The sequence below is a fragment of the Rhinolophus sinicus genome, linkage group LG16 (genome assembly GCF_036562045.2).
Source record: "Rhinolophus sinicus isolate RSC01 linkage group LG16, ASM3656204v1, whole genome shotgun sequence".
Taxonomy (NCBI): Eukaryota; Metazoa; Chordata; class Mammalia; order Chiroptera; family Rhinolophidae; genus Rhinolophus; species Rhinolophus sinicus.
The window spans coordinates 6,683,656-7,837,088 of record NC_133765.1 but is presented as its reverse complement, the minus strand read 5'-3'; the positions used below and the strand labels follow the sequence as shown (position 1 = coordinate 7,837,088).

The 1,153,433-nt window shown below is 40.4% G+C and overlaps 2 protein-coding genes and 1 pseudogene across 9 annotated transcripts in view; 2 read left to right on the top strand and 1 right to left on the bottom strand.

Moving 5' to 3' along the window:
- NTM (neurotrimin) overlaps positions 1–463,672 on the top strand; it is a 1,000,590-nt gene extending 536,918 nt beyond the window's left edge. Inside the window, exons 2-11 of one of the 8 annotated variants that reach the window (XM_074321813.1) lie at positions 36,293–36,377; positions 263,393–263,625; positions 330,087–330,212; positions 419,811–419,867; positions 438,955–439,089; positions 441,018–441,138; positions 445,988–446,139; positions 449,348–449,383; positions 454,766–454,798; positions 459,636–463,672. In XM_074321813.1, coding sequence (XP_074177914.1) covers positions 36,293–36,377; positions 263,393–263,625; positions 330,087–330,212; positions 419,811–419,867; positions 438,955–439,089; positions 441,018–441,138; positions 445,988–446,139; positions 449,348–449,383; positions 454,766–454,798; positions 459,636–459,733 — 1,076 coding nt within the window. In that variant the 3' untranslated portion in view covers positions 459,734–463,672. Of the gene's footprint in view, positions 1–35,230; positions 36,378–246,808; positions 246,962–263,392; positions 263,626–330,086; positions 330,213–419,810; positions 419,868–438,954; positions 439,090–441,017; positions 441,139–445,987; positions 446,140–449,347; positions 449,384–454,765; positions 454,799–459,635 lie in introns of those variants that run through there. The other 7 variants (XM_074321812.1, XM_074321818.1, XM_074321814.1 and 4 more) reach the window with 7 other exon arrangements.
- A 75,597-nt stretch (positions 463,673–539,269) lies between these two features.
- On the bottom strand, positions 539,270–1,121,021 carry LOC109438897 (opioid-binding protein/cell adhesion molecule). The gene is made up of 9 exons (XM_074321787.1): positions 1,119,877–1,121,021; positions 808,397–808,629; positions 651,732–651,857; positions 563,425–563,562; positions 562,918–563,038; positions 562,308–562,423; positions 562,139–562,191; positions 561,758–561,947; positions 539,270–544,923 (listed from the first exon to the last, which is right to left on the bottom strand). Exons 1-9 carry the CDS (start codon positions 1,120,272–1,120,274, stop codon positions 544,823–544,825), a joined length of 1,476 nt encoding a protein of 491 aa, XP_074177888.1. The 5' UTR covers positions 1,120,275–1,121,021; the 3' UTR covers positions 539,270–544,822.
- Positions 594,775–595,345, top strand: LOC109438896 (cyclin-dependent kinase 2-associated protein 1; annotated as a pseudogene).
- Positions 1,121,022–1,153,433: the final 32,412 nt, after the last annotated feature.

Here is a 1,153,433-nt window from a genome sequence, read left to right as displayed (position 1 = left end):
ATTGCGGATCATGTTGATTCTATTTCCTGTGTTCCACCTGGCCACCAGTGAGACTGGGGTGAAGGGAGACCCCTCCTTGGGGTACTAGCAGATGTTTACTTTTGTGTCTCGACCAGCTGCCATTGAGAATATAGTGGTATGACTCCCCATCCATGGCTCCATTATTGTTCCTTTTCGGCCTCACCATATTCTGTGTCCACCCACTGAGAGCGAGACCAGAGACCCTGCATTACACTTATCTTCTTTACCCTCCCAAACAGGAAATCAAGGAATGTTGCCAAAGTGACCTTCCCACCCACAAAACTCATTCATATGTTGCCAACTGTCAAAGCAATGTCTCCTTTGCCTTTCTGGACCCAGATTTATCCAGGAGCATACATTAAACTCAGTTGTCATAACTCACAATATCCTTCAATCTGGAGCAGTTGCTAAGCCGACTGTCTTTCCCATCCTCATCAGACTTTGAGTGTATCCAGACTTTCATTTTGTAGGATGGCCCTGAACCAGGTCTGTTCCATCTTTCTTGTTGACCAGTACATTCTCGTTGCGAATATCACAGAAACACTGCTGCGCTCTTCTCAACGCAACACATTAGGAAGCACAATGCCCACCTGCCCTACCTCTGGAGCTGTTACATTTGATTCTGTGCTCAAGTTCATGCTTGCCAGGTTTCTGTACTCTGTGGAAAACCTACTTCCCTGGAAACATGAAAAGTCTCAGTTTGAAGTTGTCTTGACACCACCACACACACCCGAGTCCTAAACCCCAATCTTCCCCACTCCTGAGCTTAAACGGAATAATGTTAATGAAGTTAATTCAGCAATACAAGGCAAAACAGAGGGTTTTAGCAAAGTAAGAATGGCAAATATTCATTATTACCTGTCAGCTTACTAACGGTCATAATGTCTGAGGAAGGACGTGACAGGCTTCAAATTCAAAATATTCTCAATTATATTTTTTGAGAAAAATATTTATTTGAAAAATATTTATTTTACTTTTCACTTTCTGAATCAAAGGAAGAGATGAATCGAGCTACTTGGGGTCTTATGGATAAACTTCCAAAAAGATCCTTGGCTCAAGCTGTACCTCTTTTCCTGCCATCTTTTAAATAGTCCCAAATTCCTTTCTTCTTTCTATATTCCATCCATAGTCTTCTTTATGTTTCAGTGGTCTGTAGCTCAGAGTCTTAAAAAAAAATGAAATAAAGAAGCATGTATGTTACAAGGGGCTGTTTCAGGATTTTAGTGCTTATGTGTATAGTGTTTGTGATTTATTTATTTATTTGGGAGAAGGTTTATTTGTTTTTCGGCTACACCGTTTTTAGAAATTGCAGTAGAGGAGTGGAGCCTTAGTGGACCAGAGAGATAGAGACTAGAGACAGAAGAAAATCAATTTCCCTCTTTCTACTCTGCTTCCTTACCCTCCACCACCATGCACAACACACAAGCACCTTCACACAGCCCTCTTGGCAACTCTCTGTGTCTCATCTTACCCAACAGACACATCATAAAACTCTTGAGAAACAAAAACCAAGAGGACCCATTCTGAGAGTGGCTTTCTCTCTCTGGTTTTTTGAACCACTCCTGAAGTCTTAACACGGCTCCAGTCCTTCCTGGCACCAGCTCTGGCAGCAGAACTCCTGGGCATGCTCAGTTCCATGACTAACAGACCTGGCTCTAATGCTAAATTATAGTGTAGAAAAGGAGAAGACTCAGGGGGCAGATGATCACAGGCTATAAATACCTTCAAGGTAACAATGCAAATGAGGGAAGGGAATTATTCATTTGCTCAGCAGGTGCTAAGACAAGGAGCAATAGCTTAGAGCTGAGGAAGAGAAAGTTTAGGCTGGGAATGATCAGAAAAGCTCCTCACACAGGGTTTCCTGCCCAGGGTCCTGAACTTGGAGTCCAGTGCCAGGTGCTAAGGACAGAAGCATAATAATAGGCATGAGGAAGAATTCCTGCCAGATTCAAGAGTCACAGGGACTAACCCAAAGCTTTCTGGTTATTATCTGTTCTTAGGATGACATCAACACAAACTCCTTGGCCTCAGGCATTTGATTTCTAACTTGGCTATTCAGGAAGCAAATAGCTCATGTTCGATCCTCTGTGACAGCTGAGAGACCAACTTCCAACTTCTCATTCCTTTCCCCCCCAAAGCTGGGACATCGATAGAAAAGCCATGATAACTAGTGCTCAGCCCTGATGGGTCCTAATCCCAGATGAAAAGTGGAGGGCTCCTGAGCCAGACTTTCTGGGTAGGAAAATGATATAGTTAGATGCTTAAAACAGAGGAGGAGCCACAGAAAGAACATTTCAGGAAGAGTTATTGCTGATTAGATTATCATTTGGTTGATTTCTGAATGTGTCTCACTTCCTCGATAAAAGTATTGTGTGAAGCAGGAGGAAACATAAGACTTGAATGTGAGACCTGCCGGGCTTGAATCTCACAAGCTACATGAGTGACACTGAACAAGTGTTAACTTAGTCTCTCTGCGGCTGAACAACTAGGATAACAATGTCTGCCTGAGACTGCTGGTGTGAGATTTAGGTGAACTAACTAGCACAGGCCTGTTAATAGCAAACATATAGCTTCCCATTCCTCTCTCCTTTCACTGCCACCCTATTATTCACCTTCCAAGAGGAGTGCAGGCTGCCATGTTTGGGGACTAAATTACACTCGTATGTAAACACAGATAGATACAGATATATGTATATGTGTAGGTAGATAGATATGGACATATGTTTATGTGTAGATGGATATAATACAAATATATATATATATATTTTAATTATCCTCTCCACCCATTCATCCGGTATCTACCTAGTACAAAGCTAGGCATATGGTAAGCAGTTCAAAAATACTTATTGAATTATATAAGGCAGTTTGGTTGACACCTCCCAAGCATCCTTAAAATGAAGGTTCTTTCTTTTTATTTCTGGTCATTTCATCAATTCAGGAAATGGGTTGGTGGTAAAACGTGTCACCATTGTTAAATAAGCATAGGTCTAGGCTTTATTGACCTCCCCAGGTCTCAACACCTTGAGAGCTGCATTAGCACAGGCACTTTGCGTCCATCTCTTACCTTATGATGAGTCTCAGGGCAGACAATGGATACATGACTTAGAGCTGCCTAGTTTAGACCCAGACACCACTTAGCAAGTATAATCCTTACACGTGTCTTTTTTAGCATAAACATTTTCCCCTGAAAGCCAGCTCTCCATTCTCTTATCCTGGTCTTGATTCAACCAAGTCTTTCTCTTGCATCCAGGGAGTACTTTGGTCGCTGGTGGAAATTGGTAATCTGCAGCGATCAGCATTCCTGACTAAGTCACTGCTACGGGATTCCATACTCAGAATCTCCTCACTGAGGCATTTCCTCAGACTGCTTCTTGTCCTGGGAAGTGTCCAACCATAAAAGGCATCCACTAGTCATAGAATCCACTAGTCACTGAATTTCCTGAGCCTCCATGGACCTTGTCAAGAACTTTCCTATTGAAAGAAACCATGTGATTTCACTGATATGTGGTATATAAACCAAAAGCAACAAAAGAACAAGACAAACAAATGAGAAACAGAAACTCATAGACACAGACAATGGTTTGGTGGTTACCAGAGGGTAAGGGGGGTGGGGGGTGGGGGGTGGGAGATGAGGGTAAAGGGGATCGAATATATGGTGATGGAAGGAGAACTGACTCTGGGTGGTGAACACACAATGGGATTTATAGATGATGTAATACAGAATTGTACACCTGAAATCTATGTAATTTTACTAACAATTGTCACCCCAATAAATTTAATAAAAAGAAAGAAAGAAAGAAAGAAAGAAAGAAAGAAAGAAAGAAAGAAAGAAAGAAAGAAAGAAAGAAACCAGTATATCTTCCTATGAGCTTCATACTCTGACTTCCTGTATTTTTCAGCCCTGATTTCACTACTTTCTGGTCGCCTACAAAGAACCTCACTCAGGTGTCCAGCTGAATCTGGGTCTCCATTGTTTATGATTTGCCTTTCATTCAATTGTCCTCGTTAACACACATTGAGCACTTGCTATTTCAAAGTAAGACAGTATGAACATAGGCAAATGTAATTATTTTTTGCAACCCTTACTCTCAAAAGATTGAGGAAGCACTGCAGTCATAGAAAGGATATGGTTTTGAGGTCAGAAACACTGGGTGTGGAACCTAGATTGGCCATTTATTAATAATATGATCCTGGATAATTTACTGGATCCTGCTCAATTTCATTTTGAGGATAATAAAACCTAGAAAAAATGCAAGGCTAATTGTGAGGTTTCAAACACACACACACACACACACACACACACACACAGTGTCTAACACAGAGCAACCAATAAATAGTAGACGCTAGTATTAAAGGCACATTGAATAAAGTGTACAAATAGTAAGAGTGTGCAGCAGCCTCTCACTCCTCCATAAAAAGTTTCAAAAGGCATTAAGGGAATTTTTAGGAGAGAAAGATTGTCCCCAACATTCTTTTATGGAGGACCAAGAAGGCTTTAGAATTGTCATATTTTCAACCTATGATTCATTTCTCTCCAACCACTCAGTGCCTATATATTGTCTATATATTGTTCAATATTGATGATGAGGTGATAACAACAGGTGAAAGTAAGCAACAACCTTATCCTCAAAGAGACAGGGTTATGACATATAAAAGGCCATTCAAAGGACATAGGCCACACGGTGCAGGACAGGCAGCCACAGGGTGTGGTCGAATGGTGTGCTGTGCCATCTCCATCACTAGCAGAGAACAATTTCACACAGCTTTCTTCTCTTTACCTAAGATGAATTAATCGGGATATAAAAATAGAGTGAAATCCTGGAAAGTTTCATAGAGAAAGAGTACATTCCAACAAAGTGAGAGAGAGAGAGAGAGCGAGAGAGAGAGAGAGAGAGGCACAGAGACACAGAGAGTTACAGAGACACACACACACAGAGAAAAAGAGACAGAAGGAGATTTATTTTAAAGAATTGGTTGATATGATTGTGGAGTCTGGCAAGTTCAAGATCTGCAGGGCAAGTGGCCAGGCTGGTGACTCAGAGGACGAATCAATGCTGCAGTTCAAGTCTGAAGGTAGTCTGTTGGCAGAATCCCCTCCTCTGGGTGGTAGTTCAGTCTGTTCCTATTAAAACTATCAGCTGATTGGATGACACTCCTCCACATTATAAAGGATCATCTGCTTTACTCAGTCTACAGATTTAAATGTTAACTCCACGTAGAAACTCCCTTCACAGAACAACCTAGAACCATGTTGGACTAAATATCTGGGTGCTGTGGCCCACAGCTGTCTCTATTTTACAGCGTAACACTAAGCATCACACCTGATAGAGAGGTTACGTCCTGGCACGCACATTTAATTCTGCCCACCGAGGTCCTAGAGTGAATCACAGAGAGTGGGGTGTGGACTGAGCCTGGCATGAACGGGGGAAGATGAGTCACAGCTTAGTTGAGGAAGTAGGTATTTGCAGAATCGAAACTGGAGGGAGTGAATAGTCTCTGCTCATTTGTTATGGGAGCTGATGCAAGGATTCTTAGCCTAAGTATAGAGAGCCTTGAAAGCCATGTTGAAATGCTTAGGTTGGATGAATAAGCAACTGATAAGACTTAAAAGTTTCTACTTCATTTTATTCCTTCTTTCCCCCCCTCCCCCCGCCCAAGAAAACAGGAAATGGGTCAGAAAAGTTCAAGAAAATCATGAGTGATTGGGTCGGGCTGTATTAAAGGCAGAAAAGCGATACTCCTTGGGACGGAAAACGTGTGGCGTATCCTGGGTACCCATTCATACTGAGGATGAGAAAGATGGAAGTACCATGGAGAGGAAAGAACTCTGTCTGCTCTTTATCCTCACACCCAGCAAGTGTCCCAAGCAGATCCCATAAATGAGAAAATCAGGGATGTCTCTTTGTTTGCTGCTTGTCAAGACACACCAGCATGTAACCTTTTCATGCCAATTACAGAGCATCTCAAATAATTAAAAAGGAAAAGTCAAAACATTTATATTTCATATTCAAAGGTCATGATGCACCCAGTCTCCTTTACAAAGCTGGTGATAGAGAGCTTGTGGCCTTCCCCAACATAATGCCATGAAATCCAAACAGAAATCACAGGTGGACACATTTTCTCGAGGCCCGGTGACTCAGAGCCTGTCCAGATCATGGCCAGATTCTCAGGGACCTTCAGTTTAGAGTCATATTCATTCCGAGTTAAGAGAAAAGGCAAACAACATCTGTACTTCTATCCTTGTTCAGATGAGAGAACCACAGCCTTGAGAGAAGTGATTTTCTCTGTGCTACACACTAATTTGTAGAAGAATTAATACGAGAGCTCAATTTTATGACCCCCCGCCAGGTGCCCAATCCCTTTGGCTTATGTTAGAAACTCAATACTAACAATTGTCACCCCAATAAATTTAATAAAATAAAATTAAAAAAAAAAAAAAAAGAAACTCAATGCTTGAAACATTAGAGTAAAAGGGTGGTAGGGGATGACAAACCAGTGCCATGGGGTGTCTGTTCAAAGGTGCTTCCTTCAGAGGCACTGAGCTGTGACAGATTTTCATGGTAAACCTCAGTTTTTACATAACAAAAGAGAAGAGGCAGCATCAACCCTTTGTATATGGGACTGACCTGCTATCTATAAGCAGGTGATATAGAATGGGAGAAGATGTACCCATAATTAAACAGCTGTATGTGTGTGTGTGTTAAGGAGATACATATGGTGGCTACAGATAATAATATTTAACGTTGTTTGAATGCTTAATATGAGGCAGAAGCTAGTCTGAGACCTTCAGAAGAATCAACTCATTTAATCTTTACAACAATCCTATGAGATACCGTCAGTGTCTCTATCGTACAGCTGAGGAAACTAAGGTGTTAGAAGTTGTAAATACACCCAGATTCTCATATCTAGAAAGTGGCAGAGCTGAAATATGTGATTCTGGAGACAGGTCTCTTAATTCCTACACCATGGTGCCCCTCTGACTTTAGCTATCTGGAGAAGATGTCATCTGTGAAAAGTATGACTTTACACAAATAAAATATATTTGGGCTTAGCCTAGGCAAACTTTGGGGTCCAAATGAAATACCAGGGAGCTCCCAGAGAGAGCACATTATGGAAAAGTGTGTCAAAAGGGGACATGAAGGAAGAAGGAGAGCAATCCTGCCTTGAGTTGGTGATAGAATCATGATGTTGATAGATGGATTGACAAATTCTGGAGTAACTCTATCCCCAGTAGTTTTCTGGGACAAGCACACAGATACAGAAAAAGAAGACTAAGGTCCTTTCTGGGAACTTTATAATGGCTAATAATTATTCAGTGCTTCCTATGTGTCAGGTCCTCTTCTTAGTCATATAGAGGCATAATCTCCTTCACTTTCACAACAAACCATGGGTCAGGCGCTATTAGTGTCTGTATTATCCAGAAGAGGAAGCTGAGGCACAGAAAGGTTCAGATACAAGCCCAGATTTACAGCCAGGTAACAGCTGGGTTGACTTGATGCTGAGATTCACAGACCTGGGTCAGAGTTGTGCAATTCCTCCCCAAATGTAAGGACTAGTCCTCAAAGTGGACCAGGATGGATGAAGGTCTCAGCTTTGAGGAATAAGCATGTCTGCAAAGACTGCGCATCCACCGTTCATGGCCTGGGAACCAGTGCGATCGGGATTAATTCATTCACCCATATTGAGCATTCACTGTGTTCCAGGTACTAGGTGTGCAGCAATGGAGGGGCAGAAAGAGTTCTACCCTCATAGAGCTTGCAGCTTGGCAGGAGTTGCTCATAAGGAAAAGAGAGAGCTGGCATATCTGTGAAGATCAGTCTAGCGTGGTTGAGCCATTCCCTCAAACCAGTGCTTTTTACACTATTTCAAGCAGGTGGGGTCTCCCGCAGTGAGCTGGCTGACACATAAAAATGGCCTTTTGCATTTCCGCTGACATGTCATCTGTATCTGATGGAGCAACATCTTCATTATGAAATTAGATGAAAATCCTGATGCACAGACTAATAGATAATGTCCCACGCACTTCCTCAGGAGCCGAGCAACAGAAGCAGCAAAGAGCGAGGAATGAAGACAGAGCCTGCCTCCACCCCATCTGATTCCATTTTCATACCCACCTGTCATCTCCTCATAAACATCATTAGCTCACAGAGGGGATGGTGTCTCATTGCATTACCAGCCACCACCACAACAAAAGAGGTTTCTTTTGTACTGAGGCTGTAGTTACATTATGGGGCGACTAGATAACTTTTATACAAGAAGTTCCCTGATGGAGGGTTCCCTGTGCACCCAGACCCCTTATTTACAGAATGAGAGTGAGCAAACTTTCTATTTAGGAAGCCTATACATAGAGACCGCTGATGATCAGAGAGCTGGAGTGGATGGCAAACTGAAGGCAGACCTCCTGAAGACTCTTAGATTCATTCTTTCCCACCCGGGGAAGAAATGGGGGTGGGTCACTCCGTTGAGAAACTGAGCACTTGTTCTCTGCCATTCCTTCATTCTCCCTGTTTTTTCCAGAAGACACCTCTCTTCCAGGCTGGCTCTGCCAGTCGGCATGGTTTCAACCTGACTGTTGCATAAGAGCAAGCCAGTTGCAAGCTGAGCTCAGTGGAGTCAGGGCACAAGTGGGATCTTACCCTGTTTGGTTTACTCCACCTCGTTAAACACTTCCTTTCCCTCAATACTGCCACCTGTCTGTCTGTGGTAATGGTCTCCACCAAGAAAACCACCAGCTCCCCTTGAAAAAACCAAGTCCATCCATTCCCAGCTGACTATGGAGAAAGAATTTCCACATGGGCTGCAAGGGCTGCTGGGTAGGCCGGCCATCTCTAATTCCTGAGACGTTACTCTACTTCCTGAGACGTTACGCTCGCTCTTTGACTAGCCATTCTGCCCTGCTGTACAGTGGGAGGAGAATCTCTGCCCTTGGGTAGGGCTGCACTGAGGAAGCCCCTCAGTGACTTTTGGCCTGGGTTCTAGTTTTAAGCGGGTGGAGCAGACCACTCCCCAGTCCTGGTGTGAGTTACTTTTGCTCATATTTGGACTCTACACCTGAAAGAATCCTTTCTGTCTGGGTCCTAGGGATGCCCCTTGGGTTTATAGGCTGAACTGTGTTTATGTGATATCCCCTTCCTCACCAACTCGGTGAGGAAGGAGATCACCATGGGCTGATGTTTGTGTGTCCCCGTCTCTTTCCCAGGAGTAGGGCTGTGCTGGGGATACAGAGGAGATCCTGTAGCACAAGGTGAAATGGGGATAAAAAGGGGTCTGAGATGTTGAGGGATCTTTCCTACAAAGCTATGACCCGGATCGTGGCAGAGCCACCCTTTGCTAGCAGCTATTTTTCTACTTTTCTAGAAAGGAGGAAGGGGCTCGCTCACAAGGATCCCTGGACCCGAGTTTCCCTGGAGACTTCTCCTGCTCCTGCGGTTTCCATCTGTCCTCCCTGAGTGGCACTAAGAGCTCATTTATAGATTGCCTACTGTGTTAGGCATTATCTCACTTAATCGTCATGATAAACCTATAGGTGGGCACTATTATTATATTTCCATTTTACAACTTGGGAACCTAAGGCTTAGAGTGGCTGGGCCACTTACCCAAGGCCAACTAGCTAGTAAAATCCACATCGATATCACTGCAAAGCCGCTGATTTTTCTACCATTTTGCGTCTAGATCCTTTTAGCTACCTCCTGCTTATTATTAATTCATTTCAGTTTAATCCCCAGTGCATTGTGTTTCTCCCCGCCCCTAGTTAAGACTTTAGCGTGGGGCTTCCTCTTCTAGATGTCCCTTTATCTCCCCAGCAACCTTCCATCCGCCTCCCCTTTCTTCTTCATGTGAAAGACATATCCTTGGCCCCCAATGATTTGGCAAACATTTAATAGCCAACATTTATCCTTTAACGCTGTCACTCCTACCCTTCTCTGTGAGGTTAGCCATATGGTGGCTGAGCCTTTGGAGTTCAGGGAAGTTTTTCTTTCTAGGTTTGTAGGAGATCCGTAATTAACATCTGACAACAGAAAATAATTTAAGTGGTGGGTTACTAACATGCAGGGCATACTGGTGATACATGGCCTCTTTTTCCCAAACGCCAAAGAGAAACTGAGTTTTCTTCTTACGTGTCAGAGAGCTGAGCCTCAGTAGCAGTGTGCATTAAATGAGGCGTTGCTCTAACTGGGCCCGTGGTGTCAGAGTCTGCATTCCACTTCAGGTAACAGAAACCCAGATTCATAGACTTAACCATAGAGCATGAAGTCCTGGGACAGGCAGGCTCAGTGAGGAGCAACCTCATGGTGTCATCCGCAGCCCAGCACCTTCTTGTCTTGTCTCTGCAATCGTTAGTATCAGATTCTTATCTTCATGGTTAGAAGACGGTTGCTTCACCTCCATTCTCACGTCAATTTCCAGGCAAGAAGAAGAATACGAAATTAGAAGGGGGGAGAAGTGTTGCTAAAATCAGGAAAGCAAAACTGTTCTAGAAACCTCTAGGAGGTTTCCACTTTCCGACCACTGGCCAGATCCTCACAACATGTGGCCACTTCTCTACTGCAAGGGGAGCTTGTAAATGCAGTTTTGTAACCATGTGTACCCTAAACCAACTCAGAGATAGTTAACAGGGGAGAATACCTGTTAGATAGATAACTAGCAGTACCTGCCATTTTCAGCTATCTTCAACTATGTAGACTTCTCTAGGGCAGAGAGAAGCCACTAGAAGGAAACATTCTATACTTCTCTTAAAGACAGAGCCTTCCATTGCCTCTCACACTGTCCATTATGAAGGTTTCTTAACAGGGTCCCCCACTTTTTGTCTCCCGTCCCATCAAGAAATCATGCACTGCTGCTCAAGTCATCTGTGTTGTTCTAGCATTGCTTGGATAATGCCTCTACCATTTTTAAAAAGCTCCAGTGAACCTTATTTCCAACAAAATAGAACCAAAACTCTTTAGCAAGCCATGTGGGGTCCTTCTTCCCAGCTTCACTCCCCACCATCCCTAAGGCACAAATAACTTCTCACTGTTTCTTAAACAGGCCATGATATTTTAAACCTCCATTTCTTTGTTCTTCGCATTCTTTGCTAAAAATAATCTGATATTTCTTCTCCAGTTGATAGCTTCTTACCTACTCTTTGAAACTCATCTCTCCTGCTAAGTGTTCCTCAACTCCTTTGATCTTTACATGACCTCCCTCGTGTCCAAAATTTCAGAGTTTTGAGATATCACTCAAAATATTAGCTCTCATTAGGCTGGGAATCTGTATCCACATCTGTCTCCTCCATTAAGTGATGAGCCACCGGAATGCCAGCACAGGCTGTTACCCACCGTGGTAGCCCTTGTATCTAGTACAGTATTTGCTACATTGTAGTTACTTATTAGATCATTACAATAGCACTGTTGCAGTCACTTTGTATGAAAGATAATGTTTTTGTTAGCCCCATTTTACAGATGAGAAAACCAAGGCAAGAAGAGAATAATTTGACACATTTATACCTTTAGCCAGGGAAAGAGTCCTGATTAGGACCTTGGCTTCTGGCTCCAGTGCCTACGCTTTTAGTCGTTTCTCAATACTTCTTCCAAGTAAAATATTTAGTTAAAGAGGGAATGAGACCACAGATATTGCCCAGACTGTTTTGAAAGGATATCTTACATGCTGAAGAGAAATATGTCCCTCATTCCTCTCCAGCACATGACTCACTTTTGACCTATCTGCTGGCCCAGCTCTCCTGCCTTTGAGCAGTGAGCCTGGCACAGGGTGGGGGCTGCCCTCCTTTGGGTTCAGCCTCCGGTTCAGTCCATTCAGGTCACAAGTCACACGGTAGAATCTTAACATGGCTCCCTTGTGGTGTCTGCTTATTCTCCCTCCCTCCGTCCCTCTCTCCCTCCCTCCTTCCAGTTCTCCCTCCCTTTCTCTCTCCCTCCCTCTCTCCTTTCCTCCCTTCTTCCTCTCCTCCTCTTCTTTTCTTTCAATAGTTCTCTCTCTCCCTCTCTCTCCCCCCCACACACACCCTTTTCTGCCACAGATGTAAAATCCACACAGCCATCTCTGATGCTGCTAGCCACAGGCATTCAGGAATACTCTTGCTCCAAATCCTGCCTCCTATTTTCATATTTCCTGTGGTGTTCTGTAGAAATAACAGAACAATTGCTCATCCACAGGAGGTAAAGGGAAAAGGTTTTTATATAATTAAATGTTAAATTGACAAAGTCTTTGGTCCATGGGGGAAATAGAGGGAAGGGAAGGTGGGATGCGGATGGTCCAGGGATGATGGAGAAGCCTGGGCTTGGGCTGTGCATTGCTCATGCGGAATACAGCTTTTATCCATCTCTTGCTGCTGTTGTTGTTTGTTTTGTTTTGTTTTGTTTTGTTTTAAATCTGTGACCAAGACGGTGGATATCGTGTGTGCCTTTGGTTCTGCCTTTCCTCCCATGGATTTGCAGCACTGAGCTCCAAGTGGTGAATAGGTCTCTGCCAAAGGCTGTTTGGAATCACCTGTTTCCAGAGGGACCTCTGGATTTTAGAAGTGTTGATAATTTATTTCCATCTTCTGCACTGGTGGAAGAGAAAAAATGGTGGTTTGTCTCCCAAAATGATTATTCTTAACATGACGAGGGAGAGAGATCAGAAATATCCATCTGTAGCAAGCATGCTGAGTTTCCCTATAAACACAGGTTTCCATGAAAACCAAACAAAGGGACGTAAGAGAAAGGCCAGGCACATTCACTTCAGCTCCCAGATTTAAGTGAGTCTCAGGGTCTTATTCCTTTTAAGGGCAGGGCACCATGGGGCCAGTCTGGGCTGGATGGCGGCACCCAGACTGCACAGGAGCAGTCTCACACCAGCCTCCTTCCCTGTGCAGGGGTGCACAGGTACATGCCCTCCAGCCATTTGTTCCTTTGATGTGTGCTAAGTGAAACATAATTACCCACTTTGTCACATTGCATGTGACTTTGATGGCCCAGTGTGTGGGTGTTGTTTTTCTTTTAAATACACTAGACAGTGCTCAAGGAGAAACAGTGTTCCTTTTGGGGTTTGTTTCAGGACTTCACACAACAGAATCACCACAGCAGTTTCTCCCAATTAGGGGCAGCGACTTCTTCTCCACTGACTGCCACCGACAAATAGATAGAAAGGACAGAAAAAGAAACACAAAGTGTGGACAGGCACAGAGAGACTTGAAGGAAGAAAAGGAGGCAGGACAGTAAGGGACACAATGGGACAAAGGCACATTGTAATACACTTCTTGTGCTTGAAAAATTGTTTCCAAGACCAAGGATGGATGCCTCTGCAGGAACCGTCTCCCTCCACATTGCTCAACAGTCCACTTACGCATGCATTCAGTCCCTTCCCAGATCCCTGATACTCAAAGTCTCATTTCTCTTGCTCACACAGACTCCTCCATCCCAGACAGCAGAGCTGCTCCCTTCTCCAGAGCACTCGGCACCCTTCACCAGCACCTCCTCCCTGACCCACTCCCCCTTTCTAGAGGGTTACTCTGAGATAGTGAGCATGCGTGCACACGTGCACAGACACATGCAATGCACACACACACACACCCATGCACACACACCACGCTTCATCCTGGGCGCCTTCACTTCTTTGTGGAGACACACTCTTCCTCCAGGGAGCAGAGCTTCCTAAACACATTTGGAGTCTAGAAATGTTGCTGGGGTCAGGCTGTGAGTTTGCTTCAATGTGAAGCCTGCTCACGACTGTAATTAATTGGCATTGCTGCTCTAATCGTAAGGTGTCCTGCCTGTAATCATGGCGGCAGCAGCCGGCTGCGTGTGGGGGGAGCAGTGGTGGGAGCTGAGACCTGTGCAGTGCTTACTGGGGAGGATACAAGAAATCCATACGCATTTTCAGTTTTTGTGAAGCAAGGTTCCACTATTGGATTTATATTAGCAATTTTCAATCATATTTTATTAGTGCTAGATTGATTTTCTGCTCATTTTTTAAATGTATTAAACCATAATAAACTCAGGCACTTTTATCCCTGGTCAACTGATTAAAAACATCACCACCCAATTTCTTATTTAAGAAGCTTGAATGAGCCCCTCACGTAAACCCTTTTGGATGGGAACAGCCATGTGCTCAATGCTCTGGTCATCTTTAAAATGAAGTTGGCTTGAGCATTCATGTCAATGGTAGGACCAGTATCTAGACCACTTTTGTCGATGAAATGGAAAGTATCAGGGATTTGTCAGATCAGTCATTTATTCAACCTGTCATTCTGGCCTTCTTCTAGGCAAGTACTTCACTGAGCCAAGGGTACAAATGAATTTTAGCTCTATGCTGTCCTAGCGCGGTGAACTTGTCTTAACTGTCAATTTGCTAGGCCTCTGTTTCCTCATCTCTAAAATAAGGACGTTGAGCTAGATGACTTATATAGGTCTTTGCAACTCTACCGTCAATTGATTTAATGAAGAGACAAAGGCCCTTCTAACAATAAGTTTATCTTCTTGTAGGGAAGATGCCATGTCTTTATACCCAACTATAAGACAGTCAGTATGTTTTACATGCTGCAGGAGATATTACAACAGCTCTATGTATGGAAAAGGTAATTTCTGACTGGGATAACAAGAGGGGACTACTCCGTGGAAAAAGGGGGTCATTCAAGGTGTGTCTTGAAGAGTGACTGTTTCATCAACACAGATGGGGTAGAAGATGGTGGTAACACCTCACTCCTGAGAAGAGAGGAAGGGAAACTAACTGGGAGGCGTGGTATCCTGAATTCCAAAGAAAGAGGCCATTTCAAGAAGAAGAAGAGTATTTCAGGAGGACCACATGCTGCCAAGAGATCGAGGGGGCTACCCGTTACATCCTGAACAAACATCCTGCTCCAGGTAACAGGCCCCTGGTCCTCCTGACGGGCCCTGCCCGGTCTGCCAATGGTCACCTGGTAAACCACCCCAACATGCTCTTCCTTGTGGGAACTGTATCTGTGCTCCCCAAGACTACGGTGTCTGTACATCCTGCTCATTGTTCTGTGGACAACAAATGCTATTTTACCAGAAACTCAGAAGTGACATACTGGGAGATGAACTGCAAGTCAGTTAGTTAAACTGCTTAGACATTTGGACCCTCTTCTGTTTTTTCTCTGTGTCGCATTCTTTCGTGGGGCCTACTTCTCAATCATGGTGCTGGTTCTCATTCCATCTGTTTTTGAATTTTGTCTTTCTTTTGTCCCTCATAAATTATTCCCGGTATCCGATGTGAGCACTCCTCATCCCCTCTATGAGCCATAGTATGGGTTCTATTCCACAAGCAGGGAAGTTAGATTCTTGCATTTATTGATCTGCAGTCTAGTAAAATCAGTCTTGAATTTGGAGTTAGAAGATTGCGTGTAAGACCTAGATTTTCCACATTCTACCATGGAGACTTTGTCAACTTCCTTTACAGTATGAGCCTCGGTTTACTCATCTGTTAAATGGGGAGATTGTTTCTTCTGGACAAGGTGATTGGGAAAGAATCAAATAACATGGCAAAAGAACATTTATGCTTCAGACCCAAGATTTTGATATCTATTATGGTTATTATGACTGTTCAGAGAGATAATCCATAAAAACGTAATGTATGTGATTTAAAATTTTGTGTACATATGCGTAGCTTCTGTCAAGCAGTGTGTAATTTCCTTTACTGTCACGAAATCCTGGCTGACTTCTCACTTAAGTCGGGTGTCCAGTGCTTTTTCACCTGTTCTCTTCCATGCATTTTTTATTGGATATGGACTTCCTCCAGTGTTGCCACTGGGCATTTGGCTTCATGGCTGTCCAGAAGGGTTACAACGTCCTGCCTTCTGGGTGGTTGAATTCAGGAGGTGGAGGGAATTTAAGGGTCCTGTGACATCTCAAATCAATTTGTCCTCCTCTCAGGAGCAGATCACCGTGTGGACAGGCCCGATAGAGAGTGCTTGCTCCTTTTCCTGCACTGTCAGTGGCACTCAGGCCAGCCCATGCTATCTGGGAGCAAGTCTTCCTCCCGAGGGCAGTCCACACAGGGCGGGAGCGTCTCACTGCAGAAGGCCCACTGCGGGGGAGGCGGCGAGCCTGCCTGAGTCCACTGAGTCAGCACTGCCGCTTCCAGACGGGATGCTCTGCTCCTGTCCCTATTACTCCTTCCCTGGGAACAGTCTGGGCACGTCTTTTCTCTCCCCTGAGGTAGAGCTCCGGTGTCATTTGTGGAGCTCAGAAGCCACTTTGAACCTTTGAGCTCTATGTGGGAAGATTCTTCCTGGTCTGGAAGGATATAGGGAAGGAGGCAGGAAAAGCCAAGAACATCAAACAAGGACAGCGCATTCTTCCCAAACGGAGGATGTAGGCAGTGTGGTTTTGGTTATTTATAGGAATTCCAAATAGGGTGAGGGGTTATAAAAATATGCACTTGTGGTTTTTCGGGGGGCTCAGTTGCTCAGGAGCAGGCTCGGTGACATTGCATCACTGCTGGTCTAAAATATATTTCAAGTGCGAATGTTGGAGGAGGAGAGGGGGAGCCAGAAGCCCACTCGTGCAAATATAGGGACATAAATGACTCAGTTTCCTTCTCCATAAAGAAGATAATGATGCTGAGTAGCTTTGCTGGCAGGTTAGCTAATGAGCGGGGGTTGTGTTAATGTCGTAAAGAATTGCAAAAGCTGAAAAACTTTAGAAGTACCGTGGTGTAGTATGAGTCTTGGTGCCTTAGCCAGCCTGTGTATGCCAGTACTTATGAGGGTAGGGGAATAAGACAAAGCTGGCAGCTGAAAGCAGAGGAGATGTGCATACAAAGAAAGGCTGGTTCAAGGCTGAGTAAAGGAATCTAAAGCAGGCAGAGCACCATCATCATGATGTTAACACATTTTTCCTGTGAAATGGGAAAGTAATACTTTGGATGCTGTTAGTTGCAAGCAATCAAATGCTTATTAACAGAGGCTTAGGAAACTAGGACATCAAAGAAGCCCAGATGTAGGTTGTCCAATAGCTCAGTGACGGCCTCTGGGACCCAGGATTTCATACTTAGTCTTCATCATGCTTGAGACGTGGGCTCTTCATTCCATGAGTGCGTGGCTGCATTTCTCCAGCCTCACACCACCACCCGAATGCGATCCAAGACAGGAACAAAGGGAGCCTGGAGGAGTGCATCTGCTTCTTTTTGATTAGGGAGGAATACCCAGCCCATCTACTGTGTAGCGTAGTCATCCATAGCTACAAAAGAGACAGGAAAGTGAGTATCTGGCATTTTTAGCCTGTGTTGTGGGAGGCAGGCTCTGCCAGCAGACAAGAAAGGAGGGGAGAAGAAAAAAAAAAAAGATTTTATATAGGTGTCAGCAACTAGGTCCTTTGTAAACAATAGACTTGTGGATAAAGATCTGTGATTTGTTGGGAAATATTCACTCTGTGAACACCTGAGACAATTGTGCAACTTGTCTCTAACTGCCAGCAATATGCTTCCCTAATTAGTTTCTTTGCAGTCCCCATGTCTCTGTGTGTTTAGTCTGTAAAGCTTTGGCTCTGCCATGCCTTGTCCCACTCGCAGACCATCCACAATGTCAGACCCTCCTGGATAAGCATGTGGTGGCTGCAGAGCAGACTGGATTCCTCCACCACAGCCCTTCCATGCCACAGAGGGTATGTGAATGAGGAACTAGAGACCGCCCGCAGCTTTGCATTCCTGTGGGGTTGACTAGCTCTGCAAAACTGGATAGGGCAAAATACGTGTATGGCAGCCCTGAAAACCAGTACTGAACCCTGCTTGGTCCTAAAAGAAACAGGGGCAGTCTATTGTAAAACCAGGCAGAAGGCCTAATGAGAAATTAGTCAGATGTTCAGTGACACTGTCTAACCCACAGGCTTCCATCTGTTTGCACCCGTCTCTTCTAAAGCAAGTGCCAGTGGTATTTGTTCGGTAACCAACTGGCCATCCTTCCTCTCATCTCCTCATATTGCTAACCAGTAGCAGGAGAGGTTTCCTCCCTATCAGACCAGAGCAGCGCATGAAAGTTACTCATTCTCCTCCCTCTTTCCTGATGCATTTTTCATCATTAAAGGGAAAATGTCATTTTGGTGACAGATATTAGCATGATTGGTGTCAGGAATGAATCTTCCTTTCTCTGTCAGCCTTGCTTCACACAATCCTAAGACAATGTTCTGTTAAAAGGCCACTTCCATTTCCAACTCAAGCGGCATGCGAGCAGGGCGGGCTTGGGCTGTGATGGATAGGTTCCGTCAAGGTTGGAGCTGTGCCAGGGAGCGCAGCGGGAACCTGACCCTTCTGCCACCAGGCAAGCTCGAGGAGGTTTCTGGGAAGCCCAACTCTTATTTCTAGCTGGATTCCGTTGAGAATATAGTCTTAGAAGGAGAGAACCTGCAGAGCTATTTGGTGACAAGCTTTTACGAGATAGCTTTGCCATCATCAGTGGCATAGTGAGTGGGATAAATCCAGTCTCTTATATTGGAAAGCACATCTAGAGATGAAAGTTTTGTTTTCTTTTAGCAAAAATTTAAGCCAACCTCTCTAGATATAGGTGCAGATCTGAGCCTTGAATGAGCTGCAGATAATGACACGTTCCCCTCGACAGCACGGCTTATCTGATGCTTTACATAAAATACCACTTTTCTCATGTGTGAAATAAAGCTAATAGTACCTAGGCTACCCCTCTCAATTACTCAGAGGTCAATTCAATTCACTAAGTATTTACTGAACTCACACTCTGGGCCACATACTTAGTTCAGCCTAGGAAAGGTACAAAAATGAACAAGAAATGGTACCTGCCTTCAGAGAGCTTATAACCTACTAGGTGAGATCAGACGAATAAATATTCAACTATAATAAAACAAATATATATATATATATATATGCTAAGAAGTGTTTGTTTGGAACCAGTGGAGGGGGATGGGGAACAGGCATATGGGACATCAATAAAAGTAACATTTCATGAAAGAAATGGTAACTGGTCCTGGAAGTCTGAATGGGATTTAGACATCTGGAGAGAGGCTGAAGAGTCACGGGATGGTGGATGAAGATGGGAGTAGGGTCGCGACACAGACTAAGCCTAGAAAGTTAGTCTGGGGTGGTTTTAAGGGCCTTGATTGCCAAACTTGGGAATTTTAACTTTATGTCATAGGCATGGGAGCCAATGAAATTTCCTGAACAGATTAAGATATTTGCTGAGCTATTCTTTAGCAAGATGAAGCTGGCTTCTGTGTATGGAATTGATTATATCAGGAGTTATCTACTTTTTCTGACCAAAATTTCATTAAAGAATATTTTATGATACCTTATTACTTTGCAAAATTAAGTTGATAGATAAAATAAGCTACCTATGCACCTACTTTAAAAAATGACCTATGTAACATCTTAACTGGTTCTACTACAAGAGAAACAAATAGAAAATGATTGATAATCAAATAAATGTAAACTAAATCTTAGGCACGGATATACCACAGAGTGTAATGAAGTATAGATAGAAGCATGTGTCCATAAGTAGAACATCCATGAATGCGATGGCTACAGTAAAGACTGGTATAGGGGTGTAGAATTGAGACTCAAATACCATGACAATCGTTACTATCAATCATGTGATTTTCTAAACTATTGAACAACTCTTGGTGAAGATCTGAAAATCCAAAAGAACAATGTTCCCTAGCTTACAGGTAGTTTCATTCCTGGAAGATTAGTGAGCATTAAAACCTAGCAAAAATATTTTGTGTTCATATATCAAATGCAGTACATGTTAGGCTTTGGTTTAAAAAAAAAAGGGGGGGTTTCACTCACCTAAATGTTTGGCAGACAGTCACTATCTGTGACTGAATATCCCGTGCTGAGTGAGTGTCTGTGTCTGGCTTCCTTGGCCCCCATGCATGCACTAAGTGGCCGCAGTGTCTCCACAATTATGATGACAACCAATCTTCCCCCAACCTTTTCCGACCCCCAAGGAGTCTACGCTGCCCCTGTAAGGAAGTTTTAACTGGTTTAAATAAAGGCAGAGTTGGGGGCAGATGAGTTAGGATTTAATTAAAATAGTAGAGAAAAGAAACAAGGAGGGCCTTAGTGGTATCAATGGAGTTGGAAAGGAAGGAAAATGAAGGAGACATTCCTATACAAGTGAGATAAGGGATGCGAATGTCCACAGTCGAGTTTAAAGTGCTAGGCAAATATTATTGCTGTTAGAGTTCAATATTAGTATGTTCACTTCACAGACAGGAAATATGAAACACTAAAAAGGTGCAGTGACTTTTCCAAAGACATAGAACAGGTCAGAAATTGCATTAGACACCGAATGCTACAGACCTACATTTTCACTATAATTGCTAATGCAAAAGAGCTTCTACTCAGTGTGGATAATTATAAGCAGAGAACTAGAGCAGAACAAACACAAAGATGGAAACAACTTCTGGAAATAGTCAAATTCCAAGTGCTCCATTTAGTACTCCCTTATTCTATGGAATGCCTGGGGAACTCTAGGATTCCAAACAAATATCAAGATTTTGCAATCCTTATAGATGATGTAATACAGAATTGTACACCTGAAATCTATGTAATTTTACTAACAATTGTCACCCCAATAAATTTAATTAATTTAAAAAAAAAAAAAAAAAGATTTTGCAATCCATTCACTTCTGTGTTTGCTTATGCCTCTAAATAGTCACCAGTAACATTTAAGACAAAGGAAAGAGTTAATTACAAGAATTTTTTTTTCAAGATATTAAAGGTTAACAGGATTCTTGGCATTTGTGTCCTGTCAATTTCCATGTAATTATGCTCAATTCCCAGAATTTAGTCAGTTGTGCCTGTTAATGCTTAAATATGATATCCTTGGAAAATAATTTATAAGATCATTTCTCGAATTTTTCAGGTTCACACCAAGCACCCTGGCTAATAGTCTGATTATCATTAATGCTATTCTTGGATGGAGAGTGCTAGGAGCACATAAATTGGGTGTTGGGATTAGAGTGGATTTTTTTCTGAGAGCGTGGTAAGCTAGCTTTCCCAAAAGCACAATAAGTGTGCTGAAAGTATTTATATAGCCTGATTTATAAACTTCTCCTATTTTGGTTTAATAGATAACAACATGAGAGGGGCACCCCCGTTCTTTAGAACTCTACTGCCTCTTGGAAGAAAGAAAGGTACCTGGTAGAGGTGTTTGGTAGGAGAAGGTACAACTAACTGGCCTCATGGAAAAATATTGAGGTGTTAGATTCCAGGTGTTTATTCATTCAATCATCCTTCTTAGATTGGTTTATTATTGAATATATTTCCCCTTGTTCTGAGCTGAGATACAGGGATTATGAATAAGACACTGTCCCTCCCCTTTCCTGTTCTCTTGTAATCTTGCACTTTCCCCTGTAATATGTATTCCACTAGTGATTCATTGATTATCTCCATAATTATTTCCAGTGTTTGTCTCTTCAGCAGACTGAGCCTTGAGGGACCGACTGAGGGCAGGACAGTCCCTGTTGAATCACACCATCTACCCCCGTACATACTTGTTGAATAAATGTCAGAAGGGTGTTATCATTCCAGCTGGGCAATCAGACACAATCTTTCCAACTAACTTCTTAGAACCATGATTTTGGAGAAAATTTTCTAGAGCCCTTCTGGTTTTGGGCTTGCCATTTCTTTGGCTCTCTGGGGTCATGTGTATGTTATTCAGCTGTGTCCTCAGGAAATAAAAGTGACAAACATAGCTTCCCAAATGAAGTCATTGTTAGACACCTTCTGGAGAAGCAAATCACATAGAACATAAAGTGAGAACACAGGCCTGGTCATTATCTATTGTTTTGGACTCTGGCTGTCACAGCTCTCTTCCCCTAGAGTGAAAAATGAAGAATTATATAGAACTGATCATTCCCCATTAGGCCCTGAGAAATAGGCTGACTCAGGGAAGCAATGAGGTGGAAAAGAAAGACCATGAAACCAAGAATTTAATGACATGTTGTAACCCAGCTCTTCTGGTTATTAGAAGTCGAGTCTTTGGAAGGAGGTTGTGAAGGGAAGTGAGGAAAGTGCCTGGAATATATCAGGAGGTAATGTTCAAGGAAGCAGTGAGTGCAGGATGGAGCAGGAGTCCCAAGCCATTGTTAAGAGTGGAAGTCAGGAATCAGACATGGAGAAAATAGCCAAGGAAGTGGAGAATAAGAATAGAAAGCAGTCCAACTAAATTTTCCCTTGCTCAGGGTTCATTTTTCACACAAATCACACACACATTTTCTTGCAGCATTTGAAACATGCTCTTACCAGCTGTATACAAATATTCTAGAATGGATGGCTTCAAGGTATGAGGGGGCAATATAAGCATAATTCTTATCCTTAACAATGCAGACAATAGAATTACTGGATAAATGGAAACATGGCATTAGAAAGGTCATAGCAGGTCATATCAATTCAGATGTCCTACTTACCTGTTTTGGACAACAGTGATTTTACATGAGAATCATACTTCAAAGGTTAGAGCTATACATCAGACACCCCTAACCTAATAAACCAGTATGGGTCTGTCACCCACTAATTTATCCAAACCTTCCTTTATCCTATTTAGATATTATTTTTGCTTGTATAACCTTTTATACAGACGTGATTGTTTTTAGCCTTAAACTACCATCTTTCAATTTACTGGGGTTCTTTTTTCTTATTTATAGCTTGAGTTTGATCCTTAAGTCTGTGCACACCTTACCCTGACACTTCATAAACACCAAATGTCTTCATTTGCTAAATGTTCCTTCATTTGGAAGTCCCTGCCAGAAAATCATGATAATTTTTGAATTTTCCCCAGTTGTACTATTTATTCATTTAAATTCAACAAATCTCTACCAAAGTCTATTATGTGTCAGGCATTGTATCAGGGTTCAGGAATACAACAGAGAAAAAGACAGAATTTAAACTATTATAAGTATAATGCATGTTAGAAGTACTGATGCAGTGGGAATTTACTCTAATGGAATGAAATAGTTAAAGTAAGGTCTTTATGAGGAAGTTAGAACTGAGAAGAATGAATAGAACTTAGCCGGAAAAAAATGTGAGGCTAGTATTTTAGGCAGGAATGCAGCATATGCAAAGGCCCCAAATTGAGAAAGGGGAACATCTGTAGCTTAAAATAATAATAAATTAAAATACAGACTGACGTGGCTCCATAAAGGAAGCATCAGGAGAAAAAAGTGAAAATAGAGGCCACATTGTGAGGCCTCAGAAAACACGCAAAAGATTTGAGGTTTTATTCAATTCACTGTATGGATCCACTAAAGATTGAATCAGAGAGTGACATGGTCAGATTTTCAGGAAAATTTTATTTCAATGTGGAGCTTCAAATAGATCTGGCAAGAGCAGATGGAAGCAATTCAGGTAAGAGGGAATCTCAGTCCTCCAAATAAGAAAGCAGGGAGAGATGACGGCTTAGGCCAGGGTGAGGCAGTTGAGGTTGAGAAAGATAGCTGGACATGAAAGATACTTGGGATGAAGACCCACAGTGAGAGAAGGACTAAATGAATTAAGTGGGGGTGGGCAGTGGTGAGGGAGGAGAGAGCAAAAGTGACCCACTCCTGATTTCAGTTTTCAGAAATTGTGCACGTCAAGTTCCTGTATTATTTGTGAGCTACAATGAAAACTATAATACGAGGTCTGACAATTAAGTTTGCAAACTTGTTGCAATGATGGTAGTAACCTTTTTTTGATATCAGAGGGATTATTCATTATGAATTTGAACCAACTGGACAAACAGTTAACCGAGTTTACTATTTGGAAGTGCTGAAAAGGCTGCGTGAAAAAGTTAGATGACCTGAACTTTTCGCCAACGATTCATGGCTCTTGCATCACAACAATGCACCAGCTCACACGGCACTGTCTGTGAGAGAGTTTTTAGCCAGTAAACAAATAACAGCATTGGAACACCCTCCCTACTCACCTGATCTGGTCCCCAATGACTTCTTTCTTTACCCAAAGATAAAGGGAATATTGAAAGGAAGACATTTTGGTGACATTCAGAACATCAAGGGTAATATGACAACAGCTCTGATGGCCATTCCAGAAAAAGAGTTCCAAAATTACTTTGAGGGGTGGACTAGGTGCTGGCGTCGGTGCATAGCTTCCCAAGGGGAGAACTTCGAAAGTGACCATAGTGGTATTCAGCAGTGAGGTATGTAGCACTTTTTCTAGGATGAGTTCATGAACTTAATTATCTGACCTCGTAAGTAATATTTGAATACAGTAACAGTGTAATATATAGTATAGTATGTATAATATGATATGACGTGATATGATGTGAAGTAATATAACACAGTAAAAAGTAATTGTGTGTAAAGGAAACATTTCTTTATTTCTATTTTCCGAATATCCTTATAGCTTTCATAAATGTTTGCCCCAACATTTCTTTTTTGTACAATATCCTGATACCTGCAGATAATAATCGATAGTATTATACTCCAAAATGTGTTGTAGAAACTGTAGCTTGGGGGCCGCTGGCTATCGCTGTTTCCAGCGTCGTCCTCCTGTGCTGTGAAAGCATAATCACTAGTTATCATCTGTGGCGTCTGTACCGCATGCCAGGTACTTCATTGGGTACTTTACATGGAATATCTCATTTCACCCTCACAGCAAATACATGAGGTTGGTGATATTCCTATTTAATAGAGGAGAAAATTGAGGCTCAGAGAGGTAAGAAAAGTATCCAAGGTCACGCTGGAGATTTGCTGAGATTGGACTTAAAGTGAAAGCCATTGATCCCAAATCCACACCCGGTCCACTCCTCATCGTTGTTCTTCCTCCACTGCCGGAGTCCAGCACCTGACAAGCAGGATTTTTCCTAAAATATGTTACATTGTTGTGGGGACAGAGCCCCAGAAAGCAGTTTCCAGGCTCTCGGCCTCACATAGACAGGTGCTGGCTCAGGTAGTAGCTGGCCATTGGCTGTGATTGCATGGCCATCAGCTGTGGCTAGTTGGCCGTCAGCTGTAACCAGTGAGCCATTGGCTATTAATATAACTGCCGTGGCTATGCTAGCAGAAAGTGGGGGGCTAGTAAGAAGATGGTGGCTGAGCCTGCAAGCGGAGCAATGAGGGTTGACAATTGTATGGCTCCTGTTTCCTGTTTCTCCAACCCAGCCACCAGCGAGGATATAATGGTATGACTCCCCCATCTATGGCTCCATGGGTGTTCCTTTTTGGCCTCACCATATCCTGCATTCTTGTGTGGGGAGTGGGAGCAGAGACCTCGCTGGACGCCCTGCATGACACCCTGCAGGACAAATGGCGCAGCGAGCAGGGTCTCCCGCATGACAATTGTATTTGTCCACTTCTTTACACACTCATATAACTTTGTGGGTATTTGCAGCACATCCGTGTCACCTGAAAATTTAATTAAGGGAACTTAAGGTCTGCTGCAAACTTGGGAAAATTCTCTATGAATCCCCTTTGGCAGATCATTGATTAAAAAAAAAAAAGTTACAGTTGACTTGTCCCAGCAATTCTCCCTTGAGGAATCTAGTATTAATACTTCTCCATATAGAAACATGTCAATCTAGCCTTGATCTGTGTCTTAGCTTTAAGCTGATTTTCTGCTTTTGAAGAGCAACCGTATCCTCATTACTCACTTTTTAAAAGGCATCTTTGACCCTGACACCTTGTCAAACCTTTTGTGAACATGTAGATAAATTATTTTCACATGTTGTCACTTACTCACATGGACGCTCACGTTTTCCCCATTCTCTCTCTCCCAGGTTTAAATATTTAAGTCCATGCTCCCAAGCCACTTATAAATTGTTCTGATTTCCTCACTTACCTTCAGCACTACTTGTAGTATTTTGGAAAACTAGATGAGGAAAGTGTACAAAAGTTTTGGGGGAATAAATCATTTATTTCCAGGAGGGGTAGCCCACATCAACTCCCAGGTTAGAAGGGAGGTGATGTCCTAACCGCAGTCTCCTCTACTGCACCGTGAAAGGCCGTGAGCCTCTAAGGGTAATGAGTAAAGATGCCCAGATAAGGTAGAAGCGGGAATGATGCACAAGCAGACAGAAATGTGTTCAATTAGTTCTTGAATTTCTAAGACTCAATAAAATAAAGAATAAGGAGCTATGAATACAAAATATTTTTTTAAAGACACTGTAAGGGTTGTGTAGTGTGTTTAGTTTAACTTGACAGTAATTGAAGTAAAGAAGAAAAAAAGAAGTGGGATGGTTTGTGTATTAGTTTAGCAAGAAGTAAAAAAAAAAAAAAAAAAACACAGAAAAACAACCATGGCTCCCACAGGCAGCGCCAATGCAAGCCTTCCACAAGCAAACAGCTGAGAATATGTTTAATCTTCTTAAAAATGCGTGGCATGCCTTCTCATCTGCTCACATTCTGCTCATCCATTTGGTCATGTTCACTCTGCCCATTTCCATCTCTGACGCCATCCCTCCCTGCGTCACCACCCCCTCTCCAGGTCCTGCAAGGCATAGAGTGAACATTTATAAATCTAACTCAGGGACCTACACCTTTAGAAGCCTTGGGGTAAATTATTTTAGTTTCAACCAATTCCCACTTCTTAAGGAAAATTAACTCAGCTTGAACACTAACCCATCTAATTAGGTGTTTATCTTTAATCCACATGTTTCTCTAGTAAACTGATTGGATGAAACCAGGGGGTGAGTGTGTGGTATAGAAATGTTATACATGCGTTATAATCATAGCAAAATAATATCCCAGAAGTTCAGCTTGGGACCACATTTATAATAAAAAATATGGATTGATTTCAGAGGTAACAAAGATCAGTTCAACCCAATTCCACTCTCACTGCCCCTTCTAAAGCAGTGCTACTCAGGGATTGTTTCACAGAATTTAGTCTTTTATATACAACTGCTATTATAAAATGTTCTTTTTGACACATACAATAATATATATGTATGTGGTACATATACATGTGTGTACACAGAATTTGCTATGTGTACAAAACGGCTTATCCTAAGAAAATCAGGAGAGGCTGAGACAAAATCACAGCAGAATGAGTCTAAAATATGGAATCGAAATGAAAAAATATCACTAACAGAAAGGAGAGAGAAAGAGAGAGAGAGAGAGAGAGAGAGAGAGAGAGAGAGAGATTTCCAAAATAAAATAGGAGAGGAAGAAGAGAAATACAGAAATGGATTAGATATAAGGAATGCACAATAAGCCCTTATTGGAGAGATGGGAAAAAATAATCCCACAGACAGTCAAGACACGGTTATAAAACTCACTAGTCCAGTTGACCTCTAAGGCCCTTCCAACCATGATATTCTAATAGTCTAGTCTTAAAGTGGCTTAAATATTCTCTTTATGGCTGGATGCCTAGCATAGACTATGATCTAGACAGCCATGTTCCAGCTAGGCTTTAGGGGAAGATTCCCAAATGGGTAATTAATTTAGATTTAATAGGACAGTTACTGTAAGTTTAAATAAATGCCAGTTAAATATTAAGAGCATATTTATTGAAGATTAACATTGCTGGTTGCATTGTGGGATTTTCTTCTCCTTAAAGAAACCCTTTATCAGAAGATTTTTAATCTTCTTCGTTCTTCCATCAGCTTGCCTTAGATCCAGTGCAATTTGTTCATTACTTTGTACAGTGGTTTCCTGACTTTTGAAGTGGAAACCTTGGTGAATGAGGAGTGGAAGGGCATGAGGGGCAGGGCTATTTCTCTAGAGGAGAAACTGATAAGCAAATATGAAGGATAAACTGAGTTTGAGGAGAGTGTCGAGAAACTATTTTATTGAGTTTCATTTTAAAACTATAGACTATTAGATGTGGAAGAGTCCTTGGAAGTCATCTAATCCAAACTCCTCATTTAGAAGGAAAGCGGAAGTGACTTGGGCAGCTATACACAGCCAATAAGTGGCAGACTTGAGGCTTGAAAGCAATAGATACCCTTGAACCCCAGCCCCTCTACTGAGCTGTCATCTTACTCTAGAACAGTTCTTTTAGCTTTCAAAAGTGCATTAGCCCATTTGGATACATTAGCAGTAGATGTTCTCAAAGACAAACTTCTCATGAAGATGCTGGTTCTTTTGACAAATGAAGAAACTAAACACTCAGGAAAGCAGGTGACTTATCTAAGGTGATAGAATGATGGCTTGAGTTGGACTAGAGCCAGATTTTCTGGTTTACAGAATGATATTTACATTACATTTTTACAATGTTACCTCCAATAATAAGTACAGTTGAGCCTATATGTTATTGAGCAAACTCTTGTCTCCTTATCACTTACCTCTTCAGTTGCTGCTCTTGGCGGGGAACAAAGAGTTAAACCTCTAAAGAAAACGAAGAGGATTAAAGAAAAACGTGTAATAGGTGATTGTTTAGGGAGAAAAGTGTGCAGGGGAACAGGCAAGACAAGTTCCTCTGACAGTAAATTTGGGATTTTCAGCTCCAAGTTGGGGGCTGGTTAGTTTGCTGTTCAAAGAGCTCTTTGTAAATGAGAAGCCATCACCTGACTCTGCTTGGGCTGCATCCTGAAAACATTAGAAATGTCTATGCATGTAGATGAATGTCTGCATGCAACCTTGCTACCTTGCACAGAGGGTACTGGCTTATCCTGAAGCATTGCTCCGTGGAAATGAGTCAGGCACAGGATGTTATTATCGAATGACTAGTCTAAGTTCTAGACCGAGGAGGCTTTGGATTCAGCCATCAAACCCACAGGAGTAAAGAAGGGCTGAAAGCTTCACCGGAAGGAGGTCAGAGGGCATTTTGCCTTCTTTATGATGGGATGGAGGTGTCATCTTTTTTTCAGTTTATTTTTCTACCATTCAGGTATATGTGGGAACATGACAAATAGAAGTTCCCAGGCTGTCACAGAAAGAGAAAGCCCTATCCTTTTTCTCAAGCACAGGCTGTTTCCCACAGCCCTGTATCCTGTGTGCTTTTGGAGAACACTGGGGTTGTGACACTCGGGAGACAGCAGGAGGGTCACCCCTCTTCCTGCCCTGGTTTGAAGGCTGAGCCACTTCCCCTTATGATGACATCTCAGCATGATGTTTCTGCTCTGTCTCTGGGATGAAATTCCTCAGGATGTGTACACAGATGGTGCACACAGGCCTGTGCTCAGCGGGCTCCTGGGTTCTGAAGGAATATCACGCCCAGAGCTCCTGTGAAGGAAGGGAGCAGGTTCACTGGCTGTCCCTTCCGGTCCCACTGCAGAAGCACATACTTACCCTGTGGTCAGCCCCTGCCATGTGATAGGCTCTATGCTAAACTCTTTACATCTCCTGTCTCATTTCATTCTCATACCAGCCCTGTGCGGCCGGTATCATTATCACCACTATTTTACAAACAGGGTTAACTTATTTCCCCAGGGTCACCCAGTTAGGAATGGAGAATATGAGTGTTTGACTTCTGGTCTGTCTGATTCCAAACCCCATGGTCATTCTTAATCAATACATATGTACTGAATGAATCGATGAAGGCGTGGACGTGGACTGTTGAAGCAGTTAGAGGTTTTCAATCAGACATAGCCCTTCAGACACACCCATCCTTCCTTTACGTGAGCACCACCTAAGAATATAAAAGGCAGCTTCTTCTTCCCATGCTCCTTCTGGGTTTAAGCTATGGAGATTCTGTCCTGCTGCAACTAGATTACGGTCCTTACCTCCTGTCCTTTCATCTCCTTCTCACTTTTAAGTCCCCATTTAAAGTCACTTCCTTAGGGAAACATTTCCTGATCTTCCAGATTCCATGATAACCTTCTGTCATATGCATTCTTCCATTTTATGCCTCATAGGATTTTTCACAATTACAGCCACTGTTTTGTGAAATTTTTCATTTAATATCCACTCCCCTCGTGAGTGTCTTTAGTTGTGCTGTCGTGGCTGCCTCGATGTCCTGAATCCGCTCCCCTGCTACACAGTGGGCTTTATAAGGATAAGACCCACATTGGTTGGTTTTGTTTTGTCTCTCTTATCCACAGCTTAAATCCACCACACAGTGCATGGCTGGCATTTAGTATTTACTAAATGCTTGTTTGTTGAGTAGATGAATTTCTTCCCTACATTTATGAATCCTTGAGAGCACCCCTTCCCCTCCTAATGCCACTTTAAATGAAGCTTAGAAAACCATGGTCAGTGTCTGGGTATCTGGACAAGTGTAATGGAACAAACTGTTCCAAAGGGGTAGGCAGATTCCAGCCTGTTTCTCTCAGCAATGAGAATGTCCTCAAGCATTACAGGGAGTGCCGGGTTGAGTTCGTTATAATTTTAACAATCATGAATGCATATACAAATAAAAGCACTGACAAATCCAATAGCACTATACGATAAGCAAATGGAGGGCAGAGATTATGCATTTTATCTTTGTGTTCCTAACTTGCAACAATTCCTGGTACATAGGAGCAGCTCAAAATCTACATGTTACTACAAAGTTTACTGAAAACATTGAAGTCAGTTGAATAATTGGACACCCAGACATACACTGGGCAGTAATATCACTTCCTCTATAAATCTCCCTTATCTGTAGACATAACAGCCAAAGGAGATATTTTTACTACTTAGCTCTTATGAAGTGTCCTTACTTGGCAGGTATAGTGGAAAAAACACTGGAACAGGAGCAGGAATCTTGAGTTCTAGTCCTGATTTACCTGATTTACTAGTTATTAACTAGTCCTTTGTCCCTATGACAATCTGAGCCCCTTTGTCCTGGGGCTCAATCTCCATTTATGAAATGAGAGTGTTATATGAGGTGTGATCACAAAATATGGTGAATGTTTAAATCCCCCCCAAAAATTATTACAGTAAAAGACACATTGCCATTAATACCCCTCAAAATACTCCCCGTTGCTTCAAACACTCTTATACCATTGTTCTTGCCACTTTCTGAAGCAGCTCTGGAAGTCCTCTTTCATGAGTGTCTTTAGTTGCACTGTCATGGCTGCCTTGATGTCCTGAATTGATTCAAAACGTTTTCCTTTCATGGTCATTTTGACTTTGGGGAAAAGCCAGAAGTCGCACAGTATCAGATCCAGTGAATAAGGTGGATGAGGACACATTGTAATGTTTTTGACAGAAATTGCTGTACCAGAAGTGATGTGTGACATGGGACACTGTCATGATGGAGGATGATTTATGGCACACTTTAAAACACACCTTGTCTCAACCGTAGCTCACACCTGACTGACTGCACCAAACAAGTTAAAACATGTCACACATTGTTACTAAGGTTTGACACGCAGCTTCCCGTACTGAAGATCCCTGCCTTTCTGTCATACGGCACTCAGCAGCAGCATTCACCATAGTTTTTGATCACACCTCATACTATACGTCTTCCAAGGTCGCCTCTAACTGTATCACTCTGTGATTCTGGGAGTCCAGAGTCTTGTTCTGAACCAAAATTGAGATGAGGAAAGATTCTGCTCTACAGACCCCTGGCTCTTGGGAGGTTCCTTTTTGGGTGTCTGACTTTTGCTTTTTTGGTGCTTTGATTTTTATCATTCCCCCCTGCTCCTTTACAGTTTTCTATCTAAATACCCACTGTTCTAGTGACCATTTCTTCACTGTATGTATTTCTTAGGAAGTTTTACGGCTTTTGAAACCCACAAGTAGTTAAACCTTTGTCATTTCTTCCTACCCTCCTTCTCCATTTTCTTTTTGTGACCTTTTTTCTTTCCTGTGGAGGCTTCTTCCCCTCTTTTGCTCTTCCTGCTAAAATCCTAACATGCTAGACTCTAGCCCAGCTGAACAGTGATTTTTATTTTGATCCTATATTCGTATAGGAGGAAGAATGGTATGTGTTTTTCCAGAGCCCAGCCCTTCTCTCCTCCTCTACAGGCATCTATTTATCCAGATGGACATCGCCTTTTCTGATTACACCTTTCAGTGTCTATTTGGTGCCAGGCCACTCTAACCACCCTGCATTTGTCATCTTCTTGCCTGCACTCCTATTTGGAATCTCCACCAGGAGAGGGGGGCCTTTAGCCTTTTTCAAGAAGGAGAAGCAGAACTGGCATTTCTTAAGCGAATGCTCTTCTTTTGGCCTTGTGTGTGTGGAATATTCACAGCTCTTTAGCTAACCCAGGCTTGCTGGCGGTAACACAGTAAAACAAAAACAACAGCTGATTTCCCTTTCACTGGGAATTCTTCCCTGTTCCAACCCTGCTTTAGTGTGTAGATGCTACCGCTGCCAGAAGTCTCCGTTTACTCCTGTTTTCTCACCTGCCTGCCAGCACTCCACAGTCTGCACTGCAAGCTCCTGTACATCCCTCCTTTGCAGTCACAAGATTATTAAGGGGAATATGATTGTTTTCTTTTGCTCAGGCGGTGTGTATGCGCGTGTGCGCGTATGTGCTAGCGCGCGCTCGCGCACACGTCTGTGAGCTTGAAAGGCATTGTCCTATAGATATTTTTATAACCTGAAGCAATTACAGCTGTCAGCACAGAGACAAGCTGTGACAAGTTGATTTATGTGTACAGTATATGTGTATGCAAAAGGGAAGGGAGGAAGGAGAGGGAGATGGGGGGAAGAAGGTGGAGGTGGGCGCTCATTAGGAATCTGCTTTCCAGGAGACAGAAAGGAAGTTGTTTCTATAAAGAACACAAATAATGAAATTGCTCTGACTGTCATCCCTTTTTCATTAACTCGGATATGCTGGGAAAAAGAAAATAAATCTAGCAGCTTTTATGAAGCAAGAGACAGGATATAAGATAAGCCACTAAATGTTGGTTATATTTAGGGATTAGGGGGTGGGAAGGGAGCTTACATATGATTTTCATCTTCATCTATTCAAACCACTTCAATAAGGAGTTTGAAAGAAATGGATTCTGCCTTGTTCAATATGCCTTGCGGGCATATTTGACCTTTCACCACTTTCTAAACTTCCATTTTTCAATATAAAGTTTGGATCCCTGGGTCCAAAGAGCAGGCATCAGGTTACGAGTGGCTTTTCTTTGTCCACCTTGAGCGTTACCTGAGCTCTGCTGGATTTCTTTTCAGCAACTGCTGGAATGCTGCAGCTTAGCACTATCCCTTCATGACCAGAGACAATGATGATCGGACTGTCTTATAACAACTGCATGCAGCCTGGTATAATCTTAAGGAGCCCATAAGAATTATTTTCCTGCCCAGCCATAATAATGAAGCGGTGGCAGGCAAAATGTATTAATAGAGCATCTTCCACCTTAAATGGATTTCTAAGTATTTTACTGTAGAGTTAATCATGTATGTAGGTCCCTTGGGAAGGCCTGTTGTCATTATCCACATTCCTAGATGCAAAAACTAATGCTCATTTGTATCTACCTGGGAATTAGATGCAAGAGCCAGGTTTGAATTTATCATGACACGAATCATTGCTGCCATTCTCCAACCTGCAGGGAAATGGCTCCAAGACCGGAGTCCCTCTCCTTCCTTATTGCTGGCCTTTGTTTCCACTTGAGGTGGTGAAGACGAATATACAAAGAGGGGTTGGCAGCGAACATGAGGGGTGGTTAAATTAGATGGATGGATGATTGGAGGTGACTCCTTGGTTTTGGGGCAAGAAGAACCCCAAACTTAGCAAACTGAAAGTTAGCGAACATAATCTCCTGCCTATGTCTGCTATCATATACCATCTTACTTGGTGAAATCAGTCAATTTGCTATTTCCACAATTTTCCATTGTAAAATGGAAAGGAAATAGGCCTTTGCAAGGATGGACTAGTGCTAAAATGTGTGAATTATCTTTTTCTTGAGAAAATACAAACAAAACTCAGCTGTTCCCCATAGATATCATTTTCTCCGTCCCTGGTAGTAAAATCTTTCTTTGTGGCTATACTTGACAGTCGTTTTTTTTTTTTTTTTTTTTTTTTTTTGGACTATATATCAAACTGTCCTGTCTCCATTGGCCAAAAGTAGCAAATGAGTTTCCCTGAGAATTTAATATCAGAAAAAGTTACCAGAGAAGTGGAAGGGTAAATGGGCCGAATGATGAATTAATTGAGATCTTCATTGTAGAGTTGCTCAACTTTTCATGGTCAACCACTTTGTGGCCAACTATAAGAGAAAAGCCAGGGGCTCTGTTTTTCTTTGTCACATTGGAGTTTGGCTTCCACATCTGCAAACCTGACATCAGCCCCTATCAATCGAAAGTAGTTAGAGTGAAGGGGATATGGTGGGCGAAATGCTTGTGTCATCCCTAACATGCTTGTTACCACATGGAGGCTGTGGTTACTACTTGCATAGTATAAGGACTTTTATGGCCCCAGGACCCTTATAGTTAGAATGATTCTGTCTCTTTTGTGTTGAGATGGCTTTTGGGAATGAACATTTTTCTGTTACTTAACAGTTATTATAATTTGGCTTCCTTGTTGTATTTGATAATATAGGGAAACAAAACAAAACAAAACAAAGCCACTGTTGCCTACTCTCTATCCGCAGAGAGAATATGGGTCAGTGCAGTGAGCTCAGATCTGGAAGTCCCTGAGAAGACGTTATGGCAGCATTAACACTGCTGTGTGGGTTGGCTGCTCTGGGCTTCCCCCTTGCTCAAGTGCCCGGCCCAGGAAGGGGAAGGCACCACATTCCATCACAGCTGAAGTTAAGGGAGAGTTAAAAATGTAGGTACTGAGGGACCCACAGCATCCAGAGAGGGGAAGTGACAGGAACTGAGACAAATCCGGTTTTCCCCCAGGTTTCAAGAATTTGAAAAACACACCTCTTAAGATGAAATCAGCTCTGTAAGAGTGTGAAACTTGGGAACCCACTGTATAAATAGAGCCAGTGGCTCACACTCACTCATGTGTATGAGCACTTTTGCAGGGCTAGCATCTTTTAATGTCGACAAAACAAGAATAAGAATGTAAGTCACGGTCAAACTTGACCAAGACTTTAATGTGATTTTGCCAATTTCTCACACTAAGAGGCTTTTGTGATTTTTGCATTTGCTTTATATATGGAAGATCTCTATTTAGAATGGTGGTGTTGAGTCTCTGGTGTTTTAAAGTAGCTTTTGTGGGGGGTTGGTGAAATGGGCGTTGACTATTGAATAAACATGAGATTATTCTAAAACATCCTCCCAAAACTCTCAATGCCAGTGGAATTAATCCGATAATTTTAAAGGTGCATGTATGCATGCTGCAGGGTTTTCCTTTCCTAATTAGTTTGTGACCCTTATTAAGATGTCTCGGGCTTATTAAAACTATGGTAACTTTGCCTTCTTAATTGGGAAGTGACAGTTTTTTCAAGGGGAAAATGGTTAAACTCTTCGCCTCGGCTGGCGCACTGCGCGGCGCGGCGCCGCGGGGGTTAAGGTGGGCGCCCGCCCGCGCCCCGCGCCAGCCCGCCGGGATGAGCGCGCCGTCCACCCGCTCGCGCGGCGCCGGCACCGGAGCAAGTGGCGGTCAGTGATGGAGCTGCTGCCATGACAACCCCGGCGGTCGGGGCCCGCGCGCGTCGGGGCTGCTCCCGGGAGGAAGGCGGCGCAGAGGCCGGGGGCGGCCGCTGAGCGTGGCGTCCCCGCGGCTCCGGTGCCGGCTGCATCGCGCCTTCCCCAGCGCGCGAGCGAGCGAGCAAGGGGCCGCCGCAATCCGCTTCTGCCCGGCCGCTTCCCGCCTGGCAGCCGCCGCGGCCACTGCCCTCGCCGAGATCCGCCCCATCGCAGCAGCTGCCTCGAAAATTGCGGTTCCGAGGAAGTTGACCGAGGAGGCTGCGGCAGGATCCTCGGGCCCGGATCGCACGAAGCCCGGTGCAGCTGCCGCCTCCTGCGTGCTCCACTTTTCATTCTGCTATTGTTACAGATTGTTTTCTGCTGGCAATCCTGCCTCTGAAACTTACAGAGAAAGTGTTGGATTTCCCCTCGTTGGAACTGAGGGATTGCAGACCACCTCTGTGTAGCCGGATCTAACCCACCCCCTGTCCCCTTCGGGTACCAAAGTGCTTATTCCGCTCCAAAGTGCCATGTCTGAACAGTTAACGGGAAGAAGAGACTACTGAGACCTGCCCACACCTTTGCTCCTGCCTCACGCGTCCCTTTCCACTGCCACCGTCCCCGGCCAAAGCAGCACCGAGGAAGTGCCCTGTGGATGCCCTCAGTGGAGACTGGCTATCCGAAGCTGCAGCTCGGAGGCTGGGTTTGGGGGAGGACTATTAGGCTCGGAAGAGTCTGCGCGCTTTTCTCTTCCTCGCGCCTCTCGGTCGCTGCTAGTTCACTGCTCCGTCCCTGTGCTCGCTCCTCCACCCCACCCACTTCCTGTGCTCGCCCCGGGGGCGTGTGCCGTGCCGCTGCCGGAGTTCTGGGAAGTTGTGGCTGTCGAGGATGGGGGTCTGTGGGTACCTCTTCCTGCCCTGGAAGTGCCTCGTGGTCGTGTCTCTCAGGCTGCTGTTCCTTGTACCCACAGGAGTGCCCGTGCGCAGCGGAGATGCCACCTTCCCCAAAGCTATGGACAACGTGACGGTCCGGCAGGGGGAGAGCGCCACCCTCAGGTAGGGAGCTGCCGTTCTTCTGTGACTTGACAATGATTTGTGAGGGGGGTGGGGAGAAAGGGGCTGGGGTGCAGGTGTGTATACTGGAGAGGCTGGCAGGGTGGTTGCTGGTTTCCTGGGCTGCACAATTTATGGATGAGCTGCATGTTCTGCCCTGGGGCTGTTGGTGGTCTCATGGGGAACCGCTCAGAGGTTCAGGAGATGAGCTGTTTCCCCAAAACTGGCCTCCTTGGCTCAGGACTTGGTAAGCATGAGGGGTGGCTGGGCCAGGAAGTCGCTGAGATTGAGGACTGTGGCACTTCCAGGCTGGTGGCCGTGGTGACTGGGGGCCTGGATGGGGCTCCGTGTGAATAGTCTTCTCTGAAGTTGATGAGTCTGAGTCCCAAAGGAGGGGTCTGGCTTCCTGTGAATGCCCTCACTCTGCCCAAGTCATGGGGGGTTGCCAACCTGGTACCCTACTCTAGCAGAGCTGCTGTTTTGTGCTGGGCCTGACTGTGCCTGGGCTTTCCTGGGTGCCTTCATGCCATAAGCTGGTGGGTAGAGGGACATGCTCTTCCTGTCTAAACATGGCTTTCTGAGCTTGAAGTCATGGAGATGAGTCTGATTTGTCTGTGAAAATATCATTTACCCTAGTTAACTGTGGTCTCTTGGTGCTGTCCACCAAGGCAGTATGTGCAAAATTTGTCTATTGAGCAGAAGCTCGGTTTCAGTGTTGAGTCAAGGCCTGATTGGCTTCTGGGTTAAGGCTTACAGGAACTGGAGGAGGAAGAGAAGAAGAATCTTGGCTGTGTTCTGTGTAAGGTAGTAAGAGTCTGTCTCCCCGATCACGCTGCCTACTGAAATGCTAACGCAATTTCCAGTGCCAACAAACCATAGCACTCACAGGAAGGTAACACAGAATTAGTGATTATAATGGAATATAACTCTCTGGAATTTTATAAGAGAGTCAGCCTGTGGTAGAAATTGAGAAGATTCATGGAAAGAGTGATTTGCCTGTACCTCTTTGATTTAATATGTCCTCTTAAACAAAGTTTCCCAAACCGGGCCATCGAGCTAAGTGCAAGGCAACAAACATGGTGGCAATATTCCCATCCTTTGTACATGAAGATTCTTAGTTCTGGTGTGCACTGTTTTGCCCCCTGGTGACTGTACTTCTAAGATCAGATTGTTTGTAGATGATACACATAAGGCACTGCCCAGGGTGTAGAAAATGTTGAGGAGGGGTGTTGGCATTGTCAAAGGAAGTGTGTGATTTAAGGACTCATGCAAGGTCTGTGAGCACCCTACACTTCTTTGTCTTTTGTGAACTAACGCCCCATGACCCCAGTGAATTCCTAGTCACTCCTTGGTTCTTAAAACCAACCTCTTACACTGAGCCCTTTAGGAACTATTTTGAACAAAGGTTAAATTCTAACTGCCGCCCACCCTGAGATAACTGTGTATCTGCTTTATGAAGGGATATCATGGGACCTCCAAAGCTGCCGTGATTTCAGATTACTTAAGAGAAAAACAGAAATGAACCTCTAAAGCAATATAGTCGATGACATTAGTGTTCTCTGGGTGGCCCCTTTGTCCCTAAACTTTGGCTGCAAGGAGTAAACCCCAAGAGATAAAATAGAGACATTTGCACAGAGAGAACATTTTAGAAACAAATGGGATGATATTTTCAAGGAGAAGATGGAAGGTAGTCAGCTCTATAGAGATTTGGAGATAAAGAAATAGCACAGAGGCCCTGACAGATACTAGCCCCCATATTATAGGAACAGTGAAGGGTGTTGGACAGGCCAGGATCTGGTCTCGGCTCATGAGAATCAGAACTCTCTAGAGAGTGGCTGAGTTTAGCATATGCTCAGTCAGGGGATGGGCCTGAGTTAGGAGTAACTTCTCTTTAAAATCACATTATCATGTATTGGGGGGCTTCTCTTTGTCTCCCTTCCATCCTCTTTCTCACTCTGGGGTCCTTCTCCCTGTCTCTTTCAGGCACTAATGTTGGTTTGCATTTTCACATATGCTTTAGATACTCTGGCCTTGTTAGGGTATAGATGGAGGAAATGGGATATGGTGGGGCTTCCTGTCTAGACCCAACCCAGCCATGGCATAAAAAGGCCCTCCTGGAACATCTCCTGCCATTCTGTGCCAGCCCCTGGGGCTGAATGTGTTCTTGGCATCAGTAGCAAGACCCTCCCTGTGGCTGGAGCACTATAGGGCAGGGGTTAGAGAAACTGGGGTCTACTTGACACCAACCCATTGATCATAGGCCTGATTTAGATGTGAAGCAAGCAGCAGGTATAGCAGGCAACCTGCGCTGAGGATATTCCTGTCCTAGTAAGATGACCCTTATTCTTCTCAGGCTCTAATATACTAGAATAAGGGCCACCATGTTGGGGTGTACTTTTGTGGAGTGGGAAACCCTTGATTTCTCAAACACAGGCTCTGGGTTTTGTAACTGTGTACAGAGGAGCAAGTAAGAATTTCAAAATCTATATTGTTTGCATAGACTTTGCTAAATTTTCACAAAACCTGATTCCAGGTTGCAGCAAGCTAGTGGTTCAGGGCTCTGGGTTGTTTTATTTTTGCTTTTCTGTATGTACATGTGGGTCTGTGTTTTTTTCCCTCCCTCCTTCTTTCCCTCCCTCCCTTCTTTTCTTCTTGTTTTTGTTCAGCGTGTGCCAAGCTACAGGGAACCACAACTAGGGAGGCCCTGACCTCCTCTGCTCTGCCCTGGAGAGCCACACTATCCATGTGGCTGTGGGTGATAATGAAGGTGATGCTTGTAGTTTTCTTCTTAACCAGCAGAGGACTTTTTGCTCTAATTTCATTTTATTCTGCTTTGTTCTCACCAGTTTCATTTTGGGAGGATCTTTGCCAGTCCCCAAAGAATGAATTCTTCAGAAGCGTATTCTAATGTGAGGAAACTTTTACAAATGTTTTATTTCATCTAATTAGCGCTAATGATCTTTGTGGAGGTATTGGAAAACCTTTCACTTAACATGCCATCGACAGCCGGAAAAGAATTGCAAACAATTTGCAATCTCCCACTCTTTCTGCCCTCCTGCTGATAATCTATCTGCATCTTTTTAAAAAAGGGATAGACTACATAAAACAGATTGTACAGTAATGATAACATCAACCAAGGTATATTGAGTACTCACTATGTGTTAGGGCGTATTCTACACCTTTTATATAGTATCTCACCCATCATCCAACCTTGTAACATTAGTGTTTAACCCTAATGAAAACCCTGCGATGCAGGTTCTATTATTATCCTCATCTTACAGATGAGGGAACTGAGGCATGGAGAGTTGACATCTTTTGATTAAGGTTACACACATAGTAAGTTTTGAAAGCGTATTGTGAGGCACTAGTAATAATAATGTTGATAAGCTGAATAGTCTGCCGATTATTGGCCATTTACTCTGTGAAACATTTGGTATGCATAGTGACATTTAATCCTCACAGCAATTCTCTGAACTAGACTTAATTATCCCTATTTTATAGATGAGGAAGCTGAGGTCTAGAGGGAAATTCACCTAAAGTCTCACAAGTTAGCAAGTGGCAGAGCTGGGATGCTGACTTAGGACTATGCTCCTTGACTTTGTACAATGAGCTTTCCCCCACGTCTGTGTTCTCCTAATTCCTCACTGGTACTTAACTCTCCCCAACTCGTTTCAGTTTAGATGCTGTCTTGCAATGTTGTTTAACTTTTCTTTCTCCACTTGGACTGGGGAGCAGCCAGCTCTTGGGAAGCAGAGTTCATGCCTTGCAATACCTTGAGCGCTGGGTGCTTCCAAATGTTTACTGAACAAATGAAATGAAGGAAAACAAAACAAAAATATCTCCCAGCCTATATTCAATATATCTGCTTACTGCATTTCTCTATCACTGTATTTTAAAATACAACTGTGGTCAACCAAAGAAGATTTATTAAGTGGTTCTTACGTGAAGTGCACTGAGTTGGGTGTTGGGGTGTGAAAAGACATGAGGTATGGACTTCACCTCCAGGACCTTGGGCCCACCTCAAAAGGCTGGGCTGTGACAAAGAAGTAATGAACAGTTGAGGCAGCGAGTGCCTATTCACAAACTGTTGATAATGTGGTCAGAGAAGAATGGCCTCTCTCCCAGTGGGGCAGGACTGAGCTCCTCTGATGGGCGTGTTGAGGAAACAGTGAGAACAGGAAAGCCTGGGATGCCCAGGTGTCATTATGTTGGTGTCATTAATTAGGGACCTTTATGAAGCATCCATGTGTTCCCTGGCGATTTGGATGAATATGTTTCATGTTAGAGATTCTCCAAATATTTCCTTGGGATCTTCTGGTTACTGAGAATCGGAGGCTGAGCTATACCTTCTGTCATGTATCTAGACTGTAGGCTTGCCCACTACGTGATGATATTTTTGTTGTTGTTGTTTTGTTTTTTGGAACGGGTTGAGTTAAGAATAAAAGGTCCGAAAAATGTATAGGATTGAGGTTGAGTTTTGATAGCTGTTCCACGGAATAGCATAGAATGATGTAGTTTTGATGCTGTTAATCTCTCCAGCTACTCTGTGGCCTCTTGAGGACAGAACCATGCCTTCTTCAGGTTCACTTCCCAATATGTGGCACATGACTTGGCCCATGGTTTTGCTAATAAAGTCTGAGCAACCGTCCTCTTGCCACTCCGTTCACTTACTCTGCGGTAGACATTTGGCTTTCTGTTTTATGAATACAGAAAACTTATTCTTGCTGCAGAGCCTTTCCACTTGTGCTTCCCACTGTTAGGAATATCCCATTCTAGATCTTCCTGTGGGCAGCTGTTTATCATCTTGGCCTCAGCTCATGTGCAACCCCTCACTGAAGCCTTTCCTGACACCCACATAGAAGCAATCCCCTACCACTTCTACCAGTCTTATATTAGCATGTCATCCTGGGTCATTTCTCCAGAGCAATCATCGGTATTTGAAAGTGCTCCCTTTCATTTCTTCGGTTTTGTGCTTATGATCTGTCTTCTCCAACTGGACTACAATTTCCTTGAGGGTAGGTACCTTCTCTGTCTTATTCTGCACTGTATAAACAGTGTCTCACATATAGAAGGTGCTCCAAAAATAGTTGTTGCGTGATTAAATGAAGGAATGCATGTCTGAGGTCACTATCTTCTTCCCCTTGCCTTTCTCTGTCCCTTTTCCTTAGTTGCCATATGGTGTCCTTGCCGCGACATGTTCCTGGCTCCTTGTCATTTTTGTCCACGATGTGCAGCTATGTACATTGTTCTAGGAGAGGTTACATATTCACATTAGTAATTGAGCTAGTGTCTTTCTGTCCAGGACACAGACGAGCTGTGTGAGTTATCTATTATTTCATAGCTGCACTCATGACACATGCCTTCTTTCTGCCAGGTCACTTCTTACGCAGTTCTTAAGCCTTTGAAGAAATGCTACTCTCTGATGATGTGATCAACCCCAGGTAGACCTCAGGGAAATTAGCATCTTCAAGAAAAGAAGGGACACAGAGAAGCACCTCCCTGCCCACCCTTCTTTCTCTCTATTTGAAGTCTGCTGGCAGTGGTTGTCTCCTGGTGTAACTATTGATCTGTTGTTTATCAGTTAACTCGTTCAGAATAGCAATGCCACTCAGGAAGCATTTGCTGTTCTGATTGCCCTGCCCTCCCCTAGGATCCAGCACTGTGTACTCACCTCTACGGCCTGCCAGGCATCCAGCCGGTGGACCATGGCTCAGAAGAGCATGGACAGATGGGGGCGTGGAGGGAGGCTCCTGCAAGCACACTAAGTCTGTTGAGAAGCCAGAAACTAAGACAGGAAAGCTAAAAATCCAACCAACCGTGGGGCAGAAGGACAAGGCGCATGCCAGTTGTCAAGGGAACCTAGAGAAGGGTACGGAGGGACAGCCCAGTGCTCCAACACTCCTCTTCTACGAGTGTATGTGCTTTTCAGAAACGTTTCTCTTTTCTTTTGAGTTTGAAAGGATTACAGAGACCAGGGAGTTCTACCACCTGCTTTTACAGATAATGAGGCTGGTGATAATCAGTCTCGCACACGGATGTCTTCCTGAAAGGCTGAGAAGGAGCTGACATCCAGTCCACACTTTATCACCTGGCTGTGAGCCCTAAGCTAGGGCTACCTGTGCCTGAAAGAAGGCCACCTTTTCCTACTAAGTGCAAAAGCACCATGCTGACTGTGAGTGTTTCTGAGGCAACTAGCTAACATTTGTTACCATGCTGTCTCCTAAACGCTGCTTTTGTTTGGTCCTAAAGCCTGCCTTCTTCACCCTTAAACTCTACCTCTGATTCTGTATGGGGCAACTCCACTTACTAGGTGTCAGGTTGCTAAGCACTCTACTGGCAGGGTCTTATTCAATCTTCATAGCTGCTCCATGAGGTGGATACTATTACTATTCCAGTTTTACTGATTAGGAGACCGAAGCACCGAGAGGCAAAGTGAGGCATTTCCCCAGATTCCACAGTCAGATGGTGGCTGAGCCTGAGACTTGGAACCAGTTTTGTCTGACTTCTAGGCTAGTTCTCTTTTTTGAACCATAGGACTTTCCTCATTCTACTCCTTCTTTTTTTCATTGCCAAGTTCTTCTCTTCCAAGAAAGTGAATTTGGTTGTTCTTCCTTGTCCTGGAGCACAAGAATTACTTTACTACATGTATTTTTGGAATGGGGTAGGGGAATGTCTAAGGTTTTATGTCGTCTATGGCATGGAGACACAGAGAATGACCCAGCTGGCCTCTAGAGGTCCCTTCTTGTCAAAGAATCCTGAAATCTCCATATTTTATTCCAGGTTATTTCACCAGCTTTTTGCTTCAGATATTAGCAATGTTGGACTCTCTCACGGAGAGTTAATAATTCTTCAAACATTGCTGTGTATTTCTTTGAAATGGAACATTGAACAAATCTAGGTAGAAACACAATTCTATGGAGATTCTGAAAGCCAGTACATCTGGATGCCCTGGGAGTGGGCAGTAGAATAGGTGGGACCTTGACCTATAAATTTTCTTCTTTGTTTTACTAGAAGTAGGATCATTGGCATCTCTCCTGGGGAATCTTGAAAAAATTTACAATTAATATTAATAGCATATTTATTCTCTTAGGTTCAAAGTCTCCACTGATGGGTAAAATATAACATTATCCTTGCATTGTTTGAGGTCATTTTGCTACCTCAGGAGCAAGTTGATGGATTTCCATTCTGTGTCATAAATTATTGATGAGAAACAAATAATACCATTACCATCATATAGATTGCCAAATATTGCTATTTTTAGGAGATCAAGAATTGTTTGGGTTAGGATGCAATTTCAAAATGAACATGTGAGCCCAGCGAGAGGAGTAACCGTAGGAATGTTTAATGGGGGTGCAATTGATGGAGACAAAGATCTCCAACGAATACCTGTTAACCCTGACTCAAGTCCTTTCTCTGCGTGATCTTTGGCAACAATTTTGAATCCCTTTGTATAGAGAACAGTTATTACCTACCTCAAAGGGTTGCTTTGGGTTAAAATGAAATAATGCACACAAAGCTGAGTGTATAAGTATAACTTTCTTTTCATATGTACATACACACACGTGTGTGTATCTATAATATTCACATAGTTAACAGTTTTCATCATAAACCATTGTAGCTTAAACACCCATGCAGCTACACTTTAGTAGATACACTGTGTCTTCCTTTTATGAAAGGTCTTGAAGAGAGGAATGCTTCTCCATCTACCTGTAATTCAACTTTTCTGTATGTTTCTCCTATACATATGTTGAGATTTAAGGAATCTTCTTCAGTTCAAATAATTTCTTGAGCTATTTTATTTCAGAGAAGAAGTGACAAGAAAAAGTATTTCTTTATTTTCCATAACAAGATTGTTGCATAGCAGGTTATAACAGTTCATGGCTCTGAAGATGAATTTTCTACCAGAACAGACCATAAGGAAGATTCTGTGGAGCCAGGTTATCGGAAACAAATAGTAGAAAATGCACGTACAAGTTTAGAATTTGTAGACCCTTTTTCCTTGGAAGACTGATTTTTCTCATAATCCACTAGAGTAAGCAGGCAAAACAAGGGGAAGGATGCCATCTGCCATTGCTTGAGAGGTGGAATTGGGGGAGGACTTGAGCCCTCCAGCTTTACTGTTCTCTGATTGTGTTTTTTCCCTTCATTCACATCTCCTATCCATTGAGAGGCTAGCTCAGGGCTTGCATAGAGACAGTGAAAATAGAAAAGAAGCCTGTCTGCCTTTGGTAACTGACCTTACGTGCAAATCTGGGGCAAGACCAGTATGTCTGGCATTAGAAACTGACCTTGGAATTCACTGACAGAACCACAGAAATAGTCTTTTTCACATCAACCCTATGCCATGGGGTTTAAATTGGTTTAAATTATATAAAGGAGTCCCAATATTTCATGATATGTTTTTCCAAAATCTTATTGATTCACGTGGTTGAGTTATTTGGATTTAGTTGGGTGCATTTGGTCAACTTGCTGTCTTGTCAATGTGAGATGTTTTGGCTTAGAAAGGTTTTAGGGGGTTAGATTTGTCTTATAAAATGAACACATGAAATAATCTTACAATCTTGCTGATGATTTTTTTTAAATCATACAATTTTTAATGAAAACAGCCTCAACCACAAGACTGATGGAAAGTGACAAAACTGAAATCAACCTTCAGATAAAGTTTCATTGGCCCCTCTTTTGTTGGCTCCTTTGAGGCAAAGGAAACATGATTGTGTGAAAATAATTTCTTGATCTTCTGTGGCTTTCAAACAGGCTCTAATGTAGTGGATGAGTGGAAAAGTGCTCTTACACTTAGAATAATCATCTTGGGGACAATTTACTCATCAGGAAAGCTCAATCCAAAACAATTGTAACCAGGACCAACGAGGAAGAAAGTAAGAAAGAGAATATATGCAAATATTTTTAATTTGGCACAGTAGTTATACATGAAAACTGGAAAGAGCAATACTTCACACACACACACACACACACACACACACACACACACACACAACAAAGAAAAGATAAAAGAAAGAAAAGATAGATTGGAGCGCTCACATCCAGTAACCATTATGTGACCCTATTTGGAAACAAGGTCATTGCAGATATAATTAGTTAAGTAAGATGAGTTCATACTGGAGTAGAGTGGGCCCCTAATCTAATAATCAGTGTCCTTAATCCAATATAATCAGTGTCTTTATAACAAGGTGACAATGTGGAGACACAATAGACACACAGGGAAATGCCATTTGATGGCAAAGACAGAGATTGGAGTTACACAGCTGCGAGCCAACGGATGCCGGAAATTGCCAGTGAACCACCAGAAGCTAGGAAGTCAAGGAAGCATTCTCTCCTACAGGTGTCATAGGAAACATGCCTTGCCAACACCTTGATTTCAGACTTCTGACCTCCTGAACTGTGAGAATACATTTCTGTGGTTTTAACCTGACCAATGTGTAATACTCTTATAACAGCCCCAGGAAACTGATACACTTAGTTATTATAAAATATGTTTTTAAGGAATCATCCCGTACAAAGGCCCACTGGAAGGCCTGATTAGACCACCATGTTAGCCACCATGACATGAGCCACTGCAGTCCAGAGGAGGCATCGGAGCTTTGAATGCTCTTGTATGACTGACGGTTCCTCTCCCAGTCATGATTTTTCAACTTCTCCATTACAAATTCAAGCCGACCTTGTTTTATTGCACTTTGCTGTATTGTGCTTCACAATGTTGCGTTTTTTTTACAAATCAAAGTCAAGTCCCTCCACCAACAAAGAGTATGACTCATGTTTTTGCAGTACTCACTTTATGGCGGTGTCTGGAATCGGACCTGCAGTATCTCCAAGCGATGCGCGTATCTAGGAGGCCAACTCAGAACAGGAATTTAATGAGAATTGATTACCCTCATTTTCCTAAGAGACCATCAGGACGAACCCTACTGTATCTTACTTCCTAGTTATCTTAGCTACCTCAGAAGTCAAAGACCCCCAGGCCATGTATCATTGTTTAGATTCATATTACCATATGGTCCTGTACATCCAATAATTTGATCCAATTGCAAAGCAAACCTCTCCCTAATCCTCTAAGCATTTCTACTCTCTGGTCCTTATGACATATCACCAGCAAAATCCCTCTGTTCCCAGTCTCTTCTGAGAATGATCCCATCTTTTTTTTTTTTTTTTTTTCTTCCCCTTAAGCTGAAACTTGGCTGTTTCATCGGCTATTTCCATTCCTATATCCTGCTTACCACCCAGCCTGAAGGTTGCATAAATATTTTCCTCGCTACCCTGTGGCTGCTGGACATTTCTTTCTCAAAATCCTCAGTTACATTGGAACACAACCTAATTACCCACAACCCATTTCGTGCTGGAATCTACTCTCTCTCCTGACAAACCTCTGTCACTTTGTAGCTCCAGGCTACACATCCTAATGCTGAGCTACAGCTCAATGTATGACTCAGACATTTCAAACTTGATGCATCCCAACCAGTGCACTTGATACCAGCCCCGTGTGACCTGTCACCAGCCACCACCAACATATCTTCCCTCAATATGTCCCTGTTTTAGGAATGGGCACCACTATCCATCCTGCTGTTTATGCCCCAATCCTGCATCAGGCTACTTTTCACCATCTCACACGCTACCTCTGTGGTCAAAGCCACCGTCCACTCTCCCGGACTAGTCCAGTAGCATCTCATCTGGTCTTCTTTCTTCCACTTCTGCTCTACCAGAGTCCATTCTCCACCTAGTAGCCCGAGTTATCACTTAGGAACATAAATCAAATCATCACTCTCTGTTCAGAACCCTACAGTGGCTTTTTAGAATGAAATGCAAACACTTCAGTGGTATAAAAGCCTTTTTATTTCCTGGTTCCTGTGAACCACGCTCAGTCATCTTCCTGCCCTACTCACAAGGATGCAGTTCAATGAACTTCTCTGTTGTTTCTTGAACCTGCCAAGTCCATTTTTGCCTGAGGAAATGCTTTTTCCTCTGCCAGGACCCTCTGCAGTGTTGAATGGGAGGATCCTTCATAGCACTCATGTCTCTGTCCAAATACCTATCCTCACAGAAGACTTTCCAGACCGTGATGTTGGAAATAGTGATGCCCCACTCCCACAGCACTCTGCCCCCTATCTAGCTTCATGGTCTTCATGGCTCTCAACAGTTAGAAACCTCTATTATTTATGTATCTGTTACTTATTTATCACCTCTTCCACAAATGGAAGATCGGCTAGGCCACTGACTTTATTGCTCTCAATTACTACCTGGAACATGGGATATATTAAGGAATATTTGTTGAGCGAATGAAAAGTTTATTAGTAATAATAGTAAGCTGTTAATAGTGAAAATGTTTTATCTTTTATTGGAAAGCGGAGACTCAGGCCTATCTCTGACTTGGCATGAGTGTGGGTGTTCTTAAGCGTTCTCCGATAGGGTGTGTTTGACCTAGCATTTGTCCTGTGGAACAGGACACTGGGGTGGGGATCACTGGGGCAGTGTGACACACTTCATAAAATCTACACCAATAAATTTAATAAAATAAAATTAAAAAAAAATCTACACCTGCAGAATCTAAAGAATGTTTAAATTTCCACTTTCACAAGAGGTTTTATAGAAAATCTAATAAACACTTGAAAATAAGGATTCATTTCTAGCTTAAGGCCTACAAATTTGGGGAGAAGGGAAGGAAGTCACGGTCAGGCAGAAATTTAACACACTATTCCATGTCCATTATTTTATTTTAAATTTTGTTTTATGAAGGGAATTTTACCTTGAGGCTGTGAAGCATAGTTCTTAAATGCAGGATGTGGAGCCAAACCCCTCCCTGGGTTCAAACCCAAGTTCTGCCACCTCCCAGGTGTGTGACCTTTGGCATATAGATTATCCTCACGAGGCCTCAGTTTTGTCATCATTTAAAGGAACTAATAATAGGAGTATTGAGCCTGGAGTGAAATATGAAGTATTTAGGGCAGTGCCTGGCACTCAGTGATAGCTTTACATAGCTGGGGAAGGACTAGGCATGAAATGCATGTGCTGTCTGCAAAGAGCACTGTTTTGAATGTCATGATCCTGGGAGTGCTGTAGAGAGATACACAGAACAGGAAATGGGGCTGATTCAGTGCAAATTCTGCAGCTACAATGACATCTTTCCAGTGGGATGATTTTGAAAAAAATCTCGGAAGTGTCATTGTTTTTGGAATGTGAGTGGTGGTCTAGGGTTAGGGTGACCTGCATTTTAGTCCTGGCTCTGTCTCCACTCACCACGGGAAGCTGCTAATAAAATTACATCGTCCAGGCCTCAGTTTCCCTGTGTCTTAAATGAGAAGACGGGGCATGATCTGCACGGCTCGGCGTAGTTCTTCACATTTGAGGAAGAGATTCTTAGCTGTTTAAAAATACACGTTGTTTGTTCTCCTCCCTGGACACAAAGCTCGATTGCATTTCCCAACCTCTTTTGAATTTAGTGTGGTCATGTGACAGAGTTCTACCCATAGGGATATGAGCAAAAGTTATGTGTGGATTGGCCCATAAAAAGCTCCCAGATGAAATACCTCATGCTGTCGCTCCTTACGCCATCTGGATGTTGATGTCCAAAATTACCTTAGAAACCTGTGTCCTATTTGGCAGATGCTTCATCAGCCAGGTGCAGAGTGCCCACATAGAGCAGGGCTTCCACTTCTGTCCTGCCAGCTGACCCGGAACCTCGCTTATTAGATTATTGCAGGGAGGAAAAATACGCTTTCATTGTGACAGGCTTCTGAGATTTTAGAGTTCATTTGTTACAGTAGCTAGCATTAACCTACGTAATTCAACACAACTATTATCATTCATATTTTCTCACTTCAGCTGCATAGAAATACACAGATGTATTTTTAAAATCCAAACTTAAGCACTTATTAAAATTTCTTGGCAAGCCTTTTGGTGATTTTTGTATGTGTCTGAATGGGGGAACCATGGCTTTTTCAAACTGAAGCCTTAGAGGTTTGATTTTTGTTTGCTTGACTCTTTACATCGCTGAACCAAGTAAAATGTCTACTTTACTCTGTACACATGTGAAAACCAGGGACAAAGAAAAGTTTTAACTTGAAGTAAATATGCACGTGTCCATAATGGAGCCAGCTGGAGACATATTATAATTAGTGAAAATACTTTTTTGGTGACAAATTGCTTATTAATGGCTGGAGATTTCTTATTTAATGTAATCTTTTGTGCTGGAGAAATTCTAACATTTAGTGTTTTAATTGACACACAGTAAAGAGACAGATGGGATGATTAGTAGACTGTTTCTAAAAATGTTGGAAAAAAGGGGGAAAGCCATTGTCAGAGATCAGATTTTAGAAGAGCAACTGGATAGTGGGGTAGTCCCAGGTGCATCTGACTAAAGGGGAAAGGAAGGTGTGAAAAGGAAAGAGCGAAAGGCAGTTGTCGTACATAGGGACCTGCAAGGAACAGAGGCAATGCAGAGACACGGAGGTTTTGGGTTTTGGTGGGGGCCGGGACCTCGTCTTATTTTCATTGTTTCTCAGTGTGCTGCATAGCACCTGGCATCCAGTAGGGGCTTAATGTGACCTTGAAGAACACGTGGATGTGCCTTCATGTGTCACTTCAGCACTGCTTACTATGCATCTTGTACATACCAGGCATTGTTCCAGGCACTGAGTGCCCCTCCTCACAGAGTGACTTTTAGTGAAGGGAGACAAGCTGTAGCTTGTACACATTGAAAAAAGGCTTCCTCTCCCAGCATGCAACTTGCATAGACCAATTAGGAATAGGTGCCCTTCCTTCAGTCGGACAAGTCATTCACTAGGGCTCCTGGTCACATAGACAAAGCTGTACTTCAACTTCCTGCACCCAGCAAATTTCAGCAGCACGCAACCTGCACAACTGTGCCTAGTAGACCCCAGCTGTCAGTCAACACATAAGTAGACAAATAATATGTTGTGTGCTGGAAAGCACTATACCAGAAAGTAAAATATGGGTGAGGGGCAGAGGAACCTGGGGTGCCGAGACAGGGGCTTTTGCTGGGTGGTCAGAATCTTGACAATGCGGGACAGCCCTGCAGGGATCATCAGGAAACCATTCTAGGCAAAGAATTCAGCAAGTTTCATGACCTGTTAAAAGAAGAGCAGGGCAAAGAGGCAACACTAAAACTGAAGAAAGGTAGGAGTGAAAAAAGACAGATTTGGGGCCTTGAGAGTCTGAGAACTAGTATAACATCAAAATTAAGGATCAAATAATGATAGCAGCACAAATAATAGGAGATAAGAAATAAATGAAAAAATCCCACCTAAACAAATACAATACCTGTATCGATTTTATTTGCTGTGTGGATGCTATCCAGGCTGTTAACAGCTTTGTGGTTTTGTGGCAGCCAGTGTTTGTGACTGGCCCCCGTCTCACACACATCGAGCCATGTGGGTCTAGTGTTTTCTAACTGAAATGCCATCTTTCTTTGCTCCGTTATTCATTTATCACATCTGAAAATTATAAACATTTAAAATCTGCATAATATCCGATTTGACGTTTTACCTGTTACCATTTCCAGGATATTACATTGTGAAATTAGGCTCGTGTTTTATGATTGTGTGTGTGTGTGTGTGTGTGTGTGTGTGTGTGTGTGTATAAGCAGACGTATATTTGGAATTAATGGACTCATAGAAATCAGAGATGGATTAGGCCTAATGAGCTGTTCAGAAGAATTATTTAGCACATATTTCATATCTCTATTCAGTAATCAAACCTACACACTGTGTATGCTAAGAAGGTGAGGTTTTACTTTTTTTTTTTCCATTCCTTGGATCATCTCCATTTGTGTCTGAAAATTTAACATTGCACCCCTAGAATATTTTGAATCTACCTTATTAAGCATTCAGTTTGACATTTCCCTGCCTTGAGGGTTATCTTTGGTATTGAAAATATAGTTGCTTTGTTTGTTACCATTAGTATATAATTACTAATTGGTGCTGGGCTCCAAGGATCCCACTGGGATGCTAGGCCAGCTTGGAGCAGGTGGTGGGGGTCACTGGAGACTAAGTCCTGCCCCCTTCCCAGTCCCTTCCAGTCTTTGGAAGAGACAGACCTGACCTTCAGCGTGTACTGACTGGAAGACTTGGAGAGTTAGCCCAGATGAGAGGTTTAGATACATAGTTTTTTGAATTTTTCCCAAAGCAGATGATTTTCCTGCTGCCTTCTGTTTTCACCTCAGGTGTCTTAGAACTGGTGACCTTCCTGCTGGAAGACCAAGTGCACTCGGTTATTGCCCATTTTAGCTCATATTACTCCTTCAAGCATAATTCTCAACAGACCTTCAAAATCTTATTCACAATGTGTTTTTTTCCTACTAACGAAAACAAAGAAAGAATGGAAGGTGGGACACTTGATAGGATGGGATTTTATCCAGAGAAGGATTGACTTTTTTGAAGCTGTAACAGAGACATGAAATTATGAGACTTAAAGGAAGCCCCCAAAATGGGTTAATACATTGTCAGCTTCTGATTGCCGAATGCCTGCCCTGTGAGTTTTCTTTATAGCTGGGTTAGATACAATATGTAAATATAGATCCTGAACATATGTACTCAACTTTTGTCAGTTTATATAAAACATCCTAATTGAGAATGTATTTAGTAGTGGGGAAAAAATGGACTCTGGAGTTGGGACAAATTTGAGATGGAACTTAACTTGATTTGTGAAGTTATTAACTTCAAGTTAGGCTGTATTTTCTTATCTGTGAAATAGGGCTAAATAACACCTTCATGCCTACCTGACAAAGTTGTTGTAAGAATGAGGTAATAATAATAAAAACAAAACACGGCATCATTAGTAGCGTTTAATGGGGACCTATTCTTCTATGATGAATGTTTTATATGGGCCATCTCATTCAATCATAATTATTTATAATAATTACATCAGATGTCATGTGAAATCTCAAGGATTGTTCCTGGAATATAATAGGCATTAAACATGTTATGTTCTATTAATAATTCATTACATTAGCAAAAAGAAGTTAAAACTGTTTATCATGGAGTTATGATGGGAGATAGATTTTCTCACCCATGGTCTGGCCTTTGCAGAATTTCCACACAAACCTATTTTGTCATCTCTCACTTGTGTTTTGTCCCATTGCAAAGGTACCCTTCACATGCTCCAATACACCGTTCTCCCTGGCTCACTTAACATGATTGCTTTTCCCATCCCTTCTCTCCTATTCTTTCTCTCCTCTCTCCTAGACACAAGTCCAGTGAAAATCTTGCAAAAAGCATAAACCTCACTCTTTCCTTGTTCTTTCCAATTGGGACAAATCTCTTATTCTCCCATATTTCAATAGTTTGTTGTTTATAACTATTCACTGATTTAGTCAACAAATAATTGTTTGGCACCTGCTAAGTGCCACACACTCTTCTAGACCCTGGGATTTGAGAAGACAGTGAACCAAGAAGTAGTTATCTAATATAACGTCAAGCAGCGTTGCATACTCTAAAGAGGAAAGCAAGTTGATAGGGGAATGGACAATGAAGCATAGGTGCTCATTTTAAACATACTGGTTGGGGGAGGTCTGTCTGAGGCAGGACCTTTGAGTGAGATTTGATGAGAGAGGGAGTGAGCATACGTACATTTTGGGGGAGGACATTCTAGGCAGAAACCCAGCAAAAGAAAGATGCAGAGGTGGGCACATCCTTGGCTTATACAGACAGGGAGATAAGGATGGAGCCCAAGCCAGGCCATTTGGACACCACAGTGGCCACTTGGATTTTACTTAGTATTATGGAAACCACTAGAGCAGTTTTATCTTTCTGACTACTGCATATTAACTTTTTTGTTCATTTTTCTGTATTTTGTTATTATTTTTATGTCCTACCTGTGTTCAATTTTAAGTTCTCTATAAGCAAATACCATATTTGATTTGTATCTTTGTATCACTGACAGGAGAGGGCCCTCAAGCTGGCTAAGGGAACCTTCTCTGAGCTCCCACAATTGCCTGAGCTACCTCGTCTTATTAGCTCTTACCGTGATATATGGAAAAGCGTGGCCTCTTTCCCTTCCCCGTTCTCTCCTTAGGCTCACACTGATTCGCAAAGCATGAAGCCACTTCCAACTGTTACATTTTGAGGGTTTCCCTGACGGATCATGAAATTCTCCTGGAGTACAAGTCCATTGATTTCCTTGAGTGAATAAACAGCATGCCATTCCTAGATTTTCATTTTCATTGATGATAAAAGGCTCAGCCACACTGCCAGGCCCCTATTGCTCATGGTCTTACGAAGGTTAAAATTGATGAAATGTCCTGAAAGTATGATTTGTAATAAATGCTTCAGCAGACAGGCCATAAACTGCTATTCTTATTTTATTATTTAATTAAAATTTATTTTGTTACTTTACAAAAGTAGTTTTCAGTTCACTGTGTTATTATTGCATTGGCTGGTACTGGGTTGTTTGTTAACCCTACACTGTGCACCGATGGTGTTTTTGATCTATATTTCACAATAATTACTGCTGAGTTGCAAATAAAATATTAATTAAACATACTCCTATTTTCAAAGAGATATTTACATGTAGTTCCTGTAAATACATTTTGAAGTTTTCTATTAATTGTTTATTTTTTATCACCCAATTCTTTTCTACTAGAAAGTGGGAATGCGTGGGGCAGGGAGTGATCAGGTTATGGTCCAAGCAGGTGGGCAGTGATGAAGGATGTGCATGACTTGCCCTGGGATTGGTCCTCCTTCCTCTATATTCATTTTGGATCTTCTGGCACCTCACACTGGGCTTGGCTCATGGTAGGCACTCAGTATACATTTGGTGAAATATTTACTTGAGTAGCACAATATTTTCTATATTCTAGGAGCCAAATGTTTATTATTTTCCTTTTAATTATGAGATATTTTGTACATCAATGTGTATATAACATATCTACGTGTAAAAACATAACAAATTGATCACCTCTCTGCCCTCCACTCACTCTAGGAAATAGAACCTTTCATTACCTGTGAAACCTCCCACATTTCCACACTATTTTTATACCGATTCTTTTGAGGAGCTGACCACCACCCTGAACATTTTTTATTTCCTCCTTTTCGTTAGAGTTTTGCCAAATATGTAAGTATTCTTGAACAATACATTGTCTAGTACTGTTTTTTTCCTTTTATAAAAAGAAATTTTATTTATTATCTTACAAATGTTTTTCATTTAACATCATTTATATTCTAATAATTCGAAATTAATACCATCCTGACTATGAATAAAGGTAGAACTCTATTTAAGTCATTTCAGGTAATTAACTGGTCTATAACTCATCAATCAAAATAGTGCGATGCCTGTGAATTTGAGTGTGTGTGTGTGTGTGTGTGAGCATAAATGCCTGCTAAAACCAATAAACACTGAAGGGCTCTTCAATCAACATAGTAATGCTCATCTGTTTTCTGGGTAATGGAATTATGAGTGACATTGACCCTCTTCTTGCATTTTCTATAATTATTAATTATTTTATTAAAAAATTAACTTTTAGTGTTCTAAAATCAGAAAGAGGTCAACATAACATCTAATAAAAGTAAAAATAGGTTATCCTTTGAATCCGCGCTGCTCTGTATGGGTCATGGGCTGTCCGCACACATGTTACCATGTGTATAGCATTGTGCTAAGCACCGGAGGGGCTACAAAGAAGTAAGGCAGAGTTCCTGACCTCAGCAAGCCTCCAGTCTGGCCAAGCGAAACTCTAGAAGCAGGACCTCAGAAAGAGGTGGGAAAGGATTCCACTGCTGGTCTGGGAAGCCACCTGTAATCTGGGATGTCAGAGGAACACAGAAGGGCATTATTGGGTTGGCGAGGAGAAAGCAGGAAGGGGCCTGAGTCTGATGGAGAGGCCAGAACATGACACTGGCCTGGAGCAGGACGAGCTCACTAACTGAAGTTGGCCTGTTCCTGGAGGGACAGGGGGCAGCGTTGTTCTGGGCCTCCTGGGCGAGTCCCACCCGTGGGGCCATGTCTCTGTCCATTTCAGGTCTGAAGCTGGAGCAGTCGTGGTCTTTCGGAACAGAGACTGGTAAGTGCATGCTCTGTGCAGCTATCTTAGTTTCGATTTTATTTAGCAAATATTTACTGTTTGCCAACCGTGGGCCATGCACTATTCTAGGCACTGTGGAATACAGTAGTTAGCAAAACATACTATGATCCCAGTCCTGATGGAACTTACCTTTTAGCAGAATGAGACAATGAATAAAATCATGCAAAATATGGACTGTGTTACTTGTGATAATGCTATGAAGATTAGAAGTATGAGGACATAGGAAAGGAGAAAGATAAAGGCCACAATTTCAAATCGGATGCCTAGAGAAGGCCTAATCAATTGCCCTTTGCTTATCTGCATATTTTAAATTATCAACAAAAAGAGACATTATATTGACATAAGAAGAAACACATTAGAAAAGAAAAGAAAGATAACAGTTTAAGGCAATCTATACTTTTTCCAACTTTTGAGGAAAAGAGGTTGTACCAACTCTAGCAGAAGTGTGTTTTTGTGTCTAAAACTCTGCAGCTACAATGCTGGTCTTCATTTATCACCAAATTCTTTTCCTCTGTCTTAATTGCCCCTGTCAGAAAGAATAAAAAATGGAAGCACTTTGTCCAGCTCTATCATGGAAAACCTGTCTCTGATCAACAGAAGAGGAATAATGAGGTGGTGCTGATTATGGCGATTATTCATAACATAATGAGCATACGCTTTTCCTCAGTGGGCTTGCAAAGAGCAGGCCAGGGATTTACACATTGCCCTCAGGACGCTTTCTGGAAGGCTTCTGAGTGCTGAGCCTGAGCTGGTGCAGATACTAGGGCCTGGCTGCAACGGGCAATCCTCAGGACAACTTTTAGCCTAAGGGCCTTTGGAATCAAATTGTGTAGAGCGGCTTAACTGTCCAGACACCCAAAGCCTCTTAAAAGCAATGGCCAGTGAATAAGCCAGAAGTCATAAATACATAAACTAACAAGCGAATAATGGAATTAATAAACAGATAGGGGAGCAGAACCAGTGCTATGAACACCCGCTAGATCAAGAAATGTCAGCCTTTCTCTCAGCTTTTCCTCCACAGCGCCAACTGTCAGTAATTTAACTAACATTTTGTAAATAAATGTGGCACTCGGACAGCTGTCAGCGCGCCTGCTATAAACACTCCTTTTGTCACTAAAAGCTGGCAGTACCGCAGTGTTTCTCCTGCAACTGCGGCCTGGACTGCCAGTTGGCTGCGGGGCCCAGGACTGTCAGGGAAATGCACAGAGACCAATGGCCAAGAGACCCATGTGCCCCACGTGCTATGAAGACCTCAGTCTTGTAGACCCACAGGCTGTGCTGCTGGCTCAGCTGTTTTGGTTACCCTTGGTCAATTTGTGAAGCGTTACATTTTCCTGTCTGTCCTGTTTTCCAAATTAAAAACGGGGATGTTGTTTTCCCAACACCTTCATGTTTGTCAGGAATTCCACATCCCTGATCCTATAGTTTCCCCCAGTGGATTTCCTCTTCCTCATGAAGACATTTATTTATCTAGGTCAAGATACTAAACTTGCTGTTTTCTACTCCAGATGCTGGATGATTATTTAATGTTATGTAGCCAGATTCTCCTTGTGCTTTAGTTTTCTTCTGTGCATAAGACAAATGACTCTGAACTATATGTTAACTCTCCCAGGTTTAATCACAGAGTTTTATTAAGTTAGTGCTTTAGTGTACCCTGTTTCCTGGGGATATTCTCTCTCAAGGATTCTTAACCTATACCCAAGCAAAAGCAGAGGGAGAGGAGGAATATGTCTTAATATAAATGTTGCCATTGCATTTGGGTTATTATAATATATGGAATCTAGTTCAGTGAGAAAAAGGGTATGCTGGGTAATTAAACAGTCAGAAGTATATTTAGTAATAATAAAAATTCTAGTGGACTTTTACTGAACTTTTTTTTGGTTTGTTGGCCCTGTTCCTTTTCCAAGTGCTTTGCATATTATCTTACCTAATAAGGGTCCGACATACAGAAACTTTGAGTAACCTGCTCAAGGCCTTATACCTAAAGCATGGCAGAATGGGGATTTGATCCCAGATAACTAATTCCAGGGTCTGTGTTTTTGGCAACTGCACTATACACTTCCTCACTTGTAGTTATCTCGTGTGCTGGGTATGGAATTACTAACTTTAAAGGAGTTAAGGCATAATAAAATACACCCACACAAAAACTAAGGAGCAAGCCTCGATCTTTTTCCAATAAATGAGAAGGCTGTTTATAGTATTGTGGCAATCCATCAGGAACATTATTCCCTAGGGGCTATCATAGTGTTACACGGGGATGATGAAGAGAATGGACTCTGGTGTCAGCTTGGAAATTTACTTAACTTCACTGGTAAAATAAAAATAGTAATTAATAGAAACTACCTTGTAGGGAATGTTTTCAGGATTAAATAAAATAATTCATATCAAGTATTTAGTAATATCTGGTGCAGAGTAAATATTTTCTCATTGAAATACTTATTACATGCATATGATGTGCCATGGTTTTTGCAGGGAATAAGAGAGACAGAATATACTCCTGGAGCTTATATTCTTGTGAGTGGAGATGGTGAACAAACAAAGAGACCTGCACAAATATATGACTATATGACATGCTGTGATCGAGGCCACCTGGGTGGTTGATGTAGATTGGTTGGTTAGTGACAGTCTCTCTGAGAGGAAGTGACATTTGAGCTGGGATCTAAATGGAGAGAAGGATCTGGAAATAGAGTACTCTGGGCATGGGGAACAAGCTTCATGTGTTGGAGGAAGAAAAAGAAAACCATTATGTCTGACGCAGAGTAAATAATTAGAAGAGAGATGCAGGATGAGGTGGAAGGGATCACTCAGGCCAGGGTCCGAGAGTCAGGTAACGGATTTGGGTCTCATTTCATTATATGGGAGGAAGCCACCAGAACATTTTGAAAAGAGCAGTGGCATGGCCTGAGTTACTGGAATAGAACAAGCTGGTGCTGGTGGGCAATATGAGTTATAAGGCCAAGTTATAAGGCCAAGAAGTAAAAACTATGATACCTATAGAGGCTATGCCAAGTCAAGATGAGGGACAGAGGCAGATTTGACAACAGTGGAAGCAGTAAAGATTGAGAGATGCATCCAGATGTTTCATGGTTAACCAGAAAAAGCTGACCGAGTTAATATAAGGGTGATAGTGATTGTAGTACTTGTACCTCTGAACTATTTAAAATATCAGAGTACTCGTGGTTGTATTGGAATACCATTATTGCAGTATTTGTATAATGACATATTTACATCTTGAGATGTACCCAAAGAATTAGCTGCCACATTACTAGTTTGAATCAAACATGGATGTTCTGACTTAGAAAGCACCACAACCGCCTCCCCTACTTAAAACACTTTCAGGGGTGCCTATTTTTGTTTTTACTCCCTTTCTCTACTTATGAGATTGATTTTCTTGTTTATTAATCATAAAATATTTCCCGCAAGAATCAGTTTGTGTCCATGTTCATATCCAAAGTTTTCTGATGTAATTGTTTAGGAATTGGGAAGAGAGAGAGAGAGAATGTGTGTGTGCATGGTCACCCTGACTACAGATAATTAAGGGAAACAGAAGGAGGGTGTGATAGGGGCTTTGGTGAGGAGATGAAGGCAGGGTAGAGTGTTCTCTGGCCTGATTCAATCACATTCCCTCTGCAACCCTCCCATTTACTCCCAGGACCAAACACATTGTCTGTGGACTGGGTTTTGTCTTTCATAAAATAATATATTTTAATTAGGGCCTATTTCTCTAGTCTTCTTACCTGTAGATTTTTAGTCCAAAATGACAGAGGAATCTACATCCTAGATTCAAGCCCTTTCTTACATAGAATAAAAAACAAAGACTGTGCAGATGAAGACAGTGACATATCACACTGTCACTGTCACATATCACAGGAGGCCTCCCCCCACTAACAGGATTCCTATCCAAATGAGTAATCATCTAAGAACTAACAAAACAATGACAGCGTCATCTTCCCGACCCTACTAGCCATCACCGCCCTACTCAGCCTGTACTTCTATATGCGACTAACATACACCACATTCCTAACAATATTCCCTCTACCAACAACATGAAAATCAAATGACAATTCAAAAGCACAAAATGAACAACCTACTTATCCCCAATAATCATTCTATCCACCCTAACACTTCCCCTAGCCCCAATACTATCAACACTAAACTAGGAATTTAGGTTAAATACAGACCGAGAGCCTTCAAAGCTCTAAGCAGGTGAACGTACATTTAATTCCTGTCAATAAGGACTGCAAGACTTTATCTTACATCAACTGAATGCAAATCAATCACTTTAATTAAGCTTTAGTAAAATACTGACATTCACTATCATTAATACCAATAATTTGTTCTTATGCAAAATCAGCATTAATGTACCAGTATCACAGTTTTGCTCAGGTATTGTCATAACTAGGAGTGATAAAAAGCCAGCAATCAAGGAAATCATAGCTGTAGATGCATATATAAAGCATATTCTTAAATATCTCATTAACTCCAAAGCATATCAGTATAAAAATTGATGTTCAGAATGATGAACCTGAGATATCAACATTTAAAAATATAGTAAATTACATTCAGCACACTTAGTCTCCCAAAGCATTGAAGTGGGCTATGTATTTTAGCAATTTGTCATCAAAGTTGGTTGAAATTAAGAAGATAATTTGGCTGCATAGAATTCAACTTCAGTTTGTATCAACATTCATTCATTCATATGATACATTGCATTCCTTTATACAATACTGGAAAACTGAGGTATCACTGGGAAATGCGCATTCCTTACCTAGCTTACGTTTTGAGTGTCTTTTAAGAAAGTACTATTTCCTAGATTGCCTTTTTGTCACGCCTTGGAGATAGTTAAATGCTGAATTATCAAGCCACCAGTCAAAAGAGGCTGGTTTTCAAGGTTAACCAGTGCTCTGGGAAAAGACCCTACGATACATCAATGCATGGAACTGAGAAGTGTGCAGCGCTTATACACAGTCAATACCAGGAGCCATCAGTCACTTACAGTGTGCCGGATACTGTTCCAGGTGCTTGTGTCTGCCTCATAACAGTCTGAGATAGAGGCTACTATTACTCCCACTTTACAGGTGAAGAAACTAAGACCCAGAAGAGTTCCATAACATAACCCTCCCCGCAAAAAATATATATGACTAGTAAGTAATGGAACCAAGTTTCTTTTTCAGTCTCAAAGGAGCTTCTTATCCTAGGTCTAAAAGGAAAAACCCAACCCAGCTACGATTTTAACTCTAGTTTTCAGCTGTGAAAATATAGAGAAAAGAAGCAAAAGGGAATATTACTCCCTGCTTATAACTGTATTCAGCATGTCTCCTCTACTATCCCTGAAGAAACAGAAGCTCTGCATTTTTACTCAGGAGTAGAGTCAGCAGTTTATGTGTGTGTGTTTTTTAATACCCTCTTAGCAATTAATTATTCCTTTTAATAAACGCAATGAAAAAGAATCGTTATTGGACTCATACTTTAATTGAATTAATAATTTATTCTGGCTATTAATGTTTTTTTTAATATTCTGTGTATTATTTCATGTTCTATTAGACAGATATGGCAGGGAGATAAAATGTGAGGATATAGGGGGCCTGTGTGGATGCACCGCTCTGTGTAATGCATGGACTGCGGAGTGATTGGTATTAAGTGGGTGCATGTGGCAGGGAGAGGGCATGAGATGCACTGAGGTTTTCTCATCGCTGCAAGATGGTTGAGGTCTTTTAGATAATTTCTTGGGCAGAGGTGAATGAAATAGCAAAGTCATTCACATATGATTCAAAATTCTACACCTGGAAATGACTCCTAGACCCAAGTCTTCCCATTTCTCTCGTTCTAGACTTACATCTAGGCAAAGGGGTACTTTGTACTTAATACCATGATAATTTGGTTCTGGGTCCACCTATAGAAATGAATCATAATCTCTCTATGTCCCGTATTCCAGTTAGAGAGAAAGCCCCTACATGAGAGTTATAATAAAGGGCATGAGGTGTGGATTCAAGCTGTTTTCTAGGGGGTATTCAGCAAAATGTCTCAAAGGGCAGAGAAAAGATAAACTTTTTTCATGTTGTACAAAGCCTGTCCTCTGTACTCGACTGCTTTTTATGTAAGGCTTCTGAGCCAAACCTCAAAATAAAGATGCTCATTATGTCTGGATAATAATAGGCATGCTTGCTAGGCATTTAGCTAGCACACATTATTTGTTAATTTGTTTATTTATTTATCTTACATGCATTGAGTGCTTACTATGTGCAGGACATTATTCTACGAGGTCGGGATACACAGGTGACCAAGGTAAAGTCTTTGCTTTCATGGGAGCTTGCATTTTAGTGGGAAAAGCACATGATAAACACACAATTAAACAAGGGCACTTTGATGAAGCAAAGGGGCCGGCGATGACATGGAAAATAACTGGAGCAGGGTGGTCAGGAATGGACTTTCAAGGTAGGTTTAGTTGCACTGAGCCTGGAGAGATGGGAAGGAGCCAGCCAGGCAAAGAGCCTCGAAGGAAGTGCAGAATTCTAATGAGAGAGAAAACAAGTACGAAGATTGTGTGGCTGCAACCCTCTTGGCATGTCTGGGAAAGACAAAGGAAGTCATTGTGGCCGAGTGTAGTGACAAGAGTGAGGATGTAATAAGAGAGGTCAGGTAGGTAGGCAGGAATCAGTTCTGCCCTCCCTTGTTGGCCAGAGTGAAGCCTCTGCACTTCTCTGGGTGCAATAAGAAGGATTAGAAGTTTAAAGCAAAAGAGTAACTTAGTCGTGTGTATGCTTTTAAAACACCGACTGTTTTACGTATAATGGAAAGTGGTGAGGGTGACAAGAATAAAAGACCACTTTGGAGGGTCCTGTGGTCGTGCCAATGAGAGTCAGTGGCAATAGCTTGGATGGAGGCTGTGGCACCGAATATACAGATACGTAGAAGTGGAAATATATATATGAGGAGAACTATTGGGCATGTTACTGGGATTTGTGATGAGAGAATAGACAGAATCAAGGATGACTTCCAGGGATTTGACTCCCAAGCACTTGATGGATTATGATTCTTTTTACCATCATGGAAAAAACTGGAGAAGAAGTAGATAGGGAGTGGAGGTGTGGAATGAGGAAGTAAGAGAACCGTCTTAGATATAGTAAGTGTAAGATTTAAAATCAAGAGAAGTTTTCAAGTGGATTTATGATTGTGGAGCTCAGGGAAGAGATGAGTTGGGGATATCAGTTTGGGAGAGATAAGCTTATGTTTGTTGTTAAAATCTTGAAACCGGGTAAAATCACCAAAATAAAGAGAAGGTGTAGCTAGAATTTAGGATCAAGGATTGGAGCCCTGAGGCTCTGAAACATTTAAAGGTTGGAGAGAGGAAGACCCAACAAAGCATACAATCAGCAGCCAATCACATCGGGAGAAAACCAGGAGTGTAATATCAAACAATACAAGAGAAGAACATGTGCTAAGGAGGGAGTAACCTTGACTTTGTGGAATGCTGCCACAACTGGGAGTTTTGGAAAATGAGAAAAGGGAAACATCCATGGGAGTGGATAAGATGGACTCTTGGTGATCTTGGCAATAGGGATTTCAGAAGAGAAGTAGGGAAGGAGGGCAAAAAAAGATGGTGGTGACTGGAGCTATAAATCAAGTCAAACTCATGTTGTTTGTATATATGTTCAGACACGTGAGAACTAGAGTCTGATCGCATGCAGATGAGAAGATTCTAGTAGAGAAGGAATCATTATAATGCAGGAGAGCAGGGATGAGAGGCAGAGCATTAGTAGAGAGCTGGCCTTTGCCAGAAGGAAGGGTCCTCCCTTGTTGTAACAGTGCTTTTGTTGCTTGCTTCCTAAAGGTTTCTTCTCTTAGAGCCCCCTGATTCTTGTAAACTACACAGTGGGGCCAATTTTATTGCATAGTTTTATGAGTTTTTGCAACGGGGCAATTGAGAGTCTGAGGAATTTAGCATACAAAGAAGTGGATTTTCAAGATTTCTCTTTTATCCCCCTTGAATACATGATAAAATGTTTTGTGGACATAAGGGGAAATTAGGAGAGTACTAGGGATGGATGCCAGCTTAGAGTGGGGTAATAGGATCCAGTGATAGAGATATGTGAGACAATGTCAGGATTGATTTGAGGAGACTCAACATGAGCTCCTTAATTACTCTTAAGATGTTTACCTGCATCTTCTCTCTTGCCAAAGTAGTTTTGTTCTACAGACCTGAGCTGAACAAGAAGAAACCTGTTTAAAATTGTGTAGAACATCTCACTTCAGAGAGACTTCCTCACTATTTTTAGTTTTATTGTAGATGATCCCCATATGAAATGGACACTCTGAAGAAGTCTGGTTTGTCTCTATATCCAGTCTCCTACCTGGGAGACTTACCAGGCACTGCTCAGTAACAGTTTCTTATTTTCACTCTTGACCCAATGTTAAGTGTACCACATGACACTCCTATACAATTCCACCTCTATATACTATAAAGGAATAGCAAAAAAATAAAAAAATTGTCAAATGCCCCCAAACATCTGATTGTCAAGGAAGGAGAGTGGGGAATGCTTGTCCAACAAACAAGTACAGACATCAATTGGTGTCTTTGCTGGATAAATATTTTAAAGTTTACTGGAGATGGTCTGTATTTACTGGGTTGCCCCAAGTGTTTACAAATAATACAAAGTATACACACAAGCAAATTTCCATTCACACTGTGCATGTGATTGCCTGTCATTCCATTATCAGGGAGTCTTATAGACACAGTTCACGGGAGTTACAGAAGTTATAGACACTTTTATTGCAAATGATTGTCCCAGAGCTTTCAGGAATGTCTCTTTATTTTATCTCTTTAAATGTCTCCTGATGTTTTCCGGGATGTTTTTCTGATTCTGGGTAGGTTTAGTGGAGTAGTTGAGTACCTGACTCCAGACAGAAGCTCTATTGCTCTTTGCACCCAACAAGTGTTAATTGTAGAAGAGGGATTCATTGCTGAATCTTGCATATTATCCTAATGTTGCTATATCTTTGAAACATGAAAATTATTTAAATAAATTGACCAACCTTGTTTTGCTGCCATGGTCAGTTTATGAATTGACACAATCAGTTGACATTGATTTTTTTTTTAAATGCCATTTCTAAATATGGGTACAAATTACCAAAATATTTATCAAAGTGGACCTATCCCAACAAATACATTAAAAGCTTCATGTTAATTGATTTTATTGACCAAAGAGTAAGTTCAGGTGACAGTATAAAAGGGTGTGTGGAAGGGCCCAAGGAGAGAAGGAGAAAATTAGAGAGGACAAAAGATGAGAGGAACAGTTTTCAATTTCTCACATATCATATTTGTATTTATACAGTTTTTTTAAAACAGGCAATAACTCATAAATCTGTTGCTTTGACCCCACTCACTAATTGGTGTGGTTCCATTTTGTGTTTGTTGGGCAGCATAGAAACTCATTAGTCTGGAGCTGGAGGTCCACCCCGACCACTCGCCATTCAACTAGCTCCCATCCCCTTTGGGGGAGGCAGAATAACACAAAGAAAAGTTCCCTTTAGGATAGGAATTCAAATCCTGTCTCACCCATTCCATAGCGGGGCATGACCTTGGGCAAATTAATTAATTACTTAGCTTTTGTTTTCTTATCTTCAGTCAATTTCTGTAAATGAAGATTAAAGGAGATGATGTACACAGTAGAGGGCTGAGTGCAAAGGTATCATACCTCTGAGCCTTCATGTTGCCACAAGTCCAGGCCACCTTCCTCCCTCTAATTCAACCCCTCTTCTCCTTGGAGAAGAGCATGAGTGCTAACAATGGTTGGGCCCCTCTCAAGAGACAGGTGCTGTGGCGGCATCCTGAGGTATGTCACCTCATGACTAGGAAGGTCACAGCTAGTCAGAGGTGGCCCGGCATTCCGAGCCAAGCCTTTCTGACTCTTACGTCCTTGCTCTTTTTCACTGAACAATCCTGGGCCCCCAGATTGAACGTGGGCTAATGGCTCCATACATCTTTCCAGGTTCTAAAGTATTTCCTCATATTCTCTCCACTTATCTCTCTCCTGAGACCTTAAGCACCTGGCAGCAGGGAGCGCATCTTTGGTCTCTGTTTCTCCACAACCTGGCATGGTTCATGGCCGATACTACTGTAGAATGAATGCAGGCTAAATGAATGATAGACATTTATTTCAGTCCTACCATGCAACTATGAGGTGTCAGGAGGATTCGATAGAGCTTGCAAAGCACCTACCACACCTTAATAAATGCAGGTTTTTATTGTTATTATTGGGGAGTAGGTGTTACTCACTTAGAGTGATCAAAATAAAACCAAAAAAGAGCCACTAAATAATGGATCTGAGCTCTCAACCTAATTCTTGTGTTCACTTGACTTCATTGCCCTTCAATCTAGGTGAAGTGTGGATCTGTTCAAATGGGCAGGTGTTGGCTGCATAATAATCCACATTAAAGAGCACACCTGTAGTTACTGAACATCATCCCATATTTTATAACTGATTTTAACTTCCTCTACCTGAGTCTCCCCCCCTTCTTCCTCTGCCTTCTACAGACATTTATCAATTATCTATTTTTACGCCAGGATTTTATTAAGTGCTGGAGATTAAAACAAAAAGGAAGAAGAAGAAAGTAAAGAAAGCCACAATTTAATGAGAAGATGGACACTTAAACAACTAACTGTAATGTAAATGGAAAGCCCTGGAGCAGAGGCAGGTACAAACCACTCTGGGAAAACAGAAGGGAGAGTGGATTAGTAGGGTAATTATTATTAGCAACTGTAATAAACAACTTCCAAATTGTAGTGTGCTAATATGATACACATTAATTTCTTACCCAGGTAATGTCCATGAGTCAATGTCCAGGTGACATGGCTCTCCTAGGTGGCCTTGTCCAGGTGGTGATTTAAGGATCTGGGCTCTTTATGTGGCTCATTTATTTTGGAGTTGTTGTTTCATTGCAGGTTGATAGAAGAGAGAAGCTAGAGAATCATGCAGTACCTTTTGGATCCAGGCCTGGAAATGGAGCCTAGATGTCACATGTCCCCAATTAGATGGAAGGGGGGCTGGGCGGGAAAGGCATCCTTGCTCTGGGCCTGGGAGGAAAATGACAATGGTTTGGTGGATACATAAGATTATCTCTGCACAGGGAATAGGAATAGTTATTTATATTGAAAGCAAGAATGATAGTCCGGCGATCCAGGAAGGCACTGCAGAGGGGGTCCCATTTGCTTCACTCTTGAAGAATGCCTAGGGTTTAGCCATGTGGGGATGTTGCCAGGCATTCTAGGCAGAGCTATGCGCAAGAACTAGGCGTGCACCTGCAAATCACAGGCAGTGCAGTCAGAGGAGGGACTTTTAGGTGAAGAGGCATTCAAGTAACAGTTTGCTGTCACTGCATCCTTATACCTTCTTCGCATTGCTCCCATTCACCACCCCATCTGGTGATGTGTATTCATCATTTTTGTCACCCAGCATCCAGATTCCCCTATTAGAGGAGATTGCTGTGTGTGCCCTGGAGGGGCCATGGGGCCCATCTCCCCAATGGAAACTCCTTATTCTTTCCTTGCTCATTCCCCGGCGTCTAGAGTGTGGGCACATGATCTAGACTTCGCCTAACCAAAAGACACATCCGAGGTGTCAACTCTGGGTTAGTGACACAAAGAAGGAGGGGTTGCCAGAGGCCAGCATCACTCTGGGGTGTGGACCAAGTAAGCTGTGTTTTAACAAATCTCCGGGTGCTCCTGGTGCATGCTGCAGTCGGAGAACCACTGCTTTAATCTGCTTCTTCATGCAAAGTCCACCCCAAGGTTTCTGGTTAAGTAGGTCTGTGTGGGGCCCGAGAATTTTTATTTCTGACAGGTTCCTTAGATAGTAGCTATGCTGCTGGTCCAGGGACCACATTGGGAGAGGCTCTGTGCCACTATATTACATACTCAAAGGCATAAAGAATAGAAAAGAGAGGGAGGAGGGTCATAAAAGGATAGACGCTCCAGCCAGAGTGAAAGAGACCAATAAGGAAGGCTGCCCGATTAACTTTCTCCCTCTCCTTTTTTCCTTTGCACATACTCTCATTTCTGCCCATCACGTTAGCCCACTTCACACATAAGTAAGAATTTTAGAAATGCAACTTTCTTTTTTTTCCTCTCTCTACAGGTGCCAGTTCTGTCATTAGAAATGTGTTGCCAAATTAGATCACAAATAAGCTAAGAATATCCTTCAAAATGCAGATAATCAAAAGTGCAGCCCCGGAATCTGATCGTTCTCTCACACATCCATGGTGACGGCCCAGCGTTGCTCTCTTTGCTTCCTGGCAGACATTCTAATTCTGACTCACATTTTTCTAAAAAGGAAAAAAAAATACCTGTTAGACTGACATTCCCTAAAGAAGATTCTTTTTTGAAAGATCTTTGTAAAAGCCATATTTGGACATGATTCGTATGTGAAAATTACGCTCTCCCTGCCCATAAACTTTTCTGAACCATTTTTTTTTTTGCCTCTTTTTTGTGAGAGCGTAGTAAAGGTCTGGTAATTTTAAAATGTTGTATGTGACACTGATATGCTTTTGCTAGCAGATAAACACCACTGGCTGGAGAGAAGATAATTTGTCAGGAAAATAGAAAGTGCTATATAATCAGAATTACTAGGCACAGAGTAAAATTCTCCATTTGTTTAAAAAAAAAAAATCACCGGACATTGACTTGTAGTAGTTAAGTTCTGTGCTATGCTTTATTAATCCTGCTGCTCATATGAGAGGCAGGGGCTGCTGGTTGGAGGTGAGTCCTTAGTGAACTGTGTTTGGGAGGCCCCTGTGTTGCAGGAAGGTGCTTAGGCAGTTCTCTGATCCACACACAAGACAGAGGGAACACACGCGACAGTTGCAACACGTACACCCTAGTCCCAGCTTTGCTTCCGCACAAGGAACAATGATATCAGCATGTAATCTCAGCATTTTGCCCTTGAAATAAAATTCCACCCGCTGCTCTGATATCGTCGCTCACTCCTCACTAATTCACAATAGGTCCCAGTGGAGTGGCCTCCCCTCCATCTGCATTGCAGCATGTACTTCATCTCCTATTTAAAATGAGGATGAGTATGCTTCCAGTGCTGAAGAGTTGGGCACTGCTTCAGGGGTAGGTATCTGTCGTTTCGTGAATACTTTATTTAAGCAAACGTATGCGGAGATTTTATGTGTTGGAGTATTAGCCTGATCACTCGGAGGGGTGACCTGGAAATATATCATGGTGCACCATCACCATTTTGACACATGCAGCGTGTAGAATCAAAACACTGCTCCTGGGATAGAACAGGATTAGTTCAGTTTGCAGTCATTTGGCTCTCATGATGCAAGACTAAATAAATGCGTTTTATCATCTTTCTCGTTGTGTGAGGATAAAACCCAGCCTGGATCTATTTGGGCTTCATGACTGGAGTTTTGAACTAAACACAGTCCCATTGGTGTGGAGTCAGATTTCATTGTTTTTGTTTTGTTTTTCCCTTTCACCAAGCAAAAATCCAGGAAAGCGGCGGTATGTGCTTTAAAGGTTTATAGCATTTTCCTTATACAGAGCTTCACAAAATAGTATAAGTCAAGTTCAATTTTTAAATATTTGAGTAAGACAAACAAAGTCACTGTTTTCCCTATTTCCTTAGCATCTCCCACCGCACATTTACACACACGTGCACCTGTAACCAGAGGTCTGCTGTAATACCTCACCATGCATTCAGGTGCTCAATTTGAAGCAGTGCAGGAAGTGAGATGCCTGCATGCCTTTTCATAGGTGGGCAAATCCAGCCTCGAGTTCACCTAGAACCCTTTACCCTCGAGTTCACCTAGAACCCTTTACCGTCCGCCTCCCAGGTGTGGTCGGGCAGCTTCTTGACTCCCTGGGCATCTCCACCTGCTCCTTTCTGGTCCACAAGAGGTTAAAGATTGAAGCGAGGGAATCTGGGTGAGCCCCTAAAAGATATCAGTAGGTACTCCTCTCTGAAAATAGTAAGGGATGAAATATTAAGAGTAAAAGGTGAACCAGGTCTTCAGGTTTTTACTTTAATATTTAATAACTCCAAAATCATTTGAGCAATTAACCCCAATGTTACTCATCAGCCCGCCGGTGTTCGTCACAAACAAAGGGAGAATTGCATACGTGCATTTGTTAATTGTCTCTCTGAATTGTACAGTGACCTCCTGTACCTTTCCTGATACCCTCCAGAATCCCACATGGAAGGGTAAATATAATTGCTTGCTACATTGCGTAGGTCCTGAAATCCCTGGGAGACGGGAGTATTAAAATGAATAGACGGCGTCTGGCAGATCGCTTCCTGCGAGTGATAAGCAATCTTGCCTATTAAGTGTCTCCCAGCGCAGACAGATACCTCTATTCCACGCACAGTCACAAGCCTGGTGCGGAATGATTGACTGAATATATCTGTACTTTGTATACAGCTAATGAACTGTGGGGATGGTTGCTTAAAAGGAAGACTGATAGAACCCAGAAGTCTATAGCGAGATTCTGGCCAGAAAGAGAATGAGAAAGCGATCCAGGGAATCAGAGTAAAGGGGGAGATAAATCAGCTAGATAGACATTATATACAGGCCTGGGAAGCTGGGGCTTGCAGGCAGTGTGAAAACTCGGGAAATGGGGAAAAATGAGGACACGGACTGCTGATGAATGTTTCACTGCTTTCCACCTTCAGCACGTTTGGGTTGGGCAGCCACATATGCTTTGTAAAAGGGAATTTTCTTTCTAAGTCCTAGAAACATTCATCTGAAAAGATGTTAGAAATTGTATCAATTCCCTTATTTTAGGTAGGAGAAATCACCTAGGTAAAATAAATTACCTCAGGCAGATTTCCTGATCTTTATTGTTCTTTAAAATAAAAAGACAGAGTTTATTGTTGTTTAAAAAAAAGAAAAAAGAAAAAAAAAAAGGAAGAAAAGGACCGATACTCATTGTGAAAATCTAAATAGTTCAGTATTTTAAGAGGTAGAACAGGAAAGTTTCCTTGGAGAGGTCTTTCTGCACCTTCTCCGTAGGAATCCATGATTTTGTGTGCATTTTTACATTCATTTCTACCCAAATACAATGCATCCAATATGAATTGTACACAAATTAAATATGTTACACATATCGATCTGTGGTTTATTTTAGTTACAAACAGTAGATCGGCAATATGCATCTTCATCAGTGTGGATAAATTAATCTTGCTTCTTTTACCTAGATGAATGATACTCTATTTTCTAAGATGACATACACCTTTCACTAGTCCCTGATAAATTCATGTGCAAGTTATTTATAGGTCTGCTCTGCCAAACAAGACCATCGTGAACACTTCAGTGCATACACGTGTGTTTCTCTGCAAGGCAAACTTCAAGATATGGAATGGCTAGGACCAATGGTATACAAATCTCAGTTTGAGGAATATTGTAAAAATGCCTGACAGAAAGGTTACTGTAATGTTCCATCTTACCAACTGTGTATAGAAGTTTCCAGAAAACATGGCCAGGAGTGGGTGTTTTCCAACTTTCCACATTTACCAGACTGGTAGGTGAGAAATATTTAATTTATATATATATATTTTAAATTGTGTAGTTAAGCATATTTTAACATATTTACTGGAGATTTTGATTTCACTTTCTTTATATAGCTTATTTACATAATTTTCCTGTTTTTCTTTTTCCTCCCTGCCCTCCCATTTGACCATTGTCCTGCATGTTAAAAATTACTTTTCAGTTTGTGGTTTGCAATCTTATTTTGTTTATCAAATATACTTTTCTACATAAAATGTTCCATTTTTATGTAGTCGAATAACCTTGCCTGTATAACTTCCCCTTCTCCAATTCAAGATTCTGAACATTATGAATTAGTTTCCTAATGGTTTGTATAATTTAATTTTATGTTTAAATTGTTGTTCCATCTGAAATGTATTTCATGTCAGGAGGGAGCTGTAGCATTTTTCTTCTGTATAAATTGGCCAATAGTCCCAACATTGTGTATTAAGTAATCCACTTATTCCACTGATTGGAAATACCATCTTTATTATATAAAAATGGCTGTATGTATCTGGGACAAATTCTAGATACAAACAAACTCTCTTTTATTACACTGATTTGTCAGACTATTACTGAGTCAGTCCTGTGCTGTTTTTAAGCATTACAGTTTTGTAAATTCTTTCAATATCTGTCAGGGAGAGTTCCCCACATTAAGTGTACATCTCAGACTTTCCCTAAGTCTGACAGGAGGGGACAAGACAGGAGGGAAGGAGGGGAGGCTCCACTGCACTGGCACCTGCATGTGGTCCCATGACCCTCTTGGCCAACCTGGCTCCTCAGAGTCTTGCTCCCCTCCATCTTAAGACAGTGGACATTCATCTCGTGAGCCCCAGAGGGCTTTGCCTTTCTCAGTAATAGGTAATTGGGAGGCTGTGGGGGTTCAAAGGCCGTGCTCTGGTGTATGGCTTCCCTGTGCTTCCCCTCCACATGCTGCTGGCCAGAGAAGGGCTTCCTTTTGTGGGTTAGGGTGGTCTGACTTTTTCGGACGATGTTCTCCTACCTGATTTGCTCCCCTGCCTGCTACTGAGGAACTGGCTTTGTCTTCATACTTGATTTTGTTGCCCATCCACACTTCATGCATTAAGTATGGGGTAGTTTCCAAGTCCACTGCAGGGACTCGCTTTGCCTGTAGAGCCAGTGTCTCCCTGACGGTCAGGATGTTCTGCACCTCTGCCAGCCTGCCATCTCCTCAGACTGACATGTCTGTCTTCACTGAATCCCAGAACGGAGCAGAACCCCTGGTAAATATAGGCAATAAGAAAGGACTTGGAAGAAGAAAGGGAGGGAGAGAGGAGCAACGATGATGCATGTATGCACCACACATTTGGAATGATTATAGCCTCTGTGAGGCACCAGGGCCCTGAGGTCTGTCTTGATTCTGATTCTGTGATCTTGTTTTAGTGCGTCAGCACTCTGGGGCCTTGCTGCCTCACACGTTGCTACCCCTCAGTTACCCATATGGGGAGTAGTTAATGACATTGACGTTCCCATCAGTCAGATCTGAATGTGAGTCAGGGCCATGCCACCTACTGGTTTTGTGATTGGTTTAATTTACTGTTTTTAAGCCTTGGTGTTTCCTCCTTAGGTTGGTAGTGAGGTTGAAATGAGATAATTCATTGAAAGCGTTTAACACAGAGCCTGGTATGAAGTGAGCACCCAATAAATGTTAGCTCCTACTAATAGGATTTCTGTTATTTTTATTATCATTATTGTTACTATGTTATTATCAAGTGGTAAGAGGATAAATGCAATTATGTCTTTGGCCATAAGACCAGGTGCTACTCTGAGCAAGATACTATAATAAAAATTTAAGCCAGATGATTGTTATATCCAAAGATACATTTTGGGGTAATTAACAAAACTTAGCCATTTTCATACACCAAAACAATGCTGTTCTCTGGTGATGGATTGTTATTAACAAAAGAGGAAGTGTAACGCAGAATGCTTACTTGCTTGTTGTCTAGAATGAGTGCTTGAAACGACAAGTTGTGTTCTCTGCTCAACAATTTAGCTTCAGGACCTTTACACTTGTTGTTCCCTCTGCCTGGAAAGATCTCCCTCCAAATTCCTCAGTGACTTCTTTTCTTACTTCCTTCAAAACAACAGTGTATCGGGGAGGACTTTGCTGGCCACCAGTACAACATAGCACTACCACCCCAACTCTGGGCAATTCCTTCGCTCTTATTACCACCAGACATGCCTGTGTGTATGTGTGTGTGTGTATATATCTATATATCGATATCGATATCGATATCGATATATAGATCTATCTATCTATCTATCTATATAGAGCTATATATATATACATGTGTCTATATATCTATATATCTCTATGTATATACACACGTATATTACACATATATATGTATATATGATACACATATATACATATATACATGTGTATCATATATATACACATATATATGCATATCATATATGTATATGTAATGCATCTGTAATATACATATATATGTATATGTACTATATACGTGTATGTGTAATATACGAGGTGTGACAATTAAGTTCGCAAACTGTTGCAACGAAGTTGCTAACCTTTTTTTAATATCAGAGGGATTATTCATTATGCATTTGTACCAACTGGACAAACAGTTAACCAAGTTTACTCTTTGGAAGTGCTGAAAAGGCTGCGTGAAAAAGACAACCTGAGCTTTTCGCCAACAATTCACGGCTCTTGCATCACGACAATGCACCAGCTCACACAGCACTGTCTCTGAAGGAGTTTTTAACCAGTAAACAAATAACTGTGTTGGAACACCCTCCCTACTCACCTGACCAGGTCCCCAGTGACTTCTTTCTTTACCTGAAGATAAAGGAAATATTGAAAGGAAGACATTTTGATGACATTCAGGACATCAAGGGTGATAGGACAGCTCTGATGGCCATTCCAGAAAAAGAGTTCCAAAATTACTTTGAAGGGTGGACTAGGCACTGGTGTCAGTGCATAGCTTCCCAAGGAGAGTACTTTGAAGGTGACCATAGTGATATTCAGCAATGAGGTATGTAGCACTTTTTCTAGGATGAGTTTGTGAACTTAATTGTCTGACCTGGTATGTATCTGTGTGTGTGTGTGTGTGTGTGTGTGTGTGTATGTTACATTTTATTTTATTGTTGTAAGAATATTAAACATGATATCAACTCTCTTGACACAATTTTAAGTCTACAATACAATATTGCTAATTATAGGGCTATTGTTGTACAGCAGATCTTTAGAACTTACTGATCTTGCATAATTGAGATCTTATGTCAATTGATTACCAGCTCGCCATTTCCTCTTCCCCTGAGTCTCTGGCAACCAATATTCTACTCTGATGCTATCAGTTTGACTATTTTGTATATCTCATATAAGTGGAATCATGCAGTATTTTCCCTTCTGTAACTGGCTTATCTCACTTAGCAAAATGTCTTCTAGGTTCATTCATGTTGTTGCGTATTGCAGGATTTCCTTCCTTTTTTAATACTGAATTATTTTTGATTGTATATATAGATATATGTATATATACATTTGCTTTATCCAGTCATCCATCGGTGGACATTTCGGAGGTTTTCACATCTTAGCTGTGGTGAAGAGTGTTCTAGTGAACCCTGGCGTGCCAATATATTTTTGTATATTTACTGTTTGCCTGTCTATCGCCCATCGTCCCCCATTAGAACCTAAGCAGTATGAGGGCATTGGATTTGTTCACTGCTGTATCCTCAGAGTCTAGAACAACACACTGTCCTAGAGTCAGATCCAGTACCTATTTCCTTTGTCCTTACTTGTTTACCAAGATGGAAAGCAATCTCAGTCCAGGTTTTAGACTTGCACAGAAAGACTCCCAGCATGGCTGAACTGATCACCTTGGGCACCTTTGGAAATTCAGGGCCTTGGGCCTTGTCCTTCTTGAGAACTGGTGTTAGACCCAGAAGAGTGATCCACATTCTCGTGGTCTGAGGTCCATTCTTTAGAATCATGACTAATGTCCTGTATTAGGCCCAGGTCACTTGACAGCCTGGTTTTCGTTGAAGATCTAGACCCACTCAAGACGAGCACAGCCAGCCTTGCAGATCGTTCTCGAAAGGAACCTTCTTCCTTTTCAGGCCTCATACTCCCTGTTCCTCCACCCTGTTGAGACTTTTACAGCTACTCATATTTCTCTCTTCCAGAACTTTGCACAGTTACTATTATTTATTATTTGTAATTATCGTTACTATTTTCCTCACGAGAATGTAAAGTCCATGACGGATGCTGCTCTGTTGGTTTTGTTCACCACCCTGTCCTGACTACCAGGCATAGTACTTGGCATAGTCAGAGAATATCTAGTGAGCACTGATTGGCTTCGTTGCACCTTCCGGTCAACACGGCATCCCAGAGATGGTAGGGAGGGGATGCCCGCCCTTTTCTAAACCTGCCTTCAGTGTCACTTTCCTAGGTTGCTCTAGTGGCATCCTATGTGGTCTTTTTCTTCTAGAATCTTCATCCTACCCAGTAACTTCTACATCAGAGATTCCAGAAGGATATTCCTGAAGTTTGGCCCTGAGCACGTTCCTTCTTTCTCCCCTGTACACAAACCTTTGCCTACTTGATGGCATCCCGTTTCCCTCATTGTTTTTCTGGGCATTTGATACACTGGCTTCCCTTTCCTTTCTGTCTTCCCTCCCATGTCTCTATACTCTTGCATCAGCTAAACCAAACAACCCACTTTCACCAGATGTACCCTGTAACATTTCTCATTCCCTTTGTTCACACAGTACCCTCTGTCTGAAGAACCGTTTCAGTCCCTGTTCACTCAATCCCTTTCATTGTATATTTAGGTCCTAACTGAGCTGAGAGAGAGAGAGAGAGAGAGAGAGAGAGAGAGAGAGAGAGAGAGAGAGAGAGAGGAAGAGAAGGGAAGGGAAGGGAAGGGAAGGGAAGGGAAGGGAAGGGAAGGGAAGGGAAGGGAAGGGAAGGCGGGAGGGGAGGGGAGGGGAGGGGAGGGGGGAAGGAGAAAAGAAAAGAAAAGAAAAGAAAAGAAAAGAAAAGAAAAGAAAAGAAAAGAAATATAATCTGGTTAAATCCTGAGTCTGTTTGGCCAGTGGGTAACACTTACCTGAGCTTGTGTTTAATAATCTGTCTGGTGGGGTAAATAATGTCACCTATGTTATGAGGATATTGTGAGGGTTAAATTAGATATTGTGTATAGATGGTTTGTCATAGAATAAGTGGTCCATTAGTATAAGCTATTATTTCTCTTCAAAGCCCACCTCAAAAAAATCCCTCTCTACAAATTCTCTTTAATCTTCCAGACATGGTCTCTCTTCTTCCTTACCATTCTCTTGGAGGTTGTGGAAAGTTGGCCATGTATTAAAACTCTTCGTACACATGTTCTACTTCCCTTTCATCTATCTAAGTTGAGAAACACCTTGAAGTCAGGAATCCTGACTTGAATTGTTCACAGTACTGTGAACACTGCAGTTGTTCCATATTTTTTTTAGTGGACTGACTCATTGGCTATAGCCAGACTTCCTTCTATCACAATATCCTGTAGCTTATGTAAGGAGAACCTATTTTTCACTTTAGTAATGACCCAGCAGCTAGACCCTGATTTTGAGCTCTTAATATGGCACCAGGAAAATCACTAGCCTTGAAAGAAATGAGATCAGAGGGTGAATAAAAAGGAATTTGATGAAGTTCTTAGTGTAACAGTATGACCCCCCTCATCTTTTTTCCTTAGCCTTTGAAATTGACTGTTGCCTGAGGCCTCCTTGGCAGATGGACCATGTTTGTGCCTTGGCCACTTAACAGCCATTAGTCTAATTCCATGCACTGCAGCCAAATTAAATAATAAAAGCCTATGAAAAGCTGGTTTGGAGAAATGTTACTGCCTTTCACTTGATGGACTTCTCTGAAGCAGATGCTCTCTCTCCACTCTGTTAACTGGGACCTGTGAATAAGGAGCCTTCCACACAGAAACAAAGATAGAGTCCTGGAGGAGAGTTGTCTGGACTCTAGAGACGGGAGAAAGTCCTGATTATGAAAGTCCAGCTTCCACTCACTACTCCCACCCTACATGCGACCTACCAAGAAGACAAGAACTTCAACCTAAGTCACAATAATATGATTTCTGCTTTGATTGGTCACAATAACTTGCTATTTATGTTAGTGGATAATATATGATCTACAGAAGTTCACAAAACAGATGTAACACCCCTGTCTTACTCCTAACAAGTCTGAGAACACATTTTCTTTTATCAGCCCAGTTTTCTTGCATGTGTGTCCTGGCTAATAGATACCTCCTCCAGTCATGCCTGCCCACCCCAAATCCTACACATCCTTCAAGGACCAGTCTAAACGGCCCATATTCCTGTGCACGTGTCTCTGATTCTCAGAATCATTCCCTACTAAGAGTGACGCATCCTTCTCTTAACACCATCCACACTGAATCTGAACATTTTTTTTTTTAATTTATTGGGGTGACAATTGTTAGTAAAATTACATGGATTTCAGGTGTACAATTCTGTATTACATCATCTATAAATCCCATTGTATGTTCACCACCCAGAGTCAGTTCTCCTTCCATCACCATATATTCGATCTCCCTTACCCTCATCTCCCACCCTCACCCCCCTTAACCTCTGGTAACCACTAAACTATTGTCTATGTCTACGAGTTTTTGTTTCTCATTTGTTTGTCTTGTTCTTTTGTTGTTTTTGGTTTATATACCACATATCAGTGAAATCATATGGTTCTCTGCTTTTTCTGTCTGACTTATTTCCCTTAGCATTATACTCTCAAGATCCATCCATGTTGTCACAAATGTTCCTACGATAGATGAATGGATAAAGAGGTTGTGGTATATATACCCAATGGAATACTATTCGGCGGTAAGAAAAGATGATATAGAAAAGATGATATATGAACATAATTTTTAATGGTATTTACTACTTTAACGTTTATATTATGAATATTTGTGTATGTGTCTTACATAAATATCTGGAGGGCAGGGATCCTATATTGTTAATCTGTGTACTTCCTACAAGTTTACCCTGATTTGTAATATGTCTCTGTATATACATATATGTGCATACACATATAGTAAGTACTTTTTGAATCGATGCATGCAAACTCATAGGCATTTTACCTTTATCCTCTCTTTCTCAGCTCCCCCTTAGTGAACCCAAATAATTCTTATATGAAGGCAAACAGGTCTCTGTATCTGTAAAGCGTCTCTCTATCAGCTGTCAATGTTCATACCTGGTTGTCACAGATTAGATTCAGGTATCTTCTAGAAAGCACAGCTGTATTTTTAAACTTAAAATTTGGCAGAAAACAAAAGAAGCAAACTCAATTAATTTTCATTAAAAATAAGGATTTCACTACTCTGATACATAATAGAGATTGCAAGTTGTACTTTATAAATACGCAAACATGGTTGTCAGGTGCATAGCTCTGACTGGTGGCCAGTCCACTTCTTTTCTTTTTTCCTGCCTTTGCTAAAAATTCCCAGAGTATAGAAAAGAAAGACCAGTCATTTTGTTGTTGTGTTTCTGCTAGTGAGATGCTATATAGATTTAAGGTCCTTGACTTGAGTAACACACACCAACTTTTTGTTTGGGGTCAATTTTATCAATTTTGCAGAATCAGAAGGTCACCACTCATCCTGCCTTCTGGATAGAAACCATCAAGTTCAGGTTCCTCCAGCTGCTGTCAAGGAAGAGTGTGGGGTAGAGAAACCAGAAACTGGTTAATTTTCAGGCATCAGGAAAAGGCTGCTGCTCTGTCATTGTGGCAACATTTCTTTGATGTTGTATAAATGTGGAAAATGAGATGTTAAGTTGTAAAAAAAAAAAATAGAGGCATAATATGTCCCTTTTTTCTGATATTTTATAAGATAATTTCAAAGCGTATCTTAGGACTAAAAATAGAGATCCATTTTCTTGGTTACAACGGTGGGGTGGATGTGATATCCAATGCATTGATAATGGCAGGAGCCAAGATTGTGTGTGTGTGTGTGTGTGTGTGTGTGTGTGTGTGTACACAGTACTGAGAACAAGCTTTTGCAGACCACTGCATCTACCACCTAGGGGACATGAAATAAAGTGGAATGTAGTATTAAAATTATGTTAAATTCTTTGGGACAGTAGACAGTTCTTACTGCTTAATCCAAAGGAAGGAACCTTCTCTAGGTGGGTAATTTCATTGAACATGAGGCTTTCTGTGGTTGTTTTTTGGTGGTATTCCTACATGGGCAGCATCAAATCTGTCTGAGGCTCAGTGCTGCACAAAATAGAAACTGGCCACAGGCACCCAGACTTCTGGGGCAGCAATTCACTTTCTGATGAAAAATGAAGAGGATAAAAGTGTAGAAAAAATAATGTTCATAAACCGAAAATAGTTTAATGAACCAAGAAGAGAAAATATACAGAGATCAAAAGTAAGGAAAAGGAGGAGAAATAAATGGTGTGGCGTGAAGAGAACGCATCTGGAACCGAGCCACTCCTCAGAGGTGGGCAGACCGCCCCACTCCCTGCTTCCTTAGCAGCCACTGTCTCTGGGATAACAGGCTGTCTGTCAGGTCAGAGAGCTGAATTTGTTGTATTTAATGATTGGTAATTAAGTCAAATCAGAGAGATGCACCAGCACCTCTCAACGCTGTTCCCCAGGGTGAGATGCTGACAGATCCGTGATTTAGGATAAGACCTCCGTTTCCCTAACGCACCCACTTGAAGTACACCTCCTGGCACTGGAGGGAGTCTGGAAATCGAAGGGCAGCCATCTGCGAAAGGAGACATAAGTATTGCAAATACCGTTTCCCCAAAAATAAGACCTAGCCGGACAATCAGCTCTAATGCGTCTTTTGGAGCAAAAGTTAATATAAGACTCAGTCTTATTTTACTATAATATAAGACCGGGTCTTACGTTATAATGTAATGTAATGTAATGTAATGTAATAATAATATAATATAATATAATACAATACAATACAATACAATACAATACAATACAATACAATACAATACAATATAATATAATATATACCAGGTCTTATATTAATTTTTGCTGCAAAAGATGCATTAGAGCTGATTGTCCGGCTAGGTCTTATTTTGGGGGAAACACGGTAGCACAAGGCATGTAGGCGGCCTCAGTAGAGCCTGTTGTGCTCTATCCCAGGCCCCATGAAGCAGAGGGACAACTTCTGCAGCTCAACAGTACCCAGGCTGCCGGCCAAGCCTTCACTTGGGTCTGAGCAGAGGGTCCGACTTTCTGTAGGGAGAATATGACTTGTTTTTCTTATGTATTTCATTGGGTCTACATTAGGCCAACAAGTTGGCTTACTCAGGGCTCCTAATGCTATAGCAGGATTATGTGTAGTCTCGCCTTTCCATCAGCACCTCCCAGGAGCCTGTGAACCTGATTGAAATAATTTCTCCCTGCACAGTCGTGTCTGGCACAAAGTATGTGCTCAATCAACTTTTATAGAATAAATTAAGTTTTCATTAGGAAACAAAATCATTATGTGTTTGTTGGGGAAAGTTTAGGAAACTGATAAGAACAAAAAACACACATATAATTAAAGCCATCTGTAATTCACCATCTACAGGTCATACTGCCAACATAGTGGTGTGTGTACTTCAGTCTTTATTTTATACCTTAACATACTGAATTATATTTTTCATCTATAAAAATGAATCTGTACATTGCATAGTCTTTTGTTATATGGAAAGATATGATATCTAATATATGTTATATATACATAATATCTTTATAATATATGCTATATATTAATATCTTTCCATGTCATTGACTAGCTTGTAAATCATATTTTGTGGCTAAGAAACATTCTCTTTTATAGGTGAATCATCATTTACTTAATGATCTTCAATGGTTGGGCAGTTAGGCTCTACCCAGTTGTTTTACTGTTGTCTGGATCATTCAAACGGACATCTTTGTTGTTAACTTTATCACAATCATGATTATTTCCTGAGTATTAATTCCTCCACGTGGGCTTGTGGCAGAGAATATGCAAGCAGCCAGGGTGTGTTGATACCTGCTGTCAAACTGCCCTTCATATAGGTGCCCTGTGCCCTCCCAGGGAGAGTATCTCCTCATGCTCATTTCTCGACTTGCCCTCCACCCCAATCAATGCTGACTATTATAATTGTGTTTAGGTTTGCTAGTTTGGTAGGTAGACATGCTATGTCATTGTTTTAAATTGCATTTCTTCGAATAGTAATGAGTTTGAACTTTTCCCACATAGGTTGATTGGCTACCTGATCTTTTTTCCCCAATTACTGATATGCATGGATCCTGGCTGGGCTCCTGAAATTGGCAATATGGCATCTTTTAGGTTTCCCCTTTCCTTGGAGAGGCCTTTGGTAGAAAATATGCCTTATCAAACGTGTCTTTTAAAATATACGGGGGAAATGTAGATGATCAGAGGCAAATTACAAACTGAGGGCAATTATAATACTTTTTTTTCTTTTTTTAAAATTTATTGGGGTGAGAAAGGCAAAAATTCAAAAAGTACATATATGAGAAAACGAAAAAATGCATCTCAAGAAATTCACTCATTAGGTGAGAATCCTATGTTTAGTCTGTTCCATCAAGAAAAGCTGGAAGACAAGCACCCCACTCCCATCCACTCCGCTCCCCTCTCCTCCAGTGTTCCACTGTCACTTAAGGGCAGTGTAATTTTGTGCTAATGTCCCCACCAGGGACATGTCTTATCCTAGCTGACTGATACCAAAATATTCCTGTCCTAAATATAAAGTCCATGCGTTAGCTTTTAAAAATAACAGCAGAAAATGACCAGAGGGGCACTCTGTGACGTCTGTGGATTCCGGGGCAAGGCCTCCTGTCCTTAAGATAGCTCCATTCTTGTCTCACTGAATTATTTACAAAACCTGCAGAGACCGAGTGAAGGTACTTCCTTTCTGAACATGCTCAAGAACTCCCAGGGCTGGGCGGGGAAGCCAGTATCTCTAGGATGTCTGATACCTGGAGTCAGGGAGTCTGCCATTGATTTTCTTTAAAATAAAGCTCTCCACAAATGCCACGAACCTACATTAGCCACATTACAGAGAGCTGGTCAGGGGCAGGCATAGAGAGTGGGAAATCCCACCTGCTGACTTCACCTCTGCTCTGGACCATGGCTTCCTTTTACTTCCCTATCTGAATGGCAGGGAGAAGACAGGGGCCACCACATCTAAGCATTTGAAAGTCCTAGTTATTAGAGATACAATTAGAGCCATCCATATTAAAAAGGCATTTGGGAGTGGGAGGATATGGGAAAAGATGATAAGCATGATACTTGGATTGATTTCTTCTCAACAGAGTGGATTTCCACAGGCCTTCCAAGACAATTTAGGATACTTTACCATTACTTTGGGTCTCTGGCCGGGTTTTCAGTTTAGTTAAGAAGAGAGCTTCTTAGCGATGAGGAAACCTTGTGAAGGCTCCTAGACTTGGGGCTGCCACTGAGCATACGAGGTCAGACAAGTAAGTGTGCGAACTCATGCTAGGAAAGTGCTACACACCTCATTGCTGAGTATCACTACAGTCACCTTCGAAGGACTCCCCTTGGGAAGCTGTGCACCGACGCCAGCCCCTATTTTAGAATTCTTTCTGGAATGGCCATCAGAGATGTAGTCGTACTACCCTTCATGTCTTGAATATCATCAAAATGTCATCCTGTCAATATTTCCTTTATCTTCAGGTAAAGAAAGAAGTCATTGGGGCCAGATCAGGTGAGCAGGGAGGGTGTTCCAATACAGTTATTTGTTTACTGGCTAAAAACTCCCTCACAGACAGTGCCGTGTGAGCCGGTGCATTGTCGTGATGCAAGAGCCATGAATTGTTGGTGAAAAGTTCAGGTCGTCTGACTTTTTCATGCAGCCTTTTCAGCACTTCCAAATAGTAAACTTGGTTAACTATTTGTCCAGTTGGTACAAATTCATAATGAACAATCCCTTTGATATAAAAACAAAAAAACGTTAGCAACCTAGTTCCAACAAGTTCATGAAGTTAATTGGTAGACCTCGTAGATTCCTCTCAATATATATCTCTGGGTGGGTCAGGCCACAGTGCAGTGAGTGCTCCACGCTGGAGCTTTCTCCCAGCCCAGTGACGATGTTGTATCATTCACATGTATTAGCTTCTTTCCCAGTCCCTTAATATTCACATTTCCCTTCCAGCTAGGTATCTTGGCACTAACTGATGGAAACTGGGCACAAGTGAATGTCCCTCTACCTCGCCCCTTTTTTTCCAAGGTTAGCCTCAATCTGTGTGGGGCAGTGTCAACCAGAAACAATTTTTTTAAAAAATTTATTGGGGTGACAATTGTTAGTAAAGTTACATAGATTTCAGGTGTACAATACTGTATTACATCGTCTATAAATCCTATTGTGTGTTCACCACCCAGAGTCAGTTCTCCATCCATCACCATATATTTGCTCTCCCTTAGCCTCATCTCCCACCCCCCATCCCCCTTTTAGAAAGCCTTTAATCATGTGATTAAAAATGTTTGGGTCTTAGAATTGGAAGAGATAGTGAATTCAAGGGCCTGCTGCTCACAAGCTCTGTATATGAAGCAGGTTCCTGAACTGTCCAAAACGATAGGCAAACACACTTTTTACTCCCCCAAGAATCTATTTTGTGCTGTGTACTTTGTGTCCTGTCAGTTATATCATCGAATTCTGTTAATCTTATGTAAAGTGGGGAATATCATATTTACATATTTGGTAACTGGGGTTTGAAGCAGTCTAAGGTCATATAAGCTACTTGGTGTCCATGCTAGGATTTAAACATCAGTTTTTAGTTTCCTGCAAATCTTGTTTTCTTCCCAAGGTATTACAGTTGCCTTAATTCACAGGGCTGTTTTGAGGGTCAGATGATTATAATATATATGAAAAATAAAAGAAAAGAGTCTAACCCTTTTTTTAGTAGTGTTATTATTGCTTCTGTTTTCTAGTCACCTGTCTGTTATGAAAAGGCAACTTTCCAAAGGCCCTGGCTTTGAAAGGAAATAACACAACTTGGAGAAATAACGGGGTGGGCGGGGGGGGGTAGGTTGCAGTCTCTCTGTTCATCCCAGAAAACCAGTTGCCCATGGCCTCATTGCAAAGGCCCATTTGTCAAACTAGAGATTCAGCCATAGCCCTGATCTAGGTTCCACTGCTCTGGACTACAGGGGGCCAACTTCAGCTGACCAGTCTCAGCTTCCCTTTCTGCTTATGTTCACTTGTGCTAAAATCATTCTAAAATAATTTTGTGCATCATTACAGGGCTCAAGCATCCTTAAACCCTGGAGCACAGTTCTTACTCATGATTTACTTTATTTTTATTTTTTGGCACAAACAATACAAATAGAAATAAAGGTAATACATGTAAGACTCTTTGAATTGCCACCCCACTAGTTTTAAACATCCACTTTTTTCCATCTCTCTCTCTCTATATATATATATATATATCCCTAAAACATTTTAGAAAGGGAATATTAACTTATCATCTTATCCCATTTTCTTAATCTCAAATTGGAAGGTGTGGAGTTTTAATATTAATATAGACTTTCTAGAGACAGAGATTTCTTCCAAGGGATATGTATTTATCCTATGGCTTCATGTAGAATATTTAAAGATCCTGGAAATTTTGCTCTAGGAATGGAAGCAGAAGAAGCCGCGGGTTTCATGGTTGATTGCTTTTCTGATTGGTGCCATAAAAAAAAAAAAAAATCATTACAGAGAGAATGTTTGGTTTAAAGAGCTCCTAGATGCCAAAACCACCTCTGTTTGTTTTCCTTCTTTTAGCAGAAACCTTGTAAAATTTTTATGAAGCATTAATGGATCTGAGATTTTCTCAAGAAAATTTCATAAGGTATGCTTAATCCCACACACCCGACCTAATTTAGCAGTCTTTAGAGACATAGAACATAAAACGAACTAGGAAGGTATTCCTGGGTTCCTCAAGGCCATAGGGAAAACGGAAATGGGCAGGCAAAGGGACTTTGCTTACACATGATGCTTTGATACAAAGTTCTAGACTCTGCTGGGTGGTGAACATAATAACGATGCAGGACGGAGTAATGAGCTATGCTGGCCTCAAAGAATACCACACAGGTAAGCCAAAGTGCAAGTATTAAATCTTAATTCATAATTTCACACTGATTTCAAGAACTTCCCCTGTATAACTCTATTCTTCAATGAGACAATAAGATTAGGAAAAGCAAAATTTTATTTGTATCAACAACTTCTGTGATGTCAACCAGAAATCAATGGTTTTGATCTCAGAGAAACATACACACACAGATACACACATATACATACCACCCTCCCTCCGCCCTCTTTGTTTTCTGTATGTGAAACAAAAGAGCTTTGAAGATGATAAATTAAATTTTGGCTTATGCTGAAGAGTAAAATTGCGTTCTGTAATGTGAAACTTAGTATTCCCCAAACTAAGCAGCTCAATGCATCTTAGCATGCTAGTAAGCAGTGAGCATTTAGAGGCGTCCCATCACTTGGCTGTTACTGCTGCTTTTGTCCCACTATGGAGAGTTCTTGTCACTTACTGTGGGCATGCTATTAGATGTGTGATCAGCATAACAGGGGTAACAATGTCTTTTGGAAGACAGACAGGAGCCCTTACCCACTGAGACATCTCCGTGCCCTGTTCAAGCTCTGTGGAGGGTCTGAGATTTTACCTGACATGGAAGCTCGCAAGGTAGTCTGCCACTGTTTCATGGATGCTAGCAGAATACACAGGCTCCTGGGTCAAACACAGAGGATATCTTTATTCTTGACTCAGCAAGTGGCAGAAGCTTCTTTAAATCAAATGTCATATCACAAGAGGGTGATATGTGTGACCCATGTGGATGCTGTATGCTCAGTTTGCATGCTCAGTTCAGGTGGTGAGGAAGACACTCGAGGATGTTGACAGATGTTTGTGAGAGTTGCAGGAGCTGGACCACCCCCTACTGATCAACTGATCCCCTTCTGATCAACTCTTCAGTAAGGTCAAGAGGGAATGGGGATCAAATTGTGGTCAGAGCCATCAGAAGCAGGATGGCAGACCCAATAGTCAGTAAAATGAAGGTTTTACAACAGTTTGGGAGAGCCATACCAAGTCATTTTCATTACGCAGATGTCTCCACGGGCAGTTCTAAAAGACAAAAAGTGATTCATGCCCCTGCCGATTTGTACTTCCCAGAGTGCCTAGGTTTTGCCCCCACCTCTACAAAATCAGTGTGTCATATCCAGGACCTATAGCTCCACCTTTGGCAATTACCTCCTCTTTGTATCTAGATCTTTTGTACGGAAGAGTCAGGTGCAAGAGGGTGAAGGGCATTTTTATAATGCAGAGATGCATTCTGCCCCTACTTTGGCCTGTGTGGGCCTCTGTAGATGGTTTTTGAGAAGAGTGTACACCATCAAATGGTCATTATCCTTTTGATCTAGGACCACGTCAGTCCAATAAGCAAATTCAGGTGGCTGAATCCGAATTAAGTTTGAATAGTCTCAATTCCTGTTTGGACAGGTCGCCATGCAGAGGGTGGACAGTCAGGGGTGGCTGTTAGGGGAAGGAAAGAGCATGAAGCCCAGGAATGGACAGGGTGAAATCTTGAATTTTCAGGAAAGGCTTTTATAAATCTGCCCTTGTTTGTTATGTCCTGTTCATTATCCAGGAAGTGGCTGAAAAGAGATGATCTCTTTCGTGCAACAGTCACACTCAAGAACCAAAGTGACATATTAAGGTGTATGGACTGGAAGGAGCCAAGAGGAATAGTCAGAGATCATTTTGATTCAGTTTTTCAGAGGCTGTTCCAATACTCAATATCAGATTCCTGCGGCTGATAAGGAGAATAAAGCTCCATCAAATACCTTGACTATCAGCTATTTGTTGAGTTGCTTTAGTGATAAAAGGTGCAGCATTGTTAGACTTCAAAAGCAGTCTAGAAAACTCAACACAACACATGACCCAGATTAGTCTCAAGGTCCAGACACTGTGGCTAGAATTAGATTATACTGGGACAGCAATACTATATTCTGAAAAAGTGTGCACCACAGTGAAACAGCATCAATAGCTCTGAAGAGGGGGTCAAAGGTCGATGTAGTCAGACTTCCTGGAGTGGGCAGGGCCAATACACCATGCAACGTGACCTCCTCCAATGCAAGATAAACAGGTTGACTTTTGCAGGAGTCTTTTTGCAAGTGGTAACCCCTGCGTTCAAAGCATAGAGTCCTTTACTGTGTTCCCAGTCTAGGATGGTGGATATGTTGCCATGTCTAGTGCAATGATGGATGCAGTTGTTCTAATTTGATTACAGTTGGTATCATGAGAGAACAGACCCTTGCTGTGGGCATCTATATGAGTGACCCAGGAGGTTTGATTAATAGCTTTGTTGTCTGTCTCCATGGTCCATGACCCTGAAGAGGGGTGTCTAATCTTCCACTCTATAGTTTTTCTAAGTGACAGACCAAATAGCTAGTTTTTGACAACATTCCAAGAGTCAGTGAATATGCAACAAGACTCATCAAGGAGAGTATTAGCCAGAACTACGTGAGCAGCCTAGAGTTCTGACCACTGAGTGGAATGGCTATGACCACTTCTGGTTCTGTTCTGTTGGTGCTAAGGATGAATAGCTGCAATTGTCTAGAGGATACCATTGGGTTTCATCCTAACTGAACCATCAGTCACTTCAGTCCAGGCATTTAAGAGAATCTCTGAACTGAGGGACCTGTGAGTCCATGGCTTTGATTCAAGCAATGGAATTGGGGATAGTTTCCTCAGAGAGACAGATGATACTCTTAATGGAAAGCTGAGATGCCACTGAGCTAGGCAGGCTCCATTCTCGAATAGATCATTTTCATTTGATAAACAAGTATTGTTAGGCTCTCTCACCTTACAGTCATTGGTTCCTAACTGAGAAATCTCAAAAATGGGAATATCAGGCCAGAGAGTTTCAGGGCCTCCAAGGGACAGGTGTTCAGTTTCGTAAGAGTCCAGTAGCAAGCTAATGACTGCTTTTCAAGAGGTGTATCTGGTAGCCATGTCAGGGAGGCCAAGGATTCCAAAATCCTAAGGGACACCTATGGCTGACCTGCTTTTCTTTGCAAGAGGCTCCAATCAGCAAAATCATGACTTGCAGAGACGTAGAGCTCAGATGGTTCATTGGGGTTGTGGGACCCCAAGAATAGAGAGCATGCCACAGCATGCTGGGCAGCTTCCACCATGGCCTATTGACGTGCGCCCCACTCAGCGGAAGCTGATTTGAGACTCCGTCGATATGGAAAAGCAAGTAGAATGCCAAAGTAAGACACATCCTTTCTCCATTACCCAGAGGATCCAATTAGATGCCAGACCTTCAACTTGGTGGTAAGGGGCTGAAAATATAGATTTCCTTGGACTGTCAGGTGTATTGGGTACTGTAAGTTTATCCACATAATCCAAAGAAACTTCATTTGGCAAAAGTCCTTGATTTTGTAGGGTTTATCAGCCACCTTTCCTGTGCTGGTGGAGGTGTAAAAACATTGCATTCAGAGTCATTGAGACTAAGTCTTCTAACTTGCCAATCTGTGGGACATCATCTATAGAGTAAAAACTTTGAGGGAAGAGGCACTAGTGCTAAATCCTGACCCATCCTCTGGTTTACATATGTCAAGGGAGTTTGCCCCACTAGCACTTCTCTGCCTCCAGCTCTCCCTAGTCAGGAGGATCCCTCTGACTCTTACGGAATGTGAAAAATGCAAGCATATAATACGTCAGCTCCTACTATTGATGTAGAAGCATCAGTGACAATATCAGTACATTGAATTGGTTAAAGAGCCCAAACCACTAGGACACGTTAACTTCCCTGTCCCACTCTGAGCCCTGCTGAATGTGTGTGCCTCCACAATGGCAACAGACAGGATGGTAACTTAAGAGCCTTCATCCAACAGGTCCCTAACATTTTGATTCCCTCCCTTTCTCAAGGTTCCCTAGAATACTTGGGTGGGTGCATATGGCCTTAAGTCCCCCTTGGAAACAGCCCCGGCCCTAATCCTCTTTCTCTTTAAAGCATCTAAGGTCAGGGTAGAGGATGACAGGATTAAGCAGTGCACAGGTAGTAGCACCTCCATGTCAATAAGCCAGGCACACCCAATAAAACGCATTTCTAGTGTTTTCAATCCACTGAAAGTTCTATGTCCTCATTGCTGATGTCATTTATTTCAGCTCTGGGGATTCCTGGGTGCAGCAGCTATGGCCACATTATCCTTTCACTGAAGTTGTGAGACTCACTGACCTGTTGTCATGATGATTTCCCTGCCTCCTCCCACCTGGGAGAGTGTAAGCAATGAGTAACTTCCCATCCGTGGGATTGTTTTAATTTCACCTCTCACAACTCAGTCTCCAAACATTCATTAATAGACAGGACAGTGGGGAACCTTGTTCCCTGCGCACCACCCACCATTGGGCAATAGCATTTACTACAGGATCCCAAGCAGTTGTTTTAAATCCTCTAATGCAGCCTGTGAGGCCCACATCCTATCTCTTCCAGAAAGCTCTATCTCCATCAGTATCCCATTCTCATCATTAAAATCTGTCAGAAACTATGGAAGGTCTGAGATTTTATCCAAATTTCAATCTGACAAGGTAATCTGCCACTGTTTCATGGATGCTCGCAGAACACACAAGACTCCTGGGTCAGAGACAAAGGACTTCATTACTCGGGCATAGCAAGTGATAGAAGCTTCAAGTTCACACCAGCTCTTCATGCTCTGCAAGTCCTCAGTTGTGACGCAGAGCAGCCAGGCGGGTGCTGTGCATCCAGGGAGTTTGTGTCACAGATGAGTCACGCTGAGTTTAGGGAACCTGAATCCTTTATAACGGGATGAAAGCAAACCTGCCTGCCATTTGCCTAGGAGGGAGACTGTATCTTTATTATACTGGGAAGTAAAGAAAATATATCCTTTTTTCTGGAGTAAGATACTAACTACCTCTATCTTCCAAAATTATTCACTCTACAAACATCTGTGAAAAGATTGTTGGGTCTTCTGCTGGCAAAACGTGCAGAAATGCAAGCTATCCATGGCGATTTTTTTCCTGAGACCTTGCCAGAAGGATCCAAACCAGAGGCACTGGGCTGGTGACTATTAGAGCTCTAGTCCTGGCTTCAGAGAATTCCTTAATTCAACAACTACTTACTAGAATGTTCTAGGCTCTGAAATAGGCACAGAATATGTAATAAATAATGTAATGGTTTCTTTCCTGACAAAGCTTCAACAGGCAAAATAATAATGATGACAGCTGCACTTACATATCGCTTCCTCTGTCTTAGGCCTTTTGTAAGTAATTTCCATTTTAATCATCAAAATAACACTTTGAAGTAGATACTATTGTTATTATTGCCATATTTTCAGGTTAGAAAAAACGGAGGCACTGAGAGGCAGGGTGATGGAGTCAGGATTCAAATAAGGCAGTTTCTTGAGTTTGTGCCCCTAAACTCTATCTTATACTGCTTCTGGTGGGATGGCCAAACAGTATCATGAATTCGGTGATTTTTGTAATACGAGAACTGGTATCATCTAGGAGGAGTTTGTAAGCCAGACTGAGATGCATCCCAGAAGAAGTGTCACCTAAGAACAGTCCTGAAGGGTGACTGGGTATTAAGCATTGAAGATGGGGGAAGAGATTTTGCATTAGGGAAACTGCACGTGCGAACGCATTAAAGGTGTGTTGGGATGGCTCATGATAATATCCACTTTAAGGTGTCATTTCCTCTAAGGCACACATTTATTTGGAATAAGTAAGCTTGTTGAGATTTCCTCCAGACTTCTAATTCACAGCTCTTTGTTTCCTGTGCATTTTTGACTAACATATCCCCTACTTTTGTTGTTGAGGTGGCCCAGGAGCATCTAAAATGTCAGCAAAGTAAGCCAGGACATAGCTGAAATGACAAACAAAACCCACCATTACCCGAATTTTGATTTATGTAGGACTCATAAACCCCAGGTGCCCAATTATTTAGCAAGTAGAGAAATTAAGGCCAGCTACACAGGGAGTCATGGGAGAGAAGAAAAAGATTCAGCGCCCAGAAAACTGTTTGAACCTTAATAGCTTATTTGATGGTATCTTTCATTATGCAATTCTCTGGCATCATTTCCCCATCACCAATGGCTAGATCGTACCTTTATTGTCTGTTTCCTGGCAGCATTGGTGAGTTCTCTGGGTTGTGACACTAGCCCAGCGTTATTGGTCTTCCTCACACTAAACTGCCCTGTGACCGTCCCGTATTTTCCTATTCAGAATCACCAGATGCAGAGTGCCCTGTGATCTGACAGGTCTGAATAATTGATACCCGTCCATACTGAAGTCGAGTTTAGGTTTTGTGGTTCAGCAGGATGCTTTACTCTTGTTGACCTTAACCTTCAGAGGCGCTCGGGCATGACTGAGAGATCAATAAAACTTCCTCACTCCAGCCGGCCTGAGAGCACGGGGTCCTGACAGAGAGTGATGAGCAAGAGAAGAGGGAAGGCAAGATTGTGCTGTAACCGAGGGGACAAGAAAGGGAGGGGGTGGGAGGCACTGGGAGGCAGGGAAGGGCGTCAGTATGGAGAGCATGTTGACAATAAGAGAAGTGATTCTTAAGAAGGATGGAATGAAAAATAAAGTGACGAGAAAAAAGGGCTTTGGCAAAGAGGGAGGAGGTTTAGGAGGATAAACAGAAGCACGAGGACAAATGAGGGAAAGACAGGAGAGGAAAGGAGTTTTATTCCTTAATTCTCATGAATTGAAATCTGTAGTATGTGAAGCGATCTACTTTGGGGGGGTCTCAAGGAACTCAACATCTCATGGGAAACAACGAAATAACCTATAGAGTGAAGCAAAATAAAGTCCTAGTAAAGGAATTAGGTCACTGCTGGGCATTTGGAAGGAAGGGAAGGGGATTTAATATTTGAATGCCAACTATGTGCTAAAAGGGTAACTGCATACTACTTAATTTAATTATCATTAATTATTATTATGTTATATATTATATAATTTGTTGCACATAATTGTTAATTATTGTTTAGTTTACTTATCAAATAACACTTTAAAGTAGGGATTATTATGCTCATAAAAGATGAAGAAACAGAGCCTTATAGAGGTTGACTGTTTTGAGGAAGCTCATTGATAAATGGTAGAGCTAGAAGATGCACTCAGTTTCTCATGACTCTTAAGCCTATGTGTTCTCTCCACCATCTCAAGCTGCCACTCACAAAGTGAAACATACAGTGATTTATTCATACAGGGGAATAGGATAAATTTTTCGTAGACTGTAACCTAATTGAAGGTAGGGGCTGTGACTGATTTTTAAATCTACTGTGGCTAACATAGTAAATACAGCAATAAATATGCTAAAATGAGCAATAAAGGAAGAGCTGGAGGGACGCAGCAAAAGAGGAAGGGAGTAATGAAGGTGGGAAGAGTGCAAAGGATGGAAGGAGTTGTATTCAAGCTGAATCTAGTAAAATAAGTTGTATGTTTTCATGGATGGTGGTAGGAGGAAGACTGTTTGAGGTTGGCAGCATAAATCAAAAGTGCAGAGTGTGTTTGTGTGATAAAGGCATGACAAATAATTCATTCTATTAATATTAATATCTAGATTCTAGACAGAATCTAGAATCTAGATAGATTCAATTAATAATAGATTCTAGACAGAAGAAAATAGTGGGAGATGACATTGCTAAAACATTCATTCATTTATTCATTCCTTCACTCATGCATTCACTCAACAAACGTTTATTCAGTGATGACTGTGTCTGGGTATTACTAAAAGACCTTAGGGTATGTCAGTGAATGAAACATAAATACATCTGCCCTTATGGATCGTATACCTAGTGAAAAGAGGCCAGTAGTAATCACAATACATAAATAAATTATACAGAGTGCAAACAATTAATAAGTGTTTATAGGTGAGAAAAATAGCAAAATAGTGGAACGAGATACAGGGCAGGCCCAAATCACGTATTTTAGGCAAATCATTGGAAGGTGAAATTTGAGTAATATCTTGAAAGAGGTGATGGGATGATTAATACATTTGTCTAGGGAATGAATTCCAGGCAGAGGAGATGGGTTGTGTAAATTCTAGGAGAGAAGTGAACTTGGAGTATTCATGGGGCAGTGAAAAGGCCACTATGGCACGTGTGCAGGGCATGGAGTGAGGTTGGAGGTTGCCGAGGTGACAGCAGTCTAGATCACGTCAGGCCTCCAGGATTGTCCCACCAGGAGAAATCGGGAGCCACTGGACAATTCTGAGCAGAGGAGAGGCATATGTTAGAAAGGAATTACTCAGGCTGCTATGTGGGGGGTGGGGGTGGGGGCAGTGAGGGGCCTGTTAGGAAGTTGCTGCAGTCGTCCAAGCCATCAGTGATGGTGAGGAAGGTGGCTTCAGAGGGTATGCTTCAGCGGGCCAAATTCCAGATATGTTTAAAAGGAACAGCCAATAAGATTTGCTGAGGGATTTGATGCAGAGTGTGAGAGAAATAGAGGAGTCAAGGGTAGCTCTGAGGTTGGTAGTGAAGTTGCCAATATCTGGAATGGGAATATTGTAGGCGATATAAGTTTGTTGGAAAAGATCAGGATATACACGATAAGATGACTATTACACGTCCGGGTGGAGCTGTCAGGTGGGCAGATGAATATAATGGAGGCTGGAACTTAAGATCGATTTCCAGGTGGGTTTACACTGGGAAGTCATAAGCAGATAGATGGTATTTAAAACCATGAGATTAGAACGGACCACCAGAGGGAAGAGGACCAAAATTCAAATGCCATACTCACAGTACGAGACTTTATTTTTTTGATTGATGGGGAGAGAGGGAGAGAAGGAGAAGAGGGAGAGGGAGGAGAGAGAGAGAGAGAGCGAGAGACAGAGAGAGAGAGAGAGAGAGAGAGAGAGAGAGAGAGAGAGAGACAGAGAGAGAGACAGAGAGAGACAGAGAGAGAGACAGAGACAGAGAGACAGAGACAGAGAGACAGAGAACAGGAGTAACAGACACTCAACTGGGCTTGTTTTATCGGTGCGTTTTGTTGGCCTATTTTACACAGGCGCCACTCTGGTTGTCCTGTGGCCTGGAGGACCAGCCAGGAGGTTGGCGCACCGAACCATGTGAAGGTCTAATGAGGACCTGAACCAGAACCATTGCAGTCGTGACAGAGGGGAGCAAGGAAGAGGTGAAAGATAAAGGGAAGAAGAGAAAAGACAGCAAAGCCAATTTTCCTTTCACTCAGTTCAAAACAGAAATCACCAGATCAATAGAAAACATAATTTAGGCCAGAGAAGATTTTGTGTTTTCTCTCTTTCTCTCTCTCTCTCTTTTTTTTTTAACTGCTTCAGGCATGGATGTGGTTTATAATGCTTTGCTTCCTGGGAGTATCGCTGACAGCTATGAAAGGGAAAATAGAGACAGAGTTGTCAGTATTTTAATTGCCAGTTTCTGAACTGTGGAGGGTGAGGAGCACGTTCTTTTTATGAACTGGGTAGCACGTTTAAGAATGTGGGAGACGATCAGACAAATAGATCTTAGTACATTCTGATAGATGGAAATGTTACCATCCTGAACTTCTTGTGAAGTTATTGCTCTAATGGGGCACAGGTGTGATAATTCTTTTTTTATTTTTATAAATTACACCTATCCTCTCCAAAAAAGTATTTTGAATAGAGCTTTTAGGTGTTGAACACAGCCTTTCACCTCCTTAATTCTCCTGATGATTATTTCAACTATTTCCCCACTGACCATTTCTCTTACTGCACTTTGTGTCTGTTGAAGGCAAGTGGTATTTAAGACCTACCCGATGGATTCGTTTGTCAGCAGGCAAGGGGACTCTACCTCTGTCCCTGGAACATCTATAATCAAGTGCAGTTAATTATAGGGCAAATACAATACAGCAGCAGGGTTTTTAAAAATCAATTAGCATGCAATTCAAGATTGAAAACAGAAGAGGACTAATTCTGTTTTCCATCTGGGTGGTAGGCTGCTTAAGGAATAGTAATACAAAGGACAAAGTTTTTGAAGGAATATTTAATTAGATGTCAAGCAAGTATTCCCAGGTGTCCTTGTTAATCATGGGAGGTGGTTGAAGGCAGGCCACATTCTCCAGAAGACCTTTCATGATTTTTTGTTTTCCTAAACTCAAAACTACTCCATTGTTTCTTTCTTTTTTTTTTTTTAATTTTATTTTATTAAATTTATTGGGGTGACAATTGTTAGTAAAATTACATCATCTATAAATCCCATTGTGTATTCATCACCCAGACTACTCCATTATTTCGGCCATACTCTGTATGAGTTATATATACTTGTTCATATTTTTCTGTAATTATTCAAAACTATGTTGTCTTCACCTATATCATTTGCCCATCAACTCTGGAGAGCAGGGTCCTTTAATCTGTTGTCTTTGGGGTGGGAGTGCAAAGGTGAGTCATCCATGTCTTTTACTATAGATTAGAGCTGCATAATAGATGGCAGGGGTTTTATGTTTTGGGTCGAGTGGCATATGATGTGAATAGAAGTACTTCAGATGCTGGACAGACCTATTCCTTTAAAGTCCTCCTATTGTGTTTAATTTTGAGTCCTACATAGAATGGACACTCTATACATTTTGAATATGATAAGCTGCTCTCGAGGCTCAGAATTTTCTCTAACCCCAGGGAACACTCGCCTCTCTCTCCCTTTCTGTGTTTTCATCTTAGTATAAGGAAATAAAGATGATAATTCATACATAAAGGAAATGGAAGTAATACCGGAAGAAATTTACCCACACCTTAACCACAACCAAATCATAATTGTCCTCATGTATCCAGTTTCAAAACGATGGTGTTAAAAGACACACATGACTCTGATTTCCTTGTGTTTTACCTTAACCGAGCTTGTGTTGGTCATGAGATTCAATTGTGTGTTTTCCTGTCTGCTTCCATGTTTACCTGCCACTGAGCTTGCGGTGACGTTCGTTTCCTTTGGGCCTCTCTCCTCTTCTGCACGTGGTAAACTATGACTCCACACTGGACCTTCCAGTTTGGTCAGCCCAGTTGTCATTCATTTGTCAAGCCTAATGTCACTAATCCTCTTCTGTAGGCTTTATCCTTCTCTAAGTGACTTGATTCCTACCTGAAGATTCAGGTCTACTCCCAGTTCCCAGGACTCCTAGACTAAGGCAGCTATCATTGAAGTTGTTTTAGACCTAGTTTCTGAGCGTCAACAACCTTTCAAACTTGCAGCTTACTTGACCATGTTTGGCACTCTGGTTCTCACACCTGGGCTCTTACCTTCTTCTCCATCCATAATCCCACTCGCCATTCTTTGTTTTTACACCACTGCAAAGTGGTTGAGGGTTGAGTTAATCACATTCCTCAGTTCATAGCACACTCTCTTTCCTAAAAGGGGCTTGTAGCTCTCCAAAGACTCCTGTCTTGTTTCTCCCCTTCGTCTCTGATCCCACTCCTGTTCCCTTTCCTCCACAGTTCCCTGCAAAAAGCATTTTATAAATCTCACTAAGTGTTCGTGTATCTTCATGATACATGATGATGTGTTAAATGTATATGCCACTGATTTACCCAGTCTTCTGCTTCATTAGGGTTCTTTCTAAGCCCCCTCTATCCCAAACAATTCCACAACAAACTTCCTTTATACACTAATGTGAAATTTCCCTAGGAAAGAGCCAGTAGTGGCATTGCTGAGTGATGGGACTCCATACGCTTAATTATATTAAGAACTGTCATTTTGCATTTCAATATGGCTGTATACATGCATATACAGTCCAGTAGCGAGTAAGTCCCATCTGCACACATCTTCACCAACACTTAATTTTATCTACTTCTTGATTTCCGTTTTTTTAAACCACATTCATGAGTATAAAGTGATGTCTCATTAGTATTGTCATGTGCATTTCTGTTTACTGGTGAGTGTGAGCATCTCTTTATGGATTTGTTTGCTTTTGGGGCTTTTTCTTCTGTGTGTGGTGAATTCTTCTGCCTATTGCTTTGAGTAAGCTGCCTACCTTTTCCTTATTGATTTAGAAAAATTCCTTGTATATTTTAGACATCAATTGCTTATCAGTTTTAAATGTTGAAAATAGTTTAGTTTTTTTCTTTATTATCTGTTAACTTTGCCAGTGGTGCATTGTATAGTGATTAAGAGCATATATGCTAGAACCATCTGCCTGGGTTGAAACTCTAGTTAGGAGGCCTCAGTGATGGTCCTCAGTTTTCTGTCTGTAAAATGGGTACATTACGGCTACTTTCTTCAAAGGGCTTTTACTGAGATTAAATGACTTAAACATTTTGAAGAACTTATGATAGTACCTGACAAAAAATAAGTTCTATATGTATTTTTAAATGAAAACAGATAATTTCTTTTTTAGCTTTATAGTTTCACGTTTCCCAATTAGGTGATTGATACGAAGTCCACTTTAACATAATATAATGTACCCTTAATATGAAAAAAGGCAGAGATCTAGCTTTGTTTTTCTCCATGTTCTAAACTAATTTTCCAGTATTATCTACTAAACAATCATTCCTGTTGTTTTTTAGGGCTACTGTTTTCATGTTCAGTTCCTATATGTACTTGGTTCTTTTTCTGAGCTCTGTTGTATGTTCCATTGTTCTATTGTTCCTGGGTCTGTAACATACTGTTGTATCAATCTAGCCTTATTACCTGGTAGGGTGGTTTTCCTTTTTGCTTTATTTCTTGGGACTATGTTTCTACCATCATCCCTACATAATTTTTCTGTTCAGATGTGCTGACAGAGCACATGATATGGCACTCATGGTTTCCCTAAGATCCTCAAAGGCTATCCTGGACCAAAGGACTCTTGACATATTTTCTTCTTACACTGTTAGATTATAAACCTCTAGGAGCTGCAACATTGGTGCATCTTTTCTTCCTCTGTACATTGCCAGGTATAGTGTTAGGGACACTTATTTAAGATGTTTTTTAAGAATTAAAAAAAAATGACACCACTTACCATATCACCATATCATTGTAAATGAAAGGAAGTCTAATGATTTTTGTGCACTGTTGAATGATTTGTGAGTCAGCGTTCTCATTTTGAACCCATCACATTCAGAGAGGTCTAAATCATTATATGATTTCAACCGTCTAAGTTGAAACAATTCAAATCAACAAATAATCAGATGGATAAACACATAAGCAAGCAGACTAAAACCAAAATAAATACTATGCTCTTAACAGTCTATTTAACTTCATGGATCTTTAGGTCCCAAGAAGAGCTTTAAATTCATTAAAATGGACTCCAAATTCCTTAGAAAGTACTCCCCTGGTCAAGGCTCTCTCATCCTTCTGTTTCCATCTATAATTATGTCAGCAGGATGATTACATGAAAAAGGAAGTAGAGAAAGACAAAAACAAACAAACAAAAAAGGCCAGATCTCATATCCCTTTTAATCCTTTTGGTTCATTCAGAATTTTCAGTAGAATACAGAGAATGGAGTTGAGCACAAGAGTCTGCTATAGCAACTCAGGGCTTTTGGAAATTCCAGAGCCTAGAATTCTAAATGTGGGGACATAGTTCCTACTCCACAGAAAGTGGATTCGGTTCACCATCTCCTCACCAGCCAAGGGGAGAATTGTGTGCCTTTATTAGTGCTTGTGTGAAATATCCATGTCTGTCCCTCCACTCCAGTGGTGTGCCTTGTTCTTCTACATCTCGCAGTGTTTAGAAAAGTGATTGGCACAAACTAGTCACTTAAGACGTATTTGAATAAATGAAAAAATAGATGAGTGAATGAATTATGATGACATTATGTGTGTGATTACCGCAAATATATTGAGCCTAGCACTATCAAGACAGAAATGCTCCTGCATCTTGCTCAGCATCCCAGGCTATTTGTCCTATAGGTAACTTGGATGAAGAGCAACATACTTACATGTGAATGCATGCCTCTTTGCTCCCACTTTAATTAATTGCACAAGTAGTGATTTAATATCTACCATGAACATTGTATATTGTCTGAAAGGTGCATGAAAGATGTATAATATAAAAACAAGATTACAAGATGTGAGCATGAGCTCTTGGGTCAGATTGCCTAGCTTCAAATTTTGACCCTGTCACTTATAAGAACATGAACTTGGGTGAGTCACTAAAACGCTCTTTGCCTGAGTCTTCTCATTTGAAAAATACTCTTTTTCTCATAGTGTGACTGTAAAAATTCTCTGAGATAACACATATGCAAGGCCTGGCACATTCTTAGCATATCCTAATTAGGGTATCCCCGTCTGGGGCGTTCAAATTTGAAAAGGCTGAACCATGTTATCCATGTTCTAAGTTTTCTATGTCTATAGTACATCTTCTGAGCTCCCACCCCATTTAATTTGCACTTCTCACAGGTGTCTCCCCACATTGACATATGCATATTCTGCTTTCAGTGGATGCTCTTCAAATGTGTAATCTGATGCATTGTATGCCTTAGAAAATATTCAGATTCAGAAAATATTCTGCTGCCCCTGTTCATTTTCTGCTTCTTCCCGTCTTCTATATCTTTAGGTAATGGGTGAGACCCAAATAAGGGTTTTTCTTACGGGAAGTCTGGTCTCCTAGGTTTATAAATCACACAAAAAATAAAACAAATAGACAATATAAGCTTAAATACTTAAACCCCTACATGAATACATTTGTCATAGTTGGAAGCCAACTTTCTTGAATCGCCCTCTAGGGATTATGGAAAGGTGGGCATATGAGTGTGTGCGTTATCTGGCCCCCTCACATGCACAATGGAGTTGCTTACCACCTGATTTACTGTGGTTGTTTGTGCAGTTTCCGTCAGAGTCTGTGTGAACGTCTTTTCTCAAGAGTTTCCTACTTGTGAGGGAGTATATGGGTTCGATTCAAGGGTCCTCAGCTTACTGCTATTACACTTGAAAGGAAGAGGGTCCTGAGGGGGTGGATTCCTGGAGTGCAGTTTCAAATCTCTATGGTCATCAGGAACAGGAGGAAGTTCTGCCCAGAATTTCCTGTCATTTACTTTGGAGAGCTTTGTGGTGTGATCTGTGCAGGATCAGGGATGCCATGAGCTAGACTTGGGACCCCACGGGCCTCATCAGGGAATCAAGTGCCTCTAGCACTAGCAGCAAAGTGTCCTTAGTGAGGCCAAACCTGAGTTCCATGGGGTCTTGTTACCCTTTCAAAAAGGAACTACTGTGTTTCCCTGAAAATAAGACCTAGCCAGATCATCAGCTCGAATGCATCTTCTGGAGCAAAAATTAATATAAGACCCGGTATTATATATCACATTATACCATGTCATGTCATGTCATGTCATGTTATATCATAACATAGCATAGCATAGCATTGCATATTATATTATACCCAGTCTTATAGCAAAACAAGGCTGGGTCTTACATTAATTTTTGCCCCAAAAGACGCATTAGAGCTGATAGTCTGGCTAGGTCTTATTTTCGGGGAAACATGGTAAGTGGCAATTGAGTACATTTTAAACATGTGATTGATGCAGTTTGATTGCTGTTTTCTTCTTCTCCTTCTCCTTCTTTTTTAATTTGGAAAACCTTGAATGCAGTTTGACTCAGATTTCAATCTATTTAATGGGATAAAGTTGAAGCAATGAGAGGAGGACTGTGGGAGGGTTTAGACCTGAATATGGGTGAATAGAGGAGATGAGTTGTTCTGACTGCTTTTGTTCCTGTTTTATCTTGGCTGCCAAGTGACCTGGTGGGAGGCAGTGTGGTCTACTGGACAGCAGTCAGTCAGGTCTGATAAGCTGCCTTTTACATTTGACAATTTTCAATGTTCTCTTCACATTTTCCATCATTAGGGATCATCTGATATGTTCATGTTTTCTTAAATGTTTCCTGTCTTACTTCCTATTTTTATGTTTTAACTATAGGAGTTGGGCACACTGGTTAACACAGATAATTTAGAGGGAAACCTCAGGATCAGTTCTCTCCCCCACTCTGGTTCAGAAGTCACCACCTTCACAAATGGATGGATACAATTAATAGCATAAATAATAAAGTCTGATATACTCCCTGGAGTTTCAAGATCCATAGTTTGAGGGCATGCTCTCAGAATGTGAAGACTTTTCACGCCTCTGTTTCTAATGTGAGGAGGGAAGCAAACCTGCATGGTGGGGAGTATTTGGCATTGAAAAGAATCCCAGCAAAATGTCCCACGTGATAACACAGCTCTCATTTCCATAATTCTGCTCCCTCCAGAGCACAGGTACATTTAATTTCTCACAACTGTTACCTAAATGAAGAGCAGCATGAGGAACACACAGAGAATGAAAAATGTCCACCTGTGTGGGTAGTACACGGCCACTAATCTTTCCTGACATTTACTCTCACTCGTGAGCACAGGGGTGACCAGCCCCACCAGTCCAAGATGCTGAAGATAAATGTCAGCCCCATCCATTGGAAGCTTCCTATGCATACATGCATATTGGAAATCAAATATATTTGACATATCACACACTGAGGCTCGAGTGCCCATCCTTCAGACGTGCATTGATTGCTCTCTGCCACCCCACTTCCTGCCATTTGATAGAGTTGGAGAATGTTAAAAGAGTTTGCTGCATTTTTAATGCAAGAAAAAACCAACTAAGCTTAACGGTTTCAGATCGTCTGCCTTCAGTGCTGTGCTTTGTCTTCCCACGTGTTGTGCTGCCAAATTTCCCAGGAGCATCTGCTCTTCCTATTGTGAAAACACTGAGCTGGTACATGTCATGCAAGGGCTATTCTATCCCTGCCAAAGAGTGCTGTACATTTTAATTGTGCTCAGATTGGGCTCCACCAATCCCTCAGGTGCACGCCGCGTCTTCAGCCATAGGCGTCAGAAGTCCTAACAGTCATGAGCAATTGCTTCACTCACATAAAGGAAACAAGGCTTTTGGTTTTAAGGTCTTGCCAGTTCATCGACTAATTTACTCTGAACCTTGAATACATAAAGCTATTTGAACATTGTGCTTCCATGACATGGTTAAAGGATTACGTAAATACATCCAGTAAAGCCTGTGATCATAAAATAGGAAGAGCAGAAAGAGATTTTTTTTTGACTTGCTACTATAAAAAATCTGGTGTCCAATTAAAATCTGAAGCAGGAGGCTTTGTAACCCAATTCAATGTACGTTGCTTTCAGAAAAAAAAAAAAAAAAATGGGGGGAGGAGTTTTTTCATTCTCCGGGAGCCATTAATAGTGCCGTGTAATGTGGCCTCTGATATGCAAGAACAGCCCAAAATAATTTAGGGAGAAAATCAATCATGAGCTACAGAGAAAAGGAAGTGGCCCAGATTAATTGCAAAGTCAGGAGGGACTGTGAGCAGCTGAAGGGATGTCCGAGAAGGGGCCCTGCCTAACGGGCCTTCCGTCATCAGAAGGAAAGGAAGGAGCCATGTGAAGTCAGGCTTACATGTGACTTCTGGGATGTTAAGAAAGAACACACATCACTTATGCAGTTGAGATAAAAAGGCTGTTTCGAAAATAAAGGTGTGTGACTCTCATCTCCTTGAATACGAAGTGTGAACTGGCAGTGGAAGAAACAACAGCACAGGCTGGAAAGCCTGGAACAAAACCTTAATAAACTGAATAGAGAAATCAAGGCAGCTAATGATTTCAATATTGTACCTTATCACATATTTTTCTTCAAAATAGTTATAGGCTCATAGAATGTTTGCAGTGGACGTCTCCATTAGAACGTCTAGTCTGGTGGTTTTCAAATGACTTTGGTCACAGGACCTGTTCTTCTGAACAAATCATATCCAATATCAAGAAAGCAAAGCAAACAACCTAAATTAGAAGACGCAAAAGTCGACCTGTTCTGGCTGACAAGCTGACAAGGTTTGAGGCTCTTACTTCTCTGCCTGTGTCTGCCCTGGAGGCCCCCACAGCAGAACCCGGGGCTCTACGGAACAGGACTGGAACACAATTTTTCCTGCTATTCGTTCTCAAACTAGACTCCTGCATACTCTGCCGAAACTTGCTTCCTTGTTTTACTAAGTTTTTTAAATGCTTCTCATATAACCCAGATCTTGGGGAATGGCGATGCACGTTAGCATGTTGAAGGCTGTGAAGAATCCTTTGGTTTTGAAATGTGTTGACATATGTTTGACCTAGTGTTTCACCTGCGTACTTGAATGAACCTGACTAGGGAACCCTTTCATCAGAAACATCTATTAATATCTGTGGCAAACCAGTCCCCTAGAATACAGTTGAGGAAACACATGTTGTCAGGGTTCTGGTTTAATTCCCTCATTTTCCAAATGGGGTATTGAGGCTCAGAGGACGTGAAAACCTGTTCTGGGTGACACAGTTGGAAGCATAGTTAGGAACCAGATGTAGAACTCCTGAATCCATGAAGCAAAGGGGTTTTTCAGATATATTCTCTTTAATATCTCCACATGCCCAAGGGCAGGTAGCAATCGTATTCTGTTCTGTCCATGCTGTACAATGAAACACAGAAAGTCAAGGTTACCTAGTCAAACTCAAGTATAATTTTCCCTACTGTGCCCTGGTTTGCTTACTGGATGCTGAATCAGTCCATCTTCCTGATGAAGAGAAGAGGTAAGGCTGCCCACTTTTTATGTGTTAGGACATGCTAAGTATAAGATTTAAACAAAAGAAGGTGTTTGATGGCATTATTAGCAATTGTCATAGTAATTTCTTGAGGTTTAAAGAAACTAGTGGACATTCACAACTGTTTATAGTGATTGAAGGTGTTTTGCTATGTTGTCATTAGAAAATTGGGCAAACCTGTAGCCAAGGTGAAGTACAACCCACATGAACTATGGAGATGCAATGAAAGGGAGTTACAGAACCTTCCCTTCTGATCAATTAAGATATGATTAGGCAGTCTTTCTGTGGCCATTAATTTATTGCCTAGTAATTCAATAAGGGCTATTGTTTGAGGCTGTTTGAGAAACCCTTGCCTCTTATTAACTCAAAAGTGCCCAGAAGGCAGCACTAAGATGGCATTCTTTCTGCCTAGAAGAAGGCATGACTTTGAAAGGCATTTGACATCCTTTATTTATTTATTTATTCATTATTGGGGAATATTGTTGGGGAACAGTGTGTTTTTCAAGGATGTCAAGTCATTGTTTTTTCAATCTAGTTGTGGGGGAAGGGGAGGGGGCACAACTCAGCTCCAGGTCAAACTGTTGTTTTCAATCTACCGTGTTTCCCCAAAAATAAGACCGAACCAGAAAATAAGCCCTAGCATGATTTTTCAGGATGACATCCCCTGAACATAAGCCCTAACGCATCTTTTGGAGCAAAAATTAGTATAAGACTTGGTCTTATTTTCGGGGAAACACGGTAGTTGTGGAGGGTGTAGCTCACTGGCCCATGTGGGACTCAAACTGACGATCTTGGTATTATGAGCATTGCGCTTCAACCACTGAGCCAACCGGCTGCCCACCGGCGTCTCAGCTCCAAGCTCAAAGCCATTGCTTCTTACTGGCCCATGTGGGAATCGAACCAGAGATCTTGGTGGTGTGAGCACTGCACTCTAACCACTGAATCAGCTGGTCGCCAACCTGTGGCTCAGCTCCAAACTCAAGCCGTTATTTTCAATCTAGTTGTGGAGGGCACAGTTCACTGGCCCATGTGGGAATCAAAGTGGCAATCCTGTTGTTAAGAGTTCGCGCTCTAACCAATTGAGCCATCTGGGCAGCCTGACATCCACTTTTTGACAGTAATTTATACCCAGACATTTGATTCAAGCATAGGATTCACAAGTCTGTGGATATTATATGACATCTAATTACTAAATGACAATTAATGATAATAGTGCTTTGTGAATATGTAGGGACATTCTGTACAAGGAACTCATTGCTCTTTGCACATATTAATTTAGACAAGCAAGTTGTGACAGAAAGGTAGCTTTATAATTTCATGGATGCTAAGTAAACTGAGTCATATTCAAATTGCCCCTTATCAATATGCAACAATTAATTGCTTGCTAATTTGAAACCATATGGATCATATTTTTAAAAATAACTCAATAGGATCAAGAACTATAGGGAAATAGAGGGAATGGATGTCAGGAGAAAATTCAAAATATTATTAAACTATTTGGATAACTTAGTTACTTCTATTCATATATTTTTGTAATAGGAATTGGTAATTTTTACTGGATTGGTAGCCAGATCTTAAATAGTAGGTAAGCTTTTGGCAAAGTGATGTCTGTCATATCTGGAATAAGGTTAATTTACTCTCTCCTCAAAGAGCCTCAAAAATCCTGGATTCTATTGTCAAGTCAAAAGCAGCCTCAGTGGTGTTGTTTCGTCAGTCCTGGTAGACATAACCGATGTCTACTGGGGATGCCAAAAAAATGTATACAAGTGGACACTTTGGTCAACGTTGCTCAAGCAGTAGTTCACCGTAATCAGAAGTGTCTGGACGCTGATGGTAACCTCTTTGAGCACCTCTTGTAACTGCAGATGTCAAACGTGACTAGTATTCATCTTTTGTTATTTTTATATATTTTGTATTACAATTTTAATATTTTTTAAAATGTGTATACATTTTTTGACACCATCTGTGTTGCCAAACATCTACTTGAAAATGGGAATTTTAATTAAAAATAGAAAACTAGATTATATTATCCTTACTGACCACCTCCAAAATCCCCACATTGTTTTATGACTTACTTATGGAATTAAAAAAAAAATTGTTCTAACACACAATGGGATTTATAGATGATGTAATACAGAATTGTACGCCTGAAATCTATGTAATTTTACTAACAATTGTCACCCCAATAAATTTTAAAAAATTGTTCTAAAAGTGGTTAATTCCTCAAATGGTACAGTATTCTATATAGAAATAGAGTGAGTTTTTAACTACAATTTCAAAAACAATTGTGAGATAACACTGTTATTTTATTCCCAAATATTTAATGAGTACATATGATGTGCCAAACACAGTGCAGGTTGTGGATTTATTAACAGAAAAAAGATTTGGTTGTGCCCCTTAAGTCTAAGATGCTCAGTTTGGTGGTGGAAAGGAAGGTAAACAAATTATTGAAATCCAGAGTGATAAATTCTGCAACAGACATATGAGCAAGTTATAGGGGTTAACAGGGGCAAAGAAAAGCAAGAGTTAGCTTTGCAAGTAGCCCAATGCATGTGTATATAAATAAATAAATAAATATATAGATATAGATACAGATACAGATACAGATATAGATACAGATATATGCATATGCTAGGAGTTTGAATCAGAATCTGTGTCACTTAGGGGAAGTACTTTGTTCTGCTGTTCTGCAGACCTATCCACCCACTATTCTTTTTTTTATTTAATTTATTTTATTTTTTAATTAAAGTTCATTGGGGGTGACAATGGTTAGTGAAGTTACATAGATTTCAGGTGTACAATTCTATAATACATCATCTGTATCTCACATTGTGTGTTCACCACCCAGAGTCAGTTCTTCCATCACCTTATGTTTGATCCCTTTTACCCTCATCATTCAATTTGATTTCATAGTTCTGCACTTGGATCTGTGTGTGTGTGTGTGTAGTACATTTAAATAACTTGATCCTTTACAACCTCACTATTCCCTATTGATACCTATTTGTTTTGACATAAGGGAGAGATGACATCTGACATGTGGTCGGCATTTGCTAAATATGACTTCAGCCTTAAGATTAAGATGGACAAGTCCTGCACAATTTGGGAATTTTAGAAATGCTCTGTGTCTGTTTACTCTGAATTATGTACGGCTCTCTGCTGAGGACTGGAGAAGACAGAATTAAAGTGTCCCGAAGCTGTGTTCCAGGTTGCCTAGGTTTTCAGTAGGCAACACTGTTTCCACCTAAGAAGCTCCGATGTGGCTTTTTTGCCCGTGTATCTTTCTGGTTAACTGTATGACCACAGCTGGATCCCCTGCCAGACATTCTCCTCACTCTCTTTCCAATCATAGGCTGGAGTGGTCTCGATGAATCTCTGCAGGCACTTCCTCCTCAACAGAGGGATGATTCATTGGCATGAAGCGGTTTAAGCGAGTAAAATAAAACACTTTTATGGAAATGTTCTGCTTACCCTGTGTTTGTTCCCTGGCACCTCTGCAGTGCCTCTGTGGCAAAAGAGGACCAGAGGGGACATCCTTATTCTCTCTTGTAAGAATATCCAGTACTTCTATGCTAGGATAGGATTTGAAAATTGTTCTAGTTTATTTCAGATCACCCATGTGCTCTAGGGCCCTGGAAAGGAGATGAAAAAAAACCAAGCACTACAGCTTGAAATTATGTCAGAGGCTGCCCATCTGCCTGAAGGGAAAATAAGTTTATGATAAACATACTGAAGATAGCAGACACATTCAGATAGCAGTGTACTGTTGCCACGCGACACAAAGGCTTTTTGTTCAAGTACACACAGGAACTTGTCCTGATTGGAGAAGAGTTTGTGATCCTCACAGTGTGGGGTTTCTTGGTCAAAATCACTAAGAGAAGTCATGGAAAGTGAGAGTGTAAAGAGAACGAAAGGGCACAAAGAGAGAATGAACTGAAGGGTGGAAAGGCAGAGCAACTGAATGGACGGTTGGGGCGGGGGGAACAGATGGGGAAATGCAGCAGATATGTGTAACTGCTGCTTGAATTGCAACAGCAGCTGGGGCCAATGCAAGAGAATCTGCCCAGAGGACAGGGTCCTTCTAGTCGGAGTGACCTCCTGTGAAAGGCAGAGTTTCTGCTTCTCTGATATGTGCCCTTTAAGTCAAGCAACATTGGGGATATATAAAATAAAAAGGAGGGAGGGTGGGATAAAAGGGGAAACCATTATAATCCTTAGACAGATGATTTTAAAAAGCAATGATTTGGGTTCTTTAATTCATTACACATCATAAAGGCCCCAGGCTGTGTTGCCTGTGGCTTTAAAATCTAGGACCCTATTAAACCCTTTTCTTGTTAGTAACTGAGTGCTTTGGAAACTCACTAAGAAAAAAAAGCCAATTTAATCAAGGCAAGATTGAACACAAAGGAAGGCCTCGATCTTGCCTTTCTGCAGAAAAACTTTCAAGCTCAAATGGCTTATGGTTTTCATTTACCTAAAGAATCCCTATAGAATCAGCAGTTGGGGAAGGGGGGCCTTTTCATTAGGTTGCAGGGCACACCCAGGTTCTGTTTCTTCACACCAAGGCCTGACTGCTTCCTTAGCTATTTAAGGAAAAATAATTTTTTTCAGTTATGCTATATGGAAGAAAATCCATGACCTAAACTAGGGGCAGACACAAATCTACCTAACATCTGAAAGTGAGCGAAGGTTAGTTGGTTTCTCTTGACCCAGATAGATCCCTTCCTTAATGACTGATAGTGTATTGTCAATTGTCAAGGGATAGTGTGGTGCAATGAAAGGAGATGCTGGAGTTGGAAAGACATGGATTTGAGCCCAATCCCTGCATTTGTAATCTCTAAATTATGTAAATTAAGTTCTCCTAGCCTCATTTGTCACATCTGTAAAATGGAGAGCATAGTATTGTCTCTACTATTAAAAATTCACCAAGTTAACTCAATATAAGTTTATGTTGTGTTCACTTAACAGGCTGAAATGAGTGGTCTGACAGTAAGAAAAGAGGTCCTGCTCTACAAAGTCACTTGGGGACCCAGGGTAACGAAGGCTCTGTGCTCATGAACACACGACATCCATAGTCAGTCACCCTGAGCTTTATCGCCCAGCCAAACAAAGAGGAAGGAGTGCTGAGCACAGAGAAGAGATTTTTAAGGGTCATAATGGTACCTGTTATTTTTTTCTCACATTTGGCTAAAATGCAGTCACTTGGTCTACCTGACTGCAGAGTCTGAGAAAAGGAATCTAGTCTAATGCTAGGAAAAAACAGGAAATGGACTTTGGTGTATAGCTAGCAATTATAGCTGTACTATTTTCACCAAATAGCCATTTGTACCCTTCTTCCAATATTCAGAACACACACAGCCCCACGATTGAACTCAAGCTTCAACCAGTTATTGTATCCAGTGCAAACTTTAAAACACTTGGTGATATTTATTCCTCTTCTTCATGACCAGACATGACTTTTCATGCTAAAGTGACCTATAACTAAAAAGATTGCCACCCATTATTCCAACATCCTTTATTTTTCGACAATTCATTTTTATTGAGGTATAATTAACATATAACATTTTTTAGTTTTAGGTGTATGACATAATGATTAGCTTTTATATATATTGTCAAAAGATCACCACACACATACAAAAAGTCTAGTTAACATCTGTCACTATATATATGTATAGTTACTGTTTTTTTCTTGTGATGAAGACTTATTAAGATTTACTCTCTTAGTGACTTTCAAATATGCAATAGATTGTTATTAGCTATAGTCACTGTGTTGTACATTTCATCCTGACTCATGGATTTTATAACTTTCAGTTATAAACATCTTTTCTTGAGTGGGGTCATAAGACTGGATTATCACAATAAAACATTTGGAAATTTTGGAAATTGGAAAAGAGAAGAATTGGAGATAGAAAGCTGGTCCACCTTTGTCCTGGCATTGGAGACAGTCCTTGTTTAGACTCTGATAATGCTCTCCAGAAGGAAATATTTTGTCTGTTGTTTCCTAGGAAGTTCACCCACTGGGTAATTCTTCTTTGTTCAGTGTCCTCCATGCCACATCTACGTGGTCATTGTAGAACACATCTCCCTTGGAGTGATTTATGTAGTTCATTTTCTGTTAGTGCATGTTGGGGAGCTAAGCAGTTGTTTTGCAGTTGCAGGCCTTTTAAAAGTAGACCCATTGTGTTTTTGGCTAGACAATTCCTTTAAAAATACCATAAGCTTCTGCTCTATGTTTTCTCAGGCATGCCCATTTGCCACAATTATATATCAAAGTCATGACTGGCTGTAAGCCTCAAGCCTACATTATTTCCTTCCTGGCATGCCCCCGTGCTCCTCTTTCTCAACTGAATGTGGCTACACTGAGGTCATCTGAAACAAAGGTCTTTGTAAGGAAGATAGCTTTTGATTGTCCTTTGATAATTGCTGCAGAGGTGAATTATTTCATCCAAGTTAGAAGTGTTAATGGACCTTTGCTGCTTAGAACTATTTTCAATCTTCCTGATATGTGGGATGCAGATTTGCGTGGCTTTTCCAAACCTGGAGGCCTCAAATTTCTAGAATGAATCTCTCTCTTTAAATATCTGCTTGGAAACTGGTACGTGTTTTTTTTTTTTTTTTTTTTTTTTCCTGGAGCTCATCTCTTTCTTGTTACCATGTAAACAGAAAAGGGTAATATACAGCAACACTTGGCTTTTTTTTCATCCATTTTTTTTCTTCTTCTTCTAGAGCTACAGGCTCAGTAGGCACTTGGTTTGCCTTAGAAGTTATTAAAAGTGACAGTTTTACCAAATGTTATGCTGTTTCAAAACAGGGGTCCCCAGCCTTCCAGCCCACTCTGTCTATATCATTGGCATCCATTGTCCAAGTGCAAGGTTGTAAAGTGTGGAGGTCTCTGCTTCCTGCAGTCACTCAGAGGTGCTACATTACGGCGACTTTCTGTCTTCAGTTTGTGACTTCCAAGTCTGACATGGGTGTCCACTTCTGGCTGGGTGAAGGGAAGGACACAGGGCAACACAAGGAGGAGGCTTTAAAGGGCTCGGCTTAGGGAGCTGTGCATGTTACCTCTACTCTCATTCCGTTGGGTAGAACTTGGTGACAACATCACACGTGTTTGCGGAGAGTTTCAGAAATGGTATCTCTTAAATCACCCAACAAGAAGAGAGTACGAGTTTTGTTTAACAGTCTTCAATTTCTCTCATAAATACCAAACTGCATGATTGCTGTAAGGCTGAAAGGGCCTGTCATGATGATACATCTCATCCTAAGTATTTGGTACGTTAGTTGTCTTCAGGTCCCCACTCACTCTAAACTAGCCCCCGAAGTGCCCAATAAGTACTTAATAAACATAGGGCAAATGAATCAATATTCATAGTTATTTCTCCTCTGAATTGGGGACCTTTGAAATCTGACCTGTTTTGGACTGATCTATGCTAAATCTCTTTGGGTCTCATTTTTCTTTGAATTAGAAACATCTGTCAGGAAACCTAGACTATTTTCCAAAGAACCCCATCTGTTCTATTGGAAACTGTTTCAAAGTTGAAACATCAACTCTGACAGGTCCTTTGGCCACTAAAGATGCAGCCCCTAGGGACACGTCTATGCTGGCTATTAACATAAAAGAGCATAGCAGAAACTGGATGAAAGTCATCTGCTGTGCTGGATTCTGCATCCTTTTAAAACATACCAGCCTTTAAATGTACTTTTCACAAACATTTGATTTCTTGTCTCCAGATTTAAAATCACTTTGCAGACTTCAGAAAAATTTATAAAGGAACTGTTTTTGTCCCATTCCATTTCTACACTTGTTTATAATGCTTGCTTCTTTTACCCTCCATTTATTTACTTTCTAGGTTGGTTAACTTCTTTCCCAGCATTATTGAGGTATAATTGACAAAGTTATAATATATTTAAAGTGTAAGTGTGATGATTTGCTAAACATATACATGGTGAAAGGATTCCCTTCATTGAATTAATTAACATATCCATCAGCTCAAATATTTACCTATTTATTTATTTATTTTCCATGAGGACAGTTAAGTTCTACCCTCTTAGCAAATTTCAATATACAATACAGTGTTATCAACTGTAGTCACCGCATTGTACATTAGATCCTCTGACCTTATTCATCTTATAACTGACAGTTCCTACCCTTTTACCACACTCTCCCTATTTTCCCCATCCCTCAGGCCCTATTAACCATTTCTCTTGTTTCCATGAGTTTGATTTTTTTTTTCAGATATCACATATAAGTGATAGAATGCAGTATTTGACTTTTGTTGGGTTGTTTCATTCAGTATAATGCCCTCCAGTTTCATCCATGCTGTCTCAAAAGACAAGATTTTCTTAGTTTTCAAAGCTGAGTAATAGTCCATTGCGTGTGTGTGTGTGTGTGTGTGTGTGTGTGTGTGTGTCCATTCACAGACATTTAGGTTGTTCCCTACCTTGGCTACTGTCAATAATGCTGCAATGAACATGGTAGTATAGATATCTCTTTGAGATAATATTGGTTTCATTTCCTTTGGATTATCTACCAGAAGTGGGTTTGCTGGATCATATGGTATAAAATGAAAGCAAGGGCGGTTGGGATAAAGGGGAAAATCATTGTGATTCTTAGATGATTTTTTAAGGAACCATCATACTGTTTTCCATAATGGCTGTGCCAGTTTACATTTCCACCAAGAATGTACAGGGATACCTTTCTTCCACATCCTCACCGTCGTTTGTTATCGCTTATCTTTTTGATATTAGCCCTCCTAACAGGTGTGAGATGTGAGGTGATATCTCACAGTGGTTTTGATTTGCATTTCCCTGATGATTAATGATGTTGAGCACCTTTTCATGGACCTGCTGGCCATATGTGTCTCTTCTTTGGAAAAATGTCATTCAGGTTCTTTGCCCAATTTTTAATTGATTTATTTGTTGTGGAGTGCTCTTTGTTTGCTTGTTTCATTGTTAATGAGTTGTATGAGTTCCCTGTATATTTTGGGTATTATGGAATTGGCTCACACAATTATGGAGGCTGGCAAGTCAAATATCTGCCAGGTAGGCTGGCGGGACCGAGGGAAGAGCTAGTGCAGTTTGAATCTGAAGGCCACATACTGGCTGAATTCCTTCTTGCTTGGGCAAGGTCAGCCTTTTTGTTCTATTCAGGGCTTCCAGCTGATTGGAAGAGACCCACTCACATTATGGAGAGCAGTCTTCTTTTATCAAAGGCCACCAATTTAAGTGTTGTTAAATTTTGATTATTTTTTTTTCGATTACAGTTGACATTCAATATTTATTAGTTTCAGGTGCACAGAATAGTGGTTAGACATTTGTATAACTTAAGTGATTCTGCCAATAAGTCTTGCACCCACCTGACACCATGTATAGTCTTTACAATACTATTGACTATATTTCCTAAGCTCTACCTTACACCCACATATCTATTTTGTAACTGCCATTTATACTTCTTACCGCTTTACATTTTTCACCCAGCCCTCTAAGCTACCTTCCTTCTGGCAACCAACAGTTTGTTCTCTGCATCTATGAGTTTGCTTCTGTCTTGCTTGTTTCTTTATTTTGTTTTTTAGATTTCCCATATAAGTGAAATCATATCTTTCTCTGTTTGATTATTTCACTTTGCACAATACCCTCTGGGTCCATCTATATTGTCACAAATGGTAAGACTTCATTCTTTTTTTGGCTAGTAATATTCCATTGTATATATGTACTTCTTTATACATTCATCTGTTGATTGGCACATTTAATCCATTTACATTTAAAGTAATTGTTGATAGATAAGTAATTATTGACATTTTATTAATTGTTTTCTGATTGTTTTTGTAGTTTTCTGTTCCTTTCTTATTCTCGTTCTTCTCTTGTATATTGTTGATTTGCTGTAGTGTTCTGTTTGGATTTGTTTCTCTTTATTTCTTGTATTTTTTTGGTTTGTGGTTTTCATGTATTTTACATATACCAAGTTATGTTTATAGCAGTCTATTTTAAGTTGATGGTTGCTTAAGTTTGAACACTGTCTATAATTATTAACATTTTTACACACACCCTCCATGTTTGTGTGTTTGTCATTAATTTTTACTTCTGTGTGTGTGAGTGTGTCTGTGTGTGTGTCTGTGTGTGTTTGTGTGTGTCCCTTAATTTTCTGTTGTAATTACATATGGTCATCCTACTTTTGCCTTTTAACCTTTGCACTAGCTTTAGTGTTGCTGGATTCACTGCTTTTATTATGTGTTTGCCTTTGTCAGTGAGGATTGTTTTTCTTTGCAATATTTTCTTATTCATATTTATGACTTATTTTTCTTCTTCTTCTTCTTAAAGAAATCCTGTTAACATTTCTTTTAATACTGGTTAAAGAAATCCTGTTAACATTTCTTTTAATACTGGTTAAAGAAATCCTGTTAACATTTCTTTTAATACTGGTGGTGATGAACTCCTGCAGCCTTTTTTTTGTCTGGGAAGCTTTTCATCTCTCTTTTGATTCTAAATGATAGACTTGCTGGGTAGAGTAATCTTGGTTGTAGGTCCTTGCTTTTCATCACTTTGAATATTTTGTGCCAATCCCTTCTGGCCAGCAAACTTTCTGTTGAGAAATCAGCAGATAGTCTTATGGGAGCTCCCTTGCAGGTAACTAACTGCTTTTTCTCTTGCTGCTTCTAAGATTCTCTCTTTGTCTTAAACCAACAAGATATTTTAATTATGATGTATCTTGCTGTGGGCCTCTTTTGGTTCCTCTTGTTTGGGATTCATCTCTCAGGGGCTTGTGTGTCTATTTCCTTCACCAGGTTAAGGAAGTTTTCCATCATTATTTCTTCAAATGGGTTTTCAATTCCTCGCTTGCTCTTTTCTTCTTCTGGCACCGCTATGGCGTGGATGTAATAACACCTGATGTTGTCCAAGAGGTCCCTTAAACTATCTTCTTTTTTTTATTATTATTATGTTTTTTCTTTTTCTTTTTACTGCTCCAATTGTTTCCCACTACCTCATCTTCCAAATTACTTATTCAACCCTCTGCTTCCTCCCATCTACTGTTAATTCCATCTAACATATTCTTCATTTCTGTCGTTCTAGTCTTCATTTTTGACTGGTTCTTTTCTATGTTTTCTATCTCCACTTTTATGTTTCCTATCTCTTTGTTGAGGTTCTCCCTGAGATCATTGAGCATCCTTATAACAAGTGTTTTGAACTTTGCATCTGGTAGATTGCTTGCATCCATTTTGTTTAATTCATTTTCTGGAGTTTTGTTCTATTCTTTTACTTGGGACGTGTTTCTTTGTTTCCTCATTTTGGCTGCTTCCTTTTGTTTGTTTTTATGTGGCATCTCCCAGACTTGGCAGAGTGGCCTTATGTAGTATATGTCCTGTGGGGCCCAGTGGTGCAGTCTCACTGGCCACCTGAGCCAGGTGCTCCAGGTGTATCTCTTGTGTGGGTAGTGTGTGTTCTCCTCTTGTAGTTGAGCCTTGATTAGTGTTGGCACATCAGTGGATGGGATTGACCCACAGGCTGATTAGCTGGGAGGACTGGCTCTGACTTTAGAAGATAAGCTGTTTTGCAGGGGCTGACCACAGGGAGTGGGATTTGCTTTAGTGGGGCTGAGGTGCTTGCTGAATCCACCCTTTTGGTGTGTCATTTGTGGTGCTACTTGGGTGGTGATCTGGTGTGGTGTGAAGCCTGCACCTGCTGTTTGTTTCTGGGCTCTCTTAGGAGGAGATCCGGTGCAGACTGATGTCAGTTACTGCCTGTGTCCTGCCTGAGGTTACCTGGTAGGAACTACATAGTGAGATGCAGTTGGTAACTGTCTGTGCTGGTCTTGGAGGCACCTAGGAGTGGTTCTGTTGTGACCCAAGGCTGGCTGCCTCTAGTGCTGTGCTTAGCAAAGGTACAGGGCATGCTGAGGACAGCAGCTGCTTGTTTGGAGTTTGTGGTCCTTTGAGAGCTTTTAGGAAACTCTGCAGCACTGACCCAGGCTGGTGTTTTGTGTGGGTTAGCCTCGGGAATAAATTCCAGCTGGGTATGTAAACTCAGTGGGGTGAAGTCTTGGAGAATCATCAGGGTGGGCAAAGAGAAATGCTAGTAGGGTTAATGAAGACTCAGACTTGGTGCCTACCTGTGCCATCAGGCTGAGTGGGATGAGGGCTCAATGATGAACAATGGTAGCCCCCAGCGCTGAAGAGAGGTGCCCCTCCAGCCCTCACTCTGAAGCCAGACAATTAAGTCCCTCCTGTTTGTGGCTGGTGCCTTTCTCGCTGCTGTCCTTATGCTAGAGCTTAGGGTAAATGTTGGTGAGTGAGTGAGTCTGTGTGTGGGCCCTTTAAGAGGATGCCTGGGATTCCAGCAGCGCTCCATCTCACCCTGCTGATTTTCACAGCCAGTTCTTGTGGGGACTCCTCGTCTCAGCACTAGTGCTCCACGCTGGAGAGCCTGGTATGGGGCTGGGACCACGCTCTCCTCACTGGGGACCTCTGAAACCAAGATATCCCTCTCAATTCTCAACAGCCACATGAGGGTATGGGGCCAGCATGTTTCACGCCTCTACCCCTCCTACCAATTTCAGTGTGGCTTCTTCTTTTTATCCTTAGTTACAGGATTCTGTTCAACTAGTCTTCAAGTGGTTGTTCTATAATTTAGTTGTAATTTTGATCTAGTCATAGGAGGAGATGAGCATAGCGTTTACCTACTCTTCCGTTTTGACTTGAAGTCTATTACTTGCTCTTAAGAAATGGATTCTAGTAGGGGAAATCAGAGACATACCCACACAATTACAAGGGGAAAATATTATATTAATTACATCAAGAAGTCACCGTGTTAACACAGAAAAAAGAGAAACAAGAGAGAAATACTTTATATTAAGGATCTGCTATTCCAAATATACTTTGCTTACATTATTTTATTTATTTTATTCCATATGTTTGTCCTGAAAAATAGGTGGTCCATCTCCCATTTTACAGATGAAGAAACTGATGTTCTAAAAGGCAAAGTCTTTGTCCAATGTTACTTAAGTAACAAGTGGTGGAAACCAGATTAATAAGGTATATCTGGCTTGTTTACCTACGCCAGTGAATTATATGCTTCTTCCTATCCTCCCATAGAAATACACATATTTTAATTGTAATGTACAGACAAGTGCTCACAAGTCTATGCATGCACAGAGACACACACAGAAGTATTTACTTCATTATGTGGGAAGCGTTCCAATATTTTCTATTTAATCTATTCAATTCTTCTAACCCATCATATCCCATGTCTTAATTTGATTTTGGCCCATTAAATTGTTTTTGCAGCAAAGCAAATAGGTTGCAAAGCAGAATTTGAAAATGTTTGTTCTTTGTCATGTTCCGTGGTGTTGAAAGGAATTGGAGATAAAGACCACATGTTGAGGATTAGAGAAGACTTTATTTAGCAGATAATGTTTGAGCTAGGTCTTGAATGATGGGTTGGGTGTGAGGAAAACTTTAAAAGTAATAACTATTTCACTCACACAGGCAGTGGTACTCACATAATTTAGGCTTCTATCAAATAATCTAGATGTTTGGTTGTTTTATGATGAGCCTGAAGAAAAGTCAATGTTCTAGTGTGTTGCTGTACTCATTTGTGAGTGAATTGATAAGTCATTGTTACTCACTTTGGAAGTAATTATTAGACACTAGTTATGTGTTAGGTAGTGGGCTCAGTACTGGAAACATACAGATGTCTTCAGCGTGCTGTCTACCCTTAAGGAGCTTATGCTTGTATTTCTCATTCTATTAGCAGACGTGGCAACTAACCCTTTGCACTGGGGCTACCGAGTCTGTTCTACTGTCCCTAGGGAGCTGGTGTTCTTCTTCTTTGGCTGTAGGCTGGGCATCCTGGGGAGACAGCATTGTTCTCGCCTTTCTTCCATCTTGAAATGGGATTTTTAAGTTAAACGGGAACTATTCTTTGTGGCTTGATGACATATTGATTGGCAGTGGTGGGTGTTCTTTTAAAAAGCATTTCATGTGCTGATGATTCTAGACATGGTGAGGTAAGTTTATAGATTTTGCCTGAGATCAGGTTTTTTTCTTCAAGCCAGGGAAAATAAAGTTGCCTCATTCATTTAAAATCAGGGATTTGCTAGAGAAATTGATATATGTGGTTCCATGGGCAGAACCTTCATGTTAAGAGTTTTCTGGGTCTGATGAATTGATTGCTGGCAGGGGCGGTTAGCAGCTGAGCTTAGGCTATGAGACTTCTGATAAGAAGGCTTCTAATAAGAGTGCCCTGTTTTATGTACACGTTAGATACAAAGACATAATATCAAAATATTAACATATATTTCCTTATTTTAAGCCTATACTAATGAACTTGGATTATTTTGTAATGGATAAATAAACAAACTAAGATACATAAACACCAAATAAAGTAGAAAGAGACATCACCTTCCCGATCCTGTAAATCCAGCGATAGTGGGCCTAGAACATTCTGTAACATTTTTGTTTTTGACTTTTTTTTTTTTTTAATTTATTGAGGTGACAATTGTTAGGGAAATTACATAGATTTTAGGTGTACAATTCTGTGTTACATCATCTATAAATCCCATTGTGTGTTCACCACCCAGAGTCAGTTCTCCTTCCATCACCATATATTTGATCCCCCTTACCCTCATCTCCCACCCCTCACCCCCCTTACCCTCTGGCAACCACTAAACTATTGTCTGTGTCTATGAGTTTTTGTTTCTCATTTGTCTTGTTCTTTTGCTGTTTTTGGTTTATATACCACATATCAGTGAAATCAAATGGTTCTCTGCTTTTTCTGTCTGACTTATTTCACTTAGCATCATACTCTCAATATCCATCCATGTTGTCACAAATGTTCCTATATCATCTTTTCTTACCACCAAATAGTATTCCATTGTGTATATATACCACAACTTCTTTATCCATTCATCTATTGAAGGACATTTTGGTTGTTTCCATGTCTTGGCCACCGTAAACAAAGCTGCAATGAAAATTGGAGCACACGTGTCTTTATGTATAAATGTTTTCAGATATTTTGGGTAGATACCCAGGAGAGGAATTGCTGGGTCATATGGTAACTCTATTTGTATTTTTGATTATTATTATTATTTTAAATTTTATTTTATTAAATTTATTGGGGTAACAATTGTTAGTAAAATTACATAGATTTCAGGTGTACAATTCTGTGTTACATCATCTATAAATCCCATTGTGTGTTCACCACCCAGAGTCAGTTCTCCTTCCATCACCATATATTTGATCCCCCTTACCCTCATCTCCCACCCCTCACCCCCCTTACCCTCTGGCAACCACCAAACCATTGTCTGTGTCTATGAGTTTCTGTTTCTCATTTGTTTGTCTTGTTCTTTTGTTGCTTTTGGTTTATATACCACATATCAGTGAAATCACATGGTTCTCTGCTTTTTCTTTTTTTTTTTTTTTTTATTAAATTTATTGAGGTGACAATTGTTAGTAAAATTACATAGATTTCAGGTGTACAATTCTGTATTACATCATCTATAAATCCCGTTGTGTGTTCATCACCCAGAGTCAGTTCTCCTTCCATCACCATATATTCGATCCCCCTTACCCTCATCTCCCACCCCCCACCCCCCACCCCCCTTACCCTCTGGCAACCACCAAACCATTGTCTGTGTCTATGAGTTTCTGTTTCTCATTTGTTTGTCTTGTTCTTTTGTTGTTTTGGTTTATATACCACATATCAGTGAAATCACATGGTTCTCTGCTTTTTCTGTCTGACTTATTTCGCTCAGCATTACACTCTCAAGATCCATCCATGTTGTCACAAATGTTCCTATATCATCTTACCGCCGAATAGTATTCCATTGTGTATATATACCACAACTTCTTCATCCATTCATCTATCGAAGGACATTTTGGTTGTTTCCATGTCTTGGCCACCGTAAACAAAGCTGCAATGAACATTGGAGCACACATGTCTTTATCTCTAAATGTTTTCAGATTTTTTGGGTAGATACCCAGGAGAGGGATTGCTGGGTCATATGGCAATTCTATTCGTAATTTTTTGAGGAACCTCCACACTGCCTTCCATAATGGCTGCACCAGTCTGCATTCCCACCAACAGTGTATGAGGGTTCCTTTTTCTCCATAGCCTCTCCAACACTTGTTACTATTTGTCTTGTTGATGATAGTCATAACAAATGGGACTATATGAAACTTAAAAGCTTCTGCACAGCAAAAGAAACCATTAACAAAATAAAGAGGCAACCAACTGAATGGGAGAAGGTTTTTGCAAACAGTGCCTCCGATAAGGGGCTAATATCCAAAATATACAAGGAACTCATGAAACTCAACAACAAAAAAACAAACAACCCAATTGAAAAATTGGCAGAGGACCTGCAGAGACATTTCTCCAAAGAGGACATACAAATGGCAAATAGACATATGAAAAAATGCTCAACATCACTAATCATCAGAGAAATGCAAATCAAAACCACAATGAGATATCACCTCACCCCAGTCAGAATGGCTATCATCAACAAGACAAATAGTTTTTGACTTTTAATTGGTGCAATAGAGATTATTGGTACTATGATCAATCACTGAGATACCTTGCTGAATATGCTGCTGCTGATTTCCTATTACAATGCTCTCGGCTGAAAGTCCTTTGAAGACAGTCCTGTTGTATACTTCATGTTCTCCCTGGCTACCTTTTTACAATAAAGTAGCTGCTCAAAAACATGCTAATTAACAAATTAGCATTAACCAATAGATCAACACAGCAATTTGTCATTTATAAAACACCAATGTAACTTTACTAACAATTGTTACCCTAATAAATTTTAATTTAAAAAAAATTGATACACAGTTCATCATTTGATTTTTAAAAATCAACATCAGTTTATTTAGTGATTTGTTCTTATCAAGCTTTTCCAAAAATTTTAACTTAGTCTCCATAGAATGAATTTACAATGTGAAATTACCGGAGTTATATGTGGCATAAAAGGAACTTATTCTTGGTAATTATTCAACTAAATTATGGGATCAGAAAAGTGCTAATCTACTGAGTATTAGTCTAATAACTCTAGGCTTTCACTATGTTTTTCAGTGGAAATAAAGATCATGTGTTAATCTGGTGGGATATTTAAGTGAAAATTAGTTAAGAGAGATTCTAAGATGTATGAGTAAGCTTTGACTAAATTATGTGGCAGTAACAAATTCGTCCCCAGTATGTCAATGGCTTACTAACACAGAGATGGCTTGCAATTCTGTGTACATTTTCTCTCTCTCTATCCATTTCTTTCTTTCTTTCTATCTATCATCTATCTATCTATCTATCTATCTATCTATCTATCTATCTATCTATCTGCTCTCTCCTATGTATGTATGTATGTATGTATGTATGTATGTATATCTATCTATCTATCTATCTATAATCTATCTATATGTGTTTATATGTGTGTGTATATATAGAGAGATGTGCATGCACACACACACATTTATTTAATTCATGGACCTAAGTTTGAAGGAGCAGATTTTATTCAGGACACATAGTCTTGAATATGGAGAGAAAAGAATGGCAGAACCACATAATGGCTCTTAAAGCTTCCATTTTATAGTGACACATGAGATTTCTATTCCTATTGCATTGGACAAAGCAAGTCAAATGGCCAAAACTGATGTCAGTGGGGTGAGATGTGTAATCCTTTCATTGGGAGAAGCTGCAAATACTTGGAACAATAAAACGATATACCCCGTACTGTTATTATGGAATGTTGAGATCTGGGTGGAAGAATCAATCTCATATTGATTTTGATCCTCAAAAGTAACCATACGTTTGGTAGAATAGATTTTATTCACTGCATTTTATAGACTAAACAAAATACTAAGACTAATTTAAAAAAAAAATTTTTTTTCAAGACTCATAGCTGATCAATGACAAGTTCTAAATTTGAACTGAAATTTAAATCAGACTCCCTTTCTAACCTAAATCTAAAATCTGATACTCTTCATGACCATGTCACATCTGTGAATGTCTGTATGATGTCAGAATCTAGAATGAAAAATGAAAATGCCCCAGCTCTAGGATGCTGGGGAATTTGCTTTCAAATTTTCATTTATGTATTTTATATTCCTTAAGGTGACTGATACAGAATCAAAGTAGTTCTCTCTGTGCATGGATATGGCCGTCATATTTAGCTTATTTTATTACAATCCCTTTTTTGGCATATGCTTTTACGTGTGTGCATAAAGTCAGTTCCTTCAGGCCTCTGTAAGACTTTTAAAAAATATTCCTGTAGATCCAGCTCAAACTGCTGAGTTTCAAATCAGAAATTAGTTCTGATTCTGTTGATGTAAACCTGAACAGAGAGGGGAAACGTAATCCAACTTCCTGCGTTGTTAAGATTTTAGATATACAGTTTTGATAAAAGCTTGCAAATACAAAATTTGCTATCGTACCTAATGTAGCATAGAGGATTTTGTCTGAGCTAGCAAAGGATCACATTTTCATCTCCCATGAGGCAGGGACTGAGCTCAATAAACTAGAGTGTCCACAAGCACTCTACTAAAAAAACAAAAAAAAACCCAAAACAAAACAAAAAAAAGAACAAAAAAAAAATTCATTTTGAATGTTTGTCTGGTTTTACAGTGGATGGGCTCTAAACCCAGTTACCTGATAAATCATATTCTATACAAAGGGTACCAAAAATGTATACACATTTTAAGAAAGGAAAACTGTATCAAAATTGTAATACTCAATATATACTGATAATAAAAGATGAATACAAGTCACTTTTGACTTCTGCAATTATATGAGGTGCTCAAAGTGGTAACCATCAGCATCCAGACACTTCTGATTATGATGAACTATTGATGAGCAACATTGACCAAAGTGTCCACTTATATACATTTTTCTGGCACCCCCAAAATGTGTCATATGTATACTTACTAACCTGAGCAAGAACATTGACTTCAGGTACAGAGAAAAGCCAATATTGCACAACAAATGGACTGGACGACTCATTCAGTTCGATTCAATTCATGTTTGCTATACATTTGGTACCATAATGTATGCTATAGAGAAATTGCAGTACATTTCCTGCTGCTGAGGAGTTCTTGTTGAGATGTGTTATGATCTTGAGGAGACGCTATGGAAGCAGGATTCAAAAGAGCCTTTTTTATCTGACCTTCTTTCTGTTCTTTAAGATAGTGGGGTGGGGGTGGGGGGAATCCATGAACAATGTTGCATACTTGAGAACAGTTGTTCCATAACAAGAGGGTCTGGCTTGGAGGGCAGAGATTGAGTCATTATAGGTTAGAAACAGCCAATTTTCAACCTTCTTCACTTGGCACCTTCTTATGATTAAATACTGATTGACAGGTGATTCATTAATTAAATGATTCCTTCAGTCCTTCATTTAATAAGCATTAAATGAAGTGATTCTTTGTGCCCAGAACTGTGTTAAATGTAGAGAGCCAAGGTTATGAACATAGCTCTTACCCTTCATCTTTAAGTCCAACGGGGGAAACAGACAAGTCAACCCCAAATTCCAATACCATGTGACAAAAGCTATGTCAGATATAAGCATAAGCTATTTTAGAACACAGGGGAAGAATACAATTTCTAGATTTAAATATCCTTATAAGGATATCTAAAGGAGGTGGTCCTTGAAATGAATCTTTATGGATGAGAAGGATAATTACCCAGGTAAAGAAACGTGGTACGGCATTGTAGACGTGTTATGTTTTAGCATGTACACAAGAAGATAATCAAGAAACAACAGGTGCAAGTAGTCATGACAGGTAGTTAAGTATAGTGGAAGTGTGGAGGAATTTGGGAGAATGAGAAAGTTTGGGGATGACAGTATACAGGTAAGTTAAAAGTGAAATTCATGAAGCACTTATAGTCCATATTTGTTAATCAGTGTGATTGGACTTATATACAGAAAACAACTCAGTCTAGCTTAAGCAAGAAAGGAAACTTCCTTGATAATATTAGTGCTGTCCTAGCATATAAACACAGGGCTGGCTACAGCTTGGCTTCAAAATAGACTGTCACTGAAGATAGGAATTCCATCAGGGACTTCAATTCTGTTGTTCTCTTCTTGGGTTCTTATTTGCCTCATTATGCAGAATATTTTATCTACTTTTCCAATCAATGTGATGGAGCACAGAAGGTAAGACCATCATCCAAGATGTTGTATCTTACATATACAGCTACCTGGAAAGATTGAATGCCTCTCTGTGTTCATTTAAAAATTCTCTTTGGAAGGAAATTGGTTTGGTCAACTTGAGTCTGGTGCCTATACTTGCACTAGACTTGCACTGCTTTGATTGTAGCTAAGAGGAAAGTTGTGTGATATGGACATCATTTCTGTGACCATGAGACTGCAGGGCAATGGATGCATTGGAAATTCCCAAAGAAAAAGACTGGGGATTTTAACAGAATATAGCTAATATGTAAGTGGTTCCCAAATGACAGTCTATTGGTTAAGTACATTATAATAACTTCCGGAGTTTTGGAAACATATACTGGTATACTTTTGGGGTTTACCCGCTAAATTTAGATTAGGTAGATCCAAAGTGGGACCTACATTTCAAAAGTTCAGTAAGTGATTCTAATGCCCAGCTAAATTGGGAACTGTTTTAAGGAATTTAGATTTTATCACAATGAAGAGAGGAAACCTCAGGAGGAAGATGGAAATACCATGGGATAGATTTGCATCATCGTACACCCACTCTGGCAAGTAGTTTGGAAAGGCGATCATGCGAGTTAAGTGACTTCTTAGCAGCTTGTTACATTCATCCAGGAGGGATAAAAGATCTTATGTAGGACAGGCAGAATGTAAATAGAGAGTAGGGATATTTAGAAAGTAGCACTGGCAGTTGGTTGTCATTGGTTACATTTGAGGTACAAGAAGTACCTCTAGAACAACTCCCATATTTTTGGCATGAGTCATGAGGGAAGGAGGTGATAGAGCAGGAGACATGGAATTTGTAGTAGAAATTGATGAGCTGAGTCCTGACATTTTGTGTGTGAAATGCCTGCATGGCCTCCAATTGTGCACGTCCAGGAAATAGTTGGATATATGGGAGTTCTGAGCTAATGATATGTTTTTGTAGTCATTGTTTACAAGCAATAGATGAAGACATTGTGTGCAGATTTCCTGAGATGGATCTAATTAAGGACAAAGAAGTCTACAAATTTGGGGAACATGAAAAATTAAGGGGGTATGAGAGGTGGGAAAGAACAGGCCTAAAGGAGACATGTCAATAGATGTAGAATAGATGCCAATAAAGACTCATGTCCCTAAAAGGTAGGGAAAGATGTTAAAGAACACAGGATTAGACAATAGTATGAAACAGTAGTGTCAAAAATGTACACTGGGTTTGGTATCAATTCAACAAGTACCTTGAGAGCAGTTTTATTCTTTAACATTATTGACATATATCTATCATCCCCATCTAATGGTAAACTTCATTCATGTACTCATTGAGTAAACATTCTGTGGGCAGGACTGGAAGTCCTGAAATCCATAATTTCTAGCTCAAGAAGCTCATAGTTTAATGGAAAGACAAATAAAAAGATTATAGTAGAAAGTGATAGCTCTGATGGAGGCATGTAGAGTGTTATGGAGCCCACAGGGAGGATAGCTAACACCTTAACTAAGTAGGTACTCAATACAATTTTATTAAATTAGCATATTTATTAAATTTTCTCATGCAAAAATGAGTGATATCGTTGGTAAGTGCACAGAAACAAGGCCAGATAATGTGATCTGGTGTGTTGGCAGAAGTTTGTTAAGAAAGGCAGCGACTCCTTGGTGGTTGTTTTAATGCTCACCTTGTAAGGGTTTTATCATAAGCCCACTAGTCTCGCTGGCTCTCCTCAGACACCACAGACTATTTCATTACACTTCAGTGATTTTAGCCTTTGGGCCAGTAACTACCCAGTTTATGTTTCTTGCCTTTCCTGGATACCAGAACTAATTTTCTAGCTGCCTCTGGATATTTCTACCTGTATGTCTCACATGTACGTCATATTTAACAAAGCCCAAACTGGACTCTATTTCCAACTTAATATTATGAATTCTTATTCCTAAACCCATTATCCATCTGATAACCCAAACCAGATATATGAGGTCCTCCTAGACTCCTCCCTCGTCCTTGTTTCCCATTGTCTGCTGAGTTTAGTTTTGAATGACTTTTATCTCTCATCGTATTCTTCCTACCAGGATAGTAGGTCAAACTCTTGTTGGTTTTTTGCCAGCATTATCAAAGTAAGCCAGTCTCCATGAATCAGATGTCCCACCCTCTAGTGCATTCTTCTCCACATCACAACAATAGTGATCTTTATCTTCTTTTAAGTCAATGACCTGCTTCAACCATTGGTGGCTCTGTGCTAAGTATAGGTACCTATCTAAGCAAATTAGCAGGCCAAGCAACACCTTCTTACTGTCTCCAGTCTAGATCTATTCAGCAATTTAACAGAATTTCTTTTTTCATACTACCTGCCAGACAATGTGCCAGGTCCTGTGATATCAGGGCCCTGCTCTAATGGAATTTACATTCCAGTGTTGATGACAAAAGTAGAACAAAGAATTGAGAATCTAGTGAGTGTTTGAAAGAAGTGACTGGAGGGATGTGAATGTATAGCTGTTGTCTCACTTAATCTGGATTGCATGATGGGTGCCTGCCATGGAGACTTCGCAAAGGAAACAATGTCTAGGCTGAGGAGGAGTCTGGTAGGGAAAAGTTGCAAGAGAGAGAATGACACTTGCCAAGATTTTGAGCCGGAGAGAGTGTGGTGTGTAGAAGATGGAGGACAGTGAGCATAAGGGTCAGGGCTAAGAGAGGAGCCTGGTTGGAGCCAGATTATGTGAGAACTCATGGGACTATGTTAGGGAATTTGGACTTTCTTTTATGGACTGCAGCAAGTGCCTACAGAGTTTGAAGGGGTAGTGACATGGCCAGTTTGTGCCTTAAGAAGACAATTCTGACTGCTTTGAGGGGTATGGATTGGATGATCTCAAGAGTCAAGGCAGGGCTTCCAGTCAAGATGGTGGAGTAAGTAAATGCTGTGCTCGCCCCCTCCCATGATCACCTCAAAACGATAACTAAACTACAGAGCAACCATCATTGAGAATAGCATATACAGAAGAAGCCACCTCAAGACTGGTAGGAGTGGCAGAGGCATAAAATGGGCTGTTCTCACACCCACAGGTGGTGGTTAAAAGTTGGGAGGGATATCTTGGCTATGGAAGTCCCCCTTGAGGAGAGAGGGGTTCCAGCCCCATACCAGGATCCCCAGCCTAGGGTTCCAGTGATGGCAAGAGAAGTCCCCATAACTTCTGGCTGTGAAAGCCAGCAGAGATTCTGGCTGAGTGAGATGGATGTCTGCAAAAGGCCCAGGCATTCCTCTTAAAGGGCCGACACATGGACTTGCTCAGTGACAGACTCACTTTTTCTGGTCTCCAGTGCTGGGGTAGCAGCTTTAAAGGCTCCAGGGATATATGAGGAGGAAATGAATCATCTGTCTTCAGGGTGAGGGCTAGACGGGCAGCTTTCTCCCAGACAGAAGTCCTTGCAGAAGACATTGTTCCTTTGTTGAGTTTCTCCCACCACCTAGCTTGCACAGGCAAGCAGGAACCCTGTATGAGTCTCCATCAACCTAGTTAACACTGCTTACAACACCCTCTTCTATGATTCCCTGAGACCCACCACCATCCAAATTTTGGACCTACCCAAGCCACTTCCAGTGTCTTTTCCATACAAACAGCCTGCCTTGGCTCATGCAGTGGACTTTCCTAAAATCTCTCAAAGGTTCACAAGCCCCAAACAAGTAGCATCTGTCCTCAGCATGCCCTATACGTCTTGCTAAGCAGCGCAAAGACTGTCACTAGTGGTCGTCAGCCTCAGTTTTCAGTTTAGCCTGTCCGAAGCACTGCCAAGTCCAGCACAAGTGGCAACCATTCAACCATTAGCCGATCACTTTGTAGCTCAAAACAAGTGTCCCTAGGTAGGTCACAGGCAGTGGCTGACCTTGATTGCGCAAGAACCCCTAAAACTCCCCAAACACATACACAGGAGGCTCTAGAACCAACATACCCAGTAGCCAGTTTAAGACCACACCACAGCACAACTGAACCACCTCCACAAATAATACACCCAAAGGGCAGACTCAGCAGGCACCAGAGCCCTGTTAAAGCAAATCCTGCTCCATAGGGTCAGCCCTGCACCAGAGCTCCTCAACAGCAGTCACATCCAGTCCTCACAACCAATCAGCCTGAGGATCAATCCCTCCCATTAACATGCAAGCAGCAATCGATGCTCAACTACAACAAGAGGGCACACACAACCCACAAAAGGGGCACCCCTGGAGCATCTAACTCAGGTAACCAGGGAGACTTTCACTGGGTCCTACAGGACACCTACTACATAAGGCCACTCTACCAAGACCGGTAAAGGTAACAGATCTACCTAATACATAGAAACAAGTAGAGGGAGTCAGACAAAATGGGGAGAAAAAGAAACATAACCCAAGTGAAAGATCAGAACAGAGCTCCAGAAAAAGCACTAAACAAAATAGAAACAAGCAATCTACCAGACACAGAGTTCAAAACACTGGTTATAAGGATGTTCATTGATCTCAGGGAGAACTTCAACAAAGAGATAGGAAACATAAAAGTGGAGATAGAAAGCATAAAAAGTAGTCAGAAATGAAGACTGCACTAACTGAAATGAAGAATACATTATAGTGAATCAATAGTAGATTAGATGAAGCAGAGGATCAAATAAGCAATTTGGAAGATGACATAGCAAAAAACAACCAATCAGAACAGCAAAAAGAAAAAGAAAAAAAAAAAGAATCCAAAAAAGTGAGGATAGTTTAAGGGGCCTCTGGGACAACATCAAGAATAACAACATTCACATTATAGGGGTACCAAAAGGAGAAGAGAGAGAGAGCAAGGGATTGAAAACTTATTTAAAGAAATAGTGATGGAAAACTTTTCTAACCTGATTAAGGAAATAGACATGAAACCCCAGGAAGCACAGTGAGTCCCAAACAAGATGAACCCAAAGAGGCCCACACCAAGACATATCATAATTAAAATACCAAAGGATTTATCTCAGCTGTTTTATCTCTGCTTTACAGAAGAGGAAAAAAGACAAAGAGAGAATCTTAAAAGCAACAAGAGAAAAGCAGCTAGTTGCTTACAAGAGCGCTCCCATAAGACTGTCAGCTGATTTCTCAACAGAAACTTTGTAGGTCAGAAGAGATTGGTACAGAATATTTAAAGTGATGAAAAGCAAGGACCTACAACAAATATTACTCTACCCAGCAGAGCTATCATTTAGAATCAAAGGACAGATAAAGAGCTTCACAGACAACAAAAAACTGAAGGAGTTAATTACCAACACACCTGTATTACAAGAAATGTTAAAGGGACTTCTTTAAAACTAAGAAAAAAAGAAGATAAAAAAACATGAGTAATAAAATGACAGAAAATACATATCTGTCAATAATTACTTTAAATGTAAATGGATTAACTGCTCCAGTCAAAAGACATAGCGTGGTTAAATGGTCTTGAAGAAAACAAGACCCTGACACATGTTACCTACAAGGGACTCACTTCAGATTGAAAGATACATACAGACTGAAAGTAGAGGGATGGAAAAAAAAGTATTTCATGAAAATGGAAACAAACAAAAAAAGCTGGGACAGCAATATTTATACCACACAAAATGGACTTTAAAACAAAGGCTATAACAAGAGACAAAGGACTCAGTAATTCCACTTCTGGGTATTTATCCAAAGAAACCCAAAAACACAGATTTGAAAAGATTTATGCATTCATATATTCATCACAGCATTATTTACAATAGCCAAGATATGGTAGGAACCTAAGTGTCCATCAGTAGATGAATAGATGATGAAGAGATGGTACATATATACAAGGAATAATTCTCAGCCATACACAAAAATGAAAAAAATGAAAAAAAAAAAATGAAATCTTGCCATCAGAAACAACATGGATGGACCTAGAGGATATTATGCTCAGTGAAATAAGTCAGATAGAGAAAGTCAAATAACATGATTTGACTCATACATGGAATCTAATACACAAAATAAAAGAACAAACAAAACAGAAACAAACTCAGAGATACAGAGAACATTTTGATGGTTGCCAGAGGGGAGGCAGTTAGGAGGATGGGTGAAATGGAGGTAGTGATTAAGAGGTACAAATTGGCAGTTACAGAATAGTCATGGATATGTAAAGTACAGCATAGGGAATATAATCAATAATACTGTAATACCTACATGTGGTGTCAGATGGATACTAGATCTATTGGGGTAATCACTTTGTATAAATGTCTAATCACTATGTTGTACACCTGAAATTAATATCATATTGTATGTCAAGTGTGATTGAAAAACAATTTTTTAAAAGAGTCAAGGCAACAAAAGCAGCCATTTTCCTGCTCTTATATGCTATTGTCTCCTGAGCTTACTGCCCAGTGCCTTCCACAACCAGCACAGCACCCACTGTGCTTGAGCCAATTACTTAATTTGCAAAACTATGCTACAAGGAGCTGATGCTCTAGGCGTAACAGATGTCTCACTGCACCTAAAATATGGGTTGTGCTTTTACATCTGCTGCCACTGCACAGGTTTCCTTTGCAGGAAATTTCCCTCTCCTTTGGGCACTGCAAACTCCTATCCATCCATTAAGATGCTGTTTAAATCCCGCCTTACACACCTTATCTTAATCCTTAGAGCAACCAGATGTGTCAGCTGTTTTATCTCCACTTTACAGAAGAGGAGAAAGAGGCGCGGAAAGATTAGGGACTTGCCTGGAACCACATAGGGGGTCTTGGGATTTACAGCGGAATCCCCTTGTCTTCATACCATGTTTCCCTGAAAATAAGACCAGGTCTTATATTAAGTTTTGCTCCAAAAGACACATTAGGGCTTATGTTCACAGGATGTCATCCTGAAAAACCACAGGGCTTATTTTCCGGTTAGGTCTTTTTTTTTGGGAAACATGGTACCTGTTTTCCCTACTCTGCAAGTCCCCCGGAAACATGTAAGATCGAAGAGGAATTATTACTGACTCTGGGTCACTGCTACAGCCCCAAGGGAAACCTTGCTCCCTGGACTTGTGCTTGCCCTCCGCCAGGACTCCCGGAGACCACCCTCTGACTTACTGCCTCTTTACTCTGCCATACTGTCTCTCTAGATAAGGGGTTTCCAAACTTTTTTCAACGGTTTTCACCAAGGGCCATATGCGGTAAAATACACAAACAGCTGGGCCACTCACTCGAGGTGAAGTACGTATTGCCTCACCTGGTTTATTTAAGTAAACTAAATATATTTTTGGAATTTGCTGTGGGCCAATAAACAATGGATTGCGGGCCGCAGTTGGCCCGCGGGCCTCAGTTTTGACACCCCTGCTCTAGATGAAGGGACCAGCTGCACACAGCAGTAATGCATCCAGAGCTATCACTTGCTTTCCTAACTTTCTGTCTTCTCCAACCTGGGAAACCCAAAGCTTCTATAGTCAGTCACATTTTATGAATACTGTCAGCTTCACCATGTCCCTCGCTGTTCTGGATGCTCTGGGGACAAAGTAGCAGTGGTGGCAGACTCCACCTGGGGCGTATTAACCTGCCATCACCTCTGCTTCTTTGATATTTTCTGAGGTCTAAAGTCAGCATCCATCACTTCCCCTGCCTTCCTCAGGTTCTCTGTGTGGATGCCAGGGTGGACTTGCACGGAAGCACATTTCCCACTGCCTCACTCAGCTTTTCACCTTCCCCTCTATGAGCTCCCACTAGGAGTACTGTGGGGACAAAGCCAGGAGTGCAGTTTCCAGGCTCTCGGCCTCACATAGAAAGCTGCTGCCTCAGGTCGTAAATGGCCATCAACTGTGATTGGATGGCCATCAGCTGTGGCTAGTTGGCCGTCAGCTGTAACCAGTGAGCCATTGGCCACTAAAATATAATGGCTGTGGCTACACTAGCAGAAAATGGGGGCTAGCAAGAAGATGGTGGCTGAGCTAACAAGAGCGGGTTGCACAGAGGCGGATGCCACCAGAGAGAATATAGTGATATGACTCCCCTACTTATGGCTCCGTGGGTGTTCCCTTTTGGCCTCACCATATCCTGCATTCTAATGTGGGGAGCAGGAGCTGAGACCCTGCATTGACACCCCGCGTGACACATGGCACAGCGAGCAGGGTTTCCCGCAGGCCACCCTGCATGACAAGCACCTATGCTGCATTGCTTCAGCCTCTGTCCATGACTTCTGCTGGATGACGCTGGTTTTTTTGTGGGGAGAGATAGAACACAGACCCTGGCTAATAAATTTGGATGATTTAAGATTGCAAATCAAAACCTGGGATCAGGTTGCCTCAGTCACAGTGACTCAGAAGGGGCCATGATGGTCCTGAACTAAGAGCCCCAGCTAAGGAGTGGGAGCATGCAGTGTTTTCAGGCACTGGGTATGCTCTAGCTGGGTGCAAAGCCTTCTCACCTTAATTGACAAATTTTCTCTGAATTGTATGGGACACTACAAGTACTGTGAGCTGGGTTTCTGGCCCCTATTAATTCTTATTCTCTCTCTCTCTCTCTCTCTCTCTCTCTCTCTCTCTCTCTCTCTCTCTCTCTCTCTTCCTCCCTCCCTCCCACCCTCCCTCCCTCTCCTTCTTTCTTTTTTTAACACAGGTGTCATAATAATGGGAAGATGTCCTTGAAAAAGTGCTATGGAGACTGTGATTCTCTGGCAGCTTCATTTTTTATCTTTCCAATGAAGGTGCCTTTTTTGCTCAGGCCCTATTAGTTATGAATCTATCTGCCAAACCTTCAGCTCCCACTGTGTTTGGTTAATAGTATTGGATTTTGGCATTTGGGTGCTCGGAAGTGCACCAAGTGGTAAGGCCATGCTCACGTGCACTTCTCATGCCTGTATCGACCTCCCCTTGCTGTCCTCCCCTTGCCTCCCCTAACTCCCCAGTATTTCCACCCCACCCACACCTGCCTTCACTTAAGGCAAACCCCCCTTGGCGGTATTTCCACCATCTTTCCTCTAGGCCTTGTAAATGTACAGACCATTTAGACTTTAAGACAGCGGGGCCACTTTTCATCTCAGGCCAGGCTGCTGCCTGGTTTTACGGGGTCATAAAAGTCCTGACAGGAGTCATAAAAGCCTCCAATTGCACTGCAGAAACCCTTGGAGTATATTTTAAGGGCCCCTGAGTTTTCATTTTGCTGCTTTTATGGGGACTCATAAAAGCCTCGTGGAGCGAGCCCTCTGATTGGCTGCTCAGCACGGAGGTAGTTAAAATTACAGCTTTAGACAAATTGTTCCAGTCCCAATAAATCAGCATCTGGCATGTCGCAGGGGGAAGGCTTCCAGCTCTGCTGCATTCCTGTAGCCTCTCTTGTCCCACCTCCGAGGCAAGGCTGTACTTGGGGCCAGTCCTCTCAGGGCCACCATCATTCCCCAAAACCATTCCTTGCAAAGAGAATGCTTGTTAATCAACTAGCTGTTTCTATGCGTTTTACAAATAGCTGGTTGACATTTGTATTCTCATAAACCTGATTTTTTTTTAACCAGATTATTTTGAAATCAATTGCAGTTAAAGAGACACAATCTCAGACTCTGTCCATTAGTGTGGCTGTGGTGTGCCTGCTCAATACCACCTATTTTTTCCCTGTAGATTTCCTCACATTTCATCTCCCCATATGCCCGTCCTTTCTCCACCTTCTCCCTGCTGTTGTCTTAGCATATCTGTCATAACCTTACAGTGAGCCAGTATAGGGCCACTACAGAGCCAACGTGAGCAGTGGAAATGTCATTCTCTGGACCCATCCCAATTTTCCACTGGCTGTACCTGGCAGAGAACCAAACCAGAGCGGGTATTATGGGAGGCTGCTTTGTTTTGCGCCATTATCAACTTTTTATTAGCTGGTAGTTCAAGTATTATCACCAGTCTATAGAATTCTCAACACATTGAATTGAGACACAGACATTGTTTCTCTCCTTCTTTCCAGACCCTGAATCAGTCAGGCCTAGTTGAATTACCACACTAACAATCCGAGGATCAATCAGACTCTTCAATTGAGATTTGGAAGTTGAGAGAACAGGACTAACCCGTCACCACTTTGGACGCTCTTCCTTGTCAGGCAAAGAAAGCTTTCCAGAGTGTTTCTGATGGTGGTAGAAGCAAGGAGGGGGCTCTGCTCATGCCCCCTTGGGAGAAATGTGCTACTGCTGTTTGTGTGGCCTCCTCTGTTCCCATGGCAACTGCCTCTCTCCCTTGCTATTTCCGAAGAGCACATGCTTGGGGTGGTATCATTCCGGGGGGGCTGGAGGGGGGAGGGATGATGCTTACTTCTCCTCTGAAGATTAGCCAAGTCAATACTTTCAGCAGCATGGAGTATCTTATTACTTGGGAAATGCCCAGCTAAGTGTAGATTGCTGGGAAAGCCCAGCGAAGTGGGGAGAAAGGCTTGGGGTAGGGAAGGAATGAAGGGGAGTGCTGCCAGGCAGTGTGTTAGCCTGAGAAATTAAACCAAGATACATGTGAGGGAAGCTCTAGCACCATTAGTTCACTTTCAGAGTCATGGGCTGGCAGATCAGCCCGTCCAAGGCAGGGAAGGAAAGGGACGCAGGCGTTGCTGCAAATGTCCCGCATAAGTCAGAGAAGGAAACAGGTTCCCTCCTGACATATGCCTCTGTTTTGAAGGGCCTTGTTCCTTTCTTAAATAAATGAACCAATCACAAAGGTTACAGTCTACGTGAGAGAAAATCACATCTTATTTCTGTCGTGCTCTAGTTTTATATAATTATTATATCAACTGTGGCTGATCAAAGCATTCATTAAAGAGAAACTATCTCTTCTGTGCTTTTGTTACAGTTTGGAGAGATTTGACAGGCTTTATATATCTCTGGCTATATTTCCCTTCTTATTTTTTACGGTTGATTTCTCTCTTCTTCCTCTCCTCCTCCCCTTTCTCCTTACTGGTGATTTCTAACTTTTTTTTTTCTTTTTTTCCCCTCTCCACCTGGCTTTGTCAAATCTCTCTTAAGGCATCCAGGGCGCCATGAGCCAAAGCAGCTCTGGCAGTAATAACTGCGTGTTTAGTGGGTAAGCACTGCAGCCGGTCTACAGTTTCACAGAAGAGATCATCCTCACAGAAGACTAGAAGGCCCTCCACTGGGCAGGACCCCGACTCCCAACATTGCTCCCTTGCTTATGCCTTTTTCATGGACTCTGATTTCCATGCTAAGTTTACCGCTCTGTCCCAATAACTTCCTCCCAAAGACAGGCACACACCTGACTCCCTTTGTCAAACCTAGGGGGGATTTCTGTGCCAGCAAAAGATTCCGTATCATCAACACTCTGTCTTTGCAAACTCTCATCTTTCAACATGGTTTTGCAGCCCCTCCTTTCATTGTTCCAATACTAGTCTTCCCGTGGAGGTTGCTCCAGTTACTCACCATACAGGGCTTCCCCCGAGGGACTTCAGCAGCCCAATAAAATAGAGGAAGAGATGACTTGAATTTGGAGAGTCCAGGGGGAATGTGTAGAAGTACATTTTTTCATGTTTACATGCTCTGTATCCCATTGTGTGGCATAGTTTTACCTTATTCTCCACCGCGCTAATAACAGATCCTTCACATGTTTGTAAAAGTGTTTTGGTCTTTAGTCCACGTTTCATCATTCATTTATTCACTTACTCAACACACAAAGCACAGACTATGTGCTGGGTACTATGCTGGTGCCTGGGGACATGGAGATATTTAAGAAACAATCTCTATTCTCTTGCAACTCATAAACACATAGGGCAGGAGAAATGTAATCAGTTTCTTAGTAAACATTGTAGAAAATGTAATGATATATAAAGAGGGAGTGGGAGTAATCAATGACTTTCTGGGAATGTTTGATCTTATCTATATTTTCCTCGAGGAAAGAATAAGGAAAAGGCATTTCAGGTAGAGAAAGCAACATAGGAAACTCCAAGAAACATGAAACAGATGTTTGTCTGATTCATAGTGCTCTGCTGAGGAAGAACAAGTGAGAGAAACCTTGACCAATTAAGAGGCCAAAGAGGAATTGAAGGAACATTTGGACTGCAGGGTACACGTGTGGATTTTAATTTGCTAAAGAATAAAAGCAGCATCGTATGTTTCCATATCAGTGTGGGTCAATGCCTGTCCCTTCAACTAAGCAAATACTTATTGGGTGTCTGCTGGGTGCAAAGTAATGTACCAGGTGTGACAGAGGTACGATGACGAAGAACTACAAAGATGATACAAAGATGTGTCTTAGTACTAGCCTTCTCAGGATCAGAATTTTGTCGCAGAGATAGGGCATAAACATACAAAAAAAAAAAGCTGATTAATAACAATACACCCCCACACACATGCACACACACACACACACACACACACACACACACACATCAGACAGCAATGAAAAGTGAGATGACACGCTATTGCAGGAGTAATTGTCAAGTCATCTTAAGGACAAACATTTATGGAGATAGAGGAGAGAGTAATGACATAGACATGATGGTCAAGGAAGCCTGTATGGAGGTGGTAAATGTAAACTGAACCCAAAAGGATAGGAAAGATTTGGGAAGATGGAGTCTAAATGCATGGAAATATTTGACTAGTGTAATGGCTGGCGAGTCTAGATATTAATTAGAATGTAGTGAATGAATTAGGCTTGCTGGGAGGAGGCTTTGGTAGCTGGAACTGGACATATGTTGCCTACAGATCCTGGAGGGTCTTCAAATGTCAGATTAAGGGTATTGGACTTTTCCCCACTGGCAACAGGGAGTCACTGAACGTACGCGTAGGGAAGTGACATGGTATTGGTCAGACTTCTCTTATGGGCTGTTAGTGGCACCTTTATTGTACAAAAACCATTAAATTGAATAATTCTTCAGTTATCTGGAACATTACTATAGTAAGATATCATATCTTTTAATGGGAATTCAGGAATGGGAGTTTACTGATAAGCAACTGAATTAAGAGACTATCAGCAGGGAAATTTTTGGGTGAAGAGGATAAAACGGTAAGTTTTGTGTGGCAATGGCCCTAGATAAATCCTTCTGTATCAGTTTCTTCTAAAGGAATACAATCAATATTCTAAACATAACAGCATGCAAAAAAAAAAAAAAGAAATGAAATGATGCCTTTGTGTTTATTCCCAAAAGTAGGAGAACTCTTGCTAGTACTTGTATAACTTCCTCTCATTAGTAAGCACAGACTTATGTTCTGTTTCATTCTTTTTCTCTTAATACCCATGATTCTCCTGAATACTTCTCTGCAGGAACCTCAGGCTATATATTAAATTTTATGACACCAGATTGTCTGGGTTGAGACCCAAATTTTGCCACTTCCTTGCTCTGTGATCTTGGATGAGTTGCTTAAACTCTCTGTGCATCAATTAATTCATGTGGAAAATAGTGGAGAAATACTAGTAAGAATTTCATAAAGCTGAGGATTACGTGAGTCTTACATATATGAAATTCTTGGACCAATTCCTATACTTAGCAAGCTGTTAACCAATGTTACCTTTCCTGGATCTGCTGCTTACAGAGCTACTGGCTTCACTGAGATGTTTCATGCTTAGGTTTTATTTCAGCCACACAGATTCTCTAAAACCTCAAGTTTATCTTGTATCCTTTTACTTGAGCATCTTTTAGCCCCTGGATGGCCCAGCTCTCCGAGCCTCATTTTTCAGGTCTCTGAGGCTCCTTAATCAAACATTAGCATAATGTATCAGTATATCTATAGCACAATTATATTTTGATTACTTTAGTCCCAGTCAGACTAAAAGATGCCTTCAATCTAGATATAAATAATTTAGAATGTTTACACCGAGGGGAATTACAGAGGAGGGAATGAGAATATGTGTGTGGGAGGTGGGGTGGGGTGGGGATGTGGGGTTGTGATGGTGGCAAAAAGCAGATTAGATTGCCACTTTATCTTGTGCCTTATCCACGTTATTCTTAATAAGAATGCCTATGTGTATTTATAATCAAAGCACAGACACCATTTTGAATTGCTTCAAATCCTCTCTTTCATTTTAATCTCATTAAATCTATCAAAAATGTCTCATTGATGAAGTAAAAACTAGAGGGTGGTGTTGAGCTTCTATTTCTTCCTTTTGACCACATTTCTCTGTAAATTACACCCTCTCATCTTTCATCTTTGGAAGGTCTCAATTCCCTTCTACAGTTAACTTTCTCAGCTCACCACTGATGTCACAGGTCTTTGTGCTTGTTTATTGTCAATTTGGAAACCTGATCTCCCCTGATTAGTGTACTCTGTAACACGCCCAAATAAATGTTAGTATATTTTACCTCTAAAGAAATTTCACACACACACACATCCCCCCAGACACACACACACACACACACACACACATGCATCATATCACCTAGAACATGGGCATATCTGAGGTAGAATCACAATCACTGAAAACTTGTGAAGTTCAAGCTACCTTGGAGATTGATTCAGCTTTCCAATAGCTGTGGATGGTAAGATGAAAAGTCTACTCTCCTTAGGACTTTTAAGTAATGACATTGTTGGTTGTCCTCTGAGCAGCATGAAGAGAAATTTAAGGTCGGAAATGGAGATGATTTTTTACAGTTACATTTAGAATGGGTGACATATGTATAAACCCCTTCATTGAAAATTGTTACCTCGGTACCTTCTCAATCGGAATGACAACAGGAGGCTTGAGAGAAGCCTTCTGAAGTATTCTTTTGCATATAATGGGAAAATGCGATTGATGATGGCTGGGATGGTGTGGGGGTGCTAAAAATCAGGGAATGACAATATAAAGTGACAGCATTAGGTTCACGAAGGGTATTTTTAAAAAAAAACACAGGTTCCTAAGCCCCAAGCCTTGAGATTTTGCACATCTGGGAATGGAATTCCATCACCAGACTCTGATAGTCTGCCAGATTTGGGCAATTTGGGTTAGACGGTGTCAGAAAGACCTGAGCTTGAATCTTCTCTTGGCCAATTAATATCTGGAAAACCTTAGGCATGACATTCTCTCTGAGCCTCAGTTTCCTCATCCTGTGGTCATTGTGTCCTAAATCATCTTCTCACTAGATGGTAAGTAACTTTAAGGCAGTATCTCTATCTATTTTATCTTTGTCATCAGCTCTTTGCACAGTGCCAGGCAGAGAGTAGGAACCTATTAATTGTTTTAGAATGAATGAATAGTGAATGAATGAGTGTTGGATGGAAGAAATATATGGATGATATCTTAGACATGTTTTGTGTATGTATTAAAAGAAGAAATAATGTCTAATACTCTTGACATATACTGGGGATTCAAACAAGTTTCTTTCCCCTTTTCCATTTTCATTTTCTACAATCCAGCATGTTTATTGTGTTGCTGTTTTCCTATTCCTTTGCATTTCTTTTTCCTTTATTCCTACTATTTTCTATTTCATTCACATTGACTCACAACAGATCCCTTAGCATACCGTATTAGCTCGCCTAGATTTACAAACTATCTGACTCAAATCCTTCTTGTTTCCCTAAAGAAAATGCTTCTTTTCCTTAGAAATTTTAAAACAACATTAAAAAGAATTGTAAGAATTACAAATTAAAGGATTTTAACCACATCTGTGTATTTCCGTTATTAGTGTTTACCTGTGCCCTCACTAATACCGGTAAATCAGACATCTTTGTATTATAACCCTTTTATAGAAAAGGATTTATAGAAACACAGCCCTTTTTCCTTCTTCTCTTCTGAGGAGTTATTCCTGGCTTTTGGAAGCTTCGTCTCATTTGGCATTTTGACATTAACTCCTTTAATACGAGTGCTTGGTGTTAGCATTCAAGGGTGTGTAGGAGTTGACAAAAATCTATCTTGTAATCTATCCATGGCTTGAAAATAAACTACTTCACCCAGGGAGACCTAGTACCTGCATCTCTCAACCCAAAATGGTGAGAAAGCTTGAGGGGAGAGGAATGGCCATTGATTTAACAGAGAACATTTGATTTGTTTGTGTTTCTTTTCTTCTCCTCCTGTGAAAAGGCTAGAGGGAGGAGGAGAATTTGGGAAATAGAAAATGTATCAATCTACCAAAAAAAAAAAAAAGGAACAAATCTAGCCATAAGAAGAGTCAAGAGAATGTGAGGTGATAGTCTCTCTTTGATATGGGTTAAAGCCTCTATTGCAAGAACATCATAAGACAAATGTATCTCTTCAGGAAAGGACATCTCAGCAAGGCATGTAAGACCTGGTTCTCATACTTAAAGACATCCCTGGGGGAGGCATCCTACAGGACAGGTGTGGCCAAGCACCTCTTCTGCATTTTGAAGAGTTCTGTAGTCATTTCCTTAGAGGATAAGGGTTAAGGAACTGGTGTAATCAGAGCTACAACTAGGAATCTCTTTCTTCCACAGAACTAATGCTGACCAGGTCATCCAGAACTCCCTTCAAGCATTTGTTCCCCAGGGTCCCAGGATCGGAAGCTCCCTGTCCTCTGTGGCCATAAATAGCCTCGGGTACCCTAATGGGACTGTGGTGATTATTGGTGCTACTCACTAAATATTCTGGGATCTCTATGTCCTGAACATTTCCTTTGCTAGCATTTTACTTCTTTTCTTTCGAGGAGAGGGCATGTGACAAGTTCTGGCCAGTGAGAGGAAAGTGAGACTAATGTGTATTTCTTGGTGGTTGGTTAAACATTTCATTTCCAGTGTGAGGTCCTCCAGAGGTCTCTTCCCAATGTCATGACAACCAAGGGCTTTACGGATTGTGAGATCAGCCTGGGTCCCTGAGTGAGTGGATGAAAAGAACCCTTGGGCCTCTTTCTGCCCACTGACCTGTGATGGACATTAAAAAAAAAGTGAGAGATAAACTTTTGTTATTTGAAGTCACTAAGACTTTCCAGTTGTTTGTTATTTCAGCATAACCTAACCTATTCTGACTGTTCCAGAGTCTAATTCTAATGTTAATGCTAATAATAATAATAATCATCATCATCATCATCAGGAATTGAAACCTGGTTCTCCACAATGCCTGTTTATTTTTGAGTCTCAGTATTTTTCAAGGGAGTCAGTCTAGTGACATGGAAGTAAGGGAATAGTAGCAATTCATACCGGAATGGCTTGTGGGTACAGCGAAGACTGGCAGCCAATGCCAGGCTGTGAGCAGAACAGGGCCGCTAGGAGCGTCAGTAGGACATGACTCCCACTAAATATTATGAACGTAACAATTGATTTGGGGATGACACCAGCTGAGGGGTAAATAAATTGACCCAACATGTGAGTTTTCCAGGCAAATATTTCCGATATTCTTTTTAATTGCAGGAGCTTTATTAAGTAAAAGGTATATTCCTGGAGGGGAAATGAAGCCATATCATAAGTGCATCGGAGATGCTTCCTATTTAAGGAAAGCTATGGTGAATCCTTTTGTGAAGGAATAATTATCCACCATGATTTGCATTTGCTTTGTAAATTTTGTTTGTGTGTGTGTGTGTGTGTATTTCTCAAGTTTTGTGAATTCGGGGCCTATCATAAGGCATAATGTCAAGTGTACAGTGAAGCAGAACTGCAGTTTAATTTTAGGTCAGCTAAGGCACATAGCTTGACGTTATAATGGGGGCAGAGCTTGGGGGACAACCAAGTACGAACTTTATAAACCTCTGCAACTTGAGAAGGTAGGTGCTAGTTAGATTGTGGGGCTAACCCTGGGTGGGGTTAGATTTGATGTAAGGGAGGTCAAAGAAGGCAAGAAAGCATTGAATGAACAAAACTTAGGTTTTAAAATAGGCCAAAATTGGGGAAAATCTTCCCAGGCCTCTGTTAAGACGCGCAGGGAGGAGAGGCAAGAGAGCACATCTGAACATACTAAATGTGAGTAAATTAGATTTGCCCCATATACCCTTGACTCGACCATGCAGGGTAATGAAATAGTGGGAAGAGCGTGGGCACTAAAGTCTAAGATAGATGGGAGATTAAGTTCCAACTCTGCCACTTGCCACCTAGGATGCATTACTTTGGGCAAGGTTTGCATTTTTTAAATTTGAATTATCATTATTTAAATCTTTCTGAGCCTTGGCTTTCTATCTAAATGCTGAATGTCAAAAGCCCTCCCTGCCAGACTATTGTATGGATCAAGAGCCACAGATACCAAGCACTTAATGCTATAACTGACCCCAGATGGGACTCAGGAAATGACACCTATCAGTATTGTTGACTGCATATTTATTTTTTCCGAAGATCCTAAATGTAAAGTGTTAGTATAGTGTTCAGTCCATAATAGGGCTTTTATAAATATTTGTTGAAAGAATGAACCATCATAGTAAAGCAAGGAGTATGGAGAATGAAAATTAAATGTGAGAACTGAGGGTAATGAGCCTCGCTCTGTAATCTTTTGCCTTTCCTCCCCAGCATTACAAATGCCCCCATTTCCTTCTAAAAACATGGCTATTTAACAGAATCCACATTGCTCAGGAAGATTAAAACCACTTTCGGTGATTCCCTGTTCTTTTTCTCCTTTCTCTTTTGCCACATCAGGTTCTCTGACCGTTTGATTTCAACAAATCAAAGAGTTCTCCCCTTTTTTTCTCCTTCCTTTTTCTTTTCTTTCTTCCCTTGCCTTTTTTCCCCCTTTTCTTTCTTTCATTCCTGTTATGGGAGTCCTAGGAGTATTTTTACCCCTTTTTAATTGAGAACAAATGAAGGTAAGAAAGTGTTTGGTAACTGGAGAGAATTCACCAGTGGGATACCAGGGTGGAAATTCACACCATGAAAGCAAAGCAGACAGACACCACGTCAGCCCAGTGGCGAAGGTGGCCTGCTCTCACTCTGTGTTCTGCTGTCGTGTTGCCCAACCCTCCCTCTGCTCATCAGCCTGGAGAGCTTTACCTCTGGCGGAAGTCCCCTGTCTTTTAGGAAAAGCTGCAATTGGAAGCTTGGTTTTTTGTGTGTGCTTTTTTAAGCATTTTTATTTCTTTTAATTAAAAAAATCCTCTATTCAATCTTTTATTTCATTTATTAGTTTCAGGTGTACAAAACAATGTAATAGTTAGCCATTTACACCCTTCACAAAGTGATAACCCCCCCTCCCCCAATCTACTGCCCCTCTGACATCGTATAGAGCTGTTACAATTCCATTTACTCTATTACCTATGCTGTACTCCACATCCTATGACTATACATATTTATTAATTATATATACATACATTTATATGTGTGTGTGTGTGTGTGTGTGTATATATATATATATATATATATATATAAATTAAAGTTGACATTCAATACTATAGCATTTTTAAACACACAATGTGTTCTCCTATAATGCACCAGTGTCTACTCAGGGAAGTGTTCCGATTTCCCCTGACTTTCACTGACCTGCTCTTCCCCATGTACCTAGCTGTCTCTAAACGCAGGTGCAGTTTGGGATTGGAACAGCAAATCCCACTGAAGAGGTTGTGAGGTGTACATGCATGTGCTGATGTAAAGCAAAGATTGGGGTTAAAAATACCTGGGTGATCGGGGGAGGAGAATAAAATCCTGTTGCAGAGAGCCATGTGGAAAGAGAGACCCTTGCTGGCTCTGACGGTCGGCCCAGTCCAGTGTTGTCACTGTGCTCTCCCGCAGCTCTCGAGATTTCTGCTATTTGGAGAATGGAGTGGAAGCTCTCCGTGAAGTGTTTGGAGCCCAGAATGTGACTCGGTGCCTGCCTGAGCTGTGCTTTGCATATCACACTTGGAAGATGGCATTATGAGATTCCTAATGAGGAAAGCATGCTTTTATTAAACTCGTGGACCAGATTGCCTCCCTGTTGCCCTCTTTCTTTTTCGAGAGAAATGATGGGTTATTACATTTGTGATTAAAAATATCCGTCATTGGTTTGTTTTTACCTTTTCAATTTTGTTGAAAGATGATTGTGACACCAATTCTCAGAAGACTGGAAAGATGGAAAAGTGAAGGCAGATTTTGATATTTAAGGAACTCATCCTGCAGAGAGAATTGACCCTTTTTTCTGCATTCACTGCTGACCATGTGGCTCAAATGGCTGTGGAAGGTCACTGAGCTGACCACAGGCACACTGTACCAATTCTGCACAGCAGGAGTGAAGAAAGGGGACAGGTTGATTTCTTAAGCCAGTAATTAGATTTAAATGTCTGTATAGATAATTCTGAAAATTAAAAAAAAAAAATCTAAATGTTGGTTCTCACTATGACTCCCATAATCCCTAATCAGCTTTTTACTTCATGTTAGTTTTGTACTTACTATCTGTTTGGGTATAAATCTTTTTCCTATAAAGTATATTGAACACAAAAATGAGCATTTGAAATGTAACTAATGTGTGCGATAGCTAAAGCCCCAGCCTTCCCGCTTACCTCCGTTACTTGGCTATCAAAGGGGGATGCGGGTAAGGGTTCTGGTTCTCTGATTAGATCACCTGTTTAAGGAGCAAGACCCCACTGCTCTCCCCGGTGATGTGACTCCTACCTGGACTGCTTGGATGGCCTCTTAACTAGTTGCTTCGGTCCTAGTCTCAAGCTTCCCATCTGCTCTTATTACGATGCAGTTCTTTGTGTTAAAAGAATGCCTTGATCGTGTGGATTCTCTCCTTGAAAAAACTTCAATGAATTTCCCCTTCAATGACCATTCCTGTCTTATCCTGGCATTTGAGGCTCTCTATTAAGTTTCCCACTTTCACTTCTTTTTGTCTTATCTCCCACTAGACTCCCACATGAACTATTCATGGCCACTGAATGGTTGTGCTAGCTATCACTGAAGGTTCCCTTACACTCCCCTCAGCTTTGGAACTTTGCCAGTATCTTTCTACATCCCTGTAAAACTTCTCCATCCTTTATTTTGCCTGTAACATTGTACAGTTTTCCACATGTTGTCCTTCTTAAGAGTTTCCTGATGGAAGTATCATTTGCTTGATGCCAGGTGACTCAGATTGTATCCCCAGATCTTGAATAAGACCCCTAGGCTTCTATTAGTGTCCATTACTTGTCTATATGTAATCTCTAAGCACTCTTGGTCATCATTCTATACTAGGAAGTGACATACTACTTACACATCTCATATGGGCATTGCTGCAATGTACACTATCTGTCAGTGAGTTGTTTGTGTACGAAGTTAATTATAAGCCTCAGCAAGCATGGAATCATTCTTATATGATTGGCATCCTTCATAGCAATTAGTTCTGTGATTTGTAAAATTTGTTGCATAAATATGTGAAGAACTGAATGAAACAACTGCTAGTGAAAACTCTATAATGATTCTGTGATTTGAAAAAAAACAAGTAAATCGAGATGAGGGATTCCTAGAAACAATGGTTTGTTTCAGTGCTTCTAGAATTTTTTTAAAGTAATATAGATAAATTTAGTAAGTCAACTTCCCTTTGAAAGGATCTGATGCTAGCAGTGATCTGGAATGAAAGACAACAGGCATCTCTGTTAAGAAATGCAAAATAGATGATAGCAGGGAAGTCATATCAGTGCCTCATTGCAAACTGGATGAGTGATTGCTAAACATTCATCCTGTTGTTTCTTCAGCAGGAGTGTTTACACTTAACATGTTCTTTTTTGTTTTTTATGGTAAGAAAAGGATATTTGCATTTATGATTTACATTTTTATTACCTACAATTTGCCTCAGCTTTATAAGCATTATCCCAATTAATAATTATAATAATGTTATGACCAATATATTATAATCCATATTTGAAGGTTGAGAAAACTAAGATTCAGAGAGTTTACGTAACTTGGCCAGTCATACCGCTAGGAAGTGGCAGAGCTACTGGTCCAACCCAGACCCTTCTGATTCCAGAGCTCATGTGCTTTCTGTTGTGGATCATGAGGTTTCTTCATATCCCCTACATTTTATTGCTTCTCTGTCTCTGTGTGTGCTCATTCCCGTCAGTACTGTCTTTCCCCATTCTCTACGAGTGTCCTCCTTAGCCCTCAGCTTTGTCCCCCATCAGTTTGGAAGCAATTCCTTTCATGGGGATTCTGACAGCACCTTAGATTTTTATCTAAAACTCCTTAACATAATGATTCACTTTAATCCATATAATATAGTCACTTAGGTACTAGTTTCATCTTCCTTCCTGCATAAGAAGCTCCCTGAGGGCAGAATTGTTGCCCTTTGATTGATGTGTACTCTTCAGGAGTGACTGGAAACAGTTAAAGTACCGGTTAGTCACTCTATACTCATATGTGGAAGATGGGATTCGGGAGGGAAGGAGAGAGAAAGGAAGAAAGAAATTAGAGAACAATAGAAAGTGGTATATAATTAAGTGTTAAATTGCATGGCTCAGATAATTTTAAAGCCTCTTAAAATAAATGCAGTTTTATTACTTTTAGGAACATAAAGTAAAGTTAATTAATGGCTAACACAATGTTGTCAAGTAACTGTCATGTTGCTCTGACTGTAATTAGTCAATGCTTTTGCATAAAAGCAGAAGTGGACTTAAGTCCAGCCCATCTCCCAATTACTGAGATTTTTAAATTAACATAATCTGAAATAATAAGTTTTTTTTACAGGGTTACGAAGATGTCTAGAGATGAAAGCATATATTGATAAAGAAGTCATGAGACACTTCTAAATATTTTTTTCTCTTTAACCAGTACTAACTAGGGCCTTCATAATTGTTGAAGCACATAAAGTGCCTTATTTGGCAAAATTATAACACATTCAGTTAGAATTTTTAATTATTTTTTCTTCCCTTCCTTTTGATTAATTGAATGGTTCAGTTATTTAAAAAGGGATCTAAAATGGCTACTTTAAGTCTATTTCAAAAATGCTGAAATGATACAATAATAAAAATGATGAATCCAGTACCAAAGGCGGTAGCAGCAAGGAGGAGACAGACTAGAAAACTAGAAGGGAGAGGGTAGGACTTGTAAAGATTCTAGTGTAGGGGTCAGGGAAAGAAACGCTGCTGAATAGCTTCCAGGTGTCTTGCTTGAGTGATTATTTGGAAAGGGTTAGGGAACACAGAAAAAGGAGAAATAAATTTGTGAAGAAGAATATAGAATTTAATTTTGGACTTGCTGGTTTGGAGTGCTTGTGAGATATAGAAATGGAGTTCTTCAGAGAACAGTTGACATATAGACCTGAAGCTCAGAAGTGAGGACCGCTTGAAGACAGCCAGTTTGGGAGTTACTGGATGATATGGTAGGTGAAGCTTTTCACAAAGGAAGGGTGGATAAAGTCAATGGAGAATAGAACAAGGAAGGGAACTGCAAAGATGAAAGGTAAGCGTCAGGGAAGTTTATCTAACAAATCGTTTTGAGGAGTATTTAGACAAGTGAGAGAAAAAGTCAGAGAGAGTGGTGTCAATGGACCTAAAAGGAAATGCGTGTAAGAAGGGACCTATTCAGGAAGAACTGCAAACCATGTTTTAGCTATCACATTTAGACCGTCCTCGGTGCATGCACGTTTACCCTGGTGATGGGGAAGGAAGCTCCGCTGGACCCAGCTGTAGAGTGAGAAGTGATAGCATGGCCATTTCTATCACAGATCATCCTTTTAAGAAACGTAACGGTACAAGGAATCAGCTAGTGGAGAACTTGGGCAAAACACAGGGAGCTGAGAATACGTAGGATCTAGACAAAGTGTGATCGCAGTTGTCTTTACAGGGACAGCATCCCCTCTTCCACTGAGAGAAGAGTGGGATGGTTGTGAGTGTCCGACTTCAGGGTAGAGCTGAGTGAAGAGTTCAGCTCCTTGCAGTTGTTTTTTGTTGTTGTTGTTGTTGTTGTTTATAGCTTTGTTAAGGTATAATTTACCTATCATAAAATTTAACCACGTTAGTGTAAAACTCAATTATTTTTAGGTAAATTTATAGAACTGGGTAATCATCACCACAACCCAGTTTTAGAACATTTTTATCACTCCAGAAAGTTCCTTTGTGCTCATTTGCAGTGAATCTTCACTTCTGCTTCCAGCTCTAGGCAACCATTGATCCGCTTTCTATAGCTATGCATTTCCGTTTTCTGGATATTTCCTTTAAATGGGATTGTATGAGATATAGTTTGTGCATCTGGCTTCTTTCGTACTGTCTCTGAGGTCCATCCATTCTGTAGCATGTATCAGGAATCATTCTTTTGCATTGCTTAATAGCATTCTATTTTAAAGATATAGCTGACTCATTTTGTTTATTCATTTACTAGTTGTTAGACATTTGGACGGTTTCCAGTGTTGGGCTACTATGAATAATATTGGCTCCTTTCCAGATTAGGGCTGCTATCAACATTCACCTTCATGTTTTCATGTTTTCATTTCTCTTGTGGTGATTCCTAGAAGTGGAATTATTGGGTCACATAGTAATTTTATTTTTAACTTTAAAAGAACCTACTAACTGTTTTTCCAAAGTGGTTGTAACATTTTCATTTCTGCCACCAATTCACGAATTCTCCATCTTCTCTACATCCTCACCAACACTTGCTTTTGTCTCTCTTTTTTATTATAACCATTCTAGGGGATGTATAAACCAAAAAGCCATTTTGCTGTGGTTTTAATTTGAATTTTCATAATGAATGATGATGTTGAACATCTTTTTGTGGTTTATTACCCCATATATATCTTCTTGGATGAAGAGTCTATTCAGATCTTTTGGAGATTTCTTAATTATGTTGTTTAAATTCTTAACTTACAAGAATTCTTTATATGTTCTGGATGCAAGTCCTTTATTAGATGTATAATTTGAGAATATTTTCGCCTAGTCTCTGGCTTGTCTTTTCATTTCCTTAGTCTTTTTTTTAATAGTTTTTCATTTTAATGAAGTCCAATTTATCTTTTTTTTTCTATATAACAGATCATTAGTTTGCTGTTATATCAAAGAGCTTTTTGTCTAATGCAAGGTCATAAAGAGTTTCTCCTATATTATATTCTTTTGTAGAAATATCATAGTGTTTTAGTTGTTTCATTTAGATCTGTGATCCAGTTTGAATTATTTGTTGTATACGGTATGAGGTAAGGATTTAAATTCATTTTTATTCATATGAATATGCAACTGTTCTAGCTCTGTATATTGGAAATACTGTCTTTCTTCCATGGAATCGTCTTAGCATTTTTGTCAAAGTTCAATTGACCATAGATAGGATTTATGACTCTTCTTCCTGAGGATGAGATTTATTTCTGGAATCTCAGTTCTATTCCATTGATCTAAATAAATGCCTATCCCTGTAGGTATCCCTACACATTATTGATTACTGTGACTTTGTACTAAGTTTGAATCAGGTAGTGTAAGGCCTCCAACTTTGATCTTCTTTTTCAAAGTTGTTTTTGCTAGTCTACATTCTTTGCATTTCCATACATAGTTTAGAAATAGACTGTCAATGTGTATCAACCTGCCGATATTTGATAGGGATTGCATTGAATTTATAGATCAATTTGGGGAGAATTTCCATCTTGACCAGAGTCTTCAAATCCATGAACATGGAATGTCTCTCCATGTGTTTAGATCTGTTTTAATTTCTCCACACTGTTTTATAGTTTTCAGTGTAGGCATTTATTCCAACATATTTCATTCTTTTTCGTACTGTTGTGAATGGAATTGTTATCTTAGTTTCACGTCTGGTTTGTTGGTTGTTAGTATACAGAAATACATTTTTTGTTTATTGATGGTATTTGCTGAAACTTTTCAAACTTGTTTATTAGTTCTAATAGTTTCTTTGTGAACTATTTAGAATCCTCTACATTTCTACACCCAGGATTATTCACCTGAGAACAAAGTCAGTTTAATTCTACCTTTTGAATCTAGGTACCTTGCATTTTTTCCCCTCTTTCTGTCTCTCTTTCTGTCTTTCCCTCCCTCTCTTTCTTGCTCTGAGTAGAACCTCTGGTACCCTGTTGAATAGAATTGTCAAAATTGGAGGATAACTTTGCTTCTTTCCTGATCTTAAGGGGTAAGCATTCAGTCTTTTATCATTACTGTATGATGTTAGCTGTGGATTTTTCATAGATACCTTTGTCAGGTTAAGGATGTTTCTAATCCTCTTGGTTGAAGGTTTTATCATGAACGGGTGTTGATTTTTATCAAATGTCTTTTTTCTTTGTTGAGCTGACCATGCAGCTTTTTCTTTTATTCTATTACATGTTGTATTTCATTAATTGATTTTTAGATACTAAACCAAGTTTCCATTTCTGTGATAAGTCCCTGTTGGTATTGGTATGTAATCCTCTACATATTGCTTGATTTAACTTACTACTATTTTGTTAAAGATTTTCACATTTGTGTTCATGAGGAATATTTATCCATAAATTGTTTTGTGATTTCTTTATCTGGCTTTAATATCACATAATACTAACCTCATACAATGAGTTGGGTAGTGTTCATTTTTGTTTATATTCTGAAAGACTTTGTGAAATAATTAAATACTTTTGTTCAAAAATATTTGATATAATTTTTCTGTGAAATCACATGGGCTTGGCTTTTCTTTGTCAGGAGATTTTAATTACTAGTTTAATTGTTTGAGTTCTATTCAGATTTTCTTTTTCTTCTTGAGTCAGTTTGGTAGATTGTGCTTTAATGGAAATTTGCTTATTTCATCAAAATTGTCTAAAATGTTGGCACAAAATTGTTAATACTATTTCTTTCTAATCTGTTCATAGTCATCTGATCTTAGAGTCTGTAAGATTTTTTAGATCCTTTTATTCAATTTTGGTAATTCTTTTCTTCTCTCTTTTTTCTTGGTTATTCTAAAAAAATGTCAGTTTTGTTGATCTTTCAAATAATTAATTTTTGTTTTATTAACTTTCACTACTGGCTTTTCATTCTACTTTACTGATTTTTCAACAAATCATTATTTTTTTCTTTTATTTGATTTTGATTTAGTTTTCTTTCCTGGTTTGTTTAGATGGATGCTTCAGTTATTGATTTGAGACTTTTCTTACTTCATAACATATTTATTTATAGTTATAAATTTCCCTATAAAGCACTGCTCTTGCTGCCTCCCATAAATTGTAATGTCATGTTTTTATTTTCATTCAGCTCAAAATAGTTTCTATTTTTCTTCTTTGATCCACATATTATTTATAAGTGTATTGTTTAATTTCCAGGTATCTAAGGATTTTTCCAGATTTATTTCTGTTATTGATTTATAATTTAATTCTGTCAATATTGAGAACATACTTTCCATGATTCAATCCTTTTAAATATTGAGACTTATTTTGGTCTACCAAATGTTGAGTTCTGGAGAATGTTCCATGTATACTTGAAGTAAACATGTATGCTACAGGCATTGGTCAGAGTTCTCTAGATAAATCAGTTAGTTCAAGTTAGTTGATAGTATTGCTGAAGACTTCTGGTTGGTCTATCAATTATTGAGAGTGGACTATTAAAATCTCTAAACACAAATGTTGATTAGTCTCTTTTTCCTTACAGTTGTGTCAGTTTTGGCTTAATGTATTTTGAGATTCTGTTTTTAGGTGCATCATTAACATGGACTGTTTATGAAATTCATTTTTTATGGGCTTTATTATGAAATGCCCCTCTTTGTCTTTGATAATGTTTCTGGAGTCTATTTTGTCTGATATTAAAATTTGTCCTTTCTGATCTGAATGCTTTCTTTCTTATGGTTTCTGTTTACATGGTATATCTTTTTATCCTTTTATGTGCAACCTTTTGTAGCTTTAAATCTAAGGTGTATCTCTTTTAGACAATTTATAATTCCATCTTACTTTATTTTCCAATCTGATCATTTCTGCCTTTTGATTAGGATTTTTATACCATTCACATTTAATAATAATTATTTTTGTGGTTGGATTTACACTTAAAATTTTTCTGATTGTTTTCTACATGATTCCTATTGTTTAAGTTTCTGTTTCTTTTAAATTTACTTTTATGTGTTAAATAATTTTAGTGTACAACTTTAAACTTTCTATTGAGTTGTGTTTTATTGGTTGTTCTCATGGTTTTACTATTCAGTTTAGTTTATCACACTCTACTTCAGATTAATGCTAACTAAATTATGGAAAAATACAGAAATTTTGCCCCATTATAACCCTTTTTTCCTTTTGCGTTCTTTGTGTTATTGTTGTCAGATGTATCATATCCATATATGTTATAAACCAATAATACATTATTATAAGTTTTGCTTTACTTAATTTTATATTTTAAAGATTTCAGAGAAACCATTTCATGTGTTCTTCATTTTTTCATGTGAATTTAAGTCACCATTTCATCATTTCTTTTTTCATCCTGACTTTCTCTAGCAGTACTTTTAAGGCAACACATTGTTTGTCTGTAAATGTCCATATTTGTTGTCTGAAAATGTCTGTATTTCACCTTCCTATTTGAGGGAGAGTTCTGCTGGATACAGAATTCTTGGTTAACAGTATTTTTATTTTCCTTTCAGTACTTTGAATATGTCATTTATTGCCTTGGTCCTATTGTTTCAGATGCGAAGTCAGCCTTAACCATATCACTGTTCTCTGGTTATTTTTCTCTTGCTGCTGTCAATATTTTCTCTTCCTCTTTGGTTTTAATAGTTTTATTATTACATGTCTAGGTGTGGGTCTCTTGTACTTGTCCTTCTTTGGATATACAGAACATCTTAAATATGTAGATTAATGTATTTCATCAACTTTGGGAAGTTTTTCAATTATTTCATTGAATATGTTTTCTGCCCCTTTCTCTTTTCTCTCCTTCTGAGACTCCCATTATGCATATGTTGGTACTCTGAGGCTCTGTCCATTTTTCTTCTATTTTTCCTTCTATTTTTCAGTTTGAATAATTTCTCTTGATCTCTTTCCAAGTTCACTGATTCTTTTGTCTGTCATCTCAATCTGCTGTTGAATCCTTCAGTCAAATATTCATATTCTCATTGTATATTTCCACTCCAGAATTTGTATTTGGGTGTTTATAATTTTTGTTTCTGTGTTGAAAAATCTCTATTCACTGACTTATGTCATACTTTATTTCATTGTAAAAGCACAACTTCCTTTAATTTTTTAAAACATACTTATAATTGCTACTTTGAAGTTTTGACTACTAAATCCAACAACTGGGACACTCAGAGAGTTTCTATTTCCTAATTTTTTTTGTGTGAGTAGGGGTCCCAATTTCTTGTTTCTTTGTGCATCTCATCTTTTTTTTTTTTTTAAGTGGACATTTTAGATAATATATTGTGACAAGTTTGGATCCTGGATCCTACACTTTACTCCTTGAAGGTTATTTTGCTATTTTTTATTTGTTTAGTAAATTGGCTATAATAATCTGTGATGTCTGTCTTCTCTGCTGTGCAGTATGCCATCACTAATGTTTTTGCTCAGTTTGTTATTATTATTATTATATTATTGTTTTTATTCTTTGCTTTAAGTTTTAAGCCTAGCCTCCTCCAGGTTGCTCCTCGTCTATGTAGCTGAGCCAGTGATTGAACAGAGGTTATGCTCAAATACTTCAAGCCAGCAAGCCTTCTCCTGATAGATTTGTGTGTCAGGAGGGGAGGACATTCAAAGTTCAGGCCATTTTCAAATATGTGCTGTTTTATTTCTTCTCCTGGGGCCCTTCGTGTCCTTTCTGCTCATGTTCACAGACTCAGAGTCCATGAAGAGTGTATGGCTGTCTTGAGCACTTTCCAGGCAATGCTGTACTATATGCATGCAGATATTTTCTTGCCCAACCTTTACAAAAATCTCAAGCTAGTCAAATCATTGGCCTTCTCTCCCTAATCTTTGAGATATACTATCAGCAACACTAACAACAGCATCATCCACCGCTCCAACTCAAATGAGCACTGTAACAGTGGTAGCAGAGGTACTGGTCCTCACAACCTGTTTTACACTGAAAGAACCTTTGTATTGATTGCGCTGGTGGTGAGGTCAGAATACTATAGATCTCCATAGTTCTTCTCCAGTGTTCAGCAGTTTTATAAGCATATATGCTTCTCAGATTGTAGTATGCCTTGGCTCACTTTTCATATCACTTATATGATTGTTTTTGTCAATTTTGTTGAACTTCATAGTCTATTTTTTGTGGACAGAATATTTACCAGTCTCCTTTCTTTGCCATAGCAGAAGTCACTGAGTTTTATTTAGTGCTGTTCTCAGACCTTTATATTTGTAACTTTGAGTGATGTTTCTTCAGTCAGCATATTTGTTATCACAGCTCTCTAAATTTGTAAGGAATCTTTTAGTCCCGTGTGGCCCTGCAAAAGATACCGCCCCCTCTTCCTGTCAGTTGCTGTGAGCTCACCTAAAAGCCTTACAACACTTATTTTCCAAGATGCTACTTCTGACTGTGAAGTAAAATTAGAAGCTCGTATTTGTTGAGTAGAATAAAGTCAACGACAGTTCCCAATCCAAACTTCTCTTAAATTTGTTGGTTAAATTCAGGACAAACATTCCATAGGCAGCTTTAGCCCTGAAATTGTCACAGGGACTAGATGCCTGTAAGTGCACTGACTAATATACAACAGAAAGAAACTAAGAAAATGTGTATAGTGGTGCTTTAAGATTTGAAAGCTGCAATTCAAGGGCTGTTAAGACCTTCAGCTGGTGATAATTGGATTTGTAAGACAGTGCAACATGTGATAAAAACACTCCTGTTGGATGGGATCCCAGTTTTCTTCTATCCTTCCTATTAATGTGATAAATGTTGCTGTCTCAGCTGATAGGGCCATGTTGGATAATCAGATTGGAATCAAGTTTGAGTTCCTCAGGCAGGCTCCATGTGAAGCTTGTGGGAAGACTTGCAAAAAAAGAAAAAAAAATACTTTAGAGAATAAAAGGGTGGCCTGGGTTTGAAGAGAAAAAATTTACTTTATTACCAGGCTCTATGGTTCAGGGAAGAATCATAAACTATAGGCTCCAGTCATGTGCAGTTTCCTCCGTAAGCCATGTCACATGAGAGGCTGTGGAAAAATATCTCCATTGTTATTGGGCACATGCCATAGTGGAAGCTGGGGAGAAAACAACATCTCTTGATGTGGGTGTTGGGCCAGGGAGGAGCCAAAATAATGTTGGAAAATTAAACCTCTCTTAATTAAAGCTGATGGCAAACAAACTCAAATAATATGGCACCACAGCTGGGAAACATAAGTATGATTTGAAACTGAATAGTTGTGAAATTGGGCTCTCTGGTCACAGCTGGGCCTGTGAGAAGGACAGAAGCCTGGCAAAGGTGTTGACCCTGTCTGGAGGACTGACTTGGGTAGTGACAGCCAGCCAGAATGGTTAGCTCTCCTGATTATTTTGGAAACAGTATACCCCATGGAGACTTCCAGCTCTCTGGTTTCTGGACTCCTGAGGTCTGCTCACCAGTATCATCCCTTTATCCAATAGACTTACTTCAGATTTTTTTCTGAATTCAACATCATTGTGAGTGCTGGATTGAAGACAAGAGTCTCAGAGAGAGGAGGAGCACAAATATCTTGTTTCGTATTTATAAAATTTTTTATCCGTTCATTTTTCCCTCCAAGCCGTGCCCTTCACTGTCAATATGGTCCATTGGGCAGTTCCTGACACTCTGTTGCTTACCTTTCAGTCTTGAAAGCCCTGTGTAGGGCAAACCCAGAGCTGCTATCTCCTACATTTATGCTTTACTACTAGCAGCTTATAGTGTAGCTGCACTTATGCTGGGATGGGTATATTTTAGGCTTTCCCTGAAGTTGTCAACTTCTGACTCAGTCACATTATTAACTTCTGAGGCATGTGGTTATCACTTTCTTTTGAATATTTTCCTTAGGCCTGTTTCTCACTTGTCTGTCAAATTTAGTTGATCTTTTCAGAACATTAGGAACAACCCCGACAATACACCCTGATGATCATGTGTGTGTGTCAGGATGGGCTAGACTACACTGCAGACATAAGCCTTGAGATCGTAGAGGCTAAATACAATAAAGTTAGTTCTTACTCCTTTTACTGCCTGGAGCGGGTTGCACAGACCTACTGACTATCTCTTAGCTGACTGGTGAGTTCTGGGTCTGAGTTCTTTCCTTTCTGTGGTACCACCGTCTTGGAATCCCATGGCATCCCATCACAGAAGAGAGAAAGAGAGGCCAAATGAGTGAGCAGTGGTGGAGTGTGTAAGATTGAGCGGGACGTTTTGTGGCTAAGCTTGGGAGAGCCATTTTTCCCCACATCCCACTGTCTAGTAGTGTCATGCAGGATCTCAGGTCCCCTCCCCACACAAGAACACAGGACATGGTGAGGCCAAAAAGGAACACCCATGGAGCCATAGATAGGGGAGTCATACCACTATATTCTCACTGGTGGCTGGTTGAGACACAGGAAACAGGAGCAGCAACCTGCCATCCATTTCTCTGCCAACCGACCAACCCCCTAGCATAGTTATATTAGTGGCTAATGGCTAACTGGTTACAGCTGATGGCCAACTAGCCACAGCTGATGGCCAACTAGCCACAGCTGATGGCCATCTACTACCCGAGCCAGCACCTTTCCATGTGAGGTCGAGAGCCTGGAAACTGCTCTCCTGGCTCTGTTCCTAACTCCACTCCTCCAGGGACGCACCTCACAATCTACCCAACAAGCATCTTCCACAAGGGGCCTTATGCGAGGAACCTGGAGGTGGATGCAACTTCCTGGGCACAGCCAGGCTTTCTGGGCACAGTCAGGTTTCCTGGGCACAGCCAGGTTTCCTGGGCACCATGAGGCTTTCTCAGGGTACCACCAGTCTTTCTGGGCACAGCCCAACTTCCTGGGCACAGTGAGGGTTTCTCAGGGTACTGTGCTGGAAAAATAGTGGCTCACAGCCAAGGTGCTTACATATTCTCAACAGTGGTCAGTCAAGACATAGGAAGTAAACATCCGCCTTTACCCCAACAAGAGGTCTTCCTGCACCACAGTCTCGCTGGTGGCCCGGTGAGATACAGGAAGCAAACATCCGCCAGTTCCAACACATGGTGGCACGTTCCCAAGCAAACAGTCAAGCGGTCCATCAAATCAGGGATGGAAGGCAAATCCCCATAGTCCACCGTCATTCGCCAGGGCTGTCGTTGGCCTCACAATGTGTGCCCTCTCCGCAGGGTGAGGGCTCCAAGTCCTCTCCAACCTGGGCGTGAAGGATGACCTTGACCTCACCCACATCCTCCACCGAGGACTCAGCAAGCTTTTCCTCCTGGGACTACAAGTCTCGCATCTGGGCTGCATCAGCAAGCACTTCCCAGCTCTCAGGGCCGCACTGACCTTCGCCTTCTCCAGCCTATGCTGGTTGGGGAACCATCCACGTCTTCCCACTCCTCCACAGTTGTCCAGCTCTCCAGTAGCTGCACAGCTTTTTTTGGGGGCTGGTCAGAGAACCGTCCACATCTTCCCACCCCTCCACGATTGTCCAGCTCTCCAGCAGCTGCTCTTCACGGGCTTCCTGAGACTGAGTGTTCATATGCACAAACTTCTCCACCGCTCTTTGGAGAACTTTGGCTGGCACTACACACTGATTGCTGTGCCACGTGTCATGCAGGGTCTCAGGTCCCCATTCCCCTCACAAGAACACAGGATATGGTGAGGCCAAAAAAGAATACCAATGGAGCCATAGATAAGGGAGTCATACCACTATATTCTTGCTGGCGGCTGGGTTGGAGACACAGGAAGCAGAAGCCGCAACCTGCCATCCACTTCTCTGCCAACTAACCAACCCCCTAGCATAGCCACAGCAGTTATATTAGTGGCTAATGGCTAACTGGTTACAGCTGATGGCCAACTAGTCACAGCTGATGGCCATCTACTACCCGAGCCAGCACCTTTCCATGTGAGGTCGAGAGCCTGGTAACTGGTCTCCTGGATTTGTCCCCACACCTAGTCAGTCACATGCGGTCAGCCTCCCTGTAAGGGACACTGGAGAATGGAGTCTTCCTGTGTGCCCAGGATTGGGCTAGTCTCTACCCCGCCATAACTGCTAATATCAGTCTGTCTAGTTATCAAAGTCTAAGTACTGGGTCTTAAAGGGATTTTTGGAAACGATTTAGTAATTCTTCTATCTGTACCTAAAATACCTTAGATCAGTGCTTCTAAAAGTGTCATCCTGACATAAGAGTGGTCCCTCTGCATCACCTGGGAACTTGTTAGAAATGTAGATTCTTGGGTCCCACTCCTGAGTCACTATATCAGAAATTCTGGGAGTAGAGCCAAGCAATTTGTGCTTTAATAACCCTTCCAGGTGATTCTCATGCTCCCTAAAGTTTGAGAACCACTGTCCTACATCAGCAGTTCTCACTCAACCGTGACCACCCATTGGGATTGCCTGGGGAGTTTTAAAAAGTACTGATGGCTGAGTCCATACCCAGGAGACTCGAATTGACCCGAGGATATGGCCTGAGCCAGGAATGAGAACCAGTGCACTAGAATGATTTTTGAGAAATGCTACCCCTCCCCACTGAAGTTTTCCATGAAAATAGATTTGATGTGGCTTTAGGGTACTTAATAACCATTCAAAGGCACCAGGAGTGATGACATTTCATGTCCTAAGCACTTCCTTCTCCCTTTCAAATGGAATTGACCAGCCAGCTTTGCAAAGTGAAGACAAAATAGAGATTTGGGAATTTAGAAATGAAATCTTGATTCTGTGTGAAGGACTCATCATTTGGCCTTGGGCAAGTCAATTAATTTCTCTGTGTCTTGTGTCTGTAAAACGGGAGTAGTAACACTTGCTCACAGATGTTGCCAGCAATATCTAATTAATGAGCAGAGAGTGGGAAATATAAAGTACTGTGTAAATGCTAATCATGATCAATGCAATGCATTGCAGGTATAAAAGTACTGTGTATATGCTCATAATTATTATAATTATTGCTAATACCAATGATATTGCTACGACTAATACATTCCTCTTGCAGTGGGAGCTTGATAAGGCCTTTGGGTTAACATCTTGCCCCACATTGTCAGGAAGTCTTACTAAGCATCTGTTTAATGACCACTGTTCTCCACCTCCCCAGAAAGTGTCATCGGGAGTATAAATAGTCACGTATGCAAACCATTCTGGGGTCCTCTTGTGAGATATCCTTGACTATTAGGTCACTGCTAGATCATGTTACAAAAGCTCTTCTTTAGGTTAAGGAAGTGCCCAGAATATAGCACTCATCTATTCTTTCTGGTATTTTCATCAGAGGCATTTTTTCCTTCTACTGCTGGTCTTTTATCTATAATAGTTTTGCCATCCGCTTTCATATGGTGGTAAATGTGCTGAAGAAAATCCTAGTGTGTGTTGGTGAGTGTGAATAGGTTCCAATGCTGACAATTCACAGATATTATCAGCAACAATTGGTGTTGAGAACAGGACAAATGTTTTTTGCTGAGGTTTTGTTTTGTTCAGTTTCAGCTTGAATTTTGATTGTGGGGAGGGGTGATGGGGAAAAGCAGTTATGTCCCTCTTTTCATCTCTCAAGAAGGAAATGGTACTGCAGATTGTGGGATTGGTTTGGGCAAAGCAGATTGGAAACACACAGACTCAATAGATGATGGTAAGATGTAGTTAGCAATTAAAAGACCATCACCCCATATTCATGTTCATTCTGACACCCATTTCCTGGTCATAAGACTTGGAAGTCTGAATTGCTTAGACTTGTTCATACTTCTGCTTCCTGATGTATTCATAGCAAAATGAGAATGAAGCTTATAAAACAAACTCATCCTGAAAAATTATTCCAATTTAGTCCAAGGCCTTGGAAAAAAATATTAAGTTGCCTGATTGTTCCTACAATAGACCTCTGTGGGCCCTCCGGTTACCATCAACATTTCAAATGCCTAATGACTATCTTCCTTTTCCTCTTGGTGAGGTCATACATGATAATCAAAATGTCAAGGTTCTTTGCTTTAGGCTGGAACTACAATGGCTTGATGGGTTAGTGCTGATTTTATTATGCTGATCAGAAGCTGTGATTGACAGAGATGTCTTGAATAAATAAAATGGAAGAACAAAATTATTATCACTTTATTTGGATCCAAGTTTCTGACCTACATCATTTTCCTTCCCTCTAAAGAACTTCTTTTAACATTTCTTGCAAGACAGGTCTACTAGCAACAGATCATTTGAGAAAGTATTTGTCTTTTACTTTTGAAGGATACTTTTGTTGAATACAAAATTCTAGGTTGGTGGTTCATTTCTTTTTCCTTTATTTTTTTGGAATTAGTTTATTGGGGTGACAATAATTGGTAAAGTTACATAGGATTCAGGTGTACAATTCTGTAACATATCATCTATGTATCACATTGTGGGTTCACCACCCCAAGTCAGTTCTCTTTCCATTACCATATATTTGATACCTTTTACCTTCGTCTACCACCTCCCCTCCTCCCTCATCCTCTGATAACCACTAAAGTATCATCTGTGTCTATGAGTTTTTGTTTCTTCATTTGTTTGTCTTGTTCTTGTGTTGTTTTCAGTTTTATATACCACATATCAGTGAAATCATGTGGTTCTCGACTTTTTCTGTACCAAAGTTAACTCAAAATGGACCAAAGACCTAAACATAAGATCTGAAACAATAAACTGCATAGAAGAAAACATAGGTACTGAACTTATGGACCTTGTGCTCAAAGAGGATTTTATGAATTTGATTTAAAAGACAAGGGAAATAAAAGCTAAAATAAATGAATGGCACTATATCAAACTCAAAAGCTTCTGCACAGCAAAAATTACCACCGACAAATTAAAGGAGCAACCAACTGAATGGGAGAAGATTTTTGCAAACAGTACCTCCGAAAAGGGGCTAATGTCCAAAATATATAAGGAACTCATATAACTCAACAATAAAAAAACAAACAACCCAATTGAAAAATGGGCAGACAACCTGAAGAGACATTTCTCCAAAGAGGACATACAAATGGCCAATAAACATATGAAAAAATGCTCAACATCACTACTCATCAGAGAAATGCAAATAAAAACCACAATGAGATATCACCTCACCCCAGTCAGAATGGCTATCATCAACAAGACAAATAGTAACAAGTGTTGGAGAGGCTGTGGAGAAAAAGGAACCCTCATACACTGTTGGCAGGAAATCCAGATTGGTTCGTTTCTTTTAACACATATTTTATTCAATTTTCTTCTCACTTACATGTATTCTGAAGAGAAGCCCAATGTAATTCTCATCCTCATCCCTCTATACTTAAGGAGCTCCCCCACTCCTGTCACCATTGGCTTCTTTCAAGATTTTGTTTTCTATTTTCTGCAGGTTCAATTTAATGTGCCTTGGTATAGATTATTTTGGTGTTCTTTGAGATTCCTACTTGGTGTTTGTTTTTTGAATGTCTTGGATCTGTGGTTTGATATCTACCATTAATTTGGGGAAATTCGCAGTCATTATCACTTCAGATATTTCTTATGTTCCTTTTTCTGTCTTCTTCTCCTTCTGGTATTCCCATTACACATAGATTACACCTTTTGTAGTTAGTCCACAGTTCTTAGATATTCTGTTCTAATTTTTTTTAAGTCTTTTTTTCTCTTTCCATTTCAGTTTTGGAAGTTTCTATTAACGATTTTTTTTTCAAATTCAACGATCCCCCCCCCCCCCAGCCATGTCCAGTCTATTGACAAACCTATTAATAGCATTCTTCATTTCTGTTATGGTATTTTTGATCTCTAGCGTTGCCTTTCGATTCTTTCTTAGGATTTCTATCTCTCTGCTTACATATCCCATCAGTTCTTCTACAGTGTCTGCTTTGCCTTCAGAGCCCTTAGAATATTAATCATAGTTGTTTTAAATTCCCAATCTGATAATTCCAACATCTCTGCCATATCTGAGTCTGGTTCTGATGCTTATTCATTTTCTTTAAAATTTTTTTTTTGTCTTTTGGTATGCCTTGTAATTTTGTTGTTGTTGTTGATAGCCATACAGAATGTATGGGGTAAATAGAAGTTTAGTGTAAAGTTTTATGTTTGTTTGGTTAGGGATTTAACAGTGTTTCCTGTTTGCTGTAGCTGTAGGTCAGGGGCTAACACTTCCTCTGATGTTCTTGTTTTTATATACCCTGTTGTCTTCGGTTTTCCCTAAAGACTTCTTAAATAATATCTGAGGTTCACAATTATTTCAATTGTGTCCCCCTGTTATTACTGTGTAGGACCCCTTTTGACATGGTGGTAAGGTGTGGGAGGAGGAGAAGCATTCTATAATCTTATCATCATCAGATCTCAATATTTTAGTGAGTCTATGTTTCTGGACTGTGACCTTTACAATTGCTTCTCAGTTTTGTTTTGTTTTCCCCACTTAGGTGAGATAGGGTTGGCTGTAGTTGGGTATTTCCTTTTTCCCAAGTCATTTAGACTCTGGTAAAATTATTTCTCTTGAGACCAGGCATTGTTAAGAATGGAGTGCTCTGGATATATTTCAGACTGGCTACCTGTCCTCCCACTACTAGAAGTTGGAGAAGATTTTTCTCTGATCTTCACTGTGAGCACCTGTGAGGTATCCTGGAGATAATATTTACAAATGTGTGGGGGAGCACCCTTAAGAATCGGGTCCCCTTGAGTTTTTAACTCTCAAACTTGTCTACACTGTGACTCTAACAATTAATTGATTACAGTTAAAATTTGTCTACCCCAGTACTGGTTCCCACAAAGTTTTTGTTACTGGTCTTATGTCCCTGTAAGTTCTGAGTCTCTTCAACTTGGGAGCAGTATTTTGCCCTGTGACCTTAGTACTCTGATGAATCTAAGAAACGTTGTTGATTTTCAGTTTGTTCTGTTCTTTTTGTTGTTGTGTGATGGGAGTAACAACTTCCAAATTACTTACATGCTGGGCTGGAAACTAGAAGTTCTGTTTGGTCTAATAATTATCACAAAACAAATTCAGTCAGTGTAGTCCATCAGGCAGAAAAATAATCATATGGGCCTTTAGTGGTGAAAAGGTAAGAAATGGGGTCTACGTTAACTTATAGTTACAACTATTCGTTTCACAAACTGTCTTTTTAAGAGAAAAAGAAGGAAACCATATAAAGGTGGGAGGAGGCGGGTCAGAGAAGAGGAGTGGGTATAAAATCAATTCTGCCCATTATTCATGGGGAAAGAATAATCAGCAAATTCATTACAAATCCTTATGTTTATATAGGAGAGTTTTATTTATGAGGTATGAGCAGTGTTCCACATGAATGAATTTGTCATATAACTGAGCTATCATCCTTTAAATTGAACTTAAAACATTACAATCCTTTTTGATAGAGTTCTTCTTCTAAAATATATTATTGTTCTGTCTTATTGAGCAAAGCATTTATCTCATTTTGTTACTCAGGCCATTATTGTAAACATCAGTCACAGAGCAACTCTGTTGTAATGCAGAGCAGCTCTCAAGGGCTCTAGAGGTGACTGGGATCATTTGCACCTAAGCACAATCCCTGCCTTGCTTCCTAATGCTTATCTTTACCACCCCTTGGCACCAATTACTGAACCTAAAATGAAATTAAATATATTTTATTTATATAAATCTGTCAATTTATCTCCTAAAATTATCTCACTTATTATTTCATTGTGCACATACAACAGTCAGAAAAAGCACTCTACAGGATAGGGATAATTCAAAATCAGCAGGGGGACCTAGATTTATGTTTCTTTAATTACTGAGCAGACTATATGTACAAAAGTAAGTTATAGGCTCTGGCTATAGGCCAAAAAATAAATAAATGTATAATATGTCAGTTGTATGATGAAGTACTATTGGGGAACAATAAACCAACACCAGGGGTAAGAAAGGGCTGGAGGGAGGGGTGGTTATGGATAACCTCTTTGTAAAGATGATGTTTGAAGTAGGGACTGAAGGAGGTGAAGAATGACAGCACTTGGACATTGCGGATTGTGGAGCTGGAGCTGCATGTGAAAAGGCCCTGTGGCAGGGGTACGCTTGGGATCAGGAAAAAGAAGATAAGTCTTTGGCAGAGTGAGGGAGGGAGAGGAAGAGGGAGCTGAGAGCTGAGAGGTTATGGGAGGCTAGGTCATCAAATCAGTCAGCTACTGCCAGAACAGTGCTGTAGATAACATTTAGGGGCATACAATAGTTTTTTTTTTTTTTTTCTCATTTTTGGATTTGTAGATTGGCTGTGATGTCTGTAGACTACAAGACTGGGCTCAGGCCTTTTTCATCTGTGTTTATTGTGGGGCCCAGGCTGAAGAGATGAAGCTACCCCCAAATCTCTTCTCTAGGTAGAACACCAGAGTGCAAGAGGAGAGCCCAACCACCCTGCACTTTGTAAGCCTCAAGCCTGCTCACATCCCATGAACATCCTGTAGGCCAAAGCACGTCACCTGGCCAAGCCCCAAATCAACAGATGATGACAGTACACCTTGCCCACAGTGGGAGGGGGAAAGAATGAAGAACTGTGCTCAATATTTCAATCTACCACAACAAAGGAGGGATTTGTAGACCATTGAAAGTCTTTAACTTTTACTCTTTATGTGAAGGGAAGTAACTAAAGAATATCAAGCCAAGGAGTGACTTGTTCTGATTTTTGCTTTCAAAGAGTAATTCTGGGAACATGAGAAGAATAGATTCTAAGGGTCAAGCAAGAACAATAAGGTGACTGTTGCCATATTGCAGATGAAAGATGATGGTGGGTTTGACCATGAGATAGAAGTGGGGATAACGTGGAATAGTCATTCTCTGGATCTGTTTCACAGTTAGAGCCAGCAGGATTGGTTGATAGGTTGTTGGGTACAAGAGAATGGTAAAGGTAGGGGGTGGGTAGGATTTCAAGGCTGTTGATGGAAGAACCTGAAGTGATGAGTAGAAAGACGTGACATAGAACATGTTTGAGAGTTGGGGGTGGGGAATCTGGAGTTCTCTTTTGGTCATGTGTGGTTTGAGATATCCATCAGGCTTTCAAATGGAGATGCCAAGTAAGCAATTGAATACATGACCCTAGGGCTTAGGAGAGAGGTCCAGGCTTGAGGTAGGTTTAAATGAAAGTTTATCACAGATTTAGACCTGCATTTTTCTTGGATGTTGAAAATAATATTTCACTTAGAGCCAGACTTTGTTATAATATCTCTTCTGGGTAGGAGTCTCTAAATCCTCTTGTTCTCTACTTGCTTTCCTCTGCAAACATAACATGTCCAAGCCCTTTCTTCTCTCCCTTGCTCTTTCTCTGTCCTTTTTATATTCATAATTGACTTTTCTGAAGAATAATCTATTTCCCGCACCAATCCAAAGTGCACTCTAAAGTGCTTATTTCACTGTTTCATTCAAATTGTTTTATCCCTCTTCCCTTTCTGAAACTCTATAACTTTGGCTTCTATAAAGCTGTCTCCCAACCTGATTTTCCTTCATGCTGCTCCAGCTGTGTGGCTTTGTCTCCTTGTGTGCACGCTCCTTCCTATCGCTTAAACACCGGTTCTCTACCTGAACCAAAGCTGTTAGCCCTCTTCATGGGAAATATGAAGTGTGATCACAAACTATGGTGAATATTTAAATAAAAAAAATAAATTGTTACAGTAAAAGGCACATTGCCATTAATCCCCCTCAAAATACTCTCCCTCACTTCAAACACACTTATCCCATCATTCTTGCCACTTTCTGAAGCAGTTCTGGAAGTCCTCTTTCCTGAGTGTCTTTTTTTCTATCTCCATCATGGCAACGCTCCATACCACACATCGCTTCTAGTACACGGCAATTTCTGTCAAATAAAAACATTACAGTGTGTCCTCATCCACCTTATTTACCGGATCTGGCCCCATGCAACTTCTGGCTCTTTCCCAAGTCAAAATGATTCAGGACATGACAGCCATGACAGTGCAACTGAGAGGACTTCCAGAACTGCTTCACAAAGTGGCAAGAATGATGGGATATGTGTGTTCCAAGCGAGGGGGAGTATTTTGAAAGGGATGTCTTTTAGTGTAATAAATTTTTTTTTAGTTAAACATTCACCATATTGTTTGATCACACCTCATATCTGTCTATTTATCTGTCTATCTATCTATACTTATATAGATATCTGTCTATCTCCTATCTATATATCTATATCTATCTACATAGATATTGTTTGATCACACCTCTTATCTATCTATCTATCTATCTATCTATCTATCTATCTATCTATCTATCATCTATCTATCCCTTATCTGATATAGATATATAGGATATAGATATACATAGATATAAATATAGATAGATAAATAGATAGAGGTGTGATCAAACTGTATCTATATAGATAGACATAGATATATAGATAGGAGATAGATAGATAAATAGATAGATGAGAGATAATATTCACCAGTCCTCACTCCAATACCCGTAGGCCTCTGAATTTATTTGTGATGTGCCCATAGGGTGATGTCCTCTGAACCATCCTTTCCTTTGTTTTTGTTTTGTTTTTTTCAGTTATTATACTTTAAGACATGTGATTTAAATGGTATCTCTTCTAAGAAGTTTCCTCTGAGTTCATAACTTGAATGCAGTGTTCCTCCTCAGTACTCTGCCAGAATCCTATTCACATGTCTCATCACATTATGTTGACATTATATGTGTGAGTACATCTTTTTGCCTAACTTTCTAAATTAAAGTTTTCCAGGGAAGAATGCTGCATTCATCAGTGCTCCTTAAGCACCTAGATCAGTACTCAGCACTTGGTAAGAATTCAATAAATGTTTTTGAATTTAACAGGAATGACATTTGGACCAATGAATCTAACTAAAGCTAAGCAAGGTCCAGACATAGCCATAGACACATAGTCTTTTAGACCTCACAGCTTCATCTCTGGCAGTCATAATAACTTTGGTCCATTCGAAAGCTTTTTCTTCATGCCCACTATACACACATAATGAGAATGTGTTCATGGCTGTAGGCAAAAGCACTGGAAGATTTACATGAGGTCTGACAATTCCTCTGAAAAAGAAAGTACCCCAGTCATCCCTGGCTAGATGATGAGCGTGTCTCATGTTATTTCCAGGCAATGTAAGGTTTTATTTTTGTCTTGCACCAAATGGACTTGGTGTCAGGCAGTCAAATGTCTGGCAATCTGCCTAGCTGAAGAGATAGCATGAGTCGTGAATAGAACATTATTGTGTGATAATGATTTCCAGCAGCTATTGAAGATAAATTCCAATGCAAAGTAGAAAGCTTTATTTTCAAGGGAGGAGATATCGATCGTGTGGCCACTATAAATAAAATGAGAAATGCAGGTGTAGAGAGATGTCCAGTCCTAGCAGATCAGGAACTGCCCCCTGAAGCCAAAGGAAGACCCAATTGCCGATGAGCAGTTTGAAGTTACCCCAATGCTGTTACTTCCTTGCAGGAATGTGTCCTGAGAAATAGATGCAACATGTGAAACAGGTTTCACCAGAGAACAGTTGCCAATACACCTCCTAAATGTGAAATCAAACAAAGACCTCTGCAAATTGACAATGATTTGTCACAGTACAGTCCCTAGCATCTTGCTTGGTTCTTTGAGAGAAAACGTTTTATGAGTCAGAGATAGGTTAGAAGCCTAGATTACTGAATTGTTTTGTAGACTTAATCATTTGTTAAAACAAGAGTCTTTTTTTTCTTTCTTTATTTACAGCTTGAGATGTGATTATTCTTCATTAGCATTTGAAGAACTGATCATTACAACCTTTCTGGTTCATAGACTATTTAATCTGGGAAAGACCCTTAAGGATCATCTCATCTGATTGTTTTATTTTTCAACAAGGAATTGATGACCCAGAGATAGGTAACATATACAAGATCACATAGTTAAGTTGGATTTTTTTCTTTTTAAGCATTATCAAATATTCTACTTTCTTTTTTTTTTAACCTTACTAGAATTCTGGTGATTGTAAAAGATATTTTTTGGGGGATAACACTAATTTATTCCAAAATGAGAAAAAAACCTGCCCCGAGATATTCTTAATTCAGGGTCTGCAGGAGCGCTAACTCTCTTGTTTCAGAGGCCACAGGGTAAATTTTTATAGTACTTCCATGAATAAATGCAGAATATCTGGTGCCCTCCTCTTCCTTATTCTCACCCAGAGATCAACTACCAGCAAGCATGATAGGTCCAAGCTTTGCATCACCAAGATCTCTGTAGGGCCCTGAACTTCTGTGTCACGAACTTCAAGTTCTGTACCAAGTGTGTGTGTGCCCCTCACACATCAGTGAAGAACATTCTCAGGGTAAATGTTGTTGGATTTCTGTAGCTGGAAGGTCAGCCAGTCAAAAGCTTGCTTAAGTGGGCGATCAGACGATGGCAAATGGTTGTACGTTACATCCAGATAAAACCCAAGAGGCCATTTTGATTAACCCTCAGCAATAGCTGCACTTTAACTCTCTCGCGGCACTATTCCCTTGAAACCTAGTTATGAATATTGATTAAAAGGTTGGGAGTTTGGGGCAAAAGGGGCAGAGAGAGGGGTAGGCTCTAGTCTCTTCTCACTCTCTCAGAGAAATATCCTTACTGATCCTCAATGGATTGTGTCCCCTGTTAACTGTACTGTGGCTGGGTCCTTTGATTAAGGCTTTTAGTTTCTTAACTTGATGATTGTAAGTCTCCAGGTGTTGGCCTAGTTGCTAAATCCCTGTGTGGATCAGAAAATGTCCCTACTGCTTTGGACAGATTATCTGCATTTAAACCCAAGTTCTAAACACTTAGATGCGAAAGGGATCGTGAAGATACTGGTATATTTCTGGATTCCTAACACCTTGGCTACACAGTTTTAAACTTACTTATGTTCACATTTGTGATGCTTTTCTTCCCAGGGTTTCCCTTTTTCATTAATGAAAAAATAATCTGTTTTTATTATTCTTGTTGTTTATTTACTTTTGGAGAACTGAAAGAACTGTGAATCGAGAGAAATCTGAAATTTCTTTTTCTAACAGACCTTAATTGAACTTCACAGTTCGGTTCTCTTAGATGTTCATTTTAATCTATAAGAAGCTCTATTTATGATTATGCCACCCAAATGTGAATTCTCTCGTTTTTCTACTTCTATCTTTCTCGTTGTCTGTACCAGTCATTTGGCAGTTAATTATGTACTGCCCTGTGGCATTATAATTTAACTTTTTATGTATTTACATTATCTGTGTAAGTGGACTCAGGTTCTTGAGGGAGAGAATTGAGTAGTATGCTTCTTTGTTTCCTCTCTAACACCTAGCAGAATGCTATATGCACAATCGGCTGTCAAACAATATTTGCTGAATAATCAACCACACAGAATTTCTTAATGCCTCTGCATAATGGTCCCAGAGAGAATGTTGCATAAAAAGAGACTATATTCTTCCCAGTTTTAAAATATCTGGTGAAATGCTACAATGGTGATGTTTCAAAGGTCTGCAGATTAAATGTTCCGGGGAGTGTAAATTGGCTGTTGCTGTGCGTGTGCCCATGCAAATGTGTAACATTTTATGAGCATGTGTTGGGGAGCCTATTCCTTTCACCTTTAATTTTGGGAACCTTAATCAATTTATCTCATTAAGGATGAAGAACACTGGCTGGATAATGGATGTCTTGCTATGGATGGCAAGGCGGTAATGCCTCAGCTGAAAAATCATTAAATCCCAGATTTCAGCTTCTCTCTCTATCACCTATCAGCAGCAGCAAATCTGCTTTAACAGCCAGGAATTCCCTTATCTCTCAGTGACTAGGGACCATGTGCTGCTGCTTTCTGTAGATGGGAGATAGAGCTGCCTCATTACCCAGAGGTGACAGGGATATAATTTACAGGCTCAATCAGTTCTAGTTACTATGTAATTACAGAGTTATTACATGGTCATTTGTTCCTGACGGACACCGGAGATCTCTTATCCTATTCTACTGTGGTCTGTTTCTTGCCTTATGCAACTAACATGTTTGCGTAGTTTCTTCTGCATGGAGTGTTAAATGGTGTACTAGGGAGGAAGGACAGAAACGATTTGGGATGAGATGCTGATTATGCTGAGATGCTATTTGTTCTCCTCAATTGGCCTGGTGATAATAACAGCATCCTGTGGCTTTCCTCCCCTAGGCTCCAAGTTCACATTTTCTCCATAAGAGAGGATGGAGACGATATTGCACTTGGTAGCATGGGGGAAATTGGGTGTAAGGAATATTCTGACCCATCCTATCCAGCGACCAGATGGCAATATCAACCTCAAGATTATGTCACTGCCTCTTGTAATTTGAAACTCATGTTAACATAGTGGCTATTGGGGGGAAAAATTGCTTTTCATAATGAAAAGAAGAGGAAAGCATTTAAGTGTGTAATTTTGTATCATAGAGAAATCATGAGAAGGTTCAGTAACCTGCCCAATGTCACCAAGTGAATGGAATGTCTAGAATTCAAACAGACCTTGGCTCTTTCCACTCTAACACATTTAAATGAATCCCTGTCATTAGGAGGCAACGTGCTTTTAAAAGCACAAGTACTATATACCACGTGAAGAAATTTGAATATTACTATGTATTTGCTCCAATGACTTAGGACAAAGCTCCTTAACCTTATATTTTTTATTAATTATCAATTGATGTGTGTGATACCATTTCATTTTCTGAGGGTATCTAATATGTGTGAATTCCTCATTTGGGGGGAAGTGGACTAAAAGGGGCATTTTTGTCACCATCAGAAAGTGTGAAAGCCATGTTTTGATGCAGGCACTTTGCTGGAATCAGCACTGGAATGTGGATCAGGAGACCTGGGTTCTGGTCTTGTGTTTTTTTTCACTCAACTGTGTAATTCAGCATCTACTCTTCTGTCTGCCCAGGCCTCAATTGCCTTCTCTGGAGAACAGGCAGACAGACTGGACAAAATTGCTGAGGTCCTATCCAGCTCTGACAGTTGTCTATGACTCCATGATCCAAGTCAGCCTCCAGACAAGTCTGAAAGCAGCTTAGCATCTTTGGATACAAGGTCACAGGAAGACACTATTTGATGTTATCAGAAAAGCTTTTCCCCACGGGGAGCCCGAAAGTTGCTGGCGTGCACATCCCAAGTCAGTTGATGGAGCGCTGTGAATCATTAACGCTTCTCCCACTTCCCTCCGCTCCAAACACCTCGCTGATTTAATTAAAATACTTTTTTTTTGTTCTTTTGAATGGCTTAGAAACAGCACTAATTATAATGTAACTGCTATGTAACTAATATGTGCAGGTAATATTGTGATTATATATAGACAGCCATATGCTGCTATGCAGCCATTTTTAATGCTGTTAAACTGCTGAAGCGGATAACTTCATGTCCATGCACAAAGTAATTGCGTCAAACTAATTTTTGTTTGCAAACATCCAAAATTAACTATATAAATAGGCAGATCTGCAAACACAATATTATAATGTGCATGTGTGCACACGTATGGGGCCGAATGGAAGTGATTTTCCCTGCATGAGTGGTGTTGTCAGAGAACCGGGGCTTGACCGTGTTAATTGCCCTCTTGGCTTCCAGGTTCCTCTGAATTCTTATCCTGCATTAGTAACTCTGAGTGACTCCATTCCAATGTAAGTGACTGAAGGCATTCTGAATTTGTTTTCACTAGGAGTAAAGGGTTATTTCCATTAACCCTTCCCCCTTTCTTGACCTGGGTTCCCACCCTCATGAGTTACTTGGCCAGTGATGTTTCCAAGATGATTGTCTCTGGCTAAGTGTTTAATATATAGTGAAGATTTTCTCACTGCAAAGAGAGGAGAGTTTGTTCTCTGACTTGGCAATTGTCAATGTGCTGAAGACAACATGGTGTTTCGAGTCAAACCAAGAGTATTTGAAATCTGGCTCCAATCTGTGCAAGTCACTTACCTTCTCTGAGTTTCAATGTCCTCAATGTGAAAGGAGGAGGTAACATTAGGATTTGCCTCATCAGACTGTTTAGAGGATGCAGTGTGTGTGTGTGTGTGTGTGTGTGTGTGGTGCTTAACACAGCACCTGGCATGTAATCAGGGGTCAGTTAGTGCTTGATGTTACTATTGCCTTGCTTGATAGCAGTGAGGTGGTGGTTATCCGTGGGTATCCCAGCAGGACTTCCTTTGTGCCCTGTCAGCAGAGTTAAGACTAATTTCAGGCTAATTCCAATGTGGGATATCAACTCCAGAGAAGAAAGCCCACAGTGTTAGTCATGGTTCTCCAGAGAAATTAGTCAGGTACGTTAGGCATGTCCTAGGCATTGCTCCTTTCTCACTCTGAGGCCTTCTTGTTGTATTGAAGTGCTTTGTCCCCTCCCTCCAGGCTGCTGGACAGACAGTCAGAAGTAATGGACAGTACAGTAGAAAACTCTCCAGCTATTAAAATTTGAGAACAAAGCTTCTCCTCTCATCCTCTTCAGCATCTTCGGGAATCCTTTCTTCTGCCACTAGGTGATCGAATTAACCTGTTCAAGTCTTGAGAAAAGAAAACAGATTTGTATCTGTGCATGACTTTGGTTTCAGATTTTGGTTCCGATGTCAACTCACCATTTGCCAGTTGTAGAACCATGAGCACACCACTCAAGCACCCAATTTTCTGATTGGTATAAAAAACAGTAATAGCTATTCCCACAGTTGTTGCAAAAATTTATTAGTTAGTCACAAAATTAGTTAATATATGTAGAAGTACATAACAAATACTGGTATATAGCACGTATACAGTAAATGTTAGTTTTGTTCATCTGTTTATAAAAATAAACAACTTGAAGTCTGTCATATCCAGTATTTAAATTAAAACAAAAAATATTTCAGTTACATTTATCTAGAATGGAGCCTTTGTTTGTTTAAAATGCATATCGACCTGTATCTCTGTTAGTTTTGCTCTGTGTTGTCTTTTTTTTGTGAGTGTGTGTTTTTAATGGTGTGTGTGTGTGTGTGTGTGTGTGTGTGTGTGTGTGTGTTAGGGGTTTGTTTTTAGGGGAATTGGTTTTTTATGGGTTTTTTTGTTGTTGTTGTTTTGGTTTTGTTTTGTTAATTTGTAGGCAAGATGATGGGAGAGAACTCCAGGAGGAGCCTGTTTTGCTGAAGAAGAGAATGTGGGAATGAAGGCTGTTCACTAGACTCCGTCTTAAGTGCTGAGAGCAAAGGACTAGTTTGCCAAATCCCCTCGAATGTATTCAGAATAAACTTGAACATACTCAGACAGTCTCTGGGCATTAATGTGCCAACTTGTAGGATTATTCAACTATCATTCCCCAACATATAGTTCTGTCACTCAGTGGGTATGAATGTGCAATCAATAGCAAAACCCAGATTTTGGATTCCTGCTTCTCTATGTTAAATGGGAGCAGAAAAAGGATCGTGACTGATGTTAGAAGCTGGAACAAACACCTACTGCTGTTCCTGAATCTTTGGAAAATTCTGAGTGATAGTGGGAAAACTGTGGGATTTGGAACCAGAAGACAGGAGGACTAATTCTGGTCCTGCCATTTATTAGCAGTATGACTTTGGGCAAGTCACTGAATCGCTTTGAAGCTTGGTTTCTTCATCTGTAAAATGGGCAGAATATTTGTCATGTTGTGAAGGTCAAGTAAGTTACATGTATTAGCAGACTGATAAACTATAAAACACCAACTATAGATATGCTACTTGTTAGTTATCCTGACTTACTACTGAGTTTTCCAATTTGGCAAATGAGTACCAGGATTATTATAACGGCCTGCCTTTATGTTGAATGTGTTAAGTTCATAGTTATGCAACGCTTTAAATATTGGTCAGTGGCTGGTGACTCACGTGATCTCTTTCTTACACTTTAAATGTCAGGTAAACATCTACATGTTTTACTCTAGAACCAAAATATTAGGTTGGTGCAATAGTAATTGCAGTTTAAAAGGTTAAAAATAATTGCAAAAACTGCAATTACTTTTGCACCAACCTAATAAAGAACTCAGTTGGGTCAGAACTCAGAGGGACCACTTTTTTTTATGTACCAGCAATGAACAAGCAGCATGTGAAATCATAAACACAGTACCATTTAAGTGAGTACACCCCAAAATGAAATAATTAGGTATAAATCTAAGAACATATGTGCAAGATCTACATGAGGGAAACTAGAAAACTCTTATGAACAAAATGAAATAACTAAATAAATGGACCCATAGTCCATATTCATGGATAAGAAAACTCCATATTGTCAAGGTGTGAGTTCTTCCCAACTTGATCTATAGACTCAATTCAATCCCTATCAAAATCCCAGAATGTTATTTTGTAGATATCAACAAACTGGGTCTAGAGTTTCTATGGAGAGGCAACACGGTCTCTAAGGAGAACAGAGTTGGAGGGCTGACACTACCCAACTTCAATACTTATTATAAAGCTATGAAAGCAGTTTGGTTGGGAAGAAAAATGGACAAATAGTTTAGTGGAACAGAATACAATGCAGAAGGTGTGTTTTACTTTGATCTTAGGTGTCAGATAGCATGCCCACATTTCTTGTTCTGTAGGAAAGACCCATGGCCTCTGCATTAACTGAGGGGAACGGCTACCTTTCTGAAACAAATATGGCTGCTGTAACTGGACATGCCCAAGGGAGATTTACATTTCCTCTTTGTCAATCACTTCTCTGCAGACACGCCAGATGCGTTTCTTCCTGTAGAAAAGGAACAATTTTACCAAACAAATAGAAATGGCATCCAGTCTCCATCCAGACAGGGTTCAAATCCCTCTTGTCCACCCTTCATCCCCAGCATCTAGGACTCCGCTGGCATACAGTCGATGTTCAAAATAAATATTTTTGAGCATTCTTCTGTTCACTGAGCTTATACACTGGGCTAAGGCACTTAATTTATGCCTCTCTTACATACTAAGTAGAAGTGTGAAAAATCCAGGATTGAAGTGGGGAGTTCCTGAGGCGGGGGCTGCGGTTGAGATGCCAGGGCATGAAAGTAGAACTCAGAATTCCTTTCACAACACTCTGTGGGCCAAGGGAGAGTTGAAAGGCGTTTCTTCTGGCAGTATTTTGAAGAATCCTATGTTACTCTCATGTTCTTCTTTTCCTATTGCTTGTTTTTGGTTTGTATCTCTTTCCAAACTACTATATGGCCACTAAGGATATGGGATCTGTTAGTAAGTATGACCTAATTCTTTCTCCTCCAAACCACATGGGTACTAGTTAATGGGTTTGACAAAAGTAAAAGAAACAATCTTAACTACCTGTCACGTAACAAAGGACACTTTTAAAAATAAGAACCGCGTATCTGTCCACACAGGTATGTGTGTGTGTGTGGTTGCTTTTGGCAGATTATCGACACCTCACCAAGCTCCATTCCTATATTCTCCTATTGCTCTATTGTCCTGAAATCCAGCACGTGTGAGGGAAGAGACTCAGAGGCATGTGGGGCTGCATATGAAGCCACAGACGGTGATGCAGGCAATTTTTGGTTTGTTGGTTTGGGATCATTTATAGTTTCTCCAAGATTAGAAAGTGGTTACTCATTATGGCTCTTGGCTACTACTTCTGGGTCAGTTCAAGCACATGATTCAATCGTTCTCCCCATAGCTGGGTGGCAGAGGAAAGCCAGTCACGGCATCAGCTACTGAGGAGAAGTCTGGCATTACTATTGTCCTACAAGTATCAATTGATGCCTAGAGGGGAGGAGAAGGTTAAGATGCCAAGAATAAAAAGTTCTGGTGTACTGAAATATATGTCACCTGCACAACGTCGCTTTGTCCTAGAACCATTCTCCTGGTAAAAGAAGGCCCACTCTTATAGGGATAAGTGGCAGTGCTGCCATCCTATTGGTTTAAAAGGGCAGCTACTGACTCGTGTGTGTGTGTGTGTGTGTGTGTGTGTGTGTGTTAGCATTTGAAATGGCCCTTATGCACTATCTGTTCTAAGGCTTTGCTATGAGGCTTTGCTGCTGTGGTTTACGACCACCCAGACTCTCATAATCTCAGCCCCCACCGCCCCAGAAGCAGGGCTCTGGTGACATAGCTGCCTCTGTGACTCTTTCAAGAACAGATAAGGTCTTTGCATGTTCACATTTGTGTTACTGCTGCAGTATTGTGGAAATCAGGACAGACAGGACACTTAGTGTTTCAGAGGTGGGGAATCTGAAGCCAAAAAATATATATGAATTGTAGAAATCAGTGAGCGTTTCAGTTCAAGAGAGAGGATATGCCTCTCCTGAACATTTTCATTTCATATTATCTCTTGCATGCATCTCCTCATGGATCAAGATATTTTCTTATTTCCATGTCTGCGAAGTGGCCCAAAACTATGAGAAATGATGAACAGTACAAGACAAAAGGACTAGGAAATGAAAGAGAACCCAGTGTCCCCGTTTGTTATCCTAGATGTTTCCTGAGACACAAGGAAAATCAGTCTCCATAATAGGATTGTAGACAGTGGCAGTCCTCTAATGAGACTGCATTCCAAGCAGGCTGTGCTTTCCTGGGTTTGTCCCTGTGGGACACGCCTAGAGAGAGGTCCTGCAGCGAGATGAAGGGAAAGGCGGTTTTCACTGTGCACTAACAGCTTCAGAGTTTCTTGTCAGGTTGTTTGTTGCATCCGTTTACTGTTGGGAGACATCATTCCTGTGATAAGCAGTTACACATCTCTTTGTATTCATTAAAGGGTTAAGCCCTGGCAGCTCTGTGAGGCAGTTGCAGATCTAAAGGAAGTGGGGTAAAAGGTGATGCTGACAGGGTGCTGGGAGGGAAGAAAAATGGAGAAGGAAGTCAGAGAGAGAAAGGAGGGGACAAGGGCACGAATAATGGAACTTGTCCTCGCAAATATAGTGGTAATTAGACCACCCTCTTTAAAAACTGATAAGATTTCTTTTTCAGTTTGTAGTTCTACACCTAGAGGTATCTGAAATTATTCTTTTGGTGCATTTCCTTGTATTTAGCTTCTTTTACAATCACAGTATTATGCTTTCCTATGCAAGCAAGTGTTTTTTAGACACATGATTTCAATGGCCATTTACTATATTCTACTCCATGGCAAGTCCACTATTTCCTTAAATATAATTCAACAACAAAAGCATGCAATGTCCTTAACTGCCGAGTTTGACTGCAACTAGATCACATACAGGGGTTTCCTTGAAGCATATTTTTCCAGGTGGATCAGTGGTAGTGGGGAGAGTTATTCTCTTCTGGGCTCTCTTTTCCTGTGGCACACTTCGGCAGCCCTGCGTATCAGTATTCCTGGATCACCAGTTCACTTTCTTAGACTCCCTGGAGCAGGTGGCCATTTTTTTTCTGAGCGCTTTCTGAACTTCCATTATCTCTGGAAATCTGTCAGTGGGTCCATCGCAGTGTTTTGGATGGGAAAATAAAAAGATGAGAGAATACTGCTGTCCTGATTCTATACAGGTTATTTGTAGAAATAAGGTGTCTTATATAAAGTTAAGAAACTAAAATGGAATTTTATCTGTGCATCTGTCTGTCTTTCCCCCAGACTATACTTACTGCATGGCCTCAGATGAGTGCCTCAACATATTCAAACCTCCATTTCCACAAAATGGGATTTATAACAGTATCTACTTTAAAGGATGGTTTTGAGGACTAAATGAGATAAATAAGGTAATGTGCATGAAGTGCTTAGCACAGAGATTGGTGCCTAGCAAATGCCCGAGAAATGGTGACAATTCTTGTCATTTTGTCATTATTGTTATCATTCTGAGCTTTTCCACAGCAGAGACCCCATTGCATTTGTCTTTGTTGGAGACATCAATAAATGTTTGCTAAATTGAACTAACTGTAAAAATAAAGAAAGAAGAAAAAGAAAAAAAATCTGTTCTTTATATAACAACACTGGCCAATGGAGACAACTTGCATTCTTACTGCTGAGTTACAATCCTCTGAATAAACATAAGCCTTTCATATGACCTAACGATTAATGACTTATGCAAAGAAATGTTAATACCATTACTACTAATAAAAAATAAGCAGCAAGCTTTCCCCACTTTTTTGATAGTGTCAAGCTTTCACCGGTTCTCCTGGGGACAACAGGTTTCCAGGAACATGCTGAGAACAGAAAATAGATCATTCCCAGATGGTGCTCTCCTGTGTTCTCTGTGTCTTCCTAACCAGTGTGTGGATGGATAGAAGGCACTCTTTAGGGAGAAGGGCCTTTGGGGCATGAGGAAGAAAGGGCAGCTGAGTTTATCTTTCTATCATCTATCATCTATCTATCTATCATCTATCTATCTATCTATCTATCTATCTATCTATCTATCTATCTATCTATCTATCATCTATCTATCATCTATCTATCATCTAGCTAGCTAGCTAGCTCTCTGTCTATCATCTATGTATCATCTATCTGTCTGTCATCATCTGTCTGTCTGTCTAGCATCCTTTAACCTCCTTTGCTAACTCCAGTTTTCTGTGCACGTATGGACTGGGATCTGATATGGACATCAGTCATTCAAGGAAGAATGAGCAAGATTCTAGTAGCACTGAAGGCTCAGGAAGGGAGTCTTATACAGTTCACGGAATAATCTTTCAGTGTTGAGACTGAAATTCAATCCGTGTATCCAGGCCAGCCCGATGCTGATTCCTGAGTATCCCTTATGAATATTTTGTCTCCAAGCCTTTGGAGAGCACTGTTTCCACCACACATGCCATGTCCCTCTTCTTTCAAAGGCTTGGTCTCAAGCCCCGTTATTCATTTTGAAGCAAAAATTCCAAATTTCCAAAAGGAACATTCTCACTCTTCAAAACTGGTGGAGTCTGCCAGAATCCTGCCATCATTGAAATACCTAAGAAAATACTAGCTACCTAGTGACAGCTTCATTCTTGACCAGAGTGGACTGGGTTGGACAATGTGCTGGCTCAGCTAAAGACTCATGACTTTGGTAAACTTTCTTTTTCTGGAACTCTACTGTTTTCTCATATAACTGTTTGGAGGCCAAGAAAAGAGAACGTGTCTTTCCCAATGAACTACTCCTCAGTGCGATTTTTTTTTTTTAATTAAAGTGTATTGGGGTGACAATTGTTAGTAAAGTTACATAGATTTCAGGTGTACAATTCTGTATTACATCATCTATAAATCCCATTGTGTGTTCATCACCCAGAGTCAGTTCTTCCATCACCATATATTTGATCCCCTTTACCTTCATCTCCCACCCCCCTCCCCACTTACCCTCTGGTTCTGAGGGTTCCGTTCCTCCTTTGACCTTGTGAGAGCAAAGGGGAGTGGACCGACCACATGATGTCCCAAGGTTGGGCTGCCCTGTAGCCCTATTGCCCTCACTTACTATACTGACCTGACATTTCATTCTTAATTAGTTCATGTTAATTTTTCACAGCTGTGTGCAGCTAAGCCTATGCTTGCACACCTACTCTCCTTAGCTACCTTTAAACTCTTGGGAGGAAGAGGCCCTTCCTTCTCTATCTGCCTTTTGGATGAGCTCTGATCTAGGGGTACACATGAGGGCCTCAAAACACACTGCTGCCTGACCAATACACAGGCTTCCTCTCCTCTGCTGAATTTGAAGGTGTAAATGTGGAGCAGCGATGTGCCCCACACAGGCATGCTTCCACCCCTCACCATTCCCTCCAGCTGCCAAGCAGAGCCTGGGCCTCCCTTGAAGACCAGATTGTCTTGTGTGCTCTGTAACGATCTCTGGATCCACACTGCAAACAATGCCAGTACCTGTGTGGGGCATGGGCGGGCCAGTCTTCGGTGCCAAGAGTAGAGAGGCCAGTATTACACCCGGGAGGTGAAAGCAGGGTCACCAAATCTTACTTGGAAACAGAAGAAGAGGCTCTTCTTACCCATTGGAGTGTAACGAGCTCTGCCTTTCTTGGTATGATTCCAGAGGCCCTCTGAAGCCTCGTGTGAAAAACCAGTGTAACCACGGTTGACATTTGTGGAGGGGTGGGTCCAGAGGGCAATGACAATGGCTCAGGGACCCAGGAGTCGAGAAACCCCCGCAGAAGTCATTTTGGTCTCAGCGTGAGCATCCGACTCCTCAAAACAGATAAACAGGCAAACCAAAGCAAACAATGGCAGTGACAACAAACAAAACAAAAAAGAATATGGTCTCCAGAACTAAAGAGCTGTTTCTTTTTGAGCAGCTGTTAAAACATGGAACAGCCAGAGTTTCATCACTTCAGCACTCACTTGTGCACAGTGCCAGGCAGGGAGGCACCTAGAGTCCGAGCACAGCCTATGGGAGACTCCAGTCTCACTTCTGCAAGAGAGAAGGACTGCTGTCTTATGGCTCAGGATTTGTGTTTTTATTTTGTTGTTAATGATTAACCCTAAGGAAAGGAAATGCAGTTTTTCAGACAGGACCAGGTCATAGGAAATGTAATTGAAGGAAACTATAATTTGAGGGTGATGCAGCTTCCTGACTTTATGTTTACACACCTCAAATACATACTGACAATCAACAAAAAGAACAAGTCAGACACATCTAACCAAAAGGAGAAAAAGCAGAGGGTAAAGGATGTCTGAAAAAAATTCCCTAATGACCCCTCCAGGAAGGCAGCAGCAGATGGCCCAGGAATGAAGGTCATCTGTGATCACATGGGCACGGTGCGTTTCTGAGGAGAAAGGGGAGTGAAAGCCTTCCCTTCACTTCTTCACCCCGTCACCTCTACTGGGACTGTTGATTGATGACAAGGGTCACTGGGTCCTTCTTTTTATCCATTTCAAGCTCCTCCCTGGAAGCAGGACTGGGTTGGAACATGGGTGGGGGTTGCAAAGAAGAGACAGGAGGTGGTACTCCCAGTGAGCAGAGAACCAACTCCTCCCTGAAAACATTGTTTTTGAAGTCAGTGAAATCTCTCTTGCAGCATCAGTCGGTGGGAGAAGCGTGCCCTTCACTTGTGACCTCGCTGGTTATCAGCACGGCTGGAGATGTTTATTGCTTTCATCATACTTGCCAGCACCTAAGTTTTACTTATGTCAGTGGTGGCGTGACTGGTAGAGATGTGACTTCTCTGGGGAAGCCCGTGCTCTGTTCAGCTAGAGATGCAGTGTGGGAAAATTGTGGATAGAAAAATACCTTTCTGTGTAGCTCAGTCAGGAGGGCAGCCACTTTGGCTCTTGTCTGTTTGATATACCTCCTACTTGATGGAGGAGGAGCTGCCCTCAGGGGAAAAGCTACCATCCCATTTCCGAATCTCTTTCTGTGGGGCTCTTCCAACAGTGTTCACAGGATCTTCAGACTCATCACCAGATTATTCTGATAGATGCAGTGTCTCCCTCCCAGCTTTCCCACTGACCTTTTCTGAATTTCTGGGTTGGGCTATCCCAAAGGCGATTGGAAATTTGCTCAGTGACATTTACTTAACTGAGGCCACTGGCAGTGTGACACAGTTGAGTGACTCTAGGGTTTAGAGAGGAATTACTGGCAGGAGAATGGGGAGGGCAGGAAGACAGGGGGAGACATAGACCCCTGTTTTCTGCAATGGTGTGCAGTGCTGGAAGTCAGGCTGGTTGACTAATAATTACCAGGCAGGGACAAGCAGTCGGAGGTCCACTGCCCGAGTTGGGAATGTTTGAGAGAAATGTAGACCCTGGATCTGAAGCTGGCAGGGCTCCAATAGCTGCCTGTTTTCACAGCCTCTGTCTTCCTGGAGCCGCAGAACATTCCACAGTTGGTCCTCACCCAGCATGGACAAGCTCACCTCTTCAAGATTTGTCCTGCTCTGGAAATTCCTGAAATAGATTCTTAGTAGACAAAGAAGGGAGGGGTGATATGGGCAGTTCTGTTCCCAGAAGAAATGCATTCAGTAATAATTTATTTTGTATACTAGGCACTCTGCTCACTGTTGGAGCAAGAGAGAGACTGACCCTGCCTTTAGGGATGCCGCCATCAAATGAAGACACAGACATAAATACAAAATTATACAAATAATTGCTTACAGTTGTGATCTGGACTTCAAAAGAGAACTGTGTGCTGTGGGAAGGCTCATAGGGACAAAGCCTAGACTGAAGAGTCTGGAAAATGTACCATTTCAGATGAGACTTCAAGGAAAAAGAGGAGAAGTCTAGGCAAAGGGGAGGATAGGGAGCTACCCAGAGGCAAAAGGCCCTCAGGCCAGAAGCAGCTGAGCACACAGAGACCAAAAGGTCCCTGTGGCAGGGCAGTGGGATCGCACATGGGCTGTCACGTGACTCTGCTCTTCAGGCTTTATTCGCCTGCTTCTGTTGCTTTTCTTTTCATACTTCTATGTATGGCTTTCCCACAGATACTAGAAGCAGCCTGCATTGTCTTGTTCCTCTTTGGCATAGCTATGCCTAACTGATAGTAGGCACTCTATGTATTGGACATGATGAATTCAGGCCCGTGCTATATGTCAGGGGGTGGGAAGGATGTCTTGGTGCCAGCTGGCTGACTAACCGTGATCAAAAGAGGTATCTCGTTTCATGGTTCAGGCTTTGCCTTCCGGAGGCATGTATGTCTTCAGTTCCTAGCCCTGTTATTTGGCCAAGTTGCCTAATCTCCCTAAGTCTCAATTATATCTGTAGAAAAAAATGAAGATAATACCTACCTTTATTCATCTGCAAATAACAACAATGATACCCTGTTTCCCCGAAAATAAGACCTAGCTGGACAATCAGCTTTAATACAATTTTTAGAGCAAAAATTAATATAAGACCCGGTATATTATATTATATTATATTATATTATATTATATTATATTATATTATATTATATTATATTATATTATATTCCTGGTGTTATAGTAAAATAAGACTGGGTCTTATATTAATTTTTGCTTCAAAAGAGCATTAGAGCTGTTTGTCCGCCTAGGTCTCATTTTCAGGGAAACACAGTAATAACAACAACACTTTTATGCCAGGCACAATTTTGAGTGTTTCAAAGATATTAACTCATTCAATCCTTAGAGCAACTCTGTGAGGCAGATCGTATTATTATTCCCATTTTATAGATGAGGAAACTGAGACACTGAGAAGTTATCACACAGTAAACATGGGTTAGAGGCAGCGTTTGGAATCCATGGACTCTGCATCATGAATCTGCACTCTCAACTACAGTATTTTCTTATATTTTCAGTCTGTGTGGTATCTGGAGTTCCTGGTGATGCCGAGTCCATATAGTGACCAGAAGGGAAGGAAGTGAGGTGGCCACAGTGAGCCATCTTCCCCTATTATCCCTTTTTGTGTATCGTTATTTTGTCTAAGCCTATTATTTGCCCATGGTGTTGATCTCTTATGTCCCTGGGATGCAGATGGAGGAACCTGAAGGGAAGGCTTCGAGTGCTTGGACAAGCAATCCCTGGTGGTGGGCGAGCTGCCAAGCTGCCAGCAGGACTGGCACAGACAGCCAGAAGCCCCTGTTCCCCCAGTGGACCCACACAGGAAGAGTTCCAGCTAAGCCCTGACCATTCCTCATTGCTCACCTAACTACCTCCATCTACACTTTTAATCCGGAATGTGAGGAGCAAAGCCATGCATGAGCTTTCTTAAGTGCTGAGTTTGTTTCAGAAATGATTGTCAGGAACTCATGGATGCTGGTTGCTTATTGCACTGTGATCCCTGAAGATTGGATTCAGTGCTGTGGAAGCTGACAGAGTAATGCACCTAACCTTGCCAGTGGGGTCACTGACTGATTGCACCAGTCGGCCTGGTGCTCATCTCCCAGGCTGCACAGAGATTGGAGGCAAGAGGATCGATGAAATTGGTGGGGAAGTTTCACCTTTAAAATGTGAAAAAAAAAAAAAAAATAGACCTTTTATACAGAACTTAATGTAGTTACTGAAAGAAAATAAAAATATTGGCATGTTAAAAAAATATCCAACTGGTTTCAAAGTGTGTTCTAAATCCTCAGTAGACATTTATCCAGAGGAGGAATATTCACTAATCCGAATTAATTCTTAATCCTTAATCCACAAGGCTGTTATCCCACAATTTCACCAAGTAAGAACTGGCATGAATGCTTTTTGGAACTCTTCCTCCCTTCTCCCCCCCCCCCCTTTCTTTTTTGGACACTAGCATTCTACGTTTGGGAGTCCTGACTTATTTTCACCCCCAGAGAGTAGTGTTTGAATACCACACTAACCAGTCTCTTTGGCATTCACAGTGTAAATGGCACTTTATCAGGTGAAAATGTGAATCTTGTCAACAGCCCCCAGCTCTGCCAGCTTATCAGGGAAAGAGAGAGGGAGAGCAAGATTCAAAGAGATGTACCTCGTCCTGTTCATTCCAGAAGAGTAATAGATAATAACATTTCCAGGCAAGAAATGGCAGGAAATCTGACGGACAGGAATTAAGGTGCCAAATGGAAAAGTCAATCACTTATTCACTCCAAGTTTCATATTTGAAGGAAATGTTATTTGATTTGGAGTCCCTACCCCCACCCCCCACCGCCTTCTATGGCAGGGAGAATAACAGAATTAATTCTGTCTGTTTGCAATCATATTTTCCAGGCTCAATGAGTCTCTGTGTTTGTGTAACTTTTCACTTAATCTTGTACTAATGTTTTGCAAATGTGTATTTCTCAACTACATTAGATATTTCAAAGCTCCGCATATGTAACAGGAAGAATCTCTGTGGTTCCTTTTCTAATGATGCCTCTTGTCACCTCTAAAATAGACCTGAAACAGGAGTTAAAGGAACACAAATAAAATTAATAATGGCACTGCCTCTGCAGTGTTATCCATTTCATTTGTGCAGTGTTTGATCGTTTTCTGCTTCATGTGCATTGCACTCCATCGAAATCACTAATGGCAATGGCTTATCAATCACAGCAAAAATGATTATCAGCTAAACACTGGGCATGCGTGATTTAAGTTAATGCTTACTGCAGTTACATGAGGAAGCAGCTCTCGCGGTCCTCATTTACCAATAAAGAAACTCAGCTCTTGGCAACCAACCGTTCACCCACCCAATAAGTGGTAGAGATGAGATTTGACCCCAGGCATATCTGACTCCAGAGCCTGACTTCTTAAAAGTGTCACTCTCTAGGTGAAGAGCATGAGGCAAAGGACTTGTCAACTCACAGGTGAATGAAGGGCACATCCTGGCACTGTATTCAGGTGTTGTCAACTCTTAGAGCTGCTGTTCTTACCTCGCCCAGGCCCGGAAAAAAACAAAGAGAATCTAGTCACTGAAGCAAACTAATTCTTGGAGGGTAAGGACCTTTTTGTCCCTCTCTCAACAGAAAAAGGTTGTGGAATTATGGGCAAGCCTATCAATGATGACTTGGGGCTTGGAGAGGTGGAGGTGGTTAGTGAGGGTGGGAGGTGGCTCTTCTAAGGGTGAAATTACATGAAACAAATGAAGAAGAAATACTCTCTCCTCTCCTACCATCCAACCTTCCAAACAAAATTCTTGCAAATTATGTAAACACTAGCTGCAAAAGCTGAAATAGATGATTCATCGTCTCTAAAGTTGCCCAGGTGTTTTTTATTTTATTTTGTTTTTTTTAAACAGAAGGCACTTAATATGTGTTATTTTTTTCCCCTTGTGCTGATTACTCTAATTGGTAGATTCCCTTCCAGTAGCAGCTGCTAATCCCTACCCACCCCCAGAGTAGCTGCACTGAATCTTGGGGTCTATTTACAATAGCAAATGAAATGGTTACCCAACAAACATCAGAAAATAAAATTAAAAACAAAACAAAATAAAATATTGTGCCTCAGCCTCCCACTGCACAAAGGGCCTGAGGTTTGGTATACAGTTATATGCACACCGTAGAAGATTTGGGATTAGCACCTTCAGTCTTGATTTTTTTTTCTTGTTCTTTAAATGAAGCTGTAGGTTTAACTACAAGGCTATTTGTCTGTACCCTCTATGGATGAATACAGGTGAGTCAAATTTGGACTCATAGTCACTGAAAATAGCCAAGTAATTTTGAATACGCTTTGATGTGAAATCCCTTTTCTGAAGAGCTCAAAGTAACTTTGTGTTTATTACGTTGTTTCTTCTCTTAAAATGCTAGGGTGACAGTGATAATTTCCACTTTAGGAGAAGGAAATGGATGGAAGCACAGTTAGTTTGCAGTAAGTTTGAGGAATGTGGCCTCTCTCTGATTATGCTAGTGGCTGGCAAATGGACTAATTACTGTTTAGAATATTTGACCTAGACTCAGGAGCGCAGAGGGAGAACGAGGGGGAAGGGACAAGAGTGGACTCACCGACTTTTGAACTTGAGACTTAGGAGGACTATCAAATATACCTTGAATGGAAAAAACAAATCTCTTTAGGCAGTACTGGTACCCTTCTAAAAGCTAAGCCAAGTATCTGTGTAGTTTATAACAAATTTAGCCAAACAATTCTATTAGATGATGGGATTGAGATGGAGGGGATGGGTAATGAGCACTTCCTTCCTGCAGAGGGTGTAGCTCAGAATTGCCCCTGTTACAGGAGCAGTTGAGGGGCAAAGGTGGGTGGCTCTGATGAGGTGTTCAAAGGGCTCAGTCCAGCGATGTGGCAGAGGGTGTGGGATGCGGGCGGGAAACAGCGCCTGAGGAGATCTCAGAGGTGCTGCAATGTAGGTTCAAGAGCAGCATCCTCGAGGGTGTTCTGCCCTCTGGGGTGAGATACTCCCTCAGGGAACATAAATACTGTGAACATTTCAGAATTTAGGTATTCAGAATTCTACTGGTAGTGCAGATGGAACAACGGTTCCCAAGGGCTGAAATCCACCCCAAATGAATATGTTTTGTGTGTCGATTTTGTTTTGCTTTGGTTCGGTTTCTCCTCAGTCCTCTATAAAGTCGTGCCCAGGTTATTGCCTATTCGGTGATAGGCACCAACAGCGATAACTGAGGGTAACACTTGTGCATTCGGGGGCACTGCGCACTATGTCAACGGCCTTCACTGAATTACCTCGTTCTCCCTTCACAGCACGTTGTCATCACTCCCATTTTGGAGGTAAGGAAGTCAAGTCTCTTAGAGATTCAAAAACTAATCCAAGGTCACAGAGCAAAAAGTGACTACAGGTCATGGGTACTCAGTCACTACATCAGGCCTTTTATCATTAATATATTTAGAAAGGGGGTTGACATTCCCATTGGCTGGCTCATAAATCTCAGCACATATCTAAAATGAAGTGTCCTGGAAGGAGCACAGCGTTGTAGTTAACTCCCCGGGTTCAAATACTGGATCTATCACTCACTAGGTATGTCACTGTGATCAAGTTGTTTTACCTCTCTGTGCCTCATAGGGCTGAAATGAGCAAATATTTGTAAATTACTTAAAACAATGTTGGTTGACATTACAAGGGTTTGAGAACAGCTGCCAGGATGAGTGCATGAAATCAGAGAGGGTCTGGGTTCCCTGCTAAGCTTTAAAATGGAGTGAGCCGTATTGCAAAGAGTGAGACTGGCACTGAGGTGAGATCAAATATGGTTCCATTTTTGACTGTCAATTTTCATCCTCAAATCTTCTCACTCGAATACCTTTTATTGGTACTAAATTTGTTTTAGGATAATGAAAGCAGATGTTCCATTTACACCTTCACCACACTCACCTACCCGTGTCATCTCAAAGACACGGTCTCTCCCTCAGGACTAACTCTGAGCACGGTGGTCTGGAGCTGTGGCTGGCACTTGAAGAGCTCGTGTCTGGAAAGCTATAGTCTTGGAGGGGTGAATGCATTCTCTGGGCATGCTCAAACAATATGAGCCCTTCGGATAAACTATCATATCAACTCACAAATGAATCAAAATACGTTTTTTAGAGTGGCAGAAAAACAGCTTTTTGGTACCGCTAGCACTATGGCATCAGGAACAGCAGCTGAAGCCTGGGACAGCAGGCAAGGGGAGAAAGAAAGTAAACATGGATGAGGGTAAGGAGGATCGAATATATGGTGATGGAAGGAGAACTGACTCTGGGTGATGAACACACAATGGGATTTATAGATGATGTAATACAGAATTGTACACCTGAAATCTATGTAACTTTACTAACAATTGTCACCCCAATAAATTTAATAAAATAAAACTTAAAAAAAAAAGAAAAAGAAAGAAAGTAAACATGGGTTTTCGAAGCACTTAATGTCAGGAGTGGATATTTCCAAGGAAAGAGGAGGTGAGAGAGAGAGAGAGAGAGAGAGAGAGAGAGAGAGAGAGAGAGAGAGAGAGAGAGAGAGAGATTGTTATGAGAATAAGGGCTGGACTACAGTCCTGGGTTTCTACACATTCTCCCATCCCAACCCTGAAAGAGCAGCTCAGTTTTTATAACTTCGTGAATTTGTAATACAGGATTTCATTAGGAGAGAGGATTCCACTGCCTAAAAAAGTTTCATAGCCACCAATGTCTATAACTTGGTATCTGTTCTTCCCCACTAAAATGTAAGTTCTACGAGGGCAGGGGTCAATAGTGCATATAGTAGGCAATGTAATACCGTGTTTCCCCGAAAAGTAGACCAGGTCTTATATTAATTTTTGCTCCAAAAGATGCTTTAGGGCTTATGTTCAGAGGATGCCATCCTGCAAAATCATGCTAGGGCTTATTTTCCAGTTAGGTCTTATTTTCGGGGAAACACGGTGTATAGGCTGAGCTAATGAATGCCTGAGTAGATGAATGGATAGACAAAAGGAGGAGAAAGCTGGAGAGAGGAGGGGAAGGAAAGGAGAATCAGAGGATGCAGGGAATGTCCTGTTCTGGAACAATGAAATTATTTTTCAGCCTTGTCTTGCTCTTCTCAAATTGCCCTGCCCTAATTCTATAAATCAGTGCATTCCATCATTTCTTCATTTGCTGTGTCCCTAATCTGCTTGTTAGCCAAATTCTTACTCCTGCACAGATGATCTTCATACTCTGTGTGTTCAACTTGTGCACAATACACTAATTTTCCAGTAGACGACACTGAAACCACTTAGCAAATGCCTCATGTGGACCGTGGGCCCCGCTGATGAATGAGCGATTACCCCACCATGCTGCAGGGCAGCCAACGGCTTAGTGTCAGGAGGGCCACCGGCTTTGTCAGTATAGCAGTTTTTGTACACTTGTTTGAATGTTTTACTGCATTCTTCCCTCACAGAAAATGAAAGTGTTAACCGATAGCAGTGTTAAGAAGCATAGGTTTCATATAAACTTAACACATTTGAGGCAGGGGTGGAAATCATTGGGCGTGTGCAAAAGAGCAAATGTTCAGCCTCGGTTGGCTCTTATCACTTGCACTGCCTGACTGTTGCTCAGCGGTAAGGGAAAAGAAACAGAAAGGAAATGAACACAAAGCAGTAAGTATTGTCAAATAGTAAGTTTAAAATATATGGTACATTTTGGAATTGTGTGGTCTTTTTGAGGTTTCTAGGAAAGCAGTCGTAACACTTGTTTCTCTGTACTCTTGCATGTGTTTTTAGCCACGTCCCGTAGTCGCGCAAAGATCTTTTACCCAGTTTCCCTGTCCACCCTTTCCCTGTTCCAAGTCATGATTTATTTGTATCGATACCACATTGATCCTTTATCATATCAGCCCTTTACCATAAAGTTCCACAAGGTTTCTTAATTTGTTGTATAGACTAAACTATGCTTTATTTTCAAGAATATTAATAATGTCTTCTCAATTGTTCAGTTTTTAGGAAGACATCCCTGAAGACATGCCTCTCCTCTTCCTCCCTGTCTACTTATAGATCCGGCTGGGACTTCATGTTTCCCCTGAAATTTGTTTTTCTACCAGATCCACTCTAGTGGGGATCTCCTGACACTTATTTTGTAGAAGGCAATGATGCCTGCAGAGTAGATCCTAAATAAACCATTTAATTAAATTTTAAAGTCTGCCTAGAATCTCTATATTGTTTTTCAGCCTTTTCTTTTTCTTTTCCTTTACTAAGAATGTCCAGGGGCCAGAGACTGCTCTATTACTCAGTCACGGGGTGTTTTGTTTTGTGATTTTCCTCTCATATTTCTCTACCTCATCTCATGACACTTGATGAATTACCTAAGACCCCATGTATTTGCTGCTCATTTTCAAGACCTCTAATTTTTTTCATAACCCTCTGTGTCTATCTCATAATTCCTGTTCTTGCTTATAAGTACAATACATTTCTATATCTTTCTATAGATATGAAACCTACTTATAGAATTCTGTTTCTTATTGCTCTTTTAGCTCTGATTCTGCTTAAGTTCTTCTGTCTGTTGATCCTCGTTTATTTTGTTTCTTTGTTTGATTTTCATTGTATTGGTCTTTGTGAAATGTTTGGTGATTCTTGATTGAACACTTATCTTTATAACAGTGAATGCCCTTTAAACTCTCTGGTGCATGTGTGTGCATTCTGATGGAGGTGGGCTGGAGGGTGCGGGGGCTGCTCCTGGGATGTGCCCTGCATTCCGTGATAATGGAGAAGGAGGTGCTGTGGGGCGATGCTCCTGGTCCTGGCTGTGCTCCATCCCTGGTCCTCCAAAAGTCCCCAGCCTTGGGAGCTCTGCCTTATATATTGGGCCTGATCTCTCCTACTCCCTCCTCTAACCTAAGTCAGACACTCCATATCTTGCTGTTGGGCATAGAGATTTAGTCTCTCTGGCTGCTCCCACTGCAGTGGAAAAACTAATGCCATGTTGCTTCAGACCTTCTACAGTCCTTCATCCACCTCTTTTCATGAGCACATCCCATGGCCTAACTTGCCCACGCTTCCCTCTGTGGTAGTCACTTCACTCTGCTTTTTATCATTCAAGGATGATTCAAGTTCTTATTTCTAGTGCGTTTCTTTTCTCTCACTTTCTGTGGGTTTGTCTGGAGCAGGGGGATTTAGACTGAGAGGGAAGACTGCAACACTCCATGTAAAACCAGAAATTTCTTGCTTCTTTGAGTCTGAGATGTGCTGAGTGCCAGAACATCCCCAAACCTGAACAGGACCTGAATCACATTGTTTGAACCTGTCACCTGTCACGTGTACTCAATCTGTGCATCTCTCTCTCTCTCTCTCTCTCTCTCTCTCTCTCTCTCTCTCACACACACACACACACACACACACACACACACACAGTCTGTTGCTTTCTACTACTTCTTTCCATTCTGCCTTGGCCATCCCCATTCCTTCTCATAGTTAATGTGCCCCAGAATCACGTCCTACACCTCCAATTTCCCATTTACTTTTCCACTTGACTCATGTCCAGCTCTTGCTTCTTCGTGGACATGGGCGGGTCTGACCTGCTGGGAATGCACGGTTCACCAGCCTGACAGCATAGTGCCTCCTGAGTCTCTCTTCTTCATGGCCAGCCCTCCTCATGGCTGCTGCTCTTAAGACTCAGCATGTGACCCCTTGAGAGTCTGGCCCCCACAAAGAAGGAGTGAAACACTGGAGAAAGTGTTGTTGGCTTCAAGCAGCAGTGCCTCAGGTATGCTACAGCCTGAATTGTGCCTCCCCCCCCCCCATATTCATATGATGAAGCCTTAATCCCCAATGTGACTGTATTCGAAGAGGTAATTAAGGTTAAATGAGGCCATAAGGGTGGGGTCCTAACCTGATAGGATTATTGGCCTTATAAAAAGAGGAAGCTAGACAGAGATCTCTCTCTCCATATGGACACACGAGGAAAGGCCACGTGAGGACACAGTGCGAACCCAGAAGAAGGTTCTCTCCAGAACCTGAACATGCTAGTTCTCTGATCTCAGATGTCCAGCTTCTAGAACTGAGCAAATAAGTTTGTTATATAAGCCTCCCAGGTTATGATATTTTGTTATACAGTCTGAGCCACATAGGATGAGATGATTACTCTTATTTGAGTTGTAGAGTGGGAAATGCCTACGGATCACGTGATGCTTGCTCTATGCACTTGTAGAAATGAAGAAATGAAGGCTGGATGTATCAAATGATTTCCCAGGAAGTTGGTGGCACTGGCTGGATTAGAATTCAGATTTCATGATAATCAGCCCAATGAATTGGTGAGCCAAACCTTTCCTAAGCCAGGTCACTGTCAGCAAAAACTAAGCATCCAATATGCCCAGGGCAGGCACTTTGTGACTAGTCTCCACAGAATCCATTTCTGAGCACTTTGAATCTACTTGTGAACTTTACCTTGCCTTAGAGTCTGGTTTATTTCTTCAGGGTTTTCATATGAAGCATTCTCACCGTTTTAAAATTCCTTCTCTCCCACAATGATTTACAACTCTATTCCTCAGCCAGATCCAAAGCTGCACAGTATCTCATGGGCTCCCTCCCTGCTCTGGGCTCTCCCAAGCTCCCTGCAGTGTATTGAGCTGGATGCTTATTGTCTTCAGGTCAGGGTCTCCTCCAGGCGTCTATTGCCATCTAAGATCCCCAGACATGAGCCTCACAGCCCCTCTAGGTCTCTAATAAATGTCCCATAGCTCTAACAATCCAGGGGGAGTTCTCCTTCCTCATGAGACATAGGCCCCTGGTTCAGTGGCAGAGCTACTTCCACAGGCCAAGACTCATGCCGCTTCTCATGAAGATCATCCCTTGGCTTTAAACCTCGTCCCGAAGAACACAACGCATCCAGCGTCTCTGTTAATACTTAAGTGTCTACATGTTCCCTCCTGGTTAGGGAACTGGCAATGCAGCCGTATGGGAATACCTGCTGAATTCAGGAATGACTACCTAAGAAAGCACAGAAGGGGAGGCATTGTCTTCAGAATTCTTGTTTTCCTAAGCAATGGTAGCCCAGAGTGAGGATTTCCTAAGTTTTAAATGCTAATGTGCTGTGACTAGAGGGGGTTGTCCACATTTAATGGGACACAGGCAATAAGAGAAAGTGAAATATTTGAACTGCTGTCCTCCACTGATATAAGGTGGATAGAGATAGCTTTTTGCTGCTGATAAACCGGTAGAGTAAATACAGAAATGTCGAGCAATGCAGAAAACATTTCACCCTGTCACATGTTATTGGTGGAAACTATTTGTAGAAACCAAAGTCAGACTTTGACTTCCAGTCACAGAAATAATATACTACATTGGATTTCCTTGAGAGTATACAATCTTTTGTGCAATTGCAAGCTGCTAGTATTTTCCTTCCATGAGGGTCTAGACCTGAGGTTGCAGAATTATTTAGAAATCAGTGTGTTCCCTGCTTTATATGGTGTGATTAATCTTTTTTGATCTTACATGTCTACAAATGGTGTTGATGGTTGTAACTGCAAACTATTGCTATTTTTATTGGTACGGAATGTGAATGTTTGTGCTGCAGCATCTGCAAAAGCAAACACGTTTGCAATGTTGAAAAATAATGAAGATCTAGTGATTTTAAGATGGCAGTTTGTGAATGAACACTAAAATGCTGCTAGGTTTTTATTTGTTTTATTGTTAATGCTGCATTAAAGCTATAGTCATGCTGCAGCACAGTTTTCCCTGGTTTTTCTTTTCCTTTGTCTTTTGAAACATAGCCATTTTAGTTGCAGTTTTTCTTTATAAATCAAGATAGCCAGGCATTTAGATAAGTTCGTAATCTAAGAAGCAAATGTATGTAAAAGTAAAGCATCTCAGCAGTATCAGCTATTTTGTGTCATACGTAAGTGATACTTTGCTTAGCCTGGGCATATATTCTACATATTGTTTAATAGAACGGCCAATACATCGCCGCCATCTAAATGTCCTCACGAACACCTTACATGTTACGCTCACTGTTGCTTACCTTCATGTTGCGATTATAAAGGTCCCTCAAACCCTGGCTGATCAATTATTTTAGGTTACTTGTGGGGAGGGGTTGCGTTTAACTAATTTTTATACCAGCCTGTATCTAATAGAGTATATGGCTAATGAATGTGTTGAATGAAATTGAATTAGATGGAATCAAATTGAATTGAACAGAAATAAATTGAATTGTATTGAATTATAAACCAGAGAGTGAAAATACATGGTGATTTAATAGCATCTGATAATAACAGAATACCGAATTCATATGTCCAACTTAGGAGACATTTGATAACTCCTAAGTGAGAAAATTGCTTTCCTCCTATGATATTGGGTATCCTTGCCAAGTGGAGATGAATGTCACACGAGTCCCATGGCAATTACACAGTTCAGGCATCTTCTGTATTTGTGCAGTAGTAGACTGTGCCAGGAGGGTTACAAACCTGCTTTATTATTCTATATGTCACCAACTAGGAGCTTCATTTTTAAAATACATTTTTTTTTTACTTTCCTTTTTTTCAGCAGCAGCTGGCTCCGTGCAAGCACTTAGAATAAAGTGATGTGTGTGTGTGTGTGTGTGTGTGTGTGTGTGTGAGAGAGAGAGAGAGAGAGAGAGAGAAAGAGAGAGAGAGAGAGTATCATTTGCTACTTTTAATTGGTAGATTCAACATCTTCCCCTAACAGTGCAGAAGCCACTGGCTGAGACGTTACCATGGTAAATCAAACCTTGGTGTTTGATTGGTAGACTTCTGAAGCAGGTACAATCATTTTAATCAACTCCAGGAAAGTTGAGGCCATCTGGTTTTGCCTCACCTGGAAGCAATTTACCACCCAGGGTGCAAAAAAATTACCCTGAGGTCAGTAACAGTAAACCTGCCTCAAGATGTTCCAGCAGAGCATGAAAGACAAGCAGTGTCACATAGTAATTTTTATCTGTTTGTTTTTATATTTTCGAGCTTGGGAAAGTGAAGGGCTAATCATGCAAACCAGAGTCAAGAATAGATTTGGCAGGTGTTAACCCAGCTAGTTCCACAAGTGAAGCAAAATCCCTCAAACTCATTCTATAGCAACTCTTTTAATAGGTCCAGTTCTGGATGGCTAACACATTTGAATTTTATAAAAGCAACTTTTCTTAAGAATTGAGTTTCTCAAGAGTATGGCTTAAGAGAGTGTGAGCTTTGGAGGGATACATTTGCAATGAGGGAAGTCTTTCAAGAAAGGTTCTCTGAATTTTGGGGCATATACAGTTTAGGTAGCAACTTAGTATTTTAGACATTCGTGTAACCACATAGGACGTAACTAGCCCTAACCCAAATATAGTTAGTAAGAACACTACAGGATAATTAGCTCTTTGGAGTAGTTAGAAGGATTTATTTGGCTCATGTAACATTGATTTGTTTTGGCTGCACTTGAAATGTGTGGTCAAGTCAATAGAAATAAAATCCTTTATTGAATACGAAAAACTCCATGGAGTAAATTCTAGAAAGAAAGAGAAGCAAAGGCTCATCATCTCCTGTGTCTTTGCGGGAATGGATGCCAGGGTATGTGGGTTGGGCTTTGGAAAGGAAAGTACGGGGGCTTGAATAAAGGGGGCAGGCCAGTGTTGCAAAATCCACGTAAGGGAAAGCCCTGGAAAACCTTAGTTTGGAAGATAGTGGAATGAAACATGTGGTCATGGGAAGCCTGGAGAGGACAGAACACCACAGTCAACCACGCAAAGGCAATGCTTCTTCTAGAAGTGTCATAATCCCCGAGGACTGGAAATGGAGAGGCCCTGAAAAATCAGTTAATGAGACATGAGACACCTCACTTTATTAATGAGAATGTGGAGAGGACCATTGCGTGACCTAGGGCTGGTCAACGCTGATAAGGACTGGTCAAAACAGAGGCAAACCCCAGTTTTAGAGCATCCGTTTGGGAATCTTCCAATCCAGCAGAGCCTGACAAACTAATGGAATCAAATCTCTCCCTACCCAATCTGTGTCCTAGTTGTTCAGTTATTTCAAAGCTGGGCATCAGTCATTGGACATAATTTTAATGTTGCAAGGATTGAGATGGAATTGCTTGTTGTCTGGCTTCTCTTTAAGGATCACTGGTTCAGTTGCACAGAGGCCAGAGCAGGAGAGGAATTGAAGTGCAGTTCTTTTTTCTGTCTCCCTGGGCTTTGTCTGGAGTGCAAACACAATTAGAAACCCTCTTAGGGGTAACAATTGTTAGCAAAGTTACATAGATTTCAGGTGTACAATTCTGTAATATATCATCTATACATAACATTGTATGTTCACCACAATTGTCACCCCACTAAACTTTAATTAAAAAAAAAATACCCTTTTAGGTGAGTCAGTCTTCCACTTTTTCTCCTCTGCAAAAAGGGGACAAACAGGGTACTGCCCTTCTCACATCTTCACCTCAAAACTAGTAGCCCTCTCTCCAGATTCAGACCCAGTTAGAACTCACTTAAGGCCTAAAAGGCAATGCAAATTTAGGGAGCAGAATGTTCTGTCCCAGAGCGCTGCGGGTACAACACAATTATCGCTAAAAGCTAACTAAAATGTCAGGGAAATTGAGGAAGGAGGTCATGTTAGAAAAGTAGTGTGAGGAAGAGAAGATATGGTGAACCGGCGCACACAAGAGGAAATAAGAAAGAAGTGGTATATAAACCAAAAACAACAAAAGAACAAGACAAACAAATGAGAAACAGAAACTCATCGACACAGACAATAGTTTAGTGGTTGCCAGAGGGTAAGGGGGGGATGGGGGGTGGTAGATGAGGGTAAACGGGGTCAAATACATGGTGATGGAAGGAGAACTGACTCTGGGTGATGAACACACAATGGAATTTATAGATGATGTAATACAGAATTGTACACCTGAAATCTATGTAATTTTACTAACAATTGTCACCCCAATAAATTTAATTAAAAAAAGAAAGAAAGAAAGGGTGAGGAGAAAAAAGAAAGTTTTTTTCTAAACTTTTCCTTTAAATAGAGAAATATTTTTTGTGTGAGTTACATACCATTTTTAATAACCTGGTAAAAATGATGATCTTTTTCTCCAGGAAACAAATCTCTAAATCTCTTCTAATGACCTTGGGTAAGATACGTATTTATACTTATGCCTAATTTAACTTCAATTTAACAAAGATATGTAGATAGACAGCTAGATAGACAGACAGACAGATAGATAGATAGGATATGTGTGCATATGTATGTAGATAACTGTTTACATATATTTAAAACATTATATATATATATGTATATATGTGTGTATATACATTTGCTAAATTGCAGTTGAGTTAAGCACAAGTTACCAAATGAAAACAGGACACAGATAGCAAACTACAATCCCTGGTTAGCTAAACGGTACAAGAGTGAGTAATGAGAGGGAACTGAGCAAAGATAAATTCAAGATGACTGTCAGGAACGAAGAGCGAGGGGTAAGGCCTCCCACAATGTAGCAACGTTTTTTTAAGGAAAAAAGGATTTGAAGACACGGGTTTTGGATGATTTAAAATGAGCTTCACTAAAGCCCTGGATAACACAGTGCAAGAAACAAACCTGAAAATAGCTGGAGGAGCAGTCAGAGAAGACTAACAGATCTTTATCTTTGAACCCCCATGGTCCCTTTCATTTCATCTTTCTTCAAACTAACAACTTCACTTTCCGGAGAGAAGGCAGCTTAAGTGACCTTCACCTGGAATTATGGGTCAGAACATCACACCTTACTATTTCAAATGGATGAACATTTTAAAAAAACTACTGCATTTCATTTGTTTTCCAGAAGATGATTCATTGTGTGTGTGTTTCTGCATTCTGCTTAGCTGTGAAATGCAGTGCAATGTTATGGATTGATTGCCACACCTGCAAGGATGTGCACATATGCTAAAATTCCAAACACATTTGTTTCTGCTCACAAAGGAAGAGATCAGAAAATTGCAGCTTCTGATTGGCTTAGCTGTGCCCAAGTATGTAGGGTGTATGACTCTTGGTGAAACATATTCAGCCAACCCCTGGATCCTTAGTAATCATGAAAAGCAGTCTTTGTAAACATTGTGTGCATTACTAGCCATTGAACACTGTGGCATTTCATAACCAGCTTTCTCAGAAGAGATGCCAAGTTCAGATGTCCTTTATGGAGTAGCCTTGCATAATTAGACTGCCCCCAACTCTTCACCAGCGTAAACACACATAAATCTTCCTGCCTTTGAGTAATCATAGGTGCCTGCCCACTTTTCTGCCTCCTCAAAAATAGTCTCAAGTCAGAAAAGCATAGTAGCTGAAAATGTGTTTCTTATACTATCTCCACCCTTAATTGGGGCTTCATTATCTCCTTCCTGGAATCTCTTGTAGCAGGTTCCCAACTGGCTCCCTTCTCACTGATCTTTCAGCGTTAATAATGTCTTTCCACTACCAGACATCTCTCTGTCTAGAACACAGAAAAGGTTGTGCTATTTCATACTTTAAACTTTTTCTATGAATTCCAACTCAGAACATAAAGTCCCAAACCCTTGATATGTCATTCAGAAACTTCACATTCTGACTTGAACATCACTTGTCTAGCCTCACAGTGGAAGAGTTAAGAGTCAGGAGACTGACTAGGTGGCAGTTCTGACTTTCTCACTTGCTTACTTACTTACTGTTATTGAGTACTGAGTTAAAGTCAAGGAACTGTGCAGGTGTGTGGCAAACATTAGCTTCCTGTTTTAACAGACAGGTGAGTCAGATTCTGTTATCTCCACTGGTTATAGTGAACTCAGAAAGATACAGTAACTTATTTGTGAACACATGGAGATGCCTCACTGAAACTCCAGTCCATCTGATGCTAATGCCCATACTTTAACCACCCTGCTATTATTGCCTTTCTTTACCTCTGCATCTGTGTTCTTGGGAAGTTTCTCTTTTCCAAAATAAAGTGAGCGTATGTGTTTGGGGGGGTGGTAAGGAAGGGGGTGGACTAGACCAGTGGTTTTCAATGTTTTTATAGTTCTCTGTGTTTCACATGAAGCACAATTTGAAAACCACCAGAACACCTCCAAGAGGACGCCTGCTCTAACATTCTAATTTTACCTCCTGGTCAGTGTTGGTCCTGCTCCACCTCTTCTCAGCACCATGAATCTAATGGTTCTTCCATGTTGAAAAGCACCTTCTCAGAACATGCTGGTCATTTCTATACCTCTACTTCTCCTCCCTTCACATGCTCTGCTTTCTGGGAATCCTGTCTGAGTCTTCTCCACCAAAAGAATAGTTCCAAGTCCCTTACTCTTTGTTTGAATCTTCACTGTTGTCAGCCCCGCGTTACAGTTATCTGACTATTCATCTCCCACAGAATCTGAGCTCTTTGAGGGAGAGTCATAACTTTCTTATCTTATGTTTCTATAGAGTCTGAATTGGTTTCCTGTGGCTATTCTAACAAATTACCACAAACGTGGTGGCTTAGAACAACACAGATTTATTCTCTCATAGTTTTGGAGCTCAGAGATCCAAAATCACTTTTACTGTGCTGTCATCGAGGTGTTGGCATTGCCACACTTCCTTCAGGGGCTTTCAGAGATAATCTCTTTCTTGCCTCTTCCAGCTTCTGGTAGCTGCCAGTATTCTTTGGCTTGTGGTTGTATCACTCTAGTCTTCAAGACCGGCATGTTTAAACCTCTCTGCTCCATCCTCACATTGCTCTCTTTTTTGTGTGTGCTTACATTTCCTTCTGCCTTCACCTTATAAGGACACATATGACTGCATGTGGGGACAGAGCCAGGAGTACAGTTTCCAGGCTCTCGGCCTCACATGGAAAGGCACTGGCTCGGGTAGTAAATGGCCATCAACTATGATTGGATGACCATCAGCTGTGGCTAGTTGGCCATCAGCTGTAACCAGTGAGCCATTGGCCACTAATATAACTGCTGTGGCTACACTAGCAAAAAAAAATGGGGGCTAGCAAGAAGACAGTGGCTGAGGTAGCAAGAACAGATTACAGTTAGCACGGTGGAGTATGGCGGAGTGTGAATTGAGGATTCTGTGGCTCCTGCCCCCTGTGTTTCCAACCCAGCTGCCAGTGAGACTATAGTGATATGACTCCCCTACTTATGGCTCTGTGGGTGTTCCTTTTTGGCCTCACCATGTCCTGCGTTCTTATGTGGGGAGGAGGACCAGAGGCCCTGCCTGCCGCCCTGCATGACACAGCATTTTAGGAACCACCACCTGGACAATTCAGGAGAATCTTCCCATCTCAAGATACTTAATTACATCTGCAAAAACAAAACCAAAGGAAAAAAAAAAAGAAAACATAGTTTTTGGTTTTCTATGTAACCTTATATCCACAGGTTTAAGGGATTGGGATGTAGATATCTTTTTTTTTTTTTTTTGCGGGGGGCACATTTTTCAATCAACCAGTTTGCCTAATGGCCCCCAGAGATTCACATCCATTCCACATGTAAAATACATTCTCCCCATCGTAACATCTCCAAATTTCTCAACTCATTACAGCATCAACTCAAGTTGGAAATCTCATCTAAATATCAGCAGCCCCCAAAGCCCCAAATTTCATCATCTAAATCAGGTATGGATGACACTCTGGATGTGCTCCATCCTGAGACAGAATTCCTCACCATCTGTGGACTTTGATACTAGAAAACATGCTGTCTGCTTCCAAAATGCAAAATGGTCACAGTTCTATAACATTCTTAACCCAAATGGGAGAACATGAAGGAAGAAAAAGGTTGCCAGTCCATAGCACTTTCAAAATCTAAGAAGGCAATTTCCATTAGGATGCAATGGCTGGGAATAACCCTTTGTGGCTTATGTCTCTACCCTCTGGGCCCACAGCTTTGCCTTCTGACTCTAGAATTCTGACCTCTGGGCCCAAAGCTCAGCCCTCAGAGTCAACCTTTCTGTTTCTTGAAAAGAAGCACATGTTTGTAACTCAGCAGTTTTATCAGCCTGTTTCCTGCTTGTAGAATTTTTCGGAGTCAAACAGCTTGCATTCATGTTGTTATATCTTCATCTCTTTCAGTCCAAGCTAGAAATAGCTCTGCTTTAAAATGTTCTCAACAACTTTGTGTGTCTCTTATGTATACTCATCTTATGGGGATTCCAGCTATTAGGCAAAAGGGTCTTCCACAGGACTTTCATGGATAATCCCATCGGTCCTTCTGGCTTCTCTGGATATGGTTGAGTGGATTGGGTCTATGCATCACATATTGAGCATCTTCATCACTAGCAAAAGTTTGTCCAGCCATACCCTTGGTATTCTCTCCAGAGCGTATTTTCTTGACAGTGAATCTCCCAACTTTAGCATCTTTTGCAATTTAAATAGGCTTAGAATTTCACAAATTGTCAAATGCTAGGTCCATTTTGTTTAACACTTCTTCCCCCAATTCATCTCCTTCCCATCATATTTTACTATAAGCAGGAGAAAACAAAGCAAAGCAAAATAAACAAACAAAAAAACAGGTCATGCCGTCCATACTTTACTTGGAAATCTCCTTGGCTAAATATCCAAGTTAATAAATTACAAGATCTGTTTTCCACTAACTGTAGAACACAATTCAACAACATTTTCTGTCTCTATAGCAAGGATCACATTTCTTCGAGTTTCCAATACATATACTCATTTCCTTCTGAGACCTCACCATAAATATTTCTACTGACCGTATTTCTACCAATAATTTGTTTAAGACAACATAGGATTTTTCCATCATGCACCTAAAAATTCTTCCAGACCCTATCCATTATCCATTTCCAATTCCACAATTTTAGGTATTGGTTCCAATAACATCCCACTTCCTCATACCAAACTCTGTATTAGTAAAGGTTCAAAGAGAGAAACAGAAGAGTAGGAGACATGCATTAAAGGGTTTATTGCAGGAATTGGCTTACATGATTGTGGGGGCTGGCTAGACAAGTTCAAAATCCATATGACTGGCTGTCAGGAAGTACAGACTGGAACTCTCTGGCACAGGTAGAAGATGCTGTCCACAGTAGAATTTCTTCTTCTACCTAGAAGTCTCAGTTCTGCCATTTCAGGTCTTCCAAATGATTAGATGAGGACCATCCAAATTATCTAGGATAATTAACTTAGTTAGCTGATTTGGAAAATTAATCATAGCTATAAAATGCCTTCACAGCAACAACTGCATTACTGCTTGATTGAACCACTGGGCACTATTCCTAGCTAAGTTGACCCATAAAACTGACCATCATGGGGGTGCCACAGTGTTTGCTTATAATAGGTGCTTAATGCTTGTGTGAAGGTGACAATTAAATACTATGGTAGTAGACTGTCATCCTTATACCAGTGAAGAAATCATTTGATTGAAGTACAAGAAAATTAAGAGTCCTTAAATTCCATTAGACATGGTTATAATAAGAACGTGGGGAAGAGCATAATAAATGTTTAGAAGAAGTTAAACTTCTAATAAAATGAGATCTCCTAATCTGGGGCTGATGGAGTCAGAGCTTCAAGAGGTCCATAAACTTGCCAGAATTACATGTGTGTTGTGTGTGTGTGTGTGTGTAACAGAGGAGTAGGGGTGATTGAGAGAGCACATACTTTTTTTTCTAAAATTAGAGTCCATAATTTTTATCAGTCTCACAAAAAGTTCACTGTTTTAATATTTAATATACTATAAAATACTACCTCATTTATATGGTGGCCAGGTCATCCATCAGTAGAAATAGTCCTGCATTATGAGTCCGAACTATAGATCTAATAAAATCTTCTGTGTTTATAAACCCACACCCACCTGCGTATTCTCGAATCATCTCTTGGAGAACTCAGAAGTCATGTTGATAATGGTTCTTATGGGGATTGTTTAGGGCAGAATCAGGACATGTCTATTACCCCAAAGCCTACCAGAATATGTTTTCCATTAATAACCGATGCCTGCTGGCCCCAGATCAATGACTAGCTCTATAGCAAGGAAGCAGTACGGCAGCATCACTCCGTGAATGAGCCAACCCCAGCCCCTCCTCTGACTTAGAAAGGGGTTAATGCACACAGATGGCTGCAAACCCCCCAAGCAGTCAGCATACTGTAAAACCATATTAACATCACTGCCTTTTGAATACCATGTCTTGTAAACCCCAGGATATGACAAGGCTCTTTAGAATCTTCTTTGATTACGTTACTCAGTCTCCCGTCGGGAAGTAGGGAGGAGTAGGGGGTAGATACTAGAGGAAACATATAATTAGGAGTCTTGTAGAACAATAAGGGTTCTCAAACACATAAGCATGGAATGGATTTGTTGCTTTTGGTATTTCTATTGGGGAGCAATTAACCAAGTTTTTGGAGAGTATATGCCAGCTTGGGCAATCTGATTGTTGTGAACCAGGGGAAAGAATAGTTCCCTTTAGCTATGTGTTCAAAGAAACACTAAATGGAGATGTGAATGGAAAGGAGAGAACAGACTTTCTGGAGCGATGCCATTATGGTAATGTCAGAACACCCTTTCAGACTCAGATAAATCTTTCTTGTTATCGCCTTATTTTTAGTTTTATGGAAGGCGGGCGGCCTGTTTCTATGAGAGGATGCAGGTACACAGATCTCCTTGTCCCCTCCCCAGGGGAGATCCACGACTGCCACTGTGGGTCTCTGCTTCTTGCTGTTACTGCAGCAATCCCTCATCATTGCAGTGAGTGTGTGCCAATCGTGGGTAGAGGGTTGGTTCTTTACTGTTCAGAGGAATCGAGGTTTTTCTCCTGGGAACTCTTCTGAAAGAAGAACAAACCCTTTCTGAAAGTTACTCTCTGGCCATATCTGAAGATCGTGTCGTTTCTGAAAAATGAGGCTGGTTTGCGAGTCTGGCCCTCCGGCACACTGCCTGCAGCCACCGTCTCTCAGCTTTGAGATGCACTAGCTCTGCTTGTCCTGGGACCCCTTGGTCTTCATGTCATTGGCATAAGAGCAGAGTTTGGCCACTCTCTAGGCTAAGGGCTTCCAAATTAAGTGGCCTTCTGAATTAAAAATAGGAAACCAAAATGGGAATTTTTGTATTCATGAAGGGGATCTAAAGAAAGTAAAATATTTTCATTTATTTTGGAAACCTAAGACATGCATGCAAATTGTCTTCCCTGGGTCACAGTTTATCCAACCAGAACACTGGGAGCAGAGATGCTTACGTATCCATAGGAATGAGATTTGACTTAAGGAAGCAATGCTTATGTAATGATTTGATGATGTAAATGACCCCAACAGTACATTACATTATTTTTAGTAAGTTTGCAAAGTACCTGGGCCCTTGGATAAAAATGATCTCTGGAAATGGCATGTTATGAATATTGTAAAAAGGACAAATGGGTTCACCTGCTTTTCAGACAGGTATCTGAGGGATACAGGGCCACTTAAGTAGCATGGCAAGAGATTCAAAGTACACTGACCTGGAACAACCCTTAAAAACTGCAGGTCAGACCCCCCCCCACACACACACAATGAAATTCACCAAGCTGACCATTAAGGTCAATTCAGTTTGGAAATAAAGTGCCATTAATTCTTCTGTCCAGTAGTCCAGGCTCCAGTGTGGCCCAAGGTTGCATTTGGAGGCCAAAGTAAGTGCTGTGGCTAAGGAGCTACTCCTCCTATAAAAAGCTTTTTACTGTCAGCCATCTCAGGATTCTATTCTTTGTTTCTCTAGTCAGCTCTCATTTCTGGCCACAAACCTCTTTTCAGTTTGATGGGCCATCAACCGACGTACACACCTGCTCTCCCATCAAGTCACAGACTGCAGTGTCCTCTCGCTAGGAGGTTTCTTTAGGGACTTTTGGGGGCTCAGTGTGATTTGAATGTGTGCTATCAGGCCACTGTCACAGTGGCAGTTCTAATTGGCTGAGGATGAGTCTTGAAATGTCACAGAAAGATTTATCTCTCAACACAGATTCTCCCTCAACTAAATTTGCAATAGGCCATGGGATAATGGGTTCTTTGGAAAACAATGCAGAGTCTCAGTAGCTTTTGTTTTAGGATGAACTTGGTTGGCTTCATGAAGCAAAAAGGCTGCAGGACTGGCTTAGAGACCATTGTGGATGGATGAGAGAGACAGGCCTTGTTTACCGGCTTGTGGCTGCATCTTTTCCTCAGGGTGCCTTCGCTGTCCCTGTGGGAATCATCAGACATGTGGGCGGAGAAACCCGCTTTAAAGTTAGAGCTTGTGAGGAAATATGAGGCTTGACATTTTGAACCTATTATATCAGCAGCAAGGATTAATTTCAGAGAAGATGTTTCATGAGAAGTGGATTCCCCCTACTTGCTTTCGGTTTCCCAGGAAGTATTTATTTTGTTGATTTGAAGATGCCATCAACTGTATAGTGCTTGTTGATTTAATGACAGCTTTTTAGTGTTGAGAGAAGTGCGGAGATGGGTACCATGTTTCATACACATACAGATTATAAGCTACATTTCTAATTCAGAAATATTAAAATGTGAAAACATAATTTACAAAATGGAGGCAAACAATATCTTTGATGGCCGAACAGCAAAAGTTCCACAGACATTTGCTCTAGCATCTCCTTCCACTGATATTCCCAGCTTGATACTGCATTTGTTCAGGTAGATAGGATTTTATCTTTTATTTGTTGTTTTATACATGTGTACAACTAAGTAAGAAGAGAATTTCTGATGATCTCGGGTTTAGACAAAGTCCCCGACATCTCCAAACAGCTCTGGATTTCCGAGCTATTATTAGCTGAGAGAATATAGATAATTGCAATCTACACAGAAATCTAAAAATAAAGTGTTATTCATTATCTCTAAAGATTTTTTTTAGCACATAGTCTTTTTCCAGAAAGGTTTACCAGTGCTTAGATTAAAGGGTGACTTTCCATTCTCCTTTCTCCCCCTGTAACTTTGAAGAAAATGTGAAACAACCAAAAGCCTAAAATCAGGAGAGAAAAGAAAGTGCAGCAAAGGTCTTATTAATTTGTTTGGGAATGTTTGAGAATTGGGTGAAAATCTAATTCTTCATATGCATTAAGTAACCTTTATCTTGCTGGCATTTACCTGAACTAAGGTAAATATTGATAGCGTTGGTGGGTGTGTAATCAATAGTGTGCTTTTATCATTTATTTTTTTAACAACAGACATAATAATATTGATTACTCCATACATTTTATGCTAATAGCTGCATTAACCCAACTTAATGAGTATGTTCAACAGTTATTGAGCTAGTTGTCATACAACTGTAACCTATTTTTAGTAACAGTCTTGTTTGCTAAATATTTCTTTTTTTTAGCAAGTAATTATTTTATTATTATTATTTTTAATATTTCTTTATTTCATCTGTAACTTCTATTTGATTCTTATGAAACAAGAGTCAACAAGGAGTACATATTTTAGGCCTCGTGAGCCATACTCTCTCTGCTGCAACTCCTCAACTCTGCCATTGAAACAAGAAGCAACCATAGATAATATGCAATCAAACAGGCGTGGCTGTGTTCTAGCAAAACTTCATTTGCTGAAACAGTGGGTAGGTGGGATTTAGAGCACAGGTTGTATTTGCTAAACCATATTGTGTTCCAAGGTCTGAGAAAGCAACCCTAATCACCACCATGATTTGTTGAGGACCAACTCTGTAAAAGGTATGGTTTAACTCCATGTTGGCAAGATGGTCAACATTCCTGTTCTTCAGGAGTGTCCTGCGGGGTCTCTGGTCCCACTCCCCGCATAAGAACGCAGGACATGGTGAGGCCAAAAAGGAACAACCACGGGGCCATGGATAGGTGGTTCATACCACTATATTCTCGCTGGCGGCTGGTTGGAGACAAAGGAAGCAGGCTCCACATGATGCGCAACTCGCTGGCTGCTTCTCTGCCACCAACCAACCCCACTTGCTAGCTGCAATCCGCGCCTCTCTTCTCTCTCAACTAACCAACCAACCTGCCAGTGTAGCCATGGCAGTTATGTCAGTGGCTAATGGCTAACCAGTTACAGCTGACGGCCAACTAGCCACAGCTGATGGCCTTCCAATCACAGTTGATGGCCATCCACCACCCGAGCCAGCACCTTTCCACGTGAGGCCGAGAGCCTGTAAACTGCTCTCTGGGACTCTGAGCTAATGAAGAGAAGGGAAACAAAAGAACTAATAAGTAAATAAGGAAAACGATTGCAGCTGGCAATAAGCTCTTGGTGGGGAAAGGTGATTTGAGGAAGAATAGCTTAGACTTGGGGAGAACATGATTTGGGGGGAAGGATCATAGCGTTTTGAATAGGAAGCCATTTTCTTAAATCCTATTCCAACGTCTTCTAAGGAATCGTGCACTATCTCCCTCCTCAGTTTTTCTCATTTATAAATTAATTAATAACACTACTTACCTCATAAGGTTACGCTGAAGATTGAATGAGATTTGTGAAGGGTCTTTTGTGAACCAGTAGAGCCATTATATGTTCATTCCATCTTATCATCAGTACTGTTTTTGATGTTGTTTTTATCATTTATGTATTTATTGTCCCTCACATTTGCTTAGAGGTTTTGTTCCAAAACATAACAGATTGTTTAAAGGGACTGGTTGGACTACAGTTCTTTGCCTTTCATTTGCACTTAAGAGAGGATTTCTCGAAGTCATTGGCAAGTTGAAGCTGCTATCTTCATATTCAGCTGACACGAGAAACCAGTGTTTAATATTCATACTTTTCCCCTACTAGAATATCTGTCATTGTCAGCAGCCGATCCTATGGACTTGCTGGTAACACATGAAAAAACTGGGTGAGCTGGTCTAGACACTCCAAAAAAAACAGTGTGGAAAAAACTTAGAAGTTGTTCTTGAATACCAGAAGTTTTATAAACATCTATTGATCAAGGTGATGAGTGGAAAACTTAAATAATTAAGCTTTATCATGTTCAACCCTCTGATTCAAAATGATCATCTGAAATGTATATTCTGTTTCCACTTATTGGAGGAAGATTTCAATAAAATTCAGCGTTCCTAGAAAATTCATGCCTACAAAATGGAAACATCAAGCAGAAAACGCAATAGCAACTAACTTTTGCTGAGTCCCTTTAAGCCAGGAACTATGCCAGGTACATTGGATTCAGCTGTTCCCTAAAGCCCACAAAAAGCGACCACAACCTTTAAAGATAATAAAATTCTCATGGTACAGAAGAAGAAATAAAGAGTCAGACAGTTTAACTATCTTCCTCAAGGTCATCTGGCTGGTTAAGTGGCTGAAGCAGAATTCAAGCCCAGATCTGCCTGACCTAAAGCCAGCAAGCCAACGCTCTGTTTACCAAACAGTGGTCTCTAAATTTATTGATTACTTAATTCCACCAAAAGAAAACAAACCATACAAAATAATGCAAACAAAGAACAACAAGGATAAAAAAGTACCACTCATAATATATGTATGGGAGCATGTATAATATGTTTGTGTATCACCCATAATATATGTATATGTATTAAGTTCAATTTTTGTACCATTATACATGATACTAATATATACTGAGCAAATTATCAGACAGTGACCCCCCAAAAAAAAGAAAAAATTTTGAAAAGAATACATTGAAGAAATAAATATAAATGGAAGAACTCATATTTTCTTCCCGTGTGAAGGAATCACTACCTGCTTCTAATGATGTGTGCACTTTGCAGACCACTACACCGGCCACTCTGAGAGGCCAAATAGACACATCAGGTCTAACAATGTTGTATCTCCCTGGGAAAGCAAGCTCTTAATCTCTGCGTGTAGCCCTGCCTACATATACTGTATCTCCCAAGAATTCCAAATGAGGGCTGCAGGGCCTGATGAGGCTGGCGCAGGCTACGGGAGCTGGCACTCATTGGTGCATGGCCTTAACCTGAAGGAAATCAATGGCAGTTGGGTTAGATGTCATCAAGAGCGGAGCGGAGCCTCCCTCTGCGCTGCTCTGGCTGCTACTGCAAGGAGCTTACCACCTGGGTACCTGGGTGAGTGCCACTGGACGACCCAAGCAGTAAGCTCCAGCCATTTCAAAAATAAACTGCTTCTTCCAGCACATAAATATCTTGCTAATTAGCAATTAGTTGTCAAGGGAGAAGAAACGGAGGAGAACTGGGGATCTGAAATAGTCTCCTAAGAGGCATGGAAAAAAAAAAAGCAGCTCTTAAAAATAAGCCAGATCGAAATGGGGAGCTGCCTCATTTGGGCAAGATGTCTCGAGCTGTTTTTCTAAATGTTTTAGATTCAGTGAAGGGCCCCAATGCATTCTGCCAAGTGCTTTTCCCTTTAATTTTTAAATGCATTTAAATTTCAAGGGGAATTTAATCCGTATGTTTCTGGTTCTTTTACACTTAACTCATCAAAATGTTGTTCTTTAAGAGCTGTTTGATCTGTAAGGCTTATGGGCCTTTGTTATAAGCCTTTTTCAAAACCTCTTTCCCCCTTTTGAATCAGCAAATGGAATTGTGCCAATTCTGAATGGGATCTGAATGAAGAGAAGTCCGATTTGAGAATTAAATGCAGAACCTAAATGGCATCTGACCTGACATTGCAGAGACACACTCCTGACCCTTGCGTGGTAGTGGGACAATGGCATCATGGGTCCACTCAGCACAAGGAGATGTTTGGTGAGAGCCCAGAGCAGAGGCAGAGAGCACGCACTTCTGCCAGGGAACCAGGAAGTCTTAAAATTGGGCCTTAGAAGCGCCCCCAGTCCATCCTGCTACTCAATCTCTGTGACATTTTTGACACTTGCTCTCCTTCCTGTTACTGTTCTTGATGATGATATTGATGGTGATGCCGGTGACGTTATTATCGCCCCGTTATCCTATGGGGCAGCCATTTCTATTGATAGCTACTGTTAGATAGTTACTCTCGCTCTTCCTCTCTTTCTTTTTCTTCTTTTGTTCTGTTTCTGTGTCAAAATTTCCTTACAAATTACACTCATGAGCCCCCCCCCTTACCCTCTGGCAAGGGGGAAGGGGAACTCTAGAAGAGCGTAAACGGGGTTTGATACATGGTGATGGAAAGAGAACTGACTCTGGGTGATGAACACACAATGGGATTTATAGATGATGTAATACAGAATTGTACACCTGAAATCTATGTAACTTTACTAACAATTGTCACCCCAATAAACTTTAATTTAAAAAAAAATTTATACCCATGAGTTCTAAAAGAGAGTTAGGCTAACTCAAGTAGGCCGTCACGTACTTGATGATTCTGATACTCCCCCAAACTTCTCCTTTGCAGGGTTAATAACCCATATTTGATTTGTAATTCCTTGGAGAGACCTGTTCCCTGACCTCTGTCTTCCCCTGGCTGTACTGTCCTGACACAGTAGAATGAACACAATCCTTTAGGTGTGAGGTCTGACCAGTACGAAGCACAGTGGAAACCTGCTCGCTTCTGTTTTGCATTTTATACACCAATTAATATGGTCTTTCAATCCTTTAGCTTGAGGAAGTCACATTACAGCTTTTGCTCATCGAGAGTTAATGTCAATAATGTAAGTTTTTTGTTTGTTTCTTTGTTTTTTACATGAACTGTTTTTGAGAAAGTGCTCCATCTCCTGTACGTCTGCAGTTTTGTTTTCTTTTTTCCCCTAAAATAGTGTACTTTCTTATAGACCCTGTTGCATTAATAAAAACAAATAGGGATTTAATGGGAAAATGCATATTGTATTTAGATGTTAAGTGGGTACGTGGTGAAACAGGAAGAGGTTCATGAATTCTTGTTCATATAATAACTAAGTTCATAGCCCTGGATCCCAAGCTTTCAAAGTCTATTCTGAAGAGTCATTGTGATGCTCAGGTAAGTTTTATCATGGAAGAATGTTGAAAAATTGATGGCCCTTGGCCCTCCCATTGGGTAAGCAACTGAGAATGAGCTTACAACCTGTGTAGGACATCTTTTAATTTGCCAAGTGACTAAATGTGCAGTCACTGCAGCAGGCGTCCACCAGCTGTGCCCACATGGCCCACTCAGCTGGACTGCTTTTCAAAGGACAGGGCTCATCTACCTTATCTTGTTATTAAAATCTCATGCCAGAAAGATTATCATTGGGTTTGAACATTTGCATGAAATTCCCAGCAGCCAACGGTAGACAGTTTGCTTGACAAAGGCAGCTCCTCCTCCAGTCCAATGGGCCACCTAGGCAGCATGTTGCCCACTGCGGGGCATTGTGCTAAATGGCTAGGCCCAGGGGCTGGCCATGGGTCCTGCTGGTGACTCTAGCCATCTGTCCACTTACCTTTTACCTGCATTTCATCTCTGTATTCTCATGGGCTCTGGCAAGCCCTTTAAGCTTCACTGACCTATTCTACTTGGGAGCTGGGCAGTCCTTGAAGGTCCTTACTGAACGTGAGAGCTTTTCAGACGCATCTCCATGGAAATGTCTTCTCTTGCTAACAGTCCTTGGTTTGGATTTTAATCTCAGAAAACTGTGAAATGTGCTTGTTTTTTTTTTTTTTCTGAAAGATTGCATAGAGATCTAATAGTTGGGCCGCTTACGACAAGTGGGAATAAAGAGAATTGATTACGCAACAGCACCTGCATTCCTAATGTGCGTAACCAGCCCAGTGCTAGATGTAGAGAAAAGTATGGAACTTGAAGGTAAGGTCCCCTGTCCTCTAATCAGTCTTGACAACAATTTAATCTGGTGAAGGGATGCAATTCATGTATAGAAAGTAATATAAGCATTTAAGAAAATGTGCAAATGGGCGCTAAAGAATTCGGTTTGGGATGCAAATTCTGTGCTCACTTAATGAGGACTAACTCACTGTAGGCTGGAATAGTCCAGAAGGCTGGACAGGATCCGGTCTTTTGAGCTGGAGAGGATTTAGATCACTGCAGGAAATAGTGACATTTGCGCATGAAGATGGATCCTTGGGAAATGATCTTGTACACGGAAACCAAACCCCAGCATACACACGTAACACACACAGGCAGACACAGGTGTACACCACAGAAACTATAAGCCAACAGTACTTTGTTTTCATTTAATTTCCTTATAGCCTAAAGCTATGTATCTGCCCTTGCCAATACTGATGTACATTGGTATCTTTCCAGTAAGACCTTCTTTCACTTCCTAAGAGGATGGACAATATCCCTTTCGAAAGGCAGAATACCTCTTTAAAACTACTAACACTTGTCTGAAATAATGTCCAAAATAACCCTCAAAATGGTATATGGAATAGCCCAATAATTGCCACACAGAAGGGGAAAAGCACCTATATTATTTGTACTTTCTGGAATCCTTACTGTGTGCAAAGCATTCTTCCAAGTGTTATCTGTCTATCTATCATCTATCTATCTATCTATCTACCTATCTACACACACACACACATACACACACACACACACACACGGACACATAACCCTCACAACAATCTCTGAGGGAGGTAATGTTATTACCCCATTCACAAAGAAAACAATGTACTGAGAGATTAAGTTAATTGAGAAATTGAGGACAGAGTTAATAAAAGAGTGAAGCTATGAACCAGGCATCCTGACTCCAGAATAACATGAGCAGCTAAACAATTTTCTATATGTAATAAAATCGTCGGAATCTGCATAGCAATCAACCATCTGCAAATAACTTTCTTAGTCTCATGTGCTGTCCCCTTAGTGCTCACAATTTTCCTGTAGCAAGAGTAAGAAAGCTGAGGCACAGAGACATTTCTCTTCAGGGTCACAGTCTCCCCTTCTGCTCAGACCTTGGCCATGCTGTGTTTGGCGATGACTCATCAAACACGTGTCCTTAGGGTACTTTTACCTTCCCATCTCTAGTGAACTTCACACCCCTTCCATTTCAGCTTTCCGTCTCATGCTTACCCTCTAAACTCTGTGATCATGCCCAGCTTCTCCAGCTCCACAATCCCTGGATCAGATATCCTATGTTTTGACCACAACTTCCTGTCCTCTGCCAGCTCGTTCATGCAGCTATTTCTCTTCTTTGACCTCATTGAAACCTAAAGCTCCTTGAGCATTCTGTTTTCCCTTGATCTCCCAGCTTCATCCTTCCTTCACTTCCTTTTCCATCCAGCCCAGAGGCAGCGATGCATGGTTTCATCTACCACTCTCAATATTCTCCATGTCCTTATTCTACTGTCCTCGCATCACGCTCTTCTAGCCAAACTCAATTCCAGAAAAATTCCATTGTAAGGGTTTACACTGGGTACTGCTGGAGAAAATCATAAAGTTGTTTACAGTGGTGCCTCCATAAATTCATGACCTGACCTCATCTAGACCCACAAAACCCCGGCAATTTTGCATTTCTCTGTTTCCATATCTCTCCCATTCTACACAATGGCTATTTTCAGTCTTTTCCTTAATGCTTCGTCCTTCTAATCCTACTTTTCTCTTTCATTCTAGAGGATTCTTTTGCCTCTATCTTGACCTTTATTCCTTTGACTAATTTCTTTTAAGTCTTAATTTAAACAAAATTTTTTTTGAGGGGTGGGTTTTCTTCCTGATATCTATGTCCTTTCCAAGTTTCCTATACTTCCCAATTATATAATGCATACCCCATGCATTTATTACTTGTTTAACTTTACCATTATCTGTAAGTTTCAAGAAGTCAAACAACATGCATTGTATCCCCAGCAGGTACACATTTTAGTAGGTGCCCAATAAATGTGTGTTGAAAATAATGTATGTATAAGTAAATTAATGACTAAAGAAAAAATACACATCTGCCACCAGATAAGAACTTCCATAACCTCCTGCCACTGAAGCTGTGAGCCCCCCCTTCCTTTTCATCTTCTGTCCTTTCCTTTGTAACCCAGGAAAAGCTGTCCCCTTCCACCCAAGCCAAATTTTCTAGTGATGCTAGCGACATCACTCACTCCCATTTTCTTGTCTGCCTTGTTTCATAATTTTCCTTCTCTTTCCTATGCCAGTAATCTCTAGCATTCTATTGTTTCTCTTCAGCAATTAAATATGGTCAAATTTATTTCATTTTTAAAATAAAACCCTTTTCTTGATTCCATGTCCAACTTCTGTTCTGTCTCCTCCTACGAATCTTTTACATTTAGTGCCTTTACTTCTTCAGCTCACATTAAGTACCTGACCTCTGCTCCCACCGCTCCATTGAAAGTATCGCACCAAGATGACCGTCAATTCTTTTGTTCCCTCTAAAAAGAGCTGGACAGGTAACTCACCAGACCTGCTCATGTCATTTGGCATCTCTCCCCTTGTTTCTGGAAACTACAATTCCTTCGCTCTCCCTGACTCCCAAGCCTATTTAGATGCTCTTCATCAGTACTTTGTGGCTCTACTTCCTGTGACATTCATGGAAATGCTGGTGGCCCCCTGGGGCTCCTTGGTGATCCACTGTTCCTCCTGGGTTCCAGTGCAATCTATATGCCGATGATCCACTAATCCATAGCTCCAGGCTGGTCCCTCTTCTGACCCTCAATTACTGTCCTTTGAACATCTCCATGGAGAAACTCACAGACACCTCAAACTCAGCAGATCTAAACTGATTGAATTATCTTTCTCCCAAACTCACTTACATAGCAATCTCTCACCTAGATGATGAAGCCAGAAACCTTGGTATCACCCCAAATCCTGTCTCTGTTTCCCAAATCTCCCTTCAAGCTGACCACTTCTCTCCATCTGTACCACCACTTGGCTAATTCCAGCTGCCTTGATCTCATTTGGAATTACAATAGTGACCCTAACTGGCTTTCCAACCTCAGGCTAGCCCTGATCCAATTCATTCTCCAGGCCACAACCAGAGAGAGCCTTTGGGTTGGAAATCTGATTTTATCCTTTCACTATTTAGAACTTTTCATTGGTTCTTTCTTTATGTTCATGGTGAAGTGCCACCTCCTGAACTAGGCTTAGGATGTTCTAAGTCTTTCACCACATGATATCTTCATGTCTCTCATTCACCTTCAAATCTGTACCCATACTATTCCTTCCAGCATATTACCCACAATACACATTGTATTCTCTGGCAACACCGACCTGATTCCAGCTTCCTCTCATGCTGTCTTCTGCCTATAGACCTTTATCTATGCTGTTCCTTCTGCCCAGCATATTGATCAGAAGGACTGTCACAGTAATACACACTTACTGAGCCAGCAGAGAGCATGGTACACTAGAAAGAACACAAGTTTTGGAACCAGACACCTGGCTTACTTATTCATTCTTCCATCTGTCTGTCTGTCCCATCATTCAAAAGGTATTGGCGGATCAAGCATTCTTCTTTCTTCCTCCAAAACACACTTCACCTGGCTATGTCCTGCTAGTCTTCAGGATACCTCTTAGGCATCAATAACTCTCCAGAAAACAGTCTCTCTCTCTCTCTCTCTCTCTCTCTCTCTCTCTCACAAACACACACACACACCTCTCTTTTCATATGTTGCATTGTACCCTGAACTTCCCCATTGTAGCAGCTTCTTTCAGTCAACAGTTATGTATTGATCGTGTCTCTTGTACCAGGCATTGTGCTGCGCACTGGCCACATTGCACACAGCCTGTTTACCCATCTGTATCCCTAGTAGGATACGCTCCATGAGGGCGCTGTGAGTGAGCATTTCACAATTGTCTCACGCAGTAACGAGCACTACCTCTGGATTGTAGCAGACTATCAAAAAAACATCGGTGGCATGGCTGGCTGGGTGGGTAGAACAATAGATGACTATGTTGGCAACCCGGTTTCTGTTCCCAAAGCTTGTATTCTTCCTAGTGTATCACACTCCTGTGGGCTCAGGGAGCATGCATTACTGTGATACCCCATAGGGGCACTTGCTATTCTCAGAGGAGGCAGGGCTTCCTGTGCCTGGCTACTCTGGTGTCCCTTTACCTCATTTCTCCCTGTCGCAGTCTCAGCCCTTAAAGATCTTAGTCTTTCTCTTTAGGAAAGCCCGAAAAGTGAATCAGAGTTCCATATATCTGAGGGATGAGACCGGGTTAGGAAGGGTCGAATTATTTGGTTAGAATTTAGGAGTCCATTGAGGACACTGGAGTCCAGGTGTTGATAAATAGAGGTCCCTTTCAGCAGAAGAGCAGCAGGCTTTTCCTCCTCTTTTATTATGATGATGATTATTATTTTTGTGGTTCCCATGGAAACCACCAGAGTGAGAGAACAAAAAAGGCAGGGAGGTTAGAGTGATGAGACAGCCCCCATATGCTTAAGGAGACTGAGTGTGTCTGTGTGTGTGCGTGAGCGTGCCTGCACTGCACTCACTTTGTTCTCCAGCACACTGCCCGGTCAGGAGAAATTGCGATGTTTATTCACAGCATTTGTTACAACTGAGCTCAACAAGGACACAACTATCAGTTTTTAGCAATTAAGGAGGCTTTTAATGACAGCTCCATCAGATTAATAGCAGTGGGAGGGAAGATAGAGGTGGAGACATTCAGATCGTGAGCCAGAAGAATGTCAGAGAAGAAAATATAATTTCAAAAATGGAATCACCGGCTCAGCGGCATTCCCCTCTTGCTCGCATTGGAGGAGGATCACTCAGTCTCCTGTTTGGTTTGAATGGGGCATGGTGAAGGCAGCTGTCCGGCAGGCCTGAGCGAGTCCGTCAGCTCTTTATGTGCTGCTCTCACTTTTGCTCCTCCCTGCCTTTCTCATTCTTTACCTAAGGAAAGCCAGCCCATGGTCCCTTCTCAGAATGGCCAAGCAGAGCACTAACATCTTGAGTCACCAAGAGAGTATCACAAGCACCTTCCCAAAGGAGCTGGCCCATCGTCTGCATTCCCTGGAGCTCTGGGGGAACTGGTCAGGCTGCCTCCTCAGCATCATTTGCGGCCCTAAGGATCAGGAAGCAGCAGGATGTAGGTGGTATTCAACCATGAACGGCATGGAAAGAAACAGACTTGACATCTTTGAACTGAGAGTGATTCATTCTGATTGGCATTTGAGCAGAGAACACAAAAGACAAGAGCCGAAGAGGGTATCCATGTCCTGTGCTCCTCAGTCAGTGTTCCCTCTTCAGTGGTGTGCACTTGTGTCTGGAAAGCTAAGGACTTCTTTCCCAGCTATCCTTGCGTCTGGGTGTGGCCAAGTGTCTAGCCCTCACTCACGTGATTGCATGTACCACTTCCACACTTTCCATCAGCTCTTTATCAACAGGGCAATCTTAGAAGACACATGTTAAAATCCTCGTCAGCCTGGGCCATTTAAAGACTGCTTTGAGCACTAACCCTAGTCCTAATGACCAGGAACAGCATACTGGACAATACCTGGCCCTAGAAATATTTCTTTATTAGTAACAACACTTACTCCCACCCTAACTAGGATAGCAGCTCACTCTACAGTGGGTGGAAATGGGGTGTGGTTTCCTAACACACCCCTGTTGCCTTATGAGCTCTCTTAATTTACCACAGCTCCTCTAAGTGCAGTCAAGCCTGAGTGACAGATTCCATCTCACAGCCCACTGCTTCTCCTTATCTAATATCACTGCCAGTCACTTGCTCCCCCCCTGCCCCCACCCATACCTTTTAGACTATTTCTTTTTCTTTGATTTTTTTTTCCTCTCTGACCCATGTCCTTTGATTGCAAGGAGCAACTCAGTTACACATTACCAGAGTAACAGAGTATGTTGTAATTGGCTGGGATTCGGTCTTGAAATGTCAAGGAAAGATTTATTTCCTAGTGCAACCTCTCTAGGTGCTAATTTTGCTATAGGCTGCTGGATAATGGTTCCCACTCACAATGGGCAAGAGTTCCTAATCAGAATACAGGGCTGTAATTGGGTTGAAGGGATTTTAAATCGTTAAAGTTGCATTTAAGAAAGAATAGAAATAGAACCCCAAGATGGAACGACTCACTTAGTGTTTAATGAGGGAGTCATGGAGTATTACTTATAATATACTCTTAATGACCTTACAAGCAATGTGACTCCCCTACCCTCCAGGGTCTATTCATAAGGCACAGTCCTGCAGTATCAGATCCAACACTCTGGAGCAATTAATTACTGACCCATCAAGGAGCAATCAGGTCCTGCTGGCCAGCAGAAGCACTGATTTCTTTCCCCATTGTCTCTTCACTCTTCCTTTCCCTGTCTGCCTTGTTCTAGGGCTGCCAGGAGGGGAGTTGACATTTCCAAAGCCATAAATCACCATGCAGTTGTTGGAAAGCCCAGCTTACTATGAAGAAAAGAGGGTGTCAGAGAGTACCATGCAGAGGGTCTGAGAGCAGGGGGTGTCAGGAGCATCAAAGGCTCTGGGAAGTAGACAATCTGTAGGTTTCAGAGGACATTCTTGGCCACACCCATCTGGGCTGGGATGCACCAGTTTATCCAATCTCAATCACTAGTTTAATAACTGGATCATTATTTTAATAACTGGATCTCCACATTACTGGGAAACACACTGCTAACCACCAGAATCAGAGAGTAAGTGGTTTAATGAAAAGAAAACAGACTTTTAAGACCTATACATAAGGCCCTTCCTCTTATGAGTCATGTGACCTTGGGTGTGTTTTACGAAGTGTCGAGCACATAATAGGTGTTACATAAATGGTAGCTGCCCTGAATATGACTGTGACCAAGGCTCACCAACCCACCATTCCCCTCACTAAATTTGTTTCAGGTGCAGCAAAGCTCCAGCACTTGTTTTGAATTTTATTTCCAGGTAGAACTGCAGATTCATAAATGGAATTCCTTAGAACTTAGGAGTAGAGGGGCATCTTAGGGCATATGCACCTATTCCTTCTTTGGTTTCAGAAAGGGCCCAACCCTCCGAATAGGGCACGTGAGTATTGTACGTATGCTGTCTAAATCATTGCTAGTGGCCCCCTCCTGCTTGGGACACATGGTTTGGAAACGTGATCTCTTGTAATGACATGTCTGAGTGGCCCTGCGATCAGAAGATCTCAAGTCAACCTCCCTTGGCCACTGCTCCATGTCAGCCAGGCTGGGGCAAAAAATGCCTGTTGTGTGCAAGGTTCCTGGGCAACAATAGCCTGGGATTCTAAAGTGTCAATGATGCTACTTGTTCCATCCTGAGTTAGGCCCTTAGGGAAGTGACTTCATCTCTTCTAGTATTTAAAAATAAGTCTGTGCATTTCTTTTATGCTTCAGTTATAATTCCTATTGCCTTGACATTTGATTGAGACATTGTGATGAGTCCCACTTATATGGCCTCCAGATCAGGCCAGTCTGGGAAGATTTTCTGTTTGAGAATGTCCATGACCATAGCCCTGGAAGGGAGTAGGGGCTTCATAAACACTTGTGAGGAGAATGAGTTCATGGGTAACACGGGGTTTTTCTATTTGAAATTACAGTGTTATGTTTCACTTGGGTAATTGTGAAGAGGACTATCCTTCAAAACAAGTCAAGAGGGAAAGAGAACTTCCTCTTACTGGATAGATGGTAGACTGGCCACTATACAGAAATGGGCTTGTTTATTATGCCCTCTGTGAGTTAAGTCAAATAAATCTTAAACAGTTGCACAGATTTGGTGATAGGTTTAATTTTTCCTTCTATCAGTTCTGCCTCTGTCCAATTAACACAAGTAATGATGTGCGGCAAATATTTTGTTACACTATTTGTGGTTCTTAATATCCATCAAGTCTACTAGAAAGAAAGGTGTCATGATTCAGAAAATTAAAACAGCTAAGATGTTCTTTAGTTATGCGATGTTGACTGATTCAAGTTTAGTAACTGTGAAAATAACAGTGGTTATATTGGTCGTTTACCAAAAATGAAAAATAATAATGCCGTCTTCATACAAATCAAGACCCAAACGACGCAACATTGTGTGTGAAAGAACATGCTGTACTTTATGCAATTAGTTTCTTTCCCACAAAATTGTGACTCATTTATAATAAATCTAATAATGTTTTAAATGTTAAAAAGGTGGTCCATTAAAGACTCTGACAGAGATTCTTTTGTGCACAGGCTTTTTGGTATTACAGTCATTTCCAATAAGTCATCCATCTGAAACTTCTAGTGTCTACTTTTCTTTTAACGAGGGCCACCTCTGTGCATTATGAGTTGGACCATTTGAAAATCTCTTTGTGGGCTGCAGTTGTTACTTACTCGGATGCTAGAATTATTGAGACTTACACTCCAGACCACACACCCCAGTTGCCCCAAAAGGTGGCCCTTTTCTGACTCTAATGCTGTTGCTTTCGCTTTTCAATTCCAAGTTCAACTCCAGCCAGGGCTGGCCGCTAGCCCACAGGGCACCTTTTAAGAAGTTCTCGTGGGCAAACATACCGCCACATGTGCAAGGCTTGATAAACCGACAGCATATTTGTGCAAATTAGATCAGGGATGCAACCCCAAACTGGGGCTCTACCTGAATTTCAGTCCTGCCCCCTCCATGTGCCCTTGGCCAGGCTTCTGTGCAGTGAACAACCTGTGCAACACATTTATGGCAGCCCTGCTCTCCTAAAACCTGGGCCGTTTTGATCACAGGCAGAGCAATGTCTGAGGGATCTGCTAAATAGTCACATGAATGTTATGTTTATGTTTACTCGGTAGTGATAGTTTTGTCTTCTTTATAAAAGCAGCAAATCCCAGAAGCTGGTCAGGAGCACCGGCCATTTACTACCTGCAGAAGCTGCTGCTTATCTCTTTATAACAACCTCCCTTTTAGAGATCATGTCTTAATTAACTCAGTGTTATCGAAACTGAAATTGTAGCAACGTTGTAAAATCAAATTGTAAAGGAAAGATAAAGGGGAAAGAGCTCTGCTGACCAGGGAACCAAGCATAAGAACTGTCGCCTGAGCTGTTCTTTTCTTTTCCTTTTTTTTTTTTTTTTTTTTGGCTACGGGCTGGTTGGTGGCGACATGCTGAGATTCAGAATATGCTTAATTCAAATTTCGTTCCATTTGGAAGGGCTCTTCTAATCCAGCTACTTTCAATTATTGTTGTTGTGTGTTTTTTTTAATTTCATGATATACAACTTATTTTCACAGTGTTCAATATATGCTGGTATTTTCTATCCTGTCCTATTTATTTCACGTTTAAAATTGCTAGTTAAAAATCATTCTGTTGATTCCATGACCCACTACGGATTCACAACATGAAGACTGCAAAACTGTAACATAGTCCAATTCCTAAAATTTTAAAGTTCAGAATTGAGGACTGGAGAAAGGAAGTGACTTGCCCCGGGTAGATTATCAGTGACAGAGCTTGTCCTGAATCCCAGGACTACTGACTTTCTCCCTGGAGCTTTGTGCCTGTCATCTCCTAAACAATGCGGCTCCAAGAAGCAGGACCTCGCTCCTCTCAGTGTAACATGGGCTGAGCACATCCATGATGTACCAGTGGGGAGATAGGTGCTTTCTCATGTACAAAGTATCTGTTTCCTCATTGGCTCTTGGTACATGGCTCCGTGTTCCCACACTGAAGCAGTAGTGGGGGGCACATGATTCCAACCACACCTTGTTGCCATGGCTCTTTAAATCCTTGTACCCCATCAGCCTACCCCTCACTGTCTCTTATACTGTCTTCACCCACATTGCACCAACTAGTTCAGTCCCTACTCACCGCTGCCTGAGCCGCTCTTTCAGAGCCACTAGACTGAAATGGTAAATAAAATAGGCAGGGTGATGGAGACTACAATTCCGAATTTTAAAAAGGAAAATACTTGGGACACCATGCAGACATTTCTTAATTTCTCTGCCTATGTTTGTCTATTTCCAATGTACTGAAAGACGTCTTTCAAAGGAAAGCCTCCTGGTGGATAACCACACCCACTGGCCTCGTCTCTATCACTCTTCAAAGCAATGTATGGATCAAAACAGATTTTTTTTTTTAGTAACTTCCTATGATATTGATGGACATCATTGATAAAATATGCCCTTGGTCTGTTTTCCCACAGTGGGGATTGATTTAGAAGATGGTTGGCTAGCACCCACGATGATACAGCCATGGGGAGGCAAGTAATCAAATCAAGAGGGAACGACTTGCCCAGAATAGTATAGTGTATTTAGTTTGTATTATGCAAGTCCCTTTTGAGTTTCACCCATGAAAGCATGCTTCTGTAACAATTTAACTACCGCATATAGAATTAGGGCATGGGGGGCAAGTGATCTCTGTGAACTTCTTACCATTCCATTGCCTCATTTCCTTTTGCCCTCGGCATATGGGCACCAACATTCTTGAATGGCTGCATTCACAGTAGTAGCCCACCCTTCTGGAGCAAGCTGTTATTGATGGCTGCTGCCTTGGAATAGCTGTATTCTCTTGTTATGGAGGGAATCCCCCCTTTTCTTTTCTCTGAATGTTTCCTACCAACCCTCCACCCCCTCACAGACATATATAGACACTAAGCTGTGTTTAGATATGTGAGGTGGGCTATCAGCTGTGGTTTAATGAAGAGTATCACTGTCAGATTTCACAAAATGCAATTCCATCAGATGGTGAAGGAAGACTTCTGCATAGAAACTACAGAGGAAAATTTGACAGCCTTTTCAATCTAGTTATCAAAGCATTTGCAGTTCAAAGCAGGTGAAACAATAATGTAATCTTAGCACTGAATGCTCATTTGTACCTGAGTGCTTCAATAAATAAAATGGTGGGGGGAAATGAAAGCAGACCTGTTGTCTCCAATCCACTAAATTTAATATCCAGAGTACTGACTGACAGCTTTTTATCACCATAATTAGTATGGATTGTTCCTGAGGCCATTGATCAATCTTCCCTTCCTCTATGGACTTCAGTTGCTGTTTTCTTCCTCCACTGCCCTCCCCGTCTTTTATTTTAATATTGATCTTGCCAGTTGCCTTCCACCATAGGGGAGGCTGCTCATTTAGACAAAGGAAACCTCTGAGTGAGGAGAGAAGGCTGAGCAGCAGCTGTTCCTAAGTGCAGTTCTACCTTTGGCAACACTAGGCCTCATCAGCTGTGATCTTATGGCCTGATTTCTGGGGTTCCAGTGACCTTCAGTGTTTCTGATATAACCAGGTACACCATCTTTCCCACCAGGTGGGCAGCTGCATGAAAACAAACCACAGTCAGTAGTCAGTGGACACTTGTTAGTGAATATTCCTTCTGTAATGTCACCACACTAAATAAAGGATCGTGGCTAGAATGATGAACTCAGCTGTGTGTGTGTGTGTGTGTGTGTGTGTGTGTGTCTGTGCATGTGTACCTACAAGTCTAGGCACAAAATCTGTTCCATATAATGTGGGTCAGAATCCCAAGATCTTGTCTCTCACCAAGTTTTTCCAATTTGATACCCTAACTCCTTTATTCCACCCTAAGGATTGTCTGTGTAGCTCCTTTCACTCACCACCTGCCTCACGGTCTTTGTTCACATTGTTAGTTTTGCCTTGCCATCCTTTTCCCTTTGACTGCTCTCTCTCTCATCCCTCAGGAATTAGTTCAGATGGTATCTCTTTCAGGAAGCATTCCTTTAGCCCCCAGAGTACCCTAAGTATGTCTTTCTTCTGACCTCTGAGATTTTTTGTAGAATGTGCATACATTTTATTTTCATGTGTCTCTATGTCACAGTAGAAGGTAAACCCCTTGGGGACAGGGGTGTATTTTCCTTCATTCTATCCCCAGTGCAAAGAACAACACCTGACATGTAGATGGTGTTTTTATACTGGAAATAAGAAGAAAATAAGAAGAAAATCAGTGGACCTCAAGAGTGGGACATAATTTGTGCCAAAAAGGATACAATCCTAGCACAGAATGCCCTAGAGCTGTGCCGTGAGCAAGACCCTAGGCAGAGTCTCACTTACTCCGAAGTTGGGGAGAAGCGATGCGAAAATGAGCATTTTGCAGGTTAGGAAGTAAAGGTATCTTTCTCTGACCATGAAGAATGCAGGAATTGCAGATTGTTAAGGCTTTCTCAACAAAGCCTTATGGAAGAGCTTAAGAACCTACACATTAAAGTGATGCTTCTCATTGGTCTTCCTAATGGGATTTCTCTCGGCCCCTCTTTGCAGTAAAGGTCACATCATCAACATCACTTTTCCTAAGGACATCTCCTAACGGGTGCAAATGTTATGCATTTCTAAAGGTGTCCAGGTGAGCCCTCATGGACTGGCATGGCTTTCATGCCACCTGGGAGACAGCACCCGCCAGCCCACACTTCCAAGTCTGTCCTGCGCCCCTGGCACAGCAGCCCACCCTCAGTCACAGGTGTTTGCACACATCATATGCTCATGTTGAGGCATTAAACTAAGTGCAGCTCTCCTTCCTAATAACACAGCTGAGCTCAATTGGACTGTAAGGCCACATATTCCTGAGGGCCCCAGGGAGCATATGGCATCTACAATGCAAATTGGCCCCATAGAAAAGCAAACTAGTGCCAGTACCGGCCCTCATTTCATCCCCATCCTGCCTGTAGTGGAGCATCAGCAGCAGATGTTTCTGGAGGTGACCCCCAGATGCACACAGGCATACAGCACCTCCTTCTCAGTTGCCTCTCTCCAGGCTTCTGTAAGACAGATTTGACAGACCGATACCAATTGGCACATCTTCCCTGCCAGACTGGAATCAAGCCCTCTACTGTCTTTGGGGTCCATTGTGGTTTCAAGGAAAAGGTACAGAGGGGACCTAATTCTCAGCTACACAGCCCATTTCCCCTTTGCTGGCGTGCTGGCATTTCTAATCCTGGGCATTTCGTTGCTGCAGAGAGCATAACTAAAAATGCAATCTCCATTTTAGGAACTTGGATATTTGCAGGCGTGTGAAAATGCCTTCTCACATTCATGCAGTTGGTCTGCTCAGTTTGTTTTAAAGTAAAACTGTTAAATGAGCTTCAGATTATATTGTTACATTCTTCCTAATTCACGTATATATGGCTGGGGGTGGGGAGTGGGAAAAACTGAATTAAGGAAGATTGCTACTAACTTTCTTTCCCTGAGATTCCTGTGGCTCCTGCATGTGTGTACTTCAGCCCAGAAGGAACGTCGGTGCTCCCTTTTTGCCTCCGGGGCCCATATTCTGATTGTAGTACTAACCATCTGTGAATTTAGGCAAGACACTTAACTTTTCTGAGATTTCATTTCCTGACCTCTAAAGTCCTCTCTGGGTTAGAGTGAGGGTTAAACAAGGCAGCACATGGGAAGCAGCCTGGCACAGAGTCTGATACACAGCAAGAGTTTGATAAATGCATTTTCCTGCCCTTCCCAAGCCAATTAGTGTCCCTTCCGACGGGAACATGGGCAGATCTTTACTGCACAGCACCTTCAAACTTAAAAGGAGTTTATTAATAGTACAATCCCATTTTGTTATGCATATACGGTACATGCGTACACATATCTGTTGTGCATGAATGTTTGTGAGAATATGCACCAAAAGTATTTATAGTAGATATTTCTGAGTAAGGAGATTATGGAGAAATCTTTCCTCCCTCCTCCCCTTCCTTCTTCCCTCCCCCTCTTTCCTCTGTCTTTCCTTCATCTTTCACTCTTTTATTTTTCCCTGCTTCCCTCCCTGCCTTCCTTTCTTCTTCCATTCCTTTCTTCCTATTTATTTTCCTAGAATGAACATTTTATAAACTAGTAAAAGATGTAAACGATTCTATCTCTTTAAAAATTGATCTTATGAGCAGCCCAGTGAAGAGGGCGACCTTGATGCTCCACAAGGAAGCCTGGCTGTGCTCCTTTTAGCTGCATCCCTCCTCTTCCCACCAGGAGGAAACCTCAAGTTCTGTGATGTGCCGCTAACCCCCAGTCTGACCCAGATTCCTGTCACCTTCCCTCCAGCCTGTGGAAGGATGTCCCAAGGCTCAAATAGAGCACAATGGAAAGAATGTGATTTGGGACCAGAGGTCTGAGCAGAGTTTAAAAAGTAACATGATTTCTTAAAACTGCATCCCACTTAGTGAGGATGAATGGCAGCTTGGAAGAGAAACTCCCAAGAGAGTGGGATGCCGTGTGTTAGAATGAATAAATGTGCCTGCTTATTAATTTAATATGTGCTGTTAGACCAGGGACCCATTTGTATTAGTGCGGGAAAAAAACTATTAAAAATCATCTCTTAGGATAGAAACATGAGAAACCAGAGGAAGCGTAAAGGAGCAGAGAAACGGCAGGGGCACACTGGGAAACGGAAGAGAAGGAAGAGGCAGTAGAAGGAACCATGGGGATGAGATTATTGAGAAATAAAAGTGGAAAGAGAAAAAAAATGGAAAGAGACAACGCCAAGGCCCCGGCAGAGAAGCTTGTCCTAAGTTTCTGCGGTCAGTATAAAACTCAGTGTCCTACAGCAGCCGGAGCACATGGCAACTGTCCTTAATTATCATGAGTTGACTCCTCCAGACCCCCAGGCCAGAGGTTACAGGCAGTTTTCTGTGGTTGGCTGGCTGGCACTGCAGGTTTCTGTCATTAAACAGCCCTGATGAGCTGGCCACAAAATATTGAGCTGATTGTTCCATGCTGGGGAAAACTGGCTTTGGGCCCACCTCCACCCTACCCACCTTTTCTCCTTAACCTAAAGATTTTCTTGAGACCTAGGCAAAGAACGTTTTAGGTGGCACCTGTGTGTGCTGTGAAAGGAGATAGGGATAGAGTCCCTTGTGACTGGCTACACCAACCTGCAAAGCCATTGCTGTAAACCCTGCCCCTCCAGCAAAGGAATCTTGAAGTTGAGGCAGTCTGAGGGTGGTCTGCGAGCCTGTGCTCCGTGGCCGATAGGGTGGAGGTGGGTCTTTATAAGTCAGTGAAATAGTGAGTTTCAATTACTTACATGTTCCCTGAAGCTGAAACAATTGCCATTATCCCACATAATACTGCTTGACCTACATTTTTACTTGAAAGCCTTCAGCTAATAATTAGTTTGAATGTTGAGTTATAAATAAACACATTCATATTCCAGAAATGAAAGGGGATGAGGGGTAGAGGGAGACACTCGTCCCTCTCTTCGCACCCTTTTTCCTTTGCCATTTGTTTGATATTTCAACTTAGCTCTTCCAAGGTGATAGTCGTTGGGGAGTTCTTCCAAAGGGGGCCTCGTTCAGAGTAATGAGGCAACTGGGCTTTATCCAGGGAAGTGGCAGGATCGTCAGTGCCAGGGAGATTTGAGCCATCTGGATAAAAAGGGTCAAACTATCCGCTGGCAGCAATTAAGCAGCTCCGTGTGGAGAAGCCATGTGACTGCTCCAAAGGAGCTGCCAAGAACAGGAGATTAGTAAACAAAAGTACACAGCAGAAGGTGTCCAGGTTGGCCACTGCTCTGGCCACTTGGCATTTGTACAGCGTCCTCTCTCTCTGGTGTCCCATCTGTCTGAGCCCACTACCCACCTATAAGCTGTCTGCAGACAGTTGAAACAAACTCAGACAGAGCTGAGTTTGTTCAAAATGTGCAAAGTCCAGAGCCAAATCATTCATGACAATGCATCTTAGACACCTACAGCAATCTTCCCAATGTGTTCCTGTGTCTCTGGCATTTTTGGTTGTTCTTCACCGTTTCACTGGGGAAAGTTGAAAGGTGCGGTGCAGTTGAGAATGATGCTTGATTCTCTGATTGTGAGCGTGATAGTTTATCCTTCGATAGTTACAACAGGTAGGGAACACATCCCTGGGCTACTGTAGAACAGTTCTTTGTGATGGTTTGAGAACAAACCACATGCCTTTCGGAGTTCTGAAAATCTTTCATAAAAATTCTATAAAAGGCAGGGAAAACTCCCAAATGTATACACTTATTCGTTCGACAAATAGTTATTTGCCAGGCACTGTAATAGTCCCTGTGACTAGAAGAAAGACCTGTTTTCACACATGTTACCTCTTGGTAGAAGGAAGGGTGGACCAGTGTTGTGACTGCAGGACTCTAGCCTACCCTCTACATAGAGTCCTCCTGATTTCCAGATGGAGTCAATTTCACATGACACAGAACGGTTCCCATTGTAACGTGACACCTTGTGGCTTTCCTGTCCTTTGCATTGTACTGATGTAGAATGGTCATTCAAATACAAGATCTATACTGTGTATCTATTTTTGACATGAGTTAAAGGTAGCTAACTACATACACCTATGAGACATTCTCATTGCTCCTGATTTTCTTAGTGCCCACATGTCACACTCTTAGTTTTCTTTGTCCTACTTCACTGGACACTGTTGGGCCCCACACCATCTTGAATGTTGGCTAAAGGACTGAACCCTGTGTCTTTTACTGTAGCCCATCTGTTCACACAATATCTTGTTGTTCATAAATTTATATCTTTGCCCTAATATCCCCGCTAATCTCCAGATTTATAGAAATAATTATTTGATGGACAGACCCATGCAAACTTCTAATGATGATGCTTACTATGAATTCAAGGGGTGATTCCAAAAGGCCATTGTATATGCATGTCTAAAAAATGTAATTTTTTCTCAAACCCTGATTTTCATGCCCACTCTAGCTCAGTAAAAAGCATAACCTTCCACCCAGTTTCTCAGAATAAAAATGTAGAAGTGGAACTTTATTCCTCTTTCATTGTTCTTCCCGCCCTGCCATCTCCTCAGTTTCCAATCCATCCACAAGTGTTGCTGGATTTACTTAGATAATATAACCCCAATCCATACTTTGATCTTTATCTCCACAGCCTCTAATTAAAACCACTGACATTAGAAATGACAAAACTACATGAGTTTCCCAACTGGCTTCCCTGCTACTTTGCTCTTCCCTTCCACTCTGTTGTCCAGAAGGAAGTGAAAGACATCTTTTTACAGCATAAATCAGATCATTTGCTTCTGTGCCTAGAACCCTTCAAACCAAACTCTTCACACTTAAAATCCCGTCTCTTTACCAAGGCCTCAAGTTCTACAAGATCTGGCCCTACCTTCCTCTCTACGTCACGCCTCACAGCGCCCTACAGGGCCCACTGGGTCCCGCTGCACCACTCCCTGCTCCTGGACTACCCCAAATTCTCTCCTTTCTCAGCACATTTGCATTGTTCTTCCTTCTGCTCTGCCCCGATCTGCACTTGGTTGGCTCCTGCTCACTATTTAGATTTCAGAAAAAATGTTACCTCCTCAAAATGGACTTCCACAAATACGTCACCCCCTTCCTCCTTCTGCTCAGTTCTCATGAATATCTAGTCCTTTGCCCTGCCTTTGGTCTTCAGAACGCTTATTGCTCTCTGAAATAAACCTGCCACTCATTTTAGTGTCTCTCTCCTCCAGCCAGCAGGAGAGGACGAGTCTTGCCGTTTGTATGCCATACCCCAGAGCCTAGAGCTGTGCCTGTCTAAAATTTGGTGCTCAACAAGTATTCGCTGACTAAGTTAATGAATGATTAAATGAGTGAATAATGAACTCTCCCCATAATTTTGGTTTTACTAGCACTGAGAAACTTAAGAAATAATGTCCTCTTCAAAGTTTCTACATGCCTGTCTTTATCAAGGACAATTGCCTCTCTGGAGGGCTGAACTGCCAGCCTATGGCCGGAGTGTGATCGAGAGGACAGTAGGCACACACTAATCGTCTTCCTTGCATCACATACGCTGGTGGCATGGGGTTTCGTGTCTTTTCCATTTTTGGCTCATTGGCTTTACTGCAAATGTTTTTAATCATATTCATGTTTAGCTGAAATTTGGTGACAAGAAGCAATTTAAGGAGCTTTGGGATTTTTTTCATTTGAAAAGTTATATTAAATCATACCATTATTTCTGGATATATTTTCAAGATTTAAATAAGTAGATATAGCGTTGTTTCTTGAACTTCTGCATTCATATTGATTATATTCACATGTCCTCTTCCTGAAGAAGAAAACTAGGACCTTGAATTCCATTTTGTGTTACAAGAGAATTGAAAATATAGCAGGAATTTCCCAAAGGTTTCTGTGTGTGTGTGTGTGTGTGTGTGTGTGTGTGATCTATCTATTTAAAGGTTTTTACCTCTTTCCTTTTTTCTCCTTTCTATCTCTTTTTGTTGGAAAAATTTGGGTTACAAAACTTCAAACCTAAAACTCTTTAGAGCAGGGTAAGTGAACAATGGGAGCATATCATCCTGAGCTCCTTTTTATAAGCTTAATACAGCTGTAATACAGCCCAGAGCCTTAAACACAAGGATGGACATCAGGAATCGATGTCTAATTTCTAATGCTGCATCTCTGCGTTCCTGAGCAAGCCAGGAGCTCCTCAGAGCCAGTCTCCTGTGTGAATTGTTTTAGGAATATCAGTGAGAGTTTAATGAACTCACCTTCTTTTTTTTGGGGGGGGGGGTTATATTACTTAGATAAAAATGTTTTTTAATTTTTTAATTTTTTAAATTTATTTTTTAAATTTATTGGGGTGACACTTGTTAGTAAAATTACATAGATTTCAGGTGTACAATTCTGTATTACATCATCTATAAATCCCATTGTGTGTTCACCACCCAGAGTCAGTTCTCCTTCCATCACCATATATTTGATCCCCCTTACCCTCATCTCCCACCCCCCAACCCCCTTACCCTCTGGTAACCACTAAACTATTGTCTGTGTCTGACCTGAAAAGAGTCGTCGAAGCCTCAAACATCACAGTCAACTAAAGGAACATAAGCACTGGGCTTCACAGTTATTCCACGGAATGAGTTTCTTATCACAATCCTTTCAGAGGTAAGACAGAAACCATTTCTCCAGCTAGGCAACACCAACTGGGATGGAAGCCTATCTCCATAATCACGATTATTCATAACAATTGTTTAGCACGAGTTTGCATTTGCTGGCAAGGTTGTCAGTGATTCGTGCTTGAGGCAGAAGGAAACCAGTTTGGTTCTAATGGAGACATTTGGCAAAGGAAGAGGGAACATTTACCTGTTTCAACAGAAATGACTCGGATGGTAAGTAGCCGCTCTACTGTGCAGCAAAGGTCACTCCTCCCCCTCATTTTGCCTTCCCCGATTGTGTGGAATGACAGCCAAGCTACTCGGCACCACCCCCTGCTTTTTGTGGTGCATTCTGGTTAGTGACTGGCCTAGGCTGAGACAATCCTATGCAGATGGATGCATCTTACACAGAGTACAACTGAAGCAGCCGTGCATCGTCTGTCCTATCCGCTATGAGGCATTGAATGGGAAATGAAAGAAACCTGTGTCCCTTAACATTTAGCTTTCTTGTCCGCCTTGAAAGACAAGTGGTATAGAAGGGTGCAGTTAACCTATCAGGGGTGGAAATACAAAAGAAAAAAGGGGGGGGAAGAAAAAAAGACATTTTCAGAAACCGTTCACTTAGTAAGTAATGGGATTTCTTAGAAAAATCCCTTGAGTTACTCTGAATTGATAGAAAATGATATTTCATTCTTTGTATGGGCATGGCTGGCCCAGCCAACAGCAAAAAAAAATCAGACTCCTACTGGGAGAGTATGTACCGCTAAGTACAATGTGGGCAAAACTGAACCCAGCCCGAGGTGCAACCTTCCATTAGGGAAGGCGTCCTGCTCTAGTCCTAACCTCTGCAGGCTCTCAGAGGGCACAATTTGGGCGAATGCCTGTGTTGGCCTAATAACCACTTCCTGGGACTGAGAAACGTGTCCCCTTGCACACACCATGAATATAATGGGACAGCAACCTCCCGGTTTAGGGGAAGGGGCTGCTCATCGAGTACATCCCCGGCTTCTTTTCAGGCTTTGAATGAAACAATAGCAACTCTTTGTACGTTTTAAAATATTTTAAAATATCATTCATTTAAAAAAATGTAAATGAGTAATTAAAATTATAATTTCAAATATTTAATATATATTTTAAAGATTACCGGGATAATCTTCCTTGGTCACAGTTGGTGAAACAGCCAGAGGAGAGCTTGTCACCTCCAGAAAAACCCTGGAAGGCACTTGAATTCCTGCTGGGCTTACAGACCTTCCTTTATGTTTTCAGACAGAGGAAAGGTTATCCTCGTATAGATCTTGAAAGCTACTCCTCCCAGCCGGCCTCTGCTACTTATTGTATATGATAGTATGTCACTGTGCCCATCCCTCAAATCATGTTCTTTTTTATATACATTATGCAAATTGCCTGATCGCCCTGATCCAGCTAAGGATAGCAACAGGCTGTCTCCTTGCTGTGTTCTGTGGTGATGCACCCTGTGCCAGCCTCACTGAGGCACTTCACCTGGGCGGTTGGTAAGATATTCATCCAGCGATGTGCTTTGTAAATAACTTTGGAGTCCTAACCATGGTTGTAATAAGTGCCTCTGTGATTTGCATTTAAATAGTATTTTCATCCACAAAGATCACAAAGAGGGAAGCTGTCTTCACTCAACACCATGACCTGAATTCTCTCCATCTCAAAGCCAGCCCATGTTCACCCAGTACAAGTTTTCTCTCCGTGGCTCAGCTACTACGTACCCTAGTGATCAAAACAAGCATTTGCTCACATTCGGATGGAAGTGCCCAGACTGCTCAGGTGTGCACTGGGTTCTTGGCCTTGCCAGGCATCATCAGCCCACATCCCAGTGGGCTCTGACGGGAGCGCCTCTACCGCAGGCTGGGATAAGAGAGGCAGGAGGCAGGGCAGGGCCTCCTCAACTCCCAGATGGCGTGTTCAGCACCAGGCAGTTAAGAAAATGCCTCACGCTACCTCTTGGGTTGTCAATGAAGCCGATTTGATCTGAAAGTGATTGAGAGGCAGGGAATGTAGACCCCCCCCCCCCCCAAGTCAAGTTAGCAGTCACTTTCCAGAGTACGGTTGCACTTGCAGAGACTCCTCATGTAGTCCTTTGGGTTCATTGACTTTATACCTCCTGGGGAAGAGTGAGGAGACAAAGAGCTGGCAGAGCTCAGAGACAGGAAAGAAATGTGAAGTCAACATCAGGCAGAGGATTCCAGCCACATTTGTGACAGCTCCATCCTGATTACCCAGTTTATGCATCGCTGCGTCCTTTCTCGCCAGCCTCCAGTCTTTTTGTCCCTTTTCATGCATCCTTCCTCACCTTTTGGCAGGATATTTTTTTCCATACTGTACAGTTGAACTTATTTCATCATCAACACATTTTACTCTGTCCCATGGATTCTTTAAAAGGCATCCTTTGAAGATGTGTTTTTGTTCAGACACAAGCTTTTGTTTAAAAATAAAAATAAAAAAGGCGGTGTAAATATGGAATGTTATCGAAAAGGTCTTATCTTGCTTTAGATATGACATCTAAAAATGCATTTAAAATAAAGAGCAAGTGTTGTACAAGGCAGGTGTCAAGGCGGTTGCTTCCTGTAGTGAGAGCTGATACTGCTTTAAACGCATTTCTAACCCTGCAAAAGCTTTTCATGTATTAACTTTCTGTGACCCCTTTCCTTTTTAGTGCCCCTTCCTGATTCACCTCCAGAGAGATACATAGGACCCTTGGTTTGCTACCTTGCTCAGATTATTGTAATCAGAATATCTAACTGAGGTAAAATTATTTTTCCAAAAATAATCATAGCACCCTCATAAAAAGCACACACTTCCTGATATGCTGCTGCCCTCTTTACTTCACGGCCCACCCTTTTTCCCCACACTCTGGATTTCCCTGTTGTCCTGCATTTGCATGTTACACATTCCTAATACTGTAGGGCAGAGCAGAGTGTGGGGAATTGAAGTTTGCTCTTTAAACTCTATCTACAATAGTAGAGAATTCCAAGGGAAGGATCTGGGAGGTCCTCTAATTTAACCTCTATAATGTATAAGGTGAGGAAACCTAAGTCCAGAAAGGTCACACAATAATTAATGGAAGTTGTTCAGTGGGACTTTCTGAATGTCTTTCAATGCAAAGCTGACCTCTGCAGCTATGCCATGGTCTTCTTACCTAATAGTTGTCTGCACTAGTGCTTGGGACCTAGAATTGTATTGCCCTATAGTTAAAAGTAAGGAGAGGCATATGTAACATTTCCCTATACACCCTTCAAGGAGGTGTTTCTGTGAAGGAGTGTACATACCCTTTTTGCATGGGGAGGGCTATCCATCTCTCCTGACTTGTGACATTCCACCATGTTGGTAAAGGTGCCACACAGGCAGCCGTGGAAACCAGCACTGGACTCAAGATCTGTTGTAGATGCCAGGACTTAGTGTTCCCCTGACCACTTGTCCTTGTTGTTCTAATGTGCATTTAACTTATAAAATGATGATTTTACATTTCCCCTCCTTCAATGATTAGCACGCAAACCTTCTGGGAGTCTGGAAATTCAGATCATTCCAAATGCTGCACAGCAAAAGTGGCAGAGCTCAGCTCCTTCACCACCTGAGACTGTGAGACACTCTGTCCACTGGGGCTACGTGCACCAACAAAACAACCTAAAAATGCCTTTGCACGTTCTGAACCTCCCCGTTACGCACTGACCCCCACTCATCCTTTGGCTTACTGCTACAGCTTCTTCCACATTGAGCTCAGATGTGATCTCCTCTGCTACTCTCTCAACATTTGTCCTCCCTCTGCATTCTGGATTAGATGTCTATACCACTCAGAAACCACTCTCGTGTATCAGTACTCGGTTACACCGATGGAAGAGCTGATGGAAGAGCTGAGAAGCCAACAAGGGAATGACAAGGCGGTGAGGACATTAAACAACAGCCAGTTGCACTACTCTTCTCTCCATCCACGTACAACTCCGTGGCTGGGGAACACAGGATAAAGCACCTGTTTGAGCCCAGGAGCCAGGCCCAGCCAGCAAAAGCTGCACCATGCAGGGGACAGGGGACGTCTGTGTCCCTGGGGAGACACAGCCACTGCCTTGGATACACCCAAACCATAAAGGAGGGTGCCTTCTCCAACATCCTACCCATCCACTGATGCTGAAACCAGAGGACAAGGAAGCTTAGAAATGATTGGAAATGTAGTTCTTTGCACACAGAGCAGAGTAGAGGAGAACAGGAAATGAACAGAGAACACATGTGGATGGCCAAGCCCCTTTGCTGGATTCACAGCGACCTGCACTTACCGCCCCCATAATAATCACCACATCGTGTCCTCAGGGTTATTAGGGTTACTTGAAAGCAAGGATTGTTTCTTATATCACGGGCAGCTAGCACAGTGCCTGGCACAGAGAGGTAATGAATGAATGAACGCCTAGGCCATGGAAATGCAAGTAATCATTATTAAGATCAAGCCAAAAGCATGGCATCTACTGAGGATGACAGATTTAGAAACCTTTCTTCACCATGTGTAACAAATGACAACCCTTTTCCCTGGTGCCATCTTCATTTGCAGACTTGAAGATGAGAAGTAAGCAGTTAATGAGAATACTGAGAATGAATTACAGGTTCAGGGAATAAAGAAGTGTTGCAATGAGCCAGATTAAAGGAGAGTGAAAGGAGCAGAGTCCACAGACCTTGTGCGAATATTTTCTCAAGAGGTAAGACTATTTTCTGGCATGAATTGATCAAGGCAAAACTTTCCTCAGCCCTCCACCAGTCATGGATGTCCAAAGTTCTTGAGTGACTCACATTCATTCAAATTCTGCATTAGAAAAAAAAATATTATAAATCTAGAGTGTTCTTTTAAATTATCGTTTCTTTATATTGCAACTCTTTTCTACCAGTCTAGTAAACACTCTACCAATGCAGTTGGTATTCAGTTTTGCTACATGAAGACAAAAAGCATATTTGCCAAGCTCTCTATAAGGGAGGGAAACATCGCTTTTGTTCTCCCTGTAGTTGAGATTGAAAAGGTTGGAAAAGTGCAACAGGTGTCAAACTGGGGCCGGTGAGCATGGACCCCTCTCCCTGGTCTGTGTGTTTATGCCTCCTGGTCTATCTTCCTGGTTAGATCACATAAGACCCTTTGGATTTTTAAAGCTTTACCAGTGGAAAGAGTGACAAGTCATTACTCTCAAAAGTGGAGGTTTGTGATTTGGCTCTGAAATACCTTGATTCATAAAGCATCATTAGTGTAACTAACACTGAATAGTCCTACTAGCCCCTTAATTCCTCCCAATAAGAACACCACAAAGGCAATGGGCTTGGTCAATGTGATACAATAACAATAAATAGTACAATAGTACCACCATCCACATTCCCTCTCTTCCTTACTCTGATTTATCTTTCCCCATTGCACTTTTCATCTCATGTATTTGCTTATTTTGTTTTTTTGTTTTTGTTTGTGTAAGCTCCACCAGAACAGGGCCTTTGTCATTTCCTTCTTAATTCTCTGCCGTAGTCCTATCTCTAAGAGCAGGCACACAGGGGGATGCAATAAATATGCATCATCCAGAATAATACATATTCTAGACACCTGTCATGCCTCGTGGCAAAGCCTAGATGTGGGTATCTGTCTAGTTCCTTGTCCGTCCCTGCACCCCAATTTCCTACTTCAAAACAGAAGAACTTGGGCCACTTTGGAACCAGCAGCCCTGGACTATCTTGAATTAAATCAACCCTGTCATTCCCATCTGCCTGCCTCCATGTCAGTGTAGATTAATCACTACATAATATAAACCAGATTTACATAGCATCTTCACAACAGTCGCAGGGTCCTTTACAGTCATACTATCTAATTAAATTGTAGCTTCAAACATGATTTTCTTTAGTTTATATGCATAAACTAAGCAGACCAGCCTTTTTTTTTAACCTTCTTATTCTAAAACTAAAAGACCAGCTGATTTCAAAGTCCCTGAGTATTATTAATTACCAGTGGCTCAGATCAATGCACAGAGCTTGTCTAGAAAGCTGTTTCCTCCTTAGGTGAATGGCTGGGAATACAATATGCGGTGATCAACAATCTGAGATTGTCGTAGATTGAGAGTGTAGATTGAAGCCGAGCAAAGGCTGGGGCTTGGCATTGCCCCTCCCCTCTCCGCTGCGCAGATGGCAGAGAATGAATCTTGACTTTACAAGGAAGACAAAGCAAGGTGGAGGTATTTTCATTGCTATTGCACGTGGCAAAAATGCAGGGAAAAGACAGACACCGCAGAACATGGGCCTCCTCTCCAAGGACAGCCACTGATAGTGTGGAGCACACTGACTTGCTCTTCTTCTACCAGGGGAGAACTGCCCTCCTGAGGAGCTGCAGGGAGGGGCCAGGAATAAAGGAGAGTCCACCAATGCAAAGGATGAAGTGGCCCTTTAAATATCAGTCTCTGGAGCCCCAAACCTGGCGGATGTTCCCTTAAGTATTCAAATGAGATTGCAGCATCAGATTGGTATGCATTAGGCTGGTTTCAATGAAAATTAACATGTAATTGCTTCAAATGAAGTAAGTGAGGAGGTAATCTGTTCTTAAATTGGATTCCCAGGATTTTGTGGCACCATAATGCAGCTGTGAAATGAAATATATTTTAAGGATGATGTCCTCAAGAGGGTGAATGGGGCTCGGAGTGGGAAGAGTAGAGATAGTACACAGTAGAAGCTCCTCTCCCCCAGCTTCCCTCATTTTTTGTCAGTCGCATTCTCCAACTGCCAATGGATGAGAAGATATTCTCCCACCCATGGGTGCCTCCCATTTTCTGCTACCTAAACAGTCTCCCCACTAGGCATCAGCTGGTCCTCTTTACCTTCTTTCAATGTCTGGGGCTGATTCCCAGAGGCACTCAACACTCTCAGTCACCATAGCTGTGTGGTCTTACCTCAAAGCTGGATTTGTGGGAAGATGATGCTCATTTGGCACATGGTCTCTACTGAGACCATCCGTTCCTGGGGCTGGTGCTGCCAGGGTTGGTTATATTGTCCAGAGCACACTGTGCAGTGGTAGGGATCGTTGTTTCTTGTATTCCTGGTATCCAAATATGGGGAATGCATGCTTGACCTCATAACTGACCCATGTGATTTCCAAGCCTTCAGCTGGAGCAGCAGCAGCAGGAATAGCAGCCACATTCATTACCACTGTGGCCGTCCAAAGCCTGGGTCTAGCCAGACCAGCGCCCCCTCCCAACCCCCAGCCACCATAATGTGGTCTGTGAAGTCTGAAGATGAGCCTGGGAATAATTAACCTTCTTATCGTTCAATCAAGATGAGAAGCAGCTGGGTGAGGAGTCAGTGCAGGTTAATGTATTAAATTGTTTGCCTCTGCCATCCTATGCTGAAATGAGATTTTTCTGTCACAACTGAAATGAGCTGGCGGTCCTCTGGTCCCGTAGCATCACTTCTCTCTACCAAGGAGCCATTTCTGATGGGCTCTGGGGACCTTCTGCACCAAGGCCACACAGAGGGGCAGAGCTGTTATATGAAATGAATCGCCTGGCACTGTGCAGGAAAAGCCGGGGTGCAGGTTTTGAACCAACGCTGTACTGGTCTAGATCACGTTCTCCCTTAAGGGGCCAGAGTCACAACGGTATGGCTAACTGTGCCTCAGCTCATGAGGCACAGCTCATGAGATAAGGATGTATCATACGCTGTGTAAAGTATATATATTTCAATAAAAGAGCCCCCATCAGAGCTATAGAGCAAAGAAATGAATAGGAGATTGAGGAGAATGAAGTTCTGTGAATTCACTCTTGCACCGCTGAAGCAGGCCCCCAGTCTGAGCCCTGCTTGCCTTTCCCTCCAGTCACAGCTTGGTTTTACAGCCTGGCTGATGATTTGTTTTAAATCCCTTTCTTTATTTCTTCCTCTGTTTATATTGCTGTTTTCTTACTGCACATGTCGAACAGCTCTGGCTTTAGAATTGATCAGAGCTAATGACTTCTTCAGATGTACATGAAGTATTTATGACCAAGAAATACTCAGTATGTGTGACCAAGAAGATGTTAGAAAGAACGCCAGATTGTTTCCCTTCTCCCAGGGCTTGGTGGACTGATGAATTCAAAGAAGATAAAAGTGAAGAGAATGGGAGTAAGGAGAGGTAACAACACTCAGCTTTACCTGGCTGAGTTTAGGTCTCCCTGGAAACAATGGACGGAGACCCTTAAGACTCTGGCCAGCGGCTTTTGTTTCCTGCTATAAGTAGGCCGTAAGGTTGTAGAGAAAGTCCCACACAGGGTCTTCTCTGTGGGCAAAAGAGGGCCTACTTACAATGATGAAATGTTTTATCACCCCATATAGAGAACTGAACCTCTGGCCACGTTTAAGATAGATTTTGTGCATCACGTTGGACAAGTCATTTATGTTGATCATTTCCTTTCATTCTTCGTCTGGGAATGGGGTCGGGGTAGGGGGAGCAGTGTTTGTCTATCTGCTTAGGGCTCTGCAAGGATTAATAGCCCGCTTGCCTTTCAGACTCTGCAGAAATGCAGGCCAAGAGCAATGAAAGAGAGCTTAGCATACTTTCCTAGATTGTCCACAGGTGCGGTATCTGCTTTACAGTTTATTTGTCATCTAAACGCCACTGCCACACCTTGATAGAATCTGACTGGGCTAGTATAAGCTGAGCTAAGGTAGAGGAGGCTGGTTAAAAATGGATTTTGTGGTGTGTGTGTAGGTGTAAATATGTACACTAATTATTATTTTTGATGATCTGATATCTGGTATTAATCATAGTGACACCTTTTTCTGCCATCAAAATCTGTCAAATGATCACCTTGATATACTCTTTTGGTTTAACTCTCTCCAGAGTTTGCAGTGCTCACAGGAGACGAGTAGGAAAAAGCCAGTAGTTTTATTCCCATTTTGGAGACAGAGAAGGAGCTTTCCACTCCACGAGCTTAAGGAAGTGCAATTCATCTGAATTACTGAACTTATCTCCATAAGTTGATGGAGATCCCTAAGTGATGGCCTCCATAAGTCGTTCTTTCCAGGACCTCATTTTCTTTGAATATCAAAGCAGAGCCATAGTGTTAATTCCCTGCTCTTAAAACACAAACCACTATCAAGGTGCACGTATAGGAAGTAAAATATAAACCGAAATGCATAAAGCAGTATCAACAGTTGATACCACAGTCTAACGTGGAATACTAAAAAAAAATCCAACTCAGGTATAGGACTCTTAGGGTCAAGAGGGGCGTGATGAAATGTGGAAGATGAGGGACTAGAGGGAAAATGTCCAACTCCATTTATTTAAGAAAAAGGGCTGTGAAATACAGAAAATATAAGTGAAAAGCTGGTTCATTACATGATCCTATTCTGAGCTCTATTTTTGCCATTCCCCCTTTTGACCTATGAAATCCCCTCCTGTTCCGCTCTTAAATTCGACTTCAAAAGCTTTGGTTCTCATTTTATTTTCCTTTCCCGTTGGTAATCTGTGTCCTCACGCAGCCCCATGCCCCTCCATTCCAACTGGCAGACCCGCCCCTTCTGCTCACCCTCTCTCTCTGAAGAGCGTAGACTGACAATGTTGCCAATAGTTTTCGTACATAATAACTTAAGTGCATCACTTTTCTACAAACATGTTATCCTTAGAGTTCAATTCTTCTGCTTCTAGCCTTTGTGCTTGGTAAATATATTCCTTTGACGTGTGTTTTGGAAGATGGTTCAATTTTATGCATGTGCCATTAGTGTCAATTGCACAAAGCAGAAACACAAATTACCTGCATTCTGCAGACATATCTGATAACCTAGACACCATGGGCTGGCATTCACTGCAGCCTCCACCTCTATGCACGAAGCTGAAAGGGGAGCACCGAAACTGCCTATTAATCTGAAATGTAGGGAAAGTGGTGCAGGTGCTGAATTACATGTTTAGGGAAGCTGTGACCTAGCACCGTGCCTGCTGGGAGCTGTGCGCACTGGGCAGGAGCCTCATTCCGGACAGATGGCTATGTGCCAGGCTCTTTAGGGAGATCTGGGCCTGGGGAGTTCAGGAGCCTGCCGAGGCTTGAGCATTTGTATTAAAGGCAGTCTCTACTGGAGAAGGAGCAGGAGTGTGGTAGACAACAGCAGAGACCAAAGAGGGGCACCTCTTGGTATACGGGTCGCCTGGAGAGGCACGTGCGGGTTTCTCACTGTAATGTTCTGTGAAATTCTCTTCCAACTGGTTTTATTTAGGCAGCTCCATAGTCAGCAAATCAGCCTCCCCTGGGGCTGTTCAAGTCAAATCAACAGGGTTTTCAAGGGAACAAATGTTTATAACAAGGAACCCAAACTCCGCCAATGCCACCTACTGTCAGACTTCCTGGCTTTGTTAAAGGAGCTTAAAGCTGTGCCTCATCTGGCCAGGGGGAAAAACAAAAGTCCCCTCTGTAAATGAGCTGATGAGCCTTTCCTTCTCTTGCCTGGAGCTCCCAAGGACCGGTACCAGCAGTGCAGCCTCCGAAAGGGATGGGCTGCCTGGGAGGCCTGAGGGGTCCTGTACAGAACCAGCCCTGTCGAGGTGGCTTCACCTGGGAGCCCCCTGCAGGACTGCGGCCCCGCCTTCGCCAGGGCGGTCCCTCCTCAGTCAGTTTCAGGAGACCCTCACTCAGTGTTTCTCTAAAGATACTTAATCTGCTGAATTTCTCCAGGTTTGGAGCTTGTCACAGTGCTGCTCAGAATTAGATAGATCTCTGATGCCTTGTGACACACACACATGCACGTACACCATCGTCCATCCAATATGAAACACAAAAGAACCAAGAGAATGGGAAAACCTGCCTCTGTGTTCTCCTTCTTCCCATTTAACAACGGTTCTTCCTCTCCGGCTTTACCATAGGATTGTTTTCTCTCTCTCCTGTGTCCTGTCCTGTCAGCCTTCCTGTTTCTCGCTCTTCACTCTCCTCTTTGCTTCTTTCTGTCTCCTTTCTCTCATTTGCAATGAGGCTGCTCAACTGCCGGAGGGTCAGTGCCGTATATCACTGAGGGATCAGCGTGAGGGCCACATTGACAAGGAAAGCTGTCATCAGATTTTACAGCTTCATATAAAATGCACTGTCCATGACAAGGACAGAGAAGGTGCTGGAAGGGCACAGGATGGTTCGGGGAGAAGCGGGGAGACAGAAGAGAGGCTCTGTATTGGGTGAGGGAAGAGGTAAATCTATGTGCTTTCCACAAAATGTATTCATGGGGACAAAACCGCTGTCTCTTCTAAACCCAAACACGTCTCAGGAAGACTCACTAGGAGACCCATCAATTGACAAAAGCTTCTGTGATCGAGTGTCCGTGGTCCATTGTGCAGAGCCATGGAGAAAGCTGATCAGAGCTGTCTGAGTGCCCTGCAGTCAAGGGCAGTGTTATGGATGTAACCTAAAGCCATTCTTCCTTGTGAAGCAATAGGGAGCTATCGTGCCACTGGTCCCTCCCATAAACAACGCGGTGTGCACATTCGGTGCGCCCATTAAGAGGTGTCTGCATGCCTGCTGTGGGGCCAGCTGGTATCAACCACCACTGAGGCCCCGCAGTACGGCCCTCGTCCTAAAGGCAGTAACCACCCAAGTGGGCAGGCAAAGCCAGCTGCATGAATCAATTAGAGAGCCATATATGACAGCTCATTATGCGGATTGAAGTTCCTATATGCACAAATCCTTCTGGCAAGTCCCAGTCCTGCCTCCAGGACCCGGCACTCATCCACATGCCCAAGCCAGAAACTAAGAGGCAGAACAGGACCTTGTTGTGGAGAAAGGTCTCCTAGAGAGACCACCAGAGTTCCAGTCCCTGCTCTGGAATTTATTAACTATGTGATGTTAGGTAATCGATGTATTAGGCCACACTGTCCTGCCCGTAAGGTGGAGATATTTTCGACAACGCCCTCCCAGAGTGGCTGTGTGAATCAATAAGGAAAGTGAAGTGCATAGCACGGTGCCTGGTGCTTGCTGGTGATCAATACACGCCAGCCATCGTGATTGTTGCGGTATAGCCTGCCTTCCCTTCCATACCCCTCCCGCCCCTGAAGTTTCAATCCGGGTAAACATCTTTAATCTGTCCCCTCCTCCCCAGTGGCAGGGCCCTGCCCTTCCTCAGGCCACTTAGCCCTGGCTAGGATGGCCCTTGGGGGTGGGCTTGTCACACTCTCTGTGTTTCTCAATCTGCTCTCCTGTGGACAGCACTGATCACTCAGGAAACAGAGCAGAGCACGTTCCTGTCCTGTCTGAAACTCGTACCCAAACATTATATTCCAAGTGCCTCGTGGTAACTCACATGGAAGGCCTTTCATGAAAATGTCTTTTCTCACCTATCCACGTTTTTTACACATCTGTTTCCTACCTCAATCCCCCCAACCACTCTCAGTAATGATTCTCAGGTTGGACACCAGGAAAATCTGTGGAACTTATTTTGAATCCTGGGTGTGAAGTCTTTATTTATAAAATGTATTAAAAAAAAAAAATTCCGCAAGTGAGTCTGATGTGCATTTCAAGCTGGAAAGCACAAACATTGCCCCAAACACACCCTGACTTTGGCCACACAACATGCAGACACCCTGTCCTGTTCATATTTGTGTACTCAGCTCCTAATGCATTGACTGGTACACAGCAGAGATAGAAAAAAAGGGGTTTTGTTGTTGTTGTTTTTTTTTTGCTGACTGATCGAATAAATAAAGGATACTTTCTCATGATACCTGAAGTAGTTAAACTAAGTTACATCCACCCACAGGATTCAGGGAAGTAGAGAAGTATAGTGTGTGTGTGTGTAAGAAGTAGAGGTTGGGGTCCAGGGTGGGAGGGATGTGTGAGCTGTTGGCAGAGGAAGGAACACAGCCCACAAGAGGGATAACATCACATTTGTAAGCACTGTACTGCAAGTCCCCGGGGGGCACCCCTGTGCGATGTGGGGGAGTAGGAGACTGAGTGTGAGAGGGGATGGCCATCTGTGTGTGTGAGTGAACGTATGTGATGGCAACAGAAATATAAACAGTCAAGATCAAGAGGATCCTGAATCCATCAATTCTGCCAGGAAGAAAATCTGATGGATCGAAATTGTCCTTACAAGAACACTGCAAACAATAGCAGGGAGAGTGTCTCTGCAGCCCAGCTGTGGCCAGTGCCTTAATGGCGAGGTGGTGAGGTACAGGATGGTGACGAGAAACACCGCCTCAGTTCTTCCTTACGGGAGTCGAGGGTGGCTCTTTCTTTTTTTTCTCTTCCATCACCCCTTTCTTTCCTGTGATAGATGGGGACCCAGCTGTTTGTGGTATGCAGAGGCTGACAAAATGAGACGATCAGATTGGAAATCAAAGCTCTCACCATTGCTGGCAATGTGCCTGGACTTCACAGCTACCTCCCATGGAGGGGACAAGAGAAGGGGGAGGAAGCAGCTGCTGTCATTTGTCCCCTAGGAATTGTTTTGGGTTTCACTTTTATTTTTCCCAAGAGGAGAGGAGCTGGAGAGGGTAGCCAAGGCAGCAAAAGAAAGACAAGAAAAAACTGGGTGAGGATTGGAATGCACACGGAGAGATGCAGATGCCCCAGGGGAGAGGGAAGCAATAGGCAGAGGAAAGAAGCTTTGGGAATATGCCTTTTTTCTGCTTTCTGCTGGTCTCAACCTTGTATCCTGTTTCTTTGCCCGCTGCTCCTCCTTTTTTCTCAGAGGTCCTCTCTGTGATCCATAAACCTGGCTTCACTTACAGGATGCTTTGGAAATGCTTCATTCCTCTGCTCCTTTGACAGGTTGAGAAACTGAGGCACAGCACACTCAGGGCACTTTAATGCACTCTCTTCTTTTGGTCCCACGCTCAGTCTTTTGTCCTGAGAGTTCCAGGAAGTGTCCCCCATCCACCTTACAGGACGAGGAGTTGCTTCATTTCTTTGCTTTTTGGCCCCTCTCCCAGGACGCCTCCTCCTACTGCCCCGCAGGTCCTGAGCTTGGGTCTGACGGGTTCACTCTGCCCTCTGCTGGATCCAAAGGTGGAGAATAAGGCAGGAAAGGGGGCTTGTTCCAGCAAACGTACCCTGGCACACTTCCCAGGAAAGTCTTTGGTTAAAGCAACCCAAACCCTAAATGAATACAGCTCAATATGTGTGTGATGTATGAATATACTGATAAGCTGGTCAGAGCGTGTTTCTAAATAGACCTATTACATGAGTGGCAATAAATACTACCATCCCTCCTCTCTCAGTGCATAGAGAAGGATCTCTGGTGTAGCATCCCAGGGCCCTGCAGACAGAGTCCTGGCAGTTCTGCCCTGACTGATGGGACGTCCTGAGCGCCTTCTAACACAGGTCCCCCATGACCCCCTCATCACCCCGTCCTGCCCTCTGCCCACTGTTGTAATGACTTTCGGTTTTGTTTTACAACCTGCAGTCTGCTGCCTGTCCCGGTCAACAGTATCTATTTTTTCCGCTGTTGCTTGCTGCCTTGGATGCATTTATGGGCATTGATTCCCTCCACTGGTTCCCCAAAGAGGTTCTTTTCTTGATCCAGAGCGTCGTTCCAGCGGATTACAGTGTCTGCCACTCTGCACTCCAATTTATTGCCATCCTGGGTTTTATTCTCTCCTACACTTGCAGCCAAGCCTCATTCATTTCGCTTTCTGGGGCAAGCAGAATGGAAGAAGTTGCTATTAATAGGAGAAAGGATGACATGCCAGCAGGCTTAGTGATGTCTAGTTTATGGTATGCAAGTTTCAGAGCCTGGCTCTGGCCTTAGAGCCACCCTTCTTCCTCCAAGGGACAGAACCACGCAGGAGTCTCACATCGGAACTGACCCTCTGGCAGTTTTACACTCTTCAGGCTTTTGTGGACAAATGACATTCTTATATTTGGGCAAGTTCACCTGGATGTCCTCCACTTTCCCCTGCATGTGACCATCCGTTTGCATTTGAGAGAATGCTGGACAGGGTTGTAGATAAGGTCTCAGGGCAGAGGGATGGGTGAGAGGGAAACAGAGAGGAAGAGCCCAGGGCAAGTGACACAGCAGGTCCTCTTAGGATGGTTTGTTTTTCAGGTTCCCCAGACATTAAGGTATGCGATGTGATGAAAGAGCCACTCTATAGGTTTTATTTACTTTGATAAACATATCTACTAATCATTTATCACAAATCAAATAGTAGAGCAATTTGTAAACAATGCTCTACAGATAATAACTGTCTTTCAAACATGCACACAGAATATTACATTGTAACTGTTGCTGGTCCTGCTGCTTCTGTCAACAGCAGAATTTAGAAGCTATTCAGGGAAAGCAGAGGGTCAAGTGTCAGAGGCTTTTTCCAGGGACCTTCCTCAGCTCATTGTGGACCAGCCCAGGCTATTATATAGTTTTACGTCTGCTTCATACAGGAATAGGAGCCACAAACAATCTTCTAGTGGGTTATAGTTGTGGGTGTAGGAGTTTACCCAACCGAATTGACTTTCCAGGAGATCACACACATACTGATAGCTGGTAAGGTCAGAAATCAGTGGACAGAGCTGGGACTTTTCTTTCAGATTGAATGATATTAGTGGGAAGAGAAGGTTTTTATTTGCAAAGACTTCTTTTTACGATATGCTCCTGAGAAAGTACAATATGCAAAAGCAGCATGGTGGGGGGCGGTCGGAGGATAGAATCTTTTTTGCCATATATTCTAGAAGACATGCTTGCAGTTGGTCATACAGGGACTTGGTATCAAACGATTTGCATTTCTGGAAAGAACGATATTGTATAATGCATACAACAGTGTAAGAAGTATTGCTGCTATTGGGCCTCTAATGACAGTTTTACTACCAACTTAGAGGTTGTTTTCCAGCCTCTTGCACATGTATTGATCCAGAATGTTTGACTTTACCTCTAGTAAGATAACAAAGGGGTAGCAGACAGAGCCCAGAACCTGAGTCCTCAGTCTATATGCCAGAACTCTGGGAAACTTGTCTCAAACACTTAGAACTTCTGGGTTCCCATTCTCAATTTTAAGACAGAAACACTCTATTTTAAGATGAAGTTCCAAACTACAGACCTTATGTGGGTTTTCTGCGCCTACGTAGAAGTGAATCAATCTGCAGCTTCCTGTCTGCTCTGCTTTAAAGTCATTGAATGAAAGACTTGGGAGGAAATGCAAACTGGATTTTTGCTGCTAATGCCCTTGGTCTTCTGCAACACACATACAGAATCGTAGTCTCCCTGCGCCACTCATTTCACTCCAATTAGGGTTTGCACCACTGTATCAGAAAGACAAGGAAGAAGAATACAAAGGTTTGGAGGTGGCACAAGCTGAGGCCTCCTCACGGGAAAACAGTCTCTGCTCTGGGCACACTTCTCCCACCCCGTCCGTCCTCTACTCTCTTTCCTTTTCCTTATGGCTTCCTTTGTCTGAACTTCCTGGCACAATTTGACTCCGGCTTTTTATTAAGAATAATCTTAGCTCCTGCAGATAACTATAGTGACATCCGCTTTCTTTTTGGGTGTTGTGCTGATCATTGAATATTTTAAACAGGTTTTGATGAAGCTGAAACTGCCAAAGGACATCCTTTTCTTAATTACAAGAACCCAATTCCAGAGACTGTCAGGGCTTTGGGAGTAGGAGATTTGTTTTAAAACTAAATACTCCCAGGAGAAAGGAGGCCAGAGATGACCAGTAATAGGAGATCATCTTGGCAGACAGGACCACTTGCATCTATATATCAACTGATTAGTGGGATAGGGGAAAGAAACAAAGCCTCAAAAATGAGAACAGGTTAGCTTTGTTAGGGAGATGCTGGGCAATACCTTATCAATCTTATAAAGTCACAAGATTAAGGAGAGTGGAATGTGTCTCCTAAATCGAAGGAAGGGGAGGATGCTACATTTTTACCCCTCTGGCTTTTTCTGTAATTCTCTTGATAATTACAATGAAAGGAGCTAATTTTACTCTATGCATTTAAATTCTAATTAATATTATTTGATTCTTCTGTGTCTTGCTGAGGTGAAATAAAGCATGCTCTTTTGCTCTTATATCCCTCTTTCTCTCAAGAATTTGCATAAAAAGTGAAGGCATGTTTGCATTTATTGTATTTTAGTAATTGGCATTCTTGCCTTCATAATTCTACTCCACTTTTCTATTCTAACCTCCTAACCTTTCTTCTCTCCGTTCACCTTGGCAAAGAGAGGAACAATTAAGGTTTGAAGGGACCACTGCCCATCAGAGAATAGGGCAGTTGTTATGGAGGCGCAGGCAGCAGACCTGGGAACTCCTGCAGAGCTGGGGGTCAGTCAGAAATCACTTTGTCTTGTACTGATGAGGAAACTGAGGGTCATGGAGGTGAAATGACTTGCCCATGATCATACATTTTATTGTCCTAGGTCTGGGGTTAGCGATTTGTCTCTGCCTCCAGCTTTGTTTCGATGATTCCACAAAATATAATTATGTGTGAAAGGATTTTACAGGCTGTCATGCACAAGGAATGTTTGAGCCATTATTTTTCTGGTTAATTAGCAAAAATACTCTTATAAAAATCTCTGCTGCAATGCTCCCTTTTCATTTTGCAAGCTTTTGTGGAGCAGGAATCGTGGCTTGGTGTCTTTCAGTAGTATGGCTCACCCATGCTACATGTGCAGGCATGTCAGGATCCTGGCATCCTGGCATGAGTAACCATGGAGAACAGTGGGGGAGATTCCAGTTTGGTTTGTGCCCGAGGCCAGCTATTATCTCAGAGACACCTGGTTTAGGATAGATGCCTGCTGCAGTGTGCCTGCACTGCAAGCAACAGAGATATTTACTTACTGTCAGTGATAATGGAGTAGGTGCCATGGTAGGCACAATTCTCGTGGGTCAAAAATATGGATAAAGAAAATACACCAGCTCCCACCGTCACGATTGCCATATGGCCCAGTAAGTAGGTGATGCGATGGAGGTATACAAAGTGCTGTGGAGTGGTGGACGTCACTGCAGATGTGGTAAGGCAGAGGGAACCTTGAGAAGGAAGGTGCATGAGGGTGAGAAAATGGGAAGAGGTGCTTTAGACAGAGGGGGCAGAGTGTGAACTGGCGGGGAGGCATGGAGAGTGTGCCACATTGTGAAAACTGCCTGTGATTCTGACTGTGATACGGCCCCTGTGCAACGGAATGGGGTTAAATGAGGCTAGGGGCATTCTAGTGTGTTATTCTGGAATGTCTGAGCTTCATACTGAACGCTGTGGGAGCCACTGAAGGGCTTTGAACAAATAAGTCTCAAACATATTTTCTAGAAATGCCCTTCCAGCAGCGAGAGGGGTGACTATAAGGGTTAAATGTAGAGGCAAGAGGCCAGTTGGAGGGGCTAGTGCGGAGACCATTCAGAGGATGCGAGATTGGATTCTCCGACCCACCCCCAGTGCCTGGTGTTCAGAAGGTGGTCCATTTGAAAGAGATTTGGGAACAATTAGAGCTTGTTGAATGAACAAGACCAGGAGTAATTTGTGCAGAGAAAGAACTCGCTCTCCTGCAACCCAGCTAGAATCCCTTCCTACAGAAACCGGTTAATAGAGAACATCACCAAAGGCACCGAGCGTTTCTGTAGAGGACTTAGACAATGATTCGCCGATCGTTGGTTGAAGGAAATTATTTGAGGAGTGGCTGATGCAGCTCCAGCACTAACAGGCCCGATTCCCCCGGCTGACATTTTGCCTCTGCCCACCCACTGCCTCCCCCTCCATCTCTTCCCTCACCCATCCTTGCCCCCCAGGGACTTGGCTGCTCTTTCTGCACGCATGGCGATGTGGACCAGAGGAAAGGGTTAAACCCGAGCCACTTCCTTTCTGTGTCTGTACAGTGTTTGCCAGTGAATTGCCTGCACAGGTCCCCTGCTTTCTTTCATTTAAATAGCTGTTATCGTCTTTGTATCATAAGCTTCTAAAATGTAGAGTAAAGAATATGTTTTGTTCTGAAGAATGAGCACTGCATCTCCACAGGCAGAGGGGCACAATAAATAAATGTTTGATGTTGAGCATAGTGATGTGGGCATGTATTTAGTTACTTGGAAAATAATACTGAAGAGAGGGGACAACAGTATTTGTACACAGATTTGTAAACTTTAACACCTCCCTGTTCTGTAGAGTCCTTTATACTCTTCCCCTAAATACTTACTTTGACTCTCATGACAACCACAAGAACTGAGTGGGCAGATACTTTTGCCCCCATATGACACATATGAAAACTAAGACACAGAAAGTCTAGGGACTCAGGGTTGTCATAGCAGATGAGGTAATAAAACAAAAACCCAACTAGCTCCACTCCATGGAAATCAGGCCAAAACCTCTGGGCATGGGTTGCTGCTTCTCTTAAATATGAACACACAAGCTGAGGTTATATCAGATAAAATATACTAATGTATAGCAACTTCCAGATGGCAGAGCTCTTGTTAAAATCTGAGTAACATCCGGTGCATTATCAAGCTTTCAGGACATTCATTACAAAATCTCTCGTAGAATCCACTGACCCCAGAAAACACTATTATTTTTCTCAGGTTAAGGAATCAGGAGATGCAGCTTCGCATCCAGAGTCCTTCTTGACCTAAACAGATACACAGTCATCGGCTTATAGATTAAATAGCCACATAGACTTCACTTCTCTAGGCTCCTTATCTGTGTAGGTTTGTAGATCATGTCTGAGATCCTCCCAAGCACCAGATTTATACTCAATTTTAGAGTTCTCAGCAAATATACCACTTCTACAAGACTCTCCCTGTCCACTTCGATTAGGGTTCCTCAGCACCCATCTATTTCCTGTACAACACCCCATATTATCCTGTCATAAGAGCCCCCACATGTCATTACAAATCTGTCTTCCTTTGCCTCTTCTGCATGAGCAGAATGCCTGTCTGCACCTATCTTTTTTGCCTCTGTATTGCATTGTTTAAGTCTTAATACAATACATGGCTCATGGTAGGTGCTCAAAAACATTTGTCAAATGAATGAATACTTCAATAACCTCACTTTATACACCTCAGTTCATTCCTATCTTTTGTGATAACAACTAGAAGCAAAGTGCAAACCATGAGAAGGAGGAGGGTCGGCCTGCTGATAGGACCCTTGTCAGTGGCAAGATGACTAAAGGCGCCTGGAGAATGGGCAGGAGTCCTGGGCGCCACAGCTGTGCCTTAGGACGCTCCCTCCTGCCGGCCCTGCTTAAGTTGATCGTGTAAGAGAACAGGTGTTGAGGTACCTGTGGTATGAATAAGACCCACCATATTCGGGAAGGGAAACCCATCCTGGGGAGGGGACACTTCAGCATTTACACTGTTCCTGGCAGTGACTGGCTTCCCACCCCATAACCGTCTCTCTCCTACATTGCTCTCCAATGTGATTGTCATCATGCCATTCGGCCACCCACCCCCTTAAGCAGCAGGCCCCTGCTGCAGATGAGAGCAAACCCCTCAGCGTGGCATTCTGAGGCCTCTCTCCTCAAGCTGACCACAGCCTTCCTTCTTCTGCTGTCTCCCTCTGCATCTCCAGAGTCCCTACCTCTGTCACACCAGACCCTAAACATATAAACATATATCCCGTACCCATATCCATGTATTTGGACACCATTTCCTTCCTATGGAGAACACACCCTCACCTTTTCTTTATTCATGCAGATATATTTTTCATTTAACATGAGCTCAGGGTTCACTCCCTCCATAAGATTTCCAATCCATATGCTCTTCCCCCCAACACACACCAAACTCCTGAAATCCTCGCGAGGTGTCTCTTTGAGGACTCACACCTGGCCAGATTGCATTGCCCTTGGTGTCAGTCTCCCTAGATGTCCCCTCTTCTCTCTGCTCTTCTTGGCCTCAGGCTCTACTCAGCCCTGTCTCCTCTCTCCCCAAACCCGGGCCACCCACTCTGCCCCTCTGCCCAAAGCCTAACTGTGGAGCAGTGGCCATCTCTCTGGCATCTGCTCTTTGCAGCCTCCAAAGCACCTCATGCTCCCTTCTTTAAGAGTTTTCCCTTTTAATCAACAAAACATTTGTGAGAATTACAAATAGGACTGTTCTTAGTGCCAGAGTCCCAAAGCTGGCCCTGGAATTTGAATTTGTGTGAAAGTGACTTATTAAGGAGGTGCCCCCTAGGGAAACCACAGAAGGAGCAGGGGATGCAAGGCAGGGGGGCTCCATTTCAGGCAAACAGCCGTGAGGGTGGCTTTGGCCTGCCTGAGGTGAAACCCAGGCAGGGACAGAGAGCGGGCTTCCACGCTGCCACACAGCGTGCTGCCTGCTGCCCCCAGGGGCCACTCCCGGCTCTCCTTGAGTGGGCGAAGGGGCTCCTGCAGCCTAAATACAGACCTCCAAAGAGAGTGGCAGTTAGAAGCAGAACCTTACAGGAAGCTGGGGAGTGGCACAAATTATAAAAGGGACCTGGGGGAACTGGAATGACGTTGACAACTACAATGTCCTGCACAGGTGGGGACATTACTACAGATCAAAGACCCAGAGATGCAGGCCCGGCTTCCAGCCCCCTTTCAGAGTGGGTTCTCCGGCTCCTTGCATATCCCTTATCTGTAGTCCTGGTCTAACGTGAATCCTGGGACTTTTACTTTCAGGGCTTTGGTCAACGATTGAGGCAGAGCAATAGGTGCATACCTCCCTTAGGGGAATACACCTATGTGACTTTTTTCTAAATCTTTCCTTCTGGCCTAGCACAGATACTTTTAGCACTTTCCAGTACTTAGTCCATGAGACAGAGGCAGTTGGCTAGGAGTGCCAGTTGGCCGTCCTCTCCTTGTGTCATGGGCCCCTCCCTGCGGCTACTCCCTGGAGCCAACTTCCATTTTATTTTATTTTACTTATTATTTTATTTATTATTATTATTATTATTTTACTTTTTGGGGGGAATATTGAGGGACAGTGTGTTTCTCCAGGGCCCATGAGCTCCAAGTCATTGTCCTTCAATCTAGTTGTGGAGGGCGCAGCTCAGCTCCAAGTCCAGTCGCCGTTTTCAATCTTCCATTTTATGATGGAGAAGGTGAAGGAAGGTGCGAGGACTGAAGCTGCTCAGCAGCTGCCTTTAACAACTAACTGGTTTTAGACATCTGGGCGCTCCTCTGAGATGGAGTTCTTCAAACAACTGGTTGTCACATCTGACAGAAAATATGCAAAAGATAAGGCCTTCCTCCTTGGGACTGAAGAAGGCCTCGTTTTGAAGGCATTTCCTCCCCCTGGGAGCATTCATCTTTCTGGGGGATACATCCTGCCCCCTAAGGTATCACATCCCATAGATTAACTATCTGGAGAGAGGTACAATTACCTCTTTTACACTTAATTATTCTTCCATTTCCTTGTCAGAGTGAGCGCTGCTTTTCCGGACCCTGGGGACCCTTTCTCATGGGGTCAGCAGAGGATGCACAAACGGAGGGGGAGCGTTGCAGCTGCTCCAGTGTGCATCTCTACGTCGGTTCTGTTCTCCTGTCACTTTGTGTCCACCTCTCAGGTGGTAGAAATGGCACTTTTTAACTGTGCAGCCACTCTCCTGGGAGGGAGTCAGACTGCTTCCCACTGTCCCTAACTTCCACCTGGGCCCCGGGCAATCATTTTAGACACAGTGGCACCACCGAGGTGAAATAATGTGTGACTAAGGTCATAGCGAGAAAACGAGGAAGGCCCCTGCTAACCCAGGAGCCCTGTTTGTCATTTTGGAATTCTAGCTGAATCAGCCTGCTCTTCCTTCCGAGGTTCTGTGGAGTTTGATGTAGCAGACTGCCTCCTCCTAGGAAAGGAAAGCAAGCAAAACAGGTATGGCCTTGAGCTGGATTGCTTGCATTTGACCCTTCCCTCCCCCAGTACAGGGCCATATTTGTTGTCATGCAGGGTCTCTGGTCCTGCTCCCGCTCTCGGCAGGTGGACACAAAGTATGGTGAGGCCCAAAAGGAACACGCATGGAGCCATGGACAGGGGGTTCATACCTCTATATTCTCACTGGTGGCTGGGTTGGAGACACAGGAAGCAGGAGCCACACATGATCCACAATCCTCCATCCGCTTCTCTGCCAACCAACCAACTTGCCAGCGTAGCCACGGCAGTTATATTAGTGGCTAATGGCTAACCGGTTACAGCTGATGGCCATCTAATAACTGAGCTGGCACCTTTCCACGTGAGGCCGAGAGCCTGGGAACTGCTAGCTGGGACTCCGTCCCTACACTTGTACAGTCTCTGGGGTGAGAACCAGGTAGAAAAGCAGTCTGTCTGCTGACCAGTCAGAACAGCCTGGGTGTCTAGATTCACACTCGCCATCTGTAAGTAAAATGTCAGCTCTGATTGGTCTAGGTAATGGTTTTGGTCTCCTAAGCCATGTGGCTCTCCCCATATTGGTGGTGTTTAAGTCCTAAATATAGGCAGTCCTTTAGAGATGATAGAAGGGATCTAGGCCTGGGGGAGGAATTTAGTGTTTTTCAACAAGGAGTTAGAGTTGGAACTAGCGCCAGAGATGGGGCCTGAAGTGACACACATGTTGACTTCTCGTGAGGCTGAGTCCTATGCACAAGGCCTACCAGCCTGCTACAGTTTCCGTAGACATTTGTGGCCCTGGCTGGGGAGCAGCAGGGTACTTCCAGACCTCTTTGCAGCATGGCACAATATACCTAATGTGTACCCCCATCCCAGTTTACCTGAGAGAGTCCTGGTTTTCCAAGTGTAATTGTAAAAAGTGCCTGCGTTAGACAACAATTAGTAGTGTCCCCCCACTACTGTCCTGCCAGTTTGGGTCTAACTTTTCCAGGTGAATCCCCATCTCAGGTCTGCACGTGAAACCACATTACATGGTCTAGCTGGTGAGGATAGGATCCTCAGGACACACACACACACACACAAAAAAAAAAAAAAAAAAGAAGGAAGAAAAAGAGATTGGAGACAGACTTTTGTTGGAATCCCATTTCTTCTTCCCAGCCCCATCCCTGCTAGGGAGAGTCATTCCCTGGAGAAGAAAGACACACATTTTTGTGCCTTTTATAACCATCAGTCGTATTTTAAGGTAGTCATTGGAGAGGTCTTCATTTTGGTTCTCTGGTCCTTCTTTTCTTCAGGATAAAGTGAAACATCTTTTACATGGCATATTGTAGAACCCGAAATTGTCAAAGTTTCTGCAGGGAAAAGATGGCACACTGAAACGCACAATTTGAGGAGAGTGTAATAAAGTAGATGTTTACAGAGGTGCGGTCAAAGTGCAGCAGAACCTCGGGGGTAGTCAGGACCTGGACCAGCAGAGGAGGACGTCATGACCACCTCTCGGCCCGAAGGGGTAAAAGGAGGGAGTCACAGCTCCCACCACAGAGACAGGGCCCCTGGCCAGCAACTGTGATCTTTGATGGAGGGATAGAGGCAGCCTGTGGCAGCCCTTCTCCTACCTCCTGTGCCCCATGTTCTGCCACGGCTGCCCTTCCTTTCAGCTGCACCCAACGGGAAGCTCGAGGACTGGGAGCCTGTTGATGTGACCCATGCTGCTCAATCTGCAGTGGATTGGGGGACACACAAATAGCAGTGTATTCACTCACTGGCCTCAGCTGTTATAACTCTTCTCTTCTACTAAATCTGACACTCCGCACAGACCAAATTTCCATCTTTCTGCAAACTTGCCAGTAATTTGTCGCAGCTCCATGGTGCTTTGCATACGCTCTGCCCTCTACAGAAGTACCATGCCCTGTGCTCTTCTGTTTGGCAAGCTCCTGCCAACCTCAATGGCCGTCTTAACTTGCACAAGATCCAAATTGCCCTGAAAGTAACCTCCGAACCACCTTGAAAATAAGACCTAGCCGGACTATCAACTCTAATGCATCTTTTGGCACAAAATTTAATATAACCCCTGGTCTTATTTTACTATAAGACCGGGTATAATATGATATAATATAATATAATATAATATAATATAATATAATATAATATAATATAATATAATATAATATAATATAATATAATATAATATAATGTGATATAATATATAATACTGGGTCTTATATTAATTTTTGCGCCAAAAGATGCATTAGAGCTGATGGTCTGGCTAGGTCTTATTTTCGGAGAAACACGGCAGTAGTCCTTGGAATAGAGAAGTACATATTATATACGAGGTCAGACAATTAAGTTTGCGAACTCATCCTAGCAAAAGTGCAAAATACTTCATTGCTGAATCTCACTACTGTCACCTTCAAAATACTCACATTGGGAAGCTATGCACTGATGCCAGCACCTAGTTCACTCTTCAAAGCAATTTTGTAACTCTTTTTGTAACTCTTTTTCTGGAATGGCCATCAGAGCTGTCATCGTATTACCATTGATGTCCTGAATGTCATCAAAATGTCTTCCTTTCACTATTTCCTTTACCTTTGTGTAAATAAAGAAGTCATTGGAGGCCAGATCTGGTGAATGGGGAGGTTGTTCCAATACAGTTATTTGTTTACTGGCTACAAACTCCCTCACAGACAGTGCCATGTGAGCTGGTGCATTGTCATGATGCAAGAGCCATGAATTGTTGGCAAAAAGTTCGGGTCGTCTAACTTTTCATGCAGCCTTTTCAACATTTCCAAATAGTAAACTTGGTTAACTGTTTGTCCAGTTGGTACAAATTCATAAGAGATATCCCTCTGATATCAGTAAAGGTCAGCAACATCGGTGCACTGAGTTTGCGAACTTAATTGTCATACTTCATACTTCCTGTCCTGCCAGAGTTCTACCTGTCACAAGAAGACGTAGCATGAACAAACTGCAATCAGTATACACCAGGATGAAAGTATGTCTGGAGAACATTCATGGGGGATTAAAAATGTTTGCAGAGGAAAGGTAGTTGAGATACAAAATAATATTTAAAATTAGCCTTGATAGGGAAATAGGAACTTATCTAACAAACAATAAGGAAAGGCATTCCAAATAAAGTAAGCCCCTGAATCCTAAAACCAAGCAGAGTGCTCAGGTCATAGTGAGCTCAGGTCACAGTTCAATATACCAGGTACACGTCATGCCTGAAGCAGTGTGGGCTGGGAGGTGAGATGGGCTTTGTAGGAGATCATTTGCTGAAGCTCAAGCTCAAATGGCAGATGAAGTCCAAGGCGAATTCCCACTGAACTCTCTCTCAGCATACCTGGGCTCTCTTCCCTGGGAAATGTTCGTCTCCATGAAGGTGTTCAAGAGATCTTTATCTGTGTTTGGACTGTTTTGAATATGTTAAGGAAACAAATGGAAAGAAAGGCCTCCATGAGTTTTTGTTTCTTCATTTGTCCTGTTCCTTTGTGGTTTTCAGTTTTATATCACACATATGAGTGAAGTCATATAGTTCTTGACTTTTTCTGTCTCACTTATTTTGCTTAGCATGATAATCTCAAGATCCAACCACATAATTGCAAATGGCAGTATTTCATCTTTTCTTATAGCCGAGTATATAGATGATGTATTACAGAAATGTACACTTGAAACATATATAATTTTACTAACCATTGTCACACCAATAAATGTAATAAAATAAATGAATTAATTAAAAATCAATCAATCAAACAAACAAACAAAAGCTTCCAGGCAACTTTGCTCTGGCCACCTAGGGAAAAAAGGCTCAGTTGATTTTATCTGTGGTCATATGACATATCAAGAGGCCACATTGCTCAGGCTATCTTGAGTTTAGAGTCTTTCCTTGCCACATGGATGTAACACACAGTTATTGAATAAAGAAATGGCTTCTGGGAGCTATGGCTTACACACGTGATATGACCTATTAAGCAGCCCCAAGCCTTCTTCAGCATTTGAATTAGTCCTGGGTTTTGTCACTGGGAAAAATCCAAATACTGTCATTCATTTTAGCAAAGTCATTGCCCACCTAACACAGCAGAGTTTTTTTTGAGATTCTGCTACTTTATTTGACTCAGACACGAAGGATAGATGGATATGTGTGATTATTAAGAACCCTTCTCAGAGGTCCACGAAGCCAAGCCTTCTTGATTTGCCCCACATTAGAGACATGAAGGTGATGGCCTCCAGTGTTCTGATTCCCACAATGAGTAAGGGGAGTTATGTGTACTTTGTGTTTATAAATCCGGGTAGGTGGGACATACGGAGTAGATATCCTCACAGCCTGAATCTTCACTGGACATGGGCTCCATGGTCTTTTACTTCTCAGGAGTTTGTGAAAGGTGGAAGATTTTAATCAAACATTAATCAGTTGACAGATATTTAGTGAGGACTTACTTTGTACTCAATAAAATGTTGCATAGAGGGCCCTAAGGAAAATAAGGTATGGCCCTTGCCTTTCAAGAACTTACCATCTAGTCAGTGATGCAGTGATGTTATATATATATGTGTGTGTGTGTGTGTGTGTGTGATGAGAAAGCAGTATGTATAATAGATTGTAAAATCCTATTATTTGCTGGGTTTCTAGTTCTAGTACATACCAAGCAATGCATTTACATGCATGGTTCCATTTAATCTTCTCATTAACCTCATGCAGGAGGAAAAGTTACTTCCATTGAAGTTGAGTTAAATGAAACTCAGCGAGGTCAGAGGACTTGTTGAGAGGCAGCAAGAAGAGTGCTGGGACATTGATTCCAACATTCTGACTTCAGAGACTGGTCTCTCTCCTCTTCCACACCCTCCCTCAGACTGTCGCTGTCTGCCAGCCATGTGGGCTCACAGTGCAGTGTGTGCACAGCTGTGTTTTCCCCCTGGTCTCTTCACTTCTATCCTAAGAGTTCCTTCTGCTTCTACCCAGTCATAATCAGCCTTGTCACTATTTCCACAACCAAGAAAGATTTCATAGCATACATTCATTTTTTTAATGTAAAGCAAAAACAGTAGTGGTTGATAGATGCAAGCCCGTGTGAACAGAGTATAAGTAATGTGTTTTTCTTTCTGTATGAGAAAAAGCAACTTTATAAATATTGACATGAGTTTAGATTCCAGTAGGGTCCAAATCAGCACCCCCACCAGTGAAGGCTTCTCTTACAATAAAGACCTAAAGTGCAGTGATGTCTGAATTTTCAGCAGGTAGATGAGGAAGCAACCTGGTTTGCCCATTTGTTGATTTTCCCCAGAAGCAGATCTGAAAGATGCACCTGCCAACTGCACGGAGCCGGTGTCAGTATTTCCGAGCCATCCGCTTTGTAATGCTTCCCTGCGAAGCTTGAGGGGAGGACCTGGGCACATGCCAAATGCTCACTCGGAGGAGCCAAACTTAGGGGCAGCTGGAGCATTTCTGTGTGATAAGACGCGATTGTGACCAGGTGCTGTGAAGGGTGGAAGCACTCATTTCACTGTAGTCTCAAGCATTGCTCGAGACGTGTTGCTTTTCAAAAGCAGTTAAAGAGCCATTTGATAGAAGGAATGGTTGGATTACCCACTGCCTGCGTCCATTATAGTGCTCAGATCTTCAGGCAGGTGTGTTTAACAAAGGCCAAGCCTGGATTTTTCCCTTTTTCTTCAATAACCTTTCTGTTTATTTCAACGCACTTTCTCTGCCTTTAGAAGGTTCCAAGCTCTGTTTTTCTTTCAATTTCCACACACTCATTCATTTCCTCTCTCTCTCTCATCTCCTCCCCCATCCAAAGTCCCTTGAGTTCCTGGGTTCATGCTTGTATGGTTTTATCTCCGCTTCTCTCATCCTGGGCTTTCTCCATCGTGTTTTGTATTCCTCTACGTATAAATGCAACAAGCATGATAAAGCCAGTATTCATCAGCACAGATTAAGGATACAGAGGGCTGTAGGATTTCCCAATGAATTTAGTTTCTTTAAAATATGTTTTTAATTTTTCACAAAATATTATATTACTTTCAGGTATACAACATAATTCTTAGACGTTCCATTTTCATGAAATATATTTTCCTTAACTTTATTTTTAGTCTGTGTGTGTCTTTTAGTCTGAAGTGAGTCTCTTGTAGGCAGCATATGTAGGGTTTTTTTTTTTTTTTTTTCTTATCCATTCAGCCACCCTATGCTTTTGATTGGAGCATTTAATCCATTCACATTTAAAGTACTTGTTGCTAGATATGTAGTTGTTATTGACATTTTATTATTTATATTTTTTATCTTTTTTTCTTCTTCTTGAAGAAGTCCCTTTAACATTTCTTGTAATAATGGTTTGGTTGTGATGGATTCCTTTAGCTTTTTCTTGTCTGGGAAGCCCTTTATCTGTCCTTCGATTCTAAATGATAGCTTTTCTGGGTAATCTTGATTGTAGGTCCTTGCTTTTTACCACTTTGAATATTTCCTGCCAGAGAAGGCTGCATTTTTAGAGTATTGGCACAATCAGTGCAGCTGCTGACAATTGCAATGTGGCAGCTTTGTCTATCATGTGCTGTGCTCAGGTGCAGGATCCAGCATGGGCATGTGTGGCTGGTCCTCTCTAGTCAACTACACATGAGGCTTTTGATCATCGAAGAAAATGTATTGACAATCTATGCAGGCTGGCCGTCTTTGGTGATCTGTGTTCGAATACACTAGGCCTATTCTCTTTAAGAAGAAACTTCTCCAAGAAAAGATACAGAGTGCAGACAGACAGACACACAGACTGAGAAGAGCACTGTGGTTCAGCAGTGAAATGATAACAAGGGTTCCTCCAAGGCTTCTGTCTGTCTGTCTGTCTGTCTGTCTGGATTCTGCCAGTATGTTGCATTGGTCAGGCCATGGGCTACATCGATGGGGGCGGCACACAGGTGGGGAGGGCCTCAGGCTTGGTGGGAGGCAAAGGCCACTCACACTAACACTGAAGGTTGATGGCCACTGCCTGGATGGCTGGAGTATGGAAGTAATTGAGGGCAGCACTAAGGCTGGAGGACAGGAAGCTTTCAGAGTTGAGAGCTGTTTGCAGTTTGGAGAGTGGGAGTTCCAGGTCTTGATCCAGAAGCCCTAGGTGTGCAAAAGCTGTTCCTTTGTTCTTTGCATGTGCGACAGGATGGGCAAAGGGGATGCTCAGGGTGGCACCTTAGCATATCTCAAGATCGTGCAGTTCTGGAAAGTTAAAAGAGTTTCAAAGTTAAGGCAGCGCACGTCCAACACTTTCTGTCTCTCTATTTCTCTTCCTGGCTGCCTCATGATGGCTGACCTGTCTAGTTCCCCAATGACAAGTGGCCATTGTGGGCACAAAGCCAGGAGTGCAGTTTCCAGGGTCTCGGCCTCACGTGGAAAGGTGCTGGCTCAGGTAGTAAATGGCCATCAACTGTGATTGGATGGCCATCAGCTGTGGCTAGTTGGCTGTCAGCTGTAACCAGTGAGCCATTGGCCACTAATATACCTGCTGTGGCTACGCTAGCAGAAAATGGGGGCTACCAAGAACATGGTGACTGAGCTAGCAAGCACGGATTGCAGCTGGCAATTGACGTTGGTTGGCAGAGACAAGTGGATGGTGGGTTGCAGATCATGTGGCTCCTGCTTCCTGTATCTCCAGCCCAGCCACCAGCGAGAATACAGTGGTGTGACTCCCCTATCTATGGCTCCGTGGGTGTTCCTTTTTGGCCTCACCATGTCCTGTGTTCTTATGTGGGGAGCGGGAGCTGAGACCCCGCATGACACCCTGCATGACACATGGCGCAGCGAGCAGGGGCTCCTGCATGACAGCCATCTTTAGCTAACTCTTTAGCTAACTCATCTTTAACTCCCCTGGGTTAGTTAGGGAGAGTTGAATCTGAAACCTTCTTTATTCCCAGTAAATTACCTTCCCAAGGAAGATGGAAATACCATGGTTTGTTTTAAGAGTAATTTTGCAGAACTATGTTAAGGGCCGTCTCTGTAGAAAAGCCAGCCTTGCTGACTGAATTCCCACCCAGACCTTCTACTGACTCACCCACCAACCAAAGCATTCACTCTGGCTGAGAGAGCAATTATGCTCACTTTTTCTTTCTTTCTTTCTTTCTTTCTTTCTTTCTTTCTTTCTTTCTTTCTTTCTCTCTCTCTCTCTCTCTCTCTCTCTCTCTCTCTCTCTCTCTCCTTCCTTCCTTCCTTCCTTCCTTCCTTCCTTCCTTCCTTCCTTCCTTCCTTCCTTCCTTCCTTCCTTCCCCAGGGAGAATTGTGTCCTCTACATTGTCGTGGAGACTCAATAAATGAGACAGATAGATGGGGGCAGGTATGAGGAGGTAACAGGAGCTGGCCGCCAAGTTCCCTTTGTGATCCATCTCTACAGAAGCCAGCATTAATGCCGTAGAGACTCAGTAAGACTGATCTCCAGCAATGACAGTTTGGACATCTAAACATGACCTTGGATGTGCCCAAACCACAGCTGAAGCTATGCCAAATTTTCAGTGTAGTATATCACAGAGGCTGCATAACTGCTGAAAATTGGCTGTGTTGGAAGCGTTAGTGTATCTGCAAATGAACATCTTTGGCCCTGTAAGTGCGGTGCAGTGTGATGAAACTGCTTCCATTTCAGTGTATTTCCAGTAATTAGACACTCACAAGGAAGCTTAGGACACTCCTGCTCTTAGCAAGAGGCTGTGAGATGTCCCCATTGCGGGTATCCAAAGCAATGATTCCAGCACTTTAGAGGTTGTTCATCAACATTTCCTGCACCATGGCCACTCACCTGGTATCTGGTCAAATGTCAGCTGTTGGAGGAAAAAAATAACTAGGACTCTGCTCCTGGCTTCCCAGAACACACTGGCTTCCCAGAACATGTTGGTTACCAGACAGTTCTCTTCCTGTTAAGTAATGGAAAACTGTTTCACACAAGAGCCATTTCCTAGTGCCCAGTCTCTCTGCTGCTGTCATTTTACCAGTGTGGGGACAGAGCCAGGAGTGCAGTTTCCAGGCTCTCGGCCTCATGTGGAAAGGTGCTGGCTCAGGTGGTAAATGGCCATCAACTGTGATTGGATGGCCATCAGCTGTGGCTAGTTGGCCGTCAGCTGTAACCAGGGAGAAATTGGCCACTAATATAACTGTTGTGGCCATGCTAGCAGAGAATGGGGGCTAGCAAGACGATGGTGGCTGGCAAGCGCGGATTGCAGTTAGCACGGCAGAGTGCAGTTAGCAAGGGGTTGGTTGGTTGGCAGAGAAGCGGACGGCAGGTTGTGGATCGTGTGGATCCTGCTTCCTGTGTCTCCAACCCAGCTGCCAGTGAGAGACTATAGTGGTGTGACTCCCCTATCTATGGCTCCGTGGGTGTTCCTTTTTTGCCTCACCACATCCTGCATTCTTATGTGGGGAGCGGGAGCTGATCCCCTGCATGACACCCGGCATGACAACCAGAAACCATATTTCTAAATTAATGGTTTTCAAAGTGTGGTCTCCAGACCGGGCAGTGGCCCAGCAATCTGCATTTCTCAGGGATTGCTGGTGACTGTGATGCATTGTCCTGCGGGGGACCCTGCGGGGTCTCTGCTCCCGCTCCCCATACAAGAACGCAGGATATGGTGAGGCCAAAAAGGAACACCCACGGAGCCATAGGTAGGGGAGTCATACCACTATATTCTCTCTGGCAGCACTATACTCTCACTGAAGGCTGGATCCACACTGTCCACAAACCGCCATCCACGCTTGCCAGCCCAGCCGCCATCTTCTTGCTAGCCCCCATTTTCTGCTAGCACAGCCACAGCAGTTATATTAGTGGCCAATGGCTCACTGGTTACAGCTGACGGCCAACTAGCCACAGCTGATGGCCATCCAATCACAGTTGATGGCCATTTACCACCTGAGCCAGCACCTTTCTATGTGAGGCTGAGAACCTGGAAACTGCTCTTTGGGGCTCTGTCCCCACAATGACTTAACTGGGATATTATTAGAAATTCATATTTCTGGGATCCCAAAGATTCTGAATCAGTAGGACAAACCCCTGATGGAGTTCTGATGCGAGTGGCCCATGCCCACTTCTGGAAATATCCCCTTGATCATTCCCTAATTATATCTTCTACCATGGCCGTCCTGTGTTGCTCAGAAAACACAATAAGCAGCACAGAACTTGCTGGACACCAGAGCCAAAGGCATTTCTGGTTGAGCAGTTTTCTCTATAGGAGCTCTCAGCAAGGCTTCCCACCTGCACCTGAGTGGCCCTGCAATGATCGTGTGACATTTACACAAGTACAAGCGGAAAGGATGCACAGTACAGGATGTCTCATCTCGAGAGCGACCGCCTGGGGAATCTGGTGTGCTCAGCAGCAGTGCTCAGCCATTTTATGGTCACAGACCATTTTGAGAATCAATGGAAGCAATCGTTCCTCTCCACTGAAAAATTCACTTTTGCACACAGGACCAGGATTTAGACAACCTGCCTGAGCGGTCTGACTTCGCTTCCTAGCTCTTTAACCTGGGGCAAATCACCAGACCATTCCAAACCCCAGAGTCCTGATCTTTAAAGTAGAGAATGGGTGAGATCATTTGTGTGACAGATTTGCTGCAAAAATTAAATGAGACAGTGTGGATGTAAAAGTACTTTTTAAACTGCAAAAGAATGTATAAAATTGAGGCATCATTATACATACTGTGCTCCACTGCTATTTGCAGCTTTATAGTTAGGATCAAGACACTGTGTTTGTGAATTTAGCCTAAGGCCACAGAACATCCTTGGTGCAGGGAGAGAGGGAAATGAATGCAGACAGAGATATGATGAGGAATTGACAAGGGTAGCTGGGAAATTTGAAAGTGTAGGAAAAGAGAAAGGAGCTTCTACAATTTGGGGACTCCAGATGCAGAAATCAAATAAAGACTGTCTATTTTTACATGTGCAAACAATTTTGAGATATTGGGAAAATGCCTTTAGTCTAGCAATAATTGAAGTTGGCTGGCCTTGGATATCATGAAGATAAGCAGCAATGGTGGTGGTCCATATTTAGTTTTCACTTCAGAAGGCTTCTGTCAGAATTTGCTATTCTGAGATGAGAAGAAGACTGTTTAGTAGTCAAAATGTTTAATAGTTAAAATCTCTGGTCTAGCACATATATTACATGTGACTTGGAAAAATATTGAGTTTCTCTTTTCTTCAATTCCTTTTACCAGTGGAACCTTCCTCATAGGGTTCTTGTCAGTACTGGGGGGCTTAGTACACCCAAATACCTAGAAAGTAATGCGAGGGATTATCATCATCCATATTATAGAAATCCTTGGGCAAAGGGAGGGCTGGTCATGTTCAAAGGGCCCAGTTATTATGCGTGTGGAAAATGCCTCCACATTGTAACTATGAGTGGTTAGGGCTATTTGCAAAGTCCTCTGTTCAGTCCTGTGGTACTGAAGCACTGAACTGTGCAGGACCCAGAAATCAGAGACACCCAGTGTTCTAAGGCTGTTATCCCATAAGACCTCTGCCACCAAATTCTAGAAAGTTCCACGGGTGACCTATCAAAGGAAATGTGTGTGTGTGTATACTGGGCACAGGGAGTGAAGACAAAACATAAAACATCATCCTAGTGTTGCCGTGGCCCCACTCTGATGGCTCCCATTTTCTGTCCAGTTCCCTGACTTACCCATCTGATCTTTCTTCCAGGTGCACGATTGACAACCGAGTCACGCGGGTAGCCTGGCTAAACCGCAGCACCATCCTCTACGCGGGGAATGACAAGTGGTGCCTGGACCCACGTGTGGTCCTCCTGAGCAACACCCAAACCCAGTACAGCATCGAGATCCAGAACGTGGACGTGTATGACGAGGGCCCATATACCTGCTCTGTGCAGACCGACAACCACCCCAAGACCTCCAGGGTCCACCTCATCGTGCAAGGTAGGCAAGGCTTGGCGGGGCAGTCCGAATTAAACACTTGTTCTGTGATCCTCAACACAGACGAGTTCTGTTTGTTCCATCCAGTCAGAGCGACTTCCTTATTGTCATTTTTCCATGAGATGCTGAATTTTCAAATAGTTTCCTAGTGAATAGGATTTTTTTCTCTTGTTCCAATAATATATTTTCTCAGAAAATTATCTTCTAATTATCAATTTCCTTGTTTTTTTTCTCCCGTGAGATTTTTTCGATTCCATCCAATTCTAAATTCGCTTTATTTTAAGAACAGCCTTTTAGCTGTTAGGTATCTGCCATACCCTCATACAGCCTTCAAAGAAAGCAGAGCCAAACACAGACGCTCTGAGCACCTACTTGGGACACATCCTACATACCACCTCCCTCATTTCCAGCTTGCTTCACCGTCTCTCACCTCCCAGCCCTAGGTTTCCAATATCACATCCCCCACTCTGCTACCTATGTCTGATTCTCCATGTTTTGGCCAAACCCCAACTCTTCTTCTGCACCTCTCACCCCTGGCTTTTGAGAACTGTATATTTGTTTTGGTTTTGCATCTCTCCTGTCTTGCTGCTGCTCTCTCCATGTTTCTCAGGCCCTAGGAGTGGTCCTCATCTGCCCCTGTGAAGCAGAACTGGTCCCAGGGCCCTCTGACAACACTTGAGCATGGTGGGCAGATTCCTAACTAGGGAGTATGAATCAGACCTGGCTGCTTTTTGTCTGGGAGACCTTGACCAAGTTACTAACTGAACCCCAGGGCTCCCTTCTGTACAATGGAGTCAATGTTGTGAGGAGCTGTGGTGAAGATTACATTTTACATGTACTGATGTGTAAAACACTTAGAAGAGGGCCTGACATGCAGAGGTGCTGTTTTAGTGTTAGCTATTTTCACATTTTTTTACATTTATTTACATTTATTTTTAAACATTTTTTTTTTAATTTATTTTTTAAATTTATTTTTTAAATTTATTGGGGTGACAATTGTTAGTAAAATTACATAGATTTCAGGTGTACAATTCTGTATTACATCATCTATAAATCCCATTGTGTGTTCACCACCCAGAGTCAGTTCTCCTTCCATCACCATATATTTGATCCCCCTTACCCTCATCTACCACCCCCACCCCCTTTACCCTCTTTTTGGCGGTAAGAAAAGATGATATAGGAACATTTGTGACAACATGGATGGATCTTGAGAGTGTAATGCTGAGCGAAATAAGTCAGATAGAAAAAGCAGAGAACCATGTGATTTCACTGATATGTGGTATAAAAACCAAAAGCAACAAAAGAACAAGACAAACAAATGAGAAACAGAAACTCATAGACACAGACAATAGTTTAGTGGTTATTTTTAAACATTTTAAGACATCTTTTGCAGCGGACCAAATACTTCGCTTTGTTATCTTAGACGCATAAAGCTCCTGCGCAGTGGAGCCCAGTCCCTCTGTTGCTGTTTCTTTCCCAGTCTGATTCCCAGTACCCTTCATCCAGCTAAATGTCACGTCCAGGGCAATAGACTTCTCTTCCAGAGGCTCCTTCAGCCACCCCTCCATGTCATTGTTCCCAAGGACATGGTGAAGAGTCCTTGTATGATTGGTTAGAGAAACAAGGGGCAGGGCGGTGGCTTAAGAAGGAAGAAATTCAAGGAGCTGGAAGAATTAAGGGTAAGCTAGCTGTGAGAAGGCAGGAGAAAGTACAGCTTGGATCACGGATACGAACTGTGAAGAGCAAGATAGGATGAGCAATGATGAAAAGAGGACACAACTAGAGAGAGCAGTGCGGGCACTGGCTCTGGTTAGGAATTAGGCCAGTGGGACATTGTGGTGAAGCTTGGTCATACCAAGTTGTTTTTATTTTTCCCTACTCTTTCTTTCCAAAAGGAAATTATGATGGCTTTTTCTTTTACAAGTCGTATAAGAGAATATTTGTCAAACTTCTGGGTGAAAACAGCATTTTTTTAAAGAAAACAGAGTTGCATAGAAGATATCAGAGTGTATTAGAAACAGCAGAGTAGCTATTCTTACATAAGGTTTTTGTTTCATTGTACATTTTTAATATAAAATACATTTTTATTGTGCATAATTGGCAAAAAAAAAATGCTTGAGAATCAATATTCTATGAGGAGTGTCCCCAAATGCTCCATTGCCATCACTTACAATGTGTACCAGGTGGTACATTTGAAGCCATTCCCCAAGTCCCCATCATGCCCCACCCAAACACACACTCACTGCTGACAGCAGAATAGCTCACAGTGGCAGAGACACTGGGGACTATGCGCTATTACAGACATTTGCTTTAGGAAGTGGGACCTTTATGGAACTGGAAAATGGAAAGAATACTGAAAACTTCTGAATCCTCCTTGAAAACCAGGACCATGTTTTTGTCATTTTTTTTCCCCTTAAGCCCACACTCTCCGGCTCCTGGGTGAGTGCCTTATACAAAGTATACAATTAATAACTGCTTATAGAGGAAAGGGGCTAGAATTATAGCCCAGAGGTCTTATCTAGGCTCAAAGAGCAAAGGTTGCGTATGTGGGAGGTGGGGAGATGGGAGATCAATCTTCACTCATGTCCAAGCTAATGGAAAATGTCTAATCCCCAGCTAGGTGTTTCCATCTGTGACTTGGCTAGATGCCCTCTTAGCATGACACACCACCTCAAGTATTGGAATCTCATCTTGGGCTAATTTTCGAATGCTGATGGGTATATTGATCTGGAGACAAGCTGGGTTAAAAAAGGCACTGGTCTTGTACACGGGCTCAGCCCAAGCTAATCCGCTGTCGATATGCCTGGCCTGAGCATTATTGACACTTTAATGAATAGAGGACCACAGTTTTTCAGAGGCAACCTGTCCCCCCTCTTTAAAAGCAATCAGACAAACTAAATAGAGCCAGACTCCCCTGTTTCTGTACTGGAAAGAGGATACATCACCATCCAGGATTTAAAAAAAAAGATATATCTTGGGATCATTTATTGTACTGAATATCAACCCTAATTCCTCCAGCAGACGCTGACTGTCTGGATTTTGTTGAAGTTGCTATTCAACCCTGAGCAGAATGCTGCTGGAATGAAAGGCATATTAAGTTTTCAAAATGGTACTATAATCATTAAACATACACACACACACACTCACACTCAGAGAATAGCTGCAGCAAAATAGAACTAAACTGATATTTTCCCATGAGTATGTGTGTTTGTGTGTAAGAGTATGTGTATTTATGTATATGTACTAAGCTTTATATATAAGTAAACCCACACAGAAGGAAAGTAATGCATTTTCCTAGATGTGAACTGCTGAACGTCTGAGATTATGCCTTTCTCATTACTATCGAATATGCCTTCTGCCCCACTAGTTCTTTGTACTGTATCTTCTCTATGGCTGTGATTCAATTACGTGTCGTTCTTGCTGACAGGTAGGATGCCATCTTTGTATCTGCCTGAGAATCAGACCCTTCAGCCCTTTGTGCATGCACTTATTCATGCCTGCATTTATTCATACAGACAATAACCACTGAGAAAGGACTCTGGGTACTGGAACTGTGGCAGAGCACTTAGCATGTGAAGTTGAATGCAAAGCTGCCCTGGCAGAGTTAGTTTCTATTCATGTACAATGTTTGCCGAATTCATCCCCAGGAATTTAGCTCCTGGGAGTACAGGTACTGTTGGCTGAATCCTTCCTGGGCATCATCCTGCTCCACACACTCCTAAACCCACCTACAATATGGGTCTTCTTCCCCCCTTGTTGTCTGATTAGACATTTTAATAGAATTCGGAAGTGACCTATACTGAACTCAGGTTGGTCCGTTTATGCGACATCCAACTTCCCTAGTGCTGCCAAGTACTGGTCTGTCCATTAGCTCAAGCACAGGATGGGAAGCCTAGGGGCCTTTCTTTGGTTCATGTTTTCCAGAGCTTCAACTATAAGCATGATTGGCAGTCCTTCCAACCCTTAGGAGCCTTTCACTGGTGGCAAGTTCTAGGTGTGTGCTTTGTTTTCTAGTATATTTCTAAAATCTGTTAATAACACTTCATATCCTTGTAATAAATGAAAAGGGAAATGCTTGTTCCTTTTTTTTCTTCAGTGAATCATTGCTTTATTTCTCACTACCTGTTGCTGTTGGAATGTAATTTCTTTTTTTTTTTTTTTTTTGTAAGATAGCTCTATGGCTACGTAAGCTCTTAAGCTCTTCTAAATCTTTCCCATGCCTACAGGGGCCGAGTGGTTTCCAAAGATCCCAGCAGGGCTGGTCAATGTCTTGAGCATGGAATGGGGCCAGTCTGGCCTGAGCTGCAGAGGAAAGTCCCTGCAGGGGGCAATATAGGGGGATAGAGGGGCAACTCAGTATAGCCATATAAAACACCAGACAGAGTAAGGGTGAGTTTCAAACCACAGAGAACTCAGCCTTCACGGACAGACATGTAAGAAGAGCCTGTAGGAAAAAGGTAATAGTGCTTCTGATTTGCAGGGTCCAGGGTCAGTGTGGAAAGAGGAGCAGGCTCGGGGCTGTAGACAGAACCCAGGGAGGACTCATATGAGACAAGTCTCCTCGGCAAGCCAGGAACAGGAGCAGCCTTGGTGAGGAGAGCAGCCTGGAGCCAGTGTGGAAGGGAGATGGAGGGGAAGGCAGCAGGGACTGGTGGCAGGAAGGGGGAGGTGACAGGAAAACTGAGCAAAGTAGCTACTCCTCAGTGTGTATTTCAATTTAAATTAGCTAAAGCCAAATAAAATGTACTTCTTCAGTCAATCTAGCCTCATTTCAAGTGCTTCAGTAGCTACACGTGACCAGTGGCTACTGTATTGGACAATACAGATATGGGCTATCCCTACCATTGTAGAAAGTTCTGCTGTGCTGTGCTATAAGTGATTACTGTTATGGGCCAGCAGGGGTTAAAGCAAGGGTTTCATCGACCTAAAGGCCCAGGTGTGGTGCCAAAAGTAGATTGGAATTTTGTACAGAAGATGCAAGTAAGCAAAGATGGAGATCTTTTAGAGACAAGAGAGAATTGTTGAAAAAGATGCAGAACTGGAGTTCCTCTGTTAGTTAGCACAGAGAAGAAGGGCCAAAGTCTGAAGATGTAGCTAAAGAAGAACAGACAGAATTTGAGGACTGGATGAGTGTGGGGAGCGGGGAGGGGAGTCCGTCAGAACAGAAAGATCGCTACCTTGGAGCCCCAGGGGAGGTTAACACTGAGACATCTAAAGCATCAAGAAGTAAAGCATCCCATGGTAGCAGAGGTGCAGGAGTTCATACTTAGATTCTTGACTTTAAGATGCCTTGAAAACTCTTCAAAATGACTTTGTGAAAAGTAAGAAATACCACCCATGGATTTGCATGCCCACTTAGGCAGCCAGACAAAATCTTTTAGACCAGAGTGAGGAAGATCTATATATGGTTTATTAAAATTTGGGTCTAATGATTTCCATCCCTTTGACCTCAGGGTGTTCTGCTTTATGAGCGTAATTAATAAGAGGCTGCTTCTGGAGTCAAGCTGCATATTTTAACCCTTTCCCAGTGTTAACCTGCTGCAGAACCACTCAGCTCCTCAGAATTATCTAAAAAGTGGCCACACCCCTTTTTCCTTTTTTGCCTTGGACGAGGCCACATCTTAGAAAGCACAGCGTGAATAAAACGCTCCATGAGGCCCAATCCTTAGTCAAATTAAGGGTAGCGTAGAAGACATCTCAAAAGCCCTAACTGAATTTCTAAAAGCCCTCCTGTGAAAGACAGAGAGCAGCAGAGCTGTCCAGGTGGTCCACACAGTAATAGGACGGTGGCGTTATCTAAGCAGAGGCCTGGGTGGAATACTCCTGGCCTTTTAAATCACTTAGAGACCTATTTGCATGATAGACAAGGTTAAATATGGTGCTTATATAATGGGGAATGAGTGTAATAATAACAATAATAATAATAATAATAATAATAATAATGGCTTTTGTCCTCTTTGTCAGTTTTCAAGACCCTATCTTGGTCTCTCTTTTGTTGTTGGAGTATCTAATCACCCCCTCCCTTTTGTTTGGTGTAAATGAGTTTTCCTATTTCTTCCCAGGCAGAATTAATCTGAAAATCCCTGCTATTGTTTGATAGTTAATTACCTGCCTTTTGGAGTCAAACAGCTCTGAAGCTCAAGTGAAAGGGGTGGGGGCTGGCGAGTGTCTATGGAATGGCATGAGGGTGAGAGAAAGAGGCCAGGTCAGTGCCGCACACTCCCTGTGTTTATGGAATTCCAGAGAGAAGGCGACTAGGCCAGGGGCATACCTGGCACAGGCAGGCAGGTGACTTGCAAATAATAGAGCTTTGGAGGCACCAGCCTTTCATCAACCTTTGATTGTCTTCCTGCTCTGAACTCTCCTCTTACCCACCTGATGTGTATAATCCTGTTGCTTTCCAATCCTGAATAATTAATTGACCTTGTCAAGCCAAACTCATTATTATGATTAAGAGAACAGGAACAATAACTTTTAATTTCTAGACACCTACGCTCCATAGGCTCCCCCTCAACTCTGAACCTGAATAAAAGGAAATTTGAAACATAACATATCAAAGGGAATAATGTGCTCTAATCCTCATATTGAAGGCAAAGTTTTCTGTTTCTCCAGCCACATCACCCAGAACACAACATACCCTCCTAGCAGTGCAGGGCTCCCGTAGAGCTGAGAAGACCAACTAATTTCCATTCACGCTGCATCTTTGCTGAGTCCGCGGTGGAGGGAAACATTGCCATCCAATTCTGATTCAACAGAAGTCACCTTCTGAGTACATCTGCGTTGTTCAGGTGTCAATAGCCCTGTGTGACAGTAAGTCACATTTGCCATTCCAAACTGCTTTGCAAATCATCTCTCCTCTTCCTGCCCTGTTCAAGAAGTAGATGAAAATGCACATTTGGTCTAGTCAGAAGACTGTGCATCTGAATTCAACAGAAGTTTCTAAGAGTCAGGAAATTAAATTCCACACAAAAAATTAGAGTGTTCCTCAGAGCACCCTGGAGAATGACAAAGAAGGGGGGCATTTTACCTGAAATTCATTTACAAAATGTAGACAGCACATAAATGAGACAACTCAGTTCTACCTGGTGAGTTTTAAACTTTCTTGATGCAGTTACTGACAGCAGAGGGACAAAATGTGTTATACTAACATTTCAGTAAACCCTCTGAAACATTATCTGTCTGCAAAGCCAAGCAGGGTAGTCTGTTAGACTAAAGCTAGCTGAGCAAACTACTATAATAAGTCATATTGGTTTAATAATGACATTTTCTGTGCTTTCTGGAGTGGCTAGGGCAGGTTCTTATGTTTTCTAAGCAGTTTAGAAAACTCGGCATCTACTTTCTGGTGCTGCCTCGCCAGAACAGTAAACAATAAAAAGCAGTAAAGAATAGGGTCCCTGTGTCCAAGCCATCCACACCACTTATGGCTCTAAGGGAGCAGAAAGCTCAGCTGACCCTACTGCTTCACAACAAACACTTCTAGGAGTTAGGCAACAGCCTTCCCACAGAAGCAGTTAGAGCTCCCAAGGGAAGGTCTTGAAACAACCACAGAATTCTTATCCCTTAGGTGGTTTTGCCCAGGGAGTCTGAGCTGCCTCAGATACCAATACCATAGGGTTGAGAAAAGTGGCTCTGATTCCTACTGGATCATATATGTCTCTGCAGCCTCCAAGTGACACATGGTGTCATTTTATTGTGGGGAAAAGGCAAACAATTCCTACATGCACTCCTTTAGACTCCCATCCCCATACCAGAAGCTGCCTGTGGTTTATTTAAGCTGAACTTGAAGCAAATACTCTTAATTCAGGATTATATGAGGTCTCTTTATGGTCTCATGACCCACAGGTACAGACTGGGCTAATCCTAGAATATATCCAAAACAACCCTCATTGCTCCATTCCCAAAGCTTGCACCTAAACGGTGTGTATAAAATGATATCAAAGGCAGCATTGTTGATCTGAGTGCATTAACTCTTGGACTCTTCGGTTCTCAAAAGTCTCAAAAGTCTCTGACAATTATCTTCTCGCTAAAATGGAAATACCTAGTATTTTAGGACAGGGTAAGAATTTGGTGACTAAGTCTCTTAGTCTATCAGTTGTCACACTGAGGACTGTCAACTGACACATTTCAATTCCAATTAAGAGTATTTTGAAGACAATAACTGGGGACAGAAAAATTCAGACAGAGCTCCTGCCTGGTCTAGCCCAGGAGACAACTATACTAACAAATAACTTTCCTATCGAGTAACAGGGATTAAGGTGCTTATACATATAAATGCTATATGAGTTCTGACAATTAAGTTCACGAACTTGTTGCAATGATGTTGCTAACCTTTTTTGAAGTCAGAGGGATTATTCATTATGAATTTGTACCAACTGGACAAACAGTTAACCAAGTTTACTATTTGGAAGTGCTGAAAAGACTGCATGAAAAAGTTAGACGACCTGAACTTTTTCGACAACAATTCATGGCTCTTACATCACGACAATGCACCAGCTCACACGGCGCTGTCTGTGAGGGAGTTTTTAGCCAGTAAACAGATAATTGTATTAGAACACCCTCCCTACTCACCTGATCTGGTCCCTGATGATTTCTTTCTTTATCCGAAGACAAAGGAAATATTGAAAGGAAGGCATTTTGATGACATTTAGGACCTCAAGGGTAATATGACGACAGCTCTGATGGCCATTCCAGAAAAAGAGTTCCAAAATTGCTTTAAGGGGTAGACAAGACTCTGGCATCAGTGCATAGCTTCCCAAGGGGAGTACGTTGAAGGTGACCATAGTGATATTCAGCAGTGAGATATGTGGCCATTTTTCTAGGATGAGTTCACGAACTTAGTTGTCAGACCTCATAAATACACCAACAGGGTCTAATTGAATTTATCTGTGAGATTAGGCAGAACTGCAAAGTTGCATTTCACCAGGGTCTTCAATCCTGAGCAGGACTTTTCAGGGGATATGGAGAGGAGAAGGCATCCTGGGCAGGAGCAATAGTATGTGCAACGCTTGAAAATCTGAATGTGTAGGACACACTGAAGCAAGAGTGGGGACTCTAAGTGGTGCCGGGGTGGGGTTCCTGGAGCGAAATCACTAGACACAGAGCCGGAAAGATAGGCTGCACCTGACTTGTGGATGCTCTGTGTGCCATGGGAAGGAGCACATGAGAAGCATTCGGCCTTGGGCCATGTCAGTTTTCAACACAGGCTTGGTTTTCCTTGTTCCACAAAACCCTACTTCTCTTCCTCAAGGAAAGTTGCATTCCATTGTTTTAGCAAAGGACAATTATCCAGAAGGCTGTCAGTGGTATAGAAAATGACAAGTACCATTGGGAAGGAAGGAGAATTATCGGAAGGAAAGAAGATCTCTAAACCTAACTGGCTCTGTGTCCCTTGCATGGTACAGATACAGAGGGGAAACATTGCCGAAGACCTTCTACCACCGGGTCATTTTTTGAACACACTGAAACATATGTTTTATAACTGCTGTCACAGTGATTTTTGTTTTCCCCACTGTACAGTTAATATGCATTTCTTTGTATACTAGCAAATAGAGAACATGGTACTGGGGCTTTGGGCTCTGTCGTCATCATAATGATTGTACCAGAGAAGATGACGATATTACTAAGGATAAAACAGCTGCAGGAAGGGTCCCACGACCCTCAGGAACCATTGGGCTAGTCCGTCGCCAGCAGTCACCTTTCACTGTGCCTGAGAGCCCACATGCAGATGAGAAGCTCAGTGTTTCAGATGTTGTCAGTCTGATTTATATTTAGGCTTTAAGGTGTCAGCACTTGGAGTCTATCTTAAGACTTATATTCCTGTTGAACGTTGTCTGTGGTAAATTAGTGTTGAACGTCGGTACAACATCTAATTGGCTTGTGTTGGAGTTGGGCTCAGTGGTGAAATGCTGCTGGAGCTGGTGGAGCACAACATTTTTCTTTTAAGAGATCTTCATTTCATGTTATTTGAGAAAAAAAAATATTGATTTAAAATTAGGACAGTTTAATTTGGTGGCATGTTTTCTTTATGTCTCAATTATATATTCATGTCTTTGTGGTAAACTCAGCTGGTGGGGAGATTAAGAATTCAAAAAAGAGGATTTTCACTTGGCAAATACTGCTTTCTACTGTGATTAATTGAGAGTCTGCATAGTGAACCTGGTGTTGGCTCCCTTGGGGATGGAATAGCTTAGTACAAAGAAGTAAATCTCAGGATTTAGGAGTCCTGGATTCCAGTCTGATCTTGACAATAAGTACCTGGAAAAATGACCTACTTCTTTAATCTATTTTAGATTACACACACTTTATCAAATCATTTTGATATATCACATAATCTAATTTGGAGGAAAGTACAAAATAGATGCAGGGAAGCAGGGCACCACTGCATATTAACATCCTTCATTTTTGTAATCATTTATTAGCAATAAAGGTTTTCAGGCTCTTCTATTTATCTTATCTTATGTTGCCTCCTTTAAACAGACCGAATCCTCTGTGCCGAAAATGCATACATGTTCTGTCGCTGACTTGAGTCCACATTCCCAAGAATTTACCTGGATTGCGTCCCCTTTTTTTCCCAAGCTCAGTCCCTCCTTTGAACCCTAGTGTTTCTGGTTTTCTGTCTTGCTGACCGGGTGATGTTCCTCTGCTCTCTTGCCACCATTACCTTTGCTCTCACAATTCCATTTGGGCATGCTTTGTGGTGGTGTTATAGAGCTATGAACCTGGACTTCAGAAAGGGCCACTTGGGTAATGTTGCCCTTCACTCTAAGTCCCCAGACTGGCCAAGAAGCCCTTTCTTCCGACCCTGAGAAAGGGAGATCAGAACTTTTGATTTTCTTTTTTCTCTGTAGCTCATGCGTAGACTACCATGTATCAAGTACTGATCCAAGCTTGTAGAGATAAAAACATGAATGAGACTGGTCCCTATGATCAGGGCATATAACGGGGGTGGGGCACAATTAACTTGTAAAAAGGGAGCAGCTGTGACAGAGCCGTTCACAAGAATCCTAAAACTCAGAGGTAGAGGAGTCTCCCTAAGCTTGGTGGTGAGGGTTGGGCGTCTGGGAAACACAGACAAATAGAAGTCTTTTCAAATGGATGGTCTGACATTTCAGTTCTCAGCTGTTAAAATGAAAATGAAGTAGCTAGTCTGCCCACACCTCCTCTGCTTTCCATCACCCACCCTTTCTTCATCCGCAGCCAGAGTGATCTTTTCAAACTTGAATTTGATGGTACCTCCAGGATTTCTCCTTAACCTCAGAGAGCCAGTCTTTATCAAGGCCTGGGAGGAGCTCGCTCTTCACTCTTGGCTCACACCACACTCTGCCTCACCGTTCTCCTTTTATTCTATTGTTCCTGTCTCGTACTTTCCCGTCATGGGCCCATTCTACCTTCTCTCCTCTCTGCCTTGCATTCTCCTCCTCTTCTCACTCAGTTAACCCTATTTATCTTTCAAATATTAACCAGAATATGCTTCCTTAGGGATGCTTTCTCAAACCTGCCTCTGTGAGATTAACCCCCCACCCCCCACAACCCCCCAGGATATAGAGCCCTGCACGTTGTATTTCTTGCCACAGTTAGTGTGATTATTTGATTATGGTTGCAAGCCTCCTGAGGGCAGGATGCCCGTCTGCTTGTGCGTTCCATTCTCAGTGCCTGGAACTTAATAGGGGCTCACAGCTACTTCTTGGATAATATGTGGACCTGTAAAGCTTCTTTTTTCAATCATTCAGCAAAGTGATTCATTGTGTGTTGGGACTGGCTGTGGTAGGTTGAATAACAGCCACCCAAAGTTATCAGATTCTAATTGTTGGATTCTGAATGTTAGCTTATATGATGTCATCTTTGCAGTTATAAGTAAGTTAAAGATATGAGATGGGGAGACGACCCTGGATTATCCAGGTAGGTCCTAAATGCAATCACATGTATATATACATATAAGAGGGGGATTTGATAGAGCACACACACAGAGAGAGAGTAGGTGATGTGAAGATGCAGCAGACAGGGAGAGATTGAAAGTTGCTGCCCTTGAGGACTGGAGATTTGTGGCCATGAGCCAAAGAATGTTAACAGCCATCAGAAGCTAGAAGAGGCAAGGAACAGATTCTCCCCTAAAGCATCCAGAGGAAATTCAGCCCTTCCCCCACCCTGATTTCAGCCTTCAGCAACTGATTTTGGGCTTTCTGGTCTCCAGAACTGTGAGGCAATACATTTCCGTTGTTTTAAGCCACTGAATTTGTGGTAATTTGTTACATCATCCATAGGAAATTAATATACTGGCATTCAATATTTTTAATCCTTGATGGCTGGAAGTCAGAAACAGTTGTTATTCCAAATCTGCTAGAAGTTTAGGTTTGATCATTGTGAAAATTGAAGTAAAACTCACCTTTGGGGCAGACTATTTTTCATTATTTCTTTTTAAAGGAATCTCTTTGGAGATCCTACACTAAGGCTATACTTTGGGGATCAATACTAAGAGTTTACTCTTTGCTGTTGAAAATAACTGTCCCTGGGTCCTTAGGGGAGGGGAACCGCCACATAATGGACTGAGAGAAAGGAGTGTCCCCAAGCTTGATGGCAGGGCTTGGGTATCTGGGAAGAAGACTAATGTTGCCTCACATTAGGCTATGAGATTTTGCTGGGGAAAGCAGGACTAGAATTGAAGATAGAATTGTTAAGAGCTTTCTTGTTAACTGGGAGGGGAGTCTATTTCCTGGACTTGATCTCTAGTATTTGTCTCGTAAGCATCTCAAATGCAAAAGGTACAAAGTGGATCTCTTGAATTCTAGCCATCTTTCCCCACTGTCCCCTCACCTGACCCCAAGCGTACTCCTTCTATAGTCTTTGTACCCAGTAAATGGCAACTCCATTCTTCTAGTAGCTCATGTCAAAAACCTCAGCATCCATCCTGACTCCGTTTTTCCTCCCATACTCTTCCTCAGTTTTGAGTGTATCCTGTTAAATTTGCTGAATTTTGAAATGTATCCAGAATTCCACCACTTCTCCCCACATCCAGCTCAACTGCCCTGTCCCAAGACATCAGGGTCTTTGTCTGGAATATTCTACAGCTACCTACCTGAGCAATCCCCATTTTTCACTCTCGCTGCCTATTATCTGTTCTTCACACTCAGCAGGGATATTCCTTTACAGACTCCATCATTTCTCTGACCAGTCCTCCCAGTACCAAATCACTCATGGTAGAACCCAAGGTCCTTACCATGGCCTAATTGTTCCTACACCATCTGACCCCCGGCATCTCTCTGACTTCTAAAACACTCCCTCTTTCTTACCCTGTCTCTGCTACTCCTTAATATTCTTGGAATATGCTGAAGGGTCTCCAACCTTAGAGCCTCGCAGCGCTCGCTGCTGGTCCCCCGTGCCAGGTCCCCCTCAGTGTTCTCCTGTCTTCTTCAAGTCTCTGCTCAAAGGTCACCTTATGGGAGAGGTCTCTCTGCTCCCTACCCTACCTCATCACTCTCTAGCACCTTTCACATTTGTTTTTCCTTATAACATAGATCTCTTATGGGCATGTCGTGTGTTTACATCTTTAAGAGCCGTAGTGTGTTTCACTCCACTAGAGCAAATGCTCCATGAGGGTAAGGACTTGGCCCCTGTTTATTAGTTGTTGTGTCCAAGTGCCTAGAATAGGATCTGGCATGCAGTAAGCCCTCAATAAATATCTGTTGAATAAATAAATGAATGAAAACCAGGGCCTGCCATTAAGTAAATGTGTGTGTGTGTGTGTGTGTGTGTGTGTGTGTGTACTCTGTTTCTGTTGCTTGAATGAATGTGAGAGTGAACTTTTCTGTTATTTCTATCAAAATCATGTGGTCACCCTATTCTCAAACAAGATGACAGTAAGCCAAATTTTACAGGGTGGAATTTGTTATCAATGTCATGGAAAGGGTTAGTACTCCAGACTTACAGAATGGCACACAGAAGGAAGGGCTCGAGAGACATGAGTGTGTGTCACTCTGTATGGCAACCTAGATAGAAAGCATGAGTCATACCCCAACCTGCAGAGGGGAAGAGGACCAGACCTCTGACAACCCAGGAAGTTCAGATTTCATCGTGGAAGGGATGGGAAATCATAGACAGTTTGAAGCAAGGAAAGTACACAAGTCATGTTTCAAAAAGACCTTTGCCATCAGATTGGAGGATCAATCGAGGGAGAGTTTTGAGGTGGAGGCTCTGAGAGAGAATGAGGATGTGGTTTATACCATGTTATGCTTTTCCTGACCTGGAGATATCCTCTCTCTTCTTGAGGGGTTAGACAAATAGTGCTTTAGAGGAGGTGACTAAAGCCAACGGTGTGCACGCACAGTAAGAGGGGGACCTCACCCCACTTTTACCAGATGGTCCTACTCCAAAGAGACAAGTATTTTTCTCAATGTGTGGGTTGTAAAGGTTGAAAGTAAATAGAATTCAGTGTTTACACCTTTGCAAAAGTTTTATGTTTATCCATTTACAAATAAGGAAAACGTACTGTTCCAGATTTTGTTAGGGTTTGGAATTCTGAAAATATGGCTTTCAGTTTATTGAAATGAAATCAGGTCACCAAGAGAAGATAAGGTTTACAGCAGCCCATGAAGAAAGGGTAAAGTTTCAAATACAACAGGATAGGACAGGAGCAAGCACCAGAAGGGACTTTTCAACAGAAGGTATTTGGAAATGGAAAGAGGATGGCAGGTTTACAGAATAACAAAACCTGCGATACCAAAAGCTGCCTAGAGAAGCACCCACTCCTCTGTCTGCCTCAGAATCTCATAAGGAACTTATTAGAAAAAATAAAGAAGGAGGAGGAGGTTGACTGTTTCCCAGACCAACTGGACCTGAATAGCGCAAGTGCAGGTGTGGTTGGGGAACCTTGTGGTGGGTTTAGGAATCACAGTTCTGAGGCCCAGCAGAGTTAAGGGTCAGAGGCAACCGAAAGTCAAATTGAGAACATTTCTGATATAAAAGCCTGAATTGTGTTCATGCTCATTAGTAGGAATTGTGTCAAGTCAGGTGAGCAGGCTTGTTCCATGTTCCTAATTACAGTGTGACTTTCATCTCCCTGAGCTTGTTGCTGTATTGTTGTTCAAATGAACTATGAACAGAGACACAAAGAAGAGCTGTTCATATAGGTGGGTCAGTACAGTCTTAACCCATATTCCCAACTTTGTTTTAAAATCGTTTCTAAAGAGTTACTAGGCTTTTATCCTTCATGGGTATGTGCTAAGACATCCGCAGCCTCCCCCTTCTCTGTTTAGGCAGGCGGCATTCAGACTGTTTAGTTCTCAGTAAAGGGCTGTTCAGTCCTCTTCTGGAGCTCACACTACTGCTTCTCCCACAGCCATGATTAATGGGTCCAGGAATCACGTGGCAGAAATGGGAGTGGGGCCACTCACCGTTACCCCTACTAACCCACGAGTGAAATTGTTGCTTCCTATTCCCTCCACTTTGTACTCTGCGGGTCTAGAGATCTTAGTTTTAAAGGGAGGAATGTGCCTCCTAGGGGATGCAACAATAATTCATTCCATTAACTGAAAGTTAAGACTGCAGCCCAGCCACTTTGGGCTCCTCGTGCCTCTGGGCAAGGGAGGGGGTCATGGTGCTGGCTGGGATGACTGATCCTGACTACCAAGGGGAAATGGAACTGCTACCTCACAATGGGGAGAAGAAAGAGTTAACAGAATGTTTTGGTGATTCAAAAGAAAACTCTGTTATCTAGGTACAAAACAAATTGGTCATTTTATGTAAAGAAACCCCTAATTTTACTTTTTGTGTATTATCTATATTACAGTTAGCAGTAAAAGATTTGTAGCCTTTTTCTGTGAATAAGTCCATTAGCATGAAGTACACCCTTGGGGGGGAGGGGGGGACGGTAAACTTGGGAATACAGGAGATCCCTTATGACATCTCTTAGCATTACCATGCATGTAATTAAAGCCAATGAAAAACCAACAACCCAATCCAGACAAGACTACTAATGGCCCAGAACCTTCATGAATGAAGATTTGAGTCACTGTGCCAGGTAAAGAACCATGACCAGCTGAGGTGCTTGCTGAAGACAAAGGGGACACTGAGTAGCTAATGGAAGAAGGTAGTTAGTTGTACACGCCAGCTACAACCATGTGATCAGTTACAGAAACGAGGACTGTAATGGTCATGGGCGTTTCTATAGTTCCTCCTTATTTCGAATTAGTTTGCATGTATATAAGCACATAGTAAGTAAATGTCCTTGTTTTCTCTTATTCCATTATCATGTATCATAAGACATATTGACTTTATATCAGTATTTAAGGTTGTTACATTTATATCATAGTACTTAAGTTATAGGATATCAGAGACGAGTATACATCACTCAAGGACTTTACCTCCTTTTCTGGGGAAGGGATTAGTACGTTTTCAGTTGCACACAGGTTGGTCATAGCATGCTAGGTGGAACTATGACCTTGTCGCCTTTATTTGGAGACAAAGTGTGATATAAGAAGCATATGAGTGTCAAGTCAATAAGGAGTGGATTGTGATTGTTAATTTTATATGTCAGCTTGACTGGACTAAGGGATGCCCAGATAGCTGGGAAAACATTGTTTCTGGGTGTGTCTCTGAAGGTGTTTCCAGAAGAGATTAGCATTTGAATCAATAGGCTGAGCAAAGATTGTGCTCACCAATGCAGGCTTGCATCATCCAGTCTGTTGAAGGCCTGAATACAACAAAAAATGGAGGAAGGATGAATTTGCTCCCTGCCTGAGCTGGTACATCCATCTTCCCCTGCATTCAGACATCTGTGCTCCTGGCTCTCAGGCCTTTGGACTAGGACTGAGATATATCACTGGCTTTCCTGGTTCTCTAGCTTGCAGAGGGCGGATCATAAGACTTCTCAGCCTCCATACTTGCCTGAGACAATATCCTATTAGTTTTGTTTCTCAGGGAACCCTGGTTAATACAGACGAAAAGTGAGTTTTCCATGCTAAAAAGCTACCTTAGATGTAGAGTAAGTTTAGCTCTGTGGGTAACAGCTAATGACACTGGGACATGTAGGCAAGAGTAGTCCATTGCCTCAGAAGAACGGGAAGCCCAGTTGCCTGACAACAGAATTTACGCAGAAGCAGGGTCATCACCATCTCTCCTGCCAAATACTAAAGCTCTTGCCTCACCTTTCAACACGGGGCCTGGTTGGAAAAAGAAGCATTTGTACTATAAACTCTTTTATCCACTATTCAAATATTCATTGAATTTTTACCATGAGCAACACATCATGCTAGACTCTGAGTGTAGAACACAAAGTCCAGACACTTGCCCCCAGAGAAATAACACCCTAGTGAGTGACAAAAAAAAGTAAACTGTTCATTGTAATATAGGGAGAGAGTTGGGGCAAGTGCCTGGGGAGGCTTCTGCCCCTGAGAGCCCCAGGGACGTCCAACAGGAAACTTTGCCTTAGCTGAGAAGAAAATAGGATTATCTAGGTGAAGTAGGGAAGGTGAACTATTCTAGATGGGTAACAGTATATGAAAAGATGAGGAGATTGACAGGCACATGGCCCATTCAGAGAACAGAAAGGCATCCCACAGTCAGGTCCTAAGAGAAAGAGAGAGAGACAGAGGTCAGAGTTGGGACCAGAGAGAGGAGCAGGAGCTGGATCAAATGAGGCCTTATAAGCCATGCTACAGAGTTTGAAATTTTTCTGAAGGGCAAAAGGTGCCCCGAGTTAGGGTAGAGCAGACCCTGTTCCGAAGGATTTCTCCTAGGGTTTCAGGTTTGAAAACAAGGTATGTGGGAGCAAAGCAAAGAAAAAAAGGCCCTCCACGGTTCTTCATCCTTAGCCAGTCTATCTCTCACCCACACCTACCCAGAGCTGCCCTGGGTTAAGAAAAGGCGATGTCAAAAAGATGTGAAAGCCAGCTAAGCTCATAGTCTGTATTTTCCCTTCCAGGTTGGCTTCAGGGAGCACCTGTTCAGAGGAGCAGTAGAGTTAGTGCAGAGCCACACACAGCAGCTGCCCTTCCTGCAATGGCAATTCTTTCCCTCTGCCATTTTCCATCGGTCTCTCTGAGGCTGCTTTTTATCTGCTCTTACCAGCGACTTCCTTTTTATTGCCGCATTTACTTTTTGTTGTTTTCTATCAAATGCAGTTTTTCATCTTTTCTTGCTTCTTCTTAATCTTGTTCTGTTTTGCTCTCCTCATTGTTCTCTTGTCTGATCCATTGTTCCCTCGCTTGTCACCCTCACCGTTCTTCATTTTGACCTGCTCTTCTCAGGACTGTGCCCCTTTTGCTCATGGGCTCTTTGTTCTAATAGTTGCTGGAATCTTCTCCCCCACCTCCTACATTATATTTCTGTCCCTTTTGCCTTTTCCTCTGTCCTTGGTCCCCTTATCCTCTGACATCCCTCACTGTCACCCACTGTTCTCTTCACCCCCAGTTCACAGTTTCATGCTCCCCGGCCTGCTGTCCCCTCCAGGCCCTGCAGCCTCGGCCCTCTGACCTGTCCTTCAGAACTGTTTCTCCTCTAAATGATACCCATGGTTTTGCCTCCAATACTAAGAGCTCACATTGCTGCTGTGGAGAGGATATGATAATCAGATGTGCCTTTTTCCTTTTTTTTTTTTTTTTTCACTTAATAAGTGCGTTGTGAAATTGAGCTGCAATTTCACTCACAATATATCATTTCCCTTCGGGAGTCTGCATTCAACCTCAGTTGAAATTCTCTCCCTGCACAGCGCAGGGAAGGAAGACAGTATATTTAAGGTTTCTTTGTTGAGACACAAACACATTGTGTCGGTGTACTTTGTCTCTAATGTAATGTGTATGTGTATGTGGTTGTGTGTATGTTTGTGTGGGGAGGCTTCCATCTGTTTATGAGCCAGAAGGAACTTGCAGTTGCTCATGAATATAATGGCCTTGTAACGTTTATCCACAGTGAATGTGAAAACCATAGAGGGAAAGAGAGCTCAGCCTAGGGCTGGGGAGTGCTGGGATGACTTTAGAAGAGGGGCTATTCCAAAAATTAATGTTTTACTCCACGTAACTCTGCACAGATCCACTCTAGAGAATGCCAAGTTGTGAAAGTGGCGATCATCAGAAATGTCATGGCCACTCCACCAGCCACCTGGACCCCTTCTCTACAGGAAGGAATGCCTTTTGGTCAGTTCTGGTCTGGCCACAGACAAGAGCATCAGGAAAGAGGGCTTCCAGAGGAGCAAAGTACAAAAATTTAGGTTGAGTCCCAGGCATCTTCTCAGCAGAAGCCTCTTCTGCACGAGGCTGGCATACTTACCGGTACAGTGACTCTGGTGTGCCCATGGATATTCTGGTCACAGGAGATTGTAAGCATAGTTTCTCATCTCACAGCACTATTACTGGCAACTTAGGAAAACAGGAGCAGGCAGGCTTTCATCATGCAATGATAATAATATTCATAATTATACCTTATTTTGTGAAATTAAAGTTTATTGGGGTGACAATTGTTAGATGGATCTGGAGATTATAATGCTAACTATACCATATTTAAACCTCACTATGTAGTAGCCAGGAATTAGATGAAGCACTTTATGTGTATTATCTCATTTAGTTTCAAAACAACCCTATGCAACAGCTGCTATTATTACCCTTACTTTAGAGATGAGGAAACTTACTATCCTGGGTAATGTCAGCCATCAGTAAGTGACAGAGCCAGAATCTGAACTCAGTCTGACTCTACATAGGCCACCCTCAGGCTGTATACTACCTTTTATGAGCGAAGACTCAGGTTAATCTGACTCAGAGGACTGAATCCCAAGTAGGAATGGGCTCTATGCGCATAAGCCATGGGCTCAAATTATTTCAGAAATAGAAGCCGCCTTGAAGAACACCTAGCCAGTGATTCTCAACTCTTGTTATAATTTCTTTTTTTTTCACTAAAGTTTATTGGGGTGACAATTGTTATAATTTCTTGTGGTCTAGTTAAACAATAATGATGTTTAGGTGCTCCCCTCAGAGATTCTCATTCAGTTTATTGGGGATAAGGGCATGGCATGACTTTTTTTTTTTAATTCCCTAGGTGCTCATATTTTTCATCCGTGTTGAGAATCACCATTTTAATATCACAGATGGGAAAACGAATATTACAGATGAAACCTAAGAGGTACCTGACTAGCCCAAGGTCATACCACTAGTTCAGGGCAGTTGAGAGAACCAATCCCGGCTCTCCTGGCTCTCACCCAGGGCTCTTTACCTTGCTCCTGATCAAAGACAAATCTATCCTTACTCGTCTGTGTGTATGAGAACACAGTAAAGCATGATGGGTAAACATTTGGACTGAGGTACGACTGGGTTAGAACAGCAGCTGTGTAACCTTGGGCTTCAGTTCCCTGGGCTTTGGGTTTGTGTCATATGCAAAATCAGCATAATAATAAAGCCTGTCTAGAGGAATTGTTGTGAGGTGATATTGTGAGATGATACTACACGAAGGTTTCATAATCCCACCCGGCATATGGCAAGTTTTTTACTGTGTGGAAAGGACTAGCCGTTCATTAAATAGCAGTCTTGCCAGACATTCTCACAGTAGTCATCAGAATATCAATTTCATACTTTAAAAAATAGTATATACATTACGAATGTTTATTACAGTATAAACACATTGAGGATGATGTGTGTTCTCCAAACGTGTCTTTAGCAAATTATGAGTCTTTACTGAGTGTCCTCTGATGGCTGATCTGAGCCATTGGTTTGGCTGGGGTGGGCCCAGCCTTCAGATCTCGTGTTGGCATGTTGCCCCTTTAGCATGAGATCACAGATTGGGGCACTGTTCTGCCTCTCCCATTCCTCTCAATTTTATCACCAGTGTAGAAGTAAAGGTGTTTATAGTACTAATGATATCCCCGTCATTATATTAGCACTTACCCTATAGATTAACTGGGCCTTTTTCTAGGGAATTATTACTGTTAAGAGGCATATATATATATGTGTGTGTGTGTGTGTGTGTATATATATATATATAATTCTGTCCAGCAAGGAAGCCATGGTAGAATGGAGTTTACTCTCTAAATATCTTTTCCCTTAGCTAATGTAATACTGTTTTTCCTGTTTCCCCTTAGCTCACTCACCTTTCCTATACAGCTGCTTTATTCTCAGCTCCCCTCAACTATTGGTCACCACACTTTACCCTTCTTTCTTCTCACTTCCACTACGTTATATCCAGTGACCCGCCCAAGCCTATAACTTCAACTATTGGGGTTTCACTAATGACTGCCTCACTCTTGTATCCAACACCCGCAAAGCTGTATCTGTAAGAGCCTATTGGATTGTCCTCTTAAAAGTGCTATGTTCAAAATTAAAGAACTGTATTCAAAATCAAGCAACAAATCTTACCCACTACCTTTGCCTCCTCTTGTTCCTGTATTAACAACCTTGAAGAATGGGAAAAAGGTATCCCCGTTGCACAAAATAGAGGACTAGCGGTTATCCTTCATTCTTTCCTTCCCAAATTGGTTCTCATTCAGTCAGTCCCTTCATCCTATCGATATCCCTTATTCTTATGTCCCCGTCTTTATTGTCACTGCCTGGGTCCAGGCTTGCATCCCATTTTACCTAACTGATTCCCTTACATACAGTCTCTATCCCCCACTGTGCATCTTCTGTCCAGCGGTCACAGTGATAATAATAGCAAACATTTATTGGATTCTCACTAGATGATGGGTACCACGCTTAGCACTTATAAAATCTCACTGAAATCTTACAACCATGGGCAGTGGATAAGAATATGATATCTACACGTAGATGAGAAAATTGAGGCTAAGATGGGTGTAAGTCCTGCTAGAAACTTAAAGCTTCCAAGTGGAAGCTGCTGAGGGAATACCCATGACCAGCTCAGCAGCTCCTCGGGAGGCTGAGCTCTCGCTCTGCTTTCTCTACACCGTCCTCGTGGTAAGTTCTTCTTTTTGCAGAGAGCCTTTTTTTAAATTTTATTTTTGGGGTTTTTCCTGTTTCCTCAGCAATGTTGCTTCATTGCATTTTCATAATATCCCATGGTTTAATTTAATTTATTTAGTGCTATTGTACTGTGCCCTGAGCATCTCGGAAGAAGCAAGAATTTTATAAATAAAATTATTATTACAGCTGCTCTGATAGCAGCCCCTGAGCTACGTAATAGAGATATCAATTACTCTCAGTGTTGAAAATTTTCACCCAAAGCCCTTTATGGCCCAAGTTTTCCTTTCTGTTGTTACTCTATTCTGCTTGTTGTAGTCTTGACATCGCCGTGTAGCGTTTCTCCTTACTATCCCCATCAGAATTAAACAGAGAGCAGCTCAGCCAAAGTTCCATGTAATGTATTCCGAAGAACATGACCTAGTTTCTTTAACCTTTTTGAATCACTGAAGTTCCAAATCCCATTTGTACCCTATACTGTCAGTTTTGCAATGAGTCAACCCTCCTTGCCCACCTCATGCTAAATGAGACTTCATTATTTATCAGTCTGCAGCTGAAACCTCTCCCGTGCTCTCTAGAGCTGGATATGAATTGATCACAACACTTATTTGGCCCCTGGGATTTCAGGACTCTAAACATTGAAACCTGTGTGGACAAAATTTTTGTCAGTCTTGGAAGGAATTGAAGCCCAAACAAAGGGAATGGAGTTAGGGCCACTGTGTTATTGACCATCATTTCTAGCATCAAGGCTACATTCTAGAACCTGCCTGCTACCTCACAATCTCATAGCACTTTACTAGCAAGAGAAGTGAGAGGACCATTGTCATTCTGTTTAGAGAATGTCAGTGTCATGTTGAGGAATTCATAGGATAAACCATGGTCAAGCTTGGATCTCCCTGGACAGCTTTCAAATCATGCGTGACTTTCGTTCTCCCAGCTCTCCACATAGCATGTTCTTTTTCGATTATTTTTGGTGCACTTTACTCAGTCATTTATTCAGTAACACTTAACTAAGCAGTTGCTATGAAGCAATTATATGGCTGGTATGCACAGTGCTGAGCAGGATTGACTTAGCTCCTTACTCTTTCTAGAGTTGGGTTCTTCACTTCTTTTTTCATCTTGACTTGCCACCCTCTCAACATGTATTCTTATAATTTACAGTTGCATTAAGGATTTTGAAGAAGTGTCCTAATTAACCAGGAGCAATATAATGTTTTGTCTCTATTCTGTGATTTTTTTAGAAAACAAATGGAATTAGCCAATCTGTCCATTACAAATGAGTCCATTCCTATTCAAGCAGCAACAGTCACATACCTTGCCTGTGGCTTCTTATGTTATGAGCAACATGTTGGCTTTAGTTGTCTGTATTTCTTCCCATCTACACTTGGAGCCCTACATGAATGAAAGACATAATAACTCAAAAAAAATGTATTATATTACACATCGTGGCCATGCATTCTTTCAGTATCAGGAAACACAATTAGCTTGTTCAAGGTGGGTATGTATAACTCTCTCTCCTGGCCTGACAGAGGTTGTTGGATATCTAACAAATAGATTTCCTTATAACCAAATAAGAATATGAAATGAACCATGGCCCAAATATCTAGGTCATAAGGAAATAGACAGGATGACACCTTTTTGCTTCCAAAGGGAAGAATAATTTCCAATGAAAAATGACTAACTAGAAATATTCAAATTGCTATAAAAGATGCAGAATAGAGCACTGTCTAAACTAGTTCAGTTTTCCTACAGCTCAGAATTCCTTTGCCATCCTCATAGTAATAACAGAGAACGCGAGAAACTGTATGCCAGGACCAGTATGTCAAGATACATTAATCACTCAGTGACAGTTTGCATCCCTACTAAGTACAAGCCACTGCTCTTGGCATCACTTGTGCAGAATAGGTGCATTCTACCGCAGTTCCTCATTTTAGGATGAGTTAGGCCAGAACCACTCATCATCTATCATCTCTCTGGGATGCATCAAAAGAGGTACAATTCTAGGCCCATCCTCTCCCTCCCATTTCTCAAATTGATTGTGAACTTCGGAGTCCCTCTTGCACGTATGCAGGACAATCATGGATTGCTAATGGAAGGCTGGCTTGGCCCATGTGTCCCCGCTCTGTTGGGTATCTCATATCACTTTCATTGTAATTCTGTGTTAGTCCTTTAAAAAAAAAATGGCCAGCAAGCCCAGAGATAACAGAATAGGAATCAATGGGACCGGCGATCGTCTGTATGCCAGATTCTCTTGTCAGCCTAGTCACCAATCCATCCTGCCAACCCACCCTCCTCTGGGACTGAAACGTTTGAAAACAGTGCAGCAGCCTCATCTCTCGGGCAGTGTTTTTCTCCATCATTTGCTTTATTAAATATTGATTTTCTGTTGCATTATTAAACCTTAAGTCCAGAGCATAAATTCTGGGCTGATACTTTAATCTGACTCTCCTCATTTTTTTGGCTTCTAGAACTGATTTTCAGGCCAGCTCTCCTGGGGAATCTTTAAGTCAACTCAAGGCCTGAGAGAAATCTGCCTGCAGGAAGGGGAGGAGCCCAGAGAAGTAGCTTGTCTCACCAGAGGACTAGGAAAAAGACTGAGCTTGTGTAAAGCAGATTGTCACTTCCCACTTTTTCCAGGCACAGAAGCCTATCCTCATTGGGATTCCCGTGGCTGTACCAGGAAAGTCTTTGGATTTTCACACCATGAAAACTATTGAGTAGACAAATGGTACGCTGAATCAGACTTCACACAGCTCTTTAGACATTACCTAATCCATTATCCGTTTATCCCCTTTTCTTTAGTTCTCTATTATTTCTAGGATTTGAGCCATCAAGTTCTAATCACAAAATCCTTTGTGTTTTCACTTATTTTGAGCCTCTGGTTCATTCTTATTTCCTCTTTCTCTCTAAAGGCGAGTGGTTGAGTGTTGCACTATCTCAGTTTGTTGTAGAATGGAGCCATCACACACTTTCTAAAACTCTTTCTGAGAGCTGTAGACATCTCTAACCAACCATATGAGCTAAGGTGATCTCCAAGTTTAATTCCCCATCTGTTGAATAGCTTTCTACACTGGCTCTGTCACTGGGCTGAGCCTGGGGGCTTGAGCCTGGAAACAAGAAGCAGAAGGGATTCATCATGCTTTTGTCTTCAACACTGACAGAAAAGGAGAGAAACGGAAGTAAATATTTATGAGGTTTCTCTGGCAGCTGTCTCTGTCATGTCTCTGGAAACATGTTGCTGTCTACATGGATGTTTGCAAAGAGCTATGATCGCGTCCCTGTCTGGACTTCAATTCATCCCAGCTTTCTCTCTGTGCTCTACTAGGTCCTGCAGCTCTAAAAATCTAGTGTTAAGAAGTTATTCCAGGAAGGTGGAGCCACGGGTAAAGGGCCAGAGGTTAGGAGTAGTGTGAGGAATGACTGTGTGACATAGACGGAGCACAAGTAACTCAAGCTGGCCACTGGCACCTGCTAAATGTGAAACTTCACATGCCAGAGACCAGGGGCTGACGAAGCCTATGGGACCACATCAGATGCAATTAAAACAAACAAACAGACAAACAAACAAAACACCACATCTTTGGGGGAACATTTCATGGAAAATGTGTGACGCTCAAGGTGGAAGAGACTGTCACTCGTTTTCACCAATATCCTTAGGCCTCCAAACAATGAGATGTGCTTTTGAGGGTCATGGAAATTGCAGGTCATGTATCTTACTACGATTTTTTTCCCCCCAAACCTGAATCTCTTCATAATAACTAGGTAGGTGGGTACATAGTACCTGCCACTCATTTGAACACTGTCAGTGATGGACAACTCACTACCTACTCAAGTAGGTCCTACTTCCTTTAGAAAAGCTCTAGACATTTTTTTTTTTTATGTTAAGCCAAAATTTTCCTTCCTCTAATGTCTACCTCTTGGTTATTCCTGTTAGAGCTACATAGAATAAGTTGAATCCTTTGTAATGATTTTTTTTTTAAAAAACTGCTAGGTTTTTTATTAAGATACGTGAATTTTAAATCTTACTACCTGTGTAAATTTTCAGAAATTATAGGTGAAAATTGGCTGAATATAAGCAGTTGCATATATTTTAATTTGATATTTAATCTCTCTGAGTTTCATTTATAACAGCTTGAATATAACAAGTCATCAATTTATTGTGAGCGGGATTGAAATGAGATGAAATACCTTATATTAAGAAGCATTTAATATTTTTTAAATTCAATTTGACAAATATTTGTTGAACTCCTACTGCGTGCCAGGCACTATGGTAAATTCTGGGAATAAAAAAATGAGTCATAAATGGTCCCTGACCTCACGATAGGAATTACAATGTTTGAAGTTGCCTGTTATATTCCTTAAGTCTCCATTTTTTCCCCTAACTAAATAGTTCAAGCATTGCATATGTCTATCATTTTATTCACCTCATTATATTATAATTATCTCTTCACCCAAAAGATGTAACTCTTTGGGCCCAAGAGTCATTCCATGAATGTCATGTACTTTTCTCAGTAAATGTGGGTTGTTGAATGCATTTCTAATTGTTCATCATTCCTTTTATGATAGATTACAATGTCTTCACTTTTCTCTTCATATGTTAGCTAACTTCCTCCCGGGGCAGTACAAGCACTTTCATCTAGGTAGTCACTGTATATCCCATTGCCGATACCTTTACTATCCTTCTATGCACTCTGACTACACCTCTATTTTACCTCTGGTTTTCTCACTAACAATTTCTACTAACCCAATCTGTGCCATGGTTAAAAATCCATTTGAATTGCAGGAATTCACTCAATAATAAAGCAAAGTTTATTGGAAAGAGGGGACAGACTTCGTGGAAACAAGTGCAGGAGGAACAGGCAAATCCTGTAAGAAGCAACTTCCCCTGCTAGTTCCTCTGTGCTTCTCTTGTTGGGGTTCTCTGGTCTCCTTATTTGTGCTTCTTTCTAAACATTCCCTATGGTTTCTTGAGTCTCTTACTTAGGGTTTCTCTGATCCCCACTAACTTCATCTTACATAGCCTTGGCCTGCCTTGGTACACATTCAGACAGCTTAATAGCCCACAACCAACTGATGTGGCTTTTGTGCCTTAAGTTCAAATGATCAAGAAAGTGAGCCAGACTCTATTCATTTGAGTCAAGTGACCTCCCTTGTTCTAAGCAGCTACGATTGGGGTAAAGGTAGAAATTCTATGATATATGATGCTTTCTATGACTATATAGAGTTCTGTTATTTCAGATAACTGATATAGGTAAAGGGTTAGTTCTGTCACACAGATATTTTGTAATGTCTATAAGGTTAAAAAAACAAGGATGTTCTGCTCGAATCTTCTCTACCTTCCTCTGGTTCATTACATTCACCTTAATCCCTTTCTGAGCACTGCCAAGAATATGTCTGTGCCTAATACACAGTCAGAAAATGCATGCAAGTCATACAGAGATTTGCTTTAAAAGACAGGTCTTGGGGAAAATGTGTTCAGTGGCTAGAAATCACCCTAGCTTGAAATGCTTTGGCCTCACAGATGAATGAGACTATTAAAATCTAATGAAATGTCAATAATTAAAACCAAGAACAGTATAGGAAAGGCCATCCATGTTCCATGTCAACCCTCAGATCTCCCCTGTATGCAGACTCACAAGACGTGTAATTTCTTATTTATACCTAGCGAAGGGCTCAGGTCACATAGGAATATTGTAAATGGGTTGAGGACCCAGCATCTTTGGGCTATTTCTGTCTGAAGTTATTCTGATTTTTCCTTTCGATGCTGTCAGAAACAGGAACTGATCACTTGTGCTGGAAATAGCATAACTTCTGCCCTTTGTTTCGATTGCCTTTGCCATGTTTGATTGGTGAATTTGATTGCTGGCCACAGAAAATTGCATTTGTGTCAAGAGCATTCAGAACAGATCAATGTAAGAGGAAATCAGGCAAGATCAATTGTAATACCAAAGGACTAGTATAAAAAGTCATGTACCTCACATGTCATCCTGTAACTCTTCAGTGTCTAAACATCTCCCAGGTTCTTCACCACAATTCATTAGTTAAAGCTCATAATACTCCATGCGATCAGTTAGTGTCTGATGCAAAACATGTAGGAGAGAAGGAAATAACACTATGTCAACCCAATTTTCCTTACACAGAAAATTTCCAAAATATAGTAATACAAATAATTATTATTATGGCTACACATATTTTCCAGGTACTGGGTTAGGTTCTCTATGCACATTTCTAATTTGAATCTCAAACCAAGCTTCTAAGTTAAATCTCTTTCATTACCATTTTATGACTAAAGGATCAGATCTAGAAAGGTTAAGAAATCTGTTGATGATTGGCCGTGAGAGCACAGAAAATGGGTATGGGGGCTTCGGTTCTGACTGCTCAAAATCCCATGCTTTAACTATCTTCATTTGTTTTCTTTGTAGTTTTAAACCAAAATGCTGTGTACCCATATGAATAAGCATTATGATTGCTGCCACCATTCTTGTTATTTTACTAATTTCACTAGATGTGTAGTAGGCTAGGCATTTCCTCTTGTCCATGAGGGGATCCTCGGAGGATAGTTAGTTACTCAAAGTCTCATTACATCTGCAATAGTTGTACATCTCTGACTTTATAAAGTGGTTTCCCTGACCATTACCACAACCAGCTTATGAAGGAAGTAGGGCAAATATTATCAGTTCCATTTTCTAAGTGAAGAAAATGAGACTCACAGAATGTGACTAGTGCCATGGTAGTGAGGTGTAGAGCCTCCTGACAACTGAGCCGCTGGTCTTTCCATTTATTCTTGCAGATATCATGGTCTAAATGGTATTAATCTTTTTCTGAAATATCGGGCTGCTTCCACCCCTACTCCCTTAAAAACATGAAATAACACTAAGAACAACAACCAAAAAAATAGTTGAGAATGCTTTAGCTAAAGAGCGTGTCTTATGCTCTTTGTGGTTAGACCATGTCTTGCGAACCTGTTTCGTTCTACTTTGCCCTTAATAGACTGCCTTCAACGGAGAAATGCACTGGAAGGAAGCCTTAACTGGCTAGTAGAAGACCAAATTCATGACTTAAAAAAAAATCTTGATTATTTAGTCACATCACTCTTTATTACAAAAAAAAAAAAGTGTATATCGATGGCCTCCTGCATTCTAGGCCCTCAACTGGGCATTTAATAGTTGGCCAGCCTTGAACAAGATACTCAACTTCTCCAGGCCTTTATTCTGCCATCTGCAGAAGACACATAATAATGTTCCTTTCCCTACTTCAGATAGTTACTGTAAGAATAAAATTAAACGATGGATGCAAACTAATGAGTCCCTGTACTTATGTGATGTATTGTTTTAAGCTCTCAAAAATGTTTGTAAATGAATCATCAAACTAAGAATGTGCGTTCCTGCGTGACCCAGGGGTAACAGAAAACGGTGCTGAAAAGTGACATAACAGACTCCGGTGAGTTGGATGAGGGACAGAGCAAGAAAGAAGTCACCGCATCTTTTCTTTTTCCCTCTGGGTGGAGAAGGCTTCCTTTGGCAGGATTTAACCACTCATCTTTGCTCTTGCAACTGCTTGCTCTGAGTGGTGTGATTTCTGTGGAATTTTCTCCTTTTTCTTTCTCTTTCTGGCAATGACTCTTTGAAATATTATTTCTGCTTTCTTGACGGCAGGGCTGTATAATTGATAGCCTCTCTTGGTTGCTGGAGCCCTGCATTTAAACCATGCTTGCCTTGGTTCCAATGCCTCAGAGTTCATTACTTTTTGAAAAGCTTCACGTCTGTTTGTGTTCAGATTATTGTTGCTCTGGAGAGGGAAGGTTATTGTCAGGCAGGAAGAGGAGTGGAGCAGAATTCATGATAATCAAATTCTCTCTTCTCCTTAGATGAATATTTCTGGGTAACAGGACTTCACATTTATCTGATAAGGCTGTTCTGAACCAAGGGACCAAGGACCTTCACTTTTCCCCGGCAGCATGCTGGAGGGAGTTCAGTAACATTCAGTCTTGGGATGTGGGAGGCTGCTGCTTTGCAAATAAAGTGGATAATAAAAGTGCCCAGCTCTGGTACTAGAAAATGATTTAGTGCAGAATACATACATGTAAGATTTTTAATTAAAGGTATGGAGTATACTTGGTTCTCAGTGACAGTGTGGGTGGAGGACACATGTCCTCTCCACCTGAACCTGTGATCTTCTCTCAATTCCGGAATGATCACCACATCATTCTCAGCCCTGTTGTCCCCTTCATCACACTGGTTCGTCCACACTGTTATCACTACATGTGTCTACACTGTTTCCTGCTTTCCACCTTGCCCTACCCGTTAAATTAGACTGTTAAATTAGACTGTTAAATTTGGTAAAGTCAACCAAATTTGTGTGAATGTAGAATATACTGGAATATAGTCTCTATGGCAGATGGTGAATAATTCCTCTACTTTCCAGAGATGGAGATGCAGAGACTGTCTGAAATGGTTGTGGGACATATAACCAAGAATGCTAATTGAGATTCTGCCATTCTCTGTATCTTCCTTATGAAAACTAAAGAATTTTCTACCCCATTCTTTAGGACTGAAATTAACTGCCTTCTCTGCAAAGATATTCCCACACTCCACCCCACTCCATCTCGAGAAAGTTTCTGGGTTCCCCCCATGAATTTCCAAGTATTTTTATTTGTATCAGGACTACAGCTGTTATCATTCCTTACACTGCTCTGTAATTATCCATCTCATGTGTGTTCCATTTGACCTCATTGTATCCTTTGAGGACAGGACCCAGGTTTTTAAAATGTATTTCAGTATTATCACCATCCAGTGTGGTCCTGACACCTGCTTGACACTAAAGAAAGATTCGCTGAATAAATCCATGAAAGGATTTTGCTTGATCAAAGCATATTCAGATTTTCCCTCCAGTTAAGTGTTACTGTATGCAGAAGAGAATCTGTGCAGTGTGCAGGCTTGCTCACTCATCTGTCCTTGGGAAACTCACATAGCTTCCCATTCCAGAGGGAGAAATAGTCAGGTACAGTGCCGCAGGTGATGCTATTTGTGCAAGGCTAGGTGATAAAAACTACGCATTTGAAAAAGAAAAAGATGTTTTTTTGGCATTTTGGTCAGTTAGAGAGATAGAATCAACCTTCAAAGAAAAGAAACACATCGAAAAAAAATCAGTTTCAGAAAGAGTTTTCATCTCTATAGGAGACGAAACACTTTTAAGTTGAAGGCAGTTTCTTTCCCTTTTGCAATATAACGAGTAGAAGATATTGTCACATCTTGTCATTTGAAGGGTGTAAAACTGGGTTATACAAATAACAAAAGGTATCACGCATATGTTTGTGTTTCACAAATAATGCATATTTGAGGGATTATTCTCTATACATACCAACTGTCTTTCCAAATAAGACACCAAGGGTAGATGTATTGCCAGATCATGCTTGAGATGGTGCATTATACCTATATATTCCTTAGTATTCTGGGAGTGGGGAAGGATTTTAACCTCTTTGAATCCTAGTCAAGTACACCAGCCTAGTTTTTATTGTTTCTTTGCTACTCAACCCTCTCCTTGATACATTCCATGCTAGACTGTGTGAATTTTAACAGCCTAAAGCTCAGTAAAGTGGAGGTGATTATCAGAATTTGAAATGCTGTGACATTTTGCTGCCAAAAAGTAATTGATTTATTAGAGACATTACAATACATGCATGATTCTACATAAGAGGTTTCTTTGAACTTGTTCAGTCTCGAATCCTGTGGGAGACTATTTGCTTTCAGCACCACAGACAGAAACGCTCTTTCCTTCCCATTCAGTTGGCCTTATACAAGTAAATATTATAGTTCAACAGTAGCACTCCAATTCCATGGCCACAGTGTGATCCAATTCAGTAGCTTTAACAATTCAACTGGCGAGTACCAGAATGTTAATACATTGTTTTGCACTTATGTTGCCAGAGACTGGAAAAAGGGACAGGTTTGGATGAATTTATATTCTTATCATTAGTATCATTATTGTTGTTAAAAACAACAGAAATAGTTGGCAAAAAAATCAAATAAAGTACAGAACATTTCAGAAGACATTTGAATATTTTCTAACAACTTCTTAGTAATACTATGCTTCAAAACTCTATGTAAAGAGCCATGATTGAGTTCAGTGGTTCCACACCTGAGCAGTGAACTGAACAGACTAAGAAAATGCCTAAAGCCAATGAAAATCTTGTTGTTCAAACCCCAATGGGGCATGAGGTAAAATGCTGAGAAGATTAGGGTCTCTGCCTTAATGACTGTGAACCAATATATTTATCCTGACTAGGTGAACCTCAAGTTAATTTCAAATGCTTAAGGCAACTATTCACAAACTTTTTAAAATAGAGGCACAGTGTAATCCTGGATACTGTTTGCTTCCTTATCCAGATTTTATTGATTATAAGTGTTCCAAAGCAACTTTAATCCTCCTCACACGTGTTAAAAGAAATGAAAACTAATAATGGACTAATACTGGGGCTTTCCTGAGTTACTCACATTAAACTGATTTATGGAATATATATCTATGGTGATGCCTGAATCAAATGTTTATAGGACATAAGACAACACGGGTTTTAGATAATATTGAGTCCATGTTAGAGTTAGGGAAACTGTCTTCTTGTAGATGGGAAACTGGATCACCAGGGCCACATCACTTGACTGAGGTGTCAGGGATAAGAACATAGCTTATGCTTATTACTTGTTTTGGAAAAAGGGGCTGGGGGTAAACTTTAATATTATGTAGGTTACCCCTTTTTTTTTTTGTTATCCAGAAAAGCTACAGTGCTTCCTTCTTACTTAACAAAACATCTGTATAACTAAACATCATTTCCATTTCACCCTGTCTGTCAGGAAGCTCATAAAGAAGTTTAAAGCTTTCCATCAAAATGTATGCTGACATTTATGTTTGCCACTTGAAGTGTTCGCCTTTATCTTGGACCTTTATGGGTTTATTTTATTATTTTATTGTGTGTTTTCATTATAAGGTTCTTCAAATTTGCTTTGAATAGTGTAATAGAAATAACCGTGAAAAATTATATATATATGTATATATATATATATATATATATATATATATATATATATAACCATATATATGGTTATATAGCTATATATCTATCTATATATATGGTGCCAAAAAATGTATACACATTTTAAGAAAGGAAAAGAAAAACTATTAAAATTGCAATACTCAATATATACTGATAACAAAAGATGAATACAAGTCACGTTTGACGTCTGCAGTTGGTGCTCAAAGTGGTTTTCATTTGGTGTCCAGACACTTCTGATTATGGTGAACTGCTTGAGCAATGTTGACCAAACTGTCCATGTGTATACATTTTTTGGCACCCTTGGTGTGTGTGTGTGTGTGTGTGTGTGTGTGTGTAATTTATATAATTTAATATTGTTTTAAATATGCCCTGGACAATTGACCACTTGTGCTTTTTATGGATGTAGGTCATTTGTGCATTTTAAAAATCTGGGGTGGAGGAGGAATGCTCATCATTTGTTCATCACTAACACACAATGTGGTACATAGGTGATTTATTACAGCATTGAACGCCTGAAACCTATGTAACTTTGCTAACAATTGTCACCCCAATAAACTTTAATTTAAAAAAAAGCAAGATGAGGGAGAAGGGGATTAAAAATTAAATTAAAAGAATAAGAATTTCATTAGCATAGATATAGTCCGTCTAATAGGGGAAAAAATTTTATTCAGAGCAAAAAATTTTAAAACCGACTGTGGGAAAATGTAGGTTATAAGAATTTAGCATTTAACTTGTCAATTGGATTAAAGGTTCAAAACAAATAAAAACTTGGGAGTTTCAGTTATTCAGTTCAAACAATTATGTTAATTATGTAAGCTGAATTCACTTTTTATTCCTGATTTTATTTATTTTGTCATTCATTTATTGAGTACCTGCTATGTTTTAGGCACTCTGGACTTTCTGGGTATTCAGAGATAAAAGAGAATTGCTGTTCTCAGGAATCTCTACCCTCTATTAACATCAAATACAGTGAATTGTTGTAAGATGCTAGAGAAACAAAAAAGATCAAAACTGAAATTCTTTAAGGTGGACTGAGTCAGGGAAGGCTTCCCGATTTGAGTCTAGATTAAAAGAGCTAAACGGAGTTAGTTATATGAAGAGTGAGTGCTTAGCAATTCAAGAGACCAGAATGGATTCACAGTAATGAATTCTGGGGAAAGGGGATGAGACAAAGATCCTAAACTAGTTTACAGGTAATAATTTGAAAGATAAGTGTGGATAGGGAAATGCTCTGTGTGTGTGTGTGTGTGTGAGAGAGAGAGAGAGAGAGAGAGAGAGAGAGAGAGAGAGAGAGAGAGAGAATTACAGTAACGGATAAGATTGGAGAGGTATAAATGTGCCAATTCTGAAAGTTCTTGCTTTATACACTCAACTAAGGATTTTACACAAAACTAACCTGAAAGAAAAGTGAACACTTTAAAATATTAGAAGTTGATTGGATTTGCATTTCCAAAAAGATAATACAAAGTAATTTTGGAAGGTGGCTTGTAGAATGGACAAAACTAACATATTCTATTATAGTAATTTTAGGGGAGCAGTGAAAATGGCCTAAATCAAGGTTATTAGCGATGATGATGGAGAAAATACAGTGTTGGATGATTCTTCACCAGTTGGGATCCATGGAATGTGATGACTGGTTGGTATGTACACTAAGGAAACTGAAAAGAATAAGATAATTCCTTGATTCAGGGGAAATATGGCACAGGGTGTAGCATGTGGCCACTGAGTACAGACTGTTTTAAAAGCTGTCTATTTGACCATGTCATGTTCCTTCTCCTCTTTTTGCCTCAGTGTCTTCACCAGGAAATGGAGCATGATAATAATGATAGTGATGCATACACCTTCAGAAAGTTATTAGAAAATCCGACACTCTTTAACGTCTTTAAAGGACCATGGACACCAGTTTAAGATCTCTTGGTATAGAAAAGCGGGACTGAGAAAGGTGACTGGGTTTGGAGAAAAAGGTATTGGACGTCCCATTCACTTTGTAGTATGTATTCAGTCTAATAAATTATTACCTAATCTGTGAAGATGAAAGAGAATAAGAGTGTCCTTAAAGTGGATGAAGTAACACAATAAAGAGATGTTGGAGACGATTAGCAGGGGCATTCAGATGGCAGAGAAAAGTTGACAGTCGTGTTAAGTCAAACATGACTTTTAAGGGAGCTACTAAACAGTGATGGATTATTATAAAAGGCAGAGATTAGCCAAGAAGTTATGAAGACAACTTCAAAGGAACAAGAGACATGGGGAGGAAAAAGTTTTAAGTCCTTTTAGAAAAGGACAAGTGATAGAAATTTTGTACAACAGAACAGCCTCCCCTAAATAAGTAGTTCTGGTCAGTCCTTGATTCCAGAACTGCAAGCTCATAGGTTTCCAAGCCCAGAGGAGAAAACAAGATAAAATTATCTCAGACTTTTCTATAGTTTGTATCCTGGGCAGCTGGCCACAAACACAAGGTCCTGAGTTACTAATATCTATAAGTTTGATACATTTGTAGTTACCCTAGTTGGTAGCTCAGCCTACCAACTCCAGTCCACTTATCCTTAGAAGGTGAAAACTTAAAAACTGGTGGGGCTCTGTCATGAAGTTGCCTTCCAGTGTTTTCTGCTGCAACCAGCCCCAGGCAAACAGGAGTCCTTTCCTGTAAAGAGTTGCAGAAGAAAAATTTAAAAAATTAGCTGAGAAAAGAGGAAAAACGTGATAAATTTGTTCATCACTATATGGATATGGTCAGTCATCTGACATTATAAATTAAAGCTACTTAATTTACTTGAGGATCTCAGAATAAGTTATAAAAAATAAGGTGAGCTAGTTTTCTAAGGACACCAGTGATTTCTTATTGCCCATTCTCATGACATCTTTTTCTAGTATTCTCTCTGCTGAAATTGATGTGGTTGCTACCACTCACCTTCTTGATACTCTTTCTTTCCCAATTTTTCAGGAAACCCCACTCTCCTGACTTTCACTAAGCTCTGACTGACTCCATTTTAGTTCCCTGTTTTGTTCACCTTGACTCTTCTCATAAATCAGAAATGCTGGCATTCCTCTGGGTTCCATCTTTGAGTTTCTGTCCTTCATGTCTTTCCCAGGTGATGCTACTCAGTCATGTCATTAGCACAGAGATGTTGCTTTGGGCATTCATCAGCGTGTGCTCTGCCTTACCTCTTTTAAAATTTCCAAATGATTACAAGTTATCTACTGAGTGTCTTAATTTGTATGTCTTGCAGATAACTTGAACTCAACATATTTCAAAATATTCTTACAACTTTCTGTACCTAACTAGGTTCTTGGTATCAATCAACAGAGATTGATTCAGGTTAACCTAACAAAAAAAGGAATTGGTTTCAAGTATATTGTAGAAGTCATATACTTGACAGATGGTTGATTCAAAAAATGGGAAAGAGGTCAATAAACAGAAAAAGAATCACAACACCGAGTCTCCCCAGGACACTGTGGCCTCCACAGCTAACATAGGCATTGTTTTTTTGATACTTTTGTGGCCCTTCTGACACCTCTGAGCACTAGACGTCCTAACAGGAAGAAATTCTGAACTGTCTCTGCCTCTTTTCATCACTCACTCTAGAGACAAAGTTCTCAGCAAGAACATTCCAGTTGACAGAGACCAGTCAATATGCCCATTGTCCAGCTACTGGAGGGCAATAACACAGCACCTACCTTACCAAATTTCAGAGTGAACTCACACTATCTAGGGTTTCTTCAATATAGGAAAAGGATTCAGAGTCTGGGTAGTAGCTTAAAATAGTAGCAAATGCCCACTGCATATTTCAGAGTAAGTCTTCTCTCCAGTTGGTATTTCTCATCTCAATAAATGACACTGAGACGTCATCAAAATGGCAGCGTGAGGTGAGCCTCTGTAAATCTTCCCTGGAATTTACAACAAATAGAACAACAATAACCCCACAAAGGACTCCCTGCACAGCAGACAGGCAGGACGAAGAGGCCCACTACTGAATTCATCTACAGGTGGGCAAACAGAGCAAGTGGGGGAGGAGGGAAGGGAGAAATGCAGAGAAGGAGCAGCGTGGGCGCAGGACGCAGACCAAGCTCAGTGCTCCGAGCTCAACTGAGGGAAGAAGGCTGAAAACGGTGGTTTAAGCCCTCACTATTGAGCAGAGAACAGAAGCCTTAGGCACTGAGACTAGCTGCCCCCTCCCTACCCTCCCAGAGCTAGCCCCGCTCCCACCTGCCCAGTGCTAGAAGCAGAACAGTAACAGTGTCAGATCAACATAACAGAATATTTGCTGTTCTGAGAACTGTGGACCACAGTCACAGATTTGCAGCCCAACTAGTTCTGGCAAAGGGGAGGGAGCTGTGGAAGCAGGACCGGCTGTGGTGGTGGTCGCTGCCATTGCTCTGGGCCACCTCTCACAACTCACCCTGCCCCTGGCCCCACCTATCTGGGCGGATCCCTGCAGGAGTAAACAGAATGGCTGAAACACACAGGGTCTGAATCTGGTGAAAGAAGAGCTTTGGAACTTCAAAAGCTCTCCGCATACCCACTGTGGTGGCAGAGCCCCAGAAAGTAGTTTCCAGGCTCTCCGGCCTCACATAAACAGGAGCTGGCTCAGGTAGTAAATGGCCATCAACTGTGATTGCATGGCCATCAGCTGTGGCTAGTTGGCCGTCAGCTGTGGCCATTGAGCCATTGGCCACTAATATAATTGCTGTGGCTATGGAGGAGGAGAGTCGAGGAAAGTAGAGAAGCAGAGTCGAGGAGAGTGGAGGAGAGTCGTCGGTCGGTTGGCAGAAAAGTGGACAGCAGGTCGCACGTCCTATGAATCCAGCCTCCAGTGAGACCATAGTGGTGTGACTTCCCTACCTATGGCTCCGTGGGTGTTCCTTTTGGGCCTGGCCACATCCTGCGTTCTTATATGGGGAGCGGGACCAGAGACCCCGCAGACCGCCCCGCACGACACCTGTGTTCTTGTGCAGGGAGCGGGAGCTGAGACCCCACATGACTCCCCGCACGACACCCACACAGACACTGCACCCTGTGACCCATGCAAGCTATTAACAGAAGAGAAGCCCATCTCCCAGGGAATGCCCCCATTGTGTGAGAAGCTGGAATAGTGCAGAGAAAACATAGCACTACAGTGTGAGAGAGGAAAAAAAGGCTGCAGTCAGAGGGAAAATAAAACATTCTACCAACAAGTACTGGAAAACAAAAGAAAGACCTCTTCCTACCAACCTGTTGCAGAAGCCACTCCTGTAGATGTCTAGGAAGAGAAATAATAAATCAGTAATTGCCATGAATAACCAAGGCAACAAGACAGCTCAGAAAGTGAAAAGTCTCCAGAAATGGAACTTAAAGATATGGAAATATGTGACTTAAATGACAGAGAATTCAACATTGCAGTTCTGAAAAAACTCAACGAGATGCAAGACAACACAGAAAGGCAGTGTAATGAACTCAGAAACACAATCAAAGAACAACATGAGCATTTTACGAAACAGATTGACATTTTAAAAGAGAACTAAATAATATATCCAGGAAAGATATCCTTTAGATATGAAAGAGGAATAAAGACCTTTCCAGACATACAGAAACTGAGGGAATTTTCTAATACACGACCCGCACTACAAGAAATACTAAAGGAGGCTATTCTACCACCATCAACAGGGACAATATGTGGCAAAGAAAACATAAAAAGGGGGAGAGTAAAGGCCTGAACCGGAATATGGGAATGGAGAAAGTAAGCGTGCTGAAGATAATGGAATACTCTAAATATCAAACTTTCTTTTACAAAAACTTAAGGGTAACCACTCAAAAAAAAAATCCAGAACTGAAATATATACTGTAATAAAGTAAGAAACAGAGGGAAACATCATAGAATACCACCACAAAGAAATAATAGAAAACAACAAAAAGGCAAAGAAACAATGGAGACACAACCTTACCAGAAAACTAAAGATAGAATGACAGGAAATCCTCACATATCAATAATCACCCTAAATGTAAATGGACTGAACTCACCAATAAAAAGGCACAGAGTAGCAGATTGGATCAAAAAACTAAACCCAACCATATGCTGTCTCCAAGAGACACATCTCAGCTACAAGGACAAGCATAGACTCTAAGTGAAAGGGTAAAAATTGACACTCCAAGCAAATGTTACCCAGAGAAAATCAGGTGTAGCCATAATGATATCAGATGAAGCAGACTTCAGGGTGAAAAAGATAAGAAGAGACAAAGATGGACATTTCATAATGGTAAAGGGGACTATACAACAAGAAGACATAATAGTCATCGATATTTATGCCCCCAATCAGGGAGCACCGAAATATACCAAGCAACTACTAACAGAACTAAAGGGAGAAATTGACCAAAACACAATTATACTAGGGGACTTAAATACATCATTGACAGCTATGGATAGATCATCCAAACAGAAAATAAATAACGAAATAGCAGCCCTAAATGACACATTAGATGAAATGGACATAATTGACATTTATAGAGCACTTCATCCTAAAACATCAGACTATACATTCTTTTCTAGTGTACATGGAACATTCTCAAGGATAGACCATATATTGGGACATAAAATCAGCCTCAGCAAATTTAAGAAGATTGAAATCATACCAAGCATATTCTCTGATCACAAGGCTTTGAAATTGGATATCAACTGCAAAAAGAAAGCAGAAAAAAACACAAATATATGGAGACTAAACGGCATACTTTTAAAGAATGACTGGGTCAAAGAAGAAATTAGAGGAGAGATCAAAAGATACATAGAAACAAATGACAATGAAATTATGTCCTACCAAAATTTTTGGGATTCAGCAAAAGCAGTTTTAAGAGGGACATTTATACCATTACAGGCCTAGCTCAAGAAACAAGAAAAATCTCAAATAAATAACCTCACGTTATACCTAAAAGAACTAGAAAAAGAAGAACAAATGAAACTCAAGGTCAGCAGAAGAAAGGAAATAACAAAAATCAGAGCAGAACTAAATGAATAGAGAACAAAAAGACAATAGACAAAATTAATGTGACAAAGAGCTGATTCTTTGAAAAGATTAAAAAATTTACAAACCCTTGGCAAGACTCACTAAAATAAAATGAGAGAAGACACTAATTAACAAAATCAGAAATGAAAAAGGGGGAAGTTATTACGGACGCCACAGAAATACAAAGGATCACCCAAAAATACTATAAAGTACTATATGCCACCAAATTCAATAACCTAGAAGAAATGGACAAGTTCTTAGAAACATATAGCCTTCCAAGGCTGAACCATGAAGAACTGGAAAATCTAAACAGACCGATCACCAGTAACAAAATTGAATCAGTCATCCAAAACCTTCCCAAAAGCAAAAGTCCGGGACCAGATGGCTTCACTAGTGAATTCTACCAAACCTTCAAAGAGGATCTAATACCAATCCTGCTCAAACTCTTCCAAAAAATTGAAGAAGAGACAGTACTCCCTAACTCATTTTATGAGGCCAACATCACCCTGATACCAAAACCCGGTAAGGACAACACAAAAAAAGAAAACTACAGACCAATATTTCTGATGAATACAGATGCAAAAATCCTAAACAAAATTCTAGCAAATCGAATACAACAATGCATTAAAAAGATTATTCATCACAACCAAGTGGGGTTTATCCCAGGAGCACAAGGATGGTTCAACATCCACAAATCCATCAATGTGATACATCACATAAACAAAATAAAGGACAAAAATCGATAGTTATGTGAATTGATGGAGAAAAAGCATTTGACAACATAAAACATCCATTTATGATTAAAACACTTAATAAAATAGGTATAGAAGGAAAATACCTTAGCATAATAAAGGCCATATATGACAAACCCTCAGCTAATCTCATAATTAATGGTGAAAAACTGAAGCCCATTGCTCTACGTTCAGGAACACGACAGGGCTGTCCCCTGTCACCTCTACTTTTCAACATAGTGTTGGAAGTCCTTGCCAGAGCAATCAGGCAAGGGAAAGAAATAAAAGGCATCCAAATTGGGAATGAAGAAGTTAAATTGTCACTCTTTGCAGATGACATGATGCTATATATAGAAAACCCTAAAGACTCCACCAAAAAGCTATTAGAAATAATCAACGAATACAGTAAAGTCGCTGGCTACAAAATCAATGTCCAAAAGTCCATTGCCTTCCTATATACTAACAAAGAAATCTCAGGAAAAGAAATGCAAAAAACAATTCCTTTTGCAATTGCAGCAAAAATAATAAAATACCTAGAAATAAACTTAACGAAGGACGTGAAAGACCTATATGCTGAAAACTATAAGACATTTTTGAAAGAAATTGAAGAAGACACAAAGAAATGGAAAGACATTCCGTGCTCATGGATTGGAAGAATCAACATAGTTAAAATGGCCATATTACCCAAAGCAATATACAGATTTAATGCAATCCCCATCAAAATCCCAATGGCATTTTTTAAAGAAATAGAACAAAAAATCATCAGATTTGTTTGGAATCACAAAAGACCCCGCATAGCCAAAGCAATCTTAAGAGAAAAGAACTATAATGGAGGTATCACACTTCCTGACTTTGGCTTGTACTACAGGGCTACAATAATCAAAACAGCATGTTATTGTCAGAGAAACAGACACATAGACCAAAGGAATAGAATTGAGAACCCAGAAATAAAACCACATAAATATGGACAGATAATTTTTGACAAAGAAGCAAAAAACCTACAATGGAGAAAACACAGCCTCTTCGTTAAATGGTGCTGGCAGAATTGGATAGCCACGTGCAAAAGAATGAAACTGGACTGCTGTCACCATGTACCAAAATTAATTCAAAATGCATCAAAGACTTAAGCATAAGACCTGACGCATTATACTGCATAGAAGAAGACATAGGTACTTAACTTATGGACCTTGGATTCAAAGAGTATTTTATGAATTTGACTCCAAAAACAAGGGAAGTAAAAGCTAAAATAAATGAATGGGACTATATGAAACTTAAAAGCTGCTGCACAGCAAAAGAAACCATTGACAAAATAAAGAGGCAACCAACTGAATGGGAGAAGATTTTTGCAAACAGTACCTCTGATAAAGGGCTAATATACAAAGTATACAAGGTACTCATGCAACTCAACAACACAAAAACAAACAACCCGATTGGAAAATGGGCAGATGACCTGAAGAGACATTTCTCCAAAGAGGACATACAAATGGCAAATAGACATATGAAAAAATGCTCAACATCACTAATCATCAGATAAATGCAAATAAAAACCACAATGAGATATCACCTCACCCCAGTCAGAATGGCTACCATCAACAAGACAAATAGTAACAAGTGTTGGAGAGGCTGTGGAGAAAAAGGAACCCTCATATACTGTTGGTGGGAATGCAGACTGGTATAGCTGTTATGGAAGGCAGTGTGGAGGTTCCTCCAAAAATTACGAATAGAATTACAGTATGACCCAGCAAACCCTCTCCTGGGTATCTACCCCAAAAGTCTGGAAACATTTATACATAAAGACACGTGTGCTCCAATGGTCATTGCAGCTTTATTTTCGGTGGCCAAGACATGGAAACAACCAAAATGTCCTTCAATAGATGAATGGATAAAGAAGTTGTGGTAATATACACAATGGAATACTATTCGGCGGTAAGAAAAGATGAAATAGGACCATTTGTGACAACATGGATGGATCTTGAGAGAATAATGCTAAGCAAAATAAGTTAGACAGAAAAAGCAGAGAACCATATGGTTTCAGTGATATGTGGTATATGAACCAAAAGCAACAAAAGAATAAGACAAACAAATGAGAAACAAAAACTCATAGAAAAAGACAATAGTTTAGTGGTTACCAGAAGGTAAGAGGGGAGGGAGGTGGGAGATGAGTGTAAGGGGGATAAAATATATGGTGATGGAAGGAGAACTGACTCTGGGTGGTGAACACACAATGGGATTTATAGATGATGTAATACAGAATTGCACAGCTGAAATCTATGTAATTTTACTAACAATTGTCACCCCAATAAACTTTTAAAAAATAAAATAAAATAAATGACACCAATGTATATTTGGTCAACTAGGCTAGAAACCTCAGAATCATCTGCAAGTTTTTCTTTTCCTTATGGTCCACATCTACTTTGTTGATGGGTATTTAACCCATCTTGCAATTCCATCTACCAAATATCCCTTAACTTTTTTTCACTCTTTCTCATCTTAGATAAACCCTATCCCATTTCTAAAGTGGACTTTTATTACTTTTACACAATGATATGGTTAAGGACGCTAAGGGTGTGCGGGCTTCCATGTCAGAACACCTGTGTTCAAATCATGCTTCTACCACTGACCAGCTGGGTGACCTTAGGCAGTCTGTATAACCTTGCTCTGTGTCGTATGCAAAATAAGGTTAATAATTAACACCTACCATGTAGGAATGCTGTAATGATTGATTGAGGTAGTATGTTAAAACATTTTGAGTGCTCACAAACAATAAGCATTCAATAAAGATAAGATAATACTAAAAATGAAAAGTAACAGTGGTAGATGAGGTGGTGAAGACGGTAATAATGGTAGTAGGAATAGTAGTACTACCACTAATCAGTACCCTTTCGATATGCTGTCAGCATTATGTTTCCTAAATGTAAACTTGATTCTCCTGCTTAGAATCTTTTGATGGTTCCCATTTTCTGTGAGATAGAATCAAAACTCTTTAGTAAGGCATGTAAACTCCTGCAAATGGTATCCAAATTATCTTTCTAGTATTGTCTTCTACCACTCATCACCACTCCTGTTACAGTTGGAGGAACATGGGTCATCTGTTTCCTGTAACTCTCCTTTGCAATTTGGAACTTCTACATTTCTTGTAAGACCCAAACACATGACAGCTGACTTTGCATGTCCCCCGACCCCTTCCTGTATTCACATCACACTTGGTTCATGCATTTCACATAGTGAGACTCTGCAGTAATTGTTGCGTATGTCGTCAACTTCTGCACCTGCTCATGTGCCCTTGTACTGAATATTCCTGTCTTATAAATTTGCATCTCTGTTATGTAGGACTGGCACATAATAGATGCTCAGGGAATGAGTATTCAACTACTGCATTAATGAACACATTTTTTATGACTCTGTGAAGACCCAGATGGGTACAGACAGTGGTGTACCAACTTGTTCTAGACGTGTGCACTATGTCCCGCTGGCCACCTTCAGCGGTGACAAGAACAGGCAGAGCATTTGAGAATCTTGACTCCTGCAGCTCTGTTTCAGTCATTTCTAGTTTGTGCTTGGCACCAGACACCTTGCTAGAAACTTTAACAGAATACCCGGAAGACCTTTTTTCTGAAGGAATTTTCATTCCAGTGGAAACTTTAGATTAGAGGACATTATACTTATGGGACTCTGGAGCCAAATTTGCAATCACCATTAAGGGAAAGAGCCAAAAGACTGTGTATGTCCTAGTATGATATTCTAAAACAGAAATGACTACCTTTACAAACACAGGTATCATTTGAAAAGGCTCCATGTTCCTTGTAAGAACCAGGGCAAGTATATATTCTCTAGATCTAAGACATGGTAGAAACTTTAGATCCCCTTTACAAAAATGAAATAAAATAAAGTCCAAACTCTTACTCGGGCAATTTGCCACTTTCTTTATTGTATTTGAAAACAAATACTGCTTTTGGATGTAATTAAATTATCTAATTGTGAGCGAGAAGAGACCAACTGAATTCAGAAAAAATAATCCTCACAAAATTGAATTATTGAAAAATAATAATTTTATAAAAATGTATGAATCTGTAGACTATGCCACACCACCAGAAATAATCCTGAAATATTAAGTTCTAGAGACTAGGGTTGGGAAAATACGGGTGTGAAATGCTTCCATCCGAGTCACCGTGCTCTGATTCAAAAATAAATTTGAATTAGTGGGTGCTTGGAAATTATAAATCATTACCTAACAAACAAATGTGCAGTAGCAAAGGCAGAGCAGCTTCATTTCACCAACCTAGCGGATTACACTGATTTCCCTGTAGTCAGTGCAAACTTCATCAAGTTCTCCAACGCCAAGTGGCAACCATTGTTGCTTTGGAATCTGATGCTTTCACCCCTTTAATTAACCTCTTGGAATTCCAGCAACACTTATGAGTTACTTGGTGAATGTGACCTATATTATTGCTGTAGAAAATCATTTGATCACAGCATCTTCTATATATACAATTGAACTAAAATAGGAAAAAGTGGGATTCTGTATTTCAAATATTTTATGTTGTTTTCTTAGAGGCTTGAAAGGACTGGGTTTAGAGGTATCCATGTTTCTTCCTGCCCCATATCCTCTGTCAAACCACAGAAGAGCAAAATTCCACTAAACTTTTGCCTCCTTGCTAGGGCTGAAGGAAAGCTTTCCTCCCTTCACGCCCCATTTTGTTCTCTTGGATAAGAGAGGGTGAGGCTGGACCAATCCACTTGACTCGGAGATCACTGAGTACCTCCAAAGCGGACTCCTCTCTCCAGCCCATTCTCTTTGGATCCTTCTTTGCCCATGTGTCTAGGGCATTGCACTTCCTGAGTTCCTGTGGTACACAGCAGGTGGGGCTCTGCGTCTTCTGTGAACACTTTTCTACCTACTATTGGATGTGTAGATCAGAATGTCTCTAGGCAGAGAGTTGCTTCTTTTCACGTCAGGAAGAAGGAGATACAATGTTTCTTGCACTCTCAGTCCCCCTGTCCTGGCAGTAAAGCTGGTGCCACCCTTTGATCCCACCTGAAACCTTCCTCCATCCCTCAGTTGTTAGTACCTAGAAGGAAGGGCCAGGGAAAAATTAGCACGCTAAAACTAGCGGTGCATTTTTTTTTGCATTTATGTTTTTGTAATCCCAGCACATGAATTATTATGTGGTGTGAAGGAATTCATTTCTGGCAAAATGAATATGCAGTTATAGATAGTTGACTTTCAGTAAAGTTCACACAGAATTATTGTGTCATTTTGAACCTGTGCTACACACACATCATTGGGTCAGATTTTGCAATTTAGTGACCAACATTTTTATGAAACGCTATGACGGGGACTTCTGTTTCCAGCTTTCCTTTTCTGTTGTTTTAATTTCTGTTGATTCTGATCACGATATTACTCTGCCTCAGCACACCAGACTCTTTTGCTGAGACTGTTTATACAGTATGACAGCCTTATGATGGTATCTGATCAGTTAGTCTTTCAGTTTCTTTAAAATAATCTCTTATCTGTGTTCAATGCTATGGAATAAAAGAAATTCTTAACAAAAATGAAAGACAAACAAACAAAAAACCTCTAAGTCCTCTATGTTGGAAGACATTACACAATTAATCATCAAATCCTCTCTCTGTCTTCCTCTTTATCGCTTTAATTCTCACTCCTCCCATGTTGGTGTATGCTTGTGAATATATACATACACGTTTATGTACATTTGTAAGTTTGCATCCATATAAAGAGGCATATATACAAACAAACATATAAGCACACATTTTTTTTCAAGAGATATCAAACCCTTTCTTGTTTCCTTTAATGCTCTCTTTTTATTTTTCCTTTTCAAGAGAAGTTTTCTTCCATTAAAACATTGCTCTGAAATAAGCTCTGCATTTATAATTCACAGAAAGAGATTTTCCTGAGCTTGTCTAATGAGAAACGATACCCAGAATTAGCGCTTTATGCCTTCCAATTATCCCATTGCATATGATTTTGTTATACCACATATAGTTATTTTCTTCCTTCCCAATAGCTCCATAAATGAGCCATGGCAATCTACTCCAAAACAACTGAGCAGGCATTGCTAATTTTGCTGTATATAGTTTTAAAAAATCATCTCCATTATTAAAACAATAATCATCTCTGGTTAGTATCTGCTGGTCACAATCACCAAAGGAGGCTCCAGATCTTTCGCACGGAAGAAGGTTGGAAGTCATGTCTCCAAGAGCACAGCATTTCTGAAAGCTGGGCGAGAGCCCAAGATAGGGTAGAACAGGCTGCAGGCCTCAGGATCATGAATTACTTTCACTGTATTCTTGGGCTTGGGATTTTCCATTGTTGACCCCGCTTTGTGCTCAGGCAAATAGCGGGTCAAGGCACTTAGAAGCAGACAGCTGCGCTGGACTCAATTCATCCTAATCAAAATAATGGCCATGCTTGCTTATTAATCTTTTTTCCACCCTGGAAATGAGAGATTAGGGGGAAAATGAAGTTGAATCTAAAGTGTTCTACCTTAGAGGGTGAAGCGGATGATTGAAATCAATAAATCCCAGACTTTTGGGAAGCCCACTTGATTCCAAATTTACTAAAGACAAAAAGGAAAGAAACACCAGCAGGAGCCTTTGGTGGCCAAAACTTGACCACTGAGCTATTGCAGCAGCTCTCTCCTCACTGTGACTTCCTAGGACGACCCTAAGTTTTCCTTAATTCCATCCCATTATGATGTTCTGCCCATGAGGAGTGTAAATCATAGTGAGAGCATGATCAAGCAAATCAGGAAACAGAACAGCCAAAGTTAAAGGAATCAGTCAATGGCCAGCAGACTCATGAATAAGTCAGTTTGTCTATTTCTAACAGTCCCAGATCTCCTCCGTGGAAATCCAGTAAATCCCAGGTCTCTCAGGCAGCCTCCTCTTTTTAGTTTGTCTCTGGTATCACAGCTCCCTGAGGAGCCTGCAGGACACTTGGAATACATGATGAGAGCAGCAGATAGAGAGACCATCTCGTCATCCGCATGGCTACTGCATTGGACAAAATGCTCTGGCTTTCAGGGCATTGCAGACATACCACATTGTATTGTCTTTGTTGATGTGAAAACACTATCACATAAATTGCCTAATGTGTTTTTCACAAAATCTCTACAAGGCAAGGCAGTTGTAATGATTTCCATATTATAAATGGAGCTTGAGACTTTGGCCCCAAAGTGTACTGAGGTAGGAGTCCTGTGGTTTCGCCCTGGCTCCAGTGTCATGGCACTGCTCTTTCACGTGCCTCTGGCTGGGGTCCCCTTGACCTTATGCATGGGGGTCTGATTGCTTGGATGACTGGATGTGGCATACTCTTGAGGTCATACTTTCAGAGAGGGGTGAGTGGTGGTGACAAGTACATGAGCATGTCTGTTGTTTTGACCCCACGTATAAAAGAACATGGTGTGTCCCTGAATGCTCCTGTCCATACACATGCCACCTGACAGTCTCCACTGTGTGCACGATGGGAAGGGAGCCGACTGGGTCTGTGGCCCTTCTAACCTCATCACGCGAGTCCACAGGGAATGCACTGCTCTGTGGACCTTTTCAGTCTTGCTTCCATCTGGCTGCTCTTCATCCTCACTGGGAAGGAAGTTGCCAGATGGTGTGATATTTTGTTTGTTTATTTTGGGGGGTTTGTTTGTTTTTAGGCTTTGGTTCCCTGAAAGAACATGATGAAAAGTCTAGAAGTCTGTTCAGCAACACCATATCTGGCTTCTCTGCACCCCCTACCCCGCTTCATGTTTTTCTTAGCTGTTCTGTTTTAGCTAGTGCCAATATAGTGCACCCCTCCCACACATCCCTTTAGGGTGAAACGCCTGCTCAGTGTGCTTCGGAGAGGCAGTATATTTTAGGCAGCCTGATAAAAGATTCTAATAGCCCCAGATTAATGCATTCACTCCTCGCCAATTGAAGGATTCATTACAGTATTCAGGCTGAGGTTCCTCTGACAAATTTGCCCTGGGTAATGAGCCATTCAGCAGCCGCTACCCCTGCATTGCTGGTAACCTGCAGACGGGGGCAGTAAGATGGAGCTGAGCGGACACAGGTAGAGTATTAAGAGTCGTGGAGCTTCTGGGCACCTGTGGGCCCTGGAGAGCAGTTGTAAGAACCAGAAGGTGCTTTGGACACAGCATCTGTTTCTGGAGCAGCTGGGACTGAGAATCACCCGATGGGGTGGTGTGCTGAGGGATGCGATAATGTATGTAGTACTGCTGTACTTTTAAAGACTGATAAGTGACATCCATGGCAGACAAGGTATGTCTCTGCTTTGAAAGTGAACCCTGATTGGGTAACTAGAAAGAAGATGACAAGGGGGAGAAGTTACCAAACAATTGCAATCTGTGCCTTTGACTAACATTTCTATACGGAAATGTCCAAAAAGGGCAAAAGAGACAGAATGAGGGAAAGTTAGGAGACAGCTGAAGGGTTCATTAGCCCAGGCATTCTGTGGGATGGCAAGGGGTGTGGTGGTAATTTACCAGGGGACGCTTGTCTGGAGATATTTTCTTTTGTCCAAACTCTTGGGGTAGGAGAAGTGAGATGTTGCCGGCATCTAGTGGGTTAAAGACCAGGGGTGCTGTCAAGCATCTTAGGATGCACAGGACAACCCCCACGTGACAAAATGTCATTAGTGCCAAAGTTGAGAAACTCCGCTTAGCCCACACCCCTCCTATTATAAATGAGAAAGCTGAAGCATGACAAAAAGTGGCTGAACCCTGATTACACAGGTGGGGAACCGCAGAGCTACGAGGGACAGTAGCCTGTGTCTTTTCTCACTCCGTGCCCTTAGAACTGGGGGGACCGCTTTCAAATTCTGCGATAAATACTTTCAGAAATGAAGTTGTTCCTTCTCCTCCCGGACTCCCGAGCACCCTTCCCAGCCCACAATTCCAATAAGGAAAATTCCACTCCCTGCCTTTATGAACTCATGCTGGCCCCTAACCACTTGATCTAGGCAGATGTCTTCTGGGGGTTACCTTATTATATTTCTTATGCATTTTAGAAGTGGATGGTACTGCTGATAAAAATAGCAATTGCCAGAGGAGCTAGCACCAGACATTATGAGACGCTGTATGTGCAATGTTGTTGTAGACAGTTCCCCATGAGGGTGGAAAGGAGACCCCTTCACATACGCATAACTGTACCTCACAATTATTAAATATTGATTCAACTCAGCAGGGGCCTGTGCCTGATTTCAAATGAAGGCCGTGCATTAACTCGCGCTAATCTAATCTAGACCCAGAGCATTGTGCCCTTGGCTATTGCTGCTGACCCTGGTTCTCTGCTTGACAGTGCAGATGGGAGCTGACTTCTTTGCCAACCATTCTGACTCTAGAAATAAGCATATATGAGTTTATATCTGGAGTGATGGGATATGTGGGGTGTGAGCCCTAGTGCTTAATATAAAAGTAAAGAAGCCTACATGCTGATGAATAGCAATTACAGGGAATTAGATTGGTATCAGTGTGTGGAGTAATCATGAACCTTTTCTGGTGCTGGTGCTGGATGGCACTGGGGAGGCCTGGGCAGCGGGGGCTGATAGAAAGGAAGGGAGGCCAAAGATAAGAACAAATATGCAAGTCCATAGTGTGTGCTTAATGGAACTGAGATTTATTTTTCTGTGTGTCTTTTTAAGCCTCTAGATAGATCACAAAAAATACAGCCAGCCAGAAAAGAAATAGCCCAAATGTAATTTACAGGACAGTTTTTTAACCAATACTTCAGCCTGGAGACACCTGTCCTATGTCCCTTGAAGATGCCCAGCTCAGGGGAGGAGTATTAAAGTTACTGATTTATCTTCAGTAGCACAGACCTATTTTTAATGTATTGCCCAGTGACAGGTTTTTTGTTTAGCTTTTCTGTGTTACTCAACACAACGTTCTCAGTAAAAGAAGAGTAGCTTGTGGGCCATTGTTTACTTTGATGTCCTAGTGCCTTAGAGGAAGAAACTGAACTTGGACTTCTCAAAAGGACGTTGACACTTTCTCTGGCCTCATGACAAATAGCAAATTTTGTAACAGGAAATAAGACTGCCCTGCCCTCTGATTCACCCTAGGGGTGTGTGTGTGTGTGTGTGTGTGTGTGTGTGTGTGTGTGCATGCACACGTGAGTACACAGAACACCTATATTGTTTTGTGGAGGTGGGGGCAGGGGCGGGTTGGCAGTAACAGTTAATCATCCCAGTGTCAATAGTTAGACCATGAAGACTTTTACCAGAAATGTGTCTTTTAATAACATGGAGCCACAGGAAAGATAATGTGGATGATTCAGTTCAAACATACAAATGAACAATCATTTGTTGTGCCCTGCTATTTCCAAGGAACACTGCTCCATGCTGGGGGGGAAAGACGAAGCACAAAAAGAACTAATACGAGTCTTATATTGTAGCGAGGGCGCTAATACCTATACCAACAGTTCTAAGGCAGAATATGATATGCTGTATGAGAGTAGTTGGAACAAAGGGCTATAAAAGGACAAAGAAAGGAAAAATTAATTCTGACCAGGGGAGTCTGTGTATCCAACAGGTACTTTTTGAGTCCTTACTGTGTGCTGGGCACTGTTGTAGGTGACAGGGATAGAGTGAGGAGATATGGATATGGTTCTGTTCTCCTACAGTTGGCAATCTAATGAGAACAAACAGATGATAAACAAGTAAATGAGAATTTGAGGGAGTGGATATGTGCCATACAAAACTAAAACAGAGCAATGGGGTGGGGCAGGGAGCTAATTTAGATCCATGGTCAGGAAGGATGTGAAATATGTGACTGTTAAAATGAAAACTAAATGATAAACAACTAACCATATGAGTATCTGGGAAAGAGCATTTCAGGAGAGGGAATGGAAACTGCCAAGGTCTGAGGGAGCAACCAGCTGGGTACCTTCAAGGTATAGAATGCAGGTCAGGGAACTAGAATTGAGTGAATTGGGGGTGAAGCCATCCACGATAAAGTCAGAGTTCTTCAGGGGCCAGCTCTGCCAACTCTTAGAGACACAATTTCATTCTAAGTGCAGTTAGGTGCCAATGGAGGCTTTTAGACAGAGGATGATAGAGTTTCTTTTATGTTGTTGATTTTAGTTACTCCAGCTATGATACAGAGAACAGAATGTCTATGCAAATAGTAGAAACAGGACAATGAGAAAAGAGATGTTGCACATGGGTAGTAAGAGGGAAGAGAATGATACCAAGTCAGTGTAAGAGTTATTGCTGAGAGAAAGCCAACAGGACCTAACAGCTGGATGTGGAAATAAGGGGAAGATAAAAATCATGGATGATTCCTATGCCTTTGTCCTGAGTAATTAGGTAGATGGTGTCACTAACTAGGGTGGGTGAATTAGGATGGGGAGGTAAGGAATTCAGAACTCTGTTTGCAACATAGTAAGTGAATTTCTCTGTTGAACAATTAAATAAAGATTACAAAGCTTTAGGACAAATTGCTATCCTTTATTGAGCACACACTATATGCTCAATATTGTTCTAAGCTTTTTATGTGTATGGACTATTTGAATCCCCAAGACAGCCCTATATGAAGGTAATTATTAGATCCTATTTTTTCACAGAGGGAGAAAATGAGGTCCATGTCACACAGCTAAAAATTGTAGACTCCAGAACTTGATACGTGAGAGTGAAGAGGAGAGGTGAGGGCTGGAGGCCTGGGTTTGGGAACCATGAGCATCTGTCAGTGGTGAAAGCTATGGACAATGTGGGATAGCATTTTAGTAAGACAAGACGCCAGTGATCTAGCAATAGACATGTGAACATTTAGAGTTTGAGATTGAGAAGGAATGGCCTGTAATGCAGGAGGAAAACAAGAAGAGTGATATCACCAAGTCAAAGAAGGAAGTATAAATCTGGGTCACATGCTGCTGAAAGATTCATCATAACAATGACAGAGATTTGGCCATTAGACTTAGTAAGATGTCACACCTTGGATTTGTTTACACAGAGACTGGGGACTATCCAGTCAGAGTGGTGAGCACACGTTTGCGTGTGTGTTTCTGTTTTTAACCACTTAACATGTGCTATATGAATTATCTCAATCACTCGTCATAACTACCCTGGTCGTTATTATTATTATTATTATTATTATTATTATTATTATATGCACTTTGCAGATGAGGACACTGAGAGGCTAGCTAACTGTTGCAAAAATACTTGGCTAATAGAGAGTAGATCCAGGATTGGTGTCCGAGTCTGGTTGGCTCTAGAGCCTGAGCTCTTGGCTGCAGCAATATTCTGGAGATTTCCAGGTGGCCTTCAGTGCATATTAATTCATACAGATGGAGATAGATTATAATGTTTGGTTAAGAATAATGGGAGAAAAAGTAAAAAGGGAAATGGGAGAGGCGAGGTGGTCTGATGTCTCAAACCAAGGACTATAAACTTTATTCCCTGGGTGATGGGAGCCAGTGAACTTTTGCATTTTAATTAATTCATTCATTCACAATCGATCATTCAGCCAATATGTATTAAGAGTCTGTTCCATGGAGGGCACAGTGCTAGGTACTATTGAGACACAAAGGTGAGAACAAGAGAGCAGACCTCAAAGCCCTTACAAACTAGTAGAGAAAGCTGCAGCCCTAAATAATATGTGAAACCTATGCTAAGATATCAATGGAGTACAAGGGAGGGAGAGATAATTGCAACTGTGCAGGTGCCAGAGGGGCAGTGGTCATAAATGGCCTAGTGTGGGACAGGTGTACACGTTATTTCTCTGAGACCTAAATGATGAGCAAGGTTTCATGCACGTGGCACTGGGAAGCAAGAGTCTAGTAAGAGGCAGAAGAAGCATCATAAACAAGGGCATGGGGTCAGGAAAGGGACAGAGAATGGCATGCTGGAACAATCAGAGTCCACATGGCTATAGCATTAATTCTAAATGATAGAGGGCCTTGAATGACCAAGTGTGGATGTTTTAATTTTATTCTGTGAACAACGCAACATAAAACTGCATAAAACTGCATGAAATATCGCCAGGAGGGGAGGAATCCAGGAAAAGAAAAAAAAAAAGTTACGTGTGGAGAGTTTGGGTGATTGCAAAGTATAGTGGAATAGAGTTATTCACCTAATTCATATGGAGGAGGTTTATTCCACGGTAGAAGATGTTAAAGAACTTTGGTTCTGAGTTTTTGTCAAGCAGAAGCACAGTATCTGTGTCTATGTGCCTCTGTGTGATTGAACGTGTTTTAGACAGGGTGGCCAGGCTCTCTGATGTGCACAGATAAATGACTGTTGTTCAGCAACACGCATCTCATGCGGCTCCTGTGGGTAGGGGCAGAGGCTGGCATGAGGACCATGCGATTGCATTTCCCATAGTACGCAGTCAGGTACTCTCCACTCCTCTGTACCAGGAAAGGAGATACCCGCTTCCCGAGCGATGCTGGGAGCAGATGGCCTTCTGTCAAGATTCATGGACATCCTGATGGGCCCACTTTCACCTGCTGTGAGCTGATGAGGGAGAAAGAGAGTTATTGTCAAATTCCCAACTTGCCCTTTTTTGATATAAAGTTCACTTGTAATTTTTTTTTTTTTTTAAACTTTGGTCGCTAATGCATTTTGTTCTCTTGAGTGTGAGACCCAGCTTCCTGTGTAGCCTTTAATTAGTTTCTGGATGATGACAGCTCCACCGAGAAGCAACTGGTTGCGTCCCTCCAATCTCGGGGGGAGATAAAAGAATCTAATAAAGACATTCGGTATTTCTAGGTGATGTGTTTGACAAGCTCTGTATTAACAAGAAGTCATGTTGAAACTTTTGCTTTCCCCAACTGCATTGTCTCACTTGCTCCAGCACTGTGACATTTCACAGGGGATTAACAGAGCACGCTCTGGCTGAGAACTTGTAGCTTAAAACAGAGCAGCCTCCCTCTCCAACCCTCAGGCTGGAGGCAAAGAGGCTTCACCTTGATCTGTTGTAGACCTTAACCTTTATGAGAGATTTAGTGGCAATAAGGCTTTAGAACAAAAAGATCTGTTTAAAACCAACTGACAAGTTACTTTGGGCAGCAGCGGGGCCACTTCCTGGGCTTCAGGATTCCAGGCCAGATAATGAGGTGCTCTTCCACTTGCCTAAGTTGTTCCCCAAGATGATGGTACAGGGACTGTGGGTACAACTCAAATTTTCAAGTTTTCAGCATAAGCAACATAGGTACTCTGACGGAGAGAGGCAGAAATTCCCCTCAGGGCTGTCTGCCTTCCTCTGCACTCAGCCTTGTAGGTACTTGTGGGGAAGAAGAAAAATGTCTGGGGAAGAATTTGTACCATACTGCAGTCAAGGGTGGGGTGGGGAACTTTACCACCTTCCCACTGCAGTCAGCACAATTCCCCGCTGCCTACAGTTTTATAGCTTGTGTTTGAGTGCATAACTACCAGTGCTTTTAGGCAATTAGGAATTAAAGTGCTGATGATGCCATTGAGGCAGCTGAAAATGTAAGTGAGCTTGGCACTGTTGGCAGCCAGAAGATTGACAGCCCAGAGATGCAGGCTTCTCCAGAGCTGAACACAGGAGCACCAGGAGGCAGACGCTCCGTCTCTACCCAGCTGCCTCTGTCTGACCTGGATGGGGCAACCTGGGAGAGGAGAATGATGGGTACCTACCCACCGAAGCAGGTCTTAAGGGCAAGAGTATGCACACAGAGGATCATTGCCAGGAGTCCAAGAGATCGTGGTGACATATATATACACATACTTGTTTACTTGTACTATCGCAACATGGAGAACCACGGACTTCCTCCTGGGGTCAGTGAAGGCACTGACTTGTAGAAAATCCATTCCTACCTCCATCGGGTGGGTTTCTGAGCAGAAGCTAGAACATCTAAAGGGGGCAGAGGTAGCTAATCTGTTCCTGAATTCGGAGAAAAATGTCCCCTGTTCAAAATAAAGTGGCACCACAGAAACTGCAGGCCCTAAAACTGGAATGTGTCTAAAGGATTCCTCCAGATAAGGCCAGGGCTGGCATTGTATCCTGAACCAGATGGGGGCCTCTGTCTCTTTTTTCTGAAGATCTTTTGGAACTTGTGCACAAAATCGTTCTGGAGGAGAGGGACAACTATGGGGTATGGGATGTAATAAAAGTCACATATACAGTTCTGTAACTTTTCTTAACTGGTCACGAGTTTCACGGACATCAGCTACAGTCTTGCTTTGGGAAGAGAGAAACATAGTAAAATGCCAGATGCCAAGGTAGCAAAGGAAACTGCTTAAAGAGGCCTTGTGGCCAAGCCTCAAAGGGTAGGGCAAATCTCTGGATGCTGGGAACAACAAGAACAGATAATTCCTGGTGAGGAGAAATCAGAAACAGGAGGGATCAAATCTTCCTTACAGCCCTTACCTGTGAGACGGATGTGAAGAAACTGTGACATCAAAAAACGTTAATAGTTGTGCTCTAAAGAAATCCTGGTCCAGCAATTCCAGGTTGTTTCTACAACAGATAATTATGCTGTTACTACTAATTGATTGAACTCTGCATTATCTCAATCACAATAGCATTCATTTGTAGAGTGATTAGCAGTTGAATTGTAAGTGTTTTCAGCTATGCCTACATATTTCATTTGATCCCCAAAATCCTGAAGGAAAAGGTTGGGTCTGAAATCTGCCATTTTCTAGTTTAGTGGCTTGGAACACATTATTAACTATTTAAATCCTCACTGTTCTGGATTAAATTGGAAAATATATAGAAAGTACTTAGTACTTACTAAGTGCTCAACAAATATTAGGTTTTTTTCTCAAGGAATAATAGTAACAATTTTGTCCTGGATCTCTCTCTCTCTCTCTCTCTCTCTCTCTCTCTCTCTCTCTCTCTCTCTCTCCCACCCATGAAATTAAATAAGTGACTCAGGATATTAATTGACATCCTTTGTGGTAGTATTTTAATTTTTGAGGACCTCTAACTTGTGTAAAGTTTAGGTGAAATTTTTAGGGCCATCTTATTGGAGAATCTGCCATTGTCTGAACTCCTGTATGATGACCTTGGGTTAGTTTCTTAACCTCTCTGAATATCAGTGTCTTTACTGAACAGTGCGGATAATGCCTATGAGTTACTTGGAAGATTTAAGAGGAAGCATCAAATGTTAAGCCCCCACCAAAGTGCTTGGCATAGAAGGTATTGAGAGGTACATCCCTTCCCAGTCCTCTCCCTTCATGAATTGGTCCCTAAAAAGCTGGTCCTGTTTGGGGGGGTGGGGCATGAAGTCAGTCATGTGCATTCTACCCAAAGCATGTGCCGTTGTACTAGAAGGTGGAAAACAACCCAGACTGTCAGACTGTCCGGCTGTCAGACCCATTTCATGATTAGCAATAATTCTTCTATGTTCCCACGTTAAATGATGAAGAGATACGTCTTAGCAATTTCTTGGATGTGCCCAATATGATGGAGCACTTATGGCTACAGGTTGGTTGCTGTGAAATTCAATTGACACTAATAAGCCCAGAAGCAGGGAAATATGGAGTGAGGAGTGCACGGTGTTTACTTTATTGTATGTCTTCATCAGGAATGACTAAACTGGGTCAGGGAACAGAGCTCATGAAAACTCCCTTCCACATTTCAGCTCATCCTGAAAGGAATACATTCCAAACTTCAGAACCAGTGATTTATGACTAATCCTGAATAAATCACTAGCTTTTCTCCCTGGGCTTCATGATTTTCCAGCAAACATGAATGGTTTTAATATGGAGAGAGAGAAAGAATGAGATGTAAGAAATGACAAAAGGGTTTCGAGAAAAAGAATACCTATCTGTTTAAAGCTGTCTCATCAAGGAACCCTCTGCATGTTCAGACTCTAAGTTGGGATTCTGAGTGTCTCTACTCTGACCTGTCCCTTCTGAGAAGCAGAGACAGCAGCACATTGCTGGCAAGGAAGTAGGGTCCTATTGTGCACCCCCATCCTGGGCTGCATCCTGTTCCCTCCCATACAGGTGCTGTTTATCTAAGAGCCACTAGCACATTTGAAGTAGTGGCTAGCGTCTGCTGTGGGGTGGGTGGGCGGCATGGCCAGCTCATCCTCTAAACCAGAGCACCACCGCCCCTAGCACCTAGTGTCTATATTTCTCCTTATATTGGCTTCTAGAGATGTATTCATTTTAGTAACACTAATAAATCACATATGAGTAGTACGTCATGTTTAAAATATGATTTCTCAGTTTTGTCTGATTCATGGAGCATCCATTTTAAGAGGCAAGATAGCTAATAATATAATTAAAGTGATCAAAGTGCAATGATTTACATGAGTTTATACAGCTAGTAGTTGTTGGGTCTGGGTTTAATACCTGGCCTGCGGATGCAAAGCTTAGGGTTCTTATCAAAAGTGATGCCACAGATCCCACAGGACTGGAATATGCATTTGGCCATACAAATGCTTCTGTTGTAAAGAAAGAAGAAGGAAAGATGGAAGGAAGGAAAGAAGGAAGGAAAACAATGAAGAACAGAAGGAAGAACTGAGTGATTAGTCTTCACAGTCAAAATAAACCAAGTAAATACCTTGCTCAGTGGACTCAGCAGTGGGTTTAATTGATTATTTCTCTGGAACAGAGACAGCTTGGAACACCTGGCAGCTACAGCGCTGCCTCAGATAGAAGCCCTCCTGGAAGGCTCCAGCTCTCTGCTGCAACGTACACTGAGAGGAAGAGGAACGGGAGGGAGGACGATGGTTAGGAAGTGCTGGTGATGGAGTGGGAGGAGAAAGAGATATTTATGCAAATGTGGGAGGTCCAAAAAATATACTGATGAAACCTCCCACCACTTTTCTGACGGAAAAGAACACCATATGAAATGAAGAGCGAGGGCTCCCTTTCTTAGCTGTACTATGGGAGTACAGCTATTCACATGGAGATTTCAGAGAGGATGCTGGAGGAGTAACAGGTCTGCACGTGGGTGGATGAGTCAGCAAGACCCAAAGGACACTGTGCAGGGAATCTGGGTTCTATGGACTCAACTCTCTGTGTGAAGAGAGGACAGTTAGGATCACACATAATCTATATTCAGGTCCCACTTTGACACTTACCATCTGGGTGACCTTGAGCAAATCACTAAAATTTCACTAAGCCTTAGTTTTTTTCATCTGTAAATAGGATTAATAATATTACTGCCTTATAGGTTTCTTGTGAGATTAAGTCAATCAACGGAGTCAAGTGCCTTATCAAATGTCGAATGCACAACAGAGATTCATAATTTGTCTAAACTAATTTGTCATGGACAAATGTGTGTGTCTGTGTGTGTGTGTGTTTGGTTTCTGTTTATCTTTTTATGTATGCATCCATGATTCTGTGTGCATTTATTTTTCTAACCCTCATTTTATAATCCCTCATTAAAAAAAATACTCTGCAATGTTCAACTGAATGTCCTTCAAGAAGTTTCTTGACCTCTCTGATTATAAGTATCCTCTTTATAAAATGTAGGAAGGGAAATAATTAGGGTGACCAACACTTCCCCATATGCCTGAAACTTTTCTGGTTTCAGCACTGAAAGTCGCATGTTTTGGGAAACCCCTTAGTTCCAGTAAACCAGGACAGTTAGTTACTTTAGAAATAATATCTACTCATGGGATTAATGCAGGGGTTAAATAAAGCAAAGGCAATATATGCAAAACACCTGTTATACAGCAGATATTTAAGAAATAGTAACTATCAACATTATTATAGGTAACTGAGAGACTTTGGGGGCTATTTAAGGATCTTGAGCAAATTCATTCATGTCAATTTATTTGCATTCCCATGCAAACTCTCTCAGTCATTCAAAAAATATTTGTTGTACACAAACTGTGCCAGACATTATGGTATGTGCCGAACACATCAGTGAACAAGACAACCAATGGCACTTATATTTTATTTGAGAGAGCAGACAGTTATGCGATGGTCTCATAGGGGGACTTCTATTTTAGAAAAAGTGATGAAGGAAGGCTTCCTAGAGGAGCTAAGATTGACAGAATAAGACAGAACCAGCCAGAAGGAGAGCAGGGAGAAAGGCAAGCAGAAAGGACCGAACTCAAAGAATGGTTTGAGGTGTTTCCAGAGAAACGGAGGTCAGTGGAGTGAGAAAAAGAGAGTGACACGGGACGGATGTGGAGGGGGAGGCAGACTCTGGTTCTTAAAGGGTCTTTGGAGCCAAAGAAAGAGTTTATCTTCACGCTTCGTGACAGACTCATCTCTGTTCAGTCTGGAGGAGAAAAATGAGGTCCTAGATCAAGCATAATTTGCTGCAGCCTGTTGAGTAACTCAACTTCAAACTTGCATAACTCAACTGTGCACTAGACTGTGCCTTGGTCCACAATGGCCAGTATGAAAAGATGGATCAGGCCACAAATCAACATCAGCTTAGTTGTGTCTTTAAGAGTTTTCTGATCCAAATTAAATACTCATGCACCAGACTATTGACAGCCCCAAGTGTCCCTGTGTGAGTTCTGGAAATCAGGAAAGTTGAGGATGCTTCAGATTGGTCCTTGTAATTCTGTAAAGACTAAGGTCCCAAGGCGATAGTGATGTTGCAGCCCTTGCTGCATAAACTGTACCGAGTGCCATGGACGTCTCAGATCCTCACTACAGAGAGGAGGCAGGAGAAGTGCCGCTGGCAGCAAAGGAAGCCGTCTGGGATGCATAGATCTGCATGTGCCGTGCAGAGTAGCCGGGTCCAAGCAGCTTATGTGCATTCTCAGCCCCATAGGACCGTGCAGTGCTTAATAAAGCATCTTAATTTGGATTTAATAGGATATCTACTGTGTGCTAAAAACAGCAAATCACTATTTATTAATGACATAATTATTAAAACTTAACACCTGGGCAGTGAAAGCTAAACCAGGAGTGGTGAAGTTCTCTAGAATACTGTTTTAATAATTATGTTATTTAATTATTTACACATTTGAATTAAAATTCAATAAGAGCCAGATTCAACCTTAACATATTGTATTAAATGTGGACCTGTATCCAGAGTCTGGCTGCTGCCTTTCTCCCCAAACATAACCTAACCACTTCTTGGTCTTCGTCTCCGTGTGTGTGTTTTCTAGATTCAGACCTCACACATCAACAGAGACAGCACATGCCTGTCTGTGGAAACAAGCTGATGGCGTTTTTCTAAGTCACCACGGACTCTTAGCAGACCTTATCCCAGACTTTTGATGATACAGCTCCAACTGCTAACAGAATCGCTCTGTCTGTCCTCATGCCCTGTATCATCTCGCCATCAGTATGTGTAAGACAAAATCCAAGTAATCAAACTAATGCTCTCCCCAAGAGTAGTTCTCCTTATAACTTCAGAGATCTGCTGGTGCAGCCACCCAGCTGCTTTTGAACAAAATGTTGTTCATATTTGACTCCATATTCCCAGTTCCCACATCCAGACAATCATCCAATTCTAGCACATTTTCCTTGGCATTGCTCTTAAATCCATCCTTTTCTTTCCATTCTTATGGAACCAACAGTTTAACGCCGCTTTTATATATCATTCATATAGGCTGATTATCTCTGACTCCAGTTTCTGTCTGTTCTACTCACTCTGACACATTATTACCAGATTATTTTGCTTAAATTACATTTAAAAATATATGGGATTTCGTGTTTTAAAAAATGTTCAAATGTTTGCTATTATCTGTAGGATCGAGTTAAAATCCAGGAACTACCCATTCAGGCTGCTCCATAATCTGTCTCTCATTTACCTCATTGATCTGTATCACATTCTTCCTTGAGTCTGTTAAAATTTATTGACTGCCCAACTGTGTTGAAACTACATCCATGTATTTGCCAGACACACACAATATAAAACTCACTTATTGAACAATTCGTATTTCTAGGAACTTCTCTAAGCGCGTTTTATAAACTTACTCCTCAGATTTTCAAAAGAACCCTCGGAGGTATATGTAATTGTCAGTTCCATTGCATACATGAAGAAGTAAGGCACAGAGAGGTGAAGTAAATTTGCCAGGCTTACCTAGTTGAACATACCGTGTTTCCCCGAAAATAAGATCTAGCCGGAAAATAAGCCCAGCATGATTTTTCAGGATGACATCCCCTAAACATAAGCCCTAATGCATCTTTCGGAGCAAGAATTGATATAAGACCCGGTCTTATTTTTGGGGAAACACGGTAGTAGAGCCAGGACCTCAACAACTACTCTGTATTGCCTCCTGTGGTCTAGGCTTTGTGTCTTCATACACATCATGGATTTCTGCCTTCCCTTCTATCGATGCCCATGTAATACTGCCCCACTTGAAGCAGCTTCACATTTTCTGCCTATATGACTGTTTCTCATTTGTCAGTATCCAAAAAAAGACTCTATCTGAGGTTAAGCCACTCTGAGACTCCTAGTCACTATGATTCTCCCTCTTACTAACTCATAGAACTTAGTTGTGGTACCCTGCATTTAACATTTAATCACATGCAATCTTGTGACAGATTTTGTTTTGTTATTCAACTTTCTGGGATACTTATATGCACTGTTTCCACAAAGAGATGGCAAGTTCGTGGAAGGCCAAGAAAAAATGTATATTTCTACATGCCATTGATATAGCTAACACACAGCTGTGTACATAGGAAGTGTAATGAACATTTAATGAAATGTTTGTTGAATGACTTTTGGTCTAGCCTCTATTAGCAACTATTCTTCCATTAACGATTATGCCTGTGTGTGTGTGTGTGTGTGTGTGTGTGTGTGTGTGTGATGTCTTCTTTGCCTAGTATGTCTTTCTTCTTCTCCCCAGAGTTAACTTTTCTTATCTTCTAGGGCTTAGTTTAGTGTCACATACCCAAGAAGACTTCCATGGCACCCTTTTCCAGGCTGACTTAGATGTCTCCCCTTTGCAGTACTTTAACACTTTATTTATCCTTCTCGTATGTCACAATACGTTAAAAGGATATGCTTCTGTACCTGTTGTTACATCTCTAGATTGTGAACCCCTTGGGGAGAGGGACTTTGTCCTTTTTATTGTTATGTCCTTAGTGCCAAACACAAAGCTGGTATATGAAAATAATCAATGAACGTTGATAAATTAACAAATGAGTGGATGAGTGAGTGAACGAATGAATGAGTGGGTGAACAAAAACAACCAAAGCAATCCCAGTATGTTTCTAACAGCCTGCATGATGAAAAGAGGTAAGATGCAGAACGGATCCATGGAAAAGTCTAACAGTGTAAGTAACCCAGTCTTAGTTGTTCAAAACTTCCGTATGAACATAGATGAGGTAAGACCATAGTGCGTCCTTATCAATTCGATTTAAGTTTAAATACTGACATTGTGCTAGAAGTTGCCAACCAGAAAATAACACTACTCCCGCAGCATCTTAGGCACAATGCCGCTTTAGTTCTGAGAGTTGGGATTGCACCTCTAGTCAAACCACCTCAGCTCTATACCAGGAATGGTCTGCCTTTCAAACTTATCCAGGGATAATTTTCCACCTTCAAGTTACACTCTTAGACAGGATTGAAAGTACAGCAAACATTTCACCAACTTGACTTCATGAGTTGGATACCTTCCAAGTACAACTGGAGGGAGACAATTCTAGATGATTCTTCTAAGCTTGAGGTGTGATTGTATCATTTAATATACTTACTGTGCTGACAGCTCTGGCCCAAACCACCTTCTATTCTACTTGGGGACTGTCCATTGTTCTCTAGTGTATGATTAGCAGATTAGCTATCATGTAAGAAGCCAGGAAAATGAACTCCCAGTAAGCCCTTCCAAAGCAAGAGTAATTCATTACCTGACCTGATTTCCACTTAAAATGTACTTTAAGCACACTTCCAGCTACAAACCTTAAATCACCCTGTGTTCACAAAGTCCATCATTTTTTATTTTATTGCATGGCGTTGGTGTGACATAATCCCTTGGAGAGCATCTCGAAGTGCTTTACAGATCAATAAATTACTTACCTGCGCAGTTGAAGCACTGCCTACAAGGCCAGTACAGTCATTCTGCAGGCAGCCTGTCCTCCAGGAAGCAAGCAAGGCTGCATGGGTGCCAAGGATGGACAGGAGCAAGGGCCAGGAAAATGTATGGGGTGGGGAAGTGGTGGTTCAAGGAGTGAACCGTCCAGCTAAAACTCTGTGAATAAAATGCATCTAGTGTAACTGACTTTAGAACTAAGAGAGTTTAGAAATTTGGATCCTTCAGTCAGCAAATCAACTTTTCAATCGTTAACTTATCAATTATCTTTCTGTCCTGGAAGATTCAATCTAGCTTTTAAATGATATAGCCAAACATTGCAATGTGATGTCTTAAAGTCTTAGATTGTAGAGCCAGTGGTCACTCCTCACCCCTCACCACATTGATTCTCCATTGTTTCTGTCCTACCAAGTACCTGTGAGAGTGCAGGTAAGTGTGCATGAAATTGTGCACACACACACACACACACACACTCACACACACACACACACACCGCCTCTCTATCTGAAACTCAATGTGAATTTAAATCTAAAAATGATTAATTGGTACTTACTTTATGGAAGACATCCTATTCAGGACATGAAAACATTTTTTTTAAATAAATAAGGCTCTTGCTCATATCTTATATTCAGTTAAGTCATAGCATAGAAGAAAAATGAGACAACTGTAACGTCAGTGAGTTTATTTTGAATGCTTTAGAGGAAGTTATGGGATCCCCAGGAAGGAACAGTCACAGCCTTCTGGAGATCACCTGAAAGACCTTATGGGCAGGGTGCTACTGCAAACAGGCCTGGACCAATTCCAATAGGTACAGATAGTTGGGGAGAAGAGTCTAAGCGATCCAATCAGCATCAAGGGCATGAGGATAAGGAAACAAAGTGCAATGTATGGTTATTAATGAGTGTTTCCAGGTGTGTGGAATGTGGGAAAGAAATGGAAGAAAACTTTAAGAAGACGGGAGAGGGGCGTGGTAGATGAGGGTAAAGGGGATCAAACATATGGTGATGGAAGGAGAACTGACTCTGGGTGGTGAACACACCATGGGATTTATAGATGATGTAATACAGAAGTGTACACCTGAAATCTATGTAACTTTACTAACAATTGTCACCCCAATAAACTTTAGTTTAAAAAAAGAAAGGAACAAAGACTAAGGGGAGATTTCTGCATGATACTCCCTTTTTGTGAAGGAGGAAATCCAACACAATTAGGAGTGATTGATTAATGGTTAAGGTAGAGGACAGATGAGCAGTGAAATTTCCAGCCAATCTGATTTTGGTGTGAGGATTGCACTCTAGCCTTGGAACAGGGAACAAGGTTGATGGTCAGCTTTCCTGGGATCTCCAACAAGACAGAAGACATTATTAGTTGGTTGGATGATGTAACCTGGGGTTCACACAGTGTGGTGGCTGAGAAAAGTGCTTATTCAAGGAAAGAAACTAACATGAAGAAACCTAAAAGAGCTGGATGGAGGGGCCACTTAATTTGCGAAGAAGTAATGAGTTAAAACCAGTGTCAGCAGAACTGAGATAGTGTGTATTCATGATCCAATTCCAAGGTTGCTACAAACATGTAGCAGGTTGGGAAGGTGGTTCTCTTGAACATCCAACCATTATAATTGCATCCTATAAATGCTTGTTGAGGTTTTACTATGGATATAGATATAAGTAAGTTGTGGCTCGGCCTGTCAAACAGCTCGTGGTCTATTGGGGAGGGATGCCAAGCAAATAACCATAACACAGTGGGATAAGTGCCAGGAACTGGAGTTTGGGAAGCCTAATAAATGACACTCTAACCTTACAAGCCAACTGGCTGACAAGACAAATGAATAGTCCTACGTGAAGTAAATATCACATTCACTAGTTTTGAAAATGATACTGGAGAGTTAGACTTACATATGCAACAACAATTAGCTCCTAACTCTGAATCCCAAAATGAGACAGGTGCCCACAGGCAACTGCTGCTGTGTTGTGTGGTATATACGTGCCCGTGAGACACTGCCCCTGCCTGAGGAGAAGCACAACAGAGCATAGCTTTCTAAGGGAAGCCGGGCTCCAAAACAGAAGACTGAATGAAGTGTGGGGTCCTATCCCCAAGTTTGCCAATTAAAATGAACCCCTCACCTCCTTGGGAGATTGATTTAGACAATGGAGAGAGGAAAGACCAAGTATGTTCTGGCTTACCAACCTTCCTCATGACTCACCATCAGGCCTGTGTAATGTCCTCTGGGGACAGGGATGAGAAACAGGGATCAATTACAGTTATGCAGGAGTGCAGAGAAGAGTTGGGGTAGGCAAAGCTGCAACCAAGTGGCATTTGATTTGGACCTTAAAGGATGACTGAGCGTTTTCTAGGAAGGACATAAGGAACAATATAGATCCAAAGGGCTTGATGACCAGGAAGGACATGATGTGTTCGGGATGACATGGGGATACGCTGAGGTGGAATCACTGGCCGTATCAGTGGAAACATAAGTTGATGCTTGATTCTGAACGGCCTGCTATGCTAAGATAAAGTACGTGGATGTTATCAGGCAGACAATAGGGAACAAATGGAAGTATTTAGGCAGAGGCGTGATATAATCAGAATTGCATTATATAAAGTGACTCTGAATGCAATGTGGAGAATGACTTGTGTATATGTGTCGGCGTGGGTGGGGGTGAGAGTGCAGACAGGAAGAGCGTGGAGGCTAGACTAGGTATTGCAGTGTTGCAGTGGAATCCATTTCCATGTGGACTCCCTGACTTTGTGTTTCAATAGCAGGAAATAGAAGTGAAATTCAAGGTAAGATGCTTCTTTTGTGTTTAGGATAATTCCTCTAATTTTTCATCCTGTAGGCCCTATATTTCAGTCCCTGGGCTATTCTGCCTGCTATTATTTTAAGACACAAAGAAGCATTTCAGCAGGATTTTCATTTTCTTTCTATCTGTTTTGTCTCCACAGTATCTCCCAAAATTGTAGAGATTTCTTCAGATATCTCCATTAATGAAGGGAACAATATCAGCCTCACCTGCATAGCCACGGGTAGACCAGAGCCTACGGTTACCTGGAGACATATCTCCCCCAAAGGTAAGAGAGCAGTTTGGTGTATCATGTCATTAGAGGAACTGGGAGGATTGCTGGCCGTGACTAGGAGGTGATGGAGGTGGTGACTACATGCAAAGGGTCCTGCATTCTTGGTAGTCTGATAACAATGTACGTGGCCCTGCAGAGAACTTCGTGTTCTCTGCAAGACAGGCATATGCTCGAAGATGTCAGCACTCGGACTTGAGGATCTCTCCAATCTCTGGGACTGAATCCCAGTTGTTGGTGGATGAAATGGTGGTAAAATATTCTGGGAGAACTTCACTGGCCATATTTGATGTTGGGACAATTATCTTTGGTGTTATTGTTCAGATGGTTGTTTTAAGAGACAGACCACACAAGCACACAATGATGAATGAAAGCTTTGAATGGCCGTATCTCCAAAAGGAAAATTTCCAATTTTGTGCTTCTTCAACGTTGCCAAACATCTGGTCTCTAGTCCATTAGTTGTTTGGTAGTTTTGCTGCTGTTTTATCCTAGATAACTAAACTGCAAAATTTACTTTGTCTAAATATCTATACGTTGTATAGACCAGACTAAGTGTTGTTTTGTGCTTTCATGGATTGAACATTAAACCTTTAGAATTTAAGGTAGATACCATTGACCATTAAGCTGGCTTTTATTCAAGGTGTATTAAATTATGTGTTCTTCAGTATCTATTGAGTGTTTGCAATAGTCTAGACCAGGGGTGTCCAAACTGCGGCCCACGGGCCAACTGCGGCCCACAATCCATTTTTAATTGGCCCGCAGCAAATTCCAAAAATATATTTAGTTTACTTAAATAAACCAGGTGAGGCAATACTTACTTCACCTCGAGTGAGTGGCCCGACTGTTTGTGTATTTTACTGCATAGGGCCCTTGGTGAAAAACATTGAAAAAAGTTTGGACACCCCTGATATAGACATACTTCTAATCACTGAGGATATACAAATAAAAACATACAAGTTTCTGCTCACATTCTCATGAGAAAAATGACCAAAAAACTGAGTATACAATGTGAGGTGGTGATAAGGATGAGAACATAGAACAGTGACAGAAAGATACAAGATTTGGTCAGGGAAAGCCTTTGAAAAGGTGACATTTGAGCAGAGACATAAATAAAGAACCTTAATTTCACTGATTATTGCCGGTTAAAATATATGCATATAATATATATTTACATATGCATCTATGTATATAGGTGTGTGTATTGCTGAGTAGTGAAGATTTAAGGATTTTAAAGGCATCATAGTGGAAGCTGTTTGCTGGGTGTTGCATGTTGGGTCCTCCAAAGGCAGACCCTAAGAAGGTGATTGGCATGCAAGAAGTTTATTTGAGATGGTCTTAGAATCCACCCTGTGGAAGGCAAGGAAGAGAGTTGGGCAGGTGGAGAAGCTGAGCTGCAGTGCAGTCCAGTGGAATATCTTAACTGACCTTATGGGGAGTTCTGAAGCTAGGAGGACCCTTCAGAAATGCTCAATTGAAGTGAGGAGGCTGGCCTTTCATTCCAACACAACAGTCAGTCTCTGAATTTGGGCTTTCCCCAGGAAGGCCGTGACCTTGAGCCAGGCATCTCTCTGCATATGAGACAGTCCCCATAAGGTTGCCGCTGAGAGCTGTCCCCCAGCAGTATGTTCACCCCATGAGGCAGACATCCTCTGTTCCTGAAGGTGGCAATGCATGGCAGTGTCCCCTGTACTTGCACATTAAAAAACCAGTTTAGGGCTATGAAAGGGCCCCAGATACCAAATTCCTTCTCTCAGACAGTGACAATTTGCCCTGATAGAGGTCCTCAGAGCAGGCATGAGATTTTCACTGTGTTTAGCCTAAATTCCTGGGAGTTATACCATGCCGGCCATTCCTGATACAGAAGGATCAGAGAGCTACTCATGTCTCTGCCAGTCTCCTGATTTGAAATGATTTTAAGTGTGGCCTGGCCTAAAATCTGGGAGGCAGCATCAGCTGTGAATGAGATCATTCATGATGGAATGTGGGCCTGGGGTACATCCGAAGGAGGGACCATCCAAATGCACGGACTTTCTAACACTATGGTGCATGCCATTCATCAATGCTTAACACTGAGTCCCCAGTGCTACTGGGTGCCAGGGTGGTCTGTGCCTTTAGAATCGGCAGGACATTTATCATCCCAGGTAGACTTGCTTTGCCTTATGTCAAGAGGCATTGCACCCATCCCTCTCACAGATCTCACCCTGTCTCCTGTTTGATGTCCTTTCTCATTTTCCCCTCTGGCCCGTCAGCTCTGTGTCCTTCTCTAGGTGTTTTTTTTTTGTTTTGTTTTGTTTTGTGTTCTTCTCTGTAGTTCTTCTCCTTCTGTCTTGCCCTTTTGTGCTTTTTCCTTTTGTTCTTTGCTTTCCCTTTCTCTCACAGCCTTCTGAATATTTCTGCTTTAATCTAATTTCATTCCACTTTTTTTTTTTTCCTCTCTCTTCTCACCCTTCTGGTGTTGGAGCCCTCTTCTGTTCATCCTCCTGAAGTTCACACTGTTGTGTTTAGAGTCTCCCTCCCCATTTTGTGGCCATCTAGCCGTCTCATTTCCCCAGGGGACACTACCTGAGCGTGGGCCAGATGCTTCCATTTTACTCTGGTTTTAGCTGCTATGGAAACAGGAGGTGGATCAAGGAGAGAAGAGCAGGATTATCAGAATCTACCTGTGGATCAGAGTAATTTAGATGAACAATTTTTCCAGATCCCTGGTCCAGATTCGCTCTCTCAGATCCAAACTGATGAGACATGCCAAGCAGTAAGTAATTACCTGGGGACTCACCAGGGTACCGTTTTCCCAGTGACTAATTATTTGGAGATCAGAGATGGCGTTGGGCTGCTGCCAAATCTGAGCTGAAGCTGGAGACCCTTAGCGGTCAGATCTTCATCTTTCCCCACTAAGTATTTCCAAAGGATGCTCATTTTAAACAAGTTAGGACAGAGTTGATGTGCCTGGGAGAACAAGATATGCTGCACCTTAGCAAAGGTTCTAGAGGGAAAGAGCCACTGTCATCCTTTGTCCCGTTCTGTGTGGGCTGATCATGTCTCAATCGAGATCATTCTTAAGCACACGTCCACCAAACCCTTGAATGGACAGCTGATCGACGCTGAGCACTTTTGGCAACCTGATGGCTTCATTGAATGTTCTCTCTCCAGACTGATGTGTTTGTTCTGTACATTTCTGAATAATCGTAGTTTCCTCCATCATAACTCATCTGTTGCTACTTGCAATAAGCTAAACCACTTTAGAATGTGCATTTCCAGTCTTGACCACATTTCATGTGGCAAAGGAATGCAGAAATGTTAACCATCATTTTATTAGTAGTGGCTCATGCCTTTCAATACACAGAAGCTAGGAGTGACTGTCCGGTAGGAAGGGAGTGGAGCGGACTTGCCTTAACTTTTTCTGCCTAGCACTTTACTTCAGATTTAAAAAAAAAAAAAATGCCAGTTGCCCATATCCAAGATGGAGAGGGAGGTGAGGCCTCCTAAGCTACCTCTCTGCATTGCCATTGATTGTGAGGAGTTTTCCACCTATTATTACTGTTTGTGTGCCTTTTTAGTTCCTCACATGGACTTAATACTCCCAAGAGTTTAAGGAGAAAGTGCACTAGCTTTGTAAAGACACCTGCCCTGGTTTGGAATGTATAGGTGATGTTTGCACCGACATGGGATTTGGTGTTTTCAGAAGGAAGCACCCCCATCTCACTGTCTCACACCAAAATCCACCTCAGTCTGCCTGAATGTGTTGTGAGGCTCTTCACCACATTCTGGATAAACGTTAGCGTGCTACCCCCGGTGCCAACGTACCATCAGTGTGTCCAGTCTCCTTTAGACACATTCCCCATTCATGACTCGGTGCTTTGTGTTTTGTCCTCTTCTAGGCACACAAGAATTTATTTTAGCACGGCCCTTAAGCTCTAGTCTTCCTGTCTCCAAAAGAATACCTTTAGTGTTCTCAATTCCTCTGGGTCTTCCCTAAGTAAACAGAAAAAACATCTTTTTTAAAGTGCATTCTAAAGGATGCTTTTTAGGACCTCACTCTTCATAGAAAAGTATTCTCAAAACCCAAGTTTTCTGTTTACAGTTTCTGTTGGATTGTAAGACCTTTAGAGAGAGGGCTGACATGCCTATATTGTCACGTTCCTGGGAGCCCAGCATAAAATTCAGGTGAAGGCATGAATATGATCAGTGATATGTGGGTTCCACTATACATATGGAATCAGGGGTCTCTGAGTGTCCTAATGGAGTTCCCCTCTTGGGTGCACCTACCTCCATCTGTCACCTATCAAATAAAACACTGAAAATAAAAACCTCACTGAGGCTACTGAAAGAACGCCTTGTACCCAGATATTGATTGAGGCTCAGTAAGGTCCAGTGAGCTGTTCAAAGACAGGCCCTGATCTCTAATTCATGAATTCTTTGAGACAACGGCCTGCATCTCACTCATCTTTGATTCCTCGCCTCCTAGCACAATGCTCAGCACCTACAAAGCATCCAATAAATACTTGTTGATTCAGTGAACAAGCGCTTGTATGTGCCAGGGCCCCAAAGGAGCGTGTCTATTCTGCCAGTTCAAAGACTTCATCCTGATTCATGAGGAATCCTCCTCCACTTTGATGTTGCAGTTGAGACCTGGTGTGTTTTCTGCTTAAATTCTGCTGGTGAGTCTCTAGGACATTCTCTCCGGTCTTCACAGGATCTTCAAGCCTTTCCTTAAATTTATCTAGTGGGGAACCTGCTGTAACAGGGCTTGACTTCTCCTTGAAGGGGGGAGTCCTTTTCATGTTCTCTTCAACAAAATTTGAGAAGGCTCACAAGTGACTTTGAAGGTGGGTCTTCTGTACGCTCACATCTGCCCCCATCTGCCGCACTGCATGTGTCTTCCTGATATGTGTGTTTCTCTGACAGGGTCTTCTTCTGGTCTTTCTGGGACATGTGATCCTTTTGGTGTCTTACTGTTCCCAATCCCACCCATGCCTAGGTTCTCAATGGCTCCCAAATATTTTGTAAAACAATCCTGGATGTTGCCAGGGATAGTTAGTTCAACTACATATGAAAATTGTCTGCTCCTAATGGGTTAAAAAAAAAAAGAAGAAGAAGAAGAAGAAGACAATACAAAGAAAGAAATGAGAACCAAAAAAAGAGAAATAGTATTTTAAAAATGTGTCCCACTCGCTACAGTGTGTGAACTGAGGTGGGCTAGAAATTGACTGATTGGTTTCTCCCCAGGGCCACATAAGACCCTGGGAGCAGAATAATAGAAGGACCATAGGTCCATTGAGTTCCAAACCAAGCCCTTGATATGGAAGCCTTCTCTTTGCACAGTGCAGAGTGGGAACTTCTGCATGACATCCATACCCATACCTACAGGACTCAGCAACCTTTCTTAACTGCCAAATCTCTTCCCTTCTCACATCGGTTCTCCTGCTGTGCTTGAAGAGGCCTGGTGGGCAGTTGGTTGTCTCAGTGCTTGTTTCTCAGAGGTTTGAAAGGCAAGGACAAAGTGACCCTTGGATGGGAGCTCTTCTCCTTGCCAATGTCCTGAGCCCTCCCCAGCCCCTGCCACACACCCACCTATTTTCCCATTTGTCAGCACTGACATGCCTTCCTCCCCAGCCAGGCAGGACACTGAAACACTAATTGGCACTGGAGGTATCACAGCTTGAGTTCAGCCAGAGCTGGCAGGCGCCATGACTCCCGTGACAGCTCTGTGAAAAAGTGTCAGGAGCGGAGCTCTGGCACGCCATCGGCCGACTGCAGCACCCTGGCACTAATGAGCAGCCTGTCAGCACCAGCATCAGGAGCCCTGTGTGGCACAGGGATTATTAGGCTGGCAGAGAGAAAAATTTCTCCAGCAAAAGGAGAGGGGAGGGAAGGGAAGGAGCACAAAGTGGAACTAATGGCATCACCTTACTCATGGATCCCATGGATGGTAACCAATACAGCAGGAAAGGACCAAAAAAAAAAAATATTTATGAAAGATCTCTATGCCAACTCTGGACAGCTCTTGGAATCTCATTTTGGTTGGGTTGCCCTGTAGTTAATTGATATAGGCTATACATCTTTTCTGCTGTAAGCCAAGGGGGAATTCAGTGACTAAATTAACTCTCCAGTTTGGCCACCAGTGCTATGAAACTAGGAAGTAGCCTAAGCTCTCAAGAAACAGGGACCTGAGGGAGGAAAGAAGCCTCGGGGTCTGTGTCTTTTGCTAGCAGTCAGGGCAGGCTCCCTGCCCAAGGGACCTGCTGCCTGCCTGTCTTCTGCTGGAGTATTAGAATCCAAGAAAGACAATTAAGAGAAGGAGCTTTTCCCTCTCATTCCATCCCAGAAGTGGGTGTGGGAAACAGCGAGTATGTCTGCTCTATTCATCTGCTTCCTGAGGGCAGGCATGACTTTTACAGCACGTTCATTCTTCTGCATCAGGCTTTGGACTGGGCAGATCTGTCCCTTCTTTGAGGCTTGGTACCTGCAGTGGCTCCATTTCCACAGGTGGAGGGTGCCTGATAGAAAGCAGTGATCTGCCTGAAAGTGATGGCCTTTGAAGGCAGATCCAACTGGATGTGCGTTCCCTTCCAGTACTCTCCAGCTGGTTCATTCTGGGATAGTGATAAGCCTCTCTGAAAATGCATGGTTTTATTCAAATTGTTCTTGCTTCGTGGAGTGACACAGAGAGTTGTAATGAATTGGTCGGGGCCCTGATTGCCCTGCTCACTGCAGTCATACTAACAACTTCACATTCACCGCATACTTGGCCTCCCCACCTTGCCCTTTCCATCTGTTCTCCCTAGAGCGTTGCCCTGCGTGCACCTTTTGGATCAAGTTCTACTCGCGTTTTAAGACCAGACTCAAATGCCACCAGTTTGAAAGCCTCTGATGATGTTCTTTAGACAGAGTCAGTCACTCCTTTCTTGGACATCCCCCAGCGCTTTGCACGCATTTCTAACAATGGTGATTCTTCCAGTTACCCACAGGCTGGTGAGCTGCTCCTGTTGACCTAGGGATGAACATTTATTTCACCCCAGTGACCAGCACAGCACCAGACACTTGCAGGTCCTGTTAGTGATTGTTGAACAAAGAGGTATCCACTCTGTAGATGCGGTATGTTTTCTTTCCTTTTTACAATTAAGTTTTCTGGTGCATAATTTAAAATAAAATCAATTGTAATGACTAACAAGTAAGATACAGAAGCTTCATCGCTGCCTATCATTCTCAACTGTGGATCGTTTGTTTCCCAAATCATCAAAGGAATTCTTAAAAACCACTTCTCCCCGACTATGCCCCTGGTCTACCCCCAGGACCGAGCCTCAGACTCCTCATCTGCAAAATAGAAATAATAATGCCCTTCTAACATGGCTGCAGCTGGGATGAAATGTGCTCTCCAATGGAAAGCTTCTGGTCCCACAAGGAAGCATAGTAGGTGCCCAACAACGTCAGCTTCCACAGCCTTGGCCAGCCCCTTCCTCTTCATTCTTACCCGTGATACAAGAACAAAAAGGGAGGAAATTTAAATTATTTTGCCTGAAAAGGCTGAATTCTTACAAAAGCCCAAGCTCAGTCAATTGCCAGAATGGATAGATAGTCAAAGGTACTTAATCAGCATCTCCCTAACCCCCACCATTTCCTAATTAACAGAGGCGGTTGATTAAAATTCCCAGGGTACCCCAAGCAGCTATCCCAGGAGGGCCAAGTCATTGCTATTGCAAAAGATGTTACACTGGTCATTGATGGTGGGAGAAAAAAATGCATCATAATGGAAAGTGGCAGATGTCCTGCATAGAGTAGCAGCGGAGCATAAGGTATGAGAGCCCAACCTATATAGAGAAAATGATTTATTACGATAAAGATAAACTGGTGTACGACCTCAAGTATGGGGCAATGTGTCCAGAAACTAGTTAAGCAAATGGTTTAAACACCGATGTGCAGACTAAGGTGGGAGAGAAGAAAGTAGAGTAAGACATTTATAGATCACCCTTTAACTCCGTAATTCTCTTTAACTATAAAATTATAGCTAGATAGATACAGTTAGGGTAAAATTTGCCAATGTCAATAAGGGTTTTTGTAAGTTTAATATTTATGATCTGGTTTAAAGCAATATTATAGCTGTTCAACTTCCTACTTCAAAGAAGAGAAAAATCATAAAAAGACTAGTGGGAAAATTAATGAGTTCAATGTGCTGGAATTGAGAACATATGAAATCAAGCCTCAGTCTAGAAACCAAGGGCAGAAGTGCATACCACAGACACTGTTTGTGGTTTTACCCAATTATTTTAAAACCCTTGAAAAATGTTGTAGAATCAGACGTCTGCTGAATTCAGACGTTGCTAACAGCATCCTCCCCCACATTCTCCTGAGACTTAGGCTATTTATGCTGGTACTTGGCGACCGTTACCATGCAGAACTGTTTTGATGGAACAAAAAGAAAACAAAAACGCAAGGAGATTGTATCATCTTCCCCACAGACGCTAACCAGCCCTGGCTCAGTAAGGCGCAAAAGCTCCTTAAAATGACAGCCTCTCCAGGCCAGGAGAACCCATCTCTGAGGAGCACCCATGACAGGGCTTGATGGGCGTAGAAGGGCGTCAGCACGGCCTCACCACCCACCGCACTCACAATACCCTGCCCACCAGAGCAGCCCTGTAGACGTCAGGAGTTCCATGTCTAGGGTCTACCATGACTGCCATGTGATCTTGGAGAAAGTTTCCATTCAAAATGGCCTTGTCACTAGAACTTCAATGTGCGATTCTGACTTTGTACCTGCTTTTGGATCCTGAATCTTGACTGGACCTGTGGTGACTGCTTTTGCCTTCGAGTCTAAACCACAGTCTTTATCATCCAAAAATAGCAATACGAATAGGGTGTGGATGCTTTGAAATGTGCTGGGCACTCTTCTGAACATTGACTCTACCTAGTAATATGGATTCTTCACAGCAACAGTGAGTCAGGTCCTGGGATTAGCCTGCTTTCCCAATGAGAGAACAAAGCTTGGAGGTCAGGCTAATGGGCGAAGGCCATACCGCTCCAGCTGGCAGTGCTGAAATCCCACCCCAGGCAGTGTCTCCAGTACACATGTGCCTAACCGCTGTGTTGTACGGCATCTTTCTCAGAGGGTGGTCCCTGGACCTGCGGCATCAGCATCACCTGCTTTATACCCCACACCTGGGGTGCTGAGACCTAGAAACCTGCATGGTAACAAATTCCCAGGTGATTGTGATACACACTCAAGTTTAAGAATCCCTGCGTATATAGGGTTTGCTATGTGCTGGACACTCTGATATATATATATATATATATATATATATCTCACAAATGCCCTCAATACGTAGGTATTATTTCCATTTTTGTAATAAAGAAATGGAGGTTTGAGGAGATACCTGCCCACAAGTATTAAATAGCCAAGGCAAAGTTCAAATCCAAGTCTTTTTTACTGTAAGACCCATATTCCTAATGTGTGTTGATTTCCTGCATTGATTTTTGACCCATTACTTCTAGATCTCAGGAGCAGAGCAATGGCTATTCTCTGCTTTCAGACCTCCTGCCAGCCTAGGGCTTTGGGTTGTCCACTTTGTCATAAGACTCTTGCACATTCATCCACGCTCTTGTGCAGATGCTGGACTCCAGGTTGGGTAACATGCTCCACCTTGCCATTTCACCCTCCCCAGTAATCTCAAGCTCCCTTCAGTGGATCTCTGCATTAATATCTCTAAGCAACGGAGGTAGCCCCAGCATGGAAGGTTGACCTCTCCTGGTTCCCAGGTGAGTGCTCTTCCTCCCACCAACTTTGCCTTTTTGAGTTACATGCTCTCTCCCCCATCCCCCTCCACCTTGAACAACCATGGCACACAGCAGCGATACAGCTGCTTTCTGACTTGATTTATTTTTCCCTCATGTTAAATACTATCATTCACTTACACAGTGGCATGTCCTCTCCTTTGATTGTTATTATTAGGTAGTTTTACACATTAACAGCTTTAGATATGAGAAGACATTGCTGGATTTCAGGGTATACTTTTCATTAAATGACTCCGTTCAGTTTTCCTATGTGTCCTTGTGGTGTTTGGCATACTTCATCTTCCTAGTGGTATAAAATGTTTTTCCCTCTGGAGCCAGGGTGGTTGGAAGGGAATGAGCACAATAGCAATTCGGTTGCCCTGAGATGAAGTCTCCAAGTCTCTTCTTGGCTGCACAGGTTCTCCAAATACTGCTGCACAGCCAGCCTTGGCATTGAGGGTGATGAAGACATAGCCCTTCCTTCCCTGGGAAGATCATGTTACCCCCTTACTGCTCTCCAACAGAGGCTGATTCCGCTATGCTTACCCCCTCCCCTTTCCCCCCAAAAAACAGATTCCTTGCCCTCTTCTAACAGAAAGTCAAAAGGAATGTCTTTGGACTTTATCATCCTCCATAATAGATTCAGGACTCCTCCTGTTTCACTGATCTGTAGCTCAGGAACCCCTGTGTTTCTTCTACAATCCCTTGCATCATAGCTTCGCCCTTTATGGAATGGTTCACTGGGGGGGGGTCACTGTGATTGAAGTTATTTGGCCAGTCATCTGCATGATAGAGACAAATGACTTTCTCTCTCTGTTGATTTATGTATTCCGTCACATACCATTCCAGAATAGGCTTTAAGGTCAGAAGGTGATGTGAATTTTACCCCCAGGACAACTCCTTGGCAAAACAATTTTGATTCTTCATACACTAATTCATTTATCTACTCAGTAATCTCTATGCACTGTCCTAGGCACTGGAGATACATGAATGGACAAAGCAGACAAAGCCCGGGCATCATACAGCTTATATTCTAGTGGAAGAGACAGAAAAGAAGCCTGTTGATAAGTAAACCTTAAAATGTGTTATATGGTATATACTGCAGAAAAATAATCAGGATAAGAGGCAGAGATTATCAGACACTGTTTGGGGGTAACTCAAATAGAGTAGATAGGGATGGATTCATTAAGAAGATCCCATAAAAGTTGGGAAACAACAATGCTCTGGCAGGAATAGTCCCTGGAGGGCTAATGGTGAGTACAGAGGCACTCGATCAGGGCACAGCTGGCATGTTAAAGGATTGCCAAGAAGGCCATGTGGCTATCGGCAATTTACTTAATATAATACCTGCCCACCTCTCAATAGACTGTAAACTTCACGAAGGCAAGCAGCATGCTATTCTTTGTTTACCACTGTGTGTACCCATGCTTAGCAAGATGCCTATCCCATTATAGACAATCAATAAATATGTGTTTAATGAATGACTGAAAACAGCAAGCATGGGGTTATAATGGGAGTAGTTGAGCAGGCATGCTGGAAAGTTACAAGGTTGAAATCAGAAATTGCGGCCCCTTAATTTGTGATTTCAGGTTCCAGAGATTGACATGTTCAGGCCAGTGACAATGGTTGCATGTGACTGAGGCAGAGAAGAAGGTCCATGGAGAAGACGGGCCCAGGTAGCTGATGATTTGTTACAGGTGTCTGACAAATCATCAAAGGGGACACTGAAGTCACCCCAGATAATTGCTGAAGTTAGTGACAAGTAAGGCTGTGAGCCAAGTGTGAAAGCCTCCAAAGGATCATGAGGAGCTCAGGACATCAGTCATTGGCTGCAAGGAAAAGGAGGGGTAGATGCAACACTGCGAGAGGGCAAGAGTTTTGAAGGAGCAAGCGTTTTCAATAAAAATGTGAAAGAACGGTTTTGAAGTAATCTTGAGGAATAAGGAAGATCATCAGCTGATGCCAAAAAAAACCCCTGAAATTCCTTGAGAAAACTACTGAAGAAGCACTGCCCGCAGGAAACAGCTGGGTTTAACTAACAAAGGCAGGTCACAGAATGCTCCACCAAGAGGCTGAGGCTTTAGGTGAGCATTGTGCTTAGGTAGTGAGTGTTCCACAGGGCACCACGATCAGATTTGGAAGACAGGGAGAAGTGAGGAATGAAAGTGCAGAGGGCACTGATGATGGGGAGGGAGAGGGTCACACTTTGCATGGTCATCTGGCAGTGAGACAGATGTGAGGCATGTTGGATCTAGTCCCATGTCCTGATGAAGACAGTGAAACCACATCTCACAGATTTCAGCTGCAGCCTGTATCTGTGATAAGGGATAGAAATCCCTTTTCTTCCTGAACCTGAAGGTGGGGTGTTGACAGTAGGTGTCTGTTGGCAAGATCAAGGCTCCTTGTGATCCAAAGCAAGGAGACTGACCTTAGGAAGCCATTAAAAGGTCAAGGTCAAGATCATGAGGTAGCAGGAGCAGAGAATAGAGCATGGAATGTTGAGATATGTAGGGGGCCAAATTGCCAGAATATGGTGATTATTTTAATGTGGTTTGGGAATGAGGGTTGGAGCTAAGCTGAGAAGGAATCCCATTCTGGTTTTGCCTCCTTCGATTCCTGTTTTGGGGGACTGGGGATTATTCATCTGGCTTGTCTCCCATGTGGAAATAGGTAGCATGTTAGGAAGTAGTGAGTGTCTGATATATTTCTGCCTATTGGACCATGTGGGTTAGCTCCCTTTGCTCCAAAAATGATCATAACGACCCAGACTTATTTATTTTTTTAGAGAATCAGGATTTATTAGATTGAACAGAAATTATAGAGTACAATAGAGATATGAGAAATAGGCAGAATAAGTCATTTTTTGCTTCATTGGATATTCATTGAGTACCTAAAATATATCTAGATGCTTCAGACCATGCTGTGAACACAACATTCAAAGCCTCTGTCCCATGGGACTACAGTCTGGGCGTGTAGGTAATATTTGATAAATTAATATGCAACCTAATTATCAGGGAGAGATAGTACTACGGAGAAAAGTGAAACAGGGATAGGGTAAAGACTAATAAGCGGTACCATTTTAGTTAGAGTGTTGAGAGAAAGCCTGAGTAGAGAACTAGGTACCAGAGTGAAATGAATGAGACATATCAAGAGAGAGTGTTCCAGGCAGAGGTACCTGCAAGTAACAAAGCCATGAGTTGGGAATATGTTTGACACGTGTGCGAAACAGCAAGAATGTTAACACAGAGACAAGTGAGATGAAATGTTGTAAAGAGAGCCAAGAGTCAGTCATGTAGTGCTTTGAAAACCATGTTAAAAACTTGGAATTTGCTCCAATTGAAAACACTGGCAAGTTTTAAAGAAGAGAGTGAAATACTTTAATAAATGTTTTAAAGGGTCATTTTACCTTCTTGAAAAGAAAGAGGTCAAGGGTAGTGTAAGGGTAGCAATTGGAATACCAGTTAGGATACTGTTGCTCTAATTCATCACAAAACGGTGATGACGTGGACAGGAGTGGTAGAGTGGTAAGCCTGTGTTTAATCTGGAATATATTCTGAAATTAAAGCTGACGAGATTTGCTCATTGATTAGATAGGGATTGTGAGAAGAAATTAGGAACCACAGGTGACTCAAAGATTTGTGGCCTGTGCTAATGGTCACTAATAATATTATTTCCTGCCATGAAGAACGCCAAAAGGGACAGGCTTGTAAGTGGAAAATAAGGAGCTTGGTACTTTAGATACATAAGTGGAAATGTTGAGTAGATAGCTTGCTATGTAAGGGTACAGGGGCTAGAAAAATAAAGCTAGGGGTTATCAGCATTCAGGTGGTATTTAGAGCCATTACGGGGGCATTGCCACCTGCAGAGTGAAGATGGGGGAAAGTTCTGTGGACTGGGCCTCTGGGCACTACGATATTTAGGTGTCAAAGAGGATGATGATCTAGCAAAGAGATTGTGAAGAAGTGGTAAGAGAGCTATGAAAGAAATCTGAAATACAGATGAAGAGAATGCATCATAAAAGGAAGGAGTGATGCTTAGAAGTCTAGGGAGATGGCTGAGAATTGGCGGAATGCACTTATATGAGATATTGCAAAATTGGTTCTGATAAAAGAGAGTAGATAAAGGATTAATTGAAAAGGGAGAGTATAGGTTGAAGAAAGTATGGAGGAAGTAATAAACATTTTTGAGAAGTTTTGCTGTAAGGGGTAGCAGAATATGGAGTTACTGGTTAGAAGGGTGTATGAAGTCAAAGCAGCCTGGCTTCCATTGAGCATCCCTTGGCTAATATTGCTGGGGAATTACTTGTGTTAGGTTTCTCAGTTGTCCCTCTTCCTCAGACGAAATAAAATAAGGAATTAGCTGAGATGGGTCTCTGCTTGTGGAACAACTTATAAATTTTGATCTTCAGCCAAGTGACCCCAAACATTTCTTTATGTGGCTTTTAAGTGATCTGCAAATTTGAAGCCCAAGTTGCTAAAGCAAGTAACAGACTGTCTGTGACACCGAGGAACATTGTCTGGAGGTGGGACTATCTGCACAGAAGTCTAGGGGATTGTCAGTTGGAGCACTTATGGGAAACATTGCTTGAAACAGCCCATGAGAAAGGGCATGGGGTGTAGGATCATTTCTGCTTATCCCCCAACCTCTCCCTATAGACCAGAAGTTCTCCAAGTCCTCAATATTTGAGCCTCCATGGACCAGACACTCAGCTGGAACAGGGATGTCTGAATTCATCCTTTCTTTAAAACTAGAACAGGAACCAAGTTAGTCATGGACAGCCACCCCTTCTGGCCACAGATGATCATCCACGTGAAGCCCACTCCATGCCCAGAGGCAGCTCCAAAGGGGATCGACGGGGAATGCCAACTACATACCCCAGAAGTGCTGACAGACACAACCCGAGCTCCGTTCTGGGGGAGGTGGTTGTCTGGGGCAAGCACTTCCACTCCCTACAGATCTATGCCACGGAAAGTACGCAGACATCCCTGCTGCCTTAGGTCAGGCGAGGAGGAGGAAAGCAATCTCAGTGTTTAATCTAGAATAATGTTAGAGGTGGGCGAGAGATCACCAACCTGGAAGTACCTGCCGTAACACACAGTGACATCTTTTTCACCTAATCCTGGCTTATGGGTAAGTCCCCAAGTATCCATCCAAAATGTTTCTCCTCAGAATCCTAGCACATCTGTTCTGACGGCCCCCATTTCCCTAGAGGCACTTCTTTTCTTTGAGAGGGAAAACCCTTGATTGATAGGGAACATGTGTAATATGGAAGGATTGGAGACAATTGGTTCCTTTCCTCTCTGCATCTGTCTAGCCAGAACCCAAGGCTCCTAAGAATTCAGTATAACTTAACGAGCATGACCACAATGTTTTCTTCACATCATTTTGCTTCCTTTGACTTAGCTGCCAAGCGTCCACACTGACCAGTCCCCATTCTGTTGTTGGTCACCTTCCTCTGTGTGTTGATATGTTTTCTCTTTATCATAGCACTTTCCTAAACCTCTTGATTTTGGTCACTCAGCTGTTGTCATGGCAATGACATCCTCAGTAGAGTGGTGCTGCTCGTGTTGTCATGGTTATAAGGACCTCTTGATGAGAGCCGTACTTCATTGTCATCATGCAGACAGCAGTAAGAAACCCTAGGACCTCTCGGCAAGCCTGAATTCTTAGGCTAGGAGCTAGTGGTTCTGTCCCTGATAATGTAAGTGGCAATAATTAGAAAAATGGCAGCAATCTAAAATGGTTAGATTTCATCCATCCAAAGAGAGAAGCATGAAAGAGGATCACCATCACCATCACCATCATCATCATCATCATCACCACTATTATGTTCTCCCCCCCTCCTCCTCCCCCCTTCCTCCTCCTCATCATCATCATTGTTATCATCATAGCTAATATTGTTATTGTAGGATGTCTATGTTCCAGGCATTATTCTAAGTGTTTTACATGAATGCACTGTTTAATTTTCTTAACAACCTTATGATGTCAGTGTTATTACTGTTCTTTTATAAATAAAGAGACTGACACAGAGAGCTCACGTAGGTAACTTGTTGGACTTAACCAGGCAGTTTGGTTGCAGAGGACCCAGTCTGAACCCATTACTCTATTGCTCACCGAAAATAAGACCAAGCCGGACCATCAGCTCTAACGCGTCTTTTGGAGCAAAAATTAATATAAGACCCAGTATTATATTATATTATAATATATTTCAAGACTGGGTGTTATAGTAAAATAAGACCGAATCTTATATTAATATTTGCTCCAAAAGACACATTAGAGGTGATGATCCGGCTAGGTCTTATTTTCAGGGAAACACAGCACTATTGTCCTATTTTATTACTGATAGCAAAAATCAAGATGAATCAGCTACTAACTCAGATCATCTTTTTTGCTAGAATTCAAATAGTTTATATGTTTACATCAGGTTTAAGTTTTGAAATATTTTCGTATTTTCATTCGATTCTCTAACAACCACTTGAGGTTAGAATTGCTATTAACCTTATTTTATAGATGAGAAAACCCAAATTTGGAGAAAGCTGTGTGTCAGACTAGTCCTGAACACATGACGATCTATTGATATAGAATCTGGTGTTTTGTTACGCTCTACTGCAGATCGTAGCATTTTAAAAATATACAGCCAAAAGTCCAGCTCTGGGGAGGTGAGAGGCCAAACCATCGAAGGTGAATTGTTGCTGGCAGTCAGTGCTTAAGGAATAAGTGGCAGGTCTTGGCTCATCCTTCAAATAGCCATCCGTCGTCTTTGGCCCTCCTTATTCTAGCCTAATAACTCCAATGTTAAGTCCGCTAATAATAATACCTAATAACTTCACTATTACAGTAGCTACTTTTATCTATCTCAGTGTAGTCAGGAGATCAGCAGCCTTCACTCCATTCCAGCTACTGCCATTGACTCTGTCCTACTTCGAGCAAGTCATTTAACGTGTGTGGGAGAATCCCAGTAAAAAAGTTAATTATAGCTCTATGTCTATGCTGATTTTCAGAAAATGGCAAACACAAGTAAGGTACTTAGAAGCTGGCCTCCAATAAAGCATAATTTTTTAAAGCAGAGGAAGTTCAGACCTAGGAATGGATAGACCTTCTCATTTAAGTACAAGGGGATTGGAGGCAGATGTGCTGGGTAGGAGATGACAATAAGATTAGTAAAGGTGATAAAAACAATAGTAGCAAAGGCTCAGAGTGTTCTTATTATGTGCCAGTACTTTACCTATTTCAACTCATTGAATCTTTGGACCTACCCTATGAGTTTAAATACGATTAGTATCCATATTTGACAAATGAGGAAACTGAGGCACAGAAATGTTAAAGCATTTGCTGCAAGCCAAGTAGCTAGCAAGAGGAGAAACCAGAAATTGAAGCTCACCTTCTGGATCTGTCCGTAGATATTGGCATGCTGTCTTTCATGGGCTTGGGCTGGCTTCCTGGCACTGGGTCTGAGCTTAGTCAGTGGTGTGGGATGTTTAACTTCCAAGACTTTAGTTCTGAGGATTCCATTTTCTGAGCAGTGTCCCCTTAGCCACATGGCCCACCCTCTCTGAGCCTTAGCCATCTCATCTGTAAAGCGAGGATCTTGGCCTTATTGGAAGGATTACATGAGATAACGCATGTAAACGCGTGCCCGTGCCTCATATAAATCAAATGCTTGGTAAATGTTTGTCATAGGAGTGGTGGTATCAAAGGAGGTACACATGGTGAGTATGAGAGTGTGTAATTAATCCTGTCCTTGATAATAGCATCGTACCTTAGTTTTAAAGATGAACAGTCTCCTCATGACACTTGATTGAGGTGTCATAGGTCATATGTGACAAGTAAGATACAGATGTCTAACTCAAATGCCTTTCCGCCATACTCCACTTCACCTAACACAGAGTTTTGCCTGTACAGTTTATAAATAGCCTCTTGGCTTGTACCATTTCCTTTTGACAACTTTTCCCAGAGCTTCAGCTTCCCCTTCTGTCAAACTTGCAGCCTCTTTAAGGTTTCCAGTGGCCATCGGGGGTTCTAATGAATGTCTGTTAAGTGAAGAAGGTGCATGTCTTACTGCTAGTTGTGTCCTTACCATCCTTTCTTTCACCTGAAACAAAACAGAAGTGCGAAAGAAAGTTAACTGTGTTAACTTCATCTGATTTGGATAAAAACAGAAGTGTAATTAAAATAGCAGAAAGCGACTGAAATTTCACCAAAAGTAATACTTTGTTCTAGGTTTTGGTAAACAAGAACACAGATAGAAAACTCTTTAGACATTTCTACTTATAAAGACGCCTGGTGTGGGACAGTCCAGCCTTGAAAGGGGATGTGTTCTTGTCATTTCTCTGTTAGCAACATTCTATGCATATTAAATTCAGCGCATGTAGCCATAAGCAGAGATACCAGCCTGTAGGGATGTGAGGCCTTGCAAAGAGCCTCCCCCACTCCCTCTTCCAAAATAAGTCTCTTGGAAATAGGGTCACTGCTGCCACTGGACTTGATCTTATCAAGATGCTTTGCTGCTGTCCTCACGTGACACTTAAATATAGGCTCTGAGGATGTTTCCATGGGCGTTTTGAGATGAAAACTCTCTTCTCTGCCTAACTAATCAACAGGGCAGCCTAAGAGGGAGAAGGCCTGTCTGCCACCCTCCCTGAGCACCATGCTGCTGAGGGAGTTGAAGGGAAAGTGGGAGAGAGCCAGGAGGGGCACAGCGGTGTCTCTTCCAAGATACAAGTTAGATACAAAAGAAAATTAAAAACTTCATGTTGAGTTGTTGTCACTCTACCCATGTCTCGCCTCAGAGATTTCTACAGCTGGAGAATGCTGAGAATTCAGCCCTTTAGAGCTATTACAATTCATATTGACTATAAACTTCCCACTGTGCAGATAAAGGAAGGGAGGTGCTTGCCAAGTGCTCGGAGGGGTGAATGCAAGTTATTTCACCATCTGATAATATACACCATGTTGGGAAACATTAGGGAAATAAAAGTAAAGGAGGAAAGAAAGTAAAGAGTGTGCTGGGAAGCTGGCGACTGATCACCCCGTATTCACTGATGAAAATTCGGACTGAGGCACATGGGTGCAACAGAATAAGCTTTCAGGGCATTCTGTCAGCACCTCTCTTCACTAATGAAGTGTGGCTGTCTCTGGCCTACACTTGAGAAAGGAAAACCTTCATCACACAGATGCCCACCTGACATCCAGGGTCGTGCGTGGTGAAAGGAGGGGGCAGGGAATACAAGATGTTGAAGAGCACTTTTGTTAAGACCCTAGGTCTGCCAATTACTAAGTGGGTGACCCTCAACAAACTAATTAGCCTTCTGCACTTCTGCTACCTCATCTATAAAATCGGATCAGAATATGAAGTTTAGCAATCCTGCGTCACAGGTGCTTTGTAAACACAAAAGCGTTATGGGCATTGTCCTTTATTAAACGTTCTGTATTAATCATGTATGTTTTCCAGTATAATGCACAACACAGTCCAGAAGGCAGAGAGATGTGAACCCAGTGCAAAGAAATCTTCTAAGACAAAGATGTTTTAGCATTTTTGCAATACAAACTCAAAAAGCAAATGATGTAACCATTGTTTATGACCGTTGTTATAACAACAGCAATTACCATTTGTTCCAATTATCTTTGTTAAGTCTTACATTTATTTGTGCAGCATAATTAATTTGGAAGTTCACCTAAGCATTTCACAAATGCTACATAGACTGTAGCCCTTGTTTAAAAAGAGCAGAACAGGACACAACTGTGAAGAATAGAAATCAAAAAGGAAATCGCAGGGCAACAGGTAGATTTGGATTGGTGCTGGTTTTAGAATGGGGCCGGATCCTTGCCTCTCAAATGGTTCAGGATCTCAAAGTCAGCACTGGTTCTCCTGGTCCTATTTCACGACCCCCTCGGATTGGCAGATTCTGCTGGTGAGCCACATCTGACCTGATAGCTGCTTTTGAACAGCCTGTGAGTTCAGAAAGAGTTTTACATTTTTAAATGGTTGAAAACATTAAAGAAGAAGAATACTCCATGAGGTGTGCAAATTATTTGAAATGTAAATGTTAGTGTCTATTAAAAAGCTTTGTGAGAACACAGTCACACCCAATTTGTTTATGGCTGCTTTTGTCTTACAGTGTCAGAGTTGAGTAACTGCAGCGATACCATATGGCTTGTAAAGCCTAAAATATTGATTATCTGGTTCTTTAGAGAAGAAGTTTGCTGATATCTGCACTACATGCAGACTGATACTCAACAGTTCTGATCATGGCTATTAAAATTCTTCTTATCCATGCCCGCTTCTTTGGTTCTCTTTCTCATCACTCTATGAACTTGCAAGTATGGTAGTTTGCATATGCATTCAAAACAATCTCCACTTCTCTATCTTTCCAAGAGTGGCCCATGCCATTCTCCGAGAGCTCCTCTCTGGCTAACATGTTTCAGCTCCACTGACAGACATGCCTCCCCTTGGTTTTGACCTCTGCTACCACCAGGCACTGATTTGCCTGGCCCAGAAGCGTACTTCCCTGATTTCCAAACTTTTCTGCACTTACCCTCTTTGCCTTTCAGGGAGTCCTTTTTGTCTGGGGGTTTCTGAAAATCCAGCCTTTGCCCTGAGTCTTAAAACGTGCTCAGTCGTCTGTTGTTGATTCTGGTTTTCCCCATTCTGAAGTTGGTTCAGACATTGTTGCTGTTTTTCATATAGCATTTTGGGGTGGCATCTGAACCTGCCTCCACTGGTAGTCTTAACGGTGGGCCCCATCTTCTGGCAGGAGCACATTTGTCTTAAATCAGCACCTTCCGACCATCCCATGTACTTGCAGACTCCTTAGCTCTTCTGGTTTCACACCCAGATTTGACCCTCACTGGCACTTCTGCTGTCCTCCCTGTTTCTGTTGGAAAGATGTCTATAGCTCTGAGTATGTGAAGCCAAGGTGACAGGACTTATGTGTTGTGGAAGATCACAGTCATATGAGCTCAATTTATTACATTCCTTTGGCATTCCTCAGGCATCTCCTAGATTAATAGTCTTTCGGAATCCCATCATTATGATTTCATAGTTTGAAAAATACTTTGCACATTTATAACAATAATTTGACCAACGCGAGAAAAGGATCATCCTGTCAAAGAGATCTCTTTTCTTTTGACATGGACTTTGAAATCCTGTCACTTACTTTCAAAAGTGAATCCAAATTTTTACATCAGAAAATTAATTAGTGGTTATTGCTAACTGTTGGAAGTAGAGGTGTTATTTATGTTATTTTTAATAACTTTTCTACTTTTCAAAATGTTTAATATACGTTTGCAACAATTTTTGTATCATAAACTTGACCTTTAGAAATAGATTTTCAATTTTAAACTCTAGTAAGATGTGTTTGGAAGAGACAACATTGAGTTAAGAAGGCTAGGCCTTTGGTGAACTATAAGCAGATATGCCATCTCTTAGACTAATTTTTACCTTATGACAAAGCTGGGGATTATTAATTTATCTCCCCCTTTTCTGTGAATCATAATATCCCATATGACCTCAGGAGTCAGTTTGAGCAGAAATCAGTCATGACATTCCTGAGTTGTCAGAGGGATAAATTCTGGAACAAAGCTCAGATCTTAAAGTCAACCCACATGTAACCCCTGTTACAGAGATAGGCATCTCTGCTTCCATCTTCAATAAACGCCATTTGAATCATTGTCAGACCTTTGGGGAGATGAAAAATGATGGAGTGTGCCTATGATGCACCAATAGGAAGCAGAGTGTGTTATCAGACACCTATCAGCAACAATTGCATGTGTACATGTGTGTGGTGTGTGCACATATATGTGTGTCTTTAGTTCCTATGCATCTGTCACCTCCAGATTGGTTTTCCTCTTGTGTTGTAGTTAAGTTGAATTGAAAAGTGATGATATTTTAGAATTAACAGTTACCCAGACTTCAGTATTTTGGATATCACTAAAATGGGAGAAAAAACTACCAAAATGAAATCCTTCGTCTTTTCTCTATTTTTTTTCCTCTCTCCCTATATACCACTAAATAACTCTGTGCCCTGTGAGAGTCCCTGGGGCTTTTTATCATTTAGCTGAGGTAATTGTTCCTGAGACACATGGGACTCAACGACTGTCCGTACCAGAAGAATTGGTTTAACAGCTGACAGAGTGAAGTGTTGGACGGATTTTCCTCACAATACTCTATGTGACTGCTTATTATCTCATCATTAGGGTTTTGAAAAGTGAATCCCTGGGAAAGCTGCAACTAATTTATGTTAATCTTTACATACAGAGTCTATTTGAACAATATGGTGTTGTTGAAAAATACCAGAACTTTGTACTTAATGACAGCCTCAGCCATCAGCGTTGCTGCCATTGCCAAGAACCATTTTGAAATACCTCTCATGGAAGTACAACTTAAAAAATAAAAATAACAAATTTTGACTGAAAGAAAAATTTAGACAAAAAATAAAATCATGTGTATAAAATGATCAAATTTTTTTTTTTATTAAATTTATTGGGGTGACAATTGTTAGTAAAATTACATAGATTTCAGGTGTACAATTCTGTATTACATCACCTATAAAAATTTTTATATTATAAATTTGTGTCAATCATCTAATTCATGGTACTTTAACCCAAGTGGCTGTTTACAAAATAAAATCTGTGCTTGAAGAATGATTTAGCGCTCATTGAAATTATGTAAAAGCATCATTATGTAACTTTTCATGAGCATGTATTCTTTTCCAAGCCCTGTGGAAAGCATTCCACATCTATGATCACATTTATTTTCATTACAGCCCAGGGAGGTAGGTACCATTGTCTACATTTTACAGATAATCATATTGAAGCTCAGAGAGATTGGGTGACTTTTCCAGAGTCTCACAGTAATTAATAGCTGCTGTGGCCTTTCTTTGTTTTTTATTATTATTAGTTCTTTTGGTATCTATAGAAACTAATTTTACATAGAAGGAACACGGCACAGTACAAAGAGCATAGACTTGGAATCAAACAGACCTATGTTTGGGTTTTCAGACCTTTGTTTAACTTTTTTCAGCCTGTATATTTATAAGTTGGGAATAATACATATCTCTAAAAGTAGGACTGAATATCTATTATATATCAGTTGCATAAAGAAGCGTTTAATCAACAGCAGCAATGATTACTAGTGCTGTTACAAAAAGATGATAGAGAGAGACTTTTCTATACTTGAATCCGTTTAGGGATGGACAGAGCAATGAAAATGTCTGGAATCCAAATCGGAGACAGAGAAACCATGGTACTCCTGTTGAAAGGCAAACAGGTGAGCCTGGCTTAGCAGGCTGTGCTGGTGGGAAAACATGTCCAGGGATTCCTTGAGACCCTTCCTTCACAGGGACACTCAACCCCTTCTTTGCAGTATGGGCTGGCTCCCCTGATACCCTCTTATGGAGAGGAATGAGGTGACCTCCCAGGCCAAGTTCCAGAAGGCTATGAAGTTTCTGCTGGTTTCTGTTGGGACATTTGCTGGGAGCCTTAGGCTACCATATAGAAATTCAGTTACTCTGACGTTGCCATATGGAAAGACCATGTGGAGAGACTCCTAAGAGAGAAAGAAGCTCAGGAACTCCAGTTCCCCGCGCTCAGCTGTTGGAATCTGAGTGTAGAAATCTCCCAGAGTATGGCAGCCCCGACCACCATCTGACTTACAACCTCATGACTTACACCATCTGACTTACAGACCACGGCAAGATGATCTGGCCATGCCCAGCCAACTCCAGCTTTACAAGCAAAATAATATGCCTTTTTAAATTTATTTATTATTATTTTTTGTAAACCAAACCTCTGTTTTGGGGTGGTTTGTTACTCAGCGGTAAATTACTGGAACATGGACACATCAAAAGAGGCAATTACAAAACTGTTCACTTAGATATCACATTTTCCTTCTGCTTCTCACCTTGGTTTCCTCTTCCCGCTATATGTTTCCCTGTTGCCAAAGAAAATGTAGAGCTAATATTCCTGGTCACATGGGGGTCTTTCCAGTGCTCAGTTTATGATCTCAGAATTCTCCTTTTGGATTTCAGTAATTTGTGGTGGGCCTAGGGTTTCTATCACACTTCAGGGAGCTTCCAGAACTGCAGAAGGCTAAGTCAGGTGCTGTGACCTGAGGAATAGCTCACTGCTCTTTCTGCCTTTAGGCCATAGCACCTATAAAATCGGGGGGATTTGGAGAAGTCTGTCATGTAAGGGTCCCTTCTTTCCAAGTTAATGTTCTCTCTCCCCCATAAAGCCCTGCTTACTCTCAGTGTCTCAGGTTGTGGAACCCTCTGTGGATACAGCCCTAGTCCTGCTTTCCGGAATCCACAGGCATGAAGCCACTGTCCCTGTCATTCCCTATAAATCAGAAGCAAGGCAAGTAGAAGCTTGGGAATCTCCATCTGTCCGCAGGCAACGGAAATCAGAGAGCAGAGAGCAATTCGGAACACCTGAGCAGGGGATTACAAACTTCATCCCACTCTCTCAGCCAGTCCCAGGCCTCGGCTGCAAGTAAATGAACTGAACCATTTCAACAGGCTTGAATTCTGTCGGCAGCTCAACCATGCCCTTGTTTACTGTTGAAATAATTACTACTTTGCCATAATATTAGCTCTGAGCCGTGACTCCATTACCATTATCACCGGAATATTACCCATTTATTATCTCCCAGCAACCCTGGAAGATGAATACTGGGCTTCAGAGACCAATTGTTTTACAGCAGACAGGATCTTGGTGTGCATTGTTTAATGAGGTAAACTACATTAGAGCCGGCATTAATTTGGCCGCAGTGCATGCCACTAAATCACTCTTAACCTGTAAATCTGCCACTGTTTTTGATGTGCACTTAATCAGTGAGGAAGGGACACATCATTTGAGAAGGGGATGGAGCCCAGGGGATAGGAGAGGAAAGGGTGAAAGTGAGCAGGCCCATGGTCCAGGTTTGTGTACAGATGAGGGAGGCTGTGGATGTGTGGGAGGGTCATAGGAAGCAGGAGGAGGAAGCAGGCAGAGACCACTGGTCCTTTCAGCAAAACTCCTGAGATGGTGCGAAGGTGATGTGATGGCTTAGACACAATCCATAGGCCTCTGCTCTCACAGCCCAGGAGTTGTAGATCCTCAGACACCACTTTCTGATCTCTTTCAGCTTTTCTCTTCTTCCGTTTGACATCCTTGGTGTGACCACAGCAACCTGCAGCAGACACATTAGGAGAAGCAGAAGACAGAGGACACAATGAAATTGTCCTTTTGCATGAGTGGTGGGAGAGCCTCCTAGACATGCTGCTTTCCCCCACTGCTGAGCATCCCGGGCCCAGCAGGTGGGCACACCTAGCTCAGCACGTAGAGGAAGGGCAGCTGGAAACACATCAGGGGAAAGAACAGCTGATGAAAGGAGTTTCTACATCAGGCCTCCCTTATCACCTACCTTCCTGCTTCTCATAGTTAAAGGTGCATATAAATCACTGGGGATTTGTGAAAATGCATATTCATATTCAGATTCCATAGGTGTGGGGCGGGGCTGGACATTCAGCATTTCTAACCAGCTCCCAGGAAGGCTCATGCTGTAGGCACGCGGACCAGCCTCACTCTGAGTAGTGAGCCCCCTACTGAAAAGAGAGCCTCTTCTATTAGAAGGAGCGTTGCCTCTCTAGGAACGACAGCACTGGCATGTATTAGAGCATGCTTAGAGCAGTCAGATAAAACAGCAGCATCGTGCCCATTTCACTGGTGGGCAATTGGAAATGTGTTGCTTTCGTTCCATCAAATGCTGGCGACTTCCACACAGGCCCTGGGGTGAGCAAGGCATGAAAACTTCTCAGAAATAATGTTCTAAGAACAATGAAAAGTAGGAAGACTGCCAGAAATTAGTGCCCTTAGTTTTTAAGGTAGGGTGCATTATATTTCTGAAGTGTCCTAAGACATTACTTTTATATTGCAAATTGAGGAGAATCCAAAGGACTTGAATATAACTTTGGACTCTTGAAACCCCAATCTAATGCTCTTCTCCAAAGAGAAATATATTCTCTGCTATGCCACTTTTGAGTGTCCCAAAATAACAAATTTTCTTGATCTTGAAAACCTTCTTTTTCTCCACACAGCCCTAATAAACTTGTAAGTTAAGAAATTATACCATATATCCAACCCAGGTGGTCAGGGATAAAATTAACAAAATTTAACTTAGAAAGTTCTAGAGATTTTTTTGTATTTTTGAAGAGTGGAGTTGACATGCTTCTCAAAAATCTAAGGGAGATTCTCAAAAACCTTACCCTTCTGTTTGTTTTCCCATGTGCTGGTTTCCCATCACTGAGTTTTACAGAGAGAGAGAAAGAGAGAGAGAGAGACAATGAGAGAGATTGATTTATGATTTAATAGGTAATCTTGGGAGCAACGGAACTGGCAGACAGTATAAATTGGGAATATCTTTTACTGCACATCTTTCCTAACAAAGCTTTTCATTGTATTCATCTTGAAAATGTATTATTATTTTTTATCTCAGGTGTACCTCTGAAGTATAGTATCTGTGTGTGTGTGTGTGTGTGTGTGTGTGTGTGTGTGTGTGTGCGTTCTATTATTTATAACACTAGAGTAACAATAATGATTTGCCTTTTAATTATAATTAAAGGAAAATAACAGTACCGATTTAATTCCCTGTTGTTTATCAAATAATTCCAGTAGTGGCTGGATACTATTTATAAGGTTTGGGAGCATTATGCCTTCCCTGGTTCATCCATCCATCCATCCATCCACAAACATTTATTTAGCATCTACTAGGTTCAAGTAAAACTGGAAAAATAAATAGATTGAAAAAAACAAAGATGAATGAGACATGGTCACTACCGTCAGGGGTTTCATAATTTAACAGGAGAGGTGAATAGAAACATTTTATTCTGATATCGTTTGGTACATTCCAATTGTTTTTCTCTCCCCAAACCTGTACAGTTTGCTTTATTGAGATTATCTATAATTATTTTTATTGATTCAAAGACAAAGGGATATGTAGAATAAATCACAAAGCTAAGGGTATAAAATTGGATATTGAAATAGTGATGATAACAGTCTGCTGGGGTGGGGGTATGTCCCCAATACAACTGCAACACTAGCTCTTTGCCTTGAGATCCCCAGTCATAAAAGTGAGCTGCAGTAACTTGATTATTCCAACTCAGGAATGTTTTTTTGTTTTTGTTTTTAAGATTTTATTGGGGAAGGGGAACAGGACTTTATTGGGGAACAGTATGCACTTTTAGGACTTTTCTCCATGTCAAGTTGTTGTCCTTTCAATCTTAGTTGTAGAGGGTTCTATTCAGCTTCAAGTTGTTGTTCTTTCAGTCTTAGTTGTGGAGGGCGCAGCTCAGCTCCAGGTCCAGTTGCCGTTGCTAGTTGCAGGGGGCACAGCCCACCATCCCTTGCGGGAGTCGAACCGGCAACCTTGTGGTTGAGAGGACACGCTCCAACCAACTGAGCCATCTGGGAGCTCAGCGGCAGCTCAGTTCAAGGTGCCATGTTCAATTTTAGTTGCAGGGGGCGCTGCCCACCATCCCTTGCGGGAGTCGAGGAATTGAACTGGCAACCTTGTGGTTGAGAGCCCGGGCTCCAACCAACAATTGAGCCATCCGGGAGGCAGCTCATCTCAAGGTGCTGTGTTCAATCTTAGTTGCAGGGGGCAGAGCCCACCATCCCTTGCGGGACTCGAGGAATTGAACTGGCAACCTTGTGGTTGGGAGCCCTCTGGCCTTTGTGGGAATCGAACCAGCAGCCTTCGGAGTTAGGAGCATGGAACTCTAACCGCCTGAGCCACCGGGCCGGCCCAGGAATGTTTTTTTATACTCCAATGAAAGAACATGGGTGGATCCCTCAGCTTACCTTATATAGCAGCTCTCCACTGTCAACTCTACATTTTTGAAAGAAAAATAGCATCCTACTTGGCCAGTGGCCATATTCAAAAGTGGGAGATCACTGAAGAAAATCTGTTCAAAGAACTTGAGAGATAGTGGGATGAAATTTGATAGGAAAAAAAAGTCCAAATGCCAAGAGATGTATCATCATTTAAAGGTATTTTGGCATACCAAGCTAGTGAATTGAATCAGTTAATCAGGAGTACTGGGGGAATAGGGGAATCCAAAATGTTTCTATTAGATGTATTGAGATATTTACCTTAATATAATCACTAATCATATATATATAGCTATATATGTATATAGCTATATATATACACACACGTGTGTGGATATACATGCATACATACAGAGTGTGTCAAACAAATGTATACACGTTTTAAGAAAGGAAAAAAATTATATTAAAATTGCAATACTTAATACATACCAATAACAAAGGATGAATACAAGTCATGTTTGACTTCTGCAATCACGGGAGGTACTCAAAGTGGTTACCCTCAACGTAATTTTAATACAGACTTTTCCTTCCTTAAAATGTGTATATATTTTTTGCACTATGTGTATATATATATAAAATAAAAATAAATGTGTATCATATTAATAATAGATGTGTATATTATACATAGTATACAGATACATAACTATGTTCTTCTTTCTGGAACATGAACACATATCTTATTTGGTTGATAACCAGTCTTGTGGCTAGTGTTCCGATGCAGATTTAACCATATTCATTAAATGGTTACCATGTGTTGGATACAGTACTGTGTAATTAAGGTTAATATTGTTTAGTCTTCATTCCCTCCTAGCAATACAATTCAGTGATGTCTAGGTACATGAGTCACATTAACTAAGGGGGTGTTCTGACTATTGAGCAGGGACATACAGTCAGAGTAATTCAAGTTGTAAGTATAGTGTCCTTTTGTAATAGGCTCTGTCCAGGAACCTCTGCTTCTTACCATGACCTAGCTCATTTTTCTCTATAAAGTGAAGCTAATAATGAGTGCTCCCAATTCTTGATACTCAAAATATCTATGATATTAATTAAAAAAAATTGGGGGGGGCCTTACTTAAAAGCTGTCATGAAAGGGCAAATTATTTTGCATATGCTGATATATAAGCCTTTTATCCATCAGTGTGCCCTCCTGTCCTGCTCCCCGATTTCCAGTACATCCATCAAGCCCAATTGCCCATAAACAGCAGAAATGCTCTGTTAAGAAGCAGCGTTTGGGAGGAAAAATGCAAACTAGCCTTTGTTGTGATGGTCTCAGTATGTGTGTGCTGTATTCTCTCTCCCTTAGAGGCAAATTGCTGTGGGTAAAACATGCATTATGCTATCAAATGCCATCCCAGCCTTTGTTCAAGTGCACTTCGCAGAGGCACAATAAATTGTGGTAGTTTGATACCATCTCCTTGGTTCCTTTCATCGTGTTTGTTTGTCTCTCAGCTAATTGGCACAATTCAGAAGGCCTCAGCAGGTCTCTCTGTCCTTAGCCCCAAATCAACCAGTCAAGCCTACAGCAACCCTGTGGACCCTCTGGAAGTCAATCTTTCTTTATTTGCATTATTATTTTTATTTATCCACTCTCAGGGGAAACACCATGCTAACAATTAAAGTACATACAAGAAGAATAACTGATGTCTCTTTCTGGCTTCCCTGGAAATAGGGAAGGGGGGAGGGGAGGTCAACCTGAGTAAGATCTTTAAGCTTCTCAATTTGTAAAGGCAAATGGTAAATTTCAGAAGGTTCTGCTTAGTTTACAAAAGGGGTTGGGGGCAAGCTGGAGGAAAATATAATGGCAAAGAAAGAAGAGGAAGTCATTTGGGCATTCGCTTGCCTTTCCTCTAACCTAGTCATGAAAAGATCAAAGGAACCCCTGCTTCATTTTCTCCCCACAGATCCCAGCAGCGGGTCCAGCCTGTGCTGGGTTAGAGGTGGGTTTCATAGGAACCAAGTAGCCATCCTGTTTGAAAGAAAAGCCAGAACAGCTACAGAGTATCTGAGATTTGTAAGATCATTCCACAAATTAAAACCTTTTATCAGCCTCTAATAGCTGTGCAAACTAATTATATTTTGGCCAAACTTTGCCAATGTCTCCCCCGAGGTATTATTATAAAATTTGGAGCTTGGAAATGCGTCCCCATTCTGTCAACATCAGGATGTTTCAGCTGCAGGAATCAGGCTGCAGCTCATTTTAGTGCCATGATGTGCTTTGCATAAACTGTGGCATTTGCTCACTGGTGTGGCAGGGAGGGGAGCAAAGGGAGCACAGCTGTATTTGAAAACACCCAGGGGGTGTATTTCCAGCAGTTAGGCTTCAGACACAGGGGCTGAGTTTCAAGAAGAATTCATTTTTGCCCCTAGAGTTTAAGGAGAAGCTGCAGGGTTCTTAGCTCAAGATATAGAAGCACTAACTCAACATCTCTGTTGACACAGCTTTTAACTTCAGGGAGGCATGGCACATCTCTTCTCAATGCTTCCACTTCTTTATATGCAGAAACAACCCTTCCCCACATGCCACTGCTCAAATTCTTGGCCAGGTCTTAGAGCAAAATCTGGAGGAGTGGGACTTTCTGGAAGAGCTTAGAAAGAAGTTAGTAGACCCTGATTCGTCTCAGAGGATTTGGATTTTCAAACAATGAGTTCAAACCCCATGTGATTCAGATCGAAATGAATTTGTCATTCAACAAGCGTTGATCAAATACATTTGGGCAGTGTGGCATTATTAGAGGGACATGACAGCACTCATTGTGCCTGTGTATGCCAAGAATCCCTTCCTATCTTTGTACTTCCTAATAATTCTCTGCGTGACTGGCCTCAGAGAACAGAATCACTCCACAGCAAGTGCACCCTTCCTCATGCAGTGTCCCGTGAAGCTATCACCACTGAGGAAACCCAGGGTTCTCCTTCCCCCTTCGCCTGCTGTTGGAGCACAGAGTCAGGGCATGGGAGCTGCTGTTCATTTTCTTTACTGGCTTCATTTGCTCTAGCTAAGAGCAAAACACTGAGCTAGGTGACCTTCCAGTATACCCAGGCCTCTTAGGACGGTGTGTGTTGACCACTGCCAGAACTGACCATCTGCCTAACTTTTTAACCAACCATGGACCACTGGTGCAGCCAGGGAGCCTGGAGGGTCAGAGACGTGCAAGACTCTTGCCCAGTAGTCTGGGGGGAGGGAGTTTTGAGGTTGGCCTATCAGGACACAGACCCCCACAGCCTTGCAGTGTGGCTCAGAGCCCTCCCAGGTCCACAGCAGGGACAGCAGATGTAGAACAAGGAGGCTGCCAGGGTCCAGACCCTCCCTCACCATAGGGTCCCACGTTCATTTTTGTCTCTGCCATCTGCCATCTCATCTCAAGGGCTCCCACGATGGGTTCATCACATTCTTGAATTTTTTCCAGTTGTCACTAATTATGCTGCAGATCAGTAAATCATCCCAGGCTAGGGCTGACAGGGAGAGACACAGGCCCTCTGCCATGCAGAGCTGATTCCCTGCCACACCTGCAGTAGGTGCCTGAGGCAGCCACCCTGGCCATCAGTGCCCATGCAGACGGGAGGGATGCCCAGTTGCCCATGCCTCATACCTCTCTACCCTTGGGCTGTCTCTACATATGCTTTCTTACCCTTTGTCAGGCAGAACAAGCAGGTTGGAAGAATTGAAGCACTGTGCCTCTGACCAGAGGTTTTGATTGCTGTCTGGATAGTGAGGGCAGCGAGGGGTAAGGTAGTGTTATTATTTCATCTGGAGTTTTATGAAGCTGAGGTGGCACTCCTCAATTTTTTTTATTTTTTTAATAATGCTATGGATTGATTCACTGGTGCTCAGATGGGGTGCAGAGATCTGCAGTTTAAATGTGCATCCCAGGTGCTTCTTGGGTGAAGATCCAGTACCCTACTTTAAGAACCTCTCTGGCTGTGGGCTCTAATAGACCTCCTGTTTCTGGATGGGGTGGTGATGTTCTCTTTGTAGCCTTGCTATTTTAATAAAGTCACAGATTCCTTCCAATGCCCAGCCCAAGTGCACAGGCTAATGGTTATTGCTCTGAGAAAACCTGTGACCCCTCAGAGTCCTGCAGCCTCCGTGGGGTGGGCTTGGGGGGAGCACCTCCAGGCCCCCCAGCACCCTATCCCTGTTTCCCAGCCCAGCCCTTCACTGCACAGATTGCTGGCTAATGGGGCGGAGCTAGCTGAAGTGCCTTCTATTAATGGAGCAGAATATAAACAGAATAAAGCCTTCATTTCCCAGGCTGTGGTTTCATTATTAATATACTTTACAGTTCACAGGTTGTACGTTTGCGCCCGTGTTTTCTCAGCTGGTGTAATCTGCAGCTCCGAGTGAGAACAGTCATAAAATTTTCATTTCCAGTTGAATGTGCATCCAATTCGCCGTGAAATGTTCTATCTGTCGTGAATATTAAGTGCACCGAAGCAATGGCTGCTGGATTAGGCAAAGAGGTTCCTTGGCCCCTCCCAGGCCTGGCAGAGGACAGAGGTTGCTGGGCTGTGGGTATGACTTACTGGGAAGCCGTGTGACCTGAAGCCTGTGCTTTTCAGACTGTCTCCTGGAGCTGTGGTGAAGGAGACGAAACATGCCACAGGGCAGCTGAGGGGTCAGAAATAATGGGGAATGTGCACCTCGGGGCCAATAAAAGGCAATCAGACAAAGGGTGAAAGGGGACTGGAAGTTCAAGTGCAGAGAAGAGGAGGGCAAGGTAATGTGGGGGCAGGGGTGAGGAGGTAGAGGTGGCAGGGGAATGAGCAAGGGGATTGCAGGGGGGAAAGTAGGCCTGAGTGGAGAGTGCACACAGGCGGGCTGGTTGACAGGCATAATATTAGAAAGAGCAAGCAAGCATTTTATGTGCAGTGCCTTTTTAGACACATCAATAAAGCAGTGAGGAGTGAGAGCAATGGGGGAGGTCCAGGGACAGACGGGAGTGACAGCAATTAGGAAAGCATTTCTGGCGGATGGCCTGCAGACTTGGAGCAGGGCAACAATGGGATTAGGTCCTAAGAACAAACGTTACCTGCTGCCCACAGGAAGTGATTTGCCTCCCAGCACTAACGTATTATCCTTCCCTCTCAGGCCACTCCCTGTGCTGTTCAAACTGGTTCTATCTTCCAAACCGCTCTCTCCAAGTCCTAGTTGTTGCAGAATTGTGTGTTTCAGGGCTGGGGCCCCCTCGCCTCTCCCAATGCTGAGGGAGCGCCTCAGGAGCCAAAGTGGAGGGACAACAGGCTAAGAACATGAAGGCCTCCTTCAAGCCGGGTCCACTTAGTCATTCCAGCTGCAGCATCAGGCGTTTTCCTCCCTGTGGGCCAGGTGCCCGTCCTGTGAGTTTGCTGTGCTAGTTGCCCTAGGCTGGAGGGGAATGAGAGGCAAATAGGAAGACTGAGCTGGAGCAAGAGGAGACTCATTGCCTCAGGCCCACAGCTTCCTCAGCAACTGTGAGAGCAAAGCTGACCGCGCCCTGCAGAGATTTACCAGGAAGACACTTACTTGACTTTCCCAGAGCTCCAGTGCTGATTCAGACTGAGGGGCCCCGCCACCCACAGGGCCGCAGTGACTCCTGCAAGCCCAGCCAGCTGGCCCAGAAAGAGCTAGAACACGAGCTCGAGAGAGAACACCTGAATGAGTGTGCCTGTGTGTACATAATCACACATCCCAAGTCAAACAGCCATGCCACCCCTTGGCTATTTACATGTAAAGCTCACAACAGCCCTTCAATGGTTATGTCCATCCTGTGGCTAAGGAGCACAGCACAGCTTTAAAGTTATATGATGTCCCCAAGGTCCCAGGGTGGAACTCTCGTTGGAGCAAGAAGGAAGCGCCCATGTTCTGATTTGGAGTCAGGCCCCTTTTCCTCCCCCAAATATTTGTTTGGCTCCCTGTCTTCTGTGTCCAGTTGGTTTTCTTTGGATACTGGTCAAATAATCCTGTATTTTTTGAACACATACGTACTGGGAGGACTGCACTGAGAGAAGCTGACCACGTTCTGGGCAAAGATGGTGAAAGGATCCAAGGTGAATAATATTCCAAGGAAAATCCTAAACGTGTCCAGTTTTAATCCAGGGAAGAAACGTCTCTACTGGATTCATCCCGTTCCTCCTCACACCACTCGCACACCTTCTCACCTTAGCTGCTAACCAGTAGCTTGAGGACAAATCCAGCCTTGCACATGCGCCCTTCCCAGCCCGGCTTCATACCAAGGCCTTGTGCCCTGCTGCTCTGTGGGGCTCCCAGTGCAGACATGCTGTTTTTATGTCTTCGCAGGTATTGTTCCCTCTTCCCGGGACACCACTCCATCCTCTGCTCCCTCCCTGGAACCTCGGGTTCACCCTACAGTCCTTCCAGAGTTGGTTTAACTACCCTTCTTTTGGGAATCCTTCCTTGGCACCTATTTTCACCCCCCAAAGCACAGTCCCTCTTCCTGGGCTCTCCATGTACTTGAGCTGGACATGCACACACCTCAGTTCCAGCACTGATCACACACTGCTTGTCATCTATTTGCATGTCTAGTTCCCTCAAGAAACAGCAGGTTTTTCAAGACAGGATCTATGGAATGTCTAGCCTTCAACAGATACCCAGGCCAGAGCCTGGGAGCACGGGCTTTGCAGTCATAAAAATTTGGGTTTCAATCCCAGTGCAGCCACTTATATGCTATGAGACTGGCTGAATCATGTAACCTACTTGTGCCTCCATTTTCTCATCTCTAAAATGGGGATAATTAACTTCCTTTAAGGTTATGTGATTTCTCCAAGATCCCAGGTTGTAAGAAATCAGTGAAGTAATATATGTACTAGAAAACTTAGATACTGAAATAAAATAAGTGCTCAGTAAATGTCTATTCCCTTTCATTTAATAAGGTTCTCTTCATTTCAATAAATGTTTGACTCCCTCTTCATTTCAATAAGTGTTTTTGACTCAAAAAAACATTTATTGAAATGAAGAGAACCTTATTAAACGAAAGGGAATTGACATTTACTGAGCACTTATTTTATTTCAGTATCTCTCTAAGTTTTCTAGTTGTCAATTATATATATATATATGTATATATTTTACATTATGTATACATATCATATAAAATGTATATGTGTATATATATATATATATATATATATATATATATATATATACACAATAAAGCAAACAATTAATTGACGGTTCAGATTCAGATTATATTAGGGATTCAGAAGGAATGGATCAAGAAGAGCAAGTGTGGCCAGAGTCTTCCAGGAGGAGCTGGGCCTTCAAAGATCCTGGCTTCAGAGGTCAGTGACTTTTTCTTCTGAATCTAAGAGGTTAACCCTCTACACATTTGTAGGTCCCTCTCTCTCTCTCTTTTTCCTATTCTACTTTTTGGTTTCTTTCTTTTACTGAAGCTGGAAGTTTAGCTGGCACTCCTACCTCATGAAGCTTTAACCTTATATTTAAAACCATTAACCTCTCAAAAAGGTCTCTTCCAGTTCTTAATTCCTGGGGTCTTCCAAGAACTTCACCTTTTCTCCATAGGTCCTGGAGAGAGGGGCCTGCAATGGTGTTAAATGGTCACAGCCCAAGGCATCTATACTTGGGTGAAAATGGAGGAATTAAGAGAAAAAGCTCCCAAATTTGCATGCCTGCCGAAACTTTAATTCTACCCCTTGTTTCTTGGAGACTCTGCCCTTGAGCTGCATTCAAAATGAATTCCACCAGTGGCCCATTCTCAGGGAAAGACAGGGGAGAAAAAAACTCTGCATCCTTCTCTCGGCTTGTCACTGTAGAGTTGAGATAATAATAGTCTTTTTCTGATCCCCTGAACTTTCCCATCTGCTTCATAAAACAATGGCAATTTTTTTCCCCTTGCTCTGTCTTCCTCTCTCTCTCTCTTTTATTTTTATCCTCCTACACTATAATTTAAAACTGTGGCAGTGCTATAGCCCTTAGTTGTTTTTTTTCCCTCTCTTCGCCCCTTGCTTTAACACGACTGTTATTTAAAATGGCCTTTCAGCCGAACACTAGGAAGCTGCCTGAGCAAGGAAACTGCCTGTGCATTTCTAGGGGGAGGAGAGGCCCAGTGTGGCCCCTTGTCTTGCCCAGCACCTAGCTCCCTTCAGCACTGCTCGGAAAATCAGAAGTGTGTTTGTTTGGTTCCCTACCCCCCATCCCCATCCCCAAGGCATTTTTTTCAATAAGACATCACAAGTCCAAGCCCTAGAAATGACCCTACCTCTGAAGTGGCCCATCGTATAAAGCTGGTGACCCCCAGTGGTCTACTGGGCGTCAGGTTCAAACAAAGCAGTTTCTCCTGAATGCCATTAAGTTCAGTGTGCCCATAGATGCCGTGATCGGGGACACTTATCAGGTGCCAAGCACAGAAACTTGCAGCTGTTGCTATGCAAGCTTTTTGTCAGCTACTCTGCCCATTGCGTCCATCCTATGCAGCTCTGCCTCAGCAGGGGGGCGATGCACATGAAAGGGGCTGCTTTCCTGGGGGAAATGCCATCGATTTTTGATATTAGGAAGGATGGCCCCTGACCCTGGTGTTTCCCATGCCAGCGCTACAGCACCTCTGCTTCTGGTTTGAATCCCTGGATAATTTTCAGTCTGCCAGAAAATTGTTCCCACACTGCCTGTCTCTGTGTCAGTTCATTTCCATGTATGCACCTGTACCTCCAAAAGCGAGTTTGGCCTCGCCTCTTCTCTCCAGAGTGCCCTGTAAACTGGCATCAGCAAAGCAATCATATTGTAAATGATGTTCATGAAGGAAGATGCCATTGTAATAAAAACACAGGGGATAGAACAAGGCTGAAGGCTAGTGTGTGTGTGTGTGTGTGTGTGTGTGTGTGTTTGTGTGTGTAAGCACACGTGTGTGTTGGGAAGGTGTGTCCCAGCCCTCACGGAGATGATTATTCTCTTCTTTGGAGCTTGCAGCCATTCTGCCACCTGGAGAAGGAACTCTCTGGGGAAGATAGGGACTGCCTGTCCCCAGCTGGACTGCTGGGGAGGCCACCTGCTGGAAACAGATGAGGCTGTTATTCTCGCTGGAGAGGGCTGCTTCCTTGGTTGTGATATCCAAAAGGACTGTTGGCAGGAGAAAGTTCTTAGAGATCTTGTCTCTTGTTCCAGGTTGTTGGATTAGGTCCTAGATGTTATTCCTTTAGTCTGTTCTTCTCTTTTGGAAATCTCCCTTCTCTTAAACACTGAAAATGATCTTTGAAACCATATAGAAATATTAAGATAAGAGAGAGGCTAAGAAACCAGGAGCCCAATTTTCTCATGAATGTAATACCCAACCCTGAAGTGATGACAGAGCTTAAGGCTCACAGACATGTGCCCTCCCTTTGTCTCTTTTTAAGGTTTCAATACTCTGTTTCCCCGAAAATAAGACCTAGACGGATGTTATATTATATTATATTAAAGACTCGGTCTTATATTACAGTAAAATCAGACTGGATCTTATATTAATTTTCGCTCCAAAAGACGCATTAGAGCTGATGGTCTGGCTAGCTCTTATATTCGGGGAAATACGGTAGGTAATTTTAATCAATAGTTTCTTTTCTGACAGTCCAAGATATAAGAATATTTTAAATTCATCTGTCCCTATTCCACTCATTTCCACTGCTGGCCTACAATTTAATTAAACATATATTTTTAAAGTATTATTTTTTACAATTTTCCTCTATTACCTATATATCACATCCTTTGCTCATTCCTCCCTGCACATCCATCTGGGATTGTTTCTTTTTCTGTTTGACATTCCTTCTATATGGTCTCTTCTAGTGTAGGTCTACTGGTGGTATATTCTCTCTCTCTCTCTCTCTTTTTTTTTTTCTTTTTTTTTTTTTTTTAGTGAAAATGACTTATTCTGTCCTGATTTCTGAAAGGTACTATTTTTGAGTATACAATTTTGAGTTGGAAATTATTTTCTTTCAGCTTAATACGGGTCTTTTGACTTCAGTTGTCAATTTTACTTTTGCTTCCATGAAAGATGCTTCCATCTTTCTCCTCCATCTCCAACAATCCTTGTTGCTTTCAAGACTTTTTCTTCATTTGGTTTTGTTTTTGTCTTTGCAATTTCACTGTGCTGTGTCGAGGTATAGTTTTCTCTTTTTAAAAAATTTGCTTGGTATTAATTGTATTTTTGAATTCATGGATTGATGTCTTTATTAATTCTGGAAAATTCTCAGCTATTATCTCTTCAAATATTGTCTCCTGTCCCATTCTCCCTTTCTCCTCTGCACCCGAGATTCCTTACTAAATTTTTGCTGGACCTTCTATCTATGTCCCTTATTCATTCTTTTACATTCTCAATCTTTTTGTCTTTTTTTAATTTTTATCATTTTTTTCTTACTTATCTTACGGTTAATTGATTCACTCTTTAAATGTGTCTCATCTTTTAAACCTTTCCATTGGTATGTTTAATGTCAGTTATTATATATTACTTTTTTATTTCAAGAAGTTTTATTTTGATTATTTCCCTCAAATATGCAATTTACTCTATAGTTTTATTGTTCGTGAAGATTTTTCAAGTTTGTCATTTATCTTTATATAAAGTAAGCATGGCTATTTTATAATCTGTATTTCATAACTCCATTATCTAACATTTGTGAGGTTTTTGTTTGTTTGTTTGTTTGTTTTTGTCTGTTTGATTCTGCTTTCACTCTTGGTATTTTGTGTTCTTGTCTGCCTTGTTATATTTTACTGTATGATGTTCATTGTGTTAAAAACAAAAACCAAAACTTGAATTAATTTGAGACCAAGGATTACAGTACCTTCATTCAGAGATAAGTTGAGATTGTGTCCGCAAGATTGCTGGGGAACTCTGTTCAGAACCACTTTAAATTATTATAAATTAAGGTCTCTGGTTTCCCAAATTGTCCAGGTAATTCAAACCATAATGCAGTTTCTTAGAAGGGATGTTCAGCTTACAGTTCACTCTTATCTTGGAGATCCAGCCCTCTGAGGTATCATCTTCTTGTAGAGAGGTTTTCCTATTGGATACCCCCACTACAAAAGTGTCTTGGGCTTTGATTTCTGCTCCCTTGCCCTTTTGAGGTTGTCAAACAAAGTCTCACATTTACCTAACTTGACAAATGCACTCAGGTCAAGGTCCAGCTGTTTCTTGATTCCTGTTTTCCCTGTAATTTAGGGTCTAGTAATTCCATACCAGGAAGGAAACTATTTAGTGCTTTTAACAAAGATGTAAACTATGTCTTATTCAGCTCTTTTGGTTGTTTTTTAGAGGAGAGCTGCCTGAATAACCTAGTTTGTCCTTTTAGGAAATAAGAAAGTTGACATTTTCTTTCTTTTTTTTTTTTTTTCAATAATTTTATTTGATTACATTTGACATACAATATTATATTAATTTCAGGTATAAAACTTAGTGATTAGATATTAACATGACTTATGGGTTGATCACCCCAATAGGTCTAGTACCCATCTGACACCATACACAGTTATTACAATATTATTGACTATGTTCCTTATGCTGTACTTTACATTCCCATGACTATTTTGTAACTTCCAATTTGTATTTCTTAATCCCTTCATCTTTTTCACCCTACCCACAAACCCCTCCCATATCTTACCCCAATATATCTAGTACCCATCTGACACCATACATTGTTATTAAATATTATTGATTATATTCCTTAGGCTGTACCCTACATCCCTATAACTACTGTGTAACAACCAGTTTGTACTTCTTAATCCCTTCCACTTTTTCACCCATCTCTAACGCCCCTCCAACCTGGGAACCATCAAAAAATGTTCTCTGTATCTATGAATTTGTTTCTGTTTCATTTATTTTGTTCTTTAGATTCCATTTATAAGTGAAATCATATTGCATTTGTCTTTTGCTGTTTGACTTACTACACTCAGCAGAATACCCTTTAGGTCCATCCATGTTGTCATGATGGCAAGATTTTAATCTTCTTTATCGCTGAGTAATATTCCATTGTATATATGTACCACCACTTCTTTATCCATTCATACATTCAGGGACACCCAGGTTGCCTTCATATTTTCTCTATTATAAATAATGCTGCAATGAACATATGGATGAGATGTCCCCTCAAAGTAGCATTTTGAGTTTCTTGAGATAAATACCCAGAAGTCAGATTACTCAGTCCTTCTTTATCTCTGGTTAGTGCCTTTGTTTTAAAGTCTATTTTGTCTGTATACTGTAAGTATTGCTATCCTAGTTTTCCCCCACCCCCCATTTTCATGAAATAACTTTTTCCATACCTTTACTTTCAGTCTCTGTGTGTCTTTTGATCTGAAGTGTGTGTCTAGTAGGCAGCATATGTATGGGTCTTGTTTTCCAGCCACCCTATGTCTTTTGATTGGAACATTTAATCCAATCTGCATTGAATGTAATTGTTGATAGATATTTGCTTATTGCTATTTTATTATTCATATTTTTGATCTTTTATTATTTATTTCTCATCTTAAAGAAATCCCTCTAAGATTCCTTGTATTACTGATTTGGTGGTGATGAACTCCTTTAGCTTTTTCTTGTCTGGGATGCTCTTTATCTCTCCTTTGATTCTAAATGATAGCTCTGGTGGGTAAAATAAACTTGGCTGTAGGTCCTTTCTTTTCATTGTTTTGAATATGTCCTGCCTATCCCTTCTGGCCTGCAAAGTTTCTATTGAGAAATCAAGGACAGTCTTATGGAAGCTCACTTGTAGGTAAATAACTGCTTTTCTTTTGTTACTTTTTTTTTTTAATTTTATTTTATTAAATTTATTGGGGTGACAATTGTTAGTAAAATTACATAGATTTCAGGTGTACAATTCTGTATTACATCATCTATAAGTCCCATTGTGTGTTCATCACCCAGAGTCAGTTCTCCTTCCATCACCATATATTCGATCCCCCTTACCCTTTTGTTACTTTTAAGATTTTATCTTTGTCTTTCACCTTTCGCATTTTAATTATGATATGTCTCGGTGTGGCCCTCTGTTGGTTCATCTTATTTGGGACTCTGCCATTCCTGGGCTTGAAAAATCCATTTCCTTTGCCAGGTTAGGGAAGTTTTCCATCATTATTTCTTCAAATTGGTTTAAATTCCCTGCTCTCTTCTCTTTTGGGTCCCCTATGATGCAAATGTTGGTACACTTGATATTATCCCAGTTGCCCCTTAAACTGTCCTTATTGTTTTTTTGCATTCTTTTTGCTATTCTGTTTGAATGTTTTCTGCTACCTTATCTTCTAAATTGTTGATTCAGTCCTCTGCTTCATCTAATCTACTGTTGCTTTCCTGTAATGTATTCTTCATTTCCTTTATTTTATTCTTTATTTCTGACTGGTTCTATTTTATGTTTTCTATCTCCATTTTTATGTTTCCTATCTCTTTGCTGAAGTTCTCCCTGAGATCATTGTGCATCCTTATAACCAATGTCTTGAATTCTGCATTGGTAGTTTGCTTGTCTCCATTTTGTTTAGTTCTTTTTCTGGAGCTTTGTTCTGTTCTTATGCTTGGGACATGTTTCTTTGTCTCCCCATTTTGGCTGCTTCCCTGTGTCTGTTTCCATATATATGGCAGGACTGCTATGTCTCCCTGTCTTGGTAGAGTGGCTTTATGTACCAGGTGTCCTGTGGGGCCAAGTGGCACAGTCTCCTTGGTCACCAGAGCCAGGTGCTCCATGTGTGACCCTTGTGTGCATTGTGTGTGCCCTCTTGTTATAGTTTACTTTGGTTGATGTTTGCATATCAGTGGGAGTGATTGACGCTCAGGCTCATTGGTTGTGAGGACTGGCCCTTACTACAGTGAAGGAGCTGTTGTGGAAGTGTTGACCCTATGGAGCAAGAGTCACTTTAGCAGGGCTCTGATACCTGTCCAATCTGTCTTTTGGATGTGCCATTCTTGGAGGCAGCCAGGTAATGCTGCGGTTCAGTTCCAAGCTGGCCATAGCCTCCTGGGTGAGGACCCACTGCATGTGAAGTTCAGCCACAGCATGTGTCCTTCCGGGGCCACCTGACATGAGCCACAAAGGAATTTGTAGGTTTCTGCTGCTCGCACTGTGCTTGGAGGTGCCTTAAAAGACCAAGCCATGAACAAAGACACTAGTGCCGGGCTTAGGGCCACTCAGCCAGAGGTACAGGACACCCTGAAGCCAGATGCTGCCTGTTTGGATTTTGTTAACTTTTGAGAGACTTTAGGAAAGCCTGTAGCATGAGCCAATGCAAGTGGTCTGTACAAAGAAGCCACTGGAAGTGGCTTGGGTATGCCTGAAAGTCGGATGGGGCAGGTCTCAGAATCACCAGGGTGGGGTAAATGAATTGTGGTAGCCAGGTTGATGGTGAGTCAGATATGGTGGTTACCTGCCTCTGCAGGCTTGGAAGGGGGACAGCTCAACAAACAATGGCTTCTGCCAGCTCCTCAGTCCAGGAGAAAGCTGCCCCTCCAGCCCTCACCCTGCAGCCATACCACTCGGTTTCACGCTCCCCCACCCCCCACCCCATATGAACCTTTCACCATTCAAGCTGCTGTCCCAGCACAGGAGCTCAGAGTGAGTGAGTCTGTCTGCAAGTAAGTTCGTGTACAGGCCCTTTAAGAGAACACCTGGGACTCCAGTCATACTCCATCCCCCTCAGCCACAATCTCTACTGGTTTTCACAACCAGAAATTATGGGGTCTTCTCTCCCTGGCACTGGAACAATGGACTGGGGAGTCTGGTGTGGAGCTGGGACCCCTAGCTCCAGGCAGAACCTCCACAACAGAGATATCTCTCCCAATTTTTAATGGTCACACATGGGTGAGGGACCAGCCCATTCCACGTCTCTGCCCCTCCTACCAGTCTTGAGGTGGCTTCTTCTGTATGTCCTTAGTTGTAGGGCTTCAGTTCAGCAAGACTTCAGGTGATTCTCAATGATGGTTGTTTTGTAGTTTAGTTGTAACTTTGATGTGGTCATGAAAGTAGATAAGCATGCTGTTTACCTACTGCGCCATCTTGACCAGAAATCCCAAAAGTTGGCATTTTCTTAACCTACAACCCACATCACCTTGCCATTCTCACACTGAAACTTCTTTATGTGATGATGAGTGTACTCACGGGGAAAGAGCAAGGCATGTGGATTCCATGCCACTACTCACTGGCTATTTGACTTTTATGAAGTTTTTATCTTTCTGGGTTTCAATTTCCTTAAATATAGAAAGGGGAGACTCATAACCTGCAATGACTACCTCACAGGGTTATTGCAAAGCTTAAATAAGATCATAAATGTTTATTTTTTTTATTGATTTGATGGTGTCTATGAAATCGTTTTGTGGTATGCTAAGCCTACTGCATATTTACTAAGGCTTGGAATTTACTTCTCAAAGACGGTAGAATCAAATGATAAAAGTAGGCTAAGGAGAAGGGCAGTGTCTCATTCTGCTGCTGGCCCTACCCGAGAGAAGAAAGACTTCATGCTACAAGTGGCAATGCACAATGTCATGAAAGCATGCCATGCCCGTGAACCTGAAGACTTTGCTTCATCCTGCCTTCTGTCAGTGCAGGGAGAGACTAGAGGGAATTGTGGAGAAAGTGACCTTTCCAGTGAAATGTCTTGAAAACTGGGTTTTTGTTGCTCGTACCTGTCCCACAAAGCCCCTCCCTCCCCCCTGTCACCCCGACCCCTCCCCTCCCCTATTAGCCACTCTGGTCACTCACTCAGTGGCAGTTCTACTTGGCAGACCTTATTTTCTTTATTTTAACATTTGTTCCCTGTCTTGAATGAAAAATTGGAAATGTATCTACAATCAGCGCTTTGACTCGCCTCCCTATCAACTCCCCTGCTCCCCAGTTTTCATTTATTTCTGACAGGCATCATGTAACAAACTCTTATTTTGATGAGTTAAATACAGCCCCCAGGCAAAACAGTGAGCTGAACTCAGGACTGGCTGCAGGATCTAGTTAGTGATCCTAGATGCCCCAGACCCTCCACTGCCAAGATCCTGAAGAGGGGTGGGAGTGGGGCAGGTGAGAAATGAAGCTGGGGTGAGTGGTGGTAGGAAGCAGGAAAGAAAAGCTCCAACAAAACATCAATAGTTTCCCGCAAGGCAGCCAGGATAGAACATGCTGGATGGAAGCACATGGGGCTCGGGATGTGGCTGTGAATGAGAAGTCCATGGCTCGTTTATAAAAGAGAGAAAGACTATTTGCAGATTTGGGATATTCTTTGATAATGATGGATGAGAATTTGGGCTTAGATATATGGATTCTTGGGTCTTTTCATGATTGACATATGGCTGGGTAAGCAAAGGATGTGTCTGTGTACACCTTTCTGAAATTGTGTTTAGAGTAACATCGATGGTCTTTGAAGAGCTGAATAGGTATGTCTGTAAGGAGGAAATATGTACCTTGGTGAAATAAGCTTTAAAAGCTGTGTGTGTTCTGTTCCCCATTGGGAGATGCATAGTGTACAAAAACCTATCGAAGATTCTGAAGAATCCTACACTTCATCTCTTTAACCCAAAGTTTCCCCAAACTTGTTCAACAAAGAAGTCTTTCTCTTCTGAATACTGATTACAGTAACATCTCGCAGAGCACTTAGAATTTGGGGGAAAACACTAACCCTATAGCAATAGCCATATCTGTTTTACCTCTGCTATTCAGGGATTTTCTTTCAAACAACATATTTCTACAATGGTACCTGTGAGCTTAACTGTCTTCCTGGAACACATACCCAAGTCCTAGGAGCTTACTGTTTGTTAATGATAGTATTCCCACTTATTGAGGGTCTGCAATGTGTCCTATGTGCTTTGCCCATGCATTACTTGTAATCCTCACAATGATCCTACAGGATAGATAACATTATCCCCATTTCATGGATGAAAAAACTGAGAATCAAGCTTGTTAAGTAAAGTGTCCAAGGCCAAAGTGTAAGCCAGGATTGATCTAAGGCCTGCCAATAATAACACTGTTTTTCTACCATGCTACACCAATTATGAAAATGGAGCACAGTTGAGAAACAAAACAATTTTAAAAGTGAGTACATTTATCAACATTTCTGAATTTGTATACAAGCACCATTTCATATTAGTTCCAGGGGGGGAAAAAACAAAAAACTGAAATTTGTCTAACCCTAATTTTCTCTTCCATTTGTAAACAAGGAAACTGAGATCTGGAGAAAGTGAAATGACTTGCCTGAGGTCATGTGGCCAGCCAGTTTCAGAGTCAATAGGATCACCACCAATCACTGTGGCTCCTGGTCCAGAGTTTTTTTTTTGTTTTGTTTTTGTTTGTTTTTTTATCAACAGAAACCCTTTTTCCTCCTCTCATTGGGGTGTGCAAAAACTTTTCTCAGGCAAATTCACTAAAGTGTGCAACTTCCAAAGTGAAGATGGGCCTCCCCACCCATCCCAACTCGTTTCTTATATGAGAGGGCTCCAAGAACAAAGACCACACCCCATCATCTGGGCATGCTCAGGACTGCCTCTCCTGGGGCAGAGGAGAGTAGTAGCTGAGTTAGTAATTGTCCAGGATTCCCCTCAAGAGTAGAATGTAGAAAAATGAGGCAGTCTTTGCAAATTTTGCTAGAATTCAAGCCAAAGCAGGCTGGAACTCAGCTCCGGTGCACTCTGCCCAAAGCCTCCTTCTCACAGTATATCCTTTGCTTTCTGTTCTCTCTGCCTCCAGTTCACCAATGACTTCTAGATTTGAGCTGATAAATGAAGCTGACAAGGGGGCACCATTACCTTTCAGACGGTGTTCAGCTCAGCTCCGGGCTGCAGACTGATGTCTGCCCACCCGTTCCATGGAAGCTTCCCTCCTGTTCGCCCTTATCCCTTGCTTTCTTCATTCTTCTCAGTCACTTCTCATCTCGTACTTGCTTTACCTATCGTTTCTATGATTTCTGTCCTCCTCTTGTCTTTGTCTAGAACTGTTGTTCTGTTTTCTACTCACTTTTCCCTGTGATCTTCTTTCCCTCACCAGCTCTTGGATACACTTCCCTATAAATACACTGTCATAAGCTCATCGCACATCCGAATCATGCTTCTTCACACTCCTGCCATGGCATTCTCCTGGAGTTACTTCTACCATGCTCCTTTCCTTTAACCGTTCTTTATTCATTTCCCTTCATTTTATTTTTCCTCTTTATATATTATCCCTCTTCCACCTTGATTTTTCTTCTAAACAACACCCATTTCTTGCTCCAACATGCTGCCCCATCCCTCTGCCATTTGTTTGAGAGCCTTTTATTACTCCTAACCCCTGCATTGCGTTCCTCATTACTGAAATACAGAGCAACTCCGTTCTATGGAGATGCCAATGGCTGTGCTCAAAGGGAGCTGGGAATGCCTTTCCCAGTGAGTTTGGAGGGTTCCCAGTTGGGTCAGCGTTTATGGCTCCTGCTTGCATTCTCTAGCCCAGGGTTTGTCAACCTGGGCACTATTGATATTTTAGGCTGGGTAACCCTTTGTTGGGAGCAGGGGGGTGCTATCCTGTGTGTGGTATTTATACCATCCCTGACTTCTGTTCACTAGAAGGCAGTAGCACCCACCTCCCAACCAAAAATGTCTCCAGACATTGGCAAGTACCCCTGGGGGTACAGTCACCCCTGATTGAGAATCAAGGCCCTAACTTAAAGCCTGCAGCCTCACTTTTGGAATGTGATACTGAAGAGAGGACACAAAAGAAACAGACTTGGTCAGGATGAATTTGAGCTTGCCTTTCTCATTATGTTTTTAGTCCCTTTGGTTCTGCTCTGGCCTTTTCTACTCTGTTCTTTTATCTTTTTACCTGTGCCCTCTTTAGCTTTCTTTCACCATAATCCAAACTTCTTTCTCACATGATGTCATGCAGGGTGGCATGCGGGGTCTCTGGTCCCGCTCCCCACATAAGAACGCAGGACATGGTGAGGCCAAAAACGAACACCCACGGAGCCATAGATAGGGGAGTCAGACCACTGTCGTCTCACTGGAGGCTGGGTTGGAGACACAGGAAGCAGGAGCCACATGATCTGCAATCCATACTCTGCCCTTGCTAGACCCCAATTTCTGCTAGCATAGCCACGGCAGTTATATTCGTGGCCAATGGCTCACTGGTTACAGCTGACGGCCAACTAGCCACAGCTGATGGCCATCCAATCACAGTTGATGGCCATTTACTACCTGAGCCAGCACCTTTCTACGTGAGGCCGAGAGCCTGGAAACTGCATTCCTGGTTCTGTCCCCACATGCCAAGGGGAAATCTCAATTCGCTTTTTAGAATGAAGCTCACTGCCCAGTCAGGGAAGGGGAAGGGAAGGGGTGGTGAATTTCACAGCTTTGCAATTTGCAACAGCAAATTTCAAGCACAGAGACTCGTTTCTAACATGGGTCCCCATCTGCTGTACCACCTGAACCACCTTCAACTTCCCACAGCTGACTCCCGTCTGACAGACAGTTCTGTGCCATTTGCTGCCCCCCTCTGCTCAGTTCTTCCTTCCCAGTTGGGCACCCACCTCTATTCCCAGCAGCCTCCCCCTTCACTATTCTGATGCCATCTTGTCACTTTTGTTCAAAGCTCACCTCTGCAACCAATGGGCTGGTCTTTAGCTATATGTCCTCACCGTGCCTCTCAAGCAAGTACATCTCACTCCAAATCTGCTTTAAAAAAATGGAAACCAAAAAATAGAAGAAACTAGATATAGCCAATGATACATAAAATAAAACACTCCCCACATTGTCTTCTCTCTGCCCGTTCCGCATTCGTGCATGCTCATAGTCCCTCCTAGGAGGCAAATGTGAGCTACCAAGCTACGACCATGCATGGTGGGTGCCCAGGAATCATTGCCTCCTATGACGTTCTCTAGCACGTACACTATGCTTCCAACACAATTGTTATCTTGCTTGTCAAATATACTTTCCATATTATTTTCCAAATCACAGTGTGGTCTGCCCATGTGTGGCCATTTATTTGAGAAAACAGCACTACTGACCCTGAAGTAATTATTACTACAGCATCAGAAATAGATAGGGCCATTGTCCAGTATTTCCTCAGGTCTGCTAGTGATCACAGAGGCAGCATGCAAAGAAAGTCATCAGAGGCCGCTGCAACACATGTGCTCCCTTACCTGACTGAGCCAGTGCATGGCCTTCTACCTTTGAGCTACACAACTGCCTGCTTTTCTGACTCTCTTTGCCTTTCTTCCCATTCATGACTCTTCAGGTCACTTTTACACCAGGTCATTCTTAGGTAGGGATGATTTCTAAATCCAGCGTGACACCCACTGCATTGGTTTTTCTCCTGGGCCTGTATCAACAGGCATGACCTTATTCTCTGATAGGGAGTGTGAAAATGGTGTAAATGGGTCATGCATGTGTCTCCTTGAAACCCCTCCAGAAAAACCCAGTCTCTGGTGACTACAGGAAAGGCCAAATGGATTATTCAGCCATAGACTTCAAGCCTCTCGCTCACCTGTGACACCTGCTGATTCCAGCCGAGTAGAAATGGGTGTGCCGCCCATGGTGCTGTGTTGTTGCCGCAGCCCCCAGCTCCCACAAACAGGACGTGTGTGTTTGTCTGGCTGACTTTCTGCAGGAGCGCCTGTCACTCTCCAATATTTCCTTTATCATTGCAGCAAAGTATTTAAACACTACCCACTGAACCCCATCTGTCACTGCGCCCCGTTGCTGTCAGGGCCCTGCCTCCCCAGGTCTGTGAAGAAACTCGTCGGCAAAGGCTGTATGCCAAACAACAGGGCAAATTAAATCAAAGCGCGCTCTGGCACCCAGGGGGAAAATGCACATCAGCTTTGACTTATTGCATGGAGCACACTTACAAGAGAGAAAGCTGCAGCTTTTGTCACTGCAAGGGGCCATGAAAAATGAATTAGGGCCTCTGCTGAGAGAGGGCATGGAGGAGAATCTTTCATTCTGAGATGTTGTCCTCTCTCACCTTGCAAGAAGGAAATAATAAAAGAACTTGTGGTGGTTCTAAGTCTCTCCAAGCTTTGACTGTATCCTGAAGCACTCCTAGGTATAGAAAGGAAGTGAGGAGTTGGGGAGAAAGGGACTTTTCAAGGAATTAGGTAACAGCCTGAGTTACAGGACACTCTCAGAGGGCAAGAAGCTGAGAGGTGCAGCCGAGAGCAAGCAGCACCCTGCGGATGGGAGGGCAGATGGGGCAATATGGGGGACTCGGAAAGACGCCGGGTCTGCTCCTCATCCGCTGCTCAGTTAGACCATGAACCCCTGGAGAAACTGGCCATGAAGTGTTCAAACTCACACTCCAGGTCGCTTGCAGGGCTAACTCTTTTTCACACTTGATCTCTTTCAGTCCTTATGTTCCCATACGATAGGAATTATTTTTGCCCATTTTACAGATGAGGAACCTCACAAAGTTTAAAGCAATTGCTGACAGTCAAGCAATTTGTGTGTTAGGACAAGGATTCTGATCTACATCTGTCTGATTTTAAAGCCCATTGCCTCCCTTTCTAAAAGAATTTCTCCTCCATCTCCAGCTCCCCACGAGACACAGCTCATTTATTTTCCTATGATGAGGTAGGGGTCTTCGATTTCCTAACAGATTGCTCACCTGCCACACTAATGGAGCTGGCATTCACTGTGGGTTTAGCCACAGAGTCTTACCCACCAGACACATTTGTACTTCGTGACAATATGGGCCACATGGAGAGCTGCTGGGGGAGGTCTGATACAGCCCTACACAGGCAGAGATCTTAACTGCAGACAGCGTGACTGCATCTTCCAGGAGAGGCTGAGTCCACTGACCATATCTAATTAGATCCCAGGCTAGACAGCTCAGCCTTATGCACTGGAAGTTGGAAATGAGCAGTGGGGTGTCAGTTGGTCTGGCAGAAAGGACACAGGACCGAGGAACAGATTTTTCTGTGTTCTGTCGTTATCTCAGTTGTTAATCATCTTCTCTCCCTGTGTATCTATCTATGGGTTATTACACTCTGTGATTGTGCATTTTACTCAAGTTCAGAGTTGGGCATGGATAAAATATATCAGGCGTTGGCTTAAATGGTTGAGAAGTTTTCTGATTTTCTTCTGGAGGACGGTTCAATGTTGTCAAATATCTGTGCAATTTTTGGACTGCTGCTGATACATTTCAAACAGGATGTACCACCCTAAGTAATATTTGCATTTTTTCACTCTCTCAACATAGGATAATACCCAGGCCCAGCTTAGCACTATGCCAGTGTACTTTGATAACCTTGACCTATATGTGTATATATTGCTTAACTGTTTGGGCTTATATACAATTGGCCATCGCTCAAAAAGCATTGACCACAGTAGGAAAAGCAAACAACTCCAGACCTAAGACCACAGTGTAAACTGACCACTGATCTAAAATGAGCCTTTTATCGGGCCCACAATTTCTACTCAGCACAAGCAAACGGGGGCACCACTGTGGGGGAGAATAATGCTTGGCTTTATCATAAATCCATAAGCACATTATTATGATGACCCAGTGTTGATCCATAAGACAATGACAGACACCTTTCCTGCCTGTGACAGTCACACTGAATGTTTAGATGAATCCAGTCAAAATAGTCCATTTCAGTAAAAATTCAACAGTTCTGTTTGGAAGCATTTTCTGTGCTTCCGTAAGTTCCCTACTTGTAGACTCTTCATGATTTTAGTGCTACTTGCTAATTCAGTGTAAGCACTGAGCAACCCCCAAGCCTGCTGTCCCTTTGAAAATTACTGTCCCACAGATTGGCTGGTGGGGAGAGGGACAGAGGATACATAAGAATATTGTATCCATAACCTCTCTCCTCCCAAATATATGATTTTCTAGCACAGTCATGCCTTTAGATTAGTTACTATCTTAAATGTGAATGTAAGTTTTGACGGGGGTAATATTATAACGACTTAAATTCCACGGCATAAACTTACAAGGGAAGAGCAGACCCCGGGGCAGGGTGAGGACTCTATGAGGGGCTCAGATAAATATAAAAGAAACACAGAAACTGGAGATTGGAAAGTGGTGCTACTGCAGGGTCAGCCGTAAATCAATTGATCACTAATATGTCAGCTAGGACAGTTTCAAATTTTTGAGTAGAACCAGTCATTGAAGGAATTTGTCAGAGATGGGGGAGGAGCATGAGAGATTTATCCCAAGAAAATCTGTGGGGCATTTTGTGACTGGGAAACTGAGAAGGGAGAGGATTGCATTTTGGGATGTTTGTTGACTGTCTGCTTTGCATAGAAATCATCCTGACCCTCAACTCAAACTTGAAACTTGGGTTAAACAGGCAGTCTTTCTTTTCTCAGTTACCAGAAGAGTCCATAGTTGATTCAAATGTTAAATCTGAAAAAAAAAAAAAGAAAAGCACACAGTCTAGTCTAAAAACAAAACAACAACAAAACCCCAGGAAGTTTGACTTTTATTGTACGATAATGTTCTTTCTACAACATCGTTCTGTCTCTTTGTGCACCATGGGTATTCAATTTTGTTTGTTGGCTTGTTTTTAAGAAAATGCTACAGTTTTACTTTGGGTAAAGGTGCTTCAAAATGTGGATGCTATAATTAGAAACTTGAAGATGAATGAAAGATGGCCATGAGAATCTTCAATATGGCGCTCAATAGCGTCAAGCTGAAAATTAAGTACAAACCTCTGTCCTCAGATTTGAATTGTGTGTAGTTTGCACAACTAGATTATAAAATATTTCAAAAAGATTAAGTTATTCACAATTTGGCCAAACTGACTTGTTTTGGCCAAAGTCCTGCAGCAAAAGAGGGTCACCGGATGGAAAGCTCTTCATCTCTAGAGCGCTGCCTGAAGCACAGCCAAGTTCTTTGGTGTTGGCAGTGAGGCACCAGGGAACTTTCTGTTCGCATGGGCCCCAAAACCACAAGCCATAATCCTCAGCATGGTTTGGAAAGTGACTTCGAGTAGTCTTATCATTTTCTCCTGAGCACAACTTTTAGGCCCACATTCTTTGGGAAAGGAAAACGAGAACCATTGCAGCTTGCATGGGAATGGTGTCATGGAGAGAGTTTATGCTTCACAGTCTGAGGATTTGGGTTCAGTCGCTGGACTCTCCTTATTTTAGCTGCATGTCCTTAGGCATGTCTGTTAACTAGATGCAAAGGTAACGTGGTTCGCTCATTGCATTAGTTGGCCTGGTGCACTAAACCACTGTCTCCTGCCTTACCTGTAGAAAAAGTGGGCTTTCCATAGAGGGAGAACCGTCTTTACCAAGAAAGTACGGGTAGATTAATTTACCTGCCTGAACTTCCAAATAAGTTCTCAAGAGCCTTCGCATGTCACCTCACCTCTCTGAACCTGTTTCCTCAGCCTTAAAGTGAGTGAGCAGCGAGGATGGCAACAGGACTGGATGGGAAGTACTGTGACATGAATTGAAATTGAGGTATTAGTTGGCCTTGTGCCCACAGACTTGTCACTCATGGCCCTGCAGCCAGATGAGAACCAGCTGCTCGTCCCTTCCGTGGCAGTTATCTTATTTTGAAGAGCGGGCTAGATCGGCAGGGCAAGTGCTGGGGAAGAGAGAAAATCTAGGATCTTTTTCTGTCTTTGGTCAGAACTGGTTGAATGCAGAACTGGCAGTTCAAACTGCCCACATCTGGGGACCTAGTTTAGACAGGGGCATCTCTGACAAGCCTTTTAAGATTGAAGACTTGAGCCTAGAAGTCCACGTGAGCTCAACAGAAGATAGAAGGATTGTACTTCATTGTCTGGAGAATAGCGGGGCTTCAGGCTGCAATAGAATAGGAGCTGCCAGTCAAGCAGCTTTAATAGAAGAGGAGCAGATAGATTTCAAAAAAAGAAATGAGTATAAATATTTTGAGTGGAGGAAGGGAGAAAGCAGCGAGATCATGTTTGACTAGTCACAGTGGGGAAACTTTTCAAGCACTCTAAACTGAAAACTCTTAAAAGCTGAGACAGGTGACTGGATAGAATCCACTGGCATCTGTGAGTCCAGGGCTTGCTCCAGAGGCATCCATTAACGAGCCTCCGACTGGATGGGGGAGACTCCAAGTTGGTGGCCTTGGCCCAGATGGGAGCCAGCCAGGCATGTACAAGAAGCTATTTGCTGCTTTGACCTCCCTCCCTCCCTCCCTGCTGCACAGCACCCAGGGCGCCCAGCCTGCAGTGCCCGCTGCTGATTTCTCACTGGCCAGGGGGAGTCAGATAGCATTTCCTTTGGGGGTGCCTGCAGGGCAGCAGCCCCCACCACCATAAACCCCACAGATGTCTTCCTTAGCAGCTTCTTGATTTATTCCACGTAGGCAAACCTGCCACCCACCCAGGCCCTCGTTCTCTTCTGCTCCATGTGCCAGGTCCCTGGGACCTTGCTGCACTTCTTGGTCTGAAGCCCCAAGAGGACAGGGTCTGTTTGATGTTCCTTGGTCCTGCCTCTGCCTTGCCTCTGGCCCATGCCCAGTTGGTCACCTTGAGAACAACTATTCCTTCCACTCAAAAGCCTGCCCCCTGCCCTTCTCTCAAGGCTTCCAGCTGGATGTCCTCTGGGTCGCTGCTCCCCTCTTGGACTTAACCTGTGATTGCAAACTCCTTCCGGGAGGTGCCCTTTTTGCCCTGGCCTTGTCTGTCACTTTCCTCAGTTCCTGCTTTCTGGTTCCACCCCCTTCCATTCCAGCATGTCACAATCAAATCTCAGGCTGATGCAAAGTCTATGTCTGCTCCTTCTTGGTGCCAATGCTAATTCAAAGGATGTGGTTTGTCCTGACAGGGTTTATGTTTTATTTTGTGGCAGCGCAATGATATGGACCACTATGGATCACATGGAACTAAAATTGAAGAGAACGTGATACCCTCTTGATAAGGGATGTGGTCTGGGATTTATTTAATACCCACCTGGTCCAAGTAACACTTTTTTTTTTTTTTTTCTTTCTTGCCTGGATTTTTCCAATAGTCTACTAACTTCACCCTACTTCACCTGAGCCCTGTCTTGGCCTATTTTTGGCACAGCACTCAACATGATCTTGTTAAAGTTAGATCTGGTGATGCCATAGCACCAGCTCCTGCAGTGGTTTCCCATCTCATTCAGAGAACAAGCATGAATGAGCTTTCTCGTCTAATATCCTCCAACTTTTCCCTTTCAACACTGTTCTAGCAATACTGCCTTCCTGCTTTTTCCTGAAATGTGTCGTGCAGATTCTGTCCCAGGGCCTTTGCATTTGCTATCATTTCATGGAACAATCCTTCGTCCGGTATCTACATGGCTCACTCCCTCATTTTCTTTAGATTTTTGTCTCAAAGGTCACTTCAGTGGAGCTTCTCTGAGTTTCGTATATCAATTCATCCTACCATCACCTAACTCCTATCCCATTATCCTGATTTCTTCCCTCTTAGCACTACCATCTACATACTATTTATTTATTCGTTTGTTTCTTTCACTTATCTGTCTCCTCACTTTGAGGTCTTAGCTCCCTGAAGGCAAGACCTTTGTCTGCTTTGTCCACTACTTTATCCCCAATACAATGTACAGTGTTTGGCATCTTATAAGTGCTTAATTAATGTTTGTTTAATTAATGAAAACTCTTATTCACCCCATTGACAGCTTGATGGCTATCTTTCTAGAATTTTTTTCTGTACATTTCTATATATAACACACAAGTCATACATAAATGGGATTCTACTGTACTCAAGGTTCTGTAACTACATTTTTAAACTTAACAATACATCATGTAATGTTTTACATGCATCCACATAGCTGAATGGCGTCAGTTTAGCATTGCATAGTCCACAGTAACACTGCATTGTAATTTATTAAGCTGTATGATACATACTAATTTCTAATGCTTTACTCTTTCAAAAGATACTTCCCCATATAGCCTCAGATGTACAAAGGTTTGTACATACGTATGAATATTTTCATAGCTTTCTGTCCTACAATTGTATGACTTGATCATAGGCCAAGTTTATTTTAAAACTTTGCGTTGTCAGCTACATTGACCCCCAAAGGCTGTGTCAGTGAGCAATCTCATCAACACATGGAAGTGCTCATTTTTCTCAATCCTTGGCTCATAGCAGACCTTTAAAATAGTTTACATTTCTGCCAGTGTGTGTGATAGGCAGGAAATTGCACCTCATTTTAATTTGCATATCTCTGTTACAAGGGAAGTTACCGTACATATTTTTTTTCATGTTTTATATGTTTATTGGGTATTTCTATTTCTTCTGTGAATTATATGTCCATGTTCTTCATCCATTTTTCTGTTGGGTTGTTTATCATTTTTGAAATTGTTTTATGGAAGTACTGTATGTATGATAGATGTTAACCCTTTGTTATAAATGTTGCAAATACCCCTCCCAGTCTGTCTCTTGTCTCTTACTTTATTTTATGAAGTCACTTATCATACAACAGTTTTAGGTTTGTATGTAATAAAATCTGCCACTCTTTTCCTTTATAGCTTCATCATCTCGTGTTTTGCTTAGACGGGCTTTCATCACACAGATTCTGTATTGCATACTTTTGGTAAGCCATCTTAAATCCCTGTAAAACGAAAGGCATGACATAAAGAAGTGAATGAATTAAAATAAAAGGAGTTCCTCCCAGGCACACCACATGGAAGACAGAGGAGCTTGTATTTACATAGCACTTTTATTTCCCAGGTTTTTTCAACTTGACTATCTCAGTACTCTGGTCAGCATGGATCCAACAGACAGAACTGTCAAAGGCTCCCTCGGGCAGTTGCTCGTTGTAGTTAACTCTCTCCCTTCTGCTGCCACCCCTAGAGGGATGTACAAGCCCCTTTAGGTTTGTGACTGGGGGCCACAGTTTTACCCCACAGGGACCCCTGGTAAATTATCAGTAAGCAGATGTGGGTGCAGGCGGACAGAGCCACCTGGGAGGTGTTTCAGAGTGCCCCATTAATTGATAAGTGGCCGTGGACCCTTCCTGGCACCATTTGCCCTGCCGTTTACAATTCCCAACTATTTCATCCCTAAGTGACAGGCAGCGTGAAATGGCAGGAAGTTTACAAAAGCTACTCTGAGCCTGCAGCTAAGATGCAGAAAGTGGGAAGAGGGGGCCGCAGGGAAGGGGAGAAACTTCTCATTCCACTTTTGTCCAAGCAGCCACGCATTTACTTACTTACATACTGATGGTTTCAGTAAAATCTTAAAATGTTAAAAAGACGCCGCACTTTGGAAGGAGGCAAGCCCAGGCATGGAAGTCCAGAGGTTAATATTAACATATCAGCTCCAGGGCAGGCTAGCGTTGGAGAGGGGCAAGTCATTTTCACTTCCGCCATCATATTTCTCTTTTCATTATGATAACAATAGAATCTACTTTTAACTCCTAGGAGTGTTCTTTATATTAAATTACATGTCTGAAGCATTTTAAGCATAGTTAACATTCAAGAAAAGCCAGATATTTTTATTAGAAAGGTATAAACTTCAAAAACCTCTGAGATGATTGAAAGGGGATGGCTTTTGTAGGCAAACTCCTGGGTCTGCCATTTTTCAGCTGTGTGATCTTGGGTAAATTACCTAACTTCTCTGACAAACTAAAGTTATTTTCCAGTCCAGAGGGAACATCAAATCTGCTCTGACTTTGTTCCAGAAATGACCCAAACTCTCTTTTCCTCCTGAACCCTAACTAATGGCTGGGTTTGTGCCAGTTAGATTTCTTTACTTGCAAAACAAACAAACAAACAAACAAACAACAAAAACCTGTACGGATTCTGATTCTGATTCTGATTAACATACTAAAGAGATATAGTACCAAGAATTTGGGGCCCGCAGATTTTATAGAAAGCTTGACAAGAAGCAGGAAACATGACAGCCTAAGAGGATAGAAAAAAATGAAGCATATAAATAATTGTGATGATGATGACAGCATCCACTGACGTGGAGTCTAACTGTGTATCAGGCACTAAGCATTTTATGTGCAATAACTTACTCGGTTCTAATAACAACTAGATTGAGGTATGTGTGATTATCATTATCCCCATTATGTAGATGAGGAAACTGAGGCAGGAGGCTTAAGCAAAAAGCCCAAAGGAACACACCCAGGAAGTGACAGAGCCAGAACTCAAATCAAGAGGTGGGCTCCAGCTGCAACTCTTCACCACCCAGAAACACTCTTAGGATTCTCCACCTGTCCTGGCTCAGGGTTCTTGGAAAACAAAACCTTAACCCAAAGTTTAATCTGTTAATGCCTTATTCAGGGTCCAATCTCAGGAAAGGAAGAACAAGGACAAACATGAAGCTAGACAGAGAAGGAGGGAAAGCAAATGCAGGGGGCTGCCTTGCTAGAGCAGGCTGCAGCTTCACAATGCTGCACCTGGTGGCCTGGTCTCTGCGACTCAATAGGACTCCATAAAAGGACTGCCCCAGGACAAGGATTCATCAACTGACTCCTTCCCATCTCCCGTCTTCATTGGTTGACGCCTACCCCAAGAGGTGTTAACTTCCTACATCTCCAGCCGTGTTACCTGGTCTCCCAGGAAGCCAGAGACTCCCTGGGGCCATGGGGCCCAAGTGCAGGCATGGTCATAATCCCTCCTGTCGTCCATGTCATGTGTGCCCTCGTTGGTGTGCGGTAGCAGAGGCCTCTGTGGCCTCCTGGTTACAGCCAGGGACAGGGTACGCCCAGGCTAATGCAACTGCAGCTAAAAGCACAACATGCAGCCAGAGAAACCTGGGGTGAGGTAGAAACTGAGCCCCATCCTCCATCCAAATATTATTTCCCATGAAGATCTCTCTGTCAGGGCCAGACAGAAGCCACACATTATGAGGAGAGAGGCCTTTAATCTCTTCCTCGGAGATGGCAACATGATCTAAGTTTTAAAGATAGAGAATTCAAAGGCGAGGAGGATTATGAGATTTGAACGGGCCTTTATAGCTATTTAGAGACATAGTGGTGGAAAGAGAATCCAGGTGCCCTAGACCTTTCTGAGTGAAGACTTCTGAATTTCTGATTCTTGTTGGTAATTAGATTGAATATGCTCGTGACAGTTTATGGTCGGATGGGAATCATTACAGAGAGGAAGGCAGTGGATGTGTGTGTAGCTGGATCATGGTCACCTGGTTGGAATGTAATGGTTGAATGACTTAGGTAACATCTGAGCCAGAGAAGTCCATTGTGGATTGTGACTAAATATTTCATTTGCAACAAAATGATCATTTCAGGGAGTACCAACATTAGGGCCTGTTAGTCCTCATCAGCGAAGGTTGGCATATCAAATTGTGATGAAAACATCCAACACTGATGCTCAGGCAACATAAGAGGAAAGACGGGGAGCACTCACCATTTATTATACTTTTCATGTGCCAGCACTTTGTAATAAGGACAAGCAGTATCTTAGATGTATACACTGTATTTCCTTTCCCTGGAGTAGCGAGATCAAAGTAGTTCTTGCAAAAGCTCATTTAGTCTCATAGCAAAGATTCAGTAGATGAAAGACTAGATGTACAGTCCGGAAGTGCAAAATCAATTAATTTGAAAAACATAGTGTAATATATTATAGCTGGTTACTTAGATGCTGATGCTGAAATATTGTAAGGATCATTGGAAGACGCATTATCATTTAAATATATACATTTCTCACCCTTTGGTTACACTACTCTCCTTAAATCACTGGAATTTACATAATCTTGCTCACTAGCACATTTTTTACCCATGTTCAATGGGTTTCAAATACACATCGAAGCCCTCATCTTAGGCATTTCCTAGGAACAATCTTTCATCCTAACTTTGCCCCAATTCCTATTTCTTTCTTTACTCAAAAACTCGTGGAAAATCATACCACATCTACAAAGTCCATGTAGCTGTTTTTTGAACATTCAGAAAAGACACTAATATGAAGGAGAGCTGGTCAAACACGTCACCAAGAATGCTCTTCGTCCTTATTGTCTCTATTGGGCAAAAGGCTCTTTAAAGTCAGCTACTGGACTTAGAGTCTTAGCATAGGTGCTCAAACCTCCACTATTACCAAATCATGCATCTAATAAGTATTTATGGGATGCTTTCCTTGTGCAAACGTCTGTGCCAGTGTGGAGTAGGGCATATATAACCAGAAAAGACCCAGACCATGCCCTTCAGCGTATGTCTGAATGGTAGTTGGAGCCAATTCCAACAAAGTGTGTCTTATAAGGCAAACATTTGGCATCTTGTATTTCTCTTAATAATCACAAATCTAAACAAGTTCTGTGTGACAAAATAAAAGGAAGACATCCACTGAGTATCCCTCTGTGCCAGGCACTGTGATGGTTCAATGTGCAATACTATTTTATTTTCATTTATAACACACACATATGCAAGGTAGATACGATCCTCATGTTTCAAATGAGGAATTCATGTTTCACATATGGCTTAATAAAGACTTGGTAGCACTCATATAATAATCAAACACTTCCTGCATCACATTTTATTTTTGTTTTAGAAAATCGGCATAGGGTCTTGTTTGGTGAGAGAAGAAGCTGCCCATATGTTTAGGGTTGGTTAATGATTGTGATCACTAATTCAAGTGTGCATGTATTTAGGATGGAAAGATGAATTTAGGATACATTTGCAACTTTGTTTAAAGGTATACTGGGCTAATGCTAATTTTGTAGTTAAAAAAAAAAAAAAGTCCAGCTTGCTGACAGGACAATAATATTTACAATGACATCTCGAAGCAGAAAAGAAATAATGGTGAATTTGGGTCGGGGGGCTGATGAGAGTCAGAGAAAGCCGGTTATGTCCCTGAGAGACCAAAGCGATCACTCAGGCGTGGTCAGTCACGATGGCTGAGCCGCGGATATAATCGAAGGATCATCAGAGTCTCTGTTCCTCTTAATGTCTTTATCCCCTTGTTCCAGAGCAAAAGCAATATAAAGGTGAGGGTGGGGTGGGAGTAAAAGTGAATCTGAAGGCAGACTCCACATGTCCAGTTTAATTAAATGTGAGAGTGGCTGCTGTGTGAGGCAAAGGGAGAAAACTCAGGAGAAAGGACATGATATTGTTCTGAAGCGGTGAAGCTGAGGACATATAATAGAGCAAGAAATAAAATAAGGAAAAAAAAAACTACTATTGCATATGTTTGAGAATTTGTCTTCCATTTAGACTTATGCAGATCTAGAGATCTGGAGAAAGAGAGCAACAGGGCCCTACTAGTGATTTTTTTTTTTTTTTTAATTAGTGTCCCAAGGTAATTACATCTTCCTTTTGTGTTTCAATGGAAACAGAATGAGACCAGCTCTAACCGACAGGCTGGCATGCTTCCTGCTAGGAGACCATTGTACCATGCATGCCTACAAAAAAATAAAAGAAAAAAAGGAAAAGAAAAAAATATCTTGCAAATATTTCAGTAGAGTGTGGTACTTCTCTTTGTAGACTTGTGTTAATAAAATACTTAGCAATGACAATTCCATCTAATATGGTAGATGGTTATATAGATCTTATATAGTTCAATCTGTGCAACAACCCTATAGAACAGGTATTTTACAGGCCAGGACTTATACTAAAAGTTGCATTGCACAGCTAATAAATTATATAACCAGAATTAGAATCAAGCTATCTGAGTCCCGATTTAATGTTCTCTGATTCACACAGTGCTGTACTGAGATCACCAGGGCACTGCTGCTGAACAAGGAAGGTGAGAAAGGATAGGCATCATGTGGTTTGGGGTCCTGGCAAGCCAACAATTCTAAAACATCCCTGGAATCACTCAGAAACAAACTCTGCAAACACACCTGAGAGATGTGTGATTTACTTCAAGTGATTTGTTTTTTTGAAATCAACTTTACTGAGCTCTAATTGATACACAATGAAATTCAAACATTTTAAGGTTGATGGCTTTTGACAAATTGTATTCAGTCATGTTACCACCACCTTAATCAAGATATAAAACCTTTCCCATCTACTAAGAAGGTTTCTTCATGCCTCTGTACAATCATTCTCTCTCCTCAGGACCCAGCCCCAGGCAATCACTGATGCGATATCAGTAACTATAGATAAAATTTCATATATATGAAATCATGGAGTATGTATTCTTCTGAATGAGGTGTCTTTCATAAGGTCTGTGAGTTTTATCTATGTTGTTTCATGTAATATTACATTGCATAATTATACCAGAATATTTTATTCCTTCATTTGTTGAAAGACATTTTGGTTGTTTCTTGTTCCAGGGTATTATGAGTAAAACTGTTAGGAATATTTGTATCCATGTCCTTTAATGGATATATATTTTTATTTTCATTGAATAAATACCATTCGGTTGCATCACATGTTTAATTCACATGTAAATCTTAAGATTTACAACATACATCAAGACAGTTTTCAAAATTGTTGAGTCAGTCTACCATCAAAAATACATGAGCCTTCCATTTGATCTAGATCCTAGCTATTTGAAAGTGTGTCATGTTTTTGGGTGTTACAATTAATTAATTCACCCATGTAAATGTGTTTTTTGATGTATTCAGTGTTTTGTTAATGTATTCACAGAGCTGTGTATTACTTTTTTCTTATGCAACAAAATTTTAGAAAAATTTTATAATTTTATCACCTTCCAAAAGAAACATGTATCCTTTAGAAGTCACTCTTCATCTCACCTTCCCCTTCACCTGTTCTCAGCCCTAGGCAAACGTTAATCTATTTTCTGTCCCTATAGTAATTCCTATTTTCTGTTTGATATATTTCACATAAATGGCAAAATATAATGTGGTAGTATTTTGTCATTGACTTAGCATGATGTTCTCAAAGTTTGTCCATGTTATAGTATTTGTCAGTACTTCATTCCTCTTTTAGATCAAATAATATCACATTGTATCATTCACTGTTCCTTTTTTTTTTTTCACCCATTCTTCAGTTTATGGACATTTGGACTGTGTCTACTTCTCAGCTATTGTAAATAATATTGCTATGATGATCTGTGTGCAAGTTTTTGTACGGATATATCCATTTCTCTTCTGTATATACCTAGGAGTTGAATAGCTGGGTCATATGGTAGCCCTATGTTTCACGTTTTGAGACACTGCCAGACCAGTTGCCAAAGTTCTATATTCTCACCACAGTGTATGAGGGTTCCAACTTTTCAATAGCCACACTTATTATTATCCATCTTTTTGATTACAGCCATCTTAGTGGGGGCGAACTATCATCTCATTGTGGTTATGATTTGCATTTTCCTCATGGCTAATGAGGTGAATACCTTTTGGTGTGCTTCTTGGCCATTTTTATATCTTCTTTGGAGTAGTGTCTATTTAGAATCTTCACCTATTTTTAATTGGTTTACCTTTTTTTTTTAAGTGAGCTGTAAGTGTTCTTTACATTTTCTATACATTAATACCTTCCCAGGTTTATGACTTGCAAATACTTTCTCCCGTTCTGTGGGTTCTGTTTTCACTTTTTTCATGGTGTACTTTGATATAAATAATTTAATTATTTTTAATTTTAATGAAGTCTAATTTATGTGGTTTTTAAAATTATTTTGTGGTTTGTGTTTATGGTGTCATAGCTAAGAAACCATTGCCTAATTCGAGATCATAAAGATTAACCCCTATGTTTTCTTCTAAGAGTTTTAGTTCTTACATTACCCATTGTGTTTTAATTTTTGTATATGATGTATGGTGGGGTCCAACTTTATCCTTTTGTATGTGGCTATCCAGTTGTCCCTGCATCATTTGTTTAAAAAAATTATATCTATCTATCTATTTATCTATCTATCTATCTATCTATCTATCTATCTATCTATCTATATCTATATCTATATCTATATGTATGTATGTATGTATGTATTTCCCCTATGAATTGTTTTGACACCTTTGTCAAAAATAAATTGACCATAAATGTGGGGGTTTGCTTCTGGACTCTCAATTCTATCCCATAGATCTATATATCTATCCTGATATGTATCCGTGCCGTACTGTCTTGATTACTTTGGATTTGTAGTGAATTTTGAAATGTATAAATGTGAGTTCTCCAACTTTGTTCTTCTTTTTCAAGATCATTTTGGCTATTCTGTAATCCATTAATTACCATATAAGATTTATTATCAGCTTGTCAATTTCAACAATGACATCATCTCAGATTTTAATAGCAATGGTCCTGAAACTATAGATCATTTGGGGGAATATTGCCATCTTAAACACATTAAGCCTTCCAATTAATGAACATGGGATGTCTTTCCAATTATTTAGATTTTCTTTAATAACTTTCAACAATGTTTTGTAGTTTTCAGGATATGGGTTTTAAACTCTTGTTAAATTTATTGCTAAATATTTTATTATTTTTATGCTATTGTAAATGGAATTGTTTTTGAATTTCACGTTCAACTTGTTTGTTGAAAGCATATAGAAATGCCGGTTTTTTTTTTACACATTGATCCTGTAACCTATAAATTGCTGAATGCATTTATTAATTCTAATCATTTTTAGTGGATTTCTTAGGCATTTTTATATGTAAGATCATGCGTCTGTGAATAGAGACAGTTCGTTAAATAGAACTGGTTGATAGTGGGCATTATTCCCGTGTTCCTAATTTTAAGGGGAAAGGATTCAATCTTTTGCCATTAAGTTTGAGTCTAGCTTTTTTTTTTTTTTTAGATCCACTTTATCAACTTGAGGAAATTTCACCCTGTTCCTAGTTTGTTAAGTGTATTTATCAGGAAGAAGTGTTGAATTTTGTCAAATGTTATTTCTGTTCTATTGAGTTGATCATGTGTTTTTTTGTACTTTATTCTGTTTTTATGATGTATTATATTGATTGATTTTCAGATGTTGAGCCAATCATGCATTCCTGGTATAAATCCCATTTGGTCATAATGTATAATAATTTTTACATGTTCCTAGATTTTGTTTGCTGGATTTTTATTTAGGATTTCTACATCAATCCTTATAAGAGATATCGGTCTATAGTTTTCTTGTGATGTCTTTTTCTGGTTTTGGAATCAGGGTAAAGCTGGCCTCACACAATAAGTTAGGAAGTGTTCTCTTTTATTTTGCTTTTTTTCTTTTTGAACAATTTGTAAGAAATTTAAATTAATTCTTTAAATGTTTGTTAGAATTCACCAGAGAAGCCATCTGGGCCTGGGCTTCCTTTGTGAGTAAATTTTGGTTATTAGTTCAATCTCTATTTGTTATAGGTCTATTTAGGGGTTTTTTTTAATTTTTCATGAGTCAGTTTTAGCAGTTTGTATCTTTCTATGAACTTGTCCATTTCACCTAAGTTATCTAATTTATCGTCACATAAGTATTCATGCTATCCCTTTATATTTTTTCTTGAAAGATTTGCAGTGTTGTCTCCTGTTCATTCCTTATTTTAATACTTTGAATCCTTTCTCTTTACTTTCTTGGTCACTCTTTCCAAAGGCTTGTCAAGGACCCAACTTTTTTTGTTGATTTTCTCTATTGCTTTCTATTCTCTACTTTATTAATGTCTGCTATGTTCTCTATCATTTTCTTCCTTCTGTTTGCATTAGATTTAGTTTACTTTTCTTTTTCCAGTGTCTTAAGATTGAAATTTAAGTTATTTATTTGAGATCTTTCTTCTTTATTTTAATATAGACATTTACAACTATAAAATCTCTCTAAGTGCTGCTTTAGCTCCATCCCTTAAGTTTTGATAGATACTCATTAATTCATCTCAGTGCATTTTCTAATTTTCTCTTGAACCACTGGTTATTTAGGAGTGATTTGTGTAATACTCACATATTTATGAATTTCCCAAAATTCTTTCTGTTAGTTTTCTGATTTCAATCTGTTGTGGTCAGAGAACATATTTTGAATGATTTCAGTTCTTTTAAATTCACTGAGGTTTGCTTTATGGACTAGTATGTGTTCTATTTTGGAAAATATTGCACGTGCCAAGGATGTATATTGGGTGGAGTATTTATTGAGTGGAGTAGTTCTATGCCAGTCTTTTAAGTTTTTTTGCCACTCAAGTGAGTCTTGTTGTTATTTTAATTTGCATTTTTCTGCTAAATAAAAATGTTGAATGTCTTTTCATATTTTAGGGGCCATTTATATATCTTCTCTTAATAACATTTTCAAAGCTGTTGCCATTTATAAATAAAATGTGTGTTGTTATTGAGTTATAGGAATATTATATATTTGGGATATAAGTCATTGGTCCAATATATATGTTTTGTAATGATTTTTGCTTTTTTTGTGTGTTTTTTCCAATTCTTTACCTTTTTAAATTTTCTTAAGGTGTCGTTTGAAGAACTGAATATTGTACTATTGATGAAACCCAAATTATCAACTTTTTCTTATACAGTTAGTTTTCATATATATATATACATATACCAGGGTTGCCAAAAAAAATGTATATAAGTAGACACTTTGGTCAACGTTGCTCAAGCAGTAGTTCGTCGTAAACAGAAGTGTCTGGAGGCTGATGGTAACCACTTTGAGCACCTCTTGTAATTGCAGAAGTTAAACATGACATGTATTCATCTTTTGTTATTAGTATATATTGAGGATTACAATTTTAATACAGTTTTCCTTTCTTACAGTGTGTGTACATTTTTTGGCACCCTCTGTGTGACAATTGTTAGTAAAATTACATAGATTTCAGGTGTACAAGTCTGTATTACATCATCTATAAAGGGTAAGGGAGATCGAATATATGGTGATGGAAGGAGAACTGACTCTGGGTGATGAACACACAATCCATTTCAATTAATATTTTAATATGAGGTATGGGAGAGATTAAGACTGTGTTTTATTTTTTTCTGATTTGGATATGCAGTTTTCCAGAACATTTCTTGAAGAGACTATCCTGTCACCCACTGGATTATGTTAGCGACTTTGTTAAAAATCAGTTCCGCATATATATGTTGTTATTTTGGGACTAACTGTTCTCATCCATCAGTATATATGTCTATCTTTATGCTCATATCATAATGTTTTGATTATTGTAACTTTATAGTAAGCCTTAAATGAGGTAAATCATCCAAGTTTATTCTTTTTGTTTCATATTTTTGGCTGTTCCAAGTGTGTGTGAATGTCAATTTTTTTAATCTATTTTTTTAAATTGGAATTTGTTCTGAAAGAATTAATATTGCAGACCCAAGACAGCTGTGTTCAAAAAGAAAGAATTGCTTGCAAGGTTGGCCCTTAGGTGGTATCTGGGAACTTGTTTGGTAAACAGTTCCCTACATGTATATAAAACTTACCCTAACTGATAAGGGAGTTTCACTCTGCCTACACTGTTGGTACAATGTGGTTTATGTTGCACATCTGCTTTCCTTCCGTGAGTCTGGAATTTTGGTACTCACTAGGCAGAGGGTGCCGACATCACCACTCCCTAATTGAAACCTTTTCACTGAGTCTCCAATAGTCTTCCTTAGGTACAAATGTCATACACAGGTTGCTGCATTTTCATTGCTTGGGGAAGATGGTGCTCTGTGCAGCCTCTCATGGAAGGAAGAAAGCATACAGAAGCCTCATATGGATTCCTCCAGACTCCACCTATGTCTTTGTCCCTTATGATTCAGCTGTATATCCGTACTATATTTCTGTACTAAATCTCAATCATGTGCACAACTACATGCTGAGTCTCATGAATTCTTCTAGCAAATGTATGAGGGTGGTCTTAGGGACCCATGACACATTATTCTATTTCAATATGTTGTTGCTAGTATACAGTAATTGATTTTTATATGTTTACCTCTTCTTATATGACCTTGATAAGTTTGCTTATTAATTCTATCAGGTTTTTGTAGATTCCTCATGTTGTTACATAGGCAATTATGTCATCTGCAAAAAAACATAGTTTTACTTGTTTTCTAATTTCTAATCCCTTTTATTTTTGCTTCCTGTCATATTGCCCTGGTTAGGTCTCCTATTGAATGGAAGTGATGAGTATGCATTCTTGCCTTGTTACTTATCAAAGGCAGAAGACCTTCATTCTGAGAGAGTATTTATTACTTTCTCAACTGCCTTATGATTTAATGACTTTACCATTACTTATTATTTTTCTAAGATCATATTTCCCCAAAATAGGAGATAAAACAATAGCATATACTGTGTAGGCAGCAGGTGACCAGTGATTGAAGGAAAATATCTTTATTGATGAGGATAAAAAAAATCAAAAGGTAACATTGTGGTATCTAAACATCTACTTAGCATCTTTTACAGTTTTTCCTCTAACTTGTCTTCTTTCTTCTTCACTTACATGTCTCTTAGTTGAACGCCTAACATAGTAAGTACTAACTAACTAAATAAATAAAATAAGGCTTTTAGAATAGTTGAATCAAAAGTCAATCACTATAAGGTACTATTATTAATTTTGTCAGATGCCATGATTGCACTTCTTAATATCAAATGCATTACCTTTTAGAGATATATTATGAAGTAGTTCCAAGGAATATGATGTAAGGTCTGCAATTCATTTTAAAATATGCCAGAAAACAACAATAGGAACAAAAACGAGGTTCTCAGAACATTAATAATTGTAGAAGCTGGGGCTGTGTAATTCATACTAAAAAAGTATTTTAAAAATATGAATCCCATTTGCTGGAGTTTTGAAACAAATAGTTAAATTCTGATTTAGGAACTTCTATTTACTGAGTTCTAAGGAATGAAAAGCATATTGGACAATTAATTTTTCAAACATAAATCATCAAAAAGTTATTGAAAGATAAGAGATGCTTGTAAAAAGAGCAGTCTGTTTTCATTGTCTCATACTCTTCAGGCCACATTCACTACTTAAGTCACTAAGGTCTGAATTCTAATCTCCCTGCTGCACTGAGGTACTCAACCACATGGGCTTTCTCATTGCCAAATGTTTTTTTTTCTTTTTTTTTAATTTATTGGGGTGACAATTGTTAGTAAAATTACATAGATTTCAGGTGTATAATTCTGTATTACATCATCTATAAATCCCATTTTCTGTTCACCACCCAGAGTCAGTTCTCCTTCCGTCACCATATATTTGATCCCCTTTACCCTCATCTCCCGCCCCCCACCGCCCTTACCCTCTGGTAATCACTAAACTATTATCTGTTTCTATGAGTTTTTGTTTCTCTTTTGTTTGTCTTGTTCTTTTGTTGTTTTTGGTTTATATAACACATATCAGTGAAATCACATGGTTCTCTTTTTCTGTCTGACTTATTTCACTTAGCATTATACTCTCAAGATCCATCCAGGTTGTCACAAATGGTCCTATATCATCTTTTCTTACCGCCGAATAGTATTCCATTGTGTATATATACCACAACTTCTTTATCCATTCATCTATTGAAGGACATTTTGGTTGTTTCCATGTCTTGGTCACCGTAAACAAAGCTGCAATGAACATTGGAGCACACATGTCTTTAAGCATAAATGATTTCAGATTTTGGGGTAGATACCCCAGGAGAGGGATTGCTGGGTCATATGGTAATTCTATTCGTAATTTTTTGAGGAACTTCCACACTGACTTCCATAACGGCTGTACCAGTCTGCATTCCCACCAACAGTGTATGAGGGTTCCTTTTTCTCCACAGCCTCTCCAATACTTGTTACTATTTGTCTTGTTGATGATAGCCATTCTGACTGGAGTGAGGTGGTATCTCATTGTGGTTTCTATTTGCATTTCTCTGATGATTAGTCATGTTGACCATTTTTTCATATATCTATTTGCCATTTGTATGTCCTCTTTGGAGAAATGTCTCTCCAGGTCCTCTGCCCATTTTTCAATTGGGTTGTTTGTTTTTTTGTTGTTGAGTTGCATGAGTTCCTTGTATATTTTTGATATTACCGCTTATCAGAGGAACTGTTTGCAAAAACCTTCTCCAATTTAGTTGGTGGCCTCTTTATTTTGTCAATGGTTTCTTTTGCTGTGCAGAAGCTTTAAGTTTCATATAGTCCCATTCATTTATTTTAGCTTTTACTTCCATTGCCTTTGGAGTTAAATTCATAAAATGCTCCTTGAACCCAAGGTCCATAAGTTTAGTACCTATGTTTGCTTCTATGCAGTTTATTGTGTCCGGTCTTATGCTTAAATCTTTTATCCATTTTGAATTAATTTTGGTACATGGTGACAGATAGCAGTCCAGTTTCATTATTTTGCACGTGGCTATCCATTTCTCCCAGCACCATTTATTGAAGAGTCTGTCTTTCCTCCATTGTATGTTTTTATCTTCTTTGTCAAAAATTATGTGTCCATATTCATGTGGTTTTATTTCTGGGTTCTCAATTCTATTCCATTGGTCTATGTGTCTGTTTTTCTGCCAATACCATGCTGTTTTGATTATTGTAGCCCTATAGTACAAGCTAAAGTCAGGGAGTGTGACACCTCCAGCATTGATCTTTTTTCTTAGGATTGCTTTGGCTATTCGGGGTCCTTTGTGGTTCCAAACAAATCTGATGATTTTTTGTTCTATTTCTTTAAAAAATGCCATTGGGATTTTGATGGGGGTTGCATTAAATCTGTATATTGCTTTGGGTAACATGGCCATTTTAACTATGTTGATTCTTTCAATCCATGAACATGGAATGTCTTTCCATTTTTTTGTGTCTTCTTCAATTTCTTTTAAAAATCTCTTATACTTTTCAGCATATAGGCCTTCCACATCCTTGGTTAAGTTTATTCCTAGGTATTTTATTATTTTTGCTGCAATTGCAAAAGGAATTGTTTTTTTGTTATTCTTTTTCTGAGATTTCATTGTTAGTATCTAGGAAAGCAATGGACTTTTGTACGTTGATTTTGTAGCTGGCAACTTTACTGTATTCGTTGGTTTCTTAAAGCTTTTTGGGGGAGTCTTTAGGGTTTTCTATATATAGCATCATGTCATCTGCAAAAAGTGATAATTTAACTTCTTCATTCCCAATTTGGATGCCTTTTATTTCTTTCTCTTGCCTGATTGCTCTGGCAAGGACTTCCAACACTATGTTGAAAAGCAGAGGTGATAGGGGACAGCCCTGTCGTTTTCCTGAATGTAGAGCAAAGGGCTTCAGTTTTTCACCATTAATTATGATATTATCTGAGGACTTGTCATATATGGCCTTCATTATGTTAAGGTATTTTCCTTCTATACCTATTTTATTAAGTGTTTTAATCATAAATGAATGTTGTATCTTGTCAAGTGCTTTTTCTGCATCAATTGATAAAATCATATGATTTTTGTCCTTTATTTCGTTTATGTGAGGTATCACATTGATGGATTTGCATATGTTGAACCATCCTTGTGCCCCGGGGATGAACCCCATTGGTCATGATGAATAATCTTTTTAATGCATTGTTTTATTCGATTTGCTAGAATTTTGTTTAGGATTTTTGCATCTGTGTTCATCAGATATTGCTCTGTAGTTTTCTTTTTTTGTGTTGTCCTTACCAGGTTTTGGTATCAGGGTAATGTTGGCCTCATAAAATGAGTTAGGGAGTACTGTCTCTTCTTCAATTTTTTGGAAGAGTTTGAGCAGGACTCGTATTAGATCCTCTTTGAAGGTTTGGTAGAATTCACTAGTGAAGCCATCTGGTCCCGGACTTTTGCTTTTGGGAAGGTTTTGTATAACTGATTCAATTTCGTTACTGGTGATTGGTCTGTTTAGATTTTCCAGTTCTTCATGGTTCAGCCTTGGAAGGCTATATGTTTCTAAGAACTTGTCCATTTCTTCTAGGTTATTGAATTTGGTGGCATATAGTCCTTCATAGTATTCTTGGATGATCCTTTGTATTTCTGTGGTGTCCGTGATAACTTCCCCTTTTTCGTTTCTGATTTTGTTAATTAGTGTCTTCTCTCTTTTTATCTTAGTGAGTCTAGCCAAGGGTTTGTCAATTTTGTTAATCTTTTCAAAGAACCAGCTCTTTGTCGCATTAATTTTTTCTATTGCCTTTTTATTCTCTATTTCATATAGTTCTGCTCTGATTTTTGTTATTTCCTTTCTTCTGCTGACCTTGGGTTTCACTTGTTCTTTTTCTAGTTCTTTAAGGTGTAACATGAGGTTATTTACTTGGGATTTTTCTTGTTTCTTGAGACAGGCCTATAATGATATAATTTTCCCTCTTAAAACTGCTTTCACTGCATCCCCAAAATTTTGGTAGGATGTATTTTCATTGTCATTCTTTCTATGTATCTTTTGATCTTTCCTCTAATTTCTTTTTTACCCAGTCGTTCTTTAAAAGTATATTGTTTAATCTCCATGTATTTTTGTTTTTTCCTGCTTTGTTTTTGCAGTTGATATCCAATTTCAAAGCCTTGTGATTAGAGAATATGCTTGGTATGATTTCAATCTTCTTAAATTTGCTGAGGCTGATTTTATGTCCCAATATATGGTCTATCCTTGAGAATGTTCCATGTACACTAGAAAAGAATGTATAGTCTGATGTTTTAGGATGAAGTACTCTATATATGTAAATTATGTCCATTTCATCTAATGTGTCCTTTAGGGCTGCTATTTCATTATTTGTTTTCTGTTTGGATGATCTATCCATAGCTATCAATGATGTATTTAACTCCCTTAGAATAATTGTGTTTTGGTCAATTTCTCCCTTTAGTTATGTTAGTAGTTGCTTGGTATATTTCAGTACTCCCTGATTGGGGGCATAAATATTGATGATTGTTATGGCTTCTTCTTGTATAGTCCCTTTTACGATTATGAACTGTCCATCTTTGTCTCTTGTTATCATTTTCACCCTGAAATCTGTTTCATCTGATATCATTATGGCTACACCTGATTTTCTCTGGGTACCATTTGCTTGGAGTGTTAATTTCCACCCTTTCACTTTTAGTCTATGCTTGTCCTTGTAGCTGAGATGTATCTCTTGGAGGCAGCATATGGTGGGGTTTAGTTTTTTGATCCAATCTGCTACTCTGTGCCTTTTTATTGGTGACTTCAGTCCATTTACATTTAGGGTGATTATTGATATGTGAGGATTTCCTGTCATTCTATCTTTAGTTTTCTGGTAAGGCTGTGTCTCCATTGTTTCTTTGCCTTTTTGTTGTTGTCTATTATTTCTGTGTGGTGGTATTCTATGATGTTTCCCTCTGTTTCTTCTTTTATTACAGTACATATTTCAGTTCTGGATTTTTTTTTGAGTGGTTACCATTAATTTTATGTAAAGAAAGTTTAATATTTAGAGTATTCCATTTTCTTCAGCACACTTACTTTCTCCATTCCCGTATTCCAGTTCAGGCCTGTACTCTCCCCCTATTTATGTTTGGTTGCCACAAATTGTCCCTGTTGATGGTGGTCGAATAGCCTCCTTTAGTATTTCTTGTAGTGCAGGTCGTGTATTAGAAAATTCCCTCAGCTTCTGTATGTCTGGAAAGGTCTTTATTCCTCCTTCATATCTAAAGGATATCTTTGCTGGATATATTCTTCTTGGCTCATAATTTCTCTCTTTCAATAGTTTGAATATTTGGTTCCACTCCCTCCTGGCTTGTAGAGTTTCTGCTGAAAAATCTGATGATAATCTAATGGGCTTTCCTTTGTAGGTTACCATCTTCTTTTCCCTGGCTGCCTTGAGGATTCTTTCTTTGTCGTTGATTTTAGACAGCTTCAATACAATGTGCCTTGGAGAAGGCCTGTTGGGATTGAGGTAATTAGGTGTTCTATTTGCTTCTTGGATTCGAGGATCCAGTTCTGTCCACACGTTTGGGAAGTTCTCATAGACAATTTGTTTGAATATATTCTCTGTTCCCTTCTCTCTTTCTTCTCCTTCTGGTATGCCCATTATTCTTACATTGCTCTTTCTGATGGAGTGAGGAAGTTCTTATAGAGTTCTTCCATTTCTTTTAAGTCTCAAGTCTCTTTCTTCTTCCATCTGTGTGATTTCCAGGTTTCTATCTTCAATGTCACTGATTCTTTCCTCCATCTGGTCAACTCTACTAACTAAGCTGGTTATTTCACTCTTAATTTGTTCTATTGAGTTCTTAATCTCCAGAAATTCTATTTGGGTCTTTTTTATAATTTCAATCTCTTTCGTAAAATGCTCATGCTTTTCTTTGATTGTGTTTCTGATTTCATTAAACTGTCTTTCTGTGTTTTCTTGCATCTCATTGAGTTTTTTCAGAACTGCAATCTCGAATTCTCTGTCATTTAAGTCACATATTTCCATATCTTTAAGTTCCTTTCCTGGAGACTTTTCACTTTCTTTCTGAGATGTCTTGTTGCCTTGGTTATTCGTGGCAATTACTGATTTACTATTTCTCTTCCTAGACATCTACTGGAGTGGCTTCTGCAACAGGTTGATAGGAAGAGCTCTTTCTTTTGTTTTCCAGTACTTGTTGGTAGAATGTTTTATTTTCTCTCTGACTGCAGCCTTTTTTTTCTCTCTCACATGGTAGTACTATGGTTTCTCTGCACTATTCCAGCTTCTCACAAAATGGGGGGATTACCTTGGAGATGGGCTTCTCCTCTGTTAATAGTTCACCTAGGTCACAGGGCGCAGTGTCCGTGTGGGTATGCAGAGAGCTTTTGAAGTTCCAAAGCTCTTTCTGCACCAGATTCAGAGCCCGTGTATTTCAGCAGTTCTGTTTACTCCTGCAGGGATCCTCCCAGATAGGTGGGGCCAGGGGCAGGGTGAGTTGTGAAAGGTGGCCCAGAGCAATGGCAGCGACCACCACCACATCCAGTCCTGCTTCCACAGCTCCCTCCCCTTTGCCAGAACTAGTTGTGCTGCGAATTTGTGTCTGCGGTCCACAGTTCTCAGTACAGCAAATATTCTGTTCTTTTGATCTGACACTGCTACTGTTCTGCTTCTAGCACTGGGCAGGTGGGGGCGGGGCGAGCTCTGGGAGGGTAGGGAGGGGGCAGCTAGTCTCCGTGCCTTAGGCTTCTGTTCTCTGCTCGGCAGTGAGGGCTTAAACCACCGTTTTCAGCCTTCTTCCCTCAGTCTTTGCTCCGAGGTCTTTGCCGTGAGCGTTTGGTTTGGCCGTGTTATATGCTGCCCCCTCAGCCCTGTGGGCCATAAGTGGAGCCCTAACAGTCCAAGTTCTTCCCTGTCCCGCAGCTGCAGTAGTTCCAGGATGCAGCGAGCTCGGAGCCCTGAGCTAGTTCTGCATCCTGTGCCCGCGCGGCTCCATCTCCACACTTCTCCCTTTCCTCCTCCCCCGCTCGTGCGATTCACCCACCTGTAGGTGAAATCAGTATTGGGCCTCTTCGTCTTGCCTGTCTGCTGTGCAGGGAGTCCTTTGTGGAGTTACTGTTGTTCGATTAGTTGTAAATTCCAGGGGAGCTTTACAGAGGCTCACCTCACGCCGCCATTTTGATGACATCTCCCTCATTGCCGAATCTAATAGGCACTTCCTCATCTACTTCACCTATCTGCCTCTTTTTGTATGGTTTACAGATGGCCCACTGTTCCTTTCAGATTTTTGTTCCTTTGCTTGACTCTGTTGCACTTAGCTGTTGCAGTGTAAGAACTCATCCTCAAGCTCAGTGGTGTAAACTAACCATTTGATTGTGCTCACCACTACTTTAGGTCAGGTGTTCGGACAGAGCACAGCAGGGACAACGTTTATCTGCTCCATGATGCATGGGGCCTCACCTGGAAAGACCGGAAGGCTGGGTGACTAGATGACTTGGGGCTGGAATCATCTGGAGACATCCTCACTCTCCTATCTAATTGCTGATATTGACTATTGGCTGAAACCTCTACTAGGCTGTCAGCCAGACACCTACACACAGTTTCTCTGAGTTGTCTGTTTGGCCTTGTTTGGACTTTCTCACAGCAAACTGGCTGGCTTACTAGAGAAGAGGTGAAGCTGTGATACAATCCCACCCATATCCAAGGGGAGGGGATCATAGGCTCCACTTCTCAATGAGAGGATTGTCAAGTCGTTGTGGCCTGGGAGACACTGTCCAGAGATCTTTGGAAAACAGTCTGCCTTCGCCTCAGAACACTCTGTCATGGTTCCCCTCCCTCTTTGAAATTCCGTTGTTAACCTTAGTTTGGACTCTTGTTCTACTTACTGCTTAAATGAAAATAATGCAGAGTATTATGTGACACGGATTGACCCCTCTTTTCACTCTACACTTTCTTCTTTTATCACACTCAAGTCTCCAACTGTAAGTACCACCAATATGTAGCTGCAATATACAATGTAACAAGCACATTTGTGTGGTTCAGACTTCACTCCTGAGCTCCAAATCTACACAGCTATTTATAAGACGTGCCATTTTAATGCCTTACAGCCAAATAAAGAATTCAAACTTATATTATCCGAATTAAATTCATCATTGGTTCCCTGTATTCATTATTACAAGGAATACTACCACTGTCTTATTCTCTGACAGAAAATTGGAAGCTATCTTAGATTCCTTCTTTTTATTCCACATATCTTTTCAATTGTTTCCAAGTCCAAGTCAAATATCTTTCAATATATTAATTTCTTTCCATCCCCACTGTCATTGACTAGTTGAGACACATAATATCTCTTACTAGGATCATTGTACGCTTTCTCTTACCGTATCATTTTGTCTTTTAGACAAAATGTGCTGCACTTCATCCTGCCTTCTGCTACTAGAGGGCACTGTTGATCATATGTATCTGACTATGTTCCTTTCTTGTGCAAATTTTGCAAATGGTTTCCTTCCCATGCTTCTCGGGAGTATCCAAAAAGCCTTTGCTTGTCATGTTCAGATATCCGCCCAGATGTCCACACTTAATGCTCTCCATTCTTTCCACAATGGCACTTTGAACCCTGCGATTAACAAACTGCTTATAAACATCTCTTAAAACACTATATTATTTTATGCCTCTGAGCCTTTGCACATGTCAGTCCACTTGCCTGAAATCTAATCCCCTCTCCTTATCTCCCAGGCTTTTTGTTTATATTTGTCCTTTTAAAATCTCAATTTAAGTGTTACCTCGTCTATGACCATTTCCCTGGTAAGCAACCAAATAACCCCCTTCACTCACTCACACACACGCGCTCCAAAATTAATGATTGCAATAATTCAGTGAACATAATACTGTGATTTCATAGATTCCTCTGCATACCTCCAATATAAAACAGCACAGCATGTTATAATGGTTGTGTTACATAACTCTGTAGGCTGTAAGCCTCTTAATGGGAGAGCTCTGCCTCAGCAACCCCTTATGCGTCAGTAATGATAGTATCTCCTACCACTGCCCGTCATTGTTGTCGGAATGGGTGCCATGGTCAACAGAACTTCATTTATTGTCCACCTCTAGTTCACAATAGGAATTCAGACATCTGTTTTGAGTTTTTAAATAAATAAAGTGTGAGCTGTTGTAGGTGCTCACTCAGAGCTATTAAATGGTTGATGAGAAGAAAGGGACCTCCATGGACCCAAACTGCGGGCATTAGAGAAGTCCTTCTTTGCACATAGGGCAGGAAGTGTGATTTGCCAGATTACAAAAACCAAGTAAGTAAATGTGAAGTTTGCTACGAAAACGCCCTGATTTAGCTTAAAGGCTATGGATATCGATATTCTAAAGAAAAAATAGCAATTTGGCATGATGAAAGTCCAGGCCTTTCCATCAAACGTACTCTGGCCCCATTACCTGAGCCCAACCCGGCTCTCGGGCTTTCGGGGCTATGCTAGCCTGCGCTCCCCTCGAGCACACCTGCAGAGGCTCCCAGGCCTCATGCTGTTCTCAGTCTTATTTTGGTGAGTTCTCCTAGGATTTGCCTCCATTTGTTTCTGGTTCTGCAGGCCCCACCTAGATATCAAAGGTACAAATATGAATTCTTCACCTTTCTGTGGAGTTGGCTGTCACTGCCTATGAGGCTACAAGGACTCTGGAGGAAGATCATGCCTTAGGCAAATAATATGATTTCATTTTTAGCAGCTTTTATTTTTTGGGGGGTCTCTATTGCATTGTAGACATTTTTTATAGCGGTCATACATCTTCATTTAATTTTATTCAACACGTGCTGCTTTAAAATTGCCACACTGACACCGAGTATCATTCATTTAATAACTGAATTCTGTTCACAGCTATAAAGAAGTGACCCTGGGTATGACCAGCAGTCATTTAGAGCATGGCCACATTTTGATTGGTTAGATCTCCTGTTAGTCCACTTAGTCTACACACCGATTACTAAAGGATAGTCGCAAGCCTGCAGGGGGCAGGGACTTTTCTTACAGGGAAGTAACATTGCTACTTTTCTGAGTATATAATTATGTTTAAGTAAATATCTGACAGTGGCTAAGAAAATAAATTCTGTGCATATAAAAGCACAATGTACCCCCCGTAAAAAGGAAAATAATTGAAAAACAAAACAAAACATGTTTTTCACAATTTCACTTATGCAAATAACACAGAAACATTTGTTCACTTTCAATTGGGGCTGTTTATTGTGTCCTAATAAATGATTGAGGTCCTGGCCCTCCCACTGGGCACTGACTGTGGGAAAACCTTTTATAAACAACCCCAGTCTGTTCTTATTAGAAATCTAGAAGCTTGACGCCCAGAAATCGTCTGTGAAGCCTGATTGCAAAGCGCGAAGCATGAAACCCAAAGCGTGGCTAGACAGCAAGCATTCACTCACATATAGGTCAAGTACAGGCATATTTTTCTTTTGGGTTTGGAATAGGGGTTAATCACACAATCTAGAAAGCGTTCAGGAATCCAGCCTTGTGAATTCTCACAGTTATGGGTAATATCAAAAATTAACCTCACACATGATAAAGAGAACAGGAAAGCTGAGAATTCTTTCAAGTCTTCAAAAAACAGTACTGTAATATTAATAACGTAGATGAAATGTATTTTTATTAACTCCTACTTCTACAGTTTCAACCAGTGTACTTTAAGCCCACATCTTATAATACTGTGATGTGTTGTTGCCAAAATTAACTACATATTGATATTTCAGAAATGCTGGTGGGCCTTTATGTAACTAGTTGCTATTTTACCTCAAAAAAAATAATAAATAATGCTTCCTGTTTTTACTTTTACTTATCTGGAATAAGTAGCTATTGACATCTGCTGAAGTCAGTATAAAGATTTATTTACCTGAGTGCAAATATTGACCAATAGGGAGCTTGGCTCAGTGTTTATATTGAAGGACAATAAATTGTGATATTGACTGGGCTGAGACATCAATATTTGCATTGTTGTAAACATTTAAAAAATCTCCATGAAATATTCTTCAGAAATTCTCTTGTCATCAGACTAGCTGAGCTGGAGCTGGTTAGGGAATAGCTTGTGTCTGGAAGCAAGTGGTTAACATGAAATAGCTATAAATTGTTCTGGTTTCCAAGTTTACACAAAGACACATTTTTTAAGGTAATAGATAATGGTGATTATTAGGAGCTTTCAGATTACAATCCCAAACCCCACCCCCAATTAGAGGATTTTTGTCTAAAACAGCCCTGAACAAATATTCTCTATGATCAGCTTATGTCTTGAAAATCTCATATTAGACAAAGAATATCTGATCCCCAATACAGTGAAACATTATTAATTCCAACTAGACTAATTCATTACTTGGGATATATAGACTCAGCTGGGATGAAGGTTTCATTTGTGTTTACAGTAGAAAGATGGTTTAAAACAAATTAGGTCTGGTAAAATGATAAATTGTGTACTTATTAAATGTAACAGAGAAATCTACACAAACTCTTACAACTACCTATGAATGCTTGTGTTTACCTGCAACTTATTTAATACAGATGGTATGCATGTGTGTATTTATATAATATACGTAATTTTTAACTTATTGTTTGGTTTAGTCAAAGTGTGTTCATATGCACTTGAAAGAGATGAGGCAAGAGCAATTCATATTATATAATGTACAAATTAAACTTCTGGCTAACTTTTAACTCCTAATTATTTCCAAGTTGGTAAAGTTATAACCTCTGAGGCCTGCCCAGTAATACTAGGTGAGCGACTCAAGGTAATGAGCCGCACCTTTTGTAGAAGCACTGACTGAGTGGCTTAGTGCAGGGTTTGATCCCAACGTCTTTGTAAAGAAAGGTAACTATGACAGCATCCAGATCAGAGATCAAGGAGCTTGGGAAGATGAAGAAAACATAATGCTTATTAGTGTTTGAGCATGAATTTGGATAAAAAGTTTGCCATTTTCAAACATGGTTGCATCATGAGTATATTCCTAGGGGATGAAAAATAGAAAATGGAAAAGAAAGATCCTAGGTATGCCCTGCAGTTGCTTAAATCTCTTCGCTATGCTATTCTTCATAGTGCCCTGTCCTAAGTTCATGTTGGGGACTGACAGTGCCTTTAGCTAAGAGGGTTAGAAGGGGACGCCAAGATGGGCAAGACTGAAGTGGGCCTTTCCTGTGAAATGAGGGGCTTCTGAGGGAAAGCGGAAGTTTTCCTGCCAACAATGGTGGCTTCAGCTAAAACACTTCAGCTCTTGCCCAGTTCCAGTTCCCTTGCCAAATCCCTGTTCTGTCATGACTCTAGAGGCTCCATTTGCATCTCCTCCCACACCCGCTTTTTGTCTCTTCCTCCCTCTGGTCTCCTCACTCTCCCCTCTGCCCTCCCTGTGGGGAAGCTGTGGAATGCAATAGGAAGTCTCAGCCAGGTGGGCCTGTCCCAGGACTTCCAAAGGACTGATCAAACCTCCCTGGGGCCTCTATCACCCTGCCTCTGTAAAGGAAGATTGTTGTGAGGATTAAATAAAATAAGATATGCAAATATTTAGCAAGTAGAAGGCTCTAAACAGATGAGAATGTCCCTCCCTCCTCTAAGCTTTCTCTTTAAGCAGACAGACACCCAGTGCATTAGTTTGCTGGGGCTGCCATAACAAAGTACCATGGACTGGTGGCTTAAACAGCAGAAATGTATTTTCTCAGTGTCATAGAGGAGAGAGATCCAAAAACAAGGTGTTGGTAGGGTTGGTTTCTTCCTAGGCCTCTCTTGTTCGCTTGGAGATAGCCATCTTCTGCCTGTGTCCTCACATGGTCTTCCATCAGTGTGTGTCTTTACCTCCTCATTTTACAAGGACACCAGTTATATTGGATTAAGGCTCACCCTGATGGCCTCATTTTACCTTAATTACCTCTTTAAAGATGCTATTTGCAAATACAGTCACATTCTGTGGTACTGGAAGTTAGGGCTTTGATACATGAATTTGAGTTTGGAATGGACACAATGCAGCCAAAAATACCCAGTCACTCTTTGCCGTCTGTCTCCTTCAGCTCATTGCAAACCTGATTTGACTCTTGCCCCTGTGGCCATGGGAGGAAAGGGCAGGGCCTGTAGGAGCTGGGCAGTGTTTCTGGAGGCCTCTGGAAACCAGCCTTGACGGCCAGCACCGCAAATGCCAGAGTCATGAGGCTCAGAAATACTGGTACATAAATAACTTAGGAATTTGAGCTCATGGTTTTACCACAATGATGAAAGCACAGCTTAAAGATAGATGAGGTATTTACTTACCGGGGTGAGCTGTGCAGGGAAGGAGGAAGATTCTCTTCTGGGGCTCCTCTCACAGATAAGTAAGAAGGAGCAGGAGAAGGAAAGATGTACCACAGTCAGGAGCAAAGGGAAAGCTTCTCCTGCTGGTGCTTTTCTCTCCAGACGCATCCGGCTTCCCTGCTTCCCTGCTCCTCACTCCCCTCCCACCTGGAGCTCTCCTTCTTCAAAAGCCATCCTCGGTAGCATTCTCTTGGCCCACCTGCCCCGCAGAGCACTGAACCTTTACCTTGCCTTCTTCGTGGCTGCATTCCCAATTAGGAGACGTCCCGGCTTGTTCACATCCCCATGTGCCCCTCTCCACCTCACAGGAACATTGGAAGTCAGTTCTCTGAAGTCTCTTTGTACCTCTCTTCTCACCTTTGCAAACTTCTTTTTTTAATTGTCATGAACACCTTGAAGAAAACAGAACAAAGTATTTGTGCTCTGGATGGCTCTGTTTTCCTGACCGTCCGTCTCCATTCCAGCCCTGACCCAGTTGGCATCTTTTCTCTCACCATTTCTCCTTCCTCCCCACTCCAGGCCAGGGATACTGCTGTTCAGGAGCAGCCAGGAGTGGCCGTGGTGTATGCCTGGGCTTACCATGTGGCATGGCACTCCTACCTCACTTACCCCTGCCTCTCCTTGAGCTGTGTCTCCAGTCATTCCCACGAGGTCTACTTCACAAAACAAGTTTAGCTCTTAGCACAGAAGGTAATTTATTCTTTCCAGTGCACCCCTTTTTTCAGGGAAGCAATGAATCTTTCCTGTTTCCCTTCTTGGTTCTCTTTGCTGCCAGTCCCCTAAGCTGTCTGCCGCTGTCTTGGCCTTGACAGATGAGTCTCGCTCCACCAGGGTCTTTACAATTCAAGGCACAGTCAATCCTGTTGCAGATGGCAATCTGGTTAATGTGACTACTCCAGCTTATCCCGCTGCATCAGGAGACCAGTGGAGCTAAGCTCAGGGCTATCTCTTCCCAGGTAGGCAGAGTCGATGGACACCTACAAACTACGAGTCATTGGCTGTGAGGAAGACCAATCACCCCACATTCTGCCACCGGAAGCATGACTGCTGGCTAACAATCAACCATCAGTACCTTTAGTGTATTTGTGAAATAATAGCTTCTAATATTTATGCACTATTTTACAATTTACAGAATACTTCCATGTATTTAAATATTTAAGCTGACCTACAAACTGTACGGTAGATAAGTAATACCCTTTCGCTTTAATGAGAACATAAGATAAGCAACTTTCTAAGATAATACAGTAACAAGCTATAACTTAAACTAATCAGATCTAGGACAATGTAGGATATCTATTATAGAAGGCTGCCAATCTATAATTAATCAGAAGAGAAGTGTTACAAACTATTAATATTTCTTTTCATATGGGGTTGTTTCTGGTCCTTTCTTGGAAGAAGGTATATGTGTGGTTTGAAGGGTTGGAAGGTGATGAGAAAGAAGGAGACTTAGAAGTAACATATACGTGTGACTAAGGAAAAAGCTAGGAGAAAGAACACAAAATTACATACACTTTATATTTCTTACCACTACTTTCGCCACCAGAATGAGCAATTTTGGCCCATTTATTCTTGCCTCTCTACCAAGTTGTTGCTGCTAGAACTTTTCATACTTCATCACTGTGTCTGACAAAACTTGATATGCAGTTGTTCTCAGTGGGGCACTACTGGGGATATCCGTGAGGGCATTTTTGGTTGCCAGTATAACTGGAGGGCTCTCATGGCATCCAGTGGAAGTGGAGCCAGGAATACTGAATATCAGACTGTGTAGGGCAGTCGCACTTAGTGTTGAATTCATGTATCACGCCCATAGCGTTTCCACTGAGAAACTAAACTAGAGGGAAACATCAAACTCAGAAAGCTCTGGCATTTGTTCATGGACTCCCTGAGAACTCAGATTGACCATGCTGCTTTGCTTTTTCCTGTGCTTCTGTCTACTGGTCCTTCCTTTGAGAATTTTCTCCCTTGGATGCTATGTCCTTCTTACTCTTGAAATGGCTCAACCATAGAAATTCCTTTCCCTGAAACATGAAGAAGGACTTCCTCTTTTAAATTTTTCCTTGGTGTATATTTATTCTTCAGAATATTCTTTACGCCAGTTGAGACCCCTCAGGCTGTTGAGGACAGAGAATATGCTGTCTAATGCTCATCAATCACTCTTCCTGTCAGGTCTGTCTATCTAAACAGTTTTTAAGCCCTGTAGGCAAGGCCAGTTTCTGTTCTATTTGGTACAGAGTTGAGTGCTTTTCTCGACACAAACAATGGTGAAATAATGATTGTCGTAATCAGAATCATGGTTTTGGTAAGTGGAATATGCTAAGCTTTCCAAATGCTATTTTTCATAATCTATAGAATGAATAATGGAAGGAACATGAACCTCATGATTCAGATGTTCTATTTGGGTACATTTCCCCCCTAATAATTTGAGAGGAGTCTTTTTTATCCAGCACTGGGCCGGCCTATGCATCAGACTGGGTATGCATGTGACTGAGCAGTGTGACGCTGCGAGTGACTATGAGTTTAAAGTTCTGTGAGTTCCTGCGGGGGGAAAAAAAACAATTAATAAAATCTGGTTTATAAGAAAAAAATGAAACACTAAAAAGACTTAAAGAAAGGATCTAGTAGACAGAACAACCTCTGAAGAATATGATGATAGGAAGTCAAGTGTAAATGAATCAGGGACTTGTGATTCCATGAATGTTTCCTAATATAGAACATCTGAAAAAATAGATTTAAAGGGAAATAAATGTCCAACTAAATATTATGCTAAATAGAGAAAGAAAAAAACGTGCTAACATATGCATGAGTGAGCATGCATGTGAGTGTGTCTCAAATTAGCTTACAATTTTATGAGCTTACAGTTTTGGGTTTGTGTGCATGCCCAAAGAGAATACACGGGTGTATGTGAATAAAAGGAAAAATAGTGTTCTGGGGTGTGTTTAGTGTATATGTGTATATTTTGAAGAATATTGGGGAATAATTATGGCTATTCATTTTATAAACATTTATGTGGTTGGCAGGGATAATGTGTATTATCTCTTAAGACAAGACTGTTTAAAAGTAAAAAAATTAGTTATTTTATATGCTTTCTGAAATATAATCTCCTCTCTTGTCAGAAATCTTTAGCATTGTGTGCTATATAGAGACTAGAATCAGTGTTTCTCTGGGAATTGAAGCAAACAGTTCTACCCACCAGTACGGAGGGGAGACAGCCTGGACAGGACACAAAGCCTGGAGTAGAGAATGTGATTGTCAGTGGAATCCAGAAGCAAGAGCCATGAAGGCCAAAAGTGTTACAAGATTCCCAAGAGTCCCCAAGCTATTTAAAGAACACTGAGTTTCTCAGTTCACAGAAGATCCAGATGTACTTAAACTGAAAGACCAAGTAAATTTTTAAGAAGTTGTAAAACTTGGGAACATTCAAGATTCTGACACATGAAATACAGTTTGTTTGCCACCTATGTTGTACAACACATTGCCTTAGCTAGTAAAATTAACTACTTTTTAGTGTGCTTTTCTGTGAATTTTAACACCTGCATAAAGTCATGGATCTACCACCAATGGAACTGAACAGAATATACCACAGTCCCATCAACCCATGACATTTATCATGCTGCATTTTTGCAATCAAGATCTTACCCCTCTCTTAACCTCTGTTGTTCAGATTGGATGATTTTTATTCATCTATCTTCAAGTTCACTGACTCTATCTCCACTCTGCTATTGAAACTATCCAGTGAATATCTACAATTCAATTCCATTTTTCCATTCTTTATGGATTTTAGTTCTCTGTCAAAAATTTCTATCTTCATACTAATTTCAGGACTGTTCACATTTACTTCCTGGGCATAGTTATACTAGCTGCTTTACATTTGTGTTAATTGCAGCATATATGCCTTCTTCGGGTTGGTTTCTGTTAATTGTGTTTTCCCATGCAAATTCTCTAGGTTTCCTTTATTTTTTGGTATGATTAATAATTTTGGATTATATACTGCACATTTTCAATATTGTGTTAGTTGGCTCTAGATCCTGTTAAAATCCTTTGAGGATGTACTCAGAGGAAGGATTGGCTGTTTTAGGAGCCATTTAGTCCAATTGGATTCATGCTACAAATCCTGACCTTCCCTCTGTTGGCTGTGGTTCCAATACCAGATCCGTTTTCAAAGGCTTTGCAGTGTTTAAGGTATGTCCTCCATTGGCCAACTAGGACTCTGGTTGGTGGTAGATGCAATAGTTCAATTTTCAAAGCTTTTGGTAGACAGTTTTGGGCGAACTCCACACGTTTATCCGTGAACCTAGGACTTTCTCCACCGCTTTCTGTGACCCTTTCCTTGAGCTTCCTTCCATCTCTGTGATGTCTTCCCACAGCTACCGTGGGCCTCCTTTCTGTTCCCCCTGCCGAGAAAGCAAAAGGATGAGCCTCTCCAAATGTTTCTTATTTCCTATAACGGAGTCAAACAGCCAGGGAAAACAAGGAAAGAGAAAAAGGGAAAAGAAAAAAATGCCACGGAAATTCCTTCACATTTTCCAAGATCCTCTGGTCACAAAAATAGGATTTTTTTCAAGCTGTAGGTGTTTATATCGCCACCGGTGCTGCAACTGTTGCTGCTGCAAGGCTGCAGTTTCAGGAATGAGGCTTCTCTCAGGGCACAGCCAAGAGGAAGACGACTGACAACAACAACAACAAAAGGCAGGCTATGTCCTTGAAGCTCCCCATCCTGCTATTTCCCCCTTTCCCTATCCTCCGACATAAAAGAGAGAGTTTATCTTGAAGCTTTTTCAGTTTGCACCCAGCACACAGTTTTAGGCTTCTGGCTGCTCTGAGTCTAAGCCCGGAAAGATTGAGGAGGGGATGAAACAGGAAACTTGCCACTGTATGGTTCTTTCTTCGAGTTTTTATTTTCCTCCCCAATTTGCTTACTGGTATTTTTCAGAGTCCTCAGATAACTTTTTAAAAAATTTTTTAAATGTATTCTGTCCAGTTTTAATGAATGAAAGATTGGTCAAGGTGTGCTTACTCCATCTAAGCTGGAACTGCAAGTCCTGTAGAGAATTAATCATAATAACTGACTAGAATCAGTTCAAATTTTAAATTATCACCATGCATGTGTAATTTTCAACAATGAACAGACATCTCCTACTGCCAGGCCCTTTGTAAACCACTGATGTAGGAAAAATGACAGCTAAGAACAATGGGAAATGGGACTACAGAGGCATGTATGTGTGTCATGGGTTATCAAAGAATTTAATAAGGATGGATTCCTTCATTTTAGTTTTCTGAATATGCATTTGGATGTAGAGAGGATTACTTTAATAGACCCTGTCCATACAAGTATAGACAGAGAATTAATCTTAACTTAGTAAACTATAAATTCATTGAGAGCAGGTAACATATAAATTAATGAATTCATTCATTCATTCATTCATTCATTCAATAACTGTATATTGTAAATACTAAATATTACCGACGCAAAAATAATACATTCCCTTAATGGACTTTTAGTCTTACGGGATAAACAGATAAATAACCAAACCATTTCAATATAATGTAATAAGTGTTATAGGAAAAAGCACTCACTAATTAGGATGTACAGTGAAGAGAGGAACAAGAAGGTGTTATCCCAGAGGCACCAGAAAGGTTAAGCGATTCTCATAAGAGATTAAATCTAAGCTGGAAAGGAAGAGGCAGCCCAAGAGAGATATTCCAGGGGATAGCATGGGTAAAAACAGGGGAAAAAAACATAAGATGGCATCATTCTGTAATTACAGGGTTTTTTCAGTGAGACCTAAGCCAATTATGGAAATATTACTATATTAAGGGGGAAATTATAAAGACAGAAAGAAGGGTTAGTTCATGATGTACCATAGAATAATTTATGTGGAGTTTGGGTTAACAGGATCAGATATCCATACCTACCTAGTAGTAGTACTGAAAAAAATAAAATAGAAAATAACACCTGTAAATAAGTTTTGTAAATTAGAAAGTCCAGACACTATTTCATAGTCCAAGAAGTATAAGATAATAGAGGCAAAAATAGTGAGAAGAGGATAGATTCAAAAACATATTTCAAAGGGAGAATTAACAAGACTTAATGACGCAGTCAGTATTGTGGTTAGGGAAGATAAGTGTTGAGAATGACTTCCAGAATGGTGGTTTGAGCAATCTCATTGATAAAAGTGTAATTTCTTTAATAAGAGAAAAACTAAAGTTGGAAGGAGAAAATCAAGAACCCCATGTTGGACATGTCAGATGTGGTACACCTATGAGACTCCAGGTGACTGCTTTAGGGAGACCATTGCATATATGAGTCTGGGACCCACGAATGAGAAATCGGGTGGAGATATAAATTTGTGAGGCATTGCCATATAACTGGATGTTCAAAACTACTGGATAACATCCATCATGTGGGAAATGGTAATACAGTGAGAAAAGAAAAGAATGCTAGGACGTGGCTCTGAAGAATCCCAACACAGAGAGAGAGGTTCGATAAAATATGAGAAGCCAGTAAAGGAGATTTTAAAGGAGTATCCGGAAAGGTAAATGGACAAATAGGAGGATAAGGCATCATAGAACCACAGAGAAATTCATGTAAGAGAATTAGTTGTCTTTTAAGAAAGTGCTGAAATGTGTGCAATGAATTTGGCAATTTGTCAGTCACTTATGACGATAGTATGAGTAGGTTTAGTGGAGCGGTGTGGACAGAGCCCGATTGGACTGATTGAGATATAAATATGAGGTGAAGAATTCTAGAAAGCACATTTATTTGGACAATAGGTTCAAGAAGCTTTGTTGTGAAAAGGGGCTGTGAAATATGGGGTCAGCGGAGAGGAGTGGTGTTAAAGCAGATATTTAAAAGGTGAAAAAATCCAGGTAGATTACAACTACGCACTAAGACTGGGATAGCAAACTGATTTTCCTTTCTTGAGCTAAGTCATCTGCTTTTCATTTCTTGAGCTAAGTCAATTGGTGTGACTGCCCAGATCGGTATATTTAAAAATTTATATATATACTTGAGGCTAAGTAAATACATAAAGATGAGAGCAATACATCATTCATGGAAATAATCCAGCAGAGCAAAAGTGAATGGAGATGTAGGGGAAAGTACAGGTAATAGAGCAGAGTCCTCGAAAAGATGAGGAGGGAAGAAATCCATAGATCAAAGGTAGGAATTTGATTTTTGATAGAAGGAACAAGAGATAGTTGTTCTGTTAGACAGCTACTGTAACACAGGAATAAAGTTGAAGGAGTTGGGGGTAATTTCCAATGAGAAATTGCAATAAAGAGTCATAAAATCTGTTTCCTCAAACTTAGGAGACATAAGATAACCAGCACAGACATAGAAAGTTTGTAGATTTGATTGTGAGACAATGAGTGATGCCTGTCTAATGGCTTTTGTTTTGTTTTGTTTGTTTTTTATCTTCTCAGTGCAGCATGAGACAAGATCATTAACAGAGAATAGTATAAATAGGGAAGAGGATGATAAGACCAGGAGATGTTTGAAGAGAATGAAGGAGGAAATAATAAACCTTGAGAGTGGGAGAGTATGTTTGTCAGAGAAACACTAGAATTCCAGGGCAGTGATGAGAGCTTATGTGAGGGAGGTGACCACGAACGCATGGTGAAACCAAGCTGTTTGTTTGTGTGGTATTCCCAGAGTAGACACCGTGAAGACAGGTCTATCTAAAGTGGGGTTTCCTCATACTAGTGGAACAGACAGACAGAGGTGAAGTAAGTTGGGGTATTTTGCAGTGACAGATTACAATGATGGGTCATAAAAATCTAAGTTTTATCAAAAGGGATATAAAAGTGAAAAAGGCTAAAAAATGTTGAGTCAATGGATTTGAGCCACAGTGAAGTAAAATAATTGTTTCCATAAGCCACTGAGCAAATGTTTTGCAAAGATAGGCAGCCATGTATAGCGTGAGATGCTGAAATTCATGACTTGAGATACGGTACAACATCTGACAAGTGCCAGGTACAACTGTGGAGTAGGTCTCTAAAGTGTGCAAAGGGAAACTCATTGGATATAAGGAGATCAAGAATGTGAGATTAGGGTTTGGATAGATTGTATTTCTGGACAACAAAATCACTGAGCATGATGGGAGGATTGAGGATGGAGATAAAGACTGTAAGCCAGGAGCAAACATATTCAGTAAATGGGAAGCAATGGCCAGGAGGTCAGTAGGAAGCAAAAATGTGGTGAGGAAGAAGAGTGAAATTATTTGAATGTTACAAGCCTCAAAGGTATAGGGTTTTAAAAAGATGGGCTCCAGAAGTTTCATTGGAGAGCAAAGGTACCAACCAACAATAAAACAAATCAATAGTTTCCACTCGACAGGCAAGACGGTCTACAGTGGAATCCACACTCCCAAACTCGTTATGACAGGGAGGTGGAGGCAGCTCTCCAAGACGAGTGTGAGGATATAAGGGAACAACTGGCCATGCAGTTGTGAAGACTGGAGTGAAGACTGGAGGGCTTTGAAGGGAGAGGAAGTGTGGAGCTGAGTCAGATGGAAGGTTATATGAAACAGTGTGATATGAGACTACAGGAAATACGATGCTACTGGAGAGATTCTGTGTTTCCCTGAAAATAAGACCTAGCCGGACAATCAGCTCTAATGAGTCTTTTGGAGCAAAAATTAATATAAGATCCAGTCTGATTTTACTGTAATATAAGACCGGGTCTATATCATATCATATCATATCATATCATATCATATCATATCATGTAATGTAATGTAATATATAATATAATACCCAGTCTGATATGATATGATATGATATGATATGATATGATATGATATGATGATATGATATGACATGACATGACATAATATAATACCGGGTCTTATATTAATTTTTGCTCCAAAAGATGCATTAGAACTGATTGTCTGGCTAGGTCTTATTTTCGGGGAAATATGGTTGTACATCAGGGGTCAGCAAACTGCAGGCCTCAGGCCAAATCCAGCCTGCTGCCTGTTTTTTTGTTTGTTTTGTTTTTTGGTATGCCGTACAAGTTAAGAATTTTTGTTTTTAAGTTTATTGGGGTGACAATTGTTAGTAAAATTACATAGATTTCAGGTGTACAATTCTGCATTACATCATCTATAAATCCCATTGTGTGTTCACCACCCAGAGTCTGTTCTCCTTCCATCACCATATATTTGATCCCCCTTACCCTCGTCTCCCATCTCCTCCCCCCTTACCCTCGGCTAACCACTAAACTATTGTCTGTGTCTATGAGTTTTTGTTTCTCATTTGTTTGCCTTGTTCTTTTGTTGTTTTTGGTTTATATATCACATATCAGTGAAATCATATGGTTCTCTGCTTTTTCTGTCTGACTTATTTCGCTTAGCGTTATACTCTCAAGATCCATCCATGTTGTCACAAATGGTCCTATTTCATCTTTTCTTACCGCCGAATAGTATTCCATTGTGTCTTTATCCATTCATCTATTGAAGGACATTTTGGTTGTTTCCATGTCTTGGCCACCGTAAATAAAGCTGCAATGAACATTGGAGCACATGTGTCTTTATGGATTTTTTTTTACATTTTTAAATAGCTAATTATGAATCAAAAGAAGAATAACATTTTGTAACACATTAAGATTATATGACATTGAAATTTCATTGTTCATAAATAAAGCTTTATTAGAATGTAGCCACACTCATTTGCTTACATATTCTCCGTGGCTGCTTTATACTACAATGGCAGAGTTCAGTAGTTGCTACAGAGCCTGTTTGGCCTGCAAGGTCTAACATACTTGCTCTTTGATCTTTTACAGAAAAAAGTTTGCTGACTCTATTCTGCAGGACTGATAATGATGATCTCTTGGAGAAGAGTGGGTATTCAAGCTGGGGTCTTCACAGCATCATAGGATGCTCCAGTGGTGTTCAGGCCAGCTGTGCCCACTGCGTCATACAAAAGAACTACTCCCCGGGGGGTGACAATGGCTTTGAGCTTTGATGAGAACAGAGTAGTCATGGGAGCGAGTTTCTGATTTACCTAAGCAACTGGATAATTGCCTTTAGCAAACACTTCCATTCTGCTTGCTTTGTTTGATGTGTAATTTTATCATCTGCTTATGTTTTGGCTCTCTCACACTCGCCTCTCCATTTTTCCTGTCTATCTATCTATCTATCTGTCTATCTATCTATCTATCTATCTATCTATCTATCTATCTATCTATCTACCTATCTATCTACCTATCTATCTCTCTCTCCTGCCTTTAATGGCTGATGACTCAGCTGGCTCATTCACAAGCTTCTGCCCACTTCTCTACTGCACCTGGACGTCTTGGTGCAGTCTTATATGAGGCAATTAGTCTCCTGAAGTTAAGAATGCAAACAGAAATAAAGAATAACTTGTGGCCCATTAGTCAAGGTTATTAGTTTTTTCAACTTAAGGACCATGACATTTTGGCTGGTGACGAAGTAAAAAGTTTCTTTACCTGCTCTCTTGGGACGGTGGAAAAGGAAGAGAGTTAGTGGGCTTTAAGAAGGCCAGAGGACTGGGAATTAATGCAATTTAAGTAGAACAGTTAAAAATAGGTGGAGGTAGACAGAACATATGACTGTGAGTGGCAGGCAAAGCCCCTGGATCCTGAGAAAGAAGGAGGGCAGAGAAGTCAGGTAGGCATGAATGTGAGAACAGGGACTTTTCTTCCATCTATTTATGCATTTTAGTTTCTAACCTCTTCAGGCAGGTGATGGAGATTTCTCCAATATAGAATTGCCCTATAAGGCCAAGTTCAATATTTCTTCAGTGGAAACAGCTGTTGCTTGAAACCACATCGCCACTTGCCAGCCTCCATCTTTGCGTAGTGCTGCTCATTGTGGCACTTGTGTTTCTGTTGCAGAAGCTACCTCTTCTTCTCATGAGCCCCATTTTGTGTGGATGGCAGCACTTTTTTCCATGCCTATCCCAGGAAGGTAAAGAGTATAATCATATTTCCTACAATCATTCCACAACTAATTACATAGAAACAGAGCTGAATCACCAAGCTGATTCTACTTGGAAAGGATTCAACCGAATTGATGATGACATAAGAAAGCTCTCTGAGACACTTCTGATTAGGGCATGCTGTATCCTAACTCATTCAGAGGAAGTAGGGACATTAGCTACAAGAGCTTTTAACTAAGGATATTTGTGGAGATGGCCAAACCTGGCTTCTTTCTTATTCACTCCAGGCCTAGTTTGATGAAGGCTTTTTTTTTCAGTTTTTCAGACGTGTGGAATAAAATTCCTTAACTTTAGGTGATTTGAGAGGTCTTTTTATGTGTCCAGCCCTTTATCAGGGAAAAAAAATTAAAAATAAATACCCTAGAAGATTTCTGCTATCTTCTGGAAAGTCACCAAAGAAGCATTTAATAGTTCATTTTGACAGCTAGAACAGCCACCAAAATTATGTCAGTCAATTCATTCATTCAGTCTCTGACCTTATGATCATTTGTTCCCTCCTAAATCTTAAAAACTGTTATTGATATTGGATATATAAAGATAAATAAGAGTTTATTCTGCTATTCTGCCTTGGGAATTTGAGTCCAGTGGGGTAAAACATAGCAATGAAAAGCAATTACTTTAACATTAGAAACAAACAGACAAAAAAATTAATAGGATAGAAAGGAGGTAAGGAAATGTGTGTATCAAGAAAGGGCTGATACGTAAGGCTTCTTTAGAGTGATATCTAAGACTACTTTGAAGGATGCATAGACATTTGACAGTAGAAAAGCAGTTATTAGATACCAGGTAAAGAAGGAGAAGCTGCAAAGCATGATAAATGCCTCATGTTTTAGGAACTGTGCTGGTGAGTGCAGTGGGTGTGGGAAGAAAGGAGTTGGTAATAGAAGAATCTGGAGATGCAGACAAGAGCCAGCTCATGAGGAGCCTTTATATACCGTGTCCATGAGGAATGTGGAGCACGGAAAGGATTTAAGCAGGAGCTAGATTGATTTTTATTTGGGGCAATTATTTTGACAAGAATTAAAATAATGAACTGGAGTCAGGGAGATCAGTAAAGAGGGTATTATAATAATCCAGAGTAGATAATGGGTGACTGAATTAAGATAGTTAACAATGAAAGGGGGGGGGTAAATAAAAAATAGTTAAATAAAATTGTGTGTGTGTGTGTGTGTGTGTGTGCTTGTGTGTGTGTAAAAGTACAGGCTCTGGTAGAATTCAAATAATTGGCTGGTCACTTACTAGATGTGTTTATTAACCTCTCTAAGCCACCTCTATCTCACAGGGTCATTATAAAAATGAAATGATAATGCATTTAAAACACTTGGCAGAGCTAATGCCCAGTCTATATTAGCCATTATTTAAAGACAAATTAAAAAACAACAACAACAACAAAAAGTTCACAATGATGAAGAAAAGAAGATAGATTTGAAAACTGTAAAGGTGATAAAAACAACAGGATTTGTTGATTGAAGATGAGGAGTGAGACAAAGGGAAGAATCAACTGTGACTCTCTATTTTAGGAGAATGGGGAGTTAGCCACGCTAACAACCGAGATTAATGGATATTGGGGTGAGAGCAGGTTTGAGGGGAAAGATGGTGATTCAGCCTGTGGTGTCTATGAAACATACAGATGAGTCATTAGGTTGGTGGTTATGGGCCTGGAGTTCAGCAGATCCTCCTGGAATGGTGCTGTAGATGAGGAAATCGTGAGCGTAGCTGATAATTTAAAATGGAGGAATAGGATTTCAAAACATAGACAGATTAGGAAAGGGGACAGAAGTAGCAGAGGAGTGGACCTGATGGTAGGGTTGAGTCTCCTTCTTCCTGTAGTTTGTTCCTTCTAACATTTATTGACTCTCACACATTCCCATCACTCTTCTGTGCATTTGCACAAATTCTCTTATAGAATTCTCAGTCCCATCCTATGAGCAATTTAAAAAGTCTCCACATTTTACTAATGAGGGAGCTGAGGATCAATAACTTATTCAAGGCTACCTAATTGCTAAGAGAAATAGCCATAATCAGGATTCAGAAACACCGTGATGGTTCTGATAAATCACAGTTGTCTTGTTTTCATACATTGCATTCCATCCAGGACCCAGGTGTGCTTGCCTACGATTAGATTTTATGTGAAATGAGAGGTAGAATAAAACATTAGTAGTGTAACTAATGAAAGAGTAAATCAACTATTTTCCTTTCCACGCACTGTCTTTTTATAGATTTCATGTGGTTGAAAATTCCACCTGTGTATAGTGGAACACTTAGAACCAACAAGTGGGCAGGGCCCATTCATATGTTTCAGGCACTATGATATGACAGCAAGGAGCTTTGGTGGTGGGTAGATTTTGAGAACTATTTGCAAAAATGCAAAGACTGTAATCAAGTATGGCAAATACAAAGGCTTTCAGTCATGCCTCCCTTTCTCTCTGGGCCCAAATGATCCTCCACCAACAGGCTTCCTGCTTCTCTGTGGGTATTTCCACGCAGTTTTCTTGAGGCATTCTTTTACACATATTCTCTTATGCCATGGCAATTAGAAATGCATGCATGGTACTTCCTTCTCTAGTATTGATGGCACTTTGTAGTTTCCTCTCATGATCTGATCTGAATTTATTCATTAGATTTCCTTAAATATAGATTCAGCCCCAGCCCAGCTTTTCTACTTTCTCCCTTTCCCCAAGCGGTCATTGTGTCATTGAGTCTTTGCTTGGTGCAGTCACCAATAAATGGAATTCTTCAGGAAAGCCTTCATTCTTCCTCACATCTAAGGATGCTGCATGAAAAAGGAAAACTATACCTCCCTCCTCCCTCTAGTTAATCACCCAGGGTCACAGGTCTCCAGAGATATAGACAGAACCCTGCACAACCATTCTTTCCATCCTAAGTCTTGGTGGGAAAAGAACTCCCCTCTTATAATGAAAAAAGAATTCTTCCCATCTGCATATCCATTCTTCAAAAGGACTGTTCAGTTACTTCTGTTCCATCCTCCACAAAACATTTAATTAAATGCATACAAGGCTACACTTTACTCCTAGTTCTGTCCTTCTTGATATCACCAGTTATATTTTGAGGATTTTGTTTGTTTCTTTGTAGGGCTAGGGGCTGATAGAAATTTGATTCTCTACCATCAATAGGGGGTGAACAAAAGGAACGCAGAAAGATGAATATTAATCTTTTTGCATTTTAAGTCCCTTTTAGACTCCTTTTCAGAAAGTTATAGATTCTCTAATTACAGAGCACACGCATGTGCGTGCACGTGCACACACACACACACACACACACACACACACACATTGCAAATATCACTTCCTAAGGTTCAAAACCCCTGGAGTTAGAGTTCCAAAATTCTCAGATTAAGAACTCCTGTTCTTAATAAAGTGTCGTCATGGCTATGTTATAGACTGACTATACTGACTGCTCTGCTTTTCCAGGGCAGTTCAGAACTAGGTGACTAAGTTAACTTCACTACAAAGGGACTCAAAACCTGAGGGTATGTGGGATGGTGTCAGGAGAACCTTAACCCATTAGCAGCCTCTCAAGTAAAAATAATTTCTTTAAATTAATCTGGGCAAGGAATTTCAAAGCAATTAAGTTCTTCACATTTTTCAGCACTCAGTATTGGCTTATATCTCTAGAGATATAGAAAAGAGAAAGCAAACAGCCAAGATACTGAGGTAATGTGACACTGCGAAATTCTATATTTATCCCCTATCAATGTCTTTCAGATCAACTTGCCTGAATTTACAAATCAAAAGCTGATTTCTTTCTTTCTTTATTTTTAGCAGCCATCAGCTGCACTACTGCAAATACCCAGGTTTCCAGACATCAAGCTGCAAACTCCAAACATCCAGCTGTTAGCTTTCTGACGTTGATATCATCACCAGTAATAGAGGGTCTGCATGCAAAACCGAGCTGACAGGCCTCACCAAAAGGCACACAGCAGGCACACAGAAGACCACACACTTCCCAGGGCCCAGCTGGCTGCTGAAGCCTCATCTGCAAAGAAAACCAGAGTCATGTCATTAAGGAAAGGGACAGACCTCAGAGGTGCACAGGGCCTGGCTCTGTGGAGTCCAGGGACACATTTTCGTATAATTACATTTGGGCTACGGCTCCTCAATACAAAGCTAACGATTACTCCCAGAAAATTTCCTAATCAAAACACTGAGGGATTTTTTTTCCTTCTAGATATCTGTAAAATAAAATATTACATTTCATAATGAGTAGTTATGCATATTCAAACATATACATATATTCAATTTCAACTATCAGATGAGTTCTGAATATATGGCAGGATCTATGCTAAGTATTTTGCTCTTATCTTGATTGATAGTTAGATAGGCACAAATACAACTTACAGTTGGCCTCAGTTTATCTAATATTTGTATTGGATCTCTATGGCTTTATGATGGAATCAGTTTAATAGATTAATTTTTAAACTATTAGTTAACATTTCCATTTTAAGCAAAGAAGACAATGAGCACTGAAGCTATCTGGGAAACTGTAGCTTCTGTGTGTAGGACATGACACAAAACAAGCTGCGACAAGCTGAAGGAGCTCAGAAACAAACAACAGAAAGCTGAGGGAGACGGTAAGTTTCCCAGCTATAAGAAGAGTCCATATAAAATAGATAACAAATCTGAGACTTGGAGGAAGGTAATGGCATGGGGACATGGCCACACGTTAAGCACTCTATGACATTAGCCCCTGACTCACTACCAGCCGACACTAGCACGTTTAAGGGAGATTCTGCTTATACAGTGGAAACCAGCTATTCAGAACAATTCAGCCCGTCCCATTCCGCAAAGCTGGTACCTATGTTTCATACCAAAATTATTGGTCTCATCAACTGTTTGAGTCTGTACCTCGGTTCTGTAACAAGCAAAAGCAGGTTTGGGCCCTCCAGAACTTGTTTTTCTGAAAGAGATCGTATAAATTTGCTCATTCTTGGAGAGATCATCAGACTCCTTTCTGCTTGCTCTGCTATGTATGGCCAAAGGAAAAGTCAAGGAGAAAAAAATGCATAAAATTTATGTATATGCTTTTATTCTTAGCTTTGAAATTACAGATGTTTCTGAAGCCGTCAGTCAGTCTCACATGGGCGATGCGGCTATACAGGCTTTCTTAGAAGAAATGATCCTCAGAAATCGTATCCCTTGTAAATCAAATCCTATTTTAAGTGAAGGGAGTAGAACTTTTTAGTTAAAGGATCTGTGGTGAATCCTTTGTAAAGTTTATTATTAAATTCCTATGAGAAAAGCAGAGATCTGATTATTCTTTCATTTCTGCATTGACATTTTCTTGTATCAAGGATCTTGTATATTAAAATGTTTTCCAACTGAGTTGTGGTATCAGTAAGAATAGTGGTCATGATAACTACCATTTACTGAGAACTTACTTTACACATATTTAATATTTAATACTCATAATAACCCTATAAGGCCATCTTATTTTTCCCATTTAACAGAAAAGGAATCTGAAGCATGGAGGAGTGAACCATCAGCTAGTAAATTCTATAAGGCCCAACGTGAGGATGTTGGAACTGCCCCACGGTGCAGCCAGGGGCAACTGGTGCTCAGACCCATTTTGTTCCAGCCTAATATCAGACCCTCAAAAGCTCTTCTATGTAGACATCATGTTTGGAGATGCTTTTTTAACATTGAGAGTCTCACTGTTACGGCACATATTGCTGTCTGGATTTTGTGTGTAGCCCCCATGCCTAATCTAGTACTACGAAGATTGTTATCAATGCCATATCCATATGGCTTTGAGGTCCCATCTGTATGCCCAAAGACTTCCATTTTACCTCAGAGTTTCCTCTATTTGTTCTTGGAGTCCCTACCTTGTGCTCAAATACAAGTCTTCTCATGTTCTTCCCCTTGCCCCCTCGACGAGGTCCATCACCTTTGCCACTGTAGGCATAGTGAGAATGAGGCTCTGTTCTGAATGGTTGTTGGATATGCACACTCTAGGGACAGAGCCCCAGAGAGCAGTTTCCAGGCTCTCGGCCTCACATGGAAAGGTGCTGGCTGGGGTAGTAGATGGTCATCAGCTGTGACTAGTTGGCCGTCAGCTGTTACCAGTTAGCCATTAGCCTCTGATATAACTGCGGTGACTGCGTTGGTTGGTTGGTTGGTTGGTTGGTTGGTTGGTTGGTTGGTTGGCAGAAAAGTGGATGGCGATTACAGTTAGCAAGTGAGGCTGGTTGGCAGAGAAGCAGGCGGCAGGTTGCAGATCCTGTGGCTCCTGCTTCCTGTGTCTCCAACCCAGCCGCCATTGAGAATACAGTGGTGTGACTCCCCTATCTGTGGCTCCATTGGGCTTCCTTTTTGGCCTCACCATGTCCTGCGTTCTGATGTGGGGAGCGGGACCAGAGACCCCGCATGACGCCCACATGACACACACACAATTCCAGAGTGCACTGAGCTATCAGGGGGTGAGGGATGAAGAAGGACTTTCCCAATTCATTGGCAGGTGTTGACACTGGATGTCACAGCAGCACCATCTACCTCTAACGTCTTTCCTGAACACATCATCTGTAATTTCAGGCCCTAAACACTTTCTTCATCAGACCTCAAAACAAGTCCCTCTGGCTTTGTAAGGGTTGGTGTTGAGAAATAGTAACTATACCTCTGTCACATTGTTCTTGTGTTGTTTTTGTCCACCCGACTTCCCAGCATCTGAATAAAACTATGTCTTTCACCATCATAACACAAAACCTCCCACACTTCTCAGTTCATTATAAAAGTACCTGGAGGGACATCAGCTGACCTGTCCTGTAAACAGCTGTCCCTGAAGCCCAGTGTGATGCATCTTGATGCAAACCAAGAAGGAAAGACAGAGCTGTGGCAGGAATACTAGTCTAGTGCTAGACTAGTTACAGTATTTGAAATAAATTTAAAAAATAATTCCTTCCAACTCTCAAATTCTGGGATTCTATGTTCTGTATTATTTTCAATTTCTGAGGTCCAATGATTTTTATCTCAGCTGGTCTAAATGCCTTAAAAATATTAAGCAAGCAGACAGCTGTGTTCGCTCCTCTCCAATAGCTACAGCTGTTCTCCTGACAAGCTTATTCTTGGGTGCGATAAAAATGATAATTGTGGCTATTATTATTTTCAGTTATGAAGGCTTTTAATGCCCAATCTAGGAACTCAGAAACTGAGAAACTGTTCCAATGGGGTATTACTTACACAGGGCAGTTTTTGTCCTTCAATTGGCAGTAAACTGCTGAGCTCAGACCGTTGGGCAATGTGAAACTCCTTTGGGGATTTGAGGGCAGGTGTAATCACGTTTCCAACTTGCTTCATTTCACTGCTTGAGTTGTCAGATTCCGCTTAATGAAATAGCTGTGTTCCTGAAAAGTTGGCTGTAGAACAAATTCTGTTAAATACATCATACTTCCTCATTGATCTTCATTTTTAAATTAAAGATGTATTCCCCTGAGGAAATAATTGGCCCCAAGACTAAATATAAATTATATGAAACACTCATAAACATTTTAAAATTACACATTTAAAGAAAGTCTGTTCTGTTAGAACACTAATGGTGGTGATATATTTTAACATCGGGAAATACAAATATTATGCTAAGAACAATTACCAGAAGTGGCGCTGTCATGGAAACAGAGCCACATGAGGATTAGGTGAGCAGCTTGGGGTCCCTGATTTTTTTTTTTTTTTTTCTGATGGAGTAGTTCTGAGTCTATCGGTCAGTTGGTCTATTAATCAGAAATTGATAAATTGCAAATTTTGTAAACTCTTTTCCTAGGTGTCTTGAGATCCAGGATGTCCAAGGCTTGGTCCCTGCTGTCAAAGAGGTTTGACTGCATTACAGGATAAGACCAGTGAATATAGCAAAAGACAACCATCGGGAAATATTATTATAGTTATGGGAGCCATGGATTGGACATCAAGAAACCTGGTGTGCTCCGGCACTAACTAGACATGGACTACTTTAAACTGCAGCTTCCTACATGACAAATAGAGGGATTTAACAAAATCACTAATTTCCAAACTTGACTATATATGATAATTTTCTGGTAAAATTATTAAAACACCTTATTCCAGGATATTCTGATTTAGTAGGTATGGTGGGATATAGAAATCTGAATTTAAACAACTCATCTAGGGAATTCTACTGAAGTCAGACTGTGTTCTAGCATAGCAACTATGGAATTGATTATATAACCATTAATGGCCCTTTAAGATCCTAATTTTATTTTTATGATTCTAAAGACTAGATGAACTATAGATGAACTAGATGATCTCTATATGCAGGGCAGCCATAGACACTGAAAATTAGGAGGTAGAAGAGAGTGTATTAATTTCCTAGTGTTCCATGACAAAGTAACAAGAACTACATGGCTTAAACAACAGACATGTATTGTGTCACAGTTCTGAAAGCCAAAAGTCCAAAATCAAGTTGTCAGCTGGTCCATGTTCTCTCTGACAACTGTAGGGAAGAATCTTACTTTGTCTCCTGTAGCTTCTGGTGTTTCCTAGCAATCCTTGGCTTTCCTTGGCTTATAAAAGCATCACTGCAGTCACGTGGCCATCTTCTCCCAGTGTGTCTTCTCGTTGTCTTCCCTTTGTACATGTCTATCTACATCCAAATTTTTCCTTTTTATAAAGACACCAATCACATTGAATTAGAGCTCACACTGATATCTCATTTTAATTTGATTACCGTTGTAGAGGCTCTATTTCCAAATGAGGTCACATTCTCAGGTGCTGATGTTAGAGCCTGAGCTTATCTCTTTTTTGGGGGGCGGGGCACAATTCAACCCATTACAGGGAGTTTTCATGAAAGTATTAGAACTTGAAAACTAGGTGGTGTTTGTTTAGGATGACAAAAAGAACATAGCTTTCTAACTGATAAAATCAATCTGTGAAAAACGAATAATCGTTTTTGTTCAAAATGGAAAATAGTATGGCGTAAGAGTTGTAGTATACTGTTGGTGGGACTGCAAATTGGTACACCCACTATGGAAAACAGTATGGAGTTTCTTCAAAAAATTAAAAGTAGAACTATTAGGTTGGTGATTAAAAATAATTGCTAAAACCGCAATTACTAAAGCACCAACCTAATACCATACATCCCAGCAATTCCATTTCTGGGGATCTATCCAAAGAAAATGAAAACACTAATTCAAAAAAATATGCACCCCATGTTCATTGCAACATTATTTACAGTAACTAAGATATGGAAGCAACCTAAGTGTCTAGGTATCCAAATCCTATATATAATATTACTTGGCCATTAAAAAAAGAATTAAATCTTGCCATTTTTGACAATATTTATTGATCTATAGGACTGTCGTGCGGAAGACCCTGCTCGCTGCGCCATTTGTCGTGCGGGGCGGCCTGTGGGGTCTCTGGTCCCGCTCCCCACATAAGAACGCAGGATACGGTGAGGCCAACAAGGAACACCCACGGAGCCATAGGTAGGGGAGCCATACCACCACGGTCTCACTGGAGGCTGGGCCCACCGGACGCTGACCTGCTGTCCGCTATTCCGCCAACCGACCGACCGGCGACTCTTCTCCACTCTCTCCTCTGTTCCTCTCTCTTGGCTCTCCTCTTCCGCTCTCCTCGGCCCTCCTCTTCCGCTCTCTTCGGCTCTGCTCGGGTCTGCTCGGCTCTGCTCGGCTCCTCGGCAATCCTTCGTAGCCGCAGCAGTTATACCAGCAGCCAATCGGCTAACCGGCCACAGCCGACGGCCAATCAGCCACAGTCGACGGCCATTCACCACCCAAGCCAGTACCCCTTCACGTGAGGCCGAGAGCCTGTAAACTACTCTCTGGGGCTCTGTCCCCACACTCCACCCCTACAGGGTCTCGCCTCACAATCTACGCGACAAGCGTCTTCCACGAGAGTCCCTGTACCATATTAGCCTACTGACACCTACGGACAAAAAGAAACGGTAGTCTTAGGAACCAACAATGGCAAATCCCTTCCATCTGGGAGGATACATGCTAGCTTTTTGTCCTGGGAAAGGAGGGTCGCTGCCACTGGCACCTTTCCTGGTTTGTGGTACCAGACCTTTATGGCAGTACTTGGGGTCCCTTGCATAGTTTCAACATGTAACAGAACAGGGGACCCCATAATAGGCCATAGTGAGAGCACATAGTTTCCTCGCAAAATCATCCTGGTATCGGGACCTCTGTATACTACAGTCACTTGTGGTGGCCACTCAGCCACCACCCCTGGCATCACTTGCAAATCATGAGTCAAACCAGCCCCCCATGGGGCTATCAGACCCAACCACTGACAGTGGGGGTTTTTGACCTGCCAGGGCCAAGTCCACTACATAGTGATATGTCCCCAGGCGGACAGTCAGACGATCCATTAAATCATGTATTGAAGGCACTGCAGCGTGCAAGGGTGGCGTCACCTTATTTAACTCCCTATAGTCCACAGTCATTCGCCAGGTCCCATCTGGCTTCTTGACAGGCCATACTGGGGAGTTAAAGGGACTGTGCGTTGGCCTCACTATATGTGCCTTTTCCAACTCCAATATTGTACGACCAATCTCCTCCTGTCCTCCTGGCAGGCGGTACTGTCGCACTGTAACCACGTGCCAGGGCTGTGGCAACACTTGAGGAGGGTGGTGAGCATGCCTGCGTGTTACCGCTTTCACCACCGGGATCCGGAGACAGAACTCTCCTACCGACGTCTGTAAGCTGAGGCCATGTAGCACGTCCACCCCTAGAATATATTCTGGAACAGGGGAGACATAAACCTTGTAGGTACGAGGAGGAAGCCTTCCTATACCCAGTGGTAAGGAAACGGCTTTCACAGTCACAGTTTTTCCCCCGTAGCCATCAATGCAGATTGCTGGTCCGGGGAAGAGTTCTGGGTTCCCATAAACGAGACTGCAGTCGGCGCCAGTGTCAACTAGAGCCAAAACCCCCTGTACATTCGAAGGGGACCAATGTATGGACAGTTCCACGTGGGGCCTCCGGTCCCTGCTCGTCCCCTCTGACTGGGTACCTTGGCCCTAATCAAGCTGAAAGGAGTCGGCCTCAAGTGGCTGCATGAAGTACTGGAGGGACACGGGTCGCGCTTTCCCAGACTCCTCCTTTATGCTTCTCCGGAATTGCTGTTCCGGACGCAACTGTTTCCAAAGTTCCAGCAGGAGTGCATTGGGTTGTTGGTCTATTTTCTTCCTATCGACCCCTGCTGCCACGAGATCACGCCACATCTGTGCGCGTGTTACTTTCTGAGGCCTGCAAACTCCCCCCTTTACCTTTGGTTTGGGCTTCCAGGTTTCAACTGTGCGGACCTCCTGTCTTAACTTCCTTCGCCTCCAGCTTTCAATATCCCCTAGGGTGGCCATGGCAGTTGTAACTTCATGGATCTGCCGCCCTACATACGGTGTAAGAATAGCAACCAAGGATCCAAAAGCACTCGCAGGTGCAGTATCCAAAACCAGATCTCTCATGCTGGCAGTAAAAAGCTCATCATCTGGGCCCTGCATGTTGAGGTTAAAAATGGCATGTCTCATACCCATTTCACGGATTATTTGCGTAAGTTCTGTATATGACTGCCATTGACTCACAGCTCGCCAGCCTGTTCCCATACTGTGTGTCCCGCAGCAGTGAGCCACGCCATTAGAGAATGGTTGCCCTGGTTGTTGGCCAACCTATGGCAGTTTTGTAACCTTTGTCGCAGGGACAGATGCACTGTCACGAAGGCTAGCTTTTCCATCTCGCCTGGGGAGCAGAGAATGTTGTCTGCTCCCTCATCCCATAAACGTAATAGCCAAGCTGAGACTGGCTCTCCAGGGCACTGTCTGTACCGCCTCCCCAGCTCCTGCAGCTCAGTGGGAGTGTAAGGGGTGTAGGTTGTGAACTCAGTCACAGCTGGGTTGCCGGCAGCAAGGCCCCCGGGGCCCAAAGGTTGCTTATGCTTTACCTTGTGCTTCATGATGGGCCGGGCTTGGGTGTTGGGAGCTACATTGTCTCCACTCGCTTCCTCTGCCTCTGCCTCAGAGTCTCCACCTTGGGGCCCCTGTTCTAATAGGCGGACCCGGGCTTCCAGCGCTTCCAACCGGGACACCTGGTCAGGCACCTGGGCCCTTTCATTAAGTCCATTTTCCGTGTTGAGACTCAAGGCCATGAGGAACATCCAGCCTACGCGGCCGGCTGTAGCCTTCTCCTCCTCCGGCAACCGCTCAGCCAGAGCCTGCAGGGTCCTCTCCACACTGGCCGGAGAGCCGTCTATGTCCTCCCACCCCTCCTTGGGGGTCCAACTCTTGAGAACAGTGGCCACCGAACACCATACACTCTGTGGGGGCCACACGTCCTCCTGCCCAGAGTCAGACGCCATTCCTACCTGGTCGGAATCTTGCTCACCGTGCCAGGTGTCTGAGTGGGTGGAGGCCTCCTTGTAAGCTATCCACAAGCTTCGGATCCTAAGGCCACAGCAGATCAACAAAAGGAGGACACCGCCTTCTATGTCCAAGAAGGTGGTATGCCAGCTGGAGGCTCCAGTCTCCCAGGCAGACCACGCCTCCCGTTCCCAGTGTCGCTCCTCATGGGCCTCCCGAAGCTGGGCTCTCACACGAACAAACCGCTCCACCATGCTTTGGTAGGTTTTGGCCGGCACCGCACTCTGCTTACGAAGCTGAGCTTTTATACATGTAAACTGCTCCAGTACATTCTGGAGAGTTTCAGCCGACACCATACCCTGCTCGCTGCGCCATTTGTCGTGCGCGGAGGCCTTCTCGCCGCGCCATCTTTCAGGCGGGGCGGCCTGCGGGGTCTCTGGTCCCGCTCCTCACATAAGAACGCAGGATACGGTGAGGCCAACAAGGAACACCCACAGAGCCATAGGTAGGGGAGTCATACCACCACGGTCTCACTGGAGGCTGGGCCCACCGGACGCCGACCTGCCGTCCGCTTTTCCGCCAACTGACCGACCGACGACTCTTCTCCACTCTCTCCTCTGTTCCTCTCTCTTGGCTCTCCTCTTCCGCTCTCCTTGGCCCTCCTCTTCCGCTCTCTTCGGCTCTGCTCGGCTCCTCGGCAATCCTTCGTAGCCGCAGCAGTTATACCAGCGGCCAATCGGCTAACCGGCCACAGCCGATGGCCAATCACCACCCGAGCCAGTACCCCTTCACGTGAGGCCGAGAGCCTGTAAACTACTCTCTGGGGCTCTGTCCCCACAAGGGCATTATGCTAAGTGAAATAAGTTAGACATAGAAGGAAAAAATACCATGTGATCTCACTTATATGTGGAACTAAAAACACAAAACAAATGAACAAAACAGAAACAGACTCATAGACATAAAGGACAAACTGATGGTTGCCAGAGGAGAAAGGAGTGGGGGTAACGGCAAAAAAAGTGAAGAATAGTAAAAGTTACAAATTTCCAGTTATAAAATTGATGTCATAAAGATGTAATGTACAGCATAGGGAATATAGTCAATAATATTGTGATAGCATCTTACAGTGTCAGATGGTTGCAGGACTTACCATGGCGATCACGTCTTTATATATATAAATGTTGAATAACTATGTTGTACACCTGAAACTAATATAATATTGTATATTAACTACATTTTAATAAAAATAAAAAATAAATAAATAGCAATTGCTTTAAAAAAAGAGCTGTGGTAATGGTGGTAGTGATGATAATGATGGTTATAGTGTGTAACACCTGTAAAAACCTTATCACGTGCTTTTTGCTATACCAACTGCATTCCAGGTGCATTCAATTCTCAAAGCAACCCTAGAGGTAGGACATATTACTCTGTGTTGTAGAGATGAAGAAACAGTGGCTCCAGGAGTTAGGAAACTTAACACATCATGAAACTTGAAGGTAGAGGATAGGGTTTATCTGATCCCAAACTTTTGCTTTTTACCATGATGATCGGTTGCCTTCCTCTTGGCACTAATGTGAGATAAACTCGGGTGGGTAGTTTGGGGCTGTTTATGAAGGGCTTTGATAAGGATGTGGAGTTTGTGTTTGATGTTACAGAAAATAGGGAACCATTTTTAGTGTCTGAAGAGGTGTGACATGATAAAGGGGATATTTTAGGAAGACGAGTGTGTCATTTCTATCCAAGGATATGTTTTCTTTAGAAAGAGTTATAAGTGAGAAGCTATTGACCATGAAGAATTCCTTTTCATAGGGTTTTATCAAGTGATTTGCCTTTTCCTTACTGTATCTCTTAACCAAGAATTTCCTTTAGCACTTTAAAAAGTATGCTCTGTTGATCTTTTTTTTTCCTCTAATATTCTTTGTAAGAGCTTCATAGGAGTGATAAAGCATTGATCATGTCATAGCCAGAGTACAAACAGTGTTAAAGGAAAACTTTCCTTGAATCATTAACTCTATAAATTCAGATTTCAGTGTAGTATATATTTTTTAGTTCTGTTTTGTTTGTTTGTTTGTCATAATCAGCATCTATAGGAACCTCATTTCTTATGGTTCAAAGTTTAATTTGTTATATATACACTGATTATCTTTCTCTCTGGTTTTGCCATCTATGCTTCTGGTAGAGAAAAAAGTATGTGGGGAGAAGAGTAAAAATAATGGCAATGAAAGCTAAAATATATAAAGCATTTTACTACATACAAATTATTTTTCACATGCCTTACCCAACTGAGTAAGAAAATAAACATATAATAGTTGGTGAGTAATGGAGTCATTATGACATTTCTATAATTCTACATTTGGTTTGCGGAACACATGATAGTAAAATTAAGCCTCATTGGTTTTTGCACATGACCTAAGTGTAAATCCCCTCCCTTTGGTAACACAAATCTGGATCAGTGGAGAACACATACCTTCCCCAAATCTTAAGTTGTCCAACTTCCTTCCAGCCATGAGACTGGCTGAATCACACATACACTAATACACATGTCTGCACAGAAAGCTTGATGAGCTCTTGATTGTGATTACCCTGATATTTGTGAACTTGCACTTCAGTCTATGCCCGTAATCCCCACTACTTCTCCATTTGGATGTCCTTAAGCTCATCCAAGCTGGGTCCCTCTAAAACTTACTGTGGTCACACAAGACCATATTTGAACGGTAGAATTAAAACAGATGCTTGGTCTTTAGTTGGAGAAAAGAACAGAAGAACCAGAGAACCCTGTGTTGTTTTGTTTCCCTGCTTTGATGGTGTGATACACAGCCTTCCAGGAGATCTAAAGTCCTACCAGTCACTGCTCTGACACTGGAGCTCAGTCCAGAAACAGCTGTCCAGAACTAATTTATTTCATAATGCTACGGCACTGTTAATTTATAAATTACACTGGTAATTCAAGCTATTATTAATTTCAGATGGTGTAGGGCAAGCCTAATTAAAATATGACACCAATTGCCACACATATGTACCAAGGACTACCATTTAAAATTAATGGGAATATTAAGTGTGACACTGGTCTCCGAGATGCTTTATGCAGTAATTATAGCATTCTAGCAGGGAAAGATCTGACAAGTGTAGGCTTCAGTCTAGTAACAAATAAACAACAACAAGATAAAAGGAATCACAAATTCTGCATTTAAACCTTTTCTCCTTATTTTCTCCAGCCTTTCTCAAATCAAAGTTAGTACTTTTTCTCCTAAAGATGCTTAGAAAATAGTAACAAAGGCTACTGTGACAATTAGAAAGTTCTTACTGGTTGGGACTAAGAGTTCCTATGGGTTAATGTTGACTGTCCTCTCCATATCCTGAACTTTTTGGCTCTGTTTTCTACTTTATTAACATGTTCCTGGTTTTTCCTGTGAATTTAATAACTCTTGCTTGCTGCTTTAGTAGATACAGGCTCCTCTTTTGCTCTTCTGTAGGTATTAGAGGCAAGAGAGTCTCCACATGTATACTGTAGGCTCCATATGGAGTGAAGATACATGAAGAAATGCTCAGAGTGGGCTTATTACTGGATGGTGGCACAGAGTTATCATGTCCAAGGAGTGGTGGCAGAGTTGGGCAGGTAGTGGCTTTTTTTTTCAAGGTAGTTGTTTCATTATTAGTTGTCATTGCCATCTGTGGGGACAGAGCCAGGAGTTCAATTTCCAGGCTCTCGCCCTCACATGGACAGGTGCTCACTCGAGTAGTAGATGGCCATCAGCTGTGGCTAGTTGGCCATCAGCTGTAACCAGTGAGCCATTGGCCACTAATATAACTGCTGTGGCTACACTAGCAGCAAATGGGGGCTAGCAAGAAGATGGTGGCTGAGCTAGCAAGAGTAGATTGCAGTTAGCACGGCGGATTGCAGCTAGCAAGTGAGGTTGGTTGGCAGAGAGAAGTGGACGGCAGGTTGTGGATCGTGTGGCTCCTGCTTCCTGTGTTTCCAACCCAGCCGCCAGCGAAACTATAGTGGTATGATTCCCCTACCTATGGCTCTGTGGGTGTTCCTTTTTGGCCTCACTATGTCCTGCTTTCTTATGTGAGGAGTGGGAGCTGAGACCCTGCCTGACACCCAGCATGACACCATTACTACTGTTATCTTGACAAAAATGGTGACCTTAACAGTGTCACAGACCAAATACAACTGTAAGTTGTACCACACACATCATTATTTGTATTATATTAGTTTTTTACTGTTGTTATTTTCATGCTTTGAATCAGCAGATACATGTCGTGTTACAGAGAGGTTTTATCACCTGGAGGGAATGTTCTTTGCTTCCCTTTCTACTCATGTGGAGTCTCTCATATTAATATAGCTTCATTCCACCTGAGTCTGTGCCGCCAGGCAGATTACAGGATCACTAACTAAAGCAACAGGTATGCAGCACATGACCATTTTCCAAGTTCTTTCATTATATACATAGTTTTTGTTTTCGTTTTCATTTGTCATCCAAACAAACCTTGAGGTATTAGAATTGTATGTATATTATGTCTGGGGAAATGTCTCTCAGTTGCTTGTGACAGTCTCAACTAATGCCTGTTGCCCCATAATAACACCCCATTTTACTCCTAAAACTATCCCAGCTTATATTATAAAATATATCACCATGCTGGTTACTTCTTTTAACAGAGGAGGGAAGATAATCCTGGGATGGAAGCATAACTTTTTTCTCCATTGTCTTTCTGCAAGGACGCTGGAACTCAGGGCAACTATCAGAGAAAACCATGAAATCCATCTGTTAGGCTTTAATGTCACGGTCTTTCTATAATCAAATGCTCATGGCCAGACCTCAGATGGGAAGTCTAGTAGGTAGAGGGTTGTTATTATTCATAATTTTTCAATACAGAAACTCATTCTGAGGAGGATGAAGTGACAGAGTAAGATTTATAGCCACGTCTTCTTGATCTTTATTTTCTGATATGTTTGTGGTTAGAGTTTGGAGTCCCCGTTGCTGGTTTGTCTTCAAGATCTTGTACCTAAGCTCTAGATAATCAAAGTTTAGAAAATTGACTTTTGCTTATCATATTGACTGTCTAACTCTGAAAACAGAAGTTAAAATTTGTTCTATTAGCGTTTCCACTGCTTTTTGTGATGCGTGTGTGTGTGTGTGTGTGTGTGTGTGTGTACATGCATATGTGTATAACTACTATTGTGGTATTTTTTAATTAATTCATGGTCTGGGATGCAGTCATTAGCTCCACACTTCAATGTTCAGTCTAAATGACACTGGGGGATCAGAAAGAATTAATATGCGTCTAAGGTGCCTAACTCAGATCCCAGAGCTTGAGTGCTTTGTAAGACCCGGGCTGTGTGAATGACAAAAGTATTAATCACTTATTGAGGACCAGTAATTCTCTAGGTAGTGTTTAGTCCAAGTAGAAACACAAGCATTTCACCTGGTCCTTGGGGAACTAAGGAAACATTGATAGTGAAACATTGATAGGAAGTGGTAAAAGAGGGGTGTAGGGTGAATCGGCATAGTTCTTAAAAATCTGAACTTAGAAGCGGCACGATTCTCTGCAGACACAGCCATTTTGTACTGTTTTCTAAGTTTATACCTTGTTTTTCTTTCCCTCCTACTTCATCACACCTTCTCCTGCAGCTGTGGGCTTTGTGAGTGAAGATGAATACTTGGAAATCCAGGGCATCACCAGAGAGCAGTCCGGGGACTACGAATGCAGCGCCTCCAACGATGTGGCTGCACCAGTGGTACGGAGAGTAAAGGTCACCGTGAACTGTAAGTGGTCCCACAAACCCACCGCTCTGTATGTATGTGAGGCAGGCTGGCTGCTGTTGTGGCCACAACAAAGAGCTGGATTGCAGAGTCAACTGCTGGCTCAGGATGGGAAACAATGTGGTATCATTGTCTACTCGCTGTTTTCAAGAGAAACAATTTCAAACTCTAATTAAAAAAAAAATTATAGCTGAATGTAATTTCATATTATTCCAAACTTGATTTATACATTCCTAGAAGATCATTAAAGGGCATTCAATGTATAATTTATATAAATATGTCTTTACATGCTAATTTTTCTCATACTTTACTCATGATGTCCCCAAGCTTCTCTTTCTTTAGACCAGTGATCTCCACAATGGGGAGCAAAACTACCATGTGTATCAAGGAAACGTTACAATATCTATTGACAGTATGTTTATTTTACCTCATCCATTTACAATTATAGATGTTGACATATGTATGCATTCATATTTTAAATATAAATAAACGTACACATATCTCAAACCCTGATTTTGACTAATAGAAATACAGAATCCAAAGATGTGGAGGACACTGCCCTAGACCACTTGTTCTCTTTTATCAACCGACCACACGCTCTCTGACATTGATCCTACGCAACTTCCCCGCCTCTGTCTCACGCATCCCGTTTTGATTCCTCATTGTGTACACTCAGTTCTCCATGACATTGCAAACGTTTTCTCTGCTGTCTCCATTCCAGGAAGTCTTATGCCAGCATAGAACCCAAGAACTAAACTGGCAAATAGGAAACCTTTTCTCTTCCAAATTTGGGTGGGAGGAGGTAGAGGAAAACTATTGGGTGTTGGTGATTACTCATTCTTTATTTTAATATTTTGGTTTCTATTACAATTAGACCCTAATTAATACAAAACACTTTAAGAGTCTAGAAAATAGGTATAACAATGCTACCTTTTTTTGTACCCTACCATGATTTTTTTAAAGGGACTTAAATGACTTAAATGACAGTTAATAAAGACCAACCTAAAGAGTTAGGAAATATAAGTGAAGAAAAAATATATTTAGAAAAATAAATGAAAGCTGGGGATGAATTGGCACAGGAAATATACACCCCAGGTAGTTAGATGTGGATCCAGAATTTGGTTTTGAGTTGCTAAAGCAAAGAGAGGAAACATCAGTTTTAAGGTTTATGTCTGTAAAATAAAAGCATACTAGTTGCTTGGGAAAAACAGTTCTGTTCCTGGTACTGAAACCTGGGGAGAATATTATCTTTAGGGTATTCACAAATAAAGCACTTTGAGATATAATCAATAACATTGCATACAGTATTTCTGCATTTAATAGAATGGCAAGTTTGTTATAGCTGTTTTTCATAATACACTTCACTGCAAACTGTGGGAATTGACGTGGGTTGTTAGGTAAAGACTTCAAATGAATTAAGGCCAAGTATATAGGTCTAGTTTGGTCTGGCTCGATATAGGAATCCATTTTAGAATACCTAAAAGAATGACTGATGCTTCAGGCAATTCTCTGTGAATATTATTTCTTGTAACTGAAGTTTTGATGGGAATTGAATAGTTTGAGGTTATATACTCTAGCAAGAGCCTGGTGTGCAGAAATTCTATCAGGCTGATTAAAGGTGCTGACTGTCAACCCATGGAGTGTAGGGCTGATGAGTTGGCATCACCCTATGAAAGTTAAAACAGGAAATAGGCCTGAATACCTGGGTATTCCACCTCTGTACAGAGGGGAACAGAAGCATGACATGCTAGGAAGACCAAGCTTTTCCTTAGCACAACATTGAATGTTTTCGTTATCTGGCACAATTAGTAATTTGTCAGCTCACGTAAGCAGAGGCAGACTGAAGCGTAAAAAAGAAAGTCCGTGGGTGAGGCAGCCTGCCTTGCTTCAGAACGCATTTTCAAATGCTACAGGATGTGTTCTCTCTGCAGATCCACCGTATATTTCAGAAGCTAAGGGTACAGGCGTCCCCGTGGGACAAAAGGGGACATTGCAGTGTGAAGCCTCAGCAGTTCCCTCAGCAGAATTCCAGTGGTACAAGGATGACAAAAGGTAAAGTCTCCCTCCCTCCCTCCCCCACCCCCGACCCCCAAAGAAGAAGAAAGCTTTTCCAGATTTTTTTTTTCTTTCCCCTTCTTCCATATCCAGGTTTTTGATTCCAGATGGTTGCGTATGAATTTGTATAAAATCCTCTTCTGAATCCCCACTATCTATGAGGGGGAAACAATATACAAACAAGTATTTTCTTAATATTAACGAGTTTCAGCTATGTGTTTAATGTTGCCATGCAGAATTAGCGCTCGCCAACCGAGAGTCCTAAAAGAAAACATTGTTTGTGTTTTTTTTGTTTGTTTGTTTGTTTGTTTTGTTTTTTTAGGAAAGCAAAATCTCACAAGTAAGGCCACCAGGAGCTTTGTATTGTAAGGCTCATGGATTTTTTATTGGCCAGGAAATTAATATGTTCTGCCTGGAACTGTTTTTAACACATTCTCAGGCTTGCATTAAAGCTTAGGAATGCTCAGGGGCGCTGGGAGTGGCTTTTCCTGTAGGTAGTGATCTCAGTTCAGTTGCAGACACTGTCAGGGTTGGTTTATAACAGTCCCTGACCCTATTTAGCCGTCCCTTTGTGCCCAGCTTGTACTTTCACTGTAGGAAAAGAGAGAGGGGACTACTTCTTTCCCTCTCTTGCTGCAGCCACCATTGGGATATTTGTTGTGATTCACTGAAGATTGTCCCTGGGAGGAGTTACCAAGTGGCACGTTAGCACAGGGTTCAGCAGCTTAGTACAGCCAGGCAGCATGATAGTTGCTCTTATCAAATAGCTCTTTTAAGCTGGATGAACAGCAAGTAAATGTGCAAGAACTGTTCATATTCAGAACACTTTCGTAAAAATGGGGAAGGGCTGATACAAAAAAGTCCTGAAGTGTATGTGGGGTGGAGAAGGAGGAGGGAGTAATGGAGGCTGAGAAAGTGAGAAAGAAAAATAACCAAGAAAGGACTGTGAGTAGGAGAGCAGTGTGAGCAATTCAAGGCCAGGAGGGATCCAACTGTAACCCACATGACTTAGCAAATCTTCAATGTGCTGGGGTTTCTTTCTCTATGGGGTCAGTCAGACACCAAAAGATCTTCCAGTCTTTGAGTCTATCATTAAACTTTGCTTAGAACCAAGTCACTTACTCATACGATTCTTTGTATCTTATAATCCCTTCAAACAGAAGCAGTCCCTTTCATCTTTCAGTACAGAATCTGACAGCTCCCTAGTGAGGTGCACTGTATTCATCTAACCCATTTTATAGATGAAAGAACTGAGGCAAAAATAGGGAAACAAACTCATAGAGATAAGAAATAGTTGGCTCACCCCCTTTTTCCAAGCATTTGGAATCAAGCAGAAGGGAATAATAGTGTTTTCCCAATAAATAAACATGGTGTTATCTTTCTCAGAAATCCTGCTTCACTTGTCCCACCCTCCATTTTATTAAAAGACCTTTTATATGAAATGCTAATATCGGGGGGGAAAAATAACAAAAAACTTTATGGAGCTTCCGGGTCGGTTCCTGAACCTTTGGGTGTCTAGGTCTTCAAGAAACCTAATCTAATTAGCTGCATCCTGTTTTTCTAATTCTTTATGGAAGGAAAATACAAGCAAAATATGTGGCAAAGAGGATCTTAAAATATGTGGAGGAAAGTAGAGCAAGCCACTGGCAAAAAAAAAAAAAAATCCCAATGGTGAGAAAAAGGAGGCGAGAGCTCTGCTTTGCAAGACTGCTGTGTCATATGAGGGCTGTAGTCTACACCAGTATTTACCCATGAGGAGAAAGCCAGACAGTGTCACCACGGAGGGTTTTCAGAGGCCCCTTGCTCAGGCAGCTTCCATTCTTCCTGATAGGTCAGCCGGTAAAGGAACACGCATGGTCAGGCGAGTTGCGAAAGTTTTTATTGTAAGAGAGAAAGGTATGTTGGGCTGAGCAAAAGATGGCCACAGCCCAGGCTGAATCTAGAGGAGATCGCAGCCCCAAAGGAGGAGGTGAGGAGAGTTTTATAGGGGCTGTGCGGACAGGGTAGCCTTGGTTGAACAGAAAATGCTGACTGCCTGCAAGCTGTTTTGTGGCATTTTCTGTTATCGCAAGTTTGGCTCTGTCGGCAGGTGCAGGCCAGCAGACATTTTGTTGTTTTCTTGCAGGCCTGGCTCTGTCTGTAAGTCAAGGTCTCTGAGACCTAACATTCAAAGACCTAACATTAAGTCAAGGTCTCTAACATTCAGATACCTAACACTTCCTTTGTCTGAGTTCTCAGGGTGGCTCCTGTTCTCCCTTTTAATTCTGGTCAGTTTTCCACTTGCTGCTCATTTATTTATTTCCAGTGTTCTCCCATTGACTGGAGTTTTCTGTCCTCCTGGTACCCAGCTCAACAAAAACGTTCCTGCCTCTGAGGTCCTTGTCACTGCCAGTCCCTTCTATACCTTTAAGGCTTGCATGCGACCTCCTCCAGGCTGGTCTCAGAGGGCATATCACATCTGCCTGGGGGAAGATCGGCTCTAACATAGCTCACATTTCCAGTGAGATGAGTGTACTTCTGAAGCAAATCAAAGGACACTATGTGATGGGGACAGCAGTTTTCTCAAAATTTAGGGTAGAAGTTTCTTTTGACTACATAGTAGCACCACTCAATCGCATGCCACAGCGTGTGTCATCAATCAAAGGGAGCAAAAATGGAATTCTGTAGTTAATAAGGTTTACCCATCCACAAGGACATGGGCCAATAAAAGCCTACAGGTTCATTAAGACACTGAAGCCTGGCAGCAGTGTGGGATGGGGAAATGTGTGACCACATAGAGAAAAGGCAAGTGTGTCATCCCAGAAGCTGCAAAGTGCTGCAAAGTGCTGCTGGCACTTTCTTTAGCTAAAGGCATTTCAGAGCTGTCAAGCAGGAAGCTGCTTCAAGTAAGTGTCTGTCCCCACTATAGAGCTGAAATCTAATTCACAGCTTGGTTCTGATGTGAAGGCGTCCTCCCCAGCCCCGGAATGGCACCAAAATGGCAAACGGGATCAATATGCTTGAGGAGCTCTCAGAAGCCTCCTGATGGGTGGGCTGTGGCACCTTCTCTGGACAGCACCCCCTAGAGGATCAATGTCTACATAACAAGCTGGAAATGTATCAGTGGTGTCTGGCCACACAGCCGGACGCCTCATTTCATTCAGACAGTGCTCACATTTTAATGAAGTTCATGGACTCAGGCCAGTTCACTGCCCCCAGCTTCTGAGAAAGAACGCTTCCCAAAGGAAAATCTGCATAATGAAAAGCAAGGAAACTTCTTCCAACCAACCTTCTGACTTCTCTGGAGACAAATGTTGGGTGAAAACTGAAGCCAGAATCTGGCTTTCTCTTCTGGTCACCGTTGCTATAAGTTTTGGCAGTAGGGAGAGTCATTCTGTATTCCTACAGAGATAACACCTTCAAATAATGACAAAGCGGCTGCCCTCTATGCCAAAAACCTACTGTGACCCAGGGACAGACAGGAGTTCTCAATGTCTAACTCCGTTGAAATATATTATACTGAACATTTTATAGTTTACAAAACATTTTTCTCATCATTATCTTGCTGGGCCTCACTTACTATTTCTGCCTTGAATATTGTCTTTCTTGGTTTGATGACTCGGATACCAGCCATTTGCCCCAACCCATGTCCCCTGAGCCTGTCCCAATACGTGTAAACCTTAGCATTGTTTACCTCTACTCACCCTTCTCCAGCCAGGCCCTAAACCAGCAGCTTAAGTCTGTGACCATGTTCCCTGAGATCCTCCATTCGGAAGGATTTATCTCCCCCACAAGTATTCATTTTTCCCATGGCATAGACTCAGCTTCTGGGCAAAGAAGACAGATTATTTCAGGGAAAGGAAAGAGTTGGCTTAAAGCCCATTCTCTGAAATATGACATTCCAGAGCTTTTAAAAAGAAGAGAGCTGGTCTCATAATTTCTGTGTAGACATGCAATTGTGATAGGAATGGCTGCTAACAACCTCCTGCGACGGAGGATATGGCCCTACCAACCCCTAAAGCAGCTTTCTCCCCACCTTCTCCCTCTACCCAGTAATGGAATCCGTGGTTCTAATAAGTATTTCTAACTGCTTTCCCCACTAGCCGTCTGTAGCATTTCTTTAGTGGCCCCTCCTACCAGTACGAGGCCTGTGGCATAACAAACTGCCATAATGCACTGCTCAGGGTGACTGTCCCGGCTCTGTAGGGTCATATTCTCAGGAATCTATAACCCTTGCTGTGATACTCTGGGCAGGTTACCTCCCCCAAGCCCTTCAGAGTTCCCTGATGTGAAAATGATCTTGTTTCCTATTCATGCCCCAAATAAGGTATTATCTGTAGAATGTCTCAAGTTCTTAAGGAAAATTTTTATTACCCAGATGTTTGAAAACATTGTTCTTTCAAGCCCCTCAGGTGGTTCTTCTCTTTGAAGTTTGAGTTTTTTCATTTTCATGGTTGCCATCATCATCACCATCACCATCACCATCTTCATTATCACCATCATCAACATCAATTAAGTCCACAATTTTGAGCACCTACTGCATGAATAATATTGTTCTGAATGTCACACAGCTGCCACATTATATTTGCTAAAGGCACCTGCCCTCAGAGATTTTAAATATCTGTATAGTGAGGTGAATATCTGTATAATGTCATTAAGTCTCTCCAGGCACACACATAACAATGGAGAAATAAAATTATACATGTCATTGTGGGTGAACTTATTGTGTAGTGGGTGGGGAGTGGTTATAATGATGACAGAAAGGGGAAATGAGATGATCATTAATTCCAGAGTCCGTCATCTTCATATGAGGAAAAGATAACCATCTTTTTTTTTTTTCTCCTGTTCTCTCTCTTGTTTACCTCAGACTGGTTGAAGGAAAGAAGGGGGTTAAAGTGGAAAATAGACCTTTCCTCTCAAAACTCATCTTCTTCAATGTCTCTGAACACGACTATGGGAACTACACTTGTGTGGCCTCCAACAAGTTGGGCCACACCAATGCCAGCATCACACTATTTGGTAAGACTGAGCCTTGATCTGGTCAATGAAAGAGGGAAAAGGTCATGGAGAGGAGGGGTCTTGGGAAGGAAGTTCCAGAAGGGAAAGCAGAAGAGACTCAGGAGTTAGGTGGGAGTGAGTGAGAAGAGGAATGAGAGAGGGGAGGGAGACAATAGTACACGTATGAAAGTAGATACTGGGAGTAAGGAAAAAAGTGAAAAATAATGTTCCTGTTTCATTCTATAAAGGGAAAAATCCTGAGACAGGAAGAAACGGATTTTGGGGTGTTGAAGTAACATTTAATTTTTTCTCCTCAATGGTATCTCCTAAACTGACTATGGGGATTATAATTGGATAGAATAGTAAAGAGCCCAAAGAGGAACATTTACTATTTCAATACTTTCTTCAGTGGATTAATGCGAAATATTACCATTTCTGAAACTTTTTCTGGGCGTTGGGACATATGAGAAACTGAATTATAGTTATAAAAATAGAATCATGGACCTTGGGATCCTCAATAATATCAGTTTCAGAGGGAGATTTAACAGAGAAAAATAGGGATTTTCTTAGTGCTACATTTGTGTCAAAAGGTGTTGTCTGGCTGAATTAAGATCTATTTCGTCAACCAAGCCACCATGCTAACAGAAATCACATAGTCATTCATGCATTGATTCATTAAACAACTATTTATTGAAGAACTAATACGTGCCAAGACAAATAGCTGTGCATTCATTATACATCAGCGATGATATTGCTGCCAGAAAAAAGTAAAAGAAGCAAATAAAGCAGCACCTTATCGACCTGGTTGTCTCCCGGTTCTGTGGGTAGAATAGCTGCACAGAGTGACCCTGGGTGGGCATCTGCAGCATCAGGTCTCTGGTGATGACTTCCCCTCTCAGGAGTTGCAGGGTCTCCCTATTGGCCACAGGGTTAATTTCTGGTTGCTTTTGAGGCAAATCCCTCCATATCTCACCAAGTTCAGCTAGCTTGGGATTTTTCTTTTTCTTTTTTTTTTTTTTCCTCAATTTTTTTTTAATTAAATTTATTAAATCACCACTCCCACCCCCACCCCCAGTCTCCCTTGTAAACAAGCACTCTTGAATGTGGTGAGGAGGGAAAGGTGAGGAATTTAGCAGGTAATTGGCAAGAACATAAATTCCTTTTATTCAGAGAACCCCCAGGTGATCCCACAGCTTTAAGTACCTCACCCTTACTCCCTGGCCCTGCCACATCCCCTCCATGCACAGTGTGTCCAGCTTGCCACCAGGGCCTGCCCGCCCTACCCCATTGTCCCACCTCTGCTTCCAAATCACATTCCGGCTCCCTTTTACCCAGTGCTTAAAACAAAGCCCAGCTTTATCCAACAGGGCTGAGAAGGGCAAGGCTGCCCTTGATCCCAGAGCTGGGTGCTCAGAATGGATGGAGCTGTGATTAAAGTGATTGATCTGTCTGACATCTCTCACACAGGGATAGTCATAATTAATTGCCCCTCGCATTTGTCAGGCCGTTTTGGCTTTTTGGCAGGTGTCTGTCTACATGAACAGAAGGGCCAGGATAGAAACGAACGTGCCCCTCCTTCCCTTCCCTTGCAAACCTAAGGCTTTCCCTGGTTCTCCCACCCACCTCTCCAAAGCCCTGCTTTCCACCCTCAGTGGATTCCTACAAACAGTCTGCCTCCGCCTTTGACCTCCTCACTTCTGATTTGGATGCATGAAATGATTTTGCAATTGTCTTCATCACTACTGCCCAATGCCCTGGCTTCTTTCCCTTCAGTCATCTTAAGGTGAAGATAGGGATAAAAAGCAAACTTTAAGAGTGAAATAACTGGCATTTGTGCAAGAAATGCAGTGAAGGATGTGTCATAAATCTGCTCTTTTCAGCAGACCTATGGGTGGCAATTAAAATCTCTGCCCCACCCTACCCCACCCTCACCTTTGATCTGTCAGCATTCACCCTATATGGCATTTGGGACAGTCCTACAATTGCCAGCTTTCTGGAGTCCAAGGTTCTCTAACAAATACATTAAAAAGTGAGAGTATGTGTCAAAATAAGTTTAAAACATCTGGGTAAAACCAAGATGAATGTGGGTTGTCCGTTAATGCAGGAAGTCTCTGAGCCTTTACATGCTAAATCCCTAAAAGGGAGAAAAGTTTGTGGCATTTTCCAAATTTAATCACACAGACACCAGTATTTTAGCCTCAGGTGAGAGAGCATTTCTGGGGAGCCTGTCACAGAAATGCTGCAGAGGTGACATGGGTCCATGGAACTAGTGAAATCCCATTAACGTGTAGGGTCCAGCCAAGGCCAGTACAGACATTGCAGCCCCTAGACTCACTATTGAGGCTCACCATCAATGAGGCCTTTCGACAAATATCACCTTATTGTGGAGTTTTCCATTTCATTTCCCATTATCAAAAGACCGCTCAGCTTAGGTCCATCAAGCAGGTTGGAAAGCAGTCTTTACTTTTTGCAAATATACAGACTTTGTGATGAAGTTTATTCTTCCAGTGCATCACAAAAAGCCAGCTAAATTATCTTTATTTTACCACCAACTTGCTCATCAACTGCACACCCTCTCCACTTGACCTGAAAGTTGAAAAATAAGGAATGCTGGTGCTGGGAGACTCCTATTATGGCCACTATCTTTGAGGGTAGTTAAGCCAAATGGGAGGTAAGGTTGGCCCTTCTTATTATGGGCCAATAGTGTTCTGAGTACCTGATCCCTAAAGCTGTAGAGATTGCGTGGGATTCAGAGAGTTCTTCTCCCATAATCCTGAATCACAATGGTTCCTGGGGGGAACCAGTTCCTGCTATTGTGCCTTAGAAGCAGAGATTCCTGAATTTAAGCTCCCAAAGTGAAACAATGGAATGGGGATGTGAGACAGAAATCTCACCTGAAAAAGGACTTTGGTCCTTTGTTACCACTTCAGTACCCAACTGAGCATAAATTAAGGATAAATCCATCTTCACTGGAAAATGTACAAATAGCCAGCTCCCTCACTTCCCAACCATCACATCCAAGCATGGAAGCATACAGCACTTTAGTGTTTCTCATGCTGCACCTTGTCCTACCACCTTTGGATTTTGTGTCTTCCATTATTTATTCATTCCGCCAAAAATGTTTGTGAAAGGCAGTATACAAACTATATATGACAAATATATAGCTACTGTATATAATATATGTGTTTGTTTTCATTTTTCTCTCCTGTATGTCCCTCACCTGATTTAGAACTAAATGAGCCTACAAGCTCAACTTTGTTTCAAGGTCAGTATCCCCCTTGCTTTATGGTTTCTCCCCTCCTCCCCTTTCTCCTAGAACCTCCATTCCCTTTCCCTACTTCTCTGTGCATTCCCTGAGGCTCCTATCTGTAAAGTTGATTAAAGGATGTCAGTGGAAGCTAAGGTGGTTACTGGGAGCTGGTGAAACTCCAAGGATAGCTCCCTTTTCGCTGCTCATTCCTTGCCCACACATTCCCAGAAGGGTTAGGAGTGGGGAAAGAAAAGAAACATCATTAATATCTCAAAGCCAGAGACCTATGCTAGGCAAAAGATTGAGTGAGTGAGTCTGAACCAATAAGAAAATAACTCCAACCCAGTGAGCAATTTTCATAACATGATCCCTATTGATGGCCCCTCAGCAAAGAAGGAAACACTAGGTACTTGAAGATTCAAGTATCCCCTGCAATACATCAGCTGGGTCCCAGGGGAGGTTCTCCAAGGGGGAAGGTAGGCATGACACAGCCGACCTAGTGGTCAGAAAGTAGCCATCTCGAGTGGGATGCCATTGAGTTCTATTTGAGAGTTTGACATTTAGTAGTTCTGTGCTCCTGGGCAAGTCACTAAATGTTATTTAGACTCAATTTCCACTTCTATAAAATGGAATAGATCTGCCTTATCTACCTTAGAGTTCTTCCAATTTTCAAATGAGAATATATATTTAAAAGGCTTTGGAAACTGCTAGGTGCATTTGAATCATTAAAGTCCAATCTCCAGATGCTAGCTGAAAGACAAGGGTGTCCCTCGGTGTGACATCGTAGGAGTTCATTAGCTCATTTCTCAAGACCTTTTCTCCAGCCCCTTTACATCCTCTTCCACTTAGGGCACTTCCACATGTAAGACACTTGCATCTCTTGCCTCTGTTTGCACAGCCCTTCAAATTTTCTCAAGGTCTACTAGCCTAGTATGAGTAATTCATTATGACTGTAACTAAGCATTTGAGCAGAAGTGGGCCCAGTCTGAGTGGTAGAATATAACACACGCTGTGTGTGCTGCTTTTCTCCTCCTAAGGGCAGTGCAGACCATAAGCTAGCCCAGCAGGAAGGCAGCTGTGAAGACAATGAGGGGAATAGCTTTTCCCACCTTCCACCCTGAACCTCTGGTCTTTCTCATCCCACCCCACCCCATCCCCATCCTGTTCATCCATTCACATCTGTCTGTGCAATCATTGGAGGATGGCATTAGACTTGGAAGGTAGGGGAGGAGATGAAAGGAAATGAATTATTTGGGGAAGCTGTTTGACAGATGAAGAAACCTACTTCTATCATGAAAAGAAAATGTAGGGCTGCATTATTCACCTTATGATGTAGAGTGTGATTGTGATGAACCACAAACAGGAAAACGAAACAAAGAAATAGAAAAAGGGAAGTCAGTGGAAGCATTCAGGTGCAACTTATGATTCAACTTATGTTTAATGAATGCCTGTGCAAAGCACATTCACAGATCTAAAATAGAGCGCATTAGAAAAGTGGTTAACATAAATGGTAAAAGGGAAGTGTGAGAAACTGGAGCTAAGAGGGTACTGCTAACAGGATGTGCTTTCAGAAGTGACTCAGCTCATTCTGATCACTTAGCTCTTCATCCTCAGAAGGAACAGGAGCTTCTAAAACAGGTAGTGGTTGCTAAGGAGTTAGTATTTAACCGAAGGTGTACTCAATTGATGGAGGGAGCATTGGCCCACACCAAAGACAACAAGAACAACGCCATCCGGAATCAAACAAATCACTACCTGGCCGCTGAGCGCAGGACAGGACCAAGGGACTTCATTCAGGCTCTAACTGCTGAGACGACACTGTGCTGCCTCACTTCCCTCTGCTGCCAACTATGAATGTGGGTGAAAGGGAATGCCAACTCTCTACTATGATTCTCAGATGCTCTCTAACCCTCATGCTTCTTATTGAATAAAGCAATGAGTCAAGGGCAGACGTTGTAGATTGTAGACATCTGGAATATTCCAATATTTGGATTAATGTGGCCTTCAATATAGCTGTTGGACTCTTTTGTATAACTAAGAAATACTTTAGAGATGACAGATCTTGTGCATCTGGGCATTTCCTTCATTTATCTGTGTTCTTTTTACTGCCTTCCTCCTCCTTTGCTAGTCTCCCGGAGAGAACTAACTGTTTTCTCAGGGAATACTTCCAAGTTCCCATTTTATCTCAGAAATACTATGCGCATGGATTTCCACTGACAGGAACCACTTGGCTGTAAGAGAAGTTCTGAGCTATTTTGCTACCCCCCATCTGGATGGACTAGAAAGATTCTTATAAAAGAATTTTATTCCTCCTCAGCATTTTCTGCCATCCTTGAAATATTTCTCTGCTCCCCTTTTGCAAACACAACAGATTGCATGTCACCCTCCCATATTAATATTTGGTGGTGCAGGACTCCTGCCATGATAAATAAGGACTCAGGGATGTGCCACCATCCCTCACCGAACTCCCTCGTAGGCAGAAGAGCGGGGGCCCACACTGCAAACTCAGCGGCAAGGGAACTGTTTGTTTCCCATCCACTGGCCCTTTATCTCCTATCTCCTAGGCATTAAGTCAGATTTGATGGTATCAGTGGGCCGGGAAAGGTCGGCTGATTAATGCCTGTGAAGCTTACAGTTACCATCAAACCGACTTATTAAAGAAAGGAAACTAAAGTAAACTGTATCAGAAGGAAAAAATTGCAGTGGAGAGATGATTAGTTCTTCCCAGCAGAGGACTAAAGATAGTTAATTAGCCCCAGCCATCCAGCCGTTAGCATTTCTATGGCATGTGTTTCTAAATACCAGAAGGTGGGGGGAAAAAAAAAAAAAGCATCCTTATCCTCTTTCTAGAAGGTTTATATGTCCATCCTGACGTGAAACTGGCCCTCCTTTACTTACTATAATCAGAGACAGTAGCCTTGTACTTACTTAGGCACTTGGATTTAGTTTAGCTACAAACATTGCCTTCGGTGGCAAAAATATCACTTTATAGATTGACCAGAGATACTGGCTTGGATTCTTGAGGGGAGGCTGTTTTTTGGTTTTTTTTCTTTCATTCACCCTTTCTTTTGAATATTTTTTTCCCACTCCACCTGGCTTCTCATTAATATATCAACAAAAAGACCATGAATTTCAGTCAAGTTCTTTCCTCGAGGTGAGGAAAATACAGGCTTGGATTTTCAGGGATTGTTAATTTTCTTGATAGCCAAGGCTTGACTCAGAAACTTGCGCTTACAGCTAGTGCTCACTTCAGGAGCTCACGCCCGACTCGTACTTCCGGAAGCTGGGCCCACAGTAATGGCACATCAGGCGTGATATAGAAGGTGGTGTTAGCATTTCTAAGTCTCTACCAAATCCAAGGGACTGGGTTAAAGTGCATCATGAGTGGTTTAGGGTAAATATAAAGACTATCGTGGCCATATTTCCCCCTTGTTGTGGTGAGCTATTAGGCAGGGCAGAATCCCATTCTAGTTAACCAGGATAGTTGAATCATCGCTACTTGGAAAAGCCCAGGGGTAAGTTCTAGCTAAAGTCATGGATGAGTGTCAAATAGTCCTTCACCTATGTGGATGCTAAAGAGTGTTGACCTTCTTTCAAGTAGCAGGTGTTGGAGATTCTGGAAGAAAAAGGACTCTTTTTGTTCCGGATGGAAATAATTAAGCTAAAGTTGTTTTCAGATCATTACCTTATAGAAAGTTACTTTTGGTACTTGCACTACCAGAACTTATACTTTCAATTTATTTCTTTTCCTGATAGTTACAACAAGCCAAACTACCAAATAGTAGAAGCCTTCCTTATGTCCTCCTTCTAGCAGAGTCTAAACCAGCACCCCAGTCATTCTATGAACCCTACACTTATACTGCTTGTGGTTTGGGGTGAAAGGCCTGTGACTACTTACCCCTCCAAGAGTGTCTCTTCAGACTGCCCTCCGTCCTTCCAGTTACCCTCCTTCTTGGTACAGAGAAACTCAAGTCAGTGGTACCTGAATGAGACAGTTCCTGAAAATATCCCTTCCTTTGCTTCTGGGCTGGTTTCTGGAATGCAGCAATCACTCCAAGGGACTGTCCTTGCTAAACACACAGACAATAGGGCACCAGCACTCCTGGCTTTTCTTTGCCACACTGACTTTACATGAGATCTCTGACTCACCCCTTTGATCTTTGATCATAGATCACCGCTTACATTTTTTTTTAGACTGGCTTTTCAGCATTGATAATGTTCTTCCCTTAGATCAAGAAAGAGAGTCTATCTCAGATGCCTTTAAACAGATTGAGAGCTTGAATGCATAAGTGTGTATTCTGATTCTGGTCAAATATTTTAGTTGAGTTCAGGTCAAATTATATCTAGGTTATCTTTCTTTCTACCTGTGAGGAACTTTGCACAGGGAATGGTATCACTTCAGTGCAAGAGACTTTAATGTCATTTTCTCTTTTTATCAGCTTTATTAAGGTATAAATGTCAAAATTGTAAGACGTTTAAGTGTCCATCATGGTGATTTGATATACGGATACATTGTGAAAAGGATTTTTCATCCTCTTTATATCCAAGGTGAACAACTGCAGAGGCCCCTAGCTACAGAGGGAAGTAAGAGATTAGGTTATCACCACGTCAGGCCATCTCATATCATCAGAAAAGGTGCTGTGGGTTGTTCTGAAAGCTTGGAGTTGGGGAAATGGGGATCTATCATGGTCTAGTCAGCAGAGAGCAGCTGAAGTACCACTATTTCCACAGACAGGTCTCAACAAGTTCAAGTGCAATGGCATGGATGCAGGTCTTGTAGCCTCAGGTTGGCCCAGAGAGATGAAGCCCTCTAGGTCAACTTGCTATAGTCTGATTCAGCAAGAAAGTCAGATAGCCAAAGTCTGGGCTCCTCTGGCAAATGTAATCTAGCTCATCAGTGTTTCTGAGATGTACACATTAATTCCAGTCAAATACCTCCAATATAACATGGACACCTATGTTCAAATTACTGTAGTATAATCCATTTGTGTCTGCCAGTTATATACTTATGGCCTATAGACTTCAACTAATTTGGGAGCAGTCAAGTTGCCAAAGAAAGAAAGTTGTTCTACAAAGAATAATTCATTTGCTTGGGGCCTCAGGTTTGAAGGTACACCTGAGTCCCCTGCTAAGACAAGGTAGATGTGTTAGCTCTCTTTGGGTCAGCAATCCAATCTGAACATCATTCATAACTTTCCCCGACTCAACCATTATGGCAACTGACTTCCCAGCAAGCGAGAGGGGTGCACGTATGAGGCTGAGCTGTGGTCAGGACAGCAAGAGGCAAATGCAAGAGGGCTTGGAGTGCCGGCCCCTTTCCCAAAACCATCTGACAGCAAAGCAAGTGCCTCTGACTGCTTTCTCCCTTAACAGTGGCTTGTTTTTCATTTCTTTTAGAAGTAAAAACTACAGGCCTGCCCCCTTGGAAAGGTTTGTATATTTATTTCCTAGGCAGCTATTGCCTTGGTGAGGATGGGGTATGCGAAACTGTCTTCCTCCAAGGTGCTGTCTTTTCTGAGCTAACCCCAGAAAGCAACCCAGTGAGCCCGCTCCCTGACCTTGGGCTATCTCTGTGTCAATTTAGATTAACCTATCCCCATGGACATCCCATTTTCCCTGCGTAGCTTCCACTTGCAGAAGTCTAACTTCTCTGCCGGCGGCACTAATGAACACCTATCAGTTCCGAGAATAGCTCCATGTCTGGGTGCCTCTGCACCAGGCCTGCCTCTTTCCTTGCTTTCCTTTCTTTCCTTGTATATGGATACTCTAATGCAATGATCTTCTTAGACCTTGGCCTTGCATGCTGCCCTTTGCTTACCCCATTCTCTCTCTCTCTCTCTCTCTCTCTCTCTCTCTCTCTCTCTCTCTCTCAACTGGAAGGGAAGTAATGGGAGGGAGGGGAAAGTGGAAGGAAAGGGGAGGTTCTCGTGTGTCTTACTTGGCTACAAATAAAATGTGTCTTATTTGAGGCTTTTATTCTTGCCAGATGTTTCCGATGGATAATCGGCACTCATCACAGTTCTCTGGGACCCTAACTGTCCTGATAATTAGTCTCTTTAGGCCTCCACAGCTCTCTAATGAGATAGAGGCAATAAAGGCATCCAATGTGGAGTGGAGGTGTGGCTGGATGAAGAACAGAGGCCTCATCTATGTGGCCCATGTCACCAGGCAGATGGGCTGAGCTGTCACTCTGGCCAGCACAGGCTCTGGGAGGGCCTTGCTCCAGGATGTCATGATCCACACATACCTGAACAAAAGTTCCTCATGTTTCAGCATTCTTCCTTGTGCTGCTCAGTGTGGGATGGCCTGTGTGTTTCCCACCTTAACCAGTGCCCAGGTGGGGCAGGCCTGGGCCCTTACTCTAATTCACTCTTCATTTTCTGCAAATGAATGAGACACACAAACCAGCAGCTATGAGTTAGTGTAAAGAAAATTGCATTTGAAGATAGAAGTCAAGGAACCTTAGAAAAGTCACTTAAACTCTCTGAGGTTTTCACTTATCAGAATGGAGATAATAGTCCTCACCTAGTATATGAGTGTTCTTTAAGGAGCTGGAACACCTTTTCAAGTGCAAGCACTCTGCCTGAAAACCTAATTCATACGGTTTTACTTCTCCTTGTATATATACTTTCCCTCAACCACAGGGATCTGCAGTGACTTGTATTGGAAATAGTTGGAAAAAGAGGGGAAAGGTGTTAGGAACAGAAAATTGTGGTAAAACAAAAGGCAAGGAAGGAAAAGAGTTTGTGTTGTTGTTGTTGTTGTTATTTCTCCAAGTCGAATCTTAAGAAGAAGAAAAACACAGAGACAAAGTAAATATGGGCATGTCAACATGCATCACAATGTTCTGGTTCTTTCTTTCCTCCAGCAAATGTTTATTGAATACCTGTCATGGGCCAGGTTAGACATAGACCCTACTCTTAAGGAGCTTCGAGCCCAGAGGAAGAAATCCAGATGTTAGACAAATAAAGAGAACTAGAACAGTGGGTGGTAGGCATTTTAATATTGGGATGTATGTAGTGCTGTAGAAACAAACCACAGCAAGTCAAGGGAGGCTGCCTGGAGGAGGTGACTGGGGGCCAGAACAGAACCTGGAATAAGAAGGAGGAATGAGTTGAGTGAAGAGAATTTCAGGCAGAAGGGTAGGGGGTATGAAGTTGAGAAGGACGGAGAATATGGCTGGGAGAGAAAACGTGTGTGTGTGTGTGTGTGTGTGTGTGTGTAAGTGCATCACATGTGCTTATGGTGTATGGAGTTAGGGGCAGGGAGAAACTGAAGAACACATGGCAGGAAGAGAGGCTACGGAGGCAGATAACCGAGCAGATTATGAAATGCGGCGTGTTCTACCAAGTCACTGGGAAGTTTTGTGAAGGCTGTAGGGACCCATCAGATTGGTAGCATGATCAATTTGGAATCAAAGAAACTTTACCCTGGAATCAGTATAAAGAATAAACCCGAGGAGTCAAGGCTCAATCTGCAAACATTTGTAGAAATTGAAAGGAGAGCTGCTTCGGAGTTATTCTTTGACAAGATGTGTGGAGCTCCCCTGTCTCCATTTCTTGCCTCTGTTTCTTCCTCCTCCTGTTGGCTTTGTCCAGGTCAGGTTTCCTGGACATGAAGGATCGGTCTGGGTGAGGGGAGAGAGAGTGTGGAGGGATGGAGGCAGGCTGGATGTAGCCCCTCACAGTGAGTGACAGCCACCCTGTCCCCCACCGCTGGCCTGGAACAGGGGCCAGGAGAAGCAGCGGAGGCCCAGGAGCTCATCCAGAGGAACAGCACACCACAAGGAGGCTCGGAGGCACTTGGCGGCCTTTGCCTTTGTTCTATGGGGAGAGTTTTCTGATACAATATGTCAGGACCCCTGCATACAGTCTCTCGGTGGTGCTTCCCAGCTTGCAGCACAGCCACAAAGGAACTCTGAGGGGCTTGGCAGTGAAACCGAACATAGGGGCCCAGGGAGGACACATGTAGAGCATCCTGGCCATGTGAGGTGCCCTGGGGGCTGTTTGCCAGTCACAGCTGCCACCCCTGTGGGGCTACAGAGTCCTTGGCCTGCAAACAAGGTTTTCCAACTTTTCTTCCATGGCAACCAAGCCAGACCCCTGCTGGACTATATGCCTGGCTTGTGGCATTCTCCATTCTCCCCCCGGAGACTTCCACTGGCTGGGCAGCCCTGAAAGCAGGGAATACAAGGGAGTGGAAGAAAGCTTCTAAATGCTGGAAACTGTCATTTGTTCCCCTTCTCTTTTACCACAGGACATCTTCTTAGCCATGGCCAGTGGGCAGGGAGAGGGAGGGAGTGTGCTGGGATGAATGGGGAGTGGATTTCAAAGCTGTGTGTGAATGTTCAGGAGACCAAAATTGATGAAAGGGAAAAAGAGCCACGTACCAATAGATGACTGTCTGGCCAGACGTGCCACGTGCCAGGCATGCGGAACACATTCAGAATCACTGTGCCACGTACATGAGGGAAGATTGAATGCACCCACTACCTCTGCCCAGCCTAAACATGGGACCAGGCTCCCACAAAGGCCTGTTGATCCTGGGGACAATAGGATCAAACTTTGTGTCTTAGAAACAGCCTCAGGCACAGACAAGGGTCTTATTGTGGAGGATCCTGGAGTGCCCCAGAGCGTTAGGGATTCCTCACAGGAGAGAAACATGACTTGTCACTCTGGAAGGCATTGAGGAGTGGTTTCTCTACTGGGATCCCCAAGAATGCTGGGTAGATAACAGAGTGATGGACTAAAAAGAGGGACTTCCTGGCAGATGCCTTCAGTCTTGTGTTGCCTGAAAGTTCACCTCTGCAGGATGGAGAGTAGAATAAGCCTCCCTTGTGCTTCTTGTCAAGAGAACTCGCACTACCAAGAAGTTCTGGCCTTCGGAATACTGCGACCCAGACAACAGGGCCACATGTCGTTGGAGAACGTGGTGCATTTCCAACTCATGTCCATTTAGCACTGACCCAGAATCAGAGATTTGCCCTAAAGGTCTAAGAAATTAAATCAAATGAGCAGTGCTTCCAAGCGTGAAGCTCTAGGACTTGATGGAATAATCACGTATGGAATCTGGAAGCCCGGCCTGATGCTGACCTGCATTTAGCTGGACGTGTCTCCAACACCCAGCACCCCAGTCAGGCGGGCAGGCTCTGCCTTGTTCCTTCACTCCTAGTGAGGACGTGGACTTACTGTGGACACCACCTCTAAGTACTTCCGGGAAATTCAACGCTACAGATGTGCCAGAGCAAGTCCAGGCTGAGAAGGTGCCCTACTTCATCGGGTCCCTAAGTCATCTGGGCACCCGAACTTGTGTGTACTGTTCATGAATCATGGTTCCATGGGTTGTGGGCGTTCTTGACCACCTGGTTGAGGTGGCCAGAACACTTTTGTTTCAGAATACTAGGAAAGCTGCTGGGGAATTTTATGACCTGTCCTATTTGGCTTCATCTCAAAGAGCATCTGTTAGCAGGCTAGATTGGTGTGTGCTTTGTATGGAAATGTGCCATCCATCTCCCACTCACAGACATACTCCATGGCAAGTTGTGCATCGCAACGTTCACATAAACCTCCCCTTACTTCCATGGACACAGCAAAAGGCCACTTGTTTCTTTACTTGTTCCCACCTCCACTTCATATGAGCTGGTTTTGGCTTTTCAGGCCTGTGATGCTAGAGCTAGGTCTGCTGTTACCAAGGCCAGATGGGGAAGAGGCCAAGTGCTCCAGGTGGAAGCCCAGTCCCCTGCCCTGAGATGCAGTGATTGACAGAAGGACGCTGAGCCCCACGCAGCAGCAGCAGGGAGGCAGATTGTGGCGTGCAACAGGTCCTTTCCAGAACAACAGGTGGAATAGCTGGAGGGTTATGTGAATGTTTAAGGCAGGCAGTACTCAGAACTGGTTGGGTGATAAGGCAAATAATGTGGGGTCTTACTTTATCCAAGTTCTGTGTAGGATATTAATTAATCTGCTACTTCTTCTTGAGCTTGACCCTGAACCATGGCCTTAGCATGTTATGACACAGTAAAGGAGTCATGGCCACCAGCATATTTTAACTTGAGCCTCAGGTTCTCTCCTGGCAAAGGAGGGCTCCCCATTATATAGTGTGCATCCATGGACTCAAAACTGTAGAAGGTCTATTTCTAAGCAGCCCCCTACATATGGAGCTGGAAAAACGAATGCTCCCAGTTAGAGAGATGCCTCATCAGAGGCGAGGCCTAATGACAGTAGACTTCTTATATTAGCTGCTCCTGACAAGTGTGTTCTCTCCACAGGCCCAGGCGTAGTCAGTGAAGTGAACAATGGGACGTCGAGGAGGGCAGGCTGCACTTGGCTGCTACCTCTCCTTGCCTTCGTACTCCTCAAATTTTGATGTGAGTGCCACTTCCCCCACCAGGGAAAAGCTGCCGCTACTGCAACCACCAACACTACGGCAACGGCAACTCCGACAGCAGCAAGAGCAAACCTGTTTCTAAATAAGATATAATCAAATGAAATTCAGAGAAACAGAGCCTAATGGGACAAAAATTCGAGGGAGGGGAACAAAGAATACTTTGGGAAAACACGTTTAAAAAGGAAATCGAAAATCAATCGACTTGCAGTCCTTGCAGATACGTAGGTACAGCTGAGTTTTCTTTTTTTCCCCAATGGGAGCAGCGCACACCTGGCTTTGGACCCGCCCGCAAGCTGCACTGCGTGACCTCAGGTGGGCTAGGGCGCTGCTGCTCCACCCACTAAAGTGCCCCCAGCAAGGAAAATTCTGGAGTCGGCTACCCCAAATTCAATCAATAGAGACGAACACATAGTGAGACGTGTGGCCCAGATGTGCCACTGCGGGCCCTTTTGTAGACTGTGCCACTATTGTGTGTGTTATGAAACGCAGATTTAAGAAAATAAATAAATAAAAAGGAAATTAAACGACAGCCTGACAGCTACAAAAATCCCACAATCAACAGTCACAAAAATATTATTAAACTTTTTTTTTTTCATTTTACTACATGGACATCATGGATAATAAGGGATTCTGATTCATTATTAATTTTATTAATTATATTTTCTGATATGAGTCTAGAACTTAGTGCAAAAATAAGACAAAACTAAAAAAAAATACACAAATGAAAGGGGTGAAGAGAAGTATGTTTGTTAAACATTATAAATGAATAGTGCACTTCTTTGCTAGGTTTACAACTGGTGGACCACACACCGGGCATTAACCACCTGGTGAGGATTTGGCAGATCCACCAAAAATTCACATACAATTTAACCAACATTTCCACCAGCGCTACAGATTTCTCCTTATTCTGGCATTTAATACAGACAACACTATGCTTCTATGTGCTGTTTAGAAATGGAAGGGTGATCTGCACTGTATCTTGAGTTTGTTGGCTATGCTTCTTTTGATGACATATATTATACAGTATATATATATATATATATATATATATATATATATATATACATATATATATACACACACACACATATATTTTTTTTTGTTAGAGTTCTAGCCATTTTATTTCTCAGCAGGGTCCTTTCTCAGACATTACTGCATGCTGTATATGGTGTTAGGTGTGTGTTGATCTTCTAAAAGATGATAGAGTTTACTGGTAATTGTGTACTCAGCTCCTGCCATTTTATTTCCTTAGTTTATTTACATGTCAGAGACATTTATAAAAAGAGAAAAGAGAAAAAAGAAGAAAAAAACAAAAAACACTAATACCAGACGCAGCATCTTTTCCAGGTGTGGCTCTCAGAGGCCATCACAGGCACCTTGTTTCTCCATCATGAACAAACAAGCAACTGAACCAACTAAACAGTCAGTAACCACTTGCTTTAGCCCATATGGGAATCTCTGATGCCTTTGTGACCACTGGAGAATTGAATCCTCTTGGTTTATTTTATTTAATTTCTCACGTTTGTGTGCGTGTGTATGAAAGAGAAGAAAATGCAGTTTTTAGATAACATTTTTCCTTCCCCTGAAGTCTGGGAACCAGAGAGGCCTCGGGGAGGGGTCCTGGATGTGATGAGGGAAAGTGGGATTGGGGGAGGGAGGGGTTGTCTCTGACTTGACATTAAAAAGTGTTCCATGTCCCTCTTCACCTGGTGTGGTACCTCATTCTCAAGGGAGCGGGGGTGAGGGGGAGCAGAGCCTGGCTGGCTCAGGTGTGAAGAACATGGAGGGGGATGGGCTCCTGACTCAAGCTACTGCTCTTTAGACCCCTCCATGGGGTGAGTGGGCCTCCTTCTGTGGTATGTGCTCTGATGACAGTCAGGACAGTCAGAAAACCACCTCCATCCTCCTAACCAAAGTGAGGGTGGGTGGGTCTCATAAAGACTTTGTCCCCAAAGCTTTCAGAAGGTCCTGGATGAGGCTGTCAGCTTCCTACTTGTGTCCAAACACTCCCCCTCATAACCTGGGCAAAATGTCAAGTCCAGTGAGGGACAGGCTTTTACGTGTGATTATTTCTAGGAGGCAACATAGTGCAGCTATCACACACACACACACACACACACACACACACACACACACACCGAAAAATCAAAAAACAAAAAACCTTGAAACATAATGGGTTGGTACTGAATAATCCCAAATCCTATCAACCAATGTTTTGAGGACTCTCTTCCCTCCATACCTGCTACCCAAAGCTTGCCTCTAGCCACAAATTAAGAGGAAAGGTAGATTTTAATACAAAATAATATTCAAATAATTCTAAGCTGTTCTGATTGATTTGGGGAATTAAATAGTAGTTAAAGGTTCACTGAGACAGAAATTAGGTCAGAGCTGAATACTCAAGATTTACTACTGTACTTAAGTCCTCAGGGGTCAATTCCATCTGAGAAGAGTAGGACATATTTGTAAAGGACTCGATTCATTTCCAGTGGCTACTAGCAAAGTTGAGAAAAGTTTGTTGACTTCATGTTTGTGTGTGTGCCCTCTGTCCTTCTATTCCCAGCACCAGGTGCCAGGTACCCCACTTCTTCCTGGTAGCACGGTTGGGAACAGTCTGGCCAAGCCTCACAGGTTTGGGCTGAATTGGTATCATTCTTTCCTTATGTTCCAGAACTGCGAAAGTCAAGGGTTTTGTGTCTGTTTCCAGGCTCTCTCGTGCCTGGAACTTCCACAGACACTGACCAGAGAATTTGGGTGCAGACCATGGTTCCCTGGAATACAGTGGGAAAACACAGGTCATTTCCATATTGCTAAACTTGAGCCCAGAAACACCTCTGAATAAAATACACCAAAGCGTCTGCAAACAGATGCTTCCTAGGTTGTGCTGGGACAAGAGAACACAGTGGCACAAGACCTCCATCTGATCAAAACTTTCTCTTTCATATCAACCAAGCATGCGTTGATCACTCCATCACCATCCTCCCAGGAGTGACTGGTCAGTCACCTTGATTGACAATGTCAACTTTGTAAAGTGGCATTCATGAGGAAGACTTCATTTTACCTGCTTGCCATCTCAATCTCTCTTCTTGCCTTGTGGACTTTTAGAGCTCCGTTTGTTCAAGAGCATGCCCCTTGGAGAACCAGCTCTGCCATGGATGAGGAGTACATCAGATCGGAGAACTCCTATCCTACCTCAAGAGGGGTTTCCTCTCATCTCCTACTTACTGTGCCACATGAGCCCCAATCTGCTGAATTCCAATCTTTAAAGGGAGCTTCTAGATGCCCATGAGCAAGGGCCCTCAGCGAGATTTAGAGTTCAGTCCAGGAGTTCATGGCTTTGATAGAAGCTTGTAAGGGCAATCCTCAGGCTATCTCTTCTCAGGAAACAGGAGGTTGGCAAAATAGTGTTCATTAGAGTAAGTAAAGAAAAGCATCCCGAATACTAGCTGCAGTTATTTTTATTGATATGGGTACTGATAGAAGACTATTACTGTAAGCTGGCCTGGATTTCAAATGTACTGGACCCCTGTAGACTTAAATGTAAGTCACTATCATATTTTAAGATTAATCCACTACCCCTAACACTAAGATACTCCTTGGGGAAAATGTGGTTTATGTTTGGCACATTTTATCTCATGATAGCCTTTTGCGGTGGGGAGTAGTGGGGATGTTCAAGCCCTAACCACTCTAACCAAACACTCCTGTAGAATCCCATTCATCTTTCAACAGAATATCTGCTCCACATGTGCAACAGCTCTCAAGTTCCTGTAGTTAAATCTTTCTTCGCAATGCTTCTCCACAATGAGTTTCTATGTCTAATTTGAAGCATTGTGAGTTCTTGTCCACTGTGAGTACTTGTCCCTCTTGACGAGTGGGATTGCAACGCTGGAGCCGTCTTCACAATAAATGACCCACAAATGTCTGTTTTTGTTGTTGTGGATGGTGATGATGGTGGTGATGATAAATGACAGTTACTGTTATTCAAGCTGGAGATAAGTTAGCAAGTGAATTAGCACTAAAATCTGATTGAGGTTTAGCACATTTCGTTGGACTGACCCCATCTTTATCTCATATCCCTGAACCATGAGTTTAGAAGGCAAGATCATCACACTAATCAATCACAGGATTGACCCATTAATGGGTGGATTTGTTTGATAAAAATATAAAATGTGGAATCAACAAGACATCCACAATTTTCTATTCTTATAATGACAAAAATTGGAGGTGCTTTTCACTAGAAGAGAACAATATATACAAAAGGAGACGTGGCAAACTAGACGGTCTCTGCTTATGATGAGCCTACATTGCTCTTGTGCTACTTACTGTTGGCCAGATGCATGTGCACACACCAGCCATTCAGTCTTCACCAGATAAGCAAAATCTGGTATCTGACAGAGGCACTAAATAATAACTCTCTCCAGCATTTTTTAAAACCAAATCCTGGAACTAATTTGTTTCAAAACTTGCTCACTGGGATTTGATTGTACAGTAGCATTTCCTTTGTCATCGTCCCATAACTGCTCAATCAGACCATTCTAAAGCATTAATTCTTACCTCTCTCTGCTCTTAATTCAAATCCTGTTTCCAGGAGTGTCCAAATCTATCTGCCTCCGAGGCAATAAACGCAAATTAATACCCCCATAATTTGTGAGTAACTGAATTTCTGCATCTTCATTCTCATGTCCCTGAATTGCACAACTCCGTATCTTTTGTAGCATATCCATATCACATGATTAGAACAATACGGCTTTCTGTAGAAAAGACTAATTCCTGAGCTCAAGTTAAGATCACTCTTACAATGTATATCTGATGCATTTTGTTGCATTATCTTTTATAAAGGAGGCTCGATTTGGCTTTAGTTTTTTGAATGTTGATTTCCCCCCCATGCAAGTCTCCCAATAACTTGCATATCTGCTTCTGGCATATTGTGAAAGTATATAACTTTTTATTATAGGGATTGTTAGCATTATTTGAAAGTGAATTATTTCCCTGCACGAACTTCCTAGAAATATAAGTTGGCTATTGCCACAGCACTTACCTTGCTTCCAGTGAATCTAACTTTGGAATTTTTAGTATCAGTGCAGTATTTTGGATACCAAACTGAACTAGGTTGTAGTCTAGATCCTATTACTAATTAATTAGTTGGGTTCCTTTTCCTTATCTTTTATATAAGATGTTAAGATGGAAGATTGCTGATCTTTTGAATCTTTAAAAGTCAATTATCCAGTCTTTAGATTTTATAAGATTTATGCAAGAAAAATTTGGAAAATTGAATTTTTGATAAATAACAATTGAAAGTGTAAATCGGGGCAAATTCTAGAGCCAACACATTGTCATTGTTTCTAGAATGGCTTACACGAAGGGAATACATGCAATCAAAAGTGCCATTTCTATAGATTTTTGAAGTCACCCCTTAAGGAGAACTTGAGGAATGGACACAGTAGCCCTTGGAAAAGAGTGTTGTCTAATAAAATACGTAGCTTTTTCTGGAATAAGAATTGACATTAGCCCCAAGCTGCTGTTCAGTTTTGCTCTCTATATGACACAAGTGAAACAAGACAGTATGAACTACCACAGATCTTAAAGTCTGGAGAAGTAAAAGATATTGGGACCTGGCAAAAGTCTCAGAGTTCTCACTAGGAGTATTTGTACATGTGTACGTGTACGTGTGTGTGTGTGTGTGTGTGTGTGTTATTTACTGTAATTACTTAATTCTTCAAAATAGATGATACCTGTCATTCCCAAGATTCATCTTTAAAATAACAGGAGATAATAATGAAAAGAGGGGTCTCCAAATAAGGTTTTTAATTATCATATCACTGCATCTGGTAAGTGTTCTGCTCAAAGGCCCAGAAATGCTTGTGTAGGTTTCATTTGACATATTTGTTGGTTCAATTCCAAGTCCACCAAGTCCGCTCACCATTTCATCCTGACCTCTAGACTCTGAATTCATTGTTAACTCCCCAGTGAAGAGCATGAGGACCGAAGAGGCAGTGGCCGAAGCTCAGCCTGATCTGGGCATTAGAAGATGTGTGAGCCCTGGCCCCTTCCCCCAAGTACCCATTCACTCTCTTAAGCTTCAGTTTCTTCTGAAGTTTCACTTGCAAAGTTGAATGAATGATCAGAGTAAGCCATACATCTTACTCTACGAGGTGTGATCAAATGATATGGTGAATGTTTAAATTTAAAAAAAATGTATTACAGTAAAAGACTTTGCCATTAATGCCCGCAAAATATTCCCCCTCACTTAGAATACATTTATCCCATTGTTCTTGCTACTTTCTGAAGCAGTACTGGAAATCCTCTTTTGTGAGTGTCTTTACTTCATCCTCCATGATGACAATGCTCTGTGCCACACATCACTTCAAGTATACAACAATTTCTGTCAAATAAAAACATTACAGCGTGTCCTCATCCACCTTACTTACCAGATCTGGCACCATGCACCTTCTTGCTCTTCCCCAAAGTCAAAATGACCGTGAAAAGTAAACATTTTGGATTGATTCAAGGCAGCCATGACAGTGCAACTAAAGACATTCACGAAGGAAGACTTCCAGAGCTGCTTCAGAAAGTGGCAAGGACAATGGGATAAGTGTGTTCAAAGTGAGGGGGAGTATTTTGAGGAGGATTAATGACAATGTGTCTTTTACTTTTTTTTAATGTAACCATTCACTCTATCTTTTGATCACCCCTTGTATATACACTATAAAGTTAAAAAGAGCATAGGCCATGTAGCACACATGTGGTGAGGGGTCCTATTCCTCCCTTGGAAGGATGAAGGAGGAGAAGGAAAAAGGAAAACAAATACTTTCTTGTTACTGATTCAAGCCCGCAGTATGTCATTCTTTTTATTCATGCCCACAATTCTCATTCCTATTTGCCTACTTGGAAAGGAAAACAGACAGGCACTAAGATGTACAGCAACAGAGGCTGTCTCTTAAATACAAAATTATTGTCTTTAAGAGTCCCTCTTAGAATTTAAAAAGTAAGAAAAATGAAAATAAAATGGTAAACTAGAGAAAAAAGTCCAGAAAGATAAAACGTATCCTTGAGTCTAGGTGTGTGAGGAGGCCTCTGCATGCATAGACCACATGTGTTCTGTTACGTTGAAAGTCAGTTCGTACAGCATAGAGGTGAAGACCTGCCTCGCTACTCAAGGGTTCTTGGCAAATACAATCAGATTTTGCACATTAAAGTTAGTGTGAGCTATTGATGTCAATCTCCCCTCACTTTCTTCACAAATGTGCATAGATAGATAGAATATGAAACAGGTAGTCAAAACATACATTATAGCCTAAACACAGCCTCAGCTTTGCTGTGGAATCTTCAGGAGACCACTGAATCTTCCAGGCCCTCTGTTTCCCAATCAGCACAATGTATGTTCTGCAAGTTGCTCTCAGAAGGCCTCCAGAGTTCTGGAATCCTCTGAACCTCCTTCTGCATCCTTCTATAGCTTGTATCTATTTTCTGAAATAATGAAAATCCACATTTAAAGCCAAGGCAAAGCCTTTGGGCAGGCTTTGGCCTTGAGGAGGTAAGAAAAAGGTATCTATTTACATTGAACTAAAAAGAGCCCCTCTTTGGGGTCATGACAAAAAGATGGAAGGCTACCATTCTCAAACCTTTAGATGTTAGGCTACTCTTTGAGAATTTGAAGAAAACATACAGACACTCTCTCAAAAAAGGAAATCCAAACAAGAACCTATGCACAAAACATTCTAGATAGTTTCAGATGTTCCATGGGCCATTTCAAACTCACCAGTGAGTTCCATGTTATAACACCCTAAAGTAAAGTTTCACCCTTGATTTTTCTTATAGGCTGCTTGCATTTCTCAAATATACTTGATAAGAATTGTGTTCTACATGCTTTTATTCTTAACTAGATAAACAAGAAACAGAGCACCCTCTGGAATCACCCAGGGAGTCTCCTACGGATTAGAGCCCATCATTTAGAAATCAAAAACTCGTAATGATCTAATTGCACCAGCTCTTTACACTAAACTCTTTTTGCTGACTGGCTCTTCTTAGTATGTTCCTTATTCTGACAATTATACTAGTTTAGGTAAAACCAAACCTGCTTGTGCATTTATTTGTAATAGCTAGTAATTATGACTCTTTCTGTCAGCCAAATAGCTCATCGCCCACATTGAGACAAGGAAATCAAATCAGCTCTGTTTTTTGAGTTGTTGTTGCTGTTGGTGGTGGTGGTGGTGGTGGTGGTCGTGGTGGTGTTTTCAATGCCTGTTAGGCCTAAGGTGGTCAGCATAGAATATGGGATAGTTCATCCTTTTCACTAGCATTTTCTTCCTTGTGTCCTGGGTACAAAATGCCACCCATTCAAGAAACTTTTATTTTTCATCTACTAAGCATTTGATTGAACTAATACCAGCATAGCACGTGTATAAGAGGGTCAGGCAAACCATTTGCCCAGCCCTAGTCCTGAACAAGGAAATCAATATTCTATAGTATAATTCACTAGTCAGAAGTAATCACCCTTTATCACAGAAGCACAAGGGCAGTAAATTCATTATGTGTTTGCTGCCACTTCTCTCACATTCCTCAACACCACTGTTTTACAAATCTTTCAAACACCCTGATCTCCTGATAATTTTTGCTTTAATGCATGTCTTTGTCCCAGCTACATATAGAATCATTCTTCTAAACATTGACACACTAAGAGCATCTATATTAATGTCTCATCATTCCTTGTCTTCAAAAATATAAAATAATAATCAGTCAGGTAGAATCTGTGGCATAGGATGATCTGAGCTCCAGAACAATGGGAATCAAGTTGGAATTTGAGAGTAAAAGCATAGATTATTTTCATTAACAAACATAGCAGTGTTAAGGCATATCCCTTAAGTATCGGTTAGAAAGAATTTCTGACTAAGTAACTCAGTAATCTAGCTCATCCATATCTTCTTTAGTCATATTTTTTTCTATACATTTCCTTTTATCTCATTTTCTGTTCCTCATTCCCTTCCTTTAGTACAGACTGCCTTGGCACTGATAACATAGGAAACAAGATATCCAAAAAGAACCAATTTGGAAAAAAAAAATTCCATTTCACAAGGTTGTTTTAATACCCCTTTGCTCACACTAGGCATTTAGAGAGTAATATTATGACTCAAAGGAAAGAAATTTGATCTGGTTGGGCTACGCCGTGGAATTTGCATTACTAATACCGTGAGTTATAGATGCAGTTCCTTGAACTAAGCATCAGTCCAGATCATTTTTAAGGTCTTAGTTGACATCTGAGGCAGTTCTATGCTACATGTTGCATCAATAGAGCCAAGCATCTTGGTTAGCTTCAGTCAGGATAGTTGGTTGGACTCAGGCACATTGTTCAGGTTTAGCCATCTGGTAGATGACCCAGATTAGCCCCATGAACAAAACAATTACAAAAGAAGCCCCAGGTTGCTATACTTCAAAAGTTCCTTGAGGAGTAATGTCAGGAACATGACTGATCAAATGTCTTAGTTGTAACCCCCTTCAACAACATTTGGCATCCATGCGTAAACGAAAGTGCCTTTGTGGGAGCTATGGAATCTAACAACATATGCTAAGGGACCAGGAGGAGTCTTGCCCACCTGTGTATCGGGAATAGGCAGACAGACTTCAGTTCTGGCTATGGACTGTGAACTGGCTGTCGCCCTTCTCAGCCACAGTCCAAAAGCCCCTATAGAACATTGTCTTAAACCATAAACCACAAACGTGAGAGGCTTTACAGAAGTCGAGGTTTCCAGCAGAAAAGCACCAGCACAGTATTAGAGCTAAAAATATGATTTGGATTCCTTGAAGAGGGAAAGAGGAACAGTTTGACTTTACCCATGTAACCTATCCCCAAAGGCAGCACAGTTGAGTCCCAAATGAAGTCTTCTCAGTCCATGATTTCTCCTGCAAGGAAAAGTAGCGTTAAGTGAGCATTCACCTTCCCCAGATATGTGGAACATTGACAAAGAAGCCCATTTCTCTCTCGCTCCCCCCAGAATAGTAAACCATGAGTTACTGACTGGGAGGCTGGAAGAGGCTAGGATGTGACAGACAGGACTCTAAGAGGGCACAAAAATGATAGGAATCCTACAAATTGTAGGATCCATCAAGAAGCCTTCCCACAAACTGGTGGTGATACCTTGCCCATGGATCTCCCAAACTGGCCCATGGCCACCCCCAGCATTTTGCCTGCCTTACTCATACCCACCCACACATCCTGTGCCCAGCTCTTTATGTGAGCTCTCAACATTGGCAACGGTAAGCTTTGGTCGATGGCTAGAGAGCAAGCACAGAAAGGCAGTCCAAATCTGAAGGCCAGGAAGAAGCACAAACTTGAGTCAGCATGACCTTTGGGAAAGCAAAAGGGACATGTCGGCACTTGGCCTGGTGCATTATGGGATCAAGAAAAGACATACAAGTTTCCGAATTCTGCCACAGGAGAGAGTAATAAGCATGGAATAGGCATATCCATAGAAGGTCTGAGAAAGCCTTAGAAACCCTAGAAGAGCTGATCGAAGATATTTCTCTCCCAAAGGAAATTAGTAAAAACTGGAGGGGTGCCTACTACTACAAATGTGAAGAGAGCGATGCAAGACTTTAAGAAAAATATTAAAAAAAAAAATTAAGGAAACATGACACAACCAAAGGATCAAACAATGTTCCAGTAACCTACCCCAAAGACAAGGAGTTCTGTGATTTTCCTGATAAAGAATTCAAAATATCTGTTTTACAAATTTCAATGAGCTATAAGAAAACACAAAAAGACAAGTCAACAAAAGCAGGAAAACAATACACGAACAAAATGAAAAGTTTAACAAAGAACTAAAATCATAAAAAAGAACCAAACGAAATTCTAAAGAACATAGCGAATGAAATAAAAAATGCAATAGACACCATCAACATCAAAATGAACCAGCAGAAGGATCTGTGAATTAGAAGACAAGACCTTTGAAATTATCCACTTAGAGGGGAATACAGGAAAAAAGAATGAATAAGAGTAAGGAAAGTCTACATGATCTGTGGGTACCATCAAAAAAAGCAATGCGCAAATTATTGGTGTTCCAGAAGAAGAGAGGGAGAAAATAACAGAAAATTTATTTAACTAAATAATGGTGCAGAACTTCCAAAATCTGTTGTGGTATTTGGAATCCTCCAAGTTCATGAAGCTTATAAGTCACCAAACAAATGCAACTTAATGATATATTCTCTATGACACATTATAATAAAACTTTCAAAATTAAGACAGAGAATCTTAAAAACAGGAAAAAGAAAAAAGAAAACTAAAAAAAAAAAATGTTTGTAACTTACAAGGGAAACTCCATAAGGCTATAAGTGAGTTTCTCAGCAGAAACTTTATAGTCCGAGAAAGAAGGATGCTATGTTCAAAGAGAAAAAAGAAAAATCTGTCAACAAAGGATGCTGTATTTGGCAATGTTGTCCTTCAGAAATGAAAATGGTATAAAGACTTTCCAAAGCAAATAAAAACTGAGGGAGTTCAGTACCACTAGATCTGCCTTACAAGAAATGTTAAAAGGAGTTTGTCAAGCTGAAATAAAATGATGCTAATTAGTAACATGAAAACATATAAAATATACAAAACACTAGTAAAGAAAAGTATATAGTCAAATTCAGAATACTCTAACACTTTCATATGGTGGTATGTTAACCACTTTATTATAAAGGGCAAAAGTACTAAAAATAACAATAGTATATAATATGTTTATGAACACACAATATAAGAAGAGGTAAATTGTGACATCAAAAATATAAAAGGCAGGAGTGAAAAGGTAAAGATTTTGTATGTATTCAAAGTTAAGTTGTTAGCATAAAATAGATTATTATGTCTATAAGATGTTTTGTGTAAGCCTGATGGTAGCCACAAAGCAAAAACCTACATAGATACAAGAAAAATAAAGAGAAGAGAATCAAAGCATACCACCATAAAAAAAAAATCATCAATTTATAAAGAATGCAGTAAGAGAGGGAAAAAGATATAAGCAAACTACAAAAACGTCAGAAAACAATTAGTAAGATGGCTTTGGTAAATCTTTACCTATCAGTAATCACTCTTCTTGTAAATGGATTACATTTTCAAAATTAAAATGTATAGAGTGGTTGGATGGATATAAAAACAAGACCCGATTGTATGTTGCCTACAAGAAATTCACTTCAGCTTTAAGGACATAGATAAGCTCAAAGTGAAGGGATGCAAAAAGATAATCCATGCAAGTAGAAACCAAAAGAGAGCCAGGGTACCTATACTTTAGTCTATAGTCAAAAACTATGAAAAGCACAAAGATGCTCATTACAATGATAAAGGGATCAATTTATTAAGAAGATATAACAATCATAAATATATAGATACCCAACATCAGAGCACCTAAATATATGCACAAATACTAAGAGATCTGAAGGGAGAAATAGACAACTACCTAATGATAGTAGAGGACTCCAGTACCCCACTATCAACAATATTTATATAATCCAGACAGAAAATCAATAAGAAAATGTTGGACTTGAACTACTTTATCCAAATTGAACTAACAGACATATACAGAACATTCCATCCAACAGCAGCAGAAAAAAAAATTATTCTTAAGTACACATGGAACATTCTCCAGGATAGGTCTCACATGATAGGTCCACAAAATGAATCTGAGCAAATTTAAGAAGATTAAAATCATACCAAGTATCTTTTGTGACCACAATGTATGAAACTAGAAATCAATTATAGTAGAAAAGCTAAAAAATACACAATTATATGAAGGTTAACTAACAATACTGAGCAAATAATGGGTCAAATATAAAGTCAAAAAAGAAATAAAAAAAAATATATTGAAACAAATAAGAATGGAAACACAACATTCCAAACTGATGGAGTGCAGCAAAGGCAATTCTAAGAAGGAAGTTTATAGTGATAAATACCTACATTAAAAAAAGAAGGAAAGAAATATCTCAACAAAACAACTTAACTTTACACCTCAAAGAACTAGAAGAGAAGAAAAAACTAAACTCAAAGACAACATAAGGAAGGAAATAGTAAAGATCAGAGCAGAAATAAATGACACAGAGTCCAGAAAAACAACAGAACAAAAATCAGCAAAATTAAGAGTTGTTTTTGTTTTTTTTAAGATAAACAAAGTTGGCAAACCTTTAGCAAAACTAAGGAAAAAAGAGCGAAGACTCAAATAAATAAAAAAAAAAAATGAAAAAGAGACTGAATCCACAACTATTCTCAAAAAATATTAGCAAACCAATTCAACAGCACATTAAAAAGATCATTCATCATGATCCAGTGGGATTTATCCCTGGGATGCAAAGATGGTTCAGTATGTGTGAATCAATAAATATGATATACCACATAGAAGAATGTAAGATGGAAATTATAGGATCATCTCAATAGATGCAAAAGAAATGACAATATATAGTATTATTTCATGATAGAAATTCTCAGAAAATTGAGTATATTAACTATACCTCATCATAATAAAAGCCATATATGAGAAGCTCACATCATATTCAGTAGCCAAAGGTTACAAAATTTTTCTCTAAGTTCAGAAACAAGACAAGGACCCACTCTTACCATCTTATTCAAAATAGTACTGGAAGACTTAGCTAGAGCAATCAGGCAAGAAAACATATCCAAATAGGAAAGGAAGAAGTAAAACTGTCTTTGTTTGAAGATGATACCATCTAATATATTAAAAAATCCTAAAGAATTCACCAAAAAACTTAAACTGAATCAGCAAATTCAACAAAGTTGCAAGATAAAGTCAACATACAGATTAGTTGTGTTTCTTTACACTAACAACAAAATATTTTTAAAAGTAATCAAAGAAACAATACCATTCACAATAGCATAAAAAAGCAATAAAATGCTTAGAAATAAATTTAACTAAGGAAAGATGTGTACACTGAAAACAGTAAGACTTTGATGAAATACATTAAAGAAGACTCAAATAAATGGGAAAATATCTTGTGCTGTTGGCTTGGGAGAATTAATATTGTTTAGATGTCTATATTACCTAAATTCATCTAGAGATTCAATTAAATCCCTATCAAAATTCCAATGGCATTTTTCACAGAAATACACAAAGCACTCCTAAAATTTGTATGGGACCACAAAAGACCCCAAATAGCTAAAACAATCTTAAGAAAGAAAAAAGCAGAAGTCATCATACTTCTTGATTTCAAACTATATTACAAAGCATAGTAATAAAAATAGTATGGTATTGGCATTAAAATAGACACATAGACCATGGAATTGAGAACCGAGAAATGGTCCTTCACATCTACAGTCAACTAATATTTGACAAGGAAACCAAAGATACTCAGTGGGGAAATACAGTCTCTTCCATAAATGATGTTGGGAAAATTGTATACGTACATGAAGGAAAATTAAATTGGAGCCATATCTTACAACACCACAAAACCTAATTTGAAATTAGTTGGATTAAAAACTTGAACATAAAACCTCAAACCATAAAACTCCTAGAAGAAAACATTATTGAAAAATCTTCTTCACATTGGTCTTGGCAAAAATTTTTTGGCTCTGACACCAAAAGCACAAGTAACAAAAGCAAAAATAAACCAATGAGACTACATACAAAAGCTAAAAACTTGCATAGCAAAAAAAACAGTCAACAAAATGTAAAGGTAACCTACAAAATGGGAGAAAATATTTGCAAACCATATATCTGATAAGAGGTTAATAATAAAAAAAAAGGATAAGTAACTCATTCAACTCAATAGAAAAAAAATCTGATTAAAAAAATGGGCAGAGGAACTGAATAGACATTTTCCCAAAGAAAACCTACAAATAGCAACAAGTGCATGAAAACGTGATCAATATCACTAATCGTCAGGAAATGAAAATCAAACCACAATGAGATACCACCTCACACACGTTAGGATGGCTATTATCAAAAAGATAAGAGAGAACAAATGTTGGCAAAGATATGGAGAAAAGGGAACTCTTGGACATTGTTGGTAGAAACGTAAATTGGCACAGCCACTGTAGAAAACAGTAAGGAATTTTCCACACACAAAATAATTAAAAATAGAACTACCTTATGATCCAGCAATCCCACTTCTGGGTATTTATGTAAAGACATGAAATCAGGATCTTGAAGAGATATCTTCATTCTCATGTTCATTGCACCATTATTCACAATAGCCAGGACAAGAAAACAATCTAAGTGTCTATCAATGGAGATATATACAGAGGGTGCCAGAAAAAATGTATAGACCTTTTAAAAAAGGAAAACTGTATTAAAATTGTAATACTTAACATATACCAATAACAAAAGATGAATACAAGTCACGTTTGACCTCTGCAATCACAATAGGTGCTCAAAGTGGTTGTCATCAACGTCCGGACACTTCTGATTACAGCAAACCACTGCTTAAGCAACATTGACCACTGTCCACTTGTATACATTTTTTGGCACCCCCACTATATACATATATATATATATGTATATATATATACTGTAGTATATAGTATATCTACTATTCAGCCATGAGAAAGAGAGAAGGAAATCCTGCCATTTCTGCCATTTCTGACATCATGGGTGAGGCTTGAGGGCACTATGCTGAATGAAATAAGTCTGACAGAGAAAGACAAATATTGTACAAAGTCATTTGGAATGTGGAATCTAACAAAGCTGAACTCATAGAAACAGAAAGTGATTTCCAGGGGCTGAAGGGTGGGGGAAATGGGATGATGGTCAAAGAGTGCAAATTTCCGGTTATAAGATGAGTGAGTTCTGGGGATCTCATGTACAGCATGGTGACTATAGCTAACAACACTGTCTTATGTCCTTGAAAGTTGCTAGAGGAATAGATCTTAAATGTTTTGCCACAAAAGAGAAATTGTAATTATGTGAAATGATGGAGGTGTTAACTAAACTTACTGTGGTGATCATTTGGTAATATATAAATGTATCACATCATCATATTGCACACCTTAAATTTACACAATATTACATGTCAATTTTATCTCAATAAAGCTGGAGCGTGTTGCCTTAAGGGAAGGATTAGTTCATGTTCAACTTCATTTTCCTAATGCATAGTGTTTTCTGGCATGAAAGGCACTCAAATATAGCTTCACCAAAAGTTCTCCTTTCAACACTAACGTCAAATAAGCACTTTAAAATACCCTTTTGGAACATTAGGAATCCACAAAGAGTTGAAAGGGGAGTTCAATAGATTTTTGTTGTTGCTAACATTTAAGTTTATGTAAGGAATTTTTTCAGTCCAATTATTTTCCTTATATTTCTGAATTATATTGTCTTCTCTTTGGCGCATTTGTTTATAAGAGTAAACAAGTACCATTCTGGAAATCAATGAACAGTCACTGATCAGGAGAAAAATAATTATACTTGGAACTGGACAAGAAACCACACATATTCATTTATTCCCCATTATTTATTGAAGACCTAATATAACCCAGACACAATATTAGATGCTGCAGATAAAATAGTGAGCAAAACAAAAAGGGTTCCTGCTCCTAAAATATTTCTACTTTGGGGAGGGAATAATAAAATAATTCTCTCTCTCTCTCTCTCTCTCTCTCTCTCTCTCTCTCTCTCTCTCTCTCTCTCTCTCTCTCTCTCACACACACACACACACACACACAAATGCACACACTATAAATATATAAATGTGCTTAGTACAGGGTGCTATGAATACATGTAACGTGAGGAGCTATTGGGGATCTAGGGAGTTTTCCTGGTGAGGTGAGATGTGAACTGATCCACTATGGATGAGAAGGAGTTACCTGTGTAGGTTGGAGGAGGGAGGGAATAAGGACACAGTATCTACAGATACAAAGGCCCTAAAGTCAGAGGGAAGACAACCATTATAGAGAAAACCTTTATCTACAACTACACACAGACACACACAGACACATACACACACTTACACACAATTTCAATTGATTACGAGTATTTTTTTTTTCAGGTACAGGGAAGCTTTGTACATATAATTGAATGCAAAGCAGTATAACTGCCAATTTATCTTCTGCATACATTTACACACAGTAGTCTCCAACCTGAATGCAGCATATCTAAATCTTTGATGAGCTATCTATTAAATTAGAATCTGCAGGGATATGGCCATGGAATGTGTATTCTAAACAAACTCCCAAATGATTTCCCAGAATGAATAAATCCAAAACACAACATGTGGTTCTTCCAATTTTCTTTACCTCCATAAACGGCACCATCAAACTTGAATCAAACTAAAACCCTTGGATTTATCCCTGACTTTTTCTCCCTCATCACCCACATATAATTCATCAGGAAATTGTATCATTTGCATTGTGGATCTCCCAGACTTTTCTATCACTTTCCTCCAAGCCCCCATATTGCTCCAACTACTCTACACTAGTCCTCTATTCCACAATAGCTCCTAACTGGCCTCCCAGTTTCCTACATTCTCCAAACAACTGCTAGAGTGATATTAAGGAACAAACAAGTAAACACACAAAACCTATCATTTTAAAATCCATTTGTAGCTTCTGACTCATTTTAATTCAATTAATCCAGACAACTCTCCCTTGGGGTAGGGGCTTCTCTGACTCTAAGATACAAATCCCTATGTTCAGACACAGGAAACGCTCAAGGTCACTAGAGGGGAAGCCAGGATGTTAACCAGAGGGTCTGACTCTGAAACCTGAAAGTTCAATCTCTGAGCTATATACTACCTTTAGTAAATACCATTTTTATTCAATTCTAAGATGCACATTTTTCACTTAAAAATCTTTGAAGTTGAAGATGTGTCTTGCAATCAATGGCGTGTCATAGTTTAATTGGCATCATTTTTTCCTTGTGGTACATAAAATAATGGCATGCCTTACAACCGATGGCTCTTAGAGTTGGTGAAATACAGTCTTTGTTGAATGAATGGGTGGGAGTAGGAGGTCAGTGGACCTGCCCTGAGCATCTCTGCTTTAGTCTTTGCATCCAGAGGAAAAACACATACACAACGCTGAATACTTTGGAAAAAGTCAACAGAAACATGTATAACTATTCTTATCACCATCAATTACTTAGGGCTCAAATCAATTATGTTTTCACTTATTTAACCAAAATAACCAGAGAAAGTTACATTAGAGTAATCCACCCTTTGTTTAATATTTCTTGATGACTATTAAATATTTGCACACTCAAATAATTCTTCGAAACTGCTAATGTGAGATTCTTTTAAGACATTAAACTCACCCCATTTTACATCATTCTAGGTGGTTTGAACAAATGGTCTTAATTTTAGTCACCATTATTATTATTTATTGGGAGTCACACACTCCTAAACACTGCCCAATGTTTTCTTGTGTTAGAAGAAAAAAAAGTCCCCACCAGGTAAGATGGCACTTGCCTTTCTATTTGTTTGAATGTATTTTATTACTTTACGTGGATGATTTTGATTGGACATTTGGGGGTTTGTAGCATATGATTAGTGGGTGAGGAATATCTATCTATGCAATCACGCACCAATAATAGCACTAAAAATAAAACATGTATACTCATCTATTCTTTGCAGTTTAAGAAGTACTGTTACATACTGTTATCTCATTTAATCCTCTTTAAATTTCTCCATAACTTTGTAAACAGAAAAATGGCTTTTCACACTCTGCATCTTGTTAATTCTGTCTCTTTCTGAATACTCTCTGGGCTCTGAAATGACTACTTTAGATAGGTCCAAAGTCATGAATTAGCCAAGGAGTCAAGGAGTCAAGAGTCAAGAGTCTCAGCAAATTCTGGAAGTGCTTTTCTGTGGTAATGAGCCTGCATCTGCAGACCAGAGCTTGCTAACACGGATTCCATGGCACCTGACATACAAAGATTGAATTAGAGAAAATCAGTAGGACAGAGCCTGTGCAGCTAGAACCCCTGAGCCCATAGTGTCACACTGTGAACAGCTTTGTCCATTTATACTAGTGTAACACATGTTCTATGTGCTATGACAGACACATGCAAGGTCGGGAAACACGGAAGACTTCATAGCAGATTACACCTTCCATCTGGGCCCTATCAATCTAGGCATGCATCACTGCACAAGTTTAAGGGGTGCCATTCCCTCTATTCTATGTGAGGAAGCGGCTACGGAACTGGGGAGTGCACAGCCCACATGGCTTCCTGCTGAGGTCCTATATCTCTCTGCAACATAGATGCTAAGACTCACTCACCATCCAAGTCTGGGTGTTTCCTCCTCCCCAGAGATTCCATGCCAACTCGGGGGCTTTGAAAAGCTCTGGGTCTTTGGGAAATTTTTAGGAATAATCTGATGATCTTTGGGAAACTAAAACTCACAGTAAGAATATACTGTGCAACCTTTTGTCTGCCTGCTTCTCTCCCAGTGACTCAAAAGCACTTTCACAGACCCCTCCTTCTGCTAAGATAAATTTCCTAGGTAAGATTTCCTGGTGGGCAGTGCTAGGACAAGTTGCATGACTGAACACAACCTGTGTGGCCAACCTTACACTGTTGCATTTCCAGCAAGACAGGTGGCTAGCACTCATCCATACAATGTGGGTATTGGCCCTTTATGTAAAACAGAATTAGCAGCCCAGCCATTAAACAGAGCCATAAGGCCAGAGGCTTCAAAACCCTCCAAGAGCCCACAACCTCTGGGAGTTTTTACCTTCGATTGCATTTAAATCCAAGAGGCTTTCACCCTGCTGGCAGCTCCAGAGTTACTGCTGAGACTCAGGGAGAAGGTGTTATGGAAAGCTGAGGCTGTTGCTAAGCAAAGGAAGTCTCAGGGAGGTAACTGACAGCGTAAAAGCAACACCTGGTTAAACTGAAACTGACATGAGAGCTCCTCTGGCTTTAAGCTGCTTTTCTAAGGGTTAGAGTTGCATCCGCCTAATATTGAAAAGGCGATAAAGCATAGAAAATCACAATTCTTTCAGACATGCATTTCTGTAGCAGTGGAGGACACAGTGAGAAATACTGCAGACCACGAGGGTGAACAAATTGCGTTTGGGTATTGTGATATGAAAGGGTCCTCCGCTGTATCATCAGTCAGTGCCCAGGTGCCATGTGTCCTTTGTTGGGCAACGGTGCGCAGTGTGTAAGAGATGGTCCTCTACCTCAACATCCCCCACCATCATCATCCAGTGAAAAATACCTCCGGGGAGAAAAGGCTCTTCCTGGTCAGGAGACTTTCAGACCCTGGCTGTAAGAGGGCAAGTGAATTCTTGACATCTAGTGTTTAGGTGGTTTTGAACCAGAGGAGCCCAGAAGAGTCAGCCAGCAGGCCTGGTTTCCTTTCAGAGCCCCTACCGTGGACTCAGAATTATGCTGGGTATGTGGGAGATTCAGGGGGCTCTGCTCACAGTGCCTCAATGTAGTCTCCTCACTATAGCACTGATGCATGAAACAGAAATTTATGTTTAAAAATAGCAGAGTGTGAGGACACTCCAACAGCATTACACAGAGTCCAGGACAGCAGATGTTCAAAGGAGACAGGCTGGAAGGATGACTGGGAGGGCCAGGGAGACACGATTTGGACAGAGAGAAGGTAAGTCTTTCCAGCAGGGAAACACATGAGCGGGACTCCAAGGTGGAAATGAGCAGAGCGATGAGATTTTCTCTAGTGAGAAGAGCAAGTACGAGATGGCTGTGCCCCACGCAGTGCTTAGTGTTTGCCTTTCTCTAATGCACATCATCAAAGATCAGAGATAAAGGGCACTTTATAGACAAATGCACTCAGCTTATTGCTGTAAAGCTTGTACTGCAAATACCCAGGTAGAATCCCAGTCCTAGGACTGGGTTGATTCTCCTGTGGGTCCTAGTCCTAGTGTCCTTTCTTTCAAGACTAGTTATCTTGAGAGCTGGAGTTCTTGCTTCCCGTTCTCCTCCTTAGGCTAAACATGACTCTCTTTTCCTCTAGAGTGCTACTTTTTAATGGGATGGAAAATATAATGAAAACCAATACAAAGAGAAAAGGGGAAAGTTATAGTCTACGATCTGGTGCTTTAACAGAACCCAGTGCCAGGATGGAAACAAACCATTTACAGTTAGTATGGCAGGGATATCAATGGATCGGGACAGACTCCAGCCCTATAGGAGCTGTCCTGGGCAAGCCCTGCTCTGCAGGCCCTACATGCTTCACGTTGAGTATCTTCCGTGTGCCCCTCCAAACCAGTTACTTTCCTTCCCCACCCTGTGCTGTGCACAGGAGGCTGGCCTTCCCTGACAGCCTCGATTAAGCTCCTCTCGTTGTCTAGCCACAGATGGATTTGGCGCATCGGGGCCACCAGCAGATTCGAAGGGAGAGGAGAGCGAGGATGGGCGTTTCATTCCCTGGGCTCCCCCTTGCTGACCTGAAGTTGGCTGTGGCTATGACCCTCCACAGAGGACTTGGCTCCCATCCGTTGGCTCTCTCCATGGCTATAGACTTAACCAAATTCTCATAACCACTCCATGACCTGACCTTTCAGGCTGAGAGATAGCAGCAGCTTCCACCATTGCTAGACCTGAGGTGTATCACCATCCCTTGATGGTTTTCCTTATTCCCAAATACATGATTGTTCTTGAGCCCCCCATTAATCTCTCTCCAATCACCCTGTAGGGCATGCTGCCTGCTTCCTGCAAAACCCCTGAATGATCCACACGTAGCTCTATTTTCGAGAGATCCAGGATACTCTAAAGCAAGGTGGCTGGGGTGTCCAAAAAAGACAGGGACATTCAGGGGACTTACAGCAGGGGCTATGCATCAGCCAGTGTGGAAACATTTCCATATTTTAGTGGCTGCTGTAATCATATAGGTAGGTGCTGTCTGCCTATGAGCCCCATCCTGAACATTATCTGCTTTTGTCTCATTTTTCAAACAAAGAAACCAAGACTCAGGAAGGTAAAATGAAACGGCCCATTATAATTTTCATGTCAGCAAGGGTTTTGGGCTACAGCTTACAAATCCTTTTAGGATGGTGAATGCCACATTTTATATATAAAATGATGACATATAAAGGAAACATATAAGAAATTCTTTCAAAAGGGTCAGAACCCTGACTGCATTTATGTTCTTCACCTGTTTTGTTTTTCTTTTCTTTTTCTTCATTGACTCAGTGAATTGAGTTTCTCTGCTCCCTGGGAAGAGCCTATTTCATAACAGAGACCTTACATAATTCTTTGCTTTGGTACAATGTCTAACATGTTTTGGGCATTTAACGAATGTCTATTAATAGCACTTATCTGTGGGGGGTTCTGGGCTCAACATGATCCCTTGCTGTTTCATATACATAGACATAAACCAAAATAAGGGAATGACTTTTTTCCGTATGAAGTCATAGATAGTCCTTGAGAGGGCTTTCAGTGGTCCTGTAGTCAACTCCTTGTTTCCACCAAGGACTGGGCTTGAACTGTGACAATCAGAGAAACGCCTCCCATGGTCACCTCCGCACGGGTCCCTGGAGCCCCACACCCCCTCCCTCGCTCTAACAGCCCAATAGCCTGAAGAGGCTTCACTGCCTCCTGTCTGATCTAAATTCCTCCTGCCAGCCTCTGCCTGCAATAGTGAGCACATGGAGAGGGAAGAAAAGCCAGCCACAGGCCAGGCAGGAAGAAATGGATGAAAAGAAAATTAAAGCAAACCGTGTGGAGAATTATGGTAAAGGGCTATGAGGCAGTCTGCTCATTCCTTCATAGTCAAAAGCAAAAGCACGTGCTGTTTTAAGACCTTTTTGGGGCAGTCGTACATTCACCCATCAGTGGCACACATGTTGGCATCCCCTGTTTCAGTCCCTGTATTAGGTAGGCACTAAGGATATAGGGACGAATATGGATATAGCGACAGGGTATAGAATCCTGTCCATAAGGAACATTCTTTTTAAAAAGGATGACAATTAGAAAACAGAATTATGGTTTGTTACTTATTCCTTCCCATATTCAGAGAGGACCCACTGTGTTCTAGAAGCTTGGGATATGAACAAGATAGTTTCAGGAGGTTTCCTTTCCAGCAGCAAAATAGAGTTAACTAGTAACTGTTTCTGATGAATATATACATAAATAGCATAATACCGATGACATTGAGCTTTGTTAGGATTAAATGAGTTAATATATATAAAGCACATTGAACAGTGCCTGGCCTATAATAAACAATATATGAGTGTCATGAAGGAAAGGTTCAGTGCGAATTGAGATTAAACCTGGAGACCTAATCTGCTCTTGGGGATCAGAAAAGGCCTGCTGGAGGAAACAACAGTGAAATGGAGACCTAAAGCATGAGTCTGGGCTAATCAAAGGTGGGGCGACGGCTGGAGAGAGCCTTTCAGGCAGAGGAATCAGCATTATGCAGACACTGTGGAGCAAAGAATTTGGAATAGGAAGGATAGGCTGGAGTACAGATAAAGAGAAGGGTCTGCAGGGAGAGGATTGTATAGGACCCTGGGGCTGGGCAAGGGGTGGGCTGGAGTCCGTCCTAGAGAGCAAGCCTCCCTGGAGTGACCCAACCCTCCCTGCTGCACACGCAACTTCCTGTGGTGTTCCCTGCTGCGCACCCTCATCCTGTAATGCTGAAGAACACTGTTTCCAAGGGGGTTCCAGTTTGGCTCAGGCCTCTTTGATGTGCTCACTAGGGGAAGGGCCCTGGAAGCTGAGTAGATTCTTCCTGAATCAAGTCCTATCTGAAAACAAAGTTACACCCAGTGGAAGATCCCCAATCAAATCATCCAACATCTTTCCTGATAAAACTCATTAATTTCCATCACCTGGCAAATGAAACGCCAGACAAATAGAGAGTTGAAACACCTTGGAGTCCAGATCTCTGGACTGTCACCTCCCGGATGCAAGATAGGAGGGATTAATATTGGGAGGACCAGTGTCCAGGCACTGAAACAGTACCTGAAGAGAAAGTAGTTCAAAAGCCTCAAGGGGGTCTTTGTCAGGAAAGACCTGACTGAAGCAGCTCAAACATGGGCAGCAGATGCTGTTTGGGGGGTGTGGATCCTCTCCCACCCCAGCAAAGCTTTCTCAATGTTGGGACTGCAATTTGGTAATGAAAGCAGTGTCTTCCTCTCCGGTTAATGCTGCCTCTCCTGTGGTCCTCACTCATGGGCCCTCACACCCCTCCCCAGCCTGAACCTACCGTGTGCGAGGACTCTACTTTTCAGGTGGTATCTGTCCCGCCCAGAGGGAACAGCCCCTGCAACTCTGCAGCAGGTCAGCTTCCACAGGCTCGCGAGCCAGGACCTCCAGCCCTCTGTCTGCCCAGATGGCTGATGTGCCCTGTGCAGGAGCGCTTTGTTTTTCCCTTACTCAATAGAAAATGTCCTGTTCATCCCCTTTCTTTAGGACAGACAGCACAACCTCCCTTGTCCCTGCCTTTCTAAAGGAAGCTGCACTCAGTGGTTCCACAGTGACCTCTCTTCTAAGCACTTCCTGGGTCTCAGGGCAGCCACTCAGTGATTCTAAGGGGACTTTTCTGAATTTGCCTGAACACTGTGAAGTGGCTGGCACTACCTCAACAAAGAAGAAAAATGTACCCACATATGTCATCTCAATGGCAGACACTGTTATAAAGCTTTAGGAATAGCCTTGGTCAAGAAAACTAGTTTTAGAAGAGAGCGCTGGTTAAAGACGTCCACTTTCAGCCCCAGGGAAGTAACAAGGACTGACCTGATCCTCCTGCATTAAGCAACTAGGAAATAGACTGACTATTGGAGCCTAGATTCCAATCATTGGATAATACAGCCAAGGCAGCATAGGACAGTCATCCCTCAGGGAAGAGGTAAATTGGTGAGGTCAGCAATTGCCTTAGCTAACTGCTCAACGGGTTTCCAGGCTTCAGTGCAGGGAGCATGGGCCCAACGTGAGGTCTGGTGGCCTACTGAGCTGGGAGAGTTCAGGGTTCCGGGAGGTCAAAGCAGCCAGAATTCATAGACAGAGTATCAGAGAGAAGAAAGCTGCACCTAGAGAGAGTGTTATTGATGCACAGGATACCACGGAGCCTTGCTCTGGCATCTGACCAGGTGAGCACGTATGTGCCTCTGAGACCCGAAGCCGGGATCAGACAGAGAAAATGACCACACATCACATAGGTTGGGAATCTTTCATGGTCCATCAGACGGAGTGAAAAGTTCTCCTTACGAAGAGATACATTTGAAAACAAACAAACAAACAAAATCAGCTGCTTAACACAGCAAACACGAAATTCCTACACACAGAACAGTCCAGCTTGGGTGTTCCTGGTCAGCATTGGAAATGAAGGCAGTGTCTTACAGTCCGTCATGAACCTGGGCTGAGGCAGGCTTTGCCGTGTCTGATTTTGGCTTCAGGGCTGCCCTGGGTATGTGCATCCTTCCAGCAGATCAGAGAAGAAACAGAGACGGGAGGGAGTATACTTGTTTTTTTAACCACTTTGTCCTGGAAGTCACACATATCATGCCTTCTCTCATTATTTGGGACGACATTGTCACATTGTCCCATGTACAACAGGACTTGAAAATGAAGTCTCTGCTTGGGTAGCCACTTCTCAGCATCGCTGAGTCTTGGTTTCTACAGCAGACATAAGAAAAATCTGGCAGAACTGTTTTTGTTTCAACATCCTATCCTAGAAAGAAAGATGAGGGGTAACTAGTGGAAATTTATATGATTGCCATCTAAAGATCAAATCAGGACTCTGCAAAATTACGCAGAAATCCGAAGCGTACAACCGTGTGCTGCATAACAAGTCGTTGATCAACAACTGACTACAGTGGCCCTGTATACTATAATGGAGCTGAAAATGTCCTATCGTGTTTCCCCCAAAATAACACGCAGCCAGACAATCAGCTCTAATGCATCTTTTGAGCAAGAATTAATATAAGATCCAGTCTTATTTTATTATAATACAAGACCAGGTCTTATATTAATTTTTGTTCCATAAGACGCATTAGAGCTGATTGTCCAGCTAGGTCTTATTTTTGGGGAAACAGGGTATCACCTGGTGACATCATACCTGCCATAGTATCATCCCTCAATGTGTTAACTATGTGTTTGTGGTGATGCTGGTGTAAACGAGCCTACTGCATTGCCAGTTGTATGAAAGTATAGCACATACAATCATATAGTAAATAATACTTCATAATGATAATAAACACTATGTTACTGGTTTATGTATTTGCGATAATATACTTTTTATCATTATTTTAGAGTGTACTCTACTTTAAAAAGTTTGCTGTAAAAAAGTATGCTGTGTGATGCTGGCAGCAGCTCCATACATTTCATGTTTACTGCATCTCTTAACCGCATCATTTCTCTCGTGCTTGATTTAATCTCCTCTTGTTTTGTACAGTAACATGCTGTACAGGCTTGTAGCCTAAGAGTAATAGGCTGGACCACATAGCCTGGGTGTGTAGTCGGCTATAACATCTAGGTTTGTGTGATATTCACACAGCTATGGTGTTCATGCAACGACGAAATCTCTCAGGACATATCCCATTGGTAAGTGATGTATGACTATATTACTTATTGTATTGATTGCCTACCATCCCACTGCAAACTTACAATCCTTCTCCTCCAGACCTAGTTCAAGCTTCAACCAATCTCTGATGAACCGATGTGGACAGCTGATGCCTCAGTTCCATTTTTGTTCCTGAAATCATCATCATTTTATCAGTAACCAGCATTTGAGGAAATGAGTGGCAAATTTATATTTAAGCAAAGAAGTCAAAATTAGAGAAATGCTCTTTCTTTTATTCTTCTTGTGCTTATATTCCGGGACGAGTTGTTCTGGCTGTCGTTACTGAAGTGTCAAAGTTCCGAAAAATTATGTGTTCAGCCTCTCATCTGACACTTTTCCTCACTGCTCTATGGTTGCTTCCATCCGGCTACAGCCATTTGAGGAGTGTCAGGGGCAGCAATGCCAGGCTGACTTCATGATTAACATACAAATCACGATAAGACAGTGTCTTTCATGTAGACACCTCTCTGAAGCATTTCCAGTGCTGTGGATCAAAACCAATAGAAATGACTTACAAAAAAAAATTCCTTTCAGTGTCATGAGCATTTTTCCTAATAGTCCTTAAAGGATAATTCTGTTCCAGTGCCACTGTAGCTAAAATCATCTTTTGTCAAGTCGCAAAGCATGAATATAGACTGTAGATGAGTGACTCTGGCTCAGCTTACACTGTGCCAAGACACGGCCTTGAGCTCCCCAGGCATTAATTTGCATGAGACAAAAATAGAAGCCAATAAGACCTTTCTGTGTTCTAGGGCCTGGGCAAAAGATGAGAGACAAGGCATTGGCTACTATCCCAGCTCGTGAATTTAGTTCCCCAGGAGGGGAAGCAATGTTCCCGTTTTTGTATGTGAAACATCTTATTCACCAAGGAATAAAATGATGTTGTGGTTTCTTGGAGATTCTTTTTGGAGCCCTGAAAGGTGACATTTTTAATAGCACTGGGCATTCTCACAGAGGGAAGGGACAGCAGTAGAGATGGTGTGGTGCCTTGCCAACATCATCAAGGAAGCTGCAGTAGAAGAACACAGAAGTCATGGTCTTTGGGAGAAATTGGGGCAGTAGGAAAACGAAAACAAATAGGGTGACTTGGGTGTTGGAGACAGATCTGGGAAATGGGGTGAGGTCCTACAGCTACTCAGACAGGAGGCTAGGAGGATAGGCCCACAGTGATCATGTCACAGAATTCGTAGGACATGAGGGTGAAGCCTGGGGTCATTGGGATTATATTTTTGGTGGTCTGATACAAGATTTGGGGGTTATGGTACAGCACCCATTTGCATCATGACTAATCACTGTTTTTGCAATACAACCAGAAGTACACTTTCAGCACAGCTGCCCAAGTGGCCAGTGGCACACGGAGCGCAGATTTACCCTCGGCACTTGGGTCCTGGCCTGTCACACAACTAGAGAATACAAGTTGTTGGAAGTACTTTGATGTTGGAATTAGTATCCCTGAGTGATATTCTAATAAGAACCGGATGTATCAAAGAGGGAGCAGGTTATATCAACCTATGAAATTTTTTTATGAGCTCTCTAAAATAGTGAAATATTTTAAAATCTCTCAAAAGCATTGGGGGAGCAAGAGTCCTAGAACGCAACATGCATGTCAGTATCTACATCCACCCAATTTCCAGAACTGCAGAAGACTTTGCTCAACGGCAGATGCACTAAGATGATATCAAGCTGTGTCTGTAGTGAGCGGACACCTGTGTAGGCAATGCAATAGGTAGCAAAGCCCAGAGTAAGATCCCAAGAGTACCTACAACTACAGGAGATTTTATGAAGTGCGGTGACACTGCCAAAAATAATAAAAATAATAATAATAATTAAGCTGTGACTCTACCAAGCCATTTAGATATTACAAGACTGACAGGTCCCTGAAGCAAAGCAGAATCATAATTTTGAAATTCTACAGGCCTCTGCACAAAAGGTCACCTGTGACCTCAAAACTGCTAATGCCTCAGTACCTGTCGCGAAAGACTAAACTACACTTAAAGAGCAGCTGGCCATGGGAAGGCCATTGGGACCTGCAGGTCAATTTTCTTTACCTTGAAACATGGGGCAGAGAAGACCCTGCACAGGTGTTGAGATTAAAGAAGACGTTACAAGAGACCATGCAGAAAGGGTCACAGGATAGAGACGAGGAAAAGGGTTCAGGTGGACCTGCGGATGTTAGACACCACATAACTTGAAATGGCACTCTGAAACTTCACATTTGGAGCTGAATCTTCACTGTTGGCAAAGGTAATTCTGGAGGAGGAAGAAGGGGAGTCAGTGACAGCGGTTCTCAGGTAACAGGAGAGGCCAGGAAAAGTAGCACTGAAGGCCCAGCTCAGGCCTCAAGTGTGGGAATTGATATGGACGTCAGAGCACCCGGGGGTCACTCTGACCCTGAAGGTTTTGTGAGGGGGCAGTCAACTTTGTCCTCCAGGCAAGGCTTTCTGCATATTAGCCTGCGATTTTTCTATTGTAAGGAATTGGAACATGAGCAAATTAGTTGAGGAAACCACCTTCTAGTCTCTGTGGAAGTAGGTTTGAAAAAGAGCATAGTGTTTTAGAGGCTGGGGATTCAGCCTTGAGGTGGGGGTAGGGGCATCCTTGCAGCTACTTCTACAGCAACCAAGTCAAAAGGGACACCAGTCAGCTCTCACAGAGGAATACGTCTACAAAGCTCTAAGACTTCATGAGAGTAAATGCTTCTATTGCCAGTAAGGCAGGCGTGTTAGTTTCCTGTTGCTGCTGTAACACTTAACACATACATAGTCACTTAAAACAGTACAAATTTATTATCTTATAGTTCTGCGGGTCAGAAGTCCAAAATCAATCTCACTGAGCCAAAGTTCAGGTTTCAGCGAAAAATCGTTTCCTTGCCTTTTCCACCTTCTTGGGGACATCTGTAAGCCTTTGCTTGTGACTTTTCTATATCTTCAAAGCCAGTAGTTTAACATCTTCAGCTCTCTCTGACTTCAGACCTCTGCTTCCTTGATCACATTATCTTCTCTGATTCTGACCTTCTTATATTCCTCTTATAAGACCTCCCTGTGATTATATTAGTCCCTCCTATATAACACAAAATAATCTCCCATGTCAAGATCTTTACCTTAGTCACTTCAGTATCGTCCCTTTGTCAAGTGAGGTAACATATTCACAAGTTCTTGGGATTAGGACATGGAAATCTTTGGGGCCTGGGTGGGGGGCATTCTATTGAATACTAGAGTAGACCATCTGTGGCAGAATAGAATGATGCTGACAATATACCCTCTGTGATTCTGAAGCAAATATCTTTCTGGAAGGATGGTTATAAACCAGAAGGGCCTGAAGCAGAGCCATTATGTTGCTTCCAAGTAAAGGAGTTCAGAAAACAGTTCCTTGAGAGCTGCCTCTTATTCTACGTGGATGAATGGGACCCTGGAGAGGAAATGAACAATACGGAAGTGTCAGGCAAAGAGAAATGCCCTTGCTGCCTAGCTGTCTGTACCAGATACCAGTGTTCAGTGTTTTATTTAGGGTAGAGCTGGTAGAGTGCTGCATTGCCTTGATGATGATGATGATGATGATGATAATTAGGGAACTCTTAAAGTGTCTAGCTAGGTGGAAGACAGAGATGCAGGCATAGAACTCAGAATTGTGAATAAAGAGAACTGGAGCTTGAGATTGTGTGTTGGAAACCACACTCATCCATCTAGCCTAAACTCATTTTCAGACTCACCCTCTTTGATTGAAAAACAACTGCCAGCCAAGAAGACTTGGAAAGCTCTTCTCCAAGATTAGGTGCAGTGGGCCATGACTGTGGCATTCATGCCACAAAGGCCAGTACTGGGCTTGAAGAGCCTGGTCTAGGTGGCTTTCTTTAAGAAGGCCAAACTGCTTTATGCCCAGCACAACTTCCAGTGATTCTGGGAATGGTAAACAAGAAAGAGCATTGCCCAAACCTCTTTAAATAAGACTGGCCGCCGAACTGCAGGAATGTCCTCAGCAGACAGCTTAGAGCTGTCAGCTCCTTCAGGGTCTAAATGCACGGCCATTTTGGATAGAAGAAGCACAGTCTAAAAGCAGTACTTTTTTCAGAGTTCTCTACCAGCTTGACCAAGGCTTTCCTTGGTCATGGAAAGGTCATGGTTTGACCTCTCCATTTGCCCAATTCTGCTTCTACTCCCTTCCCTGAATAGATGTTGAATCTTAGTAAATATCTTGCACCCCAAACAGTGCATAGATTGGTGTTTCAATAGAAGTTATCTTGCCTCAGAGAAGCATGAGCAAACACTGTAAGACCTGAAATTGGGAGCATAGGTGGACTAGTGAGGGCTCAATAGCAAGGAAGGTCATTATCCTGAGAGGCAATAAATGCAGACATGGAATTCTTGTTCAAAACCTGGCAACCTGGGAAGATCTGGCTGTGGCAGGATGTGCCATGATGGTAAGCTCCTTGGTACCAGCCAACTGGCATGGTTTGAAGGAAAGTGAATGAGTGTGTACTTATGAACTAAGAAGTCAGTGCCTCAGAGACCAGGCATGTGGACCCATTACAGTCTAGCAGATATTTCAACAGGCAAAGACCTCTTAGAAGCCCAGACAATGTTGTTCTTAGCAGTGAAAATGTACTGCAGTCAGAGGGACAGAAGAACACATAGGATACTCCTGATTTTTCTCTGCCTGGCATTTGGGAGAAGCACTTTTGCCTCTCTGCATTTCTGTCTAGGACAAAGTGGGTTCCCCAGTGTCTTGGATAATTCAGAATATGTGCTTTTGAGGGTGAGGCACTACTTTCTGTTAATGTGGCATGAGGGTCCTCTGCTAACCAATTGGAAATATTAAAGAGATGTGGATATATTTGCAACCAAAATTGGCAGAACAGACCATAAAGATATCATTTAGATATTTGAATTGACACTATCACTAATTCATACCATCAAATTAATACTCACTTAGAGCCCCCAATTTCCCGTGAAATAAAAGTTATATTTGATTTTATTTCACTATAAAAGAGTTTCAAGAAGTATTGCTCATGAGTATGCAGAGTGGGGGAGTGGACAGAGTAGAATTAAATTTCTTCTTCAGAAAAGGAGGTAGAATACTGAGGGAAGACAAACCTTTGGCTTCAGAGCAATGACTCTGGAGGCTCCCTCCTCTCTCCTTCTCTTTGTCCTGGCAGCAGGTTGATTCCAACAGACCATGAGTCATGCTGCTTCATGGAATAACTGCAGGAGCTCAGAGATTTTGTGCAGTCTGTTACTCTTGCTCAGAAGTTGTTATCAATAATCATACAAGGGGATTTCCACTCAAAATGGTGGAATAGGTAAATGCTGTGCTTTTCTCCCTTCGTGACCACATCAAAATTACAACTAAACAGAACAACAACCATTGAGAATCACCTGAATTCTAGCTGGACAAAGTCCTACAAAGAAGGACATATAGAAGAAGCCACCTCAAGACAGATAAGAGGAGCAGAGATGTGGAATGGACTGGTCCTACACCTGCCTGTGACCATTAAAAATCAGGAGGAATATTTCAGCTGCAGATGTTCCCCACAGAGGAGTGAAGGGCCTGAGGCCCACACCAGGCTCTCCAGCCCAGGGTTCCAGTGCCTGGGAGAGAAGCCCCCATAGCTTCTGGCTGTGAAAAACAGTGGAGATTGTGGCTGGGTAAGATGGAGGCTGCCTAGAGTCCCAGACATTCCTCATAAACGGCCCATGCACAAACTGACTCACTAATGGACTCACTCACTCTGAGATCCAGTGCTGGTGCAGCAGCTCAAAATGTGTCAGGGACATATGGGGAGGAATGGAATTGTCTAGCTTCAGATTGAGGACTTGAAGGGCAGCTTTATCCCAGAGAGAAGTGCTGGCAGTATCCATTGTTTCTTTGTTGAGCCATTCCCCCCTCCCAGCACGCAGACATGGTGGCTACCATATCTGAGTCTTCATGAACCTGGCTAACACTGTTTGCCCCACACTGGTGATTCCCTGAGACCCCTGCCTCAACCAACTTACAGGCACTCCCAAGCCTCTTCCAGTGGCTTTACCATACAAACAGTTTGTCTTGGCTCATGCTGAAAACTTTCCTAAAATCTCTCATGGGTTCACAAAACCCAAATAAGTAGCATCTTGCTTCAGTGTGTTCCACCTGTACCTCTTGCTGAGCAACTCCAAGTCTGACACTAGCGACATTTGGTCTTGGTTCACAGCCTGGCGTCTTGAGATAGCTCCAAGTCTACTGTGGATGGCGATCATCTGTGGATTGCTTTGTGGCTTGTGCCAGGTGGCTCTGGGTAGAGCACAGGCTATGGCTGAACTTGGCCTGTGGCAGGTCTTCTCCCAGGGGACACTGGGCCTGGCACACCTGATGGCCAGCTTTGGACTGAACTGGAGCATCACTCAGTCACCTTCAAAGATGACACACCGAGAGGGCAGACTGGGCAGACACAAGGACCCTCTAAAGTGAAATCTGTTCCACAGAGTCAGCCCCTGCAAAATAGCTCCTCTACTGTATTCACAGCCAGTCCTCACAACCAATCAGTGCAAGGGTGAATCCCTCCCATGGATGTGCAAATAACAACCAAGATTCAACTACAAAAAGAGGGCACATACAACCCACACAAGAGACACATCTTGAGCACCCAGCCCTGGTGACTAAGGAGACTGCATCTCTGGACCCCACCGGGTACCTACTAAGGCCACTCTACTAAGACTAGGAGACAGACCATCCATACCTAATACACAGAAACAAGCACAGGGGGACAGCCAAAATGGGGTATCAAAGAAATATGCCTCAAATAAAAGAACAGAATGAAGCTCCAGAAAACAAACTAAACAAAACGGAGAAAAACAATCTACCAAATGCAAAGTTCAAAAAACTCGTTATAAGAATGTACAATGATCTCAAAGAAAACTTCAACACAGAGATAGGAAACATAAAAATGGAAATAGAAAACATAAGGAAGAACCAGTCAGAAATGAAGACTACAATAACTGAAATGAAGGATACAGTAGAGGGAATCAACAGTAGATTAGATGAAGCAGAGGACTGAATCAACAATTTAGAAGATAAGGTAGCAGAAAACACCCGATCAGAACAGCAAAAAGAAAAAAAAATTAAAAGTGAGCATAATTTAAGGGGCCTCTGGGACAACATCAAGTGTACCAACATTCACATCATTGGAATACCAGAAAGGGAAGAGGGAAAGAAAGGAATTGAAAACCTATTTGAAGAAATATTCATGGAAAACTTTCCTAACCTGGCAAAGGAAATAGACATACAAGCCCAGGAAATTCAGAGAGTCCCAAACAAGATGAACCTAAACAGGCCCGGAGCAAGACATATCATAATTAAAATGCCAAAGATTAAAGACAAAAAAAGAATCTGAAAAGCAGCAAAAGAAAAGCAGTTACTTACCTACCAGAGAGCTCTCAGAAGACTGTCAGCTGATTTCTCAACAGAAATTTTGCAGGCCAGAGGGAATGGCACGAAATGTTCAGTGATAAAAAGCAAGGACCTACAATCAAGATTACTCTATCCATTAAAGCTATCATTTAGAATCAAAGGACAGATAAAGAGCTTCCCAGACAAGGAAAAGCTAAAGGAGTTCATCACCACCAAATCAGTATTACAAGGAATGTTAGAGGGACTTATTTAAAACAAAACAAATTTTGTAAAAGATTTTTTTAAAAATGAGTAATAAAATGGCAAAAACTACATATCAACAATTTACTTTCAGAATAAATGGATTAAATGTTCCAATCAAACGATAAGTGTCTGAATGAATAAGAAAACAAGGCCCTTACATATGCTGCATAGAAGAGTCTCACTTCAGATTGAAAGACACACAGAGACTGAAAAGTAAAGGGATAGAAAAAGATATTTCATGAAAATGTAAACAAAACAAAACAATATTTATACCAGACAAATTTGACTTAAAATCAAAGGCTATAAACAAGAGACAAAGAAGGACCCAGTAATCCAACTTCTGGGTATTTATCCAAAGAAACCCAACACACTACTTCAAGGGGATATGTGCATCCATATGTTCATTGTACAATTGTTTGCAATGGCCAATATGCAAGATGTGAAGGCAGCCTTGGTTTCTGTCAATGGATGAGTGGATACAGAGTGGGTGGTACATATACAATGCAGTATTTCTCAGCCAGGGAAGGGAAAGAGTTCTTGCCATCTAAGGTAGTAGGGATGGACCTGAAGGGTATTGTGCTGAATGGAGTATGTCAAACAAATGCAATGTGATTTTACTTGTATGTGGAATCTAAAGAACAAAATAAACAAACAAACAAACAAAACAAATAAACTCTTAGATACAGAGAACATTTTGATGGTTACCAGACAGGAGGCGGCTTAGGAGGTGGGTGAAGAAGGGGAAGGGATTAAGAAGTACAAATTCGTTGTTAGAAAGTAGTTATGGGGATGTAGGGTATAGCATAAGGAATATAGTCAACAATATTGTAATAACTATGTATGGTGTCAAATGGGTATTAGATTTATCGGGGTGATAGATGGAAGTGTGGTTTGGAAGCAGAGTGAAAAAGATGAAGGGATTAAGAAGTACAAATTGGCAGTTACAAAATAGTCATGGGGAAGTAAAGTGATGCATAGGGAATATAGTCAATAATATGGTAATAACTATGTATAGTGCTAGGTGGGTACTAGACTAGTCAGGGGGATCACTTCTCAAATTGTATAAATGTCTAACCACTATGGTGTACATCTGAAATTAATATAAAATAATATTGAATGTCAACTGTAATTGAAATATTAAAAAGGGGGGATGTAAAGGGGAATAAGAGATTCAAATTTCCAGATATAAAATAAATAATTCATAGGGATGTAATGTACAGCATAGGAATATAGACAATAATATTTTCATAGCATTGCCTGGTGTCAGATGCTTGCTGAACTTATCATGGTGATCACTTCTTTAGGTCTATAAATGTTGAACAACTATGATATACACCTAAAACTAATATAATATTGTATGTTGACTATAATAGAAATCTTTGAAAAAAACATACAAGAAAGATGGTATCGGAGGCACTGTTTGCAAAAATCTTCTCCCATTCAGTTGGTGGCCTCTTTATTTTGTCAATGGTTTCTTTTGCTGTGCAGAAGCTTTTAAGTTTCATATAGTCACCCCAATAAATTTAATAAAATAAAATTTTTTTAAAAAGATGGTATCATTAGCCTGCATCACTGTGCACCTAAGACAACAATATGAAAATCATGGTGATACAATAACTTTTCATATTATCTCTCTAAAGCAGGTGCTCAGGTAGTGTGTGTTCCCAGGAAGTAGGGGTTTGGGGATGTCTCAGTCGACACTGTGCCTGTGGGAGGGACACAGAAGTTAAAAGTCTGAGCTAGACAGTCCAGGTCAAGGCATTTCATCTAGGGCACTATTAGGTAGGCGCCAATCACACATGTCCCACGTAACAGTGATGCAGACAGCAGCGCTGCTGCTCGTTTACCTGGGACACTGTGTGGCCTAAAGAAGGCAGTAAGAGAAAGGTATAAGCTCTAGGTCACTGGGAAGATGCCTAGAATCCCCACTTGTGTTTGAGGCAAGTAGCTCTCAATGGTCTGTACTAATTAGCAGTGTCACAGTCAGTTTTAAGGCATGTCACAAGCAATTTGTTGGCAATAATAAAGTAGCAAATTTTGCCAATGGTTTCTTTCTTCATAAATTAGATTAATGTGTTAAGACTTATTTGATTGTAACTGAGAGATAGCCAAATTGTGTTAGTTTGGAAACGAAAAGGAACTGCCTGCAAGATCTATGTAACTACAAGAGCCAGGTACAGACAGTTGTCAACCTGGAACTAGGAATCCAATGTCCCCAGGGCATGCTCATTTCACCTTTCAAATCTACTTTTCTCTGCGTGCTGGATTCATTCTCACTGCAGGTCAGTCTCCTCTACATGGCAGGAGACATAGCTACAAACAGTTCACAAGCCTCACATGTCATATACACTTGCCAGAAGAGTCTCCTGAATCTCTGTTCTGAGTTTCAGTTAGAACATCTCTAAGGAATGACTCCTATTGGCGTGTCTTTGATCATGTAGACACTGTATGAACAATCAACTGTGGCCAAGGTGTGTCACATTCTGACTCACCTGACTTCAACAGAAGTCTACACTTCCCAGATAAACCCACATAAGCTAGACCCAATCATCAAACCACTTAAATGACCGTTACTCTGGTCCAATCTTCCACCTCTCTCCAACACCCTTTAGATTCTGGTCTGGAACTTACAGTCTGTCAGTAGATGTGCCCCTGCTTCCTGAGCATCTTCCCTAAAAGTGGTTTTCATGTTCTCCTACCTGCCCTTGGAGATACTCCATCTTCAGTTCCTTTCTCAAGTGGAGGCAGCATTCTCTCTCTCACTGTCACCAAAATAATTCTGGGCCTATACTCCTTACTCTCTGTTGCTCCCTCCAAACCACTTTTTCCTTACTAAAATCCCCAAGCCTTAGGAATCAGGCCATTAAACTGTATCTACCTCTGTCCCTCTTTCTTTCCCTCATCCATTGACTTACTGCTCATCTCCCCCTGTCCATTAAGGGTTTGAGCACTTGCTTCGTTATCATCTTGTCTACCCACCTTTTATATCTATGAGGACTATTAATCGAGCATCCTGCTCTTATATCTGCATTATATTTGAGCCAGTGGAGACTGCATTGGGTGCAGAGGACAACAGAGAAGGGAAACGTAGTTTTTTTTAAAAAAGTGAGGCCTCAGCTCTGTGTTGAATTATGCATGACCATTCTATAGGTAATGCGGGCAAGGGTGACCCAGAGGAAAAGAATAGTATGGACAGCCTCACAGGGTCTAGAAAAAATCTAATTCATTTCAAAAACTGGAAGTGATTCTAACTGGCCAAGACATAGGGGAAGTGAATGGTGCATAGTGGTGAGAGAACAGAGTAGAGATTTGAATTTTGGAAGGCTGTCAAGGCTGTCAATATTTTAAGAGTTCCTTCATGTTTCTGTTTCTACAATAAAGGGCAGTTTGAATAGTTTAGCACCTGTCCGTATCTTGATCACAGTGTTTTGCAAATTATACAGTAATTTGCTTCTCAGGCTTTCTCTCTTTTGACTGTGGATTCTGGAGAGTAGGGACTGTCTTGTTCATCTTTATATCTCCTTTGTCTAACACAGAGCGCACACAGTAGGTGTTCCATGTTTACTGAATAAAAGAGTAGACTTTTGTGAGATGCCTGGAGATTTACTGTTCATAAAATTTTTATAGAGAAAAATATAATGATAAACATATTTCGAGTTAGGAATAATAGCATTATAGACAACCCTTAGAAACCCAGTTAATCCAGAGCCTCCAACACTCAGGAATAAAGATGCTGGGACTGATGATTTTTCAAACCTATTCTAGAGAACCATGATGAAGCCGCCTATGGTGAGAAATTTGTGAATGGATCTAATACTTACATGGCTTTATTGGGTTACAGTCTGCAAGGTGCTTTTCAGGTATATTATTATAGTAAATCCTCTCCATCAAGTTTGAGACAATGAGAGGTAGGTCTTATTATATTTACAATGAAGAAAGTTAAGACTGAGATTGTAAGCCACTTGGCCAAGGTCATACAACAAATCAGTTGATCAGCAGAGCCTGATCTTTGGTTCCAAGTACAGTGGTCCCTTCATTGCTTTCCACTGCCTCTAGGTTACAGTGAGGACATCTGACATTGGAAAAACTGTAGGTAACAAGTGCGTTTGTTATATGGCACCATTATTTAAAAAAAAAAAAATTCAGAGTAAAAACCATCTGTGGTAATAAATGTGTGAACTGCCAACAAAAACTGGCAATACTTTCACCCTCTCCCTGCTTATGCTATTCAGACCCTTGTATTATGTCTGGTCTGAATCTTAGTCTTTCAAGAGTGACGTGTAGAAAAGTAAGAGGAGTCCAGTCTATTATATCTGATCTGTGAAAGAATATATGGAGGATTATGTTCACCATCTCCACAGAGGGCATAGCCTCACAGGACATTAGTAAGTTGCAGCAATGCAAATATAGGCTAGATCGAAGAAAAAAACTTCTGACTGTAAGGGCTGTGAGATGCAGGGAATTTGTTTTCAAAGTAGGATATGAAATCTGTATCACTACAAATTTGAAGAATAGGAGAAATTCTGTTCAGAGTATGTTGAAAAGCCTGGAAGCAGAAGGATATATAACATTAACTGTTTCTATTTCCTCCAAGGTGGGATGTGGCAATGGTAGTCTCAGGGCTTACCCTGAATTTTTGCTTTTCATTAATCTACCCCGCCTCCGAATGTTACTATGTAGTTTGCTTACTATAAGTAAATTTGTTTTACGTATTCTATTTTCTGAAACATGTGAAGTATGATCTAGCTTTACGTTCCCAAAGAAAATTTGCTGTCTGAAAGATACCACCTGTTGGTGATATTAGAGGTCAAAACAGAAAGAAACTAAACTATCTGTCCTTTTCCTAGCTTGGTTCCTCACTAAACCCATAACCATGTTAGAAATATCACACAATACTTTTTTAAAGGGCATTAGTTATACTTTTCATTCTTTACCAATTGCTTTATTCTGCACTCTTCCCCAGATCTGAAATAATTTTGTTTGTCTGTTTTCTTATTTAAAATATATACGTGTGTGTGTGTGTGTGTGTGTGTGTGTGTGTGTGTGTGTGTGTTACCTGCCATTTAGGTGGCTCCATCACCTGGTGACCCTACGAGTGAGTGATGTCTCCAGTGGCCTATCCTCAACAGCCCTGCTCAGCTCCTGCAGACTCATGCCTCGGGCTTCTTTTATGGAGTCAAGGCACCTTATATTTTGTCTTCCTCTTTTCCTGCTGCCTTCTATTTCTCCCGCATTATTGTCATTTCCAAAAAATCTGGCCTTCTCATGATGTGCCTGAAGTATGACCTTCAGTTTTGTCACTTTTTCCTGCAGCGATGTTTCAGGCTTAATTTGCTCTAGGACCCACTTGTTCATCTTTTGGATGTCCAAGTTGTCTGTAGAACTCTCCTCCAATACCAGATTTCAAATAAAATATTTTTTCCCTATCAGCCTTCTTCAGCATACAATTTTCTCACCTGTACATAGGACTTGGAAATACAAGGGTATGGATGATCTTAGCTTTGATCTCTAATGACACATCATTGCTCTTAATGATCTTTCCTAATTCTTCCATTGCTGCCCTTTTCAGTCTCAGCTTTTTCTTGATTTCTTGGCTGCAGTCTCCATTTGAATTGATGACAGAACAAAATCTTTAACAGTTTCAGTCTTCATTGTCTGTATTAAAGTTGCATATTTTTCTGTAATTATGATTTTTGTCTTCTATAAACTCTAATGCAGTCCTACTTCAGCACTTTCTCCTTTCACTTTCATCAATAGTCAATTCAAATCATTGCTACTTACTGCTAGTAACTTAAATAATTGCATTTCTTCCAATTTCCATTCATCCTTCATCTGAGTCTAGCCCAGTATGTATGTACATGTTTTAATGTTCTTTAATGTTTTTCTTCTGAAATCATTATATACTATTATTGGGGTCTATGTGATAGGTTTCAAATATGACACACTTTCCCCCCTCCCTGCATCCATGCCCCCTGGAGATGTATGACTCTGAGATATTTTTCACTCTGAATCTGGACTCAGTCTGGAAAATCCTTTGGCTTATGAGATGCCTACAAATGTGATACAAACAGTATTTAGAAGTGATTGGCCTTGGTTTTGTCCTCTCCTGCTGCTTTCTTAAAACCCTATGACCCCTCTGTGAAAAAGCCTGTTGAAAAATGAGAGGCTCCATGCAGATATTAGCAGAGATAAGCCATTCCAATGAAGGCACCCTTTTGATCAACTGAGCTGCCAGCTACCAGACATGGACTTGAATCCATCCTAGATCATCCAGACCCAGGCCAACTCACCCACTGACCTCAGTTTCATGAGAGTCCAGCAGGGATTAACCAAGACTAAGTTAGCATAGAGCAACATCAACCCAACTGATCAACAGAACCATGAACTAAATATGTGGTTGTTTTAAACCACTCAGATTCTTTATGGTTTGTTATAAAGCTAGAGATAACTGATAGTTCATACACTTAGAAATATCAGGATTTGTTTCTAATCTCTTCTCCTTTGGGTTATATTGTTTATTTTAGAAAAAAATAATACAAATATATAGAGATGAATGAATCACACATCCATGGACACATCTAGATTCAAATGCTGTACTTGTTTCAGACCATTTAATATAGAAAAAACAATTACAAACAAGGTTGACTTCTCCCCAAATCCATTCTCCTTCTTAAATTACTCTCATAAACTAAGACATCATCAAAATGGCGGCATGAAGTGAGCCCCTGTAAATCTCCCCTGGAATTTGCAACAAATGGAACAACTATAACTCCACAACGGACTCCCTGTACAACAGACAGGCAAGACGAAGAGGCCCACTACTGAATTCACCTAAAGGGGGGCGAATGGCGTGAGCGGGGTAGGAGGGAAGGGAGAAGTGCGAAGACGGAGCCGCACGGGCGCAGGACGCAGACCTAGCTCAGTGCTCCGAGCTCGCTGCTTCCTGGAATTACTGCAGCTGCGGGAGAGGGAACAACTTAGACTGCTAGGACTCCGCTTATGGCCCAACGGGCTGAGGGGGCAGCATATAACATGTCTGAACCCAACGCACACGGCAGAGACCTCGGAGAAAAGACTGAGGGAAGAAGGCTGAAAACGGTGGTTTAAGCTCTCAGCTGAGCAGAGAACGGAAGCCTTAGGCACTGAGACTAGCCGCCCCTTCCCTACCCTCCCAGAGCTCACCCTGGCCCCACCTGCCCGGTGCTAGAAGCAGAACAGTAGCAGTATCAGATCAAAAGAAAAAATATTTGCTGTTCTGAGAACAGTGGACCGCAGACACAAATTCGCAGCCCAACTAGTTCCAGCAAAGGGGAGGGAGCTGTGGAAGCAGGACTGGGTATGGGGGTGGTTGCCACCATTGCTCTGGGTCACCTCTCACAACTCACCCCGCCCCAGCCCCACCTATCTGGGCGGATCCCTGCAGCAGTAAACAGAACTGCTGAAACAGACGGGCTCTGAATCTGGTGCAGGAAGAGCTTTGGAACTTCAAAAGCTCTCCACATACCCACATGGACACTGCGCCCTGTGACCCAGGTGAACTATTAACAGAGGAGAAGCCTGTCTCCCAGGGAATCCCCCCATTGTGTGAGAAGCTGGAATAGTGCAGAGAAAACATAGCAGTACCATGTGAGAGAGAAAAAAGGGCTGCAGTCGGATAGAAAATAAAACATTATACCAACAAGTACTGGAAAACAAAAGAAAGACCTCTTCCTATCAACCTGTTGCAGAAGCCACTCCTGTAGATGTCTAGGAAGAGAAATAATGAATCAGTAATTGCCATGAATAACCAAGGCAACAAGACAGCTAAGAAAGAAAGTGAAAAGTCTCCAGAAAAGGAACTTAAAGATACAGAAATATGTGACTTAAATGACAGAGAATTCAAGATTGCAGTTCTGAAAAAACTCAACGAGATGCAAGAAAACACAGACAGGCACTTTAATGAACTCAGAAACACAATCAAAGAACAACGTGAGCACTTTACAAAAGAGATGGAAATTTTAAAAAAGAACCAAATAGAATTTCTGGAGATTAAGAACTCAATAGAAGAAAATAAGAAGGAAATAGCCAGCTTAGGTAGTAGAGTTGATCAGATGGAGGAAAGAATCAGTGACATCGAAGATAGAAACCTGGAAATCACACAGATGGAAGAAGAAAGAGACTTGAGACTTAAAAGAAATGAAAGAACTCTACAAGAACTTTCTGACTCCATCAGAAAGAGCAATATAAGAATAATGGGCATACCAGAAGGAGAAGAAAGAGAGAAGGGAACAGAGAATATATTCAAACAAATTGTCGATGAGAACTTCCCAAACTTGTGGACAGAACTGGATCCTTGAATCCAAGAAGCAAATAGAACACCTAATTACCTCAATCCCAACAGGCCTTCTCCAAGGCACATTGTATTGAAGCTGTCTAAAATCAACGACAAAGAAAGAATCCTCAAGGCAGCCAGGGAAAAGAAGACGGTAACCTACAAAGGAAAGCCCATTAGATTATCATCAGATTTTTCAGCAGAAACTCTACAAGCCAGGAGGAGTGGAACCAAATATTCAAACTATTGAAAGAGAGAAATTATGAGCAAAGAATAATATATCCAGCAAAGATGTCCTTTAGAAATGAAGGAGGAATAAGACCTTTCCAGACATACAGAAGCTGAATGAATTTTCTAATACATGACCTGCACTACAAGAAATACTAATGGAGGCTATTTAACCACCATCAACAGGGACAATCTGTGGCAACCAAACCATAAAAAGGGGGAGAGTAAAGGCCTGAAACGGAATATGGGAATGGAGAAAGTAAGCACGCTGAAGAAAATGGAATACTCTAAATATCAAATTTTATTTTACATAAACTTAAGGGTAACCACTCAAAAAAATCCAGAACTGAAATAAATACTGTATTAAAAAATACTGTAATACTGTAATAAATACTGTAATAAAAATACTGTAATAAAAATACTGTGAAGTGAAAGTGTGGAAATTGACACTCCAAGCAAATGGTATCCAGAGAAAATCAGGTGTATCCATCCTGATATCCGATGAAACAGACTTCAGGGTGTAAAAGGTAACAAGGGACAAAGATGGACATTTCATAATGGTAAAGAGAACTATACAACAAGAAGACATAACAGTCATCAATATCTATGCCCCCAATCAGGGAGCACTGAAATATACCAAGCAACTACTAACATAACTAAAGGGAGAAATTCACCAAAACACAATTATTCTGAGGGACTTAAATACATCATTGATAGCTATGGATAGATCATCCAAACAGAAAATAAATAATGAAATAGCAGCTCTAAATGACACATTAGATGAAATGGACATAATTTACATATATAGAGCACTCCATCCTAAAACATCAGACTATACATTCTTTTCTAGTGTACATGGAACATTCTCAAGGATAGACCATATATTGGGACATAAAATCAGCCTCAGCAAATTTAAGAAGATTGAAATCATACCAAGCATATTCTCTGATCACAAGGCTTTGAAATTGGATATCAACTGCAAAAAAAAGTAGGAAAAAACACAAATACATGGAGATTAAACAACATACTTTTAAAGAACGACTGGGTCAAAGAAGAAATTAGAGGAGAGATCAAAAGATACATAGAAACAAATGACAATGAAAATACATCCTACCAAAATTTTGGGGTGCAGTGAAAGCAGTTTTAAGAGGGAAATTTATATCATTACAGGCCTATCTCAAGAAACAAGAAAAATCCCAAATAAATAACCTCATGTTACACCTTAAAGAACTAGAAAAAGAAGAACAAGTGAAACCCAAGGTCAGCAGAAGAAAGGAAATAACAAAAATCAGAGCAGAACTAAATGAAATAGAGAACAAAAAGACAATAGAAAAAATTAATGTGACAAAGAGCTGGTTCTTTGAAAAGATTAACAAAATTGACAAACCCTTGGCTAGACTCACTAAGATAAGACAGAAGACACTAATTAACAAAATCAGAAATGAAAAAGGGGAAGTTATCACAGACACCACAGAAATACAAAGGATCATCCAAGAATACTATGAAGGACTATATGCCACCAAATTCAATAACCTAGAAGAAATGGACAAGTTCTTAGAAACATATAGCCTTCCAAGGCTGAACCATGAAGAACTGGAAAATCTAAACAGACTGATCACCAGTAACGAAATTGAATCAGTCATCCAAAACCTTCCCAAAAGCAAAAGTCCGGGACCAGATGGCTTCACTAGTGAATTCTACCAAACCTTCAAAGAGGATCTAATACCAATCCTGCTCAAACTCTTCCAAAAAATTGAAGAAGAGACAGTACTCCCTAACTCATTTTATGAGGCCAACATTACCCTGATACCAAAACCTGGTAAGGACAACACAAAAAAAGAAAGCTACAGACTAATATCTCTGATGAATACAAATGCAAATATCCTGAACAAAATTCTAGCAAATCGAATACAACAATGTATTCAAAAGATTATTCATCACAACCAAGTGGAGTTCATCCCTGTGGCACAAGGATGGTTCAACATCCGCAAATCCATCAATGTGATACATCACATAAACAAAATAAAGGACAAAAGTCATATGGTTATATCAATTGATGCAGAAAAAGCATTTGACAAGATACAACATCCATTTACGATTAAACCATTTAATAAAATAGGTATAGAAGGAAAATGCCTTAACATAATAAAGGCCATATATGACAAACCCTCAGCTAATCTCATAATTAATGGTGAAAAACTGAAGCCCTTTGCTCTACGTTCAGGAACACGACGGGGGTGTCCCCTATCACCTCTGCTTTTCAACATAGTCTTGGAAGTCCTTGCCAGAGCAATCAGGCAAGAGAAAGAAATAAAAGGCATCCAAATTGGGAATGAAGAAGTTAAATTGTCACTCTTTGCAGATGACATGATGGTATATATATAAAAACCTAAAGACTCCACACAAAAGCTATTAGAATCAATCAACGAATACAGTAAAGTTGCCAGCTACAAAATCAACGTACAAAAGTCCATTGCCTTCCTATATACTAACAATGAAATCTCAGAAAAAGAATTACAAAAAACAATTCCTTTTGCAATTGCAGCAAAAAGAATAAAATACCTAGGAATAAACTTAACCAAGGATGTGAAAGACCTATATGCTGAAAACTATAAGACATTTTTGAAAGAAATTGAAGAAGACACAAAGAAATGGAAAGACATTCCGTGCTCATGGATTGGAAGAATCAACATAGTTAAAATGGCCATATTACCCAAAGCAATATACAGATTTAAGGCAAACCCACCAAAATTCCAATGGCATTTTTTAAAGTCATAGAACAAAAAATCATCAGATTTGTTTGGAACCACAAAAGACCCCGAACAGCCAAAGCAATCTTAAGAAAAAAGAACAATACTGGAGGTATCACACTCCCTGACTTTAGCTTGTACTACAGGGCTACAATAATCAAAACAGCATGGTATTGGCAGACATACAGACACATAGACCAATGGAATAGGGGGTGGGGGGTGGGGGGTGGGAGATGAGGGTAAGGGGGATCGAATATAGATGGTGATGGAAGGAGAACTGACTCTGGGTGGTGAACACACAATGGGATTTATAGATGATGTAATACAGAATTGTACACCTGAAATCTATGTGATTTTACTAACAATTGTCACTCCAATAAATTTAATAAAATAAAATTTAAAAAAAAAAGAATTGAGAACCCAGAAATAAAACCACATAAATATGGACAGATAATTTTTGACAAAGAAAGAAAAAACATGCAATGGAGAAAAGACAGCCTCTTCAATAAATGGTGCTGGCAGAATTGGATAGCCACGGGAAAAAGAATGAAACTGGACTGCTATCTGTCACCATGTACCAAAATTAATTCAAAATGGATCTAAGACTTAAGCATAAGACCTGAAACAATAAACTACATAGAAGAAAACATAGGTAGTAAACTTATGGACCTTGGGTTCAAAGAGCATTTTATGAATTTGACTCCAAAGGCACTGGAAGTAAAAGCTAAAATAAATGAATGGGACTATATGAAACTTAAAAGCTTCTGCCCAGCAAAAGAAAGCATCGACAAAATAAAGAGGCAACCAACTGAATGGGAGAAGATTTTTGCAAACAGCGCCTCCGATAAAAGGCTAATATCCAGAATATACAAGGAACTCATGCAACTCAACACAAAAAAACAAACAACCCAATTGGAAAATGGGCAGACGATCTGAAGAGACATTTCTCCAAAAAGGATATACAAATGGCAAATAAACATATGAAAAAATGCTCAACATCACTAATCACCAGAGAAATGCAAATCAAAACCACAATGAGATATCACCTCACCCCAGTCAGAATGGCTACCATCAATAATACAAATAGTAACAAGTGTTGGAGAGGCTGTGGAGAAAAAGGAACACTCATACACTGTTGGTGGGAATGCAGACTGGTGCAGCCGCTATGGAAGGCAGTGTGGAGGTTCCTCAAAAAATTACAAATAGAATTACCATACGATCTATCAATCCCTCTCCTGGGTATCTACCCCAAAAATCTGAAAACATGTATACATAAAGACACGTGTGCTCCAATGTTCGTTGCAGCTTTATTTATGGTATCTAAGATGTGGAAACAACCAAAATGTCCTTCTGTAGATGAATGGATAAAGAAGTTGTGGTATATATACACAATGAAATACTATTCAGTGTTAAGAAAAGATGAAATAGGACCATTTGTGACAACCTGGATGGATCTTGAGAGTATAATGCTAAGTGAAATAAGTCAGACAGAAAAAGAGAACCATGTGATTTCACTGATATGTGGTATATAAACCAAAAACAACAAAAGAACAAGGCAAACAAATGAGAAACAAAAACTCATAGACACAGACAATAGTTTAGTGGTTACCAGAAGGTAAGGGGGGGAGGGGGGTCGGAGATGGGGTAACGGGGATCAAATATATGGTGATGGAAGGAGAACTGACTCTGGGTGGTGAACACACAATGGGATTTATAGATGATGTAATACAGAATTGTACACCTGAAATCTATGTAATTTTACTAACAATTGTCACCCCCAATAAACTTACAAAAAAAAAAAAAGAAAATACGATTTGTATATAGGTATGAAACAGCATCCCCCCAAAAAATTACTCTCATAAATTTGGTATGTATTTCCCTGTCCAAGCTTTTCCTCTTTTATTATAAATGTATGTATGTGCATACATGTTTTCCATAGATAAGATTTTTTCTTTTTTCAATGCAACTGATATATAATAAATTACATATAAATTTTCTTCATATACATAAACTTTAATTTAATTTCCATCTGCCATTAATGGACATTTGGGGTTGCTTCCAACATTAAAAACCATGTGTCTGTAAAGATTCTTGTATATATCTCCTCTTGTGCACATATAAAGGAATTAGCTAGAAACCAATATTGAATCATTTAATGTGCACTTCCTCAATTTTAGAAGAAATTGCCAACTCCCCAAATAGCAATAATAATTTAAGTTTTAATGAGCAAAGCATGAGTTTCAATTTCTTCACATGAAACAATTACTTGTTTTTGTTTTTTTGTTTTTTTAGGAGAAGGTTAAAAAGTCAGGAAATGATATAAAGAGAGCTGTGTGCAAAAGACTTACAATAAATGTTAAGATATTTTTATCTGATAGATGAAAATAGTATCTTGTTTTATTTGATGGTTATTAATTACTGATGAGATACAGCATTTCTTTGTATGTTTATTAGCCATGCAGACTTTCTTTTCTGTGAATTTCCTTTATGTATCATTTGTACATTTTTCTATTGGGCTTGCCTTTTCTTATTGCTTTTTAAGAAGTTCTTTATATAGATATTGACTTGTTGTTTTATACGAATGTTGCAAATATTTCCTCCAGCTTTGTTTTTGGTTTCTGCTGTGTCTATAGTAGTTTAGCCCTGCAGAAAATTACATTGTCATGTAAATTAACATAATTAATTTTAATTTAATATGAAGGCTTCTTTCTTGTTTCACACTTTGTTTAAAAATTATTTCCTCTATCAAGCTTTTCAGATAGTTACATATATGTTATTTAATAATTTTATTGTTTTGCATTAAATCCATGTGGAATTGAGATTTGGGTGGAATAGGGAAGAGACTGTATATTATTTTATACAGAAAGAAGGTTATTCATATGCATTTTTAATCATTTCGCTTTCCATATTAATTTTAAGAACCATCTGTATTAAATCATAGGGCTTTAAAAATGCTTGGCTCTGGTTCTAAGTTTTCTTTTCTGCTCTGTTGATTTTTTGGGTCTATTCTTGCTTCAATACCATATTCTTTTAATTAGTATAACTTTAAAATAAATGTTGACAAATAGTAATATAAGTCTCTCCTCTTTGTTTTTGTTTTGTAGAACTGTCTTAGCTATTCCTGTTAATTTGCTATTTCATGTTAAACATAATATTTTAAGTCTTACAAAAAGCCCTTTGAGATTATGACTAGAATTTCATTGCATTTAAAGATTAAACTGAAAGAATTACATATTTATAATATTGGCTTTTTCTATCAAAATAATGACTATTTCTCTATTATTTAGATCTTCTTTGGTGTTCTTTGTAAGTTTCATATTTCTTTCCATAATAATTCTGCACACTTTTGTTACATTATTCCAAAGGACCTTTTGTAATTTTTTGTTGTTATTGTAAATAAGATTTTTCTTTGCTGTTACATTTTCTCTTTGACCATTCCTGGAAAAGAGGGATATTTTTAATATACTCAAATTATACCCAACAACTCTACTGTACTTTTTATGTCCATAGGTTATTTTGGATTTCTATGAATGCAATTACATTTTAAATAAATCAAAAGGAATTTCTGCTCATCCTTTCCAGTTCTAAAACATCTTTTCTTTTTCTTTTTTGTCTTATTGTTTAGGACCTCCAGTAAAAGCCTTAATATTCATTCATATACCAAATGTTTATTGAGAACCTATCACATGACAGATCCTATTCAGATGCTTATAATATGCAGTATACAAAGCAGAAAAAAAAAACATTTCTTCCTTCATGTAGCGCATATTCTAACAAGATAAAGTATAGGTAGGTAGGTAGGTAGGTAGGTAGGTAGGTAGGTAGATGATAGATAGATAGATAGATAGATAGATAGATAGATAGATAGATAGATAGATAGATAGATATCATGTTAAGCACTCATAAGCACTCAAAATATAACCCAGGTACAGGAGGCATGGGCTGAAATTTAAAACAGGATTATCAGGGAAGTCCTTAATGAAGTGGTATTTGAAGAAAGACTTGGAGATAGTGAAAGAGTTCACCTTGCAAAAATATTGGGGGCAAGAATATACAAGGAAGAGAAAAATTCTCAGATAAGTTTCCAAGCAGTAGAGAAGGTGAGAAATAAGAAGTGATTTAAATCTGGGTTTTCTGTTGGATTAAATTCTGGATTTTCTGATGTGATTTTTGAGAGAAAACAAGGTCTCAAAAAAGATTATTTGCAAAAATATTCTATTCAGTTGTTTACCTCTTTATTTTGTCGATGGTTTCTTTTGCTGTGCAGAAGCTTTTTCATTTGATATAATCCCATTCGTTTATTTCAGCTTTTACTTCCCTTGACTTGAAGTCAAATTCATAGTCCTCTTTGAACCCAAGGTCCATAAGTTTAGTACCTATGCTTTCTTCTATGCAGTTTATTGTTTCAGGTCTTATGGTTAGGTCTTTGATCCATGTTGAATTAATTCTGGTACACGGTGACAGCAGTCTAATTTGATTCTTTGGGTAAGTGGGGGAGGGGTAATGGTACATGAGGGTAAAAGGGGATCAAATATATGGTGATGGAAAGAAAACTGACTGAGTGGTGTACACACCATGTGATATATAGATGATGTATTACAGAATTGTACACCTGAAATATATGTAACTTTGCTAACAACTGTCACCCCAATAAACTTTAATTAAATAAAATTAATTAATGAACAAAAAAGAAAGATTATGAGGTTTGTGTCCTAAGCAACCAGAAAGATAAATGTTCTCTCAAGTAGGAAAGGAAAGACTGAGGTTAAGTAAGTTAAGGGGGAGAAAACTTTAGACATACGAAGCTTGAGATGTTGTTTAGATATCCAAGTAGAGATGTTGAGATGGTAACTGGTAATTTGATAGTCAATCTGAAGTTTATAAAAGATGTGTCTTCTTGCAAATATAAATTTGAGAGACACCAGCAGGTGGAAAGTATTTAAAGTCAGGAGACTAGATGAAGTCAGAACAAAGACTGAGCCCTAGGGTACTCTAAAATTAAGAGATTGTAGAGAAAGTGAGAAAGCAGGAAAGGTGAGGGACAGGAGAACTCTGTAATAGTTAGGAGGAAAACCAATAGTTAGGATGGTTTTGTATTATAGAAACTAAATGAAGAATGTGTAACAAGGAGGAGAGAGTGAGCAATGGTGGTAGATGCCATAGACAGATCAAGAAGGATGGATCTAAGAGTTAACTATTGAATGTAATAATGTGGAGGTCATCAGCAACCTGATGAATTCATTTTCAATAGAGAGATAGGGACAAAACCCTTTCTGAGAGATTTGAAGAGAGAATGGAAAGAGAAATCTGAAACAGTGAATATAGCTAACTTTTGAGTTTTGTTGTAAAAGAACTGAAAAACATGCTGTGGCAAGCAGGAGAGAGAGAGAGAGAGAGAGAGAGAGAGAGAGAGAGAGAGAGAGAGAGAGAAAAATAGCATGTTTATAAGCTAATAAAAAAGTACCAATAGCAAGAGAAAAGAAATACAGGAGACAAAGAAGAGAATTGTAGTACTGTCCCTGAGTACATGAAAGGGAATGAGATTGAGTAGTGCATAGCTGTAGAGACTGGTTTAGAAATAGGTAATAAGGAATTTCTAACCTTCTATTCCATTCTGTTAGAGCTTGTTTTAATCACAAATGAACATTAAGTCAAATCATATTATTCTGAGACTTATTTAGATGATCATTTTTCTCATTTTATTAATGTGCAATATTAGTAAAGTATCTCATGTTGAATATCTTTGTGTACATGGGATAAATACTACTTAGTCATGATGTGTTTTTATGCAATATTATTTTCAATATTTTAAGAATATTGTTACTGTGTTTAAAAATTACATAAGCTTGTAATATTTATATGGTCATTGTTCAGTTTTGGTCAATAGTAACTAATGTTTAAAATGAATTGAGTAGTTTTGCCTTCAAATGTCATTTTCTAAAACAGTTCTACAAGACAAGAGCAATCTTTCTATTTCTCCTTCTTGAGGATTTGGTGAAATCTATAAAACTAGAACTGGTGCTTTTCTAGGGAGAAGATTACACTAATGATTTAATTTTTTCATGATTATTAGTATATTTATATTTTCTACTTCTTCTGGAGTCAGTTTTTTTAAATGGTGGGAACCATTTCTTAAACGGTGGGAACAAAGTTGTTCATAGTATTACCTTAACTTTACCTGTAATTATGTCATCCTTTCCTATCTTCACCATCTTGGAATATGTTTATTTACATGTAATGTTTTAAAAATTAATCTTATCATGATCATTTATTTTTATTTACATAGATGTATGCAAGAAAAAATAATTCACATATGACTCTCCTAATTTCAAGAGAACCAATATACTTGAGTTTAATTCTAAAAGATCTTTGAAGAGTTTCTCATTGGGTATACATTACAAGATTTGTTAGTAAATAACACTTTCTATAACAAATACCAAGTGAGTAAATACAATTTCTCACAACCAGTTATTAAAATAAACATTGTACTAATCTTAACCTTGAAGCTAAGAGTTATATTTTCTGGGCTAAATAAAACCATTTTGGTTAAAATATCTTGGGAGAATTTCTTGTAAATAAACTGGCTGAAAAAAAAGTAATTTCATACAAAACATAAGATAAAAAATATATAATTAAAAAAGAATCTTTACACCACCTGGCTAAAAAGCACTTGTATCTAAAAACCCTATATTTGAAATTTCTCATTATTTAGCATTGAAACAAGTAGCCAGTGATTTATTCTAATTTTAACCAATGCTGAATTATGTATTAAGAGCTTGCAATTTTTTATTTCTACTTCTCTCTTTTTCTTTAAGTTTTGTTATAAGTTTTCTTATTGTGTTGTTATAATTCACAGAATTAGCTTTTGGTTTTGTTGGAAATCTCTATAGACTCATTTAGTTTTTTTCCCTATCAATTATTTTTACTTTTAGTTTTATTATTTCCTTCATTTCTTTTTGTGGTTTATTTTTCATGGTCTAGATTTGTGATTGAATGCATAACTCATTAAGGAATAAGTTTCAGATTTTCTTGTTTTTTAACTTGTGCATTTAAAGCTGTAATATAGCATTTAAAGCTCTAAAATTTCCTCCAACTACTACTTTAGCTGCATCCTGCAGTTTTAATATAGAGCCTTCTTTGTCATTCATGTCTAGGTATTTTATAAGCCTATTGTGATTTATTCTTTAATTCATGTGTTACTTAAATTGCTGAATGTATGGGGAGAGGTCACTGGGACTGTATTTTTGTTGATAATATTTCATTATGGTCAAAAGACTCAGACTTCTTCTCTTTTTTGTGTATTTGTGATAAATATACAATATAGTTATAAACTTGCATGATAATGGTGGCCTACAATAAAATGATCAGCTCTAAAACAGTTATTTGCTTCTGTCATCTGCCTAGGTGCTTTCTTACAAGAGTCTTGTCTTTGAGTGTGGAGGAGAAACGAAGGGCAACATTAAATGCACTGCAGAATGCAGAGCAGGGGAGTAGGCCCCAGGTCTCAGAATTCTCCCTGACCAATCTCTCCAGATCAGACCAATGAAATGGATGACAACAAACCTGGACAGCTCTGCTCGGCACAGGATCCAGTGTTGTTTCCATGGATATTTCAGGGAGAGCTAACAACTGTCATCTGATGGATTAAAAATGAAGCTGGGACTGTTTGATTTGGATTGTGCATCAAGACCCCTTTGCCTCCTATCGAGCGCTACATTTTCAGTTCCCTTTCTTCTCTCCCTAGGCCTGCTCCATATATAGTTTTTCCTTGTAGGCAATCCAAGAAGTCCCATGTATTAAGCCCATTCACCTGTTAAGGGATAAGCTGTACCTTCTTCCTGCCTCATTGCAAGGTGTACGGTTGCTCAGTAAAGCATCATTTGCATCGCTTTTCATCTTTCCTTGTTTCACTCTCATTTACCTCACCTTCACTGACCTAAGTTTGTACAACTTAACTAGAAAATCAACACACTAATATTTGATTCAAGCGCTGTTGTCTAGGAATCCCAGACTAAGGCAATTAATATTGCAAGGACAATATGGAAAGCATATTCTTCTTTTTAAATTAGTTTCAGGTGTACAAAACAATGTAATAGTTAGACATTTACACCCCTCACAAAGTGATAACCCCCCTTCCCCAATCTGCTACTCCTCTGACATTGTATAAAGCTGTTACAATTCCATTGACTCTATTCCTTATGCTGTACTCCACATCCTGTGACATATTGACATATATGTGTATATATATATGTATATATATATATGTGTATATATATATATGTGTATATATATATGTATATATATATATATATATATATATATATATATATATATATATAGAGAGAGAGAGAGAGAGAGAGAGAGAGAGATTTTGTAGGGTGTCAAAGATTTTATATATATATTAAATTATAGTTGACATTCATTATTATTCAGCTTCAGCCTAAGGTGTACAGTGCAGTGATCAGGCATCTACAGTGTCCCTGAGGTGGTCTCCCTAATAAGTCAAGTGCCCATTTGACACCCTACAAAATCTTTACATTATTGATTATATTCTCCAAGCTGTCTTTTGTATCCCTGTGGAAATTTTGTGGTTACCAATTTGTGTGGAAAGCATATTCCTAAAATTGTTTTTGAATTGGATTGGCTACCTGTCTGGAAGCAATATAGACTTTATTGCTAGGCATTACTGAGATGATAATAAACTCTGATATGGAGTAGCACTGCAATTGATCTAGGTTTTCATTGGTGGTTAAATGGGATAAAATACACTTAGAAGGTAAGGCATTGGAAGAGCAAGTTTCAATGTCAATCAGTATGGCAACCATGAACCTTACAAGACTTTTGAAGTAGGTGGATGATTGTGATACCACTAGAGACGATGAAAAAATAACAGGCTAGAACAAGTATTTGCTAACTTAGTATGTCCTAAAACTAGAGAGCCTCTCTGCTAGCTTTAAAGGAGACACTTATGTTCTATAGTCTTAGAGTAAAATAAGTGGAAAGTCAGTTACCAAATCTAACTAGATAACAGAAGTGTAAAGATGACCAAATATGCAGCAACAGAAGTCTTCAACTATTAATATCAGTGTTCTAACAGTGAAAATTGAAACCTAGAGATATGGGATGGGGTCATTTTTATTCATAAACCTGAAAATATTGAACTCACAAGTTTTCCTGAACATTCTTGGCAGGAAAATTCTGAAGAGAAAAGCAGTCCCTTCTCTAGTGACAGAAAAACATATCCTCCTTTTGCTGGGAGACCATGTGATAATCTCTAAGGAATATACCTCACAATGTGATTTGATTGTCCACAAGATCTCTCCTCATTGTCTTCTCTAGGCTGATAATCAGAGTCAATTCTAATGACAGACTAAGGAGATGGGGGAAACAATCTTTTGTCCAGGAAGATACAGTCTACATAGCAAAAGTACTTTAGAAGCTGGCTGTATATATAGCAGGGACCTGAGGAACACACAGGGAATATGTCTTAGAGGTATTAGAACAAGGTTGATATGAACTGTAGAGCTGGATAGTGGAGAACTCACTAACCTGAGGCTATTCTCCAACAATTCAGTAGTCAACATTTTGGCAAGGACTTTTAAAGTAAAATCTAAAATAATTAGTTGGAATGGCTTCTTGAAACCTGGATTCAACAATAGTCTGATTAAAGAAAGTAAATATGTCAGTTTTGAAGCAGGGATAAGAAGCCTTAGGGAGATGGGAATGTTAGAGTGAATATGTTATGCATAACCTGGGAGTCTACCATTTGACTACCTTCCATAGGAGGGTCCAGAAGACATACATCACTAGGGCAGTAAAAAATACACTGGTGATGGGTGCATGGGTATTGTTGAGAAGCTGAATAACAGCTATCTTCTGAAGGCTATGGTAGATTGTGCGTGTTGCTATCCTTGAACTGGCCTTTTTCTTATCAATATCAATATTGGGATTATGAAATGACAGAAGCTACATGTCAATACATAATTGTCATAAGCAAGGTGAATTTGATTGCTGCAATTAAGGCACTAAGGCTGCCTTAACCCAAGAGAATACATGGTGGAAGCAAATAGATAATGGTTTTTTTAAGGGTAAAACAGAAGGACAGACGACTAGGATATTACTCAGTTTATATAATCAGGGAGAAAAAAAAACAGAGAGATAACAAGAACTAGGTTACTGTTAACTGACACAGTTCTAAGTCACAGTTCCTCACCTAGTTATCAGATTTAAGCTAGTTCACAGAATAAGAACCCATTGATTAAAGAGAAGGCAATGTTCTCATCAAGAACCATCCTGCTACTCCACTCTATGTGTTTGCAATAAATATTTCTTTGATCCTTTCCCCAAAGAAATTAAGAAAAATCCTCACTATGCAGTGGGGAAATAGATATTTCTATATTTGTTAGCTATTGAGTCTGAATGTATATCATGAAATGAGCCCATAATTAGAGGGAGAGCTTGTAGAAGTCAATTGATAAATAAAGTTTGGCCTGAGGTTATCTCAATTGTGTTTCCCCTGAGTCAGTAAATTCAGAATGTGATTATTTTCCTAGATCCCAAATGTATAATTGGGATAGATATTTTTAGCATCTAGCAGAACTTTTGCTTTGGTTTCTGTGCGTACTATGGTAGGTATTTATGAAATGGCTTCCCCGTCATTCATCCTCTCCCAATTGCCAAGATGAAATATTATATTTCTTGGAAAGAAGTATACATTTATATCACAAATAAAGACATAAGAAGTTGTAACGGTGATAATCTCTATCCTATCTCTTTATCTGTCTGATCCTTATAAAAATGGATTGTGGCAGATGATTGCAGAATACAAGATAACTTAATGAGATAGTAGTCTAAATCACACTTTTTGTTTCAAGTGTCATCTTTACTGAAAAGATTAAAACAATATCTGCCACTTTGTGGTCAACAATCTGGACAATACTATTGTCTGTTGTCTTAGTTTCTGATAATAAAAAGGATGGAAAGTAGTTTGCCTACACATGGCAAGGAAAGCAGTATACCTTAATGTTCTGCTTTAGTGCATGTTAAATATTATGCTTTATGTCATAATATAGTCAGTTCACAGACATTTTTATCATTATGACATTCTCTGGAACATCAAAATAGTGAGCAGTGAGTCACATGTAGAAACCTAGAGAAATGCTTCCCATACTATCTCTGGCAAAAGTCAGTTTTTTGTGTTTTCTTGTTTTGTTTTGTTTCATTTGGATTTCCAATCATTCTCAAACCAATACTTTTGTAAAATACAGAGCTGAAAGCTTGGATGGTTTGTAAATGTCAAAATTATACATAAAGGGTCTCATCACTCTCACTTTCTGTACTTACTAAATTATCTTTTTGATTGGCTAATTTGTCTCTTAGATGTAGCTTTTGGACTGGTAATAACCAATTCATAGATCAGCAGTACTCTCAGGATTATATTTTGTATTGCATGTTTCTAAATGTCCTAGTAAGACTAGATAGATAGATAGATAGAGATAGATATAGAGATATATACACACACATATGTATTTGTATGTATATGCATATATCACATAAATATGTGTTTTACTTATTTGTATATTTGCATATGTATGTCTATGTATGTGTATATTTATAAACACACACACAACACACAAACCATAAAATAAGAATTTTTTTTTAAATGCAGAAATTCAGAAGCATGACATATTAATGAAAATTTTAGTCATCATGTGGTCTGTGGTATTCTGTGACATTGTAAAGTACAACATGATGCTTTTTGTACCTCCTTCAAGTAAACAAGAGGCATAGTACGTGGCTGTTCTCTTTGGATTTGGAAGGTAAAATATGCTTCATTTGGGAATATTGCTTCAGAGTACTTATTAAGTCATCTATAAATTGCCATAAAAAGGTTTTAATTCAGTACATTCTGGTCTGCCCCTTTGGCCATACAATTTAGGTACTAGAAGGCCTGTGGTGAATAAGGACATCATATGAAATTTTTGCCAAACTCCAATAGAAGTCACAGAGAAGATATCTATGGTTTTGGCACAAAACCATGACTTCTCTACCAGAGAACTACTTTCCACTTGAAAAAAATAGCTTCTAGTGAGATACTGTGGCACAGTAGAGACTGAACACCTGATCACAGAAAACTAAAGGGCTGTAAGTTGAAATGGCAGAGGAGCAAGAGAGCAAACCTGAACATAGAGGCACATTTTAAACTCTGCTGGAGTTACAACTTTAGGATTCACACAACTTCCAACCAAAGAAAGTCACAAACCTAACCCACAGTCAAGGGGCAAGAAAGTACATCCTGACCACTCTAAGGTCAAAGTACATCAAGTGACCAAGACAAACATCAGTGGAACCGAGATATATACTCCTCCCATGGACGTGGACTGGGAGAATATTTTTTAACAATAACATAATCCATCATACCTACCAAACTATTAAGCTGGCAGGCTGATCAGAAATCCATCTTGGAATGGAAGTTGTACATTTGGGAACAAGCTCAAACAGATCCAGGAAGCACAAATGTATTATATGAACAGATATTATCAGCATTTGATATCCTATCTCTATTTTCTCAACCTATATTTATAACCTCATTGTGATGTGAGAAGGTTCTTATGACCAATTGACAGAAGAGGAAAGTAATTTGATCTGATTCCCAGATGTGTCAGTACAAACTGTTAGCACTAACAGGAAATGAACTACTTCCTCATGGTCTCAAAGGCATGATAGACAGTAGTAAAAGAAAATCCTTTTGGAGTAGAGCTAATCATTCATCCTGTAGAGAGGGAGAGGTGGCCAGAAGAAAAGATATAGTCTGTCCTCTGACAAAATGGCTTGGCTGATTCATCCGAGGCCCAAAAGGAATAAGACTAGAAGAATGCAGATAAGTGGATCTGAGGAAGAACAATGTAGGCGGACCTCTGAGAATAGAACAAAGTATGGAGATCTTTTGTCTCATATCACTGCCCAGCGAAGAGCATGCATTGTAGAGTAGCTGGTCAATAACCAAAAAGGAGGGTGATTTCTCCAGGGCATGTCATTCAAGCCTCTTCCCGCAGTTCCCTGATGTATGTCCAATGGGCCAGAGATAGGGCTAGGAATTATCCAGCAATGTAAGCTGGTCTTCAACAAGGCCTCTCTAGCTGATGCCTCTGACAGCAGCGCAAACAGACATGTGACTACTCCTTGGAGTACCTACCGGCCATTTTGGCAGAGATCAATTTCATTGGGTGAGTCTATCATGAAGCAGCATAAGTTAGTCTTTTAGAATAAATATAAACAATTGCCTCTGCCTCTATCATCACCAACACCCAAGGCTTACAGAATACCTCATCCAGCGACGTTATCATACAGCAGTGCTTCATATCAAAGGACACATTTAATAGCAAAGGATATTTGACAATAGTCTCATGACCATGGGGTTCATGTCTGTCTTGTGTCCTATTTCCCAGAAGTAGCCAGCCTCACAGAATAGCTGCCCATGCAAGTCTCAGTTTAGGTACCAGCAGCATGGCTTCTGTCCTCTAGGATTTGGCATGTGTGTTAAATCAGCCACGAATATATGGTTCTGTATCTCTAATAGCCAGAATACATGGGTTCAGGAAACAAGATTAGAAATAGGAATAGCTCTTCTCACTGTCATACCCGGTGGCTCAGCTGTACAATTTCTGTTTTCTGTCTCCTCAAACTTGAGCTATGCTGAGGTAGAAGTCCCCGTTCACAGGGTGTGAAGAAAGCTGCCAGGGGATACATTAAAAGTTCCACTGAACCAGAAGCTGCAACTGTCACCTTGTTAATTTGGGCTTCTCATGTGAGCAGATAGACAGGCAAAGAAAGGAGTTTATGTAACTGGCAGGGTTAACAGGTTTTGTTTACCTTGAGGAGCTGGAATTGATACTGCATGATAAGGGTAAATGAGTATGGCTACTTCACTGGGATGAACTACCTTACTTGATGATAACTGTCAATGAGCAATTACAGCAAACACAGCACAAAATGAGTGGAGAAACTAATGGCCTAGGTACACACAGTCTTTCCATTTTTACCTAGTACAGTAAACCACCCTTCTTCCAGTTGTTCAGACAGAAAACAGGAGGCTTCCTTGATTACTCTTTTTCTGTCAGACTCTATCACCAACACATCAGATAATTCTATTAGCATTCTCTTAAAAATAAATCCTAGACCAAATGTGGGATCATAGTCTGGATCACCCTACTACACATGTAACCCTGAGCGACCTAAGTGATTGCCAAGCGAGGGAAATCTAGAATTGCTGTCAGAGTAGGGAGATGATGGACATCAACTGCAAGCTGGGGTCTGGCTGCAGCGGTGGTTCTCTTCTTTATGTCATTCGCCCCCTTTGCTTTAAGTGGCACAGGAGCTCACGGAATTGACTATAACCTTAAAAAAGGCTCTGTACGTAGTTGGACTTGTGCCCCAACTCCCTACCCTTTAAGGAAAGCATGGAGGTGTCCTTTTCTCCTGATACATGCATGCACACATAATGGAGGTCTTATATTGCAGTGAGGAGGTTAAATATAATGGGTAGGTACACTTCCTGCCTCGATTACTGCCCTCCTGCCAAGCCCTGCTCCGTGGCCCCTACCAAACGGGTTTTCTTTGTTTAGAGTTTATAGTTCCTAGTAGCACTTCCAAACTTTGATGAAACACCATACAGCATGGCATAGGATTCCATATCCCCAGTGGCCACTAAAGCGGTCACATGATGCAACCAAGAGGTACAGGAGACTTTACCCTATACAGAACACTTTAACTAATGGAAAGCAGGAGATGGATGCAGCTGGGAAAATACATTTCCCTGTTTTCTCTCTCTCCTGTGGACTCTTCCAAGGCACAGTTTTTCCATGTACACCATGTAGAGAAGACCTACATATGGATTGAGCAGCAGCAACTGCAAAATGGCCTTCTTCCCCTTGCCTGCTGGCTCACTGTGAAGCAGTAGCCAGAATGGTAAAGCATCACGTCGTTTTGCTTCTTAGGGGTTACCTTTTGTTACGTTCACTTTTCCTCATCCTTGTTATCTAGGTCTGCAGCACTCAAATGAAGCATCAGCGGTTCCTATCTTCTAAGGGATCCTGACTAAGAGATGAGCCCTCACCTGTACACATGCATTCTAATTTTTCTCCTCTCCCAACAAATGTTGCCCCTATTTCTATTTGAAGGCAGCCCGCCTTGCACAGTAAAATCCATACCCTGTTTGCCCACTGAGGCTCATGTCTTTGTCTTGCAATTATTCCCACTGTCTTCTGCATTATCTTTCTCCTTCACTACTGGATCATTCTCATGAGACCACACACGTGCCAATATTTCCTATCTTTGAAAAATCGACCTCGCTCTCACATGCTCCTCCAGCTACTACTTATTTCTCAGATATCCTTTATGGCAATACTATTTTAAGTAACTCTTTTGTCTCCACTTGCTCCTCATCTAATAGTTTTTTAACATAGGCCAGGATTTTGTTCTCACTATTTCACTCACTAAACTGCATGTCAATGTCCTTCCTCTGAAAAAAATAATATCCCCCCAAAATATATCAATCAAGTCTCAATCTTAATCTTGTTACACCTTTAGACAGCATTTGATGACTCCCTTTTTGAAACACATTTTTTATTTGGTTTCTACGATGCCATCGCTCTGTTCCTTTCCTATCTCGGTGGCCGCTCATTCTCATTCTCCTTTACTTGGTTCTGCTCTTATTCCTCATCTAAAATGTCAGATTTCAGACTTCTTCACTTCTCTGTCTGTAATTTCTTCCCTGGTGATTTTTTCCAGACTGGCGTTGAATTGTGAGGGCTACCAAATTTGTGTCCCCTGACCCAAATTTCCCCCTAAGCTCTAGATTCATATATTCATTTACTCGACACCTGGATGTCTGAAAGAAACCTCAAATCTATCATGCGTTCACTGAACACACACACACACACACACACACACACACACACACACACACACACTTTTCCACTTTATCTAGTATGGCGCACCACCCTTCTTCCAGTTGTTAAGAAAGAAAACTTAGGAGGCTTCCTCGATTCTTTGATTTCTCTTTCTCCGTTAGACAGCCACCAACACATCGAGGAATTCTATTAGCATTCTCTTAGAAATGAATCCCAGATCCAAGTGTTTTTCTTCCTTCCCTTCCCTTTCCTTCCCTTCCCTTCCCTTCCCTTCCCTTCCCTTCCCTCCCCTCCCTCCCTCCCCTCCCCTCCCCTCCCCTCCCTTTCAATAATCTCCATTGGTAGCAAGTAAGAGAAGCTACCAAAATGTCCAGCCAGGATGACTGCAATAGCTTTCCTACAGTCTCTCTCTGTCTCTCTGTCTCTCTGTCTCTCTCTGTCTCTCTGTCTCTCTGTCTCTCTCCCACCCTCCCTCCCTTCAATAATTTAATCTTCACATAGGAAACAGGAATATTACTTTAAAATGTAAATTAGATCATGTTGTTCCTAGTTCACAAGCTTCCAGGGATTTCCTAACCCACTGAGGTAACAAAGTTCTTATCATGCTTACAAGGTCCTACATAACCAGGCCTCTGTGATTTCATCTGTCACTCTCTATCTTACTCACACAGTACTAGCTTGATTTCTCTGACATTTCTCCAACACCCAAGCATGTATTACCCAGGACCTTTGCATCTGCTAGTTCAGCTGTCTGGAAAGTCTAAGACCTTTATGGCTTGCTCCTTCACAGCATTCATATCTCTGCTTAGTCTACCTTCTTTAGGCTATGTTTTGCTACTTCAGAGCACTTATCACTAACTGATAACGTAATACATATTTACTTGAATATTTTCTCTTTCCCACCAGACAATGAGGCCCAGTGTGGGTTGGGGTAAAGGTTTTTTCAGCATTTCGTTCCAGCACTATGAGTGCTTGACTCATAGTTGGTGTTAAGTATCTTTTGAATGAATAGATGACTGAATAAATGACTTAATTGCTCTTTACCATTAATATTCACACATCTTTTCGTATTTATTTGTTTATTTAAACCACTCGTTCTTTTTTTGTGCTTATAACCTCTTCTTACATTAGGAATTTTAGGTTTCTTACAATTGTAGTCTTTGTTTGTTTGTTTGTTTGTTTGTTTTACTTTAAATATTGTGATGTTGTATTTCCATATGTATTTTAATGTTTTGGATTATGAGCTCATTTTTCCAAACATTTCCTTTTGTGGGGGTTCTGTTTGTTCTGTGGACTATGCAAGCATTCATAAGAGGTGGTTTCTTACTTGTCTCTGTCAAATTGTTACTAATTTTGCAGGTTCCAGACCTATTTTACTGAATATGAAAATGTGGATCTTACATCCCAGAGCAGTTCAGACTAGTCTCCGATTTCTCGCAGTTGAATCATTTTCGTAATGTGGTCTAGTTGGAGGTATTGTTTCCCTGCTTTCTTCAGGCCAAGACATGAAGTTTTTTCTAAGTAGGCACATTTCACAGGCTCCTGGATTTATCTGGAGAGCATATTTCAGCTGCCTTACACACACAGGACTGGTAACTGGTGTCTGTCGCAGGTAGACATTAAGGCCCCCACAGTACATAGCCTGCCCATTTTCCTTCACAGATCTTATGATCTCAGCATCTTCTTTCTATGTGTTCCACCTTTCCTATGAAAAATGGAAATGATTTCCATGCTTGGGTCCATATTTGATTTCCTTAAAAATTATTTTATGTAGTGCTTGTATGTATTTGAAGTGGTAGGTGGCTTCCCATAGTGGTTCAGTATAGTCTGCACTAGAAACCTCTAACTTCATTTAAAAATACTTAGGATAACACCGTAAGCTCAGAGCTTCTTCATAGATCAACACTCACAATGATGTTAGAGGAGGTGGTGACAATGTGGGAATGTGGTGAGACTCTAAAGAGGCAAATAGTATTGGGAAACATGTCCAGTTGTCTGAAAAGAAGGCATAGATGGTGTATTCATTTTCTGGAGTTGCTAAAACAAATTATAAACGTGGCCATTTAAAACAACTTATTTATTCTTTCACAATTCACTAGGCCAGCAGTCAGGAAGCATTCTCATTGTGCTGCAATGAAAGTGCTCGCAGGGCCACACTATTTCCAGAGACTCTAGGGGAGAATCTGTTCCTTGCCTCTTCCAACTTCTGGTGGATGTCAGTGTCCCTCGGTTTGTAGCTGCATCATATCAATCTTCAGGGCCATAATCTTACAATCTCCCTCTGCTCTGTCTTCACATCACCTTTTCTCTGTGTGTCAAATATCCTTCTGCATCTCTCTTATAAAAATATATGTGATGGCATTTTGGGCCCACTGGATAATCCAGAATAGTATCCCAGTCTAATTCATTCTGTAAAGATCTTCCTCCCGCCAACCCCCCACCGGCTATGTAAGGGCAGAATCACAGGCTGCTGGGATGAGAATGTGGATATCTTTCAGGGGACCGTTTTTTCAACCTGCCACAGGTGGTGATGATGATAACTATAAACAAGCAAAGTTGTCCCTCTTTTCCCAGCATCCTAAAGAATCAATTTCAGAGGGAGAAGTAGAAATGACAGAAAACATGTTAGCCAAGACCAAGAGAGTGGATTTATATAGATAAATCAAAAAAGGAGATGAATCGAGTCACAACTGGAAATGCACATCAGAGACATGATAGTTTTGAGATGATTTTATTCCCTGGGGAATTCTACGGACAAGATTGTATACGAAGAAGATGATACAGCTGTCCTTGACACTCCCAATTCTCCATAGCTCAGTTGATTTTTAGGCAGCAGCATTTACTTTGGAATTAGAACAGTTCATGATAGCCAGGCATGGCTAATAGAATAAATCTGTAAACTCATTGTGCCAGGCTCTCCTTCTTCAGTAATTTCAGAAGTATAAAGAGCACATGGATCCTGAGGAATGGGGTCCGACAGAGATCAATACATTCGTTTCCAGGTCACTGGGTTCAACCAAAGGTCAACAAAAGTTCCTCAAAATAAAATGAGGCATTTTCTGCATTAGCGTCTATTTCCAAAATCTGGGGAGGGTAAGAGGGGATGACCCTGGCCTACAGGGGTCACATACCAAGAAGGGTGTAGTTGCACAAAGTTCAATAAACTAAAAAGTTTATTCAGGTCAAAAAGAAATTATTAGAAGTCACTCATGTCAAGTTAGAATTAAACTGAGTGCTATTTTCAAAATTAAGCACAACAGGAGTGTTCCCTGAAAACAAGGGGTCAGAGGCAAGACAGGAATTTTTCCACAAATACACTAGTTTCTTGAGATTCAACATAAAAACTAGGCAAGCTGTCTTTTAGGTGTGAGTATCCAAATAATTGATCCATTTCCTCCTGGCACTGGGAAAAATAGTGGAGACTCCAGTAGTCTAGGACTTTAATCTAAAGGGGATGGAAAACCCCATACCTCAAACTCAACCAGATCTCTGAAAACATCCACTCTTTGTAAAGTCTTAAGGTTAGCAGAGCTCATCTTTTTTAATGCAAATGAGCCCTGAAAGAGCAAATATCCTGATCCTCAGTGTGAATGAAAGTCTGCATTAAACTAATCCCCTGGTCTTTCCTGTGCTCCAGTTCTCAGGACTGAAAAAAAAAAAAGAAAAAAAAGAAAAATGGAGTGTGTGTGAGGAGCTTAGAAGACAAGTGAGGCAAGTGAAACTCGGGGCACCCCTAAGAAGGGAAAATCTAAGGAGACACTAGAGCTGTGTGCTTTGGTCAGCCTGAGGAAAGGAAGGAAAACTAACAAGCATTTATTTTCAATTAGGTGCCAAGCCTATTATCACAAGTATCTCACTGAAATGTTCTCAACAGCTCTGTGGGTGGGAGAACTGTTTCCATTTACAAATCTAAGAGAGCGCCTCATGGGGGCACTGTTTAGGGTCAGAGGCAGGGCAAAGAAATCCAACCTAGGTGTCTTTGTCTTACTGTAGTCAAGAGCATTATGGGGATGCTGAGGGGTGGGGTTTGAAAACAACTGATGAGTGTATGGGCCACAAGGTACTTACCTGCATCTAAGTAGCCTCAGACCTGGGGCAAAGAGATGGTTAAAATCCTCTTCCCTGCCCCTTCTCCCTCTTCAAGGTAGGGTAAGGCCCTACGGTGTGTTGTTCTAGCATCCAGACCTTAGCATTTACATTTACTTGCCCCTATTCGAATTGCCCCCACTGGGCTTCTTGAGAGCAGGATCTGTGTCTTTCTTAGGGGCTTATCTGGTGCCCCACACAGGGAAGGCTATAAATAAATGGCACAGACACCACGTGCTGGCCGTAGTGCAGTGAGGAATAGTTCAGACGTCACTTGGATCTGGGGAACAGTGATAAAGTGCCCCTGTGCTCAGACACTCCTCCAGGCGATCACACATCATTTTCATTCATTAATTCTCAAACAGACCAGCTATGATTATTCTTAATCCCACAGATAAAGAAACTGAGGCTCAGAGAGGGAGAAGGCCTCGCCTAAGGTTACATGACCTTGGAGAGTGTTCAGATCTAAGTACATGTCTGTGGCTCCAAGTTCAGCGTGCTCCCACACCAAACGTACTGAATGCCTTTCCAGGGACACAGCTCTCTATCAGGAGCAACGGAAGAAAACATGGTCTTTGCACAAAGGGAGTTTAAGAGAAAAAAAGACAGAAAAATACCTAGGGATACTTTAAAAAGTAGCATGTTCTTTGTAATGGGAAAAGGCCAACTGACCATCAGGCTGGGGAGACACAGACATTAGGAAAGTTACCGGGTAAGTGGGGTTAATCAGAGAAGGCCAGGTTTCCTAAAGGAGGTGACATTTGAGCCAGAACAGCCAGCAGGTCTGCAATGCAGAACATGCTCTCTGAAGAGCTGCTCTGTTCACTTGGAAGTGGGTGTAATTAAGTCTTTCCCCAGCGGCTCAAAGCGTGAGGTCGCAGGGGCTGTGGCTGTGTATTGCTAGCGCCCCCCTGTGCACAAAGGGAGAACTGAGCAGCTTACGGGAAGAGGAGGGGTGGCATTGCTGTTACTTGATCCCCTCACCAGGACCCTGCATTTCAATTCTGACTTCCTCAAACCAACATTTTGAAACCTTTCCTTCAGTTGAGTAACAAATAATTAAGCAGGTCTCCGGGCTCAGAGTGAGCCTTTGCCCCACCTTCCCCTCTGCCGTGAGAGCCTCTAGCCCCAGCACGCTCGCCAGGATCTTAAGCGCTCCCTTCCATGGGTATCCTGTAAACACAGGTGAGCTGGAGAATCCCTCCAGAAGAAGCGGATTTTCACTCCCTGCCAGGGATCTATGCCAGGGCAGCCAGGTCTCAGGGAAAGACTCCCGAGGCTGAGAGTCAGAAAGTGTGGGCTCAAGATGTCAGTGTCTTTGCCTAGATTGGTTGTATTGGGCACTTTTTTCTCTGGATTTCAGTTTCTTCATCTGCAAACAAGTATTGAATTATATTGGAGTTGACCTGGGTGTCTACCATTCATTGTCCCCTCGCCGGTCCTTCCTCAGCTCTGCAGAACAGTGGTATTTGCTCACTTCCTCTCCCTCGTTGTACCTCATTCTCCCTTTTCCCTTGGAAACTGTCATAAAGAATTTGGATGATTTAATGGATTAGATGGGTTTTTTTAGATTAGGAAATTAATGAGACACTTACTGAGGTTCCTCTGGCTGCAGCCTTAGATGCCATGTAAGAATATTCAGCTCTTAACCAGAAGGGGGGCAGCACTTTTGTTTCATTAATTTAATCCAGTCAACATATACTTATTTAGTGACTATTAAATGTCAAGTGAGTACTGCCCCTCCCCTCTGCCAAATTAATAATCTGGAAAAGATACTCACTTACATCTTAGTAACTGTAATACAGAATTATATCTCTGCTATGCTTACATCTTCATAAAACTACCTATGTGTGAGGACAAGAATTGGAAATTGAAAATAAAAAAATAAGGCAAAGGTTGATTTGATAGGGTGTTGGGAAGGTGGGAATGGGCAGTTTTTATTGTTATAATGTTGTCTGCACAAACATACATATAGACGTAACAAGTACGCATAGACAGAATGAGTGTAATAGACAGAGTGTACCATAAAACTAGGGGCAGCACAATCGTTTTCATGCTGGCATCTAGAAAGTCTTGGTACAGATGTCATTTCAATATCAATGCTAAAGGAAGAAGTCCATACACTTGGTGAAGCAGGCTGCGGAATAAAAAAAAATTAATAAATAGATTCATCTATTCAGTCAGTCAGTCAGTCATTCATTCATAGCTGAAGATACACAGATAATTAATACATGGAGGAAAACACAGGGAGAACAAACACAAAAGAGTCAAGAAATGCTCTTTATCAGGTGAACACAAACCCAAGAGAAGTGTTTTCTTAATTAGCAATTAATGATAGCTTCCCATCTTCAGAGCTCACTATTTATAAGCAACCTGTCAGTTATAAGTATTATTACTATGATTAATATCATTATTCACTCTGTGTCTATAGGGTTTTCTGGGAGAAGTGGAAGGAATAAAAGAAAGTGAGAACATCACAGGGAGACGTATATTTTAAATGGAGGTCTGGGTTGGGATTATATCAATTAGAAAACAAAGTCCTAAAAGAGAGTGTGAAAATTTGAAAAAAAAATCTTAACATTTGAATTAATCTTGAACTCACACTGATACCTGTAGCCTCCCTCCCGCCTCCCATACCTGTGGCAGTCTAAATAAGGATGGTGTGTTTTGTTTGTGTTCCTTTCTCCCTGTAGCATCAACTACATGCTGGTCCTCTCTATGCCCTGCAGTTGTGCTGACACTAGGCAGCTTTTACCCAGCAGACCAGAAATTTCTTCATCTCCCATGTACATTCCCTATTTCCTTTGCAGAAGTAAGATCAACACAGGGGATAGGAGCTGGTTACAGGGAGAGCTGGGGGTTTGGGCAGTGTCCTCTCTTTGTCATTTGTTAAATGTTGGAACAATGGGGAGAGGCAGATCCCATCCCTTGTCTGCATTACTGACCCTTGACACCAAAGGAAAGTTCACAGAAGGAGAGGACCTCATTGGACAGAGAGAAATCTTCTGAAACTTGCCAAGTGGGAGGGCCACTTGCTGGCTAGCTACATTTTGCCTCATAGGCAAGTCTCCAAGGACTGGGTGTTGACTAGATGAGCTCTGAAGCTCTTGGCCTGCTCCATTCTTGGCTTTCTATTGGCTAACAAATGATTTGGTTCAGCTAAACAAAAACAAACAAACAAAACCACAAAACTTTACCTGATTACCACCAAAATTTTTACTCTTCAAATAGCTCTAGGCTAAAGTTCATATGGAGAAAATAATTTCCTTTCCATTTCCCCCCCACCCCACTTCATATAACATTAAACACTCGTATGAAAAAAAAAAAAAGTACGTCTTTTAAAAAACACTATGGAAAGACTATGGGTTTTTGTTTGTTTGTTTGTTCATGTGGGTCTTCCAAAACAAGCTGCCATCAAGCTCAATCCAAAAGCAAAGTTTCTGTAACTAAAATGAGTTAGGAAATTGAGTGTAGAAGAATGCGACAAAAAAAAAAAATCAGACTTTTATTTTTTCTTTAAAGAATGTATGGAGGCTTAAACAAAACCAAAACAAACAAATAAAAAATAGCCTCTGCAGGAGAAAGTACATCAGAGAAGGTGCTTCATATTTCTCTTCATTTCATTTTTTGAACAATTATGTCTCCCCATTAAACTCAAGCATGGGGAAACAGATGTGGGATAGAGCCTGGGGCTGTGAAGAGTTAAATACCTTTTCTTCTTCAACAGTGTGCTCTGGGGATGTGAGAATCCTGGTCAATAGACAGATATATTGACTTGTTATTATTTAAAGTTGTTTAACCAGGTAGAGATAAACGAAAGCTTTCAGCAGCTGAACTATCACACAAATCACAATTAAGGTGGCATATGTGTTTGGAAGACGTAAAATCAATTCCCGCGAAGATAATGTTTTAGTCTCTATTTGAACTTGAAAACAGAAGTAAATTTTCAGCAGCAACAGCTGGGCTTGTTCCATCCAGGAGGCTCTCTATTAACTGTACAAGAAGGGCCTTTATTACCTCTTCTAATGGTTTTCCTCTATGGTTTTGTCTTCATCAAAAAAGCCAAATTGATTGCTGTGGTGCTGTTTACTGATGTGGCCGTTGAGGACAGCGGCAGCTGGGCGCTCACCCAGCCCAGTGTTTGGACTTCCCTCTCTTCTGTGAGTGCTGTTTATTGTTTATGAGGAGAGAACAATGGATCCCTGGGGGCTACTGGTTATACTAGTCTGGGAGGGAGGGGGATTTGGCCTGTTCCTCTGCTTCACTCCCTAAGGTAGCCTTCACTGAGCTTGCCTAGGGGAGAAAGCCTGTGTATAGGAAAGGAAGGCATTTGTGCATCTAGAGTTATCTTTGTGATTTAATCACCCTACAAAGTTTCTCCCAATGTGATGTGACATTTAAGGACTGAGCCTCACCATTTAACATTTTAATCCTGTGTGCATGTGTGTGTTGTCTTTCTAATTTCATCCTAAATTCCCAGGAGGCAGGGATCACATTTAATGTCACTAGATTCTTTATTGGACTTAGTATGGTGCTGGCACACAGAAGATGCTCTTAAAGAGGGGGCCATGGATATTAGGAATCCTCTGGTCCACAGGCCTCTCGGTTGTTATTCATGGTAGTTCATGGGAAGTGAGGCTGGTTTAATGTTTTACTCCTGCTGAATTCTCCTTGCCCTTCAGTTAAGATACACAGATATAGGGTAACCTGGATGAAAACAGGGGTGGGGAAGAGACTGCCTTTTTGGGGGTCATGGGCTTGCCTGTGAATAAGAGAAAAAATTTGTCAAGGACATAGACGTTTGACTTCCCCAGAGTGGGGCGGGGGGCGGGGGGGGGGCGCGTGAAGTGCAAGGTCACAGTGGTTCCAGGGTGAGAGTATAAGCAGATTAGGAAGGAGAGATAACCAGCAAGGGACTAGGAACTGGGAGCCTGGACACCAGCTTTCATCTGGGTGCTAACTAGGTAGGTGCCAACAAGGCAAGCCATTGCCTGCGTTGTAGATGTTTTGTCTGAAAAATATAAGCAGTGAAGTCCAAGCTTCTTAAAACATGAACACTTATAGAAATATAAGATTAGTATTACTATTGAAGAGAAACAAACACACAAACAAAACATGCAAACAACAACAAAAACATGATTAAAGAGAATACCTATTCTAATCAGACCCATTAACTTCCGAAGAAGTAAGTAGGAAAATGTCATGGATTCTCCCTTCTCACTATCTTCCATATTTTTATGATCCTTTCCAGCCCATGACCATCTCTTACATGAGACCCTCATTATCACAAACATGGACTACACAGGGCTCCCTACCTCTCCCTTTTCCCATCTACTGGTGCTGACTTTCTCCCTTTCACTCTATACAGTATATCTCTACTAGGCCTCTGCTCGAAAGACTGTCCTGATCACGTTGTTCCTCAGCTCCAAAACCATGGATTCATTCATTCAATAGATACTGTGGTTCACCATGTGTCAGGCACTATTGTAGGTGTTTGGGAAACAACAAACACAAACTATCTGCTGCCTTTGAGTTAGGTATAGCAGAGGGTGACACAGGATAGATGATAGATGAGTTAGTAGGTAGGCAGGTAGATAGATAGATAGATAGATAGATAGATAGATAGATAGACATTTTTACGTACATATAATTTTATATTTATTTAAAATAAAAAATTCCCATTTGCCTGAAAGGAACCATATTTCACTGAATATAGTCTATATTTAATTGTCCATAATCTATCTTCCCAGGCTGTGATTTTTATTGATCTCTCTCGTTTTACCCAAACTAGAAAACAAGGAAAAGCTATTTTCTCTTACTCATATGACACTTTACTATGTACTTAGAGCCTGGAATTAAATTCTTTCCTCTCCTCTCTTCTTGGTAGGATTGACAGTTCCCTCCTATCTGTTGCTTCCCCAAGGCACATATGCGAACAATACCAGGGACTTGTTCTTCAATGGGAAAGTAGAAAGGGTAAGTGCTGAGGAGCACAGCCATTTTCTAGACCTGACCCTTGGAGCCAGGAGATTGTCTAGGAGCTTGGGGCCATTTTCTTCCAAGAGATGGAACCCCAGCCTTCCTTTCTGGAAGCTCACAAAGAAGGCAGACTTACAAAAGACTTACATGACCTACTTTTGTGTTCAGTAAATAGAGCCCAGCATGTTTTGAAACATAGTGTCAACCCGGAGAACAGAGGGCAATTTGGTGTGGAGCTGGAAAAAGCATATAGTACGGAGTCAGAGCAACCGGTGTTAGATAACAAACCCTGCCAATCTAGCAGCATCCTCTGAGCTTCCGTGAGAACACGTCGTTCCTAAGGGTGTTTTAAATGTTATAGGAATTAGTACATGTGAAACCTCCTACCTCCATGTGTGATTTCAATAAACATATAAATGTTAGCAGCTTTTTTCTTGCTCTGCTTCCCCCACTGCCTCCTTCCTTGCATGCACATTGCTGTTCTCATAATGCTATTGTGCAGGGACTGGGTCTGCTAAAATATAGTAGCCTGTGGAATTCACTGTGCTAAATATATATATATATATATTTCACAAGACAGTATTTTCACCCCACACCCACCACAGTGGCACCTCTACTTCTTGTCTTACTCTCTTCCTCAGCAGTTTCAAGATTCTTAAGGTAAGAATTAAGAGGGGGGAGGGGGGCAGGTTGAAGAGTGCTGATACCACCCACAGAATGGAGATCTGTACAGGAGGGAGCAAAGCAGAGACAAGAGAGAACTCAGCAACTAACTCAATGAGGAATTGACAGCAAAGGGGACACATTCAAACAAGCACATTCACTCAGGTACTGAAGCCACTGCCACACAAGGTGGACAAATTAGACAGGGAGAAATCACAAATGGGATTGTCCATGCTGCCTTCGCAGCCCTGACATGGAGACTCCGGCTTCATTGAGATAAGAACTGTCCAGTGTTTTTGTATCTGAGGACCTCGAGGAGTCCTGTTCCCATCCTAGCTGACTCAGCCATGCAGCTACTGTGTCTCTAATTAGCTGACTACCCTGAGGCCTTAACCAGTGAAGAGACAGAAATTGATGTGATTTGGTCTCATAACCAGAGCCAGTCCTTGCAAATCACCATGCGGGGAATAAGGGCCAGACCGAAAGAAGCAGACTCCATGGGCAGAAACCAGTCTTCCTTCTTCCTCAGGGACAGCCAACCCTGCAAGCACTTACACACCCTGCTGGTCTAGGCACCAGGGAAGTCATAGACAGTCTCTATGCATGTGTAGTTGATTTGCTTATACTCTAAACCAAGAAAGAGAGAAAAAGGGGAGAAGGAAGTGGATGTTATGAAACATGCAGGAGCTGAATACCTTGCTACGCACTCTACATGTATTATTCATGTGATTACAACAACAAACCTGAGAATATGATGTTATGTCTTCTAGACAATCACGTGTGGTAGGTGAGGGGTGGTTTGGAAAAGGGAGAAGACAGAAAAGAGGGTGATGAAAAGAATTAATAATGGGCTATCTCTTTGTGCCAAGCATCTATGGAATCATCCAGGAGCTCGCTGGGTACTTTTGTATTGCACATTCTATCATACGCCTCACAGCAGCATCATGGTATCGTTACTAACACTACTTTGCAACTGAGTAAATTGAGGCTATGAGAGATAACGCTATGGATTCACGGACACACAACTGGAATATGGCAGAATCAGGATTTGAATTCAGTTCTCCCTCACTTGCAGATCCTGCTGGCTCACCGCAGAGCAGTGCACATACATGGGCTGAAACGCATATGGCTCTGTGTCATCATACGAGGTCAGACAAGTAAGTTCGCAAAGTTGTTTCAATGATGTTGCTAACGATTTTTGATATCAGAGGGATTATTCATTATGAATTTGTACCAACTGGACAAACAGTTCACCAAGTTTACCATTTGGAAGTGCCAAGAAGGCTGCATGAAAAGTTAGACGATGTAAACTTTTCGCCAACACATCGTGGCTCTTGCATCATGACAATGCACCAGCTCACACGGCACTGTCTGTGAGGGAGCTTCTGGCCAGTAAACAAAGAATTGTATTGGAACACCCTCCTTAATCACCTGATCTGGCCTCCAATGACTTCTTTCTTTACCCATAGATAAAGGAAATATTGAAAGGAAGACATTTTGATGACATTCAGAACATCAAGGGTAGTACGATGACAGCTCTGATGGCCATTCCAGAAAAAGAGTTCCAAAATTACTTTGAAGGGTGGACTAGGCACTGACTGCCATCAGTGAATAGCTTCCCAAGGGGAGTACTTTGCAGGTGACCATAGTGATATTCAGCAATGAGGAATGTAGCACTTTTTCTAGGATGAGTTCACAAACTTAATTGTCATACCTCGTATAACAATAGAGTCACCTGGAAGATCATGTTGCCTTGAGATGCAGCCAGACACCACAGCTTCCTGCTGAGATTCAGGCTTCCCTAGTGTTAGGAGGGACTCCATGGAAATATTAAGGGGGGGGGGGGAAATGAACAGAGCTAAAAGTATGTCTATATTCTTGATTCATTCAAATGGGATGTATCCATTCCTCTTAGTCAGAGGTAACACTCTGATGAGATTAGGAAATTTAAGAACTTTTAAAAAATGTCTTTGCAAGCAAGTGAACATCTAATTGTATTTGAGAACATCTAATTGTGAGAACACAAAGAGGACTTGCCTTACTGTAACAAGGCAGATGGATTGTAATAAAACACATTCAAACCTTCTCAGAGCCCAACTATTGTCTCACCACCCAGTGAATAGTGTGTGGCCCTTGTGTTAATCATGAGAAGCGCCAAATCCCATCTGGGTGGTGGGACAGTTGTGCCCGTTTCCCCTTCCCCACTTCAGGCACCTGTCACTTCCTGACTGCCTCATTTGAGTACTGCTCTCTACCCTTCCATCACAACAAGCAGTAAAAACTGTACCTTTGTAAGACAAAATCAAGATACAGAGGAAGTAGAGAATGAGAAATGAATTACAGGTGATCCAAGGAGCTAGAGTTCCTATGAAACTAAAACGGGAGGCGGAGGAAATCAGACACCCCTTGTAGACGATGATGGATATAATTAGATGACTCAGGAAAATGCTGATTGTGCTTAAACCTCCCCACCTGGAGGTTCTAAGGATGCTTGAAAAAATATATCAAAAACTGGATGGAACCTCATTATCCTCCTTAGTTTTCAGAATCACAGAATGATACCATCTTCCACCCAGTTGGCAAGATTGGAAACCTGGAATATTCCTTGTAGCTCCATTACCCCCGTGCATCTATTCCTTCCCATTTGATCTATCCTGTAAAAATCACCCCAACTTCCCTGCTGCTTCTTATTACTCCTCATCATTTTTCACCTGAATTATTTCAATTTCCCTTAACATGTTTCCCCTTGCCAGCTTGAGCAATGCCCATTAACCCACCCTCCTGTCATGGTAATATTTCTCAATTGTGAATCCCATCTACCCACTCTTCTGGTTAAATCCTTTGATGTTTATCCTGTATATATTTTAGGACAAATCCCAACATCTCAGCATTTCTTGTAAAGATTTTGAGGCTCTTGCTCTTGCCTACTCTTCCACCATCTCTCCTGCCACGTGTCTCTGCCCTTCGCTGTGTTGGGATAATTTGCCCTTGCAGTTTCTTACCTTGCTATGCTTTCTCACGTTTATGTGGCTTCATCCAGGATGAGCCTGTGCTACTCACTCGCCCCCCTCCCCTTCCTTTACCTGGCTAATTCCCTCTGCTCCTTCAGACTCCGCTCAGGCATCTCATCTTTTGCAGGTGTGCCTTGAGCCCTGACGTTTGCTTTATGCCCTCTGCTGGGCCCCTCTAGCCCTTGAACAACACCTGCTATGTTGGGCTATAATTTTAAATCCTCCACTGCACTGGGGCTTTCTTGAAGACAGACACTCTTTTGTGTTTGTATCCTCGGTACTTGTCATATTTTAGCTATTTAATACATGTTTATTAGATTGAATATTAAATTCTACTCTTTTTTAAACATTTATGTGGTGTCCTACCAAAAATCTTCCTAGTTTTCAAAGCTTACATGCTTGAATAATCCAGAACTCAAAAAGGTGTGTCTCTTTTTAAAAATTTCAACACACAAACACTATATAGATGATATAGATATAGATATGCAGAGGATGCAAAAAATGTGTATACATTTTAAGAAAAGAAAACTGTATTAAAATTGTAACCCTTAATATATACTGATAACAAAAGTTGAATACAAGTCATGTTTGACTTCTGCAATGACAAGAGGTGCTCAAAGTGGTTGCCATCAGCATCCAGACACTTCTGATTACAGCGAACTACTGCTTGAGCAACGTTGACCAAAGTGCCCATTTATATACATTTTTTGGCACCCCTGGTGCGTGCGTGTGTGTGTTTGTGTGTGTTTCATTTTTTGAAGGAGGCAAACATAGTAAAGATTATATCTTATAGAAACTCAAAAAAGTGAGGACATTGAGGGAAAACTGAGGGAGGAACAGAAGAAAAAATTACCTAATGCATATTTTGCAACTAATATATACTAGGTACTACATTAAACATTCTTACTTATCTATAGCTAACAATTCTCACAACCAGTGTTTTCAGATGAGTAGTACTACCATTGTATTAACAAAAATGAGAATGAAGTTCAGAGAGAGTAAGAAATGATTGAAGGCAAAATAACTTGCTACTTGTTAGGTCAGAATTTAAAAATAAGTTTCCCAAAACTACATCATACTATATCCGCTTTGAGGATTTTAACTAAATAAAGGGAACTATGTCTTATAGGATATAACAACTAGTGGAGAGGTAAAAACCATAAACATTCTTATTTTTGAAATAGGAGATGCTGTTAAACACTTAAATGCAAATGAACCAGGTATTTCCTCCTAAATCCCAGAATTGTAGTCAAGTCTTATCTGGAGAAACTCATTTTAGGGGAAAGTATTTGCAAGTCCACGCTTTAAGTTTTGCCTCTCACCCTTTAAGTCTCTGCTATGCCTATGCCCCAATCACCATTTTCTCTTTCTTTCATCAGAAAGTCTTATGGAGATTTGAGATCCCATGAAAGAGCTCAATAATCCTGTGTAAAAATGAAACTTAATATTCTGACCAGACTGACATTCTGAAAATCCTCTCTCTCCCTCCCTCTCTCTCTCCTCTCTCTCCCTCCCTCCCTCCCTCCCTCCCTCCCTCTCTCTCTCCCTCCCTCCCTCTCTCCTCTCTCTCCTCTCCTCTCTCCTCCTCTCTCTCCTCCTCCCTCCTCCTCCTCCTCCTCCTCCTCTCTCTCTCCTCTCCTCCTCTCTCCTCTCTCTCCTCTCTCTCCTCCTCTCTCTCCTCTCTCCCTCCCTCCCTCTCTCTCTCTCCCTCCCTCCTCCCTCTCTCTCTCTCTCTCCCTCCCTCCCTCCCTCTCTCTCTCTCCCTCCCTCCCTCTCTCTCCCTCCCTCCCTCCCTTCCTCCCTCCCTCCCTCTCTCTCCATCTCTCTCTCCCTCTCTCTCTCTCCAGGAGAACTTGCATCAGCTTTATCACCAATTACACAACGTGGCCCTTTGACCATTTATACTTTTCACTCCTTTCATGGTGCTCACCCAGCCAACATGTATGCATTCACTACATCAATACATACTTGAAGGTTGTAATGCGCCATGGTCCTGGTACTCATTTATTTTTGTACTTATTTATCTGTTCACTACATCCATTATATTAGCGGTCTACATCCCACATTTTCTTCCCTTGGAGAAAAAGTGGAGAAAATTAAGAAGCTTCCAATCATTTCCCAATATTTTCTCCCTCTGCAGTCATTTTCTCATAGCTCTAGCTGAATAATTGCAATACTATACTGTAATGTTTCTTTTCATAGAGCTGCTTTCACATATTAGACGTGGGCTCCTTAAGTAAAGTTCCTCACTAAATGTGATGCATGAATGAATGAATAAAATGGGGAAAATATAAGAAAAATATCCCTAATGACCAGATGAGCATGTGAAAGGAAGTTGCCATCATTTGTAGCTTTAGGGTTTTGATTTTCAATAGTGATCATAGGGTTTGGTAACAATTAGTTCTGCTCCCTAATTTACATCAAAACAAATAATTTATTTAACAGAAAATCAAACAGAAAAGAAGAAGTTATTGCCAGTTGAGGTTTCTCCTGTCGGTCTGTATCTTCAGTCATTGGTTATGTTCATTGCATGACTGTATCCCTAGTGTTAGAAAGTTAAACATCGACATACGCCCATTGGGGTGTTTCCACTCCACTCCCAATCCTCCATCCTCATCCATCCCCTTCTCACTGCAGCACAACCTCCTAGCAACAAGCATGTCTGAATAGATTTCCTGAAGCACTCCTCTATGTATATATTTTTAATAGGGTGTATTTTGAGCAAAAATGCATCCAATCATTTAACTGTCACACTTAAGAATAACTAGATAAAGCTGCCCTTGCAGAATGGAAAGATAACAGCAAAGATTTTCATTACCGTGACGTGGCTTGGTGAGTAGGTATGCCTGCCAAAGGCTAGTTGGAGGATGATTGGTGGATGGATTGACAGGTGAAGAATGGATAGATGGCTTAAATAAATAGATGCGAACAGTCACATTAGGGAGGTGCATGAGTGCATAGATGGAATAAGGGTTAGATAAATGGGGGACATAATATGTGAATGAATAGGTGAGTGGTTAGCTGATGGAGAAATAAATTGGTACATTGATGATTGATGAAGCTGAGTGACCAGATGGAGTGAAAGACCAGTAAATGTCTGTGCCAGCTGGAGAGCAGACAGAAGGGTAAATGTGGCAGGTATGAACAGGAACAGCAGAGGGTCAGGTGTGGATGGGAAGAGGCTGATTAAAAGGAAGATTAAAGGAGAAGCAAAAAAGACCACTAAAGGTATTAAGATGGTTAGAGGACCCGGAAATCTATTTCCTCGACAAGTCATGCTTTTATAATGAGCTTGAGAAAACTGGAAACTCTCAATCACCGGCACCTACCATTTTCTTGGTATTGTAATTTACAAACAATATGATCTAGTTTATTGAGTTATCTGTGTTCTATTCCCTGTGAAGGACAGAGGTTCATCAAAGGTCAGGGATTAGCCCTTGTCTACCTAGGAAGCCAAGAAGAAACAAGCCTCATAACTGTAGCTCAGGGTCTTGGCCAGAGGTGCTAGCCATGCTGTAATATCAGCTGAAGAATCTCAACCCCCTTTCTGCTTAATTCTCAAACCATAACCAGCCATTGTCCCTAAGCTTTATTTGGAGAAACTCTTGAAAAACCCAGTAGTTAAATAGAAACAAAAACTGCCCAGAAAATTGTGAACTAAAACACATTGGGGGGTGGAAATTCACAAATGGTATAGATGAGGAAACAAACACTAGGAAGATCAAACGCCCAATTCAACATCACATGTCTAGTTAATGGTAGAACTAGGCTGGGCTAGTTGATAGAAACATGATTGATGAGAAGCTGAGTTGTACATAAGAGGTTAATATCTATTCCTTCAGAAAAGCAGATAAATGTGTGATGAAAGTGGAGGAGTCAGAGTTTTAATGAAAGAGAAAGATGTTTTAGAAAAGGCAATCCGAGAAATGGAGCTTCTTCTCCAGGTCTCTTGTTAGTGCAATTACCCATCGTATACTATAGTAAAACCTAATACGGAGAGCAGTTAATCAGTGGCAAATGCCTCCAAGAATAAGTATACACCATAGCCATCACATCTTCTCACACTCTTGTCAGAGCTGTGTTTAATTTAGTAAAATCAAGCTGCAGGAACTATTAAGGATTTCAGTGCCCAAACTGAGGAGTATCTGGTTATTATTTTTCTGAAACTTCTCTTTTGCTTCCATTTGGCAAAGGCCAGTAAATATTTTTTTAGGCTTTGAGACTGCAGCTACATTTTATATTATTTGTAAATGACATAGGTATTTGATATACAGATGTAACACGGAAGACATTTAGAGTGACTTTTTAATGCTGTGTGTGTGTGTGTGTGTGTGTGTGTGTGTGTGAGAGAGAGAGAGAGAGAGAGAGAGAGAGAGAGGAGAGAGACTACTCAGTTTTCTGATTGCATATACTCCCCAAAGCCTAAAACACACATATAAAAGGAGCAGTCGACTTCACTTTTCTCCATTCCTCGATATGCAAAGAAATACCCTAATAAACAGTCCCCCCCAAAATTACAAATTTCTTTAAACTTTATTGATACACTGCACAATCACAACCATCTCGTATTCATCCTGAATTAGAAAAGGTTACAACTACAATGTAACATGCACAAAATTCAGGTAGTATATTCACCCTTAATACAATTATTGACAGAAATCAAGTCGTTGATTTTTGAAGGAAAAGATACGGAAGAAAACAAAAGAAAAAAAGAACTCTAGAAGACTGACAAAGTCATATTCTTGTATCATGTGATAAATTTTTAAAGCATTTAGCATAGATTTGTTTTCAGGATAATTGTGAGAATGGGCACACCCATTGTCTGACACAGCTATAATGGCACCATTGATAACTCATATTTTTTTTTAATCTATAGGACTCTGAACTTGACAGATACATTTTCGTACACCCACACATACCTCACAACTGCACTTTACATGTCACAAAAATTTTGAATGATTAAAAATGCTCCCTCTAACTAACACAAGGGCAGCTATTATTACTTATCATTGCTATAATTGATATTCTTATAAATCTGCCAATAACATAGAAAGTGGCCAAGAAAGGATAGTAGACAGTTAACAATCTTTCTTCTCCCACTCAGTGGTGTGGAACAACCGAAATAACTGTGTGCCTTTAAAAGGGCACCACTGAAAGAAACAAAAAGGAACCTCTTTCAAAATACTGGAAATTAGGCTTAGCTGACTACTTTCAGGATGAAGACAATTGTGTCTAATTATGTCCACTCTGCATTCCTTTGGACGCTCCATATTCTGCACCTGAAGCCAAAACTGCATTACGTAGTTCAGCCCGATCTTTTTGCCACATCTTTTAATTACACATCTATTTCTTCCTCTTTTCATTTACTTCTCTTCTCTGAAATAAGAAATGAGGGAAATGAGACTGGCATTTTTATTTGTTTGCTTTTAGCAAGCATTAGGAGTTCTCATCATATGGTATCTTTGAAAATGTTGCCTTCCTAGTTATACACCTGTGAAGTCTTCCTGCAACTATTCAAACTTATTTGTCTTAAAAGAAAAAGACAGGGAATCTTTGGATAATGGGAGGGGAGGCAATTGGGTATAAGTGTGTCTAGGTATAGGCGTGTGCAAAATGAAAACGGAAGATTTTCCTTGTTGGAGGAAAATTGAATTTTACCAAAAAGAAAAATTTTATGCTGCTTCCCCTCATTCCAAAAAGATTAAACTTTGCTTTTCATATATATGTGTATATATGAAATATATGTATGTATACATATACATATACCTATATATGTGTGTGTGTGTGTGTGTGTGTGCACGTGATGGGGGTTAGAGGGTGATTTGAGGGCTGCTTCCAGGCATTGCAAAGCCATTATTTTCTCTGCTGAAGACTCAGAGTGAAATTGGGAAAGATAACCCCACCGCCATATCTCTCCTCACCTTGAGGCATTCCTTCCATCCTTCTACTGATGGGGCTGATGACAACCATACACAACTACAGAGGGACAGACATTCTCAATGGCATTGGAAGCACTCACAAAATTAGGGTATTCAATTTATAGCCACTCCTGTTGCAATGACAGTGATAAGCTCTCTATCTGTCTATCGCCCACCTTGAGGTTCTCTACACTTTTAATTTAAGAGTCCTTTCAACAAAGGTAGACATTGCTAACTCCTCCTTGTTGAGTGCAAAGTGACTGGATTGATGCAGAAACAGATTCTTAAACTCATCCTTGGTTGTGGAATTTCTGGAGTCCCAGAGCGTACTTTCCACCCAGGTTTTGAGAACTAACTATGTGACCTGGAAAATGTATTATCGAGGATGAGGCATGGGTTCAGAGGAAAGAGGCCCAGGCCTCTTCTTGACACAAAGCTTTACCTTTCCTTCTATTCAGTTGAGCAAAATTGCAGCAGAACAACCGTGCACAATGCTCTTGGAATAAAATATGTCCATTCTCCTATATGACTCCCCTCCCCCGGGTAAAACAAGAGTGAGAAAAACTAAACGCACTTGCTTAGACTTGCAGATAACTGTATCAGGCACTTGACATTAAACGTCTCAAAAAGAAGCTTGGCCAAAGCTTTAACACTAGCACTTTTAATGGCATTACTTTGGTGGAACTACATATTAACTTTATTTGGGGAAGGGGAAGGGCTTCAGAGTAACTACATTGCTGAATTCCTCTCACCTAATCTCCTTATTTGGTCTTCTTCCCACGTGGAAAGCCCGTGAAGCACTATGGCTTGCTCAGGGACTTGTTTATTATTTTCTCCTTTACCCCTATCTCCACCCCCCACATTTGCACCTTGAAAAAAATCTGTCCAGCAGGTCTCATCCATCTACCCCCTATAGGTAAAGTTCAAAGAGCATGTGTAAATGTGTATATTGTCTTTAGTGAGCATTTACTGTTCTGTATGCTTCAAAATGTTGGGGAACAGCTACTGTCATACGGAGCTATCCCCACCAAAGTAACCCAAACAACCCCAAAGTTGGGGTATATCTGTTGTGAAGAAGAGCAATTTTCTTTCCCAATGCCCAGTTTCCTTGGGTCTTATTTACTTGGTTTTCTTTTTCTAGACCGATGAGGATTGCCTGTAGGATTTTCCCCCCTCTGAAATGTAGCTGGAATAGGTAACATGGTATTCAGAGGTTCTTCATGGTATCCAGTGGAAGAGGGCAGTTTGGAGCTTTATAGTGACTCTGAGACCCAGCCTTGCTCTGTTCAAAAGGTTCTGGTGATCTTTCTGGCCAAAGGAGAATGGACCCCTTCCTCTAGAACAAGTTTAGAGAACATGTATAGCTTATCCATTTCAAGCACCACGTTCTCCAAGACCACCCACTCCCCACAGCCTGCACATTTACTTTACTCCAAAGTAACACATTTATTATCAGTAGAACACTCAAATGGCACATTTAATTCTCATGTAAAGTCTGATACCAACCCGACTCCAGGTGCTGAATGTAGTGACAGATCTAGACATTGATGTCCAACCTTTAATTATGACTTTGAGCCTGCTCATAATTGTCCCTGGAACTTGGAATCGATACACTGCTTTTGGCATATCATTTATGTTCCCAGAATCTGGCTCCTGGAGGCTCACTAGGAAATGCAGATGTTGGTTTATAGCTGGCAAATGTAATAATAATTTCACTCACACCAGCTCAAACTCTTATGAAAGTGCCTAGGTTTTGTATGCCAGGAAAGCCTAGCCAAAGTTTGTATTTTATGTGTGTGTGTGTGTGTGTGTGTGTATACACCCGAGGTGCCAAAAAATGTATATACATGAGTTGAGTTCATCTTTTGTTTTCAGTATATATTATTACAATTTTAATACAGTTTTTTCCTTTCTAAAAATGTGTATACATTTTTTGCACCCTCTGTGTGTACACACACACACACACACACACACATACATGTAACATTTAACATTTTTTAGTTTAGACCTGAAAGAGTTTTCCAACTGAGGCAGGGCATGTCTGTGAGATAGTCATTGTTGATGCTTCTTTCTCATCCTCTCAATAGGTCAGTCCTTGCAGCGCAGGTCAAGAGGTGCACAAACTTGTGCGGTTTTCAATGCAATTCTTTTGGATCATAGGCACCTTTGCTGGATGAGTCCTTCTTGTCCCAGGCGATAATGGAGAAATGTCAGGTCAGCTCTTGTTTACATGTGGCATCTGCTTGAACATGGAGAGCTGAGGGAATTCTTCCCCAAAGCCAGTTGAGAGGCAGCCTGTATCAGAGGAAATTGTGTGTCACTTACACTTTCCCCCTTCTGTTTGCAGTGTTGTATTAATCAAGTGCTTAGAAATTAAGTCAGTTGCTCAAGTGCCCTCAGCTCAGAAGAGTTTCCTGAAACAAATACCAGAGTTGTCAACACACCTGCCATGTAATTGGTGTCATCAGCTTTCTACTGGATAGTTTTCAAACAGATTAAACTAAAACTGGAGCAAAGAGGAGACAATGGCTGAAATCATCAGACTCAGACTGATGGACTGCTTTCTTCACATTCCACAGAGAGATGTGTGTGTGTGTGTGTATTTTGTTTTGTTTTGTTTTTATTTCTTTTTTTCACCATCTTGCTATTAAGAGAAGCCAGCAATGGAATGAGTCCCACAGGTTCCTGACATACACTTTCTTGAAAGGCTGAGAGAAGCATGAAAGTTGGCACCTTAGTCCTTCAAGTGTGAAAGAAAAACAGAAAAACAAAACAAAACAAACAAATAAACAAAAAGCTGCAACAACAACAAAAAACCCCAAAACAATACTAATCAAGGCCTTCCCAGGGCTGATCTGCTTCCCAAGAAGAAGTTTTAGAAAACACAGTCTCTTCTGGGAATAGTGAGTGACCGATCATTACATTGCTACTTTGGTCCATCTGCTAACGGGCGTCTACTTTGGGGAGATGGGATACCACGTTCCAAAGAGTCCATGACATATTGCTTTTCTATGTTGTTAGCCTGTGAGATCACTGGCTTTCATTTGAGAAGCTGATACATAGTTTTGTAGATGCCAATGTCTGTTGAAGGTAGAGGAAAAATGAATACAATAGAATAGACACAATATAATTAGACATTAATATGGTGATGAATTGATAGTGAGTAGTGGGAAAAGAAATAGAAAAAAGTGTTAGATAATTACATTGATAGATTGATAAGTAGAGTAAATAGATTGCTGGAGAGGACGATGGGTGGGTAGATAATTGAATGGAGAGATAAATCAGACAATTGAGTAGACGGATAACCATATGATTACTTTGATAAATAGCGTGATAAAACCCAAATAATCAGCCATCTAGGAATCATTTTTTATGAGTTGAACAGCATTTTTAAAGAGAATTACTATTCGCAAAATGCCTCCCCCATTTTGGTCATTTGACTTCTAAATTGTCAGTGTTGGGTTGTGTGAATAGCCCCAAACCTCTAATCTCTGTAGCTGGTGAGGAACACGAATAGGACAGAGTAGCCAGAGAAAATGGCAAAATTATACATATATATATCGTGCGATAACGTCCCAGAAAGAAAGGATGTGAACTCCAATGCAATTAGATAATAATAAACATGGAGATAGGAATATGTACATTGTAATCAGGAAAATGTGTCAAAGCTTAGAAGACACAGATAATAGGACACTTGGATATAACTCTTGCTGTGCACTACATTATAAGTCAAGTTGTGTCTTTAGGGTGTTAATCACGAGGCACGTTTTTTTGCCCAAATGGAGCTTATGTTTTAGTGTGGTGGGGAGGAGAGATTGGTGGGGGTGACAATGGGGAGGGAAGCAGAGGAAAGGGAAGGGCCAGGTAGCAGGAACACTTTTGGACACACCAATGAATGATTATCCTACACACAGTAGAACCCTGTCCACCCCTCCCCCAACCCCACTCATTTAACCTGGAAAATAAAAGTCAAAGAAAAGAAAACAACTCCCCCCGCCAAAAATAAAAATAAAAAATAAATAAAAAATCAAGAAGAATGACAGAAACAAACAAACAAAAAGAAGCCCAAACTGTTTTGCCCTCCGCAGTGCAGATTAAAGTCTGTGATATGGAGAAGCAGGCGTTGCTCAGAGAACCTATGTTTTCTTATCAAAACTTGATGAAGAAGTGGACAAAGAGCGTCCCTGATAGCCAGAGACAAGCCAGTGCTCTAGAGGCCGAGTTTACACCATCAATGACTGCTCCAGGCCCTGTGTAGGGGAAAGAGAGACAGACCCATTAGCATGCACCCAACGATACCATTCTTATTCCCTGATGAGCAAATATATAGACATGCTTTTCTGTGAGCATTCCCCCACCTTTCACCCCCACCACTGACCCTTCTATGTTTGGACAAGTGGAAAGTTCCCATGAGGAGCATTTAGAAACTCAAAGGAACAAATCAATGGGATGCCTTAGCCACTGCCTGAAACATGGAAGTTAAAAAAATAAAAGGCTAGAAGGAGGAAATGGCAATCAGGCCTATGGGCTGTAAAGTTAGAGCTGCAGAGAGGGCTAAATGATATGGCAGGACTAGATGGCCATTTGATAAGCAGCACCTCTAACTGTGTTTTGTCTTTGGAGACAACATTCTGGACAGACAGGGATGAGAGTGGAAAGGATAGGCATTAGGGGCAGGAGAGAGTCCAGAATGGCGACAAGCAGGGGGAGGGAAGGAGGAGAAAGGAACGGAAAGATTTTGTGAGCAACGTTTTGTGAGGAGTCTAGGTGTTGATGTGGCAGACTTTCCATCCGGTGTCACTTAGGTGTCGTGGAGGTTCCTCCTGAGGTAGCTGAGGGAGAGTGAATAATGCTAAAGACTGTGATTGGGTTTATCCAGTGGTGTCTCTCCAAAAGCAGCCAATCAGCCTTTCGAATCCAAACTGCCACCAATAATTCAGCCTGAAGGAGTTCTCCCTGTAGCACTGTCTCTCCTGATCCCTCCCTCTGCACCTTTGCACAGCCCTAGTGAATAACTCACATTCCATGGAGGAAGACCTCCAATCACAAGCACTATCCTTTTCCTTTCAGCCGTTGTCCTTGAGAAGACAAACCATGGGAAGTAATATTGCTCTAGCCTGCTCCAAGGGCCCAAGAAAGATGTGTCAGTGTGTAACTCTGCCTCTGTTCTCTTCTCACTTTATTTGCAAGCCATAAGAATGTGGGGTCATAAGCAAGACCAGTAGCTAGCAAGCAGAGAGTATTCCAGGGACAGCAAAAGTAAGTACAAGCCAAGGGATTAGAAGCCATGGAGAGGCATTCCCATAGGGCCAGTAACAAAAGGAAGGGGTTGCAGGCGAGACTAGCTTGCCTCCTTTACCTTTTCAAACCAGGATTATGCTGTCTTTTTAGAAGTAAACTAGTGTATTGGAAGTGAGCATGACTACTTTTAAAAGCAGAGACGGTGCGGGGTCTCCTCAGATAGGACCCAATCAATTGGCTTGCTTGTCAACCTAATGGCATGGATCTGTGCCTTGCCTAGGAAAGGACGGATGCTAATCTTTGCGTAGGGAAGTACAGGTCTCTCACTTGAGCAGTGAGCATTCAACTGTTCCAACTTCAGGGATTTCAACATGGATAACTTCTCTTCCTCTGATTTACAATGTGCACAATTCTCTTATTGACTAAAAATTCATTTGTACATGATAGCTTAAGAGTCTAGCTCATATATCTCTGCATTTTTGTTATAGAGTATTTACAGACAAGGGCAGGATAAATGCCCTAGCTCAGTGCTACGATCTCCATGAAGGCTCCATAAATATTTATGGAAAGTAGCCTGACTCTGGGGCCTCCATCAGTCCAGACATATATCCTAAGGAATCATACTGGCCTACAGAATATACTGAGTTGGAAAATGCTTAAGTTAAAGCTCAGTGTAATTTTCTATAATGTTTTGTGGAAAAGATAAATGATTTAGAATTGTAAATGAGTTGATAAAAAATGAGCAATATAGATTTGTAAAACCCATGCTTCTTTAAGAGTATCTTTCATTAAAAATATATACACATATATGTATGTATGTATATATATATATGAGGTGTGATCAAAAAATACGGTGAATGTTTAAATATAAACAAATTTATTACAGTAAAAAACATATTGCCATTAATCCCCCTCAAAATACACCCCCTGCTTCAGACACACTTATCCCATTGTTCTTGCCACTTTCTGAAGCAGTTCTGAAAGTCCTCTTTCGTGAGTGTCTTCAGTTGTTCTGTTGTGGCTGCCTTGATGTCCTGAATCAATTAAACATGTTTACCTTTCATGGTCATTTTGACTTTGGGGAAGAGCAAGAAGTCACAGGGTGAAATATCCAGTGAATAAGGTGAGTGAGGACATACCATAATGCTTTTGAGAGAAATTACCATACCAGAAGCAATGTTTGACACGGAGCATTGTCATAAGGGAGGATGAAACAGTTTGCCCATTTCTCAGGCTGTTTTCTACACACATCACCACCTTTTAAACTCTCTAATAAATCCTTATAATGTTCAGAGTTCACTGTAGTGTCCCTTAGTACAAACTCAGCTCACACAATTCCATCCATGTCAAAAAACACAATTAATATCACTTTGATGTTAGATCTTGACTGATGCTCTTTTTTCACACAAGGAGAACTGGGTGATTTCCACTGAGAACTCTGAACCTTGGTCTCAAGGTCATGACCATAGACCCAAGTTTCATCTCCCATGATGCTGTACCTTAAAAGGCTGGAATCTGAAGGAGCACGGTCGCACAACTCCAACGGAACTGACTAATGCTGCTGCTTTTGTTCGACAGTCCACATGCGCGGAACAAATTTTGCACTCACTCCCCTCATATTCAAATCTGTTGTTAAAATATTCTGAATGGAACCACAAGGGATGTTCAGATTCTCAGAAATTTCCCCAATAGTCAATCTTCTGTTTGATCGAATCATTTTGCTTACTCTTTCAATATTCTCTTGGGTTTTTGATGTTGAAGGACGTCCAGATCTTTCCTTGTTTTCAATCGCTTCACAACATTATGAAATCACTCGAACCACGTGTAAATCGTCTTCATGGTCACTGCAGCATCACCGTAAACTAATTTTAACATGTCATATGTTTTTTTAGCACTTTTTTGCAGTTTGAAACAAAATTTAATGTTAATGCGCTGTTCGTGATCCATGATTTACAGCACACTTTAAAACACACCTCTCAACCATAGCTCACTCCCAACTGACTTCACTGAACGAGTTGAAACTTATTACACACTGTTACTAAGGTTCGACGTGCCACTTCCCATATTGAAGATCCCTGCCTTTCCATTGGATGGTACTGGGCAGCAGCATTCACCGTAGTTTTTGATCACATACATATGACACATTGAACTAGTTATGTGTGTGTGTGTGTGTGTGTGTGCGCGCGCGCACGTGCATGTGTGTGTGTGGTATGATGTGTGTCTTCATGTAATTCACTGTGTTGATGGTAGCTTAAGAAACAATTGAGACTCTAATAAGTTCTACTCTAGGGAGACCGAGGTCTTCATGTAGGAATAACTTTATTTCAAGTTCTACCAGTGAGCTTCAGCATTCCTTGCTACATACACCATGCTACAGCACAAGGTTGCATATTGCTAAAACAGAAGAAGATAAATATATAACAAAGCAAAGCATCAAAGGATGATATATGGAGAGAAAAGGGGGCATCATAAAGAGAAATGTGTCTCGTGGAGTGTGGCAGTTGCAATAAGAGGTTCAGTGTTGGTCAGGCAGGAGCTTCACAGCCACAGTTTAGCTACAGTTGAGTGGTCCAAAGAGTAGAAACCAGGAAGGTAACTTAGTGGATATAGAGGCTGCTCAGTTTGCTCGGGATGATAATGATAACACATATTCATATTGTGCTCTTTATGTGACAAGCATGATTCTAAATGCTAAATATCTATTAACTCATTTAATCTTCACAAAACCCTCTGAGCCATGTACTATTGGCATTCCCATTATATTAATAGGGAAACTGAAGAACAGAACAGTCAAGTACTTTGCCCATGGTCACACAACTTATACACCTAGAGTTAGATTAGATTTGAGTCACTCTGTCCACAGAGTCAGTGCCCTTGATTCTTATAACTCTACTTCCTTTCTATGGAAAATAATTCTTTGTGAATGTTTTCCAGGGACCAAATCATCATGTGATGAGAGGAATAATGGACTGGGAATCTGGAGATTTAATTTTTCTACGTGAGTCTGCTTCTCCCAAGCTGAGTGACATCCTCTCTCTGGTCTTGGTTCTCCCATCTACAAAATGAAAGGAGGCTGGGATTGATGATCTCTAAGGCTCTTCTTTTATTTGCAATCTGAATTATTGTATAAATGCAAATCCTACATCTGGTGCTAGAAGGGACAGCTTGTGAGCAGCCAGATGGTCTTTTCCAGTAGGTACGAAACCATCACCACTCTAGCTTTTTGCACCTCTGCTTATCACAACCTCTTGAGTTAGTAACAGGGTATAAAACATTCCTAGACTGCAAGGTTTCCTTCTCTGTGGCTCGTTTTCTATGCAGCTTCAGGGTTTCATTCTTTAGCAGGTATAATGAGCCCTGCTTTATTGTATCAGAGGTTGTGGCAATTTAGGGCCAAAGTGCCTTTAGTCAATCAGTCTATGAAATATGGCTGAGCTATCCTGGCCAAGGAGTTAATCTAATCCAGCATGATGGAGATTGAAACTAGCATTGTATTCCTCATACGGATCCTGGACACATTTGAGATTTGGCAGCTGGGCCAAATGTCAGTATAGTGGGGGCCCTACAGGAGAGCTCTCAGGCTTTGATCAGAGCAAGAAAACAATGCTTCACATCTGTGTACCACTTTCTAGGTTGGAGGAATGTGAGACAAAAGCCACCAGAAATGAATGGCTTCTTTAATTGAATCTTTACAGCAACCCTGATTCTATTGGTGAAAGAAAACATCTGAGTGGGTCTCTCCCATTGGGCTTCTGTATGCTCAGGCCACTCACCTGATTAGGCAAATACTTCCATGCACTTTAATGTATAAGGGATGGATTGGCACTGTTTAACTATTTGGTGTGGTACATGATAACGTGGGACCCATTTTTGGCTCCTTAGGCTGGTAGGAGTCTTTTGCAAATGTTAGCTCAAAGATTTGGCTATACAGGTAGACATGATACTTCACCTGAGCTGCACACACGTCTTCAGATGTCAAGTTAAGTATGATTTTCCTATGTCATAATTTGTTTAGATACCAGCTGTATGGACTTCCCTAGGTATTTGGTACCCAAGATAATACTAGTTTTAATTTCAATAAACAGGGTTAAGAATTCAAAAGGTGTTTTCATTCTTATTCTTTTATTTTTTTAGTGGAAGTAGGAAAAATGGTAGAGAAACGTAGTTCATATCACAAACCTAGAAACCTAGGATTTGGATAGGTGAAGCAGGTGTTCAATTATGTGTTCTACTACAGAAAACTAACCCTGTAATGCACCTGGATAAAACACAAGGGTTTGAAGAAAAGATGGGACTGAAAAAAAAGGCTAAGGAGCAGGGGACATGGATGTATAGGTGAGCATACATGTTCTAGGGTAACTGAGAAAGGTTTTCTGCACATACACCCCGCTTGGCCTCACTGCCTTGTTTTTGTGGCCCTAAACATCCTTTGGGGTAAAGTCACTGGCCACTATCAGAGTGTAACTAATGCTGGCAACTTTGCAGTCAGATCAATTTTGGTTTAAATTCTGAATCCGTAGCTTCCCAGCTATGTGATGTTAAAGTCATTTCAGTTTTCTCGTTGAGAATATGCGTGATGATACCGAGTTTACAGAATATTAAAGGATTCAACTGATTTATATCATGTCTAGTACAAAGTAGTCATGTGATCCTGGTAACTGCATCTCAGGTGGTTCCGTGCCTCTCACTTTCCACTTGTTCCTTAAGGCTCATATTGGCTTATGTTGATATTTTCCAAGTATGTTAAACCTGAGGTGAGGTTTTGGTAGGTGACAAAATGTGAGGAGGTGAGATAGGTGAGATCGGAGGGTTAATGTGGAGAGAGGTCATTGACTGTGAGGGCCCTAGAAGGGTGTGGAACACTGAGCAAGAAAATGGGAGCGATCCAAAGCTAAGCTCTGTGGTCACGTCCAAGGGCAAAGAACCAGTCTGCAAGGGTAACAGACCCCAAGGTAGCCTCAAAAAGCCACCGCCGCTCACTCAACAGGTATTTGCTGGGAGTCTGCCATGCATCAGGCTGTGTTTTCAGACTAAGGGTAAATATAGTCTCTGCTTTCACAAAGTGTGTACTCCAGTAGGACCTGGGATACTGTCTGTGCTAGTCTAAATCAATAAACAAACAAATAAATAAATACTTTAAACCCTCACAGATTCTGAAAAGAAACCATTTGAAACTAATAATACAACATCTCTTCCATCTCAGGAATATCTTTCCTGCTGGATCATCTTAAAAGGATTGAGTTCAAGAGAGAGAACTGAATTTGAATTCTGGCTCTGATACTCATCAGTAGAATGCCATTGGACAAGGCAGTCAAGTTCTCTGAATCAGTTATTATTATTATTATTTTTAATGTACAAAACGGGGAGTGGATAGTTTTATCTATCCTCGCAGGGTCGCTCTGAGGATTAATTCAGATGGTAAGATCACAGAGTATAAGTAAAAGATGAATAAATTTAGGTGAATTAGAACCAGAACAATAATTGCTGAACCTTAAAATAGCATCTTTTGGGGGGATCTATTGAAAAAAAACAAAACTGTGCATTTCTTTCTTTTTTCTTTTCATTTTCTGTTATTTTCTTCTTCTCCTTCTTCTTCTTCTTATTATTGGTTTCAGGTGTAAAAGCAACATAATAGTTAGACATTTGCACCCCTCACAATGTGATAACCCCCTCCCCCAAGCTACCACCCCTCTGACATCTTATATACCTGTTGCAATACCATTGACTATCTTCCTTATGCTGTGCTCCACCTCCCACCTCCCATGGAATATATATATATATAATTATAGTTATATATAATTATAATTGACATGCAGTATTATTCTACTTCAACTTCAGTTGTACAGTGCATTGGTCAGGCGTCTATACAGTCTACACATATGAAGTGATCCCCTTGATTAAGTGCCCACCTGACACCTTATGTTATCTACAACATTGTTGATTATATTCCCCATACTGTATTTCATATCCCCATGACTATATGTGTCTACCAATTTGCACTTTCTAATCCCTTCACCTTCTCCTCAATCCCCTCGCCCCTCCCATCTACGAATCAACATTTTTTAAATATATCTCTGAGTCTATTTCTATTTTGTTTGCTCATTTATTCTGTTCTTTAGATTCCACATATAAGTGAGATCATATGGTATTTGTCTTTATCAGTTTGACTTATTTCACTCAGCATAATAATAAAAAAAGAAATACAAATTGGTGGTTACAAAATAGTCATGAGGATGTAAAGTACAGCACAGAGAATAGAGTCAATACTGTTGCAACAACTATGCATAGTGCCAGGTGGGTGCTAGACTACTCAGTGGATCACTGCATAAATCATATAAATGTCTAACCACTATGCTGAACACCTGAAACTAATATAAAATAATATTGAATGTCAACTGGAATTGAAAAATAAATAAATACATTTTTAAAATCTTAAAACAATAACAACAACCCTGTGCAATACTAGGTTCTCAAAGGTAATACCAGATGAAAGCAAACTTGGCTATGGCTAGCAATAAAGTGACCTGGTGTCTCCTGAAAATATCTGAGGAGGCTGCCAACCACAGATAACGGCTTCCTAAGGAAGGCTAGTTCTTCTGAGAAAGTGTGTTAAGAAGCCCAACTCTTTCTCTAGGCAAATGCCACGTGTAAGGAATCTTTATTAATAGCTAACAATGACTCAATTTGGTTAGGATGGCTGTTACAAAAATCAGGTTTAATGAAATATGTTTCAGGGATAAATTGAAAGTGGGAACATAAAATCACACCCTTTCCCCTCATTCTAGTCTGTCCACCTTCACCCATTTCAATGCTAAATGTTAATTGTTTCCTTCATGCCTAAAGTTGAGCATATTTGAATATTAAAGCTTAAGTGATGATGCAAAGCCACAAAACAAACTGTGAATGACAACAGTGACAACAACAAAATACCTTGGGGACAGAGATGCAGACAAAAATAAGTTAGTCTTCGGCAGACAGAAAGAAGAGAGAGACAGCCTTAGCCATGATCACGGGATAAATGTCAGAAATTGTAAATGGTATAAAGGTCAATTGGTGCATGTGCTCTGGGCCAGAGGGAAGAAAGCTGTTATGGCTACGAGGGGATCTCAGCGCAGGTAAGAAAAATACATTAAGAAACAGACAAACAAACAAATAAATAAACTAAAACCTACTTTGGAGAAGCTACATATTTTGTTAAAATACATATACTAAATATTAGATTTTTGAAAAGTAAATTTGGTTGAGGGCTTAAATATGGAATTAACATGCAGAACTGCCAATTGTGGAACTGAGTTTGCTGCTGCATTCACGGCGTGGCTGGTCATCCTCTGGAGGAGCAGGTATTGAGAATCAAAGTACTCAAACTCAGCACAAAGCTTGTAGAAAAATATGTAAGCTTACTGATGAGCTCCTGCCTTCTAAGAGATTTGGAAGTGTCAAAATGAAGTGTGCATTACAAGCGATGAAGTTATTGAAATGTGTGACCATTTTTCGCTTCCATGATTGCAATGAAAATATGGCGTGGTTCTTCAGCAACAGTAGACTGTATACCTGTCATTCTATTAAAATAGCAGCTGGTAGGGTGATCACATTAAAAAAAAAGAAAAAGAGAAAAAAATCCCATAGGCAAGTTGAATTGGTGGTAGCACAGTGAGACCAATGAAATATCTGAAGTCTAAGAAGATACAGTTTTGTTCTGAAATTTCAATAGGTTTTATAAGTATAAATATGAACTATGTGACCTTCCTAATGAAGAACCAAAAGGATAATGATGTTCTTGGTGATTAAAAGAGGAGCAAGGAAATCTAATTAGAGGATGTACGCGTTACACTTGTTGATGAAACATAAGCCTATTTTCATCAGTGCCACTGATGAAGGCGCATCATTCCCCTTCAAAGGGAACTTTCCCTCCATTGTCTTTAATTACAGCAGAAAACATGGCACTATGTTTTTTTACAAGGAAGATTAACTGGGCTTTGCAGAGCAAAGAAGACAAGAAGACATGCGGATAAAGAAGCACAGAAAGGCAGCCATCTTTGTTGTGTTGCCTTTAGCATTCCCTGTTTTGTGCTTACCACAAAGACAAAAGTTTAAGAAGTTAATATCAGAAGTTAATTCAAATCTGCCAGCTCATCAGAAACCTGAAAAAGACAAGACTGTAGTCTATGCTGAACCATAAGCTTGTGTGTGTGTGTGTGTGTGTGTGTGTGTGTGTGCTGACATCAGCATACCCTGAATGCTCAGTGTTAAATTCTAAATGCTTAGGCTAATAGCCAGATGTCAATGATTCAGATACAGGAGGGTGGGGGTGCGAGGGAATGACAAGGAACCTCATCAGAAATGAAATGTGAAATGTCTGCATATTTTTTTCTAATATGTTGACAGTTTGCAGGTTTGGGAAAATACAAATGATTACACTGCTGTCATCAGCCAAAAGCAATGGTATGTCTCTCTGATTCATCCCCTCCCACCTGGATTTAAATTGTGAATTTGGAAAATAAAAATCATATACGTTATCAGCAGGAAATGGACAAATGTGCAGCTTTTGATGCCTCTGCAAGAAGAAATCATTTGATGAATGTCTTTCTAAATAGTAAATTAGAATGTTTGATACAGTCTCACTCACAAGACCCATGGGGAAGGGGGGGGGCACCTAAATTTCAAATAAGAACTGAGAGGCTGGAATGCAAGGGAGAGTGGTAGAGAATAGTGATTTGGTTTCCCTGGGAAGAGAAGATTACAAATCCTTCTGAGTATTTGTGTTTTCATTGGTGAGTATTTGTGTTTTCATTGGTTAGTCAAGGGTTTCATACTGTATAGAGGCTATAACTGATGCCTCCATTGACTGAAAGAAATGTTTTTTAATTCAACAAATGTTTACTAGGTAACAACCATTGAAAAATACAATATTACATCCTTTAAGTGCAGAAACAAATACAATCAAAATAGCAGCCTAAGGGTAAGTGACCATGAGAGCCCAAGAGATGAAGTGAGTGACTTTTCAGTGGGGTTCAGAAATACATTATGGATGGGGTAACATTGAGCACAACCTCAAAGTATAAGTATGACTTTATCAGGCAGTAAATAGGGCAAAGGTTTCCTTCTGTGACCCTACAACACACTGGAAGAAATAGTATATGTACGGGTTAGAAAAAACATGGGATTAAGATAACACAGACCTTGCTCTTGCCACTTCCTTCTTTGGTAGAATTCCTATCTGTAGAAATTCAGTAACATCACTTACATTCTCTGAGCTCCAGGCTCTTCCTCTGTGAAGTGGAAATGATAACAGTACCTACCTCAGAGGGTTGGTTCTCAGCTCTCTAAAGCTATGTCCGGCTGACATTAATAGCTAGTAGCTTTTTCATTCCTCCTGCATAGCACTCATTATATTCTATCCTTCTACTGTAATTATCTATTGACTTGTTTGTACAAGGTTGGAAACTTTGATCCTCTTTGTATTCAAATGGATGGGTGGATGGGAAAAGGCAAAGCAGCATGGTCAGAGGCGTCAATGAGTAATGGGGTCTGGTGTTCTAGGGCACAGGGTGGTTTAGCCTGCTGAGTACATAGAAGGCAGCAGGGGAAATTGAAGCTATAAGGGCAATTGATCTCACAGCAAGAACAGACCTCTTGGCCATGCTTTCCTGGTAGGCAGTTTTCAGCATGGTGTGAACAGATTCATTCTGAGTTTTGGAGAGTTCACTTGTTGCCGCAGTGGCAGATTGGAGAGGGATTACCAAAGACGAGGGAACCAGCAAGAGAATACAGTAATTGTTCAGGGGAGATACTTGCTGCTGTGTGAGTGAGAATGGAAGGGAGGGCGGGCAGTTGAGGGGAAGGGCTGTGGTCTGCTTGCTAGGCCTTGCTGGCTAATAGGTGTAAGGGGCGAAGAAGAGGAAGAAGTCAAAATGCCTCTTGACATTGTAGTGAGAGTGTATAGGTGCACAGGTAAGGTATACATCGGAATGGGAGGGATGCCTGGGAGAGAAAGACTGAGAGTGAGACCTCTATGGGACGTTCAAGTAGGTAGAGTGGTTTGTAGCTCAGAATTAAGGAGAGCACTGGAGATACAGACGTGGGAGTTACCAAACTATTGCTCAGAGGTTAGAGAGCTTCAGTGTGCATAAGGTCTCCTTGGAGAGCTTGCTTAAAAAGTATATTCTCACAACTTTCCCTGGATATTTTTATTAAATGGGTCTGGGGCAAAGACCATGAATCTGCATATTTAAAGCATCTGAAGTAAGTGTAGTGTAATACAGGCTAAGATATTACTCTGTAAGGTGTTGAAGACATGGAAGACCCCTTCTCCTCTCACTGAAACATTCTCCTGGGGCAGACTTATGGGGCAGGTAGTGGAGGAGCTAGAAGCAGCCTGAGATAGAATGGAAAGAAGCAAGTCACCCCACAGTTATGTCACAGAGATTAGAAGTGGGATGTTGAGGAGCCAAGGGTAGGTCTGGAACTGAAATGAGGCTCAGTGTTAGGAGGGAGCAGAGCATGATAGGGTGAGGTGTGAATGGACCTGGAGGAAGCGGGGATGGCCAACACTGGTCCTCCCTTTCAGAGCATTGGAGGTGAAGGGAAGAGACACTGTAGGATAGTTCATGGATGGTATGCTCAGGAGCCCACCCAGACTCCTTGGGCCCACAACTCAGGTCTCACCTGAACATATTTGGACACCTTAGTAAAGGAGTGGAGGCAGGAGTGTGTTGGTAGAGATGGGAGGTATGAAGGCAGGGGTTCTGAGCAGTCTGCCTACCAGTACCAGTGGGGTGCACGGGGGAGGAGGTCAGCAAAGGGTGGAAAATGAAAGGAGATGGTCAGTGCTGCTTCTAGTTAAAGAAAATCCTGTTTGAAGAGCCAGACTGATATGTGTATTTATTCTGGAGGAATGGCCATTATCCAAAGAAAACATAGATCCTGTCCTCGTAGTGTCCAGGGGCTGCTTGAAATAGGCTGTAGTATAGCTGCTCTGAAGGGGCTGAGGATTTGCCTGAAGAAAAATTTCAGAGCCCAGATGTTGCCTTAACTGGAGTGTTTTGCCATTTTCATTTGCAAAGACAAGATTTCTATGAGTTGTCCTTTCTCCTGATACTTAACTCTTAATGTAACTAATTTACGTCGCTATGATTTCACAGATAAAATGTGAGAAATCTGTTTTTCTCTCTGCAGCATCCCCCCTCCTTTCTGGCTTTGTTTGTGTTCCCTGCCCCTCTCCCCTGCCAGTTCCAGTAATCCAAGCGTTTATATGGCTCATTAAGCGCATTACACTCTCTGCAATGCCGGATGTAATCAGGTTCAGAATCTTCCCTCATTGCACTCTAAGGACAGAGGGATGGGGCCTCTTGCTCAAGACCCAGTGGAGGCAATGTGGGTTGGCAAGTTGAGAGAAAGTGAAACGCTTCTGAGAGAGGCAGAGCTGTGGCTTAGGAAGCCAAACCTGGTCATCCGCCTGCAGCATGCCGGCTGGCAAGACTTCAAGATGCCAGGGTTCCAGGTGGGCCTTCAAATGGCTGCATCCACTTGATAAAGCTTACAGACACTTAGAGCAAGCTGCTTTTTAATAACACAGGGTTAGGGGTGATATGTTTTAGAGATCTGTTGCTTACCCTATTTTCCCATTGTTTTTTTTTCATCAGAATATACACTTAGAAAGCTGAAAAAAAAGCTGGAGTCCAGCTTGTGTTGTTCTATATTTTTATAGTCAAACCATGAAACAGAGGAGCCATAGTTTGTCTGTAGCAGAGTGAGGACTAGAATCCAGTTTTCCTTGCTCGTAATACTGTCTCTCTCTCTACACTATGCTGCCTTTCCAGTGCCTGAAGTTGCACAGGGCTAAGAAAACACACACACTAAAAATGCTTCACTGAGTTGGCACACTGCCTGGGTGACCTATCCTGTCTGTGTAGCTTTTCAAGGGGGGCAACAGATGTACAACCTCTGACTTATCACTGAGTATTTCCCACCTACATATGTGTCTCTCATAGTTTTACCTAATAGTTTCTGTTTTAACCCACTCACCAACTCATTGTCTCCATAGTCTGTCTTCTGTATTCTTTTGAGATTGATTTTATCCCACTTTTCTTTGTTCTTTGCATGTAGGTCGGAAATACATGAAAGGTATGTTTGTGTGAGAGGTCTATTGTGAGTGTGTTGTGATGTATTCACAGGGCAGAGTCAAAAGGGTCTCCAAAATAGAAACTTACAGTCTTTGAGGGCAAACACCAATGCATGACTGGGAATGTGGTGTGTGTGTGGGGTGGGGGGCGAGCAGGGAGGGTACGGGGCTGTATTTGGGAGGCATGTGTATATGAGTTGTAAACATAAAATTTTCCATTAAGATAAGGAGTTCAGATTTAGATAAAAGAGGGGAGATGTTGGCATGGGAAATGGGTCCAAGCAGGCTAAATGTTGATATGGAGTTCCAGCCAGAAGGTCAAACAACAAAAATCCATGATAGGTTGCCTAGTATTGTGAGTTGAAATGAAATAATAGAAAAAGCTCAGACACTGGAAGAACGCATAGGCTTAAATCCCAGTTCAAGCACTTATAAGCCAGTGAGTTGAGTAATCTGTCTAACCTCTCAAATTCCTCCTTTGTAAAATGGGGGTAAATATACTACTTACTTCCTAATGTCATTAAATGAGATAAAACATGTAGGGTACTTTGTCTAGTGGCCCTGTAGGTAGTAAGTGGTTAGTAAGACTTAGACACAATTACGGGGCCATTGAGGACAAGAAACAACAATCATGGCCAGCAGAAATGGTTGGTCAACTGGACAATATCACTCTACTCCTGTGTTGAAGCCATTGCCACTCAGGCACTGTATCACAGAATTAGTCTTTGTGGGGACCAAGAAGAACACCTTATTCAAACGCTTTCACTGAAAAAAAAAAACAAAAAAACACACACACAAAAAAACACAGAACCCTTGAGATTGACTTTCCCAAAACCATTCAGTCAGTTATGTAGCAGCAGAACCTGGCCTCAAAGAGGCTCTGAGCCTCATATACCCTACTCCCTTCTGTCACATGTCATTCCTGACAGCTGAATTCCTCCTGTTCCTGGTATCACCAACACAGCCCTCCAATCTCTGCATTCTTTTGTTTGTTCACTCAACAAAATTTTCCTGACCAGCTACTATGCTCGTTTCTAAGGATCAAACTGACATGGTCCCTACGTTCACGGAACACACAGCCCAAAAGGAAAAGTCTTTAATAAAACAAACTAAATAAATGAAACAAAAATAACATTGCAACTAGAAAGTGAGGTCAATAGAGATAAGGTGTCTATCTGTTGCGTCATTGCAGTTTCCTCATCACTTCGAACAGCCCAGCACACCGCAAGTCCTGATGCATATTGGTTGAATGAATGCTAGTGAACACACTGTGGTGAGTGCAGCATTCAGAAGTGTTATATTAGAACTGACCTATTCATAGAGGTCAGGGAAGCTTCCTTCAAGAAGAGATGCTGAAAGGTAAATGGACATGAACCAGGTGAAGCAAAATAAGATGAATTATGGGGATTGGTGTTGCTGTAGTAAAAGTGGACAGGAGACTTTGGAGGAAAGGAAAACACAAGTCCAGCTGAGCAATAATCTGGTAGCTGTTTTAAGCAGAGCAGTGATAAGATGGACCATATCACAGAATGCATTGGCAAAAACCAGTAGTACCATAGTATCTTATATTTATACAACAGTTTTCAGTTTGTCATACCACTGTGTTGAACATTATCTGATTGATAATTCACAATGACAGTCAGCAGGTCAGGAAATAGTACCTCAACTTTAGCTGAGTAAACTGAGGTCTATAGTCTTTGTGTGTTGTCAAAGTTACACATCTGAATATAGCATTTATGGAATACTCTCCATATAAATGACCTTATTTAGTCCTCTCACCAGCCTTTTATGGCAGGTGTTAATATCCCAATATCATACACGAGGAAAGTAAGGCTCAGTAAGGTTAAATAGCTGACATGTGGCCAATGGAGTTGGGATAAGAAGCTGTCTTTCCTATGGACTGGATTTTGTCCCCCTCAAATTCATATGTTGAAGCCTTAACCCACAATGTGTATTTGGAGATGGGGGTTATAAGGATATAATTAATGTTCAATGAGGTTATAAGGGCAGGGCCCTGATCCAATAGGATTAATGTCCTAATAAGAAGACACATGAGAGAGTGATCTCTCTCTCTCTCTCCCTCCCCCCCAACACACACACACACACACACACACACACACACACACACACACACACACTCTCTCTCTCTCTCTCACACACACACACACACACAGCCTTTCTCTATCTATCTCTATCCCTATCCCTATCTCTTTCTCTCTATCTCTAGCTCTATCTCTAATTTCTATCTCTCAACACATGCTTAGAGGAAAGCCATGTGAGGATAAAGTAGCCATCTACAAGCCAGGAAGAGAGCCCTCACAAAAACAGATGATAGATCTTTGTGACTTTATCTTGAACTTCTGGCCTCTAGAACTGTGAGAAAATAAATTTCTATTGTTCAAGTCACCAGCCTATGATATTTTGTTATGGCAGCCCACGAACACTAATATAGTCTTAATGTACATAGTCTTAGTATATATCTGCTATTGCACACCTCTTTCCTTAGTTAATGATAGAGAGAGACAAGAACCTGAGTCATTCATTGTCAGTCCTTCTGTTGGCCATATTCCCTGCCACTGGCAACCCCACTAACTGAGGTGGTGATAGCAGGGTTAGTGGCTGAATAGCACTCCAATCCCACCTTTTCCTCTTGGTTTTATTAAGACCAAGGGATGGATACTCATAGACATCAAGGTATGGGCGGAGCTAGTGGCCTGTGATTATCCTGGATCCAAAGCTGTGAAAAGTGACAGTTGTGGAGTTGCTTCCCAGGTCTGGAAAATTCAAAAGTTACCACTTTCTATGTGACTGAGATTGACCATAGAAAAGTCGGGCTGTGAGGCTTCTATCTCTGGAAGCAGAGCTGCTTCATCTAAATGGATGAGAGTGTATGTGCATGTCTCACTCTGTTTATCCTCTGGGTAAGCACTTCAGTATCTGATGAAGGGTCCAGTTCTGGGTCTTATCCAGTATCTTTGCATTAGTTACATGTGCTTCAGTGTTACTTAACCTCTTCTATCCTCCTTCTTACTCATCTTTAAAATGGAGTTAATAACTTGTCTTGTACTGCTAACATGATGCCTAGAAACCAGTAAATATTTGGTAAATGGTAGATATTTTTATTCTTATTCTTTTTAATGACATATTTTAAAATGAAGATTTTAGAACTAAGTCTTTAGCCGTTTTTGTCTTGGGCTAAAAGTATAAAGCATTCATACTACCGTGTTTCCCCGAAATTAAGACCTGACCGGACAAAAAGCCCTAGCATGATTTTTCAGGAGGACATCCCCTGAACATAAGCCCTAATGTGTCTTTTGGAGCAAACCTTAATATGAGACCTGGTCTTATTTTCGGGGAAACACAGTAGGGTAATTTCCCCATGGAGACAACCATATGAAAATCCGTTTGGTCTCTGGGCTGGGTCCCTCTTGATGCTGCTGTATGCAGAAATAGCAGAATGCTCATAGCTTTTAAAGGCCACCAAGAAGTTCATTGTTTTATAGGGGACAAAACCCTTCCACTGAAACATACAACAATATTTCATATATGTGCATGTGAAAGCCATCATATTCTACATGGTACAAACCAAGCACTTGAAGGCTATATACTGAGGAGAAATAAATCGGGGAGTGGAGCAGGCAAGCCTATCTTTGAGGTAGGCTTCAGTTCAAAAGCATAGACATTCAGGCAGGCAGAGGAAGGAAGGAACATGCTGTACCCACCTGCCACTGCTGATGAGGGGCTTATTTCTAAGACACACACAGCACAATGCACACACAATGCAGAGAGAAAACAAAAGACATAGATCACACATTTTAGATGGTTGGTTGGTGGACAAAGTTTAGTTAATGTCAATGCCGAAAGTTTGTTCAGGGTCTGAGGTGCACATGGCAAAATGAATACCTTTTTATTCTACTCACCAGATGCTTCCCTCTAATCAAACCTCAGCAAATAAACAAATACATACACACAAGAAATATCAAAACAAGCTAGCCCTGGTCCACGGTGTGAAATGTTGCACAGGGAGATGGACATGGCAGTGTGGGAAGATGGACCAGGGAAGGATAAGGGCTTCCAAGGGGAGCAGTCATGGCTCTGGAGACCTCTCCATCCATATGGGAGGCAAAGACCTTCAGAGAAGGATCTGGTGCTCCAGCTGTGGACAGAAGAGTCACCTAGATGAAGACTCAGAGGAGTGCTCCATTCATGCCAAAGGAATGAGAACATGACATGGCAATCAACATGAGAATCATGATGGCAGCAGTTGGTGACTTGGCTCAAAACTATAAATATAGTTCCCATAATCCTTTTCTGAAACATTGAAGAAGGTCAGAGTGGATATGCGCCCTTTGTTCTCAATCCTCACGCCGTCCAGGCCAGTTGCTAGCCTGTAATAAGAGAAGGTACTGCTGGTCTGGTTCTACAATAGTGAAACAGCAGACAGAAGGTGCTGGAAGGACCCAAAGTTACCATAGTTTAATCCTACAAGGAGGCCTCTTCCTCCCAAAAAACCCTTTCCGCTAACCCAGTTCCTGTAACTCAAACCATAAGCACCACAGCCTCTATCAGGAGACAACAGGGAAGGGTGCTCATGTTCCAAAGCCTAAATGTACCAGCTTCTAGTCACTAAAGTTTGCCAGGTCTACAACTAATCTCAGATTCTCAAACAAGGTCAATTCATTTTGCCCACTTCCCAGCTTCCTCCAATGATTGTTTGTTTGTTCGTTTCTGGTTCTAAAAGGAGACTTTGTTATAAAGGAGGTACTGCAATGCCTTTCGGTTCTGCCATATATTTCTCCTTTACTTTGTCATTCTCTATCCATGTGGGCAGTGATCCATCAGCTCTGCTTCAGACATGCTCTAGTTCCATTTTTCAAGGTACCTGGTATCCTCTTTGAACCACTGGAAATCAGCTGTAGGCACCGCAGAGGCTTCACAGCTCAAGATGCCCTTCTGACCAACTGAGACACCAGTGTTCTTGGCTTTTGAGATATAGGGAGGGTCTGTGGGGGGGAAATGCAGAGTGATTTCACGAAGTGGATGAAAGGCACGTTCAGTCACTTGCTTTGCAAGTGGATTTCTTGTGACACCCCACCTTCTCACTTAAATAACCATTAATTTTAGGAAAGGAACTTGCTTGAAAATATTGCATTTACCCCAGGATCTTCTTCCTAATTTCAAACCAATTCAAAGTTAACAGTTCTCCCCATTAGCTTAAAGCTTTGAGAGGCACAGGAAGACTCCAGGGCAAATGGCAGTGGAGGCAGTGATGGGACACAGCAATCAGAGAAAGTGTTTTCCTGTTGGAAAAAAGCATTGCCACTACCAGCAAAGCTTGGTCCATATTCCCTGGTTCCCCCTGGAGCTCCCTGACAATGGTTCAACTCACAGTTAACAGTGATTTTGACTTTCCTCACATCAGGTGCAGCGACGTCATTCAAGGCGCTGCATTCATACTCCCCAGACTGGTCACGCTTGATGTCAGAAATTTCCAGGTATTCGTCCTCACTCACAAAGCCCTGGCCTTCTGGGAGGAAAGAAACAGACAGGAAACAATCGTGAAACTGTGAAACCAGGGACAGAGCTATATACACATCCAGAACTTGTAGGAGAAGGGACATGAAAAGCTGTAGAAATGGTGTTTGAACATCACAATTATAAAGCACCACGTTGGCCCAAAAGTATGACATTTGAAAACAAGACATTTTCTGCTTGTGTCTTGAGTCAATGTGTTTTTGTCCCAGTCACTTTAACTTTTTAGACCATTTGATAAGAAGGAGATATCATTCTTTTCCTTATATGTATCATTATGAAGATTAAGAGAGTACATGTGAAATACCCCAGAACATTACTAAACGTTGATATTTTAAACAGAATTGTCATGATCAATAATATAATGAAAACTGTGGGAATAACTTCAGGGTATGTCAGTATGGCCATCTTAATTTTTCACTAGTAGAAATGCCTTTGGATAGCGAATACGAACTACTAACTACTTTGTACAACAAATAAGTGACCACTTAGCATTTTAATACAAATACATGCAAAGCAGTTAGTTTGGTTTCAAACTGTGTGGGAGTAGATAAAATAGTGAATGAATGAGTAAAGAGGCACTTTGTGACTTCTATGTAGCTGGTGCTCAATAAACATTTGCCAACAAAAAATAAACATGATAGTCCCAAATGATGGATCCTTGGTTACAAAAACAGACTCACGGATTTAATACCAAACTTTGTGGGGAATTCTGGAGGCTTTATCCTTAGGCGCTTGTGAAGCTTGCAATGCACGATGCAAAATATTCTAGGGCTGCAAAATTTACATGGTTTGCAGCCTCCATTACATGCTCTTGACACACTCTGCCCCTCTGTCTTATTCCTTACCCCACATCCTGGGGTTCAATGCAAGCAGAACAGAGAACAGACCCTCTGCCTTGAAATATAATACAAGTCTTCTAAGTTCTGCCAATGCACCAGACTCCGGTGAAAACGCAGCCAACACAAAGGCTAAAGAGGTAGTACAGCCATTTACATTTTTATAGGCCGGCTTCCTGATTCCTTTCTGTGTTCCAGGAGTGAGGGAGAAATTAGTTTTCAGGACTACAGAAACTTATAACTTTCCTCACACCCCTGTAGAAGCATATTCTGATCCCATGGGTGTTCAGTCAACCAAGTCTGAGTCCTCTACGGTGTGGAGCAGTGGGGTATGGAATCCCTGGGGGGATGGGCGAAGGTAGGGAGGCAGAATTTTTGGCATCCTGATTTTACTCCTAGTCTAAGACTTGGGGAGTACCCACCCACTCTGCCCATTCCCCCAAACTTGTTTTTTTTTCCAGCTCTTGCCTCCCTGCCTCCATCGCCCACCGCAGGTCATGCCCACCCAGGCTCTACCATCAGTGTCTGGATGCTGGTTACCAAGGCAATCCCTAGATTCTTAATCAAGTAATTTTAAAGGGGCCCTTCTATATATAAATATTTGAGTCACCTAAAATCAGTACCATTTTGGTAGCCCAATCTCATGCATTCTTATTAAAGAAATCTTGCATAGGCCAGCAGAAGCAATCCATTTATTTGCCAGGCCACTCTCCTGGAACTGGAACATGTTGACACAGCCCCAGGACAAACCGGCAGGTGTGAGTTTCATAATCCTGAACGATCTGGTGGAATTCTTGTGAGGAATGGTTGAAGGTAGAGTTTGAAAATGTGCCTTGAAGGGGAGAAATGGGGCCTGGAGAAGGCTCAGACTCTGTCTAGAATCTCAGTGTCTCTCCTGAATGGTATTGCTGATCTAGGCTGGTCTCAGGCACCGAGCGGAACATAGAACATTTTAAGGAAGACACTCCAGAGCGTGGTGCTTCATGGGATGTGGGGCAGAGCCCTGCCTGCTGGAATCTCAGAGTGGTGGTGCGGGTCACAGCCCTCGACCCCAACACACATTTAATCATTCAGGCTAGTTCCGATCCTAATTCCTCCAAGTTTATTAGAGGGATAGAAACATCCGGTCCTTTCTTTCTAATTTTTCTTAGATCTAACAGAATCTGGGAGTTGAAGGAGACTCTGAGATCACTCATTTCAGGAAGTCTAATAAAGACGAATGTTGTCTCACTTGTTGAAATGGTGCTGGTTCAGCAACCATAGTGTCTATAAGAGTTAAACAACAATGAAATCAAACACACCAAAATAGCTTTCCAGATTCACTGTACTGTACCTTTTCTGCAATGAATAAATATGGCAGTATTGAAAGTCTGGCGTCCTACTATGAAGACTCCATTATTCTTTCAAAATGCACTGCAGTGTATTTGCCACAGGTAATTAAGCCCTACTGCATTTAAGCAAAAAATAAAACGTAAAAAGACCTACATGCAATGGGCCTGACAGGAGCCACCGGCAGGGTCACTGACCCCGTTCCTTGGAAAGAATGGGATCGACCATATTCTGCTACATACACAGTGTGGGCAAGACAGATGTCTTAAAGCCCCCGATAAGGCAGGTGTATGAGTGCCAGCCAACATAGAGGTGCTGGCCACACAGCGGGAAGGGAATCACTTCAAAGAGGATAGAGACCAGTGTGCGGGACTGTGAGTGATTCTCCACATTTATAGAGGAGGGCAGATCCTGGGTCCTTCATAGGGGCATTACAGGACAAAACATTCAGCTTCTGGAAAGTGGGGATTTAGTTTCACTATCTGTAATGCTGTTTTTATGGGACGGTTATGTGACAGCAAAAGCAGGAAGAAGGAAGAGAGTGTTTCATGTAAAATGGGGATCATTACGATAAAACTAACTCATTAAGTGAGAAAATGAATTTGTCAGGTTTGTACTATAAAGAAGTGCTTCTCAGATTTTAATTTGCATATAAATACTTCTGGGATTCACACACACACACAATTAGATCTGATTCAGTAGGCTGAGAGGAGGGCCTGGGATTCTGCATTCCTAACAAGTGCCCAGGTATTTCTGTGCTGCTTGTCTGGGGTCCACACTCTGAGCACTGAAGCAACTAATAGGCCCTACCAAGTACTGCTCTTAGCTCCTTCTAACTCACTCATTTATAATGATCTGGCTTGTGAAGTGGCCAGGAGGTCAAGGAGGCCGATGAGGACCTCTCCTCCCGAGGTCCCCGTGGGTCTGCATCTCAAAGAACAGCCCCTGTTTGGAGCACAGGCCTCGGTGGACACATTGAGGCTGAGCATCTGGACCCTTGAAGCTAACTTTCCACTGAGTTCTCACGATCTCAGTACAAAACAGGCATCTTGTCCACACGTTTTGCTAAGAAATGGGAAGCAGATATCGAAACTACTCCCCATCTCAAGCCCACTGAAGGTGACAAGATGTTATTTTCTGAACGAATTGGAATACTGGGTGAAAACTTTTAAGCAGAACAAATCAAGGTTGCTAAATACCTGGAGACCCAGGAACCTGCAAGGTGTAATGCTTTCCCTGCTCTCTCCAAGTCTGTTGCAATGTAAAATTCTGATTCCATGCTGTAGAGAAAGGGCAGAAGGCAATAAAGGTTTCAATCCTCTTTGCTAGCTGCCAGGAAGCCAAGTACTGACTGTGGAGACGAAGGGAGGGAAATGGGGGCAGGGCGAAACTCAGAGGGAGGAACAGGAAAGGCAGAAGTTAGGAGGAGGAAGCATGCGTTAGTGTGAGGAAGGAAAGAGAGGGACATCCAGGCGAGATGGCCTGGGTGCCATTGGAAACACTCTGAGGATACATTCAAAAGGGATTAAAAAAGAAAGATAGGTTACAAGACTATAATATTTTCTCTCATGAAATGTATGAAAACAGGAGCTCCAAGTCCGCCCCACAGTTTTGCTTTATGGTGAGGTGTCCTGTAAATAGACAATAACTCAGAGGCATTGTCAACCTGCCCTATGCGTTCAGACATCCCAATATAACATGAGTGGAAACAAAAGGAAGTAGATTCAGAATCACTGGCAGAAATATATTAAAAAACGGGTTATTCCTTCTACAGAGGAGTGCTTCAAAGCGGATAAGTTCCATTCACTGTATTAGCTCGATTAAGATCTGCAAGGACACAAATTTATCAGGAGGTGTGGGCGGCCCATGACAGAGGACACATGCCTGGGTGTGGGGTGAATACGCCCCGGGGGTCTGTGGACACAAGGGGGGATTTTACTTCAGGGATCATATTCTGACTTAACAGTCACAGAATACAAAGACAACCAGGGTCTGTTCCATCTTAGAAATGAAGAAGCAGACAGAGAAACTGCCTTGGGAGAAGGATCGTGGTGTGGCCTGCTGTCCCTGACATCATCTGTAGTTGTTTTATGACAGAGTGTTGGGTTAGACACTGTGTGGGAGGTAGAGATCTAGAAGACAAGGTCTTTGACCTTGGGTAGCCTACAGTCTCATGAGCGCAGAACTGGAGTTTATATTTTTCTATCCCTAGGCTAAATTTTTAAATTTTGAATTGTTTTTAGATCCCCCAAGTACGGTATGGTGGGTCAGAAAGATTTATTAGAGCTGAAAGAAAGCTAAGCATTCAGGATAAATAGATCAAATAGAAAATCCAGAGTGAATTCTGGAAGCTTCCTGGCCCAGTTCTTTCCCGTTTCCCCCCCTTTGCGTCTCGTCCTTCCATGCCAGCTGCATTTTGGTCATCACTCTCGTGCCCAATTTTTCTTCTTTTTCCTCAGGACATTTCTTAGAATTACAGAGTTGAAAGTACAATGAGGGTCAAAAATTTTAGCCTTTCACTTTTTTTGGATTATTGTCCCTTGCAAAATATTTTCTCCTCTGTGTGAGTATCCTCAGGGATGACTTCAGGGGATGGCCTATTCCTTTACTAGACTGCACATTATCCAAAAAATCATCCTGATATTGAGGCAAACCCTACCTGGCTTGTCTCTTTGAAATGATTAAAAGTTGCCTCCTAGGTGCCCCCAGCCCACTGTCCTTCTTCATGAGTCATGGAAAGCTGCTGCTCCATCTAGGGAAGCTGCTTTGTGAAGTTCAATGTCAGCACCTGTCACCTGTCACAGCTTTTGCCATGAGACCTGTCAGGAAGTGACTCACAGTGGCACATGCCTGGGGGTGGGTGCCATAGAGGAAATGAGCAGGAGGGTGAGGGCAGAAAGGAGGAGGTGAGAGATTAAGGAGGCATCTACACAGAGAAGAAAAGGCATGAGGAAGAAACAGCCAGAGGAAGGAAAACTCAAATAAACAAGAAAGCCAGAGAAGGAAACCAGCAGCCAGAAGGAAGCCAGTGGGAGAGAGGAGAGGTGAGCACACGAGCACCCCAGGGGTCCATTGAGCTCAAACGGTAATGTTTCTGGAAAATCAAGAAAAGCAGTTTTCCTACTGCCCAGCAAGATGCACTGTTACAGACGATCCCTATTAATACTGAACTTGGAAAGCAGGAGTCAAATGCCCAGGTGATCAGTGCGTGCTTAGAAAAAGTGTGGGTTGGTTGGCATATTGTGAAAATGCTGGAAATCATGCATTAGAGGTCAAGAGCAAGATAAGGGCAAGCAAAGGAACTGTCTGAAACAGGACCCTCCCCACTGCTTCCGTGCCCTTGTGGTACGTAGAATGAGGTCCATACTGTCGGAAGTTCATGTGTGGATATATGCCCCAATTTTGTCACTCATCCATCTCTCTCTTTCCAAGATTCTGGAAATAGAACATAATCACATAAAATGATCCAGAAAGATCAAAATATTAATTTTACTGCTGTTAAGCTGGCCTACCATCTGGGCTTGGCATCCAAGGTTGACACGGTTTCTTGCCTTTCTCCCTATCAACTGACAGTATCTAGATTTGCATAGTAGGATTACTTGACTTGGGTACTCAGCCACGGGCAAAAGCTGGAAATGACAGTAAGGCCTGTATTCAAATGGGGAGTTCAGGGTAAGGAAGTCCCCTTAGACCCAAGCAGAGGTGGATGGAAAAGGTGATGGAAAATCAGGAATGCTGCCTTCACTTCTCGATGACGACCTTATCTCTGCTTAACTATGTCCAATGGATGCCTGAACAAATAACATTTCCAATCACATCAGTCATCCACCATCCATGGGGGAGACAAAGAGTGACGGCAATGAAGAGGGGCCTGCTCCTCCTAGGGAGTGCAGGGGAAGCTGCCATCTGGAAACCCATGGGCTGGGGGTATGGTTTCTCACTCCTTCCTAGAGATCTCTTGGCATCTTTCTCAATCACATGCCTCTTGACAAAAAAGCCTCCTTCCTTTGAAGGATAGAAACATGGGACACATGTTTGAGCTGGAAGTGGGGTACGGTTTCAGCACTTGGGACAGCTGGCTCTCGTGATCTTGCACTATTTGCTGCCTATAGGGTAGTCACCCCACTGTCTAAACTGCAAGTGCACAGAAAAGGAATGAACACGTTCTCCTTCTTGAACTCCTTACGCATCTAGTGTAGGATAAACATACAGTGTTTGTTCATTCTACACTGGATGGCTAGAGGCTTGAAGACTCTGAATCCCCCCAAGACTCACCCTTTCCACTTACTTAATCTTCCCTCTTTCTGCCAGTCTCTGCCCTCCCCCACACATTGACTCCCCTTAGAACACTGCTGGTAATAAGCAACTTTGGGCTCCCCCTCCTTAATTAAACCAGGAAGCGTGGACAGCAGCACATTCCATCCTTGCCTGCTCCCAACTCCCAGATACATCCCTTTGCTGCATTGGAGTTAATGAAAAGTGTGATAAACCCACTGTTTCATTTTCCCTTAATTAATACAAGCAATTGAATTGTGCTAAAGTCATTTTGGTTTGGAGACTGAGCCTCTGGGTCAACGTCTCACTTGCTGGCGGTGACAGAAGCTCTTTGTCTTAGGCTCAGACAACTTTCTCCAGCTGAGGCGGCCAGGACCTTCCCCAAGGGAGGGGTAGCTTGCCCCCATGCAGGGCTGCCTTGCTGGCTGCCTTCCCTGAGGCTGACAGCAAGTTGGCTAATGACAAGATCACTGTGTTACTATGAAAGTTAACTGAGCTTCTAGTGGGGGACAGAGTACATTAATCATGCTCCTGGTACCTGGGGGTGCGAGAAATTCCCTGGCAATGGTGAGTTTCCTAAGTCATTCCCATTTTCTGATGTAACAGCTGAGGATGACACAGGAGAGAAGGACTCAGATGACTCACCAGTAAGACTGTCCAGAAAAATCAATTCTGATGCATTTGGCTCTCTTTACCAGAAGGAGAAGAGTCAAAGAAAAGAGGATATGAAGGATTTTGTCTGGTAGGTGGGGGCAGGAGAAGGGACTGTCAGGAACCTCTGTGCAGTGAGGTCTAGGAGGGACTATCTGCAGGTCTTGTCCCAGGTGTCAAATCAGAATCATTCAAGGAACACTTTTAAAAAGACTCTTGTGCCCATGTTTACAGATTGATGAAATTGGCCTGGGATGGGGCCTTGGTATCAGCATCCTCTGAAACCTTCCAGGGGCTCTAACATATGAGGATGACTGAGATGAACACACTGGTTGGTCTACTGAGGACTCCTGTGGCCTTCACTGTCCAAGCACCAGCTCCACCTGTACACCACCAGGCTGCTTCTGCTGGGAAGGCACTCTGGCCTCATAGCGCATAGAGCTCTGCACACCTCAGAGTGTGCTCAGGCCCTCTGCGGACTGTCCACTGGCCTCTATGGGGAACATAAGTCATGATGTCAGCAGGTGAGGGCTAGAAAGAGGACCTTGCAGCATGCAAAGTAATGACAGCCAGGGGGGCTTGACAGTGTCAACTGCCCTTTGTCAGCCCACAATGGAGAAGAAAACCCAGCCCTACATGCTCAGAGCATAAAGACCAGAGTAGCTTCTTTGCGAACCATGGTGAAGATGAGTGTTTAGCTTGGTTTTACATGTGTTCTTTTTTCTGAGATGGGTTCATTATACGTAGAAAGAATCAGGACAACATATATTTTAGAATCTAGATGATGCTCTTAGCCCAAAGGGAGTGGTCCTGAGTGGGGGACACAGAAAGAGCCAGGGTTCCTGCAAGGATGCAGCACATCCTTTAAATGAAAGTTCAGAGTGCGTAGCAGAAAAATAAGAGAGGGGTTAGACCAAGAGATACAAACAGACAGACAGAGACTGAAAGACAGGGAGACAGAGAAACAAAGAGAGACAGAGAATGAGGATGCAGAATGGGCCATTTGCCTGAGGACAGAAGCTTAAATCCATTTGGAGAACAAAGTAATCTACATGGGTTAAAAAAAAACAAAAAGTAGCTAGTTACCAGAGGGGAATGGGGAAAGGGGGACATAGAAGAGGGTAAAGGGGGTCAAATATATGGTGATGGAAGGAGAACTGACTCTGGGTGGTGAACCCACAATGTGATATATAGATGATGTATTATAGCATTCTACACTTGAAACCTATGCAATTTTACTAACCATTGTCATCCCAATAAATTTAATTAAAAAACAGAAAAACCAAAAACCTCTACAAAGGTTTTGTCAACTAGTAAAACAACAAATCAAGTTAAAAAAAAAAAAATGATGTGGGGAAAATGTAGCTAACATTTGTATACTAAAAAGCATCTAAATATAAACAGAAAGAAATAGTTCAAACCAAAAGGGCACAGAGATGAAGAAAAATTCATTACTTTTGAAAAGCAGAACTTAAACAGCTAAGTTATTGACAAAATGTTAAGACATTTTGAAAAGTTTTTACTTATTACATGTTTTTCTCTCTTATTACTGTTATTTGCATTCTGAACCAACAGGGTTATTAACAACTAAAAAGTGAAATGAATTCTGTGTTTTAATCTAAATAAACTACTGCTTTAAAAAAAAAAACTCAATTAAAAAAACAAAACAGAACCTGATCAAGGCACTGAATTAGCTACTGCTTCTTTCATTCCTACATGTGAAGAAAGCCTCACTCGACCTTGCCTGCATGATCCTAACGCTCAACAAAACACCCAGTTTCTCAGAGAAAACACTGTTTCAAAATGATATTTTTGAGAAACAGAAACTTCCTGTTCCACAGTGCAGTGGGTATCCAACACCAGAATTACCCGACGGTGCTTTGGAGAACTTGCTTCTTGAGTTCACAGCAAACATACAGGGGCAAAGTCTGTTGGGAACTAGGTGGTCTCCAAAATCTTCAAATTATTTCTAATAATACAGCAACATCAAGATAAATGCTTTACCCCTTGTATGCTTTGGGGGGAATCAAAACTTTCCTTCCAACACCAGCTGTGCCTGGCTCATTTTCCCTGGGGAATAATGTTGTTGTTTTTTTGTTGTTGCTTTTGTATAGCAACACCAAGATGCCTTTGTTATTTTCACAGATAGGGTAACCATAGAGTTAGGTTTGTCTGAGACAATCCCAGTTGACACCTGCTTTCCTAGGATAATTATTAATAGTCTCCTTCTGCTCTCAAAAGTATGCTGATCTGTGGGGTGTCCAGTTAACTCAGTTGGTTAGAGTGTGGTGCTGAAGTGTGGTGCTGATAACACCAAGGTTGCCGGTTTGATCCCCATTTGGGCCACCGTGAGATGTGCCCTCCTTAAAAAAAAAAAAGAAAAAAAAGAGTGCCGGTCTGGATGATAATCTGTGTGGCCCAGTACTGTCTGGGCTGCGGCTGGCATTGTACTCTGCCTGTGGAGCTGTCCCAACGTCACACTTTTGAATCCAACAAAAGACAGTGGTTTGGGTCCCAAGTAGACTGTGGATTCTGGGATGTAGACTCTCCTGGAAGAGGGTCGAGAATGACCCCATGAGATCTGTTCTCCTGGAATTTGCAGCCCATCAGCTACAGTATTCTCCGGGAGTACAGACTAGAGCAGCTGCTTGGAGCCCAAGGCAACTGGAGTGAGGGCATCAGCATGGCTGCCCTCAGGATGGGAGCTGATTTGGGGTTCTAGGGATCCTGGCCCAAAGTCCTGGCGGGTTAGATAGCAGACCTGCACCTTCTGAAATGGATCGGATGCCCCAGAGTTCTGATGGAAGCAGCTCCGGGGCCTTCTTAGCCTAGTCACCATAGAAGTCACATTATACATGACCTTCTACGACTCTGTGCCAATAGTAGGATTAAGTGGAGAAAACCACTAAATGGGAGATTGAAGACCTGGGATCTAACCTGTTTTGCCACTAATATGCTATGTGCTTTGAGTGTGTTTAGCAATCCAAGCCTTACTTTCTTTCCCTATCAAATGAAAAATTGTGCTGGATGATCTCTAAGGTCATAGGGCATTTCATAACTTAGCAATATGGTCTATGCCCAGCAATTCTAAATAGTTCCTTATGTTCTGGAAACCTGATGTCCATGGTGCTGATTGGCAGAGTTCCAACCCAGGAGCTCAGTGTCACTGACCTATAAGGAAACATAAGAAGGTCCCTGCACTCAGACATGCATATTGCAGCAGTGACCTCAGCTGCCCTAGGTTTATCTTGATCTTGACAATGCAGGCTCGAGAAGAGAGGCACCATGCTGTTTCAAGGTGGCTCTCATCTGTCACTGTGCTGTAGCTGCTCGGTGATGAGGAGCAAAGAGTGGTTTTGACAATTATGAAGGACTGTGTGTTTCTGAGGGTAATGTCTTGTACTAATGGGGGGAATTAATTATTTCCCTTCCCTTCTATCACTCTTATTCATGCAGACTTTGACAAGTAGCTGCTTTCCCCCCCTCCCCTTGATGGGTAAGTTGGAACAATGTCTCAGAGTTACAACTAATTATCCACTTACATGATTTGAGTCCCATTTTCATGGGTCTGAGGGTATACTCCAAATGCAGGAAAATGATTCTTCTCTCTGCTTTCTGTCCTCCCCTGCCTTCTATAAAAACATCCCTTCTTAGTTATGTGGCTTATCTCACTAAATCCTTCCCAACCAGAGGACAAATACTGAGAGACAGAAAAGGGGCCTTGGCAGTAGTGAAGACACAATGCTTGGTACTGCACCCCACATTTTCCTTTCACTTCCACTATCAGAATCAATCTCTGGCTTCACCAGAACAAAACCAACAAAATTTAAGGGGATATGTGATGGATAATTTTATGTGTCAATTTGACCGGACCAAAGGATGCCTGGATAGCTGGTAAATGTATTTTCTGGTTGTGTCTTTGAGGTTGTTTACAGAAGAGATTAATATTTGAATCAGTAGACTAAGTAAAGCAAGTTGCCCTCCCCAACATGTGGGGGCATCGTCCAGTCCACTGAGGACCTAAAAAGAACAAAAAGGTAGAGAAAGAACAAATTCTCTCTCTCTTCTTGAGCTAGGACATCCATCTTCTTCTGCCCTTGGACTTCAGAGCTCCTGGTTCTTGGTCCTTCAGATTCAAGGACTTACATAAGTGCCCCCCATTCTTACTTCTGAGGCTTTTGGCTTCAGGACAGGGAGTCACACTGTATAATCCCCTGGTTCTCAGATCTTCAAACGAACACAGAATTACATCACTGGCTTCCCTGGTTCTTTTGCTTGCAGATGGCAAATTATGAGACTTCTTGGCCTCATAACAACATGAGCAAACTCCTATGATAAATTTTGTGTTCTCTATCTCTCCACATATCTTATTGGTTCTGTTTCTCTAGAGAACTCTGACGAATACAGGCCTAATGCAAGCCTAGGAGGCTGAGGTTCTGGTGTTCACTCTGCTACTAATTAGCCAGAAACTCTGGCCAATCCACTTCACCATACACTGTTTCTTTATTTGCAAAATGGGTGCATTGGGCCAGCACATTTCTTAGGTCCACAGCCACTGTTCTTTGCCCACCTTAACCCATGGCAGTTTTCTGGCCCACTTCATAGTGATTTTGTGCTCTTACCATCAGTCACTGGACAGCAACCAGCCTTCATCAAGGCCTGAACTTCAGGGTAGTGAAGTTTGGAGGTGTGGGTCCTGCTGCTACCCTTGAAGTTTGGGGCTGGCTCTGGTTCTGGAAGATGCAGCAGCTCAGCACACTGGACCAGGATGTGAAGGCTCAACCAAGAGCTCTCCAGTCACTAAGGCTCCCTTCATCAGGCCTTTGCTAAGCCACCCTTCCTTGCTGGACTTCCTTAAGCTTAGTGGTACCTATGTCCCAGAGGCCTCTATCAAAATTAACATATCTTACCTGGAAAGGAAGGAGAGCCCTGTGAATGCCTAGATATTTTTCTTTGTTTTTTCCTACAGCCTCAAATTAATTTGCCTGTTTTATTTTAGGAGGCACAGAACCTCCATCTTCTTGGAAAACAATGTCATTCTGGGTAAGAAAAGCAAGGTGCATTGTGCAGGGACTGGGTTCCAACAGGGTGGGCCTGGCTAGAAGGATCTTGATAAAAATGGGGAGGTTGGAAAAAGCTATTGTATACCATGCCACACAGGGCAGGTGCCTGGAGCCTGGTCTCTAGATAGGTGGTGCCTGTGGGTTTCTAGGACAACCCTCAGAGGGCGCTTCTGAAAAGAATGGGTCAGGATAGCGAGTGTCAGCCACCTTCATAATGTGGCTCTGAGCTTACTCTCCTTACATGCAACTCTAGAGGGTTGTTTTTTGTTTTTGTCAGTTATAAAATATTGTGTCATGATAGTAATTCACGGAATTAATGTAAGGAACAGTGTATTTATTTGGTTCCGCATATTATACACAGATGACAACACAGATATACTTATGGCATGCGTGCATAACAGCAGGGAAACAGTCAATAGAGAAGGACAACATAGAGCCATGGCGATTATGACATCAATTCCCACGTGTGGGTTTTCCCTCCACACCAAGCAATTCAGCACCAGCTTGGTGTCCAACAATTCAAACCAATTCTGACGCTATCTCCCTGGAAATGGTGTTAGATTCCATAGGTTAAGGTCTCAGTCCTATAAGACCGTTCCCTACGCCCCATGTCAGATGCCAATGGCAAGCCCAGGTTGTGCCCTGTGCTTCTGACCAACTGGCTACAGATCAGAGGTTCCCATGGCTCCACTGGGTTTGATTAGTACACTAGAGTGGCTCACAGAACTCAGGGAAACATTTTACTTACTAGATCACTGATTTGTTATAAAAGGATATAACTCAGGAACAGCCAGCTGGGACAGGTGCATAGGGCAAGGTGTGGGGAAGGGGCATAGAGCTTCCAGACCCTCTCCAGGACCTCCACTCTTCCCAAATACCCATACGTTCCCCTACCCAGAAGCTCTCAGAACCCTGTTGTCCTTTGGGTTTTTATTAACCTTTCATCATGTAGGCCTGATTGACTAAGTCATTGGCCATTGGTGATTGAACTTCAATCTCCAGTCCCTCTCCCCTCCTAGTAGGTGGGGGGGGGGGGCTGGGGAGACTGGAAGCTCCAACCCTCTGATCACACAATTTGTTCCCCTGATAATCAGCCCCCATCCTCAGGTGCTTTCCAAAAGTCACATCATTAACATAAGAAAAGATACCTTTCCCCACATCACAGGAAATTCCAAGGGTTTTAAGAGCTTTGTGCCAGGAATTAGATGAAGACCAAATACACACTTCTTATAATAAATTACAATATCACTGACATTCTTTTCAAACTCTCCTCATCATAGGAAATAGCACTATACCAGTTTCATGAGAAGTCTCTCCCTGTGTACATTTGAATAAAATACTTAACAAGTCTGGGCCACCTGTTTTATCACTGGTAAAAATAAAGGGGTTGGATGAGTTATTTCTAAAAACCATTAGGTCTAAACACTTGATAATCAATAGCTAATTGGAAAAATAATGTGTTCTTTCCAAACATTGACTCAAATTGTGTGTGTGTGTGAGTGTGTGTGTGTCTGTGTGTTTGTTTAAAGAAAAATATAGCAAAATAAGGAATACATCTCATGTAAAATTTCATGAGAAGAGACAAAGATATAAGAAAGCCCAAAGATCCTTCAGCTTAAAATCAAAAGGCAATTCATCTTGAGAAGAAAACAAGTGATATTTACATTATTAAATCACAATTACAAAGCCAATCAGCTGCAGAAGAGAAGAGACCATTTCCATCAATTATTACTGAACTGAACATAATTTTTCAATCACCGGCAGATTGTAAATGGGGCTACAGCTCATCCAGGAACTCTTCTATCACAGAAGTTATTAATCAGGTATTAACTTTGCCGAATTAGCAAGGACACCAATTTGATGATGGGGAAGCAGGACTCAGGAAGGACAGGAGGAGGCATCCAGTTTAATTCCTGAGATGGAAGTACAGAGCAGTGGAGAAGGAGGGCCTTGGTCAGCCACCTATGCAAATAGTACTCCTGCTGTGATGAAGAAACACTGGTGTTTTCATTCCAAAGAGTCAACCCCAGATGAATAGGTAAAAACAAATAAATGATGCATAATTTTCTGGCTATTTATTTCCTGTTGTAGGACTGCTGCAATGACTACACTATGCATTAAGGACTGGCTATGAGCTCTAGTTTTGGGTCGCATCTCTTACTGCTAAGTTTATTGGGCTCTCCACCTATATCCCCAAACATTGGGTGCTTCAGTCTTGGTGGAAAGGATGGACTGCCTGTCTCATTAGAACTTAATGTAGATTTGTAGAGAATGAAAAAGCACAATCAAAAGAGTTTTTTGTGTGCTCCTATGATGTGCTGGGGTTACAAAATGAGTACCAAAAAAAAGTATATCAATTTAGTAACATACCAGGTTCCCTGGCCCTGTGTTTCCTATGTTCCTCTATTGTATCACTTGTTAAAAGTTGTTCTATTAGAGTTGACATCCAATATTATATTAGTTTCAGGTGTACAACATAGTGGTTAGACAGTTATATAACTTACAAAGTGATCACCCCAATAAGTCTACTACCCATATGACACCATACATAGTTATTGCAATATTATTGTCTATATTCCCTATGCTGTGCTTTACCTCCCGTGGCTGTTTTTATAACTCCACCTGTCTGGATTTCTGTGCCATACAGAAATCCCCTAAACTGTCGTAGGTTCATCACCACCCCCCAATGTGCAACACGACAGGCTAGTGTACTGAGAAACTAAGTAAGGTGTGTTTTGTTCTCAAAGACGTAGAAGACTGGATGAAATGGAATGAGAGGGGTTCCCCATCCCCATCCACAAAGGCGTCAGGCTTTGTGAGTTCTCGAATTTGACCTTCTTACCTCAGACTGTTAATGGCTTTTGTGCCATGGGTCATCCAGCACAGTTGCTAGGCATCCAGAATATGATGACCACCCAGGCTTTCGTTTTTGAAAAAAAACAAGGAAACAAAGAGTCTAGATTCAGAGAGGTGGAAGTGAGTGAACTTGGGGAAAGATGGTGGTGTGTGTGTGGGAGGTTGGTTATGAAGGTATGTCCCACCAGCCCAGATTACCTGCTCATTTGCTATATCAATGCCCTATAGGTAACAGACTGGGTGATAATGAAGCTGGAAAAACAAAATCGTCCACTTGTCCCCCCTGTTCCCTCCCTTCTGCACTTTTTTGTCCCTTTATTCAAAGAATGAACTCTTCCTACCATCTAGGACTGAATGATCACTACCACTGAGGACTGAAAACTAGCGACCCCTTTCCTAAGTATTCTGGATACTCTAAAGAAGAAAGTCTCCCAAAATATGACTTAGATTGAATTTCTCACTTTCCAGGCTGGTGGGGCTCAACAGATTAACTACAAATATACCAACAATTCTTACAACTGAATTTTAGGCAATATAAATCACACGTGTTATTTATATGCTATACCCACTTGCCTTCTTTTGCCATAAGTAACTTTGATTTTTCCTTGGATCTCAACTTAGATTTTACTGTTTCAGGGAAGCCTGTTATACTAGTTACGTCCTTTTCAACCTTCTACAAACACTTGTCAACCTTCTTTGCCCTGCTTGCTTCCCTGAGTACATGACTTACGTGAAGTATGAAAATTGGTTTCCTTGCCATTGGCTTCTGGTTGGGGTGGCCAGTAGACGAAAGTCCAGCAGATGATCCAAGGAAGGAAAGTGAACTCAGATATATATTTTCCAGCACGGGCACCTCCCAGGCCTAAGTCACTTCACCAAAGAAAGTGGTTTCTCTGAAGTCCCTTTCCATACAACTCTCCCCTTCTTATTGCAGTAACTGCCTGGCCTCACCCTTCTGGCCTAGTGGTGAGAACAATCCTCTTGTTATTAGCTTTGGGATACTGAACTATCTGCATGGGTTCCCTACACCCTCTCCATACCTTATAAAGAATTCCCTTATTAAACCTGCCTACACTTATTCAGAGTTGAATGCGCCATCGGTTTCCTGCTGTGCCCTGACACCTTGACCATAGAATCATAAATGTTCTTTCTCCAGGCTCCCAAGGAAACTGTGTTTATTACTTTACTTCAGCAATTCTCAGTAAAGTGATATTTGGTAATGTCTGGCGACCCCTTTTGTTGTTAAGACCCTTTCAGTCAGGAAGGGGGTGCTACTGAAATCTAGGAGAAGAGGTCAGAGATAATGCTAAAGACCTTACCATTCACAGGACAGTCTCCCACAACAAAGACGTATCTGTCCCCAAGTGTCAATAGTGCTGAGATTGAGAACCTTGCAAAAGACTGAAAATGTCTGTTTAATTGCCTATATCTCCCACGATAAGGATTCTCAGTGAACACAAGGACCATCCATCTCTTTCACAGTGGCACTCCCAGTGCCTAGTGCAATTCCTGATACACAGTAGGGCCTCAAAAATAGTTGTTAAACATATAAAAAATAAATAAGTTCATTCACTAATAAAGCCCTGTTGTAGTTTTCCATAATCTAACTGTCCAGTGCTGAGGATAAGACTGATCGATTCATACTTACATATATATTTAGCAAGAAATAACACAAGAAATGCAGGGATGTTTAGACGCCTCCTCAGGATTTAAGCAAATGTTAGGTACTATTTCGTTGGGGGAGAGTGGTGCAAGAGACAAACCCAGGATGCGGAGTGGGTCGCATTTGAGGCAGGCTTTGAAATGTTCTCATTTCAACAGCAGAACTGAGACAGCACGTAACGCAGGGGAATGGCGTGAATGGGGCGGGAAGGTAAGAGAATTCTGGAAAGTACATTGTCAGTATCACTCTCACTGCCTTTCTGAGGAAAATTACTTTTGGCTCTTGGTTAGTGGATTCCGGCTCCAGGGGAAAATTCTGCCCTGTTAAATGACCTCGGGGAAATTGTAATCATGAACCAACAGCTATTTTCATGTTTTGCCTTCTCATAATACTTTCCCACTTTCACATGATTAACAAGAAAAGGTGACTACTCTGTGCAAAGTATGTGATAGGCAGGGTAGTTTTTTGTTTGTTGATTTCTTTGGTTTTTGGTAGGTAAGGGTAGTTTAACCCACCAGGACTAGCAAATAGAAGAAGTCATTCAATGAATAGCTGTTGAATTGAATCCTCCTAAGCACATTGTTTCATACAGGTCTCATTTGTGTGGTCTCTAAATTTAGACCCCAACTGACTAGAGAGTCACCTTTCACTTCTGCCTCTGGCTTTACAGACCCAACTTCCTCCGGGCCACAACCTGCTTTTGGAAATAAGGTCTGAATAAATCAGCATTTGTGCCCAGGTCCTTGGAGAGGTCAGTAGCGGTGGAACTCAGCTTAAAAGTTTGATCGTCGAAGTCTCATCTGGAAGGGTGAACACCGACGCTCAGTGAGCCAGAGGCCAGCTTTTCAAGGGCAGGCTTCACTGGCCTGATAGCTAATCGGTCGCCACAAAGCCCCTCGTCATCCTGCAGAGCGGCCCCTCCATGGTGGGGACGCTCCACTGCCTCTTCCACTAGCTGCTCACAGTGACAGCCCCTCGGAGGGGCCCTGGGGTGAGGACAGAGCACAGATAGGAGGGAGCCAGCAGCACCCGGGGCCTTTGGGGATGGTTGGCAGTGCCTCCCCCACCCTAAATGAAATGGGGTCTGTGGTTTTGTGAAGCCAATTCTATGGGGCCCATTGCAGAGAAGAGAAAGGGGCTACTTTCACATCCAATCAAGCCGCTCTATGGGAAGCAAGATGGACTAAATTGTGGGGAGTCCACACCAGCACATAAATCGCTTCATGACTGCAGGGACATATAATATCTGCACACAGTCAGTATGCAATACTACCTAGAAACAATGTGATTTTCAGCCTAAATGTCAACTTATATTTTTCCAGTAGAGTTTAATGACGTGCTGAACCAGGACAGAATAAACATGTCCGGGGCAGTGCCAGTATAGCATCTGATTCTCCCTCTTCCGTGAGATATTTGTTATTTTATGAACAGAGTGTAACACCATTATAACAGACTATACCACATAAACATGGATATATTGCAGGCCAAGGCCCTCTCCTAAAACATCACAATGGCATCTTAAATGGCCTAATCCACATCCTATGCCCCTAATGCCAGCTTTGAAAAGGAGGTAACTGGGCTTGCGCATCTCGTTTGCACTTTGCCGTGAGCTGCTTAAGTTCGGTGCAGGACCACACATCCCTGTTAACTGCAGCTGATCCGTGCTCTATCGCACACTCATCAACGCTGGGAAAGGAGCCTGGAGTGTCTGGTGTAACGAGATAACTTCTGGGCTCTCATTGGTGGTGCTCTAACTCAGAGTCACCTCGTTCCCAGAGGAAAGGTCTTGTCAGTTATGCTGGTTGACCCCAACTCTGTGCTTCTCATCTTTGGCATGGCCCTTAGAATAACTTGTATCACTCTCATGGACAGCACTCTATCAAGGGCTTGGGAGGGGAACAGTAACAGAAGCGGCATTTAAGAGCTACTCTCTCTGCTAGAGGGAAAGCATATTCATTTCGGCATCAGAGAGCCAGGCACCCAGCCCCGTTGATAGGACATCCTATTCAGGCTTCTATGGAACCTTTACTCTCTGGTTGTGGCCCTGATCTTTAAACACCCAAACATTGGGAGAAGTGAGTAATCTGTAACAAGACTAAAGCTGGATTGTTTCCTGCAAGTAATAACCACTTTTAGTGGGGGGAAAAAAAAGGAGCTAAAATTCTGACAAAAGGGAAATATAAAATTTGCCCTCATGCAAGAGCCCCTTGAGATGTCTGTCACTCAAAAGGGCAAACTCTTGTCCTATTCTGCCAGAGGCAGTCGTTGTTTACATCTGTTGACCTGTTGTAACTATGAATATCATAATTTTCACTTTCAAAAGGCTCTCAGTGTAAACATTACATTATATGGTCACCCTACATTTAAATCATCCCAAACTCAAAAGAAGTTCTCTTGTGTTTCAATATCTTAAGCCAATCAGATATTAATGAAGACCGTCTTTGTGTAACAGCTTCTTTGTCAAATTAATTAATTCATGTAGCCTATATATGAACTATCACCTACAATACTCACAAGAAACCCTGCCCTCATGGAGCTTACATTTTAGTGGGGAAAGAACCAACATCAGATGATATAACAAATCAGATATATTAGTGATTAGTGGCTATCAAACCTGTTTTTAAGTGGCAGAATCCACTCTGCCAATGAAATTTTACACTGAAAATTCACCAAGTTATAAAAACTGAGCTGCTCTTTTGGGGTTGGGGTGGGGATGTGTAGCAACCCAGGATTGTAGTCCAGGGCTCATTTTGATAGCCATCCATTCCCTCTCTTTCCCTTGTTCCCTACCTCTTTCTCTATTGCTCACAGAGGCACCTAGAGATTCAGAGGAACTCCTGTGCGTTTTATGAATTGCAGTTAGAAGTAAACAGGTTTCCATTGTTAAGCAGAACACAGTGCAATAAAATGAAACGATACATAAACATATATGATATTAAATAACAATGAAAGATTCAAGTAGCAGGTCAGAACACAAGTCCAAAGCTGTGTGAATTCAACAATTAGAATTCTAATAATTGCTAAAGGTGTCTTAAGGAAGGAGAGCTCATACTAGGCTGAAAAATTTTAAATTTATTTTTAGTCAATTAGTTTAGGGGTTTCTGTACTTTAATTACAAGAAAATTATGTGTGTGAAATCTAAAATCCTCATGATGCATCTTGCTCATTTTCAAGAGTATTGTTGTCAGTAGCAATAGAAACTATAGCTGGAAGGACTTTATGTCTTCCCAGTTAGACCATAACCACATTATTCATCCATTTATTCAACAAATGATAAATGATTCTACCCGTGTTGCATGTAGAGGGTGGTAAGGGTGGAGACCCAACTTACGTCCATCACAAAGCAACATAATTCACCCAACTCATCAAATGTGGAAGATAGAACAATAGTGAGGATGTAAAGCGCTTTGAACTTGACAGAGGAAAGTTACCAAATGAATTTGTGGTATTATTTTTGTATTGTTCAACATAGTCCAGTTAAAGATTTAAATAATACTTTTTATAAAACGAATTTTTATAAGTTATATATGGTTATATAAGAGCATATTAATCACAATAATTAGCCCACCAATGCATGTGTGAGGCAGCAGAAATATTGACATATAAAACAATTCTAGTTGGCATCTTAGGGTCATGAAGATGATTAAAACAAGGAGTGTTATAAGTGCCTCCAGGGGCAAACTGAGGGTGCGTGGGAGCAGACAGGAGGCACAGAACCAGATTGGTGTGCAGGGTTCCCAGGAGAAAATGAGACTGGAGCTGAGACCTAGAGAATGAAGAGGAAATAGCACAGCCAAGAAGTTCAGGAACAGCATTCCGGGCAGAAATGGTTTCCTGCTCAAGTTGCAGAGACAGAAGGGAGTCAGACTGCTCTGAAAAGCACAGGAGCAGAGATGAGACTGGGAGATGGCTGGCCCAGATTGGAAAGGCCTTGAATACCATCCAAAGGAATGGTCACTTCTGACAGGTAACGAAGATAATAACAAGAGGTGTAAGACACATCTCCTGATATTAATAATCTTACACTATAGTTGTTGAGTAAATCTGTACACACACACACACACACACACAAATAGAATGAATCATTTTATAAATCATTTAAAATGATTTTATGAATGACTTAAAAGGATTCATTCCTTCAGAAGGTATTTATTGAGTGCCTACTATGTGCCAGGGACTGATTAATTACTGACAATACTGCCACAAATGATGTAAAATCCCTGTCTTCTAGTGGAGTAATAGTAAAGAGATAACCAATAAATAACAAACATAACATCAGACAGTAATAAGGACTGTGAAGAAACTGTCAGAACAACAATAATAACCAAAATGTGTCCAGTAATTCCTGTGGAGAAGCACTTGCCGTGCATTTCCTTGTTCTACATTCTCTGGTGCGGCCGTGGCAGGCCCACCCAGATTCCCTCCTCTGGACCGAAACACTCATCTCTCCAGCTGACTGGAATGCTGTCTGCTGAGTTCCCTCAGGGAGTTGGGGTGGTGACAGCCCTGCCTAACGATGTGCCCCATCCCAAGGTAGCATGCATTCAGTGACTTGTTATTACAGAGGCTGGGATCCTTCCTTGAGCAGGGACAATTCCAAAGGCCATCTCAGCACCAGAGTGCCCTGTAGGATGGACCCAGGCTTCTGTTACAGCTACTGTTCAGTTCAACTTCTTCAGCCCCCTGACAAGTTTACTCACCCTCATAGGGCTGTTGTTTCCAAGAGAACTCCCAATAAAACTGATACCAGGGACGGCCCGGTGGCTCAGGTGGTTAGAGCTCATTGCTCCTAACGCTGAAGGCTGCCGGTTCTATTCCCACATGGACCAGTGGGCTCTCAACAACAAGATTGACAGTTTGATTCCTTGAGTCCCGCAAGGGATGGTGGGCAGCGCCCCCTGCAACTATGATTGAACATGGCACCTTGAGCTGAGCTCCCTGATGGCTCAGTTGGTTGGAGTGCGTCCTCTCAACCACAAGGTTGCCAGTTTGACTCCTGCAAGGGATGGTGGGTTGCGCCCCCTGCAACTAGAAAACGGCAACCGGACCTGGAGCTGAGCTACGCCCTCCACAACTAAGACTGAAAGTACAACAACTTGAAGCTGAATGGCACCCTCCACAACTAAGATTGAAAGGACAACAACTTGACTTAAAAAAAAAAGGCCTGGACGTACACATTGTTCCCCAATAAAGTCCTGTTCCCCTTTCCCAATAAAATCTTAAAAAAAAAAAAAGGCAGATGATTGCTTTAAAAAACAAACAAACAAACAAACAAACAAAAACTGATACCAGTTTCAGAGACTTCTTACTAGTGAAAGCACCCCAAAACACTCTTGCAGTAATTTAAGAAACTGAGGCTCAGAATAGGTGCATGACCAGGGTCAGTCAGGTAGTAATGGAGTTCTTACCCCCACATTCTCCTCCCTGGAGAGCAGGATGGACAATCACTGCCATTGTTGCTCAGAGGAATGAGTATGGTGACACATGTGTAACAGACAATATAATGTTATCCAGAACTTCTCTTGGAGAGTACTTATCTGGCAAGCACTCAGATTCCGAAAAACGTCCTAAATAGCTCCAGACATTCATTCTTTCATTCAACAAATACTGACCCCCTCCTTACTGCTAGGCACAGCTGCAAACATGGGACACTCAGAAAACAGGGTGGTCACTTAAGTGTTTCGATTCCAGTGAGGAGAGCTGGTCAACAAATTGATGTGTCAATGATGCAGGGAAAACAAACAAATTAGACTGAGAGGGTGGAGAGCTATGGGAAAAGGGCTATTCTATCCTAGGTGGTCAGAAAAAGCCTCTCTGGTAAGGTCATATTTAAGCAGAGGCCTAAAGGGAGTAAGAAAATGATACCTGAGGGGTTGGTGGTGTTGAGTAGAAAGGGGTATTTCAACAGAACAAAGATAGATGACATACAATCTATGTGTCAAAGACCATGTAGAGAGCACTTCCGGAGCCCACTCAGACCTGACTTACACTCAGGTCAGACAAAAGTTGCATAAATCTTTGTACATCCCATTCCCAAGGCTAACTATAGTGTAACACACCCTGACCGGGCGCTAGAAAATGTGAATTCTAATCTAGACTTGCAATTTAATTATGCTTCAGTTTCTCCTGCAACAAGGTGCTGAGGGTAACTCCTTATCAGTTAGCCTTGCATTGTTGTGGTGAGGCTCGGAGGCAGCAATGATATAGTCACGTGCCCCTTAACCACAGGGATGTTCTTAGAAATGCATTGTTAGGCACCTTCATCTGTGTGTGAACATCACAGAGTGCAAGCACACGCACCTAGATGGTATAGCCCACTGCACACCTAGGCTGTGTGGTACAGACTATTGCTCCTAGGCTACAAGCCTGTGCAGCAGGTTACTGTACAGAACAACCTGAGATTAAATCAAGCACAAGAGAAAATGATACAATCAAGAGAGGTGGTAAACATGAGAGGTATGAAACTGCTGCTGGCATTGCATTAAGCATACTGCTTTACAGCAACTCTTTTCTCATAAATGGAAAGAGTCCACTCTAAAACAATAAAGGTATAGTATAGTAAACACATAAGCCAGTAACATAGTCACTTATTGTCATTATCAAGTATTATGTACTGTCCATAATTGTACAGCCTCTACTTTTACACGACTGGCAGCAGGTTTGTTTACACGAGCATCACCACAAACACGTGAGTAGTGCATTGTGCTAAGACGTGACGATGGCTATGGCATCACTAGGTGAAGGGGATGTTTCAGCTCCATTGGTACCATCAATGTATATGTAGTCTGTCCCTGACCACAATGTCGTTAAGGGGCATACATCTGGATAAGGGGTAAGAGTTGGTAGATTCTGATAATGCAGCATTTTTCAAACTTTTGACAGCATATTGGAAAAAGCAAATGATGTCTTACTATGACCCACTATGAAAATAGTGTTGACCTCACAGACCCCCTGAAAGGGTCTTGGGGACCCATGAATCGTAGGATCAATGAATCACACTTTGAGAACCATTGCCAATACAGAAGCTGAGATGTGCTGAGGTAGAACGGGCAGGGACTTTGGGAAGAAGACGGATGTGGACTAAAGATAAATAAAAATTTCAGCAGCAAAATTTGATGACTGGTATCCTGACAACAGGAAGAATAAGGAAAAACTATAAAAAGCAGACACAGGAACTCAAAAGCATAGCAACTGGGGGCTGTATTGCACAGGAGCAAATAACCATGCCCTTCAATAGTTCCATAGAGTATCACCGAAACTCAGCACCGTTCAATAAGCACTGTTCACATAATGACCTTGAGTCATTAAAACAAGGTTAAAAATATCAAATATACCATGCTTAAGAAGGTAAGGAAGAGAAAGATTTCTCTTAGAAAGAATCCCTTAGAAAAATTTCCATAGCAATTATTGAAAATTTAAAAATTGCTTTGGGGCTTTATTGAGATGTGATTAGCTCCTTTCAGATGATGGATAAACAAAGCATCTCAGTAATTAAACAAAAGCCCATGAAATTAGGTAGGATTATTTATCCTATTTTATAGATGGGCAATAGGGCTGAGTGAGATTAATGGCATACACCAGGACACTAAGTGAACCAAAGGAGAAACAGTGAGTCAGACCTCTGGTCCGATAACTGTGCCACTCCCACACCCCCTCTCCTAAAGCTGCCTAGCAGACTGTCCTAAACCAGCTGTGAAATCAAAAACCTCAGCCTATCTGGGAATTTGAGCCCAACCCAGGAGAGCCCAGGGAGGCTGGGTGTTCAGGGTTGAAGGTGATCTCTGCCCATCAGTCTTCCTGAGCCAGGAGCCAGTGGCACTGGACAAGAGATGATGATTTATAACATTTAAATAATGCAGTCAGTTTTGCTTCCTGGCCAGAGCCTCCTGGTTAGGGGCCCTGAGAGCAGGTTCTTCTGCTACGATGCTCACAAGAACACAACTTAAATTGCATTGCATCCTAATCTCTCTGGAAGGGAAGAAAGAATGGGCATTCAACAATCAAGATAATATATCTTAATCTACCTGATCCATCTCGTATGCCAACACGTAATTCATGGCAATACAATGAATTTCCACAGAGAGAATGTGGTCAGTGGTCAGGCCTGGATAATTAGGTTTTGCTGGGAAGCAGTGCTCAAGTTTGCAGCTAGAATTGTCCCTGATTATGGCACTACGGGAAGAACTGGGGTAGGGAAGTTGGCAAAATGCCCAGACCTCCGGAAAAGAGGCCCCAGTTTCCACAAGACCATGGGCATTCTCCACACATGCTGCTGCAAGGTCTGTCCAACGGGGCTAGTACAGGAAATAATTAAAGAACTTCCCCTATAATCATATCAATTTTCTGGATTAATCAAGTTAAAAAATAGCCACTTATCCAGCTCAATGAAGCAAGAACTTTGGGATGTTTGACTTGAGCTACCTTCATAATTGCCTCAAATTTCTCCTCACAATTTCTGTGTAAATATATCCTAGGAGTTGAGCTTTGGGGATCTCATGAACCGGCATCAGTTCATTTCCTTCCCCTCCCATTTTGTCCCCTTCACCACCATCTCTTTTCCCAACATTATCACACACACAAACACCATTTTCTATCACTGGGCACTCAGCCTCCTTAGCTTGCTTATGTTTTTATTGGAGGGCTCTGCACCATCTGACATTATATATATACGTCTTCATTGCCTGACGCCCACCCTAGACCCCTGCCTCCCACGGGCCAGTAGAATTTAAGCTCTATGAGGACAAGAACTTCGCTTTTTTCGTTACTGTATCTCCAGTGCTTAGAAGGTTGCTCTACACTTAATTGTTAAATTAATGAATGAATAAATAGATTTTTCCCTTAGTCAGATAACTCTATTTTCATTACTTATTTCTTGATTTGATGGCTCTTTGCTTACCTAACTTTTTTTCTGGGAAAATAAACAAATCATGGATACTTTCCATGATTTGTCTTTCCATAGGTCTTTCCAAATTAACTCTATACAGAGTAAATTCCTCTAAAATAATAAATTAACTGTATATGGGGACCTATGTTTTCTTCTTTATTCCCTCTTATACAGTTAATAGATGAGTAGATCCATTGGGAAAAGATTCAAAGAGTGAAGAAGGGTGGTGTGTAAGATGTAAACGTCATCACTATGCACAACTACGTCCTCCCCAGAGGAAAGCCTGGTTCGCAATTTGTGGTACAACTTAATATTACATTTTCTGTGCAGTTACACATACAGAAGCATGTAGATACACACATTAGTCTTTTTATTTTATGTTAACAGGATAATAATACACTTGTTAGTCTGTTACTTTTTCACGACATACCTGCCCATGTCTGTATTTTTTTTCTTTTTTTAACTAGTAAGAAAATTTATTAATATTGTTGAAGACAAAGTAAATACAAAAAATAGTAACTTTCTTAAATAATGTCATTAATAACAGTAAAGGTAAAGATAAAAAATATTTTTTTTCACAATTGCAACAAATAAAGTTAAACACCTAGAAATAACTTACAAAAGGGTAAGACTTCTATATGACTCCCACGCCAGAAAACTATAACGTTTTACCAAGAGACAAGAGAAAATTTTAATAAAGGTTATATACCATAATCTTAGATAAGAGACTGAATTTTTTAAAAAAAATCTACTTTTATTTTATTATTATTATTATTATTTTTTTTTTTCATTCATTTGTTTATTTATAGTTGAGTGTTTGCATGGTATATCTTCTTCTGTACTTTTACTCTCAAAATTATTCCTCCACTTAATGTGCATCTTTTGTCATCAGCATGTAATTTTTTTTTATGTTACAGTCTGACAAGTTTTTTTTTTTTTTTTTTTTTTTTTTTAATTAAATTTATTGGGGTGACAATTGTTAGTAAAATTACATAGATTTCAGGTGTACAATTCTGTATTACATCATCTATAAATCCCATTGTGTGTTCACCACCCAGAGTCAGTTCTTTTTCCATCACCATCTGGCAACCACTAAACTATTATCTGTGTCTATAAGTTTCTGTTTCTCATTTGTTTGTCTTGTTCTTTTGTTGTTTTTGGTTTATATACCACATATCAGTGAAATTACATGGTTCTCTGCTTTTTCTGTCTGACTTATTTCGCTCAGCATTACACTCTCAAGATCCATCCATGTGTGGATAAAGAAGTTGTGGTATATATACACAATGGAATACTATTCGATGGTAAGAAAAGATGATATAGGAACATTTGTGACAACATGGAAAAAATCTACTTTTAATGGATTTATAATTTTAGTCAATCATAATAAAAATATCAGTGAAATTTCCTCAGACTTGGTAAATTAAACGTCTTGTTCCTTATTCTTTTTATTGGCTGCATAAGAAAATATACCATCATTTCTTTAAACGGTCCCCTCTAAATGAGTATTTAGGTTGTTTCTAATGTGTCTCAATTAAGTACATTGCCATGAACAATTAAGTACATTGCCATGAACAGACCTCTACAGCTCTATTTGATCATATTGCAAAAACAACAAAAGAACAAGACAAACAAATGAGAAACAGAAACTCATAGACACAGACAATAGTTTAGTGGTTGCCAGAGGGTAAGGGGGGTGGGGGATGGGAGATGAGGGTAACGGGGATCGAATATATGGTGATGGAAGGAGAACTGACTCTGGGTGATGAACACACAATGGGATTTATAGATGATGTAATACAGAATTGTACACCTGAAATCTATGTAATGTTACTAACAATTGTCACCCCAATAAATTTAATAAAATAAAATTTAAAAAAAAAAGAATTTCTTTAGAAAAGGTTCTTAGAAATGCTCAAAATTTGATCAATACTGCAAATTGGCCTATTTTGAATTAACAACCTTGCATGGGCACCTGTGCTTTGTAAGGATGCCCGCCACTTTAATCCTCACCAAAATCAAATGTTATCTCCTTAAATTTTGCAAATTTCATTGCTTTAAAATATCTCCTTGTCATAATTGGTAATGACTGGATTTCTAGTGAAGCAAATCATCTTTTTATATTTATTATCTGTTTACATTGTTTTACCATGTAGTTCCTATTTACCCATTTTCTTCTCTTCGATTGTCTTTTTTATTAGATTTATAAGAATTTTGTATATGATTCATTTTTTATTATAGATATTGAGGATTTTATCTCATAATTGCTATTTATCTTTTTTATTTCATTTATGAACCTCTCTTTCATTGTAAAAGGTTTTAACATTGTCAAATCTATCAATCTTTTCTTTTTTTTATAACTTTTGCATTTTGAGTCTTAATTAAGAAGTCATTCCCAAACTCAAGTGTTTTTCCAAACACTTCTTTTAAATAAAACAAAATTTTTGGTTTATCACCACGAATCTATTCATGTCTATAAAAATAAAAAGTAAGGTTGATTGTAACTAATTTCACATACCCAAGTCACTGTTTCACATTCCTATCTTTTTCTTTCTTGTGAATTAAGAATCTGACTTGGGCTCCACCAATGCACGCTCATCTGGAGAGATAGATAAATTTTAATTACCTCAAGTATGTCAACTTCCCTTTCCATCTAGGCCTCCTTCCCTTCAGACTCAGACAGAATGCTTCATAGATAGAGGACAGCAGCAGAGGGATAAGTCATAAGACGAAGCCCAAGTAACTCTACATGAGAAAATGAAACTTTTATCACGCCTGGTGGACTCCTGTTGGAATAAGAAATGCTTTTAAACGGAATAAATTGAAAGGACCAAGCAATTGTTTGAACTGAGTCAGCAGTGTGGAAAGATTTGGCCTTGGCCAGGCATCTTACTTCACGCTAGGTGTCTCTGAGCATGTATACAGGCTCTTGTAGGAAGTGCCTCAAACAGAGGATCTCTAGTGTTTGCCTAGATGTAGATTCCTCCGTTCAGAGATACTGACCCAGGCCTGGCAGGTGGCATCTCTGTCATTGATACGCAGCAGATATGCATTTGGAGATTTTGGATCAGTTATTGAACAAAATAAACAGAGGCAGGCAATTTTAATTGTGTATACATATGTGTGTTTTTATAGAGGCTTATTATAATGTTGTGGCTTCAAATTAGAAAAAGGAAGGAAAGGAAAAGGTCACCTAATCTCTTTTACTTTGTGGAGGGGGAGGTGGCTCCACAGAGCAACAAAAAGAGGAAAGATAAGACTATTCTGGGCTGAGAAGTATAAAACTAAAGGATAATAAAATGAGAGCTGATGCAGTTTAAAGCCTGCTCATTACCTGGCCTGAGATATGGCACCTATTGTTGCTAGTTGCAGATTATTTCTCAGCCTGCTGTGGGCTGATAACAGACTGGTCCACTGGCCTGAAGGCTCATTGTTCTGCAGGCAGCAATGGTGCCTCAGACAGAAGCAAAGTTGATCTCTGCCTCAGCCATGTTGCTTTGGCCTTTTCTCTGCCTTCAGTGGGATTAAAAAAAAAAAATCAAGAATTTGTATTAACTTAGAGGTGCTCTGGGACCTTTTCAAGCCTCCCCCCTTAAGATTCCCATGACCTACTTTGGATCAGGGTGATTCTGAAAATAAAATGCTGAAGTTTTCTTTTCCTTGAGAACAATGTCACATTAGTCAACTTAAAAAGACTTCCTCACAGCACAAATTGTCTGTACAACTCCTTTGCCCCTTAATTATATTCCACCTTGTTTTATTATTTAAAGGCATCATATGAGTTAAGTGTTTACATATACATAAAATGCTAGAGTTGGAAGTGAATTTAAAGATGTAGTTTAATTCTCTTTTTTAATAGGCTGACACATGGAAGCCCCCAGAAAGCCAGGGAGAGTATGATCATCAGAGAATAATGAATGGGGAGATGAACTTTCTCCTCCCTCTCCCCCAGGCAACACTGTGAGAAAGGGGTTTCTGGGTCAGGTGGAGAGGGAGCCAAGTACTACAACAATTGTGAAGATCATGACCTCTCTAAAATCTTAATCATGTTCTGTGCAACTAAATGAGAATCAAGGATTCTAAACTCAAAGTTCAGGCTCTTCCCCCCATTGTTAGACCTGCTTCTAAAGGCAGGAGTGCTCACAACTTCAGAACAAAGTATTTGGTTTTGAAGCACTTGCCAAAGTTGAGTCAATAAATACCAGGAACCAAGTGGCATCCCTCTACTTTCTGACCTCCACACTCACAAACTTATATTTTTTTACATAATCTCATTTACTATTGCTCCAAAGAACAAAGCACACATTCATCTGGACAAAATGAATCTCCCCATGTGGCCTCTTAGTCTAGCTTCCCCACTTTCTTGGCTTGGACCTGGCTCATTCAGTCAATCCTCTTTAGTACTTTCTTCTGGCTCATTTTATTCAACCTGTATAGATGCCCAAGACTTTCCTCTCATTAAAATCAACTCCTTAAATGGCAAGTCCTCCTTTCACCAAAGTTCGAGTGCATGCTCTTCTTCCCTCCACATCAAACTAATTACAAAAAGAATGTATATCCTCCACCTATACTCCCCTTCCTTCTAGTCGTCGCACCTTTGCAACAAGCTTCTGACCTTATCATTCCATTTAAACTGCTTTGGCCAAGGTGATCAGTAGTCTGCTGTATAAATGTCATGGATTTTTGTCAACCTTGCCTTCACTTGATCTTTCCATGGAAAGATCCAGGACACCATGGACATCATCCTCACCATCAGCATCACCCCTTACTTTTGACAAGTCTTTTCTCTTGATTTCAACATCATTACTTTTCCTTGGTTCTACTTTCAGAATTCCCCTTCCTGTTAGTTCTTCATATAGACTTTTTCCTTTGCCCATCTCTTAGTGTTAGTGACTCCTGTGGCTCTGTCCTCAGCCTTTTTTCTTGCCTCGTGAAACTCTTTTGATGTTTCAACTACCACCTAGGTATACATAGATCAGAATAAGGGAACCTTGACTATAAGACCAGCCTACATTTTTCAGATAAATCGACACAGAAGTTTGACAATTTTTAGGAATGTAAATGAAATAATCAAATATTTATATACTCATACTTAATCATTTAACTTAAGTGAATACACACATTTAAAATAACAACAATACGACAACATGGATGGATCTTGAGAGAGTAATGCTGAGCGAAACAAGTCAGACAGAAAAAGCAGAGAACCATGTGATTTCACTGATATGTGGTATATAAGCCAAAAACGACAAAAGAACAAGACAAACAAATGAGAAACAGAAACTCATAGACACGGACAATAGTTTAGTGGTTGCCAGAGGGTAAGCGGGGTAGGTGAGGTAAGGGGATCGAATATATGGTGATGGAAGAACTGACTCTGGGTGATGAACACACAATGGGATTTATAGATGATGTAATACAGAATTGTACACCTGAAATCTATGTAATTTTACTAACAATTGTCACCCCAATAAATTTAATTTAAAAAAAAATAAATAAAAAAAAATAAAATAAAATAAAATGCTAAAATAACAACAATAGGTCATATCTACTGGTGCTGCGTGAGCCATCAACAACCAAAACTGTGCGAGACCTCTCCAGGGCGCAGGGACAGGCACACTGACTGGCGCACTGTCTCAGGGACCCGCTCTCAGTGCGACCACCTCGCAGGCCTGGCTCAGCTGGGCGTCGCACCCCTGTGGCTCTGGGCATGTCTTACAATGCGAACTTGACTGCACACAGGCCTGTCACCTCCCTCAAGGCCGCTGGGAGTGTCCACCCATCCCCCACCAGTACGGCAACGTCCTCGCAGTCCCGGCAGCTGCTGAGTGACTACGGGCCAGGCAACTGGGAACAGCCAGGTGCCCCAAAGCAAGTACGCCGAGGTGCTGGCCGTCATCGAAGAGCTGGGGAAAGAGATCCGACCCACCCACGCGGGAAGCAAAGAGCTCAGTGGAGAGACTAAAACAAGGAGGCATCGTCCATGCCAGAGGACTAGTTCGAGAGTGCTTGGCTGAAAGGGAACGGAGAGCCAGATGCTAGCTGCCTTGTTAGCTTGGAAGGTTTCCCATCTTCTTTCAAGAAGTTACAGTTCATCTCTCCTGTTCAGATGACACTTGCTTTCAAAATGGTAACAGTTTGGTTTCTACTTCCTGTGCCCCTCCCATGGTTCATCAGGCTCTGAATCTACAGTGCCTTGATTGAGAAGAGATCTTGCAGTTGATTAGGATTTACATTATGAATAGTCAGGAACTACCCAGGGTTTTTGTTTTTGTTTTTTTTAAGCGTTGACTCAAATGATGCACATAAAGGTTGCCTATCTCTGGCAACCACCAAACCATTGTCTGTGTCTATGAGTTTCTGTTTCTCATTTGTTTGTCTTGTTCTTTTGTTGCTTTTGGTTTATATACCACATATCAGTGAAATCACATGGTTCTCTGGTTGCCAGAGGGTAAGGGGGGCGGGGGGTGGGGGGTGGGAGATGAGGGTAAGGGGGATCGAATATATGGTGATGGAAGGAGAACTGACTCTGGGTGATGAACACACAATGGGATTTATAGATGATGTAATACAGAATTGTACACCTGAAATCTATGTAATTTTACTAACAATTGTCACCCCAATAAATTTAATAAAAAAAAAAAGTTGCCTATCTCACAGCAAACTGTAGTTTGCCTCCAAGATACTAATGTTTCTCTTTTGAATATATTTATGTTATTCAAATTGTTTTGTTTGTTTGTTTATTTTCAGAAGCTTATACAACTCTAAGGGTTTGGTTTTCAGTGTGTACTGACAGCACGCTTTACTTAGTAGCTGGTACCCATTTGACATACAGTATAGATTCAGCTTAATGTAACTTCTTTTTTGCTTAAGCATTTGCATGATTATTAGTGCTTTAAAGTCAATTAAAAACAAACAAATAAACAAAAAAAAAAAAAACGCACATGTTATAAATACAGAAGAGTTACTTACCAAACCTAACCTAACCTACCAAGGACACCTAATTTTGTTCCTAAGACTGTATATAGATTTCAGTTCTGCTTTTCCTGTAAGTTGATTCAAACATCTGGAAGTGAATGACTAAACCTGTTTGCATCTTTGCATGTATTTACTCGATGCAATAAAGCTTATTTTCATTAACAAAAAAATAAAATAACATAATATATAAACCGATATACGAACTTGGAAATGTTGCTTTTTTTCTCCATGGTCAATTCACCTCTTCCTATTGATCGTGATGTCAGGCTGTTAAAAGTCCCTAGAGGAAGACATGAGTCACCCAACACAGCTTTCCAAAGCATAGCATCTTCATTCCAATATTTTAGATAGAGTACGTTTTAACCTCTTGAATCTTATGGTGCCGTAAATGGAAATTAAACCCTGAACCACTTGTACCTCTTTGCATAAAATGTTGGTTGTTTTGTTTTTTCAGAGTGTTGTGCATCTTTGTGATTCCCATGTACTATGATGCTTTTTAAAAACAATTTCTAAAAGTCCATTTACAATCATATCTAACACATAATTATGAGGTCACAGCCACAAAAATAAAACTATTTAATTTAAATCAACGGTTAAAACCTTCATTTTTTAAAATTGATTCTCTCAGGCAACCTCCTAAATATCCCAAAGGAGCATTGATTGAGGTAGTTTCAGGTTAATGTGTCTACGCAAACATTACTTCATTGCTCTAAATAAGTAATTAAGAGAGCACTTTGATTATGGAATGCTCTATAAGGACCCTAAGGTAAAATAACTCTCCCTTTTCCTGGGGACTAATTTTAGGGGAAAGTCTCACATTGAATTAGGTCATTTATATAAATGCAGATGGATCTCAAAACTATCTCCTTCCCCAAACTCTCCAGAACTCCAGAAAAATGGGTCTAATTACATACTGAACCAGTCACACCCAGACATCCCATAGGCACCCCAAACACAAGATGTCTAGAATTATATTCATTACTTTGACTCCAATTAACTTATCTTCTGTATCTTACTGAAAGTAACCACTACCCAAGCCAGTTAGCAAGTCAGAATTCTAGAGTCATTCTTAGATTACTGCATTTGTCTTATTGGCGTTTATTCATTAGACAAACTTCTATTGAATAACTACTCTATTTTAAGTGCTAGGGATACATCAATCAGAGATGTCAGGCCTATGTATAATGGAATGTATAGTCTAGTAGACGGGTTAGGAACAAAATCATTAGAAAATGCCAGGAAAAATTTAGGAAAATTAAAATGAAATATATGATGGTGCAAATGAAACAAGATGATGTATTAGAGAAGGATTACAGGGTACGTTAGGTCAAAAGATCAGGGAAGTTTACCCTGAGTAGCAAGAAAGGGTTAACCATGTGCAGACACGGGGTACTAACGTGGCAGGCAGAGACTATAGCTTTCCCAAGGCTGAGGCATAGGGACAAGTATGACAGACAAAGACCAGGAAGGATGATGAGACTAGAGCAGAGCAAGCAAAGGGCAGGGCAGGGCTGTGTGTGTGTGTGTGTGTGTGTGTGTGTGTGTGTGTGTGGTGGCGTAGTCATTATGAGGTGAGGCTAGACGGGTAGTTAAGTGCACAAGTATAGAGGAGATGTTTAAATTTTATGCGAAGTGCTCTCAGACAACATTTCAGAGTTTCGAACAGCTAAATGATTTTATCTGATTTATGTTTTTAAAATGATAACTCTGAGAATGTATTATTGGGGAAAGGGTCCAAAAGTGGAAGCGTGGGGACCAGGACAGAGGGCATTTTCATAGTTCAGGCAGAAAATGCTACTGTTAGACTGAAGGTGACTGCATGAATGAGGGAGACACGGATAGATTTAGGATGTATTCTGGCAAGAGGGCCACCAGGGCTTCCTATTAGATTGGCTATTTTAGACAAAGGAAGGTGAGGGACTAAGGAAGATTGCTATGTTTTTTTATATGTGCTGACTAGATGGATAGTTGTGCCACTCACTGGGACAGGGCAAACTAGGAGAGAAGCAGTTTGGGGTCCACAGGAAATCAAGCATTCTGTTTTAGTCTTAAATAAATTTAAGATATCAACTAAATACCCTGTAGAGATGCCCAGTAGTAAAAGTAGCAGTAGTAATAGTCATAGGAAAAGCTCATATTTGAGTGCCTCCTAAGTGTGATAATAGATACTATGATTATCTTACTTATAGAAATGAGGAAATTGAGATTAAGTAATTTATCCATGGTTGCTCAGTTATCAAGTGACAAACCTAGAACTGAAAACCAGATTGTTTGGTTCCCAACCATTATATGTACTGCACTCTCTCTATGAATTGGGGAATCATCGTCATATCGCTGGTGTTTAAAACCAGATGATTTAAAGGTATAGAGAAGAAAAGTTGTCCCAGCACCTAAGATCTCCAATACAGCAAGAAACAGCAATATAACAGAACAACAACCTCAAACAGAACTGAAAAAAAGAGCTACTGGGAAGCTAAGAAGGACTCTATGAGAATTTGAGAGTCCTAAAAGTCAAGAGAAGAGTGATTCAAAAAGAAGGTCATGGTCAACGGTTTCAAGTACAATGAACACTGGAAAATGATCAATGAAATCGGTACCACATTATTCAAGACTAACCTTGATAAACATTGTTTCAACAGAGTGGCAACCTACTTGATGAAATAAAGGGGGAGGATGCTTTGATATTAGGTGCAGCACTTCATCAATGTAATGGGACAAGGCAGTGTGTCTGAGTAGAGAGGCCAGTTGGTTGGTGTGGTCAACCCTTCTGGTTGCATGCTCATTAGCTAGTGCGCCTGTTCTCCTTACTATTTAGCTATCTGTTATTGTAGAACCCAAGCTTAGTGGCTTAACAGAACAATCATACTTTGTTTTCTCTTATGGCTTCTTTGGGTGAGGAATTTGAGAGTGTCTCAGTTTAGTGTTTCTGGTTCAGGGTCTTTCATAAAGTTGTAGTAAGGGGGGCGGGGGGTGGGGGGTGGGAGATGAGGGTATGGGGGATCGAATATATGGTGATGGAAGGAGAACTGACTCTGGGTGGTGAAAACACGATGGGATTTATAGATGATGTAATACAGAATTGTACACCTGAAATCTATGTAATTTTACTAACAATTATCACCCCAATAAATTTAATAAAATAAAATTTTAAAAAAAATGTTAACAGGGGCTGCAGTAATCTGAAGGTTTGACTGTGGCTGGAAGATCCACTTCAAAGTGGCTCACTCACATGACTGGAATTGGTTATCTGGTCTCTCCAAAGGACTGCTTAATTATCCTCAAAACGAGATCAAGGTGAAAGCTGCAGTCCCTTATATGACCCAGCCTTGAAAGGCATGCCATCACTGCCGCTGTATTCTATTGGTCACACGGCTCAGCCTTACTCATTGTGGGAAAACACTGTACAAGGCACGAATGCCAGGAGTTGAAGATTGTTGGGGGTGGGGCCATCTGGGTAGCTGTCCGATTACTACAGCTCACTAACCAAACCTCAATTTTATTCAGAACATTCATATACTCAGCTAAAAATACTGAGCAAGCCAAGCTGGGGAGGTCATATCACTGAACAGGAATTCCAGGAAAGCTTGAGAGCAAGCTGAGGTGACATCTGCTCCTTTGGCTTTTGCCTTCACCTTTCCCCTTTTTCCTGCCTGGAAAATGGACACAAAGTTTGGAGGAGGAGTACCTGCACAGCACAACAGCAAAACTAGTGTGCCAAAGACAGCTCTAGAATGCGTCCCTCTTCCTGGTGAACAAATGTTTCACATTTGAGTCTAAGTTCAAGGGATGCCTCTTCCAGGGTGTCTTCCTGACAAAACCGCTCCCTTATTTAGGTTTTATGGCATATGGTATAGGTGTCTATTGCAGCAAGTTAATTAATTTTTTACATTTATTTGTTTGAAGTTCTATTGGTCTTTACCAGAATACAAGATTTTTGAAGGCAGGAAAGTATTTTATTTGTCTCTGTATCCCCAGCACTAGAATTCCATGCATTGTCACTGCATGAGGCAGGGGAGGCAAGTCCCTATGGCATCTGTTTCACTACCTCAAAGTGCTGCATTGAGAACTCAGTCTCAGCAAACCAACAGTCCACTGAGCCAATCAACTGGTCCCGCACTCATTTTTTTTTTTTAAACTGCCTCTTATGCTCTGAATGTTAACCCAAAAAGATTTTACCCCAAGCCATTACTATGGCTTTGCACATACTAAGCACTCTACAAAAATCTGTTGAACGTATAGGCAGTTCTAGTTAATATCTAGCTAGTAGGTAGCCGAGGGTTGACACACTCCATCCCTGTAACAGACACCTGAGGCACATTATAAAGGACCATGCTCTGTAATAAATTCTTCTTGCATATCCTTGGTGATAATCATCATAGAGAGAGAAATGAGCAGCTCCCTGTAATATTTATATTTCCTAACAGCAAAGACATTCTCTTCTGTAATTCTGCCTGTAAAAGCAGCAAGGAAGCCAAGAATATACAAGTTCTCCATGGCAACTGGGTCACAGCAGCATGCAGCCTGGGCCAGGGATTCAGATAAATGGAACAAGTGGAGGTGAGCTTCCAGTCACACGAATGATGCCTTACAGAGGGGCTTGCACTGAAGCATCTCTACCTACTGGGACTCACAGCCCACAGCACGAGGACCCCATGCATTGTCACTGCATGGGGCAGTGGAGGCAAAGCCCCACGGCATCTGTTTCACTACTTCAAAGAGCTGCATTGAGAACTCAGTCTCAGCAAACCAACAGGCCACTGAGACAATCAACTGGTCCCACACTCACTTTTTTTTTTTAAACTGCCTCTTATGCTGTGAATGTTAACCCACAAAGATTTTACCCCAAGCCACCAGGCACCAGGGAGTTCTTTTCATGTAACCTTAGCCTCTCAGATCATTTCTCTCAATTGCACTAGAGAACTCCCTCCCTTCACTGGTTTGGAAGGGGAAGCAGACTAAGCACCTGGTTGGAGGGGACAGCTGTTTAATGCATAGCAATGAAAACCGCCCATTCAAATCAGTCAACTCCTCCATCAAAGACAAGAAGCACCAAACAGCAGCAGCCAAGTGAATGACCTTTGGCAAAGCCATTCTCAGGAGCAAGGACCCCAGCCAATGCAAGGCATTAATGGAAGTTCACACAAGGGGGAAAAAAACAACTGAAGGATGGGAAAGACCCCAGGGCAACTCCAGACACAGAGCCCACTTCTTCAGGGCCCTCCTAAAGAGGAAAGCCCCACTGGGAAAGTGAGGCACTCCACACAGATTAAATTTCTGTCACTAACGAACTCCAACTGGGTCAATAATCCAATTCCCTCCCTGTCTGTGCTGCTGGGGAAGAACTGATTATGGATTCCTGTGTTCAGCACAAAACTATGGCATTGACAAGGAGATGGCATTTTGACAGGAGGGAGTTTCCCAATGGTAGAGAAAGTACTTCTGTACCAGCAAATTGAAGCCAAGATTCATAATCTAGAACTACATTAAGGAACAACTTTGCAAGGTTGCCCAAATGCTGAGAAAGGTGACAATTCAAACCAGACCCTCTATGTATTTGGAGATGCCAACAGCACTCTCTGAAACCCAAGGCTGATTAATTAGTGAGAGCCATTGGTGCCAGCACCAGAACTGGCACATGCTCTGGCTGACTCATCTCTAGAATAAGCAGTAGGAAAGAAGGGAACAATAGATGACTTCAGGTGAGGGAGAAGAGCCTGTTTGTGCTGGTGAGGATGGGGGCAACTGGCCTACATTTTCCAACAGACAGACCAAATGTGTGGCAGTAATCATATTCATAGGTCATGATTATGGAGTCAGAAACATTAGAGATGGAAACAGACCGATTGGGTCAGGTAGCTGCCTTCTGCCTTTGCAGCTTTGCTCGCTGATGTAAATTTGTTGGCCCAGTTTTTATCCTGTTTATAACTTGCAGTGAGAAGCCATCACAACAGAATGAACCTGGAATCTGTGGTCAAAGAGAGATCAAATTAAGAGGAACTGAACCTCTTCACAAAGTAGGGGGGGAAGACCCAGGGGAATATAGGAAAGCAGCAAGATCAAACAACAACCAGATCTCAGGTTCCCCATGGCCCATCTTTGTCAGTCCTTGCTTGCCCCAGAGATGCTCAGTAGCAAAGACCTGCACTCTCCGACATGGCCCAGCCCCACATTGTTCCTAATGAAGCCTGACTGTGTACTCAAAATCTCAGTCCCCACTAGTGGGCAGAACCAGAAAGTCTTCTGCAGTGACCGCAAGATGGTTGGTAACCGCTGGCTTCCCTTTCTAACTGAGCTCCCTCAGTTCATATGGTTGGTCTTCTGTCTCAATCCTCTACTTATACTCATTTCCTCACCAGGGTGGAGCTCCACTCTTAACCTCAGCAGGTTTTATTGGAACCAGGACACCTACGTAGCTCCTATTGGTCTCTCCTCCAAAGCCCTCAATTGTAGTTACTGCAGGTAAAATGAATAACTGTACCTGACACCTCAACTTTGTGTCCCACCTGGTTAAGAGGAACGTGCTGCCCTAAGTGCACAGTGGCCATTGTCCTTGGGTCCCAGCCCGAGCCTGTCTTAGTGCCCAGTTGCCTGCAGAATCTCCACCATGATTGGAGGCACTGCTCCTCCTCACCATGCTGCTGGTTTATTTTGCCAGCCCTGGACCACTGGAGCTTTTTCATTCCCATGTTTTCATCTACTCTTAGGGTCTCTGCCAGAGTCACAGAAGAGCCCAGGGGATAAGAACACAGGATGGATTTGGAGGAGTCTGTGTGACAGCTCAGAAGATCTTGGGGCTGGCCTAAATTCCAGAGCTATGAAAGGTTTGCACCTCTTATTTTTCCTATTGCATTTTGCTAAGTGGGTCACTGTGTTTATGGAAATGAAGCTGTTACATGTAGAGATTTTGAAATTAGAGCTATATATGTAGTCTAAAGAGTAAATTAGAGAAATTTATTAACCTTCTGTTATGGGCTGAATTGCAACCCTTCCCCCCAATTCATACTTTCAAACCCTAACCCCATCAGAATGTGACTGTACGAGGTGTGATCAAAACATATGGTGGATGTTTAACTAAAAAAGATCATTACATTAAAAGACACATTGCCATTAACCCCGCTCAAAATGCTCCCCCTAACTTCGAACACACTTACCCCTCATTCTTGCCACTTTCTGAAGCAGTTCTGGAAGTCCTCTTTCGTGAGTGTCTTTAGTTGTGCTGTCGTGGCTGCCTCGATGTCCTGAATCAATTCAAAACATTTTCCTTTCATGGTCATTTTGACTTCGGGGAAGAGCCAGAAGTTTCATGGCGCCAGATCTGGTGAATAAGGTGGATGAGGACACACTGTAATGTTTTTATTTGACAGAAATTTCCTTTTACCAGAAGTCATGTGTGAAATAGATCCTTTCCGTTGTGATCACAAAATATGGTGAATGCTGCTGCTCAGTGCCATTCAATGGAAAGGCAGGGATCTTCAATATGGGAAGCAGCATGTCAAACCTTAGTCACAGTGTGTGATAAGTTTCAATTTGTTCGGTGCAGTCAGTCAGGTGTGAACTATGGTCGGGAGAAGGTGTGTTTTAAAGTGTGCCGTAAATCATCCTCCATCATGACAACACTCTGTGTCACACATCACTTCTGGTAGACGGAAATTTCTGTCAAATGAAAACATGGTGTGTCCTCATCCACCTTATTCACCGGATCTGGCACCGAGCGACTTCTGGCTCTTCCCCAAAGTCAAAATGATTCAGGACATCGAGGCAACTGTGACAGCACAACTAAAGACACTCATGAAAGAGGACTTCCAGAACTGCTTCAGAAAGTGGCAAGAATTGATGGGATAAGTGTGTTTGATGCGAGGAGGGAGTATTTTGACGTGGATTAATGGCAATGTGTCTTTCACCGTAATAATCTTTTTTATTTAAACATTCACCATATTATTTGATCACACCTCATATTTGGAGGTAGGTCCCTTAAGGATATACATTGTGTGAACGTTAAACTCATGTGAAACTGCTCTATCTCACATATAGATACCCACACTAATTCAAATATGCATTATAAATAGTCATATAGATATACAGATAGTCTCATGATTATAAATTCTTTAGATAGGTAGACACATAGACAAATAGGTCTTTATGGCTCTGGGCTAGTGTCCTAAACTCTTTCAGCCTCTGTTTTTCATTCGTAAAATGGGGATGATAAGAGTATCTACCTCAGTAGTGGTGAAGATGTACAGGACCCTTAAAAGTCCCTGAACCTAGAAGCATAAGTGATACAAAGAATACATACACTCACATTAAAACTGATATGTGGTATATAATCCAAAAACAACAAAAGAACAAGATGAACAAATGAGAAACAGAAACTCATAGACACAGACAATAGTTTAGTGGTTACCAGAGGGTAAGGGGGGTGGAGGGTGGGAGATGAGGGTAAAGGGGACCAAATATATGGTGATGGAAGGAGAACTGACTCTGGGTGGTGAGCACACAATGGGATTTATAGATGATGTAATACAGAATTGTACACCTGAAATCTAAACAATTGTCACCCCAATAAATTTAAAAAATAAATTTAAAAAAAAAAAGAAAAAACTTTTAATGTTTACATTACACAGAGGGTGCCAAAAAATGTATACACATTTTAAGAAAGGAAAAACTGTATTAAAATGGTAATACAATGAATGATGCTAGCATTCATTTGATTAACGCCATCTTTTGAGTGAATGTCATACGACGCATTACACCATAATTCAACTTTGAAAAGTAATACATAGATAACATCTCTTAAAACGTGTACCTTTTTTTGACACCCCCCCCCCCCGGTATTTACCTGTAAACTTCAAATAATAGAACCACACTCCTGAAAGGACCTTAGAAACTATGCAGCTCTTTTTTATCTTTTCAGTGTTAAGCCTCTTTAAAGAAAGTGTTTCCCCATGCGTCCTATTTTTTTTTAAATATTTGTCTGCCATACAAATTGCATTTGTTTTTCCAACTTTTTAATTATTAAATGTAGATACCTTTTACATCTGAGGGTTTATCATGCTCAGTTGATATGATCTGAGTCCAAAATAGGTGAATTGACCATTTTTGAACTTTGATGCACTTTTTAAATACTAAAAAGAATTAATGGACTCTCTTGTCCCCTATATGGACCATATGAATCTATGTTACCTAGGTTGAAGACACTGATGGAGTCCAACCCCTTTGTTTTCAAATGAGAATGCTGAGGGCCAGAGTGACCTGCCCAAGTGGCTCTTGAAGCCAAGTCCCTTGATGCTGCCTGGAGCTCTTTGACGCCCCCCACCACACACATATACACACTACTGGTTACATTCCCTCTTCATCAGCAAGCCTGCACTCCCCAGGGTAGACCCAGATGGCAGCAGGGATCAGAGCCAAAGATGATCCATTCTTTTGGACTAAACAATGGCAAACACTCCCTTCCCTCTCAGTCTAAACAAGGCTGTGACATACAGGGGCGAAGGACTTGGCAAGAAGTGAGCAAATTATCAGTCTAGCTGAATTGGAGGCTGGAGGCTGGTTTTAGGGGAGGCCTTTTGGGGCTAGGCATGCCTTCTCTATTGGACACAACTTTGATTCTGGAAAACTGAAAAGGGCCGAGATGTGATTGAGAAAAGAGGTCAAGGCTGTTCTGTGGTATTCTAAATGCAGGCTTAAGAGAAGGGAAGTTCCCTTAACCTCCAACATAGGAAAGGGTGCAGAGTGTCAAGCCCAGAGCAAAGTCCATCTGGCACAAGGAGCTCATGTTTATCTGCAGGATGTTTGTATTTTTATTCTCAGGGGCCGGTGTGTTGAGTGGAATACAGGAGGACAGAGAGCATGGACCACTACAGTCAAGCAATCACTAGCTTTAGGAAAGAGGATATTTCCTTTTGATTGTGAACTTTCTTGGGATACATAGAGTTATTCATCTGAAAAAGTTGTGATTTAAAAATGCTGACTCCCTGAAAACATTCTGCTTTTTTCTCATAATTCCCTGAAAATATTTCTAAAATGCAAATACTGTATCAAATACAGTGCATATTTATATCTGAGGTGACATCAAATAACATTATTTGCTGAGAAGTTGTCTTATTCATTTTTAAGTGTACGGAGAATTTTTAAGTAAAAAAGAAAATAATAATGACAGGCATTTAAAGTAGAGGAATGCTAGCCAGCTTGGAATCCAGCAGAGTATACTAACAAAGACATTAAAACATCACCTACACTAAAATGAAGAACAAAGCATGTGAAGTTTGTAAAAACTTTCGTCTGGAATCAAACCAACCTAGAAGCAAACATCAATCTTAGAAGTCTAAATAAACTCTGTGTTCTTCCATAAGTTACATGAATTTTCTACTTCTCAACTTTTCAACCTGTAAGATGGGTTAATAATACCATTTGTAATTATAAGTCAACAAATGATTAAATGAAATAATACAAATGAAAGTACAGAGCACAGAGTATCTGGTACACAATGAGTGCTCAATAAATGTCGAGTGTGACGATGGTGAGGAGGAAGAAGAAGCTGGGGAGAGGAAAGAAGACAAGAAGGAGAAAAAGTGAAGAGATGGGGAAGATATACAAGCTCTTCCTTAGTATATGTTCCCCAAAGAGTAATTTGTATCAAGGATTTTGTTGGTCCAAGTAGGCAATCTGAGAGTGACATTGAGGGAATAAAGTTATTTTAAAAAGAAAAACAAAATATGTTAATATTCATCAACCCTAAATTTATGAGTGGACTATGGTTGTGCTAATCCTTCTCTTATCAGTTTAATGACTTGTTAAATAATGATTGGTGACTGTTATCTTTATCATCAACATGATACTGGTAGAGCCTCATAAAACTATTGATTTTGCTTGTGTTCACTCCTTGTTTCTAATTGGTGTCACTCTTGATACTAATTGGCTGCTTTCAGAATCTGAGTAAGGACAGTATCCACTAGTGAACAAACAAAATGCCATGCTGAGATAAAGAAAATATAATTTATGCTAAATATAAGAGTTGGTGATAATCTTAATTAAAAAATAAGGGATGACTCATCAGCTGATCGTATATCAGAAATGTGTTCTTTCACAAACAGACAGGCAGGAGCACATGGAATTGGTTCTTAATACCACTCTTAGGGAGAACTGCCCAACCTGTGCCAAGAATAAGCATCTGGGATTAACGCTTTTCATTCCAAAAGGTTAGGATGAACACTGTCCTCTGAGTTGTGACAAATGGATTACTTTGCATTTTCTGTACTTTTCATTGGCAAGTATTCATGACCATGACTGTCATGTGTTGACAGATATTTCACACAAAGCTGCTGTGGGAGTGAAAGGTTCCAATTATTTTAGTGTCTTTGTTTTCATTGAGCTTTCATTTACATATAGTCAAATGCATGGCTTTAAGTGTCCTGCCTGCTATGTGTTGACAATGGTAAACACTCAGGTAACTACCACACCCAGAGAATTTCTGTAGGGTCCTTCCAGTCCATTTCCAGTCACCTTGCTGCCCTAACTCCTTAACCCAAGGCAGTCATTGATTTGATTTCGGTCACTATAAATCAGTTTTGGTTGTTTGAGAACTTTATATTAATGGACTCAATATGTAATCTTTTGTATCTGGCTTATTTCATTTAATGTAATATTTTTTGAGATTTAGCCATGCTGTTGTGTGGAAAAGTAGGTCTTGTCTTTTTGTTGCTGACTAGTATTCCACTGATGAATACAGAATAATTTGTGTATCCATTGTCTTAGTAATAGATATTTACAACTGTTTCCACGTATGGCTATTATAAAAAAAATTTTCTGTATAGTTTTTTTTTTTTTGTGTGTGTGTGTGTGTATGTATTTATGCATTTGTCTTAAATTAATACCCAAAAGTGGAATTGCTGTCATGGTACAGGCATGTGTTTAACCTCTTAAGAAAGTGTCAATCAATGTTCCCAAGTGTTCACCCTGCCACACGCCCAGCAATGACTCTCAGTGTAGGAGGGTCCCAGTTGCTCTACAGCCTCATCAACAGTTTGCATGTCAGCCTGATTTATTTTAGCCATTGCAGTGTCTGTATCAACGATCCCAATTGATTTAATACTCACAAATATATGATCCTCAAATCTTTATACTACAGTAAAAAAGACTGTCCTCACTTATCATACAGTTGCCTGGGTGACCCCAATGCTGTGGGGATCCTGGGGAGGGTTACTGACCAGCCAATCATTCACAATGGTTCCTCAACAGTAATAAGACTGTGTTACTAAGGTTTTCTTGGATTGACAGAAAAAAGGGACCTGAGAAATAAAATTATTGCTTGGTTTAAAAACAAGAAAGCATTTTGCATTTTAGAACAGATTTTTAAAACTGCTTTGTTCAGAGAACCATATGATTTCACTGATACGTGGTATATGAACCAAAAACAACAAAAGAACAAGACAAACAAATGAGAAACAAAAACTCATAGATGCAGACAATAGTTTGGTTGTTACCAGAGGGTAAGGGGGCAGGAGGGTGGTAGATGAGGGTAAAGGGGATCAAATATATGGTGATGGAAGGAGAGCTGACTCTGGGTGGTGAACACACAATGGGATTTATAGATGATACAATATAGAATTGTACACCTGAAATCTATGTAACTGTACTAACAATTGTCACCCCAATAAATTTTAATAAAAAAAACACCTGCTTTGTTATAGTCTTTCAGATAATGACTCCATGACCAAATAAATTTAGAAAATTCTATGTATTATTTCCCTTTCTTGGTGCTTATGAGGCACATTAGTTCATTTAAACCTAGCAAAATCCTGCAGCAGTGAGCACATTTACTCCTATTCAATCCACTGTCTACCAAATTTTTGTGTCTGGACATTTTTTTAATCATCTCTCAATATCCTTTCCACAAAACAGTTTTTGGAAAATATTGGTATAAAACATTATTGGCAATCTTAAAGTCAACTTTCTTGATTTCAGTCAGTTTAGCACAGTATAACCAAGGGGAGCCTGTGAAACAAATGCATTTTGAAGAGATTAAAATTTGGGCAACAACTTGTTTATTTTTTCTTATTTACTACAGGCCAACTGGAGAGAGGCCAAGTCTGATTCAATGCTTATTGAATCCCATTGCATATTATTGGTACGCAGTAAACATTAATTATTAGTGGTAGCTGAATAAATGATAATGTTAATAATGATCATGATAATGCTGTATTTTCAATTTTGCCATAAATCAAAACATCTGAGAGAAATCTTGAGACAGTCTGTAAAACCCAAACACAGCTGGGCTCTCTTTTTCCAATGGGAATTTTTCACCCTGAAAAAAAATAACAATTTCTGCTTAGAGATAAGCAGGTCGTCGTGGGTCACTGAGACACGAATGCTCAGCCATCAAGCGTCCAGAGACAAATCCAACTGCCAGGATTTTCTAAAGTGCGCTTGTGATGGTCAATATCATGGCTGCCTCTTTAGCAGTCCACCTGGCACGGTTCCCTCAATGACTTCCAGGTCCTCCATGATGAGGTCCTGCCAGACCTGCAGGCATCATCTGCCACAATCCCCAATATGCCCACAGGTACCCAACAGACCCCTTTATTTCATTCATCTGTTCTCATAGTAATTCCACAAACATTTCACCAGAAACAATCAGGCCCTGAACTAAGAAGGTGGTAGGCAACTGTGAACGATCGATGTAGCTCCTGTCTCCATAGAGCTTACTGTTTGCTGCACAGGCCATCTCATATTAGCTCATGACACAGTCATATAAACGTTTTAGAGTTAAAAGAGAACTCAGAAATCTTCCACTTCAGTCTCCTCTTCTTTCAGCTGAGAACACTGAAGATCAGAGTTATTAAGGGGTGGGCCTAGACACGTCACTCATGAATAGTCATAATTCTTATCTTAATAGATAGTAACAAGCGTTACAGTTTTATAATATGAATTTTAATTACACCTTCTCAATAAGACCATTTCTATTCTTCGAATACTTCTATCCAAGTAGATATGTTTATTTTACTCTGTTCTTTACATATTGACTCCAGGATAAAATCCAAGCTTCTCAGCTTGTTGTATAAGGGCCTTAACAAACTGACTCAAACCTACTTCTCTAGCCTCATCTCTTGTTATCTGACTCTCTGCATTTGATGTCTCAGCCATCCTAGACCTTCTCCAAAACTTGCTTATGCACATATGCATGTCTCTTTCTCTGCTTCTTTACCCAGGAAATGTCTGTCCTTCCTGAGAAGTCTTACTAAAATATTACATCTTGTGTGAGACATTCGTTGGTCACCTCCTACCTAATAGGCAAAATTAATCAAAGAACTGAAATTCCGCTGTGATTTATTCTCACTTCTCTTATAGAATTTTCCCTACTGGACTGTACCAGCCCTCCTTAAAATCATTTGTTTTCCATGCTCTGAAAAAATATTCTCTTGGTTTTCCCACTAACTCGCTGCGATGGCCATTAAGTTCTCTTTTGCTGGATCTGCCTATGCTCCCAGCGTTTAGATGTTGAAATGCTCCAGAACTCAGCCATCTGCACGGACTCCTTAGGTGCTGTTAGCAAGTGTCATGGCTTTAAATATGCTTTATATGCAAATTACTTTCACGCTGTACCTTCAACCCTGACCTTTCCCTCAGAATGTATATTTATATCTTCTATCTTAAACACTACTTCAATCTCTAATAGTTGCTTCATGTTTATCCTGTGTGAACTAAATCTTGTGATTGTCCTACAAACCACCCCTCTCAGTTTCCTCCATTTCACTAAAAATCACTGAGTAACTCAAGTCAAAAACTTCAGACTCATCCATGACCCCTCTCTTTCTCTCACAGCCCATTCCACCACATCCAATCTGTTCTTAACTCCAACTCTCAACGCATCCATGTGACCCACTGTGCACCAGCGCACACCGTCTCACCCCTGAGTACTACTCACCAGTTTCCAGGTTGCATTTTGTTCTCCTCGATCTGTTCACCACAGGCTCTGGAGACTGAGCCTTTTAAAGCGTAAGTCAGATTATGTCCTCCTGCTCAAGACCCAACAATATTTTCATAGCACTCTTAGAATAAAATCCAAATTCCTTACAAGAAATAGAGTCCCTAATTCCTTTGGTTCCTTTCCATCCTCTCACCTCACTCACTGTCTTTTAGGCATAAGGGTCTCCTTGTTGTTTGTCAAGCACAGTCTTTGCACAGACTTTGCATGCTATTCCCTCTGCTGGACTCCTTTGCCTTCACACACCTACCTGGTACACTTCCTCAGTTTATTCAGAACTCTGCTCAAGTACCACTTCCTCACAGAGGCTTTTTCTGAGCCTGGTATCTGAACTGGAATCTCATCTGCTCACTGTGTACCTGGCACATAGTTGCTGCTCAATAGCTATTTTGAAATAATGAATGCTCTCCAGAGTGGTGAGCACAGTACCTGACCTACAGGAATAGGCACTCAATGAAATAGTAGCTGCTCAATAAACAGGACTGATGACTGACAGATTAAACATGATCCAATAAAGAACTGGATTGCCTGTTCTCAAGACCGGATTGGAGAATAAAAGTCTACAAATGTCACATTTTAATCTCTGTCTTCTTCTTTGAGGCTATAGTGAGTCTGGTAGTGGAGTCTCCGTGTAAAACTGGATAGACACGAAGTTGGCCCATGGTGGTAATTACAGCTTCCTTGTGGAACCACAGGAGTCATGAAAGATACCATGACTGGCCCTCAGGTAGGAGGGGCACAGAGACGGAGCTGGGATTAGGGAAGGGTCTGAAGTGAAGCAATGCTCTCTTCTTACCCAGACAAATGCAGAGCTACTCTTCCCTTATGGTCAGACAAGGAGGGAATATGCAAATGTTTCCCTAAAGGTAATGTAATTTCTACACTGATTCCCCAGGGTGCAAGATGAATATTCTAGAAGCATGTCAATGTCTTGTCCTATTATTATACCCCTCTCTCTAATTTTTAATGAAACCTGCTTTCACTTTCTGCCTCCCTGTCTATGTCCCTTTATATCTTTTAGGTTTTTCTTTTCCTTTTCCTCCCTGCCTTGCTGCGTTCTTTTTTCTCTCCTTCCTAGATTCTCATTTCTTTGTTCAAAAAGCCCCCAAAAAAGTAAAAGAGGAGAAAAGATGCATGTAGCATCCTACTGAGAGAGAACTGAAAACAGAGAATTGCCAATTTTGAAGAGCTTTTCCCTTTTTATGGCAATGTTTTGTGCCTGCCTGTATCAAATCTTTAAAAGAAATACTACCATTAATAATATATAGTTTACTTTGTTCGGTTCAATTTTACCCTGATCCAAAGGACCTGGAATGCACGGCATAAGAGCTTGTTTATCCCGTGCTTCACAAATAACAGGATGATTGCTCCTACCCTGTCCCCATAAGCCTCTTTTCTCATCTGTTTTGTTTTCCGTGTGCAAAACAATTTCCTCTGGTTGTGGGAGCATTGGCAACTTCAGTTTGAGATTCCTGAGAGCAGTGTCCCAGCAGTTGCCAGCTGTGCTCCCTGCAGGGGGGACCTCCCTGCCTGGCAAGGCCTTTGGCTGCCTGCCAGTTCTCTTGATTTGCCAATCTACTTTAAGTTCCCCTGCTATGGTCACTTTGGGCCCTAGGAAGTAGCAGTGCCTGTTGTCAGCTTCCTTTAAAAGCCAAGAAGTTGCTCTCAATCATATTTCTGTAGACAAACAGCAAAATGCCAGTTGGTATGCGTTGGAATTGTCTTCCCATGCAGTCATGAATCCTGCACACTCCCGTGAGCTGCTACTTATTGTAAAACTGTAACAATTACCTCTTTAATAAAAGATTTTTTTTTTCTCCTATTTTCAGTAGTGCTCATGGTGCTGGGGATTTTGCAAAAGTATGAAATAGACTTTGTTTCTTTACACAGGGTGATTTCAAGTAAAAATTGATCCTAGTGTATTTCTTTTCCTTCTCCTTTTGACAACAGAAGAAAAACAGGGATTTCCCCCCCCCATTCTATGTCCTTTTCCTTCCTGTCTCTTTCTGGATCGATGTCAGTGAAACACTAATAATTCTCTAAGAAGCTGGTTCCGCATGAGAATGAGAGACAAAAAGCTCAACAACTTTAGTGTCTTCTGTCAGCAGAAGGGAAGAAAAAGACTCCAGCATTTTCATTTTGGAAAATTTCCACACTTTTCTGACCAGTAATTTAAATCCACTGTTGAGGACATGGCCATTCTATGAGATGATCCCAACCAAAGACCAAATAATCTTGTTTTTCAAAAAAGCAGTGATTGCAGAAACATCCCTTCATCTACCTCCAGCTAGACAAACACCAGACCAGGAGGCATCCCTTGGGAACAGAATATGATACCTGTAACTTTCTGAGAGCTTTGGGCATTTTCTTTAGCACAAACAAGAGCAAGCTCTTAATTGTTTTAGACTTAATTCCAAACAACCAGTGTTTTGAGAATAAACTCAAATTCTATAGGGGATAACTTTCTACTAAACATTATTTTCTATTTCAACAATTGTAGTTTTTATAATTTTGTTTTTTAATCTAGAGTGTTAGTGTCGTCTCTTTTGAGTCTCCTTTGTAGCTTATCTTGATATTCAATTGCATTTAGGTTATTTTAATGCATTCGGTTTCTTCCATTCCATTTCATTCTGTTCCATTCTCTGAAGAAACATAGATTGACTATGCATGCATTACGACTGTCTCTGACTTTCAGCAGCTCGGAATTAAGAAGGCATGATAAGGGTAATAACATCCACATGGATAGCTGTCCTAAGGAGACAACAATGTCAAAAAGAATATTAATGTTTTAAAAGAGATGTGTGGAACATATTCTACAGGTTAACAGGAGGAAGTTGAAATAGCTGTGGATAGGCTGTACAAGGACATTTAGAATACACGGTTTTGCTCAGAAATCAAACCCATAAATGTAAAGCTCTAATCCAGCAGGGCATCGAATTAGAATATGGTGAGCAACTCCCTTCAAGATCGCTCATGGTGATTTTAGTCTCACACACTCACGTTTCCCAAGGGCATAGTCACATGTGATTTTAAAATTATCTGTGGCTTTCATGGGACGAACATCATCGAGATTGGTTTGAAATAAGTCTTCTAAGAGATCAGTTAAGCCAAGTGACACAGTCTGTGTCTTCTTTCATTGATTCCTTTCACAAAAGTTGACTGATCCCTGGTTTTGTGCCTGGTGCTGTGAAAGGCACTAGAGGCAGAGTCATGAGGACGTGAAGGCAGCTCCTGTCCCCAAGGAATGAATGTCTTTTTAATCAAGAACATATCTGAATGCTCCTCCCAATCCTAGCCCCAAGGCAATGCCTTTCACACTCATCAGGGTCCCAATGGAGTGGAAGAGGAGCCTCTCCCTCTCCAGGTTGTGTGACGGCAGGAACTAATAGATGCAAAAGTGCCTGAGGGGTGAAAGTTTATTATAATCAGTTCTGGAAGCATTTCAGAGCACATTGGTAATATGCCTCATGTATAAAATGTGTTTTTATTTAGCGTAATATTTCTGAGAAGTGTCAGAATTGTGGTAGATACATATTTTTACATTTTTTTCTGAAAAGTCTTTGTTATGCTTCATGGTTCTCCTTATTGGGGGGATAATTTTCCCCTTATTGGGGGAATGACTTTCCTGCTTCTCCTGCAGCCTCTGTCTTTTCCTCTGGAGCTATGAAGAGAGGACATTGAGCACAGCATGTTGGCTTATGAGAACTCTGAGTCTGACAAATCAGATATGCCTTCTTATCAACTTGGGCAAACTAGTTCCAAAATTGGATTGTAACAGAGCTTCAAATCACTTAATGAGTTCAGAATCATGGAAACAGAATCAGGAAAATAATTGTGAGCTTTGATACATTCAGAATTTGTTAAGATATGAAACCAAGTAAAACCAAGATTATAGTTTAAAGCTCTACAATTCTAAGACTACTTTCAGTATAATATCATAAAATGTTACCATGATACCCTCAGATGGATACAGAAAATTAAAGTATGCACTATAGGAAAAAGCAAAGAGAAGAGCAGATTTGATGGTGCCTTACAGAACCTTTCATAATAATAATAATGAGTTATTCCTTCAATAATTACTATGTACAGGTATTTTATACACATTGGATCATTTAAGCCTAACTATGATGCTGTGTGTGGGCTTACTCAGTATGCAATTTCAGATCCCTTCCCACAAACTGTGTTCCAGGCAAGCTAAGCATTTGATTTCCCAGCTTCTCTTGCCACTGGGCATGACCATGTGTGCTAGGGAAGTCTTCCCTTCTTGAACCAAATGACACAGTCTCCAGGGGAAAAACAGCCTTTCTCTTTGTTCCCCTTGTCTCTTTTTCTTATCTTCAATGCGGGCATCACAGCTGGAAGGGTAGCAGTCATCTTGCAACAATAAGGTAAGTAGCCATGAGAAGGATGTGTCGTGAACTGCCACCCCACTCCTGGGATTCTTCACTTTTCTTATGTGAAACAAATAAATCTCTAGTTTTTTAAGCCACTGCCTGGTTGTTCATTCCTTGCAGCCAAACACATCCGTGTGCTCATTTGTTCACATAGAAAATATTTATTGAATGTCTACTAGTTGCCTGTTACTGTTTTAGATACTAGAGATAGAGCATAGTAAACAAAATAGATTCTGCTCAATGATTAACATTCCAGCGTGGCGTTAACAGGCAACATAAAGAAAATGCTCAGTGTGTGTGTGTCTGTAAGTGTGTTTGTGTGTGTGTGTGTGTGTGTGTGTGTGTGTGTGTGACGGAGAAAATAAAGCAGGGTAAGCAGATAGGGAGTGCTGGGAGGTAAGAGGAAGTTACTATTTTATGAATGGCAGTCAGAGAAGGTCTCACTTATTTAGACCAGAAAGAAGTGTTGGAGTGAGCCATGCATGTTTTTGGAGGAAGAACTTCCCAAGCAGGGGACAGTCCCAGCACCCATACCCTGAAGTGGGGACATGCTAAGCATGCTTAGTAAACAGAAAGGAGCCCTTTTTGGCTTTCATGGAGCGAGGGGAATGATGAACCAAGATGAGGTCAGGGAAGTAACCGGCCCAGGAGACCCAGATTGTTTCAGGCCATTGTGAGGCCTTTGGCTATTACCCTGTCATTACTTGAAACAACTACAAATATAGGAGAAAATTACAATATTATTCCAAATCGGAGACCAAACGTTTCTCTCTCTCTCTCTCTCTCTCTCTCTCTCTCTCTCTCTCTCTCCCCCTAACAAACATCTACATGTGGCAGTTACGTTTGTAGTAGTCCCTGCTTGTTTGTAGTCCATACACACAAGCAGATCTCTCTGAAAACTTAAAAAATATATTGACTACAGTCTTACCTCTCTATCAAATGGAAGCTGAAAGCATGAACCAAAGTTCATTGTTTTAGGGAATATGATGTATTTGTCTAATATGCTATTTATTTTTTATAGATTTTGCTTTAACCATCTATCCTAAAAAAAAGTTAAAAAAGAGATATAGAATATTTTTATTTCAATAATTCCATTTAAAATACAAATAAAAATATTGGTAGCATTATTTAAACAATGGCTTGAAGTGACTTTACATTGCTTAGAGGACGAGGAAGAATAAACTAGGACATTTTACACACAGAGTTAACAGTATAACTGAAATCCTATACATTAAGAACAAAGGCCACAGTCAGCTTATATTCCCTCACTTGAATCTCATAGCCCTAGTATATGTCCATAGGTGTCCATATTTTCCATCTCATTTTCAATGGATTCTAACCATGCCTTCATCACACTCAAAGAACCATCAGTCATGACACAAACTTTTGCCACACAGCTTCAGGTTTACAATTTGTCTATTCAATTTAAGGTAGAAGAATTAGATGTTTTTTATCCTAGAAAGTTTCTATTAATAATGTATAAGGAGGCCGGCTCTTATCCAGATTATTTGGCTATATCCATACTCTACAAATGAGGTTTGGATTTCCATTTTTAGTACTTTGGAAGGGAATCTGAAGAGGATAGTTCTGATGTTTTAAAATAATATGTACCAAGATGCAGTGGATTGCTTTATTGGTAATGGGACTCCCTGCAGAGTTGAAGAGGAATGAAAATGCACATTTTGAGAATATTTGGTTGTCCCAAATCTTAGAATAAATGAAAGCCAGAAGAGGTGGGTATGTGTTATGCGAATGGATTTGAATTCAAATGTAGGTTAAATTTCTGTGGAGATAATATGTTTGCCCTTCTGGGGTTTTAAGCAAAAGCTGTGCATTCAGAATTCTCTGAGTCTGCTTCCCTTGTAGGTGGTAGCACATCGTGAAATTCATCCAAGCACTTAGCCTAGGGCTGGTCAGGAAAAGGCGGTACAAGAACCAGAACTAGACAAGGCTACTATGGGCTGAAGGTGGCAATGGGGTGTTCCCAGGTTAAAGAGGATAAGGAAAGGATCCCTCGTCCAGGCACAAGGTGGTGCAGGAGTAGAAGCATCACACAAGCAAAGAGCAGCTGGCAATCTGCAAAATCAGTTTACATTCAGTTGATAGGGTGAACCAATAGTCACTAGAACTAGGCATGGCTGCCCACATCTCTCTTGGTTCTCTCTGGGAAGCTGCGATTGAGGGCTTGTCAGGGGCCAAGCAGGCTTGCCTCAGTACTATGCATAGTTCTTGCTGAACCTGGCATAATATGATGATCCTCTAGAATAAAAGCCCACCAGTTGTCTACGGAGGGTGAACCAGCTCAAACTGGAAACCATCTCACACAGGTGAGATGAGCACAGTGATAGGACATTTCAGGTGAGGCAGCATAATTTCATCTTTAAAAGCTCAAACCTGGAGCTTGAATGTTTGAGTTTGAGTCCTGTTCTGCCACTTACTGCCTGGGTGATTTAGGGCACTTGGGTTAAATCTCTGTACCTCCACCTTTTTAACTAAAGAATGGAGATACTAATAGTAACTATGCCATAAGGTTATCCTGAGGATGAAATGGGTTATTGTTCTCAGGGGCACACAGGAAAAGCTCAATTCATGTCAGCTTCTATTTTAATGGCAGGCAGTTAGAATCATGGTAGGCTCTGTCAACAGACAGCAACATTCAAACAATAAACCAACATTGAAGGACAGTATTGTAATTCCTGGTAAATAGAATGGAAAGAGTAAGATGAGATCTTAGTCTCAGGGATGAAAATAATTATGTCTATTTATCCTGTCTTGGGCTTAAAGCCATGTGTGGAGAAGCAGTGAAGATGCAAGTAATAAGTTTTGTGAATGGTATTTCTAGAGATGCTTAATTACCTCAACATCAAATCATGATTGAGTCAGGAAACCAATGTTAAAGTCTAAACATGGGAAAACCAAATGGGTGTTTGGGGAGTTTAGGGAAATGAAGTTTCTGCATTAGAGCCTCAAAGGTGGCGTCCTGTCTGGGTCTCATTACACCCCTTCTATCCCTCACCTGAGATTGTCCAACTCCTCTAAGAATTGGTATTTACCATTTGTGCCTGGTTGTTTATTAAATATATAATCCTCAGGACCTTCTTCTGAAAAATATGATTTGATAGGTCTGGAATGAAGCCTGAAATGTATAATTTTATAGGAGCCTGAGAAATTCCTCTGATCAGGCAATTTGGGAAACACTATACCAGGAGGATAGGTAATCCTTGCACTAAACGATGGGTGTAGGTAATTGCTTCCCAAACCAACCTTTAACAGGGTCAATGGGTTTTGAAGAAGTTGACCACGTGTTCCTTTGGTCTTGTTGCCTAGTCCCTTTACAAACTGTAGGTTCACTCAGTTCTCTTTATCTGATTGGATTACAGGTTCTTGGTGCTGGGGCCTGTACTTCAATAGCAAAATTTCTTCTTTGTCTCTCCTTTTGGGACCTATCATTTGCCAAATGATCTTGATTCAGTCAAAGTTCTGGGCTCTTCTAATCCATATCTTCCCAAGAAGCTGGAAATAGGCAAATGGATAGTTGTGCATGCCGAAAGGCATGGCTACCAGTGCTAAGTATGGTAGAAATGATTCCAGTGCCAGAGGCTGTCCTAACTCCTCACATGAGCCATGCGTCTCACCATGTAGCATTATTAATGACGAATTTTCTCCATAAGCATTATAATTTAAAAATTCGTAATCTGTTTACATGACGAGAGTGGGCAAGGGAAGATAGTGGGCAGACGATTTTAACTACTTACTAGTTAATTGTATTAGTGTAGTCTTGGTGTTGAGGGGGGCGTAAGGTGAGAGAAGATTCTCATACTGGGTTATAGCTTGAAGATGTGCAAATTATATCTGATTCTGAGTCATGTTTCTGTGTAAACTTGGGTGTAGGTAAAGTCAAAGAAAGGAAAAAAAAACAAAGAAAATCTAGGAGAGAAGGTGTGGAAGACACCTGTGCTATTAAATGAAACCATGGAAGCTTATGCAGGGGAAAGGACACATATTCAAATAAGACCAACAGACTTGCCTTCTTATTACAGTCTCTCCATGGCAATGCCTGATGGACAGTCTTCATGGAACATTACAAGCAGTTTCTGAAACAGTCTGCTACTTTTACCTGCTGCCTTTTGCTCAGCTGATACCACCGTTTTTCTAACCCCCTTGAACTCCTTGTGCCTTAATAAACAGACTCTCCTTCTCTATTAGCTTCATAGGCTCCTTTACACTCATCTTGTTTGGTCCTTTCTTTCTGGTAAATTTCCATTTTTCAGCATTTCCTTCCTCACTCTGTCCTCTTTAAAAAAAAAAAAATCAATATCCTCACCTGGCCATTACCAATGAGCCTTTCCTTCTGTATGATCTGTCTGTCACATTCCCTTCTCTGTGTGCCATTGTCTTCCTCAGTTGCTAGTCCCTTTTTCCATCTTCCCCGCCCTCCACTTGCTTCTCTCCTGCTCCTGCTCTGTCCTCTTCTTGGTTGCTTTCCTCAGAGCACAGAGGGCTGACAGAATGGGGACACTGAATACAGTTACAATAATGTCAGCAGCTCAGGGGAGAAAAATGAAAAGGGGACAAAGAAAAAAAAAAAGAAAATCTAGGAGAGAAGGTGTGGAAGACACCTGCGCTATTAAATGAAACCATAGAAGCTTATGCAGGGGAAAGGACACATATTCAAATAAGACCAACAGACTTGCCTTCTTATTACAGTCTCTCCATGGCAATGCCTGATGGACAGTCTTCATGGAACATTACAAGCAGTTTCTGAAACAGTCTGCTACTTTTACCTACTGCCTTTTGCTCAGCTGATACCACCGTTTTTCTAACCCCCTTGAACTCCTTGTGTCTTAATAAACAGACTCTCCTTCTCTATTAGCTTCATAGGCTCCTTTACACTCATCTTGTTTGGTCCTTTCTTTCTGGTAAATTTCCATTTTTCAGCATTTCCTTCCTCACTCTGTCCTCTTTAAAAAAAAAAAAATCAATATCCTCACCTGGCCATTACCAATGAGCCTTTCCTTCTGTATGATCTGTCTGTCACATTCCCTTCTCTGTGTGCCATTGTCTTCCTCAGTTGCTAGTCCCTTTTTCCATCTTCCCCGCCCTCCACTTGCTTCTCTCCTGCTCCTGCTCTGTCCTCTTCTTGGTTGCTTTCCTCAGAGCACAGAGGGCTGACAGAATGGGGACACTGAATACAGTTACAATAATGTCAGCAGCTCAGGGGAGAAAAATGAAAAGGGGACAAAGAAAAAAAAATAGAAGGTTTTAATTAGATATCCATGCCACTGACTCACACTTAATATGCAAATTTTAGCCCTTCCATTGTTAAGTGAAATGAGAGTTTTATTTAAATGTAAAAGTGGCTGGGAGATGAAGAAGGGTAATTAAGTAGCACTGAGATGTAAACCCATGTTTCACAATGCCTGTAATAACATATGGAAGCAAAAGGATCCTGCTTTACTAGGGACTTGTGAGACTTGGCTTAGTGTCACTCTTGCACGATGATGATGATGATGATGACTCATTACTCTGTGTGTGTGGTGGGCTCTGGTTCAAAAGTGCTTCACTCCCTTTATCCTATTTGACACTCACAGCAATATTCCAAGCAATGTAGTTGCTGATCGACTAGCTCCTGTCTACAGGTGAGAACTAGAGGCTCACAAACTGTAGTGGCATGTTCAAGATCTCCTAGATGTGAATCGTAGAGTCACCTGGAGCTATTTCCCCTATTTTACACAGCCAGCATTGGGATCTCAGCACTAATGAAACAGATTTGATTACGGAGGCAATATGAAGAACCTGAGCTTTGAAAAGTAATTTTTGTACCTCCATTTGCTGATGATATTTAATTGCAACTTTGGGAGATAAGCCTGGTGGCAGGAAAATTGCTACCCTACCTCAGAAGTTCTCCTTTGTACTATTATTAGTGCTTTGAACCAACGTAGTACTTGAAAAACTGTAATTCACAGCATTCACTGCAGTGGTAATTACCATTACTTCTACTGCAAAGATGTATTGATCACCTACATTTTGTCAGGAAATGTGTATTTTCTTGTCTCCACTATTGCATATAATATTTAATGATAAGAATACAATTCTATAAGCAAATAGAATCTAACAATACATTAAACAAATAAAATGTGTCCGAAATTAATTCTAAGAATATAAAGATGTGTCAGTATTATATGTGTAAATAGTTCTAGAAACCCTAAAAAGAATGAATTAATGAAAATTAAACATTTACTTATGATCTCTCAATAAGTAAGATATCTCTGAAAATAGGAGCTAGCATCATACTTAACAGAAAAACCACTAGAGGCAAAATGAAAGCAGAAATAAGACAAAGGTTGTCAATTATAATTATTAGTATTCACCATGGTTTAGAAAATACTAGCCAACGCAATGAGATAGGAAAAGAAATACATAAAGAAGACAAAAATTATCTTTACTTAAAGTTGATATGATTTTCTACCTTAATAACCCTAAGGATTATACAAATTTTACCTTGTTTGGAAAAATGAAGGCTATATAGATGTGTTGGATAGCTTCTGAAATAAACTAGCGTATTAAAGATGTAAAGGTGTCTTTTATGTACCCTTGTTAAAAGCAAAGAGAGATACGTGCTTCAAAACTGTATCAATGTTTTAAACAATTGAGACAAGTATCAAAGGAGAAGACGCAAATGCATTTTTCCCCAGCTTCTTACTAAAATAACTTCCAAAAATTTTGAAAGAAAACTGATACTCATATTTTAGGAAAACTGAGGCTGAAGAGTAGTCTATTTCCCATAATTAACAAGAAATGATGCTACTTACAAGGGAAATAGAGTTGGAGTAAATGGAGAATCATGGCACAACTTATCTTTATGGAAAGAGATTACAAAGGAGGCAAGAAGGAAGTACACACCCCATTACTATTAGGTTGGTGCAAAAGTAATTGCGGCTTTTGCAATTATTTTTAATCTTTTAAACTGGAATTACTTTTGCAACAACCTAGTACTTTTCTCCTTACCCAGATAATAAGGCTTCAACCACAAGGAGACTGAGCAGCCATTAGTAATACAAGAGCTAACTCAATGAATGAACACATTAGTTAGTTATGTATCTCTCAGTAGCAAATTACCTTAAAACTTGATGGTTTAAAACAATAGATATGTATTATCGCACTCCATTTCCGCAAATCAGGAATTTGAGAACTACCTAGCTAGGTGGTTCTAGGTCAGGGGTTTGCACGGGGCTATAGTCTTCTAAAGCTTGACTGGGGCTGGATGATTCATCGACCCCCAATTCAGGGTCATGATTATTTATTCTCTGCTAGAGATGTCTTTATCAATATTACTGTCCTTTCAGCAAACTGGAATTTGATTTTTAACTACAAAATTAGCATTAGCCCAGCATACCTTTGAACACAGTGCAAGTGTATCCTAAATTAATCTTTTCATCCCAAATACACACACCTGCACACTTAAATTAGTAATCACAACTATCAACCAACCCTAAAAATCAGGTGGGCAGCCTCTCCTCTCACCAAACGAGACCCTATGCCAATCTTCTAAAACACAAATAAAACGTGATGCAGGAGGTGTTTGATTATTCTATGAGTGCTACTAAGTTTCTATTAAGCTATTCATGTCTGAATTCCTCATTTGAAACATGACTCAGAAACTGATATTATTTACGTACCTACTTTACATATGTGTGGTATAGATGAAAATAAAATAGTAATGGACATTTAACTAGGACAATACCTGGCACAAAGAGGTACTCAGTACATATTTTACTTTTCTTTTTAGTCACATAGACCTTGTTTAAATTTATGGTTATTTAGAGAAATATAAGATTCAAAAAGTTTACCTTATAAGACATACCTTGTTGGAACTACTACCAACTACCATGCAGACATATGCTGAAGGGCATGGTCTGGGTCTTTTCTGGTTATATATGCCCTACTCCACACTGGCACAGACGTTTGCATAAGGAAAACACTCAATAAATACTTATTAGATGCATGATTTGGTAATAGTGTAGGTTTGAGCACCTCTGCTAAGATTCTCATATCCAGTCTCTTGACTTTTAAGAGCCTTTTGCACAGTAGAGACGAGAAGGACAGAGTATTTCTGGTGACGTATTTGACTCGCTCTCTCTCATATCAGTTTCTTTCCTGAATGTTGAAGAAAACACCCACTTGGGCTTCATGGAGAGGCTTCAGAGATAAGGTGTGATTTTTCATGAGTTTTTAAGTAAAGAAAAAAATACACATTTGAGCAAAAATAGGATGAAATATTGTTCCAAAACAAGGCCTAAAATGAGTGTTTGGATGTGCATAGTAGTCCCCTCTAACCTGCATTTTTGCTTTCTGCAGTTGCCGTTACGTGTGGTGAACTGATGTCTGAAAATATTAAATGGAAAATTCCAGAAATAAACAATTCATAAGTTTTAAATTGCATGCTGCTCTGAGTAGAGTGATAAAATCTTGTACCGCCCCACTCTGTCCTGCCTAGGACATGAATTATCCCATTGTCCAGAGTATCTGCACTGTGTACACACACATGCCCATTAGTCACTCAATAGCCATTTTGGCTATCAGATCAACTGTCTGTGGTATCGCAGTGCTTGTGTCCAAGTAACCCTTATTTTATTTAATAATGGCCCTAAACCACAAGAGGAGTGATGCTGGAGTTTCAGATATGCCAACGAGAAGCTGTACAGTGCTTCCTTTAAGTGAAAAGGTGAAAGTTCTTGACTTAATAAGGTATTGTAACATCTCACATCATCACAAGAAGGAGGGTGAGCTCAGCACAATAAAATTTTGAGAGAGAGAGAGAGAGAGAGAACATTCACATAACTTATTACAGTACATTGTTATAATTGTTCTATTTTATTATTGTTGTTAATCTCTTACTATGGATAATTTATAAATTAAACTTTATCATACGTATATATGTACAGGAAACAACATAGATATATAGCGTTCACTACTATCCACAATTTCAGGCATCCACTGGGGGTCTTGGAACATATCCCCTGTGAATAAGGGGGGCTGCTGTTCAGAGGAAAAGACAAAGAATTCAATGAGAGACGGAGAGAGAAAGAGATGACAGATATGAAGGAAAGACAATGGAGAGCCAACATGTATATAATTAAGGTTTCTCAGAACAAACTACACAGAACCTGTAATCAAGTATTTAATAGATAACTTAGTTGCACTGAAGAAAAGCTTGTGTGTTTATAAAAATGGGGTCACCACACGTTAGGAGAAGTCGATTATGAGAGATATTTCCACACCTTTGGAAAGAGTTTTAAACCCAAATATAAGGAATGGAATATCTTCATACCTTTAAGCAGTAAGTGAATCACTCATAAAATTATAAGAATCAGAAAATAAAGCCCTAGAGTGCTCTGCTTTTTCACCAAATGCCAAATATAAGGGAGTGGTAACTACAGGATTTTTGAAGATAAAGATAGTGACCTTTGGATTTAATACTCAGGAAAGATGCTAATAACTTTAGGTGGCAACAAAAAGATCTCTCTAGATATAAAACACTCCTTGAGGGATGGTGCCTGTGTTGTTTGTTATTGTATTTCCAACACCCACCACAGTTATTGTTGCAAAACAGGTTTTCAATAAGTATTTATCACATGAAAGAAGAACTATGCTAAGAATCAGAAAACACAGCAGTCACACATCTCTTTGGTACATTCTTAAAGAGTTATTTCAAACAACTTAGAGATGAAACAAAGGGAAAAGCTAATGAATGGTACCAATGAGGAATTCATGAAAGGCCTAGTGGAGAAATGATACAAAGAAATGAGGCAAATGAATTGTTATGAATATGACAATTAAGCTAAATGAATGTACAAAGATTTCAATAGATAATCTTGGATTACAAATTCAAAATGTGATTTTGGTAAGAAACAAGAGTGTCAAGGTAAGAATGAGGGTGGGAGGCGATTGCAATTCTTGTCTCAAATAAGAGCATAAGAAAACACATTTTACTCAGCTTGAATAATTAGTCACATATATATACATATATACAAATACTTCTGGGAATCTTAAATGTAAGTATCAGTATGAATAAAAACATGATCTATTCATTTCAAAAAAAAAAAAAAAACTATAGAGGATAAAGGCAAAAAAAATGGGTTTCAAATAGCACAAGGTATAAAACACGAAGGCTACTAGACAGAACAAGAGCAGAAAACAAAAAGATGACAAGGAGTAAACACATCAGTTTTAATAATACCTTCCAGTGGGTTAAACTCCCCATTAAAAAGAAAGAGAGGCTCAGACTGGATTAAAAACAAAGAGGAAAACGGAATATATTTCTGTTCTGTTTACAAAAGATACACCCAAATCAGAACAATACAAGAACATTTTTGAAAGTTAGGCAAATGTATTTTTAGTATTAACAAAATCAAAGCAGGAAATACAATATTTATGTCAGATAAAGTTAAATACAAGACTAAAACATTAAATTATAAAAAAGGGGTCATTTATATTAACAAAGGAAATCACTCATAGTGCAGCTTTAATTATTTTAAAACTTCATGCATGAAATATATAAAGCAAAAGAATTAGAAATGCATGAAAACACTATTTTAAAATCTGGTATTTTTCTCTTTTGATTTCATAAAGTTTGAGGAAATGATGCAATATGGCTTTACACAATTTGAATAATAGAGTTATCTATCTGTGTGGCTATATATGTATAATATTTATCTCATACTGTATATGGTATTTATGAAGCACTTTTGTACTACAGTTTTATATATATATATATATATATATATATATATATATATATATATATATATACCCAATTACATATATGTTGTATATATGTTTTATACAATAACTACTATTGTGTACCCACACATTAACATAAATATTTATAAACTTGACTACCTGAAACATTTAACAAAATTGATCACATAAATTTCCAAAATTAATTCACGAGTTAAAAATTCTATATCAACAATAAAAGGTTAGAAAAAAATTGCCAAAGAACTACTCCCAAACTAGGTCTTGATCAGAATGAGTTTAAATCCAATTTTTATCAAACATTTAAGGAATATATATTCTTTATTCTATTTAAAATGATCCAGAGTACAAAAAGATGGAAAGTCTACCAATTCATTTAACTCTGGTATCATAAACAATACTTATGAACAAGTTTCTTAAATATCAGGTAAACTACAATTATTCTTACTTTACTGTTAATGCTAAACCAGAAAACAAAATACTAGCAAATGGAACATTTAAACATTTGAAAATATAATATTATTTATATACATATTGATTAAAGAAAAAAATACACATAATTATCTCCATAACTTGTCAAAAAAGATAACTCGATAAAACATATCCTTGGTAAACTAAGCATTTTTCTTGAAATAGAAAGAGGGTCATTCTTTTTTTTTTAATTAAAATTTATTGGGGTGACAATTGTTAGTAAAGTTACATAGATTTCAGGTGTACAATTCTGTATTACATCATCTATAAATCCCATTGTGTGTTTACCACCCAGAGTCAGTTCTCTTTCCATCACCATATATTTGATCCTCTTTACCCTCATCTAGAGGGTCATTCTTTAATGTACTAAGAGGGCTCTCTGAAGCAAACATCATACCTAGAGAAAGGCACTAGAAATATTTCTATTACAAGGATGAAAAAGACACAGATCACATTAACCATTACTATTATTAAATATTGCTTTGGAATACCTATAATACAAATTATATTCAAACTCTTTCAGAAAATAAATTAGGGAGAAACATTTTCCAACTAATTTATAAGGACCACATTACCCTGAATACCAAAACCAGACAATAACAGCCCTCATGAACACAGATACAAAATCCTTTAAAAAATATTGGCAAATTTAGTCCTGCAATATTTTTTAAAATGATAGCATATTATGGCCATATGAGATTTATCTCAAGAATGCAAGGTTGGTTTATCATCACAAAAATAATTTAGAATAATTTATTGTATGATCACCTCAGTATATGCCAAACAAAACATTTGAAAAAATGCAAAAACCATTCACGCACAATGCAAAAAACAAAACAAAAATACTTTTAGCAACTCAGAATAGAAGCTATCTTCTTCAATCTAATGAAGGCCATCAGTGAAAAACCTATAGATAACATAGTTAATGGGGGAAAATAAAATGTTTTTCTTTTAAACAAGAACAAGACAAGGATGTCAGCTATCATTTATATTTGGTGGAGAACTCATCTAGTACAATAAGGCAAGAAAAATAAATGAGGCATACTTACAATAAATGATTGGTAAAAAACAAACAAACAAAAAAAAAACAAAGCTAAAACTGCCTTTACTTACAGAAGATATTATCACTCATGTAAAAAATCTTTAAAAATTAGGACTAATAAATAAATTTAACACTGTCACAGGATGCACAGAAAAATTATTTGTATTTCTGTATTTTTTCAATGAGCAACTGAAATTTAAAGAATACCATTTACAGAGGAGAGATTCAAAGATGGTGGAGTAGATATACACTGTGCTTGCTTCCTCCCTTGAGCACATTAAAATTACAACTAAATTATAGAACAATCAACCTGGTAAACTACCTGAAGTGTAACTGAACAGTAGTCCTATAACTGTGAATATAAAGAAGAAACAACATTGAGACTAGTAGAAGGAGTAGAAATACAAAAGAGGTCAGCCCCAAACTTGCATGTATTGGTTGAGAATTAAGAGGGATAGCTTGGCCACAGAGGTCCTCCATGGATGAGTGAGGAAACCCTAGAGTACGAGTGTTGGAACGAGGAATACTAACAACATCTGGTTGTGAAAAACAGTCGGAATTCTGACCATCCAGTCGAGACTGAAGGCTGCAGTAAACCCAGGTATCCTGTTAAAGGGCCCATGAACAGACTCACTCACTGTCACTCACCCTGGGTTCCAGTGGAGGTATGGTAACTCAGGAGGAGTCAGAGACATATGGGGGGAGATGGAGTTGTATGTCTGCAGGGTAAGGATTGGAGGGATAGTTACCATTTTCCCTGTGTAGAATCCTTCTCCTGTGCAGCCAGCAGACAGGTGCCATCTTTCTTGTGTTGAGCCTTCACACACACAGCCAAATCTGAATCTGTATTGGCCTGGTGAACTCTGCTCACTCCACCCTGGTGACTCCCTGGGAACCCACCTCACCCACTCCTGCAACTTGGGAGGCTCATTTTTGTCAGCAGCCAACCCCACTCACCCACACTGCACTAATTCTTGGACAGACCTCTGGAGTTCTTTGCACCCAAGTGCTGGCCTCTGTGTGCTCTGAGACTTTTGCTGAGTACCTCCAGGATCAGCATCAGCACCAAACCAGAATTTACATTAACCTAATAAATACCACTTCTCCCACCCTGGTGACTCCCTGAAACTCCTCCACACTCAACTCACATACCATACCAGGCTATCAGCAGCTGAGCCTTACAGGAGCTGGTATGAGGCAGAAGACCTCAAAGTGCCCTGGGCTTTTTAAGGAGCTACCCCAGGCCCAGTACTGGTGGCAGCCATTCTCAGTTCACAGTGTGGACTTCCAGACATGCTTCCAGGTCAAGCACTGGAAGAGACCAACTGCAAATTGTTTTGTAGCTCCTACTACATAGTCCCTGGCTGCTCATAGGCAGTAGCTGACCTGGGTCTACACTGAAACACCTCCCAAGAGACCCTGGAACCAATGTACCTGGGGGCCAGCTTCAGACTACAGCAGAGCACCATCCAATCAACCCCCAAAACAGTACACCCTAAGGGCAATCTCAGCAGGCACCATAGCCTGCCAGAGTGAATTCCATACTACAAGGTAAGTCCCTCACACAGCAGCCTGTAAGCCATTAGATGAGGCCAAACCCCACAGCCAGCCAACCTGAGGGTCAATCCTGCCCACTGATGATGCAATAGCAATGAAGTTTCAACTATAAGAGAAGGGCACACACAGCCCACACAACAGACACTCCAGGAGCATCCAGAGCAGGTGACCAGGGAGACGGCACCACTGGGTGCCACAGGTCACTTACTACATAAGCCCACCGAGTGAAGACAGAGAGACATAAGAGATTTGCCTAATATATAGAAACAAACAAAGATAGGCACAAAAAAATGTGAAAACAAAGAAACGTGTACCAAATAAAAGAACAGGAGAAAATTCCAGGAAAAAAACAACTAAATGAAATGGAGGCAACCAATCAACTAGAGACAGAGTTCAAAACACTGATTATAAGAATGATTAAGGAACTTAGTGCAAAAATCAGCAGAGAGATAGTAAGCATAAAGAAGAACCTAAAAATTATATACTTTTTAAAAAGTCAGAAATAAAGAATATAATAACTGAAATGAATAATACACTAGATTTGGGGGTAGCTGGATGGCTCAGTTGGTTAGAGTGCAAGCTCTTAACAAAAGGTTGCCAGTTCAATTGATGCATTGGATAGTGGGCTGTGCCCCCTGCAACTAAGATTGAAAACGGCGACTGGACTTGGAGCTGAGCTACGCCCTCCACAAGTAGATTGAAGGACAACAACTTGGAGGTGATGGGATATGGAGAAACACATGTTTCCCAATATTCCCCAATTAAAAAAAATACACTACAAGGAATCAACAGCAGAATAGATGAAGCAGAGAATCAAATCAGCGATTTGGAAGATACAGTAGCAGAAAACACCCAATCAAAACAACAAAATTAAAAAAGAATAATAAAGAGTGAAGATAGTTTAAGGGACCTCTGGGACAACATCAAGAGTAACAACGTTTGTATCATAGGAGTACCAGAAGGAGAAGAGAGGGAGCAAGGGATTGAAAACCTATCTGAAGAAATACTGACTGAAAACTTTCCTACCTGCTAAAAGAAATAGACATGAATGTCCAGGAAGTTCAGAGAGTCCCAAACAAGATGAACCCAAGCAGGGCCACACTGAGACACATCATAAATATAATGGTGAAGGGTAAAGACAAAGAGAGAATCCTGAAAGCAGCAAGAGAAAGACAATTACCTACGTATAAGTCAACTGCCATAAGATTTAGCTGATTTCTCAAAGTAAACATTCCAGGCTAGAAGGGAGTAGCACAAATCACTCAAAGTGGTGAAGAGCAAGGGCCAACAACCAGGATTACTCTACACAGCAAGGCTATCATTTAAAATGAAAGGAGAGATTAAAAGTTTCCCAAACAATTAAAAGCTAAAGGAGTCCATCATCATCAAGCCAATATTACTGAAGAAAAGTTAATGGAAATTATTCAAGGAGAAAAACAGGGAGAAAAAAATCCACCAAGATGAATAATAAAGTAGCAATAACTATGTGCCTATCAATAATTGATTTAAATGTAAATGGATTAAGTGCTCCAATCAAAAGACATATTGCAGCTGAATGAATAAGAAAACATACCCATATATACAAGGTCTGATGATTAAGTTTGCGAACTCATTGCAATGACATTGCTAACCTTTTTGATATCAGAGGGATTATTCATTATGAATTTGTACCAATTGGACAAACAGTTAACCAAGTTTGCTATTTGGAAGTGCTGAAAAGGCTGCGTGAAAAAGTTAGACGACCTGAAATTTTAACCAACAATTCACAGCTCTTGCATCATGACAGTGCACCAGCTCTCATGGCACTGTCTGTGAGGGAGTTTTTAGCCAGGAAACAAATAACTGTATTGGAACACCCTCCCTACTCACCTGATCTGGCCCCCAATGACTTCTTTCTTTACCCAAAGATAAATAAAATATTGAAAGGAAGATATTTTGATGACATTCAAGACTTCAAAGGTAATATGATGACAGCTCTGACAGCCATTCCAGAAAAAGAGTTCCAAAGTTGATTTGAAGGGTAGATTAGGCACTGGCATCAGGGCATAGCTTCTCATGGGGAGTACTTTGAAGGTGACCAATGTGATATTCAGCAATGAGATATGTAGCACTTTTTGTAGGATGAGATCATGAACTTAATTGTCAGACTTTTGTATGCTATCTATAAGAGATCAACTTAGATCAAAAGACACAGAGAGTGAAAGTAAACGGATGCAAAAAGATATTTCATGCAAGTTGAAACAAACAGACAAACAAACAAAATGCAGGGGAAGCAACACTTATATCAGACAAAACAGACTTTAAAACAAAGGCTCTAAGAGAGAAAGAGGGATATTACATAATGATAAAAGATCAATCCAACAAGAGGATATAACTCTTGTAAACATTTATGCACCCAACATAGGAGCACCTAACTATATAAAGCAAATATTGACTGACATAAAGGAAGAGATGGACAGTAATACAATCACAGTAGGAAAATTTAACACCCCATTGAAACCAATGGACAGATCTTCTTAACAGAAAATCAACAAAGAAATACAGGCCTTAAATGACACGCTAGACCAGATGTATTACATTGATAGTTTTAGGGCATTTCACTCCAAAGCAGCAGAATATACATTATTTTCAAGTGCATATGAAACACTTTCCAAGACAGGCCATATGTTAGGCCACAGAAAAAGTCTCAACTTTAACAATATTGAAATCATATCAATCATCTTCTCTGACCACATGGTATGAAACTAAAAATCAACTACAAGAAAAAAAAACTTAAAAAAACAACAACAAACACATGGAAACTAAATAACAAGCTATTAAATAATGAATGGGTCAAAAATGAGATCAAGGAAGAAATCAAAAGATACCTTGAGAAAAATGAAAATGAACACACAATAACCCAAAATAAGTGGGACACAGAGAAAGCAGTCCTAAGAGGGAAATTCATAGCAACACAGGCTTACTTTAAGCAACAAGAAAAATTTCAAACAAATAATCTAACTTTACACTTAAAGTAACTAGGAAAAGAACAGCAAACAAAGTCCAAAGTGACTAGAAGGAAGGAAACAGTAAAGATTAGAGTGGAAATAAATGAAATAGAGTCTAAAAATATCATACAAAAGATCAATGAAACCAGAAGCTGGCTCTTTGAAAAGATAAACAAAACTGATAAAACTTTAACCAGACTTATGAAGTAAAAAGAGCGATGACTAAAATAAATAAAAATCAGAAATGAAAGAGGAGAAGTGAGGCCTGACACCACAGAAATACAAAGGATTATAAGAAAATAGTATGACCAGGGACATGCCAACAGATTGGAGAATCTGGAAAAAATGGATAAATTCCTAGAAACATATAATCTTCCAAGTCTGAACCAAGAAGAAACAGAAAGTCTGAACAGACTGATTACTACTAACAAAATCAAATCAGTAATCTAAAAACTCTCACCAAACAAACATCCTGGACCAGATGGCTTCACAAGTGAATTCTACCAAACATTCAAAGAATGACCACCTATCCTCTTTAAACTGTTCCAAAAATTTTAACAGGAAGGAAAGCTCCCAAGCTCATTTTATGAGGAAACAATTATCCTGATTTCAAAACCACACAAAGACATTACAAAAGTAGAAAATTATAGGCAGATATTCCTGCTGAACATAAATGAAAAAATCCTCAACAAAATATTAGCAAACCGAATCCAGCAATACATTAAAAAGATCACACCTCACGATCAAGTGGGATGTATTCCTGGGATGCAAGTTTGGTTCATTATCCATAAATCAATTAACATAATACACCACATGAACAAAATGAAAGATAAAAATCATATGATCATATCAATAGACGTAGAAAATGAGTTTGACAAAATCTAGCATCAATTTATGATAAAGACTCTGAGCAAAGTGGGAATAGAGGGAGCATATCTCAATATAAGAAAGAGCACATATGACAAACCCACAGCTAATATCATACTCAACTGTGAAAAGGTAAAACTGTTTTCCTTAAGATCAGCAACAAAACAAGGACGTCCACTTTCACCACTTTTATTCAACATAGTACTGGAGTCTTAGAAACAGCAATCAGACAAGAAAAAGAAATAAGAGGCATCCAAACTGGACAGGAAGAGTTAAAAATGTCATTATTCTAGAGGGTGGGAGATGAGGGTAAGGGGGATCGAATATATGGTGATGGAAGAACTGACTCTGGGTGATGAACACACAGTGGGATTTATAGATGATGTAATACAGAATTGTACACCTGAAATCTATGTAATTTTACTAACAATTGTCACCCCAATAAATTTAATAAAATAAAATTAAAAAAAAAAAAAAGAGATGACGTTTAAAAGACAGAATACCACATGTAAGCAAGTTATGTAATGGTGGTAAATGGTTATGTAATGGTGGTATGGTACTGATAGGGATGTAAAATTACAATCACTTTGGAAAACAGTTTATCAGTTTCTTGTAAAGTTAAGTATAAACTTATCCACCCCTAAATATTTACCCAACAGGAAGAAACATATATGTTCATGAGAAAATCAGTACATAAATGTTCATAGCAGCTGTATTCGTAATAGTCAAAGAGTGGAAACAATCTAATGTCTACTAACTGGCATTCGAGAAAACAAATATCGGTGTGTACATGTAATGAAATACCACTCAGCAATAAATAGGAAAGGACTACATATAACAGCATGGGTGACACTCAACAGCAAAGTGAAAGAAACCCCCCAAAAAAGTACATATTATAAGAATATATAAATTTTATATTTTTCTAGAGTATGAATGTGTTATGTATATGTATGCATATGGAAAAAAATCTAATATATAGTAGCAAAAACCAGATCAGTGTTTGTCTGAAGTTAGGAGTGAGGATAAGGTTTGAGTATGAAAACAAGAAACCTTGTTGAATTGATGGTAATGTGTTAATGTGCTATAGCTTAATTAGGGTGGTGTTTTTAAAGATGTATAATTTTGTGAAAATTCGTCAACCATGGATAGGCCTTGAGGGCATCATGCTAAGTGATATCAGTGAGACAGAGAAAGGCAAATGCTATATGATCTCACTTATACGTGGAATCTAAAAAACAAACAAACAAACAAACAAACAAAAACTGATACAAAAAGAGGTCAGATCTGTGCCTCCCAGAGTCAGGGGTAAGCAGTGGGGAAACTGTGTAAAGGTGGTCAAAAGTATAAACTTCCAGTTATAAGTTAAATAAGTACTAAGGATGTAACGGACAACATGTTGACTTTGGTCAACACCACCATGTGGTATATTTGAGCGTTGCTAAGAGAGTAGATCCTGAAAGTTTTCATTACAAAGAAACAATATTTTTGTAACTATATGAGGTGATAGATACTAACTAACCCTATTGTGATAATAATTTCACAACATATGTATATCAAACTGGTATGCTGTACACCTTAAACTTATACAGTGTTGTATGTCAATCATATCTCAATAAAACTGGAAGAAAAAAGACTCACCAGGTTATACTTAAAGTAGGTGCATTTATTTTACATGAATATGACCACACAAAAAAAGATTTTATAAAAACCCTATGTTCTTACCTTCTATTCATTATTTTAGTTCATGATTTGCTTCCCATTCACTACTTATACCTCATCTTACATCCGTTTCATGGCGATAAAAATATATACACAAAGTAGAGATTTTCTTGGTTCTTAGGCTTTATATTGATCAAAATAATGTGTAAAGCTGCAGATAAAGAAGTCAAGAAGCTGAATTGATTTACCTTAGACAGCTAAGAAAGTTCCTACTGAAAGAAGAGACCAGATAGAAAGTTTAGGTAAGAAATTAGAGATCTGGAGCACCTAGCGTTTTCGTGGAGTGAAATTTAGAGAAAAGCCTGGTAAAATGCATTATTCAACTATTTTACTATTTATTACGTAACACAGGTTGGAGACAACTTGAAAAACTTTGGTAAAGATTTAGCCTACATTTAAACACTTTTGTGTTGTCAGTGTGCTCAAGCCTGCTTCCTCGTACTGCAATGTATAGTTGGAGCAGCTATAGGTGGTCCACAAATTATTTTATTTAGGTTACAACAACTTCACACTGTGTGGTCCAGCAACCGTAAACCGGCTGTATAGTCCAGTTCTACCATGCTGCTTCTCATTTCCATGTGTTTCGTCTTGCTGCCTCTGCTGCCTGGGATTTTCCTCTCCTCCTCCACCTCGTTCATGTCATTCCCTTTCCTTTGACTAACTTTTAAGCCATTTTTAAGCACCCTATTAGTAGCCACTTCTTTCAGGAAGCCATCCCTGATTCTCCAATATTTTCCAGTTGGAGTTAATTGATCGTCTCCCGCAAATGCACGATGTTTTAGAAGTATTAGTAATGCCCTTGTCACATCGCGCTATAATTATTTGTTATTATGTGTGTGTCTGTCACTAAATGTGTGAGCATTGAGGAAAGGCATAATGTTATTTATCTTTTTAACCCCAATGTGAAGCCACATAATTCATCAACCATTCTTTTGAAAGGATTAAATGGGTCCAAGAATAAATAATTGAAAGAATGTTGTTTTCAGCTGCGATGTAACCAGTCTAGGCAGTTGATTCTTTCTATATAAAATGTGCATGCTCGTCCTTGTATTATATTTTATTTATTTTTATTTATTTTTCTGTCTGCGTTTTGACAGAAGACCTTAGTGAAGGCCGAATGAGATTAAGTAAAAATGGCCACTCAATAAATTTAAGGGCTGATTTCGGTGATGACAATGTCATTGCAATGTTTTATTAGACGGAAACTTGTAGTCAGAGCATACAAACAATCAGAAGTCCCGAAAGAATGGAAGCTTTGGCAGTGATCAAGGATGAGAAATAGCCACTGGGAAGCCCAGTGACACAATGTTTGCAGGATCAGGAGGTCTTAAGAATGAAGGCAGGTGAGGTGTGATGAAGTGCACAGGTCAGAGCCCGGGAAGTGCAGGCCAGCCCCAGCCTCAGCACTGGTGCTGTCTCTCTGTCCTGCTTGCATATTGCCGCCAGGAACTGAAGGGCCTGGGCTCTCAGGAGTGCAGTTTCAGCCAGAGGCCACACCTGAGGCTTCTAGGTACATTATACCTTAGGCACAACCAGAAGTGCTAGGCGTGCAGGAGATTCTTAAACTATGACTCAGAGTGTTATAGTTAGGCCAAAGTGTCTTTGCTCTCACTGCTTCCGTGCCCTCTGGGACATGAACTGTTGCTGAAAGGATAGTGTTGTGGGAAGTTTGGCGCTAAGTCAGGAGTAAAAGTAGCAGAGTTCAGGGGAGAGGAGAGAATAAGAAGTGGGTTGGGTTGCAGCATGGCCGAGGAAGCGGAAGCTCCAAATGTCTCGCCCTGTGATGACCCGGAGCTCCCTGCAGCCCACGGCTCTGAAAACAAATCTCATTTCTTCATTAGCAGTGCTGGCAACATCCTTACTGCCCACACGGGGATAAACCCTTTCACTGCAGATGTAATTACTGCATCCGGTTCCAATTGTGCAGGGACAAATAAGCATGGGCTCAGTGAAGCGGCAGGAGGCCCTAGCGAGGCCGGAGATGAAAGCGTTTACAAGCACCAAGGGTGTGGAGCGTGGAGGTGAGCCGAGCAGAGCTTGTGAGGACAGGAGGAGAATTAGGAAAGCTTAGTTCTGTTACATCCGTTACCTCACTAAACATTTATCTTAGGAACAAAATCATCCAGAGTATCATTAAAAACAAACTATTTCCAGCACCCCAGGGGGTTACTCTCACCAATAAGTGATTCTAGAGTGGGGAAACTGTTGATAGTATTAGAAAAATAAAAATCAGGGGAAGGGGAAAACAGGAAAAACAACAATAACTAAAAGACAGAAAGGACTTCAGTGATTGCCTCTTTTGAATAATGAGGTTTTGCAGGAGGGAAATAGAATGGGGGGCCCTTGGGCTATGTGTTAGGTGTTCCATGGGAAATCAAATTCCCTCACCTCCTCACTCCATTCCAGTTCTTGCTTGTGTGTGAGTCAACCACAGCCTCCAGCTGTGAAGCCCAGATTCAAAGTGACAATCAACTATTTTTGCTTAATGAGATCATTTTCCCTGGATCCTACTTACATCCAGTGGATTTTCCCTCTCAGAAGCTGGAACATTCATAAAACTGGAGGGCCCCACTGCAATTAACATCCTCTAAGCAACTGCCTGTTTCTTTCTCCTTTCCCTCCCTCCTTTGAATCTCATGAGAAGAGAGCAGCTAATTCAGCATGGTCTCTACCTTTAAACTGGGGAGGAAAGAATTTCTCCCTATGACCACCATTTCTAAAGTCACCTCCATATCTGTCACTTTGGAGTTAGGACCCAGCACAGCTGGGTGCTCTTAAGAAGAATGTGGGAAGAAAAGAGGCTGCAGACAGAGACAAAAGTGTGGTGTCACACAGACAAATTCATTATTGTAAGGTGCTAACATCACTTAGTCAGTTTGTCCAAATTGAACTGTATGTGTTGAGGCAAGTCATCCCAACTCTTGGTCTGCATCCCCTTTATTAAGTTAATGAGTTTTCCAGCACAGTCATAGGTTTTCCATAAGGACATGATCAGTTAGGAATTGGAGAACTCTTTCCAGATCACAGAACGACCATTATCTGGATACTTAGGTTGGCGGAAGCCTCACTCTTGGGTTAAAGTGTGATGTAAGTAAAACCTCAGCAGCAAGACTACCTGGTCCCCAGTACAGCATGCAATCTTTAGAAGAGGATGGGCTAGAAGAGATGGTGGGGGGAAAGGAAAAAAGCACTTTAGAGATAAGACTGCAAGCTCCTGCAACCTCCTAATACAGATAAAACTTAAGTGCCTTCTGCCAACAGCCTTCACTCTATGTATCAAAATTGCCTTCGTCATCCAGACAGTGCTCCCCAGATCTGGGGACTAGTCTAGTCAGATCCTTATTGCTTCCCCCTTTCTTTTTCTCTGGCTTCTAAAAGATAGGCATAGGATTGACAAATAAGCATGCATTCATTCAATAGATACTGTTTGATCAACTTGGAAGTGCAAGACATTCGTTGTGCTATGTGTTAGAAAACATCACAAATGCATCAGCCCAATCAATACCTGCTCCAAATGGTCTAAGTACAGGAAGGGGAGAGGGGTTACCTCTGGCCCCAGGCAGAGCATTCCCATCTTAAGGAAACTTTGGTAAATTAGTGAGTCAGTTAAGACAAACCACATATTTGCTCCCAGAAAAGGAGAGCTCCAGGAAAACAGAGGCTGGGTTTCTGTCACTCATTGTTATATCCTCATTGCCTCCATGGTGACGGCACCCTTGGCACACCCTGGGAACAGCTGCATGAATGTTGCATACTTGCATGTACAGAGGTGGGGATGACCCTCTGGTGTCGATTGCTGCATACCTCAGAGCTAGAGTCCGTATGTCTGCCTTGGTCTGACTCTAGCTGATTTAGATGTAGAATCCCCTCTGCAATGCCCCTTCACCCCCAGAACACCGTAGGCAACTAACTCCCAAGGTCTTCTCCAACCTATGGTGGAGACAGCCTTGAAAAGTTTATCAGGACCCCACACAGTCCCCTCCCTGTCTCACTGATATAGGAAAGAGGTGGCTCCAACCATACTGCGGCAATGCCGTGTTCACGTGTGTCTCCCCGTCCCACTATAGGGTTAGACCAAGGATTATGCTCTAGTCACCTTGGTCACATACTGCCTTATACACCCCATGGTGCATTTAATCAGAGTGACTTCTGTTGTCCGTTAAGTAACAGCAACCTCATTTAAAATAGCTTGAGCAAGAGCAGGTGATTCATAGAAACTTTTGTCCTAGAGATGCAGAGGTTTGTTAGAAAGAGATGTAAATGGCTGTGGCAAAGGGATACCAAGGACTGCAGGTACACACAGCTGGCCCTGAACATTTTTAAAATCTCCCATCAAGGGTGCTCGTCCAGGAGGTAGGGGGTGAAACAAACTTCTTTGAGGTTCCTTCAACATCTGGCCAGATAAAGAAGCTGTGTCTAAATTAAAGTTCATTATCTCTAGAGGTGGCTGCAGTATGTTCGTGTGGATCCAAGCCGCTTATTATTTTCTATTGAAGCCTGTGATTTTTGTTCAGCAGCAAGAGTCACTGTGGACCCACTGCTGAGGCCAATTAGATCTACAGTACTTGTAAAGCTGGTCTCAATTTTATCAGTGTCCAACTGATTTCAATAGCATAATTTGATATAGCAATTGCATACGGAAGGTTTTACAACAGACGGCCGGCAGCATTGGATGCCTTTCCAGTTCTAATTTTACTTTTGAGTTAGAGGGACTTTCTTATCATCTAAAAGGTATTTGGAATACATACTGTCAAATTCCATTCTTCATTCCTCCATAATGGGATCATATTATTGGTAACTTTTTTCTGGTTTATAAGTGGGGAAATTGAGACAGAGGTTTAGTGATCTGCCAGATTTACATAGAGAATGAGTAGGTCAGAAATGAAGTGTTCCTAGTTAAATCCAGGCAGATGACCATCTCATCCCCATGCTCTCTAACTTGCAACTTCCTTTGTATTTGCTAGTGCTCTTTGAATAAAGACCAATTTTTAAAAAAGGCTCTGTGTGATCTGGCCCCTGACTTCCCCTTTCTCTGCCCATTGTCTCTCTTGCTTTCTACACATTCAAGACACAGTTCTTCTGTTTTTTGAAGAACCTCTCACCTCAGGACATTGGCACATGCTACTTCCCCTTGCCTGCCAGGTTTCCACATGCCCCAGCCCCAGAACTCACCCCTCTCCCTTTCCCTAACTAACTTCCTGTTCATCTGCATGTGTCCGTCAGCTCAAGTATCACTATCACAGGAAAACTTATCCTAGACTAGCTCACACCTCCCTGTCACCCACAACAGCAGTTACTACACTTTGAAATTACCTGTTCTTGATGATCTGATTAACCACTATCTCCCTGACTAGATTATAAGCTCCATAAGGACAGAAGTCATGTCTATTTTACACACTATTATTGCTATGGTGCAAGCAAATATTTTTAAGGTTTCAAATGAATGAATAAATGAATGCAAAGAAGGTAAATATAGAGCTGGCCTTACAACAGACATCAGGCAGCATGTACAACTCCAACTTTACATCTGAGTTAGTTGGGCTTTTCACTTGGTATGATACATGTTAATATCCACTCTTATATTTATCATCTAAATAGCCCAGTGAAGAAGCTAAGCATTACTCCAGTGCAAGCCCAATTTCCGGCTGCCTCATTTCTGCTGTACATATTTTCTCAGTGTGAATAGTGTGTGTAGGATTCAATATAGTCACATATCAAGAACTTCACATCTAGACATCATGATTGTTTGCTCTTAGGTGGGTAATTTCACCTGGATCCTTAGGAAGAGAGTCCTAGGGAATTATTACCCAATTCTTGTGAGGGCTTTCCCCTTTGAGAGGAAGAGAGAGGGACACTACCGAGGCATCATGAACCCGTAATGGGTAGAGTCCCCACTTGGAAGCCAGGCTCAGGGCTCTCAGCTACATCAGCTCCACAATGACTGTGTCTGCCTGCGTCTGTCTGCCAGGATAGCTCGCGCTGCCCTCCCCCTGCTCACACAAAGGAACTTCAGCCTCCCAAGGAAGAAATTCTCAGAAATTTATGACTCAATCAACTCACCCAAAAGGAGCATAAATGGGATTAGTTTTAATATTGTTAAGTTGCAGAAATACAGGCATATGTGCATGCCAAAGCGAAAATGTACGCAAGCACAAGGGGAAAACATATGGGTACCCATATGGTGGAAAGCGCATTGCTAGACCTTCATATTCTTCTCATTTACAACAAGAATCAAAGTTAGTGAACATAAATTTGCTTTGCAAAAATGTGAGAGGAACAGCTTGTTTGCCCATAACTCTTCCACTGAGCAAGATACGTATAACCTTGATTTCTCATCTCAGACACCTCTTTCTCACACTCGGGGGATTAATTAGGCTCTAAACACAACTTCAGATTAGAAACAAGGATGCTGGCTGCCTTGGAGAGAGACGAAGAAGTAGTAGCATGACTGGGTGATGCAGTGGGTCAACTAATGGGCGATTCCTATTAGTGGCAGGGAACTTGAACCTAGGATGGCTTAGAAGAGAAATGACGTCGGCAGGTCTCAGCGGGTTTATTTTAATTGAAGCAGAGAAACAACAGGGACCTGTAGCAGACAATAGTATGAATCTGGTTTTCACTTGGAGGCTGTGCTTTTCTTAGAACAATACTGTGTGGTAACCAGAAAGTACCTAGACATAGGAGAGTAGGGTAGAGTTAGTGAGGGAAATGTACAAGCATGGGTGATGCTCAAAGCTAGTGAGCACACTTGGGTACCCAGGTAACACGCAGGATTTGATAAAATATGTCATTTTATGTTGTACCTGTTCCTACCTCAAGCCATGGGAGCCATCTTTGCAAAGTATAAAGAGCTCTACAGTTGAAAAACAGGAAGTCATTTTCTTACCCAGCTCCACCACTTTAGTTAGCCATGAGTATTCACCATTACTTGACATTTCTAAGCTTGTGTCCTTACTTATGAAATAGGCAGAATATCCCTTCTCTATACCTGTTTTAGAGAGTTGCTGTACACTCACTTGAAGTGATGCATGTGAAAATACTTTATAAATACTAAATGTCTACACCAGCATATTATGGGTGGAAAACTACAGATTATTTTATTTAGTATTCTTATTTTTTCAATTTTTTTTTATTTTGAAATAATTATTCACTCACAGAAAATTGCAAGAAAGATCCCATGTACTCATCACCAGCTCCCCCAATGGTAACATCTTATACAACTAAAGTACATTATCAAAACCAGGTAATTAATATACGCACAATTCAATTAATAACATTATAGACCTTAATTGGATTTTATCCGTTTTCACATGTACTCAGTTTTTGTCCTTGTGTAATTCCATGACCTTTCATCACACATATAGACTCATATAACTACCAAAACGATCAAGATCGGTAATTATTCTATCACTGCAAAGCAGCTCCCTCCTGCTGCTCCTCTCCCTCCCTTGCCCCATCCCTGGCAATCACTGATTATGCATCTTTATAATTTTGCCATTATAAGAATGTTATAAAAATGGCTTCATAGAGTACGCAACCCTTTGAGACTCTCTTCATTCGGTATGATTACCTAAGGTCCACCCAAGTTTTGAGTGTATTAATAAGTTCATTCCTTTTTGTTGCTGAAAAGCATGGTATGGATGTACCACAGTTTGTTTAACCATCCCCCCATTGAAAAACATGTGGGTTGTTTCCAAATTTAGCTATTACAAATAAAACCTCTATGTCACCCCAAATTTTAAGGTGGACCAGAGAGACAGTGAATCACTAAAGCATGACCCAAGACTGTTAAGAAATAAGAGACAAAGTCAGAGGTAAGAATGGGCATAATAGTAGGCATAATAACTAAAAGAGGCATAAAAATAAACATTAGCACTTTCTCTTGAGGCTTCTGGGGTATTAAATGAGTCAAAACATGTAACGTGTGTGATAGGGCTTGACACACAATAAACACTCATCATAATATTATCATAACCAGTTTCCAGGCTAATTGTAAGCTACAAGGATTCTGAGAAGACATTTAAAAACATGGCATAACAATAATTTAGAAAGAACTGTTAAGCATGTCACATGTGTCCAGTACTATTACATGACTCCCATTTATTTTCTCTTTTCATTCATAAAATAATTGTTGAAATTGGTATAATTAGTCCCATTCTGCAATCTAGGAGGTCGAGGATCAGGGAGATGAAGTGATTTTTTCGAAAGTCACTCAGATTGTTAACTGTTAGGGTCAGATTTCAATTTCAGGTCTATAAGAACCTGAAATCCATGTTCTATCTATGAGCTAACAGCACCAGAGAAAGAAAATTTATACCTAAACTCAAGTGCTAGCCTGTGCTTCTTCTATTTGCAATCGTAAGGACTTGGCAATTTCTTTTAAGATTTTTTCTCAGACATTTTTAGCATGAAAAATAAGGGACGTAGTAGAAACAATCTTGACCAATACCTTTTGTGACCTAAACATCTAGCAGAGTGAATAGAACACAGAAAGATGTGCTCAAGTAGGTCAGAATCATGGATAATGATTTTGCAAGTATTAGCTCTCTTAGCGTACATGGATTTCACTCACCTAGCAACATCATGTATCTAGAACAAAGTCAAACATTATTTCCTTTAAAACAGCAATCATCGGCGCCATATATCACATTCACAAAATCTCATACCCTTTCCTCAAAGGAGGTTCTCTCCCACCGCTAGGTTCTTATTCAAGACTAATCAAGTTGGTTATATGGATTCTTGCTCATGACAAATTAGAAGGAAATAATCAGAAGAAATGTGGCTGCTAAAAGGCAGGTACACTGATTTTAGGAAGAACTGTCAATTAATAGTCTGATTGAAGAGACCGAAGGAAAAAGAGAGGAATTATAAAAAAAAAACAGACACAAAGAATTTAAATAGTATTTTAGGGCCACATTCCTAGTTATCCCATTCCCCAAATGCTGAAATAGAAACAGTTAATGTGTATGATGTTGGTGTTACATTATAAAGATGAGGCTAAATGGCATTCACCATATTCAAGGAAACAGAGGACAAAGTAATAACATTTTTTAAATATTATACATCAATTAAAAATGACTCAAATCAATGCATAAAGGAGTCAGCTTCAGTTACTTAGAAAGTTCACTTTTGTGAAATAACTCATTCACTTGCTCCCTGAGGTTTTGCTGTATATGACTAAGTTGTAGGAGCAACTCACTCACAGGAGAATAGCTGTCCTTTTAAAATCTCCACGGAGAGGAAACAGAAGACTTTATTAGTTTCCCCAAACATCTGGCCTTTCCAAATACGTCATTGGAAATGGGGCCAGGTGTGTAAGCATTGCAGTGGATTACTATGGCAACGTAAGAGAGAAAGACAATCCTCTTTAGAATACAATAGAATGTCTCTTCTGCCACACCCATATTTGCAACTTTGTTTTTGCATGATTCATGTTTTTACATTCATGAGTCTCCCAAAGAGTGCTGGTCCAGCGTCCCTTCTTCTGTCCTTCAGTAAGGGAAGAGAAAATCATTCTTTGAACCCACCTGTTTCACAATTGTACTCCAGACTCACTGGCTACTTGCCAGACCACTTCACCTGCCTGTTTTGGGACTTGCCCACTCTTTTCAGTGGAAAATTCTTAGAGGCAGTGGCCTGTGATTCCATCATTTCCCTAGTTTCTAAGCTGTAGGTCACTCAATGCAGATTTCTATGTGTGTAAAGGCTATTTAACAAGTGTCATGACCTCTAGAAAATCCATATAAATATATACTTAAAAAAACACACATTATCTGCTACTGAAAATAAATGAAACAAAACTTTTTATATCTAAAGCTAAAGAATAAATATAATCAAGTGCTCAGTGGTTTGCATGTCAATCGCAAAATCCCTGAATGTGTGTTTACATAGCACTTTTCTTTGAGATGCTCACAATACTTTATAATCATGATCCTGTAAAAAGCTCCCGCTTTCTTCAGAAGTGAGGCAGAAGTCATATGAGAAAGCCTAATTCTGGAAATCCTGGCACATTTGTCAACACTGCAAAGGGAACTGGAGGTCAGGAGGTCTCCAGCTGTATAATCAGGACGGACATCAGAAATGCTGGGGCGTCTTCAGATTCATATCTGGAATCTGAGTGAGTTTTTTTCAAAACTTTCATTCTATTTTCATAAGAAGGACTTGTTTTTAGTTTGTTTGCGAAAAAACAAAGCTACATCAAAGGGGCTTTCAGGAAAGCGGTAATGATGGGAATATTTACACCATGGAAACTGGCAAACGCTGCCAGAGCTCCCCTTCCTTTCTTCCCCTCAGCCTCAATCAGTTTTAAACACTTACAGGGCACCATGACCTAAAACCCTTCCTTTTCCAACTACCTATCATTGCAGGTATAGATCATATTTTTATATTTTGAGCTTTATTTTCCCCTTTATTACGCCTATTTACCTTTTTTTATTTCAGCAATTACGCATAGTCTCTGATTCATAAAATCTTACCATTAACCCTGAATAGCCAAAGCAATCCTAAGAAAAAAGAACAATGCTGGAGGTATCACACACCCTGACTTTAGCTTGTACTGCAGGGCTACAATAATCAAAACAGCATGGTATGGGCAGAAAAACAGACACACAGACCAATGGAATAGAATTGAGAACCCAGAAATAAACCCACATAAATGTGGACAGATAATTTTTGACAACGAAGCCAAAAACATACAAGCGAGAAAAGACAGCTTCTTCAATAAATGGTGCTGGCAGAATTGGATAGCCACGTGCAAAAGAATGAAACTGGACTGCTATCTGTCACTATGTACCAAAATTAACTCAAAATGGATCAAAGACCTAAACATAAGACCTGAAGCAATAAACTGCATAGAAGAAAACATAGGTACTAAACTTATGGACCTTGGGTTCCAAGAGCATTTTATGAATTTGACTCCAAAGGCAATGGAAGTAAAAGTTAAAATAAATCAATGGGACTATATCAAATTAAAAAGCTTCTGCACAGAAAAAAAAATCGACAAAATAAAGAGACAACCAACTGAATGGGAGAAGATTTTTTGCAAACAATGCCTCTGATAAGGATCTAATATCCAAAATATATAAAGAACTCATACAACTCAACAACAAAAAAAACAAACAATCCAATTAAAAAATGGGCAGAGGAACTGAAGAGACATTTCTCCAAAGAGAACATACAAACGGCCAATAGACAATATGAATAAATGTTCAACATAACTAATTATCACAGAAATACAATTAAAAACCACAATGAGATATCACCTCATACCAATTAGAATGGCTATCATCAAGACAAACAGTAACAAGTGTTGGAGAGGCTGTGGAGAAAAAGGAACCCTCATACACTGTTGGTGGGAATGCAGATTGGTGCAGCCGCTATGGAAGGCAGTGTGGAGATTCCTCAAAAAATTATGAATAGAATTACCATATGACCCAGCAATCCCTCTCCTGGGTATCTACCCAAAAATCTGAAAACATTTATCCATAAAGACACGTGTGCTCCAATGTTCATTGCAGCTTTATTTACGATGGCCAAGACATGGAAACAACCAAAATGTCCCTCGATAGATGAATGGATAAAGAAGTTGTGGTATATATACACAATGGAATACTATTCTGCCACAGAAAAGGTGAAATAACACCATTTGGAACAATGTGGATGCATCTTGAGATTATAATGCTAAGCAAAATAAGTGAGACAGAAAAAGTAGAGAACCATATGATTTCACTGTTATGCAGTATATAAAACTGAAAACAGCAAAAGAAGACTAACAAATGAAGAAACAAAAACTCATAGACATAGACAATAATTCAGTGGTTACCAGAGGAAGGGGGGGTGGGAGATGAGGCTAAGGGGGATCGAATATATGGTGATGGAAGGAGAACTGACTCTGGGTAGTGAACACACAATGGGATTTATAGATGATGTATTACAGAATTGTATACATGAAATCTATGTAACTTTACTAACAATTGTCACCCCAATAAACTTTAATTTAAAAAAAAAGCTTAGCATTATGATACCCTACTGTGATAATGGATTTATTAACTCAGTGGTTTTTACATTTTTTCTATTATTTCTAGGGATTGGTGGCATGTGCTTGGTTTACTTTTCTTTAAACCATACACTTCACCGTTATTCTTTATATTTAATAATCTGCTCATTAAAATATCATTTTTTAAGTAAATGGTTGTTTCTTCATTTCTTTTATATAGAGCCCAGATTTAAACAACAGATTTCAAATATTGCATTAGCATTTTGGGAACATAGCTGTCCAGTGTAGCTAAGTTCGCTAATGTGATCCCATTGGAATTTCAAAAGAAAATGTCATTGCAACTTTTATTTCTTATTCTTGCATGCTGGACTAACCAGTAAATTGTTCTAAAAATGCTGTTTGATGTTCAAGTTTTATTAGCTGCTCTTCTAAACCTTTAAAACAACTTACCAAAGCCTCCTCAACTCCAAGTGAGAAGAAGTAGCCTTCTAAAAATAAATACTGGTAGTCACTCCCAGATGCAGCTTATAAAACTTGGGAAACAATGCTTTGAGTTTAAATGTTTAAATGTCGTTGGGGGGGTGGTGATGAGACAATAGGATAAATGAAAAACAGCAAAGCGACAAACAGGGCTATGAAAAAACAAAAGGCAAGAAAAGTAGAGCACAGCCTGGGAGATTTAAAGAGGAAAGGGATCATTTAAATTTAGGGTATCCTGAGCTTTTATTCAGGCTGAATTGCAACTGTTACAGTCTATGAAAGGTGGGGAATATGGACTAATCTCTTATTTAAAAAGGGAAATCTTACCAATGTAGCATTATAACAAAGTGTTCAAAACACACGATGTCAAAATGCTTTTCAACAGATTTCTAGACTTAGAAAACTATATATTTAGAATTAAATAAACTCATTCTGGGATCTTAAGCATTTATAAAGACATTTGACTTTACCAAATACGTACAAATTGGTCTGAAGGTTAGACACATTTTTGTATATAATGTAAATGCAAATTCTCCCTGACTTTAAGCAAAATTCCCATGTGGTTTATGAAACACGCACTATTTCTGTGCTTATATTAAAGTTGAGCTTTGTGATGTCCCTTATGCATGCTTTAATATTCGTATTCATACTACTTTATAATATTGACATTTGGGTTTTAGTATATGAGGTCTTTATACAAAGAATACTTGGTGGCTTTATTAACCTTTTCTTCTCCTATAACGAGGGAAGGGCTGAAATATGTATTCTCGATTTACATGGAGGAAATGAAATAGTGAACATTTACATGAGGCTCCTAGCAGTGAATGCACTTTCTCATTGGTAGGTACTATTAATATAATTTTTTTTTTAAATTTTATTTTATTAAATTTATTGGGGTGACAATTGTTAGTAAAATTACATAGATTTCAGGTGTACAATTCTGTATTACATCATCTATAAATCCCATTGTGTGTTCACCACCCAGAGTCAGTTCTCCTTCCATCACCATATATTCGATCCCCCTTACCCTCATCTCCCACCCCCACCCCCAATTTTTGTTCCAAATTAGGGGGGAAATTTCAGTCTTTATTTGAAACATATCCATATTTATATTTTCCAAATTTCATTGAGATTTAATTAACATACAAAAATGTACCTATTTTTATTGTTTGATTAGTTTTGCTTATTTAAATACCAACATTACCACCACCCCACTCAAGATATAAAACATTTCCATCATCCCCTAAAATTTCCTTGTGTCCCTTTGCAGTCAATTTTCCAAAAACCTACCCTAGGTAACCACTGACTTGACTGCAGTAGTCATTATAGTTTTCTGTGTTCTAGGATTTCATAAAAGTTAAATCAGACTTGTTTTGTTTTGTTTTGTTTCGTTTTGTTTGTTTGTTTGCATCTCACTTCTTTTGCTCCACATAGTGTTTTTGAGATCCAACCATCCATGTTATCAATGGCTTGTTCCTTTTAATTGCTAAGAAGTCATCTATAAGAATATATAAAAATGTATTTATCTATTGACCGTGTTTTAGGTTATATCTAGTTTGAGGCTATTGTAAATGAAGTTGCTATATTTGTGTACAATGCATATTTGTGAACTTTTGTTTTCATTTATGCTTATTAAATACCTAGGTTTGGAATTGCTGAGTCATATGCTAAGTGTATATTTAACTTTATCATGAAGTGCCAAACTTTTTTTCTATAGGGTTTATACCATGTTGCAGTCTTAGAGTTAATTTATGAGTTTCAGTTGCTCCATACCCTCATCAACACTTGATATTGCAGTCTTTTTTTGTCAGTCTAACAGTTGTATAGAGGTATCTCATTAGAGTTTGATTTTCATTTATGTAATAAATACGCTGAATATGTTTTCATGTGCTTATTTTCCATTCACATATCTTCTTTTGTAAATTGTACAAATATTTTCTTCATTTCAAGGGGGGGTTGTTAAAAATTATGTTGTAAGAATCCTTAATGTAGTCCAAGTGTAAATTATTTGTCAGATATAAGTATAGCAAATGTCTTCTCCCAATCTGTGGCTGTCTTTTCATTTATTCTCTTTTGCTTACTTTATTTATTTTATCTTTATTAAATTTATTGCGATGACTTTGGTTAGTAAAATTATACAGGGTTCAAGTGTACAATTCTATAATCTATATTTTGCATTTTGTGTTCACTAGCCAGAGTCAATTCTCCTTCCATCACCATATACTTGACCCCTTTACCCTCTTCTACCATTTCCCCACCCTTTGGTAGTCATTAAACTGTTGTCTGTGCCTATGAGTTTTTGTTTCTTTGCTTGTCTTATTTGCTTGTTGCTTTCAGTTTTATATGCCACATGTGAGTAAAATCATATGGTTCTCGACTTCTTCTGTCTGACTTCTTTAGCTTAGCATGATAATCTTAAGATCCATCTATATTGTTGCAAAAGGCAGTATTTCATCTTTTCTTACAGTTGAGTAATATACCTTTGTATATATGTACCACATCTTCTCTATCCAATCATCGAGAAAAGACATTTTGGATGTTTCCCTGTCTTGGCCACCATGAATAATGCTGCAATGAACATAGGTGAATATATATATTTACGGATGTTTTCAGATTTTTTGGGTAGATACCCAGAAGAGTGATTGCTGGGTCCTATGGTATTTCTATTCTTAAATTTTTGAGGAAATGCCATACTGTTTTTTCATAGTAGCTGTACCAATTTATATTCCCACCAGCAGTTTATGAGGGTTCCTTTTTCTCCTCAACCTCTCCAACACTTGCTATTACTCGTCTTGTTGATAATAACCATTCTAATAGGTGTGAGGTGGTTTTGATTTGCATTTCTCTAATAGCTAGTGAAGTTGAACACTTATTCTTAATGGTGTTTTTAATTTTGATGAAGCTTGTTATGGATTGAATTGCATCCCCCCCAAAGAAGATACCTTGAAGTTCTAACTCTCAGTGTCTCAGAACGTGGCCTTGTTTAGAAACAGGGTCTTTGGAGAGGTAATCAAGTTAAGATGAGGTCATTACTGTAGGCCCTCATCCACTCTGTTTGGTGCCCTTAGAAAAAGAAACAAATGATAGAGAGATGCACACAGGGAGAAGGCCATGTGAGGATGAGACAGAGGTGAGCGTGATACATCTACATGCCCCATCACACCACGGATTGCCAGCAAACCACCAGAAGCCAGAGAGAAGGCATGGAGCAGACGCTCCCTCCCAGCTCTCAGAAGGAACCACCCCTGCCTACACCTTCGTCATGGACATGTGGCCTCCTGGACTATGGAAAAATACATTGCTGTTGTTTAAGCCATGAACTTTGTGGTACTTTGTTATGGCAGCTGTAGAAAAAGAATACAAAGCCAAATTTATCCATTTTTTTCTGTCATACATAGAGCTTTCTGTCTATCTCAAGGTTACAAAGATTAATTTCTATGTTTCCTGTAGATCTACATTATTTTTACATCACATACAGGCATAGTCCACACATTTTCCTATTCACTGGGTTTCATGTTTGTATTTTCTAATGCCTGAGGCAGCACTAGTTTCTTGTATAATTTCTAGAATTAATCATAATTTCTAGAAACTGTAAATACCAGGGTGCCAAAAAAATGTATACATGTGACTTGCATCCATCTTTTGTTATCGGTATATATTATTACAATTTTAATATAGTTTTCCTTTCTTAAAATGTGTATACATTTTTTTGGTATCCTCTGTATATCAAGTAACTCTGTGCCCATTGCTTCAAGTTCAACTTGGGGTAGGTTTTATTTCCAAGGGAATAAGACCCCATGTCCTTTTGCGCCCCTTCCTGTTAAGCTTGATATGATCACAGCAATTAGTGGGGCCCAGCATAGGCACACCGCCATGTCTATCATCCTTCTTCAACTCAAGATGAACTATTTATATACAAGTCAAACAGATGAGGCTTTGGGTAAATGTCCTCAGCACTGAACAAGGGGATCCTTTTTTCCCTGACTACATAATAACACCAACATTTTCAATGGATATTCTAGTGTTCAAGAACTCTACTATAAGAAAGGACAAACCACCAACGAACCCACACATCTCGACCTTGAGAAATTACTATCTTAGTTGGGTATTATTTTCATGGCATCTCTGTTCTTCATAGTTGGGAAAACAGAAGTATACTAAGTTCATAAGAAGGACTGAAAAAACAATTCAGTAAAGTTTTTCTACACATCCTTTTTTTAAGAATGCAATACTCAGTGACTGATGCATGTGGCTTTTGCTTACATTACTGTTATAATACAGCATTGTTTTCTGATTCCTGAAGTTCTGTTGTACATTAGAATCAAGTTATCAATATGGTAACTCTAAAAACTTCCTACAGGTAAACACCTTACCCTTGACAGACAGGTGTCTCCACGTTACAGTTGGCTCTGGTCTGCCAATAGCAAGACACAGCAGGGTCACGCTGCTTCCCTCATTCACAGTGATGTCTGAGGAGATATTCATGATCTGGGGAGGAACTGTAAAGAGACAGAGGAGAAAAGAAATACATGAGAAAGATTCTTTGCACTCAGAGGAGGTTTTAGCCTTTAAATACTCGTGTGGCATGTTTTTATGATGAGTATTTTCTCAATAATCATTTTCAGATTTCTTGAGTTGCCAAGGATGTGGCCAACATTTACAGTGCACTTATGTCTTATAGCAGGAGGCAGGTATGTGTGTTGTTTGGGAAGGAAACAAGGAACTGAAGGGAAGGGCATTAATGCTTGTTGTCTGAAAAGTCAAACCAAAAGGAAATTAGTTACAAAGTTTTCTAAGAGTTCCTATCTATCCACATGCTCATTCCTTCTAGTGGAATTGCTGGCTTAAGCAGATAGCCATGAGTAGCCCCCAGGTAAGCCCTTTTTTCCAATAAAGCCAACTACACAACGTTAGTTACCATTTCCTTAGCATTCCAGACCTGTTCAAATTCTTTGACCTTGCACGGATTATTCCATTCTGCAACTCTTTTCCTTCACATTTCCTTACCTGAAAATTCCTGGTAATGTTTTGAAACGTATCCTTTAAAACTCAGCAAAATTTTCCCTGACTTGCCCAGTCAGAGTTAGTTGCTACTCGTACTATAAGACTATATTATAAAACATAGTTTTAATGGCATCGTGTCCCAGTGGTTAATCACAGGGCTCTGGAAATCAACTCCTCACCTGCTGAATGATCTGGGGCAATGTTAGTGCCTTCACCTCTTCAAGCTTTGTTTTCCTCACCTGTGAAATACGGATGATAGTAGTAGCACAACTCATTGCGTTGTGAGGTTTAAATGAAACAATGGTTTAGTAGAGTGCCTGATACTAAGGAAGCACTCAATAAATGTTAGCTACTAAGATGACAGGTGTGATAAGGATGACAACAGCAACAATAGCATCTTTCACCAGAACTGCTGTTCTCTCGTGGTCTAAGTCCATGTCCATTTATCGTTAGTATTGCAAAGGCTGGAATGATCCATGGTCTCGCTGTCTACCTTGTCCTTTCTCCAGGTCTGATTCTTAACTCAATCCAAAACTGAGTACTGGAAAATACTTTGATTCCCTCTCAACTCTTATTTCCCATCACCATTGTCCTGGTTGAGTTTCCCACCCACTGGCACATGGACAATGGCAAGAGTCTGCCACTTGGAACTTTCCAACTGATCTCTTTCCAATTTTGGGTCCCTCTAACTTATACTCTCCATGTGGCCAGAAGGATCTTTTCAGGCAATAGTCGAATTAAACAGCTCCCTACTTACTAATTTAGCTCACCATAGCCCATCAATCTTAGTACAGCCTTTCTTGTATAACCAGCCTAAACCCTCTGCAATCTAACCTGCAGCTCACTGACAAACCCCATGTCCAGGTGCAGGCCTTACTAATACAGCACAATGCAGACACTGGACCCTACTCTCCCTAGAACATATCAAGGCATATGCACTTCTGCCGTTTTGCTTTTCCTTGTCTTCTCTTCATTTCCTACCTGTAAAAGTATGACTCATATTTCAAGGGCTATCAAAGGTCACCTCCCCTCTGTAGTTCTCCCTAACCTCTCTCCAAATCCTGAAAAGGGAATCACCCGTCTCTCCCACTGCATTTTGTTCAATCTTCCCTCTGGGAAGGGACTGAGCATGTTGTATCACAGCTGATTGTTTTATGCCTGTCTCTTTGCCTAGACAGTGAGGTGCGTCAGGATAAGGTTGGAAGCACACGCATACCTATTTCCTCAGTGTCTGGCACGAGGCTGACAAGGATACATGCTTCATTCTTCTTGGAAAGAAAGACCCAAAGAACAGATTGAACAAATCCAAAACACCTTTCTTCTCAACTTTCTTTCAGATTCTCAAAATAAAAGGAAGGACAACACAGTGAGGGGGCTCGAAGCTTACAGTTATGCTGATTTATTCAAGCTGCCAGTTTAATTATGAATTATTAATTACCATACAGGTAGAGTGCTAGTAAATTCCAAACCACCCTGAGTCAGTGGCAAAGAAGAATTATGGCTGATGCTTGATTCAGACGACTATGCAGCCTGGAGTTTTATGCTACCGAGACTTTAGAGGTAAAGTCTTTTCAAGGAGAAGCCATAAGTAACATGTAGAACATTTGAGTTCTTAAGGGAATCCACATTAGCAAATAAATAAAAATTACCTAGCTGATAAATCTGCCACATTTTGGATTGTTTCTGCATTAGAATTTGCCCGGAAATTTCATTGCACATATTTTACCCAAATACATACTGGGAGAAAAATAGTGTACATTCTAACTACACTGTATTCTCTAGAGAAAACTGTACTACTTGTTTTTCAGTATATTCTAGCTTGTTAAAAAAATCATTCTGAGCTTAGAAATGTCAATACTTTTTTCATTTTTATAAAGCAACAACTTCACTGCACCTTCCAAAATATTCTCAGAATTATGTCTGCTTTAGCTGGATGTATTAGGCCTTCTGAAGTTCCATTTCTCTAGACCCCACTCTTCCTGGTGGTAAGGTAGGCACAGATGAGGAGGGGAGAGGGAAGGGGCAGTGGGTGTAGTGGGGTTAGTGAATGCTGATTTAGTACGTCTGAGCTATGAAGCCCAGGAAGAGATCCCTCAATACACCCCTCCCCGCTCCATTTCAGAGCCATAATTTCCAATATGTTATCTTTCATCTGATATTTTGAGAGGTCCTGGATTAAGAGCTATTTGTAAAATCCCAAGGATATTTAGCACAATTTCCTCATTCCCTGGGTGCTGGGTCAATGTTGTCCATTAGAAGGGAGCTTCCTGGAGTGGAATTGTGAAAGCTAATCCAAACCTCCCCAGCAAGCCCAGGCAGTGCTTTCTGTCATCCTCTGCAAATCTAGTGTTCTCTGTCGTTTTCTCAAAGGAGGAAAGACAAAGTGGGTGGGTAGCCAGTATAAAAGAAAGTGAAATAGAAGAATTGGGAGCAAGGAGCTTTCTTTCTGTTCTCAATTATGATATTGTTATGATTAATAAGTAATATGTAAATAATATGTATTACTTGTCAATATGTCACTTCATTGTTTCCAAATTACTTACATATGCATCATCTCATAGTTTCCTCATGAATTATGAGATAAACAGAACAAATATTTCTACTATTAAAAATGAAGAAACTGAGGCATGGGGAGAATTAAGTAAATTGCTCAAAATTCCACGGTTAGTTAAATGGCAGAATTCTTTCCATTATATTGTGCTGCCTCTTCATTTAACCTCATATCAATACCCCAAACATAATATTTATACCCGCACATTGTGGTTCCTCAGCTTGGAATGTCTGCCCAGTGCATCTCCCCTCACAGCACTTTCCAAAATGAGCAAACCACCTAATTCCAATCCGCTTCCCAACATAACGCATGCTGCTGCGGCAGGGGTCCATCTCAGTCATCCTGTTTCTCCAGGGCCATGCGTGTGGCAAACATGGCTTCCCAAGGGAGGTGCTCGATACCTTTAGTTGAATTATTAAATCTCAATTGAATGTGGCAATAATGATCCTCCCCTTGTTTCCAGGATCACATTTTGAAGAAAGGAGCACTTGGAAATGACATTAAATGCCTCTGCATATTTTGACAGGAAAACTTTGTTCAATCTGCATACACTTATCCACAGCAAACAAACAAAGGTATGTACAGTGTTTATGAATATACAGATTAACAAAAACAAAATATAACAATCACACCCGAAATGCCAAAATTACTGAAATAACTCAATTAAAGGATTACACATAGCACAATGGATTTCCAGTCACTTCTGCAGACACTAGGGCCCCCTAGCCTGCTGGTAGTACGTGCACCTGGGTATCTTTTCATTGACAGTGGGGGATTAACACTGGGCTTCCACATGGCTGTGCAGATCACTCAGTGCCCAGCTGCAGCTACTTCAACTCGGTGTTTTACAAGGACGGAGAGACAGATAGACATGTGAGTATAGACATGGACATATGTGGATAGAATATTGTCTGTCTCCCTGTACACATGCATACACATACAGAAAGTGAGACAGACATATTTTATCAGATTTCAATCAAGTATTTTGAGGAAGAGACAGATTTCCAAAGGTATCTTTGGGCTCTGGGTTACCACGAGGTATTTACGAATTCTCTCTTTGCCCTCGGTATCACCAGTTAATCTTACACATCTCAATATGTCTTGAACCTGTCCCCCTTCCTCTCCAATGTCTCTGTCTTCGGCTTAGTTGAGAAGCATATTTTCTCTTGCTTGGAGTATAATGAAGGTCTCTTCATTTCGTAATCTGCCGCCATTTTATCATCTAAATCCCATGCACCTACCACCACTACCTCTTCAATATCTTGCTTCTGCCTAACACTCCCCAACATCTGCCCTTTGCTGAGACTGTAAAGTCAAAATTTCTTAGCAGGATTTATAAAACCATTCATAGTCTGACCATAGCCTAGCTGTTTGCCCCTCCTCTAACAAGTAGCCCCACATATGTCTCTGGGGCTACATTATGCTGTCATCTCTGTGCCTTTTCACTTACAATTCCTTCTTCTTGGAAAACACTTTCCCATTTCGGTGCCATATGAACTGTTCATCCTTTACCACTCAACTCAATATGAGCTCCTTTATGATGCCTTAGTTCCTGTCTCTTCTGCTTCCAAAGCATTCTTGCTTATGTCTTCATCATCCCATTTGTTTGCCACTGGTCTATTCCATGGAAAGGATCTGCTGCATTTATCGTGGAATTCCTACCACACAAAACAAAGCCTGACAAGTGGTAACATCCTTTCCGCTCTCTAAATGTAATGTATGAATGCGTGGGTTTTTTAATTGGGTACCTCATAATTTGTCAAGTGTTTTTCATCCTGAAAATTAGACATTTGCCCTTTCCTCTTCTGAAATACTCTCCACCCTATTTTACTTAGATAATTTTTTTCCCTGGTCTTGATTTTAGTGTTTCTTCATCAGAGAAGTCTTTGCTAATGACCCCAGTCCTCCCTTCCCCCATCCAGTTCAGGTCTTCTTATTAAAATCTCTCAGCATTTAAGTTTTCATCAATAATACATAGTTTTATGTTTTTGTATTCATTAGTTATTTGTTTAGTGTCTCTCTGGTCCTAAAATGTATGCTTTATCAACCACTATATTCCCAATACTTGGAACTATGCTTGATACATAATACATGCTTAATAAAATGTATTGAATGAAAAAACGCCTACTATGTACACTGTGTTATACATGTTATTGTATGATTATTTTTACTTAAAGGTGACAATTAAGGGTGATGATTGTTAGTAAAGTTACATAGATTTCAGGTGTACAATTCTGTATTACATCATCTATATATCACATTGCATGTTCACCACACAGTTCTCTTTCCATCACCATATATTTGATCCCTTTTATCCTCATCTACCATCCCCCTCCCTCCTTATTCTCTGGTGACCACTAAACTATTGTCTATGTCTATGAGTTTTTGTTTCTTCATTTATTTGTCTTGTTCTTTTGTTGCTTTCAGTTTTATATACCACATATAAGTGAAATCATACAGTTCTCGACTTTTTCTGTCTGACTTATTTTGTTTAGTATAATAATCTCAAGATCCATCCATGTTGTCTCAAATGGCACTATTTCATCTTTTCTTATGGCAGAATAGTATTCCGTTGTGTATATGTACCACAACTTCTTTATTCATTCATCTATTGAAGGCTGCTTTGGTTGTTTCCATGTCTTGGCTACCGTAAATAAAGTTACAATGAACATCAGAGCACATATATCTTAATGGATAAATGTTTTCAGATTTTTTGGGTAGATACCCAGGAGAGGGATTGGTGGGTCATATGGTAATTCTATTCGTAATTTTTTGAGGAACCTCCACACTGCCTTCCATAGCGGCTGCACCAGTCTGCATTCCCACCAACAGTGTATGAGGGTTCCTTTTTCTCCACAGCCTCTCCAACACTTGGTATTATTTGCCTTATTGATGATAGCCATTCTAACTGGTGTGAGGGTATATATTATTGTGGTTTTTATTTGCATTTCTCTGATGACTAGTGATGTTGAGCATTTTTTCACGTCTATTGTCCATTTGTGTGTCCTCTATGCAGAAATGTCTATTCAGGTACTCTGCCCATTTTTTAATTGGGTTGTTTGTTTTTCTTGTTGTTGTTGAGGAGTTGTATGAGTTCCTTGTATATTTTGGTTATTAGCCCCTTATCAGAGGTATTGTTTGCAAAAATCTTCTACCATTTGTTTGGTTGTTTCTTTATTTTGTCAATAGTTTCTTTAGCTGTGCAGAAGCTTTTAAGTTTCATATAGTCCCATTCATTTATTTTACCTTTTACTTCCATTGCCTTTGGAGTCAAATTCATGAAATGCTCTTTGAACCCAAGGTCCATAAGTTTAGTACCTATGTTTTCTTCTATGCAGTTTATTGTTTCAGGTCTTATGTTTAGATCTTTGATCCATTTTGAATTAATTTTGGTACATGGTGACAGATAGCAGTCTAGTTTCATTCTTTTGCACGTGACTATCCAATTCTCCCAGCACCATTTATTGAAGAGGCTGTCTTTTCTCCATCGTATGTTTCTGGCTTCTTTGTTGAAAATTATCTGTCCATATTTATGTGGGTTTATCTGGGTTCTCAAATCCATTCCATTGGTCTGTGTGTCTGTTTTCTGCCAATGCCATGCTGTTTTGATTATTGTTGCCCTGTAGTACAAGCTGAAGTCAGGGAGAGTGATACTTCCAGCACTGCTCTTTTTTCTTAGGATTGCTTTGGCTATTCGGGGTCTTTTGTGGTTCCATACAAATTTGATGATTTTTTGTTCTATTTCTTTTAAAACTGCCATTGAGATTTTGATGGGGATTTCATTAAATCTGTATATTACTTTGGGTAATACAGCCATTTCAACTATGTTGATTCTTCCAATCATTGAACACAGAATGTCTTTCCATTTCTTTGTGTCTTCTTCAATTTCTTTTAAAAATGTCTTATACAAACAAATGAGAAACAGAAACTCATAGACACAGACAATAGTTTAGTGGTTACCAGAGGGTAAGGGGGGTGGCGGTGGGAGATGAAGGTAAGGGGGATCAAATATATGGTGATGGAAGGAGAACTGACTCTGGGTGATGAACACACAATGGGATTTATAGATGATGTAATACAGAATTGTACACCTGAAATCTATGTAATTTTACTAACAATTGTCACCCCAATAAATTTAATAAAAAAAAACAAACAAACAAAAAAGAAAATGTCTTATAAATTTCAGTGTATAGATCTTTCACATCTTTGGTTAAGTTTATTCCTAGGTATTTTATCCTTTGTGTTGTTGCAATTGCAAAAGGAATTTTTTTTCTTTTATTATTTTTGTTATTAGTTTTTCTGAGATGTCATTGTTAGTATAGAGGAATGCAATGGACTTTTGTAGGTTGATTTTGTAGCCGGCAAATTTTACTGTATTCATTTATTATTTCTAATAGCTTTTATGTGCAGTGTTTAGGGTTCTCTATACATAGCATCATGTCATCTGCAAAAAGTGACAATTTAACTTCTTCATACCCAATTTGGATGCCTTTTATTTCTTTCTCTTGCCTCATTGCTCTGGCTAGGACTTCCAATACTATGTTGAACAACTGAGGTGATAGGGGACAGCCTTGTCGTGTTCCTGAATGGAGCAAAGGGCTTCAGTTTTTCACCGTTAATCATGATAGTAGCTGAGTGTTTGTCACATACAGCCTTTATCATGTTAAGTCCCATTTTATTACGTGTTTTAATCATAAATATATGTCATATCTTGTCAAATGTTTTTTCTGCATCAATTGATATAATCATATGATTTTTGTCCTTTATTTTGGTTATGTGGTGTATCACATTGATCAATTTGCATATGTTGAACCATCCTTGTGCCCCTGAAATGAACCCCATTTGGTCGATTTGCTAGAATTTTATTTAGGATTTTTGCCTCTGTATTCATGTGAGATATTGGTCTGTAATTTTCAGATGACTGATTCCAATTCCTTGTGATTTAGCCTAGGAAGGCTATATGCTTCTAAGAACATGTCCATTTCTTCTAGGTTATTGAATTTGGTGGCATATAGTCCTTTATAGTATTCTTGGATGATCCTTTGTATTTCTGTGGCATCCATGATAACTTCCCCTCTTTCATTTCTGATTTTTGTGTGTGTGTGTCTTTTCTCTTTTTATCTTAGTGAGTCTAGCCCAAGGTTTATCAATTTTATTAATATTTTCAAAGAGCCAGATCTTTGTCAGTTTAATTTTTTCTATTGTCTTTTTGTTCTCTATTTCATTTCGTTCTGCTCTGATTTTTATTTTCTTCCTTCTACTGACTTTGGGTTTCATTTGTTCTTCTTTTTCTAGTTCTTTAAGGTGTGACATGAGGTTGTTTATTTGGGATTTTTCTTGTTTCTTGAGATAGGCGTGTAATGATATAAATTTCCCTCTTAAAACTGCTTTCGCTGCATCCCAAAAATTTTGGTAGGGTGTACTTCCATTCCCATTTGTTTCTATGTATCTTTTGATCTCTTCTCTTATTTCTTCTTTGACTCAGTTTTATTTAAAAGTATGTTGTGGTTTTTCCTGCTTTCTTTTTGCAGTTGATATCTAATTTCAAAGCCTTGTGATCAGAGAATATGCTTGGTATGATTTCAATATTCTTAAATTTGCTGAGGCTAGTTTTATGTCCAATATGTGGTCTATCTTTGTGAATATTCCATGTACACTAGAAAAGAATGTATAGTCTGCTGGTCTAGGATGAAGTGCTCTATAAATGTCAATTATGTCCATTTCATCTAATGTGTCATTTAGGGCTGCTATTTCATTATTTATTTTCTGTTTGGATGATCTATCCATAGCTGTCAATGATGTATTTAAGTCCCCTAGTATAATTGTGTTTTGGTCAATTTCTCCCTTTAGTTCTGTTAGTAGTTGCTTGGTATATTTCGGTGCTCCCTGTTTGGGGGCATAAATATTGATGACTGTTATGTCTTCTTGTTGTACAGTCCCCTTTATCATTATGAAATGTCCATCTTTGTCTCTTGTTACCTTTTTTATCCTGAAGTCTGTTCCATCTGATATCAGTATGAATACACCTGCTTATCTCTGGATACCATTTGCTTGGAGTGTCAATTTTCATGCTTTCACTTTGAGTCTATGCTTGTCCTTGTAGTTGAGATGTGTCTCTTGGAGATAGCATATGGTTGGGTTTAGTTTTTTGATCTAATCTGCTACTCTGTGACTTTTTATTGGTGAGTTCAGTCCATTTGCATTTAGGGTGATTATTGATATATGAGGATTTCCTATCATTCTGTCTTTAGTTTTCTGGTAAGACTGTGTCTCCATTGTTTCTTTGCCTTTTTGTTGTTGTTTATTATTTCTGTGTGGTGGTATTCTATATGTTTCCCTATGTTTCTTCTTTTATTACAGTATATATTTCAGTTCTGGATTTTTTTTTGAGTGGTTACCAGTAAGTTTATATAAAAGTAAGTTTCATATTTAGAGTATTCCATTTTCTTCAGTACGCTTACTTTCTCCACTCTGTTATGCCGGTTTAGACCTTTACTCCCCCTTTTATGTTTTTGTTGTCACCAATAATCCCTATTTATGCTGTGAGTTTACTCCTACACTGCAGTAGCAAGTTGTCTGTTTTCCTCTTTTTCTTTAAGTGTTATGTTTAAGTGTGCAGTGTTTCATTTGGTGTAGGGGTGACCATTCCCTGCTTCTGCCTGTCTGTTTGTAATACTACTCATGGTTTTGTATTCTTTTGCTTCTTTGTTTCAGGTCGAATAACCTCCTTTGGTATTTCTTGTAGTGCAGGCCGTATATTAGAATATCCCCTCAGCTTCCGTATGTCTGGAAAGGTCTTTATCCCTCTTCATATCTAAAGGATATCTTTGCTGAATATATTATTCTTGGCTCATAATTTCTCTCTTTCCTTAGTTTGAATATTTGAGTTACTCCCTCCTGGCTTGTAGCGTTTCTGCTGAAAAATCTGATGATAACCTAATGGGCTTTGCTTTATAAGTCACCGTCTTCTTTTCCCTGGCTGCCTTGAATATTATTTCTTTGTAGTTAGTTTTTGACAACTTCAATACAATGTCCTTTGGAGGAGGCCTGTTGGGGTTCAGGTAATTAGGTGTTCTATTTGCTTCTTGGATACGTGAATCCAGTTCTTCCCACAAGTTTGGGAAGTTCTCTTTGACTGTTTACTTGAATATACTCTCTATTCCCTTCTCCCTTTTTTTTTTTTTTCCTTCTGGTATATTCATTATTCTTATATTACTCTTTATGATGAAGTCAGAAAGTTCTTTTAGAATTATTTCATTTCTTTTAACTCTCAAGTCTCTCTCTTATTCAGTCTGTGTCATTTCAGATTTCTATCTTTGATGTCACTGATTCTTTCCTCCATCTGGTCAGCTATATTACATAAACTGGTTATTTCATTCTTCATTTATCTTACTGAGTTTTTAATCTCCAGAAATTCTATTTGGTTCTTTTTTAAAATTTCAATCTCTTTGGTAAAATGTTCGTTTTGTTCTTTGATTGTGTATCTGAGTTCATTAAACTGCCTGTGTTTTCTTGCATCTCGTTGAGTTTTTTTCAGAACTGCCATCTTGAATTCTCTGTCATTTAAGTCACATATTTCCATATCTTTAAGTTCCGTTTCTGGAGACTTTTCACTTTCTTTCTGAGCTGTCTTGTTGCCTTGGTTATTCATGGCAATTAGATAATTATTATTTCTCTTCCTAGACATCTATAAGAGTGAGTTTTGCAACATGTTGGTAGCAAGTGGTCTTTACTTTGCTTTCCAGTAGGTGTGGTGGAATGCTTCTTTTTCCAACTGCAGCCTTTAATTCTCTCCCACATTGTAGTGTTATATTTTCTCTGTACTGTTCCTTCTCACACAATGGGGGATGGAGAATTCCCTGGAAGATGGGCTTCTCCTCTGTGAGCAAGTTGCCTGGGTCTCAGAGTACCACCTCCGTTGGGGGATGTGGAAATTTCCTGAAGTTCTAAAACTCTTCCTGCACCAGATTCAGGGCCTATGTGTTGCAGCAGCTCTGTTTACCCTTTTCGATTATTTCAGTTATGCGTCTCTTAGTCTTGGTTCTCTGCTGCACAGGGAGTCTTTTGTGGAATTATAGTTGTTCAAATTATTGTAAATTCCAAGGGAGATTTCAAGATGCTCACCTCACACCACCATTTTTATGATGTCATCGATTGTTATTGTATAATTTTGAGGGCACAAACCAGAGTTAGAAAAGGTTTTCCTAAAGGTGAAACATTTCTTTGGGCGAAGATAATTGGGCATTGACATGTATGATTCTTGACATATTAGCACCACCTACATAAATTTGCTATGACATGGTTGAAACACCACATGACAGACCATGTACCATAGCTTAGGTTCTGTAGTCCAATGGTCACTATAACCTTGGATAATTTTTACTCAGCCCTTCTGATCCCCTAGTCCTTCATCTGTACAATGGAGACAACAAAACATATCGCTCTAGGTTGTTGTAACAATTAAGTGGAATTATACACAGCACACTAGTACAGGACCTATAAATAAGTAAGTACTTAATAAATGTTAGTTGCTATTATTCATTTTTATATACTCATTATTGATATTATTTGTGTTATTTAGAATCAGCTAAATAGCTTCATCTGTGTATAATGCTCATTTTCAAAGTCCCATTTCCTTCAACTTTAAGACAGGACTTATAGATGAAGCCCACCTTGGAAAGCTAAAGAGATTTATGCTTCCAGAGTAAAAAGTAAATATTTGATAAATAATTGTGAATTACTTCTTCTTAAGCTGAACCATTGTGCCTAAGCAAATACATAGGACAAATCACACAAACGTTTGTATAAAGAAATTAGTTAGCTCTTTCTTATCTATTTTTAGGATATATTTTTAGGAGATATATATATATATATATCTCCTGTTTTTAGTAGGAACAGGGCACAGAACTTCAGTAGCATGCTCTGTTATTTTCAGCGCAATACTTCCACCATTTACAACTCTACTCTGTCATTGTCCAGTCACAGTATTTGACAATCATGTTTCAAGTGTTTTTTTTTTTTTAATTTTATTTAAGACTCAATGACACCATTAAAGAAAGAAAATAATCTTGTAATTTGGAGTATGGAGGATAACGTTTGTCAGTAGTCAAATTGTAATTTTTTCCAACTACTTTCAGTGTGATTTTTTTTTTAATTAAAGTTTATTGGGGTAAACATTGTTAGTAAAGTTACATAGATTTCAGGTGTACAATTATGTAATGCCTCACCTATAACTCACATTATGTGTTCACCACCCAGAATCAGTTCCCCTTCTATCACCATATATTTGACCCCATTTACCCTCTTCTAGAACCTCCCTCCACCTTACTCTCTGGTAACCACTAAACTATTGTCTGTGTCTATGAGTTTTTGTTCCTTCATTTGTTTGTCTTGTTCTTTTGTTGTTTTCAGTTTCATATAGCACATATCAGTAAAATCATATGGTTCTCTACTTTTTTCTGTCTGACTTATTTCGCTTAGCACTATAATCTCAAGATCCATCCATGTTATCGCAAATGGTACTATTTCATCTTTTCTTACGGCAGAATAGTATTCCATTGTGTATATATACCACAACTTCTTTATCCATTCATCTATCGAAGGACACTTTAGTTGTTTCCATGTCTTGGCTACCATAAATAAAGCTGCAATGAACATTGGAGCACATATGTCTTTATGGATAAATGTTTTCAGATTTTTTGGGTAGATACCCAGGAGAGGGATTGCTGGGTCATATGGTAATTTTATTCTTATTTTCTTGAGGAATCTCCATACCTTCCATAGTGGTTACACCAATCTGCATTCCCACCAACAGTGTATGAGGTTTCCTTTTTCTCCACAGCCTCTCCAACACTTGTTGCTATTTGTGTTGCTGATGATAGCCATTCTGACTGGGGTGAGGTGATATCTCATTGTGTGTGTGTGTGTTTTTTTTTTTTTTTTTTCATTTCTTGATGATAAATGATGTTGAGCATTTTTTCATATGTCTATTAGCCATTTGTATGTCCTCTTTGGAGAAATGTCTCTTCAGGTCCTCTGCCCATTTTTTTTTTTTTAAATTGGAGTGTTTGTGTTTTTTTGTTGTTGTTGAGTTTGATGAGTTCCTTATATTTTTTGGATATTAAACTCTTATCAGAGGCATTGTTTGCAAAAATCTTCTTCCATTCGTTTGGTTGCTTGTTTATTTTTTGATGGTTTCTTTAGCTGTGCAGTAGCTTTTTAGTTTGATATGGTCCCTTAAGCCCATTAAGCTTCAGCTTCCTCTGACATAAATGGGCACAGAAATATTTGCCACATAGGTATGTGGAGATAGCTTGTGTGTTATGTTCTGTTGAGTGGGCTCTGACTCCTGGTGGTGACCCTATGAGTGAATGATATCCACATGTGCTATACTTAACAACCCTTAGAAACAATAATTTTAAAGAGACCTAAATAGCTATTACTGTTGTTTTCATTTTATTACTGTTATTATTACTCCAGATATTAAGAAAATATTGAGACCAAGTGAAAGCTAATATAAATACTAAATGCTTTCCATTACATTTTTAAACAAACAAGGCTAATTTATTAACATAATACAGTAAAGACTTTTAAAGACTGAATGTTGTATTATTCTAGGGTTACCTTTTAAAATTTGTTTTAACAAGAGAAATAATTTTATAAACTAAAGGTAAGACTAGTTTGAGAACTATGGCATGCATGCTAGGCTAGGATGTGCCAATTTTGTTTACTTAAATAGTATGATATGGTGACAAAAGCCATACATGAAGTGTCAGGATAAGTGAGTTCTAATCTTGATGCCTCCATTGTTGTGTGACCATTTATAAATCACTTGACCACTTTGGCTTAGGGGTGTGTGTGTGTGTGTGTGTGTGTGTGTGTGTGTGTGTGTATGTGTGATGTTCATTTGTTTGTTTTGGTTAATTTTGAATTAAAAAGCTAGAGTGTGAACTCTCAGGTTCTTTCTGGTATGAAATTCTGTAAGTGAAGATCTTCTAGCAACATTACAAGCCCAAGGGGGGGTTGCTCTTGAGAACAAAGTGGTAATAGCACCAGCAGCTATAACAAAATAGGTAGTATTTATTTCTTTGAGTCTTGCTTTAAGTGTTCTATACACATATTTTATTTACTCCTCAACACAACCTTAGAAAATACTCTCTATTAAAAATCAGCATAAGGGTACACATATACATCAAAGGAATAGAATTGAGAATCTAGAAAAATATTTACACTTTTATGGTAAATTGATTTCCAACAAGATGCCACAACAATTCAGTGAGGGAAAAATAATCTTCTGAACAAAAGATATTGGGACAATTGGATATCCACAGGAAAAAGAGTGAAGTTGGACCCCTATTTCACATCACATACAAAAATTAACTCAAATGCAACAAATGCCTAAATGTGAAAGATAATACTTAGAAGAAAACATAGGCATGAATCTTTGTTACCTTGGATAAGGCAATGGCTTCTTAGATATGACACCAAAAACATAAGCAACAAAATAAAAAATAGATAAATTGGATATCAGTATAAAGAAAATAACTTTGAATTTTGTGCAAGTGGAAGCAAAGTCTGTGCTTCAAAGAGCACTATTGAGAAAGTGAAAAAAAAACCACAGGGAGGATTCTAAGATTGTGGAGTAGGTAAATGCTGTACCTGCTGCCTACCTTGGCCACATTAAAATTACAACTAAATTATAGAACAATCAACCTCAAGAACCATCTGAAGACTAGCTGAACAGAATCCTATAACTAAGGATATAAAAAAGAGGCCATGTCAAGACTGGTAGGGGGGCAGAGACACAAAGTGGGCTGACTCAATATGCATGAGTAGTGGTTGAGCATCAGGAAGAATATCTCAGTGGCAGGAGTCCTCCCTGATGATTGAAGTGTAGCAGTCCCACACTGGGTTCCCCAGCCCAGGGGTCCAGTGCTGAGAAAATGAGACCCCACATCTGGCTGTGAAAATCAGCAAATATTCCACCCACCTAGGTGAGAAGGAAGGCAACTGGAAACTCAGATGTCCTTTTAAAGGGCCCACACACAGACTCACTCACTCACAGGCACTCAACCTGGGTTCTGGCAGAGAGATGGCAACTTGAGAGGAGACAAAGACATGCAGGGTAAGACTGAGCTGTGTGGCTGCAGCGTGAGGGCAAGAGAGACAACAGCCATTATTCTTGTGTGGAGCCTGCCTCATGGATAACCTACAGGAAGGTTCCATCTTTCCTGTGTTGAGCCCTCCCCTACACACCCAAATCTGAAATCATATGGGCCTGGAGAACTCTGCACTACCCACATTGGTGACTCCTTGGAACCCCACCCCACCCAACTCACACAACAATGCCAGAGGCACTCTCAGTGCCTCAGCAACCAACCCTGCCCTGCACCCTGCAGAGGGCTCTTCCAGCAACAAATAACCCACAACAGCTTATGCAGCACTTGAGACACTTTTGGTGGCAGACAAAGAGCCCCAACTTGCGCTGCAGCCTTTTGTATACAACACTCAGGGATCTGTGGAGCCAAGGCAAGCAGTGCCTGGCCTCAGTGTTTTCTGGGCATTTTGCAGAGTAGCCACAGGCTCAGCATAGGCCAAGATCTGAATCTGCATTAATCTTGTGATCACCACCTGTTCCACACCCACCACAGTGATTCCCTGGGATCACGCCTTGCCAAGCTCATGCAACACAACCAGAAGCACTTTCAGCACTGGGGAAACCAGCCCAGCCTCATGTACCTAAGGAGGCTTTTCAGCGGCTGAGCCTTATGGGCAGCTAGCAGGTGGCAACAGGCCTAAGGGTGTTATAGGCCTTTTGCTAAGCTGCCTTAGTCCTGATACTGGCGGTAGCTGGATTCAGTTCAGAGTGGCCACCCCCATGTGCCTCCATGTCCAGCACATGCAGCAACCAACTATAATTAGCTTTGTAGCTCTTACCAGGTAGCCCCAGGCCAATCATAGGCAACAGCTAAACTTGACCTGCAAGGTAGCCCCTCCAAAGAGGCACTAGAAACAGCACACCTGGAGGCCAGCTTCAGACTATAACAGAGCACCACTCAATTGGCCCCACAAGCAACATACCTAAAGGGTGATCTCAACAGGTAGAGGAGCCCTCTGGGGTAAATCACCCTCTGAGTGGTGAGAACTCACACGGTAGTTCATACATAGTGGATGTGGCCAATCCACATAGCCAGTAAGCCTGAGAGTCAATCCCACCCCTGATGTGCCAAAATAGATCAAGGCTCAACTACAACAGGGGGCTCACAATACACACAGTGGATACTCCTGGAGCAACTAGGACAGGTGACCAGGGAGACAATATAACTGGGCCCCACAGGGCACTTACTATATAAGGCCACTCAGTGAAGACAGAGAGACACAGAAAACCTACCTAATACAAAGACATAAACACAGAGGTTAAAAAAAAAAAAGTGAAAACAAAGAAACATGTACTAAATAAAAGAACAGGAGAAAACTCCAGAAAAACAACTAAATGAAATGGAGGCAACCCACCTACCAGAGACAGAGTTCAAAACATTGATTATAAAAGTGATTAAAGAACTTAGTGAGAATGCCAACAAAGAGATAGTAACCATAAAGAAGGACATAGAAACCATTAAAAAAGAACCTGTCAGAGATAAAGAATACAATAACTGAAATGAAGAATACACAAAAAGGAATCAACAGCAGATTAGATGAAGCAGTGGATCAAATCAGTGATTTGAGAGATAAGGTAGCATAAAACACCTAATTGAACAACAAAAAACAGAAAAAAAAGTGAAAAATAAAGATAATTTGAGGGTCCTCTGGGACAACATCCAGTGTAACAATATTGCATCATAGGAGTACCAGAAGGAGAAGACAGGCAGCAAGGGATCAAGAACCTATCTGAAGAAATAATGACTGAAAACTTTCCTAAACTTATAAAGGAAATAGACTTACAAGGCCAAGAAGTGCAGAGTCCCAAACAAGCTGAATCCAAAGAGGTCCATACAAAGACATATCATAAGTAAAATGGCAAAGGGTAAAGATAAATAGAGAATCCTGAAAGCAGAAAGAGAAAAGTAACTAGTTACCCAAAATGCAGCTCCCATAAGACTATCAATTGATTCCTTAACAGAAAATGTGCAGCCCAAAAGGAAGTGGCTCCTCGAAGTCATGAAAAGCAAGGACCTACAAGTCAGACGACTCTACTCAGCAATGCTATCATTTAAAATTGGAGGAGAGATAAAGAAATTCCCAGGCCATTAAAAGCCAAAGGAATTCATTACCATCTAACCAGTATTACAAGAAATGGTAAAAAAAGAAAAAAAAAAAAGGACTTCTTTAAGAAGAAGAGGGAAAAAGAGGAACATAAATATGAATAATAAAAATGCAATAACTATGTCTCTATCGATAGTCACTTTAAGTGTAAATGAATTAAACGCTTCAATCAAAAGATATGGGGTAGCTGAATGGATAAGAAAACAAGACCCATACATATGCAGTCTATAACAGACCCATTTCAGATTGAAAGACACACAGAGACTGAAAGTATGGAAAAAGATATTTCATACAAATGGAAAGGAAAAAAAATCTGGAGTAGCAATACTTATATAGTACAGAATAGACTTTAAAACAAAGACTATATTAAGAGGCAAAGGACATTTCATAATGAAAAAGGGATCAATCCAAGAAGATATACCCTTAGTAAACATCTATGCAGCCACCAAAAGAGCACTTAAATATATAAAGCAAACATTGACTGACATAGAAGGAGAGATCGACAGTAACACAGTCATAGTAGGTGGGCTGTAACATCCCATTGACACCAATGAGCAGATACTGCAGACATAAAATCAACAAGGAAACAGCTCACTGAAATGACATACTAGAGCAGATGGATTTAACTGATAGTTTTAGAGCATTCCTTCCCAAAGTATCAGAGTATACATTATTTTCAAGTGCACATGGAACAATTTCCAAGATAGATCTTATGTTAGGCCAAAAAACAAGTCTGAATAAATTTAAGAAGATTGAAATCATACAAAAGTATCTTCTTCACCCACAATGGCATGAAATTAAAAAACAATTACATGAAAAAAAATACTGAAAAACACACAGACACATGAAGGTAAATAACATGCTACTAAATAATGAATGGGTCAACAACGAGATCAAAGAAGAAATAAAAATATATCTTGAGACAAATACAAATGAAAACAACAACCTCAAATCTGTGGGACACAGTGAAAGCAGTTCTAAGAGGGAAATTCATAACAATGCAGGCATACCTAAGAAACAAGAAAGATCTCAAATCAACAGTCTATCTTTACATTAAGAATTGAGAAAAGAACAGCAAACAAAGCCCAAAGTAAGTGGAAGAAAGAAATAATGAAGATCATAGTGGAAATAGACAAAATAGAGTCTCTCTCTCTATATATATATATAAAAGATTGATCTATATATATAAAATACATACATATATATATAAAAGATCAATGAAACCAAGATCTGGTTCTTTGAAAAGATAAGCAAAATTGATAAGCCTTTAACCAGACTCATCAAGAAAAATAAAAAGAGAGATGACCAAAATAAATAAAATCATAAATGACAGAGAAGTGACAAGAAACACCACAGAAATACAAAAAATTACAAGAAAACACAAGTAATTATATACCAACAAATTATACGATCAAAAAGAAATGGATAAATTCCTAGAAGTGTATAATCTTCCACAACTAAATCAAGAAGAAACAGAAAATCTGAATCGACCTATTACTAGAAATGAAATAGAATTAGTAATCAAAAAATTCCCAACAAAATTCCTGGACCAGATGACTTCACAGGTGAAATTTTACTAAATATTCAAAGAAGAATTAACACATATTTTTCTCAAACTGTTCCAAAAATTTCAACAGAAAAGAAATCTCCATGAGGTCACCATTACCCTGATTCCAAAGCCAGGCAAAGCCATTACAAAAAAAGAAAACTATAGGCTGATATCCCTAATGAATATAGATGCAGAAATCTTCAACAAAATATTAGCAAATCAAATACAGCAATACATTAAAGAGATCATACACCATGATCAAGTGGGATATATTCCTGGGATGCAAGATTGGTTCAATATCTGCAAAGTAATTGAAATGATACACCACATAAACAAAAATGAATGATAAAAATCTAATGATCACATCAATAAATACAGAAAAAGCATTTGAAAAAATCCAAGTATCCATTTATGACAAACACTCTTAACAAAGTGTGAAAAGAGGTAACATATCTCAGCATAATGAAAGCCATATATACAACTAACCCACAGTTAACATCATACTCAACAGGAAAAAGTTAAAAGCATTTTCCTTAAGATCAAGAACAAGACAAGCATGTCCACTTTCACCATTTTTATTCAACATAGTACTGGAAGTTCTAGTCACAGCATTCAGACAAATATATATTAGGCCTCCAAATTGGAAATGAAGAAGTAAAACTGTCATTATTTGCAGATGACACAATACTATATATGGAGAAGCCCAAAGATTCCACCAAAAACAATTACAACTTATAAATAAATTCAGTAATGTAGCAGGGTACAAAATTAATATTCAGAAATAAGTTGCATTTATATACACTAATAACAAACTATCAGAATGAGAAATTAAGAAAATAGTCTCATTTATAATTGAATAAGAAAAAACACAAACAAAAAACAAATAAAATAAATTTAATCCAAGAAATAAAAGATCTGTACTTGGAGAACTATAAAGCATTGAAGAAAGAAATTGAAGAAGATACAAATAAATGGAAGCATATACCATACTCATGGGTAGGAAGAATTAACATAGTTAAAATGCCCAGACCACTCAAAGCAATCTCTATATTCAGTGCAATCCCTATCAAAATAACAATGGTATTTTTTCACAGAAGTAAAACAAATAATCCTAAATTTTATATGGAACCATAAAAGACCTTGAACAACCACAGTGATCTTGAGAAAGAAGAACAAAATTGGAGTTCTTATGTTACATGATATCAAACTGTACTGCAAATCCATAGTAATCAAAACAGCATGGCATTGTCATAAAAACAGACACAGAGATCAGTGGAATAAAATTGAGAGCCCAGAAATAAACTCACACCTATATGGTCTTCTAATCTATGACAAAGGAGGCCAGAATATACACTGGGGTCAAGACAATCTATTCAATATATGGTGCTGGGAAAACTGGACAGAAACATGCAAAAAAATGAAAATGGACCACCTTCTTACACCATTTATAAGAATAAACTCAAAATAGGTAAAAAGACTTAAATATAAACCCCAAAATTATAAAACTCCTAGAAGAAAACATAGGCAGTAAGCTCTCTGACATTGACCTTTGTAAGATTATTTTTTTCCTGCTCTATCTCCTTGGGCAAGAGAAACAAAATTGAAAAATAAACAAATGGGACTACATCAAACTAAAAGGTTTTGCACAGCAAAGGAAACAAACAGCAAAACAAAATGACATCCTGTTGAATGGGAGAAAATATTCACCAATGATACATTTGAAAATTTCTTAATATCCAAAATTTTAAAGAACTTATACAACTCAATACCAGAAAGGAAACAATTCAATTTAAAAAATGGGTAGAGGACCTGAATAGACATTTCTCCAAAGAGAACAAACAGATGGCCAATGGACATGTGAAAAGATGCTCAATATCACTAATCATCAGAGAAAAGTAAATTAAAACTACAATGAGATACCACCTCACACATGTCCAAATGGCTATCATCAATAAAGCAAAAAACAAGGGCTGGAGAGGATGTGGAGAAAGGGGAACCCTTGTGCACTTTCGGTGGGACAGTAAATTGGCACAGCCACTATGGAAAACAGTTTTTGAGTTTCCTCAAAAAATTAAAATGGAACTACCTTAAGACTCAGCAGTTCCACTTCTGGTATTTACCTAAGGACATTCAAAACACTAATTTGAAAGGACACATACACTTGTATGTTCACTGTAGCACTATTTACAATAGCCAAGATATGGGAACAACTAAAATACCCAGCAGCAGATGATTAGATAAAGAAGATGTGGTACGTACATACAATTGAATATTATTCAGCCATTAAGAAAATGAAATCCTACCACTTGTGACATTGATAGACCTAGAGGGTATTACGCTAAGTGAAATAAGTCAGAGAGAGACAAATACCGTATGATTTCACTTATATGTGGACTTTAAAGAACAAAATAAACAAACCAAATAAAAAACAGAAACAAACTCATAAATGTAGAGAACAAACTGACAGTTACCAGATTGGAGGGGTTTTGGGGAGCTGGGTGAAAAAGGTGAAGGGATTAAAAAGTGCAGGCTGACAGTTACAAAATAGTCACAGGAATGTGAAGTACAGGATAGCGACCATAGTCAATAACATAGTAATAACCATGTTTAGTGCTAGGTGGGTACTAGACTTATCAGGGGATCACATCATAAATTATATAAATGTCTAACCACTACACTGTACACTTGAAATTAATATAAAATAATATTGAATGTCAACAATAATTGAAAAATTTAAGAAAAAGAAGACAACCCACAGAACGAGAGAACAATTTTGCAAATAATATATCTGATATGGGATTAGTATCCAAAATATACAAAAATTCTTACAACTTAACAATAAAAAGACAAAGGAAAACCAATTAAAATATAGACACGGGATTTGAATAGTCATTTCTCCAAAGGTGGTATAGAAATGGCCAGTATGCATGTGAAAAGATGTTCAGCATCATTATTCATTAGGAAAATGCAAATCAAAGCCACCATGAGATCCCACTTCACTCCCACTGGGATGGCTACAGTCAAAGAGACAGAAAACAACAAGAGATTGTGGAGATGTGGATAAACCAGAGCCCTCATACATTGCTGGTGGAGTTGTAAAATATTACTGCCTTGGAAGACAGCCTGCTAGCTGCTCAAAAGATTAAAGATAGAATTACTGTATGAATCAGCAATTCAACTCCTAGGTATATGTCCAAGAGGAATGAAAACATATATCCACACCACAACTTATATACAAATGTTTACAACAACATCATTCATAATAGACAAAAAGTGGAAACAACCCAAGTGTTCATCAACATCTGAATTGATAAACAAAATGTAGTGTATTATACAATGAACTTTATTAGTCAATAAAAGGAATAAAGTATGATGCATGCTGTAACATGAACAAACCTTGGAAACATTATGTTAAGTGGAAGAAACCAGACAGAAAAAGCCAAAATGTCATATGATTTCCATTTTCATGAAATGTCCAAAATAGGTCAATCCATAGAGACAGAAAAGTATATTCATTGCCAGGGGCTGAACAGAGTAGCAAATGAGGAGTAACTGCTAATGGCATGAGGCTTTTTCTTGGGGTGATGAAGCAAGTCTAGAATTAGATATTGGTGAATGTTGTACAGCCTTGTGCATATACTGTGAACTACTGCATTGCACACTTTAAAAAGAATAAATTTTGTGATATATTAATTATGTCCCCACAAAGATATTATTTTTAAAAATCATGGCTTGTCAGTTCTTTTTTTAAAAATTAAAGTTTTTTCCTTGCCTGAGCAATCAGGCAAGAGAAAGAAATAAAAGGCATCCAAATTGGGAATGAAGAAGTTAAATTATCACTCTTTGCAGATGACATGATACTATATATAGAAAACCCTAAAGACTCCACCAAAAAGCTATTAGAAACAATCAACGAATACAGTAAAGTTGCTGGCTACAAAATCAATGCACAAAAGTCCATTGCCTTCCTATATACTAACAATGAAATCTCAGAAAAAGAAATACAAAAAACAATTCCTTTTGCAATTGCAGCAAAAAGAATAAAATACCTAGGAATAAACTTAACCAAGGATGTGAAAGACCTATATGCTGAAAACTATAAGACATTTTTGAAAGAAATTGAAGAAGACACAAAGAAATGGAAAGACATTCCGTGCTCATGGATTGGAAGAATCAACATAGTTAAAATGGCCATATTACCCAAAGCAATATACAGATTCAATGCAATCCCCATCAAAATCCCAATGGCATATTTTAAAGAAATAGAACAAAAATCATCAGATTTGTTTGGAACCACAAAAGACCCCGAATAGCCAAAGCAATCTTAAGAAAAAGAACAATAATGGAGGTATCACACTTCCTGACTTTGGCTTGTACTACAGGGCTACAATAATCAAAACAGCATGGTATTGGCAGAAAAACAGACACATAGACCAATGGAATAGAATTGAGAACCCAGAAATAAAACCACATAAATATGGACAGATAATTTTTGACAAAGAAGCTAAAAACATACAATGGAGCAAAGACAGCCTCTTCAATAAATGGTGCTGGGAGAATTGGATAGCCACGTGCAAAAGAATGAAACTGGACTGCTATTTGTCACCATGTACCAAAGTTAATTCAAAATGGATCAAAGACTTAAGCATAAGACCTGACACAATAAACTGCATAGAAGAAAACATAGGTACTAAACTTATGGACCTTGGGTTCAAAGAGCATTTTATGAACTTGACTCCAAAGGCAATGGAAGTAAAAGCTAAAATAAACAAATGGGACTATATGAAACTTAAAAGCTTCTGCACAGCAAAAGAAACCATTGACAAAATAAAGAGGCCACCAACTGAATGGGAGAAGATTTTTGCAAACAGTGCCTCCGATAAGGGGCTAGTATCCAGAATATACAAGGAACTCATGCAACTCAACAACAAAAAAACAAACAACCCAATTGAAAAATGGGCAGAGGACTTGAAGAGACATTTCTCCAAAGAGGACATACAAATGGCAAATAGACATATGAAAAAATGCTCAACATCACTAATCATCAGAGAAATGCAAATCAAAACCACAATGAGATATCACCTCACCCCAGTCAGAATGGCTATCATCAACAAGACAAATAGCAACAAATGTTGGAGAGGCTGTGGAGAAAAAGGAACCCTCATACACTGTTGGTGGGAATGCAGACTGGTACAGCCGTTATGGAAGGCAGTGTGGAGGTTTTTCAAAGAATTACGAATAGAATTGCCATATGACCCAGCAATCCCTCTTCTGGGTATCTACCCAAAAAATCTGAAAACATTTAGAGATAAAGACACGTGTGCTCCAATGTTCATTGCAGCTTTGTTTACGGTGGCCAAGACATGGAAACAACCAAAATGTCCTTCGATAGATGAATGGATAAAGAAGTTGTGGTATATATACACAATGGAATACTATTCGGCTGTAAGAAAAGATGATATAGGAACATTTGTGACAACATGGATGGATCTTGAGAGAGTAATGCTGAGCAAAACAAGTCAGACAGAAAAAGCAGAGAACCATGTGATTTCACTGATATGTGGTATATAAACCAAAAACAACAAAAGAACAAGACAAACAAATGAGAAACAGAAACTCATAGACACAGGCAATAGTTTAGTGGTTGCCAGAGGGTAAGGGGGGCGGGGGGTGGGGGGTGGGAGATGAGGGTAAGGGGGATCGAATATATGGTGATGGAAGGAGAACTGACTCTGGGTGATGAACACACAATGGGATTTATAGATAATGTAATACAGAATTGTACACCTGAAATCTATGTAATTTTACTAACAATTGTCACCCCAATAAATTTAATAAAATAAAATTTTAAAAAAATTAAAGTTTTTTGGAGTGACAATTGTTAGTAAAGTTACATAGATTTCAGGTGTACGATTCTGTATTACATCATCTATATATCACATTGTGTGTTCATCATCCAGAGTCAGTTCTCTTTCTTGAGAGGTAGAAACAGAAGTTCTTGCACTATGAAGAGAGAAGAAAAACCAACATGTGTGTTCTCAGAAAACATCTTTTTCATCTATTGATAGTTCATTGCGTAATGCTGAACTTGCATCTGCTTAACCCTTCATCTCGTGGTTATTACCTGATCACTGTTTCCCCTTCCTTTTTCAAGACAACTCATGCTGCCCCTGCCCATGTCAGCCTGTTTTGCAATGCCCTACACATGCCACGGTCACTCATAATTCCACAGTTTTGCATATTGTGCCCTCCGCCTTTGTGTACTCTTTCCCTCTCTGCTAGTTCAAGCCCTACTTATACTTAAAAACTGATATTGAAATATAATACCCTCCATCAGCTTAGAGATGAATGTCAAGTCTATGCTCCATCACTATTTGTTCATAATGCTGTAATGTATTCATTCTAAAACATTTCTTGAGTGGCTACTATGTCACTGGTGTTGCCCTGGGGATAGAAGAGCAGACAGACAAGGTCCCTCTCTCATGTAAATTATTGAGTTTTGTGTCACGAGAAGAACGCTGACATTGAGAAATAATCACAGGTACAATGTGAGATTACCACTGTGGGTGTGCTATGAAGTGGTGCAAGGTATGCTGACAGCCCACAACAGGGGCCTGACCTAGTCATTGAGTTTGCATCAGGGGTTTGTTTTGGGCAGAGCTGGGCAGAGAGGTCAGCACATGCAATGGCTCTGCAGAGATAGGAAGCATGGTTAGCTTGTATGACTTTTTCTGAAGTGAAACGTGTAAAATCGTACAAGTGGAAGCTGAATGGACAGGGACCAGATTTTACAACTCTTCAAGGACATCATAAGGGTTTGATCTTTTTTTTTTTTTTTAAGAGACATGAGGGAGTGCATTAAATTTTGAGAATACATCACTGCTGGTGCAGTTGGCAAATGGACAGGAATGGAACAAAAATGGGAATGGAAGAATTGGCTAGGATGTTGACCAGCAGTGAGGTGGTGGTAGCTTTGACAAGCAATGGCAGCAGGAGATGGGCAGAGAGGGATCGTGAGAACCCTATGAGGCAGGTTCACTCTTTCACATGTTTAACGATGAGGAAATGTAGACAGAGAGGTTAAGGAAGTGGCCTATTGTCGTGCCCCAGAAAGATAAGCTGACATTGGTATCCAGTTCTGATTGACTTCAGAACCCAAGGTCTCAGCCACTTCACAGCCATACCTGATGCCACCCAAGTCTGCCTGACTCCAAAAGCCATGATTTCTGCACCCTAGGTTGCTGGCCCTTGTGTTTGGAGACAATGTGGTAGTTAATGGAGAATTCTTCTAGGGTTTGGAGCAGAAGTGGCCCTCACTTTGATTATCTGAAAGAACAGACAATACCAATAACACCTGCCTCACTAAGGAAGTGGTAAAACCAAATAAGTTAATGCAGGTAATGTTCCAACATCTTCTTAATCACTAGCCTTTTTCCATTTTCTGCCTCAAATTCCTGGGCACTTCGTTTCATTCACTTGAGTCACAGAATATCAATACAAGCAAGAAGTCTGAAAAGGGACAATCTGTGTTTACCTGTCCCTGCTCTCTAGCATTTCACCACAGAGTCACTGATGTCTCCAGTCTTTACCTCAGTCCCTCCATATCGAAGCCATTCCTGGCTGGAGCACGTGGGAGAAGGGTGCCTGGGCTGAGAATTGGGCTCAAGGTGTCCCAACTTATTTTTCATGACCCGCCAACCCTACCATCAAGTCCTGGCCTTCCTGATTTTTTCTGCACAATAGACGTGTCAGCAGGTGCTTTCTGATGTTACTTGCATATCTCCTTGTCTCACATATAAAAATGCTTTATTTTGAATGGGGAAGGGTGGGAGGAAATAGGCTTCTCCTAGGAGGCTTCTTTAAAGTTTGTCCTTTAACCCTGCCCGATATTCAGTGTATGCCCAGGTCTGGAACACCTCTGTGGGTGACCACATCAGCGAGCGGCTGGTTCACTAATCTCGCTGAGCCTCTCTGACTTGCTTCATACTACAACCTGGCCCCTGGTGACTTGGGAGTATTACTGGCTCCTGCCACCCAGACCCCACTCGATGACAAAGGTGGGCTGCATGTCCCTGCTGGGCTCTGCTCACCTGAATAGCAACCTTGGGACCTGGGTGGTATCACAACTGAGCTGGCAGCTCCTGTGACCATGGTCTTTTCCTTGGGTCCTATTTCAGGAGTCAGTATCTGCCCTCTCCTTGCAATTTCCTTGCCTGTAGACTGGGCCTCTTCTCTTCTCTTGTCTTCACTTCCTTTCCTTTCCTTTCCCCTCCTCTCCCCTCCTTCTTTTCTTCCTGCTCTGTGCTGCCAAGAATAGGTCTTTGCACCTCACCTCTGCACTCAAGATGTACTCACTGTGTGCCCAGGTATGAGATAGAACTGAAGAAAGAAATTCCCTGGGACCAAACACAGAAACTCTTAATCTGGGGCGAAAGTTAAGACTTGGAAAATCTCGAAGCAAGGGGTACTTGTTCATAATCTTGTCCACAGTTGGATCCTGCCCTGGAAGGAAGAGAGTGAGACCTACAGCTCAGGCCTCGCTCTTCCATTCAGTGATATATGAAAATGGCAATTGCCTTATTCTCCATGACTCACTGTTTCAGTGTTCTATGACATGAGGATGAAAATATTTTCCTAAAAAATATTCTAGTTATGAATAAATGAGATCATGAAAATAAGTATACTTTAAAAACTATAGAATGACCTATATGTATAATTCAGTATTAACACTAAAGAAATGAAAGCTACAATCTTTGTTCTTAGGGATACACTGATTGTAAACTCAATGTGTTTTGACTCTGTTCTTTGTAGAACAGGGATTGGCTATCGTATTCACAGTAATACGATCCACATCCTATAGAAGATAAAACATATTAGCTTTCCACAGGCCAAGATTAACCTTGTGTATCCCCCCTTTTAAAATTCCCTACCCTACTAGATCCACAAAAGAAAGACAAGATTTTTAATGTGAAAGAACATGCTTAGATTTCTAAGAGTGAGAAGTCAACAACTAGGCCCCCAGTATAATTTTTATGTGAGTCTTTCCTCAAATCTTTGAAACTGCTCTCACTTCCAACAAATGAGGAGAGTCTCAAAATAAGGATTGCATCCTTATTTTTTTATTTTATATATTTTTTTATATTGGGAAAATGAGGAGGGGTTCATGACTGAATATTGCTGATAAAAACATGATAACTGATTCTCATTACAGCCAAAGACAAGTCTCATATTTTAGCATTTTTATTAAAGCTTTTTAAATTACTGAGTGTCTGGTATATTCAATACCAGCCTAAGTGATTTATATTAGTCTATCCCTAGATACTCCATCTAATAAATAACTTGGCAATCTCCTAACCCATAAATATCCCTGGACCCAGCAAAAAGCAATTAAAGGATGTTAGAAGAAAAAAAAAGAAAATGTGGCTTCCCAGTACTCCAGACTGCAGTGTCATCGGATGCTTCCAATGGAATAATTCACGCCATTTACCCAGGGGTCAGATCTCCTGTACTCACCACTCACCCACCAGGAATTTACGTTCCTGTTCCCTTAAAAAAAAGAAAAAATCTGAAACTATCTTTAAATATTTAACATGTTATAATGATACAGGTATTTTATCATGGAGAACATTATCCCCAGCAACAAGTGTTCTATAATATTTTAGACAGCTCAGGCTAAAAATATTGTGCAAAATCTTTTTTGGAAAGCAGTTGTGCCAAAAATGTTTAAAACACATTAAGTATCAAGGTAACTGACTAAAAGGTTATTAGAGGCTCCAGTGTCACTAGCCCAGAAAATATTTCAGGTTAATAAGGTTCAAGCAGCATGCCAGGTAAAAAGCCATTGATATTTATGATAGTGGCTTCAAGTTCAGTATTTTCAGCTGCAAAAGGAGGCTCCTTTTCCTGAAATACCTCTTCTCTGGCCTTCCCTGAAACTCCAGGGGTGTGTAAAGGAGGAAAATCTGGGTCTTTACTTTCTACTTACATAAAGTAGTGCTCTCCGCATTGCATCCAACACCCCAGAGCCCAGGTAGGAGAGAAAAAAGGAACACACTCAGACATTTTTCATTATACTCAAAGAAATTTATAGGAAAAATTGCCTCGACTTGGAAAGAATGGCCCTAATGCAGGTTTTATAGGGATTCTCCAAATTACAATCCCAGTGAGTCCACGGCACACTCATCCTAAATTTCAGAATCTTGCAGGCTTTAAAGCAACTTAATCTGATGCATTTTCTAATGATATTTTCGATCGTTTTATTAAACATTGTCTATTTTTATACATTTCACTTTCTAGATAATGGTCATGTATGTATTGTTGGGGGTGGAGAGCAATTGCCTTCTATCATTCACAGGAGCCTAATAACACAATAGTTACAAGTCTTCTGGCTCCAGGACACACCAAGGACATATACAGATATTAGGCAGTAGTGATATCACTGCATTTGAACTTGATTATAGTATTGTGACGTGGGGGACAATTGAAAATAAAATGCTTCTTTCCCCCCATTGTTTCATTTATTATGAAGAAGAAAGAGCAAGAACTAAGCTTCACTTCCACAGCCTAGTGTCAGAATAACAGGGTAATATGCTGAGGGGTTTGGTGAAGAATATTTATTTTTGAACAGAGAAACATTCTTCCCTTTCTTTGTAACAAGAGATACGTTACAACCAAATGCTCAGTGTTCCCCAGGATTCTGTGAGCTGTATAGCATCCCGTTTTCATTTGATGTAACCTTCTGAAATGTTAAGTACATTTACATGATTCAAACACCAACCTACTTTACAAAGTATACACAGAAAAGTGGGACTCCTACCTTTATTTTCTCTGTACTCCTTTATCCTACTGGTTCTTATAATTTATTTGTATTTTGTTTATCCATCTAATGTTTATTCGTGCAAAACAAGCAAATAACAAAATATGTTATTATCACTCTTCCTAAAACAAAAGGTAACAGAGTATATATACTATTTCCATATTCATAAAATTACATTTTTCTAAGCTGCCTTGTACTCCTTTATATACATGTATTATATTTTATCTAACTAGGGCCCTATTCACAGGTATGTGAGTTATTTTGTATTTTAGTCTTTTGCTATTACAGTGTCACTCAAATTACCTTCTGTGTGTATATGTGTACACGTGTGTTTTAGATTTATTAAAGTGTTTGTAGGGGACAGAGGCTCCAAATAGGTACTGGCTAAAAGTATAAATACGTACATTGATAGCTTTAATGGTTGTTGACAGATTTCTTTCCATGGGGGTTTTACCACCTTTCCGATCCACTAACAGTCTGTGAAACTTCCTGTTTCCCCAACAGTCTTGTCAGCAGTACCTATTACTAAAATTTTGGATTTTTGCCAGTATGATAAATGAGATATGATATTTCTATGTGCTTTTGATTGCACCTTTTCATATATGTAAGGATGATTTGTACTGTTTTCAGTGAACTCTCTCTTCATGTCCTTTGCCTAGGCTTATTGGGCTCCCTTTGTCCTTTTAAATAAATTATCTTTCTATGTATGTCAATTAGAGTTAATTTACCATGTTAGTTAGAGCTCAGCCTCTTGATACAGCGGGCCATGGCCTATTTCCTGTCACTACCATTTTCTGGCTGTGTAACCTTGGGGAGTTTATCAACTTATTTGTGCCTCATTTTTTTAAACCTATAAAATAAGCATACAATTAGTATCTAAAAGGCAAGAGTGTTATAAAGATGACCTGGTCAGTACATATAAAATGTTTAGAACAGTGCACATTGTGTAGTCAGACAGTAATGATGCCAGACATTACTCTTTCCAAATTTCCCCATGTATTCCGTGTTGCCTTATAGATGGGGCGTATTGATCTATGTTAGCCTTAGGCAAAAGAACTGCTGGGTGGTCCTACCTTCCTTGAAGTTGATTATAGTGCTGTGAAGTGGGGGAGAGTTGATAAGAAAATACTTTTACCCCTATTGTTTCATTTATTATGAAGAAGAAAGAGCAATAACTAAGCTTCACTTCCACAGCAACAAGTAGAGGAGAGATTAGTCTGGGGACCAGAGGCACTTTGTAAGAATCAGGCCAATAGTCTCTGCAAACAAACACACCTGTGGGCTGATACTTGTTATAAACTTGGGTGCTAAACGTAAAGGGCATTTTAAATACATGTCAGCAGAGAAAATGTCAGAGGTTTGTGGGACACAGAAGATGAGGATGGGTGACGTCCTCCTGCCACACACTCAGGGGGGTAGTGAGGCCCTCACTTTATCTGAGCCAAAATTGATTGCATACCTTCTTTACTCTTTGGTAAAAAGCAAGAGAAGAAATACTAAAATTTAAGTAAGGGAGATGTGATAACTAAGGGCAGAAAAGGGTGGGGTGGAAGTGACAAAGTTGATTTTGACACACAGGCAATTACCGTGCCCCTAACTATTCGTGTGTGTATCAGACCAAATGCAGTGGGTGATATGAGTCAGAGAGGAAGTGGCCTATAGGCATCTATGGAAGGGGAATGCTAGGAACCCTATGTCTTTGCTGTAGGTATATTAAAGTAATAAGCAGAGACAATGGCTATCACCAGAGATCCTTAGAAATGGCAAGAAGGGAATCTGAGAAAGGGAACAACTAAGTTCCCAAACCAATAGGTAGGATAATGGCATGTTACTTGTAGAGAAAATAAAAATCTCTTTCCAAGGGTAATGAGAAGACCTTCATCAGATATAGTCTATTAGGAAAAGGTCAGTTTAATAGGATACCATCCATTTTATTGGAAGGAGTTTTTTTCCCCCCCTAAATTAGATACCCCCTAACCTAACATTTTTGGAAGTGTGGAAGCGAAAACCTCTGTGAAGAAAGTTTTCTGACACTGAAAGCACTTCTAATGGTGACACCATGTTTAGACCCTGAACATAGAGAGAGAGAGAGAGAGGTAGAGGCCCTCCCTCACTGGAATGCTGGAGAGCAATACGTATTGATGGAAGGAGGAGGAGGGAGACCCAAAGTAGCCCTCAAATGATGGATGATTAATTTCCAATGATTTCATTTCTCCTAGGGATGTAAAAATGAGAGCTTAGATCTGAAATCCACTGTGGTACTTCTCAAGGTGATAAAAACTCCTTACATTTAGAAACTGTACTACTGAAATTGCCAGAAGCAGAAACACAGAACATTTGGGAGGATTTAAAGCAAAGAGAGAGAGAGTCAGGGTTTATAAATGGGCCATGGATGCACCAGTAGACTCAGAATAGTTATCCTGTATTCTCCCTCTAACTTGAACCAAGACTTATCAACCTTCCAACCTTGCTAGGGGAGATTGTAGGGGTTGGGGGAGGGGAAAGAAGGATACATTAAATAAGTGGGAAAAGACTGGAAGAAGAAGAGAGTAAGCTTGAAAGGAAGTAGGATGAAAAGGAAAGTGGGAATTTGAAGAACTGGTACTAGCTTAGAAACAGATACTGAATTTCTGCACCCCACCCCCTCAAACACACACACACACACACACACACACACACACACACACACACACACACCTGCTACAAACACAAAGGAAAGTGGAAATAATGCTCCCTCGGGTGGCCCTGGGGGGGTATGCCTATAGCAGATCTTTCAATGCCCCATGCCCCACCCTCAAATCTTTTACACTCATATGCTTATGTCCTCTCTGAATTAAATGGCATTTAAAAGCCAGATAAAGCAACCAATGGGTATTAATCATCATGTATCAAATAATGATATTTACACAATGGCAACAGAGAGGAGCAAAGCAAAGAATAAGACACTCTTCTATCGAATTCTCTAAACGTATTCAAAAAATCAAGAGATCTTAAGGGATCTTCTGGTTTAGGAGGATATCATATGCCCAAAGAATAAAATGAACTACTGTAAGGCTTGAATCATGTCAAATTTAAAGTGAAAGTCCTTTAACAAGATTTTATCCCTTATCTATTTTCCAGAATACATCTGTAGCCATGTCAATTTTCTTTTTCTTTCATGTTATCTGTCCTTCTTCAGCCTTCTGTCCTCACCTAACGCCTAGAGTAATTGGAATAGAGACATATCATTAAATGCATGTGGATTGCATATAGAGGGATAGTATCATACCCTGCCCCATGAACTTGATTAGTGAATTCCATGCACAATGGGTAAGATCATATGAATACAAATTCATCTTACATACTCAGACTAGAGCTCAGGGCAGAATGAAACCTGAAACTAGCCCGATCTATCATATTAGCATCTCTAAATCTGGATGTACAGAGAATAAGTTTGAGAGAAGGACAGTGGCAGTTTCATCCACTGCTCCCCAAGGAAAAGGAATGTCCTGACGGGTAGAATCCACCTGCCTGGTTTCTGTGGCAGAAATAATTTCTATGATTCAGGTGCATTATGGAATTATAGGTTTTGAAACAACTGGATGCTATAAGAAATTTGAACAAAGCAATTATGTCCCCTTTGCCTGATCCTGCCACATTCTAAATTCAAGTTTAGTTTTCCACTGAGACTTCAGCTAGGAAGGAAATGAGCTAAAGGAGAGATTCTTTGGGCTAGCCAATGCAGGAATTTTGACTCATATGCAAATCAACAAAGTGGCATTTGAGTTTCATGTTTGTTTCCCAGAAGTGCCTAATTGTGTGCCTCCTGGAGAGATGGGCCATTTCTCAATGCACCACAAAATAAAGCTTCTGAAGCTTCAAAAATAAGGGGTACATGGAAGACCTAAGAAGCTGCCTTTGTGCCATGGTATGGCTGGTCAGCCAACCTGTGTGCACCGCAGTGAGGAAATAGTGTGCAAGGGGAACCAATGTCTTTGTTAGAACTTTTCTTAAGTCAGATCTTAATTTCTCAGGGTTCCCTCTGGGTCTGGGCCTACTTATCTGTATTCTTTGAGCAGTGGCACATCTGAATCACTGAGAGGTTCGGAGAAAACACAGATTGCAGGTCCCCTCTCCAGTGTTTAATTCAGCAGGTCTGGGGTGGGGTTTGAGTATTTCCATTTCTAACAGGTCCCCAGGAGATGGGGATACTGATGTTCTGGAGACTGCAGTTTGAGAACCAGTATGCAAAGAAAAGTGTGGTGACACAGAATGCATGCACCTTTGTTAAAATTGATGAGACAGACATTACATGAGACCACTCCCACATTCATATGACAGAGTGCCACTTAAGGATGAAATGAAAGTGTCCCTCCTTTATGGAGTTGTCCCCTCTCTTATTCTTCAATATCCCTATATTTATCTGTAAGTTGGTACTGAATCAAAGCTTCAATCACTTGACATTTTTTTTTCACAAAGAGTTTGTTAAGAAGCACCCTGAGAAAAGAATCCAAGATGGGAGAGTAGATAAATGCTGCACTTGCCTCCTCACATGACCATATTAAAATTATAAGTAAATTATAGAACAATCAACTTGAACAACCATCTGAAGTCTAGCTGAACAAAAGTTTTATAATTAAGGGTATAAAGAAGAATCCACATCAAGACTGGTAGGAGAGGCAGAGATGCCAAACAGATAGCCCCACATTTGCCTGTGGTGGTGAGAATTAGGAGGAATATTTCAGCCACAGAGGTTCCCCCTGAAGGAGCAAGGAACCCAGTCCCACACCCGGCTTCCCAGCCCTGAGTATCAGTGTCAGGAAAATGAGACCTCACAACATCTGGTTGTGAAAAACAGTGGGGATTTGACTGTCTGGTGGGGCGGAAGGTTGCTGGAAACACAGACTTCCTCTTAAAGGGCCTGCACACAAACTCATTCACTTGCAGGCACTCAACCTGGCCTCTGTTGAACAGTCAGAGATCCAGGAGGCATCAGAGACATACAAGGAGAGACTGAGTTGTGTGGCTTTAAGATGAGCACTGGAGGGCCACTTGCCATTTTACCTGTGTAGAATCATCCTTCTGTGAAGCTAGCATGTGGGCGCTATCTTTTTTGTGTTGAGCCACAGCCCCCCCACCCCCACCCAACATGGCCAAACCTGAATCTGCATTGGCCTTGTGAACTCTGCTCATTCCACCCACTCACTCTACCCTAATGACTCCCTGGGAACCCACCCCACCCAACTTGCTCAATACCTGAGGTACTTTTTCAGGGAACAGCCAGACCCAACTGCACTGAACTTTTTCTTGGATAACTCTTAGGGGTCTGTGAACACCAGTTTGGTGGTGGCTAGCCTCAGTGTGCTCTGAGACTTGCTGAGAAGCTCCAGGCTCAGCACTAGCACCAAACCAGAATTACCGTTAATCTGCAGTGAACACTTGTACCACCTTGGTGAATACCTGAGACCTTGCCTCACCCAACTTACATACCACACGAGACTCTATAAGTGGCTGAGCCTTACAGAACATAGTAGGCTGCAGTAGGCCTCAGGATGTCCTGGGATTTTTGCAGAGCTACCCCAAGCCTGGTACTGGTGGCAGCCATCTTTGGTTCATAGTGTGGCCTCTCACACATGCCTCCAAGTCCAGCACAGGAAGCTACCAACTGCAGCTTGCTTTGTAGCTCCTAGCAAGTAGTCAGTGGTAGGTCACAGGAAGAGGGTGACATGGACCTGCATCAGAGCCCCTCCCAAGAAGCCCCAGAACAAAAATACCTGGAGGTCAGCTTCAGACCTCAACAGAGCATCCCCAATTAGCTCCACAAGTGGTCCACCCAAAGGGTGATCTCAGCAGGTGACAGAAACCACTGGGAAAATTACACACCATGGGGTAAGCTCCTCACACAGCAGCTGGTAAGTTGTGGATGTGGCCAAACCCAACAGCCAGTCAGATTGAAGTTCAATCCCACCCACTAATGTGCCAACAACAATCAAGGATGAACTATAAGAGGAGGGCACACACAATCCACACAAGGGACACTCCTGCATCACCTGGCATAGGTGAACAGGGAGACTGTGTCACCAGGTCCCACAGGGTAATTAGTACATAAGGCCACTTGGCCAAGACCGGGAGACAAAGAAGATCTATTTAATATATAGAAACCAACACAGAGAAGCAACCAAAATGGGGAAACAAATAAATATGTTCTAGATGAAAAAACAGGAGAAAATACCAGAAAAAGAGCTAAACAAAATGGAGGCAAGCAACATACCAGTTACAGAGTTCAAAGCAATTATTATAAGGATTCTCAAGGAACTTAGTGAGAACTTCAACAAAGGATAGCAAGTATAAAAGAGGATATACAAAGCATAAAAAAGCACCCCTCATAAGTAAAAAATACAATTATTGAAATGAAGAATATACTAGAAGGAAGAACCAGTAGACTAGATGAAACAAAGGAGCAAATCAGCAATAACGAAGGCAAATTAACAGAAAACACCCAATCAGAACAGCAAAAAGGAAAAATAATTTAAAAATTAGGATAGTTTAAGAGACCTGTGGGAAAACATGAATCATAACAACATTCATATAATAGGAGTACCAGAAGGAGAAGAGAGAAAGCAAGGGATTGAGAACCTATTTGAAGAAATAATGAATGAAAACTTTCCTAACCTGGAGAGGAAAATAGACATACAAGCCCAGGAAGCACAGAGAGTCTGAAACAAGATGAAGCCAAACAGGCCCACACCAAAGCACATTATAATTAAAATGGCAAAGAGACAATCATAAAATAAGCAAGAGAAAGGTAACTACTTACAAGGAAGCTCCCATAAAAAATGTCAGCTGATTTCTCAACAGAAGCTTTGCAGGCGAGAAGGGATTGTCATAAAGTATTCAAAGTGATGAAAAGCAAGGACCTACAACAAAACTACTCTACCCAGCAAGCCTATCATTTAAAATTGAATAAGAGATAAAGAGTTTCCCAGATAATTAAAAGCTAAAGGAATTCATCACCACCAAGTTGGTATTGCAAAAAATGTTAAAGAATCTTCTTGAAGAAGAAGAAGGGGGAATTTGAAAAAAGAACATAGGATGAATAATAAAATGGCAATAACTATGTATCGGTCGATAATCACTTTAAATGTAAAAGGATGAAATGCTTCAATCAAAAGACATATGGTGGCTGAATGGATAAGAAAACAAGACTTATACATATACTGTCTACAAGATACCCAGTTGAGATCGAAACACACATAGACTAAAAATAAAGAAAGAAAAAGATATTTCATGTAAATGAAAGTGAAAAGAAAAATCTGAAGTAGCAATACTTATCTCAGACAAAATAGACACTAAAAGAAAGGCTACAATAAGGACATCACACAATGATAAAGGGATCAATCCAACAAGAGGATATAACTCTTGTAAACATTTATGAACCCAATATGGAAGCACCTAATATATAAAACAAATATTGACCAACATAAAGGGAGACATCAACAGTAACACAACCATAGTAGGGGACCTTAGCACTCCATGGACACCAGTGGACAGATTTTCCAGACAGAAAATCAATGAGGGCCAGCCCAGTGGCTCAGGTGGTTGGAGCGCTGTCCTCCTAACGCCAAGGTCACTGGTTCAATTCCCACATGGGCCAGTGAGCTGTGCCCTCTACCGCTAAGATTGTGAACAACAGCTCTCCCTGGAGGTGGGTTGCCATGAGCAGCTGGAGGTTGGTATGAGCTGTGGTGGGCTGCTGAGTGCTGCCATGGGCTACCGTGTGCCGCCATGAGTGGACGGCAACCATCGTGAGCTGCCATGGGCTACGTGTGCTGCCATAAATGGCCGGTGGCTGGCAGCATGAGTGGCTGGCAGCCAGCATGAGTGGCCAGCAGCCATTATGAGCTGCCAGCTGCCGGCAAGAGCTGCCTTGAGCCGCCGTGTGTGGCCGACTGATGACTGGCGACCCACTGCCTCAGCTGGGGGAGTACAAGACTCAAAATACCAGCATGGGCCAGGGAGCTGTGTCCTACACAACCCGACTGAGAAACAATGGCTTGAACCGGAGTGGGGCAGGGAGGTGGAAGAAAAGAGGGAAAAAAAGAAAGAAAGAAAATCAACAAGAAAACAGTGGCTTTAAATGACACACTAGACCAGATGTATTTCATTCATATTTTTAGAGCATTTCATCCCAAACTAATAGAATATACATTCTTTTCAAATGCACATGGGATATTTTCCAAGATAGACCACATGTTAGGCCAAAATACAAGTCTCAATAAATTTAAAAAGATTGAAATAATATCAAGCACCTTCTCTGAACACAATGGTTTGAAACTACAAGAAAAAAACCCTGAAAAACACAAACACATGGAGGCCAAATAACATGCTACTAAATAATTAATAGGTCAACAATGAGATCAAGAAAGAGGTCAAACGATACCTTGAGAAAAATGAAAATGAACACACAATGACTCAAAATAAATGGGACACAGCATCACCTGAAATCTATGTAATTTTACTAACAATTGTCACCCCAATAAATTTAATTAAAAAAAAAAAATGGGACACAGCAAACACAGTCCTAAGAGGGAAATTTATAGCAATATAAATTTCAAGCAACAAGAAAAGTTTCAAGTAAACAATTTAACCTTACACTTAAAGTAACTAGATAAAGAACAGCAAACAAAGTCCAAAGTGAGTAGAAGGAAGAAAATAGTAAAGATCAGAGTGGAAATAAATGAAATACAGTCTAAAAAAAAATCATACAAAAATCAATGAAACCAAAAGCTGGTTCTTTGTAAAGGTAAACAAAATTGTCAAACCTTTAACCAGACTCATCAAGTAAAAAAAAGAGATGACTGAAATAAATAAAATCAGAAATGAAAGAGGAGAAACGACACTTGACACCACAGATATACAAAGGATTATAAGAAAACATTATGAACAATGACATGCCAACAAATTGGACAATCTGGAAAAAATGCATGAATTCCTACAAACATACAATCTTCCAATACTAAATAAAGAAGAAACAGAAAATCAGAACAGACTCATTACTACTAACAAAATCAAATCAGAAATGTAAAACCTCCCAACAAAGAAATGTCCTGGACCAGATGGCTTCACAGGTGAATTTACCAAACATTCAAAGAAGAATGAGCACCTATCCTTCTCAAACTGTTCCAAAAATGTCAAGAGGAAGGAAAGCTCCCAAGCTTATTTTATGAGGCAACCATTACTCTGATTCCAAAACCAGATAAAGACATTACAAAAAAGAAAATTATAGGCCGATATCCCTGATGAACATAGATGCAAAAACCATCAACAAAATATTATCAAACCAAATACAGCAATACATTAAAAAAATCACACCCCACGATCAAGTGGGATGTATTCCTGGGATGCAAGTTTGGTTCAATGTGTGCAAATCAATTAATGTGATACAACACATAAACAAAATGAAATATAAAACTTGTATGATCATATCCATGGATGCAGAAAAAAGATTTGACAAAATTCAGCATTGATGTTTGATAAGAACTCACAGTAAAGTGGAATGGAGGGAACATACCTGAACATAATAAAGTCCATATATGATAAACCCACTGCTAGCCTCTTATTCAATGGGGAAAAGCTAAACATGTTCTCCTTAAGACAAGTAGGCCCATTTTTACCATTTTAATTTAATATAGCATTGGAAGTCCTTGTCACAGCAATCAGACAAGTTAAATAATAAAATTTGGAAAGGAAGTAGAAAAACATTCATTTGCAGATGGCATGATACTATGTATAGAGAACCCAAAAAGTTACACCAAAAGCTATTAGAACTGGTAAATGAATTCAGTAAAATAGCAGAATACAAAATTAATGTTCAGAAATCCATTGCATTTTTATACATTAAAAATGAACTATCAGGAAGAGAAGTTAAGAAAACAATTCCATTTACAATCACATGAAAAAATAAAATAAAATAAAATAAAATAAAATACTTTGGAAAAAATTTAACCAAGGAGGTAAAAGATTTAAACTCAGAAAACTATAAAACACTGAAGAAAGAAATTGAAGATAATACAAATAAATGGAAGAATATACCGGGCTCACAGATAGGAAGAATTGACATTGTAAAAATGTCCATACTACTCAAAGCAATGTATAGATTCCGTACAATCCCTATCAAAATATCATTGGCAGTTTTTTCACAGAACGAGGTCAAATAATTGTAAAATTTATATGGAACCACAAAAGACCGCAAATAGCTACATCAATCTTGAGAAAGAACACAATTAAAGGTGTCACATTGCCTGATATCAAACAATACTACAAGACTATGATAATCCAAACAACATGATAATGGCATAAAAGCAGACACATATATCAATGGAACAGAATAGAGAGCCCAGAAATAAACCCCTGCCTATGTGGTCATTTAATCTATAAGAAAGGAGACAAGAACATATAGTGGGGGTAAACATAGTTTATTCAACAAACCGTGTTGGGAAAACTGGACAGATACATGCAAAAAAAAAAAAAAAAAAAAGAAAAGAAACTGGTCCACCTTCTTACACCACATAAAAGAATAAACTTAAAACGGATTAAAACCTTAGATGTAAGACTGAAGTCATAGAACTGCTAGAAGAAAAACATAGACAGTAAACGCTCCAACGTTGCCCTTAGTAATATTTTTTCTGATCTATCGCCTCAGGCAAGGGAAACAGAAGAATGAGTAAACAATTGGGGTTATATTAAACTAAAATGTTTTGAACAGCAACGAAAACTATCAACAAAATGGAAAGACATCCTACTGAATGGGAGAAGATATTCACCAATGATACATCTGATAAGGGCTTAATATCTAAAATTTATTTTAAAAACTCATATAACTCAACACCAAAAAAACCCCACAAACAAACAAACAAACAAAACAATCCAGTGAAAAAATAGGCAGAACACCTAAATAGACATCTCTCCAAAGAGGACATACAGAGAGCCAATAGGCATATGAAAACATGTTCAACATCACTAATCATCAGAGAAATGCAAATTAAAACCACAATGAAGTATCAACTCACATCAGTCAGAATGGCTATCATCAATAAATCAACAAACAACAAGTGCTGGCGAGGATGTGGAGAAAATGGAACACTCATACACTATTGGTGGGATTAGAAATTGGTGCAACCACTATGGAAAATGGTTTGGAGTTTCCTCAAAAAAATAAAAACAGAACTACCTTATGCTCAGCAATTCTACTTCTGGGTATTTATCTGAAGAAATTCAAAACACTAATTCAAAAAGATATGTGCACCCCTATGTTCATTGCAGCACTATTTACAGTAGCCAAGCTATGGAAGCAACCCTAGTCTATCAATAGGCAATTGGGTAAAGAAATGTGATACATATATACAATAGAATATTACTCGGCCATAAAAAAATGAAATCTTACCATTTGCGACAACATAGATGGACTTAGGTAGTATGGTAAGTGAAATAAGTCAGACAAAGACAAATACCATATGATTTCATTTATATGTGGAATCTAAAGAACAAAATAAATGAGCTAACAATATAGAAACAGACTCAAAGATACAGAGAACAAACTGATGGTTGCCAGAAGAGAAGGGAGTTTGGGAGCTGGGTGATAAAAGGTGAGGGAATTAAGAAATACAAATTGGTAGTTACAGAATAATGATGGGGATGTAAAGTACAGCATAGAATATAGTCAATAATGTTGCAACAACTATGTACAGTTCCAGAGGTTTACTAGGCTAATCATGGAGATCACTGCATAAATTATATAAATGTATAACCATTATGCTGAACATGTGAAACTAATATAAAAAAAATACTGAATGCCAACTGTAACTGAAAAAATAATTAATTTTAAAAAAAGTAGGACCCTGAATACTGTAAACACTGCCATTGCTCAACCCAGATTCTTAATTGTAGGAGAGATATGGAAATAGATTACCAGATTCAAACTTAATGGAAATAGCTCTTGTTCCTTGTATGTAGAACGTATGTATCTAATTTTTCTACACTTACAGAACTCCTATTCATCCTATAAAACATTTTTTTCAGGTTGTCACTTCCTCCCTAAAGTCTTCCTTGACCTTCTCTCACCAAAGTGAATTAAGCAACACTCTATTCTGCTTCTCTACTTTGTGCTCTCTTCTATTGATGTACTTCATACAATGATTCGACTTAGTGTCCTTACCTATTTGACATCACTGATAAATGGGAAGCATCTGCTTCCCTCCCCTAATGAATAGTAACCACTCAAGGGCATGTTTTATAATCCCCAGTACCAGACATAGCATCCTCACTTAAGAGACATAGAACAACTATTTGTTGATCTGCACTGAATGGTAGATGTAGAATTATGCAGAATATAAAGCTGCTGATTTAAGAGGCTTAGTTATTTGTCTTTCCCTGGAGACATCCATTTATTCTGAAGTCACTGTGGACAAAAGATTAGAAGTAAGAGGGGGAAGGAGTGCTGAAAGCTGATGCACTGACAAGTGACACCCCACAGAGAAGAAGGCAGCAGATTCACCAGTAAAAAGAGCTAAAAAATATGGGGTCACAGAAGGACGTAACTGGGTGGTTTCTTTGTGAGGCAGAGAAATATAATTAACTTCTCCTTAAAATATGATGATAAGTAAGTAAGATATGGTCAAATTAAAATAAGTCAGAGATGCTTCTAACACACTTTTAGCAAAATATAAAAATATAGTCTAAAATTTAAAAGAAAATGTAATGTTTAGAAAGGAAGATTCAGTTACCTAGAAGATTCACTCATTTGGAACATCTCATTATCTGATAACGCAGAATGAATAATGCATTCCTGTACATTTTCCCTGGATTCCCCTGGATTCTCTCCTTTCCAAACTCTCTGCCAATCTGACTTCACAGATGAAAGTGCCCGAAGTGGAATTGGATCTACTGTGTTTGGTTTTGAATGCTGAATGAGAAGAGAAAGGATAATAATTTGGAAATAACCATCCACTGCCTCCTTCCATCTTCTCCATCCATTCTTTTCTCGTCATTTTTACTTAAGTGCCCAGGGCACTGGAGAACCAGCCTATAGAAAGCAAACCTGCAAGTGACTTTTGTGGGAATGTTGTGCTCGGCTATAGCTTCCTGGGGCCTGCAGATGTTAGAGCAAAGGAGAACATGCTGAGACCTGAAATTTATGTGATTCAACTGCTTCTCTCCCCAGCACTGACAGACAAATATCAGCCAAATTTTACCTTCCTTGGTTCCAAGTCTGACTGCTGTTCCACAGTCATCAAAATGTGTTTATAAAGTTTATCTGTTTTTGACTGGAGCAAAAACTCTAGGCCAGAGCTACCCAAATTTTATTGGTTCATGCTTCACCCCAAAGACAGCAGACTCTGGCAGAAACGTGATCTTCACTCTTCAACACAGCGTCAGATCAAACCCTCTCAGGGGCAGAGTGACTCCCAGGGCTGACAGCAGATAAACTATTTCCAGCAAGTTTTTGCCAAAGGAGTCAGAAGACAGCTTACTTCTGAGAATCACAGAGCACTCATAAAGGAGAGGAGCAAGCACTGGTCACAAATAGTTGACCTGGCTGAGGTGTGCTGAGGACAAGTGGGGTCACTCACTGGGTACTGCCAGCTGCGGCCTTCATGGGTTTGAGGATCTCAGCCAGCCAGCAGTGTCCTTTCTCCACTCTATCAGGCTGAAGTTTTCAATCTCACACTGAGCTTTTCATTCACTAGAAGTTTGCCTGACAAAAAGGAGGGCACTGAAGTCTCTTCCCATGTGCTTAGATTACTAGGTCACAGAGTTTTTCTCTGATTGTAAATGGTTTCTACTAATAAATAAATAAATATTAAAAAAGGGAGGAAGCATGGGATTAAGTTTTTTTCTTTTTCTTTTTCCTTTTTTTTCTTTTTTCTTTTTTGCCTTTAACTCTTGAGATACGATAGCCCTAGACTTGAAACTTATGTTTCTAATGGTCTGGGAGTTTTCCGTGAACTACTTGGGCTACATCTGATGGGAACACTGTCCTTAATTCAGATCCTTCAGGGACACTCTCTGGTGAGTGCATAAATGTCAACTGATCCATGGAAAAATGGTAGGATCATTGAATAATTTAGACCAGCATGACCCACGTGAGAAGCTAGGGGATGAACATGTGCTTTATAAATCAGCTAAACTTCTTTGAGAGAATAAACATAATGTGTTGATTTAGGGAGAACCAGCAAATTTAAACTAATTGAGATTTATTTTGAGACACCTCTCAAGGACACGTTTGATCTCCACGAAAGCTTGTAAAACTCTCATGGCTGACAAATCCACACGTCTGAAGAAGGGAGAAGATGAAGGCACCTAACCTTCTCATGATAAGACAGTTAATAGCCATGCCCTCCTTATCCATTTTGGTCATTGTTACTCAGAATTCTGGGCCCATGAAAGCGTTTGTCTGAAAAAATAACAGTTTCTGTGATCTTCTTCACATCCACCTTGTAACTGCTCTATGTGAGGTTACATGGCTATTGAAGAGTGAGGTGCACAAAAGATGGTCTCTTTATCAAAGATAATACTAAAGAACTTTAAAGGACTACAAAAAATATATCTTCTTCTAATGAAAATTATAATTATTGATAATAAAGGAACCAGAACAAACTGATTGTAAAATGCACCTAAGATCACTTATAAGAAACACAGATCTGACTTGATTTTTCTCCTGGCATTGCAATCCTACTCAAAGACCTTTAAAAGCGTTTAGGACATTCTGGGCCTCAACTGTGCCTTACAGACTCACTGAATTTTTTTAAATGTATTTTTCATTCAGACTGTGGGAACATTTATTACTTCAGTGGACCCTGGCAGCATTCAGCTTTCCTTGGCAGGAATGTTTTGCTAATACAGTAAGTTCACCTCTATATTTTATTTATTTATTTATTTATTTATTTATTTATTTATTTATTTATTTATTTTTTGTAATTCAAGTTTACTGGGGTGACAATTGTTAGTAAAGTTACTTACATAGACTTCAGGTGTACAATTCTGTAATACATCATCTGTATATAACATCGTGTGTTCACCACCCAGAGTCAGTCTTTCCATCACCATATATTTGATCCCCTTTACCCTCACCAACCACCCCTCCTCCCTCCTTATCCTCTGGTAACCACTAAACTATTGTTTGTGTCTATGAGTTTTTGTTTCTCATTTGTTTGTCTTGTTCTATTGTTGTTTTTGGTTTATATACCACATATCGTGAAATCATATGGTTCTCTGATTTTTCTGTCTGACTTATTTTGCTTAGCATTATAATCTCAAGATCCATCCATGTTGTCACAAATGGTCCTATTTCATCTTTTCTTACCGCCGAATAGTATTCCATTGTGTATATATACCACAACTTCTTTATCCATTCATCTATTGTAGGACATTTTTGGTTGTTTCCATATCTTGGCCACTGTAAATAAAGCTGCAATGAACATTGGAACACACGTGTTTTTATGTATAAATGTTTTCAGATTTTTTGGGTAGATACCCAGGAGAGGGATTGCTGGGTCATATGGTAATTCTATTCATAATTTTTTGAGGAACCTCCACACTTCCTTCCATAACGGCTGCACCAATCTGCATTCCCACCAACAGTGTATGAGAGTTCCTTTTTCGGAAGGAAGATATTTTGATGACATTCAAGACATCAAGGGTAATTGGATGACAGCTCTGATGGCCACTCCAGAAAAAGAGTTCCAAAATTGCTACGAAAGGTAGACTAGGTGCTGACATTGGTGCATAGCTTCCCAAGAGGAGTACTTCAAAGGTGACCATAGTGGTATTCAACAATGAGGCATGTACAGTAGAACTTTATCTAGGCTGAGTTCACAAACTTAATTGTCTGACCTTGTATATGCTTACTTAGGCCTCAGTAGTTCCGTAGCTGAGAATTCGTTCATTATTTTACGTGAAATTGATTTTATGGAAAAGGATATTAAAAAAAAATCCTAGGGCCAGCCCAGTGGCTCAGGCGGTTAGAGCTCCATGCTCCTAACTCCAAAGGCTGCCGGTTTGATTCCCACATGGGCCAGTGGGCTCTCAACCACAAGATTGCCAGTTCAATTCCTCGAGTCCCGCAAGGGATGGTGGGCTCTGCCCCCTGCAACTAAGATTGAACATGGCACCTTGAGCTGAGCTGCCTCCCAGATGGCTCAGTTGTTGGTTGGAGCGTGGGCTCTCAACCACAAGGTTGCCAGTTTGATTCCTCAAGTCCTGCAAGGGATGGTGGGCAGCAATCCCTGCAACTAAAATTGAACACGGCACCTTGAGCTGAGCTGCCACTGAGCTTCCAGATGGCTCAGATGGTTGGAGCACGTCCTCTCAACCACAAGGTTGCCGGACGGACTCCCACAAGGGATGGTGGGCTGTGCCCCCTGCAACTAGAAACAGCAAGTGGACCTGGAGCTGAGCTGTGCCCTCCACAACTAAGACTGAAAGGACAACAACTTGAAACTGAACGGCACCCTCCACAACTAAGATTGAAAGGACAACAACTTGACTTGGAAAAAAAGAAGTCCTGGAAGTACACACTGTTCCCCAATAAAGTCCTGTAAAAAAAAAAAAAAAAAAAAAGACTACATTAAAAAAAAAAAAATCCTAGCCCTACCTTACTTGACTGGGTATCTATGAAAAAAATGGAGATAAATAATAAAATAACATCATGTTTATATTTTTATTGTCTTTACAATTGTTCTTATTAAATACAATGCTCAGGGCAAGTGGCAGATTAGATCTGTGGGATCCAGAAACCAATTTAAATTCCACACACAGAGGCCATGGTTGGCAGTGGTGGACCTGAGGTCTTTTTCCTTCAATCATGGAGAGAGACAGAAGCATCACATCCCTTAGAAACAAGCTAAAGAAGTATCTATAGAAACGAAGCTGAGTAAAATCAGGATTTTAGGACTCTAGGTTTTCATTGTCCCTTTATTAACCCTGCAGATTGAAAAGACTCACTATTTCCCTGAGAAGCCTGGTCACGGGATCTTTTTCCTTGCTGCCAAGCCCTCAGCTCTGAGGAAGGGGGATGCTTTACAGGACAAGAGCACCTAGTATGTCTTTTGTTGGGCTGAGCAATTAGGGAAAGCAATTAGGAAAAATGCCTACTTAGTGCATATCCTTTATCAAAAATCCAATTCATAATTCACCTCTTCAAGAAAACCTTCATAGGTTAACCTTGCCTGATTCATGGCAAGTCTTAACATGTGTCTATAGTCAGCAAACATTTACTGAGCACCCTCCTATATTCTAGCACTCTGCCGGGCCCTAGGGTAATAAAGATAAATAAGGTTCATTCCCCGCATTACATTCTTTATAAGAGGATAATGTGAGAAGCTCACATGATGTGATACACAAGGGTGATATCTATCCGGGAAGTCAAGAAAGGCTTCACAGGAGAGGTGACATTGAAGCTTTTGGGAGGTATTTATACATAACTAGCTTAATTTATTATTTTAAAACCTCCCTTCTAATTTTTTCTGGGTGTTTCTATTGGGTGGAAAAAACAAAAGGACAAGGAAAACAAACACACACACAATATTATTTAGTCCTACTATGTGCTAGGTATGCAAGTAGATTAAGGGATTTCAGGGAGAAGAGGCTCACTTACCTGTCTTCTGCTTCCCTGATAGTTTTGCTCTTTTTCAATTTCTCTCCTCCTTACCATATATTTAAAATCTCATTATTTTTCATACCCAGCTTAAATTCCCCTCTTTTCCATAAAATATTTTGTGATGATTTTGTTTCATACTTATTTCTCATCTCTCTCTTTTTTTAGTGGATATTAAGCCAATGAATCAGTCAACAAGAGGAACAACATAAAATTGACCTCTGTGAGATACGAGAATATTTTTCTGAATCATCCTGTTCAATTCTCATTATACCTCTTTTTGGAGCGTATGATCCTCCTTTTACAGATTAATAAATGCAAATACACCCAATGATGAATAAAAAGCTGACCATACATGCTTGTTCTTATTCACATAGAAGGAATGCAGGCAGAAACTAAGGTCTTGTCCTTAGATACCTAATCTATGTTTTCCTATGATCCTGGTTGATTATTGTCTAATCGTTGAGTGTTCTGCCTCTTCAACTGGAAGGAATCTAATTTTTGTATGAATGATAAAGGCAAGGACAACCTTTTAGACTCTTCATGTTCTCCTGTCCACATACAAACATCCCCCATCACAGAACCCAGCTCACGGTTGATCACAAGTAAGTGTTCAATTAATACTTCCAAATGCTTGACAGTTTCAACCAGTGATTCATGTGGTGATGACTTCCATTTATATTTTGTTTGGGAGATGGCATAGAGAAAGATGAGGACTAAAAGGAGAAGGGGGAAAAGAAAGGAAGAAGAGCGAAAAAGAGATGGAAAAGAAAAAATAGTGAGGAGGAAAGTGAAGCAAAAGGGAGGGAAGAGCAAGAGAAGCATTTCTGTCTCTCACTACCAAATCCATCTCAGGCCCTGAAAGGAAGCAGGTCTGCAGAAAACCAAGACAAATGCTACAAGGTTATGGGTAATAATTGATGTTTTTGTGGGGCAAGAGGGAAAGGAGGGGTTGAAGATGAAAGAAGTCAGGAGGAACAGGGGAAAGTTTTCAGGGTCACAGGATACATTTATCAGAAGCTTTTAAAGAAGTGTTTAAGAGGAACTAAGCTGTTGCTATGGAAATAGGTAAAAGCTAATCCATTATCTGCAACCTCTGGATGCCACCAGCTTGCCGCTGGGAGGCATTCTGCTTTTTATTATTATTTCTTTTTCTTTTCTCTCTTTTTTTTTCCTATCTCAACACATCCCTGGAATTATGAAAAACAAATTAATAAAAGCTGAAAGAAAGGGAATTTGACTCCTTCAGAGATTACATTAACACATGAGGGAATCTTCACCCTATGTGTCAACTCGTAAAGTGAGAGGAGATTATTTCAAGAAGATAAGATGAAAAGAAAACAACAATATATGAACACCTGGAGGGATAAATGTCCTGTTCCTCCTAGAGCCACTCTCGTCCTTGGCTGCATCTCTGAAGTTTGTGCTAAAACCCAGAAGGCAGCAAATGCCTCCTGGTTTAAACCCAGACTGTGACCCTTGATTGGAACCATTCAAGAAGCTTTGAAGCTTCAGGAAATAAATGATAGAAGCCATTTTACAAATATCACTCACTTCACATAAAAGCTGAGATTTAGCTATAGGCTAACTCTAAAACAAATTTATGTAAAGCTACTGCCATTTCCCACAAATATATGTCTGAAATACAGATTTAATCAACTGATGTTTTATATGTGCATATTTGTGGGAAATGCTGAAGACGTTAATAATACCATAATTATTGCACAATCTTCCCTTTCACAGTCTTGCCTCTTCACCATATCCTAGGTAATAGAAATCTCTGCCATGATTTGGCATAAGTGATGCGACTCCACACAATTTTCAAAAATTGGATATCTTTTTTCATTTGCCTATGAAGTTATGACTCACAATTATATCAATTTCTTCATAATTATTAAAAATCAAAATTTATACCTCTTTCCATCTACCCCAATATCTAATCATTTATCTGTATTCCCTGAAGTCTGGAAGTCAATTTAGTCTCCTCCTGAATTCTTAATTCCAAAAGCCAGTACATCACTACATCTGACAATATTAATTGTCTAAAATGATTTGTGTTTCTGATACCTCTTCATCTCCAGTACCACGACGTTAATTGGGGTGTTTATCATTTCTTATCTGAACTGCCCCAACTATTTACCTCCTGAATGGTTTGCCTGCTTGCCTCAAGACTCCTCCATTCCATTCTCCACCTTGTTGAGGAAGCAATACTTCTAAAATACAAGTCTGACCACTTGGATCTGCTTCTTAAAATCCTTGACTTGCTCCTTCTGTCCACAAACTCCAAAGGATGGTGCGACTCCTCGCCCTCTCACCCTGACCTATCTCTACAGACTTGTCAGCTGCTTCACTCTTGCATGCACCTGGGTTTAAGGACAAGCTACCCCGTCATCCCCATTAGATAAGAGTTCCTTGATGGCAAGAGCTGGATCCTGTTTTTCTGGGTCTCCTCAAGGCCTGGGATGGTGCCTGGAAAAATCATCCTTCAGTAAATGCTTGTTGATTGCCAGTGGTGGGAATTCATTACCTCACTCTGCTAACGGAAGCCATCACATAGCTCGTGCTCAAAACCACTGTGAGAATTATTCAAGTTCAAGGCTTCACTTTAAAATGAATTCATGCTTTTCTTAATCAGTGCTGTGAATTTAAATTCTGAATCATGAGTTCACTTAGAAAGAGACATAACTACTAAGTACCACATGTAATTCAATGGCCTATGACAGCATGGGCAAGCAAGGCCATGGGCAGCTAAATAAATGTACTGACATTGAAACTTAAAACAAATTATGATCTATTTCACAGCAGATTTCCTTAACCAATTGAAATCACTGGCTGTAAAGCTACTAGTCGGGTGACCATGGAGCGACATCCTCAGCAATTCTTTGACAGAAACAAAGTTATGAAAGGGTCACACTTGCTTTAGACAAAACTGAAGTCTTCCAGGGTTAAAGAGAATTCTTAAAGAGTTTTTAGTAAATGTCCTTCTCTGATTCATGCATGAACTGAAAGCTCTGACTAGACAAAGTCAGAAAGTAATTTATTTGGGGTTCTAATGTGGTTCTTATTTGAGAATAGATGATTAGCACTCCAAAATGAGGGCCTGGCAACAAAGGTCCCTCCAATTTAAAGAACTGAAGCACTGGAAGTTGATGTTTTCAAGGCAGGGCCTGTAATTACTTAGAGCTTCTAGAGAAATGATGGATTAAGAAAGTAGGGGAACATAGATCTTCTGTGAAGCATCCTTTGGGGAAAAAAGGAAGGCTAGTGTGAAAAGAAAATGTGAGGTAGAACTCAGGGGAGTGATTTTGTTGGAGTTGGGGTGGCTACAAGAGGGTGATGCTTGGTATTTTTGTGACTTAGAGGGAATCTGTAGGCCAAATCATGTTCATACTGTATTTGATTTATACATACAGATTACTTCACTTCCAAGATTGTCTTGCTGTTCAATAACCCAGTGTGCTTGGGGACATACTAAGGGAGAAATAATGAGGAGATGTGAGGAAAGGAAAACAATGATCTACAAGCCTGAAACTTTTGATCTGGAGAAGTCCTGGCAAGAAGTTATCCAAGTAGCAGTGATGTTGTCTAGAGACATCTTGGTTGGGGTTCTCATTTCATCATAGGGTTAATAATTTGACTCAGTCTGGGCAAATTTAAACAAATTGGTTAACCGTAAAACTGGAAACTGGCAAAGCACAAATACCATCAATGGTGGCCTCAGACCCTGGAAATGCTTTCATACATACACAGAACTCACTAAGTAGAGATAGAGGTCAGATAACACATTAATAGGCAATATCACCCTGTGAATCATATTCTATGCTATATTCACTTTGCTGCATTTCACTGGTGTACAGGAAGTGCCTGTCTTTCCTTCTCAGTGGCAATCAGCCCCCCTTTTTTGGGTATGACTATTGTTGTTGTTTTCTTTTTGGATTTGCTAAAATAAATAACTACATTATTATTTTGAGGTGTAATACCCTTCTGAGATACATTGTCATTATCCCCATCATAGAGATGGGGCTCATGTAGACAGTCAATAGAAAATTTAGGATTTGAAGCTGGGGAGTTTGATCTCAAAGTGTTTGCTTGTCAGCATGCTGTGATGCTGTGGCACAACATCATATGGTGATGCTTAGAGTTTAAGGAATCTGTGTTAAACCTGCAGCTGTAAGTGAGAATGAAGGGAGTGTGTGGGTGTGTTAGGGAGGTGCCATACCCATCTCCCACTTCCTGTGGTTAGGTTTTGGCTCTTTCAAAATTGAGCTTCTCCTTGGAAGAAACTGTTTAATGGGTAAGGAGTTTTACACTAGAATGATGGAAATGTTTTGGAATGAGACAGAGATGGTAGTTGCTCAACATTGTGAATGCACTAAATGCCACCAAATTGTTTATTTTAATATGGTTAGTTTTATAAATTTATATAATTGTTATATAAATTTCATCTAAATAAATTACTGTTTAAAAAAATTTACCTTCTCTAAAGTTCTTCCATGATTAGACTTACTTGATTAAGGAGTTTTATTTTTAATTCCCACAAATTCCTATGAAAGGAATCTCTGGAAGCCATTTTTACAAGATAGCTACATATCTATCAACAATTACTTTCAATGTGAATGGATTAAAAGCTCCACTGAAAAGACATAGGAGGGCTGAATGGATAAGAAAATAAAGCACTGAAGTACTATTGTCAGCTTTTGTATTATGATAAAACTTCAGTGATTTGGAGGACACATATAGAGAAATCCAAAATGGCAGACTAGATAAACACTGTGCCTGCTTCTTACTATGAACACATTAAAATTACAACTAAATTATAGAACAATCAACCTGGAGAACCATCTGAAGTCTGGCTGAACAGTAGTTTTATAAAGATATAAAGAAGAAGCCATGTCAAGAGTGGTAGGAGAGGTGGAGATGAGAAATGTGCCCCAAACCTCCATGTGGTAGTTGATAACTGGAAAGGATATCTCGGCTGTGGAGGTTCCCCCTAGAGGAATGAGAGACCCCAGCCACACACTGACTTCCCCAGCCCAGGGTACTGGTGCCAGGAAGAGGAGCCACTATAACATTTGGCTGTGAAAAACAGTGGTGATTCCAATCATCTGGGCAGGAAACACAGCTGTCCTCTTAAAGGGCCCATGCACAGCCACACTCATTCACAGGCACTCACCCTGGGCTCCAACAGAGGGACAGTGACTCAGGGTGCTTTGGAGGCATGGAGAGGTAGGGAGGGGGAGACAGGTGTGGGGCTTTGAGGCAAGGGCTGGAGGACTATTGGCATTTTTCTATGCATTGTCCTCTTCCCATGCAGCCAGCAGGCAGGCACCATCTTTTCTGTGTTGAGCCCACCCCCACAGAGTCAAATCTGAAACTGATTGGTCTGATGAGCTCCACTGCTCCACCCTGCTGACTCACTGAGACCTTGCCTCAATGCTGTCAACACTAGAGGCACTTTCTCAGCAAGCAGCTAGCCCCACCCAAATTGCACTCTTCCTGGAAAATCTACTGGAGTCTGAGGGACCCAGGCAGGTGGTAACTGGCCTAAGTGTGATCTGAGACTTTTAATGAGTAGCTTCAGGCTCAACACTGGCACAAAATCTGAATCTACATTAACCTGGTGACCACAGCTCTTCCCACTCTAGTGACTCCCCAAGGCCCTGCCTCACCCAACTCGCATAGCACACAAGGTTTTATCAGGGTCTGAACATTAAGGGAGCTGGCAGGCAGCAGCAGGCCTCTAGGTGTCCTGGCTTTTTGTAGAGCTACCCCAGGCCTGGTAATGGTGGCAGCCACCCTCAGTTCACAGGGTGGCATCTCTTACATGTCTCCAGGGTTAGCACAGGCAGCAAACAACCATTGGTTACTTTGTAGCTCCTACAAGGTAGTCCCTGTCTGGTCACAGGCAGTGGGTGACCTGGGCTTGCACCAGAGCCCCTCCCATGAGGTCCCAGAATGAACATACTTGGAGTTTGGCATCAGACCACAGCAGAGCACCACCCACTTAGTCCCACAAGTGGCACACACAAAGCGTGGTCTCAACAGGCATGAGAGCCTGCTGAGGGAAATCCCACTCAGTGGGGTCAGCCCCTGCACAGCAGCCTGTAAGCTATGGATATTGCCAAACCCCAAAGCCAATAAGCCTGAGAGTCAGTCCCACCCACTGAGATGCCAATAGCAATCAAGACTCAACTTTGATAGGAGGGCACACACAACCCACACAAAGGACACTACTGGAGCACTTAGAGCATGTGCCCAGAGAGACTGTTCCAGGGCCTTACAGGGCGCCTAATATACAAGGCCACCCGGCCAAGACCATGGGACATAGCAGATCTATCTAATACATAGAAATACACATAGGGAGGCAGCCAAAATGAGGAAACAAAGCAGTGTGCCACAAATGAAAGAACAGGAGAAAACTCCAGAAACAGAACTAAACAATATGGAGACAAGCAACCTACCAAGTTACAGAGTTCAAAACAATGGTTATAAGGATGTTCAAGGAACTTAGTAAGAACTTCAACAAAGAGATAGCAAGCATAAAAAAGGACATAGAAATCATAAAAAAGAACCAGTCAGAAGTGAAGAATACAATAAGTGAAATGGAGAATGCACTAGAAGGAATCACTGGCAGACTAGAGGAAGCAGAGGATCAAACAAGCGATATGGAAGACAACATAGCAGAAAACACCGAATCAGGAGAGCAAAAAGAAACCCCCCCCCCCAAATGAAGCTAATTTAAGAGTCCTCTGGGACAACATCAAGCATAACAACATTCACATTAAAGGGGTACCAGAAGGAGAAGAGAGAAAGCAAGGGATTGAGAACCTATTTGAAGAAATAATAAATGAAAAATTTCCTAACTTGGAGAAAGAAATAGGCATATAAGTCCAGGAAGCACAGGGAGTCCCAACCACAATGAACTCAAACAGGCCTACACCAAGATACATTATAATTAGAATGGCAAGGGTTAAAGACAAAGAGAGAACCCTAAAAACAGCAAGAGAAAGTAACTGGTAACTCATAAGGGAGCTCCCATTAAAATTGTCAGCTGATTTCCCAAAAGATCAAAAGAGATTGACACAAAATATTCAACATGATGGAAAGCAAGGACCTATAACCAAAATTACTCTACTTAGCAAAACTATTATTTAGAATCAAAGGACAGATAAAGAGGTTCCCAGATAAGAATAAGCTAAAGAAGTTCATCATCACCAAGCCAGTATTATAAGGAATGTTAGAGAGACTTCTTTAAGACTGGGGGAAAAAATATCAAAATTATGAAAATAAAATGGTGATAGCTACATATCTATCAACAATTACTTTCAGTGAATGGATTAAATGCTTCACTGAAAAGAAGTAGGAGGGTTGAATAGATAAGAAAATAAATGCCTTACATATGCTGCCTACAAGAGACTCACTTCAGATTGAAAGACACACATAGATGGAAAGCAAAGGGATAGAAAAAGATATTTCATGAAATGGAAATGAAAAAAAACAACAAGAAAACCTGGGGTAGCAATACTTATACCAGACAAAATAGACTGTAAAACAAAGGCTATAATCAGAGACATAGAAGGACCCACTAATCCCACTTCTTGGGTATTTATATGAGGAAACCCAAATGATACTTCGAGGGGAAATGTGCATCTATATGTTCATTGCAGCATTGTTTACAATGGTCAAGATGTGAAGGCAGCTGGGTGTCTGTCAATGAATAAATGGATAAAGACGTAGTAGTACATATATACAATGGAATATTGCTTGCCCATGAAAGGGAATGGGTTCTTGACATTCATGGTGGCATGGATGGACCTGGAGGGTATTATGCTGAGTGGAGTGTCAGACAGAGAAAGACAGATGCAATATGATTCCACTTATCTGTGGAATCTAAAGAACAATATAAACTAACAAAACAGAAACAAATTCATAGATACAGAGAACACATTGATGGTTGCCAGATGGGAGGGGGTTTGGGAGTTTGTGAAAACAAGGAAGAGATTAAGAAACACAAATTGGTTGTTACACAGTACTCATGGGGATGGAGGGTATAGCATAAGGTATATAATCAATAATATTGTAATAGCTACGTATGGTGTCAGATGGGTACTAGATTTGTTGGAGTGATAGATGGGAGGGGGTTGAGGGGCAGGGTAAAAAAGGTGAAGGGATTAAGAAGTACAAACTGGTAGTTACAAAATAAAGGACTGTAAAGTAAACAACAGGGATTGTAGTTAATTATATGGTAATAACTACATATAGTGCCAGGTGGGTACTAGACTAGTCAGGACGATCACTTCTTAAATTATATAAATGTTTAACCACTAAACTGTACACATGAAATTAATATAAAATAGTACTGAATGTCAACTGTAATTGTAAAATTTTAAAAGGAGGAGAAGGTGAAGGGAAATAAAATGTCAAAATTTCTAGGTATAAAACAAATAAGTCATGAGGCTGTAATGTACAGCATAGAGAATATGGTTAATAATATTGTGATAGCATGGTGTAGTATCAGATGGTTGCTGGATTTATCATGGTGGTCACTTCTTTAGGTATATAAATGTTGAATAAACATGGTGTACACCTGAAACTAATATATATTGTATGTTACCTATATTTGAATAAAAATCTTTAAATAAATTAAAAGAAAAGCTTCGCTGATTTGCAGTTTTTGAATAGGTCGAAACTTTTTTTGGTGAAAGTGGGGGAAATGTTGCAGAATTTACCTCCAAAATGCTGATTGCAACCAAATATGCTGCCACTTGCAGATAGCAATGCCCTACATGGGCAAGTTTAGATGACCACACTGAGGTCAACCTCGATCATTAAAATAGGGAGATTTACAACATCACAATGTTAAGGAAAATCAACCCACTGATTCTTTGTATGGATGAGAAAACTGAGGCCAAGGGACGTGAAGCAATTTGGCCAAAATCACACAGAAAGTTGGTGATGTTCCACAATGTTGAAGCTAGGTCTCCTGATTGAGCTCTATCTGGAGCTGTCTTGACTTAACCATGCTGGCTGTCAAGGCCCCTTGGCATTAAGCAGTAAAGTCTTCAAGAGTCAAGATGCTCTTCCTCTCTTCCTTGGTTCTAGTGCTCTAATGAATCTCCTCTAAGACACAGCCCTCACTGCCTTGGCACTTGTGAATGTCCAAAGAGCTTCCTGCAGCACACAGGGGAGACCTCAGCCCTCAATGATAGCTTCCCAGGTTTGCTTTTTGTGTCACCTAGTAAGAGTGGACACGTTTTGAGGATTCTTCTCAGATTGTCTGTTTTGTGCATGCAGAGATGTAATCTTATTTGTTCTGAATCACTCCACATTTTTTTCTAAGCAAGAAAGGCTGAGTAAATATTGTTCATTGATTGACTAGTAGAACCTGCCATTTCAGGAACAGAGTATAAACTGATCACATTGAGGAAGTAATGTCATTGTACACCACAAGGATCTCTAATGAGTGTGACAGGCACTTAGAAAGTAGGTTTCCTTAATGATAGGATGTGAAGGAATTATTTTGCACTTCTCTTAAGGAATTTTCCTTTTTCCCTGTGTGCATGCATTTATACACTATGTACTCTATATTGTTAAAAGAGAGAGAGACAGTGATTCTGGTCTCTGTGGCTGTGTTTTATATGCTTTGTGTTGGGTTACACGTGCTAAGAAAGCTCAATGGGTTTCAATGTCCTGGTGAACGGAAAATTTCGGTGGGGTGCAGTAGACAAGGAACATAAAACTCACAGACAAAAGACTGATACTGTACTCCTGACTCTTCCACTTCTTATTAATGGAGCCCTGGATACACCACTTAATACTGTAGAACCTCTCTTTCCCCATCTGTGGAAAGGGAACAATGATAACAAATCTCACCATGCAATGTCATGGTGAGATTCCAACAAAAAGAAGCGACTGAAAGTGTTTTGAGAACTGTAAAAATCTTTTGTTATTACATAATCATAACATAACTCCACAATATGTCAAATCTTGAACCATTAAAAATCAGAAATGAAAAGGGTCACTTAGGGATCTACTGCTAAATTTTTCTACTTCACAGAGTTTCTGTAGAATATCTTCTCTTTTACTTATCAGATCCTACTTCAACTCATAGATCCCTTTTATTACACATAGTCAGTATTTCCAAAACATGCTTGCTTACATTCAGCTACTGAACACTGGTTTATCTCCTTGCTCTGTGCCTTTAAGTTGTGCTGGTGACTTGACAGCAATTCCCACACATGGACTAAGTTCTAACTAGTCATTGCTCTTGAACGTTAACTTCAGAACCATAAGTGCTCGCTCTCATTCCCAAACTTGACCTTCTCCCAAACCTTAGCTCTCACATGACTCTCTTAACCTTATAGATACTCACAGAAACCACCATCCCCAATCCTCACTCATAAATTCCTGCCTTGGCTGTGTCCCTGCTCAGATCCTCACGTGGGCTCAATCATGTATGAGGCTTGACATTGACTACTGGATAGTAGAACTCTCTGGGGACTCCATGACCACCTCAATGGCTGTGATAGACATTTCTCAGTTATACAAGAAGCTCTTATTGCATTTAACTCTCTAGATATATAGAAAACCTGGGTGGCTTCCAATTTTATTACCTTTATCACACTGCCAAGGTAAGTTTAACTACTCTATTTTCTATAAGCTCCCAATATTTACAAAGTACTGCGCTGGGCATGGCAGGTGATATAGCCTGGTAGGGGAGAAATTATGTGAACATATATATTTGCATATAAATAATTTGCAGCAATAAACTTAAAAGCTCTTTTTTGTTGTTGTTTAATCCTTTAATAAAAAACTTGGTTCAAATTTCAGACAACACCACTGTTAAGGTATAATCAAGAAAACTAGAGCTGTCAATGTAGAGCTTGCAATTTGAATTAGTTTGCCTTTGTGAGCACAGCATAGATAGGGACGGTGTCTGAACACTTATCTGATATAACCTCAATTCCCTCAGTATAGCTCTTTTTATAAGTGTTTTGCTCTGAATCAAGAAAGGCAGGTATCTAGAAAATGCTACTTATTAATAGACTAACTCACTAGGTTAAAATATCCCAAATTACTACAGAAATCTAAGATACAGTCCGTTAGAAATGTGTGAACTGTCATAAATGAGTTATTCAATTTATGTCAACTACCTTTGTTCAGGCATCATTTTGTTCCATGTATTATGATAATGTTGGGTGAAGCAATGGTGAGAAAGACAACCCACAAAATCCTATGTCTGTTAGGTGATACATCATGCTGCATTATCATTTTCTGCTTATGGTGGTGTGAGGTATACTGATAGAGTTTGGAAACAGGTGGTATGGAAGCACAGTGGAGGAAAACCCAACCAATATTGGAATGTCAGGGAAAGATCTCCTGACAAAAAAAGGTGTCTAAATCACATGCAAAAATAAATAGTTACTACTGGTGTGAAACTGGGTTCCTAGTGAAGGCTATTGGATGAGGACTGTATCCAGGTACAGAGATCAACATATGCAAAATCCAGAGGAAAATATGAGCATGGTGCATATGGCAACTTTATCAGTTAAGGAATTTTGTTGTTGTTGTTTGTGTGCTTTGTTTTTGGTGGTAAGTGATGACTGGAACAAGTCTAAGCAAAAAGAAAGAAGGACATTTACATAAGGATATAAGTTGATATCCATAGCTTCTAAGGGCAGAAATAGAGGGGCCTTAGAGATGGAGCGGGATCAGGGATAAGAGTACAACTGGGATTCAGGAAGTCCTCTATTTCACTGTTTCGTGTCTCTGCTTCTAATTGCATGCATCATTCTTCTCTCTAGTGACAACAAAAAGCTTTTACCACTGCCCAATTCACATGGTGAAAAATTACCCTACCAACAACCACTAAGTTGCCATCACCATCATTGAAAATAGCTGAAATAGATTTTAGCTTTGATTTCAAATTTTTTGAGAAAGGAAATAATTGGCTTGACCCGGGTCAGGTGATATCTATGGTCCAATAAACCATAATAGAGGACTAGAGTCCTATTGAACAAATATGATTTTCCTATTGTAAGCCTGTCACAGGACGGGAGAATTGGGGAATGATGTGGATAGGGAATGATTTTTTTTATAAAAGTGAAAAACTTTGTTAACTAGAGAGACAACCAGATGGATTTCCACTATAGGGAACTACACATTTTCAGATGTGGTTGTGATTTGTGTCATGAAGCTTGTTATATTACTAGATAGGATGCCAGGTCATAAAAACATTGAAAATGTTGTTTCAAAGACTGGATTTTTACCTTTAGGGCAATGCAAAACTATTCTGGGGTGGGAGAGAGAGTTAGAATGTTTGTTTATTTTGAAGTTGGATTCAGAAGCGGACAAGATCTGAGTTGTCATTTAAAAAATCATTCTTGCTATAGTTCAGAAGATAGTCTGGACAGTTAAAATGCATTGGTCCAAGATGATAGTACTGGTAACTAAGGTACTTGCAGTAGTCCTGGTGGTGTATGTCATGGTGTATATTGTTTTATTTTGGTCACACATGTGTGATCCACAGGCAGAAGCCTGGTGAAATGGTAGTATAAGTAGAAAACATGGACGAGGGTAACACAGCAACTAGAGTAACACATGGAAATGAAGCCCTGCACAGAATAAAAGAGGGTTACTTTCTTTTCTCCTTCCTTTCTGAGTTTCTTCCTTTTCCATTTCTCTCTTCCTCTCCTTTTGATTAGTTGGAGAGAAGGACTGATTTTCTATTCAGTACTGAAATGTGTTGCACAGGTGTAGAGTGCCAAGAGATAGAGATGAATATAAAAGTAAAAATATTGAATGATTTTATTGCCAGAAATTTACTCCCAAAAAATTAGCCATATGTACAAGTTTCTTATACAAGATTGTTTATTGTCATGTTATTAATAGAAGGAGGAAAAAAAAAAACTAGAAGCAGCTTATATTTACAACGTTTAGGGACTGGTTAAATGAATCATCTCCATAACATAGAATACCAGACAGCTGTACTGGGTTGAATAGTATCCCCCCAAATTCATGTCTATCCCAGAACCTCAGTATATGACCTTATTTGGGAATAGGGTCTTTTCAGATATACTTATATTGTATTACGGTGAGTAACAATCCAATGACTTGCTGGCTTTATAATAAAAGGGAAATTTGAACACAGAGACAAGCTTAGAGGAAAGAATGTCATGTGAAGACAGATAAGGGGATTGTAGTGATGTAGCTGTAAGTCAGAGGATGCCAAGGATTGCCAGCAACAATCAAAAACTAGGGAGAGAAATGAAAGATTCTTTTCTAGAACCTTTAGAGAGAGATTCTTTCCTAGAACCTTCCTTGACAAGAACTGTATTTCAGACTTCCAGCCTCCAGAACTTTGTGAGAATAAATTTCTGTTGTTTAAGCATTAATGCTGTGTCCTAACATGCAGAAGACACAGGGGAGCTCTCTGAGGTCTCTTTTATAAGAGTATTATAATAATTACTTCCCAAAGGCCTCACTCACTTCCTAATCCTTTCACATTGGAAATTAGGTTTCAACATATGAATTTGAGGGGGACACAGATATTCAGAATATAGCACAAAGAGAAATAGAGAATCTTACAAACCACCAGAGATTACCTGCAAAGAAATGACAATGAGCAGATTTCTTAGCAGCAATGATAGATACCTTAAGACAATGGACTACTGCAATCCAGGTTAAAGAAAGAATGACAGCCAATTTACGATTATGTATCCAGTGATAATACCATCCAAGAGGAAAGATGAAATAAAATCATCTTAAAACATAAAAGCAATGATATATTTCTCACCCAGAGACCTTGATCCTAAAGAATATATTCAATGAAAGCAAACAAACAAACAAAAACGACTCCAGAAAGAAGGAATGGGACTTCAGCAGAGGTGGAAAAAGAAATCAGTAATATACTGATTGTAATCATAATCATAATTTTCACATTAAAAATATCTGAATCTAAACTTCTAGATAAGGGGTCAGCAAACTATAGTCCACAGGCCAAATCTGGCCTTCTGTTTTCATAAATAAAGTTTTACCAAAAGAGCCACACTTATTCCTTTATAATTGCCTATGGTTATATTCATGTTATAACAGCAGAGCTGAGTAGTTTCAGTGAAATCATATGGCCCTTAAGTCTGAAATATTCACTATTTGGCCCTTTACTGAAACAGTTTGTGGATCCCTGCTCTAGATCACAATGCCACGGAAATATTTGAGGATATGATTGGAGGTAATACTTTGAAGAGAGTGTATGTGTGGCTATGAAAGTTGACTGAGGGCCTCATCTTTGGAAAGAATCATGATATGCTGATTTTCTTTAATGCCATTAAAAACTATAAATTCAACTATGGTTGCATACTAAAATCTTAAAGGTAACTCTTAAAACAGTAGGAATAAAATACATTATCTTTAAACTTGTAAATTCAAAAATGTAGAAGAATTACGTTTTTGAAACTTTGTGGGTTAGTAGAAAGTCAGAAAGAGGAAGCTGGGAAAATAACAGTAAATAGAAAATACATGATAATCTTTCATGGATGTGTGTGCATTTTTAAGTATTTTAAAATATACTAAAAGGGTTGAGGGGATAAGATTGAGCATGAAGCAAGAGGTCAAATGGGCTGTTATTTAAATTTTTTCCTATAAAATTTTAGTTGTTTGTATTAGGAAGAGACTAAGCAAAATGTCAACCATCGCCAGTCTTAAGTACGGGGAGGATTGAAGTTTTTGTTTTATGGTGATCTTTAATTTTGTATTCTTTTAAATGTCTAAAAATTAAACAACAAGACTTCAAATAAAGTTTACAGAACACTGTAACTGCAATTGAACTAGATCTGTATGTTTGCACCACTGACATATGTACACATAGCAGACTGAAATGTGTGTGTGTGTGTGTGTGTGTGTGTGTAAACTTTAACAGCAATATTTCCATGGCCGTAACATATAAAACAGCCACAGCAATGAATACCCTAACAAGAGGGAACAGAAATAACCAGACTAGTAAATTATAAGTCATTTTATTCCCTTTGAAAAATGGGTGATGATATCAAGGAACAGGACCAGAAATGAGACTTTCCTCCTACCTGGACAAGCCCACTGGTCCTTTGGTGAGAGTATGGTAAATACCATTTCTGCTCTTCAGATTGCAATTAGTTACGTAAGTGGCCATATTGACTGCTTAGTAAACCTGTTCTACATTAAACCCATGATAGACTTCTGTTTCTTTTTAACTTTATTCCCCCCCCCCCAAAGTTCTGACTTTAAGGTTTAACCATTTGTTCCCTCTCTTAACACTTAGGACGGGACATTTTTCAGTGAGTGAGTCATGTTCATGGTTATACTAATACCAGTATATAACAGGTGACCAAATGGGTAATGTCACCTGACAATCCAACAGTTTGCTCTGTATACAAAAGGACATATAAAAGATATATTGAAGAGATGAATATGTAACTTAATACTGGCATTTTACCCTATTTTCTAAAGGTGGACTTTACCTTGTGTCTGTCTTATGCATGCATGAATACCTCTTGAGTTTGAATTTCAGGACTTTCCACAATGAATTAATCACTCTGCCTTCCACATATGAATGGCCAGCACACTTAGCATGTGCTATGAGTTCTCCTATGTTTGTTTACAAGTACGATTAGAGAATCTTATTTTCCAATTTGAGTTTGCTGAGTTAAAAGTATAATCTTCAACCAATTCTTTGAGTTTGCAAATCATATTCCAAGAGAAAACAAAAAACAAAGCCTCATTGTAACAAGAGCCTGAAGGATTTTAATAGCAGTAAAATCTACTAGAGGCAGAATTGGATATTCCACATCCATCACTAAGCAAAAAATTGAAAAAAAATATTAACCCCCCCCAAAAAAACCCCAAAAAACTCCTGATTCATGTTCAAGTCCTAATGGTAACTGGTCTGCATTTGTGGAGCTCTACAACAAAAAGCTTTTGTCCACAACTTGTATTTATTTTGAGGTATGACAGTTCCAAAGCCTTGGCAATGTATAAGCCATCCTTGTTGAATGTAACATATTAAACAGTTCACGAGGCATACAATGGTCCAGAATGTTAAAACTACAATTGTACCAGTAGCTCTGCCCATCTTTGTGTCAAAGCAGAACCAATGATTTTTGAATAAAGAAAACAACAGTGTTCATCTGAGCTTGCTAACAACAACCAATGACACATGTTGTTGTACAATATTCTGACTCTATCTCAAACACCCATTACGGAGCATTATCATATGCAATATTACGTATTTAAAACTGACAACAATTGATGCATGGCTGGGAAAAAACAGATAGTGAAGTCACACTTGTGTTTTACCCAGTGGGAATCGCTCTGCAGGCTGGATTCCTGCTCCTCCCTGAAATAACAAGCCCCACCATCATACCACACTGGAAAGAAAGAAAAAAGCAAAACTGTAAGTGACAGAATTATCTACTTACTTGTTAAAGAATAACAACAAACCTAAAATCCACCTAGACAAATCTGCCATTTGTCTAGGGTAGACAGCAAGGATTTAATAGAGGCCTATATTAAACAGGCAAATGTGTCAATATAAAGTACAAATCACAGTGTCATGAGTACCACCAAAGTTTCTAGGTAGTCTACATGTATCTGTCTCCCCTTCTGATTAAGAGCTTCTATGCACTGTCTACAATGTGACAAGGACTTTGGTTTCCATAGTAAGAGTGTTTTCCTTACAACAATGACAAATTGACATACCTCTATGACTTGGGTGGGATTGTCAAAGTGACGGGCAGGTTAAAGTGTGTGTGTGTGTGTGTGTGTGTGTGTGTGTAAAGAGGGTGGGGAAAGAGGAAGAGAGAGAGAGAGAGAGAGAGAGAGAGAGAGAGAGAGAGAGAGAGATTGGGAATGGTGAGATTAGTAGCCTATCAGGTCTGATTCTCAGCCGTGCTCATCATAAATGATTAATGTGCAAGCAGAAGTATAACTGGATGTGTCTGGAAACAACAGGCAAAGCCCTCCACTGAAGGCCCCTGGGAGACCAGAGGCCTTGCTCACCAAGGGTTTCAGGGAGAGTGCATCGTCTTGTCCCCAAAGATTCCCAGGGCCTGAAGAATTCATTTTCTCTCATCCCATTAAGAGCTTTCGCTCAGTACAGTGGCACATGAGGATGAGCTGTTCTGAGAAAGACGATCAGGTTCTGAGAGACTGAGACGCACTGAAGACGGAGTTGCAGCTCAGCAGTCTAATGGGCCCAGTGAGGCAGTAAATTTCACAGCAACTTGACACATTAATATAGAAGTACAGTCTGTTATATCAAAGGGAGATTGTCTTAGTCCTTAAGGGGAAACCAGCAATCCAAAAATGAAAAGTGTGCACTGGTGATTTGTGAAAAATGTAGTTAACACTGTGAGCTGAAGTGCAGTGTTACACCTTCCCTGGTTGGAGTTCTCATCAAGGGCAGACTCCTGCCTCTCCTGTCCATCCCAAACATCCACGTCTCCTGACCTGGGTCCTTAAGAATCGTGCCATCTGTGCAGCCAGGGAGAAGGAGAGCCAGCATAGTTCTTATTCAGTCCTATGGGACCCTGCAGGCTCTATGTGAAGCTATGTTTTCCCTTGTGACTTTGTCCCACCATAGCTGCTTGAAGCACATTGCTGTATGGCAGGAAACAACTTAATTATCCAATAACAGTAAGATGGTTTTGTGTTACAGGATGCCCACATGATGAAATATGAGGACCCTGTTACACTGATCATTCTAAAGACCAAATAGAAAAACAAACAAACAAACAAACAAACAAAAAAACGTGGGGAATATTTATGTTTAATATTCAATGAAAATGTATACTATAACAACACCATAAGAACAGATGTAAAACCGTAGATTTATAGACCTCGGGACTGGAAAGTAATATGTGAGGATGAAATTAGTTATGTTAGAAGAAATATATTTTTTTTCCATTTTGTAAACTTGCTTTAACATTGTTGTAACATTATATTCTTTAGGCATAAATTTTTAATGAACCGTAGGTAACAGGAGCTAACTTAATTTATTAACACCTTTTGTCTTTCTTGCTTAGTCATTATCTAACACTAATATATTTAGCACACACACTTAATTTTCTCCCAAACCTAAAGCTAAACTACAACTGGAGGTGGAAGGCGCTTTATTTCTTACACCCACGATTCATTTACTTTCACCATTACTTTTCTCGCTTCTCAGTGCCTTCAGAAATAAACCTGGTTCTTATGTAACATAAAGTTCATTTCACCAAATCAATACATACTGTCTGGGAGAAGTGTTAGCTCTACAGAGGACCTTCCCAGCATTCTGTTTTATTTTTGTTTCAAATAATGTTCTAAAGATATTTAAGATAAGAGTAAGGTTTGGTTGAATAGTAGTAGCAGGTAGGCGTCTAGGGGATCCGGAACTAACCAGGCCAGGTGGCTCTGTATGTACTTTGGAAGAGGGTCAGGATCAACAACATATTTAGTGTGATATCATTTTGAGTCTCTAAAAGAAAACAGCCTTTAATGTGATATAATTAGAGAGAGGTAACTAAGTGTGACCTGTCCAAATTCATAAAAATGTTATTCCCCGTACCAAGAATTATATATTGCTTCCTATGGATCATTACACAGATGAAGCAACAATCTCTCATTTACATGGTTGCAGAGTTAATTATTTTATTATTTCTGATGAATGCCTATCTATATTTTAATATCAAAAATAGTCAAGCTTCAATAGAACTGAAAAAATCAACTGTGATAAGCATTCCCTGTTCACTTTATTTACATGTGCTTTTAGTCCAACAAAATGCAAAGGATCTACTCAGATCATAAAGATCACAGGCTAACCCCTCTCACGTGCTGTGGATTATTTATCATTATGTATGAAGTTATATTCAACTGGATGACAATCTCCCAGAGGAAGAATTGTATGTCATCTACTCTGTTCACATATAGGTAGCAAAAATTATTTTGAAAAGTAAATTCTTTTGGTGGCTTCTGATGGCTAAGCAGTGGGGGTGAGATAGAAAACTGAAGCAGAGAAGAGAAACTCAGCTTCTAATCCTGTCCTGATCTCTTCGCTCCTTCAATCTGAAAATCGACTTAACAAATTCCAGAGATTTTTTTTTATGAACTATTGAGTTCATAAAAATATAACTATTGAGAAAATTGAACCTGATCAAATTACCCCTCATTGCTTTGAGATGAAAGATTAGAAACAATATCTATTGAGAGAAACTGAAAAATGGGGCTGCCTCTGCTTGACTGAGGTGAGGTCCAGGGCTGCACATGGCACTGAGGGATATTCTGAAGACCCGTCATATTAGCTGATGTGAAAGGAACACATCTCATAACTTGGTGCAGTGATTGTTGAAAATTTCCAGGTATTCTTATGCCCATTTTAAGGACCACCTTATCCCCAACCCTAGAAATGAGGATAGAGCTGTAAATGACAAACCCACAAACTGCAGCTCTGAGTGAAAGAAACTGGTCTGAGGTTCAGTAGGAATAAATCACCCTACTTCAGTGCCCAGACAGAGCAGTCTTACCATGAGGAAAATGCAAACAAATGGTTTGAAAACTATGCAAAAATGTGTGTGTTATATAAAAGTGTGTGTGTGTGTGTGTGTGAGAGAGAGAGAGAGAGAGAGAGAGAGAGAGAGAGAGAGACAGAGAGAAGAGAGAGAGAGACCATGCAAAAGCCAAATAATCCTATCTAGAACTGGGAAGAAGAAGAATTTTCTCATAATTTCTACTATTAAAAAAAAAACTAAAAATTGTTAGTTCAATAAAATAGAAGTTTATACCAATATAATGGCATTAAAATGAAGATTACATACCTAAGTAAACAATATAATTGCAGAAAATACATACAAATTATCAAGGAATAGAATAAGCACTTCTAAAAGGCAAAATCCTAGCAATGCAGAAAGGTTCAGCTAATCCCAATCATACAAACAACAACAACAAAAATAAAGAGATTGAAGTAGGAAGGCACTAACACATATGAAAGGCAGAAAATTATGGTCTATAATAACTTTCATAGGGTTCGTGGAATTTTCAACTAAGCAAGTGAAACACAAGATATTCGCAAAGATAAAATACAAGAAAATGTTCACCAAAATGGGGAAGAACAGACTCTAAAAACTAAAAGATAACAGAGTGTTCTAAGAGATATTGATATAGAGTAGTTAATACTGAGGCATACTCTTCATTTAAGCTAATGAATAATAAAGAAGTGATTGTTTAGTTATCCAGACAGCAAAGAAATTCACCTATACGAGGCAAATAATCAGACTGACTCTAGACTTTTTCCATAGCAGTATTCAATGCAAAAGACAGTGGGAAGGGACTTCCAATCAAGACAGCAGAGTAAGTAAAAGCTGTGCTTGACTCCTCCCATGACCACATCAAAATTACAACTAAATGAATACGAGCTGAACAGAACTCCTATAACTAAGGATATAAATAAAAAGCCACTTTGAGACTGGTAAGAGTAGTGGAGATGCAAAATGGGCTGGTCCCACACCCATGTGTGGCAGTTAAGAACTGGCAGAGATATCTTGACTTCAGAGGTCCCCCTGGGAAGTGAGGGGCCCCAGCCCACTCCACACTTCCAAGACCAGAGAACTAGTGCCAGGGAGAGAAGTCTCCACAACATCTGGTTGTGAAAATCAGTCAGGATTCCATCAAGGTGAGACGAAGGGTTGCTGGAGTCCTCTTAAATGTCCAGAACCTCTTTTAGCAGCTGTTACTCACAAGCAGCCGTCTTCAGCCATGCTGCAGAGTTCCCTAAAATCTCTGAAAGGTTCAAAAAACAACAAACAAGCAGCAACTGTCCTCAATGTGTTCTGTATTCCTTGCTATGTAGCCCGTAGCCTGGCACTAGTGGCAGCCAACCTCAGTTCAGAGCTTACCCTCTCTCAAGTACCTCTAAGCCCAGCACAAGCAGCTACCAACCACAGATCACTTTGTAGCTTCTACCAGCTGGCCTTGGGCCAGGCACAGGCAGCAGCTGACCTAGGCCTGCACAGAGCCCCTCCCAAGAGGCCGAAGAGCCAACACACCCAGTGGCTGGATTCACACCATACCAGAGCACCACCCAATTAGCTCCACAAATGACACTCCCAAAGGGTGGACTCTGCAGGCACCAAAGCCCAGCTACAGTGAATCCCATTCTATGGGATTGGCACCCACACAAGAGCTTGTCTGCTGTAATCCTGGCCAGTCCTCACAAGAGGTCAGCATGAGGGTTAATATCACCCACTGGCATGCCATTAGCAAGCCGGGTTCAACTATAACAGGAGGGTACACACAACCCACACAGGGAATATCCTTGGAGCACCCAGCTCAAATGACCAGGGAGACTGCACCACTGGGCTCCACAGGACACCTACCACATAAGGCCACCCTGCCAAGGCTGAGAGATGTGCCAGGTCTACTTAATATGTAGAAACAAACACAGGGAGATAGTCAAAATGAAGAGACAAAGAAATATGTCCCAAATGAAAGAAGAGAACAAAACTTCAGAAAAATAACTAAATAAAATGGAAGCAAGCAATCTGCCAAATACAGAGTTCAAAACACTGTTTATAAGGATGCTCAATTAACTTAAGGGAAGAATAGATGAGCTCAGTGAGAACTTACACAGAGATAGAAACAATAAAAAAAATTCAGTCACAAGTGAAGAATACAATAACGGAAAATTATATTAGATGGATCAACAGCAGACTAGATGAAGCAGAGCATCACCATATCAATAATTTGGAAGACAAAGCAGTGGAAAACACCCAATAGGAAAAGCAAAAATAAAAAAAGAATTTAAAAATTTAGGACAGCTTAAGGGGCCTCGATACAGTATCAACCATTGCTATATTCCCATCACAGAGGTAGCAGAGGGAGAAGAGAGAGAGCAAGGGATTGAAAACTTATTTGAAGAAATAATGACTGAAAATTTCCCAAAACGGGTGAAAGAAATAGACATACAAGTCCAGAAAACACAGAGTCTCAAACAAGATGAACACAAAAGGACCCACAGAAAGACACATCATAATTAAATAACATATGCAAAAGACAAAGAGGTAATTTTTAAAGTAGCAAGAGAAAACACCTGGGTTTCCTGTTGTTACTGGAAACTGGTTACATGCAAGGGAGTTCTCATAAGACTGTTAGAGCATTTCGCAATAGAAACTTTGCAGGCCAGAAGGAATTGGCATAAAATTTTCAAAGTGATGACAAGCAAGAACCTACAACCAAGAATACCCCACCCAGCAAGGTTGTCATTTAGAATTGAAGGAGATATGCGTATAAAGAGCTTCCCAAGGAGAACTGACTCTGGGTGATGAACACACAATGGGATTTATAGATGATGTAATACAGAATTGTACACCTGAAATCTATGTAATTTTACTAACAATTGTCACCCCAATAAATTTAATAAAAGAAAAAACAAAAGAAAAAAAAAAAAAGAAGAAGAAGAGACAATGGGCATAAAAAAAATAAAAATAAAAAAAATAAAAAAAAAGAGCTTCCCAGATAAGGCAAAACTAAAGGAATTCATCACCACCAAACTACCAGTATTACAAAAATAATAAAATAAAATAAAGTAAAAGGGACTTTTTTAAGAAGAAAAAAGATATATAATATGAATAAAATTGCAGTAAGTACATAACTATCAATAATTACTTTAAACATAAATGGATTAAATGCTCTAATCAAAAGACATGGGGTGACTAAATGGATAAGGAAACAAGTCCTTTACATATGCTGCCTAAAAGAGACTCACTTCAGATGGAAATACACACACAGACTGAAAGTAAAGGGATGGTAAAAAGATATTTCATGCAAATGGAAATGAAAATAAGCTGGAACAACAATACTTGTAGCAGAAAAAATAGACTTTGAAACAAAGGCTATAACAAGAGTCAAAGAAGAACATTTCACATATAATAGCCGTGATATGGAAGCAACTTATGTGTCCATCGATAGATGATTGGATAAAGAAGAAGTAGTACATATATACAATGTAATATTACTTGGCCATAAGAAATAATGAAATCTTACCATTTACAACAACATGGATGGATCTATAGAGCATTGTAAGTGAAACAAGTCGAACAGAGAAAGACAAATACCATATGATTTCACTTATATGTGGAGTCTAAAGAATAGAATAAACAGACAAACCAGAAACAAATCATAGATACAGAGAAGAAACTGGTAGATGCCAAAGGGGAAGAGTTTTGGGGAGCTGGGTAGAAAAGGTGAAGGGATTAAGAAGTGCAGGCTGACAGTTACAAAATATTCATGGGGATATAAAGTACAGCATAGGAAATATAATCAATAATGTTGTAATAATTATATATGATGCCATGTGGGTACTAAACTTATCAGGGATATTACTCAGTAAGGCATATGAATATCTAACCATTATGTTGTACATCTGAAACTAATATAATATTTAAAGTCAACTGTGATTGGAGGTTCAATAAAGAAAAACTTGCCTCATAAAAAATAAAGTTAGTGAGAAATGTCTTCAAAGTTCTAAAAGAAAGTATGTTTGATCTAAGATTTTTACACTCAGCCTGGGTTTTGTGGTTCACCAATAAAGAACCACATAAGCATTTTCAAACAGGAAAGAACCTAAGGGACACAATACTTGGGATGTCTCTACATGATAAAATTTAGTGAATTTATTCATAATTTAAAATTAATAACCTGACAATGGAGAAGACATGATAAAAACACGGGTAAGGTAGAGCCATTTAAAATAACTATGGGAAATCATGGCTACAGAACAAAATCAACAGTTCATATATGTAAGTATATAAACATGATGCAATTGACACATATCAAGTGGTGGTAGGAGAGACGTTGGGAGAAAACGTAAATATAGTAGTGTTCTCATCTTCGTTGGAAGGAGTCAATTGGTGCAACTTAAATATGAAGCATATTTCTTCTTTAAAAAGAAACAGATACTGTGAAGTCAACTTCTTAATGATTTTTATAACCATATCTCCTTAAGAGTAGAGGGATTACTTAAGAAGTAATATGCATTTATATGAAGGCCAACTATTTCTTCACTGGCACTTAAATTTCTTTTCCTTTCTTTTTTGATAAATTAAAATGAGAACTACATTAATACTTTTATTAAAAATAAAATAATGGGGCCGGCCTGGTGGCTCAGGAGGTTAGAGCTCTGTGCTCCTAACTCTGAAGGCTGCCGGTTCTATTCCCACATGGGCCAGTGGGCTCTCAACCACAAGGTTGCCAGTTCAATTCCTCGAGTCCTGCAAGGGATGGTGGGCTCTGCCCCCTGCAACTAAGATTGAACACGGCACCTTGAGCTGAGCTGCCGCTGAGCTCCCGGATGGCTCAGTTGGTTGGAGTGCATCCTCTCAACCACAAGGTTGCCAGTTCAATTCCTCGAGTCCTGCAAGGGATGGTGGGCTGCGCCCCCTGCAACTAGCAATGGCAACTGGACCTGGAGCTGAGCTGCGCCCTCCACAACTAAGACTGAAAGAACAACTTGAAGCTGAACAGAACCCTCCACAACTAAGATTGAAAGGACAACAACTTGACTTGGAGAAAAAGTCCTGAAAGTGCACACTGTTCTCCGATAAAGTCCTGTTCCCCTTCCCCAATAAAATCTTTAAAAAAAAAATAAATAAAATAATGGTTTCAAATCTATAAAGTATAACAATACATGGGGGTAGCTTATGTTTATGCGTGCATGCTGCTCTCTGTAGACCAGGACGATTACAGAGCCCAGGGATTACAGATAACAGTAAAGATGTTCAGATCCAAAAATAGTAATTCATAGATGATAGGATACCCAAATAAGGAAAGCCAAGTAAGAGCGATTAATCATCAAAAGAAAAATGGGAACAATTATCACAATGAGTAACAACATTTAAGTGGCAACAAGGGGGTTTAAAAAGCCACTGTCAGGACAAAATATAGAGATGCAGAATGGTTTCCTGTAGGCAAAGTGTCAGACGATAATATATTTTATCTCTTTGTTTAATCTGTATGCAGAACACCTTATACAATAAACTGGGCTAGACTCAAAGGAAGGACGAGTGAAAATTGGTGGAAGAAATATTAATAAGGTATGCAGATGAAGCCATCTTACTGGTATAAAGTAGCAATGATTTGAAATGACTTCTGATGAAAGTGAAAGAAGAAAGTGCCAAAGCAGGACTGCATCAGAGCATCAAGAATACAAAAATCATGACTACAAAAGAAACACACAACGTTAACATAGACAATACAAGTATCGGAATTGTAAATCATTTTGCTTACTTTGGTTTATTCATCAATTCAAATGGAGACTTCAGCCAAGAAATCAAGAGAAGGCTGAGACTCAGAAGGGCAGAGATAGAAAAATTAGGACAGATCACCAAGAGCAAAGATATGTCATTAGATACCAAGGGTAAGATCATCCACACCTATTTACAATGTATGAATTCCTAATTACTGTGTACAGATATGAAAGTTGGACAGTGATGAAGGCTGACAGGATAAAAATGATTCATTTGAAATATGATGTTGGAGGAGAGCTCTATTGAAACTGGGTGCTACCAAATGAATAAGTGGATCCCAGAGCAAATTAAGCCTGAAATATCGCTGGAGGCAAAAATGACACAAGTGTAGCTGTCCTACTTCAGGAACATCATGAGAAGGCAGAGTTCTTTGGAAAAGACAATAATGCTGGGATAAAATAGAAGGCGTCAGGGAAAGAGGAAGACCAAATATGAGACAGACTGACTCCAAAAAAGAAGTCATAGGCATGAGTTCATAGGAGCTAAGAAGGTCTGCTGAGGACAGGGCAGTGTCATAGGGTGGTCAGGAGTGGGATCTAACTCAACAGCACATAACAAGGGGAATCCAATTTTCCAAGAGTTATGGAGTTGTGGACTAAAACTTAATGTTCCTAGATGCAAGATAGATAGGGTTTGCCAATTTGTACGATCTAAGAAATCAATACAGATGATCAGGAGTCTAAGGATAGTTATCATAATAAAAAGTCACTACCTTTTGCCCAGTTTTTGGAACTTAAATGGTTTTTAGACTTAGAATCAATTGAAGGAAAGAGATCTGGCTTTCAGTGAAAAGGGACCCTGCAACATTCCGACAAGTATATTCAACAGTAATCCCCTCAGTTCTTCCTAAAGGGAACTAGAGTTATTTGCTCAGAAATTCATGCATTTGGAGAAAAGTGAATTGTTGGTCACAGCGTGTGAATTTACAATCATATTCAGGATCCAAATCGCCATCATGCCTACCTATTTGAATGGTGGTATATGAGGGACAAATGGCCTCCCATCCCATGTCCGGCTCTTAGTGGGTATACTGAGTCCAAAGACCTACATGATAGTCATGTCACTGGTCTCCAACTGTCTAATAAAATAAACAACTGGTAGCTAGTAGAGCCCTCACATTGATTCTTCTGCCTATTAACAGCTACCACAGTGGAAAAGGCCAAGTGGAAATCCCAATTCCACCCAAAAAATAAGTAAAAAATAAAACTCATCCAAGGAGCTAATAAGAGATCCTCAATTTCAGAGACTTAAAGAATATATGAGTGCTCCCTGTCATATTCCAATTTACTTTGGAAGACTTTCCCTAACAAAACCAGGTAAATCATGGTAGATTACAGTGGACTGTCCAAACTTAACCTAGTAGTATAGTAACTCCTACTATCCCACCTGCTGTGCCAGATGTGGTATCTTTGCTACAGCAGATTAAAACAGTCTGTGGGGCTTGGTTTATGGCCAGTGATCTAGTTAATGCATCATTTTCCTTTCCTACCAGAAAGGAGAATCAGAAGCATTTTGTATTGTCAGAGAATGAACAGCAGCATACATTTATGGCTTGCTCCAGGGCTACAATAACTCTCCGGTCTTCTGACATATTCTGAAAGGACCTGGACTGCTTGGATTTTCTGTTGAATATCACATTCATCCACTATATTGATGACACCATGTTCAAGAGCAAGGAGTGGCTAGTATGTCAGAGACCCTGGTAAGGTACATTTGCTCCATAGAGAAGGAATAAGCCCTGCAAAGACTTGAAAGTCTACAACATCGCTAAAATTTTTAGGGACTCGGTTTTCTGGGAGATTCTGGGACATCCTCTCAATAGTGAGGAACACACAATTGTATTTCATACCTCCCACCAGTAACAAAGACGCACAAGACTTGAGGGCCCTCTGCAGGTTCTGGAAGCAGCATGTTCTGCATTTGGGCAAACTGATCTGATTCATTTACTGGGTGACATGGATGGCTGCCAGCTTTATCTGAGGCTCAGAATAGAAAAGGGCTCTGTAGCAAGTCCAGGCTATAGGACAAGTACATGCTTTGGCCCAAACACCAACAGACCCTATGGCATTGGAGCTACGTAACATGAGGAAAGACAATGTGGAGCTTATGTAAAGCCCCAACGGGAGAATTGCAACAAAGACACTTAGGGTTTCAGAAAGGCCATGCCATGTCTAACGTAAAACTATACATCATTCATAAAGCAACTTCAGGAATGCTAATTGGTCCTAGAAGAGACAGACCGCCTGCCATTGGACATCAAATGACTATCTAGTTAGAACTTCTGTCATGATCTAGGTTTTGCAGACACACCAAGTCATAAGTTTGGGAGGTCCAACCATCATCCATCATAACACCAGACAAAGGCAGGGTCACACATACAGAGTCACAAATTATCCATCACTGTTGCAATTGTGCCAGTCCTTCTGCTCTCACCAATGACGATGAGGACATGACCAGCTGTTGGAGGAGGACAAAGAAGTTGCTTGAATATTCAACCTACTGATAAGCATCCTGCACAACATTGCCTTGAACCAGAGAATGTACTGCACAACAAAGGGGGTGCAGCCATGGGCACAGGGCCATGGAAACTATCATTCTATCACATTCTGTACTTTCCTGAAGCTCCCATCTAATGGAATTGTGAACGGCTTCTTAAAATTTCAGCTGAGATGTCAACTTGGTGATAATACCCTTGTAATACTATAAAGAGACCATATTATGGGGTTGGTTTCTCAAGTTGTGGAGTACATAGGGACAGAAATCAAAGAGTGGAGTAGGAGTGACCCTGCTTACCATCATCCCCTATGATCTACTCAGAGAATCTGTTCTTCCCATTCTTGCAACTTTAGGTGTGTACAGATCCTGGTTTCTAGAGGTCCTGTTTCCACCTAGGAATACAAGAGTCCCACCATACTTCAAGCTCTGGTTGTCCCCCGGTCATTTCAGGCTCTTCATGCCAGGTGATTAGCAAACAAGACAAGAAGTCATCATACTGACAGTGGGAATTGATGATGATCGCCAGGAAGTAATCAGGCTGCTGCTGTACCATAGTTAGTTCAGGTCAGATTATGTTTGAGGATCAATGGTCCACTGGGGCCTCTCTTGCTGCCCATGCTCAGTTTTAATGGTAAATGGACACTACAGCAGCCACAGCCTAAGTGGGTTATAGAAACCAGGGTTGAGATGCCTTCCCGAGGGTCTAGGTTATCCAACAAGGCAGTGTCTAGACTGGCAGATGCTCTGGTTAAGGTGGGGGGAATCTTGAATGGGTGTTGGTGGAGGGAAATCATGAATATCAATTAGAGATTTATATCACTGCCATAGTGAGTGCTAAAACCCATCCTTCTTCACTCAGGAAACAAGATTACCCTAAACCTGGAATAGCTATCCCCAAATGGGTGACATTACTTTAAGAAGCAAGTAGATGTGAGCTGTACAAGGGATGGGCCCTATTGCACTTCCCAGTTTCCCTTTTAGGGCTTATGCACCTGTCACCTAGATACCAGGAGTTCCCACTGGGAGTTCCCACTGAGGGCAACTCAGAGCTTAGTCCCTCATTGGGAACTGTCATGAGATATGAGTCTGCCTGGCCTAAGGCTATGTCCACTCAGGATGGAGCTGATGGCTAAGGCCTAGCTGAATCAGGGACACAAATTTCTCACCATGGATTGATCAAGAACTCACTGGCAACCAAAGTTTGCTTCTCTTTCTGCCCAATCCTGTATTCACTTCTTTATTCAAGTATGTCCCAAAAGCATCCCCCAATAAACCTTCTGTATGCAACTCTGTCTTCGAATCTTTTTCCAAGCATCCCAGTCTAATACAACCAGCCCAAGCTCCTGCATAACTGAGATGTAAAGCTGAGACATATACCTTCATTAATTAAGTCACTATAATTTGGGAGTTGTTTACCAGCACAATCTGTCTTGATTTGCCTTTTGGTCACAACGAGGACAATTTGTAGACCATGAGAGTTAATGTAACCTCCAACAGTTACCAAAATTTGGAAATAAAAGATAGTCTGAAAGATATGCAGTCCATCCAGTATTCTTGAATTTTTATATTTTAGAACCAGACAGACAAGAATGCATAGAACCTGTTGTTTACACCCCAAACTTCAAATCTCGTCTACACATTTTATTCCCATTCCAAGACCACTCTAATAAAGAACACATCTGCCTTTGCCGCCAGCTTGCGTTGAGCTGCTATAAAAATGGCCAGTTGAACATCTCCATGATTTTGCATTAAACAAATATTTATTTACTGTTAATTTTGTAACAAATACTAGGCTAGACATTGAACAGTTAATCATGGTCCCTGTTCTCATGAAGAATTAAAAAAGTGAATGAGGGAGAAATTTTAGATTCTGCTCATTGCTACAATGGAAAAAACAAACAAGTTGTTATTAAAGGCAACAAGAAGAATCTAGGAGTTCTTGACCAGGTGGTCAGGGTAGGTTCTCTGAGGAAGTGACATTTAAACAGCGTCTGAAGGACGGATGGGAGCCAGCCAGGCAAAGACAGTTGTGTGGTGTTCAGGCCGGTGGAGTATCTTGGAGAAGGGCTTCTCTGTGCGATCAAAAGGGAAAGAGCTTAGCCAAGGAGGAAAAAACAGGGAGGAAGGTTAGAGTGATTGAAGTATAGTCAAGAAGAGGAAAACTGGAACAAGATAAGGTTGAGACAAAGTCTCTTCATTTGAAAGAAATTTCTTTAGGTATTTTTGCCAGGAAAAATTATACTGCTCCAGTCCTGGGACTGACAAATTTTCCTGTCAAAGCCAAAGAGTAAATATGGTAGTGCTTGGGGGCTGTATACAGTCTCTGTTTTATATTCTTCTTCATTTTTTAGAACAACACAGAAGAGATGGACCATATCTTGGTTCACCATTGGAAGGCTGTATTTGGCCTAAGGGACATGGTCTGCTGACTTCCGTCCTAACCAAATGGTGTGTTTCTACAATGGGCAATGCAAATCTTTTAACCATTCACTTTCCCTCTGTCATGCAGGGTGTCATGTGGGGTCTCTAGTCCCGTTCACCACATAGAAATGCAGGATATAGTGAGGCCAAAAAGGAACACCCACGGTGTGGGGGCAGAGCCCCAGAAAGTAGTTTCCAGGCTCTCGGCCTCACATAGACAGGTGCTGGCTCAGGTAGTAAATGGCCAACTGTGATTGCATGGCCATCAGCTGTGGCTAGTTGGCCGTCAGCTGTAACCAGTGAGCCATTGGCCACTAATATAACTGCTGTGGCTACGCTGGAGAGAAGAGAGAGGAAGAATGGGGGCTAGCAAGAAGATGGCGGCTGGGCTGGCAAGTGTGGATGGCGGTTTGCGGACAGAGTGGATCCAGCCTCCAGTGAGAGTATAGTGCCGCCAGAGAGAATATAGTGGTATGACTCCCCTACCTATGGCTCCGTGGGTGTTCCTTTTTGGCCTCACCATATCCTGTGTTCTTGTATGGGGAGCAGGAGCAGAGACCCCGCAGGTCGCCCCGCACGACAAATGGCGCAGCGAGCAGGGTCTCCCGCACGACAAATGGCGCAGCGAGCAGGGTCTCCCGCACGACACACGGATCCATAGATAGGGGAGTCAGACCACTATATTCTTGCTAGTGGCTGGGTTAGAGACACAGGAAGCAGGAGCCACACAATCTACAACCCGCCATCCGCTTCTCTGCCAACAACCTCACTTGCTAGCTGCAATCCGCTCTTGCTAGCTCAGCCACCATCTTCTTGCTAGGCCCCATTCTGCTGCAAGTGTAGCCACGGTAGTTATATTAGTGGCCAATGGCTCACTGGTTACAGCTGACGGCCAACTAGCCACAGCTGATGGCCATGCAATCACAGTTGATGGCCATTTACTGCCTGAGCCAACACTGTTCCATGTGAGGCCGAGAGCCTGGAAACTGCACTGCTGGCACTGTCCCCACACCCTCTTTGTTTTGGCAGTCAGGAAGCTCACAGCTGAAGTGCATCTCTCTTCATTAGTTGCAAAGGGTTTTATAACATTTATTTTCATGTATAGACTGTGAATATTATTAAACCTCATTTTTTCTTGATCCAGATCTCCTTATCTTTAAACAAAGATCTAATTTATTTTATATATTCTATAAGCTACTCCAAATATTTCTTGCAATTAAGTAGACATAGGTAAATGAATGAATGGATAAATGAATGCTTCTAAGGTTAAAAAAAAAACACAAAGTGCCTCTCGAGACGATGTCGTAGGGGATGTGATGCAGAGGAACAAGCACCTGAAGCACATTGTTGAACCGAGTATGGTTTCCATTTTGGTAAAAACCATAACAAGAACAAAAGCCACCAACATGTTTCAGTACCCACGGTTTACCAGACAAAATAAGTGTTTTACACACATTCTTTCATTTAAACCTCACAACAACCCACAAGGTAGGTAAAATTCATATTTTACAAATGAAGGGAAATAGCTCAGCAGCCTACGTAGCCCTTTGATGAAACTCAGGTTTTCCTGATCGCCAAGCCTGGCTCTTAAGCACGACTCTATGTGAATTAGCCAGAGAGCATCTGCATGGCTGCTGCTTTTTGTGCACACACTGCCCAGCACAAACAGTGGGTCGCTTGAGTGGTGGCCAAGGCCTCAGTGTGCTCACTATCTAAGAGAGCATGTTCCTTCGTGTGCTCTGCTTTGGGGGTGCCCTTCACACTGCCCCAGCCCAGAAAATCTGGTTTTCTTGTAATTTATCTGAGAGCTTGCTGGACATTAAACACACTTCTAAAAAACATATATTTTTAAAAGTTTATAAGGTGTGGGGACTGTCGTACGGGAGACCCTGCTCGCTGCGCCATTTTTCAGGTGGGGCGGCCTGCGGGGTCTCTGGTCCCGCTCCCCACATAAGAATGCAGGATATGGTGAGGCCAAAAAGGAACACCCACGGAGCCATAGGTAGGGAAGTCATACCACTATAGTCTCACTGGAGGCTGGGCCCACCGGACGCGCGACCTGCTGTTTGCTCCTCCGCTAACCGACCGACCGACAACTCTCCTCCACTCTCCTCGACTCTGTTCCTCTACTCTCTTCTGCTCTCCTCGGCTCCTTGGCAATCCTCGGCAATCCTTGGCAGTCCTCGGTTCTCCTCCATAGCCGCAGCAGTTATACCAGCGGCCAATCGGCTAACCGGCCACAGCCGACGGCCAATCAGCCATAGCCGACGGCCATCCACCACCCGAGCCAGCACCCTTCCACGTGAGGCCGAGAGCCTGTAAACTACTTTCTGGGGCTCTGTCCCCAGAGGGACAGAGCCAGGAGTGCAGTTTCCAGGTTCTTGGCCTCACATGGAAAGGTGCTGGCTCAGGCAGTAAATGGCCATCAACTGTGATTCCATGGCCATCAGCTGTGGCTAGTTGGCCGTCAGCTGTAACCAATGAGCCATTGGCCACTAATATAACTGCCGTGGCTACGCTAGCAGCAAAATAGGGGCTAGCAAGAAGATGGTGGCTGAGCTAGCAAGAGCAGACTGCAGTTAGCAAGTGAGGTTGGTTGGCAGAGAGAAGTGGACGGCAGGTTGCGGATAGTGTGGCTCCTGCTTCCTATGTCTCCAACCCCACCACCAGCGAGAATATACACTCCCCTATCTATGGTTCCATGGGTATTCCTTTTTGGCCTCACCATGTCCTGCGTTCTTATGTGTGGCTCAGGAGTTGAGATCCCGCATGACACCCTGCATGACAAATAGCGCAGCGAGCAGGGTACGGTGCCAGCCAAAGCTCCCCAAAGGATGGTGGAGCAATTTGTGTGTATGAACACTCAGTCTCAGGAAGACCAGGAGGAGCAGCTGCTGGAGAGCTGGACCCCTGTGGAGGGGTGGGAAGATGTGCACGGTTCTCCGACCAGCATAGGTTGGAGAAAGCAAAGGTCATTGCAGCCCTGTGGGCTGGGAAGTGCTTGCTGAGGTCCTCACCTCCAGGTTGGGGAGGACTTGGAGCCCTCGCCCTGCAGTGAGGGCACACGTTGTGAGACTAACGCACAACACTGGCAAATGACTGTGGACTATGGGGAATGGGCTCCATCCCTAATTTAATGGACAGCTTGACTGTTTGTTTGAGAACATACCACCATGTAGTGGAACTGGTGGATGTTTGCTTCCTGTATCTTGACCGGCCGCCATGAGAATATGTAAGCACCTTGACTGCGAGCCGCTGTTGTTCCAGCACGGTGCCCTGAGAGGCCCAGAAAGAGTGGCAGTGCCCTGAGAGGCCCTGGCTGTGTCCGGGGAGACTGGTGGTACCCTAAGAAGCCCAGGAAGTCTGGCTGTGCCCAGAAGGACTGGTGGTGAGAAACCCTGAGAAACCCTGGCTGTGCCCAGAGAGCCTGGCTGTGTCCAGGATATTGCATTCACCTCCAGGCTCCTGGCACAGGGACCCTGACGGAAGACGCTTGTCACATAGATTATGAGGTGTGACTCTAGGGGTGGAGTGTGGGGACAGAGGTCCAGAGAGCAGTTTCCAGGCTCTCGGCCTCACGTGGAAAGGTGCTGGCTCAGGTGGTAAATGGTCATCAGCTGTGACTAGTTGGCCATCAGCTGTTACCGGTTAGCCATTAGCCACTGATATAACTGCCGTGGCTAAAGTAGCAAAGTGTGTGGCGTGGTGGTGTGGCGTCCTGGCCTGGCGTGGCGGAGTGTGGATTATGGATTGCAGACAGGTAGGTTGCAGCTAGCCAGTGAGGCTGGTTGGCAGAGACAAGCGGACGGCGGGTTGCAGATCGTGTGGCTCCTGCTTCCTGTGTCTCCAACCCAGCTGCCAGTGAGACTATAGTGGTATGACTCCCCTATCTATGGCTCCATGGGTGTTCCTTTTTGGCCTCACCATATCCTGCGTTCCTATGCGGGAAGCGGGACCAGAGACCCTGGATGACATCCCACAAGACATAAGGCTAAGGTAATTATCTTGATGCTTTCTGTAATTCTCTAGAAGAGCCAATATTTCCCAGAAACCTTTAAAAAAACAACCTATTTAAAACCAATTTCTCTGAGATCATAGATTGCCTGTATTTCTCCTCCCTTCCATCTTCTCTCTTATTCAGATTTGCACAAAGTGAGATTGTTGTTCAGAAGGAATCCATCTCCTTCTGCTAGTTATCCCTGATCTGAGGTTATATAATCTCCCATCTGTGGTTCCATAATCATTTTCACAGCAACTCAAAGGGGTTCATTTGGAAAGCGGGGAGGAGCGGCGGGAGGAGCCTCACTTTGGAGAAATGCAGGACCTCAAGCCGGGCAGGCAGGTGTTCTTAATCCCAAAGAGTGAGAGTCCAGACACGAAACCATTTCTCTCTCTCTCTCTTTTGAGAAATGTATTTCATATACTGAGCGGTTCTTAAATTAAACACTGAAAAATCTGCTTCATTACTTGTAGAGTGTGAGAAGACCTGCCCTTTGTACCTTTTCTGTTTGACCTTTCTATCAACTTCCTTTAGCAATGTTAAGCAGCTGATTCTCCCAGTTCTAAAAGAGCTTCGATACATAGCATCATGGTCTGATGATCTAATCACAGGATTAGCAAGCTCCTGGCTCTGAATTTTAATCCTCCACTGTGCTGAGTAATTTCCTTGCCAACTCGAACAAGTCAGTTCATCTCTCTTTGTCTCAGTCTCCTTACCTTTAAAATGGGAACAGTGAAGATCGAGTTTCTACGGGTTTCTGTGAGAATTAATTTCTTTAAATATATAAGGTGTTACATAATTACTAAGTCTCATTTTCTGCATTCTCAGAAAAATAAAAGGAAATGTTGTCCCTGCGTTTCCAAGAAACGTTAGCACATATACATTTCACTAGAGACATTTTGTGTCCGTGTGTGAATAAAGATAGGAAGAAAGATAGATGGGCAAGCAGATTGATACTATGTATAGTGTGGGACAAAGCTGTGCGGAACTCTGTGGCATAGCAATCAAATGCGATATACTCAGGTGGGGAACACCAGCAAGAGGAGATGAACACTTGAAAAAAAAAAAAGCAGATTCTGTTTCTAAGAAAGTGTCCTTAACAGTAAAAAATGAGAGAGTAGAAATAAAGAAAATGTGTGTTATGTAAGCAGAGTTGTTTCCAAATTGAAAGCTGTATGAGGAGCAATATCAACTCATCAAGCTAAAGTAGCCACGAAGCTTCCCTCTCTGCCTTGTCTGAGTGAGGGACAGTTTCCCTACGTAGCAGAAGTCATGAAGAACATTAGCATACGTGTGTGGAGGCATCCTGAGAAACAGGAAGCTACCTGGGTCAGGGCCTTGCTGCAGTTTGTTCCAGGGAGGGGAGGTGGCAGGCAGGGGGCAGTGGAGAAAGAACCCACCCCAGTGTGAGCCAGGGGGCCTGGTTGGCATCTGGAGAGAAGACGGAGGAGTGTGGGGATTCACATTCTCCATAATACTTGAGACACACACAAAAAGGCCTAGGGGCCTACACTACTGAAACACTTGTTACTGCCCCAGGCCCAGGACTTGTGGAGGCGCTGAGCTACCTGTGTATGTAAACTGGAGGTTTCCCTCAGTGGTCGAGTGAATGAATCCTCAGCTGAGTGAGTGTGCTAATAACTCCAAGACCTGCAGTGCTGTCTGGACATCTCATCTTGGTTTTCTACTCCATGGTCTCCCTGACATGCTTTCCTGAAACTTTCTGAATGCAGCCTCATTTTTTAGACCAGAGCTCTGTCTCCCTCACTCAACTACCTGCAATCATTTTATGATTCTCTAAACAAAGGAGTGGTATAGAAGGTATAAAGACCAAGGAAAGGCCAACCAAAATCACAAATGGTTTCTGATTGACCAGATGACCCAAGACCTAGCAATTCTGATGTACCTGGCGTGCAGTAGGCAAACAAAATATTTGCTCATTTATTTGTCTAATTGTGATTGATGACCCACTCTGTTATAGGTATCAGGTATACAGTGATACATAAAACATAATCTTTTCTTTGAGGAGATAACCTGTTCATGGAGTTCTGGAGAATGGGATATAAACAATGAATGCATGAAAAATATATTGAAAAAGACAATAGTTTTCAATAGTAATGGGGCAATTAAGAAAGTAAAAGACTCTAGAGGAACATAATGTGTCTGAAGTCTAAGTAGAAGAGTCAGGGAAGGTCTCTAGAGAGAGAGACCTGTGCGGGGCAGAAGCCTGTGTGAAGGGCAGGAGAAGCACAGTCCAGGCAGCGTGAAGAGCAAATTCAATGGCTGTGCAGAGGGAAAGAGCTTGGTGGGTTCAAGGGCCACCAAGAATAACCCGTGGCTGTGGGAAGCAGTTGTGGAGGAGATCAATAGAAAACGAGGTGGTGGAGTAGGCAGGGGCATGTCACTCCATATCTTATCCACCAAGGGAAGGAGTTTGCATTTTATTTCAAATGCGATGAGAACGCATTCAAGGCTTTAATCTGCAAAGTGATGCAGACTGGTTCATGGTTAACCAAGAGCTCGGCTTACAGTGTTGGGAATGAACTGTTGTGTGGGCTGGGAATGGGGAGTTATGGAGAAAGAGAGGCCAGGTGACTGGGTAGGCCAAGGCAAGAAAATGATAAGAGCGGACATGGGGTAGAAGTGGTAGGATTTGAGATAAAGTACAGCCAGCAGATCCAACAATTGATTGGGTGTTGGGGTTTGGGGTTTGGGGAAGAGAATCAAGAGGACTCCTAGGATTAGTTTAACAAAGAATGAGTTAATTCTTTAATGATTACAATAACTAATTGATTCATTAATGTTGCTTGTTTTGGAACCATGGAAAATCAATTCTGGGAGAAAGAAAGCTTTATTAGATAAAGAAAAATACATGATCATAATAGTTAACATTTTAAGAGGATTTGCCATTGTCAAACACTGTGCAAGTGTATAAATATACCCATGTTTCTCATAACAGTAATGAAGAAAGTTATACACCACTCCACTTTTGTAGGTTTTATTAATGCCCCACAAATTTGTGGGGGAGACCAAGGATGGGTGCCTCCAACTTGTGTCTTTAACCGTGATTCTCCGACCTCTAAGTCTATAGAGCTGCTGAATATCCAAATGGTGGTGAGTACCTGCATACTTGGCTGAGGTTCAACATTTTTATATTTGACATAAAAAGACATATTAAAAGAGACAATGCATAGTAATAAGCACTCAAATAAATGAACGTTAAATAATATTGAGGTAGCATTTTTCACTTACTGATTGGTCAGAAAAGTTTTATGTAATACCATGTCCTCTGGCACAGACATGGAAATACTGCAACTGTCTTAGGAAGATGTTAATTACTAAACTCCTTAAAAAATATATATGCATAAGAGAAAAGGTTGAGAAGAAATAGTTACAATAGAGCAATAAGATATTGGGTAATGTAATTTGTGTACTTTAAAAACATATCGAGATATATGCTTCCATAATTTAAAAATATCCATTGATATTAATTTAAAAACACCTTTGTAAGACTTTTCATATCTATAAATTTCCAATTCAAAAAATTATTTATCAAATCATGAGTATCATATTGCTTTTCAGCAAATCTAATGAACATAAGATGTAGAATAGACACTGCATAGTCTGGACCAGGGAGAAAAGGTGTAAGCTTCCAAAAGGGTGGGCAGGTTTCACTCAAGAGATTCTGTTGGTCATGAGCGAACACTGAATTATATCACCAAGTCCAGTCTAATCTGGTCAAATCTGGAGAAAATAATGCACGGGCTGATATTAACGGACTAACCTTCATTTCAGATGCACATCAACATGTCCTTCAAGGAGGTATTCTCTTTAATCAAATGACGGCCGTCCTAAAATGAACCGCCTTTCACAGTTGTCACCATGTCATCAAAAATACCTCAGACTGGTTCTGCCACCCTGCTGTTCCACAAACGCCATTATAGCAAATCCCAATGCAGGGAAACTAGCTCTAAGGATTTTTTTTAACAATTCTGCTTTGTGCCCTTTGTTCACATTTCAATCACAACACTTAATACATCACCTTTACAATTGTTTGCTTCTTCCCCTAGTGAGTGAAATCCTTGAGAACAGGACCCATACCTTGCCGTTATCAGCTACTACCCAGCACGATGTGTGGCTCTTGGAAAGCTGAGCACACCTATTTGTTGAATTAATGAGCCCATCAATCCATCAATCTAGTCCAATGCACTCATTTTACTAAGTCCACAGTGCTAGTTAATGGTAGATCCAGGGCTACACAAAATGTTTCTTATCTCTCAGAATTCCCACCCTCTAGTTTATAGCACCCAATGCATCTATTTCAAAGCATGTATGCATAATACACAATTAAGTCAAAGTTGAAAAAAATTCCCTGACATCATTGGAATAACATTGGACCTGCATTGGAAAATACCATTTTCTTTGTGTTTTTTTTAATTAAAGTTTATTGGGGTGACAATTGTTAGTAAAGTTACATAGATGTCAGGTGTACAATTCTGTATTACATCATCTATAAATCACATTGTGTGTTCACCACCCAGAGTCAGTTCTCCCTCCATCACCATATATTTGATCCCCCTTACCCTCATCTCCCACCCCCACCCCCCACCCCCCTTACCCTCTGGTAACCACTAAACTATTGTCTGACAATGAAATCTCAGAAAAATAAATAAAATAAACAATTAATTTTGCAATTGCAGAAAAAGAATAAAATACCTAGGAGTAAACTTAACCAAGGATGTGAAAGACCTATATGCTGAAAACCATAAGACATTTTTAAAAGGAAAATACCATTTTCAGTATATATAATCAGAGTTTTGTTTCTGACTGAACTGAAGGATTGTTCTTGGTGATGGCTTCCATTTGCAACTTGTGTTGTGGTTTGTAGGAGGGTTGGGGAAGAGGAGCTGCATCAAGAAACAGGAGGAGGAAGTGGGGGAGGAAGGAGAAAAACAATTGAGAACATGATGTAGGGAGAGGAGGATTTTAAAAAGTAAATTAAAAAATATAGCACGTTGCACAAGTAAAAATATTTCTACAAAAATGATAGTGAAATGGAATTAGGCCCAGCATCACATAATAAATGTGTTCCCATCCTGCTGCATGAAAATCTGTGGGCGAGTTATTAACAGCAGATGGTTCCCTCTAACACCTGTCTGTATCACAACCCTTTCACTTTTTTTTTTTTTTTTTTTTTGCTGAATTGCAGGTTTCCATTAATGAAAACTCTGAAGATTCTGAAACGGTTTTCAGCTCTGGGAGCTGCCCACAGACAAGCAACTACAGTGAAGGCATTTGGAGGAGATGGGGCATGAGCTTATTGCATAGACTCCACAGAGCTCTCTGAGCTGCATAGAATTAGGACCTGTGCATACAGAATAAAATTTAAATTTCCTTCGATGACATTTAAAGGTCTGGGGGGAAATCAGCTCTAGCACTTAGGCTGTTCATGCTTTGAGCACCAATAGGACAGAGCAGAGGAAGCAACCACAGACTTGTGGAGCAGCCATGAGCTTGCTTTCTTGGGCTATATCTGCTCTGAGCATATGTTGTTTCTCCCAGGGAATGACAAAGGTGGGAACTGCTAAGAGCCATGGCTAGCATATGCATCATTTGATTTGGCTGTGAATCAAATATAGCTTTTCCTAACAGGTGCTTGCCCTCTATTGTATTTGGCTACAATTTCAATGAATAGGAAGGAACAGAGTTAAGAGCAGTAGCTTTGGAATCAGTTAAATCTGGATATGGTTTTGACTCAACCACTTGTCTGTGTGACAATGAACAAGTGATTCAACCTCCCTGACTGCATTTTCATCTATGTAACATCAGCAGAGTAATATTATGCCCACAAAGCTTTGTGCAGTTTAAATGTTTTAAAACGTCAAGTAATCAATAAAGTTTGGGCATTTGATGATGATGATGATGATGATGGTGATGGTGGTTATGATTATACTTGGACAGAGAATCAATTGCAAAAATGCTTAAGAGACCAGAGCATTTTGAATAGACATATGCTTGCGTCTATCTATAGCTTTATTTTTTGTGTCTCCACCTTCCTTCTGTTTCTTTTTAACAGAAACTATCAGTTTGAAGTCAGCTTTACAAGTTTATTCTTAGACAATAGTTATTCTATAAAAGCAAAACATCTCTTTTGCTCCGAGACTAGTAAGAAAACAACCTAGAAAAAGAGGAAATGACAAAAAAGCAGTGGAACTTTCCATGCTCATACCCTCTTGCAGCCCACAAGGGGCAGAGTAACAACTCCTAAGGGAAAAGTGTTGTGTGTGTTGTCTTTGGCCCTGGGAGAGATAAGTGAGCCAGGTTGTGAGACAACATACCTAGGAAGTGAGGAAGAAGGTTTCTTGCTTCTGTGATTAGCAGACATGTCACCCAGACTGAACAGGGCTCTTAGTCTTGGAGAAACTATCTCCTTTACTCTTAAGTTCTAAGCACCATATCTGTTTTTCCCAAAGTATGTAGAAATGGCATTTGATTTTAAAAGTGTAACACAATGAATCCATAGGAATTGGCTTCCCATTGCAATAGCTGCACCATAAATTGACTAGATTGCTTAAGAGGAATCCGGAGGCTGCACTGCTTCCTTCCAGGTAGCAGGGCTACAGATGGTGTTTTTGCTCACACAGATGTCTCTAGCAAACCTCTTTGAATTGTTTGAACTTCCAAGAGCTGGGTCACATCCCCTCCACGCTACCTCTACTCTTTGTCTGTGATATAGAATCTGTGTAGATAGAATTTAGTATTAATTGAGGAACCATCCTTTTCACTAAATATAGAACAGAAGAAATGTCTACTCAAACTGTTTGATAATATATAAAATTAAAGAAAGAGAGTCAATATGTCATTTAGTCTGTGAAGTCTAACCTGTTATTTGTTCTATTCTTCTAGCAACTTTACCCAGCTGCCCTAGCTTCTAGCTTTAAAAAGAAAGCTTGAGTTGGACTTATTACTATTTCTTTTCATAACATGCCATATGCAAAGATATTTAATAACAGAGGCACATTTTCTCATTGTTGAATATGAATAAAGCTGAAATAAAACAGGATAACATCAAGGCATTTAGAAGAGACTATATTTAACCTATCTCTAAGAGCTTTCAAGATAGGGCTCATCTATATCTGTTTGCCCCGGGATGATTCAAGGGCCCCTACTGGCCTCTTATTCTTGATTTCTACCTGCTAACAAATAGCCCCAAACTTTACTAGAATGAAGACAAACTAAAGGAAAGATCACATTGAGATCAGGGCTTTGAGCTCCTAAAAAGTTTTGTGGTAAGTATCAACACTGACTATTGAAATAAATTATTAAAAGCCAGGCCTGAGAAGCATGAGGATTACACAGAACACGGTGACAACAGGGGAGGTACATGCTGTTAGCAGAGGGGATGTGCAATAGGCCTGACCACAGTCAATGACAATGAAGGAATGGCTTCACTGCGACAGAACTTTTGAGTTTATGTATATAGAATACAGCACATTTGAATAAAATGTACAAGGATAGAAACATAAATATGCTTTATATGTGTGCGTATGTGTGTTTTGTTAAACCTGTTAAATATATGTATTTTAATATTGCAGTTTTCTTTTGTTCCATATATTTGGATGAGCATTTTAAATTTACTCAAGTCTGTACCTGAAATATCTTCTTGTTCCTTTATCACTTCATTCCTCTCTCTCTCTCCTCTCTTTTTCCTAGAACAAACTTAAAGGTCAGGTTTTCCATGAAGCTTGCCCCAACAGGTCTCCCTCCAGTCACAGTTTCTTTCATTCTCTTATTCAACAAATAGTAAGGTATCAGGCACTGTGCTAGACAGAGGCTTGCAGATACGAGAATGAAAAACATCCCATGCCTGTCTCTGCCCATATGGAATGTGCAGTTTAGCTTTCCTCTTTCCCCATATCACTGTGTGCCAACCTCTTTTATAATGCTATCACTTTTTACTGCAATGTTTAGTGTGTGTGTCCTTTTCACCTACCAGACCTCAATATCTTGATGTTGGGAAAAGCTTTAAAAAAAAAAAAAAAAGCTTATCTCTGCATTATAGACCTTGCATGCTATCTGGAACATAGTAGACTCTCAATAAACTTGCTGAAATAGAATAAAATTTTAAAAAGGAAAGAAAGAAAGCTGGGGAATGGGACACATGTAGCAACTCAATTTTTTGAACTATTAAAATAATTTTCCAGCACACCACTTCTGTGAATCTGAAATTGAATATGCAACTGATAGTCACCATGAAAACAAGTATCGACACATTTTTTTTTTAGAAAAAAAAACTCTATTTCAGCTCTAAGCAGTGCTTAGAAAATTTCATCAACACATTGTAATATTAATCAAGAATAAGTTGAGACATAATGTTTGGTGTGCCAAAAAATACATTTGCACTGTAATTTGTTTCTTAGAGAGGCCAAGAAAAAGCGTGCAATGAGAATGGTCTGCCTCTGAATTTAATATAAATAATTCCCTGATTGATTGTCCTTTATAAATTGAAATTTGAGTCACTTACTATTCTTTCTCCCATAGTTCGGTCAATATTTGTATGCATTCTCTAGTTTATGATTCTTTTTAAACTAAAGCCAACCATTTAGAAGATTTTCTTTAATATTATTTGGCTTATATTTGAGAGGTTGTTCTCTCTCCTTTAGCTCAGAACCACGATTTAAGAAAAGGGCTTTACTAGTTCTGTAATCAATTTTATTGCCAGTCAGCAAATAAAAGACCTGAGTCAAGCACAAACAAAGGTCTCTGACCCAGAAAACAAACAAACAAACAAACAAAACAGAAAGTCATAGGCTCACATTTCACTTTCCCAGTCTCTTGTGTGTCCAACTTATTCCATTACAGAAATGTTACCTTGAAAGAAGCCACTGAGTGCCTGCACCTGTTTGTACATAAAGGAGTTTATAGTTCTGATTTATATGTATTTTCACACAAATTGGATCATAATGTAAATATTGTATTGCAACGTGTCTTTTTAAATCTTAACACTGTTGGGATGCTGGTCAAGATGATGGAATAGGTAGATGCTGTGCTTACCTTCTTTCACAACCACATCAAAATTATAACTAAACTACAAAACAACCATCATTGAGAATCACCTAAAATCTAGCTGAACCAAAGCCCTACAACTAAGGACATTCAGAAGCCACCTCGAGCCTGATAGGAGGGGCAGAGACGTGGAATCGGCTGGTCCTACACCCAGGTGTGACCATTAAAAATTGGGAGGGATATCTTGGCTGTGGAGGTTCCCTGCTCCCCCACCCCAGGAGTAAGAGGTCCCAGCCCTACCGCAGCCCAGGGTTTCAGTGCTGGGGAGAGAAGTGCCCATAATTTCTGGATGGGGGCCGGAAGGGTAGCTTTGTCCTAGATGGAGAAGCTGGCAGAGGCCATTGTTTCTCTTGTCACGCACCCCCACCCCCGTCCAGTGTGCTGATGCAGGTGGCGGCCATGTCTGAGTCTCCATCAAGCTGGTTCACACTATTCGTTCACCAGGCTCTGGTAATTCGAGACCATGCCTTACCCAAGTGTCAGGCACACCCAAGCCACTTCCAGTGGCTTTTTTGTACAAACCACCTGCCTTAGCTCATGCTGCAGACTTTCCTAGGGTGTCTCAAAGGTTTGTAGAACCCAGACAAACAGCATCTGGCTTGAAACTGTCCTTTACCTCTGGCTGAGCAACCCTAAACCTGGCACTAGCGGCAGCCAGCCTTGGTTCCCAGCTTGGCCTCTCAAGGCATTTTGAAGGATGGTACAGGTGACAGCCATCTGCAGATTTCTTTGTGGCTCCTGCTGTGTGGCTCCAGGTGGGGCATGGGCTGCTGCTGAACTTGACCTACAGCAGATCCCCTTGAAGTGGTCCTGGGGCTGGCACCCCCAGTGTCCAGCTTTGAAATGAGCTGGAGCATTACCTTGATGCCTCTAAGAATGACACACCCAAGAGCAGACTGCACAGGCACCAGAGCCCTGCTGAGGCAGATCCTGCTCTGTAGGGTCAACCTCTGTACAACTCTTCCATTGTAGTCACGGACAGTCCTGACAACCAATGAGCCTGAGGCTCAATCCCTCTCACTGATGTGCAAATAGCAACCAAGGCTCAATTACAAGAGGAAGGCATACACAACCCACACATGGGAAACACCTGGAGTACATGGCACAAGTGACCAGGAAGATTGTGCCACTGAGTCCCACAGCATACCTACCACATAAGGCCACTCTACTAAGACCAGAAGACATAGAAACCCTGCCTAGTACATAGAAACAAACACAGAGAGGCAGCCAAAATAGGGAGACAAAGAAACATGTCCCAAATAAAACAACAAAACAAAGCTCCAGAAAAAGAACTAACCAAAATGGAGACAAGCAATCTACCAGATGCAAAGTTTCAAACACTGGTTATAAGGACTCTCAATGATCTCAGGGAGAACTTCAACAAAGATATAGGAAACATACAAATGGAGATAGAAAACATGAAAAAGGACCAGTCAGAAATAAAGAATACAATAATGGAAATGAAGAATAGATTACAGGAGATCCATGGTAGATTAGATGAAGCAGAGGATAGAATCAGTGATGTAGAAGATAAGGTGGCAAAAAACACCCAAGCAGAACAGCAAAAAGAAAATATAATCCAAAAGAACTGAAAAGAGTTTAAGGGTTCTCTGGGACAACATCAAGTGTACCAACATTCACATTATAAGGGTACCAGAAGAAGAGAAAGAGTAAACAATTGAAAACATATTTGAAGGTATAATGACAGAAATTTTCCCTAACCTGGTGAAGGAAATAGATATACAAACCCAGACAGCACAGAGAATTCCAAAGAAGATCAACCAAAGACGCCAAAACCAAGACACATCATAATTAAAATGTCAAAGGTTAAAATCGAAGAGAGAATCTTAAACGCAGCAAGAGAAAAGCAGTTAGTTACCTACAAGGGAGTTCCCATAAGACTGTCAGTTGACTTTTCAACAGAAACTTTGCAGGCCAGAAGGGATTGGCAGGAAATATTCAAAGTGATGGAAAGCTAGGACCTATAGCCAAGATTACTCTACTTAGCATAGCTATCATTTAGAATCGAAGGCAGATAAAGATCTTCCCAGAAAAGCTAAAGGAGTTCATCACCACAAAACCAGTAGTATTACAAGGAATCTTAGAGGAGCTTCTTTAAGACAAATAAATAAATAAATAAATAAATAAATAAATAAATAAATAAATAATTATGAGTAATAAAATAGCAATAACTACCCTGTTTCTCCAAAAATAAGATCTAGCCAGACAATCAGCTCTAATGTGTTTTTTGGAGTAAAAATTAATATAAGACCTGGTATTATATTATAAAACCTGGTCTTATAGTAAAATAAGACCGGGTTTTATATTAATTGTTACTCCAAAAGACGCATTAGACCTGATTGTCTCGCTAGGTCTTATTTTCAGAGAAACATGGTATATACCTATCAACAATTACTTTCAATGTAAATGGATTAAATGCTCCAATCAAAAGATAGGGGCTCTGGATGGATAAGAAATCAAGACCCCTACATATGCTACCTATAAGAGACACACTTCAGATCGAAAGACACACAGACTGAAATTAAAGTGATGGAAAAAGATATTTCATGAAAATGGAAACAAACAAACAAACAGAAAAAAGCTGGGGTGGCAATATTTATACCAGACAAAATAGGCTTTAAAACAAAGACTGTAACAGGAGACAAAGAAGGCCCTAGTAATCCCACTTCTGGGTATTTATCCAAACAAACCCAAAACGCTACATCGAGGGGACCTGCTGATCCATATGTTCATTGCAGCATTGTTTACAAAAGCCAAGATAAGAAGGCAGCCTGGGTGTCCCTGAGTGGATGAATGGATAAAGAAGAATTTGTACATATGTACCATGGAATATTACTCAGCTTTAAAAAAAGAAGGGAATCTTGCCATCTGTGACCTGGATGAACTGAAAGTGTTCTATGCTGAGTGTGATAAGTCAGACAGTGAAGACAAGTGATTTCATTTATAAGTGGAAACTGAAGAACAAAGTAAAAAATGAAACAGAAAGAAACAGATAGATACAGAGAACATTTTGATAGTTGCCAGATGGGAGGGGGTTTAGGAGTGGATGAAAAGGGAAGGGGTTAAGAAGTACCAATTGGTTGTTACACAGTAGTCATGGGGATGTAGAGCATAGCATAGGGATTATAGTCGATAATATTTTAATAACTATGTATGGTATCAGATGGGTACTAAATCGATCGGGGTGATAGATGGGAGGGGGTTGGGGGCATGGTGAAAAAGGTAAAGGGATTATGAAATACAAACTAGTAGTTACAAAATAGTCATGGGGATGTAAAGTATAGGGGATATAATCAATAATATAGTAAGAATTATGTATAGTGCCAGATGGTAAACTATATAATACTGTATGTTAGCTATATTTTAATAAAAATTTAAAAAATAAAACTTAACACTGTTACTGTATTTCCCTGTATAACATCATGTTGATCTATTTTATATTTTTATCTGCTGCATAATATCCATAGTGATAATGAGTCATGATACATTCAAACAGTCCCCTTTACATGAGCATTCAGGTTATTTTCAGGGATGTTTACAAATAATCTCAATCAATGTTTTTTCAAACTTACATAACAGAATAATCACTTTTTATGTTCAAATGAAAATTTATAGAGCTCTCCAAAATACAGTACACAATAAATACAAGACTTCTCTAATCAAAGTTACATTCAACAAAGGAGTGTGTGTAGGGCCTGGAGCCCACCAACTTAGCTTTGAGATTTCTCCCTGAACCTCTCTGCCCCACGTACCACCACACAGCTTCTGAGGTACACTGACCGAAGCCTGCTGCCCACATAACATGATTTGGAAAACCTAAAAGACCAGGACAAAAAGTCTAATGAGTTTCTGTTCTAAGAGCTAGAGGTATCTAATCAGATGGCCCAGAGATAAGTGAAGATACTATTTCACTGAATGTCTTTAAACTTCCAATTTAAGATTCCAACCTAAAGATTGTATAAATGACAACCATGCGATCTTCAGAAAATAGTCTTCCCACATGCATAAATGTGGAAGGACTGAAGGGCACCGCAAGTAAGTCTTTTCAACACAAGTTGCTTCTTTTATTACTCAAGATGATAAGTGACTATAGTTTATTTGGTATGAGATGGACTGTAAGAAGTTTTTTATTGCAACAAATTTGTCTTCCAAATTATGTTTTCTGTAGGCTTGAAATAAAGTGCATTTCAACCCCTATGCACTCCAACTGAAAAGAAGAGCCAGCGACCCTGATGAATCATGTATGACAGCAAGAAATCAATGTGGGACTCAAATCTATTTTTCACTCAAAGTTGATAATTCATATTCTTTTAAATGATAAATTATAAGAGTTTATATATAAAAATAAAATATCCTGGTTATTGTTTTCTGCAACAGGTAAATTCCTCAACATTTAAATGCATATCGTACTGCATAACTCCCAGTGATTTGTATCACTTTTGTACTTAATAGGTACTCAGAAATTATCTGCTGAATCAAACAGTGAACTTTAATGAAATTTGTTTTTCAATTGTCAATATATAATGTGTACATGTGTTAAAGGAATATGAGGAAATTAAATAATATCCAGAAATTTGATCAACTGTTGATTGTGAAATGACTACTTGGGGTTCAAAATTAAAACAAAAAAATTCTGTAACATCAACAACTGTCTGTAAATTAAGCCCATGTGAGCACAACTCCAAGATAGTTCCTTCTGCTCAGACCTTCCTCCTCCCTTTGTCTGTACCTCTGACTCCTCCTTGACTCCGTTTCTCTCTCCCATAGCTGCCTCGACTGCTCTCATCGCGCCCTGATATATAGAGCTCCGTACTTTGAAACTCTGCCTAAGACTTCTCAACAAGACCATCTCCCATAGTTACATGACCATAAATCTCAGATCTTTGAGAAAAGCCCAGTTTTAAAGTAATCAATCTCACTTTCCCTAGGAATACACTCGTTTGTCAAAACACATGTCTTGATTAGGAAATATGTCCATGATATCCACGTTACAAAGTTATCTCTCCCTCTTTCACTTCACCTTACACCCATCAAAACTACCATTCATTCCAAAAAAATGCACCTGATGCAATTTAATCTTACAAAGTGGGGAATAACCTGACCAGCTGCGATAGCTGTACTTTCAGGGAGAGGCTTATTGCAAATCTACAGGGTCCCTAATCCAAGCAGATATGTATTGGTCCACAAAGACTTTTTAGTACCCATCTAATTATACTTTAACTGACCATGGATGCAAACAACTTACTAATGTTCCTGTTTTTTAAGATTTTTATTATTCATTTTCTCCAAATGAGGTGTGTGTGTTGGAGGGTGGGGTAGTTGTACACCTGTATATAGGTACAAACGAAAAGAGAAACTATAAAAGGCGATGGCATTTTGGTTGCCACAATAGTTACATTGTGGTATGCTATTATATCAGCCCTTTTCTATCTTCATTAAAGCTCTTAATCATAAATTTTCCATGCATTCTCTATTCCCTCCAGGCATTGTGAGTCATGTCTGCTCAGAAAGACACAGTTCTCACAGGCTGCCACTCACAGCCATTGTGAGAGACAGACACCTCAGCATTCACTATGCACGTGTTTACTAAATTCACAAACAGAAGACAGTTTCACACAAACACACATCTCAGTGGAGCTACTGCACAGATGTCAGATTTCCATGGAAGCCTCCCGGAGGCACACAGATCCCACAATGGACTATTTTTAGTTTTGATAATTAATATTGGAAGAGAAAGGGAGGAGGATGAAAATGTAGCTCCAGCAAAAAAGCAATTACCATCTATACCATATATTCTCACCTACAAGATGTGTTATTTTCAAAGAAATAAAAAGAGAGACCTTCCCCCAAACCTATAGATTTTTATGCTACTCCTCCCATGAGTAGACATTTAATTCTTCCCCTTCAAAATTCCAGAAATAGCTCAGTCTTATAGGTTAATATATGTAGCAAGTGTTATACCAACATGGATTTCACTACTACAAAAAAAATATGTTTGTTTCTAAGTCCCAGAAAGCAAGAGTTTGCTTCCCTCATACAAACCAAATAATCATGATCAGCAGTTGCTACACTACAACTTGGGCAAAGCATTCCTAATCTTTCATATGGGACCCCCCATGTCTCATTGTTAAGACATTTCCCTACTCACCCACAACATCACTGAAATTGGTCTTGTCTATGCAGTCTTTTGCAGTTTGTGGATTCATCTACATCTGTTAAATAAGGGCACTTTTGTGCCACCTAAATTAAATCCAGTCCATGGTGAAATGCAGGACAAGCTTTGTGTCCCTCAGAGTCCAGAAATACTGTGAAAGGGATAGTAGAACCTTCATCATGACCAAGCAAAACTTAGACGTTTCTCATTTATATCCCTGACACTGTGTGAACCCCCCTCCCCCCATCCACTATCCCTCTGTACGTTGCCCAAATTAATTTTCAAAACCCCATGGTCATCTTGTGGTTATCGACTATTTTCTAAACCTCTCACCTTCCCCTTATCCCCACCCCCCCGCCCCTCTAGCAACCCTCAGTTTTTCCTACATGTTTCCAAAACTGTCTCTGATTAGTTCATTCACTTTTCTTTTCTTTAGGTTCCAGCAATCTTTGTCTATGCAAGCATGCTCATAGTCACTTTCCATTAATCCACAGTTTGGAGCTGAGGTCCTGAAGGGAAGAGGGCTGCATTAGGGAGAAACAACAACTATTCTGATTTCTTAATTCAGTTCTCTTTTTAATGGAGTTCTCTGTCCTGTTTGGGATCACGATCCTATATCTTTCTTGTCATTCTGAGTTCTCCCCACGTCTATAAAGTTTGTCCAATGTTTAATCATTTTCTGACAGCATTTCCTCGATTTCCATCACAGTCTGCTCCTCCTGGGACTCACATTTGTGTGGGTGCTGCACCAGAACCAGTGCTTTCCTTCCTACACCTGTATGTCCAGCCTAGACTTGGTCAAGATTGACATCTGCAAGGTAGCTCCTACTAATATATCCCAGGAATCTCAAATGCAAGACACTCGGAACCAGCCTTAATACCTTTCCCTCTAACCCAAACCCTTCTCTTATGCTTGCATCTCAGTGGCTGGTGCAACAATCCACTCAGTCACCGCAAACGGAGCTGCACATGTTTCCTCTGGCCCCTGGCTCTCATTTCCCACATCCAATTTATCACTAGTTCAAGAAACTTCATCTCCAAAAGAGTTCTGGAACCCATATATTCTTCTTAATTTCCACTATCACCATTTTGGTTAAAACCCTTCTCATCACTTGCCTGGACGACTACAGCACCTTCCTAAAGTGACTCCCTGTTTCCATTTTCTCGAATTCATCCTCCATAATCCAGAGAGATCTTTCTAAAACACAAGCAGAACTGTGCAACTGCCCAACCTAAAACCTTGCAGTGGTGTCCTATCCCCTAAAGGACAAAATCAAACTCTTTAGTGTGGTGTATAACCAGGCTCCCACTTTTCTTTCTAATGTCTTGCATGTCTTTAGATTGTCATCCTGCCTGGTATTCTGCATTCCAGTACACTGAACTGTTTGAAAGTGCTCTCACAAGTGTTGCTTTTTTGTTATCTCTTTAATTTGATTGTACTTTCCTAATTAACTCAATCACATCGTACATCCCAGACTTAGTATTTGTCTCTTATCCTTTAAGATCCAGCTCCAGATTTTTCCCAGGTAGAGTTCCATTAACAGCCATGATGCTTTGTGCTAACTCTAATCCTGAACTCACCAGTGATATAATCCTCTACAACGTACCTTATTCACTGTTGCATACCCAGTGCCTGGAATACAGGTTGGTGCATTTTTTGTTCTTGTTTTTATTTTAACATTTGTTTCTAAATATTCATTTGTAAAGCAAGGTCCTCATTATGAAGAAGAGCAAGAGCTCAGATTCATGTAGTGTATTTGTTCCATGCCGCTATCCTCAACAGTTAAGTAAAGTCCCTATGAGTAAATATGGCAAATTGAGGAGCCGCGGTTTGGAAACAAAATTCTTCCTTGAATTGATTTTCCTAGAAATGTTTCAAGGAATCTGTGCTTTTGTTTTGAGTTTTATGCTCATTTCCCATACCTATCTGTTCACCCCTAACCATACCAGACCCTTGAGCTCCCTCAAGATTGAGTATGGGGCTCTCTGTTTTTCTCATTTTTGTCACTTCTCCTGGGTCACTGCCTTCATCCCCACAACTGCAGCTATAACTTCCTTGTGGAAGATTCCAACATCACCGACTCCAGCACTGACTGCCCTTCTGAATGTTGGGCCAATTTTCAAACTAGAGGCCAGACTGCTCTCCTCCTGAATGTTTTACTATCAATTCAAACAAGACATTGTAACCAGATTTATCCTTTATCCCCCAAACTACCCTTCCTAATGGCTTCCCTGTTTTATTTGATGGCACCAACACTCTAAATCACTCAGCCTTGAAAATGCAGAATCAACTTTGTCATCTTCTCCTTCTCTGCCTCCCACACTTAATCAGTAACAACAGCCTTTTTAATTAATATGGATATGGGGCAATTAACAAAGCTTTCAGATATGACAAGTAGTTTGGTTTAATTGATGTGGAGGGTATATATTAAAGAATTGATGGGATGTAAGGCCAAAGTGCCAGCATAGAACCAGGTGCTCTGGATCCTTACATTCTAACTAAGGAGCTGGGAATTCACTTAAAAGGACATTTTGAAGGTGGTGAGTATTCTATGGTAAGAAATGAATTCTAATAAAAATTAATCTTATCTTGGCATGTAGAAGGGTTAAAATGATGGTGCTGGGAAGGTGTTATTTAAAGTTAAAAACAAAGCATCACAGCTCAGTTACTAACCAGCTGTGTGACTTTCTTAAGATACTGAGCTTCTCTGAGTTTAAGTATCGTAATGATGTCTATCACAGGAACATTTTGTGGGTTAGCGATAATGCACATGAAAGCATACGTAAGACTGCAGGCACATTTGAGGCACTCCATAACTCTTGCCATGATTTTAAGAGTGCTTACTAGTTAGCAGGGGATGTCCTTGATTTCTTGGCTGCTCTGGCCCTCAGCCCTGAATACAGCTTAGTTCAATACCAAAGAATGTTGAGATTGTTCTTGGACACCCTCAGCCTCAGTCAATGCCCTGCAGGAACCTGCCTCCTACCTTCCATTTAGTCTACAAGCTCCCTTAGGAAACAGCCATGACATGTTCATCTCAATATGTACAAAGTATAATCGGCACCTAACACATAGGAAAGTCTCTATATGTGTTGAATGAAGATGTGAGTGAATGAGTCAAAAAACATAGCTTGCCAGTGACTAGCTTCCTTTCAATTCTAGTTAGGTTTACAGCTATTTGAACAGCAGCATACTTCTCCAGTTCGATGAACTCTTTTGAGTTACCCTTGGCACCTATAAGCAGATACTGTCTGGTACTTGGGTGCTTTTTCTTCTTTCCAAGTGCTTTCAAGTACACTTTGAAGGTGTTCAGATTGGCAGAAGGAGTTCCTCTTATATCTTCAAGAAATAAGGTAATAAGAATGCTTTAGTCCTATTTACATTAAAAGTTAATGTCTTTATTTATTCATCTACTTTTATGGATCTATTGTACTTTCCTAAATCCATCTGCAGTGCTTTGGGTTTCTCTCTGGACAGAGTTGCCCTTGCTCAAGCTGGATATATATTTAGAAATGGGCAATTAGCAGCCCTATAAACTGCCTAGTGAGGAGACACTCTTTCTGTTCTGATGATGGCAGCCGTCAGAGACCTCTCAGACAGGCTCTGACCTCCTTGACGTCCACCTTGCTCTTTTTAGGACTTCACTGCCTGCTTCCTCTGCATTTGACTAAACATCTCCTTTCCCAGAATAGGAAATGACTGGTTGCTTTGGCTTTGTAATTTGGGGGGATAAGGCATGGACAGAGTCAGAGGCTCTTCTTGGACGGACTGATCCCAGGGGGCCTGCCCCTCCACCATAACCCTACACTACTGTCTCTACATAAAATGAAGTCACTCTTCAAGTACCATCATATCAATCTCCAAGCCTTTTCCTTTTTCCCATTTCTGGAAAAATGGGACTGTACTCCATTCAGGAGCCAATTAGATCTTCCTGAATTTGGGAATTGGAGAAAAAAAATAGATATGTTGAGAACTGGAATGAAAATAAAAATCTGCAAATGAAGTAAGGAATAATCCCTTTGACTTGGGACTGGAATTGATAAGTAAATAAGTGCCCCCCATTTTTATTTCATTATTTCTGTTAATAATAGAGCCAATTTTGGGAGACAGTATGTAGGAATTGCTCCCTAGAGGTTTCTATCTATCAAGTTTTAGTTCCATAAGTAAGTGTGGTGTAACTTGAAAGAAAAGAGTTATTTTTTTTTCACTTGTGATAGAATTTTCTTTTCAGGCAGGCCTGGATTTTAATTCCATCCCATCAGAAATTAGGGAAATGACGAAAGTTACCAGCAGAGTGCTGATTCACCAGCAGATACCCAACAAATGCTAGCTATGACTAATAATATTCTACTGCTGTCATTATAATTATCAAGATTATAACATGACCAGGAGTGGTACTACTAGGGCTAATCCATCTCTAGATTGTTAGGTTCTTAAAGCACAAAGTACAGGGATTAGAATATTGCCCAATGAGCTTCCCTCCCTGAAGGGCCAAATGCTGCCTATACAAACACTAGGAAGGACTCAATAAATATTGATTGAGACACATTGAATTGGGTTAAGTCTCTGTATCCTAGTGTTCTGTCTCTGATATTCATCATCAGGAACTGGTAATAAAACTTCACAGCTGTATACTTTAATCACACACAGAATATGTGGTCTGACAATTAAGTTTGCGAACTTGTTGCAACGATGTTTCTTGATATCAGAGAGATTATTCATTATGACGTTGTACCAACTGGACAGACAGGTAACCGAGTCTACTATTTGGAAGTGCTGAAAAGGCTGCATGAAAAAGTTAGACGACCTGAACTTTTTGCCCATAATTCATGGCTCTTGCATCATGACAATGCACCAGCTGACACAGCACTGTCTGTGAGGAAGGTTTTAGCCAGTAAACAAATAACTGTATTGGAACACCCTCCCTACTCACCTGATGTGTCCCCCAGTGACTTCTTTCTTTACCCAAAGATAAAGAAAATATTGAAAGAAAGACATTTTGATGACATTCAGGACATCAAGTGTATTACATTGACAGCTCTGATGGCCATTCCAGAAAAATTTCCAAAATTGCTTTCAAGGGTGGACTAGGCACTGGCGTCAGTGCATAGCTTCCTAAGGGGAGTACTTTGAAGGTGACCATAGTGATATTCAGCAATGAGGTATGTAGCACGTTTTCTAGGATTCGTTCGCAAACTTAATTGTCCGACCTCATAGAGAGATAGCCTTGAGCCTCTTGCTTTTCTAAACTAAGGATATGTTCCACAGCAGTGAAGGACATGGGTTCTACAGTCAGAACTGGGTTCCAGCTCTGACTGTATGATCTTATTAGCTTGTCTAATCTCTGTAATTTGCAGTTTTCCTTTATGAATCCACACAATGGATGACATTACCAGAAGGATTAAATGAAGACTTATCAGAAGGGCTAAATAAATCAATAGTATATAAAATATGGACCACGGTGCCTGGCAGAAAGCACGTGCTCAAATTCATTTTCTTTGCTTTACTTCTATACACCATGTGGATCTATAAGTACTTTGAATAAGTAGCTGGCTCCTTGCATCTCCAGATCAGCATTCTGCTCAGAGACATAATGTCACATCTCTTTTTAATAATTCTGACCAGTCCGGGGATACAGGCCTACTATTTTTATTTCCTCCTAACATTGAAGGCTGTTCAAACCCTGCCACTGCAACTTGTCATCTTGATTTTAATTAAGTAAGGCTTTACAGTACTTGCTTCAGTAAAGCCCAAGTAATAGAGAGGAGGTTAGCTGGTTGAACCCAGACTCCAGGGTGTTAGTCCCTGCTTTGCTGATGCTGCTGGGCAACCTAGATTTGCATCTTGTTGTGGAGGAGAATTAATAAAAAATGATTATGTCACTGTTTGCAGATATGATTTGCAGCAGAAATAATCGATGATAAAAAAAGTAGGACTGGAGACCCTTGGGAGTCAAGTACCCCTTATGAATGGGTGTGATCCTGGAAACCAGCCCTTCCTGGGCCTTCCTAAGGGCTGCCTGGTGTCCAGTCCGTGCCTGGGCATCCCAACTGAATGTGCAGGTTTACTCCAGAGAGTTCCTTTGATCACTGCAGAATAACCACATCAGCCTTGCTCCATTATAGATCTCCATTTTGTTATGAATTCTAACATGTCTGGAATTTTTTCTTTCTTGACATTACCACCACTTTGATCTTGGTTCAAGCTCTTATTAGTTCTTTCCTGGAATATTGCACCATGCTTCTAACTGGTCTCCCTGTCTCTTGTCTACTATAATACAAGCCTTCTTTCATGCTAGTGTAGAAGTGATATATATATATCTCCTGTGAGTTCTTGGATTTAAGTTCCTCACTGTCTGCTCCTGCAGGCAGAATAAACTCCAAACCTTTATGTGAATGGCACACAAGGGAAAGGTGCCAAAGACAACTAACATTTAGAACTGCCTACTTTGTGTCAGGGATTTAATCCAGTGATGCAGCATAATACATTTTATTATGATTTTCATGTCTTCTTTAAAGAAACTGAGAATCAGAGAGATTTGGTAACTTGTCAAAGGTCTCAGGGCAACTATTTGAACTCATATTATCTAACTTCCAAAGCCATTCTCTGTCCACCAGAACTTCACAAACTATTCATAGTGGGCTCCAGTTGCCATTTCTATCCTCATTTCTTCCTCTGTCTACCCTCTGATTCCCTATTCAGAAGCCACACCAATATATCCACAATTACCCACCAGGATGTAAATATTCAGGCTTCCAAGCCTTTGCCTAGACTGTGTTTCCCTAACATACTATCACTCACCACCCTTCACTGTCATGGTTCAATTCCTACTCTTCCTCTGAAGAGAAGTTGAAATGACACCTCACCTAGAAAGCCTTTCTTTATGAGCAGGGCATAATTAATCGTTCCTTCCTTTGTGCTACTTTACCATAGCAATCACCCTTCCAGTCATACTTCTGTGTCAATACCACATCATCATTGCGTTTATTTACATATAGCCTGCCCTCATCTGTTCAATGCCTGGAAACTGTCTGATCCATATCTGTATCTCTGGTGCCTGACACAGCATGGGGTACGTGGAAGGTGATCCGATCTACTTTTGTGGAATGAGAATAAACAAAAAATAAAATATATCAATACCAGAAATCTTTCTTTTCATTGCACTGACATCTGTCTGTCTCTGTAATAACCATCACACACAAAAAAAGCTTTTTCTCCTTGTGAATTCATGTTAGGTTGAGTTAACATTTTTCAAATAAATTTAACAAGGGACATGCTAAATCAGCCCTGCATGAATCAAGCAACCATGCATGTACATGAGAATCAATCACTTGATGTCCCAGATTAAAAAAATAATATTTGTACTGGCACCTTGCTAAATGATAAACTAGCTTAGGTACATGCACGATTGCATCTTTAACACCCCCAAATATAACAAAGTTCTAGCATCAAGGTGGATTTCTTAGCTGTCTCTTAAGCTCATTTAGCCAACTCTGCCAAAAGCACCAGAGAAGGAGTCAAACTTCTTTAGTACAGGTATCTGGTGGTAACTCCCTTTTCAGTTACTTTTAACTGAAGTTTTCTCAAAACAAGATGATAGATGAAAGCTCTGTCCGTTTGACCCTTCAGATACACAACTCCAGGATCCCCATCTCACTGATGTCATCATTTAGAACAAAGCACGTTGAAAGTAAATGGTTGAAGCCATGGCAACATGAGCACCTGCTCTCTCAAGGGCAGTTGGCTACCAAGGAGTATGGAGGGAAAACCAACTGAGAGAGAACAGCATTTACAGTGACTGCCGTTCAAGACTGCGGCTTGGAAGCAGAGGACACGGAAAGGAGAGGCCCTGTCACCTGTGTCATCACTTGCAGCCAAAGAAACCACATCATTATTTCTGAAGGAGCCTCTGGTCAGACATTTCATTTGAAAACTGTCACTGTACAAATGTTTAATTACTTCTCAAATGCAAAGGATGACTGCAAATTCGTGATCTGTCCTGTAGGAAGCTATCAACCTCAACCTCCTTGAGTCACTGGAAAGAAAAACATTTTACATAGAAAATTAACGTGGTTTGATCACTTTGTATTTAAAATGATTTTTCTTTCTTCCTTATGGCTTTGTTCTCTCATCTTATTTATACCTCAAGGTAGACTTTTCAGTGAAAGACCCATGGCACAGTGAGAGATGGCTTCTGTTCTCTCACTCCTCTCATGCTAGGTACTCAGGATTTACTTTAGTTCTAGCCACAGAGCTAAGAAATCACCTGAAAATTAGGTTCTGATTTTAATTAGGAGACCTTCATGGTGCTTCTCTGAGTTTCTTTGAAGACCCAGCTCATTTGGTTTTCACATGTAAAGTTTGAAGTTGTGATCATTTTTAATGGGGATGGTTGCAGTTTCTAACAATGGTATGCGTTCGTTTTAATCTGACAAATATAACTGAATAATTTGAGGTCCTAGATTTAGCCCCGGAGAGAACAAAAAAGTAAGTATGGGTAAATTCTTGCATGCTCTGCTTCTGCTGGCCTCTTCATCTGGAATGCCTCCCCCACCTATTTCCTGAACCAAATCTACTATTTGATTTCCTGAATCAAATCCCCTATTCTCTACACAGATTCCTCTGATACCTGTAATTGAAAATAATTGTGTCCTCCACTAAATTTCCTATAGCCCCCTTTCCGAAATGTTCTCATAACATAGACGGCTAATAACCATGTGCTATGGTTATTGTTTGTTTTCTTCTCTCCCCAAATAGACTTTAAGTTATGTAAGGACCATATTTTTATCTTATGGTAAAGCATGCAGTAGGCACTTGAACCTTACATGTTATATTAATGAAAGGAAAAATTCCTTCAACGTATTTAAATTGCAATAGAGGTATGTGTAGGGAAAAGGACTACAATTTGAAATGGAGAATGATCAGTATTACAAGATAAGTCAAGTGCTCTAGAGAGTCAAATGAGAGAAAGATGTAATTTAATCGGAGGAACCAATAATATGGCAAGGCTCGAGTGACCTGGGACTGAAGGGTTTCCCAGGACTGGAGACTTTTGTGCTCAAACTGGGATTGTCTTGGGCAAATATTCATGAGTTTGTCACCCAGCTCAAGGCTGAGGCTGACTTCCAGTAGCCATGGGAGGCGGCATTCCACAGGAAAAACAGCTCATACAAAGTCAGCGAAAGATATCACAGGGCTCCTCTGAGGAGGAAACAAGTGGACAAGTTTCATCAGTATAAATGATATTCAAGGGTATGGTGAGACCTAAGTCTAGAAAGGGAGGCAGAGGCTTTATAAGGAGAGGTCTAGAGGGTAAGAATTTGATAAATCCCTTCATCAAATATGGGAGACATGAAAATCAGGAGCAAGGACAGTGATAAAGAATTTATCTGAATTTGTCTTCAGCCTCTTTTTGACACTTTCCTTCACCATCATCATTATGCCAACCCCTTCCCATAAACACTTCCTAGAGATGGGCAGTGGTTCAGTGCCTCTCGGCCATCAAAGAAACTGGCTTCTCTTCCTGTTCACAAAAGTTTTGAGTCCACTAAGTAAGTAGTGTGTAATGGTGGGCAGGTAAGAGAAAGTGAGGACGACTGTAGATCTTGTACGAAGAACGTTGTTTGGAAACCTCGTGGTTTGGGGACCAGCATAAATCACTCTTACTCACCCTACTTGGCTGCCCTCCAAAAAGGCACCTCTGAACACCACCACACAGGTGTTACTGTTTACCTGTTTGCCAAGAAGGCCAGCACCCACCCTCACATTACAGGGCTACCCAGAGCATCTGGGGGCCAGGACTGGGAGAGGAGATGTATTGCTTATTCAGAGTAGATTCTCGTTTCATAAAAGCAGAAAAGCCATAGCCCAGAGTTTCTGACCTTCGCATTTGATTATTCATACTCTTGAAAAAGTATATAATTATTTCCTCCAAGTTTCTCCATAGCGATTAAAGGATATGGTAGACAGCTGTTTACACGTTAACTGAAGGCAAAAGAAGAATGATTTGGGTTGATTTATCTTTCATTAGGAAGGATTTATGTTGCAGTTCAGGAAGAAAGTTTTGACGCACAAATATATTATCTACATAGAAAACTCTTTTTTTTTTCTTCCTTGAAAAACCTTAGGGGTACTTACTTCCTACATAAATTCATCGTGCACTCAATAATGAACATGCACTTATCAAGTACAAATGTGTGATATAAATAACTAATACTAGCCAGGTAAATTAACACAGCTTTCAGTTCTGTGTGCCAAGTCAAGTCATAACCTGAGCCCACCTTCCTCATCTTATTTTTCTCAAGCTGTAGGTGAATGGCAGATTCTGAGGCCTGATTTACCCTGGGAATTTTCTCAATGTGCTAATTCAGTCACGCTGCATCATCAGAACTGGGAGATGGGGGTGGGAAGAGCATTACGGAGTGGAAGCTGGGAGGTACTAACAGGCAAGGACGAAGACAAATGCTGGCAAAACAAAAAGAGTCATATTGGGAATGAGTGGTCACAGCAAAAACAGAGATTTCAGAAGCCAAAGCAGGTACAGCTAGAAACAAATGCCCCCCGAGACTGTTGAGGGGCTAGGCCATCCAGATGAGATGAAGCTGGAACAAGCCTCATTCACAGCCGAAGCAAACATGTATTTGCATAAGGCCTACCTAGCATAGTCTTGGTAGATGGTTGGCTTCTGCTGTCTAGTCTTCTATTCTTTATGATTCCTTGTCTAGGAAATGTTGTCCCTGGAGAGCCATAAATGTTTCAGAAGTGGCTTCTCACAGGTTTCAGAAACGCACAGCCAGCTCGCTCGGAACAGCCAACCAGAAGATGGTTAGAGGAAATCTGTGACTAAGCAATGCGTTTAGAAGCTTATTTCTGGACAACATCCCATTTCCAAAAGGGTCATTTAAAATTATACAGGGCAGAACAGATGAAAAAAAGAAACTTGAGAAAAAGAATCCCCTTTTGTTGCAGAAGCAACAGCATGGGATTGGCTGTTGTTCAGGGATGTTCTACTTTATCCACATCCAGGCCTCTTGAAGAGCCTCAGACAACCTGGCCGATGACTGCTATCCTGGAGAAAAGCAGACACGGTAACCCTGCTCTTTAAGAAAACAGCATGTTGGGTAAATCTTTGCTAGTTTACATACAGGAAATATACTCTTTTACCAAGCGAGGAGTTCCTTCTTCATGAATGTAAATCTGGGCATTTTCATTGAACCTTGGATAAATTCCAGCAAATCTCAAAGACACTTTTAGAGTGTTGCAAGAATTGCATAAACTCAAAACATGCATATAAAACAAAACAGCTAATTGATTTTATGTACCTAAGCACTCACCTATAAAATAACTCTCTTGGGGACATTCTCTGCTAAACTGTTGAAATTGTCCCTAAACACTGCAAAAAAAGTCAAGGAAATAGGTATTGGAATCCTGGGGGTTTCTCCCAGTCCTTTGTATAATGCACCTCAGCTTGGGATATCTGCAAATGTTGAGCGATAAACAAAGATGAAATAACCTTTTATGTGGCTATCTCGAAGGAGCAACATGTAACACCTCGCATCAGATTTTGAGAATAGACATTTTTCACTCCAGAAAAACAGAACCAGTCAATATTATCAAGGCATGAAGAAGAGCTGGACACAGAAGGATTCTGGGAAACCAAGTGGTTGTTGGTGAGATTTCTGGTGGCATATGGTATGTGGGCATGCTTGCACGGAGCGTAAGAAGCAGCAGTCCCCTGAAATCTCTTCTGAGGTGCACTGATGTGTTTGTTGACTTCTCAATTGCTTATTTTTAGAAGTGAAGCATGTTATCAAACACATTATTTCCATCTAGTATCCAGACAACCAGTCAACAAAGTCAGCATACTTTAAAATAGACCTTATAAACATTGAGGCCGTATCCCCTGACTGTGGCGAAAGAGAAAAAAGGCATTCGAGGCCTCCAAAATTGGACCCCGAGAAAATTTTCCATTCCTTACCTCCCACTGTGCTCCCAAAGGACCCTCGGTTCAAACCGGTGAGCTGATCTGCTTCTGCTTCCCAGACAAGTCCATGTTTTTCTACCTGCTTGACTTGCTCTCTGGTGTTCTCCCTGCTGAACACTCATCTTCTCCCTGAATCCTACCATCAGATTTTCCCCAAAGTTATCATCTTTCTTGCTGGAATGTTGTTATCATCAAGGTCGTATTGGGTTTATTTTGTTTTGTCATATCGTTTTTGAGTTAAAATAATTCTGAATGACCCCCTAGCCATAACTGTCATTTAATATCTTTTAAAACTAAAGCCCAGAGAAACTGGACTTGCTCAGGATCACACAGCAGGTAGCAGTGGTAACGCTTCCCTCTCTGCCCCTCCTGTGCCCTATGCACGGATGTATCATTACATTATACTTCTTTGTGTATTTGTCTTATTATCTTCTTCCTGTTCCTTGCTCTCTCACCACAAAAGATATATTTCTTTAGGACAAGATCTACCTGAAATATTGAATTCTTGAAAAACCTTGAGGAAGGGTTTTACACATATGAATCTATTTAATTGGGATGAAAAGAAAAAAAAAATCTTTCCCCAAAATTTTATGTACAGGTAAAGGTAAAATCTTTATGATGGCCTTGAAACTAGGACAGGCATTTCCCAAATAAAACTTGATTGGAGATCTTAAAAGCTAGAGGTTACATCTAAGAGAAATTAGATATATGGAAACTATTTGTTCATTTTCATAAGCTGTAAAGTCCAATGACATACTAAGATTTACATTTTTATCACTGTTTTAAATCTGATTACTTTAATAAGCATTTCCTAATGTTCACTATGTACTGGGTGTTTGACAGTTTTTATTGCCAAGGGGCTTATTAGCTGAAGTGTTCAATTCAAATTAAAATATGACACATTTATTGCACATGAAAAGTGTATGTATATTTTATTCAAAAACAGCTAGATTCTACAAAGAATTAAAAATGGGGCAAACACATTCATTGGGCTTCAAGGAACTTACGTTTTTATTGTGATTATGGTGTGGGATAGAGCAAATGAGATGGGTGAAAAATAACAATTGGAAAAGAGTAAGAGGACTACTGGCTTCTGCTAAGGTTTGGAGAAGTCGATATTTGTGGGCTCTTAATGAATCACTGTAACATAGGGGAAAAGATCACAAGTTATATGGTCCATTAGAGCTTATATGAGTCCTTACTCTGACATTTTGTTAGTGGCAGAATCTTGGGAAAATTGTTTCATCTCTTTAAGCCTTGATTTGTTCATCTGTAAAATGGGGCTAATGATGGCATTGTCCTCAAAGAATCAAGGTAAAAATTAAATGAGGTAATACATGTAAAATGCTTAATAAAGTTCACTACAAACAATAAATATAAGCAATTATTAGTTTTTGGAATAGAACTTACAGAGAAAAAGAACCTTAGGCAAAGTCTATGCTTCAGGAATGAGAAGATGATCCACTAAGAGGGGGGAAAAAGGTAGATTGGTGAGGGCAAAAGGCACAATTGAAAGTGGTATAAGAGCAAAGTGATATGGGGAAGAGTCAATAACTACACTTGAAGAAGTAAGTTTAGTTATAGCTACCTGGTTCCCTTTATTTCTAACTAGGTAGAAGTAAAGAAATCACTTAGCACGTATTTTTTTTCTAGAACATTGACCATCCCAGAGTAATTCTACCTTGCTGCACAAAAATGTTTTGTGGTACTTACCACATCATTCTACCTTCATCTTTGAAAACACGACTTGCACGTTTTAAAAGTGGATATGAGCTATTGTTGTTGAGAAGGCCATGAATAGCAAGAGGAAACCCTCCCAATCATTACATAGATGGCCATGTTTTTATACACACATATTGACTAAACTGATGCATGCATTCATGAAAATATCCAGAGCTTGCACTAACGGAATGTAGCTCTCTTTTCACGTAAAGCCACAGAACTTGACTTCTCTTTCTGTTACCAACCTTGGTGATTTCTATTGTTGATTACATGTAGGGGCCTGAACACAGGGGTTTCAAGATCCATATTAATATATGAAGTAGATCAATCAGAGTAATTTATATTCCTGCAATAATTTAAAAAAGGAGGGGGGTGCTTGTAATGTTTCTGCTCCTGTACTCCCCTCACTTTACAAGGCTCTGTATAAACAGAGGTCCTCATGTACACCACAGGCGTACTTTCGGGGGCCTTTGAATGTGGTAGTGTAATTAGATGTATCGATCTCCCTCACTACATTGATAGTAACTCAAGATAAGGCTTTAAAAACTTTTGCATTCCTAAGCACTTCCATGCCTGGCCAATGAGAGACTCTATACATGTTTTCCGAGCGACTGAACGTCCCATATCACACTCTGTATTGTATAGTTATTTTGCTTTCTTAAGACAGGTGGTCTCAGTTGATATCTAACTTTACTTCCCTCTCTGACCCTCCTGGGCCCTTTGCACGGATGTATCATTACATTATACTTCTTTGTGTATTTGTCTTAGTGTCTTCTTGCTATCCCTTGCTCTCTCACCACAAAAGATACATTTCTTTATGACAAGATCTACCTGAAATATTGAATTCTTGAAAAATCTTGAGGAAGGGCTTTACATGTATGAATCTATTTAATTGGGATGCAAAGGAAAAAAAAATCTTCCCCCAAAATTTTATCTACAGATAAAGGTAAAATCTTTATAATGGCCTTGATGATAGGACAAACATTTCCTTTAAAGAAAAGTAGTGTAGAAGTTCATGCTTCTCCATGCCACCCTTCCCTGTAGGGTCCCACATTATTAGCACTCCACCCCTGTGCCGTTCTCCAACATCATGTCTAATGAGGTGGGTGGGACAGAAGTAGCTGCTCCAATAAAGTAAGTTTTTCCAATCCCACAAATCAGATTATACATCCCCTGAACTCATGAATTATCCCAAACAGGACTCAACTGATGGCACAACTGTCAGTCCAGACTAAGCTACGAATCCTGCAAGAGCCTGACTCTAAACATAGGAATCTGAGCGATCAGTGTGACTCTAGATGCAGGCAAGTTCCACGCAGGCAGTGCTTATCTGTCGTGTGTACTGCTGGTGCCTAATACTTGCCTGGAACATAAAAGGCACATAATAAGTGCCTGTGGGAATGAATGAATGAATGAATGACCGAACGAAAGAACTTAGGAGGGAAAATGGCATATGGACCTTAAATACCATAAACAGAGATCCAAACAAAAGCCAGAATCTAAGATTTTGGGCTAGAAGTAGTAACAAGCTGAAATAATAAAATTCAGCTCAGAGAGACCTGGTCAGGAAATCTCAGAGATGCAAATCTGCTGAATATGGGCAACTAAAGCTAAGAGCTAAATTCTTTCTGAAACTGAAATTCAAGGGTAGTAACTGTAGCCACTGAAAGACTGAGGTTTCCAAATCCTGAACAGCCTTAGCAGCAAAGACTAACTTTATATTGACTCAGAGAACGGCTGGCATACAATTCCAGGTATTTCTCTCACTTAAGGATAGAATTGGACATAAAATATGGAGGTGGACTGTTCTCAATAATGAGGCTTAAGAAGGACTTATATGCTAGGATTAGAAAAAAGCAGAACTAGGAAGGAAGCAGGCACATCATTAAAAGGACTATTTTGTACCTGTTGTAGACTGAGATTTTCACCCAGATAGAGCCACAAGAAGAAATTGGCTTCAAATCCAGTTTTAAAAATCTGACTCTTTCTGTAGGTTTAACAACTATAAAGAGAAGACACGTATAAATATATAGCATGACCCTGACTTAGTCATCTGTCTCGGTACTAAAATGTTTGGCTAGTTTGTGGTGTGTTGATGAAGCCAAGATTACATAAATGATAATCAAACAGTCTTGCCAAGAAAGCAGCTAGTAACTAGCTACATTTTTCCACTAAGGTATTGGAACCTTGGAAAATTGGTTCTTTTTCTTTTCTTTTATTTTTTGTTTTTTAGACTGCAAAATTGGATCTGTTTTTAGTTTTTTTCAGAAGAGAGAAATATTTATGAAGCTTATTAGTGAGCAGACAGCACTTTACCTGATAAATATAAACTATCCCTAAGCCTTCCAGTGTCTTCTTTACCATCTCCCAGCGGAATAGAGCTGGGTTTTTGCACATTAAAATAAATCTTCAGTGCTTTATCACCATGGGTCCTGAAGGGGTTGAATGCAGTGTCAAGAAAATTATTCAGAGATTTTTCCTCTCCACTCACAGTGTTGTAACCTTAATTTAGTGTATCCTCACATCCACTATTTCTTTTCTGAGAAAAGCTGAAATAAATGCAAGTCAGGATGCATTATATGGAAAGCTTATTTGCTTGGACATATGATCACTGTGGGGCAATGGATCCACTTCTCTCTGCCAGAATATATTCTAAGGGGAAGCGGGGGCTGCCTTCTGTTCCCAGGCCCCAGTGCTGGTGTGGCTGGACTGGCTAAGTCAAGTGCAATGCTACACGCATTGGATGATCTAGTCCTTTTCTTCTACCTAAGATAACAGAATAAAATGGCAAAATGTATGCAGGGTGGTATGTTTACCTTGAATCACGCAGATAACTACTTTAATTCTCCATCTTAGAAACACAGATCTATTCATTGAAACGTTTTAGAGAGGTTGTTTAAATCTAGATTTTAGGGAAATGACAATTTTCTAAAGCATCATTTATCCACAAACAATTTAGGACAATTTTATTAAAAAATAATAATAAGAGCACTTATATCGATCCTAAGAATATGAATATAGCAAACAGGTAACTGGGTGCCCAAAATACTGCTTTGCGTACTCAATCAGGCCTTTTATGGAAGAATGTGCTCGATTGTGCAAAAGCAGGTTTCATTTGCACTTTTTTGCTTCTAACAATGGACATTCTATATCCTGGGGGTCTATTTTCAACATGCAGCTTTATAAATTTACCATTTCAGCTTTCTTTTCCTTAAATGTGATTGTGGTCTAAAGCTGCTAGCTCAAGCTCAAACTCCTGCTGCTTGTTTCTGTTTGGGGAGATTCTAAGTGATGACTTATGATCATAATTGTCTTGCAACCTTCATTTTGACTTCCAAGGGCAGTGGGGTAGAGTGAATAGAAGAAATGTTAGTAGTTTTAAGAAAGCTCTGCTTGTTGACAGCAAAGATCATCTTGCTTGATAAAATCAATTTTGATGACAGCACAATCTGAGATCTTTTGTGAAGTTGATTTTATCAAGATAATAGATTAAGTATGTCTGTCTGACAGCTAGATTTTAGTCAAAAATATTTTTTTGTCAAATTTCTCTGCTAGGCAAGACATACGTTATGCATTCGTACTTTTGTTCTTTTAAATAAAACTCCATTTTAGAAAGAAAAAAATCATGAGAAAATATACTGGAAGAAAAAAATGAGCCACTTTTTCCAGTTTTTCTAAATCACGTGTTTCAAAGAGGAGACTATTCACATGAGCCATCAATCATTCCTGAGCCTTATTGGCGTTTAACTAAATTTGTTTTTTTTCTCCCCTCAAGAACAAGGGATGTGAGAAAGTGGACTGAAAATAAATTAAGTTCTCTTAGGACTTTGCAAATTTAAATCTGTTTTCATTTTGCAATGATGGGAGATTTTATTATACATGAAAATAATAAGCAAATCACATGGTTTTTAGACAGGAGAATCTGGATTTCCTCAGTGTCTACAGATGTTTAGAGGGAGGAGGGCCTCTAAGTAATTACTCATCACTATTGTATACCCAAAGATTGATCTGAAAGCTTGCTCCATGCTACAATACCTGTGGGCAGTATTTTGCTCTCACTGATAAAAATTGTACTATATTTCCAAACACAATGGTATAGATCTTAAAACCACCCGACATCTTTAGGAAAATGTTCCTCTTTCAACATGAGTTTCTGTGCAGAAGACCTCATATAAAGGTAAGAGAGTATTGCATTCTTAACTCGCATGTAAAACTAAGTTAGAATTTCCTATTCTGGTCCTCAGTGTATGGGTCCAGTCCATCCTCTACAAGTTAGGTGATAGTGAAAAAAAAAGTGATTTAATGCTCTGAAACTTGGTTTAGATATCTTTAGGGACTAGGAAGCAGAACTAAATAATCATCTAGGTCTAGAACTAATACTCTATTCATCTGTTCAATGTATGATTCAATGTATGATACTTGAGGCAAGCAACAGAGCATAGGTTCAGGAATGCCACTAATGTTTAAGTTTGGATCTCCTTGTATCTTTTTTAATTTTAGAAATGTAACAAGAACTCAAAAACATATTAAGTTATTAGAAACTCTAGATGTAGCCTGCTGTGCAACAACTTTTCATATTTGCAGATGTTCTTTGCATAACTTTTATGTGTAGTTAGGATTGGCATTGCTGCTTTCCTACTCAATAGCTGTTCCCATCACCACCACCTTCTTAAACAATCTTCTTCCTGTATGATAGAGACCACCTTCCTCTAAAGAGGCTCAAATATCAGAAACTCATTTCCCAAGCCTCCCTTGCAGTGAGGAGGACATGGGCAGGACATCAAATCTTAATTAGTAGGATCTGAGAGAAAGTTTGAGGGAGGATATCTAGAGAAACTTTCCCTCCTTAATGAAAAGAGACACGAGAGGGAAACCCCTCCTTTCTTTTTTCGTCTCTTAAATATTTTTGTGTCACTATGTTTGTCTGCAAATGACCCCCTCATCTTTTAACTGATGGTTCGGACCTGATGATCAAACCCAAACACTGAGAAATGACAGAACAGCCTTTGTCTTAAGTCTACATTTGTAGTCCTAATTTCCACTCATCCTCTGGTTTCTTTCATGAGATAATAAATACTGCTACTGTTTAGATCCCTTTCAGCTGGTGATGGAAAGGAAACATTTCTTCTCCACTATCAACATTCCTTTTATCTGAAAGAAACCCTTGGCCTTTCTCAGAGCCCCAATACACACCTCTCACCACCAGGGGAAGAGGAATATCTTAATTTGATGAGTGATTTTGGAAAAAGAAAAAAAAAAAAAAAAAAGAGGAACTTTCAGCCTTTTCCTTTTTCTTGAGAGCTGACCTTCCACAGAGATGGAATAGAAGAGGCCAGGCCTGGACACGGTGGCCTGAAGTTTCCTAGCAGTTCCTGAGAATGGACTTATGGACATCTAATATTTAGGTTCAGAATTGAAATGCCCATTTGCCTCAAGATATAAACCATATTATCCACTTTCAGTTTTTATCAGAAATGATAGCGCTATTTTTATATTTTCTCCTTGTCTACCTTTTAAGTTGTTCTGAATTTGGACATGGAAAACAAATGTTACTAGTAGACCTCCTCAAACACTACCAGTTGGGTGTTTTGCTACTTGCAGCAGAAAACATTTTGTTTCATTGTTTGCATAGATTTTCTCATTAGATCGGGAGAACCTTAAAAGTCAGAACAAACTTCACTTCCTTAGGTTCCCCTTTCATCTGAGCTCAGAGCTCAGCATACAGCTCACACATAATTCTGGTTGCTGATGAACTGATTTACTTGTCACGAAGGCACTAGGAATAAATTTGTCATCCTAGATTTTTTTCAACATGGCGAGAATATCATTAGTTAGGTATTCCATAGATGTATGAAAAAGGCTGAATAGTCATGTTTCTTTATATTCTCTGGTGGTGAAACTCCTCCCTGCCCATCTGAACAGTTGGCAGGAGTCCAACACTGAGCAACAGCTTTGCTGATGGCAAGGACTTACACAGAGGTATGGAGATGGTGGGATTTGCATAGTTTGGCTAAGTGACAATTGAGAGGCGGATATGACAGAGTAGATATATATATTTCACATATAAAGAAGAATGATTGCCTAGTCTTGCTGAAGGTGGGGAAACAGAAAAAAAGACAGAAAGAAATAGATACATTCAGGCTGAATATGGTGGAATCTTTCAGGAAGAGAGTCTCTGAGGCTACATTATATTGTCCTAGAGAAAGAGTGATACAATGAAAATAATATAGCCAAGGAGAGAGACAGACCTCAGTTTAAGTTCCAGCTCTATTACTTAAAAGATACCTGACCTTAACAAAGATAACTTTATTTTTCTGAATACCAATGTTCTCATCTTTAACATGGAAACAGTATTACCTGCTCTTCTAATGTCACGGAATTGTGAAGGTCTAATAAGTTAATGAATACAAAGGAACTTTTTAAAATTACAAACTATTATGTAAATATCACATAGTGCTTTGATAGCAGTTCTGCAAATGTAAGATGTCACCCTAACTCTTCCCTACGTCTCCCGCCCCCCATTGGCAACGCTGTTGGAATAGGAGTTTCCCTCAGGGGCCTAAAACGATACTGCCCAAATCGCCACATGGCACAACCATGCCATCATTCTCTTCTGTTTGTTCAGTTGGACCCAGATGCCCTATCCTAGGGATGTTTACAGGAGGGATTCCTTCAGGGTGGAAAGCATTTCCACAGCCCAGTTCAGAGGAGCATGACTACCAGATGGTCAATGCCAGTGATGTGCTTTGTCACCAAACTGCAAACCTCAACAGAAGTTATAATTCAATGTTCTCCTATAGGCAGATCCTTAGTATCTCAAAGAAGTCTTGGGTGTTCACAGAAAGACAAAAAAGTGGTATTGATTTGATCTGTGTTCTTAACAAATATTCGATGATATGTCTCACTACGCTATATTATTTATAGACATTATCTATTTAAATATATTTCCTCCTATTGTTAGTCTACTGAGTTCTTTATAATACTTTTGCATCAAGGTAATTGTTTTTTAATAAACAGAGTCAAATATAAATATCTTTTCCTTTTTAGACTAGCTTTTAGGTTTCTTGTCTTGGTTTAAAAAATGTGCTTCCTAAAACTCAGTATATATGCTCTCGGTATATTTATGCATAAATTTTTTGAGGTTATTTTGTTCCTTTATCATTTAAGTGTTTAATAAATTTCTAAAAGTCATCTTTTATTGAGATAAAATTTACCAACCACAGACCTTAAGTGTACAATTTGATGAGTTTCAAAAAATGCATATATTCAGGTAAACACTATCTAAAACAAGTCAGGACTGTTCCCTCAGAAAGTTCCCTCAGCTTTATTCCATTAGCAGTCACTGTTTTGATTTTGATCACCATAGGTTAGTTTTACCTATTCCAGTGTCATATACCGTGCTTCCCTGAAAATAAGACCTAGCTGGACAAGCAGCTGTAATGCATCTTTTGGGGCAAATATTAATTTAAGACCCGGTCTTATGTTGTACTATATTGTATTATATTATATTATATTATATTATATTATATTATATTATATTACATTATATTAATTATATTATAAGACCCAGTCTTAGATTATAGTAAAGTAAGACCAGGTCTTACATTGATTTTTGCTCCAAAAGACGCATTAGAGCTGATTGTCCAGCTAGGTGTTATTTTTGGGGAAACACGAGTATATGGTCTTGTATAATATATACATGTTGTGTCTGGCTTCTTTCACTTAATATAATGTTTCTGAAATTTTTTCTCTATGTTGTACATGCCGGTCACTTATTGTGTTTTGCTGAGTAGTGCTTCATGGTATGAATATGCCACAATTTGTTTATCTATTCTCCAATTAATGTGTATTTGGGTTGTTTCCAGTTTTTTTGTTATAAGGAATTAACCTGTTTTAAACATTTTGATACAAGTCTCTTTGTAGACATATGTTTTCATTTCTTTTGGGTAAATACCAAGGAGTATAATTACTGGATCATGGAAGAAGTGTATGTTAAAGTTTATAAGAAACTACCAAATTTTTTTTAAAAAAATCATTGTAGATTTTGTACTCTCACCAGCAATGTATGAGAATTGTAACTGCTCTATAGTCTCACCAATGCTTGGGATTGCCAGTCTTTTTCTTTTAGCTATCCTCCTAGTCATCTAGTGGTATATTCTCTCACTATGAGAACACACACACACACACACACACACACACACACACACAGGTAAATATACTCTCATATTATAAATACATATGTGTATGCACAAAAACACGTCCTTTTTACTTATCATTGTAATATACACATTCTTTCATATTACTAAATGTTCCTTACAAGCACAATGGTTGTATATAATCTTCACTAATTAGAATAACATTGTTAAACTGTCATAAATAACAATATGATGAACATCTTTATACATCAACATTTACTCTTTAGTCAAAATTAACAGGTTTTTAATCTCTAGATTAAGGGGTAAGAATGTTTTTAAAGACCTTGCTTACATATTGCAAATTGCTTTGTAAAATAATTTACACCTCACCAATAATGCATGGCAGTGACCTTTTCACCACAACTTTCCCACAACTGAGTATTCCATTTTTTTAATACTAGTATTGTATAACTTTTCGAAAGCTGGCATTAAGCCACTTCACTTTTACGAAAGACCTACATTAATATCTGTTTTCACTAACTGAAAGAAATCCGAAAATTGTGGAAAAGGCAAAAAGTGAAAATAGCATTCAGCATTTGTTTGGCAGTGAGCCACTATCGAGGCAGTGCACACCCCAAGCAGTAAGAGTGTCCCCACCAAGCTCTTTCCCTGGAAACCACACTCAGAATCTCTACACAAAGCTGCCATAGCTTTGAACTGTGTCTGTGAGCATCTGTATTTTACCTCCATTTATATTGTCCATCCGTTAGCAAGATGTGTCCTAAGGTATCAGAAAAGCCTAAGAGAGTTCCTTAGTGTAAAACTGGATGCAATTACTTGTTTCCATCATGGTGAATGAAATAAAGACATGTTGAATACACTGAATTTACTGTGTCCACCATTCCTACTATTCTATGCAAAGAGAAAGATGCTTGAAAGCTGCCAAATTACTATTGGTTATGCTAGAAGCAAAGTGGTCCATTTTAGTGAGCATCAGTAATGGATACAATAGGACGTCTATCACTTGAATGGGCTGATGGGTGTACAAAGCCAGTTGTTTTGTTAAGTTATCTTACACTAGAGAAATCAGTTAGTCTTTTTAGTAAAGTGCAACTACATTGTACATACATTATTTCTACTTTATGCTGTTTGTGTATATCATTTATGCTTTTACTATATGTTAGTGTTATTTTTGGTTTTATGTGTTAATGGTATGATTAATTAGGTTACTTTTAAGGTCTGGGAATGCTCAAAATTTTTCCATATAAATTAATGATAATTGTTTCTTTGTTTTCTGCTGTTTTGTCTTAATGAAAGGTTTCGTAGGAATGCTCTACTTTCAAGTAGTGGGAAAAACTTGTAATATCTTCATATTAAATGAATTACATTATTTTTGTGAATATACATGTGTTAAGAATTTTCTCTTATTTTTTACATATCTGTTCTTATTTTTTGTCTATTAGTGCCTCTTATTTTCCTTAAATTGATCATTACCTATTTATAGAATAATGATATTAAGCCTCTGCTTGGCATATTTTCAGTGAATAAAATTTTCCAGCTTTCTTAACTGTTTGATTTTGTTTTAAATAGAAAAAACTTTGCACCGAGAAAAGATGACAACGTGTCATAAACTGGAGAATACGATGAACTCAATGTTGCACCTGGGGCCAACTAAGAAAAAGCAAAATAAAGCAAAAAATCATTTTTAGGTGTTTCTGACATTTTAAAAGAGGATTTTATTGGTGTAATTAAAAAGTGTGGTTATGTAGCAATCTTTTGTTACTAATTTTTGAAAGCATCTTTAAGAGTTAATCCTATTTTTATATACAATAAAGATATCACTAATGTATCTAAAACTTCGCTAAAGAGTAAATATAAATTAGCTGACCGTATTGAAGGTCAGGTCTGTATAGTCCAAGTGGAAAGTGGAAGCAGTGATTTAGATGTACGCAATTCTCACAGGCATTTACGCTCCTCTGATAAGTTAGGCTGCATAAGTACACCAAGAATTATCAACTGCATGCAATAAATTGTTCTAATCAGATACCTGGGATTTGCTTTGACCAGGTGTGGTAAGACATGAGTGTCTTAAAGGAAGAAGTTTATTATACTTACAGATCCCTAGAAACGGAGCAGAGCACAGCACACAGGCTACATGGGGAAGACCCAGGGTCAGTCAGGAGACAGAGCAAGGGTGATTGCAGGCAAGTTTTATTGTGGTTGCCCTGGAAGAAGCAAGGCAAGGCTAGACAAGGCAGGGCAGGGCAAGCAGGTTTAGGTTTGGATATGTGGAGAGTGGCCCTAAGTATGAGAGCTCAATAAAAGAGGTGGTTTTAAGTGTGGGCTCTGGATCCGTTGGTTTGCATATAAAAGGTGTGCTTGCTTGCAGGCAAGTTGTTTACTACCTTTAGGAATTGTCTAATCCTGGGAAGGGCACTCCCTTCAGAGTTAGCAATGCCCCAGATGTCAAAGCCTCAGCATACAGAAAATAAAGACTAAATTATTAATAATATGTATGAAGTCTGACAATTACATTTGTGAACTTGTTGGAACTATGTTGCTAACCTTTTTTTATTTTTATATCAGAGGGATTATTCACTATGAAGTTGTACCAAATGGACAAAGAGTTAACCAAGTTTACTATTTGGAAGTGCTGTAAAGGCTGCGTGAAAAAGTCAGACGACCTGAAATTTTTGCCAACAATTCATGACTCTTGCATTACAACAATGCACCAGCTCACACGGCACTGTCTGTGAGGGAGTTTTTAGCCTGTAAACAAATAACTGTATTGAAACACCCTCCCTATTCACCTGACCTAGCACCCAGTGACTTCTTTCTTTACCTAAAGATAAAGGAAATATTGAAAGGAAGACATTTTGATGACAGTCAGGACATCAAAGGCAATCAGAGGACAGCTCTGATGGCCATTACAGAAAAAGAGTTCCCAAATTGCTTTGAAGGATGGATTAGGCACTGGTGTTGGTGCATAGCTTCCCAAGGGGAGTACTTAGAAGGTGACCCTTCAGCAATGAGGTATGGAGCACTTTCTCTAGGAAGAGTTTGCGAACTTAATTGTCAGACTTTCTATTTTTTCTATTTTTTTACATTTAATGTTTATATCTTTTTTTATTTATTGGGGTGACAATTGTTAGGGAAATTACATAGATTTCAGGTGTACAATTCTGTATTACATCATCTATAAATCTCATCGTGTGTTCACCACCCAGAGTCAGTTCTCCTTCCATCGCCATATATTTGATCCCCCTTACCCTCATCTCCCATCCCCCACCCCCCTTACCCTTTGGTAACCAATAAACTATTTTCTGTGTCTATGAGTTTTTGTTTCTCATTTGTTTGTCTTTTTCTTTTGTTGTTTTTGGTTTATATACCACATATCAGTGAAGTCATGTAGTTCTCTGCTTTTTCTGTCTGAATTGTCAGACTTTCGTACGTTAACAGAACAAATTTCTCAAATTTCTTTATGTTGAACGTAGAATTTAGAAAATACTCCTTTTTATTCAGTTTCCAAATCATACTACTCTTCTGACCGCCTTACCCAAACAATCTTCCAGTCCACTCATTTCTCCCTTTGCGCTGTACCCTATATTTCTCTCTCCTTCACCTTCTCTGTTCACCTGTCTTTCAGCTTCTCATTACTTTGGCCATAGTTATTGCAGTGCTGCCAAGAGACCAGTTGGCTCCTGTGTTCTCCTCTCCCAGCTCTTCTGCATATCTGGGGCAGCCTAATCTTTAAACACTGCATTCCCCAGGCCACTCATCTGCTTACAAATCTCCAAAAGGCCCCCTGTTTTCTTTCATATCAAGTCAAAGTCTCTAAACCTAGATTAAAATATTATTTCTCTGTAATTCCCTTTTTCCTAATTACTATCATCTTTCCAAGTACTACCCACTATTCAAGGCCCCGCAAGCTCTATCTCCATTTCAAAGTACTGTCTTATATTTCATCAAACTTCTGCTCCCATAGAGAGTTATGAAAATTAACTCTGATTGAATTTGCTCTAATATTGTTTATATAAAATGCATCACCCTTCTCTTTAAATCGGATGCTCCTTGAGGTCAAGTGCTGCATTTTGCATCTGCTACTAAGCTATTACAGTACTTCATCACTACTACAATTTTGCACACCATTCACTCTACAGAGAATGTTATTCCTAGGACTTTTGCACGCTAAGCCAGAAGTCACCTGCTATCATCTGAAAGTCAGCTCAGTAAAGACCTCCATGACCACCCCAGATAGTTAATCTGTCTCTCTTCCATAAAGCAATAATATTTTCCTTGCACACAACTGTATTTCAGCATTTGACGATAGTCATCTAATTGCCATGTCTGCCTCCACTACCATCGTATAAGCTACAGAAGGCAGAGACCATGACTTAAGCATAGCAACAACCTCATATCCCAACAAGTTGTGAGTTTACAGAAGGTGTTCCAAATCTGAAGCCTGAATATTGAAGCCTGTGAATCCTGAATGTAACACCTCCCCCCAATATCCGTGCTGTAATGATTGCTACAGTCATTTGGTTTGAATTATCTTTTTCTTCTTGAGGATACTGTACATTTTACCTACAGATGAAATGAATCCAATCAATTCGTTTGGGAAGTTAGATAATTCACATCACCTCCACAACAAGTCTTTCAACAGATACATAGCTTTCCTGGCCATTCTATATCTTATATTTCCTGTTCCTACATTTTTTAAGCAATTCAGTAACCATTTCTCTCTAGTCTGACACCAAATTACTTTCCTAATTGCAGTAGATATATAATGGATCTGCTTATTTTCTCTCTCTCGATTTATATTTCACTCTCTATTTATAGCTTTTCAGTGTTGGCAGGTGTGAGTTTCATCACTTGAATGTATCATAAAAAGGTTGTTTCTTAAAAGATATATATATATATATATAGAGAGAGAGAGATACATTTTAAGAAAGGAATAAACTGTATTAAAATTATGCTGCTGGTAACCACTTGTAGCACCTCTTGTAATTGCAGAAGTCAAAGTTGACTTGTATTCATCTTTTGTTATCGGTATATATTGAGTATTACAATTAATACAGTTTTTTCCTTTCTTAAAATGTGCATACATTTTTTGTCTCTCTCTCTCTCTCTCTCTCTCTCTCTCTCTCTATATATATATATATATATATATATATATATATATATATATATATATATATATATTTATATTTAAAATATTCTATACACCAGATATTTTCAGCAAAAGAACTAATGTGAACAAGTATACAATCCAAAGCCTGGGTAGCTTGATAGTAGCTCCATTAAAAACATTAATATCATACAACAACGAACCAGCTTATCTGAACCTTAGACTTACTCTCACTTCTTTTGGTACAGTCATTTATTTAGGCCATGTCAACATGCCCTTAGTGGATCATTAGTTCTGAGAAGAAAACCTATTCATACAGATAAACTGATTTTTCAGATGTTACCAGCTTTTCCCATACTTCTGTATACCTTATCTGTATTCATGATAAGGTACACATATTTTAAAAATCAAAGTCTAGTAACGTTAATCATATTTCTCTCTCAGCTTAAAATCCTTATGTGGTTTCCTAATTTTTATTTTTGCATTTGTTTCCTCATAGCATCCAACTTCTGCATTTTTGTCTGGCTTTATCCTCCCCCATATATTCCAGACATCCAAAGCTTAGAGTATCTTCTATAGGTTAGGTTATTCCACAGGTCCAAGCCTGCAATGCCTGTTCTCCCTTGTCATTTGGGTTCATTCGTAATTGTCCTTCCAGAACCTGCTTTGTGGCAACCCTTCTATAAATATTCACATCTGTCCCTACAAGGGGGTAACCATTTCCTCTTTTAGCCCCATTGTACCCTGTTCATACATCTATTATGTCGTGTTTCCCTGAAAATAAGACCTAGCTGGCCCATCAGCTCTAATGAGTCTTTTGGAGCAAAAATTTATATAGCAATTTATATAATATAATATAGCAATATTATATTTATTATATTATATTATATTATATTATATTATATTATATTATATTATATTACATTACATTATATTATATTATACTATATTATGTTATATTATACCCGCTCTTATATTATATTAAAATAAGACCGGGTCTTATATTAATTTTTGCTCCAAAAGACGCATTAGAGCTGATGGTCCAGCTAGGTCTTATTTTGGGGGAAACATGGTAGTATCTAAGATGCATTATCTATTAATATCATTGTTTGTTTTATTCATACCGAAGATGATAAGCTCCTAGAAGAAAGGGACTACAGTGGCCTGGTGCCTACATTATAGGAGGAGCTCAATGAATGTTTCTGGAAAAAATAAATGGAGGCAAGTATTTAAACATATAAATAAAATGCAATATATTAAGTACTACAATGGAAGTGTGACCAGTATGCAGGGAGAAGCGAGCCTATAGCTCCGGCAGGTCTGGAAACATTTCAACATGGCCTGGGGCTGGGAGGCCTCTTAAAGACAATCACAGTTAGGAATTGTGAAAGATATTTGCAGGCATGGCCTGTGCCCTTCTTTAGTATTTTTCTAAAATTTTTATTGGGGAATATTGGGGAACAGTGTGTTTCTTCAGGGCCCATCAGCTCCACATCATTGTCCTTCAATCTAGTTGGGGAGGGCGCAGCTCAGCTCCAAGTCCATTTGCCATTTTCAATCTTTAGTTGCAGGGACACGGCCCACCATCCCATGCGGGAATTGAACTGGCAACCTTGCTATTGAGCGCTCATACTCTAACCAGCTGAGCCATCCAGCCGCCCTTCCAGAAGCTCAGCAGCTGAGACAACAAGCTCGGTGTCTTCAATCTAGTTGTGGAGGGTGCAGTTCACTGGCAAGTGTGGGACTCGAACTGGCAACCCTGTTGTTCAGAGTTCACGCTCTATCCAACTGAGCCATCTGGCCGCCCCCTTCTTTAGTCTTTATACACAAACACAGGCTGAGAGCTCACCAATGATAAGCAATGTGTTAGGTGCTAGGTATATGGAGATCAAAGATTTTGTGTCTGATTCCAAAATCAGTCCAGCTCATGGTCTGATTTTGAAGCCAGAATGATAAGCAGACAATTATAATACACATATAACTTCTGCCACAGTGGTATGAGTGTATGATTGTGGCATCACGTAGGAAAGGCACCATGTTCAATATTCACACTGTCGAAAGGCTTTCCCGAAGAGATGACATCTGATCTGCATTCTGAGGAGATGAGCAGAGGTGTTTCTGCCATAGGCACAAGGAACTGCTGAGGCTCAGTGATGTGAAGATCATGGCAGTGATTTAGACAGTACAAGAGCATGGCTGATTTTAGACTTGGCGGAAGAGGAAACACATGAACTGACAGAAGTCACAAGTCCCGCTCAGATCACAGATGACTTTCAAAATGTACACCTTTTTATACGACCACTCTTTAAAAGCCTACATTAAGTTCTCCTGTGATGGTCACAGTTCATACAACCTAGAGTAACATTAAGAAGTCACTACGCCAGTTTTGTGGGACACAGACTGAAGGGAGGTGAGGCAGGAGGAGGAAAATGAACAGAAGAAGGGGGGAGGCGGTTCCAGGTGTGAAGTGAAACCGTGTTTCCCCGAAAACAAGACCGGGTCTTATACTAAGTCTTGCTCCAAAAGACGCATTAGGGCTTATGTTCAGGGGATGTCCTCCTGAAAAATAATGCTAGGGCTTGTTTTCTGGTTAGGTCTTATTTTCAGGGAAACATGGTAAGAACTTGTATTCAGGCATCGGTTTTGAATATAAAGAAAAGGATGCAGGTAATTAAATACAGGGATGTGGCATCCTTGACAGAGAATGAGAAGGAGTGGGTAGAGGCGTAAGATGACGTGGACTGAGTGACATCACAGAAACAAGAAAGGTGTGTTTCTATAAGGAAAAGGTGACAGACATCTTCAAAATCTCTTGCAGGATGAAGTGTGAGAAACAATATCAAGGCCAGCCACTTAGATGTTAACGATAACCTTGATATGAGCAGTTTCAATCAGGTGGGGGTAGAAGCTAATTATTCATGTTCTTTCCACCTCCTCAATTCTCATAAACACTTGAACCTAGCCGCTGAACTCACTTGCTTGTAGTTACTTTTATGTAATCATAAGGTTATTATTTCCATGAGAGGGTAGCTTTGTTAATTGATAGATTAAGCCCTGCAAATAAGTTATGAATAACAGTTGGAACAGTAAATTGCAAATATTTATTGAGTGCCTGCTATAATCTAGCCAAACTGCTAGGTGTTATAGATATGCTAAACAATGCTGAAATAATTGCTAGCTTCACAGATAAGAGCCTACAGTAGATGTACTAATATATGTTAAATTGAAAAGAGTAATCTAACAGAAACTAATGGCCATCAAATACCCACTTTTTAGTGTGCACAGAAACTCTGAAATTTGTTTTGTTCCTGGGAATGAAAGCGTGTAACAGATCCTTCAGTGAAAAAAAATCTTATTTTTTTTAATGCAAAAGAGTAACCATAGAAAAGCAATTTATTTTTACTGTCACCATCTTAATGTATTATAACCAGTCATAGCCGTCCAGATTGACCCATGTGAGGGAAACTAGACGTAGGCAGACTTCTGGAAGTATCAGTCGTGGGTTAAGCCTGGCCACCCACACATTTTCAGGGTACCTCAGGTGATACATAATACCTAGCTCTTCCAGATTTTCTTTTTAAAACAGTATATATAATAAAATGAAAATAAGGATGTTACACCTATTGTGTAACCACCTGTCAGTTAATTTATGAACAATTAGAAAATGAAAGTACTTTCCAGGGAGCAAATTTAGAAGCAATAAAATGCTCTTTTTTTTCCCCCCAGAAACATAATAGGACAACAAATTTTATCTTTTTTCTCTCCAAAACCGCTTTTGCAGTAATTAATCAGTTCTGTTTTGTTGTTGTTTTTAATGTCTCAGATCTTTAAAATGCACTAGATAGACACAACTGTGAGCAATGAAAGAGCCATTTAAAATCCAGGTGAAGTTTAGAACCTAGGCTGTTTCATAGTCGCAGGTCTCAAATACCAGGGTTTATGCGCGCTGTTTCGGGGGGTTACCACTCAGAAAGACTCCAGCATTTTCTCTGTGGAGCAAACATTCAGCCCAAGACATCCTTTCAAAAATATGTGCTTTTCCCCTTTGACTTTATTAGCAACTGACCCAAGATCTTGACCTAACATCCTCCAGTAACAAAAACTGGTAACAACAACTTAAATTTCTATAGTGTGTATGTTGGATGAAAAGTATTTCTTCTAGATCACCCATTTGAAAGATTGCCAGTGTAAGAATTAACCCCAATTTACAGTTGAGAATCCAAGAGATAAAAATGAATTGCCTGAGGCTTCACAGGAAGCAGAAAGGCTAGATTAAAAAAAAAAAAGGAAAAAAAAGTGGTACCTTTGGAGAAAGAGAGAACTCTCACCAGCACCCTAGAACTCCATCCCATGAAATCGAAGAAGCACATTCACTCTTCTAGTTTCCAGGATTCTTTTCCTGTGAGGTCCTGTGTGGTAACTGCCAGGCAGAAGCCAAGTAGAGCAAGCAGAGTGGATGGCATCTGGCCTCCTGACCCACTTCAGGCTCAGTCCCCCTGACAGCTAAAACATCAATTTTCTAGCACAGCCAAGCATTTCTGGTGTTGTTTTGTTTTGTTTTCTTTTTTCTCAGACCAATTGGTTAGTTCCTTCCCTCTGCTACTTCACCATTTCCTTTTCATCTTTTTTTATTTTTCATCTCAAGTCCTTGTTTTTGTGTGTGTGTGCTTTTCACTTCTTTAGTGGCCTTTTTTATAGGTTTCTGTGCTTCTCTGTCCTCTTTTCATGTTTGGCTCTTTTGTAAGAGGCCCTCTTTCTGGGTTGTCTTTGTTTGTCTGACTCCTCTTTCTAGGATGGCTTTCCCCTTTATTCATTGTTATTCTTCCTAAGACTCTTCTCTTGTCACTCTGGGGACTTCAGTTTGATCTTTACTACTGGACTAAAGCTTTGTCATTTTTCTGTTTTCCTTGTGAGTCATTTTTTTTCTTCATCATTTTTCTTGGAGCAAAAAGAAAATATGTTTTAGCAGTCTATATGATCCATTTGGCGATTTGTGTTTTGAAGTAAATGTTTGTTGTCCTTCTGATAATTCATTATTTTAATTGTAGCTGTTAGGGCTCTAGAGGTGGGAGGAGATAATGGATGATCCTTTCACAGTAATTGAAAACCAGTCCTTTTCCTCTATTGTCTACAAATTCCATGGAGGACGAAATTATTCCAAGTCTCCTAAACAAAAAGTTTTAATGGACAAATCCCAATGCTGTGGGTTTTGATGTTCTTTATTTATATGTTTTCATTGGCAATTTGAGATTTTTTTTTCATAAAATCTCAGGAAAGGGAAGGTTTGACGTGTGTGTATGTGTGTGCGTGTGCGTGCGTGCGTGTGTAATTGAGGCATAACTCAGATGCAGCAAAGGACAGAAATTTAAATGCATAGGTAGGTAAACTTATATATGTATATTCACTCATGTAACCACCACACAGACCAAGATATAAATATTTCTTTCATTTCAGAAGATTCCCTCATGACCTTCCTATTTAATACCTCCCCAAAAGATTACCACGCTTGAATTTCATATAAATGGAATAGTATAATAGGTACTCTTTTGTGTGTGGTTTCCTTCATTCAACATTGTATCTGTGAGATTCCTCTGTGTTGTGTGTTTTAGTAGGTTATTCTTTTTTTCATTGCTGTGAAGTTTTTTTTTTTAAATTGTACATATTCCATAACCTACTCATTCATTCTCTTAGTAAACATTGAGTGGTTTTCAGTTTGAAGGTATTATGGATAAAGCTACTGTGAACATTCTTATTCATGTTTTTAATGAATAAGTTTGTACATATACAAATATGTCTTAGAGAAGTATCTAGAAGTTCAGTTTTGTGGACATGAAATAGATGCATGTTTAGATTTAATAGAAACTACCAAGCCATTTTCTAACATAAGCTTAGCCAGCCTTGAACCAGCTGCATTGTTTGAATGTTTCAGTTGATACTCGCCCTCACCAAGACCATATTGTTAGTCTTTTTAAATTTTTGTCATCTGATCAGTGTGGGAGGAGGTTAGAATTGAAAAGCCAATGACAGAAAATACTTCAGTCTTTCAAAGGCCTTGCTTATCAGACATCTTACCTTGTTTTTTCACATTCTCATGGCCTCCTTGACTTCCTGCCTGTTTGCTCAGCCTTCCTCTGCTCCCATGGCTAAACAGCTTCATGCATGCCCTTGTAGTTCCACCACCTGAGGATAACCAAAGCCTCTGGATTCTCTGCCACTTCCAACCTCAGATGAAATGCCATCCTTCAGGCACTGGAATCTGGCTTCCCTTTTGGTTGCTGCAGGGGTCATGCAATGCAATCCAGAAGTCTGTGGAATTTACTCTCTCTGGAGGAAACTTATACCCAAGGAAGACAGGAAATGAGATGAGGATAAAGTCAGACCAGTAAGTTCCCTCTCTGTTCTTCCTGATAGTGGATAATTTCAAGTTACAATCTCTCTCTGGAGCCAGCCTGTAGACTTCCTGCATGGCTGAGCAAACACACCTGCTAAGTTGCCAGCTACACTTCTTCACTGACCTGCATGCATGAATGAGCCATCACCCATTGCATTGCTTCCCACCCTCCCCTTCCTCACTTCCCTTTGACTCCATCCTTTCTGCCCAGGGGTCTCACCACAAAAATAAAACATCAGCATTTATTCCCTGCCTCAGGATCTGTTTCCTAGAACTAAGATGGCTTGGTTAGAGCATTTCTTAAGATATTAAATGGATTTGATTGATATTATCAATCTATCCAATTTCTAGAGAACTGAAGCATAAGAGTATTAACTAGGACACCAGGATGAAGAATTAGACAGAAAACTTACTTGAATAAGTAAGTTTTGAGTAAAACTTACTTGACTAAGTTCCAGACTAGTCTTTCCTCTTTGTGATTTCAGTGCATTACTCTGTGTCTCTTAGACTTGGTTTCATTTCTTTTTAAAGCTCTCATGGATGTAGTAGAAACGTCAGAGATACCCTATTAAGGGAACTTTAACATCAAATGCAGTATCATATGAAATTACTTGCCTAGCACTTGTCATTCCCCAATATTGTTTTCCTTCCTCTTCCCTTCAAAGAAAGGCATACTCTAGAATTAAGAAATACTGTTTTTCAATACCATCCTGATTATCGTACTATTATCACCAAGATTTAAAAAGAAGTGACATGCTAAAGAGATTTAATGGCAAATGAATAATGAAATAGTACACTAATTATACTGTCTCACTCAGCGGGGAATGCCTTCTTCTTTGTCTTAGGCCAATTTTGCCGATCTGTTCATGCCCCTGACTTCCAAGCCTTCTTCTGTATAACTCTTATGTCCACCCTTTCTGGTGCCAATAGTATTCACCTATGCATTCATAATTTATTCATCAATTACCTATTATACCCTGGGCACTACATTAGGTAGTGAGAGTAAAACAGTGAACATAAATGGTACAGTCTCTAACCCTATGGAGTTCAAGGTCCAATGGAGGAGACATATTGATTATGAAATTAAGAAAATACATATGTAACAAAGCCAGAAGTACTCTGAAAAGAGGGGGAAATACTATTAAATTTATAATAGGCAGATTTGGGCTAGGCCGGAGGTTGAGAGAAGACTTTGCTGAGAAAGTGACAGTTAAGATCTGAAAGATACTAGGAGGTGGCGAGGGGAATGGGGACGAAGAACATTTGAGAGAAAGCAGCCAATGCAAAGACCCTGAGGTAGGAGGGAATATGAGAAACATGAAGCGCTGAGAGAAGAACTCTGTGGCTACCTAGATAGAGTACAGCATCTGAAGCGCAGAGTACTTTTCAGTCAGGCTAGAGAGGCAGCTATGGACCAGAGATCCCAGGGAATGAAGCCACAATAGAGTTATTTATAATTTTGCTAGAAGCAATGGGAAGTCATGTAAGGGTCTAAACTTGTGTGAGTGTGTGTGTGTGTGTGTGTGTGTGTGTGTGTGTGTGTCTTTTAGGAGATCATTCTGGCTATAGGGGTAACTGAAGATGGTCAAGAGTAAAAGTGGAGTGGACACCAGGGGCTGGAGTGAGGGAAAGAAGGGATGAGGAATTATTGTTTAATGAGTACAGAAATTGGGATCATGAAAATATTCTAGAGATTGATAGTGGTGATGGTTGCACAGCATTGTGAATGTACTTAATACAACTGAATTATACACTTGAAAATGGTTAAAAGAGTAAATTTTATGTTATATATTTTTTACTACTTTAAAGAATTTTTTAAAGAGATGTGGATAAACAACTTAATATGTTTTTATAGAAATTCACGTGAGTGACATGGCATCTTGTTCTACATTGTCGGGTAGCAGAGATGGAAAGAGGTGGACAGATTTAAGATGTTTGTTGGTAGAGTGGTGAACGGGATTTGGTAAGGCAGAGAAAAGCTAACTATTCATCATTTATGAGTGTATGTTTTCTCCCCTCAAGAATGAAATCTTCCGTGGACTTTTCTCCATTCCTCCCCATAGTTCCTAACATAGCATGAAGATTACTGACACTCAATAAACGATTAAGTAGAAATATTGATTTTTTTTAAAGAAGAGATTGTTTGCTACCCAGAGGTCATAGACCTACTCAGAATATCTTAGACTACTTAGGGTACAACCAGAATGATGGTTTAGCCATTCACCGGTCACACCAATTCCCAAAGTAAACTTTTAATTAAGAAGAAAGAAAACTTCATAATTTAATAGTGACTATTTTCTTTCTTGTCAACGTCCTCACTCCCCCATCACAAATATAAAAAATAAGGGCAAACTTTAGAAAAAAGTGGAGTTCTTGTAATTGTCTCAAACATTGAATGCTATTAACTACATTGTACAAATTAGGTGCTCAAGTTGACACAATGAATCACTGACCCCCAAGGGCAGAGTGTAGGATAATGCCAGGAGATATTTAAATTACCCTACAAAAGGCAGATGGAAAATTTACATTATTTTATTTACATTATGTAGCAAAATGCCTAGTACAAAGATGATGCTCAACAAATTCTCATTGGATATGCTTTCACACATTAGGTATGAAATATTTTTGTGAGTGAACAAAGGAAACAATGGCTACCCTACAGTATAGTAAATCCATCTACGGAAGCATAAAATATGTATTACAAAATATATAATCCCAGGCATAAAAGTCTAGAATTTTAGAGCAGGAATGGACTTCAGAGACCATGTACTTCTGCTTCCTTCTTTTATACAGCAGGAAACAGAGCCAGGAAAGTTAACCCATGTGTCTAAAATAGCACAAGTAATGCATGCTGCTGTTGCTCTCTAGATCTCTTGACTCACCACACTGTGTTCTTATAACCAAGTGATGATTTTCTACAAACAGATCACGCTACCCTTGCATTTAAAGGATACTGGCAACACGGCCCCACCTCAGGATTGTATATTGCTCAGAAGAAACAAAATGGATCAGGGACCCAGAAAGTTATCAACATGTGACAAAAGAGTAGGCTCGTAGTCTGAAAACTTACTTCAGCAAAGAGATGTGCTGAATTTACTAAAAGAGAGAAGCTGAGGCACTGAGAAAACAAGCTTACTGAAACACTCCTCAGGCAGCTTGCCAAAGGGCATGCTATCAAAATGTGAGAAGCAGCCTCCTAACTCTTCACCTAACTGTAGGCAAGGTGACATCCAGGGAGATGTAGTCGCAGGCAAGGCAGGAGCCTAGCTGGATTGCTTTTGTACTTGGAGCTGTCCTACTGACAGCTGGGCCCATCATTGATTACCACAAATCACACTCCTTCAGTCTTCTGTGGAATAGCAATCACTAACTACAGTCCCTCTCTCACCTAGTTGTGTTCTATGGAAACCTGAGTTCCTGAATCCAAACAGAATCCTTTCACTGCTAAGAGACAACTTTGCATAATCATCCTGTTTGCAGGCCAACTAAATGTAAATGTATGCAAATGCCCTGGCAAAGTTGGCCTGGCCCTGGGGCTCTTCCAAAGAGGCTTTCCCTGCTGCGAAAGGTCCAGGAGCACTGCTTGCTCAGAGGGAAAGAAGAGGGGAAGAGGGAGGAGATTAAGGAACCAATAGAAGAGGAAAGGGAACAAGGGACAACTTTAGAGAACAGTAAAGTGGGGAAAGGAGATGTAAGCACAGACCTCCTGTACGCAGGCAAAAAATGACTAAACCACAAACCCTGCTTAGCTAGCACGGGGATTGCTTTTATTCCAGATAGCTGCAGCCTGGGGAACATTTACTCTGTTAGAAACAGAAAAATCACTGCAAGGCAATAGTTTCTGAGGAAAATGGGAGCATGCTCCAAATTGTATTATACCTACAAGTTATTTTCCCTTTCCTAAAGTCAGAGAAGTCTATAAAACCCCTCTTGCTACAGCCACAATGGACACTTTGTAGCTGATGTTGTTTGTTCTAGAAACCTTACACCAATCTGCTACCAATAGCAAAGTTGTTGTGTCAGTAGTCCACAGACGTCCACAGTAGCAAAGGCGAATAGAGAAGACTAGAGCAGGATACTGATAATAGATAATCTCCCAATTGTCCTGGAGCTTGAGCATGGAAGACACAGGGAAAGCCCAGGGCAGTTAGCATGCCATCTCTACCAAAAGGACATGAGTGGTGTGGTGTGGAATGGCAAATACCAGTGTGAAGCTTTGTTGATGGAAGATGGAAGAAAGAATTAGGAGCCCCAGAATCAGCACAAAATTAGAGGGAGTTCAGGCTGGAATAGAGGTAAACACTGTCTTAACCACTTGACTTAAAAATTCACTTACAGCTTATTGAGGAAGGAAGGATTGATAGTTACCACCAGACTCACACAATAGCTACACCTGCATAATATGTAATTCACTGCCATGCAGGGTGTCATGCGGGGCCTCTGGTCCCGGTCCCCACATAAGAACGAAGGATATGGTGAGGCCAAGGAGGAACAGCCACGGAGCCATAGATAGGGGAGCCATACCACTATATTCTCACTGGCGGCTGGTTGAGACACAAACAGTAGTATCTATATGATTTGCAGTCCACCATTCACTCCTCTGCCTGACAACCAACCAATCAATCAACGCAGCCCAGCAGTTACATCAGTAGTCAATTGGCTAACCGGTTACAGCTGACGGCCAACCCATCACAGTCGATGGTCATTCACCACCCGAGCCAGCACCTCCGCACTCGAGGCAGAGACCCTGGAAACTGCTCTCTGGGACTCTGTTCCCACACACCACCCCTCCAGGGTCTCGCCTCACCATCTATACAAGTGTCTTCCGCGAGGGGCCCTGTGTCCGGAACCCAGCTCATGAAATAAAAAGGTCCCAGTCCAATTCAAATAATGTCCCAGGGGGTGTCTCTCAAGTAGGGTGTCCACCTACTTTCTGGGCACAGCCAGAGCTCTCATAGTCAGACGATTCATCAAAGGCACTACAGCGTGTAAAGGTGGCGTCACCTTATTTAACTCCCTATAGTCCACAGTCATTCGCCAGGTCCCATCTGGCTTCTTGACAGACCATACTGGTGAGTTAAAGGGACTGTGCGTTGGCCTCACAATATGTGCCTTCTCCAATTCCAATATTGTACGGCCCATCTCCTCCTGTCCTCCTGGCAGGTGGTACTGTCGCACTGTAACCACACGGCAGGGCTGCGGCAACACTTGAGGTGGTTGGTGAGCATGCCCGCGTGTCACCACTTTCACTATCCAGATCTGGAGATGGAACTCTCCCACCAATGTCTGTAAACTGAGGCCATGTAGCTCGTTGTGGGGACAGAGCCAGGAGTGCAGTTTGCAGGCTCTTGGTCTCACGTGGAAAAGTGCTCACATGGGTAGTAAATGGCCATCAACTGTGATTGGATGGCCATCAGCTGTGGCTAGTTGGCTGTCAGCTGTAACCAGTGAGCCATTGCCCACTAATATAACTGTTGTGGTTACCCTAACAGAAAATAGGGGCTAGCAAGAAGATGGTGGTTGAGCTAGCAAGCGGCAGAGTGTGGCGGAGTGTGGATTGCGGATTCTGTGCCTCCTGCTTCCTGTGTCTCCAACACAGCCGCCAGCGAGACTATAGTGGTATGACTCCCCTACCTATGGCTCCATGGGTGTTCCTTTTTGGCCTCACCATATCCTGCGTTCTTATGTGGGGAGCAGGAGCTGAGAGCCCGCATGGCACCCTGCATGACACATGGCGCAGCGAGCAGGGTCCCCTGCATGACACATGGTGCAGCGAGCAGGGTACGAACAGTGCCGGCCAAAGCTCTCTGAAGGGTGGTGGAGCAGTTTGTGCGTATGAACACTCAGTGTCAGGAAGACCAGGAGGAGCAGCTGCCAGAGAGCTGGACCCCCATGGAGAGGCGGGAAGATGTAGACAGTTCTCCAACCAGCACAGGTCAGGAAAAGCAAAGGTCATTGTGGCCCTGTGGGCTGGGAAGTTCTTGGTGAGGCAGCCCGGATACAGGACTTGTAGTCCCAGGAGGAAACGCTTGCTGAGTCCTCCGTGGGAGATGAGGGTAAGGTCAAGGTCGTCCCTCACCCCCAGGATAGCCTTGGCAAATGACTGTGGACTATGGGGAATTGCCTTCCATCCCTAATTTAATGGACCGCTTGACTGTTCGCTTGGGAACATACCACCATGTAGTGGAACTGACAGATGTTTGCTTTTGTGTCTCGACCAACTGCTGTGGAGAATATGTGAGAAAGACTGGCTGTGCCCAGGAAGACTGGCTGTGCCCAGAAAGACTGGTGGTACCCTGAGAGGCCCTGGCTGAGCCCTGGAGGTCAGGCTGTGCCCAGAGAGAGTGGTGGTACCCTAAGAGGCCCTGGCTGTGCCTGGGGAGACTGGTAGTATGTAGTCACACAACAGTCTAGCCAACTGTCCCCCCGTGTCTTTCCTTAAGGAAAGAAGAGTCTGTGAGACTGTGCCTTTCTGGGACTCTGTTCCATCCTTGTGTTTACACCTTATGTCTCTCTGTCTGGTCCCCAAAAGATGGTTTGCAGCCAAAGACGGGTAAGATATCTCACGGGAGATACAACCTAAGCCAGGCGGAACCGAGTGGGGACCCCCAATGAGCTGCCTTAGAAAAATATGGGAAGGGGCCTTGCCTCTCCTTCCCCCTGGCTGGGAAAAGCTGTTGCCAGCTCTGGCTTTTCCCTGGCACCTGTTTGTGAGAGAAGTTACAAAAACAATAAAGATCAGTTCTCTCCACTTAGCTCAATGGCACTGTTACAAAATAAGAGACTTGACCCTGAGAAGGTATATACCTTAATTAAGACATTGTGGGACCTTGTGCTTCAGCTATCTCAAAGGGTGATTGAGATAAATATTTTTTCTGTTATGATGTGTGATTTCAGAGACCGTGTAAGAAACAATGTTGCTTTCTCTTGTTTTTGTATACCTATTCAATAAAAACCCCCAGTCGGCCTTATTCTGGGCTCCAGTCCTCTGAGACTGAGAGACCACTGGCCTTCTGAGAGATTTAACTGCATTAAGTCTCTGTTTGTTTCTTTCTTAAAAACTTAACCCAAACTGCCCCTTCTCGCACTCTCACTGCCCGTGTTGTGCTGGACGCGACAGTGGTACCCTAAGAAGCCCAGGAAGTCTGGCTATGTCCAGAAGAACTGGTAGTGCCCTGAGAAACGCTGGCTGTCCCCAGAGAGCCTGGCTGTGTCCAGGATATTGCATTCACCTCTAGGCTTCTCACACAGGGCCCCATTAGCGGAAGATGCTTGTTGTGTAGATTGTGAGGCGAGACCCTATAGGGGTAGAGTGTAGGGACAGAGCCAGGAGTGCAGTTTCCAGGCTCTCGGCCTCACGTGGAAAGGTGCTGGATCAGGTAGTAAATGGCCATCAACTGTGATTGGATGGCCATCAGCTGTGGCTAGTTGGCAATCAGCTGTAACCAGTGAGCCATTGACCACTAATATAACTGCTGTGGCTACGCTAGCAGAAAATGGGGGCTAGAAGGAAGATGGTGGCTGAGCTAGCAAGCAGCGGAGTGTGGCTGAGTGTGGATTGCGGATTCTGTGGCTCCTGCTTCCTGTGTCTCCAACCGAGCTGCCAGTGAGAATATAGTGGTATGGCTCCCCTACCTATGGCTCCATGGGTGTTCCTTTTTGGCCTCACCATGTCCTGCGTTCTTATGTGGGGAGCAGGACCAGAAAACCCACATAACTTCCTGCATGACACAGGTCCACTACTAGAATATATTCTAGGGGGAGACATAAACCTTGTAGGTATGAGGGGGAAGCCTTCTTATACCCAGTGGTAAGGAAATGGCTTTTACAGTCACAGTCTTTCCTCCATAGTCATCAATGCAGATTGCTGGTCCGGGAAACAGTTCTGGGTTCCCATAAACAAGACTGCAATCTGAGCCAGTGTCAACTAGGGCCAAAACCCTCCGCACATTAGAAGGGGACCAATGTATGGACAGTTCCACGTGGGGCCTCCGGTCTCTGTTCATCCCCTCTGACCGGGTACATTGGCCCCACCCCTAATCAAGCTGAAAGGAGTTGGCCTCAAGCGGCCACATGAAGTCCTGGAGGGACAAGGGTCGCACTTTCCCAGGCTTCTCCTTTAGGCTTCACCGGAATTGCTGTTCCGGACGCAACTGTTTCCAAAGTTCCAACACAAGTGCATTGGATTGTTGGTCTATTGTTTCCCGATCAACCCCTGCTGCCACGAGATCACGCCACATCTGTGCGTGTGTTACTCTCTGAGGCCCATGACCTCGCCCCCTTACTTTTGATTCAGGGTTCCAGGTCTCAACTTGTCAGACCTCATGTCTTAACTTACTTTGCCGCCACTTTCAACATCCCCTAGGGTGGCCATGGCAATGGTAACTTCATGGATCCGCCACCCCACATAGGGCATAAGAATGGCAACCAAAGATCCAAAAGTACTTGCAGGTGCAGTATCTAAAACCAGATCTCTCATGCTGGCTGTAAAATGCTCATCATCCGACCCTTGCATATCAGGGTTGAACATAGCATGTCTCATACCCATTTCACGGATGATTTGAGTAAGTTCATTACACGATTACCATTGACTCACAGTGTCTGGCAGCTCGCCAGCCTGTCCCCATACAGTGCGTACCACAGCAGTGAGTCACTCCATTAGAGAATGGTTGCCCTGGTCGTGGGCCAACCTTTGGCAATTCTGTAACCTTTGTCGCAGGGATGGATGTACCGTCATGGAGGCTAGCTTTTCCATCTCGCCTGGGGAGCAGAGAATGTTGTCTGCTACCTCATCCCATAAACATAATAGCCAAGCCGAGACTGGCTCTCCAGGGCGCTGTCGGTACCACCTCCCCAGCTCCTGCAGCTCAGTGGGAATGTAAGGGGTGTAGGTTGTGAACTCAGTTGAACTCAGTTACTACTGGGTTGCCGGCAGCAACGCCCCTGGGGCCCAAAGGTTGCTCACGTTTTACTTTTTGCTTCAAAATGGGCCAGGCGTGGGGGTTGGGAGCTACATTGTCTCCACTCACGACGTCTGCCTCTGCCTCAGAGTCTTCACTCTGGGGTTCATCCTCTAACAGGCGGACCCAAACTTCCAATGCCTCCCACTGGGACACCTGGCCTCATACCTGGGCTATTCCAGCAAGCGCTTCCTCCAAGTTATGATGCACCACAGTGAAAACTTCCTCCAACCAGCAGTCCCAAGGTTCCAGCGCCTCTCCCCTGGGGCTGCTGATCTGGCACCTGAGCTATTGCATTAAGCGCGTCCTCCATATTATGAAGCAACGTGGTGAGGAACATCCAGCCCACGCCCGGCTGTACCCTTTGCCTCCTCTGGCAACCACTCAGCCAGAACCTGCAGGGCGAGCCCTCTCCACACTAGCCAGAGAGCCATCCATGTCGTCCCACCCCTTCTTGGGGGTCCAACTTCCGAGAACATTGGCGACTGGGTACCACACACAGTGTGGGAGCCACATGTCCTGCCCAGAGTCAGACGCCATTTCTACCTGGCCGGAATCCTGCTCTCCGTGTCAGGCATCCAATTGGGTGGAGGCCTCAGTGCAAGATGTCCACAACCCTTGGAAGCTAAGGCAGCTGCAGATTACCAGAAGGAAGGCAACGCCTTCTATGGCCAAGATGGTGGTGTGCCAGCTAGAGGCTCAAGTCTCCCAGGCAGACCACACCTCCTGTTCCCTGTGCAGCTCCTTGCTGCTCCTCATGAGCTTCCAAAGCTGAGCTTTCACATGCACAAACTGCTCCACCATACTTCAGAGAGTTTTGGCCAGCACCACACCCTGCTCGCTGCACCATTTGTCATGCAGGGTGTCATGCGGGGTCTCTGGTCCCGCTCCCCACATAAGAACACAGGACATGGTGAGGCCAAAAAGGAACACCCACGGAGCCATAGATAGGGGAGTCATACCACTATATTCTCAATGGCGGCTGGTTGAGACACAAACAGTAGTATCCACATGATCCACAGTCCACCATTCACTTCTCTGCCTGCCAACCAAACAACCAATTAGCGCAGCTCGGCAGTTACATCAGTAGCCAATTGGCTAACCGGTTACAGCTGACGGCCAACCAATCACCGTCATTCACCACCCGAGCAAGCACCACCCCATGCGAGGCCAAGAACCTGGAAACTGCTCTCTGGGAATCTGCCCCCACATTCACTATTTATTTTTACATGTACACATGACAAAATCAATTTGTTTCCATTCCCTTCAACCAAATATTTTCATCTACCTTATGATTAAATAATTATTGATTGTTCATTACATGCCAGACACATTTAATAAGCATTTTTGAGCATCTGATCTATATTAGGTCATGTGCCATTCATGGGAGGTAAGTTGTTTTGGTCCAGAGAGAGGTGAAAGCTTTGTCCCCATTTTCACAGTGCTTATATTTTGGTGATGGAACCAGATGTGTAACTCACTGATTACAGCACAGTGTGACAGAGCTAGCCCCAGGGCTGTGCAGCTTGGAAGGTCTGAGCTCACGTAAATCCTCCAGATGGTTATAAGAGGAGGTCCCTGAACTGGGCAGGCACAGTGGGGTTGGGGGCACTATATACGTACGAGGTGCACTAAAAGGGAGGCAGAAGGAGGTGCCCACCACGCTCCTGTGCTCTGTGACCAGCCAGGCGCAGCGCACTGCCTAGCAAAAGCCCTGAACTCAGAGACTCCTCTGGAGTCACTGGAGCTTCTAAAGAGAAGTCAAGCTCTTCATTAACAGATGAGTTAGGCTCAGTCTGGTACCTCCTACCAAAGAGGCCAGTGTGTATACTCCCCAGGGCTCCATACCTGCCAATTCATGGTCTGCAGGTACAACCTGGACCTGGACCACGTCTGAGAGGGAGAGAGGGCGACTGCAACCCCATAGTGACTCTCAAGTGACTTAGCATTTGAAATGTTATCACCTCAATGGACACATATGTTCCTTGGGGACATATTACCAATATATGGGCTGAGGGCACTGCAGTTGAAATGAAGATAGAACCAAAGATTTCTGAAGGTGGTGACAACCTGTCTATGACCATGTGAGGAAATTTACTGAGAGGCAATACATTCTCACCTCCATCTTTTCTCCCACCCACAGCTGCCATGCCTTCACTTTTACCGGGCAGTGTCAGGTTGCAAGGTCTCACTTCGGGGCCCTCCCATCTGAGGTGCGTCCACCCCCTGCCTGGGACTTTTCAGAGAGAGTTTCCTTTGCAAGTTGCCTGAGCGCCTGCTGATGGCCCCCCTGGTCTTCCTCAGAGCAGTCTTAGGGCATCTTTTTAATGGCCTGACCTTAATTGCATTTTCCTGTATGTACCAGGGCACTCAGCATGCAGTTTAATAAAAGATTTTCAAACTGCTGGGCCCATTCTTCTCTCCCCACTTACATCTTATATAGTAGATTTTAAGCCTTATTTTTAAGGTGATTGATTTGGTGTGTTTCCCACTTTCTTTCCCGCTGCGGAGACATTTTGCCTCTATGTGTGATAATTTTCTTAAAGGAACTTTGATTTTCTTGTCCCCTCACTTTCCAGCCTGCTGTTGGGGAACCGAGGACTGGGCAGCTTTACTCCTGGAGCAGCTATTTTGTGTCCTCTGATTCTGTTAATAGTTGTTGGTGCTTTGGCTCAGGGCTTGTCATTTAACACCCACGTTGGTGGGATGTTTAAAGTGGACACTCAGGAATGTGTTCTGCAACCACAGACCTTTTTTTTTTTTTGAAACTGAAGCATAGACTTCTGTTTTGTCTTATTTTATTTTAATCTTTTTTATTTTTATTTTGGATGTGATAGTAATAAAGAGAATTTACTACATATGAAGCTATAACCATGTTTCCCAAAAAATAAGACCTAGCCAAACAATCAGCTCTAATGCATCTTTTGGAGCAAAAATTAATATAAGTCCCAGTCTTATTTTACTATAATATAAGACTTGGTCTTTAATATAATATAATAATATAACATAACATAACATAATATAACATAACATAACATAGTATAATATAATACCAGGTCTTACATTAATTTTTGCTCCAAAAAACGCATCAGAGCTGATTGTCCAGATAGGTCTTATTTTCAGGGAAACAGGGACAATCTGATATGTAGTAGTAGCCCCTTAAAGGTGCAGTCTTAGGTAGGTCTCTAAGTTTTGCATTTCTTTATAGAAGTCACATAATATGTATGCAAGAATGGAAGATTCTCAAGGAAAACAAAACTTTAATGAAAGCTTTGATGATGATTCAGTGATTATTTGTCTTTTGCCTCAAAATTGTCTACTTCGTCTCTTAATTCTCTCTCAATAAGTATAATTATACGTTTTTTCAGAAGTACCTGTTTGACATGAGACTATAAAATTATGACAACCATATCAAAAATAGTTAAGAAAATAATATTTAGAAATAATAATAAGAATGACATAAACCTTCAAGGACGGGGATATCATATACATTCATACCTATTCGGAACATGGTATAGTTCTGTCATCTTTGTCCACAAAGTCCAATATAATTTATAAAAACATATGGGGTAGTAGCTATATTTTTATGTGCTAAACCAATGTTAAAATCAGTAGAGGGTTAATAGTTCTAAGTGCAGTAGTCCCCCCTTATTGGCAGTTTTGAGGTGTCAGTTATTCAAGGCCAACCATAGTCTGAAAATATTAAATGGAAAAATCCCAGAACCTAACAATTCTCTAATTCTAAATTGTATGCCATTCTGAGTAGCATAATGAAATCTTGTGCTGTGCCCCTCCATCCTGTCTGGGACGTGAATCATCCTTTTGTCCAGCATATCCAGGCTGTATACACTCCCCACCTTAGTCACTTAGTAGTCATCTAGGGTATCAGATCAATGGGGATGGTACCGCAGTGTTTATGTTCAAGTAACCCTCATTTTACTTAATAATGGCCTCAAAATGCAGGATTAGTGATACTTCCAATTCAGATCCATCAAAGAGAAGCCATAAAGTGCTTCCTTTAGGAGAAAAGGTAGGTGTGTATAGGAAAAAACATAGCATATACATATAGGGTTTGGTACTATTTGTAGTTTCAGGCATCCACCAGGGGTCTTGAAACCTATCCCCTCTGTTAAGGGAATACTAGTCTATTACTGAATCACTGTATCATAACATATGTCGTGCAACCTCAGAGGGATTTTTTTTTAAATTAACCTAGCAGACTAAAACAAACAATTTTAACATCTTTCTTTGTACAAAACCTAGTATAGAGCTCTATCCACTTAATGCACAATAATCTTAAGAAGGAAGTAGGGCAGGCTTTATTACCCACAATTTATGGATGAAGACACTGAAACTTAGCCAGGTTAAGTAACTCATACAAGGTCACAGAGCAAGCAGCCACACGAAGAGTTAAATTTTGTATACCTCCTTCCTAGAACCAGCCCAGTAAGTGGATTTCCTTTCTGTATATGTTTTATTACCATTAATACTGCCATTTCTATTGACTTAACCTTGATAGTACAGCACTTAGACAACATAAGATCAACCCTCAGTTGCCAAGAGATGTGATCAATTCTCCCTGGTGGCATAGAGGGAGCACAGAGATAGGAAAAGGAAGGATCCAGAAGCGTTTCCTGAGCCTACTGTTCCACATGAGTGATGCCTCTTATAAAGGACATGCTGCTGAATGAGCTATAGCAAAGCAGTAGAGAGTGGCCTGTTCACAGAAAGAACTGCAAGTGTCCTAGGCATGAAGGTGCAATGTGTTTTGCCCTGGAGAACCCCACATGGAGATTCTCAGGAGCCAAGATTATCTGAGGTTGGGCCGTGGTTTCTCCACATCCATCAGAGGAGGTGTCCTCAGTTCATGGAGCTGTTGGCTGGGTTCCTTCTGTCTTCTCTTTCCTTTTCTCTTGACCACTCTCTACCTTTCTCTGCTTCCTGTGTTTTCATTCCCATTCTCCATTTGTATCTCTGTGGCACTCTGCAGGCATCTTTCAGTTATTCCATCTCTTTCCCTTTCCACCTTCTTTTTTTCCAAATCATCCTGGCCCGAGCCCCCCTCCCCTGCTCCCCACTCCCATCAAGAGAAACAACAGGTGTCCCACACCTCCATCACCTTCTTTCTTTCTTCCTCCCTTCCTTTCTTTCTTCTTTCCTTCCTTCCTTCCTTCCTCCCTTCCTTCTTTCCTTCCTTCTTTTCTTCCTTCCTTCCTTCTTAATTAAAATTTATTGAGATGACAATGATTAGTAAAATTACATAGGTTTCAAGTGTGCAATTCATCATTTATATACATCATCTATAAATCACATTGTGTGTTCACCACCCAGAGTCAGTTCTCCTTCTATCACCATATATTTGACCCCATTTACCCTCATCTATCACCCTCCTTCCCCCTAACCCACTGGTAACCACTAAACTACTAAACTATTGTCTGTGTCTATGAGTTTTTGTTTCTTCATTTGTTTGTCTTGTCCCTTTGTTGGTTTCAGTTTTACATCCCACATATCAGTGAAATCATATGGTTTTCGACTTTTTGTGTGTGACTTATTTCACTTAGCATAATAATCTCAAGATCCATCCATTTTGTCCCAAATGGCACTATTTCATTTTTTTCTTATGGCAGAGTAGTATTCCATTGAGTGTATATGCCACATCTTCTTTATCCAATCATCTATTGAAGGACACTTTTTTTGTTTCCAAGTCTTAGCCACTGTAAATGAAGCTGCAATCCCAATCAAAATCCCAATGGCATTTTTAAAAGAACTAGAAAAATAAATCATCAGATTTGTACGGAACCACAAAAGACCCCAAACAGTCAAAGCAATCCTAAAAAAAAGAATAGTGCTGGAGGTATCACACTCCCTGTCTTCAGCTTGTACTACATGGCAACAATAATCAAAACGGCATTGTATTGGCAGAAAAACAGACACGAGACCAATGGAATAAAATCGAAATAAACCCACATAAATATGGACAGAAAATTTTCGACAAAGGAGCCAAAAACACACAATGGAGAAAAGAAAGCCTGGTCAATAAATGGTGTTGGGAGAATTGGAAAACCATGTGCAAAAGAATAACACTAGACTGTTATCTGTCACTCCTTCTTTCAACAAGCCCAATTTGATCAGCTTTGAAGAGCTTGGTGCTGTTAATAGTAAATTACATATAAAATCTATATCCTGAAACAAAAATTGACTAACTCTGTGTCTGAAGGGGATCAAATTTCTTGTCCTAAAGCGACTTGTGACTTGGAAATGGCAAATATTTGGACTGCTATTAGATCTCAAACCTCTGTGGGGTTTTTATAAAGCACTCTTAGCTCCGTTTAGATTTCTCATTTGGCATTTCTGGAACACAGAGAATCTCTTCTGCCAACTTATAAATTCATTTAAAATCTGTGCTTTCCCCCTGAATAATCCTAATGACTAAAAGACCCAATAACAATACTATAATTAATGATTATATCTATTATGAGACAGAATTTACTTATTTTCAGTACTGACCTCAGTTAAGGTGACGTGCTGAGTGCAGTATTTCTGCAGCTCTATATTCACACATCAGGCAACGGGAACACCCATCCTGCTTGCAACTAACAGTAATCCAATAATAAAATTCTAACTGCCGGGGGACACATAGCTCACTTACTTGGGGATTTTAGATTATCCATGTAGTTGTCATGTTATTTTTCATGGGGGGGGTTGGGGAGGAATCTATCTGCACAAAAATTAAGAAGGAATTAAGGTAAAATGAGAAAAAGAAGTGAGAGTGAAGAATTGAAAGAGAAGGTAAAATCTCTATTCCAATAATATCTTCTTGTAAAGCTGTTTATGATAAAAAGAGGATTAGGATTAGGTAGCTCATATTCCAGCTATATTAAATTATACCCTGGGCCCCTTTCCTAGGACACATGCAGGTGTGAGGACATCCATTCTACCACGACAAAACAGCCCTTGGGAAAAGGAATCCTCCTGGCAGTGTGCCATCCAGCTCTTATAAACTGTTAACCATGGTAATGAACCAATCCAAGAAACATATTAATAATGACACGAAGCAACACATTTATTGTTGATTGTTGAGATGGTGGCAGATTTATTGCCAGCTTGCCAGGAGGGAGGGCTTGGCCCAGCAATGGTGCAATTAAAAACAAATTGAATACAGGGACAAAGAATCAATAATCTAACAGGGCAACTTTTCGTTTGCAAAATACAAATATAAATTAATTGACCTGAACACAGTTGCTAACTGGTCATTAATGTCTGCTCACTGGCCAATCAGAGCACAGCATGAATTCCTTGGTGTTGATTGCAGAGGCGGGGTGGTGAACTTCCAGCACTGCCTGCCAGAGCTGCACTCTGGGTCATCTTGTTTGGGGGTGATTTCCAACACCACTAAAAGAAAGTGGCTGTGCCAGATCTTTCCCCAGAAGCTCTAAATTATGAAAACTGTTAAAGATTTTCTAAGAACTTCCTTATTTAATAGAAATATTTTCAGTGCCTACAGTACAGCCAACTGTCCTAAGCACTGGGTGACAAAGGTAGTAAATCCAGCATGGAGCCTGCCTTTTGTGGAGGCTCCAATAACCTCCAATTTCGGATATGCTGCTATTATTTTTGTGGATTTGTAACATTTAATATAAATTTGTTAAAGAGCTACTAGATGGTCATACCAGTTCAGAATGCAATCCCTAACCTGTGCCCATATGAAAAATTATGGAGCCAACTCTGGATCTTGTCTTCAAGAAAATTTTAATCTAGGGGAGGAAAAGAGATAGATCGACCGATAGCTGAAATATGAAATGAAAAGTTACAGGTATTTAAGGTAGTGCAAACAATGTGGTATTGGAATTCCAAAGAAAGCCTTTGGGGATTTAAAGTCTAAAACTGTGCTATCCAATATGATAGCCACCAGCATGTGTGACTATTTTTAATTAAATTAATTATAACTGCACGTACTAAAACTTCAGTTATTCAGTCAGTAGCTACATCTCAAGTTCTCAATTGCTACTTGTGGCTAACTAACGGCCACCATGTTGGACAGTGCGTTCCCATTATCAGAGAAGGTCAGTTGCACAGAACTGTCTAGAAGGTAAAAGGTCTGTGGACTAGTGCTGCTCTAAATGATCTGTAGAATTTGGATATTTAGATAAAAGAATGTTTGAGACAGATGGATTGTGTGAGAAATGGAAAAGAATAGAGGCGAATGGGGGTGGGGGTTTTACAAGGATAAGTGTAGCCAAGTTGTGTGTAAGATAGAAAAATGGAACAGTAGAAAGAAAGAGTACAAAAGTTGGTTTGGTCCTGAATTGCTTAGCACTTGGAAATATGATCTAAGAGGCTTTGACTTTATTTTATTGTCAATAGGGAGTCATTAAAATTATGAGTAGGGGAAGTGACATGATCAGATGTGTGCATCAGGAATATTTAGACAACAGCGTTAAAATGAATTATAAGGAGGCAGAGACTGAGGATAGGGTAGCGATTAGGAAGTGACAGTAAAAACTCACTGGAGAGTAAGATTCTGCATTTTGATGGTAGTGGTTGTCGGAATAGAAAGGAGGAGAATGACTTTATTGGACATGACATCTGCTTTCATAGAAAGAGAAAGAAGAGGCAAAGCTAAAGCCAAAGTTTTATGCAAGGACAGTGCGATGATGAATAGAAATATGAATTAAGAGGAAGAACAGCTTTTGGAGTGAAGAAGATAATTTCAGTGTGGATATTTGAAGATACCGATGAGATACCCAAGTTGAAGAGTTCGAGAAAATATCAGAAATAAAAGACTGGGATTAGGCAAGAGATTAAGAACTGGAAACGTAGATTTAGGAGTCAATGATACTGACCTGGTATTAACTCCAAGAAGGAAGTTACAATTACTAAGATAAATAAAACAGAAGGAAAAAATGTTTTAAGGAAAACTTATACTGACTGCAGAATATTACACTGAAATAGCTTAAACAGAGATAACTTGGCAAGGCAAGCATGTGTATTGTAAATGAACTGGTGTGTCAGTCTGGCCTGCTTGTTTAATAGGGACGGTGGACTCAAGATGAAGTTTCACAGAGAGGTTAGGTGTAGGCTTTCACTATAGACTGAGCCGAGCTCAACTCACAGCTCTGTACTTACCAGCTGGTAACCGAAGGCAAGTTCCTTAGCTTAGCTAAGCCTCCGTTTCCTCATTCAAAAATTAGGAAAATCCATCCCATCTTCTGGGGTTAATTGTAATAGAATCGGGTATTATCAATAACGTGACTACCATATTACGTATTCGATATGCAGTGCATGATAGTTCTGGTTTGTAATTGTTAAAAAACAAACCGTTGACTGCTTTCCTTGTCATTGTTTTACTTCACATCTATTGCTTCTCAATTTTTCTACCTGTAGAGAAGAATTATTAGTGAGAGAAGAGTCAAAGCCTTTGTCATACCTTTAAGAGAAGCCAAAACAGGAGGAATAAGTACAAAGGATAGCTATTATTGCCAAGACACTGTCTGATGTAAAACTTGTCAAAATCAGGTTTCAGAATGCACGTCAGACTCTTCAAACATGTGTGCGCATGCTACACATAGTAAAGCATCACTACTCCAAATTTGCAGATGACTCTGATGCTAAGCTGTGACTAACTAATCTTGTGGGTGGTGAACTTTGAAATTTTATGTGGGATCCTGACTATATGAGGGTCATGAAGTAATTTAACCTATTAGGAGAATTATGAACATTTACTAATTTACCTTTCTTCTTAAGATTTCTTCCCTTGTTCACAACAACAGGAAAGATCTCTTTGTATTTATTTGAGCTACTGACAGACTATACTCTTAGGAAACAAGCTGAGATCACCACACAAATTGAGTAGCAGGCATTTCATTTTCTCCTCCATCTCCTCACCAGTGATGATTTTGAGAACAGACTTTATGACTGTTCCATTTATTTAATTATATTGCAAATAAGGCAGATGACAGCTCCAGGCCCTGCCACTTCTCTTTCTCGTTACTGTTTATATCACCAAATCAGGTGCCAGGATTGGCAGAGCACTGTCTTGGATCATGTGGAAGAATATCTCTACCTTTGCCTCAAAACAAGCCCACACACTTTCAAAGCCAGGACTCTCAAATGGAATCGTTACCCTCTTGGCAGACAGGGTCAAACCATCTTCAGTCCTGACAATGTGCTAATCCAATTTTTGCTTTGGTCTCATTCATCTTGAAAATTCCAACTCTTCCTATTCCTATAATTAAGATTTTAAGTGTTACAGGAGGAATTAAGCATATATCCCTCCCTTCTAGAGGGAAGTTGAACCTACATATTTATCGGAAGGTGGAATGGAATTCCAGAGACCAAAAAAGAAATAGCCATGCAACCTGTGAAGACTGTATGCATGCATGTGTGTGACGTGTGTGTGTGTGTGTGTGTGTGTGTGTGTGTGTGTGTTATGATGTTAGCTTCTAAGCAGAGGAGAACAAAGCCCCATATTCCTCCTCAGAACACAGCGTGTAGAGACTTCATAAAAGATGAAATGTTTTTTGGGGGTATTTTTGTTTGTTTGTTTACAAAATGTGTTTTGGACTGTGTTGTCACCAACTACACATGATGTCATGAGCGATGTGGTGACATACAACATTTGGTGAAGGTGAACAACAATTTCATTCAGGCTATATGTCATGTCAAATTCAGATAGTAGCTGAGTAACATAATCTGAGGGGAGGGATAGGACCATTAGAAGCAGAGTGTGAATGTGGGCCCCTTTCCAAACCTGAGGCAGGAGAACCCAGTCAGGCATGGAGGAAGTCTTGCATGGGCAGGCCTTTCTTGTGAAGAGTGACTCTTGAGACACCTCCCTTTGTTGGGTACAGAGGCATTCTGAGGACAGTGACTTCCTTGCTGATTCCTTCTAATTTGTATTTATCATGGTTGCGGATTGTAGAGGTTACACATACCAAAGGGGAACAGGGAAAAAAGGGTGTCTGTTTTCTACCACCCCAACCAAAGGGGAGCCACTGCCAACATGAGTGAGCAATGCTCAGAGTTACTACTAATAGAGGTGTGAGCAAGAGGAGCTCACGACCTAAGGGCTCTGAAGACAATATGAATAAGACAGAAAACAAGGACAAACCTTCAACTGCCCCTTCAGTGGGTGACGGTGGAAAAGACATAAAGCACAGAGATGCTTGGATATCAAAAATCCGTTAGAGAAACTACATTAACAAATCATAAAACTAATAACTGGCAAGGACTTCCTTCCAATTGTTCAGTCCTTCCATTTCAAAACCAAGGAAATGATGCCCAGAGAGGTTCTTATCTTTATTTTGTGCTGTGGATCTTTTGGCCTGTGTGCTTTATTTGCATGTGTACATAGAATGCGCAGCTCATAGACCCCTTTCCAGAATCTTACTTTCAAATGCAAAATACTAAGAACAATCAAAATAATTATAATAAATATAGGATTAACGTATGCATATGTGTACTTGAAGAAAATCAATTGCAATGAATTTTATTCTTCACCCCAGGATAAGAAGCTAGGAAGGGAACATTCCAGAGACATAGGCCTGCATGTCAGGAGCAGAGCTCAGGATGGGAAATGAGTTTTTGATGTCCAGTTATATTCTTTTCCACTGCTCCACCCTGCCACTGTGAAGAGCAAGTGTGATTATAATATAAAATAGAGCCCAAATAAATTAATTTTTTTCCAACTTGACTTCCTATTTTTCTTTAGGCCCACAATTACATATGCTAATTTAAATGACTGCAATATTTGGGAGAAGAAGTGAAAATTGCAGGAGAAAAAGAGGTTAGTTACAAAGGAAGAGTTAGAAATAGACAGGTCCTTGGCGAAATTGTGACCTGGGGCAGGTCTGCCCCCTCTGCCTGTTGGAAACCCTCCAGCTGGTGTCCTGCCTGCAGCTGCCCCGCCCAGGCCTCAGCCTGGCCCATTCCACTTCAGCAATTGTCTCCTTAGTATTCACCCTTCTCAGTAGTGCCTCAGAACTTTTATATTTTTTTCTCACAAATAGTAACATTTACCTGTCTTTTTATTCAGCTACAAATTAGCAATCTGGTGTGTGAACAAAACAGAATATCTAGAATACAACCACATGGCATTAAGTGGTGCGTTCTCATCTACTGTAACTCGGACAGATTACTCCAACTCAATCTCAATTTCATTTCTTGGAATGTGGTGACTTTCTCTTCTGTTTCCCAGGGTTGTTGTGAAGAATAAGCAAAAGAGATAATGCATGTAAAGTGCTCTGTTTTTATTTGGATGGCATTTTCTAGAAACAAGTCTAGTGAAGAGAATTTGAAACATTTACTAGCTCTATCTTTGGGCAAGATTTTTAATCTTTTTAAGTCTCAGTTTCCTTATTTATGAAATGTGAATATGATGTAGGGTTTGTAGGGTTGGTGTGAAAATCACCCGAGATAAGGTTTACATGTAATGTGCCCAACCCAGAGGTTTGCTGGTGCTCAGCAAAATCTAGAATTGGTCTGGTTGGCCAATCTGACTTCTCTACCTTCTAAACTAAATTTTGGGTCCCAACTATCTCACGTAAATTGACTCCAGGCTCACAGACCCAGAGTCTTTTGCAGACACAGCTTGTTTGCAAATTGTATAAGCTTGCTATGGAGTCTCAGATGTGAGAATTAACATATTTCATCATTTCTTGCCCCTTGCATCAAATTGGGTTTAGCAAGAGGAGTTCATTCCATGAAAGGAAATATTTCGTAGTAGATAAATTTCTGAACTAAGCCAAGAGAGCAGACAGAGAATGTCAGTATCCAAGGAATAAAGATCCACCAGATCTCCTTGCCTATCTATTTCTGACAGTGACAACAGCTACAGCTACACAAGGACATCCACATTATTTCAGAATGCTTTAGAGTTCATGACAATTAGAATGACAATTGGATACTGGATCCTCAAAGGGGCCATGTTTTCAGTACTTACATAGGGTGAGTAATGTTTAAAATGGGTATCCCTGAAGGCATGAGCTACTCATAATTCAATTCTCTTCTTTCCTCTCTTTCTCAGCCTCTCTCCACCATTCATTGTAGCGTCGGCCTCCCACCCTGGCTGCTAATTTTCTTTCTTGAGCTTTGTCCTCAATTTCTGCTGGTACAATGCAATCTCAATAGCAAGAAACAGGGAGGAAAAAAGAAAGGATAACTGAAAAGTTCCTATGGATCTAGACTAGAGAAATAATTTCAGACATGGTTGGCTATAGAGGTGGTGGAGTATGCTGGAGGAACACTGATCTTGGAGTCCTACAGCCGTGGTTCAAGACCCAGCTCTGCTCCTTACTCACAGGGGACCCTGGCTGGTCTCTTAACCTCCATGAGCTGCAGTTATCTAATTTGCAAAATGAAGGTAACAGTCACTGCACTGCAGCCTCCCCAGGCTTGCTGTGAGGGTCAAATGAGACACAGATTGTGACCAGTGCTGTAAAGGACTAAACAAATGCATGGAATTCATGTTATCCCTGTTATAACATACCTTTTAGCTTGTCACTTTGAAGACCCTCATCTCTCCAGGGAACTGTTCCCAGTTACTATCCATTCCAAGTCATCTGGACAGTGTCGGACTCAGTCCTCATCCCTCTCTGCTTGAAGGGGCTTTATGGTCACTGCCTTCATATGCCATTTCACTTGCTGTATCAATCTGTTCTTCTGTTCATTTTACAAACATTTGCTGAATGCCTAGTATGCCTCAGACAATGTGGTACGTGCTCAGGATAGATATAAATAAACTATGGTTCTTATTCTCATGCTAGTAAACTCACGATGGTTCCCAAATATACCCCTTCTGGTCTTGAGCTACACCTGTTCCTTAGCTCTATAATATCTGTGTTTTCTTTATCCCTAAACCTAGCAAGCCTATAGTTTTCCTTCCCTAGCATCACAGGAGCCTACCTCCACAATTACTCGTGAGGCCATAACATGTCCCCAAACTCGAAAATGTGGGTAATGTCCCCTTAATTCTCCCTCTTTCAAGGCATTAAAATAAATTCTCTCAATTTCTCTTGGACAATATCTCTTGGAGGAACCTTCTTCATTTCTACAGGTAGGAATTCACAACATACCTTTTGGGCAATAGGAGTAACTTATTGTCTGTCCTTGTGCCTCCAGCTTCTCTTCACTTTACCCCATCCCATGCAGGCCTGACAGATTAATTTTCCTACCCTGACTAATTCAACTCCACAGTAATATTTTCCCCTTGTTCTGGATTTCCTTAATACCTAGGTATCTGGTCGAGCTCATACTGACACACACACTCAATTGGTGTCTTGAAATTATCTCCTCAGTGGCCAAGATCTACATTGGCTATCAGTGATAATATTTTAATGACTGCAGCATCTTCTCTCAAAGGTGGGGCTTGGAAATTAATTTCATCAGATATGTGGCAAAGGTCACCTTATAAAACAGTAAGGACAGGCTCTGCGGTGAGTGACAGAGCACCTTTCAGTTCCTCACGTTGCAGGAATGGGAAGCAAGCCACAAAGCCAAGGCCTCATGGGATTACCCTCTCTTCTCTTCTGCTAATGACACTTGGTTGGCAGAGGTGATGAGATTCTATCATTCTCAAATGGACAGAACGTAAATAAACACCTTAAAAAAAAAAAAAACAGACAAGTTGCAGCTCGGAAATTTTTCAGTTTTTCTCATTGCAAAATCAATACCCATCAGCAGTTTGAAATTAAAAGCAAGATTAGGCCTCAGTTTTATACATGCCTTATTGTATTCCTAAAGCTTTCTACTCAGTCAGATAAATCTTCTTTAAGAGGATTAGGAAACTTTCATTATCTTTATCTAACCTGAACTAACACTAAGTCTGAAAAATTAATCTATAGACTGGACCAAAGCCGATAGCTGCTGGGAAGGAGGACTCTTGGATGTCTTTCTAATTGAGCAGTGGAGTCTCTGCTTCCACCCACTGGAAATTCAACGGGTCTCCAAAGAAAGAACATGTCATGCTATTGCTAACCAAGACAGAAGAGAATGCAACTCCCTGAGCGCCTTCTTTTAACCTCTCAGTAAATATAAAGACCCACCTTCTAAATATTCCAAGAGAAGGTTCTCCCCTGCACCTCCACCCTCCCCGGTCTTTTTTTTTTTTTTTTTACCCCCGCTCTCATCCGCACCCCCTTCCCACCTAGCAACCCTCAGTTTTTCCTCTATATCTCTGAGACTGTCTGCGGTCTTTTGAATTGGATTTCACAGGCCATCTCAGACGCCCAGAGGTATAAGAGTTGCTTGGCCTGGAGACTGTGAGGAGCTGACCCCTGGAACTGAAGACTCCACTGATCTGCATCTTACCTGTTCTCAGACCCTTTCTGTCCCAAAGTTCTGAGGCCTGCAGGGAGCTATCTGGCTTCCACATCCAGCCCAGGCAATGCTGCAGAGTGCCTTATGAAGAACGTTATCCCTGAAGCTCTGCACCGCTAGCCCTTCATGGCCTGTATTGACTTTGACATGCTTACACAATCTGTCTTATTTCCTGAAAAGTGATAGCCTTGTTCTGTTTGAGTCTGTTTCTGTACAGCGCCTGACAGTTCTTTTTTTATTTCAGTGCCGCATTTCCTGCGTTAGAAGATAACTTTGCTGTCAAGACCATGGGGATGGAGGTGCCACAAAGTCGTCACTTCCAACGCTGAGAATTTCAGCTCTTCTAGAACCAAGGCCAGGTGGCAGGCGGGGTAGAGGGAACTCATGTGCCCTTGTTTTTTGCACCCCAGAAACTTTCAACAGGCATTTCAACTCATCTCAGATGACTGATCTCACTGAGTGCCTCACCATCCTCTGAGGAGAAGCATCAGACATGACAGTTGTCTTTATCTCCAGATGGCAGGCCATCTTGTATCTCTAAAGCGGTGATCATCACCACGCCATGCCCCTGGGTGGAACACGTGTGGAGAATGGCAACAGCAGAGTCTACAGACATCTGTCGTATGGCAGGCTGATGTGAGCCATCATCTGACAGCACATAGGGGTGAGAGAAGGGCTTGGAGGCTGAACTGGGGCAAGGCTTCAAATTACATGGCAGCACCAGAGCCTGCTGGGGAACACAAACTTCAGAAAACAGAACTCTGGCCCACCACATGCCTTCGCAAATGGCTCACAGAGTCAGAAGCCTGGACGCTGTGCTAGCTAAGAGCTGTTCTAATTAAAAGAAAAGAATGGCCATCCTGAGTTGTATAAGTGGCTGAAGCAAGAAGAGACACTAACTCCTACTCAAACTCTCCATGAGACCAACTGAAACAAGCAAAATTATATTTTTTTAGAAAGGAAGGAACAAGAGAATCCATATTAGCTAAACAAGGATGCCAACACATATCACCTGACAGAAAAAAAAAAAAAAGATTAAATCATAAGCAGGGACTACTTCTGAGAGCTCATTCAGGGCCCCAAGACATCAGTACAGGAGACCCTGAGGAAGGTCCACCCAAATCTCTCATCTGGTAGAAGACGTATCATTGGAGAATGGGAGCTAGTCAGCTTGCACGTCATTGTTTCTGTACACTTACCTGACAAAAATCGCTTTACACAGTGAGGGGGGTGGGGAAAAGCAGTTAGTTGGGGGCAGGTCAAAATAAGTTCATCTGTACTGCTGTCTTGTTTCAAAATGGTTCTCAAATTCTCATAAGTGCTATCTGAATGTGTTTCTAATTTTTAATATTTAATGATTGATATCTGATTCTGACATTTCCTCAGCCGCCTTTTTTTTCTTTTTCCTACAAAGTGAAATTTGAATGAAAAACTATTAAATACTATGCCTGGGTTATACCAATTCAGATTTTTTAGAGAGAGTATGAGAGCATATTAGGGCATACACACACACACACACACACACACACACACCTTTTAATTATATAGATTTATTCCCAACGTAGACCTGGAGATATCATTTTGACTAGTCTCCCTCTTGATCTTGGCTCCACTGTGGGGCTAAGGGAGAGGTATCAGCACAGCAGCAACGCCGGAGAGAAACTGATGACACAGCACTCAGAACCCCTTCTGCAACATGCACACCCACCAGCTACACAAAAGTAGCCATGAGTCACATGACCTCACATCAGCATTATTAACCTTTGATTATGAAATAAGACTATGAAAGATATTCAAAGGCACAGATAGTGGGCACCATTCTATTTTTAAAATATAAGTGTCCCCTACTCCAGAGGGCTAAGTAACTTAAGAGATCTCTACTAGCCCATGTCAAACAACTTATTAAGAACTGAAGGACCAGAAATAAAATTCAGAACATTTATGAAGATTCTCAGTCAAGAAGCCAGCAGGCGAGAAGGAATCCTGGACTTATGCTCAATCTGGATTTTACAGAGGAAAACGCCTTTTTGTATCTTCATATGTGAGTAGAAGTAGATTGAGATTATGCTTCCCCTCCGTCATTCACAGTAACCCAAACCCACAAATCTAGCTGTGACTCACCTTGCACAATAAGGTGGACCCTGGAGGTCTTGGGGTGGTTGTCCGTCTGCACAGAGCAGGTATACGGGCCCTCGTCATACACGTCCACGTTCTGGATCATGATGCTGTACTGGGTTGGTGAGTTGACCAGGATAATTACACGTGGGTCTATGGACCACTTGTCATTCCCCGCGTAGAGGATGGTGCTGCGGTTTAGCCAGGCTACCCGCGTGACTCGGTCATCTATGGTACACCTGTGGGACATGGTGGGGAGCAAAGGAGTGCGGAGAGGGGAGGAGAGGGAAGGAGATGGGGGATATTGAGGAAGGGAGAAAGGAAGGAAGAAGAGGGGGGAAGGAAGGAAGAGAGAGTGTTGAGAGATTATATTATAAATACAGTGGCTGCATTTCAAGGAATAAATTAAACAACCTAACCCAGTGCTAAAAGAGAACAGTCAATTCTTGATCATACTTCCTAAATACAGGGTAACAGTGGCCTGAATCATCCTGAAGAACTGATGTTGCAAAATCATTTATATTTGATTTAGGAACATATAATGTGGATATCTTTGTCTTGTATTTGCTTTCTATTTTATTTTTCCCCTAGGCTTATATGAAAATTAGTTTATATTTCTTGAGCACATTTAGCACCTTGTGGGAGAAGTGGCCCAGGGGCACAGGGGAGAGAAAGTGGATCAGTATTTCAAATAGGTTACAGATAATCCACAAAGCAAATACATAACCTGTTGTTAGTCAAAAACTGAACACATTTACCTGCAAGCCTTCCTGGTATTGATAACCTCCTTGTACCACTGAGCTGCCCAATGCCTGCACACTACAATTTATAACATGGATTGGTACAATTCACCTTCGAAAGCCAACAATTTTGAAGGAAGCCATAGTTACCTCTTAAGATTTCAGAAGCGGGAAGAAGAAAATGGTCTCCCTACCCCATCAGAGAAAACAACGGTGCTGATGTATCTAGGTTATCATCAAGGTGAAGAGCTGACCGCTACTGTCATACCTCTCACCTACTCTTCTCAACCACTGGAGGCAAATGGAATTTGCTTTTTGGTGTGTATGACCTGCAAGTTACTCAGTTTAATGCAGAAATAAATATGCCTGTTGGTCAAGAAGAAAAGTCTCATATGGGCTCCAGGAACATGGAACTTGTAAATAGGAAATTAGGGAAAGGGAATCCTTTATAAATATGGGTTTGCAATGAAGGGCATGGTTAAAGGGTTAAAGTTGTGCCTACTTACTACCCAACACTCTAGTCAATTACAGCCCTGCTGCTTCCCTCAAATGTCCTATCAGAGAAGGTATGAGGTATGCCTTCTGAGGACAAGAAATGTGAATCCAGTGCTTCCAGGTGAGGAGACAGGGAAAAAAGACCGCCATCCCTCACCACATCTGATCCCACATCGACCGAGAGCAGAGAAACTTCTGACAGGGCTAGGAGATGGGCAGAATGCCAAAGACACTGGCAGTGGAGGAGAGAGCACACACACTTTGGACACACTGTTTCCCTTGGCTAAGTGACCAGCCTGACATACCCTGAAAGGTCGGGGGAACAGAATGATACTGGAACACCAAAATGACAGCTTTCGTTGAAAGGGGAAAACAGCCAGTCTAGTGAGGTACTCAACCTGGTTGGTAGGAGGAATGAAAATAAGACGAGCTTCCAATTACTGAGGTCTGTTTGTGTACAGGTCCACCTATTATGCAGCTGGTACCCACGGCGATGAGGTAGAAGTAGGTGGTAACTAGATGCTTTCAAATTACAGCAGGAAGAGATTCTTCTATTCTAAATCACTACTTGCTTTTTTTTCAAACTACAAATGTAAAACAAACATGTGAACAAATATAATGCTAAGATGCATAAAGGCCAAACTAATAATTGCATACCTACCCACCTCCTAATTCCCTCAGGTCATTATTTTGGTAACGGCCAATACTTCTCCTTCCACATTTTATCCTCACAGATATATATTTACATATACAAAGGTTGTGTAGATTGGTTTTTACCTGAAATAGAACCATAGTCTAACATTCCTAGGAAGCTTTCCTTTTAAGTTGACCACAGGCATCCCTGCACACCAGTAATTACAGATTTAATTTTATAATTGTTTCTAGGTAATTCTAACATCAATGAGACGAGTTTGGGGGGCCCAGGTGCACTCACCATAAGATACTGATAAGTCAAATATCATTGAATGACTACCACCTTAAAAGGTGTGTCATTGAAAAAGAAAAATTGAAGTCATGTTATTTCCTTCATATCCTGGGACCGTAACTTGACTTTCCACAATGTTTTTCCTTCTAGAGAAAATTTCCATTTCACTTAAAAGACTAAAGCCCCAATGGACCTTCCCTGCTTTTAACTTTCAAAAATATTTCTTAGGAAAAAAATATGATAAACTCATTCGTTCACTCTCAGTTTTAAATGACTGATAAGAGGTAATGTGCAACTTTTTCTAATGATAACTGTATTTTCATAAAGCCAAAATCCCCATTTGAATAACTCCTAATGATGAAGTGCCAATTGTACAATTCCAGGAATTGGCAGTCTGGAAAATGAATGGTGAATCGGGACGGAGTAAAGAGAATCATCTTCCAGTCCCTGGAATCACACAAACCCAGGTGACTACGTGCAAACAAGTATTTGTGCTTTTAGTCTGGTCAATTATGTATCTCCTTGCACATTTTTAAGTTGACATAATTTAAATTGTAGTTGCAAAGAATGAACTTTTGGTCTGTGGAAAATATTCACATTTTAAATATAAATGATGTTTGAAACATAAATAATAGTGATTTGATACTCATGATTATCTATTTTCAACATTCATGAACAAGCTCTTCTTTAACACTCATAAAATGTGTATCGTTGTATCGTTTTCTTTTTTAAACTTGAACTTGTGTTTCCATTATATCCTCTGCAAGATCTCATCCTGATACAATATTTTATGCTTGAAAATCATTTATTGATCAACTATCATATTTACATATAAATTTAACTTTCTTGTATGTTCTGTGACCATAAAGCTCTGAGTAACATTTTCTTTTAGGATGAGTTATCATTACAAGGATAATATTGATAAAATGATATAAATATATTATACATGTTGTTAAGTAATAATTAAACATAACAACTAAGCTTTTACTGGAAATATAGCTCTTAGTGCGATAGATGAGGCTTTTTAAAATTATACCATGGATAAATGCCATTATTGCTAGATAGAGCTAAGGATCAATTCTATTCCTATTCCTACTTTTGCTTTAAGAGAAACCTAAAGCAAGGAATATTAGAGTATGATTCTATTTCAGGTAAAAACCTGTTCACATAAGCAAGAATATGGAAATGAAAATCTTGTATAGAAATGTCAGTCAATCCTTTGAACTTTTTCCAAAATATATACCAAAAATCACATGGTAATAATATAGCTTCAAAAATCATTTTAATGATCTCACAGCTGACAATTCAATTAATTCTTCCTTCAATTTCTTTTAAAGCAATGAATTGGAAAATACCTGACTGGCAAAGGGCTTTGTAACTCAGTATCAAATTCATTCAATTTCTCAATATCTGGACAGTATACTGCTAATGTTGTACAAGGCCTTATCAAATTACTATTAAAGATAGGTTACTTTCTTCACTTAGAAACACCTTGTTTAACCCAATACAGTCAGAAATGAGGAGAAAATTGAAATACTGTTTATTTTAATATGCCAAATTTCACTGTCCTCTGTCAGAAAACGTCTTTTTCTTTCTCTCTACTTTCAAGACAGAGAAGGCACCAGGTTTGGCATGAATTTAGCTCTGATGAAATAATGTGCTCAGTACCTTCAGTACTTCTCTGCTTCACTTTGGTGGACTCTCCTTCAAGAATGAGCATCTGTTTGATAATAGCTGGGTGACAAAGGTGACAAAGAAGGTAAAGGAAAATTCTCTCCTGGACAATTAGTAAAGTGGAAGCAGTCAGAAAGGACAACTGAAATTACAATCTAATCTCAGGCACTATGTCAGGCAGACAGACTTTAGAAAACTGGAGATATGAAGCTATGTTACCTTAAACATATTATTGTCCTTGTATAAAACCTACAACTGCAGCGTGGGGTGTATGCAACCAGGGCAAATAACCACGGAGCCTGGCAGAGGCCAACTCTGAAACACATCAGTCCAAATCTACCTCCGAGGGCCAGAACACAGCCTCAGTGCTCAGCCACACAGCCTGTGGAGAGCTTTGTGTACCCCTCCAGTAGGGCTAGACAAACCCTACATAGATGACCAGGGCCCAATTTATCTGCTCTCAAACATGGGTCTCATTAGTGGGCATGGAGGGCAAATAGAGGGATACCTGGATACATAACATGTTTCAAATGGAGCAGAGTTGGATCACTCAGTCTGTACAGTTCAAAAGCCTAACAAATGATCAAGAAAACTTGGTAGAATGAGGATGTTGGTGGAGGACAGTTATTTTCCTCATAACATTTCTGTGCTTCAGAAGAAAGTGTAGTATCGATGCTTCTTGCTTTTTTCCATCACAACAGGGCTCTTTCACTGTCCTCTGAACAGCAGTAAGAAGAGCTTAGGGAAGGACTTAAAAAATATGTTTAAATATTCTTTCAAACCTGGCTCGTTCCTCGCTGTTTATGGCTGTGTCCTGGACTCTCATTAACAAGAAGCACGTGGAAGGGGTTTTTGATGTGAAATAAGGAAGAGTCAAGAGGAAAGTTGAGAAATATTAGTGTCGACTTCCAGATTTCTTGAAAACTTTAAGGCATTTAAAATTCTTACATTCCAAGTTAACCCTACCTACTGGTCCTTCATAAGAGAAATCATTACTACTCCATCACAAGTAATGTCTACAATTATATGGTGCTTATTCTGTGCCTGGCACAGCTTAAAACCTTTCCATATATTAAATCACTCGATCTTCATCTCTACCCCTTGAGATATGCTCTAGTAATATCCACATTTTACAGATGAGGAAACTGAAACACAGAAAGCTTCAGGACTCCTAAAGTCCACAGCTGGTACTATCAGAGCAGGAAATTCGAACGTAGGCAGCCTGGCTGTAGCCTTTCTGTACTTGAGAGCTGTGGTCTGCTCCTTAGAAAGAAAGTACTTGTGACTTGAGAATCCAAGTAACAAAGCCAGCCAAAATTGGATGGCCTTATTCAATCAGTTTCCCTCACATGCATGGTACTGATTTAATTTCCTCATAAGAGATAAAATAGTTTAGCAGAACAGAAAAGATATTTGAAAGTTATTTTGTGCATTCTTAAACCAGTGCTAGCTACTTATCTGTGAGGAGAGGTGAAAATAATCAGAAAGCGCAAAGAGATGCCCAAAAGACATTGGGAAAAAGAGACTCTGCAGGCAAAGTGTCATTTCCAATGCCGCTGATTATGGGATGCAGGGTTGTTTGTGCTGTTTGAGGAGGAGGTACAGGTATGGCAAACGCATGCCTTCAAGCAGTGGTTCTCAAACTTTAACGTGCATCAGAATCACCTACAGAACTTTTTAAAACACAGATTGCTGGGTCCAATTCCCAGGAGCTTTTGGTCCAGTGGGTTTGGAGGTAGGCTGAGAATTCGCATTTCTAACAAATTCCAAGGTGAGATCAGTGCTGCTGGCCTAGGGCCCCCATTTGAGAACCTCTGCCTTAAAGAAACCAGACAAGAAATAGGCTGGAATTTAATCAAAATAATAAAATCTTCCTGAAAAGTGAAATTAGCTAGTTTTAATTTTTTTGTTTGCATTTAGTCCTTTTGTTTTTATTTCTATATTTCGCCTCTGCAAATACAAAATTTAAAAGTGCCATGATTGACAACAGATATTTAATGAGTGTCTAATGTGTACTAGAGAAAAGTTCCAGGAGCAGAGAATGCTAGGAAAGGGGCATGCCCCTTGAAGCTATGTCCAGTGAGACAATGAGAGCATATTAGTAAAGCATATTAGTTTCAGAGACTAAGTGGCAAAAAATAAAGCAGAGGAATGGAGAGAGCCACGGGGACTGGGATCATATTTGAGACTGAGTGGTCAGAAAATGACCCATTGCGGCCTGCAGGCTAGGTGCTGAAGTTTTTACAATCTTAAATCTGTATGCAATATGATGTACACCTGAAAATCATGTCTAACTCAAGAATGAAAGTCACACCTCACATACACAGATAGCTGTAGGATCATGTAGATAACATGGAAAGCTGGAAAACAAGTCTCTTAAAACAGCCTCATGAAAATAGTCTCTCTTATATGGGTAACATTATAGGTGTTAGTGTTCAAGTGATTGACAATTGGCATTTTGAGATGCTGAAGTTAACCAAGAAATGGCTTTAGATTTCCGCCCTTGTTATCGTGATAATACCTAAAATATGTTGCATGCCTCTCTATCTGAATGAGTGGACATTGGCAAATAAAGTTTAATCTCTCATACAGACTTTCATTCTAAATCTCCACTCTCTTTGTAATCTAATGTTAATATTAAATATACCACACTTCACAGAATTTACAACACTGAATTTAATTATTTATGCACTTATTTGTCAGGCTGTAACTACCACATGAATAAGAACCCTGTCACAGGTCTTCATTTTGTATTACCAGCATCCCCGTAGGCCACCTGGCATCTCATAAGTGATCAATACATATTTATTTTTTAAATTTATTTTTTAAATTTATTGGGGTGACAATTGTTAGTAAAATTACATAGATTTCAGGTGTACAATTCTGTATTACATCATCTATAAATCCCATTGTATGTTCACCACCCAGAGTCAGTTCTCCTTCCATCACCATATATTTGATCCCCCTTACCCTCATCTCCCACCCCCCGTCCCCCTTACCCTCTGGTAACCACTAAACTATTGTTTGTGTCTATGAGTTTTTGTTTCTCAGTTGTTTGTCTTGTTCTTTTGTTGTTTTTGGTTGATATACCACATATCAGTGAAATCACATGGTTCTTTGCTTTTTCTGTCTGACTTATTTCGCTCAGCATTACACTCTCAATACATATTTATAATGATTAAAAGATGTAGGACAATTTTTTCAAACTGGTATCAGAAGAACCCACATAAGATTATAACTAAGGATACTGTATTACATAGCTGAAAGTTGCTGCAAAAGTTGATTTTAAATATTCTCCCCCTAGATATGTTAATTATATGATGGGATGGAGGTGTTAACTTATGCTATGGTAGGAATCATTTTGCAATAAACACATTAAACTAACATTATACACCTTAAATATATATGATGCTATATGTCAATTACATGTCAATAAAGCTGGGAAAGAAAGAACCCACATAAGCTAAAGTAGATGTCCTTGGAGAAGTATGCATATGTGTGTCTCTGTGAGTTAGACACACACACACACACACACACACACACAGTCCACTGTTTCTCTATTAGGATTTTTTAATATAGTATTTTCATGTCTATAATACTCTGGAAAAATATAGTATGTACATATTCTCGATGTGCTATGACCACAATTAGATTTAAATGTTCAGATTTGTGTCTATTATTACCATGGCATCAAAGAGTACTTCTTTCACTGCCTTGGGCTAATGAGAAAAATACAGAGGTGAATGTACTGTATTAGCAAAGCATTCCTGCCAAAGAAAGCTGAATGCTGCCAGGGTCCACTGTAGAAATAAAGGTTCCCGCAGTCTGAATGAACCAATGTGGAAGGAGAACTTGGTTGTCATACGGCACACGCTGCAGTCAACAGTGACATTCTTACAGCAGTCAGTACCATCTTCACATTGCAAGTTAGACATTAATTTCAATAAAACATCATCCATTAAATTAATATTGCAGGTTTTAACTTTAATGGTTATATACGTGTATGATTTATAATTTTTGATTTCAGGGTCAAATAAGGGTAAGATTAAAGCACTTATACAGTTTTATGATTTTATATATATAAAAATTTTTAAATAATGTTACCCCTGGGAATTCCTGAGAATGTGTCTCTCCCCACCTCTGTCTCCTGCCTTTAAAATGACCTACTACAGAATGCTCAATTTAAGAAATGCTAAAAAAAAGTAACAGGGTTGAATGTTAAAACCCCAAAATGCATTTTTAAGTGTCCTTTTAAAATTTACCCACAATATTCTTTTTTTGTTTGTTTTTTGTCATTTGCCTTTTTTTCACAAATTGAAAGGTAATTGAATTTAAGAAACTGATGTGTTTCAGGATATATTAATAATGCCAGTGTGAAAAGTGGGAGGAAGGTTTTTCTTTAGAGAACTCAAAAACCAATAATAACTGGATTTTTATTTTTGTTAAGGAAAGGCGAGGAAGCTAGCCAAAATGAAATCTTTTTAGATCAATTCCCCAAGTATTTTAAATTGCAAGAAGCTGTTCTCCTGGGAAGCTTTAACTACTCAGTGATTTCCTGAGTTACAAATACAGCCAACTCTAGAGCATCACCAAGGTCCCAAAGTTATATAAGAGAAAACTTTATGATTCAGATAGTCAAAAATTCAACTAGAGAGTAGTAACTTTGCAAGAACTAGTATTTGCTGATAAGATATTGGTGGATAATAGATATGAAAGCCTAGACGAGTGGGTAGGGATTAGAGCTTTTTAGAGACGGTCCAGGCTGGAAATACAGAGGGTCCCCCAAAAAGGAAATACATTTTAAGAAAGGAAAAAAAAACTGTATTAAAATTGTAATACAATGAATGACGTTAGCATTCATTTGATTAACGCCATTTTTTGAGTGAACATCATACTACATATTGCTAACATAATTCAATTCAACTTTGAAGAGTAATACATAGATAACATCTCTTAAAATGTGTACTTTTTTTGGCACCCCCGGTATTTCAGTGGTGTATGAGACTGATTTTGAAGGCTGCCCGACACATGGCATCTGCACATTGTTCCCAACAAGATGTGGTGCCAACAGCAGCTGGGGAGGAGAGTCTCATTAACGCACAGACAGGGTGTGTGTGAGGGTGAGGGAAGGGTGTTATCCAGAGAAAAGGAGAAAACACATCATATGCATGCAGGATGAGGGCCCTTGGGGCAATAGAATATTTAAAACAAAACCAAGTAAGGTGTGGAGTATCCTGAAAACGGTGCTAAGTGAAGCAGAAAATCAGCTGCAGGATGATGATGTGTTGTGGTTTCAGCCACAGCCGATGATATATGAGACCATCAGAACAGTGCCCAGTGTGTCCTGTAGCAGGCAAGGGGAACTTCCTGTCTCTACCAGCACTGGAAGGGCTCTCCTGAATACAGAGAGCGACGTCACGCACCTCCCCACCCAAGTGAGGCAGCCAGGCTGAAGGCAGTTCAGAGCAGAGCATCTGATATGTGAAGGAAAATGAAGGGAGTGATTTATGTGGAAAGATGGCTCTGCAGAGAGGTGGAAACTGCTTACAGCCACAGAAGAGGAGTTAAAACTGCATCGCTGTGGGAGGAGAGAGGAGAATTCCTATCATGGTAATAGAAGGGAAAGTATCGGTGGCTAAACATAATTATGAAAAGAAACGGTAGGTAAAAAAGGCAGAAAAACGTTCTCCGAACAAAATAATGAATGATTGAGCTGGCCTCTTCCCATACTCCAAATCACTCTGTAAATTCGCAGGGTGTGTCGGGAAGATAACTCTATCAGTTTTCCAAGGAGACAGAGGCAAGGCCAAAATAAAAATAGTACCAAAACCATCATAAGACAGAGTGCCTGCCTTCAAGATTCTTATGATCTCAGCTGAATGATAGAATACCAGAGCATTAAAAAGATACCGTATCACATTCATGGATACAATAAAAAGTGTACACTCATCCATTCATTTAACACATATTTACTAAGCACCTGCTAAGTGCCAAACATTCTACTAGGCCCTAGAGATAAGATATTGAGCAGAGAATCGTTGTCTCTACCCTCACAGTACTTTCAGATTTGAGAGAGCAGTACGCAGTCAGCAAACTGCCAGAATACCTATATATTACTCTACTGCAAACTGAATTGAGGCAACCACTAGAACTGTCTTGTGCAGGGGATGGTACAGGAAGCCCTACTCAATCTAGAAACAGGCTTTTCTGAAGAAGTGGAAATTATTCTACCATTGAAAACTGAGGCAGAGCACTGAGTACGTGTGTTGGTTACAGAGAGCATTTTAGATAGAGGACAGGGCAGATGCACAGCCCGTGAGACAAAGGTTGACTCGGGTAAGGAACAGAATGGAAGCCAGAGTGGCCCAAGCAAAGCCGACGAGGAAATGGGCAGATTGTGTGGCACGCAGGAGGCGTACGTGGCTGCACTGAAAAGTCTGCATTTGCTTCTAGGTATAATGGGGACTCCCTGAACAGGTTGAAGCAGAGGCAGGCCATGTTTTAGATGATGCCGTTCACAAGAATACGCTGGGCTTCTTTTGGAGAATGAACAATGGCAGGACAAGAGGCAGAACTAGTGAACGGCTTCTATATCCCTGTAGACATAAGAGAATAGTCATGTGACCAGAGGGTCTGTATCTACAGGGAGAGGTGAGGAGCCAGAGCGAAGGAAGGGAGTAAGGAATGAAAGGAGAGGGAAGTGTTGACAACACTTTCACGATGTTGGCAGCAAAGGTGGGAAGAAAAATGAAGTCAGAAAGGGCAATGGCCTCTCCAAAGAGTTTTTGTTTTGTTTTTGTTTGTTTGTTTAAAAACACTTGGGAACTTACTTATTCATTTTATAAATATTTAATGAATATCTACAGGGTGCTGAAACTTTTCAAACTTTCATATGCCCACAAATTACCGGTGCATCTTGTTAATTCCCTAAGTATGGGTAGGGACCACAATTCTGCATTTTAACAATCTCTGTAATTATGCTGATGTGCTGGGCCCTGCACTTTGAGTAGCCCAATTTTAGTCACTGGAGATGCAACTGTCAATGATACAAGAACCAGCTTTCTTAAATACCACTACGTAAATAAGTACTAATGAGACTGATCTTATTGAATGAGAACAACTCTCACCTGCAGGAGAAAGGTGATAACTGACAGAAAAAATACAGCAGAGGTGAAAAAGTACAGGATTTGAAGCACATAAAGGAAGGTGCTTCATCTGTTGTATCATAAGAAGAAAAAAATAGAAACACAGATATGTTTGTGGACCTAGTTATGGGAAAGTAAGGAGGCTACTGAGTAACGGTTTCTATTTTCTCTAAAATACAGGGCAACGCTATTGGATGAAGGTTGGTGGGAGAGTAGGGGAGAAGGGAAGGCAGGTGCAGGAAAAGTGAAATAGCTGTTGCATCAAAATGAGAGCAAAATTACTGGGGAAATGTACTACGATTCGCAGGCAATGCTGAGGTCCCATTTGTAGTTGTTGGCCAAGGATTTATCCTGATGACACTGTGCCAGCTTGGAGGATATTCTCCAGCATTGCTCAGCGGCTCAGCTGCAGGCAGTGTGGATGGCGGGGTTCATCCAATGTTGGAGTATGCCAGATGAGCAAGGGAGAACAAGCCAAGGATTAAAGGAATTAAAAACCAATTGATTAAAAGGAGACATGAAGAGAGGAGGGGCTGATGAATAGGTAGAACCTGGTGGGTTTGATGCACTGGCAGCCTTAATGAGGTCCTTGCACAAATGAGCTGGAATGGAAAAAACTACATGATGGAAAGCAGAAAACTGTACATGACGTGCAATTATGGCCCTTGTCAATGAGGGATTCAACTAACTCTGAGGCCAGATGGATCACCTAGGTGGATCTTGACAATATTGAGAATGATGGTGGGAGATGAGCGTTCTTTATGAGCTTTGATGATATATGTAAATTGAGTATTATAGGGATAGTATACTGTGGTGCTAAGGGAACACCTTGACATCAGACTGACAAGGGCTTTTCTACTTACTAACAGCTGATCCTAGGACAGACATTTGGTTTAATCTCTCAGAAACTCCATTTTCTCATCTGTGAAGTAGGATGAGTATATTTCATTCCTAGTGTTATTCAATGTTATTATGAGCCTGAATAATGTAATGAGTGGAGAAGAGTCAGAACTTCACCCGCTAAACAGTAAACACTTTTTAAACAAAGCCTGCTGTACTACTATTGTCAGAGAGCGCTGTTGCTTCACTTGGAAAAATACAACTCAACCTCTGTTATGTGGAAGTGTGTGTTAGTTTAACCAAGTGATAACAAATGCATTTGGTTATCATTTTCCAAGGCTTTCTAAAGCTTTCTCTTTATGTATTTTCAAATCTATGAAGAATGGGATTTGATTTAGGGTTGTTTGAGCCCATTTCAAGACAGGTAATTCTGCTGGATACTAGATCAGAAATAAAATGAGATTTACATTTTAAGCATTACCTAGCATGTTGGTCCAGTGTTTTTCCAGCTTGCCTATAAATTATTTCACATCTAATGAGAGTTTCTTTTTTTTTTTCTGAAAATTTCTCACTCTTCAAAAGTATTTTGTACTTGACCTATGTAGAGTTCTGCGGTAGGATTTCATTTCCCTCTAAGGTTGATTTTCTCAGCTAAAGCCACTAAGATAACTTTAACTTTGTATTTTTATCAGGCCTCGTTCACTGTGTGTTGACATAGTGGTTGATGGGCTGGTTTCTAGATTGATGACCAGTGGTTGGTAAAATGCTGTATTTCTAAAAATACATAATTGAGAGATCAATCAATACAATTGTGCACACCTGAAAGAGAATTCAGTTGGCCCCCAGGCCCTTGATAGCTTATGCAGAGATGTCCTTGTCTTGAGCAGTTCCACTGTATAAATAGGACAACCCTCAGCTTAGAAGAACCAGATACCCAGAACATTCCATTCTCAAACTGACTGAGACATTACCAAAATCAAATGCAAACTGTTTAGGAGCTGAAGCGGATGAGAGTAATGAGGTGATGGGGATAGGATCACAACTGAATGGATTACTTTAGGTCAGAGCTTCAGAGCAATACATTAAATTTCTTTAAGAGAGATTTACCACACATATACTGCAAGATACTAAGGGAAAGTGAAAATTGCTCCAAGGGCCTCAGTCCCAACCCAAGGAGACATCATTACCTGGTAAAACAGTTGTTCAGAGGCAGTGGTAAGGGTGCATTTTAGGGTAGATGAAGGACAAGCACATATTTTAGCAAAGTGTCTCTCCACAGAACTGAGCTAGTCATGAGTGGATAGCCTGCTCATATTTGGAGGCATCATGTGGCTTTGGGATGCCTCCTTTTCTCCACTTTCTTCTTTTGTGGCTGTCTTAAAAGGTAGTGCTATAGCATAAAACAAAGTCATTTCAGAAGCAGTGAACCCTTGGGTAAAGAAGAAAAGTGTCTCTTAAAGTACAAACAATAAAAGTCTCTCTTTTCCCCTTATCCAGCCCCATATTCCTAGCCCCTCTGGTCCTCGACAATGGTGCAGAATTCCATGTGGTGTTGTGAAAGGCCATGAGGGCATTTGCTTTCACACATGCCTACCTGTCCTAGACAGCTGTTTCAGAACATACCTTGTGGCTAGTCAGGGGTGCATTCAAAGCGACCCAGAACAATTCAGTTATTTGTCACCTGGCTCTTACTCTGCAGATTCTACCTCCACATCCTACACAGCTTTAAAATTCAGCCTCCTGATTTGCCCATTATAGTTGGCAAAGAAGTGAGTGAGATGAGAAAATGTTTCCCAAGCACACACCATTTTAATTCCATCCAATAGATTATCCTGACATATTTACTCATGGCCATGTCTGTCTCAGTATCATCCATGGAAAAGTATAAATTAAAATTTTAAATTAAAAGCGGAGAGTCTGGGGAGCTTGATATCTTTTTGAAGAATTGAGCAAGTCAGCCACAGGCTCCCAGCATGAGTATCGTGGGAGCAAAGACTCTGGCAGTTCAGAAATTACAGCCCACGGATTTCCCTGCAAATACCTTCCTACATATAATGTAAGGAATCATGGAATCCCAAAGACAGGCAAAACCTCAAAGGTCATTCTTCTCTCTTCAGAACTGCACATAAACAAAGCCTTCCCTGTTTGGGTTCAACGGAAACTTATCAGAAATTGCTAACGGACTGATTTATTTTTTGAAACCAAAAAATGTGCTGAAAATTGATTTGCTTTATCCAATTACAGGAATTTTGTGTAATGTACTGGTTAAGAGAATAAACATTTTAATAAGAGGTATATAAGTTCCAGTCACAGGTCTATAATTTACAAACTCTTGACCCTTTCTGTACAACGGTTTTCTCATTTATAAGATGGAAATCATACTTAAAAATCATAGATTAGACGTCATCAAAATGGCGGCGTGAGATGAGCCTCTGTACAGCTCCCCTGGAATTTACAATTAATCAAACAACAATAACTCCACAAAGGACTCCCTGCATACCAGACAGGCAAGACGAAGAGGCCCACTACTGAATTCACCTAAAGGTGGGTGAATCACATGAGGGTGGGGGGAGGAGGGTAGGGGGAAGTGTGGAGACAGAGCCGAGCGGGCACAGGACGCAGACCTATCTCAGTGCTCCGAGCTCGCTGCATCCCGGAACTACCGCAGCTGTGAGAGAGGGAAGAACTCGGACTGCTAGGGTTCCGCTTATGGCCCACAGGGCTGAGGGGACAGCATATAACACGGCTAAACCCAACGCTCACGGCAGAGACCTCGGAGAAAAGACTGAGGGAAGAAGGCTGAAAACGGTGGTTTAAGCCCTCACTGCCGAGCAGAGAACGGAGCCTTAGGCACTGAGACTAGCCGCCCCCTCCCTGCCCTCCCAGAGCTCGCCCCACCCCCACCTGCCCAGTGCTAGAAGCGGAACAGTAGCAGTGTCAGATCAAAAGAACAGAATATTTCCAGTTCTGAGAACTGTGGACACAGACACAGATTTGCAGCCCAACTAGTTCCGGCAAAGGGGAGGGAGCTGTGGAAGCAGGACCGGCTGTGGTGGTGGTCGCCACCATTGCTCTGGGCCAACTCTCACAACTCACCCCGCCCCTGGCCCCACCTATCTGGGCGGATCCCTGCAGGAGAAAACAGAACTGCTGAAACATATGGGCTCTGAATCTGGTGCAGGAAGAGCTCTGGAACTTCAAAAGCTCTCCACATACCCACAGGGACACTGCGCCCTGTGACCCAGGTGAACTATTAACAGAGGAGAAACCCGTCTCCCAGGGAATCCCCCCATTGTGAGAGAAGCTGGAATAGTGCAGAGAAAACATAGCACTAGAGTGTGAGAGGGAAAAAAAAGGCTGCAGCCAGAGAGAAAATAAAACATTCTACCAACAAGTACTGGAAAACAAACGAAAGACCTCTTCCTATCAACCTGTTGCAAAAGCCACTACTGTACATGTCTAGGAAGAGAAATAATAAATCAGTAATTGCCATGAATAACCAAGGAAACAAGACAGCTCAGAAAGAAAGTGAAAAGTCTCCAGAAAAGGAACTTAAAGATATGGAAATATGTGACTTAAATGACAAAGAATTCAATATTGCGGTTCTGAAAAAACGCAATGAGATGCAAGAAAACACAGAAAGGCAGTTTAATAAACTCAGGAACACAAAGAAAAACATGAACATTTTACGAAAGATATTCAAATTTTGAAAAAGAATCAAATAGATTTTCTGGAGATTAAGAACTCAATAGAAGAAATGAAGAATGAAATAACCAGCTTAGGTAGTAGAGTTGACCAGATGGAGGAAAGAATCAGTGACATCGAAGATAGAAACCTGGAAATTATACAGATGGAAGAAGAAAGAGACTTGAGACTTAAAAGAAATGAAAGAACTCTACAAGAACTTTCTGACTCCATCAGAAAGAGCAATATAAGAATAATGGGCATACCAGAAGGAGAAGAAAGAGAAGGGAACAGAGAATATATTCAAACAAATTGTTGATGAGAACTTCCCAAACTTGTGGACAGAACTGGACCCTCGAATCCAAGAAGCAAATAGAACACCTAATTACCTCAATCCCAACAGGCCTTCTCCAAGGCACATTGTATTGAAGCTGTCTAAAATCAATGACAAAGAAAGAATCCTCAAGGCAGCCAGGGAAAAGAAGATGGTAACCTACAAAGGAAAGCCCATTAGATTATCATCAGATTTTTCAGCAGAAACTCTACAAGCCAGGAGGGAGTGGAAACAAACATTCAAACTATTGAAAGAGAGAAATTATGAACCAAGAATAATATATCCAGCAAAGATATCCTTTAGATATGAAGGAGGAATAAATACCTTTCCAGACATACAGAAGCTGAGAGAATTTTCTAATACACTACCCGCACTACAAGAAATACTAAAGGAGGCTATTCGACCACCATCAACAGGGACAATAGGTGGCAACAAAAACATAAAAAGAAAGAGAGTAAGGCCTGAACCGGAATATGGGAATGGAGAAAGTAAGCGTGCTGAAGAAAATGGAATACTCTAAATATCAAACTTTCTTTTACATAAACTTAAGGGTAACAACTCAAAAAAAAAATCCAGAACTGAAATATATACTGTAATAAAAGAAGAAACAGAGGGAAATATCATAGAATACCACCACACAGAAATAATAGACAATAACAAAAAGGCAAAGAAACAATGGAGACACAGCCTTACCAGAAAACTAAAGATAGAATGATAGTAAATCCTCACATCAAAAATCACCCTACATGTAAATGGACTGAACTCATGAATAAAAAGGCACAGAGTAGCAGATTGGATCAAAAAACTAAACCCAACCATATGCTGTCTCCAAGAGACACATCTCAGCTACAAGGACAAGCATAGACTCAAAGTGAAAGGGTGGAAATTGACACTCCAAGCAAATGGTACCCAGAGAAAATCAGGTATAGCCATAATGATATCAGATGAAACAGACTTCAGGGTGAAAAAGGTAACAAGAGACAAAAATGGACATTTCATAATGGTAAAGGGGACGATACAACAAGGAGACATAACAGTCATCAATATTTATGCCCCCAATCAGGGCAGACCGAAATATACCAAGCAACTAGCAACAGAACTAAAGGGAGAAATTGACCAAAACAAATTTATACTAGGGGACTTAAATACATCATTGACACATATGGATAGATCATCCAAACAGAAAATAAATAACGAAATAGCAGCCCTAAAAGACACATTAGATGAAATGGACATAATTGACATATATAGAGCACTTCATCCTAAAACATCAGACTATAGATTCTTTTTTAGTGTACATGGAACATTCTCAAGGATAGACCGTATATTGGGACCTAAAATCAGCCTCAGCAAATTTAAGAAGATTGAAATCATACCAAACATATTCTCTGATCACAAAGCTTTGAAATTGGATATCAACTACAAAAAGAAAGTGGGAAAAAACACGAACACGTGGAGATTAAACAACATACTTTTACAGAATGACTGGGTCAAAGAAGAAATTAGAGGAGAGATCAAAAGATACATAGAAACAAATGACAATGAAAATACATCCTACCGAAATTTTTGGGATGCAGCATAAGCAGTTTTAAAAGGGAAATTTATATCATTACAGGCTTATCTCAAGAAACAATAAAAATCCCAAATAAATATCCTCATGTTACACCTTAAAGAACTAGAAAAAGAAGAACAAGTGAAACCCAAGGACAGCAGAAGAAAGGAAATAACAAAAATCAGAGCAGAACTAAATGAAATAGAGAACAAAAACACAATAGAAATCATTAATGTGACAAAGAGCTGGTTCTTTGAAAAGATTAACAAAATTGATAAACCCTTGGCTAGACTCACTAAGATAAAAAGAGAGTAGACACTAAATAACAAAATCAGAAATGAAAAAGGAGAAGTTATCACGAATGCCACAGAAATACAAAGGATCATCCAAGAATACTATGAAGGACTATATGCCACAAAATTCAATAACCTAGAAGAAATGGACAAGTTCTTAGAAACATATAGCCTTCCTAGGCTGAAGCATGAAGAACTGGAAAATCTAAACAGACTGATCACCAGTAACGAAATTGTATCAGTCATTCAAAACCTTCCCAAAAGCAAAAGTCCGGGACCAGATGGCTTCACTAGTGAATTCTACCAAACCTTCAAAGAGGATCTAATACCAATCCTGCTCAAACTCTTCCAAAAAACTGAAGAAGAGACAGTACTCCCTAACTCATTTTATGAGGCCAACATCACCCTGATACCAAAACCTGATAAGGACAACACAAAAAAGAAAACTACAGACCAATATCTCTAATGAATACAGACGCAAAAATCCTAAACAAAATTGTAGCAAATCGAATACAACAATGCATTAAAAAGATTATTCATCACGACCAACTGGCCTACATCCCCGGGGTACAAGTATCGTTCAACGTCCGCAAATCCATCAATGTGATACATCACATAAATAAAATAAAGGACAAAAATCATACGATTATATCAATTGATGCAGAAAAAAAATTTGACAAGATACAACATCCATTTATGGTTAAAACGCTTAATAAAATAGGTATAGAAGGAAAATACCTTAACATAATAAAGGCCATGTATGACAAGCCCTCTGCTAATCTCATAATTAATGGTGAAAAACTGAAGCCCTTTGCTCTACATTCAGGAACATGACAGGGCTGTCCCCTATCACCTCTGCTTTTCAACATAGTGTTGGAAGTCCTTGCCAGAGCAATCAGGCAAGAGAAAGAAATAAAAAGCGTCCAAATTGGGAATGAAGAATTTAATTTATCACTCTTTGCAGATGACATGATGCTATATATAGAAAACCCTAAAGACTCCACCAAAAAGCTATTAGAAACAATCAAAAAATACAGTAAAGTTGCTGGCTACAAAATCAACGTACAAAAGTCCATTGCATTCCTATATACTAACACGAAATCTCAGAAAAAGAAATACAAAAAACAATTCCTTTTGCAATTGCAGCAAAAAGAATAAGATACCTAGGAATAAACTTAGCCAAGGATGTAAAGGACCTATATGCTGAAAACTATAAGACATTTTTGAAAGAAACTGAAGAAGACACAAAGAAATGGAAAGACATTCCGTGCTCATGGATTGGAAGAATCAACATAGTTAAAATGGCCATATTACCCAAAGCAATATACAGATTTAATGAAATCTGCATCATAATCCCAATGGCATTTTTAAAGAAATAGAACAAAAAACCATCAGATTTGTTTGGAACCACAAAAGACCCCGAATAGCCAATGCAATCTTAAGAAAAAAGAACAACACCGGAGGTATCACACTTCCTGACTTTAGCTTGTACTACAGGGCTACAATAATCAAAACAACGTGGTTTTGGCAGAAAAACAGACACGTAGACCAATGGAATAGAATTGAGAACCCAGAAATAAAACCACATAAATATGGACAGATAATTTTTGACAAAGAATATAATAACATACAATGGAGAAAAGACAGCCTCTTCAATAAATGGTGCTGGGAGAATTGGAAAGCCACGTGCAAAAGAATGAAACTGGACTGCTATCTGTCACCATGTACCAAAATTAATTCAAAATGGATCAAAGATTTAAGCATAAGACCTGACACAATATACTGCATAGAAGAAAACGTAGGTACTAAACTTATGGACCTTGGGTTCAAAGAGCATTTTATGAATTTGACTCCAAAGGCAATGGAAGTAAAAGCTAAAATAAACGAATGGGACTATGTGAAACTTAAAAGCTTCTGCATAGCAAAAGAAACCATCGACAAAATAAAGAGGCAACCAACTGAATGGGAGAAGGTTTTGGCAAACAGTGCCTCTGATAAGGGGCTAATATCCAAAATATACAAGTAACTCATGAAACTCAATGACCAAAAAAACAAACAACCCAATTGAAAAATGGGCAGAGGACCTGAAGAGACATTTCTCCAAAGAGGACATACAAATGGCAAATAGACATGAAAAAATGCTCAACATCACTAATCATCAGAGAAATGCAAATAAAAACCACAATGAGATATCACCTCACCCCAGTTAGAATGGCTATCATCAACAAGACAAATAGTAACAAGTGTTGGAGAGGCTGTGGAGAAAAAGGACCCCTCATACACTGTTGGTGGGAATGCAGACTGGTGCAGCCGTTATGGAAGGCAGTGTGGAGGTTCCTCAAAAAATTATGAATAGAATTACCATATGACCCAGCAATCCCTCTCCTGGGTATCTACCCAAAAAATTTGAAAACATTTATCCATAATGACATGTGTTCTCCAGTGTTCATTGCAGCTTTGTTTACGGTGGCCAAGACATGGAAACAACCAAAATGTCCTTCGATAGATGAATGGATAAAGAAGTTGTGGTATATATACACAATGCAATATTATTCGGTGGTAAGAAAAGATGATATAGGAACATTTGTGACAACATGGATTGATCTTGAAAGTATGATGCTAAGCGAAATAAGTCAGACAGAAAAAGCAGAGAACCATGTGATTTCACTGATATGTGGTATATAAACCAAAAACAACAAAATAACAAGACAAACAAATGAGAAACAAAAACTCATAGACACAGACAATAAGTTAGTGGTTACCAGAGGGTAAGGGGGCTGGGGGGTGGAAGATGAGGGTAAAGGGGGTCAAATATATGGTGATGGAAGGAGAACTGACTCTGGGTGGTGAGCACACAATGGGATTTATAGATGATGTAATACAAAATTGTACACCTGAAATCTATGTAATTTTATTAACAACTGTCATCCCAATAAATTTAAAAAAAAATCATAGATTGGAGTAAATGTTAAAAAACAAAAAACATTTCAGTGCTATTATCAAAGTTCTGAGAGCACAGTAAATAGACAATAAATGTTTGCTCTTATATTTCTGTAATTATTCAAGAATAAAGAATAATAATAGTGAAAGCATTATAATAATTTTGACTTACCCTTTGTGTCCACTTTCCAATCTACACAGATATCAGTTACAAAGTTTGGAAAATTAAGTAGGGAATGCACCTCTTTGTTTTTTATGTTTTTGTTTTTTTTAATTAAATTTATTGAGGTGACAATTGTTAGTAAAATTACATAGATTTCAGGTGTACAATTCTGTATTACATCATCTATAAATCCCATTGTGTGTTCATCACCCAGAGTCAGTTCTCCTTCCATCACCATATATTTGATCCCCCTTACCCTCATCTCCCACCCCCCACCCCCCCGCCCCCCTTACCCTCTGGCAACCACTAAACTATTGTCTGTGTCTATGAGCTTCTGTTTCTCATTTGTTTATCTTGTTCTTTTGTTGTTTTTGGTTTATATACCACATATGCACCTCTTTGGATCATTATCTCAAGTTTGGAAACAGAGATTGTGTGTGATTAAGTGACAGTGGCTTCATGGACAAGGACGAGGCCATTGAGTTTGCTTGATTCATCTTGCAATACATCTGAGCAAAACCTTATTGGAGTTTTTAAAAATAAAATCCTCATTAAACAGACAGGTGGGCAGGGACAGATGGAAGAGGAATGGGAAGTGATAATTTTGCCGGTGCTTCTCCATTCTTACAAGCACTTCTCTTGTAGAATGTCAGCTCTACCTGTTTAAAAATATATGTTATATATTTTTAATAAGCCAATCATCTTTTCCAGAATAGCTTATTTCATATAGATTATGCAAACTATCTCCCCTTTAAAAAAATAAAATAGAAGGCAGGCAAAAATCTTTCCTTGGGCCATGAGAGGCCCAAAGAGAGATTTTCCCTGAGGGCAATAAAGTCATAGGAAACTTTTGCAAATATTTCGAGTTCGGGCCCTAGAGAGTCGTTGCTTTTAATTTGTATCACCTAGAGTTCAGTGCCACAGGTTGCCAGCCTGGGAGGAAGAAGGTATTCTTCACTCCTGGAACTCTCTGGAATGCTCAGAGAGAAAACCAAAAGGACAGGAAATCTGACCTGAAAGCAACCTGAATGTGTCCGGCCTTCTGCATTTTATTCATGTGTTGCGTTAAGGGGCAGAAACATGTACGCAATAGAATAGTACTGCAAAAGTGTGCAAAAAACACAGTGTGAACTTACAATGTTCTCTGTATGGACGAGGATCTTTCCATAGAAACTTGTTACTGAGAGGGTTTGAGAAGATACCCCATGAAAACTCAGTTACTCATTATAATGTGGGAAGGCTGAGTGTCCTTACCATGAGTTTTAAATAAATAATTGTATAAAGAAAAAGAGAGAGAAAGGGAGGAATGAAGAGAGAGGAAGGGAGGGAGGGAGGGGGGAAAGAAAAGAAATGGATACTTAAAAAAAGAAAAAGAGATAAAATGAATAAATATTTATATTGGTTGAAAAATGTATAATTTACTTAACACTTTTCAGGCAATGAATGAATGCACCTACAAATTGTGTTCTCCTCAGCTGAATATTGAAAATAATTATGCACTTCCTGAGCACACATTGACTACAGATGATTCCTGTTATTCTTTGACACCAATTTGTTGAAATACTTCATTGCCTGGCACTCAACAGCTTTGCTGTCGCTTCTCTTGAAGCCTGACTTCCCACTGTCCTTGCCTTCAGGTGGTGCAGTCCTGCCCCTCCCCTGCTCCCAGGCTCACCTCAACTAGCACTAGTCCCACTTAGTCCACATGTCCAGAGAGAAGAGTCTCCTTCCTATCAAATTAACTCTGGGAAAGCAGGCAGAGTCTGGTTAAGTTAAGCCCTCAGGGATTCCAGCAGAGTGGAGAATTACTCCTGTCTCAGTTCATTATAATGAATAATAAAGAGATACTTACATGTGCTTTTTGGTAAATTATTCATCACGTGCACTGAAGAATCAGGGCAGTCATATGTAAAGGAGAAGACTGGTGCATCTAGGTGCCTATAAATACTCCATCTAAAGCACTTCCAAAGGCCCATCTCCTCTCCTCATTAGGGACTGAAGTAGTTGGGAATGTTGGAAAGAAGAGGCCTAAATCAGGCACTTGCACCTCCCTCTTGGCTCGGTGTGTGCATTCCCCATACAGCTGAAGCTGTTTATAGCATATTTGTTATTTTATTGTAGTGCCAAAGCCACTTGAAGCCACCTGAGGAGCTCAGCAGGACCTCCACTTTACTTTCTGCAGCCATCCTCAGGAGGTAATTAGGAGGGTGAGAATTGTTTCCAAACCAATACAACTCCTCCACCTACTGGGTTCACCATAAACCTGATCCGTCTCTAACAGTAGACCCAGTGTCTACTGAAAGAGCCAACATATTCCCCTCGTTCTTCACTGCTTTCTACTAGCTGTCCCTGGCATTGTTATTTGTTCACATTTAGGATGACACATACTGAAAACCCTCATGAAGAGTTTCCCCAGCCCTCCTGTGCCGGGGTAAATGAATATGGGGAATGAGAGAGTTGGGGACCTTAGGTTTCACTCCTTCAAGGAACAAGAGATTTTTTCTGTTTCTGGGCCTTCATTTGCCAAATTTTAGAAAATAGAAAGTCTTAATTATCATTTGTCCTGTGGATACTTCTAATCATTCATACCTATTAACAATAAGGTTAATGTTATTAACCTTAAATGTTACATTTTGCACAAGGCACTTACCCGTATTCCCCTGTGAATAGTGCCATCCTTCCTCACACTAGGGACAGTTAATTGTATTACATCTTTGGCCTGTCCTTAGAGAACATGGACGAGGCTCAGAACTGAGGCTCGTAAAACAAAACAAAACCAAACAAGCCATGGGAATGACTGAGATGATGGTGATGATGATGATGATGATGATGATGATGATGATGATGGTGGTGGTGATGGTGATGATAGAGATGAAACAGTGGAGCATATAGGGAGAAATAGACCACAGAAAGATGGGGGTGGGTGGGACAACAGACATCCAAAAATGTCTATTTGACGATTCTCAGATCCAAGGGAAGAAACCAACCGAGACTAATACATAAGCAGCAAGAATCAAGAACCTGGGCTAAAGTTCCAGATGCTCTGATGAACAAGTGACAATATTTAGCCAATCAACTAAATGAAGGCTTATAAGCTCCATTCATGCTCCAATGTAGGCTATGGATAATAAGAGGAGCCCTGTTTTAAAGGGGGAGAGCATCCTTAGCGGTTCAGAGAGAAACCACATTCTGCTGTGGCCACTGAGTATTGGGAACTATGCTTCAGAAAGGAAGGGGCATTTGTTTCTAACCATTTAAAACTCTATAGGGAGAATTTTTCCACGCATATTTTCTCACCTTGTTATGACTTGTTGATACAGCAATATGAACTATTCCCAGAAGCCGAGTTGGGGCCAAAAACTAAATAAATAGTAACTAGACAGTTTGAATCCAAAGATTCAAACTGCAATTCTCTAAAGCTTTACTCTCTCTCTCTCTCTCTCTCTCTCTCTCTCTCTCTCTCTCTCTCTCTTTCTCTTTCGCAATTTATTCAATGAATTTCTTTATCTGCACTACCTATGTTCTACCCTTTTCCAATTGACCAGTATTATGAAAATCTATATTGTAAGCATACAGGCAGTATATGTGTGAGGTCACTTCTTCACAGTGTTTAGATAAAGCAGACAAGCTCTGACAAAGCTAGATAATAAACCAGGTTACGAGGCTTTCTCTTGAAGGAATCTAATTAAGAACAAAGGCAAATGTACATTAACATTCTTCTCAAGGCATTGCATTCACCTCTGAAGACATTTTATTGTTGTAAATACAAAAGACAAACTACGTGTCACAGCTAAGAGGGGGAGCAGAAGCAGAGATAGCTAGAGAAGCTTATAATTTTGCTGTGGGTAGAAGGGGCATCTAGGGAATAGAAATTCAAAAGCATTTGAAACAGGAAGTGTTTAAATTTGCAGGAAGCTAAGCTCGGCCCAGCAGATGGCCTGGGAGGCAACTTGGCATCATCATTCAAGGTTGAACTTTTTTGGCAGGGGGATAGCTCTAATGAATAATAAGACTTACTTTGTTTTGTATATTTTAAATGGAAAATAGACCAATTTAAGTTGCTGCCCTCTTGACAAAAAGGAAGAGTCACCCTAAATCTATGCGTACATTCCAAGAGACCCAAGGTGGGGTGGCTCTTGTCTTATAAAATTAAATCAATTCCAAACACATATTTTGGTAACTTTGAGGGTGTGATAATGATGCTTTCTAATAAAGTTTATTAAATTGTTAAAATCACACTTCTGAGTAAAATTTTTCACTTTATATAGATGATTCAGGAAGCTTATGAAAAGCAGTTTATTAAAACAATAACGAGTTTATTCTAATATGGAACAGTTGGGCTTTTGGAAGACCTTACACTGAATTGTAATCCACCCCTCTAATGCCCATCCACTGGTCCTAGCTCTTCTTCTTGTAACATAAATAAACCCAGTTCATCCTCCCAATGGTAATCCTTCATGAAGATGAAGAAAATTATATTATTCACTCTCTGTTATATCATTTTGAAGTTAAGCTTTTCCACTTAGCGTCTTTAAATAAACTACTATTCAAATGTCAGTTCCTATGTGTGGTTAAAAGGAACACCCTCTAAGAAGAGAGGCCAGACTTAAAAGGTGAGTCATATTAGGACGTAACTAGAAGACATAGTGGTTTAATTTGTGCCATGCCTAGACATATGACAGCATGTGCCTGTGCTTAATGCCAATGTTCCACATACACATACACATAGTCTATGCCTCTAGTCCCCCAACATGATGTTTAGTTCTATAGTTAAGTATATTCTGAATAAAAAGGAGGCTTAAATCCTTCTATTCAACATTGTATTGAAGGTTATAGCCACAGCAATTATGCAAGAAAACTATACAAAAGGCATCTAGATTGGAAAGGAAGTAATAAAACTATCTATACAGATGACATGATCTTGTATATGTATATAGAAAATTCAAAAGAATCCCCTGAACATTATTGGAATGAATAAACAAGTACAGCCAGATTTCAGAATACAGAAAAATCAGAATATAGAAAAATCAATTGCATTTCTATACTCTAGCAATAAAATAATTGAAAGTAACATTAAGGAAACAAGTCTATTTACATTAACACCAAAAAGAATAAAATATGCTAAACCACATTTAATAAAAGAAGTATAAAACTTATACTCTAAAAACTAAAAATGTTGTTGCAACAAATTAAAGAACTAAATACATAGAAAGACATCCAATGTTCATGGATTGAAAGATTGAACATTGTTGAGATGGTGATATTCTCCAAATTGATCTATAGATTCAGTTAAATCTCTTTCAAAAAGTCAGCTAAGGGGCTGGCCACCTGGCTCAGGCGGTTAGAGCTCCATGCTCCTAACTCCGAAGGCTGCCGGTTTGATTCCCACATGGACCAGTGGGCTCTCAACCACAAGGTTGCCGGTTCGATTCCTTGAGTCCTGCAAGAGATGGTGTGCAGCGCCCCCTGCAACTAAGATTGAACACGGCACATTGAGCTGAGCTGCGGCTGAGCTCCCAGATGGCTCAGTTGGTTGGAGCGCGTCCTCTCAACCACAAAGTTGCCGGTTCAACTCCCACAAGGGATGGTGGGCTGCGCCCCCTGCAACTAGCCATGGCAACTGGACCTGGAGCTGAGCTGTGCCCTCCACAACTAAGACTGAAAGGACAACAGCTTGAAGCTGAACAGCACCCTCTACAACTAAGATTGAAAGGACAACAATGTGACTTGGAAAAAAGTCCTGGAAGTACACACTGTTCCCCAATAAAGTCCTGTTCCCTTTCCCCAATAAAATCTTTAAAAAACGAAATGTCAGCTAACTTCTTTGCAGAAATTAGCAAGCCCATCCTTAAATTCATATGGAAATTCCAGGGACCCAAAGTAGTCAAGCAATCTTGGCAAAGGGAGAAAAATGTTAGAAGATTCACTCTTCTCAATTTCAAAATTTACTACAAAGCTATGGTATTCAAAGTGGTGTAATACTGGCATGAAGATAAATCGATGGAATAGAATTGAGAATTCAGAAATAAACTCTCACATTTAGTCAATTGATTTTGTACAAGAATGCCAAGACAACTGAATGGGGAAAGGATAGTCCTTTCAACAATGATTCTGGAACAACTGGATATGCACATGCAATTGAATGAAGCTGGGCCTCTACCTTATGCCATATGCAAAAATTAACTCCAAAGGGATTAAAGACCTAAATGTAAGAGTTAAAGTTATAAAAATCATAGAAGAAAACACAGGTGTAAACCCTCACTGGATGTACTGGATGTATCATTGGTGAATATCGTCTCCCATTCAGTAGATTGTCTTTTCATTTTGTTGGTGGTTTCCTTTGCTGTGCAAAAGCTTTTTAGTTTGATGTAGTCCCATTTGTTTATCTTTTCTTTGGTTTTCCTTGCCCCAGTGAATAAAGTAGTACATATATATATAACGGATTATTGCTCAGCCATAAAAAAGAACTAAATTTTGCCATTTATGATACCATGGATGGACCTAGTGGGTATTATGCTAAGTGAAATAACTCAGAAAAAGACAAATCCATATGATTTCATTTATATGTGGAATCTATAAAACAAAATAAATGAACAAACTAAACAGAAACAAACTCAAAGATGCGGAGAACATTTTTGTGGTTGCAAGCTGGAGGGGAAGTTGGGGGTATGGGTGATAAAGAGAAAGGGATTCAGATTTACAAATTGCCAGTTATAAAAACAGTCATGGGGATGTAAAATACAGTATAGGGAATATAGTCAATATTATTGCAATGACTATGTATGGTGTCAGATGGTTATTAGAATTATCAGGATAATCATTTTGTAAGTTATATAAATGCCTTATCACTATGTTGTACACCTGAAATTAATATAATATTATATGTCAACTATAATTGAAAAAAATGAAAGAAATACATAGGTGTAAAACTTCTTAACCTTGGATTAGACAATGGTTTCTTGGACATGACACTGAAGCGCAAGCAATAAATGAAAAAAAATAGATAGATTGGACCATATCAAAATTAAAAAAAGAACACAAAATCTTTTGCACTTTAAAGAGCACAATCAAAAAAGTCAAAGGAAAACCCACAGCACATGGGAAGCTTTACAAATAATATATCTAAGTGGCTTGTTTCTACAGTAGATAAAGAACTTTTGGAATGCAACAAAAAGATAAACAACCCGAGTTTTAATATGATTTGAATAAGCATTTCTCAAAAAAAGATATACGAATAAGCATAGGCACATGAAAAGGTGGACATCATAAGTCATTAGAGAAAGGCAAATCAAAACCATAATGAGATACTACTTCGTACTCATAGTCTATTTTTTTTTTATTAAAAAAGAAAAAAAATATGTAAGTAACAAGTGTTGAGGATATGGAGAAATTGGAATCCTCATGCACTTCTGGTGGGAATGTAAAATGAGACAGCTGATTTGGAAAACAGTGTGGCAGTTTCCCAGATGGTTAAAATGAGTTAATGTATGACCCAGCAACTCCACTAGGTATATAGCCAAGATAAATGAAAACCTCTGTCCACACAGAAATTTGTACATGAATGTTCAGGTAGCATTATTCATTATGGAGAAAAAGTGGAAACAGCCTCAATGTCCATTAAATGTAATGCAATGGAATATTATTTAGGAAAAAAAAAAGAATGGAGTACTGATACATGCTCTAACATGGATGAACTTTGAAAACATTATGCTAAGTGAAAGAAGTCAGTTTTAAAAGACAACTTACTGTTAAATGTCCAGAATAGGAAAATCTATGGAGACAGAAAACCATTTATTGTTTGCCTAGGATTGGGAGGGGAGGTTGGAGAAATGGGGACTGACTGCTAATAGATGTGGTGTTAATTTGGGGAGGGATGAAAATGTTCTGAAATTGTGTACATAGTTGCACAATTCTGTGAATACACTAAAAAGAATTAAAATCTACATTTTAAATGGGCAAATTGTATGGTGTATAAACTATATTTCAATAAATCTCGTATTAAAAAGGGGGAGCATGTTTAAGCCATGAAGGAGGTTGTTGTTCTTTTAATTTGGTCTTTAAGTAATCACAATTCATGCTATGATTGTGAACTTTTGAGTCTTAGTTGATGTCTATCTCAGGAAACTTTGGGGAAACGGGGGTTGGGGGGTGGGCGGAAGATGTAACAGTAGAGAAAACTTTATCTCAATTTCCTCTTCTTCCAATTTTTCTTTTCCTTTGTGGATTCAAAATGCTTTTTAAACCCATGAATATTTAGAAATGTGATCGGGGTATATGAGCTGCAATTTCACATGTGGCTGTGGTAAATTTGGAGTGCTGTGGGCCACTCTGGTTTATCCTTGGAACTGCAGGGCCATGGTCAAACCATTGTGCAATGGGCCCACCCCACCCATCCCCTCAGGGCTGAAATCCATATGCTCTAATGACCCCAATCCAGGCTAACACCCACCTTAATGTGGGCTTCTCTCATTAACCCACATCCTCCCAGGCAGCCTGTTTATTTTAGTAATGATCTCGTCCAGGCAATTATCAGTATTACCCAGTGGAAAGGACTCATATTAATGGGCAGGATTTCCTCCCACATAGGAGCAGAAATCAGCCCCTTGGCAGAGTGCTAAAAGATATCCTACCATGTAGGCTGTGGCTCCCTTTACCCACATAAATACAGGCCTGATTCACCTCCCTCAGAGCGTAAGAAGAAAATTTTCAGGTTCAGGAACCTTAAAGAAACAAAGGGCCTTGGATCCAAGTGCAGTCAAGTGAGAAGATGCATGGCTGCCTCGCTACCACTGCTGTAATTGTAACAATTCTTCACTCTTAAATGCTAATTTTGAAGTTTTCCAAAGAATTATTTTACCTGGTGTCAACAATACAGATAACACTGTTGGTAAGTTCTTTATATTCCAGTAGAGAAACTGGTCAGTATCTGCTCTGGGGGCCTATTAGCCAGGCCCCCACTTGAATCACTCTGGCAGGTGTGTGCCTGGCTTCATTAATGGGGTTGATATGCTGCCCCCAACATGGAGGATTCTACAGCAGAGGCTCTCTGCTTCCCCTCACACGCAGCTCTGTTTCCTCCCTCTCCGTACCTAGTGGCTTCTGCTCTCAGGCAAGCATTGGGCCACCCTGGCATTTGTGAAGGCAGAACATTGTTGAAGCTGCTGAGAATCTCCCCAGCTACCAGGATTCCATCAGCCAGGAATGCCTGGCAGTCTGTGGGTTCTTCCCCAACCTGAAGGACAAAGCAACTGGAAGTGAGTGAGGCCAAATGATTTTCCATCATGTTTTGATGCTGAAGGATTTGTCGCAAAAGTTTCATTTTCTGGTGGTACTTCCTACCTAAGCGGACAGAGTCACTAACAAAAGAGACAACAAGACCACAAGGGACTCATGTGACCCAGGGGAAGGGGCTGCAAGGAGAAAGATTCTATGATTCCTCTATGGTTTATAATATATCAGCTTAAAAAAAAATTCCTTTTCTTTTTTTTTTTATTTATTTATTTATTTAATTAGTTTCAGGTGCACAAGAGAAAGCAATCAACTTTGGGATACTATTAATAATTAAGCACCTGCATATTGAGAAAATGTGTTCAGAGCCAAAGTCAGCCTATGCAGTTATGCTCACAGAGCCATAAAGAGGTGCTAAGGAGGTAATTAACCTTTCCTCAAGAGAGCAACCTGGAGGAGAAGGGGATTTTCTGGTCCAGGACCTATGTGAAGGACCAAAATCAGCCTTCCCCAATAAGATCTTCCCATTATGAACACATCAAATGCTAGATACTAATTTCTGTTCCAGAGGCCCTTATAGTGAGTGGACCCCACTCACACTGTGCCCTCAAGTGCCATTCTTTTGCACAGGGGAGGCCATAGACCTTTCCCCTTTTCAGGGGTTGCATTACTCTCACAAACATTCCCCATGGGGTAGACTGGGAAATGAGGTAAAATAGTGTCTTCCAGGTCATTCAGAAGAACTAAGCCTCAAACTCACTTAGTCTGATTCAAGATATGATATTCTTGTAAGTTTGATGCACAACTTAGATCTAAGTAGTTGAAGGAGTTTTTATTTACATTGTGGTATGTTTCATGGGGTATTGGATGACAGGTAAAGAAAATGTTGATAGGTATGACATTTTCAAAAAAAAAATCTGCTGGTTTGATTTTTTAAACCTTAAGATGTTTTTTTGTTTTTTTGTTTTTTTTTAATATCTGCCAAAATACTGCTTTCATACTGGAAAATGTAGTTCATTTAGAGCCACAAACCTGGCATCAAACGTAGGATCTGCTAGTACCAGATGGATGACAGTACGTAAATTACATAACTTCTCAGAACCTCAACCTCCTCATCTTTAAAAGTGTGAGGACTCCATCTTGGACACATGGTGAGAATAAAATGAGGAGTTGGTAAAAGGTTTGTAACCCATAACTCATGAATGCAGTTTGCTTATTACTGTGGCTCCGTATCCCTATCATCCTCACTCTAACTTTAGGAATCATAAAGCATCGTCTCCCAGAATGATGTTAAACATATTTGTGCCAATTCATGGATCAGATTAGCTAGCTGTCCCTGTGAAAATGTGGAACAGATTTTTGAGGGTCCTTGGCAAGTTATTTCGGAAAGTCACACTGTCTGAAAGGATGGGATTGTATTACATAACATCTAAGATCCTTCTTAGTTTTAATAATCTGTGATTCTAAGTACTATTTACAGGTACTTTATAATTTTGTTTCCCTGAGTTGTCAATTTCTGAATGTCCCTCTTCAATTTTATACTAGTATTAAATCTTTTTAGTATTCTGTTATTATATTTCCATCAGCTTTAGTTAAATACCAAATAATGCAATGCTGATAATTTCTATTTTTAAAAATCACTTTTGTAAATAAATATGTGTTCAGCAGCTATACAATGCAGAGCAGTGACCTATAAACTGAGCTATTAAAAAGAAAGAATTTAGCATACCTGTCCTTAGTGAGTACATAAACTAGTAGAGGAGACCAGCTGTTTAATATTGATGATAATAAAAATTGTTTAGCTACTCTCACTATTTAAGTACTTAGAATGTATATGCCAGAAACTGTGTTCAGACCCTGTATGTGCATTCTCTCAACATTTGTGAGATACGTGGCTTTATTCCCGTTTTATAGATTAGTAAATGGAGTCTCAGAAAGGTCAGATGTATTGCCCTAGGTCATATAGCTAGTAAGTGATGGAACTACTTTGACTATGAAACTCATGTTTTTATCCCTAATTCATGTTACCTCTTATGCCTTTAATATAAAGTGGAATATACTGACACACAAGAATATAAAGCCATTTCCATAGAGGACAAAGCTATTAAATCTAAATTAAATTCCTTTATTGGCTTTTGTGGACTTCAATTTATATTTTTCTATCTCAATAGAAAATAAAAGTCTCTAGTCCTGTTATGAAAGTAAAGATTATACGTATAAAACCAGTAGATTCATTAATTCAACAAATAATCCTTTAGTACCTACTGTGTGCTTGATACCATCTGTGCACAATCAGCAGTGAAAAATGAGCAAAAATTTTTGCTCTTGTGATGATTTGCTGTTGGTATATGTTTTATTAAAAACCAACCAACATACAAATAAATAACTTTATGGTCACTCTTATAAGATGATGAATGTCTCCCCCAGGTTGATTTTCTTCACTTGAATTTCTCATTTGTCTTAAAGTTCTAGGGAGAAGTAACAGTTCGAGCTCAAGACCGGCACAACTACTAGATATTTAAGATTCATAGTCTGCCCACACTAACAGCTCTTTCTTATTAATCTATTTTAACCTAGTAAATGTAATGAAATTATCTTCATAATAGTTGTGTTTATACAGGGTTGATTTTTAATTTTATATCAGGATGAATTTCCAAACCCGATGAAATTACCTATTGTCAATGGAACTTTTAAATGAGTATTTTTGGATTAGACTTGCTTCAGAAAGCATTCATAATGAGGTTTCATCTTGCCCGCCAACCCCACACCACCAGTCCACTGTAATAGACGAGAACCAGACTTTCCCTTTCAGTTTCTGTGGTCATTGAAATGGCTCTTAAATACTTCTGAATGTTGCCAGTCTGAGTTGAATTCAGAAATACATGTGACGTTTCTCCCTTGCTTCTTTGACAGACCTTTAAAATTAGTCAACTTTGAGAGATTTGCTTTGGTTTTCGGAGTTCTTTGAAGATGAATCAGAAAGCTTCTTCACCAAACTTAAAGTCTAGGCTTTAGTTGTTTCTAACCTACATTACCGCCAGTTCTATCATTTTTCATGATACACCCAGTCATGACATCCTGGTTTGGAGTCACTGCTCCCTGTGTTGTAAGTTTCTCTTAGACAAGCTGTAAGAAACTACAAAGAAGAAGACGAATGTTTCAAAATGAAATGTAGCAACCATCCTCTTTAGGAAGAAAACATTAATTACATTTTTGAAGGAGTTATAATTGGATTTTACTTCTCCCTTTTTTGATAGTTATTCTAGTTACGGAGTTAACATACTCCCAACATCTTTTATTCAGTCATTTTGAGAAAAGAGAGAAAGATTTATTTGTAATTATCAGAAATAAACACAGTTCCTGCAAAATAAACACAAAGGAGCAGAACCTGGCTTGGATCCCACCTCGTTAAAGATGCAAATTAGGAACAGACCATTGAAATGGGAAGTTTCACTAATCCTTTCTCAACAATGTAAATCATTAAATTAGCCTGGGGTTCAATGACATCTGCAGTGTGTAACTGGATTTTATACAAGGGATCCCAAAAGGAGCAGCAACTTCCCTTGGGCCTCTATCATTGTTCAGGTTGGTATTTATTTTGAGTCATGGGCATGAGGCATGTTCACTTAATGCTTATTTCTGCCTGCTGTCATTTTATTGTCTACCTAAACTATAGAGCTGTCCATTCCTTGAACCTGGTCCATCTGTGATCTCTTTCCAAACCTTCTGGTCTATTTCCGGTTGATCAGCACTGGGCTGTCCTTCAGGTTGCTGGCCCCAGGATCCCTGAAGCAGATGTGTGTAGATCATCAATTCTAACCCACACTGTGCAACTTGCCTTTGGGGAACATGACAATTCCAAATACAACAACACTGAAAATGAAGACAGAAATCAGTGTCTTGCACTGGAAAATGGAGTTTTTTTTAACAATGGTCTTCTAGGCTTTCTCAGCCCTGACTGACTGAATCAATGGAGGTCTGATCTGTCCTCACCAAAAGAACTACCGAGGAAGACAGAGAACATGCAGTGGTCTATCAAAACTGACTCCACATTATTTTGAAAATGATGCAAGCTGATGGACTTTATTGAGCAGATAATTATGTTTCCACCTCTAAAACCCCTACTCCAAATGTAAAGTTCTAAAACACCAAACTCTATGTAAACAGTTTCAGTTTGTGGTTAGCACATGAATTCTCTAGAACGAAAGCATAGATACCTCTTACTGTTCCATATTCCAATTCCTTTGCTACTGATAACACTTTAGTGGGAACATTTTTTGTTCCTATTCTCTACTGTCCAAAGAGGTTTCCTTAAGCTGTCCATTTATCCCAAATTTCTAAGACTGTTAAAAGTTTATATGTATTTGTGTCACTGTATATTCTATTCTCTCACAGTGATGTTTTGGAAGCCCTAATCTGGACACATCACCCACAAGTCCATCAGTCATATTTCCTTCCCACTCAAACCCCGTTTTCAGAAGGAAACACTCCTTCATGAAGGAAATCAAAGTTAAAAGGCTATGGTGCAGATAATTAGACCTATAAGCTGATTTGCTGAGTGCTCTGCAGGAAAATAGATAGCCATTTTGGATATTAGGGGTATTTTTAATACTACTCAGTTATTTCCCAAGATACCTCTCACTAGTGGAAGCTATATTTCAGTTTCAACAATCATACAAATATTATAGGTTCATTGTGTAGAAACTGTAACTAATTGTATTTTAAATAGGATCTACCATAAATGTTGTAGGCACATGATAAACACTAAATAACACGAAGAATGACAATCCTCTTAGAAAATTATTTTACTGTCTCATATGTATCACTGTTAGGAATTTTTCTTTCTCACTATGAGTCCAAATTTTACTTGATTTAGCTTTATCTCATTAAGGTTAGTTTAGCCATACTAAATATTATGTTGATCTGAATGCTCTGCTAAAGGCTTGGACTTCATTTCCCAATCTGTGTAGTTTTTATAAACTGCTCTGCCTTAAGCTACATACATAGATTTTTTTTTCATCTAGATAGCAAGAAGTGTTGTAGCATTGATTTGCGATTTGAGATCTCTGACACAAATCCTGTGTTCTTCTACAAAACTACAGCCTTTCTTCAGCACAGAAAACATTTTTTTTTCATAATTTCCCTGTTTTCTTTTCTTTCCTTTTTCATCTCTTAAATACTCAGGGAATTAAAAGCTGAACTCATATTTAAATGAGTTTCTCCCATCTTAATCTCACCATTTTATGTCATATCATAGTGTTTTCCATCTGAAAGCAACTCTCCAGTTTGTCACAAAATCAACTTCCAAATTGAAGTACTAAGTACCATGTATTTAGCAAGTGATTTTGTTCTTGTAATATCTCCACTCTAATTTACTTCAGTCACTTTCTTTGCATGCAACTGCTTCCATTCTCTCTAAAAGGCAGAGGGCTAGGCTTTTTTAAGTTAAATGTTTGATATAAAACAAATATTCTACTAATTTGCTTTGCAAATAGAGCTCGCTGTGATTTAATGTGTAATGCATTCTAAGAGACTTTAAAAATCTATAGGTAACTTGCTGTGCCATTCACACAGATCCCTAACCATTCTGGTTTTCACTTTTCCTATGTGGAAATGATGATTCTATCACCTACTTCTTCAGTAAAAGGGGAGTTTGTGAGGATTCAAAAAAAAGTTTGAAAATGTTGACTTTTAGGGATAAACATTTATAATAATAATTATTGCTTTTCTGTTAAAAAATAGAGTTTTTTTCAGGATTCTTATCAAAAACTAAACTTAAAAAACAAAACAAAAAACAAACATATAAAAAAATACCCTCCAGTATAAAAAAGATACAACATAAACTTTTCTGCGAAGAAAAAAAGTGAATGGATGAGCATACTTTTCTTTACTCATTCTCTGAGCAGGCTGTAAATGACGAATTGAAAGGAGACTGAGACCACTGAAGTAGTGGTTGTAATCTCATCCTGACTTTGCCACAAACTAGATGTGTGCCCTTGGGAAATTAAAGTGCTTTTCTGGGCCTCAGTTATCCCGTCTGAAATATCCGGGTATTAGATGTGATGATCACCAAGACCTTCCGAATTAGAGGCTGTAATTTAGAATTTGTCATTTAACCTCTTTCAAGGAACAATACTATATTTAATGCAGCCTGAAAATAATGATGGTATCACTATTTTTGATGGATTTGGTACTGGATAACCTTACATTAAGTAGAACCAGGCTGCATTTACAGCAAAAGAACACATTTTCTAATAGATTTGAAATGTGCAAAAAAAGAAAAGAAAGAGCTCCTTTTTGTCTATTTGAGAAACAAAGTGTTAGTAAAATGAGTCACCTGTTCTTTGAGCTCCTGAGCTGTCCAATGGATTATAGGCAACATGTAATAAATCCTAACACTACTGTTTCACTGTGTAAAGTAGGTCTCCATAATTATTTTTTAATACATTTCTAGGCCTATATTCAGAATATACAAAGAAAGCACTCGATAGAGTCATTTAAATTGTGAAGGGTAATTTGACTGTTACATAGGGATTTTCACTGGATTATGTAGTGACGTTTCCTCACTTGGAATAGCCCCTCCTTGTTTCCTCATTGATTTGAAATGATGAATTTATAAAAAGTAAAGATTGGATGACGGACAGTTCAAATTCTACAGTTAACAGCAATGGTTTTGTTCAGAAGAGTAGGGCAGAGATTCAGTACTGATAAAATTGTGATTCTAGAACTCATTCCTCCCTAGGGTATGGAAAGAGAGCATACATGCAACCTTCCTTATTTGTTGGTTCAAAAATCAACTTGGAGTCAGGGATGGCTCCAAAGAAAATGTACTTAGCTAGCTATATTTTTGACTGAGATGGTTCAATTTCATAAAATAATATTTAACAACCAGATTCTGGGGGGCAGTGAGGAGGTGTCATGAGTCTTGAAACACAGAATTACACAGAATTTGAGAACACAGTCTATGGAATCAGAATACCTGCGGTCACAGCCAGCTGGGCTGTTTACTTATCTGTGAGATCTTGTACAAGTTGATGAACCTTAAAAGAATTTTCATCTCATAAGTTATGTAAAATGTATCAATGGACTGCGGCATTCTCCTTTTGCCATCTTTGATAAAGATGTTAAGAGAGAATGAAAATGTGCAGAGTAGCTTCAGTTAACATTTGCAGGAGACAAAAAAAATGGGAGTTTTCATATCTAATGCTGAGAAAAAAAATGACTTGCCCTGTGACATGTGGCAGGTATTTAAACAGAAGCAGCACTTCAAACAAATTTTATGGACCCTATATGCAACAAACACTGGATCACACTGGCCCAGGGCTCGGTATATCAATTAAAACATAGGGATCAACTTCACTTAATCCAGTGGTTCTCAAACTCCATCGGAATCATCTGGGAGACTTATTCAAACAACATTTCTGGGTCTCACTTTCAGAGTTTCTGGATAAATAGGACTGGAGTGGGGCTAGAGGACTGGCATTTCTAACAAGTCCCCAGGTAATGCTGATGCTGCTGGTATGACAAGCACATTTTAAGGACCAGTGGTTTAGACAATGCATTGAAATCTTCCAGTGTCTATTAGTGCAATAGCCTCACTATACAAGTGTGTTAGACCAAGTTAATAGAGAGATCTTTGCTTGGAATGATTGCTTACTTCTTCCTCTCTGAATACCAGTGTTTGAGGCTGAGACAGGAAAAATGGAGTGAGTGGTTAATGTGCCAAGCCGTCCTTTTTTTCCTTTTATTGCTAATACATGCTGCTCTTCAACCATTCATTTAAATATTATGTGTACATGGCATGTTTGAGTGTGCATGCATGTGTGTGTGTGTGTGTAACAGACACAGCGCTAGACTCTAGATTAGAGCATATATGAAGAGAAGGCCCTGGCTAGATTCATCTTGATCCTTACCAGCAGAATTTTGGACTATGATGGAAGACTTAGCTGGAAAGCAATTGTTAGTATAGAGGGAAATGTCATAAGAAATTGAGACCCCATGTAGAAAAGTGCATTTGTAAAAAGACAACATGGGAAAGAGGCATTCATTGCAGAACCTTTAAATTTTATTCATTCTCTCTTTAGAGCACTAATAAAATCAAATATTTACATAGGGCTCACTAGATGGCAGACACTGATCTATGCATGAGTAAATTTAGCCTCGTAACAACCGTATGAGATATGTGTTATCAGAATCCCCACTTACATAGAAAGAAACTGAGGCACAGATATTTTTTCTTTAGCATTAAGATCATTTTATGTTAGATCATGAATACTTGATGCAAACCATTTGAATATATGAAATAGGAATTAATGAATAAATGATAGACCAGCATACATTCCATGGTGAGAAGATACTTTGCTCATGGATAATACCTCCTGGTCTTCTCCTCTGCAGTAAGAACTGCTAATGAGCCTACTGGGGGCCTCCGGGCCAATTTAAAACTAGGTGAAAGTTCTTGTGGAAATGGTCTGTTGAATTACACAGGATTCTCCAAGTCCTCTTTGCAATTGTGTCTACCTCTGTGTTATTTTTCCTAGCAACTCACTCCATTTCCTTTCCCAGCAGGATGGCCTCTAAAGTGTCACAGACTTACATAAAGTGCATTTTTTAAATGTAGGATAACAGTTATTGAGTGTCTCCTAACAGATCCGGTGCTGGCCTTGCCATCCCAGTGAAAACACCTGGTCCACTCTCACAGGGCATTTCAAGCATTTGTGCCAATAACTCATATTTTTTTCATCCTGTTAGCAAATCAGAGGATGTTAAATGGAGAATGAAAGCCCATGCCCATCCAGTGTCATTACCAAGTGTCGTGCAGGGTGGCCTGCGGGATCTCTGCTCCCGTTCCCCATACAAGAACGCAGGATGTGGCTAGGCCAAAAAGGAACACCCACAGAGCCATAGGTAGGGGAGTCATACCACTAAAGTCTCACTGAAGGCTGGATTCACATGACGTGCGACCTGCTATCCGCTTTTCTGCCAACCGACCAACTCCCCGTCAACTTACAACCAACGCAGCTGTGGCAGTTATATCAGTGGCTAATGGCTAACCGGCTACAGCTGATGGCCAACTAGCCACAGCTGACGGCCATCTACTACCCAAGCCAGCACCTTTCCACATGAGGCCGAGAGCCTGGAAATTGCACTCATGTCTCTATCCTCATACTCCACCCCTACAGGGTCTCGCCTCACAATATACGTGACAAGCATCTTCTGCGAGGGTCCCTGTGCCATATTAGCCTACAGGCATCCGACCACACACCACCCAAAAACTTGACGTATAAGCCAGGGCCTTGGACCTTTTCCTCATTCACCGCCCAGCCGCGTGACTTCAGGTGGCAGAGAAGAGAGGGAACTGCTTGCTCTAAATCTGAAAGAGCATCTGATGTTAATAAAATATCATCGACGTAATGAAACAAGGCCACAGAGGATGAGTGATCCCACTGTGTCAAATCCTGGGCTACGAGCTCATGGCAAATTGTGGGGCTGTGCAAGTATCCTTGCGGAAGGACTTGGAAAGTCCATTGCCACTGATCCTAAGTAAAAGCAAACTGTTCTTGACACTCGGGTGCAATGTCAATGGAGAAAAAGGCATTGGCCAAGTCCACTACATAATGATACGTTCCCAGACGGACAGTCAGACGATCCATTAAATCATGAACTGAAGGCACTGCAGCGTGCAAAGGTGGCGTCACCTTATTTAACTCCCTATAGTCCACAGTCATTCTCCAGCTCCCATCTGGCTTCTTGACAGGCCATACTGGGGAGTTAAAGGGACTGTGCATCAGCCTCACAATATGTGCCTTCTCCAATTCCAATATTATATGACCAATCTCCTCCTGCCCTCCTGGCAGGCGGTACTGTCGCACTGTAACCATGCACCAGGGCTGTGGCAACACTTGAGGAGGGTGGTGAGCATGCCCGCGAGTCACTGCTTTCACCACCCGGATCCGGAGACGGAACTCTCCTACCGATGTCTGTAAGCTGAGGCCATGTAGCACGTCCACCCCTAGAATATACTCTGGAATGGGGGAGACATAAACCTTGTAGGTACGAGGAGGGAGCCTTCCTATACCCAGTGGTAAGGAAATGGCTTTCACAGTCACAGTCTTTCCCCCGTAGCCATCAACGCAGATTGCTATTCCGGGGAACAGTTCTGGGTTCCCATAAACAAGACTGCAGTCTGCGCCAGTGTCAACTAGGGCCAAAACCCTCTGCACATTAGAAGGGGACCAATGTATGGACAGTTCCATGTGGGGCCTCTGGTCCCTGCTCGTGCCCTCTGATCTGGTACCTTGGTCCCACCCCTAATCAAGCTGAAAAGAGTCGGCCTCAAGCTCTTCTGGACGCAACTGTTTCCAAAGTTTCAACAACAGTGCATTGGGTTGTCGGTCTATTTTCTCTTGATCAACCCCTGCTGCCACAAGACCAAACCACATCTGTACGCTTTTTACTCTCTGAGGCCCGCGACCTCACCCCTTTACCTTTGGTTTGGGCTTCCAGGTCTCAACTGTGCGGACCTCCTGTCTTAACTTCCTTCGCCTCCGGCTTTCAACATCTCCTAGGGTGGCCATGGCAGTTGTAACTTCATGGATCCGTCGCCCCACATAGGGTGTAAGAATGGCAACCAAGGATCTAAAAGCACTCGCAAGTGTAGTATCCAAAACCAGATCTCTCATGCTGGCAGTAAAAAGCTCGTCATCTGGGCCCTGCATGTTGAGGTTAAAAATAGCATGTCTCATACCCATTTCACGGATTATTTGCGTAAGTTCTGTATATGACTGCCATTTACTCACAGTGTCGGGCAGCTCACCAGCCTGTCCCCATACTGTGCGTACTGCAGCCGTGAGCCACTCCATTAGAGAATGGTTACCCTGGTCGTGGGCCAACCAATGGCAGTTCTGTAACCTTTGTCACAGGGATGGATGCACTGTCACGAAGGCTAGCTTTTCTATTTTTCCTGGGGAGCAGAGAATGTTGTCTGCTCCCTCATCCCATAAACGTAATAGCCAAGCCGAGACTAGCTCTCCAGGGCGCTGTCTGTACCGCCTCCCCAGCTCCTGCAACTCAGTGGGAGTGTAAGGGGTGTAGGTTGTGAACTCAGTCACAGCTGGGTTGCCGGCAGCAACGCCCCTGGGGCCCAAAAGTTCCTCACATTTTACCCTTTACTTCAAGATTGGCTGGGCTTGGGGGTTGGGAGCTACATTGTCTCCATTCGCTTCCTCTGCCTCTGCCTCAGAGTCGCCACTGTGGGGCCCCTCTTCTAACAGGCGGACCTGGGCTTCCAGTGCTTCCAACTGGGACACCTGGTCCAGCACCTGGGCCATTTCATTAAGTGCATTTTCTGTGTTGAGACTCAAGGCCATGAGGAACATCCAGCCCACATGGCCGGCTGTAGACTTCTCCTCCTCCGTCAACCGCTCAGCCAGAGCCTGCAGGGCCCTCTCCATGCTGGCCAGAGAGCCATCCATGTCCTCCCACCCCTCCTTGGGGTTCCAACAACTGAGATCAGTGGCCACCGGACACCACACACTGTGTGGGGGCCACACATCCTCCTGCCCTGAGTCAGACTCCATTCCTACCTGGTCGGAATCTGGCTCACTGGGCCAGGTGTCTGAGTGGGTGGAGGCCTCCATGGAAGATGTCCACAACCCTCGGAGCCTAAGGCCGCAGCATTTCACCAAAATGAAGGCAACACCTTCCATGGCCAAGTGGGTGGTCTGCCAGCTGGAGGCTTGAGTCTCCCAGGCAGACCGCACCTCCCACTCCCGGCGTCACTCCTCGCTGGCCTCCTGAAGCTTAACTTTCACACGCACAAACCGCTCCACCATGCTTTGGTAGGTTTTGGCCAGTACTGTACCCTGCTTATGAAACTGAGCTTTTATGCATATAAACTGCTCCATTACATCTGGAGAGTTTTGGCCGACACCACACCCTGCTCGCTGCGCCATGTGCCATGTGGGGCGGCCTGCAGGGTCTCAGCTCCCGCTCCCCACATAAGAACACAGGATATGGTGAGGCCAAAAAGGAACACCCACGGAGCCATAGGTAGGGGAGTCATACCACTATGGTCTCACTGGAGGCTGGATTCACACGACGTGCGACCTGCTGTCTGCTTCTCTGCCAACCGACCGACTCCCCCTCGACTCACCAACCAGCGCAGCCACGGCAGTTATACCAGTGGCCAATGGCTCAATGGTTACAGATGACGGCCAACTAGCCACAGCCGACGGCCATCTACGACCCGAGCCAGCACCTTTTCATGTGAGGCCGAGCGCCTGGAAACTGCTCTCAGGGGCTTTGTCCCCACACCGATTTTGATGAACATCTGATTATTTTCATGATTTAAATGCTCATCTACTCAGCATGAGAAGGAAACAGATTTGAAACCAATTCTCCTCTTTCTCCCAGAGATCCACTTTTGTTCTCGTGACCAGCCTAGGCTGTTATTTCACAGAATGGGCTGAGGAATCTAAGCTCCAGTTGATGGTATTGATAGATTTGAGGGTGTTGATTAAGGGACATGATACGACAAAATACCCTCCTGCTTGCAACCTAGTGTTTGCAGACTCATAAGCTTGCAGAACACGTGCTTCAATCAGCTGGCTGTGTAAGAATTCAATCAGCGTTAATCTAACACAATACAGCACCTGCTCCCCGACTGATTTCTAGTGTTCTTCAATCAAAAGCAGCAGAAGAAAAGCATCATTTATTGCAAGCAATGTTAGCAGACCTGAAAATTCAAGAACCTGAAGTTTAATAGGAAGATCAGGTTCTCCTTTTGCTCCTCTTTCTCTCGTTAAGATGCTACAGAAAGAGTAAGCTGTTGCTTGCAAAGGAAGTAGGAGAATGTTTGGCATGTCCGGCTCTACATTTACTTCCTATAAAATGAGTGCTGTAATTAGGTGCTGATAATTAAACATTCATTGCTATTCAGCTCTTGAATTTATAGGATGAGCCATATTTTGGGGGCTTGGCTGGTTTTCCTCTAAGCTAAAGCATAGAGCACAGAGGACAAATGAAACGAGTAAGCTGTATTAAAAAGGGCCTGACCATGGTTTCAGGCTCAGACTGAAAGCCAGCTGGCCTCTTTGCTGGAAAATTAATAAACCATCCACCCAAGGGAGGTGCTTTCAGTGCTATAGGAAAGAAAGCACAGAAGCACTATTCCTCCCACATTTTAAGCGTCCTGAAGGCAGGGATATAACAGGTGCACCATAAATGTTTGCTGAATGAATAATTAAACAAAGCAGACACCATCAACATTTATATGCAAAGATGCCTTCTACCACTCAAGTTCATACCAAAATTAAAAAGAAAATCCATTGATTATTGGATTTAAATTGACAATGGATCAACTTTTTGCATTGACTTTAAAGGTCCCACTGAATGGAAATAATATTTTTTTTCTAAAGCAGACACTTATTAACAATGGGATCTCTGTGTTATAGTTCAAAACCTTAACTTGATAGTGCAATTCACAATATTTGACTTGAAATAGAGACTCTGTGACGCTCATGAGTAATGGAGAATTTGGTATCACTGGAGAATATGTCCTCAGTTCCCAGCTCATTGCCCAGAAGGATTATTTTACAGCAGGGTGAATTCTCAACTAATTATCTTCAAAACAGCTGGACTACTGGATAAACTCTATCTTAATGCACAGTACAAGAGCAAATAAGGATAATTAAACTTTGATTTCAGACTAGGCTGACAGAGAGAATGAGTAGAGAGACTGTTAAAAATAGAAGGCAGAGGGAGACAGCATAAGAGTAGTTAGTTACCTCTTAAAATCCCTCATCAGGACCAAAAAAGTATAACTAATTGTTAATATTCTGCAAGTAATTTTGATAAATTTTTGTATCAATCCAATTATTTAGTTTGCTTTGGGGAACTCCTAATAGATTCTACTGGGTCACTAAATTATATAAAACAAATTGTAAAAAAACAACCACTTGACTTCATCAAAAACATGCAGCTAACAGAATTAGCACCTAACTTCCTGTGGGCAAAAGTAGTAACATCCCCCAAACCTAGAATATATACAAAAAGGAAAATTCAGTGGAAAGATGATGAAACCGTACTTCATGGGAAGTGTGTTGAAGCATCTTGCCAAACGAGAAATCTGTAAATTACCTGGATATGCAATCAGCTCCAGATTATAATTGCCAATTTGAGAAAATTTCACCAACAATTAAGCAAAATCAAATAACCCATTTGAGGAAGTGGAGTGGTGACAGGTCACTACCTTCTCGTTCTTATTAAGGTTTACTATAATTTGTTTTTATTTTCCTTTAGAAGTTGAAATTCCATTCTTTTTATTGGGCTAAAAACAATCAAGGGCCTACAGGAAGGGAGACAGACACATTTGAAGAGTAGTCTGAGTGATTTGGTTTCAGCATGAAAATAGGAGCCATGTGAGTCTGGTTGGAAATTGTTTTGACCCAATTATAAGAATCTTAAACTCAAACAACAAAGCTCACATGATTCATTATTTCAGCTTATCATACCAGATTAGTTTCACAAATTAGAATACAAACTAATCTCCCTGTAGGAAGATTCTACAGTTTGTTCTTAGGTTTGATTTTGTTCCTAAATCTTCTCACAGCTCTGACATATGTAGTGATGGATCTTGGTGAGGTCATTTAAACGTTTTGGACTTCAACTTCCCTCTCCAATAAAAAGAAGGAAAAAAAAATGAAGTTCATTCCATGTCTTAAAATCAACATATTTTTCTTATAATATTTAATGAGTGCCTGCTGTGTGCCAGGTACGGTACTAAGTAAAAAAGAAACAAAAATAAACCAAAACTGGATGCTAGATACTATTACTAGTTTTCTGATATCCTTTCTCCTTTTTTTCCTTCCTAAGAGAATCCCAGTGTTGCTCAAGGTGGCAATGTCCCTAGCTAAAACACGTCTTCCTAGATTTTCTTGCAACCAGAGATGATAATGTGACTCAATTCTGTCCAATGAGAAGTGGATAGAAATCGACCAAGGGATACTGAATTTATCTGAATTTTATATTAATTTTACTTTCCAGATAAGAATGCTGTCACTCTCCTCTTCCTTATGTTTATTCTATTCTAGAGTGAAAATAAAGGTTGGATTTGGACTAGGCATCTGGAGAACAGGAAATGAGAAGAGTTAGAATAAAAAACAATTTAGGTGGCATAGAGAAAATAAAGATAATGTCTGGAACATTAGTCACATAAAAAAAAAGGCTCTTCCTAGCTCTGTAAAGCACAACTTCAGAATTCTTTATTGAGAAGAATCAACTCCTATCTGGTTCAGCCATATTATTCAGGTTTCGTTACTTGCAGACAAATACAACCTCAACTAAGGCAATGTGTCTAATGCTCTGAAGTGCTGAAGATATTCAACTACATATACAAATCAACTAAAATGAAATGTGGTGAAGGTTATGAAAGATATAGAGGAAAAGAAAAATTGAGAGAGAGAGAGACAGATAGAGAGAGAGAGAGAGAGATTGTTCTTTGCAAGCACAACACCTTAGAACTTTGCCTGTCCTTTCTGGGTGTGGTAGTCAAGGAAATCTTTCTGAAATATAATATTATAATATACTGTGTGATCAATGAAGGATGAATACTGCTAGTCTGGTGAAGAAGAGGGGAATAAAGAAACGGTGTGTTCTAGGCAAAAAAAAAAAAAGCTATGATAAAAAATGTGAAATCATGAGCATTATTATGAAACCATACAAATTCAAAGAGTGTCATGGATGATGAGGCTGGAGAAAGACGGAGGTAAGTGGGTTCAAATTGATAAGAGCTTGTGTAACAGACTAAGAAGTGTGGGCTTTATTTTGAAGGACATAGTAAGACACTGAAGGATCTTCATGAGAGGGCTGAATAACTTTTTTTAGCGGAATCTAGGTTTAGTGATACATGGGAAAAGGCACTTGGCAAATCTGTGTGCAGAGTATGTTTAATTTATGACAAATAGGATGAGGGGAATCTATTTCTTGAGCAAGCTAGGAGAACCTGAACTAGGAGCTTCTGGGTGGAGGTGATCTCACTAAGTACATGCATTAGTTACTTCCACTTCTTGACACCCCCTTAAAATAATAGTAAAGGAAAAAATAAAAGCAATAGTCACAAAACATCAAAAAGAATAAGCAGATCAGGAATTTCAATAAATTCCTGGAAATACAGAGAAAAATGAACACAAGAGTAGAAGTACTTGTACCTCAAGAGAGGGCTTCAGCAGAGGAGTGAGCTTGTTGAGCAGAACTCCAAAGTGGCTTGGGATTAAAGGCATGGAGGACAGGAAGTGGAACTGAAAATAGAGGAAGAAGCTATTCACTCACAAAACAATTGTGCTAATTTGTTCCCCGAGCCCCCTTTATATCCCTGTACATACAAAATGCAGGCAGCCCAGTAGTAACCCCCGCAAATGGTTTCTCTTTGAAAAACAAAAAACAAGCAACCAAAAAAAATTTAAACATGTTTCCAAGGAGTTTGCCATATTCTGGCATTGAGAAATATCTAACACTAAAGATCAGTTCCATACCTGTATTAATAAATGTGCAACCTGCTGGTAAATAAACTTAATCACATATAGCTGTCAGAAGTTTGGGTTTCATGGAAGAAACCTAATGTGGAAAGAGATCTACATTTCCAATAGCAGAGAAAACCCCCACTAGTTATACTGCAGTATCAGTCCAGTTCTTCATAAACACATACGTCCAGTTAAGTATATATGATATGTATAAAATGAAAACCAATACAATAAAAAATAAAAGTGAAGATAAACAAAGAGAACTATCTTCAGAAGAAGAAGAAATAGGAAACAGATGAGAAAATATTTTTTAAGTGCCTCTAATTTACATTCTCAGTGATTTAACATTTAAGATACTGTACTAGTAAAATAAAACTATGATCCTATGAAGAAGTAATAATCAGGTACAAATACCAAGTCCACAGGAATTAAAAATATTGTTGTATTAAAGTCAAATTATAGGGTATGAGATAAAGTAGAGCGAATCTCTCAGAACATAAAGTGAAAAAGACAAAGATGGGAAATACGTTTGAGGAAGTAGTACACTGAAGTGGTTAACACCGTGGATGGTGGAGCCAGATTACCAGTTAGAACACTGCTGGTCACTCAATTGTTGGGACCTAGAACATTCTTTTTGTCTCTTGTGCCTCGATTGTCTTGTCTCTGAATTAGGATATTACCAATTACCTCTTTAGATTGTTGTAAAGATGAATGAGTTCATATAAGTGGTTTGGTTAGAACAGTTCCTGTCATATAGTAAGTACTATAAAACTTTACACACACACACACACACACACACACACACACACAGAGAGAGAGAGAGAGAGAGAGAGAGAGAGAACCCATGAAGTCCAACATTGACCTATGACAATTGCAGAAGTTTGGGTTTCATGGGAGAGAAGGGAGAAAGTAGAGAAGAGGAAATTATTGAAGAACTAATGGGGAAAAAATTCTAAATATTTACTGGCTAACTACTAAACAGGATGAATGAAAAATGACTCATACATAGATGCATCATGTATGTGAAAAGTCAAAACACTAAAAACAAAGCAACATCCTGAAGTCTTCTAAAGAAAAACAAATATATTTGCCTGCTCACATGGATAGGTCCGCTATAAAGGATCAATCATTAGGGCTGACAGAAATTTTCTTATTTTGAATTCTGGATAGAAGCTAAGTGTGGCAAAACTATTTTAAAACTAAATTTTGATATGTAATGAAAGGGGGGAAAAGCAGATGTGCATTCAAGGACCCAGAAAATTTAACAACCACATATATTTCTTGAAGAAGTTACTTGAGTATGTACTGAAGCAAAATTAGGGTTAAAACAAAGAAAGACTCCCTCAAAGTAAATGAGGTTGAAAACAAAGAAAGAGGATGACATTGGATAAAAGAAATGGTGGGATTAAATGAGGAGTTAATGGAAATAAATCGTATATTAACAGCAGTATGACAGGCTTTTCCAGTACTAGTCCAAATAAGAACCAAAAGCCAGTGGGCACCCTAAAAATGCTTTCAGCAAAAATAAATGGATTCCAACATTTGAGTGAAATATTTAAATGAATGGAAGGCATTAGGCTATGGTGAAAATGCACATATTTATTTTGTTAGAAAGAAAAAAGAAAGTCATTTAGAAACTCTAAAATAAACAAACAGATAAAATTAAATAGGCACAGTCCAAATATGGAGAAAATTGGAATACAGAATAAATTTAGTAATTGATGACGATTAAGAAAAGACAATCCATTTGACCTGGCTGATAAGAACACTGTGATTCAAGTGGCCAGAAGCTATCACACTGAAGCCATTGAGAAGAAAAGTCATCCTACAGGAAACACAATTTACAAAACGATAACATAAATGCTCTTTATTGTCTTTAAATCTTTAGAATCAACTTAGAGACAAAACACATAAAGTGAAATATGGTTACAAAACAGAAGGCAAACATCAGTGAATGCCGATGTTCACTGACAGACGTGGTGAGATGGAAAGAGAGGGTGATCAGAACTGACGCTCATAAACGGTGAATAAACAGACTGTTTATTTTACTATGTGCATGTACTACTTTGATAAAAAGGAAAAAAAAAAGAGTTGAACACATTGTACATATCTTGCTGAAGTCAATCATTTGTCCCTATTCCAAGTTTTTCTGTCACCTTGAATAAAAGTACGAGAAAAACCAGTGGTGCATAATAGAGACAGAATCCCAAGACTCAGTTCTCTTCCCCTGTACCAGGCACAGGTGCCCTTTTCTGGTCTTTAGAACAATTTTTTTTTTCATGCTACTCCCTTGCCCTCTCCCTAGATGTTGAAAATAGTGTCTCCTGAAGAAAAGAAGACATGTTCTACTTGAGGAGGCCAGCAGAAGTCAACTCGCTGACTAAGAGGTAAAAGATGTAAACATAACCTAGTAAAATTCCATTATGCAAGCTCCTCGTACCACACCCTGGGAGCCCCCACTTTAATTCTGCGTAGCTTAATACTACCCCTCCCTGTCAGAGTCCTCTGAGTAAAGTGTGCAGATTTGGGGTGCCTGACCATGGTAAACTGGCAGTGTGTCCATGCAACTAAATGAGTTCATCTAATTAGGGGTTTATTTGTTTGAGTTGTACATGAATATACCAAATTACATTATCAGATCATAGTCCTGCTTCTGATTTATTCCTTCTTTGTTCTTCAAGGCTTCAAACATCTAAGCAATTAACCTCGAAAAGAGCTGGAGAACACATAATTATCCTCATTTGTCTAACCGTCGCCAAGATGGCTGCCTTTCAATTAACCTTCTGGGGATGGCAGAAAGTTGGAGTGATATAGTGATCATTTTTAACCTTACTGTATGCTTTTTTAAGTAATTTAATCGAAATCGCTAGATGATAAAATAGTCAGATACTGTTTCCACAGGTAAAAGGATCCAGCATGTTTTGAGGGAGAGATGACTGGAAAGTTGACAGAGCTAATGGAACAGATGATGCATTGCATGCGAGGAAACTTAGGCACAGCAATATATAGAACTGTATCAGTGAGCTTCAGAGCCAAGGCCCATTGGAATCTCAGAACCAGATGGCAACCAATACATATGCTCTAGCCTTTCATTAGCTTCAGCAGACTGTGGGAGACTAAGGAATAAATGATAGTTGCTCAAGAAGCAATATTAAGGAGGGGGAAGAAGCTCACTGTTATTGAATACCTAGTATCTGCAAGTATCCTGCTAGGCACTTTAGGTACTGGGTCTCATATAACATATTTGTACATGAATCTACCAAATAATATCCCCCTAGTCACCCCAAACTGATGAGAACAAAAATAGGGCACACTGATGAGAACTTCTTGCATAGCTATATTTTTCCATTATTCAGGGATATGGCTGAGAAATGGTTCAAAGGAAGATTGTTTCAATAAATTTGCAGAATTATTTAACAAAGTGAGATCAATTGACCTAAAAAGCCATCTACACCATGCCTTATAGGTCTTTTCTTTATATACGCTATGAGTGTGTTTGTATTTTTCAATTCTGATATGGACAAATACATTGCATTATTAAATGATGACAATCCAGATTGTGTTCAGTTCTGGGTAGCGCTTTCAAAGACAAACTTTAATAAACACTCATGTTTCTCGAAACCATGTTATAGAAGGAATCATTAAAAAACACACACACAAAACAAACAAACAAACAAAAACACTGGAGATTTTGAGCCTGAACTGCAGCTTGGGGCAGGTATGACAGTTTGCTTCAAATAGAGGAAGGGCTGTCATGTAAAAGAGAAAGAGGGAACAAAGCAAAGCCAATAGGTAGAATTTCAAGGATGACAGAAACTGCAAATTTATATGTAACCAAAATTTAACTATTGAGATATTCTGTGGTGGAATGTGCCTCCTATTTTGAGGCACTGTTATTTATAGTGTGCTCCTGTTACAGTGAATATTAAAGTGGGTGCAAGAAATACTGGAAAACAGATTTCTATGCTGAATGGGCAGGCTGAAGAACTTCTCCAATTTCTTCTGACTCTTAAATTAGATGACCTCCAATCCTCACAATCACAAGGCTAACAATTTCACTTAGAGAAATTACCATTTTCTGTTTTTCCCAAACACACCATATTTCTTTTCTCTGTAGTCCAAAACCTCTCAAATGTACTGGGAGTACCCTATTTGCACATGAAAAATAGGGGGAAAATCTCTAAAATAAATAGAACATCTACATGTGCGGATTTTTCTATTTAGGATATAATTTGGGATACTAAAATAATCATTATTTTCTTACACTGAGCTGCAATCAAAGGACAACATTAACTGTTAACTAAAGAACTGAAAATCAGACACAGTGGGCAACAGAATTAAAATATCACCTCAATCTGTCTTCTTCATTGATGTTATTGGGGTACAAGTGATTTATCCTGACTCTATCAAGAGAAAGGGTCAGAGAAGATGGTTATATTTTTTATTCCTCAGGAAATACTGAAAGTTGATTAATTAGAAGGAAGATGAAGTGAAACTAGCAAATTTCTTCAGCAAGTTAGAATAAAGGCAGCCCCAGATAGCTCTACAAATTAGACAAAACAGTAATACCTTTTCTTTACACAAACAATATGGTCACAAAAATCATATTGTATTTAAAAAAGTGAAGAAGACAACACTTTAACAGACAATATCTTTGTTCTGAATGCTCATTTCATATTGAACATATTTAAATGGAATGGCCCTTGACTTGAGTTTTTTATTTGTAGCCTCGTGGGTCATATGATTTTACTTTTCTTCATATAAAAAAGGTAGGTATTTAAGAAATTGAAAAGGAAGCTCACCAATTGTCACTTCCCTTCGCCAAAATTTTCTGACAAGCTGTGCTCTGACCTCCTGCAGTGATATTCATCAATAAGGCACAGCTGATGACCCAGTGTCTCCACCTCTATTTGTGGAAACCTTTCACTTGTCTGATGGAAACAGGGCAGCATCCAGTCTGATTTGTGATAAAAGGGGAATGCTTTCACATGGCATTAGTTTTCTCATTTTATAAAAGCTTTTTATTTTGAAATAATTATACATATATCAAAGATAATACAGAGAACTCTTGTAAACCCTTCACTTAACATTTTCTATAACCTTGGTACAATAATCAAAACTAAGACATTAACATTGGTACAAAACTATCAACCAAAGTATAGATTGTATTTACATTTCCCCAGATTTTGCACTGATGTCCAAGACTACATCTACCATCCCGTACTATATTTAGTTGTTATGTCTTCTAAGTCTCCTCCAATACGTGACAGTACCTTGATCTTTCCTTGTCTTTTATGACTTTGACTATGGACAGTAATGGCTAGGCATTTTGTAGAATGTCCCTGAATTTGGGTTTGTCTGATATTTTCTCATGATTAAGCTGAGCAAGGATACCAAAGAGATGATGTTCCTTTTCATTGCACCATATCAGAGGGAATAAGAAATCCGCATCGTCTCACTTGTGATATCAACTTTGGTCACTTGGGAAAGTGGTATCTGTCAGGCTTCTGCACTGTAAAGTTACAATTTTCTCCTCTCCACACTCTATTTATTAGAAGAGAGTCACTGAGTCTAGCTCACACTCAGTGGGATAATATTAGGCTTCACTTCTTTGAGAGAGGAGTAACAAAGCATTGTGATTTGTTAAAGCCAACACAATGATTAATATATATCAGAGGATGATACACCGAGGCTATGCAAATATGTGCTATCTCCTTACAGTTTTGCTCACTAATTTGAGCTTTAATCAGTGGACCTTACCTCAAGCCAGCATTGTTTTTAATACAAGTCTACTTTAAAGGGATACATGGACATATTTTAAATAAATTACTATATGATATTATCTCAATTAAGAAATAAATACTTAGTGTTTTTACTAAACATTTGTAATATAACCAGTAATTTCATAAATATTCCCCACTTGTACAATAAGAAACAATGAACATACTGTTATGATTCTTCTGCTCTGGTGCACATTGGTGTCATATATGAAGAAGCATGAGCCACAAATATTTTGTAGAACATATACTTCATGTAGAAAAAATTTAAGTGGACTAGAATCTGATGTAGACCAAAACAGTAAGAAATAATTGCCTATTAGAAAGAGTTAATTAAAGAAAAAATCAGGGTCAAGATGGTTGAGTAGGTAAATGCTGAGCTTACCTCCTCTCACAATCACATCAAAATTGCAACAAAACTATAGAATTGTCTGAAGTCTGTCTGAACTGAGGTTGTGCAGCTGGGGGCATGCAGAAGAAGCCACCTGGAAACTGGTAGCAGGAGCAGAGATGCCCAACTGGCTGGTTCCACACCTGCATGTGACTGTTAAAAATCAGGAGGGATATATTGGTTCTGTAGGTCTACTCTGGAGGAGCGAGGGGTCCCAACCCCACAACAGGGTCCCCAGCAAAGGGTTCCAATGCTGGGGAGAGAAGTCTGCATAACTTCTGGGTGTGAAAAGCAGTGGAGATCGTTGCTGGGTGAGACAGAGGGCTGCTGGGGTCCCAGATGATCCTCTTAAATAAAGGGCCAACACACTAACTTACTTACTGTTGGACTCACTCATTCAGAGCTCAGGGTTGAAAGGTGCCAAGGACATACAGGGAGGAATTGGACTGTCTGGCTGCAGGGTATGGGCTGGAGAGGCAGTTTTCTCCCACAGACAGAAATGCTTGAAAAATCTATTGTTTCTTTGTTGAGCCCTCCCTCCTTCCAGCGCTGACACTGGTGTCCACTGTATCTGAGTCTCCATCAACTGAACTAACAGCATTGACGAGTCCCACCTTGGTGATTCCTTGAGACCCTGCACTACCAAACATTTGGGCATACCCAAGTCTCTTCCAGTGGCTTTTCCATACAAATGGCTTGTTTTGACTCATGCTATAGACTTTCCACAAATCTCTTATAGGTTCAAAAAACCCAAGCAAGCAACATCTGCTTTTGGCATATCCCATACCTCTTGCTGAGCAGCCCAAGCCCACAACTAGTGACAGCTTGCCTCAGCTCATGGCTTGGCCTCTCAAGGCACTTCCAAGCCCATTGCAGGTGGCAGCCCTCTGTGGATTGCTTTATGGCTCATACCAGATGGTCCCAGGGGTGGCACACCCAGTGGCCAGCTTCAGGTCAAGTGGAGTACCTCCTGGATGCCTCCAAGGACAACCCACCCAAAGGGAAAACTGGGCAAGAACCAGAGCCCTGCTTTGGAGCCCTGCTCCATAGGGCCAGCCCCTGCACAACAGCTCCTCTACTGTCATCACAACCGGTCTCTCAACCAATCAGCCCAAGGGTTAATCCCTCCCACTGACATGCAAACAGCAACCAAGGCTCAACTACAACAAGAGGTCACACACAACCCACACAAGAGACACACCTGAGCACCAAGCTCTGGTGACCAGAGAGACTGCACCACTGGGTCCCACAGGATACCTACATCCTAAGGTCACTCTACTAAGACTGGAGACATATCAGCCCTACCTAATGAATAGAAACAAACACGGGGAGGCAGCGAAAATAGGGAGACAAAGAAACATGTTCCAAATAAAAGAACTGAACAAAGCTCAAGAAAAATAACTAAATAAAATGGAGACAAGCAATCTACCAGATGCAGAGTTCAAAACATTGGTTATAAAGAGGCTCAATGATCTCAGGAAGAACTTTAACAAAGAGATAGAAAATATAAAAATGAAGATATAAAACAGAACTAGTCAGAAATAAAGAATACAATAACGGAATGAAGACTATATTAGAGGGAATCAACAGTAGATAATATGAAGCAGAGGATCAAATCAGTGATTTGGAAGATAAGGTAGCAAAAAACACCCAAACAGAACAGCAAAAAGAATTTTTTAAAAATGAGGCTGGTTAAGAAGTCTCTGGGAAAACATTAAGCATGCCAAAATTTGCATTATAGAGGTGCCAGAAGGAGAACAGATAGAGCAAGAAATTGAAAACCTATTTGAAGAAATAATGACGGAAAACTTCCCTAACCTGGTGAAGGAAATAGACACAAATCCAGGAAGCGCAGAGAGTCCCAAAGAGGCCAAGACCAAGACACGTCAACTAATATGTCAAAGGTTAAAGACAAGGGAGAATCATGAAAGCAGCAAGAGAAAATCAGTTAGTTACCTTCAAGGGAACTCCCACAAGACTGTCAGCTGATTTCTCAACAGAAACAGAAGGGATTGGCATGAAACATACAGTGATGAAAAGTGAGGACCTACAACCAAGATTACTCTACCCAGTTAAGCTGTCATTTACAATCCAAAGACAGACAAAGTTTTTCCAATACAAGAAAAAGATTAAGGAGTTAATTACCACAAAACCAGTATTATAAGGACTGTTAGAGGGACTTATTTGAGATGAAAAAAAAAAAAAAGTCAAAGTATGAATAATAAAATGGCAATAACTACTTATCTATCAACAATTGCTTTAAATATAAATGGATTAAATGCTCCAATCAAAAGATAGAGTGGTTGAATGGATAAGAAAACAAGTCCCTCCTTACATATGCTGCCTACAAGAGACTCATTTTGGATTAAACAACAACAACACAAACAGACTGAAAGTAAAGGGATGGAAAAAGGTATTTCATGAAAATGAAAAAAAAAAAAAAGAAGAAAAAAGCTGGGGTAGCAGTATTTATACAGATAAAATAGACTTTATTTTATTTTTTAAAGATTTTATTGGGGAAGGGGGACAGGACTTTACTGGTGAATAGTGTGTACTTCCGGGACTTTTCTAAGTCAAGATGTCCTTTCAGTCTTAGTTGTGGAGGGTGCAACTCAGCTCCAGGTCCTGTTGCCGCTGTTAGTTGCAGGGGGATGCAGCCCACCATCCCTTGGGGAGTCAAACCGGCAACCTGTGGTTGAGAGCCGGCGCTCCAACCAACTGAGCCATCTGGCCACCTGGGAGCTGAGCGGCAGCTCATTGACTTCATTCTAGTTGCAGACATGCAGCTCGTTGGCCCATGGGGGAATTGAATCGGCAGACCCATTGCCCAGAGCTCGTGCTTTAACCAACTGAGTCACCTATCCGCCCATAAAATAGACTTTAAAAGGAAGATTATAAGAAGAGACAAAGGACCCAGTAACCCCACTTCTGGGTATTTACTTGAAGAAACCCAAAATGCTACTTTGAGAGAATATGTGCATCCATTTTTTCTTGCAGCATTATTTGCAAAGGTCAAGATATAAAGGCAGCCTGGATGTCTGTCCATCAATGTTTGAATGGATAAAGAGGAGGTGGTACATATGCATATAGGATGGGACATTGTTTGGCTATAGAAGGGAACGGGTTATTGCCATCTGCTGTGCATGGATGGACCTGGAGGGTATTGTGCTGAGTGGAATTTGTCAGACAGAGAAAGACAGATGCAATGTGATTTTCCTCATATGTTGACTCTAAAGGACAAAATAAACAAACAAACAAAACAGAAACAAACTCATAGATACAGAGAACATTTCAATGGTTTCCAGATGGATGAGGCGTTGGGGGGGGGAGGTGAAAAGAATGGGATTAAGAAATACCAATTTGTAGTTACAAAATAATAATGGGACTTAAAGGAAAGCATAGGGAATATAGTCAATAATATGGTAATACCTATATATAAATGGGTACTAGACTAGTGAGAGGATTAGGATTACTTCTTAAATTCTACAAAAGTCTAACAACTATGCTGTACACCTGAAATTAATATAAAATAATATTGAATGTCAACTGCAATTGAACAATTTAAAAGTAGGAGGAAGGTTAAAAAACAGAAAAAAGAAAAATAATAAAAAAAGAAATAATCAATGATGGAGTATAAAATAGTATAGTTCTGGCAGTTCTCCCATCACTCAAATAATCAATAAGTAAAATATCGATGTTATGATAAATGTAGTGGCATACATTACAAAAGAAATAAGAAGATATGTAAGACTTGTCTCTGGTCAAAGGTGTTCATTGTCTGGTTGGAATGATAAAACAATTAGTTCATTAACTGCTTAATAGTTGTCAAAGGGTCAATTCTGGGACTGATTCTACAAGTAATTGAAGCATCAAGAAAAGAGATTTAAAGGTAGCTAGAGAAATCATGAGAGGCTTCAAGAAGGAAGCACAATTAAAGATGGACTTTAAATGTTGAGGAGGGTCAGGAGGAGACAGAAGTTCAGGAGGAAGGAAGAGCCTGAATGAAAGCTTCAACATGAGGGACAGAGAGGTGGGTAGATGAATGAGACCTGTTTGGGAGGAACCTGAAGGCCAGATAATAAAATCTGGACTTGATATGAACATCAAAGGAATAGCCTAATGACAGGGGTGTTTTAGGAAAATATAAAACCATATTTTAGTGGGTAGCCAGTTAGGTCAGTTGGTTAGAGCGTGGTGTTGGTAGCACCAGGATTGCAGGTTTGATCCCCACATGGGGATCTGCACCCTCCATAAAAAAATAAAATAAAAATAAATAAATTGGATTTCATCAGATTAAAAAGGTTTATTTAAAAATCCCATATTTTATTGCTTTTATCTCTCAATATACCCATAAACATTTCTCTGCAGAGGAAGGCATTCAATTAATATTTGATGATGAATTGATGTGAAGCTTCAAAAGAATCTCAACAAATGGAAGAAAAATGGAAAGAACCCAAAAGAATGACATTCAAATATGAATGTGAGCACACTTAAAGGATAGATAAAACTGCCTAAAACATATAATGTGAGTTGATTTCCGCATATGAGTATTAGATAGGATTGTAGAACTTGACACAAACTTATAAATCAACTTAAAATAAATTACCTCATTTTGACGCTTACATTAGTCCCCTGAACTGAATATGATGTTCACTTTACATTTTAGGAAATTGAGCTCAAAGAATATTAGTGACTCGCCCAGGAAAACAGAGCTAACAATTGGCAGAGCCATGTCTTTTGAGGTCACATCCTGCGGTGATCATAAACCATCTAGCACCACTGTATATATGTATGTATGTGTGTGTGACACAGGCAATGTATATGTATATGTGTGAATATGTATATACTGCACATATGGTATATACAGTTGACCCTTGAATAACGCAAGGGTTAGGAGGGGCAGATCCCTGTGTAGTCAAAAACTCCATGTATAACTTTTGACTCCACAAAACTTAACTACTAATAGCCTACTGTTGATCAAAAGCTTTATCGATAACAAAAGAGTCGATTAACACATGTATTCTATGTTATATGTATTATAGACTATATTCTTACAATAAAGTAAGTTAAGGAAAATGTTATTAAGAAAATCATGAGAAAGAGAAAACATGTTTACTGTATTTATTGAAAATATCCACATATAAGTGGACCCGGACAGTTCCAATCCATGTTGTTCAGGGTCGACTATAAATGTTCACAAGAAAAGAAATGTTCCCTTCTCTTCCCTAGTCTTTCCATGTTACCACCTCTCCCTTAAAATAACAAAATACGCATACAATAATGCTATACCTAAGGAATAGCTTACACAATGAATATTTTACTCAAATATCAACAACAGCCTGCCTCAAATATATAAATTTGCTCTAGCCCTCACAAGTGGAAGAGCCTATTTAAAAAAATCTGGAAGAATTACATTGTTTTTAACGTACCTCCCCTTTGTATTCCCTCACTTTTAAAGCTCTTATCTCATAAGGTTGTGGCAGGGAGCTATTTCTGGAAAGGAGGAAAGGGTTGCTGGTACAGCTATGTCTCAGAAATGTGCCTCAGAAAATGAGAAAGGATGTTGTTTGCAATTGATTTTGTAGAGGTGGATGGGAAGATGAATATAATTAGTGGAACTGCAGGTTACTCAGGGCTTCAGGCTGATTTTCTCAAAACCCTGAAGTGTTCCACAGGTACCCCCACCCTTCCCCCACATCCCTCCTCCCCAACAAGTGGTCCGGCGTGAGCCTGCCTGTCTCCATGGAGAAAATGAAGGTCACCACTTAATAAAGCTCCACTTTGGTGGAAGGGCTGTCATCATGAAATTGTCTGTATTTATTTCAATAAAAGAAAGGTTTGGTTGCGATAGTGTCTGACACTAGGCACAGTCTTTTCTCTCTTTCAAGCTGTATAGTCTAATAAATATGTATCATTTGTACCAGAAAGTACTGGGTCAAACTCCCACCCCAAGAACATCGGATTAAGAAGACGCTGCACCAGCTGCCATTGCCAGCTCTGCCGCTGCATGTCAATAAAACTCTGAGATTCATCACATTTCATTCGCTGACAAGCGTGGCCTTCCAATTCATCTCTGAGCTACCGCTTCCTGCTCAGCATGAAATCGGGCCCACCAAAAAGCAATTTCAGCTCCTGCTTCTTGCAGGGCTTCCAGCTTTTTTGATGTGAAGCTCTGGCATGGGGCAGTCTAGTGGTCAGGGAATTGGGAGGGGGGTAACATGCAGTTTACAAAACAAGAAAAGTTATAAAATTGAATTTTAAATCCTACTAGCCCAATTAGCTTAAAACACTTCTCTCTCTCTCTCTCTCTCTTCATTACTGGTGTGGGAGATGCTCATCTCTCTCTAAAAGTGTAGCACTTAAACAAAGTTCATCTCTGCTTCCTAAAGTTCATCTCTGCAATGTGCTTTTCACACCGAGCATGTTCTCATTTAGAAAGACATGCGCGTTTCCTCCTCTTTCCTATATTCCTGCTCCCTTTGTTTTTTTCTTTTCTATCTGAAAGCGTGAAAGAATTTGGGAGTTCCTTTAATATTTTGAGAGAGCAGTCATTATTTCATTCTGGAAATATAATGTCACCCAGAACAAGATGCTTTATCATAAAATTATAATGACACCATGCGTTGTAATTCATCATGTGCTTTATTTGCCGATTCATTAATGAATCCATCCAAGATTCCGGGATAATGGCCTCTAATTCTACAGGTGCAATACTTTGCGGTAATTACTGTAAATTACAATTAACTTATCCAGTTTCCAGGAAAGGTTTGGTAAGAAATCATCTCGTTTATCAATAAAGCAAATATCTTTACACTCCTTTAACCAATATGCAATAAGAAACTCTAAGAACTTTACAAAATAAGCATGTTTTATCATTATAAACAGAAATCTCCTTCCTGGAATCTAAAGTACAGCATTTTCTTTATAAAGCATTTGAATTTATAAAAATGATCTTACATCATTATAGAAAACTTAAAACAAAGAAGGGAAACAATTGTTCCAAATTTCCTATCCTAAAGCAAAGTGATGTTCTTTGATGTATTCAAAACTCAGACCTCAGACCCAAGATAGGCTAAGTCAGAAATCTGGAATTGGCCAGAAAACTGGTTTCCACCTCATTTCTTGTAGCATTCAGGATCAACAGCTGAGTCCACAGATTACCAACATGAACATCAGGCAGGAAAAGAGGGTTGTCCAGGTGCCATTTTGTTTATGTGTTCCACCTGTGGAGAGCTGTTTGCTAACAGCGATCAAAACATTCCTCTTTGTTGACCCAGTAATTCTACAGCAGAGGAGAACTCTTGTGCAAATGACCCCCTCTCCTATCTTCCCAGCACAGGTTCTTATAGAAAAAAATTATCATTTGAAGTGTTATTTACTGCAATAGAGACAACTGAAGTAAACAGTAATAGGAGACTGATTAGATTAATTTAGGTAATGTCCTTAGGACAGAATATTACATAGAAATTTAAAAATATTTACAAAAACTATGAATTATATGTGACTATTTAAGTGATAGCATAAAAAGCATAAATATAGTACAACTCAGACCCTATAAAATGCAATTTGAGACTGAAAGAATATCCAACAGAATGTTATCTACCTCTCTCTAGCTGGTATGGTTATGATGATCTCTCTTTTTCATTCCTATTTGCTTTTTCTGTTCTCTCTGGAAGATATTAGAGCATGTCTAATGAAGACATTCCTAATTTTTAAAAAATCTCTGTAAAATGTATTGCAAAGTTGTCCACAACATTGGACATAGTGCAATATCAATGAATAACACATCTGTCTGAAAGGTTATCCACCTGTAAATAAGTTTACAAGTTAAAAATGTACCAGCCACCTAGCATTTTTCACAAAAGACCTGGAAAGATATTTCAAAACCCCATCTTCTTCTACATTAGCTTTAAGGACAGGGATAAGAAAACTGCAAAAAGCCAGAGAGCTGTGGCCCAGCTCGCAATGCAATGACATAATGCAAGCATAAAAGTTAGTCAAAATATCAATTGATAAATCTTGACTTTGGGCTCTGAAGCTTGACAGAAAACCTATAGATGGTGATGTTGGGACTGGAGTGGCAACAGGCCGGGAGCCCTGGCTTATCGAAGACTGTTTTAATGTTTTATTTGAGTAATAGGCCTTGCAAATTAGCACCCCTGCGGCCTGAAATACATATCTTTTCAAGGACACACCAGTTTTCAATTCGACAGGTGATATAGGAAAAAATCCCCAAGGGGAGCTTTGATTTCTGTACTTTTCAGACACAGTTATATTTTATTCCAGCTAGGATGACGTGGTAGATAGCAGAGAGCTCTAAGGGTGATCTGAAGGATTGGAGAGGAAATGGAGCAGAAAACAGCTCAGAGAGCAAAAGAAAGGAAGGCTCTAGGGAGGGAAAGTCTGCTCCAATCTGAGTGACACCTAATAGAGTCTATGCCACCTCCCTGCTCATGGGAAGGAACGGGCAGGTGGCCAACAGTTACCCCACCCCAGACCTCAGATGGAATTTTACTCCCACTATTCCCTGCTCTTATTGACCCCAGCCCTCCCTCTCCCTAGTTCTCTTGATCACAAAACAGTAAGACAGAGTGTAGCTCAACACTGGCTTTTTCTAGAGGTTAGTTTAATCTATGCTCCCACTCGCTAATATATTCAACACATTATTACTGTGCATCTGCTATGGCCCAAGCACCGTACCAAATGCTACAGAGAAGCAGTGGAATGACACACAATTTCTGCCCATGGTCTGATCACAAAGCGACTGTGTGCTAGGGTGTCAAGAACACAGACTTTGGAATGGGGAGACTTGGATTTCTTTCCCATCTCGTCCCCTGCTAGCTCAGTGAGCTTGAACAATTAAGCCCCATTTTCTAATCCATAAAACTGAGATAATGAAACCTGTCTTACAAATTACTGGAAGGAATAGAGGTAAATATATGTCAGGTGGATGATGAGACATGGTTGCTCCTCGACGGAAGGCATACTTTTTTTTTTTTTTTTAACAGAAAGCCCATCTGACTTCTCAAATTTAGATTTCTTAAAAGACAAGTTGGTGCCAATTAATTTGTAATCTATCTGCTAGGGGATTCAGCACAGATGTGATTTATAACACCACATCTATCTATAGATGGAAAGAAAGGGGGGCTGTGGTGGTGTGTCAGGTAAGAAAGCTGTTCCTAGAACTAGCTGAAGGTCTACACTGTATCCCACATCCCTCCCCATATGCAGGCAGGTAATGATAAAGCAGTAGGACCTTACACTCACCGCAACCACATCCCTGACCTCTAATGTCAATGACCTGCAAGTCCCAGAGGCTCCCAAGGCCTGTCAGGAAGTTGACTATAGGCTTAAAAGCCCCGCACTGCAGTGAGGGCACTCCATGATAGAAGACAGAGGAAACAAAAACTATCTATCTATCTATCTATCTATCTATCTATCTATCTATCTATCTATCTTTCTATAATGGCCTTAATACCAACTCTGAAAGTCCCTGGAAAAGTGGGCCCTATAAAAGGTTGTATATGGATAAGAACTTTATCACAAAACTTTAATTTAAATCACTTCTCTAGGAAACCCAATTTAATAGAATTTCCCTATAAAATGTGTACTTTTTCTGTTTATAGTTTAATACCTAGGTTTTACAACACAAAAGTAGATGAAATTTCTATTTTTTTAAAAAGTCAGCACTCTGAAGTTTAATTCCATAATTTTAAATTAAATTTTCAGGTAGATATAAAATTGAATGATCATTTATTAAGTATCTAGTGCAGGCTTGGCTTTGGGAATTACCAAAACAACATTTAAAATGCCCCAAAGTTATGAGATAAAAATTACTTTCTCTTATAAATATTTTTAAACTACCCCAATAGAAAATGGATAAATAACATTAAAAGACTTTACAGAAAGAAGGACTTATAGTCAGTAAACCGAACTAAAAATGTTCAGACTTACTCATTAGCAAATAACTGAAATTAAAATATTAAGATATTTTGGGCAGCTATCATAAGAATCTATAATAAAGACCAAATAATATAATAAAAAAATGAAATCAAATAATAATATTGCACAATAGTGAGAAGGGCTCTATGGAATTGATGAGCATTCCTGGTTTACACAAATGTAAACTATTATGACCGCTGTGAGTCACTGGATGCTTTCGATCCAGTGGTCTTATATTTGGAATTTATTACAAGCAAATAATCAGAGGTGAAAATATAGATTTATATTCCATGATATCAGAATATAATTTTTAATGGTAAAAAAATGAAAGAATCTACTATTTAACTATAGCACTGACTAAAGAAATTATGTCACTGTTATAGAATATTATGCCGCTGTTAAAATGTAGGGTTTTAAGAATATAATATGACCTGAGAAATATTCACACAATTAACAATGAAAAAGACAGATACAAACTACTATACAAATATTACTGACACTATGCAAAAGAAATAAACATGCACAAAACAAGACTGGAAGGATAAGTATATCAAATTTTTAATAGTGGTTTATCTCTGGGTGATAGAATTATTAGAAAGTTTTGTTTCTTTCCTCATACTTTCTATATTTTCCCAATTATCTAAAATTAGCATGTGTTATAATAAACAAGTTAAAATTATATCAATCTGCCCTTATCTAAAACAAATTAACAAATTCAGAAAATAAATGGAAATGAAGAGCTCTTAGAGCATGTAACTATTTAAAAGATAACTCCATAAATCAGATTATTTCCTACCTAATGTTTGCCTCCTTGTGTGTGAGAGAAATAAAGTTTGAATTGTGGAAGTTTGGAAGTTTCAAGTGATAATAAAAACCAAAGTCCAGAGCTTGTGCGTGGTGTGAGGAGCAAGGGAGGGGTGTTGGCTGAGAATCTTTAATGGTCGAGCTTACAAAGAACAGGTGGCTGGGCTGCAGTCCTCAAAGATGCCTCATCACACAGCCCTCTCACATTCATAACTATGTGGAGAAAAATCTCCCTTTTCATACCTTCCACAAGGTGGAGAAGAGCAAATCTCACCTGCCAGCCTAACTGGTGAGACAAAAATGAGACACTAAGTCCACAGACTGCTCAGTCTTTGAGGCCTTAAGTACGCCAGTCTCATTTGGTGACACATAGTCTTTTACCTGCTTTCTCTATGGTGCCTAAATGTGACTTGGAACTGAATCTACCTCAAAATCAGCTTTGCCTTTACCTCATAGAGCAGAGCAGACAAGGCTTTGTTAATTGCAATCTCTAGTGCTAAAGGTGGGTTCAGGTTTTATGATATCTGAAGTTTATAAAATTGGGGGGGGGTTTAAAAAAAGGAAGTGGTAAACTTGGAGTCCTAAATTAAGTACAAAATGACTATTGAGAAAAATGAAATAAATCACAATACGTTATCAAGTTTAGAACATGGTAGGGTATGTTTTGACTGTTTATGTTGTATTATCTTGTATATTCCCAGCAGGAGAGAAATTCCATTCTGACTAGGCATGATGAGAACTGAATCTTTCACTTGTAAATTTACACTCATGAAGACTGGTTGAATTTTCCACAGACTGGCTTGTTCCTCCTGAAGCTTCAGGAGCAGGCACGGGGCAACATATTCACATCTGGATGTGTGAGCTGTGGTGCTCAAAACGCTCTTAGGGGTCATCCCTTCCCAGGATGGTGATGACATCACTGCGTGCAGAAAAGCATGGGGACCAGGCAAGCACATGCTTATTAAACTAAGCTCTGTCTTCCTCATTCAGCTTTCTCCAACCTGACCCCCTCGCACACCCTCTTACCAGAAGGAGGGAGCAGCATGAGGAGCCCTGCATGAAAACACAGGGAGGTGCTGCCATGGAGAGCTTCGAGAGTCTTCTCAACTCGGAGAGTGCAGGAGCATGCACTGTGAGAGAGAAGGGCCTCCCGATAGACAGAGAACCCTAAATTAGCGGAGCAAAGGGCCAGTGGCTGACAGTGACTGGCTGGCTCACTGGCATGGGCATATTGTCCTGAAGACCTTTGCCAGACACTCCATCATGCATACTTTCTGGGTAGAGGGAATGGGATTCTTCTCCCCACCTTCCGGAGACGAGAAATAGTTCATACTGTGTGTGTAGTGAGAGTATAACTTGTGTAGTAAAGGTTTTGTTTTTTATTAGTGTCGGGGGAGGTTACAAGTAACGTCTTCTTCTCCTGAGTTTGGATTTAATTGTAAGATTGAAAGAGGGGCCAGAGATAAATGTGTCAACTGTATTTCTGATATAAGAAGATGTAATTTGGCTATGGCTATCAGGAAACTTCTTCTACTTTATCCCAGGTTTGAAATAACAATGGCATTATATACATGTAATGACCGGAATGTCATTATACTGTGGCCAGGTTGTTACAAATGAGAACCCAGAAGTGGTTGATTTTCACACATAATGAGTCCTTCTCATAAATTCACCTATGAGATAAATAGCTCATTCTTCCACAGGGAGAAATAAGACAGGGAGAGGAAGGGAAGCCAAGAGTAGCGCTCTTTCAGAAATTCTTTTATATTGAAATAAAAAGCCATGAAAATGGGTGTCTTCTAACAAAAGCTACAAGGAGATACTCATCAAATTTCACCGCATGAGACAGAATAGGCAAGGCTGGGGTTCTACCAGCCCCGATAAGAAGGAGCCCTATCTCCCAGTGCACTGTGGGCCTAAAATCATCTGTTCTCCTACGGGCAGTTCTAGGAAGGCTTGGGTAAGCGCACACAGATGTCTGACGTGGTCAACTGGTGGGAAGCGGTTGAAATTATGAGTATCCATCAATGACCAGGCACAGCACAGAGAGAAGACTTCATCAGGTAATAAAACTTACTACTCTGTGCTAAATGCGACTGCAGAACGGAGTCCTTGCACTGGAAAGGGAAATATCCCATTATAAATAAATGAATTCACCCTTTTTGAATTCAGCCCATGTAAGAGAGATTGTTCCTCTCTGGGTGTATTGTTAAAATCAATTTTTGTCCCGATAGAGCTAAAGCCCACACTCTGAACCAAAGTCCATGGTCAAAATACATGAACCATTCTGTATGCTGGGAGCCAAACTGTTATTCAAGCCTGCGCCACACCCCTGTCTCCAAAGGACGTTGTGAACTGCCACCCTGAGAGCTTGAACAAGCAAGCCTTTTTCTGGCCTGCCTCTGTTTTACTATTTCACATAGTGCCAAGAAAAGATAAATGATTACCCACTTTAAATTCTGAACTGATTTCTCCAAACTTTCTTTTTAACATCTCTAGAAGCCACTTGCAGTTAAAAACTAAAACTAAATTTTTAAAAAAGAGCTGTCAATTCACAAAGCAGAATGAGCATGATAAAAGACAAAAAATAAGCATATTTTATAGAGAATGTTCCATTATATATATATATATATATATATATATATATATATATATATATATATATGGTAATGTTCTTCTCTATTGTTTCATAATAAATTTATGGCTTGTTCCCTTTCTATATAATTGCTGACTTCTTACAAATAATGAACATATTTTCCATCAATTAATAAATGTTACATACTGTTTTAGATTTTTCATTCAACTCAGCTAATTAGTTGACTAAAATATACAACTAAATGGAGCATTGTTAAGAAAGTTAGAGCCCATTCCATTGTCTCAAAAAAATGTAATACTGTTCTTTTATGAAATTTGCACAATAGGATATAATGCAAATGTCCCAGCTACAAAGTGAGGAATTAAAAATGCCAACCCTGATATGTATTTTATATTAATATCATGCCTTCTTTGAGTATTACAACTTTTTTGTTAAATGCTATCTTGTGGAATAAAATAATCACTTATACTAAATGTGAAAAAGCTTAGAAAAACAAACAACAGAAACAAAAAAGTTAGTGATGGATCCAGGCATTTAAATGTCTCTACTAGTTGGCTGGTGTGGCTTTCGAAACCTCATCAGCACACATATACTTCTCTAATTGGCTCATATTTACCTGGAAGTTTATTCTGGGTGGAATTATGGAGATTTCTAAATGTCCATTTTATTGTCAACTTTTCTTATACAGATAAAGACTGACCTAGGATCCAATTATTGAGATAACTGGCAAGAAAATTAGCTGGAGATAACAGCATAGTCCAAGGTAACCTATTTACAAAATTCTTCATAAAATGTCACCAAATGATATCATTATGTTGTGTATGTACATTATTTTATAACCACAATTCAACATATGTTTAATATTTTTCCTAATAGCTTTATGTACAGTTTTTAAACATAAGGGAAATTTATAACATCATTCTGGATAAATCAATTAAAATTATCATCATAGATAATTTAATCAGCAATCATTTAAAATTAAACTTGAATTCTAAATCCCTCCTCTATAATCCTTATTGCTTCTTTTTGACATTATCCCACACAGATTAACACCTTAAGATCTAAATTATGGTTACATGCTGATTCATTCATTCATTCATTCATTCATTCATTCATTCATTCATTCAACATTATATGCCATAGATTTGTTTAGTCCTGGAGACATGTAACTGAGAAATAAACAGTGTCCCAACGCTCAAGGATGCCACAGCTGATTGGAGTGTGTGTGTTTGGCAGCACACTTAATGGCATGTGATGTACATTATAGTAGATGCATGTTTTAGAGATGTATCACCTGAGTTGGGAAACTTCATAAAAGAACTGATGGTTCAAATGGCTTGAGTTCACCAGGAAACAGGGAGAAGAGTGAGTGGCATGCAGAATCAGTAGACAGGGCAAAGCTTTAGCGAGGAGCAGAAAAACAGCCTCCTACGGTAGGTACTGCAGCTAAGGGACTGGCATGCATGGTGAAGTGTGCAAGACAGGGGGTGCTTGCGGAAAAGGCACAAGGACCTCAAATGCCACGTGAAGGGCTGCAAATCCATTTCTGGGTGCCAGGTACCCCAGGCAGAATTTTTGGCAGAGAAGTATTACGATCCAGTATGCATTTTGGAAAGTTTTCTCTGGTGGTAGAAAGGAGGCTAGCTACACAAAGGAATGTGGGGAATGGAACAACAGTTGAGATGCCAATGATGAGTTTCCCTGCATTAGTGGGGTGGAGTCAGGACTGCAGTAAATGGAGACTTACGGGAAAAAGGAAGTGGAGGCAACAACAACAGAAGTGTGGATTCTCAAGACATTTGGAGGTGAAGGCAAGGAGAGAGAGAGAGAGAGAGAGAGAGAGAGAGAGAGAGAGAGAGAGAGAGAGATCTGTAACTAAAAAGGGTACCTGTTTGAAACTATTTGGGATTTTTTTTTTTTTTTTAAAGAGGGGAGACATTTATGTGAGGAAACAAAGAGAATATATTTTCTTTCATCTTTCTAACAAGTACCTAAACTCACATCACCTCCATTTTATGTTTTTCAGAGGGGTATATACTGGTGAAGAAACATCCTGCATTTTTAAAAAGTAGGCTAATCTAAAATGGTTGTTTTTTCTTCTTGTTTTAAAAAATATATCAACAGAGAAAATCACAAACACCTCAAGACACTACTGCAATCACCTGGTGTGCTCTTGTGTCTGAAAGGTAGGGAGAGCCACAGAAATGGCAGCAGAGCTGGGGAAGGACAAAGATGGCCTTTGTCCATCTTTGACACCAGGGGAAATGCATGGTTCCCAGTGAAGATCTCACTAGGAACATCGTGTGCAATACACTTGCCTTTGATGGCAGCTGTCTATAACGCCGACTGCCTGTCTACCAGGAGCCAGTAAGTCCTCCAGGAGGCTGGGGGAAGAGCAGCAGAGGAGCCCAATCCTGTGCAGACCTCCAAGCCTTTGTCCTCGCATCCAAAGACAGAGAGTTCCGATACTATCACTTTGGTGTGACTAGAATGTCACATCACGATATTTTGTTATCTTTGTCTTCATGTGAATTCACAGCCTACTCTTGATATCCTAGTATTAAATACATCAAGAGACCCATGAGGAATGGAGGCTGATTGGATCACACCAAGTTTTCCCCAGGGATGACGTTCTGAAGCTGCCTTTACTAAATGATAAAAAGTGGAACATTCTAGACCAAAGAGGGAGCCCCAAAATGTGCCTTGTCTAAGGAAAACCTGGTATACAAAGTCTACTGAACCAACAACAAAGCAAAGAGCCAGGTAATTAGAAAATGGTTATTTTCACTTCAAAGGAATACACCACAGGATGTTTTTATATAAAGAATGACCATAGCACATTTAAAATATGCATTTATTTACCAAAATATGTATCAATGCTAAAATTCCCTACAATATTTTGACAACTTTCATTTGGTTTCTTCTTGCATAATGTCACACTTTAGGTGGGGTGAGGCATTATAACAGAGTGGTTAAAAACATGGGCTTTTAGCCAAACAGATTTGGGATGGAATCTACTTATTACTGTATAATGTAGGACAAAGGAATCACTCCTTTGGCAAGATACTGCTTTAAACATTTCCCATATTTAATTCCCTATTCAATCCAGCTGCTTTATTTCTCCTTATCCCTCCTCTTTCTTCCTCACCACTCCTTTCCCAAGGCAGAAAGGCACTCCAGGGTATGATGGTTAGCAGCAGAGCTAGAAAGATAAATAACCTAAGTTAAACCATAGCCTTGGAGTTCTAAAGTGGACATAGTGCGTAAAATACTTTTTAAAATACTTATGGAATTAGGACTGCTTCCCAATTCTTTCTTCCAACTCCAAATGAAATAAAAATCCCGTTGGCTGGAGAGTGGTGGGTGGGGCAGTTGCTAAGAATGGAGTAGTTACTTCCAGGGCTATGGGATGCATGCTGGAGCCACGGTGTAGGGTGCTTAGGCAGGTAGGGCCTGAGACTGTCACACAGAGATTCTCAGAACTACCTTATTATTCTGACCTGTTTGTAGCTCAGTGAGGTCCAAGGTGTCTTAGGGACATTGTGGGCCAGTGACTGAGGACCACACAGGCACAAGGACATTGCTGGGGGGTAATTCCAAGGCAGAGGATGCCCAGAAATAGAAGCTTCCTCCAACTCCACCCTCCCCAACTGATGCACTGAGTGAGCCCTTCAGACTTTAAGGTCACCACCTTGAAGAGTGGGAGAAAATCCTGGCCTGACAGAGTTGATTCTGAATTGACTGCTCTTGTCCCCAGGAAAAATGGAGATATTAAGTTCGGTTATTTAAAAAATAAAATAAAAAGTAACAATGAAGTTAAAGTTTTGCAAACTTATCCTAAGTTTGTGGCTTGTGAGATTCTTCCCATTTACAAAAGAAATAGTGGATTGCTTCCTTGTAGAAGTAAGAAGGAGGTTCGGTAGCTGTGTTTGTGTTGGCTAGCAGTCAACACAAAGTTGGTCTGGGCGAATCAACTGCCATAGTCCCAAAGCAGGACTGTCAGACGAAGCAGGGACTCGAGCACCAACATTCTTTGTGATAGGAAATAACCAGGCTGCTTTTGCCTGCTTCTATTCCTTTAAAATTACAGTTCATTCAACAAATGTCTAGGTCACGGTTCCAAATCTCTGCAATGCCTTCTACTCCATCACAACTCCTTGCCCAATCCCCTTCTCCTGCCAAGTTTTTCGGTATAAAAGACTCCTAAATTCAAACTCAATTTTCACGTGCCTTACATACAGCCTTTCCTGAGCCCTTGCAGAATTAGTCTAGCGGTCCCTGTACTCCTGAAGTACCTACAATACTGCATATTTGTCAACATTTATCACTACACTGATCATAACATTTAGTAGAGACTTACTTTATACCAGTTACTACTATGTATACACATCAGCCAACTAATTTCCTCATCTTTTTTGAGGTAGGTGCTATGAAGAGCTCCTTTTACAGAGAAGGGAAGCAACACAGAGAGGGGATAGGACAGCTGTCATAATAAGGTAGAAGTGGCTGTCCCAAGGCCACAGCTAGGTTAGAGAGTTGGAAACCTGGCAGCATGGGTCCAGAACCCACTATTCACCAACATGCCACCCACGCTCCCACCTGCGATTAGAGCTTTGTTAACACAGAGGTTTGCATCACTCTTTCTCTCAGTCACTTGCAAGTCCATTCACTCAACAAATAGGTACTGAGTCTCCTAAGTGTCAGACACTGTTCTCTTCAGGAGAAAAGACCTCTCCTGCCATCCCTGTGATGCCATGGCCCCTAGTACTTGCTGCATAAATGGGAGCCCCTGCTGCTCTCCTGACCAACCCAAGCTCCTAGAGCTGTGGCAGTTGTCCTCAACCTCAACTGCACATGTAAATCACCTGGGCGTCTTTTAAAAATACTGACACTGTCACAGCCAGAAATGATGATTTATTTGGCCTGGGGTGTGTCTTTGGCATTGGGGTATTTAAAGTCTCCCAAGAGTTGGAACCTCTGCTTTAGAACATCCAATCTGGAAAATAATTCACAGAATAAAATATCCTTCTAGAGCCATGTAAAATTGTTCTCTGAGGAAGATTAGTTGCCTATCTTTTAAATCTTTTTCCTTAAAAAAGAAAGATAGGCATCATGTTAAAACCCAGCAGTGCTGAGGCTGAGAGCATGAGTAGAATCTGCCAAGCAAAGGAGAACTCAGAGGGAGCCCTCATGGGCATGCAGCCCTGTTCACAGCCCTTTGTGACAGGGCAGACAGGACAGGACATTGAGCTAAAGGGAAGGGATGGTTTGTTCTTCAGAGGCTTCCTATTAGGGCAGAGGAGGAAGGAACATGTTTGTCACACGGCTCACCTAGAATCTTCAAAAACAATATCCAAGTTTGATTTACAGGGAAAACTGGTGAAAGACTAAAGCATTTGATCTGCCCTTATCCACCACGGCTCCTTCAGAACGCCCAAGCGATAGCAGCCAACCTGCCTGGGCCCCCCTGCCTCTCTGGCTTTCCAGCCGAGCTCCTTTAGCCTTAGGCAGAAAAGGAGTTGTGAATTATTTGAGAATATGCTGAGAGTGTCCTGCCTGGGAGACAGAAGTCTCATAAATCATTCCTTTCCTGTACTTGATCTCTCTTTCAAGAGAAGTAATGTCAACTCACTGGAGACCCTAATGCCCTGGAATCAATGTGAAGGCATGGTTTGGGGGTGCAGAACTGCAAGAGGAAACAAAGGCTGAAGTAGGAAAATGGGAAAGGGCTGGCAAGAAGATAACTTAAAACAACAACAACAACAACAATAATAATGATAACTACCAATTACTCTTCTTGCTAGCACTTTTCATAAATTGACAATATGGGTTTAATTTTTCATTTGTTTGTTTTTGAAGTTCTCTTCCTGCTGGAGCATAGCCTCCATGGTGACAGGGGCCTCACTTATTCCTGTTGTAATCGTGTGCCTAGAATAGTACCTGGCATAGGGTAGTGCTAATAAATATTTGCTGAAGACATCATCAAAATGGCAGCATGAGGTGAGCCTCTGGAAATCTCCCCTGGAATTTACAACTAATCTAACAACTATAACTCCACAAAGGACTCCCTGCACAGCAGACAGGCAAGACGAAGAGGCCCACTACTGAATTCACCTAAAGGTGGGCGAATCACGCGAGCGGGGGAGGAGGGAAGGGAGAAGTGCGGAGGCGGAGCCCTGCGGGCGCAGGACGCAGACCTAGCTCAGTGCTCCGAGCTCGCTGCTTCCCAGAACTACCGCAGCTGCGGGAGAGGGAAGAACTCGGACTGCTAGGGCTCCGCCAGGGCTCCACAGGGCTGAGGGGGCAGCATATAACACGGCTGAACCCAACGCTCATGGCAGAGACCTTGGAGTAAAGACTGAGGGAAGAAGGCTGAAAACGGTGGTTTAAGCCTGCACTGCCGAGCAGAGAACGGAGCCTTAGGCACTGAGACTAGCCGCCCCCTCCCCACCCTCAACTAGGTGAATCAGGATTATTAAATACTGGTGGAAGTGGTGCGATAGCAGAGGGGGTGGAAGGTAAGAACAAAAAAACAGGCAGTAATCAGACTGTGAAACATACATACTAAGAAAATGGATTTTAATTTGCTGACAGCAGGAGATACTATACATGGTTTTAATACATATTATTTTAAATGGATCCCTGTGTACAAAGAGAATAAGAGGATCAATATTTGTGGGGAAATGCGAAAGCATGGCGAGGTGTGGCAGGGCTTGGTGAGAGAACGTTTATAGGCAGATACAGTAGTTACGAGTGTATAAGGAACTAAACTAAAACGAGCCAGTCAGGGAACTTGGAGATGAGGTGAGTGAATCAAAAATACATTAATGACAAATGTCTAAAGAAGGTCCAAGATGGCAGATTAGGTAAATGCTGTGCCTGCTGCCGCCCAGGATCACCCCAAATCACAAACAAGTTATAGAACAATCAAACCCAAGAATCATCTGAAGTCTCGCGGAGCAGAACCCCTATGACTAAAGATCTTTAAAGAGGCCACATCGAGACTGGTAGGAGGGGTGTGGACATCACACAGACTGACCCCAAGCCCACAAACACCAGGAGGGACACCTCCTTGGTGGAGGTTCCCCCACAGGAGGGAGGGTCCCCAGCCCCAAACCAAGCTCCCCAGCCCAGGCACCCTGTACCAGGAAGAAGAATTCCCATAACATGTGGCATTGAAAATCAGTGAGGACCCTGTCTGTTTGTCCAAGTGACACTAAAGGCAGCTGAAAACCCAGATCTCTCTTGCAGGGAAGGCACACAGATTCACTTGCTTGCAAATAGTCACCTGGTCTCCCATGGAGGGATAGCAACTTGAAAGGCACCAGAGACATACAGGAAAAGACTGTGTGTGTGTCTTCAGGACAAAGGCTGGAGGAACCAACTATTGTCCCTCTGTGGAGTCTGTGTCACATGTAGCATACCTAAGGGCACCATCTTTTCTGTGTTGAACCCTCTTCCTAAGGGCCAAATCGAGACTGCATTGCTCTGCTAAAATCCGCACACGCGCACCATCTTGGTGATGCCCTGGGTCACTGCCCCACACAACTAGTGCTGCATCACTGGGAGCACTCAGCTGTGGAGTGACCAGCCTCACTCCATGAGCTGCAAAAGCTGTTTACATGGCACATTGCAGCCTAGGCAACTTTTGGTTCTGGGCAGTGACCCCAAACCCGCACCACAGCTAATCTTGGGCAGTTCTCAAGGGTTTGTGAGCCTGAGGCAAGTGGTGCATTGCTGCAGTTTTTTTCAGGGTGTTTTTGCAAAGTGGTCAAAGGCCCAGCACCAGTGCAAGAACTGAAATTGCATTAACTTTGTAAAAAACAATGTCCACACCTCGTAACTCCATGGAATTCCGCCCAGTGAACCTAGCTACACTGCTGGGACAGTCTCAACACGTCAACCAGCCTGGCCTCAACCTAATGAGGCTCTTTTAATGGCTGAGCCTTACGGGCAGCCAGCAGCTGGCACAGGGGCCCTGGGGCTTATGCTAAGCTGCCCTAGTCCCAATACTGGTGAGAGCCAGACTTCCCAGTGGTTCACAGTGAGGCCACACTCACATGCCTTCAGGTCCAGCACAGACAGCAACCAACCATACATATTAATAGCTGCGTAGCTCTTACTCGGTGGACCCAGGCCAGTGACAGCCAAGGCTGAAATAGGCCTGCATGGGAGCCCTTCCAAGAGACATCAGAGGCAACACACCTGGAGAAAGTCTTCAGAACACACCAGAGAACTACCTGGTTAGCCCCATAAGTAGCAAACCAAAAGGGTGGACTTAACAGGCATAAGAGGCTATGGGGGCAGACTGAACTCAGAAGAGTCAGCCCTCACACGGCAGCTCAAACACTGTGAAGGAAACCCTCACAGTCAGTCAGTCTGGGAGTCATTCCCACACACTGACACACCAAAGGAATCTAGGCTCAACTGTAACAGGAAAATACACACAACACACACAAGGGACATTCCTGGAAGACCTCACAGGAAATCAGGGAGATTACACCATTGGACCACATAAGACACACACTACTCTGTTCACCCAGCAATGACTGAGAGACACAGGAGATCTATAACAATTAAGTTCATGAACTCATCTTAGAAAAAGTGCTACATACCTCATTGCTAAATATCACTACAATCATCTTCAAAATACTCCCCTTGGGGAGCTATGCACCAAGGAAGCACCTATTCCACCCTTCAAATAAATTTTGGAACTCTTCTTTTGGAACGGCCATCAGAGCTGTTGTCGTATTATCCTTGATGTCCTGAATGTCATCAAAATGTCTTCCTTTCAATATTTCCTTTATCTTCAAGTAAATAAAGAAGTCATTGGGAGCCAGATCTGGTGAATAGGGAGGGTGTTCCAATACAGTTATTTGTTTACTGGCTAAAAACTCCCTCACAGACAGTGCTGTGTGAGCTGGTGCATTGTCGTGATGCAAGAGCCATGAATTGTTGGCGAAAAGTTCAGGTCATCTAACTTTTTCACACAGCCTTTTCAACACCTCCAAATAGTAAAATTGGTTAATTATTTGTCCATTTTGTACACATTAATAATGAATAATCCCTCAGATATGAAAAAAAATGCTAGCAACATCGTTGCAACAAGTTCACAAACTTAATTGATAGATCTTGTACCTAATAAATAGAAGCAAACAAAAGAGGCAGTTTGAATGAGAAAACAAAGAACATGTCCCCTCCAAAAGAACAGGAGAAACCTTCAGAAATAGTACTAAATGAAACGGAGTGTTGTCACGCAGCAGCTTAACCGTTTGTTTCCTTGAACCTGTCCCCATAGAAAGGAGAATCTGTAAGACGGATCTTTTCAGGGACTTTGCTAAACCTTTGTGTTTGCACCTTGTGCCTCCCTGTTTGGTCCCAGAAAGATGACTGGACAGTCAATGATGAGTAAGATTCCTCATGGAAGGAACAACTCAAGCCAGGCGCAGTCGCGTGGGGACCAACAGGAGAACCCACGGGGTTCACAGAGATGGGCACAGCCCCCCACCTTCCTCAGGCTAAGGAAAGCCTCAGCCTCTGTGGCTGCATTCCTTCCCAAAACCTGCAAGGGAAGTGATTCAATGAGGTGCTCTCCATCTATTCATATGCATATAGGTTTTGTCCCTTGGGGAAGTTGAGACTCACAGTCCAGCTGCCTGCAGGCAAGGGTGATTGACTTAAATCCAGTTTCCTATTATGATGTATAGGATTCACAGATCTGGAGACTGACAAGCTTTATCTCCTTTACTTCCCCACCAAACTAATAAAGCTGATGCAAGGCCCGATTTGGGGCTTCCAGTCCTTGAGACTGGGGGTCCCTTGGCCTCCGCACTTAAACTCTATTCATGACCGCTGTCTTTTCTTAATCCTGCGCCGCCCTACTTGCTCCCCACAACTCTTGTCGCACAGGATGTGACAATGGAGGACACCAACCTACCAGAGAGAGAGTTTAAAACACTGGTTATAAGAACGCTTAAGGAACTTAATGAGAATTTCAACAAAGAGATAGTAAGAATAAAGAAGGACATAGAAACCATGGGGGGGAAAAAACAGTCAGAAATAAAGAATACAATAATTGAAATGAAGAATACACTAGAAGGAATCAACAGCAAATTAAATGAAGCAGAGGATCATATCAGTGATTTAGAAGACAAGGCAGCAGAAAACACCCAATCAGAATAGCAAACAGAAAAAAAAAAAAAAGAAGATAGTTTAAGGGATCTTTGGGACAACATCACTGATAGGAGTTCAACAACATTCACATGACAGGAGTACCAGAAGAAGAGAGGGAACAAGGGATCGAAAAATTATTTGAAGAAATAATGACTGAAAACTCCCCTAACCTGGAGAAGGAAACAGACGTACAAGCCTAAGAAGTGCAGAGTCTTAAACAATATGAACCCAAACAGGTCCACAACAAGACACATTATAATTAGAATGGCAAAAGTTAAAGGCAAAGAGAATCCTAAAAGCAGCAAGAGACAATAGTAACTTATAATGGGGCCCCCATAAGATTGTCAGCTGATTTCTCAACAGAGATTTTGCATGCCAGAAGATTGGCAACAAATATTCAATGATATGAAAAGTAAGGACCTACAACCAAGTGTGCTCTACCCAGCAAGGCTATCATTTAAGATCGAAGGGCAGAGTTTTCCAGAAAAGAAAAAGCTAAAGGAATTTATTACCACCAAACCAGCACTACAGGAAATGTTAAAAAGATTTCTTTAAGCAGAAGGAGAAAAACAAACAAACGAATTAACATAAAAAATGTGAATAATAAAATGGGAATGAATATGTATCTATTCATAATCACTTTAAACGGAAATGGATTAAATGCTCCAATCAAAAGACATAGGGTAGCTGAATGAATAAGCAAACAAGACACACGCATATGCAGTCTACAAAAGACCCACCTCACATTGAAAGACACACAAAGACTGAAAGTAAAGGGATAGAAAAAAATATTTCCTGCAAATGGAAATGAGAAAAAAGCTGGGGTAGCAATACTTACACTGGACAAAATGGACTTTAAAATGAAGACTATAATAACAGACATAATAATAAAGGGATCAATTCAACAAGAGGACATAACCCAAGTAAACATTTATACTACCAACATAGGAGCACCTAAATATATTGACTCACATAAAGGCAGAGATCAACAGTAACGCAAATAACGTATGGAACTTTAACATCCCATTGACAACAATGAATAGATCTTCCAGAAAGAAAATGAAAAAGGAAACAACAGCCTTAAAGGACACACTAGACAAGATGGATTTAATTGATATTTTCAGAGCATTTCACCCCAAAGCAGCAGAATATATGTTATTTTCAAGTGTGCATGAAACATTTTCTTTTTTTTTTTTTTTTAATTAAATTTATTGGGGTGACAATTGTTAGTAAAGATAGCATGAAACATTTTCCAAGAGAGACCACATGTTAGGCCAAATAACAAGTCTCAATAAATTTAAGAAGATGGAAATCACATCAAGTGCCTTCTCCTATCACAATGGTTTGAAGCTAGAAATCAATACAAGAAACAAAACTGAAAAACACATAAACACATGGAGGTTAAATAACATGCTATTTAATAATAAATGAGTCAACAATCAGATCAAAGAAGAAATCAAAAGATAACTTGAGACAAATGAAAATGAAAACACAGTGACCCAAAATTTATGGGACACAGCGAAAGCAGTCCTAGCAATGCAGGCCTAACTAAAGAAATAAGAAAAATCTCAAATAAACAGTCTGACTTTACATTTAAGGGGGAAAAACCTAAACAAGACCCAAAGTGAGTACAAGGAAGGAAATAATAAAGATCAGAGGAGAAATAAATAAAATAGAGAGAAAAAAACCATTTAACCAAGGAAGTAAATGACCTGTACTCAGAAAATTATAAGATATTAAAGAGAGAAATTAAAGAAGATACAAATAAATGGAAACATATACCATGCTTATAAATATGAAGAATCACTATAGTTAAAATGTCCATACTACACAAAGCAATCTCTAGGTTCAATACAATACCCATCAAAATACCAATGACGTTTTTCACAGAACTAGACCAAATAATGCTAAAATTTATATAGAACCAGAAAAGACCCTGAATAGCCAGAGCAATCCTGAGAGAGAAAAACAAAGTTGGAGGTATCATGCTACCTGATATCAAATTATATTACAAGGCCATAGTAATCAAAACAGTATGGTACTGGCATAAAAACAAACACATAGACCAATGGAACAGAATAAAGAGCCCAGAAATAAATCCATCCCTATATGGTCATTTAATCTATGACAAAGGAAGCAAGAATTTACACTGGGGTAAAGATAGTCTATTCATCTTTATATATATGTGTGTGTATATATATATATATATATATATATATATATATATATATATATATTTATATATGTTTACAGGACATAAAGTGCAGCATAGGGAGTGCAGTCAATGGAATTATAATAGCCATGTACGGTATCAGATGGGTAGTAGACTTGCTGGGGTTATCACTTCGTGAAGTGTGTAATTGATCATCATCTTGTTTTGTACACCTGAAACTAATAAGAAACATTTTTAAATACTGAAAATAAATAAATAAATAGATAAGTAATAAATAAATAAATATAAAAATCTACTGTCTGTAATGACTACCTTTGTATGGGGAGGCAAATGAAAGGAGGAATCATGGACAAATCCTAGATTTCTCACTAAAGTAACTAAGTGGGATTATAGTGTCATTAAGAGAAATATGAGTTATAGATGAAGTAGCAAATGGGGAAAGAGGCTTCATGCATTTATGTTTAATGTATTGAGTTTAGGTTCCTGTTTGAGACATTTTCATATATACATCTCAGGTTTGAGGTCTAGGTTGGAGATATAGATATGGACGTCAATAGCATAAAATGGTAGTTAAAACTGTGAATGTATATGTGAGTCCTGAGACAGACTGAATGAGAACAAGGAGGAGGTGGAGGTGGAAGCCTTGAAAGCCCCAGGGTGTAAGGGGCAGGTCTAAGGGGATGAGTCGATGGTGAAGAAATAAATGTCCAAAGTTGAAAGAAAACTACGAGAGATTATTGAGTTGTAAGAAAGGAACATAGGGAACAAAAAAACTGCATGAAATAAAGCAAAAAATCTTGAATGATAAAGATTGAAATGTGTCCTTTGGATTCCATATTTAAAGGGCAATGATGACCTTTGCAGGAACAGCTTCAGAGGGATTTATATGAGGAACAGGAAATAAATAGTAGGGGGCTTATGGGACAAAGCCAGCAGAAGTAGAATTACTGAATGTAGAACGGCTGAAGGAAGAAACACTAAAATATGAAAGGTAGTTTCTCTGAAAGTTAAAATGGGGCAATAGGAAGGTGAATAGAAACCTTTCAATTCTTATAAACTTCTCAATTTCTTTACATTATATCAACCATGTGTTTTACCTTATAATTAATAACACAAATAAAGATAAGCATGAATAAGACAAAAAACAAAACAAAGATAAAGTGGCTCAGGAAGCACACACTTAACATGGATGGAAGACTAAGAAAGAAAGTAGCTCCAGGTAGAACCTCTTTTAGAGAGAGATTTAAAATCATAGGTGGTACATGACTCAGGTAAAGAAGGTAACAGAGTAAAATGTGAAGAGAGAGATAGATAAAAGAGGAGAGAATTAATGGAACAGTGACCCATAGTAGTTGAGCAGGAGGATTAAAATATTAAGTGGAAGAGTTCATCCTGAATGGTAAGGTGCACACCATTTTTAGAGCCTGAAGGAAAGAAGGTGGATGTAGAAAAATTTTTCTGTTATGTGTTTGTGGCTGAATTAGATCATTCCACTTGCTGAGATTGGAGGTTCAAGGATAGAAGTGAAGGTTTGAAATAGCAATCTGAAGAATGAGAAAGAGACTTGGTCAAAGGTAAGAGAAAGAATTGTGCCGGCCTAAAGACCCAGCTGAGGCTGGAGGCCACAAATTTATAGTGGCACAAATCCAGTGTTACGAGATTTTTCTTCAGCTATAATAGGCAACCTGAAGATAGAGCCACGAATTTCACTGTCATATTGAACGAACCATATGGTAAGTGTGGTAGAAAGACAAGGTTACAAAGGGAGGGAGCTATGTTGAGACATAGTCGACATGATCAACCATCGGACCAGAACTGAGCAGGAAATGAAACGAGTCCAGGAGAGGCTGATAGATTGAGAGAGAAAGAGGGGCTTAGCATCGCTAAAATTGAAGACAGTACTGGGAAGAAGCCAAAAGCAAAGGAGGTTACGGCTAGAGGAAAAGCAGTATCAAATCAGAGTTAAAATCTCAGGAATTGAACTAGATATAATTGGGGCTGAATTTTAGTTTTGTCATCACTAGATGTATCACCTTAAGAAAATTATTTAAATTCTCTTTGCCTCAGGTTTCTTGTTTGTAAGATTACATTTATCTCAGTAATTTTTTATGAAAACTATATATAATAATCCACCTAAAGCACTTACCACAATTCTTGATACGTGGTAAATATTCAGGAAATGGTAGGAAACAAACACACACAATAGAGTTTCAGATTTTGAGGCAAAGAACCTTTGTGATAGTCAGCCTCCAAAATGCCCCTAACAATCCTCACTCCCTTAGGCAGTACCCAGCCACACTGAATCATGACTGGCCTCCATGGCCAATAGACTGTATTCAAAATGATAGTATCTGATTGGCAAGGCTAGACCATAAAAGACATTGCAGTTTCCACCTTACTCTTTCTTGAATCACTAACTCTGGAAGAAGCCAACTGCCATATCATGAAATCATTCAAGCAGCACAAGAGGTGTACAGGGTGAGGAACTGGGGCATCCCATAAACAGCCAAAACCTGCTTGCCAGCCATATAAGTGAACCATCTTGGAAGTGGATCCTCCAGTTCCGGTCATGCCTTCACAGGCAGACATCATGACTGCAACTTAATTAGCAGCCCAAGTCTGAAGCTCCCAGCTAAGTCACTCAAATTTCTGATCCACAGAAACTGTGAGAGAAAAATCTTTACTGCTGCTTTAATCCACTGAGTGTGGGAAATAACTTACTTTGTAGCAATAAATAATACATAATTTGGTACTTAGAAAAGGGGTGTTGTCAATAATAAAAACATAAAATGTGTGCAATGCAAATGCTGAAAGGATATTAAAGAGAGAGGGTTAATGAAACCCTAAAGAGGCTAGAAGAAGTTGCTAGAACAAGCTTATGGCTCCTGAGAAGGCCAGCATGAGAATTTAAAGAAAAGTGAGGAAATGTTACTAGAAATGGGAAGAGGTGTAATTGTTTTTATGTGGGACAGAAAGTTTAGTAACATTGGTGCCTGGAAAAACAAGGAAAATAGAAAACGTACCTAATGAACTAGGTGATCTAGGTAAGACTTCAAGGCAGGCTACTGAAGGTGCCACCCTGTTTTTCATGTTGTTTATAGTAAATCAAGTGAGAACAGAACTACCCTAAAGGAAGGACTATAGAAATATGAAGGAGCTAAGTAAAGGTTATTGGTTCTGAATGTTCCCAGAATCTCTAGATGGCAAATTATGTTAAAATTAAAAAACAAAAACTAAAACTAAAACTAAAAATAGGTTCTCGGAATAACACTAGGAAACTGTCAAAAAATTGATATTAAAGATAAAACTGAAGACATAGCTACAAAATCCTTTCTAAGATCTCAGAAATACCTAGGTTAGTGCCTCAGAGAGCCATTCAGTAAAACAAGAGAGCCTCTAAGAAGTTTAAAGGTGTTGCTCCTCAGCAAGAGCCCAAGGTGAAAAAAGACTTATCTAGAAGAGATTTGTGAGCATTGCTTTTGTCTGCTAGAATGAACCCAATAAATGTACAGGGACCCCCTCCGTTTTTAAAATAATTGTATGGACAGGAATCCTACCAGTTAGGACAGAGACAGTACAAAATGAGAGGTTTGGATGCCCAAACATCTACTTACAAGATATGGACAGAAAAAAATATATATACCCGACTGCTAATATAAGCTACTTTTAATGGAAAAGAAAGGATAACTCAGAAGGTAAAACCAAGAGCCTAGAGTACAGAGCCAAGAACCATGAAGAATTATTCCCAGGATGTGAGTCCCAATCAAGGAACTGTCAACATAACTTTGCTGGATTTCAGAATGGTTATAAATCAGTAAGTCCTATGTATATCCTATTTCTCCCTTTTTAGAATGGGGCAGTCTATACCAATTAAATTATGCCTATCCCACAATTATATGCTAAAGGTATATGAGAGAGTGTGTGTGTGGTGATGGTAGGCAGGGGGCAGATAACTGTGTCTTCAGTTCACAAGTCTTCTGATTGAAAGTAACTGTATTCAAGGAGACATATGCAAGGAAATAAAGGGAATACACCAGAGGAGCTTCCTTCTCACCTAAACCTTGCCTGATGTCGGTGATGAGATTTTTGGATTTCAAGCTGATGCTGTAATTGAGTGACACTTTTCAATGCTTTGTGAAGGGGCTGAGTGTATTTTACATCTTAAGGGATGTGAACCATTAAGGGCCAGCCTAAACTGAATTACGGTTGGCCTTTATGCCCAAGGGAATGCAGCTGAAGTGACAGTGTGGGACTCCTGAGGGTAGATCATAAGTCTTTGCAGTTTCCCCCATGATCTCTCTCTTGGTTTACTGCTCTGACGTAAGGACGTTCAAACAACCTTGTGAAGAGGTCCACATGGTAAAGCAATGATTCCTCCTGCCAATAGTCAACACCAACTTGCCAGGGTACCAGTGAATAGATCCTCTAGCCCTGGTTGAGCTTTTATGACTCCTGATCCAGCCAATATCTTGACTACAACCTTTTGAGAGACTTTGAGCCAAAACTACCCAAGGAAGCCACTGCTGAGTGGCTGACTCATAGAAATTGAGATTATTGATGTTTACTTTTATTTTAAGATGCTAATTTTCATAGTGATTGTTATATAGCAATACATAATTGTAATAATTCTAAAATTATGAAATACTCAATTTGTGGCTGTGGGATATGATTGATAAAGGTGAAATGGATTTTGTTCCCGGGAGTTGATGGTCATATCTCAAAGTTAGAGTATTGAATTATTTTCATGGGGACAGTGATATCTCTTGGATAGTGGTATGCCCTGGAGTACCATTGCTTATTTTCCAAATTCTGCAATAAGTGTGGGTTGCAAGAATGTTAAGGGTTATAAAAATGAGGACATAAAGCATAGTAAAATAAGGTTCCAAAGAGACGGACTCCCCTCCCTTTTATTTTACCAAGGCAAATGATTAATTCCTAGAATGTAATTTTGTGTCCTGTAATACTTATTCCTGAAATTTTTGTTGTCTTACAAATATAATAGCAATTATAAAGACAATAAGAATGAAAAATCACATAATCCCAACTTTTTTACACATCATGTATTTTTTCAGATCTCACATATGTTAATATTTGTGGGTATGTGAACGTGAATAATCACATGGTTAATAGCAAAAGTAAAATTTATATTTTCCTTTTTTACTGATTAATTTGCCACAATCATTTACATGTGTTCTTCATAATTTTTATTTAAAATAATTCTTTGAATTAAATATAGAACAATTTTCATATTGCTGACTTTAACTTTTTTCCCAATTAAAAATCATGCTGTATAGAGATCTTCCTCTTACTTTTGAGTAATTTCTTCATGAAAATTATTCTTGGGTGAAATTAGTGGGTCAAAGGCCCTTGGCTATTTTAAGCAGTAACACAGTAAGTTTATTTCTCCTAGTCTAGACTTAGAATGCACTATGAGATGCTATGGGGATTAACTAAAATGAGAAAGGAGAAAAAGAGATTTGAGCATTGAAAAGTTACTACCAGCTAAACTCCTATCTCACAGATCAAAGTTAAAAACTTTCTGACAATTGTTGAACAGAAGCCATTAGTATCTCTATGCTCAGAATATAGTTGGGAAGATTCCTTTATTTCATTTCTGTAAAATGTCTTCACTATTCCACTGGCTCCTCCTGTCATCTGATTGGCCAATATTAATCAGACACTTAGCATAAAATCTGGAGGATACTTGGATAACTATACCGGACAAAAACAATTAGGGAGCATGCATTTAACACTAGTCAGGCATTGTGCTACAATAACAATATATTATTTTTCCCACGTTAGAGAAGAGGGCAGGCTAGGAGGTGGAGCAGATTGCCTATTTTTAAATAATAAAGAATGAGGGAACCTCAAAACCGTAACATTATATCCATTCTTTTACAACACATCAAGTCAGTGGGGGCATAATACCTTATAATGAAAATTAATCCACACCATTTGTTAACTCCTTTACAAACTGAAAAGGGAAAATAAAAGTGGTATGTCAAGGTTCTTTCTAGAGTTCGATTTTTAAAACATGTTGGGTTAATTTTCCCATCTCTCTAGTGAACATTATTTTAAGATATGGAGGCACCTTTTACCTCAAGTACCTTAGGACCAGAAAATTCCCAAGGATCAGAGTTACACACTTATCTGCTGAAGTATAGATCTGAGTCTTTGTTCTAAGAAGTTTAAGCACTCTCTTTCCCACACATACAGAAGTACATATACCTCTCCCCCACTACTGTAAACTTTCTATTTTGTTCTTCAGATTTGAGGAGCCAAAAGAGTATTTTGAATGGCTAATTCTGTAAAGGATGACACTCAACTTAAGAAGAATATTGTAACTTGAAGTGTCATACACAGAGAGACACATGCAGCCTATCTTCCAGCCTACAGGACTCCTTAGTTTGTGTTTTGCTTCCCACCATAAAACAATGTAAAAAAGCAGCTCTCAAAGGGGGCCAAGATGGTGGAGTAGATAAATGCTGTGCTTGCCTCCTCCCGTGACCACATTTAAATTACAACTAAATTATAGAATAATTAACTGGGAGAACCATCTGAAGTCTAACTCATCGAAAGTCTGATAACCAAAGATATAAAAAAGAAGTCAAGTCAAGTCTGGTAGGAGGGTCAGAGATGGAGAATGCACTGGCCCCACACCTGCATGTGACAATTGAGACTCAGGTGGGATATCTTTGCCATGGAGGTGCCCCCCAGAAGAGTGATAGATCCCAGCCCCATATGGGGCTTCCCAGCCTGGAGTATCGGTGCTAGGAAGAGGATCTCCCACAACATTTGGCAGTGAAATACAGGGGATACCCACTGTCCATGTGAGATGGATGGCTGAGGGAAATCCAAACATCCTCTTAAAGGGCCCGCACACAGACTCACTTGCTTGCAGGCACTCATCTCACCCTGAGCTCCAGAAGAGGGACAGTGACTCAAGGAGTGTCAGAGATATTCAGGGAGACACTGAGTTGTGTGTCTTCAGGTGGGAACTGGAGGGACAGTCACCATTTTCTCAGTGTAGAATCTTCCTCCTGTGCAGCAGGTAAGCAGACACTCCCCTTACAAGGCCAAATGTGAAACTACATTGGCTTAGTGGACTCCACTTGCTCCATCCTAGTAACTCTTTGAGACCCTGCCCCATCCAACTTGCAGAAAACTGGAGGCACTTTCTTGGCCAGCAGCCAGCCCCACCCACACTGCACTGGTTTTTGGATAGCTCCCTGGTGTCTGGGGGCCCAATCAGGCAGCGTCTGGCCTCAGTGTGCTCTGAGACTTTTGCTGAGTAGCTCCAGGTTCAGCACTGGCAATAAACCAGAATCAACATTAACCTGGTGAAGACCATTTGTCCCAACTTGGTGACTCCCTAAGATCCTGCCTCACTTAACTTGTGTACCACACAAGGCTCTATTAATGACTCAGCCTTATAAGAGCCAGCAGATGGCAGTAGGTCTCAGGGTGATCTGTGCTTTTTGTGGAGCTACCCCAGGCCAGTAATGGTGGCAGCTGTCCTTGGTTTGCAGCATGGCATCTCCTACTTGCTTCCAGGTTCAACAAAGGCAGCAACCAACTACAGATTGCTTGTAGCTACCACCAGGTATTCCCCAGCTGGCCACAGGCAGTGGCTGACCTGGGCCTGCACCAGAGCCCCTCCCAAGAGGCCCCAGATCCAACATAACCAAAGGTCATCTTTAAACCACAGCAAAGAATCTCCCAATTAGAGCCATAAGTGATATACCCAAAGGGCAGTATTAGCAGGCATCAAAGCCTGCTGGGGCAACTCCCATTGCACAGTGTAAACACCCTGCATAGCAGCCCATAAACTATAGACATGGCCAAATTTGACAGCCAGTCAGCTTGAGGGTCAATCCCACCCACTCACATTCCAATAGCGATTAAGGCTCAATTATAACAGGAGAGGACATGCAAACCACACAAAGAACAATTATGGAGTGCCCAAGGCAGGTGACCAGAAAGACTGTGCCACTGGGACCTATAGGGCACCTGCTACATAAGGCCACTCAGCTAAGACTGGGAGAGATAGCAGATGTACCTAATACATAGAAACAAACACAGAGAGGCTGCCAAAATGAGGAAACGGAGGCATATGTCCCAAATGAAAGAACAGGAGAAAACTCCAGAAAAAGAAGTAAATGAAATGGAGGCAAGCAACCTACTAGATATAGAGTTCAAAATAATTGTTATAAGGATGTTCAAGGAACTTAGTGAAAACTTTAACAAAGCGATAGCAAGCATTAAGAAAGGACATAGAAAACATAATAAAGAACCAGTCAGAAATGAAGAATATAATGACTGAAATGAAGAATGCACTCAAAGGAATCACCAGCAGACTAGACGAAGCAGAAGATGGAATCAGTGATTTAAAAAACAAGGTAGCAGAAAACACCCAATTGTAAGAGCAAAAAAAAAAAAAAAAAGAAAGAACGCAAAAAATGAGGATAGTTTAAGACACCTCTGGGAAAATATCAAGCACAACAATATTCTCATTATAGGGGTACCAGAAGGAGAAGAGAGAAAGCAAGGGATTGAGAAGCTATTTGAAGAAACAATGATTGAAAACGTTCCTAATCTGATGAAGCAGATTAGGAAATACTCATATGAGTCCAGGAAGCACAAAGAGTCCTAAACAACATGAACCCAAACAGGACCACACCAAGACACATCATAATTAAAATGACAAAATTTAAAGACAAAGAAAGAAACTTAAAAGAAGCAAGAGAAAAGAAATTACGGAAATCCCATAAGATTGTTAGCTGATTTTTCAACAGAAACTATGCAGGCCACAAGGGATTGTCATGAAATATTCAAAGTGATGAAAAGCCAGGACCTACAACCAAGATTACTCTACCCAGCAAGACTATCATTTAAAATTGAAAGAGAGCGTGATGTCAGAAATATGGCAGTGTGAGGGGTTTCTCTAGATTTTTTTCCCATTGAAGTTATAAATTGAACAGCTATAATTCAACAAAGGATTACCTATGCAACACACAAATATGTCTGAGAGACCTGCACATTGAAGCATCTGAAGGTGGATGAATTGGGACAAACAAGAGGAGGAAAGGGAGAAGTGCAGAGAAGGGAGTGCTCAGATGCAGCCCAGAGTTCACTGAGGTCCCAGGAGAGGGAAGGACTGTGACTGTGGATGCACTCTCTGTGTCCCCAGTAATCCTGCCTAAACAATCAGCATACAATACGGCTGAACTCAGCAATCAAGGCAGAGAACTCAGGGCAAAGACCAAATAGAAAAGTGCTACAACTGTGGTCTAACAGCTCTGACTGCCAGGCAGAAAACAAAGCCATTGAGCCTGGTTACCTCCCTCCACCCTTTCAGAACTTGGCCCTCCCCACACCCTCTCAGTATTAGCAGCTGGCCCCTGGGTGGGGGGAGGGGACTGTAGCAGTGCTGGATTAAAGAGCATGATATCTACAGCACTGAGACCTGGTGAACAGATTCTGAGTGTCAGATGCATTCTGCAGCCAATTCCAGTGATAATGGAGGAGATATAGGGGCAAGGCAACTGTGGTCTGGCAGTTGCCATGACTCAGAAGAGAACAAAGCTACAAACATACCAATTGCCTCTCCCAGCCCACCCCACCACCACCTTTCATGGCTGATCCCTGCAGGGGCAGCAAAGGCTGCTGAGATGCACAGCTCTACATCTGGCTGCAGGAGTAGGAATGGGATTTCAGGTGATAATTTGTGACAATGAAAACATAAAAGGGGAGGGTGTAAAGGTCTGAATTTGCAAAGGGAAATGGAGATAATTTGTATGCTGAAGAAAAGGGATTACTGTACATATGAAACTTTCTTTTACATAAACTTAATGGTAACCACATCAAAAAAGAATCCAGAGTTAAAACACATAACATAAAAAAAAGAGGAAACAGAAGAAAAAGTCTTGAACATCACCAAACTAAAATAACAGACAGAAATACAAAGGAAAAGAAAAAATGGAGACACTGAGTTACCAGAAAACAAAAAGAAAATTGGAAAGCCAAGTGCAAAAGAATGAAACTACACTGCTATCTGTTACAATATACCAAAATTAACTCAAAATGGATCAAAGACCTAAACATAAGACCTGAAACAGTAAATTGCATAGACGAAAGAATAGGTATTAAACTTATGAACCTTGGTTTCAGAGAGGATTTTATGAATTTGAACTCAAAGGCAAGGGAAGTAAAAACAAAAATAAATGAATGGGCCTGTATCAAACTTAAAAGCTTCTGCACAGCAAAAGAAACCATCAACAAAACAAAGAGGCAATCAACGGAATGGGGAAGATGTTTGCAAAAAACACCTCTGATCAGGGGCTAATATCTGAAATACATAAAGAACATGTACAACTCAACATAAAAAAATAAATAAATAAATAATAAAGAATGGGCAGAGGACCTGAACAGATCAAAGAAGACATACAAACGGCCAACAGATATATGAAAAAATAGTCAACTTAACTAGCTACAAGGGAAATGCAAATAAAAACCACAATGAGATACCACCTCACACCTGTTAGAATGGCTACTATCAACAAGACAAGTAATGACAAATGTTGGAAAACTTGTGGAGAAAAAGGAACACTGATATACTGCTAGTGAGAATGTAAATTGGTACAGCCACTATGGAAAACAATATGGAGATTCCTCAAAAAATTAATAGAATTATTATATGACCCAGCAATTATTTTCTGGTTATCTACCCAAAAATCTGAAAACATTTATCAATAAAGATATATGTCCCCCTATGTTCATTGCAGCATCATTCGTGGTGGCCTAGACATGGAAACAACTGAAGTGTCCTTTAATAGATGATTGCAAAAAGAAGATGTGGTACATGTATACAATGGAATCTTACTCAGCCATAATTAAAGATGAAATATGGCCATTTGCGGCAATATAGATGGATCTTGAGATTATAAGCTATGCAAAATAAGTCAGACAGAAAAAGTCGCGAATAATGACTTTACTCATATGTGGCATGTAAGACTGAAAGCAACAAATAAACAAGACAAACACACAAACAAAAAATCATAGACACAGACAGCAGTTTAGTAGTTACCAGACAGTAAGGGGGAATGATAGAAGAAGGTAAAGGGGATCAAATATATGGTTATGAAAGGAGAATTGACTCTGGGTAGTGAACACAGAATACAATATACAGATGATGTATCATGGAAATGTACACTTGAAAACTATATAATTTTCTATCCAGTTTCACCCCAATAAATTTAATAAAGATTAAAATTTCTTTAAAAAAAGAATAAAATTGAAGGAGATAAATGCATTCTCAGACAAGAAAAAGCTACAGGAGTTCACCAAGGCAGTTGTACAAGAAACACTAAAGGGCCTTCTTTGAAAAGAAGCAGGAGGTGTAAGAATATAATATGAATAAAATGGTAATAACCATGTATCTATCAATAATCTCTTTAAATGTAAATGGATAAAATGATCCAATCAAAGGACATAGGGTAGCTGAATTAATAAGAAAAAAAGACCCATATATATGCTGTCTATAAGAGGCCCACTTCAGATCGAAGACACCACAGACTGAAAGTAAAGGGATGGAAAAAGATATTTCATGGGAGTGGAAATGAGCAAAAATCTGAAGTAGCAATACTTATATCAGAGAAAATAGATTTCACAGCAAAGGCTATAAAGAGACAAAAAGGGACATGACATAATGATAAATTTATCAATCCAACAAGAGAATATAACTCTTATAAACATTTATGCACCCAGTATAGGAGCACCTAAATATAGAGAGCAAATATTGACTGACATAAAAGAAGAAATTGACAATAATACATAGTATGGAAATTTAACACCCCATTGACACCAAAAAACAGATCTTCCAGGCAGAATAGCAACAAGAAAACAGTAATCTTAAATGACACATTAGATCAGATGGATTTAATCTGTATTTTTTGGAGCATTTCACACCAAAGCATCAGAATACACATTCTTTTCAAGAGCACATGGGACATTTTCCAGGGCAGACAATATGTTAGGCCACAAAACAAATCTCAAAAAATTTAAGAAGATTGAAATGATATCAAACATCTCTGACCGCAGTGGTATGAAACTAGAAATCAATTACAAGAAAAAAACTGAAAAACACACAAACACATGGAGGCTAAATAACATGTGACTAAATAATGAATAGGTCAATAATTAAATCAAGCAAGAAATCAAAAGTTACTGGAGACAAATGAAAATGAAAACACAATGAACTGAAATCTATAGGACACAGCAAAAACAGTCCTAAGAGGGAAATTTATAGCACAACAGGACTCGCTCAAGAAACAAGAAGAACCTCAAATAAACAATCTAACCTTACACTTAAAGGCACTAGAAAAAGAAGGGCAATCAAAGCCCAAAGTGAGTAAATGGGAAAAAATAATAAATATCGGAGGAGAAATAAACAACATAGACTCTTTAAAAAAATACAAAAGATCAAAGAAACCAAGAGCTGATTCCTTGAAAATATAAACAAAATTAATGAACCTTTAACCACACTCATCATGAAAAAAAGAGAGAAGGCCCAAATAAGTAAAATCAGATATGAAAGAGAAGTGTCAACTGATACCACAGAAATACAAAGGATTATAAGAAAATATTACAAACAATTATATGCCAACAAATTGGACAATCTGGAAGAAACGGATAAATTCCTAGAAACATACAATTTTAACTAAAATAATAATGAAGAAATAACAGGTCTCTAAAGTTTCTACAGATGATGAGCTAGTTTGTCATAGTGTAGTTGTTTTCTATTGCTTCCAGTGTTTTCAAAACACCAGATGTGTCATTAATTGAAAATGGTCTGTTTTTAAGCCCCTTAATTATTTTGCTGTTGGATCAGTTATTTTACATTAATTAAAAAAAAACTATAATGGCATGTGGTGCATTCAACTTTGTACTGTAAACTCTCACAAAGGTGAAAATGCTGAGAAGAATTACTGGTATTTTGAATCAACTTCACAAACAGCTGTGACAGTCTGGAAAAGACCTTTCCACAGGCACCGATCCACCAGCCACAGCCAAGAAAAGTGCTACCACAGATGCAGAAAATGCCGTGGATGGGACATAGTACCTATCTAACAACTGTCTCCCGGAAAATCCCACCAGCTTATAGCCAGATGATTAAGACGTGTGTTGTGTATGTTGGCAGGGGCTAACTGTTGTGTGATAAGAAGATTGGAAAGGAAAGATGAGGATAAAAATCTGTGTTCACTATATTATTTTCTGAATGCTTGAATGATGTTACCTGTCAGGTGTATCAGAGCCCAAAGCTCGCTTATCATCATCATCAGTGTCTACTGAGTCTCCATAGTCTGTTTGGAGACAGTACAGTGCAGTCAACAACAAGGTGCCTCTCTAGCCCATCAACTTTGCTTCTGAGTTATGGTATCACCCAGTCTCTTGGGCTCTTTATTACTTTTGCAACTTATGTCAATAAATACTGATTCAGCTTCTACTATCTACTACAATCATGAAAAGCCAGGTATTTTTTTCTTGATTTTTATTTGTTCTCTCTTAACAAAAACTTGATCTCGATAAGTATTTAGATATATCCTTTCACTCAAATGTTTTAATAGTGGTTAAGAGTCAGATGCTGTAAAAAGAAAAGGGGAAAGCATGTGTCAGAGGATAGTCAGGGAAAGATGCTAAGAGTAGAACAGTCTTATTTGTAATATTTGCTTTTTAACTGAAGAAGTAAAAAGAGTAATAACATATTTATTATGTATCTATGTATGCTTTTACTTAATTAAGGTCTGTTACTCTCCTGCCCCTTCACTGTAGGTTCCATAAGAGAAGGAAGACCAGACAAGCTTGATTCACTGTTACTTTCCCATAGCCTTACCCTGTGTCTGGCACATCATAAATATATACATTCAACTTACATATATATTTGCTGAATAAATGGATTTGGTATTAAATAAAATAACTTGAATATGAGTGGAAAAAGCAGCCTGAAGTGTTAATTGTTCTGCCCTGAGACATTCTTCAATGTTTCTTTCAGACTATTTCTGTGCCATCTGCACTAGTAGGAAAGAAAGGCCTAGGGAACCCTCTCAGTATAATTTATTATATTTATGTAGTACCTATCACCTTGGTACTGTATCTAGGTCAGTGATTTCCTAAAGTTTGCTTCATAATATCCCAGAGTATCTCTGTGGGGCCATAATGTCTTAGAATAGGCTCAGAATAAAATTAATTACATCTCACTTAATTTTTAAAAATAAACATGGCCCATGCAGGGAAAGCCTTATATCACCAAAAACACAATTCAAAAGTACAATATTTTCAGGAAAGTTGGCAACCAGAACTCTGTGTTCATTCCAAAGTAATTATTTACTCATTTGTTTGGTTACTTTTTTCAACAAATACTTATGAAATGTTTACTTTGTCAGACATTATACCAGATACTTGAGATAGAATGATGTAGATTTCTAGTCTTTGCTCTAAAGGAACTTGTTTAAAGGGCAATGTGATGAGGATATAATATTATGTAAAATCCAAAGTTCAAATCCAACATTTCCTGGATGTTCACGTAAGTTATATGGAATGAATCATGCTATATTTCTTATGTTTTTCTGATGCTATTTTGCTCATAATTAAAACTACCTAAGGAAGCCTCTGATCTAAGCAAACTAGTGTATCCTGAGTCTTACAGAACTTTCCATGTCTCCTGGATTCACTTCTGTTGCAAGATTCTGAAACTCATGCGGCCAGACCCAGTCAACCTTCAGTTTGAGATCTCTGGCTTCTGACACTTTGCATGCCATTTAGTCAGGCACTTAAGAGCCAAACTAAATGTCCTCATCATTTATCAGCACACCGACTTCTTCACCCAAATGCTTTTATTTCTTCCAAGCACACCTAGCTCAAAAATTTGGAAACATTTTTGATGCTTTAGGATATTAGAAAGCACATGATCTGTGGAATCATAAAGATATGGGTTCAAATCCCAGCTTTGCTTCTAGCACACACAGACTAGATTTCTTGTCCCATAAAAGACAGTAGTTCTAACCTCTTATAACTGTCATAAGAATTAAATGAGAACACATAAATGGTTTTTTAAGCAGTGCCAAAGATAGTTGTTAAACAAATGTTCTTTTCTCTACACATATAATAATGTAAGTCATTATTATAAGATTATGATTTTGACACTACTCACTAAAAGTATGCAAACAATGGCATTGTTCTCAATATATTTTAAAATGATTATCCATTTTAAAAATCATGTCATTACAATGATATAAAAATGACTCACTTTATTGAAAGGTGCAAGGTACTGGTGTGGTTCTCTGGGCTGTGGCTGTCTGGTCAGTGGTATTACCAGAGTGCTGCCCAGAGGTGAATATTCTAACAGATCACTGCAGAGATAAGATGGTGATCTTACCAGTAGTGTAAGCACTATCATGATTCTCAGTCACATATTTTATATAAACACTGCATATACATATGTATGCATATACACATATCTATATACACACATGTAACCACTCTTCCAAAATGTTGAAGTAAAGTATAATACAGCAATAATATTATATATTAAGACACCTACTTTTATCACTAATCCAAAACAAGTTAGGTCAGTATTACACATACATTTTGAAATGATATGTCACAGTAAGAATAGTCTCTAAAATTGCCCTGTGCGCATTTATTCTTCTGCTTCTTTCTGAACTCCTTATGAACCCCCAAGACAAATGGAGTCATCTGTGTGATTGATCAGATTACAAAACACTGATGAGGCCACGTTCCTAATAGGCAGGGTTCTAGTACATTAAAATGTCATGCACTTGGATGGGGTTTTCTTCCACTTTATGTTCATGAACTGGTAAGCTGAACCAAGGCCTTTTTCTTGGGCTCTCTTTCTCTCTGCTTGATAATGCTGGTGATTACTTCCAGTTGCTGAACCATATGGCATATGGCAAATGGCAAATACTTAAGATTTAGGATCAAAAAGAGGTAGGAGGTCCCATTAAGGACATGTTCACCCTAGCTTAACTCTACCAGATTTCTGCTTGGGATTTGTTGGGAATTGGAACTGCCAATAATAACGTGATACTTCCCACCCCATTCCCCACTAGTGATCCTTTGACATCTCCCTTAGAGCCCCTCCGAGGAGAGATTATGGAAAGGGCAAAATTGGGCATTTCTGGGTTCATCCCATCTTACCCCTCTTTTACTTATGATGTCACTGTGCACCTCATGTATTATTCTGATGTTTCAAATAGCAAACCTGGAGCCACACTGGGCTTCTTACAGGAAGCCAAATTCCATGAACAGAGCACTTATTGTACTACCAATGAAGGAGCAGCGTTATCATTCAGGTTGCAATTTAAGATCACAGCCAGGTCTTTCTGTCTGAAATAGATTCAGAAATAGTGCAAATATAATTAGTGAGGTCATGGAATTCTTTTTCCTGAAAGTGTTTTTCAAAAAGAAATTGTCCTTCTTATCTCCTTGATCAGGTTGGAAGGATATAAGTACTTCTCTTTCTGGAATCAAAAGGAAAACTCAAACTTCTGAATTAGAAGACAGGATATGACATGAATTGGCCAAGCATGTTGGACTATCATTTTGCTCCATATTTTTCGGAATAGAAGGATGCATTCTTCAGGTTAAACCATAATTACTTTCCAATGGGGTATCCCTCTATGTTTATGTTAAAACCAGTCTTAAAAATGTCCCAGGAGGCCACAGCAGCATCTACACAACTTATAGGGACAAAGAAGATTTATCCGCCGTTTCTATCTTGCTGAAAACTCAGATCATGTTCTAGAAGACATGAGATGAGAAGGCTCTTCTCCTAGGCAGGAGGTCTTTGCAACACAGTGTCCCCTGTATATAATGCTTTGTGTCATGTGTACCCATTCCAGTCACCTCAAACTAAGTGGCCCTTGTAATTTAACGTATTCTCCAGTCTGGGTATTGAAGCCTCGTTTGCTTATTCTGTGCATTTTTAATTCCACTACACTTTAAAATATAGTATGGCTTTTGCAGAGGTAGTAAGCAGAGCATAAGTGAAAAAGAATGTAATGACAGACAAGGTATGCCTGTGTGGCATCTCCTCCCCGGATTTGGGCATGCCAGCTTAACCTCTCTGTTCCAGTCTGAAGTGCTCCTGGCCTGTCTCTTTTGCACTTTCTTGTCCATAAGGACAATCCATGAATTACAGCTGGAATTCCCCAGCAGTCACTAGGATGCCCCTCGTCACTTCTGTTTAGATGATTTTGCCTCCCTATTTTGAACTCATAGAACATCATTCCAGTGTCCACCTCCAGTCCCTTAAGCTCATTCTTTTTAGAATGTGGACCAGCCCTCCCCTTAGAATTCAGTCTTTGTCTCCCGTGTAGCCATGGCTGATGCAATCCAGGCCACAATGAGCATTGATGCAGTGGGGTTGTGTGAAAGTTTCCAATGCTGATTGGTTCAGTAGACCCTCTTTTGCCTATTACCGAGAAATCAATGAGCAGGTGTGTAGATGGCATATAGTAAGCGTCGAGTGTCTGTTGTGCATTGACTAAAAGTTAAGATGCATTAGGCAGTGCTGTGGAGAGCCACACATGACTCCACTGGGAAATATGCAGAGGTTTAAGAACCCAAGACAATAAATAAACATGTGCAAATTAATACAGTACAAATTGAGCAAATAAATGCTGAGGGGACACCAAAAATATAAAGTGGAACAATACTCCAGAGATCGGGAGTTATAAATACTCACTAGAGGACACAATGCAGAAACTTAAGTTCTAACTGAAATTCACGAGCATGCTCACTGAATTGAACAGGCCTTTATAAATATTCAGTCCATGGAAGAGCAGGCAGTTCCCTGAGGAATCGCACCCCGTTTTCCCCCCAACCCCCCACCAATGATAAATGTTCTCAAGCAGACCGGCTGATGTACACACCTACTGTTTCTTCCCACCAATTGTTCTGACACTCTCACACTTACATGGCACCTTCTGAGGCTGACCAATAAACACAGGCTTTATGGCATTTTGCCATATTTTAGTTATGGCTCACTTGGTACAGGGAGAATGAGTTAGAAATTTGGAGTCTGATTCCTTTAAGCCAAGGTCTCTGGACCCGTTGGTCCAGCATGCCAGACACTTCATTCCAAGTACACGATAAGAGTTGACGCATAAGGCCATGTTCCAGAAAACCCATCAACACATGTCTTTGATGGAGATGAATTATAGGTTACAGATGATTAAAATGTTGTTAATGATGATATCGAAGTACTGGAGTCTCTGTAGGGAACTTTGAAAATGAGATGTTACCAGAACATCCAGAGTCTTAACCACTTGTCAGTTCGTGTTTTTAAAAATTGCTTCAGCTTTATCCAGTATCCATATAACCTTTCTAGTCTCCCTTGCTCTGTTTCCCTGGCAACCATTTAAAAGCGTTGCAAAAGGCACTGCTGTCTTGAAAAGAAAAGGACAATGGTCTTAAACTTTCTCTTTCGCTTTAGCATTTTTCTCCATCTTCCCAGACACTTTCCTGGCTCTTGGAGGGTTTGCAGTCTCCAGAGCAAGATCACCTTCAATGCGTACCTGTGGGGTAATTAAGGAGGTGTGTGCCAGGCCAGGTAGAAGCGACTTCTTTGTGATGATGGTTAGGCATTCAGGGTCAGCTAAGAGGCCCTGTGGCTGGGAGAGAACAGTACTTAAAGCAGAAATATAGTAACGGAAGCTTTCAGTAAGTCTTCTATCCTGCCTTCAAACCTCTCATCTTAGGAAGAGACTTGTGTAAAAGGCAATGATACTGGCTGCCAGGCTCCAAGGGAGCCTGCGCTGAGAATGAAGGATGAGAAAGTTCTGGTCCAGGAGACAGCTGGATGGACTGAGCAACAGGGGGTGTTTTGGGGGACTATGGAGCCCAGCACCTTCATACCTTCATGTTTGCCTTGCTTCCTCAAACTGTCTGTGAAGTTGTTTTTGTTTGTTTGTTTGTTCATTTGGTTTGGGTTTTTACTAACAGAAAATCTCTTTGTCTCGTAACCCCACGATTCCTGGCTCTAGGAAGAATACAAAGAGAGATGTGATGTATTATAGGACTCCGTGTCATACTCAGAACAAAGACACAGCTAACAAAGGTCAGCTTGAGACTTTCATTTACTATTTTTGAACAGTTTGTTAAAGACCCCTTTTATAAAAGGGAGGGCAAATATGGAGCAGCGATGATTTGTCAGGAACCATGTCAAAGGATTTACACAAATGATCTCATTTAATCTCACGAACAACTCTGTGAGAGTACGTCATTCTTATTTATTTGCATTTACTCCTCCCCACACACCCTAACTCTCAGAGGTGAAGTTGTTTGCCCAAGATCCAACAATGTTTCAGAACTGTGTTTCAAACCCAGGCCTGTCTAACTCCAAAAATGTAATGTTGTTTCCATCAGGCTTGCTGCCTCCCTGGTACTGCTTATCAAAGAGCTGAAAGGACAGAGACAGCCAGTGGTTAGGACTAGGTCTTTTATACAAATTATAACTGGATAAGCCTTTTGTACTCACCCATCCTGATGCTTAAATTATATTGTGGACAAGAAACCACTGTCAAGACATAAGAAGGAGAGATAGAACGGTATCTTATAGCTGAAGGTGTCAGGCAAGCATGCATTTTATGTCTCTATTTGTTTAATCTGCACTCAGAACATATCATAAGAAAAACTGGGCTAGACTCAGAGAAGGAGTAGTGAAAACACATGGAAGAAATATCAATAACTTAAGGTATCTTACTGGAAGAAAGTAGCAATGATTTGAAAATACTTCTGATGAAAGCAAAAGAAGAAAATGCCAAAGAAGGACTGCATCAGAGCCTCAAGGAGACAAAAATCATGACTACAGAAGAAATATACAACTTTAACCCATGCAGATATCAAAAATGCAAATGAATTTGCTTACTCTGGTTCAGTCATCAATTCAAATGGAGACTGCAGCCAAGAAATCAAGAAAAGGTTGAGACTCAGAAGGGCAGCAATGGAGTAAAATAGAAAAGATAACTAAAAGCAAAGATGCATCATTAGAGACCAAAGCTAAGATTACCTACACACTTGTATTGTCAATTACTACATACAGATATGAAAGTTGGACAGTAAAGAAGGCCAATGGGAAACAATGATTCATTTGAAATATGATGTTGAAAGATAGCTCTACTGATACACTAGACCACAAGATGAACAAGTAAGTTCTAGAGCAAATTAAGCCTAAAACATCACTGGAGGCAAACATGACAAAACTGAAACTGTCCTACTTCAGGCACATCATGAGAAGGCAGGATTTTTTTGAAAAGACAATAATGTTGGGAGAGACAGAAGGCAGAAGGAAAAGAGAAGATCCAATATGAGATGGATTGACTCCATCAAAGAAGCTATAGACATGAGTGTATAGGAGCTGAGCAGGGCTGTTGAGACTGGGACATTGTGGATGTCACTCATCCATAGGATTTCTGGAAATCAGACTGACTCAGTGATAAGTGACACACATTCAACCCACCCAACTCAGTAACACTGATCTGAAAATGGGAACCCTAAGGAACCTCCTTCTGACTGATATTATTTAATATAGCATTACAGAAGAAGGTTTTTCAATTTTTTGATTCATGACTGTTTATTAAGGATTTCCCATATGCTTGGCATTTTACAAAATAAAAAGGAAGCATGACAAAGTACTGCACTTCAAGGGCAGGTGTGGTGCAAGCCCTGCGGTAAGAACAAGGGACTTGGGAATCTACAGAGTTTACAATTAGTACCTGCTCGGGCACTCACTGGCTGTGTGACCTTGGACAGGTTTTCTGAGCTTTAGTTCTCTAATTTATAAACTGGAAATAACTTTAAATCTTTCCTCCTATTGCTATGAGGATTAAATCAAATAATGTAAGCAAAGTATATATTAGATAATAATGATAGCTGTTATTATTAGGTTATGTATACTGTGCTTGTGGTGATAACAATTAAGTAGAAAGGCAAGACATAATATGATGAAGTTCCAAAATAATAGGCTTATTTTAAAGAACTATCAGGGAAAGAGAGATGAATGTGAGCTGGTGTCCAGGACAAATTCATAAAGGAATTGAATTTTGATCTGGGAGTTTTAGATGCACAAAAGAAACTAAGGTATTTCAAGCAGCTATGAAACTCATGAACCAAAAATGTGAAGTTGGCAATAAGTAGGTTTAGAAAGGCCAGTTTAGTCAAAGAACAGTGACACGTACTTGTGACACAGTGAAAGGAGAAAAAGTTTCAATGAGATGATGGGCCTGGTTATGGAAGGTCTTAAAGTTGATATTTGTTCCCATAGACAAGACCAATAATCGTAGGTTTTTGTCAAACAGGATCCTAATAGGGAGTATCCTTGGTAACTCTAGTGATCTTAGGAAATCACTTCCATTCACAGTAAACCTTGGGTCCAAAAGGAGCCTCCTGGGAGACGACATGAGCATGGGAAATCAACCCAGAGCATCTTCCCTAGTTTTCAAACCTGCTACGTTTGATGACATATTTCACTCGGTGACACAGGTAAAAGACCAACAGAACATCAGAAGACAAGTCTAGAAGGGAGGAGAAATTATAAAGAGATAGAAGACAACTAGATCAACCTAGATAATAAAGAGGTATTAGCTCTGTCAAGAAGAATTTGTTCTCTGAAGTAGATACCAGACAGGTTAATCAAGGGACAAGATGCTGTCTTGATGACTTAGTGATATTTTAATGGGATTAGCAAGCAAATGTTCCTAAGAGTTTGTGTCATCCTCCACCAAACTCTTACCTTACCCCAATAGGTTTCTATTTTAGCCATCCTATTATATTCTTTTTTTCCTACAACTGCCTGCCTTTTGTGGGGGGCAGGGGGGACAGGGAATGAAAGAGGTTAAAAGCAAAGTGAGCCTGAGATTGATTAACACAGATACCTCCAAGTATGTTATCATAACAGAATGAAGTTAGGATGAATATAAGATGTTAGGGAATTGCTGTAACACTAACACAGCATTTTGGAATTATGTTCAATTCATTAGCCACATCAATCCTGCTTCCAGCTGGCTTTATGGAATCCTATTTTGTTTATTGTATCTTCCTCTCTTTCTATACCGTCAATCATTCACAAATATTTTTAAATGCCTACTATCTCCAAGGTGCTGCTCTAGGTGCTAGAAATACAATGACTACAACAAAGCTTTATGGAGCTTTTTCTTCTAGTGGGTACTTAGGTTTAAAAAAATAAATGAAATAAAAATGTTTGTATTGCTATGAAGAAAAGCAAAGCAGGGAAACAGAACAGAGGGTGATAACTTTGGACTGTGCTTTGGTGAAAGCAGAGGCCAGAGTGACTGAAGGAGAGTGAACATCAGAAAGAACAAAAGGAAACGCATCAGAAAGTTAAAAAGGGAGGATTCTCTGGGGCTCAGCAGCCCATTGTTAAGACTTTGGGTTTTACTATGAAGGAAATGGAAAGCCATTGGAGAGATATGAACAAAGAAGAAACATGAGCTTCTCTATAGTTTGACAGGATTGTTCTCCACTCTGTTGAGAGGATATATGCTGAAGGGGATTATGAGTGGAAACAAGGAGACCAGAAACAAGATGGCTCACACTGCAGGGGAGACTTGTGGGGACCTGTACCTGGGTAGTTGGGATGAAGGCGCTAAGATGTGTAAAGATTCTGGATATATTTTGGAAGTAGAACTGGTTGATGAAAAAGATACTGGATGTAAGATTTAAAGGAGGAGTCAAAGACAGAACAAGGCTTGGGGCCTGAGCGATAAGAAGAATGGGATTACTGTTCAAGGAGATAGGGCAGACTGGAGGAGAAACAGGTTGACAAGGTGTGTGAGTGGTGGTAGAGGTATGACAATCTAGACACCCAAGAGGTTAATTTTTGATAAGTTAGATTTGGAAAACCATTTAGACAGAGAAGACACGTAGGCAGCTGAATATACACATTTGGATTTTAGGAAATAGTTCAGGACTAACTACACAAATGAGGACATCCCCCTCAGCATACAGATGGTATTTAAAATCATGAAACTGGATGAAGTCACCTAGGCAGTTAGCAGAGACAGAGAATTGAAGATAATCAGAACTGAGCTCTGAGAACTCAAAAGTTTAGAGACTATGTAATAATAATCTGGTAAAGAAAAGCCAGTAGTAGGGACTCCAGGGGATTGTGGTTGATGTCCCAAAGACCAAGTAAAGAAATAGTTTTGAATAATGGGTAGTGAAACCTGTGTAAAACCGGACCATTGGATTTGGTAAGGTGGACGTCATTAGTGTCATTGTCAAGTGCAATTTTTTGATAAAATGATAGGTATGCGTTAAGGGCTACATATTTGTGTCCCCTCGCCAAATTCATACCCTGAAACCTTAACGCCCAATGTGATAGTATTTGAAGATGGGGTCTTTGGAAGGTAATGAGGGTTAGAGGAGATCACGAGGGTTGGGGCCTCCTGAGAGGACTGGTGCCCTTATAAGAGAAAACAACAGGGAACATATTCTCTCTCTCTCTTTTCTCTCTCTCCCCCAACCACTCCCCCTCCCCTTTGTATCATTTTGGACACAACTAGAATGTGGCGACCTGCAAGCCAGAAATAGATCTCTCATCAGGAACCTAGTCAGCCAGCACCTTCATTGGGGACTTCCAGCCTCTAAAACTGTGAGGAGAAAATATCTGCATTTACACCAGCCACTCCCTGGTATTTTGTTATAGCAGCCTAAGCAAACTAATACAGTCTGGAAGCCAGATCTGAGTACATTAAGAGAAAACTGGACGGAAGACATTGAAAATAATGAATATAGTAAATTCTCCTTAGGGAGTTTTTCTGTAACTTGCAGCTGAAATATGGAGTGGTAGCTGGCAGACAATCATAAGGTCAGGAAAGGTTTTTAAAGATGGACAATATTAGCACATATGTGTCTGCTGAAAAGAAGAATCCAAAATAGAATGGATATTGATGATGTAGGAAGGGCCAGCTACAGGAGACAGAATCCAGAACACAGATGGAGGCTCAGCCTATGATTAAAAAAACAAAACAAAACAAACAATCTATGGCCATTCATTCCAAAAGAAGGCAAAGTACTTGGTTGGTATTAACAGATTTGGTATCGAGGGTGTGTGCACAATCTCTTGTGACTGCAGCCATGTCTCAGTGAAGTAGCAAAAAGCCAAGAATGAGGAGGGAAAGGAAAGATTAGAGATTTGAGGATCATTTGATTGAATTGCACTCATGCATACAGATCTATTTGTCCCAAAATTGATTTGAATATTCTGTAAAAGTCTGTGTACAATGTTTTAGTGACAAAAGCAAAATAGGAGATGTTAACCTGCTGAAATAATCCTGATGAATACCTATGAAGACTGACATTTAAGTTCGCGAACTCATCCTAGAAAAAGTGCTGTACACCTCATTACTGAATGTCACTATGGTCTCCTTTGAAGTACTTCCCTTGGGAAGCTATGCAGTGATGCCAGCGCCTAGTCACCCTTCAAAGAAATTTTGGAACTCTTTTTCTGGAATGGCCATCAGAGCTGTCGTCATATTACCCTTGATGTACTGAATGTCATCAAAATGTCTTCCTTTCAATATTTCCTTCATCTTCAGGTAAAGAAAGAAGTCATTGGGGGTCAGATCAGATTAGTGAGAAGGTGTTCCAATACAGTTATTTGTTTACTGGTTAAAAACTCCCTCACAGACAGTGACGTGTGAGCTGGTGCATCGTCGTGATGCAAGAGCCATGAATCATTGGTGAAAAGTTCAGGACATTTTTGTCTTTTTCACGCAGACTTTTCAGCACTTCCAAGTAGTAAACTTGGTTAACTGTTTGTCCAATTGGTACAAATTCATAATGAATAATCCCTCAGATATCAAAAATGTTTACCAACATCATTTTGACTCTTGACTTGGACTGATGGAACATTTTTGGTTGTAGAGAATTGGCTGACTTTCATTGTGCTCTTTGTTACTTTGTTTCAGTGTCATATTGGTACATCTATGCTTCATCGTCAGTGAGATCGTCTTGCCTGTCTAAAAAGTTTTGGCAAACTTCGACTCTCCTTTCCTGTTGTTCATTGGAGAGCTCCATTTTTTGACACACCTGTCTCATTCCAAGATTTTCAATTAAGATTTTCCTAACTGCTTCTCTATTGATGTTTACTTGGTCTGCAGTGCTTCTCACAGTCCGCCGATGATTTTGACTCACAATTTGATGAATTTTTGCAATGTTTTCATCAGTTCTGCTCATTACTGGCCACTCTGACCTCCCTTCATCAGTGACACATTCTCTCCCCTCAGAAAAACGTTTAATCCATTTGTATACTGCTGTTTTCTTCATGTCATTATCCCCATAAAGTTGGACTAACATGTCCCTGATTTCACTTCCACTCTTGCCAAATTTAACAAGAAATTTAATGCTGGTTCATGTTCTAATTCAAGCTCAGACATTCTCGCGATGGCACAGAAAAACACACAACAACAATAATGAATGCCACTCAGCAAGATGCCATCACACGTCGACATGAACACAGCTGTGAAACACTGATATACCAAGGTTATGAAACCTTACTGAGCTGTTTGTACAGTGCTGCCAGTGTAAGCGCATGGTGGTAAGCTCTTGAACTTAATTGTCAGAGCTCGTACTTTGGCAATACAGAATGTTCTTTGCAAGGGAAGATCTTATCCTACCTCCCACCAAAGTTATTCCAGGTCTGCCTTATGGGTGTTAACACAGTGTATTTCCTACACTTCTTATGGATAATTCACATTTGTTTTGTGGCAACATAAATTGCCAAGAGGCTTTAATGACTCACCATTTGCTCAGACAATAGTTCTCAAATTCCATCTCTTCACTGGGAATCACAAGGCAAGAACCAATTTGAGCATGCCTATGTGTCTTGTTTAGGCCAAATTTCAACCTTAGTTGTGCCATCCTTTACCAAACACAGCAACTCTACCTTACCTCATTCTGCATATCTTTATTTTATTTCTTATGGCTTCTGGCTCTATTGTGAGTTTCCTTTCTGTGTGCCTGAATATCCATTCATAGAGGTAACAGACACTCTGTTCCTGTGAGATTCCGTATGCTCCTTAAAGCACTCTGACAACAAAACCTCAGATAGCCATCTGGAAGAGGGGCACATTGCAGGTGAAAGTCAAAATTTTGGGTTGTGACAAGTTAGAGATGATTGGAAGTAATAAAATACATAAATCTTGAGAAGAGTTTAGTCAAATACTAAATTCGTTGTCTTGGTATTGTTGGACTAGAGGCTGAGGATCTGCTTGTAACACGAGCCTTCTTTTACAGAACAGTTTTTGATTTTTTTTTGGCCAGGAAAGTGCTTCAACTCCATGATCTCATTTAATTTTCACTACAAGTTCAAGAAATAGGAATTATTAACACTATTTTCCAAATGAGGAAACTGAAACTTGGAGAGGTGATATCACTTGGCCAAGGTCAGGCAGCTGGTAAGTGGCAGAGCTGGAATTCAACCAAGTTTCCTCTCTCTTCTCAGCCCTGTGCTCTTAATCACAGCTTATTTTCTGAGTCTGTGCTCCTTCCATTGAATTGTTGTTTATTCAAGCTATGTGTGTGAAAGAAAAGTGCCAGTCAATACTTGAATCATTGGAGGTGGAGAATCTACCATTTCTGTTTCTCAGCATTTGTGCTTGCAACTATTAATGAGGAGAAACCAGTCTTCACAAAAGCCCAATAACTCTATCTTTGCATTTCAGTGGGCACATTGGGAATTGACACATGGTCTAATCAACCTACATGCACACACCATATTTAAAAGGCGCAGGATGTTGCAGAACAATACATCTCCAGAGGCAGGATGTTGGCAATGAGCAAGAGGCTAAATAGCCCAACCAAAGGGCCCACATACTCAAAGGCAGCCTTGGTGTGATGAGGCATCATGTGTGCATGGGGGATGAGAGTTCTGTGCAGTCAGGGCAATAGATGGGTTGTGTTAATTAATTGTGTATTTTGAAATTTGTTACCACTTCATGCCAAGCATCTTCTTAAGAGACAGAGAGAGAGAGAGAGAGAGAGAGGCAAAACAAAAAACCTAATCTAATATTCAACAAACATTCTGCACCCAAACAGCACATCTTTGTCTGAAACCTTAGTTCCAAGAACCACTTACAGGCTTTCATCAACACATTATAATATTAATCAAGACTCATAATGCAGAGTGATTTGCATGCCAACAAATATGTTTACACGTTAAATTGTTTGTTGAGGAGCCTTGGAGAGAAATGCAATTCACTGCCATAGACATGAATAGGAAGAAATCCTCCACTAAAATCCAGAGAAAATAAAGAATCGGTAGAATTTGACCCTCTAGAGCCCTGAGCAAGAGGTCTATTAGCATTCTAAATCCTTACAAAGAATTTAGTTCCCAAACTACAGAGTGCATTTTTAAAAAAATCAGTTTCAGTATAAGTTTAGAAGTGCCTTTCTTCTCTTATTGGCATGTATTAAAGAATTTGTGCCACAATTGCAGCTTCCACAGGGAAATAGAGATGATAGATAGATGATTGATAGTTAGATAGATAGATAGATAGATAGATAGATAGATAGATAGATGATAATCTCCTTCCTGAGAAGTTCCTGAAATTTTTGTTTAAGTCTCTCAATTGTGCCTTGTTGAATCTACCTTTTCACATATATCAAATGTTTCTATTTCTCTCTATTTCCTTCACTACCTCTTTAGTCATGACTACGATTCATCTCCTTCTAGGACTATTGTAATAGTTGCCTTACTGGTTCCCTGCATCCACTTTTGACTTGTGGTTCCACTGTAATAATTTATAGCACCCAAATTCCATTTATATGACATCAGACAAATTTTATGACAAACTGCATGGTCACTGTCCTTATAAGGCTATACATTGTGTGGCCCATCTCGCCTTCCACCCACCACTCTCCCCCTCACTCTTGGATCTCTTTACAGCCCTACATGGAGGCCATGCTCTTTCCGTGGCTTATAGTCTATGTCAGGGACTCTATTGCTAAATTCTCCCACTCTGAATTTCTACTACGGAGCACTTATCACAGTGAGCAATTAAATAATTATTTTTAATTAATTTAATTTAAAGTCTATCTTCCTCATTCCCATTCATTTCCATAATGTATTTCTGAATATACTGAGAGATGTGGAAAAATATACTGGGAGAGCGCTGATGAAAATAGAATTGTCTCCATTCATTTTCTTATTTGGCCAAAGTAAATTTAGTGTTCATTGTATACTGTTCAGCAATATATAAACATATATATTTAATAAACCTGCCTGTTTTTCAATCCCACCTCTACCTCTTTCTAACTGAATAATAATTTGGGACAAGTTACTAAACTTTGTTATTCCTCTTAATATTCTCATCCATAAAATGTAGTTGATACTAGTGGCTGCTCAATAGGTAATATTGTTGGATGATGTCATCAAGAGGCCATAATCACTGGTTGACCAGCCAGCTAGACCCAGGAAATCAGAGGCTCCTCACCCTCTCTGTTGTCCTTGAAATGGGAATTCCACTTGCCTTCCCCACACTAGAAGGTGCCCCGACAACACAGCCTTGCAGGAGCAATGTGTTATTGAGACCATCTGGATGGTCTACATTATTAATTCTCCTTAAGGTCTCTATCTAAACTTCAAAATTCTGGCAGGTGGATGTGATCTACTTGCCTTGCAGACACCCAAGACAAGCCTCATAGGTAAATTCCCTTGCCTATTAAAATTGCCACCTGCCAATCTGGAGTGGTCTGCCTCTTTCTTTGGTCTCTCCTTTGGCTCCATGTACAGGGGCCAATTTATGAACCAACAAATATGAAGGTAAAATTAACTGATACTATATATATATATATATATATATATATATATATATATATATATATATATATATATATATAATATTAACAAGGATATACCTGGTACATAGAAGTGCCATGTAAGTATTGGCTGCTACTGTTATCTTTCTTATTATTACTACTCAAGACAAAACTCTATGCTAGGCACTTTAAGGAATAAAATTTAGTAAATTATAAATCATGCTTTCAAGGAGTTTGCAGTCTGATAAATAACATAAAATGTAGATACCAATGCTTAGCATATTTGTAAGTTTAATACTTGACCCACAAGCACTAACTCTCAGGAAGCAAATCCGTTTTAAGTGGTGTGATTAGTGAAAACTCCTATAGAGGAAGTGGAACTTGATGAACTCAAAGAACCTATTGCTTAACCATCAACCCCCAGGGTTATCTCCAGTGAGTCACAGTGCATCACAGACACGATGGGGAGAGATAATCCCTAATCCCCGAGTGTCTTTGATTGCACATTTACTTCTCTGTCCTCCTGGGCTTTGTCCCCATTGTGACCACTGGTTGTAATTTTATTTCCTATCAGGAAAAATAGAGTCATGTTAAGTGGCAAGTGGGAAGAAGACCTAACTGGAGTCAGAAACCAACCTTTGCATCTATTCAACAAGCAGGCATTATTAGGGTCTGAGCCTGTGGCCGGCATTGAGCACTTCAGCTGCACTGAGAGCAGGCCAATCAACTGTGGTCCAAATACAGGGCACAGAGCAGGTAGAATGCCAGCACTTTAGCTTTAGCCTCCTGAATGTGAACAGTACTAATAAGGGGTTGTTCTTGCCTTTGAGGGACTTTAATGTATTGGGATAAACCCTTGAAAGATATTCAAGTAATGTTGCATAATGAGCACTGGGGAATTCTACTGGAGTGGAAACTGAGGGATGAAAGAGAGCAAAAGAGGAAGAAACTGAGGGAGAGATCCACTCAGAAATGGTTTCAGAATTAATGTGACCCATGAGCTGAGTTTGGGATGTGACTAGCTGTCAGAGTGGCAAGTGGAAGTGTGATGTTCTGGGCAGAGGAGATACTTTGAGCAGAGACACAGGAAAAAACTTGGTTTACTAAGGAAAATCAAGCAGTTCAAAATAAAGAGGTTAAACCAAAGTTTCACCCACAGTGTGCTGGAGGTAGGGCAGGTGAGAGGGAAAGAGGTATGTTGGAGAAGTGAGGATGGAGACGAGGCCAGTGTCTGTTTTTTGTACTACACTAAAGTATCTGGAATTTTTCCTATAGACACATAGAAACATTTTGTTGTTGTTTTAATAAAAAATTCAAATACACATAAAATTAGAGACCAGTAAAATGTTAAATCATATGAAATTGCTGTTTTTAGTTCAAAAATTGGAAGTTCCATATGGTCCATCCTAAATATAATGAACAGTCCTCTACCTATCATGTAGGTTTAGAAATGCTTATATTTTACCATATTTGCTTCCTCATTTTTTCCTGAAATATTTTAAAGTAAATTCCAGCCATATGGCATTTCTTCCATAAATATTTAGTATGCATCTCTAAAAAATAGATATGTTTCTATGTAAACACAATATAGTTAATGCATCTTAATAGAATAATGAATGTCCATATCACCTAATGAGCAGTCCATAGTCAAGTTTCTCCAACTGCCTCAAACATATATTTTACACTTGATTTGCTCAAACTTTGCAAAGTCCTTTGCACAAAGTAAAACCACAATCACCACCACCAAAACAACAACATAGATATAAGGTACTATCCAATTACAGTTATTCATATATCTCCAGAGCATAAGTGTCGCATCCAGTGCAACATGGGCAGTGAGAGAACGAGAAGGGGAGGTGAAGGGTTAAGAAAGAAACAGAAATCAAGAAAGTTTTGAAACAGGGGCCAAGGGCCTCACAGCCTCAAAGGACTGAGAGCCCCGAATCGGGCCACCTTGTGGCTTTTATTGATGTGCATACAAGGAAGTAGCATTGTGTTTCCTACGGTCTGTGAGTCTCATACACGATACCAGAAAACTGGTTCAAACCAATCACCCTTGCCTGCCGAGAGTCCCATGATGTATTGGTAATTGTTGTTTGTACCTCCCCAGGGGACAAAACCTTTATGTCGAAAACTTACTAAGATGGAGAACTGATGTTATCACATCTAGAATCACTTCCCAAGCAGGTTGTGGGAAGGAATATAGCCACAGAAGCAGAAGCTCTCCTTAGACGGGGGAAAGTGGGGTCTATGCCCACCTCTATCAACCCCGTGAGTTCTCCTGGTGGTCCTCACATGACTGTGCCTGTCTCAGGTCATTCCTCTCTTGAGGAATCTCACCCATCATTGACCAGCCAGCCATCTTTTGGGGGCCAAAGAGGGAGACATAAGCACAAAGGTGAAGTAAAGTCCCTGAAAGGATTAGTCTCACAGACTCTTCTTTCTTTTTAGGAGTAGGCACGAGGGGACAAACGGGCAGGCAGCTGCATGACAACACATAAGTACTTCTGATGAGGACTGTACCACTCTTCAACCAGAGCGAGGTGGCTGTAGCAGGACTGCCACAGTGGGTGGCAGACAGCACACAGAAGAAGTCTGTTCAGCTGCTATGCAAATGCAGGAAACACCTTGTCCCCAGTCTAACTAGTCAGTTGAGAAGCCAACCCTCATCTTCAGGATCCTATAACTGGGCTGTTAGAAGCCTGGTTGGGGGCATTTCTTAGGTTGGTCCAAAAGTAATTGCGGTTTTCACAATTATTTTCAACCTTTTAAACTGCAATTACTTTTGCACCACCCTAATCCTTTCAGTCGGATGCTGTGGTCCAGATGCAAGTCATTGCCTATCCCCCATTATCACCATGGAGAGGGTTGTATGGCTCAAGAAGCAACTGCACATAGAGTGGTATTTTTGGAAATGCAAGATCTCAGACAATTGTTCATCGGAGAATTTTTTCTGTAAAATGACACAGAGAGATAAAATTCAGAACCACAAACCTGAATGATATATAAACTACGCAATTAGATTATGGAACAAGGGAAAACTAACACCTCTGGTGAGGATCATTGAAACCATGTTCTTGTCGTGGAAAAAATCACTGAAGTACTTATTGCTTAATAACAGTAAAATAAGGGTGCGACGAGGAGAAGAGGTGCTGCTGCTGAGTCTAAATAACTAGAGTAAATTTTAGAATAACATTTTAAAATGATAAAACAAAAGTTTGTTTAAAGATAAAAATAATTGGTGTTTCAGATTCTGGAATTTAATTAACGAGCTATGGGAAGACATGCAGCTCTGAGGTTACACCTTACCTTCCCCAGAAAATAATTAAAAATAATAAAAAGAAAAATACAAATACATAATTGTAGCATTAGAATAAACAAAGGGAGATTGAGGTTTTTAAAAAAGAATCAATTGCATGAATTAATTAAACAAGTAGATCATCCTAATAATAACTGTGTGTATCTATGTGTGTGGGTGGGGGCTATGGATATGGGTATAACTTCCCATCTAGTTCTTGAAATAATTTGATACTAGCGATGCCCCGATATTAAAACACTCTCAGCAGGATCATAGTAATAAAGACAAAGAAGTGATTAGAAGGTAAGAAATAATGGAGGAAATTGGAACGAAAGAGCTAGTGTTTTTCAATGTTAATTAATCCAAGTTTCTTGACAGCCAAGACAAAAAGAGATGCACAACAAACACATACATTCTGAGGCTTCCATTTCCTTCCATAATAAATTGTTGACGTATCATCATCATCACTGTCATTACCACCGGATGCAAACTTGTTTAACACTTTATGCTAAGGAAAATACCTACAAGATCATCTAATTCACTTTAAACACCTGTGTTCATTGTATATAATGCTTGTGGCATTGTGCTTGGTAGCATGAGAAATAAAATGATGAACATATCTATAGATCTTGTGAAGATCAAACATGTACCCATAAAAAGGGATAAGTGAGATACTAGCAATTGCATAAATAATTTCTATGTTAATTAAAATGACTATAATTTGTATGGTACTCTGCTAAGAACCAGAACCTAGTCAAGGTCTTCACATCTATTACCTCATTTAATCTACCCAACAGCATGGAAAGGAAAGTATTATTCTCATTTTATGGAGGAAGACTTTGAGATCCAGAGCAGTTAGGATAATTTCCTGAGGCCTCACAGCCAATAAATGATGGAGCTAGCATCATATCCACATCTGCCCAACTTGAAAAAGTGGTGCTCTTTCCACTATGCTCTGTGACTTTTTTATGATGAAAATGATTTTCTAAGTTATAAGGTCTGGAACGGTTAAATGGAGAAGGGGACACCTCTAGGAAGACAGTACTAGTGCCACATATAGTGATAACACCCAATGTCGTGAGTTGTAAATGTTTGATTAATACAGAAAAAAGAGAGAGAGGAAAGGAAGAAAAGTAGACAGAAACCATGCTGCTCGAATGTTCCAGGTGGCTGTGTGGTGGAGTCTTGGAGAGTGTCATTGGGGCACCTGACAAAGCACTGCTAAGCTAAGTCAATGGGCTGTGGTTCCTGGGGTCACGGCCACCTCCAGCTGGTCTTTCCACTACAAAGAAAATTCATTTTGGTCACAAAGACAAAAATCCAACGTTAAACAAACCAACCTGTGAAAACCAAGCCAACACTCTTCCAGTGTCAGACGGTTTGCTTTGTCTGGAGACTATCAGGGCTCCAGATTGCTGGGACTCAAAGGGAAGATAAGAGTCACTACTATAAAACAAAATTAAAATGAGTGTTTTAAGATGTTCTTTAAACTGATGGATAGCTGATTAGCAGAAGGCATTGATCTTCCAGCACAGAGATGTTCTAAAGAGGGAGGGGGAAATCATAAGGAAATGAAAGAAACCAGCTTGTCAGCTTCTCTTTGGTAGAAAGCGCTGAGTGAGGAATTGCTACTAACATGATGGTGTCTCAGGGCCAGCCAGTGAAAGCGTAGAGAGTGGGGGAGATTCTGTGTTTGATCTTCCTAACTTCAGACACTCCTACCTCCATTACTGCTTCCCTCCTCCAACCTTCATGGACACGCTCAGCCTGTGACACTTTCCTCACTGGTTTACCTCATCCTACCTACTGGAGAACTAATCTTCCCCGAAATTGGTGATACCAGGACTAAACACATGACTGCAAACAGACGACCTGCATTTAGGCATCAGTTTCCATGCATGACCCAGAGGATATGGCTTAGCCTGCAGGGATCAGTTTCTCTGTTTATAACGTGGGGATATTAATTTATAAGATTATACTTTATAAGAAAAATCATGATAATTAAACCAAATAATGCATGTAAATCTATTATTACAGAACTGAGCACATAGTAAGTATGTAAGAGAAATACTTTTGCTCTGATCCTTGTGTTTCCGTCGTGGACTTCTGCTCTGTTTAGCAGAAGAAAGCAGGCTTGCATAAACACATCTGTTAGCTCTTCCCAGCCTCTCACTCACTCCTCGCTAATGAAAGAGGACTGGCTTCACTGAATGGTAAGAGCCTGTCATTCCTTGGGCCGCATGGAAGGGCAATTAAGCTCAAATGTAGCCGGGCATTTTCCCCTCGCTCTGCCAAGTCCACATTCTAACAAGGCAGCATTTCCCTTTCTTGACCAGGGCTTCTGCACAGCCAGCACCACTTGACAACCACCTTCTAGCACTGGTCCTGAAGCCTCTTTTGCTTTCATTCTCATTCTTCCCCTTTTGTACTTGATGGGGTGTGAAGCAGGACACAAGCCTCCAGCAGAAGGCAGGAGAGAGGGCACCTAATGATTGCTTTACCGGCTCAGCTTCTCTCCAAGGAAGTCACAGGATCTAGATACAATGAAGGTGGCATGAGGCTTAAGATACATCTTTCAAGACTGTATGCCAAGAGCCCTGGGTTCAGAGTAATAAAGCAGTGACTGTACTTTGATCCTCCTCCACAGTATTGTTGCTGTTCTCAGTTGTCACAGGACTTTCAGAGGAGGGCTGATGTGAGTAATAAATAAAACAGAAAGTAATTCATGAGTATACCCTGCAATATAATTATAATTAGTAATAGCTAATAATAATGTTCTTGTTATCCAAAACATTCCCTCGGGGAGGAGCCCTCCAGGGACTTTTGAACATGAACGTGGTATCTCTAAACTTAGGATATAGGATAAACCACAAGGCATGAAAATTGACAATGATTATAAGTAGTTCATCGTAGTGCCCTGTTTAGTTCATCTTGTAATTCCAGACATGGGCACCCCTTACCCTGTTTGCTCCTGAGTTTAGTCCTCTGGACAATCTTTAGTTCTTCATTATCAGAAGAACCAAAACAGTGGAGTTGATATCGTCCTACATATAGATAGAAGCAGAGTCCAAATTTATAACACTTTTTTTCTCATCAAGTTGAAATATGGGTGCAAAGGCAGGAGTGTAAAAGAATAAAAAATATTTCAGAGAGAGATTTTAAAAGATACCTTGTATTCCTTCTATTTGCTTTCTAGAAACAATGATGTCCCAGTAGCATCAAGCACATTAAGTACTCTGATCTTGGTTTCTAAATACCCAGCCCCACTGAACAGAACTGGGGTTCCTCGGAGACATAGCTGACTGACTGGGGAAGGGAAAGCAGAAGATGTGCCTAAAATATCTTGCTACACCAGAAAGAAAAAGTATTCAAAGAATGATGAGGACACATCAAAGGCACATGGGACACAGCTTGATGGGACATGAACTGGCGAAACTAGGATGATTTAAATATCAAAATAAATAAGTACTCAAAACAAATTTCAAAAATATTATAATCCATTGAATAAAATAAAATTTCATAGTCCCATACTTACAATTAACAAGCAAACAACTAAAGAAACAGAGAAGGAAAAGTCTTTCTTTACAGTAGAATACCAACTAATAAATGTATAAGACATGACATAGTTTTTTAAAAAATCACACTTTGTAACCATAATAGTAATAACTGACTTAGGTCGAGCTCATCAATGATTGCAAAAACGAGTGGGTAAACAGTTGATGAAGGCAAATTATTCACATAGTCTCAAAACATCTTGCCAGAAATTACTTACTACTTTCAAAGAGAAAAATAATAACATTGCAGTGGAAAATCCTTGCAGATACAACCTTAACCAAGTGATTACTGTTGTCACCAAAGAGACACGACAACATTGCATGCTTCCTGACATGAAAAGAACACATCATATCATGCCTGTGGTATTCCTGCCAAAAACTGCGTAACCTGAATCTAGGCATGAGGACATATCAGACAATCTCTAATTGAGGAACATGCTGTCTACAAAAACAAAAAACCAAAACAAGACAACATACAATGCCTCCTCGAAAGAGAAAGATAAGCTAAGGAGACTGAAGAGATTTGACAACTAAATGTATTGTGTGATTTTCTACTGGATCCCGGCAGAGAAAAAAAATTTATAAGGGACATTACTAGGACAATTTGAAATAATAGTTGTGTATTAAATAATATATTTATTTAAGTTAAATACCCTAATTTTTATAATTATATGAGAATATTTTTTTTCTTAGGAAATGAAGTGTTGGGATATAGGGGAGTGATGTCTGTAGCTTACTCTGAAATGGTCTGAAAAATGTTAAGACGCACACATATCTATCTATCTATCTATCTATCTATCTATCTATCTATCTATCTATCTATCTGTCATCTATCATCTATCTATTATCTATCTAACATTTAACTACCTGACTATGAATCCATGTATCTAAAGAGAAGATATAAAACAATGTGACAAAATCTTAACAGTGGACAAATCTTTTGAGAGGTTAGTGTTTTTGTACTATTGTATTTTTCTGTAAGTTTGAAATTATTTCAAAGTAAAAAGTTAAAAAGAAGTATATATTTGAAGAGTATTTACAGTTGCCAGAGCAACCATACATATTTGTTTAGTTTTCTCAAAAAAGCCCTTGGTGATGGTGTGTATGTGTGTGTACATGGTCACACAGTTTAATTCACAATACTCTCCTTTCACACATGAATAAGCTGAATCTCAGAGAGGTTATGTGATTGGTCTGAGGTCAATAATTAAGATTAGCACATGAATTTAGAAATCTTGAGGCCAAGTTAGGCATGCGCTAAAGGCTCTCTTAACTTACTTTGGCTTAACTTTCACTTAAGTGGCCTGCTGGGTTAACTGGCATTCTCCATCCTTCCTGTCACTCATACTGTCTGAAGGCCACAGCATGCTGAATTCCCGCTCTGTGCACTAATGCATTTCCCTCTGGCACTAATGCAGTCGCTAGTTGAGTCAACTGTGTCTTTGCCCAAATCTGCTCTTACAAGAAGTATTTTTTCATATAATTACATAATTTACCTAAATTCCTCAGAAACTGATACAATATGAAAAGAGAACTGTTGTTTCTATGAAAACTAAGTTGAATATTTTAGAAAGATTCAATAACAGTAAGCGAAAAAAAAAAACAAAAAAAAACAGCAGTTGCGTTAGATATGAGAATAAACTGTAATAGATTAGGGGGAAAATCATAAAAGTTCAGAAGTATTTTCTATTCACATTGCTTCACAGCAAGAACCTTTACCCTCATGCCTGACTTTAAAGAAATCCAAACTAGAAATCATGAGTGATGACTTATGAATATTGTTGTGCAAGAAGATACCGATTTTCAGTCAGCCCATTTATTCTCAAAGAGAAGGCTTTGACTCTGTCAAAAGTAAAATGAAGGTACATTTACATGCTTTGGCATATTTACAGTGCTCCTGTATTATAGTTTATAAATCACCACTGTACATAGCTTTGCTGATAACAAACTACCTGCTGTTCCTATTTGAGCTTATAATAGGATAGGACAATCCAGTTCTCTACAGCTCTACTCTCCCAGCTTTACAGTATATAATAGACCATCTATGACTCCGAATTGGGGAAAGTCTTACCCCCAATTCTCTGTCTCTGTATGATGCTATTGACTGATATGTAGTAGGATTTATTGTGATCCATTCAACTCCTCTGCCTCCAGACCACTAACCTTTCCATTCCCCATAATGAGTTCAATTAAATCAAGATGGGAAGCATTGAGATCACTACAATTTAGGATCTGTTAATTAAAGTAATATAGCTGCATAGATCTTTATTGAGTTCTCTTGTTCTTCATCCTAAGAAACAACTTATGTGTGTTGCTACCATTTGTTAACTATTTGGGGGCTCAGAACGCTTATAATAGATTTATTCTAAGTGTTGGTCTAACCTGGCAACCTAGAAAGTAGCAGATAAGAACTGATGCATTCCAAAGTGCAAAAAGCATCATTATCTATCATTTCTCTCACTAATTGCTGCCTAAATAAAAGGAGAGACGAAGAGGGCACATCCTCTGCTCTGGAAGACAGCCTGGCCCTCACAGGCTTTTCCTTGGGTTTCACTCTGATGCCCACAGGTCGGTGGGAGCAGTAAGAGGTGGGAGGAAGCCCAGAGGAGAAAGCGGGGCTCTGATGAAAGGAGCACTTTATTTGATATCATTGTAAACAGCAGCTTGCACTGTAGAGAAAGAATCTCCCAGTAATAAATGTCAGGTTTATGAACAATTGAGCCTCTCTATTCCTGTCTGAAATTGCTCTTTAAGGTCAGCGCCATAAGTGCTCCCTGGGGTGACGAGGCTGTTCTGCTGAGTGGGTTTGTGGCGGCGGCTGGGCTACTGGGATCCAGAAAAGGGTGCGGGGCATATTGGGTCTGCCAATTGTATTGTTGGGGTCTGCAGTGAAAGAAATGATAAATATGCTGAGTTGTTTTCATAAGGGAAGACATCCAGGTGTCTCCATAAACCAGAGCATGTGAATGGAGTGACAGGAAGTCGTTATTTAATGCTAGACCCCCACTCCCTCAACAAGAGAAAATACCCTCCTGAGCATCAGCCTGATGTGCCCTCCCAAAGTGCAGCCCCACCACCTGTCACCAAGATGGAATTCTCAGTTCAGCATCTGCTCCCGACCCAAAGTAGACGTTGCTTTTGGATGTTAAATTAAATAATATGACCGAGCAGTATAGGTCCTCAGCAAAAGGGGGTGGGGGGGACAGAAAGAAAGCATGTGTACACGCACATGCAGAATTAAACGTGCACACACAGAACTGACTCGAATAGTTCAACGTCAAAATGCTGGACCCTCTCTTATCTTGTCCCTATGCCAGGGAAAAACACAACTTTAGTCCCAAGGTTTACTTGCTTGTCAAGTACACAGAAATGGTAAGCTTTTCATTGGTGACCTATCCCCCACCAGCTTTCCAGCCAGGGTGGCTAAGAGCCCAGTGTCCAAATCACTTACTTTAATGTTAGGCTAAATAAAATATCTCACCCTTGAATCTGTAACCAAGGAGCCCTCTCAGGTTCATTATACCATTCAACCATGTGGCCTTTCTGAAACAAGTTTCTGAGGAGCTTGCTAGAAACTGGGCAGCTGGAATCAAACCAGCTACCGCAGAATGCAAACTGTGGTATAAATTAATGGAAGCAAGCGTTGGGGAAGGGGGCACTCAGAGAGTACCATGAGTGACTTGATAGGAGACAGAGATGATGAGCAGTTCTGTGGGTTGATTTGTATTTCCTGGGGTTATTGCAGCAGGGCCTTGATAGACCATATGGTCTGGCCTTGACCCTTGCATCTCCGCATGCCCTCAGAGCAGCAGCCCTCGCTGTGGCTGGCTTCCACTCCTTGTTATTCTTGGCACTAGGAGTTCTGATCACAGGGCGGTGCAATATCATAATCCAAAGCATTAGATAGAAACCATCTGGAAGAGCAACCAACTTTAACCTTGCAGGCTAGTTGAAAATAACCTTCATCCACTGAGCCCTGTGCTCACATGGAAAAATAGGTTATTTAAAACATATTTCAAAAAGCATCAGGGTCTTGGGAGCCATCCACCTCAGAAGAGACCAACATTTAACCACTAAGCTTTGATATCTATAGAACGCATTTTTTCCCCATCTGCTTGGTGCCAAGTTTCCAGTTACTTGCACAATGGGGATGCAATAAACAGGGCTGAGAAGGTAACAGAATTCACTGCAGGATGCTAAGGAACCAAGAGTAGAAAGGCCACGCCTGTAATAAATCAATTAGCTGATTATTCAGCAGAAGAAATACAGTTAACATACCAGTGGTTGTTACTATGGAGTCTGAAGGCAGTAAAAGAAATAGTTGAGAAGTGCAAGATAAGCAATTAACCCCATTATTGTTTCTTTTTTATGTGTAGTCTCTGTAGATCCCGGACTCAAATTCCCAATGAAGACATTAATATCTATATGTGTATATACGCATCTTTCATGCACACAGCAATTTCTGTGTATATCTTATTTCCCAGTAAGTTTGTGAGACTTTATCAATGAACAATAATGAGGAAATTAATTAATTCTCCAAAAGCCACAGAATAAGTAAGTCAATGAAAATACACAGACTGTAAATTCAGAGTTCCTTTTTATGGTTCTCTGACAATTATGCAGACAGCGATTCTTCACACGAAACCATAGCTCCTCAAGGTGACTCTTCAGGAAGGAGTTTTCTGCTGTTAGAAAAGAAGAGTTACATCTCGTGTCTATTTAGCACCACATGAGATAGGAGCTCACTGCCTCTTGTAAATGAAGCATAGCTGTGCTCATTTAGGCAGGATGTTGAAGCAGCTCACGCGTGAGCCAGGAATAGTTCCCCCTCTGTTCTCTGGATTTGAGCCACCCAACCCAAAGCCCAAAATTCTACCTGGGGCACAGCCACTGTAGGGTAAATGCCATTTTCCAAAATACTGATTCGTAGATCAAAAAATCCATCCATTGTTTGCACTGCTGGGACGTGAAATACTGGGGAAGATAGAATACTGGGATAAACCCACCATTTAATATAGCAAGAAGAGGAATAGTTAATAACTAGCAACTACTATTTTTGCCAAAATCTTTATCTGGCAGACTAAGAACCTAGCTATCAAAGCTCTTAGATTTAAAATTGTACATAGTTATGACCTGCCTGGAAAATGCATGTAAAATTCACTCAACAAAATGGTGCCTGGCACATCATGATGGCGAACAGATATACACCAGAAGAGAGAGCAACCTCTTTGTGAAAATCTAGTAAGATCCTACCTTGGAACATGGGGTTGCAAAGGTACTAATGGAACCATGATGCCTTTCAGAGACCAGGCAGGGCCTCTGCTAGCTCATAGGGTATCTTTGTGTGAATGTGAGAAAGGCACCCCGTCCTCTAGGATGTCACAGCCCTGGGAGCAGGGCTTGCTGACACACCACCTGCACAAGTGTACGTGGTGGCCCTGGGGGTCTCCCCGGGTAGAGTGGCTCATTGGACAGACTCTAGGTCTCCCCTTGTATCCCTTCTATGCCTTTACAATCAGAGTACATCTCCTTCTATCTGTTTTACATGTCAACTTTATAAATAATATTTTATTTTTGGGAAAAAAATGACTCCCATGCTTAAATAAATATTGAAGGCCACTGTGAGAGGTCTCATTGCTTTGCATTTCAAAATGATCCCCAAGGGATATTTCCCACAGCACTAGCTAATTTGCAAAAGACACATGCATGACATGGGCTGAGTCTCCAGGCTCAAAGGCAGATCAAAGACTAGCTTAGTTTCCCTTTAGTCACTCAATTCCTGCCTTGAAAGTCTGACCTGACTTGCACTGGAGAAAGGAAGAGAAACACCTCTGGGGACTCTGTTACCAGAGACTGTGGTTGTCTTGCTTGGATAGGAGATAAGAATCCAGGGCACAGAAACAAATAACAGAGAAGCAAAAGGAAGGTAGAACTGATTGGCAGGGAGGGACAGAGACCTAGCAAGCGGCAGAACGACAGACAGACACTGACAGAGGCACACTGAGAAGTGACATATGATGACACATCCTCTTTCTCAGCCTGCAGCTCCCTTCTAGGAAGGGGGCCAACATAAATTCTTCCACTCAGCAGTACCTAGATAGACCCGAAAGAAAACAAAAAGGGGATTAATCTCGGCATTGCAGGTGCCTCTCAGCCACTCTGTTAATACCCACCTTCCACCGAGGGTTTGATTTGAGGAGAGCTTTGCCAGTAGCTGGAATACCAACCACAGGGTCTCTCCCTCCTCTCCAGCACATTTCATTTTATTTCTATCAAGCAGTGCTTCTGATTGCCTCAGTCTGGAGGCTTGGCAGTGCTACATTAACCTGCTGGATCTCAGTGAGCAACGTGGGCTGCCAACGTGGCTATCAAAGGACCTCTTCTGGATTTGCAGGTTCCTGGAGATGCTGACAAAAAGCAGCCAAAGAAAAGCCTCCGCCTCATGGTGGCATTTTCTTGCCTCCCAATTAACCTTCACGTTGGTAAACATGTGATGAGCTTCGCATCAAAAACAGTCCCTCACCCTGATACTACAAGTTTCTTCACTTTTGAAAATGGGCGCAGTGTACCATTCAAAGGACCCATTTGCATCCTCTCTTACTCTCATTGGTCATGTGCACAATTTCCTCTGCATCCCTTTCTTCTGGATGTAGTCTGCCTCCTCTGGCTTTTTGATTACTATTGCCACTTTTCTTCTCGCCTGTGCATGTCCCATAATGGGTTAAACGATTCCACTGAACCTAAACATACTTGGAAATAACTCTATCAATCACCACGGGAGCTCTGAACAGGGAGATTATTGCACATGCACATTTTAATTGAGCTTCGTAAAGAGGAAGAGAGAAGAGACTCTATTCTTAGCACCCACTAGTCTGTAGTCACAGTAGAATAATAAGGGTTTGACTTTCAAAGATTTCTGGTCCAAAATCATGTCCTACAACACAGGCTGTCCGGATAAATCTTGTGTCATGCTGTCAAATGTACCTATTGTGTGGGTCATTTGGAACAGACTGTACTCTCCATGTTAAGCTTCATGAGGGTCCATTTAAAATGAGGTGCCTTCTAGAAGGTTATCTAACACATATAAATTCAGTGCTGGTAGGTTCCAGATATGTAGCCTCATCTATCCTTCCCTGCCGTTCTGATTCATAGGCTGAAATAATTCCCCACTCTGGCTAACTCTATTAATTTATTGTTAATACACGAAATGCCATTCTAATGGCTTAAAAGCACTAAACACCCCTCCCCCCCAACTACTTTACCTTAACATACAGGGTGACTTATTCATTGCGCAGGCTCTGACCAATATCAGTGGCCAATGTGACCAATAGGTGATGATGTGGAACCTTTGTGCTAGAAATTGAAAAGCCTAGTTTCCTCTGTAACTCTTCTTTTACCCCGGATATCCATACGCAAGCCTTTGGTGATTCTCATTCTCCGTTTGCAAAATGGAGTTAAAATTTGTCTCTTACAACTCCAAAGGGCAGGGAGATTATCAAAGCAAATTTTTCAGGCAAGCGCATTGCACAAAATTTCAGCTGTCTGAAGATTTGTGTCCAGGATTCAGAATTAATTGGCTTCCCCTTTCCCGGACTTTACTTTCTGTTCCCTTCCTTGTAGCCGCCCCATGTTCTCCACTGTCCTATTTCTCCAGCAGACTGTGCGAGGGTTGTTGTTTTCTGCGCCTTTGGACTACGCACACCATCAGGGATGAACACACAGTAGGTGGTTCACAAATCCCTATTGATCAATACATACAGCATCACATTTACCACACTATTTTTATTTGCTGTTTGCATGCTATTTATCCTAATTCATTTTGGAGAGTAGGAGCCATATCACACATTTCTTGTATTTCCCCCAATCCAGCCCCACTAAGATGGTTTTTTGGCAGAGGTAAACACCCAGAAAGAATTGTCAGCATTAATGAGAACCATTCCCTTTATACATACAGCTGGTTTTCCTTCTAATTCTCAGATGATCTTAGAATATTACTAAATGGTTAAGCAACCAACTTGCTAGTAAGTAAAGATATATTGTTATCTGGGGCAGCGTCCTTCTGGATGCTAAATTACCCAGGTTGGCTTGGAATGACTATCGTAGCTGGAGCATAAGAGTTAAAGAGCTAATTTAAAGTTATCAAAGCTACTTGTAGTTGGAGTTTTGCTTGATGACATTGAAGGTTTGCTTGCTTACTGGGTTTGATTATTTGCATTGCGTGATTATAAGGTATACCACTCCCAGAATTGATTTGATGCGTTGTGATTGCAACAGTTTTTTGTTATGTGACCTGATAACTGATTGGGTGAGGTGAACTTCTCTGCAGAATTATTTGTTCATCGTCCTTCAATAACCACCAACCACACACATAGAAACTCACTGAGAAGGACAATGACAAACTTTACACATGTCACATCCATCACCCAAGCATCTCTGGCACTCTGAGAGAGCATTACCATTCTCCAGAGCAGGCCACCAGTCAAGGGTTACTGCAGAAGCTCCTCAGGTGTGTGTAGAGACATCCTGCCACTGAGATTTCTATCACTGTTAATGTTGCTGCTTCCCAGTCAGCACTGACTAAGATGCCTCCTGGCGCTGAACCCTGTGGATCCTACAGATTCTCAGGAGTACAGTGCAGGTACTTGTCCTTTTTCAAAGACTGCTGGTACCTGGTCCCATGCAGAGATACAATATGGGACACTGGCTGTGCCACATGGCAGAAACATTACTGGTCACATATTTAACTGCAGAATGCTGTTCTTTAAGCATCCAAATTAATTCATGCCAGAGAGAAGTATGAAACAGCAAAATCTAAGACTGTAGAGGCTGTCATGTGACCTCGATGCATCCTGTTTCTCTCAGGAACATCTCTTAGAGTGTGATTTAACATTTTATGGCACAGCTATTAACATAATTCTTAACATTTTATGTATACATATACCACCTATATAAAAATCTCTGCTGGGGTTATCAGTTCATTTCACAAAAACCATGGCTGAGAAAGGTTATATAATTTGCCCAAGACCAAACAGCTATTTGCCACCCCTGGGCCCCAGGTCTGTGACAAGGAAAGTTGTTGTTCCTTACCACACTCGACTGGGTCCTGCAAAAGTGAACTCTAGAAAGCCCCATCATCCCTAAAGGGACCTAACGTCCAGAGAGGCAAATAAACTTATCAAGATAGAACAATAATTAGTCGCAAAGTTGGGAAGACATCTCACATTAATGTTGAGCATTATCCTTTGCTGAATTAAAACCTTGCTTCCCCAACTAAATCAAAAGTTCCCTAAGGATTAGAACCCACTTTATTCACTTTGGTGTGCTCTAAGCACCCAGCGGAGCATTACAGGGAAATATACTCACCAATCAATCACACAGTATTTATATTCTAAGAAAAGAAGCCCTATTAGTTGAGAATGCAGTCCAGAAACTGACCACTATAGAACCTCAGTTGGTTCTGCTGAATCGTATGTGTACCATTTATTATGGTCTGTATCAGGGTTGTCTGGCTCAGGTGGCCAACTCCCAGAGAGATTAGCTAGAATGCTTACAAAGAAGGCTTAATGAACATTACTTTTTGATGTCCAAAAACATGGCACACTTAACTGTAAGGAAGGTGAAATCAAACCAATGGGTTGTTTACCTGAGATGGATTGGGGACTGCAGCTTCAGCAGCATACAAGGTGTGATCAAACAATATGGTGAATGTTTAAATAAATTTTTTAAAAAGTACAGTAAAAGACACATTGCCATTAACCCCCCCCCCCCAATTACTCGCCCTCACTTCAAACACACTTATCCACTTTCTGAAGCAGCTCTGGAAGTCCTCTTTCATGAGTATTTTAAGTTGCACTGTTGTGGCTGCCTCAATGTCTGAATTGATACAAAACGTTTCCCTTCCGTGGCCATTTTGATTTGGGGGAAGAGCCAGAAGTTGTACGGTGACATATCTGGTGAATAAAGTGGATGAGGAAACACAGTAATGTTTTAATTTGACAGAAATTGCCACATACCAGAAGCAATGTGTGACATGGAGCATTGTCATGATGGAGGATGATTTACCACACACTTTAAAACACACCTTCTCTTAACCACAGCTCACAACTGACTGACTGCACTGAACAAGTTGAAACTTGTCACACAGTTACTAAGGTTCCACACGCCGCTTCCCATATTGAAAATGCCTGCCTTTCCGTTGGATGGCACTCAGCAGGAGCAGTCACCATATTTTGTGATCAAAACGGAAAGGCTCCATGTATAATACCATACCATACATCGCTTCTGGTATTGCAATAAAAACACTAAAACAATAAAAACATTACGGTGTGTCCTCATCCACTTTATTCACCAGATCTGGCACCTTGCAACTTTGGCTCTTCCCCAAAGTCAAAATGACCATGAAAGGTAAAGGTTTTTAATCGATTCAGGACAGTGAGGCAGCCAGGACAGCGGAACTAAAGACGCTCACAAATGAGGACTTCCAGAACTGCTTCAGAAAGTGGCAAGAACGATGGGATTAAGTGTGTTCAAAGTGAGGGGGAGTATTTTGAGCGGGATTAGATGGCAATGTGTCTTTTACTGTAATATTTTTTTGTATTTAAACATTCACCGTATTTTGTGATCACACCTCGCACAGTCATCCTGGAGCACGTGCCAGCCACCCAGTTGAATTATTAATATATGAACCTTGCCACTGCTCGCCCACACTGCCTGCTGATTTTTATACTATGTTGCATAATTAATCTGTCAACATTCAGTGACAGGGTATAAATATTAATAATACGATCACACAGTTAGCTCTTCCCTTTAAAATTCAGCGCTGAGGAGATAAATCGGCCACTTAATCTTGCTAGATTCAGGGAAGGGGAGGAAAGAATGGGAGAGGAGGTGGAGACAGGAAGGAGAGGGAGCAGAAGAGGTTGAAAGCTAATTGGGGAAAGGGGCTTCCTTATTTGAATCTGGTCTCACACTTGTCGTTTCAGATGGGTGTTTAAAGGCAGAACACTTCGAAGATAGCTTAGCTCTTTTATCCCAACTAATGAGATAAAGCTTTTCTATCATTTTTTTTTCTTTTTACTCAAGGGACAGAAAGCTCTTGTCTTTCTGTCTGTCATTCCTCTTCTCTGGATCAGGATGAGCAGTAGTAACTTCCAGGAGAGACGTTAGCCAACCATCCTCTTTGTTTCCTGAAAGAAGAGAGAGGTGTGTGTTCTCCTGGAAGGCTGACCGACAATAATTTATGAGATTCACAGGACAGCAGTGGCATTGAAATGCAGACATGATTAGATAAACCAGGGAGAGAATGCATGTTGTGTTATTATAGCTTTACATAAAATGTCCTTTTCCATTCCACTTGCCAAATGTTCCCTGTTTGTATTAATCAAGCAGCTCCTAAAAACTTACAATTTCCAAGAACTCCCCTGAATTGGTCTTTCAGCACTTACTGTGCTGGCTCCTGGCTACTCAAACTGCCACAGGGGCTCACGCAACCCTTCTCCCACCTTTCATTCTACAATGCACATCCATTTATTTATCCAACAAATATTTCTTGAGCATCTAATTGGCTGTAGGTAACATACAAAGAAACATAGGAGATTAAAATTAAAAAAATAATCAAATGCAAATCATGACCTTAAGGAACTAAATAGCAGCAGCTATTATGTAGATAGGAAAATTATTTGTACGGCAAAAAAAAAAAAAATAGATGCAATTTACATCTGTGTTTGTCTATGGAATTTTACAGTCTCATTCTGGTAATTATATTTTTATTGTGCCTTTTATGTATTTGTCCACTTTATTATCACTGTAATTCTCTCTCTATGGTATCACCAGCACATAAGAACATTGAAATGAAAACTGAAATGGACCTTTGAGGTCACCCTGTTCCACCAAGATGTTTCACAAATGAGAAAATTAAGGCCCAGAGAAATTACACGAGTTTTCCAGAGTTACAGTCTCTGTTACTGGAAGAAGTAGGATTGGATCTAGGCTTTCCAACCCCAAGACTTAGTGCTTTTATTGTCAATGTACCCTTTGATAAAAAATAGAAATGAATTTTAATTCAACATATTTTCATCAAATTCTGATACACAATTAGTAACACTAAAAGTTGCACTTAAGTTATAGATCTCTTTAAGTTGACATTTGCCATGATATATGTCCCACTGAAAGGATCTGAAGATAGTTTGCCTATAGTATTAATATGGATATTGGGATAACAATGGCTTTCCCTTTTTCCTTTACCTGAAAGTCCATGGATGGGCTTCTCGGAATCCCTGCATTCCCTGAAACAGTGTTCAAAATTTGAATGTAAAGGTACATTCTGCAAAGGTGGGAAAGCACTTAGGTACTTTTGCAGGGGTGGGAAGCTCTTCAGTGATTTTATTATCGTCTCCAAGTTATGGGTGACAATGTTTAAACAGGTAGATTAGAGGAAGAAACCTCTTAGTGGTTTATATCAAACTGAGAGAGACCTCAAGGTCCCCCAGACTTTTCTACTGCAGCTTTCAGCCTGAATGTGTGGTCTTTGACTACAGCAGAATGTGAATGAGGCCAGAACTCCAGTCTGTGTAATACAAATTAAGGAGCAATGGCAGATTCCACCATCAACTCTCCATCACTTTGTTTTACAGGATTCAGAAATGAAAGGGATACTTCAGATTAAAAGATTTGTGTAATGGTCTGATTAATTCATTCCAAACAGACCGAAACTGTTCCATGATTCTCCTTCTGCTCTTAACCTTTTCAGCTTGTTTTCATGCATGCCGACTTGCCTTGCTTCTTCTTCATTTTTTTTATAGTTTAATTTAATATTCAGTAACTGCAGTGCTGATTTTCATATAGATCACATGGTGTGTAAAAAAAAAATTGCTGTGTGTGTCCCAAGAGAAAGGTGCAAGTGCTTCTTCAAAATTCAAACCTGTCATCACAACACTCATCAAAAAGCATTATCAGACATTAACACTGTAGGGTTCAGTCAACAATAGAGGAACATGAAATTCTCCTGACCTTCTGTACTGTGGACATGAGCCCATTTGCTTGCTGTAATTTGCCACATTAATTAGTGGTGAAGATCTCTGCCCCATATTATATGGAAGATACTGATAGCATTTGGTGGTTCTAATGAATGCAGAGGGTTTTAAGAAGGACCAGCAGGTGACAGAAGTAGGGAGACCAATGGGACATTCAAGGGCTTTCACTCTAGTATATTAATAATGGATTGTCTTCCTCCCTTTCAGATTTATTTTATTTTATTTTTTATTTTTTTGCTAAACACCCCTTTCATGCCTCTTCCCAAGCTTGGTATCTGGGAAAAAATGTCTGTGACCTGTGCTTGATGCCGTGGGGTTTTTAAAAAGTGAATGACAAAAAAATATATGGATTAAAAATCATTAGTCTCATTCCACAAATGCATTAGTCCCCAGACTCAAATGGACTCAGGATGGGCCTGGGAGGTACCAGATTGTAAGCAAGTAAGGATTTTTATGAAAACCGATAAGCAGTTCAGGTCAACGTATAAGAGAGAGATTGGGAGGGTGAATACGTACACGTTTAGCCTCATTTTGGTTTTTAACACATACTGGCAAGTGTGAGAGGAGGTGGACAATCTTAATTATTTAATTTTGGAAACTCTTAATAACTAGAGAATTGCAAATGACACTCTTAGTAAGAAAAGATGCACAAAGTTTGTGCTTTAAATTCCTGACTATAGGAACTTGTAAACATAGAGTCAATGGGAAAAATTTTATGCATATAAGAGTATACATGTTTTAAAACATTGTGAAGGATGAAAACTGTCCCTATTTACATATATGTTATAGTTTTCCACTTATTTATTTATGTTTTGTCCCTTCCTATAGATGATCTAAGTCAGTTTATCAGGTACTGTCTAGTTAGGACTATTTTAGAATTTAACATCCAAACAGTGCCCCAAGAGAACAGTGAAAGTAATGGTGGGATCTTTACACCCAGATGGGGGTCTGGGCAAGAGCAATAGTTAGCTATTTCTTCAGAACATACTATAGGCAGGCTCTACAGAGGAGAAAATATTTGGGAAACTGTTCTGAAACAGGCAGGAAAATAATCTTTAGGTTAACTTTTAAGCCAGACCTCAGTACAAATTTAACATACCCCAGAGACCACAGACACACAACTAAAGTGTCCTACGGTTTTTTTCTATCAGTGACAAGTGCAGCAGTAGTCAAGATAGATACATATATGTATATATATGATATATTTTTTTCCAGAGAAAGAATAGCTAGAATAATTAAGTCATTCAATTCAGAGAGGACTGCCACATCTTAGTGTCATCTGCAGCAGCTCTGTATTACTCTGAGTCTCTGCACACTTCTGAAATGGAAGTTTTATTTTTCCCTTAGATCAGAAACTTGGGCTGCTGTCTGAGAGAGGTAGTAATGGCAAATTGACTAATTTAATAAAAGGATGTGAATGAAGGGAGGGGGAGGAAGTAAATGCAGTGAGACTTAGAGCTGCAGGTATGTCTCCTTGCAAAATCATGGTTCACTCTTGCCAACTGGGTTTCCATGAAGAGAGCGCTGCACGCTGGCACCCAGGCCAGCTCATTAGCCCTCTCCTGGAATCTCTGTACTCACCAATGGAGACGGATTATGCTGATGAGGGCTGACTTTTTGGCTGTTCTCACAGGTCAGTCTTTCTTCTCTTTGATGCAGGGTATATGCTTCTTGGTAAAGTGCATGCTCATCAATGAGAATAGCCTTGGCCAGAGAAATGCTAAATCTGGAAAGGCATTTAATTTTACTGATATGTGACATCATTTATACATGACCTCATGCTTTTCCACTCTTTTTATGTCTTTTGTTTTTTCTTTTGGCTACTGGTGAGATTCAGGAGATATAAAGATCAAATGGCTTGCCAAGGTCCACCCTAACTTCTCAAAAGAATAAAAGCACTTTCTCCTGAAAACTATTTTCTTTAAAGATGGGGAAAATGCTTCTCTCCTCTCCTTTATAATAATAGACAGGCTGAAGCAAAGAGTCAGGGAATAATTTCATTGTTTAATGTGTGTATGTGTACACATATGTAATACATCACACACACACACACACATACAGACTCACACAGAGAGAGAAAAAGAAAGAGAAAGAGGGACTATCTAGTTGTATTTTCATTACTTTCGGGAAGCATAACAGCTTAGAGCAGAAACCTTAGTACCACTTTTGGATCTGCTTTTAGCTTACTATGTGAACTTGAAAAGGTCAATACGCATCTTGGAGTCCCAGTTCATTCATGTTGAACTTCAGAGTTTTGGAAGAGTTTGTCCCTACAATCACATTCATTTCTAAATGTCTCAAAGTCTTTATCTTCTTATGTGAGACAAGTTAGAGCAAAAGAGTCAGATTGGGGTATCCAAAAATAAGTGGATACAATATGAACACAGATTACTAAACTTGGCCTTGTTTGGTGCCATAATGACCAGTGTCATAAATTTCCCATGTGGTATATTTCACTTCTTCAGTATCCTAAACCTTCTGCTTCAGTGGAGTTAAGGCGTATGCATAATAGACTAATGCCCCAAAGGCAATACATTGTAATACAAGAGGCTAAATTTAAATATCACATTACGATAATTCCAAAATAGATAATCATATTAAAATAATTAACTATTGATTTTCCTAGGTGGTTTACTTCTTGCCATGTTTTACTCCAGAACAAGTGAATCTCTATCAACTAATACATTTTGGAGTTCTCTTTCTACGTAAGTTCTCCAGGAACACAATTCAACAATAAAATTATGCTAAGTAAAAATGTAAATACATCCTAAGCAAAAAAATCCAGGTGAAAAAAATAAATAAAGATGCAGTACTACCCAAAGGCATTAGTAAATTATTTCCTAATAACATATCCTTTAGAATGATCTAATTTAACACTCCTCCCTACTGTAAGAGCATAGAATTGTAAGCTAAAATTATTAAAAATCTAAGTGAATCTAAGTAAAACTTTACTCTAAATCCAGTGGGAAATAGACCACCACGCATGAAAATAAGCTCTGAAATCAATTTGATCCGAAATACTTATTCATTTAGCAACTGCTATGGGAATATTTTTTAAAAAAATCAATTCAACTTTATTACTGTTAAGTGGATATTTTTATCTTCCAGGATTTCTAAATAGAAATTTTAGCCACTCTGATTTAGTTATCAGACAGGCCAGAGATACAAAAATCATTTGCATACTAACAATGAATATGATGGGAGACTGAAAGTTCAGACCGTATATAACAATACAAATCTGACCGACAATGTGCAGCAACCTACCTGGGAGACCAACCCTTTATGTATAGCCCAGGGATCGATCCAGGGTGCTACAAGTCAGACCTGTAGGAAGTCAAACTGCTACCTCCTACCAGCAACACAGGATGCCAAGTAATAGCCCCTGTAATAGCCCCATGTGGCTAGAACTAAATGAATAACTGACAACGTCCTTAATTTTTGTCCCTGCTTCCTACTTTAGACCAACCAGAGAAAGCCATTTATGCACCCCTAGCCAATTGCTTAGGATGCCCTCTTCTAGTTAGTTCACCTGCAGGTTCCGCAGGCCATCAGCCTCCCCTCAGGGCACACCTGAAGCTTTCCTGTTTTTCCATTATAAAGTTTTCCCACTTTTCTGCCTGCTTTGTGTCTTTGCCAAATGCAGTGATAGTGGCTGACTACTTGCTATGGCAAGCTCTGAATAAACAGCCTTTGTTGGTTCTTCCTTGATTGGTCTTTGTTTATTTCCACAGTGATAATTTCTTTTAAAAAAATTATTTTAAGTGGGTTACACACTATCCTTAACATCATGTACACATACTTTATTTGCTTAGAAAATAATTATTTCTTATATTGTGCCAAAAGAAACAGAGTCCAGTTTGCATTTTTACAAATAATGACAATGCTGATGCCATAATGGTGACCAGCACACAGCAGCAAATGACCCATTTCTGTCTCACTGTGCCAAGAATCCATCAGAGCACTTTACACCTATCAATTCATTTACTTCTCAGAGCAGCTCAGTACAGGGGCTTATATTAGCTCCTTGTATTAGTGCAAGAAGGGCCTGAGACGTCAAGCATGTGCTCAGTCTCACCAGCTAGTATGTGGCAGAGCCGGGCTTCTAGCAGCAGACTCTGCATCCATGCTCTTCCATCCATGGATGTCTCTAGCATCCATGCTTTTCACCCCTATAGACATGGTCCAAATCCATGAGGCTTATCCTGGCTTGAAATAAAAGGAGAAGCCTAGAGAAAAAGAAATTTTGCTGAAATGATTCCATAAAATAGCAAATGCATCTTTTTCTCATGTAAAGGATACAGATAAACAAAAACCAGCCACAGCATAAATTTCACATTAAATAGATAACATGCAACCAAAAGTTTCTACAGAATACAAAATAAATTTTAAAAGGATAAAAATAAAGGGTTCGTCAGCATTCTAGTATGACCAATTCTGCGACAGAATCACACTGCTGCCTAGGATTTGTCCCCAATCTCCAAGATTTAGGCTTCTCCTGTGGAGTATGACACAGGCAGGTACTTCTTGTGGAAAATTTCCGTAGATGATTCTGATGTGTGCCTAGTGATGGGGACCTCAGATCTCAATTTTCTAAATAGCCGCTAGTCTCTGATCATATAAACAAGGCATACAGTGAAATGATGGGAAATTTAAAAACTTATGTGGGGAGTTTGGAGTTGTACAAACACAGGGTTCCATGCTTGAATTTCCGTGTCTGATAGAACTCTGGTTTGAGGGTGGCAATCACTGCTCAGAGGAACAATGCAACAGGATGTAAACACTGGAAACAATATTAAACAAAATTAAAGATCTCATCCTCCACAATGTCACAATTTGTCCCATTCCATCTCCATCTGCTCTCCTCAGAGACCAGCAAGGCCTGTAGAATTTTTCCTTTATTGGATTTTTCCTCTAGCTTTTGAAAGCTTGCACTATGTGGTTATCGTAATGAAAACTGTCATTAATGAAAGTAAATACTGTTCATTAAGTTTAGCTGTAACTCATCTAAAAGCTAAAATAACTCCATAATTAAAGTGCTAACCAAAATTAGGCTTTGGAGTATAATAATTAACTTAAAATTGCATACAATAGTACAAATCTAAGGTAATAGCTAAAATGAAAAGAAGTGGGGAATGATATTAAAGTCATAGATACCTTTTGGATAACAAATAAAATAAGTGATTTCACTGTCACTTCTAAAGAACGTGAATAGCTTTGCTTCTGACATCTAGCATGTCCCAGTGTGGTTCCCTTTACGTTTTCTTACCTACCTGGAAGGTAAAGATAATAACATTTAACTTTTGTGCCTCTCAGGAATATTAATATTTTAGAAGGACTTTGAGATCACTGTGAGAAAGCTGCATTAGGGCACAGATTATTATTACAACACAGATTTCGGTGTTATAATTTGTGGGCTTAAGTGGGAACCTGCAGGTGTTTCTTTATCCAGTCACCAGGCATTGTAGTGCATACTCAGCAATAGCTACCGAAATGAATACATCTCACTTCTTATGCATAATCACTGCTTGTTTGTCAGTCATTAAAAGTGGCTCTCAACTTTTTCTGTCTGACTTATTTCATTTAGCATAATAACCTCACGGTCCATCCATTGCAGTATTTCATCTGTTCTTATGGCAGCGTAGTATTCCAAGACAAAAAATAAAGAAACAAAAACTCATAGACACAGACAACAGTTTAGTGGTTACCAGAGGGTAAGGGGGGGAGGTGGGATGATAGAAGAGGGTAAAGGGGCTCAAATATATGGTGATGGAAGGTGAACTGACTGAGTGGTGAACACATAATGCAATAGATAGCTGATGCATTATAGAATTGTACACTTGAAACCTATGTAATTTTGTTGACTATTGTCACCCTAATAATTAAAAAAAAAAAAAGTGTCTCTCCCCACCACTTACAGTTACACAGATGAACTGTAAAGCATTTAAATCCTGAGCTCCTTAGTGTGTCTATGGGGTAGTCAGGTATGCAGAGTAAGTCTGTGAAGGGAGAAGACAGCATGGAGCACGCAGAATGAATGTTCATCTCATTTAGACTAGTCCAGTCTCTATTATCAGCTAGCATCAGAATCACCTGGAAGGCTTGCTATACACAGGTGGCTGGGCCTCACCCCAGAATTTTGGACTCAGTGGGTCTGGGCCTGGCAATTTGCATTTCCAACAAGTTCCCACATGATGCTGTTGCTGCCATTCTAAGGACCAGACTTTGAGAACCAGTGATCTAGACTAAAACTGCCAATATTCTTGGGTAACTATGGCTATTTAGCACACATTATGTGATCAACAGATTATATTCAAATTCAGCATGACCATTTGCCATAACCATTCTAATTGTTTGACTGGCTATATGAGTGTGAGCAATGTTTCTCAGTCTATATTTCTTTATCAGAAACAAAAACGTGCCTCTAGTTAATGCATGGACATACTACAGAATGAGTTTATTTTATGAATAAGAAACAAAGGATGAGAAACCCTTTGGTTGTAAACAAAGAACACTTTCTGAAGACTTTTCTATCAATAACTCAAAGTCTTTGCTGAGGGCAAATTACACAGCCAGATTCAGCTTTCACATCTGTAAAATGAGGGACGTAATCTTGACTGGAATAACCAACTGGGCCATTGTAAGCATCAGGTCAGCTGATGGTAAGAAAGAGTAATTTGAACACTGCAAGCCCCGGGCAAGCTTTCTGGAGTCCCTGGTAATATTTTACTAGCCCCTGTTTACAGCTGACCAGAGAAGGTCCCTATCCATTGCAGACTCTTGTGCTGAACCCCCAAATGTTAGAGTTGTTTAGAACTTAGTCCGTGGCCCCTCTCATTTTCTGATTATAGAACTCTTAGCCTAAGTGAACTTCTTCAATCCAATCTCCTTGCTAAAAACCCAAATGTGTTTCTCCCGGTTAGAATGCATTTTGTGCTCCTGACCTATATATCCAATAAGCTCCTTCACATTTCCACTAAAAGATTTCAAAGGCACCTCAAACTTAATATGTCCCAAACTGAGCTCTTGTTCTTTTCTCTGAAATCTACTGTTTCTCCAGGAAATGGTGCTTCCATCCATCCAGTAAATCTTGCCAGAAACTTGAGAATCAACCTTGACACCTCCCTCATTCCCACCCTCACATCTAATCCCTCATCAAGTCTATTGATTTTGTCTCCCAAATATATTTCTAATTTACGTATCTCTCTCCATTCCCATGTATGCCACCCCGATGTCAGATAACATCATCTGTCTCCAGAACTAGGGAAAGAACTTCCCTTAATTAGTCTTCTCACTGCCCCTCTTTCCCTGATACAATCTTCTCTGCAATCTCACCTCCACCCAGCAGTTACTGAGATCTCTTTGTAACTTCATTGCCATCACCGTCATCACTGCCATCATCATCGTTATCATCTAACATTTATACACTTTCTATAGGACAGGTGCTTTAGAAAGAACATCATATTTAATTAACTTACAAAACCACAACCTATGAAGGATTATCATCTCGCTTTTTAAAGATGAAGAAATGAAAGCACACAGAGGTTGAGCCTAACTCCTGTAAGGCTGCACAGCTTGTAAGTGGCAGAGCTGTGATTCAAACCCGGGCAGTCTGACAGAATCCCCGTTGCATAATATTTCCTCTCTTATGTTCCTAATATGCCACTTGTTGGCTGTTGTAATGGCTCCCATTGCTTTTGAGATCAAATCTGCTGTCCTTACCCAGAATTTTAGGGCTTTATCCAAACTGGCCTTGGCATTCTTCACTAGTTTCACCTTTACACACTCTCCCCCCATGTGCTATGAACCAACCATGCTGGATTTCTACATCCATGTTCACGTGCCCAGTGCCCTGCTTCAGGGTCTTTGAACATGTCACCCCCTTTTTAAAGATCCCCTTGGATCTCATTGCTTTGGGGAGGCTTTCTCTGATCCAATAAGTCTAAATGAGGCTTTCCTCTTGTTTTGTTTATTATGTCCTCTGTTTTCTTTGATGCACTCAACATAATGTCTAAGTGTTTATATATGCAATGATTTATTGCCTGTCTGGCTTCAGGGGGGCAGGAGCAAGACTACCCCATTCACCACTGTCTAGGCAAAGTCTAACGAACCCGGTGAAATGAATGAACATGAATGTCCAAACAGAAAACAGTAAATAGGGAAACAGAAAGCAGAAAAACAGACAGCCAATATATTGGGAAGTAAGGAGACAGAAAAAGCAACAGATGATTAGAAAAAGGGCTGAAAATGAGAAGAGGTTGAACTGACAAGAGAATTCATCCAGTTGGTTTGGACAAAAGATGATAAGGACAGAATTTTATACTAACTTCAGCTGGAGGCTTAGAAAAAGGGACTAATGTGAGCAATTTTGGGACAAATGAACCACAAGAAATTGAGTGGTCCCACCAAGGAGTCTAGACCTGAACCTGGAGATTGTACTTAGATAACCAAACAGAAAGAACAATATTTCTCATTGGGAGGGAAGACTCAGAAAAAGAGCTCCCAGCAGAGGGATGGAGAGACAACACACACAGAAGAAACCCTAAAGGCACGATCTGTGCTGTTCAAAGCAAGGCTGTCTTCTGCAGCTAGCATGCCATTAGTCAGCATCAGCAACAGTTCTGACCTGGCTGGGGGCTTGCGGGGCTGTAGGCACGTCATTCTCAAAGGGTCCATCTGAACACTGCCTTCAGCACTACCTTAGATCACAGCAGCCTTATCCCTGGGCATTATCTCTGATACCCTGGCAGGACACCTCAGAGGACTTGCAAGGAATCAAGATCACGGGGTTCAATTCCTTCATAAATGTGGAAAATAGGAAACCCAAACACCATGGAACAACAGGGGATGTGTTCATTTTGTTGGTGCCCTTACTGGTTCCTTCAGAAATTCTGGGATCCTCTCAATGGAGCAGTGTCATGGCAGTTGTGAGAGTTGGTCTCTGCCATGCAAGATGCCACACGTGGCTGTCACTGACATAAATTGGGCATGAATTTTCATGAACCTCAGTGAAAAAGGCCTGTTGTAGGCAAGAGGTGTGATGAAAGTTGTTTCTACCTTTTCCTCCCAAGGCTGATACACACCTACCTGCCACTAAGACAAAGACGAACGTAGGCTGCGGACAGGAACAATGCCCCTGCTCCAGTATTGGTTACACCAGAAGAGTGAGAACAGTGTCATCCACCACAGAAATCACACCAACAACAGCACCAGGGAAGAAAGAGATTTTGATTCCTGCTCTGCTGTGAGGACACCATGAAAAACCCTGTAGCTGGAACCCAGCACAGTAATAAGTACGTAAATAGCAGCAGAGCAATAGTAATATTGCTAATATCGCCTGTGTTTACTTGGGGTATTTCAATATTCAAACCCCATCATTTCCTGGAATTGGCTGTGAGGAGTTGTAAAAGCTCCAGCCCATGGTGAGGGACTGTGGTTCTCATGAGACTTTGTGCCACTGGGAGCGGGTGACAACAATGACATTTTATAGATAAGAGGAGTGGGGCTTGGCTAGACTGACTTGTCCAAGATCACACAATTACAACTGGAAAAGACCAGTGCTCCATTTTCAGGACAATTCACCTGAGCCCAGCACTTCTTACTTTACACACCACCGTAGTTGCCATCTGTACTGACATGCTGCCTTCCCTCTTAGGGTCTGAGTTCCCAAGGGCAGACGATGGATGTACTTCATGTTCTGTGCCTGTGCTCAGCCTGACTATCACATAATGTCACCATTTTTGCAAAATAAAGGGATGAATGCACAAATGAGACATGAATAAAAGCCAGACCTTTTGATTCTGAACCCAAATGCCTCTCCAAGAGAGAACCCCACTTCTCCCGGAACCATTCACTTGGTCACAAAACCTCCAGACAGTGGGAAGCCCCTTCATTTTGTTTGGTTTCCTTTTTTCGTTTTCTTTGCAACAGGGTTTGAGACTTGCTTCCACCTTTACAATTCTACCTTTACAATATAAAAATGAAGGGCATTGTTTTGGTAAAATGAGAGGCAATATTGCTCCTGTAGTTATTGCTGTTTTCTGTGCTAAAACAACTTATGCCCCCACCTCGGTCTGCACTGCCACCACTGCCCTAAAATAAAAGGAAGGAGTGAGGGAGAGGAGGAACTAAAATAAACTTTGATCTCGTTATTGTAAACACGTCTTTATACTGAGAACTTTAACCACCTCTTTCAAAGCCTACTCAATTCTGAGAGAGAAAAAAAAGACGAATTTAAACTTTTAAGTAATTAAGACTCTTAGTAATTAAGGCCCTTAGTAATCCCCACCCTGGCTATCCTGAGGGGGGAGAGATGGTTGATCCCCCACCCCCCATCCACCCATTTCCATGAAAAACAGGACTCCTACAAGTTTTTCTTTCCGCTGTTATAGTTCCACAGGTTCTTTTAAAATGCCACCTTTGCTGAGCATAAGACGTTTAAAAGAAAATAGACCAGGATAGAAGGGTGGAGAAGCTGTGGAGAAGGGGGTTATAGCCCTCCCCATCCCCACCCCTGGCTGGCCCCCAGACACTGGCCCTGCTGAGTGAAGTGGAAAGCCTTCCAGGATCTCTTTGTGTCACATTATACTGAGTGAAAGGGTGGCTCCAGCAACCCCCTGCCTGTCAATTGTGTTTGTCTCCAGTCCATGGAATTTTCGTTATTCATTATTCTCCTGGCATGGACAGCACAGTAGCACCAGCCTCTGTCTAATCCCCACCTGATAATGTATTTCTGATAAGCATGACGGAGCCCAGTGCTCCTGACAGGATTCACATTTCCAGCCGGATAAAGTGCCATTTACATGAAGCAGGCACTGTGAATTTAGATCACGGAGATAAGGGCGGGCAGTGAGCTTAGTGCTGAGCTGCACCGAGGATTATCGATTGGAGTCTAGAGGCGTCTCCAGCTCCATCACTCCATGGCCCCAGACTGAAGGGCCACAACCCATTCTGAGTGTTGGCACAAGGATGATTGATCAGAATCAGCCTCCCTGGACCCTGTGCCTTTCACTGAAACCCCCAATAGGTGAAGCAGCGACACAGGTACCAGAGACTACAATAGTCCTGAATCAGAGAAACAGACCTGCCACAGTGCCTTTCCAAAGACCAGGATCCATCCGAAGGAATCACGAGTCCTTTACTCCCGATTCATAGTCTTCTATATGCATATGTTTTATTGCACAAAAAAATATTTACTCAGCTTCTCATCAAATATCAAAAGATGTCCCAGGGCAGGAACCTCTCTCATTCTGTCCCTGTGTCCTTAAAGCCAAAGGGAATGTATTTGACACATCTGTGAATTGTTCAACATCATTTATGAAAGGGCAGCATTGCAACAATCAAGGGGATAAAATCAATTCTGATTAGTTGAAAGTGTTTATTGCTCTTTGGGGCTGATGTCAATTCTGTTTTTCGAATTTAGACGTATCCTGAAATTGACTGCCTCATAAGGCAGTTATCACCCCAACAGAAGCACATTCTCATGATGCCAATGTCATCTCCTTAGTGTTTCTCAACTCTGCCCCACCGCTCAATCCTACCACTGCCGAGGTCAGGACCCTTCATCTCCTACCTAGTTCTCACTAACAACTTCCTATCAAATCTTCCTGGCCTTAGATCTTGCTGGTTAACCTCTGACCCCTGCAACCCATATAGCATCCAGGTGACTCAGGGGCCTGGCTGTATCTCCACCTGCTTCCAGCTCTGCAGTGGCTCCCTATGACCAAGGAAAAAGTTCGTTTCTGGACCAAGACCTCCAAAGCCCCTCAGGTAGAACAAATTGCTACTCCAGGATCCTAGCTGGCTAATTACAAATATTTAGTTAGTTAGTTTTTCATTTATTCATTCACCAATCCAACCATCTATCCACTGTTAACAATGCAACTCCTCTTAAAATCTCCTATTCCCAAACACATGCTGTTGTTTGTACCATCTCAAATATCTGCAGTCTCAATTTCCTTATGTCTGCAAGCAAACTCCTTTACATGGAAGCTACAGCTGAATTAGTGTTCTACTCCTATCAGGTTGGTGCAAAAGTAATTGCAGTTTTTGCCATTGTTTGTAACCTTTTAAACTGCAATTATTTCTACACCTACCTAATAAATTCCTGTAATACTCTAAGCATGTTTCTGCATGTCACTTACCACATTTTACTCTAATGCTGTCTTTAAGAATCTGTTTATGATACTAGAAATGAATTCTATGTACTCCTAATGTTTGCAGAGCAAGAGTTAAAATGGAGGCCCACGTACCAGGCCTAAATATTTCAATGTTATAAATCAAGTCATCTAGAAAGATCCAAGATGGAGGAGCAGATGGGTTCCTTCTGTGAACCCATCAAAATTACAACTAAATTCTAGAATAATCAACCTGAAGAACCACCTGAAGTCTAGCTGAGCAGAAGTCCAATATTTGAAAATATAAAGAAGAAGCCACATCAAGACTGGTAGGAGAGACAGAGACACAGAATTGGCCTGAAACTATCGTGTAGATGTTGAGAATCAGAAGGGATCTCTCAGCTGCAGAGGTTCCCCCCAAAGGAGCAAGGGACTCCAGCCCCATGCCAGGCTCCTTAGCCCAGAGTACCGAGGCAAGCAAGAGGAGCCACCACAACATCTGGCTGTGAAAAACAATGGGTATTTTGACAATTCAGGTGGGATGGAAGGCTGCAGAAAACCCAAATGTCCTCTTAAAGGGCTTGCACACACTCACTTGCAGGCACTCACCGCTGGGCTCTGGTGGAGGGACAGTGACTTGGGGGATGTCAGAGGCATAAAAAGGCCAGACTGAGGAGTGTGGCTTTGGGGCAAGAGCAGTAGGACAGTCGCAATTTTTCCAGTGAGGGGTCCTTTTCCCATCCAGCCAGCAGGCAAGTACCATCTTCCCTGTGCTGAGCCCTCCCCCACAGGCAAAATCTGAATCTGAATTGGTTTGGTGAGCTCCACTGGGACCCTTCCCCACCCAACTCCCCAATGCTGGGGGTACTTTCTCCCTGAACAGCCAGCCCCACTCACATTGCACTCTTTCTTGGAAAACTATTGGAGTCTGGTAAGCCCCAGAAGGGTGGCTACAGGCTTTTGTGTTTTCTCAAACTTTTGCTGAGCTGCTCCAGGCTCAGCACTGACATGAAACTAGAATTTACATTAACCTGGTGACCACAAGTTGTCCCACTCTAGTGACTCCCTGAGACCCCGCCTCATACAACTTGTGTACCGCAGATGCTTTATCAGCAGCTTAAGGGAGCAGGCATCAGGATGCACTGGCTTTTTGTAGAGCTACCCTAGGCCCAGTACTGGTGAAAGATATCCATGGTTCTCAGATGCCTCTGGGTTTACCATAGGCAGTGAACAACTGTGGATCACTGTTCAGCTCCTATCAGATAGCCCCCAACCAATCACAGGCAGTGAGTGACCTGGGCCTACACTGGAACCCCTCCCATTGGGCCCCAGAACTAACATACATAAGCTTGGCTTCAGATCACAGCAGAGCACTGCCCAATTAGCCCAACAAGCGGCAGACACAAATAGTGGTCTCAAAAGGCACCAGAGCCTAGTCAGTGGGCAAAGTCCCCTGCACAGCAGCCCATAAGCTGTGGACATGGCCAAAGCCCACAACAAATCAGCCTGAGTGTCAATCCCACCCACTGACATGTCAATAGCAATCAAAGCTCAACTATAAAAGGAGGGCACACGCAAACCACACAAGGCACACTCCTGGAGCAGGTGGCCAGACAGACTGTACCAAGACCCCACAGGGCACCTACAACATAAGGCCACTAGGCCAAGACTGGAAGACATAGCAGATCTATCTAATACATAGAAACAAACACAGAGGGGGCAGCCAAAATGAAGAAACAAAGAAATGCATCCCAAGTGAAAAACAGGAGAAAACTCCAAGAAAAGAGCTAAATGAAAAAGAGGCAAGCATTCTACCAGACATACTGTTCAAAACAATGGCTATAAGGATGCTCAAGTAACTTAGTGAGAACTTCAACAAAGAGATAGGAAGCATAAAAAAGGACATGGAAACCATAAAAAAGAACCAGTCAGAAGTAAAGAATACAGTAACTGAAATGAAGAATACACTAGAAGGGCTCACCAGCAGACTAGATGAAACAGAGGATCAAATCAGTGATTTGGAAGACAAGATAGCAGGAAACATCCAATCAGAACAGAAAAAAAAAAAAAAGAAAGAAAGAAAGAAAGAAAGAAAGAAAGAAAGAAAGAAAGAAAGAAAGAAAGAAAGAAAGAAAGAAAGAAAGAAAGAAAGAAAGAAAGAAAGAAAGAAAGAAAGAAAGAAAGAAAGAAAGAAAGAAAGAAAAGAGAGGAAGAAAGAAAGAAGAGGAATCCAAAAATATGGGTATAATTTAAGAGACCTCTGGACAACATCAAACATAGTAACATTCACATCATGGATCTACCAGAAGAAGAGAGAATGCAAGGGACTGAAAACATATTTGCCATGTTTGAAGAAATAATGACTGAAAACTTTCCTAACCTGGCAAAGACATATAAGTCCAAGAAGCACAGAGTGCCAAACAGGATGAATCCAAACAAGGCCACACCAAGACACATTATAATTAAAATAGCAAATATTAAAGACAAAGAGAGAATCCTAAAAGAAGCAATGGAAATGCAACTAGTAACTTATAAGGGAGCTTTCATCAGACTGTCAACTGATTTCTCAACAGAAACTTTGCAGGCCAGAAGAAATTGCCATGAAATACTAAAAGTGATGAAAAGCGAGAACCTACAACCAAGACTGTTCTACCCAGCATGGCTATTATTTAAAATTGAAGGACAGATAAAGAGTTTTCCAGAAAAGAAAAAGCCAAAGGGGTTTATCACCACCAAACTAGTATTACAACGAATCTTAGAGGGACTTCTTTAAGATGGAAAAATATATAAAAATTTTGAATAATAAAATGGCAATAACTACATATCTATCAACAATTACTTTCAATGTAAATGGATTAAATGACCCAATCAGAAGACATAGGAGGGCTGAATGGATAAGAAAATGAAACCCTCATGTATGCTGCCTACAAGAGACCCCCTTTAGATTGAAAGATACACACAGGCAGAAAGTCAAGAGATTACAAAAGATATTTCGTGAAAATGGAAACAACAAAAAAGCTGGGTAGCAATACTTATACCAGATAAAATAGACTTAAAAGCAACAGCTATAACAAGAGACAGTGAAGGACCAAGTAATCATGTTTCAGAGTATTTAGCCGAAGAAACTCAAAACGCTACTTCAAGTGGACATGTGCATCCATATGTTCATTGCAGTGTTGTTTACAATGGCCAAGATGTGGAGGCAGCCTGGGTGTCCATCGATGGAAGAATGGATAAAGAGGAGGTGGTACATAGATACAATGGAATATTGCTCGACCATGGAAGGGAATGGGTCCTTGCCATCTGTAGTTGCATCTCTGGACCTGAGGGTATTGTGCTGAGTGGAGTGTCAGACAGAGAAAGACAGATGCAGTGTGATTTCACTTATATGTAGAATCTAAGGAACAAAATTGACAAACAAAACAGAAACAAACTCATAGATACAGAAAACATTTTGATGGTTGCCAGATAGGAGTGGTATTGGGTGGGGGTGAAGAAGGGGAAGGGATTAAAAAGTATAAAATGTGTGTTACAAAGTAGTAATGGGGATGTAGAGTATAGCATAAGAAATATAGTAAATAATATTGTAATAACTATTTATGATGTCCGATGCGTACTAGATTTGTAGAAGTGATAGATGGGAGTGGTTTGAAAGAAAGGGTGAAAAAGGCAAAGGGACTAGGAAATACAAATTGGTAGTTACAAAACAGTCATGAGAATGTAAAGTGAAGCATAAAAAAAAGAAAAAGAAAAGATCTCTGGGAGACATGGTTCAGTGGCATGGTAAACTCAGGTAATACAGACTTACATCCACCTTTTGCAAACACATAGAAATGTCAAATACAATATAATATAGTATGACAAAAATAATTAAATATAGACCTAATTTCAAAGGAGAAGATAATTCCCTATTGCCAGGAAAACCAAAAATGAAGGAACTCTAAACCAGAACACTCCAGCAAACTGATACAGAGGGAGGTTATTACACATAGATATGGACTCTGGGGCTATAAGATGAGGTTTTAATATCCATACAAATACAGATATGGACAATGGTTCATACAAAATTGAAAGGTAGAATTCAGAGCCCTCCATGAAGATACTGCTCTCAAAGGGCTGTCAATGTCATAGAAATCAATCAATCAATCAATCAATCAATCAATCAATCAATCAATCAAGCTCTACCTATCAAACCCAGAGAAACAAAGAATCTGCCCTGGACTTTGAGTAATCAAAGTAACTGGGAAATACGATCCTTAAAAACTTATGTCACATGTGTTATACATAGAGTGTCTAAAATCACATGGTTCTAAAATCTCACATATCCTCTGGTCTAGGAACTTTGAAAGTCCTGAGCCTTCCATAAAAGAAGCACAAAAATATGTCCTTTGGGAACAGCCACACCCCAGGTGCATGAGTGAGACTCCAACAGGAAACAGAGAAACAATAAACAATTACTGTTGAAATAAGCATGCCACAGAAAATTGAGAAAAGCATTGAGGAAATAGACTATCCTGCCATGAGTTAGTGGAAGAAACAAAAGGGAGTACCAGCACATCAAAATCAGAGGTGAAAGCCAACACAGTTATTATGTTTAAAGTAATTAAAACAACAAAAGAAGAAACATACATAATGGGTGGCTCTTTTTAAAAGAATATAGATAGCTTTGTTTAAAAAAAAAGAAATCTTAGTATTTACTAAATGCTACACATTGTGGTGAGCATTTTATATGTATTAGCTCATATATTTACAACAATCCTTTGAAATAGATACTACTATTATTCCATTTTTAAAGATGAAAAAACTGTTACACAGAGAGATTAAGTATTTGGTTAAGATCATACAATATTTAAGCTACGAAGTCAGAATTTCAACCCCGGCTATCTTGCTCCAAAGAGTGTTCCTTTAATCATTATTGGAAACAATGAAATTTCAGGAAATGAAAAGGATAGTCATTAAAATTTAAATTCAGTGACTAAGCAGAAGATTAAATACAGTTGTAGAGAATAATAAGCAAATGGAAAATACATCTAAAGAATTCATACAGAGTATATCATGGAGAGATGAAGTTGGAGAAAATATAAAAGTGGAAGATATGAAAGACATAAAGAATAAAATGAAAAGGTCCAACATACTACCAATAGGAACTTCAGAAATAATGCATGAGACATTAGACTCATGAAGAGTAATACCCAATTCTAGGCAGAAAAAAAATTAAAAAGAAATATAAACAGATATATCATAATAAACTACATATAACAAAAATACAGTTTATCTTAGAAGTAACAAGATAAAAAATATATATCACTTTAAAAAGAACAAAAATTAGACCTGTAACAGCTAATTTTTTATCAACAAAAAGAGAGGAAAAAAACATCAAATAATATACCCAAATTACTAAGATAATTTAAAAATAAAGAAAATTGTTAATCTATAATTTTATACCAAAATGAACTATACACATGAGAGAAGCCTGAATAAAGTCCCCATCACCCAGACAAAGAATAAATTTGTGAAATTGACAAGCTTATTCTAAAAGTTATATGGAATTTCAAGAAATACAGACAATATTGAAAAAGAAGAACAAAGTAGAATGACTCACACTTCCTGATTACAAAACTTACTACAGAGCAACAGCAATCAAGAGAGTATAGTACTGCCACAAGGAAAGACATATAAACAAAAGAAATAAAATTCAGAGCGCAAAGATAACCCCGTACATCTATGATCAAGTGATCTTTGACAAGGAACCCAAGACCGTCACATGAGGAAAGAACAGTCTATTCAATAAATTATGGTGAGAAAACTGGATATCTACATGCAAAAGAATTGAGTTGGACACCTACCTTGTATGATATACAAAATTAACTCAAAATGAATCATAGACTTAATAGAAAGAGCTAAAAATATAAAAATCTTAGAAGAAAACATAAGGGTAAATTTTCATGACCTTGAATTTCGCAAAGAGTTTTGAGACATAGCACCAAAAGCATAAGCAACAAAAGAAAAACAAGGACTAAATTGGAATTCATCAAATTTAAAATGTTTTGTGCTTTAAAAGACAATAAAAAAAGTAAAAAAGAAAACCCACAGAGGGGATAAAATATTTACATCTGATAATAGGCTTATATATGAAATATATGTTTTTTAAAAAAGAATAAAAACTTTATAATAAAAAGACAACAATTAACACATGGGCACAGGATTTTAATAGACATTTCTCCAAAGAAGATACACAATTTGCCAATATCATAGCAAAAGGTGCTAAACATTATTAATCATCAGGGGAATGCAAGTCAACACAATGATGACATCACTTCACCTAGGATGGCTGTAAACAAAAAGGTAAAAACAAGTATTGGTGAGTACTTGGAGAAATTGAAGCACACATACTGCCAGTGGGACTGTAAACTGATTCAACTGCTTTGCTAAGGATTTTGTCAGTTTCTTAAAAACTTAAACATATTAGGTGAGACAATTAAGTTCACGAACTCATCCTAGAAAAAGTGCTACATACCTCATTGCTGAATATTACTATGGTCACCTTTGAAGTGCACCCCTTGGGAAGCTATGCACCGATGCTAGAGCCTAATCCACCCTGTAAAGCAATTCTGGAACTCTTTTTCTGGAGTGGCCATCAAAGCTGTCATCGTATTACCCTTGATGTCCTGAATGTCATCAAAATGCCTTCCTTTCCATATTTCTTTTATCTCCAGGTAAAGAAAGAAGTCATTGGGGGCCAGATTAGGTGAGAAGGAAGGGTGTTCCAGTATATTTATTTGTTTACTGACTAAAAACTCCCTCACAGACAGTGCTGTGTGAGCTGGTGCATTGTCGTGATGTTAAGCCATGAATTGTTGGCAAAAATTTCAGGTCATTTTTGTCTTTTTCACACAGAGTTTTCAGCACTTCCAAATAGTAAACCTGTTTAACTGTTTGTCCAGTTGGTATAAATTCATAATGAATAATCCCTCTGATACCAAGAAAAGGTTAGCGAAATAGTTGCAACAAGTTCATGAACTTAATTGTCACACCTTATATAGTTATATGACCGAGAAATTCCACTTCCAGTTATTTAAAAACAAACAAAAAACATACATTCACACAAAAACTTGTGCATAGCTGTTCACAGCATCATTATTTGTAATAGCCCAAAGGTGTAAACAACTCAAATATCCATATACTGATGAATGGAGAAACAAAATTATAAACTCATACAATGGAATATTGTTAAGTTATAAAACGGAATAAAGTATTGATATATGCTCTAAAACACCAGTCAGAACACCACATATTATAAAATATACAATATAGAACAATATTTTATGATTCCATATAATATAGTAGCAGATGGGTAATAGACTTGTTGGGGCTATCACTTTGTGAGATAGGTACATGTCTATCATTATGTTGTTTTGTACACCTGAAACTAAAAATAAATAAAAAAAATAAGTTAAGGATTCACATTATTATTTAATATAATTATATTAATATAAATATTAGATATTCATTTTAATGTTAATTTGCATAATACAATATATTATATATTAATATAAATTATATACAAACACATAACTATGGCCAAGAATGTGGTTAGCTTTTTTTAATATAGAGCATGCCAAAAAAATGTATGCTAGCAAAAAAATGTATGTCAATGAATGATACTAGCACTCATTTGATTAACGCCATCTTTTGAGTGAGCATATTACACATTGCTACCATAATTCAACTTTGAAAAGTAATACATAGATAACATCTCTTAAAATATGTATTTTTTTGGTACCCCCACTGTTTTATATATACTTGAAGAGAATATGATTCTCTAAATGTGGGGTAAAAGATCATAAATATATTCATTAGAAAAAATTTCACACACATACACACACACATGCACACACACACACACACACACACACACACACACACTTATCCAGCAATATGCTTTTTTACAAGAGATGTATATGAAATAGAGATCTTAAAGTTTACCAAAAAAAGGGATGGGAAGAGACAAAAAATTTTAAAAGGTAATCTGGTACAGCAATATTAATATAATTAAAATAATTAAAATAGCTCATTTCTTTGTGTTGACTACAGGTGTGATTTACAAAATATGGTGAATGCTTAGATTTTATATATACATATATATATATATATATATATATATTTATATTTATATAAAACATTAAAAGACACAATTGCCATTAATCCCCCTCAAAATACCACCCCTTGCTTTGAAAACACTTATCCCATTGTTATTCCCATTTTCTGAAGCCTTGTTCGTTGGTGTCTTTTGTTGTGCCATCATGGCTGCCTAGGTGTCCTGCATAATTTTGACTTTGGGGAAGAGGCAGAAGTTGAACGGTGCAAGATGTGGTGAATAAGGTGGATGAGGACAGATGGTAATGTTTTTATTTGAAAGAAATTGCCATAAACCAGAAGCGATGTGTGACACAGAGCGTTGTCGCGATGGAGGATGATTTAAGGCACACTTTCAAACACACCTCTGTCAACCGTAGCTCACACCAGACTGACTGCACTAAACAAGTTGGAACTTGTCACACACTGTTACTAAGGTTGGATATGCCGCTTTCCGTATTGAAGATCCCTGCATTTCCATTGGACGGCACTCAGCAGCAGCATTCACTGTATATTTTGATCATAACAGAAAGGCTCTGTGTCACACATCACTTCTTATACTGCAATTTCTGTCAAACAAAAACATTATGCTGTGTCTTCATCCATCTTATTCACCTGGATCTGTCACCGAGCGACTTCTGGCTCTTCTCCAAAGTCAAAATGATCACGAAAGTAACATTTCAAATCAATTCAGGACATGGATGCAGCCACGCCATGACAGTTCAACCAAAGACACTCAAGAAATCTATGAAGCTGATGTAGAATAATATTGAATGTCAACTATAATTAAAAAAAAAAATATATATATATATATATATATATATATATATATATATATAATATATATGTAAATATATATATAATATATATGTGGTCATGGAATGTGAAGTATAGCATAGGGAATATAGTCAATGGTATAGCAACAGCTATACCATATATATGATGTCAGAGGGGTAGTAGACTGGGAAGGGTGTTATCACTTTGTGAGGGGTATAAATGTTTAATCACTATGTTGTTTTATACACCTGAAACTCATAAAAAAAAACCTGAATAAATAATTGTTAACAATATAAAAAGACACTTATGAAAGAGGACTTTCAGAACTACTTCAGAAAGTGGCAAGAATGATGGGATAAGTGTATTGGAAGGGAGGAAGAATATTTTGAGGGGGATTAATGGCTATATGTCTTTTACTATACTAATTTTTCTTTTCAATTTAAACATTCACCGTATTGTTTGATCACACCTCGTATGTATCAGACTTCATAGTAAGTCCAGTAGCTAACGCATTAACTCAAGGCAACCTTATGAGGCACATCCTAGAAGAACTGCAGGATGAAACTGAAAAAGTTCAAAATTGCAGTGTACGTTTTCAGTACATCTCTCCCAGAAACCATTACAACAGGCACACAAAATATAAGAACCATGTCTGACTACATACACATTTCTAAAAACTTGTGCCCAAAATTTATAAACTGCATGCTTCCTTCAAGCATATCAGACACAATTAAAAAGACTTTGTAGACACAGACAATAGTATAGTGGTTACCAGAGGGTAAGGGGGGAGGAGGGTGGTAGATGAGGGTAAGGGGGATCAAATATATGGTGATGGAAGGAGAACTGACTCTGGGTGGTGAACACACAATGTAATATAAAGATGATGTATTACAGAATTGTACACCTTAAATCTATGTAACTTTGCTAATAATTGTCACCCCCAATAAACTCTAATTTAAAAAAAAGACCACATTAATCTCAAAAAATCTACCACAGAATCACTATTATACAGGCCATGTAGTGTAAACAAAATAAAATGAAATGCTTATCAATAAGTGAAAATTGGTTAGAAAAATCAACTACAACCTTTTGTTTGAATGATACGAAAATTATCTCTAAATAATCCATGGGTCAAAGTAATTATGCAAAAATTATAAAATATATAGATCCAAATGGCAGTAGAAATTGTTTATATAAAAGTACTTGAGCACTATATAAAAGAAAATACATAACCTTAAATGTATATATTTAAAAAAAGAAAACTGATGATGTAAATATTCAATTCAAGAAATTAGGAAAAAAGACTATAGTGAACCTAAAGAAAGCAGAAGAAAGGAAATAAAGATAAGAATATTGCTTATTTATATTATAAATATATTATAAATTTTATTTACATTTATATAATTTAATGTAATTTATTCACAAAAGTATATAGTTATTATTCATATAGTATATTATTCATAGTCACAAGTAATAGAGGATCAATAAAAACTATTTCTTTGAATAGAATCATTAAAAAGGTATGCCTTTTAAAGATTGATCAAGACTAAAGATAACGTGTGAAAGCAAGCAAATTAATAATGATTGATTATAGTGAAAATTCAATATCAATATTTTAAATCATACGAAAATACCGTGATTGACTTAATGCTTATGATGCAAAACATATATGAAAGGAGCACATTTTACTTAAATATTGAATGATTAATATTGATTCAAGGGAAAAAAACTGATTAGGCTTATTATCAGTAAAACGTTAAATAAGAAGACAAATTATTTTTACAACGAAACACCAGGTAGTTTGTCTGGTAGGTTTTAGGAACTCACCAAACATCAACAACTTCTAAGTAATGCAAGTTCTTCCAGATGATGAAAAAAGGGCACAGGCATTACGTGTAGGTAATTTGGTAGCTAACCTCCACAGTAGCCCAGTGTTCCTAATGTTCTGGTGTTTAGGTCTCTCCCATGCTGAATCATGGCTGGTCTATGACCAACCCACAAGTGTGGAAGTGTCACTACATGGCTTCCAAGGTAGCTCATAAAACACACTGCAGTTTCTGCCTTGGATTACTTCTTTTGGTGTGAGCCAAAAGCTGTTATGAGAATACTCAAGCAACCCTGAGAGAGGTCCTCATAGAGAGGTGCTGAAGCTTCCTGCCAACAGCGAGCACTACTTGCCAGACATGAGAGTTGACCCTCCAGCCCCATTCAAGACTTCAAATGACTGCAGCCCCAACTAATATCTTGATAGCAACCTTGTGAGAGACCTCAAGCCCAACTCTCCAGCCAATCTCTGATTTATAAACATTTTGAGAGATAAAAAGTTTCTTACCTTTCTAAACCACTTGGTTTTACTGAGTAACATACTCAGCAATGGACAACTAATTAATTAGTATATACTTGATACATAAGTTCATAAAGAACAAGGCATATAGGTCAATCTTACAAAAAAATGGGAAAGAATACTAAGTAGAATATCAGCACATCAAATCCAGAAATACATATTTATATGCATGTATGTATATCAGTCATAAATAAAGTAAAAGCAGTCATAAAGAGAATTTATTTTAGGAATGCAATTATAACTAACAATAGAAAAATCTTTCAGTATATTTCACTATATTCAGATAGATATGGAACAAAAACTTCAAATGCTACAAAAATGAATTATATAAAAACAAAATTATTAAAAAGCAAAAATATTTTAGCAATTTAGAAATACAAGCAGTCATCCTTAAATAACCCTCCACCACTCAGAAAAGCATCTCTCAAGACTCTAAAGTAAATGTATTTTCTGGTGGTGAAACATTAAAAGCATTTTTTCAAAGTAAGGTACAAGACAGTCACAGGGATGTAAAGTACAGCATAGGGAATATAGTCAATAACATTGTAATAACAATGTATGATGTCAGGTGGGTACCAGGTTATCGAGTGGATCACTTAATAAATTATATAAATGTCTAACCACTATGCTATACACGTGAAACTAATATATCGTATGTCAACTGTGACTGAAAAAAATCTTTTAAGTATTAAAAAAAACACACACAAAATAAGATACAAGAAAGCTAGATTTTCTATCACTTCTATTTTTGAACATTTTGTTTAAGAATAAAGCCTGTACAATAAAACCATAAAAATAAATAGAGGTATATGAAAATTTTTAAATAACATTGTCATTATTTATAGACACATGGAAAATGACATAAACATTCTCAGAGAACATATGACATGATTAAATTTAAGTATCAATTTGACCAAATAATATTCTAGATGTTTCCATAAAGCTAATTTTTGGAAGGGATTAACATTTAAATCAGTAGATTTTAGCAGGATATAGCAGATTACCCTCTATATTGTGAGTGGGCCTCATCCAATCAGTTGAAAACCTGAAGATAAAGACTGATTTATCCTAACGAAGAGGGAATTCTGCCAGAAGACTGCCCCACCTTTGGAGTAGACATGCAACTGTTTCCTAAGTTTGCAAACTGTTGGCCTATCCTGCAGATTTTGGATTTTCTCTCTCACTGTCTCTGCCTCTGTCTGTTTCTATCTCTCTGTCTCTCGCTCTACACACACACACACACACACACACACACACACACACACACACGTATACCAGGGTCCCAAAAAACTGTATACACATGACTTGCATTCAACTTTTGTTACTGGTATATATCGAGTATTATAATTTTTTTTTATTAAAGAATATTGGGGTGACAATTGTTAGTAAAGTTACATAGATTTCAGGTGTACAATTCTGTATTACATCATCTATAAATCCCATTGTGTGTTCACCACCCAGAGTCAGTTCTCCTTCCATCACCATATATTTGGTCCCCTTGATCATACCTCATAGAAAGTAGAGGTGCAAAGGAATACATGGCCCAGTTCAACTGCCAACTACCACCCTATGTTGTGGAAGCCTTCTTTCAATTGTCTGGGTCCTCCTGTATATTTTCATGTAATTTATATAATTATATAGTCCGGACCTTATAGCTGATAATTTAATTTTTTAAAGCAAGGTGTACAATATTTCTTTGCCCAACTACCCCATCAGCTAAACTCTAAGTACACTGTTGGGCACATAGTAGGTATTCAATATATATTGATAACATGTTTATTGAGAGAAGGAAACCTCAGCAGAGGCACATGTGGCCTCTCCAGTGATAATATCTATAAGGCTTTACTTTTAAATTTATTTAACTGAGTTGTATTTTTTTTTCTTTTTAGTCTCATAACCAGGTGATGAGATTTTTTCTTTAATTAAAGGTTATTGGGGTGACAATTGTTAGTAAAGTCACATAGATTTCAGGTGTATAATTCTGTATTACATCATCTATAAATCCCATTGTGTGTTCATCACCCAGAGTCAGTTCTCCTTCTATCACCATATATTCGATCCCCTTTACCCTCATCTCCCACCCCCCACCCCCCTTTACCCTCTGGTAACCACTAAACTATTGTCTGTATCTATGAGTTTCTGTTTCTCATGTATATATTTCACTAGACACACACACACACACTCACACACACACACATCTTACTGGTTATTTCTCTGGAGAATCCTAATATAACATACTATTAGACCTAAATTTTTTTAAATATTACAGAACACAAGATTAAGTACACAAAATGATACTACTTTTATGTACCAGCAAAAATCTATTTGAAAATATAATTTCATTTATACGTGACACATATATAATTTCATTTCAACGGTGGTGAAAACTAAAAGGTATTTAGGAATAATTCTACAAAAGATAAGGAAAATCTTTATGCAAAAAAAATGATTTTTTGAATGAATGGAACAATATAAGTTATACCATGTTCATCCATTGGAAGACTTAAGATTTCTAAGACATTATTTCTCCCCAAATTAGTTTGTAATATCGTGGATTCTGGTACACTAGGGAATTTAATAGACAGACTCTAAAAGTCACATGGAAATACAATGGGCCAAACAAGTCAAGACATATGTAAAGAAGAAAAAAGGAAGACTTGTCAATGCCAGAATCAAGAATTACGTCAATACTACAATTATAAAAACAGCGAGCTATGTATGTGGTAATAAAGAAATAGAGCAATGGAATCAACCTACATGTATGTAGAAAATTGATATAGGGTAGATGTGGCATTAAACTCGGTGCAGGATAGAAAAAATATTCATAAAATTGTAATAGGAAAAATTATTTTTCATGTTATCTGAAACCATTCCCAAAACATTCATTTCTTGATGAACTGAAGAGTTGTAAGAGTTGAGAGGAAAATATAAAGGAATGCATAGGGAAAGGTAAATCAAAAGATCAGCTATAAACTGGGAGAAGATATTAGCATAAAGAATTATAGTCTATATAGTAATAGAATTATATTTTATATATTAATATATTCTACAGAATTATAGAACATACAAGTTCTGACAAGTTCATAAACTTGTTGCAACGATGTTGCTCACCTTTTTTGCTATCAGAGGGATTATTCATTATGAATTTGTGACAATTGGATAAATAGTTAACCAAGTTTACTATTTGGAAGTGCTGAAAAGGCTGCATGAAAAAGTTAGACGACCTGAACTTTATGCCAACAATTCATAGCTCTTGTATCACAACAATGCACCAGCTCACACAGCACTGTCTGTGAGGGAGTTTTTAGCCAATAAACAAATAACCCAATTGAAACATCCTCCCTGTTCACCTGATCTGGCCCCCAATGACTACTTTCTTTTTCTTTTTTTTTAATTTATTGGGGTTACAATTGTTAGTAAAATTACATAGATTTCAGGTGTACAATTCTGTATTACATCATCTCTAAATCCCACTGTGAGTTCACCACCCAGAGTCAGTTCTCCTTCCATCACCATATATTTGATCCCCCTTACCCTCTTCTCCCACCCCCCAGCCCTCCTTACCCTCTGGTAACCACTAAACTATTGTCTGTGCAATGACTTCTTTCTTTACCTGAAGATAAAAGAAATATGGAAAGGAAGACATTTGGATGACATTCAAGACATCAAGGGTAATACAATGACAGCTCCGATGACCATTCCAGAAAAAGAATTCCAGAATTGCTTTGAAGAGTGGACTAGGCACTGGCGTCGGTGCATAGCTTCCCAAGGGGAGTACTTCGAAGGTGATCCTAGTGATATTCAGCAATGAGGTATGTAGCACTTTTTCTAAGATGAGTTTGTGAACTTAATTGTCCGACCTTGTGTGTATGTGTATGTGTGTGTGTTTGTGTGCGTATGTACATATGCATTAACATACATACATACATATATATATATTCTAAAATATATATTCCAAAACATATATTTATATTTTGTGTGTGTGTATATATATACATATTTCAAATATGTAAGACACACTGGAACAACACAAAAAGAAAAAAATTAGATAAAGGATACAGACAGGTAATGAGCAAAAGCATAAGCTGGGATAGACAAGAAAAAAAAAAGTTTCATCTTCACGAAGAAACACAGGAATGCAAGTTAAACCAAGACTCAGGCCTCACTCTTCAGGTTTCAGGTTGAAAAAAAGAAAGAATAAAATGAAGGAAGGGAAGGACGGGGAGAAGGCACAATGGTGGAGGGACAGAGGAGTGGGGAGCAAGGAAAAAGAAAAAGGAAGAGGAGGAGGCAGGTGGAGGAGAAGAAACTGCAAAGGAGGGCAGGAGGCTGGGAGGGCAAGGGAGGGACAGACAGGTTTCCCCGATCGCTAACTCAAAGATCTTTTCATGAGCTTACTGGCCACACATACCTTCTTCGGAGAAATAGCTGTTTTAGTTGTTTGTCCATTTTTTCAATTGGTTATTTGTCCTATTATTATTGAGAAGTAAGAGTTTTTAATATATTCTAGATAAAAGTTTATTATCAGTATAGGATTTGCAAATATTTTCTCCCATTTTGTGTATTTTCTTTTTACTTTTTTGCTGGTGTCCTTGCAAGCCAAAAGTTCATGAGTTTGATAAAATCCAGTTTATCATTTTCTTTTGTCACTTGTGCTTTTGGTGTCAAATATATTGTGACCTATGATATTGTGACATAAGAAATACATATTTTTGCCTTGATACTTGGCTCCTCTTGGCACACACCTTTGCAAACCCTTATAATTTCCTAATTAGTAAGAGTTGTAGGAGCATCTTTTGTTTTAACTTAGTTTTTCCCAGTTACTGGAATAACTAGAGTGATAAAGATGAAAGGAGTGTATTTGTTATTTGTAATAAGCCCCTTTCAACCACTCGTAAGTTTATATGAATGAGGTGACTTTTGGAAAGCCCCTAGATAACCACTGGGTGGAAGGCTATTCACCAGGGGAACAAAATTTGTGATTTGAGGGTTAGATATTTCAGCTTTCACCCCCCACCTTGAGAGATGGAAGAGGGGCCAGAGAATGAATTAATCCCCAATGGCTAATGATTCAATCAGTCATGCCTATGTAAGGAAGCCTCCAGAAGAATGCCAGAAGTATAGGTTCAGAGAATTTCCAGGTTGGTGAACAAGAACACATCCACGTGCTGGGAGGGTGACACAAGTCTAAAATTCTATGAGTACAGAAACTTCTCTTCTTGGGACCCTCCCAGACTCTACCCTTTGTATCACTTCATCTGGCTGTTCTCTTGTATCCTTTAATAAATATATCCTTTGTAATAAACTGGTAATCTAGTAAATAAACTCTTTCCCTGAGTTCTGTGAGCAATTCTAGCAAATGACCAAACCTGCAGCACGGGGCCTGGGAGCCTCCGACTAGCAGCCAAATTGGACAGAAGTTGTGATTAACAGGTGGACCCACCACTTGACTCTGAAGTGGGGGGCAATCTTGTGCGACTGAACCCTTAACCGATGGGGTCTACACTAACTCCAGGCAGCTTAGTGTCCAAATTGAGTTAAATTGTAGGACATCCAGCTGGTAAGGGAGAATTTGTTGGTTTAGGAAATGTCCTGGGAAGTGTTGGGTGTGGGGAATGTGGTAAGTAGAGGGAGAAACTGAGTTTTTCTTTTATTTACTACCCAACGTCATGAAGATTTACTACTTTGTTTTCTTCTAGGAGTTTTATAATTTTAGCTACTACATAGAGGTTTATGATCCATTTTGACTTAATTTTTGTGTATGGTGTTAAAAGTGGTTCTAACGTCATTATTTGCATGTGTATATCCAGTTGTCCCAGCCCCCTTTATTGTAAAAATTATTCTTCCCTTCATTGAACAGTCTTGGCAATCCAAGTCAAAAATCAATTGACTATAAACGTGAGGATTCATTTCTAGACTCAATTCTATCCCGTTGATCTATTATCTATCCTTAAGCCATAATTGCATTTTCTTTATTATTGTAGCTTTGTAGTAAGTTTTGAAATTGGGAAGTGGTCTCCAACTTTGTTAATTTTAAAGATTGTTTTAGCTCTTCTGGGCCCCTTATATTTCTGTATAAACTTTATCACCATCTTATCCAATTCAGAAAAGAAATCTGCTGGGATTTTGATAAGAATTGTGTTGAATCTGTTGATCAATTTAGGACATATTGCCTTCTTCGTAATATTAAGTCTCCAAATACATGAACACTAAATATCTTTATTATTTTTTTAGGTTTTCTTTCATTTGTTTCAACAATGTTTTGTAGTTGTCACAGAAAAGTTTTGGATTCCTTTTAAATTTTTGTTCCTAAGTGTTTAATTATTTTTATGCTATTTTGTATGGAATAGTTTTCTTAACCTCATTTTTGAATTGTTCATAAATAGCATATATTGATTTATCCCACAGTCTTGCTTAGTTCTTTTAGTAGTTTTTAGTCAGTCTCTTAGGATTTTCTTTATACAAGATCATATTATCTTTAGATAGCACTCATTCTACTTATTCCTTTCTAATCTGAATGTTTTATTTGTTTTTCTTGACAACATTCCTTAGATATAACCCACAGTACAATGTTGAACAGAAGTGGTGAGAATGGACAGTCTGACCTTGTTCTTGATTTAGAGGAAAAAAACCTTTAACCTTTCACCAATAAGTATGATATAAATTGTAGGTTTTGGTAGATGTCATATCAAATTGAGGAAAGTCCTTTCTATTCTAATTTGAGTTTGTTTTTGTTTTTGTTTTTTAAATCAAAAAGCGGTGTTGGATTTTGTCAAATATTTTCTGTGTCAATGAGACAATCATTCAGTTTTTGCTTATTATTCTATGAATGTCATGGATTGCATTAATTGAGTTGCAGATGTTAAACAAAATTTACATTCTTGGTTATTGAGTATTATTTTTATATATCCCTGCATTTGATTTGTTTGTATTTTGGTGAGGATTTTTGAATCTACATTCTAAGAGATATTGTTCTGTAGTTCCTTTTCACATGATGTCTTTGTCCGATTTTGGTATCAGAGTAATAATGGCATCACAGAGTAAGTTGGAAAGTATTCCCTGATTTTCTATTTTTTGGGAAAAGTTCATGAAAAATTGATGTTCCTTTTTAAAAAATGTTCCATAGGATTCACCAGTGAAGCCCTCTGGGCCTGCCTGGACTTTTCTGTGTAGATTGTTTTTTGATTACTATTACATTTATTTACTTATTATAGGTTTATTCAGATTTCCAATTTCTTCTGAAGTGAATGTTAGCAGTGTGTGTCTTTCTAAGAATTTCCCCATTTAATCTAATTTATCTAATTTGTAGGCATACAGTTGTTTGTTATATTCCCTTACACTCCTTTTTATGACTGTAAGGTCAGTAATGATCTCCCTCTTCATTTCTGATTTTAATACTCTGAGCCCTATCTCTTTTTCTCTTGATCAGTCTAGCTAAAGGTTTGTCAATCTTACTGATATTTTTAAAGAACTAACTGCTAATTCCTGCTTTAGAAATATTTTTGACACAGACATCCATTTGATATTTTTTAATACCAGAACTGAGAAAAGCCCTAAAGACATGCTTGTAGAAAATATTGTCTTCCAGAATGAGAATACGAGTTTTCTTCCACTCTGTCTATACACCAGAAAGAGATAGAGCCAATTCCTAGTATAATCAAATAAGAGGAACACTAATTCTGTTTCTTTCCATAATTCTAAGAAAATTTCCAACTCAGACAAATAAATTGCATTCAATATGAGCATTTAGGAAAGCAATGAGTTTATAATTTGAAACTCCTTTTTAAAGAGAAGGAACTGGGGCAAATAGTAACTTTCTTTTATCTCTAGCTTTCTCTTTCCTGTGTTTAAAATAGATGCTGATATCTCTCTCATTTAAGACCCAGTCTATCCTCTGAGATCTGGACTCAGTAATTCAAAGAATATTTATTGTGTGCTATTAGTACCATACAGTATTGAACATGCTTGTTATACAGGACAGATAATATCCCTGCCCTCAAAGCAATTACATTGTATACTGAATCAAACTTCCAACTTTGGAAAGTCCACTTAGATGCTTCTAAGGCATTTCAAAATTAACATGTCCCAAACGTTACTTTTGATTTCTCTCTCCAAACCTATCATCTCCCCCAACTCCACCACTGTTGCCCTGAACCCAGCTTTTACCAAGTCAACAAATAGCCGCACCACCAGTCACCAAATTCAAGCCCCAAACCTTAGAAGCTGTTCTTGGTTACTCCCTTTACTTCACGACCATCAGAAAATCTTTTTGTGTTTTACTCACATTTATATCCAGAATATGTCTATTTTTCTGCACCTTCATTAGTCCGAATCATCACCATCTCTGACCTCTTAGCTCTTGGCCCTCCTTCCTTTTTTCCCCCACCGTCCATTCTCTACCCAGAATCCAGAGTGATCTCTGGTAAATATAAATAAGAATATGTCACTCCTTAGCCCCTCATAAAGCCTTTTTATGTCTTTTGACTGTATGTTAAATTAAATCTACAGTCTTTTATATGGACTTGGTTGCTCAGGCCTTGTTTGCCCCTCCAGCTTCCTCACGAGGCACACTCTGCCTTACTCAACATGAGCTTTGTTCACTACCCTCCTAGTACGCAGTGAGCATTTGTTCAGGGGATGAATGAAGAACTGAACCTTAACAATTCTCAGTAATGGTTTTGGAAAACTTCTCTGTGATCCAGTTACAACATCGGAATCATCTCCTTATTAGATTTTCTGAACTGTATACCCTGAACATAACAAAACTAACAGCAGAAAATAAATATGAATTCAGAATAATTCCAGAGCTGAATTATTCTCAACATCAGAAGATGTGGTTTCAATGAAGGTTCTACTTTCCTACCCTAAAGTACTAGAACAGTACATCAAGGCAAAAGCACTTCATAGATTAAACTTTCTCCTGGTTCCAGAAACATGTTAGAGCAAAAATTCCCCAATTCCCTCTAGAAATAAAGTCTGATTTCCACAGGTGGAAGGGGAAAAAGAGGAGAGTCATCTTTGAAGCAATTTACTGTCCATCTCTCACTATCTTTTAATAGTTAAATGCTTTTTCTTCCTAGCATTTAGATTTGACTTAGCATTAAAGGTGGAAAAATAAGAACCATAACTTCTTTCTTCAAATGGTCATAACTGCTTGATAGAAGGTCTTTAACAACCACCCACTCTAACAAGCTACTGTTGTTTTCATGTTTTGGAATGGCTTAATCCTGTACATGATGACATCTTCAAACAGCAAGTGCATTAAGCTGTGACAGCTTTCCACTCACCTAAGCAATTGCATTAGGAAAACGCCATTAGCGGCTCCCTCTCCTCATCTGTTCTCCCCTCCTCCTCCCACCAGTAAAAGCTGTGTTCAATACTACTATTAAATTACACTTAGAAATGCACTCCTCGAAAAGAAATCAGTGCACATGTGTTTTAATACTTGTCACAGATAGATCAAATGACCAATCTAAGATATGTTATTCCACCAAAGCTTTACATTTTAAACTAGCTTCTTTTGGTGGCACATTTATGAGCTCACATCCAAACTAAGAAAAAGAAAGCAATTCTTTGGGGGGGGGGGCTGTGTGTGGAAGAGAATAAGAATGACTCTTACTATGATTCTAAGCACTTTTTCTGCATTTAAATAGTACTTAATGATGAATACAGAACAATCTGGTGCGATGGGATAAAAATGGTGATAAACGGTAGCAGGGAGCCAACGCCCTAAAGCCCAAACTTGCTATCGATTCAACGTGTAACACTCATTCCTTTACTAATAAATTTGAATATGCTTCCTATTCTGATCATTCCCCCTTGTTTAGTTATGAGCCCCTTTTTACCAGAAGACAACACAGTACAGTTCTTAGGGCACTAGAGCTACTGGCAGTGAATGACTCGATAACCTGTAAATGTATCATTTTAGGCAGGTTACTTAATCTCTCCATGCTGCAATGTCTTTACTAAGAAGTAGCAGCAATAAAAGTACCTAATTTAGAGAGTTGTTGTAAGGATTAAAAGATTGTAATAAGTAAAGCATTCAAAGTAATGTAAGCCGTGCTAACTAGTACTATTTAGTATTTTTATTAAGAAGAAAAATTACTCTTCCTGGTAGGAATACATGATACAGATTACTACATAGTTGATATCCACCGGTAGCCATAATGGGGTAACTGTATTAGACTAGCCTTATGGCCGTGAACAGCTATGAAATACATGACACAGCTGCTTTCAGACAATGAACAACAGACAGCATAAGACTGTAATTGCTGAAAAAAGGTTAAGTCCCATAGTTGCCCAGGTTTCTATCTCAAGACAATTTCCCAACCACATTGTAGGAAGTTGATGTCACAGCAGAGCATTGTGTTCCTGGTGAGCTGAGGTAGCGGAGATCACAGTTCAGGGCAGCTGGGGATGCTGGGGTCCACATGTGGAAAATTGGAGAGGAAGAAATTATACAAAACAGGAGGCTCAGAAGTCTCTCAAGGAGTCCCCTACAAGTCTGTGACTGAGGGAATCCAACACTGGGCAGAACAGCCAGAGGTTTGTCAGATGGCAGCTACTATGAAATTAAGAACAGAACATAGGTACCACAGGCACTGTGGCAGGTGGGGGGAGGAAGTTTGCCCAGAGACTTTGAAGTTTGGACCCTGCCAGAATGATTAGCACTACTCCTTACCCAGCTGAGATACCAAAAAGGTGGCCCTTAGGAGTAAGTAACAAATGTAGAGCAAGAACTACCATAGGTCATTTCAGCAAAACCTAAAAAGAAGGCCTAACAAGATCCAAACTGGATACAGAGTTTGGAGGCTGAGTCTCCGAGTAAATTAGAGCATAGTAATCTGCCAATGATTGAACTGCCTGCTAAAACAAAAATCAATAGACCTCAGATTAAGTAACAGAATCTAGATAACCAATAATTTATTGTTCATAATTCCAATATTCAATCAAAAATCAAGAGTCATAAAAAGAAGGAGAAAAATGTGATCTATACTTAAGAATATAAGCAACCAATAGAAACTGAACCCAAGATACCTAAATGTTGGGCTTAATGGATATACTTAAAGGAGCTATAAATAAATTCAACAAATTCAGCAAAAATGTATTCACAAAATTATAGAAAATGTAGTAAGTGAGTAAGCAGATAGGGAATCTTAACATAGAAATGGAAACTATTATTTTTAAAAAAGAAGAATCAAATGGAAATCATAGAACTAAAAAAATATACCACTGAAATGAAAAATTCATTGGATGGACTCAGCAGATTCAAGATGACATTTTAAAAAGTCAGTGAGTTAACAAATAAATACATTTATCTAATTTATTTTATAAAAGTCATCTAATAAATAAATGTGATAAATAGAAGTTATAGAATTTTTGTAGCGGAAGGAAAAAAAGATTTAATAAAGGTGAATAGAGCCTCTGGGACACACAGAACACTTTCAAATAGGCTAATTTATGTGTAATTGGTGCTCCAATTAGAGAGAGAGAGAGAGAGAGAGAGAGAGAGAGAGAGAGAGAGAGAGAGAGAGAGAGAGAGACTGATTATAAGCAGACAAATATTTGACAAATATTTGAAGATATATTTCACAATTCTCTGACTTCTCAACAAAACAATGGAGTATGGAAGTCAATGGAGCAACCTCTTTAAATTGCTAAAATGAAAGGAAAATGTCAACACAGAATTCCATGACTAGTGAAAATTTCCCAAACAAGAGTGAAATAAAGACCTTTTCCTATAAAACAAAGCTTTGAAAAATAGTTTTCAGCAGATTTGCACCAAAAGAAAAAAGATATTTTTTAATTCAAAGAAAAATGATACCAGATAAAAACTGACATCTATAGCTAGGAATGAAGAGCATCAGAAAAAGTAAACACAAATTACTAAGTTTATTTCTCATAATTTATTTAAAAACTTCAGGTTGTTTAACACAAAATAATAACAGTATAATGTCAAATCCAAAATATGTAGAAGTAAAAGATCTAACAATCACACAGAAAACAGGACAGGTAAATGAATTGGACAGTGAGAAGTTAGAATCAGGAAGTGTTAGGTGTGAAGTGTAAAAAAACTAAGGATGCATATTATTAATCATAGAGAAACCACCAAAAATAATAATAATGCAAAGAGTTATGGCTAAAAAATTAATAGAAAAAACTAATCTGGAACTCTGAAAATACTGGATTAATGTAAAAGAAAGCTAGTAAAGGAAAATCAGAGAAAAATATACAAATGAAAACCAAGTAGAATTATAGTAGACTTAAATCAAACCAAAACAATAATTACAGGAAATTTAAATGGATTTAAAATTCTAATTTGAAAGCAGATGTTATCAAAGTGAATAAAGAAGCAAATCCCAACTATAAGCTATCTACAAATGATGTATTTTAAATATAACGATATAGACAAGTTGAAAGTAAAAAGGAAGAAGACATACCATGGAATAACAGTAAGTATAAGAAAGCTGATGTTTCTATATTAATTTCAGACAAATAGATATCAGGAAAAAGTATATTACAAGAGGTAATGAGAAATATTACATAATAAAAAGAGCAGTTTACGTAGAGGGCACACCTATTGTAAAACTGTGTTCATCCAATTTTGAGTATCAAAATCCATGAAACAAAAACTGACAAAATTGAAGGAAGAAATAGATAAATTTACAAGTAAAATTAGATTTTTAAAATTTCATTCACTCAGTAATTGCTAGGAAAAAATAGGCAAAAAATGAAGAAGGAAACGGAATATCTAAACAATGTTACCAAGAAACTTGATCAAACTGACATTTCAAAACATTACAAGTGACAATGACAGAATACACATACACATTCTTTTCAAATATATGTGGAATGTTTACCAAAATAAACCATATCCTTGCCCATGAAATAAGCCTGAATAAATTTCAAAGCCTGATTTGGGAATTACATTATTTTATTATTTATTTATTTTTTAAATAACCCATGGGTCAAAGAAAAAATCCTGGAAAAATTACAAAATACTTTCAACTGAATAATAAATATGATATGTAAAAATTGGAGGGATGAAGCTAAAAATTCTCACAGGGAAATTTATAGCTTTGAAATGCCTGTATTAGAAGATAAGACAAAGTCAATAATCTATGTTCCCCCCTCAAGAAGGTAGAAGAAGAACAATCTTAAACCTAATTATAAAGACATAAGAAATAATAAATGTAAGAGCAAAAGTCAATGAACTAGGACACAAACAATACAGAAAATTAAACCAAAATGTGGTTATATAAAAATATTATAAAAGGTTTCCAGTCAAGATGGTGTAGGTAAACATTATACTTGCCTCCTCTCGTGACCACGAAAAAATTACAACTAAACTACACAATAAGCATCATTGAGAATTGCCAGAAGTCTAGCTGAACCAAAGTCAACTAAGGACATACAGAAGAAGCTACCTCGAGACTGGTAGGAGGGGCAGAGATGTAGAACAGGCTGGTCCCACATCTGCCTGTGACCATTAAAAATAAGGGGGGATATCTCAGCTGTGGAGGTCCCCTTGGAGGAGCAGGGGGTGGGAGATCCTAGCCCCACACCAGACTCCCCAGGTCAGGGTTTCAGTGCTGGGGAGAGAAGTCCCCACAACTTCTGGTTGTGGAAACCAGTGGAGATTGTGGCTGAGTGAGACAAAGGGCAGCTGTACTCCTAGGTGATCCTCTTAAAGGGCTACCACAAGCACTTATTCACTGCTGGACTCACTTGCTCTGACATGCAGTGCTGGGGCAGCAGCTTAAAAGGTGCCAGGGACATATGGGGAGTAACTGAGTTTTCTAGCTTCAGGGCAAGTACTGGAGGGGCAACCTTCTCTCAGACAGAAATGCTGGCTGAATTCATTGTTTCTTTGTTGAGTCCTACCTCCTCCCAGCACAGACTCAGGTGGCCACTATATCTGCCTCTCCATCAAACTAGCTCCCACAGTTGATCTGCCCCACTCTGTGGTGATTCCCTAAGACCCACCCCACCAAATATTTGGGCACTCCCAAGCTGCTTCCAGTGGCTTTTCCATACAAAAGTCCTGTTTTGACTCATGCTATGGACTTTCCTGAAATCTCTTATAGGTTCACAATACCCAAACAAGCAGCATCTGGCTTCGGCATGTCCCATACCTCTGGCTGATCAGCTCCAAGCCCAGCATTGACACCAGCTGGTCTCAGTTCACAGTTTGGCGTCTTGAGGCACATCCAAGCCCAGCACAGAGGGAAGCCATCTGTGGACTGCTCTGTGGCTCATGCCAGGTGGACCCAGGTATGGCACAGGCAACAGCTGAATTTGGCCCATGACGTGACCCCTCGCAAGAGGCCTCAGGGGTGGCATGCCCAGTGGCCAGTTTTGGACAGAGTCAGAGCGTTACCTGGCCACCCAAGTATGACACACTCAAAGGGCAGATTGGGCAGGCACCAGAACTTGCTAAAGCAAATCCTGCTCTGTGGGGTCAGTTCCTATATAACAGCTCCTCTACTGTAGTCATATCCAGTCCTCACAACCAATCAACCCACAGGACAATCCCTCCCACTGATGTGCAAACAGCAACCAAGACTCAATTACAACAGGAGGTCAAACACATCTCACACAAGGGACACACCTGGAGCACCCAGCACATGTGACCAGGGAGGCTGTGCCACTGGGCCCCAGAGAACACCTACTACATAAGGTCACCCTACTAAGACCGGGAGATATAGCAGCCCTACCTTACACTAGAAACAAACACCAGAGGCAGCTAAAATGGGGAGACAAGGAAACATGTCCCGAATAAAAGAACAGAAAAAATCTCCAGAAAAAGAAAAAAAAAAAAAAAAAAAGGAGACAAGCAACCTACCAGATGCAGAATTCAAACAACTGTTTATAAGTCTGCTCAATGATCTCAGGAAGAGCTTCAACAAAGAGATAGAAAACATGAAAACAGAGATAGAAAACATAAAACAGAACCAGTCAGAAATAAAGAACACAATAACTGAAATGAGGACTACATTAGAAAAAAATCAAAGTAGATTAGATGAAGCAAAGGATTGAATCAGCAATTTAGAAGATAAGGTAGCAGAAAACACCTAATCAGAACAAGCAAAAAGAAAAAAAAATCCAAAAAAATGAAGATAGCTTAAGGGACCTCTGGGACGTCAATCTTATCAACATTCACATCATAGGGGTACCAGAAGGAGAAGAGAGAGAGCAAGGAATTGAAAACCTATTTGAAGAAATAACAACAGAAAACTTTCCTGGTCTGCCAAAGGAAATAAACATACAAGCTCAGGAAGTGCAGAAATTCTCAAACAAGATGAACCCAAACAGTTCCACACCAAGACACATCATAATTACAATGCCAAAGGTTAAAGACGAAAAAGGAATCAAAAGCAGCCAGAGAAAAGCAGTTAGTTACCTACAAGGGAGCTCACATAAAACTATCAGCTGATTTCTCAACAGAAACCCTGCAGGCCATAAGGGATTGGTAGGAAATATTCAAAGTGATGAAAAGCAAGGACATACAACCAAGATTACTCTACTCAACAAAGCTATCATTTAGAATTTAAAGACAGATAAAGAGTTTCACAGACAAGAAAATGCTAAAGGAGTTTATCACCACCAAACGAGTCTTACAAGGAATGTTAGAGGGACTTCTTTAAGATGAAAAAAAAAAAAAAAAAGAATAAAATGGCAATAAATCAATCAACAATTATTTTAAATATAAATGAATTAAATGCTCCAATCAAATGATAGGGTAGCTGTAAATATATTAAATTATAGTTGGCATTCAATATTATGTAGCCTCGGGTGTACACTGCAGTGCTCAGGCATCTACACCATCCATGAAGTGGTTTCCCTAATAAGACAACTGTCCATCGAATCTTTGCAACATTATTGATTAGATTTCCCAAACTGTCTTTTGTATCCCTGTGGCAACCATGTGGTTACCAATTTGTGCTTTCTATATAGTCAGTCACAGGATGTGGAGTACAGCATAGGGAATAGAGTCGATGGAATTGTAACAGCTATACGATGTCAGAGGGGTAGTAGATTGGGAAACAGGGTTTATCACTTTGTGAGGGGTGTAAATATCTAACTATTACATTGTTTCATAGACCTGGAACTAATTAAAAAAAAAAAAAAAAAGATAGGGTGGCTGAATGGTAAAGAAAACAAGACCCTATAAGAGACTCACTTCAGATCGAAAGACACACAGACTGAGGGTAAATGACAGAAAAAGATAGTTCATGAAAATTGAAAGAACAACAACAAAAAAGCTGGAGTAGGTATACTTATACCAGACAAAATAGACTTGAAAACAAAGTCTATCACAAGAGACAAAGAAGGATCCTGTTCTTCCCACTTCTGGGTATTTATCCAAAGAAACCCAAAATGCTATTTTGAGGGGACATATGCACCACGTGTTCATTGAAGCATTGTTTACAATGGCCAAAATTTGGAGGCAACCTGTGTGCCTTGAAAAAAACACATTTTATAAAAAATCTGAAAACCCTATGTCAATTAAAGGGTTAGAATTCACAAATTTTTTAAAAATTATCTTCCCACAAAGAAAACTCCAGGCTTATTTTCACTGGTAAATTCTACCATTGATTCAAGAAAGAGCTAACACTAGTCGTGCACAAACTCTTTCAGAAAATAGAGAAAAAGGGAATGCTTCCCAACTCATTTGTGAAATCAGCAAAATTTCTGATTCTTAAACTTTATGAAGCGATTACAAAAAATTACCTATTACATGAATAGATGTGGATTGTTCATTCATTCATTTCAGATATTTTTAATGATTTTTATGCCAGCAATATATCAGATTGTACCATATTAATTACTGTATCATACAGCTGTAGGTTCAAAATATTGCCAAATAGCAGTCATTTCATTTGATTCAATTTTATATTAGGTGCTGAGAATTCAGTAATGAACCAAATATAGTTCTCTACCTATGGAGGTTCACAATTTAGAGAAGGTAGACAGACATCTACACAGATGATTATAAGAAATGCGATAAATGCCACCACTATAAGAGGACGAGGCACTGTAGTGTCACCATGAGAGCATGGATGAGACATCTCTACCTGCTCTGTCTTGATGCGAAAGCTGAGTAGGAGTTCAGCAGGCAAACCAAGGGGAAATGCGTTCCTGGCAGGGGAAACAGAATGTGCAAAGGCACAGAACTACAGGAAAGCACAGCAGGCCAAGGCAATCTGAAAAGATTGACACATCTGAAAATAGAAATGTACAGTGGAGATGACCAAGAACAGTGACAGGGTCATGGCACATGCGGTGAAGGCTGGAGGATGGATCCTCAAGGTTGCTACATGTTTTCCCAAAGATATTCGATGATAAGTTTGTGATCCTGTCTTCTGACTGGGGTCTAACCCAAGCAATAATGTATCCACTTCATTAGTTAGTGAGAACCAAACAGGACCGTGCATGAGCATATTTGTCTTATTTCCTTACCTTATTTTCTTCTTCAAATACTGGCTGTTGACTAATGACTGAAACAAATATGAAGCAATTTGGGATTGCACAGAATTTCTCTTGGCAAAGTACATGGAAACACAGAGCTGAGAAAAATTCTCCTAACACACCACTGATTATCCTATGAATAGGCTTTCCAGCCTGTTTTGAGAAGGTCTCTTAGTGATAACCAGGGCCTCTGCCTAAGCCACAATCCTGATCTGCACAAAGCACAAACTTTCAGTTATGAATATAACTCAGATGTCAAAACCTTGTTATTTTAAAAGGCAAGGAGAAAAGTTCTGCTTGCGTCATGTGCCGCCCCCCCGCCCCCAAACCGGTAGCCTCTGGAAAGCCGCACTAAAAGAAGCTGTCTAGGGAGCTTAAAGAAGTGCCTCTCACCCGTGTGTTTTAAAAGGAAAAACAGAAGCAGCAAAAAAATGAATCTGAAAATAACTTTAGTCAATAACACTAACCATCTTCCTTCTTAAACCATTCACTGAAGTTAAGCAGCAGCAAAAATGACTAATTTTCCTTGTTCACTGGGATTGTGGTGTTGACAGTAAAACAACCAAATGAGGTGGGAAGACAAAGGGAAGCAGTGAGCAGAAATGTGAGGGGACCGATGTTCACAATGCTCCCCTCCCCAATCTCATGATCAAGGACTGACTTAGGAACCTCAGATGGACAAAGCAGCAACCTTCACTAATTAACATTTGTAGTATATTCACTACGTGCCAGGCACTGAGCTGCATGCTTTACCAGGATTGTTTCTTTTCAGTTCACATGGCCTTATGGAACTTTCTTTTTATGCTCCTTGTTATAGATTGTAAATCTTAACAACGTTTTTAATATTATGTTTCTAAATGTTCCCTCGGGTTAATAAGAGACTAGAGTATCCAATAAGCATAATACACTGGTAGCCCATTTATTTAAAATGTCATCTTAAAAAATAAAAACTTTAGTTGAAAAAATACCACCTCTGAGTATCTATTTATGATTTATAGTTAAATTCTATGAGAATGGGTGTCATGCGGGGCGGCCTGCAGGGTCTCTGCTCCCACTCCCCACATAAGAACGCAGGATGTGGCTAGGCCAAAAAGAAACACCCACGGAGCCATAGGTAGGGGTGTCATACCACTATAGTCTCACTGGAGGCTGCGACCTGCTGTCCCCTTTGCTGCCAACCGACCGACTCCCCAACTCCCCAGTGCAGCCGCAGCAGTTATATCAGTGGCCAATTGGCTAGCTGGCCAGAGCTGACAGCCAACTAGCCACAGCCGACGGCCATCTACTACCCAAGCCAGCACCTTTCCACGTGAGGCCGAGAGCCTGGAAACTGCTCTCCGGGGCTTTGTCCCCACAATGGATCTCTGAATAGTGCTTATTCATCCCAACTTAATGCACACTGGTTCTGAATTAGACTAGCCAATAAGCCAGGTCTAAAATGCTGAGGTTTTTCACCTGTGGGAACAGGGTACAGAGACTTCTCTCTCCATTTTCTCAAATGGGCTTCCAAAGGCCACCTTTTGTGAAGTCTGCCAGACCTGGGTAAAGTGAAATCAAGAAATCATGAATGTATAACCACAGATCAGACCTCAGGTAAAGTTTTGCCTTTGGAATCCTTCTGTTACCGTGTTTCCCTGAAAATAAGACTGGGTCTTATATTAACTTTTACTCCAAAAGACGCATTAGGGCTTATATTCGGGGGATGCCATCCTGAAAAACCATGCTAGGGCTTATTTTCCAGTTAGGTCTTATTTTCGGGGAAACAAGGTAAGAATTCAGCATTCCTACTCCCAGGTAAACATTGCCTACCTGGATACAAGTGTGGAAGGGAAGGGCTCTAGTGATGGAGCTGTCCAAGCACCAGCATGTCTAGAGCCCGATCTGAATAAAACACCAAAGAGCATGTTGAACATGGAATGTGGTGGCTATACCGTCAGAATGTCTGCTCTTGATTCCTCAAATGCATAGCATCTGATGCTGGAGGTGGGAGAGGGTCACTTGTTACCCATCGTATAGGCTGACTCTTTATAGAGCTAATTTTCCATCTCAAGTCAGGCCAACTCCTTAACCTCAGTTGGATGAATTTCCTTTTTGTCTGTATAGATCTTCAGGGGGAGAAAAGGCCGCACACCTGGAAATTCATTCCAGCATTTAACAGTATTCAGAGTACCTCCTGGAAACTCAACTTCACTGTCAGTATGAGGGGATTCTAAAGGGCACAGTCTTAGGTACCCACCAGAGTTGTGCACTAACTACCTCCAAATCTTTGAACAAGGTCTATAATCTCATAAGAACCCTGGAAACATTAATTAGCCAATCAAACTGCTCCCAGATGCAATCTAAACTCACTTCCTATCTTGTTTGGGAAATGGAGAATGTAGTCATTATTCTCACTAATAAAATCTTGCCCAGACATAAAGATTATTATTAATTTTTTTATTTCTTCTGTTTTCAACACCAGCTTTTTTTCTTTTTTTCTTTTTTCACCTTTCCTTAGACATGCTGCTCATAGTTCATAGAATTGCAGGTTCAGGAGGGACTTGACAATATAATCCAATCAATAATTATTTCCAGGACTGATGGAGACCTCCTCAGATTCTCTCCATCGGGTGCCATCCCATCCACATGCAATTTTGTAGAAGAGCCTGATTAGTCCCCAGAAAAGTGAGAGGGAGGAAAACAGGGTGGTTGTTTTGGTTTAAAGATCTACCCTGGACATGTCAACATCCCTTTCTTTCTCTTACGGTTTTCTGTTTTTTCTTACATGTCTATATTTACAGCTTTGTTAGGTATCAGGATGAGGACAGAAACAGATCCTTTGCAGTCTAATTAGAGCTCCACATGTTAATGAACTCCCACCACTTGACTGCCTTAGGGTGCCAGCATCCCTACAGGAAATTAATAAGAGCTTTAATCACTCAGAGACTGGAAAGGTCAGTGCCCACTAAAGGTTCAAATGCAGAGACTGCAGCACAATCACACTATTTTATGAGCATAACAATAATAACACATGTTTTTAAAAGTTTAACACTCCATTAACAGGGATCAACCTGATCATAGGACTAAAGGAACATAAGCACAGAACCGTTAATTGCTTATGCTCATACATAAGCATAGATGCAGCAATTCTGCCACCTCTTCTATATCTTCATTCATTTTTCCAACTTAGATGCAGTGGCTTGCAGCAAAAAGCACCTGTACCAGAATGGATGCCCTGAATTTTAGCCTAAGATTTATCGTTGTTATCTGTGCATCAGCTTCACCAATGGCCCTTTTAATCCAACCTTAGGGATTCAAAATCTTAAGCAGTGAAGAGGGGTGGGAAGAAGCATATTTGGATTTAGGCTATTCCCTTGAGCAGCCAGGATTGAAGAGCACTGATCTAGCCCCTCCTCCAGCAGCCTAGCAGGACAATCCTTACACCGGGCATTGCAAATTGCAGATCAGTTTCCTCAGTTCTACTACCTGTGTGTGAAGGGTTAACCTGAAAAACAGGAGGCAATAAATGGTAGGAATAGGCATAATATAATCTGTAGCCCTAAATGTTCCTGATCCATACTATAGCAGAAAGAAAATCCAATCAAAGAAATAGCATTTTGTTGGCACTCAGAAAATTAACATTATAGAAACCAAGAAAGAAGGAAGTTTTAAAGTCAAATTCTGCAAAGAGAATATGAACTGAAAGCTAAGGAAAGACTATTAGCGATAGCAATTAGAAGGTTATTGGAAATGTTTTACAGTATAGTTTGAATAGTGTGATAAGTAGAAAACCAGATGGTCTTCTCCCTTTTCTCTGCTTATTAAAAATGGATCCAAGATTTAGGACTCAACTGATATTCCACTTCCAGCTAAATTTAATTGCTCACTCCTCAGAACCACAATGGTCTTGACTCTTATCACTAATTCATTTCCTACTCTGTTATTACAAATATGGTGTTATTAGCTACATTCTGGTGTGTATCTCTCTCATTAACTTAAATTTTCCTTGTGGGCAGTAGTCTATTTTCACTAGTACTTTTCCATATTTCCCTAGCACTTACATAGTATCTGTATATAGTATGCGCTCCAAAACTGTTTTTTGAAAACTAGATAGATTAGATCTTTATGGAAATCCTATAATTAGAGTTTTGCCCATCTATGATTTAGTAAATGAGACCTCCCTGAAAATACTAAGTTGTTCTATGTAAGACATAAACTCTCAAGTTAATTTAAAATAAAGCTTTTTGACTATGAATACAATATTCCCTTTTAACTTGTATTCGTTATCTTTTCTACAATTTGAATGTTTCAAATTTAATTTCTGTGAATTTGGTACAAGTTTCTCATTAGATAACTTTACATTTTGATGATGTCTTAAGGAAATATTGTTTCTGACTTTATGTAGCTCAAAGACCATGTCTACTCCATATTACTTTAACTTTGTTAAACCTATAGCTTACCTAGAAATACTATTTGAATTACAATTCAGTAGCATTTCTGAAATCCACTTTTAAAGTGGTAATTAGAACTCTGAACATATTTTCCCATAGAAAGAATATTAAGAGATTTGATTAACTTACCAGGTGAACTTACAAAAGCCCATTTAACTCCACAGAATTATCAGTACAATGATAGACACTAACCACCTATCATAACCATTTTATTGTACAATATACACCAAAACTTCAGCCCACATCACCAGTACCACAGTACCACAGCCCACAGTAAGAGCTCTCTCTTCTCTTCTGCATTCTTATTTTAATCTCACCCTTATCTGAAACCCATCTTGCTTGGGATTCACAACTTAAAGATTCGCTTCTCTCAGTCCTCAGTATCCAGTCCAAACTCCTCAATGCAGAAGCTCTTCCTCATCCCTTTCTGCTTCAGCTTCATCTCTCACCTTTGATCCTTTAAACTCTTCCTTCCAGCAACAATGAACCACTTCAATTTGCTAAACCCCCCATTTTCTCTCTCACCTCCGCTGCTTCCCGTTTTATTATTCTCCCCAATTCTACCTTCCCTTGGCTAATTACTATTTGCCTTCAGCCTTGGCTTAAACATAGTCTCATTTGGGAAGACAGAATTTCTCTCCCTTCTCTGAAGGTACTAATTTTATGTGCATCAATATTACCCTTTCAAAGGACACACCCACTGTACTGACATTATCTCTGGTAGTCTGCTCCACAGGCTAAACCTTAAATTCGCTAAAAATGGCAAGTTTGTCGTCACACTCAAACCCCATGTCTAGAACAGTTCTGAGTACAATGTATGTGCTTAGTAGATAATTAACAAATGTCGAATGAATGACAGCAGTCATTTCCAAGTTCACAGGTTCCTTCATGCATTCATTCACTCAAAATATTTTTGAATGTTTACTATGTGCAAATTCATACTAGGAACTGGAGTGATATGTACTAGGCACTGTAATAACATGTACTAGGTACTGGACAGTGGTAAGACGGATTCGTTGCCTGCCCTAATGGGGTTTATTGTCATGGAAATTTGATATGGAGCATTATGGTAAAATTAGGATTTTGGACATCAAACTTCACTAGAAGGATCCTTGTGGTAACAGCTCCACAAGAGGCAAGAATTCTTGCCGGAGTGATGAGGTAGGCCCTAAAGACACTACAGCACACAGTTACTCGTCAAGGCTCTGAACTAAATGGAATGTGATGGCTTTAGAAGTGAAAAGGTTATACTTAATCATTGTGAAGCCTTTATTGTGAACTTAAAAAACACCTTTCCCCAAAGTGCTGTTTCATTTCTCACCTGATTTTAGTGACCCTCATAAAACCTTCTGCTGTAAGTTGAAGCCTTTGGCCCAAGCTATCATTATTGCCTACCTGGACCATATTAAGTTTCCCAACTTACGTAATTGCTTCTAGGTTCATCAAATTAAATTCACCACTCATTCTTTTGTGAGTCACTTTTCTAAAACATCTATCAGATTATGTCTTTCCTTTTGATGACCCACCAGGATTTTCAAGTCACTCTAGAAGAATACAAGGTCCATCTTCTCTACCAATTGGTCCACTGAGTATTTGCAGGATCCTCTATTATAATTCATATATCAGGGACTTTGTATGGAGGATGTGAGGGAACTACACAAACATGTAACGCATCAGAAAAAAAATAGATAAGAGATAAAGGTTGAAATGTTTCAATGGCTGCCTTCACTCTTAGGATCACGTTCAAAGTCCTTAGCAATGGAATTCAAGGTCCTTTTGGACCCGACTCCTCATTCCCACCTAGGATTATTTCCCCAAAAATATTTTATGCTTTTTTCATGCCTCTCTAAGATTTCTGTGGATAAGTAAAGGGTATGTTTACAAAGAGTTAATAAACACTACTCTTTCAAGTAGGTTAGTAGTTGTGAGGAGAAAAGGGGAAATAATGATAGTTAAAGGAGCTTATGGGGTTGAGATAATTTTTTAAAATTCTCATTCTTTTATTTTTCTAAAAAAAGTGTGTTTATATGTTGTGACATAGAAAACCATTTGAGAGTGGATATGTAGAGGAGGAAAAGGAGTTTTGATGGAATAAAATCCTGGGGGAGAAAAAGTAAATGAAAGTAGAGGAATGCAAGGTATGATCAAACAATAGGTGAATGTTGAAATAAAAATATTTATTACAGTAAAAAGACACATTGCCGTTAATCCCCCTCAAAACACCTCCCCTCTCTTAAACACACTTATCCCATCATTCTTACTACTTTCTGAAGCAGTTCTGGAAGTCGTCTTTCATGAGTGTCTTTAGTTGCACTGTCGTGACTGCCTTGATGTCCTGAATCGATTCAAAACATTTACGTTTCATGGTCATTTTCACTTTGGGGAAGAGCCAAAAGTCTCATGGTACCAGATTTGGTGAATAAGGTGCATGAGGACACACCATAATGTTTCTGACAGAAATTGCCGTATACCAGTAGTGATGTGTGACACAAAGCATCGTCATGTTGGAGAAGCATTGAAAACACACTTTAACACACACCTTCTCTTAACCATAGTTCACAACTGACTGACTGCACTGAACAAGTTGAAATTTGTCACACACTATTACTAAGGTTCCACACGCCTCTTCCCGTATTGAAGATCCCCGCCTTTCTGTTGGATGGTACTCAGCAGCAGCATTCACTGTATTTGTTGATCACAAAAGGCTGTGTCACACATGGCTTATGGTATGGCAATTTCCGTCAAATAAAAACATTACGGTGTGTCCTACTCCAACTTATTCACTGAATGTGGCACCGTGCAACTTCTGGCTCTTCCCCAAAGTCAAAATTACCATGAAACGTAAACGTTTTGAATTCTATTTAGAACACTGAGGCAGCCACAACAATGCAACTAAAAACACTCACGAAAGAGGACTTCCAGAACTGCTTCAGAAAGTGGCAAGAACAATGGGATAAGTATGTTTTAAGGGAGTATTTTGAGGGGTTAATGGCAATGTGTCTTTTACTGTAATACATGTTTTTAAACACTCACCATATTTTGTGATCATACCTCATATGTCTTTTTTTTTTATTTTTTATTGGGGAATATTGGTGAATAGTGCATCTTTTCCAGGACCCACCAGCTCCAAGTCAAGTTGCTGTCCTTGAGTCACTGTCCTTCAATCCAGCTGTGGAGGGCACAGCTCAGCCCCAACTCTAGTCACTATTTTCAATCTAGTTGTAGGCGATACAGCCCACCATCCCATGTGGGAATTGAACCCGCAACCCTGTTGTTAAGAGCTCGCGCTCTAACCAACTCAGCTAACCGGCTGCCCACTGGCAGCTCAGCGGCAGCTCAGCAGCAGCTCATTGTCTTCAGTCTAGTTGTGGAGGGTGCAGCTCACTGGCCCATGTGGGAATTAAACCAGCAACCCTGTCATTAAGAGCTCATACTCCAACCAACTGAGCCATCCGGCCACCCCTACCTCATATGTCTTAAACTCTAACCTGAGAAATATAGAAGGGAGACAAGATGGGCATTAGATGCAAATAAAAGATGAGGAAGAAGCAGCTTGAGGGCGTTCACACCTGATGGCCTAATTTTCTTCTATGAAAAGTAGAAAATGAGGTCTGCTGGTGAGAATGTGAAGGGTTGTAAGGGCTGGTGGGGTCTGGAGGATAATGAAAAGGTTTGGAGTAGCTGCAATGTCAAATGAGAGAGGAATTACATTAAGCACCGAGAGGGTTTCCAAGCATCATGAAAAACTATGCGGAATGGTATTGATTTCAATTTGCACAGTATTGTGATTTAACATGATCATAGAGAAGCAATCTCTCTTAGGTCAGCTATGCTTTAAAACAGGGCATGGCAAACTATTTACATAAAAGGCCATATAGTAAATTGTTAGGCTTTGCAGGCCATATGGTCTATTGCAAACACTCAATTTTGCCATTTGATGACATCCATAGACAATATGTAAATGAACGCGTATGTACCAATAAAACTTTATTTACAGACACTGAAATTTCATATGATATTCATGTATTATGCAATATTCTTCTTCCTTTGATTTGTTTCAAATCATTTAAAAATGTAAAAACTGTTTTTAACTCAATGGTGATACAAAAACAGAGAATGGACTGGATTTGTCCCACGGGCTATAGTTTTCTGACCTTCTCTAGAATATCCCAGATGCTTTACCTACTTGTTCATGGACTTCTACCTCCACCATCTGTTTAGTGACTATGCACTTCTCATTCAGTTCTTATAGGTGATCTTTCAAACAAAAGACATATGCATTTACCTCCAACTCCAGATAAGGCTCCTTGTTTATAGCAGAAAGAAACACCTGGTATCTGGTATTCAGAGAGCAAGGCTACTACTCATAGGAGATGAAGAAAACTTGGAATCACAAAGCAAGTTCAAGAGCCTCAAATGAGTTGTTGACCTATTGTAGACTTGCATTATAATATTTCCATGACCTAGACAAAACATAGATGTGCAGCCTGCATTTTACTTCAGCCTAGGCTATAGATAAAAATCTCAATCTATAGCTATCTCCTTTTTTTTCCCCAAAAAAATCAGTGGGTAAGAGGTGTAGGGAGTCAACATATAAACAAGGGCAGCTTCAGTTCTTTATAGATATCATGACAAACAAAGGTGAATAGGGAACTGGCATCAAGAGACTCCAAAATTGGAAAGAAACAGTTTCCCCTCATAAAAGCGTTTCTGTGCTCTGGTCCTCTCCCCATAAAAGAAATAAGACCGAAGTTAACTTTCAGAAGCACTGAAGAAAAAGCAGCAACAACAAATGCTGGCTCAGGTGGTATTAGATGTGGGTAGCACCTTTAAAGATGATAAATGTTGCCAAACGGTAATTTTCTCTGTGTGGTGGCTATGATTGATCTGTGGCTTGATGTGATGGTTGAGGCTTTCATATTCAATCTAAAAGAAAAAATATCATGTCATCATACAATGGGAGTTTCAGATGACTGGGGTTGGGGACAGGGCTGGGATATTGCTTTGCTTTTGAAGAAGGTCCACTATGAGAAAAGAATATTTATTTAAAACAAATCCACCAAGCCAGTGGAAGACACTATATATATTTTTATTGATGCAGAGATCCAAAGAAATTTGCTTTGCATCTCTCTTGACCCTGCAGTCTTAGGTAGGCAACTAAAGGATTTGAGGCCACAGATGGTGGTATCTCTTCTTCTTTTTTTTCTTTTTTTTTGCCTTTGTAAATGAAAATAAAATTTGTGATGCAGACAACTAGCTAGGTAGATGATGCTAAAAAAATAAATAAATAAATAAACAAGGTTTGCTTTTCTGGAAAGATACTTATGCTATGACAGGGGTAATCCCATGACAAGGGCGGGAAACATCTTATAATTCCTAGAAACAGAATAATGAATTTGCCAGGATACAACTCAGCTGTACCAAGAGGACTTTAAATTTTAACTTGATGGGAAATTAGATATTTTAGAAGATAATAAGGACAATATAACAACAATAAAAAAAGTGTAACAAAAGAAGTACCTAGTAATGATCAGAAGAAAATACTTAGGGCTACAGAAGTCTATATTAATCAATGCAAGGAATATTGATACACAAAATGAACTTTAAATTTTAGTGTAAATAAGTAAACTAAAATAATTTAAGTATCACCAAGACATGATAAAATTGTGACAGTAATGTGGCAGTGCAGGTGTGGAACTCATTCTAAAGTAACATGAGATAGAAAAGGGGTAGAAAGAGGCATTTTGTATTAAGCATAAACCTGAGGACAGATAGTTCATGATGGTTGGAGCCCCATTACCAGTGTTGCGTCTTGCTGAGAACTAGAAGAGGGTTCAGGGCCCAACCATTAACAGATGAAACAACTGTAGAAATGACGCGCCTGAAAAAGAGAACTCTAAAATGAATCTAAAGAATCGCACTCTCTGCAAAACTTTCTCTTGCTTCCTCATCCTCACCCACAGTTAGATTTATCATGCTCCCCAGCAGGCCCTGTTCCATCTAATACATCCAACTAATAGTTTTTAACTTTATTTTGTGATCACTTCTTAAACAGCAATCTACCTAGCTAGACTGAGTTACATGTCTTATTATTATTTTATTCCCTTAAACCTATTGTCAAGGACATTTGTAAAAAGTATTCAATAAGTGTTTGTTAGACAAATGGATGAGGGTAGGGAAGGGATCAAGAAACAGCCAAGCTAGAAATAAGAAAACATTGATTTGTTCATTAAAACTATGGGGAACATAAAGCATGGATGAAATCCAACAATAAATAAAATTTGGCTCCTTCATTTGTTGCTAAAACAGCCCACAGAATGTGAATATAGGGATGGGGGAGTAGGTAAGATAGGACACGGATTTATACATGAAATGGATGTATATATAGAAAATTTTTGTCTCTTAAAAGAAAAAAGAAAGTAACAAGAAAGTTTTATTTGGACAAAATGGAGATATTAAATGATTTAGACAACTGTAAGCTACAAGAGAACCGGGACTTTGTCACTCTACTTCTGCATCATATTCCCAGAACAATAGGGCAGTGGTTAATAGAAAATCACATCTGTAGAATAATTTAATCAATAAGAAAGACTTAAAATATGGATTTCCAAAAATAAAAATTCTAAACGGTTCATTACAAATGTGCATTTCAGCTATTTTCTTGTGTTGAAGTGGCTTCTGAACATGGGAAATGTGATATGATGTTACAAGGATACTTTTTGTCATTTATAATGGTAAATATATTACTCAAGAATTAATTAAATGCAATGTAGTATAGCCGTACGGTGAACTACTATGCAACCATTGCAAATTATGTGGTAGAATATTTAAATGACACAAAAATATCCATATTCTATGAAGAGAAAAAAACAGTTTACTAACAGTTGTATAATATTCTCTCATATTTAAGAAGGCAGAATATATGTATGTTATACTCAACTCAGTGTTTAGTTTGAGTTGTAGGATTAGTGAGTCTTATTTTTCTTCTCTTCTAATTATCTATGTTTTCCTCAAGAAATATAATAATGGATATCATCAATAAGGCATTTTAAGCATAATTTATTTCCAAATAATGAGCAGAACAACTTACATAGAAAAGCATGTTTGTAACGGGGGACTGCTATGCTGTTCATAGCGATCTGAAGGGCATAATATGATCAAACTGCCTTTAATGACAGGTGTTAACTCACAATCTTCAGAGCCTAGAGGGTGTTCTGAATGCTTGCATTTCTCTTATTCCAGTGCTTTTCATGTCTGCATCCCCCCTCTGGAAATGTTAAAGGGTCTTACACATAGCCTCCACACAGTAAAATTTGAATGAATGAATGAACAGGTGAATCAAACAAAGGAAAAAAATAAATTAAATGAAGTGTGAGGTACGACTATCCTTCCTGCCATCTTGAGTTCACAGGGGCCAATGACAGGAAGGATAATGAGACTCTAGACAGCGAGACCCTACTTTCACATGCAAGTCCTGATAACCCTGTTACTATAAGGTTTTACTACCTACCTTGGCATCATTCTAGAACCACACAAGTATTAAAAGAAACAAAGTACTTCTTATTCCATATAGATATTTGAGGTTGAACCTAATGAGGTCATCCAGTGTCTTACAAAAATGTAGACAACCAAGCTCTCACTTCCAGAAAGCAAAAGACATTAAAAAAAGATAGACAGACAGATAGATAGTCTGCTTTTGAAAATATATGGTCCAGTGCCCTACAATAATCCACTGACAAGATGTGCGCCACAGGGTACCAGGGACTTGAATGGGAGATGAGGGGGCAAGGTTTCCAGAAACGGTGATGAATTCACTATACACATCTAAACAATTCAAGTTACATCTCAGACAGTTTGGTGACAGGAGGAAATGCTAGCGATAGGACAATTAAAGCTTTCCTAAACGTATAAAACAGATTTTTGGCCTGTCCTAGCATTATGAGGATGTTCATAATCGGCAGCTGGTACTTTCTTTCCTCTCACTGCCTACCATCACCTGTCCTTGTGAGGGGACCCTATTACCGATACCCGGCATACAAGTCCAGCCCAGCCATCGTAGGCTTCTGGATCAAACAGTAGGAAACATTGAACAAAAAGCCTACACTTGTCAAATAAATCTAATTGCACATCAATTAAGCTTATCATGAGCAATGAGTTTGTGAATGCTGGGACCCCCCCCCCCCCCGCCCCGCTGCCCAGGCTTAGAAGCAGGGTCAGAGCTACTAGCTGGCACTGCTCTTTTGCCCAGGCTGAAATGAAAATGGGTCAGGGTCACAGGTAAGTGCGTCTGATTCATTTTTCAGTCCAAGCCTCACGTTCAAATGATTTCCAGTCGTATAAGGACTGTTAGTGTAACCCAGGCAAGATGGGCTGAGCTTCTCCGCCTCTGGCTGAGACAGCCTGGGGCTGGTGGTGTCCCTGGAGTCTTTTGTCTCTCGTTGCTGGAGAGGAGATGCAGACGTCCCTGAGGCACCAGGCAAGACAGAGCAGAGGCCCCTGGGACCAGCCACAGATACCCCTGGATGTCCCACCTCTGGAAGGAGAGGTGGGAGAGCAGAGGCCCCTCTGGAGAACGATCAGCTCCCGCGTGCCAGACGGAGCCAGAACTTTGGACAGCGACAGGCAAGAGGAACAGCCCATTTAATGTGCTCTCATTCCCTCCTGTAAAGACAGGGAGATTATCTGCTTGCCTTGAATATCTTCATTAAAAATGCATTTAAGCTGTGAAGCTGTATGAAGGAGAGACCTGTAATACATGAAAGATTAGCCCCAGATTGCTGATTGGGCTATTTTACATCATTATGGTAATTAAGCTAGCAAGGCTGTTGTGCTGACTTCCACACTTTCCTCCACTTGCCTTTGTCTCCAATGCAAGGTATTTTCCCTCTCTTTCCAGCTTTCAGCCTTCTTACTTTCCTCCCGTTCCCTCTCCTCCCCACCAAACACCTCCTTAGAGCCTTGGCCAGTCCTGTCTCATGCATATGCATCTGACTTCAATCGGATTCAACCGTCCAGGGCTTCTCTGCCAACTTTGTCCTGACTGTGCAGAGAAAAGGGAAGAAATTAATGGTAATTACAAGGTGTCAGTGGATATTACAGGGCTCTATCTGATTGCCAGTGAAACCAAATAAAAATGGAACACAATCAGCCAATTATTACAATGCAGAGTAAACAAATGAAGACTTGTCTCTTAGTCACCTTTCCTTCCTCAAGCCAGCAAGCCTGGCTCAGGGCGTGGTTAGATACCCAGTGATAGTATTTTGTGTAAGTCCCTGGGACTTCACTTGAGCTAAGACTATGCAGATAGTATGTAGAGCCGCCTTCTCCAGGGTAGGAGATTGGGGGAGCCTGTTCAAAGCTGCACAGCAGCTGCAACCCCACAGCCCTCCACGATCTCAGGGATCACACCCACCCCTGCCCCTGCCACCACCTGCCAGTCAATGGTACTTCTAAATTACCCCACTCAAGAAAGAGGTTCCATATTTCTTCCTACATAGCAATAGATGCCAAACCGTGCTCTTCAGGGACACCCAGGATATTCCTGTGAGGAATAGGAGTCTTGAGGCAGTGAATGCATGATACGGAGAGGCATCATTTACCACAGATGATGAGAGAACCAGTTGTATACGCATGTGCTGTCATGTGCAAAAGCCGTTCCAATAGCTCAGTCGGCCTCTTCCTCTTTCCTAGTAACCTCACGTCCCAGATCACTGATAATGGAGGGCAACAGACAAAAACCAAATCCAAGTCCTTCTCTTTCCCTAATGGTGCTTGTGGTTTGTGGTTCAGATTTCTAACAATATAAAGGTATTACATGTACCTGTGCTCACCTCCATGCAGGCCTTGCCCAGGAGTGTCCCACCTGTGTTCTAAGGAGGCAGCTCAACGAGGAAGTGTGAGGATACAGTCTCTGTCATAAATTACTCTGGTTTCCATCCTGCCTAAGTTCCTAGCCATGGGACCTTCTATAGTTCATGTCACTCCTCCAAGTCTCAATTACCTCTTTCATAAATGAAGATTATAACAGTATCTATCCCATGAAGTTGTAAGGATTAAATGAGATAACACATGCCAAGTGCATTTAAAAAAATTCACTATTATTGTACAATAATGTATGGCAGTTGTCCATTTTTAATCTCTGAAAGCATTTCTTCATTATATGCCTTGCCAATTATCTCAAGAGAATACTGTACCTTGATTTTTAGGACTTTGATGGGCACACACCTCTGCCTGGTCATCCTGCTACGCTTCTCTAGTATGTTTGCTCATCATGCCTCCCACTGTTTTTTCTCCTAGGTTCCTCAAACCTTCACACCTCCACACACCCTGCCATCCCTCCGTCCCAATAGAACCTTACTTCATAAGCTACTGAGTACACAGAAGCACTGACATGGGGACTAACCTTTACTTCCCTCAGAATACTTACAAAACTATGAACACTTCTCCCTACACTCTTCCCCCTACTTGTAAAAGGAGATGATGTGTTTCAGCCACTATCAGTGTGCCCCAATCCTTGTACCCTAGATTCTACTCTCCTGCCTGCCTCCTCAAGGACTTCATGGCTGTGGTCATTGTCTCTCTCCTGAATCATCAATACTGCCTTCCTGCTGGATCAGTCCCATCAGTATCCAAATATTATCTAGGCTATCTCAACTTATAAAGAAACCAACAGAACAAACACAGCTTTACCTTGACCTCACAGCTCTTTCTGTTACCACCTCAGTTCTTTGTTCTGTTTCACAGCAAAACATCACAAAAGAATTTTATGCAATCTTTGTCTCCACTTACTCTTTTTTTAATCTACTTTCTAGTTTTGTTTTGTTTTTTAATTTATTGGGGTGACAATTGTTAGTAAAATTACATAGATTTCAGGTGTACAATTCTGTATTACATCATCTATAAATCCCATTGTGTGTTCACCACCCAGAGTCAGTTCTCCTTCCATCACCATACATTTGATCCTCCTTACCCTCATCTCCCACCCCCCACCCCCCGCCCCCGTTACCATCTGGTAACCACTAAACTATTGTCTGTCTCCAGTTACTCTTAATCCATTTTCTCTTGAACACACTCCATCAGGCTTTCATCTCTACCACTCCTCTGAAATCATTGTTCAAAATCACCAACTACCTCCACATTTTTGAAAGTATTTGCTCCATAACGGGGTAGGAGCATTCCACTCATGACCCCTCTCTTCTTCTTGAAATGCACTGTTTTCTGTGATACACACTCTTTTCTAGTCAGCCTGCTACTTCACTGAGTGCTCCTGCTCTGTGTCTTCTGTTGATCCTCTTCTTCTGTCCTGAAGCTCTTGTCTACTCTGTTCTTCCCTCATTGATCTCATGGGTACTATTAGAAAAAATTATTTGTGCTGACGTCTCCCCAAATTAAGTCTCAACCCTGAATGCTTACTGCTTACTGGACCTCCCCATTTGGATATCTAACAGGAACTGCCAATTTCATCTAAAATCTCTTTCTGCACCACCCTCCAAAATTAACTAGTCCTTCTCATGCTTTCATTCTCTCGCTGAATGCAACCACCATTCATGTTGCTGTCCCAATCATCACCCTTGGTTTCCTTCTTTCTTTTTTCCATATCTAATCCATCAACTGCCTCTATCCATTCCAGCTCCAACACATTCCACTCCAGAATCTGTCCACTTCTCTCCATCCCCTCTGCTGCACTTCCCAGGCCAAGTCAGTTTTAGGTCCCAATGGACACTGCAATGGGATAATCAGTCACCCTGCTTTCACTCACCTCTGTGCGTAATTCCCTACCCAGCAGCGACCTTTATAAGCTGAAAATCATAGAGCATTTCCCTTCAGAAAAATCTTCCAATGGCTTTAAACTTTAATTATGAAAAAGAAAATCAAGTACCCTCCAACGTTTGCAGAGACTCCCTCTCACACCACCACCCCCCCTCGCTCACTGTGCTCCCATCACATGGGCCTCAGTTGATTCCACCTGCCTAAAGCCCATGCACTTTCTCTTCTGTGTGTCTGGAAGGCCCTACCTATAGATCTAGGTACAGCAAGATGCTCTCGCCTTTCGTATCTCAGATCAGAAAATCTCCTCTGAATCATAATCTAAAGACACAGTTCATCTCCCCATTGGTCTCCACTACAGTGCTATTTTTCCCATTCTTCAATGCCTTTATCATGGGTTGATATTACCTTTTTAAATTATTTATATAGTTGGTTATCACTTGTCTCCCCTTATTAGAGCATTAGCCCCATGACAGTAGTGATTGTACTTTTGTCCATCTTCATATCGACAATTTAAAAAGTACCTAGTGTGTAGCCTAATTTAAAACATATTGACTTAGTAAATACATGAATAAGTTACTTTTATTCTAAATATCCAGCAACCTGGGGATGCCCATAGCTCAGACCTCAACTCTGCCCACCTGAATATTTCAAAACTACACTCCTTGTCTCTCACTCTATCGAAGCTCCTACTGTGTTGCCCCGAAAATAAGACTTGCTCTGCCATGCGGAGGTCTCTGGTCCCGCTCCCCACATAAGAACGCAGGATATGGTGAGGCCAAAACGAAACACCAACGGAGCCATAGAGGGGAGTCATACCACTATATTCTCCCTGGCGGCTGGGTTGGAGACACAGGGAGCAGGCTCCACACGATGCACAATCCACCGTCAGCTTCTCTGACAACAAACCAATCCCCTAGTGTAGCCATGGCAGTTATATTAGTGGTTAATGGCTAACCGGTAACAGCTGGTGGCCACCCAGCCACAGTGGATGGCCATCTAATAACCAAGCCAGCACCTTTCCACATGAGGCTGAGAGCCTGGAAACTGCTCTCTGGGACTCTGTCCCCACAGGGTCTTAATTTTTGCTCCAAAAGATGCATTAGGACTTATGTTCAGGGGATATCATCCTGAAAAATCATGCTAGGGCTTATTTTCTGGTTAGGTCTTATTTTGGGGGAAACACAGTACTCATGACCAGGACAGACCTGGATTTAAATCCCATTTGACAGGTGTCATTGGACAAGACTTTACACAGAGCTATGCTTCTGTTTTTTCAACAGTAAAATGAGATAATAATCCATACTTTGAAAAATGATTGTGAAGTTTTAATGAGATAAAGTTTGCAATGCAGTCAGGCCTGGCACGTATTAGGCCCTCAATAAATAGCAGGATATTTCTTCTTTCCTCAGTGTAGATGACTTCAGCTCACCATTGGAAAAGGGGTTGGAAAAAAACAACTCTAATTAAACAAATTGACACCAGTGTGTGAATGACTCTCAGCCCTTTAGCCATCTCAGAGGAAGCTTATTAACCTAAATGCATTACCAATTAGTAGAATTTCTGTTAGTTTAACAAAGTGAAGAGAAAAGTTCAGGCAGAGAAAGGAATATACCTATGGGCTAGGACGGAGGGCCAAAGGGAAAACCGGTGCCTGTGGGTCAATGGAGTCAACTCCCAAAAATTGCACTTGCTCTTGTTGTTTGGTGTTTTGTTGGTTTTGTTGTTGTTTTCTCTTTTTGTCCATATCTGAACCCATTGAATCCTGAAGCACTCACATTTTTCGTTTTTGATTTTTAAGGTTGTTGTTTTTTTTCATCCTCTCTCAGGAGAGCAGTCTCCACAAATATGCAGGCCCAGCGCTATGATGACTGTCTGCAGCAGTTCCATTCAATTTCAGCTCGTCTGTCTCTGGCAATAGTATGTGCAGATATCGTTTACAAATAGATAATCAGATGCACAGGTGCACTTTCATGTGTGCTTGTACATCCTTAAATACGTTTGCTTGTCTGCCATGCAGTCAGCCAACCATCTGAAATGTAAATATGCAGCAAGCTCTTTGGGGCCTGGAAACTATGAAAAATGCATTTGAAAGAGCAAGGTTTTGATGACAATTGTTATTAACAACTTTATTTTCAAACACATTTCACAGTGCATTTCATGCGAGGAAGGGTTTCTTATCTTCTGAACTTTCAGTCTGCCAGGCTGACTGGAATGGTGACAGTTTCTTTTGAACACAGGTAGTAAAAGAAACCATAAGAATGGCAACAGTAAAGAAAAAATGCGGTGGGGTGACTATGCAAAAGGCATCTGTGTTTGCTTTCACTGACGTGCCCAACAGCCACATTCTGTCCTTCTCCCTTTCTCTTTGTCCCAAGATTATTCCATAGAGCAGAAGTGCCTAGATCATAAGCCATGGCCAGAGCGCTTCCAAAAATGGCCTCAGTTGTTTTGATTATCAATTGTCCATTTGTCTGATAAAAATATAATTTTCTTAACTTATTTCTTACTGCGTTATTCCACAGAATTTCTCTTATTCAGTCCTGATTTTTCTGATTCTTGGTAATAGATAAGAATGCATGTAATCATCGGACAGGTGGTATTTGTTGTTACTCTTTCTCTAATAAGAGGTAGGGTGGAACAAGCTTCCCTTGTAGAGACACACACAAAGAGGGCTTGTCTGAATACTTTCAGTGACTATAAGTAGTCTTTATCAGGAATTATCACTCTGGAAGCCAGAGCGCCTAGGAAGAAATGTAGGCAAAAAGATAAAAGAATCAAGAAAAGAAAAAGACAGAGGAATACACCAGTGAGTCTCCAAATATCGACCCATTCAGCATCAAGTTCTCCTTAATACTCTGTAACTTAATTTAAGATGAAAAGTTTTCTTTTTCCACTTTTGTTCCTTTTTTAAGGACAGGAAATTACTTTTTAAAGTTCCATGACTCAAGAGAATGAGAAGACAAACCAAGGACTGGGAGAAAACACTTGCGAAAGACATGTCTGTAAGGATTACGTTCCAATATATAGAAAGAACTCTTAAAACACAACAATAAAAAATGAACAGCACAATTTCAAAAACAGCAAAAGATCGGACAACTCACTAAATATGATATACAGATGGTAAGCAAAAATATGAAAAGATATTCAACAATATTTCTTATTAGGGATGCAATTGCAAATTAAGACAATGAAATGCTGCTACACACCTATTGCAATGGCTAAAATCTAGAACACTGACCACCAAATACTGACGAGATATGGAGCAACAGGACTTTTATTCTTTGCTGGTAAGAATGCAAAATGATACAGCCATTTTGAAAGACAGTTTGGCAGTCTCTTACAACACCAAGTTCACTCTTATTCTAAGAAGCAGTTATCACATTCCTTGGTATTTACCCAAATCAGTTGAAAAATTATGTCCACAGAAAAATCCTGCACACAAATGTTTATAACAACTTCATTCATAATTGCCAAAAACCTGGAAGCAATCAAATGTTTTTCAGTAGATGAATGGATAAATAAGCTGGTACATCCATAAAATGGAATATTATTCAGTGCTAAAAAGAAATGAGCTATCAAACCTCTGAAAAGGCTGCATGCTATATAATTCAAACTATAAGACATTCTGGAAAGGCAAAACTATGGAGACAGTAAAATGATCAGTGGTTGCCTGGGCTGAGGGAGGATAAATAGGTGGAACATGGGGAATTTTTAGGGCAATGAATCTATTCTATATGACACATAATAGTGGATGCATGTCATTATACATTTGTTAGAACCCATGGAATGTACTACTCATAGAGTGAACCCTAATGACTCTGGACTTTGGTTGGTAATGAGGTATCAGTGTTGGTTCATGGATTGTAACAAATGTACTACACTAATACAGAATGTTAATGATAAGGAAGGCTGGGAAGGGGTAGGTGGGAACTCTCTGTACTTCCCCCATAATTTGTGTGTGTGTGTGTGTGTGTGAACCTACAATGGTGCTAAAATTAAATCTATTAATTAACAAAACAAAAAGTTCCAGGAATAAGAAAACAAACTTATTCTGTTATTTATCAATAGTAAATTTTAGAAAATGATAAAGTAAATTTTTTTTCTATCGTTTACCATTTTTTGTCCTCATGTTTTGTACAAATGGGCGTACAATTTTGACTGGAAAGAGTCTGTCTTGCTCCAAAGAAAGCTAGTAGTCACTTTGATGTTATCTAAAGTATCTGGCTATTATTATTTTTAAATGACAGAATGCTCAGTGAATTTTCTAACAAATGACTAAGAAGACAGGCAGCTCTGAGCAGGGAACTAGATTTCAGTGGCCAACCATATGTTGGACACTGGGCCAAATGCTGGACAAAGCAGGTGACCTCATTGTTTCTGTACGGTACCCCGTGTGAAGAGTGCCCTCCTTTGAAATAGCAGAAAACGTGGCATAGGAGTTTAAATAACATTGCCAATAGTACAGTGAGAAATTGGAATAACTGACATTAAAAATACAGACTACTCCACCTTCAAAACTCACTCACTTTCCTCAGAAGGTTTTAGGTAGGATATTATTTGTTCCGGTATTAAAGAACCAGGTCAAGCTTCATACCTGCTCCTGCTAGCCTAGGCATGAGCCCCCAGCGATGATTAGCCTGAGCCAATTCATATGAAAATTTGATCTAAAACTAATAGCACGGAGGATATACTGGGTGGTTATCATGTGCTAAATGCCTCCTATGGCTTAACTCATTTAATCCTCACTGCAACCCTCTGAGATAGATGCTATTATTATCTCTATTTGGCAGGTGAAGAAACTAAAGCAAAGAGAGGATTAAAGAAAGTTATCTAGTAAAGGTTAGAAATAATACACATAATGTCTAATGACACAAGGTGGACATGTAGTAAATAATAGCTATTATTATGAATAAATGAGTGAGTAACTATTACTCAATGAGTCAGTAAATGAATGAGGGAAAAGCAAGATACGCCCATAAAAAAAGTACAAGACTGGAAACTTAAATACACATAGCTACCCTGTGTAGACAATATTTGAGAAAGTCCTCTGGTTCCCCTCATGGACTTATCACCTAAGGAGCAAACAATCAGACATGGAAAGTCCTAAGACCGGGCCCCTAAACCTGCTGTCCAATGTTGGCCAACATCAACAGCCTCACCACACAGCCCTGGGGATATCCTTCATGTCTGCCTGGTAAACACCTCCCTGCTCTAGGATTAGAGTTTACAAATGTAGTTTTCTCTTCTTTCTTACAAGTGGTTTAATTGTCTGCATTTTGGGTCCCTGTTTATACCCATTAATATTAACTTTACACTAATAATAAACTTTCAATATTAACTCTAATAGTAACTGTGTATTCATAAGCCAGACTTCAGCCTAGGCAATATATGTAGAGAAATAAAATATCCTCCATTAACATTTACAACAGCTTGGTGAGTCTGGATATCATGGTGTATGAATATATAACCTCTGGTTCACAATAGCAGAATGGGATCCAAATTGAATTACATTCTCCCCCAATCTGTATTATTTTCATATGCACTTGTTGCATCTATACTGGTTCATGCACTGCTCCTCTTCTCTATTCATCAGTTTAGCTTGTATAAGGTTTTTCATCAGTTGCCCATAAGGTCACTGCACATCTGGTGTTCCTTCCAATTACTATAGAACTCAAACATGAACTATGCAAACTTCTCTGAGCTTTGGGACTTCCCCAAATGGTATGTGGTGTGTGATTTCATCTCAACATATCCATAACGCTGTGTTGGACTCTATCTTCTAGTTTAATGAAATCACTTCCACCTTGACATGCAAGATTGGCCCTGAAAGAGCCTGTGATATACCAAATAGTTGCCTTGATTTGACTGACCAGCTCATAGGTTCTGTCTTTCCTCACACGCACACATTTTATCCTGGAGTATTGGTTCACCAGGACCCCTTCTACAGCTCCCACTTTATCACCAGCCCCTTTATGAGTGTTATTGCCTCAAAGAATATCAGAATCCAAAATCATCTTGCCTAATTATAGGTATCACCAGGAGGCGCTGAGTCGTGGATGGAACCCAGAGAGATTTCCAAGATTCATTTGGGGAGCATAACTCAATATGGAGAATGTAGGGAGTTGCCTTTCTCTAATGAATTCTGCCTCTCTACTTTTCTCTTTAAATTGTACATGTGTCTTACCTTTCTAAGGACAAGAAACATACAGGGGTGTTATCTTCTAAGTGAAAAATGGAAATATATTTTAATTTAAAACTACAAAGTAATGCACCCAGGAATCCTGATATTCAGCAATATTGGTGAAAAAAAGTGCAGAGGAAGCATAACTACATTCAATAATTTTGATGCAATAGGATATATTTAGAATATGTCTGTGTGAGGCAAGGTCTCTTTAAGTTCAGAATCAAATTTTTCCCACTTGCAATTTTTTTTCTTATAACTGAGCTACAGTCATAGACGCAGATAATGAGGGCTTAATTTTGCTCACTGACTCATATATCCCAGTATCATAAACCTGTCTCACTACATGTGCATGAAAGCAATTGGGCAAATCACAGCAATTACACTGGTATTAAAAAAAAAAAAAATCCACACAAAATACAAGAGGATATTTCAAAAACATAAGGTTAATATACCTCACTATCACCCAATGAACAGAGGTCCAAAATCCAAACAACAAATTGGCATTTAAATGTTCATTTAGCATACAATGGAAGGCAGTGATTCAACATCCTTGGAAGACACCAGATAGAATTGATTTTCAGTCAAAGGAAAATAATCTACATTCACAAGCCCACAGGTGAGGAGGCACTCTCCACCACAGTTCCATCTCCAGCAGATGAGAACTGCTATTTTCAGCTACATTAATGCAGCTGTGTCAGTTTGTAGGTGAATCAGTCCTGCTTCATCACACACATCAACAGCCAGACTCAGAATTGCCATCTTCCCTCTACTTAGACATATTTTCTTAATTGCCATCTTTAAATAGATGCTATACCTCCTGCCTCTCCCAAACCATCCATCATAACTGGTAATAGGGCCAGAAATGACCACTGCAGTCATTTTCTCTTGACCCTTTCTCCTGAATCCCTCTCCTGACCAGGCAACATCTCCCACACAGCTGCTCCCTCTCGGCTTTCCTCCTTTCAAGTTTCAAATACTTCAGATATAGGCTGTGAAATCTGTGTATGCATGGAAGCCCTGTACAAACCTTGTAACAATGAAGACCTTTATTGCCATTTGAAGGGGTTTTTGTTGTTGTTGTTCTTTCCTACAAAATATGGTCATAAAATAGCAACTGTTTTGTCTTTCCAATTGCACCTAGTGTCTGCCCTTTTCATTTTCCATTCTCACTTCTGCCATCTCTTGGTCCCCAGTACCCTCTTCCCCTCCATTCTAAGAGAAGCAGGCATGCCTCAAGTCCTTTCCACAATTCTTACCTCTCCTGTGGAACCTTTAAAGCATGACAACACCAACTCAAAGAATGACCATGGATCTGGTAGTCTTGTTGAACCACAGACTTCTTCTTGTTGAACCACAGCCTTCTTCTGCAAGACTCTAAGTAGGCAAAGGATCTCGTCACATGCCCTAACTCTACAACCCTCAGCCTCATCAAAAGGCAATTAAGCCTTTAATTACATGTTCATTCCCATCCCTCTTTTTTTTCCTTGTGATTAAAAAAAAAATAAAAATCATGCAACTTAAAATTCCAGAATGAACAGTCCAAAATAAAGGAAGGAAAAATCAAACTAACATTCTTTAAAGCTGGAAGCCCAAACTTCAAACCATAACTGAAAGAAACACAACCTACGTTAAAGTTTAATATATGATTTCTCACTGACTCCTTTATCCCAGCCAAAAGACAGATTCCCTTCATTTATGGAGTTTTAGCCCATATAGACCATGGACAGATTCAGGCAATGTTTGTTAGCCTCTTGAAATGGTAAATGGGATACAACTCACACTCACAGACATACACACACATACACACACAAAAACATATATATATATATATATATATATATATATATATATATATATATATACTAACCCATTATATATATGGCAGGTGGTACTGTCGCACTGTAACCATGCGCCAGGGCTATGGCAACACTTGAGGAGGGTGGTGAGCATGCCCGCGTGTCACCGCTTTCACCACCCGGATCTGGAGACGGATCTCTCCTACCGATGTCTGTAAGCTGAGGCCATGTAGCACGTCCACCCCTAGAATATACTCCGGAACGGGGGAGAAATAAACCTTGTAGGTACGAGGAGGAAGCCTTCCTATACCCAGTGCTTAGGAAACAGCTTTCACAGTCACAGTCTTTCCCCCGTAGCCATCAATGCAGACTGCTGGTCTGGGGAAGAGTTCTGGGTTCCCATAAACAAGACTGCAGTCTGCGCCAGTGTCAACTAGGGCCAAAGCCCTCTGCACATTAGAAGGGGACCAATGTATGCACAGTTCCACGTGGGGCCTCCGGTCCCTGCTCATCCCCTCAGACCGGGTACCTTGGCCCCACCCCTAATCAAGCTGCAAGGGGTCAGCCTCAAGTGGCTGCATGAAGTCCTGGAGGGACACGGGTCGCGCTTTCCCAGACTCCTCCTTTATGTTTCTCCGGAATTGTTGTTCCGGACGCAACTGTTTCCAAACTTCCAACAACAGTGCATTGGGTTGTCTGTCTATTGTCTCCCGATCGACACTTGGTGCCACAAGATTATGCCACATCTGTGCACGTTACTCTCTGAAGCCCGCAACCTCGCCCCTTTACTTTTGATTTGGGCTTCCAGGTCACAACTGCGTGAACCTCCTGTCTTAACTTCCTTTGCCTCCGGCTTTCAACATCCCCTAGAGTGGCCATAGTAGTTGTAACTTCATGGATCCGTCGCCCCACATAGGGCGTAAGAATGGTAACCAAGGATCCAAAAGCACTCCCAGGTGCAGTATCGAAAACCAGATCTCTCATGCTGACTGTAAAAAGCTCGTCATCCGGCCCCTGCATATTAGGGTTGAAAATAGCATGTCTCATACCCATTTCACGGATGATTTGAGTAAGTTCCGTATATGACTGCCATTTACTCACAGTATCTGGCAGCTGGCCAACCTGTCCCCATACTGTGCGTACCACAGCAGTGAGCCACTGCATTAGAGAATGGTTGCCCTGGTCTTGGGCCAACCTACGACAGTTCTGTAACCTTTGTTGAAGGGATGGATGCACTGTCATAAAGGCTAGCTTTTCCATCTCTCCTGGGGAGCAGAGAATGTTTTCTGCTCCCTCATCCCATAAACATAATAGCCAAGCCGAGACTGGCTCTCCAGGGCGCTGTCGGTACCGCCTCCCCAGCTCCTGCAACTCAGTGGGAATGTAAGGGGTGTAGGTTGTGAACTCAGTCACAGCTGGGTTGCCAGCAGTAACGCCCCCGGGGCCCAAAGGTTGCTCACGTTTTACCCTTTGCTTCAAGATTGGCCGGGCTTGGGGGTTGGGAGCTACATTGTCTCCACTCACTTCCTCTGCCTCTGCCTCAGAGTCTCCACTGTGGGGCCCCTCTTCTAACAGGTGGAAGCGAGCTTCCAGCGCCTCCAACTGGGACACCTCGTCCAGCACCTAGGCTATTTCATTAGGCGCATTTTCTGTGTTGAGACTCAAGGCCATGAGGAACACCCAGCCCACATGGCCGGCTGTAGACTTCTCCTCCTCTGGCAACCGCTCAGCCAGAGCCTGCAGGGCCCTCTCCATGCTGGCCGGAGAGCCATCCATGTCCTCCCACCCCTCCTTGGGGTTCCAACTCCGGAGAACAGTGGCCACTGGGCATCACACACTGTGTGGGGGCCACCTGTCCTCCTGCCCCGAGTCAGACTCCATTCCTACCTGTCCTGAATCCTGCTCGCCGTGCCAGGTGTCTGAGTGGGTGGAGGCCTCCATGTAAGATGTCTGCAACCCTTGGAGCCTACAGCAGCAGCCCACCAAAAAGCCGGTAATGCCCGCTATGGCCAACAGGGCGGCATGCCATCCGGAGGCTCTAGAGAACCACCAATTCACCAAGGGGTCACATCTCTCCCAGGCAGACTGCGCTCCCCGTCTCTGGAGCTGCTCCTCATGGGCTTCCCGAGATTGAGTTTTCACACGCACAAACTGCTCTACCATCCCTCGGAAAGTTTTGGCTGGCGCCATACCCTGCTTGCTGCACCATTTGTCATGCGGGGGCCCCTGCTCACTATGCCATTTGTCATGAAGGGAGGCCTGCGGGGTCTCTTGTCCCGCTCCCCACATAAGAACTCAGGATATGGCTAGGCCAAAAAGGAACACCCACGGAGCCATAGGTAGGGGAGTCATACTACTATAGTCTTACTGGAGGCTGGAGTCACACGACCTACAACCTGCTGTCCGCTTCTCTGCCTGCCAACCAACTCGACTCTTGACTCGACTCGATTCCCAATTCGACTGGACTCACCAGCACAGCCGTGGAAGTTACATAAGTGGCTAATTGGCTACTTGGTTATAGCTGATGGCCAACTAGCCACAGCTGACGGCCATCTACTACCCAAGTCAGCACCTTTCCACGTGAGGCCGAGAGCCTGGAAACTGCTGTCTGGGGCTCTGTCCCCACACCATATCCTGTGTTCTTATGTGGGGAGCAGGAGCTGAGACCCCGCATGACACCTTGCATGACAGATACCTTGGCTATGGAGGTCCCACCCAGAGGACGAGGCATCCCAGCGCTGCACCAGACTTCCCAGTCCAGGGTTCCAGTGCCAGGGACAGAAGTACCCATAACTTCTGGTTATTATAACTGGAGAAGGGGCAGCTGGATGGAGCAGTTGGTCAGAGTGCGAGCTCTTAACAATGGGGTTGCCAGTTCGATTCCTACATGGACCAGTGAACTGCGCCCTCCACAGTTAAATTGAAAACAATGGCTTGAGCTTGGAGCTGAGCCACAAGTGGGTGGCTGATTGGCTCAGTGGTTGAGTTTGGTGCTGATAACACCAAGGTGCAGTTTGTTTCCCACATGGACCAGTGAGCTGCACCCTCCACAACTAGATTGAAAACAACAAGTTGACTTGGAACCGAGCTGCGGCACCTACAACTAGATTGAAAAACAACAACTTGACATGGAGTTTATGGGTCCTGGAAAAACACACTGTTCTCCAATATTCGCCCCCCGACCAAAAAAAAAAAAAAAAAAACCTGGAGGAGACTGTGACTGTGGTTAAGTGAGATGGAGGGCAGCTGCATTCCCAGGCACTCCTCTTAAAGGGACCCCACATGGACTTATTGCTGGTGGACTTACTTGCTGTGGGGCAGCAGCTCCAAAAGTGAAAGGGACATATGGGGAGGAACTGAGTTTTCTGGCTTCAGGGTGAGGGCTGGAAGGGCAGCTTCCTCATGGACAAAGGAACTGGTGGAAGCCATCATTTCTTTGTTGAGCCCTCCCCCTTGCCAGCATACACATGCAACAGTCACCATATCTGAGTCTCCATCAACCCGGCTAACAACTTTTGCCAGTCCCTGGTGATTCTGAGACCACACCCCACTCAACTTTTGGATACACCCAACCTGCGTCCAGCGGTTCTTTTCATACAAACTGCCTGCCTTGGCTCATGCTGAAGAGTTTCCTAAATTCTCTCAAAGGTTCACAAAACCCAAATAAGCAGCATTTGGCTTCAGCATGTCTCATACCTCTGGCTGAGCAGCCCTACGCCCGGCACTAGTGGCAGCCAGCCTCTGTTCACAGCTTGGCCGCTGAAGGCACCTCCAAGCACAGCATGGGCAGCAGCCATCTCTGGATTGCTTTGTGGCTCATGCCTGGTGGCCCTGGGCAGGGCACAGGCTGTGGCTGATCTTGGCTTGCAGCAGGCTGGCATGCCTAATGGCCAGCTTTGAACCCAGCTAGAGCACCACCTGGACACCTCCAAAGATGACACAATGAAAGGGCACACTGTGCAGGCACCACAGCCCTGCTAAAGCAAATCCTGCTCCATAGGGTCAGCCCCTCCCCAACAGCTCCTCCACTGTAGTCATAGCCAGTCCTTATAACCAAACAGCCTGAGGGTCAATCCTTACCATGGATATGCAAACAGCAACAAAGGCTCAATTAAAACAGAAGGATACACACAACCCAGACAAGGGACACACCTGGAGCTAGTGACCAGGGAGACTGTGTCACTGGGCACCACAGGACAGCTACTACATAAGTAGTAAGACTGGGAGACATACCAGCCCTACCTTATATATAGAAATAAACACAGAGAGGCAGCCAAAATGGTGAGACAAAGAAACATGTCCCAAATAAAAGAACAGAACAAAGCTCCAGAAAAAGAGCTAAACAAAAGGGAGACAAGCACTCTACCAGAAGCAGAGTTCCAAACACTTGTTATAAGGATGCTCAGTGATCTCAGGGTGAACGTCAACAGAGATTGGAAACATAAAAATGGAGATAGCAAACATAAAAAAGAACCAGTTAGAAATAAAGAAACAATAACTGAAATGACAAAACATTACAGAAAATCAACAGTAGATTAGATGAAGCAGAGGATCAAACCAATGATTTAGAAGATAATGTAGCAGAGAACATCCAAACAGGAGAGCAAAAAGAAAAAAAAAAAGAATTAAAAAAAAAAAGACAGTTTAAGTGGCCATATCAAGCATACCAAAATTTGCATCATAGGGGTACCAGAAGGAGAAGAGAGAGATCAAGGAATCAAAAACATATTTGAAGCAATAATGACTGAAAAGTTCCCTAACCTCGCAAAGGAAATGGATAGTCAATCCCAGAAAGCTCAAGATGAACTCAAACAGGCCCACACCAAGACACATCAAAATTAAAATGTCAAAAGTTAAAGACAAAGAGAGAATCTTAAAAGCAGCAAGAGAAAAGCAGTTAGTTACCTATCAGGGACCTCCCATAAGACTGTCAGCTTATTTCTCAACAGACACTTTGCAGGCCAGAAAGGAGTAGCACAAAATATTCAAAGTGATGAAAGGCAAGAACCTACAACCAAAATTACCCAGCAAAACAATCATCTAGAATCAAATGACAATAAAGAGCTTCCCAAACAAGAAAAAGCTATAGGAGTCCATCACCATCAAACCAGTATTACAACAAATCTTAGAAGGACTTCTTTAAGATGAAAAAATATGAAAAAATAAGAATAATAAAATGGCAACAACTACATACCTATGAACAATTACTTTAAATGTAATTAGATTAATGCTCCAATCAAAAGACACAGGGTGGCTGAATGGATAAGAAAACAAGACTCAAACATAAGCTGCCTACAAGAGATTCACTTCAGATCCAAAGACACACAGACAGAAAGTAAAGGGATGAAAAAAGATATTTCATGAAAATGAAAATGAAATAAATAAATAAATAAAAGCTGGACAGCGATACTTATACCAGACAAAATAGACTTTAAAACAAAGACTATAACAGGAGACAAAGAAGGATCCAGTAATCCATTTCTGGGTACTTATCCAAAAAAACTGAAAACACTACTTTGAGGGGATGTGTTCATCCACACATTCATTGCAGCATTATTTACAATTATGGGTGCAACCTGGGTGTCACTGAATGGATGAATGGATAAAGAAGAGGCAGTGCATATGTACAATGGAATGTTAGTCATTAGAAAGAATGAAATCTTGCCATCTGTGACAACATGGATGGACCTAGAGGATATTGTGCTAAGTGTAGTGAGTCAGACAGTGAAAGACAAATGTCATGGGATTTTACTTATAAATGGAATCTAAAGAATAAAATAAATAAACAAGTGAAACAGAAACAAATTCATAGATACAGAGAACATGTTGATGGTTGCCAGTGGGGAGGGGCATTGGGGGAAGGGATTAAGAAGGACAAATTGGTTGTTACAAGGTAGTCATGGGGATGTAAAGTGTCGCATAAGGAATATAGTTAATAATATTGTAATAACTATGTAGGGTGTCAGATGGGTAACTGGATCTATCAGGGTGATAGATGAGAGGGGAGTTCCAGAATAGGGAAGAAAAGGTGAAGGAATTAAGAAGTACAAATTGGAAGTTACAAAATAGTCAATGGGATGTAAAATAAAGCATATGGAAAATAATCAATAATATGGTAATAACTATGTATAGTGCCAGGTGGGTGCTAGACTAGTTAGGAGGATCACTTCTTAAATTATATAAATGTCTAACTACTCTGCTATATATTTACTGTAGCACAGGGAATATAGGCAATAATATTGCGATAGGGTGGTACAGTTTCAGATGGTTGCTGGACTTATCATGGTGATCACTTCTTTAAGTATGTAAATGTTGAATAACTAGTGTTCAACTGAAACTAATATAATATTGTAGGTTAGCTATATTTAATTTTTTTTAAAAATCCTTAAAAAAAGGAAAACAATCTCAAAGAAAAACCTGACAGTCAGTAATTCATACCTATTTCTATTATGTATGGTTTAACAATTTGCAGTGTGCAAGACTTTTCAAATATTTAAAGGTAACTGTATAAGAATATTTAGAATGCACTGTACTTTGGGGGAGAAGGGTCCAATTAGAAAAAGAAATGAAGGATTCAAAGGCAAACTGCCTGTTTATCCAAGCAAGTCAACAATTTAGAAAAAAAAAAAAATGTTGGTAACTCTTGACCTATTGGTGCTCTGCTTCCAGATAATTTTTAAGTAAAGCTTATCAGATTTAATGAATTGTTATTTTACATTTCCAGGTCATTAAATCCCAGATGATAACCACCTTTTCTCAGAAGTTGTCTGATCTTGGACTACATTCCACTCAAGGAATAGGCCTTCTTCATAAATGAGTAAGGGAAGAAAAGAACATATTGAAAGCCACAGGAGATAGATCCAAAATGCCTTTAGGGACTTTGGGATTCAACTTGAAACTTTTCCTTCCTGAGAAGACAGATGGGGGTGGGGGTATGGGGGAATGGAAACAACCATCCTAAATCTAATTTGAACTCTAAATAAACTCTAAATCCAATTTAAAAGCTAAGCATAACCTTTTGGATTAATTTCCTCAGGCCGGGGTAACAAAGTACCATAAACCGGGGGGCTTAAAAGAACAGAAATTGGTTGTTTCACAGTTCTGAAGGCTAGAAGTCCAAAACTGAGGTTTTGGTAGGGCCCTGCTCCTTCCTAAGCACCTAGAAGAGGGTCCTTCCTTACCTCTTTCAACTTCTAGTAGCCACAGGCATTCTTTGGCTTATGGCAGCAAACCTCCAATTTCTTCTTCTTCACACAGCCGTTTTCCATCTGTGTTTGCATCTTCACATGGTGTTCCCTTACGGTGTAACTGTGTTCAAATCTGTCTCTTATAAGGGCACTAGTCATTTTGGACTAGGACACGCCCTAATGACCTCATCTTAACTTGATTACTTATGCAAAGACCCTATTTCCAAATGAAGTTCTATTCATAGGCAACAGGGCTTTGGCCTTCAATATATTTTGAGGGGGAGGGGCATAATTCAACCTGTAACACCTTATTAGCTTGAAATGTTACTAGTACAAAGACGTTAATATTAAAAAGACAAATTTGGAGTTGGAAATGTGCTGCACTGACGTTTGTAATTACAAGACGTCAATAGGTCAATTAGCCATTTCAGGCAGAGCGCCCTGGCTGGCAGCCCTTGGAAAGGGGGGATCTAGGGGACCACCACCTTTCCAGAGCCAGGGCCTCTACTCTGCAGGATCATGAAATCAATTTCATCAGCTCTACCAAAGATGCTCAGGCTGTGAAGATTGATTCATGCCCTCCTACCTGACAGAAGACTGATTTATAAATCTGCATGACAGTGTATTCATCACCAGGGTATTCGTCACCATACGTGGCATAAGGGATCATATGCACTGGCCATGCTCTTCTCCTGGGCAAATCCACTTGGGGGAACAAACTGCAGATGTGCAGACTACTAGTTAATTGTAGGGTTAGTACAAGAGTTGGTAGAAATATCCTTAAAGAACACAACTGGGAGACTTAGCCTCAAGAGTTGCCATTCTCTATGTCACGAATGTTATAACTAAGAAATTGAGTACTGTGTACACAAGAAGTGCTTAATAATGCCTACTGACTAGGTTAATGGACTGAGACCAGTGATCTGGACCCAGAGTCTATTTCTCCTGAGACAGTAGGAGGGACTTGGTGACAAGTCCCTATTATGAGTTTACTTTCTCTAGATTTCAAGCAGCACTTTCTGTTTGCATTTGTTTGCATTATAGCTGGATGTTTACATATCTCTGTCCCCTGACAGATTATAAATCCATCCCCTGTAAAAATCCCCATATGTTATACTCATCTGTCAATCCCCAGGCCCTAGAAAAGACCCAGACACACAGAAAACATCCTTTGCCATTTGCCTTTGATGGTACAACTCAAATGCAATATGTCAACGTTCAAGTGAATCATCACCTGCCTTACCACTCTTCTTGCTCTGCATCTACTCACTTGATGGGGACACCACGTAAAGACTAAAACATCCATCGTAAAAAATACAAACATTATCGTTTATCTCTTTTTCTTCTTTCCTATCAAAATCAGGTAGGCTTTTACATGCACTGTCTACATACAAATGCCCGTCTTTTTGTTCCATAGTTCCTCTCTGGTAGGGAAGTAGAGGTCGAAAGAATCCATTCTCTAAACGTGAGTTCTAACATGCCCCCATACAAGTCTATAGCCAGGCTCCTCAAGCAGGGTAGGCGGGGAGGGGTGTATTTCAAAATGCAAAATCAAGCAGTGAGAGCACTAACCACCTACATTTTTTAATAGGGAACTTAGGCAGACATATCTAAAAGGCTTAACCCCCATATCCATGGTGTCTAATTCACAGATAAATATTATGTTGGCCTTTCCCGAAAAATTCACAAAAGTAAACACTGTATACAATTTCATCAGCGTTAGTGGGACTAATACTCTGCCTGCTCAGCATTATCTATTAGGTTAGACTGAGTGTTCTGCCAAGAATAATTTGTGCAGTGTGAGCAGGCTTTAGTAGCATCATGTCACTTCTGTTCCCTTAGGGTTCTCTGAGAAATAATGTATCTGTTTCAAGACTCTTAAGTTCAAGATATATATATATATATATATATATATATATATATATATATATATATATATATATGATGTGTGCATATGAGATTTTAATGGCAGTAATTATGATATAACTTTTAGAGGAACCTCTGGTGTTATTTCATATGTTTCAGGATAAATTTAACCTCATTGGATTATGATAATGCAAATCAAGAGTTTTATGAATATTACACCAGCATGAGCCTTCTTTTCATCTTGTGGCCCCCAATATATTATCTGCTAATATTTGTTCTACATTAATACAGACATCAAAAGACAGATAGATTCAACCACAGAGAGCTGGAAGCAAGAATGTGCATGACATGACTAAATAAAACTTGAACTTTATTTAAGACCTAACAGGAAAATCAATGAGTAAGGAAAATCTAGACTATATTAAAGAACAGAGTGTTGCATGTGTGTGGGTTCTGGGGTGTGGGGAAGCCTTGGAAAAGTAGAAGGCAGAAGGAGATTCAAGGTAACGTTAGAGTTCATTTATTGGCAACAACTGTGGATCAGTCATCACACATACAAACAAAAAAGGAGCCACAAGAAAATAAAGTTAATAAATACTGAGGGAGCGTTTGTGAGGTGGAGAAACAGAAGTGGAAGTTTTTAATATAGGAATCATGAGATCCTGAGAATGGAAGAGGCTTTCAGTAGCTTCCTATTTCCTTCATTTACATATTTATCCATTACTACATGTACCAACTTAGCCATTAATCTAACAAATAATTATCAAGAACCTTAATAAGGTCTTAATAAAATCTGTGCTAAACTCTAGGTACAAGGGGGGAAATCATAGTACCTACCTTCACAGGACTTACTGTCCAATAGGAGATAAGAAAAATATATGAACAAATGAGAGAAAGAAGAAGGTTAAGTTATAAATACTAATGAAAATGTGTGCAGATGACAGTGTGTATTACAAAGGGACAGTGGACAGTTCTTGAGGAGAAGGAACAGGAAAAACTTCACAGACGAGATGAGACCTGAGAAAACAGACCGTATTCCCCCGAAAATAAGACCTAACCAGAAAATAAGCTCTAGCGTGATTTTTCAGGAGGCTCGTAGTATGAGCGCTACAACAAAAATAAGCCCCAGTTAAGATCGTCAGCCAGACGGACGTGGTTAATACGTCACTTGCAACACACGACGGACGTATTGAATCATAAAATAATAATATTAATGTATAATTAAATATAAATAAATAATAGTATTGACATTAATACTTAAAATGAATGATAATATAAATGTAATTAAGTATTTGTAAATACCCAAGTGGGCGCGTTTAGATGAGAGGTAAACGCCTATGTAAACAGATGAACTCAAGACTTATCGCCAGATGACCAATCGGAGCACAGACACAATGCACGAATAACATGTGCACTTGATAACGAACGGACGTGGTTGTGTCTAATATGAATCTTCATAATTCAATATGTTGTGTGTTGTGACAAATGTACTTAATGCACTCATGTGAAATAAAGAAACGATTTCTGAATTTTGGTGCCTGCAATTTTTCGTCGCTTTTGTGTGGACCATCATTCTTAACTGTCATCATTTTTATTGCCACTCCTATCTCTTAAGTTTTCAATTAACACTTGATTTAATGGTAGATTTAAAGGGCATAATATTTTGACCCCTAGACAAGATGAGTGCAAAAAGAAAGAGCTATTCTGTTGAGTACAGGAAGGTAATCATGGAGAACTCCCAGAGCAAGAATCTTACAGCTTTCTGCAAAGAGAAGAAGTTGGATTTCCGAATGGTCCAAAAATGGCGAGCAGAGTACAATAACCTCATTCAACAGGTGAACGAGGCAAATGCTAAGAAGTCCAAGTGTGGCTCAGGTCGGCAAACATTATTTACTGAGCTGGAAAACTTAATCTGTGAATGGATTGCTGACAGGAGAGCAAAGGCGTTGGTTGTGCACAGGGCTGATACTCAAGCATTTGCCCTTGCAATGGCACCACAGTTAGAAATATCCCCAGAAGATTTCAAAGCATCACAACACTGGCTGGATGGCTTCCTTCAGCGATATGAACTGTCTCTAAGATTGACAACACTGCTCAAGCTGGAAGATACTGAAGTTATTAAACGTGCACTTGCATTCAAGTCCTTTGTTGATGACATCGACTTTTCTAAATACCAACTCACTAACATGATTGCTATGGATGAAACTGCAGTATTTATGGGCCAAGGATCTCAAACGACAATTGATCAGAGGGGTGCCTCGTCAATCTACATTCCCTCCACTGGTTACAAAAGTGCATGTGTTACCTGTATTTTGGCAATTTGTCTGGATGGAAAAAAAGCCCCACCTCTAATCATCACTAAAGGCAAGAAAGATAAGGTTGAAAGTGCCTCAGGCATGAGACACTATGTTCTTGAAACCAAAAAAGCCTGGTGCACACAAGCAGTTATAAGGAAGTGGGTCGATTTAATGCTGCCACTTGTTTTGCAAGGTGGCCAAAGAGGTCTGCTAGTCTGGGATTCAGCCAGCACTCACTGCGCTACAGACTTGAAGAACTTCCTTGCAGGGAGAAGAATAGATCAAATAATGATTCCCGCAGGAATGACTGCCTATCTCTACACTCTTGATATTGCAATAAACAAGACATTCAAGGACCATTTATGCATGGAAATAAATGACTACATTGAAAATAGAATGGAGAGAAATCAGCGTGGAAACTTTGTGAAGCCTCGCCTTCAAGAGGTTGTGACTTAGGTGAAGAATTCATGGAATAAAATCACGACAGCTGTGTTGCCAATGCACTGTGAGCTACATGGACAAGAAGTGCTCATTTAAGGAGAGCTCTATTACTGGACATGAGAGATTGGGGCCAATTGTTCCACAGGAAATGGAGTCGCAAGAAATTCAAGCCAGAATTCGGGGTTTGGAGAGTTATGTCGATTTCCAGAAGAAGATGACATGGCTGTATTTGAATAAATGTAGATTTTTGTACATGAATAAATGAATAAATGTAGATTGTTGTGCATTAGTAAATGTAGCTTGTTGTACCTGAAAAAATAAGACATCCCCTGAAAATAAACCCTAATATGTCTTTTGGAACAAAAATTAATATAATACCCGGTCTTATTTTTGAGGAAATATGGTAGGTATCCACTCAGCATACTAGGTAGAAAGTGCATGCCGGGGAGAGGGGTGGTATCGATGAAGCGTCAGGGCTACTAGTGTCTTCGTGTTAGCACAGACTTCTTCTGTTCCCCCTACACTTTTGTCATCTGCAAAGGCTCAGCCTAGTCCACTTGCATTTGAAGCCGGAGCACCTCAAGTTCAGTATGAGACCACTATCACATCATTCTATATTATTCTTTCCTTAGGATTTACGTTGCTTCGCGATATGTTTCTGTATTGACCTGATTGCCAATTGCCTGCCTTGCCCTACTAACTTGTATACTTGATGAGAGAAAGGACCTTGTCTATCATGTTCACTCCCGTATTTTCATGCCTAAAATATTGTGACAACATGGGAGGTCTCTAGAAACTCTTAGTCAATGATTAAACAAACATTTACTAAATGCCGACTGTGAGCCAGACACTAGGGATATGTCCCTGCCCTCAGGGTGTTGACATTCAAGAGGAGCAGGCAGTCAATAAACAAACAAAATGCATGATTATTTTGAATAGTAATAAAATTCTATGGAGAAAACGAAACAAATGGGATAAAGGCGAGAGGGTAGTGGGGACTACTAAGTGACATAAGGTAGTTAAGACAAGTAGCTATGAAAGAATGTTTATCATGTTGACATTTGTCCTGAGTAAATGGCACAGATCCTGCTTACAATTACTTTACAGCATTATTAACGAACCTCCTGTCTCATGGCAATGCCAGAGATAGAGTAACTGTTGTGGTAATGGACTAATAACTGTGTTATATAAGACTCTTGAAATTATTATTAGCACAATTTTATTTCTGATTGCATAGAACACAATCACAATCTGCCGTATTAAATTTATTTTCAGGCAGCAGACTTTCTGAACCTTATTTTTGTATAATGCAAGTACTGCATTAATGCATTCCCCCTGCAATACATCCCAACAGCACAGAAGTACACAGAGCAAGAGAGAGGGAATTTAGAGATTAGAATCATTAGTGACCTCCCTGCTGTGGGCCTGAGGACGCTGCCTACCTGTCAAGAGTATCTGAAGAGCTGACTCAGCACCAGGATTGAGCAATCATTTTCTCAGCATCCTCTAAGAAGGGGGAAGAAGTATAGTCAAGTATATGGTTGTTAATTTGTGGCAGGAAGAGGATCCTTCAGAATTTATTCAAAGACATTACCAACCACATAACAACAGAGAAAAATGTTGCTGAAAGACTTTTCTGCAATACACTATTCCGTGAACAGGAAACTGGTCTCTGGGGGAAACAAAGGGCAAGAAATGCTTAGCCTCCCAAACACCACATTTTCCTCCAGAGAAAATCACGGAGACAACCACTTGTATTGTCCCATGGGGAAAGCGTTTTCAACTTCAAAGCCTTGCAACCCTGTTTGTCTTGTCAGAAAAAAACAGATCTTGCAAAGTTATGATCAGAATCTTTGACTGGCCTTGGGAAATCTTGTGGGACACAGGTCTGAGCCCTACTCAGTGTCTGCATGACATTTTATCTCTGCAGTAGATGACAGGGGAGGGACCGCAGAGGAATGCTACTCACTGGAAACAGTGAAGCTGGAACCTGCAGACACTCAGTGACACAGCCCTGACTCCTCCCTAAGACACCTCTCTTGACCATCCCATGTAGTATGACCTTGGATGCAATGGCTGTGTTTCCTAATTTCCCAGCGTGCTTGAATTAGGATTCCTAGAGCTCTATAATACATTTGTGCAGGCTGCTAATTAAATGCTTCTTGCCACCCATCCTATATTAATTCCACATGAAATTAGGGCAAGGCTATAGAGGACTGCTCATAGAATCTCCTGGGCTGACCCACCACACTGCTTTTGTTGACACTGATTATTTAATCTGAAATCCTTCCCCCACAGAGCTTCCCTCCTCCCTCTTTCCCTCTGAATAAAATATGGATCAGATGCTGCGAAATTACTATTCTTAGGAGCAACAGATGCAAATATTGTTGCTTTTTCAATTATTCGGCAACCGACCCAATGGTTCCAAGACAGAAGCTAATTAAAATCTAATTGAAATAAAATCATTTCCAATTCTGTTTCCCTTCGTCAACTGCCTGAGTAGAGGGTTTCTTGCTTTGTGGACAAAACACTTGCCTTCCTATTACTTCCTTCTGCTTTGTAAATAGCCATCCCTGATTCTATCTCAGAGCATCTGGGCTACTAGTTGGAAGCGAAGGCAGGATGAGGAAGCCCCTGAGAAAAGCAGAGAGAGGATGTTTAAAATAAAATGGTTGCCTACGAAAGGAATTATGATGATAAAAGAAAGGAAAATGAGACCAGCGGTCAGGGAGGTGACTGGGCAATTTAGGACAAGAAGGGACAGAAAGAGGGGGAAGTCATAGGGTCAGGAGGAGAACATGTGAGAGCTAGTGGCATGGTCTTCAGCTTGCACATGTGTTATCTTGGCCTCCCCTGGGGCCTTGTGCAGATACATGGAACAGTAACCGACATTTAAAGTTTGGGACATTTTACTTAAACATCCAGACTTCTGGCATCTCTTGAAATATTGAAACATCCAGCAACTTTGTGTCCTCTTTCCCATGTGGCAACAGGAAACAGGTTTGAGAAACAGTTACTCTCTTATTGATGGGGAAAGTGTGAGTCCCCAAATTTTCTAGTTCCCACTGGGCCCCTTTTGCTCGTTCTTGTTAATGTTGGCACGAAGGGAATTTGAGTTTGAAATTTTACTAGTGAGTGGAAAGCCCTTCAGAGTCCAAAGATAGGACTGAATTTGGCCTCCCTCTACTCTTAGATGGCAGCATATGGGACAAATATTTTAATGTCCCTAAATGTCATTTCCCTAATCTATAAGAAAAAAAAAATGTTATAAAAACCATTATCATGCAGTTGCTCAGAAGTACTAATCTGTCTTTAAATGCTCAGGAAATTGTAAAATGTTATTCACCTTTGTTTTTATAATTTTATCTTTTTCTAATAAACTATTAGAATTCTTTTGAAGGAGGACAGTAGACTGCATAAAGAACAAGGTAGGGGTTTTAGAAGTCTGATTAGAGAAATACTGATAAGGGTGGTGAAGGAACATAATAAAAGGTAAGGAGGGGAACGAGAATCCAGGAGGGAAGGACGGATCCCCAGCATGAAAGAAGAGCCCAGAGCCCAGAGGTGCGAGGCCTTGTGACCCACCAGCGAGAGTGCACAGACAGGCGCCCTCACCAGCCCTGTGACCTTAGACAGGTTCTCCAACCTCTCCTACTCTCCTACCTTGGGCTCTTAATATTTAAAGAGGGGGAAATCATGCCTCGTCCTTAGGGCTATTTGAAAATGGAGAGGGAGAAATGCCTATAAATTACCTGGCACAAGTAAGGGCTTCATAAGCATTAGCCATTAAATTAGCCATTAACGAATGCTGCATGCAATTACCCAAGACTTCACACTGTGTTAGGGGAAGAGGTTTTTTTCTTTCTTTTTCTTTTCTTTTTTTTTTTTCCCCACAAGCCAAAATGCCACAGTCTTGTCCCTTTTTAAATATAATATAGAATTTTAGCATTCATTTACCTAGTACCTACTGACTCCAGGCCTTCCCCAAATGACACCATTGATTATTCCCTTCACTAAAGAGAATGGAAAGGGAAGGTCCTATTGGGGACCATGAGCATAAACAAATGTGTGAACTCAAAGGATTGGGGCTGGATAGACAGACCACCCTCAATGTGGCCTGCGTAGCTGCCTGGCTCAGAGGGATTTCAAATGAGGATAAAGGTTTCTTTGTAAATGTCAATTGAAAACATTCATAAATCCCCCAGGTTGGGAGGGGGTGTTGCATACATCAGGAAAAGAGTGTCCTTCAAAAACACAATATGCCTTAAGATGAGGAGGAGCAATCTACATCAGTCATTTATAATAATGTCTATTTAATAAAGCAGGACTCAACAAAAAACAAGGTATTGTCTTAGCTTGACCCAGGTCAACCTCTCTGCATGGGGAGAGAACACCATTCAAAATGACATCAGAAGGGGGAAATTTTAGGAACCAGCCTCTCACTAATAAAGTAGGAATTCAAGAGCCACGGAAACGGGGTGGAACTACCAGAATGAAAGCAACTAGCAACTTCTGCTTTCCTACTCATGAAGTCTGCTTTATTCTCTCAACCAGGGTTCCTCAGATGGAATACGTTTTTCTGTAGCCCTGTTTGCTATTTTTCCCCTTCATTTTCCTTCTCCGGCATTTCAGTGAGGCCATGTAGAGCTCCCATAAGGAGCCCGCTGCTGAGTCTCCCTCTCACGCCATGCAGTCTTTCCCTCAAATGAATGATTCCCCGTGATTAATCTTGCAAGGCGTTGTGGAGGCTCACACCGATGAAATGATAGCGGTATTAGCAGGAACTCGGGGAAGCTGTCACTGTATTACTCAGCAGGTCTGACCACAGCTCTCCTTCTTTCCAGCAATATTCCCAGTAGCTTAAGGGCTAAACAAACTTGTTTTCAGGACCAGAGAACTGAAGCAATTTGCCTCTGCTCTGTTATGAACGGTAGGATTTATGAAGGCAGGACAGTCCTCTCAGCCCCATGAAGAAACCTTCGAATCCCAGAATCAATTTAATGTTTGCTTGTCAGAGTTTTTCCACCTCTAGGCACTGTCTCAAACACCTAGCCCTAGAAATAGAAAAGATTCCTCCCACCAATCCCATTGAAGGGTTTATGTCAATCCAGGCCACAGGCAGCCACCTGGATGCATTGCCAAAACCTCCTGTGAAAATGCAGATGTCCTTAACACTGAACCCCATTATCTCCTTCAACGCCCTCATTTGATTCATGAGACTTACATTCACCCTGAAATGTTCGGTGCTGGTAACACACTGAGGGTTACAAAGTTGCATGATCTGCTCATGTTCATCAGTTTAAGGTACGTGCTGGCCCCCAGGTTTATGGATCTGTCCAACTACTCACACTTGGGTGTTTCTCAGCTTTTAGAAATCTGTTAATCAGTTAATCTGAGGCCTTACATGTATTTGTAGAAATAAATTTCCAGGGACTGATGCTGTTATTTTATACTTCTCATGTTTTAAACTGTGGTTTTCAATCAGGGGTGGGCATCGAACTTACCTGGGAATATTTTTTTCCAAAATAAATAAGTTCCACCATCAAGATTCTGATGCAACAGAATAAATACAGGGTATTTTGATAAAGCTGATACACACCTCAAAAGGAGAACCTCTGTTTAAGACATAGCACTGACATTATCTTAAATGCATGTGTGTATTTGTGTGCATTTAGAACACGTTTCCTTGACACTCAAAACAGAGCCTGACACAAAATTGATATCTGTTAAAAACAGAATGAGTAATGACTTCAGAAAAATACTTTAGTCTATAAAGTGTTGAGCACAGTTATTTAGATTGTAGTGAAATGTCTATATGTATTAGAAAAATATATTATGTATGTGGAGGACAGAGGTGTTGCTATAGATTATATTGTACCTGACCACACCTGTTTAGCTTTTGCTGAATTTGGGTGACAGTTTTAGAAGAGAATACATATGGAAAGATCAAAGGAGAGCTGCTCAGGTATCTGAAGAATAAACCATTGTATGAAAATCTAAATACATGATTTAACTAGTTGGCAGAGGTCTCCCAAGTCCCCCTGGCATATTGGGAAGAACAGCCATTAACTGATTTATTTAATATATCTTTTCCAGCCTGTGTCAGGAACTCTGGGAGCTAAATATGCAGGGATCTATGCTTCAAGAGTTTAGCATCTACTGGTGAGAAAAACAAGTAAGTAGACAAATTATAAGAAGTGTCATAAATGATGAAAGCTATCATGAAGATACGCACAAGGGCTGTGGAAATCAGGAGAGTGAAAACGGTGACTAGAACATGTCCCTGGTGGAGCTGTACCTGGACTGGGTTTCACTAAGGGATGATCCAAGGAAAGGAAGAAGGAATCACTCTACACAAATGTATCAGCATTGGTGATAACACAGGTTTAAGCAGAGGGGACACAGCTCATTGGAGGAGAGTAGAGAGTTGGCCTGAGAGGAAGGGATGAGAAATGGCTTTGGAAAGATCACCCTGTGAGGGAGGTAGATTTTTTTTTTATGTAAATATTAGGAATGGGAGTGACATAATCACATTTAAATTTTAGGAAGATTCCTACAAAAAGTATATTTTAGGTCAAAAAGATGAAAGACAAGACCTATTTGGAGATTTTTGTAAATAATCCAGTTGAGAAATTATAACCTAGTGTCTAGAGTATTGACAAATGTTTTGTATAGAGAGCTAGATAGTAAATATTTTAGGCTTTGCAGGACTCTTGTCTCTAGTGCAACTATTCACCTCTGCTGTTGTAGCTGGAACACACCCATACGTAACATGTAAATTTAAAAAAAAAAAAAAGCAAGTCTTTGTTCCTACAAAGCAGTATTTACAAAAACGTGTGGGAAGCCAGGTTTGGGCTGTGGGCCTTTGTTCGCCAGTCACCATCTAGACCAGGGGAATCGTCTTTTCTGGGTCACTGTGTACTATGTTCCTCACAAGTGGGCCTGTATACTTGAGTAATTGCTACCCACATTGAGAGATGTAAGGAAGGTAAGAGGACTAAAAAGAAAATGTTTCAAAAAATCCACTGTAGTTTTGGAAAGAAACCAAAAAGACTTCTACCTGTATAGACAACAAATGTGCTCATTCCACTAACACCCTAATTCCTTTGCTCAGTGGCATAGGAACAGGGCGTGTGGGGAGCTCAACAAAGATCATTGCTGAGAAACCACAAAGTAAGTCTTTGTAACTTGCCTTGAAAATCATTACTTGGCATGATTCCTAGTGGTATTCTTTCAGTCATCAGTTCCTCACACTCACGCTACATTTATTTTTATTTTTATTTTTCTCCTAATAAAGTTAACACTTGAGTTTCAAGTACAATAGCCCTGCACTGCCACTTACCATGTGTTGGGCCACCTCAGTTTGTAACTGATAAAGGCAAACTCCTTTTGACAACTTTTAAAAAGCATCTTTAGAAAAGAAAATATGGAACAAAGCATCACATTTCAAACTCAAATACCCTTTACTAGTGTGTGGGATACTGCAAAGGACAGTATCACTGCAACTGACTGTTCTCTTATCAATAGACTTAGGTAAAGATTAGCTTTCACATCCCCAAATTTTCTCTACGTCCCCAGGATAGGGGTCTTCAGTAGGTGGATAATATTGATATTCCCTAGGGGTGTCCTATAGTCTCTCACTCGGTCCAGACTCCCAGATTTCTGTCTATTGACACTCAAAAGAACCTTCTTGAAACTTCTTATGTTCTATTCCAGATAGAGTCCTCTGTATGCCATTCATTAGTAGACACACTGAAAGCCCTCCTTCTCCCTCCTATCCTCTCTCTCTCTCTCTCTCTCTCTCTCTCTCTCTCTCTCTCTCTCTCTCCCCACACACACACACACTCTGCCTTACTATTATTTTTCTGGACCTAGTAATGAATTGAGGCTTATCTCTCCTATTACTTGCTCAGTCTTCCAGGTGATGAAGAGCTCATCCACGTGACTGGCTGGGATACAACATGGGGTGCTGAGCTGAGCCAAGCTACATGGCTTAATATGGACACTTAACTTTGACCTCTCCTACACCATGCTTTATAATGCTGAGAGCAATAGACCCATCACCATCACTCTTTTACGGTGCCAAAGAAATTAAAAGTTAATTAAAGAAAAGGGCAGAACACATTTTCATTAAGCATCATAACACTTAAGGGCAAATTCATTTTTAACCTCCTTTGAGAGTCTTGATCAGGCTTTTCTTTCCAGGATTTCAGTGAGCTTCCTGGAAATAGTGTCTACGAGTCCAAGATTTATAGCCCAGGGTTTCATTGTCTCAGTGTATTGAGATATGGTCACACAAAACTTAATCTACCGCCAAAAACAAACCCCTACATTTGGGGCTGTTCTGCTAAGCATTGCAGCTTGAAAACACACTGCAACTGAACTTGCAGTAAGGAAATAAAGTCAAAAGTGTTTAGAAAAAAATTCTTTTAGCTGGCTAGTGTGAAGTACTTTTCACTTCCCTCTCATAAATACCTGCGTATGCATAGACATTAGGAGGAAAAATAATTGTTAGAAATCCCTCAAAGAGTCACAAAATAGAGCAAGTCTAAGAAGGTAACTTTTTAATTTTACTACCACACCATTCACATTGGACAAAAACATGGTAAATTCAGAGTTAGGCTGATAGGAGCCTTAGCATCGCTGCCATTTAGTAACCTCACAACTTTCCCTAACTGCTCAGTGGTCATGTAGCTACTGCGCACTCATCGATTGTTGAGAAGTTACTATGATCCGGGCACTGTGAAACGCTAGGGGTATAGGAGCAAGGCTCCCAACAGTCTCACCCCCATTTTGACACCTTAGTAACAGGGAACTTGCCGTGTATAGACTCTTATTTGAGATAGCCCTGTGCGACTGGAGTTTTTGCTTTAGCTACTCATGTAGCTTCAACTCGTTGATCCTAATTATACCCCTTGAGATCCAAATGTTATATATATTTTTCTAGTTGTAATATAAGGCCCGAGAAAACAGTCTCATTCTGCTTCTTGACAAATTACTGGGCAGGAAAAGGTAGAATATGTGAACGTGGACCCTTGATGCCAGTAAAAGCATGAGAGGATTCCCTGCTTAATGGGTCACAGGTAACATGACCTGCCTTGAAGAGTTTGGTCGTGCATCAGCCTACACTGTCTCTCGGAACCTAACGGTTAACCCCACCTGTGACTCCATGAGGACTGAATGTATATATGCACATTCTGATGGTCAAGCACAGGATAGCAAGAATGAACACTAGTGGAGAAGACATCTTCAGAGCCAGAATCTCTAACTCCTCATTATTTTCTTAGATTTCTATTTTATTAAAGCATTTATTTTTCTAGTGAAATGTATATCCATTACATTAGAATAAGAGGTGTACCTGCTTGTCAAAATATATTAACAATGTTATTGGAATAAGACTCCAGAATTGTGCTAATTTGTATATTATTATTAAGATTAAAATCAGCAAAAATGATCCAGCTCACATTTATTAACTTGGACGAAATAGGATACATGGGCCCTATCTTCCTTAGATTATGATAAATGTTAGTGTTAGTCATTTGTAATACTTACTTTTTCTTCTTTATGCATCACTTGTTCTGGGTAAATATCTCTTCTAACTCCTAGAGGAAGATGGGAGAGTAAACTAGGGAATTCATAATTCGGTCCTTACAATTCTTTTTCACTCTTTTCAGGAGTCTCAGACACCACTAAAAATACTGACTTTGGGTCAGATAGTTGAGCCTGAAATGAAACTTTTGAAGTATAGTCTTTGGAGGATTCTCTGTTTCTTTCTTTTCCCCTTTTAGTATTGATTTTTCTCCTTTCATTTGTTGATGTTACTTCCTTTTCTTGTTGCTGGGGATTTGTTAGAGCCACATCTGTACATGATTTCTTATTTGTGTTTGTTTTGTACATAAGCGCCAGATGCTTCAACTTCCAGCTCCCTAATCAGTCAAAAAGAGTTCTGCAGCAGTCAGGGCTGTCACTCAGGCAGAACAAGGCATCCACCCACCTCCCCAAGTCCCAGTGCAAGCGCATCAGAGAAACAGGTTAGGCTGTCCTGCAGGGGTGTTGATCAAGCACTTTACTATATTGGGAAGTAAAATGGTAAAAGCAGACAGCACTAAGTGATCAATACTAGCATCTGTGGAAATCAGGAAGATTAATGAAATTCCATAAGTTGGCAGTAGAAAATTGAAAAAAAGTGTGTAAATATTCCCATGTGAGATTATGTCTTTCAATGGAAAACACCTACTCCAGATCTTCCACAAGAGCTTGGACTTATTTCTGTAACAAATTATGCTGCTATTTTACAGGTGTAATGCCACCTTCATGGAATAGCCTCCCTGTTGTGAACAAGTTTTATACAGTTCTACAAAGGTGATGGATGATGGTTTCCTCTGTGGCAAATTACATATTCACGTGTCTTTCCACTCACCTTGGAAAATAGCAAAGTCCCTTAAGACATTCCAAGCATGCTCATTGTCCGAGATTCTCTGCAATGTTCGTGCGTGCGTACATGCGTGTGTGTAATACTTGGCGTTTCCCTTAAGTCTTGAAATCACTATGTGTGCTTGTGCTCTGACAGAAGCATCTCTGAGGAAATGATGTAAGAGCAGCAAGCATTTCCCCAAGCTACCTGTGATTTTTGTGAAGACCTGAGGAGGAGGACATTGTGACTGGACCAGATTTAGATTGAAGCATTGAGTTTTGTGAGTGTGATACACTAATGACCCCAGTGCAATACCTTTCCTCATTCAAGGTAATAAGATATAGTAAATCAAATATTGGGATTTACTTAAAAGACCCAAATTATTGTCCTTATTCTGTCTCTAATCAGCTATGTGATCAGCAAATCACTTAATCTCTTTGTCTTCCATTTTCTATAAAATGGTAACAATGATACCTCTTTTTGTACAAAGTAATTGTGAAAACCAAATTAGAGCACACCAAGAACAACAAAAAAACTTTATAATGCCCTGTACAAATGTAAGGCAGGACTGTTGCTTGGCAAAGGTGAAGATAAATGATTAGCTCCCCTTCTCATATCCGTGTCTTGTCCTTACACACAATCACAGCATTGGGCAACTGATCCTGCTCAATGGGACCACAGCACAAAAACAAATAAGGATCAAAATTTCTTGGTCTTTGGTTCTTATCTGCTAAAATACATTTTGCATAGTGCTAAATAGTTTGCAATGCTTTTTTGCTTGCATAGTTTTGTCTTATCAATCTCAAGGCATAACTACTACTTTCTCCATTTTATAGACAAGGAAATTGATGTTGACAGAGTTTAAGTAACTTGCTCAATTACTCTATTGGTTATTAGAAGAACATAGGAATTTCAGGGCAAGATCTAGCACTGTTATATAAAGATTCCAACTGATCATTCATTTCACCTATTTGTTCAACATATATTTATTGAATACCCACTTCTAAGTCACTAAAGATATACCAATGACTAAAACAGGCAATGCTTTTGCCTTCATGAAGCTAATCCTCTAGAGGAGGGTGGCTGACCATAAGTAAAGAAACACATCACTGTGCAATGCATCAAACATTGGTAAGTGCTATGGAGAAAAATCAACCAGGGTAAGGCGAACAGAGAGATAGAAAGGGCCAGGAGGGGCCCTTTAAAAAATGTACAGAAAAAGATGCATTGCCACTAACCCCCTCAAAGTACTCCCCCTCACTTCGAACACACTTATCCCATCATTCTTGCCACTATCTGAAGCAGATCTGGAAGTCCTCTTTTGTTGCACTGTCATGGCTGCCTCAAGGTCCTGAATCAACTCAAAATATTTACCTTGCATGGTCATTTTGACTTTGGGGAAGGCGCCAGATCTGGTGAATAAGGTGGATGAGGGCACACTGTAATGTTTTTGTTTGACAGAAATTGCCATACCAGAAGTGTGCGGAACGTTGTCATGTGGAGGATGAAGTAAAGACACTCAAGAAAGAGGACTTCCAGAACTGCTTTGGATAGTGGCAAGAATGATGGGATAAGTGTGTTTGAAGCAAGGAGGTATATTTTTGGGGGGATTAATGGCAATATGTCTTTTACTGTAATATTTTTTTTTTTCATTTAAACATTCACTGTATTGTTTGATCATACCTTGTATGTGAGGAGATGACCTGTGTGCAGAAACCTGAATGAGGTCAGGGACTAAGCCATGCAAATATCTCAGGGAAGGGTGTTCTCAGCAGAGGGACCAGCAAAGCAAATGCACAACCCTTAAGTGGGACCAAGCAAGCCTGTTCCAGGACCAGCAAGGAGGGCAGGGTGGTCAAAGTAGTTCAGCTGACCAAACGAGAGCACTGTAGACACAAATGAGGCTGCATACAGCATGGAAAGACGGATTACTGTTGGGCTAAGATTTTATTCTGAATGAGTGAGAAACTGCTTCATGGATCTCTGGAGTTGTTTGCTGTTTTCACTTGACCTGGTGAGATGTCGGTTCTATTCCATGTTAACAATTTTAACCTCTGTATATTAAGAATTTCCCTAAATACTTTCATCTTTAATCTTAAAGTGAGGATGGAGAGAAAAATTTTTCTGCCCCAACTAGGAAGTTCAAAATTAATTATATGCATTTCATCTAAATCTTGTATTTGCTCCTCCATCTTAGTGAAATAATCTTCCAACGAGGCATCCTCATGAGTAAAGAATGTCTAAAGTCCCTATAGGAAAACATCCCTCTCTGTCAAGATTTGCTTATCATGGAATGAGAATAGCCCTTCTTACCCCCGGTGGTTATGGATGACTGTTCTTACCTCATCCCAATACACCAATCAGGTGCCACTTAACATATTCCCCAGCCATCTTGAGAAATTAGATCAATCCCCTCTTTGCCCATTAAAAGGCTCATAAACAGTTGCAGCATCGAATTAGTGCTGGTAGATTTCTCCAACTTGGAACATGTTAAAATGCTCAGTTGGGTAGGAAGAATCAATTAGGGCCAGACAGGGTGTTGGAAGTTAAACAATTTGTCTATCTTATGATTCTATACTGTGGAAAGAATGTGTGTGTGTGTGTGTGTGTGTGTGTGTGTGTGTGTGTGCGCGCGCGCGTGCACGCACGCACGCATATGCTTACATTTTCGTTCGGATTTAAAATCACTCATGTGTATTGCTTGTATAATTTAATCCATGACTGGAGTGGAAACTATCCACAGAGTGAGAGGTTATTGCTTGAAGAGTCAGAAAAGCCTTGTATGTACCTGTAAATTTGTAACTTGTAATTAAGCATATTGTAGCTTTCCTACCTCTTAAACCTGGGCCAACTGAGTTTAAATTTATATGGGAGATGAGCAATTATTCAGGTAATACACTCTGCATCCAAATAATCATAATCCAGGTAAAAACATCCGACCTGGCTAGATGCCCCTGCTCCAAATTCATCAGACAACCGACAATTCTTCAGCATATTTTTCTGCCTTTAACGTCCTTTCTAACTATAGCCCCACCCACCCCCCAAAAATGCTGAAGGAGATGACAGAGAGTACAGGTTATTAACCTTGTGTCCATGGGCCCCTTCCAAGGAGTCTGTGAATAGAATTCAAGGAGGTCTATCAACTTCAATGGAGAGGAAATGTACATCTTTATTTCTACTGTTCTCTAATTGCAATGTAGCATGTCCTTTATAGAGAACCCATCACAGTAGTGTCAGCAGTACCTGTGGCTTTATGACTGAGAGAAATCACAGTTATTTTTATATCATGTTATACTGTTGCCAGTATCTTGAAATATCCTTTTTCACTTAACACTGCTTCAAATTTATATTAGCTGTTGGACTCACTGCTAGATTTTATTTAATGCAATAATCATAAAGCACATGCTACACTACATTTTTAAATACTTTAATAACTGCATCCTAATGCAATTGATTTCTTTTGTAATTCTATGTTTATGCCAAAGTTTGTCTAGAGCTTAAAAAATAACCCCATGTCTCAAGGGATGCAGGCTGCCATTTCTAATTGGCTCTGTGGGAGGGTCCAGTGCAGGTAGGCTCCACTCCAACAAACTTCCCCTGCCTTCCCCTCACTGTACCTAAAAGTCTACAAATTAGAGAGTTCACTTTGAGTGTGATATTTCTTCCATGTATATAATTAACAGCACACGGGAAATTAACTCATAGTATTAAAAAAAAAAAGAATATATTGGCAATAAAGTAGTATTCCCAGCACTCTGCTACATACTTTACTTAAAATCCCATTTAATCTTAAAAACCCACGAGTGAGTATTATTTTCCCCACTTGATGGATGAGGAGATTGAGATTCAGAAAGATTAAGTCTCTTGCACAAGAACGCTTAACCAGATTCTTCCAAAAATAAAGTCACCTAGATGCTGGGAGTGGGTTTTATGTGCTATTCTTTCACACGAGAGAAAATTAGGGAAGGATGAATGGGGAGACATCTACACCAGCAGTTTTCCAAGTCTGGTCTGCAGATCTTTGGAGGTCTCTGAGACTTTTTTAGAAGGTCTGTGAGGTGAAAACTGTTCTCCAAATAATTCTGTGACATTACTTTCCTGTTTCATTGTACACTGAAGGTGCAAAAGCAATGGTGGGCAAGACTTCTTGTGCATTACCGGGAATCAAAAGCAGTGGCATCAAAAGTGTATTGGTTGTCAAATCATGCTTCAACAACATATCTGCAAGGCAAAAAAATAATAATAAAATGCCCTTTTCACTTAAGAATGTCTTTGATGAAGCCATGAAAGTTAATAATTTAATATATCATGATATATCTTGATACTCAAGTACACATACTTTTTAATATTCTGTATGACATTGTAGGAAGCATACATACATCACTTCTGCATAAAGCCTAAAATATTTACTCTCTGGCCCCTTACCAAAAAATTTTTAAAAGACCATGACCAGCAGGAAAAGCAATTGTGTGAGCACTTCAATTGTGAGCTGAACTGGATGTGTTTTTCAAGACACACTATTTTTTCCTTGAATGAACTACAAAGTACGGTTATTCAGAATTGGTATCTCAAAGACACTTTCTCAAAAGGGAATGAAGTGTCACTTCAAGGAAAACAATTGGTAGTATTTATTGCCAGTGATACCATTTGAGCTTTCTGCGGGAAAATAAGGATTTTGAAAAACTTGAATTTATCACTATGAACTTGACAGCTTCCAAATATTTAAAGACTTTTCAGATGAGATTGGTGGTGTTATTAATGTAATGAAATGTGTCAATACTTGGAAGATCTGAATAAATCTTTAAACCAATCACTTCCAAATGTCCACTGCGTGATTTTACAAAATTGGGAATGGTAAAATATCCAAGTTCAAGATCAACCAGTGGATGGATATTGCCATAAAGTTTACATGTCATAAAATACCCTTTTTAAATGTACAATTTAATGCATTTCAGTATATACTCAGTTATGCAATTATCACAAGAACCTAATTTTAGAACAGTTCTATTACCCCCAAATTAAACTTTCCCATTTACAGTGATTCCCCACTCCTAACCACAGTGCTAGCAGCCACAAATCTACTTCATGTCTCTACAGAGTTGTCTTCTCTATATATCTCATATAAATAGAATTGTAAAGTATGTGTTCTTTCATAACTGGTTACTTTCACTTATAATGATGTTTTCAAGATGCATACATGTTGCAGCATGTATTTGTATTTGAACCACACTTGCATTTCTTCAATTAATATGAAAAAAATTCTTAATAACGTACCGTAGATGAGAAAAATGTGATTCTGAAAAGGTAAATGAAGCTGGCAGAGTCAAGGACTTCGATTTTGGTTTCTGATGCCAAAGCCAATATTGTTCCTCTCTTGGGGAAGAAAAGCCTTACAGGAAACCCTCCTAGATTGAGCAGGGCCTCACCAGCCCTGTGTGGAAGCTCACACCTTTCCATGTGGGTCCCTTGCACTGCCCTTCCATTTCTTTGTATTGTCAAATAATATTCCATTATATGGATATACCACATTTTTTTAAAAATCCACTCACTACTTAATAAACCTCTAGGTTGATTCCACTTTGGGGCTATTTGCATACAAGTATTTGCATGGATACACACTTTCATTTCTGCTGAATGAATACACAGAAGTAGAATTGCTGGGTCATATGGTGTATGTCTATGTTTACCATTTTGAGAAACAGCCAAGGAGACCACGCCATGTTACATTCCACCAGCAATAAGTGAAGGTGTGTTCTAATTTTTCCACATCCTCCCCAACACATGTTATTGTCCAATTTATAACTAGACTAGTGGGTGTGAAATATAATATCTCACAGTGATTTCGATTTACATTTTCCTAATGACGAATGATGTTGATTTTTCATGTGCTTATTTTCATATATCTTATAAGGAGAAAAGTCTATTCAAATTCTTTGTCTACTTTCTAAAACTATTTAAATTATTTTAAACATTTATTTGAAGTAGTTACTGATTCACAGGAAGTTGCAAAGATGGTACAGAAAAGACCAGTAGATTTTAATGTTAACAGAGACAATTTAGTTTACATAGTTTCAGATTTCGCATTACTACTACTCTTTCAGAAATTACCACTTGTTGAGTTTTGGTAGAGTATCACAGAAGAAAATCCACAACTATCTCAAAAGTCTATTAAAATATGCCTTCCTTTTCCAAATACAATCTGTGTGGAAGCATATTTTCTTTAAATACTTCAAACAAAATGGTACATTGCAATAGACTGAATATAGAAGCAGATATGATAATATAGCTGTTTACTAAGAGATTTTCAAAAGTGTAATGACACCATTCTCAATAACTTTTTTGGAAAAATATAGCTAGTTTTTATAAAAATGTGTTATGTTAGGGGCTTTTACTGTTCATTTAAAAATTAATACAAATGATTTTTTCCTCAGTTTTGATATTTAATATGGATGTACTGATAGATATAACCCACATGAACACAATGTCTGCAGGCTTCTCATCATTTTAAATATGTAAAGGGGTCCTGAGACCAAAACGTGTGCAGGTTGCTGATATAAACTTTGTAAGAACTGTAGATCTAAGCCCCTGAGAAGAAAAGGTGGGCACAGGAACCTGAGGCAATGAGGCCTTCCTCAGAGGGTGGGTTATCTGAAGGGAGAAAGAGTGGGCAGAGACGACTCACAGCTTCCTAATTTGTACATATGAGGTCATACATTAAGTTCGCGAACTCATCCTAGAAAAAGTGCTCCATACCTCACTGCTGAATATCACTATGGTCACCTTCAAAGTACTCCCCTTGGGAAGCTATGCACCGACACCAGCACCTAGTCCACCCTTCAAAGTAATTTTGGAATTCTTTTTCTGGAATGGCCATCAGAGCTCCTGTCCTATTACCCTTGATGTCCTGAATGTCATCAAAATGTCTTCATTTCAATATTTCCTTTATCTTCGGGTAAAGAAAAAAGTCATTTGGGTCCAAATCAGGTGAGTAGGGAGGGTGTTCCAATACAGTTATTTATTTACTGGCTAAAAACTCCCTCACAGACGGTACTGTGTGAGCTGGTGCATTGTTGTGATGCAAGAGCCATGAATTGTTAGCAAAAAGTTCAGGTCATTTTTGTCTAACATTTTCATGCAACCTTTTCAGCACTTCCAAATAGTAAACTTGGTTAACTGTTTGTCCAGTTGGTACAAATTCATAATGAATAATCCCTACTATATCAAAAAAAGGTTAGCAACATCAACGCAACAAGTTTGCGAACTTCATTGTCAGACCTTGTGTGTATACATGCATGCAAACAGCCATTCACCGAGAGGAGCTAGGAAGGAAGAGGTCATCTAGCCCAGTGTTCTGTGTACTAAATGTGCAGGACTGTACAGATCATGAAAATTCCCATCCACAACTTACCCCAAAGAATACTTGGGCTCTGGTCTCATCACTGAAATGCCACACTGGAGCCCTTCTCTAGCTTTTCTGATGAACCCTCCCAGCTCAGTCAGTGTTCCCACGTCACCTTCTCCTCTTGTGCAGCAGCCATAACCACTGGGCTTCCTCCTCTTCCCTTCACATAATTGCACAGCCTCTTCCCATCTGGCTGCAGGTGCATACAACCTCCTCAGCCACCCCTCCCTTGTTCTGCCTAAGAGGAACCACAGGTGCCCTTGAAAATGGTGGCTTATTATTAAAGACTGCTAAGGAATGTGGAAGGGCAGTGCAAGGGACCCACATGGAAAGGTTATGAGCTTCCACACAGGGCTGGTGTGGCCCTGCTCGATCTGGAAGGATTTCCTATAGGGCTTTTCTTCCCCACGAGAGGAATAATATTGGCTTTGGCATCAGAAACCAAAATCGAAGTCCTTGACTCTGCCAGCTTCTTTTACCCTTTCAGAATCTCATTTTTCTCATTTATAACTCAGGTATTATAAATTCCGCTCATAGTAATTGAAGAAACATATATGTGGTTTCAAATACAAAACTCTATCAATGTAAGTTATTGTTATTAAATCTAAAAGCATACCTAACTCAATGAGTCATTGTGAGTATTTCATAAACTAACATAAATGTACTTGGCTACAGGGTAATGCAGCATAGAAATGCCAAAGGTTCTAAGTAGTACTGTTAATATATATACTTGGAAACCAAAAAAGAGCCTTTGATATTCCCTTCATTTTAAGGCCAACAATGCTTAACTTTGATTAATTCAAATATTGATTTTTTTTTCTCTAATTGTTGGATTTCTCTCTGAAATAGGAATATTTACTTTCTTCATTTCAGTTCATAATTTGCTGAGAGCCACAATAGAAAAATAAATTAAATAAAGCAGCTGAAATTCTTGTGATTTAAAATGGTGATGATGATGATGATGATGAATTAAAGCTCACATCACTCTTTGGGAAAGGCACGCTGAAGGAAGCAGAGGAAGGGAGAAACACCCAAATGCAGCCACAAAACAATTGGCATACCTTGTGTGCTATGCTGAGTTTCTCCATGCGCCCCTGTAGCAAGCATTAAGGACTAAAGGTAATAGATTTTCAGAGATATGACTTCTCCAGGGAAAACTTTAGGTCACTATGCCTTAAATATGGGTGACTGTATTGAAAGAAAACATTCAAGTAATTTCAATTGCCTGAACTGTGCAGATAAAGAGAATCAATTTCTAAGTTAACTGGGTCCCAAACCATACATAGCTGTGTAGATTAGATTTTATATCCTGAAATGCATTCTTCAGTAATGAGGAAACTTGTTTAGACTTTGAAAATGAGAGAAATCTTCTCTGCCCAAGAAAGCTCCCAGAGTCACAACTGTGTCCTGTGGCAGAGCTGCACTACAGCCAGGACATGCAGGAGTTGGACAATTACAGACAGCACCCCACTTTGCCAGAGCTTTCTTGAATGCCCACATACAATTCTAATGTTAGGGTCAGAAACAGGCTTACTTTTTGTAAGAAGCGATTATGAGAAAGAGCCACAAAAACATTATATTCCTAACTACACTTAACATTTCGGAGACAATTTTCAACATTATATTTCCAGTATCTCACATGTTCTTAATTTTGAAAAAGTTTGCTGTTCCCATGCCTACTCATTTCCCCCATTCTGTCAACTATCCTATGAGCTTAGCTTCCCAACATTAATACAATCCTTTCATTTTCTGCGTTCCATTTTTATAAAAAATAAGGAGAAATGCAATAGAACACTCAAATAATTGTAGCAACAAACACTGCTGTCAAACGACGAAAAGACTGCTAAAACTAGACTGTTGGTCCCTAGAAAATACTTCAGAAGATCCCGTGAAAGTTCAGTTCATCAGTTGCATTAATTCAGAAAAGCCTGAATTTGGCAATATGTACAGCAATTTAGGTGAGTCAAGACAGGATTATATAAGTAAATATTTTTTTTTAAAGGTCGATGAATGGAAATTGGAAGTGCTTTGCTAATTGTTTAATTGATGTCATTCTATTTCCAAGACCTTAGTAACCTGCAGACAACCACAAGATTTCTCAAGTTCCTGAACATGATGTGGAACAAAGGCATGTAGGGCCAGTTTTCATCTTGAAACTTGAGCTATACTAAATGTCCATGGATTTGTGCCTTACTCAGTATCTGATTTTTAAGTGCAACACCATTTGACATGACTTTTTTGAAAAGGGTGTTCTTGAGTCAGTTTATAGAGGCAAAATATGATAACCTTATTAAATTACCTGCCCTTGTAGACTGGGTAATGTAACAGGCCTGTCCCCCGAAGGCCTGCATTGAGACAAGATGTATGGTGAAAGCAACTGCAATCCATTGTGTCTGGCTTCAAGGTGATTCTGACAAGAGGAAAACTTTCTCTTTCAAAGCCCCCAGAGGAGAATGGACTCTTAAACTGAGGCAGTATGAAAGGCAAAGTTTAGGGATATTTTTAGTATCCTGGAGTTAATTTTAACAAAAAAGCAGTTTGAATTATTGGGCACGTGGAAAGACCTGGCCTTCATATAACTGAACTTGGCAGTTAACTATCACTGTCCCACACAAAGGAGTTCATAATCATTACCTCAACCAACTTTGAAATTTGACACGTTAAAACGTTATAACGTCATAGAAGGCATCCAATAGATATTTTCTTACTTCTTTGAGGTAATAAGTGAATTTTTGATTTTCCTAACATGAAAAAAAAGATCCTAGTCCAGAGGGAGTTGGAGAAAGTGTAATTGATACACTGTACAAGACCATGATTGCACAAGCCCAAGGTAGAGCTGGTATCTACTGTTATCTCATTTAATTCTGACAACAGTCCCCTGAGGCGGACACTTTTTTACAGATAAAGAAATCAAAGCTCAAAATGTTAAATAACTTCCATAACTTATTTCAATTAAATGTAACCGTTTATAAACTGTAAACTCCATGATGTTTTACAACAAAGCCCTTACCTGAAAAAATTGGGTATAATGTGGAAAGAATTATCTTCAGGGCCAGGCACTGGCTTTCCACTCTGATTTCTTCATTTACTAGCTCAGGGGCACGAGATGAGACGCTTTTGAATCTCAGAAAATAGTTCCTGCATGCTAAGGTTGTGTTCAGCATTCAAGATTACTATGCATTCCTAAACACGTACAGATACATGTAAGCACCAACAGACACACTCACACACACACATACACATATATGTTTGTATGTACGTATGTATGTGTATACAGAGTCTGGCACAGAATAGGAGCTCCACTAATCAAAACTGCTTTATTAATTTTACTCTCCGCCTAAGATAGCTAAATTAGTTTTTAAAATGAGTTTATTCCTACTGGATGCTGAAACATGTTTAGCCTTTCTTTTTCCTTTAATTCATTTCTTCAAGTTAAATTATATTAATCTGAATATACTCCTAATGGGGATTAGCAATCATTTCTAATTCATATGCTTACCGATTTTGCAACTTAGAATGAAAAGCAAAGGCAGCAAAGGAATTAGAATGATCCAGTTTTTAAGTAGCTGGCAAGGGGGCACTGTGATTTCATAAAAGAACACCAACCATGATTCTCAGAGATAACTTCCTATATACGAATTATTAACTTTAATGATTAGCATTTATAAAGCACCCTATTATTTTTAGCACTTATCCATTGAAGCTGTTTGTTTATATTTGCACCAAAGATGGATACTGAGGTTTAGATAATCCAGGCTCACCATTTGTTTCCAGGGTGGCTTTGTTTTGAAATAGCTCAGGGTATCTGGGTTTCCTATCAATGAAAACAGCGTAGTAAATGCCTCATAGGTTCACACACGGCAGACCTGATGAGGCTCTTACAGCCCACCACCTCCAATTCCTTCATTTACCCGTAAAGAAACCGAAAGCAAGAGAGCTACAGTGGCTTCTCAGAAGTCAAAATGCTAGTTGGAATAAATTCAGGACTAACCAAGTGCCAAGGTCGGGGCTCTTTCCATTGCTGTGGCCAAGCACCCTGGCTAGGGCAGAGGTGGCTAAATATTTTAGACATGGTGGTACTGTAACTTCAAAGCTTGTTAATAAGATTTTAATGGGCCCCATCTCCTGGACGATACAAACCTCCCCTTGCGTCATCTCTGCAGCTACATAAAAAATTCCCTACACGGTAAACTCTTCCTGGAAGCTTTTCTCTTTGGATTAAATATTTCAAATTCTTAGATGCAAGTGTGACCTGAAGTTTCCAGGCTATTCTTTCATAAAAGAAGATTATAAATCATAATCTAACCTTTTATGCAAAGCCTTATCTTGCATGGTTACACTAAAATATTTCTTTGAGGTCAAGAACATCAGAGAAAGCATCCCTCTTACTACTTTTAAGACGACTCCCAGCATCCAATAGCTGCACTTACGCGTGTGTCGGGGGCAGAATTAATATCTGCTTCACAGGATAGTCACTATAGGTCAGACGCTTACTACATGCAGTTAATCTGCAAGGGGCATTATTTGGCCTCTAATGTGTCGGCAGCAGGGAATCCTGAACCCACTGAGCTCACTCTGACATCCAATCCGGCTATTTGCAGTGACCAGAGATATAATTGCCTAAGTTAATATACATGGGAGCTTTCGACAGAGGAACAAATGAACATATTCAGTGGGAAACAGATACGGGTGGTGAGGATATGGCACAGTGTGTGTGTTTGCATCTTCCCTGAGGAAGTGAAGTGGCTTTGAGTCCCTACAGAGAAAAGGGCTGGGTTTGAAAGAGTCATTTTTATAAGAAACTTTATAGTATTCTGACACAAGCAGTGTGCTCTGGGACCCAGGTAATAAACCAGGATAAAAGGTCCTTCTTTCCCATCTCCTCAAATTTTGCCCCCACAGCTCAATGTGGGGTTTGGTTCTCTGACATCCCAAACAACCAGCAGCAGAAAATGGGTGTGGCCACGGGAGCAACATGGTAACAGAGGAAACTGACAACTGAAGAGTTAATAAGAGGGGCCAGCAGAAGAACAGGCACAGGTCTGGTCCAGAGCACATCTATTCCGCTCCCCTGGGATGGCCCTCAGGATCTGTGATGACTATATGTGGTCTCAGTGTATCCAGATGCTGAAGGGCCTGGAGACATTTGGTTTCACATCTGAACACAGAAAACAGCAAATGGAATTGAGGGCAACCCATAAACAACAATAAAAGCAACAAAAACAAGTTCAGTTAATGAATATGCTTGAGATGTTTCCACATACTGGTTAGTACCACATACTTTTTTAATTATTAGTTTCAGGTTTACCAAACAACGTAATAATTGGACATTTACAAACCTCACAAAGTGAGTACCCATCTGATGCCATTATATAGTTTTTACAACAGTATTGACTGTATTCCCCATACTGTATTTCATGCCCCTGTGACTATTTTGTGACTGCAAATTTGTACTTTCTAATGCCTTCACCTTTCTCACCCATCCCCCCAAATGCCTCCCATCTAGCACCCATCAGGTTGTTCTCTTTATCTATGAGTCTATTTCTGTTTTGTTTGTTCGTTTATTCTGTTCTTTACATTCCACATGTAAGTCAGATAATGTGGTATTTGTCTTTCTCAGTCTGACTTATTTCACTCAGCATAATATCCTCTATGTCCATCTGCGTTGTTGCAAATGGTAATAGTTCATTCTTTTGGAGCATTTAATCCACTTACATTTAAAGTGATTATTGACAGGTACATAGTTATTACCATTTTTTATTCATATTTTTGATGTTCATTCATTTGTTTGCTTTACTCCTGTCTTCTGCTTAAAGAAGTCCTTTTAACATTTCTTGTAGTGCTGTTTTGGTGGTAATGGATTCCCTTAGCTTTTTCTTATCTGGGAAGTTCTTTATTTCTACTTCAATTGTTCAATGATAGCCTTCTGTCTCACCAGGATGGACAGAGTCCTCACTGATTTTCCCTGCCAGATGTTGTGGGAACTTCTCTTCCTGGCACAGGACCCCTCGGTTGGGGAGCCTGGTCTGGTCTGGGTCATCCCGTCTCAGCCTCAGCATTAGCAGTGAAACACTTTCACGGCATGTCTGAATTCAGTTCACTGTTTGAAAAGCACATTAACTCAATGTTGTTCAATACGTGTAGTGCAAGTATAGACTCTAACGTAGCCCTTTGTAGATGCAGACCTAGCAGCATATAGACTGGAAGAGTGCCCAAGACCAAGACCAAATGCAGGGGAATTATCTCAGAACATGGGCAGACGTGATTGTGATGCAGCTAGAAACCTATATGTGAGTGATTATAGCACTGTAGCCAATTTTGGTAGTTTTATTATTATTAGGAAAAACTCATAGATAATGTAGAAGGAAATGGCAAGTCATCTGGCCCCTGAGAGTACTTTATCTAGTTGAGCAGTAAATGTTTCTACCACTTCCTGAGAAAGGCAATTCCACAATCTAATAATGGCTATTGCCAGGAATCTGTTTATTTCTGGTGGTCAGCTGACATTTTTCATATTTCACTTTATCCTGTTACTCTTAGAAATTTCAAGTCCTTGGAGCACTCTTTAGTTCAGTCCAGCCATCCTTTCTCTCTACCAGGCAGGAAGAAAAAGTGGCTTAAAAATGATAGCACATAAAAAGCAAGAAGCAACCTTAATGAAATCCTAAATTATAGGGAGCATTTCCGCATGCTTGCACATATAATTGATTCTATGACATTATGTGGTAAAGATACAAACGGATATAAATTGTTTTATTCATGAAGAAACTGAGGCAGAAAAAGGTTAAATCATTTGTCCAAGTGAAGTCATTGTGAAGCAGGAATACTGCAAAACCAAGGGGAAACTATAAAGTTCATCACTAAATTGTCTAGTGCTAATTAAGATGATATTAAGTGTGGGAGCACATTTACTGTTACTCAAGCAGTGCTTTCCAAGCACTGCAGGCATCTCTTCTAAAGCACTGTGCCCAGAAAAAACTCCCAATTGGTCGCCTAGAGATCCCATTACCTTTTTTTGCCAAATTTCGACTTTTTCACCTCAGATTGTACTAAGAGAAGGGCACCATCATAATCGACAACAGACAATTGTGGATTGTGAAATGTCTTTTCTGTTTGTGTTGTGGATGCATTGCTCATTTGTCATTGTAGATTTTCCTTTGTAATTAAGTTTAGCTTTGGCTAACAATGTTAATGACTATTTTCATCACATTTTAGAATATACAAAGGACTTTTAAATGTTCTCATACAAATTACCACTTCCACACTGTGCGGCAGAAAGAGTCAATTTCATTATCCTCAATTCAAAGATGAGTGAAACAAGGTTTGGGGACCTTAACGAACTTTCTTCAGATCACACAGCTTTTCACACAAATCTATGCATTTTGACTACAAACCCCTTGTTCTTACTGCCATATTATGCTACTGCTCATTTGTCTTCACTGATCAACTTCTAAAGATGAAGATAGCATCTAAAAGCGAGGTGCTGAGAGAACCAAGGCCAGGCTTAGATATTTTTTTAACAATGCCTCACACATCCCATTTATTTCTACTTGCTTAGGTCCTTTGAGGTTTAAAAGCTCTATTGTAATTGGTGATAATTTTGTTCCAATTAGAGGGAAATCTCAAAAGGTAGAAATGAGCAAAGTGATGTCTCAGTCTTTCCAGCCACACACTCGTAATCCAATAATAATCAGGACGGCCTTTTGCAGAGTGTTATGTTGCAACTGGTTTTATTATGCATCTGACATCCTGATGGTTGTAGAAATGCACTGTTGGGACTAGTGGCACTGAAAGAGAATTCCATTCATTAAAACGACAACATGCTTCCTCTGTCATGGACTCAGAGTCTCATGCACTGAAATACAATAGCCAAAAAGTGCTGAGAACAAAGGTAATCCAACTGGAGACTGTAGATTAGCTGGCATGGGAACCTCAGCAAGATAAATAGAAGTTACTTTCATTGAGGATGAAATAAAATGGTTGTTTTGTTTTGTTTGTGGAAGATGATATAAAGTTAAACCCTCTGCCAGCAAAGCTTCAGGAAAAGTAGACTGTCAAACAAATTTAATTGATTTCTTTGTGGAAGTAGCTGAAAACAGAGCATTCCAGTGAAGCCACCGCATTTTTTGTTTGTTTGTTTGTTTGTTTTTTAACATTTTAGACTGGTTTTCTGAGAAGGGTGGATGGGAAGACCCACAGAGCTGACAGGGGAGTTAGTTTCTGGGGCACGCATGGAAAACCCAGTTACTGAGGCTGGCTCAAGAAATCAGAACTACTTCCTGTCTGTACCTTTCCATTTCTCTGATTGCTCTACCCACCCACTTGCTAAGTTTAATGGTACTTGTAACACCTTACCTGTGGGTAATGATGTTTGATTTAATAGTGCTAGCAAGGCATTTGGAGTTCCCCGAATGAAAGGCAGTGGAAAAGTACAAAACAGTGTTATTATCTAGGTTAATGAGCAGATTGTTGGCAGGCAAAGTGGAGAGGGTCATAGAAAATGACACCCAATCTGCATGCCGAGAAGTGACAAAGGAGTTCTCTTGGGGCTCTGTGCTCAGGCCAACCCCATTTATTAATAATAGGCACAGGAATACTTTGATATTTTTTAGTAAAAGGTAGTCTGAGAGTGCAAAGTGCTTTGCCAGCATTAACTTATTAAGCCTCTCTACTGTGAAAAGCAGGGAGGTGTAAGGTGTTACTTTCCCAGTTTCACAAATGGAGAAACTGAGGCACCAACAGCTGTCTTTTCTCAATTTCTCACAATTAGGCAATGAGGCCAAAGGTAGAAATAGTAGAAGGAAGGGTATTTTTAGCCAATAAGATCAAGCTTATATTTCTAAATTTTTTCACTGCGACTTTGATTTAAAAATAACAAAAATAAAAAGAACACATTATATATGCTTATGGTCATGGAATGCATCAAATTCAGTAAAAGGAAAACTATGTGAATAATCAGATGATTTGGATCATAAACAATGTCAGTCTTGGAGGCACCATGTGGTTTTACGTAAGTTACTTAACTTTTCTCTATATCAATGTACATGTCTTTTAAATAATTGGAACAAACTTTGTTTTCTCCCTCCATTGTGTCTCAAAAGCTATAAATAAAAGAGCAGTTAGAGTGAAGTATGGAGCCCAGTGTAAGATTGGATTCTGGCCCACGAGAAAGAAAACTTTCAAGTGAAACTTCTGTTAGGGAAGATGCTCTTACAGAGCCTTTGTTTCTAACAGCGTCAGGGACTGTGAGCTCAAAAACAGAGAGACGAGAAAGGAGAAGCTGTGGCTTGCTGCATCAGGGCCCAGGAGTTGGGGCTAGATGACGCTGCTGGTAAGAACAGGTTTCTGTTACCTGGTATGGATTTAGGCTACACTGTCTTTGAGAGTCATTGCTTGATTTTGAAAGTGGGGCATTCAGGAGTGTTCGAACACAGCTGTGTGTGTGTGTGTGTGTGTGTGTGTGTGTGTGTGTGTACACGTGCAACTTGATCTCAATTTCCTCTCAATGCAGGCAGAGAGCTGTGGGAGCAACCTTCCCCTCACTGAACCCAGAGGGCAGCTATGTGAGGTATGCCATCGGGATCACATGGCTTAATGTGGCCTTTGTTGGGAAGGGCACACATGTCTGTGAGACCAAAGGGGAGTTTTCCTAATGGTGGTGTAGTGGTCACGCCATGACCACATGAATTAAAGTCTTCTTCTGAGGAAGGGAAAGTTGGAGCACAGAATGGGGGGAAGGATTGGAAATAGGAACATGAGGGGACGTGTCCCCTCCCACTCCTCCCCAGGGATCCTAATATTTCACATTATGTTGTTTTCCTGTGTCTTTTTCATGGAAGCATCCCAAGCTTCTTTGTTAAATTGCTCATGTCCATCTAGTCTTGTGTTGGAAATACCGTGGAAAGTTAGGGCCCTTTGAGGCTGGGAGGCAGCCATCACTTGGTGGGACAAAGGCTTACATGGGACTAGTTTCCACCTCCCAGGGCACAGCCAGCTGTTCTGCAGAGGGAGACCACGGGGCCTGGGCCACAGCTGACAGCAGACCCAGGCGAGGGTCCCAAGAGTAGACAGTTGAAGCTCCTGTTCCCCTTCCACCAAGTACTCAAGGCAATGGGCAGAACACTGGGGTTACATAGTAGGTGCCTGAGAGCAGGATACAAACAGTATTTGTGCATATATATATATATATATATATATATATATATATATATATATATATATATATATATATGAAAAAATACCCACGACCTGGGAGGGATGACCCAGAATGACCCCCAAAATAGGGAATAGGGTAGTAGGACAACAGGGTCTTTTCTTTTTTCTTTAAACAAAATTTGGTAATTTGCTAGTAAGATTACCTTCATGATTATGTACACAAGAAATTCCGTAGCATGGTCTGTACCCTTTTCTGGTACAATTCTCTGTCTTGTATTAGTGCTCTTACGTGGATTGCCATTTCCTCAGCTAAATTCTTAGTGTAGTACCGTTTCAGCAAATGTTGTGCAACTCTTAAAGTGTCCCAAGTATACTTTGCATGAAGTAAGCCACAATGCATATGGGCTACTTGACTGTCTCAAAGGTGCACAAAATCACCAGGCAGCATTGGCAAGTCTGAGCACAGATACAATTCTCCTGTCTCTCTCTTTTTCCTCTCAGGACACCTACCTCCTGCCCAGACACTCCGTCCTCGTTCTCTCTCTCTCTCTCACTCTCTCACTTGCCCACACATTTACACACTTTCACACGCACATATACGCACACAAATTCTCACACACGTACTCCCTTACAAACACATACTCCCACACACCCGTCTCTCTCACATTCACTCTGACACACATACATATTTGTGCACAGCTATATTCACACTCACAGGACATACACTCTCATACACTGTCACACTCTCATACACACTCACCAACATCTTCAAACACACTCTCTCACACTCTCCCCATTCTCTCTCTCACAGAGACACACTCACACATGCCCAGGGCGGGTAGCTCCCGGAGGGGGGTGTTCCTGGCCCCATCCCAGTATCCTCACCCTCCCCAGGCCTCTCTGCCAGCAGCCAGGTCTGTCCTTTATGAGGTCTTTGAGGGGGGAAATGGGTGAAAGGCCCCCTTTAATTTCTCTTCTTTTGCTTTGGCGGAGTTTCCATGAAGGGAGGTATTTGGAAAGCAGACCAATCTTCCATGCAGAGTAGTGCTTTCTCTTCTTAGGGGAGAAGCCCTGGCAGGTCCCAGGGGCACTGAGGCGCAGAGATGGAGAGCTGGGCATATTTGTGAAGTGTGGTCATGGAACCGCTGCCCTGTGGCTTCCTCCTGTGCTTCTCCACAGGCCCGGCTCCCCTTTCCTTTTCTTCCCCCTCCCCTCACCCTGACCCCACCTTGACCTCTGAGCCTCATGACCCCAGCGTGTCACTAAGCAGGAGGCTTGGCCTGTTTGGCCATGGTCCTCACACTGAAGGGCAGGGCCCTGGCCCCCACAGCCAGAGGCCCAACCCTTTGTGGGCTCAGTGGGGAACTGAGAGAGCAGGAAGCTGGGAGCAGGAGTGGGTGGTAGGACATCGGCTGGGCCAGGGGAAGACTTCCTGTCTCCTCCCTCATTCCATTGGCTCTCCTAAGAAGCACTCAGGAGCATTTTGGGGACCCTGAGGCTTAGGGAAGGCAAGCCCCGGGGACCTCTGTGCTCCCCGTGGTCTGCTCTGCTGCTTCCCTGATACCTCCCTCCTCCAGGAAAACTACTTCTGCTGGCCAGAGACCTCTGCTCCCCAACACCCCTCCCCCCTCCACCACCAGGCACTGCCAGCTGGTCCCTATGCTTGGCCGTGGTTTGGGGCCTGTGAGAGTCAGTTATGAGCTGCGCTAGGCCCTGGTGAAGCTCCCGGGTGGGCCACCCAGAACTTCAGGTGGGCCGCTAGAGGACCTCCCTTCCTCTGCCAACCCTGTGTGCCCACATCAGAGGCCCTGCCTGACCCCCAGCTTCTTCCAGGTGAGGTGAGACCTCGGGGCCCCTAGAAGCCCAGAAGACCAGGGTGAGAAGGTGCTGAGATCCTGTCTTATTCAGCTCAGACTACATAACAAATCATCACAGACTGGGCGGCTTAAACAACAGACATCTATTTCTCACAGTGGAGGCTCAGAAGGTCAAGATCAACGTGCCACAAGGCAGGTTTCATTCTGAGTCCTCTTCTCTTGGCTTGTAGGCAGCTGCCATCTCTGCGTGTTCACATGACCTCTTCCTTGCACACACAATTTTCCTGTTTCTTATGTTCACTTACAAAGTGAAACAAGAAGCAATGACAAATGTTTGAACAAAAACAATCAAATATATATTTAAATTAGTGTAGAAGTTATCATTATTACTGCATTTTATGTTAGGTTAAATAACAACACCTATAGTCTCCTCTCTACTGTACTCTCTCCTCCCTATCCCGCACTGTACTCTTTAACTGCATGGCAATATTTTAGCAACTACATAGGAGAGATGTTATTAATGCCATTTTAAAAATAAGAACGCTGACATTGAGAAAACTTAAATTTACTTGCTGAAGGATGGAAGACTTGTAAGTAGCTACCATGTCAGCCTGATCTCAGAGTCCTTTTATGCTCTTTCGACCAAACGTGATGCTACTGCGTCAGTACTGCCACATTACTTGAAGGCCATGATGCTACACCACTAAATACCAAGTCACTTACTTACTGGTTATGTTCACTGTTCATTTTCTGTGTCTCTCCAGGGGCATAAGCATGATGAGTGCGGGGTGCTCGCTGTTTTGACATCTCCTCGGTAGTACCTGGCTCAGAGCACACACTCAACAGCCATGTTTTGAGTGAATGTACCAGCTGCTCTGCTAGAATCACTTGCCTTCAGCTTTGCAGAACACTCCGGAAGAGTAATGATTCTCCTTACTTGCTGGCTATGTCTCATTAATGCATGTGTGTTTTTGTTTTGTTTTGCTCTTTATTGTTAGGCTAAACCTGCCTCACCCAAGGTGATTATCAACTCTTTGCCAAACCTGGTTCTGGCTGTTTTTCTGTTGTTTCCAAATTCAGCCTCATCTGTACGAAAATGTCATCTCATGTTTCCAGAACTTCCTACCCTTCTTCAACACTTTATTTTTCCTCGTTATCATGGTTTACTTTCTAACATATTACATGGTTTTAAATTATGTGTCTGTTTCCTTTGAGTGCAGGGTTTTATTGGTGTGTTTGCTCTCTATTTCTGAGCTCCCAGAATAGTGTCTGGCATATAGCTTATGCTCAACAATTATTTGCTGAGAGGATGAACAAAATGAAAAATTCTTTTCATCTTTAGAAATATCCAAATGAATAGAGTCTGTACTCTAAAAGCATTTTAAGAGTTTGTGTGTGTGTGTGTGTGTGTGTGTGTGTGTGTGTGTGTGTTTAATATTCTGCTCTGCCATGAAATCAGCCTTCTGAACGTGACTGTTTTCTGGGAGACTAAACACAGCAGGCTGCTTCAGGTCTGTCATGTTGGTAAACTAATCACAGGTCTTAAAGGCTGCCAGTACATAATCATCTTATGAGCCCCCTCCCCACCTGGCAAGCTGTGCAGAGGCATGAAGTCACCTTACTTCACAGGTGAGGAACCTTTCACTGGGCAGGTACATCTGGCTCAGTTTGCATAGCTGGCAGGGCAGAGATTTTCATTCTAACCACTCAATCCCAAAAGGAACCCAGGAGGAGGCACCATGCTCATTCCAAGTTTATAGGAAGGAACGTGAGTCTCAGAACTATTAGGTCCCTGGTCGTTGGTAAGATGCAAAAGCCATGCAATCCCTGGTTTATCTGACTCCAGAAACTTATCTAAACTACTATTCTAATGCACTAATTTATATCTGTAAGGTGATAATGAGTGAATTAAGTAATGTAAAGGGAACTCTGCATTCCTGATTTTGCGACCACTTGTATTACTCAATTTCTCTGCTTGCTATGCCACCTGTTTCCTGGCTATCAGTTCAGTGCCATTAGTTATACCATAAGATGAGCTTCCTCCTTCCAGAAAGAGCTGCGATGTCTGGGAAGTCCTGTGGCCGGCAGTGCAGAGACAATTAAATACTCACACAAACATCTTCCTGCAAGGAAATGCAAGCTCTACTGGTCATCCTCAAAACCAAACCCCGCAGTGCAGAGGGATCCACTTTATAACCCTCTGCCTCATTGTTTTGTGAAACCTGAGACTACCCTTCAGGTTGCGGTTCCTCTTATCTTGTCCAGAAAGAGACACACTTTTCCTTCCAGGAGTGGTCAAAAGTCCAATCATAGATCCCTGTGGTCATTTTGCAAGCTGCATCATGAAAATGCCATTTAAATCACTTCATAATTCTACTCATTAATTTCTGTTTCTTCTCATTTTGATCAACATTTCTGCACATTCAGATTAAAATTAAACATCCTATTAGATTTAAATAATACTTTTATGATGAGTCCAAACCAAATTAGAGGGCATGTTTTGTTCCAGTAAATCATTTTAGTTTCTTTGAGTCCAAGAGTCCATGCAGGGATAGTTGCAGACATGCCCCCCAGGGCCCCTGCTCCATACAGCACCTACCCCGCCCCAGATGAAAGGATTACAAATCCATTTTGGGATGAAACTAATGAGACAAAAGCTTCCTTATGACCCAGTGGATGGTAGAGGGGTGTGGTCCTGGGCAAGGAAAGGGGATATGGTAGCAAGACCAAGGCAAAGGGGATGAAGAAAGAAAACAGAAGAGGAATGAAGAGCAAGAAAGGTAAAAGAAGGAAATTAACCTGGAGGCTGGGTGAACAGTTGCAGGGACAAAAACAAACAAACAAACAAACGAAACAGAGAGTGGGTAGTACGTATTTTTTCAAAGCCAGTGAAAAGTGACAAAGAAATGTGAAAAGAGATGAAGAGCGACTAAAGCAAGCCAAAACTTTCTTAAGTAACAGGGGAAGGTGATGGAGAGATTAAAATGTAATCAAAGGAATAGTAACTCAGTTTTGTATGTTTGTTTAAAAACGTAAAATACTTCTTAGATAGAACAAATTTACCTCTCTTCTTTGCCCCTGTAGCATTTTACAAATCAGTAGCTGAAGAAATAAGGAATTACCCTGTCACTCTCGGGACTGGGCCCTCACTTTCACAGTAGCCCAGGGTCAAGATCCCTGTTATTCTCCATTAAAAGAGGGATGCATCCTTTCGGGGTAGAGGTCCCCCTTCCTGAATCCCTATCTATAAAAATGACTACAATCAATCATATCCTTCTTTTTTCCCCATGACATTTTGTCAATCATAATCAGGGTGAACATTTTTGCTATTATTAATAGCATCATTATTATTTTCAGTGATAAACTATTAGAGCCTGGCTAGGTTGATAGAAAATCTATCTCTTTCCTAGATATCAGGATGGTATTGCTGATTACTTTGAAGAAATCTGCAGCAGTGTTGAGAGAGAATAAGGAAATAATCATTGAAATAATCCAAAGGAGGAGTAACTAAGAAACAACCTTATTTTATTTTATTTTATTTTTTCCATAAAGGACACACTACCCCCTTGGAAAGATGTATTTAAATCACAAGCTGTTTGGAAAAACTCCCGGGTGACTGTCAGAGTGTTCTTAGGAAATAGCCTCTACATGTCCATGTATCTTGATCTTAGGAGGAAACCAAGTTGTCACCACTGATCAGAACAGAGAGGTAAAACCACCAATAGATGGTCTTCAGTTAAGCAACATGGAACTGAAGGCTACCTTATGAATGAAGCCGTAGGTGGATTTGTGAAAAAAAAAAAAAAAAACTCCTTTGACAATCCATTTTCAAATGAAGTAACTGATGCTATGCTGGTCTGGAGATCAGCAGTAGGCGAGAAATTTAAGAATACTTACTTGAAAAGTGAGTCAAAGTGTAAATAAAAGTTGAAAAATATGGGTTCATTTCTTAGCACAACTAATAATGCCTTTCTTAGTCAACATAGACCCAACCTCCCCCCTCACCAACTACCAGAAAAGATTTAAGATAAATACAGCCCAAGTAAATATTTAAGGAGCAGTCTCAGATCCTAATGGAATGTTAGGATTGTCTGACATATAATCTACACAAGCTTTTAAGCGTGCTGAGTATTATAATTTGAATATTCCCAAAGAAGAGGGGATATGCACTTTGAAATCCAGAAAACTTTCCATTTTTGCAAAATGTATAATTATTTGCTTTATGTAAAATGAAAAATACAATGTATCCACGCTAAATACTGTTGATCCCATCTCTTCTCTGTTCCAGATTGAAAAGTGAAATAATCTTGCATTTAAACTCTGTTCTCTATCATTTGGTCAAGTCACTCTGAGTCTTGATTTTCTCTTCTACACAATGGGAATAATATCAAACTTGCATTAGATAGATAGATGATAGATAGATAGATAGGTAGATAGATATTGATTTATACAACATTTCAGTTTCTCAAAAACTGTTAGCTCACATTCATTCATCATTAACCCATCCATCCATCTATCCACTCATTCACCATTTATCAAGACAGTTTGGGCTCCTCTGATTGCTTTGCTGGAGGGATTGGGTTAGATTATCAAGCATCAGAAAGCATATCAGTAGATGTATCACATTGTTGCAGCCCAGGTGTCAATAAATAGTTTTTGGAATTTGCACTCATGAACACAGATGGGATTAATTTTAACAAATAAAACATGAGAAATGATGAATGTTTTGAAGTGCTTTGTGTAAGATTCTGGAAAAAGAAAAAAGCAACTCTCAGTTCTTACAGGTCCTGGTAGGTCATTGTTCCCAGGATGTTTCCTACTGTCTCAGTCCAAATAAAGTCCAATGCAAGGAGGGAAAACACTCACAATGGCTTCGCAGAAGTTGGGTGACAAACACTTCTCTATAAGCTTAAGTCCAGCAGGTCTTCATGAAGAGGAGACTCAAGGCTCACAGAAGGAGTGACAAACACTTCACTATAAGCTTAAGTCCAGCAGGTCTTCATGAAGAGGAGACTAAAGGCTCACAGAAGGAGGGGTGTCGTGAGGGCAGCCGTGTCTTTTAAAGTACGACCTCTGAAGTATCCTAGCAACTCCTGGGCACAAACCCTTTAAGATCTGAGTTCAGAGCCATCCAGTTCTGTGTCTTTAACACTGTCTGTCAGTCAGGACTACCTGGGAAACATCATTACTCAGAATTCCACCTTGCAAATAAATAGCTCTGAACTGCAGCCAGAAGCAACGGAATCTCTCAAAGACATTATCTGGAAACAGTGGACGACGCACCTCAAGGCCCATTACTCATCCTCATGCTTACAGTACTTCTTAATGGCTTTTAAGGTTTATCCTTTGAACGCCAACAAAAAGTGTGATTTTTCCTGGCTTATTCTATTAAGCAGAAATCAATATCAAATATAAATGTGCCGATGGTAGGATATTTGGAAATGCTAGGAATGAGCCAAGGCCCCAGTTTTATCTTGCCCTGACCAGACTGGAAAGTGGAGATTGAAGACTAAAAGAACAAACATGCTTTCTAAGGCACCAGGACACAACAGCTTCTGTGAGTGTGTGTGTGTGCCATCAATCTGGATGTTTGGGGATAAAGGATGTTGTTTTGGCTTTTTTTGTTTTTGTTTTTAACTTTTATCTATTTTAAGTGTGTTTTTCCAGGACCCATCAGCTCCAAGTCAAGTAATTGTTTCACTCTAGTTGGGTGCGGGGGGCGCAACTCACAGTGGCCCATGTGGGGATCGAACCGACAACCTGTTGTTAAGAGCACTGCGCTTTAACCAACTGAGCTAACCGGCCACCCCAGTTTTTGCTTTTCAAGACAGATATGGTTAAGGAGGGGCTGGCATCCATGGACTATTAAAAAAAAAAAAAGTGAAACAAGAAGATGCTTAATTTTCTCCAGGGAGTGATTTTAAATAAGAAAACATGACTGGTAGCGGTTGTTTTTGTGGGAGAAAGAAAAGCAGAGATTTACCTCAGATTTCTCTATCACACGCAGTGGAAAGCTGGTTAAGCTACCCCATCACTTCTCAGTATGCCAAAAGGCAGCAGTAGCCTTTTAAAAATGACAAATGTCCCACAAAGTGAGAGGCAGTAGCCACATTCTGCAGAGATGGATGTGCAAAATGTGAAATCTGTCTTTTCAACCTGCAGAGATGGTTTGAACCATTCCGTTGTGAAAGTCGTGGCCAGCATATTTGATGGGAACCATTGACAGGAACTAAACTGACCAGGAAAAAAAAAAAAAGGAAGAAGAAGAAACCTTTTTCTTATAATAGGAAGACTTTACTGAAAAGGTGGTTTTCTTAAATGGTGATGCAATCTTCACTTGAATAAGGGTGAAAAGAAGCGTGAGGACTTCAGATAATGAAGAATTCAAACATGGCATCAAATAATGAACTTAGCATAGAACAGCACCTCGCACCAGGCACATTGGAGTCTGGTCCCAGAATGGCAACCAATTTATTATATTAACCTCAGAAGCTCACTCGACTGCTCAGTTCTTCATCCTTATCTGTAGAAAGGGACAGCAATAGTTGTCCTACTGACTTCATACACTATGCACTTGTTGAAGAATCTTAATAACAAGGGTCTTTAACTTTCAAAGCTCCCAAGGGATTTCCTCACTAGAGATCTCAGGTCCTATGGGATGTTGCTGGAGTGAAGATGTAGCTCGCTTCCTTCATGACATATAGGGCAAATTTTGTCAGCACCATGGCTAATACTCTACCCTACTCTAGCCATCACTGTTTGCCCAATCTCAAATCTGGGCTCATGGTAAGTAGCTTTTCCTCAAAAAGACTAAGGACCTAAACACTAGTGGCTAATGTGAATTATTATCAAGTATAGACATATGGTCATAGAAACATCCCCTCGAAGCTTTTATTTATAATTGTTGCATTTTATTTTATTCTCTATGGTATATAAATAATGACACTAACTTAGGCACCATTTTGGTAGAATTTTTTTTAATTGGTAGGTGTTCTCTGATCATGAATGGCACAAGAAATGTTGACCGTAACCTTCAGATCTGGAATGCTCAAGCATTCTCTACAGGTATTATGATGAATACAGCACAGAGCATGATTAAAATTCAAGGATCTGAGCATTAAGTGCTTCATATTCCATTTTGCATACTCTGGTTAAAAGGTCAACTCATCAAAGACTCAAAGGTGACTGAGTGGCTCATGCACTAGGCTGAAATCATTACTTAATATAGGTGATAAGAGCTATCAGAATAATATTTTTCAAAATACCTCACTTCATATGGCTCACTGCTGGGAACTTTCGATATATGAAATAAGAATAAGTGAGCTATTCTTATTAGAGCCGAAGTCTAAAACAAAGCAAGAGGGAAATTGCTGATTCTGTTTTTATTACTGTTCTACAGATATTTATGGAGCTTCTGCTGTATGTCAGACATTGTAGTGGGCACCTAGATAAGAAAGATACCAAATATTGGTAGTAAAAGTATCAAAAGTGCACAGCCAATGCTACAAAGTCCTAGGTGGACCTGAAGACACATTAAGACATGGGGTAAAGGCACTAAAGGCCACTTTGACCTTTTCTATCACATAGCTTTTCAGAAATCAACAAATTAAAGGTAGGCAAAAAATTACCAAACTTCTGTATGTTTCAAAAACAAAATGAGGTGTTATTGGAAATGATGATTTAAAATAGCTGTCTCACTTTGCAAGTTATTAGTAGCAGCCGAAGAACCAAATTACACTTTGTAAGAATTAAAGTAGGAAAGATACTGGGAAAGTGAGATTCTGCCTTCAGAGTGACATTTTTGTGATAAAAATAAGATGGGTGAGAATAACAAAATTCAGTGTGAAGTTACACTGAACATCTATTAAAACTCTCATACTGAGGAACTATAAAATGACTCCCAGGTAACAGCTATCCTCAGAAACAGCATAATGAATTGACTATAAGCCTAGGTCAGTAAATAGATTTTCTTCTATTTGTATCTGTAATGACAGTGGGACATATTCTAAGAGCCTATTTCATACATGGATCATTTGGGGAAAACAAATAAAAGCACACGTTGTTCCATCATACCTTCTTTTTGGTAACTCTCGCATTTGGGGTATTCTAAATCTTATTTCATAGGAGAAAGTAAGATTTCAGAGATATGCCAATTACACATTTTCTTCTCTCCAGAATAAATCTGCATTTCTAGTCTGCAGAGTTGTAATCCAGTTTATTCCCAGATGGAATTAAATACTTTCTAATTTTCCTTATTCCCTTTACTTCCAAATCCTATCACACGTCATTTCATTATATTCTTTCATATTTTTATTGTTCTTAACTTCTCTCTTTCAGGTCCCCCAGCTTTCTCTAACCAATTTGTAAAGTCACTATAAATATGAAATTAAGTAATTGAAACCTGTGCACGTACATACGCATAGACAGACCACACACAGACTCTCTTTTGAGTGTCTATCACCTATTGTTAAAACCCTTAGAAATCTAAGTGTGCCTCTGCCTACATATCTCTTTTGATTGCAAACCCAGTGGACCTTATCTTTTGATTAACTTGGTATCTTATTTCCCCCCATTATACTATCACAAAGATATCCGATGTTCAAAAAAAGCCTTAGTTGATTATAACCATAATTGAGACACACAGAGATTACTTTGAATTAATCAGCAACTATACAGATGCTCAAAATAAAACTCAAAATACTAGCTTGGCTTTTCTGACTTTCAGCTCTAGGTAAGGCCATGGAATGTAAAACACTGTTAGCACATTTTACAAAAAGTCAATTAAAGTGAATCCCCCAAAAGGAAATATGATTCAGGAAATGAGCTGGTTAGCATTTACAGTAATTACTAGAGATTACTACCAAATTACTAACCAAATTACTGGTAGAATGGTCATATTTTTCTACTCCTTATAATAACGTTGCATAGCAATTTCAAATAATTGTACATAATTTCCTTGACAGAGTCCAGATAGCAATTTGAAACTAATACTCCTGCAGAGTCTCCATATTTCCTCCCCTACCTCTGAAATGGAGTTTGATATTGCTTTAACCTGTAGACAACCCTCCCCACACCTACTATCCATTCCCAGCTCTTGCCACTTTTGGCCAGCATAGTATCAGGATGGAATACAAAGCTAACAACAGTTTTATTACAAGCCCAATCTTACAATGGTGTGGCCACTCACATGACATCATATGAAAGAGACTCAGATAAACTGTCCTTGCCACTCTGAGGTCATAACTGACTGAAATGCCACTTAAACTTTAGTTAGGACCAAGCATTGGGAAGTAATTTACTTGACCCACTTACAGGGATATTTGGGAGAGGAGGAGATTCCTAGCTCTGGAGATACATTTATAAATTGAGGGGGAAATGGATAAGGGAACGAAAGCTGCAAAACAGATTTGGTTTCTGAAAGCAGGTGCTGAATTGAAATCTGGGATTCAAGATGTTTATTAGGAATCCACACCTGGGAAAGGAAGAAGAAGGAAGCAGGATCAGGGAAAGAAGGAAGCCAACCACCATGCAGGCCTAGCACAGCTCTGGAACTCTGTAGTCATAATGCCCATCACCGTGGTCTCACCATGTGCCCAGGGTTTATACCTGGGCACCTGGCTTGGTCATTGGGTAAAAACTGCCTTGGGAAGAGAGACAAGAAGCCAAAAAGGATCAATTTCACTGTAGCTGAGAGGAACCTGATGGAGGTGACAACTGCAGTCTGTCTGATGGCCACAGTCCCTGTAGCTGGGCAGGAATCTGGGCAAGGGCTCATCTCTATGTAAACCACAGTCAGGTTGAGGGCATTTCCAATAAACTTTTGCTTTGCAGTTTTAGTTGAGTGCAGACCTTATACTAAAGAGCTAGGCAAGATCCCAACTTAAAAAAGAAAAAGCTATCTTCAGAAAACAAGAAATGGAACCATAAGCTCTATCATAAAGGATACACCAGTGATTGCAAAAATGTTGTTGTCTTTTCAAATCAGCCTAAACTGGATTTCCAAATTAGCAGCCCCAACTGTGACTGTGCAGTTGCTTGCATTTGTAGTGCTGAAAAGTTGTGTTCACAGATAAGAGAGAACCATCTAACATAAGGCTACCACATTTCCCCTTCTCCAAATCTGGGAAATGTGGCTGATTTGCATATTTAGCATATATTTGCATTCTGTGTTCAATAGCCCCTAACTCTAATTATGTAAAATAAGATAAATTAGTACATTTTACTGTCATTGCATTCTAGCCCTGTGGTTAGGGGCTAAGAAGACTTAACCCTACTTTTTCCTCCTCCTTCTGAATTATTTCCTTCAGGGCCAGAATTATTTTGGTGTTTAGGCTGAAGACATTTCAAGGAAAATCCTCAACTATGGAGGGAAAAGGAGGACCAAAAAAAGAAGAATGACCAATAATATCCAGAAATAGGGTTGTGTATTTCCTAACAAGTAAATTTAGAATGCAACTTGATAAAATAGTAAATATTTTTATATATAAATGTCGAGCGGGGTGACAGGCAGGGTCTCTGGTCCCACTCCCTACATAAGAACACAGGACATGGTGAGGCCAAAAAGGAACACCCACGGAACCATAGATAGGGGAGTCATACCACTATAGTCTCGCTGGCGGCTGGGTTGGAGACACAGGAAGCAGGAGCCACACTATCTGCAAACTGCCATCCACTTCTCTGCAATCCACAACCCACACTCCGCCGTGCTAACTGCAATCCACGCTTGCTAGCTCAGCCACCATCGTCTTGCTAGCCCCCATTTTTTGCTAGCGTAGCCACGGCAGTTATATTAGTGGTCAGTGGCTCACTGGTTACAGCTGACGGCCAACTAGCCACAGCTGATGGCCATCGAATCACAGTTGATGGCCATTTACTACCTGAGCCAGCACCTTTCCTCGTGAGGCCGAAAGCCTGGAAACTGCACTCCTGGCTCTGTCCCCACAGTAAATATGAGGCAAATCGTTTCTAAACAAAACAAAAAGTAGTACAAAACCAAATCCAGTACATTATGGTTTTAGTAACATACAGATTCCTATCAGGATGGAAATGAAGGGGTTTGCAGACAGGAAGCAGGCCTAGTAGCAAAAGGAACCTTGGAGGAAGGCAGCAATTGGCCTTCCAAAGGTGAAGGTTGTCTTTGCTTTCCAATCTTTCAATTTCATCCCATGCTCTCTTATTTTGAGTGTTTTTATGGACTTCTGGAGAGATACTTGATATTTCTAGATCATTCTGGAATCTTGACACTCACTAACATGCCCGTGCCCATCATAGCTCCCTAACGCCCCCCCACTCCACCCCTTTAACTCATATATCATATATTTATGAAGCACTTTCTGTGTGCTAGGAGGCCCAATGGTGGTCAGGGTACGAAGACAAATAAGAAATATAGACCCAGATTGCCAGGATGTCACATGAAAAGCTGATAGAGCAAGTGATTACAGTATAAGTTCTGCAAGAGAGGCGTGTTAACAATCTAATAAATGCACACAAAACCAAATGCCTAGATGTGCTTGAGGAGTGAAATAGCAGGGGTGAATAGGCCATTAGAGGTTTTCAAAAGGAGAGAATGTTTCATTTTTCTCAAGCTAAAAGAGTAAGGAATTTACTAGCTCTATTAAGGGGGAGGAGGGGTGAGAGACTTTCTAGCCAGTGGGAATTATGCATATAAAAGCATTTACTTCCATGAGTTTGAGATGTTCAACAAATGGATCCAAAAATATATAATGTGTTTATAGGAATAAAGGAGAAAGGAGCTTCAGCTGTGATGGCTGGAAAAAGAGTTTACAAAAGAGGTGAGACTTTCCTGTTAAAGCCAGAATGGTCAGATTTGAGGACAAGGCACCCCTCAGAAGAAAGAACCTGCACAGACGGAAGCATGACAACGGATTGTATATGCCTTATGCAAGAAATGCATATACTGGTTTAACTGAAGCCACAGGGAGGCAGCAATAAAATACAGACCAAGGTGCCTAAGAAAAATATTTTATACATGATGGAGGCAATTTAAAGTTTCTATGTTTTGTTTTGGTTTTTTTAAGGTCATGTGCTTGGCACACACACGTGGCCATTCTTTGTGGAAAGTACAGACAATCAGGAAGACAGCTGAATTAGCCCTGTAAACTAGAAGGCTTCTGTGGAAGGCTGTTAGAGTGGCTGCATATTCTAGGTGTGAAACCATGCAGCTCTCAGCTAGGCTGATTCCAATGGGAACAACTACAAAGGAGAGGTATAAATGGCATTTTAAAGAGGAACTTACAAAATCATGATTTGATTGAGGTTGGGGTGATGTACCAGAATGCTGCTCAAGTTTTGAGTCTGGGTAACTAGGAGACTGACAAGAACAGGGAAATTAGGAAGATGGAAAGCAAGGGGAAGGGAACAAACATTTATTGTTATTTATTATGTGCCAACCTGCGTTTCTAGTATTTACCTATCATTTTACATCCTTTAACTCATGTAATCCTTATAGAATGACTATAAGATAAAAATCATTCTCCCAAAGGAAGAAATTACAAATCAAGGAGGTTGTGCAAATTCCCCAAGTAAATTGGAGAGCCCAAACCCAAATTCGGGATCTACTACACTCCAAATCCTGTCTCAGCTCTTTGCAATCCGCTGCACATGTTGTGTTTAGACTTGGACATGATGAGTCTGAGATGATCGTGGAACATCCAAGAGAGAATATCGAAGTGAGCAGTTAGACATAATAGGATCATAGATTTATAGGGTGATGAGCGATCTTAAAAAATGATATAATTGTAGAACCAAAGTTCCAAAAAGAGATTAAATCTCAGGTTTTCCATTTGGGAAAATTAACACACTAGGACATGAATGAAATCACCATCTGAAAGAAAATAAATATTGGAAGCCTAAGTACTGTCTTTGTGTGCACCTACCTTCTTGGACAGGGGAAAGAAACGAAGCTGACTAGTAAGACAGCGCAGAAGCTTCTGGAAAAGGGGAGGAGACAGTGAAGAACCTCGCAAGTCAGGACAGGAAAATTGTTAAGATGAAGTGCATAGTCAGAAATGTTGAATGGCTTCGAGAAACCAAAGGAAATGAGGTTTATTCACAGTCTGTGGCTGTTAGTACATTGTTCTTGCCTCAGAGGGAACTTGTAAAATAAACAAAGAAAATAATGTAAGGAGACAAATAACAGGGGTGAGAAAGATTGTCTTGGGTTTCTTTATTTGACTAGATCTTGGAAAAGAAAATACAATGTATGGGGAGACATGTAAAGTGGGAATTCTGTGAAGATATATCTTGGTTTGCTGTGATTTAAAGATAGGATATCACAAGTTTCAAAATTGCATAGGGTTTTGATTTGTTGAGATGAAAACTGTTGACAGCTACATACAAATTCAGAGCAATCCTCATATTTTTGTGCAAGATTTCAAAGTGGCTACAACTGAAGTTCTGCCATATTTGCTACACACATACACACACACTCAAAGAAGTGAGAAACATTACAAAATTGTTTCTACTAAATATACAGGTAGATATACCCAAAGGTGCTGTTTCACAGAACTAAGAAATGGTTGCTCCAATCAGTGACATACATCAGTTTAAAAACTCTGGTTTCTAGCAGGAGACTGTTTCCAAGGAGACAAGGCTTTTTTACATAAATCTGTACCCAACTAAGCATTGGTGAAAGGACACAGGAGTCTGAGCTTAGTCTGAACTGTGCAACCCTAGCTAGGACGTCTGTCATGGGCAGTAGACGGCGATGACCAGTATCGTATTCTATTCCCTTCTCCATCACTGCCTCCTTCCACCATATAAATAAACTTATCAATGAGCCACAAATGCACCCCACCACCAAATGCCTTGGACCGCCATATGAGCCATGGCGTAAGATCATTTCTGAAATGGGCTGTGACACTATTTGCAGAGCATTATCATAGATGTCACTTGAAAAAGATGTCTAAAAAGTGGGGAACTGGTAAGGTCTGGAATTCAATGGCTGCAAAACACAATGTGGATACCCACTAGGAAAGAGCTGGCGTACCCAGTAATCTAACACAACATCTTGCTAATTACCGTTTTCTGTGGGTGACTGAGTTCATTTCTGCCCATGGTTGAACATGCTGTTTATACTGCTTTGGTTGGGGTCAGGAGGTGCAGAAAGAAAATACAATTAATTTTCTAGTAATATCTGTTTCACATGGCATCCGATTTTATACTATTTAGTGCATGACACCTAGGACTAAGCTATACAGAAAAGGAAGTTACTTGGGAATATTGGTATTTGGAAAGAAGATGTCTTATCTGTTTGGATGATCTTTCTTTCAAGATTTGCCAATCTGACCCATCCTTGACTGTCTCCTTGGGAAGACTGTAAGCTATACAATGTCAACTAAGATTTTCTGAATATGCTCAATAAACCAACATATGTATCTACAAAAAAAAAAAAGAAGAAGAAGAAGAAGAAGAAGAAGAAGAAGAAGAAGAAGAAGAAGAAGAAGAAGAAGAAGAAGAAGGAGAAGAAGAAGAAGAAGAAAGAAAAGGAAGTTAGTATAAGGGGTAAAAGTGCTTCTCAAAAAAAAATTTTTTAAAGAATTAATTATTTTTTAATTGTCTTGTGACAGTGTTGAAAACATAAAATTTCAGCTGGCACCTGCAATACAGAAAATGTTTTTCCTTTGGTGATAGTATATAAAATTTTCATTGCCTTAAAATTTTTGAAATTGTTAGTCTCAAAATAATACAAAATCAGGGTAGAAAATGAAACAATATTGAAGAGGGAAACATGGAAAGAAAATTTATGTTGGCACTTATATTCACACTACCCTGACTCTTCATTCCCATTATCCAGAATTAACTTGAGTTTCTTGTGTATCCTTCCAGAATTTTCTGGTGATTATAAGTCTCACACAGAAACACACACACACACACAATTTCCTTTTCCTTCTTTATATGAACAATGTCATAATATACATACTGCTTTGCAATCGTTTTTTTCACTTTGCAATATGTCTTGGGCATCTTTTCATAATAGGTATAAATCCATCACATTCGTATAAGGGTTACAGAGTATTCCATTGCATGGATTACCATAAATTACATAAACAGTCAGTCCATATTGATGGAACTTTAAAAAATTATTTGTATTTATAAACACTTATCTTTAATGGTTTTATTATAAACATTTACTACTGTCCAGTTATCTATTACTACATAACAAGCCAACAAAAATTTAATGAACTTAAACTACAACCATGTTGTTATGGCCATGGGCATTGTGGGTCAGGAATTTGGAAAGAATAACAATGTTTTGTCTCTACCCCATGATGTCTGAGGGGCCTCAATTGACTGGAGGAGACTTAAACAACTGGGCTGACAATATCCAAGAAAGTTTGTTCATTTGCTTGTCGGACACCCTCATAGAACTGGGTGGAGGATTGGCTTCTGGGAGTCTCTCCTGTATGGTTTCTAGGTAGTCAAACTTTTCCCAGGGTGGGTGGCTCCTCTGGGCGACTGCACTGAGCCAGCTTCGCGATGTTGACAGCCTTTTCTGATCTAGCCTCAGAATCATGCAGCATCACTTCTGCAGTGTTCTATTAATTATGAGCAAGTCATAAGGCCAGACCATGTTCATGAAAGAGGGAACACACCTGCTTTATTTTGTTGGGAAGTAGTAGTCAGACTAGCTTCTATAGAAGTATATAAGATGGGAGATGCCACGTAGCATCTTTGGAAATACAATCTTCCACAATGCCTTAAAAGTATGTCTCTTTGCCTCTGTCCTTTGCAAAACCTGCCCTGCCATCACAGATTAGCTCTCCCTTGAGAATGGTTCCTGATTTCCCAGCTATGCATTCCAGAATGTTGCCGTGTGCTGCTCAGAGAACACAGCGCAATGTAATGGAAAGAGCATGCGCCTCTTAGAGAATAGACATGGATTCATGTCACGGAATCTGTCAGAGCCCCAGTTTCATCATTAAAAATAAGATTTTGATGTAAATTAGATTCAAGCCCCCACCCTTTATAAAATTCTATTGTTCTAGGACCCAACCTATACATGTATATCATTTTCTTTTCTTTTCTTTCTTTTTTTTTTTATTCCTTATTCTGAGAAGGAACAACAAAGGATAGAATGGATAGAAGGCAGCTCCAGTTTCCCAATCTTTGTTGCACTCATCCCAAGGAGAATGCCTAACCAAGTAGAATGAACTGCAACGCAATCATACAACCTGAGCGTGACTCCAACCCTCCACCAATCAGCCATGTAGGATGAAAAAAGTATTGTGATACTTCTAAACTTGTAAATGCGGATGATGATACCCATGGTAGGACAATCCAAAAGAGTTATTGGAGGTACTAAAATTTCACTGTAGAGAGTCCTCACTTTCCCCCTCCTTTTTAGAGCAAGGGATTGAAATATGAGAGAAATGGGTAGGGCTGGTGTTATAAGAAATGCTATCTACCTAAGAAAGAATTTCACAAAAATGAGGGATTGCTATTTTAAAGGTTTCTGCCTACACTTCAGCACCTCTGCCATATTTTCTACTATGCTTTAGTTTTGTGCTTCTTCTGCCTGAGTTGTGTCATCTAAGCTATATTTCAAATCCCAGAAACAATTTCTCTTAGGGATTTATATTTAGCACATAGAAAGTCAAGGTCAGGACAAAGTCCAGGTCATTTTGCTCCTAAGAGCAGGATGGAAAGTTCTCTTCCCATGTAAAGTAGGATTTGGGAGAAATTCGGAGAAAACTGCAGCCCTTGCATGGCACCACTGGAACAAACTTAGGGGCAAAGATGGAAGGGTGGGTAAAGGAAAGAAGGAAGAAACAAGAAAAGCAAGGTGTAGGAGCCCATGAATCTGAGAACGGCAGAGTGGTCTGCCCATCTCTGGCTGTCACTGAGGGAGGGGTACCAGATGTGCATGGAAAAGGCCACACCCACAAAGCAGTGGCCCGACGAGGGGCCCTCAGACCAGATGGGAAATATTCCAGGCTGCTCCTTATCTTTCTAACTTAGTGCACATTTATTATTTAGATCACACTAAGTGGAATGGATAATACTCTCCAGAGATCAGAGGTTATGCCCCATCTCTGGCACGTGACAAAGAGAAGGAAGCAAAGCCATGGCTTCAACTTGCTCAATGAAGGATGGACAGTGAGAAGGAGTCTAGGAATGCCTTTCTTTTTCATTTATTTCAGTTTCTCTCCCCAGCCATCTGATGTCCTTGCACAGCAGGGAAAGGGAAAGGAAATGTCATTTCTCTGGAGATGTGACCAAAGGTCATTTGCTTCCGAAAAAGGCTCTGTCTTAAATAAATTAAAGTTGTCTGTATTGTTTGTTTGTTGGTTTGGTGCTACTTTTGGGGGGCTCCTTGTCAGTCACCCCATAAATCACTCAAAATTATCTTATGATTCCCTGAATTTGTAGGAGTTTCTTGCTGCTGCTGCATGAAGGCACAAGGATGGGCCAAGGCAAACATCTCTAATGTCTTCTTTCAAAACCAAAATGCATTTTAATAATTTAAAGCCGAAGGTCTTTCAGTCACTTAATAAATTATTCACAAATTTCACAACGAAAAAACTAAAAGAAAAAATCTGTTTCTTTTACAAGTTCTGAAACATTAAATCATGTCAGAATAGATGAAAAGGGAAAAAATCAGTCCTAAACTTTTAGAAATCATACATTCTACTTCTTCATCTGATAGCAGTGCCATAGTTTACAGGGCATCTAGCAGCTAAAAATGGTTTTTCAGGACTTATGTTCAGGCACAAAGGGAGGATGACAGCGTAAGAATAAAAAAAGTGGCTTTCAGAGGGACCATAGAGAATATCTACCTGTTTGCCTCAGGATTCCAACTTTAAATACCATTTCAAAGAAATCCTCAAGATTAGAGAAATGAGGAAGGCTGATTTGCTCAAGACCGTTCACTGTTAAGTTCTGGGCAAAGGAGGAAGTTACAGGGATGCAGGCTCTTGCTCCTCTTGAAATCAAACACCCCCTTCAGCCTCCTTCCAAGCACAGCTAAGAACTACGAGGTTGCATACTGTTTAAATGTCCATCAGGCATAACCTTTAGATAGATGCTTACCAAGCAGTGCTTCTGACTCCATGGAACGGAGATTCTTCACTTAGAAGAGACATTTACATCAGTATCTAGGAGGATAATAATGCACAACTAAGACAATCACCTTCCAGCTGCAGCTGGGGACCTTGGGATTTTTGCAAGTACATCCCATCTCATTAGAAAAACATGGTCACTGAATAATTGAAGTGATCTATAGCAGCGGGCAGAGCAGAACTAGTGGGTTTTCCTTCCAGATGTTTCCCTCCTATAGTCCATGACCAGGATGTTACTGGCATTAATACATTTTGTCATCAATTTTTTTTTTTGTCCTCTGGCTCCATGATTTTTTGTTTTTCGGCGTTTTTTTTTGTTTTTGTTTTTTTTTTGCTCTGCTGGAGCTTAGTGGAGTGGCAGTCTTGCAGAACTCATTAAGATGTCAAACTTCAATCCGGATGTGGTTGAGTTTCATCTGAATAAATACTGCCCAAACTGGCCTAATATAATGTTGATAGAAATGGCAGACATAAGCCAAAACTCTAATGTTATGTGTGCAAAATGTGAGTAGAAATCACTAGCTATGCAACATTTTAGCAGGCAGAAATGGGCTTTTTTTTTTTTCAATTTGATAGTGTCAAAACCTGAAATTTCTTATTTTGGCAATGGGTTCTGGATAAATCATCCATTCTCATTGACAAAGCAACATTTTATTTTTGAGGAGGTTTTGCAATTTTTTTCTACTTTCTACCTCTTCTTCCTTTAATAATCTATACTTGTTTTAATGCCCCAATGTCTAGTCTAAGAAAATTCTGACGTCAGGGGTATTCTTGGAGGTACCTGAGTTTTGATTAAAATATCTTATCTTGAACTTCAAACAAGTCCTATAACGCTAGAACCATTTCTACTGACAACACCTTTCTTCACCCTTCAAATCTGGTGCTCAGCTTCTGGGGGAGTCACGTTACAAAATAGCCAAAATTTCAGAAATCCATGGTTCTTTAATTTTAATTCAGTGAAACAGGTGCAGACCCCCATATCAGTATTTGGAGATCAGAGAAACGAAGAAGCAAAAGAGAAAACAAAAAGAGAAAAACAGTTAAGTTTCTAGGGTATTGTGGGGAGCCATGGTTACAGGTGACTCTAAGCTTTACAGAATGGCTCCGTTTATGCTTAACCTGTTTCCCTCCCCCTGAGGCAATTGTCTCTGCCTGCACCTGGGGGGAGCTTAAGCTTGTAAGCTGCTCAGGTATGTGGTGGGAACGGCCAGTTCCGGGACACAGAAGGCTGATGCCTACCAGGGCAATTGATAAGATAATTACTTGTGAGTTTCAGTGAATTTTGTATCCTCTATGTGAAAGTTAAAGAATTTACATTTGTTATGTTAATACATACTTGCACGTGCTCAAACTGCTTATATGGGTGCAGTAAAATAAACTTAGTGGCTTCAGCATCACTGAGGTCCGCGATCTCCATCATCATATATGTGAGAGTGTCTTTTATTCATTCCCACTCCCCCATTCGGGAACCGATCGACTTGTGGCGGCTGGCCCGTCACAGGGTATGCTATTTATTTATTTATCCATGCAACTTTTTGCCCTAAAGGATGTAAGGGGGCTTATTAGCAAAAGTGCATACAAAAGAGTGAGCTAAAATAAATTAAAAATAAAATAAATTAAAATTAAAAATAAGACAGAAAAATGAACCTAGGATAAGACATAGGAAAAAGAGTCAGAACTTGACAATCTATACATAGCATTCTTTACATCTCCACCTCTTCCTTGCCTTCTCTCCTAAGGTATGTCAGCATAATTGTATTTTGTTTCTGTCCGAATTTGGTCAGATTATGCAATTTATAAGCAACATCCAAAGTTATTTGCCTTAAAGAGAAATTAGCATACATAATTTAGAATATTTTAATAAATCAAATAAGGTAGTTCTAAGTGTTTGTTGGTAATTTTTTTTTGGAAGTCTATGTTACACAATTTATTTTACTTTCCCCAAAGTGTCTAGCTCTGTCAGTTCAATTGTCAACTTCATTGACAATTATTTTTCCATCTTAGGAGCACAGCAATGTGGATACTCCTACTTCAGAGCTGAGCTCATATATCATCTCAGGGTTATATTCTCTGACACTGTAGCTAAAACAACTGCTTTCACTCTGATCTGACCTCTCTCTTCCTATTACCTTGCATTATTTTCCTTAAAACACTTACCAATATTAAAATTGAGTGTGTTTATGGGTAAATGGTCTCGTCCTACTCTCCCCTCACTAGGACATAAGGTCTATGAGAGCAGAATTTTTCTCTCATTTACTCTTATGCCTCCAGTTTCTAGAATATGGCCTGGAACAGAGTAGGTGCACAACAAAAGTTTGCTGAATGAATGAATGATATCTAGGGCAAAATTTTCTCTCCACTAATTTAATTCAAATAATTTCTTCACCACTTTAATGCGCTGGATGATTAAGCCAGCAGCAGGAAAGAAATTCTCTTAACATCCAGATCTCTTAACTTCAACTTTCACCTAGAATATCTTTTCTCTCTCCCTCCCCACCCCCTCAAGCTCCCTTTCTTGCTGCCATGAGGGAAGCATCCTCCTCCAGTCCACGGTTCCTCCCTTCACCTCTGTTCTGGTGCCACCCTTCTCTCTTCTCAAGGACCTGCTCTATTAACCCTGCAAGCTACATTTTCTCTGGCTCTTTTCCAGCAACATTTAAGAATTTGTATGTCAAAGCAAATCTAAAATATTAAGATATAGATGTTCAGAGGCTTCTTCTCCATCTCTTCTAAGAGGTAGGAACTTTTGTCCCTAGATCATACAGAAAAAAGGTCTACCATTATGTTGAGTAGTAATGAGATAAACAGAAAGTGAGGAGATGAAGAAGCCAGAAATAGCTAAATTTACAGCGAAAAGACAGAGTTTTTATGGTAGGAGAATGCAATAGATCCTAACGTATACTGAGGAGAATACACAAGAATTTATTCTGATTGGGTTAAGGAGAGAGTTTGGGGTGGTTGAGAAGAAACAGTTGTTTGGGGCAGGGAACAGATTCTGGGCACGTAAGATATTAAGAGAAAGTGGGAGGGAAATGAATTTTAAGATAGGTTGCTGTGTGTCATAAAGAGAGAAACCTGGCTTTCAAAAGTAAAGATTAATTGCTGTTCAATAATATGTGTTGCAGTTGTAGAACTATTTTTTGAATGGGACATTATATAGGAGCAGGACTTTAAGATGGAAGCAAGAAAGCCCAGCTTAATCTGGGTTACACTCCAGTGCCATTATTCTCAAAAACGAAACAAAAAAACCCTTCCTATTGTTTATGTCATGTACCTCTCTCCTTTTTCCAACACCCACTGTATATAATTCCTCAGTCTGTACTCACATTTCGCCCTGTGCCATCAACAAACACCCCCACTATTCCCCTGTTCTTAAGATCACCAATCGTCTTGGCTAACTCAAATGTATGTGTTTGAGCTTTTATTTTTTTATTTGGCCATTTGGCCATTCGCTTGCACAGGATCCAGGAAAACCTCAGGCCTTAGCTTTCTATATATGGCTCATATCTCATCCTCAGGAAACACAGACATTTGAACTACTACTGCTAGGAGCACTGTTACTACCCAAAATGCAGCTGTATTCTCTGCTGCTTCAGTGCACTCAGCCAGCTCACTACCTGTGGTCTTGCTTAGTCCCTTAGGACCATTATGCTCCGTGTGTGGCCTCCTTGTAGGTTCTCCATTTAGATTTGAGGTAAGAGTGAAGGGCTTTCCACAACACCTCTCCTGGGAGGAGTATAACTCACAGACCATCACAAGCTCTCTATGAAAGAAGCCACAATATAGTTCTCTAATTTCCAGCTCATTTTTTGCCATGCTCTAGACTTCAAGGCTAGACTTCAGCAATTACAAGATTGCAAAAACAGCTTTAAAATGGTTTAGTCAACTCTTCTGCAAGTACTGCCTGCCACTGTTCCAGCATCTTGCTTTGCAATATAAACATTGTTGGTACCCACTGCTTTGGGGCCTCAGTCAAAACTGAAAATGAATCCATATTAAACCAGTTTCCAGGGATGCTGGGCCCTGTCTCTTGCCTCCTGGCTCCACACTTTCAAGGCAGAGTTAGACTCTCCTTACATACTCCCATGTATACTTGTTTCTGTGTCTGGCTTTCTCTACTATATTGCAAATGTCTAGAAGGTAAAGTCTTTGTCTATATAACACATAACAACAACAAAAACAACAACTCCACTACACATTCTTTTAGTCAGAGTTCATTTCTTTTCTCATCTAAACAGGCATATGTTTCACAAAAATGGTGTGTTTACTCTCTTCATTTCTTTATTTTTTTTAATTGGGTTACAATTGTTAGTAAAATTATATAGATTTCAGGTGTACAGTTTTGTATTGCATCATCTATAAATCCCATTGTGTGTTCACCACCCAGAGTCAGTTCTCCTTCCATCACCATATATTTGATCCCTCTTACCCTCATCTCCCACCCCTCTCCCCCCACCCCCCTTACCCTTTGGTAACCACTAAACTATTGTCTGTGTCTATGAGTTTTTGTTTCTCATTTGTTTGTCTTGTTCCTTTGTTGTTTTTGGTTTATATACCGCATATCAGTGAAATCATATGGTTCTCTGCTTTTTCTGACTTATTTTGCTTAGCATTATACTCCCAAAATCCATCCATGTTGTCACAAATGTTCCTGTATCATCTTTTCTTACCGCCGAATAGTATTCCATTGTGTATATATACAACTTCTTTAGCCATTCATCTATCGAAGGACATTTGGTTGTTTCCCTGTCTGGCCACCATAAACAAAGCTGCAATGAACATTGGAGCACACGTGTCTTTATGTATAAATGTTTTCAGATTTTTTGGGTAGATACCCAGGAGAGGGATTGCTGGGTCATATGGCAATTCCATTCGTAATTTTTTGAGGAACCTCCACACTGCCTTCCATAACGGCTGCACCAGTCTGCATTCCCACCAACAGTGTATGAGGGTTCCTTTTTCTCCACAGCCTCTCCAACACTTGTTACTATTTGTCTTGTTGATGATAGCCATTCTGACTGGGGTGAGGTGATATCTCATTCTGGTTTTGATTTGCATTTCTCTGATGATTAGTGATGTTGAGCATTTTTTCATATGTCTATTTGCCATTTGTATGTCCTCTTTGGAGAAATGTCTCTTCAGGTCCTCTGCCCATTTTTCAATTGGGTTGTTTGTTTTTTGTTGTTGAGTTGCATGAGTTCCTTATATATTTTGGATATTAGCCCCTTATCGGAGGCACCGTTTGCAAAAATCTTCTCCCATTCAGTTGGTTGCCTCTTTATTTTGTCGATGGTTTCTTTTGCTGTGCAGAAGCTTTTAAGTTTCATATAGTCCCATTCGTTTATTTTAGCTTTTACTTCCATTGCCTTTGGAGTCAAATTCATAAAATGCTCTTTGAACCCAAGGTCCATAAGTTTAGTACCTATGTTTTCTTCTATGCAGTTTATTGTGTCAGGTCTTATGCTTAAGTCTTTGATCCATTTTGAATTAATTTTGGTACATGGTGACAGATAGCAGTCCAGTTTCATTCTTTTGCACGTGGCTTTCCAATTCTCCCAGCACCATTTATTGAAGAGGCTGTCTTTTCTCCATTGTATGTTTTTAGCTTCTTTGTCAAAAATTATCTGTCCATATTTATGTGGTTTTATTTCTGGGTTCTCAATTCTATTCCATTGGTCTATGTGTCTGTTTTTCTGCCAATACCATGCTGTTTTGATTATTGTAGCCCTGTAGTACAAGCTAAAGTCAGGGAGTGTGACACCTCCAGCATTGTTCTTTTTTCTTAGGATTGCTTTGGCTATTCGGGGTCTTTTGTGGTTCCAAACAAATCTGATGATTTTTTGTTCTATTTCTTTAAAAAATGCCATTGGGATTTTGATGGGGATTGCATTAAATCTGTATATTGCTTTGGGTAATATGGCCATTTTAACTATGTTGATTCTTCCAATCCATGAGCATGGAATGTCTTTCCATTTCTTTGTGTCTTCTTCAATTTCTTTTAAAAATGTCTTATAGTTTTCAGCATATAGGTCTTTCACATCCTTGGTTAAGTTTATTCCTAGGTATTTTATTCTTTTTGCTGCAATTGCAAAAGGAATTGTTTTTGTATTTCTTTTTCTGAGATTTCATTGTTAGTATATAGGAATGCAATGGACTTTTGTACGTTGATTTTGTAGCCGGTAACTTTACTGTATTCGTTGATTGTTTCTAATAGCTTTTTGGTGGAGTCTTTAGGGTTTTCTATATATAGCATCATGTCATCTGCAAAGAGTGATAATTTAACTTCTTCATTCCCAATTTGGATGCCTTTTATTTCTTTCTCTTGCCTGATTGCTCTGGCAAGGACTTCCAACACTATGTTGAAAAGCAGAGGTGATAGGGGACAGCCCTGTCGTGTTCCTGAACGTAGAGCAAAGGGCTTCAGTTTTTCACCATTAATTATGAGATTAGCTGAGGGCTTGTCATATATGGCCTTTATTATGTTAAGGTATTTTCCTTCTATACCTATTTTATTAAGTGTTTTAATTACAAATGGATGTTGTATCTTGTCAAATGCTTTTTCTGCATCAATTGATATAATCATATGGTTTTTGTCCTTTATTTTGTTTGTGTGATGTATCACATTGATGGATTTGTGGATGTTGAACTATCCTTGTGCCCTGGGGATGAACCCCACTTGGTCGTGATGAATAATATTTTTAATGCATTGTTGTATTCAATGTGTTAGAATTTTGTTTAGGATTTTTGCATCTGTATTCATCAGAGATATTGGTCTGTAGCTTTCTTTTTTGTGTTGTCCTTACCAGGCTTTGGTATCAGGGTAATGTTGGCCTCATAAAATGAGTTAGGGCGTACCGTCTCTCCTTCAATTTTTTGGAAGAGTTTGAGCAGGATTGGTATTAGATCTTCATTGAAGGTTTGATGGAATTCCTAGTGAAGCCATCTGGTCCCGGACTTTTGCTTTTGGGGAGGTTTTGGATGACTGATTGAATTTCGTTACTGGTGATCGGTCTGTTTAGATTTTCCAGTTCTTCATGGTTCAGCCTTGGAAGGCTATGTGTTTCTAAGAACTTGTCCATTTCTTCTAGGTTATTGAATTTGGTGGCATATAGTCCTTCATAGTATTCTTGGAAGAGCCTTTGTATTCTTGTGGTGTCCGAGATAACTTCCCCTTTTTCATTTCTGATTTTGTTAATTAGTGTCTTCTTTCTTTTTATCTTCGTGAGTCTAGCCAAGGGTTTGTCAATTTTGTTAATCTTTTCAAAGAACCAGCTCTTTGTCATATTAATTTTTTTCTATTGTCTTTTTGCTCTCTGTGTCTTTTAGTTCTGTTCTGATTTTTGTTATTTCCTTTCTTCTGCTGACCTTGGTTTTCCATTGTTCTTCTTTTTCTAGTTCTTTAAGGTGTAACCTGAGGTTATTTACTTGGGATTTTTCTTGTTTCTTGAGATAGGCCTGTAATGATATAAATTTTGCTCTTAAAAATGTTTTGGCTGCATCCCAAAAAGTTTGGTAGGACATAATTTCATTGTCATTTGTTTCTATGTATCTTTTGATCTCTCCTCTAATTTCTTCTTTGACCTGGTCATTCTGTAAAAGTATGTTGTTCAATTTCCATGTATTTGTGTTTTTTCCTGCTTTCTTTTTGCAGTTGATATCCAATTTCAAAGCCTTGTGATCAGAGAATATGCTTGGTATGATTTCAATCTTCTTAAATTTGCTGAGGTTGATATATGTCCCAATATATGGTCGATGTTTGAGAATGTTCCATGTACACTAGAAAAAAATGTATAGTCTGATGTTTTAGAATGAAGTGCTCTATATATGTGAATTATGTCCATTTCATCTAATGTGTCATTTAGGGCTGCTATTTCGTTATTTATTTTGTTTGGATGATCTATCCACAGCTGTCAATGATGTATTTAAGTCCCCTAGTATAAATGTGTTTTGGTCAATTTCTCCCTTTAGTTCTGTTAGTAGTTGTTTGGTATATTTCGATGCTCCCTGAGTGAGGGCATAAATATTGATGACTGTTATGTCTTCTTGTTGTATAGTCCCCTTTACCATTATGAAATATCCATCTTTGTCTCTTGTTACTTTTTCACCCTGAAGTCTGTTTCATCTGATATCAGTATGGCTACACCTGATTTTCTCTGGATACCATTTGCTTGGAGTGTCAATTTCCACCCTTTCACTTTGAGTCTATGCTTGTCCTTGTGGCTGAGATGTGTCTCTTAGAGATAGCATATGGTGGGGTTTAGTTTCTTGATCCAATCTGCTACTCTGTGCCTTTTTATTGGTGAGTTCAGTACATTTACATTTAGGGTGATTATCGATATGTGAGGATTTCCTATCATTCTATCCTCAGTTTTCTGGTAAGGCTGTGTCTCCATTGTTTCTTTGTCTTTTTATTGTTGTCTATTATTTCTGTGTGGTGGTATTCTATGATGTTTCCCTCTGTTTCTTCTTTTATTACTGTATATATTTCAGTTCTGGATTTTTTTTTTTTTTGAGTAGTTACCCTTAAGTTTATGTAAAGGAAAGTTTGATATTTAGAGTATTCCATTTTCTTCAGCACGCTTACTATCTCCATTCCCATATTCCAGTTCAGGGCTTTACTCTCTCCCTTTTTGTGTTTCACTTGCCACAAATTTTCCCTGTTGATGGTGGTCGAATAGCCTCCTTTAGCATTTCTTGTAGTGCAGGTCGTGTATTAGAAAATTCCCTCAGCTTCTGTATGTCTGGAAAGGTCTTTATTCCTCCTTCATACCTAAAGGATATCTTTGCTGGGTATATTATTCTTGGCTCATAATTTCTCTCTTTCAATAGTTTGAATATGTGGTTCCACTCCCTCCTGGCTTGTAGAGTTTCTACTGAAAAATCTGATGATAATCTAATGGGTTTCCTTTGTAGGTTACCGTCTTCTTTTCCCTGGCTGCCTTGAGGATTCTTTCTTTGTCATTGATTTTAGACAGCTTCAATACAATGTGCCTTGGAGAAGGCCTGTTGGGGTTGAGGTAATTAGGTGTTCTATTTGCTTCTTGGATTCGAGGATCCAGTTCTGTCCACAAGTTTGGGAAGTTCTCATCGACAATTTGTTTGAATATATTCTCTGTTCCCTTCTCTCTTTCTTCTCCTCCGGTATGCCCATTATTCTTATGTTGCTCTTTCTGATGGAGTCAGAAAGTTGTTGTAGAGTTCTTTCATTTCTTTTAAGTCTCAATCCATGTAATTTCCAGGTTTCTATCTTCGATGTCACTGATTCTTTCATCCATCTGGTCAACTCTACTACCTAAGCTGGTTATTTCATTCTTAATTTCTTCTATTGAGTTCTTAATCTCCAGAAATTCTATTTGGTTCTTTTTTAAAATTTCAATCTCTTTGGTAAAATGCTCATGTTGTTCTTTGATTGTGTTTCTGAGTTCATTAAACTGCCTTTCTGTGTTTTCTTGCATCTCATTGAGTTTTTTCAGAACTGCAATCTTGAATTCTCTGTCATTTAAGTCACATATTTCCATATCTTTAAGTTCCTTTTCTGGAGACTTTTCACTTTCTTTCTGAGCTGTCTTGTTGCCTTGGTTATTCATGGCAGTTACTGATTTATTATTTCTCTTTCTAGACATCTATACGAGTGGCTTCTGCAACAGGTTGATAGGAAGAGGTCTTTATTTTGTTTTCCAGTACTTGTTGGTAGAATGTTTTATTTTCTCTCCGACTGCAGCCTTTTTTCTCTCTCACACACGGTAGTGCTGTTTTCTCCGCACTATCCCAGTTTCTCACACAATAGGGGGATTCCCTGGGAGACTGGTTTCTCCTCTGTTAATAGTTCACCTGGGTCACAGGGTGCAGTGTCCGTGTGGGTATGCAGAGAGCTTTTGAAGTTCCAAAGCTCTTTCTGCACCAGATTCAAAACCCGTATGTTTCAGCAGTTCTGTTTACTCCTGCACGGGTCTGCCCAGATAGGTGGGGACAGGAGCGGGGTGCGTTATGAGAGGTGGCCCAGTGGAATGGCAGCGACCACCACCATAGCCGGTCCTGCTTCCACAGCTCCCTCCCCTTTGCCGGAACTAGTTGGGCTGCGAATCTGTGTCTGCAGTCCACAGTTCTCAGAACAGCAAATATTCTGTTCTTTTGATGTGACACTGCTACTGTTCAGCTTCCAGCACCGGGCAGGTGGGGGCGGGGTGAGCTCTGGGAGGGTAGGGAGGGGGCGGCTAGTCTCAGTGCCTAAGGCTTCCATTCTCTGCTCGGCAGTGAGGGCTTAAAACACCGTTTTCAGCCTTCTTCCCTCAGTCTTTTCTCTGAGGTCTCTCCCGTGAGCATTGGGTTCAGCCGTGTGATTTGCTGTCCCTTCAGCCCTGTGGGCCATAAGCAGAGCCCTAGCAGTCCAAGTTCTTCCCTCTCCCACAGCTGCAGTATTTCTAGGATGCAGCAAGCTCGGAGCGCTGGGCTAGGTCTGCATCCTGTGCCCGTGCGGCTCCATCTCCGCACTTCTCCCTTCTATCCTCCCCCGCTCGCGTGATTCTCCCACCTTTAGGTGAATTCAGTAGTGGGCCTCTTCATCCTGCCTGTGTGCTGTGCAGGGAGTCCTATGTGGAGTTATAGTTGTTCGATTAGTTGTAAATTCCAGGGGAGATTTACAGAGGCTCACCTCATGCCACCATTTTGATCTATTCTCGTCATTTCTTTACCTACCACTCGGTCCTCAACTTACTCAAATCTAAGTTCTAGTCTCATCCTTGACTGAAACAGTTTTCACTAATGTCACCAGTTATCTTGTTCTTAAATCTAATAGGTCTTTTTACTGTACTTGCTAGCAAGTGTTTGATTCTTCTTCCTGAAATAGTCTTTCTTGGGCTTCTCATATTTAGTAAAAGTTATGCTTTCCTGTTAGCATTCTTGCTGATTTTTGTCTTTCTTTCATCCAAGCTCAAACAACTAAATATCAAAGGTCTTCAAATCTCCGTCCAAGGAACTGTCCTATTCTTACATTCTTCGTTCTCCAACAAGCTAATCCATGTCCAGGCCCCCTACTACTTAACAGCCCACAACTCTCTCCTGAGTAGCAGACCATAGGCCTTGTATTCTTTTTAATAATTCAAAATAGCCATGTCCAAAAAAGTCATGACGGGCTCAGGATGTACTCCCCCAACTTGTTTTTTTCCAGTAAATGGCCCATTAGCCATTCATCTAGGCAACTTGAAAAACTGGGTGTCATCCTTGATATCTCTTTTCTTCCTCTCTGATATACAATCTACCACCAAGTCTTAATGATTTTATCTCCGGTGTGCTCAAATCTGCACTTTTCTCTATTTCCACCCATCACTCTAGTCTTTACACTATCATCTCTAAACTGAAATATTGGCATTGTGTCCCAAAGGTGTCCTGAAATATACTCAGCCCTCCCTCATTTTCATTCTCCACACTGCAGCCAGAATGATCTTTAAACACAAATGGACAAAAAACAAAGTAATAATTCATGTAATCATTCTCCCCCTTCCTCACTGTGGGGACAGAGTCCCAGAAAGCAGTTTCCAGGCTCTCGGCCTCACATAGAAAGGTGCTGGCTCAGGTAGTAAATGGCCATCAACTGTGAGTGGATGGCCATCAGCTGTGGCTAGTTGGCCGTCAGCTGTAACCAGTGAGCCACTGGCCACTAATATAACTGCTGTGGCTACGCTAGCAAAAAATGGGGGCTAGGAAGAAAATGGTGGCTAAGCTAGCAAGAGCGGATTGCAGAGGGGCGGATGCCGCCAGAGAGAATATAGTGATATGACTCCCCCATCTATGGCTCCAGGGGTGTTCCTTTTTGGCCTCACCATATCCTGCGTTTTTATGTGGTGAGCGGGACCAGAGACCCCGCAGGCCTCCCTGCATGACACCCACCGCTGCTCATATTTTCTATTGCCTTAATAAAAATGAAGCTCCGAAATGTGCCTCACCAGACTTGACATTGTCTCCACGTTCTTTGCCCTAGCTGTGTTCAGCTGCCTTATGCCCTCCAGCCCTAGGACCTTTGCACATTCTATTCCTTCCACATGAAACTCTCCCAAACCAAATTAACTCCAGCTCATTCAATTCCATGTTGAGGGTAAATCTGTCCAGCATTCCTAACTGTGTGCACAAAAGCCTCCTCTCAAATCCGTCTCCACTAGCCCCAGGCTCCTCTCCATTAAATACACCTGTGCCGTTGCAATTTCACCTTAGTTTGTGCAATTACTTAAAGTCTGTCCCCAGTTTTTGCTCCTTATTGCAGTCCCAGTGGGCAACAAATACAGTGCTAGACACACAAGGGAAGCTAAATAAACATCAGTTAAATAATGAAAACCTCACCAAATAAACGACCAGTGAACAGTGTCTTTTTAAACGAAACAAATGATTGTATAAGATCATTTTTCCTTCTTTGAGCCTCATTTTCCTAAATGATACAATGGGAAAATTTCACAGAACTGTTTTAAGAGCTAAATAAAATAATATGTTCAAATAGCCCAGCCTAGGGACTGTCACATAACAGACTCTCAATAAAGGTTACCTTTCCTTATTTGTCTGCAAAATACACACACATAATGACATGGAGCCAGGTGGTGAAGCAGAACTAGCCATGGCTTAAAATGAGGGCAACACATTTAGGCGGAAGATTTCCCACTGCTATACTTGTCTCAGAGGGCACTCCATTTCCCTGGGCAAGTCTTTCTCAGTGATGGGCACCTTGCATCCCTTGCTTTCACCCTGCCGCCCTATTTCTCTGTGACAGCAGAAGAGTCTTCAGGAGCAAAGAAGAGATAAAGTCACATAAAAGAAAAAGAAATGACAGTTTTCAGGATGGCAAGTAGATTATTCAACTGCAACTTGATTTACGCATGACAGCTGTGTTCCTGAAAAATATATGTAAACTGAATCATACTTTGAATTCACAAAGGACCCTTGGTATTTAAAGGAATCCTCCACTGGATCCTTTTGGAAAAAGAATCACCAGCAGGCTGACTAACCTCTCCCCCTCATAGATGCATCATGGGCATTATGTAATCCCTTTTCTCTCCAGTCTGGGGCAAATTTATGTATGGCTTATGTAAATGAAGATACTTTTAAATGTTAATTTTTGACGGAAAGCCATCAACTGGGAGGACAGCTCAGAGGAAGTGTTTACTAAATCAAAGCTGCAGGCCCAAACATCTACGGATTATAGCCTGTGGAGTTCTCTGACCTTCCTTAGAAACCTGTTAGTTGAACATTCTTCATCCACAAACTGAGACTGAATGAGCCGAGGATACTTGCTCTGAAGGCATAAAGGAAGTTGTTACACTAGCCAGGATCAGGCTCAAGAAGTCAGGGCTTGGGAATGAGCTGGCAAATAGCTCGATCAGGTTGGAGAAGGTAAACATAAAAGACTTCCTCATTAGGCCTTGTGTGAACAAGAGGCTCAGGGAGATGTGCTTAGCAGAGTGTCTGGCACATGGTGGGTGGGCATCCAGGCTGTTTATGTGACTCAGCTACTCAGATGTCTATGTTGCAGTTCACCCAGAAACGAGTGTCAGAGGCCAGGGTACCAGGCAAAGGCTCTCACCTGTGGCAAAGGGGAGACAGGACTTCGGAAAGAGGTAATAGATGTTTTATTGGGCTACAAAGAGAAGACGAGTGTCGTCAAAGGCTGCCTACATGTGACCAGAAGATCAATCTCTGGATAATATTTAGGCTGTAAACTAGATCAGACTGGACCTACACTGAGTAGCTATCATTTCTCTCTTCCTATTTATCTAATACCCTGAGAAGCCTGGCATTGAAATCAAATGATATGTGGCTTCTAAAAGGCAGGGCCAGTGGTGGGAAGAGGAGGAAGCTAGAAAACAGACCCTGGGTTATAGGTGTAACCTGCAATCAACATCAGAATGCCCTTGGCAAATCCCTAACCTCTCTGAGCCACAGTTCTCTCCAATTGCATGAGCTCCAATATAACAGAGTACAAATGGATGGGCTGTGATGTATCTCCCAGCTCTAAGAATTTTAGGAATTTCTGGCACCAGACACAGTGCCCAGCACCATGGACAGTCCTTGAAAACAAATTATGATTTCTCACTATTGATAAAAATAAGAGAAAAGGTAAGGGATAAACTGGGGCTTTGAGGTCAGCCCATTACTCCTCTCCCAGCCAAGATTAAAATAATAGAACACTACAACAATAAAGCAGGAAAACATCTTAGGTAATACTCTTTCCTAACCTCTCCACTCACTGCTGTTCTATCTCCTCCTTCTGTCATTGCAGGAAAAAAATAAAAAAAGTGTGTGTGTGTGTGTGTGTGTGTGTGTGGTTTCCATTGGCAGTAGGTGATGGAAGTAGTGTTAAATTGCAGCTCCAAGATTTGTCTTTGATAGATGATATGTTCTATCTGAAATCAAAAATGGGCTATGTGGCTTCAGGAAACATATTATCTTATAACATTTTAAGGTCAATATATACTCCTTGCTGACTGGGTCAGGGGCCAGTATTGACTGGTGAGTCTTGGCAGTTTGGCCTTGGGATAGCAAACAGATCGGTCCTCCTTTACAGTGTGGGGAGGGGAAGAGATGGGCTCATACACAGCTTGGAAAAAATCTTGGATACCCCATTTGAAGCTCAGCAGTTACCTATGTACCCATTCAGGAAACCCTTTTCACCCATTTGGCCATTAATATAGCACAAACACCACACAGAGGAGGATGCTTTTCTATCTGATCGAGTGACAAATGCCTTGAACTGCCAAGCACTCATCACGGCCAGCTTCCTTACTCCAACACATTGTGAAATAATAATTAAAAACCTAAATAACAACAGCAGCAGCTAAATTATTTCTCCATCCCAATTGATTCTTTAGATGGAATGTCATCTAGACAGATCTCTTTTGATCGAGGTGTCTAATTGAATAGAGTTCTCATTGCTCTTGAATTTGTGACCTCAGACTGCTGTGAAATAAATGCAATTTGGAGAATTATTTCCAAACAACAACTGCTACTCCTCTGGGAACTTACTATTGCTTCTAGTTTTTGAAATTGTTGGTGAACCACCTACTGACTAAGCTATTAAAATTAGGTGTTTTGTTTGGATTCCAGGGTAATGGTTCTATAAATTCAAAGCAAGAAATACTGCAAAAGCCTGCAGAAGGCTATACATTTAGGAGCAGGAGGCACCTGGGAGGCTGCTGCCCACACGCAGCTGGCCAGATCCTGACCTAGTTAGCAGCCTGTTCCCCTGGGCAGTGTGAGTGGTGGTAATTAGAGTGTGTTGGGGAAACTTATATAATGAAGCGCCTTCAGAGGTGGCAAATTTGTTCGCATGCAGATTTTTCTCTGGACCTAAAATTTTAGACTGAATTTGCCAAAATGTTCAACAATAAAACAAAACATTTTGAAGACCCTAGAGAGTTCCAGGTGCATTCAGAAACATAGCAAATGTACTTTATATAGCGGGGTTCCCTTTCTCTCTAGAACTTAATCTGTTTCATAGGTGCCTGGAAATGGGCTATCTCCCATAGTTTTCACAGCACTGCTCTGGAGTTCATGGCATTGCCATAACCATTTTACAATCCCTGAGTCTCATAGACATTATAGTTTTCCCAGTGTCTCCAAAATCAAAGGGCAGAGCTGGGATAGGAAAGCAGTTCTGATTCCAGAGCCCAGGGTTTAACCACCATACTATATATATAATTTCCAAAGATGGAAATCTGAAGATTAATGGGATATATCGATCTCCATGATGCAGAATTAGGGATTGACTTTGCTTTAGGAAGACTTCAGTAGAGGCAAGATAACCTAGAGGTTAAAAAAAAGAAAAGAAAGAAAGAAAAAAGAAGTGGGCCCTTGGGTCAAACTGATTTTTTTTATAAATCCTAGCTCCAGCATTTCCTTGCAATATAAGCTGGGATAAGCTATCAGATGCCTCTAAGCCTTGTTCTTATATCTGTGTAATGAGAATAATACTGTGGTTGTTTTGAGAATTAAATGAACTAATGTATGTGAAAGCAGGGAGTCATGGCCTGGCCCATAGCCAATGCTCAATAAACGGGAACCATCATTTGATTAATGACGCATGTCTTAGCATTCACAGCCTTCAACAATTTCTCAAATGCACACGTTTTTTCAACTACAAGGAACGTTTCAGTATGTGAGCATGAAGCCTCTGCATTTTGGAAGCGTTTCTTGAAATGCAGCCTGAAACGTGACTTTTATACACCACGGTTCTCTGCTCCCTTCTTCTCCCTGCCGCCTTTCTGCATCCTCTTTCCCTCTGCCCTACCAGAACAGGGGCACCTTTCATCAGTGTATTAGTCTATGGCTACACTATGACTCATAGTAAGAATGAAAAGGAATATTCTGTCTGTGTAGCTAGCAAGGGCCTGTGGGGCAGAATCTCATTAGAATGCTTTACAATAATATCAATCAGTATTAAAAATGTATGTTCTACTCAATTTTTAAAACATCTTAAATAAATCTTTAAATAAAGCTATTTTGTTTTATCTTCAGGGCTCAGTGAACAGCCAACCCTAAGGGGCCCTTCCTCCCTACATGGCTTTCTGGGGGGTCTCTGTGTTGGTGGAGTCAAGTCTTTTGGCTGATGTCAATTCTTTGTTTGGTGGCAGCACAATATTCCCAAGGAAAGGGATATGATTCCATTACGCTCATTTACTATTTGGAATTGCTGCACAGGAAGCAGCAGGTTAATACACATGCTTGAGGTGCTAGCACTATTCTCCTAATGCCACCAGAAAGGTCAGTGAGTCCACAGGAGAGGAAAGAAAGGTAGTGGCCTTGTTACAGGGCTGGAAAAACTCAAGAGAAGGCTAAAAATGGAACTAGATATTTCCAGAAAGGAGCATGCTGCCTCCTTTATAAATACCTCTTTCGGCTGGCAAAGATTGCTTTCCTCTGTGTCCCTACTGAAATCTCTGTTGAAACTAGAATGCCTACAGCAAGTGGCCAGAGTGAGACTTGCTGGGCATAAGGCAATAGAGACTAGCGGGAACTAAAGCCAAATGGAGAATGTAGGATATTAAAAGACATTCATGTTTATTTAAGCAACAGTGACAATAACAGTTCTACATGTGACAACTCTAATATGTCTGCTCCCTAGTGCTGACAGTCATTCCCTGTCTAACCATTAATATCCACCCAAAATACGACAATAGTCTCCCACTCATCAGATTTTTCTGCTTATCATCTCACACTCTTCTAATATATTTTACAAATCATCATCCATCTATTTTTACTTCAAAGATTGTTATTTGTTCATGACAGTGACTCCCAAGAAGGACACAGGGTTCCTTTTGCAATATGATCCCGACATGTTTTGTTTCAGTCCTATCCTCTATTACTCTCTCTAACCAGTAAAAGCTCTTTCTTGTCCCTGGTTATTCCATGGGCTTTCTACCCTATATTCATTTCCTTATGTTGTTACCTTCTCCTGGAATGCTTTTCCTTCTAATTTGTTATTGGCTTTCTTTAATAAATTCAATTTCTTACAAATGTGACTCCATCTAAGTGACCTCCCCAAATGACCTTGACCTTGCCCCAACTCTAGTGGAACAAACCACTTGCTTATCCACATTCCAGTTGCTCTTTGCATCTTTCTCTGTTACCCCAGCAGCATGTGGCAGTCTAGTTAGTAGTTCATGTATTTCATGAGAATTCTCCCCATTAAACTGTGACATCCAGGCATATAGACACTTTGTTTCATTTGCTTTAGTTGTCCCATACTTAGCACATCTCCTGACCCATGGTAGACAGTTAAAAGATGTTCAATGAATCAACGAACCAGTGAAAATATGTTTAAATGAGTTCCAAAGCTATAGTGCTCCTAGGAGCTATTTGATAGGGAACTTTACATTTGTCTCTTGAAATCTCTTGTGATCAAAGGTCTGGCAAGAGGATTAGCTATTTCCATAAAGGACCTGATCATTATCATCCTCAGCAGTGGTGTGCACCTTTAGGAGACAAAAAGAACAACCATAGGAATAAAAGCAAGAGAACTTGTAGAAAGAGGATGGTGACCAGTCCATCAAGTGTAGCCTGTCTAGTAATGAAGAGATTGACCTGAGGACCATGATAGTACTAAAACCAAAAATGAGAGAGATTAACCCTCTCCCAAGAAAAATAAGGTTACACACACACACACACACACACACACACACACACACACCTTAAAGACAGAGGCCCCCCATCCATGTTCCTCCTGCCACTAATTAACCGTTTAATTATATGACTTTAAAATCTAAAAGAACTTAGTGTATATGAACTCTAAGTTTTGTTCTTGTACTAAAAGTCTACGTGTGTATGCCCCCTCGCAAGGTCTTCCTGTCAGCCTTCTAGACTCCTCAGTCAGAGCTCCTGTGTTTGTTCAGATTATGCAGCCTAGGGAGTCCTGAGAGACAGAGTGGACACATCATCTCTTGTTTGACCACAGTCCCGTCAATTCTCACCAGCCAGTTTGCTTCCTTTACTATAAACACAGAGACAAGATGCTGCATGTTTTGAAAGACTTAATTAATCAATTTATATATACACTAAAGTTGCATCTAACTTTGCACATTTGTATTACTAAATGAAGACAGAGGAGTCTCGTAGACCAAAATCCACTTGGACTCTCTGGATACTGCATTTGGGGATCAGACCTAAGAATGCTCAGCCTCAGAACATAATAGACTTGGTGCCTGATGCCCACCATGGGAGCCAGAGGGAAGACTCCAAACCACACAAATTCCCTGCCACATGAATCACAGGTTTCCCAAGTCTGTCAACCCCACTTAGAATACTACCCTGGTGTCACTGTCCAATAGATATATGAAAAAATGCTCAACTTCAATAAATATTAGGGAAATGCAAATCAAAAACACAATGAGATATCACCTCACCCTAGTCAGAATGGCTATCATCAACAGGACAAATAATAACAAGTATTAGAGAGGCTGTGGAGAATGATCTGACTTTACTCATATGTGGGACATACAAACTGAAAGCAACCAACAAACAAGACCAACAAACAAAAACTTAGACACAGACAACAGTTTAGTGGTTACCAGAGGGTGTTGGTGGAGGGAGTTGGTAGAAGAGGGTAAAGGAGGTCAAATATATGGTGATGGAAGGTGAACTGACTCTGGGTGGCGAGAGCACAATTCAATATACAGATGATGTATTATAGAATTGTACACTTGAAACCTATATAATTTTACTAACCAATGTCACCCCAAAAAATTTAATAAACTTTTTTTAAACAAAGGGCAAAGATGCCTCAGAGACAGAACTATCAGTGCATGACACCCACAGACACACATGGCAGAGCTGCAGGCAAAGAGCACCTGCTACCCAGTGTAAACACAGGGTAGGTCAGGGAGGGAGGTCTACGTTGAGGTCCATGGCTTTCTACATCTCACACACATATGCTTTTAAAAATAGGCAGTCTAATAGATTGTTAATGGTTCCAGATGTAAGTCTAGACCTCAAGTGTTGAGTGTTTTAGAAATTTCACGTAGGTCAAAGCACTTTTTGGTGTTCTTTAGGTCCAAAAATAGAAGTGAAGTTCAGGTTTAGTTAAAAACCTAGCAGGAGTCATTTCTTATGAAAGAAATACATTAGTCCTAAATACATTAGGAAAGCTTCTGCATCCTGTGTGCCAAAGGTTGCTGGGAGATGGCAGCATTCCTACAACCCAATGACACAGTGATCGGCAAGATCACCAACCCTCCCATTGTTGCCATCCGCAGTTTGTTCCACAAAATGTGCAAGAAGTGCCTCCCTACTGACCACTAAGTCAGATTTCAAACCCTTGTGGAAGAGGGAGGGGGTGACCACACAAGGGGAAATGCTTCACAGGGTGTTTCTTTCAACTGTCAGCCTGTGACATCAGTGCAGACCATTGTCGCCGGGAGTAGGAAAGCTTTGGTGCCCAAGAAATGCCAAGAAAATGGCAGCTAGTGGGCAGGGCCATCGCCAGCCTTCTTTCGTTAATATATGCAGCAGATGTGGCATTTCTGATAATATTGCTTCTGCCTCACTTGCCATTTAATGTTAAGAGGCTTCTAGAGTCTACTGCATTTAAAGAGTAATGACTGTTTTCAGGGTAAATGCTCTGTTAAATAACCCTGGATTATTGTGTCGTGTTATTACATTTATAAAATGGCATTTCAAAAAATAATAATTGTTTTAGAGTTAATTGATGTTTTTAACCATCACTGTGTGGAGAATTTTTATTCAGCAGACAGAGTGAGCAAGGGAGAAAGAGATTTCCATCGAGAGAGTCGGTACTGAAAATAGAAATCACTGCTGCATGTGAAATCCTGGTAGAGAAGAACCTCCTCCTCCCAGCACTGCTTTCAATAAGCTCTTTTCACTGCAATTAAAGCAACCACAGGACAAAGGTAAGTCTCAGCCGCATTCCCAATGCAGTCTGCGGTCACTAGGACTGGCAGTGGTCCAAGGGGGCAATGGGAGCCTTGGCACAGATCCCCTGGTTATTAAGCCGCCATGTGGGCAGGCCTGGCCCCTGAGCAGCCTGAAGTAATGGCAGGAACTGGAGCTCCGAGAAGCAGTGACTTTTCACATGTGAAGTTAATTACACAGCCAAAAGTCTCTCTGGTATTTTATATTGCCAGAAGGAGACTGGAACACAGGGATATTACAGAGCAAAACTTGGAAACTCCAAAATCTCCCCATTAGGAGACCACACACAGTGGGTAGCTCTGAACAAACCCCAGTGCGGTGAGGGACAGTGCCACTTTCTTCCTTTTTATCAAAATTCTTCCATCACTACTCACGAAGCCTGTCTATAAGGGACTAATGGCTAATATGTAGTGAGAAATTATCTCCTCATCACATAATTTCCTCTTGCAAGTATTTCTATGAAATAGGAATTGGACATTATTATTATGGGAGCTTTAAATAAAAGTACATCATACACAGAGAAGATAAAGTTCATTGTCACTATGCTGGAGCTTCATGGGGAACCAAGCTTTATATTTATAGTTCATTGTTGTTTCCACTATATATTCTACCATCCAGTATCTTCATATACTTTCAGGACTAATGTAGCTGCATTCCAGTAGCTAGATAATGGTAGTAAATGGACAAAAACCAGGCTAAATTGGAGAAAAATAGAAGGATGCTGGAATTTAAAAGTGAAAAGAATGATGGAGATCATCTAGTGCAAACCCCTTGTTTTAAAGATGTGGAGATTGAGACCAGTGATGATAACCAACTATCTAAGATTATACGTCTGGGTATTAAATCCTCAACAGGAACTCACAGCTTCGACTTTGAAATCCTACGTTTCTCCCAACCACGATTCCACCACTTCCTACAGAAGTCTGCATGTAAGTAATATCCTTACTTCTACCCACATTCCCAACCACCACCATTTAAAACGAGCAGGATAGACCGTGGTGAAAACATTACAAGGGAATTTTGACTACCTCAACAGCTGGAAATCAGTCATTTGAGCAACAAATATGTGTCCCAGTCTCTTGGGTTGCCAAATAACCGGGGACGAGGCACCAATCCTGTGAAGCAGAATGACTCCATAAATAGTCATCCCACGGTGCAAGAAGGGACACAACAGAAAGAAGTTGAAATCTATGACCCCCTAATCAAAGCACAGTTGGCTAAATGTCCTGACTTTTTGCACATTAATTGAGACATCCCAAGGAAAGTTTTCCTTGGAGTTTTGATAACTCTTCTAAGAGTTATCTTCTAAGAGTAAACACATTGACATGCTATGCAAGGAAAGTCAAATCCAGAGAGCAGAGGGCGCCACCCGACAGCAAAGACAGCAGATCATGTGACTCTCCAGTCATACAACATATCAAGAGCCTTGGTGTCATGTGTGTGACAGTGGAACTCTTCATGTCTGTCTTCGCACTCCATAGCCTCTTTAACCACAAGACCATCCAAAGGGCAGAAATGGGGCTCAAAGACTGTTTGCAGAACACTCCCCTTTCTCCTTTTAGTGTCTAAAATTGATAAAGTTAGCAGTTTTCTCTGTTTATTCACATATAATACATTTTTACTATTTCTATACTTGTTCAGAAGGTAAGTAGTCTCCCCTTTTCACCACAGAGGATCTTACATTCAGAATGTACAGAGCTGAGGTATCTAGTGAATCTTCCTTTGTTTCTCTTCAGGACAGAGTAGATGGAGAAGGTAGCACTTAATCAGCTCGAACAATTGGAACAAATTGAGACATGCCAGTTAGATACTGTGTATTAGGCTCTGAGGACCATTAGAACATTTGGAATCTTCACCATCCCATACAAAGTCATGGGATAACATGGAATATTTTTCACATATAGAAGAAATAAAGTCCCCCAAAACTCCAATATAAAAAAAAAGAGAAAGACAAATAAACGGTTAAGACTGCAGGGCTCTGAGCTATAATATTAAAATTCTGACCTTATCTTTCATAAAGCTAGAAATTACAATGATAAAATATCATAAGGAAAAATACTTATATAATATAGTAAGCTATGAATTCAGTAGGCAAGCAAGATACTTCTGAATAATAATGAAACAACTATATTTGGACCAATGTTCACAAGTCACCATAATATGATGAACTCCTTTTTATCACTTGGTTATGAGATTGGAGAAGCACAATTAGTAATTAACTTTCTCATCAATACCATCATCAATGTCATTATTATAAAAATGTGTATTTTTATAAAGCACTTATATAAAACAAGTTAAATAAATCTTTGGAAACCAGGAATTAATATACTTATAAAAGTGGAAAAAAAAAAACCACTAAAATTGATTTTAAAATGTCATCTCAAAGACAATGGGTTGACAGATTTGTGTTTTTAGGCACTGCCAAGAAAAAAAAAAAAACTATTCCATCATTCTTTAAATATTATGTTTGAGTCATCCAAAATTCAATGAAACCAATATTTCTTCATCATAATCTTGTCCGGGATGCTTATTTGTCTCCACAACCATCCCCCCTTCCTCTTTCCCCCTTGCCTCCTCTCCCTCCCTCCATCCCTATTTTTTTTTTTAATTTTTATTTTATTAAATTTATTGGGGTGACAATTGTTAGTAAAATTACATAGATTTCAGGTGTACAATTCTGTATTACATCATCTATAAATCCCATTGTGTGTTCATCACCCAGAGTCAGTTCTCCATCCCTATTCGTTTTAATAATGTCCATTGTGTGCAGCCTTTCTAGGGCTGAAGTATAGGAAGCATGTTCTGGGCATGGAGAGAGGGATGGAAAGAAGGAACATCGAGTAAAGAGGTGCTATTGAATTGTATTATGATGAGCTCTGTGGTTAAGTATTAGCACCACTATCAGACCAGGTGGCAGCCACAAGATAAACTGGTTTCTCTCTACTGAAGGATCCCATCTGATACCCAGGCCTGGTGAATAGACCCTAGGATAGCTTTCAAGACACTTTTCTTATTTATGCACACCAGCAAGTTTATGGAGTTTAGGCCTTTATCTCTTGTATCAGCTACTTAGAATAGCATCCTATTGAAGATGCTTGCTTTTGTTTTTGACTCTCAGCTCAACCCACATTACTCCATCTTCCATCTACTGCTGCCAGTATGAGCTGTTAAAATATCACGACTGTGTTAAATGTTTCAGTGACTCCTCATAGGATAAAATACATATTACAGCTACGTAAGGCCTTCTGGAAACAAATGAAGATATTAGCAAACAACTTTTCACCATATACCAAATACAGTAGTATGTCAGAGACTATTTGAGGCTTTCATATTTATAGTCTTAACTGATTCTTAGAATCATCCTTTAGAAGAAGTATTGTCACAGTCAGAGTTGCCTGAAGATATAATTTGGAAAATGTTATATGTAACTTGGAAAATATTTTACCTATTACCATAATCTCCTTTTTTTTGCTCCTTCTTTTATTGTGTAAGTTCTAAGTTGTCACAGCTACATTGATTGAAATTGATATATGGCAACATTATGAGATGCATTTGTGTTAGCAAAAGTAACTTAAAATCAATGATTTAGAGAGATATTATTCAGGAAATCTTAATGACTTATTATAGTAAAAACACTTATAACAGTGCATCCATTAATGGAGGACAATTACTGGAAAGTAAATTTATTATTCAGGAAATCAATTAACTAGTATTTAATTACTTAAAATTATGATCCTTTAGTAAACACTGGTACACTTTGCTTACAAATATCACTTCTGATTATGGTTCATCAGGAAACAAAATGACTATGTTATGTCACTGAAAGTAATTTGACTCACTTTACATTTCCCTTTTTTGTCTTTCTCTGTGAATTACTACAGTAAAGAACTAGAGACCAACAGAACCAAAGATGAGCTGAGGTTACGGGATACCCCCTTCTCATTTGACAAGGAAGACTTTCAGTCCCAGCGTGTTCAAGTGTGCTGCCTAAGGCTGCACAACTTTAAGGCTGATTGCTGGTGGCCCTGCTGTTACCGAGCCGAACTTGGGTTTGCTTCTTGGTGAGCAAAAATCCAGATGACACACGAAGAACAGTTATCACACAAAACAAAATTTATTTGCAGCAAATAAGGAAACAACAGGGAATAAATTCCAAAGTTGTGCCTCCCTGAAATGGAATGGGGACCCTCTGTGCTTTTACCCTGTCAAATTAATGTATATTCATGATGGAAATTTTTGTCATAGCATGTAAGGGGTGGTGCTGAGTGGGCACAAGTGCAGTAGCAGGTCATGACTCTTCATGCATTGCATGTTCAGAAAATGGCGTCCAAACTCCTCCCAGAGGAGGGAATTTTATTATTATAATGAGCTCTTGATCACCTTAAGTTCATAATGGCTGCCATAACTGGTTTGAGCTGGCTCTTTTCTGACTTCCTTCAGTGATGACCCCAGGTGCTTACCTGGATGCCTGGAAATATGCTACTCCCTAGAAATATGCTAACAGAACATTTTGTTATTTCCTCAAACCAACCTGATGGTATCACTGGGACAAGAATCCCCCAAATCCTGGCTTCAGGGTAAGTCCCTTCTCTGACCATGTTTCTCTCACAACTCAGAAGACCAAAGGGTTTGCAACCTCCTCCTTTTTCTTTTTTGAAGATAATAAAAATGCACAACTGCTTTAGAAAACCATGGGACCCAAGTCATTCTCTAAGCTGCACAAGAGAGGGTGAGTCACCTGGCACACTTGGCTAACTCCTTCCTCCCCCCGCCTCTTCTTCATTTCACTAGGTATCCTTTTGACTCATTTTCCGGTGTTTTCTGCGTTGCTATTGGCATAACATCCTATCAGTGCAGTTAATTACATCCACTTGGACTGTGAAGGACAACTTGATTGTCTCAAAGAGCCAGAGGCCGTATAATCCATCTCACTGCTCTCACAAAGCAATTTCCCAGTTGCCTCTGCTGCAAGCAGGGGAGAAGGACAGCCCTTGGAAATGTGTGGGCACCTGAGCCCCTGCTCCAGAACCACACTCTGGCTCTGCCACAGCCCCACAATGCCGTGTCCTCCCAGTTATAAGAAAACATTGCTTTATCAGTTCTGAACTTGGTAACACCTCAATGTGGCTAAGTGTACACGTCTGATTGCACACCCTCATTTGTTTTGCAACTCTTCTGAAAAACAAGAAATACTGTGGCTGTTTATCTTACTATGTAATATGGTTAATCCATTGTGACCATAAGTCTCCTGTTTCAGTACAATGTTCATGTAATTTACCAAGTGCTATCCAATTTCTTTCTTCTGTGTGTGGAAGAATGAACTGAATGAAATTGAACTTAGTTACCACTATGGCCTCAATGACTTTATCCCTTTGCCTTCAGAATTTGAGAGCAGGCTGAGAAACCACAGGGACCCACAGAGGGACGAGCTGCTGTTCCAGAAGGCAGGCTCTCTACCGGATCTCTGTACCATGGAGGCTGCCTGCCAGGTTTTTCCTCACTCAGGCTCTTTCGAGACCACGACTCCCAACTGCATGTGCTTTGGGAAGATTCCTGTGCAAACCCAGAGCAGCCACTGAGTCATAAACAAAGTGGGCAGAGGGGATAGGGATCCTCTTGGAAACGTGACAGCAATACCCTGAGAAGCTGGCTAGCCACGGGGCAATAGAGACTATACATTACTACGTGTCCCAAGGTCCATGTGACTCTCAGAGAAGCTTTGCTACAGTTTTAACTGAGAAACAGTTATGCTTCTCCCAATTCCTGATTTATCTTTATGAGATAGACACTGTGAATGACATAACTGGTCACATTGCCCTCTGGGCCTTGAAGACCACATGGTCCTTATATCAGCTTTGTTCTTAATTTCTCTTTATGTTGCTACCCATTTTCTTTTCTTTCTGAAAACATATTTTTTAAGTGACATCATTCAATACATCTAAGAGGTTTATATAATAAAGAAATTCACAGAATACATGGATCTGCCTTTTCCTGACACCTCATCCTTAATCACCTCCATAGAGGTCCTGCATTTACCCATCTTCAAACATTATATAAGTGAATGTGTGTATACATGTATCTGTTTTGTAATCATGCTACATGTATTGTTATACAGTCTGCTTTTTTACCTCCCAGTAAGACATGCACATTTCTGATGTCCATATATGCTGCAATGCCTCCTTCTTTGTAACACCTACAAGGCACAGCATAGAAAGGTTGGCAAGGCTTCAGGCTATTTTACCCTTAAGTTTGAGCCCACGTTTTTCAACACCCACCATTCTGCATGAGCAGGAGTACCTCTGGAAGATTTTTCTAAATGCCCCCTCACCTTGAAAGGTTGGGAGTGGAAGTCAATTTGTATTTAAATTTCTAATTTTTGCAGCTATCACCAATGGTCTTTTTAAAAAGATTCACAAATTTATACTCTCACCAATAGTGTTGAAGAATTACCTTTTCCTTGAGTCCTCACTGACATAAACTGCTATTTTTTAAATTAGTTTTAGGGAAGTCATTTGTATTTTGTGTTTTAATTTGCATTTCCCTGATTACTCATGTGGTTCAGAATCTTTTCACATATGTATGCACTTTTTATTTTTTCAAGAGGTTGCTGATTCAGGTAACTGTCTATTTTCTACTGTGTTATTTATCCTTTTTGTTGGTGATTTGTAGTTATTCTTTATATAATCTACGTATTAATATTACAAACATTGTTAATCATTTTTACCCCAGTCTACCACTTGCCTTGTAACTACTTTTGTTATCTTTTCCTTTTTGATCTTTCGCATTTAATGAGTCCAGTCTACCAATATACCAATCTTTTCCTTCATTGCTTTTGGGTCTCCCATTCCATCACAAAATATTTCCCCACTCTCAAGATTATGTGTACATGTATGTGTAAAATTCTTTATTTTCCTGATGCTGTCAGAATTTTTATCTTTCTAATAATGCTCAAATCTCTCATCAATCTGCCATTTACTTTTTTTATTGTAGTATGCGGTATAGTCTTACCAACATTTATGATAACATGAAACTTTGTATTCTTATAAGACTCCTTATACTCTTTTGAAAAAGGACACTATAAATAGGTAAAGAAAAATCACCTTTACGATGTCATCACTACCAAGAGAGGCAGCCTCTTATCAGGGGTTCGTGCTTACAACCCCTTCAAGGTCTCTTTTCTCTGTGACTTCGGGGGCCCATGGGCCTAGTCAAGCCATACCAATGTGAAATGTGAAAACCAGAGTCATGTGGCTACACTTCTATTGTTTATGCATTAGCATTCTGGATATTCGTGGACATTAGTCACTGAATTCACATGTATAGTTATCAAGACAGAGAAAGGTAAATCAAATTCACAGTTCCTAAACTTGAACACACAATCTAAGTATCCAAGACAATAACCACCACCACCACCACCACCACCACCACCACCACCCCACATACACACATACAAAGAAAGAAGCAGGAAAAAAGAAGATGCACCATGAGGAGATGAAAATGTGTTCAAACTAAGTCGTACACTTACAGCTTCAGGACCTGAAGGAAAGAGATGAAATGAAGAGGTATGAATTGGTAGAGGAGAGGGGCTATATGCTATGTGAGGGCTAATGTAAGGAGAATGTCATGCAAGACTGTCCAAGGCTGTGTACGGGACATCTGAGTGGAGAAAGTAGAAAGGGAAGAGTGAGGATCCCTTCTACCCATCTCTACCTTTAAGGTAGGGTTTTCAGGAGCTCATTGTGGTGGGCAGCATAAGGTGGTTAGCAAGGCAGATGAGAGACTAGATCCTTCCAATAAGTGGGAAATCAAACTGTAACTAAGGCAGCATTATTCTTCTCATTCATATTTTATTGTGAAATGTGATGTGAGCTTCACATCAGGCCCCGAGGTGGTTTTGCTTACCCCGGACTCTGGAGATTAGCCCCCCAGGGCATAGAGAATGTACCCCCCCGCCTCAATAATCAATTCCAAGCTACCATAACTAATCCATCACCTATGGCCAGCAAGGCTGGCTCCTGAGCATCGATGTGGAGTTAATTAGACAAATACCGTACACTAAAGTCCAATTGATTATTAAGATACCATAACGAGGATTTAACATCACGGCATGTACTGGAAATGCTATATTATACCTGGAACACGCTTGCTCACCCTCAGAAACTGTGTGGAGTCATCAACTGACAATTAGCATTCAATAGCAGCTATGGCCTATTTTTATCACTGCTAACTTAATAAAGCAGTTATTGTTCTCTCTGCTAATATCTATTGATTAAAGTTTAAGGCTGGGCATCAGGCATATATGCTCTTGGTTAACTATAGGGTAGTTAACATGTTTCGCTGTTGAGCCTGACTTGCTCTTTGTTATCTGTGCTATAAAGGAGAGTCTTTCTGTGTCCTGAGGGAGAGCCTGGACTGAGAGAGCATTGGGCTGACACCTGAAAGAGTATAGAGTGAGGTGCTACTTCCTGGGAATTTGGGAAAGAAAGAAAATCACAAAGCAGTGTTCTGAGGTACATGGTTTTCTGTAAAGAAATTCTAAGTCTAGAAGCTGTGTGTTTTCAGGGTCGCCATGATCCCCCGGAGTAGGTTAGCCATAATCCTTTCCTGGAGTCTGAATGAAGACCTTAGTATTCTGCTCTGGGGTGGGTCTAGTTTCCTCACTGCAGTAGGACAATGGTTGCACTCAGCAATCTCTGCCACTTTGGCCAAGGTATTTTTTGTGGTGGTGGTGGTGATGGCAGTGGTATATGTAGACCAAGGGCCTAGTCAAATCACTCCAAACTCCTGCACCTTTACCCTGAACTGAAATAAATGAGACCTTAGATCCACTGGTTCTTTACATGTAAAACAAGGCTTCATTCTGTGGGACACCACAATTTCTGAGAGAAGGTCCTCGGTTTCCCCATTCATCCCTGTGCAAAGTGGACAGTTGTGTTGTTTCTTCAGTACATTTTCCTGTTTCATGAGCGTTAGGTCGATGTCACTGGTCTTGAAAATAATGTGGTAATAAGGTAAAAGATTACAACATAATCTTTAATTTGCTAATTTAATAAGTAAATAAAATCGTTTACCTTTTGTAAAATGCTATTAGTAACATTCACTTTTTAAACTGTTTGCATCACTTTTTTTTTAACAGAATTCTGTTTATTGAAGTATAACATTGAAAAGCAAAGTGCATAAAGGGCACTGATCTTAAGAACACATATAGTTCAGTGATTTTTTTTAACATATGCATTTGTGTGACGACCCCCGGATCTAAAGATAGAGGATCCCCACTATGCTACAAGTTCTCATGCCGAGTTTTAAGTACTAACCCGCAAAACTCCTTTCCGCCACCTGAAGTAACTATACTGACTTCGACCACCACTGATTTGTTTTGCCCGTTCTTGAGTTTCATAAAGTTGGAGTGTGCAGTGTGCACACTTTGGTGTCTTAAAAACATTACTTTATAAAATTAAAAATGAGTATATCAAAGTCAGGGGTCTTTGATTTGTTTAGTTCAGCTAACCCCACTTTGCAACATCTCCAATAACCAAATCCTGCTTTCTGTTTAGCTGAAGTTTTTGGTCTTTCTTAACTTCCTAGGAACCTAGACATTCTTTGTTATGATTCTACAATCACTACAGATCTTACCAGTAGATTCCTATGAGGACATTTACACCATAAAGGCTATAGAAGTATTTATTGAACGTCCTCCTTCTCAACTTAGACTTGCCAACGTAAAGTGTTAGAGGTGAAAACAACGTCATTTTTGTCAATCTTATTGAATAGGAAAGTTTGGAAGAGGACATATGACAATGACATCTTGAATTGACTGGTGTCTTGTCTTTGGGCATTGTTGTGTATGGCTCCATTAACTACGGGGGCAAAAAATCAGGCTGGATTAGTCCTAAGAGCTAACTGTGGATTTTGGTAAGATGTACAATCGACAGGACTCAATACGCATGACAAGTGGCAGTTTTCAGTACATCAGAGTCAATACAGCTGGCATCAGAGAAGATCACCAAACCCAGAAACAGGCAATGTTGGAGGACTGTAAGTAGGAAGGTAGTAACTGGACCTTAAGCCTTGAGCCTGGATTTAATAGCAAGGTTTGGGTCCTTAATAAGAGACTAGCAAGAGAAAGGAAGGCCCGCAGCTTTGTAAGGATTGATTTACTAGGCAGGCTACCAGGACACAGACCACTAAGGAAAGCACATATTACAAAGCAGTGCTTCTCAACATGTGGTACTGGGACAAGCAGCATCTGTATCACCAGGAAACTTAGAAGAAATCCCTCTCCGCAGACCTCCTGAATCAGGAACTCTGGGTGAAGGCCCAGAAATCTGTTCTAATAAACCCTCTGGATGATTCTAATACTGGCTAAAGTTTGGGAATGTGTGAGCCAAAATGTAAGAATAGGGTGCTGTATACAGCCCGCTTCTCAGGAGATAGGGAGCAATGTCAGAGCTTGGGCTACAATTATGGAAAACAGTGCTGAGTCCCCAGGCAATACACTGCAGCAATCTAAGTCTCTCGTGTGTAATGGTAGGTCCTAGGCATGAAGACACTGCTCAGACAGAACTGTCAAGTAGAGCCTGACAATACACATGCCCCTTGACAGAAAACATGGAGACTTAGCATGCTGACTGGCTTGCTTCTATCTTCCTCTACCTTGACATTATGAGATTTTGAAAGGTGGAGTCCATGCTTGTTCATCAGCAACAGTGACTAACAAAATACTTGAATCACAATAGGAGCTCAAAATGTGCTTGTGGAATGGATGAGAGAGGGAGTGAATGAGTGAAAAAAATGACTAAGTAAAGGAGAGGTTAAAAGCAGGGCATATGTATTGTACAAATCCATGTACATGAAATGTCTACAATGGGCAAATTCATTGAGACAGAACAGAGAATGGTAGTTGCCAGGGGCAAGGCAGGAATGGGGAGTGACTGATAATAGACGGGATGTTTCTTTTTAGGGGGATGAAATGTTCTGAAATTAGACAGTGATAATGGTTGCAGACTTGCAAATATACTGAAAATCACTGAATTGTATACTTTTAAAGGGTGAATTTTATGGTATGTGAATTATATCTCAATAAAAATAATTACATTTTTTTTAAAAAGCTGAATGTGTGAATATCAACCAAGGCATTTTGAAATAAACATTTTATAATCCAGAAGACATTAGGAATCTCGTACAATGAAACTTAACAAGACAAAATGACACTAGAGCTGCCCCCCCACCCCTTATGCAGGTTTCACTATATCAATACATCAACAGCAACCGGTCTCAAGGAGGTTTGTAGCAAGCTGAACCAGATGCATTATTTTTCTAAGTTAATGTTTCCAAAAATGGTTATCCTACCAGCAGCATAGGAAAGCACACAAGACCAAAGACAGTGTCAAGAGCAGCAGGTTCTAGGGCCCACTCAGGCTCCATGTCTGGAAACTGAAGAAAACAACTGTCAAACAACTCCCCCAGGAGTTTTGTGAAGATGAATGGAGGTAACACCTGGGAAAGTTCTGTGTTAATTCTAAAACATGAGAAATCAGAGTTGTTGTTTGTAGGAGATGGATGAAAAGTAGGAAAAAGAGCATCACCTAAGAAAGGGTGCTGTGGTCTTGCTGAGCTCTCTGGGATCACAGGGCTGGCGAAGCAGGAGGGGGAAGGTCTCTCTAAGCCCACTCCCAATCCCTCCAAAAGTAGGTGTGTAAACAGGGTCCCGAGGGCAGGCAGGCAGCCAGGACCCACAGCCAGAGAGCTACAGCCAGCTTTCTGGGCCTTCCTGGGATACGAGCACTTTTACGAGTTTTCTTTGTTATTATCACCTATTTCTTTTTATGCTACTGCCAAAATACCACTATTAATCTTTCGCACTCCCTGAAGGCAAAACACGGGTAATTGGATTTATCTGGTTTTAGAATTTGTTAGGTTCCGTTACAAAATAAATAAATAACTGACCTCAAAAGAGAGGAGAGCCTTCTCAGCCCTGTGCTGTCATGTCGCCCGCCCGTGCCTGCAGGAGCCTGGCACAGCCTGTCCTCATTAATCTCAGCTATCTCTTCCCAGCACCTTTTCCCTCCTGTCTTCTAGCTAGCCTCTTAGTTCACCCTGGCTTGATTTAAGAAGTTTTACTACTCTGACCCATTCCGCTCCAGAAGCTTCCCACTGTATATTATTTTCCCTGAGGTTTTCGTCTCACCACGACTTGGTTGTCTCTTTCCCTTTTTTCTTTCTCACATCTCCTTCTACTGTAGCTGTTTTTTGTTTTTTGTTTTTCCTGATTGTAGTGTGCGGAGCTCTTTAAAACTTCATCAGCCTTGACTTTTCCTGTTTCTTATCCCCACTTCTTTTCACCTTTTGTTTCTTAAACATGTATTGATTCAGAAATCATGGATGACCATATAAAGTGAGCTACCCTTAGTGTTTCCTTTTTATCAGGGTTGGACTACCACAGTAAGCAAATTAAACACACACTTTTTGGTTTATCCCTTCAACTCACATGTGTTAAATTCTGTAGAAAGCACCTACTGGGGGTTGTGCCCAGGCCACACTGACCATTGTCTGGGGATTGTGACCACCTCCACCGCCACAGCCCCTCTGGCCACATCAGTAAACAACGTTTATATCACGGGGCCTGTGGATATCACAATTTGCCAACCTAACAGCAACTGCCCACCAGTACCTAGCTGATGGACACTGCCTCCCACCGGAAGGGTTGAAAATGCCAGAAACCTGCTTTCCTAGCTTACTTTCCCAGCTAGGGTCTGAATATATAAATGCAATCCTGGCCAATGACATCACAAGGAAATATTTTCAAAATAGATACTCACTGTAATGACTACTTTTAGACTTTGTTCTATGAGAATGTGATGCCTGGAGCAGCTATGTTGTAATCATAAAAGACAATGATCTCAGCTCTTCAGTTCGTGGAAACCAACCTTGCAATTACTTCCCTCTAACATCCTTATTAAGTGAGATCATAAATATTACCATTATTTACATCACTTTTAGTATTATATTATATTACTTGGAGCTAAAATTATCCCGATACATAATTCTTTCCCCCTGACCATGGCTTGAGTGCACTAGAGGTAGAGATTGAACCCAAGCCGGGACAGTCAGATTTTATCTCCTACGTATTTGGAAATGGGAAAAAGAGGTACTAGACAATCTATGGAGACTACCTTGAACTGAGAAACTAGGTACTCAGAAAATAGAGAGTGGCCATCTTGTTCCTTGTGGAAATGAAAAGCTGATGGGTAAACGGAAAAAGAAGGCAGACATTCAGGAAAAGGAGGAATAAGAGACCATGGGACAACAAACATGGACAGAGGTGGGTAGCAGAGTGGCCGCCTAGTTCCACTCCTTTCAGAAGCCAAAGTTCTCCACTCCTCTTAAGTCCATGGTGCTTGTAACGCAGACTACGTTTTGTTTAAATAGTTTGAGTGAGGAAGTCCTAGCTACCACAATCATACAAGAAACAAAAGACATCCACATTGGAAAGGAAGAATTAAAACTGTCACTGTTTGCAGATAACATGATACTCTATATCGAAAACCCAAAAAATTACACCAAAAGTACTATTAGAACTAATAAATGAATTCAATAAAGTAGCAGAATACAAAATTAATGTTCAGAAACTAGTTGCGTTTTTATACACCATTAATGAATTGTCAGAAAGGGAAATTAAGAAAGCAATCCCATTTACAACTGCATCAAAAACAAGCAAACAAACAAACAAAAATCTAGGAATAAATTTAATCAGTGAGGTAGAAGACCTATACTCAGAAAACTATAAGACACTGAAGAAAAAATTGAAGAAGATACAAATAAATGGAAGCATATACAATACTCATGCACAGAAAGAATTAACATACTTAAAATGTCCATACTACCAAAAACAATTTATAGATTTAATGTTATCCCTATCAAAATACCCAGGGCATTTTTCACAGAACTAGAACAAATATGTAATCCTAAAATGTATATGGAAACACAAAAGACTCAGAATAGTCACAGCAAACTTGAGAAAGAACAAAGTTGGACATAACACACTACCTGATACCAAACTATACTATAAGTCTATAGTAATCAAAACAGCATGGTACTGGCATAAAAATGAATGTATTGATTAATGGAACAAAATAGAGACCTCATGTGTAAACCCTCGACTATATGGTCAATTAACCTATGACAAAGGAGACAAGTATATGCAATAGGGTAAAGACAGTCTATTTAACAAATGGTGTTGAGAAAACTGGACAGAACAAAAAAATGAAACCAGACCAACTTCTGTCACAATATACAAGAATAAACCCAAAATGTATTAAAGACTTAAATGTAAGAAAGACCTGAAACCATAAAACTCCTAGAAGAAAACAGGAAGTGAATTCTCTGACATTGCTCTTAGTAATATATTTTTTCTAATATATCTCTTTGAGCAAAAGAAACAAAAGAAAGAATAAACAAATGGGACTACCTCAAACTAAAAAGGTTTTGCACAGCAAAATAAACCATCAACAGAACAAAAAGAGAACCTACTGACTGGGAGAAAATATTCGCCAATGATGCATTCAATAAGGGGTTAATATCTAAAATGTGTAAAGAACTCATACAGCTTAATACGAAAAACAAAACAAACAAACAAACAAAAGTCCAATTTAAAAAAAATGGGCAGAGGACCTGAATAGACATTTCTCCAAAGACGACATACAGATGGTCAATAGATATGTGAAAAGATGCTTAGCATCACTAATCATGAGAAAAATAAAAATTAAAACCACAATGAAATATTACCTCATACCTTTAAGAATGGTTAAAATGAATAAATCAACAAACAAATATTGGTGAGGATGTGGAGGAAAGGGAACCCTCATACATTGTTGGTGGGACTACAAATTTGTGCAGCCACTGTGGAAAACAGTACGGAAGTTCTTAAAAAAATTAAAAATAGAACTACCTGATGACCTAGCAATTCCACTTCTGGGTATTTATCTGAAGAAATCCAAAACGCTAACTCAAGAAGATATATGCACCCCTTTGTTCATTGCAACATTATTTACAATAGCTAAGATACAGAAGCAACCTAAGTATCCATCGATAGACGATTGGATAAAGAAGTGGTACATATACACAAGGGAATATTACTGAGCCATAAAAAGGAATGAAATCTTACCATTTGCAACAACATGGATGGACCTAGACGTATTATGCTAGGGAAATGAGTCAGACAAAGAAATACAAATACCGTATGATCTCACTTATAGGTGAGAACAAAATAAGTGAACAAACAAAACAGAAACAGACTAATAGATACAGAAAACAAACCGATGGTAGCCAAATGGGAGGGAGGTTGGCGGGCTGGGTGAAAAAGATGAAGGGATTAAGAAGTACAAATCAGTAATTACAAAATAGTCACTGGGATGTAAAATACAGCATGGGGAATACAGTCAATAATATTGTAATTACTATGTATGGTGCCAGGTGAGTACTAGACTTATCAAGGGGATCACTTCACAAATTATACAACTGTCTAATCACTATTCTGTATACCTGAAACTAATATAAAGTAATATTGGATGTCAATTATAATTGAAAAATTTTTTAAATAAATATTTTGGGTTTTATAAGATTGAACAAATAGGCGAAGAAAAAATTATGTTGTACTCAGCAATATTGATACAGAGATGAATGGGATACTTTCCTTGGGTTCTAGGAACTCATGTCCTATCAATGAGAGAGACATACAAATACTCTTGGGGAAATTGACAGATTATAGTATAATTAGCAGTACAGAAGTGATGGGAGAATGAGAAGAGGGCCAGTTTATTTCCTCTGTATGCTCTATAGGAGACACTAAGAAGGTCAAATACAATATTTCCGAAGAATGATATACAGAACTAGTTTTGCCTGCATGATAATCAGATTCTTAGGTATATGCCTCAGCATTCCTAATTATGAATGCCTGTGGCTGAGCATTGGAATCCGTATTCTAAAAATATCATCCTAGGTCACGATGATGCTCATCCAGGCTTGGAAAGCCTGAAAACCATTGAGATAAAGGAAACCAAAGAAAATCAGAAAAGATTAACAGAGGAAATAACATTTGAAAGGGGACTGTAAGATAAATAAGTACTGCCATGTATACAAAGAGGTTGGAAAATAATTTTTCAGGCAGAGAAATAGCAAATTGCCAATCACTACACAAATAAAAGTTGCTTATGTTCATTATTATAGCCATCTTTGTTATGATTACAAATATGTAAATATCTGATTGTACTTACAATTGGCAAGGAGATAGGGATAGAGATAGATGCAATCTTCCTGCCTCTTGTCAAGCAGACATTACTAATGTGCATTGTTTGCAGAGCACCTTAGGAGGTACTTCAGACAATTAGGTTGAAATTGTATTCCTGCCCTCAAGAAACAAACATTCAACTGAAGAATAAAAAAAGAAAGTGTGTGTGTGTGTGTGTGTGTGTGTGTGTGTGTGTGTGTGAGTGTGTGTGTGAGAGAGAGAGAGAGAGAGTGAGAGAGAGAGAGAGGAGAGACAGAGAGAGGAGAGACAGAGAAAGAAAGAAATAATGATCAAATAGTTTGATCACCAAAGAGCCAGCTATACCTGTAAATACTGGCGAATGGAGTGAGGTCCTGGATAATCAGAACCAGCTTGAGTTACACCTACCTTCCCATGAGTCCTGGTCCATAATTCAACTCTCTGAAGACCTTCTTTTAAACATTTTTGTAAGTCAGGTCTACTGAAGACAAATAACCTCCATTTTTGTTTGTTTGGAAAACTCTTTATGTAAGTTGGTGACACATAACTTTAATATTTTATTCTACTATTTTTGCTTGGATGGTTTCTGAAGAGAAGTCTGATATCATTTTTATCCTTGCTCTCGATAAATAATCCTCCACACTCTGGCCTCTTTCAGGAATTTTTTTTCTTTGCCTTTGAATTTCCTCCATTTTAATGTCATATGCCTAGGTATAGATTGGGGGCGGGGGGAATTTACCTTCTTGGTATTCCATGAGCTCTCTGGATTTGTAGTTTGGGGCCTGGCATTAATCTTGAGAAATTCTCAGTCATTAATATGTCAAATATTTCTTCTACTCCTTTCTCTACCTTTTGGTATTCCCATTGCATGTATGTTACACCTTTTGTAATTGTCCCATAGTTACTGAATACTCTCGTTCTGTTTTTTTTTTGTGTGTGTGTGTGTTTTTCCCCAGTCTTTTTCATTTTTCAGTTTGGGAAGTTTCTATTGACATATCTTCAAGCTCACTGACTCTTTCCTCTGCAATGTCCAGTCTACTAATGAGCCCATCTATCAAAGGCATTCTTTGTTTCTGCAACAATTTTTTATAGCTTTTCTTTTGTATTCTCTCTTAGAATTTCCATTTCTCTGCTTATATTACATCACATCACATGTTCCTGTATGTTGTCCTTTTTCTCCCATTAGAGCTTTCGCATATTAATCATAGTTATTTTATATTTCTAGTTGCATAATTTCAACATCCCTGCCGTATGTGTCTGATGCTTGCTTTCTCTTCAAGCTGTATGTTTTTCCATTTGGCTAGAGGAGGCTGTAGTTGAGTATTCACTTTCTGCTACATGAATGGCTGATGGGTTAGAGTTACGTATTTCCCTTCCCTGAATAGTTTGTGCTCCAGTAAAACCCAATGCAGTTAAGCTCTGGTAAAACAATTTCCATTAAGGGCAGGCTTTTGTCAAGGAGAATAGAATGTTCTGGGTGTATTTCAAAATGGTTACCTTCCTCCTGACAGTTCTCATTTTCACCCTGAGAACCTACTGTATCTCCTGGAGGTAAAACTCACGAAACTGTGAGGGACCCACCATGGCTCTGCTGCTTATAGTTCTCAAGTTACTCCACACTCAGCCCCGAGCAATCAGTCAATTAATTGCCCTTTAACTGTTCCTAGAAGAACCCGACTACAGTGATGGTTTCTGCTCAGAATAAACATTGATTGTCTGTATTCACCTGTCTCTAGTTTTCAGGTTGGTGGTTTATCCTGTGGATTCAATTATCTGATAGATCATCAGTTTTCTGCTCAAATCCCACAGCATCAAATGAGTAATTCTTGACCACGGTAGTGAGAATAGAGCCAACTGTCTTTCTTGATTTGTTTACTTTATTATTCTTCAGAGCACACATCACTGTATAATGTTATATTCTATTTTAATGAATTTAGCATGTTTCATATTTGTCTTTCTGGCCTAAAATGTAAGATTTGTCATATCAGAAACTTGGTCTATTTGTTCATGTAACCCCAGCTCCTGTATCACTACCTGGAAAAGAGTACATGGCATATAATATTCAATAGATATTTGTTGAATAAATGAATGGATAATATCTCAATCATTCATGATCTATGAGAAGATAGATGAATGGCCAATGTGATAACACATGGAAAGACATCTAATATCAATATCCTCATGAAAATGCAAATTAAAATTTTATAATGGTACACTACTTCATGCATTCACAAAAATGGCTAAAATTAAAAAGATCTATACTGCCAAAAGTTGGGTCTGTGGAGTAGCTGGAGCTTGCAGACACTACTGGTGGGAATGCAATTTGGTATAATAACTTCGAGAAACATTCTAAATATTTCCTTAAAAGTGAAAATGACATCTATGACTCAATAATTATACTCCTAGGTATTTTCTAAGAAAAATGAAAAAAAATTCCTCACAGACCTATACTAAAATATTAATTGTACCTTTATACATAAAAGCCAAAAATTAGAAACAATCTTAATGTCAATCAATAAGTAAATGGGGAAAAATTATAGTATATATATATATATATATATATATATATATACACACAATGGAATACTATTGAGCAATCAAAAGGGAATGAACTACAAGAAATAACATATATGATTATTAAATACATTATGTTGAAGCAAAGAAGTCAGATATAAAAGAGCACAGTATGATATAGTATCATTCCAAGTATATGAAATTCAAGAGCAGACAAAACTAATCTATGGTGTGAGAAAGATTAATGTCTGTATAGGGCTAGAAGACTGACAAAAGGAAGAAAATAATAAATATTAGAGCATAGATCAAAGAAATAGAGAATAGAAAAAAACAATAGAGAGAATCAATAAAACCAAGAATTAGTTCTTTGGAAAGAATAACAAAATTAGCAAACCTTTAACTAAATTGACTAAGAAAAAAGAAGAAGAAGACTCAAATAGCAAAAATGAAAGAAGGGACATTACAACCAAGTTTACAAAAATTAAAAGGATTATAACAGAGTACTATGAACAACTGTATGACAATACATGAGATAAACTTGATGAAATTGACAAATTCCTAAAATCACAAAACATGCAGAAAGAATTATGAAGAAATAGAAAATCTGAGCAGATATATACTAGTAATGAAACTGAATCAGGAATAAAAAGTCTCTTAACAAAGAAAAACTAAAGACCAGATGGCTTCACTGGTAAATTCTACCAAATATTTAAAGAATTAAAAACAGTCCTCCTCAAACTCTTTCAAAACTTAATGAGGAGGGAACACACCCAAACTCATTCTAAGAGGCCAGAATTACCCTGATACCAAAGCCAGACAGAAACTATAAGACAAGAAAACAATATACCAGTATCTTTTATGACCATTGAGGCAAAAGTCCACAACAATTTATAGCAAACTGAACAGAACAGGATATTAAAAGATTACATACCATGACAAAATACAATTTATTTTGGGATGCAGGATAGTTCAACATACAAGTCAATCAGTGTAATTTCCTATGTTGACAGAATGAAGAAAAAATCATCTAATCGATGCAGAAGAAGCATATGACAAAATGCAACACCTTTTCATGACAAAAATACTCAACAAACTAGAATAAGAAGGAAACTACATCAACATAACAAATGCCATATATGAAATAACCACAGTGAACATTATAATCAATGATGAAAGGATATTTTTAAATATTTTTCTCTAATAGCAGGAACAAGGCAAAGATACCTGCTTTCATAACTTCTATTCAACATAGTACTGGAAGTTCTAGACAGAGCGATTAAGCTTAGAAAAAGCTCTAGGAGGCATCCAGGTTGGAGAGGAAGAAGTAAAATTATATTTTTTGCAGATGACATATACTTACATGCAGGAAATCCCACAGATTCCACAAAACAATTGTTAAAACTAATAAGTGAATCCAAAAAAGCTACAAGATACAAAATTACATAAAAATCAGCTATGTTTATATGTACTGTCAATGAACAATCCAAAAAGGAAATTGAGAAACAATTCCATATATAGTAACATTAAAAACAAATACTTAGTAATAAACTTAACCAAGGAGGTGAAAGATTTGTATATGAAAACTACAAAATGTTTCTGTAAGAAATTAAAGAAGACAAAAATTAATGGAAAGACATACAGTATATAGATTGTAAGACTTAATATAGTTAAGATATCAATACTACTTAAAGTGATCTACAGAATCAATGCAATCCCTATCAAGATCCCCAAAATTTTTTTGCAGAAATAGAAACTCTATCTTAAAATTCATATAGAATCTCAAGTGATCCTGAGTTGCTAAAACAATCTTTAAAAAGAACAAAGTTGAAAGTCTAACATGTCCTGATTTCAAAACCTACTACAAATGCTACAACAATTTAAACAGTGTGGCACTGATAATAAAGACAGACATATAGACCCAGAGACTAGAATAGAAAGCCCAGAAACAAACTTTTGAATATCTGTTCAAATGGTTTTCAATATAGGCAATAAGACCACTCAATGGGGAAAGGATAGTCTTTTCAATAAATGGTGCTGGCTAAACTGCATACCCACATGCAAAAAAACAAAAAAAAAAAAAAAATGAAGTTGTGTACCATATAGAAAAATTAACTCCAAATGGATCAAAGAACTAAACATAAGAGCTAAAACTATAAAACTCTTAAAATAAAGCATAGGGAAAATCTTCATAACATTGGATTTGACAGTGATTTCTTGGATATATCCAAAAGCATAAGCTACAAAAGGAAAAATTATACTCCAAATTAAAAACTTTTGTGCATCAAAAGAAACTATCAACAGAGTGAAAAGGCAATCCACAAATGAGAGAAAACATGTACAAATCATATATTTAATAAAAGATTAACATCCAGAATATAAAAATAATTGCTACAACTGAACAACAAAATAACTAACCATCTAATTAAAAAATGGGCAATTAACTTGAATAGACATTTCTCCAAAGAATATACATAAATGGCCAATAAGCACATCAACAACACGAATTGTGAGGAAAATGCAAATCTAAACCATAATGTGATACCACTTCACACCCATTAAAATTGATATTATAAAAAAAAATAGAGTCACTTCGGCATCATGATGACATAAGGAAACCTCCGGGTTTCTTCCCTTGATGTCACAACTAGTTGGAAAGCTATAATTTAACAAAGAATTTCCTGCTCAACACACAAACACATCTAAGAGATCCGTATATTGATAAATCCAAAAGTGGGCATATCAGAGTGAAGAGGGGATACCAGGTGGAGGGAAGGGCAAAGATGATAACTGTAGTCGGGCACTCACCATGACCCCAGCAGACTTGAGAGCTATCTGGGCCAACTTGAGGGATGGAGACAGTAATCTGTCCTGAGTGACCAGTACACATTGAGGCTGAACCCAGGATCAGACACAGGGGAGCAGGCAGAGGATGACAGAGATCAATAGCCACCGCCACCAGGCTGACAAAGCCACAGAGGTGGGAATACTCCCCTGCTCCCACCTTCCTGTAGCTACTTGGCATTGCAAACTTCACTCTGCTGATTGAAAAGGGGCAGAAGCACCATTTCAGCCTGGGTGATCTACATTCACTACAGTTAACTACTAGAAGAAATGGAGCTGTAGATGGACCCTCCCTACCCCTTGGCCAAACCCTCCCATCCATCACCGCAGAGCCTGGTATAGGCAGCTTTAATGGCACATAGAAAGCATGGCTGGGCTGGTGGATTCTGATTACAGGAGTGGCAATGAGAATACACAGTCAAAGGGCCTCATCACCCACCTCAACCCACACTGAGACTGAAGTGACTGGGTAGTAAAGGGGATATCTAACTTTTTCTGGGAATATAGGGCATTTCCCACAGCTGAGACAACACTGTCCCACAGAGCAGAGATCCCAGGAGTCCCAGCAGTACAGGTAAGTGAAAACAAAATATTGTTCTATAGCAGCACCATCAAAAAAACAAAGGAAAGACCTCTACTTATCAACCTACTAAACAACCAGAAAAAGCCAATACTCAAAAGGGGGGGGGGGGAGGGAGAGAGAGAAAGAAAAAAAGAAAGAAAGAAGGAGGGAGGGAGGGAGGGAGGGAGGGAGGGAGAGAAGAAAGGAAGGAAGGAAGGAGAATATTTCATTACCTCAAATGCCCAGGCAGAGAAATAATCCATCAGATATCATGAATAACCATATAGCAAGGATGTACAGGAAGAAAATGAAAAATCTCTGGAAAAGAAACTTCAAGATATGAAAGACTGTGATTTAAATGACAGAGAATTCAAGATTGCTGTTCTGAAAAAATTCAATGAGATATAAGAAAACTCAGAAAAGCAGTTCAATGAGCTCAGAAATAAAATTAACAAACAAAAGGAGTATTTTACCAAAGAAATTGAAACTAGAAAAGAACCAAAAAGAAATTATGGATCTGAAGAACTCAGTAAAAGAGATGAAGAATTAACTAGTGAGCTTAAGAAATACAGCAGGCCAGATGGAGGAAAGAATTAGTGATATCAAAGATAGAAATTTAGAAATGACTTAGGTGGAAGAAGGAGAATCCAGAGTAAACAAAAAAGAAGAAGAAAAATAAAAAAAGAATTATATGAGAAGTATCTGACTTCATTTAAAAAAGCAATATAAGCATGATGGGTATACCAGAAAGAGAAGACAGGAAGAAAGGAACACAGAGCTTACTCAAACAAAGATTGATGAGAACTTCCCAAACCTATAGAAAGAACTGGAAACTTGAATCCAAGAAGCTAATAGAACACCGATTTATCTCAATCCAAAAAGGCCTTCGCCAAAGCACTTTATATCAAAGTTGTCAAAAATTAATGACAAAGAAAGAATTCTCAAGGCAGCCAAGAAAAACAAGACTATGACCTATGAAGGAAACCCAATTAGATTATCATTGAATTTTTCAACAGAAACCCTTCAAACTAGGAGAGAATGGAATCAAACATTCAAAATATTGAAAGAAATTACCAGCCAAGACCAATATACCCAGCAAAGTTATCTTTTAGGTATGAAAGAGAAACAAAGTCTTTTCCAGACAAACAGAAACTGAGGGAATTTATGACCATAAGACCTGCGGAAAATGCTGAAACGTGTTCTTTTGCCTGAAACAAAAAGACAAAAGGATACAAAACTGTAAGTAAGATGATTAACAGACAGACAAAACAGGAAATTACAACTCTTGTTCAGAATAGAGTATTAAACACAAATATAATATATAGGATAAAGGAGGTAAAAATAATTTTTAAAAAAGAAGACAATTGCTACAATTTGGAAATGAATGTACAGCATAAAAAGGGATAATTTATGATAACAACAACACAAAAGGGGAGGGAGAAAGAACTGAACTTGCATGGGTGAGTGGAGATAAGATGTAATCAGAAGAAAAAGGACTTGTATGTATGAAACTTTTTGTTTTACACAAACCTAATGGTAACCACACAAAAAAATCTAGAACTAAAACACGTAACATAAAAAAGAGGAAATGGAGTATAAAAATCATAGAATACCACCAAACTAAAATAAAAGACAGAAACACAACTGAGAAGAAACACTGGAGACCCAGAGTTACCAGGAAACAAAGATAAAGCAGTTGTACGAACACGTAGTATGTATTAACAATCACCCTAAATGTAAATGGATTGAACTCACCAATTAAAAGGCATAGAGTAGTTGGATGGATTAAAACACAAACACAACTATTTTCTGCTTTGAGGAAACACATCTCTGCTGTAAAAACAGAGACTCAAAGTGAAGAGGTGTAAGATGATACTCCAAGCACATGGTATCCAGAGAAAAAAAGGTGTAGTATCTGTACTTATATCAGACAAAATAGATTTCAAGATTTTAAAAAAGGTAAACAAAGACAAAGATGGATGCTTCATAATGATAAAGGGGACACTATATTAAGAAGACATATCACTTATTAATACATAAGCACCCAACCTGAGAGCACCAAAATATATAAAGCAATTACTAACAGAACTAACAGTTTCTCCTTTATGGAAAAACTGGTAAAAAGTACAATTATAGTAAGGGACTTAAATACTCCATTGACAGCAATGGATAGATCATCCAAACAGAAAATCAATGAGGAAATATCAACCTTAAATGACACATTAGTCCAAAAAGACATAATTGAAATTTACAGAGCTTTGCATCCCAGAACACCAGATATAGATTCTCTGATGCACATGGAACATTCTCAAGGATAGACCATGTGTTGGGGTACAAAGCTAGCCTCAAGTAATTTAAGAAGGTTGAAATCACACCAAGTATATTCTCTGACCACAAAGCTTTGAAACTAGAAATCAACTGCAAAAAGAAGGCTGTGGAAACCACAAATAATGTGGAGTTTAAGTAACATGCTACTAAACAACAACTGGGTCAAAGGAGAAATGAAAGAAGAGATCAATAGATAAACAGCAATAAATGAGAATGATAATGTGACATCAAAATTTTGTATATGCAGCAAAAGTGATAATAAAGAGGGAAGTTTATAGCATCGTGGCCCCACCTCAAGAGACAACAAAAATCTCATATAAAAAAACCTAATAATTCACCTTAAAGATGTAGAAAATGAACAAACAAAGCCCAAAGTCCATAGAAAAAAAGAAATAATTTAAAAATTAGAGCAGAATCAAATGAAATAGAGAACAGAAAAATGATAGAAAAAATTAATGCAACACAGAGCTGGCTCTTTGAAAAGATAAATAAAATTGACAAACCTCTGGCTAGACTCACTATGGAAAAAAGAGAAAAGACTGAAATAAACAAAATCAGAAATGAAAGAAGAGAAGTTACAATGGACACAACAGAAATATAAGGGACAATACAAGAATACTGTGAAAGGCTATACACCAAATTTGAAACCTAGAAGAAATGGACAAATTCTTAGAAACATATAACCTTCATGATTTAGACTAAATCATGAAGAACTGGAAAATCTAAATTGACAGATCAACAGTAAGGACATTGAAACATTCATTGACAACCTCCCAAAGAACAAAAGTCCCGGACCAGATGGCTTCACTAGTGAATTCTACCAAACATTCAAAGATTTAGTACGTTTCCTTCTCAAACTGTTCAAAAAAATTAATGAAGAGGCAATACTTCCTAAATCATTTTACAAGGCCAACATCACCTTGGTACCAAAACTTGGCAAGTACAACACAGAAAAATATATATATAGTCCAATATCTCTGATGAATATAGATGCAAAAATCCTAAACAAAATGCTAGCAAATCGAATACAACAACATATTAAAAAGATAATACATCACGATCAAGTAGGGCTCATTACAGGAGTGCAAGAATGGTTCAACAAACACAAATCAATAAATGTGATACACCACATTAACAAAGTAAGGGATAAAAATCGTATGATTATATCAATAGAGGCAGAAAAAGCATTTGACAAGATACAACATGCATTTATGATTAAAACATTCAATAAAATGGGTATAGAAGGAAAGTACTTCAACATAACAAAGGTCACATTGACAAACCCTTAGCTAAAATCATACTCTGCGGTGAAAAACTGAAAGATTTTCCTCTCAGATCAGGAACTAGTCAAGCAAGCCCACTCTCACCACTGTTATTCAACAGTACTAGAAGTCATAGCCAGAATAATCAGGTGAGAGAAAGAAATAAAAGGCATCCAAATTAGGAATGAAGAAGTAAAATTATCACTTTTTGCAGATGACATCAATGATGTCATCTGTAAAGCCCTAAAGACGCCACCAAAAAAGAAAAAAAACAATGATTAGAAAAAAATACAGTAAAGTTACAAGATACAAAATCAATGTACAAAAATCTGTTGTGAGCCAGTACACTAACAATGCAAAATTAGAAAAAGAAATGAAGAAAACAATTTATTTGCAATTGCAAAAGAATAATAAAATACTTAGGAATAAACTGAACAAAAGTGGTGAGGAACATATACACTGAAAACTACAAGACATTGTTGAAAGAAATTGAAGAAGACACAAAGAAATGGAAAGATATTCCATGTTCACAGAATGGAAGAATCAACATAGTTAAAATGGCTATATTACCTGAAGCAATATATAGATTTAATGCAATCCCATCAAAATCCCAATGGCATTTTTCAAAGAAATAGAACAACAAAACAAAAAAAAAAATCAAATTTGTATGGAACCATAAAGCTCCCCAAAGTGCCAAAACAATCCTGAGAAAAAAGCACAAGTCCAGAAGTATCACACTTCTTGACTTCAAATTATACTACAAAGCTACAATAATGAAAACAGTATGGTATTGGCAGAAAAACAGACACACAAACCAATGAAACAGAACCGAGAGCTCAGAAATAAATCCACATGTATGTCGGCGACTAATTTTCGACAAAGGAGCCAAAAAAATACAATGGGGAAAAGAAAACCTCCTCAATAAATGGTGTTGGGAAGATTGAAAGCCACATGCAAAAGAATGAAATTAGACTGCTATCTGTCACCATATACCAAAATTAACTCAAAATGGTCAAAGTTTTAAATATAAGACCTGAAACAATTTTTTTAAAAAAAGAAGAAAACATGGGCACTAAATTTATGAACCTTGGCTCCAAAAAGGCTTTTATGAACTTGACAACAAGGAAAAGGGAAACAAAAGCAAAAATAAATGAATGGGAATACATCAAACTAAAATATTTCTGCACAGCAAAAGAAACCATCAATAAAACAAAGAGGCAACCAACTGAATGGGAAAAGATATTTGCAAACAATACTTCTGATAAGGGGTTAATATCCAAAACATATATGTAAATAACTTATTTAACTCAACAACAACCACAACAAAAACAATCCAGTTGAAAATGGGCAGAGGACCTAAACAGACACACCTTTCCCAAGAAGGCATACAAATGGCCAACAGATATATGAAAAGACGCTCAACTTCATTAGCTGTAAGGGAAATGTAAATCAAAACCAAAATGAGAAGCCACCTCACACCTGTTAGAATGGCTATCATCCAAATGACAAGATATTAAAGTGTTGGAGAGGATATGGAGAAAAAGGAACTCTCATACATTGCTGTTGGGAAAGTAAACTGGTAGAGCCGCTGTGGAAAACAGTACAGAGGTTCCTCAAGAAATTGGGAATAGAGTTACTATGTGACACAGCAATCCCGCTCCTGGGTATCTATCAAAAAAAAAAAAAAATTGAAAACATGTATTTGTAAAGATTATGTACCCCTATGTTAACTGCAGCATTATTCACGGTAGCCAAGATGTGAAAAGTACTTAAGTGTCCTTTGCTGGATGATTATAAAGAAAATGTGGTGCATATACACAATGGAATATTACTCAGTCATAAGAAAGAATGAAATACTACCCTTTGTGACAACATGGATGGATCTTGAGAGTATCATGCTAAGCAAAATAAGTCAGATGGAAAAAGACAAAAACCATATAATTTAACTCATGGGGGATATAAAACAGAAAGCAACAAACAAAAGGAACCAACTCATAGAAACAGACAACAGTATGAAGTTTACCAGAGGGAAAGGAGGTGGGGGAATAATGAAGAGGGTAGATCGGGTCAAATATATGGTGACGGATGCAGACTAGACTATGGGCGGTGAGCACAGAATGCAATATACAGATGATGTATTATAGAATTGTACACTTGAAACTTACATAATGTTATTAACTAATGTCACCCCCAATTAATTTAATTTTAAAAAGAAAGTAAAGAAAAGAACAAGTGTGGGTAAGGACGTGAAGACAGTGTAACCTTTACGCATTGCTGGAGTGAATGTGAAATGGTGCAGACACTATGGAGAATGGTATGGTGTTTCCTCAAAAAGTTAACCAGAATTACCATATGATCCCCTGCTAGCTATATACAAAGAAATTGAAAGCAGGAACTTGAACAGATATTTGAACACTCATGTTCTTATCTGTATTATTCACAGTAGTCAAAAGGTGAAAGTAACCTAAGTGTCCACCAACAAATGACTGGATAAACAAAATGTGGTGTGCACATACAATGCAATATTATTATTCAGCCTTAAGAAAAGAAATCCTGACACATGGTACAACACTGATAAATGTGAAGACATTATATTAAGTGAAATAAGACACTCACAAAAGGACAAATACTGCATGATACCAATTATATGAGGTTCCCAGAGTAGTCAGATTCATAAAGGCAGAAAGTAGAATGGTGTTTACCAGAGGCTCGGGGGAAGGAGGAGTGGGGAGTTAGTGTCTAATGGGGACAGATTCAGTTTGGAAAGATGAAGAGTTCTAGAGATGGATGGTGGTGATTATTTCACATGATGTGAATGTATTTAAAATGCCACGGAACTGTACTCTTAAAAGTGATTAAAACAGTAAATTGTATGATATGTATATTTTACCACAAGAAAAAAAGGGGGGGGCATGAAGGGACTCTTTAAGGATGATAAAAATGTTCTGTATCTTGTGGAGTGGAGGTTACTTGGGTGACTACAAATGTCCAAGTTTGTCGAAGTGAACACTTATGATACATTTTAAGTAAATCCCCCCCATCTTCTCCTTCTCTCTCCTTCCCTCCCCCACTTCCTGATCTCTGGGCCCCTTATTCTGCTAATATATTCACTAGATGTGAATGCTTAAAGAGGGGTGTCTAGGAATAATTCAACTTTACCATTTCCACACTGCCTGGAAGGATACCTGGCATATAGTGGCAGTCAATAAAACCTGCTTCTTTAAGTTGTGAACTCAATAACTTATATTTAAAACAAATAGTGCTACGGTTTATTGTGAGCTTTCTACATGTCATAATTTAATATAAGCTCTTACAAACTTAATGCCATGCATTCGTCCTCAACAACCCAGTGAAGAGGGTATACAGTCCCTATATTTTTTAATTGGAAATTGAGACTTAGAGAAAGTTAGTCACTTGTCCAACCACATACCACCAATAAGGCCCAGAGGTAGGATCTGAAGTAAGCTTTTGTGACGACAAAGTCTTAGCCTCTTGATCGGGGTTACATTTTATCTTATATTTCACAAGTACCCATTGACTATGCAGTTGTAAAATGGAGTATGTAGCAAAAGTATCCTGTAAACTGTTGCCAATGCATCAGGATACGTGATGCTGAGACATATTCATGGACATCACAGTGAGAACTTGCCACAGAAGCAGCTGCATTTCAGGTGTCTGTCCAATGAAATGGGTCCCTGAATTCCCTTCATCCTGAGATGCCTTCTGCAATGTCAGTAGTTACTCACATTGGCTTTTCCATCCTCTAAATTTTGTAGATATACTTACAGAACATGCCATCCTCTATTTTGTAACCTTGATTAAAAAAGGGGGAGGAGGCAGGCATAGCTCCCTTGCAACTGCTCAGAATTTCCTGGCTTTAAGGGTATTGTGCAATCCGCAAACACTGCAATTATAATAAGAAGGAGAAGACAGTACAAGTTAAATACCAACTATCTAGGGAAAGATCATTATCTCAACTAAGATTTAAATGCCAGAATCCCTAGTTGCAATTTCAGTGACTACCCAATTGCTTCAAAATGGGGAGAATATCTTCATTTTTAAAAAAGTACATAAGCATGTGTGTACTTATGGAGAGAGATAAGGGATAAGCATCCATCTTTTCAACAAACTTGGAGTACCTACTACATGTTAGGTATGTATTGGGCACTGGTAACACACAGATGATGATAGGATATTACTGTAACAAAAGACATGAAAGCATAAAAACAACAATGAGAAGAGGAAGATTTGTGGAGATGGCATAAGAAAGCACAGGACAGTGCAAAATTGAATACTATTGTTACCTCTTACTTAGGGCCCCTTGTAGTCAAGTATCTCAATGGGAGCATGACCACGCCAAAAACACACCTGACTGATTCAATTCCCTATGTAACAGATGCTGTCTCCTTTTTTATCCATCATGGGGAGATCCAAACAGCAAGCAAGAGACCCTATGTTATGATGGCATCAATTTCAATGAATCCCCGTCAAAGTGGACAAATACCTGATATGCCAACTCACGTATCTGAGAATGACTGAGAATAAATAGTTAAGTTGCAGAGAAGCAAGTGTGACTTGGCCTAGACCTCACATGCTGCCTGCATATGAGGTGGTCTCCAAAATGGATAGTCAGGTGGGCAGGCAAACAATTAGCATTGGAAAGTCAATGAACCACAAGGCTGGGACAAGTGAGGTCAAGGGTGGACCAAATCTCTCGGCAAAGAGGTCTTGGCAGGGCAAGGCAATAGTCCCAATCACCTAGGACCTGTTGTAGATCCAGCATAGTGTAGTAAGTATTGGAGTAAGACTCAGTGACAAGAAGGAGATTTACAGCTGTGGAACCAGTAAGAGCCAACGGTCAGAAAGAGCCTGATCCTAGCACCAAGTGAGAAACTGAGCCCTAAATTGCTGTTTGCCTTGACGTTAGATGGGCCTGGGGAACCTGTGCATGTGGGGTCCCGTGACCTGGCTAGTCAGGGACGGAGACATTCACACACCAAAAACTCACCAGGTGGGACAAGGGTAAATTTTGTTCACCATGTCCTTCCTTTCTTCCTTGGACTATTCAGTAATTCCACGTTAGGCTATTTCTTTTTTGTGACATGCACACACTTTCCCCATCTCTTTAGTTCCTTTATCTTCCTTCAACTCCAGTTGACACCTCAGGAAAATCTTTCCCCTATACTCATTACTTTCAATTTTGTCTTTCATTTCCTTTATCTATCTTTATTTCTTCATTAATATTTATGAAAGAATTCTCAATCATCTAAGAAACAGCAAATGTATACTTGAATCAAATAAAATGAAAGCTGTGCATCTTAAAATTAAATTTGGCACAACAGAAACAAAAATGCAAACTCTAAAACTTTAGAAAGTATTCAGAAATATCTCTGAGAACATGTTTCCATATTATCTTCCTGTAATTATGCCTACTTTACTTCAGCATTCGTGATAAATAGAAAATTATCATATTCTTTTTTTTTTCTCTTTTGTGTAACTACTTCTACAACAACATTGTTTTCTATTATTCTTCATTGCTAGTACACAGCATTTGGGGTAATTGTGAGTTAAATTGTCTTCTGTGGTCTAGCCAGAAAAGTTAACAACCACTTAAACCATTCTTTGTTCCTATTATGCAAAGGAAACTTGGTTAATCGAGATCCCATAAATCTTCAGACCCACTGAAAATGTTTAATATTCAAAACTAATTTTTAAACATCTAATTGATCAGCACTTTTATGGGAAGTCAGGTCAAGTCCTTCAGCATTTCTTTGATTTAAGCAAAATGTACCATCTCTAGGGAAGAGAAGGCCAAAAGGGGTCACACGGATTTCTCTTGGGTATGAATCAGCAGAAAGGTGAGTAGAAGGTCTGTGGTTCTGTGTTCACAACCTCAGTGGTTTAAATTAAAATATGAGTAGAAGGATGGGGAGAGGGGATTATGAAATGACATATATTTTAGGATTAAAAAGCAACTACTTTTCATCCTATGCTTCCATAGTAATCACACATTTCCTCACAGTTCTTCTGGAAATGCTCTGCCATTGCTGTTCTTGTAAACAAGTTATATTTGCTTGCTTTGCCTTGGTTTGCAGGGTCCTCGAAGATGCTGTGTGTGCCGTGGGAGGTCATGTAACCAGAGAGGACAGCCTTAAGGACAGATTCGAAGCTAAGAGCACCAATGATTGTCTTGAGGTACACTGAACACTCCAGCAACTGTCACTCTTTGCACTGTTTCAGCATGCATTTTTTTTTCAGCCCCAAAGACAGAGCAGCATGTGCAGGTGAGGGGAGTTAAGCACCAGGAAACAAAGGAGACTGCTAAAGGCAGGACAGTAGACAGTGACAGCCCTGAACTAAAACGCAGATTTCCTGACCTTTGGTCAAACACAGATCCTGGCAACAAAGAGGGAGCGTTGAGATTCTTCTTCTTGCAGCATATGGACACTACCTCTGCTCCCCATAGCTGCGAGGGGAATACTATACAACTGGCAAGAAGAAAAAAATGTCTTCAGGAGCAAATCCAGACTGATACATAATAACTTGTGACCAAAGACAAGTGACTTAACTCTTCTAAATAGTAATCTTTAGGCCGTTATTTGGGAGTCAAAATACTCTGAAAACATGAAACTATAAGTAATTGGCCTGGCATCTGACACATAGTAAACCATGGGTAATAGAGTCTGTTTGTTTTAAAAGGACCCTCTCCCTTGCACATGTTATTAAAGGATCTGTGGTAAGATCCTGTAAGGAGAGTGACACAGGGCTCTAACTAGTCCCTTCGCTCACTTTCTCTATCAAGAAAAATGACACACAGATCAAAGCAGGGTAAGTGCTGAGCTGCAGAGACATCACATCTTCAATTTTCACTTCTGAAAAAAGATACACCAGTGTACAAGAAGCTCTAGGAAGGTGTAATTTCCTAGGAGGTGGGAAGGAACTGAGAATGCACCCTCTCCCTCAACGCTCAACTCCATGCAAACTTTCTCCCCACTTCAACTAAATCCCACGTCAGCAAAAGCTGCAGAGAAAAATGATAAACAAATAAACCTTGAAATACCCTGGTGCTGTCTTCTCTGGATTTAAAAAATATATATATAGTAATCAAGAAAGGTTAGCACTTAGTTCCTAACTTAATAGGCAGTACAATTTTGCTAGCCCTAAAAATGTCTTGGACCATAATCCCCTCTTATCTCATAACTGTGAACACTGCTTCCTATTAATAAGTAATTTTAAAAGTCCTCCTTTGGGAGGGGTGTGGGAATGAGGGAGAAGGTGAGATTAGAAAGCACAATCAGTAACCACAAGATTGCCACGGGGATACGAAAGACAGTTTGGGGAGTATAATCAATAATGTTGTAAAGATTTTATAGGGTATCTGATGGATACTTGTCTTATTAGGGAGACCACTTCATGGACAGTGTAGGTGCCTGACCACTGCACTGTACACCTAGAGCTGAAGCTGAATAATAATGAATGTCAACTATAATTTAATACATATCTAGTCACAGGATGTGAAGTACAGCATAAGGAATAGAGTCAGTGGAACTGTAAGAGCTCTATACGATGTCAGAGGGGTAGTAGATTGAGGGAGGGTAGTTATCACTTTGTGAGGGGTATAAATGCCTAACTATTACATTGTTTTGTACACCTGAAGCTAAAAAAAAAAAAAAAAAGTCCTCCCTGGGAAGGTCAAATAAGACTTATCTGGTTCCTCCTCTCTGCATCTCACTGCCGGACCCCATCAGGTCAGTACCCCACACTTGCCAGTGCCACTCTCCTCCCTGGCTCCCTCAGAGCCAGCCACAGAGGAAGCACAAGAAGAAGGCCAAAGGCCTTCTTAGAAGTGAAAGGAAGGGAAATAAGAACTACAGGACTAAGGCCAAAAAATGAACAAAATGTCTTAGATCAGAGCTGCGGAGTTTGCCAGAGCAATTCAGAAAGCTAGGAGGCATATATTTTGTTGTTTTGCTGTGTTTTGTTTTATTAGCTTCAGACGTACAAAACAACATAATGATTAGACATTTCCACCCCTCACAAAGTGATAACCCCATCAAGCCTACTACCCCTCTGACACCGTGCGCAGCTATTACAATCCCATTGACTATATTCCCTGTGAACACTTTAAAGCTTCTTCTCCCATGCCCTGCTTTGGTTTGTGGTGTGTGGCTTGTGGCATGTGTGTTGGGGGAGGCAGATGCATACCTACCCCTCAGGGATGGTTGAGTCAGAGTGTAGCCAGCTCTGCTGTTCTGGGCCTACTGAATCCTGCAGCCACACCGCAACCTGACATACCACCTTCCCAGGCAGAATGGCTGGGCAGCCTGTCTGCCGCTACTGTCTCCCTGCCATGTGTGTCTCCTCGCATCCACAGCAAGGCAAACCTCCGCAGAGACAGCCTCACTTCTAAACATATCGCTCTACTGTTGCCGAGAAGATTCCTCTCAACTCTGCTGTCCAGCTCAGTGCCTTGCCCTCAGGGATAGTGAAGCCGCTTGTATAGTTTCAGATTAGATTGCAGCTAATGGTGGATTCAACTGCCCCCTCTCGCAAAGGATTTGAGCAGAATCCCTCAGGCTTCCAAGATCTCTAACCAACTGCTGTGCTTGAATGTCCCAGCATCATATTTTGAAGAGAATGAAACCCTTTAAACATAAGTACTTCATTGCTGCATAGGTAATAATACATTGTAAGAGACTGTGTCCGGTAAGCATGGATGAAAGCATTCAACAAATACTTACCATTTTCTTCCTTGTATCCATCACAGTATCTGTACTCAGTCCATAAGGCATTGCTCCTAACCATCGGGAGCTCACAGTCAAACCATAACCACCCCTAAATGGCAGGTCCATGGTGTATGTCAGCTAGAACAGAGATCTATTGCGAGTGCTACTGGAATTCAGATGAGGGTAATTCTTGACTACCAACTGAAAGCAGGATGCTGAGTGGAACTGGGAAGAAATGAGTATTTTTTAAAGGTGTGTATGTGTGTGGGTGTAGAAGGGGCAGATGGCAGAGCAGATGAAACTGGAAAAGACTGATCATACTATAGGTTGTTATTGAAGAGCTCCATGTAGCAGCAGTAATGACTTGTACATATATGTTATTGTACAGTTAACAGAAAAATGCCATATACTTCACCTCACCTGATGCCATAGACTAGGCAGAGGTTTCTCCCACGTGTATACAATTGAACTGAAGTGCTCAAAATCATGTAGTTAGTTAGTGGTAGAATAAGAACCGGGCACAGGTATTCAGGCCCTGGGCACAGTGCTCTTTCTCAAGTTCCAAAGCATCCTTTGAGTGGTAAGGCACACACCAGCATGGAGCGGACACTTACATGGGGGTAGGACCAATGGAAACCAGCCTTGCCCAGATGCTCTGGAGCAGGAAAGGGCTTTCGAACAGTGGGTCTCAACTCTGCCTCCACGTTAGAAATTCTGGAAGAGATATTTTTTAATGACCACACCTATGCCTGACTCCAGAGATTTTGATTCCATTGGCTGGGAGCCTGGAGGTGGAATTTTTGAAAAGTATCCCAGGTAATGCAAGTGTGCAGCCAGGTCAGCAGCGCCACTTGAGGGGCCCCTGTGGACCTGCTCTGCTTCAGTGTCTTTTCTGTCTTCATCTTCCCAGACCAAGAGCCAAACCTTTGACTTCTTTCTCCAAGTCCGTATTCAGCTTTGGCAACTTATACACTGAAACGCAAAACCATGCTCTTGTTTTGAATAACCTAGTGGCTACTCTGATTTTTCTAATTTACACAAAAAGAAAAGCTGCTGATCGTGAGTGCAAACTACAAAGAAACACCCAGACAGACAACAGAACATTGCCATTGGGAGCTTGACTACCCCACTGCTTCAGCAGAATCCTGCCGCTCAGATTACCCCTCAGCAGTAGGTAACGCTCAAACACTTGGTTCCAAAAGGATTAGCTCAGAACTCCAAATGAAAATGCAGGGGCATTTTAGAAAAGAGTTATTAAGCATAATCCCAGACCAGCAATCCTGGATCAGCAAAAATGGTTATCCTGCCACATACAAAAAAAGAACCAGTATGTCAGTGGGGACTTTTCCCACCTAGTGGGACAGCAACAACTCCTGCCTTCATTTTACTGCACTGCCTCAAATTGTTCATGATGTGGTCCCAGTGAGGGACTAAAGCCAGTTTAGTGGAGATTGAGGCCCATGAAGAAAGCACATCTGGACATCATCCGTGCAACTGAAATGGCTTAATCGACACCAACTGACCACATTAAGTATCCTGGGCTCCTTTCCTGATGTGGGCACTGATTCAGACACAGGACTTCTAGAGACTTGTCATATCTAATCTAATGGAAAGGCACAGAACATTTTAACCCAACAGCGGATAATTATAATGAAACGATTCTGGCCAAGAGGGCCCATTTGTAATAATGAATTCAAATCAGATTCATAGAAGCTATAATTTAGCCATAGTGAATACAACCTTCATTTTCCACATCTTCTCTCTTCCAAGAGGCAAAATAACTCAATATTCAAATAATTATTTTTACTCTTCAAGTAACCCTGTGAAGTACTTATGAGGAAGATAACATTGACTCACTTATATAAAATGAGTTTTATGCACGTTCAGAACTGCAGTGTCGTCTTTGGCACATCAGTTCCTAACATCCCTCAATGCAATCAAAGACCTATCACACATGAAAACTGATATCTCCAAGGAAGGAAATCATTCTCTCTAAACCGAGCAATTTCTCACTGGGAAATTCAAAGTAGGACCCAGCTCTCTCCATTCCTTTGCTTTTCCTACTCGGTCTTTGGTCTCCAATGTGACTTCATTCAAGATTTAGACACAGGCTTGGGATACTTTGATGCAAAGGAGTCACATTTGAAAAGACTTTCTGTGGCTGATGGGTGTGGAACCATTCAACTTTTTCAAACATTCTGAATATTTGAGGCATTCAGAACACTAAATTCCCAGTGGGACATCTGTAAGGAGATTAAAGAGTGACTATACTTAAGAATCACATTTTTCAAAAAGGAAAAACACAATACAAAATAAAACATGACATGTTTATCTGGGGTTGAGGATATGAACTTCCAGAGACTGGAAGCATGGGACCAACAAACAAGTTTTTCATTGAGATGGGAACAGAGCTATTAGCTAATAAACCAAAGGAGCATGGAGAATAAAAGAGGAGAGACTGGGACCCCCAGACATCTTCAGAGATATTTATATTATTTTAAGAAACATTGTGCTAGTAATGAAATTGGAACCTTAAAATATCAGGGAATAATAAAAATTAAGTGATGAAGTAAAAAAAAAAAAAGAAAAACACACGAAAAACAAGAGATAATGAATAATAGGCAAAAGCATATAAAATGGAGGCATCTGATAAAAATGAAGGAAGTAATAAAAAAAGAATACAAGAGGTAAACGAAAAGGGAAAAGAGATTAAAATATGGACAATGTGCTGAATTCCTCTATTGCAGGGCAAATTATACAGATGAGGAAGGGCAAAATCAACATAAGACATGTGCTTACTTTTTTAAAACGCAAAGTATACAAACAGGTAATAGATAACAGTTATACTTGAGCATGCAAGGTTTTTTTCTCTCCACAAAGCACAAAAGGCAACTATTCAGCTTTTCCTTTTTTTCACTCCCATTCCCATTACCAAGCCCAGCTGCTAAACATTAGAATTGAAGATCATGAAAACAGGCCAGCAGCTAATAAAACAAACAAACAAACAAACAAATACATAAATAAATAAAATAGAATTTTTAAAAAGTAGATGGAAGCTGGCCCTCTGGTGGTGGAATAGTCTCATTGCATCCTGAAAAACAGCTCAAGTTTTTGTTTCTGCTTTAACTTTTAGGAGCAGAAAGAGGACAGAGGCTCTTTTAAAGGTCATCACTGAAGCGTTATTAAATGCTGGGCATCTATGCAACAAGCAGGAAATTAGAAGCTAAAGAAAGGTGCATGCCAGCATCAACATTCCTTCACTCCTACTAACATTTACCAGACTTTTCTTGGTAAACATGCGTTGTAGCCTGGGTGCTACTCCTAGCCTGGGTGCTACTCCTATCTGTGAGCTGACTCGTCCACTGCAAATGTGCAACTTACAAGTCATTTCTCAGTGAGAGGACTCCCAAACCTTCTTTGAGGCAATGGAAATAGGCATATCACACTTTACTCTGGGACAGGTTGAGGATGCCACATGGCCAGGAGGGTTTCCCTCCTGCTATCAGAGGAGTTCTACCTCTATTCTCTTTTTCCTTCTCCTTCTAGGGCCCCTGAGCACCACCAGACAGGATCCTGGGACCTCTTCTCTCACTCAAAAGAAGATTCAGCTGAGAACCACCCAAAGTGGCATGACTCCAACCTAAGCCCTTGTGCTTAGGAAACAATAACTGGTGTCCCAAGAGGCCTTTCTTTCCTTCCCCAGGAAGAAGCTTGTCTAGGTGCAGAGAGTGTTCAACCAGCAGAGCCAAGGGAAGAATAGGAGGGACACCCCACCCTCCTATTTTACTTGGAGAAGCCAGGCTTTTTGGCTGCAGAATCTGGGGCAGAATGTTTTATTTTCACCATAACCATCAAAGTCATAGACAGGGCAAACACATTCACCCTGTGTACAGTGTGAGCCCGAGTTAAGCTGGGACGTCCCTGAAGCTGTCTCCTAGGACCAGAACTGCCTCATTAAAGGGATAAAAGATGATATCTGCTGAGCTGGTGGAAAGTGGTGGCTGCATTTTTATTAAAGTCTCTGCTGCAGCAGGTCCAGTCCCAAAGGTTCATATTCCGAGAATCTCTACCCCTCTGCCTGGAGCATGTAAGTGATTCTCTGTAACTCATTAAGGTAAAACTAAAAGCGTTCCTATTGTGCTTTTCACACAGGAGTGATGTCGCTGCATAAAAGCTATATGTTTCCTCTCCTTGGCCTGAGCCTGCAAAGATAAAACTGCCCTCATAATTTATAATAGGGCCCCAAGAGCACCACACAGGGTTGACACGGATGGCTGCGTTTGAGCAGACTCATAAAGGGCCGTGGCCCAGCACTAGCAACTCCAGAGCCTGGAATTTTAGGTATCTCTCTGAAAGGGGCAAGTCAGCCCATCCTGATCATTTTCCTGCCTCATCACATACCTCCCTGTCTGTGAGAGAGCCACCAAGGCACCCAGCCATTTAGACTAAGCCCCAGGGTTTCAATTCCAGGGCGCTCATGTTCTTATCTTGGTGCCAAGATAAAAGTGAATACTAGCCATGTGATGGAGTCACAGTTACAGGGAGTCCCAATCATGGACCTCAGTGTCCTCTTATAAGATCCTGGAACAGAGAAGCTAGAGAAAATGACACACTTGTCCAGGAAAATGGGTGCCAGCTGCCACCTCTCGAGCCAGCAAAGGCCCTGTCACATGCTCCAATCCCCCACACAAGCCTTCTGTTCTCTCTCTTGTTTGCCCCTTTCCACAGAATCACTTAGGAGGGACTCAGTCCCCCGCTGCAGACAGCTCCCTACCTGAGGGTGGCGCTCTCCCCCTGCCGGACCGTCACGTTGTCCATAGCTTTGGGGAAGGTGGCATCTCCGCTGCGCACGGGCACTCCTGTGGGTACAAGGAACAGCAGCCTGAGAGACACGACCACGAGGCACTTCCAGGGCAGGAAGAGGTACCCACAGACCCCCATCCTCGACAGCCACAACTTCCCAGAACGCCGGCAGCGGCACGGTCCTTGTCCCCTGCCCCACACACCAGCGGGTCTCAGGAAGTGGTGTGGGAGAGAGGAAGGGATGGAGGAAGCCAGGGGCACAGAGAGAGAAGGAGAAGAAACGAGTCCAGGCTCTCCGGAGTCTAATGATTCGTCCTCAAATCCTGCCTCAGCTTTCCAGCCTGGCAGAACCAGACGCCCCTCCTGCATCCAAAAAGAGCTTTCTTGACGCTCCCCTGGAGAGGAGGGAGGCAGCCTGGAAGGGAGAGGAAGAAGGAAGGTGCAGGGATGAAGGTCACAGATTGCTCTTTCTCTGCCTCTCTCTTCAAGATGCTACTTTAAGATTCAGTTGGGCACGTTCTGCAGAGGTCTGGCATCAAAAGTTTATAACCCAAAGAAGTCAGGCAAGTGTTTCTGACATAAAGCAGATGTCATAAAAAGCTGCTGCTTCAAGGAGAGGAGAAAATGTTTTATTAGATCACACATATGTATAGATATATTTATCAACAGCCTGAGTCTCGAATCTGGCACCCAAAGGCGGTAAAAAGTTCCACGGCGGGGACTGGCGGCCGGTTCAGGGCGCGATCCTCCGGCGCCGTGGCTGTCCTCCACCGCAGCCGGGGCGGCGACTGGCGGCCAGCCCGACCCGCGCTCCCAGCCGCGGAGCGCCGCGCGGCGCAGGCTCCGGGCGCAGGGGAGCTGGGCGGACGGCGCCCCCGCCTCCTCCGGGGACGCGGCACCGGACGCGGGGACGCGCGGACGCCACGCTCAGCGGCCGCCCCCGGCCTCCGCGCCGCCTTCCTCCCGGGAGCAGCCCTGACGCGCGCGGGCCCCGACCGCCGGGGTTGTCATGGCAGCAGCTCCATCACTGACCGCCACTTGCTCCGGTGCCCGCGCTGCCCAATCGCGCGGACTGAGCGTTCATTCCCGCGGGCGGGCGGGAGCGGGGCGTGGGCGGGCGCCCACCTTAACACCAGCCGGGTGAGGCGGGTACTTCATCCGGCCCTACCCGCGCCGACCCTCAGAGCCAGCAGGAGAATGCTGCGCCCTCCCGGTGGCTCCCCTGTTTGCAGGCGGGTGGGAGTGGAGTGCTGGGGAGAGGAGGGAAGGCGGGCGAGGGATTGCCGAGGAAAGCGGCGAACTGACGCTCGCACCTTCCCTCCCTGGGTGCCAAGCAGAAGTTGCCAAACCCCGCCCTGTAGAATTGAACTACGTTTCTCAAGCCCGGTAACTGATCCGGTGTGCAGGTCCCCCACTCTGCCTGCCCCTTGTCCACCTGGCCAAGCGACAGCCCCGTTCCAGGGCAGAGCTTTGTTCTCTCTCTCTCTCTCTCTCTCTCCTCCCCCCCCGCCCCCCGCAAATCTTAATTTTTTCTTCCCTCACAATATGCAAAATAGTCATGATCCTACTCCATGAAAGAGCTGAGGGTTGGGGGGGGCGAGGTCCTAAAAAGTACTAAGACTGCTTTTCATAAAATCCACCCATAATCACCACATGAAGTAGCACCATAGTGGTATTGGGAGGGGACTTGGTGATCCTGAGGCCAGTCTGTCTGTTTGGGGCTCAGCTTAATTTCTTTCAGTTCTTAACTCCAGAGCCTAAGCTTCTCTGGGGCCTGTCAAGAGGCTTTTTTTCGCCCCCCCCCCCCCAGAAACCACCCCTCATTGCATATCCTAATTTAATGGCTGTATTATCACTTAATGGTTCTGATGTACATTTGTTTTATTGTATTCTTTCTCAGATTGTCACAATGAAATTTAATGCAAAAATAAGCTTTAAACTTTTACCATGTATCACTTTTGTTGCCCAATGATACAAAGGTGTGCTACCTGGTCACAAATAAATACCATCCTCCTGTAAAATGGTAGCCCACATACAGTTTTAGTTCTAAAGTTTTTAATTAGAGCATCACACCTCCGGAAGAAAGGATACTTGTCACTAGTTTTGCCATATATGTTTTGTTATAGTGGAAAACACGTGCCAGTTCCTTTCCACAAAGCAGATATTAATACAAGCAGGAGAGGGGCAGAACACTCATCCTCGAGTTCCTGGGCTACAGGGCTGAGAGGAGTAATGAAGCTGAGAGGAGAGTCTGAGTACTGAGATAGCAGCCACACCACTTATTTTGGGTTTTAATGACACAAAACTTCCCTAAAGATTTGAGTGGCCCTGGGTTTTCTGTACACACATTGCACCTAATCCTCTAAACTCTGAGATGCACTTGTCAATTATCACCGGACTGGAAAGGCTTTGTCAGTGCTGTAACCTGTGTAAAGCTGAAAACATGAGACAGTGCTTATGATTTTCTTCAGTTACAGAGTTTTGTATCTTGAACACTGGAGGTGGTAGCAGTGGGGTTGGGTCAGGCTGCAGTTCCTGCCACTTGGTTGTAGGGTACTCAGATGGCGTTCCCATGTCCCTGTTGGTTCTAGTGTTTCTTGGGAGATGTGAATGAGGACAGTTGCTAAATACTGAATCAGCTCGTGAAGGATTGTTTCTGATGGAATTATTGGGGCAGAAAAGAAAGGACAGAGCATGAGATTCCACATGAGAAAAGAAGAGCTGGGGCAGAAAAAGAAGAGAGGGCGAGGTTGGTTAAAGGGAGGCCTTATATAGTCCTAATAATATGTAACAGATCCTGTCCTTGAAGAAGTAATAAATCAAGTATCCATTTTTTTGCAAGACTGGCATCCTGCAACTATACATATCTGGAGTCCTAGGGAGCAGGGTTTTGTGTCTATTTTCTTTGGTAAGTTGGCTTCCTATTTCAATATTTGTGAGTAAGCAAATGGGCTGGTGAATCAGATAAATAACTGCATAAAGTTTTCTCTTTATGTTAATCTAAGTCTACAACTTTGTCAGGGAGATTTCATTCAGCTGTAAGGCATTGTGAGACCCTGGTATATCCATTTCTAGACTAGAAAGCCAAACCAAATTGAAATAGGAAAGAGAAAAAGAGGTGAGTTGCACCATGAACAAAGTAGTTTATATGAGGAGTTTTCTATGAAATGCTTAGCTGAGTACCATGCTAGGGAGACCTCCTCACCCCCCACCCCCGCCCCAGTTAAACTACTCTTGGATATATGACAACATATATTAAGACAAATTCTGTGAGGACAAATTAGAGTACTGACTTAGGGTGTTTGTTCTGAAGTTGGGTTGTCTCTTCAGACTGACTCTTCATCCTTCACCTGTGTGCATCGTACCTTAGAATATCTATCTCACCATTCTTGTAGGGCTTGAGGGTGTCTTGAAATGTCTCCAAGAATTTGTTTTAAGGTTTGGTAAGATCACAGACATGGAGATAACTGCCTTGGAAGAAGTTTGTTACTTCACATTCCCAACAATGGGGTGCCCATCATTCCATGCTGGGCCACATGGGGAAGCACCAGGGTGAGTCAGGAAGCATAAGGAGTAAGGGGAAACCAAGCTCCGAGCTTTTATCATGGTTTCCACAAGAAGGAACAGGTGAGGCAGGGTAGACAAGCTTGAACAAGTTTGGGATTGGCATGTTTGAGTAGTTGTGGCAGGCTCTAGGCTATAGGAGTGGTCTCTAGTTGTCTAGTACCTGGCCCTGGGGTGGGTTGGGCAGGGGGCATGCTGATGAATGACAGTTGGATAAAGGAGGTGGTTGGGGATATCAGTTGGTTTGCATATGAAAGAGGTGCTGAAGGCCAGTTGTTTGCTATCTCTAGGAATTAGCTAGCTTCGAGATTAGCAAACCCACAAGATGTCCCAGCATCATAAAATACAGAAAATTAAAAAATAAAAAAAAAACATTAATACAAGGTGACAATTAATGAAGTAACACATGCAACACATCACCAAAGGAGCTGGCACACGGGATGTGTTCCGTAATCATAAATTATGATTATATAGCATAACTGCCACTTTCCTTTGTTCGTAACTTGTGATATGTAAAAAGATGCCATTAAAAGAATGTGAATGTTCTATGTACAAACTAGAGCTTCAATTGAGACCTATGAACATAGGCAATGGTGATGGAGAAAATTGGAGAGGTAAGGGGCTTATTTGGGAAATACCATAAAGTTTAGGACTTCCTAAGAGTTTGGATGTGGGAACTGAGAAAAAGAAAGAGATGGAGGATGACTCCTAAATTTGGGTGGTAATGGGGTGGTACAGTTACCTGAGATGGGGGTGACTCCAGAAGGAGTAGGAATAGAGCGACAGGAGTTGAAAGAGTGAATAAAAACTCTATGAGACAGCGAAGTGGAGATGTCAGGATGGCAGTGGGAGAAAGGAGTCTGAGGACTCCTACAGTGAGGACAGAGGAGACTGATGTCTCATATAAAACCTGCTTTCAAGCTTAGTGGCAAAAAAAGGTGTAAAATTCTTTCTGAAGTGTGTGTGTGTGTGTGTGTGTGTGTGTGTGTGTGTGTGTGTGTGTTTGGGGGGGCATGTTATCAATGGAACCCACATCCCAGATCTAGAGACCCCTCTGCCTTTGTTGCCTTTGTACATTAGAAACAGACCCCCTCCATCTTAAACCTTAGAACCTAAACTATTCCACTACTTTCAGTTTGTCTCTTAATGTATTTCCTTTGTTTGGTCGCATCTCAGCTTTCAAGAGTACATTCTAAGATTGTTTGGGAATGAGGCCATGAAGTTATCAGTATATTTTTAAGAAAATGCTGCTCACTTACCCTTAATGTGTGTCACGTGACCCAGCAAAGCTTGTGTCTGCTGTAACTTCCCAACTAGGATCTACCTCCATTGCAGTTCCTTCCTTGTTTTACAGTGTAGTGGGTAAGACTAGGAAATGGATACTGGATTCAGAGCTTTTATTCACTCTTTCAACCCCTGCCTCTCTAAACCTGTTCCTTCTGGAGTCATATCCATTACAGGTAATTGTTCCACCCAGTTACCAACCACTTCTAAAACTTACTTCACAATGTCCTTCACTCTGCCAAGCCTCAATTTCCCCATCTGTAAACAGAGGCAATGATAGTAATGAATGTGTACAGTGTGTGTGACTGTTGGATGAAATATTTCATGTAAATTAATCAGCATCCTGCCTGGCACGTAGTAAACGTTAGTTCTCATTACCTATAGAAAGTGGCCTAATTCCCCCAACATCACAGGTGAGGATGGCTATTGGGGAATTCTGGATCCAACAGTAATGTCTGAATTTATCTAATGAAAATTGTATCCATTTGTAAAAGCAATTTCAAACTGTGTATTATTCATAAATAAGCAAAACTTACAGCTTGTGTTTATCTGAGACAAGATTGCACCCAGATGCTCTGTGTGTACATTAGGAAGAAACATGAAGTAAAATGCCTGTGTATGGTATGTATTTGTTATAGAAACCTACCTAACTCACTAAGGACCCAGTGGGTGGAAGGAATGAGGAGGCATTGTGGCTTAGCTTGAAGTTGGCTTTCTCGGGCCCTCAGAACATGGCAGTGTAATATACTAGAAAGCTTTGCTAGTGAACGGAGAAGCAAGGATTGACTGGGCTATCCGTTTTTTGGCTCAAGGAAGTTCTGAGAAATGGAAACATGCCAGAACACAATACTTTGGATGAGACACAAGTAGTGTCCTATTTAAAATTCAAAGCAATCTCAGTATAATAGCTACTTACGTGATCAGTGCTAGATAAAAATGAGGGACATCATTTTGCGTTGTCTTTTTGCACTCTTGCAAACTGAGGCAAGTACATGTTAAATGTTTTCCTAGTCTGCTGCGGCCTGACGCCAGCTAGACTTCAGGTCAGTTAAATTGTAATGTGCTCCTCTTTCTGTCATAGACTACATCACATCCTTTCTAACACGAGATTCGTCTGCTTGGGCTAATGAAAAGTACTAATATTGGTCATGAATTAAAATTCAAGCTTCATATACCAGATCTGTGGTATAAACTTATAAACTCTGATCTTGGGCACATTACTTATTTTGAGTTTGTAGCTTTTCATCTGTAAACAGGGTGAATAACAGCTTCTTTACATGTGAACGCTTCTCCAGCAGTCCTGGCACAATGGCAGCCATCAGTGATGGCCGATATCATTTCCTCTTTTCTTTGCCAAAATGACAAAAACTGACCAGAACAAAAATAACCCAATGGACAAACAAAACCAACGATAACAACAAAAAACATAAGGCCCACAAGATTTGCGCTATAAAATGATCTGTATGAGGTGTTCCCCAGACTGATATTGTGATCTACTGATAGCTGTAGAATCCAGGTAATACAATTCCAGGTTATTATCTTACTCTCTTTCCTTCAAAGTGTCTGTGTGCCTGTGCATGTGTGTAACTGTCTCTGTTCCTTTAGAATTGAAAGGTCCCTGAGAGCAGGGTGTTGGCTTTGCTCATCCCTGATTCCCCTGCTATGAGCTAGAGCAAATAAATACCAGCAGACATTTGCTGCATGAGAGAACCTACGTCTGCTCTCCATAGTCTGTAGAAAGTTAGGGAAGAGGACAGCCGAGGATCCTACTGCATTCCCACCAGGGACTCTTCTTACCACACTCTCATTTCCTCCCTGGCTCCCAAACTCCTCAAAGGTGTGACATCACAAAGCATCAACTGTGTTAAAGCATCTCCTTCTAGAAAGACTGGAGAGTCCTATAAAGGGACCCATTTCCACAAGCCATACAATAAAATCAGCCTCATTACTTTACAGTCACACTCCATATACTTCTACAAATCAAATAACAAAAACATTATATTGAGACCTACAAGCCATAAAATGTGTTTTTTAAATGCTCAATAGGAGCTATTATAGTCTAACCCCTCCTGAGTCTCACTACAGCTTCCATTGTGACAGATGGAAAATGGATCATTCCACCCAGAGAACCAGAGTGTGGAGGAGAGAATGTGTGTCAGGGGTCAACTTGCCTGGCTCTATCTAAATCTGGACCTGTCACTTAGGAGCTGGGACCTTAGGAAATGGGGCCGACATTTTGGAGCCAAAGTTTCCCCATTGGTTAATTGGGCAACCCTATATTTTTCTCTCTTTGAAGAATTAAAGTCGTATGTGAGATACCTAGCGGAGGGGTTGGCATGTAGTTAAATGTTCAGTAAGTAGGTGCTCTGATGCTACTTAACCTGGGCTCTATCCCCTTCCTGCTAAAATGAACCTGATTTCTCTTGGTCTTAAAGAGGAACTAAAACTTGTATTTTATATTATATATTGGTTACTTGAAATCTTATTTCATTTGCCAAACTTTTCTTTTATTGTTCATTTATTTATTTTTTTACTTTTGGTTAATTCATTCTTTTTTTGACCAAGATTCATTGACTATCTAGGCACTTTGCTGGGCCTGGGGATACAAATAATGCTATTTACCTGCCCACACACGAAGTTTATAATCTAGTAGGGTAAATAAATCAGTAGCACCACATGATAAGATTTAAAATAAAATTATGCAAGGCTATGCAACAGCTCAGAGTTGGACCATCTAAAGTAGATTACTGTTCTTGGAAAGTTGCTGACTCCTAAATTCCCTTTTAAAGATGGAGTAGAATTGAAGCTGCCGTTTGGTGTCTGAGAGTGGCAACTGAGTGGATGATATTACTAATCCTAGAAAAATATTAAGAATAGTCAATACTGAGTGGAGGGTGATGAATCATAAATATGAAACATAAGGCGATAATGAAACATCCAAGTAAAGATTTTTGTTGGCATTTGGGTTTAGGTGTTGAGCCTGAGAAAGATACAATATTTAGAATTATAGATTTTGGAATCATCTTAGTATAAGTGGGGTCAAAGCCCTGAGTACTAATGAAATTGCTCAGCGAGAACGATAGCGTGAGAAGGAAGCATTAAGTGAGAATTCTGGGCAACACAAACATTGAAGAGGGGAGTGGAAGAGCTCAGGGAGGATCATGCCAAGTGGCCAGAAAATCAGTAGGAAAATCAGGAATCAAGAACCTCGTAAAATCAGGGAGGAGACTAAGATGAGCAGTTAAGAGTGTCAGATACGAGGGAATTCAGGTAAGTGAACGATGGGAGATCATGCTTTTGGTCTGGCACAGTGGAGGACACTGGTGACTTGGCAGAAGTGGTTTCCCCACAGCAGAAGTTAGGTAGGAATGAGCTGAGGGAGGACGAAATCCAAGGAGTGGAGAAAGCGAGTGTGGCCCAGGCTTTCCAGCTCAGCCGTGACAGAATGCGAAAGGCGAAGGTACAGGCTCTAACTGGACAGAGATGTGGGACTGAGGGAGGCTAGTGTTGTGTTTTGTTTTATTTCATCTGCAGCGTGAGAGACTTGAATACTGATATACGGTGACCGAGGAGAAGAGTTCCTCGGAGGTTTTGTAGACCCACCTGTTCTAATCACAGCATTGTGTGCGTGCCTAATTTTAAATACATATGCATAGGATGAATTGTTTCAGGTAAGAAGCTCCATCTCTGGACCCACTCAGACAAACCCACCAACCAACATTTAAAAAATAAGGACACTGACCATCATCAGCATTATCATCCTACTATGTGCCAGACACTAGTGTACACACCTCATAGATACTATCTAATGTAATCCTTTTGACATTTCTATGAGGAAGGTATTATTATTATTAGACTAAGAAACCAGTGCATAGAGAAGAAAGATTACTTCTACTCATTTCTAGGAAATCAAAGTAGAAAATGCCTCCCTCACAATTCACTGCTATATCACTGGCACCCACAACAGTCCCAGGCATACAGCAGACTGTCAATAAATATTTACTCAATTAATAATAAAAAATAGTTATGTATCTCCAACCCATATGCTGCAATTTCACAGATAATCTAGCTATTCAAGATTCACATACCAAATATTAGATAATCAAAGATACTTGTCCTCGTTTGGACATTGGTTGAGATTTTATTGGCAGCAATTCAGCTTGAGGTGAAGAAGAAGAATGAGAGCAGCGCAGTTTGTATCACTAAACTTTCTGTGCCCGGACACTGCTGATGTGGGACCACACTATGATTTATAGTATAAGAAGCTCATCATGGAAGGAAAGCAGGTGGCTGTACCACATGGCTAACAGGCAATATAGGTAGGCTTCAGATATTAGTGTCCTAATTAATAAAACATAACCATGTTAGTCATAAACAAAGCTTCTGATTTATATAATCATAGTGGTTCATGGTAACTCAGCACAAACAGTATGCCTCTCATAAAGTATTAGATCACAGAGTCCAGCCTTGATTCGTTTATGTGTACACATTCTCAAGTTAGCATACGTGCACGTGTGTTCTGGTCACATTTTAAAATGTATTCTCTGTGTGTGTGTGTGTGTGTGTGTGTGTATTTTGGTCAAAGAAGTTTGAGTATTTTGTACCAGACAAATTCTGCTAACCTATAAGCACCATCACTACCACCACACAGATTTCTGGGATTTGTCTCTGCACAGCCTCTTTTCACCACCAATAACACCCCCTCCAACCTCTTAGCACCAACATTTTCTCTGTGATTTCAAAATTTCTCATATCCTCCCCCCTGTTCCAGCTCTGGGTCACCTTGCTGGATGGATTCAGTATGACAAAGACTGAGAAAGCAAAAACAAACCATCAACAACAACAAAACACACACACAAAAAACACTACTCTGGATCATGAGGCTCTAAACTGCCTGTGGTGGCAAGAAATGCAGTCCCGAGAACTAGAAAGGAAGAAAACAATCAGCTGTTGACCTTCCCTCCTATAGTCATCAGAAGGTCTTGGGAAAGAGAAAGGGAAAGGATGTGGCAAAGAGAAAGCAGAAGAAAAGGAAAGTAAGGAGCTTCACAGCAGAGAGGAGGACGCATTGAAGTCTCATGGTAGTCAAAGTTCTCCAGAGAAACGCAACCAACAGAATTTTATATATATATATATTCTCTCTCTCTCTGTCTCTCTCTCTCTCCCCCCCCCTCCGTCCCTCCACACACACACACACACACACACACACACACACACACACACGATAGATAGACTATAGAGAGAGGGTGTATAAATTACATATCAAGTATATATACTAAGAGAAAGAAAGAGAGATTGTTTAATTTTAAGAAATTGGCTCATGTGATTGTGGAGGCTGGCAAGTTCAAAATCTGCAGGGCAGACCGGCAGGATGGAGACCCATCCTGGGTCAAAGTTAATGCTGTAGTTCAAATCTGAAGGCTGTCTTCTGCCACAATTCTCTCTTTTTCAGGGGAAGTCAGTCCTTTTCGATCAAGGCCTTCAACTGATTGAATGAAGCCCACCCACATTATGGAGGGCTCACTGCTCTACTCAAAGTCTACTAATGTAAATATTAATCTCTTCTTAAAAATAACTTCATAGAAACATCTAGAATCATGTTTGACCAAATAGGTACTGTCACCAGCCAAGTTGACACATAAAATTAACTATCACACATCTCAATTTTCCTTCCCAGCAACCTTCCTAAAATGATTAAAACAAATATTTCTTCAGGAACACCATTGAAAAGGAAAGGGAGGAAAAAGCCCCCCTACCCACTCTCCAAATGGTTTTATCATGGACAAGCTAATGCCTAACTTCTCTTTCTCAAAAGACAAACCCTGATTAGAGTTTAAAGAATTCCAATTGCAAAACACTTGGGAGACTTAGTGCGTTAGTGTGAATGGACTTTATGGAAAGTGCAATTTGTTGTTCCCTTGCACAAGTAGGGGAAGAGGCCCTGAAGCAGGGCGCTACAGAAACAAGGGATTAGATGCCATAGAGAATGAGAAAGAAAACAGTACAGAGAAGCCAAAATAACTTGGTAAGACTCTTACGTGTGCACATGGCTTCAGTTTATCTAGCTTTGCTTTTTTGGGGGTGGGGGAAATCAGAATCTATGTACAATAAGCTTGCATGCAGGCACAGTTGTTGAAGTGCCTGCTTGAATCTGGGAGGTAGAAAGGAAATTGGGAGAAGACACTTCAGGGAAAGCCCTTGTAAGAGAGGGAAAAAACGAACTCAGCCCTGTCTCATCTCACACAGTGATCTCAATTGTTCTTTCAAAATGAAACTGGGTGACTGCCTGTATTGTGTTCCAGAATGGGGCATCATCCAACAGACTCACTGTTATGTGGCAAATCCCCGACCATCAATTAAGGAATGGAAATAGGGACACGTGTCTGTTCATTCTAAAACTGAGCTTAAACACACTGATTGGACTGCTTGACCTTTAATCAGAAAAATTAAACTTCTAGGAATAGAGCACCAGAGAGAAAATTTAGACTCTACTACTTGTCCTGCTGCTAATGATAATAATAATAACAATAATAATAAAATAACAGTTACTGGAAGCATACAGTGTACCAGATTCTGAGATAAATGACTTCTATGCATAATCTCACTTAGCTTGCCAAGAATTCTAATTTTACAGGTAGAAAACAGAGGCTCAGAGAGGGTGATTTATATAAGATCAGTGTTAAGAGGCAAGATCTTTCTCTAAGGCCCCAGTCTTTTTCTCCTTACCGTGGGCATATCAGAAATTTGGTTCTTTCTGCCTATAGAAATTCCCTTTATTAAGAAACTGGGAATCCCGCGTGTCTGAAAAGCACAACTGTTGTGGTGGAAGTGGGAAGCTGGGTGAGGCCAGGAGCAGAGGTTGAGGATGGCAGAGGTTAAGAGTAGAACAGAAAACGAAGGCAAGATGGGATCCCTGTAAAAGCACAGACTGCTTCAGCTCAGAGTAAAGCAAGACTGTGAAATAAAACTGTCTTCTGCTCTATTCCCCCCATCTCCCTCCCGCTTTCCATCTGTCTGTCTCTTCCCTTTTCTCTCTCGCGCTGTCTCTTCTCCCCTTGCAAATCTTCATCTGCTAATTTCCATCCAACATGTTTATGAATTAATTCCAACACTTTTCTCTCTCTGTCAAGATATTCTGCTTTCTAACCTCCCCCACCGTTTGGCAATGTGTGCATTTTATTCTATAGACTGTTTTTCTGACAACTCCCAGATGTAGTTATTTGATCTGAAATCTTTGTGTATGCAATCAACCCATGTCCCTGAGGGTCTGCAGAAAAGAGAGACCAGGTCTGCAGCTGGACAGCCTTGTAACCAGTGGTGTAGTGCAGTGGGGCTGAGGACCCAGGGGGCCTGCGAGAGGAGAAGCAGGGGAATAAACATTCTGTGCCGCTGGTGACCAGCAGCAAAGATCCCCAGATTCGGAAATAGGGCATATGCTTTCTTCTGCAAGTGGCAAGGGTTTGTCCAAAATGAATCCTCATCATTCTCATCTTAATTAACACAAACAAATGGTGCTGGGCAGGCGGTTCTAAAAATAGTTTTCTTGACAAGGTATAAACTGAGACAGTTACACAAACAGCACATCAAGCTACATCCCAGGGAAACACCTATGCTTCTAGGCACGCTGAAATGGTTAAAGAATAGATTCTGAGGTTTTCACATCTGAAATCAACCACGAATAAGTTCATTTTAAGGATGAGCAACACAAAGAAATGGGTAGTTCTGAAGAGCCAAAGAAATAAACAAATAGTGTACAGAGTGCTGGGTGTGGTACTTTCTATATACCTGCTTGATAGCTAGACTGATTCGTTGGTGGATTGATGGATACATTTAAGGTGGAAGAGCCATGAGAATGCCCTTTGTAGACTTGGCAAGAGGGGGAAGCCAGCACCAAGCCCATTGATATGAGATGTAGGTAACTCCATCACATAAATATGCCCAAAGAGCTGGTGTACAGGGACTAAGCAGACCTGAGTGTTAGATTTGGAGAAATCACTTTGTCTTTCCTGCTTTTGGTTCCCTCAACTGTAAAATAAGTCATTGGACAGGAAGATTTGCAAATCCCCTTTCAGATGTAGTAGCCGATAAATCGGTGACCATCACTGGACCACTGGCCTTTCCAGGAAAATGTTCCCATTTGCATTCTCTCTGCTTTTGTCTATGCTGCTTCTCCCGTCGGAAACACCCTCTTCTGCAGATCAAATTCCAAAACTCACCTTCAAGGCCCACTTCAAATGTTACCCTCCCAGGGCAGTTTTCCAGTTTCCTAGGCATAAGTAATTCCCTCCTCCTTTGCACCTCCTCAAAATTGTATCCTTCCCTACTATAATCTTACTACAATACATCTGACCTAGTTGAGCACAGGACTGTTTCTCTTTGCTACTTTATTGAGAATCAGTCTCTCTCTATTTTCAGTACAAAGCACAATGCTTAACAAAGAGTACATGCTCGATAAAAGTTTGCTAAATGAATGAGTGTGACACTTTCCTGCAGGAGGTCCATTTTCATAGTGGCATTGTTTTTAACTGGATGCTCATAGCACTGCACAATAGAGGGCTGAGGAGGATTCTTGATGAATCATCTCAGGAAGAAAACTGAACAAGAGGAAAGAGAAGAACAGAAACTAGCCCAATTATCTTACCCCATTCAGGTTGGGCTCTGCCTGCCTGTACCCCCTCCCCCCATAATGGGGAAGACAACTCTTTCCAGACAAAGGAGAGTGGGCCTGGGAACTCACGTTTCTTTGCAATTAGCAAGCTCCCACATGGTAAACGACTAATTTTGCTCGTACATCAGCAGTTTGCCTAATCAGTGATTTCCACTCAGAGCTTGAGGAAAAGGTTTTAAGTCTAGACCATGGTGTGAGAGAATGGAAAATTGTGGTCCAAAGGAAAACCCTGACTGTTATTCTTATATTTGTTATTGAGAGGGCACCTAATTAAGGACATGATCATTTGTTGTTCGTAGATTCTCCTTTGATGTGCAAATCCATCTTTAAAACAAATTTTCACATTTGCCCTAGCTTTGCTATTGCACCTGCACTTTTCTGACCTTAAAGATAACTCACCTTCCAAGAGAAGGCCCTACCAAAGATGGGAGAAATCACTATTTAGATCCATTCACCAGCAGATACTTAATTGCATTCAAACTGTCAGTCTTTCCTTTATTTTGTGCAACATTTACTTTATATCAGGAGCTGTCCGCCAACTTTGCTTTTTCCCTTCAGCACCTCTGGCCTCAGGAGCATCACACCCCACGGATCTGCCTTTTCCCAAGTATATGAGAAACAGACAGAGACTGTTTTATCTGCCAGACAGAACAGCAGCACTGCTTGACAGAGCACATGGGGATCTACAAATGCGGACCTACATCTGTGACGCTTGAACGGCCCCTGTGCCCCAGACCTGGGACATTAGTATGACATTATCCACCTCACATTTAGGACCTCAAAGGCATGGCAGGGTGGCTTCAGGTTACTTGGGAAATCTCTATGTCATGCAGTTTTGGATTAGAGAGGGGCTTTGCACGTCATCTTGCCTAACCTGAAGTAAATGCTAAAAGCTCCCATGTGCTATGGCTGACTTGTGGTCATCGGGTTTTGTTTGGAAATTTCCATGGACATGGGGATCACTGTACCAAGCTTGAGTACAGGGCAATATTGGTCTTACAACACTGACAGAAGCCTCTTGCCATTAGGATGTTCTTCCTATTTCCATTGACTCCACTATTCTGACCTAGAGAAGAGAAGCATGAGGGCGGCAAGGATGCCAAGGTCTAGGTTGTCAGTAAATATTAATTCTCCTTCCTATTTTCATCACATTATTATTATTATTAATTGTGACCATGGTTGGTGTTTTATCATTTATTATTATTTTACCTTTGAACATCATCCCTGCCTGAACTAGAACTTGGAGTTAGGCACCTGAGATTTGGGGGATCCCAACTGCGTCTTGGCCCCCCTCTGGTAGTACACAACTAGAGCTGAGTTTAGTTGTTTCCCTACTGGATGTCAGCTCAGGGCAGTGAGTGCGCACTGGGCAGGATCAAGCCTGTGCCCATTCTGTAAGCAGCAATTGTACGTGGGAGGAAAGCCTTCGGTGGCTGGCAGATAAGTCTTTCTGTGCTCAACCCAGAGTGTAAGACATATGTATACAGCTGTGAGAGGAGAGAGACAGTCCCAGAAACACCTCAGCGTGGGGAGGCAAATGGCAAATGAAGCTGGAGGAGGAGAAAACATAAAAAAAGGAAATAATGCTTTTTACATAGGCCCTGTCTGAATAACGCTGATTCCAAACACATGACATATTGCTTGACCAAGAAGACAGAATTATCAACTAAAAGCAGGATTCACCATCTCCTTCAACAGCGCTGCTTTTCTTCAGGGACATTTTATGGACACACGTGTAACAGATATTAGCCTGACGTTATGGTAAGAGTATGGACTTTGTGACCCTTCAGATTTAGGTCCAAATTCTGGTCCCACCCTGAATGTACTAACAAAAGGCATATCCCATAACCTTGCACAGCCTTAGTCTTCTCATCTGAAAATTGAGGGCAGTATAATAATAACACCTATATATTTGGCTGTGAGATGATTTCATGAGCTAGCACGGGGAATGTTTAAGAACTTTGCTAAGATAATGATTGCTGTCCCTTCTCAACCTCTGCACCTCTCACCAGTCCTTTCTAGTACCCTTTCTCTTCCTTCTTCCTTCTTCATCACTATTTTCAAAGCTCAGCCTAGCTTCCATTCTTCCACGGTCTTACAGTCCTCACTGAGGTCCTTTGAACCCCTCCAGCAGGGAATGTGGATGACACAGTATAACACATAACATTGTGTAATATTACTGTCTGCTATCTCTTGGCTTTTTTGAAGGCCAGACGGAAGGTATTCGTATGCCCATTTTGACAATGAGAAAACAAGATTTAGCAAGTTGGTAAGACAAAATCACACAGCAAGACAAAAAGTGGTAGATTTCAAACTCAGGTCATTTGACTTCCAGTCCTTGTTTTCTTTCTGTTATAATATGTATATTTAGCATTCTTGTTTCTCAAAATTGTTATTCTTATCTGTCTAATTAGATAGTTTGTCTTTCAAAGATATTAATCATTTCCTATACTGCTCTGTATCTCCCACTGCTTGCCACATAGGTGATACACTGTAGAAAACTAAGTTTAGATAACCAGAATTCAAATCTGGACCCTACTATCTCTAAGCTGTGAAACCTAGGGTGAGTTACTTATCCTCACGAGCCTCATTTTCCTCACTTGTAAAACAAAACAGAAAAAAGTAGCCGTCCCACTTTATAGGGTTGCTGTTAGGATTTAATTAATTAATTCTTGTTAAGCACTTAATACATGTTAATCCTCATGATGAAGGTGGACATAGAAATTAGCTACTCATGATCGTCTTCAAGGAAACACATATTGGCCCAGCTGTTGGCAGTACTCTCAGAAGACAGCCTGCAGGGATGTCTTCATCAGCACAGAAATCACTCCCAAAAGCCGCACCCTTCCCAAGGTGGCCCACCTCAGGTGGCTGTCCAGGCAAAAAATAAAGGCCTGGCCATTTCTATTTAACATGAGGCAACCCTAAATGACCTGGGTCATACCTTGGCCTCTGCTCATCTTGCTTCTGTCCCCAACCCTTTATAATTGTTGATGCCAAGGGAATTCCCTAATAAACCTCTTGGGCACTAAATACCACCTCAGAGAACTCAACTTGGAAAAACCATAATTATTATTATCATCAAGACCATTATGAGCTTCTCCAAGCCTCTGTTTACATACATGTAAATTTACCTCACAGAGTTGTGAGAATTAAATAAAACACCGTGTGTTCTTGCCTGAAAGAGCACCCCACACCTGGTAGACTTTCTGTCTGATAGGCCTGGCACAGCCACGGGCACCTAGTTCTATGCAAACTCAGCAATCAATTGGCCCTTAACATGTGCCAAAAATAGCAGGGTGCAGCAGCAATGCTCTGTGAAAAAGGGACCCCACAATGACCAGGCTTTCTAGATGCCAGAATGGAGGCACTGTCATCTCAGGAATCACTGTCTCTTGAAGCCTCTCTGTTCTCACTGCACCAGAATGGTTCATAGATGTTTGTAAAGGTCCTGAAACCATTTTATGTGCATGTATTTTGTAACTTTAATACATATTGTTTTCCTCATGGCTGAAATTTTTACTTTTTAAATTATTATTATATCCTCATACCAAGAGTAATGTTTTAAACACTTGCCTAAAATATTTTGTGACAAGAGGAAGCATAAAAATAAATAAACGAAAATGAATCATTTGGCCATGATAGGTCCTCAATTTGGGTTAGAGATGCCGAGTGTGTCTATTAGATGTTAGCATGGCCAGTGCTCTCCTAACTCCACGTTCTCAAAGGGAAAGTGATCATCACATCTGAAAACTCCATTTCCCGGTGTGAATACCTACCCCAAATCCATCCCACCTTACCTCACAGCTTTTCACACTGTGTCTCAACCCTTCTTCTTCCCATTGGTAGAAATGTAGAATCTTTAAGGTCTCCTCACCTTCACTATGAAAGGAAAAGTCAACAAAACTCGGCCAGACCCAGCCAAGCCTGAGCTGACCCTGAGCTCTGCCTGATGAAAATAAGTCCGAAAGCCACTGCAGTGACTGAGCAGGCCACTTAAATGTAGTCAGCTTCAACCACATTTACTCAGCCAAAATACAGTGGACCCTGGCTAATAATTGGAAACTGAGGAAAAGAAATGAGTCAAGAGACATGTTTCCGAGACAAATGAACATTTAGTCAACTAGGGTAAGAAAAATGAAGAAGGCAGTGTGAATCACCCATTCTTTCAGTACGTGATGCTACTGATGCTAAGCTAAGCCTGAAAGTGAGTTTGCAGTTGTCTAGGATTAGAGTTGGTCATTAATGAATAGCACAATTGGCTAATAAGAAAATGCAGGTAGAGTGAAGGCAGAAGACAAAACCTTGGGGAGCAGCAGCATCCAGGGAGTGAGACAAAGAATCTGAACCAGTGAAGAAGATGGAGAAAGTAGCCTCAGAGATTTAGCCTGAGAACTTAAAGAGGTGTCAGAGAAACTAAGAGAAAGAGAAAGTCGAAATTGTATGTGCCATTCTGCCCTATCATCCAGAATCAAATCTGAAGGACAGATATTAGCCACTACTGCTGGCCACCAGCACACCCTGTTTTTAACCTTGGAATGAGGAGATAACAATGCTAGAGTGAGAAGCCAGATTCAAATGAGTTAAAAAGTCAATTGGATATGGAGTACAGAAGAATATATAGACTGATATTTTAAAAGGTTATATTAGAGAAAGGAAAAAAAAGAGAGCAACCTTAAAAGTGAGGGTGTACTGAGTAAAGTATGTTATTGTCATCCCTTCTGTTTTTTTGAATTTTAATTTATTTTGGAACTTGAGTGTATTTGTAGATGAAGGAGGATGAACAAGCAGCAAAGAAGTTATTTATTTTTTTAAGAGGAAATAATACTACTGTGACACAATGAGGAAGGGGGAAACTTATGTGAAATCTTGATGATCCACTTGGATACCTTTTGGTACTCCCTTGCCAAAGTGTGATAATTAATAGATAAGTGCAGCAGCATTCGCCTGAAAAAGGCTCTCAGGGATGCATGTCTGGGTCACCCTACCAGGTAAGCTGGGACAGGAGCAAGGGACTCCCTGAGGGTGAGAGTATCTAGAATGGAGAGTGGAGGAAAAATAATGAGTATCAGTGGTAATCCCAAAACCAGCCGCAGAGGTGGGCTATAGTTCATCCCATTAACATTCATCTTCTAAGTTTCCCCCAGGAAGAAAGACCCACCAGAATCTGGAGACATTACTCTCTCAACATATGTGAAGGAATAGATCTGAGAGTTTGTGCAACAATTACCAATCAATTTCAGAGTATTTCCATTGCCAAAAAAAAAGAAAAATCATACCATTTAGCTGTCATACTTAAGAAGGCTTTGCCTAAACCAAGGTCACAAAGATTTACTCCTATATTTTCTTCTAAGAGTTTCATAGTTTTAGCTCTTATATTTATTTTTCTGATACATTTTGAGATAATTTTGTGTATGGTGTGAGTAAGGGAACCAACTTCATTCTTTTGCGTGTAGATACCCAGTTTTCCCAGCACCTTTTCTTGTAAAGAATATTTTTTGGACTCTTATCGAAATCAGATGACTGTAAATGTCAGGGGTTATTACTGGGTGTCTAATTCTTTCCCATTGATCTTCATGTCTGTCCTATGCCAGTACCACACTATTTTTATTACTGTAACTTTGTAGTAAATTTTGAAATTGGAAGTGTGAATCTTCTAAGTTCGTTCTTCTTAAAGATTGTTTTGGCTATTCTGGATCCCTTGAATTTCCATATACATTTTAGGATCAGCTTGTCAGCTTCAGCTGAGAACACAGGTGAGATTTTGATATGGATTGCATTGAATTCGTATATCAACTTGAGGAGTATCTCCATTTTAACAATATTAAGTCTTTAAAACTATGAACATGGATGTCTTTCCATGTACAAAGATCTTCTTTCATTTCTTTCAATAATACTTTTAATTTGTTAAATTTATTCCTAAGTATTTTATTATTCTTTTGCTTTTATAAATGATATTGTAATTTCACTTTTGGAATGTTAATGTGTAGTTCTAATATATAGAAATATAAGTCATTTTTTTGTATATTGATCTTGCATTCTGCAATGTTGCTAAACTTTTTTTATTCTGTTCATTTTTCAGTAAATTCCTCAGAATTTTCTTTTTTTTTTTATTAAATTTATTGGGGTGACAATTTTCTATATGTAAAATGATGTTATCTGCAAATAGAGATAATTTTACTATTTTCTTTTCAATATGGATAGTTTTCATTTCTTTTTCTTGACTAATTTTCTTGCTAGAAATTCCAGTACAATGTTAAATGAAAGTGGTGAAAGCAGACATCCTTGTCTTGTTCCTGACATTAGCGACAAAGCATTCAGTCTTTTACCATCAAGTCTGAAGTTAGCTCTAGGTTTTATGTAGATGTCCTTTAACAGGTTGAGAAAGTTTTCTTCTATTTCTAATTTCTTGAGTATTTCATTATGAAGGGTATCGGATTTTATCACATGCTCTTTCTGCCTTTATTAAAATAATTCTATGTTTTCTGTCTTTTGTTCTATTGATATGGTGCATTGCATTAATTATTTTTGCAATGTTAAATCATTATTGCATTATTTGCATAAATCCCACTTGGTCATAGCATGTAATCCATTTTACATAATGCTTGATTCAATTTGCTCCTTTTAAAAAAAAGATTTTAATGCATACTCATGACAGATATTGGTCTGTAGTTTTCTTTCTTGAGATGCCATTTTCTTCTTTTGGCATTAGAATAATACCAGCTAATGAAATTAGTTAAGAAGTACCCCCTCCTCTGATGGTTCTGGTTGATTTTGTATTGTTCATGATTTCTCTTTCTCTGTTTGATCTTCTGTCTAGTTTTATATATATTATTGAGAGCAGGTTATTGAAATTGCCAGCTATTATTGTTGAATTGTTGTTTATTTCTCCATTCAATTATGTTAGTTTTTGCTTCAGATAGTCTGTAGCTGTTGTTAGGTGCACATATGTTTATAATTTGTATATCTTCTTAATGGAGTGACCCTTTTTTATCATTATAAAATGTCACTCAATCTGTAGGGTTTTTTGTTTGTTTGTTTGTTTGTTTGATTGGTTGGTTGGTTGGTTGGTTTTAAAGTCTGTCTTGTGGGATAGCCACTTCAAATTTTATGTACCTATTTGCATGGTACATCTTTTCCATATTTTCTCATTCTATCTGTTTGTATGTAACCTGTGTCTCCCACAGATAGTATATAGTTGGATCCTGTCTAATAGTCTCTGCCTTTTGATTGGATTGTTTAACCTATTCACATTTAATGCTATTATTGATATAATTCAATTTACTTTTTTTGTTTTTTATATTCCTCATGGCTTTTTTATTCCATTACTTCTTAATTGTTTTCTTTTACATTAAGTGAATGTTTTCTAGTGTAAGATTTTAATCCTTTAATGCTTTCCATTTTACTTTTCTGAGATACTTTATTAGTTGCTCCTTAATTTATCAGAACCTACTTCAGATTTATAATAAATTAATTCCAGCACAATATAAAAATATTACTTCTATGTAGCTCTATTCTCTCTTCCCACTTTTCATGCTAATATTCTGAAACATGTTGCATGTATATGTTACAACCAAACAATACAATTATAAATTATGCTTTTAATTAATTTTATGAGTTTTATAGAATCTGAGAGAAGATAGGAGAGCATGTATATAATAAGTTTGTTGTATTAGCCATTTTATTTACTATCTCTGGTTCTCTTCATTTGTTCTTGTGAATTTGAGTTACTGTTTGTAGGTGATCGGTAAATACTGTTTTATGTAATTTTCTTACTCCATTACAGCTTTGCTCACACCCACCTCTAATACTGTTATTGTCAAATATATTACATTTCTATGTGATATAGGCACAAAAAAAATGACAAGTTCTGACAATTAAGTTTGCGAACTTGTTGCAACAATGTTGCTAAACCCTTTTTTGATATCAGAGGGATTATTCATTATGAATTTGTACCAACTGGACAAACAGTTAACCAAGTTTACTATTTGGAAGTGCTGAAAAGGGTGCGTGAAAAAGTTAGACGACCTGAACTTTTCACCAACAATTCATGAATCTTGCATCACAACAATGCAACAGCTCACACAGCACTGTCTGTGAGGGAGTTTTTAGCCAGTAAACAAATAACTGGGGGCGGACAGGTGGCTCAGTTGGTTACAGTGCGAGCTCTGGGCAACAGGGCTGCTGGTTCAATTCCCACATGGGCCAGTGAGCTGTGTCCCCCGCAAATAGAATGAAGTCAATGAGCTGCCGCTGAGCTCCGAGGTGGCCAGATGGCTCAGTGGGTTGGAGCGCAGGCTCTCAACCACAAGGTTGCTGGTTTGACTCCCGCAAGGGATGGTGGGCTGCGCCCCCTGCAACTAACAATGGCGACTGCACCTAGAGCTGAACTGCACCCTCCACAACTAAGATTGAAAGTACAACAACTTGATTTGGATGGAGCTGATGAGTCCTGGGAAAAACACACTACTGTTCCCCAATATTCCCCAATAAAATAAAAATAAAAAATAAAGAGACCTAGCTGTTATCAACGTCCTGAAAAGTCCATAATTATATATACTTGATTGTGGATGATATTAAACTGATCTCCTTTGAAATGTCAACATCCCCAGTGCCTCCAGAACATGTTCCAAATTCTTTCTCTTGGCATTCATGGCTCTTTATAATAAAATCCCTACTTTTTTTCAGCTATTAAAAGTTTCATTTTTAATAAATCATTTTCCTACGAGTATCATATAAATCCTGATTCCAGTCAAACATCACACACTACCTCCCCTACATGTTTTTCCCCTCTGTTGTTTTCCCTACTCAGAATAATCTTATTCTTTTTTTCTATCAGAGCTAGTTATGCTCTTCCTTCAAGATTTAGTTAAATCTTTCCTCCACTATGAAAACTTCCTCCAGCACTCGTAACTTAAGTAATCTTTCATTTCTCTTAGTAGCATTTGTTTTGTATACCTTCCCTTTGCAGCTAGAAATGCACTATTTCGTGTTCTCTCTTCTATTAAGTCTTTGCCCACTGAAATGTGTATTACTATTTCTCTGGTGTGTTTTTACTCTTCAAGTGGACTATCACAGCTTGGGTATAGTGACGCAGTCTTTATTTTTGTTTCCATTCCTCACAGTACTGTGCTATAGCACTTTTAACCCTTTACGCATAATGACCACTGGTAATTAAGAAGTCTTTTCTTCTAGATGTTGAGAAAGAAAGAAAGCTGAAAAATGGTGACCTTTAAGTTTTCCTGCTAATGGTTCTGACAAGATCAACACATGTCTTAATTCCCTTGAAGACACAGACAGAATATTTTATTTTGCTCATTATAATAACTTGCATATAGTAGGTGATTGATAAATATTGAGTAAAACTCCCAGTGGCTGAAATGTAGTTTGCTGTGTCACTTCCACCCTTATTTTGCTCCTTTCCACAAACTAATGCTTATGATTCTAATGTGCTAAAACAAACAGCAGACTTATGACTTTATCGGTGTCATGAGGAAGTCTTAAAGCCCCTTACAAATGCTATCTTTCTTTACATAATTCCAACCAAGCCCATATGTTCAACCCCACTACATCCCTGATTATTCTGCAATATTGATACGTGTTGCATTTTTTCGCTTTTCTTGATTTCCCACATCTAACTCTATAGTCATTTAGAATGATACCTTTGTGGAACTTTCAATAGTTAAAAGCTTTCTTCTCCTATTTGACTGTACAGATGTGACGTGGCAGTAAGTGAAGTATGAAGACACCGTTATCCAAACTCCAGTAAGGCCCTGTCCACTGCTGCCCCAGGGTTGAAGACAGGCTTCTTTGTCATCATACTCTCACTGTTCCGGCTGGCTTCACTCCACCCATCCCTCCTCTAAACCACACCAGTATTGGACTTATTATCTACTCACAAATTTGGATTTGTGGGATCTTAAAATCACCAAACACTGCTAGCCCTAATCTAGCCCCATACCTTGTGTATAACTTACTGTATTTCAATTACTGTACAAGAGCCATCACGCTGCAGCTGCTGCTATTATTCCTCTCGACAAATATTATCATAAAAACACTTGTCTTTTTTTTTTTTTTTCTGTGACAACATTAGCAGGGGTTCAGGGCACAAGTATTTGCTGTCTCAGGTACCCAGAGATAGGAAAAGTGTCATCTGTGTTGGTGCTGGTTACCTAGGCAGGCATGGTGTGGTTTCCCAGAAGTAGTAGTTTTCTGACACTAGTGGCTCCCTGATTTTGATGGCTTTGATTGGGAAAGGTGGCAGCTTATAGGTTGTAAAATCTTATAGGTGGCCCCAGTTCCATGGTGTGGCTTTCTGAAAGTTCAACCTGTTCTGTGTGTTTTTTTAAGCACTCTCAATGAATGGGCAACCCATGCAATGCCACACAATAAATACCTCTCTGTTAAAACCAGTTGTGATGTATTCTGCTTTTGTAACTGGAACCTGACTGACACAAGGGCCAACCACCTACCATGGGTTGTCTGAAAGGAGCTAGCATCACACAGATCCCAAGGTCCTATTCACTGCTGAATGAATATGCTCCGCAACATGTCAGGATAGAAATCTCCATTATTCATTTTCTGGTGCTGCGTATCTGTATGTGCATTTTTATTAAAGCCATCATTTGTCATGTTAAGCAGCTGTTACAACATAAAGAAAAATTGTCAAATAATATGGCTTTTGGAAATGGTGATATTTTCCTTTTAATGTCTTTTTCCTCCATTTCCCTCTACCCTCTTTCAAACTGTCTATTGCTGCAGTGTCAGTGGGCAATGACCGTCAGCCTGACAAGTGACTCTGTTTGCTGCTGAACAAAAGCAGAACTTGGAACAGGCCCTTCCGTGTTTTCAATGAGTTCAGCAATCTTCATGGAAAACTGTAGCCCTCTGCTCTCTCTTCTTGAGGCACCAAGTATTCATATCATAGACCACAGGTCAGATACATTTGACACATCATTTTTTGATGATAAAGAACAGCATTCACTTCCTGAAGCTGTCTGCCACCTGGCACCATGGGTCAGGAAGCATGGGTGTATCCAGGTCTAAGAAAACTTCACATGGCCCGTAACTGGCATTCAACCTCCAGCTAGCTCTCTGCCCCAGGCAGTGCCAGCAAGTATGACAGTTTTGTGGTTGTTGCTTGTTTCTTTTTAATCAACTTGTCTGCTAATTGCCAGAGCCTGCTTTGGCAGTCGTTTTCTACTCATGGATGAAGCCTCTTCATCACCACTTCAAGCTCACTTCTCGCCTCAAGTTTAAGATAAATGTCCTCATTCTAAGGCATGATGCCAACGCGCCTCTGAGCAAGCTGGCCTTTGTTAGAAATGTAATTGCCGACATGCCCCCAAATCACTAATTCAAACATCCCATGCTTATAAAACAATTTCCTCTCCCTTCCTTGCAGGTTTTTGCCCATCTATTCCCACTACAATGAATCTTTGACCACTTCGGAACTGCCTGACCATTGATTCCTCTATTTTCTGTCAGTTCCTAACACTTCTACTCTCTTCACTTCCTAAATCAGACAGATTTCATGGTCCATTATTTTAATTGGGCTGACATCTGAAACTCCCTTGGTCATTACTCTTTTAGTCTCAACCTTTTTACCAGATTCTAGCCCTGCATGAACCCAGCTTTCTGCTCTGACCCTGCCAGTTAGAAGTTCGCACAGTTAAAGACACAAGAAGGCAGAACGACTTCTTTATAAACTCATGCTCACCAAAGTCAAGTGGTTCTTCAATGCTGTCCTACAATTTTTCTTCTATTCATTGGTCAAGTCACACTACTACTTTCCACAATGGCTTTTTCACCTTCTCCATTCATCTCAATCTTTTCCATTCCCATTGATAACATTTTGTTCTTGGCAGATAATTTATTCTACTTTAGAGAAAAAGAGGAACCACAAAATGTGAATGCCCTAGCCTTCCCTTACCAAGCATGCAAACTTATCTACATTTGGATTCTTCTTCCCTCTGTTTACTACAGAGATGCTGTCTCTCCTCATATAGTGACTAATAATTCCACCTTTAGATTTATTAATTTTTGCTTTAGATTTCATCATTTTTGGTTTCTCAGGAAAGTTATTCTAATAACGACTTTCTCTATCTAATGTATATTCAGGCTCACCATCACACACACACCATTGGCTTGTGTATGTGTGTGTGTAAAGCTTTTTTTTTAAAGTACTTGGACCTTCATCTTCTTTCAGCTTCTTTTATATTATTATTCTCTTTATTTCAACCTAGTATCTCAAAGAGTTTTACAAACATGCTCTTTCCCAGTTCTCATTTCCCAAGCATACTTCTACGCACATCAATATGTCCTGTAACTCGTTACTCTACCAAAGCAGATTTCCTATGGTCACTGGTGACCTCAATAATACTATTTCCATTGGATGCTCTTAAATCTTTGTCTTCTTGACCTTTCTGTATCTTTCAACACTTTGTCTTCCTATATACACTACTTCCTCCTGATTCCCTCCTACCTTTAAGTCTGTTTCTTTGTTTTCATTGCAAACTTATCTTTATCACCTGGCTTTTGAATGTTAGAACTCTTCCAGACTCTTGTCCAAGGTCCCCTTATCTATTTTACTCTAAACTTTCTCCAGAGCCTATGACTTCAATCATTACTCATATGATAGTAACTCACTAATTTGTTTCGTAAGCCTACAGACCTCTACACATATCTATTTACAACTGTCATTTTAACAACACTTCTGAAACTCATTTGTTCATTTTTCAAACAGTTACTGAGCACCTGCTGTGAGTCAGGTACTGTTCTAGGTATTGGTAACACAGAAGTGAACAAAATACGTGGTGTCATTACCACATCAAACAATGTGGCAGCAGTAGGATGATAAACAATAAATAAATAAAAGATAAAATACAATAATAAGTGATAGATGCTCTGAAGAAAAATAAAACAGGATAAGAGAATTACAAGTGATGGAAGTTCTATTTTAAATTAGGTGGTTATAGAAGTCCTCACTGATGAAATGACATTTTATCAAAAATTCAAGAGAATGAACCACATAAAGTTTTGAAGGAAAATAATTTCAGACACAGAAAATAGCAAGTACAAAGACAATCTGGTAGAAGCATATGAGGTTAGTATATAGACATATAAAGTCATCATAAAAATATAACTTTTAATATTCCCTTGATTTACACAACTCTTCCAGCCAGGATGGCCATTCAGGTTTTCAAGCAAGAAATTTCAAAATCCATATCCAATCCTTTACCAAATGCTATAAAATTTACTGATCTGAAAATTCTGCTTTATTTTACTGTCATGCAGGGCAGCCTGTGGGGTCTCTACTCCCGCTCCCCACATAAGAACGCAGGATATGGTGAGGCCTAAAAGGAACACCCACGGAGCCATAGATAGGGGAGTCATACCACTATATTCTCGCTCACGGCTGGGTTGGAGACACAGGAAGCAGGAGCCACACTGTCTGCAACCTGCTGTCCACTTCTCTACAATCCGCAACCTGCCCTGCTAACTGAAATCTGTGCTTGCCAGCCACCATCTTCTTGCTAGCCCCCATTTGCTGCTAGCATAGCCACAGCAGTTATATTAGTGGCCAATGGCTCACCGGTTACAGCTGACGGCCAACCAGCCACAGCTGATGGCCATCCAATCACAGTTGATGGCCATTTACTACCTGAGCCAGCACCTTTCTATGTGAGGCTGAGAGCCTGGAAATTGCTTTCTGGGGCTCTATCCCCACATTTACCTACTTAGATATTTCCTGTTACCAGCAGCAGGCTCTCTTCCTCTCACTCTGCTTCTCCTACTCCAGGATGTGCCCAAACATAGTAGGCATGTCTTCTAGGTAGTAGCCTCTTCTGGTTTCCTCCATCAGATTTCACTTAACCCATACCTGCTCTTTTATCTCTTGAAATATAAGACCAAAGTTGTATTCAAAGATTAAGTGATATCTGCTTTTGACTCCTATTACTTGCCCTACATAAAGTGTTACTTATCTGGTCATAAGAGTGAGTCCTTGGAGGTATATTCTACTGTGAAAACCACTATAAGGGGAGGTGGTGCCAGCAATTCCCAGCTGATTTATATGCGGTTGGTTATTTGTTCTCTTCTTACAAGGGGTGGACAGCTGCTGGATTCGGATGCAAGGCTGGGTAGAATGAAGCTGGGGGAGGGGCCTAAATTCAGAACACAAGATTTGATTTTGTATCAGTTCCTGTTCTTTTAATGAAGTGGTGTTTGCTGAAGGAAGCTATTTCTTCCATCAGGAATATCTCCTACCAAAGTAGACAGCCATTTATTAATCCCTAACAGTTGACGTGGCCAATATCATGCTGCCTCTCACTTGTGTTATTTCCTTTCTAGAGGCCAGGCATAAGGTTAGCATATATAGTAGCAAACATCCCCTAACTCCCATCAAGTTGATTTGCAGAAAAATGGGGTGATGATTTTATAATAGCTAATAGAGTTTCTGATTTAAGGCAGCTGCTAGAAATTAGCAAGGACTCCATTGAAAGCTTCCCAGTCACTTATAATAACAGGATAATAAATCATTCCCTCACTTTCTGGCATTTATGATTCTATTAAAAACATAAGACCTGGTTTAGCTCTTCTTCTCAGCTAAATCATTATGTATTTATTTATTTATTTATTAAAATACCTTTTAAAGTTCAAGAAAAAAGGCAATGTTCTCACTTTGCGGCCTAGTATATTAATAAGTGCTAGTGTCTCCATGGAATTCCTTATTTCAAAAGGGAGTAGAGAGAGAAGAGGCAGAGTCTTTAAGTGAAACCATCTAAATCTTTTGAAAGGTCCACTGTTTTGGGAGCAATGTAATACATTGCAGAAAGCGCTGCATATTGACTCTGAAGACCCTTGTCCCATTTACTCGCTCCTCTACTCCCTGTCTGAGTGACACTGCACCAGTCTTTCAGTATCTAAACACTTTAAATCTCCCATTTAGAGAAGTGGGATTATCATCTCTCATCATTATGCATTTCAAAGGCAGTTAGTGTGTCTAATAAAATAATAAATGTGGAAGTGTTTTATCAATTATCGGGCCCAGTGGATGTTAGTTATTTTTGTTTACAAAGGGCTTGGTTTTATTCCTTGTTGGAAACACTTATTGAAAATATGAAGTGCCGATTGCTAAACTATTTAGAGCTGCTTTGCTCCCCCTGCCTTAGGCTCCTAAGGAAGATATAGCTCTCTTTCTCTGTGGGGTCTCTGAGCCAAATTCTCAACTGTGTCAATAACAACTGAATAATACCTCAAAATACCAAAAATCTGGAAATAGGCCAACTTCCTTCTAGATTTAGCTCATAGATAGCTATCTATTTATACCGCATTTACCAAATCACAAGAAACCATATATTTCACACTCACTATACATGAAGTTGTACATTCATGATCCTGTGGCCATATATTTTTATATTCTGATAAATACAATTTGTCAGAACCTGTGTCACCTAGTCCTTCAACTGTAAACATAAAGAGGAGATATTTAGGAGCAGTGGGAGCTGCTGTACCCAACAACTGGCAGAAAGAATTATTCTGTATTTCCCCGAAAATAAGACCTAACCAGAAAATAAGCCCTAGCATGATTTTTCAGGATGCTCGTAATATAAGCCAATCCCCAAAATAAGCCCGTTAAGATCGTCAGCCACACAGATGCATTTACTATCTCCATTGCAACACATGATGGACGTATTGAATTATAAAACAATAATATTAATACATAATTAAATATAAATAAATAGTATTGATATTAATACTTAAATAAATATAATATAAATAATAATTAAGTATTTGTAAATACCTAAGTGGGCGCCTTTAGATGAAAGGTAAACGCCTATGTAAACAGATGAACTCGAGACTTATTGCCGAATCACCAATCGGAGTACAGACACAAGGCAGGAATAACGTGCGCACTTGATAACAAACAGATGTGGTTGTGTCTGATATGAATCTTCATAATTTAATACGTCATGTGTTGTAACGGATGTACTTAATGCACTAGTGTGAAATGAAGAAACGTTTTCTGAATTTTGGTGCCTGCAATTTTTCGTTGCTTTTGTGTGGACCATCATAATTGTCATCGTTTTTGTTGCCACTCCTGTCTCGTAAGTCTTCAATTAACACTTGATTTAATGGTAGACTTAAAGGGAATAATATTTTGACCCCCAAACAAGATGAGTGCAAAAAGAAAGAGCTATTCCGTCGAGTACAAGAAAGGGATCATGGAGGACTCTGGGGGCAAGAATCTTATGGCTTTCTGCAAAGATAAGACGTTGGATCTTTGAATGGTCCAAAAATGGTGAACAGAGTATGATAACCTCAGTCGACAGGTGGACGAGGGTAATGCTAAGAAGTGCAAGTGTGGATCAGGTCAGCAACTATTATTTCCTGAGCTGGAAGACATCATCTGTGAATGAATTGCTGACAAGAAAGCAATGCTTTGGTTGTGTGCAGGGCTGATATTCAAGCATTTGCCCTTGCAATGGCACCACAGTTACAAATAGCCCAGAAGAATTTAAAGCATCACAACACTGGCTGGATGGCTTCCTTCAGCGATATGAACTGTCTCTAAGATCGACAACACTGTTCAAGCTGGGAGGTACTGAAGTTATTAAACATGCACTTGCATTCAATTCTTTTGTTGATGGCATCGACTTTTCTAAATACCAAATCACCAACATGATTGCTATGGATGAAACTGCAGTATTTATGGGCCAAGGATCTCAAACGACAGTTGATCAGAGGGGTGCCTCGTCAATCTACATTCCCTCCACTGGTTACAAAAGTGCACGTGTTACCTGTATTTTGGCAATTTGTCTGGATGGAAAGAAAGCCCCACCTCTAATCATCACTAAAGGCAAGAAAGATAAGGTTGAAAGTGTCTCAGGTATGAGACACTATGTTCTTGAAACCGAAAAAAGCCTGGTGCACACAAGCAGTTATAAGGAAGTGGGTCGATTTAATGCTGCCACTTGCTTTGCGAGGTTGCCAAAGAGGTCTGCTAGTCCGGAATTCAGCCAGCACTCACAGAACTAAAGACATGAAGAACTTCCTTACAGACAGAAGAATAGATCAAATAATGATTCCTGCAGGAATGACTGCCTTTCTCCAGAAGGCAGTTTTGTTTATTGTTGCAATAAACAAGTCATTCAAGGATGATTAGCACATGGAAATCAAATGACTACATTGAAAATAGAATGGAGAGAAATCAGCATGGGAACTTTGTGAAGCCTAACCTGCAAGAGGTCATGACTTGGGTGAAGAATTCATGGGATAAAGTCACTGACAGCTCTGTTGCCAATGCACCACGAGCAGCTACATGGACAAGAAGTGCTCATTTAAGGAAAGCTCCATTGCTGGACATGAGAGATTGGGGCCAATGGTTCTACAGGAAATGGAGTCGCAAGAAATTCAAGCTGGAATTTGGGGTTTGGAGAATTATGATGATGTTCCAGAAGAAGATGACATGACTGCATTTGAATAAATGTAGATTTTTGTACATGAATAAATGTAGATTGTTTTACATGAATAAATATAGATTGTTGTACATGAAAAAATAAGACATCCCCTGAAAATAAGCCCTAATGTGTCTTTTAAAGCAAAAATTAATATAAGACCCAGTCTTATTTTCGGGAAAATGTGGTACAGAGTGTGTACAGGAGTCTTTCGTGACCTACTTGATCTATGAACTTGTTAAAAGAGGAAACAAGTTCAGTGTTTTTTAATTCAATTCAAAAAAGTGTTTATCAAACTGCCTCTCCAATTCTTAGTGCTACAATGAATAGCAATAAATATGGTACAGTTCCTTGCTCTAAAGGAGCTTATAATCTCATTACAGAGGTAAGATTTGTGCATATGAAGTCAATGGAGGACATCATAAGATGATACCAAATTTATTAAGAGCCCAAATGGGCTAGAGTACACATAGAGGTCCCGATGGAAAGTGTAGGAGCTGAGCTGAGCTAAAAATGTTGTGTGGACCTGGAGGGACTCGGAGAGAAGAACAGGAATGGAGAGCTGGCATTAGCAGACTGGTGGAGGCAGAGATGAATGCTGGGTGCAGACAGATAACTAGGACTTCTGTCTGACCTCGGAAGATAGGTTATCACATTCTTAGCAGTGTTGTTATAAAGAAATGTCAGTAGTTGACAAGTAGAGTGGTCAGGTAGAAGATAAAGTTAGGGAAATAGTTTGGTCCAAGCTTGAAAAAGCTTTAAAAGAACTTGACCTTTAACCACTAATAAGCAAGAAGCCACAAAGGTTTTTAAGAAAGCAGTGGTGTGATCAGATTTTGGCTAAAATAGTTACTTTGGTGTCATAGTGGAGAGAGGAGATTGGTAGCAGGAATACCATGGAGGACGCCTTTGGCATTGAGAAGGTTAAAAATGACAAGAGCTTAAGCTATACCAACTATAAAGCAGAGACAGCATGGTTGCAAAATAGGCACTTGTCATATTATAGCTGTGTTCCAGAGAGGTTCCCTTTAAATAGGTTATAATCTGTGTGGTGCTTCCTGGAGGTGTGCAGCTTGTGGCTCTGAAGAAAGTATTAACAAAAGATATTTCTGGGATTAAATTGGCAAGGCTTTGTAACTACGGAGATATTTGGGATGAGGGGTCAGGCCTTGAATTTCTGTTCTCTATCTGTATGTTCTCCCTTGGAGACCTCATTGCTATGCTAATGGCTCAAATTATATACTATATTTGACTGAAGTGTTATATATATACATAACTATTGATATGATTATAACTATCTACCTATCTATATATCTTTATGTTTCTCTGAATTCCAGAATTGAATATTTTTCTGCTTACTTACCCTCTCCATTTGGGTTTCAAGTAGACATCTCAAATTTGATGTGTCCAAACCCAAACTCCTTATTTCCTCCCATTTCAAACTTGTATCTCCCACGTTTCACATCTCAGTAAATGTCAACTTAATCTTTTCAGTTGTTGAGGATCAAAACTTTTGAATCATCTTTGACTCCCATCATCCTCTCACATCTCATACCAACTGATCAGCAAATACTGCCAGATCTGCCTTCAGAATATATTCAGAATCCCACCCTTCTGACCACCTTCACTGATATCAACCTGCTCTCAACCACCTTCATCTCTTACCTATGTCACATGATAGCCTCTGGGTGGTCTGCCTACTGTATGCCATACAAAAGATTTTCAGAACAGCAATAGGAATAATCTGTTTAAAACAAGACAGATCATGTCACTTCTCTGTCCTAACATCTCCCTCCGAGTGCAGTGCCTCGCATGAGCTGGTTCCTCATCCCCGCTGACCGCTCCTCCTATCACAAACCCCAGTTGAGCCACACTTTCTTATTCCCTGGCCAGGCCAGGCACACTTCTGCCTTGAGGCATGTGAGGTCACAGCTCCATCTCCATGAGAATCTCTTCCTGCAAATGTCTACATGACCGTCTCTATCACAAAGTCTCCATTCCAGTGTCAGCTTTTCAATGTCATCTTCTTTAACTGTAAGAAACCTCTCTTATTTTCCCTGCCTTGTTTTTCTAGTGCCTATTGCCACCTAGAATAATGTATTTTTCCTTATGTATTTATGAGTTAATTCACATATTGTCTCTTCAACGAAAGCTTGCTCGGCAGCACTAGCACTGAAAACAAGGTGTGGGGGGCGGAGTTGGTTACGCAGTCTTGATAGACATCAGAGCGTAAGTGATATTTGAGGCCATGGGGGGGGTGTTTAATTAGGAAAAGCTCAGGGAGGGAGAAACCAAGGTTTAAGAGCAGTGGGGAGGAAGGGAAGCTAATGGAGAAGGAAACAGGAAGATTATAAAGACAGGACGAGAATATGCAGAATGGAAGAATGAACAGGTTTGAAACACAAGATTTAGCCATTTTGTCAAATGTCTTTAAGTGGTTAAGTGACGTGAAACTAAACACTGCACCTCCAGTCTGGATTTTGGGAAGATGTTGGCGACCTCAAGGAAATTTGTTTCAGCTCAGCAGAAAGGGCAGCAGCCACATTATAGAGC

Bases quoted from the DNA above. Each gene is read 5' to 3' on its own strand.
- LOC109438897 (XM_074321787.1), bottom strand. From the start codon at position 1,120,274: ATGCAGGAGGGGCGTCTGGTTCTGCCAGGCTGGAAAGCTGAGGCAGGA. The intron at 651,858-808,396 runs GTGAGTCACAGC...GTCTCTTTACAG, and splicing joins GGTCCACCTTATTGTGCAAG to TTCCTCCCCAGATCATGAAT. The intron at 563,563-651,731 runs GTAAGGTGTTTA...CTTTCCTCCCAG, and splicing joins GAGACACCTGTCTGTCAAGG to AAGGCCAGGGCTTTGTGAGT.